The 1153433-nt window shown below is 39.2% G+C and overlaps 6 protein-coding genes, 3 long non-coding RNA genes, 4 other non-coding genes and 1 pseudogene across 30 annotated transcripts in view; 8 read left to right on the top strand and 6 right to left on the bottom strand.

Annotated features, from left to right (window-relative positions):
• Positions 1–242674, bottom strand: part of LOC138440512 (uncharacterized) — a 409718-nt gene extending 167044 nt beyond the window's left edge. Inside the window, exons 1-5 of one of the 5 annotated variants that reach the window (XR_011257063.1) lie at positions 242191–242654; positions 118807–119030; positions 117096–117366; positions 51480–51718; positions 21391–21965 (exon numbers count right to left, since the gene is read on the bottom strand). This is a non-coding gene — a long non-coding RNA (uncharacterized lncRNA). Of the gene's footprint in view, positions 1–21390; positions 21966–27961; positions 29517–51479; positions 51719–117095; positions 117367–118806; positions 119031–242190 lie in introns of those variants that run through there. The other 4 variants (XR_011257061.1, XR_011257064.1, XR_011257060.1 and 1 more) reach the window with 4 other exon arrangements.
• Positions 46471–46542, bottom strand: TRNAC-ACA (transfer RNA cysteine (anticodon ACA)). The gene has a single exon. It is a non-coding gene; the product is annotated as a tRNA-Cys (tRNA).
• Positions 64896–65002, top strand: LOC138441960 (U6 spliceosomal RNA). Its single transcript, XR_011257518.1, has one exon. It is a non-coding gene; the product is annotated as a U6 spliceosomal RNA (small nuclear RNA).
• Positions 170235–189988, bottom strand: LOC138440513 (uncharacterized). The gene is made up of 3 exons (XR_011257065.1): positions 189770–189988; positions 186123–186173; positions 170235–170876 (listed from the first exon to the last, which is right to left on the bottom strand). It is a non-coding gene; the product is annotated as an uncharacterized lncRNA (long non-coding RNA).
• ARRDC3 (arrestin domain containing 3) lies at positions 239552–253756 on the top strand. 2 transcript variants are annotated; one of them, XR_011257059.1, is made up of 8 exons: positions 239552–240215; positions 244176–244257; positions 246136–246283; positions 247276–247378; positions 247755–248011; positions 248332–248494; positions 248730–248922; positions 251021–253756. XR_011257059.1 is itself a non-coding variant. In XM_069590117.1 (8 exons), exons 1-8 carry the CDS (start codon positions 239936–239938, stop codon positions 251075–251077), a joined length of 1245 nt encoding a protein of 414 aa, XP_069446218.1. In that variant the 5' UTR covers positions 239552–239935; the 3' UTR covers positions 251078–253756. The 2 variants fall into 2 exon arrangements, 1 of the variants encoding a protein (XP_069446218.1); XM_069590117.1 differs by having other exon boundaries at positions 248768–248922.
• Positions 253757–425744: 171988 nt separating this feature from the next.
• On the bottom strand, positions 425745–992373 carry ADGRV1 (adhesion G protein-coupled receptor V1). Its single transcript, XM_069590116.1, has 90 exons — positions 992168–992373; positions 962299–962483; positions 960197–960346; positions 958938–959033; positions 955993–956097; positions 954038–954151; positions 951636–952201; positions 951000–951270; positions 950067–950396; positions 941914–942090; positions 939649–939872; positions 934857–934983; positions 933598–933783; positions 932679–932859; positions 931608–931771; positions 930141–930264; positions 928882–929148; positions 922532–922658; positions 921678–921895; positions 920291–921034; positions 917443–917816; positions 904529–904705; positions 900486–900666; positions 899319–899521; positions 893397–893526; positions 890567–890647; positions 889009–889148; positions 886083–886692; positions 881486–881701; positions 876142–876357; positions 875208–875452; positions 873817–873998; positions 872240–873051; positions 867738–867947; positions 860791–860921; positions 859628–859727; positions 858744–858923; positions 857862–858025; positions 853813–853906; positions 851663–851741; positions 851420–851558; positions 850645–850786; positions 848712–848974; positions 846693–846868; positions 845771–845895; positions 842437–842594; positions 842200–842346; positions 841767–841874; positions 837754–838018; positions 836897–837019; positions 829290–829512; positions 828761–828965; positions 825260–825406; positions 822464–822719; positions 820775–820977; positions 819157–819333; positions 818617–818796; positions 816513–816692; positions 813054–813218; positions 806979–807096; positions 804979–805102; positions 802936–803074; positions 802588–802773; positions 802077–802309; positions 800254–800402; positions 796704–796905; positions 795965–796184; positions 793386–793625; positions 791831–791980; positions 790225–790698; positions 784167–784310; positions 781148–781322; positions 777838–777973; positions 774749–775854; positions 770465–770582; positions 767124–767295; positions 746180–746422; positions 740995–741402; positions 736221–736405; positions 732934–733183; positions 732302–732441; positions 730615–730775; positions 722786–722886; positions 614675–614791; positions 604278–604456; positions 525380–525537; positions 497729–497850; positions 439233–439424; positions 436780–436957; positions 425745–427705 (listed from the first exon to the last, which is right to left on the bottom strand). The coding sequence occupies exons 1-90, from the start codon at positions 992187–992189 to the stop codon at positions 427587–427589; spliced, it is 18924 nt and encodes a 6307-aa protein (XP_069446217.1). The 5' UTR covers positions 992190–992373; the 3' UTR covers positions 425745–427586.
• LOC138440509 (uncharacterized) lies at positions 592779–655570 on the top strand. Of its 2 annotated transcripts, XR_011257058.1 has the most exons (4): positions 592833–593011; positions 646631–646674; positions 652313–652669; positions 654526–655570. It is a non-coding gene; the product is annotated as an uncharacterized lncRNA (long non-coding RNA). The 2 variants fall into 2 exon arrangements; XR_011257057.1 differs by lacking the exon at positions 646631–646674 and having other exon boundaries at positions 592779–593011.
• TRNAW-CCA (transfer RNA tryptophan (anticodon CCA)) lies at positions 602953–603025 on the bottom strand. The gene has a single exon. It is a non-coding gene; the product is annotated as a tRNA-Trp (tRNA).
• On the top strand, positions 808620–809993 carry LOC138440508 (magnesium transporter NIPA2 pseudogene; annotated as a pseudogene).
• TRNAS-AGA (transfer RNA serine (anticodon AGA)) lies at positions 855959–856031 on the top strand. Its single transcript has one exon. It is a non-coding gene; the product is annotated as a tRNA-Ser (tRNA).
• A 28852-nt stretch (positions 992374–1021225) lies between the features above and the next one.
• Positions 1021226–1032381, top strand: LYSMD3 (LysM domain containing 3). Its single transcript, XM_069590101.1, has 3 exons — positions 1021226–1021588; positions 1025665–1025927; positions 1030321–1032381. The coding sequence occupies exons 2-3, from the start codon at positions 1025673–1025675 to the stop codon at positions 1030984–1030986; spliced, it is 921 nt and encodes a 306-aa protein (XP_069446202.1). The 5' UTR covers positions 1021226–1021588; positions 1025665–1025672; the 3' UTR covers positions 1030987–1032381.
• A 3430-nt stretch (positions 1032382–1035811) lies between these two features.
• Positions 1035812–1087472, bottom strand: POLR3G (RNA polymerase III subunit G). Of its 12 annotated transcripts, none has more exons than XM_069590107.1 (8): positions 1087380–1087464; positions 1070139–1070260; positions 1067898–1068027; positions 1058188–1058244; positions 1054661–1054711; positions 1046845–1046924; positions 1041514–1041660; positions 1035812–1037401 (listed from the first exon to the last, which is right to left on the bottom strand). In XM_069590107.1, the coding sequence occupies exons 2-8, from the start codon at positions 1070253–1070255 to the stop codon at positions 1037315–1037317; spliced, it is 669 nt and encodes a 222-aa protein (XP_069446208.1). In that variant the 5' UTR covers positions 1070256–1070260; positions 1087380–1087464; the 3' UTR covers positions 1035812–1037314. The 12 variants fall into 12 exon arrangements, with proteins under 12 accessions (XP_069446208.1, XP_069446205.1, XP_069446207.1 ...); XM_069590104.1 differs by having other exon boundaries at positions 1046845–1046927; positions 1087380–1087436; XM_069590106.1 differs by having other exon boundaries at positions 1086720–1087382.
• MBLAC2 (metallo-beta-lactamase domain containing 2) lies at positions 1086197–1103086 on the top strand. The gene is made up of 2 exons (XM_069590102.1): positions 1086197–1087183; positions 1099731–1103086. The coding sequence occupies exons 1-2, from the start codon at positions 1086730–1086732 to the stop codon at positions 1100114–1100116; spliced, it is 840 nt and encodes a 279-aa protein (XP_069446203.1). The 5' UTR covers positions 1086197–1086729; the 3' UTR covers positions 1100117–1103086.
• Positions 1103087–1150977: 47891 nt separating this feature from the next.
• The window catches only part of CETN3 (centrin 3), a 19498-nt gene continuing 17042 nt past the window's right edge, over positions 1150978–1153433 (top strand). Inside the window, exons 1-2 of the mRNA XM_069590100.1 lie at positions 1150978–1151177; positions 1153157–1153292. Of these exons, the coding sequence (XP_069446201.1) occupies positions 1151161–1151177; positions 1153157–1153292 (153 nt within the window). The 5' untranslated portion in view covers positions 1150978–1151160. The remainder of the gene's footprint in view (positions 1151178–1153156; positions 1153293–1153433) is intronic.

The following is a 1153433-nucleotide window of genomic DNA, read 5'->3' as shown; positions in this document are numbered from 1 at the left end:
AGGATATAAAGTTAATATACTTTCTTATATACCAGTTTTCAATAATTGGAATGTGAAATTAAAAACATAATGCCATTACATTAGCACCACAAAAGTAAATAAAACACATAGATATAAAACTAACAAAATATAACAAGATGTATAGAAAGAAAACTAAAAATTATTGTAAAAAAAAAATAATAAGCTCTTTATAGAGAGATGGTTCTTTTTCATGGATAAGAAGATACTACTACTAAGTTGTCAATTCTTTCCAATTTGATCTATAGACTCAACACAAGCCCAAGCAAAAAACCTAGCAAGTTATTTTGTGAATATCTACAATCTGATTCTAACACTTATATGGAAAGGCCAAAGATCTGTATCAGCCAACATAATACTTAAGAAGAACAAAGATGAAAGACACACACTACTCAATTCAAAGACTTCTAAAACTATGATAATCAAGACATCAATATATTAGCCAAAAAACAGACACATAGATCAATAAAACAATAGAAGACCCAGAGAAAAGACAATACAAATATATTTTGTTGATCTTTGACAAAGACACAAATGCAAAGCAATTTAACAAAAAAAAGATAGTCTTTTCCTGGGTTCGATCCCTGGGTTGGGAAAATCCCCTGGAGAAGGGAAAGGCTACCCACTCCACTATTCTGTCCTGGAGAATTCCATGGACTACAGTCCATGGGGTCGCAAAGAGTCGGACACAACTGAGCAACTTTCATTTCATGTCACTTTCAACAGATAGTGCTTAAACACCTGGATTTCCAAACACAAATAAATAAATAAATGAACAAACTCAGACCCAGATCTTACAGCTTTCACCAAAAGTGATGCAAAGCAGTCACAGAACTAACTTTAACATGCAAATTATAAAACGTATAGAGCACAGTAGAAAAATCCATGCCACCTGATTAGATACAAGGATAAAAGCAGAATGTGTGAAAGAAAGAATTGGTAAGCTTGAAGTATAAAACTTCTGCTCTGCAAAAGACACTGTTAAGAGAATGAAAACACAACTATGGAGCCTGTGCTGAGCCGCAACTTGTGAGCCCACACACCTGCACTCAACAGCTGATGGATGATCTACAACAGGAGAAGCCACCAGAGTAAGAAATCTATGGTCCACAACCGGAGGGTGGTCCCACTCACCAGAGCTAAAGAAAAGTCCACTCAGCACAGCCAAAAATAAATAAAATTACAATAAATAAACAATACAATGTGGTATCCTGGATGAGATCCGGGAACAGAAAAATGTTCATCTGAATAAATGTGCAGATACTAATCATGATCAAGATTCTTAACTAAAGAAATGTGCCAAGTTAGTGTAAAAAGTTAAAAACAGGAAAACCTGGTTACCAGGTATATGGGAATTCTGTGTACTACCTTCATAATTTCTCAATAAATTTAAAAGTGTTCTAAAATTAAAACATTATTCAAAAATGGTAGGCTTGGAAATAGAAACAAATATGTCCTAAATGCTGTCAGGCAGCACACTCCCACAAGAGTGTTCTGCTGCACAATGGGAACAAGTGTAGTCCAGCAAAGTTTAAGGAACAGCCTTGCCACAGCATCCTGTTGTTCCAACCAGCTTCACAGTTGTGTCTCTTAAATACAGGAGAAAAGGATAGAGCGTGGAGGCCAGTCCCCAAAATTATTGGGTTTAAGGCTACATCTAGGCAGGATCTTTGGCTGTGTTTCTTCATAGGTGTTAATAAAAACAGACTGAATTCCAAATAAGCTCTGAAGGGAAATAAACAAGCTGGCCAAGAACTACTTGTGACTATGCACAAAGGAAACCCCAGACCTCCCCATCTGCACCACAGGAAGTGGGGGAAAACATGCGTAACCACCAAGAGGGCTCACCCTCTGCAATCTAGATCAGACATGGCCATCATGACATTGGGTTTCGAAGCTCCTCACAAAGAGAAAACAGGACGAGGAGCTGCTAAGACAGGAAGTGCCACCCCTACCTCAGATTAGACTCAAACACTGCAGAACCATGTGCCTGCCATGGGCTCCCTTCTTCTCATTCCAAATGGGATTTTTCACTTCATCATTGTGAACTAACCTAGACAAACATGGTCAGTCACAACTACTAGATACTTTGCTGTAAATATCTTTGGCCTCCAATAGCTATAGGTAAGTGAAAGCTAAATGTTTACCTCTTACAACATTGTGAGGTTGAGATCAAAATCTGCCACAGATGCATTTTATTTTGTTCATAATTATGCAACCAACCAAGACAGCATATTAAAAAGCAGAGACATTACTTTGCCAACAAAGGTCCTTCTAGTCAAAGCTATTCATGTATGGATGTGAGAATTCAACTATGAAGAAAGCTGAGTGCCGAAGAATTGATGCTTTCGAACTATGGTGTTGGAGAAGACTCTTGAGAGTCCCTTGGACTGCAAGAAGATCCAACCAGTCCATCCTAAAGGAAATTAGTCCTGAATATTCATTGGAAGGACTAATGCTGAAGCTGAAACTCCAATACTTTGGCCACCTGATTGGAAGAACTGACTCACTGGAAAAGACCCTGATGCTGGGAAAGATTGAAGGTGGGAGGAGAAGGGGACAACAGCAGATGAGGTGGTTGGACAGCATCACCAACTCAATGGACATGAGTCTGAGCAAGTTCCAGGAGTTGGTGATGGACAGGGAGGCCTGGCGTGCTACAGTCCAAGGGGTTGCAAAGAGTCAGATGACGCGACTGAGCGACTGAACTGAACTGATACAGCCTTTTCTATGGGTGCAACAAAATTTCAATTCCTATTCCTTTTAGGTGCTCTAACCACTCTATGGGCTTCCCTGGTGGCTCAGTGGCAAAGAATCCACCTGCAATGCAGGAGATGCAGTAGGAGCTTAGGGTTCAATCCCTGGGTCACGAAGATCCCCTGGAGGAAGAAATGACAACCCACTCCGGAATTCTTACTTGAAAAATCACAGGGGCAGAGGAGGCTGGTGGGCTACATGTGGTCGCAAAAGAGTCGGACACAACTCTGTGGCTAAACAACAATAAAAACAAACCACACCATGCATGAAAGGATCATCAGAGACAAATGAGTAAATATTCTAGCAGCAGGATTCAACTATATTTAAAGTTGGATTAAGTCAGTGAAGCCCTCCATGTGTCTAAACACAGAATTATTCAAAATCTCAGGCCTAGAGTGCCATTCCAAAAGAAATGGGAAACAGAAGAAAAAAAAAAACAAAAGGCTACTAAAGTCACTAGATTCTTAGACTCTAATCATGCAAGGACAGAGATAAGTGTGGAATATTTCTAGAAAGTCCACATACATTAAAGATGGCTTATTTCACGAATGAGTAATCATTTTTAAAGTCAACTATCCAACACTCAGAATGGGAGACAATATTTGCAAATGAAACAGCTGACAAAGAATTCATTGACAAAATATACAAAAAGCTCAGGCAGCTCAAAATCAAAAGAACAAACAACTCAATCAAAAAAATGGATGCAAGACCTAAAGAGACATTTCCCCAAAGAAGATATACAGGTGGCCAAGAGGCACATGAAAAGATGTTCAACATTACTAATTATTAGAAAAATGCAAATCAAAACTAAAATGAGGTATCACTTCACACAAGTCAAAATGACCATCATCAAAAAATCTACCAACAATAAATGCTGGAGAGGTTGTGGAGTAGAGTCAACTATTAGTAAATCCTTTGTTGGTGGTGAAATTTAAAAAAAAAAAAGATAGTGAAAAGTTTTGTTGTAGCTTCAGGCATGGAGGTGACTTTTAGTGAATGCATTGCCAAGTAAAGTGCTTCATGTGTTAACTAAGTATTCATAGGATATATACTTAAATCACACACACATACGAGTCTTCCTCAACTGACGATAAGGTTATGTCCCAATAAAGCCATTGTAAGCTGAAAATATCACAAATCAAAAATGCAGATATTGAAGGATTCATGTTGAAGTATGGCAAAACCAATACAATATTGTAAAGTAAAAAATAAATAAATAATTTTTTAAAAAAGAAAATGCATCTGATATACCTAAATCAATGAACAACATAACTTAGCCTAGCCTATCTTAAATGAGGGCTTCCCTGGTAGCTCAGCTGGTTAAGAATCTGCCTGCAATGCAGGAGACCTCAGTTTGATTCCTAGGTCAGGAAGATTCCCTGGAGAAGGGATAGGCTACACTCCAGTACTCATGGGCTTTGCTGGTGGCTCAGAAAGTAAACAATCCACCTGCACTGCAGGAGACCTGGGTTCAATTCCAGGGTTGGGAAGATCTCCTGGAGAAGGGCATGGCAACCCACTCAAGTATCTCCTGCCTGGAGAATCCCCATGGAGAGAGGAGCCTGGTGTGCTACAGTCCATGGGGTCGCAAAGACTCAGACACAACTGAGCAACTAAGCACAGGACAGCATAGCACAAAATGAATTAAAGTTACAAATGCTGGGATAAAGTACTAGTATAAGTTTATTTTTTTGAAGGTAGATCCATCTAGAGATATCTTGTAAGCTATGTGACCCTTCACATGCAATCTAGCACTCTTGGCATTAAATTTGTCATTCATATTTTTTTACTCTGATTTTTGAAATAGGTCTAATATGGCTGATATTATCATTTCATCCTGGAAGATTTAATCTCTTAGTAAACAATTTATTTTTCTAGGCAGAACTTCAGAGTGCTACTATGAAATAACATTTGGTCATCTAAGACTGGGTTCATTAAAGGAAAGTTTTGTTTTATATCTAAAGTTTTAAAATACAGAGCCCTGTCTACCCTATTCTCCCAGTAACAAGCCTTGATAAAGGGGATGTGTGTTTTCTTCCTAGCCTTTACTTAACATAGTAAAATTGGCTGATTAGAGATCTATTTTTCTCTAACTCCAAATCCTCTATATTTCTTCTTGCAGACAGAAAGTGTTCCTTGTGCCAGTTATCACTTGCAACAAGTAAGACAAAGGATTCTAAGATCAAAGGCTACTGATCAAAATTCCAAAGTCAATGTCACACTTCCTATCCTACGCACCAAAGAAAACAGGTTAATTTGCAAGCAAGCAGACCAGATCTCAGGATCAAGCTATGATAGCCATCAAAAGTGGTGTATAGCACCAATAAAAGTTCACAAAGGATTCTTTAGGACAAACACTGTTAATGCCTTAAAGAATACAACTTCACTTGTTTAAAACTCTATGTATAGCTTATGTATTAAATTTGATTAGGACCACACATATTGTTAACTTATGGTTTATTTTTTGTTAGTAGGAAGTTATTATTTCTTCAATAAATGTCTTAAAAAAGAGATCTTGCCTGGTGGAGACATTTAACAATTTTACCTATGGGCCTACTCTTCTTTTCTCTCATGGAATCACAGGCTAGCAAGAGATGGAACGCAATTATAATCAAGTGTGATATGGGCTAAGATACGGATTGTTCTCCCAAAGAAGGGCAATGAATGCCAAAGCATGTTCAAACTACAGCACAACTGCACTCATCTCACATGCTAGCAAAGTAATGCTCAAAATTCTCTTAAGTTGCGCTTCAGCAATACATGAACTGTGAACTTCCAGATGTTCAAGCTGGATTTAGAAAAGGTGGAGGAACCAGAGATCAAATTGCCAACATCCACTGGATCACAGGAAAAACAAGAGAGTTCCAGAAAAGCATATACTCCTGCTTTATTCATTACACCAAAGCTTTTGACTGTGTGGATCACAACAAGCTGTGGAAAATTCTTCAAGAGATGGGAATACCAGACCACCTGACCTGCCTCCTGAGAAATCTGCATGCAGGTCAAGAAGCAACAGTTAGAACTGGACATGGAACAACAGATTGGTTCCAAATTGGGAAAGGAGTATGTCAAGGCTGTATATTGTCACCCTGCTTATTTAACTTCTATGCAGAGTACATCATGTGAAATGCTGGGCTGGATGAAGCACAGCTGGAATCAAAATTCCTGGAAGAAATATCAATAACCTCAGATATGCAGATGCCACCACTTTATGGCAGGAAGTGAAGAAGAACTAAAGACACTCTTGAAGAAAGTGAAAGAGGAGAGTGAAAAAATTGGCTTAAAGCTCAACATTCAGAAAACGAAGATCATGGCATCCAGTCCTATCACTTCATGGCAAGTAGATGGGGAAACAGTGGAAACAGTGAGAGACTTTATATTCTTGGGCTCCAAAATCACTGCAGGTGGTGATTGCAGCCATGAAATTAAGACACTTGCTCCTTGGAAGAAAACTTATGACCAACCTAGACAGCATATTGAAAGCAGAGATATTACTTTGCCAACAAAGGTCCATCCCGTCAAAGCTATGGTTTTTCCAGCAGTCATGTATGGATGTGAGAGTTGGACTATAAAGAAAGCTGAGTGCTGAAGAATTGATGCTTTTGAACTTGATGTTGGAGAACACTCTTGAAATTCCCTTGGACAGCAAGGAGATTCAACCAGTCAATCCTAACAGAAATCAGCCCTGAATATTCATTGGAAGGACTGATGCTGAAGCTGAAAGCCCAATACTTTGGCCACCTGATGCAAAGAACTGACTCATTGGAAAAGACCCTGATGCTAGGGAAGATTGAAGGCGGGAGGAGAAGGGGACAACAGAGGATGAGATGGTTGGATGGCATCACCGACTCAATGGACATGAGTTTGAGCATGCTTCAGGAGTTGGTGATGGATAGGGAAGCCTGATGTGCTACATTCCATGGGGTCACAAAGAGTTGGACATGACTGAGTGACTGAACTGACCTGATGGATTGTACATCTGCAATAGGGTCCCTTTCAATGGATAAAATAATTTCTCAAATGAATGAAAATGCCATTTGACAGTGAGGTTTAAATTTCTTTCCAAATAGGGACTCCCCAAACTTATCTTGAAGGCTGTCTCTCACACAAAATCTCAAGACTTTTTTTAAAGTTCTTTATAACATGTTGATAAGCATCAGATATCCCTTTGCACTGAATATTTTGTGATAAGTTCTTTGCCAGCAATGGTTTCATAGTCTTTAACATTCATGCTCATGACAATAATACATTCCACAAGTATCTTCTAGAATAAATACTATAAATCAGGAAGGATGTTGCCTCACATTAGTTCTAAACAGATAAACTACTGCCTAATTTAACAACATTTGGTAACCTGATTTGAGAATAATGGCCATTCTAAAAATCATAAAAGGAAATTTTTTACTGAACCAGAAAACAAATGGAACTAAAGAGCATTCAATGCAGTTTGAACTCTGGAGGAATGGAAGACAACATTTCTTTGCTAAAGTCAGTCTCCAGATTCTTAGCAAATATCTTAAAATATGTTTCAAAGTTCTCTTAAAGTTTTCATTCTTCTCTGTATATCAGATTTCATTTCTTGCATCATGGTATAAAACTTTTCCCTTAACAAGAGCCACAGTTGCCTATTACATAACAGTCTAATTTGCTGCTAAAAATATTCCTTTGTGTCAATAGATCAAAGGCTATTGATCACAATTCCATAGTCACTGTATCTTACTTATTAAACTAACCTGGAGACAATGGTGAATGACTCATCAGCCTTTAATTATACCAAAGTAGACCGTTTTTAGGCCCAACTAGAAAGAATTTTTTAACAACCACCTTTATAATACGATGAGAACAAAATAAGGAAAAAGAAATAATCTAAAGGAACCAAAATTTCTTAAAAATATTTGCTTATTTAACCACCATATCTTATTATCACTAATTTTAGAACTAAGATAACATGTGAAAAGAAATCATGACTGCAAATATTAATTCTTAAGTAGAGCTGTTTTGACTAAAGCTGCCATTGTGTGAGTGTGTGAGTGTGTGTGTGTGCGTTTTCACATAAAAGATATGCAATGTGAAAAATGGAAAGTATTTCACAGTGTTACTGGCTGGCTGGCTGCACTGATATTCTGGGTCAGCACACACGCCCCCATTCAGCTGCTCTGGGTGCACTGTGATGTTTACGAATGTTATTTTGAAAGGTGAAGCAAGAGGTCTGCTCTTGCATACACGAAAGTACAGCCCTAAGCAGCTAGATGATAATTACCCATCCCCATTACCATTCCTTATAAAAGAATAAGCTATTAGTTGTGGAAAAATTATAATCATGTCCAGAGAGTACTGGGAGAAATGACTGAGGCCAACAAATATTACTAAGTGCTTAGACTCCCCTCGTGTCGTGAAATTATAGCGGCATACAGTGAAAGCTTAGCATTTGAAGTCAACTCTGCCCCCATAAAGACACTTAACATAGCTTTCATTATTAAGTATTTTAGACCTTATTACCTATGTATTGGTAAAGCTTAACTTCATACACCCAGTCCACAGATTCTAAGTGATGTGGGAGAGTCATTCCATCTGACATCTCAGGCCAATATTTTCCTAATGGTCTTATTTGCTAACCCCTTTTCATGTCCTCATGGCCCTATGTTTCTTTTTCCTTTTCTCCAACTATCCTGATTCCACATATCTCAGGTGGGTAGTGGACTCTATTTGCCATCCAGGAAACTGACTATTTAAGGAATTCTCAATAAATAGTGTGTGCAACATGCGTGCAACAATAAATTAAAATGCATCCTTGTAAAATGCTTGTTTAAAAAGATAATTTGGGAGTAAATAAATGTAGGCAGGAGGAGAGAAAAGTTTTTTTCAAGCTGTTGAGATGTTGTAAAAAGACTCTTGGAAGGTCGACATGGACAGTGCAGTGTGCGCCATCATTATTCTTTTTATCTTCCTCTATAGTGGTCGAGGGGACACATTTCTCCTTCCTTCTTTTAAAGACATTTAAAAGCAGTGTTCTAGTTTCACAGCCAGCATCTTCACACCATTCAATCATAACCCCATACAGGAAGAAGAGGGTTAGTTTTCACTTAAGTAAAGTTTAGTGAAAAGCCAACAGATCCGTGTGATTATGGCTAGATCAATGACGCATACTTCTGAGAGGTTTTACACAATCAGCTGCCTTAGGATGGAGCTCTAAGGAGCAGGTAGGTCAAGAAAAACATAAACGCAATGCCCAGCACATGCACCTCCCTTTGGGTCCATAAAGAATCTGACCAGATTGTCTAACGGGAAGCCGTTCTTGCCACAGGGGCAGGGTTGAAGCGTTTCCATTTCCGCTGACTGCATTTCATCCTTGAGTATGTCAGCTAAGGTTCTCTGCTGGTCAAAGTCACAAAAATTCTGGTCGATATCTTTTATGAGGAATGACAAATGTACAAAGATAAACTCTACTGTGTCAGATAAACTACACGGGGTTTTACTAGATCCCAAGCAAAGATTTAACAACATGTATCAATTCCAAAGTCTTCTGTTAATTCAAGGAAACAAAAAACTCACACTAAAAAGATACCTGACCAGGCTAGAGAGAGACTGTTACATTCAGGGCTATGAACATCTTGAGAGCCATCCTTTTTAGATGTGAACTGTTACAGGGAACTTTTAAAAAGAAGTTTCTCATGAGGCAACAGATAAAAATGGGAAACTTGTCAAACCTTAGAAAAGATCAATTTTGAATAATCTACCTGTGGCAGATACTTTTGGAGCCTTTATTATCTCAACTTTTCCAAAACCCCCACCAGAAGGTTTGTTTTTAATACAGAAACAACGAAGTTTCATAAACAGCCCATCCTGGAACTCACCTTTAACAGCAGAAAGATTTGCTCTTCAGCTGATCTAAGTACATTCTAAAGCACTTCTGAATTACTTTTAAAGACAGGGACAGGGAAGGGGGCAGTTAATGAGAACCTATTTATTCTTTTAATTAAAAAGAATGATTAAAAAAAAACACGTTTTTTTAATTATGAACTCCTCATCCCTGTTAGTATAAACACTATGTTTGCATGTGTCTCAAGGGAGATGCTTATCTGAGTCTTTTCTTTTGAAATCTGTAGGACAGAACCAAAAGTATTTTCCCCTTCTTTTTCTTCTCTTTCCTCTTTCTCTCTTTTGCTTCCTTATCCTTCCAATTTTGAATGAGAACATTCCAATATTTCTGTTACAATAAATTGTAATTATTTATCATCTTATTGTATCTCACCCACCTCATTTTACAGTAATCTCCCTTTAGAAATCACATACGGACACCACAGAGATTATCGAGGGGTCTGCAGTATGTGTTCCATGGATTCGAATCACAGCTATGTCACAGACTTGCCATGTGACCTTGACCCAGACACGTCTCTATTCAGTCTGTTTAGTCTCAGATATCACAAAAGTATCTCCTTCACAGCAGAACAAAGATCATTTATTTGGTACTTCAAAGCCAAGACTTCTCATTAAATGTTTTCATTAAATATAACTTTAAAATATTACTATTTGCAAATGATTGTCTATCATATTTGCCATGCACAGAACAAGCTGGTACTGTATTATATCAGTCAAGTAAATTGTACATAGCTACCTCCAAGTCAAGTTCAAGGTTCTTGTGTACATATAGCATGTCTGTGCTCAAGATAATAGCGAACTAAAATGACTTCTATACAAATGTCCTCAGTAATACAGAAAAGGAACTATATGATACATAACCAAAATGGTGTTTAGATAGAATGCTGTTCATATTTTTCACAGCTTCAGTAGCTTTCAAAGAAAGATTTCAGGACTACACATCCTATAGAAAGCGTCAAATCAAAAGGATTGACCATTAAGTTTAGCAGCATGATTCGTTTTATCAACTTTCCCCAGTCTTCTAATACTCCCTTTCAAAAACTGCAAACTGTGTGAGACTGTGAGTGTATTAAATTATATCATTATGTCCTTAGAGGAAATACTTTCTATTATTCAGCCAAGAAATGATCTTTGCTCAACCATGACAGAATTGCAACCAACTGATCTGGAATTCTTGGTGTTGAACACAAGCCAGTTAAAACCTTTAGCAATGAAAACAATTATTTATAGAATTTTACTGGTGTAAAATCCTGGGTCCAAAATAATATGAAACCTTGGAGAGGAAAGAAAGAACTTATAGCTATTATGATGCTCCCTACAATAAATTCTAGTTATATGAGCACATAAAAACTATTTAAATTTAAAAAGTGATTTTCTTATCTGTGGCTAAAATTTAACTTTAGTTCTGTGAAATGATTTATCTGTCAATAACACATGTTCTTCTGGATAAAATAGGTCTACAAAGAAGCTGTCAAACTGTTGTCAATTGTGCAGGACAAGCGATGGATTAGAAGATAATTAGCTTGAGATTTCTGATAAAACACCTTTTCTTATTCCCTTTATTCTCATAGGTATTGCTATACTCTCTTCCAAAGCTTATGTTTTCTTCTAACCTGAGAAATTTATTTAACTACAATACTTCTTTACCTACAATCATAAATCCTAAAACATACTTTTTTATGATTTCTTCTAATAATGTCAAGTTCTAGAAAATTCAACATCTGCAAAAAGAGTGATTAAACCAAAGAATTTTAGAAAAGTCATGTATTTTACTAACGTAGTCAAATCAACTGCCAAAACAATGACTCATGAGCAACAGATAAAATAAATTGCTTTTTCAAAGAGATATTGAAGTCAGGGAACAATCCCTGCTTAGAACTGAAGTATTAGTCATAGCACTGTGACCTCTCACCTTAGGTGATAAAATACACAGGTCGGAATTGGCAATACATACTCATGGCTGATCATGGTTGCTAGTTATTGATCAAAGGGAAAAAAAAACTACTTTGCAGGAAAAACATTGCTCTGAATCACAAACATCCATTCTCGTGAGACTCAGCAACTCTCTGGGTTTCTCCTTCTTGAACTGGAAGCAAGAAGTGAGTTCAGCCAGTATTTAATATCAAGTGAATGTGGTGTTTAATCAATAGTCTTCTGCTTTGTTCCTTGATGTGGAAAGCAGTGTCTATTCATTCAGCAAAGGTTAATGCCAAGGGTCAAGTGATTTCACACTCTCGGTCGGATCCACAACATTGCAGTAGTTCAGATGCCTTAGACAATGATGACTCAGTTGGACTGATTTATTGCCACTCGAAGGCCCTGCTTAATACTAAAGTGCTCTCTTATGATAATATCTCAGAAAATAGCACTGATAAAAGAGGAGGCAATAATTACCTACATTTTGAAGTAATGTCTTCATTTCTAACATCCTATAAAGATGTAAGGTCCATTTTAAATGATCTGCGTCTTGTATTAGCAAGCCATTTAAACAAGATCTTACCAATATCATCTCTTTTATGAAATATACCATGGAAGAAATTTAGTAATCCTTTAACACAAATGTAAATTATAAGTAATACATGATTTGACATATGTTTTATATAATACATTTTTAATACTTACTGCAAAATTTTTATATCAGACAAGATAAAGAAAAAATATTTATGACTAGGAGGAAAAATATGAATCAATATAGTCAACTTTAGTAAGCAATGAAGACAGTTTGCAATTTCATTTCTTCCTTTTTCACCAATTCAAGCCCAAGACAGGCAAGCTGCCTATAGATCCTTTCTAAATACGATTCACTTACACCAGCATTATTTGAGGTCACTGTTTTAAACCAGAACACATTTGACTATGTCAGGGGTTCAATCTTCAACATGTTAGCATCCATGATTATTATTCAGCAATGCCTCATTCCAGATATGCTTTATATAATGAAAGAAGTTCAAATGTCACCAGGAAAACAGTGTGAAAAGAATTAATTGGAAAGCTTATCATAGGAAAGTCATTTAGAATCCAGCTTTCACTAACTGTATCTGTGGATGAATTACATATTCCAATCAATTAGTAAAATAAAATAAATCCTGTAAATTTATCTAAAGACATCCTATCATAACAAGTGGAAGGATATTTGAAAGAGTTGGTTATATTCCATTCTAGATGATTAGTATGTAAAGCACTCCAATACAAATGTTCTGCCTTCTACTCCCACAGTGTTAAGAACTCTTAAACTACTTAAAATAATGATTAATTCAGAAATCCTATTTCAAACTATTTTAAACAAGTATTTTAAAGTTTAACCTATGAATGGTTCATGTTGATGTATGGTAGAAACCAATGCAATATTGTAAAGCAATTATCTATCAATTAAAATAAATTAAAATGCTAAAATTAAAATTTTTTAATTAAATATATGTAAAATGTTGTACATTAAAAACAAACTTTTGTATTTGTATAATTCAAGAAAATTTACTTTAAATCCTCAACAACAGCCTCTGCCTTAAAAACAAACAAATGGGCAATAATCAGTAATTTCGATGAAAACAACAATTTCATTGTGCATCAATCACCCATATGCTATCCAGAGGTCTGAATTTACCTTTTAATCAAACTTATCTTCAAAAGATGATGACTGTTTTGCTACTCTCCTATTGGGAATGATTTTATAGGCCATATGATAGAAAATGACCTATAGTAGAAAAAAAAAGAAAGATAATTAAGAACAAAGCTCTTAAAAATAAGACAAAAGAACAACAACCAAATACATTTGCTTATTCTTAGCAAAAATAGGATTAGTGACCTAAGCAATCTAAAGAGAGGATTGTGAGCAGACAAGATTGGATATTTCAAAAATCTTCCAAAAAGTATTTTTATACTCAATAACTTTCCCATATACTGTCCTTTAAGCTAAAGATATTTCCTGGGAAAAACAGGTCACTTAATTCAAAAGAACCAACTGATTGATGGAACAAAATAGAAAGCCCAGAGATAAATCCACACACATATGGACACCTTATCTTTGACAAAGGAGGCAAGAATATACAATGGAGTAAAGACAATCTCTTTAACAAGTGGTGCTGGGAAAACTGGTCAACCACTTGTAAAAGAATGAAGCGAGATCACTTCCTAACACGGCACACTAAAATAAACTCAAAATGGATTAAAGATCTAAATGTAAGATCAGAAACTATAAAACTCCTAGAGGAGAACATAGGCAAAACACTCTCAGACATAAATCACAGCAGGATCCTCTATGATCCACCTCCCAGAATTCTGGAAATAAAAGCAAAAATAAACAAATGGGATCTAATTAAAATTAAAAGCTTCTGCACAACAAAGGAAAACATAAGCAAGGTGAAAAGACAGCCTTCTGAATGGGAGAAAATAATAGCAAATGAAGCAACTGACAAACAACTAATCTCAAAAATATACAAGCAACTTCTGCAGCTCAATTCCAGAAAAATAAACGACCTAATCAAAAAATGGGCCAAAGAACTAAATAGACATTTCTCCAAAGAAGACATACGGATGGCTAACAAACACATGAAAAGATGCTCAACATCACTCATTATCAGAGAAATGCAAATCAAAACCACAATGAGGTACCACTTCACACCAGTCAGAATGGCTGTGATCCAAAAATCTGCAAGCAATAAATGCTGGAGACGGTGTGGAGAAAAGGGAGCCCTCCTACACTGTTGGTGGGAATGCAAACTAGTATAGCCACTATGGAGAACAGTGTGGAGATTCCTTTAAAAATTGCAAATAGAACTACCTTATGACCCAGCAATCCCCCTGCTGGGCATACACACCAAGGAAACCAGAATTGAAAGAGACACATGTACCCCAATGTTCATCGCAGCACTGTTTATAATAGCCAGGACATGGAAACAACCTAGATGTCCATCAGCAGATGAATGGATAAGAAAGCTGTGGTACATATACACAATGGAGTATTACTCAGCCATAAAAAAGAATTCATTTGAATCAGTTCTGATGAGATGGATGAAACTGGAGCCGATTATACAGAGTGAAGTAAGCCAGAAAGAAAAACACCAATACAGTATACTAACACATATATATGGAATTTAGGAAGATAGCAATGACGACCCTGTATGCAAGACAGGGAAAGAGACACAGATGTGTATAACGGACTTCTGGACTCAGAGGGAGAGGGAGAGGGTGGGATGATTTGGGAGAATGACATTCTAACATGTACACTATCATGTAAGAATTGAATCACCAGTCTATGTCTGACGCAGGATGCAGCATGCTTGGGGCTGGTGCATGGGGATGACCCAGAGAGATGTTATGGGGAGGGAGGTGGGAGGGGGGTTCATGTTTGGGAACGCATGTAAGAATTAAAGATTTTAAAATTTTAAAAATAAAAAACTAAAAAAAAAAAAAAGAAAAAAAATAGTAAAAAGTGACCATGACAAAAAAAAAAAAAAAAAACAAAGAACCAACTGATTGGAACAGACCCCGATGCTAGGCAACATTGAGGGCAGGAGGAGAAGGGGACGACAGAGGATGAGATGATTGGATGGCATCGCCAATTCAATGGACATAAGTTTGAACAAATACCGGGAGATAGTGAAGGACAGGGAAGCCTGGCGGGCTGCAGTCCATGCAGTCACAGAGTCGGGCACAACTTAGTTACTAAACAACAAATTACAAATAATGAGATAACTTTGAGTGCCTAACAAAATATTTGCATATTTTGAGTTCTATGATTGCATTTAACATGCATATAATGGTCAGAATAAAATGTTCAGTTCAATTCAGTTGCTCAGTCATGTCCAACTCTTTGCAACCCCATGGACTGCAGCATGCCAGGCCTTCCTGTCCATCACCAACTCCTGGAGTTTACTCAAACCCATGTCCCTCAAGTCAGTGATGCCATCCCACCATCTCATCCTCTGTCATCCCCTTCTCCTCCTGCATTCAATCTTTCCCAGCATTAGGGTCTTTTCCAATGAGTCAGTTCTTCGCATCAGGTGGCCACAGTATTGGGGTTTCAGCTTCAACATCAGTCCTTCCAATGAATATTCAAAATGTATATATTGTTATTTTTCCTATGGTCATAATAAGTATGAACTATAAACAATTTTTCATGTTTCAGTAAATCTAGGGGAAAACAACACTTCCAAGACTGCATTTTTCAATCTAAATAGTAATCATCCCTTCAAATCCTAGCAAAGTATTAAAAAAAAACAATGAGTGGTCACTGTCTTTTCTACTCTTATGTGTTCATATGTGCAAAAAAGGGAGAAAAAGTTATGTATGAATCTCTAGTAATGCAGTTCTTATCTCAGAAATGTAAACACTATTTAGAATGCTTAAAAAAAATTAATGTCTCCTTTCAGTCTTACATACTTATCAGCTATAATTCAGAACTCTTTCAGTTTAGTTCAGTCACTCAGTCGTGTCTGACTCTTTGCGACCCCATGAATCGCAGCACGCCAGGCCTCCCTGTCCATCACCAACTCCCGGAGTTCACTCAGATTCACATCCATTGAGTCCGTGATGCCATCCAGCCATCTCATCCTCTGTCGTCCCCTTCTCCTCCTACCCCCAATCCCTCCCAGCATCAAAGTCATTTCCAGTGACTCAACTCTTCACATGAGGTGGCCAAAGTACTGGAGATTCAGCTTTAGCATCATTCCTTCCAAAGAAATCCCAGAGTTGATCTCCTTCAGAATGCACTGGTTGGATCTCCTTGGAGTCCAAGGGACTCTCAAGAGTCTTCTCCAACACCACAGTTCAAAAGCATCAATTCTTCAGCACTCAGCTTTCTTCACAGTCCAACTCTCACATCCATATATGACCACTGGAAAAACCATAGCCTTGACTAGACGGACCTTAGTCGGCAAAGTAATGTCTCTGCTTTTGAATATACTATGTAAGTTGGTCATAACTTTTCTTCCAAGGAGTAAGCGTCTTTTAATTTCATGGCTGCAGTCACCATCTGCAGTGATTTTGGAGGCCCCAAAAATAAAGTCTGACACTGTTTCTACTGTTTCCCCATCTATTTCCCATGAAGTGATGGGACCAGATGCCATGATCTTCATTTTCTGAATGTTGAGCTTTAAGCCAACTTTTTCACTCTCCTCTTTCACTTTCATTAAGAGGCTTTTTAGCTCCTCTTCACTTTCTGCCATAAGGGTGGTGTCATCTGCATATCTGAGGTTATTGATATTTCTCCCAGCAATCTTGATTCCAGCTTGTGTTTCTTCCAGTCCAGCGTTTCTCATGATGTACTCTGCATATATGTTAAATAAGCAGCGTGAAAATATACAGACTTGACGTACTCCATTTCCTATTTGAAACCAGTCTGTTGTTCCATGTCCAGTTCCAACTGTTGCTTCCTGACATGCATATTGTTTTCTCAAGAGGCAGATCAGGTGGTCTGGTATTCCCATCTCTTTCAGAATGTTCCACAGTTTATTTTGATCCACACAGTCAAAGGCTTTTGGCATAGGCAATAAAGCAGAAATAGATGTTTTTCTGGAACTCTCTTGCTTTTTCGATGAACCGGCGGATATTGGCAATTTGATCTCTGGTTCCTCTGTCTTTTCTAAAACCAGCTTGAACATCAGAGACTTCATGGTTTACGTATTGCTGAAGCCTGGCTTGGAGAATTTTGAGTATTACTTTACTAGCGTGTGAGATGAGTGCAATTGTGCAGTAGTTTGAGTATTCTTTTGCATTGCCTTTCTTTGGAACTGGAATGAAAACTGACCTTTTCCAGTCCTGTGGCAACTGCTGAGTTTTCCAAATGTGCTGGCATATTGAGTGCGGCACTTTCACAGCATCATCTTCCGGGATTTGAAACAGCTCTACTGGAATTCCAACACCTCCACTAGCTTTGTTCGTAGTGATGCTTTCTAAGGCCCACTTGACTTCACATTCCAAGATGTTTGGCTCTAGATTAGTGATCACATCATCATGATTATCTGGGTCGTGAAGATCTTTTTTGTACAGTTCTTCTGTGTATTCTTGCCATCTCTTCTTAATATCTTCTGCTTCTGTTAGGTCCAGACCATTTCTGTCCTTTATCGAGCCCATCTTTGCATGAAATGTTCCCTTGGTGTCTCTCATTTTCTTGAAGAGATCTCTAGTCTTTCCCATTCTTTTGTTTTCCTCTATTTCTTTGCATTGATCACTGAAGAAGGTTTTCTTACCTCTTCTTGCTATTCTTTGGAACTCTGTACTCAGATGCTTATATCTTTCCTTTTCGACTTTGCTTTTCACTTCTCTTCTTTTCACAGCTATTTGTAAGGCCTCCGCAGACAGCCATTTTGCTTTTTTGCACTTCTTTTCCATGGGGATGGTCTTGATCCCTGTCTCCTGTACAATGTCACGAACCTCATTCCATAGTTCATCAGGCACTCTATCTATCAAATCTAGGCCCTTAAATCTATTTCTCACTTCCACTGGATAATCATAAGGGACTTGATTTAGGTCATACCCGAATGGTCTAGTGGTTTTCCCTACTTTCTTCAATTTCAGTCTGAATATGGCAATAAGTTCATGATCTGACCCACAGTCAGCTCCCGGTCTTATGTTTGTTGACTGTATAGAGCTTCTCCATCTTTGGCTGCAAAGAATATAATCAGTCTGATTTCAGTGTTGACCATCTGGGGATGTCCATGTGTAGAGTCTTCTCTTGTGTTGTTGGAAGAGGGTGTTTGCTATGACCAGTGCATTCTCTTGGCAAAACTCTATTAGTCTTTGCCCTGCTTTATTCCGCATTCCAAGGCCAAATTTGCCTGTTACTCCAGGTGTTTCTTGACTTCCTACTTTTGCATTCCAGTCCCCTATAATGAAAAGGACATCTTTTTTGGGTGTTAGTTCTAAAAGGTCTTGTAGGTCTTCATAAAACCGTTCAACTTCAGTTTCTTCAGCATTACTGGTTGAGGCATAGACTTGGATTACCGTGATATTGAATGGTTGCCTCGGAAACCAACAGAGATCATTCTGTCATTTTTAAGATTGCATCCAAGTACTGCATTTAGGACTCTTTTGTTGACCATGATGGCTACTCCATTTCTTCTGATGGATTCCTGCCCACAGTAGTAGATATAATGTTCATCCGAGTTAAATTCACCCATTCCAGTCCATTTTAGTTTGCTGATTCCTAGAATGTCAACGTTCACTCTTGCCATCTCTTGTTTGACCGCTTCCAATTTGCCTTGATTCATGGACCTGACATTCCAGGTTCCTATGCAATATTGCCCTTTACAGCATCAGATCTTGCTTCTATCACCAGTCACATCGACAGCTGGGTATTGTTTTTGCTTTGGCTCCAACCCTTCATCCTTTCTGGAGTTATTTCTCCACTGATCTCCTGTAGCATATTGGGCACCTAATGACCTGGGGAGTTCCTCTTTTGGTATCCTATCATTTTGCCTTTTCATACTGTTCATGGGGTTCTCAAGGCAAGAATACTGAAGTAGCTTGCCATTCCCTTCTCCAGTGGACCACATTCTGTCAGACCTCTCCACCATGACCCGCCCGTCTTGGGCTGCCCTGCAGGCATGGCTTGGTTTCATAGATTTAGACAAGGCTGTGGTCCCAGTGTGATTAGATTGACTAGTTTTCTGTGAGTATGGTTTCAGTGTGTCTGCCCTCTGATGCCCTCTTGCAAAACCTACCACCTTACTTGGGTTTCTCTTACCTTGGATGTGGGGTATCTCTTCATGGCTGCTCCAGCAAAGCACAGCCATTGCTCCTTACCTTGGATGAGGGGTACCTCCTTACCGCCACCATTCCTGACCTTCAACGTGGGATAGCTCCTCTAGGCCCTCCTGTGCCTGAGCAGCCACAACTCCTCAGGTTACTCCTCCTGGCCCCCGGCCCTGGCCTCAGGCATGGGTGGCTCCTCCCAGCTGCCTCAATAATGCTTATTCTAGTGCCTTATATGGAAATGATTTCAAGCACTAAGTTTCTCTCAATAAAAACATCACTTAGGTCAGGATAACAAGTTTAATGGGCTGATTTTTTTATAATTGTTGTAGAACACATCTGTAGCTGTCCTTTCACTATATCAATTTCAAAATACCTAAATAGTAAAAAGGAAAATAAAAGACCCTTTCCTTTATATTTTCAAAATTATTAAAGATATCACAAAACCTTTATTGAAAGGTTCAAACTATTATTGTAATGAAGTTGCCAGATATTCTAATAAAACAAATTTTCTATAACAATTTCACTGAGTCAAAAAATGATAATAAAGTATATTTTTTTACTTAGTATAAAGACAACACTTGTTCGTTTTACATAATTAAGAAAATTAAGTGCAGCATGGTGACTATTGGTGTTCCCTCGTGGCTAAGTTGGTAGAGTCCACCTGCAATGTGGGAGACTATAGTAAACAATATATCAGCTACTTGAAACTTACTAAGAGAATAGATCTTATGTGTTCTTATTACAAAACAAAAATTGTAATTATGTGAGGTGACACAGGTGTTAACTAATGCAACTATGCTAATCATTTAGCAATATGTGTGTATCAAATCATCACTTGATACATCTTAAATTTACAAGATGTTCCTTGGAAGAAAAGTTCTGACCAACCTAGATAGTATATTCAAAAGCAGAGACATTACTTTGCTGACTAAGGTCCATCTAGTCAAGGCTATGGTTTTTCCTGTGGTCATGTATGGATGTGAGAGTTGGATGTGGAGAAAGCTGAGCACTGAAGAATTGATGCTTTTGAACCGTGGTGTTGGAGAAGACTCTTGAGAGTCCCTTGGACTGCAAGGAGATCCAACCAGTCCATTCTGAAGGAGATCAACTCTGGGATTTCTTTGGAAGGAATGATGCTAAAGCTGAAACGCCAGTACTATGGGCACATCATGCGAAGAGCTGACTGATTGGAAAAGACTTTGATGCGGGAGGGATTGGGGGCAGGAGGAGAAGGGGACAACAGAGGATGAGATGGCTGGATGGCATCACTGACTTGATGGACGCCAGTCTGAGTGAACTCCAGGAGTTGGTGATGGACAGGGAGGCCTGGCGTGCTGTGATTCATGGGGTCGCAAAGAGTCAGACACGACTGAGTGACTGAACTAACTGATCCCTATTTTAGCTCAGTAAAATTGGAAAAATATTTTTACATTTTTAAAAATTAAATTCAAATAAACAAAAATTAAAAAGACCTTTCACCTTATGTATTTACCCATGCATCCAGTCTTTTGTATATATGTGTACAAAGACATAGTATATATGATGTACATATACATATGTAAAGAAAAATATAAAGTATAATGTATTTATAATGGGGTCAGAGTGATACCTGGAGAAGGAAATGGCAACCCACTCCAGTATTCTTGTCTGGAAAATCCCATGGACAGAGGAGCCTGGCAGGCTGAGGTCCATGGGGTCGCAAGGAGTCAGACAGAACTAAGCAACTAACACACAAACACAGATTGATACATATAATTTTTTAACTTTTCTCCTAGGAATATATACTATGAATACCTTTGCATATATCCATCTATTCTTCAGTATGATATTAATGATTATATCAAATTTTACTTTATTGACTAACCACAGTAATTTAGCCATTTTTTTCTCTTCTTAAGCATTAATATTATTTTCCTTTTATTACTATTATAGATAAAGCTGTGATAAATTTTCAGCTATATTTAGGAAAAAATATCCTAGAAAAAGAATCAAAGGCTTGAAGGACACAAAAAGTCAAAAAACTTCAGACAGGGTAGAGGAGTAATCTCTCAAACTGGGAAAATTTCATTGTTAACTTCATGAAGCAGATAAAGAATGGAAACATTTTTGACCATTGTACTCACATAATTTCCCTGATACCATACTATGCTCCACAGTAGGCTTTACAAGTACCATTTACTTTTCTCAGTTCAGTTCAGTTCAGTTGCTCAGTTGTGTTTGACTCTTTGTGACCCCATGAATTGCAGCATGCCAGGCCTCCCTGTCCATCATCAACTCCCAGAGTTCACCCAAACTCACGTCCATCAAGTCGGTGATGCCATCCAGCCATCTCATCCTCTGTTGTCCCCTTCTCCTCCGGCCTTCAATCTTTCCCACTATCAAGGTCTTTTCAAATGAGTCAGTTCTTCACATCAAGTGGCCAAAGTATTGGAGCTTCAGCTTCAACATCAGTCCTTCCGATGAATATTCAGGACTGGTTTCCTTTATGATGGACTTATTGGATCTCCTTGCTGTCCAAGGGACTCTCAAGAGTCTTCTCCAACACCACAGTTCAAAAGCATCAATTCTTCGGTGCTCAGCTTTCTTTATGGTCCAACTCTCACATCCATACATAACTACTGGAAAAAACAAAGCTTTGACTAGACAAACCTTTGTTGTCAAAGTAAAGTCTCTGCTTTTTAATATGCTGTCTAGGTCATAACTTTTCTTCCAAGGAACAAGCATCTTTTAATTACATGGCTGCAATCACCATCTACAATGATTTTGGAGCCCAAAAAAATAAAGTCTGACACTGTTTCCACTGTTTCCCCATCTATTTGCAATGAAGTGATGAGACCAGATGCCATGATCTCAGTTTTCTGAATGTTGAGTTTTAAGCCACCTTTCTCACTCTCCTCTTTTACTTTCATCGAGAGGCTCTTTAGTTCTTTTTCACTTTCTGCCATAAGGGTGGTGTTATCTGCATATCTGAGGTTATTGATATTTCTCCCGGCAATCTTGATTCCAACTTGTGCTTCATCCAGCCCAGTGTTTCTCATAGTAATAAAATAAGTATCAAACCAAAAATCTTATTTAGATGTGTTAAAGTCAACTTGGTTAGGAAATTCAACATAAAAACTCACCCCAAATTCTAACACAAACCAAAATCCCAATTAAAGGTATTTTTGGCACAATTTCCTTTCTAAAGGGTTATTCAGTATGGACTTAGATGAAAAAAATAATTTATATATTGCCCTTTGCTTGTTTATCTACATTCATTAATTTAAAATTCACTTTAAAAATGTTTGTTATTTTATATATACATATATATGTGAAAATTAGTCACCTTTTATTCCAAAGACTTTAGAAATAACTCAAATATTTTCACATTAATACATCAGTAGTCAACATTTTTAAATACTAAGTTTCAAAATAATTGTATTAAAGTAATATTTGATTGACTTTGATCAGTGCAAAAATCAATAGGATAGCATTTTTAAATCATATTACTAATAATGAAAATTTTAATTTAGAAATGTGAATATCAATAAATACTATATACCAAAAGTATATAAAGCTATACCAAACATATCAAAGGATAAAGTTGACAGAATTATTTGTGAAGTAGAATTTTTGATAAGCAAACCTAATATTGTTCATTTTATGTTTTATTTTCAGAATAATTATCTGAATTATCCAAATGTACTAGAAAAGCCTACTAGATAGATTAACTAAATGAAAATAAATCGTGTTTTTCTTTTGACTCAGTTTTACAAATTAGGAATGCCATTCACAGAATTAGGTAAATCACAATCTTGTTGGGATTTAGGAAGAGTCATGGGTAGCACTTCTTTTGGTTAACTAAAAATTTTTAAAGAATTGTCACAACATAGTTTAAATGTAGTACATAGGCCGCCATTTTTATGTATAACAAAACTTATGACAAACGCAGCCATTCCACCAAATTGTATTATATGGAGCTAAAATGTTTTTGAATATACATTTCAAAGATTTCCTTTATCTTTGCTTGTGTGCATGTGTGCTCAGTTACTAAGTAATTTCTGAATCATTGTGACCCCATGGATTATAACCCACCAGGTTCCTCTGTCCCTGGGATTCTCCAGTCAAGAACACTGAAGTGTGTTGCCATTTCCTTCTTCAGGGGATCTTCCCAACCCAGGGTGTGAATTTGTGTCTCTTGTGTCTCCTGCACTGTTAGGCAGTGCTTTTCAGGTATTTCATTCAAGAAAATTTATATCTATAATGGTTGTTCAGATTAGGATAAACAAGGTTATGTAGCACAAACAATACCCAAATATTAGTGATTTAACATAAAAAAAATTGTATTTCTAGCTAACACTATCTAGTTACCAGATGGATAAAAGCTTCTATTCATTGTAGAGGCCCCAGGATCCAGATTGATGAAAATTATCTCAACGCAGATTCCATGATCACAATGCCAGAGGGAAGAGAACATGACACATCACATACTTCTCACAACACATTTGCCAAAGCTACACTTTATATACCTAACTCTGTGGAGGCAAAGAAGAACTAGAAATATTTAGTTGCTGCTACTGCTAAGTCACTTCAGTCATGTCCGACTCTGCGACCCCGTAGACGGCAGCCCACCAGGCTCCCCCATGTTTGGGATTCTCCAGCAAGAACACTGGAGTGGGTTGCCATTTCCTTCTCCAATGCACGAAAGTGAAAAGCGGAAGTGCAGTCGCTCAGTCATGTCCACCTCTTAGCGACCCCATGGACTGCAGCCTACCAGGCTCCCCCATCCATGGGATTTTCCAGGCAAGAGTATTGGAGTGGGTTGCCATTGCCTTCTCCAAGAAATATTTAGTGATTGGCACTAATTCTAGCACAATAACTTAAGCATAGTAGGTGATTAAAAATGCATTTTACGGGATAATTAATGAAAAAGCAAGGCATAACAAAATAGTAAAAAAAAAAAAAATTCTCAATGTAGTTGTATATTACCGAGTTTTACCATAAAACAGCCCTCTCTTAAGTATTGGGGAATTAATGAATGAGTGAGTGAATGAGTCTGTTAGTGAGTAAATAATCACAAACCTTTCTCAGTGAGAAAACAACAATGACATCATAAAGGTAATTCTGTTATTGTATGAATAACTGGCCAGGTAGAAAATTTAATGGAAAATCTAAAATTTTATTTTGCTAGCAAAATAAATGACTTTTTGGTATTATGTGGATGAAGCATAGGGAACTAAAATATTTTCCTAAATTGCCTTCATTTTAAGATAACTGTCCACCCAACTGAACTATTTTCCCCTTGGTACTATTCAATCTGTGATATTTTTCTTGATTCTGCAAAAAAATTTAAAAATAAAAAAAACATAATGCCATATTTTAGACATGTCCCAGTATTAGAGGACTTTTCCATCAGAATAGTAAAACAAGCACAGAAATGTCTGACTGCAATATAGAGCAGAATGAGGTAAGTACACTACACAGAACTGAACTGGCCCCAAAACCTGAGTATTTAGTGTCATAGGCATTTTACTTCACTATTTTTTCAAAAATAAATGTTTACAGCTCAAGTAATTCCTGCAGTGCAAATATTTCTTCTAATTATAGAAGGAAAAATAACCCCAAATGATATCCTTTAATAGAAATGCATCCTTAACATCCCCTATGCAAGCCTGCAGAAGGGATTTTCAGTTTTTAGGAAAAAAAATCAGAGATGTTAACATAGCTTTATGATTACGTTTGTTGGTCTTAAAAGTTTTCAAGGTATCTCTTCATATATATGTGTACACACATACACACATATAAACACACAAGGAGCTTTGATATTTACAGTTTACACAGGGATGGATTTCACTAATTTAAATGTGACTGACACTATCATCTTACAGAGAAACATGAACAAACTTTTTGGCCAACCCACTACAACAATCTCTCCATGTAACAAATGACCCTTAACAACGCTCAAACAAATTGTCCTATTCTTCAAGTAATTTTTTCACATTCGGGTGTTTAGCTTTCCTCTCTGCATTAAGTAAATGTTTTAAAAAGCTTTCAATGTTTGAAATTGTGCATGTTATATAATGACACTCATTCTACAAAGAACACATTTATTAGTCATCTCATAACTAACAAACAGCCAGTTCACAAAACAGTATAAATCATCCTTAATCATTTTTAGAGAAAATCATTAGGTTGAAGGGCTGCTTCAAACATTTCAATATTTTGGATTATTCTTAGGCCACAGGTAAGACAGTGTGCCTTTCTAGATATCCTGACAGGGCTGCTGAAATCTCATTCTGTGTATTTCATAAGGCTCCTTCTAACGCTACAATTTCATGATACTATGCTGAATACTGCAAAGATAAAGCTATTCTCTGCCTAAGGCAACTGCGAGCAAGGATTATATAAACAAGAAAGTAAAGGCACATTGCTGCAAACACAATGCAATATTTAATATTGGAGGACAGGGACTAACTGAACTTTAAGACATATAAAGACTATGGCTGATTCATGTTGATGTTTGGTAGAAACCAACACAATACTGTAAAGCAATCACCATTCAATTAAAAATAAATTTTTTAAAGAGACATATGTTGCTGTTCAGCCACCCAGTCGTATCCAACTCTTTGCAAGCCCATGGACTGCAGCACACCAGGCCTCCCTGTCCCTCACCATCTCCCAAAGTCTGCCCAAGTTCATGCCCATTGCATCAGTGATGCCATCCAGCCATCTCATCCTCTGATACCCTCTCCTCCTTCTGCCTTCAATCTTTCCCAGCATCAGGGACTTTCCAATGAGTCAGCTGTTCACATCAGGTGATCAAAATACTGGAGCTTCAGCTTCAGCATCAGTCCCTCCAATGAGTATTCAGGGTTTATTTCCTTTAAGATTAACTGGTTGACATATATGAAACCGTATTTCTGAGACCATAATGAAACTTTCAGTTTAAATTCATATGCATGTTTGAACTGGGTTCAAATTCAGTAACGAAGCTATTATTGATTCTGTGGAACATGACTTCAAATCTGAGCAAATACTGAACTGACCATGAGGAGCTCTTAAACTCTGGATGTATGTACATAGACATCTCAATTTAACAACCAGACATACATTAAACAGCATTAATAGCCAGGCACTTAATGGATCAATTCCCACTGTTTGTGTAATGTAGAAATAAAAAAGGCTTATTAAATGACAAGCTTCCCCTGGTTTGTGCTAATTAATTATACACCGCATCTGACTGCTAATTTAGCGGGAAAATGCAGCCCCAAACCACGGTTTCAGCTTGAACTTTGCCTCGGCATCACCCAGTTCAGCAGAGTGCTGCCGCAGCCCGCCTCTGAACGACACCAGTATTAAATTAGAGCACAAGGCCATCAATTTAATAAGTGCTGTAGCAGGTAATTTGAATAAGGACATATTAGTATTCTACCAGTGCACAACTAAAAGCAGCTGACCTTTCAGACCAAAGAAGATCCTTGAACACATTCAGCTGAATCTGAGAACACCGTAATAATCCGACAGTGGTAAGAGCGCCAAGAGAGACGTTTATGCGCCTGGACCCATTACTATACATCAGGCTTCCTCTGGTGCTCTGCAAGTAGTTTATACACCTCTGCCTCTCATTTCGCTCTCGCTCTCCGCCGTGAAAGAAAAGAAACTGAAATTAAGCTCCTTAGAAAAGCATACATTCAGTGACATGTTTTGAAACCCTTCTTCTCATTTGGATTTATGGTACAAAGAACACAAAACTAATCAATGCACATATAAACTAGATGTGAGGATCCACATAAGAAACCATCAACTTCTTAAACTATAAGCAAATCTAACATAAAAATAAAACTGCATCTCCCAGATGTGAAACCATTAGAACACAACCCATATTATAGATGAGAGCTTGGGCCCAGGAGTGAGAAGAGAACTGCGTTTGAAGCCCTGTACTGGCAAGTGCTCGCCATCATACCTGCAGGAACCGAACTCAATGTATTCAGTTCAATGATATTTATCGAGTTCCATCGCGTACAGTGTTGTAAGCCCGGAGGTTAAAAAGATGAAAAAGATTTGATCCCTGTTTTCAAGGAGATCAAAATCTAGCAATGGTGACAGAAGCAATATGCTATTAATCACAATACAGAGGGAGAAGTGCTTTCAAGCACAGAGAATAGTGATCAATTTTGACTGGTGGTTTCCAGGAAAAGTTTTCAGACATGACAATAGCTGGGCTGGGTGTTGTGAGTATTTTACCAACAGAGAGAATGGAATGTGATCTGGTGGGAGGTGTTAATCTACTGTATTGGGAGAGGAAGATACACTGAGTTAGGTGACAAATACAGGGGATGTATTTGGTTGAAGAGTATGTAGAGTTGCAAGTACTTGATTGTGTATGCTTCAAAATGGTTTCTACATAAGCAGAAACAGAATGGATTAGTGAACTTAAGAACAAGGTATCTTAGTAAAATCAGGCCTAGATTTGGAGGGATGTTTACTTTTTTGGCCTCACAAAAATGCTGTAGGCCAAAAACACACCCAAAGTTCAACCCAAAAGAAGGGAACCACACAGTCCCAACAATCATGTTTCTTGGTGATTACCCAGAAAAGCTGAAAACTTACATCTACCCAAAAACAAGCACACATATCTTTGTAGTAGCTTTATTCATAATCACTAAAACTTGAAAGAAAGCAAGATGTCTTTCAGGAGGTGAACAGATAAATAAACTGTGGTACATGCAGATAGGTGAATCTTATTCTTCACTAGAAAGAAATGGGCCACCAAGTCATGAAACAACATGAAGGAACCTTGAATACATTTTATTAAGTGAAAGAAGCCTCTCTGAAAAGACTACATACTGCGTGATTCCAACCACATGACATTCTGAAAAAGGAAAAAACTATGGAGATGGCAAGAAGATCAAGGTGGTTACTAAAGAAGGAAGAAGGAACCAGCGGCAGACAAAGGAGGATTTCTTGAGCAGTGGAACAATTCTGTACAACACTATAATGGTGGATATATGTTGTACGTTTGTCAAAACCCATTGAATGTACAGCATCAGAAGTAACCCCTGGTATAAACTATGGACTTTGGGTGATAACAATATGTCAGTATAGGTTCGTCAGTATAATAAATGTGCCATGCTGGTGTAGGACGTTGATAGATATTGGGGAATATAGTACAGGAGGTGTATGGAAACTCTCTCTGTAACTTCTGCTCAATTTTTCTGTGAACCTAACACTGATCTAAAAAAAAATTTTCTACTTAAAAAACTGCAAATAATAGATTTAAATCTGATCATACAGATAATTCTATTAAGTACAAATGGTCTAAAAGCCTAAGTTAAAAGGCAGGGTTGTCAAATTATATTTAAAAGACGTGAAATCCAACTGCATACTACAAACAAGAAATCTTGAAATATAAAGACAGATATGATAAAAGGGATGGAAGATGAATCATAAGTAAGCTAGAGTGACTGCATTAATTTCAAAGGAATTTTCAGAAGGAGGAATAATTATCAAATAAAGAACATTTCATAGTGACAAAAAGGTCAGGAGGACAAAATAATCCCAAATGTGTACATAACTAACAATAAAGCTTCAATATTTTGAAACAAAAGTTGAACCAAAAGAAGCAGAAAAATCCAATGTAGTTGGAAATTTCAAGTCTTCTCTCAGTAAGTAATAAAACAAGTAAACAATGAAATCAATAAAGATATAATCTACTTGACCTAATTGACATTTTTTATACTCCAACTCAAAACAGCTGAAAACAAGAACACATAGAGCCTTCATCAAGATCTACCCTATTCCTGTCCATAGAACAAATCTCAAATTTTTAAAGGATTAAATCATACAATGTATATTTTCTGAGTTTGGCAGGCAGAACAATGGACTCGCCACCCCATATATGACCATGTCCTCGTCCTGCAACCTGTAAATATACTACGTTACACAGAAAATAGGAAATAATACAACCATAAAACACACATAGGGCTTCCCTGGTGGTCCAGTGGTTAAGAATCCACCCGGCAATGCAGAGGACACCGGTGCAATTCCTGGTTCTGGAAGATCCTACATGCCGTGGAACAACTAAGGCCATGCACCAAGACTCCTGAGGCAGCACTCCAGAGTCTGCGAGTGGCAATGACTGAGCCCACGCACGGCAACTTCTGAAGCCCGAGCATCCTACAGCCTGGGCGCTGCAACGAGAGAAGCCACCACAATGAGAAGCTCATGCCCTGAAATGAAGAGTAGCCTTGCTTGCCACAACTAGAGAAAGCCAGTGCACAGCAACGAAGACCCACCGCAGCCAAAATAAAGAAAAAACTACACATGGTTGAGAGTCCCTGGGACCACAAGGAGATCCAACCAGTCCATTCTAAAGGAGATCAGTCCTGGGTGTTCTTTGGAGGGAATGATGCTGAAGCTGTAACTCCCATACTCTGGCCACCTCATGCAAAGAGCTGACTCATTGGAAAAGACTCGGATGCTGGGAGGAATTGGGGGCAGGAGGAGAAGGGGATGACAGAGGATGAGATGGCTGGATGGCATCACCAACTCGATGGACATGAGTTTGAGTGAACTCTGGGAGCTGGTGATGGACAGGGAGGCCTTTCGTGCTGTGATTCATGGGGTCACGAAGGGTTGGACACGACTGAGAGACTGAACTGAACTGTACTGAACTGAACACATAGTTGCCAGCAACACTTAAAGCACACTATGTAGTTTTGTAAAAATCAGTTGAGCCTCTCAAGTCTGGAAGTAGTTCTACCTTTTGATCCCTTCCATATCTCTACACCTGTTAAGGGAGCCAAGCATAATCAGATTTAAAGATATGATGATATAAAACTAATCCAGGTTTACCCTTTTTTGGTCTATTTTAATTTTTTATTAATTTTTTTTATTTTTTAATCTTTTATTCTTTGACCACATAACTACAGCAATCATATCCACCTCCATGGGTCTGCTGGGACCCTACCTTCTCCAGGGGATGTCTGGAAATGTGCAGGTATTTATTGGTAAACACTTATGGGGGCAGGGAATGCTACTATCGTTTAAAAACTGGGCCAGAGATCCCAATTGTCCTGACATACTCAACAAAGAGTTAAACAGTGAAGAATTGTCCTACATCAGAGGTCAAGAAACACTGCATAAGTTAAGGATATGAGCTCCTTATTCAGAAAAATCCCAATCAAATTGAATCTTGAGAAAGAGACTTTCTCTCTCTTAGTTTTAATTTTTTTAACTCTGCTGGGAGGGATTGGGGGCAGGAGGAAAAGGGGACGACAGAGGATGAGATGGCTGGATGGCATCACCGACTCGATGGACATGAGTTTGAGTGAACTCTGGGAGTTGGTGATGAACAGAGAGGCCTGGTGTGCTGCAATTCATGGGGTCGCAAAGAGTCAGACATGACTGAGCGACTGAACTGAACTGAACTGAAGAGTAAAATAAATGTTTAACTCAAGGGTTGGAAGAGGAGGGAAGATTGAACAACTATATGTAAGTTGCTTAGCAAAATGTCCACCATATAGAAAACAGTAAATATTGGTCATCATTAATAGTGGTATTATCAAAAGTGATTGAGACAGAGTATTAAGTCTATAGGGAGAAAAGTATCAAAAGAATTTTGCATCTGAGATTTAATTTAGTAAGGCAGAAGGGATTTTGGATATCAAATATTATATGCATGTTGCTCCAATTTGAGAAACATATATAGCTGGTTTTTTAATTCAAAGTGAAGAAAGATGTAATCTGAATATTATCCTTTAGGACTCAAAGAAATGTTTTTCTTAATCCATACTACTAGTTAAATTAAGAGGATTATCATTTGGTCTTCTATCGACAAAATATTCAAAATCAATAAGACCATCTCTGGAAAAAAAGAAACTGTGTCTTCCATTGCACTCTCCACCTTGCCTACCCAGGTCAGAAAGCCATCACAATGATTCAAATACAGAGGGGAACATCAGATCCCTGTACCACACACAATGAGATCTAAAAAAATGCCATTATATGTATTGATTCAAAAAGAGAAGTTGAGAGTGAACCCTAATGTAAACTAGGATCTTAGGATGATTATGATGTGTCAACATAGGTTCATCAATGGTAATAAATATATCACCTGGTGGGAGATGTTGATAGAGGGGGAGGCTATGCGTGTGGAGGCAGGGGATAGATATATGGGCAATCTCTGTACTACCATCTCAACTTTGCCTTGAACCTAAAACTACTCTAAATAATAAAGTCAATTCTTTAAAAATAAATTAAACAGTCTATTAAAAAATAAAGCTCAATAAAGCCATTATATTAAAATAAATTGAATGCTGCTTTCATGCTGAAGGAAAGAACTTGAAAAAAATCTGTCATTACACTGATATAAACACCACCTAATGTTCGGGCATGCCCTTTTCTTGTTGTATATTCTTTAAAGAAAAAGGCACATTACTTGACTTGTCAGTAAAACTTACATGCACTACATGAAAAAGAACCATGGAAAGAGTCTGACTCATTCATGAATGGAACCCTTAGCCAGATATGGGGCAACAAGTATGCTGTCATAGGTATAACTTATGAAATGGATAAAATTTCCTTTTCTACAATTATTAAAATTTCTTTCTTTAATATTTTGAGATCTTTTAGATTTATTATTAAAATTATTAAACAATTATTAAAATTCCTTCTCTGCCTTCAAACATTAAATACATTTGCTAAAAGAAGACAAAAGTATAATCTTTTTCATTTTTAAAAGGCATTCAGCTTCAGAAAGTACCACAATTTATAAGCATCTAGTTTAAAATATAGTAATTCATAATGTTACATCCTGCTAGTATTGGTTGAAGAGAGATGGACACAGTAGAGACAGAATGAATGGCATCATTTAAGACAAAAAAAATCATATATATCAAACTATCTGAAACATCACTCTGCAGTTATAAACACAGATTCACATTTTTGACATGAAATATAATACCTAGTTAATATGGAATAAACTTGGTATTTGGAATATTTAAACACTATTATGAGATACAGCACATTTAAACTATTTACCATTTTCCTATATCCAGTAAGTTTTTCTTTTTTTAATTTAAATTTATTTATTTAAATTGAAGGTTAATTACTTTACAATATTGTATTGGTTTTGCCATACATCAACATGAATCCACCACGGGCATACACGTGTTCCCCATCCTGAACCCTCCTCCCTCCTCCCTCCCCTTACCATCCCTCTGGGTCATCCCAGTGCACCAGCCCCGAGCATCCTGTATCCTGCATCGAACCTGGACCAGCGATTCATTTCTTATATGATATTATACATGTTTCAATGCCATTCTCCCAAATCATCTCACCCTCTCCTCTCCCACAGAGTCCAAAAGATTGTTCTATTCATCTGTGTCTCTTTTGCTGTCTTGCATACAGGGTTATCGTTACCATCTTTCTAAATTCCATATATATGCGTTAGTATACTGCATTGGTGTTTTTCTTATAAGAGCTTCCTGACACATTTATGTTCATAAATAGTATTTTCTAGGACCTTCTCCCTTTACAATTTACTTTCTCTTTCACACTTAAGTCTTTCAACACCACTGATTTGTTCTTGATCAGTTTGTAAAAAAGTTACTATTGAGAATAAATCAACTCATCATCACACAGTGTAAAAATGTATACGAGCACAACGCATGCCTGACAACAATCTAACTTGATCTAAACAAAAACAAAAAAAAAATCAAAGCTCAGTATTTCCAAAACTTCAAAACCCAGAATTTAAAATAATTCTACAATATACTTTGCACTAACAGTTTGGACCACTAGGAGATCCAACAAGTCCATCCTAAAGGAGATCAGTCCCGGGTGTTCATTGGAAGGACTGATGCTGAGGCTGAAACTCCAATACTTTGGCCACCTGATGCAAAAAGCTGACTCATTTGAAAAGACCCTGATGCTGGGAGGGATTGGGGGCAGGAGGAGAAGGGGATGACAGAGGATGAGATGGCTGGATGGCATCACTGACACAATAGACGTGGGTTTGAGTAAACTCCAGGAGTTGGTGATGGACAGGGAGGCCTGGCATGCTGTGGTCCATGGGGTCACAAAGAGTTGGACACAACTGAGTGACTGAAGTGAACTGAAGAAGTATATGCGGCCTAGACAAACTGCTATGGTTACCACATAGGCTCCTCAAGAGATAAATTAATTATATCCATATGTGCAACGTGATGAAACTCGTGCTAAGGAATTAAGCCAATCAAGTGAGATATTCTAAGAATTGCACATACATTGATATTGCTACAAACTAAGCCTTACTCCTGTATGTGTATTTTAGTATCACTCACAAATACATGGGCTTCCCAGGTGGCACTCACACTAGAGAACTTGCCTGCCAATGCAGGAAATAGAAGAGACTCAGTTTTGATCCCTGTGTCGGGAGAATCCCTGGAAGAGGACATTGGCAACCCCCTTCAGTACTCTTGCCTGAAGCATCCCGTGGACAGAGGAGCATCACAGGCTACAGTCCACAAGGTCTCGGTCATACCTGAAGTGACACAGCATGACAAATACACAGAATCTGAAATGGAAAATCGTTTCAAGTTCTATTATTATCTACGTTACTTGTAGGGAAATACTCCAGTGCCTTATAGTCAAATCTACCATGTATGAAGGAAAGAAGAAAGAAAAATTAAGGGACATGAAGGAAAGAGAAGACAAAGAAGAAAGCGTGGAAGGAACTCAACATTCTATAGACATTATCTCCATCGGTTCATATCAGACCCCTATAAGGGAAAAATGATATTGTCTGTATTTTATATATGAAAAAACTACTTTGGAAGTACTCTTTCCCAAGGCAAATTCAGGTCTTTGCTGAATCCAAATTCCACATGCCTTTTTCTCATCCCCAGGATATCTTCTTGGGCTACCTAGTTTTTGATTAAGGAATAATATCAACACATAGCTAACACCAAGTCCTGTCCAGTGGGGAAGGTTCAAGTCCTTCCGATAAATTCCTCAGTAGGCCATCAGCTGACTACTGCATGGGTGTCTAACCTTTCAACAAATATCTTTTCCTTCTCTGACCACAGTAAATGACAGAGATTTCTCACCTCCTAGTTAGTATCCATTAGCAAGTAAGCAACACTCTGGAAGCCGAGTCCTCAAAAAACCACAATGCAACAAATGTGTTGAGGATAATGCACAGAAAGACTTCAGAATGCCTCACCTCCTGCTTACTTCTCCCTGTGGGCTTGTCACCTACTGTTATTTTTTATTTATGTAGTATCGTAAATGTGAAGCTCTGTTGATGGGGATAAAGCCTAGGCCAGAAAGGTCAGAAACTTGGTTCACTTCCTGTGCCTTAAACAGTTCTTTGATTCATTAGCTTTTTAAAAAATTAATCAGTAAGGTTTTTTTGAGTGCCTAATAGAGGAAAAAACCCATCAACCTTCAATGAATTGTTAGAACATTTTTCATACATTCAAAAAATATATAAACCTAATTAATGTTTGGCTAAGGTAATAAACTTTAACATTTTTAAAAGGACTTTTGTCCATATAAGAGGCAATGTCCCCATGGAAAGATGAGGCAGTGTCACTGAATATGAAGTGAAGTGAACTGAAGTCACTCAGTCGTGTCCGACTCTTTGCAACACCATGGACTGTAGCCCACCAGGCTCCTTGGTCCATGGGATTTTCCAGGCATGAATACTGGAGTGGGTTGCCATTTCCTTCTCCAAGGGATTTTCCTGACCCAGGGATCAAACCCAGGACTCCCACATTGTAGGAAGATGCTTTACCATCTGAGCTACCAGGGAAGTGTCACTGAATGTAAACAGAGCTCAACAGCAAAGGCAAGAGTAAATTACTTGTTCAACATTTCAGAGTTGGGTCAGGTAAAACAGGGGCTTCCCAGGTGGCTCAGTGGTAAAGAGTCCACCTGCCAATGCAGGGGACGTAAGAGACAAGGTTGGATCCCTAGTCTGGGAAGATCCACTGGAATAGGAAATGCCAACCCACTCCAGTATTGTTGCCTGGAAAATTCCATGGACAGAGCGTGGCAGGCTACAGTTCATAGAGTCACCAAGAGTAGAACACGACTGAGAGACAGTGCACACACACGCATACTGGGTGAAACAACACAGTTCACTTCACTTCAGTTCAGTCGCTCGGTCATGTCCGACTCTTTGTGACCCCATGGATCGCAGCACGCCAGGCCTCCCTGTCCATCACCAACTCCCGGAGTTCACTTAGACTCACGTCCATCTAGTCAGTGATGCCATCCAGCCATCTCATCCTCGGTCGTCCCCTTCTCCTCCTGCCCCCAATCCCTCCCAGCATCAAAGTCTTTTCCAATGAGTCAACTCTTCACATGAGGTGGCCAAAGTACTGGAGTTTCAGCTTTAGCATCATTCCTTCCAAAGAACACCCAGGGCTGATCTTCAGAATGGACTGGTTGGATCTCCTTGCAGTCCAAGGAACTCTCAAGAGTCTTCTCCAACACCACAGTTCAAAAGCATCAATTCTTCGGTGCTCAGCTTTCTTCACAGTCCAACTCACACATCCCTACACGACCACTGGAAAAACCATAGCCTTGACTAGACAGACCTTTGTTGGCAAAGTAATGTCTCTGCTTTTTAATACGCCATCTAGGTTGGTCATAACTTTCCTTCCAAGGAGTAAGTGTCTTTTAATTTCATGGCTGCAAACAAACATGTTGCTATAAAATAACACTATTCACCCATGGCAACCCACTCTAGTACTCTTGCCTGGAAAATCCCATGGACAGAGGAGCCTGGTAGGCTACAGTCCATGGGGTAGCAAAGAGTCAGACACAACTGAGAGACTTCACTTTCACTTTTACACTCATGAGCCTAACACTGGGCCCATAACCCAGGGAGACTTCTCCCCATAGAAGGCATCCTAAACTATAGAGGAAAGTGCTTGTTGCAATATCCAGAGCTGGGGGATAGGGGTGGATGTGGGGTGCTATATGCAATTAGTTCCAAGGCCTGATGGGGGGACACAACAATAATCATTCTGCAGTGTGCAGGACAGTCCTTTATAAGGAAGAATTGTCCAAAAAGGCAATAGTACCACAGCTCAGTTCAATTCAGTCGCTCAGTTGTGTCCGACTCTTTGTGACCCCATGAATCGCAGCACGCCAGGCCTCCCTGTCCATCACCAACTCCCGGAGTTCACTCAACTTACGTCCATCGAGTCAGTGATGCCATCCAGCCATCTCATCCTCGGTCGTCCCCTTCTCCTCCTGCCCCCAATTCCTCCCAGCATCAAAGTCTTCTCCAATGAGTCAACTCTTCACATGAGGTGGCCAAAGTACTGGAGCTTCAGCTTTAGCATCATTCCTTACAAAGAAATCCCAAGGCTGATCTCCTTCAGAATGGACTGGTTGGATCTCCTTGCAGTCCAAGGGACTCTCAAGAGTCTTCTCCAACACCACAGTTCAAAAGCATCAATTCTTTGGCGCTCAGCCTTCTTCACAATCCAACTCTCACATCCATACATGACTACTGGAAAAACCATAGGCTTCACTAGACGGACCTTAGTCGGCAAAGTAATGTCTCTGCTTTTGAAGATGCTATCTAGGTTGGTCATAACTTTTCTTCCAAGGAGTAAGCATCTTTTAATTTCATGGCTGCAATCACCATCTGCAGTGATTTTGGAGCCCCAAAAAATAAAGTCTGACACTGTTTCCACTGTTTCTCCATCTATTTCCCATGAAGTGATGGGACCGGATGCCATGATCTTCATTTTCTGAATGTTGAGCTTTAAGCCAACTTTTTCACTCTCCTCTTTTACTTTCATCAAGAGGCTTTTTAGTTCCTCTTCACTTTCTGCCATAAGGATGGTGTCATTTGCATATCTGAGGTTACTGATATTTCTCCCGGCAATCTTGATTCCAGCTTGTCTTTCTTCCAGCACAGCATTTCTTATGATGTACTCTGCAGATAAGTTAAATAAGCAGGGTGACAATATACAGCCTTGACGTACTCCTTTTCCTATTTGAAACCAGTCTGTTGTTCCATGTCCAGTTCTAACTGTTGCTTCCTGACCTGCATACAGATTTCTCAAGAGGCAGGTTAGGTGGTCTGGTATTCCCACCTCTTTCAGAATTTTCCACAGTTTATTGTGATCCACACAGTCAAAGGCTTTGGCATAGTCAATAAAGCAGAAATAGATGTTTTTCTGGAACTCTCTTGCTTTTTCTGTGATCCAGCGGATGTTGGCAATTTGATCTCTGGTTCCTCTATCTTTTCTAAAACCAGCTTGCACATCAGGAAGTTCACGGTTCACATACTGCTGAAGGCCTGGCTTGGAGAATTTTGAGCATGACTTTACTAGCGTGTGAGATGAGTGCAATTGTGCAGTAGTTTGAGCATTCTTTGGCATTGCCTTTCTTTGGGATTGGAATGAAAACTGACCTTTTCCAGTCCTGTGGCCACTGCTGAGTTTTCCAAATGAGCTGGCATATTGACTTTCACAGCATCATCTTTCAGGATTTGAAATAGCTCTACCGGAATTCCATCACCTCCATTAGCTTTGTTTGTAGTGATGCTTTCTAAGGCCCACTTGACTTCACATTCCAGGATATCTGGCACTAGATGAGTGATCACACCATTGTGATTTTCCGGGTCATGAAGATCTTTTTTGTACAGTTCTTCTGTGTATTCTTGCCATCTCTTCTAAATATCTTCTGCTTCTGTTAGGTCCATATCATTTCTGTCCTTTATCGAGCCCATCCTTGCATGAAATGTTCCCTTGGTATCTCTAATTTTCTTGAAGAGATCTATAGTCTTTCCCATTCTGTTGTTTTCCTCTATTTCTTTGCATTGATCGCTGAAGAAGGCTTTCTTATCTCTTCTTGCTATCCTTTGGAATTCTGCATTCAGTTGCTTATATCTTCCCTTTTCTCCTTTGCTTTTCACCTGTCTTCTTTTCACAGCTATTTGTAAGGCTTCCCCCAGAGAGCCATTTTGCTTTTTTGCATTCTTTTCCATGGGGATGGTCTTGATCCCTGTCTCCTGTACAATGTCACGAACCTCATTCCATAGTTTATGAGGCACTCTATCTATCAGATCTAGGCCCTTAAATCTATTTCTCACTTCCACTGTATAATCATAAGGGACTTGATTTAGGTCATACCCGAATGGTCTAGTGGTTTTCCCTGCTTTCTTCAATTTCAGTCTGAATTTGGTAATAAGGAGTTCATGATCTGACCCACAGTCAGCTCCTGGTCTTGTTTTTGTTGACTGTATGGAGCTTCTCCATCTTTGGCTGCAAAGAATATAATCAGTCTGATTTCGGTGTTGACCATCTGGGGATGTCCATGTGTAGAGTCTTCTCTTGTGCTATTGGAAGAGGGTGTTTGCTATGACCAGTGCATTTTCTTGGCAAAACTCTATTAGCCTTTTCCCTGCTTCATTCTGCATTTTAAGGCCAAATTTGCCTGTTACTCCAGGTGTTTCTTGACTTCCTACTTTTGCATTCCAGCCCCCTATAATGAAAAGGACATCTTTTTTGGGTGTTAGTTCTAAAAGGTCTTGTAGGTCTTCATAGAACCGTTCAACTTCAGCTTCTTCAGCATTACTGGCTGGGGCATAGACTTGGATTACTACATGGACCCATTAACATAAAAATGAATATTTTAAGCCCAATTTATAGTATTTTATTTGGTTTTCACAGTGTTCTAAAATACATTTGTAGGGAGCATGTGTACTCCAGTATGACAGACACCTGACCCTATTTTCTGAAGTCTTTCTTTCTGATTCAGTTACCTATGAGCTCCCTAAATATACTTACAGCTGAAAACCTCTACATCCTGATCATTGTACAACCATGTACATGGATGGCCCCAAGCAGGGTAAGTAAATGGTATACTCTCTCAAACTCTTTTAGTTCCGGGTGTGTGTATCAATCATAGTTTCGGAAATCTTGAGCAGGTCTTTTTCCTGGTTAGAATTCAGGAAAGAGAACAGAAAGGCAATGTAGGTTTCAATAATACGCAGATTTAATAAAGTTAACTTTTAAGTGGGTGTTTCTTTTCCATGGATAACTTTGTTTAGTCTCAAAGTCCATAGACAAGAGATCTACAACTTTACTTGAATTGTTGGTGTTGGTAGCTTTCCCTTTGTTATGTCTTAAGATGAACACTGTCAAAACTGATCAGAAGGAAATGCTGTCCCTAAGGCTCCCCCAAAAAGAGAGCTAAGGTATATTCATTTTTTTCTGTGTCAATTCCAGTGTAGTATTTACAAATGTAAAACTATTATTTTCTTATTTAAACTTCCATTATAATAATCATTTTGTTAATGTCCAGCTTTATTGCAAGTTCTCAATCAGATGCTGCAGTTCCTTGATCTGGATCTTTGATAATTCATAAATTCATTAGTTTAACCATATTTTATTTCTTCAAATGAAAATCAAAGTTTAACTCTAATACATGCTCTTTAAAACAAGTAAAATTATAAAACACAAAACTATTTTAAGGCAAAGCTAAACATCATCCCCTTCCAACAACGCCCATGCTCTCTACTAAGTTCCGTATGCCCCTTTATCATAACAAGCGACTAGCTATGACAGTTCACCATGGTAACTTTTACACAATTCTCCTTATTAGAAGACATATACAAATAGATATGTACATATCCAATCATACATATGATGCTAAGAGTTTTTATTTTTGTTTGATTGTTGATACTGAAATAGAATCATTAACTATATATTGCTCCAAACATGCATGTTTTCACTCATAATATATCCTGGACATCTCTATAAGTTAGTAAATATAGATTTCTTATAAAAATTAATGAGCTGAAAGAGGAGGAGATGGGAGAAAAGATTAATGAAGATGTCAGACTTCTTGAGCTTATAACCCAGGACCATAAATTTGTTCAGCTGAAAACTGTGCCCTGTTCTTCAAGACAAAAGAATGGACTCCAAAGGAGAGTCCAAAATCAGGGCTTCCTCCTTAGTTTCAAGTGGAGAACCCATCATCTCACTTTCAACAAGCCAATGACTTCTGCTCAAAGCAATGGGGGAACAGGACCACCCAAAGTCATGTGGTGGGAGCACACAGCAGAGGCCTAGGGACCCCTGCTTGGCACTGCAATGGGTCTGAAAAGCAGGACTTCCACCCAGTGGGTCTGGAAGGCAAAGCACTGAGCCAAACACTGGTAATCTTGAGCCTTACAACCTCATGAAACTTGTCATGCTAGGTTTTGAACCTACTTGGAATCTGTTACCCCTTCCTCTTTCTTTCCAAATTTACCCATTTTGGAATGTAATTGTCCATCCTCTGTCCCATCATTGTATTTTGGAAGAATATACTTGATCTCATAGGTTCAAAGTTAAAGATTAATTTGCCTAACGGTGATCATACCTCAAGTTTCATTTATACATGATTCAGTTCAGTTCAGTCGCTCGGTTGTGTCCGACTCTTTGCGACTGCATGAACAGGAGCACACCAGGCCTCCCAGTCCATCACCAACTCCCAGAGTCTACCCAAACCCATGTCCATTGAGTTGGTGATGCCATCCAACCATCTCATCCTCGGTTGTCCCCTTCTCCACCTGCCCTCAACCCTTCCCAGTATCAGGGTCTTTTCAAATGAGTCAGCTCTTCGCATTAGGTGGCCAAAGTATTGGCGTTTCAGCTTCAGCATCAGTCCTTCCAATGAATACCCAGGACTGACCTCCTTTAGGATGGACTGGTTGGATCTCCTTGCAGTCCAAGGGACCCTCAAAAGTCTTCTCCAACACCACAGTTCAAAAGCATCAATTCTTCAGCACTCAGCTTTCTTTATAGTCAAACTCTCACATCCATACATGACTACTGGAAAAGTCATAGCCTTGACTAGACGGACCTTTGTTGGCAAAATAATGTCTCTGCTTTTGAATATGCTATCTAGGTTGGCCATAACTTTCCCTCCAAGGAGTAAGCGTCTTTTAATCTCATGGCTGCAGTCACCATCTGCAGTGATTTTGGAGCCCAAAAAAATAAAGTCAGCCATTGTTTCCACTGTTTCCCCATCTATTTCCCATGGAGTGATGGGACTGGATGCCATGATCTTCATTTTCTGAATGTTGAGCCTTAAGCCAACTTTTTCACTCTCCTCTTTTACTTTCATCAAAAGGCTTTTTAGTTCTTCACTTTCTGCCATAAGGGTGGTGTCATCTGCATATCTGAGGTTATTGATATTTCTCCTGGCAATCTTGATTCCAGCTTGTGCTTCTTCCAGCCTAGCATTTCTCATGACGTACTCTGCATAGAAGTTAAGTAAGCAGGGTAATAATATACAGCCTTGACGTACTCCTTTTCCTATTTGAAACCAGTCTGTTGTTCCATGTCCAGTTCTAACTGTTGCTTCTCGACCTGCATACAGGTTTCTTAAGAGGCAGGTTAGGTGGTCTGGTATTCCCATCTCTTTCAGAATTTTCTACAGTTTATTGTGATCCACACAGTCAAAGGCTTTGGCATAGTCAATAAAGCAGAAATAGATGTTTTTCTAGAACTCTCTTGCTTTTTCCGTGATCCAGCAGATGCTGGCAATTTGATCTCTGGTTCCTCTGTCTTTTCGAAAACCAGCCTGAACATCAGGAAGTTCACGGTTCACATATTGCTGAAGTCTGGCTTGGAGAATTTTGAGCATGACTTTACTAGTGTGTGAGATGAGTGCAGTTGTGTGGTAGTTTGAGCATTCTTTGGCATTGCCTTTCTTGGGATTGAAATGAAAACTGGCCCTTTCCAGTCCTGTGGCCACAGCTGAGTTTTCCAAATTTGCTGACATATTGAGTGCCCCACTTTCACAGCATCATCTTTCAGGATTTGAAAGAGCTCAACTGGAGTTCCATCACCTCCACTAGCTTTGTTCGTAGTGATGCTTCCTAAGGCCCACTTGACTTCACATTCCAGGATGTCTGGCTCTAGGTGAGTGATCACACCATGGTGATTATCTGGGTCGTGAAGATCTTTTTTGTACAGTTCTTCTGTGTATTCTTGCCACCTCTTCTTAATATCTTCTGCTTCTGATTATCATACCTGATTTACATGATAATTAAATAAGCCTTTGGACTTTAGACTTTAGAGCTGATGCTGGAATGAGTTAAGCCCTTTGGAACTGTTGGGATGGAGCATATTTGGCCCTGAGAAGAATATACATTTGGGGGCCCAGGGCAGAAAGCAATGAGCCAAATGTTGGTGTCTCTTCCCAAAATTCACATGTTAAAATCCTAATCCTAATGCACTGGTAATTGGAGATGGGGCTTTGGTGATGTAATTAAGTCATGAGAATGGAGCTATCATTAACAGGATGAGAGGAGGCCTTTATAATGGGAGGCGGGAAATCTAGCAATTTTTCTTTCCACCACATGACAACACAGCAAGATGGCTTTTTGTAAACCAGCAAGAGCATTCTCATCAAGAACCTTAACCTTCTGGCACCCAGATCTCAGACTTCTAACCTCCAGAACTGTGAGAAATACAGTTTAAATGTTTGTTGTTAAGCCACCCAGTTTATAATATTTTGTTATAGCAGTTCTAGTACAGTAGGACAGAATCATTTAAATCAGGCTTTTGCAAGCTCCGTTAAAGAATCCGCCTGCAATGCAGGAGATCCCAGTTCGATTTCTGGGTCAGGAAGATCTGCTCGAGAAGAGATAGTCTGCCCACTCCAGTATTCTTGGGCTTCTGTTGTGGCTCAGTTGGTAAAGAATCTGCGTGCAATGCAGGAGACCTGGGTTCGATCCCTGGGTTGGGAAGGTTCCCTGGAGAAGAGAAAGGCTACCTGCTCCAGTATTCTGGCCTAAAGAATTCCAGGGACTAAGTCCATGGGGTCGCAAAGAGTTGGACGCGACTGAGCAAATTTCACTTAACTTTGCCCTCATATCACCCCTCAAATTGTCCTAATCCAGGTGATCAATGACCTCCAGAATCATTATATAAGTAATTAATTCTCAGCCCTCACCTTGATTAATCTATCAAAGGCATTTATTTATCAAACCCTTTTCCTTGATATATTTTCTTCACTTTTTTCCCCCAAGTTTTCTTTCTTCCTCACTTTGGTTTTCCCTTCTACCTGTTTGCTCCTGCTCCATCTCTTTCGCTGGTCCCTATACTTCTCTCCTAATTTTTAATACTTGAATATTCCAGGATGCAGTCCTAGGACCCAGGTCTCCAGATCTTTTCACTCTATTGGTGATACAACCTGTCTCATGGGTTTTCTACTATGATGCTTGGTGTACTTCTTATGGTTCTCCTCATTGTTCTCAGCTCTTCTTCACACAAAATATTTCAGAGATGTTCCTTTCTCAAAGCATTTGCTCTACTTAATCTCTCTCTCTGGAATACTCTTCTAATAATTCCTTTCACATTTTTTGTTAACATGTTACCTTCCCATTAAGCCATCATGACAGGCCAGCTAAAATGTTAACCTGTATAACCACCATCTCACGTGATTATACTGCACACTTATGTCACATTATATGATTCACGTCTTTTCTTTATCCGCTCCCCCATACTCTAATGTAAGCTCCATATTCAACTGTTTTGTCCACTAGTGTATTCAAAGTACCTAAAGCAGTTCCTGACACATGTTGTTTTGTTATTAGTTGCTCAGTAATGTCTGACTCTGCAATCGCCAGGCTCCTCTATCCATGGGATTCTCTAGGCAAGAATACTGGAGTGCGTTGCCATGCCCTCCCTCCAGGGGATCTTCCCCATCCAGGGATCAAACCCTGATCTCCCGCATTGCAGGAGGATTCTTTACTGACTGAGCCACCATGGAAACCTTCCTGGCACATAGAAAGTACTTAATAGATATTTGTTGGATTAATTAATTAATCATTTGTCTATGAAAAGCATTTAATTTGTTATAAATTATATATTCTACTTAAATAATGCTACAATAAGCAGCTAATAGATCCTTATTACTGAAGCTTTTGTTTCCGTAGGCTAGACCACAATAAGAGGGGATTATTATGTCAAAAGTGTGTGTACCACTATTTTTAATAAACATCATACTGCTTTCAAGACATCTGTAACAGTATAAATATCTATTTCTATGGTAGGTGACTATATATATATCTCCTCATATCCCAGTCAACAATAGATTTTCTTGTACTTTTCAACAATTCCCTTTGTTATAGATAAAGAGTATCATCTTATAGTTAAAGAGGTTAGGAACCAATGACTACTAACTGGCTTGAGCATCAGCAGACAAGTCTCGCAAGAAAACCAGAAATATCATTTACCTAAAATTCCTGCCTTCATTTTCCTCATTTATGAAATTAGTATTTGAAATTACATGATCTCCTCTGCTGCTGCTGCTGCTAAGTCACTTCAGTCGTGTCTGACTCTGTGTGACCCCAGAGATGGCAGCCCACCAGGCTCCCCCGTCCCTGGGATTCTCCAGGCAAGAACACTGGAGTGGGTTGCCATTTCCTTCTCCAATGCATGAAAGTGAAAAGTGAAAGTGAAGTCGCTCAGTCATGTCCAACTCCTAGTGACCCCATGGACTGCAGCCTACCAGGCTCCTCCATCCAAGGGATTTTCCAGGCAAGAGTACTGGAGTGGGGTGCCATTGCCTTCTCCGACATGATCTAAAAAGTGTATCAATTGAAGAAAGCAAGGTCTAGTTTAGAATTTAATACACAACAAGATATGGTACTTGGAACCCTGTTAGTATCTTCACATCAGCTAATTTATCAACTTGGTTAATTTTAGAATAAGGATTCTGATGAAGTGAAACCACAGGTAATCTTTAACTGGAGGAATAGGTTTAAAACATGGGGCACAACTCTGGTTTATGTATCAATTAGGTAGTTAGAATATTTGGCTATGATCACCTAGAACAGTGGAGGTTGGGGGAGATAATGAGCCAATTATGACCTGTTTCTCAATATTTCTAGCTATGGCCCTTGGTATTTATTCCAATAAATCAAATGCTATCATGTGGGAGAAGGAATAAAGACAATATCATCTCAATTAGCCTAACTGATTTTTGTAAGCTTTATTTACAATTCTTATTACTGGTCAAATCAAATCAAATGAATTACTTGGAAATGTATACACCCTAATTCTATCAAGTTCCACTGACCCCTCTTAATTGAAAATTTTTCCACAATTTACCAGCGACTGCCTTTACAATTAGAGCTATTTTTGCCTTCCTCTTAGAAAATAATGGAGCTTAACACAAATTCAAGACAAAAATTCCCACTAGCATAACTTCTCTGTTGGTCAGCTAAGAGTCCATGCCCTAGATGAAGGGGGCCCAGGTTCAATCCTTGGTCAAGGAACTGGATGCCACATGCCAAAACTAAGAGATCCTGCATGCGGCAACTAAGACCCAGCACAGCCAAATAAATAAATTCTTTTTTAATTCCCACTAGTATAATAAATGTTTCCACCAAATACAAAACTTGAACACAACAGAAAAGGAATATATGCTTTATGGTCAGAGTAGTGTAAAAACATCCAACCCAGTTGATTCTTGTAAAAAAATTATACCAACCAATTTGAACTTTAAATTAGTTTATATAATTTCTTTTAATACTACCATGTCATCTGTGTTAATAATTTTGGTAAATTGAAGTAACAGAATTTTTCAAGCCTACCATGAATAAATGCATGTGTATTTGAAGGAAGATATATGTTTATAATAATTAAATGTTTAAAAATAATTTATATTTACCATACAGTTTATTATCCTATAGTTGTGACATCTCAATCAAAGCTATGTATCTTGTCATTGTTTATTCTCTATCTTTTACAGTCTACAGCAGCATGAATTATTCATATTACATTAAATTACAGGGGTTAACCTGAGTCATCTTGTAAATGATTTAGTCAAGTTGGATTTTGGGGGGTTTGGGGGGCAGGCAGACTGCTAATGGGGTGATTGGAATTTTTTTTATTAAGATATAATGACGTCTCTACTGTTCCTCCTGGATTCACAAAATCTAAGAATTGAAGGGGTTATTATAAGCCATATAGTCCAGCCTCTAATTAAATGATAAAGTGAAAGTGAAGTCGCTCAGTCGTGTCCGACTCTTTGCAACCCCATGGACTGTAGCCTACCAGGCTCCTTGGTCCATGGGATTTTCCAGGCAAGAGTACTGGAGTGGGTTGCCATTTCCTTCTCCAGGGGATCTTCCCCACCCAGGGATCGAACCCAGGTCTCCTGCATTGTAGGCAGATGCTTTACCATCTGAGCCACCAGGGAAGTTAAGTAAATGATAATTCCCTTTAAAACATTGTGTACTGCAAGTAATCTAAACAATGTGTTACAATTTCCAAGAGTTGGGCACTTACCACAACATTGAAATTACTCTTTCAAGAAAAATCTCTCTTATATTGGATTAGAATTATTTCACCTAAAACTTCTACCCCATGCTTCCAGTTATTAATCTCTTTTAGCAGAAAAATAGATTAAAACATCTTCTACATAAAGTTGATAAAATATGTAAAAGTAGCTCTTTATGTACTCATTAGCTTTCCTTTCTTCAGGGTGAACATTTTCACTTTCTATCATTTTCCTTCTTAAGAGATGCCCCCTATCCTAATCAACCTCCTCTGGTTTCCACTTCCTTGACTAACCCTATGATGCCACTTCCACTGAGCTTCCTGGTAGTCCAAATGCTTTTTAAGCATAGCTGTTACCCTTTGCCCCTCAGCTTTGCATTTCTGGACTTCACTGATATGTGACCTAAATAAAGGCAAGAGCCTACCATATCTCTGTAATCCTTACCTACACGTTTCTGAAAGGAAACAAGTATGGAGGAAAAGTTCAACAGACCCTGCTGGAATGAGTTTCAAGATATTTCAACGAAGATGAAGAAAATAAAGCTGTGCCTGATTCCATACGTAAAGAAATAAAGGGGCGAAGGTCACAGGAAACAGAGAGGAGAATCCTCAGCAGAGTTTTGATAAAGAAGGCCATTCTTATGTTAAAGGTGCAGAGGAAAATAAGGGGGAAATTACAGGCTTAGAAAGAGGGACCCATTTGATGATTTTTAAAAAATTAATAATTCCTCCTTTATTTTACAATATAAAAATTAGCAAATAAGTCAAAGAAATTATAACCACATGCCCAACAAAGCAAAATATCCACAATATTATGAATGTTACAACAAAAAATAGGTAGAAAAATAATAATGATGTACTCAGAAGGGCCTCAATTTCAATACTTGTGTAATAATGTACTGAAATGGTCCTGGATGTTTTTGATCGATATTATGATACTGAGGTTTATCTAAACTGCCAGAAAATTTACTTTCAATAAATACTAAAGCCGTCCCATGGTTTGTATACCACCTGCATTATAATTACACAAGGATTTTCATTTTTAAAAGGCAGGGAGGAGGTGAAGCTCAAATATTTAATTTTTATGAACTCATCCAACAATTATGCTGCCTACCAAAGCTGGAGACTCTACCCCTAAAATATAATGCCTCTATTCACTCCATAATGCTCAATTCCTACCATAAGAATTTTTAAGAAGCATACTTTTCCTGGCATCGTACCCATTTTGGCAGTAACTCAGACTCTGAAACTGATTCGTTGCAATTTTAATAGTTTTAATAACCTGGATAATCATTAATATTTTTCCCCTAATTCAGCATTTTGGCATAGTTCATGAGAGTATCATTCTGTAGCCAATATCGGTTTGGGTGTGTTTTTAATTTTTTCTAAAATTCCCCTTGCCTTTCATTATGCAGTCACTAAGTACTTGAAATGTAATAGAGCTAAGTTATTTTGATGGTTGTCTTCAACCTACATATAATATAATATAATATAATATAATATAATATAATATAATATAATGACAGTTTTACTATGTAAGGAACATCACTTCTAATAAAATAAAACAGTGGGGAAATATGCAATGAACCAGTGATGAAACTTCTCTGGGGCTAATTGGTAAAGATTGTATTTCCTTCTTCCTAAAAAGAGAGTGGCAAGAGAAACTGTATTTCAAATGTCCCTTGATGATTCAAAAGACACAAGAACTTGCTGGTACGTCATGGTCACCCACTTGTGGCTAAGATTAGAAGTATTCAACCACAGTTAAGACTTAACACATTTAATCAGGCTAGAAGAGTCTCTAGAAGCCTCCAATAAAGACTCTCTCTTAGCAAGATCTTGTACAAATCTCTCTCTGATGATACATAATCACACTGAGGATGACGGAATTTCAGAAGCTTATAGATGATTCTTCCACTAAACTTGCAGTTGCTGAATGATACGAGCTTTTCAAAGATGCTCTTAATGTGTTTCTTTTCAAAAATGCTCCCTTTTTTCTGAGGGAGACCCTTTCTTCAACATATCTAAATCTTAATATGATTCTTTAAGAATATAATTATTAGAACTAGTATTGGGTAAATCCCCAATGGTGCTATGGCAAAGAATCTGCCTGCCAGTACAAGAGATCCAAGAGATATGGGTTAGATCCCTGGATTGGGAAGATCACTTGGAGAAGGAAATGGCTATCCACTCCAGTATCCTTGCCTGAAAAATTCCATGGATAGAAGAGCCTGGAGGACGATAGTCCAAAGTGTTACAAGAGTCAGACTCCACTGAGCACACAATTACTCTATTCTCTATTCTACTGGGGAAAATGGATCCTAGTTTACACTCAAAAGCTAATGGTTGTTGGCTGAATGAGTTCAAGAGTTTCAGAGTTTCAAGAGTTCAAGAGTTTCAATCCTATTTTAAATAATTAAAATAGGGTTGCTAAAGTTCAAAGAAAGTAAAACAATTTTAGAAATTCCAGATTATTTAGTTAGTATAATCTTTTTCACTGAAAGCCACTTAAAATAACAAAGATAATAAGCAATTACAATGTTTTTATTGCGCTTGTAAATCACACCACAATGTCATTCAACCTTAGCATCACTGGGCAGAAGCAATTCTCAAAAGACTCCTTAGCTCATTCCCTTGCCTTCACATAGTATGAGGGCTTTTCTATTTTCAAGGCCTTCAGAAAGAAAGTGCACAGAGGTACCAGATAGAACAATAACTTTTAAGGAGGAATTCTTTTCCCTTTAATATCTGGAAAAGACCCTGATGTTGGGAAAGATTGAGGGCAGGAGGAGAATGGGATGACAGAGGATGAGATGGTTGGATGGCATCACTGATTCAATGAACATGGGTTTGGGTGGACTCCGGGAGTTGGTGATGGGCAGGGAGGCCTGGCATGCTGCGGTTCACGGGGTCGCAAATAGTTGGACACAACTAAGCAACTGAACTGAACTGAAAGACACGTCATTCTTTATTCAATTTTCTTGGATATGGAAAGTTAAGTTCTGAATTCTAAAAGTAAGAGTCATTTTTATAGGGAAGATTTCTGTTCTCATGTCTTTACCTTGAATCACAGAGAGGAGAAGACCACCTGAGTCTTTCATTCCCTTGAGGGAGGAAATATATGTACTTCTCTCCACCCTGCTATAGACTGAATGTGTTTCCCCTTACCCCAACTTGTTCTGAAATTCTTACGTTGTATCCTGGCACACAATGTTATAATATTTGAAGGTAGCACCTTTAGGAGTGATTAAGTTACAAAGGTGGAGTCCTCGTGAATGGAATTAATGTCTTTACAGAAGAGACTCCAGAGTATTCTTGCCCCTTCCAACATGTAAGGACATAAGATGACGCAGTATCTCTGAGCCAGGAAGCAGACCTTCACCAGATATCCAATCTGCCAGCGCCTTGAACTTTCCAGCCTCAAGAAGTGTGAGAAATAAATTTCTGTTGTTTATAAGCCACTCAGTTTATGATATTATGTTAATGCAGCTGAACAGACCAAGGCACATCCCTTACTATTTTCACCAATGGAAAAACACCTTTGAAGGCTGGAGCTCTTCTTAGGTATGTCCCATGAACTAGAGGTAAGGTTACTTTATCTCAAGAGCAGGTAACACATTCCATTGTTTTGCCCTTGCTCTACTCAGCAATTTCACTCAGTCTCCATGGGAAGGAGACCATGAAGGAAATGACCTTACAGGACCAGCCCAATCTCCGTCTTTGCCCTTGCAATGTCTTTATCTGCCACTAGGTGTAGAAATCATTTTAATCCTTTACTGAAGGGTTCATCATCTTCAAAGGAGTCGGAAACCTTAAATATGTTTACTTTTAAGTCTTCAATTTCTCAGTTACAAATATGGAGGTAACAATTCCTCAAATGATAAGTCATGAAGAATAAATGAGATGATACAAAATGTTATGTAAACAGTAAGCACTGTAAGAATGCATGCCTCCTAGGAATAATTTCCTTCATCTATAAATAATGGCATAGGATGAAATTATTTCTAAGGATCCATTAAATTCAAACATTACCTCCAGTCCAGATTGATCCTCTAGCAGATCCATAATCCGCCTCTCTAGTTACAGACACACATTAGTTAAGTCACTTGGCTGAAAGGAGGGAGGGAGAGAGGGAAATCTCATACACACTGCTGAATATGAAGATAACATACACAATCCAAACACAACACCAACCATGAAGAAACCAACATATTTCTCATAGCATTCTGGATCTTTTTTTTCTTTTTCAGAGTCAATGTAAATAATAAAAATAAAAACCTATGACTTTTGCTTCAAGACAATTTTAAAGTCCCCTTATATGTCAAAGATTTCCTTATTTTTTGTTGTCACCGACTAATAATAGAGTCCATACAAATAATAACTGCTTGTGTTATAGCAATGAAATCTTTCACAAATAAAAAATAAAGGATATCTTTTTAAGACAATGTACAGTTTGGGGGGGGGGGGGGGCTTTCCTGGCGACACAGTGGTAAGTAATCCACCTTCAATGCAGGAGTTGCAGGAGAAGCAGGTTCAGTCCCTGGTTTGGAAAGATTCCCTGGAGGAGGGCATGGCAGCCCACTCTAGTATTCTTGCCTGGAGAATCCCATGGACAGAGGGGCCTGGTGGGCTACAGTCCATATGGTCGCAAAGAGTCAGACATGACTAAAGCAACTGAGCATGCACACACAATTTTGGTGGGTTTAACAGCATACTAAAAACTAAGAATGGATTACCCAGAAATTCTTTGCTTCCATGTGTATGCATTAAGGTAATACTAGCTATAGCAGCAAACTAAAAAGTATATGATAGCTCAAATGCAATAGAAGTTTATTTCTCGTATAAAGTCAAACATACCATTTTTCTAAGCAGTGAGGGACCTTCGCCTCAGTAGCCATTCATGACATCAGAGGCCATCCTTTCTGTGGCTTCTTATCTCCACCATGAGGTTTTCCAGGGCCCCGGGCCCAGCTGTGCTGAGTTGGTGAAGAAGAGGTTGGAGAATTATCTGTCAGAATCTATAAGCCAATCCGAAAAATGGAACTTGTCACTTCTGTTCACATGGCAATGGGTAGATCTCCAACACATGGCTATACCTGAGTAGAAAGAAGGTTAGGAAATATGATTTAACTGTGTGGTCAAGAAGAAGAGAACAGAAGCTAGTTTGGTGAATAGCTAGTCAGTCTCTGCCACACTACTATCTCTCAATAAGATTTCTCACTGATCTTCTCCCTACCCATTTTCTTTAACCTATTATTCCTCAAAGGTTACTCTTAAAAGTTGACAATTATGACCAATAACAGAATATTTAAAGTATAATGACATAATTATTATGTACTGCATGCAATCTCAACATTACAATACTTGCAATTTTCTCCTTAACAATAATTTTATGCAAATTAATGCACATCCTTCCTATTGTTAACCTTCTACTTATAATTCTTCCTTTCTAAAAAATAGGGAAGGCAAATAGTCTTCATAGGTATATTTATAAAGAAGTGTAAAAACAAAGTTAACAAGAGAATGACTTTAGCTTAGGAAGTATTCATTTCATAACAACTGTATAAAGAAACTTGAACAACACAACTTAATTTATGCACATGCTAAATCTGAATAATAAAATTAGCATTCAGTGAATGTCAGCTACACTTATCTGTATAGTAATATTCATTTGCATGAATTGAGAATCATTCTCCATTACTGATAGGAGAAAAAAGTGAAACAAAAAAAGAAGATAAAGAGACTAATAAATCTGTCAGAGTGACTGTAATGGAGGAAACATGGGTCTTTGAGAAAAGCTTGATGTATCCACCTTATTTTTAAGCCAACTCTTTGATTGTACCAGAACACTGAAAACTTGCTTTAAGGAAACTGCCAAACCAATGTTTTTGTCTCTCTTTAAATTTCCTTTTTTCCCATGGCCTACCCAAGTTTCAGAAACATTTCCAAGGACCTGAAATACCTAAAGATACTGTGGAATGTAATACCTTATTATAATATGTTTGGGCAATGATAAAGTATCTCACTGTCCAAGACTTAGATCATGATCTCAAAAAAAAATTATTAAAATATTAAGCATTTGACTCAGATGGTAACGAATCTGCCTGCAATGCAGGAAACCTGGGTTTGATCCCTGGGTCAGGAAGATCCCCTGGAGAAGGAAATGGCAACCCACAACAGTATTCTTGCCTGGAGAATCCCATGGACAGAAGAGCCTGGTGGGCTACAGTCAGTGCAGTCACAAAAGAGTCAGACGACTTAGCAACTAAACAACAACTTTATGACTTGCAAAAGGTTCATTTTCCAAGTTCTTCCTGCTGATTTTGATTAGTCCTTTACTCTGTTCCCTCTTATTTGCCTATTTTCAGTGGAACTTTAAAACATGTCTTTATTTACACAATGACTTGGAGGAATTTTGAATATAGTTCTAGTTTCTTTTTGGAAAGAAAAACATCTCACGGGTACATCAGGTCATTTTATCATTATACGGCTCTATTATTTTCCTGAGTCTTTCCAACTGACTGCTACTGCACCCTATGGCAACGGCCATACCTCTGAAGACTGGCCAAGAATACAGAATCAAGCATGCTGAGGAGGCAACTGAAACCTACAGAAAACATAATGGGCATTCTGTCTCTGCTCTCTTAACCATAGAGAAGTAGAAGATTTTTGGGTAATATATAAGGCAAAAATTGATATTAAGACTATTACTTGGGAGGTGAGCAGGGAGTTTAGGGTGGTGGGGGGAAAGATGTACACCTGTGGTCAATTCATATTGATGTATGGCAAAAACCATCACATATTGTAAAGCAATTACCTTCCAGTTAAAAATAATTTAATAAAAAATGACTATTACTTTATATACTAATAACAAGAAAAATGCTCATCAAACTATGACATATTATATTACAATTGTAACATGCCTGAAGGAGTTAACATGTGAACAAAACTGTACAATACTGGAGTGGGTAGCCACTTCCTTCTCCAAGGCATCTTTCTGACCCAGGGATCAAAACCAGGTCCCCTACACTGAATGCAGATTCTTTACCATCTGAGCCACCAGGAAAACTCCTTTAGAATTAATGAATGACAGCATTGTTGCTTCTTTTGTTGTTTCTTACTGACCTTCAGACTCACCAAGGTTGACATCAAACCCAAGACACCACTTACTGACTAGCTACGGGTCAAGGAACAGAATGAAAGTGAAAGTCGCTCAGTCCTTTCTGACTCTTTGCGACCCCATGGACTGTACAGTCCATGGAATTCTCCAGGCCAGAATACTGGAGTGGGTAGCCTTTCCCTTCTCCAGGGGATCTTCCCAACCCAGGGATGGAACCCAGGTCTCCCACATTGCAGGCAGATGCTTTACCAGCTGGGCCACAGACTTCCCTAGTGGCTCAGATGGTAAACCGTCTGCCCACAATGAGGATAGACCTGGGTTTGATCCCTGGGTTGGGAAGATCCCCTGGAGAAGGGAACAGCAACCCACTCCAGTACCCTTGCCTGGAAAATCCCATGGACAGAAGAGTCTGGTAGAGTACAGTCCATGGGGTCCTAAAGAGTCAAACATGACTGAGTGACTTCACTTCACTTATAGTTCAAGGAAGAGATTTCAAAGGGTAAGAATGAGTCTCTGAAATCTAGCTCAATGGTCTGCCTGGTGCTTCTGATTTAGCTGTTTCAAATTATACAGATTTCCACCAACCCACTGACTTTTTTCATCAGAATTCTTTAAATTCTCTATAATAAATTTCTCCTCTAGAGCTTCATTTAAATATATCGCATCTTCATTAGGAAACTTTTGGGGGTGATGAGTATGTTTGCTCTCCTGTTATAGTGATGGTCCAATGAGTGCATTCATACGTCAAAACTTATTAGACTGTACACTTTAAATATAATCATTTTATTTTGTGTCACTCATACTGTTAAAGCTGTTTTTAAAAATGAATCATGTTCATATTCAAAAAAAATTAAACAGCCTATCTATCTAGCCCAATGAACTTCCTTGGGGCTGATAATCAAGAGGAGAGGACAATCACAGAAACAAATCATTACACTGCAATGAGACATCTGAAAGAGCACTGAGGAGCCAGCTTCTAGCTGGGGGGTGATTATCAAGAATCAGAGCTCAAGAATAGCATCCTGGAAGAAATGATGCCTCTGATGTGCCTTGAAGGGAGATGACAGTAGAGGGAAAACAAGTGGAAAAAGATGAGCCCTCTAAAATTTAGTTTTGCTTGGTTAGTTTCATAGTATTGTTAAAAAAAAAAAAATACCATTTTAACCTCCACTATAGTTTCTGCTTAAGAGAAATGTTCGGTGACTCATATCCTTTTCATATATATATTTATTCCCTTTCCTTTTCTCAGGCTTCATTGTTAAATGCATTTTATGGATAAAGTACACATGATCATGAAATATGAAAGGTTGGGTGAAAACAAAAAATCATTAGTATCTAGTTAACATAGCATTGGCAAATTGAGTAGGCACATTTGAGCATACATCAAGGACATACCTGATGCTATCTGGTAAGGAGCCAGGCTTCCCTGATAGCTCAGTTGGTAAAGAATCTGCCTGCAAAAATGCAGGAGACCCTGGTTCAATTCCTGGGTAAAGATCCTAGTGAAAAAGAATTTAATTGGGTCCTGAATCTCTAAAAAATTATTATATCAATAATAGTACAATTTCTCAAATATTTGAAAGTATATAGTCTTTGTACATAACCTAGCAACTTCCTAACAATACTACAGTGTGAACTTAGTAATCAATGCTATATTTGACAAGTAAATGCTTTGTTGTCCTATATCTGTGTGTTCTAAAACCTCCAACTCCTCTTTATTTAGTCACTCCTATCATGCATGAGCACAAAATTGCATTAATTCCCTGCAGTTGCTGTAATAAAATACCACAAAATAGAAGTCTTAAATTTCTAAAATAACAAATTTCTTCGCTTCGAGTTATGGAGGTTAGAAGTCTAAAATTAAGGTATCAGCAATGCTATGCTTCCTGTGAAGACTCTAGAGAAGAATCCTTCTTTGCTTTTTCTACCTTCTGGTGACAGCCAGCAATTCTTGGTGCTCCTTAATGCATCCTTCCAATCTCTGCCTCCATCTCATCTCTGTGGATGAGTGTCTGTGCGACTTCATATGGCCTTCTAAAGTTACCAGTCATTGGCTTTAGAATCCATCCTAATTCAGTATGACCTCTTCTTAACTAACTCTATCTGCAAAGATCTTACCTCCAAGTAAAATCACATCCTGAGGTTCATAGTGGACAAGAACATTGGAAGGACACTGTCTAACACCTTATAGTCTACCTATGCCCTCTCCCCAGATTCATGTCTATACCATATGCAAAATACATTCACCCCATCTGAACATCCTCAGGAGTCTTTAACATTTATAGCATTAATTCTATATTCAAAATCTCATCTAAGGATCAATAAGAAAGTTTCCAAATCTGGTTATCTAAATCATCTGGTTATCTAGTCATCTAAATTAGGTATGGGTGAGGCTCTGGGTACCATCCACTATGAAGCAAAATTCCTCTCCATCTGTGAAACTGTGAAAACTAGAACACACGTTATCCTCTTCTAAAATTCAATGGTGGAACAGGCTTAAGATAGATATTCCCATCACATAAGGAAGAAACTGGAAAGCAGAAGGGGGTCACAGTTCCCAAATGAGCCTAAAATCCAGCAAAAAAAAAAATTCTACTCTGTTTCAAGACCTGAGAAAAATGCTGTTTCAATGCTCTGTCCTCTAAGCCCTGAAGGGAAGACCTGCTCCTTTAGTCATTAATTTGGAAGTTGTGTTTTAATCATATGTGTTAGCTGCTCAGTTATGTCTGACTCTTTCTAAGCCCATTAGTCCACCAGGCTCCTCTGTCCATGGAATTCTCCAGGCAAGAATACTGGAGAGGGTAGCCACTTCCTTCTCCTTGGACGTCTTCCTGACCCAGAGATCAAACTTGAGTCTCCTGCATCGCAGGCAGATGCTTTACTGTCTCAGTCACCAGGGAATGCTGTTAATCACAGATAAATATTATCTAATAGACAGATAATACTATATAATAATCTGAAAATTTTCTTTGTTGGCATAAAATAAATATCCACCTGACAGAATCCACAGCAGTGTTCAGTTAGGTTCAGGTTAGTCACTCAGTTGTGTCCGACTCTTTGCGACCCCGTGGACTGCAGCATGCCAGGCCTCCCTGTCCATCACCAATTCCCGGAGCTTACTCAAACTCATGTCCATGAAGTCGGTGAAGTCATCCAACCACCTCATGTTTTGTCATCTTCCTCTCCCGCCTAGTCTTTCCCAGCATCAGGGTCTTTTCAAATGAGTCAGTTCTTCACATGAGGTGGCCAAAGTATTGGAGTTTCAGCTTCAGCATCAGTACCCCCAATGAACATTCAGGACTGATTTCCTTAAGGATAGACTGGTTGGATCTCCTTGTAATCCAAGGGACTCTCAAGAGTCTTCTCCAACATCACAGTTCAAAAGCATCAATCCTTCAGCACTCACCTTTCTTTATGGTCCAACTCTCACATCCCTACCTGACTACTGGAAAAACCATAGCTTTAACTGAATGGACCTTTTTTGGCAAAGTAAAATGGCACGATACTGAAAGAGGTACTCCCCAGGTCAGTAGGTACCCAATATGCTACTGGAGGTCAGTGGAGAAATAACTCCAGAAAGAATGAAGGGATGGAGCCAAAGCAAAAACAATACCCAGCTGTGGATGTGACTGGTGATAGAAGCAAGATCTGATGCTGTAAAGAGCAATATTGCATAGGAACCTGGAATGTCAGGTCCATGAATCAAGGCAAATTGGAAGTGGTCAAACAAGAGATGGCAAGGGTGAATGTCGACATTCTAGGAATCAGCAAACTAAAATGGGTGAATTTAACTCAGATGACCATTATATCTACTACTGCAGGCAGGAATTCCTCAGAAGAAATGGAGTAGCCATCATGGTCAACAAAAGAGTCCGAACTGCAGTACTTGGAGGCAATCTCAAAAATGACAGAAGGATCTCAGTTCGTTTCCAAGGCAAATCATTCAATATCACAGTAATCCAAGTCTATGCCCCAACCAGTAATGCTGAAGAAGCTGAAGTTGAACAGTTCTATGAAGACCTACAAGACCTTTTAGAACTAACACCCAAAAAAGATGTCCTTTTCATTCTAGGGGACTGGAATGCAAAAGTAGGAAGTCAAGAAACACCTGGAGTAACAGGCAAATTTGGCCTTAAAATGAGGAATGAAGCAGGGCAAAGACTAATAGAGTTTTGCCAAGAAAATGCACTGGCTATAGCAAACACCCTCTTCCAACACCACAAGAGAACACTCTACACATGGACATCATCAGATGGCCAACACCGAAATTAGATTGATTATATTCTCTGCAGCAAAAGATGGAGAAGCTCTATACAGTCAGCAAAAACAAGACCAGGAGCCGACTGTAGCTCAGATCATGAACTCCTTATTACCAAATTCAGACTGAAACTGAAGAAAGCAGGGAAAACCGCAAGACCATTCGGGTATGACCTAAATCAAATCCCTTATGATTATACAGTGGAAGTGAGAAATAGATTTAAGGGCCTAGATCTGATAGATAGAGTGCCTGATAAACTATGGAATGAGGTTCGTGACACTGTATAGGGGACAGGGATCAAGACCATCCCCATGGAAAAGAAATGCAAAAAAGCAAAATGGCTGTCTGGGGAAGCCTTACAAATAGCTGTGAAAAGAAGACAGGCGAAAAGCAAAGGAGAAAAGGAAAGATATAAGCATCTGAATGCAGAGTTCCAAAGAATAGCAAGAAGAGATAAGAAAGCCTTCCTCAGTGATCAATGCAAAGAAATAGAGGAAAACAACAGAATGGGAAAGACTAGAGATCTCTTCAAGAAAATTAGAGATACCAAGGGAACATTTCATGCAAAGAGGGGCTCAATAAATGACAGAAATGGTAGTGACCTAACAGAAGCAGAAGATATTAAGAAGAGATGGCAAGAATACACAGAAGAACTGTACAAAAAAGATCTTCACAACCCGGATAATCATAATGGTGTGATCACTCACCTAGAGCCAGACATCCTGGAATGTGAAGTCAAGTGGGCCTTAGCAAGCATCACTATGAACAAAGCTATTGGAGGTGATGGAATTCCAGTTGAGCTATTTCAAATCCTGAAAGATGATGCTGTGAAAGTGCTACACTCAATATGCCAGCAAATTTGGAAAACTCAGCAGTGGCCACAGGACTGGAAAAGGTCAGTTTTCATTCCAATCCCTAAGAAAGGCAATGCCAAAGAATGCTCAAACTACCGCACAATTGCACTCATCTCACACGCTAGTAAAGTAATGCTCAAGATTCTCCAAGCCAGGTTTCAGCAATATGTGAACCGTGAACTTCATGATGTTCAAGCTGGTTTTCGAAAAGACAGAGGAACCAGAGATCAAATTGCCAACATCTCCTGGATCATGGAAAAAGCAAGAGGGTTCCAGAAAAACATCTATTTCTGCTTTATTGACTATGCCAAAGCCTTTGACTGTGTGGATCACAATAAATTGTGGAAAATTCTGAAAGAGATGGGAATAACAAACCACCTTACCTGCCTCTTGAGAAATCTGTATGCAGGTCAGGAAGCAACAGTTAGAACTGGACATGGAACAACAGACTGGTTCCAAATAAGAAAAGAAGTACGTCAAGGCTACATATTGTCACCCTGCTTATTTAACTTATATGCACAATACATCATGAGAAACGCTGGACTGGAAGAAACACAAGCTGGAATCAAGATTGCCGGGAGAAATATTAATAACCTCAGATATGCAGATGACACCACCCTTATGGCAGTAAGTGAAGAGGAACTAAGAAGCCTCTTGATGAAAGTGAAACAGGAGAGTGAAAAAGTTGGCTTAAAGCTCAACATTCAGAAAACGAAGATCATGGCATCTGGTCCCATCACTTCATGGGAAATAGATGGGGAAACAGTGGAAACAGTGTCAGACTTTATTTTTTGGGGCTCCAAAATCACTGCAGATGGTGATTGCAGCCATGAAATTAAAAGATGCTTACTCCTTGGAAGAAAAGTTATGAGCAACCTAGATAGTATATTCAAAAGCAGAGACATTACTTTGCCGACTAAGGTCCATCTAGTCAAGGCTATGGTTTTTCCAGTAGACACGTATGGATGTGAGAGTTGGACTGTGAAGAAGGCTGAGCGCCGAAGAATTGATGCGTTTGAACTGTGGTGTTGGGGAAGACTCTTGAGAGTCCCTTGGACTGCAAGGAGATCCAACCAGTCCATTCTGAAGGAGATTAGCCCTGAATTTCTTTGTAAGGAATGATGCTAAAGCTGAAACTCCAGTACTTTGGCCACCTCATGTGAAGAGTTGACTCATTGGAAAAGACTTGGATGCTGGGAGGGATTGGGGGCAGGAGGAGAAGGGGACGACAGAGGATGAGATGGCTGGATGGCATCACTGACTCGATGGACGCAAGTCTGAGTGAACTCCGGGAGATGGTGATGGACAGGGAGGCCTGGCGTGCTGCAATTAATGGGGTCGCAAAGAGTCGGACACAACTGAACAACTGAACTGAACTGAACATCTCTGCTTTTTAATATGCTGTCTAGGTTTGTCATAGCTTTTCTCCCAAGAGGCAAGCATTTTTTAATTTCATGGCTGCAGTCACCATCTGCAGTGGTTTTGAAGTCCAAGAAAATAAAGTCTCTCCCTGTTTCCATTGTTTCCCCATCTACTTGACATGAAGTGATGGGACCAGATGCCGTATCTTAGTTTTCTGAATGTTGAGTTTTAAGCCAGCTTTTTCTCTGTTATCTTTTACTTTCATCAAGAGGCTCTTTAGCGCCTCTTCCCTTTCTGTCATAAGGTGGTGTCATCTGCCTATCTGAGGTTATTGATATTTCTCCCAGCAATCTTGATTCCAGCTTTGGCTCTGTCTCTTCATTCTTTCTGGAGTTACTGCTCCACTCTTCTCCAGTAGCATATTGGGCACCTACTAACCTAGGGAGTTCATCTTTCAGTGCCATATCTTTTTGCCATTTCATACTGTTCAGGGGTTCTCAAGGCAAGAATGGTGAAATGGTTTGCCATTCTCTTCTCCAGTGGACCGCATTTTGTCATGACCCTTCTGTCTTGGGTGGCCCTACACGGCATGGTTCATAGCTTCATTGAGTTAGACAAGGCTAACTTGAGTTAGTGATGTCAAATTCCCTGGGGATTCTCCCTGGGGGTTCTCAGTCCCTTTGCCAGGTCCCCAGGTTGGGAAATCTGTTGTGGGTCCTAGAACTTTCTTAACCATGCGAGAATTTATTTGGTATAATTGTTCTGCAGTTTGTGAGTCACCTGCTCAGCAGCTCTGTGGTGAGGCTAATGGCGACCTCCTCCAAGAGGACTTCTGCCACATGCTACATGACCCAGGTCTGCTGCAGCCAGAGTCCCTGTCCCCGAGGCAGGCCACTACTGACTCATGCCTCCACAGGAAACACTCAAACACTCAAAGGCAGGTCTGGCTCAGTCTCTGTGGGGTTTCTGGGTCCTGGTACACACAAGGTTTTGTTTGAGCCCTCCGAGCATCTTTGGCAGATATGGGGTTTTGATTCTAAACCTGATTTTACCCCTCCTGCCATCTTGTTAGGGTGTCTCCTTTGCCCTTGGACATGAGGTATCTTTTTTTGGTGGGATCCAACATTCTCCTATCGATGGTGGTTTAGCAGCATATTGTAATTTTGCAGTTTTCACAGGAGAAGATGAACACACATCCTTCTACTCCACCATCTTGCTATGACATTGCAGCACAATGCTACTTATCACTCCATAAGATTTTTGTTATTAAAAAAACAATAAAATTTCAGTAACACTTAGAGAGTTGAAACTTCTATACTAATACTTTTTTTTCTCCTTTAGGATCATAATGCACTTGGAAAAGTCCAAATTTTCTTAATCTAAGCATCTGACATGTCTTCTTCCAAACATATCTAATAAACTGCAAAATGTAACATAAACTTGCTGTCACCTTTCAGTACCCTAGGGATAGAAATCTAATTCTGTTACACAGCACTAAAATAGAAGAAACTAGATTGTGAAGGATGAATTTAATGAATTGCACACTAATATAAAATAGCACCTAAAATTGTGATAGTAAATAAAATGGAAACTAACTCACAGCTCTACTTAGAGAAACTTGGGTCAAAATTAATAAACATTGATATACTATATAAATTTATATATAAAGTACATCTTAGTAATAATAGTACAGACACTTGAGATGAAAACATTAAGTATAGCATATATGTTATTCAGAGTAAAATTTTTTTCTATTGCTTTTATTGGAATTTCATAAAATATCTTTACAAAAACAAACGAACACATAGGTACTCTATTCATGTTCTCTTGCCTTCCTCTGATCACAGTCTCATCTAGGGAAGATAATATCATTGAGAGCTTTGATTAATTTTGTGCTGATATAGTGCCTCCTACAAATACTACCCTCTGCCACCCATGTCTGAATGGCACATTAACTCCATAGCAATTTGAGACTTGGACATGTTAGGTAGTTAAGAACCTTGTGAGTAATCCTCAAACAATCAAAGACAAAAACTGATGGAAAAATGCATTAACTTCTGGCCTTGGAAGATGGCTTCCATGGAGGTCCTGGTGCAGCTAAGCCTCCATTGTTTGTAACAGTGAGCTCAGTAACATGCTCTTATATTGACTTGTCCTCCTTCCCATTCTTCATTTTTTCTGCTACTTCACCCCTGCTCCCTAGAATCAAACTTTCAAATAAACTACCTGCACACAAGTCTTTACCTCAGGCTCTGCTTCCAATAAAACCCAAACTAAGACAACTGGCTTTAATTTGAAACAATGTAACAAAATATGAGAGGCCAAATTGATTCACAAAAGTATTCTAGTGACATCAGTGAAAATATCAAGTGTTGACTTAAAAAAGATGTACAACGTGAGAGTTGTGAATTAAGTTTTATTTGGATCCAAATGAGGACTGGTGCCTGGGAGACAGCACCTCAGATAGCTCTGAGGAACTGCTCCAAAGAGGCTGTGAGGAAATGGTGAATATATGTGATTTTGGTGAAGGGGGAGTTCAATGTAATCAAGCAGTTATCTTACAAAAGGTTTTCTGCTAGTCACAAGGAGCTGATGTCACCATGAAGGGATTTAGTGCTTTTCTAGATATGAGGAGATGCAAGGATTGGGCTCATGAAATCAGTTCCTGAAACTATCTAACTGTTTAAAGACCTGTTTCACCAGTTTTTCTAGAGCACAAAGTGCCTCGTTCCTATTTGGCACCCTGAACTCCCTTCAAGACATGTCAAAGGTCAACAGCTACAGCAGCACATGATTTAATTTCTGCAGAGGCAGATGGTTAATGCCCTTAGCAAGTGCCACTTTGTAGTTGACACAAGTAAAGACCTCTGAAAATTCTCTCCTCCATAAAAGCAACAAGAGTATTGGCCAAAACTGTCAGATTCAATTTTTTCAAATCAAAATTAACCAAAGACTTGTAGAAATCTAGGGAGTGTGTATTCAAGAAGAACAGCTAAATCTTGATAAGATCAGTGAGCTCTGTGACACTTGGACTTGCTTTATTTTCATTTTTCCCTCCACTAATCCATGATAATTTTAAAAGCCAAGAATCTGCATTCATGGTGAAAATCAGCTGCCTGGAAGCCACTGAAAGGGGAACAACATGACTGAAGGTCTTTCAAATTCCATTCCCAGGAAAATGTCATTATTTGACCTGATTCCTTGGAAGACCCCACTAGCAAGATTGGCTTTATGGTACCTGACTCAGCGTTTGCTCATTGCAGAGTAGGCTTCATCCTGCGGTGTTTGTTGAAAACAATCAGAAGCAATTGTTGAACAAATCAGCTGCCCATGGTAGTGGATAATGGTTGAGAAAAACAATAAGCTAATCATAAAACGTGAAAGGAAAACATGGAGAATGAGATGTCCATAGATCACTGAAAATCTCCGGCACATTCCTAGGAATCTAGGAGGTCACTCATTCATTGGGCTGTGAACATGACTGAAGCTGTACAAATAGTGAAGAAAGACCTGGGAAAACCTTAAATTCTCACATGTGTCAGACATGACACCCTGCACAAGCAGGAAGTGAAGGCTAAGGTAGAGTTGTCAACGTCATAGCTAAGTGTTGAAGACACGTTCCGTGATACAAAGAGCCCCTCATGAAACACAGAGAGACTGACTGGTTCTAAAAATCTAAGGAAGTTATCTGCTGCATTACTATCTGACCACAGAGCTTACTGAACAGAAACCTCAGTGGCTACTTATGACAAAGAATACAACTTTACAAAATTAGTTAGGAAAAGTTATTAAAGAAGCAGGCAACAACAAACAGCAATAACAAATGCTGGGAAGAATCTGACTTTTGAGTTTTTGTGTTATATTAAATGTCTGGCTTTCAGCAAAAAGTCAAGAAATATGCAAATAAACAACAGAGTGTGGCACATACACTGGGAGGGAAAAAAGCAACCAATTGAAACTGTTCCTGAGAAAGCTCAGATGTTGGACTAAGTGGACAAATATTTTATATTAACTATTTTAATTATATTAAAGAAACTAAGAGAAACCATGCCCAAAACACCAAAGTATGAGAATGTCTCACCAAATCCAGAATATCAATTAAAATAGAAAAAAAATATTTTTTAAGAACCAAATAAAAATTCTAGAGTTGAGAAATACAATAACTGAAATTAAAAATTTACTACAAGTGCTCAATACCAAATTCAGGCAGACAGAAGAAAGAATTAGTAACCTTGAAGACAGGTTAATCAATATGATCCAATCAGAAGAATAGATACTTAAGAATGAAGAAAAGTGAACAGACCTCAGACCTGAAGACATGACTGAGCATGCCACCATACGTTTAAAAGGAATCCTAGAAAGAGGAGAGAGAGAACAACACAGAAAAAAATATTTGAAGAAATAATTTCCCAAACTTCTCAAATTGATGAAAAACATTCATCTATACATCTCAACCAAGAACCTCAATGAAATCCAAGAAGGATAAACTTAAAGAGGTCCACAGCTTAGACATACATCAGAAGTTAAAGACAAAGGAAGAATCTTGAAAGTAGAAACAGAGAAGTAAATCTTCATACAGGGGGACTCTCAAACACCTTAACAGTTAATTTCTCATCAGAAATCATGAAGGTAGGAAAACAGTGGGATGACATTCAAAGTGCTGAAAGAAAGAAACTGTCGTGCTAACTTCGGCAGCACATATACTAAAATTGGAACGATACAGAGAAGATTAGAATGGTCCCTGAGCAAGGATGACACGCAAATTCGTGAAGCATTCCATATTTTTTATACCATGCTCATGGATCGGAAGAATCAATATAGTGAAAATGAGTATACTACCCAAAGCAATTTACAAATTCAATGCAATCCCTGTCAAGCTACCAGCCACATTTTTCACAGAAATAGAACAAATAATTTCAAGATTTGTATGGAAATACAAAAAACCTCGAATAGCCAAAGCAATCTTGAGAAAGAAGAATGGAACTGGAGGAATCAACTTGCCTGACTTCAGGCTCTACTACAAAGCCACAGTCATCAAGACAGTATGGTACTGGCACAAAGACAGACACATAGATCAATGGAACAAAATAGAAAGCCCAGAGATAAATCCACACACATATGGACACCTTATCTTTGACAAAGGAGGCAAGAATATACAATGGAGTAAAGACAATCTCTTTAACAAGTGGTGCTGGGAAAACTGGTCAACCACTTGTAAAAGAATGAAACTAGATCACTTTCTAACACCACACACAAAAATTAACTCAAAATGGATTAAAGATCTAAATGTAAGATCAGAACCTATAAAACTCCTAGAGGAGAACATAGGCAAAACACTCTCAGACATAAATCACAGCAGGATCCTCTATGATCCACCTCCCAGAATTCTGGAAATAAAAGCAAAAATAAACAAATGGGATCTAATTAAAATTAAAAGCTTCTGCACAACAAAGGAAAACATAAGCAAGGTGAAAAGACAGCCTTCTGAATGGGAGAAAATAATAGCAAATGAAGCAACTGACAAACAACTAATCTCAAAAATATACAAGCAACTTATGCAGCTCAATTCCAGAAAAATAAATGACCCAATCAAAAAATGGGCCAAAGAGCTAAATAGACATTTCTCCAAAGAAGACATACGGATGGCTAACAAACACATGAAAAGATGCTCAACATCACTCATTATTAGAGAAATGCAAATCAAAACCACAATGAGGTACCACTTCACACCAGTCAGAATGGCTGTGATCCAAAAATCTGCAAGCAATAAATGCTGGAGAGGGTGTGGAGAAAAGGGAACCCTCCTACACTGTTGGTGGGAATGCAAACTAGTACAGCCACTATGGAGAACAGTGTGGAGATTCCTTTAAAAATTGCAAATAGAACTACCTTATGACCCAGCAATCCCCCTGCTGGGCATACACACCGAGGAAACCAGAAGTGAAAGAGACACATGTACCCCAATGTTCATCGCAGCACTGTTTATAATAGCCAGGACATGGAAACAACCTAGATGTCCATCAGCAGATGAATGGATAAGAAAGCTGTGGTACATATACACAATGGAGTATTACTCAGCCGTTAAAAAGAATTCATTTGAATCAGTTCTGATGAGATGGATGAAACTGGAGCCGATTATTCAGAGTGAAGTAAGCCAGAAAGAAAAACACCAATACTGTATACTAATACATATATATGGAATTTAGGAAGATGGCAATGACGACCCTGTATGCAAGGCAGCAAAAAAGACACAGATGTGTATACGGACTTTTGGACTCAGAGGGAGAGGGAGAGGGTGGGATGATTTGGGAGAATGGCATTCTAACATGTATACTATCATGTAAGAATTAAATCGCCAGTCTATGTCTGACACAGGATACAGCATGCTTGGGGCTGGTGCATGGGAATGACCCAGAGAGATGTTATGGGGAGGGAGGTGGGAGGGGGGTTCATGTTTGGGAATGCATGTAAGAATTAAAGATTTTAAAATTTAAAAAATAAAAAATAAAAAAAAAGAAAGAAACTGTCAATAAACAATTATATATCTAGTAAGTGAAAATATTAGTTTCTCAGTCGTGTCTGACTCTTTGCAACCCCATGGACTGTAGTCTGCCAGGCTCCTCTGTCCATGGAATTCTCCAGGCAAGAATGCTGGAGTGGGTTGCCATTCCCTTTTCCAGGGGATCTTTCCAACCCAGGGATCAAACCCAGGTCTCCTGCATTGCAGGCAGATTCTTTACAGTCTGAGCCAACAGGGAAGCCTAGTATAAACTCTTCACTCAAAAACGAGGTAGAAATTAAGACATTCAGAGATAAACAAAATTTGAGAGAATTTGTTGCTAGCAACCTGATCTGCAAGAAATCAAAAAGAAATTAGCCCTTCAGGCTAAAATGATACTAGACAGTAACTCAAATTTACACAAAGAAATAAAATACACTAGTAAAGCTAACTACATAAGTAAATATAAAAGACAGTATAAATATATTTTTGTCTTAATTCTATTTTTCTCTTATATGATTTAAAAGATGACAGCATAAAACCATGATTATAAAGCTATATCTTTGGGCATACATGTCATTACTGACCTTACAGAAACAAAAATGTTATTAGGGAATACTCTGAAATATATGACAACAAATTAGATAACCAAGATGAAATGGACAAACACTGAAAAAGACACAAACTACCAAAATTTATTCAAGAAGCAGTGCTAAATATAAATACACCTATGAAAGTAAGAAAGGAATATGACAAGATTGTGATAGGATTTCTCAAGATTGAGATAGGAGTATGACAGGGCTGTCTGCTATCACCCTGTTTGTTTAGTCTATATGCTGAGCACATCATGAGAAATGCCAGCTGGATGAATTACAAGCTGGAATCAAGATAGGCGGGAGAAATATCAACGACCTCAGATAAGTGGATGATACCACTCTAATGACAGGAAATGAAGAGGAACTAGAGCCTCTAGATGAGGGTGAAGGAGGAGAGTAAAAGAGCTGGCTTAAAACTAAATATTAAAAACACTAAGATCATGGCATCTGGCCCCATTACTTCACAGCAAATAGAGGGGGGAACGGTGGAAGTACTGACAGATTTCCTCTTCTTGGGCTCTAAAGTCACTGCAGATCGTGACTGCAGCCATGAAATCAGAAGACGTTTGCTTCTTGACAGGAAACCTAACAGTGTGTTGAAAAGCAGAAATATTACTCTGCTGACAAAGATCCGTATAGTCAAGGCTACGGCTTCCCAGTGGTCATGTACGGTTGTGAGAGCTGGATCGTAAAGAAGGTGGAATGCTGAAGAATGGATACTTTCAAACTATGGTGCTGGAGAAGACTCCTGAGAGTCCCTTGGACAGCAAGGAAGATCAAACAAGTCAATCTTAAGGGAAATCAATCCTGTATATTCATTGGAAGGACTGATGCTGAAGCTGAAACTCCAGTATTTTGGTCATCTGATGCAAACTCATTGAAAAAGTCCCTGATGTGGGGAAAGATTGACGGCAGAAGGAGAAGAGGGCATCAGAGGATGAGATGGCTGGATGGCATCACTGATGAAATGGACATGAACTTTAGCAAACTTCAGGAGATGGTGAGGGACAGAGAGGCCTTGCCTACTGCAGTCCATGGGGTTGCAAAGAATCAGACATGACTGGGCAACTGAACAACAACAACATGACTGGAAGAGTAATTTTTAAAACTTTTCACAAAGGAAACCCCAGGACAAGAAATCTTCACTGGTCATTTACCAAATGTTTAAAGAAAAATAGCAAATAACCAACCCTTTTCAAATTCTTCCCTAAAAATTTAAAAATAGAAACGGGAACACTTTCCAATTCACCCTATCAAGCCAGAATTACCCTCATACTAAAAAAAAAAAAAAAAAAGATAAACACATTGCAAAAGTCCTCAACAAATTGCTAGCAAATAAAATCCAACAACTTAAAAAAATAATTATACATTATGACCAAGTGGGATTTATTCAAGGAATGCAAAGGTGCATCCAACATATGAAAATTAATCAGTGTAATTGATGCACCAGAGAAAAAGAACAAAGGACAAAAATTTAACAATTTCAGAAAATGTATTTGACAAATCCAACACCCTTTCAAGATTTTTTTAAAAAAAACACTAAAAAGTCCAAGATTAGAAGAGAAATTTCTCAACTGCTATCTACAAAAATCTATAGGTACATCATACAGTAAAAAACTGAAAACTTTTCTCCTAAGATCAATACAAGTATATCCACTCAAGTCACTTCTATTCAACATTGTACAGATGTCTAGTCAAAGCAACTAGGCAAGAAAAATATAAAATAAAAGCCATCAGGCTGGAAAGGAAAAACTAAACTATATATGCAAAATGGCATGATAGTGCATATAGGAAACTCTAAGAGATCCACCAGAAATTTTTTAGAAGTAATAAACTACTTCAGCAAAGTTTTAGGACACAGGAACAATACACCAAATCAACTGCATTTCTATAGAATAGCAATAAAAACTCTGAAAATTAAATTATGAAAACAATTCTATTTACCATAGCATTCAAAAGAATACTTGGGAATAAATTTGACAGAAGAAGTGCAAAGTGTATACCGAAAACTATAAAACACTGTAGAGAGAAATTAAAGAAAACCTAAAACAAATGGAGATATATCTTGTACTCGTGGATTGTCAAAATGGTAACACTCTGCAAATAGATCTACAGATTAAATATGCACCCCACTCATGTGTACATGCTCAGTCATGTGGGATTCTTTTGTGACCCCATGGACTGTAAGGCACCAGGCTCTTTTGTCCATGGGATCTCCCAGGAAAGAATACCAAAGTAGGTTGCCATTTCCTACTCCAGGGGATCTTCACAGGAATCAATCTTCTCCAAGGAATCAAACTCACATTTCCTGTATTGCAGGAAGATTCTTCACCGCTGAGCCACCTGAAGTGATAAGTGAAGTCGCTCAGTTGTGTCTGACTCTTTGCAATCCCATGGACTATATCCTACCAGGCTCCTCCGTCCATGGAATTTTCCAGGCAAGAGCACTGGAGTGGGTTGCCATTTCCTTCTCCAGGGGATCTTCCCCACCCAGGGATCAAACCCAGGTCTCCTGAATTGCAGGCAGACACTTTACCATCTGAGCCACCAAGGAAGCAGATAGGAGCTTCCCTGAATAAGTACTTTAAGGAAACACAAATAAAAACCACAGTGAGATAAATATAATCATACACACTAGAATGGCTATAATCAAAAAGACAGAAACTACGGAAGAGGATGTGGGGAAATTGGAACCCTCATACATGGCTGATGGGAATGTAGAATGGTATAGCCAAGTTGGAAAATCAATTGGCAGTTCCTCAAAAAGGTGAGTGGGCTTCCCTGATAGCTCAGTTGGTAAAGAATCCACCCGCAATGCAGGAGACCCTGGTTCAATTCCTGGGTCAGGAAGATCCACTGGAGAAGGGATTGACTACCTACTGCCGTATTCTTGGGCTTTCATTCTAGCTCAGCTGCCTGCAATGTGTGAGTCCTGGGTTCGATCTCTGGGTTGGAAAGATCCCCTGGAGAGGGGAAAGGCTACCCGCTCCCGTATTCTGGCCTGAAGAATTTCATGGACTCGCAAGTCCATGGGGTTGCAAAGAGTCAGACATGACTGAGCACTTTCACTTTCAAAAAGCTGAACAGAGTTCTCATATGACCCAGCAATTCCACTCCTAGGTATATACATGTAAGAACTGGAAATATATGTCCACACAGATACTTGTATGGACCTATGCAAAGCAACATTATTCATAATAGCCTAAATGTCCATTGACAGACAAATGGATAAATAAAATGTGATATATCCATACAACAGAATATTATTCAGCCATAAGAAAGAATGATGTACTTATTCATACTATAACATGGATGGCCTTGAAGTTGTTATGCTATATGATAGAAGGCAGACCCAAAAATCTACCTACTCTATGACCCCCTTTATATGAAATGTCCAGAAGAGGCAAATTCACAGAAACAAAAAGTATATTAAAGTTTGCAAGCAGCTGGGGAAAGGAGAACCAAGCAGTGACTGGTAATTGATACATGGTGTCATGAAAACCTAGGAGAATTAGATAGTTGTGAAATGTCCTCAACTTTGTGAATATACCATAAACCACTAAACTGTATACTTAAAAGGGTACATTTTATGGCACGTGAATTTTAACTTTATAAAAAGAACTGAAAGCAAAAGTTATGATCTATTGATGCATGAATCACTGAACACTCTGCTGCTTTGTCTGGGTTAGCTAGTGGGCCTTTGGACCCAATCCATAGTTGTCCAAATTAAATACATTTCTCCAGTATACATTTACTCTTCTTCCAAATCATATTTATGAATATGGTTTGAAAATTTAAGAATTATTCGCTAAATATCCCTGAAATTGATGTCAAGCTTCTGCCAGTTTTATATAAACTAGGCATCTGCTAGCTCTTGATAGCCTGTACCAGTGTTCAAGTGTTTACAGTTTGTCTTCCCACAGGTACATAAGCACAATTACCATCGCCAAAGGTCTCTTTGCTGTTTTCTGAGAATTGAGTGTGCTGAGGAATATCTAAGCCCTGGGATGACTCAGAACCACCATCATGCTTTCTCTGCCACAAGTCAGCTTCTCAGGGATCTCGCATGACTATTGCATCTATGTGGTGGTATGTTCTTCCCAAAAATACGTATAGGGTTTGCATCTTTACTTTGTTCAACCTTCTGCTTTACTGTTAAACTCCTCCTTTCTTGGCCAGTCCTTTGAAAACAGTACTCTCACTATACTCTGTCTCCTTTCACCATTTCATCCTTTCACCCTCAGTTCAGTTCAGTCGCTCACTCATGTCCGACTCTTTGCGACCCCATGAATCGCAGCACGCCAGGCCTCCCTGTCCATCACCAACTCCCGGAGTTCACTCAGACTCGCGTCCATTGAGTCCATGATGCCATCCAGCCATCTCATCCTCTGTCGTCCCCTTCTCCTCCTGCCCCTAATCCCCCCCAGCATCAGAGTCTTTTCCAATGAGTCAACTCTTCGCATGAGGTGGCCAAAATACTGGAGTTTCAGCTTTAGCATCATTCCTTCCAAAGAAATCCCAGGGTTGCTCTCCTTCAGAATGGACTGGTTGGATCTCCTTGCAGTCCAAGGGACTCTCAAGAGTCTTCTCCAACACCACACTTCAAAAGCATCAATTCTTTGGCGCTCAGCCTTCTTCACAGTCCAACTCTCACATCCATACATGACTACTGGAAAAACCATAGCCTTGACTAGACAGACCTTAGTCAGCAAAGTAATGTCTCTGCTTTTGAATATGCTATCTAGGTTGGTCATAACTTTTCTTCCAAGGAGTAAGCGTCTTTGCCCTTATCTAATCAACTTAGAATACACACATACATATACACTCACACATACACATTCTTATTCTTTTGTTTACTGCAAGTGACAGACAACAGAGTCATAGACTTGCTTCTTATTCTCAGCTTCTAGAACTGCGTGCCCAGCATAAGATAGGTGCCCAAAAGATATTTGTTGAATAAATGATTGAAATGCTGTCATAACATAATCTTAAAAATTATTCTTATATGTATTCAGTAATAGGTTAAGACATTTTTATATGCCCCTCCTTATGCCTAACACTAATTAGTTTTAGTCCTCATACCTTTCAACCTCCAGCCGTTCTTTCCTTTACATGAAGTGTTTTGAGGATTTTTCCTCTCTAACAATAGCTTTTCTAATCAAATAGTTAGGGGGGAAAAGCTGTCAATCAAGCAACCCTTGGAATTCCGGTAACTATAATGGACATAGTTACTGTCCATTAATGTCCAAATGTCCAAAGTGTCCCAAGTACATTTATAGAAAAAGCACCAAATATAAGCACAAAGATTAGTATCCCAGGAAAGTATATTTTTGGAGAAACTATTATTTTTTTGATAATACTTCCAAACATGTAAAAGGGTAGTAAGGCAAATTATTATTTGGCTAGCCATAAAACAATATTCAAAGTACATCTCTAAAAGATGGGAGATATGCTTTTCTAATAGGATGAGCACTTTATACTGGTACCTTAAATATGTATCTCTTGGTATAAGATGAATTCCCAGCTTATTGGGGAATCAGATGCAAATATATACATTAAGGGAAGCAGAGTAAAATACAGCCTTGTATATATAGATCTCCAAACAGAACAGAGGAGTCTTATCTCTCAGCAGGAAATGTGTGAGATGAATTTCTCACTTAGTCAATTAATTTACACTTTAGTCACCAGCGCTGGAAGGTAGTTTGGCCGACTTAGCAGTCTAGGCTAGAATGAGTAATAATAATTCACATTTATAAAGGGCTTCAGAATATTAATTATTTAATCCACACTATATTGCTGCATGATAATTCAGAATTATTGCTTGTGCTTTTTAGGCTAGAAAAACTGATCTAAATCAATTAAAATTCATGATAAAAGCAGAGTTCCTGGCCTTCAAGTCGGTGTTCAGTCCATTTTGCCTTGCCACTCTGGCCCTTTGGACTCTGTGATGGGTTAATTAACCTCTCTTGCTATGAATTTATCCATAAAATGGTGATAAAAAGACAAACCTTACAGTAGTATATGTGCAAATTAATTGATTTTTAGAAAGCACTTTGAGATCCATGGAAGAAAAGTATTAGTTGTAAATATCTCAATTGATTTTAAATGATAAATGATCATTTTTCATATCATTTTTCAACAGCGATAGTGACAGAGATATTGAATAATATATAAAACAATGAAAAATTCTTTCCATCACTCAAAGAAAAAGCGCTTAAAACTCCCACCTCCATTCAGCCAGCCATGACTCATTCATTGGAAAAGAGGCTATGATTCATTCCTTTCCACAACTACCCAGGCTAACGCGCATTTCCAGTACAATGAGAATATTGGCTATTCCTGACAATGCGGTCTCTCATTTATGGTTGCATTTTAAATATCTGTACAATAGCCCATCTTGCAGTGCACTATAGTGCAATTTGGAAGGTAAGTTGCCTGAGAAAATAACACATTTTTTTAAATTTATATTTTTCAGTGCTCTGATCAGAGCTGCAAAACATTTGTTTTAACACTAGCATCTTACGATTTACTTATAAACACTGAATGGTATCAGTGAAAATGCTACCAACATTGTAGATCTCAAAGAAGAATTATTTCATTTGTATCTACTTTCTTAAATGAGTTTTTCTACATAATATTTCTACAAACCATGGTGTACTTGATTCTGAAAAAAATAAATACAACTAAGTTATTTCATCTTAAAACTAAAAATAAATAATTTAAGGACTTTTATTTCAGACATGAACCCAAAGTTGAAACTCCAAAGCCATATAAACCTAGAATTATATGGTGATAAAATGCTGGTGCTTAGTACAAGAAATGAAATACTAAACCTTAAAATGTGTCTCACAGATGCTTTGTAGCCATCTTCAATCAAAACTCAGTACCCATTGATTTTTTCCCCAAAACACGAGGCCTGGTTCCCCTCTGAGTGCCCTCCCTCATATGGAACTCTTCCCCAACACCCAGTCTCCACATTTGCCCCAGCCAGAAGTCTGGACTTAACACAGCACAATCTTTAAAAAGGCAGTAATTTCACTCAAATCAAGAGGCAGATTTAGTTCCTGGCTTGAAAAGGAAATAGTTGTAATTAGAATGTGCCTAATAGATGACACCTGTTTGTTAAGTCATTCCCAAAAAAACCACTGCATTCTCAGTAACGACAAATTCTGAAATCCAAGGTTAACAAGGGTATCCCAGGTTTTGAGAGCCATCAGGATTCCAGTTAACTACCCATACCTTCTCTGCAATTGCCTCCTGATTAATAGAGATTTGTGTATATGTGTGTGGATCTCTATGTATGTATGTAGGTATGTATGGATAAACACACACACACATTTCAACATAGTTAAGCAAACACACAACCTCCTATCTGAGAAACAGAAATGTCCTAAATTTTAAGCTGTATTGTTTTATCTCTTTCATGTATTTATGCATTTTATTGCTGTTCCTATTTTATATACTAAGATAAAACTATTTTGCTATTTAAGCTTTCATAAAGGGTTGAAAATTATTTATATTTGCCTTTTTGGCATATTCTTTAAGTGAAGAAACTTTCCTGTTCAGAGTTGTGGAAATTCAGTTCAGTTCAGTTGTTCAGTTATGTCTGACTCTCTGTGACCCCATGGACTGAAGCACGCCAGGCCTCCTTGTCTGTCCATCATCAACTCCTGGAGCTTACTCAAACTTATGACCATCATATCAGTGATGCCATCCAACCATCTCATTGTCCATCATCCCCTTCTCCTCCCACCTTCAATCTTTCCCGGCATCAGGGTCTTTTCCAATGAGTCAGTTCTTCACATCAAGTGGCCAAAGTACTGGACTTTCAGCTTCAGCATCAGTCTTTCTAATGAATATTCAAGACTTATTTCCTTTAGGATGGATTGGTTGGATCTCCTTGAACTCCACAGGACTCTCAAGAGTCTTTTCCAACACCACAGTTTGAAAGCATCAATTATTCTGCACTCAGCTTTCTTTACAGGCCAACTCTCCATATACGACCTCTGAAAAAACCATAGCTTTGACTGGACAAAACTTTGTTGGCAAAGTAATGTCTCTGCTTTTTAATATGCTGTCTAGGTTGGTCATAACACTTCCTTCAAGGAGTAAGCGTCTTTTAATTTCATGGCTGCAATCACCATCTGCAGTGATTTTGGAGCCCCAAAAAATAAAGTCTGACACTATTTCCCCATCTATTTGCCATGAAGTGATGGGAACAGATGCCATGTTCTTAGTTTTCTGAATACTGACTTTCAAGCCAACTTTTTCACTCTCCTCTTTCACTTTCATCAAGAGGCGCTTTAGTTCTTCTTCACTTTCTGCCATAAGGGTGGTGTCATCTGCATATATGAGGTTATTGATATTTCTCCTCGTAATCTAGATTCCAGCTTGTGCTTCATCCAGCCCAGCAATTCTCATGAAGAACTCTGCATAGAAATTCAATAATCAGGGTGACAATATACACCCTTGATGTACTACTTTCCTGATTTGGAACCAGTCTGTTGTTCCATGTCCAGTTCTAACTGTTGCTTCCTGGCCTGCATACAGATTTCTCAAGAGGCAGGTCAGGTGGTCTGGTATTTCCATCTCTTTCAGAGTTTTCCAGTTTGTTGTGATCCACACAGTCAAAGGCTTTGGCATAGTCAATAAAGCAGAAGATGATGTTTTCGGGAACTCTCTTGCTTTTTCTATGATCCATCGGATGTTGGCAATTTGATCTCTGGTTCCTCTACCTTTTCTAAAACCAGCTTGAACATTTGGAAGTTCGTGGTTTACCTATTGTTTAAGCCTGGCTTGGAGACTTTTGAGCATTACTTTACTAGTGTGTGAAATGAGTGCAATTGTGTGGTAGTTTGAGCATTCTTTGGCATTGCCTTTCTGGGATTGGAATGAAAACTAACCTTTTCCAGTCCTGTGGCCACTGCTGAGTTTTCCAAATGTGCTGGCATATTGAGTGCAGCACTTTCACAGCATCATTTTTCAGGATTTGAAACAGCTCTACCGGAATCCCATCACCTCCACTAGCTTTCTTCGTAGTGATGCTTCCTAAGGCCCACTTAACTTTACATTTCAGGATGTCTGGCTCTAGGTGAGTGATCAGACCATCATGATTATCTGGGTCATGATCTTTTTTGTACAGTTCTTCTGTGTATTCTTGCTACCTCTTCTTAATATCATCTGCTGCTGTTAGGTCCATACCATCTCTGTCCTTTACTGAGCCCATCTTTACGTGAAATGTTCCCTTGGTGTCTCTAATTTTCTTGAAGAGATCATACAAAAACAATGGAATAATTAAAATTAAGATCATTCTAAATTCCCAACTTTGTGAATATTTGCACAGGATTAGTAAATTAAAATTTACATACAATTATTCAAAGTATTTAACATAAAAATTACAAGGTTAATACCCATCAGTATGTTATTTTTTTAAAAATGAGGGGGGTCAAGAAATACCCTTTCTCCGTGTTTTTGGCAAGGATGTGGAAAAACTGGAACCTTCATGCATTGCTGGTAGCAATATAAAATGGAGTCACCACTGTGAAAAAGTTCATCAGCTCCTCAAAAAGTCAAGCTTAGAACTACTAGATTACCTAACAATCCCACTCTTAGGTTTATATCCAAAAGAATTAGAGGCAAAGACTCAAAGATTTATACCCTTGTTCATGGCAGCATTATTCCCCATGTCCATGCCAATATCCATCAATAGATGAATGGGTTAAAAAACATGGTATATATACACACAATGAAATATTCTTCAGCCATAAAAGGGAATACAATTCTGATATATGAAAGATCCCTGAAGGCATTATGTCAAGTGAAAAATATTATGCTAAATGAAATAAGCCAGACACAAAATGACCAAAAAAATGTTATGATTCTATTTATATGAGGTCCCTAGAATAGGCAAACTCATAGAGACAGAAAGCAGAATGGAGGTTACCAGGAGCTGGGCTAAGGGGCATGGAGAGTAACTGTTAAATGGGCACAAGTTTTCTGCTTGGTAAGATGAAAGGGTTCTATAAATGGATAGTAGTGATAGATGTATGACATTGTAAGTGTACTTAATTCCACTGAGTTGCACACTTGAAAATGGTTAAAATGATAAATGTTATACATATTTACCACAAAAAAAGTCCAAGAGTAATAGAAATTGTTTTAGTATGTTTGTTTAGAAATATTCATTGCCACTTGACCAATTATGTTTTTCAGTGCAACTGGGTGTCTTAATCTGTCCCCAGTTTATATAAACATGTGTGTGCATATATACAAAATCTAATTTCAGGAGATGGAAAAGGGTGTAAGCAGCATTCTAATTTATGAGATCAGGGAGTAAACATAAAATCTACCTTTGTAATTCTGCTGAAGTGTATAGCAAAATATCCTTCTTGAGGTTTATTAAACTCTAATCATTTTCTTGAAAGATTAGCAGCAATTATCATTAAGGTTTAAGCATTTAACTGTGACTACTGCAATAAATCTTATTAAAATAACTGAAACATACTTTTTTTGCATGTGCAACCTGTCTCTGAATCACAACCATCTGTAAGTGGTGATTGCCTGGTGCACACAGATGGGAGTAAAACAACGTTCAGGCTATACCATTCTTCCATCATCGCTTGGTACCAAACGGAAATCTGAGTCAGACTATTTGCATTTGAAAGATTATATGATCGCTGTAATTACCAAATACTCATTGGCTTTCTGATATAAAATGCATGATAGGTACCTGATTGAAAATAACGGTTGAACTGTGCAACCTCTCTCTCTTATCTCTGACAGCCTATAAAAAAAATTAGATTTTAACAATAGAGGAACAGGTTTCAGGTTTTTATAGCACACAATTCCTTTTCAGATTTAAAATGACAGAAGAAGGGAACAGAATAATTTATTCCTTCTGGCTTGCAGCACAGAACCATGGAGTCTCTTGGCCCATAACTTCAGGGCTACACTTTCAACTCCCATCAGCCTAGATCAGTTACAGAGGTGAGCCTCGGCTCCATCTCACAGTTCTACCAGGCAAGGAAAAAACAGACCCACATTACTCACAAAGTCGATGTCATTAAATATGAAAAACAGGAAGCCAAAAATCAAGGAGATTAATATCTTTCTAGGTGTCACCACATTTTGTCTAGTAAGACCTACCTCTGTTGGATTAATAATCAGAGAAGGGAAAGAGATTTGAGCACTACACAGTGATAGAGAACTGATTTTGGAGTTGAGCAAACCCTGCTTTAAAGGGGTCATGATAACATCTAAGTGATCATGTTAGACCTTAACATATAACATATAAGTGAGCAATTTTGTCTATGAGGGTTTTTTTTTTTCAATCTTGATGAACTTTAGAGTATTTCTTACTCTTCCAGGAATGCATCTTATAGTTAAAAGTTTGGACCTAGATAGAATCAGACTTCTGAAGCTTAAATTCTGCTTCCCTCTACCTACAGCTGTGTGACTTTGACAGGTTACTTAACTTCTCTGTGTGCCTCTTTTTTTTTCACTTATAAAGGAGAAATAATGATCCACTCAAAGTTTTGTTGAGGTGGTTCAAATGGGTCAATAAATTTGAATAGTTTAGAACAGGACCTGGCATCTATTACTGCCAATATTTATCAATTAGTTATTATTCATATGTGAGCCAATTCATGAGTACACAGTGAAGGACAGACATAGTCCTTGGCCACGTGGAGCTTCCAGATCTCTAGGAAGATAGACGTTAAAAAAGAAATACAAAAACATGTAATTGCAAGACTGAAAGAAAATAAGAGAGGATGGCAGATCTTGTTTGAACTAATTACTTCATGTCAGACTCATCATCTGAAAGACCTCAAAAATATTATCTATATGTTACGGTAGGAAATACTTAAGTCAAAATCACTCAGGTGTCTCTGACTCTTTGCAGCCCCATGGAAAGCAGCCCGTCAGCCTCCTCTATCCACGGAATTCTCCAGGCCAGAATACTAGAGTGGGTAGCAGTTCCCTTCTCCAGGGGATCTTCCCCACCCAAGGGATCAAACCCACGTCTCCCGCATTGCAGGCGGATTCTTTACCAACTGAGCTACCAGGGAAGCCCAAAGTGAAAGTGAAAGTGTTACTTGCTCAGTCATCTGACTCTGCAACACACGGACAATAGCCAGCCAGGCTCCTCTGTCCATGGGATTCTCCAGTCAAGAATCCTGGAGTGGGTTGCCATTCCCTTCCCCAGGGGATCTTCCCAATCCAGGGATTGAACCCAAGTCTCCTGCAGCTCCTGCATTACAGGCAGATTCTTTATCACTGAGCCACCAGGGAAGCCCTTCATATAAATGGGATCACTTGTCTGCCTTCTACCACATAGCGTAAGAACTTCAAGGCCATCCATGTTATAGTATGAATAAGTATTTCATTCTTTCTTTTGGCTGAATAATATTCCATTGTATGGATATATCACATTTTGTTTATCCATTCATCTGTCAATGGACATTTGGGCTATTATGAATAATATTGAAATAAATATACCCATACCAGTATTTGCATAGACATATATTTCCAATTCTTACATTATGATACTTATGTAGGAAATACATGAGTATAATACTGTAAAAATCCCTAGCAAAAGGAAAACCTTAGTGCACGTTAGTGTCTTTCTTCCCTTTTCTGCATGGCATCTGATCATTTAGATAAGTGCTTGCTTTGTTCACTGTTTGTCTAAAGATTAGTATTATTATTATTTTTGCAGGGAAAAGTTTCTTAACCTCAAATGACCTCATTCTTTGAGACGCCAGATGCTGAAGAATATTAAAATTATATTTAAGACAGTGTTACATTCAAATTAAGATGTATTTTCTGCTAGATTACACTTTTAAAAGACAGTCATCACATATTATATACACTTAGATATCAAATGACTGCATTTACATTTGAACCAAAATAAAAGATGAAAGTGGTTAATGAAGTTCTAATTCATTGCCTTGAATGTTTTTAGCCTACTACATCCAAATTATTTTTTTTAAATAACTACCACTAGGAAGGCTAATGCAGTGCAGATGACTCCCCAAATATTTGCAATAGGTCACGTGAACACCGCTGCGGCATCTCAACAATTGACTGTAATAGATTTAAGGGGGGATGATAGGCTGCCTTGACATTTAAATAGATAATATTTTCTATTAAATCTCTTTTAAAAAACCTTGATTAACACCAGAAATATTTCTCACTTAACCAAAAGAAACCCTCATTAAGGAAATTTTCACTGAGTTACATACAATATGCTCATCTGTGCACCATGAACTTGTTTTTACTCTATATTCAAAGCTGTATGTTTATTTCTCTGTTCTAGTTCAGTTCTAAAAGCCAAAAATATGAAACAGATGTGGTGACTTTCTGTGTAGTGTGAAGCACAATTATGCTTCTTTGAATTGCTCAGGCTAAACACTTGCCCTCCCTAGAGCATCTCGAAACTGTTTTTGAGAGTCTTTGCAGCCAAAAATCTAGCCTGCTACCTGTCAGGAGCTGGAATTGGCAGACCAAAGCTAGGTGACTGCAAAGGATGCTATCTTACTGTCCTCCCAACCAAAGTCTGTGCAACATAATAAATAAGTGGGCACAACTTCAGCTAAATGGTATGCTGTCTCATCCTCAAGAAGAGATTAAGTTGCTGGGTAGTACTGTTCAAGGTCCACTTTACGTGGCCCATTTAACAGCACTCAAAACAACAGCTTAGTGTCCTAAACAAGGTTGCTCCCCAAGAAGATGGAGAACCGTCATAAGGCAAAGGGCAAGTGAGGCCGGCATCCGTGAGCCCCCTCAGCTCCTTCCTGAAGGGGCACTTTAAAGAAAAGGAAAAAAGTTCAGTTTGTTGTGCTTCTGAGTTCATAGACAGCATTGACAACAGTCAAGAGCAAATAAAGAAAAATCTTCCAATTTATCTGTTGTAGCCATGAGGCCTTTAAACCTGTGTCAAACAGCTTAGCCTACGTATCAAAAGTGTACATGTTGATTTTCCTCTTGCTGAAAATAGTTTAAAACATGTGGAAATTGCTATAAATGAAGAGAAAGCTTGAAACAAATGGTAATTTTGTGCTCAAAAAAGAAACTTTTCTTCAGGCTGTGGGAGGTGAGGAAAAGAACTTCCTTTCCTTCTAAAATGAGTGGATGCTGAAAATAATGGCATTCATAGAATCCTGCATTGATCTTGCTAGCTTACAACTACAAAAAGGTCTTGAAACAAAAGCTAACAATGGGCATGTTCACATAGGAATATTTACAGAATGCCATGCTCAGGGAGGTCCTAAGATTGATACAAACAAGCACACCAGCAGCCTCCTCAAATGTATGTTTTCCATCAAAGCAAACCATGCATCACCATGCATTCACTCAAAATTCATTTATTTCATGGAGACCTGGGCATTATGCTAGATGCTAAGGATACGGAAATGAAAAGAGTAAGTATATGCTGCAATATGTTCATATGGAAAGGAGAAAAGACATTTAAGACATGTAACAGACAGTATTTTTACTGCTACAGAGGACTCCTTTCCTGTGGTAGTCAGGTCTCTGGGTCTTAGAATAACAGATATGAAGACATGGAAGGTGGAAACAATTTGGCCTACATAACCTCAAGATACGTTTTAGCATCTATATCTAGGACTCAGGCCACATTGTAGACCAATTCTTAAATTGTAACAACTTCTCTAAGTCTCCTCCTATCAATCCCCCCACTCTCTCAGTACACCACTCATGAAAAGCCAAGAAAGTGAGAGGGAATGTAATCAGGAGGACTTGCACCTTTTGTTTTTCACCCTGAGAGATGTCTGATTCTATCCGGTCATTTTCAGTTTCATTGATACTGCGTGATCACGGAGGGAAAACGCTGGTATTTTCCCCCCTCAATATCTCTGCTGTGGTCCAGCACTGTGTGGGCGATGGCCCCTGTATCCAAGACCCACCTTCCCCTCTTCAGGCTTTATAGTGAAGGTTTTATAATGACCTTTCTAGGTCATTAGAGGACACCTGTCCATGCGGATTGAGATAAACAGCACTGAGCATCATTGGGGTACATGAGATACTAAAGCCCAAAGCGGTGGCCGGATCACACCGTCGATCATCAAGTATATCCATGAGAAGGGCAGCCATCTTAATTCCTGAGGATGAGTTTTCTACGGTTACAAACCAGGCAGAGGATAGACTCATCCGAGTGTCGGCTCTGCACTGCCTCTGGCAGGGCCAGGTACTCTGGGACAGAGTCCAGAAGATGGGTTCCTTGGCAATAATGGTTCAGGCGCTAAGTCATGTCCAGCTTTTTTGTGAGCCCATGAACTGTAACCCACCAGGCTCCTCTGTCCCTTGGATTTCCCAGATGAGAATACTGTAGTGAGTTGCCATTTTTTTTTTTCCTCCAGGGGATCTTCCTGACCCAAGGATTGAACCCAGGTTTCCTGCACTGCAGGCAGATCCTTTACCAACTGAGCCACTAGGGAAGCCCATGGATTCTAAAGCCTAACTCTAATCATGTTACCTTGAATTTTTGTCTCACATATAAACCAAGGCTTGGACTTAGATACAGATAATGCATTTATCCAATGATTCCATATCAAGGGACAGAGTAGAATATTCTTTGATGAAAGGTCCTTGGAAGCAGACAGGAATGAATCATAAAGCAGTAAACAAATCCAAAACTATAAAATCATACTTGTTTAAAGCATGTTATGTAAAAGAGGTCTAGATTTGGGAGTAGGTTTATTGCACAAAGTATGCTATTTCCACCAGTTTTGAGGAAAGAAACCATGACTCCTCAGTTGAAGCCACCCTGCCTTAAGATGCAGCAAAGTAAGGGCAGGCAAAGTCTGCCTCTGTTCTTAGTCTACCATATTAATATTACATCTCAACAAATAAGAATGCTACAGTTGCTGTGATAACAGTGTACAAAAGGTAAATGAGGGTCAAAGAGGAAAAGATTACTCAGAGCAGTCAGTAAAGGCCTCATCTACCCACTCTAGTATTCTGGCCAGGAGAATTCCAGGGACTACCGTCCATGGGGTGGCAAAGAATCGGACACAACTCAGAAACTTTCACTTTCACTTTCAAGATACTACACTTAAACTGAGCCTTGAGCTTGCCAGGGACGAAAGCAGGCAGAGAGAGCACCGCAGATTGAGGGAACAGCCTGTGTCAAAGCCCGCAGTCTGAAACCACATGAGAGCCTGGGACACGTTCATGGTCCTGGAACCAGGGAATGCAAGACGCAAGCATGTCAGCATGCACAGGTGCTGGAACTCAGCCTTCTGACCGTGGAGTGTCATTTCCTCATTTGGTCTACTGTGATCCAGTAGTCAGCAGAGGTCGGAAGCATCCGTTCCATACACAAGTGCCACCACAAATACTGCTCTATGTATATAAATATATAATCCTGCACGTGCATAATTTGCATCACAAGCTGTTAGGTGCAATTTTCTCAGAGAAGTTTGGAAACAGTCGCTCATCAATTGAACAGACAAGGTAGAGAGACCATGGAAATATGCTGAATAGTCTCTACAGAAATCTCCAATTACAATGAACTCTGATTATTCAAGAATAAAATGTTATTTGAAATCCAGGGATCGGAATGGTAGAACTTGCAATGTCACTACTACATAAGCTCTAGAGGGGTAGTGGTTTTAAAACAGAAAAGGGAAAAAAGTCTTTCAAATTGTAAAAATGATAATTATTTAACATGTTTCCCACCCCCACAATAGTTTTTCCTAAAATGTGTGGAATAATTTATATATAAATATGTAGATGTATACAAACTGAAATGCCAAACATTGAAAAGAAACTCAGATGAGTGGGTATTTACATATGGAATAGAGCTCATAAGAAACCGTGTTTTCATGATAATGAGATGTTTTCCAAGCTCCCTTTCATTCTGGAAATTTACTCAGAGACAAGCCTATATAGTCATAAAATAACAAAGAAATTCACAGGCAGCCTTAGAAATCTAAAAGGATAAGATCTGACCTAAGAAATGGCCACTGTGCCCTCTCAAGTTCAGTGATGGGTCAAAGAGTGAAATGAAAATTCCCAAGACATAGAAGGTAGAAAGTCCTTCAGCTAACCACATCTTTAACAGTTATGGGACATATACTATTTCAAGTCCAGAGAAAGCTTAAACGGATTTAAGTAGGATTCTACTGTTTAGGTACATTCTATAAGGATCATTAACTATCTGTATACAATCACAGAAGAAAGAAAAACGAAAAACAAAACAAGGTTTTCTCCCTAATGTTCAGGAAATGGGTGCTTATGATCCTCAGAGCTCAAGGGAGGAAAAGGTAACTAATTTGTTTCCAAATTCATCTGATTACTGCTGTGTTTTAAAAATTCATCAAGATGTAAACAACTGTGATGTTGGCAAGATAGTTATCTTCTCAGAGGGATGTGATATTTTGTAAGGAAAACAAGAAGAACGCTTTAAGGCCTTACTTTGTTTCCAACAAGAAAAGCAAGCCTACTGATTACAAAACCATTAAATTTCTCATCTAAAGGCTATATTCAAATGACTGACTGAAGTTTCTTTCAGTTACAGAGGACAAAAATCCAACTCAAAACAGCTTAAAACAAAAAAGGGAATCTACCACTTCACGTGACTAAATCGTGTGCTGAATCCAGCTGCTTCAATAAATTCTTCACAACACTGTTCCTGTCTCTTTATGTCTTAACTCTATTTCCCTCCACCTGCTTTATTGTCAAATATGCCTTCCCCACACAGTGAGTAAGGATGCCCCCTGATAACTCCAAGAGAATTTTCTATCAATGCAGTAACCCAAGTGGAAAGGGCACGTGTCTTTCCCAGTAGTTTTGGCTAAAAATCTCAAACTGACTCAGACTGAGCTTTAGTGAACTTGCAGCTCTGAATGGTTTGTTCTGTCCAAAGTGTGTGTCATACTGATTGGCAAGACATGGATCACACACCCAGCCCTGGATTCAAGGAGTGAGTTCAGTCCTCTGGGTTACAGTGACCAAGAATGAAGAATAAGTAACCCTTGCAGAGAGACAAGGAGCAGATAAACATGTATTTTTTTTTACTCTACAGATAAATTATCATCATGAATTTCCATTTCATACATTCAGTTTTTATAAAAGGACATTTCAGTTTCAATAAATTGCATTCTCTGTAGGGACAGGCACCATACTGTGTTAATGCTCTGGCTGATGCTCTAAAGTCACTGGAAAATATGGCAACTCTTGTATTGCTGGCAAAAATCATCGTGAGTATTTCTAGGCTCCAGACTTATTCCATGTACTTCCTTCCTATTTTATTTAGATCCAATCAGGTTAAAAATTCTTTTCAAGACAGTCCATTGCAGAGAGGTAGAGAGAGAAGTTACATACACATTGGTTACAACAACTATCCTGAAACTTTTCATAATAGCAAGGATGGTCATAAGAAGCCAGAGATAAAACTCAGGAAGCAAGAAACTAGATGGATAACATGAATATAAAAGTTCCGGGAAGTCAACAAAGTCAGGAAGGTAGGATTATAAAGACAGGGTCCAAAATCTGGGAATTCAAAGGTTAAATAAGCACGACTATAGAAAACAGGAAGCTGGTTCAAAGGAAAATGATGCTCTCTGCAGTCTTTTAAAATTACTGCTGAATGCTGAGCATATAAAGACAAGGTCTCATCAACTGGAAGTATATTTCCATTCAAAGGTATCAACTGGATTCCCAACGTGCTTTTTTATCCCATTTGAAAAAAAGGAAGAGGGCTCAGGCTTTGAAAGTTTTAAATAGATAAGACCAGGTGGCCTAAACAAGTCAATCCTAATCATGAACAATTATGAGATCATTGCCTCAAATTAAAGAAAAAAATCTTCTTTTGACACATTTCTATTTCTGATATGTGGAAAGATATGATTGGCGGCCACACTGATACTGCTCTAAATCATAGGGAATGTAGCATGGCCAGTTACTAGTACATCCCCCATCGCCTCAATTGTCAGTCTTCTTAATAACCATCCTCTCCAGGAGACCATGTGATTTCAGAATGAGTCACAGTTCAGTTCTTTAGCATTAAGTATTCTTGGTTCATACATCAGAAATTAAACTAATGTCATCCTCTGGTTATCTAAAAGCCTTGGGGTAGCTACACAAGAGCTATTAGTGATGAGTTCTTGGCAATACCAATTTATGGTATTTATTAATTCTGTAAACATTTACTGAGTATCCATAATGTTCCAGGTACTGAGCTAAATGTTAACATAATACCCATACACTCAAATTGCCAAAGAATGTTATCAGTGTTACTAACAAATGCATGAAAAATGTTATCAAGGCTATGGAGGAAGATGCATTGCAGAATCCCTGCCTACATGTGAACTAGGGGAAAGGGTGACTATTTGCCCACTTAGAAAGGTAAGAGAGGGCATTGCTACCAAAAGAAACAAGATTCACAATGATGCAATGGGAATAATATATTTGGTAAATAAACACAGTTCAGTGTTACTGGAGCATGACTTGATAAAGGTCAGATTGCAAGGAGCAACATATACATCAAACTAATTTGGTTTAAATTTTATACTTCAGTGAGTCATGAAGCCCTGCTTTAAAAAGAGTGAAGACAGCTGATGTCTTTAATTCTCACCTAATTTCTGAGTAATATAACTGCTCCACCAGTCTGGAAGGAGGACTAAGGTAAATGGGAAACAGGTAGGAGGCAACTGACCACACAAGAAATAGTGAGATAGCAGTGGAATGGAGTTTTCAAAATTTGCTGGCATACTGAGTGCAGCATTTTCACAGCATCATCTTTCAGGATTTCAAATAGCTCAACTGGAATTCCATCACCTCTACTAGTTTTGTTCGTAGTGATGCTTCCTAAGGCACATTCCAGGATGTCTGGCTCTAGGTGAGTGATCACACCATCGTGATTATCTGGGTCATTAAGATCTTTTTTATATAGTTCTTCTGTGTATTCTTGCCGACTCTTCTTAATATCTTCTGCTTCTGTTAGGTCCATACCATTTCTGTCCTTTATCGAGCCCATCTTTGCATGAAATGTTCCCTTGGTGTATCTAATTTTCTTGAAGAGATCTCTAGTCTTTCCCATTCTATTGTTTTCCTCTATTTCTTTGCATAGATCACTGAGGAAGGCTTTCTTATCTCTCCTTGCTATCCTCTGGAACTCTGTATTCAAATAGGTATATCTTTCCTTTTCTCCTTTACCTTTCACTTCTAAAGATCAGTTTTCATTTCAATCCCAAAGAAGAGTAATGCCAAAGAATGTTCAAACTACCACAGAACTGCACTCATTTCACATGCTAGCAAAGTAATGGCTCAAAATCTTTCCAGCTAGGCTTCAACAGTATGTAAACCGAGAACTTCCAGATGTTCAAGCTGGATTTAGAAAAGGCAGGAGAACCAGAGATCATATTGCTAACATCCGCTCGATCGTAGAAAACACAAGAGAGTTCCAGAAAAACACCTACTTCTGCTTCATTGATTACACTAAAGCCTTTGACTATGTGGATCACAACAAACTGTAGAAAACTCTTAAAGAGATGGGACTACCAGACCACCTTACCTGCCTCTTGAGAAATCTGTATGCAGGTAAGAAGCAACAGTTAGAACTGGACATGAACAACAGACTGGCTCCAAATTGGGAAAGAAGTACATCAAGGCTATATATTGTCACCCTGCTTATTCAACTTCTATGCAGAGTACATGAGAAATACCAGGCTGGATGAAGCACAAGCAGGAATCAAGCTTACAAGGAGAAATATCAATAACCTCAGATATGCAGATGACACCACCCTATAGCAGAAAGTGAAGAGGAACTAAAGGGCCTCTTCATGAAACAGAAAGAGTAGAGTGAAAAAGCTGGTTTAAAATTCAACATTCAAAAAAGGAAAATCATGGCATCCAGTCCCATCACTTCATGGCAAATAGATGGGGAAATAATAGAAACAGTGAGAGACTTTATTTTCTTGGGCTCCAAAATCACTGTGGACAGTGACTACAGCCATAAAATTAAAAGATGCTTGTTCCTTGGAAGAAAAGCTATGCCAAATCTAAGTGAAGTGAAGTGAAGTCGCTCAGTCGTGTCCGACTCTTTGCTACCCGTGGACTGTAGCTCACCAACCTCCTCCGTCCATGGGATTCTCCAGCAAGAATACTGGAGTGGATTGCCATTTAAAGCAGAGACATTACTTTGTCAACAAAGGTCATTCTAGTCAAAGCTATGTTTTTTCCAGTAATCATGCATGCCTGTGAGAGCTGGACAATATAAAAGGCTGAGAGCCAAAAAATTGATGCTTTCCAACTGTGGTGCTGGAGAAGACTCTTGAGAGTCTCTTGGACAGAAAGGAGATAAAAGCAGTCAATCCTAAAGGAAATAAATCCTGAATATTCATTGGAAGGACTGATGCTAAAGCTGAAGCTCCAGTACTTTGGCCACCTGGTGTGAGGAGCCGACTCATTAGAAAAGACCCTGATGCTGTGAAAGACAGAAGGCAGGAGGAGGAGGGGATGACAGAGGATGAGATGATTGGACGGCATCACTGACTCAATGGACATGAGTTTGAGCAAATACTGGGAAATGGTGAAGGACAGGTAAGCCTGGTATGCTGCAGTCCATGGGGGTCACTAAAAGTCAGACACAACTGAGTGACTGAATAACAACAGTGGAATGGAGAGAAACTGGATTAAAGAGATATAACTGGTGGAATCTGGTGACCACTTTCAAGCAATTATAGAAAGAGTGGAAACAATTCACAGAATATCCAAGACTTCTAACTTTGAAAAAAGTGAAACTATTAACTAAACTTAGAGTTAGGAAGGTGAAGCTTTGTGATCAAGACTGGTAACTATTCACCAAAGCCATGCTCCCCTTCTGCCAAGACATCCCAGTGGACTACTTTCCCCATCTCCTTTGCAGTTAGCAGGACCCTAAAACAAGGGCAGCTGAATATGGACTCAGAAATTTGGAGCTCAGGAGAAAAGCCATGTTGAATATAGGATTGAGGACCATCAGTTTATGATTCAAGTCATCAGAATGAATGGAAAACACCCTTAAGACCACCACTAACTATAATCCATTGCAAGACATCAAGTATTTATTAGATTAGATTATTCCTGTAACATTATATATAAGATTAAGAAACACTGAAAATACAACTGAATACGTGATATTGAAAAATAACAGCAAGGAACATCTAACACTATTCTTTATCTATTTCTGTGGTCAGATACAGAAAATGTCAACGACAAGACAGGAAGTTAATGCTGTTGCTTTATTCCACTCTATACCACATAGCACACATGTACAGTTGATTTTCTCTCCACTATGAGTGCCTACTAAATAAAAAGTTCAGATACGGTGAGTCACATTTATTGTTTTAGATCCTGTGTGTGCATGCTTAGTTGCTTCAGTCCTGTCCAACTCTTTGTAACCCCAGGGACTGTAGCCCGCCAGGCTCCTCTACCCATGGGGATTCTCCAAGGAAGAATACTGGACTAGGTTGCATGCCTGCCTCCAGGGCATGTTCCCAACCTAGGGACTGAACCTGCATCTCTCATGTCTCCTGGATTGGGAGTCAGGTTCTTTACCACTAGTGCCACTTGAGAAGCCCATTTTATATCCCATCACTTTGCAAAAGGAATTTGAGGCATCCCAAATGCTATATGCTGCAACACATAAAAATTTTATCTGTTGAAGAACTATAGCTGTACCTATATACAAGTATGTATGTAAATAGTACATATTTTGCTAAATTTCTGTTAAAAGAAATAGAATATGCATTAATCTACTTCTTTACTCATCTGAGACATGAATAGAAAAAAAGAAAAAAGGAAAAACAACTGAAATGCAATTTCTAAAAAATAAAAATCACTCTAACATTTAGAAATGTTTCCATTAATTCCTAGCAGATTATTTTAGTCAGACTATAAGGATTAAATAGTTTGTGTCCAAGCAGCTTTATTTTGTAGTCTCTGAACTAAGATCACCTACCTTCTTTCATCTAAAAACTAAAATGTACCATCTGAAAAACTCCTACTCACTGCAAAACAATATTAATACTATACCAGAAACTGCTCCGTGAAGATTGTAAAAATACTGGGAGGAGGGGAAGGATTCTTGTTGCTTTAGCCATCACTGGTTCCATTCTTTATTTGACTATTTCCCATGTAAGTACTGACCAAGTTTGCCTTCACTTAGTGTCAAAGAGTCTGCAGGCAAAAAATTATAAGGTGTCTGAATTATTTATTTCAAAACTTTAGAGGCATCTGAGGCATCTCCTATATTTTATAGACTTTGAATGGATCAGTGTCAACTACTAGAAATGTAGGTTCAATGATCCTATAAGCCCAAATGGCCATTCTGTACCCAAATGAAAAATGTCACGTGAGCCCTTTGGCCTTGGAGAATCTAACCCAGAACTTATTTATGGGAATTACATGCTTCAGTCACCAATAAATCTTACAACCCTAATCTATGAAGAAACAGATTTTCTTTATATTAAGTTATGGAAGTCAATGATGGCTGTGAGGTGAGCTGCTTAGAAAGTAGTCTGTAAATCCAACTCTATGAGGTAAGCCTTTTAAGAACATTTTTCTCTTAGCAACAGAAGGAACGGTACTTCAGTTTAGATTTTATTTCCTTATGGAACATATTCTAGTGGTAAAAATGACTGAGTATTTTGTGACTCTGAAATGCAATAATTAAAACATAATCTGTTCCTTAAGAACTTGAAATTTTTCTAAATTTGAGATGCTCAACTGGGATATCCCAAACTAAATTGGAATAACTTAAAGAGTAAATCCAAACCTTTGTGCCAAACTGATGCCTCCACCTACAATATCTGTACAACATGAGAACATAAGCTGAACATAATACCTAGCTGCAGACTCAAACTATTTATATCTTCAAATTTACGGTGCACCTAAACCACACCAAAAAAAGTCTTAGTTTCTTAGAATGTATAATCTTGACATCTTTTAAAATCCGATGGGTTTCCAGATCAAAATGGCAGACTATACACATTCACCTTCCTTGTTTCCTAAAATCACGTGAAAATAATAGAAATATGAACAGAAGGGACTAAATGTTGAATAGTACTGAGATGAGAATAGCAGCCATCAGTAGACCACAGAATTTTCTCAACTTAGAGGCTAAATAGAGGCAAATAAGAGAGTACAGGCTAAAAAGCTGCAGAAGACCACCGTAGAGGTACAAGTTTTGAGTGAAACTAGAGCAAGGAGCAACAGAATGTGTGGGGCTGTATCAGGGAAATAAAGGAAAAGACTTTGCATGGACGAGTCAGTGAGCTCTCCTCTCAAGCCTTTCTCTTCCTTCTCTCAGAGGATGAGGTAGCAGCAATGCCTCAGAATAAAACCACAGAAACGCTTTCTAAAGAAAGCAAAGGATCTCCTGAGGCAGGCTAAGACTCCTGAGACAGACACAGAGAGGACACGGAAGTAAATCCAAACGGTATAGACGACTACATATGGAGAGAAGCAGCACATATGGAGGGAAGCCTAACCATGGATACAATTACAGTTTTTAACACAGTTTGCTCTTCTCAGAAATAAAATGCTCTTTACGAGTCAAATAACCAACTATATCTTACCAATTTTCCTATAATCATGATCAACTGACTTGACTTTTGGTATCATTAAAAATACCTGCATTTTTCCTACTGTATAGTACAGGGAACTCTGTTCAATGTTATGCAGCAGACTTGATAAGGGGGAGGGGGGAATTTGGGCAATAATGGATACATGTATATGTATGGCTGAGTGCCTTCGCAGTCCACCTGAAACTAGTATGACATTGTCCATAAGGTATACTCCAACATGAAATAAAAAGTTAAAAAAAAAAAACAGTACCTACCACATTATGCTGTTGTAACTGAGTTAACACCTAGAAAGTAGAAAATAATACCCACCCTAGTACATAGTAAGTGCTCAATAAATGTTAGCTGTTATCATTACAAAAAAAAAAAAAAACTTGTGTCTGTTATAAGGACTTTATTAAAATTTGTAGGGGTGATAGAAATTCACCAACAAAGGTCCGACTAGTCAAAGCTATGGTTTTTCCAGTAATGTATGGATGTGAGAGTTGGACTATAAAGAAAGCTGAGCGCTGAAGAATTGATGCTTTTGAACTCTGGTGTTGGAAAAGACTCTTGAGAGTCCCTTGGACTGCAAGGAGATCCAACTAGTCTATCCTAAAGGAAATCAGTCCTGGGTGTTCACTGGAAGGACTGATGCTGAAACTCCAATACTTTGGCCACCTGATGCAAAGAACTGACTCATTGGAAAAGACCCTGATGATGGGAAAGATTGAAGGTGGGAGGAGAAGGGGGTGACAGAGAATGAAATGATTGGATGGCATCACCAACTCGATGGACATGAGTTTAAGTAAATTCCAGGAGTTGGTGATGGACAGGAAAGCCTGGTTTGCTGCAGTCCATGGGGTCACAAAGAGTCGGATACAACTGAGCAACTGAACTGAACTGATAGAAATTAGAAATTTTGTCTTTCAGAGGTAAAGGATGAATTCTGCTTTTTCATTATTTCTAAGACATTCCCTTTTCCTTCCACATTAATATCCTTTTTTTTTTCATTTCTTTATTCATTTATTTTTGATTGTGCTGGGTGTTCATTGTTGTGCACAGGATTTATTTTTAATTAATTTACTTTTTATTGAAGGATAACTGTTTTACAGAATTTGGCTGTTTTCTGTCAAACCTCAACATGAGTCAGCCATAGGAATACATAGATCCCCTCCCTTTTGAAACTCGCTCCCATTTCCCTCCCCATCCCAATAAAGGGCATCACCTAGTGTGGTTCTATCCAGAGTAGGTGTGACACAGTGTAGCCGCTGCTTTGTCATGTGCTTACTTGTTGTTATCCCAAGAGGTATGACGGGACAACAAGAAGCCCTCATTTCAAAAATCAAAATATTTAAGGAAGAGCTATGAGAACTGCTTGTCGACTGAAACTTGCCATTGATACCTGCTGTCAAGAACAGGAAAACATCAGCATCAAAACTTGCTGAAGGGATGTCAATTGTTTGGAAGAAACTCCCAGAGATAATGAGTGAAGCACATATCTAAAAAATGCTGCCTCATCAATACTTTCAAGAGTCAAAAGGGTGGAACTGCATTTAAAAAAAAAAAAAAAAACTCAGACCCTGATGACTTTGAGTCAAGAAGTGGCTTAGAAGAATTGGGATGTGAAAAAGTTTTAGTTAGACCTTAATTTATTTTGCTTAGCTTTTCCCTGTGTGTATTCACAAGGATCAAAATTATACCTAACCAAGTCTAAATACTTTAAATGATAAGAATGATTTTGAAAAGTGATTTTCTTTTTCTTGGTAGTATTAAAAAATGATACATCTTTCATTCAAAGGCACCCCAGATTTGTTGAGATACAGTTACTACCATTTCAAGAAAATTTGGCTGTTTTAGCAGAATTATAGACAATATTTCATAATAACTTTAATTGGAGTATAACCTTTAAAAATTGTAAATCACTGTATTATACACCTGAAGATTATATAATATTGTAAATCAACTATACCTCAATAAAAGAAAAGGAAATTTAGCTATTTTATAACTTTTGCAACACAAAAGTGATTAAAGTATATTTGACATATGTCATTAATAAACTCGCCTCCTTATCTACCTGGTTGGGAATCCACAGCGGCTCAGACGGTAAGGAATCAGCCTGCAATGCAGGAGACATGGGTTTGACCCCTGGACCAGGAAGATCCCCTGGAGAAGGAAATGGCAATCCACTTCAGTATTCGTGCCTGGAAAATTCCATGAACAGAGGAGCCTTATGGGCTAGTCCATGGAGTTGTAAAAAGTCCTGACATGACTTAGTGACTAAACCACCACCACCTGCTTATTCTAATCTCTCCTAAGTGCTTTGTTACAATCCTCTTAGTCACATTTTTCCCCCAGAAATGTATGGCTCACTCATCAGTTTTCTTTCTTACTTGATTAGAGACAGAAAAAAATACATATGATGCTTTACAAACAGACATATGCTTAACAGAACAAACCATTCATAATTTCCTGTTTATTTAAATCAATAAAAATGAAGCGTAACTTAGTATGTTCACCCTTCTTTTAGATTATATCTGATTTTACATTTACCTACTATTTTGCTCAGAAATATAAATAAAACCAATAGCAAAAAAAGAAAGATAAAGGTGAACAATGGGAGAAATGACCCATGGTAGAACAGAGATAACTCTGGAGAAGAGGAGACACATCAAAAAATGTAACTGGCTTTATCAGAGGATTTGAAATGGCTACTGTATTCAGAGCACAAGAGTAAGCTTCTGTGGGCAAAAGAAGCAATCACAGAAGAATCCTTGTAAATTAAAAAATGTAATTAATTTGTATTTTGAAAAAAAAAAAAGGAAAATACAACAGATGACATGAAACCTAAAAAAAAAAAATTCCCTAAAAAAGACCAGTATTAGCATTGAACTATGTCACCTTTTGGTTCTGAGTGCCAGAGTAAATGTGAGGGGGGAATGCCGTACAATTCTGATGTTTAAAACAGTCTTGAACCCAAAATCCTTCACAAAGATGAATCAAAGAATTATGAAAATAGACACGTTTTTCAGATATGCAAGGAGTCAGAAATGTTCATAGCGGCATCATTTACAATTACAAGATATGGAAGCAGGCCAAGCGCCCATCAACAAATGAATAGATCAAGTGGATCAGTATCTTACAGTGTCTGCCAATCTTTTAAGTACTTTCTTCAAAGAGGTTGCATGTGAAGCTCATTTTTAAACAATGAGATTTTTCCATTTGCAACAACATAGATGGGCTTGGAGGGTATTATGCTTAGTGAGCGGAGAAGGCAATGGCACCCCACTCCAGTACTCTTGCCTGGAAAATCCCATGGATGGAGGAGCCTGGTAGGCTGCAGTCCATGGGGTCGCTAGGAGTCAGACACGATGGAGCAACTTCCCTTTCACTGTTCACTTTCATGCTTTGGAGAAGGAAATGGCAACCCACTCCAGTGTTCTTGCCTGGAGAATCCTAGGGACAGAGGAGCCCGGTGGGCTGCCATCTATGGGGTCGCACAGAGTCAGACACGACTGAAGCAACTTAGCAGCATTAGCACGCTTAGTGAGACAAGTAAGATAGATAAATACTGTATGATATCACGTATGCGGAATCTGAAAAACAAAACAAACTAGACAAAACAACAACAACAACAAAAAAAACAGACTCATATAGAGAACAAACTAGTAGTTACCAGTAGGGAAAGGGAAGGTTGAAGGAGCAAATAGAGGTAGGGGATTAAGAGGTACAAATTATATTCCAGATGTTGTACAATATATCCTTGGAGCTTGTTTATATTATGAATATTTTATAAGTGTAATATAACCTTAAAAATTATATTTTATACTGAAACATATTTTATATCAACTATACTTATATAATTTTTATATTACTTAAAAGTATTTACAGCTCTACATCCTCTTCAAAACTTGCAGTCTTTGATTTTAATTTTTTCCAATCAATTTTAATTTTTTCCTATCAAGGTCATACCTTATTCTAGTTTTACTTTCTATTTCTTGATCTTAATTATATTGTAAAACATTTTATATTTTCTGATTTCTTTTTGCCCTTGTGAAATACCTATTCACATGTTTGGACCATTTTCCTCTTAGGTGCTTTTTCTTTTTTTTTTTCATATATCTGAAAATTAATTTTGCCAGCTAAATATGTCTCAAATACATTTTTATTTTATGTTTTGTAGTTTATTTTTTGACTCTATAATGTCTTTTGATGAGGAAGTAATCTTATTTAATACAGTTGAATATAGCAACTACAATAAGTCATAGAACCTTAAATTTTGTCTTCCAACTAATTTTGAAGGTATGCAGATATGCTCAGCCGTGTCCCACTCTGTGGAACACCATGGATGTAGCCTGCCAGGCTACTGTGCCTGTGGAATTCTCCAGGCAGAAATAATGAAGTGGGTTGTCATTTCCTCCTCCAGAGGAATTTTGAAAGTATACTTATTAAAGAAAAGAACAGAATGCACTTTAGCTTGATATGCTGTTGTTCGGTCGTTCAGTTGTGTCCAACTTTTGGTGACCCCGTGGACTTTTCCCAGCATCGGGGTCTTTTCTAATCAGTCAGCTCTTTGCGTCAGGTGGCCAAAGTATTGGGAGCTTCAGCAATAGTTCTTCCAGTGATTATTCAGGACTGATCTCCTTTAGGATTGACTGGTTTGATCTCTTCGCTGTCCAAGGGATTCTGAAGAGCCTTCTCAACACCACAATTCAAAAGCATCAATCCTTCGGCGCTCAGCGTTCTTTATGGTCCAATTCTCACATCCATACATGACTACTGGAAAAACCACAGCTTTTACTAGAGGGACCTATGTTGGCAAAGTAATGTCTCTGTTTTTTAATATGCTGTCTAAGTTTCTCATAGTTTTTCCTTCAAGGAGCAAGAGTCTTTTAATTACAAGGCTGCAGTCACCATCTGAAGTGATTTTGGAGCCCAAGAAAATAAAGTCTGCCTCTGTTTCCATTGTTACCCCATCTATTTGCCATGAAGTGATGGGACTGAATGCCATGATCTTAGTTTTCTGAATGCTGAGTTTTACGCCAGCTTTTTCACTCTCCTCTTTCAGTGAGTTCTTCTTTGCTTTCTGCCATAAGGGTGGTATCATATACATATATGAGGTTATTGATATTTCTCCCGGGAATCTTAATTCCAGCTTGTGCTTCATCCACCTGGCATTTCACAAGATGTACTCTGTATATAAGTTAAATAAGCAGGGTGACAATATGCAATGTTGACGTACTCCTTTACCAATTTGGAACCAGTACATTGTTCCATGTCTGATTGTAATTGTTGCTTCTTGGCTTGCATACAGGTTTCTTAAGAGGCAGGTAAGGTGGTCTGGTATTCCCATCTCTTTAAGAATTTTCCACAATTTGTTGTGATCCACACAGTCAAAGGCTTTAATGTAGTCAATGATGCAGAAGTAGATGTTTTTCTGGAATTTTCTTGCTTTTTCTATGATCCAACTGATGTTGGCAATTTGATTTCTGGTTCCTCTGCCTTTTCTAAATCCATCTTGAACATCTGGAAGTTCTTGGTTCACATACTTTTGAAGCTTCACTTGGAGAATTTTGAGCATTACTTAGCTAGCATGTGAAAGGAGTGCAATTGTGCGGTAGTTTGAGCATTCTTGATAGATAGAGTGCCTGATGAACTACGGAATGAGGTACGTGACATTGTACAGGAGACAGGGATCAAGACCATCCCCATGGAAAAGAAATGCAAAAAAGCAAAATGGCTGCCTGGGGAGGCCTTACAAATAGCTGTGAAAAGAAGAGAAGCGAAAAGCAAAGGAGAAAAGGAAAGATATAAGCATCCGAATGCAGAGTTCCAAAGAACAGCAAGAAGAGATAAGAAAGCCTTCTTCAGCTATCAATGCAAAGAAATAGAGGAAAAGAACAGAATGGGAAAGACTAGAGATCTCTTCAAGAAAATTAGAGATACCAAGGGAACATTTCATGCAAAGATGGGCTCGATAAAGGACAGAAATTGTATGGACCTAACAGAAGCAGAAGATATTAAGAACAGATGGCAAGAATACACAGAAGAACTGTACAAAAAGATCTTCACAACCCAGATAATCACCATGGTGTGGTCACTCATCTAGAGCCAGACATCCTGGAATATGAAGTCAGTGGGCCTTAGAAAGCATCACTACGAACAAAGCTAGTGGAGGTGATGGAATTCCAGTAGAGCTATTTCAAATCTTGAAAGATGATGCTGTGAAAGTGCTGCACTCAATATGCCAGCTCATTTGGAAAACTCAGCAGTTGCCACAGGACTGAAAAAGGTCCGTTTTCGTTCCAATCCCAAAGAAAGGCAATGCCAAAGAATGCTCAAACTACCACACAATTGCACTCATCTCACACACTAGTAAAGTCATGCTCAAAATTCTCCAAGCCAGGCTTCAGCAATACATGAACTGTGAACTTCTGATGTTCAAGCTGGTTTTAGAAAAGGCAGAGGAACCAGAGATCAAATTGCCAACATCTGCTGGATCATGGAAAAAGCAAGAGAGTTCCAGAAAAACATCTATTTCTGCTTTAGTGACTATGCCAAAGCCTTTGACTGTGTGGATCACAATAAACTGTAGAAAATTCTGAAAGAGATGGGAATACCAGACCACCTGACCTGCCTCTTGAGAAATCTGTATGCAGGTCAGGAAGCAACAGTTAGAACTGGATATGGAAGAACAGACTGGTTCCAAATAGGAAAAGGAGTACGTCAAGCCTGTATATTGTCACCCTGCTTATTTAACTTCTATGCAGAGTACATCATGAGAAACACTGGACTGGAAGAAACACAAGCTGAAATCAAGATTGCCGGGAGAAATATCAATAACCTCAGATATGCAGATGACACCACCCTTATGGCAGAAAGTGAAGAGGAGCTAAAAAGCCTCTTGATGAAAGTAAAAGAGGAGAGTGAAAAAGTTGGCTTAAAGCTCAATATTCAGAAAATGAAGATCATGGCATCTGGTCCCATCACTCCATGGGAAATAGATGGAGAAACAGTGGAAACAGTGTCAGACTTTATTTTGGGGGGCTCCAAAATCACTGCAGATGGTGACTGCAGCCATGAAATTAAAAGACGCTTACTCCTTGGAAGAAAAGTTATAACCAACCTAGATAGCATATTCAAAAGCAGAGACATTACTTTGTCAACTAAGGTCCATCTAGTCAAGGCTTTGGTTTTTCCAGTAGTCATGTATGGATGTGAGTTGGACTGTGAAGAAGGCTGAGCGCCGAAGAATTGATGCTTTTGAACTGTGGTGTTGGAGAAGACTCTTGAGGGTCCCTTGGCCTGCAAGGAGATCCAACCAGTCCATTCTGAAGGAGATCAACCCTGGGATTTCTTTGGAAGGAATGATGCTAAAGCTGAAACTCCAGTACTTTGGCCACCTCATGCGAAGAGTTGAGTCATTGGAAAAGACTCTGATGCTGGGAGGGATTGGGGGCAGGAGGAGAAGGGGATGACAGAGGATGAGATGGCTGGATGGCATCACTGACTCAATGGACACGAGTCTGAATGAATTCCGGGAGTTGGTGATGGACAGGGAGGCCTGGCATGCTGCGATTCATGGGGTCACAAAGAGTCAGACACGACTGAGCGACTGAACTGAACTTGAGCATTCTTTGGCATTGCCCTTTCTTTGGGACTGAAATGAGAACTGACCTTTTCCAGTCCTGTGGCCACTGCTGAGTTTTCCAAATTTACTGGCATATTAAGTGCAGCACTTTAACAGCCCCATCATTTAGGATTTGAATAGCTCAGCTGGAATTCCATCACCTCCACTAGCCTTGTCCATAGTGATGCTTCCTAAGGCCCACTTGACTTCACATTCCAGGATGTCTGGCTCTAGGTGAGGGACCACACTATCATGGTTATCCGGGACATGAAGATCTTTTTTGTGTAGTTCTTCTGCGTATTCTTGCCACCTGTTCTTAATATCTTCTCCTTCTGTTAGGTCCATACCATTTCTGTCCTGTACTGTGCCCATCTTTGCATGAAACATTCCCTTGGTATCCCTAATTTTCCTGAAGAGATCTCTAGTTTTTCCCATTCAATTGTTTTCCTCTATTTCTTTGCATTGTTCACTTAGGAAGGCTCTCTTATCTTTCCTTGCTATTCTTCATTATTAGCTTGATTAGTAACTTTTAAATATTTAGAAATGCCATGCAGTCCTTCATGGTAAATACGTACCTTAGGCCCTGCACATGTTAGGAGTAGGACCACTTCTGGGAAGCGCTCTTGCTGCTCTCCCAGCCTGCCTTTAGCTTCCACTCCTCCTGCTCCCTGGCCAGTTTTAATAGCTGGGAAAAGCATCCTGTGTTGAAAGAACTTACAAAGGAGTGCTTCACACAGAATAGCTCTGGCATGAATCTGATATTGTACCCACTTTCAAAGTCTGCATATACCCTCTATGGAATGCCTTCTATACCAAGATTTCCAACCATTGCACATAGATAGACACACAGCAGCCAGACCAGTTTTCTTTAAGTGTAAAAATAAATGTTGCCCATCTCTTGCTCAAAATTCTCCAACAATTTATCATCTTATCAAATAAATCAACAGTTCTTTCCTTGGCCTCTAAATCCCACTTGGTTTGTCCCCTGGTCAAGTTTCTGGTCTCCTAGATGAAACACTACCATTCTCCCCTTTACTCACTCCACTCCAGGATACTGACCTTTGTGCAGTTCCCACAAAGCACTATGCTGCTGCCATGGAAATGTGTACTTGACATTCCCTTCAACTGGAATGTTTTTCCTCCTGATGGATCACTTCCTAGTTTCATTCTAATTTCTGTTGACATTTATCTCTATCTAAATAGACACTATTGTGTATTATATTTTTATAGAAAGAATTTATTACTATCTAACATTATAAATTTATTTGTTCTTATTTATTGACAGAATGCTCTATTAAAATGTAAGCTCTATGAGGACAGGTGGTTTGTTTAGTTCATATCTGCATCTCCATAACCTAGAACATGCCTATGTGTGGCTTCATATAATAGATATTCAATAAATGTTTATTGAATGAACATTTCACCCACATACTTCTTAGTCACAGATGTGCCACAGAAACATAAGAACAGATAAATCCGGGTAACCCTCTGTTGTCTGCATCTGTTACCATGGGCCCATCGAGAGCTATTATAGTTAGAACTCCAGAAGCTTTTAACAATGGAAAAATTCTAACCTATGGCTAAGGGTTCAGGCTATCTTGATACCACAGAGCCCTATTATTACAGCATAAAGGATCTCTGTCTCATGGTTTCATCAGATTCAGTGTCAATAAGCTCTTTAATTGCTTCTTGAGTTGGGATTTAGGGAATAAAGGAACATTTTAAAAGGTACCTCTTAGAGTGGGATTGATACTAGGCATAGGATAAGGTCAGAGGATTTTACTTTATATTTGGTATCATTCAATACTGTCTGAATTATTTTATCCATGTGCAAAAATCCCTCTTGAAATTGAAAGGAAAAGAAAGTTTACAGTAAGATAAAATAGTTTAATATCCTCTGGAAATAAATATATATATATATGTTAAATGTTCTAAACACTGCTTCTTCTCTCTCCTCATTTTCCCCTTACATATACAATAGCATCTTTGTATCTTTAACAAAAGGGCTCTAACTCTCCTGAAACACCAGGGTTCATTTTCAGTTCACTATGTCTCACAAGGAAGTTAGAGATTTCTTATTACATATCTTCCTTCTCTTTGCAAGATCAAATATTACATGTTTATGTACTTGCTTCTATTTTAGACTATCCCTTCACAAATTATCTAATCAGAAAATGCAAGTATATCTTCATTGTAAATTACAAAGAAAACAATTTTAAACAGTTATATATTCCAAGCACTTTGCATTTACATGGAACAAAAGATTACAAGAATTACCATTAATGAAAGACCACTACAAGTTTACACTAGGTAATTAACACAAAAGAAGACAGAATGCATTAATAATGACAATAAAAATAGACATAGCTTCATATGAGAGACTTTTTTCCTAGGTGAAACCCTAACAAATACTAAATATATCACTCCCAAGATAAAGAATCAAATGCAAACTTATTTTTATTCATTTTTTGTATGTGTTCAAAACATTAAACTCATCTTTTTTTAATTTAAGTATAGTTAATTTATTTATATTAGCTTCAAGTGTACAACATAGTGATTGAATATTTTTATAGATTATACTCCATTTAAGGTTATTACAAAACAATGGATATATTTTCCTGTGCTGTACGATATATCCTTGTTGCTTATTTATTTTATACATAGTAGTTTGTATATCTTAGTCCCATACCCCTATCTCCCCTCCCCCCTTCACTGGTAACTACCAGTTTTTTTCTTTTTATCTGTGAGTCTGTTATATATATACATATATGTACATATACACACATATATATATTCCTTTGTTTTGTTTTTTAGATTCCACATATAAACCATGTCTTTCTCTGACATTTTACTTCATTTGAGACTGTTTAATATGTCTAATAAATTTAATTTTTTAAGTACTTTATCCCATTTTTACAAGTCAAGGAGATATATATGAATATATATGTGTGTGTACTCCTATTAGCAAATGAAGAGGAAGAGGATAGGAAAGAAGCTTATAAAATTATTGACAGTGTTCTCTCTCAGAAGAGGAATGGAGGTAGGGGAATAATGCAGGGACACTTCCACATTTTTCTGAGTATAGGTATGTACAGCTTGGTTTTTTTTAACAATGATATATAGTTATACTTTGTATAATATGTTTGTGTATATATGAAGTTAATGACTAGTATTTTTAGAATGTTTTAGAGTAATTAAAACTAAATTTCAAAAGATAAATCATTTTAAGGCATTGAGAGCTTAGTATTTAGACAAAAACCATGGAAAATATTAAACACTGAAAAAATAAAACATTTCTTAAAATGAATTAACAATCCTCTAATATTTCTGTCTTCATACCTAGATTTCTACACTGATATAGGCTATCTTCAATGTGTGATTCACTCTTACTCCATTAAAACATAAATACAGTAAAACAAACCTGATTTCTACAATCTCATGATGTTGTAATTCTTAGTCTCTAGTCACTCAAGGGACTGTGGTTGGGAGGAAAAGGATGTAAATAAGATACAAATTTATGTATTTCAATAGATTTTAATATATTGATTTTTCAGAGGAAAAAAGTATATCTAATTTCCTAATTATCTCGTCTGTCTTTCTAAATGTCAGAGAACTTTACGGGAGATGGTAAAAGTGCCTGACCGGTTGTGACCTTCCAAATCCATGACCCACTTCCTGAAACCTTGCTGATGGGCTCTCATGTGGAACGTTTCCCATCAGTAGTTGAAATTACCTTTCGGAACCTCCAACATGTTTGAGAATCTTAGGATGAATAATTAATGCATCTGCACTCACAGACCTTTGTAATGAGCACATATTTTATAAGTAAATAACTAATGTCCAATACCAAATAAATACCAATGGACTAGATTTCTGGGAAGCAAGCTTGGTGTTGTGTGAAGCCTGGAACTGACACTGATAGGCCACTATTCACAACTTCCACTTTTATTAGTTGGTTTTTAGATCCATTTACTGAGTGTGTCACTTTAATCTTCATTGGCAAATGAATGTCTGTGGATCATGAAAGAGAATGGAATTAGCTGTACCATTTAACCACAGGAAGCCACAAATAATGTTAACTGATCAGCTGGTCATAAATTTATTCTTTTTAACGGTTGAATTATGCATTCACTACTCTGCACCTGAAAGCAGTTTTCTTCTTCTTTCCTGTATTCTGTGTCAGTCTTTTCTACTTTGTGAATCATCTCTACATTCATAGAAGATATTACGTGAATCCAAAGTTTGTATACATATAAAATAGTTCACCCTCATATGCCTGACATGACTTTGAAATATTTTTCCATTTAACTGAATACTGTCTTAACAGCCAGATTTTATAAAATCTAATTTAAAGGCCTTGCATTGCATTAAGGTACATAATTAAAAGGGTATTCATGAAACTGACCATTTTCCCTGGTAAATACCAAAGAAGCAGTACTTCCTGTATCACCTTTTTTTTTTTTAACAAGTTCGCTAACCACCTACAGACTTTTTTCAAATGAAACTATTTCAAATAATCATGAAAATGCTGATTTTTCCTTGTCATTTAGGACACACAAATTATGCCTCCTTTTCTATTTGCTTTGAGAGCCTCAAGTGAAAAGAGAGAACTTGCGTGATAACATTCCCTTAACATTTTACAGAAAATATCCATGAAGCATATTGGCCTAAGGCAAAGGAAGGCTATTGGTTAATGTGAAGAATCTGCTAGAAGAGCTAATCATATCTAGAAGTAGGATGCTGGGATCAGCAGGGGTTGAGGTCAGTCCTGGACAGTTACTGGGAAGGCTTGCAGAAATAACTTGACTTCTCTGTATCTGTTTCCTTATGTGTAAATAGGAAAAATAATTTCTCTTAGAGCTGTTCTTAAAATTAAACAATGCATCTAAAGCGCATGACGTGCAGCAAAGACTCAATAAGCCTTCTCCTGTTCCCTTGTCCAGTTACAAGTGTCACATCTAAAACTCCCAGATATCATCTCTCAGGAAGCGTTGGTGTGAAATTTATAGTGTAAGATCTGCCTGTTAAGACAACAATACTCTGTCACCTTGCTTGTTTTACCTACACTTTTCCTTCAGGGCATTTCTCACAACTGTAATTAATTACGCTTAAAATGCAACTTCTGTCTTCTCCCCCAGGCTAGGACTCCAAGAAGCTCATATCCATTTTTATTTCCCTTCACTGCAGCCTCAGAACTGAGCACAGGTCCTAGCAGTTAGTCAGTGCTCACTGAATGAAGAGATGCCCAACTCTTTCTCTCTAAACTCTTAGGTCAACTGCCCTTCATGAGAATCATGGATGGCCACTATAGGCACATTTCCTGAAACACAATGAAAAATAACAGAATTTCCAAGACAAAAAGCCCAACAGGGATTTTTAACAACACGTAATCAAAATAAAATTCAGCATGTTCACACGTTCCAGAGAGAAGGCTTTCAAAGGGTTAGTTACATCACATAACATTGTTGGTCACTTTCAAAAAAACATACTGATTCCACTTCAATTATTCTACAGCTATTCGTGTGTGTAGGTTTTGCTGAAAAGATCAATTGGTAATGATCTTTCTATAAGAGGAACATAAACATCATTCTTTGATTTGTTGCTGGAGCTGTTTTTTGCAGAGCCTGAGGCTGCTAAAGACTACTTTAAACTTAAGTTTCACCTGAAACCTTTACTGAAAAAGGCAAAAAAATTTATTAGCCTTCAATTCTGCAAGTTGTCTGCCTCTGCCATTATTTATATTAAACCAATTTTAATACATTAAAAATAGTTTCAAAAATGATGCTTAAGATTCCCCCAAAAGCAGCACACAAGTAAAATACTGATTTTCACAAAGCCCACAGGAATGTGCTTTTCATTTTGAATGCATTCTAAGTAAAATTCTGAAAGTGAAGGAAATCTGACCACTAAATACAGTTGAAAAAGGACTTTACTACTTGGCAAACTTTTGAAACATATAAAGGAATGACACGGAAAGATGTTTGCTAGAACAGCAAAGGTGAAGACTGATCAGTAGAGGGAATTCATAGTAGTTAGACTTACCAGAACCAAAAGATTAGCTTAAGGATATGCATACACACCAACAGATTTAATCATAAATATTTCTACTCAGTTTCAGTTCATTAGGTCTTTATATGTCAGATACTTCGCTAAGCACTTTAACTTTTTCTTCACTTAATTGCTATTTTTACAAATGATCCTACAATGTAATAATCACCATGCATATACTATAGATAAATAAATGGAAGCCCTGTTAACAAGTAAAATAACTAGGACCTGTAATGTATTTCTTTCCAAAATTCCTGGTTCTTAATTGCTACACAATGCTCTCTACATAACCCTAAAGGTTAGATAATCCCAAACTGAGAAGCATTTCCTTGGGAAAATAATTTACAAGTCAAAAAATGTCTGGTTAGTCAAGCAAATCTATAATTTATTAATAAAACCTGAGCACAGAGAACCTGAGAGGTCTCAGCAATAACTCTGCCTTCCATGGTCCCTCGGGAGAAAGTCAACAACCACTCAAGTGTGGTGACAGAGACTAGGGGATGTGCCTACAGGCTAAGTTCTACTTGAACCTCCAAGGACTATCACCAGAGCTTTTCTCCCAGAGGCAGATGAGAGCCGGGGGGCGGGGGAGCGGGGTGCGGAATCACACACAAAAATAGCTTCTCTTTAAAACCCAAGGCAGAAAACTGAAATTTATTGGCTTTCTAAAAGGGTACAACTAGCAAAAGTCAACAGAACCCACTGACCCATCAAAACCAAAGTTTCTCTGGAGAACCTTATAAATGGAATCCTTGGGCCAACAGTACAACCCCACTAGGCTCAGTTGTCCTGGAAGAAAACTAGAACATGAGAAAACTGTTCCCAGTTTCTGTAATGAAAGGACTGTCCCTTTGCACCTTAGAAATCTCAGAACAGAGATTCTTCTTCCCAATAAATCATAGAGGACTGAGAATTGGCCAACTCATCCATTACTAGCCCAGGAGAATGGAAAGTACCCATACAGACGGATAGAAGACAAAGAGTGAACGTAAAAGTGGGCAAACTTGGGAAGCACATATCCAAACTGAAAACAAATAAATGAAATAATGTACAATCTCACTAATATTCAGGAAAATTAAAGTTAAAACCAAGATGCTGAGTGTCCTTAAAAGAAGAAATCTCACTATGTGAAATATTTTTGACAGTAATAAAAGCATTAGAATATAAGGATATACATATAAAGATTTTTATGTGTCAAAGGATAACTGAAATAAATTTGATTGTTATGCACAGGAAGATGACAAAAAATATAGCATGTTCATTGTGAAATATACACCACCAGGCAATAAAAAATGTTTTCGATTAATCTGGAGGCCTATTTAAAAAGCAAAGTCTCTTAGATAAAGAATTTATAAGGGAGGAAGAGGGGGAGGGCTAGATTGGGAGTTTTTGTGACTGAACACACTGCTCTATTGAAAAAAAATTAATTAAGTTAATTCAAGTAAAAAAAAAAAAGGTAGAATAACATGTACAGTTGTTTTTGTTCAGTCACTCAGTTGTGTCTCTTTGCAACACCACTGATTGCAGCATGCCAGGCCTCGCTGTCCTTCACCATCTCCCAGAGTTTGCTCAAAACCATGAGTCCATCGAGTCGGTGATGCCATCCAACCATCTCACCCTCTGTCATCCCCTTCTCCTGCCTCCAATCTTACTTAGCACCAGGGTCTTGTCTAATGTGTTGGCTCTTTACATCAGGTGGCCAAAGTATTGGAGTTTCAGCTTCAGCATCAGTCCTTCTAATGAATATTCAGGACTGATTTCCTTTAGGATGGACTGGTTTGATCTCCTTGCAGTCCAAGGGACTCTCAAGAGTCTTCTCCAACACCACAGTTCAAAAGCAGCAATTCTTCAGTGCTCAGCCTTCATCATGGTCCAACTCTCACATCCATATACGACTACTGGAAAAACCATGGCTCTACTAGACAGACCTTTGTTGGCAAAGTAATGTCTCTGGTTTTTAATACACTATCTAGGTTTGTCTAGCTTTTCTTCCAGAGAAGGCAATGGCACCCCACTCCAGTACTCTTGCCTGGAAAATCCCATGGACAGAGGAGCCTGGTAGGCTGCAGTCTATGGGGTCGATAAGAGTCAGACATGACTGAGCGACTTCACTTTCGCTTTTCACTTTCATGCATCAGAGAAGGAAATGGCAACCCACTCCAGTATTCTTGCCTGGAGAATCCCAGAGACAGAGGAGCCTAGAGAGAATCCCTAGACAGAGGACACGAAAAGCAGCAGCAGCAGCTTTTCTTCCAAGGAGCAAGCGTCTTTTAATTTCTAATATGTACAGTAGTATTTTCTTACTTAAAAACCTGTTTATGTTTACACATATTTGATACCTTTTTATGTACATGAAGACAGGTGGAGAATGTCACGTACTCTGCTATTCATGTGGTTGATTTCAGTGAATTGAAAACATAAATTCATAAGGAAATCATTCACTTTTCTTTTACATGCTTAGATTTTTCTATCTGGTAGCAATAAGATAATATTTCATAAATTTTTAAAGGAAAAATATTACATATAATTACATTTAATATAGCACAGACTGTAAATTAGATAATATTATGAATTTAGAATATGAATGAATAATATGAATTATTCATATTATGAATTTAGATAATTGCTTTCAATGTTAAAAACTCATCATTAACTCAGGCAAGAAGAGATGACAACCTAAACTATTGCAATACCAGTGGCCACAGAAATAAAAGATACTAGTTCAAGAATACCTAGAATCCTAGATTTATGTGGACAATGAATAAAACAAATAAACAGCAATGATCTCAAGGTTTCTAGTTTATGGAGTACATAGGGACTGTACAAATTAAAATAGGGAGCAAAAGACAGAAAGCATATCTGGAAGGGTATATATGAGAAGAGAAATTTAACTTGAACTTATTAAGGTGTTATGAAATGACCTTGACATCATAAGCAATCACCTGATGCAAATGTTTTTATAAGTTGTCTCTTCATGCATTTTTGCCTATTTTTCTATGGGATTTTTGTCTTTCTTCTCTCAATTTTGAAAGGTTCTTTATGTTTTAGGAATTTTAGACTTTTGACTTTGCTTGTGGTATTATTTTTGAAACAAAAAAATAAATGTTTATATAGTCAAACATCAAATTTTTTCTTTAGCTCATCTTTACTTGGAATCATACTTGGGAAATCTTTCCCTATATCCAGATTTTAGTAGGACCCTATGTAAGTCTTTTTACTTTGAAATACAATCTGTTTTAAGTTTATTTTTGTTTACTGGTAGAAGAAAAGGATATAATTTTATCTTTTTTCCAAACAACTGTTCAGTCATCCCAACACCATTTAGTAAACAGTCCATCCTTTCTCCAATGATTTGACACTTTTTTCATATAATAAAATTCCACATGTACGTGGGACTATTTCTAGATGTTTTGATCTGTTCCACTGATCCATCTACCTATCCTTGCAGCTGGCCCACACCTCTTTCACTACAAAGGCTTTTACGGGGTATTTAAAATATGGTCCTTCTCATAGCTTTCCCTTCTCAATGTTATCCTAGTTATTCTTGCCTGTTTTTTTCAGTATGAACTTTGCTATCAACTTGTCTAACTCCACAAAACAACATATATTGGTATGTTCATTAGGCTCATATTAAGTCTATAAATCAACTTAGGAGCACTGACTTTTGATAAGGTTGAGACATCCTACCCAAAGGGAAGGGGTATCTTTGAATCTGTTGAGTCAAGAGTGTAACACTGTTTGCTTCATGCAGGTCTGGCACATTTATCGTTAGGTTTGTCCCTAAGGATTCTTCCATTTTGTTGTTGTTGTTGCTGGAGTTTTCTCTAGATGAAAATTTTAAATTTTTAGCCGGTATGGAATTTCTGCTAAATGGAGTTTTTTCATTATATCTCCTAGCAAGTTGCTACTTGTGTCTCTAAGGGTCTCTCAAACTTGACACTGCACTATTCATATCTTGGGCCCAATTATTCTCTGCAGTAGGAGCTTTCCAGTGCATTGTAAGATATTTGCAGATATCTGACCACTACCCACTAGATGCCAGTAGCACTAACATCCCCAGTCATGACAAGCCAAACTGTCTTCAGACACTGCCACCTGTCACATCGGGGAGAGGCTGAGACTGCCCTCAGTTGTACACCCATGGTGGATTCATGTCAATGCATGGCAAAACCAATACAGTATTGTAAAGTAAAATAAAGTAAAAATAAAAATTAAAAAAAAAAAGAGAAACACTGGTGTACAGGAAGGCAATTGATTTTTGCATGTAAATTATGTATCTCGCACTCTTGGTTGTTACAGTTTCTACCTGTGTCCTGAAACATTTGCAAAACAAAGCCAGAGTAAGATGGGAGTCCAAAATATCATCTTTACTAGCAGTAGAAATATGATGGGAAAACGTGACTCATGGCTGCAGGCCTGTGTGACTTTTTAATGTTAACCCAGCATTATACACACCCCCATCAAGTCATGAGTAGTGGAGGAAAACCACAGGCTTTTCTGTGTGAGACAGGCCCTTCTAACTGCCCAGCAGGATCTATACTGCCTGCAACCAGGCTCCTTCCCAAGAGAAAGGGAAATAGGACATGAAAACCCAGTTTCTCCTTTAAAACTTCTCTAACAGCTTAAGGGAAAAAAGAGACACCAACAGCTTCCTCCCAAAGACAACCTCAAGAGTAGGGAGTCAGTGTGCCCTTGAACACAAAGACCCACTCAAAATCCTCCCCAATAATGTCTGAGAATCACCAGAGGTAATGCACAGGTGCCCAGGAACAAGCTGACTTGTTTCCAAGGTACAGTGTTAGCCACCCATGCCTTCTGTGAAATAAGCAGGGTTCTCACACACATGGCAGCCAAGACCCTCACGGCACCCAGGCGAACGTGGGATCCACAGCTCAACCAAGAGAAGGGGGTGACAGAGGATGAGATGGTTGGATGGCCTCACTGGCTGAGTGGACATGAGTTTGAGCAACTCGGGGAGATGGTGATGGACAGGGAAGCCTGGCCTGCTGCAGTCCATGAGGTCGCAAAGAGTCAGAAACGACCGAGCAACTGAACTACAACAGCTCAGCGAAGGAGAGGATAACTCTATCCTCAAAGGCGTGTGGCACACTTCTTTCCTGGGGGCCCATCAGCCTTGCTTCTGGCCAAGGTACCGTGGCTCTTCCTTCAGCTTCTCTCCCGGGGGCTGGAAACCAGCTCCTTAAACCAGTCGGAGAAACAGGTTTCAGCCTGCTATCTCTGCTGTCCCCATCAACTTGGCCTCTTCTCACCAAGCATCTATGAACAATAACACTCCTATTTCCCATTTCAGTCACTCATTTCACCTTCAAAAGCCCTCACACTATGTTAGCTTTAACAAAGAAATATCCCGAGGCATCATGACACCACCAGTTGTACAAACAACCAGACTCTGAATCTTGATTTTAGTACTAGAAAACACAACAAATACTTCCAAAGGTGTGCACTATTCAAATTTTGCTCTTGGTAATTCAACAATAGTTATGAAGCATTTACTGTGTGGCAGGCATTCTGTCAGAGAACTGATAACAAGATTTCCACTGACTAGTACTTCAGGGTTAAAGCCACACTCTAGTTTATGTGATGGCATGCCGGACTGGAAAGTTCTACTCAAGATGTCTGACTATGTGCATACCCACCATCCTGGAAGACGACACCAGGACCTCAGGCCACTGGGCAATTCAGACCCCTCATTAAGTTCTATCTGTCCAAAATTATTCATTTAGACACCTCCTATCTCAACATCAGGCAGAGCAAGTCACAGGAATGACAAGTGGAATTGTAGACATGGCCCTACCATCAACCCCCTGAAGAAGTAGTCACGTTGCCAATAAGAGTTTCTGCCCATGGATGTCTTTGGGGAAGAAAACAATATTATTATTGCAAAAGAGAGTTGTAAGACCTTTCCCTTCCTAAATCTATCAGCTTTAGAAATCATCCTGAAACCACTCACCAAGAAGCTGTATCTGGTAGCTTAGAGATGATTTTGGTATTACTTACTGAAAATATACAACCTGGTCATGTTTCTTAAATAATTTGAAACATGCATATATACAGTTCATAAGGAAAAACAAACATGAATTCACAGAAAAGGAGAAAAGAAGTTGTCCAGTGACAGAGTACAAATTTAGGCCCTGAGTTTCCCAGCAGTCATAGAAATAAAACGAAAGGTGATTTATTACTTATATCTTACAAACATTGAGGAATTTTTTCTATAAATATCTATGTTAAGAATGTTCAGTTACATCAATGTACTCAAAAAGTAGTTCTACAAAAGCTGCAGAAATGTGCTTTATAATGCCATGTGTTGTGGGCATGGATGATGACTCCTGAAGTTGTCCCATCCTTATCCCAGGAATGTGGGACTTTGTTACCTTACGTGACAAAGGGACTCTGCGGATGCAATTAAATTAAGGACCTTGAGATAGGGAGATTATTTTGTATTAGCTGGAGAATCCAATGTAATTACAGAGTCCTTTGGAGTCAGGGAAAGAGCTGTGACCATGACTTCAGAGGTCAGGCGGTGAGGTCACTGGCTTTTAAAGGTGGAGGCAGAAGCTACAAGTCAGGGAATGTAGACTCTGGAGTTTGAAAAAGGTACGGGAACAGATTCTCCCCTGAATCTCCAGAAGGAACATAATCCTACCAATAATTTAATCTGAACCCAGTGAAACCTATTTAGACTTCTGACTTCCAGAATTTAAAGATAATAAATCTATGGGCTTTTTAAGTTTGTGGCAATTTGCTTATAGAAACCATAGGAACCTAATCTAGAATTAAGTGAGAAAATACATGCAAAAGGTTAGCACAGCAAACATGCTAAAAATAATGATAAAAATATTGAACTATTCAATAAATGCTAACTTGATAATGCATGCTTAGTTGTGCCTGACTCTTTGCAACCCCATGGACTGTAGCCCGCCAGGCTCCTCTGTCCATGGGATTCTCCAGACAAGAAACTGGAGTGAGTTGCCATGCCCTCCTCCAGGGGGTCTTCCCATCCCAAGGATCGAACATGGGTCTCGTGTGTCTCCTGCATTGGCAGATGGATTTTGTACCACTGAGCCATCTGGGAAGCCCTAACATAATAATAGTGGATTGTAATGATGAATATTTTTGTTCTGATAATTATTTTCAGAAATTTTGATTGTTAGGTTAAAATGCATGAAACTGACAATATTTAATCATTTTGGCCAATAAAAATAATCATTCCAGATAGTCCAACCTAATATTTCTAAGTCTACTGATGATTCACAGGAATTAAAAAGCAAAACAAAATTAAACAGAGGGCACCAATCTCCTCAAAATTTATCTTATTATTTCCTCGTTAACTCCAACCACCTCATAAGATTGTTATAAAGGATTAAAAGAGATAATGTTAGTAAAGGAGTAACAAGAGAACTAATAGTGAGCCTGAATACATGTCAACCATTATTATGCTCTTTAATGTAAATTTAATGTAAAGCACTTCATTTGTTTTATTCACTGTTGTAACTTCTGCTGGAGCAACATGCATTTTCATATAACTTACTTACTAAAAATTTTAAGCCAAAAAAAATTTCTATGCAGTTTTTTGTAGTGCCTGACCAGTATGCCTTTGTGTTAGCATTGTTATATTTAAAAGAAAAAAATCGTTGCATTAAAAACTATTGCATGGGTTTTATTTTATCAAGTATCCTGTTTCTCTTTTGCATCATGATTTTTCTCCTTTTGTATATTACACATTATTTCTATTTGTGTAAGAAATACACAGGGGTTTAATAAAACTTGTTTTCACAGATGGAAAGGTACAAGTAACAATGTCTTATAGCAAAGGTGTCTTCTTTCTGCCTCCTTCCTAGTTAAATGAAATACAGCAACCCACATCTGCTTTGTTCATGGTAAGTGGCATGGAACTGAACTGGGATTTTAAAGGTAGCAAAAATATAGCAAGAATATTACTGCCCACGGAAGATACAAACTCTGTCCCAACTTTTCCGCCCCTTATTATTAGATGAAGCCAGGCAACCAGTCATGGCCCACGGTCTATGAGAGAAAATGGTACATGTCCCTTCTAGACCAAAGCATTTACAAGTCCACATGGGACCCTTCAACCCTCAAACCTCCAACAAGAGGCACATGTCTCAGCGTAGCTGCAAAGCACAGAGCTTTCTTGAGCCCACATTCCTCTGTGACAGTGACGAGCAGAGCCCCACATGTTCATGTTAGACTCGTGGCAAAACTGAGAAATAAATGTCATGTGTGGCAAGCCACTGAGATTTTTGAAATTAATTGTTATCATAACCCAGCCTCTCTTACCCTGACCAATAAAAAGACAAACATACATATATCTATTAATAATTTAATGATCCTGATTACAGATTGATTAATAATCAGTTGTCCTTACCCTTACAAAAATAATTATTTTCAAAATAACTAGAGAATTTGGTTTGGAGAGAAGACTGGGGATATAATAAAATCACAAGAAACAAACGAACAACAAAAAAAAAACCTAAAAACATTGAGTATGATAAACGAAATAACAGACATCAGAAATAAAGTCAGAAAAAAAATGAGATTTATGCCACTGGTTCATAACACACATAGAAAGCAAAACAATACTGTAGGTTTCATAGTGCCAGAGAACAGGCACCCTTGTTCCACATTAATGGAAACTGTATGTTATTATGCACTATTAGTGCCTGTATTAGAATTTTAGGCAGATGTTCACCAGCTCACAGCATAACTCTAAGAATTTCAAATAGAGACCATCTGAGATACCAGACTGTGAAAATGACCTTCTGCATCAGTGCTTCTCAAACTTTAATGTATATAAGAATCATATAGGGATTTCAAGGAAAATACAGACTCTTGAGCTGTGCCTCTAGCTACTCATAAGAAATTCCGCCAATTGGCAATTTTAGCAAACATTCCAGGTGGCTCTGATGCAAGTGGTCTATGTACCTATCATACTTTGGGGAAAAATTAAGGGTCTGTTATTAGAAGCCAGTTAGTAACTGGTTCCAACATAAATGTGAAACACCCTCCCTACACATAGTCCAATGCTTGCTTTTCCCTTTAAATGTGTTTTGTCAGAGTTAATTTTACAGCATTGGAAACTTTTTCTCTCTTTATATAATATATATGTTTTCTTACACTTTTACTGATATTTACATAATTCTTCCAGTAGCTTGAATGTTTGTTTGCAATAATCAAAACTATTTTTCTAACAAGTAGGTATCTCTATAAGGATGTGTTATTGTGTTATTCTAATTTTTAGTATCAGTGATGTCACATTTTAGTCTTATTACTTTTTCAATTAGAACAATATGAGGATTGCAATAAGGATTAAATGAGGTATCACGTTATTAGATGAGTGCTTACAAATCAGCACGCTTCAATATCATTAGCTACTCTTCACTAGACCACAAGTCCAATGAGACCAGAGACTTTGTGTGTTTTAGTCATGGCTGTAACTTTTGCTCTAACACACAGAGGGCACAATAAAAGTCTGTTGGATGGACAGATAAGCAGAACTATGAAAATTGCTGTTTTACTTTTACCTCCTTAGGTTTATACCATTCAAAGGCTTGAGAATTGAAATTTCACACATGCTAATATTTCTAGATGGTTTTACCATCTGTCTTGCCTTCTTTGCCCTACACACCCTCATCCTCACATCTTCACCACCACCAGCCAAAGGACCACATTCCTTCTGGTTTGTAATTTGGTTAGGAAAATATTTCAGAATTCCCTCCATCTAGACCATAAAGAAGACTGAGAGCCAAAGAACTGATGCTTTCAAACTGCGATGTTGGAGAATATCTTGAAAGTCCCTTGGACTGCAAGATCAACCAGTCAATCTTAAAGGAAATCAGTCCAGAGTATTCATTGGAAGGGCTGATGCTGAAGCTCCAATACTTTGGCCACTTGATGCAAAGAGCTGACTCATTGGAAAAGACCCTGATGCTGGGAAAGATTGAATGCAGGAGGAGAAGGAGATGACAGAGGATGAGTTGGTTGGATGGCATCACTGGCTCGATGGATATAAATTTGAGCAAACTCCAAGAGACAGTGAAGGACAGGGAAGCCTAGCATGCTTCCTGGGGTCCATGGGATTGCAGAGTCAGATATGAGAATTCTCTGAAGTGGCAAGGCTGTTTCTGGAACCCAAGAGATTGCTCAGCTGTGCGGGTTCTCGGAAGTGAGGCTGAGAACTATGGGGACCAGCTGGGCAGCTTCAGGTACACTGGGGATACATGAGGTCCTCTCATCATTCCAGTCATTGCATGGAACGTTAACAGTCTGTCAAAATAAGTGGGTGATTTGTAAACTTGGAGTTGAGACACTCAGGATGCTCAAACCATGAGTGTACAGAGGCTTGGCAAAGTGACAGGCTGCCACAACCCAACTTGACAGCAGCACGTCAAGGAGCATCTCTGTGCTGAGGAGAGGACAATAAAGTTGTGAGGAAGAGAAAGCCTTTGCTTGTCTTTTCTAATCTTCCAACAATGCCAGGCAGCTGGATTTTAAAACATTTAGGTGGGAAAAAAATTACATACACCCTTCACAACTCCTATCAAACGCATGCTATCAAACTCGAGAACACATTGTCCTGACAAAGAAATCTTGACTTGCAACACAAGTTACAACACATCTGTTAGTGATTATTATGATGATTTTATTCCCTAATTTTGAATAATGGTTGTGTTCCTACCTTTTAAACCACACAGACATACATTGTACATGACATTAATGTTACATTTGTTTCTCATTATATGCGTTTCTCATTAACAACTAATTAGTCTTGATTTTTCCCCTTAAATTATGTAGTATTAAAAGAAATAGACCTTAAAAAATGTCAACAGCAGTCAGAGTTAAGTCAATATTAAAGAAACAAACAGTGCTGGCCCATAGTTAACCTTGCAAGCAAGAGTAAAAATTGACCAAATTTCATGTTTAAATTAACCAAAATAAGTGTGAAAAAAGACTAACATGTTGCATACTACATACTCTTTTGTGGAGGGGAAAAAAAAGACTAGATATGCCGCATTTTGGGGGAAACTGGCTTATAATAGATTTGAGCCACCAAAGTGTTTTTAATCCCTCTTTCTTCTCACAGTTGGAGATGTGGAGAATGTTTCTTGAAGAAAAAGAAAGAAGAAAATGCTTTCAATAAATGATGGTACATTGGAAAAAAACTTAATAGTTATAAAATATTACTGCTAAAATCTAAAACATCAACTGCCAAACTGAAACACCTTAGTGAAGTTGAAGCCGATCCTAAACAACATGCTGGTATGAAAAAAAAAATTTTTTTAAGTATTTTCTTTTTTTCTGTGCTATAAATTCTAAAATGTTACATGTGCTAAAAATAAAGATTATAATATTCATTCCGTTGTTAACTCCAACGCCTGACTGCACTGAAGTTTAAAATAGCAGGGGATCCCAATGATGTCATGTCAAGCCCACTAAATAATTTTAAGTCTTGAAACTGTCCTAATTATTTGACCAGAAGCAGAATACTTCTAATTGCTTACCCAGCCCAGCAACGCCGCCATCAGGGGAAGAGATGCCAAGAGTGGTGGGGCTTCCTGCAGTGTGAGAAGGGAGACGTTCAGCAGGGCCCCAGGTTTACCCTACCCAGCAAGGGTTCACGGTGAAACAGTCCTGACGCTGACGTCGCCGAGAGCCAGCAGCTGAAACCACCTTAACACGGTATTAACACTGCAGCGTGCTTCATAAACTGTTACCAGCTGGAACCGGGAGAGGTGGTGGGGAGGAGGGGGGAGGGGGAAAACCAGGTGAGACCTGAGAGAAAAAGGAGAAAAGAAAGTCATTTCACAGCTGAAAGGGACAGGGGAGACCACTGAAAATTAACACAGGCCTTCCTCGGGGGCTCGGTGGTAAAGAATCCACCTGCCAACGCAGGAGACACGGACCCGATCCCCGATCCAGGATGATCCCACATGCCGTGGAGCAACCAAGCTCGGCAACTACGGAGCCTGTGTGCTAGAGCCGGAGAGCCGCAGATGAGAGAGGCCACTGCAGGGAGAGACGCCCCCAGATCCGGTACAGCCAACATTAAATAAGTAAATCAAATTATTGTTATAAAAAAGAAAGAAGATGAATACACATGTAGTGGGGGGAAGGGGACTTTGTGTAAAATCGATCTGGGGACAAAGTTCAATCATACTTGAACCACTGGAGCTGTTTTACAGGGAATCTCAAGGTGGAATTGGAAAAAGACAAAGCTGTCTTCATTCTAACCAGGACCTGAGTCAGTATTTGTCACACTATAATGTTCATGCAAATCACCTGGTGCTCTTGCTAAACTGCAACTTCTGACTGAGAAGAGAGTCCATAATTCTAAAAGGTCCTGGTTGGTGGCGGATGGTCTGTGGACCACACTCTGGGTAGCAATGACCTAGATTCCTCTGCATATCAACAGAAGTTCCTACCAGATAGATTCATTCAAACAAAAGTTACAACTGGTCTGTTTTGCTCCAAGATATTTAAAACAAACTTAACCCTGGGCTAAAATTTGTGACTTCTCAAATCATTTCTCCTTTGTGTACTATGGGTCATATTCTCTGTTTCCTAGCTGTGCTCCATTGGAGAAGGCAATGGCACTCCACTCCAGTACTCTTGCCTGGAAAATCCCATGGATGGAGGAGCCTGGTAGGCTGTAGTCCATGGCGTCACTAAGAGTTGGAAACGACTGAGCGACTTCCCTTTCACTTTTCACTTTCATGCACTGGAGAAGGAAATGGCAACCCACTCCAGTGTTCTCGCCCAGAGAATCCCAGGGACGGGGGAACTTGGTGGGCTGCTGTCTATGGGGTTGCACAGAGTCGGACACGACTGAAGCGACTTAGCAGCAGCAGCAGCTGAGCTCCATAGGAACTATTTGATAACTGGTACTTGATTATTGGTTTTTCTTGTGACCTATGTGTGTGAGAGTGCAAACTAAGTCGCCTTAGTCATATCCAATTCTTTGCGTCCCTGGACCAAAGGACCAAGCCCACCAGGCTCCTCTAACCATGGGATTCTCCAGGCAAGAATACTGGAGTGGGTTGCCATGCCCTCCTCCAGGGGATCTTTCTGACCCAGGGATTGAACCTACGTCACTTAGGGCTCCTGCATTGGTAGGCAGGTTCTTTACAACTAGAGCCATCTGGGAAGCCCCTTGTGCCCCATATATCCTATATATTGGTTATTCAGTTATTGATGAAACATTCAAAAACCTACCTCCTCCTAATATAGAAGGAAGAAAGTTTCAGGCTGGCTGATCAGATCATCAGGCAGCAGGCCCCCTAACAAGCAAGCACTGGCCACATCCAAGAAAAGCTGATGCAAGATGAGATGAGGTCTGCAGGACTAAGAACAGTGTATCTTCATGTGGCAGAAATCAGGCTCTACAGAAGTAGAAATTTTGAGACCTCTACCTAGATCTCAGATGTGTTGGTTTCAACCTATGTTTGCAAGATAGGAAAGGAAAAAAAAAAAAACGGTTTAATAGTGGGCATTGAGAAACATAAGCCCTGTTCCCATGCCCTGTGTAACCCCAAACATTCAGAACTATAAGAAATCTCCTAAAGGCAGCAGAAAATGATGGGATGAAATTGGCTAGAAACAGTGAAAACACTGAGCAACTGCGGGAAATAGAAAGAAACAAAGGCTAATTCCATATGAATCCAACTATCCAGTCTTTTCACTGGGAATGAATATCAATCCAAGGAAGTGCTAGATTGGATGTTATAAAAAGGAGACACTGATCTTCTAAATTGGTCTCTCAACCAGTTACTTTGCTGTCATATAGTCACAAAAATGATGAGAAAGGTAAAATGAGGGAAATAAACTATGTTATTTTCACTTTCTTTATTGTTATCTAAGGTTAATCAAAGTTGCTTAAAAAAAAAGGCAGCTGAAAAGGAGACTACATAAGGAAGTAAATTCAGAAAAGTAAATAAAATAGAAAAAGGAAACATTCATACACCATGAATGCAGCAGAGAAGATTTCTTGAGAGGACCTGCTTTGCCAGGAGCCAGAGAGGAAGAACAGAGAAAGAATCACAAGCAGAGGAAGGGAGGCAGAAAGCACTCATGTGTCAGAGCTGGGATGAAATACAAGACCATCAGAATAAAGGAAGCGATCATAAAACAATATTAACATTCTGAAATATTAAAAATGAAGCCAGAAGCCCCAAATCCTAAATATTTTATCTGAAATAAAATCTGCATACTAAAGCAAGGACTACAACAGGGAAGGGAAAAAATAAAATCTTACTCCTCTTTGAAAAATCTTCATCACATAATTTAGACAATAAAATTGTGTGAATTTTAGCCAAGCTAGGTATCTTTGAGTCAAACGACATTCATAAAAGGTGCTGAGCTATCTTCTGTTAAACTCACTGAGACTGTAGAGTCAAAAGAATATCTCCCCAACACCATATCATTCTGAAGATATACTGTTTTCATAAATGTGGATAGCAATAGTCACAGGACACTGTCTTACGTCTGCTTTCTTTTTATTAAAACCACAATTTAAAACACCATCACAAAAGGACAACCCAAAGTCTAGGTCTAAAGCTCTACCCACCTATGAGTGAATGAGTATATTTTCAAGCCAAAACTAATTTAAAATATTAACTCGAAATAAATACTTACTGGAAATTACTTTTTCTACAAGTAAATGTTCCCCAAAAGGAAATGCAGTAGAATAAAGAATAATACTTAGGATAAAGCTATTCTTTTTTTAAGCCCCCTCCCCTTAACATGTGTGCCTTCTTATTACTTCTTAATCCATTTTTTTCACTGGAAAACAAATGGGTGGGGTGCCGCAGGGGGAGTACAGAGTGAAAAAGTTATTTAACTTTAGTCTTACAGTGCCATCTAGTGGCAGTAAGTGGCAACACTCGCTAATCTATTCCAATTATGCATAAAAATAGACTGCCCATGCCCCTACTCAGGTGTCCAACTCTGTGCAACCCCATGGACTGCAGCGCGCCAGGCTCCCCTGTCCATGAACTTCTCCAGCCAAGAACACTGGAGTAGGTTGCCATTCCCTTCTCCAGTGGATCTTCCCAGTCCAGGAATTGAACCTGTGTCTCCTGCATCGCAGGCAGATTCTTTTATCACTGAGGCACCTGGGAAGACCAATAAAAGTAGAAATTGCTACCTTGGAAAACTAGAGGTTATTTCAACAAGTATCTCCCATGTTTGTGTAAGCACACAAAGACCCTACCACTCTGTGTGTTCTTTAGGAGACTTAATTTTATAGTGCTTTTAGCTTCTGATTACTGGCGTGTCTCTCTTACCTGCATGAAACAAACAAACAAAAAATACAAGATCAAGGCTGTGTTTGCTCTCTTCAGGTTCTTTACCCATACTTCATGTTACGGATGTACAACGTGGGTAATTCTAAACAAGTATTCAGTATGTGCACAAGCTTTTTAAAAACACACTGAAGCACAAAACCGCAGTAGCAATCACATTTTGCTTTGTCCCTTCTCATGAGCGACTGAGCAAACCTAAGGGCAGGTTCCCCAGCCTGTCTCTTTCCTGCCTTCCTAGCCTCAGCTTCACCATATTGCAGAAGTTTTTAATAAGACATGAAAACTGAAGTCAAACAGACCTGGATTTTACTCCTATGTCTTAAATATTATCTATGTGACCAGAAAACATTATATAACCAGTATAAGTTTCAGCTTCTTCATTGATGAAATGAGCTAAAGGATTAAATTTATTGATACATGAAAGGCACTAGAGTTTGGTCCGTAGAAACTGTTTAATGTGTTGTAATTTGCTTTGGTAACTTTCATCCACTACTGCTGATTCACAACTTGTCAAATATCCTACTAGTCTCCAAATAGCCCATGTATATTCCAGGTCCTGTAACTTGACTTGGTGCTGTTCCCTTTGCTTGGAGCGCCCTGTCTTCAAGGCCTAAGTCCATCCCCTTTCATGAAAATTTTCTTAACGCTGCTCTCCTCCCAATGTCTCCTTCCTCTGGCTTGAAGCGGTCACTGGTTCTTGACATGACTCACCTTGTTTCACTAATACCCACCTGCCTCACCAATGGATCGTCAGCTACTTTAGGACACGACTCTATAACCAGAGTGCAACACTGCAAAGTCTCCTATAGGAGCACTTAGCAGTCACCAGCAGTTTATAACCCTGACCCTAGCTGGGAAGTGGAGCAGTTCAGACATATGATGTTTTTTAAGCAGAAGTATAAATGGCAGTCTCCATTCCAAAGACAGTGTGAGTAGAGCAAAACAAGGTTTTCAAATACTTGGAAGTAAACAAAGGATAGGTCCTTTCAAGTCATTATTAGTGGCAGCTTTTCTTTCTGACTCCTTGTTTCCAGGCAAAGAGACCCTCTGGTAGCATGCCTTGCCTCCTGCCCCTTTCTTTCTGTGATTGCCTTGACCGCAAGGTGGTGCTTATTTGCTAAAATCTACAGGAAATGAAAAGCAGGATTCTTTCTTGCTGCCCTGAACCAGTCAAACCAGGAAGCCAGGCAAAAGGCACTCCTCTAAACAGCTGACCTCCACTGGCTTCAGGGTGTGCCATCCTCGGTGTTAGAGCTGATGGATGAAGAGGCAGGTGAGGAGGAGGCCGGATCATTGCAAAACCACTTTCTCCAAAAGCTTTTAACATAAGGAAAAAAAAAAAAAGTAATGTTTTAAAATGTTGGGAGTTCCCTAACTAGTGGTTAGGATTCCAGGCTTTCACTGCCATAGCCAGGGTTCAGTCCTGGGTCAGGAACTGGGATCCTACAAGCCGCATGAGTGGCAAAAGATTATCCTGTAGGACAGGAAGAAAATAAATCAAAATCTTAAAAAAAAAAATGCTATCTGCCTCATATGATAGGCATATATGGATAAAAGAGTATAAAACTGGCCTTTTAAACCCTAACAAGTTGCTTCTGTGACTTTTACATCTTACATTTTATGTTTTCCCAGGACGACTTTTGAACGAAATATCACAATTTTAACACAGATGGACGCTGACCCTGCCTTCACACGACCTCTCTGGCCCACCCCCATCTCAGCCCTGGTGCCAATAAAACTTTATGAGCCAAAACAGGCAGTCAATCCTTTTAGGCACAGGCGGCCAATTTGACTTTCTTTAAATATCATATTTAATCTTGATTTCTGAATTGTTAGATGTCATCTTATATTTTGCATCTGAAGTGAGTGTCTTGCCCTCCTCATCCTAGTCCTGGCCGCTCTGACTCATCACTTTCTTCTCAGGGTGCCTCCTACCAACAGGTAAGTGGAAGGTTCAAGGAAACGTGGGCCAGGAGGGTCAAACCATAGTTCCCCATCTATCTGGCAAGAGAGGGTGTTTGGGGGGAGCATTTGAGCACAGGACGTAAGGAAGACCAGAGTCCTTCCATGGAACTGGACTTGGCAGAAAGGAGTTCTCACTCCGCTGAGGTTGCTAAGTTTGGAAGCCAGGACTGGGGCTGCCAGCAGGCGTCTTTTCCGTCGTTTGAACAGGCTAGTATGCAGAACAAAGCCAATCAGAGCCCGGCAGAGATAAAAGTAGGATAGAAAGAGAACGTGAGTGCAGAGGTACTGAGATCCCTTCTAGGATCTGAGGTCCTGGTTCCTCCAGCAGTACCTTTGGGCCTGTGAGCTATTCCAGCTACAAAAACCATCCCATTTTCTTTCTTCTCTAGGTGATTTGAATTGCATTTTTTTCACACATGTCCAGAAGAATCTTGAGCAATTTCAGGATCTCATCATTAAAGATTTTTGAGGTCTACTATTATTTTTCCTAAATCCTTGTGGCTAGTCTGACCCTTAGTACCTTCAGTCCCAGGATAGCAAATCCTCCCATAGAGATCTAACTCTTGTCCTATGACAAACAGAAGACTGTGTAAATAACATGACCCGTCTCCTGTGGCCCAGGTCACCAACTGTTTATTAATATGTCTGACTTCAGGAGAGGCTGTAGAATAAGAAAATGACTACAAGGCATCTAGAATTCTTCGCCTAAATGTCCAGGAAGCTTAATAAAGCTAATAAGAGCAGAGAAATTCTTCCTTGAGTGAACCCTATTGAGAAAATCTGTCTTCATAAAATGTCAGACACTTCACCTGAATTTCTCCAGGGAAGCTGGAACTCAGCATTAATGTGGTTACAGGAATTCTTCCTCTGAGGGTTCCTGGCCATATGTGAGTTCTCTGAGTAGCTGATTCCTTGGGCCTAAAACAGATGACAGGGCACTCAGGCTTGATTCATTACACAAGATGAAGCCCAATATATATATTTTATATATATATATATTATATATATATATATTTTTTTTTATCATAAGATGGCCTGCAATGACTTTTAATCATCTTAAGTAAGATCCGAGAGATCTGTAAATTTCCATTTTAAAGGTTTAACTTTGGTCTAAAGAGAGGTCAGAGCCTTGCGCTGCCACCCACAGATGCCAGCTGAACAGGGTTCAGAGCGCTGACTGTGTTCAGCATTAAGCTAAGCCCTAGGGGGTCATCATGAGACACGGGTCTCCCTTTGGTGGCTCCAGGTGTGAAGCCAATAAGGGTTTAAGGAAGAGGCCGAAGGCATGAGACCCCGTCTGCAGAAATTTTAAGTGAAGAAGGAGAGCTGTTGTGCACAGGGTGTACCCTGCTGAGACGGGACTGTAAACTGCCTCCTCTTAATTTCTAACCAATCTGTGCATCCTGGTGCCTGTCTGACTGCCCCACCCGATGGGTGTGCTTTTGCGATTTTTCCAGGAAGAAGCAGGATTTCCTAGAGGCCATCCTTGTGGATGACAGACCCAGGGTCTGAAGTTCCTGCTCCCAACAGTACAACCGAAGCAAGGCGAGCAGAACCATGGCACTTTCCGTCCAAGTGAAAACCACTCAGGATTCCCGTTGTGAACGAGATAGCCAAGAGCAGCAAAGAAATTTGATCACAAAATGAACTGATTTCTGATAATCAAGTGAAACTGACAGACAAATCATATGTAGTAGACAGAATAAGTCCCCTGGGCCCCTTAGAACTAATTCTTTAAAAAAAAAAAAAAAGGTTTGGTTCCTAAAGAATTTTGAAGATGATCTTGTCTCCTCGGTAGGGTTAAGGTTTCCTCTCAAATTCTAGCAGTCCTGAGCCTTGGGAAGGACAATTTTAGGTTCTCCTTTAAAAGACACATCTCAACATTTGAAATGTCTTTTTAAAGTTTTTCTGTTTACAGGATCTTCATCACTTTCATTCTTCTTCCTTTCTTTTTTCATAAATAAGGGCTCCAAACCTTCTTGAGTTTCTCTTTGATTTATTCTGTTCCAGAATTCAGACAAAAATTGCTGTCACACAGAATCCACACACCCCATTTGTCACAAAGAGCAGAGTAATTTGTGAATGGTCACAATGCATCCTGTGTTTGCCTTTGTCCTGAACACGTCCACTCCTCCAAGAGAACTTAATATGGAAATTGCTGGGTTTCTCTCTCTCCTAAACCCAACCCTTGACTAATGTATCATAAATCATCACAATTCTCAGAAGTCCATTTGAAGCCACTTTCAACTAGGAAATTTAAACACTTTCATAGCAAAAGGAACCCAACTCTCCAATGCAGACCACTTCAAGATTACTCCAAAACTAAGGCTTCGTCTTTATAACTCCTAAGATAAAACCTAGATGAAGATTAGAAATAACATTCTTTCTTTGTTATATGCTATTTTGGAGAATTATTTATTCTGGCTTTGAAGGATTTATCTCAAAGGAATATAAAACTAAAGTTGAAGCAAATTTGTGTGACAGACGTAACTTTGACAGCCCTTCTTTCATAGAAATGACTAAAACTGAAGAAATGTCCCTGAATTCAACTAATTGTTCTCCTTCTATGAAACAGTCTGCTTAACGGACATGTCAGATTTCCCAGAGACTTCATTTAGGTTTAGATTTATTCAAAATAATCTTTAGCCTTTGGTATTCAAGGAAATGACACTGATACTGAATGTTCCACGTAAATTATTAGAGGAACGGAGAACAGAGCTTCATACTAACCTTCCTTATCCTTGAAACAGAAAATGTTCCAAATGTAAAACCCTTCTCACATTTAATCCATGAATTTAAGCAAGTGTGGAGACCTAACTATAAATTAGTTGGATACTGTCAGTGCCCTCTTGCCCATGCAATTTTGAACCCCAAATGCTAGCCTTGTGCAATGAATCTTCCAGGACCAAATCTGATGGATATAAAACCTCCTTAATCAACTGACAAGGCTAAGAATTCCTTTATTTGAGTGTGTACATGAGTGTGTGTATGATGTGCAAAAGAGAGAGTGTTAAAATAGACTGGGGAGGGTTAGTCTTACCACTTCATTTTTTTTACTATATACCCTCTTTTAACTATTTATAATTAACCAGCTCTGCCAGCAAATCTAAATTAACAAATGCCATGAGATTTTGCTATGACTCACTCTTCAAAAAGCAGAGCCTTTGTACCAGAGCCAGAAAAAACACTTAAGATATGTCTGTGGCTTTAAGAAGCTCACAATCACAGTATATGATCAGGTAGTAGAGCAAAAAAAAGGCAGGGAGGAGCTTTATTTTTATTATGAAGTTCTTCGTAATAAAAATAAGTTGAAAAGTATTTTGGCAAGATGTCTCTAAGCTCTCTTGTAGAGCTAAAATTCTGCTCTACAGAAATCGGATGAGTTCATTCTACTTTCTTACATGTGTTAGACTTTTTAAAGTTGGAAGAAGAGTCAGAAGCCCAGTTTACTATTGTTAAAGTTAGTTTCCTGTACCGATACCCCGGGAATTGAAGAATGACAAAAGGTAATCTCAGCAGCTTTCTTCTAGCAGCCTAGACCACTTTCAGTCCTGAATCAGAAGTTTCGGTTTCCTATTGGTTGCCCAACTTTCTACTGCAGCTCGTATAACTTCTACTTCTCTTGCTGCTCACTCGGTGACTGTGCTTTTCTTCCTTCACCCTCGGGCTCTTGGAAGCCTTATGGAGTCTACTCATTGCTTTCTTCCTGTGTGTCTCTGTGCTCCGACCTGCTTTACCATTCGTGTGTCTTCCTCTGAGTGCCTTAAGAAGACCTAAGCAGGACCAGACTCACAGCTCCCGGACAGCACCCTGTTTCCCAGGGCTCTCGTGCCAATGACGTGCCTCCCCACCGATCACAGGCCAGCACAACTCATCGGGTGCTAATCTTTGATCCAGACGACTGTGCTCCCAAGCAAGATTCCCCTATGTCCAGGGTAAGGACCACCCTGTACCTGTATCCTTCAAGACAGGATATGGAGTTAAGTGGCATTAAAATAAATACCTAATGTACTCAGTGATTGCAGCGATGAAATTAGACACTTACTCCTTGGAAGGAAAGTTGTGATCAACCTAGATAGCATATTAAAAAGCAGAGACATTATTTTGCCAACAAAGGTCCATCTAGTCAAGGCTATGGTTTTTCCAGTGGTCATGTATCTATGTGAGAGTTGGACTATAAAGAAAGCTGAGCACCAAAGAATTGATGCTTTTGAACTGTGGTGTTGGAGAAGACTCTTGAGAGTCCCTTGGACTGCCAAGAGATCCAACCAGTCCATTCTGAAGGAGATCAGTCCTGGGTGTTCATTGGAAGGACTGACGTTGAAGCTGAAACTCTGGTACTTTGGCCACCTGATACCAAGAGCTGACTCATTTGAAAAGACCCTGATGTTGGGAAAGATTGAGAGCAGGAGGAGAAGGGGACGACAGAGGATGAGATGGTTGAATGGCATCACCAACTTGATGGACATGAGTTTGAGTGAACTCCAGGAGTTGGTGATGGACAGGGAGGCCTGGCATGCTGCGGTTCATGGGTTCGCAAAGAGTCGGACACGACTGAGCAACTGAACTGAATGTCCTTGGACACCATACGTTATCTTAGATTGTACCTAGACCATCATCAATTTACACTGCCTTTGGTATATCCATAGAATGAAATTTAGAACATTTGACTGGGCTTCTGCCCATATAGCAAAACAAGGAAGTCCTAATTTTTATATGAAGACTACTACTGCAAAAATTTCACACTTAAAAACAGAAGTTAAAAGAAAATTTTAAAATTCACCCACTGCCTTTTCAAATTGTCAGCTCAAAGTTATTAAAGTAATAAAAATGTAGATGTAGTTTCTGATAAAAAATCTAGATGTTAAAAAAAATAATCTAGCCACAAAGATCAGAAACATTTATCAGAGGGGCTTATGTTTCTGATAAATATTTAAGTGTGTAAGGCAGAAACATTGAAGACAATAAATACTTTATAGCTGGCACTTTGTCAAACCCATAAGTGGCTCAGCCTTAGGATTTTACATCATCACTGAATTTACAGTCATTTGATAAGTGGAACAGGACAAGAATTACTTCTTTCTAAATCTAAACCAGGTAATAAATCTAACATCAGGATTCTTCTTATTGTCTGTTATCATCTGATGACAATGCCTTTTACCTTCATTGTCTTGGCAGAAATATGCTATGTAAAATTATAATGTCATATCACTCAGAGTGATTTAACACTATCCAGCCCATACCATTTTAATCAATCAAAATTGTCACTTTTTAGTGTAATGATTTTGTGGTGAATTCCCTGTGTTTAATATGATATATGGTCCTATCTACCCGTTGATTTACTATTCTCTTCCAAAGTTGAACAGCCCAGGAGGCTGTTCTTGCTTTTGGACATCTCTGGAATTAGCAAACAAGAATAATTTGTGCTAATAAAAATGCTAATTTCCATGGCACAATGAAAACTGAAAAAATATCTCGTGACAGTAGCTGTAGCTTACTTTTAAGTGGAATTAAAAGATGGTTTTTTGAAGTAAAACCACAAAAGACCCAGAGCTTTTTCCTCTGTATTCATATATAATCAAGGCATGTAATATTATAACCAGGTACTTCAGTACTCAATTTCCTTCAATACTATTAAGAAAAACTGGAAATGCATAAAGTATTCCCCTTTATTAAATTCAGACATACATCATACAAACTTTTGTTCTTTAAAAAAAATGCAAAATAGTTTAAAGGGATTCCTTAAACATTTATAAAGCTTTTCTGCTAGAGATAAGCTAATAAAAAAATCAATCTCTGTTCCCATTTCTCAACTATATTTTGCATTTAGAACTGGCTACAATGCAGTAACAACCAACCACAAACTCTCACAGTATTTTTTGGTTCAGTCCTTGTACCTCAAACAGTCCACAGACAGTCATTTAAGGACTCAATGGCTCAGGGACCCACTCTACATACTACATACTCCACACAGGTCACCAGAGAGTCATTGAAAGAGCCGGGTTTGTGGAAGCCCTACCACCTCCGAGGACTCTGCACCTCAGTATACAGGCTCCTGAGACACCATAGAAGGAGAAAAACTCCAGGTCCCGAGACACTGATTACATGACTAAATTACAACTCTCTTGTGCTCACAGCGCATTGGCCAGAACTAGTTACATGTCTTGTCACAACTGCAAGGTCAAGAGAAGACATAATCTTTCTCTGTGTCTGGAAGAAGAAAATGGGATATGGGTGAACTTAAGAAGTGACAAATTTACATGATAAATTTAAAGAATAAAGTTTTCCAAGGCATCTCTCTTGGCTCAGTGGTAAAGAATCTGCCTGCCGATGCAGGAGACACAGGTTCAATCCCTGGTCCAGGAAGATGCCACGTGCCACAGAGCAACTAACTCTGCCATGAGGCCCAACTACTGAGCCTGTGCTCTAGAGCCCTAGAACCACAACAACTGGGTCAATGTGACACAGCTACTAAAGCCTGCACGCCCTACAGCCTGTGCTCCACAACAGGAGAAGCCACAGCATGAAAAGGTCACACATTGCAATGAAGAATAGCCCACACTCACTGCAACCAGAGAAAAGCCTGCACAACCAAAAACAGATAAATAATTTTCAAAAAGAGATTCTCAAGCTTATCACAGGCAACTCTCCTTGTAGAATCTTGAGAAACATGTCTTTCCTCTGGAATCTATCATGTTACACACTGAGAGAAAAAAATTCCTTCTAGGATACTGGGTAAGAGTAACAGCTGATTCCATTATTAAAGCTGCCCCAGAAATATATATGACGAAAGTGAATATTCCACCTATAGTTTAAGCTAATAAAAATACTTATCTTTAAAATTTTTTGTTAACTTGTTCCAATTGGCAACGTAGTAAAAATAATTTAAAATGAAATTTTTCATTCTGACAACCAGTCATTCCAATCCTGGCTCATTAAAGCATAAACACAGATTTTAAGCACCAAAAAATATTAACAAGAACTCTGAAACTCCAAGATTTTTAATTTAACCTTAGCAGAATGAGTTGAGCTTCTATAAATTCACTGAAGTTGCTGCCTTCGCCACTGTTACCCCTCCCAGTAGTCAGCCCTGGTGCTGTCACTGAGTTCCCAGTGGGCAGAATCAAGAGGTCTTGGATTGAGCTGGTTCCCCAAGGGTTACCCAGGGCTGATGGGCAAGAAGAATATGAGTTTATTTATTCACTCAACAAATATTTATTGAATATCTGCTATGCACCAAGCAATCTGCCATATCCTGAGCATGTAGCAATAACTGAAATAAATAACAACCAAAACAGAATTCCTCTTTCTTGAACCTCACATACTAGTAAGAAAGGAAGGCAAACAAGATGAATTACCAGAGAATAAACAAACAAATGAGAAGGATAACCCCATGTAATGATGAATGCAGTGAAGAAAAGTCAAATAAAAGGACAGAGACAGGGCTGGAGTTTGAAACTACTTTGGAGTGAATGGCTGGAGAAAAGATCTCTGAGGATATGACATTTGATCTGGGAGCACGAGGAAATGAAGAACTCAAGGAACAGAAGAAACACAATGATTGAAGGGTTGGAATTAGGGTTGAAGGAACACCAAAGGCAAAGGTGTTAAGACAGGAAAAAACTCGGAAAAGACAGGGAAAAAATACCAGGGCCACAGGTAAGAAGTGAGGAAAATGGATCAAATCAAGACAGCATCAGGGAAAAATAAGAAGTAGATTAATAACAACTCAAGGTAAGTCAGCAGTCATCATAATTCCAAGCCGTAACAGAAAATTTCATGTGGTGGCTAACAGTTGATACTAAACCAGTTCAGTAGGGCTGCACTAACAACAGAGAGTGTTGTCCATCCAGTTATAAAAAGTAATCTAGAAGAGATATAGGTAGTGATCAGAATAAACTTGGAGACTGTGAAGGAGAGGGGTTGAGGAGAGAAAGAGGAGATTGAAACTATCTTAAGAAATCTACAGCTAAGTAGAGAAAGCAGAGTGTGTACCACTTGAGAATGAATCAAGGACTTTTGAAAACAAAGTGTGACTAAGTGCAAATTAACATGACACCAATCATATCTCAAATGCCCAGGAAAGAGTCAGAAACAAGTGAATTACTCAGTAAAGGAGAGAGTCAATTTTATTCAGAGTTTTGAAGTAGAATCCAGATGAAAAGTTTGCTTGTGGGATGCTAGTAAAAGTGTCAAACCAAGGTATCCCATGTGGAGGGAAAAAGTGTGAACGGTGTGCAAGGTTTTGAAAATGGTTATTGTTTTGATATTGCTGTGTAACTCAACATCATAAAGTCTGGTGGCTTCTGCACTGTTTTATAATCTCTCGTGGTTCTGTTGATTGACTGAGCTCTGCTGGGTGGCATTTACTTGGGGTCTCTCACGCAGTTGGGGTTAGACAGCAGCTAAGGCTCAGTGGGCTGCGCATCCAAGATGGAGCTGGATTGCAGGCTCATGGAGAGAGCACAGCTGGAGTGTGTGACTGGAGTGCCTGTAAGTGGATTCTCTGTGTCTCTTGGGCTTCTCACAGCAGCGACTAGTTTCTAAGAGGAGACGTCTCATAAGCAAGCACCACCACAGAGCAAAGTAGATGCTGGAAAACTTATCATTTAGCCTCAGAAGTCCCATAACATCACTTTTCATCACATTCTATTGATTAAGCAAGTTACTAAGGTCAGCATGGATTTAAGGAAAAAGAAATGAAACCCAATCTCTTAACATGAGTAGGATCAAGTCTATGTAAAGAGGAACAGAATTTACAAGGGTAATATTTTACTATCTATTACAATCTACCCTTTGGCCACCAAAAGTCCATGCTCTTCTGGCTCACTCTTCTAAGACTCCCAACATTCTCAACCCACTATGACCTCAGACTCAGACTTGAGGGCCAAGATCTTGTCATTTAAATCAGATGTGATGTTTCCTCAGGTTTAGTTCTTCCAGCATATTTCCTATTAGTCTGAAGACCTGTTAACTAGAGAGACAAATTATTTTCCACACATGCACACCCCCACACAATGGTGAAAAGGCATAAGATAACTGAGTAGATACTCTCTGTCACAAAGAGACAAAATGGGGAGAACACAGCAGGTCCACAGTAGTTCTGAAATCCATCTGGGCATGGGTCATCAGTTCTTTAATTATTCTGCTATTGTTTAGTCACTAAGTTGTGTTCAACTCTTTTGTAACCCCATGGACTGCCAGGCTCCTCTGTTCATGAGATTTCCCAGACAAGAATACTGGAGTGGTTGCCATTTCCTTCTTCATGGCATAGCCCTATTTTCTTGAGAATGATTCACTAGAGATTTTGGTTGCTCCTTTTGAAATCTTGGTTCTAACCCTCTGAGTCATCCTGCTTTCTCCATGAGAATAACCATCCTTGTAACTAATTTCTTCAGCCTGCAGGTTAACAGGAAAAAAAGCTTTTAATTTGTATTATTTTATCCCTTTCATGGGCTTCCCTGATAGCTCAGTTGGTAAAGAATCCGCCTGCAATGTAGGAGACCCCAGTTTGATCCCTGGGTTGGGAAGATCCCCTGGAGAAGGGAAAGGCTACCCACTCCAGTATTCTGGCCTAGAGAATCCCATGGACTGTGTAGTCCATGGGGTCACAAAGAGTTGGACACAACTCAGCAACTTGCACTTCACTTCACTTCATCCCTTTCATCCCAAGTTTATAGAATTCTCTCAAAGCTTTATGAGCTTCCTGTGTATCAAATTATAATCTGCTCCATTCAACAAAAGTCACATGCCAATTTCTTCCCAAAAAATACTTGATCTATGTACCAAGACCTTATGAGACAGTGGCCTTAGAATACTTAGAAGCTCTTTTGTCTAGTTGAAAATATCTAAGAATCACACTCATAAGATTCCTCACAGGTTCTGTTTTCTAGCAGAAAAGAAATATCAGAATATTCTTAGAAGTTCTATTAAGCACACTCTTAACCTACTATTAGTACAGGGAACTCTGCTCAATATTCTGTAACAACCTAAATGGGAAAAGGACTTAAAAAAGAATAGATACATGTATATGAAATCCATGGGGTCACAAAGAATCAGACCTGACTGAGCAACTGAACAACATGCATATATATGGTTAATCACTTTGCGGTACACCTGAAACTAACACAATATTGCTAATGTTACACTTCCATGTAAAATAAATGTTTTAAAAAATATATTATCTTGGTGTAGATTAGACTTATATCATTTAAAAAATAGCCACTCAAGAAATAGAACATATTTAATGTCAAACTAAAAAAAAATTAAAAATACACCTTTAAATTTTTCTCTAGTCATAATAAAGAGTCTTACAGGTATATTCTTGATACCTTTATTTGTACCATCCTGGATTTGATCTTCCTGTGACGCCATCAATGACTTAAGAATCTTTGAAAATGAGACATTGAAGATGAAAACAATTTTAACGCAGAAAAGTCCTGATTTATTTATATTTCCTCTAATTTTGCTTAAAACTGTCTCATAAATTTCTCTAAATTCTATTCAAAAAAGTTCGTTCTTGACTTCATATCTCTTCTCATTTTTTTTAATTAGCAGCACTAAAAAGTTATTTGGTAATGTCTAAATCTATTGAGCAATACTGTATTTCTAAGTTCATTAGGTACATGTATCACAGTGTACTGGCTGTTGCTTCACTTTTGCCCTCTAAATTTCACTCATATTTCTTTTGTGGCAACTCTAACCCAGAACCAAACAGGAAAATGAACAGTGGGAAACACAGACCAAACTTAGCTGACACAGTACAAAACAATCATAGCTATAGAGGCAGCAAAAATTGTTCTTCCCTTTGTTATAAGCTTACCATTCTTTCTCCACAAACACTGCAAAAATGCTTGAAGAAAACAAGTAAAAGCTTCATATTCTATAATAAATTGTGATTTGTTTTTTCTGTGCATGTCAGTTTTTAGGAAGGCAAAACTATTAACCAGTGGCTGAATTACATAGTGACTTAGCATCTTCTTGTGAGCATGTAAAGCCCTGCCCTTTCCTTCCTCTTGTCCCTCAGGTTTGATTGCCATACAACCAGAAAAACTTAATCAGTTGTTTTCCTGCTTATATAACTGTAAATGTTGTTTACAAATAAAATTTAATCAACACAGAAAAGCATAATGAAGAAGGCAAAAAATGATTAGAAATTCCATAACACTGCAATGACCACCATTAATACTTCAGTGATCATTGCTCATGGGTCTCTTTATGCATCTGTACACACACACTTTAGATCATCCAAGGTATTTTTTATTATGAACAACTTTTATTTATTTACTTCTTTGCTTATGTGTTTGCTTTCCTCATCTTCCCCCTTTTTGTTCAGTCACTAAGTCATGTTCAACTCTTTGTGACTTAATGGACTGCAACACACCAGGCTTCCCTGTCCTTCACCATCTCCCGGAGTTTGCTCAAACTCATGTCCATGAGTCAGTGATGCCATCCAACAGTATTCCCTCTGCCTTTCTATAAGTTATCACATCTTCATCAAGACAACCGGTGTTAGAAACCTAGAATATAGTTTGTGGCTTTCACTGCGTGTATGTGCTAGAGAGGGGTAGGAACTGGGGGGTTTATCTCTATTTTTGAAAATTTCTCCAATTCAACTGGTAAACGGTAGAGTTAGTAACTTATTTCAATGAATTCATAATATATAAATCCTTATTCCTGTTGGAATTTGAGTCTTATATATGTTAAAAGGAATGAAGAGCCTATTTTTACTGTCTTCAAAATGAACAACCAGTTGTATTAACACTATTTAACAAAACATATGTTCCAGAAAATTGACATATATTAAATCTCTTTTACTGCCTTGAGCTATTTTATGTATATATATGTACAAATATATAGTGTATATATATATATATATACATATATATATATAAATTCTGATACTATACCATCCATTCTGCTGCTGCTAAGTCGCTTCAGTAGTGTCCGACTCTGTGTGACCCCATAGACGGCAGCCCACCAGGCTCCCCCGTCCCTGGGATTCTCTAAGCAAGATCACTGGAGTGGGTTGCCATTTCCTTCTCCAATGCATGAAAGTGAAAAGTCAAAGTGAAGTCGCTCAGTCGTGTCCGACTCCTAGTGACCCCATGGACTGCAGCCTACCAGGCTTCTCTGTCCATGGGATTTTCCAGGCAAGAGTACTGGAGTGGGGTGCCATTGCCTTCTCCATACCATCCATATGTATTTGTTAATAATGGATTAATGTCTTAATACACATTAAGAAAAATTTATTCTCACTGTTCATCTTTTCTTAGCATTTTTGGCTACCTTTTGTGGTTCATTATTTTACATTCAAATACTGAGCATCATTTTATCCAGTGTATTTTTAAAATAACGAGATTCTAGCTGAAGTTACATTAAATGTATGTATTAATTTGGTATTTTTTATGTTATTGAATCTTCCCATTCAAAAACATAGTGTCTTTCAGATTAGTTATTGGACTTCAATAGATGTTACAGCTTTCTTTATATAGGTATATTTTCCTTCTTTAGAAGTTTAGTTCTAATATTTCATAGTTTTCCTACTTAATGTGGTAGTGAAGAGCAAATAAGCCCAACTAAATTGCAAACTTGCTTTCTGGCTCCCAGATAATTAGCATGGGCCATGACCAAGTTCTCAATCAGAATTATACTAGAGAGCTGAGCTAATGAGATTCCTGCATTAACAAAGTGAAGATAATAGGGCAGTCCCAGTTGTAGACCAGCTATAATGCCCAGCAGGCAAAAAGCAGAAGTGAACTACAGCAAATCCATGGTCACTGATAGACACACGCACACAAAAGCACTCTATTTATCCCCTGATAAATGTTTGACTGGAATATTTTATAACAAGTAACTTAAAATACACTCACACACATACACACACATACTGCTTTCATGGTAAATGGTTTAAAATAAAATGCTGACTAGAGGCAAGAACAGGAAAGCCCCATCTGCAAATTACAAACCACTCTCTGTTTATACTTCACACAAACTGTCTCTTCAGCAAACTGTCTCTGTCTTAATTAGAAGTCACAAGTAACATTAGTAATGAAGCAAAGTGTGGGTTCTCCATTCTGGATATCAACTTCGTAATCTTTTAAAATTTTATTCTGAAAAGTTATAAATGCAATCATTTTCATTTGGAAGATTCTATAATCAAAAACTAACAAAAATCTTTTGAGACAGCACAAATACAAGGGAGAACAGAACATGAATTTTATTGACTCTTCCCTCTAGTAATTGGTCTATAGCTCTAACTATTTTGTCCTAAAATCAAGACACAGAAGTCAGATCAATTGGTTAGCTGAATAGTTTCAGTCAAGATGTTTCTGTGTATCCCTGAATACCAAATTATCTTGTAAGTTTCTACTACAGTATTTTAGAGTTCATACAAGCTTAAGAGTCCTGTATCTCCACTTGATTTTATTATGTATTTTTTCAATAATTACATCATCCAATTAACATTGTGTTAAGATGTGGGTAGGCAAGACAGCTGCCAGGATGCCAGATCATAACAGACACCAAAAATCCCCTAAATAAACTGAGAACATGGCACCAGTCAATTAATGTTTAATATCTGACTTCTTATATAACTGTCAAATTATACATGAATCCTGACCTCATTTAGTTCCTGGTTTTGGATATATGTAGGTCTAAAAAATATATATATACATATAGTTCATAATCCCTACTGCCTTTTATGAAGAATGGATTTTTTTCAAGTGAATGATCTTTTAGTAGCTGTGTTAAAACAAATTTTATAGTTTGGTGGTTGCCAAAGGTGGGGCATGGAGGTTGGCAAAATGGATGAAGATCAAAAAGTAAAAACTTCCATTTATTAAATGATTAAGTCATGGGGGTGTAATGTACAGCATGGTGACTATGGTTAATAGTACTGTATTGCATATTTGAAGGTAGATCTTAAAATAGTAGATCTTAAAAGTTCTCCTTACAAGAAAAAAAAATTTGTAACTATGTATGGTGATGGATGTTAACTAGACTTATTGTAATGATCATTTTATACAAACACTGAATCATTATGTTATACACCTGAAACTAATATAATGTTAATTGTCAATTATACCTCAACAAAAAAGAAAAGGACTGTCTGATCATGAAAAAAAATTTCACTCATTTTAATGGGCTTTCTGACATACTAGAGGAAAATATTTACTAGCCACTATAACAAGGACATCAGTTAATCAATGCTTCCTTCTCAAAATAAATGGAAGGAAGGAAGATAGGAAGGAAGGAGTAAGAAAGAGAAAAAGAGAGAAAAGAGTGAGACATCTATGTCTTTCTCTCTCTCTACACTAAATATTCAGGTGACTTTTAGAAATGGCTTCATTAGCGTGGTTTCCAATCTTCTCCCAATGCTGGTCATCCTCCTGATTCCAAGCCACACTCTCTATGATGAAGACAACAGCCCACACCCATCCCACCAACAAGAGGTACAGCAACACCACCTATTGTTGTACAACACCTTCCTGTACACCACAGCTTTACCACAGTCAAAAATTGTGCTAGCTTTTTTTTTGGCAGCTTCATTATCTGGTTGCTTTATGAGTTATCTTTCTATAAATCAGCTTTCAATATTACCTTATTACATTCAAAGTTTGCGTCAAAATACTTAATTAGAAAAACATACGTCTATTTGATGACTTTAAGAAGGAACCTGCTAAAGTCACTTTACCCCAAAATACATGAATTGGACTCTCCTAACAAAGGAGATCAGTCCTGGGTGTTCATTGGGAGGACTGATGCTGAAGCTGAAACTCCAATACTTTGGCCACCTGATGTGAAGAGCTGATTTGAAAAGACCCTGATGCTGGGAAAGACTGAGGGCAGGAAGAGAAGTGGACGACAGAGGATGAGATGGTTGGATGACATCACTGACCCAATGGAAATGGGTTTGGGTGGACTCTGGAGTTGGTAATGGACAGAGAGGCCTGGAGTGCTACAGTTCATGGGGTCACAAAGAGTCGGACACGACTGAGCAACTGAACTAAACATGTCATATATTCATGCTTAAATTAAAAGTTCCTCCAAAGAACTGTTTTTATATTTACCAATTTAACTAACATTTCCATGACTGTGAGAAGCATCTTTTATCTCAATGTTTAATTCACACATCAGTAAGCCCTAATGTAACTGTATCACCATATCAATTTCTAGCAGTTAATATGTAAGTGACAGGCATCATAAAGTTAAACAGATAACTGATATTCAAAGATAATGAAATAAAAAATTATTGTGGTAATCACCAGTGTCAAAAGTAAAGAGTTTAATCAAGTCACTTTCTTGGGATCCTGTATTTTCATTTAAAAATGAGTTTGAGAAATCACAGAGAAAGTTGCTGCTTTCAACATCAAATGTAAGTCTAATTAGTGCTTTTTTATTGCAATTAATAACTGTGACACTCAGCATTCTTTAAATCAGCCTAAATAAATTCTCTTGCATTTTTCTCGCTCTTTGCCTGCTATGTTTCTTGCTAACATTTGGCAACAGAGAAGAGTGTTTATTTTACTTGGAAAATATAATTGCCATTCATACCGTCCTGGAGATTCCCTCATGATTAAACAAAGAAGGAAATTTGAAGAGATTTCCAGTTCCTTCTATTGCTTATGTTGTGACTTTTAACAGATTCTGAAAGATGTCATTGGTTTTGCATAAGTTCATACAAATTTGCTTTTCATCAGTGCTCTATTTATTTGATAATATAAATTTCCGTTCACCCTCCTGTTGAAATAGGCTTTTCAGAAACAAATAGCTTTCTTTGAATGGTACTTCATAATTTTCTGGCTGCCATTTATATCCTCTGGTATTTGCTAAAGGTGATCATTATTATACGAGTATTAAATCAACATGTAGTCATTCATTTAACTAACCAAGGTGATAAAGAGGAATCCCTACTCATGCCCTGACACCTCAAAATAGTAGAATAATAGTAAAATGGAAACAGCCCTGGACTACAAAGCAGAAGACTTGAGCTGGAATGCCAGTACCCCCACTTATTTTACTGGTATGGGATCATGTACACATTACTTAAACTCTCTAAGCCTTCATTTATTTAGTTACAAAATCATAATGAATGTGTCAGCTAAACTGGATGCAGCATGCAATAGAACACACAGGGTCATGCAATAGAACACACAGGGTCAAGGATAATTAAGACAGTAGAGGCCTAAGCAAAAGAATAGATGATTTTGCTATTTACTTGAGATAAGAAAGAGGGCAAAAAAATACTAAGGAAAGAATTGAGGGTTTGTTTTTTAGACATGTGAAATTTGAAAGATCTATAATATACCTAAGCAGAGATAAGAGAGCAATGGGATATACATGTCTAGAGTTTAAGGAAGAAGGCAATGGCACGCCACTCCAGTACTTTTGCCTGAAAAATCCCATGGACAGAGGAGCCTGGTGGGCTGCAGTCCATGGGATTGCTAAGAGTCGGACACGACTGAGCGAATTCACTTTCACTTTTCACTTTCATGCATTGGAGAAGGAAATGGCAACCCACTCCAGTGTTCTTGCCTGGAGAATCCCAAGGACAGCAGAACCTGGTGGGCTGCCATCTACGGGGTCACACAGAGTCGGACACGACTGAAGCGACTTAGCAGCAGCAGCAGAGTTTAAGGAAAATATCAGAACTGAAGATATAAGCATTACTCACATAATATGTGATAGTTACTTCTACAGCTATGCACCAAGCAATGTGCATACTATAGGTAACTTATTTATTCCTTGAGATAAAGTTTTGAGTTAGTAGTGAGTATTATTACATTATTATTATTTTCTAATGCCTTTTAATACAGTGTCTAATTGTGTAAGCCACCAAAATATTTTTGAATGAATTTTCAGCTTATGAATGAAGAAGACTCAGAACAGAAACTTAGCCACTTCGGAAGCCCAGAAAACCTTCTACTCCAGGTCTTTTTGAAGATTGCTTCTTGGACTTTATCAGACATCATAATCAACCAGACTTCAAAACATCTCATCAGGGAGGGAGATGGAAGAGAGGTTTGGGAGGAAGGGGACATGGATGCACCTATGGCTGATTCTTGTTGATGTATAACAGAAAATCACAAAACTCTGTAAAGCAATTATCCTTCAATTAAAAATTCTTTTAAACAAAGAAACAAAAAACATTTCATCAAATATTTTAAAAAATAATAAACAAAAAGAAACATTTAAAAAATCATTTCATCATGCAAAATGTGGCAAGATAGTCTCGTGCAATAATCATGTGTTTTCTTCTTGCTTCTTCCAAGACTCAAAGAATGAGAGATATTCCTCTTCCCCCTACCAGAGAGCAAATGAACCCTGGACTGCTCGGACTCTCTTGCCAAAGGGGAAAGTTAATAAGGCTCCATTTTTTTAAAATCTTCTACTTACAGGAAGCCACAGAGTTCAGTGAGGATGGGAAGTGGCCTTATCAAGGAAAAGAGGTTCACTTGCCCAAGGCTAGAAAAACAGAAGGTATTTGGAGGTGTGAGGGGTGGGGACCTCTACTTTTTGCACAAAATGCTCTGGATGAGGGGGAAGGTTTTAGAGTGGGCCTTGGGAAGTGAGTTGACTCTTCACTCTGCCTAGAATGCTCTTTCCCCAAATATTCACAAGGCAGGTTCCACACATCATCTAGGCCTCTATCATAGTGTTTCATCATATGAAAAATTACATGTAGTTATCCAGTGTCTTACTGTAGGATGTTCAAGTTGTTTCCAATTTTTTGTTGTTGTTATTACACAAATGATGCTACAAAATTCTTGTACATGACTCCTAGTATACATGTGCAAGAGATGCCCTGATATATTTGCAATAGAGAGGAATTTGGGAGTCATAGGATGTGTGTATATTGAATTTCACAGGATAACGTCATATTGCCTTCCAGTGTGGGTGTATCCAGAACTGGTGTGCAGCAGGTACTCACTAGTGTGGCTTCACTAGTTTTTTTTTTTTTAATGTTGAAACGATTCCATAGTTAAGAAATAGCTGCCATCCTGAGTCCCATAAGGGTCTCCCTGCAGTTAATATGGCCACAGGATGACTAAACTATTCTGGTTTGCCTGACACTGAGAAGGTTTGGGGAACACAGGATATTCACTTTTAAACCAAAAATAGTTCCCAGCAAACTATGACAATTTGGTCACACTACTTGACCAGCTTCCCACAGTTCAGGTCAATGAACTTCCCAACTAAAGGTCGATGTCTGACCCAGGTTGCACCTGTTTATCCTCCCACCAGCAACTTAGGTGTTTCACTTCTCCCTGTCTTCACCATCACTTGCTACAGTCTTCATTTTTAATTCTTGCTATCTATGAGTGTAAAATAATATCTCATTCTAATATTAATTTTCATTTTCCTAATGTGACCGATCATGTTTCATAGGATAACTGGCTCTTCATGTAGCTTTACGGAAAAGTCACTATGCCAGAGATAGGCTGATATGAGCAGGCTAGGTAAAATGGCTCCAGGCTATTCAAAAACTTCATTTTCTAATAGTCTTTTAAAGATTATCACTCTGGAATGATTCTCCCTCCTAGCTTTGCTTAGGGTCAGAGCCCTTCACTTCCAAATTGGCCATCACAGTTTGTACTGAGAGCATCTATCACCATGGCAAAAGCAAGCTAGTGAAAGTGAAATTGTTAGTCTTTCAGCCATGACCCACTCTTTGTGACCCCATGGACTGTATCCTGCCAGGCTCCTCTGTCCATGGAATTCTCCAGAAAAGAATACTGGAGTGAGTTCTTGGGTCTCCCGCTTTGCAGGCAGATTTTTTTTACCATCTGAGCCACCAGGGAAACCCATAAAACAAATTAAATGGTACCCAAAAGCACTTCCCTAGTGTTTTCAGTTTGGATAGGACATCTGAGGCTCCCATTCCAAACCAAAAGAGAAGAAAGCAACAAACTACCATTAATATTGATTATCTAGTCACACTAAAGTAGATAAAGAATACATGGGTTTTATTTGACCTAGAAACATATATCAATATGATAGTGCTTATATTAAAACCTTCATTTTCTGGGCCCTGTTTATACTCCCTACACTAGTTTACAAAAAATAAACTCAGTGAAATTGGCTCTAAAAGTACAATCCATACAAATTGTTACACATCTAAAAATCTGGATAATAATTAGCATAGCCTTGAAAGGTAAAGCAAATCTAGAAGCAGTTAGAGACTGAAAATGAGATGTCACAGCTGGCCATCTTATCTTCCAAGATGGCTTATGTCTTGGGAAAAGGGTTGGGCTCAGTGAAAGTGAGAAATGGAGTATTTCCTGCGATATCAGTAAACAAGGATGTCATAGTCATCAGTGATTCTAGCCCTCCCAATGTGAGTTCCTGAGCCCCAAGGGAAATCAGAAAGGAGAATACCTGCAACATGGCAGCCATGAGGCTGCAGCCACTCCCTAAGGAGAGCACCAAGGAACTCAGGATGTGAAAAACACAGGATACTTGCCCAGATAGCTGAGATGCATATGAAAGAATGATTTCAGGAAGCCCAGACTCTAGTATCTTCCCATACGTAGTGTTAGTCACTCAGTCATGTCTGACTCTTTGTGACCCCATGGACTATATATAGCCCACCAGGCTCCTCTGTCCATGGGACCGTCCAGGCAAGACTACTGGAGGGGGTTGCCATTTCCTTCTCCAGGGGATCTTCCCAACCCAGGCATCAAATCCAGGTCTCCTGCACTGCAGGCAGATTCTTTAACTTGAGATATCTGGTTTTCTTTAATTCACAAAAATACTTCTGATGTTCAGACTACGTGCCCCTTGTTTCAAACTTCTATATAACCTGACTCTCTCAGAATGGTTCTCTCGGGGTCACTTGAGATGCTGTCTCCTGGGCTTGAAGTCCTAAAAATTCCCACTAAATAAAACAACTCCCAACTTTTAAGGCTGTAACTATTTTTTAAGTTGACAGAAGTAACTGAGAAGGCTCCATGTAATTCCTGCATCAGACATGTGATCACTTAAATCAGTGACATTTTCCTAGTTCAAAAAGCTTTTGCCCAAATTCCATGGCTGAGAGAAATAAAGCATGATTTTAACTTTGAACAACAGTATTTCTGTGGCTTTTACATTCTACCGAATCATCATTCATGATCTTTCTACAAGTTTAGTGTATAATAAATTCTTTCTTTGCTTTCATGATGTCCTGTTTAAAATAAAAAGACATTCTCTAGCAATATTTCTGGTGCATTATTCATAACTACTTTGCTATGTAGGTGGTGAAGGTAGAAGCAGTAGTGGAGCTGGAGTAGGAGAAAAAGAGGCTCACAAAACCATTTAGAATAAGCTTCTTCTTGGGTAACAATTTAAGAGGTTCAGAAAAGAACCATCTAATCTTCAAATAGCTCCTAACTCCTTGCTTCAATGCCTAGAATCTGATCATTAGACCTTAAATATCAGGCCCTAAAATTTCTCAACAAGAGCACCCTACATATTTCTTTTTTAAAAGCAACTGTTTTAGCATACGTGACTCAAAAATAACATACTATTAATAGATGAAAAGGGAATGGGTGGTGGGGTGGGGGGCTGCACCATTTAACATAGGAGTTCAGTTCAGTTCAGTTCAGTTGCTCAGTCTTGTCCGACTCTTTGCGACCCCATGAATCGCAGCACGCCAGGCCTCCCTGTCCATCACCAACTCCTGGAGTGCACTCAAACTCATGTCCATCGAGTCCGTGATGCCATCCAGCCACCTCATCCTCTGTCGTCCCCTTCTCCTCCTGCCCCCAATCCCTCCCAGCATCAGAGTCTTTTCCAATGACTCAACTCTTCGCATGAGGTGGCCACAGTACTGGAGTTTCAGCTTCAGCATCATTCCCTCCAAAGAAATCCCAGGGCTGATCTCCTTCAGAATGGACTGGTTGGATCTCCTTAAATTCTTGTAATTCTTGCAATTCTTGCATGTGTCCTTTATGCCTCTACTCAGTTGACTGAAGAAATATGAATCTAAGGCAAGACTTTTCTTCTTCCAAGCCCACCCTGATCAATAATAATGAGTCATCTCCCCCACCCTATTTTGCCCCTTGTCATAGCCTAGTGGTGGTCTGTTCTCCACTACCACATCTTAAGATTCCCACTGGAACCCAACAATCTTCTGACCATTCATTCCCCAAGCCTCAGAGATGGAGCAGCTGGCCTGTGGGTTTCTAGTTTATAGGAAACCTTATGCTACCTCATTCACTAAAGACAACAAATGTTTTTGTCTAGTGTTGACATTTTTTAATGTAAATAATATATCAACAGAAAATGAAATCTAAAAACCTCACTAAGAATTAGAAAACTACTTTTGCATTAAAACCTGAATTACCATTCAGGCTGAACATTTGGGGAATATTTTTTAACTTTTTATTTTATATTGGGATATAGCCAGTTAACAATGTCGTTTCAGGTGCACAGCAAAGGGACTCAACTATACATATACATGTATCTATTCTCCCCCAAACTCCCCTCCCACCCAAGCTGCCATATAACATCAAGCAGATGAACATCTGGGGAATTTTAATAGTTTGTGTAGATCATGTATTACTCTATGGGTTTCATATGTAATATCATTTCATTTTAAGAGCTAAATCCAAAGTCTCATAGAGCAATAGGAAAAAGAGGGACGAATGGCAAGTCTCTACAAACATGTAAGCAAACAAACCCGTGTCTGGAAAGGAAACTTCTCTTCTTTTTCAGGTGGACTTAATACAAATCAGCCCTGATTTGTGGAGGTGGGGCCTTTGGGAGGTAATTAGGCTATGATGCCGATGGGGCCATGAGGGTGGTGCCCTCACGACAGAATGAATGCTCTGGAAAGAAGAGTAAGCACTCTCTCTCTCTGTGTCTCCATGTATGCACACCAAAGAAAGGCCGTATGAGGACATGGCCCTGGACATGGACAGAGGATGGCCATTTGTAAAGAAGGAAGAGGGCTCCCACCAGCACTGAATCTGCTGGCATCTTGACTTTGGACTTCCCAGCTTCCAGAACTGGGAGACATAAATGTTCATTGTTTAAGCTACCCAGTCTACTGTATTCTGTTATGGCAGCCCGAGCTGACTAAAGACAACGTGTTACACAAAGGCAGGAGAATTGTGAAGTTGTTCATCCTTATGGCTATACGCACAGAGACCCTGCACACAGCCACACAGGAAAATAAAAGTCCCTCTACAAAGGGAAGAGATAAACCAAGCAATGTGTATTTTTTTAACGCTGAAAGAATCAACAAAATAACATACATAGGATGAACACTGAGGGAAGAAAATAAAGGATTTGACATAAATCTAATTAGTCAAAACAATAAACAGAGGTTCAGGCTGATTTTGGTAAACACTGGGTGGTTTCTGAGTGGAAAGTAAATAAGGACATTGAGGTACTATACTAATCACATCTGTTCTAACATTGACCTTATAATAATTAAAAATTGATGCTTGCAACATAATACAGCTGTGCAATCATATTTAAACCTAATCATTTCATAGAGAGAGGAAAGTTGTACAAAAAGGTCAAAAACACTTTAATTTCATGACAGTAAATTTACTCTTTATTCCCAAAGTGAAAATGTCTAATTTCTAAAAGAGCAAACCAATAATTACTTATTATAAAGCTATTTTAGTCAATACTTAATTTCTCTATATTGATTAGTGTTTAGACATTTAAAATGTACCCTACAGCAAGAATATGTGTTTACAATACTATTCTCCCTACCAATGTTTGTAAGTATTACAGGTATTGATTGAAGACGTGTCTCAAAAATGCCAAACCTAATAGTAATCATATAAAAAAAGAGTTTGACTCTTTTAAAACTGGAATTTAACTTTTTAATATCTGAATACTAGTGTTCTTAAAGGTCTCTATAATGATTGCTATTTCTGCCATTATACACTTTAATGATGAGTACTTGATTAAACTGTGCATTGTAAATTCCTCCTCTTAAAAATAATAGAAACAGATAATGTAAAAATGATCAACTCTATCACTCAAAACTAAAACAAAATGTTTTCTTTTTATTTTATGTACTTCTGATTATAAAATAAAAACTGGGATATTATTTCCCCCTTAACTTGCAGTCTGTGTAACTTAGAGCTCCTTGCAATAAAATGAAATGATGCTTCATCAGGATGTTACTGGGAGTACCAAGGCAATTTACAAACTTTCTATCATTAAGTCTGAGAACATCACTGTGAGGCAGGTATTAATATAACACTTCTCTCCTGAGGAGTTTGATGCACTTTACATAACTTTACTTTATTAACTCTTCCTTGAGCTGGGCAAAAAGGCTAAGATGTCTAACCAGGCACTTCACTCACAAAGCATGCACAGAAATAGAAAAGATTCTATATAGTCACATAGTGTAAATTCACTTTTGCTTCTACTCTGAAATGATGACTAAAGATAAGGTCACTTAATATATTTGGCCTTTGTTAATATTGATTTTATTAATATAGTTGGCTTCCCTGGTGGCTCAGAGGATAAAGCATTTGTCTGCAATGCACGAGACCCAGGTTTGATCCCTGGGTTGGGAAGATACCCTGGAGAAGGAAATGGTAACCCACTCCAGTATTATTGCCTGGAGAATCCCACGGACAGAGGAGCCTGGCGGGCTACAGTCCATGGGGTCGCAAAGAGTTGGACACGACTGAGTGACTTCACACTCACAGACAATATTGATTTTAAACAGGTTTTGATTTCATTAATTTGAAATCAGAAATAAACATAAAGGATTATTAATCTCATTCATTCTTTAGCAATAATTATTTCTGAAGGTGGAAAATCTGTAAGGGTAACAATTAACCTTTCTCTTTACTAAAAACTACAAAAGCAGTTTACGATCATAGGGACAAGCATTACAACATTTTAAAGTAAAACTATGCCTTTCTTAGCAAGAGTACGACTATGCTCACAGAGAGGCAGTCAAAAGGAGCTATAAAGTGAAGGACATAGAAATACTAATAATACCTAGTTCAGTTCAGTTCAGTTCAGTTCAGTCGCTCAGTCGTGTCCGACTCTTTGCGACCCCATGAATCGCAGCACGCCAGGCCTCCCTGTCCATCACCATCTCCCGGAGTTCACTCAGATTCACATCCATCGAGTCTGTGATGCCATCCAGCCATCTCATCCTCTGTCCTCCCCTTCTCCTCCTGCCCCTAATCCCTCCCAGCATCAGAGTCTTTTCCAATGAGTCATCTCCTTGCATGAGGTGGCCAAAGTCCTGGAGCTTCAGCTTCAGCATCATTCCTTCCAAAGAAATCCCAGGGTTGAGCTCCTTCAGAATGGACTGGTTGGATCTCCTTGCAGAAGACTCCTCAAGAGTCTTCTCCAACACCACAGTTCAAACGCATCAATTCTTCAGCGCTCAGCCATCTTCACAGTCCAACTCTCAAATCCAGACATGACCACAGGAAAAACCGTAGCCTTGACTAGACGGACATTAGTCGGCAAAGTAATGTCTCTGCTTTTGAATATACTATCTAGGTTGGTCATAACTTTTCTTCCAAGGAGTAAGCGTCTTTTAATTTCATGGCTTCAATCACCATCTGCAGTGATTTTGGAGCCCAAAAAAATAAAGTCTGACAGTGTTTCCACTGTTTCCCCATGAAGCGATGGGACCAGATGCCATGATCTTCATTTTCTGAATGTTGAGCTTTAAGCCAACTTTTTCGCTCTCCTCTTTCACTTTCATCAAGAGGCTTTTTAGCTCCTCTTCACTTTCTGCCATAAGGGTGGTGTCATCTTCATATCTGAGGTTATTGATATTTCTCCTGGCAATCTTGATTCCAGCTTGTGTTTCTTCCAGTCCAGAGTTTCTCACGATGTACTCTGCATAGAAGTTAAATAAGCAGGGTGACAACATACAGCCTTGACATACTCCTTTTCCTATTTGGAACCAGTCTGTTCTTCCATGTCCAGTTCTCACTGTTGCTTCCTGACCTGCATACAGATTTCTCAAGAGGCAGGTTAGGTGGTCTGGTATTCCCACCTCTTTCAGAATTTTCCACAGTTTATTGTGATCCACACAGTCAAAGGCTTTGGCATAGTCAGTAAAGCAGAAATAGATGGTTTTCTGGAAATCTCTTGCTTTTTCCATGATCCAGCGGATGTTGGCAATTTGATCTCTGGTTCCTCTGCCTTTTTTAAAACCAGCTTGAACAATTGGAAATTCGAGGTTCATGTATTGCTGAAGCCTGGCTTGGGGAATTTTAAGCATTACTTTACTAGTGTGTGAGATGAGTGCAATTGTGCGGTAGTTTGAGCATTCTTTTGCATTGCCTTCCTTTGGAATTGGAATGAAAACTGACCTTTTCCAGTCCTGTAGCCACTGCTGAGTTTTCCAAATTTGCTGGCATATTGAGTGCAGCACTTTCACAGCATCATCTTTCAGGATTTGAAGAGCTCAACTGGAATTCCATCACCTCCACTAGTAGTAATCACCAAAGGTCAGGCACTATTTTAAGGAAACTACAGGTATTAACTCATTTAACTCTTACAACAACTCTGTAACGTAATATTATCCCCCATTTTATAGATAAGAAAACTGAGGCTCACAAAGCTGAGTTTGTCCTAGGTCACAAATCTACTAAGTGGTAGAGCTGGGATACCACCCAGGTTATATGATTCTAGAGCCAGGGTCTTAGCCGATGCTCTAGAAAGGAAGAAATGCTGTCCTCAGCTGATTCAATCCATGGCATACCCCCATCAGAGAGTTTCAACTCCATAATCTTTTTCCACTTTAATTGCAACATTTTCCTACCTGGGTCAACTTCACAATCATTACAAAAGAACAGCTGCTCAAGTTTGTTGGAGAAGGAAATGGCAACCCACTCCAGTATTCTTGCCTGGAGAATCCCATGGACAGAGGAGCCTGGTGGGCTTCACTCCATAGGGAGGGTCACAAAGAATCAGACAGGACTGAAGTAACTGAGCATGCTCAAGTCTGTATACTGTTCTTTCAAAATATGACACCAATATTTAGAAGATGGTCACAAGGAGGCAGTATAGTATAGCTAGGGGTATAGACCTTGGTGTTAGACTTTAAGAGGCTGCCACTATGCCAGCCACTTCTATCCAAGCTTCATAGAATAGAGATAATGGAACTTAATTCCTGGTACTGTAGGACTTACCACTCAATAAGTAGTTGCTATTATAATTAAATCAATGCAAAATTATCTGAGCCATTCTCAAAACTATGAAATTCAGAATTAACAGTGGATTTAGCACATCATAATACTGGTAGCAAATTGAACTGAATCAATTATTTTACCAAATATATGTTCTACACATTATGTACAATCTTGTTTCACCCTCAGAACCTAGAATTGAAATGTGGTTATGTTCACTTTTGGATAGTAAATAAGCTTAGAGATTTTACTTGTCCACTGTCTTGCCAGTTGTAATTAAGATGACTAATCAATTAACTAGATTTTTCCCACAAAGCAGAATGAAAACCAGTAAGTGAAGAAATTATTTGAAAAACTTTTCTCTCTCAAATTGTAGAATTGAAATTTTCTAGACTAAAGTTCACTGTGTTAGCTTTTGCTATAATTAGAGTGAAGCTACAACCCAAACAGAGTAGTTGGAAAAGAGATGCTAAAGAGGAAAAATACTGCTCCCAAATAATGTCCCATGTCCAGCATATACCAGGTGGTTCTACTACTTCCAGCAGAGCCACCAAGGAAAAAGGCAAAGTCTGGGGTTAGAGTAGGAGATTTTTGAGGGGAGAGTCTGAGAAAAGCAGGCAAGTACTCAGGGGCTAAGGCTCCAGCCAGAGGGAGGTAAGACTGGGGTACTTACAAAGCAGATTTGCCTCATATTAGCCTTACCTTCACCCAAACATCCTGTAGAGGTCAGTTCCTGTTCTATTCAGAGAAATCTAGAGAAAATACATTATATTGGTCATTTGCTGACCTCCTCCCTGAACGCTGACCTGCTGCTATTCCTAAACTGGGAATTCCCTAGTTATGTAAAACTAAAGTACCTCCTGCTAAAGTGAGATACTATTTCTTCTGTCTTAATTCAAGTGAAAGAGTTTTGTTATTTGCATAATATCCAATATGTATAGGAAGAAAATTATTTATCATTCTCATTTAAAGAACATGATTCAGAACTGATTATTTCCACAATGACTGAAAAAAAAAGTTTCAAGTGAAAGAATGGAATTTCCTATTGTATTGATCAACATACAGGCCACTATGAAGGACATGGCAGATATAAAGTTATTGTTGTTTTAATCACTGAGTCCTGTCCGACTCTTTTGTGACCCCATGGACTGTAGCCCCCCAGTCTCCTCTATCCCTGGAATTTCCTAGGCAAGAATACTGGAGTGGGTTGCCATTTAAAATAATCATATATAAAAAGAGACACAAGCTCAGTGATAAGGGTTCTGTTTACACAGGTGTGAAAAGTAGAAAACAATTGACCCACGTGTCAACAAGAAAATAATTGAAAACATATTCATATTATCTCAAGAACATATAGAACTTGTGTTTCATTATCAATTACCATGCAGCACCTATTCTAACCATTTCTTCCAAGTTTAGAATATACAACCTCTCTAGATAACCTGTGCAAACTTTAAACAATTGTCACATAAAGGTAAGCCTTTTTAACCTAACTTCAGTCCCTCATATGACATGACTGAAACACCCAGAATTATGCAAAGCACATACAAGATACCCTTTAAACTCTTGTTGATGGGATGGTGATTTCAGTCTATTTTCCTTTTCTCTGACCTTTGTGGAGACTGGAGAAGGGCTTAGAAACACTGGCAAAAGGGTGAGAGATGAGAGCAAACTGGTAAGGTACAAAGACAGGGTAGAACTGAGGAGGAAAATGATGTGAAGTGACTCACTGTGCCTGAGGACAGTGGAATCTATTTTAGAAGACAGCCAGCCACCAAAAGCTGTGAACTGTAAAACAGAACGTGCTAAAGCATGCAGTCAGAAAACCCACTGCTTCACTGCTTTCCTACTCAATTTTCATTCAAAAAAAAACTCCCAAATCAATCTCTCTTTATAATCCTGACCTCACCAAGAGTTCCAGTTCCACTCACCTAACTATATAACTGGATTGGGTAGTAAAACAGAAGAGTCTTTCTCTGTAATTCACTCTGTCCTTTCTTCATGACCTTCCTGCTAGTATGGAAGGCATCTTTAATAAGACCTAGTGAAAAGAACCATCACAGGCTACCCTAGCAACCCTTTGACATTTTAATATGGAAAGTAATCAATTTAACGAGAAAAAATGTTTACAAGTCTTGCAGATTCTCCAGTGTCTTGAGCTCAAGAATGTGTCAAAAAGCCCTGACATTGCCCATGCAAGAAAGATTTTTAAGAATCCTGGGAAAGAGGGTTGGGAACTCACTGAAAAAAGTAAGGTAGATGATCAGTTAACAGCAGGACTCTCTGGTAATGGAATATATTTGCCTGTTAGTCTGGGCAATAGAAGACTCAATAAAAGGGTTAAATTTGGATACCCAGAAGCACCCCAAGCTTAACATTTCTATAATGAAACTTCTCCAAGAACCAGTTTATGCTGACTTCCTTGTTCATTGAGAGTACACTTGTTCTCTCAGGCTCCAAACATGAGTCATCTTGCCTCATTCCTCACCCACCTCCATCATATCTAATTAAACACCAAGTTGGAACAGCTTTTTCTTCAGCACTTTTTTGCAGCTCTCTCTGCTGCTTTTTTTCCTCATTGCTTCATCTCTAATGTGGTTTTGACCTCACACTTGGCTCCCTGACGACAGCCCCTTAACTCTCCAATCTATCTGGCAGGAGCGTCCCTTTGGAGTTTGAGCTCTGCCTTGACTGGGTCACTATTTTCATTAGAAGTATTTTGTGATCCGCCCTTGTCTACTGTACAAAGATATTTCAAGCTTTATTTCCAAATGCACCCCGAGCTGCCCTGTGGTTTTACCTTCTTCCTATTTTTCTGGGCACCAGCCAAGCTGGCATTACCACAGTCCACTGCCCTAACTCCTGCCATTTCCTTTTCCTGTACTACAATCTCCCCAGGTCCAGCACATTCCAACCACACACACACACACACACACACACACACACACACACACACACATGTTTTGGCATTAGTTCAGATGTCCTCCACACCTTCAAGTCTCACTTCACTTCTCCACAGATTTCCCCATCAGAAGTATTTCCTGTTCTCTTAGAGCCTTCATTTGCCTTCATTTGGTAGGAAAACATATTGCTTTGTATTGTAGCTGTTGTTTTTATTCAAGGATCTTCTTTCCCAATTAAACTCTCTGCTTATGCTAGGAAAACCATGTCTAATTTGCCTAACTTGTCTTCTCAGTGCCTAGCATGGTCCCTCTTACGAACCAAGTGTTCAGGAACTATTTTATATGAGTCAATGCAGAACCGAAATGACTGTTTCTTTTTTTTTTTTTTCCAAAAACATGGTTTTTCAAGCTTCAAGATGCCACAGAATTTCCTGTGATGCTTGTTCAGATATTCTGATTCAAAAGATATGGTCTCTTATAGAGAACAAACTAGTGATTACCAGCAGGGAGAGGGTAGTAGGAAGGGGCAATATAGAAATAGCAGATTAAAAGGTTCAAATTATCAGATATAAAATAAGCTACAAAGATATATTGTACAACAAAGGAATATAGCCAATATTTTATAACTATAAATGGATTATAAACTTTAAAATTTGTGAATCACTACATTGTACACCTATAACTTACATAATATTACATAATATGTACAGCAATAATTCAAATTTTTAAAAAAGATGGTCTGAGACCCAAAAATACATGTTTTAAATGCTTTTGAAAGTAAAACTCCCACCTGAAAATAAAAATAAAAATAAACATGACCTAATTAAACACTTTTGTACAGCAAAGGAAACCATAAACAAAATGAAAAGACAACCCACAGAATGGGAGAACATATTTGCAAGTAAAGCAACCAACGAAGAATTAACCTCCAAAATATACAAATAGCTCCAGCTCGATATCAAAAAAAAAGCAAACATCCCAATCAAAAAATGGGTGGCAGATACAAATCGGCATTTCCCCAGAGAAGACATACAGATGACCATAAAGCACATGAAAAGATGTTCAACATCACTCATTATTAGAGAAAGGAAAATCAAAACTACCATGAGATATCACCTCACACCAGTCACAATGGCCATCATTAAAAAGTCTACAAACGATAAATGCTGGAGAGGGTGAACACTTAAGTTGCTCCCATGTCCTGGCTATTGCAAATAGTGCTGCAGTGAACTTTGTATCTTTTTGAATTATGGTTTTCTCCAGATATATGTCCAGGAGTGGGTTGCTGGATCATATGGTAGCTCTATTTTTAGTTTTTTAAGAAACCTCCATACTGTTCTCCATAGTGGTTATACCAATTTACATTCCCACCAAGAGTGGAGGGGGTTCCCTTTTCTCCCTCCCCCTTGAATGAAGTCACTTAAGTGTTCATCAACAGATGAATGAATAAAGAAGATATGGTACATATATACAGTGGAATATTACTCAGCCATTAAAAAAGAATGAAATGATGCCATTTGCAACAACATGAATGGACCTAGAGATTACTATACAAAAAGTGAAGCAATTCAAACAAAGACAAATATCACATGATATCACTTATATGGGAATCTAAAAAGATGTTACAAATGAATTTATTCACAAAACAGAAATGGACTCATAGACTTTGAACACAAACTTATGATTACCAAAGGAGAAAGGCGGTAGGGGCCGAGATAGATTAGGAGTTTGGGATTAAAATATACACACTACTACATATAAAAAAAGATAATCAACAAGGACCTATTGTATAGCACAGAGAACTCTACTCAATATTCTGTAATAACTTACGTGGGAAAGGAATCAGAAAAAGAATGAATATATGTATATGTATAACTAAAAAATTTTAAAAAGAAAAGGACAAATGTTATAAATAAATAAACAAATAACTCTGTTAGTTTCCATGGGAAAAGGTGTTGCCTAAGCAATTAATAGTCTGAAAGTTGACACAGATTCCACACTAAGCTATCACTCTTTAAAACAAAATACTTAAAAAAACTTCACGACTCAACTTAGCCAAAAAATTAATGTTCAATAATAGTAATAATAATAAGCTGATGTTTAATAATAACAAACAGAGATATAATTTGTAGTTAAATTTTATATTTTAAAGACCATTTACTAGGTCAAATAAATCAAGTGGGATAATATTTCAGTTAGTAGTTTCTACTCAAAATAGCTTGCATTCCAAGAAAAAAAATTATTGGATATTTACTGTAATTTACTATTGAAAATGCACAAAAATAATCTATTCCTTTATAGAAATGTTTTGGTTTGCAATAGAAATTTTGTTGGCCCCTCTCCCCACTTCAAAAAAACAAAAAAAAACTTGTCCTTTAAAATTGTACAATAGTAGAGAGTAAAAAGAAAAGGCAAAATGATTTTCCCTAATATATAACAGAATGGAAATTCAATTTTGCCTATTTGCACTCTGGCCTCATCTGGCTTTTCTGCAACCATTTTCCATCTATGTCAAGTTCACCTCCACTTTAGAGTCAGTCTTCTTTAGGGAAGATGTCCCTGATCACTAATTTTTAGGCAAGACACTGTTCATGCAAGAAGATTATGCAGACAGAGAAAAATAGAACTTGTCCTTCCTTAAAAGGTCCATGAATTCAGAGAAAATTATTTTTTCTATAGAATTTAGAGACAATGTTAACTACATAAAAGTATAAATTTTAACAATTTACATTTTATTATAAAATGTTATTATAACTAACTAATATGAAAAAAGAATATTTTACCTTTAAAGCATTAACTCTAGTTTTAGAAATATAGCCAAAGTAAATAATCATGGATTTTTTTTAAAAAAAAGATGCGTATAAAATTTAGTCACTGTATTTTTAATAGCAAAGTAACTATAGATTAAATGTCCAAAAGTTACAGATTGGTAAAATGAGATATAATTAGTTAATAAATCAGAATAGCATATGATCACTGGGCTTCCCTTGTGGCTCAGCTGGTAAAGAATTCTCCTGCAATGTGGGAGACATGGATTCAATCCCTGGGTTGGGAAAATCCCCTGGAGAAGGGAAAGGCTACACACTCCAGTATTCTCACCATGGGGTTGCAAAGAATTGGACATGACTGAGCAACTTTCACTTTCATATGATCACTAAAAGTGATGCTGCAGAAATATATTCAATGAAATAATATAAAAATTTTTTAGAAGCACACTAACAAATATCATCTTACAGAAGATGCCTAAATGAACTTTTTGACCAACCCAAAATACATTTATCAGACACACATTATCATGGAAGAACACTGGAAAGACATTCATCAAAACGTCAATCATGGTTATTTCTGGCTTTGGGGTTACTATTTTTTTTAATTTTGTTCTTAATACTTTATATATTTTATACACTACCTATAATAAATGTAATATTTTTAACCAGGACCAAAAAGTCTGGATTCTAGGTATAGCTGGGCCACCTTAAGCAAGTCACTTAACTCACTCAGCTGCAGTGGGTTACTTTCTAAAAATAGTGGGTCAAAGATTGTACCAAACTTACAAGGTAGAGTAAAACCATTTAGGTATGACCTAAATCAAATCCCTTACGATTATACACTAGAAGTGACAAATAGATTCAAGGAATTAGACCTGATAGACAGAGTGCCTGAAGATCTATGGATGACATTGTATAGGAGGCAGTGATCAAGACCATCCCCAAGAAAAAGAGAGGCAAAAAAGGAAAATGGCTGTCTGAGGAGGCCTACAAATAGCTGAGAGAAGAAGAGAAGTGAAAGGCAAAGGAGAAGAGGAAAGATATACCCATTTGAATACAGAGTTCCGAAGAACAGCAAGGAGAGATAAGAAAGCCTTCCTCAGTGATCAATGCAAAGAAATAGAGGAAACAATAGAATGGGAAAGACTAGACATCTCTTTAAGAAAATTAGAGATACCAAGGGAACATTTCATGCAAAGATGGGCTCAATAAAGGACAGAAATGGTATGGACCTAACAGAATGAGAAAATATTAAGAAGAGGTGGCAAGAATACACAGAAGAACTACTTTAAAAATATCTTCATGGCCCAGATAATCACGATGGTGTGATCACTCATCTAGAGCCAGACATCCTGGAATGCGAAGTCAAGTGGGCCTTAGGAAGCATCACTACGAACAAAGCTAGTGGAGGTGATGGAATTCCAGTTGAGCTGTTTCAAATCCTGAAAGATGATGCTGTAAAAGTGCTGCACTCAATATGCCAGCAAATTTGGAAAACTCAGCAGTGGCCACAGGACTGGAAAAGGTCAGTTTTCATTCCAATCCCAAAGAAAGGCAATGCCAAAGAATGTTCAAACTACCGCACAATTGCACTCACCTCACATACTAGAAAACTAATGCTCAAGATTCTCCAAGCCAGGTTTCAACAGTATGTGAATCATGAACTTCCAGATATTCAACCTGGATTTAGAAAAGGCAGAGGAACCAGAGATCAAATTGCCAACATCCTTGGATCATTGAAAAAGAGTGTTCCAGAAAACCATCTATTTCTGCTTTATTGACTATGCCAAAGCCTTTGACTGTGTGGATCACAATAAACTGTGGAAAATTCTTCAAGAGATGGGAATACCAGACCACCTGACCTGCCTCTTGAGAAATCTGTATGCAGGTCAGGAAGCAACAGTTAGAACTGGACATGGAACAACAGACTGGTCCCAAATAAGAAAGGAGTATGTCAAGGCTGTATATTGTCACCCTGCTTATTTAACTTATATGCAGAGTACATCATGAGAAATGCCAGGATGGATGAAGTACAAGCTGGAATCAACATTACTGGGAGAAATATCAATAACCTCAGATATGTAGATGAACCACCCCTGTTGCAGAAAGCAAAGAAGAACTAAAGATCCTCTTGATGAAAGTGAAAGAGGAGAGTGAAAATGTTAGCTTTAAAATCAAAATTCAAAAAACTAAGATCATGGTATCCAGTCCCATTACTTCATGGCAAATAGATGAGGAAATAATGGAAACAGTGACAGATTTTATTTTGGGGAGCTCCAAAATCACTGCAGATGGTGACTGCAGCCATGAAATTAAAAAATACTTGCTCCTTGGAAGAAAAGCTATGACCAACCTAGACAGCATATTAAAAAGCAGAGACATTACTTTGCCAACAAAGGTCCATCTAGTCCAAACTATGGACTTCTAATGATAGGAAATGATCCAGACTTCAGATTTAAGTTCAGTTCAGTTGCTCAGTCATGTCCAACTCTGCAAACCCATGGACTGCAGCATGCCAGGCTTCCCTGTCCACTGCCAACTCCTGGAGCTTTCTCAAACTCACGTCCATTGAGTCCGTGATGCCATCCAACCATCTCATCCTCTGTCGTCCCCTTCTCCTCCTGCCATCAATCTTTCCCAGCATCAGGGTCTTTTCAAATGAGTTAGCTCTTCGCATCAGGTGGCCAAAGTATTGGAGTTTCAGCTTCAACGTCAGTCCTTCCAATGAATACTCAGTCTCCTTTAGGATGGACTGTTTGGATCTCCTTACAGTCCAAGGGACTCTTAAGAGTCATCTCTAACACCACAGTTCAAAAGCATCAATTCTTTGGCTCTCAGCTTTCTTTATAGTCTAACTCCCACATCCATCCATGACTACTGGAAAACCCATAGCTTTGACTAGATGGACCTTTGTTGGCAAAGTAATGTCTCTGCTTTTGAATATGCTATCTAGGTTGGTCATAGCTTTTCTTCCAAGGAGCAAGCGTCTTAATTTCATGGCTGCAGTCACCATCTGCAGTGATTTTAGAGCCCAAAATAATAAAGTCTGTCACTGTTTCCATTATTTCCCCATCTATTTGCCATGAAGTGATGGGACCAGATGCCATGATCTTCGTTTTCTGAATGTTGAGCTTTAAGCCAACTTTTTCACTCTCCTCTTTCACTTTCATCAAGAGGCTCTTTAGTTCCTCATCTTTTTTTCCCATAAAGGTGGTGTCATCTATGTATCTGAGGTTATTGCTATTTCTCCCAGCAATCTTGATTCCAGCTTATGCTTCATCCAGGTTTACATGTCATCAAATAAATCTTTTAAGCAAAAGTATGCTAAAGAAGTCAGGTTTTACTTCTGGGTATGCTTTAGTCATTTTAACTGGAAAAATATGTATTATTCTGTATATTATATTTTTACTTTTCTGGGATTATGTATCCCTGTTAAGCTCAGAATAATCTGATTGAAAACATTCACAAGTTCAGAAGTACCCTCCTTCGTTCCTTTATTCTTTCACCCAAAACGTAGTTATTGATCACTTACTATATGCCATTCACTATGCAGGTGCTAAGGACACAAGCAAGGTCTCTTCTCATGAAGCATAAAGTATCAAAGGTGGGGAGAAGGCGGGGAGTTACTCAAATAAGCACACAAATAAATACATAATTGTAACTGATGCTACAAAAGAGATTTAATACAGCACCTGGGGCAGAATTAGAAACATCAGACTTTTAAGATGCTGAGGTGTCTCTACCTCAGTAAGGAAGGTTTCTCTCATTTCTTTCCCTTCTCTCTCTCTCTCTCTCTCTCTCTCTCAATTTCCATCATGGCATATCCATTCCTATGCTTTAACTTACCCAACTGAAAATGTTACAGATACATATTATTTTTCTGGGGTTGCCATAACAGAACAGTTCAGACTGGTGTCTTAAACAAGAGAAGTCCTTTTTCCCACAGTTCCAGAGGCTAGAAGTTCAATTTCAAGGTGCCAGCAGGGCAGGTTTTCTGTGAGGCCTCCCTCCTCGGCCTGTAGGTGGCCACCCTCCTGCTGCCTCTTGGCACGGTTTTCCCCTGTGCCTGCCGCCCCTGGTATCACCTCTTCTTAGGAGGACACCTGTCAGGCTGGATTAGAACCACGCCCTGAAGGCCTCATTTAAATGCAAACACCTCTTTTACAAAGCTGACTTTCAAATACAGTTATATTCTGAGGAACTGAGGTATGAGATTTCAAAATAAAAATGGGGGGTGGGGGTAGGGTAGGCAGGGAGACACAATTTAGCCCACAATAGCAGGTTAGGGGACAGGGCTGCCAAATATAGTTGTGCCCGTGACACATTACACAACTCCAACACGTGTCATCTGCATCACAGTGATCATAAATGTGTGTCACTTTTAATGCTAACATTTCCTGAGGAAAACTTTTTAACTGAAACCTTCCAGGAGGAGCGTTTACCTATTTCTGACTTTCACAAAGGACCTTGGGGCTGGCCTTGCTGCTCTGTGGTAGGAAACCTTCCCATATGGAGGGTGACCTCCTAGGGCAAATTCTGGCCTTTGTTTTCCCCTCCCTTCACCCGCCTCCCTTCAGGAGTACTTTATTTTGAACGATTAATTTAGAAGGAGCTCCATGAAGGTCACGTAACAGAGGCAGTGTGGCAGAGGGCTTAACTCCCAGCTTCTAGAAGAAGATGACCTGGGCTTATACCTCAGTTCTACCACTGCGTGGCTATGGGCCTTATTTAACATGCGTCTGCTTAGAACTCCTCATCCCTAAAATAAAAATGACAAGCATATCTACTTTTTAGGGTCACTGTACCACTTCAATAAGAGTATAGCTGTTGATAAAGTGCTCGTATAAGCAAGCCTACAACAAAAGGCTGCTGTCATTCCCTCAGCAGTTTGGGGATTTCCCTTTCAACTCCCTTCACACAAGCTGAGGAGGAACAGACGAGGCCCAAGCTGACAGAGATTTGAATGTAGTTACAAGGGGGCTGCAACTGCACGACACTACGCGTCAACGCCAAGCAGAGCTCGTGGCATGGAGAAAATATTCCAGACTTGTCAAATGAATAGCTTCATAAAGGAATCGAGATCAGACTGCAGAAATCCGGTCTACATTGGAGAATGGGGCTTTCAGCTCATTAGTCTGTATATTCTCTGTGAAAGTGAAGGTGAAAGTCGCTCAGTCATGTCTGACTCTGCAATCCCACAGTTCATGGAATTCTCCAGGCCAGAATATTGGAGGGGGTAGCCTTTCCCATCTCCAGGTATACCCTCTGATATCCTCTAAATAGCTGAGTATGATATCTTGTTTCTTGTTGGCACTAAAATGTTGATTGATCTGCTCTAAGGTTAAATAAACATGAACTACCTTACTGTACTTTTTACCTTTGTTCATTCTCTGGGTAATTTTCCCGGAGAGATGAAGGGCTCCTAGACAGTGGAGATGGAAGGGGATGGTTGCACAGCACGTGAATGCACTTCCTGCTCCTGAACTAACTAAACTGTACTCTTAAAAATGATTCAAATTGTAAACTTCTTATCATGTTAGATTTTTGCCACAGTTTTAAAAAACGTCCCCTACAGACCTGGACCTATGGTAAGAACAAAAGGAAGTTGTGCTAATGAAACACAAGGTTGTCTTGAGAATGGAGTGAGATACCAGCGTGTCTGGCACATGGCAGAGGCTTGATAAAGTCAGTTCACTTTTCCAGTAGTGCTAGATCACAGCTGCCCCTGACTGTGACAAGTCCCCCAGAATGCCTACAGTTCCTACCACCAGATTAAAAGGTTCCTCTAGGGAGAAAAAGGTCTCTAACTCTTGCAGCGGTTCACGTCCTGATACTGCAGATGGTGGAGATATAGCCCCTCTGGAAGAAACCTTACAACTTGGTCTCTATTGAGATCAATTCTAATCATAAATTACAAAGTACCAAAGGAAATGCTTGAGACTATTAAAAGAAGACATGCCATGTACTATCCATTTTGGATAGGCATCTGTAACATTTGTATCAAAGTAACATAGATTTTTTTTTCAATTACAGCTCTAGTGAATTTATGTGCCTCATTATAAAGTAATTCTGTGGGAGTTGAGGGATTAGAAAGTAGAGTCATTAACTCTTTCTTCACAGAAAAACACACAATAGCCCACAAAGAATGAAAGGTGTAAATAAGAATCTCATATTTAACAGAGGGCCAATATTTTATTTTTTTTTTCCAATATTTTATTTTAAAAGATATATTTCTATTCACCTACTAATCAGTCTCCTTGAATTTGACAATTGTTTTTTAAAATCCACATATTCTTGGCTGTCTGAGTTTAAATAAATCATGACATGATCCTGAGAACTTGGCAAGAGCATCAATGATTTTACATCTGGCATCGCACACCAGCTGCATGTTGAGGGAATGAAAGCTTTTCTATTTCTTTACCTTGCTTCATTAGTGAATATGTGGTGATGCATGCATTACCACGTGTGTGCAGGCTCAGCTCCCCATATGGAGAGGCACTCAGCAATGTCACAAAACCCATGCATCATTTGCTAAGATGCTGAACTTTCACAAATAACAAGATGATTTTCTGGAAATATTTTTACCTATAAATGGACACATATTTCTCACCAATATAGCTATATGCTTAAGATACATTGGTAGAACCTGTTGCAAAAGTCTAATGGAGAAATAACTTTAGCTGTCACAGCTGAACATATGTACAGTATGGTACCCATCTTCAAGTCATCATACAGAAAAAAAAAAAAAAACAACAATAAATTCCTTGCCAAATCTATGTCCAACACATTTTCTACTTAGTTCTTGACAACTATACTACTTATGGGAAAATATCTGCACTGTGAGCTGTATGGTTAGCTAATTAAAGAAATCTTTACAATGTCCTCAGTCTCTATTTATTTGCCTTATATTTGCATATTTTAAATTGAACAAACATGTCTTTTTATTAGTTATATGCTGTGTAACAAGTTACTCCCAAAGTGTAATGGTTCAAAACACAATAATATGAATAACTTCCTATCTCAAGGTTCCAGTGGGTCAGGAAATCAAAAGTGGCTTGGCTGGGTAGTTATGGCTCAGGGTCTCTCATGAGGTTACGTTTAGGTGCTGTAGACATCTTATGATTTGACTGCGTCTGGAGAATCTGCTTCCAAGGTGGTTAACATGTTACTAGCAAGTTGGTGCTGACCCTTTGGCAAGACATATCAGTCCCTTTGATGCGAAACTCTAGAAAGCTCTTTGAATTTCCTCATGACATGAGAGCTGGAAACCCCAATGTCTGATCCAAGAGCACAAGGCTGAAGAGGCACTGTCTTCTAAACTCACCCTTGGGAATCACAGAGCATCACTTCTACCATGTTCAACGGTCACACAAACCAAACCTGGTTTGGTGGGGAGGGGACTACACAATGGTTTCAATACCAGAGGAGAGGATCTTTGAGGGCCATCTTAAAGGATGGATGCTGCTGCTGCTGCTGCTGCTAAGTCGCTTCAGTCGTGTCCAACTCTATGCAACCCCATAGACGGCAGCCCACCAGGCTCCTCCGTCCCTGGGATTCTCCAGGCAGGGGCACTGGAGTGGGTTGCCATTTCCTTCTCCAAAAGGATGGATACCACACTCAAATTTTATTTTCAAATCTTTAGGCTTCCACGGTGCATGCACTTTCATTTGGCTGAGATCCGATTTTGCACATGTTCATTTTTCTGTCTTGGCTAAGCATTAAAACAGCATCATAGAAGTAAAAATAGAGGTTCTCAATCATAATAATTTAATCAATCTAAAAATTACAACCATTTCCACATTTAACTGATGGAAAAAAAAAATGTATCAGATCTAACAGCAAAGCTATTTGTCATCCACAGAAAGCACTTACCTAATAATGAAAACAAAAAATCACTTTGGAAAAAAAAAATCACTTTGAGTCTCTGGTTAAAATTATAGGGAAGGAAACTAATTATTTTGAGATATTTTGCTGTTTCATCCTATTCAATATTCTGAGGTAATATCAATCATTAACCTCAAAGTATTTTCAAATTAAAAAAAAAAAAGCTTCTGCTCTGTACAATCTTCTGAAAGCTTTCAATTAATGACACATTAAGGGAAGAGGATGATCTTTATGGGTTTTTTAATCAATAGATTGGAAATATTCATGCAGAACTCATTACTAAGCTGTTTACAAAATCTCTACCTTGGTACCCAGCCTCATTCGTTCAACAAATATGTCTGAGCACCTGTTGCTTTGAGATACTCTAGGACATTAAAAAAAGAAAAAAAAAAACACTAAGCCAAAGCCTTTGCCCTAAAGGTACTTATATCTGGTTAGGTTGATAAGGCAGTTTAACACATACTTCAATACTAAACATTCTACAGTAAGTTTCATAAGATAAAGGAAAAGTGCACTGTGAGTTAGAAGAGAGAAGTCAGTTCTGCTTGGCAAACCCAGCAAAGCCTTAGGGAATATCGGCATTTGAGCTGATTTTTTTAAGGATGAGTAGATTTTAACAGTGGGAGATTATAGGGTAATGATTATAATGAAAGGAGAACAAAATGAAAATGTAAATATAAGGAATTCATAACGCTGCTAATACACATTAAGCCTTGACAATGTGGGTGCATTTTTCATCACCTCCATATTTCAAGGTAAGGGACCAGGTAGACTCTGCTCCTTCAATGATTATATCCTTCTCCCCTTCCACCCCTCATCCAGTGAAAACTTGTCATTAACTTCTACCGGCTCTTGGCTTTGAATTTATTGGGGCTGGTTTCCCTACCAATCCGTCAGTACTATAATCCTTCAGTTACTCTCACCGAGTTCTTTTTTTGCTTTCTTCCCTGTTGCAACTAATCAGTGAGGGTTTCTGTATAGGATTTACATTTTAAACTCTTCTGACACAGCTACTGGGTCAGCTTGTATTTTTCAGCATGGCCACAAAACCAGCTTGAGCTGAAGTCCCAGGCCCGGCTACCATCTGACAGCCCCCGCAGGCCTGAACTCAAATGAGAAATGCCTAACTGAGCCCAGGCCACCCCATCACCACAGAAGGTAATCAGGAACAGACTGTTGTAGTTTTAAGCCATTATGCCTTAGAGTGATTTGTTTCCTAACAGTCAATAATTAAGAAGGATTCTGGCTCCTGTAACTGGGATGCTGTCGTAACAAAATCCAAGACATGCAGTATTGTGTGGGGGACCAGGTGGAGAGCAGAAAATGGAAGAACACTGAGGAGGCTGTTAGTGGAAAACTAAAGAACCTCCATGAAAGCATCCATGGAACCTGAGGGCCTCAAGAAGGCTGCCAGCGAGGGATGGCAAAGAAAGGTCAGTCCCACCGGAAGCAAGAGGAAAGGGTGCGATTTTCATGAAGAATCACAAAGTTCGGCAATGCTGTCGCCTGCGGTAAGGTGCAAAATGTGAAGTGTACCTAACGAACTCGAAGATCTAGCTAAGCAGCTTTTCAGGCAGGATACTGAAATTGCCACCTGGCTTCTTCTCCTGCCAGTGATAAAATGCAAAAGGAAAGAGCTAGAGAATGAACTGTTAATATAGAGGCGCCAAGACTCGCTGGGTTTGAAAATAAAACGATTTCTTATTCCCAGCCTCTCTAGACAGCAAATGATTCTAAAATTAAAAGTAGCTTCTGGGCAGAGATGAAATCCAGTGCACTATCAAGAAAGCATGGTCTAAAAATGAAAGTGAGGGCATGACTAAAATTCTTTGTTAAGATTTTAGAAAGATCTAAAAGAGTACCTCACAGACCCTTTCAATCAGCCCCAAAGCTTGAGAACATGCCTTGCAGACCCTCTTAGTTGAATAATTGGGCCTCTCAGAATCTTAAGGATATCATCACACACCAGTGTCACATGCACTCTGGTAAAGAAGAATTTAGTTTGAAAAAATAGGATTATAAAGTGATACATTTAAAGACACACAAACTCACAGTGCTTTTAAGAGAGTTATTCTGGTGGAACCACTGTCATCTTAGACCAAAAGGAACAGATAAATACTAAATTAAAAAAAGGACTTTGAATTTCTATTTTACAGGCAGGAAGCAAGCTGAGAAGGCTTCTCAATTGCAAACTCAAGCTTTCCTATTGGAAAAAAAATTTTTTTTAAGGATGACCAAGGGCAGAACCAAGAGCCCAGAAGGTAGATGGAGCCAAGAGCCAAGCAGGTACATTGACACAGGAAACAGGCTGAAAACCAGTGGCTCTTGTTTTATCCTTGGGGCACTATCCCACAGCTGTATGTTGGGGTGTGAGAGGAAGACAGTCTGTCCTTTTAGTTATAGGTCTTCAAACTGAGAGGAAGGTAACTCAGGGAGATGTACCCGAGGAAATATTCAAGAAGCTTCACTTCCGTGACAAGATCCCAGACTTTGAGCAAATGCCATCACAGAAGACGACTGGGAGGAAGGGGACACAATAAGTGTATTTTGCACAAGGGAGGGATTTAAAATGTTATGGCCAAAGGATTGACTGCAACTGACAGTGAGACCTTCCACCACCGATGTTCTTGCAATGTGACCTGGTGAGCTCACTCCTCCCACCAAGGGGGTACATGTCCCCTCCTCCTTAAATGTGGGCAAGTCAAGGATTATGGCAGAAGTGATTCAGTCTCAGAGCACAGGCTATACAAGGGGAAACTGTCTCCACCTGGGACCCTTGGGACACTCCCTCTTGGAATCAGTGATTACATCAGGAGGAAGAGGAAAGCTCTCACTAAGAACCACATAACAGTGTTCTAGCCAATAGCCCTGGGTGAGGTCACAGCCAAGAGGAAGCATCAACCTCCAGACACATGAGGGAGTGAGCTTAGAGACAATCTAGGCACAGCCTTTATCTGACTGCTCACTACTTGATGGATATCCCAAGTAAGAACCACCAAGCTGAGCCCAATTACCCCCAGAATCAAAAGCAGAACAAAAATTAAATTATTCCTGTTGTTTGAAACCACTACATTTTGGAACAATTTATTACAAAGCAATAGATAACTAAAACAGTTCAGTTCAGTTGCTCAGCTGTGTCTGACTCTTTGTGACCCCATGGACTGCAGCATGCCAGGCTTCCATGTCCATCACCAACTCCCGGAGTTTACTCAAACTCATGTCCATTGCAGCTACTTATTAAAGTCACTTTTTAATACCAGAAGAATTAAGTTAACATTAGAAACTAGTCTTTTTTCCTAAAAGCATGTTTTAAGGTAATTTACATAAAAGTTTGCTTTTAATGTGATACCTTTATCACATAAAATAAAAGTTTATGAAGTCTGTTGTACTAATTGTACTATCCATCAGCGCAGGTGAGATTCCCCTGATTTAGACAATGCCAAGTGGCTGACCACCACGTTAAGACAGTCTGTCATTAGAATGAACACTATGAGTTAGCTATAAGTTAAGTTGCTATAACAGGCTCCAAAACACAGAGAAACACAAAGGATTATTTTGCTCTCATGTAACAGTTCAGAAGTAAACACTGCAGGGCTAGCAAAGTGGCTCTGCTGTACAAGTTCGGCCAGGGAACCAGTCATTTCAAGCTTATCCTCTGTCACCTCCTAAGGTTATCTTCATCTGCATGGTCAACATGACTCACCAGCAGCATATTCACACCATCTCTTGTAGAAAGGGGGAAAGAGCAGACTGAATGGCAAGAAATGTCCTTATTAAGATAGATTCAAAACTTTTACCCATTAATTCTTCTATCTTCCCATTGGCCAAACCTTAGAGCAACCCCTAGCTACAAGGAAGGCTAGGAAATGTAAACTCTAGCTGAACAGGTATATACTCAGTTTTGACACACAGACTCTACGATGGTCCTATGATCACTTTTACCAGGTTATTCACATGCTTGTATTAAGCACTCTCCTTGAGGGTGGGCAGGACCCATGACTTGTTTCTAGCTAATACAATATGGTAATGGTAATGATTATATATATATATATATGATTACATTAGTTAAGATGATAATGTTCATCATGCTATGAGACTCTCCCTTGCTGGCTTTGAAGAAGCAAGCCTCCATGCTCTGTGCTACTGCAGAGACAGAGGGCCAGCAAGGAAGTGAGGGCAGTCTCTGTCCAACAGCCAGCAAGGAAATGAATGCTGCCAATGCCACGAAATCTGATGGGTCAGAACACTGAGAATGGGTCCACCCTTCAGCAAGAGAGCAACAACAACACTGACACCAGACGGCAAACCTGAAGCAGTCAGTGAAAGAACAGTCATACAGAACCAGTCACTCAACCTGCCTGCCCAGCTCCAGTCATGGAGACCAAATTACAATTTGCAATCAGCATACAATCAATGTCAAGAAGTGATAACACAGTTCAGATCCTGAACAGCGCCAGAGGAACTGAGTGTGCATCACCTTTGGAACAGACCTTCAGACGTGACTCCCCAGAAACAAGGACTGGATTAGTATTGTTAATGTTTTCCCAGCAATTCTTTTCTGTTTCCTGGGTAAGTGGACCATCCCTTCTGATGGATGCATTCTTTTCTGGATATTCTTGCCATCCAAATTTGCAGGGAAGGTCCCTATCCACAGGGTACAATGATCACATATAACCTGGCATCATCAACACTCATGTGGATTTCATAGATTTGTATATTTATTATAACATTGTAGTAAATCACATAAAATTCTGCAAGGACTACTGGTATTCCTTGGTTTGTATTTCTGCTTCCATGGTCACATGACATTCTCCTGTGCCTGTGTCTGTCCCCTACTTTCCCGCTTCTTATAAGGATACCAGTCATTTGATAAGAGCCTATCCTAAACCGGGCTTCCCTTGTGGCTCAACTGGTAAAGAATCCACCTGCAATGTGGGACACCTGGGTTCGATCCCTGGGTTGGGAAGATCCCCTGGAGACGGGAACAGCTATCCACTCCAGTATTCTGGCCTGGAGAATCCCATGGACTACATAGTCCACGGGGTCGCAAAGAGTCAGACACGACTGAGAGACTTTCACTTCACTACTCTAAACCAGAATTACCTCATCTTAATTCACATTTCATCTGCAGAGATCCTACTTCCAAATAAGGTCACATTAACAGATACCAGGGGTAAGGATTTGAACATCTTCGTATGGACACAGTTCAACCCATAACAATATCAAATCTTAATTTTTCTCCAAGAACAATATAACCTAGTTTACCGGAGGAGAGTATATTCCTGTGATCACTGTGACTTCCACTCAATGCTCAGCAAAATAATGCCCCTGACTGATAGTGCTAAAAAATCTACCCATTTTATAGGTCTTTTTGTCTAGCTATGGTTTTATGCAGGAGGAATTATTTTTTGTCTAGCTATGGTTTTTCCAGTAGTCATGTATGGATGTGAGAGGTGAACTATAAAGATACATAAACACCAAAGAATTAATGCTTTTGAACTATGGTGTTGGAGAAGACTCTTGAGAGTCCCTTGGACAGCAAGGAGATCCAACCTGTCAATCCTAAAGGAAATCAGTCCTGAATATTCACTGGAAGGACTGATGCTGAAGCTGAAGCTCCAATACTTTGGCCAGCTGATGCAAAGAGCTGACTCATTTCCCTGATGCTAGGAAAGATTGAAGGCAAGAGGAGAAGGGGACGGCAGAGGTTGAGATGGTTGCATGGCATCACCAACTCGATGGACATGAGTTTGAGCAAGCTCTAGGAGTTGGTGATGGACAGGGAGGCCTGGCGTGCTGCAGTCCATGGGGTCCCAAAGAGTTGGACACGACTGAGTGACTGACCTGAACTGAGTTCTCTGAAGCTTCTAAGTTTGCAACCCCTTGGCTAGAGGCCATTTTTTGTACACCTGGAACCACTCACATTTTTAAGATGGCTATGTATGTATCTGTATGTCCTCTTTTGTATTGTTCTTTAAATTTAACATTCAGTGACTTCCGTGGTGGAGCAGTGGATAAGAATCCAACTGACAATGCAGGGGACATGGGTTCAATCCCTGATCTGGGAAGATTCCACATGCCATGCAGTAACTAATCCTGTGCAACACAACTGAAGCCCCTGCACCCAGAGCCTGTGCTCTACAACAAGAGAAGCCTGCTCAATGCAGTGAAGCATAGCCCCTGCTCCCTGCAACTAGAGAAAGCCTGACAAAGCAACAACAACAAAAAAAAAAACCCACTGCAGGGACTCCCTGGAGGTGCAGTGGTGAAGAATCTGCCTGCCACTGCAGGGGACATGAGTTTGACATTTGCAACTAACTAAGCCTGTGCACATGAGAAGCCCAAGCACCAAACCACTTGTCACAACTAGAGAAAACCTATGCGAAGCAACAAAGAGCCAGTGCAGCCAAAAAATTTATTAATTTTTTAAAAATTTAATGAAGAATAAATTTTATTTCAAACTTCTTAAAGGAAGTTCCTGCATAATAACTTCCACATACAGTAAGTCTTCTACATACAAACTTTCAAGTTTCGAACTTTCAAAGATGCAAACGTGCATTCACCTGCCCAATCACATAAGGTAGTTCATGTGTCTGGTGTATATTGTCACAAGCGTGCATCCTCTACAAGCGGTTGTGCTTTTGTATATGTTACTGTAGAGTACTAGAGATAGTCATACAGTATCTTTAGTTCAAGCCCAGGATGTCTGGAAGCAAGTGTAAAAGTAGCCGTGATGTAGCTAGTACTACTGTATTTTCAAGGTACAGCACTGTAAAATTAAAAAATTTTTTATGTTTTATGTTTGTTTATTTTTACATATTATTGGTGTGAAGAGTGTTATAAACCTACTACAGTACAGTACCATATATCTGATTGTGTTAGCTGGGTACTTAGAGTAACTTTGTTGTACTTACAAACCAATTGGACCTACGACCACATTCTCAGAATGGAACTCATTTGTATGTAGGGGACTTACTGTTCTGATAAGAGCTCTGTGTTGACTTTACACTAATGTATAATGGTTCAGTGGGTGGAAGTTAACAAAGATGCAGATTTCACTACATTATGGAACAAATTTCTAACCATTAAAGTAATTTGGGCATGGTATGGAGACTGCTCTAAAGTAGCGAGTCATCTGCGCCTGTAGGTGTTTACTCAGAGGATCAGTAGCACTATATCAGAGCTATACGCTAGAGCATGCACAGTAGCTGGCACACAGTAAATGCTCAATAAATAACAGACGCAGTGATGACAGAGAGAAGACTCCTCTGAGGAGTCTATTCCAAATCAAGATTCTGTCATTTTACCAGAGGTCCATTCAGAAGAGCATCATTTGGTATTCTAACACTTGGGACACTGTGTGTTTTTATTAATAATATTATTATTACTAACAACGTTAGCTACCAACCACTGAAAACTCATATTTCAGAGGCTTTATGCTAAGTGTCCCATGTAGTCTCATGTAAATACTTGCGTGAGATAAGTATTATCACTCCACTTTACAGGGGAGGAAACTGGGGTTCTCTCTGTTTATATGGCAAGATCATGCAGTTAACAGGATACAAAATCAAGATTCAATCTGAATCTGCCTAGCTGTAAATTACTTACCACCCATTATACCACTCCAAAGAACAAAATGGCTGATTATCTTTCAGAGAGAAAGTATCAAATGAATAATAATTTTCAAGACAGACACATAGATGTCCTCAAAGATATATATTTTCACTTGAATCACAAAGATACCACTGTTTTTCCTCAATAAGACCCCAGGAAAGAAAGAGACCACGGGGCTGGATTAAAGGGAATTTTAACTTTGTTCGGCTCCATCTTTGAGAACACAAGCCAAGAGAAAACCCCACTGAGGCTTCCAGCTACCATTTCAAAGGAGGCTGCGCCTATGAACCAGAATTACTGCTAGGAAAATTTATGAACTTTGGAAGTTTCTTAAGTATATTTACCTCATTAAATTCATTTTGTCCAAAGTGATCTGTTGAGAACCCATAAAGGGAAGAGGATCTAGGTGCTTATATTCAGGCACAGTAGAGAAAAAAAGGAGCTTCTTTTTTTAACAACTAGGCTGAGTAGGGAGAATGAAGACCTTTAGTGACAGTTTGCAGCAGAAGTGCCCAAGACAAAAAATCCTAAGTGAACTGACCAAGCTCTGTGGTGAAAAAAAGAAAGAGAGAGAGACTGAACTTGGGTGCATGGGAGCTGGTTGGGGTCCATCTCAATAAGCAGCAGGACATTTCACCATCTTCCCCAGTGGCTCAGCAGTAAAGAATCTGCCTGCCAATGCAGGACACACAGGAGATGCAGGTTTGATCCCTGGGTCAGGAAGATCCCCTGGAGGAGGAAACGGCAACACACGTCAGTATTCTTGCATGGGAAATCCCATGGACAGAGGAGCTTGGTGGGCTACAGTCCATGGGGTCACAAAGGGTCAGACATGACTGAGTGACTGAGCACATGGCACACCTGAGACATAGGGATGACCAGCCAGAGGACAGGCGCTTGGAGCTGTACTATAGGAGTGCTTCTCAAAATGTGGTTTCCAGGCCAGTGTGTCATTTATACCTGGGAACCTACTTGATATGTTAACACTGCAGCCCCACTGGTGACCTACTGAATTAAAACCTCTGGGGCTGAGGCCCAGCAATCTGTATTTTAATAAGCCTCCAGGTGACTCTGACAAACACATAAGTTTGCAAACCCCTGGGCTAGGGAATAGGATTTGGCTTGTGACAGCATTTCACCTCAGGAGGTACTGGTCCCCTGATAAAAGGTGAAAACAAAAACAAGTTAACTAGAAAATCCCTGTGCTAGGAGAGCTAGAGGAAACGATTTATTTCTTCAATATCTATCAAAATGTCACAAAAGAAGCACGGCAACTAATCCATTAAGTGATCATGAGGCACCACTCTCAGTAGCGTCTATCTTCTATGTATATTGCTATACAATCCACATTTGTTTGCTGACAGTTTCACTTGTTAACCAAAACCAAGAATACTCACTATAAATGATATAAAAATAGGACTTAAAATTAGTGAAACTTACCGTATCAGTTAGCAATGAATTTGGCTGAAAACAACATATGCCTAAGATAAACACATATTATTCATTCCAGTCAAGACACTTTGAAGAAAAATATTAAAATTTTAAAAAATATATATCCTGACTCCAGTTATCAGTAGAATATTAGACACTTATGTTCTAAAATGAAAGGTGCATTATTCACATGTACTCAAGAATTTGTTTAAAATGAGACAAACCTGGGACTTCCCTAGTAGTCCAGTGCCTAAGACTCCATGTTTCCAATGCAGGGGGCCTGAGTTCAATCCCTGGTCAGGAAACTAGACCCCACATGCCACGACTAAGAGTTTGCATGCCACAACTAAAAGAACCTGCATGTTGCAATCAAGATCAAAGATTCCATATGCTGCCAACTAAGACTCAGCACAGCCAACTAAGTTAAAAAAAAATTTTTTTATAAGTGACACATCCCACTACCCTTGTTGTACTGGTAAATGATGCTAATGAGCTGGGGAAAATGAAAAAAAAAAAAAACAGCATACAAGATCATACCCAAATCCATCTGAAGTCAGGATGCTCTGTTTCCCAGATTTCAAAACATGAATCTTTACATCTCTCCCAACAACCAACCAATGTCCTTATCAAATCATATAGAATCTATTTTCAAACTTTTTCTTTCCTTCAGAGATTGAGTCTAGCAAGAGAGGAAGAAATATTTTAAAACAAATCCTTTTATTGAAGTAAAAGGAACTTGAGGCCTCTCACCATGAGTAGAAGATAATCCCCATGAGGTCGATGAAGAAAGCGAGGGAAGCCATAGATATAAACAGACTCCCGGCAGCAGAACTTTACACTGATGTCAAGGATGCTGGAGAGACGCCAGGACACCTCAGCCAGGGAACGTGATCACACAGGCTTACAAAGGGAAAGGGCGAGGGGAGCAGGCTGCGATCCTCTAAGCCATGGCTATGGGAGGTGACAGCAGACTTGCCTCATATGCAAGTGCTTAAGATAGTATTTCTTCATTAACAGGATGCTAACCCCAAGAAGATACTGCGACGGTGGGGGTGAGGGTAGGGGTTGGGGGAACACCAGAGGAGCAAATTGTTTCAATTTAGTTCATACAGTTCCTCTTTCCAACCTTGCTGTATTCAGAGACACCTAATTATATCACCATATGCTTTGAAAAGAACATTTTTTCACTGCTTCTAAAACAAGCATATGGTGAAATATTTTTTCAGGGTTATCTTTTAAATGAAGTGAAGACAAATTGATGTGGTATATAATACTTCTAATATATAAGGAGCTTGAAGACCTTTGAGATATAACATCGGAATAGATGGATTAATAATTTTCTTGACATATTCTTGCATGTTTGATTAATTAATTGGTGTCTTGAGACTATGTCATTTTATTTCAAGATTTGAATGTACATGGGTTAATTTAGTAATGGATATCACTTTAATTGGATTTGAAATTGGGGTTTATGTCTCTGAGGATCTTAACTGGTCAGGGTAGTCAAAAGTATTAATTAATACACCTCAGAATATTAACTTATTTTCTGAATGCCTCATGGTCCTCTTCAGTTCATAGATTTGTGAAAGTTTTCCTCTCAGCACAAACTCATGGCCGTACATTTGGGTAATCATAAAAGATCAGTCAAATGTAAAATTATGAAAAAAAGTTTTTTAAAAAATTATCATAAGCCTTCTGTTACTGATTTTTAAATCAGTTTACTGAAAATGCACTTGTAGTATCTAGGAAAAATTCAACTCTGTGTTTCTGGAATCTACTTTCTCTCAAATACAAATGTATCTTCTGGCATCATCAAATTCAGCCATTTAAACAAGGATTGTCATTGATCTGTTTTAGAAATAATGTGTCAAAATACACATCAAATAGGTAGGAGGTCAAAGCCCATGAGAATTCATTGTGATTCTTTCGTTCACTATTTTTGCAACCCTGTTCAAGTTAACCGGTCTTTTTGTGTTGGGTTAACTCATCCTTATTTGTAAAATGAGGCGACATTCTAAGATGGCCATGGTTCACTGAAGTCTAGGTCTGTAAAACCTGCAGAGTCAAGAGCCTATGTCTGTTTGCTGACTCCCTGCTCGTGGAGAGACCTACCAGTCACTCAAGGACACCAAATACACAGTCTGCAATGAGGTTTCTAGGAACTCTGTAACAATTTCAAGCCTAGCAGTGAACAGAAATCAGCCTCACAGTGCTTCTATGCACCATCAATGGGTCCCCATATACACCCAGAAACCTCCTGAGGTAAGGCAAGTGGTCCAAGAACACCTTCCAGGAACTATGCAAGAGATCCTGGGACCACTGCCTTCCCATCACTGCCTTTCCCTGTTCCATGAGAAAGCACAGTCCTTTGTGTACACTGCCCTCTGTTTGGTTTTCTTGCTTTGCATGGGTGATTAAAGACTCTCCAGTGTTATCATAGGTATTTGATGTGACCTATAAGTCTCTGCATGGCTTGGCTACTCCTCTACCTCTAACTCCTCACTGCCTTGGTGAGCAGTGGAGCTCCCCCAAATCTTCATGCTCCAGTTATAGCAGCCACCTTGCCTCCTGCCCCAGGGCCCTGGCACCTGTAGCTCCCTCAGGAAGATTCTAGTCACATGCTCCATGGGCCCACACACACAGTCTTGATGCAATCTCTGTTAAAGTATCACTTTCTCAGGGAAACTTTTCATAACTCCCCAGTCTAGGTCAAGTCTGTTTATGAGCAACTCTAAAGGATTATGATCCTTTCTGTCACTTAGCTACATTTGCAATTATGCATTCATGATGGAATATGGATATATCTCAGGCAATCTGCAAGAGGATACTCTAATAATGTCTGTGTCCACAGCTCAATGATAACATCCATAAGGGTATGTACTTTGAGCCTTTTGCTCACCAGTTCTATCATTCAAATTCAATGGATGGAAGCAACCAGTTATCACTGATTTATAACATAAGAGATGAAAAGGTTAAAAATCTACAGGTTAAAAATCTATGTCAGTCACAAGCTGCCCAGATGTGAAAACTGACTCTGCCACTTATTACCTCTGTGGTCTTGGACAGGTTTCTTAATCTCTGTGTGCCTCAGCTTCTTCGCATGTAAAATGGGGATTATAAGAGGATCTATGTATTACCACTGTGGTGAGGATTAAATGCACCTTTTCATCTAAAGCATTTAATAAGAACAAAACAAGGTAAATGTTAAGCATCCAGTAAATTTTGACTATTACTATTTAAAGCAGAAAATAAATTTACTAATATTAATTTTAAAGGTTATTCTTTCAGCTCATACAGTTCAAAATAAAAAACAGACAAGTCAATTAACAAATAAGCAGAAGATCTAAATATACATTTCTCCAAAGAAGACACACAGATAGCCAAAAATCACACATGAAAAGTTCAACACTACTAACCACTAGAGAAATGCAAATCAAAACTACAATGAGGTATCACCTCACACCAGTCACAATGGTCACCATCAAAAAAATCTACAAACAGTAAATGCCAGAGAGGGTGTGGAGAAGTGGGAACCCTTTTAAACTGTTGGTGGGAATGTAAATTGGTACAGCCACTATGGAGAATAGTATCGAGGTTCCTTAAAATATTAAAAATAGAACTACCATCTCATCCAGCAATCACACTTCTGGACACATATCCAGAGAAAATTATAATTCAAAAAGGTACATGCACCCCAAAGTTCATTGCAACACTATTTACAACAGCCAAGACATGGGAGCAACCTAAATGTCCATCAACAGGGGAATGGACAGAAGAACGAATCAGTGAGCAGGAAGATAAAATGGTGGAAATAACTTCTGAATAACAGAATAAAGTAAAAAGAATGAAAAGAACTGAGGATAGTCTCAGAGACCTCTGGGACAATATCAAACACACCAACATTTGAATTATAGGGGTCCCAGAAGAAGAAGAGAAAAAGAAAGGGTATGAGAAAATTTTTGAAGAAATTATAGTTGAAAATTTCCCCAACATGGAAAAAGAAATAGCCAATCAAGTCCAAGAGGCACAAAGAGTCCCATACAGGATAAACCTAAGGAGAAACACACTAAGACACATATTAATCAAACTAACAAAGACTAAACCCAAAGAAAGAATATTAAAAGCAGCAAGGAAGAAGCAACAAGTAACATACAGGGGAAGCACTATATGCTTAACAGCTGATCTTTCAGCAAAAACTCTTCAGGCCAGAAGGGAAAGGCAGGATATACTTAAAACACTGAAAGGGAAAAAGCTACAACCAAGATTACTGTACCAGCAAGGATCTCATTCAAAATTGATGGAGAAATAACAAGCTTCTCAGACAAGCAAAAGTTAAGAGACCTCAGTATCACCAAACTAGCTTTACAACAAATATTAAAGGGACCTAGGTAGTTAAGAAATATAAGAGAAGAAAAAAGATCTACAAAGGCAATCCCAAACAATTAAGAAAATGGCAATAGGAACATATATATTAATAATTACTTTAAATGTAAATGGATTAAATGCTCCAACCAAAAGATACAGACTAGCTGAACGGATACAAAAACAAGTCCTATACATATGCTGTCTACAAGAAACCCACTTCAGACCTAAAGACACATATAGACTGAAAGTGAGAGGATGGAAAAATATATTCTGTGCAAACTGGAAGCAAAAGAAAGCTGGAATAGCAATCCTCCTATCAGACAAAAAATACCTTAAAATAAAAAAGATTACAAGAGACAAGGAAGGACACTACATAATGATTAAGAGATCAATCCAAGAGGAAGACATAACAATTATAAATATCTATGCACCCAACATAGGAGCACCTCAATACATAAGACAAACACTAATAGACATAAAAGGACAAATTGACAGTAACACAATAATAGTAGGAGACTTTAACACCCCACTCACACCAATGGACAGATCATCAAAACAGAAAATTAATAAGGAAACACAAGTCTTAAATGATACATTAGATGAGATTGATCTCATTGATATCTTCAGGACATTCCATCCAAATGCAGAAGAATACACCTTCTTCTCAAGTGCACATGGAACATTCTCCAGGACAGATCACATCTTGGGTCACAGATCAAACCTCAGTAAATTTAAGAAAACTGAAATCATTTCAAGCATCTTCTCTGACCACAACGCTATGAGACTAGACATCAATAACAGGAAAAAGAACTGTAAGAAACACAAACATATGGATATCAAACACGTTTATAAATAGCCAACAGGTTACTGAAGAAATCAAAAGGGAAATCAAAAAATTTCTAGAAACAAATGACAATGAAAACACAACAACTCAAAACCTATGGGATGCAGCAAAAGCAGTTCTAAGAGGGAAGTTTATAGCAATACAATCCTACCTCAAGAAACAAGAAAAACATCAAATAGACAACCTAACTTTATAACTAAAGCAACTGGAAAAAGAAGAACAAAAAAACAAAAATCAGTAGAAGGAAAGAAATCATAAAGATCCAAGCAGAAATAAATGAAAAAGAAATGAAAGAAACAATAGTAAAGATTAATAAAACTAAAAGCTGGTTCTTTGAGAAGATAAACAAAATTGACAAACCTTTAGCCAGACTCATCAAGAAAAAAAGAGAGAAGAATCAAATCAACAAAATTAGAAATGAAAAAGGAGAGGTTACAACAGACAATGCAGAAATACAAAGGATTATGAGAGTACTATGAACAACTATATGGCAATAAAATGGATAACCTGGAAGAAATGGATAGATTCTTAGAAAAGTTCAATATTCCAAGACTGAACCAAGAAGAAATAGAAATTATGAACAACCCAATTACAAGCACTGAAATTTAAGGTGTGATCAAAAATCTCCCAAAAAACAAAAGCCCAGGAAGAGATGGCTTCACAGGAGAATTCTATCAAACATTTAGAGAAGAACTAATGCCTATCCTTCTAAAACTCTTTCCAAAAATTGCAAAAGAACACCTCCAAACTCATTCTATGCAGTCACCATCACCTTGATACCAAAACCAAAGACAACACAAAAAAAGAAAACTACAGACCAATATCACTGATGAACATAGGTATAAAAATCCTCAACAAAATTTTAGCAAACCGAATTCAGCAACACACCAAAAAGCTCATACACCATGATCAAGTTGGGTTTATTCCAGGAATGCAAGGATTCTTCAAAACACACAAATCAATAAATGTGATACACCATATCAACAAATTGAAAGATAAAAATCATATGATAATCTCAATAGATGCAGAAAAAGGCTTTGACAAAACTCAGCACCAATTTATGATTAAAACTCTTCAAAAAATGGGCATAGAAGGAACCTACCTTGACATAGTAAAGGCCATATATGAAAAGCCTACAGCAAACATTATTGTCAATGGTGAAAAACTGAAACCATTCCCCCTAAGATCAGGAACAAGACAAGGGTGTCCACTTTCACCACTATTATTCAACATCATTTTGGAAGTCCTAGCTACAGCAATCAGAGAAGAAAAAGAAATAAAAGGAATCCATATTGGAAAAGAAGAAGTAAAGTTTTCACTGTTTCAAGAAGACATGATACCGTACACAGAAAACCCTAGAGATAGTATCAGAAAATTACTAGAGCTAATCAATGAATTTAGCAAAATTGCAGGCTACAAAATCAATATACAGAAATCACTTGCATTTCTATATACTAACAATGAAAAATCAGAAAAAGAAATTAAGGAATTAATTCCATTCACATTGCAACAAAAAGAATAAAATATCTAAGAACAAACTTACCTAACAAGACAAAAGAACTGTACACAGAAAATGATAAGACACTAATGAAAGATATCAAAGATGACATAAACAGATGGAGAGATATTCGATGTCTCTGGGTAGGAAGAATCAATATTGTGAAAATGACGATACTACCAAATGCAATCTACAGATTCAATGCAATCCCTGTCAAATTACCAATGGTATTTTTCACAGAACTAGAACAAAAAATTTCACAATTCATATGGAAACACAAAAGACCCCAAATAGCCAAAGCAGTCTTGAGAAAGAAGAATGGAGCTAGAGGAATCAACCATCCAGACTTCAGATTATACTACAAAGCTACAGTCATCAAGAAAGTATGGTACTGGCACAGAAACAGAATATAGACCAATGGAACAAGATAGAAAGCCCAGAAATAAACACATGCACCTATAGGTACCTTATTATTGACAAATGAGGCAAGAATATACAATGGAGCAAAAACAGCCTCTTCAATAAATGATGCTGGGAAAACTGGATAGCTATATGTAAAAGAATGAAATCAGAACACTTCCTAACACCATACACAAAGTTAAACTCAAAATGGATTAAAGACCTAAATGTAAGACCAGAAACTATAAAACTCTTAGAGGAAAACATAGGCAGAACACTCAGTGACATAAATCAAAGCAAGATCCTCTATGACCCACCTCCTAGAGTAATGGAAATACAGACAAAAGTAAACAAATGGGACGTGATTAAACTTAAAGCTTTTGCACAGAAAAGGAAACTATAAGCAAGGTGAAAAGACAACCCTCAGAATGGGAGAAAATAATAGCAAATGAAACAACTGACGAAGGATTAATTTCCAAAAGATACAAGCAGCTCATACAACTCAATGCCAAAAAACCAAACAACCCAATCAAAAAGTGGGGAAAAGACCTAAACAGACATTTCTCCAAAGAAGAAAACAGATGGCTAACAAACACATGAAAAGATGCCCAACATCGCTCATTATTAGAGAAATGCAAATAAAAACTACAATGAGATTATCACCTCACACCAGTCAGAATGGCCATCATCAAAAAGTCTAAAAACAATAAATGCTGGAGACAGGGTGGAGAAAAGGGAATGCTCTTGCACTGTTGGTGGGAATGTAAATTGATACAGCCACTATGGAAGACAGTATGGAGATTCTTTAAAAACAAGGAATAAAACCACCATGTGACCGAGCAACCCCACTGCTAGGCATATACCCTGAGGAAAGCAAAACTGAAAAAGACACATGTACATTGTTCATGGCAGCACTATTTACAATAACTAGAACACGGAAGCAACCTAGATGTCCATCGACAGATGGATAAAGAAGATGTGGTACATATACACAGTGGAATGTTATTCAGACAAAAAGGAATGCATTTGAGTCAGTTTTGATGAGGTGGATGAACCTAGAACCTATTATACAGAGTGAAGTGAGTCAGAAAGAGAAAGATAAATATTGTATTCTACCACAAACATACAGAATCTAGGAAAATGGTACTGAAGAACTTATTTACAGGGTTGCGAGGGCGCACAAGCTCGGCTTAGAGGAGCTACCCCACACTCAAGGGCAGGGGCAGTGGCGGAAAGGAGCTACCTGCATCAGAGGTAAGGAGCACCAGCTGTGCTTTGCTGGATCGGCCATGAAGAGAGACACACATCCAAGGTAAGAGAAACCCAAGATGGTAGGCACTGAGAGAGGGGGTCAGAAGGCAGACAGGCTGAAACTACAATCACAGACAACTAGCCAATCTGATCACATGGACCACAGCCTTGTCTAACTCAATGAAACTAAGCCATGCCCTCTGGGGCCACCCAAGACATCCAGGTCATGCTGGAGAGGTCTGACAGAATGTGGTCCACTGGAGAAGGGAATGGCAAACCACTTCAGTATTCTTGCCTTGAGAACCCCATGAACAGTATGAAAAGGTAAAAAGATAGGACACTGAAAGATGAACTCCCCAGGTCAGTAGGAGCCCAATATGCTACTGGAGATCAGTGAAGAAATAACTCCAGAAAGAATGAAGGGATGGAGCCAAAGCAAACACAACACCCAGTTGTGAATGGGACTGGTGATGGAAGCAGGGTTCAATGCTGTAAAGAGCAATATTGCAAACGAACCTGGAATGTTAGGTCCATGAATCAAGGCAAATTGGAAGTGGTCAAACAGCAGATGACAGGAGTGAACATCAACATTGTAGGAATCAGTGAACTAAGATGGACTGGAATGGGTGAATTTGACTCAAATTACCAGTATATCTACTACTGCGGGCAGGAATCCCTTAGAAGAAATGGAGTAGTCATCATAGTCAACGAAAGAGTCTGAAATGCAGTACTTGGATGCAATCTCAAAAACGACAGAATGACCTCTGTTTGTTTCCAAGGCAAATCATTCAGTATCACGATAATCCAAGTCTGTGCCCTGACCAGTAATGCTGAAGAAGCTGAAGTTGAACAGTTCCATGAAGACCTACAAGACCTTCTAGAGCTAATACCCAAAAAAGATGTCCTTTTCATTATAGGGGACTGGAATGCAAAAGTAGGAAGTCTAGAAACACCTGGAGTAACAGGCAAATTTGACCTTGGAGTACAGAATAAAGCAGGGCAAAGGTTAATAGAGTTCTGCCAAGAGAATGCACTGGTCATAGCAAACACCCTCTTGCAACAACACAAGAGAAGACTCTACACATGGACATCACCAGATGGTAGACACCGAAATCAGACTGACTATATTCTTTGCAGCCAAAGATGGAGAAGCTCTATACAGTCAGCAAAAACAAGACCAGGAACTGACTGTGGCTAGGATCATGAACTCCTTATTGCCAAATTGAGACTGAAATTGAAGAAAGTAGGGAAAACCACTAGACCATTCAGGCATGACCTAAATCAAACCCCTTATGACTATACAGTGAAAGTGAGAAACAGATTTAAGGGACTGGATCTGATAGATAGAGTGCCTGATGAACTATGGAGGGAGGTTCATGACATTGTACAGAAGACAGGGATCAAGACCATCCCCAAGAAAAAGAAATGCAAAAAAACACAAAATGGCTGTCTGAGGAGGCCTTACAAATAGCTGTGAAAAGAAGAGAAGTGAAAAGCAAAGGAGAAAAGGAAAGATATAAGCATCTGAATGCAGAGTTCCAAAGAATAGTAAGGAGAGATAAGAAATACCAAGGGAACATTTCATGCAAAGATGGGCTCGATAAAGGACAGAAATGGTAGGGACTAACAGAAGCAGAAGATATTAAGAAGAGGTGGCAAGAATACACAGAAGAACTATACAAAAAAGATCTTCACGACCAAGATAATCACAATGGTGTGATCACTCATCTAGACCCAGACATCCTGAAATGTGAAGTTAAGTGGGCCTTAGGGAGCATCACTATGAACAAAGCTTGTGGACATGATGGAATTCCAGTTGAGCTATTTCAAATCCTGAAAGATGATGCTGTGAAAGTGCTGCACTCCATATGCCAACAAATTTGTAAAACTCAGCAGTGGCCACAGGACTGGAAAAGGTCAGTTTTCATTCCAATCCCAAAGAAAGGCAATGCCAAAGAATGCTCAAACTACCACACAATTGCACTCATCTCATACACTAGTAAAGTAATGCTCAAAATTCTCCAAGCCAGGCTTCAGCAATACATGAACCGTGAATTTCCAATTGTTCAAGCTGGTTTTAAAAAAGGCAGAGGAACCAGAGATCAAATTGCCAACATCCACTGGATCATGGAAAAAGGAAGACACTTCCAGAAAACCATCTATTTCTGCTTTATTGACTATGCCAAAGCCTTTGACTGTGTGGATCACAATAAACTGTGGAAAATTCTTCAAGAGATGGGAATACCAGACCACCTGACCTGCCTCTTGAGAAACCTATATGCAGGTCAGGAAGCAACAGTTAGAACTGGACATGGAACAACAGACTGGTTCCAAATAGGAAAAGGAGTATGTCAAAGCTGTATATTGTCATCCTACTTATTTAACTTCTATGCAGAGTACATCATGAGAAACCCTGGGCTGGAGGAAGCACAAGCTGGAATCAAGATTGCCGGGAGAAATATCAATAACCTCAGATATGCAGATGACACCACCCTCTGGCAGAAAGTGAAGAAGAATTAAAGAGCCTCTTGATGAAAGTGAAGGAGGAGAGTGAAAAAGTTGGCTTAAAGCTCAACATTCAGAAAACGAAGATCATGGCATCCAGTCCCATCACTTCATGGGAAATAGATGGGGAAACAGTAGAAACAGTGGCTGACTTTATTTTTCTGGGCTCCAAAATCACTGTAGATGGTGATTGCAGCCATGAAATTAAAAGATGTTTACTCCTTGGAAGGAAAGTTATGATCAACCTACATAGCATATTCAAAAGCGGAGACATTACTTTGACAACAAGGTCCATCTAGTCAAGGCTTTGGTTTTTCCAGTGGCCATGTATCGATGTGAGAGTTGGGCTATAAAGAAAGCTGAGTGCAGAAGAATTGATACTTTTGAACTGTGGTGTTGGAGAATACTCTTGAGAGTCCTTTGAACTGCAACGAGATCCAACCAGTGCTTCCTAAAGATCAGTCCTGGGTATTCTTTGGAAGGACTGATGTTGAAGCTAAAAAGTCAATACTTTGGCCACCTGATGCAAAGAGCTGACTCATTTGAAAAGACCCTGATGTTTGGAAAGATTGAGGGCAAGCGGAGAAGGGGACGACAGAGGATGAGATGATTGGATGGCATCACCAACTCGATTGACATGGGTTTGGGTGGAGTCCGGGAGTTGGTGATGGACAGGGAGGTCTGCCGTGCTGTAGTTCATGGGGTCACAAAGAGTTGGCCATGACTGAGTGACTGAACTGAACTGAACTGAACTGAATGGAGAAACAGATATAAAAACTAGACTTATGGGCATGAGGAGAGGGGAGGAGAGGGTGAGATGCACAGAAAGAGTAACATGGAAACTTACATTACCATATGTAAAATAGATAGCCAACAGGAATTTGCGTATGGCTCACGAAACTCAAACAGGGGCTCTGTATCAACCTAGAGGGGTGGGATGGGGAGGGAGATGAAGGGAGGTTCAAAAGGGAGGGGCTATATGTATACCTATGGCTGATTCATGTTGAGGTTTGGCAGAAAACAACAGAATTCTGTAAAGCAATTATCCTTCAAGAAAAAGAAAAAAAATACCCAGCTCAAAGCAAAAAAACAAAACAAACAAACAACAACAACAACAAAAACAGTGGAATGTAGTACATATATACAATGGAATATTACTCAGCCATAAGAATGAAATAATGCCATTTGCAGCAACACAGATGGACCTAACATTGTTACACTGAGTGAAGTAAGTCAGAGTGAAAGACAAATAGCATATGATATCACTTGTATGTGGAATTTAAAAAAATGGTACAGAAGAACTTATTTACAAAATAGAAATAGAGTCACAAATGTGACCATATGTGTGTAGAAAACAAACCTATGGTTACCAAGGGGAAAGGTGGGTGAGAGATAAATTGGGAGACTGGTATTGACATAAACACACAACTAAACATAGATACTAATAAAGACCTACTGTGTAGCAGAGGGAACTCTATTTAATATTCTGTGGCACCCACTCAAGTACTCTTGCCTGGAAAATCACACGGACAGAGGAGCCTGGTAGGCTGCAGTCCAATGGGGTCTCGAAGAGTCAGACACGACTGAGTGACTTCACTTTCACTTTTTACTTTCATGCATTGGATAAGGAAATGGCAACCCACTCCAGTGTTCTTGCCTGGAGAATCCCGGGGATGGGGGAGCCTGGTAGGCTGCCATCTATGGGGTCACACAGAGTCAGACATGACTGAAGCAACTTAGCAGTAGCAGCAGCAGCAATAACCTATATGGGAAAAGAATCTAAAAAAGAGTGGATAAATATATATGTATAACTCATTCACTCTGCTGTACACCTGAAACTAACAAAACAATGTAAATCAACCATAGAAATATTAATAAAAATTAAAAATGAAAATTATTGATTTAATAATGAAACATTATTAAAAGGTTATTAGATAATACTCAAAGTTTCTGGGAAAGGAAAAACTATAGAAACAGAAGAAAGATTAGGGTTTGGGGTGGCTGAGGACGACTACAGTGGTGGGTAAATAACTTTATATTAATACATTGTCAAAATCTATAGAACTATCTACCACAAAGAGTGAATTTACTGTATGTAAATTTGAAAAACAAAAAGTTACTTGATAGCTTATATAATCACCATATTTTTGGTGATCTAGATTGAGAACTGAATAGAAATTTTTAAAAGGCCAGTCAATATTGAGGGTCACAGCCCAAATCAGTTCAGTGGGGACACAGCATGACTACTTCTGGAGACTGGATGCCAGAGAGCATACCACTGCCATCATCCAGGGCATGAAGCATGCAAAGCTCCATCAGGATTCACCGCCCCTGTTAGCCCTACAGCCCTTGAAACTGAATATGAACACTTCATGACATCCCCAGGTCAGCAGAGAAGATTCTCTGTCCTGGCTTCTCGGGTCAGTAGCTGCCAATTCAAAGTCTATCTAATGTGGGTGTAAAAATTAGCCAAGCCTAGATTGTGAACACGTATCTTAGCTGCAAGGGAGGCTGGATACACAAATGTTTGCTTGTGCTTTATAATTATGAGCAAATGCTACTCCCAGCAACACTAATAAAGTAGAAGATTATGCAGAATATAGCCGTGGGTTCAGATGCTGGACGTCATAAAATAAAAACTGACACAAACATGTCAATGACAGTTTTCAATAAATGAATCACATCTACAACAAAGAGCTGAAATTAGGCCTTTCATAAAAAAGAGTTATTAACAAATAATTGTAATAGCAAGCAATTACTCCTGCCCAACTTGAATATAAACCAGCATTTAACAAGAAGCAATATGTTATAGTGGAAAGGGAACTGCCCCAGATGGCCAGAGATCTTAAATTCACAGAAAAATACCTTGACCCCCTACTCCACCTTTGCCCTCACTTAAGGCTTTACTTCCATATCTATGAAACAAGCCCTATATAGAACTGCTGTGAGAATAAAATCAGGGGGAAAGCACAAAAGTTTTTGAAACTGCAAAACACTACGTAAATGTAAATTATAAAATAGTATCACCCCTTTGTGAAAGTGTGTGAAAGTGTTAATTGCTCTGTCATGTCCAACTCTTTGCAACCCCAAGGACTATAGCCCTCCAGGCTCCTCTGTCCATGGGATTGTCCAGGCAAGAACGCTGGAGTGGGTTGCTGTCACCCCTTTCAGTTCAGTTCAGTCGCTCAGTCGTGTCTCTTTGCGACCCCATGAACTGCAGCACGCCAGGCCTCCCTGTCCGTCACCAACTCCCAGAGTTCACTCAAACTCACGTCCATCGAGTGGGTGATACCATCCAGCCATCTCATCCTCGGTCGTCCCCTTCTCCTCCTGCCCCCAATCTCTCCCAGCATCAGAGTCTTTTCCAATGAGTCAACTCTTTGCATGAGGTGGCCAAAGTATTGGAGTTTCAGCTTTAGCATCATTCCTTCCAAAGAACACCCAGGACTGATCTCCTTTAGAATGGACTGGTTGGATCTCTTTGCAGTCCAAGGGACTCTCAAAGTCTTCTCCAACACCACAGTTCAAAAGCATCAATTCTTCGGTGCTCAGCTTTCTTCACATGATTTAAATTTTCATGGGTTGAAATGGTAAGGTTTTCAAGATATTATTTCTGATAAGACATTTTTATCCTTCTCCCTCACGTCTTCCTGTCAGCCCATGGAAGAGAGCATACTCTCACCTGTGCTCCCAGGCCATCTCTCCACCCACTTCTCAGCTCTTCGTCTGCCTCCTATGAGAGGAAACATTGATGTCATCAGCTTCATGCTTGGATCCAAGGTGACTAGTAACAGAGCTACTATTCCAAAAGTTAAGAATAACTTCCACTAACTTTCTGTTGCTACCTGATCCTCTTCTGTTGGTTCACAGACCAGAGCCTAGCCTCAGAAACAGGCCAGCATCCTTATCCAGGGGCTGGCTAGGTACTTGGACTTAGGGAGCCAGGGGCAAGGAGCCCTGCCTAGAGGGCTAGGCCACTTCCTCATGAACCACTGCCATTTCACAGGGAAACATGCTGTCTAAAGCTCTGGACACTTGTCCAGCTATTCTATTTCAGAAGCCATGGCTTGTACTTTGGCCCCCTCCTCCCAGGCTCTCGGTGGTTGTTTACCAGTCAAGAGTCCTAGAGAGCAGGTGGGCCAGTGGTAGGATTCAGTGTTAAAATTCCACCAAAAATTCCAGCACAAATCTTTTAATGGAAGAAAGAAAAGCCTTAGAACAGTATCTACATGATGATTCTGCTTCTGTCAAATAAAAATGTCCCCAAATTCTGTGTATGTTCTTATACAATTATGAAAATAATGTTTGAAAAGGTCACAGAGGATACAAACCAAATTCTCACCATGCCGGCCATTCGAGAGGAGAACGGGTTGGAGGGAGTTAGAGGGGGGAAATGTAAAGAGAGGTATTGACTTTTTCCCTGTGTAGTTCCATATATTGTTTCGGATTTTTACAATGAGCATATATATTCACACTTTATGTGTGTTTCAAGCAAGAAGGTTTCCTGGTTTTTCATACATACAAAAATAATTTGCTGAATATCAGAAATCTAAGGAACAACAAATCTCTTGCACAAAAGATTTGCTCACTTCCTCTCAAAAAAATTCTAAGAACTATGTGAATTTGTGGGGAAAATCACTGTTTAAAACCTAAGCTAAAATACAAAATAATTCCTATCCTAAGTTTTATTCTTGGTTCTCTTGACTTGCTGTGACCTCTGGGCCTTTATGAGTACTAGAGAAACAAAAGGTATTTTGAGGGATGGGTGAAGGAATACGTACGAATTCTCAGGAACAGAAGAGAGGATGTCATTTGCCAAAGCAGGAACTGATGTCTGTCTTCTGAATCAGGTGGTATGATTACCAAGTACTATATATAATATTTTACATATACACTTAGATATATAGCATATACATATCTATGTATACTCACATAATTCATGCAAAATATATATTACTGAGCTTCCCTAAAGCGAGAGCCATAATTTAGCCATCTTTGTATCATAGTGCTCAGTATAATAACCTGATACTTCATCATCACTACAAATATTCTGAGCTGTGTAACAATATGTTAGCTACCACTGATTGAAGACTATGCTCGCCACTTAAATACACTGTCATTTAACCTACAACTTACTAGGTAGATATTATGGCTTGAATCATGTTCCCCCAAAATTCATATGTTGTAGTTCTAACTCCCAGAACTTCAGAATGTGATTCTATTTGAAGATAGGGCCTTTAAAGTGGTAAAGTAAAAAATGAGGTCATGTGAGTGGGTCCTGATCCAATACAACTAGTCTCCTCATAAGAAGAGATTAGGAAATGACACACAGAAGCAATACCTCGCGAAGACACTGGAGCCATCTACAAGCCAATGAGAGGCCTTACTTGGACTTCCAGCACCCAAGACTGTAAGAAAAATTAATTTCTGTGGTTTAAGCCAGTCTGTGATACTGTTATGGCAGCTTTAGCAAACTAATTTAGTAAGTAAATGATTTTACCCCACTACCTGATTTAAGATTTATTCAAGTCTGGATAGTGTAGACCAGTGGACTTGTAATGGCTATCTGTTTTGATAACAGTACCCTAAAGTGTACCCCCTAAAGGTTTCTATTCCATGAGGTCCTTCTGGGTCTACAAACAAAGGATAAGCACAGTATAAAGACTATGACATCCTAAGAGTCTTCCTACTGCAGCTGACCAACTTCTGGACCAAGCATTCAATCAGTCTCTCTCTCTTAGGATCTGAAATCTGAGTAGAGAGTCACACAGGACAGAAGGAATTTGGAACTGAGACATTTCAAGTCTAGTGCCCTTAAGAGATTCTCCATGAGTTCTTAGCATAGAGATCCCTGGAGCTACTCTGGTTGCTGACCTTCCCAAGGCCTTGAATTTTCAACTCTTCCTCTGCTTCCCCTTTTTTGGCCTAAATTTACTAAGGAGAGTCTTTGCTTCCTAAAGCCTGAAACGCCTCAGTGATACACATATCATTTCATACAATTAAGTCCCTCCCATGATAGTCTCTCAATAAATCAACTGTATATTCTTTCGCCCCTTAGGGAAAAAAGTTTGAAAACACCTTGCAAAATAAAACTCTCCACCATACCCATCCAATGTCAGTAGGTGACAATGCCATTTCACAGATGGAAAAGGTCAAAGAATAGAAGCTAACATAAAACCAGACTTTTGTAACATACCAAACAGAACTTAAGAAAATTAGGGGTAAGAGAAAAGAGTACATGGAAAAGTTGAATTGCAGAAGTATAGAATTTGCTCAATAACTAGGCTGAAGTTTGTATCTGCAGTGCGCTATGGCACGCAGCTAAGAGCTAGACAGCAAGTGAGTGCAGGAGTTTTGCACAATAACTCTGCCCTACTGGACTCTCAATCCCCAAGCCAGATGGTTTCCACAGAGACAACCTACCTCATTACCAAGGTGAGTTAATAACATGACTTGATAAGAGAATTTTAGAATCACTTCCAGTAGCACTATTTTCTGATATCCCTACACAAGTAACAGGCCAAGTTGTGTCTACTTACCAAAACAGTGATTTCCCACAATGAAAATTACTTATTCTTCATGTATTATTTATATCACCTGCAATTTTTTAGCATAAAGTTTATAAAAAAATATATATTCTCCCAATCCCCATCAGTCACAATTTTAAAATTGTCTACAGCCAGATCACACAATTAGATCTCAGAATTAAAACATCTTTTTTCTGCTTAAATTTTGAAACTTCAATACAGCTTTCATTTACTTTTCCATGCTCCTTTAATATTAGAAATTAAATTTCTTTAACTGTTTTCTAACACCTGGAAGATTTTTACTTGCAGTTTCTGCTTTTCTTTATCCACCAAAGAACTGCTATAACGGCTTTTAAAAGCTTTATAAGTCACAGTCTAAATCAATTTCATCATTCATGAAACTGGCATCATTCACTCTGCTCTTGCTACCTCAAATAGTAAATATTAGGAATTGGCTTTTTATGTTCCAGTGAAGTAAACCACCTGCTAAGATAGGTTAACTAACCTGATCAACAGGAAAGTCTTATTCTCGAGTCCTAGGCCCAAAGCAGTCTGCAGGTGTACTCATCAGCTGTCCCCAAAGCTAGTACAATTATTTTGCCCAACTACACATCTACAAACCAAAACCTCTCCTTTCCTCCCCCTCCCTCACTTTCTACCTTCCTCTTCTCTCCTCCACCCCACCCCCACCGTACCCTCATCTCTCAGTTTCTGTTTCAGTGTTCTGGATCAATCAATCCCTGCTCAACCAACTAGCTCTCAGATAGAGACAAACACAGGAAGAGAAAACATTATGACTTACAAGTTGCTAAAAAAGTCTCCATGGTGCTCCTTCCTCTATGTAACCATTCACGTTGCCCCCAAATTCCCACACTAATAACCCCAGACATTTAAGTCCTGATCAACTCTGTTAAAATACACCTCACTCCAGTACTCTTGCCTGGAAAATCCCATGGGCGGAGGAGCCTGGTAGGCTGCAGTCCATGGGGTTGCTAAGAGTCGGACACGACTGAGCGACTTCACTTTCACTTTTCACTTTCATGCATTGGAGAAGGAAATGGCAACCCACTCCAGTGTTCTTGCCTGGAGAATCCCAGGGACAGAGGACCCTAGTGGGCTGCCATCTATGGGGTAGCACAGAGTTGGACACAACTGAAGCGACTTAGCAGCAGCAGCAGCAGCCCTTGGTAAATTAGTGCATGAGTAGCCACTGCCACAGAAAAGGGTCTTGTGCTACAGGGATGAAAAATGCAAGCAAGCACTTAGAAAGCCTGGACCCAGACATTTGGCTCTGATGTGAGCTAGTCACCAGTAGAAACACAGATTAAAGGCAGAAGTGAAAAAAATGGGAAGGTATAAGAAGTAAATATATAGATGGCTGAGTCCCTTCACTGCTCCCCTGAAATTACCACAACATTGTTAACTGGCTATGCCCCAACACAACATAAAAAGTTTATTTTAAAAAAGTAAGTTAGGACCCAGAAGGAGAGAAGGAAAAGTCTGTAAGGTGAATTGCTTCAATCAGAATGACAGGGGAAGACTGACGTTCGTGTGATATGCAGACTGACTTTTTTTTGTTTGTTTATTTTTAAATTGGCATAAAAGTGAAAATGTATTTAGAATGAGAAAATAAATAACAATGAATTACTCATTTTTTAAAGATGACATATCTGACACATTTTTTTTGAGCCTTTCCCATATTTTTATTTGGATCTCAATAAATGTATACATTAATCTAAATGGAATTGACAGCTTTACAAGTTTAAGCTTTTTATCCCAAGATAAGTATGTGATTTATTTAAGTCATCTTTTATGGACATAGAGATAGATATAACATTTTCTTCAAGAAGGTTCTGCTCATTTCTAGTTATATTTATTCCAAAGTATTTTAAAAAATCTTTTTGTTGCTACTGTTAACCTATCTATATCTATAGATATACTTTTTGATACCTATCTATATGGCATGTCTGCCAGAGTTTTAAGACTGATTTCTACATTGTTTTAATCTGTATACTCATTGACCATCTCTTTAAATGACAACAGCTCATGTTTTCTAAAGAGGGAATAGAAAAGTAATTCAGTCTTTCTTCTAACACAGTTGGCAGATTTTTAGTTTTTATTACAAACAGATTCTAAAAGTTTCTTTCATACCACCACCTAATATGGAATTGAGAAAATTGGGGGGATTTTTTTTTTTAATTTGACAAGGCTTCTCATTAAGTTTCTTTCATATATGCCTGGTTTCTGGTTCTCTGCATTTCAAACCCTATTTCTCTCCGCTGCCTACGCACTTTCAGCGCCAAGAACATGTTCACATTGCAAATGCTCCTGGTCTTGCACCTTCCAATCCAGCTGCCACTGTATGCAGCAGTTCTACTCAGGGACAGTAGCTTCAGTTGTGAAACCACGTGTTAAATGTAAAACATACATCAGCAGCTATTTCCTTTTTATAACATTTCTCTGTCACCAAATTGCAAGATAAAGAAGCACTTAGAGTATCAAGCAAACCCATACAGCTTTTAATTGTATGTTAAATGGCATAAATCACATGAATTTGCTGTTAATTTCCTCCTCACCAGAGGAGTTGCTTCTAGCGATTTGGCTTTCTTCTAGGCCCTTTTAGATAGCAGTGCTGACCAAATTATCCTGTTATTCAGAAAGCTCAATGAAATATTAGATCATATTTATTTTCTTTTTTTTAATTTTTATTTTTACTTTACTTTACAATACTGTATTTTCATATTTATTTTCAATAATTCATACCAGCTGCCGAACAAGAAAAGTGGTCCTTCTAACACAAACCAAAATCAGTTTTAAAAAGACATTGCTCACAAAGAATGCATGCAACAAACCAGAATATTCTACATTTAAAGCCACACATAGCAACGTGGGCAACCGTGGACACATTAATTTGCAGGTAGTAGGGGATGTCTCGGAGAAGGAAATGGCAACGCACTCCAGTTTTCTTGCCTGGAGAATCCCACGGACAGGGGAGCCTGGGGGGCTGCCATCTATGGGGTCGCACAGAGTCGGACAACACTGAAGTGACTTAGCAGCAGCAGCAGCAGCAGCAGCAGGGGATGTCTTCCTGTTCACGTTATTTTGTTCTTATAAAATATAGTTTTCTATCTAGTTTACAAAAGAATTGATCATCATTTTCAAAGTGCCTACTATAGTAGTTTGATTGAGAAACTATGAAATAAAAACAGTATTTCCATTGAGTTATTTGAAAGCATCTATTCACACTAATTCTTAGGATGGCTGTAAAATTTCTGGTTTGTGTCAAAATTATTTTATAAAATTGAAAAGCTAAGGATATGGGCTTTTTACTCTGAACTGAACAATTTACTAAAACACAGAGACCTAAAAATGCTTCTTTATCACGTATTTGATTCTTTAGGAAATTCCTATAGGAAAAAAAAAAGTTTAGGAATTCAAGACAAATAAATATGCTTTAAAGCTCACTATTGTAACCCTGCTTATTTAACATATATGCAGAGTACATCATGAGAAACACTGGGCTGGAAGAAGCACAAGCTGGAATCAAGATTGCCAGGAAAAATATCAATAACCTCAGATATGCAGATGACACCACCTTTATGGCAGAAAGTGAAGAGGAACTCAAAAGCCTCTTGATGACAGTGAAAGAGGACAGTGAAAAAGTTGGCTTAAAGCTCAACATTCAGAAAACGAAGATCATGGCATCTGGTCCCATCAGTTCAGGGGAAATAGATGGGGAAACAGTGGAAACAGTGTCAGACTCTATTTTTTTGGGGGGGCTCCAAAATCACTGTAGATGGTGATTGCAGCCATGAAATTAAGAGATGCTTACTCCTTGGAAAGAGAGTTATGACCAACCGAGATAGCATATTCAAAAGCAGAGACATTACTTTGCCAACAAAGGTCCATCTAGTCAAGGCTATGGTTTTTCCAGTGGTCATGTATGGATGTGAGAGTTGGACTGTGAAGAAAGCTGAGCGCTGAAGAATTGATGCTTTTGTTGGAGAAGACTCTTGAGAGTCCCTTGGACTGTAAGGAGATCCAACCAGTCCATTCTAAAGGAGATCAGCCCTGGGATTTCTTTGGAAGGACTGATGCTAAAGCTGAAAATCCAGTACTTTGGCCACCTCATGCGAAGAGTTGAGTCATTGGAAAAGATTGATGCTGGGAGGGATTGGGGGCAGGAGAAGGGGACGACAGAGGATGAGATGGCTGGATGGCATCACCGACTCAATCAGTCTGAGTGAACTCCGAGAGTTGGTGATGGACAAGGAGGCTGGCGTGCTGCAATTCATGGGGTTGCAAAGAGTCAGACATGACTGAGCAACTGAACTGCACTGAACTGAAAGCTTACTTTGACTATAAGCAATAGCACAGTGTTGTTTAAAGGCAACTGTTCTCCATCTTGAATCCTTGTTAGAATCATGTGGGGAGCTTTTAAAATTCCTACTGTCCAGACTACACCCCAGAAGAGTTCATTAGCATTTCTGTATATAAGACCTAGGCATCAGCCCCAAGTGATTCTGATATGTGTTAAAAAGTGAGAAAAAGTACATTATTCTGTATTTGTAATGAGCAAGCAGGCAAGAGCAGACAAGAATATTTGCTATAAATTAATTCAGAAGGAAAAGCCACAGAAAGCCCCAAAGTCATTCCCAACATCTCCAGGCAAGAGGTCCTCAAAGTAGGAAGATTCAGCATAAAGATTATTTAAGGATGTGACTATGAAACTTTTTTTTTAAGTCTTCAGAAAAACTAATCCTCTCCACCGTTCCAACTGGCTTCTGTGACTAGTAAGGGCTTTGACTCAGAGCACCTTATCAGCCAACCCAGAGCTTGAAGAGACTTGTGGGTGTGGTTTTTATTTAATGGAGTAAACCCCAACAGGACTCATAGAAAACTCACAAAACTTTCAAGAAAATTATACCAAACAGGAGCACCACTGGCTCAAACTAAAGGGGACAAGGAAGAAGATCCATGGTGCCACCAATTCTGCAGAGGGTGGAAAGCCATCTGCAAAGTTAGTCTGCCCAACTACCATATGGACGAGGAAGGATAATACAGAGGGTAGACCCAAAGATCCTAGGGTATGGAGCCAAGAGCTTAGAGACGTATAACCAAGGCATCACCAGGGCCTGATCAAGGAACTGGTGGCAGCCTGTGCCAGAATGGATTTCAGAATTGCTATGGATCAGGAGACTCATTTTCCACTGGTGTCATAACAAAATACCACAAATTCAGTGGATTAAAACAACACAAATTTATGTTAGAGATCAGAAATCAGGTACAAGTTTCACCAGATGAAAGCCAAGGTACTGGCAGCATTTTCTGGAGGCTCTAAGACAGAATCTGTTATCTGCTCATTCTGGTCTTTGGCAAAATTCAATAGCTTGAGATTATAGGAATGAGTTTCCTATTTTCTTCCTGACTATAAACAGAGGCCATTTCCAGCCATTTCCGACATTCTTCAGCTCATAGTCTCCATTCTCCACCTTCACAGCCAGCAGCAGCCTTTCTCTGACTCACTCTTCTGCCTTCTTCTACTTCTAAGGACTCAGGTGATCTGGACAATGTAGAATAATCTTCCCATTTCAAGTCCTTTAACCTTAAACACACCTGCAAAGTCCCCTTGGCTATGGAAGGCAACATATTCAGATTCTGGGGATTAGGACACGGAGAGGGGTTTTATCAATCATAATCACTAAGTGGTACAAGCCTTCCGTTCTCCCCCTTTTTAGTAGGACATCTTCTGCAGTGATCCATCCTATCTCCATCTCATCAAGGTATGCATGGAAGTGGGGATGTTCAGTTCAGTTCAGTTGCTCAGTTGTGTCCAACCTTTTGCGACCCCATGGACTGCAGCACGCCAGGCCTCCCTCTCCATCACCAACTCCTGAAACTTGCTCAAACTCATGTCCATTGAGTTGGTGATGCCATCCAACCATCTTGTCCTCTGCCATCCCCTTCTCCCACTTTCAATCTTTGCCAGCATCAGAGTCTTCCAATGAGTCAGTTTTTCGCATCAGGTAGCCAAAGTATTAGAGTTTCAGCTTCAGTATCAGTCCTTGCAATGAACATTCAGGACTGATTTCCTTTAGGATTGACTGATTGGATCTCCTTGCAGTCCAAGGAACTCTCAAGAGTCTTCTCCAACACCACAGTTCAAAAGCATTAATTCTTCGGCACTCAGTTTTTATAATTCAACTCTCACATCCATACATGACTACTAGAAAAACCATAGCTTTGATTAGACGAATCTTTGCTGGCAAAGTAATGTCTCTGCTTTATAATATGCTCTCTAAGTTGGTCGTAATTTTTCATCCAAGGAGCAAGCCTCTTAATTTCATGGCTGCAGTCACCATCTGCAGTGAGTCTGGAGCCCCAAAAAATAACATCTGTCACTGTATCCATTGTTTTCCCATCTATTTGCCATGAAGTGATGGGACCAGAAGCCATGATCTTAGTTTTCTGAATGTTGAGTTTTAAGCCAACTTTTTCACTCTCTCCTCTTTCACTTTCATCAAGAGGCTCTTTAGTTCTTCGCTTTCTACCGTACGTGTGGTGTCATCTGCATATCTAAGGTTATTGATATTTCTCCCACGATGTTAAGAGTGGGGATGTTAAATTGGGGAAGAAGGACAGTTAACCAGTCTCTTCAACGAACAGGTCTTGAGAACTAATGGCTCTGAATGCAAGGAACTGTACCCAAGTTACCACATGTGAAGATCTTCAACCACACTTGGATCCAATTTAGTTAAAGAAGTCCTGGATTATGAACTGATGCTATAGAAGAAGGACACTTTGGAAAACTCTGGAAGGGGTACATGTTTTTGCAAGTGAGAAGGATGTAAATAATCTGCAACTAGAAAGCAGACTGAGGTAGACTGACGATGACAGTAAATTCTTAGACTCCTCCCACTGAAACGTAGTCTGGAGCCCCTCCCCTTGAATCTTATGACCAACAGAGTAGGCAGAAGTGATGCCTTCCCAGGCAGGTTACTATCCCTGTCAACAAAAGAATACTCAGAAAACATGTGTTGAGTGAGTGGGTAAACGAAAACCTACTCTCTGTAAAAGTCAGGGGAGACGATTATTTTAAACATTAATAATGCATATGGTCACATAACCATTTATTGGAGGCTTACTAGGTACCAGGCAGTATGCAAAGTGCCCTATATGTGTGTTATAATTGTAGTATCTGCACTTTATAGATTAGAGAGATTAAGTGATGTCAATGAAATCATATGGTCAGTAAGTGGCTGAACTGGTATTCAAACCTGGGTATCTCTAACACCAGAGTTCCCTTATTTGCCTTCTCCCTTCTTTCATTTCTTTTGAACTTTTTTAGTTATTCATATAAGTGGTCAAAAAACCCCACAAATAGTGTCAAAAGCATACAGTGAAAAGTCTCTCTCTCACTTCTGATTCTGGTCTCCCACTCCCATTCTCCAAAGCTACTAGTTTCCTCTGTATTGTTTTAAACATATCCTAGGTAATTATTAATACAAATATATGTGAGTATCTCTTTTTACACAAAAGGCTGTATTTTAAAAGCAAAATGTAACTTTTTCTCATATAATCATGTCTCCAAAATTGTTAAACAATACGCCCATTAATGTATACACAAAAAAGAGGCAAAAACTGGATAATATCCAAGTAATTTGACTCAGTATAATTGTTTAAATAATAAAACATTAATGTAGTAAAAACAAAATAAATATTCTATTCCTCAGTGTTTTTTAATTAAATCTATTAAATGTGTATTGCATTCCTTGAAACAGTTTAGGAATATCGAATTTTACATTCATTAAGCAAATAAAAAATCAGACCATGTAACTTAAGTAGTAATATTAAAGTTTTATTCAAGCAACAGACACCTATAGAATCTTAAATGGTAAATAGCAAAGGTTTAGGTATGACAATATTTAATTAATTTTAACTAACCAATAGGAGAAAAAATAAGAAGGGTATACTAAGAACAAAATATAGACATTTTCCAGTTATGAAATACATTTTTTTTAAATTGTGAAACCCAGGTCTCCTGCATTGCAGGCAGATTCTTTACCAGCTGAGCCACCAGGGAAGCCCATAGCTAATTATCATATGGAAAATATTATCTTGGCTACCTCTAATACTGAGCTTGCTTTTCCATATAGTATTGATGCAAAATAAAATTTAGGCTGAAGTTTTCTGAAGAGGAAGTAGGAAAGTTTTATTAGTATAAAAGGAGAAAATATAAATTTAACAAAAGATGAAAGAAAGATTTGGTCATATGAAAGATTAATTTGATACTTCAAGAATCACTGTCCTGGAACAGGCATTCATGTTCAAAAATATGAGAAAATTATCAAACTGCATCTTTCAGGATAAATTTGGCCGATAAATGTCATATAGAATAAAACTGTCAATTAATAAAGCCTGCCTTTCCTTTAGTAGTAAGAAAAAAATGACCCAAATGTTTGGTTATAAATTTTTCATCACACCTGAGTAGCTTATATATCAAAGTGACACCCTAAATAATATATATACACGAATAATTCACATTTGTCTTGGTTTGGGTTTTCCCCCAGAAGCACAGTCTGCAACAAGGACTCTAGCACAAGTAGTTGATGTAGAGGATCTCAAGCAAACAGTGTGGTGGAATGGAAGTCAGTGAAGGGTGTTTTACTGAGGCAGTTTGCACTGTGGCAACCAAAAAGGACTCTAACAGTGTTGAATATGCCCAACGAGGGACAAGGGAGCCTGGGTATGTAGCCATCAATACTCACTGAGACAAAACGACTCCCTCAAGGTAGTGATCTGTGGCTGCTTCCGACCTGCTGAGAACCCAGGGTAGGGCACTCAGGCCCAGAGAAAGCCCTCAGACAGAGGCAAGGATTTTGCATTCCAGGGATAGGTGGGACCTGAAGGGATCTGGAGAGTCTCTGCTTTATTTCAGACCAGAAGAAGGCAAAGGTTTTCTGTAAAGGTCCAAAGAGTAAGCATTCTAGGCTTTGTAGGCCATTACAACTCTGTTGCAGCCGCTCAACCAGGCAGTTATAGCACAAAAACAGCCATACATAGACAAAGTTGCATGACTGTGTCTCAGTGAAATTTTAGGGACACTCAAATGTGAATTTCATATGATTCTCATGTGTTAAAAAATATCATTTCTCTTTTGACTTTTTTCAACCACTTAAGAATGCAAAAGCTATTCTTTGTTTGCAGCCATACAAACATAGGAGGTAGGCTGTATTTGGTCCATTGGCTATAATTTGCCAACCTCTGTTTTAGACTATGAAGATATTTAACAAAAATTTATAAAATCCCATGGGAGATAGCAATCAATTTGTAAGATTTTATATGATAATATTTAATAATCAATCTAACACAAAAACTGCCCTATTGTTTTGAAAATAGTGTATTTCCATTTCAGTATACTGGTCTATGCTGTAGTTACCAATGAGTTATTAAATGAACATGTACATGAAAATGCAAGTAATACAAATGATCTCAGACCTGTTTAAAAGCTATTAAGAGTTCATCTCATTAACCTGTTCTTTTGTCAGAGTAATCTCATATCTAATGAATACCAAAAAATACATAAATTAGTAAATTACAGACAGCTTTTCATCAGTTGTAAGTGCATTGTGCTAATCTGCATATTTATATCAGCTCTGAAGTCTACCTAATGCAATCTAAATAAGCAAGTACAGAATGTCATTTTACAGAAGGGACTTAGGTGAACTGGTTGGAGAGTGGGGTTAGTCTTGGCTTATTTTTGCAAAATGATCATGGTATTTTTCTTTAGACTGTAAATTTACGTGGGATGAATAAATAGGGAAGAAAGGCCGTAGACTACAGAAAGATGTAGTCTTCTCATCAAAGTGCCTCTTTATGCCAACACTAGAGGAGCCAAAACCATTAAAGGACCTAAGTTCAACCTTCCAGAAAGAGGCATGTTACCTTCAGTCAGTTCAGTCACTCAGTCATGTCCGACTCTTTGTGACCCCATGGACTGCAGCACGTCAGGTTTCCCTGTCCATCACAAACTCCTGAAGCCTACTCAAACTCATGTTCATTGAGTTGGTGATGCCATCAACCATCTCATCCTCTGTTGCCCCCTTCTCCTCCTGACTTCAATCTTTCCCAGCATTAGGGTCTTTTCGAATGAGTCAGTTCTTCATATCAGGTGCCCAAAGTATTGGAGTTTCAGCTTCAGCATCAGTCCTTCCAATGAATATTCAGGACTGATTTCCTTTAGGATGGACTGGTTGTACTCCTTGCAGTCCAAGGGACTCTCAAGAGTCTTCTCCAACACCACAGTTCAAAAGCATCAATTCTTCAGTGCTCAGCTTTCTTCACAGACTGACACTGTTTCCACTGTTTCCCCATCTATTTCCCATGAAGTGATGGGACCAGATGCCATTACCTTCATTTTCTGAATGTTGAGCTTTAAGCCAACTTTTTCACTCTCCTCTTTCACTCTCATCAAGAGGATTTTTAGTTTCTCTTCACTTTCTGTCATAAGGGTGGTGTCATCTGCATATCTGAGGTTATTGATATTTCTCCTGGCAATCTTGATTCCAGCTTGTGCTTCCTCCAGCCCAGGGTTTCTCATGATGTACTCTGCATAGAAGTTAAATAAGCGGGGTGACAATATACAGCCTTGACGTACTCCTTTTCCTATTTGGAACCAGTCTGTTGTTCCATGTCCAGTTCTAACTATTGCTTCCTGACCTGTATATAGGTTTCTCAAGAGGCAGGTCAGGTGGTCTGGTATTCCTATCTCTTTCAGAATTTTCCACAGTTTATTGTGATCCACACAGTCAAAGGCTTTGGCATAGTCAATAAAGCAGAAAGAGATGTTTTTCTGGAACTCTCTTCCTTTTTCCATGATCCAGCGGATGTTGGCAATTTGATCTCTGGTTCCTCTGCCTTTTCTAAAACCAGCTTGAACATCTGGAAGTTCACAGTTCACGTATTGCTGAAGCTTGGCTTAGAGAATCTTGAGCATTACTTTACTAGCGTGTGAGATGAGTGCAATTGTGTGGTAGTTTGAGCATTCTTTGGCATTGCCTTTCTTTGGGATTGGAATGAAAACTGACCTTTTCCAGTCCTGTGGCCACTGCTGAGTTTTCAAAATTTGCTGGTATATTGAGTGCAGCACTTTCACAGCATCATCTTTCAGGATTTGAAAGAGCTCAACTGGAATTCCATCACCTCCACTAGCTTTGTTCGTAGTGATGCTACTACCTAAGGCCCACTCGACTTCACATTCCAGGGATGTCTGGCTCTAGGTGAGTGATCACACCATCATGATTATCTTGGCCGTGAACATCTTTTTTGTACAGTTCTTCTGTGTATTCTTGCCACCTCTTCTTAATATCTTCTGCTTCTGTTAGTCCCTACCATTTCTGTCCTTTATCGAGCCCATTTTTGCATGAAATGTTCCCTTGGTATCTCTAATTTTCTTGAAGAGATCTCTAGTCTTTCCCATTCTGTTGTTTTCCTCTATTTCTTTGCATTGATAGCTGAAGAAGGCTTTCTTATCTCTTCTTGCTATTCTTTGGAACTCTGCATTCAGATGCTTATGTCTTTCCTTTTCTCCTTTGCTTTTCACTTCTCTTCTTTTCACAGCTATTTGTAAGGCCTCCCCAGACAGTCATTTTGCTTTTTTGCATTTCTTTTCCATGGAGATGGTCTTGATCCTTGTCTCCTGTACAATGTCACAAACCTCAGTCCATAGTTCATCAGGCACTGTATCTATCAGATCTAGTTCCTTAAATCTATTTCTCACTTCCACTGTATAATCATAAGGGATTTGATTTAGGTCATACCTGGAAGGTCTAGTGGTTTTCCCTACTTTCTTCAATTTAAGTCTGAATTTGGCAATAAGGAGTTCATGATCTGAGCCACAGTCAGTTCCCAGCCTTGTTTCTGCTGACTGTATAGATCTTCTCCATCTTTGGCTGCAAAGAATATAATCAATCTGATTTCGGTGTTGCCCATCTGGTGATGTCCATGTGTAGAGTCTTCTCTTGTATTGTTAAGAAAAAGGTGACAGTTTTGTTTGTGTAATGTTCTCAAAAACAAACAGAAAAAAAATTCAAAATTGCAACTGTCATATAAATATAGTTAGCTTAAGACTTCCCTGGTGGCACAGACAGTAAAGCATCTTGCTTACAATGCGGGAGACCTGGGTTCGATCCCTGGGTTGGGAAGATCATCTGGAGAAGGAAATGGCAACCCACTCCAGTACTCTTGCCTGGAAAATCCCATGGACAGAGGAGCATGGTAGGCTACAGTCCACTGGGTCACAAAGAGTCGGACACGACTGAGCGACTTCACTTAAAACTGTACAGACATACATTCATTTTATGTGCATAAGTTCCTGAAATTTATATTTGAAAAATTTTTACTTATTTACTTAATGGTATTTACTAGAAAGTATAATCAAAGTAGTTACTGAAAAATCAAGAAACGTTTTGAATCTGAAAAGTTAACATTTGACCAGAAGATGGCGCCAAGCTCCCAAAAATCTTTGTGGCAGACAAAACCGCATTCAAAAGTTAATTTAGGTGAGTCAGTTGCTTACTGACTTTTGTGGTTACATACACAACCATCTTGAAGAATCAAGGGAAATTATTTCCCAAGGGTCAAGACTCCTTTATGAGATCTTACCAGATTCTTGCTTTGCTCTCAATATTTTAATCTACATATGAATCTTCTTCCTCATCTGCATTTTAGTTGCCAATTTGCCACTTTCAGTGTTCCACTGTATATTTTTAAATCCATTCTACATGTTTCTGAACGATACTATGAGATCCTGAGTCTTCGGTATTTATCTCATTAAAATGATTCAAGTGTCAATATTCTTTTTAAATATAAGAAATGGAATATATTGAAATGGTAGATATTTAACATTATAAATGATTAATTTTAAAATTATCAATAAAGTTAGAAATTTTATTTTTGTAAAATGTATATTTGTATCGATAGATTAAGTTGTGCTGTTATTAATATTATCTACAACCTCCAAAATCTCAGTGGATTAAGAAACAAAAGTTTATTTCTTGTTCACATTGCAAGTCCACTGAAGGCTGTACAGGGCTCTCTTTCACATCATACTCACTCTAGGACTCAAAAAGGTGAAGGTGTTAGTTGCTCAGTCATGTCCTACTTTTTGTGACCCCGTGGAGGCTGTCTGTGGGATTCTCCAGACAAGAATACTGGAGTGGGTTGCCATTTCCTTCTCCAGAGGATCTTCCCAACCCTGGGATCAAATCCAGGTCTCCTACATTGCAGGCAGATTCTTTACTGTCTGAGCCACCAGGGAAGCCCCTAGAAGCCAAGCTAAAGATCACCTGCCAACTGGAATATTGCTATAGTTGCTCAAAAGCTTCCATCTGGGAGTAACACTCCACTTTCATTCACATCTCAATGGCCAAAATCAGTCACACAGATACACCAACACCAGGAGGCTTGCAAAGCAGAATGCTAGAGATACCTGGTGAAGAGTCACTGTATGCTATTCATAACTATTACATTAAGACTACCATATACAACAGATTTAGGACTAATAGAAACCATTTTATATGAATTTTTGTGGCCTTACCAAATCTCCCTAGTATTAACAAAATGCCAAAGTTCTTTCTTTCACAGGAATCAAAAAAACAAAATTCTTATGTCAACCAATACCCATACCAATAAATAAAGTGATAAAACTATCACAAAGTGTTTAAGAAAATTAGCTGAAGGAGAGGCGATTTGATCTGAGCATTACAGGAAGTGGAGAATTTGTACTGAAGTAGCAGGAGGATATTTGGGACAATAGGAATGACTGTGAGAAAGGACAGAAGTAGGAATAAACAACTGTTGAGCATGGATTACGTAAAACGACCTAGATCATCATTTCTCTGCCCTGCAAAAACAAAAACAAAATTTGAAGGGAAAAGAAAGAATGTGTGTGTGAGTGAAAGGGAAAATGAGAGAGAAAGTGTGTGTCTGTGTGTGTGTCTGTGTCGTGTTTTTGTTGTAGGGAGAACTAAGAGGGATGTTGAGGTGGAAAGAAGGCAACCATCAAACTTGTCAACTTACGCTTTTCCCAAGCAATATCTTTTCCAAAATTCTGCCATCAACAACCAGCATTTGATGAAGAACAAACATCTGATCACAAAAAAAGCAAGAAAAACAACCTCAATTTTTTGAAATTTGAATACCCTATTCTAGGCACATTTTCTATATTTTTATCATTTTATTATGGGCCAGTGAAAACTCTGTCACAAGCCAGCTTCTGTGAGTAGCTGACCTGTAAACAGTCCAAATTGAGATAAATGAGAAAGTCAGCACATCTTCAAAACAAGGCAGAGTAATCTCTGGTGGGAAACCACTGACTACTGTATGTTTCTGAGTAGAAGGCCAACTAGAATTAGGATGGGAGGTTGCAAGGGGGGTGTAGAAGAAAGAACATATAAAATGACCTACAGTAACCCAGCAAGACACAGGAGCCTAGATTAGGATGCAGACAGAAGAGAGGCATGGAGGGAAAGCAAAAAGAGACCTTAAAAATAAACCTGTTCTCTCCTGGCAGGCCATAGTCCACAGCATAGCACAGAGTCCGACATGCCCCTGCTGCTAACTCCCACCTCCCTATCTGGGAAGGTTTTCTTTCAATGATTTGTATAACAGAGTTCTTGAATATCTGACACCTCAATATGTTCCATGAATCTTGAAAAAAATGCTATATAAACAAAGCTTTAACTGGGCAATTAGAAAGCATTTCAACACCCTCCCCAGTTCTGGGACCAACACAGAAACCTTCTCTCCTAGAGTTGGCCCCAGGGAAATGCAGCAAACTAATCTAATGCTAATCTTATTTGTGTTTTTACTTCCATTGTGACCCATTCTACCACATCATCCTATGAAAACAAAACTACTTAAGCACTAAATCCCAGGTCAGCAACCCACTCCAGTATTCCTGCCTGGAGAAGTCCATGGACAGAGGCGCCTGGCAGGCTACAGTCCAAGGAATCATGGTCAGACATGTCTGAGCAACTAACTTTCCCTTTTTCTCACTTTTAAGCACTAAATGGTTAGTTATTTATACATGTGTCACTCTGGAGAAAGAAAGCATTACTTAAACTATGAGTATTTATCAGGAGTTATTGAAACCAAGAGTACATTTTCCATCAAGATTTTAACCTAACTTTAAATCACAGTGTTGTCCTTTGAAGTAAAATAATACTTTATACTTATCTTAAAAAAAAAACTTATGACCCAGCAATCCCACTGCTGGGCATACACACCAAGGAAACCGGAACTGAAAGAGACACATGTACCCCAATGTTCATCGCAGCACTGTTTATAATAGCCCGGACATGGAAACAACCTAGATGTCCATCAGCAGATGAATGGATAAGAAAGCTGTGGTACATATACACAATGGAGTATTACTCAGCCGTTAAAAAGAATTCATTTGAATCAGTTCTGATGAGATGGATGAAACTGGAGCTGATTATACAGAGTGAAGTAAGCCAGAAAGAAAAACACCAATACAGTATACTAACACATATATATGGAATTTAGAAAGATGGCAGTGACGACCCTGTATGCAAGACAGCAAAAAAGACACAGATGTGTATAACGGACTTTTGGACTCAGAGGGAGAGGGAGAGGGTGGGATGATTTGGGAGAATGGCATTGTAACAGGTATACTATCTTGTAAGAATCGAATCGCCAGTCTATGTCTGACGCAGGATACAGCATGCTTGGGGCTGGTGCACGGTGATGACCCAGAGAGATGGTATGGGGAGGGAGGCGGGAGGGGGGTTCAAGTTTGGGAACGCATATACACCCGTGGTGGATTCATGTCAATGTATGGCAAAACCAGTACAGAATTGTAAAGTAAAATAAAGTAAAAATAAAAAATTTTAAAAAAAAAAGCTGTTCTATATTAACTTTTAAAAACATATTCCTTTATACAGGACATTCTTCTCCACTGTAAATAAACTGAGAGATGCCTTAATTTTTTTAAAATTTTTTAATTGGAGGATAATTGTTTTACAGAATTTTGTGGTTTTCTGTCACACATCAACAAGAATCAGCCAGAGATAAACCCATGTCCCCTCCCTCCCAGACCTCCCTCTGCTTTCCCTTCTCACCCCACCCTTCAGCCTCTCTCAGAGCCCCTGTTTGAGTTCCCTGTGCCATACAGCAGATTCCCACTGGCTACTGTTTTACACATGGTATTGTAAATTTCTGTTACTCTCTCCATACATCTTCCCTTCTCCCACCTCGCCTCCTACCTTGTCCATAGGTCTGTTCTCTATGTCTGTTTCTCCACTGCTGTCCTGAAAATGAATTCATCAGGGCCATCTCTTCAGATTCCATATGTATGTGCCAGTATACGATATTTATATTTCCCTTTCTGACTTACTTCACTCTATATAATGAGCTCTAGTTTCATCCACCTCATTAGAACAGATTCAAATGCATTCCTTTTATGGCTGAGTAGTATTCCATTGTATATATGTACCACAGCTTCTTTATCCATTCAACAGATGCCTTAATTTTTAAAAGATGAATCCAATCAAGTTCATTATAATGTTATTCATCATTTGGGAAAATGCCTACTGCCATATGCTTTTAAAAAATAACAAGTGAATTTCTCCCTCATTTTAAGTGTAAAATTTTTCAGGCCTATCAAAACATACAGACAGTAACAGTAGAAATAGCTAAGAACCCTTTCCTGAGCTTAAAATATGAAACAGAACATTAAATTTCCTGTGCATCTCCAGACACTGTAATCTCATCCCAGAGATAAAACTCTTAACTTGATGTCATCATGATCCTGCATGTTGCTATATCTTTACTACTTAATCTAAGCACCTATGAACAAGGTACAATATTATTTGGCATATTTTTAAACTTTATACATATAGTATTCTATTGTACAAATGCTTCCCCATTTTGCCTTTTCGTCTAACATAATAATGTTAGGATTTAGCTACATACTGACACATATGACTAAAGGTCATTCAGATTTTCTAACACATACACAGCACTTATCCACAGTTTTATTATTGGAATTAGATATTTTTCCATACTTCTATTATGAACAATGCTGGTATCAACCTTCTTGCCCCAGTCTCCTTGGGCCCATACAAGACTTTGCCTGAATTCCACATTTTGAGGTACATCAATCACTGACTTGACACGGTCTCTCATTAGTGGTATGAGTTCTTTGTTTCTCTTTCTCACCAAATTTTTTTAACAAAATTTTCAAATCATATGCCAGTCTGATAAGTGTGAAATAGTATTGCAATGAGTTTTTAATTTTATTTTTCTGAATTACAAGTGAGTTGAAGCATCTTTTCTTGGGTTAGTGGCCAGTTTTTCCCTCCTAGAAAATGCCTTTTCATATACCTATCTATATCTCTATCAGGTTGCTGATCTATTATTAATTTTGTAGGAGAACGCATGTAAGAATTAAAGATATTAAATTTTAAAATAAATAAATAAATAAAGCATTGATAGGGCAAAAATAATAATAATAATAATTTTGTAGGATTCTTTGTATATTTGGAATACCATTCCTTTGAAAGTCAGGAATAAGTATGGCAAATATCTTCTTCCCATCTGTGGCTCCTATTTTTACTTTTTAATGCTTTTTAAATGTACATAAAGTAATATTAGGAGTATCTACCAGGCAGCTTCATCTCTTCTGCTTTATGCTTTGTACTTTTTGTATCTTGTGTCTTGTTTAAAATAATAATCACTATTTTATGGGTGAAAGATATTTCCTTATATTTAAAAAATTTTAAAGCTTTTCATGCACATTTAAGGCTTTAATATGCCAAAAATATATGTTTGAGTATGATGTTAGGTAAAAGTCTTTACTTTACTTTGGTGTGATAAAAAATCAATGTGCCTCTGGAGCCAGACCTCCTCTGTTGAGTCCTGGCTCTGTCACTTTCTAGCTGTGAGACCCTGGCCCTATTACTAAATCCCTCTGAGCCCCAGTTTCCTCACTGGTGAAAAGTACATTAAAATGATATCTACCTCACAAAACTGTTGTGAAGAATAAATGAGTTAATTAATATTTCTAAGGTATTTAAGAAGTGCCAATAGATGCAACTCCATTGTCTTCTGGCTTCCATCATGGTAAAAGAGGACTCTTATCAGTCCAAGATCTTTCTCCTTATAGAATTTGTTCTTTCTGCCCGAAGTCATATGCCATTTTCTATTAATAACTGGAGTTCTGGGATTTTCTCATGATATACTAAGCGCTTTCCCTCATCTCTCCAGCCTGGAACTCAGTGAGATATTAAATAATCTGCAAAGTCATTTCTTTCATTTTATGGAAACTTGAGTTCATTTAATTATTGTCTGACTTCCTTTTTCCTCTTCTGAAACTATCATGTCTCATGGTAGACTTCTAGACACATTTTCTAGGTGTCTAATTGCTTTCCTAGATGCCCGTCTCTTTATCTGTTTATTCTGCAGTTGGAGAAATGTCTTGGCACTGATTTTCAGAAAACGTCAGATTTCAACAGTGGGAACACCCTATCCCCAAGTTCCTCTAATAAATTATGTATTTGGTTGCTTTGGTTGTTTTGTTTTTGGCTCCAGAAAGCCTCTTTGTGATGCATTTTCATTTTCTTGGGTGCTCTTCTCATTTTTGAATTCAGGATTTCCTTTTTCTCCATCCAAAAGCTCTATTTCACTGAATGGTCTGTCTTTTCTTCCATTCTGCTTTGAGTCCCAACTCCTTCTTGACTGTTTAGAACCCAAGGAGACAGGATTTACTCATGCTAAGCTTGGACTGACCCTACTCCCAGGATTCAAAGTCTCCCCTGAACCTGCTGCTTTCTGGCTCTCTTCTGCCCACTCAGCCACTGGCCTCACTCCCTACGTGCACCCGCTATGTGCCCTCAGCTTTCTCAGTTCCATCTAGAACTGTGGTGTTGGAAAAGACTCTAGAGAGTCCCTTGGACTGCAAGGAGATCCAACCAGTCCATCCTAAAGGAGATCAAGTCCTGAATATTCATTGGAAGGACTGATGCTGAAGCTGAAACTCCAATATTTTGGCCACCTAATGCAAAGACCCGACTCATTGGAAAAGACCCTGATGCTGGGAAAGATTGAAGGCGGGAGGAGAAGGGGACAACAGAGGATGATTGGATGGCATCACCGACTCGATGGACATCAGTTTGAGTAAACTCCAGGAGTTGGTGATAGACATGGAAGCCTGGCGTGCTGCGGTCCATGGGGTTGCAAAGAGTCGGACACAACTGAGCGACTGAACTGAACCAACTGAAGAGGAAAAGGCTGCAAGAAAATACACTCATAGATGTAGGTGTAAAAGATAGAAATTTTATAGGTGGGGAATGTTTACTATTTCTATAATTTCCAAGTACTCTAAAACAAATATACATGATTTTAATAAACAAGAATGTTATATATTATTATTCATTTTAAAACCACTGTTGGTTGCTCATATGCTATTTTAAAAGTCTATGTTTGTGGGACTTCCTGGTGGCCAGAGGCTAACTCCATGCTCCCAATGCAGGGGATTCAATCCCTGGGCAGGGGACTAGATCCCACATGTCACAACTAAAAGTTCACAAGCCATAACTAAGCAACTGAAGATCCCGCGTGCCACAACTAAGACCCAGCACAGTCAAATAAATAAAAATCAATAATACAAAAAAGTCTGTGCTTATGATTAGCTAAAATGTGTCACAGGCTTCATAAATGATAACTTAAGTCACTATTGTGATTTAGTTTCAGTTAATTAGAAACACTTCTAATCCAAAGAACTGAATTAAAAATGAGGATTAAATCAGATCCAACACATATTATACATCATTTCACCATTATAAACTATAAATTATTATAGATCCTGATTGACTACAGATAATTTTTTACAGATTTAAGTAATCAAACATACATATTGAAAATGCTAAGGATCATTCTGTTAGCAATAGCTCACTTCCAGAATTCACCAATGAAAATTCCTATTTCAAAGGTGAAACAATATTTTGGAAAAATGTCTGCCCTGAGTGTATATTTACCTGTTGTTGTTCAGTCACTAAATCATGTCCAACTCTTCGCAACCCCATGAACTGTAGCACGCCAGGATTCCCTGTCCTTCACTATCTCCCTGAGTTTGCTCAAACTCATATCCATTGAGTTGGTGATGCCATCCAACCATTCTCATGCTCTGCAGTCCCCTTTTCTTGCCTTCAATCTTTCCCAGCATCCGGGTCTTTCTCAATCAGTTGGCTCTTTGCATCAGGTGGCCAAAGTATTGGCGCTTCAGCATCAATCCTTCCAAAGAATAGTCAGTGATTATATCCCTGATTGACTGGCTGGATCTCCCTGCAGTCCAAGGGACTCTCAAGAGTCTTCTCCAACACCATAATTCACTTTGCTGCTCAGCTTCCTTTATGATCCAACTCTCACATTCATACATGGCTACTGGAAAAACCATATGGACTATATGGACCTTTGTCGGCAAAGTGATATCTCTGCTTTTTAATACACTATGTTTGTTGTAGCTATTCTTATAAGGAGCAAGCGTATTTTAATTTTATGGCTGCAGTCACTATCCACAGGGACTTTGGAGTCCAAGAAAATGAAATCTGACACTGTTTCCACATTTTCCCCATCTATTTGCCATGAAGTGATCTTTGTTTTTTGAATGCTAGGCTTTAAGCCAGCTTTTTCATTCTCCTTTTTCACCTTCATCAAGAGGCTTTTTAGCTCCTCTTCACATTCTGCCAGTAAAGTGGTATCATCTGCATATCTGAGGTTATTGATATTTCTCCCAGCAATCTTGATTCCAGCTTGTGCTTCTTCCAGCCTGGCATTTCGCATGATGTACTCTGCATGATGTTTTCCGATAGCTCAGTTGGTAAAGAATCCACCTGCAATGCAGGAGACCCTGGTTCAATTCCTAGGTCAGGAAGATCCACTGGAGAAGGGATAGGCTACCCACTCCAGTGTTCTTGGGCTTCCCTTGTGGCTCAGCTGGTAAAGAATTCGCCTGCAATATGGGAAACCTGGGTTCGATCCCTGGGTTGGGAAGATCCCCTGGAGAAGGGAAAGGCTACCCACTCCAGTGTTCTGGCCTAGAGAATTCCATGGACTGTATATAGTCCATGGGGTCACAAAGAGTCAAACACAACTGAAAACTTTCACTTTCACTTCACTCTCCATAGAAGTTAAATAAGCAGGGTGACAATACACAGCTTTGAAGTACTCCTTTCCCAATTCTGAACTAGTCCATTGTTTCATGTCTGGTTCTGACTGCTGCTCCTTGTCCTGCACACAGGCTTCTCAGGAAGCAGATAAGGTGGTCTGGTATTACCATCTCATTAAGAATATTCCAGTTTGCTGTGATTCATGTAGTCAAAGGTATTAGCATAATCAATGAAGCAGTAGATGTTTTTTTGGAATTCCCTTGCTTTTTCTACGATCCAGCGTATGTTGGCAATTTGATCTCTGATTCCTCTGCCTTTTCTAAATCCAGCTTATACATCTGGAATTGTCAGTTCAAGTACTGCTGAAGCCTAGCCTGAAGGATTTTGAGCATAATCTTGCTAGCATGTGAAATGAGTGCAACTGTACAGTAATTTGAATATTCTCTGACATTGCCCTTCTTTGGGATTGGAATGAAAACTGACCTTTTTCCAGTCCTGTGGCCAATGCTGTTTTCCAAATGTGCTACCATAATGAGTGTAGCACTTTAATAGCATCATCTTTTAGGATTTGAAATAGCTCAACTGGAATTTCATCACCTCCATTAGCTTTGTTCATAGAAATGCTTCCTAAGGTCTACTTGACTTCACACCCCAGGATGTCTGGCTCTAGGTGAGTGAACACATTGCTGTTAAGACCTCTATATATAGAAAATAAAGTCTTAACTTTAAACTTGTTCCTTACAATTAAAAAGTATACATGCATGATTTAAAATTTCAAACAGAAATGTACATAGTGAAAAATCAGGCTTATGGAACTTATTCCCTACTCGTACCCAAGTACTAATAGTTTCTTGAATATCATTCCCCAAAAATGTACATACCTTTTGCTTCTGTGTTGAAAAAGCTACTGCCAAGTGATTCTTTTCACCTAATGCTGCTATTTATGGCATGATTTATTAGTTTTCCTGTGCAGAATTCCTTTCCATTTCCACATGCCTCTCCTGCCTGGGCTGTAACCAGGGCCTTGATGCCAGCTGGTAGAGGCCACAGCTGTTGAAGACCCTAGCAACGCCTCCATCTCTCAGGCCGTCTCCTCACACAGTCTTGATTTCCTTTCCCCCACCACTGGAGACTTCTCCAACTCTTTCCTTTCAACAGGAAAGAGTATACTGACAAGCTCTTCTTAAAGGCTGGTAGGTGCTAAACTAAACCATTTATTTGACTATACATTAAGTTTGGGTGTCAAGCATTTCTAGGTCTAGTGCTTATTTTGTGTTCTGAAGTGGCCACTGCAGAGTTAGTTTGGCAGTGACTTCAAGATCTGTGCAGTCCCAGGCAAAATCAAAGCCACCACTTATTCACCTTTCCAAGCAAGAGAGAGGATGTGATGGTTGGATGATGGCATCACCAACTCAATGGACTTGAGTTTGAGCAAACTCAGGGGGATAGTGAAGGACAGGGAAGCCTGGAGTGCTTGCTGCAATCCATGGGGTCGCAGAGTCGGACACAACTGAGCGACCAAAAAACAACCTGATTAGTATTCACAGTCTCTCAATACATTATTCCAGGCAGGAACTCCCAAGTGACCACAAATGACCGGTAAGATAACACTCTCCCATGTTTAGGTTAAAGCCCAGAAGAGGCAAATTTCACTTTTCCACAGTGAAATGTCTTTCTCATTATAAACAAAGCAATTCAACTATTTTGCTCTTATTACCTTTTCTGGGGTTTTTTAAAACTTGATTTTTGATGGCTATAATATTGTTAACTTGTTCCCCAATTATGAAGTTTGTTTTGTTAATTATCTGATGCTTTCAAGTGTAATATTAACCATCTCTACAATTTAATTACTGAGTTCTCATACCTAATAAATATCCAAATAAATATCCAAATAAATCTATTTAAGTAATTGATCTGTGATCAGGGCTTTGCTGAGTTGATTGGGTGAATTTATCTGTGATCTTATTGGTAAAATATAGTACAGAGACGTACATTTATAAGAGTATCAGGTGGGGTAGTTGTACTTGCTGTGAAATAATATTATGCATTTTTATTTCTTATAAGAATGTATCAGTTCAGTTCAGTCGCGTCTGACTCTTTGCGACCCCATGAATCGCAGCACACCAGGCCTCCCTGTCCATCACCATCTCCCAGAGTTCACTCAGACTCACGTCCATCGAGTCCGTGATGCCATCCAGCCATCGCATCCTCGGTTGTCCCCTTCTCCTCCTGCCCCCAATTCCTCCCAGCATCAGAGTCTTTTCCAATGAGTCAACTCTTCTCATGAGGTGGCCAAAGTACTGGAGCTTCAGCTTTAGCGTCATTCCTTCCAAAGAAATCCCAGGGTTGATCTCCTTCAGAATCGACCGGTTGAATGTATACTTTTAGTTTATTGGAAATATATAACTAATCATCAAATATACCCTGGATTCTTAACATTAGAGGATAAAGTCTCAACCTAAAAAGGTGAACAAAAATTTGTTTATATTTTAGTGTAATTGAAATGGAAACAGATCTTCCTGACAGAAGGATGTTAATTAAGTTTTAGCATGAGGCCCATTGTCTAGAGAATCCTGGTTTATTTAGGGCCCTAGTTTACATCATAGGGGAACCGCCTCTGCAAAGCACTTCCCAAAAAATAACAGGACCGAGTCTGACCCTTGTCAACAGCTGGAAGAGCTGGGCTTTGGAGCTAATCACTGCTCAATGTCTTACTAGCTGCATAATACTGAGTACATTATTGATCTTTAAAAGTGTCAGTTTCCTCGTCTGTAAGAAGGAAGTAATATCTCCTAACCTGCAAGAATGATGTCATCAAGATTAGAAATAGGTTTAAAAGAATTTCAAGACAAAGATTTTTTTTGGTTACTTATGAAGTTGCTGCCTCTCATGTTTTTGTTAGAACTGAAGCTGAGAAGGCAGTATTGCACAGGCCTACATGGGGGAAGTGACTCCAAAGTTAATTAGCAACATGTCTACAGACTATGGAGTAGCTTCCATCCTATCTTGGTTTGTCTCTCTGACCCAGGCTCTAAAACCCAGAAATTGGCTTGTTCTTTCCAGGTGGACATGATTCACCAGATGCTGATCCCTGGGGATCTATACACAAAACATTTCTTTCGTTCTGTCACTCCGTATCCACTGAGGCTTCCCTGCTGCTCTGGCACCTACAACAGTAGATGCTGTCACTATGCTTTATTCTCTTTTTAGCTTTTTTCACTACTGGAAATTACACTCCAAGCTGATAGGTTAACTTGCTCATTATTTGAGTCCACTGTTAAAAACATAAATTCTATGAGGGGAGACGATTTGTCTCTCTTTTTTACCATGTGATCCTCGGTGCCTAGAAGAGTGGCTGGAACGTACAGTGATTTGATTTCAACAAATAATTTGTTAAGTGAATAAATGATTTAAATAACTGTACTCACTATGCAGCTGAACATAAAACTCAGCTGTGATTCAAATACTACTAAATAATTCACTCAAACAAAAATACTATTAGGCAATGCTGATTTTACTGAACATTTTGTATGGGAAATGAAGATAGGGTTTATATTGGCACTCTTCATTAAAAATTGCTCAACCTCACTCACAACAAAAAGAATATAAATTAAAACTGCACTCAGAAGCTTGAGGAGGAGCAAAGAGAACTTCTCTGGGAGATGGGGGATGTGGAGTGGGAAATGGAAGGGGAGGCACAAAGCCCAGGTGGAGAGTGGCAAGTCTTTATGTGGGAGTGAAGCACTGCATGAGATGTTTACACACAGGGAATGATCAATTAGGGAAATCTGTAAGGATAATGAGAGCTAGCTTCTCATTGTCAGAGAAGGGAACTAAAAAGATGCAAACGAAGAAAACTAAAATCGATCCCGTGGTGTCAGGTAAGAATTGAAAGCATGGTATAGACTCATAATTTTCACTATAGAAGTAAATAAATAAATATAGACGTGAATATGTGTCTGTTAAGGTGGCCTAGGAACAGAGACACCCCAATAGGAAGGAGCAAACCTAGCACCAGATCTTAACTTCCATACACCACTCTCTGCTAAAAGACATTAGTAATTCCAAGTCTGGGTCAGAAAAAGTACAAGGTGGCCCTGGAACATCTCTTTGAATCAGAAACCAAGGAAATGCTCACAGAATGATAGAAGTAAGTCAAAAGGACAGAGGAGCCAGCTTGAAGGAGAACCCACTCACCAAATCTAGGGTAATCTGACCAACGATATACATAATGACAGTAACAGATTATGATCTATTCAATATAATAGAAACCAATGAGTTAACAGTGATATAACTAAAAGAAACAAATTAGTAAAATCAAATTCTAATACTGAAAGAGATATTTATATAATCTCAAAAGGACCCTGCCACAAGATACTAGCAATTCCAAAAGGAAAAGATTAAATTTACAATGGAGAATCCTGGCAGCCACAACTTCAATCAGATGACCAGAATGAACATCATCATTAATGCAGTAACTCAAAATTATACACCATCTGATAGGTTACAATGAGAACACAGCATTGTTTCTGTGATATCCCTGCCAAAGATGTATAATCTGAGTTGAGTCAAAAGGAAACATCAGGCAAACCCAAAACAAAAGAAATTTTACAAAATATCTGGCCTATCAAGATCATGAAAGGTAAAGAAAGTGGAAGGAACCATTTCAGATTGAAAGAGGTTAAAGAGGCCGAGCAGCTAAGCACAACACGTGATTCTTACTGGCTATTTTTTTCTATAAAGGACAGATTACGGATAATAAACTAAACATAAATGGAGTCTGAGGGTTAGATGGTAGTTATGTAGCAAAGCTAATGCCCTGAGATTGATGGTTTTATTTTGGTTATAAAAAGAATGTACTTGTTTGTAAAATATATACATAAGGTTTCCCAGAGTGCAAGAGTTATCATGTCAGCAACTTACTATGAAATAGGGAAAAAAAAAACTTTTCTATAAGTCTGAGATAGCTTGAAGTTTTTGAAAAACTGAACTTGATAAAATAAAACAAAAAAACCCTAGATACCAAGATGCTATTTGCTACTTACCAGGTTTGTGGAAATCTAAAAATCTGATATACACTGCATTGCCAAAGCTTAGGAAAAACAAGGGCTTTCATTTACTTTTGTTGGGAGTATAAATTGGTCCAACTCCTTAGGAGGGAAATGTAGCAAAGTCAATCAAAAATTCCAACTGCATATATGTTGTCCAACAATACCAACACTGGGAATTCTTTCTGTGGGTATGTTTGTGCTAATGCAAAATAAGCTCTATATGAAATGGCATGCTAAGTTGCTTCAGCTCAGTTCAGTATGTCCGACTCTTTGCGACCCCATGAACCACAGCATGCCAGGCCTCCCTGTCCATCACCAACTCCCAGAGTTTACCCAAACTCAGGTCCATTGAGTCAGTGATGCCATCCAACCATCTCATCCTCTGCCATCCCCCTCTCCGCCTGCCCTCAATCTTTCCCAGCATCAGGGTCTTTTCAAATGAGGCAGCTCTTCGCATCAGGTGGCCAATGTATTGGAGCTTCAGCTTCAACATCAGTCCTTCCAATGAACACCCAGGACTGATCTCCTTTAGGATGGACTGCTTTGATCTCCTTGCAGTCCAAGGGACTCTCAAGAGTCTTCTCCAACACCACAATTCAAAAGCATCAATTTCTCTGCACTCAGCTTTCTTTATGGTCCAACTCTCACAACCATACATGACCACTGGAAAAACCATAGCCTTGACTAGACAGACCTTTGTTGGCAAAGTAATGTCTCTGCTTTTCAATGTGCTATCTAGGTTGGTAGTAACTTTCCTTCCAAGGAGTAACTGTCTTCTAATTTCATGGCTGCAATCACCATCTGCAGTGATTTGGGAGCCCAAAAAATAAAGCCAGCCACTGTTGCCCACTGTTTCCCCATCTACTTCCCATGAAGTGATGGGACCAGATGCCATTACCTTCATTTTCTGAATGTTGAGTTTTATGCCAACTTCTTCACTCTCCTCTTTCACTCTCATCAAGAGGCTCTTTAGTTCCTCTTCACTTTCTGCCATAAGGGTGGTGTCATCTGCATATCTGAGGTTATTGATATTTCTCCCGGCAATCTTGATTCCAGCTTGTACTTCTTCCAGCCCAGGGTTTCTCATGATGTACTCTGCATATAAGTTAAATAAGCAGAGTGACAATATACAGACTTGACGTACTCCTTTTCCTACTTGTTCCATGTCCAGTTCTCACTGTTGCTTCCTGACCTGCACATAGGTTTCTCAAGAGGCAGGTCAGGTGGTCTGGTATTCCCATCTCTTGAAGAATTTTCCACAGTTTACTGTGATCCACACAGTCAAAGGTTTTGGCATAGTCAATAAAGCAGAAATAGATGGCTTTCTGGGACTCTCTTGCTTTTTCGATGATCCAGCAGATGTTGGCAATTTGATCTCTGGTTCCTCTGTCTTTTCGAAAACCAGCTTGAACATCTGGAAGTTCACGGTTCACATATTGCTAAAGCCTGGCTTGGAGAATTTTGAGCATTCCTTTACTAGCATGTGAGATGAGTGCAATTGTGCGGTAGTTTGAGCATTCTTTGGCATTGCCTTTCTTTGGGATTGGAATGAAAACTGACCTTTTCCAGTCCTGTGGCCACTGCTGAGTTTTCCAAATTTGCTGGCATATAGAGTGCAGCACTTTCACAGCATCATCTTTCAGGATTTGAAATAGCTCAACTGGAATTCCACTAGCTTTGTTCATAGTGATGCTTCCTAAGGACCACTTGACTTCACATTCCAGGATGTCTGGCTCTAGTTGCTTCAGTTGTGTACAACTCTGTGCAACCCCATGGACTGTAGCCTACCTGGCTCCTCTGTCCATGGAATTCTCTAAGCATGAATACAGGAGTGGATTGCCATTTTCTTCTCCAGGGGATCATCCCAACCCAGGGATCAAAACTGCATCTGGTATGTCCCCTGCATTGGCAGGCAGGTTCTTTACCACTAGTGCCACCTGGGAAGCCCCAAGCTGTATATAAGTTTACTCAATATTATAAATTCAAACAATTAGAAATAACCCAATGCCCACAAATAGGTTAGATTAATTATGATATATCAATAAAATGAAATGCAGCAGGACAATAAAAAGAATCATAAAGTTCTCTATGTGGTGACAAGAAAGATGTGCAAAACATACTTGTTGTTGTGCATGCATGCTCAGTCATGTTTTGCTTTTTGTGACCCTGGGGACTGTAGCCTGCCAGGCTCCCCCGTCCATGGGATTTTCCAGGTAAGAATACTGGAGTGGGTTGCCATTTCCTCCTCTAGGAGATCTTCCTGTCCCAAGGAATGAACCCACAAACCTGCATTGGCAGGAGGATTCTTTACCATTGACCCACCTGGGAAGTACATCCAAAATATACAGTACAATGAAAAAAAAATAAGGTACAAAACAATGAAATAGCCTATATTTGGTGTTAAAAAAAAAAGCAGAGGAGGAAGCTAAAGATCAATATTCATATTTGCTTTTATGCATATAAAGAAATTTCCAAGCTTCCAAGCTTACATTAAAAAAAAAAAAACAATGGTTGTCCCCTGGTGGAGAGAGGGGTGAACACTAAAGGACAAGGCTATTAATGAAACTTTATGGTCCATGTTTTTATACTTCTGTTGAAACATGTTTCTACCTTCTATTTGAAAAATTAATTTTAAAAATCTCTTTATTAAACATGCTTGTTTTTCAATGTCTTTCTTAAACCAAGTGGCTGCTTTCCTTTACTCCCTCTCTAAAGGGCCCAACAAACTGGCTCCTCACTGCCCCCAGCATTCCTCAGAATCTCTTATTCCATTCTCCTCATAAATACTCCCAGACTCAGCCCTCTCCTTAATTCTACCTGCAAATCTGCTTATCAACTCCTTAGGGAAGTGATCAAAACAAAGGGCTCTATGTGGAAACCCAAGTACTAACAACTATTCCCCAGTAGTTTATCAAAGCATTTTTTAAAAATACACCCATTGTTTGCTCAGGAGCAGCTCTAAAGAATGGCATTTCTTCCACCTCAGGAAGAACTCACTCACCCACTAGTGGAGCCCCTCTGTCCACACAAGCAGCATTACATACCCCATGACTTTCTCCTGCTCTCCATTTTGAGGGGCTGATATGCATAGGCCACCATCCTTCTTATCCATCACTGAACTAAGTTGCATCTGTATCTAAATAAGCCAAAGGCTCTGCCCAAATTTGGAGAAAACACTTAAGAACTAGTCAAAACTAAGATTTGGGGCTTAAACTCAAGATGAAAAGGATAAACAAATCCTGTCCAAATGGGATCTAGTTTTGACATATTTTCCTGTTTCCTAATTAAAGCCAAATGTTTGAATAGATCCCAAATTACTTCTGATGAAATTCACAGCAATATTTTGCCTTTAAAAAAAAAAAGCAGAGGAACTTACATGTACAAATTGTTAATAGATTTTTTTCAGGGCATGGTAATTTTCAGTGTGGTTGTCACGGGGTGTCATGAATCTCTAGCATAGATGGCCCAACGAGCTCTAGTCTCTGATGGACTGACACATTTGGTCCCTGGCCCACACATATAGCAAAGACTTGTGGGAACCATAGGTGGAGAGAATCCTCTCTCACACAACTGTTCACCATTATTTTTCTCTCTGCCAAGGATACAGGGGAGCCAGGGGAAGACTCCATGATATCAGGGATCAGTTAACATCAACAGAGGAAAAAGTAAAGTCCTCTGACTTGATCACATTTCAAAACAATCCTCACAATCTCAAACATTTCAGCAGGGCTCTGAGAATCTACTGGAGGTGCTTTCCCCCTTGATTTCCACAAGTTGAAGTGGCTACAACTTATCCCTATTCTCTAAGTCAGGAAATGAAAACCCAGAAATGATCACTGAATCTCCCCAGATCACACAGCTAGGAAAATCAAGGCTGTGACACGCCTGAATTAGGATTACCTTCAATGATTTCAGAGTAAATCTCTGATTATCACGTTTAATAATTCTATCAGTGATGGGGATTTCTAAATTCAAATGAGATTAAAGTTTTATGAGGCTATTTAATGCCTTGAGAAGACAGTCTACAGAGGCTGGGAATTCCAGAAAATAGGAGCTAAAAAGGTTAATTTATTCTGACAGAAGGATGATTACTATAAGGTAAGATTACCTATCTCTAATTAACCTAGTCCATTATTGAATTCTTAACAAGAAAGATATGGATAGCAGAACTGTCACTCAGAAAAGAATTCAGCTGAGAAAGTCTGAACACAGTACCACTCTGGGAATGATTATCATTATATTTGTTAGCCACTGGGAACGCTTAAAATCATCTTCATATTTAAGCCAGAACCTAAAATACTTCCCTATTCAAACCTCTCTTAAGGGGACTATGAGGCGCAAGATTAACAAGTACATTTTAACATCTACTTAAATTTTTTAATTGTCTTTCAAAGGTCTTAAATTAAGATCTATTTCTTTTTTAGTTGATGCTGATTCTGCTTATTATATTGAAAGCCCTTCTAATAAAAATAGTTAAACATTGTCACTGAGCTATATTTTTGACTGACCAACGATTTAATAATAGGCCTAACTCCTCTCCCTCACTGTCACCTGCCATATTCTAATAGGAAGCCAGAAAAAACTATAATATTATTCATAATATTTTTGATGACTGGAAAATTGATGCTGTTTTAAACATACCTAACTAAAAATCTGAGGCACTGAAAAGATCTGGTTTGCCATAACTTATGGGCTAGAGTCTGCATGTTTTTCTTATCATGGTAAACTGCAGTATCAACTAAGAATAAAGGTTACTATTTACTTTAGTTTTATAATAACAGAATGTTGAATTGGATTTTTCCTGTTGTCTTGAAATTAGTTATTCTCACTGAAAAGTGATAACAAAAAGGCACAAGGATTTCATGCTTTTAAAGGCCTCTCCAACTACTAGGGTCCAAAGTCTCCCAAAGGACATCCTCAGAGGCATAGTAACCACCTCTGCTCCTGCTAACTGATATCTCAGTACTAGGTGGGCAGAAAAATATTTCCCCTCAAGCCTCTGAAGGCCTTGCCTGGTAACTCAGTCAGTAGAGAATCCACTTACAATGCAAGAGACGAGGGTTTGATCCCTGGGTCAGGACGATCCGCTGGAGAAGGAAATGGCAACCCACTCCAGTATTCTTGCCTGGAAATCCCATGGACAGAGGACAGAGGAGTCTGGCAGGCTACATTCCATGGGGTTACAAGAGTTGGACACAACTTAGAGACTAAACCACTACCAACCACCAAGCCCCTGAAGCCAAGTGGGTGAGGAATTTCAATGAAACACAGAATGTGAGTATTGGCAAGGAGCAAAGATTGAATCCCTGCTTCCTGGCTGAAGACTTGCAGAGTCGGGAACCAACCTGATGCCTGCCTTCAAAGTGCAGTCTCATGAAAGAGTTTGGGGAAGAATTTGACTTGTGTCTTCTGGAATTTGGGAACATATCTGAACACCAAAGATTGTGCTTGTTTCTTTTCTGGAGATTTTGAAGGACAAGGACTTGCTGGCTGAGCCCAGGAAAGGAATAAAAAGAGACTATGTTATAGATAACTTAAAAAGAAGGTAAGGAAGTCTCCAACCTATTCCAGGTTTCCTCATCTTTCAGAGGGTGCAGAGAAGAACTTGCATGTTTCACATCTAGCATGCATGCATGCTAAGTCGCTAAGTCATATCTGACTCTTTGCAACCCTGTGAACTGTAGCCCATCAGACTCCTCTGTCCATAAGATTCTCCAGGCAAGAATACTGGAGTGGGTTCCCATGCCCTTCTCCAGGGGATCTTCCCGACCCAGGGATCGAACCCGCGTCTCTTACGTCTCCTGCATTGGCAGGCAGGTTCTTTACCACTAGTGCCGCCTGGGAAGCCCTTGACACCTTAGGAAGGAATATAGAGAAGAGAGGAAATATGGTTGGGATGTGGACCAAAGGCAAGACTACAGGAAGACACAGGTGCTCCCTCTGGAGGTCATCCTCAGAGATGTGGTAGCCCAAGGTAAAGCTAAACAACTATAAAAATTGTACAAAGTTATGAGGAGACCACCACATCCTCAGAGGCCACAGCAGCAACAGAATCAGGCACAGTCTTGTGGGGAGGAGCACTCTTCATCTCCAATGGCACCCCCTGCCACCTCTCATATTCTTCCTTCCTTCCCCCACCCTCCACACAAAGGAGTTAGATGATAGCAGAGGGAACTGAAAGGAGTATATTTGAATCAGATTCGAGATTGGATTTTTACACAGGAGTGAAATTAGACTGGCTTGGCTTTGTTTTTTTAATAACTGAAAGTGATGAGAAAGTTGTGGAATGTACCCAAGAAATCCTCTTGGGAGATTCTATATAGCACTACTGGGAATTGTGATTGGAGAAAAATAAAAACCTCACTGTGTTAATATCCACAAAGTACAGTCTACTCAATAAACTGTTTACACTTAAATGTTGACTTTTGAAAGTAGGCTGGGAGGGGTTGTTTTGAGAGGAAGAAGGTTATACACTGTCTCAAGAATAATGGACAATCAAAAGAACAATGATAATGAAAACAAGTCAGTTCATAAATGTAGGGATCATGGAAAGAGATTTTAGAAAAAAAATCATACAGATTTTATTGTGTAAGTTGAATATAATAGTTACCTATATCTTTTCCAAAAGGGGACATTTTTATTTACCAACCTTGGTATTGACTTCAAAGTTTTCAATGCACTGTTTTGTACTTTAACTTATGAGCAAGAGAACAAACTCTCATTATGTGTTTCATACCCACAGTGTACATGACAGACCTGAACCACAGAAAATGACCAAACCATGATTTTCAATTCAATCTATCACCTTCTACCAACTTCTCCCCTTTGTTGTTATATCTTGCTCACTGATTCACAGTCACTAAAGATATGGGAAAGGGGGATAGTTTTAATTATTTTTATAATGTAGATTTATTTTTTGTGATTAAGAAACATAAAAGTTAAAAAATATATTTTATTTATCATCTTCCTTTCTGTACCAAATCATGCTTTATCCTATATAAATTCAACAACACACAAGCAATCTACTACTGCTAAACATGTTTCTGCCACCACAGCATCCATTCTCTTCCTTCTCTTAACAGCACATTTGTTTTCTTTTGAGGAACTACCCATATCCCAAATAGGGAAAGGAGGACATCAAGGCTATATATTGTCACCCTGCCTGTTTAACTTATATGCAGAGTACATCATGCAAAATGCCAGGCTGGATAAATCACGAACTAGAATTAAGATTGCCAGAAGAAATATCAACAGCCTCAGACATGCAGATGATACCACTCTAATGGCAAAAGTGAACAGGAACTAAAGAGCCTCTTGATGAGGATGGAAAAGGAGACTGAAAAGGCTGGCTTAAAACTCAACATTCAAAAAACAAAGATCATAGCATCCAGGTGCATTACTTCATAGAAAATAGATGAGCAAACAGTGGCAGATTTTATTTTCTTGGGCTTCAAAATCACTGCGGATGGTGACCACAGCCATGAAATTAAAAGATGCTTGCTCCTTGGAAGAAAAGCTATCATAAGCCTAGACAGCATATCAAAAAGCAGAGACATCACTTTAAGGTCCATCTAATCAAAGCTATGGTTGTTCCAGTAGTCATGTACAGATGGGAGAGTTGGACCATAGACAAGGCTGAGTGCAGAAGAACTGATGCGTTCAAATTGTGGCGCTAGAGACGACTCTTGAGAGTTCCTTGGACAGCAAGGAGATGGAACCAGTCAATCCTAAAGGAAATCAACCCTGAATATTCATTGGAAGGACTGATGCTGAAGCTGAAACTCCAATACTCTGGCCACCTAATGCAAAGAGCTGACTCATTAGAAAAGACCCTGATGCTGGGAAAGACAGAGCAGAAGGAGAAGGGGGTGACAAAGAATGAGATGGTTGGATGGCATCACTGACTCAATGGACGTGAGTTCGAGCAAACTCCGGGAGATAGTTAAGACGGGGAAGTCTTGAGTGCTGCAGTCCATGGGGTTGCAAAGAATCAGACACAACTTAGCAACTGAATAACAAATACATAAAATAAATAGCTGGGACTTCCCTGATGGTCCAGTGGTTAAGAATCTGCCCTGCAATGCAGGGGACATGGGTTCAATCCCTGGTCAGGGAACTAAGATCCCACACGCTTTGGAGCATCTGAGTCTAAGAGCTGCAACTAGAGCCCGAATTCCATGCCACAACTAAGACTTGTCAAAGCCAAAAATAAATAAATAAATTATTTTTAAAAAACAGATAGCCAACAAGGACATACTATATAGCACAGGAAACTATGCTTAATATCTTATAATAACCTATAATGGGAAAGAATTCAAATCTACATAATCATATATATATATATATAATTGAATCACTTTGCTGTACACCTAAAACTAATACAACATTGTAAATTGACTATTTCAATAAATTTTATAAAAGAACTGTTCAACATTCAATATTTATTTCCTTCAAGTCAGCCTCTCTCTAGTCAGTATCTCCAACTTTCACCATGTCTTTCTATTTAACTATTTAACTGATAAAAACTGCCTTCTCCACTCCTATTACTGGGACTGCTGAGAAAATACTACAACTGTTCAGGCTAGTGTCTTCATTCATTTTCAGTTTCTGTTTTCAGTTAGATTTGCCATACCACTCAGAAATCTTCCTGTTTTTGCTCATTTCAGTTCTCATTTTCTATGATGATTTTAGAACTCTCTCCACTTTACTCAAATCTCCAACTAAATCACTCCTCAACAGTCTCCACACAAAGAAAGTGAAAGCCATAGGATGGAAATTCACTCCTCTTCCAGGTGGCAAACTCTCAAAGAAATCTGTATTAAACCCATTCTTCCCTCCCATTGTCTGCTGGAGTCGAAAAAGAGTCTTGTACTTTAATCCTTAGGATTGTGCTCTAGATCCTATTCTTTTCTACCTTCTGAGAGAAGTAGCTTTGTCAATTATCTCTGTCTCCTCTATATCTTTAACCTCACCCTCCAAATGGGCATCTTACAAAACACAATTCTTTCCTGAATGAGTCATCTTTCAGCTACTGTCCTTTCTCTACTCATTCACAACTAAATTCAAATCGTCCTATATCTGCCCTGCTTGTGGAAGGAAGGGCACAGGAGGAGGAAACAATAGGAGCAGCATGTGAGTCAGACCCCACTTGGTACAGGACGAAGACAACATCACACAAATGTCAGTCCAGTGTGGAGAGCCCAAGCCTGTAGGGTGAGGATACAGCTATGCAGCTATGCAGAGGGGCAGTCTGATGCTGGATGTCTGAGCCCATGCAGAAGAGAACAGCTATATGAGAGAAGGGATGGCAGCGGATTCATTACATACAGGGAGAATGAATAAACAAGCAAATCTAAGAAAGCCAATGCGAGCCACGTTTCTCAGCATCAAAGAGGGGTACCGTATATGGAAAGGAAGAGAATTAGAATAAACTCTGAGGTGCGAAATTAGAACTAATGGTATCAGTCTACATTCATGGCCAGGCAAACAGATAAAACACAAAGGTGTGTATATACATTCCTATATACATGCATATTTATCCTAATCTCTTCACTGAGACAGGCTTCAAGTACCATACTCCGAAAGCAAATAGCATACCTAAAGCACAGATCCTGTCTTCTAAATATTATTCTCTGCTAAAAAGACTCAGGTCTAAAATAGCTAATTCCAGAGCTAAGGGAGGGAAAGTACAAGATGAACTTGTTAATATCTTGTGCCAGAAAGAAAGTAGTCAAAAAGTGATGGAAAAATGCAAGAGCCACACAAGCTACCTGGAAGGATTTTCCTCTAGCTAAATTGGGAACAATGTGAACATCAAGATAGATAATGATAGTAATGAATTAAGGCTCAGTAGAACTATGAATAGAACTGTGGTGTTGGAGAAGACTCTTGAGAGTCCCTTGGACTGCAAAGAGATCAAACCAGTGAATTCTAAAGGGAATCAACTCTGAATATTTATTGGAAGGACTGATGCTGAAGCTGAAACTCCAGTACTTTGGCCACCTGATGCGAAGAACTGACTCACTGGAAAAGACCCTAATGCTGGGAAAGAGTGAAGGCAGGAAGAGAAGGGGATGACAGAGGATGAGATGGCTGGATGGCATCACCGACTCAACGGACATGAGTTTGAGCAAGCTCCGGCAGATGGTAAAGGAAGGGAAGCTTGGTGTGTTGCAGTCCATGGGGTCGCAAATAGTCGGACACGACTGAGCAACAACAACAAAGAACTATAAATGTGTATATTGAAAGCTTAATGACCAATGATATACATGCAAGCTCTCAAAGAACCTCCCCAAAAATATTAACTGCCCAAAGAAAAAAAACTGAATTACTGAGAATCTTGACAAACACATCCTTAATCAAGTAACCGTTAGTAATGGGACAAATCAAAATTGTTTATCATCTAACAAGATTCAGCGAGAAGAAAACAGCAGCACTTTTGAGGTATTTCTGTCAAAATCTAATAATTTAGCTTTTTTAAACTGAACCACAGAAACATACTATTTCCTCAACTCTCTCAAGAACAGTTTGTAACTACTTTGGTGTATTGAGAGAAGTTAATTTTTTCATACAATAGATGCTTTAGGATGTTAGAGCTTAATTCTCTTCTAGAACCCAGAATGGAAAAGGCCCAGAGGTACAGTCCATAAAAGAACTGATCTATAATTTTCATAATGTCAAGGTCATTAAAGACCAGGAAAGGATTGTGTTGCCACTCTCAACTGAAGGACACTAAAAAGTCATGACAACTATACACAACAGGTGATTTTGAACTGTTATCTTTTTGTTCTAAAGTATAGTATTAAGACAACAAACTTGATTGGGATTTGATGGTAGTCAATATAGAATGTCAATGACCTGATTTCCAAAGTTGTGTTATGGTTATATAGGCAAGTCCTTACTTACAGGAAACACATACTAAAGGATTTAGGGGTAGTGGAGCAGCATACAGACAAATTACTTCCAAATGGTTCAGGAAAGAGTCTTTGTACTTTTTTGTGCCTGGAAATCCTCTATCAATTTTTCATTGCTTCAAAACTGTAAAAATCAAAGAAATTTTAAATGAACAAATATAAAACTAAAATACAAATTCATTGTCATCCTTAGTCCTTCTCATGTTCCTCATCTCAGTGAATGACTGCACCATTCATTAATCAAGTTGACTAAGCTAGTGTCATCCTTGACTCTGCTTCCCTCAATTACATGTCCAATTAATGTCTCCCACTGAACCCACATCCAATCACACATCAAGCTCCAGTGATTCTACACCCTGAGTATATCTTGAACTTTTACATTTCTCTCTACTTCTCTGATTTGTGCCCAGCATCCTCACTCTCCTGCATTACTTAACAGTCTCCTAAAATAAGCTCAAACTTCCTCCAATGCATTTCCCACACACCAGCCTGAGTTATTCTATCACTCAAACACAAATCTGATCATGTTATTTTTCCTTAAAAACCCTTAGGTACTCTTTATTCCTCCTAAAGTCCAAATTCCCTATGTTATTATACATCCTGGTTTGCCCAGAGCAGTTTTCATTTCTGTTGTATTGAAACAGACATTAGTGGCCTCCTTTTCATTCTCAAGTGTCCCAACCAGGACAATCAATTACTGTGTATGTGCTCAGTTGTGTCCAACTCTTTGCAGAAAGTGAAGAGGAATTAAAGAGCATTTTGATGAAGGTGAAAGAGTACAGTGAAAAAGCTGCCTTAAAACTCAACATTCAAAAAACGAAGATCTTGGCATCTGATCCCATCACTTCATGGCAAATAGATGGGGAAAATATGGGAACAGTGACAGACTTTATTTTCTTGGGCTCCAAAATCACTGTGGACAGTGACTGCAGGCATGAAATTAAAAGACACTTGCTCCTTGGAAGAAAAGCTATCACAAACCTAGACAGCATGTTAAAAAGCAGAGACATCACTTTGGCAACAAAGGTCTGTAGAGTCAAAGCTATGGTTTTTCTGAGTATGGATGGGAGAGTTGGACCATAAAGAAGAAAAGGCTGAGCACTGAAGAACTGATGCTTTCAAATTGTGGTGCTGGAGAATAATCCTGAGAGTCCCTTAGACTGCAAGGAGATTAAAGCAGTCAATCCTAGAGGAAATCAACCCTGAATATCCATTGGAAGGACTGATGCTGAAGCTCCAATACTTTGACTACCTGATGGAAAGAGTTGACTCACTGGAAAAGACCCTGATGCTGGGCAAGACTGAAGGCAGGAGAAGGGGATGACAGAAGATGAAATGGTTGGATAGCATCACTGACTCAATGGACATGAGTTTGAGCAAACTCTGGGAGACAGTGAGGGACAGGGAAGCCTGGCGTGCTGCAGTCCATGGGGTTGCACAGAGACAGACACAAGTTAGCAAATGAACAACTGTATTGACAGATGAGTTATTTACCACTAGCCCAGGTAGGAAGCCCCAACAACGACATACGTTAACACGTTCTCACTGTGAAGCTCTGAAAATCTGGCCTCTGTTTACTTCTGTAGCCTGATCATTAAGCACTCGCCCAATTTTCCTCTCCTCGCTAGTGAATCTCAACTCTTCTGGAAAGTTCTGCCTAAGCACTGGATCAGAATTCACTACCTTTGCTAGATGCTCCCTAACACTATACTAATCCTATTAGCAACTCTTTCTATTGCATACATATGTCTAGTATACCTGTTTATATTGCCTCTTAAACTGTATTTCTGTACAGATCACTCTGCTCCTGAGAGTGCGACCTTGAGCAAGTTATTCTTGAGCAAGATTATTTCTTAACACAAATATAACAAGTCTCTATGATAAAGTTCTCTTTAATTCTATTTCCTTTAAAAAAAAAAGAAAAAGAAAACACATGTCCTTACAGAAAGTTATCTTCAGGGAAATGCTGCTGCTGCTGCCAAGTTGCTTCAGTCGTGTCCAACTCTGTGTGACCCCATAGACAGCAGCCCAACAGGCTCCTCTGTCCCTGGGATTCTCCAGGCAAGAATACTGGAGTGGGTTGCCATTTCCTTCTCCAATGCATGAAAGTGAAAAGTGAAACTGAAGTCACTCAGTCGTGTCCGACTCTTAGTGACCCCATGGACTGCAGCCTACCAGGCTCCTCTGTCCATGGGATTCTCCAGGCAAGAGTACTGGAGTGGGTTGCCATTGCCTTCTCCATCTGGGAAATGAGATAACACCAAAAATGATTAGCTCTTCTCAGGGAGGGGATATTTCTTTCCTCTCTGTTCTAGTGAGTACAGACAAGTTCCCATAGCAAATTCTTCATATATGTAGTATAGCAAATATAGTACATACATACACTTTAAACATATTTGGGAGCCAAATGTATGAATTTGTGGAAAACAATGTTTTCAACCACTTAAAGAGTTGTTTATTAATAACTAAACATTATTTTGGGAAAGAAAGTCCTATTGAAATAAAAAAGAATTCAAAAAAAACAATCAATGAGTCCTACACTGACAGATTAAACATTGAATATGACATTTAAAAGCCTTTCGGATTTTATAACTGTGAAGAAAAATATGTAGATATTTTGAAGCTATCTTATAGTGTGTCTTTTATAATTTTTAAGCTAAAAATTATGGCTTCTAGAAGTGAAAATTCAGAATTACAAGACTGTATATTTCTGCTCACTGACTACACTAAGTTTAACTGTCATTGTTAATTGTATAATTTAATCATAGATACCCTTTGTTTAGTAAAGTATATAAGATAATACAGTAACCACATCCCTAAAGCTTTTCATTATTAAAGGACAGTAATTCATATTATCAGAGTTAAATTTATACAACAAATTTAACCCACAGCACTAACCATTGCTCAAGCTTTCTGATATCTTGCGGATATCTGGAATGTTACATCTTGAGTCATAAATGCATAAATATCTGCTTCTCATAGCAAATATTGCATAATATTCCAGCTAATTATTTCACATTTTAAAAAATAAAAACATTTAAAAATATAGTTGACCCTTGAGCAACGTGGGTTTGAACTACATGGATATATGGACTTTTTTCACTGAATATATACTATAGGACTAGGCAATCTGAGTTTGTCTGGAGTTGGTTGAATCAGAGGCTGCAGAACCCTGGATTTGGAGAAACCTAGGAAATGCAGGGCTGACTGTAAAGTTACACACAGATTATATGCACAGGGGAGGGGGGAGGTTGTTGCCTGTAGCCCTCAAGGTCAAGGGTCAACAGTATATGTAAAATCATTTTAGAATAATATGTATTTTTAACAACTAGGGTTTCACATAGCTGTTGAATTTACCAAAGCTATGAATAAATGCTGGTCTTCAGAAGTGCTTTTAGTGACTTTAATTTCTAAGAGAGATATCATCTCTACATAACCTAAATATATGTAGCAAATAAAGTACCGTATAATTGAAACCTTTGAAATAAACCTATCGCCTACCTGCAAATCTGTTCAGAATACTTTATTAAATGTCAGCTGTGAAACTGTGTCAAGAATACAGGTAAACAATATTACAAGTTTCATTTAACGTCCCTAAATTTTTACAGTCTGGTATTTTGCTCTCTGCTATGGCACACAACCGCATTTTTCCTAAGCAATCAAAAGCAAACTGGAAGACTCTTTGTTCATCAGTTGTAAATAATGTAAAATAATGTAATAAAACTAGAAAAATGCCCTAATGACTATTAATAATCATATTTTAATATGATTATTACTTTATAGTCATAAAACTTTAGCAAAGACTTGTAATCCTTACTTGCTTTAACTGGTATTGGATAATACATCATGATAGTGACCTTGTGGCAATCAGCATATATTTAGAAAATCATGGTTTGAAACTTAAATCTTTTTTTTAATTCTTCAGTCTCAAGTGGTTGTCTGGAAAAACTTCCCATAAGAGTCTACAATCTTACAATGGAAAACTGCTTAAAGATAATACTCCATTATCAATTTATCACATATCAGTAAATATTTATTGAGTGTGTATCATGTGCCAGGCACTATGCTAAGTGCTGGAGATATAAAAATTACTAACACTTGAGCACTAGATAAGACATGGAGTGTGCCCTTGAGAGGCCTGGAGCACTGCAGAAGAGATAATTAATGTATAAACTATATAAAAAATTGTTAAGGAATAGTGTTTTTATAAGGTGTTGGGTACAAAGAAAAAAAATACATAATCCAAGCAGGCAGAGGAGAGGATGGTGACAGGAGCCTTCTTGGAGGAGGAACGGATAAATAAGCCTGCTGACTTGCTTGCAGTACGGCCTAGTAACTTAGCACAGGTTCAAATCCTAGCATCATCTTCTACCAGCTGTATAAGTTTGGACAACTTACTTTATCATCCCAAGCTTGTTTCCTTGATCATCAAATGGATGTAATAGTATTTACCTCATCGGGCTGTTAAGAGGACCAAATAAGAGTAGAGAGCACATGAGATGTACTTGTATTCTGGATGTCATACTCTTTCTCACACCTCACTCAGCGTACAGCCTGGGGGTTTCTAGGCTTCTTGGCCAATGTACGCATATCCCACACACCTATCAAAGAAAAACCCACTCCATCGTCACCTGTCTTCTGTTATCAGCCAGGCTTTCCAGTCTCCTGAAAAGCTGGCCTGACTTGCAGTCATTACCAGGCATACCTTCACCACGTTCATTCTCTGAACATGAGTCTGACCACTGAAGCTTCTCTGGACTACCTGTCCACCACTACTTTCCTCTCCTTCACTGTTCCCCATATTCACCAGGGGACACATCTTGTGGCCTTGACCCTCACACTGCTCTCTGATGGGTCTTTCTTACCAATGTTTTGGAAATTTTTATGCATTTCACTTTATCAGTTTTGCCCTCTTAACTATTAGCCACCATGTCTCCAAGCCAGTAGCCAATATTTATTTCATTTGGAGTTATCAATATTGTAGAGACAGAAAAAAAAAAAATGTGATTAGAACACGAAATCAGCAAGGTTTGTGAGGCTGAGGAATGCTAGTGCTAGAAAAAGAGTAACAGTTGGGCCTTTTGTTCTTTCCTACATTATTCTCTTTAGGATCATGACTCCGTTTTACAATCCAGGCTAATAATCTCCCACTGGCCACGCATCTATTAAGTAACTTTTTCTAAAAGATTTTCTTCTCTGTTTGCAGAAAGACCTATGGGAGCAGCAGGGCTCAATTCAATTCTTCTTACACATTCACCTTTTTGAGACCTTTTCCAAATTTTACCAAAAAAAAATTCAAATGATAGCAGGAAATAATAATAATAAATAACAAACTAAAATTAAAAGATATTTTCCTATTCAAGTGACTCATGGAAGAAATAAAGTGTTCCTTATTTCTAAGAGTGCAAAACATATCATTAGGTATTATAACTTTTGAGCAAAACGGTATCTGGCGGCTTCCCAGGTGGTGCAGTGGTAAAGAATCTGCCTGCCAATCCAGGAGACATAAGAGATGTGGGTTCAACCCCTGGGTTGGGAAGAGTCCCTGGAAAAAAAATGACAACCCGCTCCAATATTCTTGCCTAGAAAATTTCACAAAAAGAGGAGTCTGGTGGGCTATAGTCCATGGTATCACAAAGAGCCAGACACAACTGAGCACACACAGTCACACAAAGGGTATCCACTCTAGCTTCCAAATTTTGCTTTTAGCCTATAACTTACAAAATTGTTTTGGCTTTATCAAAGCATTACTCCTACTTTCTAAAGACCAAGACAGGCTACATTATTTTAATTTGTAAATTCAGTTCAGTTCAGTTCAGTCGTTCAGTCGTGTCTGACTCTTTGCGATCCCATGAATCGCAGCACGCCAGGCCTCCCTGTCCATCACCATCTCCCGGAGTTCACTCAGACTCATGTCCATCAAGTCCGTGATGCAATTCATCCATCTCATCTTGGGTCATCCCCTTCTCCTCCTGTCCCCAATCTCTCCCAGCATCAGAGTCTTTTCCAATGAGTCAATTCTTCACATGAGGTGTCCAAAGTACTGGAGTTTCAGCTTTAGCATCATTCCTTCCAAAGAAATAATATAATTCTGTCCCTCACTTTGGATACTTCACTCTGGGTATCTTTACAACAACGTGTATACCACCATGCCAACAAAATCCTTCATGTGTGTTTCAAACTCCAAAATATTTTTTTAATCAGATATTCTGCAGCAAAATAATCAGAAATTCTTAAATGACCACAAAAATGTTACAAGTTGAGTCAGAAAATTATAGTTGCCTCATGTTCCCCTGAAATGTACTAATTTAAGAAGTTTGAAAGTGAAAGTGAAAGTGAAGTTGCTCAGCTGTGTCTGACTCTTTGCGACCCCATGGACTGTAGCTTACCAGGCTTCTCCGTCCATGGGATTCTCCAGGCAAGAATACTGGAGTGGGTTACCATTTCCTTCTCCAGGGGATCTTCCCAACCCAGGGATTGAACTCAGGTCTCCCGCATTGGAGGCAGACACTTTAACCTCTGAGCCACCAGGGAAGTTATACATGAACTAAAAAAGACATTTATGTTACAAAAACAACGAATATAACGCTAATTGCTGATGATCCACATATGAATTTACTAGGTCATAGATTGAATGTGTAATTTTAAGGTTTAGCTATCACCTAAACTGTTTCCTGACCCTGAAATAAAGTCACTTGAAATTCTTAAAATTCTGGAGACACTGAGTGCTCAGGAAACTTCTAAACTTAAATCGCCCCTTCTCACAGCTTTTCACACTGAATACGTCCTTCATCACAACTATCTCTTCAATGTGGTAGCAAGTAAAACTCCTCAACAACAGAAATGACAGTAACATGAAAACTGAGCTGATTATAGATGGGTGAGAAGCAAGAATTCTCTTATAGTTTTTTAATTATGATAATAATAATTAACAGTAAATAAAACAGAAGGCAAACCTTTGGAAAATGCTTCCGTTAAACAGTATTGAGAAGATAGTGGCAGTAAGTAACAAGTTTGGGTTTTTTTTTTAATCATTCATAATGATCCTCTACATTAAAAGAAAAATATATAGATAACTAGAAAGGCAAAATACTCCAAGTAAGATACTGAATATGAAATCCCAGTTGGCCCAATATGAATTTGATGTAAAAAAAATGGAGAACTGGTTCCTTTCAGTTAATACTTTGCCACTAAAACTCAACATCCATCAGAAAATATTAGTTATTATAATTAGAATTCTTTTATCCTCGTTACATATGATGCGCCTGGTCAAAAATCATAAAATAGTTCAGAAAAGAAATTAACCATTTCTGATCCTTCTGGGCCTGATGCCACATGAGCCTGGATGAATAAACTTTTTCAAGTCATCTAATTTAGCAAGCAAGCAGACTGTACTCTTGGAGCCACTAATCAAATCTGTTGTCAAAATATTCTACTGGACTCAACAACAACAAAAAAACAAGCAACCTGATTAAAAAAATGGGCAGAAGATCTAAATAGATATTTTTCCAAAGACATACAGATGGCCAACAGTCAGATGGAAAGATGTTCAACATCACTATCAAGAAATGCAAACAAAAACCACAATGAGATATCACCTCACACCTGTCAGTATGGCTATTATCAAAGAGACACAAAATAACAAATGTTATAGAGGACACAGAGAAAAGGAAAACCTCATACACTATTGCTGGAACTGTAAACTAGTGCAGCCACAGTGGAAAACAGGAGGGAGATTCCTCAAAAAACTAAGAATAGAACTAGTGTATGACTCAGCTATTCTACTTCTGGGTATTTACTTGAAGAACCACTAATTTGAAAACATACGTGCACCCTGATGTTCACTGCAGCATTGTTTATAATAGCCAAAATATGAATACAACCTAAGTGTCCATAGATGTATGAATGGATAAAGGTGTGTTATACATAGAAAGTGTATAGCTATATGAGAATGAATTCAGCCATCTGAAATGACCGAGAATATCATGTTCGCCGTCTGAGCGAACCTGGAGACTATTATGCTAAGTGAAATGTGTGCTGAGCATGCTCAGCCATGTCCGACTCTTTGTGACCCCATGGACTGGAGCCCACCGGGGCCCTCTGTCCTTGGGATTCTGTAGGCAAGAATACTAGAGTGGGCTGCCATTTCTTTCTCCAGGGGATCTTCCCAAGCCAAGGAGCAAACCTGCATCTCCTGCAAGTCTCCTGCATTAGCAGGAAGGTTCTTTACCACTGAGCCACCTGGGAAGTCAAGTGAAATAAGTCAAACGAAGAAAGACAAATATCTTAAGGTTTCACTCATATGTGGAGCATAAAAAGAAAAAACAAGTGAACAAAAAAATTAAACAAAAATAAACTCAGATACAGAGATAAGATCAGATCTGATCTTACCAGAAGGGAAGGGAATGGTGATGAATGGTAACTAGCCTTGTGGTGGAAATTATTTTGTAGTGTGCACAGATGTTGAATTATTATGCTGTATACCTAACACTTGGAGAAGGAAAGTGCAACCCACTCCAGTACTCTTGCCTGGAAAATCCCATGGACAGAGAAGCCTCAGTTCAGTACAGTTCAGTCGCTTAGTCGTGTTCGATTCTTTACGACCCCATGAATCGCAGCACGCCAGGCGCCCCTGTCCATCACCAACTCCCGGAGTTCACTCAAACTCATGTCCATCGAGTCTGTGATGCCATCCAGCCATCTCATCCTCCGTCGTCCCCTTCTCCTCCTACCCCCAATCCCTCCCAGTATCAGAGTCTTTTCCAATGAGTCAACTCTTCGCATGAGGTGGCCAAAGTACTGGAGCTTCAGCTTTAGCATCATCCTTCCAAAGAAATCCCAGGGTTGATCTCCTTCAGAATGGACTGGTTGGATCTCCTTACAGTCCAAGGGACTCTCAAGAGTCTTCTCCAACACCACAGTTCAAAAGCATCAATTCTTCGGCGCTCAGCCTTCTTCACAGTCCAACTCTCAACATCCATACCTGACCACTGGGAAAACCATAGCCTTGACTAGATGGACCTTAGTTGGCAAAGTAATGTCTCTGCTTTTGAATATACTATCTAGGTTGGTCATAACTTGTCTTCCAAGGAGTAAGTGTCTTTTAATTTCACGGCTGCAATCACCATCTGCAGTGATTTTGGAGCCCCCAAAAAAATAAAGGCTGAAACTGTTTCTACTGTTTCCCCATCTATTTCCCATGAAGTGATGGGACCGGATGCCATGATCTTCGTTTTCTGAATGTTGAGCTTTAAGCCAACTTTTTCACTCTCCTCTTTCACTTTCATCAAGAGGCTTTTCAGCTCCTCTTCACTTTCTGCCATAAGGGTGGTGTCATCTGCATATCTGAGGTTATTGATATTTCTCCCGGCAATCTTGATTCCAGCTTGTGCCTCTTCCAGTCCAGCGTTTCTCATGATGTACTCTGCATATAAGTTAAATAAGCAGGGTGACAATATACAGCCTTGACGTACTCCTTTTCCTATTTGGAACCAGTCTGCAGTCTGTGGTTTTAGAAAAGGCAGAGGAACCACAGATCAAATTGCCAGCATCCACTGGATCATGGAAAAAGCAAGAGAGTTCCAGAAAAACATCTATTTCTGCTTTATTGACTATGTCAAAGCCTTTGACTGTGTGGATCACAATAAACTGGGGAAAATTCTGAGAGAGATGGGAATACCAGACCACCTGACCTGCCTCTTGAGAAATCTGTATGCAGGTCAGGAAGCAACAGTTAGAACTGGACATGGAACAACAGACTGGTTGTAATACATATCACACTATTTCTTAATGATGGCAAACAGAAACCACATTTGGTACTGAATTTTATCACAAAATCCAAAAGACATTAAAACATTTATTAAGTAAAAAGGATGTAACAAACATACCATATAATTAACCAATATGAAAAGCAAATCTTACTCATTTTGCTAATACTACGTATAGCAAATCCTACCTCTAATCTCCAAATCAAAGTCAAGTTTGTTGCAGCCTGAAGATGTTAAAGGTAAGCCATAGTTGCAAAATCTTGAAATGCAGAGTTAAGACTCAAAAAACAAACAAACAGAATCTCCCTTAGTTCTACAGCACTCAATCCTGTCAGGTGTTAAAATCAGGAGTAAGCATGTACTTCATATTTCTCCTTAAGAAACAGGTTCTGACAGCTGATACAGTTTTCTTACAAACATACCACAAGACTTTCGGTTGAGATGCCTTGCTTTTAATGATACTCAGCATTTTGATATTATACATGGAAAACTCCAGACTCTGCAGTAATTTTGACATATGGCTTCAATATTATATCTTAAAAGCAACTGTCATTTGTCTATTATTGACAGAGTTGTTGAGCTTGAGTTTCAAACTTTACATAGTAAGGTGGAACAGCCAAGGAATTTAAAATCCAAGAGGGGACTTCCCTGGTGGTCCAGTGGTTAAGACTCCATGCTTCCAATGCAGGGCACACGGGTTCAATCCCTGGTCAGGGAACTAAGATCCCACATGCCATGAAGCCAGAGCAAAAAAAAAAAAAAAATCCCTGAAACAAATACTATAAGAAGAGATTCCTACACAATTTCTGAAGAAGCTATAAAAAGGGGAAGAGGAACTGGTTATTCTGCCTAGTGAGAATTTTATTCAGCTGTTCCGAGTGAATCTAGTAGAGGGGTTAGAGGAAGAGAAAGAAGACAACACAGCAGTGGGATGTCTTTCTGGGCACAGAAAAGCAGCCTGTAACTCTATTTTGGCAACAGTGAGACAAGTTAACAATGCCAACAGAAGATGTACTTGACAGGAGTATAGAGAGTTAGCAGAGTAGAGATGGCATATGAGACGCTGGCAGGGGTGCAATAAGAAAGAGTCTTGATGGTAAAGATGAATAGCTTAAATGTAACACAAAATACAATTAGGGCCCAGTGCAGCAAGTCCAGAAGCCTGAGACAATGGCTACAGTACAACATTTCAAGCTGTCCAAAGGGTAGATATTGAGATAAGGGGTCTTAAAAGGGGGAGGTTATAAAAGTCAGGAGACAAAACATTTAAAACTTAGTCCAAGTGTTTTCACAGAAATGAAAACACGAGCAGGGATTAAGAGGTGCCAGTGTTGTTCATTTGTTATTTGTTCCCGACGGTTTTATAGCTTGAATAAACAGGAGGAGGAAAACAAAACGCAAAAAGTAAACTCAAGATTAGGTGTTTAAGAAATAATCACATGACTGAATCCAAAGAGAAGAATGGTTATAATTAGGGTAAGTGAGTAGGATCTTTAGTCAAAGTGATAGGAGATAACAATTTCTTGGCAACTTGTCAGTTACTAAAGCGTTTAGGAAGACACTGTAAAAAGAAAACAGAGAAGTAGAAAAATAATGACGAGAATGATTTATAATATCCTAAAAGCTTCAGACAGAAGGAATAATGTAATATAATGACAGGATTGAATCATTTAACGGGCTAAAACAATTTTCCAAAATACAAGTAAATCTCTTCAGAATTCTTTTTGGTTAAATGGAATTCTAGTTGTCTTAATTTAAACAGCTGACTTATTTTTTCAGAAATAAACTATACTCCAACTTGCTAAAGAGATTTTAGTAAAGAGGTTTTAGTAAAGGAGAAATTTTACTAAAAATTCTGAAGAATTCAACCACTGCTCACTGGCCCTTAGTAATTTAAAATAACTCCGGTAGTAAAGGCCTCACTATAAACTTCACTTTTAAATCCACGCCCAAAGTCATCTGAACACTAGATATATAGTTTGACCTTAAGCTAACACAAATTCACCACTTTTACCACTAGGTGGCAAGAAAAACCCAAATAGCATCAGTTATCAAGGCCAGTACAAAATCCCAAGTATTTGAACAACTAAAAAAGCCACCAGGTGTCATGCAAGAGGGAAAAAAGACTATTTCCCCTCACCACCACTGAAATACACGAATTCAGTTTTCAGCAAAACCATCTAAGCTCTATCAGAGATAAATGTCCAGCCCTTTAACTGTCAAAATAGTTTGCATATTTATATTCCATGTAAGCAATTTATATAATGCTCTTGACTCCCAAATGCTGCCTTTCAACTAAAAGCAACAAATAAAACTCAGTTTCTGGATTAAAAAAAAAAAAAACCAGCAAGACCAATGAGCTCAATGGGTCATGATTCAGAGCTTCATCCTATCTTAATACACTGCACAAAATAATTTAAAGCAGTTTACACACAGTCAAAAATCTTCCGAAGAGTATTTAGTTATGTATACATAATTTGAGATTCATATTCTGTTCTCCCCATTTCTCTCTTACAGGTAATTTCATTGATTCCATACAATCTAGATGATTTTATGCTGTTAAGCCTTGCTTCCCAGTGTGATACAGGAAAGCACTCCAATTTGTTATCAAAACATTCTCAATAAAGAGACAAATGTACTTGTCCTTAAGATAGATATATTATGTGAATTATTATGTTGAACAGTCCAAAGCTGAAAATCAAAATTAAAGCTTCAGAGAATTAAGTCCTAGTTATATAACAAATCATTCTTTTTTAAAAACCATCCTCTGGGCTTCACTAACTTCTAACAAAGATTTTTCAATGCTGCTGTAAACATTATGTCAGCTAAAACACTATGTCATGCTGCCTTTTATAAGGTGGTACTTTTTAAGGCCAAATCCTATTCTTAACCCTCTGGACACAGGAGTTACAATCATGTCATACCCTGCAAATCTAGCTGTAGGTGGTGTCTCAAAAAAAGGATGGCTTCTTCCTTCGAGGAAGTGGTCAAACCTTTTTTCCCCTGGTGTCATCAAGCAAACATCTTGGTTGTTTTTATTGGTATCGAATTAAGAGATGGAAGAGAAAGCAGTGGAGGAGAAAGCAAAATATAATGATTAAATTATAGATGCTTCTCTTCTTTGCTCCTTGTTGCAATCTCTTTTAACGTCTCGACTAGGTCATTTCCACCCTGCCTACAAGGCACTGGTCTTTTTTAAATAAAAATTTTTAAAAAACCAAGCCAAGAATGCTCTTGTCTACTGAACATTATCTCTTCTCTGATTTTTATTACATTTTCTTTTGAAATTCGTTAAGATTATGCTCAGCGACCAGCCCTTGCCCAACCGGTTTCTCCCCTTCCCCCATCTCTCTACACACATCACTTTTTCCTCCTCCCATCCAGGCAGTGGGCAAAACCCTGCAGTGCCGGGAACGCATGCTTCGGGCCGGTCACTCAGCAGTTTTATCCTTACTGCCCTTTGCAAACAGCTCCCCACCCAAACCTTGTCCCCCGGTGGCCCCCTCGGCCATCATCTTTCTACTAGAGTGTGCTCGATAAGGGACTCTGGCTAGCACATCGAGGGTTTACGGTAGCCTGCCTACCAATAGGAGGCCACAATGCAGAGAAGTCTGGTTCAGCCTCCCAGCAGCCCCAGTGTCTTCCTCCCGTGGCTTACACCTACTGTACCCGCGAGCGAGCAAACGAGCCAGGGAGCGAGCCGGGCGCGGGAGGGGGCGCGCTGGGAGGGCCGACAGCAGCCGCGGCGTGCGCATGCGCACCTGGGTTGTTTTTCACAAAGCTCCTCTTAAAGTGAGCTGGCAGCTTCCAGCCGCCCGTCTTTGTAAGGAGACCACTGAGACTCGCAGGAGCGCGGAGCAGCCAGCAGCCTCTGTGCTGCCCTGACTTTTTAAGAAATCTCAATGAACTATTTGTAAAGAATCGCTGATCTGCCTGCAAGCTTTTTGCACGGCAAAGACATAGATCAGTGTTAAGTGAGGATCACATCATATATGTGATCTTGACTTTTTTTGTCTTACATTATATTTTTTATAGATTTTGTTATAAACATGGTGCTTGGAAAGGTAAAGAGTTTGACAATAAGCTTTGACTGTCTTAATGACAGCAATGTCCCTGTGTATTCTAGTGGGGATACAGTCTCAGGAAGGGTGAATTTAGAAGTTACGGGGGAAATCAGAGTAAAATCTCTTAAAATTCATGCAAGAGGACATGCGAAAGTACGCTGGACCGAATCGAGAAACGCCGGCTCCAATACTGCCTATACACAGAATTACACTGAAGAAGTAGAATATTTCAACCATAAAGACATCTTAATTGGACACGAAAGAGGTAAGTTTTTTTTTTTTTAAACATTGTTAGGAAATTATTAGACCTTTCTTTGGAAAGTGCCTTTTCAATTTTTCTGAATTAATGTAATCCTGCTCCTAGCATAACATATAGCAGTTTGATAAAGGTTAGCAAAGTTAGAAGCTTTGGATTCTCCTTGACATTCATCGTGTGTTAAGCCGTAACGCATGCAGGCATCTGCAAAGTGACTGCAAACTGCACTTATTCAACTACCTCTATACCCGGCTTGGTTTGTGCCATACACATTTGGAATCCATTTCAACCTTACATATAAATTATGCTTAAAACCGATTCAGTAATTTTACTTATATGTTTTCAAATGAATTGCTAAAAGCTGCAGTCGAATATTAGATTTTTCCCTTATACGCTGCAACCTGAGGTCTTAAAAACTAAGCTTCAATGAAGAAATAACACTTTAAAGTGGGTTAATAGGTGTATTTCATTTTTTTAATATTGACACGCAAAAGACTTTTAGAGAATTGACCGTAGTTCTCGATAAAGGGTTTCTGTGGGTTATTTTGACATATGGTATGAACACCCCACGTGTTTTTTCCCTATTCTTTCCAATTCCTTCAGAAATTTACTCAGGCGTTCTCTATTTTAAAGGACAGCACCTATCATGATGATGTGTTAAAAATCAGTTTTAAAAGCCATTTAGGGTCAGAAATTTTCTTTTCTGAGCATCATGCCTAACTTTGGAACGTGGATTCAATGAAACCCCTGCCAGTCAAATGGAATTGAAAAGTATTCGGCTCATTGGATTTGATTTTTGGTCAGAAAAGGAAGATAAACGGTTGTCAAAGGGAAAGGGGGTCCTGAGATTTCCAATCTATTGTTTAAATGGTTACATTGTGGAAATATAGGAGACTCTAAGCTTGTTTTTCTAAGTTTCCACCCTTTGTTAGAAGCGGTTCAATCCTGTTTCGGACCAGTTCTGGGGGGTGGTGAGGAGGGGCGCTTGTTCTGCTCTCAGCAGATTGGTTACACGCGTCAGGTGGTGACGATGACTTAATTCCTAGCCCAAGAAGAATATAATGTGAAAACTGGTTATGTAATTTTGTGCTTCTCCTTTTTAATGCAGTATTTAGTTCGAATGTTGAAATTTTTTTAAAAATAGAGCACGTTTTTAACCTTTTAATTAAAAAATACACACCCATGAGGAAGTGCTAATTGAACTAAGGCAAGGGTGGAAACGTAGGGTGCTTTGAATTAACTGCATGAACGCTTATTTTTAAAGTATTAAGATTGAAATTAGTCTTTTAATTGCGTTTTCAGTTACACACAGATCATTTGCATACTAAAATAATTTCTAGTTAATCTCTCCAAGCAGTGACAGTCTTAAGAAATGGAACTGCCTAATGACAGTCCCGGTATTGGTTGAACAGCACGCCCAGGAGTTTGTATTTGATTCTTCCTAGACTGGTAGCTTTTTTTAAGATGAGTTAGAAAAAACAGGTTTTTAAGGAGTTAAGGTGCACAGTGGGGTAAAAGTAGAATAATAATACGACTTACGGGGACAAACACAAATTTCATTGCTTGCGCCACGGTTTCATAGTAAAGAACACTGTGTTGCACCCCCCCACCCCCGCCATGGGACACCCCTCAACCCCTGCAAGCATGGACGAGCTCTTCGGCTTGGAAGAGTTTCAATGACTTTAGAACTGGGACCTCTCAAACTAGCCTGGTAACTGAGGCCCCGCCCCGGGCGGCCAGCGATAGGCGGAGCCGGGTTTGTTAGCCTGTTGCTAAGGCGATGCCAGGCTCTGATTGGATTGGGCGCAGGCGGGTGGGGAGAGAGGGCTCGCCGGCTGGGGCGAGGCTTGGAACCGGCGTGCGCCGGTAAAGGTCCCTCCTGAGCCGCCGCTGCCCCCGCCCCTTCTCGAGTCCCTGCCCGAGCTTCTGGAAACGCACGGGGCTCCTGTCACATAACGTTCTCTCTCCCCCCACCTCACCTCACCTCGCTTGCAGAGCTGGAAAGGGACGACTTCAGGTTTCAACCGAGAGGAGAGGCAAGCCTTCCAGGTGCCAGGTGGCCCTGGGAGCAACTTTTTAGCTGACAGTTCTGTCACGGGGAAGTTGGCTGGGCCGGGTTAGCCGGACCCCATTTTCCAGGTTTTTCAGGTAGAAGTTGTTGGAAGCTCCTTTGAACGCTCTATCCCCCTCCTAGCTGAAACAAAAGCGTGTTGCCCGGTCTCTGCAGGCACCGGACGGGCTACCTTGATTTGCCCTGAGGGGAGAGCGCGCCCCCAAGGCTGGCCGGGACGGGGAAAGTGACACGAACATCGAAGGCAGGGTTTGGTGGGGGCCTTGCCGAGTATTCCCTGTCACCACCAGCCCCGCCACTGTTCCCCCACCGCCACCACCCCTATTTCCTTTGCTGCAAATTTAAAGGTGTCAGGGTGGCCCGAGCCAGATCGAACCGGTCACCGGCTGGGGCGTGTAAAGCGGAAGCGCTGCGGCGCCCTGGCCCCGCCCCCTTCCCCCGCCCTCCCGCCGCCAGCAGGCTAGGCTGTGCGAGCGCGAGTGCGAGCGCCGCGCGACATATGCCGTATGTATAGCGGGGCGCGCGGGCGGCGGCGGCGCGCGGGCGGGCCGGCTGGGATCTGCTCGCGCCGGTTTAGGCCGGTCCTCTCCTGCTCCGGTCTAGTTCTTGATTGACAGCCCGGCACTTGTTTACCACGGCGCGGCCGCCGCCGCCGCTCGCCTCAATGAGACTGCTGAGCTGGCACAAAAAGGGAGCGAGAAGGGAAGAAAAGGAGAGACAGGGAGGCAAACTTTGGGCGCCTTCAGGAGGGAGCGGTTTTAAATGTCCCCCAACTGATCAGCCGCTTTCAGGGCCGAAATCCAGGAGAGAGAATTTGCACGGGGGTGGGGGGAGAAGAACAAAATACTGGTGACAAGACTTGAGTCGTGATGGTTATTGAATAAAAGGTATCCACATATAGGCATCTTTTTTTCCCCCCTCTGAGGGAAGCATCATTTTTTGTGTGTGTATTTATTACTTTTTTGAGGGAAAGTTAAATGATAATACCCGTTTCTGACAGCCTATTTAATGATAAAGGTTTCTACACCGAGGAAGCTGCGTTAGTAGACATTTTTGTAATTAAATTACCTAGTTAGAACGCTTCAGAAAAGCATGTCAAGAATCCAGAACCCCCTCCCGTATTTCCCTGAGGGTTTTTTTTTTTTTTAGATAGTTTGAAAAATAACCTATTTCATCAAAAGAAATTGGATGTAAAATCAAAGGTCATCCTGTTTTTTCCCTAGCACTGGGGAACATCCTTATCTTCATTTTTCAAGGATGTATGACCTGTTTTTCCCGTTAAGCAGGCACATTTTAAGTCTAAGGTACATCATATATATGTGAATTTTTAGCTATTAGACTGAGGTCATAATTTTAGGTTCAGTAACAATTTTTATTTTTGACTATGAAACCGACATTAAAATCACTGTTCTTTTTTTTTTTTTAACTCCCAACATCTACTTAGCAGTTTTCTAATCGTTTGAGTTTTCACATTCATATTTTCCGTATCAAAACTGATATTTTTTTAAAGGTTTACGTGAATAGTTTTCATTTTATATGTAGGCTTATTAGGATAAATTTAAGTAAATGGTTGAAGACAAAGGTAACATCTTAGTATGAGATTTGAGGTCTGAGTCTTAGCCTGTAGGATGTTAGCTGAAGATGCTTTGCAGTTTAGGTTGTTTTCCATTAAAAAAATCACTTATGGGGTATAAATATTAATTATCCCCATTCTACAGATGAACCAGCTGAAGACAGGAGTTTTATTTTACCCAGAAGTGATGAAGTTGGAATTAGAGTTCAGATCTCTCACACTCCAAAGTTTGTGGCCTTATTTAACTATGTGAGCATCTTTTAAGTTCTGACATCGTGAAGAGAGTGTGAAGGTTTATTAATAAATTTTTTGTTTTCTGTTTTAGATGACGATAATTCGGAAGAAGGCTTCAACACTGTTCATTCAGGAAGGCATGAATATGCATTCAGCTTCGAGCTTCCACAGACGTAAGTATTTTGTTAACAGGCGTTTTTCAAATAAACATCCTTTCTTTTAAAATGAAACATTGTATATTTAAATATTTTTAGTTTAAAAAAACCCTTTTCATTACTGAAACTTGCTAGAGGAAAACAATATACTAAAAAAAAGCTATTTTTTAATCTAGAGTGGCAAAATTATAGAAAGCAAACCTCAATTCTTAATACTCTGTCTCAGGATTTGTATGATGTTTAAAAGTATTTCATTTAAAGTGAATGAATTGGAAGGTGCTAGTCAAATGGTAAGCACCTAATAGTTCACCATCAGCATTAGCTGGAAAAAAGATCATATCAAGTCTGTCATTTAGTAGTTTATAAAAGTTAAGTGTTCTGTCCTTTCTACTGATGCTTAACCAACACTAAGAAGGTAAAAATAATTAGGAATATCCTAATTTTAGAAGTACTGTGTGTTTATGATATGAATTCATTAGCTTCTGTGCAAGGAGCTATTGAGAATGTCACACAAGAGATATTGCGACCTAGACTTAAAAGGAAATGTCAATCAGATATCTTAATGTAAGGCCTGGAATATAGTATGAAAGGAAGAAGGAAAGTAAAATATTCATAATGTAATAATTATGTATTAGAGGAAATTATACAAAAAGCAGTTTTTAAAATAATGCCTTAACAGATATTAAAGCATGCAAAGTGGTACTTGTAATGTTTGTTCTGAAAGATAAACTTGCATTACAGAAGATTTTGTCAAGTGCCAAATGTACATAATTCTGTGTTCTTTAATTCTAGTACTTATTATATATGGATAGAGTTCATAAGGAGTATTTTTCAGAGTATCATATTGCTTAAGAACATTTTTAATATAATACCCTAATTACTTTCTAAGAGAAATATTTTAAGTTTGTAAATACAATAGGGCTAATACAGTTGGGCCTGAATATTTTCAAAGGATGAAGGTAATTTAATATAAATATATATTTTAATTCTTTCAATAAGCCACAGTCATTTAAAATAAACTGTAGAAGTCTTGAATAGATCCTGCATTTTATTTCTCTGTGCTATACAAATTAAGCAGAAGTCTAAAATGTAAAACAAAAAGTAAACACCACTACTCCTCAAAAAAACTAGCACTCTACCTTGTAAATAAATGAACCTTGTGCATTTTTCTGATGAAATTATGAAAAGGAGACTAAATACACTAAAATAAAATCTTCCACAAATAATAAAATCAGAGTTGAGAAGAATTCTGATTCTTTTGATAACAGGTCAACAGAAGAAATTCTCCTTCTTTTTAAGTCTATAATGTAGTTAGAACACATGGCCAAAATTAGGAAATGGAAAGCATTTTTTAAGAGATTAGTGGACTTAATGAAATGTAAAAAGCTTTTGAAGCCATAATGACTATTCCAGACCTTTTCTGGATCTTAATTAGTTGCTATAATAGGAAATAGTAATTTTTAGCTAATGAAAAATGGAGCACCATAGGGAGTTTGGTCTGAATGTTTAACCAGAGTCTAGAATTTCTCAAGAGAAATAGTTAAACCATTCTTAATTTTATTTTTAAACTAAAGTCTTGACCTTTTCAAAAACTGTTCATTTCCAGACTTTGATAATTTTGCCACCAGCATTAAAAGTAGCCTCTTCTTAGTTTAAAGCAATTGTATTCGTCTGGCTTTTTTTAACCAAATTTCTGCACTATTTGACAATTATCTATTTTATTATTTGGAAGGTTCCCCCCCCCCCCATGATTTCTCCCTTTGGAAATATAAATTACACCTTCGATACCTCATTGGTGTATAAACATATAATATATTAACACTTCTATGCTGACCTACTGTATAATTAATTAAAAAGAGGTGTAAGATTAATATATGATCTTTATATTCTGCACAGACCACTTGCTACCTCATTCGAAGGCCGACATGGCAGTGTGCGCTATTGGGTGAAAGCCGAATTGCACAGGCCTTGGCTTCTACCAGTAAAATTAAAGAAGGAATTTACAGTCTTTGAGCATATAGATATCAACACTCCTTCATTACTGGTAAGAATTGACTGAATTCTTCATTCTCTGTTTTTGGCACATGAATACTAAAGAATAATCACCTACTCTATATATTCTTATAATTTATAAATAGTAACTTTATTTTTAAATTATGTAAATATTTTCCAAACTACAGTGAAGAGCAATACCAATTAATGCAGAATATGCTCATATTTTCTGATGTTGTAATAACTTTAAGTAAATATGTAAAATAAGACCAATATTGGTATGAAATATCTCTTAACTCAGAAGATAACAACAGTAACAAAAATAAATCTGTTCCAAGGAACAGTAATATCAATTATTACTATAACAATATCACTTAATTTGAAAATATTATAATGTAAAATTTGTACTGCATTGCATTACTCCAGTATAGGGATAGTTGTCAAATCATGGGGAGATTATTATGTTTATGAAAAAACTTTAATTCTGTCTTAAAGAAAATCTTTTTTAATTGCACTTTTTCACAAGTTTCAAATTTGAATTCAAAAACTTTACTTGGTTTAAACAAATAATAACATCTTTAGACAAATAAGAATCAATCTTAAAAATGAATTTTCTTTTTTTTTTACATTCTGAGTTTTACATTTCTCAAAGAAAGATGTTATCATTTGAGATTATAACCAAGTTGCTTTCCAAACTGCCTTTTTTTTTTTTTAAGGCAGTTTAAATAGAATGTGGAAAGGGTTTTTTTGTTTGTTTTTTTCCTGTGTTTTCTTTTTAAATTGGTTTTTAATTACTGTGTATGTAGTGTGTGCTAAAACTATGTTTATGAAATATGTTAAGCCCTTTTTTCTTTAATTGAATGGAAACTTATATAATACCAGTATAAATCAAAAGCTGTCGGTTGGTGGAAAAGTATATTTGCTACAGAAAAGTAACACTGCTTTTAATGTTAAATTATTCAGGAATTGAGGATTGTATTTTAAAAATTTTATTCCTGTCTCAATTCATATCTTGATCTTTTTCTCTAAATTTATATCTTACAGTCACCCCAAGCAGGCACAAAAGAAAAGACTCTCTGTTGCTGGTTCTGTACCTCAGGCCCCATATCCTTAAGTGCCAAGATCGAAAGGAAGGGCTATACGCCAGGTACGTTTGAGGTGGACTCCCACCAAGACTGATCTTTCTTCATTTAACTTTTGTGCGTAAATTTACATTTTTTCCTGCTAAATGCAAAGATGATACAGTATTCTTTGCTAAACTGTCATAAATAGTGCTTATCCAGTTTTCTTTTGTAAATTGGAGTGTAGTCTTGTTTTTTTTAATAACTACTGTCAATGTGTAGTTGATTTTTAGAAGTTACTTGCTGTTCTTAGGGTGGCTTCTTAATCCATATAGTTCATTGAAATTTCAAACTTTAGTCCAAGAATCTACATTTGTTTTGGGGTTGGTTGGTGGTTTTTTAACAGTAGATATATATATGTATATATATATATATATATATATATTTTTTTTTTACCTGTAGGTGAATCAATTCAGATATTTGCTGAGATTGAGAACTGCTCTTCCCGAATGGTGGTGCCAAAGGCAGCCATTTACCAAACACAGGCCTTCTATGCCAAAGGAAAAATGAAGGAAGTCAAACAGCTTGTGGCTAACTTGCGTGGGGAATCCTTATCATCTGGAAAGACAGAGACGTGGAATGGCAAGTTGCTGAAAATTCCACCAGTCTCTCCCTCCATCCTCGACTGTAGTATAATCCGTGTGGAATATTCACTAATGGTACGTACAGATTTAAGGGTTTGGAGTGGATGTTTTCTGAAGTTTTAATGTCATAAGGGTATCATTTTGTCTTATATCTAGAATATGGTTTTTTTATTCCATATATGATATATATATAGTTACATGTAATTCTTTATATAACTTGGACTATAATTACTCATTTTATCTGAGGTCAGTGTACCATACAATAGTGTACATAATGGAGAAACGTTTCAAGTATATCATTAAAAAATGAAGTATAACAATAGATTGGGTTATTTGTTCTTAAAAAAGAAATAGTGCTTGGGATTCTAAACCTACCATTTCTTTTTATTGTCTAGGTATATGTGGATATTCCTGGAGCTATGGATTTATTTCTTAATTTGCCACTTGTCATTGGTACCATTCCTCTACATCCATTTGGAAGCAGAACCTCAAGTGTAAGCAGTCAGTGTAGCATGAATATGAACTGGCTTGGTTTATCCCTACCTGAAAGACCTGAAGGTAATAATTTGATAATGCATATCTAAGCTTAATCTGGTATTTGCAAGAAAATAATTTTGCTTCTGATACTTTACGATTAGATAAAATTTGTCTGTATTGAAGAGTGGGGTGTGCCCCTAGTGTTAGATTTAAAATGTTATATCTCCCTAGTTTTAATTACAAGAGAGATTATTATTATTTTACTTTGACATTCCTTTTTAATATCTTCTATTCTGTGTATTTTGACATGCATAAGAACATGCTGTTCGAATTGCGTGTATCTTTTTCCTTCAGCACCACCCAGCTATGCAGAAGTGGTAACAGAGGAACAAAGACGGAACAATCTTGCACCAGGGAGTGCTTGTGATGACTTTGAGAGAGCACTTCAAGGACCACTGTTTGCATATATTCAAGAGTTTCGTTTCTTGCCTCCACCCCTTTATTCAGAGGTAAGCATCACACCCTCAAGTTCAAAATGGGCTGACTCTTAGTAAGCAGTATTGCAGTTTCTGAAAATAGTTAGGTTTTTATTATCATGGTAAGAGAGAAATAAATAATGTTGAACAACAGATTAAAAGTTAGATTAAGATTGTCAATATTTAATACAAAGACTGACCCAGCATTGGACTGGTCTTTTATATTATTGGCTAAATAAAGATAATGATCTAACCTCATGCTTGTAACATGCCAGTTAAAGGAATAAATATTTCAAAGCATCTGTAGAACTGGCGTTTGCAACCATTGATTAGATAGGTAGAATTTATCTTACTCGTCATCCTTTTTAATTTTCATATTTCAGCATTCTCAGTGATGGGGAAAATAACATTTGCAGTAACATACTTAAACAGCATTCCTACATGGTTAGATTATTTTTATTCGTCTCAAGTAACTAAGCACTTACATGAATAAAACATGGCCCTTATTTGGGAAAAGCGTACAGACTGGTGAGAAAAAAAACTTAGAAGCAAAATATTACATAACAAAGTGATAGGAATGCACAGTTCATTTGAGGAGCAGCTTATTGGGTCTTGAGAATCAGGAGGGGCTTCCCTAAGAAGGTGATTGTTAAGCTGATTCTTAAAGAGTAAGTTTTCTCAAAATGTAGAATATTTCAGGCAGGAAGAAAAATATATGCAAAGGAAAGGAGTTGGGGAGAAATCCAGCAATTTCAGGATACATCAGAATATATACGTATGCATATATGTAATATGCATTGTAAGAGACTTTTAGAATTGGCCTTGATAACAATATATTACCAGATAACTTTTTAAATCACTGGAACCAGCTTTTGCTTTTTGGTTGCTATAGTTTAGACAGCTATTCTGCAGTGAAATACTACTCCCAAGAAAGATACAAGAGGATTGTTTCACTCTTCAACAAGTTGCTTTTTTCCCCTTAATACCGTGACTGGAAGAGTCAGTTTTCCTTTGGATGTGATTAATATGAAATCCACTGTATTCATTGATTATAGGATGTTCCAAAATCTGTTCTGTTCTCTGCAAATTCTTATTTGGACATAGTTTTTCTGTCTCACTATTTCAGTTCATGAAATTTTTCATTAGATGCTAAAAGTATCCTCCCACTTGTGAAAAATACTTTCACTACATTTTTATTTTGACATTTCTGTCTTGGTTATTAAGTTCCTCGTTTGTGATTTGATCTGAGATGTCTTAGTTGTACAACAGGCATTTTTAAAGAATGGCAGTCTTAAGTATCCACGTTTAAGCAATTTGTCATAAAATTCTACCTTCTTTTAAATTGAACTAAAGCTAATTAAAAGAATGTAAACCTTTTAAAAGCCTAAATTGGTTCAGGATGTGATTTAATTGTTTTAACATCTACCCACATTGGGGATAAAGGGGGTTCTCGGTTATATTAAAGCTATTTTGATTTTTTTTTCTTTAAAGGATAGTCATTAAAAAGAAAGAAAAGTGTTAAGTGCATATGAAAGTCACTACAGAAAGAGGCAAAATGGGATGTCTGGAGCATTTGGGTTCATCATTCTTATTTCTTGATACACAATGTATTTATTCCTAGGCCCTCTCTGGGGCTTTAGGCTCTGAGCTATCACCTCAAATAAACACCAAGAACATTGTTTATACAACTACATTCTTCCCAAAGCCTAGGGAAAACATCAGTTGACTTTTTTGTAACAGGATGAAATGGAAACTTTACAGGAGAAAATCATTGCTATGAAAATGTTGGCCATTATATATTTAAGTCTTAAGTTCTATTAAGTGCTGAATAAAGCTCCTGTTATCTGATAAAATATTACCCTTAGCTTTTGTCAAATAAAACTATCCTGGCATACCTCTACAAATGTAATTGTTAATCTAGTAATTGAATAGCAAGTACTTCATAAATGGTACTAATCCTCTTTCTTCCCCATATAAGCCCTTTATGTTCATTCTGATTACATTTCTCAATGTAATTGGGTTTCTGATTACAGCATTCAAAATATTAGCCTGTTTGCTACATTCTTACTAAACCACTATCAGTTAACTTCGGTTTTGAGGTTTTTGTTTCTGTTTTTTTTTCCCTTTCTAGGTTGATCCAAATCCTGATCAGCCAGCTGATGATAGACCATCTTGCCCCTCTCGCTGAAGGAATACTTGGTTAAATCAAGTTGATGTGGATTCCGAACTATATCTCTTCCCTTCCCGGCTGAGGACAGAGAAGTATCTTGGAAACATGTTTTCAGAGGAAGTGGAATAGCTTTTGCCCAGAAAAATGGCAAACATGAAACAACCAGTGATCACGCTTTAGGAGCCTGCAGCAACATTCTGGACTGCTCCAACATGCTTGAAGATCGAAGCTTTTCTCCTTTAAAACTGGCACATACTAAGAGCAGTCTTCTTAGCCTATGGTCATACGTGTCAAGACACCACGTTGTAAAGAGGGATGATTTCCTTCTTTTGATTTGAAAATTTGCACATGCTCAATGCTTACATTGTGCGGTTCAGTGTCACTACAGCTTTTTTTTTTCCATTTATGCCAGACTCTTGATACTCTTTTAAAACTTGTTTGTGGTGAGCACAGCAAGGAACAAAAGAAAGCTTTGAAAGAAACTTTAACATGAAAAAAAAATGCACTGACATTTTTTTTTTTAATTTAATATAGCCTGGACTTTACCTGCGTATGCACATGCTCAGAATTGTCCTACTAGGCTGACCATGTATCACCTCTTCAGCTTGGATCCTATTGTGGATTTATTTACAAACATCAAATGCCTTCAAGCCAATCCTTCTTGCTGTATGTTTGCAGCCTACTGTGGTAGATAAGCAACAGATATGTGGGAAAAGAGATAAGAGGAGGAAGCTAATAGACTTTGTCAAGATTGTATACCTTCTTGGTTTCTTTTAAGAATTCGTTGCCTTTCTACTATTACAGCAAAGCAGCATTTTGTTATTGACTGCCTAAAATCACTTAATCTCAGGTGAACGCATCACTTGCCAAACTGTTGGAATGCTATTTGTGTTTTGTTGCACTGTTGAGTTATTTTTATGTTTGTTTGGTTGGCTTTTTGGAGAGGGAAATTTGGAAAAGGGACATACACAAAAGTGATAACCCACCCGCATTCCCTTTTTATCATTACATATAAGAAGAAGCTAGCAGAACTGAGAATGGAGTCAAGAAAGGCAGTATGGCAGGCACCAGCAAAGAGTTAAGGGCTGTTGCTCTTACAAATTATTGTTATTTTTTATTATTATTTTAAAAGTATGAAAGTTTTCCAGTCACTGGAAAGGAGGAGAAAGTGCATTTATTTTTATACAGAGTTACTTAATTACCTCCAAAACACGTATGTTGGAAATCATTTTTGCTGGTGCAGGGTATTTTCATGAGCAGGTATGGATGTTCAGATTATGAGAGAGCTCATTTTATACATTACCTGTCCTCAAGCTTCACAGCTTGAAAGCCCCAGTATATTATAGAAGTATAGAATGTCAAAACTACAAATACTAGAATATTTGTTGAAATAGTTATGTTTTTGTTTTTTTTAAACAAAAGTATGTTTTTCCATAACCTAAAGAAGATTTTGCTACATGAGAGAAATCATTCACTTTGAGTATATATAGTTATGAAGAATGATCACATCACTAAATTACAGCTTGTATGAAAGATAATTTACAGTTGGCTCATAAATATACCAGCATTCATGAAGACCCTTAAAACTGCATTTTCCAAGGTACCAAGTGTACTGAATGTCTTTATTTTAGAAGGATTTCAGCTCTGGTTTTTTTTTTGTTTTTTTTTTTTTTAATGAAAATCAGCATCTCTGATGTTACAACATATGTGTGAAATGGGTCTTATATCTATCCTGCCATTTAATCCCACAGTTAATAAAGTGGCTGAAAATAATAGTAACTCTGGCTTGGTGCTTGACCTGGTTAAATACTGTCTTAAAGCTTCATACAAAACAAATAGGCTTTTCCATAAGTGGCCTTTAAGAAAACATGGAAGACAATTCATGTTTGAAAAATGCTGACAGGGTGAAGAAAGCCCATGTAAAAATGAATCACGTTTTAAGTGATTCGGTTAAAGGGTTTGGGCTCCCGTAGCAAACTAATACTAGATAATAAGGAAATGGGGGTGAATATTTTTTTATTGTTGTTAAATCATTTTGTGAATGTCCCCCTCAAAAGAAGCTAATGGAATATTTGGCATAAAGGGCATTTGGTGGTTTTATTTTTGTTGGGGGTGGGGGGGATTGTCAGAAAATCCCTTTTCTTTTCTCTCTTCTTATGTCTAACTGACTAGGGAACAATTGTTGATATGCATAGCATTGGAATACTTATCACCATATACTCATAAATAACACATGAGGAAGGAATGACCAATATTCTAATAATTGGCACTGGGTCACAAAATGTGATACAATTTTAAATATATGAAACTTTATCAAATAAAGTTTTATTTCACCCATTATTCCTTTACTTTCTTACTTAGAGGCATTACTCTTTTCTAAATATTGGTCAATTCTTGATACAAGATATGAGCTTCACAGGTGTATTCCAGTATTCAAAGATAGATTCCTGATTTTTCAATTAGGAAAAGTAAAATCCAAAATGTTAGCAAAACGAAGTGCAATATTAAATGTTTGCTTTATAGATTATATTCTATGGCTGTTTGTAATTCTCTTTTTTTCTTCTTTTTTATTTGGTGCTGAATATGTCCTTGTAGGCTGTTTTAAGAAAACAACATGTGGGAAATGATTTAATTTTTCCTATTGCTCTTCCTTGTGGAAAATAAAAGTGTTTCTTTTTTTTTTTCTTTTTTATAAAATTGTTTGGAGATTTATTTGAATTTTAATCATTTCAGTAACTCATCATACATGCAAACACTATTAAGACTACAATTAGGGAGTTCCCTGGTAGAGTAGTGGTTAGAATTGGGCTCTTTCAGTGCCGTGGCCCAGGTTCAACCCTAGTTGAAGAACTAAGATCCTGCAAGCCATGTGGCATGGCCAAAAAGTAAAAAAAAAAACTACAATTCTTATTTCAAGCCTTGCAGGATAAGAATTGTTTCTAGATCTCTACTAAAGAGGTGTAGAGGAATTTTTTTTAATATAAATTATTATTGTTTTACTTAATAATTCATCAAGTGATAGATGATTTATTTTTAATAAAATTTAGGAGTTCGATGTATGTTTCCATGTTATATATGAGCCAAACTGAACCAGGTATGTTTTCACTTCTCAGGTACTAACTCTCTGATGTGTCCAGGTTTCTAGTATTTCAAGAGCACATAAATTTAGAAATTGTATTAATCTAATCTTAAAACAATTTTTCTAAATTTTAAAACATTTTTTTCCCTCAAAGAATGTCTGGATTTTACAGTGATTTGTAACATTAAGTAACATTTGGAATCACACTTAGACGTTATCTTCTTACAGTGTTTATATACTCAGGGATGAGCTATCAAGTCGTACATGTACATTACTATATGATTCTCCCCTATTCTCAAATGTATATACACATGGAAGAAGTGTGCTACAAAGAGTCATTAAGAGACAGACATTTATAATTGATTTTATAGCAATACACTATCATCCTTGTTAAGTAAAAGCAATCTGCACAATATCTTAATACAATAAGGAAGTTAAAATTACTAGGAGAGGAACCATGAGAAGGGAACATCTATGTTCTGAGTTCTTTGACTTTAGATAAAACTTTGAACAAGATGTGTGAATTTTGATTTCTTCATCTACAGAGTGGAACGGTATGCAGTTATAATACAACTTTAGGTAAAGAAATGATGCTCTATGTCAGTTGCTGAAATGTTGGCAATTAACCATGTTACTTCTAAATTTGCATTTGAATACTTTAGTTCAGTACATGTCTCAAGTTACATAAAAGTGAGTTGCTTGAGTCTGATTTTTCCTTATATCACCTCAGTTCAGTTTAGTCAGTCATGTCCGACTCTCTACAATCCCATGGACTACAGCACGCCAGGCCTACTTGTCCATCACCAACTCTGGAGTTTACCCAAACTCATGTCCATTGAGTTGGTGATACCATCCAACCATCTCATCCTCTGTCATCCCCTTCTCCCACCTTCAATCTTTCCCAACATCAGGGTGTTTTCCGATGAGTCAGTTCTTTCGATCAGGTGGCCAAAGTGTTTCAGCTTACTTAACAAATTCCCTGTGTCGTTAGTTTATTGATTGTAACAGGGAGAAACTCAACTTTTTTTTTACTTAAGTAAAATATATTAAATAGTAATTCCAGGGATGAACTGTATTAAGCACATTTGGATCCAGAAACCCAAATACTGTAAGGATACACTTACCTCCATTCACTCCCCTTTTTCGTATTAGCATTAGTCTTTCCTATCAGATTCATTCTCATGTTAGATGGGTCAGGAAAGATGACCTCAGCTTTTATAGCTCACAGAAGAAATGTTACCTTAAGCCCCAAAACATTTGTTAGGGAAAATCCTAGTTGGCCAGTACCTTGGTCATGTTTTACGCTACCCAGAATGGATTTCCCAATAGAATTTGGTTTCCAGAAGAGAGAAAAGTAAAAGTCGTTCAGTTGTGTCCGACTCTGCAACCCCATGGTGGTTTCCAGAAGAGAGAAAAGTGAAAGTCGTTCAGTCGTGTCCAATTCTTTGCAACCCCATAGACAATACAGTCCGTGGAATTCTCCAGGCCAGAGTACAGGAGTGAGTAGCCATTTCCTTCTCCAAGGAATCTTCCCAACCCAGGGATCCCGCATTGCAGATGGATTCTTAACCAGCTGAGCCATAGGAGAAGATCACTGTATTTTTACTGTTCAAGTGTTGTCCAAACCAGCAGTAATGGCATCATGTGAGGAGGGAGATACCAAAGTCTGTCTCAGAAGATAGACCCAAAACACCTGTTGACATGATTCCCAGGTGATTTGTAAGTACAACAAAGTTTGAGAAACTGCAGCACACCAAACAAAAGTATTAAATGGAAGCAAAAGGCAAATTTGTTCTCATGAATACCAAGGTGTAATTGAGTTGAGGGTTTGGGGCACTTGGTAAGTGAAAAATAAACTTGCCATTTCAAATCCCACAGTGTATTCATGGCTTGATATTTTTGAAAGATCTTTGTAACTACTGAGATGCTAGCAGTTACTATACCTTCAGAACCCTCAGGTCTATAATCAGCATTTTTCAAAACTTCCATGACTGATTTTACCTTTTCATGATATCAAATCAATACAGAGGGGAAATAACATTTTTCATGTCATGAGAAACAAAAAAAACTTGATAAATTTGACTTTGACTTTTGAGGTATGTAAGTCTGCAATCTTACAATTAAAAAAAAAAACAAAAACATTTTTAGGAAAATAACCAGAAGATGTTAAGCCCATGCACCACAACTGCTGAGCCTGGGTTCTAGAGCCCACAAGCCACAGCTACTGAAGCCTGCACACTCTAGAGCCCATACACCACAAGAGAAGCCACTGCAATGACAAGCCCGAGAACCACAAGGGAGAGTAGCCACTGCTCGCCGCGACTAGAGCAAAGCCCTCAGCAAGGAAGACCCACTACAGCCAAAATAAATAAATTTTTTAAAAATAAGAAAGTGTGTTCTCTAATCAAGAAAATTATTTTAAAAAGTAACTGATAAATCATAGTTAATCCAACGGGAAATGGATTTTTGCTAGTTCTAAAATAAAAGTAAAACAATGAGAACATCATTTTGTATAATTCAGAGGTCTGTTTCCCAGTTACATATGAGTCTTACCAGTGAACAGAAGAATGTGAAAGATTACACTCTCCTAATTTTTAACCCTATAAGATGGTGTTAATTTTGCCAACTTATAGATCCAATGGTAATGATACAAATAGTGAAAGTCAAAGTATTACTCTGTTACTGTTTTAGATGATATGAATTTTTGTCAAAAGCTATCTGATCCTTATTGAATATAGGAATTTGGATTTATTAAGTCATTTTTGTTAAATGAGTTAAATAGCTTACACAATGATATAAATGCAAAACAACAAACATTAGAATGAGCCAGTTTCTGCTCTTTTTTCTTCTTTTTTTTTTAGAAAATCAGCATCTCCATCTTCTAGTGCAAGGCCCACTTTGATAATCTAGACATTTTGACAGGTCTGAATCCCACAAAGTGTACCCAAGATGTTTAGACTAATTAGGAAAATAATAGGAAACTCAAATTCAGCACATAGATCATGCAAACAGTATGCTGGCAGCCTATAAAAGCATACTCAGAACCTACAACAATAAAATCACACAGGCTGTTCTCCAAATTGTCAATTCCAAAATTACAATAGCAGCGTTGGTGGTATCGTGGTACACATAGCTGCCTTCCAAAATTACAAAAAGCAGAGGAGAAAATGTTCCCTCCCCTTCACTATTTTTCCTTCCATTTGGGAAACCAATTCTACAAAACCCTAGAGAAGAAATAGCCATGGGAGTACATGCTGTGTAGGGAAGCCGTAGACAAATGCCTCAGACTGCTGAGCTTTTATGAGTCCTTGAGCAGACTGATCCGGAAAAGCCAAATAAATTGCCGTGTTACACTGCCAAGTGTATTCATTTCCTATAGCTGCCTTAACAAAGCACCACAAACCAGGAGACTTAAAACAACCAAAATTTATTCGCTCACAGTTCTGGAGGCTAGAAGTACAAAATGATGGCAGGGCCATGTTTCCTCTGAAGCCCAAAGAAGAAATTCTTTTCTCTCTTCTTGCTTCTGCTAGGAGGAGGCAGTCTTCAGGCTTCCTCGGCTTGCAGATACCTCACTGGAATGTCTCTGACTGTTGCCTAATGGCCATCATCTTCCTGGGTGTCTCTCTGCCTTAGTACGGCATTCTCTCTGACTCTCTCTTCTCATTAGGACACAGTCATATCAGATTAAGGACCCACTCTACCCCAGTTTCTATTAGTCACTCAGTCGCATCTGACTCAGAGCCTGTGGACTGTAGCCCGCCAGATTCCTCTGTCCGTGGAATATACCAGGCCAATATTACAAGAATATTGGAGCGGGGTGCCATTTCCTTCTCCAGGGGATCTTGCCAACCCAGGGATGGAACCTGGGTCTCCCTCATCACAGGCATATTCTTTACCATCTGAGCCACCAGGCAAGCCCTGCCAACAAAGGTCCGTAAAGTCAAAGCTATGATTTTTCTAGTAGTCATATACAGATGTGAGAGTTGGACCATAAAGAAGGCTGAGCACCCAGGAATTGATGCTTTCAAATTGTGGTGCTGGCGAAAAGACTTCAGAGCCCCTTGGACTGCAAGGAGATCAAACCAGTTAATCCTAAAGGAAATCAACCCTGAATATTCACTGGAAGAACTAATGCTGAAACTAAAACTCCAATACATTGGTCACCTAATGTGAAGAGCAGACTCATTGGAAAAGACCCTGATGCTGAGAAAGATTGAGGGCAAGAGAATGGGGCAACAGAGGATGAGATGCTTGGATGGCAGCACCAACTCAATGGACATGAGTTTGAGCAAACTCTGGGAGACCGTGAAGGACAGGGAAGCCTGGCGTGCTCTAGTCCATGGGGTCACAAAGAGTCGGACATGACTTAGGGACTGAAGAACAACAACTACTCCAGTTTGCCCTTATTATACTATTACATCTATAATAACCCTTTTCCAAATAAGCTCACTTTCTGAGATGTTGGGGATCAGGTCTTTAGCATATCTTTTTAGGAGACAAAATTCAACCCATAACACCTTCCTTCATGCCAAAAATGAAACCATCATAACAATACAGCATTTATAAAGGAAAGGCTACCACTTTGGAGAGGGTTGCTGTTGAGAGGCTGTGGTAGGCAAGAACTCATCTGGTCCACAGACATTCTGGTCCACAGACACTAAGAAGGTGAATGAAGTTGGACAAGTCATTTGAGTTTTCTGGCGCCCCCATTTTCTGTTTCCTCATTTAAAGGACAAAATTCTCTGGGGACACTTCCAACAATACCTTTCTACTTGGGTTACCTGATATGGTGGAGTGAAAACACCTTGTGTTCGGACTCTAGGGTTTCTAAGATTTTATATTATTACAAAAATTATAATTTTCCGATGCTTGCACCAATACTGTAGCTTTTAAAACTTATACAATTGAATTTCACTCTCAAAAATAGTTTGTAGTAGTATGTAGCTCATTGTGTGTGCATATTCCGTTATCCGGTCATGTCTGACTCTTTGCTACCCTATGGACCGTATTTCACCAGACTCTTCTGTTCGTGGGATTCTCCAGGCAAGAACACGAGTGGATTGCCATGCCCTCCAGGGGATCTTCCCTGGAGCAATGGACTGGCAGAAGCAGCTTTGCTACTTTGAAGCTTTGCTCATCTGCCACTCACCTCCTGCACCCTCCTTTCTGATAGGCCACAGACTGGTACCTCAGCTTCTTCATTCTTCAACAGTAAAAGTGAAACTTTTCCAGGACTTTCACAGTTTCTTGTAGACAAACCTCTTTCTTACCCTGTGGGTAGGAACTCAGGTGTGACCTTGCTCTCAGAGTACCACATACTGAAACTATGCGATGTGGCATGAGTTTGATTATTAAGGGATTAGCCTTTCTTAGTTAAAGTAACTAGAATCTTCCAATTCTAGCACAAAAATGTGTGTTTTTACCTACTATTGAGCAATTTTAATACGTATTCCTAATGCTCTGAGGTATCATTTTTTAAATTTTAGTATATGACTATTAAATGAGAAATATATTCAGTTTTGTAAGATTTATGAAAGCAAACATTAATTTATAGAAAGAGCCACTGAATCTGAGTTGGTATAAGAGTCAGAATAGAGTAGAACTTCTGGAGAAGATTTGGCTAGTACTCAGGAGCAGCTGCTTCTGAGCCATGGTAACGATGGTAAAGAATCTGCTTGTAATGCAGGAAACCAGGGTTCAATGCCTGGGTCAGGAAGATCCCACGGAGAAGGGAATGGAAACCCACTCTGGTACTCTTGACTGGAGAATTCCATGGACAGAGGCAGGCTACAGTCCATAGGGTTACAAAGAGCTGGACATGACTGAAGTGACTTAGCATGCACACACAGGAGCAGCTGCAAGGTCACCTGCCTGCTTATTTAGGGTGAAGACACTGGTGACCCTGGCTTCCATCAAAGGCGGGAGGGAGATAAATGATAAGTCAAAACATCCCTTAGAAGAGAAATTGAGTATTTCTCTGTTCATCCTAAGGTAGTTTACTTCAAAGATAATCTTCAATCTCATGCTAACACTAGATTCTTTCAAGAGGAAAAAGTGCACCTGGGATCTTTCCATCTGGGGCAATGCTGCTATGGCACAAAGTAGAAAAACCTGGAAAAATGCAGGATAAAGTTTGAGCTGCAATTCCCCCTTATTACACAGTGAAATTTCCTTCTAAAATACCCTTTGCTCAGTGCTAATGGAACACAACATAATAGAGTTTTGTTACCTTAGGGCATTATCTACGCCACTCTATGCCTCTTTGACAGTTAGCTTTCCTGATTCAATAAAGAAGAAGAAAATTGCTCCAATTTGAGGAAAATCTATTAACTCATTTCATTCTCTAAGGTACTATTCTTCCCTACGCTGAAGAACTAGCTTACAAAATAACATCACAGAAATTGAAATGCTCTGACCAGGTAAAACCCGGAATATACATTCCTAAACTAAGGGAACGATTGTGCGCCTGTCTGCCTTCATCTTTGTCCTAAGCCCATGTAGAATGATTTGTGAAGCGTAGAAATGGTACACGTGTGCTTTTCTTTGGCCTGTCTTTCGAATACCAACCTATGAAGCTCCTACAATGTGTCAGGCACCCTGAAAGGTCTCTTTATCTTATTCATCCTTATAGCCACCTTCAAAGGTAGTTATTACATGTCATAGTTTTTAGTTGGGAAAACTGTTTTCAAGAAAGTTTGATCAAGGGCCTCCCTGGTCGCTCAGTGGTAAAGAATCCATCTGCCCAATGGAGGAGACATGATCCGATTCCTGGTCCAAGAAGATTCCACGGAGCTACTAGCCCTGTGCCCTGGAACCCAGTATTTTAGATACTAAGTATTTCAACTACTGAGCCTGTGCCCCAGAGCCCAGGAGTCGCAACTAGTGAGCCCATGTGCCCTGGAGCCTGTGCTCTGCATCAGGAGAAGTCCCCACAATGAGAAGCCGCACCGCAAATAGAGAGTAGCCCCCCTCACCACAACTAGAGAACGCCAACTCATAGCAACAAAGACCCGACACAGCCAAAAACAGAGAAATAAAAATTATTTTTAAAAGAAAGAGAGCAAGAAAGAAAATTTTGAGCAACTTTCTCAAACCACACACCTCTCCCATTAAAGATCTGTGACTCACATCCAGGATTGTATATATTTAAAGCCCTGGCATTTTGCTGTAACGCTGTACATATTATTAATGAACCCTTTATCTGAACCTAGGCTTTGTCTCCGGAAAGCCCCCAGATAGCATAAAATTTGTTCATCCTCACTAGGACCCCTCAAGAACTAGACACTATGGTGGTAAACATTGCAAGTGGAAGGTGGAAGCGGTTGGGTGCAATTGTAGGCAGCCCTGAGCTCCAAGGGGACAAGGAGGAAGTTTCAGAGCAGACTACTACATGGTGCCTTCAATGAGGGAGTCAGCCCAACTGTCAGCAGCAGCTGCTGGTACAGGAGAAAGGTCGGTGAGAGCAGAACTGCCACGGGGAGAGGCCACGGTGGGCCCAGGAGACAGGCCCCGATTCCAAGGGGAAAGCTAGGTCATAGCACAGCACCTCTGTGCTATTCTCTCCCAGGCTCCCTGCCCACTGGGAATGTCTCAGTGAATGTACCTGGACTAGTCTGATAGTCAGATGACTCCTTTGAAAACTGAACTAATTCATCCCTTCATGTGATGGGAGAACCATTTTAGCTAATCACTTCTTCAGTGTGTGCATGTGAGCGCATGTGTGTGTGAGTCGCTCAGTCGTGTCCAACTCTTTGTGACCTCACAAACTGTAGCACGCCAGGCTTCTCTGTGCATCCAACTCTCCAGGCAAGAATATGGGAGTGGATTGTCATTCCCTTCTTCAGAGGATCTTCCCGACCCAGGGATCAAACCCCAGTCTCCTGCATCGCAGGCAGATTCTTTACCGTCTGAGCCACAGGGTTGAGTAATAAATAATGCTCACAACACTCAGTTCAGTGGAGATGGGAAAGCTCCTTGACTTCAAAATCTTCCCTGATGCCCTGAGGTATTTTGGATTTGAAACTTCTAAAATGTGCTCATTCAGTCATTAAGCCAAACAACAAATATTCATTATATGTGGCACTAAGTGCTGTGTGTGCCCTGAAAAAATCAGAACTAAACCCATGAACATTTCAAAAGCCTTACACCACTAGGCCATTTGCTGTTGCTGATCCTTCAGAGAGATAGTGATAGCTAATAGTCCTTTGCTTTCCATACATCTCTCTACATATTTTCTCAAAGAAATCTTTCATTTCCCTAGCTTCAATTATCAATTCTTTGATAGTGATTCAAATAATCATTATCTTCCATCCTGCTTTTCCCCATCTCTTTGTTCTTATTCCAAAGACATTACAGATATTTTACTCAGTAAAGCCTTCAGTTCCTAAAAATTAATATTTCTAAAATGAACTCATCTTTCCTCATGTACCTAACCCGCCCCCACCCTCAATACCTTCCCTTTATCTGGAAGTTCTGATCTCTGTTAAAAAGAACTGCTCTCCTCACCCATTGAATCCATGCCTCAATTACTGAGGTTTTCTCCATGTGAGTAAGTTATGAAGTTTCCTTGGTCATCTCAGTAAGATCTCGAGGGTCCCTGTCCCTGTTCTTTCATTTCCATGGCTACCCTCCTCGTCTAGGTATTCATCCTCTCACCTAATTCTTACTTCTTTCCACCCATTTTAAAATCCCATTTTCCCCCATTTTCATTTCTGGATCATTCCAAGCCCTCATGGGTCCCTGATACTCTGGAGTTCCCTCAGCATTTATTCTAGTTTATGATATCCTGGTCTTACCTCCCCAGTGAGTATTTTATCCCACCCCACCCTACTCTCAGTCTTCATAATGCCTGATCCAGCCTGTTCCAGGACAGATGCTCAAAAAATACGAGGCAATAGTTAACATTTAGACACTGCTATGTACTGAATGCGCCCTGCCTTCTCCAATTCTTATGTTGAAGCGGTAATACCCAAGTCATTTATCTGAAGACAGGGTCTTCAGAAGAGAATTAAAGGTAAACGAGGTCTTAAGGGTAGGGCCCTGTTCTGATAGGACTAAGGCCTTAGAAGGATGAGCGATCTCTTCCTGTGTCTCTCCCTCTCTCTCTCTCTCTCTCTCTCTCTTCTCCCCACCTCCTTCTCTCTCTGTGCCATGTGAAGAAACAGCAAAAAGGCAGTCTTCTGCAAACCCAGAAGAAAGCTCTCACCAGAAGTCAGCCATGCTAGTACCCTGGTCTTGGACTCCCCAGCATCTAGAACTGTGAGAAAATTAACTTCTGTTGCTTACGTCAGCCAGTCTATCTTATTTTGTTACTCCACACCTCTTAGCCATGAGGTATGAAGTGGCGCTAGTGGTAATGAACCCACCTGTCAATGCAGGAGACGCAAGAGATACAGCTTCAATCCCTGGGTTGGGGAGATCCCCTGGAGAAGGGCATGGCAACCCAATGCAGTATTCTTGCCTGGAAAATCCCATGGACAGAAGAGCTTGGCAGGTTATAGTCCATAGGATCTCAGTAAGTCAGACACGAATGAGGCAACTTAGCATAGCACATGAATGAGCTTAATAAAGACAAAGCCTTGGTTAGCTTAGTCTTGTTACCTTGACCACAGTGAATCCTTCAAGGATACATAAATGATCCGATGCTGACCAGATGGATATAAGAAGAATTTTGTGGGAATTTCTGGGAAAATTCCTTGCTCTCCATAAAGAGTTGTCAAGACAGATATTCTCTCAACAGTAAGTTGTTGTGTGTGGAATTGCTTCAACTGTTTATTTGCTGTGTAGGAAGGCAGGCTAAAAAGGAAGCAGACTCAGAGAGAGGGCAGAGCTGAGAGAGAGAGAGAGGAAAAAAAAGAGAGGGAACCTTGATCAGATGACACCTGAAGCCTGACCTCTTGAACTTTTTGGTTTTATGAGTTGGTAAATTTCCTTCATAGGCAGTGTGAGCCTGGCCTTCAAATACTTGCAACCAGAAACATCTTTCTTACAGAAAGGAGAGCTAAGCCCATTACAATGAAGAAACTGTTATTCACAGGAGAAAATCCAGACCTTCTCCTTTTGTATTTTATGAATTGTTATCTGACCCAATTCATCCCCCAAATGCTTTGTAGGAACATCTGTCCCAACCCTCCAACACCGTTTCTCTGTAAGTGCTGGCCCATCCCACAGCCTGAGGCATTTCACTCTGAGTACATTAAATAAAAATTACATAAATTTGTCCTCAAAGAACAAACTAAAGTCTCTGATAAAATAAACAGAACAGAATGAACAATTGAAGAAGCACAGCAAGGGCATGTATTAGAAGTGAGCTCAGGTGGCCTGCAGCAACTTGAAGCAGGATTTCTATTCCCAGCCAGAGAGACTGAGATCATTCTGGAGTAGTGAGGGTGCTGAATCCTGGCCACTTGACCACCAGGGACCAGTATCCAGTAACAAGGCCCTCGTGTGTCAGCTGTGCGGAAATGAATTTCTACATAGAGATGGAAAGCAGTGAAGCAAGTAAAGTGTTTATTAGGAAGAAAAAGAGTACAGTACGTGTGAGTAGACACACGGGCTGAGAGTGGCGCCCTTGCGGTAGTTTGAATTACTTTTATGGAGCATTTCTTCTGGGTTTCCTTCGGCCAATTATCTTGCTTTGTTGATTCTGAGTCCGTGTTTGGTTTGTCTCAGGATTCTCCCTGTGTACACACACATCTCATAGCCAAGATGGATTCTAGTGAAAAGGACTATGGGTAGGATGACATCACTTACTATGATGTCATTACTCATTTGACCTCCAAGAAACCTTTCTGCGCACCTGTAGTCAGGAAGGTCTTCTTGACCTCAAGAATGAGGAATATGTTAGTCTTTTATCTCTTATCTGGGCAGGGCTGCACTCTTCTTCTTGCTATTTTTGGAGTATTTGTCCACAGGGGAGAAACTTCAGCTTTTCAGCCTGGGGCCCATCTACCTCCCGCCTCAGGAGGACCAAAATTCCAATGAGAAGAATTAAGGAAATAATTGTAAAAACCACCAAAAAAAGCCGGGGTCTCATTTTCTTAGCAGTCGAATGAGAGTCAATAGCATAAAAACAATTGCAAACACAAGAGATCCAGAATTGTGTCTTTTTGTCATGATTGTGATAATACACTCTAACTAAACTCTCTTGCTGATTCAGGAGTCAGAAGCCTAATTTTTTAAAAGTCATTTTCAGTGGGCAAGTCCACAGAAGATCTAATGACTACAGATTAAGATCTATGAAGGAAAGCTTAAAGCCAGAATAATACAGTGCAGATAATACAAAATCAAACGCCACCAGTGTCCAGGCAGGTACCACACGTGAGTCAGTTGTGAACGGTGGGGCATGAAGAGGACTGAGGATTAGTCTGCTCTGTTCAAAGTGCACAGGGACTACTCAGTTTCACAGATTTTTTGCTCTTAGAAATATTACCCTTGTGCTATCAGATTGTCAAAAATTTTCAAAAGAACCTGAAAATGTATGTATATGGAGTGTGGGCACGTGTGTGTGTAAAATGAACTAGTCAGAAAAAATATATATATATATCAGTGTTCAGTCCAGAAGAAGGAAAGAAGGGTGAGGGAAGGAAAAAAGGAAGTCAGTGAGCGATTTTTCCCACTCATCCTGTAGAGAAGTCATCTTCAAGGAGCCTGAGGAGGAGACCATCTGAATCATCATTTTCAAACTACACTCACGTCTCCTCTCCCCAGTCCGTGAGGCTAGCCCTCACAGATGTTATTAGGCAGAAACTGGCCAGTGCCAGAGCAGGGCTCCTTTTTCAAAAAAACTAATTTATTTACCAGCTGCATGTGGCTCAGCTGGTAAAGAATCCACCTGCAATGCTGGAGACCTGGGTTCGATTCCTGGGTTGGGAAGACTCCCTGGAGAAGGGAAAGTCTACCCATTCCAGGACTGTGTTCTGGCCTGGAGAATTCCAAGGACTGTATAGTCCATGGGGTCGCAAAGAGTCAGACACGACTGAGTGACTTTCACTTCCATGTGGTCTCAGTGGCGGCTCATGGGGTCTTGTGATGGTGTGTGATCTTTGCTTCAGCTGTGGTGCCTGGGCTCCATGTGTGTGAGCTCCGTTGCTGCAGTGCAGGCTTAGTTGCTCTGCAGCACATGGGATCTTAGTTTCCTAACCAGGGATCAAACTTGCATCCCCAGCATTGGAAGGTGGATTCTTAACCACCAGACCACAAGGGAAGTCCCCAGAACAAAGTTTCTTAACAGTAAATGAGAGTCGCCTGGGGATCCTGTGAAATTACAGAGACTGACTCTAAGGTCTAGATGGGTCTAGGGTTCAGCCTGAGATTCACATTTCTCAGGAGATGTCAGATGTTGCAAAGCGACTGGTTCACACTTTGAGTAGCAAGATTTTATAGAGTAGGTTTTTCAAACTTTTTTTGACAGCAAGCTAAAATAAGAAATACATTTAACTTGACAACCTAGAACATATGCAGAGCAGACATATAATTGAAACACAGAAAAAAGTTATTTTATGGCATATACCCTAACATTTTTATCCGATTCCACTGTTTTATTCTATCCTACTGTGATTGTGTTTTAAAATATTGGTCATTACTTATCAAAGAATTTTTTTGGCCCCCTAATAGGTAGTGTTATAAAGCTTGAAAAACACTTCCATTAAATTTATGTTCAAATCCCTTCTATTACATTTTTTAAAATGTATCTCTCCATCTCTTCAAAGGACAGAACAAGAAGACAAGAAAATGCTATAAAGGTTGCTGGAGTAACCTAGATCCAAGGAGAAGACAGAAATAGTTAACAAGGATTGAACTCTTCTATTTTTTAAGACTATGGTTAAGCACATGCACTGTTGGACCAGACTGCAGGATTCTAAACCTGGTGAAGCCACTTACAACCTGTGAAACCTGGGCAAATTATTTAACCTCTTTGTGTCCAGTTTCCACATCTGTAAAACAGAGATAACAATAAGACAAATGCCTCATGGGCTTTTGTAAGAATTGCTATATATAAAAAGCTGTATATGTATGTGCATGTGTGTGTATATATATATGCATATATATGTGTATGCGTGTGCTTAGCTGCTCAGTTGTGTCCAACTCTTTGTGACCCCATGGATTGTAGCTCACCAGGCTCCTCTGTCCATGGGGATTCTCCAGGCAAGAATCCTGGAGTGGGTTGCCATGTCCTTCTCCATATATATATATATATATATATATACACACACACACACACACATATATACACACATACACACACACACACACACACACACACATATATATATATATATATATATATATATATATATATATATATATATATCATGCTGCTACTGCTGCTAAGTCACTTCAGTCATGTCCAACTCTGTGTGACCCCATAGACGGCAGCCTACCAGGCTCCACCGTCCCTGGAATTCTCCAGGCAAGAACACTGGAGTGGGTTGCCATTTCCTTCTCCAATGTATATTATACATTTATATATATATAGGACAATGTGCTACACACACCAAGCATCACAGAAGTGTTCATCATTGCCATCATTATTACTAAGTACTTTACAGGAGTCATATCATTTAGCTCTCTAAAAATCCCATGGGATAATACAGCATTACTGTTAAGTGGTCCAATTTACAGGCATTCCCACTTACTTCTGTGTTGACAGAATTCCTATCTACTCAGGGCATCCATCTCTTACAAGTGATTCTGGAATGAATTCTAGTTGGGAAGGTGATCACAAGAAACCCCTTCTCTTGCCAGTGATGGGTTAAGAAAGAGAACATGATTCAGCCCTCATCAATGAGCCATGAGGCATCTGGGAAATGTTTCCTCTCCCTTAAAGTAAAACAGAAGAAAGAAACATCCTATCTTCTTGTCTTCAGTGTTATTGTGTCTAGATGTGACACCAGAAACAGCAGCATTCATTTGACAACCACGAGGGAAGCCACAGAGAACGAAGTGAAAGGCATGCACATGGACGCATGTCCATATGTTTATCCTCACCACTGTGGATGGGCAGGGTGAGAGATACAGCAAGTACAGGAAATTTCCAAAAGTCATACTAAGGAAGCCACCTATTCCTTATCCACTATGCTACTATAGCATCATTGTTTTACATTGTTTTACAATTATTTTCTTTAAATACACAATTATTTTCTTTAAACATCCTGAAAATATGAATTGATAGGTACGGAAAAGATTTCCAGAATCAGTTGTCCATCTCAAAACCATTAAGGTTTATTACTTTCCTATTATTCCCTTCCTATTACATGTCTACGGATTAGTTCCTCTCTAACTAGGCTGTCGATTCCATAATTATTCTGATAAACAACCTTAACCCAAGGTGTTATTGACTACTCATAGATTAACATATCCCTGTTTTCAGGCTGTTTATGTTTTTAACACATGTGTTCCCTAAAAGAATGCAAATACTCTTGAATTTCTGATGCTCTACCAGGGGAAAGGTAACCACTTTGATCCCTAAAAATAACTCTCCTCAAAGAGCTATCTTGAACTCTGAGTCTGATATTTCTCTTCCAGAACCTAGCAGGCATAATATTCTTCACAGCTACCTCTCTTATTATTGCAAGTGAACATGGAAATACCTAAATAAAAAAGCATTACAGAGGCATGATGTTTAAAATTTACTAAGTCATTTTACAAACTCAGAACCACCTCATTTGTCTTTTTAAATCAATATTTTAAGAAACACACTTTTATTTCACATTTTAGCAGCTTTGAAATTGGATAGTATTTTGCAATTTTTGTTAGTCAAGCAAGGAACAGGATAAAATTGTACAGACTTTTACTTATTTCTGATGGCAAGACTAGAAAATTCCAAACCCATGTCATTTCAGACCCACTTGAGTTGTGCTTATTGTACGGAAACTTCCTGTTGATACCTTTTGGTAAGATGAAAAAGCTACAGCGTAAAAACTTGTAAATAGATGTCAGAAGCTTTGGGAAAGTTTATAATAACAGTAATGTATTCTTTTTAAAAATGCTGCTTCCACATCCATAAGCAGTGATAAATCTGATTCAAAAGTGAATCTAAAAAGCTGATACCAAAGAAATATTAGGAATATCTTACCTAATTATCTCCATTTCCCATTTTCTGTATACATGAGTAAAATTTGACGAAAATTTATATCTAAATCAAAAAAAAATCTTTCAACTACAAAAATAATTAATAATTCTAAATGATAAAAGGATTTGTCAGGTTTTGTCGGTTTATTTGGCATCATTTTTTTTTCTTTTTTAATGCTACCTGAAAATTATGATGTATCTTCCCATCAGTGACATCTTGAATTCTAAGAATATTATTTTATTCATAGAAGAGCAAACAGAATCAGAAAGGCTAAATGATTTACACATGCATACATACATACACACACGTGCACACAGTTCCCACAGGACTAGAGGACAGGTCTTCTCTCTGCACTGCAATATTTTGCCTCGCTTTGGTGAGCATCTTATCATGAACCGGAGTCCTTAAGGCTTCCTGTAATCCCAGGATTCCATTTCGAGACAGTATTTGCCACCTGTAGAATGTTATATGTATTTTTTCTCTAAGACCCAGTGCCTGTGAAATGTAAAATGGCATAGCAAAGACCTTGCTTCCTTTTAATGAACATCACCATGAAGGAAGAACTTGATTGCCCCGGTTGTAGGCAGGGACTGCAGTTGTGTGAGACACAGATGGTATATGTTAAGGGGAGAGTCATGTTGTACACACGTTCTGCGGCTATCGCATGTATGGTACTTCAGAGCATATCAGCCCCTGGAGAAAGTGACAAGCTTTTGCTAGGCTGATGCACAAAACACATAATGCAAAATATTCTGATGATCTCTAGGTTAAGTTTCAGAGTTTAGCTTCAAGGTTCAAGGGTGTCAAAGAGTGATCAAAATCTTTCCAAATTTTAGGGACTTCCCTGGTAGGCCAGTGGGTAAGACTCCAAGCTCCCAATGCAGGAGCCTGGGTTTAATCTCTGGTCCAGGAACTAGAACCCATATGCTGCAACTAAGAGTTCACATGAAAGTGAAAGTTAGTCTCACAGTCGTGTCCAACTCTTTGTGATCCCATGGACTGTAGCCTGCCCAGCTCCTCTATCCATGGAAGTCTCCAGGCAAGAGTACTGCAGTGGGTTGCCATTTCCTTCTCCAGGGGATCTTCCCGACCCAGGGATCGAACCTGGGTCTCCTGCACTGCAGGCAGACTCTTTACCAACTGGGCCACTAGGGAAAGCCAAGAGTTCACATGCTGCAACTCAAAATTCCACATGCTGAAATGAAGATCGAAGATCCCACATGCCACAACTAACACTTGGCACAACCAATTACATGAATACTTTAAAACAATATGTGTTGTTGTTTAGCTGCTAAGTTTTGTCCAACTGTTTTTTTTTTTTTTTTTGAGACCAATGGACTGTAGCCTGCTAGGCTTCTCTGTCCATGGGATTTCCCAGGCAAGAATACTGGAGTGGGTTGCCATTTCCTTCACCAGGGGATCTTCCTGGCCCAGGGATCAAACCCAAGTCTCCTGCGTCTCCTACACTGCAGGTGGATTCTTTACTGCTAAGCCACCAGGGAAGCCCCAACATATTTTTTTAAAAAATTCCAAATTTTAAAATCTGAAAGTGCCTACAGGGAATTCTAGCTTGATTCCACAGCTTTTGTAAGCTTAGATTCAAATAAGCCCCTGCTGTACTGAAAGTAAATATTTCTTTGAAAGAAAAATATACCCTGGAGAGAAGCTGAAAACCATAAAGGAGCTCCTGGACTGTTTGATGGTGCTGAAGTGCATGGGGTTTAAGAAAGAGCTCTATCTATGATTACACTTTGTAATCTATATTCAGAATGCAATGCTTTAAATTAAAAACAATAAATCTTTCTAAACTCCAGTTAGCTGCCAATAATGATTTGGAAACTGAAGCACAGATCAATCATTTGAACAGATCTATGGAAGGGAAAGGACAAAATCCAAGAGAGTTTTTCCTGCCAGGAGGCCTTTAAGAGTGATCTGCCACATGGACAATTTTTTGGCTGTGCTGACTTGGGGAGAGGATGAGGTAGGGGACAGGGAGAAAGGAGAACTTTTTTTTACTATAAAAATCCTAGCAGATCTACTCTCAGTCAGGCCAGTGATGTTAAAATCCTTACACTAATTGAATGTTACCATTGTTAAAGCAAGTTATGAGCTGTTTGAAAAACAAATTTCGGGCTAGATTTTTTTTTCCTCCGATGCAATCTCAACAGCTAATCAAATCTCTAATCTCTAAGATTTTCAGATAGCAAGTAATCTATTCAATACAACTTTTTGCCAGTCCTCAATTAGAAAGTGTCAGGTGGAATCTCCAGTGCCCTTAAGCCTGAATTATTTTTCATGTGAATCTAAAATATCCAGACCCTGTGTTCAAGAAGAGGAAATCATCATTAGCAAAAATTCTTCTAAACTACTCCTATATCTGTGTTTGCAAAATTCCTGCTTCCTCTTAAGGAAATGTTGCATAATCAGGAGCACGACTCAGTCATTCCTGGACATTATGTCAGAGGTGAAAGAAGACCTTGAGAACTACCTTCCTAAAAAATTCAGGCAAAATTTTGTTTTGTTGATTTTTCTCCTATAGTAATAGAACGCATATAGAAATTTTAGTTTGAAAAACAAAGCATAAAATATAATAACAAACAAAACTCCCTTTCCAAATCACTTTCTTTTTTTTCTTATTACTTGCACACAAACTGAAATTTTGTTGTAGAATACTTCCAAAAGCATTCAATCTTGCTGTGACTTCATCTCAATTATTTTCAGAGAAGCCAGTTTGGAAATTTGTAACATTTCTGGGATCATTTCAAATAAATACACATCTATGTTCATACATATGGACCAGTGATTTGCAACAGGGACAATTATGGCTCCTCCTACCCCCAACCCTTACCCAACCCCAGGGGAAATTTGGCGAAGCCAAGATTCATTGCTGTCCTAACTGGGCAAGAGGAGAGGATGCTACCGGCATCTAGTAGACAGAGGTCAAAGAAGTTCCTAAACAGCCTACAATACAGAGAATTGTACCCACCCCCAACAGAATCAGTCCATCCCAAATATTGAGAGTGCTGAGGCTGAGTAACTTTGATATAAATGCATTTTTGTCCCTCTTTATTTGAAATGTGCAATGTGACACAGGGCTCTTGAAACAGAATTTAGCGCACAGGGATAAAAAATAACCTAACACTTACCATTTCTGCCATAGGCAATGCCTGTACCTTAGACCATTGTAAAACAGGAGGGAAGAGGGCAGGGTGCAACCTTTTCTTAATTGGAGGATAATTGCTTTACAGTGTTGTGTTGGTTTCTACCATACAACAATGCAAATCAGTCATATATATATATATCCCTTCTCTCTTTTGCCTCCCTCCCCGCACCATCCCATCCCTCTAGGTCATGAACAAGGGCACAACCTTTAAAAGAATAATATAGCCCAACACCACATGAACTGATTAGAACCAAACAGGTCCAAGATGGCAGAGAGCTGACATCCACTAGACCTTGAGAGTACATCGCAAGAAACGCTGGGCTGGATGAAGCACAAGCTGGATTCAAGATTGCCAGGAGAAATATCAGTAACTTCAGATATGCAGATGATACCACCCTTATGGCAGAAAGTGAAGAGGAACTAAAAATTCTCTTGACGAAAGTGAAAGAGGAGAGTGAAAAAGTTGGCTTAAAGCTCAACATTCAGAAAACGAAGATCATGGCATCTGGTCCCATCACTTCATGGGAAATAGATGGGGAAACAATGGAAATGGTGAGAGACTTTATCTTTTCAGGCTCCAAAATCACTGCAGATGGTAACCACAGCCATGAAATTAAAAGACACTTATTCCTTGGAAGGAAGGTTATGACCAACCTAGACAGCATATTCAAAAGCAAAGACATTACTTTGCCAACAAAGGTCCATCTAGTCAAGGCTATGCTTTCTCCATAGTCATGTATGGATGTGAGAGTTGGACTGTAAAGAAAGGTGAGCACTGAAGAATTGATGCTTTTGAACTGTGGTGTTGGAAAAGACTCTTGAGAGTCCCTTGGACTGCAAGGAGATCCAACCAGTCCATCCTAGAGGAGATCAGTCTTGAGTGTTCATTGGAAGGAGTGATGCTGAAGCTGAAACTCCAATACTTTGGCCACCTGATCCAGAGAGCTGACTCATTTGAAAAGACCCTGATGCTGGGAAAGATTGAGGGCAGAAGGAGAAGGGGATGACAGAGGATGAGATGGTTGGATGGCATCACCGACTCAACGGACATGAGTTTGGGTGGACTCCAGGAGTTGGTGATGGACAGGGAGGCCTGGTGTGCTGCAGTCCATGGGGTTGCAAAGAGTCGGACACGACTGAGCGACTGAACTGAACTGAACTGAGACCTTGAGCCTCAGTATACACTCATTGTAACACATCAGCAAGCTAAATGACACGCCCATGGGCACCGTGACTGTTCCAAGGCCAATCATAAAGGTCAAAAGGTGGATGGTGGCCCAATTCTGGGAAATCCCCATTCCTTCCTCAAAATAGCTGGAATATTCCTCCCACTCATTAGACTATAAAATTACCCACCCCTATAAAAACTAACAACCATGAACCCTGGGGCCTCTTTTGCCTCTGAGCTGGCCCACACTCTGACTGTGGAGTGTGTTTCTCTCTAACTAAACCTACTTCTTACCCATCACTTAGTCTCTCATTGAAACCTTGCTGCAATGAGACACCAAGAGCTTGAGCTTCATTAAGTTCTGAGACCAGGTGTGATCTCAGCTGAAAGACCATGAGTTCAAGTCCAGATCTGATTTACACAGTTACAAGTGTACCATACATTCTTGCATGGACTACTCCCATAGCCTCCCCTCAGGTCTCCCTTTTTCTACTTCTGTTCCTCTATTCCAGACTTCTCTGGAGCAACCAGAATGGCCTAAATGATGGCAGATTCCCTTGTTGTGGACCCCACTAAGGTCAATATCCTTTGAGACCTGTGGGAGCTCCCCTCCTCGCTTCAAGCCACTTTGGCCTATCACCAGTTCATTCCTGTCACTTTGATCCCTTGCACCTCAGAGCCTTCCAATTTTGCACCCACCCCTCCTTCTTTATTCCTTATCTTTCAGATCTAATCTCAGTTTCAGGAAGTCTTCCCCAACTCATCTTCACTAGATAAATACACTCTCATGTGCATGCGTACTAAGTTGCTTTAGTCATATCAACTCTTTTCAAGTTGCCATAGCCCACCAGGCTCCTCTGCCCATGGGATTCTCCAGGCAAGAATACTGCAGTGAGTTGCCATGCCCTCCTTCAGGGAATCTTCCTGACCTAGGGATCAAACCTGCATCTCTCACAGCTCCTGCATTGGCAGGTGGATTCTCCACCACTAACGCCTTCTGATCCTATAGTTTTTTTTTTTTTTTTCTTAATACTCTGCCTAATTTGCATTATGTGCTGTGCTTAATCACTCAATCTTGTCTGACTCTCTGCCCATGGACTGTAGCCCACCAGGCTCCTCTGTCCATGGGGATTCTCCAGACAAGAATACTAGAATGGGTTGCAATGCCCTCCTCCAGGGGATCTTCCCAACCTAGGGATCTAACCCAGTCTCCCACATTGCAGGCAGATTCTTTACCATCTGAGCCACCAGGGAAGCCCAATTTACATTATACACTCATGTAAATTAGCTCTCCTAGTTGACCATAAGTTTGTGAATGCACTGTTAGTTGTTTAGTTGTGTCTGATCCTTTACAACCCCACGGACTATAGCCCTCTAAGTTCCTCTGTCCATGGGATTCTCTAGGCAAGAATACTGGAGTGGGCTACCATTTCCTTTTCCCAGGGATCTTCCCAACCCAGGGATCAAACCCGGGTCTCCTGCATCGCAGGTGGGCTCTTTACCATCTGAGCCACCAGGGAAGCCCCTTTGAATGTACAGCCACTAGCTAATTTGCCCACTGTTTCTTCTCCAAAGTCCAGCATGATGTCTGATACAGTAGCTCAGTTATGTTACTGAATGAGTGAACCCCAGGTTTTGCTTTCTAGGAGTTAACACAATCGATGGTGATTGGAGGAAAAGTCTGTTTAACAACATACTCTCATGCATCTACTCGCTGTGGAAGGGGAAACACTGACAAGCATAGCTTAAACGGGAAAAAAAATAGAAGAGAAGAGATTTAGGGCCCCCAAAATATGTTCAGGAGACACAGAAATTCTCTATGACAGGGAATAACTGCCAGCTTTTCAGAGAGTTCTAGGAATGATTTTGAAGTTGTTTCTCTTCGGTACCAATCTGCAACCATTCAGTTCAGTTGCTTAGTCATGTCCTACTCTTTGCGACCCCATGAATCGCAGCACGCCAGGCTTCCCTGTCCATCACCAACTCCCAGAGTTCACTCAAACACATCCATTGAGTCAGTGATGCCATCCAGCCATCTCATCCTCTGTCGTCCCCTTCTCCTCCTGCCCCCAATCCCTCCCAGCAGCAGAGTCTTTTCCAATGACTCAACTCTTTGCATGAGGTGGCCAAAGTACTGGAGTTTCAGCTTTAGCATCATTCCTTCCAAAGAACACCCAAGGCTGATCTCCTTTAGAATGAACTGGTTGGATCTTCTTGCAGTCCAAGGGACTCTCAATCGTTAATCAATATGAATTCCAGCAAAAACTTTGTACTCTCAACTTTTTAAGAGTAGTGCTCTGTGAAATGGGAGTAATCCAAGCTGTGTCCAACACTGGAAACACAATGAAAAAAAGACATCAGAGAGGAGAGAAGCCTGAGATCTCAGCAGATAACAGCCAGTTGGAGTAGAGTGATGAGAAAGGTGCGCCCCTTGAAGACTACTGAAGATATGGAGATAGACACTGGGGTTTCCCCATATTCATACAAAGGGCTGGAGTCCATCTTACTTTAAAATTAGAGGTCTAGTTGCTTCCAAGCAGGTGACACTGGAGACTGGCATCTGTGTTACAAAGCACTGCAGAATGAATAAAGGAAGAGTTAAGCTAGATGATATCTAAGATCTCTTTTCCAACCATTTCCTCTCTTTATTCTTCGTAATATAAAAGCTGAAGCACGAATCTGAGAAAGACTGCTTTTGATTTTAGCATTTGAATGTGTATACATTTTCTCTGGCATGTCCAAGTATTATTTCTTTTGTTCCCTGAATTCTCATCTCACAAACTGGCAAATGGAAATCATACTTACCCTTTATTCTGACATTCCCAGAAAGGTTTACAACTTCCTAACTAAAAGTCACCAAGTGACTCATTATGGAAAGAAATGGGAAAAACCAACTCTAATGAAGTGTGGGAAAAAGAAATGGAATGTCTTCATAGCTAGTATTTAATTCTGCTTTTAAGTGCTTTCATATATCAATTCACTGAATCGCATCAACTCTTTGAGGAACTATCATTATCCTTATTTCACAGAAAAATATTTGAGGCACTAGAAGATTAAGTAACTTGCTTCTGGTCACATAGCTAGTAAGTGATGAGCCAAGATTAGAACCTAGGCAGTCAGCCTCCAGAGGTTACACACTCAACCCAGTGTGCATTCATGCCTCAGTGTGAAGAAGTTCACAGTGATAGTGGGCTTTTGAATATGGTACATAGCTAGGTAAAACACAAGATAGCATCTCAGTTAATCCCACCTCTGCCCTTCAGACTTCCCTGGTGGCTCAGCCAGTAAAGCGCCCGCCTACAATGTGGGAGACCCAGGTTTGATCTCCAGGGAAGATCCCCTGGAGAAGGAAATGGCACCCACTCCAGTATTCTTGCCTGGAACATCCCATAGACGGAGGAGCCTGGTGGGCTACAGTCAATGGGGTCCCAAAGAGTTGGACACAACTGAGTGACTTCAGTTTCACTTTCTTTCTTTCTGTCCTTCATTTGCTCAATCCAGAGAAACATACTTGAATTCTGTCTTTCTCTTATATCCCACATTTGATTTTCCAGGAAACTTCAAAATATACCCAGACTGCAACTGTTTTTCATCATCTTCACTACTACCATCCTGGTCTAAATCACCATCATCTCCCCATTGGATTATTGCACTGCTGCTGCTGCTGCTGCTGCTAAGTCGTTTCAGTTGTGTCCAACTCTGTGTGACCCCAGAGAAGGCAGCTCACCAGGCTCCCCCATCCCTGGGATTCTCCAGGCAAGAACACTGGAGTGGGGTGCTATTTCCTTCTCCAATGCATCAAAGTGAAAAGTGAAAGTGAAGTCGCTCAGTCATGTCTGACTCTTTGCGACCCCATGGACTGCAGCCTACCAGGCTCCTCCATCCATGGGATTTTCCAGGCAAGAGTACTGGAGTGGGGTGCCATTGCCTTCTCCGGATTATTGCACTAATTTTCCAAATATTTCCTAGGCCTGCCCTCTAACAGGGACTTCCCAGGTGGCTAAGTGGTAAAGAATCCGCCTGCCTATGCAGGGGTCATTGTAGGAGATGCCGGTCAGTCCCTGAGTCGGGAAGATCCCCCAGAGAAGGAAATGCAACCCACTCCAATATTCTTGCCTGGAGAATCCCATGGACAGAGGAGCCTGGTGGGCTATATTCCATGGGGTCGCGAAGAGTCAGACACGACTGAGCATGCAAGGAATATTAAAACTCTGCTGCTGATTTTTAGCTCTACTAGCCCTTGTAGCCAGCAATAAGAGAGTCTTTCAGGAAAATCACAGAAGCTCTCTCACTGTGACCTGTACTGAGAACTTAAAGCTATTAGGTTGTTATTTTTGCTCACACAGAACCCATACACGCCCTCTAACAAGTTACTCTGGACACAGTAGTCAAGAGTGTGATCCTTTAATACCAAAAGTCAGATCAAGTCACTTCTCTGTTTGTGACCATTCAGTGGCTTCCTATTTCATTCAGAGTGAAAGCCAAGATTGTGACAATGACCAGTAAGGCTCCTCCTTCCTCTTTATGATGACCTCATCCCCTCCCACGCATGCATCCAGCCAGCCACACCGGACTACCTGTGTTTCTTGTCCTCAAATATCCCACACCAGCTCTCTGCCTTAGGGCTGCAGCACTGGCCAGTCCCTCTGCCTGAAATTCTGCATGGTCATCTTCCCCATTTCCTGCAAGTCTTTATTCAAATGATAGGCCTGTCCTGAAAGCTCTATTTAAAATTACACAGTGCTAGGGTATTCCCTGGATGTCCAGTGGTTAGGACTCACCGCTTTCACTGCTGGGGCCTGGGTTCAATCATTGGCTGGGGAATTAAGATCCCACAAACTGTATGGCCAAATATATATATACATACATACATAAGTGAACCCCACTGTTTTCTCCCCTATGCCCCTCTTACCCATGGCACTTACCATGTACTACTTATTCATTGTTTGTCTTTATCAGAGTTTAAACTTGTCAACCCTAATATATCATAAATACCATACAGGTTTGGTAAATGAGAGAATGAAAGAGTAAGTGGTCACAGTGACCCTAAGGAATGAGTACAGCTAGTTTTTAAAGTCAATAAAATGTCTATAGACACACGTGAAACATATCACTATTGGGTACATCAGGGTTTTGGTATGCAGACCTAAGGGTTCGAAATTCTCGGGGCCTAAATTTTTTGGCATGAATCAGCAACCTTAAAATATAAATTTAGAAGCAATGAATATTATGGCATTAAATACGTAATTCCACATTCCAGCAATATATCTGAATACTCTGTTTTCATTCATCATGCAGGCTCCTAAAAGGAATGTGAACAGTTGTAAAAAACAACTATACGTAAGAAAAAAAATTTTTTTTCAGAACCTTTCACCCTCCCTGTGTGTTCAGCACATCCTTGTCAGTTTTCCTCTCCCAGAGAATCACTCCGTTTATGCGCTATATCCCTGGGATGGTCCGCAGGACCGTACACAGGTGAGTGGTACACCTGTGACAGCAGGTGGCACAGCTCTTCCGACTGGACGCCCCTCCCATCAGCACCCCACGCGATCCAGGATGTCTGCATCCGGATTCCCGGGACTCCCGCTATTCCTACTAATTGACATTCCTGAGAGATGGGTCTGGGCATTTGCATTTTAGCTTGATTCTTGGGTGATTCCTAAATCCCACAGATGTTTAAGAACCATTGTTCTGGTCCAGACTTTTCCTGACCTTTCGCCCAGGTACAGATTTGCCCTCCCTTAGTCTCACTTCCTTGTGCCCGATTCTCTGTCAAGGCTAATCTTCCAAGAGATGATTAGGCAATGATTATGGACACCATTTTAGTGTGTTACTTCCCAAGCTCTCCTTTCCATAATTGCATTCAACAACACCTTGATGCAAACTAGTAACCAATGCCAAGGTCTATGCATACTCGAAAGCTCAGAGAGGAAGAGAGTTTATGACATCTCTCCAATTCAATGCAATTCTTCCTAACGTTCTGTCCTGGTGTGAGTTTGAGTTTCCAGAATGTCTTTCCACTTAAGTCATATATTTGGGAATAAAAACTATTTTCTTGTACACCGTGTTTATGTTTTATTTATCCAGCTACCAGGTAGATCTAGACAAAGCCAGAAGGATCCTATTTAGAATGACATAAATTAAATTTAGCCTTGATCCTTAAAATTTGCTGGTTATATGAAATGCTGATTTGGTAGGTACTATTGATACTTTAAGAGTAAAATTATTCTGAGAATCCAAAAGTCTTGTTTGTGTAGAAGTCCACTAAATAGCAGGTACTTTTAAAGCCATACACCAATAGATTCATGCCACCAGACTTCCCTGGTGGCTCAGACAGTAAAGAATCTGCCTGCAATGAGGAAGACCTGGGTCCTCTGTCAATGGGATTTTCCAGGCAAGACTACTGGAGTGGGTTGCTGTTTCCTTCTCCAGGGGATCTTCGAAACCCAGGAATCAAGACTATGTCTCCTGTATTGCAGGTCTGGCTTCTTTCCCACTGAGCCACCAGGGAAACCCAGATAGTGTAATAGAGATAGAAAACAAGAAAACAAAACAGGGTCATGTGGCCAGAATGACTGAGCTAGAAGTGACGGACTCGCTGAGTGGGTGATATTTGAACCAAAACCTGAATGATGATGGGAATGATGATGTAAAAATCTGAGGGCACTCTGCCTCTGCCAACCCTCTATCCAGAAGTGATTCATTTTCCTTTCACATGGCCTCCACAGACTTCAAGTAGGCTGGGAAGTAAAGTCTCCTATTACTCCAAAAAGGAAGGGAAGACAGATCATGGGGACCCAGCAGTATTTACTCAGCGGCTCAAAGAAAAGGAAGTGGCTAAACAATAACTTGCCTGCTTGTAAATACAATCCATGTTTAGTACTGCTGCTGCTGCTGCTGCTGCTAAGTTGCTTCAGTCGTGTCCGACTCTGTGCAACCCCATAGACAGCAGCCCACTAGGCTCCTCTGACCATGGGATTCTCCAGGCAAGAACACTGGAGTGGGTTGCCATTTCCTTCTCCAATGCATGAAAAGTACCGAGGGTGGCTTAAAATATCAGAAGGACAATTGTTCCAGGCAAAGGGAGAAGCAAGTGGTTGGCACATTAAAGGAACAGGGAAGAGGCCAGTGTGTAGCTGGGAGGCAGTCGATGAGAGGCAACGCGGTGGACGTGAGGATGCAGCCGGGCAGGGCCCCACAACCAGGGCCGCAGGGGCTCTGGCCGTGTGCTCTAAGTGCAGCGGGATGCCTTCGGTTTTCAGAAGAGTCAGGTAATCTGACTTAAATTTGTAAAGTATCTCTTTGGCTGTTGGGTGCAGAATAGATTAAGATCAGGAAGGATGTGGAGTATAAAGGTGGGCCGAGAGTCTGTAGTAGTCCGCGTGAAAGAGGATGGTTAACTAGTCCTGGAGGAAAGGAACAAGGAAGATGAAAGGTGGATCTTTCATGTAGAATAGACAGGACTTCGTGGGAGATTGGATGTGAGGAGGCGGAACATAGAGCGCCCCTCCTAGTAAACAGCACTGGGTATTTGTTTTCCTTTCCTTCCTCATCTTCATCCATAAACGTGAGGATGCTAGGATATATGCTATACTGTGCTCTTCACTGCAGAAGTTTTATGAACTGTATAAAATAACGTATATGAGACCAATTTTTAAAAGAACTTATTATTACTGAAAGATGAGATTGATTTTTTACTTGAAAATAGACTTACTAGTCCTGGTCAAGCCAATAGTCATCTTTTAAAAAACAGTCATCTATTAAAAAAAAAAAAAATTGAGGCTACTCTTGAGTTTGCATTTTAAAACAGATCTTACAATTCAGGGTGCACAACTACAGAATGTGAACTTGTATTAAAAGTTTTCTAGAAGTTAGTTTAGGACTGCCTGATGTGGTTCCAGTATAAGCACAGCATTTGAATTTTACACACCTCTGTGCACGCTCAGTCACTTAGTTGTGTCCGACTTGTTGCAAATGCATAGACTGTAGTCCTCTAGGCTCCTCTATCTATGGGATTCTTCAGGCAAGAATAAGGGAGAGGGTTGCCATTTCCTTCTCCAAGGGATCTTCCCAACTCAGGATCGAACGTGCGTCTTCTGCGTCTCTTGCGTCTCCTGCATTTGTAGGCAGATTCTTTATCACTGAGCCACCTGGGAAGCCCATAAGTCTCTTCATTTGTTGTCAATGCCAACCACATGCTACAAATGCAGATTCCTAATCACTATAATCTTTGGTGACTTTGTAGTTACACTTAAAGAGCAACGTTCCTAATCTTTTAATTGAAATTCTAACTCCAGTCTCCTAACATTTTCCATTCTCTATTCTTACACAACATTTTTTAAAGCACTCACGTCTTTTCAAGAATGGAGATGTAAATGAAATTTAAGCATTAGCTCTTCAGATATATTAAGGTTTACATTTGTGTTACATTCCAGACAAGGTTGAGGTGCCAGAGTGGGCTGTTTGCTAGTGTGAGCCACCAATATGTGAGACTAGAGGGAAGTAGAGATATGGAACTGTCTGTTGATTTTGTTCTGTAATGTGACCAGATGTGCTTAAAACGCAGCAGATGCTGAGTCACATCTTCCATGAGGCTGAACACCAGGGTGAAGCAGCTGTGTGGTGTGGTTAGAAGACAAGGCTCAAGATAAGTGGCTTCTTGCAAAATGTTTATCTCTTTTTCCATATTTTAAAAGAATCTGCCGGCAATACAGGAGACCCGGGTTCGATCCCTGAGTCAGGAAGATCTCCTGGAGAAGGAAACAACAATCCACTCCAGTATTCTTGCCTGAAGAATTCCATGGACAGAGGAGCCTGGCGGGCTACAATCTACAGGGTTGTAGCCCAAAGAAGTTGGACACAACTAACACTTTCACTAAAACGGAATTCTCAGTGCCAGCTCTATCTGGTACACGTGCATTTTTCTAAAGCACATTATATACAACTTTTGTAGATGTGGAAACCCTTCCAGAAAGCTTGAGCAGCCCCAGTCTGATCCAGAGACTTGCAAACCTGTTTTAACCTTTGCTTGTGAAAGCTGAGACAGCCTGTCTGGTTCTGCGAGTGAGCAGGAGTCATTCAGCTGGAGTGACAGGTGACTCCCACCTGCGGTTGCCCAGCCAGTGCAGAGGAAACTATATTACTTTCAATAAGGGCGCCCGGGGGAGAAACTTTTTTTAATTTAATATAGTGAGGATCTAAGGGGATTTACCAAGATGAAAGATCCAGTGGAGAGAAGAGAAATGGAATGCCAACATCAGTGAGGACAGGAACATTAGGGAAAGGGGACATTCCAAAGTTTTGAGGGTTTTGTTTTGGTTTGAGAAGTGATTTTGTAACTTTTGGCTGTGGGCTGGATGGGGATTTTGTATCTTCCTCTTTTTTGGATTTGGAACGTATCTTTCTATGAGGTAAGGAAGAGTTACTGTAAATGTATATGTCTATTTCTCCTCTTTCTGCTAAGAGAATTGCTGTTAAACATGCTGCTGCTGCTCCCTTATTTTGCACCAAGTAAATGTTTAAATATTTTAAAATAAACATGTTTCAGCTGACTGCTGGGTGAGATTCATTACAGCCAGGAGGAACTCAGTGGAACTGTTCAAGGAGATCTGGTTAATATCACCATGATTTATGCCTGTGGTGGAAATTACACTAATATTTACAGAAAGGGTATGGTTTGGAGGCAGTGGCAAGGCCAGATTGAAGTGGGAATTTGCACAGTCAATGTCCACTAATGAAAATAGCTACAGTTCAGTGCTCTTTGCAAAAGCATAATTAGGCCCTTCAAATGACATGTTATTTTCACATTTTTACTCTTAAGCTGCAAAACTTTTTCTTGCCATACTGTGTCTGCACTGAGATTATTCCTTTGCTAAAATAATTAAGCAAGATATTAGGCTACAGGATAACTTCTAAAAAATGTATTTTGGCTATTCTTTGATAAGCTTTACCAATAGAAAAAAAATCATGATTTCCTTGATTAATTATATACATTTTTAAATGACCTTTGAGTTTTCTTTATAGTGTCTGAGTAGCATTGTAGAACTGCGTTTCTTGGCACTCTGAACACTTGAATGAGTTCCACATAGGTGGAGAAGAAACTTCAGGCCAAAAATTACACTGAAAATACAGTTCTGCTAAAGTCCTTGCGGGTTTCCTCATTTAAGTGATGAGTGAGCCAGTGGGAAATCTCTGACACTGAGTTTGCCAGGTTTTAGACTTTTTCTTTATTCTTGCTTTCCAAGTTCAATGGTTTTCTAATTTGTTCCAAAAGTAGAACATCCTGTAAGTTAAGGTGCTCTTTATGTCATGTGATAAAATACAGATATAGTTATTTTGATTCAGGACAATAAGTCTGACCTGTGTGTGTCTATCTAGAGACAGATTTCTATATAAATACATTAAAAGTTATGCATTTATTTTACTCATCTTTCAAGACTATTCAATGTTGGTGTCTTAAACAGCATTCTCTTGATCTTATATTTATAAATAAAACATGGCTGGATCTTGGTTTCCAATTAGGGCCGCTTCCACATTTTCCTGTTAGTACTTGTTTGCTACTTGTTCACTCACTTTTGAACCTAGCAAATAAGATGCAATAGTTGATGTTTTAAAGAAAAATTTATGAGAGAAAAATAAAAAATTTTAAAGATTGTATTCACTTATTTGAGATTTTTTTCTGAGGTGGGAAAATACCATTATTTGATTTTAGCACTGAAGACATTAATCCAGCTCATAGTCCAGCAATAATAGATTTGAGCATAGCTTGAGAATTGTTCCTCTAATTTTACGTTGAGAATGGGTTACATCTAATTGTTGCTGCGAAGAGAGAGATCGTTATTAATATGAGTCAAGGTTAACTGAAAGGTAGCTATGGGTAGCTTCTTTTTTTTTTTTAAATCTTTAACCACCCAATATGTGCCAGGCACTGATTTAAACTCTTATGTATACAAATATTTTTAATCTTCAAAACTCTAAGAAACCTATAATATTCTGTTATTCATTAATACATTTTACTAAGTGCCTGGCACTATTCTATGTCTCAGGGGTAGGACATGAACAAAACAAAGCCCCTACTCTACTACAACTTATAATTCTCATCAAGGGTACAACTCTGTGTATAAATCTCTGCTTCATCTCTCATAATCTTTGTGCCTGAACTGCTTTATCTGTAAAATGCAGGCAATAATAGTTCCTACCTTAGAGGCTGATATGAAATGATATGGTATGATATTAATCAGCTAATAGTTGCCAAGCCTTTGACTCTGTGGGTCACAACAAACTGTGGGAAATTTCTTGAAGAGATGGGAATACCAGACAACCTGACCTGCCTCTTGAGAAATCTGTATGCAGGTCAGGAAGCAACAGTTAGAAATGGACATGGAACAACAGACTGGTTCCAAATAGGGAAAGGAGCAGGTCAAGGCTGTATAATGTCACCCTGCTTATTTAACTTATATGCAGCGTACATCATGAGAAACGCTGGGCTGGATGAAGCACAACCTGGAATCAAGCTTGCTAGGAGAAATATCAATAACCTCAGATATGCAGATGACACCACCCTTATGGCAGATAGTGAAGAGGAACTAAAAAACTTCTTGATGAAAGTGAAAGAGGAGAGTGGAAAAGTTGGCTTAAAGCTCAACATTCAGAAAACTAAGATCATGGCATCTGGTCCCATCATTTCATGGGAAATAGATGGGGAAACAAAGGAAACAGTGTCAGACTTTATCTTTTTGGCTCCAAAATCACTACAGATGGTGATTGCAGCCATGAAATTAAAAGACACTCACTCCTTGGAAGAAAATCTATGACCAACCTAGACAGCATATTAAAAAGCAGAGACATTACTTTGCCAACAAAGGTCCATCTAGTCAAACTATGGTTTCTCCAGTAGTCATGTATGGATATGAGAGTTGGACTATAAAGAAAGCTGAGCACCAAAGAATGGATGCTTTTGAACTGTGGTGTTGGAGACGACTCTTGAGAGTCCCTTAGACTGCAAGAAGATCCAACCAGTCCATCCTAAAGGAGATCAGTCCTGAATATTCATTGGAAGGACTGATGTTGAAGCTGAAACTCCAATACTTTGGCCACCTGATGTGAAGAACTGACTCATTTGAAAAGACTCTGATGCTAGGAAAAATTGAAGGTGGATGAAAATAGGACAAGTTGGTGATGGGCAAGGAGGCCTGGTGTGCTGCAGTCCACGGGGTTGCAAAGAGTCAGACATGACTCGGCATACAAGTACGTACACATGCACAAAGTAGCAGCCTGCCTATCATGCCAAATAGAGAAAAACTAGAAATAGATGTGGGTGGTTTATTTTATACAAGTGGTTGGGAAAAGATTCAATGTGACAGGGACATTTGAACAGATACCTGATAGAAGTGAGAGCCTGGATCACATAGCCATCAAGGGAAGGAAGGGTCTGGGTGGAAGGAACAGCAAAGAACAGAGGAGGGGCTGTGCATGGTTTTACAACCTGTTCAAAGAACAGCAAGGAAGCCAACACAACCAAGAAAGGGAGTATGGTGGTGAAACCATGTAACTCCAATGGGGACTTGAACCTACAGTCTTAGAATGGAGATCACACACCTGGTCTCAGGACTTAATGAGGCTCAGGTTCTTGATGTCCCATCGCAGCAAGAATTTAGTGAGAAAGAAAGTGGCAGGTAAGAAGTGGATTTATTTAGAGAGAAATTCACTCTACAGACAGAGTGCAGTCCAGCTTAGAAGATGAGGCTAGCCTCAAAATACAGCATGCTTAATTTTCATGGGCTGGGTAATTTCATCGGCTCATGAGTTGGCGGCTTATTCCAACTATTTTGGGGGAAGGGGCGGGGATTTCCAGCAATCAGGCCACCAGAGCTCCATTTTGGTCTTTGGCGGTTGGCCTCAGAACTGTCATGGTGCTTGCTGATGTGTTACAATGAGAGCACACTGAGGCTCAAGGTCTAGTGGAAGTTGACCTGTCCGCCATCTTGGATCTATTTGGTTCTAATCAGTTTCTGTCATATCCTTGGGCTGTGTCATTCTTTTAAAGTCTGTGCCCTATCCCCTCCCTTCTGTTTCAGTCGAAGATGAGGACAGAAGGAAGCAAGGATTCCAAGTCAGGAAGAGCTTTTAGACTATGATGAGAACTTTCTGTCTTAATTAGAACTTGATTCTGAATAAAGAGAAAGGCCCAATAAGCTTCACCCTTCTTCCTCACCCAGGTTTTAAATAATTGATGAAATAAAGCAAATGATTTTTTTAAAAAATCTGATTCTTCTTCTTCCCCTTTCTAATGTCTCCCAAGCAGCAGAACAGTATCTGGCATCTCTGGTGGCTCAGACGGTAAAGCATCTGCCTACAATGTAGGAGACCCAAGTTCAATCCCTAGGTCAGGAAGATCTCTTAGAGAAGGAAATGGCAACCCACTCCAGTATTCTTGCCTGGAAAAACCCATGGATGGAGGAGCCTAATAGGCTACAGTCCATGGGGTCACAAAGGGTCGGACATGACTGAGTGACTTCACTTTTTAAAATTTAAGGGTCTCAAAAAACATTTGATGAGTGAATAAAGGGAAAAAATCTATTTTTAGAAAAAGACAGAAACCAATACATCAGCTTTGTTACTGATAGAGGTACAGCTCTTAGATACTGCTTTGGGTTATTTGGCTGAGCTGACACGCCAATATTGAATCCCAGAGTTAGGCAGAAAGAACCAGTGATCAGTACATCAACTGACAGGGGGAAGAAGCAACCTAAGGAAGAGACACGAGACGATAGAGCAGAGCAGAGCAGAGCACCTGACTGGATCAAGTACCAGGCCTGGTCTACCATTCCACTCATCAGATAAGTCAATCTATCTTCCCAGGAGCTGAGTGTCTACAGATACAAGCTAGGAATGTACTTAGTAATATTTCTTCTTTACGGAAATCAGGGGAGGGAAAAAAGTAGATCCCACTAATGACTGAGATAAACACACATTCAAGGATCTGGAGTGGGGACGGACATTTTCTGATTTATATTTTTGAATATTCCTTTTGTTTGCCACTCCAGATCTGAAACAGGAGGGAAGGCGGAAGGGTTCAGTTCAGTTCAGTCTCTGAGTCGTGTCCAACTCTTTGTGACCCTGTGAATTGCAGCACGCCAGGCCTCCCTGTCCATCACCAACTCCTGGAGTTCACCCAAACTCACATCCATTGAGTCGGTGATGCCATCCAGCCATCTCATCCTCGGTCGTTCCCTTCTCCTCCTGCCCCCAATCCCTCCCAGCATCAGAGTCTTATCCAATGAGTCAACTCTTTGCATGAGGTGGCCAAAGTACTGGAGTTTCAGCTTTAGCATCATTCCTTCCAAAGAACACCCAGGACTGATCTCCTTTAGAATGGACTAGTTGGATCTCCTTGCAGTCCAAGGGACTCTCAAGAGTCTTCATCAACACCACAGTTCAAAAGCATCAATTCTTCAGCGCATCCATTCTTCAGTGCTCAGCTTTCTTCACAGTCCAACTCTCACATCCATACATGACCACTGGAAAACCATAGCCTTGACTAGATGGACCTTAGTCAGCAAAGTAAAGTCTCTGCCTTTGAATATGCTGTCTAGGTTGGTCATAACTTTCCTTCCAAAGAGTAAGCATCTTTTAATTTCATGGCTGCAATCACCATCTGCAGTGATTTTGGAGCCAGAAAAATAAAATCTGACACTGTTTCCACTGTTTCCCCATCTATTTCCCATGCAGTGATGGGACCAAATACCATGATCTTTGTTTTCTGAATATTGAGCTTTAAGCCAACTTTTTCACTCTCCTCTTTCACTTTCATCAAGAGGTTTTTTAGTTCCTCTTCACTTTCTGCCATAAGGGTGGTGTCATCTGCATATCTGAGGTTATTGATATTTCTCCTGGCAATCTTTATTCCAGCTTGTGTTTCTTCCAGTCCAGCATTTCGCACGATGTACTCTGCATAGAAGTTAAATAAGCAGGGTGACAATATACAGCCTTGACGTACTCCTTTTCCTATTTGGAACCAGTCTGTTGTTCTATGTCCAGTTCTCACTGTTGCTTCCTGACTTGCTTATAGGTTTCTCAAGAGGCACATCAGGTGCTCTGGTATTCCCATCTCTTTCAGAATTTTCCACAGTTTATTGTGATCCACACAGTCAAAGGCTTTGGCATAGTCAATAAAGCACAAATAGATGTTTTTCTGGAACTCTCTTGCTTTTTCCATGATTCAGCAGATGTTGGCAATTTGACCTCTGGTTCCTCTGCTTTTTCTAAAACCAGCTTGAACATCTGCAAATTCACTGTTCACGTATTGCTGAGGCCTGGCTTGGAGAATATTGAGCATTACTTTACTAGCATGTGAGATAAGTGCAATTGTGTGGTAGTTTGAGCATTCTTTGGCATTGCCTTTCTTTGGGATTGGAATGAAAACTGACGTTTTCTAGTTCTCTGGCCACTGCTGAGTTTTCCAAATTTGCCGGCATATTGAGTGTTGCACTTTCATAGCATCATCTTTCAGGATTTGAAATAGCTCAACTGGAATTCCATCACCTCCACTAGCTTTGTTCATAGTGATGCTTCCTAAGGCCCACTTGACTTCACATTCCAGGATGTCTGGCTCTAGGTGAGTGATCACACCATCGTGATTATCTGGGTCGTGAAGATCTCTTTTGTGCAGTTCTTCTGTGTATTTTTGCCACCTCTTCTTAATATTCTCTGCTTCTGTTAGATCCATATCATTTCTGTCCTTTATTTAGCCCATCTTTGCATGAAATGTTCCCTTGGTATCTCTAATATTCTTGAAGAGATCTCTAGTCTTTCCCATTCTGTTGTTTTCCTCTATTTCTTTGCATTGATCGCTGAGGAAGGCTTTGTTATCTCTCTTTGCTATTCTTTGGAACTCTGCATTCAGATGCTTATATCTTTCCTTTTGTCCTTTGCTTTTCACTTCTCTTCTTTTCACAGTTATTTGTAAGGCCTCCCCGGACAGCCATTTTGCTCTTTTGCATTTCTTTTCCATGGAGATGGTCTTGATCCCTGTCTCTAGTACAATGTCACGAACCTCCATCCATAGTTCATCAGGCACTCTATCAGATCTAGTCCCTTCAATCTATTTCTCACTTCCACTGTATAATCATAAGGATTTGATTTAGGTCATGCCTGAATGGTCTAGTGGTTTTCCCTACTTTCTTCAATTTAAGTCTGAATTTCACAATAAGGAGTTCATGATCTGAGCCACAGTCAGCTCCCAGTCTTGTTTCTGTTGACTGTATAGAGCTTCTCCATCTTTGGGTGCAAAGAACAGAATCAATCTGATTTTGGTGTTGACCATCTGGTGATGTCCATGTGTAGAGTCTTCTCTTGTGTTGTTGGAAGAGGGTGTTTGCTATGACCAGTGCGTTCTCTTGGCAAAATTCTATTAGCCTTTGCCCTGCTTCATTCCGTATTCCAAGGCCAAATTTGCCTGTTACTCCAGGTGTTTCTTGACTTCCTACTTTTGCATTCCAGTCCCCTATAATGAAAAGGACCTCTTTTTAGGGTGTTAGTTCTAAAAAGTCTTGTAAGTCTTTATAGAACCGTTTAACTTCAGCTTCTTCAGCATTACTGGCTGGGGCATAGACTTGGATTACTGTGATACTGAATTGTTTGCCTTGGAAACAAACAGAGATCAATCTATTGTTTTTGGGATTGCATCCAAGTACTGCATTTCAGACTCTTTTGTTGACCATGATGGCTACTCCATTTCTTCTAAGGGATTCCTGCCCACAGTAGTAGATATAATGGTCATCTGAGTTAAATTCACCCATTCCAGTCCATTTTAGTTCACTGATTCCTAGAATGTCGACGTTCACTCTTGCCATCTCCTGTTTGACCACTTCAAATTTGCCTTGATTCATGGACCTAACATTCCAGGTTCCTATGCAATATTGCTCTTTACAGCATCGGACCTTGCTTCTATCACCAGTTACATCCACAGCTGGGTATTGTTTTTGCTTTGGCTCCATCCCTTCATTCTTTCTGGAGTTATTTCTCCACTGATCTCCAGCAGCATATTAGGCACCTACCGACCTGGGGAGTTCCTCTTTCTGTATCCTATCATTTTTCCTTTTTGTACTGTTCATTGGGTTCTCAAGGCAAGAATATTGAAGTGGTTTGCCATTCCCTTCTCCAATGGGCCACATTCTGTCAGACCTCTCCACCATGAACCGCCCATCTTGGGTGGCCCCACAGGGCATGGCTTAGTTTCAGTGAGTTAGACAAGGCTGTGGTCCTAGGCAGAAGGGTCAGTTGAGTTGCTCAGTCGTGTCCGACTCTTTGCGACCCCATGAATCGCAGCACGCCAGGCCTCCCTGTCCATCACCATCTCCCGGAATTCACTCAGACTCACGTCCATTGAGTCTGTGATGCCATCCAGCCATCGCATCCTCGGTCATCCCCTTCTCCTCCTGCCCCTAATCCCTCCCAGCATCAGAGTCTTTTCCAATGAGTCAACTCTTCACATGAGGTGGCCAAAGTACTGGAGTTTCAGCTTTAGCATCATTCCTTCCAAAGAAATCCCAGGGCTGATCTTCTTTAGAATGGACTGGTTGGATCCCCTTGCAGTCCAAGGGACTCTCAAGAGTCTTCTCCAACACCACAGTTCAAAAGCATCAGTTCTTCGGTGCTCAGCCTTCTTCACAGTGCAACTCTCACATCCATACATGACCACAGGAAAAACCATAGCCTTGACTAGACGGACCTTAGTCAGCAAAGTAATGTCTCTGCTTTTGAATACACTATCTAGGTTGGTCATAACTTTTCTTCCAAGGAATAAGTGTCTTTTAATTTCATGGCTGCAGTCACCATCTGCAGTGATTTTGGAGCCCCCCCAAAAAATAAAGTCTGACACTGTTTCCACTGTTTCTCCATCTATTTCCCATGAAGTGATGGGATCAGATGCCATGATCTTTGTTTTCTGAATGTTGAGCTTTAAGCCAACTTTTTTACTCCCCTCTTTCACTTTCATCAAGAGGTTTTTGAGTTCCTCTTCACTTTCTGCCATAAGGGTGGTGTCATCTGCATATCTGAGGTTATTGATATTTCTCCTGGCAATCTTGATTCCAGCTTGTGCCTCTTCCAGTCCAGTGTTTCTCATGATGTACTCTGCATAGAAGTTAAATAAGCAGGGTGACAATATACAGCCTTGACGTACTCCTTTTCCTATTTGGAACCAGTCTGTTGTTCCATGTCCAGTTCTAACTGTTGCTTCCTGACATGCATACAGATTTCTCAAGAGGCAGGTTAGGTGGTCTGGTATTCCCATCTCTTTCAGAATTTTCTACAGTTTATTGTGATCCACACAGTCAAAGGCTTTGGCATAGTCAATAAAGAAGGGTATACCCTTTAAAAGAATGACATGGCCTGAGGACATGACATGAACTGATTAGAACCAAATAGGTCCAAGATAGCAAAGGGTTGACTCCCACTAGAACCTGAGCCTCAGTTCAGTTCAGTTGCTCAGTCCTGTCTGACTCTTTGTGATCCCGTGAACCACAGCATGCCACGCCTGCCTGTCCATCACCAACTCCTTAGTCCACCCTAACCCAAAACTGTAATTCCTAGGATAGTCCTGGGGCCTTCTACGGTTTCCTCAATTATCTCTAGACTGTTACAGATATTTCCACACAAGAGAATGAATTTTAAGCCACTTTAATTAATAGAGCAAACTTATACACACGTCACATAGCCTTTTTATGAAAAAGAAGGAAAAGGAATATTTTAAGTCAAATCACCAAGGGAGGTTGCAATTGCAAAACTCTTGGCAACCACTAACCCACAGAATAAAACCCTACATTTCTGAGCACTCTGAATGTTCTCACTTTGAACTACTGGCTGTACAAACCTCTGACTGCTACTGCCTATGTATGGTGAACAAAAGTGCATAGTATTTTCAGTAATCTCAGTAATATACAGATGCGTGTGTATGTATGATGAAGCAAAAACTGAAAAGATAAAACCCAAATTGCTAAGATTATAAGTAATTTTTAAATTTTTCATTTATATTTGTACACATTCAAAGTTTTCTGAATTAATCAAGAGTTAGTTTTAGAAACAATTTCTATTTTGATTCTCACCCTTAGACTGTGCTTACTCAGCCATCTACCTAAAATAGTGTTTCCCTCCACCCCCATCCCACCCTACTTTCACACAAATGCATACACAGAATGCTTTACTGTTCTTCATAGCATATATCACAGTTTGAAGTTATATTATTTGTTTATTGTTCAATTCCATCAATAAAATTTAAGCTCTCTGAGACAAGGTCCTTGTCTGCCTTGTTTATTCTTCCAGTACCTAGAAGCAAGACTGGCCATGAGGAGGAGGGTCAATAAATTCTATTAATTCACACACACTTATTTTAACAGTATTTGTCATCAGTTCAGTTCAGTTCACTCAGTCATGTCCGACTGTTTGCAACCCCATGGACTGCAGCATACCAGGCCTCTCTGTCCATCACCAACTCCTGGAGTTTACCCAAGCTCACATCCATTGAGTCGGTGATGCCATCCAATCATCTCATCCTCTGTCGTCCCCTTCTCCTCCTAACTTCAATTTGTCCCACCATCAGGGTCTTTTCCAATGCATCAGCTCTTCGCATCAGGTGGCCAAACTATTGGAGTTTCACCCTCAACATCAGTCCTTCCAATGAACACTCAAGACTGATCTCCTTTAGGATGGACTGGTTGGATCTCCTTGCAGTACAAGGGACTCTCAAGAGTCTTCTCCAACACCACAGTTCAAAAGCAGCCATTCTTCAGTGCTCAGCTTTCTTTATAGTCCAACTCTCACATCCATACATGACTACTGGAGAAAACATAGCCTTGACTAGACGGACCTTTGTTGACAAAGTAATGTCTCTGCTTTCTAATCTGCTATCTAGGTTGGTCATAACTTTCCTTCCAAGGAGTAAGTGTCTTTTAATTTCATGGCTGCAATCACCATCTGCAGTGATTTTGGAGCCCCCCCAATTAAAGTCAGCCAGTTTCCACTGTTTCCCCATCTATTTGCCATGAAGTGATGGGACTGGATGTCATGATCTTAGTTTTCTGAATGTTGAGTTTTAAGCCAACATTTTCACTCTCCTCGTTCACCTTCGTCAAGAGGCTCTTTAGTTCTTTGCTTTTTGCCATAAGGGTGGTGTCATCTGCATATCTGAGGTTATTGATATTTCTCCTAGCAATCTTTTTTTTTTTTCTCCCAGCAATCTTGAATCCAGCTTGTGCTTTATCCAGCCCAGCGCTTCTCATGTTGTACTCTGGATGTAAGTTAAATAAGCAGGGTGACAATATACAGCCTTGACGTATTCCTTTTCCTATTTGGAACCAGTCTACTGTTCCATGTCCATGGTGATTCCAAAAAAATCTACACCACTTGTCAAAGTATGTGAAAAATGGAAGTGAAAGTGAAAGTCACTCAGTCGTGTCCAACTCTTTGCCACCCCATGCACTATATAGTCCATGGAATTCTCCAGGCCAGAATACTGGAGTATAACATTTCCCTGTCAAAGTATAAATTGACTCAAATTTTCTAAGGGGAAATTTTACCATATATTAAAGAATAAACTTAAGAAAAATCATGACTCTTGATCCAGAAACTCCACTTGTAGGGGTTAATAGAAGATTCATATATTTACAAAAGTGTCTTTGCACCATCCCTGAAACATAAGGAGGTTTGGTTAAATGTATTATGAAATATTCATGAAATAATAAATCATTATAGCAAATAAATTGCTATAGAAAGAGATATACTATATATTATTAAATTTTAAAAGTAGGTAACAGACTAGCATATTCAACCTAATCCCTTATATATGGAAAAACTTTTGAGAACTCCAGAATATTAACTGTGGTTATTTCTAGGCTGTGAGATTATAGATGTCTGAGTTTCTTCTATATGCTTATCTATACATTTTTAAATGTCTACAATAAACTTGAAACAAAGTATTGCTTCATTTTCTTTCATTTTTCAATACTGTTGAAAAATTATTATAAGCAATTCAAAATGGATTTCCTAAGGGCTTGTATCTACAACATATCTCAAACTAGAAAAATGAAATTTTCAAGTGAATTAAAATCAGAAAAATGTCTGAATGTATTTTCTTTCTCAGTTTCTGTTATCCAGTATTTATTTCAAGTGGAAAAACATTTCTCTCTGGACTCCAAAAAGGATATCTGTAGAATCACCATCTGCCAACAGAAATTATAATTGCAAACAATAACTAGGCTGATGCTGAAAACCCTAGAGGGTAAATACTAAAGCCACAATTCACCATGATCCTTGAGTACAGTCTGCAGAGGTTAGTGGAGATGGCCTCTGTCAAATTCAAGCCAAATAAATGGTAGTAAGCACGTAGGGCTTCCCTGGTGGCTCAGACGGTAAAGAATCTGCCTGCAATGCAGAAGACCCAGGTTCGATCCCTGGGTTGGGAGGATCCCCTGGAGAAGGAAATAGCTACCCACTCCAGTATTGTTGCCTGGAAAATCCTCATGGACAGAGGAGCCTGGTGGGCTACCGTGCATGGGGTTGCAAAGAGTCAGACACAACTGAGCAACTATCACAACAGTAAGCACGCTGCCTACGCTGAAGCCACAGACCTAAGCCCTGAGAAACAGAACATGTGATGCAAAGTGCTTCCTGACCAGTGACTGTACTGATGCAGCCAAGACCATTCTCGCCAGGAAGGCTGTTTTTTGAGTATTGGAAGGATGGTGTTTAGGGTGAAGAACGGGTCTGTGGATAGTGTGTTACTTCTTTAATCTGAGCCAGAGGTTGCAAAAATGTGATTTGAAAGTTGACTCAGTCCTGCAGGTATTTGAAACACTTAACGTGCTTAAAAAAAAAAAGGGTTTGAAATCTTACTTACCTGTTTTCAGGCATAGCACTTCACAGCTAGCCCAACTCACGAGTTTAATTTACAGGCTCCTATAGGTATAGTTTTTGACCCTTATATCTGAGCTATTCTTGGATCCCTACTGGAAAGGCGACCAGCATTTGTCAAACAAAAAATCCAGAGAAACTGCTCTTTAATTGCCAGTATGCAAGTGTCATGCTCTTACATTTTAATAATGCTAATTTCCACAATTCTCAGGAAATAACTACTAGGCAGGACTTAGCTGGTGGCTCAGGAGGTAAAGAATCTGCCTGCAATGCAGGAGACCAGGGTTCAGTCTCTGGGTCAGGAAGATCCCCTGGAGAAGAAAATGGCAACCACCTCCAGTATTCTTGCCTAGAGAATCCCATGGACAGAGGAGCCTGGCGGGCTACAGTCCATGGGGTCACAAAGAGTCAGACACAACTAAGCAACTAACACTAGGATTTCCTCCCAGGCCTCTTTCTTAAAGCTTTGTCCCACTCCTGTTTACAGGCCAGGGACAAAAACAAAGCTAAAAAAGTAGCAAGCCAGTGTAAAAGGAGGTGGGTTTAGGGGGTTGGGAATCAGGGGGAGATCAGGTTCTGCAGGACCTCAATTGCCAGGAGATGGAATTTTGTCTTTATCCTGAAGATAATCAGCAGTTTCTGATAAGGAGATAGAATAAAAATTTGAAAGCAGCCTCTAAATTTCAGAAATGGAATCCGTTCATGAGAGTTCATTTCAAATAGGAATCTCCACACTTGGAGCACGAGGTCTGGCCTGTCAAGCAATTTCTGTCAGTCTTCAGATTAGTGATGGGTGACTTGGCACTGGGGCTGTTGGGCTGGCAAGAAAGGAGCTCTCGTGTGTCATATCAGGGACCGCCACAGGCACCCGGGGCCACGTGACTTGTCACTTACAGGAGGACACAGCCCGAGACTGTTCATTCCGCCGGCTGCTGAGTCATCCTACTCTGGGAGCTATTTAAACAGAAGTCTCCAGGAGACACACAGTCAACACTCCACTCAGACAATGCCCAGACCTGCGGAAACCATGTCCAGCTTGGACTGCCCACGACACGTGCAAAAATGGTTTCCATCCTCTTCCCGACTTTATCATTCTAGGGAGTTCTGACTTCTGCTTCCTTTCCTCCAAATGGGTCTCTTCAGCCGATACTCCAGGGGCCCCTTGGCCCCAGAGGCCACCAATTCCTGTTTCAAAGTTTCCTCATGGCCTTTCTGGTACAGTATTTCTGTCAAGTCAGCAAACATGGGTTGAGTACTGGTGATGGGTAAGGCACTGACCTCCAGGTAACATTGTTGGTTAAAGGATAAATGAGACACGTTCCTTGCCTTTAGAGGCTAAGAGTCTAGTGGAAGAGACTCTTCCAGGCAACTACAATTTACAAAGTGACAGCTCCAAGACAGGTAAGTACAAGGTGATGTTTTGAACCTTAATTTGGTGTAGGGAGGATGCGTGTCCCTGCTCAGTCACTAAGTCGTGTTCTGATTCTAGGACTCCATGGACCACAGCCTGCCAGGCTCCCCTGTCCATGGGAAGTGGTAACTAACTACTCTTCTCTAAAAGCTGTCACTCTCTGTGTGTGGCCATCTGGGAGGAACTGAAGGGATGTGGGAGGCATCAAGGGGATTTGGGAGGATGGGCGTTTCAGAAGGGCTTTGCAAATCTGACAGCGTGCTTGCATTTCCACCTGCCTGCCAGCCATCGCCTGGTTTGACCTGGCCCCGCCGGCTGCTCTGTCTGGCTGTGAGTTCTGTTGAAGGTTCTCTTCTCCCTGCCCATTCTCTAGGTGCTCCCTCCAGTGTGTCAGATGAGGACTCTCTTCACATTTGGCTGTCATCTATCAGCCACGGCTGTCCTGGCCAGAAGCGCTGCATTTGGCTTTCAAGCCCGCTTCCTGGCTTGTGTATCTCCGCCACTCCATTAAGGATACCATTTGATATCACATGTGCTACAAGCGCTGTTGATGAAAGTACTAAAGTTGCTGGATGTAAGTGACGTCTTTGGGAAGGACGAGACCGTGTGCCCATGTGGTTGTTGTGTCCAAATGCTATCCTTAGCTTCCAATGGAAAGGTACAGTAAATAAAGGGAAAGGGCAGGACCTTATTTGAAACACCAGATATGAGCTAGGAGCTATCCGAGACGCTATGCAAAAGCTTTTTTTAGTTCTCACAGTAATAGTGTCTGTATGTTAGAACCCTATTTTACAGTTTGAGGAAGTTATGGCCCAGAGAGGTTAAGGCATGTATTCAAGGTTACACAGCTCTACAATTTTTTTGTTGAGCATGAATCTGAACACAGGTCTATGTGACTTTGACTCTTCTATTCTTTAACCTCCCAGAATAATTCACAGAAAGATCTGTGGAATATTAATACGGTAATAAGATTTCTGATTCCAGTCTGATGATCGGTCCTCTCAGAGTGATATAGGTACAGGATGTATAGTACAAGTATCTGAATCTTTGCAACATGAAACCTGTCAGAATAACTTGGAGTAGAAGGAAGTAAGGAACACAGTAAAATCTAATTCATCAGTTGAAAATATGGATCAACAAATTCACGTTTGCAGAACTCTATTGAAGAATGAAAGACCTACTAGGAAAAAGATGAGGGGGAAAATCTGTCTGTTTTTACGACTTGATATCTATGGCGTTTTTCCTTAAGCCCCAGAACAATTTACAGCATTGCCAGCAGCATTCAGTACATTCAGAACGGGATCACTTCACCCGCAGCTGAACGAGGGCCATGCTTGGGACAGCTCTGAGACGAGCCTTCCAGCAGACATGCCAGGGAGTAAGCCAGGGTCAGTGAGCGAAGAGAAGAGTAGGGCCATTTAAAGCAACACAGTTTATGTAAGTGTGATCTAATTGCTTCCACTGGAAATGGGTCAGATTTGAGTCAAGAGGACCATAGGCCTTAATGACCCCAGTGAAATCAGATTACGGCTTTTCTTTCCATCTCCTCAGAGAATACGGCCCTCTGATGAAATCGAGATGCTTGGATTCATTATAATCTACCAGGTTTCCCACTCCCTTCTTGCTTTCTCCTAGTTGACTTGCTTTTTATCTTTTTCTTTTCAGTTAAACCCATTAAACTCAACAGGATATATCAGACAACAGACGAGAATAAATGGACTATGGGGAATAGAGGGAAAGTATGGGATAAAGAAATAGGTCTTTTTGCCTCTCAGAGCCGTGATTCAGTTCTGACTCAAAAGGAAGTGTGCCACCTACTGAATCACGGAAACCACTTCCTGTAGCTGTTTGGTTTATTCTGGAAGGGCAGCAGGCCAAGAACTGCCCTGCCCTGACCCTGACTGACTCTCCGGAGCCAAGGCGTTCACAGCTTGAGACGGTCTGGCCTCAGACTCTGAGAACATATTAAATGACAAGTGTTTCGTATCCTAGCAAGGAGTCTTCAGCAACATGAAAACGAGCATGGGCTATTTGCAAACCAAGTGTATCATTACTCTACCTCCATATCCTTACTGCTTCACAAGGTATGTGCTCCGGACGACCCCTCTCAGGATCTGAATGCAGACTGGTTCTGTGTTTCCTGAGGGCAACCTGGGGAGCCTGTAGCATGGCATTTCCCCAGATGAAGCGGCGAGAGGACCCTTCCATCAGTGCAGCAACACTAGATTTGTACTCATTCACTCAGTGTGTTTTGGAGCACGTGTTCAGGGCTACAGACCGTGCTGCGGAAGGAGTAGAGGATACAGGGGCAAACAAGACCTTCCAGCTCCTGACCTTATGATACTGATGTTCTATGCTTTATGGAAATTATACTCGCCCTCCAGAGGCAGGGGCTGTGCTTTGTAAACCATGAAAAGGAATATCAACTAAAGGAAAGCTGTATTTCCTCTCTACCCACAGAGCGTTCCTGACACCAAGATGTGTGGGTTTTTCCACACCAAGAAATTCTCCAGTTCTTGGCAAACACTGAGCATCCTACAGTTCAACTCAATTCTGTCTGGAGTTACAGTCCAGAACCCTCAGGTTAAGGGTTCAGTCCCATAAGAGGAGCCCCAACTTCAGACACCAAGTTCCAGTTGTCACCTGTATGTCTGACTAACTGGCTCTATGGAGCATTTCCGTGATCCCCTCCTCAGGTTTGATAATTTGGCAGAATGGCTTACAGAACTCAGAAAGAATACTTACACTTACTGGTTTATTATAAAGGGTACTACTCAGGAACAGCCAGATGGGAGACTGACATGGGGCAAGGTTTGGGGATGGAGGGGTGAGCAATGGAGCTTCCATTTCCTCTCTGGACACATCCCTTCCTTAGTACCCTGATTTATTCACAACCTAGTAGCTTTCCATAGTTTAGGATATTTATGGAGATTCCAATATGTAGTCATGATTGACTAAATCATTGATGGATGGTGACTGAGTCCATTTCCAGTCCCTCGACCCTCCCTAGACATCAGGGAGTGGGGTTAAAAGTTCCAACCCTCTAATCACATGGTTGGATCCACTGGTAATCAGCCCCCACCCTGCAAGAGCTACCTGTGTCATGAACTCAATTATGGTTGAAAGCAGCTTACTGTGAATTGCAAAAGATGTTCCTAGCCCCATTCCAGTACTCTTGCCTGGAGAATCCCATGGATGGAGGAGCCTGGTGGGCTGCAGTCCAGGGGGTCACTAGGAGTCAGACACGACTGAGCGACTTCACTTTCACTTTTCACTTTCATGCATTGGAGAAGGAAATGGCAACCCACTCCAGTGTTCTTGCCTGGAGAATCCCAGGGATGGGGGAGCCTGGTGGGCTGCCATCTACGGGGTTGCACAGAGTCGGACATGACTGAAGCGACTTAGCAACAGCAGCACCACCACCACTATCTCTTAGGAAACTCCAAGAGTTTTAAGCGCTCTGGGCCAGAAACTAGGGAGGAAAACCAAAATAGATATTTCTTCTTCTTTTTCGGGGTGGGGGTGGGGGTCAGGGGGTCTGTACCATGTGCCACTCAGAACCTTAGTTCCTCAACCAGGGATGGAACTCCTAACCCCTGCTGTAGAAACAAGAAATCTTAACCACTGGACTATAGGGAAGTTCCTATATTTCTTATTATATCACAACATCTAGCACTGGGCCTTGCATGAAGCAGCACCCTCAACACTTATTTGTTGAAAAAATATATGAAAGAAGGAAGAATGAATAAAAGGAAGAAGGAAGAATGAATAAAAGAAAGAAGGAAGGGAGGAGGGGGGAAATCTATATTTTTTGTTGTATTTGGAAGTAAAGATGAAAGCATTAATTTTTTTCTTCTATAATGAGAATTTCAAATAGACTACAGGTTCCTGATCCACTATAGGTGGATCTGGAAAGTCTCCTGTGACTGAAGACACTTGTGGGCTCTTAACCAGGAAAGTTCTGGAATCAAGGAGGCCCATTCTGAGATCAGGTCAACACTTGAAGTCCTGAGAACCCCCTCCGAGACTGCAAGTCCCCTTTGTTCTCCTCCTCGGAATGGGCCATAATCCCTAAAGACAGAGAATCTATTATTCCTGTGATGGTCCATGCCCAACAGATGTATCAAAGAATGGTTGCAAATCTGTGTAACATTAAGCAAATAATTTACCCACTTCATAAAAGAGTTGTGAGAATTCAATGTGATTATGTCTAGAACGGTGCCTGACCCACAGTAGGCTCCTTGTAAATAGAAGGCATCACAACTGCAGCTTTTCTTATTATCATTGCCATCAATTTTTCCATGACTATCACCTGTGCTGTGTGCTCTATTGCTCAGTTGTGTCTGACTCTTTTGCAACCCCATGGACTATAGCCTGCCAGGCTCCTCTGTCCATGGGATTTCCCAGGCCAGAATATTGGAGTGGGTTACCATTTCTCCTCCAGTGGATCTTCCCGACCTAGGGATCAAATCCGTGTCTCTTGCCTCTCCTGCATTGACAGGTGGATTCTTTACCACTAAGCCACCTGGGAAGCCCACTACTATTACTTAGGTTGCCTGTATAAAGCCAACAATTTTTCCGGGTATGACCAGTAGTCTTCTGTTTAATCATAGAAGTCTATGGTTCAGGGTGTCTTTTCTAGACCCGTATTCTTTTCTGAACAATCCTAAAAACCCAATATTGACCTCCCAGTTGAAAATCCCAGTCAAGAAGATATTGTTTAGGTTACTTAGAATGCTTAATTTATGAGAGCAATATTTTTTCTCAAACATAAAATTATATGACTGAATGTTTTTTAAAATGATATGTAACTCAAATATAAGTAGTGTTCAAAGATAAACAGGCATATTAACAATTTTAAGAATTTATTTGAGCAAGTGAAATTCACTCAGTCATGTCCGATTCTTTGTTGACCCCATGTACTATACAGTCCCTGAAATTCTCCAGGCCAGAATAATGGAGTGGGTAGCCTTTCCCTCCTCCAGGGGATCTTCCCAACCTAGGGATCGAGCCAGGGTCTCCTGCATTGCAGGCAGATTCTTTACCAACTGAGCTATCAGGGAAGCCCTAAAGATGAGACTAAATGGAGCAGCATCAAACCAGAAGTGGTTAGGAGTGCTCCGCCAATAAGGAGGCAGGGAAAGACTTCTATAGAAAAGAGGTGCAAGACAGCAAGGAAATTATTGGCTATAGATTAAGTGGTTGCATTATTTGAAAAAGCCTGGTTGGCTGTTTGGGACTGGATGTCCTTAGGTTTTGATTTCTTAACCTTGAGGCATTTACAGGGTTATATTTTAGTTTACTTACTAGGCTGCTAAGGCATTAGAACCATCTCAGATTAATGGCCTTGCTGAGCGCCGAAGAATTGATGCTTTTGAACTGTGGTGTTGGAGAAGACTCTTGAGAGTCCCTTGGACTGCAAGGAGATCCAACTAGTCCATTCTGAAGGAGATCAGCCCTGGGATTTCTTTGGAAGGAATGATGCTAAAGCTGAAACTCCAGTACTTTGGCCACCTCATGTGAAGAGGTGACTCATTGGAAAAGACTCTGATGCTGGGAGGGATTGGGGGCAGGAGGAGAAGGGGACGACCGAGGATGAGATGGCTGGATGGCATCACTGACTTGATGGCTGTGAGTCTGAGTGAATTCCGGGAGTTGGTGATGGACAAGGAGGCCTGGCGTACTGCGATTCATGGGGTCGCAAAGAGTCAGACACGACTGAGCGACTGAACTGAACTGAACTGATTTAATTAAGCAGGTTGCTTTGCCCCTGCCCTAAGGTCTACTTCCTACACGTTTAGCTCAGATAGATGGTAAAGAATCTGATTGCAATGCAGGTGACCTGGGTTCGATCTCTGGGTCAGGAAGATCCCTTGGAGAAGGGCATGACTACCCACTTCATTACTCTTGCCTGGAGAATCCCATGGACAGAGGAGCCTAGCAGACTACCGTCCATGTGGTTGCAAAGAGTTGGACACAATTGATCGACTAATTAAAAAAAAAAGAAGAGGAGGACCTTTTTTTTTTTTAAATGAAGCAAAAGAAAAAGAGGAGAAGTAAGAAAAGATACAAGGGGGGATAAAAGACCCCCACCAAAAATACTGAAGAGCAATGAAAGTTTTATTGGAGTTTTCTTAAGGACTGCTGAGGCATTTGTACTGTACCTCACACCACAAAGATAATAGATGTCTTGTTGAAATCTTGACCAGTTTCACTCAGAGTTTCTCTTTCTATAGAAATCCCAACATCTCCCTTCATATAGATTCTTCCTTACCTAGGTGACACTTTTCTTCCCCTGTTTCCTCCACAGTACCTCAGAGTTTGCCCCCCTGTTTTCACAAAGATCAGTTTAACTTCTCTGCCCCCCATCATGTCATCTGGCTCAACAAAGGACAGGAAATTAGATCCTAGCTTGTTGTCCATTCGCTCAGTCATGTCCGACTCTTTGCGACCCCATGAACTGCAGCAAGCTTTCCCCAAACTGAGACATTTTAGTCGCCAACAATATTAAAGCAATTACAGCAAGCAATTAAAATTATTTCACAAAAGATTCTCAGAAGCCCAGCAACAATTTAAGCCCTCTTTTGCATGTACAGTTTTGGTACTGGTTTTGTTTGCTCACTGAGGTATCCCAAGTGCCTATAAGAATAACTGGCATAAATACGTATTGAATAAATTCATTTGAGACCTAACCTTTCAAGTGAAACAAAATACCATTAGATTATCTTTTCTATTTTTTTCTCTTTAATAATGTGTGTGAGACAAGTTGTCACACATGCATCCATAGGAAAGAATAAAAGTTTCTGTCATTAATATTTTATGATGTCACTTTAAGTCAAATTACATATTTGACCTTATATTACAGAAGATTATATTGAACTTTTGATCAACCTATCTACTTTTTTCCATTGGAATATTGGCCCAACTAAGAAATAACATCAAGGAAAAATTATTTTTTGGCAGAAAAATGTCCTCTCTAAATTCTTATGTGTTTTGTTTTGATTTTTCCTTAGTGACTGGAGGTCAGTTTCAATCCACTAAAGCACAGATTCCAACTTTTCAATCTGGTTTTCTTGAGTACAGACCCTGTGCCAAGAATGAGGCAATGACACAACATCACTACCAAGACAGACACACAGACCCCGAGTCCAAGGCATGTTCCAGTGACTTGTAAGCATCTCCCTACTCAAGTTTACTCCCCAAATCCCACTTTTTAACTTCAAATGGATCTATTCTCCCTCTCTATGGCCAATCCTTATGAAATGTTTTGTCTAATGCACTGGTCAGGGTGTTCCAGACCCTAAAGATCTCATAATGGGAGACTTCCCTGGTGGTCCAGTGGTTAAGACTTTGCACTTCAGATGCAAGGAGTGCAGGTTCAGTCCCTGGTTGGGGAACTAAGACCCCACGTGCTGCCTGGAATGGCCAAAAACATAAAAATTTTTTTTTAAAAGATATAATGGAATCATCTATTATTATAGACCATGTGTCCTCTATGGATCCTTTCTTGCTTCCTTTGAAAACTTGGATTTTAATATGCTTGTGAATGAATCAGTGACTATAAGTGTAATTATCAAAGAAATAATACTTTCATTTTAGCCCAGGAAACAAAGGAGCAAAGTATTTTTGGCAACCCCCAAAGAACCCCATGTTATTACATATGGGATGTTGAAGAAAAGCAGTAACCCAAAGGAACGGTGGCATGCCCAACAACTAAAGGAACAGACGTCCACCACAAGTAACATGAGCACCCAGTTTGGATGAGACCCATCTCTGCTATAAGACCAGGGACAATTCACTTAATATGAACCTTCACTTTGTTATGACTCAAGTATTGATATACTGATGCGCTTATTTTGTAACTCTCCTTAGTAAGTTAACTGTGTCTGTTTTTCCGTGAGTCTTCAATACTCAGAATAATCTTTTCCTGTTATAGCCACATTCTCTATCATCGACAGAGATATTCAACTGGTTATTTTGGTTTCTCTAATCCTGCTGTTGAGAACACCTCCAAGGGAGCTTTCGGTCAGGAGCTGACCATGGCATTTAAGGTCACATGCTCTTGGTAGAGAAGGAGAATTTGAAAGGAAACCAAGATCAAACCACTTATATATTTTTTAAAATTTGGACCTAGTCACTTCCCTGATAATGATATTTAATTTGTATTTGATATGTCCTTAATACTGCAAGCTTTTTTTTTTTAATGCATCATCTCATTTAATTCTTATAGTAATCCATTGAAATCAGGTATCAGGGTGTTTGGGGCTTCCCTGGTGGCTCAGTGATAAAGAATCCAACTGCCAATAAGGGAGACCTAGGTTCAATCCCTGGGTTGGAAAGATCCCCTGGAGAATGAAACGGCAACCCACGCCAGTATTCTTGCCTGGGAAGTCCCATGGGGAGAGGAGCCTGGAGGGCTACAGTCCATGGCATCACAAAAGAGCTGGGCATGACTTAGCAACTAAATAACAACAATCAGGGTGTTTGACTATAAGTGATAGGAAAAATATGAAAAACGAACTTCAACTGACAAACAATAAGGGCATTTGTTGGCTCACATGACTGAGAGAGAGGGTAGCATCAGGTTTGGTTTATGGATCCAGCGGCTTTACATTGTCACCAGATCCGCAGGTTCTGTCTCTGTCCTGACATTCAGGGGTGGATCCCTCCGAACACCAATTCCCCTCTGTAGGATGGCCATCAACAGGAAATCTGCATCCATATTCATATCTAGCATGTGAGTGTCCCCACATGCAATGAAAACAGTGAAAAAACTGCCCTCCCCTCTTCACAATCTGCCTAACTTGTCAGCTGCTTAGCTCTGAAACAGAAAGTGTTAGGAATAACAGTCAGGGAGAGGAGGAATATTATGGCATAATTGACTCAGCTTCCTGAATCTACCCTGGTTGATCTGGATGAGTTAGAATATATTCCTGGAGCTGGGGCAGTTTTCTGAACCATGTTGCCTGTTACACAATGGAAGAGAAATGGAGCAAACCTGGGGGAATGGGGGCAACTACAATGTGCATTACAGGTAAAATACTGCTGTTTCCTAATTTACAGATGAGAAACCTGAGGCATAGAAGAGGAAAGAGAAGCAATGCCCAGGATCATAATTGAATCTTAAAAGTCTATCTCCAAAAGACTATCTCCATAGTCTATCTCCATAAAAGTCTATCTCTATACCGAGTGAAGTAAGCCAGAAAGAAAAACACCAATACAGTATCAGTTCAGTTCAGTTCAGTCACTCAGTCGTGTCCGACTCTTTGCAACCCCATGAAATGCAGCACACCAGGCCTCCCTGTCCATCACCAACTTCCGGAATTCACTCACAGTCACGGCCATCGAGTCAGTGATGCCATCCAGCCATCTCATCCTCTGTCATCCCCTTCTCCTCCTGCCCCCAATCCCTCCCAGCATCAGAGTCTTTTCCAATGAGTCAACTCTTTACACGAGGTGGCCAAAGTACTGGAGTTTCAGCTTTAGCATCATTCCTTCCAAAGAAATCCCAGGGCTGATCTCCTTCAGAATGGACTGGTTGGATCTCCTTGTAGTCCAAGGGACTCTCAAGAGTCTTCTCCAACACCACACTTCAAAAGCATCAATTCTTCAGCACTCAGCTTTCTTCACAGTCCAACTCTCACATCCATACATGACCACAGGAAAAACCATAGCCTTGACTAGACAGACCTTAGCCGGCAAAGTAATGTCTCTGCTTTTGAATATACTATCTAGGTTGGTCATAACTTTTCTTCCAAGGAGTAAGCATCTTTTAATTTCATGGCTGCAATCACCATCTGCAGTGATTTGGGAGCCAAAAAAAATAAAGTCTGACACTGTTTCTACTGTTTCCCCATCTACTTCCCATGAAGTGATGAGACCAAATGCCATGATCTTCGTTTTCTGAATGTTGAGCTTTAAGCCAACTTTTTCACTCTCCTCTTTCACTTTCATCAAGAGGCTTTTTAGTTCCTCTTCACTTTCTGCCATAAGGGTGGTGTCATCTGCATATCTGAGGTTATTGATATTTCTCCCGGCAATCTTGATTCCAGCTTGTGTTTCTTCCAGTCCAGCGTTTCTCATGATGTACTCTGCATAGAAGTTAAATAAGCAAGGTGACAATATACAGCCTTGACGTACTCCTTTTCCTATTTGGAACCAGTCTGTTCTTCCATGTCCAGTTCTAACTGTTGCTTCCTGACCTGCATACAGATTTCTCAAGGGGCAGGTCAGGTTGTCTGGTATTCCCATCTCTTTCAGAATTTTCCACAGTTTATTGTGATCCACACAGTCAAAGGCTTTGGCATAGTCAATAAAGCAGAAATAGATGTTTTTCTGGAACTCTCTTGCTTTTTCCATGATCCAGCGGATGGTGGCAATTTGATCTCTGGTTTGTCTGCCTTATCTAAAACCAGCTTGAACATCAGGAAGTTCATGGTTCACATATTGTTGAAGCCTGACTTGGAGAATTTTGAGCATTACTTTACTAGCATGTGAGATGAGTGCAATTGTTTGGTAGTTTGAACATTCTTTGGCATTTCCTTACTAACACATATATATGGAATTTAGAAAGATGGTGATGATAACCCTGTATGCGAGACAGCAAAAGAGACACAGATGTAAAGAACAGACTTTTGGACTCTGTGGGAGAGGGAGAGGGTGGGATGATTTGGGAGAATGGCATTGAAACATGTATAGTATCATGTAAGAAACGAATCGCTAGTCTAGGTTCGATACAGGATACAGGATACTTGGGGCTGGTGCACTAGGATGACCCAGAGAGATGATATGGGGAGGGAGGTGGGAGGGGGGTTCAGGGTTGGGAACTCATGTACACCTGTGGTGGATTCATGTCAATGTATGGCAAAACCAATACAGTATTGTAAAGTAAAAAAATAAAAAAATAAATTAAAAATACACTGTTGGAAAAAAAAATGTCTATCTCCACCATAACAAATTATCTTTCATGTATATTTCTTGGAAGATTATGATATATAGGAAGAATTAAGGGACAAACAGGGCTTCCCAGGTGGCACTAGTATTAAAGAACCTGCATGCCAATGCATGAGATGTAAGATACATGAGTTTGACCCTTGGGTTGGGAAGATTCCTCTGGAGGAGGGCATGGCAACCCACTCCAGTAGTCTTGCCTGGAGAATCCCATGGACAAAGGAGCCTGGTGGACTACAGTCCATAGTGCTGACAGAGTTGGACACAACTGAAGCCACTTAGCACACATGCAAGGGAAAGATGAGATTACAGTCTTTCCCCTGCCCAATTACTTGCTGTTAATTTCTTTGAAAATGAGAATTACAAAACCTCCTTACTGAAGTAGTAGCAAATATTCAAATAGAAACCTTTCAGAAGAGTGGCATTGCTTGGGAACTTGTTTGAAGCACAAATCCTCTGCCCTAACCCAGAACCACTTAATCAGAAGTTCTGAGGTTGGGGTCCAGCAATAAATACTTTATTAATAACAAGCCCTCCAGGTGATTTTGATGGTTGCTAAAGTTTGAGAACTGCTGGTCACACACCTTGCTTGGTGCCTAAGCTTTTATTTGTTGTTACTTTTCTAAAGACAATGAGTATATTGACTTCTATCTCTAAGAGTTTACAATTTAGGGAAAGACAGAATTCTTTATCAGTTTCTTTAATATAGGACTGGTCCTGTTTGATAAATGCTCCGATACAGGTATAATTCGCTTTGAAAGCTTATAAAGGGTTGAATCTATTTCTAACAAGATGAATCACAAAAGGCTTTATAGAACAGGCAAGAAACAGAAAGGGGAGCATAGCTATGAACTAAAAGCAACAGAGATATTTAAATTTTCAGTGGTTACAACAAAGTTATATCTAAAAAGTTAAAATTCAGTTGACCCTTGAACGATGTGAGGGTTGGCAATGCTGGCCCTCTGCACAAAAATTCGAGTATAACTTACACCTATGCCCCTAGAAACTTGGTCCCATACCCTCAGATTCAACCAGCCCAGGACTGTGTAGTACTATAGTATTTACTATTGGAAAAAAATCACATATAAGTGGTTCCTCACATTTCAAACCTGTGTTGTTCAAGGGTCAACTGTGTAACAATACAAACTAATATATTAGAGGCTAGGAATAAAAACCTATCAGAAGTCAGAAGATGAGGATTTTAGTCCTGAGATTATTACACTTACCAGCTGGCCCTTAACATTGTTACTTAGTTGCTAAGTCATGTCTGACTCTTTGTGGCCCCATGGACTATATACCCATCCAAGTTCCTCCATCCATGGGATTTCCCAGGCAAGAATACTAGGAGTGGGTTGCCATTCCCTTTTCCAGGGGATCTTCCTAACGCAGTCATTGAACCCACATCTCCTGCATTAGCAGGCAGATTCTTTATCACTGAGCCACCAGGGAAGCCTGGCTGTTAATGTGCTGTTTCATAAAATAGAAAAGAGGTTGGATCTCCACCCCCATCCTGTTCTTAACCAGGGGAAGTTAAGGTAGAGATAGGGCATGTGTAGATTTAAAGATTCCACAAGGAAGTGTAGACACACTCTGGTAAAGAAGCCCCAGACTCAATGGTCTCTAATTGGTGACCATGTAAAGAATTCTTAAAGAAAAACTAAATACATTAAGAACTGCTGCTGCTGCTAAGTCACTTCAGTCATGTCCGACTCTGTGAGACCCCATAGACGGCAGCCCACCAGGGAAAGAAGCATGTAAATATCATTAAAAATCATTTTAAAAGACAGATTCTTCTTTTTGTGGTTGTTGTTTGCTTAACATCTCTGTAAGTCCTTAGGACCTAAACACCCAATTGATCAAAGGGATACATCTGTATTATGTACCAACTAAAGAGTCTCCTTCCCTGCATGGATCACAAAGTCCTTGGCAATCACTTCCATACCAGACTAGTGAGAATTGTTGTTTTCATTTTCCAGTTGGATAAACAGAGGATAAAGGCCTTGTTATGTGTCACACATTTCAGTCACCGAATGAAATACAATGGATGTCAGTCTTCCCGTCCCTTCAACAATAAAGAGCTTTTAAGCGTTTGCAGTCAACGAGAACTTCTGGAAAGATTACACTGGCTGGAAAGTCATATATATGGATGATATCCACAAATAGGAGAAAAATGAAATTAAAGCTGAGTGTCTAAGCTCACTGACTCTCAGCAGGAGAGACAGAAGTGCAAAGTTTTAGCAAAGAAAGGTTTGAAAGAAAATAAGTATAGCTGATTATCAAGTGCTGTTTTTACACAGTAAAACAAGGGCAAAATTACTCTTCTTTAAGTAGTAATTCTTATCCCTTGATTGAGTCACTCATCCATTCAGTAAATACCTATTGATTGCCTTTTATGTGCCAAGTACTCATCTCTGTATTAGAAATGCAGCAATGACCAAAAGCAAATAATAATAACATAATGCAGTATGTACTACTACTGTATTAATGAATAGTAATAGCTTGCTGAATAAAATGTCACAACCCAGTATGAACTAGCATTCTCTCTGGAGGCTTCCCAGGTGGGCACTATGGTAGAGAATCTGTCTGCCAATGCAAGAGACGTGGGTTCAATTCCTGAATTGTGCAGATGCCCTGAAGGAGGAAATGGCAACCCACTCCAGTATGCTTGCCTGGAAAATTTCATGGACAAAGGAGCCTGGCGTCCTACAGTGCATGGGGTCACAAGGAACTGGAGATGACTGAGTGGCTGAACACACACACACCCCCAACTCTTCTAACTGTACTTCTTTATTTCCTACTCAAATACTGGAAGAGATGTGTAAAAGAAAAGAAAAGCTACCTTGATATTGTTTAAACACAAAGCAACAGTGTTCTTTCAACTGTGCTTGAGATGGAATAAAACACAAGCACATCTGACATTAACTTTCAATGGTAAATTCATTATATATATGTTTTTTAAGAGTAAATGCTTTGGGGGCTTTAAAAAACATCTCTTCATCTTTTTAAATGTTAATTTACTCACACTGATGATGCTCTCAGAGGTTAGGAAATCTTTTGAGACAGAAAGTAGGAATAGAGTGATGCAATATTTCTGAGTGTCGTGTGATTTCGCAATTTCTTTTTCTGTCTGTTTGGATTTCCAAAAAGGAAGACTCTCGTATGTCAACAAGCTCATGAACTGAAGCTTACAATGACAGAAATAAAACCATAGAGTTTCCAATATATGAATGTAGGTAATCATGTTCTTTGATGGGATGCTGGCTGGCATTAATATTTGATCTCCTGAGAAACATTAATTTTTCTCTGACAAATTTGCTAGCTTGCTTCATCTGAACACATGAACTATAAACAATGCCTAATAAGAAAACTTTGTTTTCTCCAAGGTCAAAGTTGAAGCAAGTAGAGGGAATTCAGTTTTTCTTCAGTTCAGTTCAGTTCAGTCGCTCAGTCGTGTCCAGCTCTTTGCGACCCCATGAATCGCAGCATGCCAGGCTTCCCTGTCCATCACCAACTCCCGGAGTTCACTCAAACTCATGTCCATCAAGTCGGTGATGCCATCCAGTCATCTCATCCTCTGTCGTTCCCTTCTCCTCCTGCCCTCAATCCCTCCCAGCATCAGAATCTTTTCCAATGAGTCAACTCTTTGCATGAGGTGGCAAAATATTGGAGTTTCAGCTTTAGCATCATTCCTTCCAAAGAATACCCAGGACTGATCTCCTTTAGAATGGACTGGTTGGATCTCCTTGCAGTCCAAGGGACTCTCAAGAGTCTTCTTCAACACCACAGTTCAAAAGCATCAATTCTTCGGCCTTACTTGACATTATTAATTTTTCTTGTAATCAGTATTCTCATAAAGATTGCAAACCTCTTACTGTTAGCACAAAAATGTCGCAAATTTCCAGAGCTAAAATGTAAACAGATGAAATTGGAAATATATAAAAAGATGGTTATTAACGTCTTCCATTTCCAGATATAAAGTTTGAACTTTGTGCTCTCATTGTTAAGACAAAGTCAATGTAAGTGTAAACAAGAAAACATACTCTTGTTGCCTCATATTCTACTACTCTAAACACCTATGAGAATTTTTTCTGATACTTAAGCCATTAACCTACTTATGCTTTCAAAGTTTCTGTGTGTTTTTTCAATATTTGTTGAGCATTTCTGGTATAGTATAGATGGCTCAGAGGAGCCTGGCAGGCTACAGTCCATGGGGTGGCAAAGAGTCAGACATGACTGAGCGACTCTCTCTCATAGATGGCCCAGTGATAATAGGGAAATGAGGAAGAAAGAAAAAAAATTAAAAAGCTTTGCGATGGCATTAAGAATAGCAGCAATAAAACATAATTGCCTGGAAATCACAGCCTTGGAGGCAGGTTGGTTAAATAAAATGCGTCATATTTGGTTTGGAGTCAAGAGATGATTGGAATTTGTCTCTATTGAACATTTATTTGGCAAAATTTAGCCAAAGTTTCATGACTCAATATTCAAAATAAAGCAAAAAGAATGTGAAGATGTGAATTAATTTTTAAAAGTAAAATTGTCAATTAAATATAATGTGGCACAAAAAGATTATATGGAAATGAAATGCAAATTAAGTATTTTATTGCCAGATCCGGAAGCAAGGCTTTGAGAAACTGTCATCATTATAATTGCAGAATTCTTCACTGCATATTCTTTCAATGTTTTTAGATTGTTCTCATCTTTACTATACCACATTGTATTAAAAGGTACCACAACCTTGTTTGTTTAGTTTATGCACATCACAGTCCACTTTCCCAAGGAGATTAAGAATTATCCTCCCATACAGTTGTCACCTGATCACAGCAGTAAGTCCCATGCATTTAACACTTATGCATAAAAAGAAACACCACCATACTAGAACTGCGATGATGATATAATGAATCACATCAGTAGCAAGTTATATGAAGTTTTAAACTTGTTAGAGCAGATATGGTAGTAAAAATAAAATTTCACCTCCCCTAAAACTCTTCCAGTCCCCAAGGCCATGACTTTAAAATAGATGCTGCATGAATTCATTCCACATCTTGCTAGTATAAGAGTATTAATACACCTCGCAAAATGTGTCACTCATTAGCAGGTAGTAACTCAAGCAAAGGAAGCACTCTGGCTGGATGAGTGATTGGTCAGCAAGGCCTGAATCATGGGAAGCTAGTCTCTGGTGTATCCTCTTGGTCGAGAAAGTGGGAGGCGGTGGTCCAGTGAGCCAGGAATTGCCTGGCAGCATCAACATCCTGGCTAATGCTCAGGGTACATTGTATTTTTTGGCTTTTGCTCTCGAACCAAAAGTTCAAGCATGAAAAGCAGGACTGAAGCCTCTTCTCAGCTAGAGCCAGAATACCCCCAGTTCAGCCAGATGTTAGTTTGAGGGTGGAGTGGCCCAGCATTCCAGGAGTGGCACATGTCAGCCAGAGGTGTGCCAGGGCTGTGTCCCAACTGCAGAGCTGGACTTGCCACACATCCTTCACTTGGTTAAAATACTGAGTTTCTGGGCAACTGGGCAGAGATGCTGTTGATTCAGAGTCAAGATGCATGCTGAGTCTATTATCTCACCCTTGGGAGGCATGTATTAGAGAAGAGTCAGGCTGTAGCCTGTAGATTTCAGCCCACCTCTCCATCATGTACCTGAAAGCTGCTCCTGGACCCTTTTGTTTCCTCATTCTTCAGAGTAAAGCACTCATGTTCCCCCCTTGCTCCTTTTGTAAAACCAAAGGCTTCTACAACAGTGGTTCCTGGAGCTGACTCTGCAACTGAAGGAAGGAAACACTTCTCCACTTCTCCTTCTGGCATGACTTGTTCCCTTTCAATGCTGACATTGATGTTCTTGTTCATAAAGTACAAATATATATATATATATATATATATATTTTAAAACTACAATGTAGACTGTACTTACAGGGAAGAAAAATCAGAATAGCATAGAGTTGTATAAATCGAAAGTAGAAGAAGTCCATATTATTACCCTTCTGTACCCGCCCCCCCTTTGGTGCTTTTCTGCAGAAAATATGTATGTGTGTGTGTGTGTTTGTGTGCACGCGTGTGCTAGGTTGCTTCAGTCATGTCCAACTCTTTGTGACCCTATGGACCATATCCTGCCAGGCTTCTCTGTCCATGGGATCCTCCAGGGAAGAATATTGGAGTGGGTTGCCATGCCCTCCTCCAGGGGTCTTCCTGACCCAGGGATCAAATCCACCTCTCTCATATCTCTTGCATTGGCAGGTGAGTTCCTTACCACTAGCACCACCTGGGAAGCCCAAATATATCCAACCCTCAGCGACCCCATGGACTGCAGCCTTCCAGGCTCCTCCGTCCACGGGATTTTCCAGGCAAGAGTACTGGAGTGGGGTGCCATTGCCTTCTCTGATACACACACACACATATACACAAATATATATACATATATATATATACACATATGCATACATGTAAATGTTTCTATGAGTTTGTACTTTTGGGGGGTTTATTTTTACAAAAAGGGGCTCTCAGTGTTCTCTTTATCTGCCCCAGGTACCGGGGCAGCAGGTGGAGGAGATGCAGGCGCAGTTTGCCTCCCTCCTCTCCTTCTCGCCTTGCCCCTGCGCTGATTCTGTGTGACCTAATGACAAAGGAGAGCCCTCTGGTGTGGCATCCAGGATGCGTCATGCAGCAGAGGCGTGGCCACTGGCACAAAGAGCATCTGGTTTTCAAAGACGACTCAAGAAGCCAAGAGTCGGGTATTTGGGTTTCAGGGCCCAGCATAGGCCAGCACCAGACTGACTTTAACCAGTCAGGAGGGGCCATGCTAATGACTTCATGGTATGTGATTCAGCTGGAAATGTCAAGGATTTGAATGCAATGAAACTGGAATGAACCTTCCCAGTGGCTAAAATTTTATGGCTCACTTTTGCACAGCTCTTAGCACAAAAGGCAATTAGAATATATGTGCAAAGTGGCAACCTGATTAGTTCACAGGCACAGACACACACACACAAACACAGTGCTTTTCACACATCTTAATTGCTTTTCTACTAAGGAAAGAGAAACTGCAAATCATGAAACCGTGGCATCCTTCATTCTATTAGCAGGTAATATATCCTGAAGAGCAGTGAAAAATGACAAAAATATACACATTTACAGGGCAAGTTGAGGTTAAGACACTGCTGACGTTAAGACACTTAACCTAGAAGACAATTATAAAGTATGACTGTTCACACACACAATATACATATTTCTGTACAGAAATTTTATGAGTTACTATTAGAGATAATGGTTAAGGTTCTTATTTTTTTGCATTTCTCTTGCTTTCCCACATCAACCTGTAGGTTAAGGGGAAAATATTGCCTTGGAAAGATCAAAGATAGTAAAAAAAAAAAAAGAGAAGAGTACCAAAGTAAATTACTCAGTAGTTTTGCTGAATGCTCAGATAGAATTATCTTGAAAGCCCATATTTACAAAAGAATAAAGGATATTTTAAGTTCCATAAGACTTGGAGCCCGAGGGAGCCAGAGCCCCAGGGAGCTTCAGTGTAAGGTAAAAAGTGGGTAAAATGGCTAGTGTCCTTATCATTAAGATAGGAGATATATGCTTCTCCAGACTGAAGTGGTGAGAAAATTCAAAGGAGACCTGGTTAGTACCTAAGTCCCTGAGAGGGCACAGTAGAAGCCCCATAAAGACTTAGGGAGACTAGAGATGGAGAATGTGGGAAATCTTGCCTCTGTTTGTAGAGTATGCCCAGAGGAAGCTCCAGACATTTCAGAGAAATGTGTTCAGCAGGACAAAAGAGCATAGTGGATGAGAGAGGATCTGAGCGGTCAGAACTGAGGGGAGTCTCATCCCACACAGGGCACGAGGGGACCCATCAGACCCCCCAATTCTCAAGAGCACAGGGGTGGCTGACAATAGCCAGGGAACCCAAAGGAGCCTGGGTTCGGATGAAGAGGATATAGAATTCTGGTCATGTCACCTGCAGTACGTGGACTGTGAGCATCAGCAGTGGAGACCAGAGGGACAGAGCAGATTGGGTTCTATACCCACCAAGGCCACAGGGACAGAGGATGATGGAAGACCAAGGACAGCATTCTCACCGGATGTTAAGGTGATATACATGCTTTATTCTCCTCTTTTCAATATCTCAGCTCCAGAAAAGGAGAGGGGAAAGACAGAGAAAGAGTAATCCTGAGTTAAGTGAGAATTACTCAAAAGAAAATGAGTTTTGAACTATGAAAATGCAGTTTTCCACTGGCAGTGGAAGTAGGGCTAGGCTAAGATTAGTAATAGAGAAACAAAACTGCATGCTGTCATCATGACTGTTAGCCTCCAGCTCTAATCCTCCCTCTTCTTCAAGGGAACCAGGTAGGCTGTAGAGAAGCATTATCTTTGTCTTACAGGAAACCACCAGAAACAAAAAACAAGAATCCACCAGAAGCAGTTGAACCAAGAAGGCTCAAGATGGCAGAAGCTTTGACCTCCAGTGGACCTTGGCTTTATAATAGACTCATTGTAATACATTAGCATGCCACAGAGCACACCCACCAGTGCAATGACAGTTAACAATTGTCTTGGCAACAGATGAAAGAACCCTGCAAGGACTGATGGAGTCGTGCATATTTCTCTCTCTCTTTACTCAATCCCCTCCCTTTTACCTTGGCCTTCTTGTATATATGGTGTCTTGGCCTGAGTGGGTTTGAAAGTTGACTTGCAAACTAAGTTCTTCTTTCTCCATTCTCTGGCCATTGAATAAAGCTTGTACTGTTTCATTCTCAGCAACAGTTTCCTTATTGGCTGTATGTATCCAAACAGAAAAAGAATCGTCCTTGCCAAGACATGAGGCTTTTGTTGGGCTGGAGCCCAAGTGGGGGTCTATATAACCAATTTTGTAACAATGCTCTACCTGAGTCTTTGTCTGGAATTTCATGCCCAATGAAACACATAAGCTCAGCCATAATATCATAGATTCTAGTGGCAAAATATAGCTGGATAACCTTGGGCAAATTTTTTTTATACAAGATTCTGCTTCAGTTAAACTAGGGATAACAGTATCTTGTAGCCTTATTGTGAGGATTAAATGAGATAAAGGTGTTACCCTAAGACCTGGCATATGGTAAGCCCTTACTAACTAACCCACACTAGTACTCTTGCCACCAAGGCCGCAGGGACAGAGGATGATGGAAGACCAAGGACCGCATTCTCACTGGATGTTAAGGTGATATACGTGCCCATGGATAGAGGCAGCAGGCTACAGTCTAGGGGGTCACAAAGAGTAGTACATGACTGAGTGTGTATGCACACACACACGCCTTTAGTAAACGTTACTTATCATGATTGTGACAATAATTATCATTGCACATTTGTTCATTCTGAGTCTGAACTTTTAATTCAGTTCAGTTCAGTCGCTCAGTTGCGTCTGACTCTTTGCCACCCCATGGACTGAAGAACTTTTAATTGGTAGGATTTAATTACCTGTTGTACACATAGCATTGCACATCCAGCTACCAAGAATGTAAACGCTAATGAAACAGAAGGGCAGGGGAAAGAACACAATCTTTAAAAGAATGACATAGCCCAAGGACATGACTTGAACTGATCAGAACCAGATAGGTCAAAGACAGCAGACAGTTGACTTCCACTTGACTCTGAGCCTCAGTATCCGCTTATTGCAACACATCAGCAAACTAAATGACCCACCCACAGGCACCAAGACAGTTCCAAGGTCAACCATAAAGGTCAAAAAGTGGGCAGTGGCCCAATTCCTAGAAATCCCCACCCCATCCCCCAGACGGCTGGAATTCTCCTCTCACTCATTAGCTCATGAAATTATCCATCCTTATAAAATAACTGACAAACCTCTAAGGTCGGGCCACTTTCACCTTTTGAGATGGCCCACACTGCCTGTGGAGTATGTTTCCCCCAAGGCCTCTCACCTTCTGAGATGGCCCATACTCTCTGGAGTGTGTATCTCTCTGAATAAATCCATTTCTTACCTATCATTTTGTCTCACACTGAATTCTCTCTGCAATGAGACATCAAGACCCTGAGCTTCATTAAGTCCTGAGGCTAGACATGATCTCAATTAAAAGACTGGGGGTTGAAGTCCCAATCTGGGTTACCTGGTTTCACTAAGAGGTGAAGGGGACATTCGTGCACAGGTCTTTAGAGACAGTATTTAAGGTGTACCCCCTTTTACATGTTTGTTTATATTTACTGTTTAATTCTGAGAGCTTGTTCTGAGGGAGAGATACGTACCTCTAGATTTGGCAGAATTTGAGGTAAGATTCCTTTGGATAAAGGAATAAAAGTAAGATAGAAATCTAAATTTTAAATGAGGAAAGTTTCTTTCCAGTTTCCCACCCTACCGCCCATCCCATATCTCTTAGGTGGAGGTGTGGTGGGTGGCCCAAAGCTTCACATTTGGTTTCCTCTTTGCCAAACTCGGGCTTCCTTGGTGGCTCAGAGGGTAAAGCGTCTGCCTGCAATGCAGGAGACCTGGGTTCGATCCCTGGGTCAGGAAGATCCCCTGGAAAAGGAAATGGCAACCCACTCCAGTATTCTTCCCTTGAAAATCCTATGGACAGAGGAGCTTGGTGGGCTACAGTCCATAGGGTCGCAAAGAGTCGGACATGACTGAGCAACTTCACTTTCACTTGCCAAACTCATCAGAGGCACAGTGTCCTTGAGCCTCACCCTGGCACACACTCAAGAACACTGCTTTATGCTTGGCATCCTGAAAACTCCTTTAGGATATTCAGTTATGGAATGGTTTTATTAATGTATTGCCCTTATATAGTAACCAGTATTTACAACATTTTTGATGTGGCAGCAGTATCCATGTCTCTAGGGCCTCCTTGTGATTTGAGAAATTTCATCAGACAAAGCATTCAAGATGTCTCTTATTCAAGAGTGGGTGGGCAATCCTAGTTTCAACCCCGTAAGGCTATCAAAATACAAAGGCTGTGGAAATTGCTGTGTCCCCAGATTCGATTCCTGGGTCAGGAATATACCCTGGAGAAGGGCAGGGCAACCCACTACAGTATTCTTGCCTGGAGAATTCCATGGACAGAGGAGCCTGGCTGCCTACAGTCCATGGGGTCACAAAGAGTCAGAAACTAACACACTGAGCCACTATCACACTCACACACACACACAGGTAATAAAACAATAGCCACAGGGGCTAATAGTCTGTATCTGGCAGAAGAGGCACCATAAAGTCTTTGCTTGATCTCTGGGTGGCCTCAAGGCTTTCAATCTTTTGACTCAGTTAATTTATTTACAAAAGGGGGATAATGATACTGTGCCAGTTTGCCTCAAAGGGGTATTATGTAAAACAAAAGATTGTGCTTTTGAAGGACAAAGCACTATGCAAATGCTGTGATTATCATTAACCAGCATTGGTTAATGGTGAGTCAGTTTGTCTGTTTACTACAGCCATTCCCTGTAGCAATGTAAAGTGCGGCATTTTCACCCTGGGCCTCTAGATTTCATTCAAGATAGAGAACTCAACTGAGTCTCTCAGTCTCTCTCCTAGCTTCTGAAACAAAGCAAAACCGACCTATTCCATTAGATGGAAGGTTCTGTCCTACAAAGTGTGAAGTTTAGAGGCAGACTTGGCCATATGAAATGCAAGTGGCCAAATGTCAGTTGAATTAGGCCTGCCCTCAACACACAGATCTTTTTTCATCTGATTATACTGTTGAAAAGAAAAAGTTATACAGATCAACATTTGGCCAGCCCTTTAAAAAGCGGAGCTGTGCTTTCTTACAATCATTAATAAGAATAAATGTTCCTTGGCATCTACATATGTTATTCAAGCTACCCTGAAGTCCCTGCCTTGTTTAGACCTCATCTAGAAATATTGGTGAATCATTCTTTAGTCACACAAATACATATCTTGTGTACAATTGTGGGAAAAACACACACGAAATTGCAAATGATCATTCTTAACCCTAAGGCCAATTCTCTGATGTTTGAAGACACGGAAGAGTCTGTTTTTTTCACGATTACTCAAGTTTCCTCAGGGTCTGTCAAATTGCTGAGGAGACTCAAAACAAGCCCTGATCTACTGGGATACACGCCAGCTTTATGCTTTGGTCTGGCTGTGGAAAATCCCAGGGTTTTCTCTAGGAATATCTGGGTTGGGACATGTGGTTAGATCACCACCATCATCATCTTTTTGTGTAGGTCCGTCTCTTCAAAATTGTTTCTTTCTCACACTGGGCTCTCCGAAAGGCCTTCGTCACCATTTCATTGCTGTTCTAACTGAATTCAGATCTGAGAGACAAGAAGGTCTAAGATGCTGAGTGGTTTCCTGGCCTGCCTGGCTTCATAGAACACTCAGTAAGGTCATTTCAGGGGGCTTATGCAAGGGACAGAAGTGGTCAAGGACAGATCTGCTAGGCCCTAGACTTCCTCTCTTGACTTTGTTTCCTAAAGTAGATTACAAACTCCTACAGCTGGGGGTCCATGCTATTCTTTTGAATATTTCATGAGCTACACCCTGAGAGACCCTCCTGAGGAAAAGTGGCTTCTGGGGTGAGTCACATCCAAATTTGATCTCAGGGCAAGAACCCACATTTATTATTCCTTGAAGATAGAGATGACATGCTCTATGTCATTCCTTGACAATGTGATTAAGAAGGAACACACTATTCTTTTCTCAATAAACTGCTCACAAACGCTGGTTCCTACACTTCAGTGACAGCTGCTCCCCTCACACTCCAGGGTGTTCCCACAGTTACTTACTAGAATCTACCAGGTACTTGCTTTTTCACTGATTTTTGACTTAGAACTGGTGAACATAGAGGTATTTTGTAAACTAGAGGAGAATCTCATTTATTCCACAAATACAATCAGCTACGTTCATTGTCGAATTATATTCAATGGCATTGATTATAATACCAGTAGATTCATTGAAATAGGTTAAAACAACCCCCATTCTGAATATTTGTTGATAAAATTGATACCTGAAGCATGTTACAAAGGAAAGAGAGCTGGTGCTGGAATTCAGGGCTGCTTCTACCAAGCCCCAGATGTGAAGTTCTGAGTGAAATAGCTAACTTTTCTCAGACCCTCTAAAAATGAAGAGTAGAAAAGAGGCAGAATAGCATTAGGATGAGGACCTCGGCCTTTGTAGCTGGACAGGCCTGGATTCCAATCCAATTCTATTCTACTGCTTATTAGCTAAGTACTCTTGGGCAAGTTACCTAAACTTTCTATTTCTTTGCTTTCTGATCTGTGAAAATGCAAATATAGTGCCACAGCACCTCACAAAATTGCTTTTACAATAATTAAATAAAAGCAAGTCTCTAGTGATTACTTGGGCTTTTCTGGTGACTCAGATGGTAAAGAATCTGCCTATAATGCAGGAGACTCAAGTTCGATCCCTGGGTTGGGAAGATCCCCTGGAGAATACAATGATTATCCATTCCAGTATTCTTGCCTGGAGAATTCCGTGGACAGGGGAGCCTGGTGGGCTACAGTCTGTGGGGTTGCAAAGAATTGGACCTGAACTAAAAAGCCTCCTGATGAAAATAAAAGTGGAGAGTGAAAAAGTTGGCTTAAAGCTCAACATTCAGAAAACAAAGATCATGGCATCCGGTCCCATCACTTCATGGGAAATAGATGGGGAAACAGTGGAAACAGTGTCAGATTTTATTTTGGGGGGCTCCAAAATCACTGCAGATGGTGACTGCAGCCATGAAATTAAAAGACACTCCTTGGAAGAAAAGTTATGACCAACCTAGATAGCATATTGAAAAGCAGAGACATTACTTTGCCAACAAAGGTCCATCTAGTCAAGGCTATGGTTTTTCCAGTGGTCATGTATGGATGTGAGAGCTGGACTGTGAAGAAAGCCGAGCGCCAAAGAATTGATGCTTTTGAACTGTGGTGTTGGAGAAGACTCTTGAGAGTCCCTTGGACTACAAGGAGATCCAACTAGTCCATTCTGAAAGAGATCAGCCCTGGGATTTCTTTGGAAGGAATGATGCTAAAGCTGAAACTCCAGTACTTTGGCCACTTCATGCGAAGAGTTGACTCATTGGATAAGACTCTGATGCTGGGAGGGATTGGGGGCAGGAGGAGAAGGGGACGACCGAGGATGAGATGGCTGGATGGCATCACTGACTCGATGGACGTGACTGTGAGTGAACTCTGGGAGTTGGTGATGGACAGGGAGGCCTGGCATGCTGCAATTCATGGGGTCACAAACAGTCGGACACGACTGAGTGACCTGAACTGAAGTAACTCTTACAGTGCCTACTTCAGTATCTGGCTCATAAAAATAGATAGTAAACTGTGGTTAAAAAAAAAAAATCCTGAAAGAACTTTTGAGATCTCAAGGTTTAAAATCCTATAGTTTTAAAATGAGAATTAGAGGTCCAGAAGTAAAAGATCCCACTTAAGGTGAGTGAGATCACATGTTTGTGAAATAAATTCCCAAACGTTCTATGAGCTCTATGATCTGGACAGAGTGCTATCACTTTGTGACCTAATCTATCTACTAAGTAAGTGGACTATTAAACTTGGTGATCACCAAGTTTTCATCCACATAAAAATGCCCGTGATTGCATTGCTATTGAGCCCCGTCTACATTTAGAACACATTGCTGATATTGTGGGTGCTATAACAGGCATATGAGAATCTGTCTCTGAGCTTAAGAGGGTTAAAGTTTAGATGGAGAGACATTTATATAGCATTTATGAGACGTAAACCACTGGTACAGCCACTTGACAAGGCCAAATTTCAAGGGTCAAGCAGATTGGACACAGATAGTGAGATCCCTTTGATTTGGATGTCATAGAGAAAATAGACCTTTACCTGTGCATGAATACTGAGCTGGATTTGAGTACACAAATTCAAAGAGGAGAGGGGAGGAGAGGGAAGGGTATTATGCACCTTGCACCTATGTACCTGGATAAAAGTACAGGGGAAGAGATAAATGTCATTAACCATGTGGCATTCATTTAAGCACTTTTTAGTCATCCCTTAAGTGGAACTGACTTCTCTCAGTGTGAACTCTTATTTTCATAAGTGGCAGTGGGGGTGTTCACAAGTGTGTATGTGTGTGTGTGTGTGTACATGTGAGCACACATGTCAGAACTCTTAACTTTAAATTTTGGCAGGAAAACAACACCAAGACCTGGTGAATCCCCAAAGGCTCTGCACCCAGAAAAGTAGAGCTCATCTATGATTCCTCTTGCTCTTGATTCACTCCAGTCCATCAGCTCCTTCTGGCTCCTCTTCCTCTAGCATATATTTCAGTTTGCTCCCCTTTTATTTCCACTGCCCCAATATTAGCCTTCATTATCCACTGTTGCACAGATGCTAAAGGTACCCCTGTTCCATTCCTGATCCTACAATGCATTTGCCACAGGGTAGTCTTCTGATCATGTAAATCACATCATGGAACCCTCTGCTGAAAACCTTTCAACAGTTGTCAGTCGTACTGAGTATATAATCCAGATGGTTTACCCTGGCCTTCAAGTCTATGCAGAATCTAGCATCTCAAACCTAATGTCGTGTTGCTCATCCCCTCCCTTGCTGTTCTTTGAACAAAGTGCTTCCAGACTCAAGGTCCTCATGCTCCCCGTGCTCTCTTCCTGAGCTGTTACTTCTCCTGTTTTACATAACCTTCTTACCCTTCAAGTGAAGTGAAAGTCGCTCAGTTGTGTCCGACTCTTTGTGACCCCGTGGAATTCTCCAGGCCAGAATGCTGGAGCGGGTAGCCTTCCCCTTCTCCAGGGGATCTTCCCAACCCAGGGATCAAATCCAGGTCTCCCACATTGCAGATGGATTCTTTACCAGCTAAGCCACCAGGGAAGCCCAAGAATACTGGAGTAGGCAGCCTATCCCTTCTCCAGCAGATCTTCCTGACCCAGGAATCGAACTGGGGTCTCCTGCATTGCAGGTGGATTCTTTACCAACTGAGCTATCAAGGAAGCCCTTACTTCAAGGGCTCCAGCTTAAACATCACCTCCTCTGAGAGATCTTTTTAATCTAACTATATAAATAATTTCTTTCTGGGATTCTAAATGGCAGCCTATGAATTGTCCTTATCTTTTTTTTTTTTTTTTACAATTTTTGATACTTTCTCAATTAGTTAGTTTCTTAGCTTTAAAATGTTTGTTCTTCCTACCAGAATATAACTTCTACAATTAGGTCTTGTCTGTCAGGTTCATTTTTCAGTCTCCACGATCTAATGCTGAAGTCTGCAGAGAACATTGAATAGATAAGCTAAAGGAAGTAAATGGAAAGCCATTATAACAAGTAACTATAATTAAATGTAATTGCTTTCATGCCCATGTTCACCTCCTGATTTGGTAAATAGAGGACTGCAATCATGTACAAAGCAGTTGCTTTATTTGAGGGTAATTCTAAAAGAAATATTTATTTTATTATTTCAAGAGAATGACTGTTACATCTTATGAGTAGGGGGCTCAGAGCTCTTTGGAGTGGTTGATGGGAGATTGGCTGTTAACCTTCATTAATAGCTAAGCTCATTACTTTACACTTGGAAAGAACCAAGTTTCTGTCTCTGTGAGATAATGAATTATTGAATATCATGGGGGTTGATCTATAGTTTAAAGGGAAAATATTATATTCTCTTTGCCTAGTGACTGCCATACTATTCTGCCAAGTCGTTCTCTCTGAGGACAGAAGAAAAGGGCTCTTGCTTGGCTATTTTGCATCACTTTTGCGGCCAACTGATGATTGTAGTCACTCTCTTTTAGTTTTCCTCTCATGATCAAAGAACATTAAACACTCACCCAGCTGCTTTACAATCTTACCCAAATATCTTGCCTAAGGTCACTGAGTCAATGCATTTGTGATGTATATTGCAAAGCCTTTATTAGTCCAATGAGTTGGACAAAATACTGCCTCTTTTTGATCTAATCTACAGTTTAATCAAGTTCAATAATAATGACAATAGGATACAAGCATTCATCTTCAGGAGTTTTTTTTTTTTAATGTGTCTTTTAAATGCGGCTAGAACTAACACCCGAAAAAGATGTCCTTTTCATTATAGGGCACTGGAATGCAAAAGTATGGAGTCAAGAAACACCTCGAGTAACATTTGGCCTTGGAATGCGGAATGAAGCAGGGCAAAGACTAATAGAGTTTTCCCAAGAAAATGCACTGGTCATAGCAAACATCCTCTTCCAACAACACAAGAGAAGACTCTACACATGGACATCACCAGATGGTCAACATCGAAATCAGATTGATTATATTCTCTGCAGCCAAAGATGGTGAAACTCTATACAGTCAACAAAAACAAGACCAGGAGCTGACTGTGGCTCAGATCATGAACTCCTTATTACCAAATTCAGACTCAAATTGAAGAAAGCAGGGAAAACTGCTAGACCATTCAGGTATGAGCTAAATCAAATCCTTATGATTATACAGTGGAAGTGAGAAATAGATTTAAGGGCCTAGATCTGATAGATAGAGTGCCTGATGAACTATGGAATGAGGTTCATGACATTGTACAGGAGACAAGGATCAAGACCATCCCCATGGAAAAGAAATGCAAAAAAGCAAAATGGTTCTCTGGGGAAGCCTTACAAATAGCTGTGAAAAGAAGAGAAGCGAAAAGCCAAGGAGAAAAGGAACGATATAAGCATCTGAATGCAGAGTTCCAAAGAATAGCAAGAAGAGATAAGAAAGCCTTCTTCAGCGATCAGTGCAAAGAAATAGAGGAAATGGGAAAGACTAGAAATCTCTTCAAGAATATTAGAGATACCAAGGGAACATTTCATGCAAAGATGGGCTCGATAAAGGACAGAAATGGACCTAACAGAAGCAGAAGATATTAGGAAGAGATGGCAAGAATACACAGAAGAACTGCACAAAAAGGATCTTCACGACCCAGATAATCATGATGGTGTGATCACTCACCTAGAACCAGACATCTTAGAATGTGAAGTCAAGTGGGCCTTAGAAAGCATCACTACGAACAAAGCTAGTGGAGGTGATGGAATTCCAGTTGAGCTATTTCAAATCCTGAAAGATGATGCTGTGAAAGTGCTACACTCAATATGCCAGCAAATTTGGAAAACTCAGCAGTGGCCACAGGACTGGAAAAGGTCAGTTTTCGTTCCAATCCCAAAGAAAGGCAATGCCAAAGAATGCTCAAACTACTACACAATTGCACTCATCTCACATGCTAGTAAAGTAATGCTCAATATTCTCCAAGCCAGGCTTCAGCAATACGTGAACCGTGAACTCCCTGATGTTCAAGCTGGTTTTAGAAAAGGCAGGGGAACCAGAGATCAAATTGCCAACATCCGCTGGATCATGGAAAAAGCAAGAGAGTTCCAGAAAAACATCTATTTCTGCTTTATTGACTATGCCAAAGCCTTTGACTGTGTGGATCACAATAAACTGTGGAAAATTCTGAAAGAGATGGGAATACCAGAGCACCTAACCTGCCTCTTGAGAAATCTGTATGCATGTCAGGAAGCAACAGAACTGGACATGGAACAACAGACTGGTTCCAAATAGGAAAAAGAGTACATCAAGGCTGTATGTTGTCACCCTGCTTATTTAACTTATATGCAGAGTACATCGTGAGAAACACTGGACTGGAAGAAACACAAGCTGGAATCAAGATTGCTGGGAGAAATATCAATAACCTCAGATATGCAGATGACACCACCCTTATGGCAGAAAGTGAAGAGGAACTAAAAAGCCTCTTGATGAAAGTAAAAGAGGAGAGTGAAAAAGTTGGCTTAAAGCTCAACATTCAGAAAACGAAGATCATGACATCTGGTCCCATCACTCCATGGGAAATAGATGGGGAAACAGTGGAAACAGTGTCAGACTTTATTTTTTGGGGCTCCAAAATCACTGCAGATGGTGACTGCAGCCATGAAATTAAAAGACACTTACTCCTTGGAAGAAAGGTTATGACCAACCTAAGATAGCATATTCAAAAGTAGAGACATTACTTTGTCGACTAAGGTCCATCTAGTCAAGGCTATGATTTTTCCAGTGGTCATGTATGGATGTGAGAGCTGGACTGTGAAGAAAGCCGAGCGCCAAAGAATTGATGCTTTTGAACTGTGGTGTTGAGAGTCCCTTGGACTACAAGGAGATCCAACTAGTCCATTCTGAAAGAGATCAGCCCTGGGATTTCTTTGGAAGGAATGATGCTAAAGCTGAAGCTCCAGTACTTTGGCCACTTCATGCAAAGAGTTGACTCATTGGAAAAGACTTTAATGCTGGGAGGATTTGGGGGCAGGAGAAGAAGGGAACGACCGAGGATGAGATGGCTGGATGGCATCACTGACTCGATGGACACAAGTCTGAGTGAACTCTGGGAGATGGTGATGGACAGGGAGGCCTGGTGTGTTGCAATTTATGGGGTCGCAAAGAGTAGGACTCGACTGAGCGACTGAACTGAACTGAGCAATGTGAAGTGACTTAGCAGCAGCAGCAGCAGCAGCAATGTGCAAAACCATTTTTAGGCATCATCTCTTTTAATCTTGTGTAACAAGCCTATGAAATAGTAATTTTAATTTCCATTTCACAGAGGCCGAACCTGAGATGTAGTGAAGCTAAGTAAGTAGCCCAAATTGATGCTGTTAAAAAGTGAACTTGGGTTTCAAACGATTCCATAAATGCCAAGGCAGTATCAATGTTGACAAGGTAATAAGAGAGAATCAAAAAAAGAAAGAAAGAATCAGAATCATACACATGTTTTTAAATATCAAATGATGTACAGATGATCCCTTAACCTACAATGGTTTGAATGATCATTTTTTTGACTTTACAATGATGGGAAAGTGATACACATTCAGTAGAAATGGTACTCTGAATTTTGATCTTTTCCCAAGCACATGAGCTTGGAGGTGTACACTCCAGAGGTGGTGGGCAGTAGCCCCCCACATTAGCCACATGAGCACAGGGGTGATCCATACACTTCTAACTTACACAATGTATTTACAACTAATCTGTTCTTTGCTGTCCGTATTCAACACATTACATGAGAGAGTCAATATTTTATTATACAGTAGACTTTGTGTTAGATGATTTTGCCCAACTATAGGCTAATGTAAGTGTTCTGAGCATGTTTAGGACAGGTTGCTCAGTCACTTCAGCCATGTCCAACTCTTGACTCTTCAGTCATGAATCTGTGGACTGTAGCCCCCCAGGGCTCCTCTGTCAGTGGGATTCTCCAGGCAAAAATACTAGAGTGGGTTGCCATGACCTCCAGGGGATCTCCCTGAGCCAGGGATTGAACCCACATCTCCTTATATTTCCAGTACTGGCAGGTGGGTTCTTTACCACTAGCACCACTTGAGAAGCCTGTAAGGTAGATTAGGCTAAGCTATGATGTTCAGTAGGTTGCTGCTAAGTCACTTCAGTCGTGTCTGACTCTGTGCGACCCCATAAACGGCAGCCCACCAGGCTCCCCCGTCCCCGGAATTCTCCAGGCAAGAACACTGGAGTGGGCTGCCATTTCCTTCTCCAATGCATGAAAGTGAAAAGTGAAAGTGAAGTTGCTCAGTCATGCCCGACTCTTAGCGACCCCATGGACTGCAGCCTACCAGGCTCCTCCATCCATGGGATTTTCCAGGCAAGAGTATTGGAGTGGGTTGCCATTGCCTTCTCCTCATTCAGTAGGTTAGAAAGAGGAAATGCATTTTTGATTTACATATTCTACTTACAATGGGTGTTTTGGGACACAAACTCATTTTAAGTTGAAGGAGACCTATATAAACAGGTAAGTTTTTAGATATTTTATATGAGAATAATTTAACTTTTTTCTTTTTTTAAGCCTAGCATATATCTCTGGCTCTGAATAGCTTATTATATTCCATTTCTGGTCCATAGTACCCATTTTGCTTTTCTGGGCTCTCATCATTTCTCATATTTTCATATTTCCTTATTTTTTTCAGTTTGGTAGCTTTTCCCTACTTTTAAAAAACTGAACAGTCATGCTTGTCTGTAAACTTGGTGAGTCAGTTCAACCTCTAATTACTTCAGTCTCCTTCCTTGCAGGAAAGGCTGTCAAAATACAAGAACACTTGAATGTTTTGCATCATCTCACACGCACACAGGGGATAAGGAGGGATATAATTTTCCTGAAGAAGCAAAACAACTGGCAACAGCTGGCACAACAACTTCTAAAGACTCAGTCTGACTCTGTTTGGAAATCATCAGCCTCAAACAGCCCCTAAATAATAATTACCCCATCTGCACCAGGACCATCTCATTGACTAGCTACACTTAATGACATAATACCTGCTATCTACTTTCAGCACTGATGCCATCATCGCCATATTTTGTAAGACCAACAAAATATCATCCATACCGACAGGGGAATATCCTACGTCACACACAGACATGCTTCCCCCATTCTCTGATAACACCATATCAAATCACTAACAAACACGTCTCTAGTCTTCAAAATAATTTAGTTATTAGAAAAGTGATTGGACAAAACGGTAAAGATTTTTTTTTCCCCACCAACAAAAAGCAAATCAGAACAGAGTTAGTCTTTTTCTCCAGTTTACCCAGCCTTCAGAGCTCCAACTGCAGTCCCATCATAATCATTTTAGACTCCAAAGCAGTGACAGCATTGGATGCATAATTTTCAACACATGTTTTATTAATCCATTCTTCCTGTGCTTCATTTAAAATACTGGAAACTATAAAAAGATAAGCGTGTTACTCCTCTGCCAGGAAAAAGGGAAAAAAAAAAAACTAACCAGAAAATATGAAAAAAAAAAAAAAGAAAGAAACCAAAAAACCAGAGCAACTGGAATCTCGGTCTTGAGGAAACACATGGGATTGAAGCATCCGCTGGAGCTCTGTCACCGACTGTCATCTGTGACTCTGGCGCTGAAGCCTCCAGGCCGGAGCGAGGAGGCTGTGCGTGCAAGCCGGTGAGTATGTGACAGCGGGGGTCCCGGGCGGGGATGGGGTGGGGGGTTGGGGTGCAGCCGCGCGGGGAGGGTCTTCCAGGAAGACCCGAGCGCGGCGGAGCCCACGCCTGCGCATTCTGCTGGGGCGCCCGGGCCCGCACGTAGCGCCCGGCGTGACTCAGCGCTGACTCACCGCGGCCGCTGCCGGGTGGCTTTCCCGGTCCGTGCGCTCCGCCCGCACGGCCCTGCCGCTGCCTGCTCCCCAGTCCCTTCCTGCGCGCAGACCAGGCTCAGTGCTTGCAACAGAGCAGGGCGGATTTTATAGCTTTTGAATCCTGAACAAACAGGGAATTAACTGGCTTTGTTTTCTTTGACTTTGAAGGGCTCCATAGTCTACTGGTGAAATTCTTCCAAAAGCTTGTTGGAACAAATCCTGAACAGCGTCCGTCCACGGTGACTTAGAGATGACCTCCACTCAGAGTTTTACGTCGGTCGTACCAAGCTCGCCTCTTCCTTGGGCCCACGTGTGGGCAGGTTATCATTTCAGTGTGTGTGAGACCTTGGCACACACCCATAACTGGGGTGACGCAGATCAGGTTGGGATTTGGCGGTATGTTTGGACCTTGAGTGGCTTTACTGTAAAAGCCAGAGAACGTCCGTATCTGCCATCTCGCTTCCTGATTAGATGCCGCGTGCATTTTCAGTCTGTCAGTACCCTTTGCGAGGTCCTGGGATACATTTACATTGCTAATAGCCGGATTCTTGAGCGGTCCTGCTAGTTTCCTCCTGAGGTTCAGCGCAGAGAGGAATACCGACAGTATTTCTTCAGGTGTAGCCCACAGGCCATCTGCATGGAGGGTGCCTGGCGATATTTGGTCAAAAGCCAGGTTCTTAGACCTCACTCCAAACTGCAAACTCAGAGTGTCCTGGGTTAGGGTCTGGAAATCAGCCCGTAAAGGATTCTGATGTACACTTAGATTTGTAAACTGCTAGGTAGAGGATGAGGCTAATGAGGTATCCTGTTAAGACCAGGAGAAATCTTTATACTCAAAAACACACTGCTCGAAAGTTGATATTGAAGTTCTGATGCCAGGCAATCGTATATCTAAAATTAGTTTTATATATAGTATTTTGTTTGTTTTAACAGATTGTTTTTTTCTTTTTAATTGGAAATTCCGGTTTAGAATAAAACAACGTACCTATTGAGTGCTGCTGCTGCTGCTAAGTCACTTCAGTTGCGTCTGACTCTGCGACCGCAGAGACAGCAGCCCACCAGGCTCCCCTGTCCCTGGAATTCTCCAGGCAAGAACACTGGAGTGGGTTTCCATTTCCTTCTCCAATGCATGAAAGTGAAAAGTGAAAGTGAAGTTGCTCAGTCGTGTCCGACTCCTAGAGACCCCATGGACTGCAGCCTACCAGGCTCCTCTGTCCATGGGATTTTCCAGGCAAAAGTACTAGAGTGGGGTGCCATCGCCTTCTCCGACCTATTGAGTACATTTTGTTATTTCAGACCAGTGTTTCCCAAACCTGGCTTTGTATCAGAATTACCCATAAAGCATTAGAGGATTCTAATCCCTGGGTCAGACCCTAAAGAACCACTATCGGAAGGACAGTGCAGTTTCAAGAACAGGCAGTTTGAAGAGCTCTGCAAGTTAGTCTCTGTATCTTTGCAAAAGGGCACTCTTCCTAAATACAGTAAGTAGTAAGTGTTAGTCGCTCAGTCATGTCCGACTCTTTGCAACCTGAAGACTGTAGCCTGCCAGGCTTGTCTGTCCATGGAATTCTCCAGGCAAGAATACTGGAGTGGGTTGCCATTCCCTTCTCCAGGGGGTCTTCCCAACCCAGGGATTGAACCCAGGTCTCCCACATTGCAGGCAGATTCTACCTTCCGAGCCACCAGAAGTGAAGTGAAGTGAAGTAGCTCAGTCATGTCTGACTCCTTGAGACCCCATGGACTGTAGCCCACCAGGCTCCACCATCCATGGGATTTTCCAGGCAAGAGTACTGGAGTGGGTTGCCATTTCCTTCTCCACTGAGCCACCAGGGCAGCCCCCAAATACAATAAAAATGTCATTAACTGCAGGGTGGTTGGCCTGTGTTCATCTATGTTGCTCACTCATCTCTCAGGCTGTACTGTTAGCATTTGAAATCACCATTTAAAAAATAAAGTTAAAAGTGACCACATAAAATATCATCTTATTATTGATAAATTCACTTATTCAGAAAGCAAGTTTGAAATCTTTGTATTCCAGATCTTTTGAGGGGAGTGGAGGGGGAGGATGGCAGATGATTGAAGAATAATCTGGAAGTTTATTTGAAATTTTTCTCACTCTCTTTCTTTCTATTTTATTTACTCATTTTATTTTTGTCTCACTGAATAAGTTTTTTCATTTCATCCCTGTTAGCCTTGTGTCCAAAAGCCTAGATCTGACCCACACCTGAAAGAGACATCTCCTTGCTGACTGTACACATGTAGCCTTCCTTCTTCAAGTGTGATCTCTGGACTGGCAGCATGCATATCACCTGGAAACTTGTAAGAAATGTAGATTCTCAGGTGCCATCCAGAACTACTGAATCAGAATCAATACTTTAGTAAGATCTCCAAGTGATTTGTTTGTATATTGAAATTTGGGCAGCGCTATCTAATATTAATGGGAAGAGTTATACTCTGGGGTTGCTGAAGGAAAAGAGAAGAAATCGAGTAGGGCAAATTTGTTTCTTTGGGTTGCTGTAACAAAGTACCACAGACTAAGTGGTTTATAACAAATGTATTCTTCCACAGTTCTGGAGGCAAGAAGTCAAAATCAAGGTGTCAGCAAGGCCATGTTTTCCCTGAGACTAAGTGGAACTCTTCTTAGCTTCTTGTGATAGACATGGATCTTTGGTGTTTGTTGGCTTATAGCTGCTTCATTCCTATCTTTGCCCCTATCATCACCTGGGCTTCTGCCTGTGTGTCTCTTGTTTTTATAGTTCTTCTTATGAGGGTTTCCCTGTTAGCTCAGCTGGTAAAGAATCCGCCTGCAATGCAAGAGACCCTGGTTCAATTCCTGAGCTGGGAAGATCCGCTGGAGAAGGGATAGGCTAGCCACTGCAGTATTCTTGGGCTTCCCTGGTGGCTCAGCTGGTAAAGAATCTGCCTGCAATGCAGGAGACCTGGGTTCAGTCCCTGGGTTGGGAAGATCCCCTGGAGAAGGGAAGGGCTACTCACTCCCCAATATTATGGCCTGGAGAATTCCATGGACTGTATAGTCCATGCGGTCTTATCTTTACATTTCTTCTTATAAGGATATCAGTGATTATTGGATGATGGCCCATCCTAATGAACTCAGGCTAAATTGATTACATCTACAGGATTTTCCAAACAAGGTCATATACACAGGTACCAGGGGTTACATCTTCACCATATCTCTCTGGGGGACACAGTTCAATCCATGATAGGTAGATATGGAAATTCCACTTTCAATATGTCTTTAATACCAGAGACATGGGTTTGATCCCTGGGTTGGGAAGATCCCCTGGAAAAGGGAGTAGTTTCAATATATAGAAATGTATTATGTGAAAAATGACATTAAACATAAGTATTATAAAATAATCTGATCACATTTTATAAAGTAATTATGAACTATTCTCTCATAATATTGGCTATTATTTCACCCTTTTGTCTTGTATTCTCTTAGCTGGATAATGAACTCTTTCCAAAACCAGATATTTTTGCAACCCTTTTTTACACAATGCTGAGTTCATAGTAAGAGCTTAGTAGTTATTAAGTATGATAATTAAGTTATAAAATACTATTAGACAAATGTAGAAAATCTCACATGTTTTAATCAACTGGTGGTACAGGGTCAGAGAAAATTCTACCACAAAGATGAGCTTGACCATAAAAATTAAGCCCTAAAATAAAGGAAAAAAGTACTTACAAGAAAGTGAAGGGAATCCTTATAACCTCAAGAAAGGATAAGAATAGGATCAGAGAGGCAGCTCCAAAACAGTAATGTCTTTTTTTTTTTTTTTGGTAATGTCTTTTTCAAAACCTCTGACAGTCTGTAGTGGCTGATTTCGTTTGCTCAGCATGCATTTTCCCCATTCCCCTGAGCAAGCTCTCATCATTCTCTCCAGCACTTTTGTGCAGGGCTGCCAACCACAGGGTTTCCCTCCCCCGCTCCTCCCAAGGCTAAAACACATGACTGTTTACTTTTTGTCCTCACATCTAAATCTGGGTGACTCTCAAAAATGCAGAAAGCGGTTGAAGGTAGGTCATGTCAGTGGTCATTTCAGACACCAACCAGGTGTGTTTGTTTGTTTGTTTCACCATTGAGAATTCCAGAGTAACCCTAGTTACAGTCTTCTCAAGTCCCAATTATTTAACTCTTTTTTTCCTAAGAGCTACCCAGTATCTTTCCAAATATTAATTTATTTAAAAATGTAAGATTTCAATGTTTGTTTTTAACTTATTCTTTTTAGATCATTATTTTCTACTATCTTATTATAATTTATTATGAATTCTTTTTTATGGGGCCATGAGTTAGGCCCAGTTGGTTTCTATTGCTTTCAGCCAAAGGAATGGAACTACTAGGAAAATATTGATGGGGAGGACACATGTTGCCTACAGCCACCCTACAAGGACAACTTGAAAGAGTAGTTTGCATTCATAGTGAACAAAATATGTACTCTCGAGGACTTCCCTGGTGGTACAGTGGACAGGAATCCACCTGCCAGTGCACGGGGATATGGGTTTAATCCCTGGTCTGGGAAGATTCCACATGCCACAGAGCAATTAAGCCCACATACCGCTACTACTGAGCCCACGCTCTAGAACCTATGCTCCGCAACAAAAGAAGCCCTGCACAGCAATGAGAAGTAGCCCCCTGCTCACCGCAACTAGAGAAAGCCCACACACAGTAACAAAACCCCAGCACAGCCAAAAATAAACAAATAAAAATAAAGAGTAAAACTCTTAAAAGAAGTATGGGTAATAGCAAATATGTGACTAAAGATAAGACGAGCTTAAAAAAATATGTACTCTTGAAATGTAATGAAGTTCTTTTCAGCTTTCTTCAATTGATTTTTTTCAGCTATCATTACTGCCCTGTGTTTCAAGCTGAGTCATTCTTCCCTTCTGAACCATCCACATTGCCAAGGGGTACAAAAGAGAGAATGACTCTTGTTATGCGACTCCTAGACACCAATAATCTTCTTTATGTTGCCTCCAATGGCTCATTGTGGTTTTCATGATACTTGCAGTATTAAAGAGATTAAAGAAGAGTACTCCAAAGTTTCTAATTAGAGCTGTTTACCAGCAGGTTAATGGACAAAATAGAAACAGTGTCTCTGTTATGCCAGATTAAATGTAATCTTTTCTTTGCAAGCAAAGATTAGCCTAAAGCCTTCATATTGGTCAACACTAAATGTATGTCTTTTTGAGTTCTACTGATAAAACTTAATTTAAATGAGGTACACAGCTTCTCAGAATCCTCATTCTGTACTCTCACCCATCTCTCTCCCATTGCATGCTTGTAGTACTTGTTGCATAGTGGATATGGAGGCTGGGGAACTAGTATTTATATGCACAAAAGGCACAATCTACTCACTTTAAACAACTTAACAAAGGTAAATTTAAGACATATATAGAGCATTCATTGTAGACTACACTTTATCATCTGAGCCACAAGGGAAGTCCAAAACTAAATGTGAGTGATCTCCTGGTGGAAAGTTCCCAGTTCCCTTTTAATCAAGTGTCCTGATTTCACAAAATACAAAAGAGCAAAATTCAAACATATAGTACCTCTTGTACTTACTACACCTGAACACAGATATAAAGGTGGTGGTGGGGGGGGGAGCAACCACAACCCACAACAGTATCCACAGCTCTTTATAAGTCTTATATTCTTACTAAAATATTGCTATTCACACAGTTCAATTTCTATTAATAGGACAGCCTGGTGATTCATTTTGTACACTGAAAATCTAATGAGGATTTTTAGATCTGTAATAGCCTGTGATGACCATCAATAGCTCCTTCATATTAAGACACATTTTGGGGGAAAATAGTTCTATGAAAATATTAATTTTTTTCTCGTTTTAAATATTAAGGTATAATTTATATGCAGTTATTTTTAGCCTTTTTAGTGCATATTTCTGTGAGATTTGATGAATGCATACAGACACAGCCACCATCACGATCAATACAGAACAATTCCGTTATTCCTCAAAGTCCCCTCAAGCTCATTTAAAGTCAAGTCCTACCTTCCCCCTAGCCTCTGGTAATCACTGATCTGTTTTCTCTACATACAGTTTTTCCTCTTCCAGAATGCCATATAAATATCATCAAACAGTATGTAGCCTTTTGAACTTGGCCTCTTTCATTTAGTATAATGCATTTAAGATTTACCATTTTCTTGCATGTATCATTAGTTTGTTCCTTTTTATTGCAATAATATTCCATTGTATGGATGTACCATAGTTGGTTTATCCAACTATTAATATTTAACTGATCATTAATTATTTTGTAAAAGAGGATGGCTTCATGACTATGAAATTGTACATTTATCAAGAAGAGGAAAAAATAAGGTATATTCCATTTGTGCCTTGAATTGTGTAATCACTTTAGATTTATTTGACTATATACTAGGTATATCTATTTAAAAAAATACATTTTTCACATAACTGAAAAAAGTATAGATATTTGTTCAACCCTGTGGATGTACATTTGCTGTGATTTGAAAGGTTTTCTCTACCTAGAATGGGAATAGATCACATTTGATTATTATTGCTAATAACATTAGCTAACACTTTGCTTAACCTTCTGAGGGTAAGTGCTCTGTGAAGACCCTATTCAACCCAGACCTCTGAAATGGCTCCCTTCCCATCGAAACCCTGTTAATCTTTTACCACGTGGAAGCAACAGGTGGGCTAGTAAATAGCCAATAGAAAGACAATTCTTGTCCTTCAGGATTGGTGCCAGTGGAAAGCAGTGACCTGAAATACAGATCTCAGGCCTGACATGATGAAAGTCTAAGGCCACAGCTGTCGTCTCTCACAACTGTCACTCATCATGTTTTAATTTCACAGTTTTGATTTAATCTTTTCTAAATATGGCAGGCATTAGATAAATACAGAACAAGATAACAAGAGTTCCCAGCAAAGGAGCTAGGTTGGTATTAGCACTATCCCCCTTTCACCACCTCCCCAACCTTCTGGATTTTATTCTTCGTGACATTGCATCTCTGGGGCACTGCTTTTCATGTTCTTAAGGATCAGAGCTTCAGTGCTTCAGTACTAGCTCAGAAGCTTAACAGGAATCATAGCTTTGATTTCGTGGTGACTTCTTCACCTTTCTTATCATGCTAACCAGATGCTTTTACTAGCCATTTTAAGTTGTAACGCACAGTGGAATTGTGTTTGAAAAAATGAATCAAGACTTTCAATTATGTACCCTCAGATTCTCCTCTCTTCTAAGATACATAATTAAAAACACTGTTTTCAGCCATAGATAAAATTCTTTTTCTTATAAAGCCGCCTTTAAAAAATAAACCCTGTATTGAATTAGAGTTTACGTACAATAAAATGCACTCATTCTAACTGTACAATCTTGACAAATATATATATATATATATATATATATATATATATACTTGAGTAAGCCATCACTGGGCTTCCCCCGATGATTCAGTGATCAAGAATCTGCCTGCAATGCTGGAGACACAGGAGTCATGCGTTCGATCCCTGGGTCAGAAAGATCCCCTGGAGGAGGAAATGGACTCCAGTATTCTTGCCTGGAGAATCCCATGGACAGAGGAGCCTAATGGGCTACAGTCCATGGGGTTGCAAAGAGCTGGACACGACTGAGCATATAGGCACTCAAACCATAGCTACAAGATAAGAGCATCTCCCCACTCAAATCTTCTCTTGCTAAAGCACTTTTCAGTCAGTCCTACCTCTACTCCCAATCTCAGGCAATTGTTCTGCATTCTAACATGATAGATTAGTATTACGTTTGGCATAATTTCCTACAAATCACTCTAATATGGGACATAAACTATCGGAGGCAAGACTTGATATAGGTATATCAGTTAGGTGTACTTAGTCGCTCAGTCCTGTCCGACTCTTGTGACCCCATAGACTGTAGCACTGCTAGGCTTCTCTGTTCATGGGATTCTCCAGGCAGGAATACTGGAGTGGGTTGCCATTTCTTTCTCCAGGGGATCTTCCCAACCCAGGAATCAATCCTGGGTCTCCTGCATTGCAGGCAGACTGTTTACCAATTGAACTAGGAGGGAAGCCTACATCAGTTAGGAGGTTATTACAATTTACGAGGGAAGCCTACATCAGTTAGGAGGTTATTACAATTGCCCAGATGGGAGACTGGACCAGAATGTTAACAGTGAAGCTGAAGAGAAGTGGTGGGATTCTGGACGTGTTCTGAAGGCAGAGCCAACAATGTAACCAATGGATTGAAAATGTTCTGTAAAGAGGAGTCAAACTCATCGATTTAATTCCAAGCTTACACTTCCTCTAAGTATAGGGGGAAGTCTGTTTCAAGGAGAAAAAGGGAAAAAACAATCACACAGTTTGTATCCTTAAAAACTGTCAGAAACTAAGTTGAAAGTCATGGTCACTGGCAAATCCAAACTATGTTAATCACCCCAAATATTTTCAATCTAAATAGCTCATGGTGTCTACCTAAAGTAAAATTCAGTGTTATAAAAAAATGTAATATACAGATTACATGTTGATTTGTCAATGCTTTAGAATCCTGAGTATATAAAAATACTTCACTCAAAGTTTAACTAATAAGAGAGTAAAATGAAAATCATAGCAATCCTATAAAATATAAGATGAGCAACAATTAGTCTTAATATTCTATAGGTTATAAATTAAAAGTCAAGATAAATATATGACCCTTTGGATCAAATCTAATGAATCAGAGACTAGGATCAGAGTCTACTTATTCAAATTGTAGCACAGATAATACTTTTGATCATTGCTGACTCCTCCTCAGGGCTATTTTTTCTGTCTACTTTAATGATGGATATTAAATATCAATACCTTTAACATCTATGACATATATCCAGCAACCTCAATAGATAATTATAAGAAGATTCTATATGATGTTACCATATTTAGTAAGATCCAACAATGGACTGGTTGTTCAAAATTGGGAAATGAATATGTCAAGGCTGTATATTGTCACCCTGCTTATTTAACTTATATGCAGAGTACATCATGCAAAATGCCGGGCTGGTTGAAGCACAAGCTGGAATCAAGATTGCTGGGAGAAATATCAGTAACCTCAGATATGCAGACGACACCACCCTAATGGCAGAAAGTGAAGAGGAACTAAAGAGCCTTGATGAAGGTGAAAAAGGAGAGTGAAAAAGTTGGCTTAAAACTTGACATTCAAAAAACAAAGATCATAGCATAGAGTCCCATCACTTCATGGCAAATAGACGGGGAAAAAAATGGAAACAGTGGCAGATTTCTCTTCTTGGTCTCCAAAATCACTGTGGACGATAGCCACAGCCATGAAATTAAAAGATGCTTCTTGGAATAAAAGCTATGACAAACAGACAGCCAGAGACATCAGCTTGCCGACAAAGGTCCCTATAGTCAAAACTATGGCTTTTCCAGTAGTCATGTGAGATTTGAACCATAAAAAAGGCTGAGCACTGAAGAATTGATGCTTTCGAACTCTGGTGCTGGAAAGACTCTTAAGAGTCCCTTGGACAGCCGGGAGATCAAACCAGTCAATTCTAAAGAAAATCAACCCTGGATATTCATAGGAAAGACTGATGCTGAAGCTGCAATATTTTGGCCACCTGATGTGAAGAACTGACTCATTTGAAAAGACCTTGATGCTTGGAAAGTTTGAGGGCAGGAGGAGAAGGGGGTGACAGAGGATGAGATGGTTGGAAGGCATCACCGACTCAGTGGACATGAGTTTGAACAAACTCCAGGAGACAGGGAAGGACAGCAAAGCCTGGTGTGATGCAGTCCATGAGGTCACAAAGAATCAGACACGACTGAGCAACTGAACAACAACAAACCAAATGATAGATCAGTGACGTATAAAGACTTTGTACAAACCAATTTCTAAGAAAACTATGATCTGTATCAGTTCCCCTAAGAATTTTGAAACATCTAGTGCTACTATAATTGTGTAGATTTATTTTGCAATGGCAAAATCTGTCCAAATGTGTGTGTGTTGCAGGGAAATGAAGGGAATGTTTAGAAATCCACACAGAAGGAATATTTGCAAACACATTTAAACAAAGCAGAGTTAGAAACTGTAATTTTTACTTCCCTGATGCTGAGCATACATTTCTCCTAAAATAAAAAATAAAAATTTAAAAAGAGAGGGATGTAGAATTTATCTCTACCAAGGCAATTTTATTCCATTATAAATAATTTGCATATGTCTAGAGCTGGCACCAGTAATTAGGCCATAATGGTAACTTGTCACTCTTAAACACAACAGCTGTGTGTATTTGGAAAGATTAAGTATAAGTAGATTGTTCAGTAATTCTGGAAGCCTTGTTTACCAAAGCAAAGATGGCTGACAAGATTCTTACTGTTGACTTAATATGATGTAAACATATTTTATTAAATAGTTAAGACTAAATAGCTTAAAATTTTATTTTATTTATTTTTAGCTTAAAATTTTATAAAGAAAAGTTTTTATCTAATTGTGGGACAAAATAAAGGAGCATATTTCTTTCTAAGGCTGAAATTTCAACCTTCTTTATAATATGTAATAATTTGCCACATATAATTTGATACCTGATTATTTTTTTTCTTTAATCAACCATGACTCCTTACATTTATACATACACATGTACTTTAGTATTAAAATGTATTTTCTTTATTATTCCTTGAAACTATTCATTAGGTGGTATTTCTATTTCACAGACAGAGGTATAATTATTTAAATGTGGTACAGTCGGCTAAAAGTTACATGAACAGTACAGTGAATACCAGAACATGATTAATTAATCTTAGATTTGAAGATCAGTGAGGCCCTGAATCAAATATCCCTGATTCTGAGCTGTTCTTTTGGCAAAGAAATTTGCTGTTTGCTGATGGAGAGAGTACAAATGCACATTTTATACTGGTATATATTGAGAGTTTAGTAAGTTGTTAATGGGAAGGATCTCCTTTTCCAAATAAAATGCAGGCCTCTAAATACAAGCAAAATTGGGGTTCATTTAATTCTGGAACATCAGAATAGGCAGAATAAGTAAAATAATAAATGAAATAATAAACAAAGACTCTTAGTGACTTTTATAACCTTTGAGCTGATTGAACTCCAAGTTCATTTTGCTAAACAACTTTGGAAGACTTAGCCAATCAGTAGAAATGTGAATTATAGCTCTTCCTCAATGAAGCAACAAATTGACATTGCCCAGGCAGTAAATTTCAATAGAGTTCATTTAAAATTGGAAAAGATTGGCCCATTCAGAAACTGCTGTTAATTAGTCAGCCAATAAGGGCATTGAACATCTATTTTATGTCCATCAGTGGTTTAGGGTGATGAAGAAATATGAGAGATAAAATGAATAGTCTTTACCTTGTAAGGATTTATAATCTAGTTCTTAGTGACAATTTTGCTTCAGATTAGTAGATAAAAACTTTACGTATTTCTTGATATCCTTCTTGCAGCCCATGGGGTCGAAGAGTGGGTCATGACTGATATCCTTCTTTAAAGAACCAAATTCTGTCAGAATCACAGGACTCTTTTGGACAATACCACAGAGTAAATAAACAGTTTTGAAAATGTTCCCTTTAAATGAGGTCCTTATTTTATTCAGTGAGTAAAGGTTCCGTATACCTATTTGAAGTATCTCAGTGTGAAGAAGTCCTGACCAGCCAGGTGACCTCTGTGGGCTTCTTCACTCTCAGAAAGGAAAAAGAATACTGGTTCTGCTTCCTGGTGCTGACGAAGAACACATGAGATAATGTGCAGTGTACACCGAGCACTCCAGTGTCATTTGTAAACAGATTCTGAGAGCATCAAAGAGGCAAGCATTTAAACTAAGCAATTAAATTTTAGAAAAACAGCTTAAAAATAAAATTTGACTAATTATACAATCTTGTTGGACATTCTGCTCAGTCATCTCACCTAATCACTACATAGTCCAAACTGTTTCCTCTTGGTATTCTTTAGAAAGAAAAAATTAATAGTAACCGTTTTTGGTACAAAATTTTTGGTAAAAATTACCTAGAGACTGGTAAAATTTTGATTTTTCATATGTAATCCTAACTCATGGTCACTATACTGAATATCAGTTGCACTTCAATAATCATTGATTGTGCAAGTTTGAGGTACAATTCACTGTGCTAGACATGGAAAGAAACACAAAAACATTAATCTGTATTTGATATACAGATGCTTAACATCCACCAGAGATAATCCCATAAATTCTGTGAAGTTGAATTTATACTAAGATGTACCTACTAGCTGTGCTTTACAATATGCTGTTGTCAAAATAAATAATTAATGTTATTTTTGTTTTTATCATTAAAAATAGAATGGGGAATGAAGGGAAAATACAGTTTTAAGAGCTTGCTTATTGTTTATATTCCATAAGAAATATAGATGTATATGTAAATATATATACATATAAGCATTTTGATGAAAATAGATTTGAAAATATTATCTTCTGTTAGTAAAACAATCTATTGAATTCAAAATATAGAGGAAATTATGTACAGAATAAATCAGTTTTAGGATCTAGAAAATTAGAGGGAAATTTTTCTGAGTCAATTTAAGAAACGCACGAATTGTTGTAAAAGCCAAAAATATTCAATAAAATTTGTGAGACCAAATAGGAGTGTCCATGATTTGGTTAAATCTAAACCATTTAAATGCTATTTACCTTTGAATATTTTATATAAACCTAATACCTATAGCTTTAGGGTGCTTGCTGTAATAGTTAAAATAATGAAAAATTGAGTTTAGACTTCTAGACAAAGGATCAAATATATGTACTTGTGTTTGCTTCCTTTTATAATATCATCAAAATGACAGTGATTTAAAAAGAAGAACTAATCCCTAACGACAAAGAAGATAGAAGAGGAGTTAATACAAGAAAATTCTAGAAACAGAAGCAGTCTGAAAAGTGGTAACTGCCTATTAAAACTTTAGAAAGGAACCTTAGGGAAAGTCAAGAAGCAATTAATGTACATTTCAGAAATCCCCAGGGCTCAAAATTGTTGACATTAGGTGCTTTTGAAATGTGTTAATTGCGAGGCTATAAACAAGAGAATGAGTTGAGTGTCTATGGCATGCATTTGGACACTTCTCTGTCACAGAGCGTCCTCCCTGCTCTCTAGAAGGGCAACCTGTGCCTCCCCAACCAGTACAGAAGATCTCGTTTATTCTAAAGAGGATTTTTGAAAAGGACAACACTAGGCAAAATCCAAGCTACTGGTACTATGCTTAAAACAGTAGAATTAAGTGAATGTTAAGATATGAAATTCTAAGAACAACCGTCTTATCTTCTCACCCTTGGTTCCTAGAACACTAGCTTCCAAACCTCTACTTCCCAGGCCTAGGAATGGAAAAATCATCTTTGGGGAATCTGACCAGCTTCAAGATCCTGACAGCAGGGTTCCTTCAATGACATGGGCTACCCAAACCACCCACCCAAAGCAAAGCTCCCCTCAGCACACTGCACCCAGAGGTGCTCAGAGCTTGCCCTCAGCCTTCTAGTCCCCACACTCTTAGAAAACCAAAATTCATGCAGTGTCTAAGGGGAGCCTCTGTGTGAAAGACAAGGATGGAAACAATCAGACAAAAGCAGCACTGAGGAGATGAACACAGGCAAGGGAAGGAAATAAAAACACTGTCCTTTGTACCCCAGATTCACAAGAGAGAGTGCAGTAGCTGTAAGTTAGAACAGGGTGACTGTCTGTCTATCATCTATAAGGAGAACAAACAAAAGCTCATAAAAATTCAAATTATGAGAGTACAAATTTAAAAAAAAAAGGATTGAAAGATAAAGAGATAAGTTGAGGACATCTCTCAGAAAGCAGAGCAAAAAGACAATGAGAGGGTAAGCAGGAAGGAAAGGTTTTGGAATCGGAGGACTATGGACCATCTAGGAGGTCCACCATCTGAATAACAGAAATTTAAGAAATAGAGATAAGAGAAAATGGATGGAAGAAAATAATCAAATAGGGAAATCATGAACATTTTGCAGAACTAAAAGACCTGAATACTCCCATTAAAATGGACTACTGAGACTGCCCTGGGGGTCCAGTGTTTAAGAATCCATCCTGCAATGCAGGGGACACAGGTTTGATCCTTGGTCAGTGAAGTAAGATCCCATATGCCATGGGCAGATAACCCTCCTTGCTGCAACTACTGAAGCTTGCTTGATTTAGAGCCTGTACTCGGCAACTATTGAGTCTGCACACCACAACTAGAGAATCGGTGTGCCTCAGTGAAAGATCCTGCATGACACAGTGAAGATTCTGGCAGCGGCAACTAAGACCCAACGCAGCCAAATAAATACTTATATACATATAAAAAAGACTACCAAGTACACACAATAAGGATTTCTAAATCTTCCACTCTCTCTATATTTTTTGCCATATTTCAGAATCATGTGCTTATATTGCTGCTTCTTAATTTAGCAGCTTTTAAGTATTATCAATTGATGTCCTCATGTGGTAGGTTTAGTATTGCTTCACCATTATCTCATTCGTTTCTGTCTTTCTTCTCATCCTCGCATCCAACTAATATAATTATATTGCAATATTCATTATTTACATTATTATGAGTACGTTAAAGTCATTCACAGCAGATCCCTATAGCATTTTATAATTTTTTTCTTCTCTCCTGCATAATCTTTTGTTTCCCTTACAGTTGGTCTTTGTCTTGTTTCTTCATTTGTGAAATTAGAAGTTTGTGGTTTGATCTATTTCAGATACAGAGATTCAAATGTTGGGAGATTTGGATTGACACGTATACACTATTGATACAGTATTGACAGGTATACACTATTGATGACTAATAGGAACTTACTGGATAAGACGGGAAAGTCTACGCAGTGCTTTGTGGTGACCTAAATGGAAAGGAAATCCAAAAAACAGGAGTTGTATCTATACATATGTGTACACTTTGCTGTACAGTAGAAACTAACATAAAGCAACTATACTCCAATAAAAATTAAAAAAAAATTACATCACTCCTTTGATCTGCTCTGTTTTGTTCAGAGTTACCTTCATTCTAAGGCAGGCAATCCCAGGAAGCAGCTCTGAGGTTTTCCCAGGTAGTGCAGTGGTAAAGAATTTGCCTGCCAAAGTAGGAGATGAAAGAGACGCAGGTTTGATCCCTGGGTCAGGAAGATTACCTAGAGTAGGAAAGGGCAACCCTTTCCAGTATTCTTGCCTGGAGAATTCCTTGGAGAGAGGAGCCTGGCAGGCCATACAGTCCATGGAGGTACAAAGAGTCAGACTCGGCTGAGCGTGCGCACACACACACACACACACACACACACACACACACACACACAGCTCTGAACTTACATCCTCATGGTTTAGAAACTTCAGCAGATAAAGAGAATCTTTTTCTCAATAGCTCCAGTGAGGGAAACAATCTCTTGCCCAAGAGGATGTGCTATTCTTTTTGTTCTCTTGAGTCATGATTTAGGCCTGGGTGGTGTCAGTTTTATCTGAGTCTTATAGATTGAGAATGAGTGAAGTCTGGGCAGACAAAAAAATGATAATAGGCTTGGAAAAATTTTTAATGCATTTTGTGTTTGCATCTTTAACTAGAGTATAGCTCGAACTCAGATAAGTCCTATGCACAGGTTAGAAAGGACAGAGTTCACTTAATCTTTTCCTCTGATGTAATCAGGATCATAACCAAATTATTCCAGATTTAGCACCAAAATTCACTAATGTTAAACTCTATAACTGATGCCTTCAGGTTGATATACTATATAAGTTTTCAAGTTTAAACAACATTATAATTTTAGAGTTAATTTGGGAATGCTTTACTAATAGTCAAAGGGCAGAAATTATAAGTTAAAATTAAGACAACATGAACTCATGACAAATTTTAATACTACCAATGTGTTTATATGAAGTTTACTTGATCTTTTAAATGCTGTATTTAGTATTATCTTTGATCAGTCTTGTGATCTTTTCAACATGTTTTGAGAAACCACTGGCTAGGATTTTTAGTATTTAAGCTACCCTACTTTTTTAAGACTTCAGCCAAACAATACAGGTTTGGAAGAAATAATTATGATTTTGGTTTCGACTGCAAGGAAATCAAACCAGTCAATCATAAAGTAAATCAATCCTGAATATTCTTTGGAAGGACTGATGCTGAAGCTACAATACTTTGGCCACCTGATGGAAGAACTGACTCATTGAAAAAGACCTGACTCATTGTCAGAAAAAGACCTGACTCATTGAAAACAAACTGACTCATTGGAAAAGACCCTGATACTGGGAAAGATTAAAGGCGGGAGGAGAAGGGGACGACAGTGGATGAGATGGTAGGATGGAATCACCAACTCAATGGACATGAGTTTGAGCAAACTCCGGGAGCTGGTGATGGACAGGAAAGCTTGGTGTGCTGCAGTCCATGGGATTGCAAAGAGTCAGATACAACTGAGCAACTGAACTGAACTGAACTGGTTTCCAAGGAGACAAGGCCATCTTCATTCATTTTGTCCTTTTTGGTAATATATTTTTTAGCAAACCAAAATTTCTTAGCTGTTCTTCAACTACCTTGCACTGCAAGAAGGGTTGAGAGTATTCATTGGGGGAAAAAACTCAAAACTCCATGCCAACAAAATTCTTTCAAAATGAATGAACAGCTCTGCATTTCTGAGACCCTTTTAGTACTGTTGTACACTGATCTTTAGTGTTGTCATATTTATATTCATTTTAGGATAACTTTATTGTCTCTCTGCAATGTAACTATGTTTACATCTAGCCTTGCAAGTAAAAATGTTCATTATGCACTTATTTAACAGTATTAGAGAGGACTATGATGACCACTTTTTAAAATGACAATACCACTCTGCCATTTGCAAATAGTGATAATATATAATAGCTGACATTAATCCTCAGAAAACCTCTATAAACCAGACACTATTATCAATATACTGATGAGGATACTGGAAAAGAAGGTAGAAACTTCCTAAGAAACTTACTACCAAGTGGTCAGAGCCCAGCTCATCCGTACAAGGTAGTCACTTCTAAGAACATAATGACAGCACTGGGTGGATCATGACAGCCTCCCTGTTTCTAGTGTAGAATATCAGAAGAAGAAAGGCATCGACATGCAATTTGAATGGCATACGTAAAAAGCCAAGAGGTCTTTAAGTTGATAGGATTATGTTGTGGTTTGTACGTGGAAGAGACTATTCACTGAGTCCATTTGCTTGGGATTCATAAGGTCCTCAGCAGATAAAACAAAAATGACAAAGATAAGGTAATAAAGATCAGAGCCCACCATGAGGAAGTCTTTTTATAATTTTGGACAGAGAGAATGTTCTTTTAGTTAGCTGTTACTCATTCTCTCTTTTTCCATATCATCTCTCCTCCAAACCTTTATTCTTTAAATAAATAATAAATTTTATTTTATCATAATATATACTAAATATACAAGAAAGTACAGAGAATAACATAACCAACATCCACGTACCCAGCATCTGACTCCATCGAATTCTAACATTTTATTCTAACATTAACATTGATTGCTAATTTTTAAAAATGATTCCTTTTGACAATGTGCTAGATCAGTTTAAATAGTATATAGAACTCACCTGTATGACTTAAAGAGTAATATGTACTCTCCAGCAAGCCTAAAAGATAAAACATTACTTCTGTCTTAGAAACCCCTGTGTTTCCCTTTCCAATGTTGCTAGTTTGACAGAGTATAGAATTCTAGGTTGGAAAAAATTTTACCTCAGGATTTTGAAGGCACTATTTCACTACCTTCCAGTGTTGCTTTTCAGACTCCTGATGCCACTCTGATTCTTTACCCTTCGTAACCTGCTTTTCACTCTCTGCAGAAGCTCTTTGTCTGCAGTGCTTTGAAATTTCCCAACCGTGTCTTGGTGTGGGTTTATTTTTATCCATGTGCTGAGCACTCAGTGAGCCCTTTCACTCTGAAAATTCATGAACTCCTGCTCTATAAAATGTTATTGGATTACTTTTTTGGTGATTATTTATTCTTAATTTGAACTTTGAATGTGATGGGCTGGTGTTCTAACTTTTTAACAATTTTCTCTCATTTTTAAATAAATCGCTTTGCCTTTTTGCTATACTTTCTGGGACATTCATTGTCTTAATTCTATCTTTAAGTCCTTCTAATTTCTATCATGTCTATAATTTCCAGTGGCTCCTATGAGCTAAAAGAAATATATATATATGTGTATATATATATATGTATATACATATATATATTAGCCTTTGCCCCTTGTTCCAGGCACAGAACTCCTAGAACCCTTGTAATTTTCTAAATGATTAAAGCTCAAAGAGCATGTTTTGTTCTATGTGGTGTCACTGGGAAAGACAAAGCCACAATTGGAAGCTTAGAGCTTTCAGCCCTGTCCTCTTACTTCTCTAGAGAGGGCAAACAGGCTGAAAATGGAGTTAATTGATCATGCCTATATAAAGAAGAGCTTCGCTTGTGGCTCAGACGGTGAAGAGTCTGCTTGCAATGCAGGAGACCTAGGTTCGATCCCTGGGTTGGGAAGATCCCCTGGAGAAGGAAACGGCAACCCACTCCAGTATTCTTGCCTGGAAAATCCCATGGATGGAAGAGCCTGGCAGGTACAGTCCATGGGGTCACAAAGAGTCGGACACAACTGAGTGATATCACTTACACTTTCATGTAAAGAAGTCTCCGTAGAAATCCCAGTAGAATGGGTTCAGAGAACTTCCAAGTCGGTAAACACATCCACACCGGGAGGGTAGTGTACCCCAACTGCATGGGGACAGACGATCCCACTCTCAGACACTCCCAGCCCTCCCCCTGTGTACCTCTTCACATGCCTGTCCATCTGGATCCTTTATCATATCCTTTTACATATGGTAAACAGAAGTAAGTGTTCCCCTGCGCTCTGTGAGCTGCTCTAGTGAAACAATCAAGCCTGCAAAGGGGATCACGGGAACTTCTATTTTGTAGCCAAACTGGACAGAAGTAACCTAGGGACCTACTACTAGCGATTGACAGCTGAAGAGGGGTGGGGGCAATCTTGTGGAACTGAGTTTTTAACCTGTGACATCTGACACTATCTCCAGGCAGTATGAAGTTAAACTAGAGGACACCCAGCTGAAGTCATGGAGAGTTGCATGATGTAGAGGAAAACCTCCACATGTTTGGTGATCAGAATATCAAAAATGAAGTATTCTCTGTGAGTAGTAAAGGAGAGACACAGGAGAGAAAAAAAAGGGTGGTTTTCCTTACACAGTTCCTTTTCCTCATCTGTTCTTTTACTAAAGACTCAGATTCTTTTATGGCGACACCATCTTATTTATCCATCTTTTTAACAACTATAAAATATTTTCCTCCTCTTTGTGTGGTTTCTGTGTTCTTGGAAATGCTCTTTTCCATTTCTTGGTTTGGGTGACTCTCATATTCTTCAGTATCTCATAGTGATCCTTGGCCTGTCACTCTCATTTACGGATGCGGCATTAACAATATGTTCAGACTTCCATTTTCATGTCTGGGGCTTATTGACTGCAAGCTTATTTTAAGATGTTTTGTCTAAACCATTTTATTAGGGAATCCTTGTCATCTTGCCTATTGGTATTTTTTCTTTCTTTCTTTCTTTTTTTTTTTTTTTTTATGAGAGCTGGAAGATTCCCCAGAAGAGATTCTTCCTTTCTCCTTCCTTGCCTTTGAAACCTGACTGCTAATGTTTCAGAGTCAGGAGGTTGGTGGGGGTTGATGGTATCTCAGCAGCCAGTTTGTAAACATTTCATTTAATCCTTCTGTGTTCAGGGTGGTAGCCTGTTCTGCCCTCAGCTGTGCCCTGAGCCCTCCAGTCAAGAAAAACACTGTTCTAGTCTCTCTAGGGAATAAACCTCCAGGGTTCTGCTAGAGCAAGAAGACAATAGTCCCCTGGCTGCAAGGCTGTGGGTGTCTAGGTCCTTCTTTTTTAGGCCCAACTTGACTCCCACTTCCAAAATGATGAGATTTAACAATGCTGAGAATACTAGTAACTTTGAGGGATATATACTCGGTTGCTCTTTTTGCTTTCTCTACTGTCATTTTGGGGGATTCCCTTGTAGCTCAGACAGTGAAGAAATCACCTGCCAATGCAAGAGACCCTGGTTCTATCCCTGGTTCGGAAAGATTCCCTGGAGAAGGAAATGGCAAGACACTCCAGTATTCTTGCCTGGAAAATTCCATGGGCAGAGGACCGTGGCAGGCTACAGTCCATGGGGTTGCAAGAGCTGGACACAAGTGAGCATGAACAGCTGACGATGACTGTCATTTTAGAGTAGGAAGCTTCTTGAGTTCTGCTAAATGCATCTGGTTTTCAGAGTCCTATTTAGACTTCCAATTCTTTTTTGTTCTTGGTGCAATTGTTCTTTTCTGCAATTTAACTATGAGTTTAGGTGTGGATTCATTTATCTTGCTTGGGGTTCCTTATGTTCCTGAATATAAAGATTTGTATCTTTTCTCAATTCTAGAGTATTCTCCTTTACATTTTAAAAACTTATTTTCTGCTAGCAATTGTACACACAGCTGTCCCCAACTCTGGACATCTTTTTTTTCTTTTGGACAATTTCTTTAATCATCTCCATGCTAATTCACCTTTCAGCTATGTGTATAAACTCTTTAAACTGAATGTAGAATTTCAAACTTTAATTATTATATATTTTATTTTTAGAATCTATTAGTTCTTTTAAAAATAATTATCTTAAATGCATTAAACAAGCTTATTATCTTATATTCTGTAGCTAGAATTTTAGCATCTTTGCAGTTTTGGTGTGCTGATATCATTTTGTTTTCTTCTTGTTTCTCCTGCTCAGAGTGGCCTTTTGTGTTGTATGTCTTGAGATTTTTCATGGTATGCTCCTGTTCCTTGGAAAAGTATCTGTGAGAACTCTTTGAAACCTGGATTTAAGAACCATACACTTTGTTCTATCAGTGCTTCCTGGGAACATTGCCAACCTAGGATCGCTTTGATGTAAATTTTTAAGCTGGGCACTTTGAGCAACACTGAGTAGCAATTCTGACCCAAACTCAGATTGGGGGCTAACTTGAGGTTAAATACTGTCAAGAAAGAATTCCCACCCTCATCCAGAGTTAAGATCAAGAGAGGCAAGTTTCTTTACTATTTCCCTTTTTCTTAATTGTCCTACTGATGGGAAAAATGAACTTTGTTGGAACTGGGCGAAGGTCTCATGTAAGAATTTCTATATGAATGTGTCCTATCACTTGTAGTAAGTCATTAAATCTGAAGTTCTAGATTCTTTAGAATCAGTAGATCACAGTGTGCATGCACTACCCTCCCCGCCCCAACCCCCACCGCTCCTGCCAAGAGCTGAGGAAATTAGCAAGCTTTTTGTTCTGTGTCATAGCCCTATTCCATGGTTCATATTATTTCAAATCAGATCACATGAGTTATAAGGGAAGAAGAGATGATCTCTAACCTTAACAAGCTTTATCTCAAAAAGAGATTTAAAAAAAAAACCACATCTAAATGCATTCACAAATAAACAAATAACTTACATTTAAATTTAAATATATGAGTGTTATTAAGCATAAAGGAGGGAAAGATAGAGCTGACTTGCAGGGAAGGAAACCTATGACGTGAACTGAACGTACAGAGGCAACTGTGGCTGTGTACGCAGCCTGGCTGTCCTCATTTACCCCTCTGTTGCATGCTGACAAAACGTTCAACTTCCTCTGTTTGGCAGCTGGAACAATTTTAGCAGTCTTGGAGTCCAGACATGCACACATTTAGATCCTCAATTCTGCTTCTGATTGACAGTCCCTAAAATGGCAGTCTCTGGAAGTCTGGTCATTTATGAGTCTAATGTCTCATCAGAAAGAATTGAAAATCAAAGCATATATTGGTCCTTTTTTCCAGACAGTGTTATTCAGCTGCATTCTTCCACCACAGAGCCTTGAGATTTTATGGTGCTAAGCATGGACTTTGCTGTTAACTCTAATGTTGATTTCTTTGTCAGTGACCTCAAATGGTGAGGAACATCATTCTCATCTTTGGAGGCCTTGTGGTGGAGTTAGCTACTTGTAGTGAAACAGTTTTGTCTATTAAGAGCTGAATTATTAGAGGAAAGAAGGCATCTATTTTTTTTGTTTGTTTTGTTTTTCCTTCTTTTGTCTGATAAACTTGGCAGAGTAGACCAAGTTCGTAGGGGTGGATCTCTCGACCACTGTACTCAACATGCCCCGTAAAACCACTCAATATCTCTCCTTATTCTTCTTTACAGCACACTTTTCCACCTCTCATTCCAATTCTAGTGTGTGTATATAACTTGATAAGTGGGGTCCATAATTTTCATGAAAATGCAAAAAAAACCAAGTGCAACTAAGACATTTATGGAGAACAAGGTAGGAAGAATTCACGCACACACAAGTGCAATGTAAGAAGGGAACCTTTGAATCATCAACAATTAATAAAGTAAAAGGAAAAATCATTCAAAGGAAATTTCATAGTATCTCCATAAAATTTGGGGGAAGGCTCCAGTAATAGGTTCAAAAATAAATGTTGTTTCCAACAAGTGTCATAAAATGCTTTGAATTTTTAGTTAAAAACAATCTGCACTTGAGTTCTAACTCATCACACATCACCAGTGTGTACATATGTAAAATGGGGATAAAAATTCTAGAATCACAGGAGCAGACATTTTTTAAATGAAAAGTATTATTATTAAGTTCAGTTTCCTTTGAGATAAGATCAATAAGAGTTTTAAACTGGTGATTTTGATGAAAAAATTTTAGGGAAACATTTAAATTTTGGAGGGGTGATAGGCCAATAAAATTAAATTTTAAAATATTTCCATTTTCAGAATATTTTTACATGTGTAGATGGAAATTATCAAATGAATTAATGTGTCTAAAAATATAATGTAAAGCAAAAATACTGTTTTGGTCCATTCCCAATTCATAGTTCTAGTAATTAACAGTTGAAATAAAAATATCGCATATATTTCTAATAAGTATGATATTGCCTAACAAATATTTTCTGAACAGTTTCTTCACTGCCAGCTCACTACTTGAAACATTCTAGATGCATATTTTGCTCGTGTTTTCATGCTACCTATCAGTGATGCTTGTTCAAAGGTCATTGTCAACTATCTACTCTCAGGCGTGTAGAAAGAAAGTGAAAGTGAAGTCGCTCAGTCGTGTCCAACTCTTAGCAACCTCACGGACTGCAGCCTACCAGGCTCCTCCATCCATGGAATTTTCCAGGCAAGAGTACTGGAGTCGGGTGCTAGAAAGAGACTGCAAATGGAAGATCATGCATATCTGTGCAGTGACAAAAAATTTGTTTGTTTTTATGATATCATGTGTAATTTATAAGCATGAAGTGGAACTTAATGTATTGTGTAATATTTTGTAAGTTTAAAATATTGTTATTTCTAAACTCAGCTTTCAAAATTTTCAAAATACTTGTAATGGGGACTTCATATAATATTTCAAAACAGCTCATTTTGAGTTATTGTCAAGAAAAACACACTCTTCTCCTTCAACAATGAAAGTAACCAACCATCATTATAATTAAATATTCCTATGTTTATAATACTTGTGATGTTAATCATGCACTGGCCAGCTGACGGTGAACTGGCTAGTATTTCTGTGTGAGGATGCCAAGGACAAAATTTCATAAGGTCTTTACCTCCCAGTGAAAAATAATAGTTCTTTTAATCAATTAAGAATGTATAGGGGGATAGAATATTATTTTTAATCAATTAAGAATGTATTGTAGGATAGGAATTCGTAATTTAAATAAATCTATAGCTCTTTCTTTTGAGGTATAAAATTTTCATTAATAATAATTTATTGATACAAAACAAGACTGTTCCTGGGGCAGCTGTCTATAAACTAGATTCCAGATCCAAATATCTTATGCCCAGTCTTCTCAACTACCATCCCCAAAGCTGCCTGAAACAGTTAAAGTTTTCACAGGTCAAATTCTGTGTACTTTTCAGTGGAATTTAAAGAGGTAAGTCATGTTACAGAGAAGGTGATGGCACCCCATTCCAGTACTCTTGCCTGGAAAATCCCATGGATGGAGGAGCCTGGTGGGCTGCAGCCCATGAGGTCGCAAAGAGTTGGACACAACTGAGCGACTTCCCTTTCACTTTTCACTTTCATGCATTGGAGAAGGAAATCCAGTGATCTTGCCTGGAGAATCCCAGGGACAGGGGAGCCTGGTGGGCTGCCGCCTATGGGGTCACACAGAGTCGGACACGACTGAAGCGACTTAGTAGTAGTAGTAGTAGTAAGTCATGTCAATGGTGTGCCAGAACTGGTGCAAACTGACTCTTGAGAACCAATGTGTGCTTTCCAACCCCACTTTCAGTGATGTCATACTGATAGTTCAAGATCAGCCCTGGTAGAAGGAAGTATGGGCTTCCCAGGTGACTCAGTGGTAAAGAACCCACCTGCCAATGCAGGAGACATGGGTTTGACCCCTGGGTTGAGAAGATTCCCTAGAGAAGCAAGTAGCTACCCACTCCAGTATTCTTGCCTGGAGAATCCCATGGACAGAAGAGCCTGGCAAGCTCCATGGGGTTGCAAGGGCCACAAAGAGTCAGACATAGCTGAGCAACTAAACACCACCACCAACAGGAAGAGTTATACCACAGAAATGGAAAACACTATAAATTTTTTCTTCTTACCTTGGAAAGCCAGCTGTTAAACACTGATCAGCATAGCACTATTTAGGGGGGAAAAAAGAAAAGGAAACATGGATGTGGTTTCAGTTGTAGGAAGGCAATGAAATTTGTAAGTTGGGTTTGGAATGACTAGTCAGATTTAGTGGAGAGGGCAATGGCACCCCACTCCAGCACTCTTGCCTGGAAAATCCTATGGACGGAGGAGCCTGGTGGGCCGCAGTCCATGGGGTCGCTAGGAGTCGGACACGACTGAGAGACTTTACTTTCGCTTTTCACTTTCATGCATTGGAGAAGGAAACGGCAACCCACTCCAGTGTTCTTGCCTGGAGAATCCCAGGGACTGGGGAGCCTCATGGGCTGCCATCTATGGGGTCGCACAGAGTCGGACACAACTGAGGCGACTTAGCAGCAGCAGCAGCAGTTCAGATTTAGAATTGGAAAATATTCAAAATGTCATGTCCCTGAAGAATATTTTCAGCGTTTGTGAGATCAATGAGTTTGGAAAATTAGGAAACAGCTACTGGGAATTTTAAATTATGGGAAGTTCTGAGCAATCTAGTATGTTTGTAAAAGGGATGTGTAATGTAATTAAATGAATATCTTATCAAGCACCTTGGCTCTGGTCTGCTCCAGGTTATCCTGATGTCAAGCAAGAATAGCCTTCCCTAGAACCTCAGCCAAACCTGATATAGAAGACCAAAAGTCCCTCCAAATGTAGGGTACAGGTTGGTGTACACTGGAAAGCAAATGAATACACATTGGCAGGGGCCAGGTAATTATATACTTCACTTGGTAGAGCCAACAAAAGTCAGCTTTCACTTCAGAGCAATGAAAACAAAGTTCTAAGATGTTATAATTTGACCACAGTTGAGTTTCACAGCGGAAATTTACAAAGAAAAACTCATTCTTACTGTTATCATAGCACAATTTCAATATGTAATTTGATTGATTATATATAAAAGATAGAACCAGTTGTTTTGAATACAATATGAACCCATAGGACATCCTAGCTATTATAGACATTTACAAGTAATAAACAAGTGTATATTCAAGTATGTGAAACCACTGTGATAACAAGATAGGTAGGCTTATTCTTGTAATAATCACCTTTCTATTATTCTTGTAATAATTACCACTCTATTATTAATCAACGTACCATTATCTCCTTTCTTGGATTATTTTTTCTCCATACACTTATCACACTACATATTTTTTTGACTGTTCTTATCCTATCTATTTCCAACCACTACAATGTGCAAGCCTATGTAGGTAAGGATCTTTTTCAGCTTGCTTATCACTTTATTGCTACCACTATGTTCTTTCACCACCTGGCACATGATAAATAATGAATATTTGCTGAATAAGTAGATGAATTAACACAAAGATTGGTGAGGAAGGTTCAATGACTAAAAGCTTTCAGAATTCTATTCTATTTGAGATTTCACAGTAACCATAAAAATCAGAAACAGAGAAGATACACAGACAAACCCAGCATAAAAATGTTGCTCACTTGTACCTAGGTTACTAAACACTGAAAGTATGTTTCAGCTATCACGTCTCAGTTTAGTACAAATAGCTAAGAAAATATCTTGCAAGCATTTTAGCTGATAAGACCATTTTCCAGAGAGAACAAACTCAGGTCATCCCTAAAACCCCAGAGATCAGATACTTTTCAACAATGAAATAAAATAGGGTGATTTTCCTTCCTTATGATGGAGAGCTATATTCTCATTGAGAGCTTTTTAAAAAATAATATTTCAAGGTGTTCTTAGGGAAATTTATTCCCACATAGATATGCTGTCATCTTCAGCAACGTTTCCTATTATGGTACTGTAGTGCTGGAGAAAACTCTTGAGAGTCCCTTGGACTGCAAGGAGATCAAACCAGTCAATCTTAAAGGAAATAAACCCTGAATATTCATTGGAAGGACTGATGCTGAAGCTGGAACTCCAATACTTTGGCCACCTGATGTGAAAACTGAATCATTAGAAAAGACCTTGATGAGGGGAAAGTTTGACAGCAGGAGGAGAAGGAGGCGACAGAAATTGAGATGATTAAATAGCATCACCGACTCAATGGACCTAAATTTGAGCAAAATCCAGGAGATGGTGAAGAACAAGGAAGCCTGGAGTGCTACAGTCCATGGGATCACAAACAGTCGGATACGACTGAGTGACTGAACAACAACAACAACTATTGCTGTATTTTAAAAGAAATGTGAGAAATCTTTTTAGATCCATTGTAGAAACAGATTAAGAAAAAAATGATAACTAATTAGCAGACATAGGGATAGTGGGAAGATAGCCAATCCAGATGAATTTAGACTCTTCAAATTTGTAAGATATGTAAATCCATTAGAAAATAGCCTATTTTTTCATGTCCCTTTGATTCTATAAAGCTGGTAGTCAAAAAAGCCATACTTCTATTTCTTATGTGATATTTAAAAAATTATCTGTGTTTGTAGGATGGAAATTGATGTATTGTTGACAAAAGTGTCCATCTGTTGGCTGATAATGGGCTCCTTCCTGGGCAATTACTTTGTCATCCCTAACATCTAGTGTGGGTCTGAGACCATAATTAGTTCTCAATAAATATTTATGGGATAAACATTGTATTACTGATTTAATAATGAAGTATCTTTGCAACTAGGTCTATAGCTTTGAATTCAGAGCTAGCCCAGATACTTTTGTCCTTGAAACCCATTTTCTGTACTCATCTCCCTTTATTCTTTGCTTGCCCTATGAGAGCAGTGTAGCATCTGGAGCCAACAAAGGGAACAGAAATGTACAAAATAGCATTTTTCATACAAGAGTCCATGTGACCTTTAAGAAGAGTCCAAGCTCCATTGGCTGAAAAGTTTTCTGTGGGCAAAGCATTTTCCCAAGGTTACGACAGTTCAAAGAACACAGCAAACTTTGAGGAACATGCCAATGAATTTTGTAAAAGTTGTTTGTGTGTGTGTGCGAAGACACAGGGCTTGGCTGGTCATTCTGATCTCCAGATGGTCACAGGATGCAGCCAGTAATGACCGTAAAACGTCATTATTAGTTTAATCAAGCAACATAGTCTCGTTTGTTTGCTTGTAAAAGAGAATCTGTCAGACACGTTGACTCTGCTCATCATTCCCACCACTACCCCTGCCTAAGTGACCACTGTTTTTCAGCTGGATTACCGTTATGACTTACTGATTGCCTCTTTAATAACCTTGCGTCCTTGAAATCTATTCACATCCTAGCTGTAGAGATCATCGTAAAACCTAATTTTTGGATCCTGTCACTTCTAGCCTTGGAAAATGTTTTGCTTCCCATTGTAGTCAGGATAGAAAGCAAAAATCTTTACCATAACCTATGAGACCCTGCTTGATCAGGACCCTACCTTCTTCAGTTGTTTCTCCTGCCACGATCCCTTTCCCTCCAGCCACACAGCACTCTTGTGGTTCTTCCTTGTCTGAAGGCTTTCCCCTGCACTGGAATCTGCTTCTCATTCGCAGTTCAGTGCTGCGGGTACTGTTCTCGACAGCTCTTTAAGGATTAGGAGGCAGTAGTTACTTTTACTGCACCAGGTTGGTAATGCTTCATGACAGGGTTGATGCTCAAATTTGAAGATGGGTTAGCTCTCCTAGTCAGACATGTGGGACAAGAGTGTAATTTCAGCAGAGGTAATAGAATAAATAAAAATAGAGATGGCAAGGAGCCATTTGACATAGAACTAGCACTGACATTTGTTAAAATAAGGAAAACACACAGAGAATGAAATCTTGAGAGCTAGGTGATCTCTACTTTGTCTGGGACTACAGAATAGATAAGAGACTAAGCACCTGGATGGGCGTCCCAGGTAGCGCTAGTGGTAAAGAACCTGCCTGCCAATGCAGAATGAGAGATGTGGGTTTGATCCCTGGGTCAGGAAGACCCCTTGGAGGAGGGCATGGCAACCCACTCCAGTATTCTTGCTTGGAGAATCCCATGGACAGAGGAGCCTGGAGGGCTACAGTCTATAGCGTCTCAAAGAGTCAGACACCACTGACATCACTGACTTAGCATGCTCAAAGGCAAGTGGATATGTGGGGAAGAATATAGAATGGATACATAAAAGGCAGGGAAGAGTATATAGATCTATGAGGTACCAGCACATACAATTTCCTAGGAGAATTTGGGGAGAAATATAGAAAAGAAATGCTAACATTTAAATAGCAGATACCAGTAAGGAAGATAAAGAAGTGGTCAGAGAAATTGACTCTGGACACAAGGGATGTGAGGGTTTCAAGAAGGAAGTGGTCCAACTCCTACCGCAGAAACATAGAAGATAATTTCATTAAGATGAGGACTGAAAGGACCCAGGGATTTCAAAATAGGTAAGTCTTTGATAAGTTTCACCAAGGAGGTATTAGAAACTGAGCCACAAGGAAAATAGCCAGAGATTAAGGAGGAATTGGAATATACTGAGGTGGAGACAAAACTGAGACAGGCTCAGACATAGAAAACAATTTAATGGTTACCAGAAACGAAGAGTGCAGGGGTAAAGTAGGAGTTTGGGGTTAACAAGTACATTGCTAAATATGAAAGAAATAAACAAGGGCCTACTGAATACCACAGAGAACTACTATATTCAGTATCTTGTAAAACCTTATAACGGAGAAGAATCTGAAAAAGAATATGTGTTTCAGTTCAGTTCAGTCTCTCAGTCGTGTCTGACTCTGCGACCCCATGAATTGCAGCACCCCAGGCCTCCCCGTCCATCACCATCTCCCGGAGTTCACTCAGACTCACGTCCATCAAGTCAGTGATGCCATCCAGCCATCTCATCCTCTGTTGTCTCCTTCTTCTCCTGCCCCCAATCCCTCCCAGCATCAGAGTCTTTTCCAATGAGTCAACTCTTCACACAAGGTGGCCAAAGTACTGGAGTTTCAGCTTTAGCATCATTCCTTCCAAAGAAATCCCAGGACTGATCTCCTTTAGAATGGACTTGTTGGATCTCCTTGCAGTCCAAGGGACTCTCAAGAGTCTTCTCCAACACCACACTTTAAAAGCATCAATTCTTCGGCGCTCAGCTTTCTTCACAGTCCAACTCTCACATCCATACATGACCACAGGAAAAACCATAGCCTTGACTAGACGGACCTTTGTTGGCAAAGTAATGTCTCTGCTTTTGAATATGCTATCTAGGTTGATCATAGCTTTCCTTCCAAGGAGTAAGTGTCTTTTAATTTCATGGCTGCAGTCACCATCTGCAGTGATTTTGGAGCCCCCAAAAATAAAGTCTGACACTGTTTCTACTGTTTCCCCATCTATTTCCCATGAAGTGATGGGACCAGATACCATGATCTTAGTTTTCTGAATGTTGAGCTTTAAGCCAACTTTTTCACTCTCCTCTTTCACTTTCATCAAGAGGTTTTTTGGTTCCTCTTCACTTTCTGCCATAAGGGTGGTGTCATCTGCATATCTGAGGTTATTGATATTTCTCCCAGCAATCTTGATTCCAATATGTATATATATATAACTTAATTATATAATGTAATTACATATGTAATATAATATATAATTCCATTAAAATTATATAATGTATATAATACAGTTATATATATAATATATATAATTCAGTTGTGTGTGTGTGTATATATATATATATATATAACTGAATCACTTTACGGAACACATGAAACTAACACAACATTGTAAATCAACTATGAAAAGTGAAAGTGTTAATTCTCAGTCATGTCTGACTCTTTGCAACCCAATGGACTTTAGCCCACCAGGCTCCTCTGTCCATGGAATTCTTCAGGCAAGAACACTGGAGCAGGTTGGCAATCCCTTCTCCAGGGGATTTTCCTGACCCAGGGATCGAATTTGGGTCTCCTGTCTGGCAGACAGATTTTTTACCATCTCAACTACTAGGGAAGCCAACGTACTTCAACTTAGAAAAAGAGAGAAATATAGGCAGAGACTGAAGACCATTCTTTTGCAGAACTAGGCTGTGAAGGGTAGAGGAACAGGGTGGCCAACTGTGAGTGGATGTAAAGTTGAGGAAAAATGTTTCAATTGTATGTTTTTAACAGTAGGATTAAGTTTGTTTCACAGGGGAAAGGAGGATAATATTAAAATACAGTTTTTGAGGATATAAGGGCTTCCCTGGTAGCTCAGCTGGTAAAGAATCTGCCTGCAATGCAAGAGACCCAAGTTTGCTTCCTGAGTAGGGAAGATCCCCTGGAGAAGGGATAGGCTACCCACTCCAGTGTCCTTGGGCTTCCCTGGTGGCTCAGCTGGTAAAGAATCCGCCTGCAATGTGGGAGACCTGGGTTAGGGAGATCCTCTGGAGAAGGGAAAGGCTACCCACTCCAATATTCTGGCCTGGAGAATTCCATGGACTGTCACAAACAGTCAGACACAATTGAGCAACTTTCACTTTTGAGGAAATAATTTATGAAACAAAATATTGCAAGAGAGAGTAGGGGATCTACTTTTGAATCAAGAAGAATTACCTTTTAGTGCAGGAGCGAACTCCTGAGATGGGAAAAAAAAGTGAAGTGAGTCATGGGCCCCTTACACATCTGTTTCTTGCCGTTCTCAGTGGGGTAAGAGATGTGGCTTCTGCTAAGGGGATGTGAAAGTAGCGACTTGATCTCAGTAACTTTGCGGATATATCTGATGGTGCTAAACCATAATGGTTTTCTATGTTCACAGCTCTAAGAACTTGACCCGCACATAAAATAACATATTCAAGGCTGAGACATTGCTGCAGATTTGTGCATATGGCCTTGTCTAGTCTCTCTTGAACCAGAAATGGGGATATAAGACCAAAGGAGGAGGTTCCAAGACCAAGGATGTGAAAATAACTGAGACAGTAGGAGAGATTCTCTCTGACATCAGACTGTTTACAGCAATGGATTCTTCTTTGGTGCAGGCTTGACACCACCTTCTTCTTGCCATTAGAATGCATTTAGGAATTACTACAATTCCAGGCATTGTCTCACAGTGCTTGACTGTACTCAAATTTGAGCTTTTAACTGTTTTCAACAATTGTTTAATATTTTGAGAAAAATGAGAATTTGAAGGGTGAGCGGGGTGATGTATGGAATTTTCTTTCATCAAAATAAATAACTATGCATTCTCATTAGGAAATAAAAAGCAAAACACTTTAATATATATATTTATCCAGTGGCATCACCAACTCAATGGACATGAGTTTGAGCCAACTCTGGGAGATAGTGAAGGACAGGGAAGCCTGGCATGACCCCCTGCAGTCCATGGGGTCACAAAGAGTTGAAGATGATTTAGTGACTGAACAACAACAAATCCAGTGTTTTTAGCCTATGTCGGACAGTTACGTTTGGTTTAAATCAATAGATTACAGCTGTGAATGGTTCTTTCCTTCATGCATTTGTAAACACAGTGATCTAGTTTCTACTGGTACTAAAGTTTTCTTCAGTGTAATATGATTTTCTCTGCTCAGGGTTTGTTCTTTTGCCTTTTTGTTTTCTTGCCTCTAAATTTTTACCTTTGCCAGCATTATGCGGCTGAGGTAATAGCATCTGGACACCAAGGAAGCACCGAATAAAGACCTACTGATTCACTGACCCACATGCTGTGAAGATGCTTCATTCACAGGGTCAAATCAGGAAACCGATGTTGCCAACTTAAACCTGTCTTCCTGGTTGCTTCAAGCCACCCTTTCTTGTCTAAGCAGGGAATGTGAGCAAACTGCTTTGCCACATGCCCATAGTGTCAGTGCTGTTGCCGCAAGGAGCAGAGGCAGAAGAATTTGCAAAAGTACAGAAACGTCTAACTGGGATTTTCTTTGTCTCCAGTGGCTAATCTTTGTTACACTGTCAACCTAAAGGTATCACAGATACATGCCATTTAGGTTTTTCCCTTTTTCTTTCTTTTTTTTTTTTCTTTTTTACTATAGCTTCATCCTCAAAAAAAAAAAAAAAAGAATTCTTAGGATGAGATGAGTGGGTTAAACCATTTCATGCAAAGATGGACACAATAAAGGACAGAAACGATATGGACCTAAGAGAAGTAGAAGATGTTAAGAGGAGTTGGCAAAAATACACAGAAGAACTGTATGAAAAAGATCTTCATGACCCAGGTCACCATGATGGTGTGATTACTTACCTAGAGTCAGGCATCCTGGAATATGAAGTCAAGTGGGCCTTGGGAAGCATCACTATGAACAAAGCTAGTGGATATGATGGAATTCCAGCTGAGCTATTTCAAATCCTAAAAGATGATGCTGTGAAAGTGCTGCACTCAATATGCCAGCAAATTTGGAAAACTTAGCAGTGGCCACAGGACTAGAAAAGGTCAGTTTTCATTCCAATCCCAAAGAAAGGCAATGCCAAAGAATGTTCAAACTACCACACAACTGCACTCATTTCAGACGCTAGAAAGGTAATGCTCAAAATTCTCCAAGCCAGGCTTCAACAGTGTGTGAACCGTGAACTTTCAGATGTTCAAGCTGGTTTTAGAAAAGGCAGAAGAACCAGAGATCAAATTGCCAATATCTGTTGGATCATAGGAAAAGCAAGAGAGTTCCAGAAAAACATCTACTGCTTCATTGACTAAACTCAAGTCTCTGACTGTGTTCAGTTCAGTTCAGTCACTCAGTCACGTCCGACTCTTTGTGACCCCATGGACTGCAGCGAACCAGGCCTCCCTGTCCATCACCAAGAGTCCCTTGGACTGCAAGGAGATCCAACCAGTCCATCCTAAAGGAAATCAATCCTGAATATTCACTGGAAGGACTGATGCTGAAGCTGAAACTCCAGTACTCTGATCACCTAATGTGAAGAACTGACTCATTAGAAAAGACCTTGATTGAATGATTGAAGGCAGGAGGAGAAGGGGACGACAGAGCACAAGATGGTTGGACAGCATCACTGATTCAATAGACACGAGTTTGAGCAAGCTTGGGGAGATGGTGAAGTACAGGGAAGCCTGGCGTGCTACAGTCCATGGGGTCACAAAGAGTTGGACATGACTGAACAACAAGAACAACCAAAGGATATTCATTGTAGTGATGTTTGATTTCTAAAGTGTGGGAGCAACAAAATTAATATCAGCTGGAGAACTTGTATTCTAAAATATGGGATGTAATATGTATTAAGAGTTACAGACCACATTTCTGAAATACATGTACTTTCTTTTTTTATATTCTTTTCTATTATGGCTTATCATAGGATATTGAATATAGTTCCCTGTGCTATACAGTAGGACCTTGTTGCTTATCCTTTCTATATATGAGAGTTTGCATCTGCTAATCCAAAACTCCCAATCCATCCCTTCCTGACCTCCCCTTCACTGGCAACCATGAGGCTGTTCTCCAAGTCTGTGAGTCTGTTTCCGTTTCATAGCTGAGTTCATTCACTGAACACCGATTTTAATGGTCCCTTAAGAAGCATTTCTAAGGTGTTTCTATCATAAATTGAACGCTGAGGGCTTTTCCTTCCTGTGTGTTTCTGGTGAAGTCATGCCGTGCATTACTCTGCAGTGTTATATTTTTAGCACAGTTCTTGACTTAAAATGTTATTGATTTTTCCTAGAAAGCTTTTATTATTCAGTTTAATATGTAGTTTTTAAACCTTTGTCTGCTGTTTCAGACAAAGAAACTTTGTCTGTTCTTTGTCTGTTTTAAAACTTTGGGCAAAAGTTGTTTTTGAATCACGCATGGGTTTTAAACCAATATCTGGAAGGCTAGAATTTTCAACAGGACTATGCACATTCCTATAATACTATAGTATACAAGACAGGCTAGATTCTTGCCCTGATGGAGTTTATCTTCCAGTGGGAAAGATACTTTAGAAAAGCAAGTAAAATGATGAACATACAAATTTAGGTGGAGATTAGCATTATAAAGAAGAATAGAAGAGTGAGAGGATAAAGTGATAGAGCAATATTAATTCTTCTAATCCACTAACATGGGGTATCTTTCCATTTGTGTCTTCTTCAGTTTCTTTGGAGAAGGCAATGGCAACCCACTCCAGTACTCTTGCCTGGAAAATCCCATGGACGGAGGAGCCTGGTAGGCTGCAGTCCATGGGGTCGCTAAAAGTCGGATATGACTGAGAAACTTGGTTAAACTTATTCCTAATTATTTATTTGTTTAGTTTTTGGTAAATGCTATCATAAATGGGATTGTTTGATTCCATTTTTCGATACTTGATTGTTAGTGATATGTCTTTTTATAAAGACACTAATCAATTACATTAGAATAGGGCCTCCATCCTTCTGACTTCATTTAAATTTAATTACTTTTTAGAGGCTCCTAGTGTCTGCCTGCAATGCGGGAGACCAGGGTTTGATCCCTGGGTCAGGAAGATCCCCTGGAGAAGGAAATAGCAACCCACTCCAGTACTCTTGCCTGGAAAATTCTGTGGATGGAGGAGCCTGGTAGGCTACAGTCCATGGGGTTGCAAGAGTCGGACATGACTGAGCAACTTCACGTTATTGACCGTGTAAGGTTTTAGATATGAACTTGGAGGCGGGGATACAAACATTCAGTCCATTACAGGAATGATATGATCCGATTTAACTTTTTAAAATTTCATATTGGCTGCTGCGTGCTGAATGACCACTTGGGGGAAAGCGTGAAAACAGAGGGCCTAGTTGCAAATCTAACGCAGGGGTCAAGGTGAGAAATGATAAAGGCTGTGTAAAGAATGACACTGGTAGAAACTGAGACAATATGTAGATTCAGATTATACTTTGAAAGCAAAACTATGGAAACTTGCTGGATGTGGGTGGATAAAAGAATGACAAGAAGCAAGGGAAGAAAAGACTATGGTTTGGGGCCTGAGCATGAGGGAGCATGGTGGCATCGTACTCTAAGATAGAGAGGACTAGGAGAGGGAAGGGAGAAAAAACAAGAGTTATACTTTAAACACATTAAGATTAAGGTGAGGAGAAAAAGAAAGATAAAAGCATCTGAATGCAGAGTTCCAAAGAATAGCAAGAAGAGATAAGACAGCCTTCTTCAGCGATCAATGCAAAGAAATAGAGGGAAAAAACAGAATGGGAAAGACTAGAGATCTCTTCAAGAAAATCAGAGCTACCAAGGGAACATTTCATGCAAAGATGGGCTCGATAAAGGACAGAAATGGTCTGGACCTAACAGAAGCAGAAGATATTAAGAAGAGGTGGCAAGAATACACGGAAGAACTGTACAAAAAAGATCTTCATGACCCAGATAATCATGATGATGTGACCACTTATCTAGAGCCAGACATCCTGGAATGTGAAGTCAACTGGGCCTTAGAAAGCATCACTACGAACAAAGCTAGTGTAGGTGATGGAATTCCAGTTGAGCTGTTTCAAATCCTGAAAGATGATGCTGTGAAAGTGCTGCATTCAATATGCCAGCAAATTTGGAAAACTCAGCAGTGGCCACAGGACTGGAAAAGGTCAGTTTTCATTCCAATCCCAAAGAAAGGCAATGCAAAAGAATGCTCAAACTACCACACAATTGAACTCATCTCACACGCTAGTAAAGTAATGCTCAAGATTCTCCAAGCCAGGCTTCAGCAATACATGAACCGTGAACTCCCTGATGTTCAAGAGGAACCAGAGATTAAATTGCCAGCATCTGCTGGATCATGGAAAAAGCAAGAGAGTTCCAGAAAAACATCTATATCTGCTTTATTGACTATGCCAAAGCCTTTGACTGTGTGGATCACAATAAACTGTGGAAAATTCTGAAAGAGATGGAAATACCAGACCACCTGACCTGCCTCTTGAGAAATCTGTATGCAGGTCAGGAAGCAACAGTTAGAACTGGACATGGAACAACAGACTGGTTCCAAATAGGAAAAGGAGTATGTCAAGGCTGTATATTGTCACCCTGCTTACTTAACTTATATGCACAATACATCATGAGAAACGCTCAACTGGAAGAAACACAGCCTGGAATCAAGATTGCTAGGAGAAATACCAATAACCTCAGATATGCAGATGACACCACCCTTATGGCAGAAAGTGAAGAGGAGCTAAAAAGCCTCTTGATGAAAGTGAAAGAGGAGAGTGAAAAAGTTGACTTAAAGCTCAACTTTCAGAAAACGAAGATCATGGCATCAGTCCCATCACTCCATGGGAAATAGATGGGGAAACAGTGGAAACAGTGTCAGACTTTATTTTTTGGGGCTCCAAAATCACTGCAGATGGTGACTGCAGCCATGAAATTAAAAGACGCTTACTTCTTGGAAGAAAAGCTATGACCAACCTAGACAGTATATTCAAAAGCAGAGACATTACTTTGCCAACTAAGGTCCGCCTAGTCAAGGCTATGGTTTTTCCTGTGTTCATGTATGGATGTGAGAATTGGACTGTGAAGAAGGCTGAGCATTGAAGAATTGATGCTTTTGAAGTGTGGTGTTGGAGAAGACTCTTGAGAGTCCCTTGGACTGCAAGGAGATCCAACCAGTCCATTCTGAAGGAGACCAACCCTGGGATTTCTTTGGAAGGAATGATGCTAAAGCTGAAGCTCCAGTACTTTGGCCACTTCATGCAAAGAGTTGACTCATTGGAAAAGACTCTGATGCTGGGAGGGATTGGGGGCAGGAGGAGAAGGGGACGACAGAGGATGAGATGGCTGGATGGCATCACAGACTCGACGGAAGTGAGTCTGAGTGAACTCCGGGAGATGGTGATGGACAGGGAGGCCTGGCGTGTTGTGATTCATGGGGTCGCAGAGTTGGACCCAACTGAGCGACTGAACTGAACTGAAGAGTAAGGTGCCTATTGGACAGTCATTTGGTGACTTGGAATAAACAGATGAAGACTCAATTTGTGGCATGTTGACTCATAACCAACTTTCATAAATGCATCTATTTCAGGAAGGTTACTTATTACTTAGTTTTAAGCTCTTGACATTAACTGTTGTTGAATTAAGCAGTTATAATAACATATTGAGTACCTCATAGGATTATTGGGAGAGCTGAAGAACCAGAATTTGGCATAATTAATCAAGGAAATCTCCCCCCAAAACTCCAAACTGGAACTGGCCCTGGGAAGAAAACTGCTAAATATATTTCAGGATGATAATACCCCCAGCTGGGCTTGAGCTACCAACATTTTAGTTTCCATACTCTCTGGAGACTAACCAGCCTCCTGGTGGCCTGTTTTTATTGAACTCCTTCCAAAATGAAGTACACATTTGGGAATAAATGATTAGATGATTATTTTATGCTTATATTTGTTTTTCCTGTCCTTTCTGCCAGAATCCCCATTCACAGATTTATTATGTGCATTCTCCACCATGAAACACCATACAACATAACTTCCAATCAAGAAATTTATGGTGAAAGGAGAAAGTGGACTAGCGTTTATGGAATTATTTTATCATGTGTTCCCATTATAAAGCAGCAGCTGATCTTACAGAATTTTGAAACAGTACCTGAAATACTCAGTTCTTATACTAGCTTGGAAGTTGAAGTGCTAGTATGTTGCATTTGGTTTGTGCGCTGAACCAGTAAACATTTATGGTACTGATGCTTCCACAGCCAGAATACAGGGACCCTGGTAAGCAAGGGGCAAAAGTGGAAGTGACCCCTCCCACATAGTCACCTAATGGCTCACTCACCAAAGTTTTATATCCTATTCCAATTCCTTTAGGCTCCATGAGTTTAGGAGTCTTAGTATGCTGGGGGTGGGTGAGACTGCTGCCTTGGAATCAAGTAAAGATTGACTGGTTTAATGGAATTGGAGGCTGAGAGCGCCACTTTTCTGATTCTGATTCTGAAACCACAGGATGAGTAGTTACAAAGAGGATTATGGAGTGACTGAAATGATTGATCGTAGCTGTATTGGGGAAAGAGTGCTGCTGTCCCACAATGGGGTCAACAAGGGCTTGATGGAAACCCAGTGATCTTCTGAGGTGCTTTTCAATACTGCCACTTGCAGCATAAAAGTTAAAGGAAATCCACGACAACCCAATATAGGAAAGATAGTCAAGGGGTCTCTTTTCTCAGGGATAAACGCATAGGTAAATTTTTGGCTATGGGCAAAAGAAACATGAAATTGTTAATAGAGGCGGGAAGTCAATAATACAAATACAGGCTTCCCAGGTGGCTCACTGCCACTGCAGGGGACACAGGTTCAAATCCCTGGTCTGGGAAGATCCCATGTACTGTGCAGCAACTAAGCCCATGCCTCACAACTCTAAAGCCTGTGCTTTAGAGCCTGGGAGCCACACTACTGAAGCCCACATGCCCTAGAGCCAGCGCTCCCCAGCAAGAGCAGCCTCCCCAGTGAGAAGCCCGCAGCTGGAGAGTGGCCTCCGCTTACTGCAGCTAAACAAAAGCCCATGCAGTGACAAAGACCCAGCACAGCCAAGAGTAATACAATTACTTTTTGAAAAAAGATTGTTATTTAAAACAACAGCAACAACTCAAATACAGCACCAACGATTAGTTGCAGAAATAAGGATTGTATCCACCCATATAGTCTTTCGGCTGTGTTTATATATTTTATCATGTTTTCCTACATTTTCCTCCATTTCTCCAGTGATTTATGTAGTGTATTTTTCTGGTGGTTAACTTAAATATTAGTAGATAATTTATAGAATATTGAGACAAGACCATGGCACAACTCCAGAAGAATTGGACATCTTCCAGAAAGCCTGGATTTAAATCTGGATAAGACTTCAGCTCATTCCCTTTATATGGGGAAAAATAGTTACTTTAGGAAAAATGCAAGAGAAGTGTGTAAATTGATGTTGGGCTGCCAAAGGTTTGACTTATACAGGAAATTTGTGATTCATTTTGGCTACATAGCAACCAAGCCCCTTTCTATATTTGGGGAATTCTCTGCTCTGGTGGCTCAGACGGTAAAGCGTCTTGCTTACAATGAGGGAGACCTGGGTTCGATCCCTGGGTCGGGAAGATCCTCTGGAGAAGGAAATGGCAACCCACTCTGGTACTCTTGTCTGGAAAATCCCATGGACAGAGGAGCATGGTGGGCTACAGTTCACTGGGTCACAAAGAGTCGGACACGACTGAGCAACTTCACTTCACTTCACTTTTGCTTTGGTGTAGTACAGTGGGCAAAGAGAGTCTATTGTTTTAGAAGCCAATAATGCTAGATACTTAGTGTGCCTGTGTGCTCAGCTGCTAAGTAGTGTCAGACTTTTTGTGACCCTATGGACTGTAGCCCGCCAGGTTCCTCTATCCATGGGATTCTCCAGGCAAAAATACTGGAGTGGGTGGCCATTTCTTTCTCTAGGGGATCTTTCCAACCCAGGGATCAAACCCATGTCTCCTGTGTCTCTGGCATTGGCAGGCAGATTTTTTTTTTTTTTAATTGAAGGATAATTGCTTTACAAAATTTTGTCATTTTCTGCCAAACATCAACATAGATCAGCCACAGGTATACATATGTTCCCTCCCTCTTGAACCTCCCTCCCATCTCCCTCCCTACTTCATCAGTCTAGATTGTTACAGAGGCCCTGTTTGAGTTCCTTGAGCCATACAGCAAATTCCCATTGGCTAGCTACTGTACATATGGTAATGTAAGTTTCCATGTTACTCTCTCCATACATCTCACCCTCTCCTTCCCCTTCCCTCACCACATCCATTAAGTCTGTCCTTTACTATTGATCCACCTGGGAACCTCAGACACTTAACACTTTCCCTTAAAGACCAAACAGTCTCTTGAGACTTAGAGTCATAGCTGGACTTTGACAAAGTACTTACTGATGCAAGAAAACTTTTTTCTGTGTGTTTGTGATCATGACAATGACAGCAATTATTTCCTTATAAAAACAAGACAGAGACTTAGTTTGGAGCTTTTCCTTTGGCATCTTAACCTGAAATTGAGCTCCCTCACCTGACCTGTCTCTTGAGAAACCTATATGCAGGTCAAGAAGCAACAGTTAGAACTGGACATGGAACAACAGACTGGTTCCAAATAGGAAAAGGAGTACGTCAAGGCTGTATATTGTCACCCTGTTAATTTAACTTCCATTCAGAGTACATCATGAGAAATGCTGGACTGGAAGAAGCACAAGCTGAAATCAAGATTGCTGGGAGAAATATCAATAACCTCAGATATGCAGATGACACCACCCTTATGGCAGAAAGTGAAGAGGAACTAAAAAGCCTCTTGATGAAAGTGAAAGAGGAGAGCAGAAAAGTTGGCTTTAAAGCTCAACATTCAGAAAACTAAGATCATGGCATCTGGTCCCATCACTTCATGGGAAATAGATGGGGAAATGGTGGAAACAGTGTCAGACTTTATTTTTGGGGGGGGGCTCCAAAATCACTGCAGATGGTGATTGCAGCCATGGAATTAAAAGACGCTTACTCCTTGGAAGAAAAGTTATGACCAACCTAGACAGCATATTCAAAAGCAAAGACATTACTTTGCCAACTAAGGTCCGTCTAGTCAAGGCTATGGTTTTTCCAATGGTCATGAATGGATGTGAGAGTTGGACTGTGAAGAAAGCTGAATGCCAAAGAATTGATGCTTTTGAAGTGTGGTGTTGGAGAAGACTCTTGAGTGTCCCTTGGACTGCAAGGAGATCCAACCAGTCCATTTTGAAGAAGATCAGCCCTGGGATTTCTTTGGAAGGAATGATGCTAAAGCTGAAACTCCAGTACTTTGGCCACCTCATGTGAAGAGTTGACTCATTGGAAAAGACTCTGATGCTGGGAGGGATTGGGGGCAAGAGGAGAAGGGGACAACAGAGGATGAGATGGCTGGATGGCATTACTGACTTGATGGACGTGAGTCTGAGTGAACTCCGGGAGTTGGTGATGGACAGGGAGGCCTGGCGTGCTGCGATTCATGGGGTCGCAAAGAGTCAGACACGACTGAGCGACTGAACTGAACTGACCCTCCCAGTGTGCCTGTAAACTAGTCCTTTCAATAAATTCCTTTTATACTTAACTCTAGCTGGAATTGTTAGAAATCAAGAATCCCAACTAATACAGCATCTGTTAAGGTGGTTTCCAACAATTTTGTCAACCTTATGAATCACGTTTTAAAAATGCCTTCAAAATGATCCCTTTTTAAAAATCTATTTTTAAAAGAAACAGACCTCTTATTTTGAAGTATTTTAATATGAAGCAAAATGCATTTGTTAAGTCTGTGCAACTTTAGCTCAGATAAAATTATACCATTCATCAATTTAAGAATTCTAAAAATAAGATATATGCTTCATCACTACTTTTAGATTGAGGATCACTAGGTTGAGATAATGTGCACACTGTGCAATAAAACCTCATTAATTCAAATTACACAGGAGGAAGGGGTTTCTAGGTCAATGTAAAAATACCAATTTTTAAAAGCAATGAAGTTTTATAATTTCTAAGTACTTACAGTAAGTAATGACATCTAAATACCAACAAAGCATTACTAGAGATGTTAGAAAGCTACAAGAAATTATGAAAAATCTGCCAAGCTAGATTTATAGAATACATAATCATACAATCAAGTTTTGTTGAGTGGTACCTGTATTTTTCAGGATTCTTTCTGATTTGAATAATAAAAATGCAATTCAACTGGCTAAAATTTAAAAAAAAGGAATGTGTTTGGCAAACAGAACTGAAAGATCCAGTTAGTCTGGCCTCAGGAATTGCTCGCTGCAGGGGCTAAACATCATCAGGACCCAGTCTACCTCTCTCCATTGTTGGGCAACACTTTCCTCTGTGTTAGTTTCATTCCTGGGCAAGCCCTCTTCTACTGCTCGAAAGATGGCTGTCAGAAGTTCTGGGCCTACATCTTTTTCTCTCAGCAAAAAATAACTCTTTTTACCCAACAGTTTCTTAAAAAGTCCTAGGACTATCACAGACTTACCCCGCGTATGATCCGTGTGCTATTCTTGGCCAAGAATCTGAAGGAAGCTAAATGCCTGTATCAGGATGACATTCCCATCCCTAGAACCCGAAAATGACCGTGGCTCTGTCAAATCTAAAACCTTGTAGAAGGGAAGAAGTGGTTCAACAAAGAATGCTACTACCAGAAGAAGAATGGGATGCTGGCCAGGCAGAGGACCATTTCACAACCGTTTCACTAGAGGACCTTGGATTCTAAGCATCACTAGGAGCATCAGGCTCCTCTCTAACGTCACTGATTGTGACTCACCTTCCATTTGTACATGCCTTCTGTTGACCCATTTTTTCTCTCATTAGGCGATCTATTTTGCTGCCAGTAAGTGAGAAAGTTCTTCCTTATATTGAATTAAGGTTTGCTTCCTTGGATTTTAAAAACACCAATCTCTCTACATGCTGCTCTTTAGAGTATAGCATTTGCCCCTTCCTACTTTAAAATGATGTTCTTTCAATTGAAAGATGTCAGATATGATGCAAAGCATGCTTGCCACCCAGTGTTGTTTCCTCAGCCATTTCTCATATGACACATTTTCTACAGCCTTCATTGTCTTGGACACTTTTCCTCGAGATGTTTCCTCATTTGTCTATGTTTTTTTACTAGGGTATCATAAAAATGTGCTTCTGTGAAAGAATACTTGGGGGTGGATAAATAAAACAACAAGAAAACAAGCGTACACCGTGAAATGCAGACTATCATTTTGCTCACTGTGGTCCATCTATCTGCAAACAGTCCAATAGGGTAAAGATACCAATCCTTGCATTTAGATGTAAAGTGGAGGCAATAAGCCACTTTATGCTTCATCTTGAATCGAGTGACCACAGTCTGCACTGCCTATACGTTCTGCACTAGAGTAATTCCGAACCGCCATCTATTACTGAAAGTGAAAGTGAGGTCACTCAGTCGTGTCCAACTCTTTGCGACCCCATGAACTGTAGCCCTCCAGGCTTCTCCGTCCATGGGATTTCCCAGGCAAGAGTACCGGAGTGGGTTGCCATTTCCTTCTCCAGGGGATCTTCCTGACTCAGGAATAGAACCCAAGTATCCCGCATTGCAGGCAGATGCTTTACCCTCTGAACCACCAGGGAAGCCCCTTTATTACTGATGTGACTGGTTATTCCACAGGTGCACTAGGCTCTGAACTACTTGAGGGACTATGATTTATTTGCCTTTGTATTCCCAGAGCTTATCTCCATTCCAGGATATAGTGGATATTTAAATACATGCTTATTGAATAAACGGATGGGTAATTCTAATCATATTGTTTTTAGCTTAAACACAAAACTTTGCATTTGTCCTTAAAGATACACATATAACTGGCAGATGTGTGCTTTAAAACAAGTGATCTGTTTAAGTCTTAAAAATAATCCTTTATGTGTTTTTCAAACTAGCCCAAATATCTCATAGACAAGGGCTTCCCTGGTGCCTCAGACAGTAAAGAAACTGCTTGCGGTGCCGGAGACCTGGGTTCAATCCCTGGGTGGGGAAGATCCCCTGGAGAAGGAAATGGCCACCCTCTCCAGTATTCTTGCCTGGGGAATTCTATGGACAGAGAAGCCTGGTGGGCTACAGACAGTGAACAATGGCCGAATAAATGAAATTGACTTAGTAAAAGCTTAACTAGTAGAGGATCCATGTGCCTAGGACAGAGTTTCACAGATAGTAAATATTACAGAAATGTTGCTGGAATCAAGACTAACTTAAAGGATATTTAACTATCACACATATAGATTATGATGGTAAAGTAAAAATTGGAGAAAGTGGATTCAGTAGATTTGGTCTTAGATATCTATGAGCTTAGTTTCAAACAGACAGTGCGGAAGGATAGAACTGGCATAACACTGGTTAAGAAAAATGCCTAGAGAAAGTAGCAACATAGACTTTCAGAACTGTCTCTCAAAAAGATGATAGAGACCACTTAATCTACTCTTTTGCAAAGGAGAAAAACCTGATCACAAAAAGCCAAATGTCTTGTTCAAGGCCACATGGTTAGTTTCTAGCAGAAACAGATAAAGAATGCAGGGTTTAAGCTGGAAAAGTACAGGGTTTTTACTTTTGTTTAATGGGGCCTCTGTGTTGATGGAGTTAAAGAGAAATACTTTAGAAATTTCTATTATTTTGTTTTTAAGGAAGGGATGTTGATCAGCTGGTTGATATTTCAATACGCTTACTTTCATGTGTAGCTGCGGGAGCATTCTAAATATAAAGCGACCACACTTCAATCATGAGGTTTCCCTATAGTACTTGTAGAGGGAATGCAGATTGAGGGAGCTATATGTAAGGTGCCCAGATAATTTATCACCCAGATGGAAACATTTCTAAGAATAAGAGAGGGTGCTATTAATAATTATGCTTGAACAATAGGCATAAACCCAGACTGTCAGGGTAAACCAAGATGTATTGTCACCACAGACAAATGTGTACTTGTTTCATAGTTCATTGCTTTCTATTAGGGAGCTGAGGACAAGGATTCTGATAATGGAAGTTGGGAGTAGGGGCTTATGTTTGCTTTTCATTAAGAATATACATTAAATAAAAAATGAGTTTCCAGATTTGGATTTAGTCCAAGCACATTACACATCTAGAGTTACACATCCAGAAATTATACATTTGTGATATCATCTGGAAGTATCAAGGTTACTAAACTATAGCATGAATCAGGTCTCAATTAGGCTGGGAAAAGTACAAGCTGTTTTGAGACACCTTAACCCCTCGCTAATATCATTACTAGTCATGAAAGCGATGCAACTGGTTTTATTTTGTCTTTGACTTGGGTCACATTCCATTGCAGGATGATGTAAGTTTCAACCAAGCATGGAATAGTAATGAGCAATTTGGGAGATCCAGTTCTAAAACCTTGCCTTTGGTCACACACAGCTAGCGCTTAGAATCTAAAAACACGGTACCTTTTGATTTGCAAGGTTAATCGTACACCTGTTTACTTTTGGCATATTTTCTAAGAGGTTAAATTGTAAAAGCAAATGGTCGACTTGTCCAAAAAAAAAAAAAAATAAGCCTATAAGTCTTCTAGTATTTTTCCTAGCTCGTTGAAATGTACAAGCTTGGCCTGCATATCTCTCCTCTACAAACAGCTGAGGGCTCTTGACTTTTGCTTGTAGCCAGTAGTTTCCAGCTTGGCTAAACATTAGAATCATTTGGAAGGCTTTTTAGAAATCCTGAGACAAAGGCCACACCTCAGAGCAATTAAATGATCAGCTCTGGTAACAGAACCCAGACATCAGTATTTTTAAAACCCTAGATAATTCCAGTGTGCTGGCAAAGTTGAGAAACACTACTGCACACCCAGCTCCATCTTCAGCTGTGGAATCATTTGAGGGATTATTAGAAGAGTGCTAGTTCAGGGCTCTGAGGAGTCTGGAGACGTCAACTCAAGTTACAAAGCTAGGACTTATTGTAGTAACTGATCTCCTAGAGTTGTAGGTGGAAGTAAGAAGAAGAGGGATAATTAGCTTTAGACTTTGGTGGGCTCTATTTTTAAACCTGGGATTAGGTACTTAAGTTAGCTGTAAGGCTTTGGACATGTTAGTCTCACCGAGCCTCAGTTTCCTCGTCTGTAAAATGGACCAGTAACACCTATTGCTGACCAGCTGTGATCACTTGCCTTGCTAATGAAACCAAACTTCCTCTCTTGTTTACCCTAGGTTTGGAAGCTTCTATTTCTAAAATATCTAGAGTCCTGTCTTGATCATCTGATATTCTAGGACTTAGCCTCTGCCTTCTTTGTCTGGATGCTTTCTCAACGTCTCTCTCTCCTGGACATCAGCTTGATGTTGGGAGTTTGCAACTTGCTGACCGATTATCCTGACCTCATTTTTTCTTGCACATGTACACTTGTGTGCTGCCTTTCCTAGATTCATTGTTCCTGGGCTCCTGTCACTCAACCACTGGCATATTCCAGAACCTCTTTCTGGATATCACTGACATTTGTTACCTCTAAGTACACACGTATTGAGTATCAAGATCTACCAGTCCGACTAGACTTCTTCTTAGTACCTCTAATTAGGCTGTCACCCCTATATTTGCAGAGCATTTATCAAATCAAATCACTCTGGGTCTGTGCTCATAATTTACAGAATAGTGGCAGAAGATGGACAACAGAAGGCAGAGTACAGTCCCATGTAGTACAGGGACACGTGTTGGCCTTCATCATCCCTATATGCTCTTTTCTCAAGAAAGCTTAACACTTTTACATTTGCTTATATCACAAAATAAGATCATTGTTTAAAAATTATTTTAATTTTTGGGGAAGGAGAATGGCAAGGAAAATGGTTATTGGCTGTGTTATGTTGGTTTCTCATGCTTTGCTCTATACAATTGGGATGATTTAAATTAACTTTGATAAGTTTTGATAATTTTTCCAAGTTCATTTCCCACTCCTTGGCATGTTCAAGCACACGCTCAGTTCTATTTCAGGATCATCTTTGTGAATCTAAAGTGAACTCCGTACTTTTCCTTAGAAACCATTTAGTGTGCTGGGTGGATGAGGTATCCTTTGTCTCTGTAAAAACCAATCTGGCTTCATCTGTCAATTTCTATAAAGACTGTACAGGTATGCGTGCAAACAGGTCTCAAAGAAAGAAGGAATTTGATGGCCTTTTCAGCAATCTACATTGTGGAGCAATCAGTGAGAATGTTACCCAGGCTACCATTGACTCTTCCCTTGACTATGCTTATCAGTCCTAACTCCCCTCTGTGTCTTCCTAACTGTATTTCTTTGCGTTTCCTGTGGCTGTCTGCAACTTTATATCATCTACCAGAGGAATGAAACTGACTGATTCTACCAGAAGCAACAGAGAAGTGATATATGGCTCACAGGAGTGATGGTGAAAACCATGATGATGACTGCTGTTTTTATTTTAAAGCATTTTACCAGGCCTTCCCTGGTGGCTCAGACAGTAAAGAAACTGCTTGCAATGTAGGAGACCTGGGTTCAATCCCTGGGTTGGGAAGATCCCCTGGAGAAGGAAACGGCAAACCCGTCCAGTATTTTTGTCTGGAGAATTCTATGGACAGAGGAGCCTGGTAGGCTACAGTCCTTGGGGTCCCAAAGAGTTGGACATGACTGAAGAACTAACACTTTCACTTTAGCGTTTTAGAGAATTCAGAAATTATTGGCTGCTCCCTGATCACTCTACTCACTACCACTCAACCAGTTTATTTTGTAATGATCAGGGCTGGTTTAGCAAAAATTAAAACGGAGGAAATGGTTAGGCTCAGTGAATCTGTCTCCACTACTGTGTCTAGGCTCCTCCTGCTGGTTTCCTGGGGTGCCCTCTGCTGGGCTCCAACCAGAGTGTATGAGTTTCATGGGCTAATGCGTGGCAATAGCCCATGAAACTCATGCCTCAACCTTCACTAGAAACTTACCATTTTATATCATATGTTATCAGAATCCTAATATTTGTTTTCCAAGCCGACAATTAATGCAGGTAAATTAACCCATGTCAGTGAGTAATATATTTTATTGTATAAATGGGAAAAAACCCCAACACCCCTCCCAGCTTATTTAATTATACATTTTCACAGTGACCTCATGGAGATAACACTTCTACTTAGAGTCTAATTCATTAATGGTGGGAATGGAGGCCAGGAATATGAAGAAGGCTATATTCTGAGAAATCAAAGGGGAAACTATTTTCCAACAGGTCAGACCTTATGGCTCCTCTCAAAGACTGTGAGGGCAGCTGTGTACTCTAGCTATCTGTATGCTGGTACAGATTACCCTATGGGGGAAATTTTCACTCTGCTAGCAGGAAAAGAATGAACAACATTATTTACCTCTATATATTTATGAAGAGTACCTTGAACTCTTTTAGAGGGTATTATCTGAATCCTAATGATAGGTAAGTGCATGGCATTGTGGGGTGGATCAGTTTGTCCATCAAGATATGTGTAGGGCGTGCGTTCATTGGCATGACCTCTGCTGGCCTGTGTTCTTTCTTGTCTACTGAGATCAGTTGGGCAATCCTTGTCTGTAAGCACATTTCCCAAGAACTGGTTAGAGCCAGTCTTCATAAGAGGAACCTATTATGAAACCAGCTCCAGAGGATATTTACTCTGTTGAAGATCGGCTGAAAGATACACTTGCTTGAAAATGAAATTGCTTTCTCCTGGATCCCTCCTAGCCCCTTGAAAACCAGAAACCCTTGGGGCTCAGATAGAATTAGAGAAGGGAGATGACAGCTAGACCTGATCTGCTTTTTAAAACTTTCTCACTACTTAAGCTGTTATTTTCATAGCTATTGAATGCATGTTTCATGAAGATCAGTTAACTCCATAACATATTATCAAGTTAATAATGTGCCTGAGGTTGGGAACTTGGAAAACATAGCTTGCATTTTTTGAAGGCTCACCTTTTTTCTTAAAGTTTAGTGTGAAATGTGTATCCTTGTCTTTAACCTGGGTTCGATCCCTGGGTTGGGAAGATCCCCTAGAGAAGGGAAAGTCGTACCCACTCCAGTATTCTGGCCTAGAGAATTCCATGGACTCTGTAGTCCATGGGGTTGCAAAGAATAATCTATCCATGTTTAAGACAAAAAATAACATGAAGGTTGCATTCCGGATAAGTTATTAACTCTTTAGTTAAATATTCCAATAAGAAGCATCACCATTAACTTGTGGCTTCTGATCTGAAACTGTGTATCCCCAGGGTTATATGTATTCAAATCTGAGAAGCATAAACTCAGAAGAATCTTGAGGGAGAGGATCTTGTCAGGGAAGAATGGGTATTAATGATCAATCTGCTGGTAAGGAGAGTTAGCCTGAGTTCTGCTGTGGATGACATTCACAGGGAACAGTGGCTTTTGATGATAAGATATGGTGCATCATTGTAATGAGACAGGGATGTTAAAAGTATCTAGATTATCTAGTATCTAGAAGAGACCATTTACTCAAAATAGAGAGTCGTAAAGATGGAGGGGGAAGAGGCAGGAAAGTGATTAAACCAGTGTGCATATCCTAGGTTCCTTACAGATTATACTGATTGCAGATGCATGAAGTGAACAAAATGGTAAAGACAAAAATTCTCCATATTAATTTTTGCATGATAGCATCTGAAATATTAAAGGATTAAACTTTAATATTTAAAGTATTAAAGGATTTTACTTTTAAAATGCCATATGCTTTGGTATATGGCACCAATATATTTAAAACACATATTTTAATATGTAAATATTAAACACATATTTTTAATATTTAAAACACATATCACTAGTGTTTTCAATTTATTATGTGGCATATATTTATTCTAGAAGCTAATTTCCCTGAATATTCACTGGAAGAACTGTGATGCTGAAGCTGAAGCTCCAATACTTTGTCTACCTGATGTGAAGAGTTGACTCACTGGAAAGACCCTGATGCTGGGAAAGACCGAAGGCAGGAGGAAAATGGAACAACAGAGGATTAGATGGTTGGAAGGCATCACCAACTCAATATCCATGATTTTGAGCAAATGTTGGGAGTAGTGAAGGACAGGGGAGCTTGGAGGGCTGCAGTCCTTGGGGTCGCAGAGAGTTGGACATGACTTAGAGACTTAAAAATTCAACAAAAATTTTGTCTATAGGTTATTTGAAACTCAGAGTATGATTTCCAATACAAATAATCTTATCAACAGTGAGTTTTTCATGCCAGTTCCCAAAGTGTATTTGGCACATAGGGTATCTGGAATAGGTAAGGACCCGACTATCTGCATTTTTTTTTTATAAACACACTTTGCTGCAAGTGATCTGAATAATCTGACACAAGTATGAGAAACACTATTATAAGAGGTTGAAGCCTCCTGTGATAAAGGCAGGAGACTGAGGACACTGGCTGAGAGAGCCCAGGACAGGATTGAAAAGGAGTGTAGAAATACATTAGGGTGGCTGCTTTCTCTGCTGTCACATCCAACAGGAGTAGTTACTTTGGCAATGAAGGGAAAACTGATGGAACCATGGGTAGGCACTTGATCTAAGGTAGGTAAACCAGATACCTGAGAGTTTGCAAACGGGGCCAGTTGTACAAGTTAATGCCTGTTGGTCACTTGAAATGAAGAGATTTCCAGGGGCTGCAGGGAGTCAGTCATATCAAGGGGCTGGACCAGCAGTGAGCAAGCATACAGAGAAGAATGAGAAACACACACAGAGAAAGAAAAGAAGAGATGAGGAACCATACATTATGGTGGGGAAGGAGAGGAGAAAAAGTAGAGGAGATAGAAAGAGCAAAAATAAAAATAAAAACAGAGGGGAGTTTTCCCTGTTGCTGTCAATTAGATCCCAGTCCCTCCCATTGGTCTGTGTTTTCTGTGAAATGTCTTTTCTGTCCTTCCAATCAATTCTTCTTTTTCACTTAGGCTAATTTAAATGTACTCCTGATGACAGGACAAGGAAGCATTTGAGAGAAGAGAAGCTATGATGAGATGTATCTTTTTCTCTCTGCTGCCTCCTCTGTCCCATTTTCTGTTCTCCTTTCCTCTTTCTCCAACTCCTTGATGCTTCTGAGGCTCTTACTTTTCTACTATTAACATCCCTCTCTTCTCCCTTTCAAAGAGGAAGAGGACCTTCTTTCCTTTGACCACTTCCGTTCTCCAAGTCTTGACCGTTTCTGCCCTGAGGAGAAACAAACAGCTGGGATGCAAAGGAAAAGAACAGAGGGCCATTCCTAGGACCACTTGGGCACAAAAAAGAATGTAACTAGTTACACTAAAATAGAATATGTGGAGTATATTTATTTAAAATAACCCCTTTGTTAAGTACACTGAACTTAAGCAGCAGCTTCAGGCTGGCTTTACAGTATTTACATGCAGCAAATAAAAACGCTTATTACTGTCTTTGAAATTTAAACTTTGTGATGTTTTACTTGGTGAAATGCTTCTATGGCTCAGTCAGCTTCAGCCACACTAACTGGCCTTTAAAAATTAGACAATCTTCATTGAACTAAGAGAAAGAGAATTGCAGATGAGGAATAAAGGTCTAGATTTGTTATTAACTTGAAATATAATAGGTCATACATAAGATTTATGATTTTACATCCTAAAAAATCCTCACTATGCTGCGAGGGAGGGCTGAGCTAAAAAAGCTCCAATTTTGGCTTGGGTTATTTTTATGAACCTTTAGGCTGAGTTGTAAACTCACCTGATCAAGGCAGACAACACATTTGCCTTAAAAGGGCCTTTGGCGGGTCTCCTTCCCTGCTTTTGTGTGAGAAGGGGAGAAATGTAGCTTAATGTGAGCTGACAAAGAAGACAACTTCAACTCTACCTCAGTTCTGCGGCTCACTGGTTAGAGGAGTCAGAATAAGTCCCAGCTTCTCTGGGTCTTAGTTCTCTCATTTTATAAACTGTGAAATCCTTTCTGCAAACAAAGCCACCATAGGTACTTTATGAAGATGATGACAGTAGACTACCCCAGGTCCGGTTGGGATGGGGTCGGGTTGACAAGGCTAGAATCACTTCCTCCTGACTCCCTACATAATGCCCCCCCACTCTACCCATACGCCACCCCCAAACCCACCCCCCAGCTGCCTCCACCCCTTGGAACACCCATGAACGTTGAGGGTTTTGCTGAGAACCCCTGGAAATTCCCCTGATAATCTCACAATTGCTTCAAGTTCATTAATTCTACAATTCTATAAAGTCTTCAAGAAAAACTCTACTGAAGAAGAGAAAAAGATATCTTTTGCTCCACTTCGTGTTTGCCCAGAGAATGTAGGAAATCAGATTTTTATTGAAGCTGTCATTTTAATTGGTAGACATCACTTTGTATATGTGTTTGTTGAAAAGATCCCTCATGTGCTTGCATTTAGACAGAAATTTAGGGGAATAGAACGTATTCATAAAAAAAAAGTTGACACTGAATTTCCAGTCAAAGCAAAGTACCCTACCTTGGTTTACAATATGTCTCTTCTAAGAGCTCAGTATCAGTTGTTGGGAAGATAAAAAAAAAAAAAAACTTTTTTTGGCCATAGAATTATTTTATTTATACTTTTAAGATCCATGAATATTAAAATAATAAAAATTTTCTGTGATAATTCAAAATTATAAACTTTGAATAAGGGCTAAACTCATATTTTCCTACACTGACTAGACCTTTTCTTCTGAAATACTTGAATTAATACAAGCTGCTCATCCATCATCAGAAATGATTCATGGTACTACATTGAAAAAAGAGTATTTTATATCAGTTCTTCAGTCTGTTTTACACTTCTTTGACCAGTTTGAACTTTATATCAGGCTTGCAATGGACATTTAGAGGTTTGGTTAGTTCTGTTCCAAAGGAAGAATGTGATTTGGTAAGGTTAATTCTTAATGTTGTTGCTGTAATTCTTAATATTGTTGCTAATTCTTAATATTGCTGTGGAGCACGTGGTGTCAGATTTGCTTCCTATCTCATCATCCCTCTTCAGCTAGTAAAGTCTTTGGGAGTCTGAATTTGCTCTTTAACAGAAAAGAATCTAATCCAGATTAGGAGATTCTTTTTAAGTGTTATGTCAAGGTAAAGATAAATTGGGAGGCTAATCCATCTGAACTTCACAAATACTACTGGTATTGGTTGGACTATGTCCTTCAAAAATTCATAGGCTGAAGTCCTAACCCCTAGTATCTCAGAGTGTGACTTTATTGGGAAATAGGTCTTTGTTTGCAGATGTAATTAGTTAAGATGAGGTGATATGGCAATAGGGTGGGTCCTAATCCAATATAACTGGTGTCCCTATTAAAAGGGGGAATCTGGGCAAAAGCACACAGGGAGAATGTGTGCTAAGATGCAGGCAGAGATCAGGGAGCTGAAGCGGAGGCCCAATGCCCAAGAATGCCAGCAGATCTCCAGAACTGGGGAAGAGGCACGGAAGAGATTCTCTCCCAGCCGTCAGAAAGGACTGTAACCAGACTATTTCCCCAGAATCAGACTCCTGGCCCTCCTGAATAAAGACCAATTACTGTTATCTTAGTTTCAAGAGGAAGCTGCAAAGAGAGAAGAACAAGAATTGGTTAGAACCAACTAGGCCCGATAGAGGAAGATTTGACTTCCAGAAGAACTTGAGCCTCATTATATGCTCATTGTATTACATTAGCATGCTGAATGACACACCCACCAATGCCATGCCAGTTGATGGTTGCCATGACAACAACTAGAAAACCTCAGACAAGGACTGAAAAGGAGAGCTGCATCAGTTCCAGGTCCACACCACATCACTGTTGTCATGAATATCCCTCCCTCTCTTTCCAATTCTTTTACTTCGACCCTCCTATGTATTTGGTATCTCTACCTGAACTGTATTGAGAAGTTGATTTGCAGTGAGCTGGGATCCCGATTCTTGGTTATTGAATAAAGCTTGTGCTTTTCTAGTCTTAGCATCAGTTTCACTACTGGCTGTGTGGATCTGGTTGAAAAGGAGAAACTCCCTGGCCAAGAAAGGGTTTTTTGACCCAGTCTAGGACCCCAGCATGGGTCCACTTGACTACTTTGGTAACAGAGCCAACACTGTCAACATCTTAATCTCACACTTTTATACTCCAGAACTGAGATAGTTTTTTGTTTGCTTGTTTAAGTCACTTGGTGTGTAGTATTTTGCCATGGCAGAGCCAGCAGATGAATACAACTACCATCACTGTTGATTTTTTATGGGGGTATTTCTTAAATGTCATTTGAGTAACATTTTCATGACTCTTGCTATAGTAGCACTCATAAACTTTATTATTTATTTTAAATTTTTCTTAAAAAAACATATGTTAGTTAATTGGATAGAAGACTTTTTAGTGGACTTGTGGTCTAAGTGGTCTTTAGTTACTATTGAGGTACTGAGTTAAAATATAATAAATATCCTTTAAAATGCACAGTTGACTTCACAGGAAAATAAGAGAACTTTTCAGGGTTCAAAAAGAACTTGTGAATCCATTCACTGTTCTCTACTCCCCCTGCATGCCTCTTTCAAGCCACCAACCATCTTTCATTCTGGACCACTCTAAAAGGTCCAACTCCCTCAACAACTCTTGTTTCCTCCAAGCCACTCTCCTAGTTACAGCCAGAATGAGCTAAAATTTTATAATTTAATTTTCAAAAACACAACCACAACCAATTCACTTCTCTGTTTAAATCTTTTCCATGATCTGCCAGAGCTATTAAAATAAAGCCCAAACTCTTCTCACAGATGCTGCCTACCCCCTCTAGCATAGCAGATTCCAGTTATACTGGTTTTCTCAGGGTCTCCGACCAAAGAGATTTTTCTGCTTGAAATATACCCTACTCTGCACTCTCCTACTTCACCTTTATTGGTTAATTCCAGCTCATGCCTCAGAGTTTTGCTCAGTGAACTTTCACTTCATTTAAAGCCTTTCTCAGATCCTCCCAAACCAAGACAATCTCTGTGATTTTATTCTATCAGTTTTCTGTACTCTTTCCCAGCATGTCATGATTCCAATTAAACAAATGATTAAGGATTTCATTGTTTCATATCTCTCCTGCTTTAACTTAAACTCCATGACAGGAGGGACTGCTTCTGTCTTCTTCTCTATAATATGACCTAAACCAAGCACGGTGTCTTCCATAGGTGATTAAAACTATGTTATGTGAATGATCTAGGTGTACGTGAGAGTAGTGAAAGTGAGGGTGAAGTCCCTCAGTGGTGTCCAACTCTTTGTGACCCCATGGACTGTAGCCTACCAGTCTCCTCTGTCCATGGGATTTTCCAGGCAAGAATAATTTCCTTCTCCAGGAGATCTTCCTGACCCAGGGATTGAACCCAGGTCTCCCGCATTGTAGGCAGACGCTTTACCATCTGACCCACCAGGGAAGTCCTTCCATGAGAGTAGAGTTCATACTAATTTCTCTCCACTTCATTCCTTACATTTCACTCCCTAAACATTTTAAGAGTAATATTAGCCTGTTACAAGTTTCCTTTTAGCCTTTTTTATAAGTGAAGTGAAGTGAAATGAGGTCGCTCAGTTGTGTCCTACTCTTTGCGACCCCATGGACCGTAGCTTACCAGGCTTCTCCATCCATGGGATTTTCCAGGCAAGGGTACTGGAGTGGGGTGCCATTTCCTTCTCCAGGGGGTCTTCCTGACCCAGAAATCGAACCCAGGTCTCCTGCATTGCAGGCAGACGCTTTGCTGTCTGAGCCACCAGGGAAGACCTGCCTTTCTTATAATGACTATACAAAACCCTGGCATGCTTCAATCCATGTGGTTGCAAAAAGCAGCACACGACTTAGCGCCTGAACAACAAAACCAACCTAATGCCTATATAAAGAATGTTTAGTCCACACTTGCTGAAAAAAATGTTATCAGTCTTCTGTAATTTGAAAGAAATATTTAGAGCAATATACTCCACATACTTCTAATCGTTGCCAGGGACCTATTTTATTATTGGGGTATAATTGCTTTACGATGCTGTCTTAGTTTCTTCCGTACAGCCAAGTGAATTAGCCGTATGTACACGTATATCCCCTCCTTCCTGGGCCTCTCTCTCAGCCTTCCCCATCCCTCTAGAGCATCACAGAGCACCAAGCTGAGCCCCTGTGCTATACAGCAGCTTGCCACTAGCTAGCTATTTCACATACCAGGGACCTACTATTTTAAACTCTTGTTTAAAATTATGAGTGAATATCAGTTGAAATATATGAGTAAAGTTAATTATTTAGGTTTCTTTCTGGCTAGTGGTTGTTACAACTGATTTTACTTTTACCTGAAGCAAGCGTAGCAACAGAAATTTAATTTCTGGCTGTAACAAATATTAATTTTTGCACTATAAGCAAATTAGGTGTGTGTGTGACTAGCTTCGCAATCTAGCACAGCTGATTTACTAAGGGGCTCCCTTGATTATATAGTCCTCTTATTTTATCAATTTAGACATAAGGTTTGAAGTCTTTAAAACTATAGACAACGGAAGAAAGACTCCTATAGGAGCAAAAGCTGAATGACTGAAAAATTAGCTTTGGATTTAAATAAAACATTCTCATAAACAGTCATAATGCAAAAGACATTCTTCAGCATATAAATAACCTATTTTCTCATTGTAATTGCTTTTTCCTTATGAAAGCAAAATCAAGTAACCTCTGTCATGTGAGACCATTTGCTATTCAGCATTCTTGGGGATTGTTTCATGCTAAATCATTTGCCCACAAATCAGCATCAGCAGTCAGATTAGTACAGAATTTTTTAATACATATGATCTTAAGTGAATAAGATGGTCAACAAAGATCCAGGCCTTGAATTTAAAACTTCATATCCATCGTCTAACTTTAGTTTCAAACCAACTGTTTGCAACGCAGTGGGTTTTTTCATTGTTGTTGAGTCTTTTAGTCCTGTCCAACTCTGTGTAACCCCAGGGACTCTCGCCCACCAGGCTCCTCTGTCCATGGGATTTCCCAGGCAAGAATACTGGAGTGGGTTGCCACATTCTTCTCCAGGGGATCTTCCTGACCCAGGGATCGAACCCACATCTCCTGCATTGGTGGGTGGATTCTTTTACCACTGAGCCATCAGGGAAGCCAGGGTCATTTTTTTATACACTCATTATTCCCATTTCCTGAAGCTTGGAGAGATTAAGCAACTTTCCCAATGTGACACATTTAGTGTATGTTAGAGTCAGGAAGCAAACTCAGTTTATTATATTTGATTCCGAAGCCCCAACTTTTAACCATTATGTTCTAGTGCTCATATTTTAAAAAGCCCTATTTCACCTAGTGTTCAAATCTGTAGGACTTATATCCATTATACTTTTAGATGAATTCAATTTTACATTTATTTAGGTTCCTCTCAGGTGCCCTTGGCCTGCAGCAGCTTGAAGCAAGGTTTCGGTTCCCTGCCAGAGACTGAGATCTGGCTGCGGCACTGAGGGCGCTGAATCCTGGCCACGAGACCGCCAGGGACCAGTGGCCAGTGACAAGGCCCTGGGCGGTCAGCTGTGGGGAAAGGAATTTCCACATAGAGATGGAAAGCAATGAAGCAAGGGTAGTGCTTATTAGGAGGAAATCAGTACATGTGGCTAGAGAGTCGTGTCCTCGTGGTAGTTTGAATCACTTTTATGCGGCATTTCTTCTGGGTTTCCGGTAGCCAATCACCTTGCTTTGCCCAGGTCTGAGTCCGTATCTGATATTTCTCAGGGTACCCCCCAGGTGTGCATGCCCATCTCTTAGCCAAGGTGGATTCTAGCAAAGAGGCCTGTCTCTGAGTAGGCTGACATCACTCACCATGAGGTGACAGCCCCTCTCTTTAGACCTCCAAGGAGCCTTTCTGTGCATGTGGAAGCTCTCCTTGATCTCGAGAATGAGGAATATGTGGTCTTTTATCTCTTATCTGGGCAGGGCCCAGCCTCCTCCATCATCCTACCTTTATGGAGTTTCTGTCCACAGGGGAGAAATCGTTTAGCCTGGGGCCCAGTGATCTGTCTCAGGATTATGTTGTTTGTTCCAGATCTGGGAGATAGAACTCAGATGTCCTGATTTCCATCCCAATTATCCCCCAGTTATATTATGATACTTCCAGTTACAGAGCTTATTCACATACATTTTAGTTGTGACATAAACTAAAGCAATATTACCGGGCTCTATGCTTGAAGAGGTTGTTGTTTAGTCGCTAAGCTGTGCCCAACTCTTGCAGCCCCATGAACTGTAGCCTGCCAGGCTCCTCTGTCCATGCGATTTCCCAGGCAAGAAGACTGGAGTAAGTTGCCATTTCCTTCTCCAGGGGATCTTCCCAACCCAGGGATATAAGCCAGGTCTCGTGCATTGGCAGGTGGATTCTTTACCATTGAGCCACCAGGGCAAGCTCCAAAGAGGTTACATACACCAGAAATTAAAAAAAGAAAAAAATCCTTAGTTAGTTGGACATCTTTATCTAATATGTTTAACTGTCATTCACATGGTTAACACCCTGACCATGATCTTAAAAAAGACATCTTTTTGGACTAAGATCTAATCCTCCAAACTTTAAATCAACCAAAATATCAGCACTCTCTTCATTCCCTGTGCTCCCATTTCTCATGTCAGAGACAGAACTGCTAGTGAGAAGAAAATCACACAGAAATTCTCTCCTAGTTCATTACGCCTAACTTTTTTGCTATTTACTGCATACAGTAGATATAAGGAGAAAAAATAATCATTATATAGCAACAAAAGAGTGAATTCCTATTGCAGGTTTCATTTTTTCATCTGAAGAGTTATTTTTTTCCTACAATTAAAAAAAAAATAAGATGAGTATGTCCCTGCCTGGCATTTCCAAAGATCCATAGGTCATAAAGGTCACGTTGTCTACCTGAGATTTATACATCATGATCTTCCTTTTAGTAAATCTTACATAACATGAACATTTAAAAAAAAATTACCAGTGATATTACTTCTTATTAGAAATCCTAGTTATACCTCCCCAAACACTTCAACAACCAACAAACAAAGCTTAATGGTAGAATGATTAATTATAATATTTGAACTACTGTTATTAGACTTTGATAACTTTTAGGAACATGATGAATTTTTTTCCTGGACTATTTTATTCCATGAAGAACAGTCCAGAACTCTTCCTTGTTTCACAGATATCTATTTTCTGATTACTTTAGTAATCTCTCCTGGTTCTTCTCTGAATCTTTCCAGACTCTCCGTGAGCTTCTACTTATGGATTACTGTACTAGTGATCTCAGGGCTGAGAACTGGAAGCTCTATTACCTTCCATTCACTCACCCAACTCCTATTGTCAGGTTTATGCCAGGCACATGCCAGGCACTGACAATAGACATGAAAAGCAGGGTCTAACTCAAGCAGAGCCTAGATGACTGTTACCCAAGTCCTTTCTTCCTGGGTGCGCAGCTAGACTACTTTTCCCAGTCCTTCTGATTAGGTGTGGCAGTGTGCTGGAGCCCAGTGGCTCATGGGCGCTAGTCATGTGTGATACTAGCGAGCCTGACCCATAACACTTCCTTCCCCTTTCTCACAGTAAACAGGTATTGAAACTGGCTGAGCCACAAGATAGAACTTGACACCCCTACTTCTGCTTGGAGAAGAGCCACCCTTGACAATTAGCAACATCTGTTTTAGACTTCTTATGGGCAAGAAATACAAATGTCTATTGCATTAAACTACTTAGATGTAGGTGTTTATCTCCTACAACAGCTTTCTGTTGTTCAGTCACTAAGTTGTGTCCAGCTCTTTGTGATCCCATGGATTGCAGCACGCCAGGCTTCTCTGTCCTTCACTGTCTCCTGGAGTTTGCTCACACTCATGTCCATTGAGTCGGTGATGCCAACTAACCATCTCATTCTCTGTCACCTCCTTCTCCTCCTGCCCTCAATCATTCCCAGCATCAAGGGCTTTTCCACTGAGTCAGGTCTTTGCATCAGGTGGCCAAAGTACTGGAGCTTCAGCTTCAGCATCAGTCCTTCCAATGAACATTTAGGATTGTTTTCCTTAGGATTGACTGGTTTGATCTCCTTGCTACAATATTTCTACAATAGCTAGCTGTTCCCTAATTAATATATGGCATCCCAAACCAAACAGGATGGTAGATTTAAAAACCACCATATTTATGATAACAGTACATAAGGATACATGAGGATAGATCGAGTAATTTGCTTGATATGTGTGAGGGTTGACACTGGCATCAGATGGCAAAGATAAGGTCTAGAACAGACCTCCTGCAGTGTCATCTCCAGTTGTTTAGATGCAGACTATTTTTTCTCAATTAAGAATGAAATAAAGCAAGGGAGATTGTCCAGCATGAGCTGAAAGAAAGGAGGGCCAAGCGTGGAGGTTTAGGAGCCACTTACATTTCAGTACCTGACTAAATAAAAGGAGAAACTAAAGGAGGAAGAAGAAGGCAACTCTGATGCAAGCCTTCAAGTGCCAAGTAGTACAGTCATGGCAAACACTTGAAATGCTACAAGAAGGACCAGAGGCTTCCATACTTACTAAGACAAAAGCCCCTGGAGACCTTTTGGGGGAAAGTGTAGTAGAATGGAAGAAAGCCAGATTACAGTGACTGAGAGGGAAATAAAGATGTGGGAGCATGAAATGTTAGTGTTCTATCTGGAAATTTTGCAAAATGCCCGCAGATTGAAAGAAATGTACAACAGAGGAAAGATTCTCTTAGGAAGAAGAAACATTTGAAAGCATCTGTATGAATGAGGGATGGTTGCCACAAAGGCAACAACACTGAAGATGAAAAAGTCTGGGGATAAGGGGCAAGCTCTTAAATGAGCCATGAGATAATGCGAGGCCTCTCTTTCCATTGCTCAGAATCATTTTGGTAGCTTCCAGTACTTTGGCTCTGAGATGAAACCATTTCTCAAGAAGGATTCCATAGAGAAAGTCCCTTCTGCACTAACCATTCTGTAATCCTCAGAGCCAGCGGGACCACTGGCATAAAACTGAGAGGAGATGTCACCAAAGAGAGAGCCGTAAACTCAATATATACATTAAACATTGATTTACTGGACATACCTGTCTCATCTGAAAAGAAACACTATATCAGAAGTTTGAAGCTAAGTGAGTTTAGTGAGGAGAAATTAATGTTGAAAGGATTGTTTTAGAGGCCAAGTAGCACAGAGATTTTTTTGCTGTTGCTGTTTTATTGTTTTCTTTAATTCTCTCAAATCCCAAAGGATGGGTATATGAGGTACAAACCAAGCGCACTTGATTTGCTTTTTTATCTTGTGAATTAATGGTGGAGAAAAGAAGCCATTTCTCATGGGAAAAACAATTAGATTTTAGACAATCTATGGATACATGTTGCTTCATTCCTACTTTTCAACTGTTTTTCAAAGAATTTTTTACTCTAGTCCATCATTTAAAGAAAATAAAATATTTTGTATTTCAATGCCACTAATTTTGTGTCATTTCAGTCAAATCAATAAAAAAGTTTTCCTTTTTGTTTCTGCTTCTCTATGCTTCTAATAAGTTACTGCTATTTATCTGCTTTACTAACATAGACAATAAGATAGTCTCATTCTAGTTTTGAGTGCTTCATAGAACAAGAACTGACAAGGGATCAAGAGTCAGAAAAGTCAAGTTGGAGACCTAGCTCTATCTTACACTAAATGTGCAGAGCTTCCCTATCTGCACTATAGAAAGAATAAATATCCTCACTGGACGATTGTGAAATATCTGTGAAAAGGGTCCCTACAAATACCAGCTGACTTGGACTTCTAAGAGACCAGTGGGATAATACCCTTAACCAACATGAAATAACCCTATTTCTACAGATAATGTCTATTTCATTAGGTAAACAGCAAAAATCACCCAGCAAAGTGAAGTGAGCTTTAAGAAAACTTCCTTTGATGTTCACTACAGGGATTGTTGCTATCTGGGCAAATAAAAGGAAAGTGGGATTTGAACAAACAGTCTCTATCTTTCAGAGTGAAATGCTGACACCAGTGAGCTAGTCACACGACCCAGATGCCGTCAGGGAGCCTGGGGAATGCAGAAAGCACGTGGATATTTATGAGCCCTATAGTCTCCAGCCCAAACCTGTTTTTTTTTTTAAGCTGAACTGAGAAAAATCGTAGCAACTTTCTCAGTGTAGTTCTTTTAAGACTGAGTAGCATTAGGAAAGATCAGTTTTGTCTCCATAGGTTTCTTGAGCAAAAGCCATGGAGATTGCTTCCTTGCTTTAACTACTGTAAATAGTCAAATGAACTATTTGACTGCAATGAACACTGAGGTGAGTATATCTTTTCAAATTATACTTTCCTCCAGATATATACCCAGGCATGGGATTACTGGATCATACATTAGCTCTATTTTTAGTTTATAAGGACTCTCCATACCATTCTGTATAGTGGCTATTCCAATTTATATTCCCACCAGCAGTGTAGGCAACCTAGATGTCCACTGATAGATGATTGGATAAAGAAGATGTGGTATACCATATGTACACAACAGAATATTAGTGAGACATAAAAAAGAATGAAATAATGCCATTTGTAGCAACAGGGATGGGCCTAGAGATTATCATACTAAGTGAAATAAGCCAAAGACAAATATCATATGCTATCACTTATATGTGGAATTTAAACAAAACAGAAATAGACCCACACACATAGAAAGCAAATTTATGCTTACCAAAGGGGAAATGGTGGAGGAGGGATAAATCAGAAGTTTGGGATTAATATTTATATACTACTATATGCAAAATAACCAAGAGGACCTACTATATAGCACAGTGGACTATACTTAGTATTTTGCAATAACCTAGAAGGGAAAGCATCTGAAAAAGAATACCTGTATTTAGCGGAATCACTGTGCTGTGCACCTGAAACTAACATATCTTTCTAAATTAACCATATTTCAATTAAAAAAAAAGCCACTCAGATTAACAATAAAAGCTACAGGAAATAATAGACACAGTGGGGTAGGGGTACAGTCATGGGTGATGACTGTGTGAATCACATCTGGAGCTCTGCATTTTAGGGCTCCTTCAGGTTTTGTGGAGATGGCACTACGAGAGCAAAGGCCAGGGTAGAATCCTAGATTTGGTGCCCGGATTGGCTTCTCAGCTCTCCTGAACCCATGATCAATTAGCCCATGAATCTAGGCTGCAAGTTTGACAGCCCCTCATTCTTGAGGTCAAAGGATTGTTTGATGAAGCCCTGGGAAAGTGACTAGAAATCAGTTGTCATTCATTTCATAATTGTAGGGGTAGGATACTTTTCTTCATTAATCTGAATTGAGAAAGAATTTTTTCTCAGAGAATTCTTTCTCTGAACTGAGAAAGAACTGGACAAATTCAAATATTTGACCAAAAATGAGATCCTTTTTTCAGGCCTCTCTGCTCCTCAGAAGGAAAAACAGATACGGACTGAACTACTGTGAAACAGTTACCCTAGGAAGAGTCTAGAATAGTAATATATCTAGGCCGCACTTCAAAATCACTGCAGATGGTGACTGCAGCCATGAAATTAAAAGACGCTTGTTCCTTGGAAGAAAAGCTATGACAAACCTAGACAGCATATTAAAAAGCAGAGACATTACTTTGCCAACAAAGGTTTGTCTAGTTAAAGCTATGGTTTTTCCCATAGTGATGCATGGATGTGAGAGTTGGACTGTAAAGAAAGCTGAGCACTGAATAATTGTTGCTTTTGAACTGTGGTGTTGGAGAAGACTCTTGAGAGTCCCTTGGACTGCAAGGAGATCCAACCAGTCCATCCTAAAGGAAATCAGTCCTGAATATTCATTGGAAGGACTGATACTGAAGCTGAAACTCCAATACTTTGGCCACCTGATGTGAAGAACTGACTCATTGGAAAAGACCCTGAAGCTGGGAAAGATTGAAGGTGGGAGGAGAAGGTTTGACAGAGGATGAGATGGTTGGAAGGCATCACCGACTCAATGGACATGAATTTGGGTAAACTCCGGGAGTTGGTGATGGACAGAGAGGCCTGGCGTGCTGTGGTTCATGGGGTCACAAAGAGTTGGACATGACGGAGTGACTGAACTGATGCTTCATGGAAGCCTCATTACAACCTGTTGCCCAAAGTAGGGGCACACAATTAGACAGGAGAAGTCAGCCTACCTGCAATTTTGCTTCATTGGGAAATTTAAATACTTTAATTGATTTGATTTTCAGTTGGATTTAAATCACTCTGTTACATGGTCCGGCACTGGGACAGGCAGCTGGCACATATCTGTCCAATCACTCTCCAGGCAGAAATAATCTTCACGATATTACCTCTCACTCACAGCAGGTGTCTCTGAGGAGCTCTAGCACTGAATTCCATTTAGCGGGTAGAAACACAACGCATTCATGCGCTCAGTGCATTGAGAAACAATTCAAATGTAACCATGATGATAGTAATCGTTTTATGACCTGGCTATTACATTATCTCCATTGTTGCAATGGCATTTCATTGGCTACCACTCATCAATAGACTTGTGTGGTTCACAGGAATCTAATAAATTGTGGCAGATGGAGTTCTGAGTCTCCTCTGGAGAGCTGACTAATTCTACAACCTGTAGAACTGCTCTCTTTACATTTAATGGCTTGGCCTTTTTCAGAGACAGAAAATGAATGTGACAGGGAAATGGATAGAAGGCAAACTAGTTGCCAGAGCTGAGACGCTCCTCTTTTGTCCGTACTCTTCGGGAGATGGATCTTATCCCAAACCATAGTAATTTCTTTCTCATGCCAGGCACACCCACTGCTTTTGTTTACACTGGAAATGAGAACTCTGTACAGTACCTTGATGAGCTAAAGTCAGTAAGTGGACATTCCTGGACCCTCCCTCTCGTCCAAACCTAATTACCCTCATCACATCATTTCTCCCTTCCGGGTTAGCCCTATCAGACTACTCAGGCTGCCATAACAAATACCATAGCCTGGTTGGCTTAAACAACAGGAGTTTCTTTCCTCACAACTCTGGAGGCTGAAGTCTGAGGTCAGAGTACCAGCACGACCAGGGTTGCCCACGAGGACTCTCGCCCTGCCTTGCGAATGGTTGCCTTCTGGCTGTGTCTTCACAGGACAGAGGGAGACACACAAAGCAAGATCTCTGGTGTCTATTCTTCTGAGGCATCTATTTCCTAATTCTCTTAAGGGTCCCATCCTCATGATCTCATCCAAACCTAATTACCACCCAAAGGCCCATCACCAAATACCATCACACTTGGGGTTAGGGCATCAACAATACTGATTTCAGGCAAGACACAATTCAGCTCAAATTACTAATATAATACATGAGTAGGAGGACTCTACCCGTTTCCTAATGAATCTCCCGGTTCCTCACCAGACCCTATAATCTATTCTCAGAGATGGATTTTTGAAAAATACAAATCGGATAACATCACTCCACAGTTCAAAAATCCTCCAGTGACATCCAACCATGTTTAGAAACCAATGTTCCATAGACCACAAATTTCCATAGATTCAGACCCTCTTCCTTCTTCCAGTTCCTTGTTGTTCACCTCACTGGCCATGCCAAGTCTTTTCTCACTCCCTCATATACATGCGAAGAGCTGATTCATTGGAAAAGACCCTGATGCTGGGAAAGATTGAAGGCAGGAGAGGGGGACGACAGAGGATGAGATGGTTGGATGGCATCTCCAACTCACCGGACATGAGTTTGAGTAAACTCTGGAAGTTGGTGATGGACAGGGAGGCCTGGCGTGCTACGGTTCATGGGGTCGCAAAGAATCGGACACGACTGAGCGACTGAACTGAACTGAACTGATACACATCTACTCACTTCTCCTTCAGGGATCCACAATTGCTGACTACCTGGTCTGGAGCCCACGTTTCTAGCTCTTTGAATGGCTTGTTTCCTATCTTCATCTTTCTCTTAATTGTCACCTTGAGGCACTCCTCTTGCTCTAATTTTCTCTAACTGTATATTCTGGTTAATGTAAGCACCGTGCCTTGAAAGGACTTCATATACAAAACTTTGTTTTTGTTTTGTTTCTCTTTATAGTCTCAGTGACTAGAATAGTGCCTGGCATGTGGTAGGTACTAAGCATTTATGACAAAACCTAAATTAAATACAATGTACATGCCAATAGCTTGCACATGCATTGTCCCACTTGACTATTTTATAGACATCTCAGATTACAAGTTTCCAAATTGATTAATCTATCCCATGAAACTGAAGTCTTCTCCCATGTTCCCTGAATAGAATGGTTCAAGCAACATCTGGAAGTCACCTTTCATTTCTCCGTCTCCCTTCACTCCTTACATCCAGTCAATAAGCAATCATCTTATTCTAGTTCTAAAACGTATCATGAATGTATCTTCTTTTCCATTTCTACCACTGCTCTTCTTGTCCAAGGGTTCCCTGGTGGCTCAGATGGTAAAGAATCCACCTGCAATGTGGGAGACCTGGGTTCAATCCCTGGGTTGGGAAGATGCCCTGAAGAAGGGCACAGCTACCCACTCCAGTACTCTTGCCTGGAGAATTCCATGGACAGAGGAGCCTGGCGGGCTATAGTCAGTGGGGTTGCAGAGTCAGACATGACTAAGTGACTAAGCACAGCACACATCCTTGTCCAAAAATGCCATCATCTCTGGCCTGGAACACAGCATCCGACAACAGATCTTCCACTTTCATTCTTGGCACATCTTCCCAGCTATATTCTAAGCAGTAGCCTGAGTGATGCTGGGTATTTCAGCAGTGAATGGGTATTTGGTTCAATTATGTGCTACTCTGTCGGCCTTGAAGATGAATAAACTCCACATGAGTTTTGTCTCCCTTGGAGATTAAAAATGAAAATCTGTTCATGTAACCACCCTATAAAAGTGTTTAAAGATTTGTTCCCATTTGCCCTTTGAATAAAGGGCAATATCCTTACCCAGCCACCAGGCCCTCTGTGGTCTGGCTCTGCTACTTTTACAGTTTCAGCTTGTGTAACTCTCCTCCAGCCTCCCTGGGTTCTGGTTGCAACAGTCTCACAGCCCTTTGAAATTGCCACTTGCCTCTCCCTTCAAAGTTTTCACATAGGATCTTCTCTGCCTAGGAAAAATTCACTCTCATCTTCAAGTAACCACTGCTTCTCTTAGGCTTTGACTAAATGTCACTCTTCACAGATGCCTCTCATGAAACAGCTCATCACAACTGATTCTCCCTAATGCACTCTCTTCACAGCACTTACATTTAGCTTTATCATAGTTGATAATACAGATTTATTTGTAGCTGCCCAAGAGCTGCTTCTGCCACGAGATAGATGGTAAGCTCTATGAATTCAGAAGTCATGGAAACATGTTAAAAATAACAGACCATATCTGCTGTATCCTCAAGGGTTGAGCTGAATACCAGGTATACAGTGGGTATTCACTATTTATTATCATAGCCAAAATAAGTGAAACACTCTCCCCCACCCCAAAAAGTATCCAATGGACTTTTATCTCTGGTCTATTGGATGGCTTAAAATAAAGTTCAGTAACAGATTACTACAAAATATACAATATACCAAATAACAGAGAAGGGAGGGGTGTTTCAATCATTACTTATATTAAAATTGCTTCCTTTTCTGTTCAAGAACAAAAGTTTCCTATAAACAGTATGAAAGAATCATGTTTTCTGTTAAGGAACTTACTTGCATTGAGTAATTATTTGTCATCAATTGTTAATTTGCAAAGCACACCTTTCAGATTTATTCCTTATAGTGATAAACTGCCAATTTATTAAGGGAGGCATTGGGATTTCACTATCAGAGTGAAATTATGCTACACAAAGTATGAATACACGTGTCTTCTACCCAGTGATCCAATTCTTCGCCAGTACTACTTTGCCATATGCAACAGGCCTTTGACATAGACTTTTAAAGTCCAAAATACTATTTTGTTTTAACAACAACAATTATTATTATTACTACAACCACAATAGCCTGCATGTCTAAATGCAGGTGTTTTTAATCAAAACAATATGAAGTAGCCAACCATAATAGGAGATATTCTGGGACCAAGTTTCAGGCAATTGGTTAGGACAGATTGCATCAAGTTGAGAGTCAGAATCAAGAGGATATCTCAATCTGGGTAGACAATCTACACAGGGATCATGGGCTAATAATGATTTTATATACTTAAATGATTAAAAAACACACTAGAAAATAATTTGTGATATGTAAAATTAGTATGTAATACAAATTTCACACAACGATGCCCATTCATTTGCATGTTATCAATGTCTTTCACACTATAACAGCAAGGTTAAATAGTTGCAACATAAATTTTTAGAACTGAGCAGAACATAGTAGATCATGTTATAATTAGTATTTCTAACACTATTTCTGATTGTGACCCACTTAGGATTGCTACCCATAGGTCGAGAAACATTCATTTGAATTTGTTTTTGCAATCCTGGTTGCATAATAAAGCACCTAGGTAATTCTTGCCCCCCACCTCCAGACTAATCAAATCAAAATCTCTGGGCATCCGGCTATTGGTCTCAAAAAAAAAAAGCAAACACCCAGCCCTCTCAGGGTGATAGAATTGAGAAGCCCAAGTTGAGAAAGAATCCCCTTGCCACTCCAAGCTTGCTCTTCAGAACAGCAGGCTCAGCACTTGGGAATTTGTTGGAAAGGCAGAAGCTCAGGCCCCAAGCCGGACCTACTGAATCGGATTCTACTTTTTTTACAAGATGCTCAGATAATTTACATGCACACTAAAGTGTCAGAGGCACTGATCCAAACCCAAGGAAAGTTTGATTAAGCGCTGCAGCACTAGGTTGTATTCTCCTCATTGTTATGGAAAGGAAAATGAACATATCTGTCTCTGGTTAGTATTGGATTTGGACCAGCAAGGGCAAAATGTACAATGGCAAAGAGTAAGATGGTATCCAGAAAGAAAAGCTACTTCATGGCTGGGAGTTTCTACCTGTAGGCAGCCATCCGACTTCAAACCAGGGGAATCTGGGAGCTGGATTCCAAGAACATAACAAGAGTGACTTTGATGTACCAAACCGACCAGACATCTCAACTGGGTCCAAGTGTGTTCTAACCCTGCCCTTCTCTCTCCTGCAGCTGCAAGGGGGCCCATGACACAGCTTTCTCTGATCTCAGTCTCTGCACCTGGGCCAGAACCAGACCGATTTCTAGGAACCAGAGTATTAGCTATTTGATCAGAAACATCTATGTTTTAGAAGCCAAGTTCCCTGGTGCATTTCAAAGGCCGAGTTTGAATTCTCTCTGGTTGCTGAATCTGAGGCTTCCCAGGGACACAGTGAGTGAGTCACAGAGGAGCCACGGAGGGGTGGGATCTCCAGCAACCTACACAAACTCCTTGGCAACTGGAACCTTGGACGGAAAGTTTTCCCTCTGTAATTTCCTCGGGCCTCTTCTACAGTTTAAACTATTTGTGTTCTCACAGCATTTCCAAATGCTGGTTTTACCCTCCACTGACCTGAGCAAGTCTGTTTGGTGCTGTTGTTAACTTTTTAAGTGCTGGTTGGAGACAACATCCAGTTTGGATTTTTGCTTCGCTTTTGTTCTGTTCTGGGTGCAGGGAGAAGGTGTGAGGGGAGCTATTGGATTTAGAAGCAGGCATCAATAGACATTCAGTCAAATAGTACTAGATCTAGATGTGAGTATTAGAAGCCACCTTTTTCCCCCTTAATAACTCCCTTCCAAAACAATATACAAAAGATAAGAAAACAAATAAAAACCAACCAGACTTAATTTAAAATGACCGCATCTGAACCTCTCTGGAGAAGTTTACACAACTTCCCTTGGATGTTTTTGCTCTCAGTCCCACTGGTCAGGGTGTACAATTCCCAGGGCGGTGGTTCTCAGAGTGCCAGGAGAACCCACTTCGCCTCAGAACTTGACAGAAATATCCGGTCTTGGTCTTCATCCCAGACCTGCTGCATCCAAAGTTCTGGGGCCCTGGGCCAGCCCTCCAGGTGATTTGAGACATCCTAAAGTCCAGGACCTCTGTTCTAAGGAACAACTTAATTCACATCAGCTATCATTTAAACTGGTCTCAAATATAGGTTGAACTTTCTGGAAACATGATTTACTAATCCCCACTGCCTTTGGAGAAAAAGTTGAACTTATGGAAGGCAATTCTGATTCTAAGCGTACACAGATTAAGATCAACATTTACAGTCCCCAAAGCATTTTTCCAATAAGAGCTTGCTGCTGCTGCTAAGTTACTTCAGTCGTGCCCGACTCTGTGTGACCCCATAGATGGCAGCCCATCAGGCTCCCCCGACCCTGGGATTCTCCAGGCAAGAACACTGGAGTGGGTTGCCATTTCCTTCTCCAATACATGAAAGTGAAGAGTGAAAGTGAAGTTGCTCAGTCGTGTCTGACTCTTAGCGACCCCACAGACTGCAGCCCACCAGGCTCCTCCGTCCAAGGGGTTTTCCAGGCAAGAGTACTGGAGTGGGGTGCCATTGCCTTCTCCGAATAAGAGCTTAAAAAGTTATATAAACATGGCCAAACCTTGTTAATCCTCAGAGTCACCTCCTGCGTTGGTCATCTTTTGTTGAAGATGATGTACTCCAACGGACATGAATCTGTCACAAGGAAGAGAACAATCTGCTCTCATTTTGCAGTTGAATTTTAACTCCAGTCAATCAACTAGGTAAATTAATTTGGCAAGGATTAAAATACTTCCAAACAAGGAGGAGTTCATCTGTCAAGATTCAGTTGGCAGAAAGAAACCTGTTCCCCCGACTAGTGCTTTAAAAGTCAAAAGGCAAGAAGCGAGCCTGCAAACACATGCAGAGATACAGTCAGTGCCCAAGTTATGTTTGCCCAGTGAACCACAAAATATGGCCTAGCACGAACTTCTGAACAAAGTAAAGACTGGAAGTTGCTGCCCAGTCCTTTGGGACAGTAGTATTTCCTAAAGGACAGTCAGCCCAACGTTGATATGGGTTCTAAGCAGAAATATCTTGAGATTACACTTAGGTGTATGAAGGGCTGCAAAGGGAAGAGACGCAAATGATTTCCCATTTAGAAAGCTTAAGAAACGAAGGCTAAATTTTGAGTAATATTTTAAAGAAAACAAACTACAGGGGTTAGTGGAAAAGCAGGAAAAGTAAATTCCAAGTGGAGAGCATTTATTTCTTCTTAAATTTGCATATCAAGCATTCATTCATCAATCTGTCATTTGTTCCTTCCTTCCTGCACTTTGAGCTCTCCTGGGACTGAAAAATCCTCACCAGTGGTAAGTATTCTAACTTATTATTGATCATCAAAGAAACAGAAAAGGTTTGGTTGTTTTTACAAGTTATTTAAGTTCTTAAGAGCCTGATATTTCAGCAACAAAATTATAATATGTCCTTTATATGGTCCTTTTTTTTAATCGGAGGATAATTGTTGCCCTCTATCATACAACAACACGAATCAGTCATCACTAGGTATATATCGCCTCTCTCTTGAGCTTCCCTTATATGACTCTTGTTAGACATCCTGTATGTCCTACCAAGATATTTTTTTTTCTTAGTGAGATGGAACACTGTAGAGAAATCCAACAAACATTCATTTGGGTATTTTGTTTTCCTTTGCAAACTATATCAATATATCACATTTGTTGATTCTAGATATCCTTTAATTCAAAAATGTCCAAAGAGGAACTATTCCCTCACCTAACAAAACCTCTATTCTTTTGCCAGTGTTGACCAGTTTATCATTGTTGATGAATCACTATTAATCAAGAGAGGCATATCTAGTGCCTTCTTTACAACCTGGCAAACCCACAAAAGCGTCACAATCCTATTGTTTCTCCCTTTGCAACATCTTCCTGACCTCCCAACCCCTTCCCTTTGCTTCATCCTCTTGTGTCTGGACTACCGCAGGAGTTAGTTACATCCTTTTCCTGCTTTCAGTGTTTTATTCTAGTCAATCTAGTCTGTATTGGAGAAGGCAATGGCACCCCACTCCAGTACTCTTGCCTGGAAAATCCTATGGAAGGAGGAGCCTGGTAGGCTGCAGTCCATAGGGTCACTAAGAGTTGGACACGGCTGAGCAACTCCACTTTCACTTTTCACTTTCATGCACTGGAGAAAGAAATGGCAACCCACTCCAGTGTTCTTGCCTGGAGAATCCCAGGGACAGGGGAGTCTGGTGGGCTGCCATCTACGGGGTCATACAGAGTGGGGCATGACTGAAGTGACTTAGCAGCAGCAGCTGCAGACATTTGGCTCATCTCCACCTTTTTATAGTTAGATGAACTTGCACAAGTTATTTCAATACAAATAGATCTTGTTTTTTTTTAACCTGGGAAATGGGTGTTATAAAAGTATCTATTTTACATATATTGCTTGGAAAATTCAGTGATATAATCAACATGAGCTACTTGGTGCTCAGTTCAGAGCAAGCACTGTGTAAATGTTATTTTATTCATTGTCCAATCTTTCTAAAGCATATTTTATCACTCAATATAATCCAGAATAGCTTCCCAATGCCAACACATTAAATTTTAGAATGTTCATAAATAGCTTATCATTATATCGGAAAACAGGTATTTTGGAAATCCCTTAGAATAGTGCCCTTATCTTGAACGACTATATCAGCTACTGCAAAAGTGGCAACTAATATTTGGATGCTATTACAGGGGAGAAAATGGGTAAATTAAAAATGCCTTGGGACTTCCCTGGTGGTCCAGTGGCTATGACTCTCTGCTGTCAATGAAGGGGGGCCTGGTTTGATCCCTGGTCAGAGAACTAGATCCCACATGCTACAACAAAGGACTCTCAATGCTGCAACTAAGATCTGGAGCAGCCAAGTTAAATAAATAGATTAAAAACCTCAGAATCCAAACTGGAGGATCCACTCACAGGAATCCTCTTCATTCCTTGCAGATTCCATGTGATTTTTGTCCCTAACTAGCCATTGCTTAACTCCCCACCCCACCCCAGCTTCCACATCCTTCACCACAACCCTGTGATTGTTTTTTGGTACTTTTCTTGACTCCAGAGAATTTGAGAAAGCTTACAGAAATGTGTACAGCAGGAGACAAAATACATAGCGCCCTGTTAAATAAAATTAAAATTTGAAAATGTAGCCAAAGGAGCCCTTTTAAAATCTAGAATATTCAAACTGATATTCCCTGTGTGTTTGTCTCACCTAGGCCCAAAAGAATACATGTATCTATCTGTCTACCAATTAACCTACATTTTTGTCTCTGTATTTCTATATTTATGTCAATATATAAATTAGGCAGGCAAGTGACTGACGGGGTAGGGGCTGGACAAGTAGTCTATATCATTTGATACTGGCCAGTAAATTGCTGATATAGTCAGGTACTCAAAGTTCTTCCCAAAGGTGAGTCCATTGCTCTACTAAAACCTGGCGAATTTTAGGGAAAAACTGACACTTTCCTTCCAAAATAAACTTTGAAGTTGTTCAAAATAAAACTGAAAGTCTTTGAAGAAATGTTGAAATCATGGGAAGGACTGTAGATATTTTAGAATAATCTTCTGAAGGATTCACAGAAACTTAGATATGTGGGAAACCTACAGCTCAGTTTCAGAGAAGTAGATTATACAATGAAGTTCAGAACAGATTAGCTGAGACTTAGAATATAAGATTATTTCTCAGAAAAGTAGAACAAATCCACTTCTCAGTATAAAAAAGAAAGTGAAGATCCTTGCCACGCTCTAATGTAATAAAAACATTATGAGAAACAGAGAAAAGCTGTTTTAAATATTCACTGATGGTTGGGTTGACCACATGTCCTATTTTGCCCAGGACATTCCAGGTTTTTATGTGTTGTCCTGCTGTGACTGTTAGCAGCAGTCCCTCTTGATCTTAAGTGTCATCCTTTATTTGTTTTTAATATTTATTTTTATTTATTTACTTTAAAAATTTATTTGGCTCTGCCAGGTCTTCCTTGTGGCATGTCAACTCTCTGTTCTGACCAGGGATTGAACCCAGGCCCTCTGCCTTGGGAGCCTGGAGTCTTAGCCCCTGGACCACCAGGAAGTCCCTGAAGTGTCTTGCTTTAAATGATAAATTTTACATTCACTCTATAAAAGTAAATGTTTTATATTACTTATATTATTATACATTTTATATGTTTACTTATTTGCCTGATTAGCAGAGTTCAGATTGAAGTATCTCCTTGGGCTGGAAACAAACCAGTTTACCTTTCAAAATGGGTGTTGCTTCTAGGAGTTGTGGGAGCTTCCCAACCTTGTTTTATATATAAGGATATTTCTGTGTGGATCTGGAGATTCCAGAGAGCCAGTAGGAATTAACATTTTGTTCTTTCATTGATAAAACACTTCTAAATGACCTCTGGGAAGGGCTGGGATTGCTGGCAGAAGCGTAGGGCTGCTGGGAACAGAAAGCTAAGCAGCAGGCCCCTTGAAGTAAGGATTAAGGGGAGTGCAATAACCTCGTACCAATGCCCTTCATTGAGACATCAATATATTGAAAGGCCACAGGCTGACTGTGAAGATAAATTAAACCCTTGGTTGATTTTCTAAATCCAGTTTCCCAGTTTTCCATAAAAAGTCTTCCCAAGTCCTTGTCACCTGAGGACCTCTCCTATTCATGAGCTATCTAGAAAATCAGTAGAGACTTCTGCAAGTCTATAGGGAGAGGCCTCACACCCAGCCAGTGGAGTCCAATATTTCAGTGGAATACTGCTGACTGGCTTATATGCAGGAACTACCCATAGTTCTTTACACAGATGTCTTCAGAGAGAGTTCTAGTTTGTGCCACCAGGTCCTGTCTGTGTTTCATGAACCTGCATCAGAAAACTATTAATGTGGAGCGTAAAGATAGGATTTGTTTAAAATCAAAGTCTCAAGCTATTTTGAGGGAATAGCATCCTTACTTTAATCTCAAACTTCATACACTTCAATGAATAAAATATGTAAGTGATTATATGAGATGACATGTGAGAATATTCCTTGTAAAGAGGTTATACAAGTGGAAGACTTTATGGCTCAAATTTCACATGTCTGAGTCTCCCAGATACCTTGGGATGCTTGGCCCCCAGCGTTGAGAGCTAAACTGTAGCTACACCAGTAGAGGTGATGTTTAGCCTCCTGCTCTCTGAGTAAGTGGGCGGGAGGTGGGGCAGATTTTGTTGCAGGCTCTTGTCTTCACTCCGCCCCCCTCAGAAAGCTTGTTTCATCAGTTCAGTGAGTGAGCAGACCTCTTCTGAGGACAGGAATGCGGGAGGGCGTGGGTCAGGAGTAAATCCTTACTCTGTTGACCTGGTGTTTTTCTCCCCTTTGCCCAGCAATTTCACCTCAACTTAGCTTGTACTTGTTTTCTCTTATGTGAGTTCAACATTTATGCTTCTAAAATTGAACTCTTGCTCCTGAAGCCCAGAGAAGCAAGTAACAGAGAAAAGAAAGAAGAAAAAAAAAAAACCCACCCATGCCCACTACTCCCCACCCCCCGCAAAAAAAAAGAAAAGAAAAGAAAAGAAAAAGCAGAAAAATTAAGGTGGAACAGAAAGAAAGCTAGAAGAGGCTAGGGAGGAGAAAGCTGAGGTGGAAATCATTCTTGATTAAAGATTTCAATTATTCTGGGTTTCAGTTTCCTCTTTTGTAACACAGGAATAATCAAGCAATTAGCTTTTAGAAATGTTGGGAGGATTCAGTAAGATTAAGTATAGGAAGACCATGAAGTAGTGCCCAGAACATTCCTAGCAATCAATAATTATTATATTAAATGGTTATAAGAAGGGAATTGGAACATAAGGAATAATTTTCAAAAATCGCCTATGTACCAATCTATCTTTAGCTAAAAATAGCTCCTTAAAAAAAAGCAAACCATAATCCCTACTCTTGCTGAAATGTGTGGTAGAGAAAGTGTACCTTCTGGCCACAATTCCTGGTGCCCAGAACCCAAATATACAGTGAGTATGTACAGATTTTCTTCCTCTGGATCCCAATTATGAACCTATGATTCTTGTGTGTGTGGCCATAGGTCTTTTATCACGCTTGGTTTACTTTTCAATAAAAATGACATGATTCATCAAATAACTCAGGGCCTTTTGCAATGGAAATAATTAGAAAGTAGCCAGAGATGCCTCATGGGTTACATCTGATCTCACTAAAGAGTCACGCCCTGAGTCCCAAGGGCTCTGGGGTGCCAAGCCTGAACAGCTGCCACCTGGGTTCTGGATTCAGCTGGTTTGATTTTGGATGGTGTAAGAGGCCACAGAAAAAAGATAGATCATAAAAGGCCTTAACAAATCCTTTTCAGTTATAGGTGTGGTGTTTTCAAAATAACGCTGCTTTCAGTGAGCTCAGCTCCACCCAGAGGAGAGAGGTCTGTAGCCAGTCGAAGAGAAATGACTTTGGAAAAGCTCTGCATATAGAAACACGGAAGAAGGAAGCTGATGCCTGTTGCCCTCAGGTGGAGTCTTCATATGAAGCAGGCAATTATATGTTGAGCCAGCAAACCCCAAGAAATGTATCCCAGGCATACTAGGTCCTCCCTTAGGATGGATCTCTGAGGGGGTCCTCTCTGGTCTCTTGAACTCTATTCCTACTCCAGTGGAGGGAAATGCTGTGTATTTAGTTATAATCTTAGTTACAATCTAGCAACAGAAGCAGATGCAAGTGGTCTCCTAGTTATCCTCTCAATCAAAGAAAGAGTTACCAAATGGGAATATGGTTTTCTTATATCTAAATAGCTTAAGACACACCATGTGCCAGGAAATGGTGAGATGCCTATTGTCTTGCCCTGTACTGCCTCTTGATCCGCCTTTGGTACTACATGCATACTCTTGTATAGGTCTTATGTGAGGGACTTGCCATCAAGTCAGAAGGTCATTATGGAAGGGAATAAATCATGGAAAATTGGAGCTGAAAAAGACTTCCAAAATTACTATCGGGCTGAGTGGTTCTTGTGGCTACCTGTACATTAGAATCACCAGAGGAATTATACAAAACTGCCAATACCAAGCCCTTCTCTAAGAGACTCAGATTTAATTGTTCTGGGTTAGAGTCTGAGCTTAATAATGAATTTTAAAGGAAAGGATAAATGTATTACCAAGTGTATAAGTAATCAATACATTTGATTAGATAGCATACATAGAAACTAAACAACTTTTTGGAAAGTTGAAATGGAAGCAAGTATTTTGAGCTATGATCCTTTTGGTCTAAGAACTTGATTTATAATGGGTGTGGGGGGAGGGTTGCCCCTTGCCACCACCAATTCTCTGGGGATATGAGCAGCGTGTCCTACAAATCAACTCAATTTTGACATTTTATCTACCCAGAGATAGTTCCAAATTCCACACAGTCAGTCCCACAAGACTGTGTCCCACCCCACCCAACCCTAAGCTCCATTCAGACACTACAACAATGCCAGGCTGTCACCTGCGGTTCAGACCAGTTGGCTACCCACTGGAGGTTCCAGTGATCCCCTCTTTCCTTGGGTGAAAAAACTTGCTAGAGTGGCTCACAGAATGCAGAGAAACATTTTACTTACTGGATCACAGGTTTACCATGAAAGGATATAACGCAGGAGTAGCCGAATGGAGAGACTCCCAGTGCTGGCCTGGGAGAGGGAGCAAAGCTTCTGCACTCTCCCCCTGACCCTCCCTGTGCCCAACAACCCAGGAGCTCTTCGAATCTTCTTTCGGGTTTTTTAAGGAGGTTTAATTACAAGGCAAGATTGACTAAGTCATTGGCCATTAGTGAATGACTCAACCTGGAGGCTCCCTCCCTTCCCTGCCTTAGGTGGTGGGGGTGGGCGGGGGGCTCGTCACCCAATTAACTTAACAGAAAACACCTTTGTCACTCTCACCACTAAAGGAACTCTATGCCAGAAATGGGATGAAGACCCAAAACATATTTCTTATTGTAAACCATAATACCACCTCCACCTCACTTTGGTGAATTGTACAATGCAGTCAATCAAAAAATAAAAATTGAGTACTGGCTTAAAGGTTAACTCAGAAGATGTCCCTGAAAAATCAATGGCAGCTTTAACAAGCTCTATGATAGTCTTTCTGAAACAGGAGGGAAGGGGGTAGGGCAAGACTTTGGAAAGAATGACATAGTCTCTGGACACAACATAAACTGATCAGAACCAAATGGGTCCAAGATGGCAGACGAGTTGACTTCCACTTGACCTCATTGTAACACATCTATGTTAACTGCTCAGTTGTGCCTGACTCTTGGTGACCCCATGAGTTGTAACTGGCCATGGAATTCTCCAGGCAAGAAAACTGGGGTGGGTCGCGTTCCATCCTCCAGGAAATTTTCCCGGCAGGTATCGAACCTCGGTCTCCTGCATTGCAGACAGATTCTTTACCGTCTGAGCCACATGGGCACCACTGTAACACATCAGTAAGCTAAATGACACATCCACAAGCACCATGGCAGTTCCAAGGCCAACATAAAGGTAAGAAGGGAGGCAGTGGCCCAACTCCTGGAAGGAAATCACTGCCCCTTCCCCCAAAGAGCTGGAATACTCCCACTCACTAGCTTATGATGCTGCTGCTGCTGCTGCTAAGTCGCTTCAGTTGTGTCCGACTATGTGCGACCCCATAGACGGCAGCCCACCAGGCTTCCCCGTCCCTGGGATTCTCCAGGCAAGAACACTGGAGTGGGTTTCCATTTCCTTCTCCAGTTGCATGAAAGTGAAAAGTGAAAGTGAAGTCACTCAGTCGTACCTGACTCTCAGCGACCTCATGGACTGTAGCCCATCAGGCTCCTCCATCCATGGGATTTTCCAGGCAAGAGTACTGGAGTGGGGTGCCATTGCCTTCTCCAAGCTTATGATACTACCAATCCCTATAAAAACTGACAACACTGTACCCTGGGGCTTCTTTCCTTCTGGGCTGGCCCACCCTCAGTCTGTGGAGTGTGTTTCTCTCTAAATAAATCCACTTCTTACCTACCACTTTGTCCTTGAATTCTTTCTATGATGAGACATCATGAACCTGAACTTCATTAGGTCCTGAGACCAAGTGTAATCTCAGTTAAAAGGCTGCGGGGGGTTCAAAGCCCAATCTGAGTTCACAGGGTTTCATTTCCTTTGTGAGGTGGAGCCTAATTTCCCTCTCCTTGAGGATGGATTTAATAAATTGCTTCTAACCAACAGTATAAAGCAGAAGTTGTGGTGTGTGACTTTGGAGATGAAAGTCATAAAAAGGCCCTGTGGTGCTCTCTCCCTCTCATGAGTGCACATCTTTCTCTCTAGGGAGAATAGTTGAAATGGGTCAGGACACTCAGGCACCCCTGAGAAGCCCACATTTTGATGAAGTGAGGCCTCTGCCAGCAGTCATCTGAGGAAGCCATTTTGGAAGTGGAGCCTCTAATTGCGGCCAGCCCATCAGCTGACTCCTCATGAAGTTGCAGCTCTGGCTGGCAGCTTGCTTGCGACCCCTTGAGCTCTGCTTGAGCCAGAAGCTCCTAGCTAAGCTGTTCCCAGATTGCTGACAGAAACTGTGTGAGATAGTAAATATGTTTTGTTTCAAGATGCTAAGTTTTTTTGTGTGATTTGTCATGCTTCAGTTGATAATATAACTGAAGGGGCTTCCCTGGTGATTTAGCCTGAATCTGCCTGAAATGCAGGAGATGTGAGTTTGATCCCTGGGTTGGGAAGATCCCCTGGAGAAGGAAATGGCCACCCACTCCAGTGTTCTTTCCTGGGAAATCCCATGGACAGAAGAGCCTGGTGGGCTACAGTCCATGGGGTCACAAAGAGTCGGACATGGCTGAGCGAGTTTCGCTTTCAAGCTTACTTTTCCAGGCTTTAACACTTAAAGTGTTCTTGCCATTTATTACCGTATGTCGTGTTTTCCTTGAACTGTACCAGCAGTGGACGTTTAATCCCCATTTGTATGAAATGACCCAGCTCCTACCAAAGTTGATTGAATCAGAGGTTCAACCTTGATTCAAACTAGAATAAACTGAGATTCATTTGCAAGAATTAAGAATTGGGACTGGATTGAAGTATTCTCTTAAATGCAGGATAGGTTGGTACATGTTGTCAGCCACATTTTCTTCCATATCTACCTGCAAAGCACAGAAATCTCACCTAAAGAGAGGGAGAGAAGTAGAGAAGACAGCTCCATACTATGACCTGTAATTCTGTAATAAATTGTCAATTTATTACAATTGTCATGGAAGCTGGTTACACATGGATCTTTCTGCAACCAAAAGGACCTGTCACACTATTCATGTTCATGATTTTATAATTTAGATAAACTAACATTAAAAATGATTCAAACTTTGTCTATTGCTATTATAATAAGGTTTTAATAGCAAAGCATCTATTCTCTTGCGCTTTAAATGATTTTCTTTTTCCTAAATTGAATAACTTTCCAGAGAAATGGCACAAGTGAAAGAATTTATAAACAACATCTGTCTAGCTCATGTTATTGGTTATTTGTGTAAAACTTTATCTTATTACTCACACAAGATTATTTTTTTACCCTTTAGAAAAGAATAATCTATGATTTCCTGTAAGTAAAAGAGCCAGGGAATTTTTTTTATTTTGATCTAAGTTGTTTCTTCACTTTTAATTATAGCTACTATTATCCCATTTAGTCAAGAGAGACTTTGTGTAAAGCCTTAGAATAATTTAGATTAAAAAAAAGTTTCAACAGCAACAATTTGTTGTTGTTTAGTTGCTAAATTGTGTCCATCTCTGTGAATCCAGGAACTGCAGCTTACCAGGCTTCCTTGCCCTTCACTATCTCCTGGAGTTTGCTCAAACTCATGTTCATTGAGTAGGTGATGTTATCCAACCATCTTATCCTCTATCACCCTCTTCTCCTACTGCTCTCAATCTTTTCCAGCATCAGGGTCTTTTCCAATGAGTCAGCTATTCACATCAGGTGGCCAAAGTATTGGAGCTTCAGCTTTAGCATCAGTCCTACCAATGACTATTCGGGGTTGATTTCCTTTAGGATTGACTGGGTTGATGCCCTTGCTGTCCAAGGGACTCTCAAGAGTCTTCTCCAGCACCAACAGAAAGTCAATTTAAATTAGAAGAATTGTTATACTGCCATAAGTCATTGAAGAGATACAGATGAAGAAATTAATAAGATAAAGCTAAACAAAGTTTGAAAAACTGTAACATGCTTTAGAAAGAAAATGTAACATTATTATAATTAAGTCAAATAGGAACTTTTTAATTTTACTGTATATGATTAATTTGACGGCTACAGGCAAAGGCTAAGAAATCTCACGGTATTGCCCTCTATTTATTTTCCCGGCAGTGTTTGGATGGTTTTGAATTCCAGAATTGCTGTGAGGTCTTTTCATTATTATTTTTTTTTCTTTTGTTTCCGGTGAAGAAAAATATCTGGTTTTGTAGTGACGTCTGCTGTAAGAGATTGTTTTTCAGAATATTTCGACTCATCTTTGGGTCACTGACCTCAGGTCTGAAAATTGCAAGATGTTTCCTCATGCAGCTTGTTCTTTGGAGCACTTGTCTTTCATAACTCTAGTTTCTACCCCCAGGCATTCTATTCTGGCACTAAGGGTTTACCTTTTCATCTCAGGGGATTTTGAAAGAGTGTAAACTTGTATCAGAGTATCAAGCATTATTGTGTGCGTCTTTTATGAAAACCTCTAAGTTCTTATTTCAGCTCCTTTCTTTTCTAGAATTTTCACCATAGCCATTTTGATTGCTTCTTACTCTTATTAATAGTTTCCTATGGTGGCTGGTGATTCTATTGGCTTATTTCTCCCTTATTTTTCCATTGCTTGCAAACATTGAAGGGATCAACACAATTGAGGCAAGGATATCAGCTTTGAAAATGTTTGATTCTTTCCTGGAACTTGAAATACAGTGGGAAGGGTTGGCAGGGAGTAACTTACTGGAACTGTGCAAAGAAAAGCTCTGGGTGAGTCAAAATGATACTGCCAGAGAGTGAAGACAGCGAGGGCAACATGGTGGTGGATGGTAAGAGGAGGGTATACATAAAACACATGCCTGGAATAAGGGTTGGTCACCTGAGATGTTCCGTTCAGTTCAGTCGCTCAGTCGACCCTATGAACCGCAGCATGCCAGGCCTCCCTGTCCATCACCAACTCCCGGAGTTCACCCAAACCCATGTCCATTGAGTCGGTGATGCCATCCAACCATCTCATCCTCCTGCCTCATTCTCATCCCTTCTCCTCCTGCCCTCAATCTTTCCCAGCATCAGGGTCTCTTCAAATGAGTCAGCTCTTCGCATCAGGTGGCCAAAGTATTGGAGTTTCAGCTTCCACATCAGTCCTTCCAATGAACATCCAGGACCGATCTGTACATGGAAAAAATGGAGAGCCTCTGTGTGGTACAGGCTCTTGGTACTTACCTACATGTGCTCCTTCACAGTGCTGCAGTTCAAGTATTTCCTGGCCCCTCTTATATCAGTCATGTGACTGAGCTCTGGCCAATGAGCTTCTAGTGCTGACCACGATATATTTCAAGTAGATTTCCACTCTCTCTCTTTTTTTCCCAGGCCACTCTGCTAAAAATGAAAGATTCCAAGGGTCTGAAATATGCAGCCACAGGAGAGAAGGAACTGGGACTCCTGAGTCATTCTTTGGAGGGGAGGTATATTAGATTTTGCGAAACAAGAAATAAAGTATGTCACTGAAAGTTGCTATTTGTTTTTTACAGTAGCTAGCATCAGTTATCCCGACTAACATAGTATCTCTTTGGTTATGATATTGTCTTTGATATTGGTACAGTAAGAGAATAAATGGAGGAATAAAGAAGCAGGAAAAATATTACCCAGAGAGAGAAGACTCAGAGTATTCTCTGCAAAGAGTACAGAGAGAATCCTCTGAGAGAATACCCAACTCAAGGAGGTGGGTGGGATGAAGGGCAGAAAACAGATGGCATTTGGGCATGGAGGGCCTCTAGAGATGGAAAACATTCTGTGGATGTACAGATCTAACTTCAGAACTGAGCAGGACACCTCTCAATGGACCTCAATTTGTGTCAAAGTAGACTGATATATTTTTAATAACTATAATTAAAGGAATATCTATTTCATACAACTGTAAATGAAGCACAATACACTAAGTGTGTTTAAAAATACAAGATAGAAAAAAAATCAAAGTGCTATAAAGTGCTCAAATATAAAAATTTTTCAAAAATGCTGAGGTTTGCTACATGCATTTCAAAATAGGAGAGGCCAGAAGCTCTGAGCTTGCTGAGTGGAAGGTGCTGAGAGGATGAGAACTGTATGTAGAGAATGTTTGGATTGTGTGCAATTAAATATGAAGCATGCTGAGCCTGGGAGCCCAGAGAATGTGGCTGGAGAGGACCAACTCTTCCCTTTGCTTTTTAGTAAATACAGTGATTTAAAAGTCAGTTTCTATGCAACAAAAGAAATATTTAGTGATCAGATTTGGAACAGTTATTTGAAGTTTCCCAAACATCTGAAGTGTAAAAAATTAGAACTAACATTTCCTTTGAAATATAGCAGGTTTTTTTTTTTTCTGAAACAGAAAAGAAATCCAAACATCTGAAATAACACCCCAAATGTTCACTGTTCAGTGATTAACCACCAAATATATGTCATTATCGTTAAAGTATGCTAACATTCTGGCGCCCATTGATTGGGATAAAAGCACTCCTTTGTTCTGTCTATAAATTACCAGTCACAGACCTTTCCTGCAGCTTGGGGCTTCCTTTTCTTTTCCCCCTTCTTTTCCACTCCAGAATTCGAGATTTCCTTAGCCTGAGTGGGCAGTCTAAGAGTTTCTTTTTGTTGTTGTCCTTTGAAAAAACTTAAAAAAATTTTTTTGGAGTGTAATCAATTAACAAATAATGTTGTGATAGTTTCAGGTGAACAGAGAAGGAACTCAGCCATACATACGCATGTATTCATTCTCCCCCAAACTCCCCCCCCCCCCACCCCACCCAGGCTGCCACATAACATTGAGCAGAGTTCCTGTGCTATAATACAGTGGGATCTTGGTTATTCGCTTTAAATAAAGCAGTCTGTACATGTCCATCCCAAACTCCCTAACTATCCCTTCCTTTCATCCTTTCCCCCTGCCCCCTGGCAACCATAAATCCATTTGCTAAGTCTGTGAGTCTCTTTCTGTTTTGTTAGTAAGTTCATTTGTATCATTTCAAGATTCCACATGTAAGGGATGTCATATGATGTTTCTCTTTCTCTGACTTAGGAAGTCTGAGAGTTTCTGATTAGAGATACCCACCGCTCCAGTGCCCAAGGCTCCAGTGGTCTGTGGCTCATGGTGGTCTCTGTGAGTCAATTACTGTGTGTGATCACCTAATAGCCTCTATGGGGGGGGGGGGCGTTTAGTCGCTAAGTCGTGTCCGATTCTTTGCAACCCCATAGACTGTAGCCCGCCAGCCGCCTCTATCCATGGGATTTTCCAGGCAAGAATACAGGATGGAATACCATTTCCTTCTCCAGGGGATCTTCCTGACCCAGGAATTGAACCCAGGTCTTCTGCATTGCAGGCAGATTCTTTACCAACTGAGCTATGAGGGAAGCATCTGTGAGGGAGATTATAAAAGCATGTCATTTCCCCCAAGGAACAGGGGGTTTGGGGTCCTTAAACTCTAAAAATCTACCACCCAGAGGTAGCGGTGGGTGTGGAAGAGAGAAGGAGGTAGAGCACAGAAGAGTTTTGGGGCAGTGAAAATACTGTGTATGATTTAATAGTGATGGATTACATCATTACGTATTTATCCAAACCCAGAGAGTTACAACGTCAAGAGTGAACCCTAAGGTAAATTCTGGATATTGGATGATTATGATGTGTCAGTGTAGGCTCATCAGTCTTAACAAATGTTCCATGCTGAGACTGTCGATAATGGTGGAGGCGATGCAAGTGTCAGGGCAGATGGTATATGGGAAATCTCTGTTCTTTCCTCTCAATTTTACTGTAAACCTAAAACTGCTCTTAAAAATTGTCTTTCAAAAGATCTCACTAGCTATAATTGTTTCACTAGAAATTGAGCCAAAAAAAAAAAAAAAAAGAGGCGTCTTAAACACCACCTGTGCTAAATTCAGGGCTGAAATAATTTCCAAAAAGCTATATATTTTTTTCTGATTTCAAAGATGTTCTTTGTAGAAAACTTGAAAAATTCACAAAAACCAAAGAAAATCTCTGAATACTATTAACTTGTTATATACATATTATGTGTGCATTCATATGCCTGTGAAGAAGTCTGTAAAAATATACTTCTATTGTAAATGTAATAGATAAATATATATGTTATATATTTACATACATATAATATGTAAATACAATTTCATATTTATATATTTTCCTATTGAGGGATTTTATTGTATATAACTTTGTCAGCTATAAACTTTAGAAGTTTTCTTATTTATTCATTAATGTTTTTAAGACACTCTAAAAATAATCTCTTAAGCGACTTCACAAGAGTTTTCTTGCAATACTTATTTCATTCTCCCCAAAATTTGTACCATAGAAGGGCATGTATACTGTGTAAATTTCTAATCTTACCACTGTTACACTTTTCTTTAAAACAAATGATAGTCTCTGCTTTGAAAGGAAGTTTTAGAGTTATTAGGGAAAACTGTGAACTACAAGTCATCAACCTCATCAAAAGGGAGCTTATAAAACCTTTCTTTACGTGTACTTCTTCACATGCTGTGAGCATGCGTACTGCCATTGCGGTCACTGCAGAGGCCGTATTTTTGAACGTCTACCTATTGGGAAATGAATAGTTTGTGCCATTGTCTATGATTCTTTTACAGTCCTTGAAGGGTCAGTTATTGCCTGAGGGGAATCAGAGGTCTCTTTGTTTTTCCCATAATGAAAGTGATAAACGATAAACCATTTTAATGGCTTCCTATTTCACTGGAAACCTTGGCAGTGTCAAAATCTATTTATAAAGAATGTTCACATAAGTCACTTGTAAGTATGTGATGACACGCTGAGCTTAATTTTTACTTTGCCTTGAAGCAGGCAGAGTGTGAGCAATTCCCCACTATGCTTCACATGACAGCTTAGTCCTAAAAGAGAAAGCAACTGCTGTGGATTCCAAGAGCCATATAGGGCCTTGGTTTCTACAGACTGTACCACATGATAACTGGAATTGAGCTGATGAAATGTATGAAATTTATTATATGTCTGATGGGCATTTTTCCAGTCTTAAGGTCTTGGTCTTCAGAAATTTTGCTCCAGAGAAGGTGTGGATGCAGAGAGCAGTACAAATCACTGTAAGTTAAAAGGCTTGTCATCTTTAGAGAGTTTCTAGTTTGTGGTCTCAGTTATTTATTGTGATCTAAACCCTGCAAAGACTGATTGTCCTCCAAGGAGAGCAAAAATTAAATAGTTTAATGCCTGAAAGTGAAGGAATCTTTTCATTCCAAATGGACAACCTTGTATTCTATAGTATTTGAGCAAAATACAAAATCCTCTGAACTTTGCCTGTACACCTCTATTGGTTGGATGAGATAGGAGTATATAAGCTCAAGTATGGAATCATGAAAGCAAGAAAAGTATGCAGTTGTATGTGTTTTAATAGAAAATATAAACTACTTTCTTTGTTGAAATAAAGCAGCATCTGAGTTTACTTACATGGATTACAGCATGCTAAATCCAATACTTTCAGAAAATGTTCAGTTCAGTTCAGTTCAGTCACTCAGTTGTGTCCAACTCTTTGCAACCCCATGAATTGCAGCATGCCAGGCCTCCCTGTCCATCACCAACTCCCGGAGTTCACCCAAACTCATGTGCATCGAGTTGGTGATTCCACCCAGCCATCTCATCCTTTGTCGTCCCCTTCTCCTCCTGCCCCCAATCCCTCCCAGCATCAGGGTCTTTTCCAGTGAGTCAACTCTTCGCATGAGGTGGCCAAAGTACTGGAGTTTCAGCCTCAGCATCAGTCCTTCCAATGAACACTCAGGACTGATCTCCTTTAGGATGGACTGGTTGGATCTCCTTGCAGTCCAAGGGATTCTCAAGAGTCTCCTCCAACACCACAGCTCAAAAGCATCAATTCTTCAGCACTCAGCTTTCTTCACAGTCCAACTCTCATATCCATACATGACCACTGGAAAAACCATAGCCTTGACTAGATGGACCTTTGTTGGCAAAGTAATATCTCTGCTTTTGAATATGCTATCTAGGTTGGTCATAACTTTCCTTCCAAGGAGTAAGCATCTTTTAATTTCATGGCTGCAATCACCATCTGCAGTGATTTTGTTGGGTGTTTGCAAATAAAACTTTTCAGAATAATCATTTAGTGAATAATTCTGTTTCTTAGTAAGACCACCTTTAAGGAAAATAGGCAGACATTACTTTAGAGTTGTACCATTTTCCAACTTTTTAGTAAATCTTTTGTGCTCCAAATTTGTCCAATATTTTACAACGCTTGACTTTGTATTGCAAAAGAAATAAAATCTATCTCACCTTTAAAACATGTTCAGTTCTTGATTAATTTCTAATAACTGCATCTACTTGTGATGCGTGAAAAGACACAGCTCTCCATCTGACTGAGATTCTTTTTGTTGTTTGGTCTTAAAGTTTTCATCCATTCCTTTTATGGTTTGCTTCATTATGAAAATCCAGTGTATTGTTATATACATTTTTCTTTAGTTGTATAGAATTGGTTGTATTTATTTGTATAAGTTCCTTTCGTATCCAGGAAAGTAATTTTTTTAAAGGATTTCCTAGACGTTGACAAGCAGAGAGTCTTCTAGTGTGAATGTCATAAGGGAACTAATCATTGTGTACATAAAGTATTCTTAAACCATGAGCAGTTTTTTATATTTGGTAAGTTAACCCTTAACAACTACATCTTACCGTCTAAGGTTTTTAGGTTTTGTGTGTGTGTATGTGAGAGAGAATGGAGAAGACCAAGATGAAAAAGAGGAAGGAGGAGAAAGGCAGGGGAGGGCAGTATCACAAACGCTCCTCCTTTGCTGAGGAGAGAGCCAGAAGGTTCATCCCATCTCCCCTCTTTCCATACCTTTGTTGTTATTGCTGTTTAGTTGCTCAGTTTTGTCCGGCTCTTATGATCCCATGGACTGCAGCTCGCCAGGCTCCTCTGTCCATGGGATTTTCTGGGCAAGGTTACGGGGGTGGGTTGCCATTTCCTTCTCCAGGGCATCTTTCAACCCAGGGATCGAACCCAAATTTCCGCATTACAAGGAGATTCTTTACCACTGAGCCACCAGGGAAGCCCCTGTCTACATCTTATTCCAAAATAATTCACCCACAAACAGAAAAAAACAAAAAAACTTTCCTGTCTTTGCCAAAACCACAAATTCCAAGGAGAACACTTACAGTTGAGTATCTTTCTACCTTATCTATGTTGAAAACGCGTTTACTTTGTTGATGATAATACCAGAAGGGAGAAAATATCAACTGCTTCCCGTTTCCCTGAAGAGTAGAGAAGGTATTTGTTAAATAGAAGTTTTTAAAAATCCAGTGTTGATTATATAACCTGTGTTTCAACACTCACTGGGGAGGAGATAGGTAGGAATTGTGTGAGGAAAAAAACATTATCTGGTATTTCCAGCTACAAAGCAGAAGTGACGTGAGGTGAGAAGAATATGCTGACCATGTGGGTCTGTTACTTGTTCTGACCGGGATCAGCACTCAGAAATGGACCTTTCTGGCTCTGAACATCCCCAACTACAGGAAGCACAAATGTAGGTGCTGGCCTGGGGGCGGTGGGGAGGTGAGAGATTCTCACTCTGAACATCCCCAACCACAGGAGGCACAAATGTAGGTGCTGGCCTGGGAGCAGTGGGGAGGTGAGAGATTCTCACTCTGGACTGCGGCGGAGCTCCAACCTCAATCTGTTCTCTGTGGACAGAGGACTTGCCATGAAGGTTGCTAGGACTGAATATTCTAACAGGGCTTCTAATCCAGCGGCTATTCCAATCTCAGGGTCAACATCTCTGTGTTAAGGAGCAGCTGCAACAGTTCAGAGCTGCTGTCAGCCTTAAACAAACCCTGGTGATGAGATAAAACACCAAGAGAAACCTACTATTTACTGCTCCATCCTCCCTGCCTGGCTCTGTCTAGTCTCTGATCCGTGTCTTGTCACCTGAGCCTTTAGAGCACATCCAGCCCCTGAATTATTATCATCTGGGGACTGAGGCCCTGAGGAGAACTGACTGAACATCACACATCTCCATTTTTTGCCTGTTTCTCTTATGATGATTAGGCAGGTGCGCTTCACCTTATACAAGCCAAACTTTGATCAGAATCCTTATTTTTATTTTGCTTTTTAAAAATGGAAGTATAGTTGATTTACAATGTTGTGCCAATCTCTGCTATACAGCAAAATGACTCAGTTATACACATTTACACACTTTTTAATATTATTTTCCACTGAATATAGTTCCCTGTGCTATACATTGGAACTTTACCTTCAGAATCCTTATTTATTATCAAACTTTCTCACATAGTGTGAAAAATGTGATATACTTTAGGTACTTTAATATAAAATTTCAGAGATTATTTCTCATATAAAATAAGCATGCCTGTATGAGGAAAAGGGGAAATGGTCAATAGGAAGACAAAAGGTAAAGATCCCAAACCTTCCCTACTATGTGAGCAGTCTTACATGGTAAAACAGAAAGGGAGATTTTGTAGAATTAAACAAATGTGTTTTCTCTCTTTCAAAATGGTTTAGGGAGATGGGAGAGAGTTTCAAAAGGGAAGGAATATATGTATACCTATGGCTGATTCATGCTGAGGTTTGACTGAAAGCAGAAAAATTCTGTAAAGCAATTATCCTTCAATAAAAAATAAATTAATTTAAGAAATAGTTTTATACTGTTCTAGTTGATAGAGTTTTAAAATACTTGGACTGAAGATATATCCAAAGAAAATCTGTTCCTCTTTCTGTTCATCCTTCCAATCTGGCAATTCTGCTGTATATTCTACGGCATCTACACAGGCAAACTGTGAGTTTTGAGCAATATATCAATTATTTTTGACTGACTCTAAAATGTTTATTGAAAAAATTGGTTGCTTTTTCAAACATATTTTTAATCCTTTGCCAGAAAGAAAGTCTCTTCTCCACAGTTCAGTCTTTATCTTGGAGAATAACAGGAAACAGTGACTTTTGATCCATAATCTTTGGGTTGTCTTGAGAAATCACAAAATGGCTGGATATGGGAGGTCTTGACTCTTATCCATAATGAGTTCCTAGCAGCACAGAGTAGAGACATTGCTCAGTTATGAAGATGATAGTGTGTTCTGAGCTTGAACACTCACAATTAATCTAACAGACAATGACTTCTTAGCTTCAGAGTACAATTAGTCTTATTCCCTTGGCTCACTAAGATTAGAAATTATACGTTATCTAGGTTTGAGTGTTTCAATGCGGACTGTTATTTCAAATATATTTAGTACCGGCATAATGAATCAGCCATGAAATGACACATACATACTTCTTTGACTTCCTACTGTGGAACCAGATAAGCATGAGAAAGACTGCAGATTATAACCCTTTGGTTACAAAATATTCATGCATATGCAGTTTCCCACAGAAAGCCCTTATGACGAGCAGGTCATGGAATAATAATGAGATGTGAGGAGTAAATATCACCTCTTGTTGTCTATTTACTTTTGGTTTGGCCTCCTTCTTGCCCAGTAATCCTTAAAAAAAAAAAAAAACACAACTATCCTAGTTGGAAACTTATATAGACTAGTGCCAAAATGAAAATAACAAGTTTTTCACAGGTCTTCGGTGGTTTTCAAGACTCCATGGATGACTAGGAAGCAGAATGAATTACATATATATAATTCAACGAATTATAGCTTTGGAAATGAAAGCTGCTGGTAATGTGGAGATGATATGGCATCTGGTTTGTGCAATAACTGCCATTCATTTGGAGTCTTAAAGGCAAAACATCTGTAACTAAAACTATAAAAGATCAACAAAGATTATGCTCTAATTAGCGATCCTAGTAGGATAGAGATCTTTTTTTGCGGGGGTGGACAAATATTTATTGGTCACCAATTTTGTTCCAGACATTGTGCTAAGTGCTCAGGAAACCAAAACAAATAGGACATAGTTCTTACTCTTCAGGAGCTTATGGTCACATGTGGGTTTCTTTCTGGGGGTTCTGCAGATGTCATTAAGGACTCTGTGAGACGTGAACTAAGAGTTCCAGAAAAGACTGGAAAACATTAAAAAAATTATTTGAACTTCCTTTTCCATGCAATGCTAACATTTTCAGTGGAGAACTGTGATCAAACAATCTTGTTAACCATTTAAAATATTGTTTTATTTTATTGGGATATGGACACTGAACATGTGTTCTACCCTTCTGACAAAATTTTAAATATATATGACAGTGTTGTTGCCTGTAAATACAATACTGCAGAGTAGATCTTTAGAACTTACTCATCTTGTTAACTGAAGCTTTATGTCCACGGACTAGAAACTCCCCACTTCTCCCTGCCTTCAGCCCCAGACAACCACCATTCCATATTTTGATTCTATGAATTTGACTATTTTAGATACCTTATAAGTGGAATCATGCAGAATTTGTTTTTCTGTCACTGTATTATTTTCACCTATCGAGAAAGTGAAAAGGCAACCAGTGGCATGGGAGAAAATATCTATAAACCACAAATCTGGTAAGAAATTAATCTTTACATGAAACTTCTGTAACTCAACAGGAAAATAACTAATTACCTAATTTAAAAATGGGCTAAGGACTTAAAAATACATTTCTCCAAAGAAGATATACAAACGGCCAACAGGTATATGCAAAACGCTCAATGTCACTAGTCGTCAGGAAAATGCAAATCAAAGGCCACAATGAAATATTACCTGTAAGGATGGCTAATATGAAAAAACCAAAAAACAACAATGCTGGTGACTGTTAGTGGGAATGCAGAATAGCACAGCTGCTATGGAAAAAAGTATGGAGGGTCCTCAAAAAAATTAAAAATGATCCAGCAATCCCACTGCTGGGTATTTATGAAAAAGGGCTGAAATCAGTGTCTTGAAGATACCACCCTCTCATGTTTACTGCAGCATTATCCATAATAGCCAAGACATGGAAACAACCCAAATGTCCATCGGGAGATGAACAGATAAAGAACATGTGAAAACAAACAATGAAATACCATTCAGCCTTAAAAGAAGAAGGAAATTCTGCAATACATGACCACACGGATGAACCCTTACGATAAAGATGATCATTTAAAAGAAGAAACCACTCATTTACTACATACCAGTGTGCTATTAGATAGGATAGAACGTTAAGGAAACGTAAAGCCCCCGGTGGTTCTTGAGTACCTTTCTAATTTGTTCTAACCTCATGCATGTTTTTTATTACATGATTACTACTTCCCTCCTGAAACGTGGCAAAAGTTTTCAAAATGACTCTGATGAATGAATAGACTATTGGGTATATACTCTGGGCCAGGATAATCAACATTTTCACTTGCTTCATGAATCGGCTTTTAAAAATATCTCTTTATCATGTATTGTAAAGTGTAATGGAAACTGTTATTATCAAGATTTTCCTTGCTTTTTTCTCAGTTCAGTTTAGTTCAGTCACTCAGTTGTGTTCGACTCTTTGCAACCCCATGGACTGCAGCACGCCAGGCCTCCCTGTCCATCACCAACTCCCAGAGTTTACCCAAACTCATGTCCATCGAGTTGGTGATGCCGTTCAACCATCTCATCCTCTGTTGTCCCCTTCTCCTCCCACCTACAATTTTTCCCAGCATCAGGGTCTTTTCCAATGAGTCAGTTCTTCACATCAGGTGGCCAAAGTATTGGAGTTTCAGCTTCAGCATCAGTCCTTCCAATGAATATTCAGGACTGATTTCCTTTAGGATGGACTGGTTGGATCGCCTTGCAGTCCAAGAGACTTTCAAGAGTCTTTTCCAACACTCCAGTTCAAAAGCATCAATTCTTTGGCGCTTAGAAGCTTTGACTTCTCAGAATTCTTTTATTCTTTTTTTCAATCTCTTTCCCTTCCTTCCTTTCTCTGTTTTTCTTTCTTGTGAGTATATATACACCCTTACCTTTGAAATTGTTGTTTTTGTCACTAAGTCGTGTCTCTTTTGTGACCTCATGGACTGTAGCCCGCCAGGCTCCTCTGTTCATGGGATTTCCCAGGCAAGAATACTGGAGTGGATTGCCATTTCCTTCTCCAGGGGATCGTCTTGACCCAGGGATTAAAACCGCTTCTCCTGCATTTCAGGCAGATTCTTTACCACTGAGTCAGCAGGGAAGACTTACCTTTGAAATAAATATAATCAAATAAGGTAATGTTGAAATTATTTGCATTGTCTTTCCCCTTCATTCTTCTTATAAAACATTCCTGAATTTAAAAAACATATTAAATTTATGATTTTGCTCATAAGACTCCTAAAGGCTAATCACAGTAAAAAGCATAGTTTACTTTGTTGGATCCCTGGGTTGGGAAGATCCCCTGGAGAAGGGAAAAGCTACCCACTCCAGTATTCTGGCTTGGAGAATTTCAGGGACTGTATAGTCCATGGGGTCTCAAAGAGTCGGACACGACTGAGTGACTTTCACTTCACTCACCTTGGAATCGTTTTATCTGTTAGAAAACAATGAGTACTTATCTTTCTCACTGGACTAATATACCATTTCATGCTCTGAAACTGCTAGCAATTTCCTTGAGCTGAGTCTTTTCTAGGGGTTCAGCTCTAACCTCGGGGCTCATGGCACAGCCTAAGTTGTTGGGTCCCAGTGCTGAGTCTCTGGAGGGGTTGGCTAGGAACTGAAATGAAACATCCCATAGTACTCTTGCTGACTTATTTAAAAAAGCAAAAAGCACAACATGAGCCTTCTGAGTATCTTACCTGGGGCAAAGGGAGGACTGTAGCCCAGGAGACAACATTTCAGATAGCTCTGAGAAACTGCTCCAAAGATGCAGGGAGGAAGGTTAAACATAATGTGATTTTGGTGAAGGGAGAATACATGCAATCATGTACATATTTTTTGCAGAAAGTTTCTGCTAGTCACGTGGAGCAGCTGTCACCAGGAAGGACTTCAGTACTTTTCTAGATACAAGGAGATACAAGAATTGGGCTCATAAAATCAGCTCCTGAAAATATCTTATCAGAGGACCTGCTTTGCCAGTTTTTCCTGGAGCACAGAGTGCCTCATTTCTGCTCTCCACCCTGAACTTCTTTCAAGGGGTATGAAAATCAGCAGCTACAGCAGCATATGACTTAATCCTTACAGAGGTAGATAGCAAGTGCCCATGGAAAGTGCCAATTTGTAGCTGACACTCCCAAGGACCATGACAACAGTGTTTGACAACTGCATCCCACTGTTATAGGTGATGGGAAACAAGGTTAATCTCCATTTACTTCTTTTCCTGAAACCATGTAAGTTTCTTAAGTAACAGATTTAAGGTTAGGCGGTTGCTAAACTTGTCAGGTTGATGTGAATACAGACCACAATAGAAATAATGTTTCCCCCTGCTCAGGACTATTGTTTCTTAAAAATACTGCACATGTATTCATTATATGAGCTAGGTAGTATGGATTACAGTTTAATTAAGCATCCGGGGTTTTCTAAATTTTTGCAAAGGTGAGTTTGTTTTTCTATTATAGTGTTGAAATTATTTTAATAAGAGAAAAGTTTGGGTAGATGAGATATATTGAATAATAACATCAAAGTACCAACTAAGCCTTATGAAAATCACTCACCTTTATTTCACTTGTTGGTCAATGAAACTAGAAGAGATTCAAGGTAATGCAAGAGTTCTGAGACTTTGTCGCTTGGTCCATTCTTTAAATGTTACAGGCAACTTGGTCCTCTGACTTGAGCCGTCCTGGAGAGCTGGGTCGTGCCATTGACAAAAATCACAAGAAACACAGGATTTCCCTTGTTGTTTTCTCTGTTCCCAATTAAGGTCAGGCTGCCTAGAGGTGATCCATTCTGCCACCCAGTTGCTTTGAAAATTCAACATTGTCTTCTCTGTTTGAGATCTACCCTCAAACAGATCTACCTGGGGCACTTAAGGCTAAACTCAAAGTGGATCCTAAGTGCTGGTAAACACAAGATCAAGTTGTTTGGGAGCTAGGTTCCTGAACGGCATTTTTTTTTTTCCAGTCACAGCCCCATTACATGTTTAAACTTCTATGGTCAGATTTAGGAGCCGTGGAAAGTACTAATTAAACCCTAAAACAGCTCAAGATATCGAAAACCAACTCAAAGATCCAGTTCCAGGGTGAGATGCTTTCTGCGCTTTGCTTACTAAGATTTTCATGTGCCTGTTCTCCCCTCTTAGTTGAATTCTCCTGGCTCTATTGCTACCCCACATCTCAAGTGCATACCTGTTGGCTGCTGCTGCTGCTCTTTCGTCATTAAGTTGTGTCCAACTCTGTGTAACCCCATGAACTGTAGCCTGCCAGGCTTCTCCATCCATGGAATTTCCCAGGCAAGAATACTGGAGTGGGTTGTCATTTCTTTCTCTTACGGGATCTTCCTGACCCAGGGACTGAACCTGTATCTTCTGCTTGGCGGGTGGATTCCTTACCCATTGAGCCCCCTGGGAAGCCCCATACCTGTCTGCACTTGCATCCAAATTAGGAAAATCCTCTTTAAAAAAAAAATTCTAAAAAAAGTTGAGAAAGAACTAAAGCAACAAGAAACACAAATTTTAAATAATCACAAAAATGCAGAAGCAGAGACATTTCCCAAAGAAATTAAATTAGATACTCCAACAAAAATGAAAAACTCCAACAATATCATATAGTCAAATACTACTGAATTGCACATTTTAAATGGGTGAGTTGTATTGAATGTGAATATCTTAATAATTATAATAATCATCTATCTTAATAATTCTATTTTTAAAATGTCATGGAGGAGTATCAAGCCTGGAAAAGAAAGATCACAAAGTGTCACACTTCTAGATTTTGAATTTTCAAGACCACGAATTGATTTGCTTCCTCCTATGCCCTTCCCTGGCTGATGTCCCATTTTATTCTACATTGAGAGGAAACTGAATGGCCAAACACTGCCGCTGTTGGAATATGAAGCTTATTTGTTTTAGGACTGTAGCTTCTCAAAATCTTGCCTTTCCTTTCAATATTTAAAGAATCATGCTGATCAGTGGTAGGAGGTTCTTCTGATTCTTTTTTTTTTAATATTCATTTATTAAACATTTAAGTTTAAAATCAGTCCTTTGAGAGGCTATAATTGAATGTCTTTAAGGAGAGACGGCATTCTGGATAGCAATAGAAACTCAGTGAGCTAAAGTAAGAAAGCTGTCCCTGATTGAGAGTGGTTTTGGCCAGATTTTTCCAAATTCTGACAAGTAGAAATGAAAATAGATATTGACAATTGCCTTTGTTATTCATCATGGTGGAGTTATAATCCTTTTAGGAGCTTTAAAAATGCTGACAATAAGCTAACTTCACCTTAAGAGACAAATAAGAATCAAATTATCTGCCAAAAAATGTTACAGTCATTATGACTCATGGATTCCACACCATGAAATCTCACATTTCTACAATCATCATCTAAGCCTCAAATTCATTAAAGCCTATTAACATTTTAAAAATGGTTATTACCCATTTCAAAATTTTCATGCTAAATTTTTACTTTATAACCAATTTCATCAACTGCTTTTACTCTATTTTGGAAGATACTATAGTGCAATGCTGTAGCTTGAGAGAGGCAACAAATTTATTTGTCATTTAATGTATATTTCAATTGTATTACCACCATTTCTAAACTTCCTAAAAAGGATTGTGACTCTGCCATTAATGTTTTTGTCTTTTATGCTGTTTGATTTTGTTGTGCAGTTTTTGTTTCCTGGGCAGCTAAAAAGACAATAGATTGATCAAAACAATATAATATGAGATGGAAGTAGGGGAGTACCAACAAGGAGAAGAAAGGAGAGTCATTTTATAATTCATCAAGATTAATACCGCCACCTCAGGCTTTATAAAAAATAAAGCCACTTTTCACGGTGATGATAGAACACTTGAGTGATTTAATTATGGTTTTAAGGGAAATTATTAACAACAAAATTTCCCTTAGGTGGGTTTTTTTATTCAATTTTAATTTTTTCTTAAAATGACTACTGATTTTTTCCCCCAAATACTTGAGAATTCAAAAATAAAAGGCCAAAAAGTCTTTCTTAGAACAACCTTGTTCTGTCCTTAAAGGATTCTTCTGGAACTATAGTCAATGAAATCATCTTGAACACAATAGTGTTTGTTCTAGGACAGACTTTCTGATTTCTCATTCCAAGTCAAAGACTGAAAAATCCAAACCAAGAAATAACTTCTCCCAAACAAACTCTGCACTGTTTGGATGATCCTCTTCTTAGCTGTGTTAAAATGCTTGGTGAAGTTATTTTTAACTGGGAACAGAACATTCATTCTGGAAGATGTTCAGTTCCCTAATTTTGTAATGAGCAGAAATAAATACTTTTGATGAAAGACTATGTAAACTACAGTACTCCATCAATACTCGGGTGCAAAATCAGCAGACAATACATTTTCTGGTTTTTAGGAATGAAGGTGAAGTCTTAAATCTGGATCACCTGTATCAGTGTGGGAAGAAACCGGGTGATGGACACTGTCTAAACAGAATTTGCTTCTTTGCTTGGGCACAATATTTTCAACAACAAGCTTGCGTGATGCCAAATGGATTCTATGGTTTTTATTGATTGTTATTACTGTTATTAAACAATGTTAGCCTTATTAAAAAACAACGAATACTCTTGGAATATGTACATTCTATTAACTGATATAAATCAATCCTATTAACTGATAGAAATCGATCCAGGCTTTCACTGTAAGCAGTTAATTTTCAGGTTGCACAAAGGTAAGTAATTTATATTCTGAACACAACAATCACTTCTGGCTTCATCATCCAGCACAATTCACAGAATCCTATTATAGAACATTTTAGCACAGAGCCAATACAAATATGAAAGTACCCTCGTTCTAATGATTACTGAGGTGCTAGAGGTGGGTGTCAGCAATGGGGATTCTTCTGAGTTCCACAATCTGGGAGTCAGTCAAGGTGCCTCCCTCCTGGCTGCCTTGACCGGATTCATTATCACTGACACTGAGACCAGCGCCTGCAGCAGAAAGAAGAATAAACACAAAACTCCCAGCTATTAGTCCAGCAAATTAACGGTCAAATTCCATTAAGCTAACACACGTCTATTTCCACAGTCTTAGTAAAAAGTGAGCTATACACTTAGAATACATATTATTGACACCTAACAACTATTAAACTGTATTTTAAATTCCTTTTAGTAGTTTCCGTAAGTACAGATTAATTTCTAAAGACATGGATTCGTGTTCTCAATCTTTTTTTTCCTCTTTCTACATGGTTGACAGGCATAACTTACTCCAGGAACACCATTTCTTAATTGGGGGTTTATTAAAGTACAAAAGAAATCAGGCAAGTTAATTAGAATTTTTCAGTGCAGAGGGTGGGGGGTAGGATTTGCTGTTAGAAAACATATATCCTTCGACCCTACGTCTACTGAACTTAGCAGGTCCCTCGGCCGACACTCGGTGTGGGCAGGGACCTGAGAAAACCGTGCATTAACACATGGTATCGTATCAGCACCCCGAAGACACTGGCTCTGAATGACTCAGATCTGATCCCAAGATAAAAATAATGATGTAACCCAGTGCCAAAAACAGATCTGCATAGGAATCCCACAAAGCTAGCTGTTGATTGCAGATAGCGCCCAGAATCTTTGTATTGAGGAAGTGCCACTATTTACTACTTTTTTCCCAACTCGGAATGATTCAGAAAACTTGACACAAGGCTAGACTAACACCTTGCTGTTTTCTTCTGTAATGTGTAAACACACAAACTCTCTCTCACATACACACACACAGACAGAATAGGGATGTAGTCACAGGGTGTGCTGTTGGCTGAATCATCAGAGATTACAGCTCCCAGCCCCACCCCCTCTGCTGGGCACAAGATTGCAAACAAGAAGGAAAGTGAAAAACCAGTTACCCGGGCAGCTCATACTTCCCTTTCTATCTGAGGTGTAGGAAAGGTAGTTTTGCAGAGCTGGTAGCTATGCGAAGACAGTGGATTAGCTTCTTCTCAACCTATTTGGAGATGGAAGCAGGAGCCTGCTAAGGATCTCCTTCTAGCCAAACCCTCCCTCTTTTGGGTCTCTGTCCTTCCCAGCCTCTCTCTTTTAAAGGCTGCTGTTGAAACCCCACTGCCTGGCTTTGGTTCCGTGACACGGCACTGGCCCTTCTTATCCTGTGGACCCTTTACAAAGCTCTTCTGCTTTTTTTTGTGTCTCCTCCTGCTGTCTGATCTCTGGAGGGCTTGTCTTCAGCCCAGCTTGAAGGCTGATCCATCTGACTGTCCTGCTCTCTCGCCTAAATGTCTTACTAGAGCCACTGGTCACTCCCTTTCCCCACCATGTCATTAATCGGCACTTCGGCCTAGAAGGCTCTTTCCCTGCCCCTCAACCCTTCTGCTTGGTTGCTTTCACTCTTCCTATAAATATCAACTCAGGTAGCACCTCCTGTGCTACCCATGACAACATGTTGATTCTCTTTAAAAATTTCTGGTTCTTCCATTGGATTATGTCCCCCAGGTCACAGGACAGTGCCCAGCCACTGTGTGTATTCAGCAAAGGTTTGTTGAGTATAGTAATAAATTATGTTCTGCATCTAAGTTCTTGAAAATGCCTCTTTAATTTTTATCACCAGTTCATCAGAATGTCCCTCTGATCCATTCTGCATTCCACTGCCTTCTCAAGAACAAACAGTAGTTCCTATTATAAACTGCATCAAGCCTGGAACTTGCTGCATTGTCTTTCAAGATACTAACCCGACTGGACTTTACCAAATAGACATATTCTAGTCTTTTGCTGCTGTTGTTATCAGTCTTCTTGAATCCCTTATGGTGTTTGGCCCTACGTTTTAAGTAATATTTGAGTTTGCCACACTGTCTTTGAAGGACAAAGGGCCCATGTTTCTCTGCCAGGGAAGCAGAGGAACGGCCCAACTTATAACAGAAGAACCTCCCAGTGGATTGGTGACACACTGGCATTTTATAAAGTGGTGACTGAGGCCCTGAGGCCTATAGCAGCTTGATCTGAGTAACTCAAGTGTTCAGTTGCCCAATATGGGATTAACTCCAGAGAAACAGAAAGGACCTCAGCATTAGTATCAGGAGAAAGTGGGGCTTAGTGTAACAATCGAGCACCAACTCCCTCTGATTTAGTCATTGTCTATGCTCAGTCATGTCCAGCTCTTTGACACTCTGTGGACTGCAGTTCACCAGGCTCCTCTGTCCATTGGATTTTTCCAGCAAGAACACTGGAGTGGGTTGCCATTTTCTCCCCCAGGGGATCTTCCTGACCTAAGGATCGAACCCGTGTCTCCCCACTGCAGGTGGATTCTTTACTGCCGAGTCACCTGGGAAGCCCCTCTAAATGACACCAGGAACGTATAAGCATCTGCCCAGCATGGCGACAAAGCATGCTTGAAAGAAGTTCATGAACTGAGAGCCTGCTGAGCAGACTGTGAGCGTCGGGGCACACGGGGCTGAGAGGTTGAACGTGGGTGCAGCTGTACAAGTGACTGGGTGTCGCCTCCTTGTCCAGTAGCGTGGAGCCCTGGACGATGTCAGCAAGTTCTTGCTGCAGCCTCCCCTGAGTCACCACATCTGTGTGAGCCACCTGGTCCTCCTTTTCAGTTTCCTCCCAGTTGACATAAATGCACAATACCCAAATCCTAATCCCTCGCCGAGACTCAAGACGGAACACATCCTCCAAAGAAGTATAACACGGCAGAACTGGGAACACAGCCCAGGTTTCTTGTCTCTTTGTAATTCATTCAGTGGTCTAGGAAGGTATTTGGTAACACTGCTGCTGCTAAGTCACTTCAATCGTGTCCGACTCTGTGCGACCCCATGGTCGGCAGCCCACCAGGCTCCGCCGTCCCTGGGATTCTCCAGGCAAGAACACTGGAGTGGGTTGCCATTTCCTTCTCCAATGCGTGAAAGTGAAAAGTGAAAGGGAAGTCGCTCAGTCGTGTCCGACTCTTCGCAACCACGTGGACTGCAGCCCACCAGGCTCCTCCGCCCATGGGATTTTCCAGGCAAGAGTACTGGAGTGGGGTGCCATCACTTTCTCCGATTTGGTAATAGGCATCCTGATATTCTGAAAAGCATTTTCGTGCTTTAATTTTAAGCTAAAAATTTATGAAAAAATCCAGTTAGGGTGATGATAATAACTCTCCCTCTTGGTAGAATGAACAGGCGATGTCAAAGGAACCACAAGTAACAATTCACATTTATCTAGAGTCTCTCCTCAATATTTCAACATACTTTAGTTAGAAAGCATGACTAGTAGTCCTGTTTTATAGACACAGAGATTGAATGGGGATCAGAGGTGTTCACTGAGTGGCCCATGTCACATAGCAGGGAAATTCTAGAATGAAGATATACAACTGGACTTCTTTTTTTAAATTTTACTTTATTTTTGGCCATGCCATGCTGCTTGTGGGATCTTAGTTCTCTGACCAGGGACTGAATCCAGGTCCATGGCAGTGAAAGCCCCTGACCACTGGACTGCTAGGGAATTCTCTATTTTTTTTTAAATTAATTAATTAATTTATTTGGCTATGCTGGACCTAAGTTGTGTCATGTGAGATTTTCAATCTTTGTTGCAGCATGTGGGATCTAGTCCCCTGACCAGGGATTGAAGGTGGGCTCCCTGCATTAGACTCCCTACAGAGTCTTAGTCACTGGACCAGCAGGGAAGTCCCTCCAACTGGACTTCTGACACCAAATGTAGGGTGTTGTCTTTTAATACATCCGATGGTCTCTTATATTAAAAAGCAGAGACATTACTTTGCCAACAAAGGTCCATCCAATCAAAGCTATGGGTTTTCCAGTAGTCATGTATGGATGTGAGAGTTGGACTATAAAGAAAGCTGAGAACCAAAGAATTGATGCTTTTGAACTGTGGTGTTGAAGACTCTTGAGAGTCCCTTGGACTGCAAGGAGATCCAACCAGTCCATCCTAAAGGAGATCAATCCTGGGTGTTCATTGGAAGGACTGATGTTGAAGCTAAAACTCCAATACTCTGGCCACCTGATGTGAAGAGCTGACTCATTTGAAAAGACCCTGATGCTGGGAAAGATTGAGGGCAGGAGGAGAAGGGGATGACAGAGGATGAGATGGTTGGATGGCATCACCAACTCAATGCACATGAGTTTGGGTAGACTCCAGGAGTTTGTGATGGACAGGGAGGCCTGGCGTGCTGCAGTCCTTGGGGTCACAAAGAGTCAGACATGACTGAGCGACTGAACTGAACTAATGGTCTCTTATGGGGTCAGCTCTAACTGTGTGACTTCTTTGTCCCCCAGGTTTCAAGTGTTCACACATCTGTTTATAGAATACATTTCAAACTACTTGGCAGATATTCAGGCACCAACCTACCTCACTATTTTCAAGAGTTATATTGCAGTGAACACTGAGGTGTTAAGAGAACACATTATAAACATGTAAAACTGTTTTAAAGCATAACAACAGATACTTTATACCACATACTGAATTTAAATTCTGCCAGACACTACAGTAGAATCTTCACATAGACATATCTCTAAACTTCATGGAAACTAACGATGAGAATCCTTATGTGATAAATGAGGAAACCGAAAGGTTGAGCTCCCTACTGGAAGTCATGCAGACGGAAGACAGAAGAGCTAGGATCGCAACACAGACGTCTCTGAACTCAAAGCCCGTTCTTATTTCCTATGGCCTTTTGAAATGTGGCAGTGATACAAAGGTCACACTCCTTCAGTTTGCTTCTGAGGCAAAGAAATCCAAATCTTTTCAAGTTCTACTTTTCCACTTTGATCTCCATCTAACTTTGTTTAGTACACTGGAGTGCCTAAGTTCTTGGAGTTAAATAAGTCATTGTAGTTTTCTGTGATGCCTCTGAAAGAGAAATTTATTAATGGGTTCTTTGAGGAGTTCATGAATTTGGACCTTGATTCTGAATGTTTTCATTTCTGTTCAAGGACTTGGTATTTATTTTCTTCTGACTGAAAAAGAAATCATTTAAAGGTTTCCAGGAAGGGAACTTCTGTCATGACATTAGTGTCACTGGTTTGAGGTAAAAGAAGGAAGTTAATGGACTAAGGAAGATGGGGAGTCAGATTAGTCCCTCTGGGGAAAACCCAGTGAAAAAACACCCTGTTTCAAAGCCCAGTATGCTCCCAGCTTGACGTTTTCTAGAATCTCGCCAGCTTTGGCCGACATAAAGATGACAGTAATCTAAACACTTCTCATCAGGGGTGTGCACAGACTACTCCCCCTCCATTCTGGACTCATGCTCTGTGCAGGCTGAGTCTGTTCTAGTTAGCTCAACACCTTCTCCTCTTCCTTCAAATGGAGGCTGCTCCAGGGTGATTCTTCTCTTTCTCCCAAAGTCCTGGCTGGAGACAATGAGGATACATTGGAGAATTCTGTTAATAATAATAAGACACCACTAGTCTAGAACTGACTGTCTCATTTCCCTGTGAAGAGCCTGATGGACTTCTTTTTTCTTCTTTATGGTTGTGCAGTGTGGCATGCTGGGATCTTAGTCCCCCAAGCAGGGATCAAACCTGTACCCACTACAGTGGAAACTTGGCATCTTATCCACTAGCCTGCCAGGAAAGTCCCGAGGCTGATGTATTTCGAGAACAACTAATTGAAAGATACTAGGTCCTCTTTTTAGAGTGAAATGTGAATTTCTCCTACAGGGACAAATAATTTATTTTAAAAATGAAAATGGTCAATTGTATTTTCTTTTTCTTTGTGTTCTTTAAAAAAAAAATAAATTCAATATGGTTAAAATTCAAATGGAAAAACAAATCCATGACTGGTTTGGGGGCCAGGGCTTGTATTTTACATCAATCAAATGAATTTCAAACATAAAATATATTAAATTAGGATAAAATTCTGTGCTGTGAGTAGAATGGCAATACAAGTTAAAAGAGAAAAGAGAATGGTGTAAAATCTCCAACTGCAGAATAAAAGTTTGCTTTATATTTTTGAAATACAATGAATAACAGTGGGCATCAAATTGCTCTGGTACTTAAACCCTTAAACCCTAAAATTTATAATACAATAGAAATGACATTGTTTGATACTATTTAAACTCAGGATAACACCTTTACATGCTTATTTAGATATATGCAAACAGTAACACAGGTTTTTGAAGTTGTTTAGGGGTTCCAATGAGAAAGACTTGGAAGATCCACTGTTCCCAGTACTTGACTTTGAGCGGCCCACAGTTAAGGCGGACCTGAGATAGGTCAAGTTTTATAAACTCAAACATCACAGCTGCAAGGGAGGCTTGCATGAATCAGTGACACAGGGCTGGTGGGCATGGGACAAGCTGAAGAGCTCACATATTACTAGAAGAGCAGCCATTACTCAGCTCCAATCAAGCGATGCTGTGATAGATTTTAAGCACTTTATTGGTAGAGTTTTTTTTTTTAATGAAGAAATTCTGGATTTTTATGGGATATCTCTACATTTTAAAATTTTGGCTCCAAAAAATGTTAAAAGTGCAATGAGGTTCAAATAGAACTCCCGGTTAAGCCAAATCTGGCCTGTGTGTCAACTGTGAATTCCACTGTGGATAGAATGGCAGGTGGGCTGCCCCTTTGATTTGACCATATTCTATGATGGAAAGCATCTATGGGGTAGGACTTGATTATTATAGTACCTTTCCTAAAAACAGGGAACCAGTGTGAGGGACTGCTATTTTGGTCTTTTTAAGCATTTACTCCCTAAAGAGTTTCGGGAACTCTAAGGAATGCTAAACTCAGTCTATAAGTAAGCGAGTCATTCCATGCATTCCTGAAGGGAATGCATTTAATACTTGTTATATATATAGGATCCAGATCTAATTTAATTATGTTGTAGGAATTCATTTCATGCTTCCAGTGTCATAACAGCAACTGTCTGCATTGCAATGCTGGGGACATAATCTACCCTGAGAATTATTTGTAACCTGAAAGCCCCCTTTCAGCCCTAACGCGGATGAGCATTTTACACACTTGCCCCTTTCTCCTTCATGGAACTCTCTTCTCTCTAGTTCTCGTGACCTTGCTACAGTGTCCTTTGTAGGACCCTCTTCTATTCACTCTTAAGCATAAGTATTATCTTGGATGTTCTTCTTGTTTCCTTTCTTTTCTCATCATGTCTTCCATTCTTCCCTCTCTGTTTCCTTCCTCACCTCTTTCCATCTCATCTCTTAGCTTCCATTCTTCCAGAGTAAACTCATTTCTCCCCATAGTTTCACATGTGACTCTGCACGATGCCATTCAAGATCATTACCTCCAACCTTGATCTCTCACCAAAGATCCCAACTTGAATATTTAAGAGCCACCAGGCTGAATGATCAAATGATCCACGTGGGTCTGAACTCACCAGTGTCCCCTTGAGAGCAGGCAAGCGAGCGAATGCTCTATGTACGACTCCCCGGTCTCCTAGGTGAGCAGCATGAGTCTTTGCTGACTGTCGTCTCTGTGTTTCCTCAGCATTTCCCTTGTCCTTTTTCTTGCTGCTCCCCAGGTTCGCGGTTTAAACCACGTTTCTTGGGGCTATGGGAATTACCTCTCAGCTTTTCTGATTTTGCTTCTAAATTTATTCTTCAGACTTCCCTAAGAGTTACTTTGCCTCAAAACCAGTGGGAACATGTTGTTCTCCTCAAAAACCTCCATGGCTTACTGAGTTCTATAAAAAGCCCACCCCTTAGCGTGGCACCTGAAGAGAATTTTCTATCATGCAGAGTGTCAGTAAGTTTTCTGCTTTTCCAAATGAATCTGTTGCTAAATGTGTTCTGGAAGCCACAGGTGAATGAAGTGGGTTTCTTTAGGACTTTTTAGATCTGCTAAAATGCTCAACTGAATACCGAATCTCTGCAGTTTCCCAAGTATATCTGGTCAGGGGGACCTTTTCACTGAGCATGCCTGTGAATATCCTAAACAGGGTGCCAGCTGAAACCCAGCTGAGGAACTACAGTGATTTATCAACAAAGCAGGTAAACTACTTTCCAGTCTTTGCTCCTGCTGCCTGACTTCACTCACCCCACTCCCCATCCCTTGCAGCCCTGGGCTTTGGCTAATTCTGTTTCCTCAGCCTGTAACGCCTTTCCTCTATGCTTTACTTATGTAAACTCAACATATTCTTCAAGACACAATGGATCAGATTTTTTTGTAAATTTCCTTGAATCCTTAATAATTAATAACAACTCTTTCCACTACTTATCTTACTCTTCTTAATATTGTGTTTGTGTGAGTGTCTATTCCGCCAAGCAAACTCTTAAATTTCACCTTTCTTTCTTTTCTTCCTTCCACCCTCCCTCCTTCTCTTTCTTTTTTTCTCTTTCTCATTCATTCATTTTCCAACAACATCTACAACAAGTTTACCAACTGCCAAGCACTGATCTGAACACAGGGATATATATAATAGAATGTACTTTCGAATAACTGTTTCAATAAATTCATCTAAGCACAGACATATCTTCTTGCATGTTTGTACATCTGGAAATGTAAAAGTTCACTGAACTTTTGGTAGCAGTGACAGATCAACATTTTTCTGAGAGAAAAAAAAAAGGAAAAGAAAGAAGTTGCATATTTGATTGGAAAACAACTCTCCATGGGGGTCACAGACTGGTGAAGCTGAATATACAGGAAGATCCAATGAAATACGACATATGATGGCACTTTAAAAACTGTAGAACTGTACGAGAGACACATTATGTTGCCTTTGAAAGTATCTGCTTCAAAGCTACTCCATAAGAAATTCTCTTTGGCAGGTCAAAGGCAAAACTCTCTCAGGGAGGTTGCTACCAGATTCTTACAGTGCTGAATTTATCTCAATCAGTGTTCTATCCATCAAGATTTCAGTGCACAGATATTTACATCGAGTTAAAATATGCCTTTTTCTTAGAAGCAAATTGTCAATTATTTTTAGGTTGTCTCATATTGGTGCCAAGAACAAAATATCCTAGAATTCGGCTGGGATTAGGAATGGGTCATGGGAATTGGAATGCGCTAAGGGTGACATTGTACTTCTGAAACTTCATGGGAAGAAGATATAAATCATAGCATAGCAAGAGTGCTTCCTTCTAATGGGTTTGAGTGGTCACATACCAGTTTTTAATGCAAATATCAAGTCATCAAACTCCTGGGACTCCTCATCGGCTACTAGTGACCCCTGGCCATATCCTCCAGAGGAAGGGAACGTGGCGCCATTTTGTGGGCTTGGCTTTAAGTCAGGGCTGGCCTGACTGGCTTGCTGGAAGGATGTTCTCTCCCAGTCAGGTGGCACCTTTGGGGTTGGAAGAAAAGGAAACCATAATATGAGTACATATATATTTATCCTGAAATCTATCTGAGCTATTTATCTCTATACCTCATTACAAAGACCAAGTGAAAGGGCAGTTGAACTGTTTATAGATGTAAGACATTTAATTTTACCTGTTCTTCAGAAAAGTATGTCTTTTCATGAGACAATCTAACCTGGTAACACTAAACAATTTCTCTATGAGAATTACTTGTAGATTTCTATGCTGTTGTGTGTGGAAAAAGAGAAGTATCTTTTAACCCAATCCATACATTAATTGTTTTTCACAGAATATGTGCAAAAAAAAAGCTGTTAACAGTATAAGAACTAGAAAAGAACTCTCCTAATCTTTAAGATAAAACATAGAGTTTTAAATATAGTAGCTATCTACAAGGATATACTGAATTGAAAAGAAAAGCTCTTTGATAGAATTCTAAAGTCCTCCTTTTTAAAATTTAAATGATGAAAAAGATAGTTCTATCTTGAAGTGAGTAAATATATTTGCTTCCTTTTTGGTTACTGCTTAAAAAAAAAAAAAAAATCCCTTAATCCTTCCTTTCCTAATGCTTTCCCTTCTCTGCGTGGCTTTTCGGAATGTCTCCGCCAGTCCCTCGCTGACAGCTGGAGCAAGGCCAATTCCAAGCTTCTGAGGAATGCAGGGCGCACTTCAGGGTACGGCTTTGTGCTACACCCAAGACGGCCCAGGCCAGGAACTGAATCGTCACAACTGCTGCCTCCCAGTACAAGGTGCTCTGAGGGACTACAGGATGCCTCGCAACCGAGGAAAGGGATCTGAGGGAGGGATAAGTCAATCAGAGAAGAGGAAACCTTAAACATTTCCTGATGCAGCAGAACATCTGGACTAGCACTCTTCAGGACAGCGATGGTTCAGGACGGTTTGGCGGAGCCCTGTGAGGCTACAAACATTTTATATCTTTGCTCTCCATTACGATGGCTGCTGAGCACTTGGACGTGGCCAGGGTGATGGATGAATTGAATTTTTACTGTTACTTAAATTTGGCTGGTTTAAAGTTAAGCAGTCACACATGGTTAATAGCTAGTGTATTGCACAGTTCAGATCTAGACAGATCTAAACTGGGTAACCAATCAAAGAGACAAAAAAAAAACTTTTTTTTAAGATTTACTCCTGCACTGCTGATCCTGGCAATATTTGTTTCTATTGTTATCAGCTGTGATGTGAAAATAATTCAGTTTTAAGAACTTCTGGGATATAAAAATGGTACTAGGTTGCTAAACATTTAAGGGGACTAAACATATATCCCAGTCTTTAAATATGATACTTTATTTGTGATCACTTACCTTAATTTTCACCTAACATGAATAAATTACTTTCAAAATTTAACATGAAAGATAATAAAACATATCACTGAACAGGCAGATTATCTATTTATCTACCCACCTATCTATTACCTGTTTTCTTTTCAGATACATGCACTTTGATTTCTTGATTTTTTTCAGGACACACACACAAATACTGTTTCCCTTGGCTCTTTATTATAGAGACACTGATATAAGCTCTGTAAGGAATAGTAGGCAGGCACATCTTAGGCACTGCAGAAATTGTCAGGGTAACCCTCCTGACCATGTCCTCCTGGACAAATAACCTCAGATACGTCTTAAAATACGAGCAGTGGTACCAGTGCTATGGCTGACACTAATGATGGGTTGGTGGCAACGTGATTTAGACATAGGAACCCAAAACGATGTGGTCAGGAACAGTGGGAGGTTTGTTTGTTTGCTTGGATTGAATGGTGAATTGGGAGGGGCAAAGGAAGAGAGCTGTGAAAATATTTTCATGAAGGAACAGTATTTGAAACACCATTTCTGAAGCAGATTTAGTCACTGCAAGGACAGAGGAACCCGGCAGGCTGCAGTCCATGGGGTCACAAAGAGTCGGACACAACTGAGTGACTACGCACAAAGGTCAAATTAGGAAGCTTCTGAAGAAAGAAATGACAAATTACATGCTGACTTCCCAGTACAAACCACTGGTGAGTAGAGCTCACAAAGCACAGAGGAAAAAGAATTAGATAACAGACATGGTACCACAGTAAGCACAGCAAATATCAGAGATGGTACCACAGTAAGCACAGCAAATATCAGAGATCAGAGAACGTCAGTAGGAAAAGGACCTGAAAGTTACCTGGCACCTTTTAACTTGTACTCTATAAAATGGAAAGGTTGTGTATGAGACAGACAGACAGACAGACGGAGAAGGAGAAAGGGCAAGGAGAGGCACCTCCTCCATAGCACTGATAAGATTCTGGGTGGACTTGCTGATCTCGCCCCCAGCAGCAGGCATTCCACTCCCGGGGGTGAAGAAGGTGGTGCTAGGTCCTGGGTGCCCATTCATTTCCACTGTGTAGCTGGCCTTCATAGGGCAGCACGTCTGGTTGTGTAGAATGAAATAAACCACAAAAACGTAAAGTCCCTGCAAAAGAAGAGAATACTAGCATGTTAAAGGGAAGCCTGCTACCATAGCTAAAGAATAAACATGATTGCAAACATAGCTGCCTTTCTGCAAGTGTTCTCCAAATTCTCCCCAAAGCTGGGAATGACAGAACGTGTTTGGAGCAGGAGGCCGTTGCAAATTTTGAATGGCACAAAGGTTCTTCAGTGTTATTTGAGAAAACTGCCCTCTCGCTAACAAGTCATTTTTTTCTTAGTTAAAACATCAGAACTCTGAAATCTAGCTCTTCTAATACCTGAATAGAGATCTGCAGAGAAATGTCTGTCTGATTCACTGTGCACATTTTGTTTTACAGGGCAATCTCTTGCCTTTGAAAAAATTACTGTTTTTTTTTCTTCCCGCACCTATTGCACTCTCTTTTTTCACTTTTTTCTCAGCAAAACGGTGAGTAATGCTCCAGCCACCTTAGAGACTGAGGCAAGGGCAGGGCTAATTAAGCATTCTGCTTTTGTTTTCTATCTCACCTACTTATCTCAGTTGGAATAAAATCACTGCACAGGGATTCAGTATGGATTGCTTAATACTTAGCATGCTTCTCAGTGAGCATTACATGAGGACGACAAAGTTATCTCATGCCTTCTTAAACATCTGCTGGCCCTTTAAATTCCTTTGCAATCTAGTCAAACTCGACAATTGCTCTGCTTCCGTCACAGGGAGCAACTCACATTTTGCAATTGTGTTCCAGACATTGCCTACACTGGCTTCCCTTCATGATTTCTACAAGGGGTCTACTGTATGCTTCTAATCATGCTTCTATAAAGCTTGGTAATTTTGACCTTTACACTCAGCCAATAAAATATGTTAAATTGTGCCTTTTGTGTCTATTAATACTGATGTTTAAGTTTTGGATGCAAATAAGAATCTCCTTAGTTATTAAAATTCTTATATTAATCCATAAAAATGAAAGTAAGACACACAGCCTGTTAAAGAAAAAAAAGGAGTTAATGTCAAAACTTCATAAAACACAAGTAAGTATGGTCAGTTTTGAGGTCTGCATTCTCCCATGGCCTCTAATATTTCTGGCAGTGTAGAAGCAGGAACGCAAACAATATCGTGGACTTAAGACTTGTACCTGCTGGAATAAATAGTAAAAAGTCTATTAGAAAATCCTCAAGGCACAAGAATCACAACTAACTTTTAATGGAAAATGAAATTAGAGGACAGTCTGAAAGGTAGGAACACTAGCATTTGATCCCTATTGCCATTTCTGGAATATTGTTATAAATTAGGATTGTCTCCTCTTTGTACTGAAATAACCCCATCCTGAGTTGGCATCCAGTCTATATAATTAACAACTCTGTTTTGAAATCAGTGGTTTATCTGCTAAAATATTTTAAAATGCAATTACTCTAACTATAATACAAAATTAGTAACTGAAACATTAATTTCCTTTTGAATTGGGCTTGTTTTGGTTTTTTGGAAACAACATTAATATTCTAAATTACGTAGGGTAAGCGAATTAGTTTCACGTGCAAATGATGTCATGCACATTAGCAGAAACAAATCTTCCTGAAAACACACACATCCAACATTTTTCTTGTACAAGTAATTTTTCACATGGGTATGACTTAACTATATTGGCCACAGCAATAGACAAAACAGGAAAAAAAATTAAACTGTCAGCCTTGAGAATTGTGAGAATGTCACTGATTTATTTCAGGATTTCTCTAAGTGTAACTAAGTAATGGGGTAAAAGCTAGATTGGAAAAAAAAATGTCCTAAAAATTCATCTCCAAGGACCCATTTGTTAAAACAGCACATTCTCTCTTGTTTGTTTTTATATCAAGCCTTTTGTGCTTCAGAGGAGGAACTATCTGCTGAAAATAACTTGCATGTGAAAACTGCATATGCTGAGTTTTTTGTTGTTTTTCTTAAAAGCATATTTGCATATACAGTAAATACTCTGAACCTTTTAGATGTGTATCAGGAAATATAAACACTGTTAAAATGGAAAGAAAAGAATGTTTAAATGCAGATTGTATGACATTTGCTGTGTCCAGTTCAGGCTGGGCAAATATAGAAAAAGGACTTTCATTATCCAAAGTACTCAGCTGTGGAGGTTCCTGACCTCAGAGTAAAACCAAGTCCCTATTTCAAAAGCTGTATGTTAAATCTCAGGTTCTCCTTTGAATGTGCGCACGTGTGTGTGTGTGTGTGTGTGTGTGTGCGTGTGCGTGTCTGACTCTTTGCGACCCCATGGACTGTGTGTGTGTGTGTGCGCACGTGTGTGTGTGTGTGTGTGTGTGTGTGTGTGTGTGACTCTTTGCGACCCCATGGACTGCAGCCTCCCAGGCTCCTCTGTGCATGGGATTCTCCAGGCAAGAATCCTCGAGTGGGGTGCCATTCCCTCCTCCAGAGGATCTTCCCGACCCAGGGATCGAACCCACATCTCCCGCATTTCCTGCATTGGCAGCAGATTCCTCACCCCTGTGCTGTATGGTGTTCTGTAAAAGGATTTTATGAGAGCATCTAGAATCTCAGTTACTCAGTCCAATGTGCTGACTACCCCTAGGTGCACTGCCAGGCAATGAGAGGCAAGGACAGGCCATATGGCTCCTACTCCAAGTTGCTAACAAAGACAATATCCTACCAAATAACAGGTTAACTGTTTCTGAAGCAGGATATATATAATTCATCTGTCCTTCCTAGTCTTTATTTAGTGAAAGCTTACAGAGAAGGAGATTCTTTCTGTGTATTGCTGTTTTTATTATTTTACTGGATTTCCTACTACAATGATGAAAAAATGCCTTCAAAAAATCTTTAGTTGGATTACATCTGGATTGGCCAGCTCTGAATTTATTTTGATGCAGGAATTTAAACTTATTAACAAGTGCTCAGTGAGACACAAAAGAGACCATAATGATCTGAAGCAGCAGTCCCCAATCTTTCTGGCACCAGGGACCAGTTTTGTGGAAGACAATTTTTCCACAGACTGGGGCCAGGGGGATGGTTTGGGGATGATTCAAGTGAATTACATTTATTGTGCATTCATCCCTATTATTATTACATCAGTTCCACCTTCAATCATTAGGCAGTAGATCCTGAAGGTTAGGGACCCCTGCTCTAAAGGAGTTAATAAATATTCTTAACATCATCAGGGAGCAGATAAGTACAGGAGATTTTGGCTGCTTATCTCAGTTATTCATGTCGGTTCCACACAAGATGGGAAAGAATCAACATTGCCATTTAACAAATTCACCCAGGAAACGGTGGCAGAGGAGAAGTGGGGAAACATGAAGTTGACTAAGCTGCTTGTCTCTGAAGGAAGTGAAGTCTCAGGGTTTCATACTGATTCGGAGACCTCATCTAAGTGTCCCCTCTGAGGCCCAAGATGCAGCCCTCAGCTAAGAACAGTTAAGCTTTTAAAAACTTGGAAAAAGATCTCAGAGGAGGGGCTCCCTAGTGGCTCAGTGGTAAAGAAAAGGCAGGAGACACGGGTTTGATCCCTGATCCAGGCAGATCCCACATGTTGCTCCCCTGAGGTGCAGACCATCTAAGTCTGTGTGCCACAACGACTGAGACTGTGCTCCAGAGCCCAGGAGACACAACTGCTGAAGCTCTAGAGCCTGTGCTCTCTAAGAAGAGAAGCCTCCGCAACGGTTGTGTACCACAACCCGAGAAAAGCCCGCCCAGCTACAAAGGCCCAGCATAGCCAAAAATAAACAAGTAAGTGGGGGAAAACAAAGATCTCAGGAGAGTAACACCAGGTATCAAGCCATAACTAAAGGCACTCTGTCTTGGTCAGCAGTCCTTTTTGTCTCTGCTTTCTCATCCCATAATTTCTTCAGGTCACAAAAAAAGTGGTTAGATGGCCAAGAGGCATGTGAAAAGACGCTCAACACTGCTCATTATTGGAGAAATGCAAGTCAAACCTACAATGAGGTACCACCTAACACCGGCCACAATGGCATCATCAAAAAATCTACCAACAATAACGGCTGGAGAGGGTGTGGAGAAAAGGGAACCCTCTTACACTGTTGGCGAGAATGTAAATTGTGGAGGCCAGTATGGAGGTTGCTTAAAAAGCTAAACATAGAACTGCCATAGGACCCAGCAATCCACTACTGGGCGTGTACCTTGAGAACACCACAACTCAAAACAGACGCATGCATCCCAGTCTTCAAGGTAGCACTATTTATAATAGCCAGGGCATGAAAGCAGCCTAGATGTCCGTTCACAGATGAACGGTAAAGCAGATGTGGTACCTATACACAATGGAATATTACTCAGCCGTAAAAAGGAACGAAATCGAGTCAGTTGAAGTGATGCGGATGAAACTAGAGCCAGTCATACAGAGTGAAGTAAGTAAGAAAGAGAAAAGCAAATGCTGTATACTCACACATATGTACAGAAAAATGGTACTGATGAGCCTATTTGCAGGGCAGGAATGGAGGTGCAGACATAGGGAACAGACTTTCGGACACAGCGTGTTGGGGAAGGAGAGGGAGGGATGAATTAAGAGAGTAGCATTGAGATATACATACTGCCATGAGTAAAATATTAATAGACAGTGGGAAGCTGCCATGTATAGCACAGGCAGCTCAGCTCTGTTCCCTGTGATGACCTAGAGGGGTGGAATAGGAGGGTGGGAGGGAGGATCGAAAGGGAGAGTATACATGTATACATATGACTGATTCATGATGTTATACAGCAGAAACTAACACAACATTGTAAAGCAATTGTATTCCAATAAAAAAAAGAAAAGAAAAATCAAATACAGTAAATGAACCAACCCACTTAACAGCTGCCCAAGCTCATACCTTTAGTTTCATTTGTCTCTAAATAATGTGACACATAAGTTCATTATTTTGTCTGCATTCTGAATGCTGGCCTGCACGCACAGCCAGTTGGAGCGACTGTGACAAACCCCATGCTACGTCCTCCACCTGTGAGCATGGACACACCCACACAGCAAGAGCTCTCAGCAATCCTGAGCTAAATGTGTCCCACATCCTGACATATTGATCCCATGTGGCCTCTATTTCTAATATTTATTTTTGTTTCTGGCAAAATTCTATTATATATGATAAAAATATACCAGTGACAGTACCTAGCAAGCCATTAAAACACAAAGAACTGACTCAGTCTACATATTAAAAACCAGGGCTTTTCCGGTGGCGCAGATGGTAAAGACTCCTCCTGCAATATTAAATTATAGTTTATATCAATTTTATAATATAAAATACATATTTTATATTAAAATATAAATTTTATAAATATGTGTTTTATATTAAAATATAAATTTAAGATGATAAAATTTAAATTTTATATATTTGATAAAATTTAAATTTTATATACAGCACTTAAATATTTGAGGAATAAAAAGCTGGACACCTATAACCAATGAAAGATTGGACTTATAGACACCACAGATCTCATGGATGCCATGAGAGCTGATGAACAACTGAGCTATCAGTAGCTGGAACTGATTATGATGAGGCATATCATGACTCAGAGAATTTGAAAATACAGGAAGAGGTTTGGCTAATATAAAATTCCAGTGGATTAAAATGAAAAAAAGACCGATTAAAGGACTAAAAGAAGATAACCGGTAAGAAAAATACTCAAGAATTGGTAGTTACTATCCGTGAAAAAGGGAATTCAATGAAGGTAACGGAAGAGGAATGAAAATATATAACATTAACACAAGAAGAGGTTCCTGGAAAAAAACAAAAATTTTAATCCACAGATTGAAAGTATTAACTATAATACCATGTTCAGTTCAGTTCAGTTCAGCCGCTCAGTCGTGTCTGACTCTTCGCGACCCCACGAATCGCGGCACGCCAGGCCTCCCTGTCCATCACCATCTCCTGGAGTTCACTCAGACTCACCTCCATTGAGTCAGTGATGCCATCTAGCCGTCTCATCCTCTGTCGACCCCTTCTCCTCCTGCCCCCAATCTCTCCCAGCATCAGAGTCGTTTCCAATGAGTCAACTCTTCGCGTGAGGTGGCCAAAGTCCTGGAATTTCCGCTTTAGCATCATTCCTTCCAAAGAAATCCCAGGGCTGATCTTCAGAATGGACTGGTTGGATCTCCTTGCAGTCCAAGGGACTCTCAAGAGTCTTCTCCAGCACCACAGTTCAAAAGTATCAATTCTTCGGGGCTCAGCTTTCTTCACAGTCCAACTCTCACATCCATACATGATCACAGGAAAAACCATATCCTTGACGAGACGGACCTTTGTTGGCAAAGTAACGTCTCTGCTTTTCAACATGCTGTTTAGGTTGGTCATAACTTTTCTTCCAAGGAGTAAGCGTCTTTTAATTTCATGGCTGCAGTCACCATCTGCAGTGATTTTGGAGCCCAAAAAAATAAAGTCTGACACTTTTTCCCCATCTATTTCCCATGAAGTGATGGGACTGGATGCCATGATCTTCGTTTTCTGAATGTTGAGCTTTAAGCCAACTTTTCCGCTCTCCTCTTTCACTTTCATCAAGAGGCTTTTTAGTTCCTCTTCACTTTCTGCCATAAGGGTGGTGTCATCTGCATATCTGAGGTTATTGATATTTCTCCCGGCAATCTTGATTCCAGCTTGTGCTTCTTCCAACCCAGCGTTTCTCATGATGTACTCTGCATAGAAGTTAAATAAGCAGGGTGACAATATACAGCTTTGACGGACTCCTTTTCCTATTTGGAACCAGTCTGTTGTTCCATGTCCAGTTCTCACTGTTGCTTCCTGACCTGCATATAGGTTTCTCAAGAGGCAGGTCAGGTGGTCTGGTATTCCCATCTTTTTCAGGATTTTCCACAGTTTATTGTGATCCACACAATCAAAGGCTTTGGCATAGTCAATAAAGCAGAAATAGATGTTTTTCTGGAACTCTCTTGCTTTTTCCATGATCCAGTAGATGTTGGCAATTTGATCTCTGGTTCCTCTGCCTTTTCAAAAACCAGCTTGAATATCTGGAAGTCCACGGTTCACGTATTGCTGAAGCCTGGCTTAGAGAATTTTGAGCATTACTTTACTAGCATGTGAGATGAGTGACATTATGCGGTAGTTTAAGCATTCTTTGGCATTGCTTTTCTTTGGGATTGGAATGAAAATTGACCTTTTCCAGTCCTGTGGCCACTGCTGAGTTTTCCAAATTTGCTGGCATATTGAGTGCAGCACTTTCATAGCATCGTCTTTCAGGATTTGAAATAGCTCAACTGGAACTCCATCACCTCCACTAGCTTTGTTCATAGTGATGCTTTCTAAGGCCCACTTGACTTCACACTCCAGGATGTTTGGCTCTAGGTGAGTGATCACACCATCGTGATTATCTTGGTCTTGAAGATCTTTTTTGTACAGTTCTTCTGTGTATTCTTGCCACCTCTTCTTAATATCTTCTGCTTCTGTGAGGTCCATACCATTTCTGTCCTTTATCGAGCCCATCTTTACATGAAATATTCCCTTGGTATCTCGAATTTTCTTGAAGAGATCTCTAGTCTTTCTCATTCTGTTTTCCTCTATTTCTTTGCATAGATCGCTGAGGAAGGCTTTCTTATCTCTTCTTGCTATTCTTTGGAACTCTGCATTCAGATGCTTATATCTTTCCTTTTCTCCTTTGCTTTTCACAGCTATTTGTAAGGCCTCCTCAGACAGCCATTTTGCTTTTTTGCATTTCTTTTCCATGGGGATGGTCTTGATCCCTGTCTCCTGTACAATGTCACGAACCTCAGTCCATAGTTCATCAGGCACTCTATCTATCAGATCTAGGCCCTTAAATCTATTTCTCACTTCCACTGTATGATCATAAGGGATTTGATTTAGGTCACACTTGAATGGTCTAGTGGTTTTCCCTACTTTCTTTAAGTCTGAATTTGGCAATAAGGAGTTCATGATCTGAGCCACAGTCAGCTCCTGGTCTTGTTTTTGCTGACTGTATAGAGCTTCTCCACCTTTGGCTGCAAAGAATATAATCAATTTGATTTCGGTGTTGACCATCTGGTGATGTCCATGTATAGAGTCTTCTCTTGTGTTGTTGGAAGAGAGTGTTTGCTATGACCAGTGCATTTTTTTGGCAAAACTCTATTAGTCTTTGCCCTGTTTCATTCTGCATTCCAAGGCCTAATTTGCCTGTTACTCCAGGTGTTTCTTGACTTCCTACTTTTGCATTCCAGTCCCCTATAATGAAAAGGACATCTTTTTTGGGTGTTAGTTCTAAAAGATTTTGTAGGTCTTCATAGAACCGTTCAACTTCAGCTTCTTCAGCGTTACTGACTGGCTCATAGACTTTGATTACTGTGATACTAAATGGTTGTCCTTGGAAATGAACAGAGATCATTCTGTCGTTTTTGAGATTGCATCAAAGTACTGCATTTCGGACTCTTTTGTTGACCATGATGGCTACTACATTTCTTCTAAGGGATTCCATGTACCAGGAAAATTTTGATATAGATTCCTTGATATCACATCATAGCCTTACTAGGTGTTAAACTTTAAGAGATTCCAAAAGAAAACAAGCCAGTCTGTTAATAAATGGTAAATTTTAGCCTGCCTTCAGACTTCTTTACATCAGCTTTTAGTGTTAAAAGATAATGGAGCAATATTTATTTAGTTCTGTGGGAGAAAGAATATTATATTCAGCCAATATAGCATTTGAAATTATCAAACTTAAAGACAATGCTGGGAATGCAGCATTCATAAATTTTCTTGGGTAAAAAACTTAAAAACCAAACTACATGATACTGAAATATAACTAATAAAGAGAGGACCTGTCCATACCAATGAAAAAACAGAATTCAGTAATGATGATGGCAAAAGAATCATGGAAAAGGTACTACCATCTATGCATTTAGATACTGGAATAATCTTACAATTATGAGAATTATATTTATAGATTTAAATGTAAATGTTAAGCCTAGACAATGGAAAACATATTATATTAACCCTATATATATATACACCCCTATATATATGTGTGTATGTATGTGTATATATACACACACACCTAATGTTTGGAAGAGTGAAATGGGAGGAGACCTGAGCATTGATGATTTTATTATCTTTTACAGTATGTAGTCAAGTTGATACTATAAAATTGAAATACCTAGGTCATAAAAAACAGTGATTCCAATCCTTTACTGTCTTTATAATTTCTTAAGAGAGGCCTTTTATCTTTCTTGTGATGATTAGAATGTATTTTGTGGTATGGAAGCATTTTTTGATGTTTAAGAACTATTTCTCTTCCATTTTAGCTTTTCTCATGACAAATTCAAATAAACTGAAATTAAATTTTGTATATTATAGAAACTATAATATGGTCACATATTTTAAACATTTATAAGTAGCCATCTAATCATATTTAGTATGTCTAGAAATGATGTTCAGATATGAACATCATTTTTTTATTTTAAATGTGATTTTTACTTTAAAATAGTCAACAGTCTGCGACAAAATGACATATAATATATAAAGTCGGAATGATTTGTTAAATAAACCTTTATATGTAATGACTTACTTGCTCTTTCCAGTGTTCTCCATTAATTTTCATAGAATTAGATTTCTCTCCCATCATTTCCCTTTCCCTTCAGTCTGTATAACTTTTCAGCATTTCCTGATGCTCAGATTTTTTGGAAATAAATTCTTTCAGTTTTTGCCTGAAAGTGTTTTTATTGTACCTTTCTGTTAGAGGGATATTGTCACTGGATATAGATTTGCAGGTTAACAGGTTTTGTTTGTTTGTTTGTTACAGGACTTTAAGGGGTCATTCCATTGTCTTCTGGTTTCCAGTTTCTGATGAGAATAGTATTAACTTCTATTATGATTTTCTTGAATACAATGTTCTCTTCACTTCCCCAAGCTGCCCTCACGATCTGCTATTCAGATTCACAAGAATTTGACTATGATATGCCTAGGGATACTTTTCTTTGCTTGGGATTCTCTAAGCAATTTGGATTTGTGTTTTGTGCTAATAAACTTGGAAAATTCCTGGACATCATAATAGTCACTTAATATTTATGAAGATTACTTATGGATGAAGTTTGAAGTGACTTTTAACAGTTTTTAATCTTTATATTTTTATTATTTGTTTCAATTCCTATAATAAATCTTTATCATTTTTCTAAAAACAACAATTAAAAAATAGTCTAAGCAAATTTGTCGATATATTAGTAGTGATCAAGTCTACATAAACAGTATATAGACATAGGGACCATTTATTAATACTGCTTTTTTCTGTTTTTAAAACTTTGAAGCACAACAATATTAAAATAATAGGAAGAATGGTTTTGGAGACCTAAGGAAAATGTGCCATTTCAAAATCTCCAGGTATATGTTAATTCTGTTATGAAAAATAGTTAAGAAATAGTCAGTACAGTCCTACAAGTGGCCTAATCAAAACCACCTATCTTTTGTATAGCCTAAGAAAGAGCACAGAACAATGCAGCCTAAAGAACTTAGAAGAATGAAATCTTCAATAAAATTAGGCTATATTTTTTCAACTCAAAAATTACAAATTTGAGATTACAAAAAAAGAATATCTTTGATTCAGTGATAACCGCCTAGAAAGCAAGACATTATCTCCAGTTAGTTCACTGATGTAATTTTTAGTTCATAGTAAGGTCCTTGGCACCCAGAAGGAGCTTAAGAAATATTTGTTAAATAAGAGATTCTGGCTTTGAATTTTCATTAGTGACAGACAGTAGGATGGGGTGGGGACGGGCAGGTGTTGGTTCTAGTCCTCTAATTTTCTCACCATAGTTAGGTAATTTGGGAGTTGCTCAATACAAATTTGCTTTGGCTCAGGCTTTGTGTTTCTCACATTCCATGTGCCAAGACTCTCTTACAGGAGAATGAACACCCACTGATGGCTGGTCTCTGCTCTTCTGGGTCTGTGCCCCTCTGGTGGTGGGCTTGCTTGGCACTGAACCTCCAGGTGACTTCCTGGCTGTGTCTGGCTTCTCTGCTGGGCCTGAGTTTGCATATTGCTGCTGCCTTTTCTTGTGACTCCTTCTCCTTAAAGGGCTTCACAGCTTCTGCTTTTGCTCTCCGCTTGGCAGACACTCCTGTGAAGTCTCCGTGATTTCTTGCTTCTGGCGTCACACAGAGCTGCTGACCTACTGCTGTTTTGCATCACCAAGTGACTTAGCAGCAGAGACAAGGGATTTCATACCAATGACAGGATTGAAAAGACCAATACTGTATTTATGCGTCTGTACATTTTCTTCAGGTGTGAGAAAACTAGGAATTTCATCTTTCATTGATTCACATTTTTTCAACAGCTCTTTTTCACAATTTAACTTGCTTTTGTTAATGTTCCTATTTACAATAAGATTCTTCAATCTGACGTGTGCATTAAATATATAGAGAAAAGGAAAATAAGTGAGTCATCTTGATGGCCACCGGCTCTCAGTGCAATTGAAACATTTAGAATGCTTTGGGAACAACTATCACTCAAATGCTCCTAAAAATATTTGGATGGGATCAGTAATTACCTAGTGTTCACCATGGGTTATATCAAGTTCTTCTAAAATTCCTTACTAATTTAAGGGCCACTATTCAGAACAAAGAGAGTCAATGGAAGTTCACTTAGCTTAGTCTGCTGGCTTCAGAGATGTTTGTAACTAAATTATCTGGGTCGCATGGCTTCACTTTCAGAGTGAGACCAATGTCTATCCTAAATTTTGTAAATCCTAGGTGCAACAATTCTGTTTGTTTTTTTAAACCAGAAATATCCATATTATAGATAAGATATCTTTTGCTTTATACAACTAAAGTTTCTATCTGCAATTTAAGAAACTTTTTCTCTATGTGCCACTTTGGTCAGTCTTTTTTGGGATGGATACTCATGAATCAAAAGACAATTATTCGGTTATGCCTCAGCAATTTCATCTCCAGATGGCATGGTCCCCGTCCTTCAGTTTTTCCTCTTGAACCTTGTTCTACAGGACTTTATCGCAGAGACTCTCAAGGTTCTTTATGCTTCTGTTAAGTTTCAAAGCATGGCATGCTAATCAGTTGTGATACTACTTATCAGGAGCCAGACTCTTTCTGACAAGATACAAGGAACTGAAAATTAAAGTTGTTTTTTTTCTGTAAAGTTACAACAACACAAACCCCTGACCCCACCAACACCCTGCTTTGAGAGTTTCCAGATAAGAACATGTTCAGAAGGACATACTGAGTTGGGTGGCAGGACTGAGAACAGACAAGGCTGAAAGTGATCATAAGAGTACTGAGGCGGAACTAAAGAGTGGAGGAGAGGTTTGGAATCGGAGGGTAATTTTTAAAGGTTTTAATAGAAAGTGGAGAAGAGATTCGAGTTGGATTAAGCTTTGAACATGAAAAATAGTTTTAACTGAAATTACAAAAATTGCCAAACTGTACCATGACTATTTAAACACTGTTATATTTACAAGAACCTTAAAACATAGTTTGAAATAATTTTTGGTTTACTTTGAGAAATCTCTGTCATAGGGGACTGGAAATACCCAGAATCTGTAAAAATACTATTATTATTAATAATGATAAGAATGACAATAATAAAATAGTTAAAGTGAGTTGTTTTCTTGTTTCTGGGATGGTTTTTCTATGCAGAACAGATTATGTGAAAGTTTATTATTATTAATAGTCTTGTCTAATAGTAAGTCTGTAGCAAGTCAAGCAGAATCAGCCCTTTTGTACACTTAGAGCAAATCACACACATGGCAAATCAGCAAGATGAACACTTTAAATATATTATCATTTTATTTGTCAATTATACCTAAACAAAGCTGAAAAAAGCCTATAATAGCAAATAGGACAAATCACTGATACGTCTAAAAACATGAATGAATCTCAAAATCAGCATGCTGGATAAAAGAGTCAGTCACAAAGAAGTGCCCACAGTATGATTCTATTTATACAAAATTCTAGAAACCACAAATTACTATACAGTGACAGAAAGCAGATCAGTGGCTCCCTGGCTATCGGAGCAAAGGGAAGGATGGTCTGCAGAGCGGCCTGGGGAATCTTTGTGGGGAGATGGAAATGTTCTCTGTCTTGACTGTGGTTTCATGAGTGTGTAGTCACCTGGTTTCTTAAAGGCTGAAGAACAAAATAGGGTTTTGAATTTGCTGTTTTAATAAAGTGAATGCTTATCTTTTAAACCAAGGGGTCAGCAAACTTTTCCTGAAGGCAGTCACATAGTGAATATTTTAGACTTAGGAGGGCATATGGTCTCTGTCGAAACTACATTGAAATTTGTCTCATACAATTTTCCCAGGTCATAAAATATTATTCTCCTTTTTACTTCTCCTAACATTTATAAATGAAAAAGCCATCCATAACACTATAAGAGGACTTCCCTGGTGGCACAGCGGATAAGAATTTGCCTGCCAATACAGGGGATACAAATTCAATCCCTGATCTGGGTAGATTCCACCTGCCATGAAGCAACTAAGCCTGTGTGCCCAAACTACTGAGCCAGCTCTGGAGCCTGGAAGCTGAACATTCTAGAGCCTGTGCTTTGCAACAAGAGGAACCACTTCAATGAGAAACCCAAGCACTGCAATGAAGAGCGATCCCTATTTGCCACAGCCATGACCACCCTAGAGAGCATATTAAAAAGCAGAGACATTACTTTGTCAACAAGGTCTGTCTAGCCTAGTCAAAGCTATGGTTATTCCAGTAGTCATGTATGGATGTGAGAGCTGGACTATAAAGAAAGCTGAGTGCCAAAGAACTGATGCCTTTGAACTGTGGTGTTGGAGAAGACTCTTGAGAGTCCCTTGGGCTGCAAGGAGATCCAACCAGTCCATCCTAAAGGAAATCAGTCCTAAATATTCATTGAAAGGACTGATGCTGAAGCTGAAACTCCAATACTTTGGCCACTTGATGGAAAGAACTGACTCATTGGAAAAGACCCTGATGCTGGGAAAGGTTGAAGGCGGGAGGAGAAGGGGACAACAGAGGATGAGATGGTTGTATGGCATCACCGACTCAAGGGACATGAGTTTGGGTAGACTCCAGGAGTTGGTGATGGACAGGCAGGCCTGGTGTGCTGCAGTCCATGGGGTGAAAAGAGTCAGACACGACTGAGCAACTGAACTGAACTGACAGAAAGCCCATGCAGCAATGGACACCTAGTGCAGCCAAAAATTAAAAACAAACAAAAAACATGGTGAGAACTTTCCAACACAGCTTTTGGTCAGAATCCTTTAAACTGCCTTTTCAACAGTCCTCCAAAATTTAGCATTCAGGTATTTGTTAACAACTCTATGGATTCATTTTAATTGTCTGGACAGTGACAGGTGACCAAAGAAAAGGGCTGATGATGACGAAAAGGGAAAATTGACTTGGAGCCCATAAAAGTAAGAGAAGAAAGAGAACGGATCATTCTGCTGTGGAAACTAAGTGAAATATCACCCACATTGATATGAAAATAAGTATGATCACTGTAAGTACCAGATGGGAGGTCAGGAGAAAGTTAGAGAGAAAGTTAGAGACTTAAGTGCAGGAATCGCTGTGCACTGTTAAAAGCTGAAGCCATTGTGGGTGTATGATTTTTTTTAAGGAAGACACTGAATGTAGAGGAAAATGCTGAGTGCTCAGGACTCAGCACAGCTGCAGGACATGAACAGGAAGAATCACTTAAGTAAACAAGGAACTACCAACTGGTCAGGCAGGTCAGATGAGAGGCCAGCCACAACTGACTACACTGGGGACCCCAAGACAAGACTCAGCTCCAGGAGGGTGAGGGGGTCCACATCACTATACACAGATGTTAAGAAGACGTGAAAAGAGCCATTTTTTGTCACTGCAGATGCAACCATTATCTGGGAAAAACTCAAGCAGATCATTCCCTATCCTAAGAGGACTTGTCCCGTGATAGCACTATATATTATGTATTTCAGTCTATTGTCATCCCATCCAGAGAGCAGTAAGAAGAGATTTAAATACCTAATACACAGAGTTGTCAAGAAAAAGGGTAACCTGAGGTCAGAGAATGATCTGACTCATGACATGAGATCAGCCAGTTTGACAAATCTACATGCTGACACTGGATGGGAGTTTTCTTCCCTCCACTTTACCCACTTCAATTCATTATTATTCTCATTCAGAGCAAAAGACTGCAGAGCACAGAGTTTAATACCTTTACACTGTGAACTTCAGGCGTTCCATCTGAAGATATTGAATGAATGTTGACAATTTCACATTTGCTACAATGGGTGTCTCTTCCTGCCAATTTCAGGTCACCTCTGATACCGAGGTCCCTTTGGGAGATGCCCAATTTTTTGTACTTTTGACTTATTCCTGTCCCACAGGTTGCTGAAGGTAGCCAGCCAGCCAATGACTCATAACTACTGGGCTTCTACATCTTTTATGCTGCTTTCAAAAGGAAAAAAAATCTAGTAAGCTTTGAAGAAATTATGCATTTCATCATAACATGGTTAGTCAAATATCAAAGATGATCTAAACGGCCTTGTTTTAGAAATATTTTTGGATGAGTCAATTCCAAAATAAGGACACAGTCCGTGTAGACTTTTATAGAAATGTGGAACTCAACATCTTATGATCCACTGTACTGGAAACAGGTATAAATTTTGCACTGAGGAGATAGAAAGAGATTTATCACAATTGGTAAGACTGGCAAATTCTGAGATATCTCACCAGCAGATAAAAACTCCGAGTTACTACACTTCTGGGAATCTTTACATTTACAGATATGAGTTAATACAACATGTAAACAGAAATCAATAATTCCAGATGTGTTGGAGAAGACTCTTGAGAGTCCCTTGGACTGTAAGGAGATCCAACCAGTCCATCCTAAAGGAAATCAGTCCTGGGTGTTCATTGGAAGGACTGATGCTGAAGCTGAAACTCCAAAACTTTGGCCACCTCATGAGAAGAGTTGACTCATTGGAGAAGACCCTGATGCTGGGAGGGATTGAGGGCAGGAGGAGAAGGGGATGACAGAGGATGAAATGGCTGGATGGCATCGCCGACTCGGTGGACATGAGTTTGGGTGAACTCTGGGAGTTGGTGATGGACAGAGAGGCCTGGTGTGCTGCAAATTCATAGGGTCGCAGAGTTGTACACGACTGAGCGACTGAACTGAACTGAACTGAAGAACTATCTAACATATTGTTGTTGTTATTGTTATTCAGTTGATAAGTTGTGTCTGACTCTTTGTGACCCCGTGTACTATAACCTGCCTGGCTCCTCTGTCCCTGGGATTCTCCAGGCAAGAATACTGGAGTGGGTTGCCATTTCCTTCTCCAGGGGATCTTCATGGACCAAGGATTGAACTCAAGGCCTCTGCATTGGCAGACAGATTCTCTACCACTGAGCCACCAGGGAAGCCCATATTACATATTCTCAAAATATTGTTACTATTTTCAAATACTCTTTTCTGATGATTACTGAGCTACTTAGTAGGGAGAAATCATTTTCTACTTTTTTGTTGCAATTTTCTAGAAACAAGGATACTAAGATATCTCCAGTAATGCTCTATAGAAAAGCTAATTTACTAACAAATTTCTAAAATGTATGGATATTTAAATTTTAAAGAGCAATAATTTAAAGCAGCCCATTCATTGTTAATATTTATTGCAGAAGGGGGAAAAGGAAATAAAATACAGAGAAGCCACTCCTCATCCCCAAATCTTAAGACTCAGAAATCACCACTCTATTTTGGATATAAACTTTCTTAAAACTACAGTTTCTAGAGAGGGTTTATTTTTCCCCAACCCGTTAATTATGTAAGGACATGTTTCCATATGTAAGCATTTTGTTGGGAAAAAGAGCTGAAGGTTGGATTTACAGTTGGGCAATAGCTGAAGAAACCTTAGATCTTGGTTTGCCTGAGACAGCCCTGGTTTGTTAGAAATTCCTGGTTTCGCCTGTTGTCTCAGCATTTTTATCAACATCACCTCCTTTACGTTAGGGCTCAAGAAGGATCCTGGCTTCCCTGGTGGCTCAGTGACAACGAATCTGCCTCCAATGTGAGAGATCCCAGTTTGATCCCTGGGTCAGGAAGATCCCCTGGAGAAGGGAATGGCAACCCACTCATTTGGAGAATCCCACGGACAGAGGAGCCTGGTGGGCTACATACAGTCCATGGGGTCACAAAGAATCGGACACAACTGAGTGACTAACACACACAAGAGGATCCAGCGCTGAGGAATAAATCCTGATTGAATCAGCAGAGCTATTGAGTGTATCTTAAATCTTAATAAAAATCCAGATTCTAACCAGCCCTCTTTATGTAAGGATGGTCTGCAATTTAAATTCTCTCCTAACCATCTTTGATTCATTCATTAAGTTCATATGTCATAGCTGAATGCCCACCAAGAAGTGCACTTAGGCTCCATGCAGGCAGTGGACAGACAGGCTTGAGTGCTTCCTCCAGCGTTTCATGCCCAGTCTTGTGGTTCAATGCTTGGAGCTCCACCAGGAGTTCCTCTGCCTCCTAAATCTCAGAACGCTGCCTGAAGGGGAAATAAGTGAAGTGAAAGATGGGTCCAGTGATTGGCTTTACCTAAATTGGGATATTCTTCCAAATATTTTTACCTTTCTTCAACAAAATAAGGTTGTATACTATTCTTTGAAACGTTTTTGAGTGTCTAGTACATGGAACATTCTGTGAGTCATAAAATAAGATAAAGATGGGATATCTATTTCAAAGATCTTACCCTAGAGTGGAAAATATGAAGCATCTAAATAACATTAAGTCCTGTGGCTTAAAGTACCTCCTAAGATGCAGGTCCACACTCCCAAAATCTTTCACAACAGAAATTTTCAATTCTGCAATAGTTGGAATGTTTCACATATGGGCATATATTATCTCTTGTGATGAAAGTCAAAGGAAAGAAAAAGATTAAATTTCACATGTTGATTCCATAGTCAAAATTTCAGAACACAATTATATATATTACACTGGTAGTAACATATAAATTTTCTAGTTGGTGCCTCTTTGAATAACCATATCGTCAAGTCAATTAATTATTTTCCTTTTCTTTTTTTTAAAGAACACTTTAAATAGAGCATTTCTTTTCTTAGACCAAAACAAATATAAAAAGAAGCAAAATGGGTATTATACTGTTTTATATTTGGAGCCTAAGAACACTTAAAAAGCAGAGATATTACTTTGCTGACAAAGGTCTGTCTAGTCAAAGCTATGGCTTTTCCAGTAGTCATGTATGGATGTGAGAGTTGGACCATAAAGAAAGCTGAGTGCAGAAGAATTGATGCTTTTGAACTGCGGTGTTGGAGAAGACTCTGGAGAGTCCCTTGGACTGCAAGGAGATCCAACCAGTCCATCCTAAAGGAAATCAGCCCTGAGTATTTATTGAAAGGACTGATGCTGAAACTCCAATACTTTGGCCACCTGATGAGAAGAACTGACTCATTAGAAAAGACCCTGATGCTGGGAAAGATTGAAGGCAGGAGGAGATGGGGATGACAGAGGATGAGATGGTTGGATGGCATCACTGACTCGATGGACATGAGTTTGAGTGAACTCTGGGAGTTGTTGATGGACAGGGAGGCCTGGTGTGCTGCAGTCCATGGGGTACAGAGTCGGACACAGCTGAGCAACTGAGCTGAAGAACACTATTTATTATCTTCTGTTCTTTTAGGAACAGCTCAATTCTTAAGATTGATAATTTAACAAAAAACATAAATAAGGATTTCATTCTATCCCTAAACTTAATTTTCTTGACTGGCTATAACCATTCTCTTGTAGAGAGTGAAATTTACATTCATATATCTTGGAATTGAATATGCAACTGGTAGTATTAGCATAATAGTACATACTAATTAGTATAGTTAGTATGATAAAGTGCTTTGTTATTTGCTAAATACTGTTATATTCAGCTATATTTATATGCACCCCAGTAGCTTCATCTATAAAATGGGAAGCAATACCTGTCACCTCAATGGATTACAAGGCTCTGATAAGACAAATGCTAGGTGCTTTTGCAAACTGTAAACGTGCTTCATAAATATAAGGAGATACTGTTTTTATGCTAAAAGGGTTTGCAGAAAGCTAGTCTCATCCTTAACCTGGTTGGCTTCTTTCTTTGCACAGCACATTCCTACCAGTTGAGGTAGCCTGCCACAAAGTCGTGTTCCGAGAAATAATGTAACACTATGAAGCCAAGCAGGATCTTGGTGGTTGAATATTTACCATGGCTAAGAACCACTTCTTTCCCAGAACTGGTGAAGAACACAAACCAAGGTGCTGTTCTGCCTTAGTGTGATTACAAACACAAGTCTTAACCATTTTTCTTAAGACCTGAGCATCAGTTTTTTTTGTTTTTAACTGATAGGGTTTATTCTGCACTGAGTCATTTCACAAAAGGGAGGTGTCACTGCTTCAGTGGTTCCCAGTACCTTCAGAAGAGAGAATACAACTTGTAACTCGGCTAATAATAAAGCCTTTCGTGGTTTGGTCCTCAGTGTCACCACTCCCTGCCTCAGGCTCCACGCTCCAGGCAAAATGAACCACCAGGCACTTTCAGCTCCTCCAAATGAGCTGTGCTTTTTCTCAGGTTTGCCCTGTGGACTTGCTGTTCTTCTTCCCCTAGGCTGGCTGGCCCTTCTCTTTAAGTATAAGCTTCCTCCAGGGCACTGAGATGTTTCTGCAGCTACCCTTCCGCTTCATCCTGGGTTAGGTAACCCAACACCCTGTCCCTGCGCCCTAGACTCCCCCCTTTCATAGCATTTATTATGCTCTATGCTCACGGCCAGTTTTCTAGCTGGTGTCCTACATCACACTGCAGATGGTCAACTTCTCAAAATCAAGACAACTGGATTTTTTCACTGCCATAAGCCCAGCACCGCACCCTAAGACCAAGTGCTTCATAAATATTTGTTGAGTGGATGAAGGAATATATAAAGTTTTCCCCCAATCTGTATCATCTGGGGCCTTGAAAAATAAGGGCAAGAAGAATCAGGATCCCACTATGAACAGCACTGATGTCTTAGCTTACTCTTAACCAAGAAATGGGTATAGCTGTACCATCTCTGCCATTTTTAAAAATACACCTTACCAGAAATTCTAGAAGACAAATTGGAGTGCTCTCTTTGGCAAGCTGCCCCTGTGACTCAGATCCCAAGTAGGTAAGGGTGGGAGGGAATATAATCACAAATTTTTATAGGTTATTAAGTTGCAACAAAAACTGAACCCTCTGTGTACATGTTTAAAGCCCTTGGGTGTATATGTGAAAGCATGATACATTTTTACTATTCTATTGGTTTAAAACGTTTTAAGTATATGAAGCAATAGCTATGTCTAAGAAGAAAATTTGCTAAAATCAAGAAATAAACTCCAAACACCAAATTTTGTACGTTTGCAAATCTTTCAATGCAGAAAGTAGTTTCTACTTTGACTTTAATTTCTTCATCAAATCAGAATGAGAGTCTTTCTGGGTAGAGTATTCTTGGTTGTAGATTACTCCTTTTCATCACTTTAAATATATCATGCCATTCCCTTCAGGCTTGCAGAGTTTCTGTTGAAAAATCAGCTGGTAGCCTGATGAGAGGTCCGTTGTACGGTATTTGTCATTTTTCCCTTGTTGCTTTCAATGTTTTATCTTTGTCATTAATCTTTGTCAGTTTGATTACTATGTGTCTTGGTGTGTTCCTCCTTGGGTTTATCCTGCCTGGGACTATGCACTTCCTGGATTTGGTTGACGATTTCCTTTTCCAGGTAAGGGAAGTTTTTAGCTATTATTTCTTCAAATATTTTCTCGGTTCCTTTCTGTCTTCTCCTCAGGGACCCCTATAATGTGAATGTTGGTGCATTTAATGAATGTTGTCTCAGGGGTCTCTTAGGCTGCCTTCCTCCCTGCCTCCCCCATTTTTTTTTCCTATATTCCGTTTTGCAGCAGTGAGTTCCACCATTCTGTCTTCCAGGTCACTTATCTGTTCTCCTGCCTCAGTTATTCTGCCCTTCATTCCTTCTAGGGTACTGTTTGCCTGTTTCTTTGTTCTTTAGTTCTTCTAGGTCTTTGGTGAACATTTCTTGCCTCTTCTCCATTCTTTTCCTGAGATCCCGGGTCATCTTCACTATCATTATTTTGAATTCTTTTTTTTCTGCCTACCTCCACTTCATTTAGTTGTTTTTCTGAGGTTTTATCTTGTCCCTTCATCTGGGACATAGCCCTCTGCCATTTCATCTTGATTAACTTTCTCTGATGCGGTTTTCATTCCGCCTGCAGGATTTTAGTTCTTGCTTCTTCTGTCTGCCCTCTGGTGGATGAGGCAAAGAGGCTTGTGTAAGCTTGCTGATGGGAGGGACTGGTGGTGGGAAAAAACTGGGTCTTGTGCTGGCGGGCAGGGCCAGGCTCAGTAAAACTTTAACTCAATTGTTGGCTGAGGGGTGAGGCTGTGCTCCTTCCCTGTTAGTTGTTTGGCCAGAGGCATCCCAGCCCTGGAGTCTATAGGCTCTATAGTAGGGCTCATGGTGACCCCCAAGAGGGCTCCCACCAAGGGGGGCACCTCCAGGACTTCTGCTGCCGGTGTCCCCATCTCTGCAGTGAGCCACTGCCGACCTAGGCTGTCACAGGAGACCCTCCAGCATCAGCAAGTAGGTCTTGTTCAAGTCTCCTGCGGGGTCACTGCTCCTTGCCCCTGGGTCCTGGTGCGTGCAAGATTTTGTTTGTGCCTTCCGAGTCTCTGTTTCTCCCAATCCTGTGAAAGTCCTGTAATCAAATCTCACTGGTCTTCAAAGTCAGGTTCCGTGGGGATTCCTAGCCCTTTTGCCGGATTCCCAGGCTGGGAAGCCTGATATGGGACTCAGAACCTTCACAACAGTGGGACAACTTCCCCGTCTGTGGGCTGCCTATGCGGCAGTTACGGGATTTGATTTTACCATGGTCACGTCCCTCCTACTGTCTCGTTGCGGCTTCTCCTTTGTCTTTGGACGTGGGGTGTCTTTCTTCGGTGGGTTCCAGCATCCTCCTGTTGGTGGCTGTTCAACAACTACTTGCAGTTTTGGTGTTCTCACCAAAGGAGATGAATGCACGTCCTTTTACTCTGCCAGTCTGTACCTTGACTTTAAATTTTATCACCCTTTTTTACAACATTATTCTAAGCTAGCCTGTAATTTTCAGAACAGATGAATATGTGGGGAATTCCCTGGTGGTCCAGTGGTTAGGACTCAGAGATTTCACTGCAGCGGGCCCATGTTCAATCCCTGGTTGGGGAACTAAGATCTCACAAGCCATGTGGCATGGCCAAAAAAAAAAAATCTTATAAACAAATGAAAATGTGTGATTTATAAGACAAAGAAATGAAACCTCATATTCTCTGAAAAAAATAATTGAAAAAATATTAGAGAAAACTCTCAGTTTGTATAAGGAAATGTTTGCACAGTTAATAAAAATAATCTAGAAATATTTACTTACATGTTATTGGTGAAAAATAGTGAATTTATGTATTCTATCACATGGCAAAAGGATGACTGAGACCCTTTGTTTCATTTGTCAATAATAACAAAATCTGGACCCCAAGAAACATCATACCATTCGTTGCACGTTACATGGGGTAAAACAGACTGCTTTACGCTTGCCTATTCCCACCCCCCTCAGGAATTTTGGACACATATCTCTGTAGGGTACATATTATTTCCTCATTCCTACATAATTTTTGCACAGATGTGAAATACTAGTGAAACCAATCATAGCAAGTGATGATAGAATTCACAGGAAGGGAACAGCTATCGGTGGTCTTTTTCACTTCAAATCTTCAATATAGAAGGCTGAAGCAGTGGCTTCCTGAGCATTTATCTTTTGTTTTTAAAAAAGTGGTAGCTACATTTTAAGGAATGGAGCAAGGACCTTCCTGGTGCTGCAAGCAGAGTTATTGCCTATGATACTGTGATTTATATTAAGAAATACATATTCGGTCTTCACTCCCATTCTGGCACAGAGTTCTTAAAACTCTTGGAGATTTGTTTAGTGAGGAAAGGAATAATAGCAAAGGTGTTTGCGGTTAGGTAAATGAGGTGACCTTTGGAAAGCACCAGGATGGGGTGAGATAACAGTGGTGACACTTTCGGTTCCACCTCCTGACCTCCAGGGAGGGGAGAGAAGCTGGTGGTTGAATCAATTGCTAATGACCAGTGATTTCAACAACTATGCCTATGTAGTGGAGTTTCCATAAAAACCCAAAAGGACCTGGTTGGGAGACTTTCTAGGTTGGCGAACACACTGAGATTCAAGGAGAGTGATGGACCTGGAGGAGGGGTGGACCTTCTCCCCCTTTCCCATGACTTGCTCTTGCATCTCTTCCATTTGGCTACCCCTGATATCCTTTTATAATAAACCAATAATCTTGTAAGTAAATGCGTCTTTGAGTTTTGCTCTAGTCAATTAACTGAACTGAGGAGAGGGTCTTGGGAATCCCGGATTTGTAGTCAGTTAGAAGCGCAGGTAACAACCTGAGCTTGCAACTGACATCTGAAGTTGGAGGCAGGTGCTGAGATGGGCAGTCATAAGATTGAGCATTTAACCTGAGGAATCTAATGTAATCTCCAGATAACAGTGTCAGAATTTCGGTAGGATATACACCTGGTGTCCTGAGAATTGCTAGTTGGTTCTAAGTGGAAAACACTCCCTTCCCCCCACCCCCACACATTGGATTCTGGCCTCAGAAGACCCATTACGGCCTAACTGACAACAAGTATGTATCTTTAATAAGCTGTATGGTGGAGCTGACCTCTGCACAAGAACCTGATCAAATAAGTGCTGGATTAAAAATATACTTATTTACTATAGTAGCAAATCAGACAAGGTGAGTGGGATTCCCTGAAGTGTAAATACAAGAATCAGCACACCAAAGAGGAAAGGCAATTTCTACCTCACTGCATTTCTGTACGTGCCATGGACTGTATGAGGAGCTTTGCAAACACTGTCATTAAAATCTTTGAACAACTCTATGAAGCCTTCCTTCAGAGGGATTTGGGAACCTCTTCAAGCCCACAGTTTTCCTTAGTAGGCTCGGAAACCTAGGTGTGAAGTGGCTGGAAGCAGAACAGTCTGTGCTTCCCTTGCCTTGGAATGGTGGAATAATTGGAGGTGACGGTGAAGTCCAGATGGCACCAGCTGGGCTGCAGAGCACCAAGAGCTGCCTAGGATGGATCATCCACACACACTGCGGTCCCCAGGAGGGGGACCACCTTGGACGTCCCTTCTCTCTCCTCCTCCCCATCCCCAATCCAATCCATTACCAAATCCCATCAATTTTACTTCCAAAATATTTCTTGAACCTTGGACTTCTTTCCAAATCCATTGCTCATATGCTAGCCAAAGTTACCACAATTTCACACCTTCATCATGGCGAGAAACTCCGTATCACCCTGCCCCTGCTCTCTTCCCCTCCTGTCCTACAATAATTAATTCTCTATAATACGAAGCATCACTTCACTCCTTACGACCCTTTAAGGCTTACCACTATTTTCAAGACAAAGGCCCCAGTCCTGCTATGTTTTATAAGTACGACGTGGACTATCCACTTTTCTAAACTCACTTGTCACCACTCAGCTTGCACTCTTCAAATTCCGCTATATTAGTCTGATTTCAAGGCCTTTGCATGGCCATCTTTTCAAGGGCTTCTCTTGTAGCTCAGTTGGTGAAGAATCTGTCTACAGTGCAGGAGACCTGGGTTTGATTCCTGGGTTGGGAAGATCCCCTGGAGAAGGAAACAGCAACCCACTCCAGTATTCTTGCCTTGAGAATCCCAAGGACAGAGGAGCCTGGCAGGCTACAGTCCATGGGGTCATAAGAGTCAGACATGACTTAGTGACTAAACCAACCATGAATGTATATCATAAGGTACGATGGCCAGGCACAATTCTAAGAGCCACTTCATTACACTGCTGCTCCCTCCAGAAAACTCCTCCAAAATGCATAATCCCTTCTGGGCTTACTGGTCCCACTTACGCCAACATCTGACCTCTCTTCCTCAGGAATCCCCCAAATTTAGATAACTTTCTTCTGTTTATGTTTTTTTTTTTTTAAATAGCACCCTGCAGTATTCTCCTGTAGAACTTATCCAATTTTTAACAAGGTCTGTGTTATTGTCTTATTAAAATATGCCTCCCACAGTAGCAGCAGCCTCTGTGATTTTTCACGTTTGGTTTGGGACCATTTCTGCCATGCTCAGAACCTGATGCAATGACCTACATAATAGATGTCTCTGAGTGAATAAATGATGAGGGAGGGTGCCTGTTGAAATCTTTTCACTTATAACCTAAAATATGACTTGGAAATCTGTTACTTATGATGGTAACAAGGAGATTCAAATTTATCAAAAACTCTAGAGAATCTTCTAATTAAAGACACACCGATCTACAATGTAGTTAAAATAAATTTAGCAGTTTGTTCTATGAAGACAAAATATTTGGAAAACCAATGACAAAGGATCATTTAGGTAGCCAGAGACAGACAAGAATCTGTCAGAGATTCTCCATCATTAACCAGTGACCCAGGCACTTTATTTCTTGATGTCCCCTTCCATCTTTAAATTTAGAAATTTATTGGTCCCTCCAACCCAAAGTGGAGACAAGGTGCTTTATCAGATGATTTCAGCTTAATGGAAATATTATTTTAGTATTTTTTTCCAGCTTAATATATGGTCACTAAGGAATCTGAACCATCTCTTGGTCCAACTGCTGACTATTCATTTCACTCTAAGATCAGGGAGACAGCAGGGGCTGTGAAAAGTACACAGATCTCTACCCAGAAGATCTGGATTCTAGTCTCAGCTCCGTCACTACATAGGGTCCCAGTTTCTCATGTACAAAATCAAGGTGTGCTGTAGACTGGATTTTATATGAATTTTTCTAGAATTAAAGTTTGATTTTTTTCTATAGTTGCAGAACATAACATAGTTGCAGATACTTTGTGTTCTTTTAAAGCCTATCACAAAGAAGGTTAACTCTACAAATTTACTTTCTGTAGACAAGTGGTCTATTTCCCAGCCACACACAAATCTCACTGTAAATTAACACATCATAAATACTTAATAGTGAATTAGCTTTCTGGAGCTTTGTTAAGTGTGAATTGTTGAGCCTGCAAAGTTAAGTATCAAACTTTGATCTATGGTACCCCCAAAGATAAAAGCAGTTTCTACAATACATTCAGTGGAGAAGGGCATGACAACCCACTCTAGTATTCTTACCTGGAGAATCCCGTGGACAGAGGAGCCTGGCAGGCTATAGTCCATGGGGTCGCAAGGAGTCAGACAGGACTGAAGTGACTTGAGCACAATATATTCAATAGTTGAGAAAAAGCAAATAGTTCCACCTCCTACACATCATAAAGATACTACTGAATCCAACCACAGCAAGTGATGACAGAATTCACAGGAAGGGAAGAATTATACCTTCTTTCTAAAGTGCTTTCTCATTTAGCCTGGCTCATGGCCTGGATAAGTGAGAGTGGTAACAGGGGAAAATTAAGAAATAGGTCTTTAATGGTAATTTTTGTTCTTCTTGTTACAGAGAGCTGAATTTTATGTGTCAGAGAAGACAGAACATCTCTAGTAAATGTTAACTGTATTTGTTTATAAATAAAGGAGATGAATTTTAGGGTTAGTTCTAACTCATAAATTAAATAGCAAAACATTCTATACATACATACATCTGTCCAAATAATTTGGATCTTAAAACACCCATAACAGTCTGCATCAATTTCTTAGTCCAGAGAAAATTAAATATTTTAAACTCAGGCTTTTTCTATTTTAGGCTGATTACTGTTTTTCTTCATCTATACTATAACTTTTGGTTTTCATTACAGAAGTCTCATTTTATTTTTTTAACATTAAAGAATCCTTGCCTCCTTGTTTTCATAATAATCCTCTAGGAACTGAAACAGAAATTTTATTTCCCAATAAATCCTCTCAGATTTGCCCAAAGTTGATTATTCAGCTTCTAAGTCCTGGGAACACAGGATAGACCATTCTGACATTGGTGGGGTCCTTATCTATTCACTTTAAGAACAGCAGAGTGGATTTTCCTGTCTTTACTAGCTTTTTCCCCAGTGTGTGTATGTGTGGGGGTTGGGGGGTTGGTCATGTAGAGAGTCATTTAAATTTAGGATACACCAGTATAAGTCAACATGTTGGAAAGGTACAGTAAACCTTTCATTATTCTCAGCATTCATTCAAGTATTCATTCATTCATGGATCCAATCATTTATTCAATATTTATTGAGCATAAGCATTGTTAAGAGTTTGGAAAAAGAGATAAGACAGGTAACACTTATTTTCAAGCGGCCACCAGGTGAGTGAGAGAAAAACAAAAGTAAATGATATTATAGCAGATGAATCAGGAAAATAATCATATTGCAGGAACTCAAAGGAAAGACATCAAAAAGTGGTTGGGGGTAAGAAGATAAGATCCCTTGTAAGAGTTGACTTCTAAGTGAGTTTTTAAAAACAACTAGGAAGCCACGTGGCAGGCAGGAGGAAGCAAGAAAGGGCAGCACAAGAAGGTACCCAAGAGGACCAGACAACATGTCCATGCTTTAACAGCCCACTGGTTGCTGGAGAAGGGCAGAGACGCTTCAGACATCAGACTGAATTGAATCTGCATGTAACTCGTTATTTTTACCCTACAACTAAAGGGAATCACAGATGGTTACTAAATGGACCTTACTGTTCCCAATGAGAACTTCAAAAACCCCCAAATGACTCCTGTTGATTGTTCAAAATTGTAGTACCAAGAAGTGTGATTAGATTTTACATTCTTGGGTTGGTCAGAAAGTTTGCTCATGGTTTTCCCATAAGATGTTACAGGAAAATCCAAACAAACTTCTTGGCCAACCCAAAACATTGTAGAGTGCTGCTTTAGGGGGTGGGGCTGAGGAACTCTGAACACTTTAAAGCTAATACACTTCCAGTGAGTGTAAGAATCAGAGTGACTTTAGTGAAGTGAAGTGAAAGTCGCTCAGTCGTGTCCAATTTTTTGCAACCCCATGGACTATACAGTCCATGGAATTCGCCAGGCCAGAATACTAGAGTGGATAGCCTTTCCCTTCTCCAGGGGGTCTTCCCAACCGAGGGATCGAACCCAGGTCTCCTGCATTGGAGGCAGATTCTTTACCAGCTGAGCCACAAGGGAAGTGACTTTAAGAAAGGCTTGATAAAGTTGTTCAGGTGGTGAATCAACAGCAAGACAGCCTGCTGATTTTGAAAACAATCCAAATTTGTATTACAAAAACAGAAAAACACTTGAAATGGTTCAGGCAAGGGCTGGAGTCAACCTATGAAGTCAGCTTCCCAATTTCTTACCCAGGATTCAAACTGTCAGTAAGTCTTGCTTTGGCTTTGTCTACTGGGCAACTACATGGACTATTTATCCAGCTGAGGGCTTTTCTAAGCTATAAACTGTTAAGCAGTCCCTTTTGTAATAAATCAAACATCTAATAAGGTTATTATTAGTTAACAAACAAAGTCTCAAATGCTTTATACGATGCCTACAGAGTAAGTTCAAAGGGTAGTAACAGCCCCGACTGGGCTTCCCGACTGATGATGGCTGGCTTGTCTCTGGCCTGAGGGAGTTTAGAAAAACAGTCAAACCATAATAGCTACAGGAAAGTGCAAAACAGTACTCTGTCCAGGTTATTGGGAAGTCTAAGGAGGTGACCCCGTGTATTACTTGGTTACTGTAATTCTGGAAATAAGTGAAAATAATCTACAAGATGAACACATGACTCTTCTGTAACGTTGGATGGCTCCCTTCACATGGTGGAAAACCAAAATCTTGGTAACATGAAAAAAAGATAGAGTAATATTAGTATATTTCTTGTTGAGAGACACCACTGTTCAAACACCAGGCATTTCTCCTGTTGCTTCCGCGCACCTTCCCTACAAAAGTGGGCCATAAATGACAGAGCCAAGTCCCATAACAAATCCTGTTTCCAGTTCAATGCTGCAAACATAGATTAAGTCACATCTTGGAATACTTCCACTGAGAAAACTTACAAGAAGCGAAGCAACCTTTCAAAGCCTAGCAAAATAAACATTTGCTCCATGACTTACTGAATTTGGCACGTGGAAAATATGCACTTCCAGTAAACTGAGTGAGTTAGCTGAGGCACCGACTTCACCTTCCTGGTTGCTTAAGGCCACCCGACTGCCCTGGAAAGCTATCTTTCCTTCTTCCCCTGACCCCGCCACGAAGTCGATGATTTGTGGCAAAGCATGTAACCTTCAGCTATTAAAATAGCTCTTAAGTGGAACAATGCGGCTGGCTATCACACACGTCTTAGGGCCAATGCATGATAACTAAATATGTTCTTTTAATATAAATGTGTTGGTAGTACATGCTGGAAAACTATGAAGCATGTAAATAATTTGAAAAGGTCAGCTTGGGATTAGGCGCTAAAAGTTGTGAGTCATTTCAAGAGACTCCCCTAAATTGAGGAGGTCTGTGGGAGAGAAGTGGAGATATTGGAAATTTCAAATAAGAGATTTAGTTCGACAAGAATTTACCGAGGACCTTCTGCCAGCCCTGTAATTAAGCATTCCGGCAGTACAAAAGAAGTGGAAGAGTAGGTCTTCAGGGAACTGGTTGGGAAAGAGCCCCAGGTGGTGGAGGATATGCCAAGAGAGTGAAAATACAGAACAGAATGTGGGGCCTGGCATCAGGAGATTACAGTAAACTAGTGAGGCACAGAAGGTTTCAGGGAAGTGGGACATTTAGTGCTGGATCCTTTAAGAAAAGTAAGATTTGGGAAAAAAATTTTAAAGGGGAACATGCTTACACATGAACATAGTAGTGTGGTGGGAGGCAAGGAGATGGGAATGAAATAAAACCCCTCTGTACTGTAAAAACCGTAATTGCTGTATTTGTTCATTCTAGCCAATATGCCCTAGCAATAGTGCTTTCCGTGTTTCGGTGACCTGGTTACCAGGAAAAGCTTTAGCACAAAATGCATTTACTTAAAATAAATCTGGAGACTTATTTAAGGCCATGTAACCCTTCTCTTCCTCTCTCTCTCTTTTTTTTTAAATAGTAAAACTACCCTTTATTGAGTGTCCACTTATGTGCCAAATGCTGAGCTAAGCACTTTATGTGCACTATTTCATTTACTGGGACTTTGGGATGGCATTGAACCTGGAATTCAAACTTGGGCCTGATTCCAAATCCCCAATTCTTCCCTGTAGTTTATCAAGACTAGTGTTGCTTGACGTGGAACTCTGCTCAGTGTTATGCGGCAGCCTGGATGGGAGGGGAGTTTGGGGAAGAATGGATACATTTATATGTATGGCTGAGTCCCTTCCTGTTCACCTGAAACTAACACAACATTGTAAATCGGCTATACACCAACACAAAATAAGAAGTCTTTAAAAAACTTTTTTGAAAAAGAGTAGTGTTGCCTGACTCTCTCTGGACCTTGGGGATTTTCAGTGCGTTCAGGATTCCCCATCTCCTAATGCTGTGTTGTGATGCTCCAAAATTAGAGCTTCTAGTTATCTTCTAACTAGACTCCTGATCCATGCAGAGAGCATGGTAGAGCCCACTTTCAGGGCCAACAGTGTTACTTAACAGGACCTACTCAGAGCAAACGATAGGCACTTTTAAAGGCCAGTGTTTACATATCATGTTAGCAGCCCATAGTTGAAAATGCCTGGGAAGTAACACACTCAGGAAGCATCAAGGGTCGCTCCTCTCTCCTCCCATAGATAGATTCAGGGGAGGCGTGTCTTGAGAGTCAACACTTGAATAGGAAGTACAGAGAAAAGCAGTGTTGTGACGCTCCTTCCTCTGTTGGTTTTATCTATGAAGTTTTGTTCACTCTGAGGTCTGCACTGCCCACAACAAAGCGGCTGAAACTCCACATCGCTGAGGGACTGTCCCAGTTGCAGACGCTTGCAAACTTCCCATTCGAAGGGAAAGTTAATTTTAATATAAAACAATGAAAACATCCCTTTTGATGTTCATTTATCTAAACTCACACAAACTCAAATATAAGAGTTATATGGAAAACTTTGGAGTCAAATTTTTTTTATGTACGTCCCCTGAACTAAATCCAGTCCATCTAAAATTTTTCTTCCTTGCTGAATGTAAGGAATGCTGAAGTTTGTAATGAACAGATTTTTTTTTTTTTTGGGGAGGAAAACTCCATTTTGCTTTTGTTCCTCTGTCATCTTTTCTATCCTTAAGTTAACCTCAGGCAGCTGCTGCTGCTGCTATTGCTAAGTTGCTCAGTCGTGTCCGACTCTGTGCAACCCCATGGACTGCAGCCCACCAGGCTCCTCTGTCCATGGGATTTTCCAGGCAAGAGTACTGGAGTGGGTTGTCATTGCCTTCTCCTTCAGGCATGTGCACTACAGGAGAAAACGCTTTCTAAACAGCCACGGTAAAGTCACCCCTGGAACTTCTTCAATCTCCAGATCTAGTTATTTTTGTTTTAGTTTGGCTCACCGTGCTCCTACTTTGGTAAGTGATGTGAAGCAAACAAGTTTAAACTTTCTTTTGATGCAGAAGTACTAGACTGGCCTAAAGTGAAATTGAAACTATACACTGTGAACCTAATAATGAACCCCACTTACCTGGGAGAGAAAAGCAAGACACATATCTTTAAAAATTAATTTTGTGGTGCTTTTGGATGGATGAACTCAAAACAAATGCACCAGAAAATAAATGCGATGGGAAATTTCAGGATAAAGGCCAAAAAAAATACATCAAAAGAGCTAGTCTAAGAGACATTCAGTTTGCAATGCTGATAATATAATGGAACTCACTGATGGCTACTCAAAAAATACAGCTAAAATCTTCTACTTTTTAAATTTAGAAAATAAATAGACAAGGAAGTAAAAGCAAATGAAGCTGGACCTTCCTTTGTTAACTTTTAGATGTAGTCATCACTTATCTTCTCACTGAGCTTCCATGACCACTTATTTAAAACTGCAACCCACTGACCTGCCCCTCATTCTCCTGAACTTGCATTTATCACCTTCTAATATGCTACATAATTTCCTTATTATGTTTATTCGTAATATATATCCCTCCCACCCCCCAACGCCCAATGTAGGAGCCGCAGGAGACACGAGTTAGATCCCTGGGCTGGGGAACTCCCCTGAAGGAGGAGGATTTTCTTTTTGCATTTCTTTTCTTTTCTTGCATTTCCACCCAAACACAAGTTTCTCAAGGGCAGGCATTTTGGTCTGTTGTGTTCACTGGTTTACCTTAAGTACATATAATAATTCCTGACACAGAGTAAATTAATCAATCAATTAACATTAAACATCTTCTAGTGCTAACTATGGAAAGTTCACAGCTCAGGAACAGAGAAGCAATTACAGACCAATTCACAGATGAAATAAAATTTGTAAAATGGGAGTGGATAACAGTAATAACAAAAGATGAGCATTTACTGAATGCTTACTATGTACTACCACTCTGAAATGCTTTACATATATATTGCCTCATGCAATCCTCACAACAGCACTGTGAGATCTGTACCACTACCATGCTCACTTTACAGATGAGGAAACTGAGGCACAGGGGTATGTTAAGTGCTCAGTTGCTTCAGTTGTATCCAACTCTGTGACCCCACGGACTGGTGTCTGCCAGGCTCCTCTGTCCATGGGATTCCCCAGGCAAGAATGCTGGAGCAGGTTGCCATTTCCTCCTTCAGGGGATTTTCTTAACCCAGGGATCTAACCCATGTCTCCTGTGGCTCCTGCATTGGCAGGCGGATTCTTTACCACTGAGCTACTTGGGGAGCTTGGTACATTAAGTAACTCGTCTTAAATCATAGAACTAGCAAATGGCAAGCCAGGATTAGAACCAAAGAAGTGTGGTGAAGAGCTTGTGCTTGCTATTTGCATACCCTGGAAGCTGGATAACGGAAGCGAAGGGGTTTTACTATATTCACTTTCTCTCCAGGAGTAGGAGAAATGGAAGGAGGTCTGGACGGTCCCTTTTTAAGATTTAAATATCCTGGCAAGAGGCACAGCTGAGACTAGCACCTTGAGACTGTCATGGGGGATTAAGCGACACTGCTGCTGCCAAGTCACTTCAGTTGTGTCTGACTCTGTGCGACCCCATAGACGACTCTGAGTCCCCCTCAAAACAAAGCGCAATTAAGGGGTGGGGTAAGAGAGTCAAGAGAAGGAAAAAGACATAGGAAGCTGAGTGGGGAGTTACTAAAGATACACTTTTACATACAAGCTGGGACCAAGATTGCTGGGAGAAATATCAATAACCTCAGATACGCACATGATACCATTCTAATGGCATAAAGTGAAGAGAAACTAAAGAGCCTCTTGATGAGGGTGAAAGAGGAGATTGAAAAAGGTGGCTTAAAACTCAACCTTCAAAAAACTAAGACCATGGTATCTGGTCCCATCACTTTATGGCAAATAGAGAAAGTGGAAGCAGTGACAGATTTTATTTTCTTGGGCTCCAAAATCACTGCAGTTGGTGACTACAGCTGCAAAATTAAAAGATGCTTGCTCCCTGGAAGGAAAGCTGTGACAGACCAAGACAACATATTAAAAAGCAGAGACATCACTTTGCCAACAAAGGTCTGTATACTCAAAGTTATCAGTTTTCCTGTAGCCATGTGTTGTCTTCATGGATGTAAGAGTTGGACCATAAAGCAAGCTGAGTGCTGAAGAATTGATGCCTTCAAATTGTGGTGCTGGAGAAGGCTCTTGAGAGACCCTTGGACTTCAAGGAGATTAAACCAGTCAATCCTAAAGGAAATCAACTCTGAACATTCATTGGAAGGACTGATGCTGAAGCTGAAGCTCCAATACTTTGCCACCTGATGCACAGAACTGACTCACTGGAAAATACCCTGATGCTGGGAAAGACTGAGGGCAAGAGTAGGGGCTGACAGAGGACGAGATGGTGGGATGGCATCACTGACTCAATGGACATGAGTTTGAGCAAACTCCTGGAGATAGTGAAGGACAGGCAAGCCTGGCATGCTGCAGTCCCTGGGGTCACAAAGAGTTGGACATGACTTAGCAGCTGAACAGCAACAACAGTGTTGAAAATGTTACTAGCAGGTGTTCTGTCACTGACAGCAATGATCATTTCCTCACCTGGATTTTGCCAGACTACTTTCAGAATAAGATTAGAAGAGGTAAACTCAATGGAAATTCATGGTTTCTCACTGTTAAATAATGCTGTTTTATTATTTTCACTTTTTTGTTTTCCAAAAAGAGGTATGAGGTGGTAATGCACCATGACCAGATCAAACAGTGCTAATAAATAACAATAGTTCTTTGGAACCAACCTAGAACAAACAGTGCTTTCTCTCTTTCTGGCCCTGTGTGCATATGCCCAGTTGTATATATCATCAGTTATAAACAGGAGACGGCTTCTCTGCTTGAGGAGCAAGGCCCTGGTTAGCAATTGGAAAATGCCTATGAAATATTTCAGTAAAGATAATTTTATTTCCACAACTATATTCTGTTCAGGAACATCAAAGCAGAGAAAAACATAAGGGAACAATGAAGACACCTGACCTATGCAACACAATATATATTCCACATATATGTGTAATGCAGAGTAATCATCAACAACTTTCCCTGTCAAACCAGTTTTCTCCCTGCTTTTTCACTGAAAGGCCCAGAAAGAAGAGGAAAGTCACACAAAGTCATTAACTTTATTGCAATCTAGTCTCTCTTGTTTCAGAGCCAGGAAAACATTTCTTGATTTAATTTTACTGGTAAATAAAACACTTCTGAAGTTCAATAACAAGTAAATGGTCCAAGTTTCATTCTTTCCCCCCTCTTTCAGCCATACTGACCTTTATAGAAGCAAAAGAACAACATTTGACATTTCGTGGAAAATAAAGAAACATAATTTAGCAATTTCTAACCAATGGCCGCACGCTACAGCTTTGGAGTTGCTCAACTCTTTCCAGACACAAATGTCTCACAAGCATGCTTCATATTCTTTCTCAAATAACAAGTAAATAAACACAATTTTAATTAGATGAGCCTGTCTCACATATTTGGCTGATGTCATCCTTGCCTCTTTGGTGGTGGGGGGGAATCAATTAAAAAAAAAAAAAAGAAAGAAAAAACACAAGATACAGATGACATTGTCTCAAACGCTGAGCTGCATTTTTTGCAGTGCAGCTCCATAAAGCTGAAACTGCAGGTCCTGACTCGGTTAATCAGATTGCTTGCCCAACTCACACGCCATAAAGAAATACAACCATGAACCCGGGGGCGGGGGATGGGGGGTGCTGACATGTCTTTTGCCTTGCTCCATGTCATCTGCTCACAGGCCCTATTCCTCCACGTGGAACAAAAATCGTCTCTTGTCTCCATCCCAGCCACAGGACCAACTGGCACTGCTTCTATTTTTGGTGGAAATTTCCAAGAGCCTGGAGAATGGATGGGCATGCTCAAGGAACTCGGAGAGAAGGTGCCCAGAGCGTTTCCCACGGGGACTGAACTTTTCTTTTGATTTTTCACAGCTTGTTTTTAGTTCCAGTTGGGGAACAGGGATAACCACCATTCCCCACGCTCCCTATCCGCTGACTGCTTTCTCTCCTCTGTCTCCGGGAGCATCTCGTTCGCTTCTGCACGGACATACTGCACGCAGGTTGCCACGCGCAGCCGAGGAGGTTCTGACCTGACTTGCCAGACATGTGCTTTCCCCCATCGAGCACGGCTAACTGGATCTCCGCCTGCTCTCAGGCTGTCGATCCGAGCAAGGCTGAAGCCCGTTTTGGAGTCATCCAGAACATCCCGAAGGGCCAGCCTCTCCCCTCCTCCCCTCTTGGACGCGCTGCAGACTGGAGGTCACTTGAGGGGATGGCTCATCCTGGCGGCCACCCTAGAAGTTGGGGTTCGTTCCAGACTATGTTCAGAAAAGGGGTCCAAGAACTCTTAAAACGGCTGATTTTTTTTTTTTTAATGTTTGGTATTAAAAAAAAACATGTGTCAGTGACAGCAAAGCCGAAAAAGGGTTTCTTGCACCCAATCCACACGTACGATGACAGAGGAACCCCTTCAGGGAGGGCCTACCTGCTAGGCAAGCTGGGGGCAGTGGGGTGCCCACACTGGCAGCTTGAACACTGCCTGCCAACAGGTTGTGATTGGCCTGCGCGCTATTTAAAAGTTGTCTTTTAATGGTTGCCAACATTAACACATCAGGAGCTTTCACATAAAAATCTGGTTTCAGGCTTCTCTAGAAAAATCAGAAGACCTGGCTGACACTGGCTCTGCTTCCCGTCTAGCAAACGCTGAACTGGAGCCACGCAGCTGCTGCCCCTTTAGCCAAGGGCCTCCTGACCAACAGCCTGTGCTCGTAGCCCCTGGCACTCAGGGGGAGTCTGCAGCTGCTGGTGAGGGCACCCCAAGTATTGAGAAGAGAGCCTGGTAGAAGCTCTAGGTGGCTGTCAGTAGATACCTGGCAATTTGCCTGATACCTCCTCTAACCATTTCCATCTCTGTGTTTTCCTGTCTCCAGAGCTGCCCTGAAATAGCACGAACACTTACTAGTAAGAATCATCTTTCTTTGCCAAAGGGGCAGAAGTTCAAGAAAGGCCCAGATACCACCACTCACTGATGGTCTTCTGTCTCTGAATCCAATTGCTTGAGTAGGGAGAGAACTCGGTGAGGAAGAGAGATAACTCATAATTGAGCCAACTATTTGTCGCTAAAAAGTTGTAACGTCACACCAAGGGAGAGAGTCCTGGGTGTGTGTGTGTGTGTGTGTGTGTGTGTGTGTGTGTGTGTGTGGTTTTATGCCTTCACGCGGGCCCCAAATTAGAATGTAAAGTTGATCAACATAAGGCTTGATGTCTGAAGTCAAGCTCAGAGCAACTCAAATATTTTCTTTGCTTCAACCTGAAACTATGGAGATTACACTGAGACTGTATTCAGGACACTTGCCAACTCTCTGCCTTAGAAAACAGCAGAGGTTGGCTTCTTGAACCCAGTCCACATGTACGATGACACACAGCATGCAACCCGCTGCAGGGCTAGGTGAAGAGTTGGTAGCACAGAGGCAGAAGACCATTCGGGGTGCTTTTCAAAGTGCTTCGGGGCCCGCAGCTGCGAGATGCCGCTGACTGCACAGCAGTGGGGTAGCTACATTTCTCTCTTTCACGCAGCTCTAAAAACATAAGCAATCAACTCTTGGCTGGCTTCAGGAATCCAGTTCCTGCCTCAGATTCCTCACAGCACCTGCCTTTATGAACTGCTCCTAGGAATGCACCCTGGCTTTCTGAAAATCGCACAGATCTGGAGGTTTTCGTCTTTCATTTTACCCTTTCTGAACTGGGAAATTCACCGTGTCTCCTAAAACAAACCAAAAAAACACCCTGCGGGCCACAACCAGGTGGATTTCTCCAGGCAGAGGGGGGTCCTTGCGAGCAGCAGGCTTGCTGTCTCAGACTATAGCACACATAGTTATCTTGAGGACTACTGACGGAACCCTGAAGGTGTGAGAATTATCAAGACAGGCAAAAAAAACAACAGGGTGCAATTGACAACAGATGTTGAGAGGGAAAGAAAAACGATAACAGATTCCAGCTGATGGAACAGAGACAGAGATAGGAAGAGGGGAAAAAAGAACGGCCAGGGGTCTCAGACGGATACAAACAGTGTCAGGATCCAGGGAACCCCTCCATCAGGTTCCAGGTAACCATTCTCTGCCTTTAGGATGTGACATAGCTCTTTCACTGCAGGGCCCCTTTGTGCAGTGTCCAAATCTGCGAGTGCTTTCTGGATTCCATTCAGCAAGTTCTCAGCACTGTAGCAGGGGCTGTGATCATCAGATGCACGGAGGATTCATAAATCATGGCCCCTGCTCTCAAGCTTACACTCTGGGTCTCAATTTTATTTGATGCATTTACGATGCATTCTTTATTTATAGTAAATTCCTTTCACACTGCTCAGAGCGCACTCCGAGTCAGTGACAGTGGGAAGAACAAGAACACGCGTGATGACGGTTCTGCATTCCGGCAAAACAAACACCCTGGTGACTGTCCTTGAATCTGTTTTTACAGACGGAATGCAAAAGAGCCGAATGAAATATTTACAGTGGTTAAGGTATTTAACAATACCTCAAATACTGGACTTTTTTGGAATTTTTTTTTTTTTTTTTTAAGTTCTTGAAACTGTTCTAGGATCTCATAACAATGTGGTGAAAAGACTTGGCTCATGTCACCTCCCCATTCCCACCCCAGGGCCTTTTCCACGCTATTTCTCTTTCCTCTCCTACATAAGTGCCAGCCAGATGAAGATGCCCATGCTCTTTCCTGTCTGTGCCTTTGTCCTTCCCTTTCTTCATTCCAAAGAACTAGAAGAGACTTTCTCCTCTTCCAAACTCATTCGAAACTGGAATCTTTTGCAGCCCAGCTATAGGCAACATTTTTCATGAAGTCATCTATGCCTTCTCTAGACCTTTCACTGAATTTCTCTAATTATTACTATTGTTGCTAAGAGTAACCACAAAGAGGGTTATATCACAACCATCACCATCACAGTAACTAATATTTCTGAGCTTCTTTCAGCTCCACAAACTTGGTCATGCTTCATATTTATTATTCATATGACTCAGTCCCAAGGTGGGTACTGTTATCATCCCCACTTTTCAGAGAGAGGGGGAGAAATTGGGACTTAGAGAAGTGAAGTACATTTCTCAATGATACGTAGTAAGTGATAAGAGTATTCTGGTCAGTATCATCAGTTTAACATTTAACTATGAATATCTTTGTCTCTTGAGTTGCTATTTACTACACAGTCATCAAACTATTTTAAATGTACTGTTTGGGGAAGGGGCTTTAGTGAGTAGCAAAAGTAGGGTTTCAAATACAAAAGATAACTCTTCTGTTAGTCCTGTGGCTGCTCTTCAGGGTTCTGGGAGATGTATGAGATATCTGCGATTCAGTGAGGAGGAGTGTAGAGGGCACCTGTGAGTGAAGAAAGAACAGTGGCGGCCCACAGGAGCATTGGGATGCCATCTGGGACCAGTGGCCGTTTGCTGGAAATCCAGGTTCACGTCCCAGACCACCCCCTCACTAGTCGATTACTCTATAGCTCATGTTACTCTCTGAGGCCCCCATTTTCCAACTTGAAACAAAAGAATAGCAGAAAACACCTGTACTCACATAAGTTATATAAAGGATAAATGGCAAAAGCAATTGTCTCCAACTTTTCTGGTTCCTCACACAGAGCAATAGTCATGTTTATAAAGTTTTGGAAAAGAATCATAAAGTTTCAGAGCTAGGCAAGCTTTTGTCTGATTTTGTTTTCTAGATGAAGAAATCCCAGCCTCATGACTTGGTCAGTTCAGTTCAGTTCAGTTCAGTCGCTCAGTCGTGTCCGACTCTTTCGACCCCATGAATCGCAGCACACCAGGCCTCCCTGTCCATCACCAACTCCCAGAGTTTACTCAGACTCACGTCCATCAAGTTAGTGATGCCATCCAGCCATCTCATCCTCTTTCGTCCCCTTCTCCTCCTGCCCCTAATCCCTCCCAGCATCAGAGTCTTTTCCAATGCCTCAACTCTTCGCATGAGGTGGCCAAAATACTGGAGTTTCAGCTTTAGCATCATTCCTTCCAAAGAAATCCCAGGGCTGATCTCCTTCAGAATGGACTGGTTGGATCTCCTTGCAGTCCAAGGGACTCTCAAGAGTCTTCTCCAACACCACAGTTCAAAAGCATCAATTCTTTGGCACTCAGCTTTCTTCACAGTCCAACTCTCACATCCATACATGACCACAGGAAAAACCATAGCCCTGACTAGACAGACCTTAGCTGGCAAAGTAATGTCTCTGCTTTTGAATATGCTATCTAGGTTGGTCATAACTTTTCTTCCAAGGAGTAAGTGTCTTTTAATTTCATGGCTGCAATCACTATCTGCAGTGATTTTGGAGCCCAGAAAAATAAAATCTGACACTGTTTCCACTGTTTCCTCATCTATTTCCCATGAAGTGATGGGACCGGATGCCATGATCTTTGTTTTTTGAATGTTGAGCTTTAAGCCAACTTTTTCACAGTGTCATACAATTAGTTACTCACATATCTGTGCTCCCTCATTGTTAGTTCAAAGCTCTTCTCATGGGTCATCACGACGCATAAGTACAAGCAATTCCATACATATCTATTTGTATTTGGGCTATATAGTCATGCATTTGCAATTGATTTCTTTCTATGATGGTGTTCTTCAAAGACTATTTTGGCCCCAAGTGAAAATAAAGAGGAAAAGTGGAACTTTTAGAAAGAAAGTTTAGCGACTTCCCAGTCGACCTCTGCAGCCTTGGCTTCTTCATCCATGAGGTGAAGTAGTTGACTCAGGGTTTACTAAAGTCAATGAGATCCTGGTAGGATGAGAAATCTACTTTTGGTGCCCAAGCTGTCACAGGAAAAGGAGCAAAAAAAGGCAACATAATTGATAGGAGATAATAATTCAGAGAAGCAGAAAACAAAAGGGCAAGTGATCGCCATAAACAGAAGAGAATTATAAATAGTGTGAGTACAGTAGAGAGAGGGGCAGAATCTGTCAAAATTCTGGATGTATAGAATGAGAGGGAGAAGTCTGCAGAAGAAGAGCAATGAGTAACAGGAAGCCCAAGCTAGAATGACCCCTACAGACGTGAGGGGCTTAGAGTGGCAGCCATGGAGAATACTTGGAACATTCACAGGGGCAGGCAGCGTGGGGATATTGCTAGATCTCCAGCACGGCAGAACTAGCCCTTCTCCTCAGGCCAGTAAAGCGAGGCAGGAGGAAAGAACAGGGCCACCGAGCATCAAGGTCGGGGTTGCATAGGACTTTGTTAATTCACAGCGATTAAAGCAGCCATTTGGCGATTCAAACAAAGCCAGATTTCAGACTGATTTCATATTTGGTTTCTATTCACTTCTGCATTAAAAATGTGTGTTTCAGGCTTGACAGAGAAGAGCACATGATGAAATTACGTATCAAGGACTAGCAAAATGTGGTTTTGTTTTGGTAGAGATGACCTTTCTGTTTCTCTGACTCTACATTTCCCAATAAAACTTTTGATTTATATGGTTTAGAGGCATAAAAAAAAAAAAACCACTGTGGACTCCATCCAAAGACGAAAGTATTCAATTATAGTGTACTAAAAGAAACCTACTAGTTGCAAAACACTGTGGCTTTGATCATTTATACATAAATAACATACTGAAGCATAGAAGAAGAAGATGAAATAAGAATTTTACAAGTACATCTTATTAAAGCTACAAGAATTGGGGTGATAAACACGGCAAGTACAGAAAATGAAGCAATGATTCAGAGGGACCCATTCTTTAAGACAACTCTCGCATTGGGAGTTCACATCTATGTTATTCTGGTCTAGCATTTCTCTGATAATTTAACTTTGAAGTGGATTTCATGGGTATACAAAAGAATGGAAAAGGGGTTCTAGCATAGACTCTCTGGTCAGCTACTGTAGTCGGTAGGAACCTGGCATTCTTTGTTTGCTTGTAGAGTATTATTCCATACTGAAGAATGTACACATATAAGCTCATATCGGCACTGATGAGAGATGTCAGACACTTTATCTGAAACCAGTATGTATTTAGAAACAGAAAATATACATTTGGATATTTCCTTAAAATACTGAGACTAGTTGTGTTATTGTTGTTCAGTTGCTAAGTCGACACTTTGCGACCCCATGGACTGCAACACGCCAGGCTTCCCTGTCCTTCACTATCTCCCAGAGTTTGCTCAAACTCATGTCCGTTGAGTTGGTGATGCTATCGAACCATCTCATCCTCTGGTGCCCTCTTTTCCTCCTACTTTCAGTCTTTCCCAGCATCAGGTTCTTTTCCAATGAGTTGGCTCTTTGCATCAGGTGGCCAAAGGATTGGAGCTTCAGCATCAGTCCTTCCAATGAATATTCAGGGTTGATTTCCTTCAGGACTGACTGGTTTGATCTCCTTGGAGTCCAAGTGACTATCAGTTTGGAAGCAACCAAATTTGCAAATGGACAAAATTCAAGTAGATCTGAAAAACTTTTGCAGAGTTTTTCCCTACAATGCCTACTAACTTGGCTTCTTTGGAAGAAGGAAACCTTAAAATATGATGAATGAGGTTGTCTGAATAAAAGTAAAGCAAAAGGCTATGACAAAGTTAAGCTTCTCAAAAGTATCTCATAGGAATGTGATACTGAAAAGCACCTACAGGAATGACTCCTTTTATAAAATTTGTTTCAAGCATGAATATTTCTAAAAAGGTCCTGGGAAATAGAAAATGATTATTGATAGGAAAATTATTATGAACAAAAGTTTTACTAGTACATATTATTATAAGAAAATTAAAAAGAAGCAGATTCCTCACAGACTCAGAGACACCTAACTTTCACACTTGGGATGAGCAGTGTAAAGGGACACATCTCTGTAAACCTCCTTTTTATTTTTATAGTGATTCTTCATGAAAAGTGGATACCTTAAAGGCATATCACCTATAATTCAGTAATATTTACAACTGTGATAAAATTCATTTAATAAGACTATACCCCCTCCAACTCATTGTAATAACTCTGGTTACCCTGTGAACTGTTAATTCTGCTAGATTTTAAAAGGGAAAATATCTGCGGGTTTTCTAATTTAAAAAATGGGTAAATTTATTCAATTTTATTTTGCCTATCACTCATTAAAAAAGAAGAAAAAATTTCTTTGAAAAACTCCCTTTTAGTAAATGATCAGGTCACTAATACACCTCTAGTAATTAGGTTTTACAGATTCAGTAATCTTTTTTCCTGCATTCTTCTATTTAAGATTCTCCAACTCTTGCTAGTGCTGGGGACGAGGGTGGGCATTCAGTGATGAAACAAGAAATCTGCAGTACAAGAGCTGTGAACACGTCAGCAGACAAAAAGGCTGCCCTTGCCCTCAAAGAGCAGAGAAAGCAAAGAAGCAAAAGAGAGACAGTGATTTCTCAAGCACCGAATCCCTGACTTCGTTTTAAGAGGCCCCAAAGCACACCTGGGACAACTGCTCCTCGGACTGAATACAGCCAGTGAATCCACAGTGTCCTTTCCTTTTCGTCACTTCAGATGTGCTGTCTATCCCTAGCTAGTGCTAAATTTTCTATGTCTTTGTCTTCGCAGCAAATATCATGTAAGGGGAGAAAAACAAAGCCAGAGACGTACCACGTTTTCCTAGAAAAATGGTAACTGTACTGCGCTTTTGCTGCCATGCTTAAACTTCAGTGATATTCACTGAAAAGTAATGTGTGTTAGGGATTTCAGAAAATGGTGGAGTTCATGGATGAGACTGTTACCAGAGATTTGGGATGCCCACTTCATCTGTCCTGTTTAGTTCAACACAGCTCTTGGGTCTCCTTTAACAGGCACTCTCCGAGATGCTTGGACCCTGGGCAGTGCAATCCCATGCTTGATTTCTTCTAGCCCTGCCTTAGGCTCTAACTGTGTCTCATGTGTAAGTTCTTCCTACCCAGTAAGGCCTATATGGGCTTCCCAGGCGGCTCAAGTGGTAAAGAAGCTGCCTTCCAACACAGAAGATGCAGCTTTGACCCCTGGGTCGGGAAGACCCCCTGGAGGAGGAAGTGGCAACTCACTCCAGTATTCTTGCCCGGAAAATCGGATGGCTGGAGGAGCCTGGTGGGCCACAGTTCATGGGGTTGCAAAGAGTCAGACACAGCTGAGTGGCTGAGCACAGCACACATGCACCCAAGGTCTATATGACATTTAAAATGACGGACCAGGCTACTCGTCCAGGTGGAAGGCAGTTAAGTTGCAGCAGTAGTTCAGAGCAGGGGCTTTAGAGAGTGGTGGGCACAATGAGATAGGAAGTGAAAGCTAGGGATCTGTAAGGGAGCCACAGACATGCCACCAACTTCACATGTGATTTTAGAGCTTTTTCTGCATTTGAGGGCTGGAATCATGTGTTTTATTTCTGTTTCAATTTTCTCAGTGCTTACAAATGTCTTAAGCAAGCCAGAGGAACTTGACTTGCTAACTTGACTTGCTAACTTGACTTGATGCTCAAGGTCCCTTTTATCTAGACTGGTTAAATTACACAACTAGGGGAATGAAGGATGGCAGATGACTTGTGGGCAGCATACTCACTGCGGAACCTTCCGTCTGATCTGGAGTCTGCTGTATGGTACTGCAGCCCTACAGACCCCAGTGAAGATCTTCAATTAAGCCAAACAGAGACTGTTCTTTGGGAGATTGTGACTTTATAGTGAACGCCAATGTTAAAATAGATGAATGTTTGTGGAAATGTGGACGTTTTATAAGTGAAAGATAACAAAACAATAATTCATGTGTTAATTATGCTCACCGATTCATTTTAATCCAAGCTGCTTCTTTATGCATTTTAATTTAGCAAAATTTTGAATTCAACAAGCATTTGTTGAATAGCTGCTATAAGCACAGCCTTCTGCTAAGGTGCTGTGGAATAAGTAAATAATAAGAGGTTCCACAGTATGCCAGCATCACATGGACTAGTGGGGGAACTGATGAGCTACTAGGTGTGTAAGAATTAAATGAAATAAATAAATAAATACAATTATTATACAAATAAATAAATAAACACAATTCCATATAATAAGCTTATATTATAAATACATTATATTATAAATATACTAAATGAAATATATTATAAATATATAAATATAAATCTATTTAATATATAAATATATTAAATGAAATAAATACAATTCCATATAATAAGCTTATATTATATTATAAATATAAGCTTATATTATAAATATAAATATATGCTTATTAATAAATAATAAATGACTTAATAAATATTAGTCCTATTGTTGTGATTTTCATTATAAAATATATATTGAGCCCAGAGGCATGGAGACATGTGGCCTAACACATACATATACAAACACATTCTAGATAGATTGTTTTTTGAAGGGATGATTTAAAAATTTCAGTGTTACGATACTGGCTTAAACAATAACGTAAAATACATGTAATCCACCATATCACCACTTTATGATGAGAGTTTCCAAGACTGACAGAGTCTGAAGTGTTGTCCTAAAATGTCAGTTATGTTCAAGAGGGAGGGGATATATGTATACTTATAGCTGATTCACGTTGTTGTACAGCAGAAACCAACACAACATTGTAAAGCAATTACCCTCCAATTAGAAATTTTAAAAAAATGTTAGTTATGGAACAAAGGATACATTATAACTAATAGACTGTATGTTTATATCAGACTTATATAGTATCAATACACTAGGGTCTTGTAGCCAATAAGATCATTGAGATGATAACTTAGGGAATGTGGCCTGTGACATCATCAGGGTTCTGGACAGACTGAATAATCAGCAATGACAGAAACACCGCTAACTGATTTCGGTGATACACTATGAAGGTCTGAAGCTCATGGTTTGCCTCTGTATGAAAATAATCTTAAATTCATATGCAATCATGGTGTCACATGAGGGAAAGGAGAAAGCCAGTTAATGTCACCAAACAACTATTATGTACTAAAAATGACTAAAAATTGTAAAATACATTGCTTTTGGTTGACGTCCACAGATGCCTTATAAAGTAAATCATAGTATTCCCATTTTGGAAAAATTAAATAACTTGTCTAAGCCACAAATGTGTAGGAGAGTATCTGTATTTAAAAATATTTTCAGCTCACTATTTCATGCTATTTCTCAAGCTAAGGAGAAGGTTATTTAAAATATTTGCAGAGGAAAACAGCAACACAGAATTGATCTATTCTGAAGGATGAAGAAAGAAGGACTTCCTGGATCCATCTAAAGTATTTTTTAAAATTTCAGCTTATATTTGAATTCATGCCTTTAAATCGTTTTGTCAGGAGGATTTTTGCAGGCATTTTTTAAAAAGCCGCATTCTGAGAAGGCAGACTTGTTTCCGAGAGCAGTAACCTTTTGGAACTTGCACCTTTAGATGCTCCTCAGTGTTTCTGTGTTGATTGTCTGTTTGTCCTGCTGGTCTAATTTTGTGAAATAGGTGTAAGGTGATTCTATAGCCAGAATATCATCTTTCAATCTGTTTTCAACAGATGGATTATAAATTCTAAGACCTTACTCAGTTTTTATTTTTTAAAAAAATACTATACCTATGTGTGTTTGTGTGTGTGTACATATACTGGTGATATACAAGACATAAAACGCACCTCATCAGTTGACCTTAATGCTTATTCAGGCTTCCTCATTGATGTTCTCAGGAGCACCAGCCCAGTGCATACGTTTTAAGAGATATCCATTAGATATGCAATGAACTGCAGTGGCTTTAAATATCTTCATTTATTAATGTGAATTCTGTTTATGTTAAACATTTATTAGAAATTTGGTGAGATTAATTTGAGACTTGTTCCCGGCTCTAGTAGAGTTTATATCTGATGAGCTCTCATTGAGCACAGTTCTACAAGCTGGAGAATGCACTTTCATATACACAACCACAATAACAAAACAACAACAAACACAGTATCAAAACAGCAGGAGGAGGGCATCCAAACAGCTAGTATTCAAGGGACCAAGATCCTAGAGAAAAGCACAACCAACTGAGAGGGGAGCCCTGTATTCACTGCTGTTTCTTTCTTTTTTTTTCTTCAGGGAATTTTCCAATGCAAAATGAGATGCCCAGAGGCCAAACAGAAAGTTGTAGCCCGGGACTTGCCGCCATCTGACTAGGTTGGCGAGACAAAAAATAGAGTTCAAACCTACTGAAGCACCCAGGACTTGACGGGCCAAGACTCCCGAGAAAAAGGGAATAGTAAAGGCATTTGCCATAGCCGAAGCTGCCTGCGTGTTGGCTGAAAGGCTAAGAAACTCAGCAGAAAGCGGCTGCTCAGATGCTCACAAACCAAGCAGAGGATCTAGCAGTTTCATAGTACCAAGGAATGAAAAAATGGTGTCCCGAGACTGCTGAGGAGGAGTTCCAGGAAACATGATCAGCTTTCAGCTGAGTCACTTTGGTACCCTGAACAAACTTTGAGCTTGCCCCAAGAGAGGGTGAAGACCATAAGTGGATTAACCATCGCAATGCTTGAAACCCACAGCGCCTGGACCAAAGACCTGATTAGCCTATATTCCTCTTGGCTTCCAAAAGAAAAATTAAACCCTCTTTAGAGAAGGAAATTGAATTTTGTATACAGGAGTTGCACATGACTGCCACCTATGAGAGTTTACCTGCCAAAACTTTCGTTTGGCCCACGCAATATTTGCTTTTCTCATCTGCATGCTTTGGGGAGGAGGCTGTAGTGTTTGATTCTTCTACAGTCCCACCAATCCTTGGAGTCTCAAAATAAACCTGTCTGCCCACATAGGTTACTTACTTGAAACCTGAGGCATGTCCTACACATTTATTTATTTATTTTTTGTCCTACACATTTAAAAGCAGACAAGTGATGACGACAGATCTATGTTGTAAGCCAAGCACTGTGAGTATAATCACAAAGGACTGCAGCAGGGGAATACCTATGAGGGGACGAGACCTTTCGCGGGGTGAGCCACTGGCTGAAGAGGGGATTCAAAGACTGAGCCGTGACAGACACAGAGAACAGGCTTGGGGGAGTGGGAGGCGAGGGAGGACTTGAGAAGGAGTTGGGGATTAGCAGACACAAACTAGTGTATATACAAAGGATAAACAACAACAGTCTAGCGCAGAGAGATACATTCAACATCCTGGGATAAACCACGATGGAAAAGAAGATTTTAAAAGAGTACAACTGAATTCCTTTGCTGTACAGCAGAAATTAACATGACGCTGTAAAGCAACTAAGTTTCAATTAACAAAAAAGACTGCGCTTACAAAACTTCCTCTCTGGCCTCTCATTGATCTCCTACAGCTTTCTGAGACAAACATTTCTTGTTGTCCATTTATTCACTTACAGGACTTTGTAAAACATCATGTAGTTTACAAATTTTACATATATATAAATTTATATAATACTTAGGACAAAACAGGGTGAGAATCAGCATCTCCCTTTGGAAAGTATTAGCTAACTAAAGCTCAGAGATGCCAAGTCATTTGGCAGGCACTTAATTGTATTCTCTTTCTACTACAGCTAACAGCTTAATATGAAAGACTGTTATAAAATATGCACATATTTATAAAAAATATATATTCTCCCCACCTCAATATCTGAGTAATATGTGAGATAAAAACAGAGTTTCAGACTCTGGAAAAATGATAAATTAACACCAAGGCAAAGAGTCTGAATGATTGGAGAAAAACTGGCCCAAATGTTCATTGTTTGCTCTGTTCCCCTCAAACTCTTTTAACAAGGGGTGGTATGTATCTTGCTTACTTTAATTCTTGTTGGTTTGATATTTTGGAATCAGAGCATGCTAGGTCTTTTTGCAGGTACAGTAAAGGCCCACAAAGCCCAAGAAGCACAGTTAAAAATGCAAAAAATGTGGTCATAGAGGGCACAGGAAAAACTTGGAAATGAAAAAGCCACCAAGTAAAAAACTCAGATAGGACTGGGGTAGGAGAAATGGGGGTACATGCTTTGCAAGGATGGAACCAGGTATCAAAAGGTAAGTTTATTCAAGCCCATCATGTCTAAACCTGTATTTGTAGAAAACAGTCACCAGCAGATCAGATCCAGACACTTTTTATTTGGACAACCTAGCACAAACAAAAGTGAAAATCCTGTAGTCTGTCTGAAGGGCCCTGCTTGGCCAATCAACAAGTTAATGAAAAGGTAATGCTGTCATTCACTGTCAAATGGAGTAAGAAGTTTATTGCATGAAAGCCCAAGGATATTAATATTTCGCCAGCCCAGATGCTACTAAACATTGAACAGAGTGGCATGACCCAATCAGGACAATTTAAATGTATCTCCTTGTCTTAGCTTCTGTATATTTATTTGTAAAGTTATAGAAATGTTCTGGGATGTTCTGAAGAGCACACGAGGCATTCATTAGTTTCTGAATTTCACTCTCCAAAACAAGTGTAGTTAATTTTTTTCCACTGAACTTGACATGGTTCTGGGACAAATCAGTGATACAGTCCCAACCTCCCCTGGCTCCTACGTGTTTATTCCGGGGCTTTCTGGGAGGACTGCTTTTCCATTCTTCATGAATAGTTCATGCGCTAGTCTCCAATGGAAACAAAGTGACATTTCTTATTACTGCTGGCTGTTGGAAAGCAATCGCAAAGGGAGTGCCTTGAAACAATTAGTCCTCTGTAACTGATTATTTAACAATGTGTATTTCCCAAGAGCTGTTCATCCGCAAAAGGAAGCAGCCAAGACTAAATATGTACTGGATCTAAGCAGACACCTGCACTGAAGCTCTCTGGATGCTAAACGGGAATTGTGAGAAGAAAATTAAGAGGATTATTAATGTTCTTTTCTATTCCATTTGCAAAGAACTCTGTACCTTTTTGTGTGAAAGGAAACATATTCCATTTCTTGTGATTCCTCAAGGACTACTTTTATTGGGAAAATCTCTTCATGAAAGATGGCTTTAGTTTTAAAGCGGAACCTCAATATAAAACAACAAGCGATAGATAGAAAGCAAGGAAGGAAGGGGCTTCCCTGGTGGCTCAGACAGTAAAGAATCTGCCTGCAATGCAGGGGACCTGGGTTCAATCCTCGGTTGGGAAGATCCCCTGGAGAAGGGAATGGCAACCCACTCCAGCATTCTTGCCTCGAGAATCCCATGGACAGAGGAGCCAGGCATGCTACAGTCAATGGGGTTTCAAAGAGTCAGACACAACTGAACAATTAACACACAGACACACAAGAATAGAGGAAAGAAGACAGAAAGAGAGGGAAGGAATGAAGGACGGAGGGAAAGAAAAGGGAGAAAAAGAAAAGAAACACTATTTTTTAGTAGAAGGAAAATGTTTTATGTGTTCAAGGCACTCGAGTGGCCACCAAAGAACAATTATCTTTTCTAAAATGTATGATAAACGGTTCCCACCTCTGAGAACTAGGCACTTATTTCCCTAGCCATTTAGCTGTTTAAGATGTGGGACTAGGAATGGAAATGATTTTAACCAGCTGACCTTAAATTTGAATACAGGCTATATATTTTTAGCTACAAATTCCATGTTGTAACTGCCTTCTCTGAAATAGGGAATGACTCAAAAACTGCCAGGGAGCATCTCGAGACCAGATGCTCGCATAAACGAACAAGTTTAAGTCAGTTACACAGAGACAGTCAAGTAAGACTCTGAAGAATGTGGTCTCATAACTCACATACTGAGAAGTGTCATATCCCCATACTATGTAAAGTTCTGCTCCCTTGCCAACTTATGCATTCCAAGAAGAATGCATTTCAGCTTTTGGAAAGGTTCTTCTCCGTATATGAATCAGCTCCCAAAACTTATTTTTCAGCATCTCTAAGAAGCTCATGCCTCTTTACTGCTGGCTACCCTCATTATCTTACTCAGGATTCCCTGATAAGAAGATTATCAAGTCGGTGAAATTTTGACTGAGCAAATGGGAGAGCCCTAGAGAAGCCTGGAATATACACTGAGTTTAAGTCTGAAGCTGAGTGGTTCAGGTTAAAAATAGAAATGCATTTAGAACACAGTTAGTCTGGGTGCGATGCACTCAATGTTTCGAGTGTGGCATAGGTACCAACCCCTCAGATTGTAGGACTAGCCCTGGAGCAGTTGCTGGAGGCTCTCTGTCTAGCCAAGCATTAGCCTTTCAGCTGGCAGGTCCCCTGGAATACTTGCAGGGGGTTTAGACAGTAGCTGTTTCAACAGTATAATGATTGATAGGGTTCTACTAGTGATAAAGCAGAGTATCAGACTTAGTAATTACTTCCTTTAATGGTTTACACAAATGTGGATATACCTTGGACTGAACATTTTAAGAAAGTTGTCACCTATAACTTTCAGCACAATTCTTAGAAATGATAAGCTCTACCAGAAAAGCTTCCCTGATAGCTCAGCTGGTTAAGAATCTGCCTACAGTGCAGGAGATCCTGGTTCAATTCCTGGGTTAGGAAGATCTGCTGGAGAAGGGATAAGCTACCCACTCTAGTATTCTTGGGCTTCCCTTGTGGCTCAGCTGGTAAAGAGTCCCCTTGCAATGCGGGAGACCTGGGTTCGATCCCTGGGTTGGGAAGATCTCTTGGAGAAGGGAAAAGCTACCCACTCCAGTATACTGGTCTGGAGAATTCCATGGGCTGTATAGTCCAGGGGTTGCAAAGAGTTGGACATGACTGAGCAACTGAATGCAAATCAAAACTACAATGAAGTATCACCTCACACTGGTCTGAATGGCCATCATCAAGCAATCCACAAACAACAAGTGCTGGAAAGGGTTTGGAGAAAGGGAACCCTCTTGCACTGCTAGTGGGAATATAAATTGATACAGACACTATGGAAGATGGTATGAAGATTCCTTAAAAAAACTAGGAATAAAAGTACCGTCAGTTCAGTTCAGTTTAGTTGCTCAGTCATGTCTGACTCTTTGTGACCCCATGGATTGCAGCACGCCAGGCCTCCCTGTCCATCACCAACTCCCAGAGTTCACCCAAACTCATGTCCATCAAGTTGGTGATACCATCCAACCATCTCATCCTCTGTCGTCCCCTTCTCCTCCTGCCCCCAACCCCTCCTAGCATCAGAGTCTTCTCCAATGAGTCAACTCTTCACATGAGGTGGCCAAAGTATTGGAGTTTCAGCTTTAGCATCAGTCCTTCCAATGAACACCCAGGACTGATCTCCTTTAGGATGGACTAGTTGGATCTCCTTGCAGTCCAAGGGACTCTCTCAAGAGTCTTCTCCAACACCACAGTTCAAAAGCATCAATTCTTCTGGGCTCAGCTTTCTTCACAGTCCAACTCTCACATCCCTACATGACCACTGGAAAAACCATAGCCTTGACTAGATGGACCTTTGTTGGCAAAGTAATGTCTCCGCTTTTGAATATGCTATCTAGGTTGGTCATAACTTTCCTTCCACGGAGTAAGCGTCTTTTAATTTCATGGCTGCAATCACCATCTGCAGTGATTTTGGAGCCCCCCAAAATAAACTCTGACCCTGTTTCCACTGTTTCCCCATCTATTTCCCATAAGACCCAGCAATACCACTTCTAGGCATATACCCTGAGGAAACCAAAACGGAAAAAGATATATGTACTCCAATGTTCATTTCATTAGTATTTACAATAGCTAGGACACGGAAGCAACCTAGATGTCCATTGACAGATGGATGTATAAAGAAGCTATGATACATATATACAATGAAATACTACCCATCCATAAAAAGGAACACATCTGAGTTGGCTCTAATGAGGTGGATGAACCTAGAGAATATTATACAGAGTGAAGTAAGTCAGAAAGAGAAAGAGAAACATCATATCATAACGCATATATATGGAATCTAGAAAGATGGTACTGATGAAGCTATTTGCAGGGCAGCACTGGAGACGCAGACATGGAGAACAGACTGATGGACAGGGCTGGGGAGAGGCAGGAGAGGGTGGGCTATCTGGAGAGAGCAGCACAGAAGCGTATACACACCAACAAACACATGTAAAACAGCCAATGGGAATTTGCCGGACAACTCAGGGAACTCAAACTGGGCTTCTGGAACGACCTAGAGGTGTGGGAAAGGGTGGGAGGTGGCAGGGAGGTTCAAGAGGGTGGGGACGTATGTCTACCTATGGCTAATTCAAGTTGACGTATGACAGAAAGCGTACCAACATTGTAAAGCAATCATCAATCAACTAAAAATAATTATAATTATATAAAAAGAAATCATAAGCTCAACTTTTAGCTTTTAAAAATAGAAATTATCAAATTCGTGGATAAGAGAATTAAGACAAATATTAAACACAGTCCTTTATGACTTTCTGTGGACAATGTAGCACATTTGGTTTACAATGGATCCTAAGGATATTCGTAATATACCAGTGTCACGCTGATTAAGTTTTCCAATAGTCTGACAGCAGTTGTACTTGGCCTTGTCCGAACTTACATCAGTGAACAAGAAAATATAGAAATATGCTTAGTGGCCATGTATTATTTTGGTCTGCCTAGCCCTGTTACCATTCTATTGGTAAGAGACTCTTTTCTTCTGGTGGGAATTCCATTTCACGTGGTTTTTGTGAGCAATACATCTTTCCACCGTTAGCATCTGCTCATGACCCAGGCATGGCCAGAGGACCTGCCACCCTATGATTGTTTTTTGGATAATCAGTGACCTAGGGTGAGGGTAATTTAAGTCTTTCGTAGTGTATTCCCTGCTTTATTCCCTGAAAATCAGGATGTGTTCACTAACATTCACACATCAAGCACAATAGGGAAGTGGAGAAAAATCAGATACCATAAACATTCTGACATGCTAGCAAGCAACTCCTAGAATCAGAAAAAAAATCCTAGGGAATAAACTTAGACGACATTTCCCCCTTCATTCTCTATGTTCTGCTCACTCTTGATACTCAACAGTTTAAATTTTTTTTTATCAAGAAGATGTAAATAACACACACATATAAAATTTAAAAATGAATTAAAGTTAAGCCCTTGGGGGAAAAATGTCTTGGAGTTCAAGGAAAAACAATACATATAACAGTTGACATATTTAGAATAACTTTTTTAATAGCACTTTTGCATTGGCATCCATCACTCTTTAGAAACTATTTCATATACATTGTCTTAAAATGCTCAAACAGAAGTTTGGAAGCTCAACCCCAAATCTTGAGAAATTTCTGATAATATTTCAAGTAATCAGGTATTCTTTTTAAAATTGTATCCAATAATATATATCAAAAATCAGAATAGTTTAGAAATATACCTCCATCTGTCAGTTTCAGAGCACCTGAATATAATAAACTGGATAAACTGACATAAAAACTGGATTAAACTGACATAATAAACTGGATTAAAAAGTGAGGCAGTAATAACCTCTGAGCAAAATATAAAAGCCAAGTGTATGATACATAATATCCTTCTGTGGTCACAGGTGTTGACAAAAGCCAATAAGAAAATACAAAGTTCAGTAAAAACAAAACAAAACAACTGTTAAGTTTTCATGGAATGCATTTACTACTATATAGCCATATACCATGGAAATGCCCAAGATGAGACATGAGATGGTTCATACATTAAATGAACCTTAATAAATCCTAGAGAAACCATATTTTCCAAGTGTTTCTTCACAGGTGCTCATTTTAGCTCTGACTCAGCGCTGGTACTAGGAACGTGCCAAACCTCCAGATACCCGGCATCAGCGATAGAGACAGGCGTGGCTTCAGTGGTGCCACAGAGATGGAAGGAAGCTCATTAAACAGGCATTTGGAATACTTTTAGTTATTGCTTATACTTAGCTTGTTTTCAGTTTCTCGAAGAAAGAAATCATAAAAATTCCTTTTATATTTTCTCATGAAATGCAGTTCAATGCTCAACCATCCTCCTTTACTACCAAACCTCCACCCTCCAAAACAGCTTAATAAACCTTTTCCTTATGTGTGTGGTTGGAGAGGTTACAATGGCTACCATTTTCATCTCAGGGCTTAATTTATGTAATTTACTGCTGAATTACAATCAGGTGTCCAACCTGAATCCCACCAACTTCTAGACAGTCATGCCTTTACCATCTTCCAACTCCCCATAGTTTGCTATTTACATCCTGCCTAGAACCTGCTCCTTACCTTTTACTATTTTTACTTCAAGCTTTTAACCCACTCCTCTCAACAAACATCCTTGCTTTTTGCCTTTCAGAGAGAAGAGAAAGACTGGATACAAACTCCGGCTTTCCACAATTGCAGCTCCAAAATAGTTTCTCGGGTATTCCTGTCCTTCCTTCTTTCCTGAGCCTCGGAGAAAGAAACCCGTCTGTGCCTCCCTCAGACAGACCGTGTATCTCTTCTGTTCTCCCTGCCCTGTCCGTGATCTTGCCAAGGCAATGAGTCATTCCTCTGGTTTTCAGTACCTTCTTCTACGTTAGTTCTTTTCACAAGAAAACCAACCCCCCAAATGTCCTTTGCACCAGCCAACCTTCCTTCCTAAGCTATTGCTTTCTCCATTAAACGTCTTGAATATCACAGACAAACAAACAAAAAAAACCACCCTGTTCTTTATGTATGAGGTACTGTGTGCTTTACACACATTATGCTATTTAATTAAATCACACTGTGATCTTGAACGGTCTTTATTCTCTTTTCATAGATGAAGAGAGCAGAACCGAGTAAATACCTGTGACTCAGCTGAAGTCAACCAGGTGGCAGGCTGTGGAGTTGCAGTCACACTTACTTTAACCAGTGATTCTCAAACTGATTTCCAGAGCAGCTGCGTCAGCATCACCCAGAACTGTCAGAAATGCAGATTCCCAGGCCCCGCCCTGATCTACTGCATCAGAAACGCTGGGTGTGGGGCCTACCACCTGTGTTTTAACAAGCCCTTCACGTGCCTCTGCTGACACTCCAGTTCGGGGACCAGGGCACTAGACCACACTGCCCTCTTCTTACCCTAATTAACTTCTCTGCTAACTGGACAGAGTTAGGGGTCTTCTTTTGAAGCTTTCTTTTCTTCCAAAAGTTCCAAACCACTGTATCTTGATTCTCTTTCATTAGCCTGCTTACTAAAACATTCGTTAGTTTTACCAAAGGTCTCCCCAAATCTCACCACCTCCACTGAATATTCCCCAGGACTTTCTCCTGCTGTAATTTCCACGCTGACCAAAGGAGTCAGTGCCCAGCCATGCACCCGAGTGAGGATCTCCAGGAGACGTGGCTCTCTAACACCCGGTGCAGGCTAAGTCACTTCAGTCGTGTCTGACTCTTTGTGACCCTATGGACTGTGGCCCGCCAGGCTCCTCTGTCCATGGGGTTCTCCAGGCAAGAAGACTGGAGTGGGTTGCCATGCCCTCCTCCAGGGGATCTCCCCAATCCAAGGATCGAACTTGGGTCTCTTATGTCCCCTGCGTTGGCAGGTGGGTTCTTTATCATTGGCACCACCTGGGGAGCCCCCAACTCCTGCACTGAAGTGGCGAAACCAAACTGCATCAATGTTTATCTCTATAATATTCTCAAAGCTGGCGCCTCTCTCTATTCTCAGGTGCACTCCCGCGCAGAATAGGCTGGAATATGACAACAGCCTTCCTGCCTGGGGCGCTCTTCTTTCCCCCCAGCATCCTCCGAAACATTTCCAGCTATCCTTCTAAAGAGTAGGTATAAGCATGTCATTCCTATCCCAAATTTTTAAAACTGCCCAAAATTTAAAAACCAAAAAACTCTGACGGTTTCCCTTTACCTAAAGGCTGAAGTTTATCATCCCATTCTGAGCATGGAAACACGGCAATTAAGACAACCCAGCCTTCTCTTTCCTCTCCCACCACAACTTTTCTAGCTGCATAAACTTTCTTCCTTCCCCACATGTAGGCAAGACTAACCACGTTTGCATTCTGCAGCCTAGTCTAACACTGTATTCTCTGCCTGAAATACCCAACTCTGGCTACTTGTCACTTATGGGACTTCCCTGTAGCTCAGATGGTAAAGAATCTGCCTGTAATGCAGGAGACCCAAGTGCGATCCCCGGGTTGGGGAGATCCTCTGGAGAAGGAAATGGCAACCCACTCCAGTATTCTGGCCTGGAGAACCCCATGGACAGAGGGGCCTCATGGGCTACAGCCCAAGGGGTTGCAAAGAGTCAGACACGACCAAGCAACTGACACAGAAAGGTGACACAAGCTAGGAGCAGGTAAAGTGAATGAGATATATCGAGTATAATTAGGTCACGTTAGGTCACAGGCCTCATCTAAAGAGGGCAACGTCTACTCAGGACTTGAAAACTGCTGCCATGCAAATAATCCATCAAAGAAAAGCCAGACATTCAGGTTTTGATGTGAAATTTTAAAATTGAGCAAATATTAAAACCCTGTTCAGTGTACCATTGTGTGTTCACCAAACAAAATACATCAGTAGGCTGTCAGTGTAGACTTTGGTATTAGTTCTGCTAGGCCGAGGGATTCAAAGGTGACCAAGACAGGGCCTCTGACCTGAATGGCTAACCTCTGGGGCTCAGTTCAAACACTAGCCCGGGCAGGAGTGAACAAGTCCTCCACTCTGCTCTCGTAACACCGTGTTTACATGGCACCTGCCACAGTATACCCTTACAGCTAATTGTCTGCTTACTCCCTGAATCATCGGATCCTAGAGGAGCAGGGCTGTCATCTTCGTCCTCGTAATGGCAGCACTGGTACCACTGTGCGAGTGCTGGGTACTCAATTATAAATCTATTGAGAGATGTCTATATGTCAACTTGTATCAACCTGATTCCAAATGTTGAAGCTACTTTGTATCTTTCCCCTCCTTAAATGGATATTCTGATCTGAGTAGGCACTACCTTGTTAAATGTGATCTCACTAATGAAGCTGTCTCAGAAAAAGCAAACCTAAATATGGTTTGAGTCATATTTCAGTTGTGTGCTATAATCCTAATACTTTCTCTACAGAGGTTATTTTATAAGATGGTGATCCAAACAAGGGCTGTTTAGAGAAATCCTTGATAAATTCAAGAGACTGTTTTAGTCTACAGACAGATCTTTTTACTTTGGAAAATAAGAAAAAAATGAGTTCATTTGTTCCATTTGCTAATTTCAGGTTGCAGCTTTTTTTCCATTTAACAAAAGCACAAAAAAGTCAGTTTTAATTTTTGTTAGTTATATAATTTCTAGTTATGCCATCCAAACATGCTCACAAAGCTAACTTAAGCTAGGCATTGCCAGACTTGGAGGATGTCAATCATTTTCAGTGAACCAAAACACCAAGTACCAGACTTAATAGGGAACTGCTTGACCATCATTGTTATTTCACTCTCAGCTGATCTAATTTTTATACACAAACCCAGTCCAAATATATGCATGTGCCCTAAATAGCTGCCATCTGTAAAGTTTATAAACATCAATACTGCTGAAAAAGAAACATGTTTTTGTAGTTACTTAGGTGTTGTCAAAATGAAGGAGGGTAAAGATTTTATATCTTTCTATTTGTATAACCAGCAAGTTAGACGGAGAAGGCAATGGCAACCCACTCCAATACTCTTGCCTGGAAAATCCCATGGATGGAGGAGCCTGGTGGGCTGCAGTCCATGGGGTCGCTAAGAGTCGGACATGACTGAGAGACTTCACTTTCACTTTTCACTTTCATGCCTTGGAGAAGGAAATGGCAACCCACTCCAGTGTTCTTGCCTGGAGAATCCCAGGGACGGGGGAGCCTGGTGGGCTGCCGTCTATGGGGTCACCAGAGTAGAACACGACTGAAGAGACTTAGCAGCAGCAGCAGCAATATTTAAGGTGTTAAAAAAATTTAACACAATCTTTACTACTTTGATCTAACACTCTGCGTGATGTTTTGTGCATATGAATTCACCTCTGTGGATGCTTGATTCCTTTATGTTGAGACTCCACGCCTTGTGTTCACTACGACACATGCGTGCTGTAACCCAACCGTGAGGCTTACCTGCAAGCTGTTGAAAATGACGAACAGAACCAACATCCAGAAGTGTCTGTAAGCCATGTGCAGGCCTCCCCAAAGCCATGTCATCGAAATCAGGGCAAAGAGATACAAAACCAGCGGAATTTCTAGACACCATAAAAGAAAAAGAATTTTTGAACTTGAGAATACTTCATAATCATACATGCATACAAAATTACTTTTAGCTCCTTCCTGGAGATACCCTCTGTGCCCAAGTACCTGTTTTGCAAGAACAACCTTGGAAATCCCATTCTTAGGGATTCCAGAGAAGAGGAGGGAACATTGCTGAGTCTACATTCCTTCTGTTCTCTCTCTGCCCTCCAAGGCTGGAGAAGGATGAGACCTGTTCCTCTCCTAGACTACCATCTGCTGGCCTGTTCAGGAAGCGCTGGAGATGCACTCACATTTCGATCCCAGGAAAGGCCCGGTATATAAACCTGCTTTTTACTTTGGAAAATTTACAAGCGCTCTCTATCAGAAAATGGCAGGCAGCAATGTGCTTCCAAAATTACAGCAGCCTAGTCTAACATTTTGAAACATTAATGAACTTGTTTGTATGTAATGGAAACATATGTATTCATACCTTTTTTTTCTGACTGAGTGGACACCAAGCTCTACAGCTGTGGTTAAGAGCAAAGATGACGAGACTGATTCACTACTGTCAAGAGTAAGTTTATTCTACCATTATTTTATCATGAAATTTGTTTTGACAGTTCCCAGAACAGATTTCTTGCGGGCCAAAGGACTTCATTACCCTTTCTACTTTATCTCTGATATTTTGGATTTAGAATAATAATCTTAAAAGAGGAGATAGTAATATGTAAATGGCAAGCCATATAAGATTTGGAAAGTGAATCAGATCTTGTTGTTGTTGTTTAGTCGCGAAGTCATGTCCAACTGCTCTGCAACCCTATGGACTACAGCCCACCAGGCTCCTCTGTCCATGGGATTTTCCAGGCAAGAACGCTGGAGTGTGTTGCTACTTCCTTCTCCAGGGGATCTTCCCAACCCAGGAATCGAAACTACATCTCCTGCTTGGCAGGCAGATTCTTTACCACTGACCTTACCTGGGAAGTCTGTCTTGTAGAGCATCCTTAAATTTGAGTTTGATATTTTCTCATGATTTAGATTATAAACTTAGCCAGAAATCACAGAAGTGATGCTGGGTTCTTTTTACAGCATTCTATTGGTTTCCACAAGAATTCAATTTGTCCTATTATTTAGGCTGTTTGTTTTGGCCACTTGATTAAGGTAGTGGCTGCATGAGTCCTCCACTACAGAGTTAGTCCTTTTTCTTTGGTAATTAGTATGATCTTGTATGGCATTACTTAGGAACTAGGTAAATATTCTTTCACTAATCGAATATTTGATTTATTCATTCATTTATTTTTGTCATATAGATTCTCAATGTAATGGGTTATGGTATACTTTGTTGTTTAGTTGCTAAGTCGTGTCTGACTCGAGACTCCTTGGATTGTAGCCCTTATACTGCTACCTGTTTATTTTGATGTTCAGGTTGTCCTAAGTCTGATTAATGGGAGCCCCTTCAAGATGGTTTCTGTGACTTCTGTTAGGTCATCGTTCTGGGAGCATTTCCTTGCTTCTGACCCAACAAGACATTTCAAGTTCATGTCATACTTCCCCTGCCACAGTCCTGGTTTCTTTTAGGGTAGAAGGGTGTTTAGAAACCAAGGTCCAGGGCTGCGTATAGTCTTTGGCATTGGATTACTGCTGTTCCTAAGTCCTCTCAGAGCTAGAGCATGCATGTCTGTGCGTGTGCTTGCACGCCCGTGCGTACACACACACACACATCCCTATATCTATATCTATCTCTGTATAATGGAAAACATCCTTTTATACCAATACTTCCAATTCCAATCCAATGCCACAATGTTAATTGTAATTTTCTCTTTCTCTGTATTTTAATTTCCTTCTCTGTTGGTATTTCTCGTTATTCCTAAAATATTTACCTATTTGATCAGCTCGAGTTGATTGCAACCAATCTCCCACTGCTGTCGTCTGTCCCTGGCACAGACGGACCCCCCCAAAGCCACTCAAGTTCTCATGAGCCTTGTGAGTACACCCCGCCCTTCACACGGATGCCCCCTCACAATGATGGGGCTGGGACACTCCATCCTGGACACCTTCCAGTGGATGCATACCTTGCTCTATACAGACTAATGGCATTAGAATAGTTCCGGAAGCAAGAAGAAAAAGCAGGGAAGAAGGAACATGAGCATTTTTTTTTTTTTGAGAAGGAGACCATGATGACATCTTGTGAGATATTCTTTTCACAGGAAAAATGTCAATTGTCTGAGTTATTACCACTACACAGAACAAATAAGAATAATATAACACAACATAATTTACAGATGAATAGTCCTTTTGTCATTAATACCTTACCATAGGACAGGAGTGAATATATTAAGGTTTATTTAGCCTTTTTTTTAAATTTATTTTTGCTTAATGAAGTCATACAATTTGATAAAGGCCAGAAGACTCATTTGTGCTTCTTACAAGATACCCTAATATTAGGAAACTGCCTAAGCTGTGCTTATAAAAGTTTTCAACGGTTAGGTATTAGTCTGGCAATTGCTTCTTTGCTCTCACTGTGCAGCTACAAGATTCTATTTATGGCTCTGTGCACAGTACAAGAGGACATGCATATTTTGCATGAACAGCAACAAACCAAATTTTCAAAATCTGGCCTGCATGTTCGTGTGAGCGCCGAGCCAGACGAGCGCTGAGTGCTGATAAAGCTCAGTGCACAAGCCAAAAGAGCATACCGGGGCTGGCGAGAAACAACCAGAGCTCATGTTTTTCTGGAACTCTGCAGAAAAGTGTGGTAGCTTGGCACCCCAGATCAGAAACTGCACGGAAAGAAAGCCAGTCGTAAATAACTCAGCATACCGAACAGAAGACCCTTGCCGGCTTTTCCAGCAGTGTAACAATGATTCAGACCTGATTTCAGCTGGAAGAAACATATCCAGAGGGAAATCTGGATTCTGTGGGCCTGAAGTTTATACAACTCTGAAAAGTTTCTTTCAGAAACAAAAATTTCCAAAGCATAGTTAGATAGAAGATCTTGGAAGAGCCCCTAAAATGTATGCTTCATCAGCTTTATGGTTAACCTAAAGGAGGTACCTTTCACCTTTCTGGGGTCAAGAGAAGTGTGTTATGTTAGTCGCTCAGCTGTGTCTGACTCTTTGCGATCCCAGGGACCATAGCCTACCAGGCTCCTCTGTCCATGGGATTCTCCACTCAAGAATACTGGAGTGGATTGCCATTTCCTTCTCCAGGGGATCTTCCCGACCCAGGAATCGAACCTGTGTCTCCTGCATTAGTAGGATGGTTCTTTACCACACGCACCACCTGGGAAGTCCATGGGGTCAAGAGTAACAGTGATCAAAAGAAGGGGTGTAAGAGTGGGAGATGGTAATGAAAGTGGAGGAGGCACGCTTCTTCTGTTTAAAAGCTTCTATGAAATCCACTTGGCAAACTCCAAATGAATGCTCTTTTAATGAACAGCATTTAGTTACATATATCCTAAGCTGATACTTCACATTTGGTGAAAGGCTAGTAACTTTTCTGTTGGCTATATAAGCCCTGCTTACTGGATGTAGCCATTTACTAGAGGCAATGTTAACAAGTTACCTTTAGGAGTGAATTCCTTAACAGAAAACAGAATCATTCCAATGTTCTCAATGAAAGGAAACACTTAAAACACAGTACGGGGCCCATGGAATAATGGTATCTGGATTAAGACTGTTGAGACTTCCGGGGTGGTCCAGAGGCTAAGACTCCATGCTTCCAATGCAGGGGGTGAGGTTCAATCCCTGGTCAGGGATCTAACTCCCACATACTGCAACTAAGAGCATGCAAGTCACAGCTGAAGATCCTGCATGCTGCAACTAAAGATTCTACAAGCTGCAGCGAAGACAGAAGATCCCCCATGGCACAACCAAGACCTGGCACAGCCAATAATAAACAAAGAAACAAACATTTTTCTGTAAAAAGACTGTGCTACCCAGAATATATAAACACCCCTACAACTCAACAGAACCCAAAGAACCCAATTCAAAAATGGGCAATGGACTTAAAGAGATATTTCTCCCTGAAAGATAAACAAATGGCCACTGAGCACAGGCAAAGATGACCAGCATCACTAGTCACTAAGGAAAAGCAAATTAAACCCACAATAAGATACTATGTATACCCACTAAGATGGCTCTTGTCGATAATTAGAATACTACAAGCGTTGGCAAAGATGTGGAGAAATTGGAACCTTGGTGGTAAGAATGAAATATGGTGCAGCTGCTGTGGAAAATGGTTTGGTGGTACTTCAAAACGTTAAAAATACAATTACTATACAGTCTAGAAATTTCACTCCTAGGTATATGCTCAAAATAACTGAAAACAAGGACTCAGAGGTTTACATTAGTATTCATGGCATCACCATTCATACTATCCTAAAGGTGGAGACAACCCAAAAGTCCCTCAACAGATGAACAGATAAGCAAAACGTGATATGTACAAGCAGTGAAAGATTGCTCAGCCTTAAAAAGGGGTGAAATTCTGACGTATGCTACAACATGAATGAACCATGAAAACATGTTAAGTAAAATGAGTCAGACACAAAAGTACAAATACCGTAAGATTCCACTTACACAAAGTGCCTAGAATAGGCAAATTCAGAAACAAAGCAAAGAACAGAGGTTGCCCGGAGCTGGGGCGGGGTGGGGGTGGGGGGATGAGGGCGTTATTGCTTAATGGGTACAGTTTATGTTTGGGATGATGAAAAGTTCTGAGAATAGACGGTGGTGATGGCTGCACAGCGCTGTGAATGCACTCATCGCTACTGAACGGTATACATAGAAACAGAATGGTAACTTTTAAGCCATGCATATTTTACTACTATTTTTTGAAAGCTATACTATTAATAAAAACAAGACAAGCTTGTGTCAAGATAAAGTTCCACAATGAGGGAGAAAAAAAAAATCCTTGAAATTCTTGAAATACTTACATTAGCAAGAATCACTAATGTGAAAAACAAAGCTATCTGAAAAGATTTTAGTGAAAGAAGTTACTGGTGGAAAGTAAAAAAACAAACAAAAATATTCAGCCTGTGCATTTGCCATTTAGTACTACTATCATTAGAAAAGTCTACTTATGGGAGTTAGTAGCTTCCACTGAGAATACACAAAATCTCTTTATTTTTTAGTGTAAAATGTGATTCCAATGAATTTCATTGCCATTTTTAAAGAAAGTATGGTGCTGAATTATCTCTTTTCTTTGTAATTGCAGCCTTGGCTTTATTGCTATGCACCAGTGACAATTATGGCTTTATTATGGAAATCACACCTCATTTACATGAAGCTGAAATTTATTCTGTGTTTACAATCTTCTAAAGTACTTGCTTTAATTTTACCTCACTGACCTTCTGATTCTAACAATTTGGATGTGCTACTAAAACAAACTCATCAATGTAAAACAAGGAAGACAACTGTGAAATAATGTAGATTTAAGACATTTATGGGTCTATTTCCAACAATAAGCACACATCATTTTTAAATTAGAAAAAGAGGTAATCGAAAAGAAGGCATCAAAAGGTCTTATTTCTAAAATATGGGCCTTTATTCTGAAATGAACAGATACTTGAAGGCCAAGAAATTTCATTGATCTGATCCATTCCCTGGTGAGAAAATATTAAATGCGCTCTTGAGCTTTCTTAACAAGGGTAAAGACACAATGTACAGTCACCCACCAGTGTTTTTAGCAAATAAACCTAATGTCATAGAAGGTAACAGGGCACATTCTTCACAAAGCTGCCAAGTCAGCATTAGGATACTGTGGCTGGAACAGACAACAGACTTACAGATCGGATTTGTAAACTGTCCAAAGAAATGCTCCCTACTTCATTTGGGTAGTTTGTATTCCTAATCTTCGGTCACTTACCTATACTTGGTTCTGTTTTAGAATTTCCTTCGTACTTCAACACATTTCCAGAAGAGCTCTTGAGAACCCACCTGGACAACAGGGAATCCACTCTAAGCCTCCTGGCCATAGTCTCCAGACACAGTGGCACATGTTTGTTGCAGCAGGCTAGACCCTGTGCATGTCAACTCAATGACATGCCAGGTTCTTCACTTTAGCCATCCTGACCAAATTCATCATCTCCAGTGAAATATGAAGATCACACAGATTGGAGGGTTGCTTTTAATGTGCACACTCACATTTAAACTGTCATTCAAAAGTTCCTGATGAACCTTTATTGAAAATGAACCTCTCCATGTCTGCTATTCCCCTGTCACCTTTGATATTTCCTATTCTCTCCTACCTTATTCTACTCCATTCCAATCCATCCCATCCCATCCCATCCCATCCCATCCCATCCCATCTCATTCCACTTCACTCCAAAATGCTGCAAGGAGACCCACCAGTGTATTGTGACCCACAACGTGTAAATCTTTGCTCTAAAAGATAGTTCAAGAAGCTAGTAGGCTATCTTTGACATAAAGTAGGCACAGTAAACATAACTATCATGGGACACTGACTGCTATCATGTTCTGATATGGATTTACCCTGACCTTTCCTGGGATGTGAAGGAGGCAAGCCTAATTTGGAGGGACCTGCACAGGTAATATATTGACTCTGCAGGCAGAAAGTCAATACTGGCATATTTTCCAGGTATAAGAGAAATGTGAGAAAATTCTCAAAGGAGTCTCAAGTCTGCTGGGAACCTAAACAGCAGTACTTTGTCAGTGGGTGACTTTGGGCTCTCCTGGATGTTAGAAGACAGTTGAGTGTCAGGCCTACTTTGAAGGTGATTTATTGGGATTGAATAAAAATGGTACAAACCTAGAATTATGGTCTCGCCTTGCAAAAGCTATATATAATTTTCAATTTGCAGGCTATAATTTTGAATCTAAGGAGAATAATCAAGTTAGATGAGACATACCCACATGGACCTTGCATGCACTGTTATTAGAGTAATTCCATTGGAACCATGTACTTCAAAGTTGCCAGATAATATTCTACTGGGTTGGGGGGGGGGGTCAAATAGGTCTGTGATTCTTAAGGAAAAGGTGAAGTGACCTGTTTTGTTTTTTTTTTTCCTTGTGAGAAAAATGTCTTACAACTATGGGAAAGAGAAATATCATTTCGTTTCACAGCCAACATAGCAACTTTCTACACACTTCATAAATGTTTCATAAAATGACATTATGACCAATGTTTTTAGAAGATCAGAGTTCTAAAACAAACATGAAGTCAGCCAACCAACAATCGAAGACTGGCTTAACCTAGTTTTCTAACTAGATTACCAATTACTTAGCCGTGAAGGAGTTCAAAACAGTCATCTCCAGGCATGCTCAGGTACCTAAGAGCAATTCCCAACACACTTGGCTTTCATAATACAATGAAAATGTACAATGTATCTTTCAACCTGCTACATCTATATTTTAAATCTTATTAGATAGTCTCATAATTTGAGGAATTAGGTTACTGTGTATTTGGCCATGACTAGTGAGAAGGCAATGGCACCCCACTCCAGTACTCTTGCCTGGAAAATCCCATGGATGGAGGAGCCTGGTGGGCTACAGTCCATGGGGTCGCTAAGAGTCGGACACAACTGAGCGACTTCACTTTCACTTTTCACTTTCATGCATTGGAGAAGGAAATGGCAACCCACTCCAGGGTTCTTGCCTGGAGAATCCCAGGGACGCGGGAGCCTGGTGGGCTGCCGACTATGGGGTCGCACAGAGTCGGAGACGACTGAAGTGACTTAGCAGCAGTAGCAGTGAAAAAGTTGGTTTTAAAGCTCAACATTCAGAAAACTAAGATCATGGTATCTGGTCCCATCACTTCATGGGAAATAGATGGGGAAACAGTGGGAACAGTGTCAAATTTTATTTTGGGGGGGCTCCAAAATCACTGCAGATGGGGACTGCAGCCATGAAATTAAAAGACGCTTACTCCTTGGACGTGAGAGTTGGACTGTGAAGAAAGCTGAGCGCCGAAGAATTGATGCTTTTCAACTGTGGGGTTGGAGAAGACTCCTGAGAGTCCCTTGGACTGCAAGGAGATTCAACCAGTCCATCCTAAACGAGATCAGTCCTGGGTGTTCTTTGGAAGGACTGATGCTAAAGCTGAAACTCCAATACTTTGGCCACCTCATGCGAAGAATTGACTCATTGGAAAAGACTCTGATGCTGGGAGGGATTGGGGGCAGGAGGAGAAGGGGACAACAGAGGATGAGATGCCTGGATGGCATCACCGACTCAATGGATGTGAGTTTGAGTGAACTCCGGGAGTTGGTGATGGACAGGGAGGCCTGACGTGCTGCAATTCATGGGGTCGCAAAGAGTCGGACATGACAGAGTGACTGAACTGAACTGAACTACTCCTTGGAAGGAAAGTTATGACCAACCTAGATAGCATATTCAAAAGTAGAGACATTACTTTGTCAACAAAGGTCTGTCTAGTCAAAGCTATGTTTTTCCAGTGGTCACGTATGGATGTGAGAGTTGGACTGTGAAGAAGGCTGAGCGCCGAAGAATCGATGCTTTTCAACTGTAGGGTTGGAGAAGACTCTTGAGAGTCCCTTGGACTGCAAGGAGATCCAACCAGTCCATTCTGAAGGAAATCAGTCCTGGGTGTTCATTGGAAGGACTGATGCTAAAGCTGAAACTCCAGTACTTTGGCCATGTCATGCGAAGAGTTGACTCATTGGGAAAGACTCTGATGCTGGGAGGGATTGAGGGCAAGAGGAGAAGGGGACGACAGAGGACGAGAAGGCTGGATGGCATCACTGACTCGATGGACATGAGTTTGAGTGAACTCCGGGAGTTGGTGATGGACAGGGAGGCTTGGCATGCTGCGATTCATGGGGTTGCAAAGAGTCGGACACACCTGAGTGACTGAACTGAACTGAGCCAGTTACGTTTAAAGATAATTTCATAGTACATCACAGGGCTGTCATTACAATTTAATAGGCTCTAATTCAACACTGAAATCTTGAGTCAATTCTGACACAATGTCTCAGGAAAATTAACACTAAAAATAACTCTATGTGCTCAAGAAAATATTTTTACAGTGTGTTAAATATGTCAGTTCCCAGAACTGTTTCCTAGTAGAGACCCCTGATCTGATTAAATGCCAGCTGACCTCAATGCTTTTATTTCCTTTCTTTAATTTGGGTCTCTAGCCCTCACACTACAAAACTGCAACACTGAGTAAAATGTTCATTTTATTTCCTTTGCCACGTCACTATTCTAAAAAGTCCACTTGAATGAAATCTTTTGGTTCCTGTCAACATGATTCACTGCATCTCTTCTTCCAACAGATATTCTGGTATCAGATTATCAGGGCATAGTCTGATCTTAAAAACATAGCTAGGTATTTCTCAAAAGCTTTGGGGATATTATTTACTGTCTATTGTTAAATAACTATACCTGTAAATATAGAAAACTAATACAAAACCCACAGAGAGAGCTGTTTTCAAGAATATATAATAGCCCATAAAGTGGTGTAATACCTGTGTTATATAAAGGCTTATCATTGTCTATTTAAACAATGGCACAGTACCCAGAGGTGTGCCAGGAATGTCTATGCTGATGAAAATGATCTAATATTTTATTGCTCATTCTTACTAACAACCTTGGATCAAGCCCTTACAGGGAAAAGAAAGAGAAACCATTGTGCTAAGAAAGAAAGGCAATCTGCTGGGTGAATGGCCATGTGCGTGATCTAGGGAGAAGGAGGCTGTCCCAAAAAAGCCATCTACATTGACAACATTTATATGTTGGTGGCCAAAGTAATCTTACCAATGTGACCTGGATCTAATGACAAGCTTTAGAATTTTCTTTCTGTATTTGCTTGTCAATGTCATATGTAGATCTGAAAATGTGTAAGATTTTAATTCTAACTCTTTCTCCTCTTTCATGTGGAAATTAACATTGTTAATGGTTAGATGGTTTCAGCTATTAGTATTTCAGGTGTCAGCTATTAGTAGTAAATACAGGGTAGATATTAGAGCTAATTTTCACCTCAGGCTCAAAACTATGTTTCCACTTTTTTCTTCCCTTTTTCTTTCCTTCTTTCCTCCCTCTCTCCTTCCCTTCCTTCCTTTCCAAGCCTCCGACATGGAGCTACTCACTTATTAGTATTAGTATTAGTAGTATTACTGTTACTATTCAATTTCATCTTTAATAGGTTAGACAGATCCTTCTACATTTTTCACTTGTTTCTTTTTTTAAAAAAAATCAAGTGAAGTTTACTCTGTTACAAAGTTTGTGAGTCACATTTGAAAAATAAAAATTTCTTTCATGGTGGCATATAACCATAGATTGTGTTTACTTGCAAAGACTCTGGCATTAGTGGGGAGAATGCTGGAGAGAGGAAAATCACCCTACTTCTTCGAAATCATCTAATTAAATGTGTAAGTATCAACAATTGCTCATTTCAATTACTTGTTGATTTACAACCACATCGATTTACAATGTCTTATGAAACTGTACAACAGAGCTTCAAATTGCTCTTCAACATTTTTAGTGTTTCCCATGACCCAATTTCTACTTCTTTCTTGAAGCTGATGCATCCTAATTATAAATCATATCATTTTGCTTTCCTGAAGGTAATTTACACTAAATTTTATAATTTTCTTTGGTCAAATTCCATTAAAAGAAAAGATATGTTTTGAACAAGGGCCCTGAGCCAAATAATTTTTTTTTAAAAGCATGCACTGAAGTTGACTGAATGTGATTTATTCTAAAAGAGGCAGAATAGTAGAGAGGTTATGAGCATGGACTCTGGGGCCAGATTACTTGAGGTCCATTTACTAGCTGTATGACCTTGCTGAGTTACTTGACTGCTCTGATGCACAATTTCCTCATCTGTACAATAAAGATAACATTAGTACCTCCTAAATATGCTTTATTGAATTCAGTAAGGATTTAATGATTGAAATGCAAAATACTTAGAACAGTTTTATATAAACTTTGGCGATTGCTTACTAAAAAATATAGATATAAATATATATATATTTAAGATTCAAGTGTATTAGATAAAATGTGACAGATAAAAGGATGAATTACATATGGATCTTCTTTCAAATATATATATACACATATATATACACATATACATACATATATACATATATATATGTATGTATATGTATATAACACAGATGGTAAGGAATCTACCTGCGATTGCAGGAGACCTGGGTTTGATCCCTGAGTTGGGAAGATATACTGGAGAAGCAAGTAGCTACCTACTCCAGTATTCTTGTCTGGAGAATTCCATGGCGGGGGGAATACACACACACACACACACACACACACACACACACACACTATAATGAAAGATAGAAGATACATATTAGAAGAGAGGGATCAAGTTACATAAAAATTCAGGGAAAGCAGCGGTTACTTCCCATAGATGGTATCAGAAGGGCTTTTGTGAGGAAGAAGGAATTTCAACTGGAATTTAAAGATGAGCTATGTCTGAACATGTGGATTTTGAGCTTAAGGTAGGAAAGAAAGGCAAAAAGGCAAGGGCATAAATTAGTGTAAAATATCCCTTGTGTAAAATATCCCTTCTGACTTGCATGATAAGTCCAGGAAGGGTAATAGTGAGAAGAATGAGGTCATGAAGGGATTGTGCGGACCAGGTTAAGCAACACAGAATGATTTTACAGGAAATGGAGAGGCATTTCAAATTTCTGAGAAGATGAGTGTCCAATCAGAAGAGAAATCTCCTTAATCTCACGGGAAAGTAAGCAGATTGGTGGACAGAAAGCTGGAGGCAGGGATACCAGCCAGGAAATCACGGCAGTCGTCCAAGTGAGACATGATGAAGACCTGGGGCAAGACCATGGTGAAGGACTGACTCCCACAACAGAAACAAGGGGATGGACACAAAGCTATGGTAAAGAATCTAAAGGTGAAGTACCCCCGAATCAGAAAACAAGGAGGAACTTTAAAAATCATACAGATATTGGGACTTCATCCCTGGAGACTCCAACACATTGAGGCGGTAAAGAGACTCATCAAACCATGATTAGTGAAAGAGCGATTTTGATGATCAGTTTTGACAACTTCTGACCTGAAAGTCTACGGCTATCAAGTAAAAAAAAAAAAAAATTACACTGGCTTCAAAATTAGGAAAATGAGAAAAAGATTAAGAGGAAGAATAGAAGGAACAGGGAGAAACAATAACAGAGATCAGAGAAACTGGGGCAGGCAAGTCGTGGACAAGTTTTGTTCTTCTGAGAACAATCTATTATTCCCGGGAAGAGGACAGAAAAGAAGGTGAGAAAACAAGTTGAGCTCAAGTGGATAGATTTGAAAATTACCACTGTGATGTGAAAAAGGCAAAGGCAATCCCTGAAAAACACATCTCTTCCAGAGTTATGAGTCACACAAAGAATGAGTCATGGCCTGGGATTTACAGGAAAATAAAAAAGAAGACAGTATTATGAAAACCAGGGGAGGCAGACTATTCAAGGAAGGGAAGTTACCAGTACAGCTTATGCAGAAGAGCTTTTAAGGACAAGGACATGAGAGGTCAGCAGATTTGGTGTTCAAGGTTATGGGTGATGACTCGAAGAGAGCAGCAAGGCTTGGCAGAGAACAGAACTACATGACTACAGACAGCTTGCATGGACTCCTCTTCAAGAAGTCTGCTGGTGAAGAAGAGAGGCAGGGAGGTAACTTGATGAAGCAGCAGGATAATAAGCATGTTCTTTTAAGCATGAGAAGTGATGCAGGTTTTTAGATGGAGAGGAAAGACCTAGGATAGGGAGATATTTAAGATGCAAGGCAACTGTGGAAAATTTAATGAAAACAAGTTCCAAAAGAAGAAAATTGCCCGGCAATTGTTTTACATGGCAATAATTCATTCTTTGGTAAGAATGAATTATTTACATCCTTACCTAAGTGGGAGGAAAAGTGGCAAAGAAGGGAGAAAACAAAAAGCAGTGTTCAGATAAAGTAAGTAAGAGAACATCAGGTTGTTTTCCTATCTTATATAGAGAGTGAGAATAGAAGGTGTTAAGTGCAAGACTTATGGGCAATCTGTTTCCTAAAGATTACCTAAGAATCAAGTAAAGATAATCCAAAGGCTCACTGAGAAGCAGAGATGGCTCAGTTAAGGTTACTCAGAATAAATCAGTATCTATTGCAGAGTAGCACTAATTGGCTGGCAAAAAGAGAAGTATGTGACATAGACTAGAATGGTGAACATTGAAATTGCTTAAGGAGAGAGTCATGTTGGTGAGGAAATCAAGGGAGCTGCTGAAAACATCCTAAAGGGAGGTCACAGTGAAGATAAAGACCAGTAGAGTGAGAAACTGGGAGAGGTGGGCCGAGGGAGGCGTGAAGAGGGAGAGGGGGACCCAGGAAGGGAGGCCAGCATGAGAAATGGTAAGCACAGTAATATGAATAGGACAAGGACGATGCAAGCAAAAGAACACAAAATCAAAAATAGGAAAAATCACTAAGCAGGGACATAATGACTTTGAAGTTCAAGATGGACCACAAATACTTTTGATATCCTACTAGTTGGAAGGAGTAGCCTCTTGCAACTGATTGTAGGAAAGTAATTTGTTTATGAGAGTGCCATCTTGGTTATGATAAGACAAGTCAAAGAGTAATTTTATAGAAGGTTCAGGTCAAGTTTGTTATTGCCTGTCAGCCCAATGAAATTAAAACTTCACCTTTGATATGGTGAAGAAAACAACTTTTATAAAAATGTCCTTTTCCTCCATTCAACGTTTTGAGTTTTATAATGCATGAACTATTAAATATAGTGTTGTGATCATAGATATTGTACCAGCTATACACTTCTAAAGAAATTTATGATACAACTTTAAATTCCCCAGATTACTTGTGCCCACTCCCTATTTCCCTAGTCCCAACAACTCTATTTTCCTTTATTTCTGGATGTCCTCTTTAATATTGTACCAGTTGACTAAAGTGTGATCAAACAACTATCTAGTGACTTTTTAAAAGAATTGCATAGACACTGAGTCATAAATTGAAAGTAGCCCAAGAATACTGGAGCATGTAGCCTATCCCATCTCCAGAGGATCTTCCCAATCTAGGAATCCAACTGGGGTCTCCTGCCTTGCAGGTGGATTCTTTTTTTTTTTTCACAGGTGGATTCTTTACCAACTGAGCTATCAGGGAAGCCCTCTCTAAATAACAAGCCTGGCAAAAATGAATAAATGAAAAAACTTGCAGATAATGAATGGAATTTACACATTAAATATAGATTAATAAATGTAATTTATACCTTACTTGGAGTTTCACTGATTAGAGAGAACCATGGAGTATCACAAGATTTCCATGTTGATACCAACTGAAGTGCCTCACCGACTAGGTTGGAGGGGAATAGTGTTTTCAATGGCACAGATTTTCTAAGATAGGTGAAGTTGCTCAGTCGTGTCCAGCTCTTTGCAACCCTGTGGACTGTAGCCTACCAGCCTCCTCCGTCCACGGGAATCTCCAGGCAAGAATACTGGAGTGGGTTGCCATTTCCTTCTCCAGGGGATCTTCCTGACCCAGGGATCGAACCCAGGTCTCCTGCTTTGGAGGCAGATGCTTTAAAAAGTCATTTTCTTTTACTCTTCAGTAGAGTTTTAACATATTCTTTGGCAATCGTCTGGAATACAAATTTGAGAGAGATATTTTAAAAAATCAGAACTTGTATTTTCATCAACCAAAAGCTGAATGAAAGATTTCAGTCACCTATTAAAGAAATGAATGTGCTCTTAGATCAAAGCAATAAACATGAATAACTGTTTCATGTAGCTTTCAAAAGAGTAGAAAGTAATGCTTCATTGGTAATTTTCCCAACATAACTAAAGAAGGATTTGAGGCGGGGTGGGGGGGAAGTCCTTTGAAAGAGTGGAGTATGCCAGGAAAATTAAAATGTAAACTTGTAATTAACTTGGAAAAAACTGCCAAGGAAATGTATGGAAAAACTCGGCCTATATATAAAAATTACAAACAATTGGGAAAGTTTCACTGACCCTCTGGGTCAAGCTGAGGCATGGCAATGGTATGCCTATGTCAATAACAGATGAAGGGCAAAGAATGTGTAATGCATATGAGCAGCAATGCCACTGTGATGCTCTTAGATAACGGCTTAAAATGTGTACCATCATCATATCTTCCACTAACATTCTGCTGAAGCCTATTCATGATGGGTATCAAGAAATTATTTTCAGTTGCATTCCTTCTCCTGCCCAATCACCATGAATGATGAACTCAGCAAGTGAGACTGAATTCAGTTCCACTATTAAGTCCAGACTGAGCAGACATCATGTCCTTTTTAGACAATAGCACTAATTCAGAATGGCTGTGCCTATGGAAACTTCATGCATGAAAGCAGTAGAATTTCCCTTTTATCCTATAGTCTCAGGACTGCTATTGAATGAATGAATGATGCTGTCAATTTAACCTTTTAAAAGTTCCATGTGGAAGGAGGACAGACAAGAACCAAGAAATATCAGTCTTAAGAGAGCTGTGAGATGACGATAGAAGCTATGTGCTATGAACTGAATTGAGACTCTGTAAAATTCATGTGTTGAAACCCCAACCCTCAATATGATGGTATTTGGAAATAGGGACATAGGGAGTTAATTAAGTCATGAGAGTAGAGTCCTCACAATGGGATTCGTGCCCTTACAAGGAGAGACATGGGCCAACTCTCTCCCTTTCTCTTTCCTTCTCTCCCCCAAGTAAGAACATAGCAAGAGAATGGTCATCTGCAGGCCAGGAAGAGGGCTCTTGTTAGGAACCAAATTGGCCAGCACCCAGACTGTGGGACTTCTCAACCTCTATAACTGTGAGGTATAAATATCTACTGTTTAAACCAACCAGTCTATGGCATTTTGTTACGACAACTCGAGTCGATTAATATACACCAGGCATAATGATGAAAAAAGGAAGAGAGGCGCATATTTGAAAGATATATAGGGATGATTCAGGACAAAATATTCTGCACCAGTTACACACCGAAAGAGCTGTTATGCTGATAAAAATACCAATGCATACTTCGTGCTCACTATGTTTCAGAGTATACTAAAGACTTAATATGAATGAACATTTAATCCTTGAAACAGCTCTATAAAGTTAAATATTATTATTACGCCTGCACTATATATGCGAATAGTGAGGAAAACTAGGCACATTTCAGTACCATAAAAAGACAAGGCAGTCTTTCTTGGAAATTAGAAGATGAAGAAACAATTTGCTAGCCTGAATCACTTCAAATTCTTCCTGGGGCACGGAGCCTAACAATTCCTTTTATGGAATTGGAGCTCTCTAGGTTTAACTTAACGTTTACGTGTCATTTTTCTCAATGAAAGATTTGACGGCAAAATGGCGAACGGTGAGGCACTGGTGATGGTGGTAAAGAGAGCTCTGGAGAATTTAGGAGCCACTTGTGGTTCTAACCCAAACCGCACAATTCAACAGCTTTGCAAATCTGACACCTCTCTAAGCCTCTTGTTTCTTTCATTTTCTTGTCTCACTATATGTGCTTCACAAGATTTTTGTGAAAATTGAGAAAATAGACACAAAATGCTTAGCACAGTGTGCTGGTATACCAGCAATTAGTAGCTGTTACAATGATAATGATGATACTACCAAGGCTAAAGTCCACCCATAGCTGCCACTTAACATGCAGTCCAGCCTTTTATTCTCTCCCAGTCCTACTACATCCATGCTCTATGTCCTTTATCCACCTTGAAAATAAACTGAAATTGAAGCTTTAGTACTGAAATAGCCTAAACAGAACCACCCTTGTGCTCATCAGTTTTAAACAGAGACTAGGTAAAAGGCAGTCCCTGAGGTATAAACATTTGGGAAACGAGTTTTGGAAAGACCCAGCTCTGCCACAAATTACTAGTCCCTTTTCTTCTTTGGTTACATGTGGAAATCAGGAGTTCAAACAGAAATGTAAGCTTTCTCGCAACTCTTTGATTTTAATTTTTACTTTTTATCTCAATGTTCTAAGCCTTAGGAAACTAATTCCTGATGTTGAAGTTCTAGGAGATTTTAATGAGCAATATCAAGTCCCCAGTCAATAACAATAATGAAAAAAAAACACAAAGCAATACACATTGAACAACTACATATCATCTTTCAGGTTCAAAGATTCTGATTTGAATCTTTGAAGACTGAGGTCACAGATATAAATCTAAGCAGGGGATGAGCATCCAAAATGTTTCTTTAAATATTTTGGATTTTCCCCAGCATTACTGATAAAATGTGGGAGACTAAACTGTGCTCACAAAGATTTTTTTAAAGCTCAAGTGGAAGAGATTGTTTATTGTGCAGCGAGGAGTTCTGGGGTTTTCCTTTGGTCCTTAGGTATTGTTTTTTATTTTCTTTTCAGCAATGGAACTGGGAATAGACTGCAAACAAGCAGTTTTCTGCCAAGGACATATGAAACCTGTAATATTGGTCATTCTGGATCTGATTTAAGTATGTACTATTACTAGGTAAGATTACTTTTACTTTGCTTCAGTGGAAACTTCAATTTTGGTTAAGGAAAAAAAACATATTGTGTTTTTCATTTGTATTTATAAACCATGTAAAATTTAAAAAGACAATGATAGACTTAGAATTTTACAATATGTGTTTGAAATGACAGGCAATAAAAATTAAAATAAAACAATGCAATAAAGTAAAAATGACAATAAAATTTAAAATGACAATGACATACTTAGAATTCTGATGTGCAAAAAATCAGGACACCAGAACCACAGCGTTTCAGCTATTGATTGCTACATAACAAACTTGGTGGCTTAAAATATTTTACAATCTGGGCCGGGCAGTTTTCTGTTCTGTGTGGTGTCTACTTGGGCTGGATCAGACAAGAAGGCTTCTTCACTCCTATGTCTGGAATCAGAGCTGGGATGCTTGAAACAACGGCGGGCTGATGTGTTAGTTGCTCAGTAACGTCTGACTCTTTGTGATGCCATGGACTGTATCCCACCAGGTGCCTCTGTCCATGGGGCTTCTCCAGGCAAGAATACTGGAGTGGGTTGCCATGCTCTTCTCCAGGGGATCTTCCCCACTCAGGGATCGAACCCAGGTCTCCCACGTTGCAGGTGGATTCTTTACTGTTTGAGCCACCTGGGAAGCCTGGAGGAGGGTTAAATATGCCTATTCATGTGGTCACTCCACACAACTAGCTTGGAGATGCTGATATCATGGTTGTCTCAGAGTAATCAGACTTCTTAAATTGTGGCTGGCTTCCAAGAAAAAGGAAGCTGAAACTGCCTGTCCTCCTAAACACTTGACCCATTATGAGGCAGTATCACTTCCATCAGATTATCTTGGTCTAAGCATGTCCGAGACCCAGGTTTGATCCCTGGGGTGGGAAGATCCCCAAAGAAGGAAATGGCAACCCACTCCAGTATTCTTGCCTGGAGAATTCCATGGACAGAGGAACCTGGTGGGCTATAGCCCATGGGGTTGCAAAGAGTCAGGCACAACTTATCAACAGACACTTTCACCTAAGCAAGCCCAAAAAGTTAAAGGGAGGGGAAACAGACTCTACTGCTTTATGTGGGGGAGTAGGACACTCATCAGGGGAGGGAAATAACTGATGGTGGCCATCGTTGGAGGACACAGCACAGTTCGTATTGCATTAACTAGGAGCTATTTGGTTCCAAATAGGAAAAGGAGTCCGTCAAGGCTGTATATTGTCACCCTGCTTATTTAACTTATATGCAGGGTACATCATGAGAAACGCTGGGCTGGATGAAGCACAAGCTGGAATCAAGATTGCCGGGAGAAATATCAATAACCTGAGATATGCAGATGACACCACCCTTATGGCAGAAAGTGAAGAACTAAAGAGCCTTTTGATGAAAGTGAAAGAGGAGAGTGAAAAAGTTGGCTTAAAGCTCAACATTCAGCAAACTAAGATCATGGCATCCGGTCCCATCACTTCATGGCAAATAGATGGGGAAACAGTGGCTGATTTTGTTTTTTGGGGCTCAAAAATCACTGCAGATGATGATTGAAGCCATGAAATTAAAAGACGCTTACTCCTTGGAAGGAAAGTTATGACCAACCTAGATAGCATATTCAAAAGCAGAGACATTACTTTGCCAATAAAGGTCCATCTAGTCAAGGCTATGGTTTTTCCAGTAGTCATGTATGGATGTGAGAGTTGGAGTATAAAGAAAACTGAGTGCCGAAAAATTGATGCTTTGAACTGTGGTGTTGGAGAAGACTCTTGAGAGTCCCTTGTACTGCAAGGAGATCCAATCAGTCCATCCTAAAGGAGATCAGTCCCAAGTGTTCACTGGAGGGACTGATGTTGAAGCTGAAACTCCAATACTTTAGCAACCTGATGCAAAGACCCGACTCATTTGAAAAGACCCTGATGACAGAGGATGAGATGGTTGGATGGGATCACTGACTCAATGGACATGAGTTTGGGTAAGCTTTGGGAGTTGGTGATGGACAGGAAAGCCTGGTGTGCTGCAGTCCATGGGGCTGCAAAGAGTCAGACATGACTGATCGACTGAACTGAACTGATTTCCTCTTTTTTTCCTTTGGCTTTTAATGAGTTTCCTTGGACTCTTTAAGAAATATTTTAAGATGCCAGAAGACAAGTCACTCATTCTCAGGATATAAAGGATGATACTTCATAATATTATAATTGGCTTTCAGTAATTTTTGTAACAGCAATGGAATCTTGATTTACATTACTATTAGTAAATATAAAGAAATGGAATCTGAGAAGAAACAGAAGCATTCATTCTCAAATATATTACCACGCAGAGAAGTAGCCTTTATTGTACCAGGAGATTCCAACTACCTCAGATTCATGTTATATATAGCCAGCTGGATCAAGCCACCTTTACATCTTTACATATCATCCTGAAACATATGTGTGGGATTTTTATAAGAAAGGGATTTGTAATTATCTACTTCCTCTTTTCATTCAAATTAATTTTCCTTCCTGATCCATGAATCATAAGAACTGGCTGATGAATCAGAAAAAGTCAGTAAATTCTATTGAGCCTAAAAGGAGAGACAAGCTTATCATTGCCAGAGATCAAAACCAAACCCTAAAATTACAGGCTTTGTTTAAAAGGCTGTTTGAGACATTGAAATTGAGTTCAGGGAACATACCTTTATCCTGACTCATTCTCACTGCGCATTCACTTCGCTGAAGGAGGGGGCCAGTGAATTTCATTAGGAGCCATTGACTTTTGAAAATCTGTTACTTAGCAGTTGAGTAATAACGGAGCACAGAAGGAAGACAGACTGACATCACTGTTCCAGCCACGCTCAGAAAGGGAGGGACTGACAGAGGCCCTCTCTGGAGACTATAGCAGAGAGTGTATTTTATTTACTAGCAGCTCTTCCCCTGCTCTCCATTTCCTCTGGATTTCAGTGGAAATTTGAGCTCTGAAATTAAGGGATGTCAGGAGCAAAAAAGTCACTAAAAATAAAAAAAGAGAGTATAATGGGGTTGATACTGGGCAGACATAAACAACAGACAAGTGTTGCTGAAAAATTGCTCCTATTGTCAGGCACATCCAATCTGCACAAGAGTACTTAGCTGGGAAAACAGTTCTATGGAAATATGGAAGAGGCCAGGTCCAGCAAAATAACTGATGCAAGCTCTTAAGTTATGCAAACAGGCCTGATGCTGGTGTTAACTCATCACATTTGTTTACCAAACCTAAATCTCTAAGATAAATATGTAATCATAATTATTCCAGTTATGAAAAAATGAAAAACAGCCTAGCTATAAGGAAAGTATAAATTGAACTTTCCTTTTCATAATGCATTTCACTCATTGCTAAAACTAATTGGTAAATAAGCAAAAAAAAAACACTCTTTACAAAGTTTGATCAAAAATACTTAAAAACTAGCAGTTTGAAACATCAGGAATCCGTGCTTCTTTAAGAAAAGGGGATTTACTTTCAACTCTTTCTTTACTGTTGTTTTGGCACACCATGCAGCATACGTGATCTTGATTTCCCAACCAGGAAGGAGAACACGTTCTCCTGTAGCGGAAGCATGAAGTCTTAAACCCTGGACTGCCAGGGAAGTCCCAACTTTCAACTCGATTTGAGAATGTATTTCTCATAATACTATCTCATACAGTTGACACTTAACAATGCACAGGTTGGATGCCACACCCCTCGGAGTAAAATATCCTCATATAATTTTATAGTTCTGTACATAATAATATGTATGTTTTCTGCTTTTGAGGATTCAACCAACAGCAGGTGGTACAGTATGGTGAAAAGTAAAATAGTTCTGTACATAATAATATGTATGTTTTCTGCTTTTGAGGATTCAACCAACAGCAGGTGGTATAGTATGGTGAAAAGTAAAACTGAAAGTCACTCAGTTGTGTCCAACTCTTTAGGCTTCCCTGGTGGCTCAGATGGTAAAGAATCTGTCTGCCACGTGGGAGGCCCAGGTTCAATCCCTGAGTCCGGAGGATCCCCTGGAGAAGGAAATGGCAACCCACTCCAGTGTTCTTGCCTGGAGAACCCTATGGACAGAGGTTGCCATGCCCTTCTCCAGGGGGCCTTCTGGGCTCAGGACTGAACCTGGGTCTCCTGCATTGCAGGCAGATTCTTTACCACCCGAGCCACCAGGGAAGTCTACAGTACTGTAGTACATAGCTACTGAAAAACATCTTTGTGTAAGTGGATCTGAACAGTTCAAATTCGTGCTCTTCAAGGGTTAACTGCAATATCTGAAAATGCTCATCCAGTTTAAAAATGCAGGGCAAAATAAAGCTAAACCATAAACCATCTCAGCTGCATTAGGAAAAAGGGTCACTTTTGCATGCTTGGAATTGTAGAGAAATAGGCTGGACCTGCTTGAGACTACAGTCTTCCCTCTCTCCATGGGGGATTAGTTCTAGAACTCTGTAGGAAATTAAAATTCAAGGATGCTCAAGTCCTTTATACAAAATGGTGTAGTATTTGCATATAACCTACCCACATCCTCTGGAATATTTAAAATAATCTCGAGATTACTTATAATACAATGTAAACAAAATGTAAATGCTATGTAAATAGTTGCCAGCGTGTGACAAACTAAAGTTTTGCCTCTTGGAACTTTCTGAAATGTTATTTTCCCAAATATTTTCTGATGCATAGTTGGTTGAATCTTCAAATACAGAACCCAGTGATACAGAGGGATGACTACAATCAGAACTGCCCCCCTTCTCAGGTATAAAGTGTACACCGGGTGTGCATGAATCTCATAGGAAACAAGAGAAGAGGCTTGGGACCAGTCTGTGCTGCTTTGAAAGTTAGGTTTTTAGAGAACTTGGCAGCATCTGCATCCACTGTAGACTCCAAACTTCTGAATGGGGTTTGTGCCAATTATTCTAACAGTAAGGAATATGAGAAGCAAAGAAAAGGTATTTACTATCCAGGTTTTCAAAAATATACATGAGAACTTTACTAACATACTAGACTTTTTAGCATTCTTCCACCTCCCTCTTTTTTTTTTTAACAATAGATATTTATGTGTAGTTATGTTATTTTTTTCTTCAATTCTAGAAAATTCTCAGCAATTACCTCTTCAAATCTTTTTCTCCATTCCCTGTATTCTTTTCTTCTGGCAATGTATACTCATACTTCTTAGCTCTGTTTTCCTATTTTCTCTTTTTTTGCAGGTTTCACTGATGAATTTCTCAATCTTAGTTTCAGATTCTAATTAATTCCCTCTTTTCTGTGTCTCATCTGTATCTTATCTCAAATATTAAGATATTTAAAATTTTCAACTATTAGTATTTTCACTGCCAAGATTTTTGAAATTTTTTCATTTTCATATTGGTCTGTGTTTTTATTTTGTTTATATCTATCTTTGCTTCTTATGTTTAAGGGCTTTGAGTGGATATATCTGCCTTTATGTCAGGGATTGAGGTTCAAACATTTTCTATACAGGGCCAGATATTAAATATGCTAGATTTTTCAGGCCACATGGAGTTTATTTAACTACATATACTCAACTCTGTATTGTGAAAGCAGTCAAGAATATATGTAAAACAATGGGTGTGGATGGCTGTCAAAAAAACCCTTTACTTACAAAACAGATCACTGGAGCTATTTTGGAAAACAGTTTTGTAGTTCCTCAAAATGTTAAACATACAGTTATCATGTGATGCAAAGATTCCAATTCTAGGTATATATACCCAAGAGAAATGAAAACATATATTAATAAAAAATCTTGTACATGAATGTCCATAGGAACCTTCTTCATAATAGCCAAAAGGTGAAAACAACCCAAATGTCCATCAACTGATAAACAGATAAGCAAAAATGTAGTATGTTCATCCAGTGCAATATTATTTGGCAACAAAAAGAACTAAGTACTGATACATGCTGTAATACAGATAAACTAGGAAACCACTATGCTAAGTAAAAGAAGCCAGATCTGAAAGACCACCTATTCTATGATCCCCTTATAAGACATGTGCAGAACAGACAAATCTCCAGAGACAGAAAGCTGATTAATGGTTACCTAGGGCCCAGGGAAGTGGAGAATGGGAAGTGACTGCTAACGCATACGGGGTTTTTTGAGTGATGATGAAAATATTCTAAAATTAGATTATGGTGATAGTTATACAACTATATAAATATAATAAATACCAATGAACTCTACAGTTTAAATAGATGAACTTTATGACACGTAAACTATATCTCAATAAAGCTGTGAACAAAGAAATAGATAAAATGAGAAAACAGGTGAGTGGCTGGTAGGGGCACAGTTTGCTGATTCCTGCTTTATCTTTTTGAAGAGTCAAACATAATTACCAAAGTTATGTATAGTTTATCCTTACATGTTTTTCTGGATTATATTTACCTTTTTGATCGGTGATTTGAAGGGCTGTCTCTACCAGTTTTCTTCCAGCGTCTGGATCTTTGACACTGCAGCCAGTCGAGTGGAAAGCATGTGCTTCTTTGCTCACTCTCTCTTTCCCCTAGTCTCTGTCTTCCTCTCTGGCTACCTCTTTCTGTCTAATGGTTTTATGGTGGCCTCCATTTAACCTTCCTGTCCAAAGAAGGCTAATTTGATATCCTGGGTCTTCTACCCCCATAATGACATACAAATATGGCAGATAAAACTGCGAACTCTAGAGAGTCTGGCCCAGGAAACCTGACAAGATTCTTCCTCTGCTTTCTCCTTGGGCTCCCAGACCCCTAAGCCAAAGCCCACACCTCAGTGGCGGTCCTTTCGCAGACACCTTTCCTGCAGGCGCTGCTGCTCCAGTCTACCTGCCTTGCGTGAGACCTCTAAATCCCAGCTTATCAGCACAGCAGTTGAGACACTTCTGCATTCACAGGCTTGTGGACCCAGAAAACACCAGGCCCTTGGCTGCAGCCCAGCTTACATTCCACTTTGTGTTTCTGATCCCCATTTCATCTTCTTCTTAATATTTTCTTATTATATCTTGTCATTAACTGAGATGCATTTGGAACAGCAAAATGGGCAAAACGTGAATTTACAGTCCCAACTTGACAGTATTTTTTAGGTCAAGGCAATGGAATTTTAGCAGACAGATTCAAAGAGATTATCAAATGGCCCTGAATAGACCAACATTTCTTTTCTTGACATTTTGAATTTGAGCTAAGTGGAACATACTCAAGTGTAGGAGAGTTAAAGGAGGCTTCAAATAAAATGTAAAGTATCAAGTCAGAGGTCAAGGCTGAACACATAGTTTTGGGAATCATAGAAGGAAAAAATAATAGTCCTAATAATAAATTTCAAAGGGGTATCTACAAACAGATCAATGAGATAAATTCCATAATTTCTACTTTGGATGATATGACAGATTCCTCTTCTTCTTAATGCTATATTTAGCTTGTGGGTGCATTCCTATAATTATAAGATTTTATGGTGCATAGATGATTATTAGTTTATTCAGTCAACAAATACTAATTATGCTCCTGCTATCCACTAAGCATTCCATGAGGCTCTGGTGATGCAGAGATGAATAATAAATGGTCCTTGCCCTTTAGGAATCCATAATTTATTAAGGAAATCAGCCACACACACCAAAACAAGTCACCATTCCATTCTGAAGTAAGTGTTAAGGGCTCTAATGGCCATAAGGGCAAAGTGCTTTAAAATCATAGAAGGATGAGTAATTCTTATTTGGTGCGGTAAAGACGTTAATTTCACTCTTCACGGAAGAAGTAGCATACTGGGAGCTTCCACAATTTCCATAAAAAAGTGAGCAGTATCCTCTTGGAAGGAGTCAACTTGGGATTGTTCAGCACACATTTTTTTACTTAGATTATGCATTTATTGAGGATGGCTTTGGGGAGCTAGGATAGATTAAGGGAGCATAGTAAGTCCCTTACACCTCTTTCATCTACATTTTCTCTCATTATTTATTAAACACATGAGTTTTTTTTTTTTAATCAACGAATGATGAGGAGTTCATAGAGGACATTTTACGTGAGCAAAGACGACAGATCAGGTAATTTAAAGGATGAGTAAAACTGAATCAATGACATGGTCAGAACATAGGCTGAGCGGTAACTAACTTGGGGATGATTAAGACGGCCCGGGGTGAATGCATAGAGACTCTAGTGTTACAAAGAGCCTGGACTTTCTTTTGGGCAATAAAGATGAATGATTGTAAAGCTAGAGAGTGAGGGGAGCCACTTGACATTGTTGAAATATAGACACCTGAGAAAATGAAGCCGACAAGAACTGGAACTAGTGACTAACTAGGAAAACACTGTTTAAAAGTCCAAGTGAGATAATGACTGTTAGGTTGAGTGGGAGCAGGGAAATCAGAAATGCCATAACTGTTTTTTTTTTTTTCATTTGAAAAGCTATAATAAGAGCAATGCTTCTATTAATATATTTCATTGTAAGAGAGGTTTCTCCAGTTGAGATACAAGTGTTCTAGAGATTTTATGTTCAATGCTTGAGAGTTGTTTTTCAGAGAATTGGAGCAGTGTTTATCTACTATATCCATGGATCATATCCAAAAGGCACAGGGGTAATTCAGGAATGAAAAAGACTAACTCATTAGGTTAGGCCTTTATGATGTTATCAGTACTGAAACACGCAAACACTGGCACTTCTATATAGTGTACAGAAAAAAACAAATCTTGCTACTAGGCAGAAACAAACTTTGCCTTCAAAAGAGAATATTTATTTTAACAGAATGAATCTCAAGTTGAATAAAGCACAGCTTCTGGATAAATTCTATGTCCATGAAAAAGTACAGTTTCTACATCAAACACTGCTTTTCTAATGGAAGAATCTAAGTTTAATAATAACTTTAAGTGCTATTTTTGCCCACATAATAATTGCACGCTAAATCAGAGAGAAGAGGGAAGAGTTGGCTAGATACAGCTCTCTTACAAACTACCCCATAAGTTAATATAAAAGAGTCCTTTCTCTTTACACTACAAGGAAAATCTTTTTGCATCTTCCCTGACACAGTTTACGAACTAGAGGCTTTTATTATGTTAGAATGAATCTTTTTATTAGCATATAAGAGACAGTATCTATTGAGCCTCTAATAATGTATTAGACACTATTCTAAGTGACTTCATGGATGGTATCTTGCTTAAACTCTGGACAGTACTTAACATGTGAAGAACTTCTCTCATTCCTTTGGCTTTAGATTTGCAAAAATTTAGAAAAGACTTGGGCTTCCCTGGTGGCTCAGATGGTAAAGAGTCTTCCTGCAATGCCTGGGTTCAATCCCTGGGTCAGGAAAATCCCCTGGAGAAGGAAATGGCAATGCACTCCAGTATTCTTGCCTGGAAAATTCCATGGACGGAGGAGCCTGGCGGGCTACAGTTCATGGGGTCGCAAAGAGTTGGACACGACTGAGCAACTGACTTATCTTTAACTGATCTTATAGAAAAGACTAGTCTTCCTCTTGGCCCAAGAGGGATTCCTCCATTCCCCAACTCATTAGATTCTCAATATTCCAGTCACTCAAACCATTTTAGATTGAGTTTTCTGTATGTAGGTATTTGGTTATCGTTCTTTAAAAACATTCCTAAGAGACTCTAATCTAACAACAGAAAAAGAATCAGATCATAAAAACCGGTGTTAAGTATGATTCAAAGGGAAAAAATGAGCTGGTAGTGAAAGCCAATTTGAGCTGGAAAGACTTGCACTCTTAAGTAACCAGACATGTGTAGCCACTTATGAAGCTGTCTGGTCACATATGCTTTTAAACATCTGTCCGCACACTCAGAACTCCACATGCCTTAGGATGGTTTGTTTGTGATAAAGTCTGAGAGTCTGCAAGAAATGAACAGATTTCACAGGTTGAACCCAGGTTGTTACTGCTTGAGTTGAAAAATGCTTAGAGAAGCAGCTCCCAAAGGCTGTGAGTCATTTACTTGAATATTAATATCTTAGGGAAAAAACTGGCACCAGCAACGAAACCTGCAGAGCCCTGAAGAGAGAGAGGTTGCAAGGAAGGCCCAAGGAGCAGGAGAAATCAGAGAAATGTAACTTCTGGCTTCAGAGCTGAAAGCTGAGTCTAACCTCCTTCCTGTTCTTGATAAAGAGATCATTCAGTGACTTTTTCCCCCCGTTAAAAGTGCCCAGCTCCAAAGTGCGAATAGGGTTGCCTACAAACCTGCAGCATTTGTCCTTCCTCTGAAGACGTCATCGTATGCTCTCCACTGTGGCTTCACCTGGTAGGCGTGGGTGAACACCACGAACACCACCAGGAGGCACGTTACTGGGACGAGGGCTGCAGTGAACAGAGCTGCGTAGACGTTTGGGATGAAACACCTGGAAGAGACCAGAGAAGAGAGAACTCGGCTTCAACACCCACATTTCTAAATGCACCGTGCGCCACAGCACTTTATACTCGCTCTTTGCATCTCAGGGCTGGCAACAGCAGCTTCTTGGTTTGCCAAACTGGAGTTCTGTTTGAGTAGCGGCTACATAACTAAATCTAGCCCACTGCTTCACAAAATGGGTTCCATGGAACATGTGTATCCTGAGGTGCTCAGAAAACCTCAAAAAAGGGTTATGGTCAAGTAAGTTTGAGAAATTGGGGGAGTGGAAGGGAGATTCAAGAGGGTGGGGATATATGGATACAAGCAGAAACTAAAACAACATTGTAAAGCAATATACTCCAATAATAAAATAAAAAACTATCAAAAAAATTATACTCCATTTATAGTTATAAAATATTGGCTATATTCCCTGTGTTGTATAATATATCCTGGTAGCTTATTTTATACCTAATAGTTCCCACTTTAGTTCCCTATCCTTATATTGCCTTTCCCCCTTTCTTCTCCCCACTGGTAACCACTAGTTTGAAGAAGGTATTGTTTAAAGGCAAATTTGAGGATTCCCAGGGCTCAACTCTGTCATTTCCACAATTTTGTTTTGAGTGAATGACAGTTTTGTCATTCCTAAGCTGTACATTTCCCCAGAGCCATTCATTCTCTTGAAAATGATGACAATTTTCCATCTAGAAGCTATACTACATAACTGTATCTATTATTCATGGAGTTTATTCAGGTCAATGAGGTTTAAGGTAAACTTAACATTACATATTTTGGTAACACTGGAATTCCATAGAAAATGTTTTCAGAGATGTAATTGGAAGTTTTTACCCATGCACCATAAAAATTCTATTTATATGAAATCTGTCACACACACACACACACACACACACACACAACTCAAAATGGAGAATGGTTAGAAAGGTTCTCAATATCTAAAATTGTGCTTCTGAAGTATTCTTACAGAGGACACACCTCCTACAACTTATATGACAATAATACTTTACAAGGAATTTCAAGAGTAGGCGATGTCTCTTTTCAAAAATTTCCCCCAACTTCTCCATTTCTTAATATATAATATCTGTAAACCTAGATCATTATATAGTAAAAAAAAAGGGGGGGGATGCTGAAAACTCAGGCAATGCTGTAAAAACTCAAGATGCTATAAACTTTTACTTACAAGAAAACCTCAAAATCCAAAATACAGATAATGAGAGGGAACATCCATTCTCACAACTTGGGAAATTAGCCCCTTGATTTTTATGTTTAAAATGAGATACATTATGAAAGACTTTACTCAGATATTACTTCTAATTAACATGATCTGCTAAATGTGCTCCTTAAGTAAACAAGACACATTTCAAGAGATATTTCAACACACATTCTGCATCTGTAAAGAGATGTCAACATGATGAATTTTCTGGCTTTTCAGAATTTAATTTGGACAGCATGAAGCCTGAAACTTTCCCTGTACACTCATTTGTATGTTATAAGACCTGCATCTTCCAGGTAAAAGGCACATGATTAAATAAAATAGGCAAACATTAATGGCTTTGATCTTGAATATATTTCTGCACTAAAAATAGTGGTCATGTGGGCTACTCACTTTCATGTACACTGGCTTTAAATGATTTCTTATTGTTTTCATCTGAATTATGGCTTCACTGCTACAGACTGGCTCAAAGCAGCTTAGACAAATGCAGACACTGACAAAGGAAGTCACATGGGCTTCAGTGCTTTCCTTTTATCTTGAGAAATGTCATCACAATTCACTCTCAGGCTGTAAAATGGGGATAATTGCTGAGTCTACTGTGAGCTGCTTTGGGATGATGAACATCTTGTACAGAGTGCTACGGTATACAGGTTTGGCTCTCCAACACCTACCCTTTCTGGTGGCAGGCTATGTTGGCATCTCCTCTGTCGGTGTGAAGGGCATTCCTGAAAACTTTCGTTTACCTTAGAGGAAAACCTTGGAAAGAAGAACTCCAGTGAAGCACATTAACACCCTGGCCCAAAAGTAAACTGGGCCAAGTGATTCTCTGAGAGGTTAGTAGGAAGCAGACTTGCCTGTGGTGTCTTTGGGGAGAGAGGGGGAACTTTCTAAGCGTCCTAGCTCATCACAGTCTCCCGGGCAATTCTCCCTGCTTGCACAGTGACGTGGCTGTGCTGAACCATTCTCTCAGAGAAAGTGGCAGGAAAATGACCCAGTCCTGAAGCGACCCTTTTCCCCTCTGTTTCTTCAGAGACCCACAAGTTGTGATTGCTCGTTAGTATCAGGCTCCTGAGAGGGCCCTAAGTCTACCCTCCACACACGCAGCACGGGGCCAGGTCATGAACAAGGAGGGCTTTGGCCCCCGGGGTCTCTCAGTTGGCAACCCCTCCTGCCTGCCTCTTCACCTCAGGCCCTACAGTCCTGCAGGGGTCTCCCTCACCCACTCCTGTGACTCCAATCCCCATCTCCCTCCAACAGAAAGTCTCTGCCTTGTGCACTCTCTCTCTGAGGGATGAGGGGCTCAGGCAACCCTGCTGAAACAGGAACACTGGAGACAGGGCTGAAAGGGTAACCCACAGGCGGAGACAGCAGTCAGGGCACCCACTAGGGTGACTGGAGCCAAGGAATGCAGGGGGAGCTTGTGACATACACTTAAAGTGAGTGAGTGAAAGTCGCTCAGTCGTGTCCGACTCTTTGCGACCCCATGGACTCTACAGTCCATGGAATTCTCCAGGCCAGAATACTGGAATGAGTAGCCTTTCCCTTCTCCAGGGGATCTTCCCAACCCAGGGATGGAACCCAGGTCTCCCACATTGCAGGCGGATTCTTTACTAGCTGGGCCACAAGGAAAGCCCGTACACTTAAAAGTTCCCAAGATAAATGAACTATTGAAAGAAAAGTAGAAGTTAGTTGTTCAGTCGTGTCGGATTCTTAGGGACCCCACAGACTGTAACCTGCCGGGCTTCTCTGTCTATACGATTCTCCAGGCAAGAATACTGGAGTGGGTAGCCATTTCCTCCTCCAGGGGATCTTCCCAACCCGGAGATATAACCCTGGCCTCCTGCATTGCAGGCAGATTCTTTAGCCACCAGGGAAGCCCAAGTGAACTATATCCTATTCTTACAAGAGAAAAAAAAGCCTCATTGACCAGAACTTTCTTTAGTCCAACTGAAGAAGATATGCAGTCCATCCAGGTAGTCTGAAGATTTGATCACAGGACAGTGATGTGGGGAGTTGGGAAACTGTGACTATTACGTTCAAAATGCTTTCTGAAGTAAGGCCGGGAACAAATTCTTGGAAAAACAATGAAAGAAGCAAGCAGGCTGAATGCTATGCATACACAGGGCTGTGGAAGCAGCTGATCAACGTGCTGGCAACTTACTGCTTCAAGGACAGCTCTGGCAGTTACCAGAAAATGAGACAAAGGCCATGTGGATTTGCTTTCTTAAAAAGGATGAGCAAAGTTGTTCCTTCTAATTACCAGCTCAACCGGCTTCAAAGCATTCTGGTGGCCCTGCTCTCTTCTGGTGTTAAATATTTCTTTTGGGTTCTGGTAATCCCATGACTAACTTTTTGTTGTTGTTCCCTTTTAAAGTTTCATGGGTAAATTTTTTTCTTATTATAACCCACAGACAATCTGACTTTATTTCAAAATCCTGCCAGGACTTCATCCTTTTTTCTATTTTCAGCCAGATGAAATGAGTGGATATTGTTTCATTACCTTCAGATTTTCTCTTCAAGTCTACCCTGGAGCATTCACAACGCCTTATGTCACTTTCTCATTTAGTTAAGATTATTACCTCCCGTAGGTAGCTCTTTATACTTATTGAAGTGTTTCCACTTGCATTACTCAACTTGATTTAAATAAATTATGTGGGTGGCATAGGGTATTTCAGGGTTTTTTTCTGTTGTTTTAATTCTTGTGTGAAATCAGCATAAGGAGGAGCTCAGAAGCCAAGAGTCCAGGAGAGACAAAGGCTTCACTTACAACTGCTATAAATATTGGAAGGAATGCTGGGAACTCCCTGTACATGAGTCTGTGATTTGAGTCCATTTTAATTATATTTTAGAGAACAAGCTGACCTTGGTACACTGGAGGACTTGAAGCGATCCAGGCAGCTGACACGTGGGTTACATCTGGGTTACATAGGTAATGAAAAAGGAACTAGGTAATGAAAGAATAATAAATGTATGTTCCTAGGTCTTTGTAAGCACTTCTCCTCAACAAGACAACGATAATAGTTATGATTCACAGGCTCATATGCCAACCTTCCCCAGGAGGGGAGATTTCTTCAATGATGGCACCTATGTCACGGTTACATTGCTGCTCCAATCAGCCTTTCCTTTCCCACATGGACAATCATGGTGATGCCCTTCTTTATATGGGAAAAAAAAGAGATGGTCTGCCAATTTTATTCTAGAAATTTTGAAATGTATGATGAATCAAGAACTGTTCCTTCATCACCAAATGTTTTCTGCTTTGTGCAGAAAGTACATCAGTTTACTGGCCCTATTAGTTGAAGAATACAGATGTTATTCATTACGTAGATGTTTATCATTTATAACTAATATCTAAGCCAATACTTATGCATTCAACAGTCCTTTCCTTGCCTGCTCAATTTACCTCCTTTCCAAAGATGATATTATCAAACATACACTTGTAAATTTACCTGTGAATTTGTGTATGTATATATGTGTGTATGCATATATTTTTGTGTATGTGTCTGTATTTTCAGTCCCATTCAAAATGGTTGGAGAGGTTTAGGGAGACCCTGTTAAGCACATTAATTTTTTCTCACGAATCAATTTATGAAGACATTGGAGTGAAAAGAACCATTTAACTAGCTGCAAGGTACAAAAATAGAGTCTTCTTTCTGTCCTTCTGCTGTAGTGCACACAGTTAAGAGTTCTAAAATTCACTTTCCTTTAACTTTAAACTCCAAACAAGGATGATATTAAGACTAAATTGTAGGTAAGCCCTACAAAGTGAAATCTCTTATTGGGATAATGTATGGACTTAGAGAAGAAGAGGGAGAACAAAGTATTTTCCTAAGCTGAGTTAGCAGGATAAGATAATCTTAAATACTACTACCATTGTTTCTACTTCTACTACCATTACTAACTGGATTAGCAGTGATCATTTACCCTGTTCCAGGCACGAAACTCAACCCTTACATGGCTCATTACACATTAACACCACAACAGTCACATTAGCCTCACTGTACACATGAAAATGACATAAAAAATATTTGAGGTCAAATGCTAGTAGCATAAATAGGCTCATTCTGCTACCCCCGTAATTCTAAAATTATCTCACATTTCCAGCAAAGACATAGTAGAGTTAGCAGAAAAGATGCCAGTGTTTTCCTTGAAGACTGAGATTGTAATTTTAAAAATATTTTTCCTAGTCCTTTGCATAATCAGACCCTTAAGAAATTTTCACTGATTTCTAGCAATGTTTGAAAACCACCCACTTAAAAAAAGTAGGCATAGAAAGGCCTATATTTCCTGTGTGTTCAGTTTAATCATAATCCAAGCAACTTCTGAATATCTCTCACATTCCAGGTACAGTGCTGGCCATGGAAAGACAGATAAAGATTCCTAAAACATGGTCCATTCCATCAAGAAGATCATAGTTGAATAAATGATTCTAGTCTTTGACTCAAAGCACTGTTATTTCATCAGCATCATCCATACTCCCTGGGAGTCTGTTAAAGATGTAGGTTCTCACACCCCATAACATAGCTCCTGAAGCTACATTTTAACAAGATCCCCAGGCGTTTCATGTGTTCGCTGAAAGCTGGAGAAGCGCTCTTCTAGCACACTCCTGGGGCATAAAGTAGCTTAATGGAATTAATGAATTCACTGATCTTTACTTCTTTTTGGCTGTGAAGCCAAGGGACTATGTAACCTCAAGGAGAATCAGGCCCAGAGACTTTGCTGCACTGGGTGGTCATAGCAGCCTGAAGAACCAGAGAGAGAAAAACAGTAGGAAGTAAAAGGGACAGAGAACTGACTCAAATGCATTCTTTTCATGGCTGAGTAGTATTCCATTGTCTATATTTACCATAGCTTCTTTATCCATTCATCTGTCAATGGACATCTAGGTTGCCTCCATGTTCCAGCTATTATAAATAGTGCTGCAACAAAATGATGCATATATATGGAATCTAGAAAGATGGTTCTGATGAATTTATTCAGGGCAGCAATAGAGAAACAGACATAGAGAGCAGACCTATGGACATGGGGGCAGTGGAGGAGGGAGCTGGTGAGATGTATGGAGAAAGTAACACGGAAATTTACAATAGCATATGTAAAATAGATAGCCAATGGGAATTTGCTGTGTGACTCAGGGAACTCAAACAGGAGCTCTCTGACAATCCAGAAGGGTGGGATGGGGAGGGAGAGGGGAGGGAAGCTGGGGCGGAGGGGACATGGGTGTACCTATGGCTGATTCTTGTTGATGTTTGACAGAAAAGCACAAAATTCTGTAAAGCAAGTATCCTGCAATTAAAAAAAATAAAGTGGCAAAAAAAAGGGGATAGAGAAGCAGAAATCTGTCATATTTAGAAGCCTGGGAATTAGTTTCTGCCATATTTCGGAAGCTGGGATTAGCAACCCGAGCATTCTCATTACAGGAAAAGAGAGATAGACAGCAAATAAAGTGAGAGAAACACAACAGATCTGCTGATGGTGGAAAGAAACAAGAAGGGGAGTGCTGGGTTGCGACAGGTGTGGGAGGAGGTAAACACTTAACCCTGCTGCCTCCAAACACCCTTGAAGGAATAAGGATTCTGGCAGCTCTAAGAGCAACAGACATGCTCTGTAACTGCCCATACTGCTCATGGGTTCTGAAAGAGGTGCTCCCGGGTGCCCTATGACTCCATCCTCACACCACAGCCACAGACCACTCAAGTGCAGGTGACCAGCTCTGAGATGGATACCTGGCCCAAAGACAGCCATTCTTCTGGCGTGCCCACGATTTATAACTTGGTGACTGCTCCAAACACTCAGCTAAGCCAATCAGCTTTCTGCTCTTGAGCACGTGACATGGACAATTGCCAGGTAGTAGTGGGTGCTAGGGAAGAGGAAATGGCAACCCACTCCAGTGTTCTTGCCTGGAGAATCCCAGGGACAGAGGAGCCTGGTGGGTTGCTGTCTGTGGGGTTGCACAGAGTCAGACATGACTGAAGTGACTTAGCAGCAGCAGCAGCAGCAGCAGTGGGTGCTAGAGCCATTATAAATTCATGGCAAACAGCCATGCTGGAGGAAGCACACAACGCAGATACAGAATAAGGGATGGAGAAATTGAGGGGTGGTGGTTGCAGGAGCGTTGAGATGCTCACCACAAGCACTGAGGGACTCTGTGGTCCCTGAGAGATGAAGAGTGAGGTCTGGTTTTCAGCATTCTGATTCCAGGTCCTCTGAGGTCCACACAGACCTCATTTCCTGCTTTTGAATGTCTGTGGGAATGCCTGTGGGGTACACACACTTCTATAACCCCACTTCTTTAATTAAAGTAGTTTTAGTGGGTTTCTACATGCAACTTATGGCAGAAAGTGAGGAGGAACTAAAAAGCCTCTTGATGAAAGTGAGAGAGGAGAGTGAAAAAGTTGGCTTAAAGTTCAACATTCAGAAAACTAAGATCATGGCATCCGGTCCCATCACTTCATGGGAAATAGATGGGTAAACAGTGGAAACAGTGTTAGACTTTACTTTTTTGGGCTTCAAAATCACTGCAGATGGTGACTGCAGCCATGAAATTAAAAGATGCTTACTCCTTGGAAGAAAAGTTATGACCAACCTAGATAGTATATTCAAAAGCAGAGGCATTACTTGCTGACTAAGGTCTGTCTAGTCAAGGCTATGGTTTTTCCTGTGGTCATGTATGGATGTGAGAGTTGGACTGTGAAGAAAGCTGAACGCCGAAGAATTGATGCTTTTGAAGTGTGGTGTTGGAGAAGACTCTTGAGAGTCCCTTGGACTGCAAGGGGATCCAACCAGTCCATTCTGAAGGAGATTAGCCCTGGGATTTCTTTGGAAGGAATGATGCTAAAGCTGAAGCTCCAGTACTTTGGCCACCTCATGCGAAGAGTTGACTCATTGGAAAAGACTTTGATGCTAGGAAGGATTGGGGGCAGGAGGAGAAGGAGACGACAGAGGATGAGATGGCTGGATGGCATCACGGACTCCTTGGATGTGAGTCTGAGTGAACTCCGGGAGTTGGTGATGGACAGGGAGGCCTGGCGTGCTGCGATTCATGGGGTCGCAGAGTCAGACAGGACTGAGTGACTGAACTGAACTGAACTGATAATGGCCATAGTTAAAAAAAAAAGAGCTAGTAAATGATAATGAGAGAAAGAAGTGAACGCACATCTATTCCTTAAACACACTGTTTTTTGAGTGTGTTGCTCTTGAAGACACACTAGGGTATCACTGCCATGTTGACCAGTTTCAGAGCTCAAATCTACTGGGCTGTTAGCATTGTCATCGAATTCTGTGCATTGACAAGGGACCAAAGAATAAGAATCAGTCTCACCTTTTAGTACCTAAAACTTGTCCATATGCTTATATTACTTGAAATGACTGAGCAAAGAAAAATGAAGACATATTGGAGTACTCCTATCTCACTTACTTCAAAAGGAACAGATATCTTGATTCTCTGAATATTAAGACCAGACCATGTTGCTCAGTCATGTCCGACTCTTTGCGACCCCATGGACTGTAGCCTACCAGGCTCCTCTGTCCATGGGATTTTCCAGGCAATAGTACTGGAGTGGATTGCCATTTCCTTCTCCAGCGGATCTTCCCGACCCAGGGGTCGAACCTGGGTCTCCCACATTGTAGACAGACGCTTTACCATCTGAGCCCCAGGAAAGTCCTCACTGAGTATTAAACTGCCTTGAATTTTGAAGTAGTCAGACATATTATAAATGCAGTCTTATACTGTACATAATTAGCTTCTGATGAATGAGACACCTGCCCCCACCCCAGCTCATTTAAAACTCAAAATATTAATAATTAATTAAATTTTAATAATTAAAATCTAATATTAACATTAGATTTGATGAAAAACAGTCTGAAAATCATGATACCTTCAAATGACCTTTTCCCTCACCCAACAAGAAACTCAAATCTGAGCAGTCTGTTCCCTGAACAACTTGGTGAAACTGTTGAAATATGTCTAGTGGTCAGTGCTTGCCAACTGTACTCCAGGTAGGTTCCAGTGAATCAAGCCCTTTCAGAATTTAATCAGAATAAGGTCAGGCTGACTTGTTCTTTTTTGCATGTACTAATAATGCTCTATGTTCTCATAAAACAAAATTGTTTGGTACTAGAAACATCATTGCCCTAGAGCCTTCAAAGGCATCCCATCTTTATTCCTTGCTAACCAAGCCTCTTAATGAATGGCTAAAAAAGTTTTTTCCCCCTTAATTAATCCTATTACTTTCCTGTATCTTAAAATAGAAAAATCATAAAGTTTTTTAAGTTCATAAAAAAAAATTTACACAGGTGACCATGGGAATACAAGATTAAAGTCTAAAAAATATTAATCTTTTTGCACCACCTCCCATCTTCATTCAGGGCTTCCCAGGTGGCACCAGTGATAAAGAACCTGCTTGCCAATAAAAGAGACATAAGAGATGCAGTTTTGATTCCTGGGTTGGGAAGATCCCCTGGAGGAGGGCATGACAACCCACTATAGTATTCTTGCCTGGAGAATCCCATGAACAGAGGAGCCTGGCAGGCTACCAACCATGGGATCGCAAAGAGTTGGACATGACTAAAGCGACTGAACACACAGACTTACTACTGAACAATGACCAAATTACACTGTCCTGAAGATTAGGTCCACAGATTTTTCTGCCTTTATGTGAAAGTTGCAAATACTCCAAGAAAAAAATGCCCAGCATATTCCCTATAGGAGTGAATGCTCAGTTAAAGCCCACCTTTTATTATCTATACTCTTGCTAATATTCACAGCACATTTTAATCAGTAATGTTCCTAAATGTTGACTTAAAATCACTATGAAATTGTTAATCAAAGTTAGTCAGACCCTGTTTAAAACACACTATACATTTCCTTGTGCTTTCTATAAAATTTTAATTCTGAAAACAACAGTGGTAACATTGAACTATTGAGTAAACAAAGATAATGTAAATAGATGAGGTGATATGTCAATTATTTCAAGGTCACATCAACTTGTAGATAACAGAGTTCTCTCTCAACTCCAATACTCTACTGCTGAGTCCAATTCAACTTGATGTGCTGAATTTTTATTGAAGAAATTTTTAAGGATGTTGGTCTTCAGAGTATTGTGTTAGCATATCAAAGAAGTCTTTTAAGATATCTTGGTTCAGTCGCTAAGTCGTGTCCAATTCTTTGCGATCCCATGAACTGCGGCACACCAGGCTTCCCTGTCCTTCACTATCTCCCTGAATTTGCTCAAACTCATGTCCATTGAGTCGGTGATGCGACCCAACTATCTCATCCTCTGTCACCCATTTCTCCTCTTACCCTCAATCTTTCCCTGCACTGAGTTCTTTTCCAATGAGTTGGTTATTGGCATCAAGTGACCAAAGTACTGGGGCTTCAGCTTCAGCGTCAATCCTTCTGATGAATATTCAGGACTGATGTCCTTTAGGATGGACTGGTTGGATCTCCTTGGACTCTCTCAAGAGTCTTCTCCAGCATCAAAATTTGAAAGCATCAGTTCTTCAGCACTCAGCCTTCTTCATGGCCCAACTCTCACATTCATACATGGCTACTGGAAAAACCATAGTTTTAACTATATGGACTTTTGTCAGCAAAGTGATATCTCTGCTTTTTAATATACTGTCTAGGTTTGTCATATTTTCCTTCCAATGAGCAAGCATCTTTTAATTTCATGGCTGCAGTCACTGTCTGCAGCAATTTTGGAGACCAAGAAAATAAAAACTGTCATTGTGTCCATTTTTTTCTCCTTCTCTTTGCCATGAACTGATGGACCAGATGCTGTGATCTTCATTTGTTCAATGCTGAGTTTTCAGTCAGCTTTTTTGCTGTTCTCTCTCACCTTCAGGAGGCTCTTTACTTCTTCTTCACTTTCTGCCATAAGGGTGGTGTCATCTGCATATCTGCAGTTGTTGAGATTTCTCCTGGCAATCTTGACTCCAGCTTGTGATGCATCCAGTCTGGCAATTCACATGATATATTCTGCATATAGGTTAAATAAGCAAGGCGACAATATACAGCCTTGACGTACTCCTTTCCCAATTTCCCGTTTTTTCCATGTCTGGTTCTAACTGTTGCTTCTTGACCTGCTTACAGGAGGCAGGTAAGGTGGTCTGGTATTCCCATCTCTTTCAGGATTTTCCACAGTTTGTTGTGATCCACACAGTCAGAGGCTTTCATGCAGTCAATGAAGCAGATGTTTCTGGAATTCCCTTGCTTTTTTAATGATCTAACAGATGTTGGCAATTTGATCTATGGTTCCTCTGCCTTTTCTAAATCCAGCTTGTACTTCTGGAAGTTCTCAGTTCACGTACTGTTGAAGCCTAGCTTGAAGGATTTTGAGCATTAACTTGCTGGCATGTGAAATAAGTGCAATTGTGTAGTAGTTTGAACATTCTTTGGCATTGCCCTTCTTTGGGATTGGAATGAAAGTGACCTTTTCCAGTCCTGTGGCCATTGCTGAGTTTTCCAAATTTGCTGGCATATTGAGTGCAGCACTTTAACAGCATCATCTTTTAGGATATGAAGTGGCTCAGCTGGAATTCCATCACCTCCATTAGCTTTTGTTTGTAGTTATGCTTCCTAAGGTCCACTTGACTTTGCACTCCAAGATGTCTGGCTCCAGGTGACTGACCACATCATTAAGGTTACCTGGATGATTAACACCTTTTTTGTACAGTTCTTCTATATATTCTTGCCACCTCTTCTTAATCTCTTCCACTTCTGTTAGGTCCTTGCCGCTTCTGCCCTCTGTTGAGCCCATCTTTGCACAAAATTGGAGAAGGAAATTGCAACCCACTCCAGTACTCTTGCCTGGAAAATCCCATGGACAGAGGAGCCTGGTAGGCCACAGTCCATGAGGTCACAAAGAGTCGGACATGACTGAGTGACTTCATTTCACTTTACACAAAATATTGGTAAATATTTTGGTATTTACCTTGGTATATCTAATGTTCTTGAAGAGATCTCTAGTCCTTCCCATTCTATTGTTTTCCTCTATTTCTTTGCATTTATCACTGAAGAAGGCTTTCTTATCTCTCCTTGCTATTCTTTGGAACTCTGCATTCAGTTGGGTATAAGATATCTAAACACCCTTAATATGTTCATACGAGGCAGTTGTTAAAGCTCATCTATGACACTACAATTAATGAGTATTTATTGAGTATTTTTATATGTGCTGCAATACTACAGTTTCACCTGGAAACTTAGCAAATGTAAAAGGTATAACTTCTTCCCGGAAGAGTCTTGGAGCAAGAAAATACAATATAACAATGAGCGAATGTGATAAAATCCCATAAAATACTGCCAACCTGTGAGAGATGTCTAATAAATGCTTAAATGGATAAGAAATACGGGACAAAATACCTGGAGAAAATAAGCAGAGTTCATAGATCAATTTCAGAAAAGGAAAGTAAAACTGGAAGCAAATGGAGACCAAAGTTCCAACCACGCTATGGGGAATCCCCAGCTTTGATGGGAAATGACACATTTCACTTGCTTTGAAGTTTTGAAATCTTCAGGATTAGTTCACATGGATGTAGAAGCAACATTTGAAAGTCCCAAGTAGGAAAGTCCTAACCTAGATACCAGATATAGAGATATAAAATGGTTTCCTTTATGATTTATGTAAATAATTTTCTCAAAAGAAACTGATCTTGCTACTGACAATTTACATGTAGGGAGATGGACAGAGTGGGTAAAAGTCTCTTTATTGGAACAGGATAATACTGCTTACAAAAAAGAAAAAAGACTGTACTGTTAAGAATGAAGGCATGAAGGCTCTGGAATCAGACTGTCTGAGTCAATCCTTGGTATCCCTTTTATTAACTCTGTGACCTGGGCCAGTAATGAGCTTCTCCATACTTCAGTTTCCTAAAAAAATAAAATGGAGTGAACAATAGCAACTGCTTCGTAAGAGTGGAACGAGAACTGAATGTAAATCTCTTGGATCAGAGCCTGACACAGTGTAGGTACTCAGTAAAGATATCTATGATGATTATCATCATCTATTACTAAGCCCAAATCCTCTTATGTCTACACAAGACTTAACCTGTGTCTGAATAAAAAAGTACAGGTTAGAAGGAAGGATGAACATCTAGGACCATTTTTATCTGTTTGGGAAAAGTCAAATAGTATGAATTTAAAGATGGAAAAGTCTTTAAGTTGGGGTAGTGAGGGAATGCTTCATGGAAGAGGTGGGGTTTGATAGCAGCTTTTTTCCCTCCAGAATTCCTTGCCAATCAGCAGATACTGAGTGTGATTTAGTCATGCAAAGAAGATGATCTGCCTGTGTCCACAGAGAATCTGAGAGAGGGGGAAGGAGGAGAAGTTTCCCTTCGCAGCTTTCCCCCATGACTCATCTGTGTTTCTGCAAAACCAGTTGAGGAAACTTGATTCCAACTTGAAAAGTCAAGGTAATTAAGGGTCATTCTAAAAGAGGCAGGTAATCCTCAAGGAAGTCCAACCGAACGTTATGGCACCACACGGGCTGATGAGCAGGCCTGGCCCGGAAGTGCCAGCAGTAGGGGAAGAGCTGGGTTCATGGCTTCTCTAGGCATTTGAGCAGATGGTCTCTTACCTGCTGTCCTCCTATTCCCCCTGCCCCTCCAGCTGCCAAGAAGGAGGCACAAGATGCGGGAGGGGCTGATGGGTGTTCCAGAAGACGGAGAGATTCAAGCCTCTGGAAAGTCCGCACTCTGGATGGGCTGACTGCTGGAGGGCCCCCAATATTGACTATCAGAAAGCAAGGCATTGTGAATGTCCCATCAACCCGAGCTGCCCACCAGAAAGAGAACTGTACTTCCTCCTTTCATGAAGACATTTTTTTCTCTGTAGAATCTTCAAACTAGAAAGAATAGTAAAGGACATTCTGCCCTCCCTCCAGCTTTGTGGGTGAAGAACCCAGGACCAAAAGGCTTCTGAGGTCTGCCCAGAACCTGACTGTCTGAGCTCCTAAGTCAAGTGTTCCAAATGAGGGTCTGAAGCATAAGTCAGACTCAAGAAAATAACCCAGGGACTTCCCTGGTGGTCCAGTAGTTAAAAGTTCAACTTCCAATGTGCAGGTTCGATCCCTGGTTGGGGAGCTAAGACCCCACAGGCCTTGTGGCCAAAAAAACCAAAACATAAAACAGAAGCAAGATTGTTACAAATTCAATAAATACTTCAAAAAAAAAATGATCCACATTAAAAAACAAAACAAAACTTGAAAGTTTTCAGGGGCATATTTGGCTAATAATCTAAAAATTCCTTTTATGGAAAGGTTCCCAGTGTTTTATTTTACTTTGGATATGAATTCCTAGGGGCTAGGGGACTGCTAAATAAATAACAGAATGAAACAATAAACATGCATATTTCTGAATATAATACTCAATAGTAATGACCCAAGAACATTAGACCTGACTTAGCTCTTTCATGAAAGTTTTTAATGATACCACATATTAAATTTTTGCAAAATACAAAAATTCACACGGAAGAATAAATTTCATTTAGTCAGATAGACAGCAAAGATATAAAGAAAGGGCAGTGGATCCAAGATGGCACACCGTCATTCATAAACTCCCCTCCCGCTGAGGTCCTTCTCACCCTCTAAAAAAAATTGGCTCCAGTTGAATTAATACTTTATCTGAAGGAATTTATTTTTGACAACAGGATGTTCCTGTTATTTTCTAGCCCTGTAATTTCAACAACAGGATTTCAGGGCAGTGAGATGAAATGGGAACAGCAGAGCAATATTCATCTCTGAGCACAATCATGAATGTGTGAGAAAAGCACAAATAGTCCAAAATCCTGTCTCAAAACAATTAAGGCTATCTTCTTCATGAATTTTCTGAGTTTCTTTTAATTAAAAAAATGTCATGCTCTAACATGCAGTAATTTTTTTTTGGCTAAAGTTCTTAACATTTTAATTGTAGCCAAACTTTTTAAATGTAGAGCTGAGCCAGCCAAAGTCTTCAAAAACTTTCCTTTCTGATGGTACACTAGTGTGCTCTTTATTTTGCTCTCTTTCTTCAAATGAAAGTTCCATGTGCTACAAAGTGAAAATAATTTAAAAAACTTGCTGAAAATGCAAGTGTGTGATATGCATGCTGACTGGGAGGGTATCATTGTACTTCTGTGATAAAATCTTACCAAGCATGTGTCAAGACTGTTTTCATAATTCATTTGAAAGTCTATTACTCAGGTGTGTTGAGAGGAGTCAGGAGATATCATCTCCTCTAAATCAAACACTTGCTTGAAGATTCTGCTGCCTGTTATCAACAAGAACAGAGACTAATCCAACTGGGCTTGATTTTGGGTGAAAATGCATCAACACACACTCCTGTCTGGGACATTCTAAATGGAAGAGAGGAAGAAGATGATGATTTCACAACAGGGAGTAAGAAAGTGAAGTGCTTACAGACGGGGACTGTGAATCAGATGGGCCTGGCTTTGAACCTTGACACTGCTATCTCATGGCAATGTGACTATGGGCAAGGGAAGTTACCTCTCTGAGCATCAGTATCCTTGTTTATAAAATGTGAATAAAAACATTATTATTTTTCATAAATGGGTAGTGAGAATTAGATTAACATGATTAAAATGTTTAGCACAATGCCTAGCATGTGGTAAAGACTCAATAAAGGACAGTTGTTATTTACTTTAGCATGTGAATTGGTCTAATTACTTTGCTGAAACACAGTAATGTAAACTGGTGAATAGAAATTATATGTGGCATTTAACTGTATTCAGAGTCTATTTCATATACTTTGCTAATATCATTGATTTTTTTGTAACATCAAGCTTAGCCACAAAGTCATCACCACCTCTAATCTAGTGTCCAACACCATTTCTCAGAAGAGCAAGCATTTCCTTTAGCACCCACAGCAGTGACTTGAATCAAAAAATTAATAAATAGTGCTACCATGTAACCCAGCAACAATTCCACTTCTGGCTATTTATCCCAAGAAAATGAAAACAGCAATTCAAAAAGATATATGCACCCTAATGTTCACCACAGCATTATCTACAGTAGGTAAGTCATGGAAGCAACCTAAGCGTCTATTGACAGATGAATGGATAAAGAAGACATGGGTGTGTGTGTGTGTGTGTGTGTGTGTGTGTGTGTGTACAAGGGTTTCCCTGATGGCTCAGACAGTAAAGAATCTATCTGCAATGCATGAGACCTGGGTTTGATCCCTGAGGGGGGGAAGATCCCTTGGAGAAGGGAGCAGCTACTCACTCCAGTATTCTTGCCTGGAGAATTCCATGGACAGAGGAGCCTGGAGGGTTACGGTCTGTGGGGTTTAAAGAGTCAGACATGAAGGAGCGACTAACACTCTCACTTTACACACACACACACACACACACACACACACACATATTCACAAAGAAATATTATTCAACTATAAAAAAGAAAGAAATCTTGCCGTTTATGACAACATGAATGGACCTAGAGGGTATTATGTTAAGAGAAATAAGACAGAGAAAGACAAACACCACATGATTTCACTCATACAGAGAATCTTAAAAACAAAGCAAATGAACAATCATAATAAGACAGAAACAGACTCATAGATATGAAGAAAAAACTCATAGCTGGCAGGAAGAGGGAACGTGTAGGTGAAGCAAGGGAAGAGAATTAAGAGGTTAAAAACTCCAGTTGTAAAATAAGTCAAGGAGAGGAAATGTACAGCAGAGGAAATATACTCAATAGTACTGCAATAATTTTGTATGGCGGCAGATGGTTATCAGAGTTATTGTGGTGATCATTTTGTAATGTATAAAAACATCAAGTCACCATGCAGTATTCCTGAAACTAATACAATAGTGTACGTCGATTATACTTCAACAAAAAATGTTAAGGCTCTGCGTCAACATTAGTCACTGAAAGCTAAAAAGACAAATAATCTTTAAAAATACATGTTTAAATCTTCATTAGGTTTTGCCAAGGTAACCTAAAAGTGTATACACTAAATCCTAGATTTAAAGCCACAAAAAGGTGCACTGTGATGAAGTCTTCATGTTGAGATGCCCTTTGCCTAACTGCTCTGGGATGTTTCCCTACGATTGCTGTGTTTGAAGGGTAAAGGGATATATGGCATCATAGTGGTTTCCTTCACTATGACTAAGCCGTTATTTTCACAGCTATGTTACTTGTCCTTGGAAGACGTGTTCTTTGGCAGTTGAGGCAGCATTGTTACAGGTTCCATCATGTTATTTCAATACCGGGGTAATAGTAAATAGCATCCTTGGGGTGCTTTCCCCCTACTTTCCTCTTCAGCAAACAGATACTGGACCCTATTTATGCTTCTTTATTATTTCTATAAAATACTAAAGCTTAACTAATGTTCCTAAAAGGGTTTTAAGTAGTTTATATAATCTACGTAAGATAAAATAAAAATGAGAGAAATGAGGTAAATAAAAAAATAAATTAAGACTGTATCAGGAGTGGGGTAGCAGAGTGCTCATTGCTAAAAATAGGCTATGCATTCATTCCAGTGTGCTTTTTCTAGTAGGTGTTTCAGAGGCAGGCACACACACCCATACACACACATATATAGTAGTTCAAGAGAAGTATAACTCTTTCTAATACGAGAGCAACATGGTTACTGTGTCATACAATGGACAATGTTCTGGATCTTACTTTAATGGGAAATTCAGTTTGATTTTTACACGGCCGCTATTCATTCATTCAACATACATCTACCAAGTAAGAACTACGTGCGTGCTATTTGCCATTCATTAGCGATAAATAACACATGCCTCTTGACCTGGAGAAGATCAGAGTCCACAGAGGAGGTGAGGCTCGTGCCAAATCTTAGTTCAATGTGTTAAGTGTGATAGCACGGCCACCTGGAGTGTAGGGAGACCTCAAAGGAAGCCATGGGTTATTGTGTGCTGGGGAGCTGGAGAGTGAAACCATATTTGCCAAGAAAGAAACGAGGTGAGAATCAAGAAGGACATTTGCTACTTAAGTGACCTGATAGGAAAATGATTTGGACAGTCTTGGGTGGGCCATACTCCCTTTCCTGGAAAACGGCAAAGAAAAGGCAATGCTCAAAAAATTTGTCAGCTCTGTTTCCTGTTGCTTCAGGAATCATCTGTGCTCTTAAAAAGGAAGTATGGTCTGAGATTTTCAGGAAGATAACAGAATTATGATTAATCTTTGTTCCTTTGGGGCTATAAAGCTTTCAAGGGCAAGGATTTGTGTATATACCCTGATTCTTGGTATATGACTTCAGGCAAGGACCATAATCAATAACCACGTAGAATTAAAATCCAGGTTTGATTGGTCCAAAGACACACAGATTATGTATTTTACTAATTTTAGAAAGAAGGCCCAGAGTAAAAGAGAGACCTGTTATTTTAAAACCCCTCTAATATAGTCTGCATGATGGATAATTTTGGAGGAAGTTTCAAGAGAGCTGCCATATAAGAATTTTAAAAGAACAATCTGGAAATAGAACTGCCTTATGACCCAGCAATCCCACTGCTGGGCATACACACTGAGGAAACCAGAATTGAAAGAGACAAGTGTACCTCAATGTTCATCACAGCACTGTTTATAATAGCCAGGACATGGAAGCAACCTAGATGTCCATCAGCAGATGAATGGATAAGAAAACTGTGGTACATATACACAATGGAGTATTACTCAGCCATTAAAAAGAATACATGTGAATCAGTTCTAATGAGGTGGATGAAACTGGAGCCTATTATACAGAGTGAAGTAAGCCAGAAAGAAAAACACCAAGGCAGTATACTAACGCATATATATGGAATTTAGAAAGATGGTAATGATAACCTTGTATGCGAGACAGCAAAAGAGACACAGATGTACAGAACAGTCTTTTGGACTCTGTGGGAGAGGGTGAGGGTAGGATGATTTGGGAGAATGGCATTGAAACATGTATAATATCATATATGAAATGAATCGACAGTCCAGGTTCGATGCAGGATACAGGATGCTCGGGGCTGGTGCACTGGGATGACCCAGAGGGATGGTACGAGGAGGGAGGAAGGAGGGGGGTTCAGGATGGGGAACACGTGTATACCTGTGGCAGATTCATGTTGATTGATGGCAAAACCAATACAATACTGTAAAGTAATTAACCTCCAATTAAAATAAATAAATTTATATAAAAAAAAGAACAATCAGACAACCCAGTTACCATGGATGCCCTCAGAAAGGAAAGTTACTAAACCAATGCTCTCGTCTCAAGACCATTCAACCCAATGAACATGACCAGATGTGACCTATAAGATAAAAACCGAGTGAAGGGGGCTTGGGGAGTGGATTAAAAGTATAATTAACCACTCCTTGAAAAATTCTACTTTCTTTAGTTAGCTAAAGTAGCAAACTGAAAAACACTGAAGAAGCAAGATTTCTGGAAGAAGAGCCTTTGACGCTGCTTTCCGCTCATATCTTTTCAATGTAAATCTGTCCTTTCTTGATAAATAAAAATTCTTCCTAAACTATAACTGGAATCTGACATAAACATTTTTAACAAGACACAAGATACTTACAACACTAGGTCTAAAAGCTAGACTCTCCTGTAATCTAAGAGCAGGGTCGCCGTCAGCATGTAAAGAAACACTGCAGAGCTTCTATTTCAATGCTTTCCACCAAAACAGAGCACAAAACATTGCAATCCATCTAAGAAGTGCTATTACAGTGCCGTTTTGGAAAGTTAGATTCTAAGATGCATATTCCTGAGGAGAATGGATCAAGAAAATAAAGAGGCTATCAGGCTATCAAACACACTAATATCAGATATCTTGTTCTTTGTAACTCCCTTTCTTTTAATCTTTGCAAAATCTCACTGCAGACTTCCTGAGGTTAATATTTGTATTTGCTTAGAGTTCCAAGTGGAGCACTTTGATACTAATTTAAAAAGAAGGAAAAGCAAAGTCAGAAAGTTCCTTTTACAGTTTAGGTATAATCTTTATCAAATGATCAGTGCCAAGATACCAAAGAGTTCTCAGTCTATGCTTTGTTAAAATGTTTAGGCTATCATTACATCTTTTATATAAGAAGCTTTATAAGCCAAACAAATAGCCAACTGCTAATGGAAATCACAATGAGCTTCTCAGCATTCATTCATTATAAAAATAAGGATGCTGAATATAATTTTCAGAAGTCAAATTTATTTAAAACATGCATTTAGTCAGTACCTCCCAGTTAAAGGGTTGATACTCTTATATCTAAGTCAGGCTTGGCATTTATGGGTTCCATATGGGTCCTTTCAGGGCTTTTAGTTTCCATTTCTTGTTCTAGGTGTCATATGAGGTAATTTTGCACACAATTTTTAGTTTAATCCTCAAGACAAATCCATAAGACATTGTTTTCTCCATTCTTTCACTTAAAGAATATTTACCAAACACCTGTTAAACGCAAGAGACTGTTCAAGGCTCCAGGGCTAGAGCAGTGAAAAACTACCATCACCAAAAGGTCCTGCCCTCCTGGGGCTTACTTTCTAGTGAATACTGCTTTTTCTTAATTCTTTGTAATCTAAACTCGTCCTAAACTAAATTGTTAGGAAGAAATTAAAAAGTAAAAACTTCCTCTTAGACCACAATTGGAATCTGATATGGAGGCCTGAGAGAAAAGAAAATATTTTAAAAACCCACATTCAAATAAATAGATATTACATCTGATGGTGATAACTGCCGTGATGGAAAATAAAATAGGATAAAGTCACTATGAAGTTCTGACAATTGCTAATGTTATATCAAAGAGTCAGAGAGATATATCTTAACTGAGATATGAGATCTTTTGATAAACAAGTAAGTGAACCACACTAGTGATCAGTGAACTGGAACTAGTCTCTTTCAAACAACAGGAAAAGCTGGTAACTGACGGTATTCTTACCAACACCCTGTTGTCCCTAACAGATTAATGCTAAGTCTTGAAATGGCAGAATATCACCCAATGAATACCTTACTCTACTGGAAATAAAAATCCTATCATTTCATTTCTAAAACATAAAGATCCTCATTGTCACCAAATGCACACAAATAGGCATGGTTAATTAGTTTTCTAATTCTTTATCAGCAGGATCTGGAGGAGGACACCTAGAATTCTCCCTGGAAGGGCAGAACGTGACCCACATTAGTAAAATAATTGCAATGAGTAGCTCATAAGTTCTGGATTTATATGAAGTATTTCTAGACCTCATACACTATATTGTTTTTCTCACAGTTTCTTTTTTTGCCTAAAGCATTCTCTCTTCAAAAATGATCAAAGGACACTGGTGATTCAAACCTTAAATTTGTCTGAGGGTTACATTTTTTTCTGTCCTGTAAGAATTCAATTCGTTTGATTATAGTCATCCCTTAAATCAGAGTATTTGCCTAAATACAAGCTATCCAGTAAATACACTGAATAATATTATTTATTACCAGTGTGCATTATTAGTTAGGGTAACAAGTATCCATGTGTGGCCATTTGATGTAGTATGCATGTATTTAATTATTTAATTTACTTCATTTTAGAGTACTTGTGATTATTTTGTGCTTTTGGGAGTTTTGATAGAAAGATCCAGGTATCTACAGAAATGAACTCTAATATAAATTTCCTTTCATTACAATGTCTTCATTTACTCAGTTACCAAATAGTTGCTGAGTACCTACTATATATTATATATCAGATCCATTCTAGACTCAAGCAGTATAGAATTACACAAAATCCTTCCTGAGATAATGTCATTTTTTAAAGAAACAAAGAGTTAGAAAGATGAAATAAATATAAAATATAACACTGGGTGGTGATCAGGGCTCTAATAAAATAAAGCAGCAAATAGAGAGTAAAAAAGATGGTCAGGAAAGGCTTCTCTGAAGTGTGATATTTGAAGTCAAAGAGCATGCCATGTGAACATCTGAGAGAAGAACATTACGGACAGAAGGAACATCAGGCGAAAGTTTTGAGACAGGAACAGCTGTAAAAATATGTAACACACAAAGGGTTATTTACTGAATGCCAGGTACGCATCTCGGTAAGAGAAGGGTAGAATGAGTGGAATAACATTTAATTCTCACAACAGTCTTAGGAGGAAGTGCTAGTATTATCATCTCCATTCTACAGATGGAGGAATCAAGGCATAGAAAAGTTAAATAACTTGTTCCAGGTTAAACACCAGGAGGAGGCAGATTCAGTGTTTAAACCTAAACAGTTGCTTTGGCGCCAGTGGCTCTTCTCTAACCACTGCACAACACTCCCTCTCCAAACAATGGGGCTGCGGGGGATGGGTATTGAGTGAAGCCTCCTTAAACAGTTGTAGCAAGAATTTCCAGAGCTTCAAAGAGTACTGCCATCAAGATGTAAGATACTGGTTTTAATTTATGAAATTAAGATTCGTCAGCTTGAACCAACATAATACTTAATGTAACTATATCTGGAACAGAAATGCCTCTAGAAGAAGAATAACAGATGGAATTTTGTCCAGGCTATGGACAACTCTACTGTATTAAGAATCAACAGCACTCCACAGGTTTGCTTCTTTGATTACATCTGAAATAATGAAGCAGAGATGGGACTTCAGTGCTTCTTCTCAAGAGTTACATCTGGTTTTCCCAGATGGTGAACAGGAAATTGCAGATAAACACTGGACTCTGGATAAAGTAACCATAGAAGGCCCCAGACTGTTGCTGAATACAGATTAATAAAAATGCTTGGGGGTTACTATTGGTTCAAACTATAGCTTGTTTGTTCTCTTGGGAAGGGGAAAAAAAACCCAGAAATCAAGTTTTAAGGATCTCAACAAAGAGTTGGAGCAAAACAGTGAATGCTTTCAGCACTAGGAACTCCACGTAAAAGGAAAAAAACATACGCGGCCTTCTAGGGTGCTTCCTATTTATGGGTCTAGAAGCAGAAATTTAACGCCTGACATACATAACTTTAGAAATGCATAAAGGAAATAGGACAGAGATTGTTTGCTAATGTATAGGGTCTTATTTTTTAAAGTCTCCTGTATTTTCCAATACTGACATTTTATTCATATTAAATTACCCTGATTTAAAAGATAGTTCTCGACAGTGTGACTGGCAAAAACCCAAAACGTATTATGCTGAAGCAGTGTAACATTTGTTCTAACGTCCAAGGTGGTAGACATGTCTTATGATGTCCAAAGGCACAGCTCTGGCCCAACTGTGGATGATATAAAACAGTTTACTTTGTGGCTGTAAGAAAGGTGTTATTTTTTTTACATACCAACTTGACTGTGATGCTTATTAGAATCCATTATCATTTATGATAACTCCCGAAGGCAATGGCACCCCACTCTAGTACTCTTGCCTGGCAAATCCCATGGACAGAGGAGCCTGCTGGGCTGCAGTCCATGGAGTCGCTAAGAGTTGGACACAACTGAGTGACTTCCCTTTCACTTTCCACTTTCATGCACTGGAGAAGGAAATGGCAACCCACTCCAGTGTTCTTGCCTGGAGAATCCCAGGGATGAGGGAGCCTGGTGGGCTGCCATCTATGGGGTCACAGAGTCCGACACGACTGAAGTGACTTAGCAGCCAACACCATGATTACTGAATTGCATATTATTCAAAATAAAAGTGATTGTCTGTAGCAAAAGCACGATCTTTTCATGATGCATCAACTACTTAATTGATTTTAGAAAAGTTTAGATAAGAGTTTAAGGAGATCTTTGAACTGAATGAGCAAGTCTTCCTGGGCCAATGGTGTTTGGACTGGAGTAATCAGATTGAAGGAAACCAGTAAAACTGATGAAGAACCTCAAGATTAAATGCAGTTAAATAACTTCCTCATTTCTCTATCCTTAAAACTACCTCCTAACGGATAGTTAATTTTTTAAATACACAATTCTCAAATCTAAGACGTACCTTATACATAAAGAGAAAGGAAAACATACTGAACCTGTATTTATCTGCCTGTATGGAATTTGTTTTCAGAACATTGGGAAAAAAGGAAATTATAAATCAATGAAATCTCATAATGGTATTAAGGCAGAGATTAACCAATTGAAACAATATTTCAGTTAAGATACAGCCTGTGAAAACTTTTTTCTGGCTGTGAAAACTATCTTCTCAGCAGGTTCTAGTCCAAGTTCAACTACATTGGGAAGGTCATTTAACACAGGCTTCAATCTCATTATCATGTAAACAATGAGATGACCAGAGAACTTACTTCAGTTTCTTTGCACAACCTACATTCTATCATCCAATTTCACTTTAACCTGGGTTCAATATACAGTCTACTTATAAAGGTGCTATGAACATTTGCTTTTAATTAGTATAATTTATGATGTTAACAAACTCCATCTTTCATAATTACTGTTACAAGGAACTCTTAGTTGATGACACTAATAGAAGGAGACAATGGACCAGATGATCCAAGATTGCAGATAACTGGAAATTATATCAGTTTCACATTGTCATTAATCTTTTACTTGGATTAATAGCATACCCAGCCTCTATTCATTGAGAACACAATAGCTAGAAAATTGGCAGGCTAGAAGTCTGCTGTGTATGATGACAACACCAGCATAAATAAAATATTTTTTGGTGGATCCACAAAACAGATTCCATACACAGATAATTAAGAATTGAGTTTATTATACAACTGGCATTAATGCACATTTATACAGCAAATATTTTAGGGTCTATTATGTTCCAGCCCCTAAGATGCAAACTTGCATAACGTGATTCTTGCCCTCATGAAGCCTATACTCATTTACCTCTTTACTCTGATTCCAAGCAACACAGGGGCCCCCGCAGTCAAACATATAAGAAGGAACTCTATTTTAAAAGATTTCAGACAGGCTTTTCATGCATTCCAATGCTTATTAACTACCAGCTGAAAATTTCTCTATCTCAAATCCAAATGTTTCGTGCTTCTTCTTAAACTTCTTTTATTCAGTTTTATCTTGAGTATAGATGCAGAAAGAGTAATTTTTTTCTCAATTAGAACCACAGATATATAAAAGTATTCCACTTCTCTTTTATTATTGCAATAATTTTGTACCTTTTATCTATCTCAAAAGGTTTTATTTTGCAGAGACAAAGCCATGCTTATTGATATTTAAATTTCATTTTCTACCCATCATGCATCTTTGTAGAACTCTTCTGAATCTTTTCCAATTTGTTTTCAGTCTATATTTTTAGTTGAAGAGTACCAGCTTGGATATAAGTATCTTGTTTAAGGGTAGTAAAATGGTAAGACTAAATCACTATTTCTATACTCTATACACAGTTTTTATTCATCTTCCTATTTTCTTGATTTTAAAACTTTGGCACCTACTAATTCACAAGCAACACAGTACAGTCTTTTCAACCTTTTATTTATATTATGAAGATATTAAGAAGAGGTGGCAAGGATATACAGAAGAACTATACAAAAAAGATCTTCATGACCCAGATAATCACCTAGAGCCAGACATCCTGGAATCTGAAGTCAAGTGGGCCTTAGGAAGCATCACTACAAACAAAGCTAGTGAGGTGATGGCATTCCAGCTGAGCTATTTCAAATCTTAAAAGATGAAGCTGTGAAAGTGTTGCTCTCAATATGCCAGCAAACTTGGAAAACTTAGCAGCAGCCACAGGAATGGAAAACTGACCCAGTTTTCATTCCAATCCCAAAGAAAGGCAATGCCAGCGAATGCTCAAACTACCGCACAACTGCACTCATCTCACACGCTAGTAAAATAATGCTCAAAATTCTCCAAGTCAGGCGTCAACAGTATGTGAACTGTGAACTTCCAGATGTTCAAGCTGGTTTTTGAAAAGGCAGAGGAACCAAAGATCAAATTGCCAACATCCGTTGGACCATCAAAAAAGCAAGAGAGTTCCAGAAAAATATCTATTTCTGCTTTATTGACTATGCCAAAGCCTTTCACTGTGTGGATCACAACAAACTGTGGAAAATTCTTAAAGAAATGGGAATACCAGACCACCTGACCTGCCTCTTGAGAAACCTGTATGCAGGTCAGGAAGCAATAGTTAGAACTGGACATGAAACAACAGACTGGTTTCAAATTGTGAAAGGAGTACGTCAAGGCTGTATATTGTCACCCTGCTTATTTAACTTCTATGCAGAGTACATCATGAAAAATGCTGGGCTGGAGGAAGCACAAGCTGGAATCAAGACTGCTGGAAGAAATATCAAGAACCTCAGATACGCAGATGACACCACCCTTATGGCAGAAAGTGAAGAGGAACTGAAGAGCCTCTTAATGAAAGTGAAACAGAAGAGTGAAAAGGTTGCCTTAAAGCTCAACATTCAGAAAACTAAGATCATGGCATCTGGTCCCATCATTCCATGGCAAATAGATTGGAAAACAGTGGAAACAGCAACAGACTTTATTTTGGGGGGGCTCCAAAATCACTGCAGATGGTGATTGCAGCCATGAAATTGAAAGACGCTTGTTTCTTGGAAGAAAAGTTATGGCCAACCTAGACAGCATATTAAAAAGCAGAGACATTACTTTGCCAACAAACGTCCATCTAGTCAAAGCTTTGGTTTTTCCAGTAGTCATGTATGGGATGTGAGAGTTGGACTATAAAGAAAGCTGAGCACAGAATAATTGATGCTTTTGAACTGTGGTGTTGGAGAAGACTCTTGAGAGTCCCTTGGATTGCAAAGAGATCCAACCAGTCCATCCTAAAGGAAATCACTTCTGAATATTCATTGGAAGGACTGATGCTGAAGCTGAAAGTCCAATACTTTGGCCACCTGATGCAAAGAACTGACTCACTGGAAAAGACCCTGATGCTGGGAAAGATTGAAGGCGGGAGGACAAGAGGACGACAGAGGATGAGATAGTTCGATGGCATCACCGACTCAGTGGACCTGAGTTTGAGTGAACTTCAGGAGTTGGTGATAGACCGGGAGGCCTGGCGTGTCCATGGGGTTGCAGAGTCGGATACGACTGAGCAACTGCACTGAACTGAACTGATCTATATTTTGTATAATTATCTCTTCATCTTACATCTATTGCTTTGCTTTAATCTTTCAGGCCTGTTTCTGCTTCTGTCCTTATTGAAGTCATTCAATTCAAGCGATGTTTCTACACTGTCCTAATGTTCCTTCCTGAAATGACATACTGTTTGTTAGTTTGCATGCCCATCCATCGCCCCTGTACTGGTGTTCTGAGATCACATTTCCCTTTGCTTGTGGAGAGCAGATTACCTAAAATTGTGGTTAGACTGACTAAGGCAAACAGGTGACTTGAGTTGGACACTCAGTACTTCATTCTCTGGCCACAAAGAATGGTTCAGAGACAGATATGTGACTCAGCGTCTTCCCTGTCTTCATGGTGGGAAAACAATACACTTTTCTATTGGGAAACCAGAAGGACCACATAGGCTAGGAAGTGCCAGTGGCCTCTTTTCCTGTCTCATGGAGAAAGAGTGAAAGTAACAAAGGAATCCCGAGGTGAGTCAGGGAGTAAGACAGAATCCTGAGGACATCTGTATTCAGAGCTGCCTGAAGCCTACTCTGCTCCGAAGGATGTTACATACATGAGGCATATATTTTCTTATGCAAGCTTGAGTTGGGGTCCTAAATCCTAAAAAATTATTTACCTACTGTGAACATCAGGCTCAATACATATTTGATATAATTGCATATCAATTATATATTCAGTCTGTGAGCTGTAAGACAGTATGAGAAAAGGACATAAGCCTCAGAATTAACAAACTAGGAAATTGGGAGCGTTAATGATGGCATTATACCCTAATTTAAATTGTAGAAGTTTGGAAGGGATCAATCACACTGGTAGGAAAATGTGAGGCATAATTTTACATCAACTGATAGCATAAGGATATGCATTCTTCAATGAATCTAAGCAAAAACAAACAAACAAACAACTAATACTATATATTGAGGTTAGGAGGTATATGTAACATCTCAGTTCCCTACAGCTCATCTTTCATCTGCACTGAAGTCAGTTCTTAGAGCCCTGGAGAGAATCAGGTTCCTTATGTATATATATCTAAAATGCTTGCTGTCATTGAAATAGAAGTGAATTTATGAGATAAATCCTCAAGAGGCTAGTTAATTCTTTCTAGGCACTCTGCCTGTGCAGTTGCCCATGCCAGAAATCTGAGAATCATCCATGATTTTATTTTTCTCTTTCTAAATCAAATCAATCACTTGGGTCTCACAACTGTACTTTGTAAGTATTTCTTGAATCCATTCATTTCTTTTCATCTACATTGCCACTGTCTACAGACCAGATCACTATTGCCTCCTGTCTGGCTTACAGAAATAAGCCTTCAGCTCCACTGTCTGCAGTCACCTAGTCCCCTACAACATGTTCCTTACACAACATGGTAGTGAATGGGAGGCTTTTTAAAAATGCAAATAATGGCACTCTCTCTTAACCCTTCAGTGACTGACTTAGTATCACTTGGATCAAGCCCAAACTCCAATCTAGCCCCTGCTTAGTTTACTCTGATTTAATAACTCTGGACTTCTTGTGGTTCATCAAATAACCTAGGCTTCCTTCATCCAGCATAATCTTCCTTCCATCCAGAAGACTGTATTCCCTCCTCTTAACCTATGATTCTTAACTACTCTGCTAGGTCCTATTTTCACCTGTTACTTCCTCAGGGACACATTCTTTGACATCACGAACTAGACCATGTCCCCCCCAGTATGTAATTTTATAATTTAATTTTCTTTGGTGGAATCTATCCAAATTGCAATGAGTCAATTTAAGGCCTATCTGTTTAAAACCTGGAAGCTTCCTGAAGGCAAACACTCTAAGTATCTTGTTCCCTTCAAATTCCTCCTATTACAGTGAAGAGATCATGGATTAACTATCCATATAACTAACTTTACTCTCCTTCCCCCAGTGAACATATGATAATACCTTTCTCCATGACTTGATGGGACAAATACTGGGAGATAGTTCTCCATGGGTCTCTCTCTCTCTGGATGGCATCCAGAGGCACTATAAGTTTTTGTCCTAGACTATCTTTTTAAGAATGTATGGACAGATTTGGAAAGAAAAGATAGTGCTTCCCTCAGGAGCAGAAGGCAGATTTAGTTACTGTCTTGTATAATAAATATTTGTCCTTCCTGTGCAAAGATCAGACAGGTTTGCCTGCAGCCTATTATAAAACAATCGGGGTTTCCTAACCTTATGGATCTTTAGCTGGGATGCAAATCCATTCCAGGCACAGCATCCAGCTAGGCTGCCCTGCATTGTCCCGGGCATCTAGGGGTATCAGGCAGGGCAAGGGGACCTGATGGTATAAAGAGCTGAGCTGTTGTATGTGTTAGGAGTGTTAAAGTTGTCATGTCTTGACCCAGAATTCTCATATCTGCCAATACCCATGAACTGTGGCAGGCTATAATTTACCAGCAAACAAGGAGGGCAAACTTTTAGATCTTGAATTTCTGACCACAGGAGATTATCTATTTTTTGTAATCCTTAACATTAAAAAAAATTTAAAAACTTTTCAGGGCATCTGATTATACTAAAAACTCTTTAAGCCATAATTTTTTTTTTTTTACTGAAGTATAGCTGATTTAGAATATCATGTTGATTTCAGGTAGACAGCATAGTGATTCAGTATTTTTGCAGATTATACTCCATTACAGGTTATTACAAGATAATGGGTATAATTTCCTGTGCTATGCAATATATCCTACTCTTGTTGCTTATCTGTTTATGTATAGTAGTTTATTAAGCCCATACTCCTAATTTGTCCTTCCCTCCCCCACATCTGTTTCTATATCTGTGAATCTGTTTCTGTTTTACATATAAATTTATATGTACTATTCTTTAGAGTCCCCCTATCAGTAATATCATATAGTGTTCGTTTTCCTCTGCCTGACTTATTTCACTAAGCATAATATTCTCTAGGTTCATCCACATTCTGCAAATGGCAGTACTTCATTCTCCTTTATGCCTGAGTAATACCTATGGTAAATGTGTATATCACATTTTCTTAATCCAATCATCTGGCGACAGGTGCTTGGGTTGCTTTCATGTCTTGGCTATTGTATATAATGCTGCTATGAACACTGGGGTGTATGTATCTTTTTGTTAGTGTTTCTGTTTTTTTCCAGATATATACCTAGGAGTCGGGGATACCCAGGAGCCGGTGGACATGAGTTTGAGTGAACTCCAGGAATTGGTGATGGACAGGAGGCCTGGCATGCTGCGATTCATGGTGTCGCAAAGAGTCGGACACGACTGATCCAGTAGAACTGCTGGGTCATCCAGTCGTTCTATCTTTAGATTTTTAAGGCACTGCTACACTGCTTTCCATAGCGACTGGACCAAATTATATTTTTACCAACAGTGTAGGAGGGTTACCTTTTCTCTACATCCTCTCCAACATCTGCTATTTATAGACTTCTTGATAATAGCCATTCTGTGAGGTGATATGTCACTGTGGTTTTGATTTGCATTCTCTAGTAATTAGCAATGTTGAACATCTTTTCATGTGCTTGTTAGCCATCTGTATGCTGTTTTTGGAGAGATGTCTATTTAGAACTGCCTGTTTTTCCATTGGGTTGTTTGTTTTTTTGTGGCTGAGCTGTATGGCTATCTGTATATTTTGGAAAGTAAACCCTTGTCAGTTGCACCAACTGCAGATATCTTCTCCCATTCCATAGGCTGTCTTCTCATTTTGTTGATGGTTTCCTTTGATGTGCAAAAGCTTTCAAGTTTAATTAGATCCCACTTATTTTTGCTTTTTATTTTATTTTTTTGCCTTAGGAGACTGATCTAAGAAAATATTTAAGCCATGAATTCTTAAGCTGAGGTACCAGGATGGGCTTCATGAGAACAGTGAATCCAATATATCAGCTAAGCTAAGCTAAGTCACTTCAGTCGTGTCCGACTCTGTGCAACCCCATAGACGGTAGCCCACCAGGCACCCCCGTCCCTGGGATTCTCCAGGCAAAAACACTAGAGTGGGTTGCCATTTCCTTCTCCAATGCATGAAAGTAAAAAGTGAAAGTGATGTCGCTCAGTTGGATCCGACCCTCAGCAACCCCATAGACTGTAGCCCACTAGGCTTCTCAGTCCATGGGATTTTCCAGGCAAGAGTACTGCAGTGGGGTGCCATTACCTTCTCTGAATATATCAGCATTACTGTTTTAACATAGCTCTTGAAAAGAATAAATTGCTTTTGTCGTATTTTCCAAAAGGCCAGAAAAATATAAAGAATCATTTAAGGGTGTATGTCTTACCTCTTTACGAATATTTTCGATTTAAGATATATTAAGGACTTCCCACGTGGCACTAGTGGTAAAGAACCCGACTGCCCATGTGGGAAACTAAAAGAGATGCAAGTTTGATTCCTAGATGGGGAAGATCCTCTGAAGAAGGAAACGGCAACCCACTCCAGTATTGTTTCCTGGAGAATCCAATGAACAGAGGAGCCTGGTGGGCTACAGACCATAGGGTCACAGAGAGTCAGACAACTGAAGCCACGTAGCATGCAAGCATGATATATTAGAATCAGGTGAAAAAACAGCAATCTATTCAGGGAGTATCTGTATATATTTATTTTTATTTACTTTTGGTTGTGCTGGGTCTTCATTGCTTTGTGTGGACTTTCTCTGGTTGGGGCAAGTAGGGGCTACTCTTTGCTGTGGTACGTGGGCTGCCCATTGTGGTGGCTTCTCTGGCAGTGGAGCCCAGCTAGCACCTGCAGCATGGGAGCTCACCAGTTGTGACATGCGGGCTCCTGGGTGTGCAGGCTTCAGTAGTTGTGGAATGTGGGCTAGGTAGTTGCTGCTTGCGGGCTATGGAGTGTAGGCTCAGTATTTGTGGCGCACGAGCCCAGTTGCCCTAGCGCATTGCAGAATCTTCCCGGACCAGGGATTGAACCTGTGTCTCCTGACTGGCAGGCAGGTTCTTATTCTCTAAGCCACCAGGGAAGCCCCATTAAGTATATTTTAAATGTCAGATACCTGTGATACTTAATCTAAATTTCAATTGGCCAACCTCTTTCTTTAATCATATTTTTGTTCTTAACGACTTGAAATACAGGACGTGGTGTGAATGTGTGAATCTTAGCTAATGTGGTGCCTGGCATTGTTCTAAGAGCTTTACGTGTATTAACTTGTCTGTTACAGCATCCATATGAAGCAGGTACTATTATTATTAGATGTTACAGTTGAGAAAATTGAAGAGCAAGGAAGTTAAATCCCTTATACAAAGTCACATAGCTAGAAAGTGATTGAAGATTTGAAACCAGACTGGAAAATATATGAATTAGAGACACAGATGTAAAGAACAGACTTTTGGACTCTGGGGGAGAAGGCGAGGGTGGGATGATTTGAGAGAACAGCATTGAAACATGTATATTACCATATGTGAACTAGATCGGCAGTCTAGGTTTGATGCCTGAGACAGGGTGTGCAGGGCCGCTGCCCTGGGATGACCCTGAGGGATGGGATGGGGAGGGAGGTGAAGAGGGGGGATCAGGATGGGGGACACATGTATGTATACCCATGGCTGATTCATGCCAACGTATGGCAAAAACCACCACAATATTGTAAAGTAATTAGCCTCCAATTAAAATAAATAAATTAATTTACAAAAAAGAAAAACGAAACACTCCCCCTCCAATAAATAAATAAATAAATATGACCTTACATATAAGCTATGTTGGCTTTTCAATTTGATTAAAAATTCAGGATCTTTTTGGATTCTTTTTGCTGTTATGGATTGGCCTACGTGTGCCACTCGATTTAGCTAAGTTGGGCTAAGTAATAATATAACTAAAAAGATAATCACTAACCAGTCACATTCTTGAAACATACACTCATAAATTTTATTACTTGACAAAATCAAAGTTAACTGAAGCATTTCAGAAAACTGAGGCTAAACAAATATGATTCTAAAACACATGTTGGGGCAGAAAAAAATCTGCTATTAAAATCTGATAAACAGAATTTTTCTTACGGGTCTAATTTGGTGAGCAAAACTTAATAGGCCACTGGGAGGTAAATGCATGGGATTCAAGAGAAAGAAAAGGTGAGACCAAGGGAAGGTTGATTTGTTCTTCAAAGAAAGTGAGAAAAAATTGGTTCCTTTCCAGAGGGAGGCAAAGAGAGAGGTAGTAAAAGCTTAGGACACAAAAGAGGGTGCATGAAAGAGAAGACGTGACAAGCTAGATGATGGAAGAACCAAGCCGGAAGATAGAGCCACTGAGAAAGTCTCTATGTTAGAGAAGACAGGAGAAGAACTAAAAAGAGGGATGTCAAGCAGGGGGTTTTTTACACTGGTTTCTCACTTTACCCTCACTTATGCTTGCAGAATTTGACAGGGTACAAAAAAGCAAGAAGTCTATGTTTCCTCTGTCTTTATTGATAAGAGAATGGGAGAAGAAAGTTCATGAAAGGCGCTAGATGCAGAGTAGAGTCGGGGAATACAAGAAATGCAGGAATCCAAACCAAGCATTCACGGAGATACAGGTGAGAACACTGGACTCCCCACATTTCCCATGACGGGGAATCAGACTGAGCTCTCAAAATCATAAAATGGAAGGTGACCCCAAGAGGATGGAGTACTTGATAAATAAAAATCCCCAAAGGATCCTTTTTCTAAAACAAAACAGATTATTAATAATGGCACCGCTCCTGAATCTCTCTTCAGGTGTTCAGAAAAGCCTGCTGCAGTGCTGTCAGCTATGAGCTTTTGTGCTATTCTTCCCTGAGTTTCATGTTAGATTTTAACCTGCTTAAAGTTTGCATCCAGGTCTTACTGGATTGAAATGCAATGTGTTTTGTATTTATTTATTTTAAAGGTTATTACTTTATTATTTATCCTTTTGGCCATGAGGCATGTGGGATCTTAATTCCTTGACCTGGGATCAAACCCTCACCTCCTGCGGTGGAAGTGCGGAATCTTAACCACTAGACCGCCAGGGAAGCCCCTGTGTTTTGTATTTAGACTGGCCTTGACTCACTTTCACAAGTCTCAGAAAACTGTGTGGGTAACCTCCTAACCTACCCTGGTCTCAGTCTTTCAGCTACAGTTTGGAAGATTTAGAAAAAGCAATCGCTGTTTCCACATTCTTATAAGTACTCAACCACACATTAACTTAAAAGTTTAAAAATTTTAAATCCACATATAAGTTGTCAAAAAATAGCAGGTGGTTGAGAATTTCTATGGAGTGAATTTCATTTATCTTATATAAATATTAAAATATTTGGTGACCTGAAAGAATAAAAAAAATAAACTTTAAATGAACAATGTATTTGAAAAAGGTGACAGAAATATGAAACAATGTCACTAATATTCTGAATATCAGTTTAAAGCAAAAATGTGGAGGTGGACCTCAAATCAGTACAGTTGAATATACTGAATTCCCCTTTGCTCAAAATTAACTACTTAAAAAATGAACAAGAATAATAAAAATGTAAATGTACAGTCTAACTCAACATATAAAACAACAAATCCTTAAATGCCAAAAAGAAAGCCACACATTGGCCAATGGAGGCTACAGTCTTAAGACTCAGAGCAATTAGAACCAGGGAGATCTGAGTTTAATGCCTGTCTAGAGGTGGCAGGGCTGTGCCTGCAAGTTATAGAACTGAGTTCCATGAAGAAATCTAGGAGCCGTGAATGGCTGCCAAGATCATGAAAGGGAATCAGAGAAATCATTGCTCACTGCCCTGAAGAAGTGAAAAATAGGTGCTAGCCGGGAATCTGAACTCTAACCTCTAACTTATGTAGATGTGACATCCAAATTCGAACATTTGGATAATCAGGAACCTCAAGCTGAAAAATTAAAATAAAACTTGTTTGGAACATGCTAACAGTATAGGACTCAATAAAGAGCACAAAAAATTCCTATCGAAAACAATCTGTGTCTAGTTAAACTTAAAAAAAAAAAATCATAGACCATACAAGGAAATGAAGGTCCTTGATTCATTCAAGAAAATGTTAAAGACATTATTAACTTTTAAAAATGTGCTGAGTAAATATATAAAAACTACACAAACTTGGAGGCAAAAAATTGAATTGCTTAATTAAACCAATGAAAGAATAGCAAAAAGAAAAGCTAAACAGAAAGCTCAGATCCATAGAATATGCAAAATTAGTAGAAATAATTCAAAGTTTACCAACAAATTGGGAAAGGAGAATGTCAAGGGTATATATTGTCATCCAGCTTATTTAACTTATATGCCTAAAGCACAAGCTGGAATCAAGATTGCCAGAAATATCAACAACCTCAGACATGTAGATGATACCACCTTAATGGCAGAAAGCAAAGAGGAACTAAAGAGCCTCTTGATGAAGGTGAAAGAAGAGAGTGAAAAAGCTGGCTTAAAACTCAACATTCAAAAAACTAAGATCACAGCATCTGGTCCCATCACTTCATGACAAATAGATGGGGGGAGGGGAAAGTAGAAACAGTGGCAGATTTTATTTTTTGGGGCTCCAAAATCACTGTGGACGGTGACTGCAGCCATGAAATTAAAAGACACTTGCTCCTTGGAAAAAAAGTTATGACAAACCTAGACAGCATATTAAAAAGCAGAGACATTACTTTGCCAACAAAGGTCCAGTAGTCATGTGAGCTGGACCATAAAGAAGGCTGAGCATCAGAGAATGATGTTTTCAAACTGTGGTACTGGAGAAGACTCTTGAGAGTTCCTTGGACAGCAAGGAGATCAAACCTGAAATCCTAAAGGAAATGAACCCTGAATATTCATTGGAAGGACAGATGCTGAAGCTGAAGCTCCAATACTTTGGCCACCTGATGCAAAGAGCAGACTCACTGGAAAAGACTCTGATGCTGAGAAAGATTGAGGGCAGGAGGAGAAGGGGGCAACAGAGGATGAGATGGCATCACCAACTCATTGGACATGAGTTTGAACAAACTTAGGGAGACTGCGAAGGACAGGGAAGCCTAGTGTGCTACAGTTCATGGGGTCGCAAAGAGTCAGGCATGTCTTAGTGACTGAGCAACAACCACAACTGTATTAAACCCACTAGCTAATAAAGCCTAGATTTGACTTAACCAAATCCATATAATACCCATAAAGTTAAAATAGAGGTCAGGAAATGCCACAGGAAAACAGAAAGCTAGCACAGTAATACTAACACAAAACCCAACAGAAGAGAAACCTTATAAGCACTGATAGAGACAAAAAGATATCCTATTTAATGATAAAAGAACAGTTCTCCCTGGAAGAGATAATAATTTGAAATTTATATGCACTTAGCAAGACAGTCTTGAAATAACATATCGCAAACACTGATATAAAGTCAACAAAACTACAATCTAATTGGGAAATTTCTTTTTTTTTTTGCCAAAACTGATAGATCAAATTGACAAGAACAGAAAATTAGAAAAACAGTGAAAGAATATATAATATATAATATATAATATATAATGAAGGGATTTGATCAAAGACAATGCTTAATTATAATTAGTAGGACAAAACAGTTAAGAAAAGGTGGCTAGTTACTCAAGACAGTAGAAGACTGTAATAAAGATACCAGCCAACACTGGTGAAAAAGAAATGAATAACCAAAACAGCAGAGATGATTCACCTCTGCATTCCCACTGCTCGGCTACCACCTTGGGCTAAGCGGCCATTACCTCTTGCCTCTATTATGGCAAAAGCCTGTTAACTTCACCCTGCTTCCTTCACATTTGTAATCAGATCCTGCCATTCCCTCCATCGCTGTCTCAGTATAAACCCAGAGTGATTATACTTCCCTCTTTCCCTAATTTCTTTTCTCTTTCTCTCAGTCACTCTACTTGGGCCACGTGGGTCTCTTTGCAGTCTCTTAATACTGGGGATTCTCTTGCCTTAGAGCTTTTGCCCTGGCTGTTCCTTCTGCCAGGAATTTCTCCCCAGATACTTGCATAGCTAACTACCCCACCCCTTTTTAAAGGGGGTGTTCAATTCTCTTCTTCTCAGTGACATCTCCCCTATTCACCTTCTTTAAAAGTGCAACCCACATGCCCCCTCAAACCCAGTCATGTCTGATTCTTTGCGACCCCATGAACCGCAGCACGCCAGGCCTCCCTGTCCATCACCAACTCCCGGAGTCCACCCAAACCCATATCCATCGAGTCTGTGATGCCATCCAACCATCTCATCCTCTGTCATCCCCTTCCCCTCCTGCCTGAATCTTTCCCAGCATCAGGGTCTTTTCCAACGAGCCAAGTCTTCGCATGAGGTGGCCAAATTATTGGAGTTTCAGCTTCAACATCAGACCTTTCAATGAACACCCAGGACTGATCTCCTTTAGGATGGACTTGTTGGATCACCTTGCAGTCCAAGGGACTCTCAAGAGTCTTCTCCAACACCACAGTTCAAAAGCATCAATTCTTTGGTGCTCAGCTTTCTTCAAGGTCCAACTCTCATATCCATACATGACCACTGGAAAAACCATAGCCTTGACTAGACAGACCTTTGTCGGCAAAGTAACATCTCTGCTTTTTAATATGCTGTCTAGGTTGGTCATAATTTCCTTCCAAGGAGTAAGCGTCTTTTAATTTCATGGCCGCACATAAATACCATAAAAATAAATAAAATCACCATACATTACCATATAAATAATATTACAAAACAGAAACTTCTCTACCTCATTTCTTGATACTACTATAACTTAGATATCAAAAGGTCAGAAATATATGAAAAGAATCATAATAAACCAGTCCTGCTCATGGAGATAAATGCAAAAATATCTAAAATATTAGTAATTTGAATCCAAGAGTAGACCAAAACAAAGTAGGGTTTATCCAAGGATTTCAAAGACAGCTTCATAAAAGGATATCCATAAATATAATCTTATCACTCACAGATTATAGGAGAAATACTATCCAGCAATATGAAAAGCATGGTCTTAGTATAAGGATAAGCAAAAGGAACAGAGAAAGAGTCTACTCACAAGTGCTGGGGAATTTTAGTATAAAAGAAATAAATGGGGGAAGAATAAATTGCCTAATAAATTGTATTGAGACAATTGGTGGCTATTTTTTTTAAAAAACCCTACTTGACACCACTCACAAAAATACATTCCTGATAAATGCTTAACTGTAAAAATTAAAACTTCAAATATCTTAGAAGACAATGTAAGAGATTATTCATGGTATCAGAATACATTTTTTCTTAAGTGAAGTAAAAAAATATAAGTGTTAAAGGAAAACAGTGTTTAATAGACTACACCAACTTGAATATTCATTAGCTACACAGAATTAAAAAGACAAGGGACAGAGAGAAGCAGATATTTGCAACATATTTATTGGACAAGTTGCTATTATCATGAAAAAAGTCATTTAAATGCCTACAAATCAATAACTAAAGGACAAACCATCTACTGGAAGAGTGGGCAATTATTTGAAAGGACCAGTTACCAATGGTAGAGCTGTGGGGATATGCTCCTAGATGTCTGGTGGGGTATAAATGGCTGCAGTCAACTTCAAGAGCAACTTGTCAATTTTCGTTAATATTTGAGATGTGCCTCCATCTATTTCTAGTTCTAAATCCCAGAGAAAGTTTTATTTTCTGCACATGCATATTTTGCATATGCATTAGAGTCACTGAACCACTATTTATAACAACAAAAAATCAGGGAAAATCCACATGTCTATCTATTGATAGCTATCAAGTTGGAAAGATAAATCACATTCTATTCACATCATGGCATATAGGAGAACAGTTTAAATAGGGGAACTAAAGGTATATGGACCATGTTGGAAAAGCCTCTAAAACATTACATTGATTAAACAAGCAAATGGCAGAAGGATAGGTTCCTTTAAATAAATTAATATTCTATATAGTTCACGAAGAATATAAAACATGGGTAGACAGGATATACAGTAACCTTCATAATACAGAGGATAGAAAGAAGTTGAACGGTACCTGTGGAGTATGTCTTTTACGTTTTCACTTGTTGGATTTTGGCTCAGTCGTGTTCAAGGAGTCTGGTAAGTCTGGGACAGGCTGTATTCAAAGGGGCTGTTCCTTGATAGTATAGATGCCTTAACACTGGGGCAGTGCAAGGCATCACCGCAAGATTAGGGTGTTTCTAGTGTGTTAGGTAAGTCCAGTCATGTTTAAAAGGGTATTATTGCTGGGAGAATCTGGTTAGGGGCAGGACGCAAGCTGGATCAGACAAACAAAGTACAAAATAAAAAGGATATCAAAATCAACCTTAAGAATATCAAAGTCAGCTTAAATTCTCTTGAAAATATAGCCAAAAGTAAATAAGCAAGCAAGCAAAAATGAATGGTGAAGCAGGCCTCAGTAAATATAATTTTCTGGCATAAAACCCGGCCTGTCACTGAGGCCAGCCTTGTCTCTATTTAGAACTGTAGGTTCTCTGAGGTCAGGTCTATCTAGGTTTATGTATATAACTGGGTTTGAGGGTGATGAGGAGGTATTTTGGTAGGCATCCTTCCCCACATCATGATCCAGGCAGCCTCAAAACAGATTCAGAAGCAGGGATATATAATTCTATTCTTTGCTCATAAATCTGTCTTTCTAGTCTTTTTATAAGAAATAAAAGCAGAGAAAAGTTGAAATCCAGCCATCCATTGGTTTAAAGAATTCAAAACAAAACAAACCATGGACCTGAATAACAAGTGGTCTCCAGTGTCTTCTAGTACCCAAAGCCTGTTATTTAACAAATCCTGATTTAGAAAACAAATTCCACTAACAACAAAAGAAAGTCTGCTCGCCTGGTAAGGCTTAGAAACCAGCAGGCTCTTTAAAAAGTTCATTGTAAGATGCAGTATTTACACCACCACCAACATTGTCAATAAATTAGACTCACTATTGTACAACACAGGAAAAGAGCAATGTTCCTTGTTTATCTTTGGCTGCTGTTTACTTTTAGCTCTGCTGTGGGAAAGAGAACTCAAACAATGCTAAGCTTTTCCTTAATGAGATCCTGATTAGACAGTCTGGACCAAGGTATAAAGCACAGTATATACCAAAGCAGTAGAAGGAAATGAAAATCTCTGTCTCCCCCTCCCCTGCCAGCACCACCAAGTCACTCCAGTTTATCCTCAGCACAGAGCTGAGCCTTCTAACTTCAGTGACCTCCCTCTTTTCACTCACTGCCTGTCCTAACTGACCCAATAATGTGCTTGATGGCCTTTCTCATGCTGTTCCTGTATCTTTCCATACTCTGGGCTGGCCTTGCCCTGTTGCCAAACAAGGAATCACACCCACTGTATCTCAACTTCTCAGCACCACACCAATGCAGGCATTGTAAAGAATGTGAGAGAGTTCATCTATATGTTTTTAACCTGGGAGGTATTTTGGTAGGCATCCTTCCCCACATCATGATCCAGGCAGCCTCAAAACAGATTCAGAAGCAGGGATATATAACTCTATTCTTTGCTCATAAATCTGTCTTTCTAGTCTTTTTAGTCCTGATTAAATTCCTTCTATTCACTGAAATCCAAGGAGGCACCACTCCAAAGTTATCCCTAGTTAATAGCATAAGATGAGATTTAGGAGCCCAAGAACACCACTGAATTTATACTTGCACGTTTCTCAAGAGAGAAGAGTTCTGGGTTTTCATTAGATTACCAAGAGGTTAGCAACCATGATTTAGTCCATTAATTATTTTATGGATTGGATAATGAATAACAGAGATTGTTTTTTCCTCCAGTTAGGCAGCTCATTAATGGCAGAGAGAGGATTGGTTTAGAGTCCTGTGGACTTTTGGTCCTATGTTCATTACACTAGAAGAACTGAGGTTAAATTGTCTTTATGAAAGAAAACATTCATTCTTACTGATAGATGAGGCATTTGACTGAGGCTTTCGGTATTCCCATCTCTCACCTGCCAGGTCTTTTTGGCATGCCTCTAAAACTCACTCAGAGCACAGATGGCTGTGTCACCTATGAGTTCAGGAATGTTCACATTCAAAGTGCTATTAAATCTCCCTAAGAGCTTCAACACTGAACAAATTCCTTCTATTCACTGAAATCCAAGGAGGCGCCACTCCAAAGTCATCCCCAGTTAATAGCATAAACGTATTTTCCTAATAGAGATTTAATCTTGACATTTTCCATTTTTCAAAACTTGTGTTGCAACCTAGAGAAAGGGAATTGTACCAAGATAGAAAAAATATATATTATGTAATAATTAAATTGCAGGATTCTTAGTTTGGTTAATGTTTCCCAAGTGACACATATTGGTAGTCAAATGATCTTTGACTGCTTTCTTTTTAAATGGCATTGTTCTATGCCCTGCTCCAATGAAACAGCTTATATTTCATTTGCTGATATTGTCCCAATTCCACTTTAAAGCATTTGCAAACATTTAATCCTGTCTGGGAGAAGTTTATACATGAAATGGGAAAAGGTGACAAAAATGAGGTCTTAACCATGGAGGATGTCACAGAAGCCCCAGTGAAACTGTGAATTCCAGGAGTCTCCATACCTGGGACTTTCTAGAAGTTGCTGCATTTTTCAAAAAAAATTTAAAATTTTTCTTACATGTTTTCTTTACTGCTTTGAATGTAGCTTTTCAAAATTGCTGTATTTTTATAGCATTCTAGTTTTTTTCTTTTACTGGGCTTCCCTGATGGCTCAGTGGTAAAGAACCCACCTGCCAATGCAGGAGACCCAGGTTCAGCCCCTGCATCAGGAAGACCCCCCTGGAGAAGGAAATGGCAACCCATTCCCGTCTTCCTGCCTGGGAAACCCCATGGATGGAGAAGCCTGGTGGGTTACAGTCCATGGTGTTGCAAAGAATCGGATACAACTTATCAACTAAAAGACAACAATCTTTTCTGTAAGTCACAGAAGTTTCCTAAAAGCTAACACAACGGTAGGCTCAGGGTTTAAAGCACTGACCTCGGAGCAAGTCTGCATCCCAGCTAACCCACTTGAGAGCTAGGTGACTTGTACAAATTTTACATCATTACTTTGTGCCTCAGTTTTCTCATTTCTAAAACAGAAATGATAATATTAATACATACTTCATAGTAGCACTTTATCTTAAGTACTCAGAAAGTATATTATTATTAGGTGGCCCTTTCTAGGTAATCATCTCATCACTATAATATCCCCAGTTCTTCAAATCTGTCACCTCTGTCTTGCTGAGAATTGAGGTGCTTTCATGTGTCAAAGCTCACCCACTGAGCTTTTCTACATACTAGGCCTTACTTTTATTTATTTTTTTACCAGTATATCCAGGGTTCCTGGGCCAACCACAGTGGAATTACAGCGCCAAAACAGTGTTGTTTCCATTCCCTGTTTGGGCTGCCAGTGGAGGTACTGGCATAAATGCAATGGCCACTCATGGAAACGGAATTTAAGATTTGTGTGGTCTCTTTTCACTGCTGCCGACTGGCGATGGCCGTGGTTTACAAGCCGAACGTTGTGGCAGAAGGGAGGGGAACGGTACACCACTGGCTTTGTCTTTTGCCTGTGGCAGTCTATTGAGAGATCAGTGGAAATAAACCATCTTATCTGAGAACCTGTCTTTTCTCAAGGCCTTTTGAAAAGATCCTACATATTCAAAAGTAATTATATCCATTGCTTCAGCTCTGTCCGCAAAGGTAGATCATTTTTATCCTAAATCAATCCCAGGTTCTTTTAAAGACATGTATGCATCCATTTTGATAACTGGTATTAAAATGCTTAATACTCAGGCTTAGGTAAGATGCGGCCTCAAAAGTCTTCCTTCTACCCTTGGGCAACTTTATTGTTTTTGCAATATACTAGCTCCTGATCTAGTTGCTGACTAATTGTGGGATTTCTACCTAAGTTAGCTAAGTTCTACACAGGGGAGGAGGTGGGGAACTGTGAATGGGAGGAGCAAAAGCAAACAGAACAGAAAAGCAAGGGGATGTTACAGAGAAGAGAGGGAGAATTATGCAGAACGGGGATTCATTACTCAGTGTGTAATAGGCTTCCTACTTCGATGGACTGGAATGGTCTCAAGGTTGACAGGGCTGGTCAGAGAAGGTTGTGATAGGCATTCAACTTCCCGAGTCTAATGAGGGCTCAAGAAGCCGCAGTTTATAACTCAGAAGTAGCAATGGGAACTTTAAAGCCTTTTATTTTGGCACATTTCCCAGGGAGGTCTACGTGGAGACCCACTGGCTACAAACACCATTCTGTGCAATTTGACACTTTTCATTTGGTAGAATTCTGTTGCCAAGGCTATTGCATCAAGTTACTGAAATCTTAGTGGATGTAAATTGTCTCATCTGTCACTTAGCCTGGAAAGAAATTTAAAGAGCATGGTTTCTCCTTAAATGAAAGATTTAACCTCTTTAGCGCATTATGCAATAAGCACGGTTCTAAACCCCTAAAGAAATGGTCATGCTTTTGTTTGTGTCTATGAGAACATACCGATTTTCTTTTTTAACCAAAAAGGAAAAGTTTTAGTAGAACCAAGTTCCCCTCATTATGAAACATGCAGAGGCATATTTGAGGGATTAGGAACTTAATTTTATATCTTTTAATCATTTTGTATAGTTGTTCAATTTTTAAAAATTTGTGTGTAACTGAGCACTGCTTTTAGTTTAATCCCAGGAGACAAACAAATCAGTGCTGACTTACAGAATATGTAAACAAACGTTTAATGTTTCCAAATCCTAAATCTTAGCAGAGCAAAAAGGGTAGATGATAAAGCATTAACTTTAAAGTTTACTGATCAAAGAGTCCACCTGCAATATAGGAGCCATGGGTTTAACCCTGGACCTGGGAAGATCGCCTGGAGAAGGAAATGGCAACCCACTCTAGTACTCTTGCCTGGAGAACTGCAGGCTCCAGTCAGGCTCCAGTCTATGGGGTCACAAAGAGTCAGATACAACTTAGCAACTGAACAACAACAACAATAAAATAATTCAGAGCATACAGAGATTGCTTCCCATTCCCAAATAGGATATTATCAACATGAATTTCCTTTCTTCATCTAGAGTGAAAATGCTCAAACCTTTCCATTACACTGCCCTTCTTTTCTGTCTCAAAATTGTCACAGAGTAGATGAGGCTAGTGATACAATGAGGGAAATGACTAAGATCATCAAGAGAATAACAGCTGAGACAAAGTGAGGCTATGTGGTTGGCCATCCAGAGATGAGGAATTCAACGCTGGTTGTACATTCAAATCACCAGGGGAGGAGTCTTTAGAACTTACTCACACCTGTGCCCTACGCCTTAGGTACAGAAACTGGTTTAACTCTAGTTTCAAAAAGCTTTCATGTGATTCCAACGTACAGTCAAATGTACATGGATCTATAAGATGAAAAACATGAAGGGATAAACTTTAATGTTGAAGTTTAAGTATGGGTAGTTGCTAGTTGTGTGTGTGCTCAATCATGTCCAGCTCTTTGTGACCCCCTGGACAGTAGCCCACCATGCTCCTTGGTCCATGGGATTCTCCAGGCAAAATCTTGGAGTGGGTTTCCTTCTCCAGTGGATCTTCCCAACCCAGGGATATAACCCACATCTCCTGCATTGGCAAATGGATTCTTTACCACTGAGCCACCTGGGGAGCCCAGTTACTAGTTTCTATATATTATTAAATTTAGGTTCTAAAAGTAAAAACAGCATGTCAAAAGCATTTAAGTAACATTCCAGTAGTCATGTATGGATGTGAGAGTTGGACTATAAAGAAAGCTGAGAACCAAAGAATTGATGCTTTTGAACTGTAGTGTTGGAGAAGACTTGAGAGTCCCTTGGATGGCAAGGAGATCCAACCAGTCCATCCTAAAGGAGATCAGTCCTGGGTGCTCATTGGAAGGACTGATGTTGAAGCTAAAACTCCAATACTCTGGCCATCTGATGCGAAGAGCTGACTCATTTGAAAGGACCCTGATGCTGGGAAAGATTGAGGGCAGGAGGAGAAGGGGATGACAAAGGATGAGATGGTTGGATGGCATCACCAACTCAATGGACATGAGTTTGAGTAAACTCCAGGAGTTGGTGATGGACAGGAAGGCCTAGCATGCTGCAGTCCATGGGGTCGCAAAGAGTTGGACATGACTAAGCAACTGAACTGAAGTAGCATTCTGTGTTTTCCGACCCATCTCTGTCATATAAACACTTGCATTTTCTAAAAAGGAAATGTAGTTTCAACAGCCTTGCTCAGGGCTTCAGTGGGAAGCTTTGCTAGGACTCTGGGTCCCCTGTCCCCTGTGTTACCCCTGGGGTTTGGGGATGGTCCAGGATCCTTTTGAAATTATGAGATAGAAACCATGGGTGGGGATATGATTTGTATTTTTGAACCAGATACTGGAATGCATTTCCAAATATCTTTCATTCACTATTCTTAGGCAACTAAAACCTGAAACAGTTCAGGAAAATTAACAACCCTAACTCAAAAACAAAAGATAGGGAGAGGAAACAAACACCTTTTAATCTGAATGCATGCTTGTGTGCTAAGTCGCTTTAGTCCTGTCTGACTTTTTCAGAAACCATGGACTGTAGCCTGCCAGGCTCTTCTGTCCATGGGATTCTCCAGGTAAGAATACTGGAGTGGGTTGTTATACCCTCCTTCAGGGGATCTTCCTGACCCAGGGATCAAAGCGGTGTTTCTTAAGTCTCCTGCACTGGTATGAAGGTTCTTTACCACTAGCGCCACCCGGGAAGCTCTTCATTTGAATATACAGCAGCAATTGTATTTCTGGTGTCAGGTCCTTATTCTCCATTCCATTCCCACTGTGTCTCTAAGTAAGATCTCCATCACCTCACCTTTACCACTTCTTTAGACAATCACATACTCCCCCTGAGCTCTGATTACCCACCCTTAATTCAGCCTATGAACGTCTGCATATTAACCTTAATGCTCTGAGTACCTAGTGCTTATAGTAAAGTCAAAGTCTAACTACATGTTACAGTGTTACCGTCATAAGACTGTTATTAATTAAACAGTGGCCTTATTAACTGTAAAACTGTAACATGTAAGTCTGCTTGTATGGTTTCTGTTTAAGCATCAACCCCCCTTTAAAATCATTAGATCTTAAGTCTATCTGCAGGATCTTCAATGGGGAAAAAGAAATCACTTCTAATTTAACTCGCACAAAGGCCTGAGACAACACGGAGCTTAAAAATGTCAGAAATAGTCCTAGGATCCCAAGTTTCTTTTCAAACATCCCAAGCTTTCACACCTAAATTCAGTTATGTTGGCTCTTTCGTCTTTAAATGTAACATCTTAAAACAGCAATACTGAAAACTGTAGGCTAAAACTATGACTTGAAAACCTGTTGGAACAAATCTAGTCCTCATATTAAGGGAAACTAAATCACTGTATTCATCTACCTCAAACTGTATCTTCACCAGTAATCAAGCTTATCTGTGACCCAGTTCCAGTGGCTCATAAACGGGGGGTGGGGTTCCACAAACCCCACAATGGAAACACTTGAAGGATTTATGAGCCTTTAAATGGATGTTAGCCATTTCAAGAAAACACAGGCCAAGCCAAAACTCTTAGCTGTCTGTATTTAGCTTTGATTACAAGGGTTATACAAATAAGAACCCAAACGTATCCAGAACTTAGAAAATTGCTTAGAGGCTTTCCTTTCCATAAATCTTAAAGTACAGGGGGTCCTCTATGTTGAGCATCTGAATCAAATCTTTCACTCAGATTTTTTTTTCCTCCTGCTGCCTATTTTCATGGCAGGGGGAAATAAAAGTTTTTAGAAGCCATACAAAATGTTCGTATTTTGTATTTTCAACTATTCAGCTCTCCTTGATGGTAATTTCGGTGGTTCTTCTCACCTGAGCTCCATGGACATTCTAAAGCAGTTGGATGTGTCTAAGCTGAAGCCTAGCTTCAGCAGAAATATGTTTACTTGCTTATAAACTCTGCTCTTAAAGATCTGTTATCCAAGCTGAGGGTGCGATGATGCACTGTAGATAGCTGAAGCAGACACACAAGGTTAGAGGAAAGATAATGATTATGCTATTTTAACTAGTTCAAAATGGAATTGTTTTGAAGGTGGTGCGTGATTACTCTACGGGCTGTTCTGTTTTTTATTTTTATTTCAAAATGTTTTACATTGCATGCTATACAACTGCTGGCATAATTTTTGAATCAGTCACCATATTCACCTCCTTAATTGCCATTGTGCTGACTGAAGCAGACACTAATAACAGTGCTGCCCAATGCTCATAGCTGTTGATGTTGTTGTTCAGTCACTATATCGTGTCTGACTCTTCATGACCCCATGGACTACAGCACGCTAAGCTTCCCTGTCCATCACCAACTTCCAGAACCTGCTTAAACTCATGTCCATCGAGTCGGTGATGCCATCCAACCATCTCGTCCTGTCGTCCCCTTCTCCTCCTGCCTTCAATCTTTCCCAGCATCAGGGCCTTTTCCAATGAGTCAGTTCTTTGCATCAGGTGGCCAAAGTTTTGGAGCTTCAGCTTCACCATCAGTCCTCCCAATGAATACTCAGGGTTGACTTCCTTTAGGATGGACTGGTGCCGTAAAAGCACACTAAACCTACCTGCTGCCAGCCTTTGTCAAGCGCCAATGTGATTTATGCTCACCTCGGTTCTGTGCTTCCTTGGTAAACATTCATGTAAAAGCTGATGAGACAGTACAGGATTATGCTATACAGGAAGGGTGGAAGCTAAGCAGTCTCTAACGTGGCTCTCTGTGTGGGCTTAATTAGGTCTCTGATTATTTTGTGGGCACAGAAATTATCAGACTCAGCTTTGATTTCCCCACCTAATAGAAATAAAGCTGAGTTCATTAAACCATTTGATCTGCTTCCAGCCACTCAAATTGGATTTTATGTACTTAACCTTGTAAATACAACATTGTGAGGAAATCGAGAGAAAAATAATACCACCCAAGGAAAGACAGTAGCCCTCAGTTAGAATTCAAGTCAGATCTTACTTACTGATGAATTAAACTGACAACTTCATGCCATTCTGGATTATAGTGCTTCAAAAAAATCATTTGTGACAGTGGTTATTGACATTCTTCAAACAAGATAGAAATGAGATTAGAGAAAATATTTTCTTTTTGCAATTCACTCTCCCAACAATAAATTAACTGATATAAAATAACTGCCCTTAGGGATCTAAAGCATTGCTTTTTGTCTCTTTCTGACATGGGAATATTTGCTTTAAATTTACATTAAAAGTTGAAAATATTTTTAAAAAGGACTTAAAGAAAAAGTTTGCTTTTTTTTTTTCTGTTGTATATCAGTAAATGGAATAAATTTGAAAGAATTCCAAGTTAAATATTACTTATTACAAAACAAGTGATGTTCAATAAAAGTATCTCTTTTATTTGAACTGTGATATAAGCAGTGTAAGAACTGACTTATACCCAAGGTCAGTATCTCTTAATGTTTCAGAAATTTAGATGGCAAGGAAATGACATTCAGTAGGTTTCATGTCGTTTACAGTGTCTCCTATTGGTTCATTCTCTTCCCAACTGACAGTCTCAATTTCTGTCAAGCCCCTATGGTTTCCAGCTGAAATTCCTCAGCCTTGCAGCCTTTCTGATGGACATGCACAATGGCAGAGAGTCTTCTACACATGCTTAGCTGTCTCACAGTCTGTAGATGCCAGAAGGGATTCCTGCCAATGGCATGATACAAAGAATACATATTCAATCCAGAGTCAAAGCCCTGACTGTCATTTCTTACGGATAAAAACCTGGCATGAGTTACTAAACGTCCTCAAGCTCTAGTCTACCTGAAAACTCAGGATAACGATGCCTCATATATTGTGAGACTCACGTGGGACAATGCACGTGAAAACAGTTTCTAAAATGGAAAGTCACAAACCAAATAGAAGCAGTCTGGAAAGTTCTTTTTTCTGTAATTCACTGCTTAGGTAAATGCAGTGCCAATGTCAATACTAAGAAAGTTTAGGGGGCTGAGAGCAGAACCGGACACATGTAGGATCCCCAGTCCCACTCCTTAGGATGAAAGCTGGCCTCCAGAAGCACACACCCACGGCAGCCTGATAAGAATGATTACTGGGACCTGCCCAGAAAGAATATAAACCAGCAAACATTACACAGATATGTAATGTCTCATATGCAATCTATGGGGAGGAAACCACGGTCATTCTGCTGTAACTATAAGCCACAATGAAATGAGAGTTGAAAACACTATCAGATTTTCTTAAAATTTTTCTCAAACATGACCTATTTTGATCACCAAGGCTTAGACAAGCCCAATTATTTGATGAGAATTTTCAAGTTCCAGATGCTCAAATGATAATTATACGGGGAAAAAGTATGGGAAATCTGGGAGTGAGAGATGCAGAGAGTAGGAAACAGCTAGACAAATGCTTCAGGAAATTTTCTGAGAAAGAATTGTATTTCTCTCCATATAAATAGTCTTGCAAATCTAAAGAGTTAAAATGTGAAGAACATTACCAAAAAATGTGCTTGGATGACAGTATTTTCACTAACAACCATTTTATTTGGATGGCATCTACCACAAAGAGTCTAGGTATTTTATATTTAAAAAAAAATAATGAAGTTTCCTAATCATCAGACTCCTGTGAAAAAAGGCAAAAATCTAATAGTATCATTTCCAAGGTTTCCCCAGAAAATGAGAAAAAAACTAAGTACATTAATGAGACATAGCAATGGTCAAGCTATTACAATCTATTACCATTAGACAAGAGTACAAAGAGCAATCTTAAGGAGCTTTCATTTTACACTAAAGAGCAACATGCCTACTCAACAGTTTAAGGGAAGAAGAGGTGATTAAAAGTATTCTAGCTAAGAAAGGTCATCTACACCAGATCAAAGTAGATAGCAACCCAATCAGAAGAGTGGATATCAAAAAGCACACCAGTACTTCTCTCACATTTCCTAGTCCTATGACTAATTTCCTAAAGATTTTTACATACTATTACTTATGATGTATTGATACCTATGTAATAGACACAGTTGCTAGTTACCTGCTCAGCATTTATTTCTTCCTCTACTGGTAACAGCACTTCAGCATTTCCTTTGAGATCCATGTGATTTGTTCACAGCTGATGTCATCTTCCTTCTGTAAGAATGGGCCTATGACCTGGCCAATTAGTTCATCTGCTACCCTATCCACAGGGGTAAGTTCAGAGCCGGACACTGACTTCATGAAGCCAATAAGACTCACATTTAGGACTTTTGCTAGAACTCTTGAAAAGAAAAACCTCTTTCATCTAGTCTGAAGCCACCAGCTATCACTTTGAGAGAAAGACCTTGCAGAGATAAAATGACTAAAAGACTTGATTGCTGTTGACATGGGTTCAGCCCCTGGATGGCGGAAGCCACAGTGCTACGACACCTTAAACCCCTGGATTCAGCAATGCTTAAAGCCATTCAAAAATAGCACATCGATTAACATAAATAATCATTAAGGTTTATGTCCTGCCAGTCAGCACTGAGTTTCTGCCTTTTTTATTAACATGAATTCTGAGTACTATGATCATGCTTCATATGTTGGGACTTTTATTGAATCAGTACCAGTGTACTTTAGAACACAGCTTTTGGAAAGGAGTATCAGTGGGAATATTGCATAAAAGGACATCAGAATCTATTTGCATGAATGTACATTTTTTTCTATTAGCTGATTTAAAGCAAACATGAGATGCAAGACTTAGCACGTTTGTTACCTCTTACAACGGCAAAAGTTGACTTTCATACCTCAAAACCCAAAACACTGTTTGAGGTCAAGATGTTGAGTAACATGAATCTCAACTTTTCTATCAACACCCCTCTCGAAGAGGCTCTGTCAAAAACTCTGTCCCACAAACTATGTAAATCTCCCATATCAAGTTTACCGATGGCATCTCGCATGAATCTCTGTCCAGGCCCTCGGACAGCAGAGAGAACTGTTTGCGAAACCCAGCTGGCTACCAGAGCTGTCTGGAGCTTCAGTTAACTCCAAGCATCCTAGTTAAGGGCAGGGAGAGCTGGCAGAGTATGGCACTGCAATCCAGGAAGCTCACCGGGACTTCCTGCAGGGCACCAGCTCTTCAAACAGACAAGGTCAGCAGGGGCTGGTGATGTTCAGAGGCTTACAGAAAACGTTATCCTTCCTCTTTCAGGAAGAGACTCTTTATTGGGTCTCTGGCTGTTGCTTTCTTTCTGTAAATAAATATGGAAAACCTAGCATGTGCTTGATAAAAGCTGGGAAGGGCTGATTATGAATACTTTCACTCTTGCCTGGAAAACCCCATGGGCAGAGGAACCTGGTAGGCTGCAGTCCATGGGGTCGCGAACAGTCGGATATGACTGAGTGACTTCGCCTTCACTTGTCACTTTCATGCATTGGAGAAGGAAATGGCAACCCACTCCAGTGTTCTTGCCTGGAGAATCCCAGGGACGGGGGAGCCTGGTGGGCTGCCCTCTATGGGGTCGCACAGAGTTAGACATGACTGAAGCGACTTAGCAGCAGCAGCAGTGAAACAGATTTGTTTTACACTTTCTTCCAGTGCTTGATGTATTAGTCTCTTCTTTTGAACAGGTAATAATTATATTTTTGTTTCTATTAACAATTTTGTATATTGATTGACAGGAAAAGATTCTTTTCCTTCTAGGTCCCTAGCTTTCAGATTTCAAATTACAACAGAATCCTTTGAGGACTTGTTAAAAGGGTAATCCCCTAGGGCCTACCCACCAGCCCTGAGAAACCTGAATGACTGGAGGTAGAGCCTAGAAATCTGAATTTTCAGGTGAGGCAAGTCGCCTGAGAACCACACACTGAGAAACATTATCCTGGGGGCAAATTCACATTCAAGGGCACAGAGTCATTTGTACTTTGTATTCATCTGTCTCTGTAACTCTAATAGCAATTCACGTCACTGGTGCCATGTCTTCAACTTGATGGTTTTAGCATAAAATCTTACTTATCAAGAGCCACAGAGTTAAAATTTTGAGTGCAATATTGCTCCAACTGGTTATTTTGTCTGAAATCACCTCCTATATTCATGCCATGGGAGGATAAAGTGTTTCTGACTCATAGTGGAAGTGGCATCGCCATATAAACAGACAGCTTCAGTTCTCTTTCAGGAGACAAAGCAAAAGGCATTTCATAGATGCCTGTGGATCCACTGATACATTTTAATTTGAAAAGCTAACATTATGAGGGGGGCTTATTTTTCACTCCAATTTTTAACACAGAATTCTAGGAAAGTACCTGGCGTTTTCTACTTTACATCAGAACAGATTCTGCCAGTTGTGGTCTAAATGTGGTTTACATGGCTTGGTAGCTGGTCAATCACTACGGCAAGTGAGAAGATCCCTTAGTGAGAAAAACTATGTCTGTAAAACTGAAAGCAAACAGCATATAGAACAAGGATCTTCATGAGTCGTATATATTCATTTTGAACATCACACTTAAAGTAAGGCATGTTTGAAATGTATTGATCATGCATTAATTAATGAATTCTTGGAGGCTTCTGGGTACCACTGAGTGCAACAGAGCAGCAGTTTCATAAATGGTTTTCCCATCCTAACTCTTCAAATGACAGCCTAAACATCCCTAGGTTTTACACCATGTGATAGTCTTGAGTAATATCAACCGTCTTCTTCCCTGCTTTCTTTACCTTCCCCCTCTCAACCTCCAATCTACTAGACTGCTTGGTACATAAAAAGACTTAACAAATATCTCTTGAACGAATGAACAAATGAATGAATAAATTAATTAAATGGTTTTTCCCCTCTGGTCACATTGTCTTTTATTCCATCTTAACTTTACTCAGTCATCTACTCAAGGTGGAATGAGTGAGAGTAATTTCTTATCCTTTTTAATATCATTTGCCACAGGATACCTAAAATCCATCAACCTTGCCTTTGGCAAGCTTATGGGACTGATGTCTACTTCTCAACTAAAAAAGCCAAAGGACACGGAATAGTTTTTAGAGAATACTGGCCAGCATTTCCCTTTCCTTCAAAGTCCCAAAGTTTTCTCTCCTTTAATCAACAGTCAGTTTAAGGAAATTCAGATAGAAACAGAGCTCAAAAAAGAGACCTGGGTCACAAGTCTGCATCTGTCTGCATTTCTGTGTGAAACTTACAAGGGCTGAGAACTGAGACAGTGACTAGATGACGTAAGAGCAACAGTTCTCCAGGTTTTAGTAATTTCTGAAGAAATTCCCACCACATAATGCCTGGGTCCAAACAGATACGAGTAAATCTTTGCTGAATGAATAGAATAGATTTTGTTGTTATAAAGGCAAAGGATGGCCCAAATCAGTCAATAAAAGGCTGATTAAAATTTACAAATAGATGTATATTTGGGCCATTTCAATTTTGAACATGTTTTCATCATCTGTGAATATACTTTATCACTAACATTTGTTAGGCAACGAGTAATGGTTTCTTGTCTTTCATGGAAAACATCCATATCAGCACACTGGTTGACACGCAGTAGGTGAGTAAATTAATAAGGAGAGAAAAAATTACATAAATGATACAAGAAGATATGTGATAAGTACCATGAAGAGTATTTAAATAAATAGGAAGCTATTCAAAAGAGAGAGTCTGCCTATGATGAAAATGAAGCGAGGCTTCCAGCAAGCCATGGAATTTAACCCCAAAGCATGTATTTTAACTGAAGGCAATTCATTAAAACAAATGGTATAAGCAAAGGAGTGGAGAAAGGAAAGAGTCAGTTATTCGAAGGGGAATAACAAGGATTGCAACTAGACCAGAACAAATGGAACGTCTAACAGTTACAGACCAAGCTGAAACGGCGTCCAGGGACACTGAAAGCTGGGCAAAGGGAAATCAAATTTTATTTAAGCATAAATAGGAAACCAATCAGGAGAAGGATGGCAGCAGGGGAAGACAGACCAACCTGACCCCCATGTAAAGAGAGATTGAGGGCTACCAGTGAGCTATTGAGGTTGATTTTATTTCAGAATTTTAGATCATGGATTTAAGTGGTAGTAATACTCTTGCCTGGAAAATCCCATGGACGGAGGAGCCTGGTGGGCTGCAGTTCATGGGGTCGCTGAGTCAGACATGACTGAGCGACTTCACTTTGATGCAATAGAGAAGGAAATGGCAACCCACTCCAGTGTTCTTGCCTGGAGAATCCCAGGGATGGGGGAGTCTGGTGGGCTGCTGTCTATAGGATCGCACAAGGTCGGACACGACTGAAGTGACTTAGCAGCAGCAGCAGCAGCAGCAGCAGTGGGATGGAGGGCTCTCCTGGTGGTTCAGACCTTAAAGAATTTCCCTGCAATGTGGGAGACCTGGGTTTGATCCCTGGGTGGGGAAGATCCCCTGGAGGAGGGTGCGGCAACCCATTCCAGTATTCTAGCTGAAGAATCCCCATGGACAGAGGAGCCTGGCAGGCTATAGTCCATGGGGTTGCAAAGAGTCATGACTGAACAACTAAGCACAGTGGGGATGGAAAGAAAGGTCAGATGTGAGATGTTCTGCAAAGGAAGAATAGAAAAGAAGGGGAGATTTTATTTGCTGTGAAGAATGGAGGCGGGGAATGGAGTCAAGGTAAGTTCAGATACCTGGGAGAAGTCTCAGAATTGAAGGAAATCATGGCTCATTTCCCAAGCAGGAAAGTGCATTAGCTTAAATGGATAGATCAACTAATTGCTACTATTATCAATGGAAGGCCATTTGAAGCTAATAAAGTAGCTTTTATTAGGTGTGAAACAATGTCTTTCTAGTACCACATTTTTCTCTTGCCTTACTAAAACTAATCCATGAAAGCCTTTGTAAAAGGAAAATATAAACATGTTATTAAAAGATAAATTGACAATGATAAGGGGATAGTAAGAGGAAGAATAGAGAAATTTAAAATTCATTATATTCTAGTTTTATAGATGGGTAATGCTTTGCAAGTATGTGTGCTCAGACACTTCAGTTGTGTCCAGCTCTTTGCGACCCCGTGGACTGTAGCCCACAAGGCTCCTCTGTCCATGGGATTCTCCAGGCAAGAATACTGGAGTGGGTTGCCGTGCCCTTCTCCAGGGGATCTTCCCGAGCCAGGGATCAAACCTGAGTCTCTTACGTCTCCTGCATTGGCAGGTAGGTTCTTTACCACTAGCATCGTGTGGGAAGCCCTGAGTAATGCTGTATATTATACAATATGCTAATATACTAATACATATAAAGAGTCCATAAAAGTAAATACTTTGAAGTTAATAGTGCTCTAAAAGAATGAGGAAAACCGCAGAGTGAAATCTCCTAGGATTTAGGCTGGTGTTTTTTTGCCACTTGCAAATGGGATGATGACTAAATGAGGACACTGGAAGAAAAGGAAGAGGACACAGAGCTATGAAAATATGCTGAATCCCAGAAATCAGAAAGGAACTAGAACAGACATGCTCATAATCACAAAGAAGTTCAAGTAAAAATTTTCTTCCTTTGGAAACAAAATAAATAGTAACAGAAGTTTGTGAAGACGCCAGTATAAATGTAGGAGAGTTGTTAGATAGTTGCGAAGTTTTCCTTTCTGCAAACCTTTTAGGAGCCATTTATTCCTGGTCTTAAACATTATTAATAAGAAAACAGTACAGCGAGTCTGTGATAAACACAATCAGAATAATCCAAAGCAGAAAGTCAAGGCCTCCTGACCATTTCCCCATTTCCTTCCCTAGAGAAAACAAATATTAGTGGTTTGCTGTACACTGTACAGACTTGCTCTATGCATGTTAACATCTGCAATATAAACTCTATTCAATGTGTTTCCCTCTCCAAGAAATTATTCATTTATCAAATAGTTTAATTCTGTGCTATGCTGAGAATCTAAAGTCAAGTAATGTATGGATTTTATTTGCAGGGAATTTACTATCTATTGGGAAACAGAGAAGTCAATTATTATGATACAGAACTTAGTCATCTGAGAATCATTACTTTGTCTAATGCATACTGAATATTTCAAAACTTTCAGAAATTTTTCTAGAAATTAAAATTGATATATTTCAGTTGAATGAAAAGTGATTTCTAGGAGACAAATCTAGATTTTCAGGTTTCTAATTCAAGTATTACCTAAGTTATTTAGCCAGGCATTTTCAGATAAGTTAGGCAAAGTTTCTTTATATTATGGAGTGACTATCACTTAGATGTTCATTCTCCAGTGGTTTTAATAACTAAAAATATCTTTGACCTAAATTTTTTCAGTTTATTTTTGCCCTATCAAAAATCAATCTGAACAACTGTGAACACTGATTTTTCTATATCCAAATATGTTAGAACTCAGAGGCAAAAAAAAAAAAAAAAAGACTTACTATTCGTGACGATGTCTGTACAAGGGCAAACAAGAGTCAATGGAAAGTGCCTCAGAGATCATCTGGTCTCTGAGAACAAAATTGGCGTTTTAACTCAGTCTTTGTGTTCACTCAAGCATTTCCTCCTCTTTTAGAAGATGGACAGATGTGCTTGTATTTAGGTGTTTCTTTGATCCACCCTAGGAACTTTGTATGAAACTACCGCTTCTCAGAAACACTGAATGAGATCATTATTCATTACTTAGGAAGCCCGTGTGTCATGCTGAATTTAGCTTTTAAACATTCCCATTCATTTGGTACCCCTACTAAGATCTATGTCTCACCCCAGCCAGCTTTCACTAACTTGCATTTAAAGACTATTTTGTTTGTGACCTATCATAGACAAATTTTTGTGAACGAGCTGCTAAGATGATGGCAGGATTACCAGAGTGGCTCTGATCCAGTCCATGCCCCTTTGTTTCTGTAACACCTTAGTGGAGGTCAGAAATAAAAGCAACTGTCAGTGTCTTAAAGACACATGGAGTGTATACTTATAATTCATATAACTATCCTTAAATTACTGAAACATAACTTAAATATATGGCCTTAATTTTCTGATTCTTTTAGTCTCTCGTCCTCCTTCACTCCAAATACCTGAAGAGCTATGACAGAGTGTTTTGAAATCCACTGAATTTAGTGCCACAGGCATGACAGCACAATTTAATACATATTAAATAACTTTAGTTTATGCCGACCGATTTGCCTCTCACCATTGCAAAATGGAAAAAGAAAACTTAAGTGGGATTCTTTTTATTAAAATCATACTCAAAAGTTACAGCTTTAGCAAAAGAAAATTTGCAATTATTTTTCATTACTTGGTTCTAATTGTCTGTCACAGACAGATATTTATTATATGACAAAACAAACATCTGGCAATCCACTCCAGTACTCTTGCCTGGAAAATTCCATGGACAGAGGAGCCTGGCAGGCTACAGTCCATGGGGTCTCAGAGAGTCGGACACCATTGAGACTGAGCAAAGCAAACATCAGAGGTGTGAACATCTGGATGTAAAAAAAAAAAAAAATCATTCTGAAATCTTCCAGGAATATCTTATTTCAAGTCAAGGGAAATCAGCAGTAAGTCATTCTTGGAAGCTGCCAGGCCTGTATGATTCTCCTTGTCTTGTTTCAGTTCTGTCCAACAGAACCTAGAGGTACCTAGAATCTGAGGACACGTGGCAGGATTACAATGCTGGGCTAGTAAAACCTTATCAGGGGAAATACTGACAGTTCTGGATACCACATCTACTCTCCCCATCATTTCCTTGATGAAAGATCATTTTCCAGAGATTCGGAGAGTGGAAGGTCATAGATGCCTCCTTTAAGTTACACTTGGAGGAAACTTAGGAAATGTTAAGTCTTTACATTATTTACCCTGCAATCAGCCTCTCTGGACTACACATTTGGAAGACTTTTATGAATTGAAGAAAAAATAGCAAGTCACATACAAACACAACAGATTATGAGGCTAAAAGGTCCATACAGGCAAAACTATGGCTTTTCCAGTAGTGAAAATATAGATGTGAAAATTCGACCATTGAGCACTGAAAAATTGATGCTTTCAAACTGTGATGCTGGAGAAGACTCTTGAGAGTCCCATGGACAGCAAGGAGATCAAACCAGTCAATCCTAAAGGAAATCAACCCTGAATATTTTTTGTTAGAGATCAAACCAGTCAATTCTAAAGGAAATCAACCCTGAATATTTTTTGTCAGGACTGGTGCTGAAGCTGAAACTCCAATACTTTGGCCACCTGATGCAGAGAGTTGACTCATGGAAAAGACTCTGATCCTAAGCTCAAAGGCAGGAGAGGGGGGCAACAGAGGATGAGATGGTTGGATGGCATCACGGACTCAATGGACATGAGTTTGAGCAGGCTCCCGGAGATAGTGAAGGACAGGGAAGCCTGGCGTGCTGCAGTTCATGGGGTCACAAAGAGTCAGACACAACTCAGTGACAGAACAACAACATCATTATCGACTTGGGGGAAACATTAGTGTCCCTGTTCCACTTTCAACATGATATTTTACCAGAATCCTCTGAAAATGATCATTATGATCTGTCAACATTTGCTTCTAAGGAGCTACACACAGTGCTGTGCTCATGCTGGCTTGTACGAGCTCATGAGAACGGACTATTAAATTTTTAAGACAGTTGTCAAATAGAGCTATTATTAAAAATGAAATTATACAGGCTTACAGTTAACTATATTAAAAGAAAAACCAATAAATACTTAAAACTTCAGTCACTCAGTCGTGTCCGACTCTTTGCGACCCCATGGACTGCAGCCCGCCAGGCCTCCCTGTCCATCACTAACTCAAAACTTATCATCTTCTAATTAGTGGGTTGGACAAAAAGTACATTTGGATTTTTCTATAACATCGTACAGAAAAACCTGAACAAAGTTCTGGATCAATGCAATATTTGACTACATTTTATTATTACCCATATAGCTATTATATATGTGCAGGTAGAAATATCATATAATGGTATGCTATTATGCATCTCTTCCCACCTCTCCTTTCAGGGCAGTCACACCGGTAGTTTGAACCTAGCCATGGTGGGAGCATCTACAACCTGGAAACTAAGGCTGCAGATCAGTTGTGTCCTGCTCCCACGAGGCACTTTAAACATTAACCAGCCCTATCCTGGCAGGGTGGGTTCCAGGATTACAAAGAATAATAAGACCTTCCTTGTCTTCATAAAAATTATGACCTAATTGGGAGATAGGTAAATACTTAACTGTGAGACTTGTCTTTTAAGTGAGAAAACAGGAGTTAAAGACGTGACAGGAAAAGAAAGCGACACAATGAACTGTGCTTGAGGTGTTCTTAGAAGGTCTCATAGAGTAAACAACCTTTGACTAGACCTTAGTCATTGAGCGAAAGTTCACTAGCAGAGAAGAAGGGAAATGTGCTTCCAAAAAAGAACAAAGGGTAAAGCATGAAATGCCTTGGCATGTTTTGGAAAGGGCAAATAATTGAATATGTCAAGGGCAGTGCTTCTTAGACTTCACCACATATAATCATGGCAAAGAATGAATGGGTTATTCTGGTGATTTGAAGTTGCAGCTTGAAAAGACTCACTGCCTAGAGAAATGTCTTCATCTATTTGGCTGCAAAAATTTGTCAGAACTTTCCATTATCTGTATGTATGTTCACTGTCACTTGTCTTCATCTTCTTTGTCCCATCTCAACCTCTCCAAGAGGGAGGGAAAGGTCTTTCAGTATATCAAGTGTTTAAAGGCATGAAGGAAAATCAGTACTACCGAGAGAAGCAATTGTATTTCTTGTATATGCTATGCTCTGAGGGTGCAAGGACACTAATCTCCCAGGAAGGAGAGAGAAATGGGAAAAGACACAGCAGCAAGATGGAGCAGGGCCAAGGAGACAAAAAGAAGTAGAGAGATCAAGGAGAGAAAGCTTCTTAGAATGTCCTAAGCTACACTGGCGGGACACGCTTTCTCATCATCCCCTAGACTCCCAATATATATATGACCAGGTATCAGTAGACTGCAGTCTTTCTTAAAATGAACTAGAGGTGGGTATACCTGGTGAATGAAGTTTAAGCTTCATGGCCACTCACTTGAATACACCCTTTTCAGGGGTTTGGGAGTGGCCCCAGAAATACGTTCACCTGGGCATGAGTTTTTGAAAAATTTATAAAACTAAGATATTTTCATTGAAATCAGTTAAGACTGCTGTCTTTTCAATCCCAACTTCTCTTCTGTCCCACTGCCTCTTGTGTTAGGTGATGGCAGAATGAATGGCAGTGTGGCTAAGGGGAAATTCAGAGGGGATCAATTCTGCTGGCATCTGATGGTTATATTTGCGTGGCTTAGAGTCACTTCCATTTATCATGACATATTGTTAGACATCACTAAAATCACTGGAGATAGTGACTCCAGCCATGAAATTAAAAGACACTCCTTGGAAGGAAAGTTAAGATCAACCTAGACAGCATATTAAAAAGTGGAGACATTACTTTGCCGACAAAGGTCCGTCTAGTCAAGGCCATGGTTTTTCCTGTAGTCATGTATGGATGTGAGAGTTGGACTATAAAGAAAGCTGAGCGCAGGAGAATTGATGCTTTTGAATTGTGGTGTTGGAGAAGACTCTTGAGAGTCCCTTGGACTGTAAGGAGATCCAACCAGTCCATCCTAAAGGAGATCAGTCCTGGGTGTTCATTGGAAGGACTGATGTTGAAGCTGAAACTCTGGTACTTTGGCCACCTGATACCAAGAGCTGACTCATCTGAAAAGACCCTGATGCTGGGAAAGATTGAGGGCAGGAGGAGAAGGGGATGACAGAGGATGAGATGGTTGGATGGCATCACTGACTCGATGGACACAAATTGAAGTAAGCTCCAGGAGTTGGTGATGGACAGGGAGGCCTGGCGTGCTGTAGTTCATGGGGTCACAAAGAGTTGGACACGACTGAGTGACTGAACTAAAGTGAACTGATTGTTCGACATCACCCATTGTACTACCTCGCTGGGCATCAATGACGAGGACGTGCAGGGTCAGGGATTATACTGAAATATGAAAACATGCAATTGAGTCCAGCCTGAGACGAGCATGGAGGAGGAACAAGGTTTAGAACGTACAGTCTCGAAAGTTGGCCTGTGGAAAATGCTTCAGATTATTATCAGGCCCCTATTTCTCTTCTGTCAGAAATATATCCAATGAATAAGATGATGCTCTATATACTTATATATATATACACACACACACACATATAGTTGGGGTTTTTTTTTTTTTTTACTAAGACTTCATAGTTTTTAGAGCAGTTTTAGGTTCACAGCAAAACTGAGGGGAAGGTCCTGAGATCTCCCACATCTCCTGCCCTTATTCACACCTAGCCTCCTGCATAGGAGTGGCCCATGGGTTATAACTGATAAACTTACATTGACACATCATAATCACCCAAAGTCCACAGTTTACATTACAACTCATTCTTGGTGTTGTGCATTTTACGGGTTTGGACAAATGTACAATGAAATCTCTGTCACTGTAGTATAATACAGAGTATTTCACTAGGCTGAACAGATCCTCTGTGCCCCCTCGACGCTCCTCCCTTCCGCAGTCCCTTGGAACACCAGAGATCTTTTTAGTCTCTCCATAGTTGGCCTGAAATCTGGATCTGCCCCTATAAGGCCAAGTGCCTATATTCCCACTCAAATGTCACAGGGCATAATATTACATTTAGCATAAAACTAGCATTTTATTTATCAACTAAGCTATTGTATCTTTTTTTAAAAAAGTTAAACTGCAGGAAGATAAACCAGGTCTACTCTGAGGCTCTGTCTATAGCTCTGGGGCATTTTATTAGTTTTCTAGTTTGAAAAGTATAGATCCAGGGCTTAGCATACACAAGTGGATATGAACAGCTGAAAAAAATTATAGGTTGGGGCCAGTGCATTAATGGCGCTGCCTGCTGTTTATAGGAGTTTGAATTTTATTTCCAGAGAGTTGTTGAAGGGTTTTAAGCAGATCTTGTTTTAGAATGAACTCTGTGAGAGTACAAGGAAAGGATTAAACTGGGGAGTAAATAATATGATAACTGACTGTGAAGCTATTGTAGGCTTTGTTCAGGACTACAGGGACTAGAATTAGATCTATGAAATAGAAAAGGACAGGAGGGAACAGGTCTCAAGTGTTATCAAAAGGATCGATAGCCCTGTGACTAAGAGGATGTGGAAAGTAGGTGAGAGGAAGCTGCCAAATACTCTTGCCTGAGCACCTAGAGAAATCATATAGCTGATAATTAGTTGGCGAATGCAGCATAAGCAGATTTTCACAACATAAATATCAGTGGCAAACGAATTGAAACTGTTGCCTTAAAAAAGTTTTATATACTTTCACGTGTATGCATGGCTGAGTCCCTTCACTGTTCACCTAAAACTGTCACAACATTGTTAATCGGCTGTTCCCCAATAAAAAATACGAAGCTTCAATAAAACAAAGTCTGAATGCTTTGAAAATGGACTTTTCAAAAATTACTGCTAAACTTCTCCTTTATGAGTATCTTGGCATGTCTTTTTCCCCATAGGAAATGTCAATTTGGGGGTTATGAATTATATCCTGAGTGACCTTTTAGCAACAAGCAGAATCTAAAAGTAAATCAGCCAGCCAAATTTATCTACTGAGTATTAACTCTCACTCTCAGTATTAATACTGAGAATTAACTCTAAAACTGGCACATAGATAAGATTTAAGTTTAAAATGAATTCTGAAAACGTATACAAAGTCTGCTTTTTAGTGTAGAGTTGACTGCAGTGTGTTATATTTAAAAGCAATTAAAGAAACCAAATCAGTATTTCAGATTTATGAAGAAGAATCAGATTATAAACCATTGAGGGTAGAAGAACTCTAGAGGTCATTTAATTAGCTTTCCATCAAAGCTTGACTCTCTTGGTCTCCCTTTTTGTTATGTCAGTTCTTCACATATTTGAAGAAAGCTCTGTTGTGTCCCATAACAGTTTTCTTTCATAACAAGGCCCTGCTTCTGTTCATAAACCCCTACTTAATGTCACCTGACACCCTCCTAACCATCATCGCCATTCTTCTCCTGACATCCTCCTAGGCATCATCGCCATTCTTCTCCTGACAGGCCGGTTTTTGAATTTCACTTTAACTTCAGAATTCAACACAAATTATTAAATCAATACCCTTCAGACACATTTATTTAAGCAGGCGTAAAACAACTTAACCATATCCAGTCCATATTTTACTGCTGCTGCTGCTGCTAAGTCGCTTCAGTCGTGTCTGACTCTGTGCGACCCCATAGACGGCAGCCCACCAGTCTCCCCCGTCCCTGGGATTCTCCAGGCAAGAACACTGGAGTGGGGTGCCATTGCCTCCTCCGCCATATTTTACTACAATGTCCTCAACAAAGTAATAGGAATACATGTCCTAGTTGACAATGTTTGTAGCAGTCTCCTGATGTATAGACACATCCTTTATAAAGGAAACCGGTCTAAGAGTATACATAGCTTATCATCACTTTGTTTTCTAAGTGCTCCTAAGGAATCAATTTAAGAAGATGTTTTGAAGAAATACTTATCTGTAGGTAAGAAATTCCCCTAGCTTTATTTCTGTCAAAAAGAAAAAAAATAGGATGGTGGAAAGGAGAAATCCCCTGAATTTTAGCCATAAACCCAGATTTTAGTGCATAATGAGTAGAGTTGAACATTCCAATGAATAGAGTTAACATTCTGATAAAGGAATGTGTATATTTATGTTTGAGTGTTTTCACTCATGCATCACTGAGCAGCAATTATGCTTAATGATGAAAATCTAGTGATATTCTCATTACAGTGAAGAACATACAATTACTGATTATTGGCAATATGGTGCTGAAACCGTTTTCTTGAAAAGTATGATGACTGTAATCAGATAAAAATCAACTAGCTATATAGATTTTAAAAACAGGGAGCAAAATATATCTGTCTACCTAGATTTAAGAAATTTTATCTGTGTAAAGTAATTTTAAAAAAGTACTTTAAAATGAAAAAGAAAGAAAAGATATTTTAGTAACTTTTTTCAGGACCAGGAAGATGCAGAGTCCAATTTATGAAACTGGGGGAAATATCTGCATATTCTCCATTTGTTTTCTGTTACCTAACTGTCCTGTATCACTCAGTGTCCACTGAGCAAATTCTCTCGTATTTAAATGTCACCATCAATGCAGGAAGAGAAATGTGAAGTTTTTTAGAACACTTTGGTGCTCTTCCAATCAGTTTACTTCTTTGGGACTTCAAGTCTTTTACCAGTAGTCTTTTTTTCTCCCTCTAGAGATTCTTTCTACTTGACAGAGAAAGTTAAAACCAAACTACCTTAACCATGTTTTCTTTTTCTAATATTAAATGCTTTCCTATAGTAGATGTTTTCCCCACTGTTGAGTGTATCTTTAACCAGAACAATAACTTTAAATGGCCCCTCTCTCCCTCCAGTTGTCATTTTATCATTTTTTTCTCATGTCACTTGAAGTTTACCCTTCCCTTTTTCTTACACTGGCCATTCTTTTTCTATTAATGATGCTTTCCTACTTTTTTCACTATGCCTGTCCATGTTACACCTGAGTCCGCCAGAAAGAATACACACACCCTATTGATTGTGATGACTTTCTTTCCCTTCTTCCCCTTTAAAATTATTGTAACCACTCCATTTAATTTTTTAAAAAACTTTAATTCCTCTAATACTGTATTTCCGTTCAGAGTCTGGTCATGAAATATTATCTAATTTTTGTCTGAGTGTTTCAAAATTGAGCTTCCTAAATTTTAGTGTGCACACATATCTGATTATGTTCAGGCTTTCCTTTTCTGTTTATCAAGGGCTCCATCTGGCAAAGGCTGCTATCTGCTGGATCTTATTGTGGAGAAGGCAATGGCACCCCACCCCAGTACTCTTGCCTGGAAAATCCCATGGACAGAGGACCCTGGTAGGCTGCAGTCCATGGGGTCGCGAAGAGTTGGACACGACTAAGCAACTTCACTTTCACTTTTCACTTTCGTACATTGGAGAAAGAAATGGCAACCCACTGCAGTGCTCTTGCCTGGAGAATCCCAGGGACGGGGGAGCCTGGTGGGCTGCCGTCTATGGGGTCGCGCAGAGTCAGACACGACTGAAGCGACTTAGCAGCAGCAGCGGCAGGATCTTACTGTTCCTGTTTCTAGAACAGAATTATGTCACGTTTGCCTTACTGCTTCCTCTATCTTCTGAGAAATTATCAGGTATTCCATATACAATATCCTCAGTTACTCTCTTTTAAGCAGAACAGGGTTTCCAGTATGAGAGAGCAGCTATGGAGTTATGGATAAGTAGAGCCACTGGGTGTAATCCCAGCTGCACTATCCATAATTTTTTCAGGCTTTGCACCTTAATTTCTCTGCAACTTGAAGAAACAAGTTACCCATGCCATGAGCTACATGGCATTAATTTAGCTAATAAGAGCCAGGGTCTCTATCACTAGCAAGCTAAGCATCTCACAGAATTTCCTTGTAAGATAGCCAGAGTCCTTTTCCTCTTGCCATCAGTCCACCAATCCAGTTGCTACTAATGACCTTGAGCCATCATTTCCAAGCCTGCAGTTCAACAAATCTACGGCAGCAATAGAAATAAAGGGGACTGTATTGGGTGTGGTAGTCTGAGAAGTATGATTCCTAGGAAAGATATATTTCACAGGTATAGAGTCAGGAAAAACCTTGACAACAACGCCTATTGGGGGCTGACATTTTTCATGTATTCTATTCACTTAAAGTGGCAGACAACTAGGCTATGTAGGTAGATGAAAATGGCATGCTATCCCATAGGCCTGCAATGGATATATGCTACACATTATTGTTAATTGGGATGCTAGTATGTACCTGGACCTTAAATCAGACTCTATACTTGAAAAGAAAATTCTAACTAAGAACAAAGCAAGCAGAGCAAACCTTCACAGCTTCATGTATTGGACAACCCAAGGCTCCAGAGAAATCTCATTCCAGGATGAGTAAATAATTTTTGAAGCATCAATACAGGATACATAAGGAGAAACAGTGAAACCTCTTTAAAAAGATACTGATTTTGAAAATTACTGAGAGGCCAGAAAAAAATATTTTTTAAATTTCTTAAAACTTAAAGGGAATGAAGAAGGAAGGCAAAGCCTAAGGAAAAAAAGTAAAATAAGGCCCAGAAGAATGTTGTCTAAAGGAACTGTCAAAGAAGCAAAAGAAATGGGGAAAATATGTAACTGATGAGCAGAATGACAATGCTGAAACTCAACTGACTGACAGGGCCTTCAAACATGAGAAGCTGTGGCAGAACGCATGGGAAAAAGTCAACGAACTAAAACAGTGAAAAAAGTGGGATTCTTGTGATCACAGAAGACAAGGTACAGAGATCCGTACTCATAATACTGTGGTATCTCTGATTTGAAAACAATGGGAAAATAGCAAGGAAAATACATATGATTGGGAAACTCAGAGAAGCAGAGCACACTGTCTGTGGAGTTAAGAATCCAAGTAACACATTTAAAGGAGAAAAATAGTTATAACTATATATCTATTCAGCCCCAATTTTTACATTACAGAAATAAAGATCTACAAGCATCCAAGGTGAAGAATAAATGTACCTGAGTGGAAAAACAGTATCAGGCTAATCTCTGTAATACAAAATGTTAGATGATAATAATAAATTATTTCCAGAGTTCTGGTGTGAAAAATAATATCTGGCAAAAATAATAAATTATTTAAGAACATAAAAAATACAGCAAGCAACTAAATTATCAAAAAGTAGAAAATATTTGAGACCAAAAAATACAAAGGGAAAAGAAATTAGGGAGAATATATATGGGAGATACGAGGATCCAATAAGTTAGGTGGTATTTAGGAAATAACCTCTCTAAATGGAAAGAAACAGAGAGGCATTAAGGATGCAACTGAAGAAAAATTTTCTGAAATTAAGGAAGAAATAAATATTCATGTTCAAAGAACACAAAACTTTTCTAAGCATACAAGATGCATATTTCAGGAAAATATAGATAGGTTTTACTACAAATTAAAAATGCAAATCATATGACATTGTGACAAATAATTTCATCAAATACTATAGAGGATAATATCTTTAATAGGAACAAAGCTCTCACAAATCTATGAAAAAAAAACAAACAGAAAAACAAAGAACATGAATAATTTATAAGAGAAGTAAGAATGGTCAAGTATATAAAAATGTATTCAAACTCTGGTTTCATTAAGGAACCAGCAACAGAAACAATAATAAGTCACTGCATGTGATGGCTAATTTTACTCGTCAACTTGACTGGGCCATGGGATGCCCAGATATTTGGTCAAATATTATTCTGCCTGTGTTTATGAGTGTGTTTCTGGATGGGATTAGTATTTAAACTGGTAGATAAACAGAGCAAAGTAGACTGTTTTTCCTTATGAGAATTCTTCCTACCTGATGGTCTTTGAACTGGGACACTGGCTTTTTTCCTGCCTTCAGACACCAACTGAAACATCACCTCTTCTGAGGTCTCAAGCCTGCCGGCCTCTGAAGTGGAATTACACCATCAGCCCTTCTAGGTCTCCAACTTGCTGACTTTGCCTGCAGATCTTGGTAACTGCTATCCTCTGTAATGTCATGAGTCAATTCCTAACGGTAAATTTCTTTCTTTTTTTATCTATCACCTGTCTATACCCTACTGATTCTGTTTCTCTGGGAAAATTTAATGAACTGCATTTACCTATTAAAACCATAAAGCTCATAATCAAGACTAGCACTGTTGTTGGGAGACTGGTATTCTCCAGAAGTATCAGTAAGATTAAATTTTCAACCTTTCTGGATGACTGTTTGGCAATATTTCTTAAAATTTCATATTTTTTAATCCAGTAATTTCAAGAAATCGGTGATGTAGAAATGTGACACAGCACACTTCCTGCAGATCTTTTAAATATTAAAAAGGCGGGAAGGAAAGAAATGTCCAATACTGAAGTGAAGTCGCTCAGTCGTGTCCGACTCTTTGCGACCCCATGGACTGTAGCCTACCAGGCTCCTCCCTCCATGGGATTCTCCAGGCAAGAGTACTGGAGTGGGTTGCCATTTTCCTTCTGGTAAATGCACTATGATAAAGTCTATCTTGAGACAGATATTGTATGATGCCACTAAAATGTGGAGGTATAACCAATGGCTGGAGAAGGAAATGGCAACCCACTCCAGTATTCTTGCCTGGAGCATCCCATGGATAGGGGAGCCTGATGGGCTACAGTCCATGGGATCACAAAGAGTTGGATATGACTGAGCAACTAACACACTATACCAATGGCATAGGAAAATCTAACGATGTAATATTAAGTGAAGAGATAAGAGGAGATAAAACTGTGTGACCTCAATTTTACAGTTTAAAAACAAAAATCTATAAATTAGAGAAACACACATACAACTAGAAGTGCTAATATTTGAATGATAGGAATGATCTGACTTTTTAAAATTACAATTTCTAAGTTTTCTATAGTTTCTAAAACAATGATTAATTTTACAATAAAAAATGTTATTTTAAGGAAAAAAATAGCAAGCAGATTCCTTGCTCTTAAAAAGCTAAAAGCTAGAAAATACAATCCCAAAATCAACTGTCAAAATATTCTTTTGAGCCAGGAATAGCTTCCTTTAGTCACCAAATATCCTGTTGGACAAATAGTTTGTATTTGTGGGCATTTCCTTTTTCATTAGAGACGTCAACAAAACTTCCTCTATAAATAATTGATTTGTTTCCTGAACTAATACAGGCTTGACCATTTGTGGTTGTATGAGCTTTCTTAGTCTTCCAAATGAGACTTGTTGATACATCATAAGATACCCTGTAACACAGAGCATCTGAAAATGAAAGTTGATCAACTCTTCCATTTTATATGTAAAATTTTTAAAGGAAATAAGCAAGTATGAAATGCAATTCACAAGGATCTCTCATTACAACTCCATCTCCTGCAGTTTTACAACTACTTCTTTCCTAACACTTTATTCAGTTTGATATTTCAGACGCCTAAATTCCTAGCACTCTGCATTAAAAAGTAATCATTAGTCTTCCTGATTCTGCCTTTAGTTAATAAATTAGGAGGAACACAGACTGAGAGTCTTGTGGCAACACGTTTTCACCATTGTGACCCTGAGTAAATCACTTTAAATGTTCCCAACCTGTTAACTGTACTGTTATTGTACTTGGAAAATTTAATTAGCACACAAAACACTTAAAATAATTCTCTGAAACAGTCTGATATCACACAAAAGCTTATCTCATACATTAAAATGTAAATTTTCCTTCAAACAGATAGATGCGTTAATAGAGAAATAAAAATTCAAGGGAGACAAGAGCTAATAGCCCTAATATAGTGCATCTCACCTCCAAAAAAACTGAAAAAGAAAACAAGACCAAAAAAAACTCTTCAAATTATTGGAAAACATGAACAATCAGAAAAATTAATGGAGAGAGACGAACAACAAAATAAATAAAATGTTAAATAAATATACAAATGATATATAAACGTACACATGTACTCAGTATAACATCTGATACATAACAAATGAAGCTATTAAAGTATACGTGTGTGTGTGTATGCTGCTAAATCGCTTCAGTTGTGTCTGACTCTGTGCAACCCCATAGACGGCAGCCCACCAGGCTCCCTGTCCCTGGGATTCTCCAGGCAAGAACACTGGAGTGGGTTGCCATTTCCTTCTCCAATGCATCAAAGTGAAAAGTGAAAGTGAAGTCGCTCAGTCGTGTCTGACTCTTCGCGACCCCATGGACTGCAGCCTACCAGGGTCCTCTGTCCATGGGATTTTCCAGGCAAGAGTACTGGAGTGGGGTGCCATTGCCTTTTCCGATATATATATATAACATAGGGGCTTCCCTAGTGGCTCACTTGGTAACGAATCCGAGTGTAACGTAGGAGACCTAGGTTCGATCCCTGGGTTGGGAAGGTCCCCTGGAGAAGGAAATGATAACCCATTCCAGTATTCCTGTTGGAAAAATCCCATGGAGAGAGGAGCCTGCAACTCAATGAGTTGCAACAAGTCACAACACACAACAATTGCAACAACACAATTGAGTGACTAAGCCAAAGCACCAGAGCCTGTTGAGTGGTGAACAGATAGATAAAAACATCTATGCGCATAAACACATAAAACATATCTATCCATACATGTATATATAAACATATGTATCTCATGTTGGCAAGTACTGAAAAATATTTTATAATTCCCAGAGTTGTCAAGAATGTGCTGTAACAGGCTCTGTCATATTTTGTGTGTGTCATTTTTGGAAAACACTTTAGTACTATCTTTTAAAGTACAAAATTTTTTGTCTTCTTTGAATGAGTCATGTCACTGTTCAAAATTCATCCTATGGCAAACAATAACACAAGTATACAAAGATACCTATGTAGGGGAGTTAATTACGACTATGTTACAAAGGAAAAATGGAAATAGCTCAATGGAATACTGGAGTGGGTTGCCATTTCCCTCTCCAAGTCACCAGTAGTCAATGGTATTCTGTTATATCAGTCTAAACTAAATGAGAGTATCATAGAAAATTGCAAGCTTTAGAGGTATTTTTTTTCTCATTTATGACAAAAAAAGAAAGCAAAACAAACCTAATCCTACTTTAGGTTGATAAAAGTTGAATTTCATAAATATTAGAGAGTGTATTATTTGCAATCCTAGTGTCAAAGATACAAAACAAAAGGATAGAAATAATTGAAATAGTAGTTTCAGAATAACTGGAGGTAGTAAAATGATAAGCTGCCCTTCAGGAATTCATGAGGTCAATAACATTTAGTCAGGCTTGTCTGATAGATTGCATGCAATTATTACTTCATATGTGACACATTCACAGACACTGTTACCTAAACCAAATAAAGGTGGTCCAAAGGGGGAAAAAACAATAGATCAGCATCACTCTTGAACAGTGATAAAATAACACTAAATGAAAAATAAAGAGAATCCAACTCCACATTAAGAAATAATATAATGAGCAAGATGGATGTCTTCCAGGAACAGTAGGTTAATGGATCAGGAGTATGCTCCATCTAATAAATATCATACATCATGTTAGTATACTGACATACATTAACAAAACCACACTCTTGTTTCCAAAGATGACGAAAACTGGTGAAATTTGAAGAATGTTTGCAATGTAGTTAAGTGTGTTTTCTCATAGTTAATTTCCTGGTTTTGAACATTGTACTACGGTTATATAAGTATGTATATATATGTCCTTGAGTGAAGGGTATATGTGAACTTGATGGTTTTTTTCAACTTGTCTGTGTTTAAAATTCTTTCAGAAATAAAATGTATAAAAATAGATAGATAGAACAAGTATAAAGGAGAGCTACTAAGATAATGAAAAGACACACAAAAGCATGCTTTATGTGGAAATATTTGAACAAATCGGAAATGTTTAGCTTGGAAGCAAAAGAATAGGGACAAACTGGAGGATTATTAAATTGAAATGTTTAGGGATTTTTTTTTGGTGTGAGTCTGGCAATTAGATTTTGAGCCAGAATCTAAAAGATTTCTACTCTGTATGAAAAGTCCTGAGAGGAAATACATGCCTTCTCACAGAGCAGTTCAAATATAAAGTGAATGAACATTTGTCAGTGATGCTGTGAAGATTATTCAAGGATTGGATGGACACTGGATTCAATGCTTTATCAAGTTTCCATTTCACGAACATTCCCCTTTCTCTGTGAAGAAGAGAATCCAGGGACTTAAGAGAAGCCATGAAGGATATAAGACAAAGCACCAGTTGGAATTTTTCTCATGGAGATGCAGCAATAGTCAGAAAAGCTGGAGCTGGTGTTAGGGGAGCTAAAGCTAACATGAGCTAAAAGAATGAGGTAAGGGAGGTAGAATGAGTTGTATAATCAGCAGCTATAAAAGGTCAGATAAACTGAGTATGTTTAGAATAAAAAGTTCAAGAAGCGAATGAGTCTTTGAACAGAAGCTTGAATCATGATATGCTTTTGAGGACATGACTGGAAGTTTATTAAGGCAAGCTGGAGATTTTCCAACCCTTTGGTTCTATGATTCTAGGACCTTGTGGGGAAGCATACACTCAATATTTCTTTATTTTGGAGTTCTGAATAAATGAAAAAATGCTAGCAGAACGCTGCTATTTCTATCCATGCATTTCTCTGTGTGTGCGTGGGCATGGCAACCCACTCCAGTACTTCTGCCTGGAGTATTCCACGGACAGAGGAGCCCAGTGGCCTACAGTCTATAAAATTTTATAATACATACATTATTGCATAGAGAAAGCATGAAAGTTTCCTCTAAACCCACATTTGTATACACTTACCTTGGTTGTTAAGGCTTTTCTTTTTTCTGGTTCAGTTACTTCCATCAAGGGAAAAATGAAACCTTACATTCTTCATAAATATATTGTTTTTACCGTATATTTTGGCATTAATCACTGACCTCTAGGCTGAATTTCAATTTGCATAGACAACTTCATCAAATACTCATAATATAGTATGATTGGTACAATCACAGGATTTATGAAAAGTTCTGACTCTACCAAGAGTATATATGCGGTAGTGCTTTAATCTGAAAATAGATACTTCAAACAGCTGATATTTAAGCTGATGTTTAGAGGGAAAAACAGGTATTTGGGGGGCAGACATAAGGAAAGCATTTGCGATGAAGATATAGGTAAAGGTACAGGCATAAGAGACCATGGGAAATATCAAGTGACTTAGTTACAAAGGGGCTTCCCTGGTGGCTCAGACGGTAAAGCGTCTGCCTGCAATACAGGAGACCTCGGTTCGATCCCTGGGTTGGGAAGATCCCCTGGAGAAGGAAATGGCAACTCACTCCAGTATTCTTGCCTGGAAAATTCCATGGACTAGTAAGCTACAGTCTATGGGGTCGCAAAGAGTTGGACACTACTGAGTGACTTGACTTGACTTGACTTGACTTTAGTTACAAAGGGCAACCAGAAAGGATGGGTGGGAAGGGTGCTGAAAGAAGCTGGTTCAATAGTTTAGCGTCAGCTGTGGATAACCTAATATCCATGACCTTGAGGCGATGAAAAATAACTTGGATTTTAAGCATCAGAGTTATATAATCATTTCCATATTTCAAAATTTAGTAGATGGGTTATAAAAGGAAGAAATTAAGAGATAAGAACATAAGTTAAAAGGTAATCCAACAGACTAGACAAAGATGACAGAGATGAACTGAAGAGATGGTGAGAAATAAGAAATGAAAATGATGAAGTAGATTAGGAAAACATTGAAGAGTTGGGCGAGGAAACAATTTGTGATTAACAGGATGTGAAATGGAAGAGGGGGGAAAAGCAGAAAAACTCTTAAGTTCACAGCTTGAGAACCCTGGAAGATGGTGGACTTTTCATAGAGACTGTAGGTCAAAGCACATATTTAAGAAATTAATTTTAACCTTGCTGAATATAAGATAGCCATGTGTCATCCAGTAAAGATGTTTATTGGACTTCTAAGTAAATAATAGATGGGGACAATATTATTTGGGGGCAAATAATAGATGTTCCCAAACTACATTTATAGAGACCTTCTCCAAAAAAACACATAATAAAGCTATCAAAAATCAAAGACAAAGAAAGAATCTTAAAAAGCAGCAAGAGAGAAAAAAGCAAGAATTAAAGATATTAAAATTTAAAAAATAAAAAAAAGAAAAAAGCTTGTAACCTACAAGGGAATCTCTATAATGCCATCTGTGGATTTCTCAGCAGAGACCTTAGAGATATCCCAGTAGAGAGTGGAGTAATATATTCAAAGTGCTGAAAGAGAAACCTTCCAACCAACAATACCCTCCTACTTGGCAAAGCTGTCAGTTAGAAAAGACAAAGAGCAAAGGAAGTCCTCATTACTAGGCTCACCTTACAAGAAAAGCTGAAAGGAGTTTCTCAGGCTGAAAAGAAAGGACACTGGTTACTCACATGAAAATATACAACATACTGGTAAAGGTAGCTATATTTATATCATACAACTAGACTAACTCAGTGGAGAAGGCAATGGCATCCCTCTCCAGTACTCTTGCCTGGAAAATCCCATGGGCAGAGGAGCCTGATAGGCTGCAGTCCATGGGTCGCTGAGTCAGACATGACTGAGTGACTTCACTTTCACTTTTCACTTTCATGCACTGGTGAAGGAAATGGCAACCCACTCCAGTGTTCTTGCCTGGAGAATCCCAGGGATGGCGGAGCCCAATGTGCTGCCGTCTGTGGGATTGCAGAGAGTCGGACACGACTGAAGCAACTTAGCAGCCAACAGCAGCAGCAGCAGACTAACTCAAAAGGTGTAGCGAGAGATAAAGACAGTCATAATACAACGATAAAGGGTGAATTAATCAAGAGGATACAATAATCAGAAATATATGTACCCAACATCAGAGAACCCAAATATATTAAGCAAATACTAACCAATCTAAAAGGAGAAGTGGACAAAAATACAGCAATAGTAGGGGACTTCAACATCCCACTGTCAACAATGGATATATCACCCAGTCAAATAATCAGTAAGGGAATGCTGGACTTGAGCTATTTTTTAGACCAAATGGACCTAAAAGGCATACAGAACATGCCATCCAACAGCAGTAGAATATCTGCTCTTCTCAAGTGCACCTAGAACATCCTCCACAAAATCAGTCAACAGATTTAAAAATACTCAAACCATATCAAGCATGTTTGCTAACCACTATAGCATGAAACTAGAAATCAACTACAGGAATAAAATTGGAAAATTCGCAAATATGTGGAAATTAAACAATACATTCCTAAGCAACCAATGAGTCAAAGAAGAAATCAAAAGGGAAATTTTAAAAAAAATCTTAAAAATGGAAAACCATATACCAAACTCATGGGATGCTGTAAAAGCAATTCTAAGATAAAGTTTATAGTGATAAAAGCTTACATGAGGAAAAAAGAAAGATCTCAAATAAACAGTCTAAACCTCAAGGAGCTAGAAGCCCAAAGTTAGCAGAAGGAAGGAAATAATAAAGGTCACAAACTGTTGGTGGGAATGCAAATTGTTACAATCACTATAGAAAATGGTATGGAGGTTCCTCATAAAGTTAAAAATAGAACTATTATAAGATCCAATCCCACCTCTGGGTATACACACAGATTTCCTGAAGAAATCAGGACTGTGAAGAGATATCTGCACCCCCATGTTCATAGCAGTGTTATTCACAGTAGCAAAGATACAGAAACAACCTAAGAATCTGTCTATGAATGGATAAATATGTGAGATATATATTGCAATATATACAATACACTACAATATTATTCAGTCACAAGAAAGGAAATCCTCCATGTGCAACAACACGGATAGATCTTGGGGGCATTATGATAAGTGAAATAATTTAGACAGAGGATATATAACCGTATTTATATGAGGAATGTTAAAAAAGTTGAACTGATAGAAACAGAGATTAGGATGGTGGCTGCTATGACCTAAGGATGGGAAAAGCGGAGAGATGTTGGTCAAAAGGCACAAACTGCTAGTTATAAATAAGTTCTGGGGATCCAATACATAGCATGGTGGCTATATTTAACAATAATATGTTATATACTTGCAAGTTGTTAAAAGAAAAAATCTTAAATGTTCTTACCACACACACACACACACAAGTAATTATGTGAGGTGATGGACATGTTAACCAATCTTATTGTGATAATTAATTCACAACAGATGTGAGTATCAAATCATCACATTGGATACCTTAAACTTATAAAATTATATATGTGAACTATATCTCCATAAAGCTGTGGAAATTTATTTTAAATAAATAAAATAAATACATAGTACCTAGCACATAGTAAACAAAGCAAATAAGATAAACAGAGTAAATAAAAAAAGAAAAATTAGATGAAACCTAAAAATAAAAATAAAATGAGCAATGAGATCGCAAATAAAAGCACAATTGAGAATATCAAGAAGTCAAAAGTTGAACTCGGGAAAAAACAACAATATTCACAGGAGACTGATCAACAGATAAAAAGTGAGAGAAGATACTAATTATTAATATCAAGAATGAAAAAAGATTCATTCCTACAAACACTAAAAAATTTGAATAGGTAGATGAAACAGAAACATTCCTAGAATAAAAGACAATTTATCAAACTGACCCAGAAAGAACTGCATACAGAAAATATGAATAGTTCTATATGTTTAAAAGAAAATGAATCTGTAATTAAAAGTCTTTCTGCAAAGAAAACACAAGGCCTATCTGGCTTCATGTGTGACTTCTTCAAAAATAATAAAGAAGAAATAACACTAAACTTGTAAACTTTTTCAGCTAATAGGAAAAGAGAGATCACTTCCTGGTTTTATGTAATTATCATAATCTTGGTTCCAAGATTTGACAAAAGCCTTGTAACAACTTGAATACATCAATGCATTAGAGATCTACTTAGGGAAAATTCTTAACTAAAAATGTTTTATTACTACGAACAACTGCACAACAGATGTCCTACTATTTTACAACCACAAATCCTATCATCCCCAGAGGAAAGGCATGTTTTTAAATGATTATATAAGCATAAAATATTTTACATAAATATTTTTTGAAAATAATATAGTAATAATTCTTTCTACATTGAGATTAAAGTAATATTAAAAATACAAATTTTTTAAAATCTGGAATAAATTCACATGAATATTATGTGAATGAAGAAGCTAAATAACCTATACTAACCAAACAAAGTTTCAATAATCCTATAATATTAAGATTGCATAAAAGTTTAATATATTTTACATTTCATTTATTATAGCTGAGTTGGTAATAAAGAATTTTCTGCAAAAGCCTCAGAGGCAAATATTTTAAGACTCAGTTGATTTGGACATTCTTGTATAAACAGTTTATCTTGCTCTTTAAAAATCCTTTTAGAAGCATCAAGAGGGAGTTTCTTCTAATTAACATCTCTTGCATTGGGTCCCCTTTATCCAGGCGGGTGTATCCACATGTGATGCTAGAACTGCCACCAAATAACCCCGTCTCACCAGGGAGCTCATGAAAGAGAGGCTGCCGGCCCCCAGGACTTGTCTCATGGTTACGCTGCATTTGACAAAGAAAGATGCAGGACTTTCTGAAATTAATCCTGGCAGTCCAAGATTTAAATTAATGTCAGGAGTAGTAAAGGTCATAATGAACTTATTTACAAACCAGAGGGAGAGTCACAGATGTAGAAAACAAACTTGGTCACAAGGGGGTGGGGGAGGGGAGGGTTAAACTGGGCGACTGGGACTGACATACACACACTGCTGTATATAAAGCAGATAACTAATAAGAACCTGCTGTACAGAACAGGAAACTCTACTCAATACTCTGTAATGCTCTATCCAGAAAAAGAATTTTTTAAAAAAAGAGGGCATATATATACATGTATAACTGATTCACTTGGCTGTACACCTGAAACTAATACAACATGGCAAATCAACTATATTCCAATCTATTTATTTTATATTTTAAAAACATTTAGTTATATATTTGGCTGTGTTGGGTCTTAGTTGTGGCGTATGGAATCTGTAGCTGCAGCATGTGAACTCTTAGTTGGGAGAGGTGGGATCTACTTCCCTGACTGGGGATTGAACCCAGGCCCTCTGCATTGGGAGCATGAAGTCTTAGCCACTGGACCACCAGGGAAGTCCCTCCAATAAAAAATTTTTATATGTCATGATATAATTGGGAAAAGACACAACTACTCCTTTCTAGAAGATTAGGCTTTAAGAATTGTATATGTACAGAATATACTACTATATTTTAATAAATTGTTGTAATACTACAAATTAATGAGCATAAAGGAATCTTACTGAATTTAAATAAAAAGACAAAATTACTATATATTGTATCTCAATAAATATGTGTGTATTACATAGTTAATATCCTTTGGTCAAATGGGGTGCAGGATATCAGTGTGTGACTACTCATGTGTGAAGTGTATCTGCACACGTGGATAACAAGCATTGATTACGTATATAATGGATGATTACAACTGATCATAGGCAAAAATAACATTAAATAACTTCTGCTTATATAGTACTTTCACTTTAAAAGAATTTTCACATCTATCACCTAATTATTTTCTTCACGATAACCTGTGAGATAAAGAGGTTACTACTGTCTTCATAAGATTGCAACTAGGCTAATTCTTTCTCATTTACAAATGTTACTTTATCCTCTGAATCTTCATGACACCAAGGGAGCTGACTAACCTTTATTATCACAAAGGTTTTTTGGAAGGGGTTGAGTGGTCCTCAAAGTTGTGAGATACCAGATTCAGGATTAAGACATGCATACACATGCATGTATAAAGATCTGTTAGATTTCAAAACTACACTGAACTTTAATAAGAATCTATCAGAAGGACCTAGTTGACCAGGGCTCTTTCCCATGTACTCTTGCAGCCACTCTCCATTCACTCTGACATAGTCTTTTTGTATTTAGGCATCTTATGGATGATGGTACCTGCCAAACTCTGCTCCCCCTCCCAAAAGCATCAGACTCCTTAGACAATGCGCCACTTTCCAAATTTTCCACTGATTAAATTCCTGATCAAAATTTTCATAGTTCCCTGATTGCACTGGGTATCTTTAGTTTGTCACAATCTAACAAACTAACCTATAGTAAGGTATCAATATAAATGGCCATGAACTGTTTGATATATCAACCCATGTGAGAAAACGGCATCTATCGAAGGGACTCAAGAGGCAACAGTTCTTTATTTAAAGAGAGAATTAGAGGAAGGAGAGATATAGATGATGTGGCAGGAAGACAAAGGTCTTAGTGGTCCTTCTTCAGTCGGAACCCCCAGTCACTGGCTCCCACCATCTATCAGTAGAGTTGCCGGGGTACACAAAGGCTGAGGAGGCAGTGTGTGCTCCCTGGATGTACTTACAGGTCACCGTGGATGAGTCCATAGATCTGTGGCATGCTCTGATGATAGACTGCTCTCAAAACAACTATGAGGAGGATCACCACTAAAGCTGGGAGTCCCCAGCTCAGAAGGAGGAAAAGCAGATAGCGCCTTTCTGTGTGTTCATCATTCATCACCAGCACGTACCAGAAATTCACAGACTAAGGAAGAAAAGAAAACATAAAATGAGCAGGTCTGATGGCGCAGGACACACGCTCACATGGCTTAGACGTGAAGAGTTACTGACCAACAAAGTGCCGGGATCTACTCAATGATTAAAGTTCTGACTTGATTTTTTAATTAATTAATTAATTATTTAATTTTAATTAATTTTTTAATTTTTTAATCACACATTCATTTTTTTCCATACAAGAAATTCAAGGTATCCCCAAAGTCTGCAAATGTTAGGAAATACTTAGTGTTTTTATGTTACTTTATATTTTGCTTCATTTGTTTTTATTTACTCTCAGTTATAATCAACTGTCATTGTTCTCTAAATGTGTGCTTGAAGAAACCCACGCTGATGTTCAAACCTACTTTCCATGTGAACGGCCTCATGAGGATGATGAAGTAAACGGTCCTTTGTTCCAGACTTTTAAACAATTTTTTACTTATTGAGAGCTGATCAGGTGGTAGAATCAGACACCATTCCAGGGAATGGGGAAATGTGATCACAGCCCCAGGTCTCAGTCCCCAGTGGAAGACAGACAAGTAAACAAGGAAAGTTTGCACAGAGAAAAATGTACTGTGATGGGCTAGGTTTTATGGCCATTTTTCTTTCTCAATTTATACTCTCTTTTTCATTCATTCACTTGATAAACATTACTGAGAGCATACTAAATTTCAAAGGCACTGGGACTATAACAGCAGCAGAGATGACAAAGGTGTTTACCTTCTTGAATCTTCCTTTCCAGACAGAAGGAATCTGAGGCCTAGAAATGTTACTCTTAGTTCCAAATCACACCTAGCCATGTATGAAAGTCAAATCTTGAACTTATATATTCTGCCTTCTAGTGTTCTTTTTCCATGAGAATACTTATGTTAAATTATCATTTATTACAGAAACAATATTGAAAGTCATATCATACGTATTTCACCCAATGACACTTATCCACTAGCTAAACCCCCTTGCTCAACTTCATATGGCAGAGAGTGTGGGTACAGACTAATCATATATATACGTTTTTATATGTTAAAGGAGTAACTTGGGCAAGTGACGACAATCCCAGTGCTTCAGTTTCTTTATGTACGCAACAAAGTTATAAAGATTACATAAGACACTATATACAAAGTGCTAAGCACATAGTCATCACCGGAAAATGTGATCGCCTCACTTAAATCCCCCATTAAGATGTCAGAACGGTGTGAAAGACAAAAGATAAATAGTTAAAGAACAAAAGTACGCAGTGATACAATGGAAACTGTTCTATGTGAAAAACAACATGCCTAATGTTCCTGGGAAGGTTTTCAGATGTTTTACTGAGGCTTCCAAGTAAGATTCTATCTGGAACAAATTAGCCGTGGGGGATTAGTATTGACTGGCCTAAAGCAGGAAAGGATAAAAATGTTTGGTTACTTGCAGATTTTTGTGTCTGAATTTTATTTCCTGTCAGCACTCCGTATCTTTGTGTACATCTGCTTATATCTGTAAGTATGAAGCCTGTTTTGAGTTGTTGCTTATGTAAATTTGTTCTGAGTTTTTTGTTTTTTTTTTAATGGTCCAAGAGGCTTTTTTCCTCCTTTCTATTATTAGTTAGGTGGTGGTGGTTTACTCCCTAAGTCGTGTAGCCTGCCAGGCTCATCTGTCCATGGGATTCTCCAGGCAAGAACTGGCATGGGTTGCCATTTCCTTCTTCAGAGGATCTTCCTGACCCAGGAATCAAACACGGGTCTCCTATATGACAGGCAGATTTCTTTACCAACTGAGCTACGAAGGAAGTCCTTAGTGAAGGGACATGACCCAAACAGGTGGGACTGGACCAAGTGTCTGAGGCTAGAGTGGTCGACACTGTCTGTTTAAAGAATGAAAATTCATGCCAAGTAAGGATGACTACAGTTGGTGAAGTTGCTCAGTCGTGTCTGACTCTTTGCGACCCCATGGACTAGCCCACCAGGCTCCTCCGTCCATGGGATTCTCCAGGCAAGAATACTGGATCGGGTTGCCATTTCCTTCTCCAGGGGATCTTCCCAACCCAGGGATGGAACCCAGGTCTCCCGCATTAGAGGCAGATGCTTTAACCTCTTAGCCACCAGGGAAGGATGACTAACCCATTCCCAAAATAAAAGTATGGGTCATTTACTTTAAACAGACATTGTATATATCCTTATAACAGGGTAACTCGGTGGTGCAGTTGGCAGAAGATTCAGGAAAGGGAGTACAGACCGGTAAATGACTTTTGAGTTAATTCATCATGATAAAGATCAGGGCATTTCCAAAATGTCCACTTTTACACAGATGAACATTAGTTCATCAGTTAGAATCACTGAACCTTTCAGCAGCTGTCTGACCTTTACCTGAGACAAATGCAATTGCGTTGTCAGATTTATACACACAACGCTTCTGCTCCAAAGAGCTCAAGGAACAGTGTTCTTGAATACTCCGGACAGAATTCAAGAATACAAGAATTCAGAACAGAATACAAGAATTCAGAACAGAATACAAGAACAGAATTCTTGAATACTCAGTTAAGCAAATCCAGCTCCGAATGTCATGAGCTTTTGTCAATTATTTAAAAAAATCCCTTTCTTTCTTGAAAGAATCCAATCATTAAGGTCTACTCGAAGGACAGTATTTACCATTGTGTGACTTTTTATTTATTGCGGTTAAAGAGTGGAAACATTATGTCATGAAACAACATTTAATTATTCTGGGACATAGTACATGGCCTAAATCTAAGAGTTGTTTTGACTAACTCACTTTCAGTTTTCCTTGAATTTTAAATATTTTAATATGGTATGTATGGGAGGTACGCTCTGGAAAGTCTGCCCAGGTCATCAGCCCTCTCTCTCTGAACCCTGTCTCTCTCCTCACATCCTCCCACCCGCCGCCAACACACGCAGGGTATGCTCATGACCCTGCCCTTCTGCCAAAGCTGTGGATCCGGAGAAGCCTGACCCAGGCTGGACCACTTCTCTGGCATTGAATGCCCTGAAATTTTGTGAGAGTCTAAGCTGGCTGACTTAAAAAAAAGAAAACATATGAACTTTAGAGGTGAGAGTAGCAAAAAGCACAGTGGAGAGAGTGTAGAGAAGAACGGACAATGCCGTCCATGCCTGCTCACAGCTCCCTGAGGTCCAACGGTACTCACACAGCATGGGTTCAGTGAGCTAGCCTATATGCTTACTCTCCCTTCTGTGATTTGAATGTTTGCTTAAATTTAGGTTCCTTCATTGTTCTAACAATTTGAGATACGTGTTGGTTTTCTGGAGCATTTGTGCTAAAATTTCCAGTTACTTCCATTCTCCACAATAAGGTGGGAGGGGAACATTTGAGATATATTCCTTTCCTTGTAATCATGGCTCCTCCATTGTATTCGAAAGAGTATCAAGAGACCATTACCTTTGCATGATATCTTTATGTTGACAGATATACAGCACATGTGCCTCAGTTTAACCAATGTTAGAACAAAAATGTTATGAAAATTCAATATAAGTTAGAGGTGTTATTCTCACCAACATGCTTCATACTGACGGAGAACAGCTTACCGCACATACCTATTTCCTGCTAAAGACTAACTGTGAATTGCAACGTCAGTATCTAGGTCTCCAATTACATTTCTAGCTCTAGTTTTAAATATTTTGTTAGAACCATCTAACGGACCATTTCAGGACATCTTATTTAGAGATAAGGAAGCTGAGGTGGTTAGAGAAAAGCATAACTTTTTCATATATGGGTTATAGAACAAAGCATCTTGTGAAGACTAAGGTTAAAATTTATTTCCATAGAAAGTCATACAAATACTGATGACTTATTATTTACACAAGGCTTATATTTTGTCTTCATTCCTCCCCGCCCAGCTGTATGTGTTAGTGGAGATGCATACTCCTTGTTCAAGCTTGGAGATAACCCACTCTCTCATTTGCCAAAACTAAATGAGAATTTACAAAGGACATTCAGAATAGAATGGCTGAAACATACCTGTGAGCCATGGAAAATTAATTGGTGTATACCTTGTAGTACCTAGTAAAATGCTTTGCATACAATCTTTATTGAGAAGCATAAAATAAATGAAGATATATACAATTTCAATATTTAACAATTATCACTGAATTCAGTAAAAACTTCATAATTTGGTTGAGTATTGAGTTTACTCATTTATACGCTACCTTCCCAGAAAGAACTGTAGGATTGACTTGAACTCCTAATGAGAAGGGTCAGCCTGTTGTTTAATATTTGATTAATTTTGTCACCAGAAACCTTGCATTGATATATAACATCAAGTTTTGTCACAGATCATGGGTGCTATTGATTTTGTTATTACCATTGGTTCTTAGTCATTCTTTTCGGACGAGAATCTGAGAAATGTTATCATGTGTCCTTGTTCCAGTTATCCTTCCTTTTAACAGTTTTTACAAGGCTTTGTGAAGACTGGAGAATTCAGAATTTCCTGGGTATGTCATTTTATCTTGATAATTACCAGCCTGTTGCCCTTAATACCTTTGATGTTCCCTCAAATTAAATCAATGATGAAGGAAAAACACAGCTAATATTAGCTTTTCCCTTCCTGTTGTTATGTTCTGGCACTAAGTAGTCTTTCTACCAAGGAATAAATCTATGTACATTTGGTTCGTCATAACCTGATTTTACAGAGAAATTAAAGTACAAGAGGTGAATGCTCAAGAACAACTGTGAAATGATTTCTAACTTTATTCTGCTATTTAAACATGTTCTTCAAGTAAGCTTTAGTTTCAAAATAAAACATTATATTTTTGATTAAGCTGTGTCCCTCAGCATGAAATAAAGAGATTGCAAGAACAATCCAGGCGCGGATATTAACTGAAGCATTTTTTAATACAATTTAACTTGGTGATAGGAAATGATCCTAACACTGGGCCAAATGAATACACAGGCAAAATTAAGTTCCTACTTACCTATATTATATATTTATATCTCAAATAATTTACTTGTGATTTATTTCCTGCAAAGATTAACTCATGGTCTGGCCACCCATCTGGTAACATGTTTCATGTAGATGTTAAGAGCAAAGACATTAGTTCTAGGAATTTATTCCATGGATATTCTATAAGTAAATAAATATTCAGAGTCCAAGGATGTTCAAGGAAACCTTGTTTATAAAGTAACTGGAAATAACCAGAACTTCATCACTAGGAGACTGGAAAAATAAATTATGGAATAACCATATTATAGTATAGAAAAGAAAGTGTATCAGGATGGGATAAATTTATATATATACTATATATATATATATACACACATACTGTATACAAACATATATAGACTATACACACACACAAACACACATATGTGCTTCTTTATATATTTATAAATATTTATATATTTGTGGAATATATCTGGAGGCATACACAGGATATGATTACCAGTGTTTACCTTCAGGAGTAGGGTGAGGGTAGAGCAGAGGGTGGAAAGCGTACGAAAGAAGGAGAAATAGACATAACTCGGCTGGTCAAAGGAAGTGGGAAAGTGTTTCAATAATTTCAGAGTGATCTTACATAAAGAGCAAACAGAGGGATAACTCAATTTCCACAGGCAAAGAGGGAGTTTGTGAGTTGTATCCCTCTAAAAAAAATTAGCAAAATAATTTGCTACTCTATTCCCATCATGCACAATATGATTTCCCTGCCAGAGAAGAGGGGAGCTGAAAGAAAAAGTCAGGAAAGGGGAAAACTCCACCAGCTCTGGAGCCGGCTATGCACCTTGCGTGCACTTCAGTAAAGAGGTTAGAGGTTATCTGTTTGATCAGCTTTGCAGCTCGTGTCTGCCTCATTCTGTCAGCCTTCTCTTTCCCCTGTATCAAGCTAATTCTCTTTTGCAAAACAAAGATGTGAATAATGTTGGAAAAAGAGTTTTCAACATGTGCCTATGTATTTTCCTAGCCATTAATATGGTAAATTAACACATACGGAGTGGGCCGTCCATCCCAGGAACTACTACTCCAAGCTCTCTCCATGTATTCATCTGTTTTTCCACAGTCCTCAAAGACAGGTACCATTACTATAAATCTACAGATCTAGTCATTCGGTAAGAAAAATCTAGGCTCGGAGAAGTTATGTAACATGTTCAACTACAAAACTGTTCTTTACTCTAAAACAGAATCCAATTGAACTACAATGTACTAAAAGTATGATATAAAAGTAAAGCAACTCTCTAAGATAAATTCATTTAAATCCATTTATTCTAAGAGTGCAGATAGAATGCAGATCAAAATAAATAGTCCTTACATGCTGAGCCCAATGATTAAGTTAGTAATTAACCTTTTATCAGTATAAGCTATACACACACATACATATATCAAATTCTCTAGTTGCTATATGAAGTAGAATTATTAAAATGTTAATATTCTTTCAGCTATTTCAACTTTGTTCAACTAATAAGACTGGATAGTCTAATCTTTTATGTAATGTTTTTTAAAAAAATTTTAGCTTTAAAAAGATTTTAGCAGACAGTATTTTATAAACAGGAAAATACAGGTTAGTAAAGCAACAACCTTTGACCACAAAGTAACTCATTAGAGGTAACCTACCTAGAATGAGAAGTTACTGAATTTTTCCCTTGTGGTCATACCACAAACCATGAAAAATGTGTGGTGTACCACCTAAAGCACATTAAACTTCACTGGTACTTTAAACAGTTTTCCTAAGCCATCAGCCATGCAGAAAGGTAATTAGCTTGTTAAATATGCATCAGCCACAATCATATTTACTCAAAACATGAAGACATACAGAATACACTAATCTCTATTAAATTGGGTGAAGATTTATATGAGATCCTATTAACACTCCCCTAAAGCAGATGACACCACTCTATGGCAGAAAGTGAAGAGGAACTAAAAAGCCTCTTGATGAAAGTGAAAGAGGAGAGTGAAAAAGTTGGCTTAAAGCTCAACATTCAGAAAACTAAGATCATGGCATCTGGTCCCATCACTTCATGGGAAATAGATGGGGAAACAGTGGCTGACTTTATTTTTGGGGGCTCCAAAATCACTGCAGATGGTGACTGCAGCCATGAAATTAAAAGACGCTTACTCCTTGGAAGAAAAGTTATGATCAACCTAGATAGCATATTAAAAAGCAGAGACATTACTTTGCCAACAAAGGTCTGTCTAGTCAAGGCCATGGTTTTTCCAGTGGTCATGTATGGATGTGAGAGTTGGACTGTGAAGAAGGCTGAGTGACGAAGAATTGATGCTTTTGAACTATGGTGTTGGAGAAGACTCCTGAGAGTCCCTTGGACTGCAAGGAGATCCAACCAGTCCGTTCTGAAGGAGATCAGCCCTGGGATTTCTTTGGAAGGAATGATGCTGAAGCTGAAACTCCAGTACTTTGGCCACCTCATGAGAAGCATTGACTCATTGGAAAAGACTCTGATGCTGGGAGGGATTGGGGGCAGGAGGAGAAGGGGATGACAGAGGATGAGATGGCTGGATGGCATCACTGACTCAATGGACATGAGTTTGAGTAAACTCCGGGAGTTGGTGATGGACAGAGAGGCCTGGCATGCTGCGATTCATGGGGTTGCAGAGTCGGACATGACTGAGTGACTGAACTGAACTGAACTGAAAGCAGGAGATCCACCTAAAAGATTATTCGAAAGTCGGTCATTTCCCCCTCTTTGAATATATCTCATCGAGTAGATGTTCTCTACTTTCAGACCCAGCTTTATCAACATTGAAATTTTTATTGGCTATAAAAGTTCTTGATGTGAATAAAAATTTGCTTCCCTAATTTTTGACCCATTTCTTCCGGCTCTTCCAAATGAAGTTATATAGTCCATTCTTTTCTTTGTCATAACAGCCCTCTGAGTAATTTCTGGACAGCCAGCCTATCTCCGAAGTTTTTTCCAGGTTAGTTATCTCCAGCTGCCTCCAAGTTTCTTATAGGACTGTCTTTCAGCTTCTCATTGGCTGGTTAATGTCCTTGCTGAAAGTAGCTACAGGGTGCCAAGCTGTTGTAGATTACAATGTAAACATGGCCCCCTCAGCTGTCTGCATACTGTTATTTATGTAACCCAGGCCTGTGTTTCTGTAGTTAACTGTAGTTGCTACGGTTTAAGCAATCTGGTCACACATTTGATTGCTACTGAGTTTGGGTTAAATTAAAATTTCAAGATGTTTACATTAGCCCCCATCAGATTATGTCTTTCACTCTCATTTTCAAGCTGTCACAGTACAGTTTCGCTGTATTTGTTCTGCCTGTACTCATAACACTGGCAGCTTATATTTTAGCTAACTTTTCAGCTCTGTATCATCTGTATACCTAATAAAACAGCTTTCTGTGTCTTCATCCAGGTCATTCATCAAAAACTGAATAGGTCAGGGACATGGACAGAGGCCTTCAGCAAACCACTATGGACCTCGGTTCTGGCAGATAAATGACAACACACACAGGATGTATATAAAAAATTTAACTTAAATAAACTGCTAAAGAGGATCAGAGAATCTTGCAAATGCGATTTTAATTTCAGCAAGTATTTGTTTTATCTTATAGTTTAGCTTTGCTTTTTAATTGTTTGGTGGGAGGTTGGAGAACACCATAAACCTTCCATAATTAGGACTTCTCAAAGAGTTATAAAACAATAATTCTATGAGGTAGGAATTATTGTCCCCATAATGCAGATTTAGAAACAAAACTTGGAGAGAGTCAATAACTTGATTAAGGTTACAAAGGTAATGACTGAGCCAGAATTCAAACCCAGATGCAGGTCTCTAATTGTTCCAATTAGTTCTATTAACCAAACAGTTTGGTTTTCTTCTCCTTCAAAAGTGAAGTGAAGTGAAGTCGCTCAGTCGTGTCCGACTCTTTGCGACCCCACGGCAGGCTCCTCCATCCATGGGATTTTCCAGGCGAGAAAACTGGAGTGGGTTGCCATTTCCTTCTCCATTCTCCTTCAGAGATAACTATAATATCATACCTGGGAAAAGATCCCTGCCATGAGTCTGTATAGTGTTCTCTCTTAATAGTATCTCCTCACTTTCCTCCAAAATTGCCAGATGGTAGAAATCCTACATTCTTCTTATTAAACAAGAAAAAAAGAACATGAGAGGGCCTGAACGCATCTGTTTACATAAAAAAGTTCACAAGCATACTCAGAAACACATAGGAAACTATTTCTCATGAAAGACTGAACATTACCACCATGTAGAAATCATTTTCAAAGGCAGCATATTTTAGTTGACCTATTGAATTGGTGACATTAATGGTGCTTAAGTGCATCCAATTCTCACATTAGCCTCTTCATCAAGCAAATCAGCACTGGGCAATAGAATCTGGAGTTTGAGTCGGAAAAGGAGTGTTCAAATCTCTCCTCAACGCCTCCCAGCTCCTCAGGAGAGTATGCTGGGTCTCTTTTGTCTTGCTCTGCACTCTCCCAAAGTGATCTCTTCTAAAGCAATGGCACCATTTTCCAACTCTAAGCCAAGAGTCATCTAGCAGGCACCTCTGTTCTGGAATTTACCATTCCACTTCTCTCAGAGTCTCCACTGGAGAGCTCACAAGAACTACACACTCAACTTGTCTTTAAAAAAAAAAAAACACCATCTTTCGCCAATCTCCAGCGATCATTACTTCAGTTCAAGGCACCGCTATCCATCCATTCACTCACACTGGAAACTTGGGTAAGCAACCTTCTGCACTACTAATAATAAATCTCTAATCCTGAAGTCCTACTTTAAAAACCAATTTTCAGAAGCTGTTCACTTCGCTTTGCCCCTTCTGTTCCTCTTCGGTTCACACCACTATGTTCTTTCCCCTGAATCCAGCTAAAGCTGCTTAAATGGCTCCCATATCAACTCTTTCCTGAGCTCAATTCACTACAACAGGGAGGTTTTCTAAAATCCAAATCTCATCATATCACTCTTTTGCTTAAAAGTAATTCCATTGACTTCCCCAAGGAAAACAAATTGAAGTTTCTTACTATGTCTTACAGGACCCACATCACAAGCCTCATCTCCTGCCACTCGCTTATGTAACTCTACTAGACCTCTTCCCACTTCCTCAGATTCACTATGCTTTCTAATGCTGTACAGTTTGGAAGGTTTTCCTTACATTGATCTCCTGGGGATGCAGTGATGGACATATGGAATTACTTCCATTTCAGTATAAAGAATATCAGCTATAAAGGCCACTCCCTCCAGATGCCCTGGAAAGTTGCATGGGGTAGAAGGAGGAAATGAGGTACCAACCTGGATGAGCATCCAGCTGAACTGGCAAAGATACAGGTAATGTGTGACTGCGGCAATGGCTGAACAGCTCGCCTCTGTGAGTTGGGGACTTGCGTATGCAGATGCTAGAAATACAATCTGTAAGAAACAAATACCTTTATTTTTAAATCACGTTAAAGTCAATCAAGAATATTTTAAAAAATCAATTTTCTTATTTGAATCAATGATTCAATGACTCAAAGGGAAAATAAGTTGATTTGTTGCCCAACTGAGAAGACCAAGTCATCCTAAAACAAAAATACATGGGTTTTTATGCTTCTAAGAAAAAAAATTAATGATATGAAATTATGCTACATGCTGTTTTGGACTGTCATTGGAAATTCTCAGAGTAAATCTTGCTCTTATCAAGGATGGACAAAAATCATATGAAATATATTTACTTAAGTAAAAGTGAGAAAATAGAGTGGAAGTACCATTCTTTATGTAAGTCAAACCTCATAGGAGAGGAAAAAAAAAGAGAGGTAAAATTTCTAAGTTTATTATCATCTGCATCATCGTGTTAGGAAGTAATTCATGTAACAAAACAGACTTAAAATAAATTTTAAATTTCAAACCCTACAGTTACCGTAATTCTTGGATTTTTATTTCAACTGTCTTCAAGTCTGTTCAAAAGTATCCTTCACAGTAAGATCTCTCTTGACTACACTATTGAAAATTATATCCCCTTTTCTTCTTTATTTCCACTCACGTGATCATCTGATTCTTTCTTTTTTTAATAGCACTTGCCACTTTCTAACACGTTCTATAATTTATTTCTTATGTTTCTTGGTCATTTTTAGTCTCACTTATTAGAATGTAATCCCTGTAAAGGCAGAATCACTGAATGTTTTACCCACTGTTGTACACAACTCACATAGCCCAGTATCTGGAACATAGTGAGTGAGTGAGTGAAGTCGCTCAGTCGTGTCCGACTCTTTGCGATCCATGGACTATAGCCCACCAAGCTCCTCCATCCATGGGATTCTCCAGGCAAGAAAACTGGAGTTGGTTGCCATTTCCTTCTCCAGGGGATCTTCCTGACCCAGGGAACGAACCCAGGTCTCCTGCATTGTAGGCAGACGCTTTAACCTCTGCGCCACCAGGGACATAGTAGGTACTCTTAAATCTTTTATAGGGTTTCCCTGGTGGCTCAGATGGTAAAGCGTCTGCCCGCAATGAGGGAGACCCAGGTTCGATTCCTGGGTCGGGAAGATCCCCTGGAGAAGGAAATGGCAATCCACTCCAGCACTCTTGCCTGGAAAATCCCGTGGACAGAGGAGTCCATGGGGTTGGGCTGCAAAGAGTCGGACACGACTGAGCGACTTCAATCTTTTATTGGAGGTACTCAATAAGTACTTGTTGAATAAATGGATAAATAAATGAAGTGAAACACTCCTGTGATTTCTATTATTTTGAATTTTCTCTATTTTATGACTACTGTGTTAAATTTTATAATGGAAACTACACAAGGCAAGGGAAACTTTACAGCAATAATAACATACTGTAACATTGCAAGGAATAAATTCCCTTCCTCTTTAGTTCAGAGACCAAGTCTTCCTGACTTAATATTTTTATAAGCTGCTACCATGTCTGAAACATCCCTGAAATGTTCAACAAATGATTGTTGAAAGAAAGAAAGAAAGAAAGAAAGAAAGAAAGAAAGATTCCAAAATGATAGAGCGGTGTTGAAAGGAGATAACTGACTTATGTCTCAAAATAGCCCAGCTTCTAAAAAGGAAACACAAATATTAGTGCTTCTTGGATTTAAAAAAAATGAACAATGTGTTCAAAATAGGAAATACAAATATCACTAGTGCTTCTTGGATTTTTTAAAAATGAATAATTTGCTCAAAATCAAATCAGAGTATTGTTTCTATTTTCCAATGAAATAGCCCCTCCCCAATCCACTTGTCCCAAACATGTGTACATTAAATTTTCTCAAAAATTTCTGCCCGAAAGTTTTCCCAGGATGGCATCACTGTGGTGAATGACAGGATCTGGGATGAGACCTCACATGCTTCCAGCATCACTACTTCACAGGGAAAAACTAACCATAACCAGTCTCCTCAGCCAATTACAGAAGAACCAAAATGCTAATTCATAAATTTACAGTAATATGTATCTCATGCCATGCTGACTCTTCCCTCTTTGGAATTATTTATTGAGTACTTCCTGTACCAAGTATAGGAGAAAAAGAATCCTGCCTTTTTTTCTTTTTCAAGCTATGGACACTGAACAAGTCAGTTTACCCTTTTGGGACTAATTCCCTCATCAGTATAAGGAGGAAGTTAGAAAAAATTAACTGTAAAGTCCCTTTCTACTTCAAAATTCCAGTATTCTTTTTCAAGTGAGAAGTATTTCTATTTCAATTTTTTGTTTATTTAGTTCTAGGTTGGGAGTATACGTTGCTCACAATAAAATAAAAGCAGACACTAGGAAGGAATGTCTCATTATTTCCTAACAATCTGGTATAAATGAGTTCCCTGAATAAACAATGTCAACAAATTCCCTTTCCAGAACTTATCACAAATAGCTTTTGAATTAATGAGGGCTTACCTTAAAAACATGCTCAAATTTTCCTAGATTTTTAGCTTCTAAGTTCTGAGTTGTAATGTCATAAATTTAACCTTCCTAAATTGTACAAATGATTTCTTTACCAGCTGAGCCACAAGGGAAGGCCAAGAATACTGGAGTAGGTAGCCTGTTCCTTCTCCAGCAGATCTTCTCAACCCAGGATCAAACCAGGGTCTCCTGCATTGTAGGCGGATTCTTTACCAGCTGAGCTATCAGGGAAGTTCATTCTCTTAACACTTTCATCAAAACACTAACAATGAACAATAAACACTAGAAACTGTACTTTAAAAGATTCAAGAGATATAGAACTATGAGATTCAGTCCCCAAAAATGAAAAAAAAAATCAAAATTGTATGTTTTCCTTTTTACAAAGTGGCATCTTTTCATAAAGTCTTCATGAGATTACTTATAAACCTCTCTAATTCAGATCCTATAGTATAGATTGTGTTGAATTTATTCTGTAGTTTTGTCCTGATCACCCTGAATAGTTTGCTAGGTAAAACAACAGCATAAATCAAACTGTAGGCTTCCCTGGTGGCTCAGCAGGTAAAGAATCTGCCTGTAATGCAGAAGACCTGGATTCAACTTCTGGGTCGGGAAGATTCCCTGGAGAAGAGAATGGCCACCTACTCCAGTATTCTTGCCTGGAGAATTCCACGGACCATGGAGCCTGGCAGGCTATAGTCCACGGGGTTGCAAAGAGTCAGACATGACTGAGAGACTAACATTTTCACCTTTTACTTTTCAAACTGTAATTGAATATGCTTAGTTTTATGCATTCTATGACACTATTTATAAATGGTACACTAATTTAAATGATTCTTATTCTTTTCAATGTCTATTTCTTTGAAACAAATCAGTACGTTATTGTTTAAAACTGTATTTACTTTCAAAATACAATTTTAACACCCAAAATTTCAATCTTAAGATACTTCTTCATGTTTTATTATGTTGTAATTTTTTTCTAAATCATAAGACTATTTACAAACCTACTTGTGTAATTATGAACATTCTTCCAGAACGTTCTCTAAGAGAAATGCTTTTTCTCATAATGAGAAAAGATTGATAGGTTGATAAGCAGGAGAAGGCTGAGCTCTTAATAAACATTACAAAAACAAGGATGAGCTAAGAATACTTGGAGAACCAGCAATTACACAACATTGGGCCTATCTATAACTAAATTAAAGTGAATTGAAATACAAATTAAACAATGAAAGTAAAATAAAATCTCCTAGCATATTTGGCTCACATATCCTTAAGACACATTACCTAAGAGACAGGAAGTTTACCACTGCTTTTTCACTCAAACACATAGAGATGTCCAGGAAAAAGGGATATTCTCAATTAGTTCTCTGGATACACTAAGTTGAACACCATAGGAGGAAACAATAAATTTTTCAATGGTCCATCATTCAGGTGTTGATTCATTCGGTAAGCAAGTGTTGGAGTGCCTACTGTCTACAAAGCACTATATTAGCTATGCAAGATGAAGAATTTGATGGCACAAAACAGTGTAAAGAGAGGTGCTACATATTTTCTCTTGGTTTGCATGTGCGTGTGAGCACACGTGCATGCGTGTCACGTACTAATGATGTGAAGTCATTACTGTTTCCATCTCAATTTAGTAAATGATGACAGAGGATCTGATAGGGGAACTAACTTGTTTAAGGCTCTCTGAACAAGCATTAAAGTGGGGTTCAAATCCTGGTGTTCCGATTTGTAAAACCAGTGTTCTTTCTAGAACATCATGCTGCTGCTCCCCAAGCTATTCAACATCAAGCAGGAGTCCTATCTCAAAGTCCTGAAATTCTAGTTTAGTGTTTGTTTCTCAACGTTTTGTAACTCATGGGCCACCGCAGGTTCACAATGGCAACAGAGCATAACAACTATGGCAAATATAACATCACTCTTAATTCTATATTGATACAACATATGTACATCTTAACTAAAAGAAAACTGTATTCCCAAAAGAGAATATCTGATCTATTTTGTTGACAACTTATAAAATTCTTCCTTCTTCTGGTTGATTAGAGCCCTATTATAACAGCTAAGGGAGGACATGGGCTTCCCTGGTGGTTCAGCTGGTAAATAATCCACGTGCAATACAGGAGACCTGGGTTCGACCTCTGGGTTAGGAAGATCCCCTGGAGAAGGGAAAGGCTACCCACTCCAGTATTCTGGCCTGGAGAATCCCATGGACTGTATAGTTCATGGGGTCGCAAAGAGTCAGACATGACTGAGCGACTTTCACACACACACACACACACACACACACACACACACAAGGGAGGACACGGAGGACATATATTCTTTCACTTTAAATATATAACACGTGTCTCTTCTAACTTGGGCTAAATAATAACAATTAATAAAAGCTGATTTTCCTGTAAACTCCATTTCTCAGTACTCCTTTATACACACTCCTGCCACCATCCCCTCCCTTTACCACACACATTCCCCCTCCTCTCTCTATGACAGTCTTCTCTCCACTCTCCATCTTACCCAGACCTACTCAGTTTTTACAGAAGCAGCTCAAATTTCACCTATTCTGATCATGACAGACTCCTAGACTTTTCTATTTCTTTGAGTGCTAATAGCACTTGCTAAGCATTTACACTGGGCCAAATGTTGTCCTTTCACACAGGGAAGTTCCTAGGAGGAAGCAAGACATGCACATACGATGCAATAAAATGTGACAGGTGCTGTAGTGGACGATGGTGTAAAACATCAGGGGAATGCAAAGTCAAGACTGAAGAGTGCTGCTTGTGTATGGAAGTCAAAGGAATATTCAAAGAGGAAACAGAATTGCAAGTGGCTTGGCCTATACCTTCTCTTCCACAGGACCCTCCATGTTCCAAACCTGCTGCTCTAACTGCACTGATTGCCCTTCTCTAAAACATGTTCCCATCATCTCTCAACTCTTTGCTTCTGTTCGTTGTCTTCTGTGTAGCTTGAATTTTTGTTTGATCTTTCTCTATCAGAAATTATATCCATTTTTCAAGGTGTGGTGGAAATGTCAACTCTATCATATGGCTATTTCTTTCAACCATAAATAACCATTTCAAGCTCTGAATTTTTAAAGGCAGGATTCTGTTATAACAATCAATCCATTTTGCTATCCAATTCTTTAGATTAAAAATTAACTTAAATCTCCTGGAAAACTGTCAACTCCTTAAAGGCAACAATCCAGTAATATTCTGTATTATTATTTTGAATATATTTTTAAGAAGGAAGTATCGCTAAGTATTCAGTATCCCATACAGACTCTATCATGATTTTGAGCATAGTATTTTCTTAAACAGTATTATTGACGTATGATTGACCGACAATAAATGGGACATATATAATGTGTATGATTCAATAAGTTTTGACCTGTGAAACCATCTTCACAATCAAGATAATTAACGTATGCTGCCCCAAGCTTCCTCACGACCTTTGTAGTACCTCCTTGCTCCACCACCACACTGCACATCCTCAGGCAACCTGTTTCCTGTCGCTATACATTAGTTTCATTTACTAGAATTCTATGTTAATGGAAACATATGTACTCTTTTCTCTCTGGTTTATTTTACTCAGCATCATTACTTTGAAATTCATCCAAAATAATGTATCAATGGTTTATTCTGTTTTTATTGTTGAATAATATTCTAATAACGTGTCCTATCACGTGTTGATGGATATTTGGGTTGTTTCCAGTTTGGGGCTTTTACGGAGAAAAGCTGCTACGAATGTACAAATCTTAGTATGGACATATGCTTTCATTTATCTTGAGTAAATACTTGGGAGAGGAATGGCTGGGCCATATGCTGGGTATTTAATCTTTTAAAAACCTGATTAAGGGACTGGCCTGGTGGTCCAGTGGCTAAGAATTCACCCACCAATGCAGGGAACATGTGTTCAATCCCTTGTCCAGAAAGATTTCATATGCTATATGGTGCAGCTAAGCCTGTGTACCACAAAGACTGAATTCACGATCTAGAGCCATCAAGCTACAGCTACTGAGCCCACATGTTGCAACTAATGAACTATATACTAACAACTAACTATTAGAGAAATTAAGAAAATAGTCCCCTTTACATCTGCATCAATAAGAATAAAATATCTAAGAACAAATCTAAGGCAATAAAAGACCTGAAATTGAAGAAGACACAAACCGATGGAAAGATATACCATGCTCATGAATTAGAAGAATTAATATTGTTAAAATGACCATACTACTCAAAGCAATCTACAGAGTCAAAGCAATGCTTATCAAAATACCTGTAACATTTTTCACAAAACTAGAACAAATAATTCTAAAATTTGTATGAAAACATATAAGGCTGTGAATAGCTGAAACAATCTTGAGGAAGAAGAACAAAGTTGGAGGCATCACATTCCTTGATTTCAAACTATACTACAAAGCTACAGTCATCAAAGCAGTATAACACTGGCACAAAAACAGACACATAGATTAATGGCCTAGAATACAGAGTCCAGTAATGAATCCACACTTAAATGAACAATTAATCTACGACAAATGAGACAAAAATATACACAGGGAAAAGACAGCCTCTTTAGTAAATGGTTTTGGGGAAACCAGTCAGCTGCGCTCAAAAGAATCAAACTAGGTTACTCTCTCACACTATGCATAAAACTAAATTCAAAAACAGATTAAAGACTTAAATATAAAACCTGAAACCATAAAGTTTCTAGAAGAAAATGCAGGCAAGTTCTTTGACAGTGGTCTCAGTAATACATTTCAGTCTCAGTATTTTGGGATGTGTCTCCTCATTTGCAGAGAACAAAAGCAAAAACAAACAAATGAGACTACATCAAACTAAAAATCTTTTGCTTAGCGAAGGAAACTATTGGCAAAATGAAAAGGCTGTCTACTAAACAGGGGAAAGTATTTGCAAATGATACACTTGATAAGGAATTAACATTCAAAATATATAAAGAGCTCATACAACTCTTCTTCAAATAAAACCAAACAACCTGATTAAAAAATAGGTAGAAGATCTGAATAGACATTTTTCCAAAGAAGACATACAGATGGCACATGAAAAGACACTCAACATCATTAATCAAGCTGGGCTGTGCTCAGTCGCTCAGTCGCTCAGTCATGCCCAGCTCTTTGCGACCCCACAGACTGTAATCCGCCAGGCTCCTCTGTCCCTCTGTCTTGCCTGGGGATTCTCCAGGCAAGAATACTGGAGTGGGTTGCCATGCCCTCCTCCAGGGGATCTTCACAACCCAGGGATCGAACCCAGGTTTCCAGCACTGCAGGCAGATTCTTTACCGTTTGAGCCACCAAGGAAGCCCAAGAATACTTTACCAGCTGAGTACCCAGGATGCCCCATTAATCACGAGGGACATGCAAATCAAAACCACAATGGGATGTCACGTCACACTTGTCAGAATGGCTATCAAAAAGACCACAGATAACAAATGTTGGCAAAAAGATAGAGCAAAAGGAACCCCTGTACACTGCTGATGGGAATGCAAGTTGGTGCAGTCCCTATGGAAAACAGTATGATGGTGCCTCAAAAAATTAAAAATGGAATCACCATATAACCTACCAGTTCCATTAAGGAATGGGCATTAATCCATGGAAAACAAAAATACTAATTAGAAAAGATATAAGAAGACTCTTGAGAGTCCCTTGGAATGCAAGGAGATCCAACCAGTCCATTCTAAAGGAGATCAGCCCTGGGTGTTCTTTGGAAGGCATGATGCTAAAGCTGAAACCCCAGTACTTTGGCCACCTCATGCAAAGAGTTGACTTATTGGAAAAGACTCTGACACTGGGAGGGATTGGGGGCAGGAGGAGAAGGGGACGACAGAGGATGAGATGGCTGGATGGCATCACCAACTTGATGGACGTGAGTTTGGGTGAACTCCGGGAGATGGTGATGGACAGGGAGGCCTGGCGTGCTGCAATTCATGGGGTCGCAGAGAGTCAGACACGACTGAGCAACTGAACTGAACTGAACTGATGCATCCCTCCGTTCATCACAGCATTATTTACAATAGCTAAGATATGGAAGGAACCTAAGTGCCAATCAATAGATGCATGTGTGTGTGTGAAAGAGAGATTGGAATATTACTCAGCCATAGAAGAGAATGAAATCTTGCCATTTACAACATGAATGGACTTAGTTGGTATTATGCCAAGTAAAACAAGTTAGAGGAAGACAAGTACTATATTATTTCACCTGTGCATGGAATATAAAAAATAAAAATGGCCAAGCATAACAAAACAGAAATAGACCTATATATTCAGAGAACAAACAGGTGGTTGCTAGAGTGGAGGGGAGCGAGTGGAGCAAAGAAGTGGGTGAGGGAGATTAAAAGGCTGTTTACAAAGAATGGTTCTACATTTAAAACTTAAGAAAATTTCAGGAAGATGTTTAAAATCACACAGTCTATTTTCAAGGATTCACAGTAACTGATGAAATTTTGTTCATTCTTTCCTCACTAAAGCAAGAGGAACAGGTATCTTCAAAATTCTCTATCACTTTAAAAAGAATTCAAAATTCTGCCTTGTTCCTGACTTGGTCTTGAAAAATTAGCAATCTCATCATCTCTCTACAACCCAGTTCAACTAGTTTAGCAATCTCATTACCTCTCTACAACCCAGTTCAACTAGTTACCCAGTAGGCACAGAGTATCTAGGACTGAGGTGGGCTCTATGGAAGACACTAAGGAGCAGGAGAAATGTTTCCTAATTGGGAACAATGGATTATCTAGAAGCAGAGATGAGATGATCTACACCAAGGCTGAGTCACACACAAGATTCCCTCTCTCTTACTGTTTTCATGCCTTAACCCCAAACTTTTATAAAGTGATCATTCTTTGTTCTGCTAAGGAGGAATAAAGATATAAAAGAAGATTGAGGCTTATTTCTATTGATGGCAGTAAAATGAAATAGTCAGCATTAATGTTTAGCTCAATTAGCCACTTCATCTGCAGGAAGAGAACATTATTTATAATAGATTATTAATTTTTTAAAGATTGTCTTGATGTGGGCCATTTTTAAAGTTTTTATTCAATTCGCCACAATATTGTTTCTGTGTTATGTTTTGGTTTTTTGGCCATGAGGCATGTGAGATCATAGCTCCCTGACCAGAGATGGAACCCACGACTAACACTTTCACTTTCATAGCTATATATATACTCTATATCTCTCTTTCTCCTTCTCACCATATATATATATATATGTATATATATATATATATATATATTCAATTTTATCCATGAGATGAATACAGTTCAAAATGAAGCACCAAACTTTTACATCTACTCATTACTGTATTTTTCATTGAAATAACTACCATAATTATGAATATATGGTCAGCTCTCCTAATATTTGGAACCATTCAATAGTTAAGATACTGATAGGAATTATGGAGCAGCTGTTGGACAAAGTTCAAGTTTAACAATGCATTATTCTGGAAATGGTTAATCAAGCATGAGTGAATCCCTTCTTTGTCAAAGAAGCTCCGTATCAGAACACCACGTACTTTACTGAGTCACTTCCAAACAGTGAATGGAACACACTCTATTTTAAAAACCAAGAGGACTGGGCTGGATGCAGGCTAATGTGCCTTACCACACTGCTCTACAATATCATGATCTTTTTTTTGTTTGTTTGTTTCATTCTGACTTGTCATTCAAAAGCATCTCAGAATATGTGGGTCAGACTTTAAATCAAATTCAGCCATCATGAGCGTAGGTACTTTATGATGCAGAGAACTCCTTGAGTTTCCCTGTCTCGGGGAAAGGCAAGCACTCTCTCTTCTCTACACTTGTCCGTGCATGCTCAATAGCTCAGTCGTGTCCAACTCTTTCTTTGCGACCCCATGGACCATAGTCCACCAGGTTCCTCTGCCCACGGAATTTTGCGGGCAAGAATCCTAAAGGGGGTTGCATTTCCTACTCCAGTTCCTTCTTCTGGTAACCTATTCTGGGATCCCGCTCACCCATTTATTGCCTCTACCATCTAAGCCCAATGCATTTTTAATTCAGTTTTTATAGTCATTAAAACAATTTCATGTACATGGTTTTTAAGTTTCAATTGTTTTAGAAGGTTGAGAACAGACCAGCTGTGCTCTAAGGCCTGCCGTGCAGTCATCATCCTGGGATTCTCCTTGCATTCTAGATTCTGAATTTCTGTTTTCCTCCTCCTTCCTGTTCTGAAGCACATCTCTAGTAGCTATGTCAGTACACAGAGATCACTTTTTTGAAGACTTGTATGACTGAGGTCTTGTATGACTGTGTTATAAAAACAATTTACAGTCAGAATTCTAAACTTACTAATTTTTGTCCTCTGGTGTTGCTGTTGAGAAGTCTAAGACCATTCTAATCCCCAGCATGTGACACTGGGCTGAGGGTTGGGTGGATCCTCTGGAAATCCTTAGCTCTTGTTTTATTACAGTGTTCTGAAATGTCACAGTGATTCCACACTTTGTTTGGTTTTGTTTGCTAAGCATTTTAAGGGCTCTTATGAATCATATTCTTCAATTCTGGCCATTTTTATTATGTATTTCTTTGATAATTTCTTCCTCTCCATTGTCTCTTTTCACACTTTCTAGATCCATTATTAACTAGGTATTGGACCTTCTGGCCTGATTCCTTCTTTCCTTCTTCTTCTAAAAATATATTCTTTTTATTTACTACCCTCTTTGTTCCCCATCTAGCTCATGAAGATACTCGTAAGAAAAAAGTTTGTTTAACATTTTTAAACTTAAAGTCTACCATATATACAGTAGATCTTAGGAATCTTTAATTGCAATTAGACAAAATTTTACATCTCTATATACCCCCTATAAAATCACCATCAAGATCAAGATATATAACATTTCCAACATCTCATAAGGTTCACTTATTTCCCTTCCCAGTTAATACTCAGTAGCTTTTATCCGAGTCACGGCACCAAAAAAAAAAAAAAAATACTCAGTAGCTTTAAGAAAATCACCATATACACCTGTATTACCATCAGTTAGTTCTGGCTATTCTTAAACTTCATATGAATTGACTATAGTATGTACTATTTCATATCTGGTTTATTTCTCTTAACAAATGTTTGTGAGATTCATCTATGTTGTTGCAATAATGGTTCACTCTGTTTTTCATTGCTGTATAGTATTCCACTGAATGAATACACCAAAATGTATCCATTCTACTTCCTATGGACATTTGGGTTATTTACAATTTGGGAATGCTATACTTAAAACTCAACATTCAGAAAACTAACATCATGGCATCCAGTCCCATCACTTCATGGCAAACAGATGGGGAAACAATGGAAACAGTGAGAGACTTTATTTGGGAGTGGGGGGGGCTTCAAAATCACTGCAGATGGTGACTGTAGCCATGAAATTAAAAGAAACTTGCTCCTTGGAAGAAAAGCTATGACTAACCTAGACAGCATATTAAAAAGCAGAGACATTAATTTGCCAACAAAGATCCACCTGGTCAAAGGTATAGTTTTTCTAGCAGTCATGTCTGGATGTGAGAGTCGGACTATAAAGAAAGTTAAGCACTGAAGAATTGATGCTTCTGAACTGTCGTATTGGAGAAGATTCTTGCAAGTCCCTTGGACTGCAAGGAGATCCAACCAGTCCATCCTAAAGGAGATCAGTCCTGGGTGTTCATTGCAAGGACTGATGTTGAAGCTGAAACTACAATACTTTGGCCACCTGATGCAAAGAGCTGGCTCATCTGAAAAGACCTTGATGCTGGGCAAGATTGAAGGCGGGAGGAGAAGGGGATGACAGAGGATGAGATGGTTGGATAGCATCACCGACTCAATGGACATGAGTTTGGGTAAACTCCGGGAGTTGGTGATGGACAGGGAGGCCTGGCATGCTGCAGTCCATGGTGCTACAAAGATTTGGACACAACTGAGCGACTGAACTGAACTGATGAATAAAGCTGTAATAAATATCTCACAGACTAGTCTTTTATGGCTTATTTATCCTGGGTACTTATTTAAGAAGAAAATTGATAGATTGTAGGATAGGTGTATGTTTGTTTAGCAGAAATTCCCAATGGCAACACCTGGTATTGTATGTTTTTTCTGAATTTTAGTCATTCTGGTTGATGAACAATTGTGTATCATTCTGGTTCACATTCATTTTTTAACTCTCTTTAACTAGGTTCCATGGTTACCAAGGAGCCACTAAGACTACTTTTTAGTATTCATGCAACTTGATCTCTTTGATATTTTGTTATTGGCATACCTTCCTTCTTTATATTTGCTTGCTTCTAAATCTCTTCCTTATACAACATAAAGATTTCATTCTTCTGAACCAAAGAGTCCTGGATTCAAATTTTAATATTACCAGTAGACCACAGTGATGTCAGGGAAGTTATTCAACTTTCTGAACTTCAGTATCTATATCTTTAAAATCAAGCTAACTACATTCATCTCATGGGGTAGTTGTGAAGAATAAGTAATGTCAAATGTAGCGTATCTCAAACTTCTACTGGAAAAGAATATGCATGTCTGATTCCTCCTGGGAAGTCTGGGGCTGTGTCCTTGACAAATACTTCTTTTGTGCGTGTGTCATACTTCATCTTAAATATTGCATATGTGCATACAGTATTCATGCATACACGAATCTTGCATACGTGATGCTAAGTCACTTCAGTCGTGTCCAACTCTTTGCGACTCTATGGACTGTAGCCTGCCAAGCTCCTCTGTCCGTGGGATTCGGCAGGCAAGAATATGGGCGTGGGTTGCCATGCCCTCCTCCAGGGGATCTTCCCAACCCAGGGATCGAAACTGTGTCTCTTATGTCTCCTGCACTGGCAGGTGGGTTCTTTACCACTAGTGCCACCTGGGAAGCCCAGGTGAATTTTACATGTTGCTTAATAGCATCCTGCTTATCTAACCATATGTATATTAATTTTATTCTGCTGTAAAACAAGACTGATAACTGATGATGTAGGAAGACAGGACAGACACATGGGTTCTCATTCACGCGTAATACTGTCCTCCTTTATCCAGGGGATAAATACACCCGTGAAAAGAATAGACAATCTTGACCTTCTCCATGCTGTTTCAGAACCTGCATTCTCTTCCTTCTACCACTCTTAAATAATAGTATTTCAGACCTGCTTAGAATACTAAAGAAAAAAAAAAAGGGAGAAGAAAAATCTGTCTTTTGAATAAAAAGAAATTCAGTTCCTTGGCCAGGGAAGGTCTTGCACTGTGTTGCTTAGGCATTTTGGAATTGCATTTTAAAAAATAAATAATTTTAAAAATAAATAAATAAAATAATAAATAAACTCCTACTAGTTTGAATAATGGGATCTCAAAATTCATAACTACCTGGAACACTTCATTTGGAAGCAGGGTCTTATAGATTCACTAGTTTAGACGAGGTCACGCAGGCTTAGAGTAGGCCCTAAATCCAATAACAGTCCTGCTAAGAAGCAGACAGATGCACACACAGGAAAGAAGTCCATGCGATGAGAGGCAGAAACTAGAGGTGAAAAGCTGAAAGTCAAGAATGCGAAGGGTCACTAGAAATCACCAAAAACTTTGAAGAGGCAAGGAAAGGTTCTTCCCTAGAGTCTTTAGTGGGGCACAGACCTGCTGACACTGTGATCTCAGATCTCTAGCCTCCAGGACTATGAGAGAATAAATTTCTGTTGTTTTACACTGCCCCAACTGTGGTGCTTTGTTACAGCAACCCTAGGAAACAAGCACAGGCTCGCCTTTGGATGGGCAGCTCATGGGAGGCCTCTTTGAAGAACTGACATTTTAGCTGTCATCTTAAGACAAGAATGGAGGAGGGCATGGCAACCCACTCCAGTACTCTTGCCTGGAGAATCCCATGGACAGAGGAGCCTGGCCAACTACAGTCCATGGGGTCACAAAGAGTCGGACACAGCTGAGTGAGTAAGCACTAAAGAAAGTGGTGGCCAGGTTAAGTGTAAGAGAGGTTTTGCAAGCCAAGGAAGCACAGCACGTGCCATGATTCCCAGGATGGAGAAGGGTCTGTCAAGTTCAATAAGGTGAATGATTTGTCCAAGATGAGAAGACCAGGAAGAGAAGAACTGAGACTTGGTTCTAAGACTTCAGATTTAAAGACCAGGGGTTACAGCTTTCATACTACCTCCCGGCTCTCAGCACAGCCTCAAAACAACCAACCAACTGGCCAATCTACTCACCCATCTACCCCTCAGTGTTCAATTTTTTTGGCAATTAAAAGTGAAGGATGGCTAGAGGCTGAGCAGAGATTGCTGACAAAGGACATTTTTATGAGATAGGAGAAGGCTAGTACTAAAGAGCTATTCTACAATTGTTCCTCCTGGCCAAAGCACCCTAGAGAAACACATGTGAAAACCAGCTTAATCAGTCTTCAAGTCTTAGTGATTATTTGTAGCTCCTAGTTGAAGAAGAGGCAGAAAAAGTTTCCTGGAGGCTGTAGCTTTTTGTGATTCAAAAGCACCTAGAGGCAACCACTGTGAAACCTTCCTGAAATATTCATCAGGTCTCTGGCTTGATGAAAAAAGCTGCAAGGCTCATCTTCTCCTACACAAACTGTAGCTGTAGTATCATAGGCTAAAATCAGCTTTCGGGTAGGTTTTTGCTTGGTCTGCTTAGTGCTTTTAAAAAATCCAACTATTTCACACAACAGTTTAGGTACTCAATTTTTCTTAAAAAGTCAAAAGTCAAAAGTCAAAAGTCCTTGCCATAGGGAATGATTAGTCAGAGTTGGGTAATGGCTTCCACTTAGAAAGGGCATACATTTACCAGTTACCATAGTCCCCAGGGCTACACTTAAATAGCTTTTCTGGTCTCCTGTAGGCATTTGGGTTTGTGAGCCTTGTTCTATAAAAATTAACTTTACAATCTCCAACCTGACTCCGCATTATCTGTACATTTAAACCTCTCACTAGTCTCAAACGCAGAACCTACTATCAACTCTGAGAAACTCCTCATTCTTCTGTAAATATCTCATATTCATTTCTCTTTCTCAGCTCTCTTTTAGTCAAATCTACCCCTCCTCCAGGGAACACCGTACGTTATGACACTTGAGCCAAATATATGTGGCCCATTACTTTTCTAGAACCAACTCCTTATTATGTCTGCTAAAGTTTTCTTAACTGAATGCTGACTGGCATTGTTAATTAATTATCAAGTACATGTATTTAAGCCAAAGGTTATACAGTGTTTTCATGAATGTCTTTGCTATCATCTTAGCACTTAACACTTAAAATGTTCCTGGTTAGTTGTATAAAGTGATGAGTGAATGGTCTCAATGAGTCATCATCAAAGAAATGTGGGCTAGTTAATAATTCTAATTATTCACACTTTTGGATTATATTCGCTAGGCTCTAGGCTTTACCCTCTTATTTTCAGACAATTCGTTACTATGAAGTAGGTAACAAAGAGTGGAGAGAATAAAGCAGGGTATAGTTTTCTTGCAAATGTTCTAACACAAGGCTTTATGAGGAGAAAGACTGAAATCAGTGGCTAAAATAGGGTTATTAGACTACCTTGGATTAACCAATTACATTATCAAAAATAAAAACCAATTGCATCATCATATTTTAACTTCCGTAATCATTATAACCCCATGAGTTAATCCTGGGTTGCTCCTGAGATGTCAAGTTAGCTATGGCTTTTATTTCATACGCACCTGAATTTAGACTATCCTTGTTTTGCATGAGAGTCGGCTCTGAAGTAGAATCTTTAAGTTACTAAGATTTCTGTGTGGCTGAGAATGTGAGTTAGACCGTTCTCCCAGTTCTGTCTCCAATCCCTGTATTTTCAGTTGGGGGACGAGATTGGCAGTGACTCCTAGAGCAGAAACCATCTAGCAGGTTTTAAATGGTTTTGGACTGTTGCCTGGTAGTAGTAAAACCAAAATTAATGAGACAGAACTGATTTGAGAATGATGAGTTTGAAATATGCCAGAAGCTCCATAGCCACACTCTTGCCCACTCAATTTAACTCATTCCTGAAGGTCGTTCTCATTAAAACAAACAAAAAAAAAGCTTTATGTATTACACATTTCCACAAGACTGATCATTTACTATCAACCAATTTCATTTCCTTTTACTTAAGAAAATTTTTTGTGACTTTAAGACTCACAGAGGATTATAAGTGATTTCCTGTCCCTGTTGATTTGGAGCAAATGGATGACCCTGATGCACATTTTACAATATTGTAATCAGCGTTCTGAAGGAAAGCTTCATTTGCTTTGGATGGTGAAGTTTGCTTACAATATTTAAAAGAAGTGATTTTACTTGGCACAATATTCTTAGGAATTCTTTAGAAGCAGGCTTTATTTATATTTGGCTTTTTTTTTTCCTTAGGAAATGTTCCAAATTAAGGATTTTATTAGTATTCATTTTCTGCTCCAAACAAGAGGGGAAAACAAGAGCAAATCCCAGGGGGAAAGCATATAAAGCTTGGCTATCACACAGTTATTTCTGTGTTTCTTCCACAGAAGAGTAAGAAGTTTGTAAGAAATTATGTCCGTAACCACACATTGAAATGAGAGCTTCTAAATGGCTTTCACAGTGAACCTTGAAACAGGCTCTGGCTGAATGTAATTTCCCTTCTGTGCGCTCCTCCTCTCCGCCAGTCCCACCTCGATTCTCCCTGTCATTACTAACTAGTGCCGGTTCAAACTGGCTGGCTCCAGTCTCTGCAGCATCCTTCCTCTGTTTCTCTGGGCTTTTGTTTGAGTTAGAATAGAGCATGGCTTTTTGCTTCCATGCAGCTTTGCAATTAACCCCTAAACTGAAAAAAAATCACCGAATAACGTGTTCAGGTCTTAATTATCTGAACAGATAGCATTAATCTAAAGCAATTATAACTCCACGTTTAAGTATTATCATATATATTTATATTTCCTCTATTCTCCTGGTTCTGGTAGTAAATAGCTTTCAACCCTTAGCTGAGCATAAGTCATTCTGTATAACTCTCCTGTTTGTTTATGAAGTTCTACAGAAATGTGTATATAAAGACTTTGCAAAGAATCCAAGCAAAGTTCATTCAAATATTGTAACTTTTCCTGTTTTTCCACTAAACAGACAGGAAGCATAAACAGAACAGTCCTGAGTCATCCAACAAAGAGAAACCTGGAAAATGTCACTGATACAGTGGCATTATTTTAAGCAATGCACTGGTTTTAGAATCAATCATCTGAAGCACTGAATATGTCCCTTCTGTAGCAATACCTGTGGGAAGGAAACTCTTGCAAAGCAATTCTTAGTTTTAGAATTAAGTACATGCCATTATCATAATCCACAGGAAATAAAAAAGCAATTTAAAGCATATAAATATTATGTTCTGATAAAATAAAACCTCACATTATTTACTTACATCAAACTGCCACCCTATGTTAACTGCAGTTTCGCTTCTACTGTTGCAGATTAATACAGAAGCCTGAATCTCTAAGCCTGCCGTGACTCTGTGTGTGTGTGTGTGTGTGTGTGTGTGTGTGTGTGTGTGTGTGTGTGTGTGTGCGTGCGTGCGTAGGAACAGAGGAAAGATGAAGGCAAAGTGACAGGGTCAGTGACTCTTTCAGTCAAGGCTTTGAAGCTCCTCAAATGCTGACACGCACTTGAGAAATCTAATGGGCTCCCCCAGACTAACCTGGCTGAGAGAGCTGAACTTGGCCTGACAGCAGGCGGGATGCACGGGAAAGTGACCTTTAGCCTGGCCGCGTGCTTTGTTTGGCCAGTGCAGGGTCTTTAATGACTGGAATGTAAGCTCCCCTCAGCAGGGCCTGTGCTCTTGGGGTCCCCACTGCCTTATATTTGTCTTCATTTGTGTGACCGGCCCCCAGAGGACTTAGAGTTGGGGACCTCACTTCAGAAACTGAGTGCAATGGCCTAATATCTCTCCACTGACCACATTATAAGGCCTGTCTCCAAGCTCCTGACACACATTTTCCACTCTGATTTGGGAATTTCATCTCAGAAGCAAATTCACTGTGACAACAGTCATGACCGTGTATACAAAATCCCAGACTGCCTGTCCCCAGCGAACATGTTTACAATTAGACAGAGCTTTATACCGAGACTCAGTTAATTCTCCTCTGCGTCCTCCTTTGGCCAGCAATGGATCAAACTGGAATACGAAGTAACATCATCAAAATCATGGATGACTCATAAATTCAGGGTAAATGCCAACTAACTGTGGCCTTTTGACTTACTGTGAATTCTTAGAGAAAAGTAGAAAATGATACAAATAATCTGTTTTCCCTTTTGTGAAATCGTTTGAATGCTGACTGGGCTTCTGTACATCACAAAATCACAGTAGCTCATATTTTGGATAAGACAGGATCAGATTTACATTCCATCCCTTAAAGGACAGTCAGTGGAGGGTGGTAGATTCTTGGTCTGTTTACATTCTTTTTCTGAAATAACTGCAGTTCCTTTGCTATTTTGCTAGTGTACAGTAAATGCTAAGAGCTATTTACAAGAACAGTCCTTAAGAGAAAAAAGACAACAGTGGTGTTTGGAAGGTCTTAGGAAAATCAGAATATCAAGGTGTATGCTTGGAAAATATGTTATTTCTGAACTGCATGAAGAGGTGATGTGACAGTCAGGACCTCTGGCCTCTATGGGGAAATTCTAAATTGACGTCGGTGTTAAAGGATAAGATAAACGTGTCCAATTACTCTTAAGCCCCACAAGAAGAGTACTGTCTTTTTTTCATGAGGCTATACATATATGGTCTATCTTACAGGGCTTTTGTAAGTGTGATATGAAGTTAGAATGAAAAAGTGCTTACAAATTTAGAAATCACTATTCAAATGTTAAGTATTATGATTATTCTTTAAAATTTGGAGAAGTAAGCTATTCTTCTAACAGAGAGCATAGTATCTAAATTTCCACTGAAAAGTTGTTTATCAACTCTAAATATTATTCCAAGGTGAACAAGAAAGTGTTTTTTTTCCTCTAAATTATGATAATTTTGTTCCACACATATTTTCATAGTACTTTATATTCTAGTCCTTTAAAGTATTTCATTCACAATAATGTTAATCCACAATATCTCTACAAGGCAGAAAGAAATTCAAATTGCATGGAAAGTAAGCAGTGAGCCTAGAATGGAATTCACATTTCCTGACCTTCAGTTTAGTGTTCCATCTGTTAAGCCCTGGTTTTGAATAATGAACTCAAATTAACCTAATTGTCATTGCTCGAAAATTCATTAATCACAGCAGCAAATCTGAACAAAATGAGTAAATCAATGAAAACCAATACCCTAGAGTTGCTTTTAAGTGTCATTCCTCACACAGCTAACTAATTAATGGGAGAAACTCTAATCCATATCTTGTACCTCATTAAAAAGGGGACCCTTCTTTGACTACTATGTTTTAAAACATAGTAAGGTAAGGTAAGGTAAGGTAAGATGAAGTCGCTCAGTTGTGTCTGACTCTTTGTGATCCCGTGGACTATAGCCTACCAGGCTCCTCTGTCCATGGGATTCTCCAGGCAAGAATACTGGAGTGGGCTGCCAACATAGTATCATGGCTTAAACTAACAACAAGTTTTTTTTCATCACCTTAGTTTAACTTTGCTTCTCAAGCTGGAAGGTTTCAACGTGGTTTTCTACAAGTGGCACATTTAATTTTTAGACAAACTTTTAGTATTTAGACAAAATATATTATCTATCTTTTCCTGGATTTTCTTCATTTAGGTCCATAACAATAGCAATAGAATAACTGAGAGTCTTCTGAACCATAGATTTATAACAGAAAATATATAGAGAGAGACACAAGCACATGCAGATAGGGGTAGTATTTCTTGTGTCCTTGTTTCAGGCATGTGACAAGAATAATCAATTGAGTTCCTCTGGACATAACTCCTGGGTAGAAAGATAATAAAAGTGAACCTTGAAGTACCAACTGCTTTTCTCTAACCGATATTGTACATAATAAGCAATTTCCTTAGAGTTTACTGACTAATGAAAATGCTGCCAAATCAAAGCTATTATTAACAATAAGCTGAAATGTAAGCTTCAAGAAGATGGAGATTTTATATGGTTTGTCTGCTGTCACATGCCTATATGCTATGCATAGAACAGTGGCTTGCATATAATATGTTCTCAATTAAGTATCAAAGAGTGGAGAATTAAACAGAGGCTCTGTTTGAGGAAGCAGAGTAATATTATCCAGAGTAACTCACAAAAATCTTTATTAGAACTGTTCAGTAGGGAAGCCTTTAATAAAATAATCTCTTTTGACAATGAAACATTGCCAGCCTTGCTCTTATACATTCCATCCCAAAAGCATACTCTTCAATACTTATGGGTAGTGTATTAATTTTGACAACAAATTATAAGTCAAAATGAAGCAGTACCAAAATTGAGGCAATCTAAATAAGAAAAGCTTCAAGGCAATCAAAGTGAGGTTTTCAGAGCAATGAGTTCACAACTAGAATAAAAGTCAGTAAATAAAAAAGTTACTTCTGCTTAAAGGACATTAAACATTACTTAATGATAACAAATAAAATTATTTATTTCTTCCTCTTGCTCAAACAGTTCAGAACTTCCAACTGAAGATTCACAATAGCTTCACAGAGGAAAAGTCCACTCTAAATACAGACCGATGATAAGAATTTTTTTCTAAGGGTAGGAAGAGTAAAAATTATAGCCAGCATCAAATATAATCAAATAGTTTTGTGAACTGGAAAGGAATAAAAATCAAGAGACTGGACAGGTGCTAAAGTAGTGATCTTGTTGGATTATGGGTCTGTAAGTATGCTGAGGCATCAGAAATTTCAGCTCCTGTGGGATAAAGAGAAACGAGAATGTTTCACAGGAGACAGGGGACTGCAGGTGGCATGCACTGATGTCCCCCTACCTCAACTTCCTAATAAAAGACTGAGACAGTGTCTGTCAACTGTCACCTGTGCTAGCATTTTATGCAGTTGTAAGACTTGCTAAGTGAAAACATCAACACAACCACCCTACCTGAAACTGAGCCAAGTCATTATTTGGCTCCTAGACTAGATTGACTGGTATGTTGTTATTATCAGTCTGAGTCCCAGAATGGAGACTCTAAGTGTTGGGTGGAAGCCATTGCAATACTGTTAGACATGAAAAGATGATGAAGAAAAGGAAAAAGAGGAGAAAAAAGAGAAGAAAAAAGAATCTGCTACTCCAAATACGCCTGCCAACCAATACTTAAAAACACATGAATAAACCTAATGAAAATAAAAGGCAATCAATAAAATCAACTATTTGAATATAAATGTGCTCCTGATGAAATTAATTTCATGAAACAATCTGACAAAGACCTTAAAAGAGTAGGTTAACGATGACCAGAATTTAGTGTAGACAAAATTATCAATAAAAGTAACAAGAGTCCACAAAATATACACAGAAGTGAAATAAGAATAGACAAATGAGAAAAATACGTAACTTGATATTTAAAAGCACAGTTATTGAAATTAAAGATACAATCAGTCGGATAACTTTAGGCTGGCATCAAAGAATGAATTAATGAAAGGGTAGTAAATACTGGAAAACTCACCCAAAAAGCAGCACAGAAAGACAAGGTTAAACATTATAAAAGAATATGTAAAAATTTGGAAAGTGTATGTGTGTTAATAGCTCAGTTGTGCCCAACTCTTTGCAATCCCATGGACTGTAGCCTGCCAGGCTCCTTTGTCCATGGAATTCTCCAGGCTAGAATCCTGGAGTGGGTAGTCATTCCCTTCTCCAGGGGATCTTCCGGATCCAAGGATTAAACCTGGGGTCTCCTGCATTGCAGGCAGATTCTTTACCATCTGACCTACCAGAGAAGCCCATTGGAAAGTATCCTAATATACCTTTCAGAAAAAGAGAATTGATAAAGAAATATGTGATAAGGCAATTGCTGAGAATTTTTAAAAATTAAGGAAAAACATGTCATTAGCTAACATGCAATGGACATGAGTTTGGGTAAACTCTGGGAGTTGGTGATGGACAGGGAGGCCTGGTTTATTGCAGTCATGGGGTCGCAAAGAGTCTGACACGACTGAGCAACTGAACTGAACTGCAAGAATGTATTATCTACATTGTCTACATTAGAATGATGGACAGGCAACAACAGAGGGCAAGAAACAATGAAGAGATATTAGAAAGGTGCCAAGGAAATAAAACTCTTAACCTAGAACTTCATACCTACTCAAACTATTATTCAAGAATTGAGGGTAAATAAATATATTTCAGACATAAAATGACTGAAATACTTGACACTAACACACTTCACAAAAGACTCATTAAAATAAATTCTTCTGGAACAAGAAAAACTAAACTCAGCAGGAAGGTATAATATACAAGAAACAAAGGCAAACATAGCAAGTTACTATGTGGGCCAAAATTTTTATGTATTTGCGAAAAAAAAAAAAGGACAATTCTTGTTGAAAAAAATCTATAAATAAAAATTGATGATTCATTTTAATTACAAAGAGGAAAAAGACAATAACTACAGATACTGCTAAACTGTTCACAAATAATACGTTAAAATTTATGAATAAACATTAATACAATGGATTAAATAACAAAATGGATTAAAGATCTAAACGAAAGACCAGAAACTATAAAACTCCTAGAGGAGAACATAGGCAAAACACTCTCCGACATACATCCCAGCAGGATCCTCTATGACCCACCTCCCAGAATATTGGAAATAAAAGCAAAAATAAACAAATGGGACCTAATTAAACTTAAAAGCTTCTGCACAACAAAGGAAACTATAAGCAAGGTGAAAAGACAGTCTTCTGAATGGGAGAGAAGAATAGCAAATGAAGCAACTGACAAACAACTAATCTCAAAAATATACAAGCAACTTATGCAGCTCAATTCCAGAAAAATAAACGACCCAATCAAAAAATGGGCCAAAGAACTAAATAGACATTTCTCCAAAGAAGACATACAGACGGCTAACAAACACATGAAAAGATGCTCAACATCACTCATTATCAGAGAAATGCAAATCAAGACCACAATGAGGTACCATTTCACACCAGTCAGAATGGCTGCAATCCAAAAGTCTATAAGCAATACATGCAGGAGAGGGTGTGGAGAAAAGGGAACCCTCTTACACTGTTGATGGGAAGGCAAACTAGTACAGCCACTATGGAGAACAGTGTGGAGATTCCTTAAAAAACTGGGAACAGAACTACCTTATGACCCAGCAATCCCACTGCTGGTCATACACACCGAGGAAACCAGAATTAAAAGAGACACGTGTACCCCAATGTTCATCGCAGCACTGTTTATAATAGCCAGGACATGGAAACAACCTAGATGTCCATCAGCAGATGAATGGATAAGAAAGCTAAGGTACATATACACAATGGAGTATTACTCAGCCATTAAAAAGAATACATTTGAATCTGTTCTAATGAGGTAGATGAAACTGGAGTCTATTATACAGAGTGAAGTAAGCCAGAAAGAAAAACACCAATACAGTATACTAATGCATATACATGGAATTTAGAAAGATGGTAACAATAACCTTGTATGCGAGACAGCAAAAGAGACACAGATGTATAGAGCAGTCTTTTGGATTCTGTGGGAGAGGGAGAGGGTGGGATGATTTGGGAGAATGGCATTGAAACATGCATAATATCATATATGAAATGAATCGCCAATCCAGGTTCAGTGCATGATACTGGATGCTTGGGGCTGGTGCACTGGGATGACCCAGAGGGATGGTATGGGGAGGGAGGAGGGAGGGGGGTTCAGGATGGGGAACACGTGTATACCTGTGGTGGATTCATGTTGACGGATGGCAAAACCAATACAATATTGTAAAGTAATTAACTTCCAATTAAAATAAATAAATTTATATAAAAATAATAATATAAAAAAATTGATGACTCATTTTAATTACAAAGAGGACAAAGACAATAACTACAGATACTGCTAAACTTCTCACAAATAATATGTTAAAATTTATGAATAAACATTAATACAACCCACAATTTCCAAATTATCAGAAAAAAATAAGAGTTTAAAGAAAACATTATCAATTTACCAGAACACAGGGAAGGAGAAAAAATGAAGAAGAAAATTAAAAAAAAAGATAACAAACAGAAAACATAAAGCCATAAGTTATCCAATATATCAGTAATCACAATAAACATACATAGACTAAACTCAAGAGAAAAGAGAATACTTGAATTCATTAAAAAAAATCAAGCTATTTATTGCTTAACAAGAACCCCATCTAAAACAAAAACACATAAAAGGCTGAAAATAAAGTGTGAAAAAGATAATATAAATATGCTTAAAACGGAAATCAGACAAATATATAATTTAAAGGAAAAAAGCATTAAAAGGATATTTATAATAGAAAAACTATCAAAATATATGAAAAATATTGATGTAATCTTAAAACATATTTGGTAAATCCTGATGGAATTCAAAGGAGACAGTGAGAAATACCCAGTCAAAATAAAAGCTTTAAAATATTTTTGTCAGATATACGATAGATCAAGCAGATAAAAAAATAACAAGAATAGAAGAGAGTCTGAACAAACAAAAAGTTTGGCAAGTTAACAGAAAATATTTATAAAAACTGACTATGTACAAGATTCCTGCTAAAATCTCAAAAATTTTTTTTTCAAAATGATGTCATGCACACTCCACTTTTGACCCAATACTACAATATGAAGACTCAATAGGAAAAGAAAATATTTAAACCTTTAAAAACTGCTCTCAAACTAAAGTTAAAATGAAAATCCCAGAATGTTTAGAACTAAATGAAGTTACCAAATTTTATTGTAAAGCTGCTACAGGGACATGAAAAATAAATTCATAGACTTAATTGTACTTATTTATAAAACTAAAAAGAGATAATTAATTCAAAACTAACTATAGATTAAAAAGTAAATATTAAGTAGAAAAATAAATAATAAAGAAAAAACATTTACTGGAAAAACGCAGAGACAATAAGCAAAACCATAACTTGATTCTTTGAAGATATAAATAAAATAGATGAACCTACAGAAAGGCTTATCAAGAAAAGAGGCACAAATAAACAATACTGAGTATGAAAATGGAGAGAGATTTATAGATAAATTGACAGCACCTTAAAAATCATAAAAAGATAAAAAATTCTTAAGTATAGATATAAATCTAGATTTAGATACTGACAAAATGTTTGTACACATGTGAGAGAGAAAGAAAAGTACAATTATGTTGGAGATAAACAGATAATAAACTAACTAATAATCCAGTACTAATTAGCTCTGTTTGATCCATATTCCAAAATATCCTGGCTCAGAAGAAAATCAAAAAGGTTATTTGGAAGAACACTGTCTTATAGCCATTGTCTTTCTCTCAACTTACAATGATGGTTCAAAAAGTTTAGGGTACAGAAGAATCACCTTAGAAATCCATTACAAATGCAAACTATCAGTCTTCATCATGAAAGATTCCAAGTCAAAAATTCTAGAATAAACACATTTTGAACAAGTAACCCTGACAGACTTGGCTTTCCACCCATCTTCTGAGCAACACTGCTTTAAGACACAGGACATCCGGACATCCATCTATAAAAGCTCAGTACATCTTCCTGTCGTGAACACACATCACAGGTGTATAGGGGTAAAGGTGTAAATTCTGTGGTGTCCACAGAATAACTAAAAACAATAACAAAAGAACTATTAGCAAATCATATGCCCATGGTTTCCTGCAGAACATACAACACTATGAACTTCCAAAAAGTCTCAAGAGCATAATCAATCTTTCCTTTCTCTACGAGAGAGCAAAACTCGCCTGAATAAGTTACAGCTAATTCCCCACAGTCCACTGTTAGCATTCAGGGCCCAGGGGACTGCGGGGAGATGCAGAGTCTCAGAACTACTCACCCCTGAAGGAAGAGAAGGGAGGGCCTTAGTCTCTCACTCTGGAGCAGCTGAGTGGCAGACATCTGAGATGCAAGGCAGCTTGTTATTGCCAAGGGATCTCCACAGAGGACCAGACTCATGTCCCTGCCTTCCTCCCCCCAGTGGCTTAACAATTACAAGAGTCCCCAAGGACCTAAGCATAGCCACAGGAAAAGGCCAAGGGAGCCCAGAATTGCCAGATTAAGTTTCTGCACCCTAGCAGAATGGGGCTCGATCCGGCTATAATCAAATAAGAATTATATTCCTTCCATATCTGTGTGTGGGGGGAACTGAGATTCATACCCTGGACATTCTAGGTAGAAGGACCCTAAATCAAACACGGGGCATTTACAGGAACTAGCAAGCAGTCTCGTGTAGCTTCAACAGTGGGTGAAGGAAACTGAATATCGAAGACTTCAAATAACTGAATTCAAAGTTCTGAGTTTATGTTAAAGATATTGGTGTTGTTCAGTCGCTCAGTGGTGTCTGACTCTGTGCGACCCCGTGGACTGCAGCACGCCAGGCTTCCCTGTCCTTCACTATCTCCCGGAGTTTGATCAGATTCATGTCCACTGAGTTGACGATGACAAAGCTACAGGGGATCATCACAGGTTTGGGACCTGGGAGTGTGCTGTTAAAGAAACACATACTCGGAACTTTATGAGAAATACAGTTAACGTGGAAAAATGTATCTGATGAAGAAAAGAGACTGAGAGAACGGTAAGTAGACTGACTCCTACAATAGTCAAAGACATGATTTTGACTGGGTAAAATATACAGGATATTACACATGGGTGTGTGCACACATGTCCATGCATATAATAAAACTCAAAGAGATGACCTTCTGAATGAATCAGTTCTACACGACCGTAGCCACATGAAGCCAGCATGTTCTGTCATTTAATTCTCAAAACAAGTTGATACATCGGTCTCATTATCTCCTGCTACCAGGAGGGAACAGCCTCAGCAAAGTTAAGGAACTTCCTCAGGTTCATCAAGAACCCATCATCTCTTGCCTAAACAATTGCAAAACCACTTAAGCTAATTTTCTCTCTTTCATTCCAGCCCCCTGTGGCCGAGATTCACCTTGGAAGTTAGAGTGACCCTGTGAAAAGTTGGGTCAGATGAGTCCATTCTTCTGCACAAATCCCACCCATGAGGTCCCCATCTCATTGGCAGGAAAATTCTACTAGGCTTTCTCTCATCTCTCTGTCTTCCTTTGCCAACTCCCTCCTCCACATTTCAGGCCCAGGCTCTCTGACTGTTCCTAGAATAAACCACAGAACTGTGCCTGCTTTTCCTTTTGTCTGAAACTTTCTCCCTTAGTCCTGTGTGTGACGTTCTTTTTCACTTCTTTCAGATCTCTGCTCAAAAGATACCTTTTCAGAGAGACCTCTCCTGCCTCTCCATATGAAACAGCTCAGCTTCTGCTACTTTCAATCCTCTTCTAAGAGCTTTACCCTTTTTTCTTGCAACCTGGTATGTACCCTTGTGCCCTGCCACCACCGCTACCAAATATAAAGACAAGTAAAGGGATTTCTGTTCGTATGTTGATTGCTCTTAACAAAGTTCTGGATAGGACAGTCTGCACTGAATGAATGAATACATGGGGCCTTGGGGTCTCTAACTCTGATACAACAAATCTGAAAATCCATGCTTTTTAAGGTAAACCAGCCAATTTCAATTTTAAATGTTCAGTTATTCTCTTCAATAACAGAAGTTTGAAATTGTCTGGAAATTAAATAGCTGTATTAATTACATCTCTAAGATGCACAGCGTGATTTTTTTTCTGACACCACTAATGACTTTAATTTAATTTTATGTGCATCCTTATGACAAGGGGACTGCTTATAGCAACATGGGACCAGCCACAATGAGACTGACTTTCACATGCCACTAAAAAAATGTTCTCTATGGTCTGGTGATTCTCAATGGGATTTATGTTTATGTATATATGCTACACACCATCCTTACAGTCTCTGATAATTTTAGGAAATTGAAAACTCTTCTTAACACAAATCACTGATTACTTTTTGTAACACTGCATTCTGTTATGGCTTAATATCCTCAACATTTCACAACTGAGATAAAATTAGGGATCTATATGTTTTTACTTAAGAGAAAAAAATATTGGGGAAAGAATCACTATTTTAAAGGCATTATTAGAACTTTTAATAAAAGTTCTGCATTTTAATAAAGATGCATTTTTCTAACAAATTAAACACCTCTGGCCACAAAACAATACCTAGAAAAACAGGTACCAACAAAACGTCTGGAAGTTTTTGTTATTGTTTTAACAACAATAAAAAAGGCCTGCTTTCACTAGCAAAAAAGGGCTGTGTGTTTGCATCTTTAGCTTAGAAACAGAAAAAGTGAATATCCCAACAAGGTTTATTGGGAAAGTCTTCTGGGTGCTTTGATAAATGAGCTTGGAAAGAGCGCCTCCTAGTGGGCGGACTTGCTCAATGTAGAAGTGACAAGGTGGAAAAGTACCTTTCACGTGAAAATGAAATGGGAAATCATACTCCTAATGAAAACAAATTCACAGCCTTGCAAACTCATTTCCGAGCAAATGACCACTTCCTTGAATTCTCTCGCCTGTTAAAATGATTACATACAGATTTATCCTTGAGGAAGATAAGCTAAAATGAAGGACTAACTTTTCAGTAATTGTCTAACAGTGCTTGAGAAACCCTTTCTGGCAAGTGGAAAATTTCTAACAATTTATGTGGTGAAGGAAAATAAAACCATGTGAATAAAGTAAAAACATAAAGTGAGAGTTCTTTATGGTCCTTCCTATTCTAACTTTGTACCTCAGCTCCTCTGAACCACTTATTTTATGACCAATTTCAATTAAGGTGTTAAGATTCCAAGCGGTCAAATTTAGATTAGCGGTAAATTGTCAGTGATTTTTCTCTTAGCTGGTATATAGCAAAGATTTTCAAGTATGTGCCTATTCAGAGGTAGTGATTTCATATCTGTCCACCATCAAGGAAACACACCTAATTATAAATTAATCAAAGAAGAAGAAATGGCAAGTTATTGAAATATTTCTCTTCAGAAATTGTGTTGTCAATTGCATGCTGCTGAATCTTCTCTACTTTCCATACTTCAATTTAATCATTATATTAAATTTAGCTCTAAAGTACTGATGAAAGCAAAAGGTTGTTTATTCTTAATCTCTGATTTTAAAAGATTCACCAATTTCTAAGTAAAATTATATCACTTTTAAGAAACATTTCGCCCAGTGATATTTATCAATTTGCTGAATTAAAAATAAAAGACATTAACTTTACAGAAGCTGCATTAAGTGAGTTAGCTGTGTTCTTGGATAAATGACTAAGTTTTTCAATAACTGATGCCTTTCCTATCACCTCTCTCCTCTTAAACCTGCATTGTTTCCCCATCAATGGTAAAATTACAAGCTTCTTCGACACCTGGATCTTGATGACAAGCTCCTGCTTACCAGTCCAGTTTCACCTTGCACTTTGGCCCAACTTTACTTTATACTCACTCCAGTCATCTTCAACTGAACTTTGATCTCTTTCTCCATCAACGCATGACACATTCTATCAGAACTGCCTGTGTTTATCGAGGCTACTTGCTCTACCTGGACACACTGCAGCCAGTATCTCCTCTTCCCTTCCTCCTTCAACTGACCTATCAAAAGTCTACTGAGCTAATCTTTGCATGATCAGTTGCGATATCACCTACTCGAAGTCACCTTCGGATGAATGCAGTGGTTGCTTCTCTGAGCTCGCATGGCGCCTGTTCAGAAGTCATACTTTAGCAGTGACACTCTGTAGTAAATCAACCTGTTTTGCTTTCCCCTTTTCAAAGGCAGGTACTGTTTATCCCTAGCCCTGTGCACCATACACTGTCTATAGTGGATGTTATGCAAGTGCTAATTGAGTTGGGTAATCTATATTATATAGGATCTCAAATCATGAGAAATGTTTCTTTCAAATCTAGGTAAAATTATTATAATTAAACTTGAAACCACAGTATTTCCTCTTTTCCGTTAAATGGAATGGTTCATAAAAGTGCAAGACCAAGCTGATTAGGATAATAAAATTATCACATGAGCAAAGGATAATTATATCGCCCACTCAGAAATTTGGACTTGTGGAAATCTGAAAAAAATTTTCTAATATTTAACAAATTAAAACTTTAGCCAATATTGGCATTCAGACACTCTTTATTTGGGTAAAAAACGTAAATACACATGCAAAAAACAATCTTGCACTTACGTAAATTCACACATTCAGTTCAGTTCAGTCGCTCAGTCGTGTCCGACTCTTTGTGACCCCATGAATCACAGAATGCCAGGCCTCCCACCCCATGAATTGCAGCATGCCAGGCCTCCCTGTCCATCACCAACTCCCAGAGTTCACTCAGACTCACGTCCATTGAGTCAGTGATGCCATCCAGCCATCTCATCCTCTGTCGTTCCCTTCTCCTCCTGCCCCCAATCCCTCCCAGCATCAGAGTCTTTTCCAATGAATCAACTCTTCACATGAGGTGGCCAAAGTACTGGAGTTTCAGCTTTAACATCATTCCTTCCAAAGAAATCCCAGGGCTGATCTCTTTTAGAATGGACCGGCTGGATCTCCTTGCAGTCCAAGGGACTCTCAAGAGTCTTCTCCAACACCACAGTTCAAACCCATCAATGCTTCGGCGCTCAGCTTTCTTCACAGTCCAACTCTCACATCCATACATGACCACTGGAAAAACCATAGCCTTGACTAGACGGACTTTTGTTGGCAAAGTAATGTGTCTGCTTTTGAATATACTATCTAGGTTGGTCATAACTTTCCTTCCAAGGAGTAAGTGTCTTTTAATTTCATGGCTGCAATCACCATCTGCAGTGATTTTGGAGCCCCCCAAAAATAAAGTCTGACACTGTTTCCACTGTTTCCCCTTGAATTTGCCATGAAATGACAGGACCAGATGCCATGATCTTAGTTTGCTGAATGTTGAGCTTTAAGCCAACTTTTTCACTCTCCTCTTTCACTTTCATCAAAAGGCTCTTTAGTTCTTCTTCACTTTCTGCCATAAGGGTGGTGTCATCTGCATATCTGAGGTTATTGAGATTTCTCCCGGCAATCTTGATTCCAGCTTGTGCTTCTTCCAGCCCAGCATATCTCATGATGTACTTTGCAGATAAGTTAAATAAGCAGGGTGACAATATACAGCCTTGATGTACTCCTTTTCCTATTTGGAACCAGTTTGTTGTTCCATGTCCAGTTCTAACTGTTGCTTCCTGACCTGCATACAGGTTTCTCAAGAGGCAGGTCAGGTGATCTGGTATTCCCATCTCTTTCAGAATTCACACATTAAATGCCAAGTTATAAAAATCTATGTACAAAACTACCAAACAATGAAAGGGCTTCACCACTTGGTCATTATGAACTGTGCAGAAGACTGCGTAGGATGTTCTTGGACAAATAAGCCCATAATGCAAAGCATTATTTTAAGTTGACATTCTTATTCACTATATTTGTTTTTTATTCACAGTTTGCCAAAGGGACCTATCAAATTTTATTAGACCAACACGGAAAGTAAGTATTGGCATCACTGCTTCTCACTTTCTATGAGAAAGCTGCACTTCAGTTTCTACAGCTCAGGAAGCTCTTGCATCAAGAATCACACCAGGGTCTGTCCTTATACGAGGACAGTTACAAAACATATTTGTTTTCCAAACAGTTTTGGGTATATCATATTAAAGAAAACAGAAACAAAAAACAAAAGAAATCTCACCAGGTCAGCCCATTCAATGGAAATCCAAACCCCTTGGCTGAATTTAATGCAAATTTAAATACAGATTCAGTTTAGTCGCTCAGTTGTGTCTGACTCTTTGTTACCCTATGAACCGCAGCACACCAGGCCTCCCTGTCCATCACCAACTCCTGGAGTTTATTCAAGCCCATGTCCATTGAGTTGGTGATTGGCCACCTTAAATTCATCTATTTTAAGGCAGAATCAGTTCAGTTCAGTCACTCATTGTACCCGACTCTGTGACCCCATGGACTGCAGCATGCCAGGCCTCCCTGTCCATCACCAACTCCCAGAATTTACTCAAACTCATGTCCATTGAGTCGGTGATGCCATCCAATCATATCATCCTCTGTGGTCCCCTTTTCCTCCTGCCTTCAATCATTCCCAGCATCAGGGTGTTTTCAAATGAGTTAGTTCTTTGCATCAGGTGACCAAAGTATTAGAGTTTCAGCTTCAGCATCAGTCCTTCCAATGAATATTCAGGACTGATTTCCTTCAGGATTGACTGGTTGGATCTCCTTGTTGTCCAAAGGACACTCAAGAGTCTTCTCCAACACCACAGTTCAAAATCATCAATTCTTCGGTGCTCAGCTTTCTTTATAGTCCAACTCTCACATCTGTACATGACGACTGGAAAAACCATAGCTTTGACTAGATGTACCTTTGTTGGCAAAGTAATGTCTCTGCTTTTTAACATGCTGTCTAGGGTGGTCTTAGCTTTTCTTCCAAGGAGCAAGAGTCTTTTTAATTTCATGGCTGCACTCACCATCTGCAGTGATTTTGGAGCCCCCAAAATAAGTCTCTCACTGTTACCATTGTTTTCCCATCTATTTACTATGAAAGTGAAGGGACTTAAAGAGATGGGAATACCAGACCACCTGATCTGCCTCCTGAGAAATCTGTATGGAGGTCATGAAGCAACAGTTAGAACTGGACATGGAACAACAGACTGGTTCCAAATAGGAAAAGGAGTATGTCAAGGCTGTATATTGTCACCCTGCTTATTTAACTTACATGCAGAGTTCATCATGAGATACACTGGGCTGGAGGAAGCACAAGCTGGAATCAAGATTGCCGGGAGAGATATCAATAACCTCAGATATGCAGATGACACCACCCTTATGGTAGAAAGTGAAGAAAAACTAAAGAGCCTCTTGAAAGTGAAAGAGGAGAGTGAAAAAGTTGGCTTAAAGCTCAACATTCAGAAAACGAAGATCATGGCATCCAGTGCCATCACTACATGGCAAATAGAAGGGGAAACAGTGGAAACAGTGTCAGACTTTATTTTTCTGGGCTCCAAAATCACTGCAGATGGTGATTGCAGCCATGAAATTAAAAGACACTTACTCCTTGGAAGGAAAGTGATGACCAACCTAGACAGCATATTAAACAGCAGAGACATTACTTTGTCAACAAAGGTCCATCTAGTCAAGGCTATGGTTTTTCCAGTAGTCATGTATGGATGTGAAAGTTAGACTATAAAGAAAGCTGAGCACGGAAGAATTGATGGTTTTAAACTGTGGTGTTGGAGAAGACTTGAGAGTCCCTTGGACTGCAAGGAGATCAAACCATTTCATCCTAAAGTAGATCAGTCCTGGGTGTTCACTGGAAGGACTGATGTTGAAGTTGAAACTCCAATACTTTGGCCACCTGATGTGAAGAGCTGACTCATTTGGAAAGACCCTGATGCTGGGAAAGAATGAGGGCAGGAGGAGAAGGGGACGACAGAAGATGAGATGGTTGGATGGCATCACCGACTTGATGGACAAGGGTTTGGGTGGACTCTGGGAGTTTGTGATGGACAGGGAGGCCTGGCATGCTGTGGTTCGTGGGGTTGCAAAGAGTCGGACACAACCAAGCAACTGAACTGAACTGAACTGAAGGGACTGGATGCTATGATCTTCACTGTTTTGAATGTTGAGTTTTAAACCAGCTTATTGATATTTAAGCCACGTTATTGATATTTCTCCTGGCAATCTTGATTCCATCTTGTACTTCATCGAGCCCAGCATTTCACATGTTATGGAGAAGGGCATGGCAACCCACTCCCATATTCTTGCCTGGAGAATCCCATGGACAGAGGAGCCTGGCAGGCTACGGTCCATGGGGTCGCAAAGAGTCGGACATGACTGAGCAATTTATCATGCATGCAAGCATGCACTCTGCATAGAGTTAAATAAACAGCGTGACAATATGCAGCCTTGACGTACTTCTTTCCCAATTTGGAACCAGTCTGTTGTTCCATGTCCGGTTCTAACTGTTGCTTTTTCACCTGATACAGATTTCTCAGGAGGCAGGTAAGGTGGTCTGGTATTCACATCTCGAAGAATTTTTCAGTTTCTTTGTGATCTACAGAGTCAAAGGCTTTGTCATAGTCAGTAAAGCAGAAGTAGATGTTTTTCTCGAATCCTCTTGCTTTTTCTATGATCCAGTGGATGTTTGCAATTTGATCTCTGGTTCCTCTGCCTTTCCTAAATCCAGCTTGAACATCTAGAAGTTCACGGTTCATGCACTGTTGAAGACTGGCTTGGAGAATTTTGAGCAATACTTTGCTAGTATGTGAGATGAGTGCAACTGTGCGGTAGTTTGAACATTCTTTGGCACAGACTTTCTCTGGTATTGAAATAAAAACTTACCTTTTCCAGTCCTGTGGCCTCTCTTGAGTTTTCCAAATTTGCTGGCATATTGAGTGCAGCACTTTCACAGCATCATCTTTCAGGATTTGAAATAGCTCAACTGGAATTCCATCACCTCCACTAGCTTTGTTCGTAGTGATGCTTCCTAAGGCCCCCTTAACTTTGCATTCCAGGATGTCTGGCTCTAGGTCAGTGATCACACCACCATGGATATCTGGGTCATGAAGGTCTCTTTTGTATAGTTCTTCTATGTATTCTTGCCACCTCTTCTTAATATCTTCTGCTTCTGTTAGGTCCATACCATTTCTGCCCTTTACTGAGTCCATCTTTGCATGAAATGTTATTGGTATCTCGAATTTTCTTGAAGAGATCTCTAATCTTGCCCATTTTATTGTTGTCCTCTTTTTCTTTGCATTGATCCCTGAGGAAGGCTTTCTTATCTCTTCTTGCTATTCTTCAAAACTCTGCATTCAAATGGGTATTATCTTTCCTTTTCTCCTTTGCGTTTCGCTTCTCTTCTTTTCTCAGCTATTTGTAGGGCCTCCTCAGTAATGCCTACTTGCATTTCTTTTTCTTGGGGATGGTCTTGATCACTGCCTCCTGTACAATGCATGGACCTCCGTCCATATTTCTTCAGGCACTCTGTCTGCCAGATCTACCCCTAGAATCTAATTATCACTTCCACTGTATAGTCATAAGGGATTTGATTTAGGTCATACCTGAATGGTCTAGTGGTTTTCCCTACTTCAATTTAAGTCTGAATTTGGCGATAAGGAGAATATGGATGAACAAATGAGGTAAAATACAAACCTTCCTTAAGAAAATGATTTTTAATGTTTTTGTAGCCCATAGTTATCACTCTACTTTCCTTCACAATGCACAGGAAAAAAAAAACTCATATATCTATATATTAGTCAATAACCTAAATTTACTCAGAGCAGTATAATCTATACTGGACCAACTCATGACCAAAAGCTATTTAGAGATGTGCCTGGTCATAAATAGCAAAATAAAAAGACAAATACTAGCAGTACCTTTCAACTTCCAGATTGTGTGTGCATATATGCAATGTGTGTGTGTGTCTATGTGTGTATTCCAGAATATAATTAAATTTTAGATAATGGTTCCCTTATTCTTTAATTTTAGGTAATTATTTCTTAAGACACTATACCTCTGGAGACGACAAAATGAAACGTAAACCTGGTCTTCGGTATAAATGTACTGAGAGCCACTATGTAACAGATGCTCTGTAGAGGTTTTTGAGGACTCCACATTGAACAAGATACAGTTCCTGTCAATGCATCAAGAACCCGATACATACACACACACAGGTCACTATTTAGGAGCTTTCCTGGTGACTCAGTGGTAAACAATCCTCCAGCAAATTAGAAGATGCAAGTTTAATCCCTGGAAGAGGAAATGGCAACCCAGTCCAGTAGTCTTGTCTGGGAAATCCCATGGATAGAGGAATCTGGTAGGCTATAGTCCATGGAGTTGCAAAAGAGTCGGACACGACTTAGCGACTAAACAACAACAAATATATATATATATATGTATATATATATATATATATATATATATATATATATATGTATTTCTAAAGCCTGCGCACCAGATCTCATGGTTGCTAGTCACAAATGCAGATGCTGATTCAGTAGGTCTGGCTGGGCCCAGCATTCCACATTTCTCGGAAGTCTCCAGCTGATGCCAGGACCACTGGTCTACAGACCACATTCTGAGCAGTGAAGGTTTAAATTCTTGGCAACACAGGTAAAGCACTAATTAACTGTACTTCAAAGGAAGGTTATCTAGGAAAGCCACTGATAGGAGGTGACAACTATACAGGCTAAAGGGAGAAAGAGCTCTAGTTGCAGGAAACTTCAAAATTAAAAACATACAGTGATGAAAATACATAATATAGTTAAACGATAACGAGCTAGCAAAGGTGTTCCAAGTATAGCATATGTGAAAAGGGTGCCAGGAGACAAGGTCACAGAAGTAACCTGAGGCTGGGTGGGCCTGTTCTATACATCTGTCAGGCATCATGGAATTTATTCACTAAGCAGTAGAGATTCCAGGGGGATATGGGATTTTTTGTTGTTGTTGTTAATTTTTTTACTGAAAATATCTGACATATAACATTACGTAAATTTAAGGTGTACAACATGTTACTTTGGTACACTTATATGCTGTAATACTATTGCATTTGTAGCAATAATTAACACCTATATTATTACATAATTTCTTTTTAGTGGCTGGGATAATTAAATTTTAGTCTCTTAGCAAGTTTGACGATTATAGCATATTACTGTTGTCTATATTCATGATACCACGCATTACACATCAATACTTTAGAAAGTTAATTTTGACATTAGTAGGGGGAATGGACTGGAAGAGATAAACATAACCAGGGAAACAGTTATCTGAAATATTTTAAGCTAGAGATGCTGAAACTATTGGGGCTTCCCTGATAGCTCAGTTGGTAAAGAATCCACCTGCAGTGCAGGAGACCCCAGTTCAATTCCTGGGTCAGGAAGATCTGCTGCAGAAGGGATAGGCTACCCACTCCAGTATTCTTGGGCTTCCCTTGTGGCTCAGATGGTAAAGAATCCACCTGTAAGGCAGAAGACCTGGGTCCAATCCCTGGGTTGGGAAGATCCCCTGAAGAAAAGAAAGGCTACCTACTCCAGTATTCTGGCCTGGAGAATTCCATAGACTGTATAGTCTATGAGGTTGCAAAGAGTTGGACAGGACTGAGCAAATTTCATTTTCACTTCACTTTCAGAGATACTGAAGCCTTGGACTACAGCAGTGGCATTTAAATAAGGTGGGGATGAGGACACCCCCAAAACATTCATGAAGCTATATGTGGCCCAGACATGGAACCATCCACCAAAGTCCATTCACTGTGTTTCATGGACATCTGCAGTCACCAGCATATGAGTGGAAGCGATGTGAACAACTTAGGCCTTCCTTAAGAATCCATCTTTGACCCTGGACTTCCACCAGCCCCTGTCACACTGGCTGGAACGGTGACACTGGAAGTCCCATGTTGAAGATGGGAGAGCTGTTGTAGACTGAGTCTCTAATGAACTGTGCGGATCAGAGCTGTCCACTGACCCAAGCACTCACTTCAAACTGGGTGAGTGAGAAAAACACAAAGACACAAAATAAAACAAAACTCTACTGGCTTAAACCGTGCTTATCATGTACTTGAATTAACATGTGTCTTGTTCAAGTAGCTTAGTTTTTACTTTCAGCCTCTAGAGGATTGGGTGATATAAGTAGCTGTGAAGAGTAAGGAACACTAGGGATTACAGAAGGACCCAATTAAACTGTAAGAACCACAAGGCTGATTGATGGTGTCCCCTTATTCAAATCAAGAGATATTAGAGGGAATTTCAGGGCTAGGGAGAAGAGAGTAAACTCACTTTTTGAGGGATGAAGTTGATGGTACTTGCAGGATATCCTGTTGCAGATATCCACTAAGTTTTTAGACAAACAAGGCCTGGATCTCAAGAGAATACAAGAGCTCTGCAGAAGTCACCGGAGGTAGGGGGTACAGAGACAGGCTTTGCAGCAAAAAAGAGAAGGCTGACAGTTACAGGACCCTGAGAATAAAACCAATTGAAGACAGTCCAACCAAGGAAGATGAGTAGGGCAGTCACTGGGAAAACCAGAAACAGTCTCACAGAAGTTTAAGTAAATAAAAGAGAGGACAAAGCTCATAAAGCAATGCCAAGTGAAAAATACAAAAATAGATGCTAAATAACACACACACACACGTACACACACACTCTGATCTCATTTACATAAATATGAAAACACAAAAATGTGACATATGACATACTGAGTAGGAGTGTGCATATTCAATAAAAGTATAAACAAGTGCATAAGAATGGTAAACACCAAATCTTTGATAACTTCTGTCTGGGCAGGGAGGAAATTACCATCAGGGAGGAATACACAGGAACCCTGAACTCTGTTGATATTATTTCATTTATCAAACTGGAAGGCAGCACATAGTGCTCACATTTTTAATAGTTTACATGTTTCACAATAGAATTTTGGAAAGGAATTAAAATGCTAGAAAAAGTTTCACAGAGTAGGATGCTATAAACAGTATCAAAGGTGAGAAATGGAAAAACAACTGAATTTGGCAGAAAGCAGTTTGTTAATGACATTTATAAGAGGAATTTTAAGAAGTACAGAAGAGCTGAGTTAGATTTTTTAAATTAACAGACAAGAATTTCATGTTTACATTTTAATCACTGACTACACTATTTCTGTTGAATTTTTCCATTTACAGGAAACATAATTATTTTATGAGAAAAATAATTTTGCTTCTTCAATAGAGGAAAAGATACTAATGAGATCATAACTTCAATTCATCTAACAAAACAGATTTCTTGATTAGCTTAGCTTATAGGAGTAAACTATAAAGTGTTACTCATTCTCTATTAGCACATTAAAAGTTAGTCCCATTTCTGATAAAATTACATAAATTCCAGGGGACAGCACAATCGAGAATAATGAAAAGTAGGAACTGACTCTGAAGGGAAGAAATACCATTTTTATTCAAGAAGCGAGCAAACAATTTTCAAGAGTATTGCAAAATAATCCTTTTTCAAAATATATTTCCTATTTATTCTAGTAGCGATGTGATCTCAGCTATTGTATATGTCTCCCCTGATGGAGCTAAACTCAAAACTCAAACTAAACCTCACCTGAATCACAGATAAGTCCATTAAATGATTGTATATTTTAGCAAGATAAGAGATGACTTTCAAGGAAGAACTTCAATTTTCAAACTCTAGCTGTTTTTTTTCTTACTAAAAATTATAATCTCTATAAGATTCTGATAAAAAATTAATTTCGAATTTGAATTTGTAGTAACAGAATATATATATATATATATATAAATTATGTTTCTCAATATAATTTTCTCTTATACTTCTTTTTGAAATTTCTAATTCCATCTAATCCCTGGTGGCTCAGTGGTAAAGAAACCGCCTGCAATGCAGGAGATGTGGGTTCAACCCCTGGGTCAGGAAGATCCCCTGAAAAATGAAATGGCGACCCACTTCAGTATTTTTGCCTGGGAAATCTGATGGACAAAGGAGCCTGGTGGGCTACAATCCACAGGGTTGCAAAGAGGCGGACACAATTTAGAGACTAAACAACAACGAACAACAACCATCCCTGTAATCATCAAAATAAACTGCTATTATGATTGGGTAAGATTTTCTATTTCACTGGTGTTTGGGAATACAGAGTCATTGTCAAGAAGTATACAGGAGATGATATAGGAAGAAGGGTGCAAGCTTGGACAAAAAGGAAATGATTGGACCAGATGAGTTTCGTGGTCGTTTCTGATTCTGTCATTCTAAATATGGGTGAGAGGAAGAATGCTATTAGTAGCGGAAATAGAAAAGAAGAAAAAGAGGTTCTGATCTGATATTTGGGATAGTGGGTAGTTTACAATGCTTTATGTGTAGCCAAAAAACCGAGGCATGATCTTTAGAAGGCAAATTAAACACAAAAAAAGCTTTCAGAGAAACTAGCCCAAACTCTATGATTGAACAATAAACTTTCTGCCAGCTTTAAAAGATGAATACAAAATTGTATGGTCCTTGAAGGCTGCTTCCTCAAAGCCCTATGCTGCTACAGACAAAGCGCCCAAGCAAAAGTTTATGCATCACAATCCACCCAGAAAGAAAAAGTTCTCATGCATGTAAAAGTTGATGTGTAGTAATGTCTGGAGTCAAATAAAATGCTGACAAGGATGGGAGAGGTGCTGCAGTGACTATCTGACAAATTCAATCGTTAGGACTCAAGACGAGAAGGCTGAGAGAGACAGAATGAAAGTCTGTACAATGATAAATATGGGAAAAAAAGCACAAATAGAAACTGGGATGTAGAAGGCATCAGTATGTCTAAAAGAGTTACTTTAAAATCAATATATATTTTTTAAAGATCAAAGACAGCAAACTTTTAGAAAAGCTTGCATTATGGCACAAAGGAAAAAAAAGATGTATAGAAATTAATGGAAAAATGGAAAAATAAGGAGCAGTAACTATATTGGGAAATGTGCCTTTATTAAGGCTGAAAAAATGGGTTTCAATTAGTACTTTTAGATAATATATATCCTGAAATCTCTATCAGAGAAAGCCACACTAGGTAGATGGTCTAACCTGGGGACAGACTGATCAGGTCCCTAAACTGAGGAAAGTGAAAGTCGCTCAGTTGTGTCCGACTCTTTGTGACCCCATGGACTGTAGTCCATGGAATTCTCCAGGCCAGAATACTGGAGTGGGTAGCCTTTCCTTTCCCCAGGGGATCTTCCCAACCCAGGGAATGAACCCAGGTCTCACACATTGCATGTGGATTCTTTACCATCTGAGCCACAAGGGAAGCCCAAGAATACTGGAGTGGGTAGCCTATCCCTTCTGCAGAGGATCTTTCTGACCCAGGAATCGAACTGGGGTCTCCTGTATTACAGGCAAATTTTTTTACCAGCTGAGCTATCAGGGAAACACATGATTAAAAGATTATTTGAAAAGATCTTGGTAGCTGGTATAGGTATATGTTCCACTAACTAAGAACTGAAGAGAGGGAAGCCTTGGCTGTAGTAATATTAGAAGTGGAAATGTAAAATAATATCTTAAATAATCATTGTGGAGTGAAAAGCACTGGGGATAAGAGCCTACATGTATCAGAAACTATATCAAAATTTATATACAGATGTGTCAGTCTCCATAAAACCCTGCAAACCTGTTACCATTATACACATTTTAAAGAACAAAAAAACAAGGCACAGAGACATTAAATGACTTAGTTGTCTGAAGTCACAAAAATAGTCATTAGTGGGGCTGGATTTCAAAATTGGAAATAGCTACGTTGAAAATCTGCAGTCTTTCCACACTAATCTTTGTACCTACCTCTCCTACTGAACTTGGTGACTCATAGACGTGGAAGATGCAAGAGATAAAAATCAGACAAAATAGCCTCAAGTTTCAAACCTACTGATGTGAATGTTAATAAAAGAGAACTAGCCTCTGATAAACAGAACTTTAGATAATTTCTTTCTGAACCTGAACCTTTGTTTAGTCTAGTAAACATGGCTTGTCAGAAACCTACTGCAGGCTTCCTGAAAGTCAAGGAGTCAGAGGTGGGTAATTTCTCTGGGAAAATTTCCTACAGGAATTAGCACCTTCTATTGGGCTTCCTTCATAGGTCAGTTGGTAAAGAATCCACCTGCGATGCAGGAGACCCCGGTTTGATTCCTGGGTCAGGAAGGGATAGGCTACCCACTCCAGTATTCTTGGTCTTCCCTTGTGGCTCAGCTGGTAAAGAATCTGCCTGCAATGCGGGAGCCCTGGGTTCGATCCCTGGGTTGGGAAGATCCCCTGGAGAAGGGAAAGGCTACCCACCCCAGTATCCTGGCCTGGAGAATTCCATGGACTGTATACAGTCCATGGGGTTGCAAAGAGTCGGACACGACTGAGTGACTTTCACTTTCATAGCCACTAGACTGGAATGGTTTCACACCCAAATCACAGCATCTGTGCGAGCCAGTCTCAGAAAGTCTACTTAGACGTCTTATTACAGGGATCAGAAGGATAGATTCTGGGACAGGTCTCAGTCAAATTCCAGCTTCTGTTCTTACTAGCCCTATAACCTGGAATTGAGTGTTTATTCTCTCCATGCTCAGTTTCTTCATCTGCAAAATGAAACAGTGAAATAAATAAATCTCCCTAAGAGCTATGATATAAATGAAACAAAACTAGGTGGAGAAAGTACTCAGTACAGTCCTTGACAAATGCACCTTTATTAGGAGTTCTAATGGCGATGATGATGAGAAAAATGCTAGAGGATGAGGAAGGGGAAGAAGAGGAGTCTAATTCAAAACTTCAGGATATTCCCTGAACATCTGCACCTCTATGTATTTGTTAGCCAATAACTTTCTTTGTGCTTAGAAGTATGCTTTCCATAAATAAGGGGTAAAAAGATGAGACTCTAGGTGGTTTTTCTTGTAAGGAAAGAAATCTATTCTCTCCAAGAGATTATCAGGTTTGAAACTAATTTCTTTAGCAGTGTGTCAGATTCAGAGCCTGATAAAAACCTTAAGAATGTACAGCTGATTTCACTTGTTCAGTTTGTTCTGATTTACTACGATCTTGTTTGATTATTTTGAGTAGCCCAACTAACACGTGACTGTGGTTGGCATTTGCCATGGTAGCTAATTTTCATCTATTCTGGGCTGCTATAGGTAATTTTCATTTAAAACTTTTTTTTTATTGCTAATGATTTAGAAAGTCATTTTCAAATTAGAATAATGTACCTCTATCAATCTGATTTCAGACACAGTATGATGTACATTCCCTTACTGCCAGGGAATTGCTCGTGGTTCTATTTGTAAATGTAGCTATTCACAGCACTTTTCCTCATCTTCTGATTTTTGGAGTCCCCAAAATGATGAAGATTTAACATGTGCTTAGCAAATGATAATTCCCAATTCCAGGAAATCCATGGTGAAAGCACTCACTGCTGACAGTACTGAGATTGCTACATCCCTTATGAAAGCGATGTGGCAATGATGAGCAGCAAGGTTCACTACTCATTCTCTCCAGTTTGGCCTGGAAATGATCCAGCAGAAATCAAATGATACTGCACCACTGTTTTCTACTGACTTACACATGAAACACTGAACACTGTAAGAATGATTTCCAGAAATTATGAAACACAGATATATGGACATTTTAATGAAAAATTTGAAGACTATGAAGAAGCACTGAAAATATCTGCTATAACATTAAGTAAAATGGTATACACAAATAAAATGTAAAATAACACGTACACTGTAGTTAAAACTACATAAAACCAGTTCTTTACCCCAGGGTGCACATACCACCTGCAGAGCTTCTTAAATATTTAAATGCCAAGGATCCACCACAAAAGGATTCCAATCAATTGATCAATTGGTGATAAAATTGTTGAGAATTTACATTTTCTCTATATTCTGTATAATGATGTTATCAATTTCAAAATACTTTCATATTTTCAAATGTTTTAAAATCACATAGATGATTTAAATATTATTAAATCACCTTAATCAGTACCACTTCAAATTTAATAAAAATTGTTGCATTACGTCTACATTGATGTTTTTCTTAATTGCCATTGCCTTATTAAATTATAATCCTGACTTTTGATTAACTCACTGGAATGGGATTCTAGAAGCAATCCCGTAAAAATGTAACAAAGTGGTTAAACCGAAGACTCTATGTGGAGGCCAAGACCATCCCACATCCAAATACCAGCTCCACGTCTCTCCAGCTCTCTAAGCTCTGCTGTTAGTCCAAACCCAGAGAAAACCTCCTGGCAATGCAAGGAGGTTAATATTCCTGGCCCAGGCCCATCTAAACCACAACTTGTCAACCCCAAATACAGGCGCATCAGAAACATTCGAGGGCAGCGCAATTTGGACAAATGATGCCGCTAAGTATGGTCATACTTACAAAAGCCTAATCAGGAGAGTCTGAATGTATTATAAAATGCTGAACTGTTAGTTACGTGTGCATTTATGACTGAAATCAACCAATCTTCTCTTTGGAAGTGATCTTGGTAATTTTTCTGCCTAAGGATGAAGCACGCCCACAGAATATACTTATAAGGGCAAAGCCTGTATCAGGAGGCTGGACTCCTCCTCCCCAGGCACCCCAGTGGGAGGGGGAGGGTGCTCCCAAAAGTGGGCCAGCCAACAGTCCCCGGTGGGCAGCACATTGATAACAGTGGCTAATTTTAGAATTTGAAGTGTATTTTTTTTCACTTTGTTCCCACCCCCTTTTCTATCACTCTCACTCACAGTCAGCATTCATGTTTTGCAGAATGCTTTTGCCCTCTTAAGAGAGTTTAGCCTTCATACACAAAGAAAAAACAAGAAAACAAGGTCATCGACTTTATCATGCTCCGTTCATGTGGCTCTTTCCCAGATATCTGACCAAAGGTAACAGAGATTAATAAGTAATATTAAGTTAGAGAATGAAAAAGAACACTGAATTTTCAAGCCAAACTCCACACTCACTGAAGTTTCAAAATAATATTTTAACATCAATATCTGTTTACACCAGAATACTGATTATTTAAAAATTATATTTGCTATTTAAAAATAATACCCTGTAACAAATAATTTTTAAAAGTTATGCTAAGCTAACGTTGAATACATTATATTTTCTAAGATTACTGTACAGTCCTCATAATTAGTCTTTTCTAGGGAATAATTCTCACTAATTAATTACAGTGAATATTAAAAAGAGTTTATACCTAAATTTATCAAAGTTAAAAGAAAAACAAAGAAAGCAAAAAAAAATTGCAAACATTTCAATTTATCTGGAAGCAACTTAAGTGTCCATCAATAGATGAACGAATATATATGTGGTACACACACACACACACACACACACACACACACAGGAATATTCAGTTCAGTCGCTCAGTCGTGTCCAACTCTTTGCGACCCCATGAATTGCAGCACGCCAGGCCTCCCTGTCCATCACCATCTCCCGGAGTTCACCCTAACTCATGTCTATCGAGTCAGTGATGCTATCCAGCTATCTCATCCTCTGTCATCCCCTTCTCCCCCTGCCCCCAATCCCTCCCAGCATCAGAGTCTTTTCCAATGAGTTAACTCTTCACATGAGGTGGCCAAAGTATTGGAGTTTCAGCTTCAGCATCATTCCTTCCAAAGAACACCCAGGACTGATCTCCTATAGAATGGACTGGTTGGATCTCCTTGCAGTCCAAGGGACTCTCAAGAGTCTTCTCCAACACCACAGTTCAAAAGCATCAATTCTTCAGTGCTCTGCCTTCTGCACAGTCCAACTCTCACATCCATACATGACCACAGGAAAAACCATAGCCTTGACTAGACGAACCTTTGTTGGCCAAGTCATGTCTCTGCTTTTGAATATGCTATCTAGGTTGGTCATCAAGGAGTAAGCGTCTTTTAATTTCAAGGCTGCAATCACCATCTGCAGTGATTTTGGAGCCCCCCAAAATAAAGTCTGACACATTTGTAGCAACGTGAAAGTGTTAGTATCTCAGTTGTGTGTGACTCTACAACCCCATGCCAGGCTCCTCTGTCCATGGGATTCTCCAGGCAAGAATACTGGAGTGGGTAGCCTTTCCCTTCTCCAGGGGATCTTCCTGACCCAGGGGACAAACCCGAATCTCCTCCATTGTAGACAGATTTTTTACCATGTGAGTCACCAGGGAAGCCCATGCAGCAACATGGACAGACCTAAAGATGATCACGCTAAGTGAAGTGACTAAGACAAAGAAAGGCAAACACACGGTATCACTTACATGTGGAATCTAAAAAATAATACAGACGAACTTGTTCACAAAACAGAGGTAGACCAGAAAACAAACAACACTCACTAAAGGGGGGATAACAAATATACAACACTATATATAAAATAAACAAAAATGACTTATTATACAGCACAGGGAACGGTATTCAGTATCCTATGATAACTTATAATGGAAAAGGATCCAACAAATATGTCTTTTTAAAAAATTCCCATGGAAACAACCTAGATGTCCATCAGCAGATGAATGGATAAGAAAGCTGTGGTACATATACACAATGGAGTATTTCTCAGCCGTTAAAAAGAATTCATTTGAATCAGTTCTGATGAGATGGATGAAACTGGAGCCAATTATGCAGAGTGAAGTAAGCCAGAAAGAAAAACACCAATACAGTATACTAACACATATATATGGAATTTAGGAAGATGGCAATGACGACCCTGTATGCAAGACAGGAAAAAAGACACAGATGTGTATAACGGACTTTTGGACTCAGAGGGAGAGGGAGAGGGTGGGATGATTTGGGAGAATGGGAATTCTAACATGTATACTATCATGTAAGAATTGAATCGCCAGTCCATGTCTGACGTAGGGTGCAGCATGCTTGGGGCTGGTGCATGGGGATGACCCAGAGAGATGTGGTGGGGAGGGAGGTGGGAGGGGGGGTCATGTTTGGGAACGCATGTAAGAATTAAAGATTTTAAAATTAAAAAAAAAAATTCCCAAGGTGTTATTTAGTTGTTATTTTGCACTGCCAATGCAAAATGAGTCTTTGGAGAAATTTTAAGCACAACATACACTGAATATTTTTACAGGAATAAACTACATGACAGTAGTGGCCTATGGAGTCCAAGTCATTGTTGCACAGTTCAGAGAAATATCAGAGCATTTTGCATTCTTCAAGATATCAACACCAGACTTTTTCTCTATTTAATAATTATGGCTGGTGTCAGTTTTGTTAAGTGGGGCAGAGAAGTGAGGAGAGAGACAAGGATTCCAGGAGTCAGCACTGGATGGTGAGTTAGGCATGCAGTAATATATACATATACATTAATATATGTATACATATATGTGTGTATATATATACAACTGAAAATATGTATATATGTTTATATATACATAACTGAAAAAAAACTACAACTTATCCAGTTTTGAGGAGAGCACACAGGCAAACACTAAATTATTTTTGTTTATAAGTATTCTAACAGTTAACTGGAGAATTTGTCTCTTAAGAGACCTTGGAGGGTAATTAAAATATCATGATCATATGACTACTATTAATTAGAAAAGGTTTCTTGGAAAACAGGCTGTTTTGTTTTTACTGTTGTTAATAAATAAACTTATCTGGTAGATTTAACGGTCTGTTTAAAGATTGTTAACCACTTGACCTAAAAACTTAATGAAAAGAATCTAGCAGCTGCTGGTAAATGAAAACCAATGAGAAATGGAGGGAAAATCTCTGTTACTAATTACTAGATAAAATAGTCACGTTTACAGATTTTTCTCCTATATATTATTTCAAACACTACAGTTATGCTTCACTATGCATAACATACAAATTCCTTGGTCTGGAATTAAGGACCAATTAGTATATCACCAATTAGCAGCTATGTGACTTTAGATGAGCTGAATAAACTCTCTGAGCCTCAGATTTATCATTCTTAAACAGTAAGGTTATTATTCAGCTAAGTCTGGATCCATTATCATAGTTCCACACACTACACTGCATACCTAACAAAGAATTAGATTTTCACTGTCAGTGTAACTGCTAAGAGGGTCTCATGAAAACTTTAAGATCCATGTCATGTGACAAAGCGTTATAGCATGCTATTCGCCTGCACAGATCATCATGCTGAGGCAGGACAAAAGTATCACACATCTATGAACAACTAATTCTAAAGATTTTCACATCAAATGAACACATGAATAAAAATCACTTGAAAGTGACTCTGGGTTGCCTCGGTTTTCCCTGTGGACACTCACATGGAACTCAGTTTAAAATGAGGTTTTACAGAAAGGAAGCTTACCCTTTGTGATATATTTAGCAAACTACTCAGCAACGGAAAGAGATGCATGAATCGTGACAAATAGGGCTTACAAGGCACAGAGCTAAAAAAACTCTGAATGAAGGATACCTAGGTTTCCCATATCAAGTTTATATTCCTTGCAATTGAGAAAAAAATTCTGAAAACACGTCTTAAAATTTTACTATAATGGATACTATTATAAAGTTATTTTTAATTCTATATCAGTCATTAAATCCAAAACTAATTTTTAAATGCTACTGCTCTCAGAAGTAAAACTTTTATTAGAAGTAAAACTTCTAATCAGATGCTGTTGTTTAGTCACTGAGTTGTGTCTGACTATTTTGTGACCCCAGGAACTGTAGCTCACTAGGCTCCTCTGTCCATGGGATTTCCCAGGCAAGAGTACTGGAGTGGGTTGCCATTTCCTTCTCCAGGGGATCTTCCTGACCCAAGGATTGAACCTATATCTCCTGATTTGGCAGGTAGATTCTTTAACACTGAGCCACGAGGGAAGCCCAATTAGTTAGATGACTTTTACCAAATCATAAAAGTAAACATTCTCATTAAGAAAATGGCAAGTATTGAGATACCAGGATAACTGCAGTGAAAAGTCTACAAATTTAGGCTTATGTTTAGGTTAAGAGTGAAATCCATTAAAGTGCTAATTTCCTGACGGCTAGGTTAAGTGCTGCTACCATGAGAGATGACACTTCATTCTAAAGGTGGACCTAGATCAATGCAGAGCCCTGCATCTACCCTGCCCTCAGTGGTAACCCACTGAGAAGGTACACTTCTGCAATGCACATAATGCACATAATTTGCCTGGAGCTTAAATTATCCAGCAAAATCACCCACTCCTGGTTAAATGTGGTACATTATTTTTATGTGAGGCTTTTAATGATCAGAAATCTATGTATATTTTATTAATACAGAATAAGGTTAAGCAAGGTGATGGGACACAGAGGTCTGGACATGAGCTCTGGAGCAGAAACATATACTAAGCCGGTTAATGGATACTAGATCTCAGGAAAGTTAAATTTCTTGTGCCTCAATATTTTCAACTGTATAATGACAATAAGTACCTAGGATAATTGTGAGGATATATATCTGTGTGTGTGTGCACGTGTGTATGTATTTGTTGTTTAGTCGCTAAACTCTTGTGATCCCGTGGACTGTAGCCTGCCAGCCTCCTCTGTCCATGGGATTTCCCAGGCAAGAATACTGGGGTGAGTTGTCACTTCCTTCTCCATGGAATCTTCCTGACCCAGTAATCAAACCTGTATCTCCGGCATTACAGGTGGATTCTTTACTACTGAGCTACCTGGGAAGACACATCACTGGTCTTTTTGGGAAATAAAAGTATATAGTTCCTTAAACAAGGGTCTGTCCTCTCCACAATCATAATGACAATAATAACAGCTTTTTCTTAAGAAGTACTAACCATGTGTTAGGCATCTTGTGAGGGCATGTATATACTATTATTATTATTATTATTGCATTTTGTGTTTCTGCCAACTTCCTGAGATGGGCTCATTAAGTCAGCTGCCCACAGCAAAAAGCTCAGAATTGGCTGAGTCAAGACATAAACCCGGGGAGCTGCACTGCAGACTCAGAGCTCTGGTTACTATGGGGCTGCTTCCACAGGAGACTCTGCAATCATTCTCTATGTATAGTGTGCCCTCAACCTGAGCTATGGGAAGATGCTTTTTTGTGGCACCTGAGATCTGAGTTCCCATTTTAATTAACTTCCTAAGAGGATAAGCAGAAAAAAGTCCATGATACTGTTTTAGTTTCAAAAACTGTATCTTTTAGAGATTTAGAAAGCTAAGAAGGCAGAAGCCCTGTCCCGTCCCCCAAAAAAACCCATAAATAAGTGGAGGAAATATTATATATTTAATATTTATTGAAATTCAGCTGCAATAATATTAAAACCACTAATATAACAAATGAGAAGTTTCAAGGTCAACTTTTGTGTGATTTATATGTTTTAAATTAATAAAAATTCTCACAAGCTAAAATAAACTTTATTCTCTTTCTAGGGAAGCCAGTATGTAAAACAATATTATAGATTAATTTTTTAGTTTTTATGGAAACATTACAAGAACAGATCCAAACCATCCCTTTTAAGAGATTTTGAAAAAACAAAGGTAACTGATGAGAGATTCAGCACATAAAGCCTGGATGAAAATTGCTGGATCAAGAGGCAAACTGACCCTTCCTAATGTTTACAGAGTACGAAAGAGGTCAAAAAGTAAATGCTGAGTCGTCTGTCTGAAAGGGTCATGTTGTCAATACATGAAAGAACTGACCTACGTTAAAAATAGAATTCTCATCATGCTACTTAACCCCTTTTCCTGAAGAACCTCACTTAAACATAGAGCCGCAAGGATTTTGCAGCTATAATTACTTTCCTTGGTAAAACCATCACCAAATTTGTTTAAGATGCTATAGTTCTCTATTAACAATCCTTCCCTAGGAACCCTACTCAATGCTCTATGGTGTCCTCAACTGGACGGAAAGCCAAAAAAGAAGAGAATCCTATGGACAGGGGAGCCTGATGGGCTAGAGTCCACAGGGTCACAAGGACTGTAGCACGCACCACACTCACAATGCTTACTTTCTCAAAGTAGGAAACACTTAGGATGAAGTTCTTCTTCCAGGATATTGGTGTGTATGTACTCTTCAATAGTCCACTTGGAAATTATCTATTTTCATTGATGGGGTTTCTGTGATACCTGACTAAAATACCACTGACTTTTGCTCTAAATGCAGTTAAGGAAGGGTCGGTATTAGAAGTATCAGCTTCAACATATGATTGCGTCATGAGTAGTAGCTTCAGTCTGCAGGTTCTTGGCAAGAGTCTTTTTAAGGCTCTTGATCCATTTGTGAGTGCTATTTTGGTTAAAGCTAGAAACACAATCTGTAAATCTATGCACACATAAACTGCAATATCCCCCAAAAAGCTGAAAGTGAATAAACACATAAGGTTCATAATGTCAACCCTTCTGGGTTGTTGAGTTTAGATTCCTCCCTCCAGAAACCTGATTTCACATGTGATGCCTGATTATCTAGCATACAGAGAATCTTGGACTACTCTATAATTGAAATATTTGTATTTTTGATTTGTTGTTGTTGTTTAGTTGCTAACTTATGTCTGACTCTTTTGCAGCCTCATGGATAAGTAGCTTGCCAAGGTTCTCTACCCATGGGATTTTCTCAGCAAGAATACTGGAGTGGGTTGTCATTTCCTTCTTCCTGACCCAGGGATCAAACCTATGTCTTCTACACTGGCAAGTGGATTCTTTATTGCTGGCCCACCAGAGAAGCCTCTCCCCACTTTTTAAATTATTTATTTTAAATATTTTCATTTTATACTTATTTCGTATTTTAAGTAATTTATTTTATTTTAATTTTAATTTTTACTTTATTTTACTTTACAATACTGTATTGGTTTTGGCATACATTGACATGAATCCGCCACAGGTGTACATGAGCTCCCAAACATGAACCCCCCTCCCACCTCCCACCCCACATCATCCCTCCGGATCATCCCCGTGCACCAGCCCCAAGTATCCTGCATCCTGCATCGAACATAGACTGGCGATTCATTTCTTACATGATAGTATACATGTTTCAGTGCCATTCTCCCAAATTATCCCACCCTCTCCCTCAAGAGTCCAAAAGTCTGCTCTACACATCTGTGTCTCTTTTGCTGTCTTGCATACAGGGTCATAAACAATTTTAAAGATAAGCATGCACTGAACTAAATACGATAATAATATCTTTCCACAGCCCAGGGGATCATCCTGTATATTTTTGAGGTAAGAACACTCCATTCTGAAGACCCCTGACACAGAAGTATACAATTTAACCTGTCTTGAAAATTCCTTCACAGTGCAACTTTAACCTTTTTCTTTTAGAATTTCCACAGATATTTTTTCAGTATTACCACAAATGAACCTTTCGTGGCAAGCAAGCTGGTTGTTACAATAGAAAAAGAAACTGGGCGGAAAACTGAGACGACAGCAGTCTCTGGTTGGAAACGCAGTCTATGCGGCAGGTCAGCAACGATCAGCAGACAGACAGTAAGCGAGCGATTAGACAGAGGGTAAGCTGCACTGAACCGAACTGAACTGAAGCTAACGATATTAACAAGCCCAGGGTCCGGAGGAGAAGAGCAAGTCGGAAACCTCAGCCAGGCAGAAATGAGAACACACGGGTCACTGGAGCTCAGAGTCTGAAGGCAGAAAAGTAATCAAGCAGACAGACGAGAACCCCAAGGCACAATGGCAACGCTTCAAGAATGGTCAAAAGGTCGAGGAGTCAGGAACCAGGAGACCCACTTTAACTAGCACAGGGGTTGCTGAAAGGACAAGGAAACAGATGTGAGACCCAAGCAACAAAGCAATTTGATACTGAAGCAATTTTGGAATGGCCAGGAAGTTTCTTACACGTTTCCTACTGGACCCTTTCCCAGAACTTGGCTAGTGTGACCCTGTGCAAATCTGAGTATCTGGAGGAAATGGTAGAATAAGGAGGAGGGATCAAGGGAATATTCTCCAGCCTGCACCTCTCCTATGATGCTCTCATCCTATGCATCCTTAAAATCACACACAAATCTTACTGCTCCCTTAGTCCTTCCTTAGCTATCCCAAAACCACTCTATGAATTCCTATAGCAATTATTTCATCCTCTGAGCATTCTGAAACAACTATGTAAAGCCTTGCATTTTTTAAATTTCATTGTCAGTGTACCCAATGAGATTCCAAAGACCTGGTGAGCTATGCATTCATGGTACAGTTTGACTTTTAGTAGTCAATGCTTCTTAAATGTTTCTGAGAGTTCTTAGAATATTGTGATGTCATTCTTCACCCAGACAACTGCAGAGACAGGCATGCACACACTGTTTAGCATATATATCAGATTGGGTAATTCACCTAATTTATTGGAGATAATTATGACAAAATTTTAACCAGTAAATTCAAAGCAAAGGTTAGCAAATAAAAAGAGGCTTCTTTACCAAAATATAACAGATTTCTTCACTTATGTGAAATATGAAAACAGAACAGGAAATATTGGCCACCAGTCATTAAAGCACTGATTATTATCCATCCAGGAAGAGGTCACCATACATTCACTTACTAATTTATCGACAAATTCCACAAATTCTTACAATACCCCTGCTATTCAATAGCATAAAGACACTAGGATATATGCTAGGTGAAAAGAGGAATATCAAAATGAATGAAGCATCATCTCAGCCTTAGAAAAGACTAGAGAATGCAAAATAAGCCCACCTAATCAAACCCAGAAAGGCTGTCCAGCCATTTGACATCAGGGATGAAAAATGAGTAGGAGCTCACTAGGCAAAGACAGGAGAGAAGTTGCAGGTGGTAGCCTGGTCTACAGGAGAAAAGCTATGAGACCACCAGAGCATGAGTGTGGGGCAGGAGGGGTATGTTAGGAAGAGAAGGGATGGAAGGTGAGACTGAAGCTCACATGATGGTAAGGAGTTTAGGCTTCATCTTGGAAGCACTGATGGAGGAGCCATTGCCAAGTTTAAAGTGGTAAATAAGTAAATTTCATCTGGGTTGGTGAAAAAAATTAACTACTTATTGAATTAAGTGGTCATTTAACTACTAAGATAGTATGAGAATCGAAAGTGATACATAACATTCAGACTAATTCTTCTGTTTCTGAGTTAGCTAATTTTTTTAAAGCCAATTTTTTTTTAAAGCCAGAGGACTTCCAAACTATCTTTGAGAATAATTCAAAACACACACACCATTAGACTGAAAGAGAAATGTCCGCAGTAACACCGCTTTGTGTATTAATAATGACATGCCTAATAATTTGCTAATTAACAATTAACTTAGGCTATTTCCTAGTCGCATTTTCTAGATGCATCTTAACTTCAAAAAATTAAGTTCTACCTGGACTATCATCTGGGAATCATGAATGACAGCACAAGTCACCTGCTGAGAGGTCTGGGAGGTCTGTATGAGCATCTATACACATGGAGATATAAGAGTGTAATTTATATACATATAAAAATATATATAATTTATTTACACATTCATATATACAGAGTAATACAAATTACTACTTGAGTTATTCATGTCTACCATTCTGCCCATTTTATATTAAAAAATAGAGACCAAAAAGACAAAAAAAAATCCTGACCTATTTGCCTCTCAGTTTAGGGTATATTCTACTTTCTTTATAAAACATATATGATGAATGATCCAGTCCACAGCATGTTCCAAACAAAATATCACTCTTCCAAAATGACAGTGAAAGCTACTCAAGTGAAAGAAAATACTGCTATTATCTAACTTGTAGAAAGCTAATACAATTGTCCCATTTGAAAGAGATAAACATTACTCAGTATTTTTTTAAAAGACTTTGCAATATATTATAAAACAAACATACAGAGTTTATCTCCACCTGAAACAGTGCACAATATTATAATTTTGTGGAAATATTTGGGGGTAATGACTTTCAAATGGATACAGGAAGAATGTTATTAAAAAGAAAAATGATTAGGAAATATACTGTCAAGCATCACCCTGCAGTGGGGGAAGGGAACAACCTTTTATGACCTAATAGGATTTTTCCATTCTTAACTTGGTTAATCTTAGACAAAAGCAAATAAATCAATCTTGGTTTCTGAAAGTTCATGATGATTCTCAAAGGAAATTAATTGCCTTTGCTAAACATTGTTCATAAAAACATATTAAAGTCAACTCAATTTAAAAAAATCTAGATTTATGACTAAAACAAGGTGTCACTTTTTTTTCTTAATAAAACAAGATATTTTTCCATCCCTTTCCAAACCGTTTCTAACACAAAAGTAGCTTTACAGGATTGGGAAATTGGTGGTGAACTTGTAGATTGGGACAGGTAAGATACTGGCATAATAGAGAGCATGGTAAGCTCAGTGTGGTGAAGAGAGGAGTCCTTCAAACCTGACAGCACAGTGCCGCCTTCTGAAAAGCCCAGGTGTATCACCACTTTAACATGGTTGGGGGGAAAGAGCCTGACTACTGGAAAAGTGTGATTAACATTCTTAATGAAACACTGCCACTACGACGGAGTCAAATAGTATATTTTTAAAACATATATTTAAAACTGAATTGCACAAGTATAAGGTAGGAAGTGCCATCAAGGTATTAAAAACCAAAGATAGGCACTTCAGACGAATGTACATATATTGAAGCATGGACTTAAACCTGTAGAGCAAGTATCTGAACAGAAAACGAGGCACAAGCATTTCACAGTTACAGGTAGTATGCACTGCAGCAAGGAGGCAACATACACAGCTAGGTTGAGGACAGGTAAGTGATGGGAGTTCTTCCTCCCAACTGAATAAACTATGTGGAAATAGTCTGGCCTTTGGTCAGTCGGAAGAGTTTGATGAAAGAGAAAGGATTTCAAAATCTGTTACAAAGTTCACAGAATAGGTACAATTGGTAAGCTTCCAGGGGAAGGTGGTGGCAGAAGTGATGGGAAGCATCTGAGTCATGGAGTATGGCTCAAAGTTGATCTCTCCTAAGAAGAAGTAGATTGGATAGCTGGTGTGCTGAAGAAAAGTAATCATGATAATTAGATGACTCAAACCAGGGGTTTCCCTTGGACTCTCTGTTTCCTCTTACCCATAACATCTCATCCAGTAGGAAATTCTATTGGTTTTACCTTCAAGTTCAGTTCAGTTCAGTTCAGTTGCTCAGTCGTGTCCAACTCTTTGCGACCCCATGAATTGCAGCACGCCAGGCCTCCCTGTCCATCACCAACTCCCAGAGTTCACTTAGACTCACATCCAACGAGTCGGTGATGCCATCCAGCCATCTCATCCTCTGTCATCCCCTTCTCCTCCTGCCCCCAATCCCTCCCAGCATCAGAGTCTTTTCCAATGAGTCAACTCTTCGCATGTGGTGGCCAAAGCACTGAAGTTTCAGCTTTAGCATCATTCCTTCTAAAGAACACCTGGGACTGATCTCCTTTAGGAGGGACTGGTTGGATCTCCTTGTAGTCCAAGGGACTCTCAAGAGTCTTCTCCAACACCACAGTTCAAAAGCATCAATTCTTCGGCACTCAGCTTTCTTCACAGTCCAACTCTCACATCCATACATGACTACTGGAAAAACCATAGCCTTGACTAGATGGACCTTTGTTGGCAAAGTCATGTCTCTGCTTTTTAATATACTATCTAGGTTGGTCATCACTTTCCTTCCAAGGAGTAAGCGTCTTTTAATTTCAAGTATAGTGTAACTCTGAAACCTCTTCTCCCTGTCATGGATCCCTTAGTTCAAGCCATCACTATCTTTCACCTGGACACGTGCAAAGGCTTAACTCTTCTCTTTGTCTTCACTGTTCCCCACCAGCCACTGTTCACCATAGTCTATCCTCCATGGAAAATTAAGATCATGGCACCTGGTCCAATCATTTCATGGCAAATAGAGAAACAATGGAAATGGTGACAGAGTTTATTTTCTTAGACTCTGAAATCATTGCAGATGGTGATTGCAACCATGATGTTAAAAGACACTTGCTCCTTGGAAGAAAATCTATGACAAACCTAGACAGCATATTAAAAAGTAGAGACATTACTTTGCCAACAAAGGTCCATATAGTCAAAGCTACGGTTTTTCAAGTAGTCATGTTTGGATGTGAGAGCTGGACCATAAATAAGGCTGAGCACAGAATAACTGATGCTTTGGAATTGGGCTGTTGAGAGTCCCTTGGACTACAAGGAGATCAAACCTGTCAATCCTAAAGGAAATCAATCCTGAATATTCATTGGAAGGACTGATGCTGAAGCTAAAGCTCCAATACTTTGGCCACCTGATGCAAACAGCCAACTCATTTAGAAAGACCCTGATCCTGGAAAAGGCAGGGGGAAGGCAGGAGGAGAAGGGGACTATAGAGGATGAGATGGTTGGATGGCATCACTGACTCAATGGAAATGAGTTTGAGCAAGTTCTGGGAGATTGTGAAGGAAGGACAGGGAAGCCTGGTGTGCTGCAGTCCATGGGGTTGCAAAGAGTCGGACACGACTGAGCGACTGAACAACAATCCTCCACTCAGCAGTCAAAACTTTATAATGACTTGGGATCACATATAAGCAACTGGACCTTACACTGTCTAGACCCTACTTCTCCCTTAAAAATTCACCCTCTTCCATTCTCTGCCCTGCTTTCTCCAGCCAAGCCATCCTAGACTTCCTCCCAGTATTCAATTCAAAACCTCGGTTAACTGCTGTTTCATGAACACTAAGGCCTGACCATGCACAGACAATATTTAATCATGTGTCCTGTCTTAGCTAGAAGAATTTGCTGTTGAACTCAACTATAGAAATTTACATTTGGAAATAACAATAGTGGTGATTTCCCTGAGTACCGAATAAATAAAGCAGTACAATAAGGCATTTTCAAATTTGTCTTTAAGATAAGAACAGTAAGTAGAAAGACACACAGAAATAACCTCTGGCTTTGGGCGAATACGTTCCTTTGAAGCATGAGAGATGTTCACCAACACTGCATGTGTGGGAGCAAACAGGAGAGAAATGGTAAGAAAAGAGAGACAGGAAGAGAGGGGCAATACAGGCACCAAAATGTGCCACACATAACCGTGTGGAGCTGGGAAAAGTGGAGGTGATACGGTTCTAGTCTTAATCCCAAAGACCCCAAAAGACTTTAATCCTTAATCCAAAATCACACACACTTTACCACCTTGCCCAGGGGTTGCGGCTGAATGTATGGAATCTAGAAAGATTGTGCTGATGAATTTATCGGCAGGGAAGAAATGGAAAAACAGACATAGAGAACAGACTTATAGACATGGAGAGAGGGGAGGAGAGGGTGAGATGTATGGAGAGAGTAACATGGAAACTTACATTACCATATGCAAAATAGCAGCCAATGGAAATTTGCTGTATGTCTCAGGGAACTCAAACAGGGGTTCAATATCAACCTAGAGGGGTGGGACGAGCAGGGAGATGGGAGGGAGGTTCAAGACGGAGGGATCATAAGTACACCAATGGTTGATTCATGTTGATATTTGACAGAAAACAACATAATTCTGTAAAGCAATTATCCAATTAAAAAAAGCTTCCCAGCATCTTTGTAGCCTTTCGAACATGCTTATTACAGAATGCACTTCTCCATAGAAACCATGATAGGAGATGGTGAGGCTTCCCCAACAGACCACGGAATCCCATTTAACCCATTATATTGCTGGAAGAGTACATATTTCTAATAAGGATGACACTGACCTCAACTCAACACCAATTAAACACTAAAGTGTTCAGTTCTATACTTTGTCATTGAAAAACTGGTTTTACAATCTTAATATATATGTATTTAAATATCACAGTCATATTATAGATTAAATTATCTTTGGGAGTAAGCAAAGGAGTTTAAACAACAACTTTTAAAAAATTATTTGCATCCTAAACATCTAAGTATAAATAAGGTGAACTGCTAACATGCACAGCAACTACAATTAGAGATTGGTAAGGGTATAAGTAGTCTGAACAAAAATCAAATAGGTTCACATTCATCCCCACGGGGAGGACTCTAGGATTGCAAAGGTTTGATGGCAATGATGTGGGGCTGGGCATGTCATATCACATGAAAGGCAGCTGACTTTCTCAGTTTTGGTCCAGATGAATACTGGATTGTATTCACTTCTTCCATTGGCCTGAAGCCGGTCAGAATCTTTGAAAAATGCACTTTCCTAAACAGGTGAGGTTAGGACTAAGATGAACCCAACTGCCTTGAAATATCCCACGTTTAAGAATACTTACCACCTAACCCGTTAAAAGGACTCAGGACTGTGCTGTGGTCCTATTTAAACCACTATGGAACCAACTGTGTGCTCAGTTGCCAAGCCATAAGGGACTCTTTTGCGACCCACATGGACTGTAGTCCACCAGGCTCCTCTGTCCACAGGATTTTCCAGGGAAGAACACTGGAGTGGGTTGCCATTTCCTCCACCAGGGGATCTTCCTGACTCAGGGTTCAAACCCACGATTCCTGTGTCTCTTGCCTTGGCAGGCAGATTCTTTACCACTGAGGCACCGGGGAAGCCCTCATGAAACCAACTGGCAGACACCTTTTCTACTTGTACCCACTGGCCAGAGAGAACTCTGAACGGGGCTATTAGAGTTCCTGATTGGCAGAACGTCTAATGCCCTAATGACAAAATGAATGGATTCTGCAAACTTGATATTGCTGCATCTCCTGAGGAAAAAGGTACTTTATGGTGGGGGAACTTGTTGAAGGAGAAATTAACCCCTCTATACTATAAGGCCCAGCAGCTAATGTGAGTGAGTGAAGCCCGGAGGATGGGAATTGTGTCAAACCAGTGAGTATATCCCCATGTCAAGGGGCAGCTCTTCCTTGGTGCCAAAAAACAGCTGCCACAGAGAAATGCAAAGTAGTGGTATTGCCAGATTTAAAAATTTTTTGACACTGAAAATCTGGATTTTTTAAAAATGTCCTGCTCTTTAAATGTTGGCAAATGATTTAAGTTAAAAAATAAAAATACATAATTCCCTAAGGGGCCAAAGCTTAAGGGATTTTTTGAGGGTGATTTTGCCCATTAAATACAAGATACATATTTGTTTACTTGTTCTGTATGCAAATCCATATTCACCCTAAAGTCGAAGAAGCACAATTCCAGATCAAAGAAGAGAATAACAGCAGTCTGAATGTAGACCAAGAGAACTACGAAATCCCTCTGTAAACGGAAACAACCCCATCTAATAGGAGACATTTCTAAAGCATGACTTTCTGCTAGTAAAATTTATTCCATTCTGTTTACCATTATGTTAACAAGATCGAACAAACTAAGTAGAGTGATCTAAAATGAGCGCTAGGTGGTAAAATTTACTAAAATAGTAAATGAAAGAAGTATGTGTGTGTGTGTTTATTGTGCATCCAACATGAAAGTTATGGTGAGAAAGAGTGCAAGGACTAGGTGAGTCAAAGAAAGGCAACCAGGGGGATCCATTAGGACAAATCCACAGTAAGAACTCCTTCTCCTAGAGAACCAGTGGCAACGGGTGTCACCCTTGGTGGACAGAAGACAGACGGGTGAGGTGCCCTAGATGGTGGGGGAAGGTTAGCTGGCCGAAACTCTACCAGATTGAGATGGACGAAGCTCACGCTTGATTTCAGACTGTTCAGAGGTGGAAATGATGGGGCAATGGTGGGGGAGAAGTTGGAAGAATGAAGAGAGACCAGCAGATGGGGTGGATAGGCACATCAGGCCGGGAGGAACCTGAAAGTTCATTCAAAGAAAGAAGAAAATTCAAAAGTAATCTGGAGTATAAAGATTAGTGGCAGGGTACAAAAGGAAGAGAGTGAAATGAGGCAGAGAGTGTATTAGTCACCCAGTCGTGTCCGACTCTTTGTGACGCCATGGACTGTAGCCCACCAGGCTCCTCTGTCCATGGGATTCTCCAGGCAAGAATACTGGAGTGGGCTGCCATTTCCTTCTCCAAGGCAGAGAGAGCAAAGTCCAAATTCATATGCTAAATGGGAGCTGAGGTCAAGGCCAGCGAGGAAGCATCGTGGCCTGAAGTCGGACCCCGGGAAACAGGAAGAGGCAGATTAATAACCAGTTTCTGATTCAGCCAAGTTTTTTTTCCAACTTTGTTGCTTTTGGCCAGGTAAGGGATGTTTTACTTATTAAGGGTCAGGTAGCATACAGAACATAAACACAGAGGGGTATGTGGAGTGATCTGTCCCCCAAGTAGACTAGAGGTGAGATACACTGTCCCGCAGGTCTGGGCAGCGTGATGACCCAACAGAGCTGTGCGTCTTCCTCCACCGCAGGTAATGAAGCCAGTGAGTGCACCATCTGAGACATTTTGGTTAAAACCCAACAGCCAGGAAGTTCAACTGTTTCATGGACTTTACAAACAGGGTATGATCATGAAACTATTTAAAGAAAGGGTTAAAAAAAATGTTTTGCAGAAGCTCAGTAATTTTTTTCAATATCATGTGATTCTTGGACTTGATGTTTGCATAACAGAGACAGGCAGCGGCAGAGTCCATTCTAATCTGTAACCATAAATGATTTCCAAGAATCAGTGACACCACCATCCCCAGTTGCTCTGATTCAATTACTTTCCACCAGTTACCAGCATTTAAATTTATCCAAGCATGTCTGAAAATCAGGCACATTGAAAACGTTAACCTACATTTTATTGAGGAGTAGAAAGCACTTCAGTATAATAAATCCTATTGATGACATTTGCTATGAAAGTGAGAATACTCTAATGACTCAAGACTGACTACGCCAACTAAGCCTTGGAACTTGTCTGTTTATCAAGCTTTAAAAATGAATTTCCATGACCCATCTGAAAATGCAGAGGCTAAATATATGAAGCACTTAAGGCAATGAAATGACCACGGAGGACCCCAAAAAGGTGACTGTTTCTGGATCCTTACTTCTTGGCCCAGGAATACTGATTAAAGTCATCAGAGACCCTTCTGTCCTGCTGTGAATAGGAAGTGTTACTCATTATTTTGTCTTTGTCTGCAAAGGAGCTTCAGTACGTAGGTACTTTACCATCTATCGCTATGCTGGCGTCCTTGCCAACAAGATGGCACCATGATGAGCTGCATGTGGACCAAGGTGATCCCCTCTTGGGCATTTAACTCAGGACAAGGCTATTTTTTAATAGTATTTTTTCCTTGAGAAATCATAGTGCTTACTTTTTCATTCACCTGGGAAATGTATTTTATAATGCTAGTTTCACTTTTAATACACGTACATTGAGACCGTAAGAAAAAGACACAGCAATCAAGGACTAAACACACTGAATGGTTATCAACTGCTGGATACTTTCGCTACAACAATACAAACTGTTTTCTTCTCAGTTCTGAAGAATAAACCCCGATGCATATGCAGTGAGTAACAAATAACTCACTGCAATAATGAATTTGTTTTTAAATTTGATCACTTCAGGCTAAATTCATAAGTTCAAGTAAATAGAGAAATTTCTTTCTGTAGACTCTGATATATCTCAGAAAGAAGCTTCAGATAGACTGCATTTAAACTAATTGATGACAGTTTTTAAAAAGTGTATGGTCTAACAATTTATCTCTTCAGCTACAGTAAAGTTCACTTAGCTTGATCATTTGATAGTCAGCTGTGTCAGAGGTTGGGTTTCAAGGAGTTATCTGCAACTCTACAGGCATGCCTGAGCCTTGACAGGTCAGAACATACCTCATTCTAATGAATGGCACAAATCTATAGATGAAACAACTCTGTGCACAAAATGAAGAGATAAGTGAATGTTCGATTAAAGCAAAATGTGAATACAATCCTTCTTTTTGATATGTTCTTCCTGACTGCTTGCTTACAACTGTCTGTACAGATCTTGGCCACATGCTCACTCCATGTCACAGGACATCTCCTAAATTTGAGACACTGGCAAAACAACAATTATTTCAGCTATAAATAGCCAAAATAATGACATTATTATAAGCTAGTCCTCTGACCTAAAATTTACTGGAAAAGAGGCCGTCTACATGTTTATTGAACTGAAGAAAAAAGAAATGCTAAGTTTTAAGATATGCTCCATATGTGGAATCTAACAGGGAATGACACAAATGTACTTACTTACAAAACAGAAAGAGACTCACAAACCTAGAGAATGAACCAACGGTTGCTGAGGGAGGGATAGGGGAAGGAACAGTTGGGGAATTTGGGATGCACATGTGCCTACTGCTCTATTTCCAGTGGATAACAGACAAGGACCTTTTGCACAGCACAGGGAACTCTGCTCAATGTTACATGGCAGCCTGGATGGCAGTGGAGTTAGGGGGAGAACGGATACATGTATATGTATGGCTGAGTCCCTTCGCTGTTCACCTGACACTACTACAACATTGTTAATCAGCTATACCCCAATACAAACTAAAAGTTAAAAAAAAAGAAAAAAAAAGATACGTTCTACCAAGGCCCTGCCCACCCCTTGATGACATTTTCTAAGATTTTCCACCTTGTTCACTAAACAAGGGCTACACTGTCATTTCTATTGCTCAACTTTGCCAACCTTGTTCTAGTTTCTGGGCCTTTCTTTGCACTTGCTGTTTATACTTCCAAAAAGGTTCTTGGCCCAATCTTTGCATTTTTTCTCAGTTCACGTGTCACCTCTCCAGGGATACTTTCTCTGACTCCACATACCTCCAACAGATTTTCACCCTAACACTTGCCAGTATATAAGTGTGTTTATCCACCTCTTCGTATCTGTCTCAAATGTTAAGATATATACACTCAAAAAGTAGAGACCCTACTCTTTTTTGTTTACCATAGTGAACATGGTTGCTTGGCCCTTATTAGAAACTTAACAAATATTCATGAATGTAATGAATGATTCAGTAAAGGAGTGTGTCAAGACTCCTGCTTATTTAACTTATATGCAGAGTACATCATGTGAAATGCTGGGCTGGATGAAGCACAAGCTGGAATCAAGCTTGCTGGGGGAAATATCAATAACCTCAGACATGCAGATGACACCACCCTTATGGCAGAAAAAGTGAAGAAAAACTAAAGCACCTCTTGATCAAAATGAAAGAGAGCAAAAAGCTGGCTTAAAACTCAACATTCAGAAAACTAAGATGGTGGCATCCAGTCCCATCACTTCACGGCAAATAGATGGAGAAACAATGGAAACAGTGAGAGACTATTTTGGGGGCTCCAAAATCAGTGCAGATGGTGACTGCAGCCATGAAATTAAAAGATGCTTGCTCCTTGGAAGAAAAGTTATGACCAACCTAGACAGCATATTAAAAAGCAGAGATATTATTTTACCAACAAAGGTCCATATAATCAAAGATGTGAGAGTTGGACTATAAAGATAGCTGAGCACCAAAGAATTGATGCTTTTGAACTGTGGTGTTGGAGAAGACTCTCGAGAGTCCCTTGAACTGCAAGGGGATCCAACCAGTCCATCCTAAAGGAAATCAGTCCTGAATATTCATTGGAAGGACTGTTGCTGAAGCTGAAACTCAAATACTTTGGGCACCTGATGTAAAGAACTGACTCACTGGAAAAGACCTGGAAGCTGGGAAAGATTGAAGGCGGGAGAAGCAGGGGATGACAGAGGATGAGATGCTTGGATGGCATCACCGACTCGATGGGCATGGGTTTGAGTAAGCTCGGGAGCTGGTGATGGACAAGGAAGCCTGGCATGCTGTGGTCCATGGGGTTGCAAAGAGCTGACTGAGTGACTGAACTGAACTGAATGAATGATTAAAACTGATTTAATAAAAGCATCTTCAGGATCAAATTTTAAAAATAAGACAGTATTCCTTAATACTGCCATTTAATCAAAATTTATCTTGAAGAAAGTCAAGTTAAAGAATGAATTAGGCACCACGCTCATTCTTGGAGTAGATACGTGGTGCCCTATCTCTGCCACATGCTAGGCTTGGTGCATTAACGCCAACACTCAGGGAACCTGTTGCAGTCTGAGAAACCGACCTGCCTTGTAGACTGCGACTGTTGCACTCCAGCAAAAGGGACACAGATGTATAGAACGGACTTTTGGACTCTGTGGGAGAGGGAGAGGGTGGGAGGATTTGGGAGAATGGCACTGAAACATGTATACTATCATGTAAGAAACGATTTGCCAATCTATGTTCGGTACAGGATACAGGATGCTTGGGGCTGGTGCACGGGGATGATCCAGAGAGATGATATGGGGTGGGAGGTGGGAAGGGGGTTCAGGATTGGGAACACATGTACACTCATGGCGGATTCATGTCAATGTATGGCAAAACCAATACAGTATTGTAAAGTAAAATAAATTAAAAATAAAAATTAAAAAAAAAAAGGCATAAACAGTGGTGAAATAAAGAACTGTCCTGGGAATAGAACAGTCAAAATGTATTCATCTACTCAGTTTTGTCAGTTAGCCAACAAATATAGTCTCCCTTCTACTCTTACCCCTTGTCCCCAGTAAGTGGGTCTTCAAGTTACTAAGCAAAGGAAAGCTATTTACTTACTCATTTTAGATGCTGCTTTGTTTTGAGGTGCAAGTGAATTACATCAAGCTGTGCAGGTATTCCTGATGTTTTATAAAGTGATCAGTAGCGGCAAATGATGAGGAACCGAAACAAGAGTATGAAAAGGATAGTGAAATGGAATACAGAACTGGGGGCTTAAGGAGGACTGAGAGAGACGAAAACCTGTGCAAAACTGAAGCCTTGGAACGCACCGCTTCTTCCTTGGGAACTGCATGAGCTATAGGGTGGGGCAAAATGACATCACTGCCAGATTTTTTGATGCTGTACTCAATTTTGTTTCATTGTTTGCATTTGGGGGCTTATTTTGAATCACATACTCTATTACTGTTAATATGTGAGAACATGTATTAATATTTTGAGTCTTTATTAGAGTTTAACTATAGCATAATATAACTTTTGGTGATCTTTCAAGAGTATGCTAAATTTCTAAGTGGAGTTTATTTTTACACTCAAATCCTCTTCTTTATTTCTCCCCATACCAATTTTCAAAGCAACACTACTAAGAAATTTTAAAAGTATCTACATCTAAAATACAGGAAATATACTGAAAAGTGTCAGTTCAGTTCAGTTCAGTCACTCAGTCATGTCCGACTCTTTGCGACCCCATGAATTGCAGCACGCCAGGCCTCCCTGTCCATCACTAACTCCCGGAGTTCACTCAGACTCACGTCCATTGAGTCCGTGATGCCATCCAGCCATCTCATCCTCTGTCGTCCCCTTCTCCTCCTTCCCCCAATCCCTCCCAGCATCAGAGTCTTTTCCAATGAGTCAACTCTTCGCATGAGGTGGCCAAAGTACTGGAGATTCAGCTTTAGCATCATTCCCTCCAAAGAAATCCCAGGGCTGATCTCCTTTAGAATGGATTGGGAATCCATCCAAAAAGCATCAATTCTTCAGCGCTCAGCTTTCTTCACAGTCCAACTCTCACATCCATACATGACCACTGGAGAAACCATAGCCTTGACTAGACGGACCTTTGTTGGCAAAGTAATGTCTCTGCTTTTCAATATGCTGTCTAGGAAGTGTGAACAACTCCATAACAATTTTCAAAACAAACAACTTTTTGCTACAGTGTGTGTTAGCCGCTCAGTCGTGTCTGATTTTTTGTGACCCTATGGAGGCTTCCCTTGTAGCTCAGTTGGTTAAGAATCTGCCTGCAGTGCAGGAGACCCGGGTTCAATCCCTGGGTCACAGAAGATCCCCTGGAGAAAGAAATGGCAACCCACTCCAGTATTCTTGCTTGGAAAATCTCATGGACACAGGAGCCTGGTGGGCGGCAGTCCATGGGGTCACAAAGAGTCGGGCAAGACTGAGCAACTAACACTTACTTACTTACTACGGACTGTTACCCACCAGGCTCCTCCCGCCACAGGATTTTCCAGGCAAGAATACTGGAGTAGGTTGCCATTCCCTTCTCCAGGGGATCTTCCCGACCCAGGGATTGAACCCAGGTCTCCCACACTGCAGATGGACTCTTTACTGTGTGAGCCATAATAGGGCTTGGGGAAAATTTAAAATAAAAATTAGTTAACCTTTCTAATTCAATATTTATTATTATTGAATAAATAATAATTGTTAGTAATCCTTCTGAATAAAACTACAACTAATAGAATCAGATTCTTTTGCAACATGTTGTAGGTTTAACCAACACAAAGAGATGAAATACACCAGATTTACAAAAAGTTCTTGAAATATATTGAGTATTCAAAGGAAATACACACTGTGATTTTAAATGGCTGATAATAAACTGTTAAACAAATATGTGCTCTTAAAAATTATTCAAGAAGTTGTAAGACTGTTAGATAATCAGCTCATAAATATTAGGCATACAGATCCTGCTAAAGTAGATTTTGTGAGCTGAGTGTGAGTTTCAAGAGCCTTGAAACATGCTAAACAGACAAGCAATGAGACTAGGTGGGTTTATGTGACTTGCTTCCTTATATCAGCAATAACATTTAATCTATTATAATGATATTGTTTTTAATTCATTCTAAAACTAAGAGCAATAGAATTTTTGTATGATATCCAAGTATAATAACTGATACAGTTAATTTTGGTAACTCATATTCAATAAACCATTTAAAACAGAATATTCTATATAATATTTTATTATTTAATCACATCACAATTATCCTCTATTGTCAAGAAGTTAAAGATTTCCCCTTTTCTGATCCCATTACTTTCCAAGTATATTTTCCATATTTTTTAATAAAGTGAATGGTTATCATTTTAATTTTATACTTTTATAACTAAGGTTTTACCATAATTGGTTAGCTTCCAGTAACATGTACATACCAATTTTCTTAATCAATGATACTTAGACTATTGCTAACACTTAATTGGGGCTTCCCAGGTAACTCAGTGGTAAAGAATCTGCCAGCAATGCAGGATACCTGGGTTCAATCCTTGGGTCAGGAAGATTCCCTGGAAAAAGAAATGTCAACTCATTCCAGTATTTGGAAAACTCCCATGGACAAAGGAGCCTGGGGGACTACACTCCATGGGGTCACAAAAGAGTCAGACATGATGTAGTAATTAAATAACAACAAATCACTTAATTGTCCTTTTTATCTATATGAAGTTGATTTTATATAAAGGCTATTTTAAGATATTATCTTTCAATTTGTGTTACACAATAGGGCATGACTAATCCTGTACACACATCTATGGCTAACTATTCTTGAGATGCTAAGAAAACCAATGACTCCCACAGAAAAGCGAGAAAAGTACAAACATATGTCCAGTCAAAAAGAGGTCTGAATCACAAGCACATCATGACCGGACTTGATAATAAAAAGTATATTGATTTCTCTTTTAAAATATATAATAGCCAGGACATGGAAGCAACCTAGATGTCCATCAGCAGATGAATGGATAAGAAAGCTGTGGTACATATACACAATGGGGTATTACTCAGCCATTAAAAAGAATACATTTGAATCTGTTCTAATGAGGTGGATGAAACTGGAGCCTATTATACAGAGTGAAGTAAGCCAGAAAGAAAAACACCAGTACAGTATACTAATGCATATATATGGAATTTAGAAAGATGGTAATGAAAACTCTGCATGCGAGACAGCAAAAGAGACACAGATGTCTAGAACAGTCTTTGGACTCTGTGGGAGAGGGTGAGGTTGGGATGATTTGGGAGAATGGCATTGAAACATGCATAATATCATATGTGAAACAAATCGCCAGCCCAGGTTTGATGCATGAGACAGGATGCTCAGGACTGGTACACTGGGATGACCCAGAGGGATGGTATGGGGAAGGAGGTGGGAGGGGGTTTCAGGATGGGGAACACATGTACACCCATGGGGCATTCATGTTGATGTATGGCAAAACCAATACAATATTGTAAAGTAATTGGCTTCCAATTAAAATAAATAAGTTTATATTAAAAAATAAAATGTATAAAATATAGAAAATGACAAATAAGGTAAGCCATAACTAGCTACTCATCACCCAGCTATAACATAAAAAATTTCCAAGTTTTCTTTGAATTTTTGTTGTTTAAAAAAATAAAATGTTCAGATACATTTGTCTTATTCATTCACTCCATTCCTGCTCCTTCTTCATAGAGGTAAAAAGTGAGTTTCCTTATATTTTCATTTCATATGCTTGTATCCAGCATTATATATCTTGTTTTCAACAAAGAATGAACAAAGAATATTAATAGGCAATTCCAAGAAAGGTCAATTAGAAAAGATTTTCAGCTTCACTCTTTATCAGAAAATGCACGTTAAAATAACAGAGAAATACTCTGTCACTTATCAGACTGAAAGTTGGTGAACATGAGAAAAAACATCACAGGTAGAAGTGCAAGTAGGTACAATGTCTTTAGAGAACAATTTTCAAAAAAAATAAAATAAAATATTTCTGTGCTATGGCCCAGAGATTACCCTTCTAGCTATTTACTTGTGAGAAAGTATCACACTCTGACCTCAGAAGGCATGTAAAAAGACCATGTTAATGAATATTATGGCTAAAATTGTACAGAGACTCTTACATGCCAGGTACCGTTCTAAGTCCTTTCTATGTTCTCACTGTATTATGCTCATAACACATCTTCCTCAGAGGAAACATACCACACTTCACAGATGAGTACACTGAGACACAGGTTTATGAACTGCCACAGCTGCAAAACTAGTGGCGGTAGAACCACAGACCCAAGTGATCTAGTTCTGGAGTCTGTTAACCACTGTGTATGGGTTTCTGAAGCCTGATATGCAAGAGTGAAAGGGTAGAGGTCATCCACGAGCAGATTAAAGAGGAAGGAACAAACAACTGGTCGTCCATTCACACGCAGCACAAAAGCACAGCCAGTAAGAGGCAAAAGCCAGACCACACACAGCAGCTTGCATACATTCCAACAGCCTGGCATGGACAGAAAAGGCAAGGTGTGAAATGATTTGTATTGGATGATACCTATACTGACAGACAGATCAGCATTTGCCTTGGTGTGCTCAGTTGCTCAGTCATGCCTAACTCTTTATGACCCCATGGACTATAGCCCACCAGGCTCCTCTGTCCATGGGATTTTTCAGGCAAGAGTACTGGAGTGGGTTGCCATTTGCTTCTCCAGGGGATCTTCCTGACTCAGGGATCAAACTCATGCCTCCTGCATTGCAGGCGGATTCTTCGCCACTGAGCAACCTGGGAAGCCTGCATGATACCTAAGCCCATCTTTATTTCCAACAGTTAAAGTAGCTAAAGGCTATACATACTAATAAAAATATAAAATCAAAAGCAAAAATGGGCTTTTTTAATTTCCATTGAGGTTAAGAACTGATAATGTGTCAGTTCTGAGAACTGTAAGACTGATAAACTAGACTGGATTTTGGAGTAAGCACCCAGAATAGTGAAGGATTTTTTAGCTGTTTGGAGCATGCATGCAAAGTCCTTCAAATGATTAAAAAAATATGCTTATGTGCAAAAAAGGAAAACGTTCTCCATCATCACCCCATAGGCTTCCTATTAAACATGTGGGCCCATAACTATCGTTAAGGCTTATATTTTTGATTTATGACAATCATCTTCATATAAAAATCAAAACAACTTCACTAAACTATACATACATTAGATATGGTTTTCACAAATATATGGCAAGGTTTTACAAACCAAATTGCACACAAAAATATTCATACAAAACCATATAATGGTATAAGAAATCTGGCTTACATTTACATGACCAAAAAAGGATGAACAGATGATGCAAAAATAAAATTTAATAGTTCTTATACTGTATAACTTAGAAGATAAGCCTGTCAAGGAATCCCCCTCCTACTGAAATAAGACTCTTAACAAAAAAGTACTCCCTTTAAGAATATAAACTTAAGGGAGATTCTAGCTCTGAAAACAATGATCTGTACAAGATCTTAGCACATAGCTCTTCCTCCTCACTCCCCAGATGAGACCTCTCTGTGTAATGAACAAGGAAGACCTATCAAGAGAGCACAATGTTGGCATCAGTTCACCTTGACCATCAGCCTTTATCGAGCAAGATTACTCTTTTAGTGGAAGTCGCTCAGACATGTCTGACTCTTTGCGGCCCCATGGACTGTAGCCCACCAGGCTCTTCTGTCCATGGGATTTTCCAAGCAAGAATACTGGAGTGGGTTGCCACTTCCTTCTCTAGAGGATCTTCCCAACCCAGGGATTGAACCCGGGTTTCCTGCAATGCAGGCAGATTCTTTACTGACTGAGCCACGAGGGAAGCCTACTCTTTATGGAACAGCAGTAAATATTAAAATAAAAAGATCTGTATGGAGAAAAGACCAATCTAAGAAAGACATAACTTTGAAAGATCAAGAAAAGCATTGACACACATGGCTAAAATGTTAGTTTTCATGGAAGCTTAATCACAAATAAGTGGGGGTATATTAAATATTAATTACTGTTAATCTTAGTTCTTGAAAAAATGCTTTAGGTTTGGGTGTGGCAACCCCTTTTGAAAAACTTGTTGGCACTCCAGTGGAGACCTTGCTATGATTTCTTTCCAACACTGGACACACCTTGTTCGAAAGACAAATGACTCATAAGAGGCCACAATCCAAGATGTGATACTCAGCTTTTAACTTGCTCATGATACCCCAGATATAACCACAGTTTCTACTGTGAGAAAAAGAGTAGACTGGGGATTAAAAACTATGGCTTCTCTGTTTCACCTGAATCAGTTGTGCAAGAACAGTAACAATACAGCCTAGAGTGTCAGATAAGGTAATGAGGAGAAAGGCCATGGTGGGGGGTAGTCATGAAAGTGTGCCAACGTCAACAAATGTTACTCAATATTTGTACCACTTAAAAATAAGCCAAGCATAGAAGGTGAAAATGGTTAGATAAGAAATAAGAAAACAAAAGCTATTAATGTAAGAGTTGACTAAGCAAATGGGTTCTACGATTAAAAACAAGTGACTGACACATGATATCCAATATCAAATATGTTATTATTTATGAGAAAAGGCCAAGTAGAGTCATTTCTTTCTCCAAAGCCCATAAGCACATTTATGCATGTCTTAATATATAATTCCAGGCACAAGAGTTGCAATCATGTACAGGCATATCTTAGAGGTATGGTGGGTTCGGCTCTAGATGACCTCAATAAAGTGAATCACATGACTTTTTTGGTTTCGTAACACATATCAAAGTTATGTTTATACTACACTGTAGTCTATTAAGTGTGCAATAGCATTATGTCTAAAACAACTGAGACTTCAGCAAATTATAATCTTTTTGCAATAGTAACCTCAAAGGTCTCTGATCACAGTAACAAATAATAATGAAAATGCTTTAAATATGACAAGAATTATCAAAATGTGACACAGAGACATGAAGTGAACAAACGCTGCTTGAAAAAAGAATGCCAACAGCCTTGCTCAGTGCAGGACTGCCACAACATTCAATTTGTAAAAAATGCAGAATCTGTGAAGAACAATAAAGTGAACCACAGGAAAATGAGGCAAAGCAAGGAAGATACTGCATTTTTTTGTTGTTGTTACAAATTGAAGGATTAGAGCGGATGGTTAGCATTTTTTTAGCAATAAAGTATTTCTGATTAATCTATATATGCTGGCATTTTAGACATAATGCTCTTACACACTTCATAGACTACATAGTGTAAGCATAACTTTTAATATGCACTGAGAAACAAACAAAAAAATTTATGTGACTCACTTTATTGTGATACTCATTATTATTGTGATGGTCTGGAACCAAACCAGCAATATCTTTAAGGTATACCTGTATATGGAGATCATTTTTCTCCTAAAGTTCATTCTACAGGAAAAAAAAATTATTTTAATGCTATCCAGTTCCACTAGTCAAAATAAAAGTGATGCAATAGGTCTCATGTATGTTAAACTTCAACAGTATAATGACCCCTCATATATATATATATATATAATTTTGAGAAAACAATATTCAAAAGGATTAAAATTCAGCCATGAAAACAAGAGTTAAAGAATACTTTTCAGTTACTTTTGCTTTTATAACCTCCCTCAAGTCAGCATATGAAGGCAGATGGCCATTTTCTACCTGTATTTAAGATCATGCCTGTATTTGTTCAGTTTCCGCAAAGATGAAAAAAAAAATTAGTTACTGTGTCTGGATTGCTGTATAGGCAAATAAAACACAAGAATCTTACTGTAAATCATAGAAATAAAGGAAGTAAGCATTGGCTAGTTAATGTTATTAAATATTTACACGTAGACTACATAACAGCAAGGTAGATGCCTAATGGGATAATACTGAGTTGAATTATGACAATGCCACATTAGATTTTAGTCTGTAGGCTTCCACTTTCAACATAAAATCAGTAATTTTATAAAAATCTCACTCAAATTCTATTCCCCAACTAACATTTTCCTGGCCCTACATTAAACACAAACAAAACCTAAACCTTCATTAATTTAATAAATATGCACTGAGTGTTTTATTATTAACCAGGCACTATTCTAGGTATCTAGTGTACAGCAGTGATGAAAAGGGCCACAGCTCCTGTCCTCATGGAGAATACAGTCTCATGACGGGAGGAGATATGAATAAACAAATAACCACAACATGCTTAGTACTATAGAGGAAAGGAAAATGAACTAAGACAATGCCGTGTGCTGAGGATGAGGGAGAATTAAAGTGAAATAAGAGTGATAAGGGCTCCCTAATAAGGTGACATTCGACCTGAAGTGAATGAAGGAATCTGCAATGTAAGGAGCCAAGTATAAGGAAAAACAGCATTTCAGGAAGAGGCCAGTACCCCTGCAAAGTTCCAAGACAAGGGAACTTCAGGGAACCAAGGAAGGCCAGTAGCAAGAAGCGAAGTGCTGGGGTGGGCTACACTGATGAGGCAGACTGAGCTGGTCATGTACTAACTACCAGCCACATTAAGATCTTTGAATTGAATACGAAGAGCAGTGGGGAGTCCTAAAGAGTCCGAATAAAGAATATACATGACATTTTAAAAAGATGATACTGGTTATTAAAGAGACAACAAATTGGAAGAGAGCTAGAGGTGAAGTAGGCAGACCGGTTAGAGGCCAATTTCAGTAGTCACAGAAATCTGGGTGGTGGGTTGCACAGAAGGTACTTGACAGATCTATAAAAGAGTAGATGAAATCATGGCATGATTTGGAGGCAGAATCAATCGAACTTGCTGATAGATCGGAAACTGTGTAAGACAGAGAAATCAATGAATAATGCTCTGGAGAAACTGGGAAAGATGGCCCCAATTGCTGAGCTATGGGAGACTGAGAGGAACAGGTTTGAGAGAGTATTAAACATTTTTTCTGGACATGTTAAGATTGAGATACCTATGAGACATCCAAGAGGAGATATCAAAAGGCAAGAGAGCATACAAAACCAGAGCTTCAAAGATTGGTTTATAGTAGAGATATATTGATAAAATTGTGAGTTGTGAAACATAAAATGGTACTTAAGCTATGGCTAATGATGATATCACTGATGGAGAGTGCAGAGTAATATTTCTATCATGTTAATGTGCAAAAAAATTACCTGGGAGATTATGACTCAGCAAGTTTGAAGTGAGGACTCTGAATCTGCATTTTTATTATACTCTCCAGTCGCATTCTTGTACCATTTAGTTATATACTGCTATAGAGACAGAAAATAAATGAGCCCAGCAGTGAGCTGGAAAACTCTAGCAGTTGGTAGCTGGACAGAAGAGGAGGACTCTGAGAAGTTGAAGCCGTAGACAAACCAGGAGAGACTGGTTCATGCAATGCACACCATCTTCAATGGGAAAATAAAATGTACGTGCTAGGTACTACTAGCAAGAATCTGCTCAGAGTTCCCTTCAGCAATTTCCTATAAAACAGTGCCAAGAGCAGGCCTCCAAAACAGTAGGTCCACACAACTGCTCAATGCTGCTCATTGAGTCTGTGCTTTGCTACTGTAAGCAGAAAATATGGACAATATCAACTGCTGATGCCTTGTAAGTATGATCACTACTATTGTGAAATCAAGAGAAGGCATCATGGGATTAGTACTGGCCATGTTAGAGTTAATGAGTTAATGAACTTCACTGACCTACTAAGTTAACACCATGAGTTTTTATCCCTTTCTTTCCTGGAGTATGCAACTAAATTTAAACTCCAGTTTAAATTAACTTCTTAAAACAATAGGCTAAGACCAGTAGAGCCAGAGAAATTAGCAGACAGATTCATTTCTACTTCTTTCTCAACTTTATGTACTAATATTAGCTCCTTTCTTGGTATGCCCTATCTCCTACCTGCTAAAACTAATTTTTAGAACTGGTTTATCTGCCTAGAATTGTTAGCATTCAGCCTTTTCCTATGTCAGACAAACCAAGCTTTAGTGCCTTCCCTTCAATGACCTTTCAGAGCTTGTCACATTTCACCTGGGCTTGAGTAATAACCAGTTGATCCAGACAATTATTACGTGCTGATGGAATTGTTACTACTCACAAGTTTGCACTTTAACAGGAGCTTTTGTAGATACAAACTTCAATTTGAAGTCATTAAGCTAACATTGGATCACTCCTGTATTATTATGGAGATGATACATACTAAGTATATAGAAGATAACTTTAACAATCTTTAGTCAACACCACATAGATTCCTATCTATTTTACTTGTAAAGTCTTGACAGACAGTTTAAGAGTCTCTGAGTTATTCACCTGGGAGCAAAAAAACACTTAAAAAGACTGCCAAAAGATTATAAACTGCTTCAGAAAGCTGACTTCATGTCATGTGATAGCTGAAAAAATCCTGAACAACAAATATGTGTCTAGCAGTCTGCCTTGTAAAAAAAATCTAATAAAGCCAAAGATTTCCTTTACAAAATAATAAAACTGGAAGCAATTTTTAAATGAAGGGTTACAAACCAAAGACAATTGGATACAAGGCAAACAACATAAATGTGTGGGGAAACCAGATACATGGTGTCGGGAGCTCTGAGGCCAAGACCTGAATTCAACTTTTGGTAAGCACTGTGAGTCTACACATACCACAAATGTGGGCCAAGAATCTCAGGGCCACTTCATTAAATTCCCCGTTCCACTGCAGAAGAGACATTAGAGGGGAACTAAATTTCTCTGATTGCCAAGGAAATAAAAGGTAACACCAAGTAGGGCTTTCAGCTGTTCTGGATTCCCCAGGACTGAAGAGTCTCTCAGGATGCAGAATTTTCAGCGCCACACCATGACAATCCTGGGCCAACAGGGATAGTTGTTCATTCCAAATCAAACCAATTATTGTACTATGCTTTGGAGATAGGTGAACAAACATAATGAAAATGTGCAGTCTGGTTTTCACAAAAATGTTGAAACTGGTAGCTTAGTTTAGAAAAAAAAAATTATAGGCTGCATATAAAGGAGAAGGCAGAGACCTCACCAAGACATTCTCCAAACAGCAGCCAGAGGAATAAGACAACTGATTGTCATAAGCACCAGGTTCACTGACACAATCGTTTCAATATTTCACACAAAAACAACCCTGTGAAAACATATTAACAGCTGTTGAAGACTTTATGATAGGAGACGGAAGGAATCAGAAGCAATTTAACAACTCAGAAGTGTCGAAACTAACATTCTAAAGTCAAGTAGATTAATTGTTCTGTAACTGAATAACAACGGGATATAGAGGAGTGATCAAGATGGTGGAGGAGGGAGACCCGAGTTCACTTTCTCCCACGGGTACACCAAAATTACAACTATTTCCACAGCAGCCATCGATCTGAATGTCCTGAGGACTAACAAAAAAAAGATCTACAACTAAAGATATGAAGAATAAACCACAATGAGCCAGACAGGAGGAGTATACATGTGATATAGATAAGACCCATGCCTCTGGGTAGCCAACCCGAAAATGGGAGGGTAATCACAACCGCAGTGGTTCTCTCCAAGAAGAAGGGAGTCCAGGCCCCAAATCAGGCTTGCCAGCCTGGGGATCTTGCACCAGGAAAAGAAGCCTCCAAAGTGTTGGTAATCAAGGCCACTGGGGCTTGCTTTCATGAGAGCCAGAGGGCAGTAGGAACAGAGACTCTGCTCTTAAATGGCACATACAAAAAATCTGAGGCCCAGAGCAGAAGTGGCAACTTAAAAAGGGTCTGGGTTTCCAATTTGGAGAACCTCCTGGAGAGGCAGGAGCAACTAGCACTCATCCTGGGACACAACGCAGAGGAGAACAATTTGGGGAGCCTATCCTACCAGGAGGACCCTGGAACTAGGAAGCAGCAGTTTGAGTCCTCCCTTTAGCTTATTAGCACCCAGGAACTAACCCCACCCACCAGCCAGTGGTCACTAATCCCAGGACCCCAAGGGCCAGCAGCTAGCTGTGTGGTGATAAAGCCCCAACTACCAGCAGGCCAGATGACAGAGACCCACCTAGCCCCTCACATGCTCTGAGATCCAGCCCTGCCCACTAGAGGACCCAGGACTCAGCTCTACTGACCAGCAGGTAAGCATTAGTTCCAGGAACTCCTGGGCCCTGTGGCCTGCTGAGTTGGGATTTGGCCTGCCCATCAGTAGGCTAACACCAGCTCAGGATCCCCACAGACAACTACCCCATGATCCAGCCATGCTCACCAACAGGCTATAACCAGGATTGGGACTCACCAGGCTGAACAGCTAACTGTGCCAAGACCCAGCCCAACTCCCCAGGAGCTGACAACCTCCCCAGGAGGCAGGACTTGACTACCAACTGGACTGAGGGACAGTCACACCCACCAGCATGCCCAAAGTAGCCAGCCCCATCACAGCTGAAGGGGCCATTAAGCTCAAATACAGGGCATCCCTGGAGCATATAGATCTGGTGACAAGAGCTGAGTATTCTGGGCCCCATAGGACATCTCCTACATAAAGTCACTTCTACAAGATCAGGAAATGTAGCAGACCTATCTGATACATAGAAAGGAGAACAAAGAATTAGCAAAATGAGGTGACAAAGGAATGTGTTCCAGACAAAGAAACAAGATAAAATCATAGAAAAAGAACTAATTGAAATGGTGATAAGCAATCTACCTGATAAAGGGCAATGGACGGAAGGATGCTCAAAGAACCTGGATGAAGAATGGGTGAACACAATTAGAAGTTTAATAAAGAGTTAGAAAATAATGAAAAAGAACCAAAAAGAGATGAAGAATATAATACCTGAAATGAGAAATACACTAGAAGGAACAGTAGATTAGATGATAGGATCAAATTATCCAACTGTGAGACAGAATAGTGGAAATCAGTCAAGCAGAACAGAAAAAGATAAAAATAAATAAAATAAAAATGAGGACCATTTAAGCAGCCTCTGGGCCAACATTAAACATACTCATATTCTCATTAGAGGGGTCTCAGAAGAAAAAGAGAGAAAGAAAGAGGGTAGAGAACATGTTTGGAGACATAATAGCTGAAAACTTCTCTAACCTGGAAAAGAACCCAGATATCCAGGTCCAGAAAGCACAAAGTCTCAAACAAGGTCAATCCAAAGAGATCCACCCCAATACACATTGTAATTAAAATGGCAAACTATAAAGATAAAGAGAGAATATTAATAGCAACAAAGGAAAAGCAATAAGTTACGTTTACCCAAACAAGGTTTACCCAAAAAAGTATCAATAAACATTTCAACAGAAACTCTGAGGGTCAGAAAGAGGTAGCATAATATATTTAAAGTGATGAAAAGTGAAAATCTACAATCAAGAATACTCTATCTGGAAAGGCTTTCATTCAGTTTATGGAGAGATCAAAAGTTTTAGAAATAGGCAAAAGCTAAAAGAGTTTAGCACTACAAAACAGGCTTTACGAGAAGTGTTAGAAGGATTTCTCTAAGCAGAAGACAAAGCCACAACCAGAAACACAAAAATTACAAAAGAAAAAAAATCTCATTGGTAAAGACAAATATACATTTAAATAGATCAACCATTTACAATGCTATAAAGAAAAATAAAAGACAAAATTAATAAAGGTATCTATGTCTACAATAAGCACTTAAAGAATACATACAAAAATATAAAATATTATATCAAAAAATTAAACATCATGGAGGGATGGTAAAAATATAGATTTGTTAAAAAGCACTTGAACTTAAGGAATGACCAACTTCAAATAATCATGTATACATAAACACTGCAATATATAAAGCTCATGCAGTTCACCGTAACTACAAACCAAAAACCTACAACAGATATACAAACAAAAAAAGAGAAAGGAAGCCAAACAGCACTAAAGTAGTCATCATATCACAAGGAAAGAGAACAAAAGAAGATGGAAGGAGCAAAAAAGAACTCTAATAACATCCCCTAAACAATTTTAAAAGGGCAGGAAGTACATGCCTATCAATAATTTAAATGGAAATGGACTCTGATCCAATTGAAAGACACGGAGTGGCTAAATGGATATGAAAATAAGACCTATATGTATATATATACATACAAGACCTATAGATATATTGCCTCCCAAAGGACTCTAGATCTAAAGACACACACAGACTGAAAGTAATGGGATGGAAAAAGATATCCCATACAAATTGAAATCAAAAGAAAGCTAAGGTAGCAGTACTTATATCAGAGAAAACAGATTTTAAACAAAGGCCGTAACAAGAGGCAAAGGACATTACATAATGATAAAGAGACTGATCCAGCAAGAACATATAACAATTGTAAATAGACATGCACGCAACATAGGAGCATTTAAATGCATAAAGCAAATATTAACAAAAGAAAGAGAGAACTTAACAGTAATACAGGAATAGCAAGGGACTTTAACACGCACTTACATCAATGGACAGATCTTCCAGACAAAAAAACAGTAAGAAAACGTTGGCCTTAAGTGATACATTAGATTGTGTTGGTCACTCAGTCGTGCCTGACTCTTTGTGACGCCATGGACTAGAGCCCACCAGGCTCCTCCACCCATGGAATTCTCCAGGCAAGAATACTGGAGTGGGCTGCCATTTCCTCCTCCAGATATATTAGATTAGATGGATTTAATAGACATAAAAAAACCACTCCATTCAAAAGTAGCAGAGTAAACATTCTTTTCAAGTGCACAAGCAACACCCTCTAGGATAAATCATGTGCTAGGCTACAAAACAAGCCCCAGCAAATTTAAGAAAACTAAAGTCATATCAAGCATCTTTTTCAACTACAATGCTGTAAGACTAGAGATCAATTAACGACAAAAAGCTAAACAATATGCTACTAAACAACCAATGAGCAACTGAACTGAACTGAAACAACCAATAATTCATGGAAGAAATCAACTAGAGACAAACGAAAACAAAAACACAACAATCTAAAACCCATGGGATGCAGCAAAAGTAGTTCTCAGAAGGTAGTTTATAGCAATATAAATCTGTCTCATGAAACAAGAAAAAAACAACAACGTATCCATATACCTAAAGGAACTAGAAAAAGAATAAATTAATACAAAGTTAGTAGAAAAAACAAAACCATAAAAATCAGAGCAAAAATAAATGAAATATAGTTCAAAAATAGAAGAGATTAATAAAACTAAGGGCTGCTTTTTCATAAAACTAAGCAAATTGATAAACCTTTTGCCAGAGTCATCAGGTAAAAAAAGAGAGAGGGGTCATATAAATAAAATGAAATGAGAAAGTTACAACTCAAACCACAGAAATACAAAGGGTCATATGAAATTACTATGAACTTTTAAACGCACGAATAGAATGGCCAACCTAGAACAAATGGACAAATACCTCGGTTCAATTCGGTTCAGTCGCTCAGTCGTGTCCGACTCTTTGCGACCCCATGAATCACAGCACGCCAGGCCTCCCTGTCCATTACCAACTCCCAGGGTCTACTCAAACTCATGTCCATCTAGAAATGTACAATTTCCTAAAACTGAATTAGGAATAAATAGAAAACATGAGCAGACTAACCAGGAATGGAACTGAATCAATAACTTAAAACCTGGTGAATGAAAGTCCAAGACTAGACACTTCACAGATGAATTCTACCAAACATTTAAGGAGGAGTAAACACCTATCCTTCTCAAAATACTCCCAAAACTGCAAAGTCCACTTCTTAACTCATTCCATGCAGCCAGTATCACTCTGATACCAAAATGAGATGAAGATATCACAAAAAAATCACAGGTCAATAGAACCGATAAACACGGATATAAAAATCTTCAACAAAATATTAGCAAAACAAATCTAACAATACATTAAAAGAATCATACACCATAATCCAGAAGGATTCATTCCAGGGACACAAGTATAGTTCAATATCCACATATCAATCAATGTGATACACATATTAGCAAAGTGAAGAATAAAAATCATATGATCATCTCAATAAATCATCTCAAAAGCAGAAAAAGCTTTCGACAAAATTCAACATTTACTCACAAAAAAAATCCATAAAGTGGGTATTGAGGGAACATTTCTGAACATAATGAAGGTCATATGTGATAAGCTTACAGCTAATATCATATGCAAGGGTGAAAAGCTGAAAGCACATCCTGAGATCATAAATAAGAATGACCACTTTAAAGCAACATAATATTAGAAGTCCTAGACACAGCAGTCAGACAAGAAAAAATAAAAGGAACTCAAGTTGTAAAGGAAGAAGTAAAATTGTCACTATTTGAGATGACATGAGCGTATACAGAAAAACCCTAAAGACACCACCAAAAATTGATTAGAACTTATCAATGAATTCAGTAAAGTAGTAGGATACAAAATTAATATATAGAAATCTGCTGCATTTGTGCACACTAACCACAAATTTTTAAAAATGAGAAATTAAAACCATTCCCTTTACAACTGTATCAAAAAGAGTAAAATAAACAGGAATAAATCTAAAGAGGTAAAAGATCTATCCTCAAAAACCTGTGAGACAACGATGAAAGAAATTAAAGATGACACAAACATGTGGAAAGGCATACCAATCTCATGAACTGGAAAAATTAATATTGCTAAAATGAACATACTCATCAAAGCAATCTGAAGAGTCAATGAAATCCCTATCAAAATAGCAACGGCATTTTTCACAAAACTAGGATACATAATTCTGAAATTTGTATGGAAACACAAAAGACCCCAAATAGCAAAACAAAACACAAAAAAACAAGAAAATATGAGGAAAAAAAGCCACTCTTTGGCTTCAGGCTTATACTACAAAGCTACAGTCATCAAAAAAGCATAGTACTGGCACAAAAGCAGACACACAGATTAATGGAACAGAATAATAGGCCCTGAATTGATCTCACACTTACATGGACAATTAACCAATGACAAAGGGGGGAAGAATATCCAATGGGGAAAAGACAGCCACTTCCACAAATGGTAGTGATAAAACAGAGCAGCTACCTGCAAAAGATCAGACTACTTTTTCACATGATACACAAATATAAATTCAAAGCAGATTAAAGACTTAAATGTAAGACCCAAATCCATAAAATATCTGTAAGAAAACAGGCATTAGTTTACTCTTTGCCATTAGTCTTAGCAACATTTTTTTTTGGGATCTGTCTCCTCAGACATAGAAAACAAAAGCAAAACTAAACAAATAGACCATATCCAACTAAAAACCTTCTGCACAGCAAAGGAAAACTATCAACAAAATGAAAAAGGCTGTGTACTGAATGGTAGAAGATATTTGCAAATGATACATTCAAAAAGTGGTTAATATCCAAATATACAAAGATTTCAGATAACTCAGCAACAAAAAAAACCAAACAATTCATTTAAAAATGGGCAAAGGACCTGCCTGAATAGACATTTTTCTAAAGCCATACAGATGTCCAATAGGCACATGAAAAGATGCTCAACATTGCTAATCATTGGGGAAATGCAAATCAAAATCATAACGAGATATCATACCACACCTGTCAGAATGGCTATTATCAAAAAGACCACAAATAACATATGCTGGCAAGGATGTGGAGAAAAGGGAACCTATGGAGGTTCCAAAGAGATTACAAATAGAACTAATGTAGAAAGCAATTCTACTCGGGTACTTATCTGATGAAAACAAAAACACTAATTAGAAAAGATCCATCCATCCCTATGTTCCCTGCAGCATTATTTACAATAGCCAACATATGGATGCAACCTAAGTGTCCATCAGCAGATGACTGGATAAAGAAGAGGAGGTGTAAAGAAACAAAGGAACATTACTTAGCCATAAAAGCAATGAACTCTTGCCATTTGCAACAGCCTGATGCATCTAGAGGGTATTATGACAAGCGAAATATGTCGGACAGAGAAAGGCAAAGACTGTATGATTTCCCTTGTATGTGGAATATAAAAAACAAAACAAATGAGCAATCAAAACAAAACATAAACAGAGTCATAGATACAGAGAACAAACAGGAGTTTGTTAGAGGGGAAAGAAGAGAGAGGAAGAAAGAAATAGGTAAGAGATATTAAGAGGAACAACCTTCCATTTACAAAATGAATGAGTGACAGGTATGTAGTGTATGTGTGGAGAATACAGTCAATAATGATGTAATACCTTCATATGGTGACAGATGTTAACTAGACTTACTGTGGTGATCTTTTTGAAATATACAGAAATATCAAATCACTACACTGCACACCAGAAACTGCCACAGTGTTCTAGGTCAATTATTCTTCAAAAGCCAACCAACAAAAAAAACTTACAGAAAAAGAGATTTTTGGTTCCCAGAGATAAGAGCAGGAGGAATTGGACAAAGGCAGCTGAAAGGGGCAAACTTCCAGTTATGAGATAAATAAGTATTAGGGATGCAATGTACAGTATGATTAATATAATTAAAACTGCTGTATGTTACACATGAACGTCATTAAGTGAGTAAATCCTAAGAGTTCTCATCACATGGAAATTTTTCCTTTTATTTGTGTCTACATGAAATGATGATATTCACTGAACAATGTAGTAATCATTTCATGACATATGTAAGTTAAATAATTTTGCTACATATTTTCCAATTATACAGTGCTGTATATCAATTATATTTCAATAAAACTGAAGAAAACATAAAAACAGGATACATTTCTAAAGCATGTAGGTAAAAACAATAAAAGGAATAGATTGACTGTCTAACTGGCTCTCCACTGCAGGTGATTTTGGTCCTCAGGAAACATCTGATAATGCCTTGAAGACATCTTTAGTATCCCAGTTGGGTGGCAGGATGCTGCTGGCATTTAATAGGCAGGGGCCCGGGATGGTGTTAAACATTCTACGATGCACAGGATAGTCCCTCACAACAAATTTTCTGGCCCCAAATAATGCAGAGGTTGAGAAATCTTAGTTTAGGTCAATAAAACCTTTATGAAAACCACTTAAATAATGCCAGTGAGGTTAAAGTGCCTGAAAAGTATTTTTATTCTAAAAATGTAATTACAAGACTGACATGGCACAAGTATTTCTCCAGTTAAATCTGGAAACTGTGAAAGGGGGAAAAAAAAGAAAAAAAAGTGAAGTCGCTCAGACTCGTCTGAATCTTTGCAACACCATGGACTGGAGCCCACCAGGCTCCTCCGTCCATGGGATTCTCCAGGCAAGAGTACTGGAGTGGGGTGCCATTGCCTTCTCCAGGAGATCTTCCCGACCCAGGGATCAAACCTGTGGGGTCATCCGCATTGTAGGCAGATGCTGTACCATCTGAGCCACCAGGGAAGTCCATGAAAGGGAACTGTGCATGATAAAAAAGGCCCAGTTGGTAAGAAAACCATTAATCAAAATGAAATGTTCAAAGTACTAACTAGGGACCTGCAGACCAATGTTTTCTATACAACTCAGTACTGGACTTTATAATTATTTAAATAATATGAAAAATAGGGGAAAATACCAGACAACTATTTAAGAATCAGCACATATTTGCTGTCCCTCTTCTTCAAGGCCTGAGCTGCTATGCAGCTATTCTAGAAGACAGAGCAAGGTATGACCTTCCTTCTGATTCCCAGAGATGAATATGTAATATCTCCAATACTTCAAATCTATTAGGATTCATCTGAAAATATTTTAGAAAGAAAAATGATTCTTTAAAATCATATTGTTAAACTAAATCAATTCAGAGATAACTAAGGCAAACAGTAGTTTTAAGGACATATCCAATGACTTTTCAAAGTTTGAACTTTCAAAGTAAGGATGGAATTCTTTTTGCTGCATTGCTATTTTCATATAAATATTACTAGAAAAAACTCCCTAATTCACAGACTCTTAATTACTAATAGAATAATATATAATATGGTCAAGACACTTTTTAAAGTAAGACTTTTAAATTCAACACAATATTAAGGACACGGATAGACTATTTTAGAATTTTAAAATACCAATTCTATTCTTGTTAAAAATTACTTATTTGATATATATTTTTATGTACTTATTACTTAAACGATCTGTGTATTTTTGGATGTTGTCTCTCATCTTGTATGAACTTAATCCATATATACAAGTTTCTTTAGAAAAAGAAAAGGTATTTATTTTCTAGCTTGAAGTGCAAACACAGTGAGCAATTTATCATGTCTGAACAGGTAAGTGGTGAGTGCATCCAAAGGCCTGTCTGGGCACAGGTGGTGTTTTCCCATCCAGAACAATAGCTTTCTTGGAAGTATTAAACAAGAAATAGCACAGAAGTTTTTAAAAGTCAGTCATAAAAAATATATAGACAGGTATATGTGTAATAGGAAAAAATAACCAACAGGTTTTGAAATGAGCCTGATACAAGTTATAGTCACAGCTTCCTCAGCTACTCAGGAAGGTGACTATGGGAAAGTCTGTCTCTGCATCTGTAAAACGGGGATTTAAAAGAGATTACAATATCTAGATTTGAGGGGAGTGTTCATTATTTTTCCTATCTTCACCTCCAAAATGAATGAGAAAGACACACAGAGAAGCAGTGAAGTTTTGAAAAACTGCTTTCAGAAATGAGTAAAGTATTTCTTTTAAAATAATTACCCTAAATCAAAATATTCAATTTTAAAACCAAGAAGTAGCTTTTTGTTTGGAGGTGAATATACTAATGGAAGAGATAATGGCTTTACCCCTATGAGAAAATCTGGAATTTTCTCTCAAAGGTGAATTTTAGACATTTTTCCATTGACTTCACCCTCAGTAAAAGTTAAGGTGAAGGTGACCAGACAGAAGGTGTCCAACTCTTTGCGACCCCGTGGACTGTAGCCTATCAGGCTCCTCTGTCTATGGGATTCTCCAGGCAAGAATACTGGAGTGGGTTGCCATTTCTTTCTCCAGTAAAAGTTAACTTGTAGTCAAATGTTAATGATGAAATCTCCCACAAATCTTATTCTTGGTATCTCTTCTTCCCAATCACTAAGCATTTTCCAGATTTATTTTCAAACCTTTGCATTAATACTATAGGAACATCTGTGAAACACTGCAAGTTTTGAGCATCCTTCAAAAACAATACCCAATCCTTGTCCTTTACTGTGATTCATAGGCCAAAGTCCATCTCTCATGAGTTATCCAATGATGTGAGTTTTATGGAAAAATACAAGATTTAATAACAATTTTCTAAGGCTTTTAATGAAGGTTTGTGATCAGACAAGTCTATTAAGTGGTAGCACATTTAATGAGTTCTTAAATAATATTATTAGCAGTCCAATAATTAGACCCCTTTGCTACATACACACAAAATGTCAAAGTAACAGGGTCATAATTTCCGGCAATACTGCTTTTGGGTGCTCTGGTCTTAACTAATTTTTATTCTTTCTCCTCAACGTAAGCCAGAAATAATGAGCAAATGTGAACTCTTCCTGGAACACATCATTTAATTTCTTTTAACAAATTGCACAGGTGGAATCCAGCAGTTTCTTGGCAATGCACTGAGGTAGGATCCAAGAAATACAATATATTCTATCAATTAGCAACTAGGGATGAAATGCACACTAAAATTTCTCACACTGGTATTCACCCTCAGAGTCCAAGCTGGCTAACAAGCAGCCCCAGACATCATCCAGATATGAAGAGAACATCACAGAGCAGAGTTTTCAGTTTCCCCAAAGAGTGACTATAAAGAAAGCTGAGCACCAAAGAATTGATGCTTTTGAACTGTGGTGTTGGAGAAGACTCTTGAGAGTCCCTTGGACTGCAAGGATATCCAACCAGTCCATCGTAAAGGAGATCAGTCCTGGGTGTTCATTGGAAGGACTGATGTTGAAGCTGAAACTCCAATACTTTGGCCACCTGATGCGAAGAGCTGACTCATTTGAAAAGACCCTGATGCTGGGAAAGATTGAGGGCAGGAGGAGAAGGGGATGACAGAGGATGAGATGGTTGGATGGCATCATCAACTCAATGGACATGAGTTTGGGTAAACTCTGGGAGTTGGTGATGGTCAGGGAGGCCCGGCATGCTGCGGTTCATGGAGTTGCAAAGAGGCAGACATGACTGAGCGACTGAACTGAACTGAAAAAGTGATCGCAGGGATGTCAGAACTTTGCAGGGCCACACAGAAACATGCGGTTTATAAGGGCAGTCACTGATCAGAAAAGGTCACAGCTAAACTCTGTCCACTTTTCAGTGCAAACTCATTTATAAGGGTAAGACACTACAAAGGAATGGGAAACTTGAGATTATTACCATATCTTAACAGCAACAACAGTCTCCAGAAAACTGACATATTGGGATGCTGCTGCTGCTGTCAACAGCTGCTGCTGCCGTTCCTGCTAAGTTGCTTCAGTCGTGTCCGACTCTGTGCTACCCCATAAACGGCAGCCCATCAGGCTCCACCGTCCCTAGGATTCTCCAGGCAAGAACACTGGAGCGGGTTGCCATTTCCTTCTCCAACGCATGAAACTCAACAGCTGAGGAACTGCTTAAGTTAGTAATTCCATGTGCCCAAACAAGCTGAGTCGAGAGATGGCTTCAGGACGGACCTTCTGACCGTGTCATTTCTCTGACCGAAACTTTCCAATGCCTGCAAAGTAAAGCCTCAGCTTCTCAAACTGAGATGTCAAGGTCTCCCATAAGCTTATCTGGATCTGACTTTCCAAGCTTTTCCCTTGACATCCTCATTCAAAAATGAGGCACGTCAGTCACAATGTCCTACTCTGGGTAGGGATTTTAAAAACACATCCTGTACTTTCTTAAACCCAAGGTGTTATCCATGCTGCTTTCTTTACTCAAAAGGCTTTCTTCTCACTAAGAGCCACCTTCCACCTCTGACTGTTTCAATTTCATCTATCTGGCTAAAGCATTCAGCAATTTCACAGAAAAGGGAAAAGCACCACTATATCTCACACACATTCATGTACCTGTGACATACACGTGCATACACACTTGTGGGTAGTTCAGTGGCTTAAAGAGAATCAGACACGCACGGATTCAAATCTTAGTCCTGCTTTGTAGTTGTGGCATGTTGGGCAAATTTAATTACATTTTGTGAGACTCTAAGTCTTAGCTATAAAATAAAGACAACAATGCCTACCAAGTTCACTATTTTGAGAATAGACTGAAGTAGCCATAGTTAAAATTTCTGAATTATAACAGGAGCTTAAAAAGGATATTATTAACGTCATCACCTCTCTAGAAGGTATATAAACACAATTGGAAAAAAATCCAGAAAATAGGCTCTTAAAAGGATTTATTTATTGGAAAATACCCTGATGCTGGGGAAGATTGAAGGCACAAGGAGAAGGGGGTGGCAGAGGATGAGATGGCTGGATGGCCATCACTGACTCAATGAACATGAATCTGAGCAAACTCCATGAAGACAGCGAAGGACGGGGAAGCCTGGTGCGCTGCAGTCCATAGGGTGGCAAAGAGTCAGACCAACCTAGCGACTGAACAACAAAGCTAACAAAATACCGTAACTGTTTTACTCCCACGATATCATGCCTTATTTATTTATCTGAATGAAAACCTTCAGTTCTTTTCTTTGCAAATCTCCTTTCAAATTTATATCTCATCTTGTTCAGCGATACTTGTTTTCAAAATGTGCACTTGGACCTCACTTCGGATGTACATGTGAAGTGTGTTTACTTGTAGGCATAAGACTCATCTTTCCTGTAGCTCTCGCAATGACTTCTGGAGAGAGAGTAGGGGTGGACAATCTTAGGTTTCACTCTTGAGTCATGTGTGAACCCTGCAAGTGACTGTGTAGTCTTTACTCTGCTTTTCCTGCTGGGTGCTCCCTTGCCTTCCGCCTGCTTGCAGACGGGGGGAACAGAGGCAAAAGCCAATCCTTTCAAACTTGTCTGGGTCTGTGACCTTGCTTCAACACCTTCCCCAAGCCATCCTCCCCTGGAAAGCTGAGGTAGGCTTATTCCAGGGAAAGAATTACTCACATGCAGCTGGTCAGTGGTTTCTTTTCCCATTTGTTCCAGTCTTTCCGCAGAAAGAGATGCAAACAAACAAAAGCGGTTTGAGTCCTCCCCATCAAGAAAATTATCATGTGTAAGCAGGGAAAAGTGTAAAGAATGTGTGAGAGCCATACACCACATGGAGCTGATTTCAGGCTCTCCTTACTTTTTCTGCTTCCATATCTGTACAAACGGCCCCAGCATTCCTTAGATTATAACCTTCTTGAGGACACGATTGTGACTACTTGGGGTTTGTTAGCCGGTCTGATTATCTGCTTAATTTCATGCAGAATTTATAATCACTGTAAAGATAAGAGGTATTTATGAAAAGTTATGTCTCTGATTTTTGTAATTATCCCCCAATGAAATGGTAAAAAGGTACTCTGAAGAGTGAGATCTCAGGGACTTCCCTGGTGGTCCGCTGATTAAGACTTCACCTTCCAATGCAAGGGGTATGGGTTTGATCCCTGGTCAGGGAGCTAAACATTCCCACATGCCTGGTGGGCAAAAAGCCATAATATAAAACAGAAGCAGAACTGCAATGAATTCAATATCGACTTTAAAAATGTGAAAGGATGCAAGTTGCTCAGTCGTGTCTGACTCTTTGCAACCCCATGGACTCTACAGTCATGGAATTCTCCAGGCCAGAATACCAGAGTGGGTAGTCAGTTCCTTCTCCAGGGGATCATCCCAACCCAGAGATCGAACCCAAGTCTCCCATATTGCAGGTGGATTCTTTACCAGCTGAGCCACAATGGAAGCCAGAGTTTAAAAATGGTCCACATTGAAAAATCCTTAAAAAAAAAAAAAAAGAATGAGATTCTAATTAACATTTAGGACTAGATACTAGAGTCTGAGCGAACTCCGGGAGTTGGTGATGGACAGGGAGGCCTGGAGTGCTGCGATTCATGGGGTCACAAAGAGTCGGACACGACTGAGCGACTGAACTGAACTAAGTAGATATTTTAAATTTATACAAAACAGTATTCCAGGGTGTCTTAAACCACTCACTTTAATCTTCTAATTTCATGTCAAACCCAAGTGGTAAACAACCTCTTCCCCAAGTTGCTTCCTCTCTCATGACCACCGCTGACGCAGACATCAACTGGAAGAGAGGCCTCCCAGGATTAGTCAGTGTGCGTTATACGTAACTTGGCAGCTACTTGTAAACTCCAAAGAGAGTAAATCAAATATCAGGGACCGATTGCAAAGCTGAATTGCTTCCTCTTTTCCAGTTTCTCACAAAACTGTTTGAATTCAGCTTCCCCTCTCCCTAGCAGCGGCCACTTCTGACGGAAGTCTATTCTCTCAGACTAGCTTCTATTTAGGAAAAATGGCTTATATTGTTGTTTCCAAGCCTATTAATAACTTAGAAAAAAGTTACACACACTGAATTTTAAGCGACACCACTAATCCTTTCCTGGGCTATTTTTGCTGCCTTTCTCTATGCTCTGAATTCTATCTTTACTTCAAGAATATGAATTCAATAGTAAATTCACAAAGAGCAGTATCATGGGAAAAACACACAGGATATATTTCCTATCGTTATACAGTTAAAATTATCATAATTTCTCTGGAGGTTTTTTTTGGGGGGGTGAAATTCTGTCCTTAGGACTCACTTAAAGGGCAAATGGAATGTAGTGCTGTGTTGAAATGTTTATGTATGTGAGTGCTAAATCAATTCAGTCGTGTCTGACTTTTGGCAACCCCACGGACTGTAGCCGACCAGGCTCCTCTGTCTGAGGGATTCTCCAGGCAAGAATACTGGTGTGAGTTGCTATGCCCTCCTCTAGGGAATCTTCCCGACCCAGGGATCAAATCAGTATCTCTTAAGTCTCCTGCACTGGCAGGTGGGTTCTTTACCACTAACTCCACCTGGAAAGCCTGTATAGATATGTTTATCTGAGTTTAAATATTGTGAGATATATATATAGATATATATATTGACTTATGCCTTTATGGGTCTTTAATATACGCTTGTAGACTATACATGAAATTACACTGAAAAATACTTTATAACTGATCAGCTTTTTCCTATTTTTTAACTACAACTAACAACAAAGAGTTCATCAGGGTTGGTTTGAGGAATTAGTCTTTAAAATATGAAGTAGCTTTCTATGTCCATGCATAATAAATGCTTCAATTTCTAGGAGGTATTACCTCATGCATTAATAAAAGACCAAAAAAAAAAAAGTATCTGAACTTTTATTGATACTTTATAGAGTAGAGACTTTTGATTTCTTTTTTTTTTAATGAGCAATGGTATAGAATTGGATATGTTAGCCTTTCTCTGGTTAGACTAGTCAACATATTTCTAAGAAAAACTCTCATGAGACACAAACATGTATCTCTGGCATACAAACTGTATCCTAGAAAAACCTGTATAAAATTCTTGTTTCCTGCTCCTTCCCCAAGTATCAGTTCTGCTCAGCTCTGGAGACTATTCTCTATGTCTTCCAGGTCTGCAGCAGAAGTCATTCTTCTCTTCCCACCATCAACCCTTAACTAGATGATCCACCCCTAAAGCCTTGCAAAATAAACAGCATAGCATGCAATACAGAGCAGTCCTTTCTGCAATCCTGCCAGACACAGCCCATTCCTCTGCCTTTACTAATGTCTGTATTTTAATTATATGTAGATTCCACCTGGTAAAGACTTCTATCTTTCCAAACAGCTTTAGTACTCTCATCTTATAAAGTTCTCCTGACCCCACCCCTCACCCTGGAAAGATTTAATAACTCCCCTTTTTTTGTTTCCCACTGTATGCTGCACAGACTACAATCATATACCTACCACACTCTACTGCATTCGTTTATTTACATGTTTATTCCCCACTGTAGAAGGCTATAAATGCTCCAGTGTCTAAAGTACATCCCATTTATGTCTGCCTTTCCTAGCAAAGAGCTGAATGTTACATATGACATTAAAAGCTTGCAAAATGTGAACACTGAAAGGTGGTTTATATATACACAAGGAGATAAAATCTAAATTGGGTTTCCACAAAAACTTTAGGAAAGGCCCTTTTCTTTTGGCTACCTAGAGAGTAAATATATTTTTTCTGCTGCTCTTAGACTCAAACAAGAGGCAGTAGACAGACCCACCTGCCCTCATTTGACTCCTCCACATTCACACAAGAGCCTTCAATAATTAACCCTGACAAACATTTTCAAAGAGCAATTCCTAATCCTAAGAGTTGAAAGTTGCTCAAGTATGGACTGTTTGTACAATATAAGACCAGGTTTATGGAGCCCCACAAGTGCCCAGGGAGTTCACAGCAGCCCTGACCATGACCTGAGCTAACAGTGGCACTCTTGCTGCTGTTTCCCTGGGGTTAATCTCTTAAACACCTCTGGCCTTTGTACTGCTGTGGAATAAAGAAACTGTGTAAGCAATACCTACACGCCTCTATTTATATAATTTAACATGCTTATATTGCCCTGGTAAAACAAATATTTATTGAACACTTCTCTAGGCAGATTCAAAGAGGCAAAGGAACTTAACCAATACTTTAACATTTTTATCTAAAGATGTCCGAGGTACAAAACCATACTCTGTAAAGGCAAAGGCTCTAATTTTTAAAAAAATTTTTGGAGGGATAGAATGGGGTTTTGTGATTGCTATATCAAATTAACCCACTTATAATACCAGGCATGGAAATGAATGCTTTCCGTTATGTATAGATTCAAAGGCTTTAGGGATGTGGTATCACGTATGTGCAATAAGCTCGGAAACTAACAGTGGTTTCATAATGATTAAAAACATGACCTAAACAAGGTAGGATTGTTCGTTATATCTAGACATATCACAGTGTGTTGGGGTATTTTATCAAAGCCCTAATTTCAACACACTATCCAATATGATAACCTTGATACTTACATCCTTATTTTTAATGGCCCATTTTAATTATTTTGGCACTTACAGACACTTATTAGTGAACTATTTACTAGAAGCAGCTATTATAATTGGTTACTATCTCTCCTGAGTGTCTACACTCAACCTTAACACAAAATGTTATTCCTATGTGATACAGCAATTTTATTACAGAGTACAGAGAAACTTATTCTGTGTATTCCAGTGGTGTTTCTCTCATCTCTAAACTTGCTTCTCAACAAGAAGTTAATAAAGCTACTCTGCTTTATGAGCCAAATCTCTATCTTAACACGATGTCCACAAGTTCTAGAAAACCTTCAGATTTGCTATCCAACTCATGTGTAAAAGCGTTTATCCAAATTCAGGAAGCAGGGTTCAAGAAATCTGCCTCTCCCCTGGAGCTCTTCTCCCCCTGAGCTCCTCTCTCCTCTCCCTACCCCATTCTGAACCCTCGGGTCAGCTTCTATGGACTTAAAAAATTATTTTTATTTATTTGGCTGTGCTGTGTCTTATTTGCAGCACACAGGATCTTTGCTCTTCATTATTGATATGGGATCCAGTTCCCCAATCAGGAATAAAACCCGGACTCCCTGTATTGGGAGCACAGAGTCTTAGCCACCGGACCGCCAGGGAAGCTCCTCTATGGACTTCTGAAGGATGGCAAACAGAGGCTGTGGAAGCAGCAAGGATTTTCTTGAAGTTCCCAGACAGAAATCAGAATGTGTTTATACCACGAAGAAAAGTTACTATTAGAATCCATAATAGTCAGATGAAGAGTTAAAGGGTTTCAGTAGCTGGTTTGAGATCTTAATGTCTCATTATAACTACTTTTGTGGAAAAACTAATCTTGAACTGAACATACTTAAATGATAAACAAAGACTTAAAATGTAATTTTTTTCTAAGTTGTAGCTCACTAGAACATTACAGTTCTTCAAGAACATGAATAATCTATTTTTTTTTAATTCTGGTTTTTCTTTAAGGGATTGAGAATATGGGAAGTTCATTTTCCTGAGAAAATGGCAGTGGGTTACTTTAAAGTTGAAGGTGTTTACTAGGAGCAAGACTACAATTTCCTTTCATCTCATTGCTTACCACATTAACTAGTTTTCGTTAGAAGTCTAATATGATCCCCAAAGTTTTTTTTATGGCTGCTAGAAACACAGCCATGGGCAACACAGGGAGTCCTGGTCTAACAGAGCTTACATTCTAGGAGGTAGGAAGCAGGGAGTGAGGAGAGGGATGAATACAGTAAACGAACAAGAGAATTCAGATCCCGATATCCGGCAGGAAGTGCACAGAATGAAGGCGTGATATTGTGGGGTGGGAGGGCTACTCAGGGAGGCTGTTCTGAAGTGACAATGCGTGAGCGGATAATACGTGAATGAAGGATGGGTGAATACATGTATGAATGAGCAAAGCACTAGTGCAGAACTTTTCAGGCTTAGAGATCAACTAGAACCCAGGACCCAGGATAAGAAGGAAGCGGCGCATTTAATGACCTGAAAAGAGTCCACTGTCACTGGTGCTGGGTGAACGGGTGGAGATGGGAGGAGGTAAGGGCGACGTAGGCAGCGATGATCCTCGAGGTCTGTTGGAGGCAGATCAGAAGTTTCTTATTTACAGTAGGAAGTCACTGGAGGATTTTAGGTGGGAGAGAACTTGAGCTGATTTAGTCTTTAACAGCACTATTCTGGCTGCTGAGAAAAAATAGATTATAAAGAAAGGGGCCAGAGTAAAATCGTGGGTAATAAACTTTTCATCATGAAAAAAATGTGAACAAACTTTTTGGTCAACCCAATAACTTGGATGTTACTATAAACAAAGAGATGAGCATGAAAAAGGTAAAGATTGACAGAAGAGGATACAACGGAGATATCTTCTGGAAGCAGAGAGATACAATGCATTTAAATCTCCAAATATGGTTAATACTACACATGTTTTTGAAGGGGAATATTCATACCAATAGAGCTTTAAAAAATGCAAAAACTGAGAATATCATTTCAGAAATTGACTTTCACTCAGCTTTGATTTCTGTATTCCAGAAGGAGTGAGGGCATATTCTGGGATGAGGTGGGGCTGAGAGGGGTGCTCTGGGATGGCAGTAGAATTTCTGTTTCCAGGCCAAACCCCATGAAAGCACTTGCACATGCTATCTTCTGAAATGCACTTGGTTGTTGATACGAGACATGTAAATGTTTCTTGGTTGTTGATACGTGACATGTAAATGTTTCTGTTTGGCAGTAACGTTCACCCTTAGAACTAACATTCACCTTGACGACTAAAACATAGTGCCTGAAACCAAATTCCTCTTCATTCCTGGCAGAACACAGAGCCCATGTTCTTGGAAGATGCTCCCAAACGGGACTCTGTCAGAAGGATGGTTCCAGACTCACATCACTCACAACCCGAAAGAAAGGCTACTTTACTTGGATAACTGCTGGCCCTCTTATATACCTTTTGGCAATAGTATATGATGTAAAAAAAGAATAATCTCTTTGCTCAGAAACTTAAAGCTCAGTTAGGCAGATAGACAATTACATGTAAGACACTGCTGGCAGAGCAAGCAGCTGAAACTCAGGTACAACTTCCTGGGACTTACAGATGTGTATGGAAATGCAGAAACCAATTTTGTGAGGCCCACTCATTGAAAAGATCCACAAAAGCAAGCAAGATGTCGAGAAGCTATAAAGATTAAAGAGACACCTATGAACATGATCAGTACAGGAGCAAATGTTAACTATACCTCAATAAAAACTACAAAAATAAAACTGTGGAAGCAGGTGCACAATTCTGTGAATATACTGAAAGCCACTGAATTATACACTTTCAATGGGTGAAATGTATGGCATGTGAATTCTATTTCAACAAGGCCAACAAGGCTATTCTTCTTCTTTTTTTTTTTTTTTCATGTCTGCAGGGGAACACACTATGTGCCATGAAAGAGGAGGGAAAAGCACCACTGATGGGTCCTGAGGTGTCCTTTGCAGATAGAGATGGGGTCATGGAGCTAGGACAAGTAATGTGACTGTTTGGGGTCTCAGATTTCTCACGTGCAATGCGGAGGCAATCATAATAATACTGCTGGTTCCACAGAGTGTTTTAAGGACTGCATGGAGCCACATAGATCAAGTGCTTATGGTAGTCCTTAGCAGTACTATTTCATTAGATAGTGTTTCTGTGTTTAAAAAAATATGCCTATCCCCAATAGAAATAAGCAAAATGAGCAAAATAAGAAATAACAAAAATAAGCAAATGGGAACTGATCAAACTTACAAGCTTCTGTATAGCAAAGGAAACCATAAAAGTAAAAAAAAAAAACAACCTACAGACATGAAAATATGTGCAAATGATGTAACTGAGAAGGGCTTAATTTCCAAAATATACAAACAGATTACAGAACTCAAATATCAAAAAAAAAACCCAACCCAACTGAAAAATGGGCAGAAAATCTGAAGACATTTCTCCAAAGAAGACGTACAGATGGCGAGAGGTACAGGAAAAGATGCTCATCATTGTTAATCACTAGAAAACACAAATCAAAACTACAAATAGTGCCACCTCACACCAGTCAAGAGGGCCATCATTTGAAAGTCTACAAATAAGATATCTTGGAGAAGGTGTGAAGAAAAGGGAATCCTCTTAATTGTTGATGGGAATGTAAACTGGTATAGCCATTATACAGTATAGAGGTTCCACAAAAGCCTAAAACTAAAAAATTGGGTTGCCATATGACCAAGCAATCTTATTGCTAGATATACCCAGATAAAACTTCAACTGGAAAAGATACATGCACCCTATGGTCCTTGACTGAGAGATGAATGGGTAAAGAAGATATGGTGTGTGTATGTATATATATATATATATATGTGTGTATATATATATATAAATAACATATATATATAACATATATATAAATAACATATATATATAACATATATATAACATATATATATATAACACAATGGAATATTACTCAGCCATAAAAAAGCATGAAATAATGACATTTGCAGATATGCAGCATCATGGATGGATCTAGAGACTATTATACTAAGCAAAGTAAGTCAAAAAGAGGACAAATACCATGTTATATCACTTACATGCAGAATCTACAACACAAGTGAACATAGTTATGATACAGAAACAGCCTCAGAGACACAGAACAGACATGTTGTTGCCAAGCGGAAGTGGGGCTGGGGCAGGGAAGGATTAGGTGTTTGTGATTAGTGGATGCAAATTAGTATATACAGGAAGAATAAATAACAAGGTCCTACTGTATAGCACAACAAATGATAGTCCACATCCTGTGATAAACCATAAGGGAAAAGAATATGAAAAAGAATATATATGTATAACCAAGCTATTATGCTGTACAGCAGAAACTGCAAATCAACTATACTTCAAGAAAATTTTTTATAAATCCTTATTCCAAATTTCAAATGCACATCCACAAGGTCAAACCATAAATACAGACACACAGTTTTTTTTTTTTTTCTCAAATAGGTATCTATCTATTCATCTATCCATCCATCTGTCCATCTGTCTCTCTACAGTTCCTAAGGTTCTAACAATTCAATACAAGCAATAAAGACACAAGCACCTAGAAAATACTTAAGATTAGGAGACAAAAAAAATCACATTGGAAAAATAAAACAAAACACAATTAATACAGTGTCTAGAGATAGTGCAGACTAGCATAAAAGCCTTTTTGGGATAATACCGTGAGAGGTATGGTAACAGGCATGATAGAGCTGATTACATAAAAAGGGTGGGGCTGAAAAAATGGTCCCTGCCCCTGCTATTAATTTAAGAAAACCTCCAGCAGAGAAAAGCAGGCTCAGTTCTCCTACAGGCATTAGGAAGCACTGGACTCAGAGAAGAACCCAGTGGGACTCTGTAGTGTGTGATAGCAAGAACTACCTTACGCTCAGACTTTGCCCCTTGCTTGTCCCCCAGGCCTGTGCTTCAGGCTTTTTGAACATGACTGATTATCTTCTTAACAACTCTGCAAGGCATATATTCTTATTATTTTTCCAAAGATTTTTCAATTGCAGCACTGGGATATTACCCCATTTGTCCCTTCAATTCCAAAAATGGGACTCTTCCTCCTACACTCCATTTTTGTTAAAGTTCTTTAGAGCTATCATTAAACATTCATAAAAACATTTGATCAGACTCTGATTTTTCCCTACTTTGGGAAATCAAATGAAGTCTTGTAAAAGTCAAGGATAGTTTATGTTTTTGAGGCTGTAATATAAGATTCCCAAACCGGTATTTTCTGGTAAAGTCTGGATTTACTTCACAATTTTTCCTAGTAACAGAAGCCATGTTGCAAACATGATAATGTCACTGTAGCCTCATTCAGAATATTACTCACTCTTTCTGCAGCTTTGCAGCTTCAGCACTTGGGAAAGTTTGAATTTCCCAGTAGTGTGACCAGGATACTATTTTTGTATGTTTAGCATCCACTGATTTTCAATTGAGTGAGTCTACAATTGAGCTGAATTTTGAAAGCTTGCTAAAAAAAAGGGAGCTAGATTTTATTATTAAAAGATTTTTAAGAAAAAAAATTTGATATATAAGGAAAATGTGTTGTTAGAAAGCAAACAAAAAATATACTATTTCTTCTGCAATTCAATACTTTAATCAATATTCAAGTTTTCTTCCATTTTAAATACCGGTATCAACTTAATCCCTCAAAGCACATACTTGTGAAAAGTATAATATTAATATTTTCATTTGTATTGATAGATGGGATTATCAAATTATTTGATAATCACTAGTTACGAATTTTCTTCATGACAGATTACAAGTTCACACAAAATTCAATAATAATAATGCTAAAAATATAAGGTCATCAAAAAAATTTGGATTCAAGAAATGGGGGCGGGGAGCTCAAATTAGACTTTCATTTTCTCCTAGATATAACGTGATTAGGAGGTTAGGCAGCAGAGGAGGGAGTCAACTTGCCTTAGGGGTAAAAAATTTCAAAGTAATCAAAAAGCATAAATAAAAACATGGACCAGAGAGAAATTTACTAATTCCTATCACCGTTCCATCAATCTGCTATAGAAAGTTCTATCTCATGAAAAGAAATATACCAATGGGCCCCGTGGCGGTCAGATGGGAGAGAAGGAAACCCTCCCCTTAAAAAGCTGCAAGCTTTTTATATCAGAGGGAACAGAGCTGTTCACTTTCTTTGCCCCAGCAGCCCCCTTCTTTCATGGCCACACTTCCCTCAGGTGTCCCTGAAACAGCACTTCTATTTCCTTCCATCCTACTGAACTCCCCAGCCTTGTATGTCTTATTATTCATCATCTCTCACCAAGGTTTCCAGTGATCCCACTCTTGCCAAACTGGAGGACTAATCTCCCACCAATCCTAAATCCTCCCATTTGAAACCTTTTTTCTTCTCTGGCCTCAGAAATTTTAACTGTGCTCTTAGTTAGCTGCTTCTGATGACCCTTCTCATTCCACAGGGCACAAGGTCTTAAACACAGATGTTTTGGCGGCAGACGGACTTGAGTTTGAACTGTTCCAGCTGCCACGTTCTAGCTCTGAAGGTTGCGACAGGTGACTGATTTTCTCTTAGGCCCATTCTTTCCATTTGTAAAATAGCGATGATCCAAGTGCCCACCTCATCTGGCTGTTACAAGGAATGAATAAAGCAAAACACGTAAATCTCTTTTTGCACAGTTCAGTGCCTTAAAGGCAAGTCCCTGGGACATCAGTTATGTGTATTCTGGAATCAGGTTCTCTCTTCAACCTGTACCAAAGAACTACTTTATAGTGTTAACATTTGTCTACATAGCTAACATTTAAGTCACTAGCCTAAATGTGCTACAGGAACGCCAAACTCCTAATGTCCCAAACTACATGTATCCCTCTCCATCTATTAAAACTTTCAGTCTTTTCTAGTTAAGTCAAATGACTTAATAGAAAAGGCTCTCTTACCTTTTTGATGATACAGTTCAGTTCACTTCAGTTCAATCGCTCAGTCGTGTCCGACTCTTTGCGACCCCATGAACCTCAGCATACCAGGCCTCCCTGTCCATCACCAACTCCCAGAGTTCACTCAGACTCACGTCCATCGAGTCCGTGATGCCATCCAGCCATCTCATCCTCTGTCATCCCCTTCTCCTCCTGCCCCCAATCCCTCCCAGCATCAGAGTCTTTTCCAATGAGTCAACTCTTCACATGAGGTGGCCAAAGCACTGGAGTTTCAGCTTTAGCATCATTCCTTCCAAAGAACACCCAGGACTGATCTCCTTTAGGATGGACTGGTTGGATCTCCTTGCAGCCCAAGGGACTCTCAAGAGTCTTCTCCAACACCACAGTTCAAAAGCATCAATTCTTCAGCGCTCAGCTTTCTTCACAGTCCAACTCTCACATCCATACATGACCACTGGAAACCATAGCCTTGACTAGACAGAACTTTGTTGCCAAAGTCATGTCTCTGCTTTTGAATATGCTGTCTAGGTTGGTCATAACTTTTCTTCTAAGGAGTAAGCGTCTTTTAATTTCATGGCTGGAATCACCATCTGCAGTGAATCCCATTAATTCATGACTTATGAGGCAGTGTACATAACGGTTAAAGGCCGCATGCCTGCTGTCTTGTCCAACTCTTTGCGATCCCATGGACTATAGCCCATCAGGCTCCTCTGTCCATGGAAGTTTCCAGGCAAGAATACTAGAGTGGGTAGCCAGTTCCTTCTCCAGGAGATCTTTCTGACCTAGGGATTGAACCCACATCTCTTGCGTCTCCTGCATTGCCAGGTGAATTATTTTACCACTGAGCCACTTGGGAAGCCCAGGATTAAAGGCTGCTTGCGTTCCATTTCCAGTTCTTTCACGTATCACTACAAGACCTAGAACAAGTAACTTAAAATTCTTCGTGCCTCAGTTTCCTCGGTTGTAAAATAGGAAGAGTACTAGTATCAACCTCATTTAATGCTCAGTAGGTGCTATAGAATCTTTATTGATACATTAAAAAAGATAAAATTTACAATGTGACTTTTGTACTGATTTAAATACAAAACTGAAACAGTAACACTTTCATAGAGCAAACAAGTTTTTCTTAGTGTTTTTTGGCAGTTGTTTTGCCAGCAACAGCAGCATAGAGAATCTTAGTTCCCTGACCAGGAATCAAACTCACGCCCTCCGCTTTGGGAATGCGGAGTCTTCACCCCTGGACCACCAGAGAAGTCCAAAACAGAGTGTGTGTGCGTTCAGTTCTTTCCTTTGAGTTTTCATTGCCATTGCCACTGTCCAACCTCATGACGCATGATAACCAGATGATGGCAAAACCGCGCAGCCCGCCTCTCAAAACTGATCTCCTGAATTCTATTTTCTCCTGCCTTAATCCATTTTCAAGCTAGTCTCTAATTGCCAGATTAATCCTTTAATGTTGTGCCCTTTTGGACTACTCCATCGGTGTCTCCCATTAGTTCTTAAATAATACACAACCTTACCTGTTGCTGGCCTTTCCAGCAGGCCTTTCCTAATGGGACTCCCAGGGTCGCTATAGCCTTTGGGTCTTTATTCCTGGTCTTTCCCTGCCTAGAGTGTGCCACATCTTATTTCTTCAAATCTCATCCATCTTTTAAACAACTGAGTCTGATTCTACTCGCTCCATGGAGACTTTTCAAGCTGAGGCCCCCACGCACAGCTAACATACAGCTTGGTTCTTACCATAAGGTTCATTTTCAGACTGTTATTTACACGCTTCACGTGTATATATCTCGCCTGGTATTTCCCGCTGCACCATTTCAACACTGTCATAGGGTAGATGAGGTGGAAGCGAGTGAGTTCACAGATGATTGATGATTCTGATGGGGGATGTTCAAATTTTTGGTTTAATTTCACCACTGGATGGCTGAATGGGTATTCATAATCATGAATGTGGTGATATTTTGGCCACATTAATGAGCATACCTAAACTAGAAGTGAATAGTTCAATAAGTTGAACTCAAATGTATATTCATGGCTGTGTGTAGAATGCTCTTTATTCATGTTCACCAAGTCAATATCTACATAAAGGAAAGATACAGTTAAATACCTGAAAATTTTTTGTACAAAAATAAAAGCCCTACATACTCAATACTATTGAAGGAGGGGTGCTTAGAAGCTCTACAGAGGAAAGAAATGGGGGATGGGGCTGGTTATACTTTCCTTCTGGTGGTTTATGTCCAAAAACAACCCTGAGAAGTTCTGGAAAGGTGAAATGCTATGAGAAAGACCAAATAAAAGTCTGGTCTACATTCTCAGGCCTACATGAGTTCTTTTGTCTGAGGATCTTAGTAACCCTCCAGGGGATCTTCCCAACCCAGAGATAGAACCCAGGTCTCCCACATTGCAGCCGGATTCTTTACCAGCTGAACCACAAGGGAAGCCCAAGAAATACTGGAGGGGGCAGCCTATCCTTTATCCAGTGGATCTTCCCAACCCAGGAATAGAACTGGGGTCTCCTGCACTGCAGGCAGCTTCTTTACCAACTGAGCTACCAGGGAATCCCCTTAGTAACCCAGCGGGGGAGAAAAGAAAACCAGAAGGAAACAGAAGCGGAAGTTTCTTCCTCAGGGAGGAAACATTAATATTTGTAAATGTTTTCAAGGCAATGACACTTTAAATGATAGTAAACATTTAATTAGTGGAATTTCTTCAACAAATAATTTTATAGTAAATAAAACAGGTTAATACTACGGGTTAAGTAATAATAATAACAATAACAGCAATACAGCAGTAGCAGCAGCAACAACCGGAAATGAAATAATGAAAGTGTTAGTCGGACACACTAAGTCACGCTCGACTCTTTCCCACCCTATGGACTGTAGCCCGCCAGGCTCCTCTGTCCCTGCGACTCTCCAGGGAAGAATACTGGAGTGTGGGTTGCCACTCCTTTCTCCAGGGGGTCTTCCTGACTCAGGGATATAACTTGGGTCTCCAGCATTGCAGGCAGATTCTTCACTGATAGAGCTAGCCTAATCCCTCAATAAACAGAAATCAGAAACCTACTCACACTTAATGATTTAGTATTTGAATTTTAACAAGATGCCTACATCAAACTTCAGGAAACACTTACCTAATCCATTTACATCTGCACTAATATAAGATCATAAATGTTATACTGAATAGTAACATTTGTGCTTTTCAAGTTCCCAGACTCAAAGCAAGGTTCAATTTTGATTCTTGTACTTAAACTTTTAAATTTCTTTTTCTTAAATAACAAAAGCAAAAATAACAAAGGATACTCTGCTTAACAAGCTATTGACCAAAACTTCCAACTAATGAAAAATCTGTTCTTAGTAATGAACATTTTACAACTGCCATCTGACCCTGCTTCAATCCACAAAAACATGCCTATCAGATACATGTTTCCAGATCCTACACACACAATGACCTTCTTGAGCTGACAGTCTCAACACAGCAATGCAAGCTGCCAGGAGAGAAACCAGACCCTGGAGTAGCCACAAGGAACCAGTATTGAAGAGGTCACAGCAGGCTTCTGGCTTCTGTCACGTACAGCCAATGATCCTGAGACTCAAAGATGCAGATACTCACAGCTAAAATAAAATAAACTGCAGTTTAAAGCAGAATTTACTGGCAGGAAGATCTGAGCACAATCCCACCCAGGAAACAAAATGACATGGCAACATGACCTCTCAAAACATTCAGAAGGAATGAGAAAACTGTACACATCGCTTTTGCTAAATTCCAGAGGACAGTCCTCCGAATTTTAAGGTGATTTCCTAGTCCCTTCTTAAGGAGAAGGCTTATGCAAGCTAAAACGCCTAGACATCAAGCGGCTACCAATAATTCAGATCAAATTCTCAGATATTTGGCATCATCTGAATTCAGAGAGTATTTTTATACACATTTGCTTCTAGACTAATTTGCTTTGCAGCTTCAGAAAAATGTGCTTAAGCCATGTGTGTGTGTGTGTGTGCACGCACGCGCGCTTGCATGCTCAGTCGTGTCCAATTCTTTGCGACTCTCTGGACTGTAGCCTGACAGGTTCCTCTGTCCATGGAATTTTCCAGGCAAGAATATTGAACTGGGTTGCCATTTCCTACTCCAGAGGATCTTCCTGATCCAGGGATCGAATCCACGTCTCATGCATTGGCAGGCGGATTCTTTACCACCACGCCACTTGGGAAAACCCCCTGCTTAGGCCATGCAAGCAAACAAAAACAAAAAATTAGGGGAAAAAAAAAAAGCTCAAACATTTTGCCCTAGTTAAGTTTATTAATCACAGCAAATGCAGTTCTATCTTATCGTCATGTTTTCTATGAGGAAACTTCTGTTCTTTTTTTAGATTTGGAGAGTTGCTTTTCCTGATAGAACCCCCAGAACGGAGAACCCTGAACTGCAAACTTGTCCTTTGTCCTAGCTGTTTACCAGCCTTATCAGGGCACACATGGGTTGGCAATGTGATTCTAAGATAAAAATTTCAAAGATATAATTAGATGTTTTTCCGAGAAATAGCACCCAATGCCATGAAAATGTGTTTGCTCTCTTCTCCTTCAAGCTTGAAGATAACGGTCTCACAATTTCTTGTCATTCTTTCAGATGAACGAGAAATATTAACTTGGCACGGAAGGAAAAACACATCCTTTAAAAGTAAACAATAATGAAAACACAGATTGGATCTCAAAACTTCCATGACACTTCAATAAACAGAGTTTTCTGTAACAACACACTTCCTAAAGCTTATAACAACATAAATATAACAAAAATAATGTTATGCCCCTGAATGATATATACTTTCTATAAATGATAAGTGATAGAAAGATATAGTCCAAGCTGAAAAGTAAGTAAAGAAGAAAGTACTGGTTGCTCAGTCGTGTCCGACTCTTTGTGACCCCATGGACTGTAGCCTGTCAGGCTCCTCTGTCCATGGGATTCTCCAGGCAAGGATACTGGAGTGGGTTGCCAAGACCTTCTCCAGGGGATCCTCCTGACCCAGGGATTGAACCCAAGTCTCCTGCACTGCAGGCAGATTCTTTACCATCTGAGCCACCAGGGAAGCCCAAGTTAGTAATGCATAAGCTTTCTCACAGTACCTTTCAGACTTATTAGTTAGTTCAATTCTGAACAAAGGAGATAAAAGAGGAGAGGTAGAAAATCACAAATGCCTACTTTCTAAGCTGCAGTAGAATACTCTTTAGCCCAGCGAAAGAAGTGCTGAGAAAAAAAGTCTCAAGTTTTCTACTGAACTTCGTCTTTCAGTTCAGTTAGGTAGCTCGGTCATGTCCGACTCCTTGTGACCCCACGGGCTGTAGGTAACCCACCAGGCTCCTCTGTCCATGGAATTTTCTAGTCAAGAATACGGGACTGGCTTGCCATTTCCTACTCCAAGGAGATCTTCCAGACCCAGGGATCAAACCCACATCTCCTGAATCTCCTACGCTGGCAGGCAGATTCAAACTCCATCTTTGCTAGAGACCAAAAAACAGTTTTTTGGGGAAAAGAAAAATCGTCTACTGCCACCTGCTGGTAGTTTATAGTTAGTGGTTCTCAAAGATGCTTGAATGGCATAAATTCCAGATTAAAGCAGAATCTTTTGCCTTGTAAAGCAAGAATATTACATATAATATATATTTCTAGAAGCAGAGACAGACTACCACACTCTCCTCCTGCTGACTGCCTCCCTCACTGACACATGGTCCTAAGAGGAAGTCAGAGGCCATTACATTTCCATTCTGCCCTTTCCCACAAAAGTCATTCAACTTAGGCCAGAAATAAAGACTTTAAAACCAAACGGTCTTGGCAGACCTGCCTGCAAAAGATTCACAACTCAAATTCTTGAGGTCATCTAGAGAAATTTTATTCTTTTAGCCAAAGAACCACAGGTCAAACTGTATTTTTTTAAGACTTCTCTACAAGAATATGAACCAAAAGAGAGACCTAAGAAAGACCTGGACCCCCCGCCACCCTCCCACAACTGGCAAGATTCTGTAACTACAGATATAAACATGATTTTAAAATCCACAAAAGAAAAGGCAGGCCCAAGTTCCTACAGTCAGTTCCATTTCTATTTTTGGAGAATCTAAGAAATTTTCAAAGGCTTAGCTAAAAGGTTTCAAGGGAGAAAATTATTCTCTTTATTTTAGAGAGTGTATTTAAAAATCAAAGTAGATGGGTAAAACATTTTGAGGAAAGAGAACTTTCTATCAAAAACCTATCAACAATCCTCCTGCCAAAAACAGACTACGGACATTATTTTTTAGTTATTCCATGTCACAAGTCAAACAGTGCAGGGTGTTCATGCCACACTGTTTTATCTCTTCTAAAAATATAGTGAAAAACAGGGATTTGACTAACCACTTTCTCCAAAATTAATGTTAAGTGCAATGTGAATCAGAAGGCAACATCCCAAGATATAAATCCTGAGTCTTCTTTTTCACATCCCTAGACATGAGCAAATTTGTCTCCTAGGACACTGAAGAGTTGTCTGTAATTCTATGGTTCTATAATTAAGACTTGTACAAACTTTGCTGCCAAAAAATCACCAGAGTGGGTGGTGAATACAGCCAAGTAAACGCTAATTATGGAAGGCGGGTTTTCTAAGATCTTAAATACAAGAAGCAAAGGCAAGATCAGACAGCTAAGATAGTTACCAAGGCAATATAAATAGCCTTGTCAAACTCAATGTAAGCCCCTCTTTGGTAACAGCTGTTACCTTTCATAGTTCATAGGTACTTTAAAAGCACAATCTGGGATCTTCTACTTAGAATTCAGCAGTTAATTGTCCCCTGAAAAAGAGAGTTATGAAATTTACTCATGTCATTTTCACTCCTGGGAGCAAAATAGGCAAGAGAAGGCCAGTGTTCCAAATAATTTTCCATTTTATGTTTCAGTCCCTCCTCTAATAATATTTTCAAAAGTTCTGCCTGAAATTCAATACAATGTCATTAGCATCCTAAAATGCATGGAAAATCTAAGCATACAGCACAATAAATTTACATAAATTGAATCATGCATACACCAGCAAAGAATCAGGAAACAGCATTTTCTGCACTCTAGAAGTGCACTCACCATCCAAAAAAAAAAGGAAATTTTATAAAATAGTACTACCAAGTTCTCTCAATAATAACACTATATAGTGTATCCTTACAATCTAGAACTGTAATTACAGCCTTCAAGTAGAACTGATCATGCTTTTTCCTGTTTACTTATACTTACGTCTATGCCCATCTCACTGCTAATCAAGAAGCTGTGGGAACTTTTCATTTGAGCTCAGCCCAAATATCACCTCCTCTAGGAAGACTTTCTTAACCTTCACAGAAAAATTTAAGTCCTCACGTATCTTCACACACAGTCTGTGTTTACACTTACCACACTGCATCAGAGTTATCTGTACACACATCTACTGTTTTAGACTGTGAGTACCTTATGGACAGAAAAGGCATTTAATTTCATCTTGATCTGCCTTCTGGGCTTTAAAAACTATACAGTTTAAAATGCATGCTAATGAATGACTCAGTGTTTTCCATGTTATTTCTTCTGCCATAGACAGCTTTTCAAAAAAGAAACTTTTACCAAATTGTATTCTATAACACTAAATGAAGCAAAATATATTATCCAGATGTCTTAAAATGTCTATCATTTTAATGCCCTCCATATAAAGGATCTGTAACACAGCATATTTTATTCAGATTAAACTAAAATGTGCTGCTGCTGCTGTTAAGTCGCTTCGGTCGTGTCCGACTCTGTGCGACCCCATAGACAGTAACCCACCAGGCTCCCCAGTCCCTGGGATTCTCCAGGCAAGAACACTGGAGTGGGTTGCCATTTCCTTCTCCAATGCATGAAAGTGAAAAGCGAAAGTGAAGTCGCTCAGTAGTGTCCAACCCTCAGCGACCCCATGGACTAATTTTAATATAAACATTATATATACATTTACAATATATTTACATGTATAAATTGCCAACATGATGCTTCTTAATAAGCAGCAGCTATTTTCTTTGTGAGTGGTGATATTAAGGCAATTATCTATAGAAGGGATAAAGGAGCTCAAAAACGTTACACTGCTTAGACCTGATACTCTCATTTGCTCTTACGGTCTCCTTTCTCATCCTTCTCCACTACAAAACTAAGCAAGCTTATTTCAACTAGGGTGAGATTAAATTTTACTTATACACTCAGCTCAAGGATCACAGAAGAAGAAACGAACATTGCATGAAAGTGGGAAATCCCACGCTCTCCTACCTGTGTACCTAAGCTGGCTGCCAGCATGTGAGTCAGAAGTTTAGCCGCAAACATGGAATACCTGGCACAGAAGATATGGGAAAGAACAGCCAGGCAGAGACCTGCAGGAACAAAAGAGCCCGTGTGTGGTTTTACAATCCATGAACAAACAGGAGCATGGTTAAATCTTCAGAGGGTAAGCACAATATCTTTGTGCTTACAGTACAAAGTCGCGTAGCACAATATTTCTGGGGACGTCCATGTTTCAATATCAACCCACTCCACTTGACCAGACATATAAAATCCTCATACTTCTCAATTAAGCCCAAAGGGGAACTTTACATTTCAAATATCTACTTGTTTACTTCCCTACTAAAAAGAAAGCACAAATTAAGCTGATTAATAATTTCATAAAACTTCTGGTAATACATCAGGCAGGTATTACTGCTTAAGAAAAGAATAAAATTCCAATCTAAATTTTCTAAGAATGGGTGCCTTGGCTAAATAGATGTATTTGTGGAGGTGAATAGGTGAATTTTTCAGGCATAAAATTGGGATTGATGCTACCAAAACTCAGGTTTGGTAATTACCCCTTTTATCTACTAAGAATAGTTTGGCAATTACAAAAGTGGTGATTAGGAATTTTAAAAGCAACCTTACACTCCTGGGTGCCAAAACCAGGAACAAAATGTGTTATTTCCCACCAAGATGGTTTTTAATCTAAATATCTACGTTTCTAAGTGGTGTTGAAAACATTATTATTTTCTTTGAATCTACTTGAACTCACCTACCTACACTACTTCAAGGGAATGATCAGAATCTCAGGACTAAACCATAATTTTTTTATCTTGCAATTTGTATAAGTTTATTTTAATATTAGTTTAAGATTTTGTATGCGGGCCATTTTTAAAGTCTTTATTGAATTTGTTACAATATTGCTTATGTTTTGAGGTTTTGGCCATGGATACACGATCTTAGCTCCCCAACTAGGGACTGAACCAACACCCGCCGGCATTGGAAGGAGAAGTCTATTCCACTGGACTGCCAGGGAAGTCCCTAGTATTAGGTTTTAAATGCAGAATGTATATATTAATTAAAAGATTTCCTGACTTTTAAAAATTTAAGTGTGCTGCATAAAGCAACGCATTTGCTTTATCACTTAGGCCTTTTACTCCACTCTCACCCTCTGCAGGGTTATTTTGTCTAGAAGTATTGACACATAACAACCAGCTTGTGTATGTTGCTTTGCCCTGTGTTTTCCATGCATTATCTCATTCATCAGCGCCCCCCTGGCAAACAGGAGAAGCTGCATTTATTTTGTTTCCTCATTATCTTTTCTGAAGCGATGGAACATACCCACATGTTGGCATAAGATGACTGGGCAGCTGCAAAATGCCCACGTGGGGTCTGTGACTACTCATCAGCATAGAAATGCCTCTCAGAAGTCCTTTCGGGAAAAGCTCTCAGTATGTTTAGGTTTGCAAAAGGTAGACAAAGTTTCACACAGGAAGTGAGGCTCTGCATTAGTCAAGGCTTTCGGCCTAGAAATTTGGCCAAGAGATCTGCAGTAATCCATTTTTTTGGAAGGTTGCCATGAGGCATTCTGGGACAGGTGTGCAGGTCCTGAGGGTGCCTCCCAAATCCACCCACAAAGGTATACAGTGTACCCAGAAACTGCATCTTTGCTTAGGCAGCTTATAAACTATTGAAGCTGTTGCTCCAAACTCACCAAAGTACACTTTGCATTTCTATGATGATCAGAGCCACCTTAAACTCAAAGTTCAAGTTGAGTGTGAGAGAGAGAGAGACTGAGTGTGTATGTATGTCTCTGTGTGTAATACACCGACTAAAAAGCAGGGCCTTGCAAGTCTCATTTCATTGTAGGCCACATGATGACAAATATGTGCTTTTCTGTGAGCTTACCATGGTGGATGGTAACAATATGAGGCAAGGGGATTTGTGTTGGGCAAAGGAAAAATACTCCTGAATCAACTGCTTTTTCTAGATCCCCAAAAGAGCTTATTCACAGCCTTTCCCCCTAAGTTGGTAATTCTCCATTATACTCCCATTTCGTGATATAAATTTAGCACACTTAAACTTGACCAGATCAAGAATATTTAATTAAGTCTACGAAGCTGTAATTAAAAATGCTAGCATGATGCCTGGTAGCAGTCCAGGACTCAAAGCCAGGGGCAGGAAAATGGGCTGGACTCTGATAGCTTGTAACTATGATGTATGATGTTATTTAAGTGCTTATTTTATTTAGGAAAAAAGGACGCAGCGAAAAAAGCCTCAGGCAGCCTGGCCTCAGCTGACCTTGGAAGAGTTACTGAATACCTTAGATGTAAAGAAATAAATACTTTGGTTACCGAGTTCCTAAAGACTAAGTATTTATCTTTTATTCTCTCATCTGATATTGAAGAACTATATTTAGCATACAAAATTTAAATTTACAAGCCAGACTTTTTTAAACTAACGATTATTTTTTTGGTTTAAATTTCCTTAATATATAAATCACAAGGTACAAAAGTTATAATTCTAAAAGGAATTCTAAAAAGTAAAGCAGAACAATTCCAGGTATTATCTCAAGGTAAACTCTAAATAGTTTCTTAGAGATTGATTCCATGGCAACTAGGCAGAAAAACAAACATGTAACTAATCGAATAATCTTCATTTACTTTTTTTCCCTAGCACTATGTAGGTTACAGACTTCATTGGAAAAAAAATTTATCAGTTTACTAACACAAATGACTTTTCTATATGATTAGACAGTAAGAGGGAAGATAAATTACCCTTAACAAAATAATAACATTGATAATCTTTGATTTAGATAAGAAAAACTCTAAAGAACAGCTAGATTCTTTTGTTAGTACCAAAGAAGACCAAAGAGCTTGTTATCTATCTATACAATATTTGAATGTCTGTACGTGCATAAACGTGTAATGTTTATGTATGACCATTCATATCTAGCAAACAACTCGTTTGGTATCCCTTAAAAATGAGATATACTTTCAAAATAACTAGTTTATCCTCCAGAAGTCAAATATTACATTTTTCCCATGAAAATTCCTTTAAAATATTTATAAATTTTATATTGTTTTATTATGTATCTCTGTCTCCTCTATGAGTAGGTGCTCAATCACTTCAGTTGTGTCTGATTCTTTATAACCCTATAGACTGTAGCCCACCAGGCTCCTCTGTCCAGGGGATTCTCCAGGCAAGAATGCCAGAGTGGGCTGCCATGCCCACCTCCAGGGCATCTTTCTGACTCAGAGATCAAACCCATGTCTCCTGCACTGGCAAGCAGGTTCTTTATCACTAACGCCACCTCTATAGATAAACATAAGAAAAACCAAATGACCACTAGATTATTAAATCAGATACTCACCTGTTACCTTAGGTTTTTTCCATTCCTCCACCGAATGCTGGCTGTAACTATCACCTTTTTAACATTTCTGTTGCTCATCTCTACTAATTCCCAAATTCCTTCAACCCTCCCTTCCACACAATGCCCCTGGATTACAACTACTAATAAGCTAAGGACAGGAAAACAAAACTGTCAGTCTGGAAAAGTCTACTAGGTTGAACAAAAGTCCATAGGCAACATTTGACAGTACACAAGTTCTGTGCATTAGAAGGAAGAATTTACTCCAGAGGGAGGAGGTTACCAGGAGACCAGCCTTCGGGTAACATGTGAAGTTCAGTACAATAGCCTCACAGGGCCACGTAGATTTTAATTAGAATTAAATAGAATGAAACATTCAGGTCCCAACTGTTCTAGCCACATTTCAAGGGCTCGATAACCAGATGTGGTCAGTAGCCACCACCCTCAAGAGGGCACAATGCTTCCATCATCAAAGAAACACTGACCGGAGACGGTGTGTCAGACTGTAAAGGGACTGTTTAGAAAAGGCCACACAACACAGTTCTGGTCAGAGACGTGAGGGGAAACACTCTGGGTGGTTTTCAGCACAGTTTTCATGGCTCTTAAAACAGGATCCAAATAAGTGCTTTTCTCTTGGCAAGCCCAGACATAGCTGTGGGAAGTTCAGAGCTGCTGCAGCCCGCTCAAGACCATGTAGAGGCGAGGTGGAGAAAGTAAAAGAAAAACCTTTGAGGAGAGCAAGACAGGAACATGAGAAGAGCCTGGGCCCCTGACGATGCCAGTGAGGTGCTGAACTCATCAATCCTGGAACTAAATCTGCTTATTTAGTATGTTTGACTTGTCTTCCGTTACGTGCAGCCAGGGCAATGCTAAACAACACAGCTACGCGTACCTAGCAAGATACATTCTACATTTTTATGCCATGTCAGAGTTAGACGAAGCTCTCTGCCTTCTCTATCACCTGCAGTTACCCTTTCAAACTACTTATATATATTTTTAAAACTCTTACACATCTTTCTCTATTCTTCTTGTGAATAACTCCCTATTTGACAGAATGAAACTTTTTATACACTCTCCCCATAATGATAATGGCTAACTTAGGACAATGATTACTGTGAATATGAACTTAATATTTTGGGGCGAATGTGACACAGAAGTTTAGAAAATATCTCATCTTCAAAAATAATTTGAAAAGAATGGGTGGCATCTAATAAAGTTTTTTTTTCTAGAAAAGCTATCAAAATATCAGCTTCTAAAATATAAAAGGCACAACTAGAATATTCTTACAGTTTAATGAAAGTGTTAGTAGCTCAGCTGTGCCTGACTCTTTACAATCCCGTGGACTGTAGTCTGCCTGGCTCCTCTGTCCATGGGATTCTACCGGCAAGAATACTGGAGTGGGTAGCCATTCCCTTCTCCAGGGCATCTTCCCAACCTGGGGTCAAACCCAGTTCTCCCACACTGCAGCAGATACTCTACTGTCTGAGCCACCTGGGAAGCCCTTACAGTATAATAAACCTGAACAAAAGAATAAGCATGCTTCAAAGAACTCTGGATTGTGCTGATTTACTTATCCTCTAAACCTAAGTATTTAGCGATTTACAGACAGTTATTTCCTGTTACCTACTTTAAACAATGACAATGTGTTGGCATTTATATACTTAGTAATCTGTAGAGTAAACAAAACTATTAGTTATTTAAAAGGGATAGCTTTAGTTTGACTAATGTGTTAAAGGATTTCTCCACCACAGAGAACAAAAAGAAAAAAAAAAAATGAAACAAATGTGAGATCTGCTGTCTAACCTCAGTTTAAAAGCACTTCAAAATAGGAGACTCTCCCACAAGTACATCAAACATGGATAAGTTCACATACTGATGTTAATAACGAAGTGGATTTTGGGATACAGGGGTCTCATTAAGCTCATGAGGCCATACGAATTGTACCCAGAATCAAATCAGGATGATTTTAATCTGATGTCTACTTTTGACAGGCCAACATCAACAGTTACGGGAAGCAGAGCAGGTTTCCTTGACATTATTCTCCAAATAGTAAGAAGCATGCTTAGGTTCCTTAGTAACTATAAGATTACGGCATTATCACCTGAAGTTATTATAAGCTGTATTTCTTCCCCCTTCGAGATGAGTCCCATAACGTTACACTTATATGCACAGTCATTTACTTCTCCTCTCTATAATTATTAGTTTCAATGGATAACTTCAGTTTAATTTCTTGCAATTTGATAAACTGGTTTACAGTTTTTAAAGTCACAGGTATATATCCTAATCTTTCACCTTTCCAAATTGAGGATTACTCAACTTCATGGCTTACATCCCCATTACACATACTTGGATCATTTCAACTGCTCTGCTCTAATAGAGTAACCAGAATTAGAATAGATACACTGTGACCTATCTTAATATTTTTTAATTAAACAGTGGTTTAATTCCTATTTGACTGCATGTTGCCACATTTCAAGAAAAGAAACGTGCTCCCAAATTCAAAGGGATATTTGGTGTGTCCTGACTTAAATGAGAGCCTGTGTATGTAAAACATGGGAAAATCTCTCACCTTGTTTCTGGGGGCCCTCCAAGGAGTGCAATATCAGCCTCCCCAGAAACTGAAATGGAGCACAAAGCCAGAAGCACCTCATGAACGTGCAATCCACGTTGCAAAACGTCATGAAGAGGGGGAGAACACTGATGATTTCAAATATGACTCCAAGTCAAAAATAATAAGGTAGAGACTAACATCTGGGTGTTGGTTTTCAAATACATGAGCAAGTCCATGTAGCCTTTTTAAGAGTGAGTTGCAAACATATATATTTATTATCAGTTCTCTCAGAAAATATCTTAAAGTCCTGCTAGTCTCCTAAAATAATCAAGATAACATTCTCTCTTTAGTTTGCAAAATTCTTTGCTTTGATGTTGAGTATTTAGAACAAGCAAGGGATTTTTGTGGGTCATATTAGCACTCAGAATTATGTCTCTACATTTGAGATGATATCTAGATGTTACTTCAGCATTGTACCTGTTGGTTCTATTTCATCAGTCTATGAAATTTCTCTAAATAGATTGCATCAAAATAAAATAGGGTGTTGCCATCTGATTTTGGAACCTAGAAGAATCTATTAAGCAAGAACCATCATTCTATGGAAGATGTTATTAAGAATAAGAAATTATTAACATCTGCTATTGAATCTAAGGTTTAGAATTAAGACACATTAAGGAAAATGTATAATGTTATAAAGTGAAACTACAGTGGAAATATTTGAACTAGGGCAAAGAATATTAAATTACAGTGGAAAGATTTTAACAACCAGGACAAAGAATAATAATTAATCACATGCTTCTACCTCCACAGAATTTTCCGAATCAATAAAGATTATTAGGGGACAGTTTGCACACTAGGCATTCAATGATAATCACATTTACATACCAAACATCATTAAAGCAGACTGTCTGAGACAGTATATCTACTACCCTGTTAGCACAATTTAAAATCATGTATTTGGGGTGGGGAGACAGGTATTTGCCCCAGGTCTCACAACTAGCCAATGGCAGGACCAGGATTTGAATACATGCACAGTCACCCTATACCCAGTTCTCTGTGTAGCATATTGTTCATAAAAGCAGCTGTAGGGCTGTAAAAGCTGACTCGGGACACAGAATCCATAAGGGTGGGGACAGAAATATAGTGTAAGGAATTCTCAGACTCCCAACCATAAAGTAAAAACAGCAAATGAGAATAATTCTATAGCTGTTCAAAGTTTACTTATAGGTAAATCGTTTGACAGACATTAACCTTACTCAAGATCCTATTCTTGCCAGAAATGGGACCTAGATGTAGAAGGTGAAAGAAAATTTATCTTTTAACATAGTGGTTGAATATACTTAAAGCTTCTAGACCAAAAAACACAAATCAATCCACGAGGTAGGTTTATTTTTTAATGAAAATACAAAATGCTTTATTTATATTATCTCATGCAATCCTGATATCTATTGCAGAATCTGCCTTCTAAATCAACACTATCAACTTTAACTCTTTTTTACTAACTAACTTCTGTCTCACATTGTAGTGTATATACAGTGGTGATGAGTTGGAACTATATCTTGCTCTTGCTTATCCCCAGTACAAAGTTGGTCCTCCATAAATAATGGCTGTATGAATTAATGAATAGGATCATGAGAGGGGACTTTCCTGGCCTAGTGGCTAAGACTATGTGCTTCCAATGCAGGGGGCACAGGTTCAATCCCTGGTCAGGGAACTAAGATCCAACACAATACACAATGCAGCCAAAAAAAGAAAATTAAAAACAAAAACAAACAAAAAAAAGACCATGAGAAAGTTTATTTTCTTGTAGTGTTGATGAATTACAGTCCATCTGCATATATATAAAAGGACCCTAGGAAAACTTTTATTCTCATCAATATTTTAAATTATTTACTCAAAAATATTATAACTCACCTGAAATACATATAAATCCAGAAGAGAAAAAAGCTTCATTGTATGAAGACAAGTTGTCAGTCTGGGCGTAGACCGCGTACACAGACATGTATGAACAGGCACATTCCACGTAGCCTGAAGTGTCCTCAACCACTTTGCAAAACTGACTGTCGGACAACCAGCTAGGGCAAAAAACACAATCGTCACTACTCCTCTTTCATCAATACTTAAGGTGTGGAGATAGCTTTCAAAGAAAAAATAATTTATTGATCCTAAGTGTTCTTTACTCAAGATGGAAGCAGACCAATGTTTAAGAAGAAACACCGGAAGGAACATCTTGTCCAAGACATGAAACCGCAGATCCCACAGACACCTTCAACAGCCGCCTAAATATTAACCAAACCTGCAAAAGCATCGCCAATATCGAAGAAGCTGGCCCTCTCAAACCAGCAGCACTTGCCCCCACCTCATCTAAAGCAAACAAACCCAAGGTATTCAACAGGAAGGACTCTTCCCTAGCATTCAAGAGTACCAAAAGGTCAACACAGCCAAAGACGAGCAGTGCTCACCCCTCCCCATTTACACAACTCCTGTATTTGAACCACATAAATTACTTGCTTGTCTAAGTACTTCCTTCCCCACCTATTTGGATTTTGAGCCAGTTATATTACATACATGTTTTCTAGGGTTCTTTCGGGTGTTTCCTTCTATAACGTTTGACCTTAAGCACCAAAAGTTGGTCACGATTATAGCAAATATAGTGTCACATGCCACAAATTCTGAGCATCCCTCAGCGACTATTCAGGGACTACTCTGCTCAAGAGTAGTCACTTCTAGTTCCTCTTGATCCCCTTATTTTTCTAAGGACATTAAACTTCTTAACCCCAACAGTGGATTCAAGCTTGAAACATTCATTAGTAATTATACATTGAGGATTGTAGAGTATCTGTGTATCAGGTTTAAAGTCTTTCCTCAGATATTAGGAATTTCAAAGAAAAATTATTTTCCCACAGAGACTAGCCAGAACTTTGGTGTTTGAAGAGGACAGTTGGTTACCCAACTAAGCTGTGGAACCTTTTCAGAATTTTAGTTTGTGTGGCTGAAAGTAACAGAATCTTGTGACTGATTTGAACTCAAAACACTCTAGGCCAGCCATGCCTGATCTTACAACCTCGGCTGAACTCCCAGGGAGAGAATTGCTCAGAAACATGAGGCCAAGGAGAGTCAAAGGAAGAGTCACTGTCTTCTTTCTCTTCTTGCGCCTGCTTTAATCCCCAAATGTGCTGCAAGTCATACATGGATTAGAGTTATGAATCCATACTGATCCCTCCAGACATAGAGCATCAGATCCAGAACAAGTCCAGAGGGAAGGGGTCAAAAGAATCTCCTTCACCGCTCAAGAAATTAACTTGTAATCACAGGAAGGTTATCTGAATTGAGCAGAACTCACGCTAAGTCCCATGGAAGTCATAATAATAAAGGAGTTAAATAACGTGTTATACACACATTAACATTGTTTGGCTCCGTTTGCCGCCTGCACAAGGCTAGACCACTTTCTATGCTGCTTTGCCTCATTTAGTGTGGAGGTGATTTTCCAGTCTAAAAAATCTCACTCCAGACCATCTACGTTCAGTACAAAACACTGGGCTTAATGGCACCAGAATGAAGAAGGAACAAATTCTGATTTTAAAGAATTATTAACAAGTACCTCGCAGCAGACGGATTCCAAAGGAGACACAGAGGAGTCTTAGGAACAATTCTAGGCTCGGCAGCATAAATCCTGTAGAGAATCTCATTGCTGTTGGTCAGGGGTTGTGAACTCTGACCTTTCACACTCAAAGATAATACCTGTAATGCCAGAAAGAGCCAAAAATGTAACGACATCTTCAAATTAAATGTCCAGACTGGATCTCCCATTCTGAAATTTGCTTCATTTTCCTCATCACTTTTGGCACTATTAATCATTAGCTTCATTATGAATACAGAGCATCTGGTTGGTTTTCCACCACAGACCTACCTCACTCCAGCTACTGACCAGTCTCCAAATGATAATATTCATTTTCATTGTCAGTCTTCATCAGGAGTGGGATATAGCTTTAGTGAAAGCTATTTTTTTTCACTTACTCCTCATTTCATTCAATAAAACATGAAGGAAATAGCTACAACTATTTTTGAGCCTAAACATTCTACAAAGAGCTCATAAAGATGGGACATGTTTCATCATTAGCTTACCGTATATAGCACTTACCATAAGTCGAATCAAGTACATGTATCCTAAGGAGCATGTTTGCAAAGGAAAAAGCAGATTCCAACTACGTAATTCTTTAAATGATAGATTACCTTATTTTTCAGGGCATGGAAATTGTTTCCAGTCATAAACCACTGCTGGCTGCTATATTCTGTAAACTGGACTAATTCACACGTGCTTCTCCCGGCCATTATTTCTGCATCCAGAACATCCAATAACCTCTCTGGAACTCGAATATAATCACCTTCTTTTCCTTCAAACTTGTGCCCATTGATCTGCTGAGGGTACCAGTGAAGAGCCAGTATGGACAAATACGGGCAGCTGTCAAGGATGGTTTTGCCTCTATGACAGAAAAGCGAAGGTTCTGCTAAAATGGCATGTATTTGCATATGTATATCCACTCACATTTGTTAAAAAAATCTATTACACCAGATCTCTGTTCTTTATGTACAACCATGATACTGCCTACACAGAAGCAGTAAAGAGAATGTGCTTTCAGTTCTTTTATGGTGAATTGTTAGGATTTTTACAGAGAACTTTCTGTATCCTCTTGCCTGAACCCCCCCTCTAACCTAGAACATGGGTTTTTGAAAGTTGTTTCACAGGTATCAGAATCTGTGCTATAAAATGTCTATTTCTGTGTTAGTCACATCAGCATGGGTGCAATAGGGTGAGAAAGGATGCACCATTCAACTGAAACTCTCTGCTTTATAATCAAGAGTATCATAAACCTTATATATCTATAGCCAAGTTCTCATCAAGTTCACCTCACCCTTTTCTAAGCCATCAGAGCATTTCTAATTTAACCAGGTGTCTGATAAAAGAAATGGCCCTGAACAGGGTCTTCATCCATTTAATAATTCTGTTTACAACAGCCCCAAGCCACTACACTCTGTGCTCAGTGAAACTGCTTTTTAAACCTCAATGTGTGTTGAAATCACCTTGAAGCTTGTTTTAAAAAATATAGATTTCTAGGGACTTCCCTAGTGGTCCAGTGGTTAAGACTCTGAGCTCCCAATGCAGGGCAAATGGGTTCAATCCCTAGTCAGGAAACTAAGATCCTGTAAGCTGAGTGGCTTAACCAAAAAAAAAAAAAAATTTCTACATTACATCCCATTCTTACTAAATCAAAATCCTTGCCTAGGGGAGGCTAGAAGTTCTGTGAGTCTGTGTTTTGTAACCAGTCCTCCAAAAAATCTGACAGATGTTTTTCTGTGGATGCATCATGTCTGCAAATAATGAAAAGACACAAAGATAAATCATAAGTGAAACCTGTCTGAAAAAATGTGGAAAACAGTAGGATAAAAGTAAGTTAGATGGGCCATAAGTGATGCTGAGTATATATAATTGCATCATGGATACAAATACCTCATCAAGGCCCCTAACCTGGGAAATGGAGTTGAGAATTTCAAATAGAAGATTTGAGAAACAAAAGGAAAAGGGAGGGGCTAACTTTTTCCTCTAGCTATACACTAGATTTTTTTAATTTAAAAAAAAGATTAAAAAAATATTTACCATATTTGAATTGGTGCTTTTGAATATTTATCTTTAGTCCAGCCATTCATTCAGACTCTAGACCTCTGCATCCAAGATGCATATTAAAACATCTCAATCCACATAGGCCACCCACAACAGCTTATAAAAAAAAAATCATCTCTTCATCTCTCCATCCACATCTTCACTGGTGACTTGGAGCTAAAAGCTGCCACTATTGACCTCTCCACCCACGACCAGGTACAAACTGACTGAGACCAGTGAACCACTGTTGGTGGAAATGTAAGTTGGGGCAACCACTATGGAAAATACTAAGGAGGTTCCTCAAAAAGCTAAAAACACAGTGGCCATATGATCCAACAATCCCACTCCTGCGCATATGTCTAGAAAAGGCTGTAATTTTAAAAGATACATGAACCCTTATGTTCATAACAGCATTATTCACAATAGCCACGCCATGGAAACAACTTAAATGACTATCAGCAAACGAATGGATAAAGAAGACGTAGTACATGCATACCATGGAGTACCTCACAGCCATAAAACAGAATGAAATTATGTCATTCACAGCAGCACCGATGGACTCAGACATTATCAAACTATGTGAAGTAAATCAGAAATAGAAAGACAAATACTATATCACATCACTTATATGTGGAATCGAAATGGCACAAATGAACATATCTACAGAACAGACTCAAAGACATAGAGAACAGGCTGGTGGTTGCCAAAGGTCAGGGGAGGGATGGGACAGGGGTTTGCAGTTAGCAGGTGCAACTATTCTCGTACAGAAAAGTATAAACAACAAGCTCCTACTGTATAGCACAGGGACTGTATTCAACGTCCTGTAATAAACCACAAGAGAAAGGAACATGAAAAGAATATATACATACATATGAATGAATCACTTTGCTGTACAGTGGAAACACAACATTGTAAATCAACTATACAGCAATGAAAACAATTCTTTTTTAAAAAAGTGAATTTCTGACACATGCTAGAGCATGGATAAAACTTGAAGAAACATTATGCTAAGCAAAGTACACCAAACACAGAGGACAAATATTACATGATTCCACTTATGAAATGGCTAGGATAAGCAAATTGAATAGAGACTGAAAAGGTTACCAGGACCGGGGGAAGGAGGAATGGAAAGTTAGTAATGGGTAGAGATTTTTAATTTGAGAAGATGATAGTTCTGGATATGCATACTGGGGATGGTTACCCAACAACTGTGAATATACTAAGTGTCACTGAATTGTACACCTAAAAATAGTGTGAAAGTGTTAGCCGCTCAGTCATGTCCAGTTCTCTGTAACCCTATGGACTGTAGCCTGCCGGGCTCCTCTGTCCATGGGATTCTCTACACAGGAAAACTAGAGTGGGCTGCCGTTCCTTCTCCAGGGGATCTCTCCCACCCAGGAACTGAACCCAGGTCTGCCTGCATTGTAGACAGATTCTTTACCATCTGAGCTACCAGGAAGTACAGAAAAATAGTTTAAGTGGTAAAATCTGTCTTATGTATGTGTTACCACAATTTTAAAAATGGCCTAAAAATACTCTATAAGTTGGAATCATCCTTTTTTTTTTCCTATTCAGAATGTATCTTCTACTCATTATATAAGAAAGAGTAAATAACAAGACGCTTTATTTTTAAAAGACCCTACAAAACAAGAAGAATATATTACTGACAGTATGAATTCATTTTTTCTGGATGTAGTTTCTATGTTTTCTTCCAATAACTAACTTAAATTGCCCATAAGGTATAATTCATTGATTGTATAAGCCTTAGTTACATCATCTAAATGTCAATTTGCATTCTTATTACCTTGTAACCTGTAAAGGAATACATGTAAGGTAAGGTATTATATTAAAAGAAACTTACTTTTCACCAGGAGAGCCACATGTAACATCAGTCAGTAGAGAAAAGGCAAAGTTCTCCGTCACTTCAGTAAAGTGACTGAATCCTCTAGTGTCCTTGCGCTTTGGGTTAACGAGAGCACAAAGGATCTCATAGAAAAGATTTCGGCTTTCAATGCTTAATGCTTGTTGTTTTCCTTCAATAGTTATCTGAAAAAAATCCCAAGTATATGTTGTGGGGAGGGAGGTGGGAGGGGGGGTCATGTTTGGGAACGCATGTAAGAATTAAAGATTTTAAAATTTAAAAAAAAAATAAAAAAATAAAAAAAAATCAACTGCTTAAATGATACGTAAGGTATAATGTGTTCTTTATTACCAGTTACTAACATTAACAAAAATAAACATGAACCTATAAAGAATTTAAGAGAAGTTAGTGTCAAAATTATATTTGACATTTAAATGTTAAATACATTTGAACTTTAAAAAGTATAATCATTTCATAAACAGAAGGCATAGTCACAAGAATATTTTCTATATAATATCTAGATAAAGCTCCAAAGGATTGCATGGGTCACTTAATTCTAACTGCAATAATAAATATCATGAGTTAAAATTAAACTCACTGTTACATCTATCCCAATTCGTATGGCCTTATGAAAGACACATATAGCATAAAGCAGCTTCTGGTTCAAAGAAGTGCGAATTTGAGAGATAATAAAACTTACAAACATGAAACAATTTCACTTAAATATGAGACCCAATAGAACAAAGTTCTATCAGTACTTGGAAATCCTATCCTATACTTCTGAATCTGAGTACCTATGAAATACATATGGGACATATGAATGTATGCCAGATAAAGCATAGGTGATTTTATTTGAATTTCAAAGAATCAGCCAATAATTGCCTGATATAAGCATGTTCCAAATAGTGCTTGCAAATAAAAATATTTACTTTTATCTGTAATACACTTATACTAAAAAATACATTGTTCATCTGAAATTCAAAGTTAATTGGCACCACATATTTTATTGTTAAAATTTCAATCCTATATTTTCAATGCTTGTTTCATTATTGTCATATTCTAATTATTTTATGTCTAAATTGTGAAAACATGTTACATTTTATGGATATGGCAGGCCCCTTTTAATGGCTAGTTTTTCCAATTCTTGTTATTATAAGTAATGCTTAAATAATACTCATTATACAGGTATTTGTACAAATATTCCCCACACCTATTAGGCACCTATTTTTTTTAGTTTTTCCCTCCAGTTTTATTGGGATATAATTGACTATATATATTGCTGTTGTTATTGAGATGCTCAGACATGTCCAACTATGTGTGACCCCATGGACTATAGCACGCTAGGTTTCCCTGTCCTTCACTATCTCCTGGAAACTGCTCAAACTCATGTCCATTGAGTGATGCCATCCAACTATCTTGTCCCCTGTCTTTCCCTTCTCCTCCCGCCTTCAATCTTTCCCAGCATCAGGGTCTCTTCCAATGAGTTAGCTCTTTGCATCAGATGGCCAAATCACTGAGTGTTGGAGCTTCAGCTTCAGCATCAGTCCTTCTAATGAATATTCAGGGTTGATTTCCTTTAGGATTGACTAGATTGATCTCCATGCAGTCCACTCTCAAGAGTCTTCCCCAACACCCCAATTAAAAAGTATCAATTTCTCGGTGCTCAGCCTTCTTTATGGTCCAACTCTCACATTCAGACATGACTACTGGAAAAACTATAGCTTTGACTATATAATTGAGGTACCTTTTTATTTTTCTTGTGGTATATACAAAAAGAAATTTTGTTTAAACTTTATGTGGTCAAGTTTATCAATCATTTCCTTTATGACTTCTGCATTTTTATATTTAGAAGGAACTTCCCCACTTCCCCAATATAAACTTTTATATTAAAAGTGATTCATCCATGTTTTCTGCTACTACTTTCCTGGTTTCAGCTCTACAGTTAGACTCTGACCTGTCTGGGATTTATTTTGTTGTGGATTTAACATGGAGATACAGCTATTATTTTACTTTCAAATGGTTAAATTAGATGTATCAACACCATTTACAGAATAATAACTATGGCCTCTTGAGAAACCTGTATGCAAGTCAAGAAGCAATAGTTAGAACTGGACATGAAACAATAGACTGGTCCAAATAGGGAAGGGAGTATGTCAAAGCTGTATATTATCACCCTGCTTATTTAACTTTTATGCAGAGTACATCATGTGAAATGCCAGGCTGGATGAAGTACAAAGTGGAATCAAGATTGCCAGGAGAAATATCAATAACCTCAGATACGCACATGACACCACCCTTATGGCAGAAATTGAAGAACTAAAGAGCCTCTTGATGAAAGTGAAAGAGGAGAGTGAAAAAGCTGGCTTAAAACTCAACATTCAGAAAACTACGATCATGGCATCTGGTCCCACCACTTTGTGGCAAACAGATGGGGAAGCAATGGAAACAGTGACAGACTTTATATTTTGGGCTCCAAAATCACTGCAGATGGTGATCGCAGCCATGAAATTAAAAGATGCTTGCTTCTTGGAAGAAAAGCTATGACCAACCTAGACAGCATATTAAAAAGCAGAGACATCACTTTGCCAACAAAGGTCCATCTAGTCAAACCTATGGTTTTTCCAGTAGTCATGTATGGACGTGAGAGTTGGACTACAAAGAAAGCTGAGTGCCAAAGAATTGATGCTTTTGAACTATGGTGTTGGAGAAGACTCTTGAGAGTCCCTTGGACTGCAAGGAGATCCAACCAGTCCACCCTGAAGGAAATCAGTCCTGAATATTCATTGGAAGGACTGATGTTGAAGCGGAAACTCCAATACTTTGGCCCCCTAATGTGAAGAACTGACTCATTTGAAAAGACCCTGATGCTGGGAAAGATTGAAGGTGGGAGGGGAAGGGGATGACCTAGGATGAGATGGTTGGATAGCATCACTGACGTGATGGACATGTGTTTGAGTAGGCTCCGGGAGTTGGTGATGGGCAGGGAAGCCTGGCATGCTGCAGTCCATGGGGGTGCAGAGTTGGACGCGACTGAGCAACTGAACTGAACTGACACACTGACCTGAAATGTCACTTTTATCGTATATGAAATTTTCATATGCAATTGAATTTATTTCTTCACTTTCTGTTTTATTTTACTAATCTGAATATCTGTGACAGCACCAGTTCATCCTGTTTTAATCACTGTAACTTCATATTTTCATATTGAGAAGAATGAGGTTTATCATTTTTCATCTTTTTCATAAAATTTCTGATGTATGTTCTCCCAGGTGAACTCATCATTTTGATTAATTTTTAAAAATCCAAAATAGTTTACTGATATTTTGATAGTACTTATATTCCATTTATAGGTTTATTTATAGAAAACTATTGTCTCTATGTTATTGAGTCCTCCCACTGCTGAACAAGTTATAGACTTCTATTTTTTCAAGGCTTTTCTGTTAGTAGAAATTTTTAGTTTTCTTAATATAACATATATTTTAATGTATAATATTATTGAATGATGTCAGTTACTTGAATCATCAGATTTCAGTGAAAGTGAAAGTGAAGTCGCTCAGTCGTGTCCAACTCTTTGCGACCCCATGGACTGTAGCCCTCCAGGCTCCTCCATCCATGGGATTCTCCAGGCAAGAATACTGGAGTGGGCAGCCATTTCCTTCAGTACTGACATGTAAATAGCTTCAAGAAAACAATATGCCATAACACTGAACGGGGAGGGATGTGGGAGGGGGTTCAGGATGGGGAACATGTGTACACCCGTGATGGATTCATGTTGATGTATGGCAAAACCAATACAATATTGTAAAGTAAAAAAAAATAATAATAATAAATAAATGATAAATGGTTAAAAAATTCAGTAACAATAACATGATTTGAAAATAATCAGAGCAAAGGCAACTTCAGTGGAAATAAAATCACTTTCTTTTTAAGAATACAAATAATGTTCTCTACTTAATTTTATAATAGTTTAGAACACTTCAAATATATTTTATGCCTCTAATAATTGCCAAGTTACCTATTTCACATAAATTGTTTTAATATATGAGAACTTATACTGTTTACTAATGATTACTCAAAAGAAGTTAATTATGTTTTTTCCATAGGATCTTCTTTCATAATTCAGTTTCATTATTCATGACAGATTCAAATAAAAAAACAAAACCAAGATGTACTACCTGACAGCTCCAGTTGATTCTCGACCATTAATATGTAGCTTTCTTAATGTATCTTTTCTAAAATACAGTTACTGTGTATTCTTTCCCTCTTCATAGCCTAAATCAAACTGTAATTGTACTATACTATTTCATCATTAGAAAATTTAAGTAACATCACTTCCTACAGTAAGTCCTTTCCAGTGCCCAGGAGGAGCAGGGAACAAGCGAAGGGCAACAGCTTCATGGCACTTCAACTCGAGGAGCCATATAATCTGGCCCTAATCCTCATTTATGTACTTCGAAAAACTGCTCACAAGATGTCCTTGCAATTTCTAGAAGTATCAGAAAGAGCCTGGAGCTCCTGACCTACAGAGCCTCTTTTCAGACACCGGTCTATCCTTACTGCTGCAGTAGAGAACTCATCCTTCTCTGAGCTTCCAAACCAGCACCAGTCGCATCCAAGCAAAAGCACAGGGTCAGATATGGTGAATTCCACTCTGAGATTCACAAATTTGACTCTACCACATAAATTCATTACAACTGATAACGATAACCGTATGTGGCTTTGGTCTTTTAAAAAAAAAAGTATGAAACTGCTAACACTCGCAAGGGCTTCTTACCTTGTCTATTAAATACAGCACGGCGCTGAGCTGTTCATCTGTGTTCTCTGTGGCCACTTTCACGCTGACGCTGTGGAGCACCCTGTTGAGAATGTCACCGTCCAGGGGCTGTTGTAGCTGATCCGCAAGCCCCCAAAAGGCCTGGGAGTTCGTGTCAGAGACGAGAGTGATGTTCGCGGTCCCGTACACTTTATCAACTCCAGCACCCCCTCTTGGGTCAAAAAGCACGATCTGGAAGCGTTTAGGAAATGGATTCAAAGACCCTGTCTCTGGCGTGAGGATGACATCCAGGACAGTGGTTCTCTGGCCAGGCTCAAAGATCAGTGTGCCTTCAGTTCTCACAAAGTCTTTCCCAGAAATAGCTGGAGATATGAGAGTACGACCGATGGTCTCGGCGCTCCTCAACTCCTAGAAATTAGACAACATCACTTCAGTCAAACTATAAACCTCTGATCTCGTCCGGAACCAATTTTCTCTTAAAACAATCTGACGGGCCACAACACTAGTATTAAGACAGGTGTTGCTTTAAATGTATAGATTTTGAGTCCACACTAGATGTTTCCTGACTATGGGGACCTCACCAATCTTGTCCTCCTGTGTCAACGTGGCTCTGCTTCCTCAAACTACACAAATGCCAGATTTTTAATCTTTGGTAATTATGATATTACAAAGAAGTGGGGTTTTTTTCCTTTTACTGTTCAGCTCAGTCACCTTCACATACGTTTTAATCCTTACTAGTCACTTGTGTTATTTCCTTTTCTTCTTTTTCCATTTTCCTTGATCAGTCAATGTCTTTTCTACTGGTTTCTAAGAACTCATTTATGACAAAGAATGTTAATCATTTGTCATGCGATGCAAATGAAGCACGGCATTTTATTTTTTTATCTGGCTGTGCCAGGTCTTAGTTGCAGTACACAGGATCTTCCATCGTCATGGTGGCACGCAAGACCCTGAGTTGCAAAATGCACTCTCAGTCATGGCATGCAGGATCTAGTTCCCCGACCAGGGATCGAACCCAGGCCCTCGGCATTCGGAGCTCAGCCTTAGCCACTGGTCCACCAAGGAAGTCTCGAAACATTGTATTTTATTCCTGTCAATTTACTATGGTGTTTTGTCTTTCAATTGTATTAAAATATAACCATGTTGTGTTTTTTTAATTTAAAAAATAAACATGGAGTTTTATAAATTTTCTAATCTCCCAAGATAAACTAGAGAGATAAATACACATCATACAGTGATGAGGTTAAGAAAGATAGATGCCTTAGAATAGATCAAGAAAGAGAATTAGAGAAGAAATGCCATTACTGCCTCACAGAACTTCTCCAGTGGTGAGCCGACTAACAATTTGAAGATGTGTGCATCAGATCATGTACGTCCCTGATACAAAAGGTGCTAGGAAGTCACTGGAGGATTCCAGCAGGAGAGCGACACACTTTATTTCGTATTTTCGGGAGCATTCTGGCTCTTGTGGACAGTTAGGCTGCAGCAGGGGGAGAAGATGGAAGCAGGGAGAAGAGATGGGAGATTTTTACATTAGTTTCTGCAGAAAAAGGAAATAACGGTAGCTTTGGTTGTATGAGTACAGAGGGTGAGAAGAGCTCAGACTGGGAATGTATTTAGAAGGTAGAGTCAGCAGGAGTTTCTGATTAATTCAGTGTTGTATGTAAAAGAAGAGAAGAACGAGGATAATTCCAAGCTATTTGCCTGGATGAATGGCAGTAAACTAGGGGAAATGTTGCCAAGGGCGAAATAAGAGTTATCCATTATATACATGTTATATATATTAAGCTTGAGATGCTTTTTAGACAATTCAAATGAAGATGCAAAGTAAGAGCAATCAGATAAATGAGTCTGGATCGGGGTGGTGAAGACGCTAGTGATAAAAATTCAGGAGTTCTCATTTTACAGATGATATTTAAAGAAAACAGGTGGGGATGGTCTAGCCTACAGAGTGAGTATAGGTGGACCCCAATATTTATCGGTCAGAAAGACTAACACAAGCAACAGGAAGGGGTTGCCAGGGAGAAAAGAGTTAACAGTGGGAAAGTGTGGTGCACCAGATGCCCACAGGAGAAGAGCCAGCTTCCAGAGGCGGAAGTGCCCAAGGGTGGCAAAAAGTGAAAAATCAATGAACATAAAGGGTTTTCAAGGGTCTCTGCACTAGTATTCTTGCCTGGAAAATCCCATGGACAAAGGAGCCTAGTGGGCTACAGTCCACCAGGTCATAAAGAGTTGGACACGACTTAGTGACTAACACAACCACAGCCTAACCCAGTGTCTCAAAAATATTATGTAAAAATGTATGACAGTATAAAGTTATTAGAGACATTTTATATTTAAAAGAGAGAGAGTCTGCCTACCAATGCAGGGGACAAAAAAAAAGTCTCTGCAGCATAATGGTGGGAGCTGGAGGGAAAGACTCGCTGAAGGAAGCAACACAGAAGTCTACTGGCTTCAGAATGGAGAAATTAAAACTATCCATTGAGGTAACCATACAGGAGTCAAAAATGAAAGAACTAAAAAAAAAAAAAAAGAAAGAACTACATACATCAGCACAGGTGTTTCTCAAAAATATGTTGCTGAACAACAGAAAAAAGCACATTGTGAGACAATACTGGAAGAATCTCATCTCCATAATTACCAAAACAGGTAAACCTAAACAGCATATGGTTTGTGGTAAAACTATAAATAAAAGCAAGGTAGTAATTCCTCGTGAAATTCAGGATAGAGATTATCTGCAAGATGGGGAGAGGTTATCCTACCCTCTTAGGAATGCATGAGAGAAGGTGCAGGGTGGCTAGTGCTCAGCGTCTGATAGAGCTGCATTTCCTAAGTTACGTGGTGGTGATTTTATTACTGTAAACTGCACATACACATTCTGTTCACTGTTTTCTGGTAGAACTCATAGAATTTCACAATATAGACATTTAAAGGAACTAGAACAATCAAAATGTTCTCATGTTTGTAAAATAACATGTAACAAACACAAAGAAGAAGCACTATGCAATTTAAAAGCAGCAGTGAAAATCAACAAACAGCTCTTGATGGAATAACCAACGTGAGAATAAGAAGGAAAGACATATTCTTTCTTGTACACACATACACAAATGAAATATCTGAAATTAGTTTTCAAACTTGGCTTAGCTACTTATGAGTGATATCTTCATTATCTCAAGTCCTTATAGCTTTACCTTTAGATCAGAAATATGTAGATGTGTGGGAACTTATGTACGTACTGGGAATGCTGACCTACTGAAGGTTGGTATACTGTATGTATACTACAGCTATTGTTTAAACTACATTATTAAAATCTGTTTAACATAAAATCAAGATTAGTATTATTGTAACAGAATAGCAACTTGGTTCATAATTATTTTCTCATACTTACTAGCTACTTGGAAAACTGAATTATATGACTTTCTCTTCTAACAATATTCCCAGCATTCAAAGAGAGAAAATGCAAGAGCAATGAAGCAACAGGAAAATAAATAACATCAGACCAGAGAGGTAAATTTTTTCTAATTTTTAAAATTAAACCTTATGTTTTGACATAATTACAGATTCACATGCCCTTACAAGAAATAGAAAAGAGTGGTCTCCTCTACCCTTCCTTACTATCCTTCATAGATATTAATAACATCTTACATAATTATATCACAGCCAGGATATGAATGTTGATATAGTCAAGATACATTTTCATCACCACAGGGCTCCTCTATGTTGATTTTTATAGTGTTATTAAAATGCTATGAGTTACATGCTAGTGACAGCATGCGTTTTATAAGGAATCATTTGTGAATAATCTAGAAAGAACATAAATGAGTATGATAGAGATATTGGCATTCAGATTCTTCTTTTGGCATTTTCAACTCCCCTTCCAACTGAGTGTATGAACTAGTTTAAAATGGGTCTGAAATCTTTTTTTTTAATCACTTCTTCCATTCTTCTGCCCTACAAAGTAGAGAGCATATGATGATATATATTTCATGGGAGAAGAAAGAACACATATTTTTTTCTCATTTCTCTTACCATCTTAAATGCTTAAAAGGAAAAATGCTAAAATCTCCCAATGAATCAAAATACTTCTTTTCATGCTCATACCACTGCAGGGCTATTTAGAATGAAGTTTATTTCTAGAGTCTCATGTGATAGAGTTGCATCTTCTGGCTTGCCAAGCTGCAGACTCTGTTATAAAGACAACTTTTCTTCCTGGCAAGCTTCCAGGACAGCTCACTACCCACAGCTATCGTCCTCACCTCCAATCCCTGACTCACAGGATTGCTACAGCAAACTGGTGGCACATATGTTGTATCTTATGCACAGAATGTTCTGTGTATTAGAGCCCACTCAACAGTGACATAACCAAGCACACACTAAATAGCACTTGGCGTAAAACCACAACTTAGAAACCCTGAGGCCTAAAGTATCACCAGGCTTGACATCTTGAAACACAAGAAATGGTAGCACTGTCCAGAATGGGAGTTATACAAGTCCAGGGACAAACAGAGGGCTGCGGTGGGCAAGCTCCAAACTCCACGATCATGCTTCAAAGGGAGCAGACAGACAGCTTTGTTTCAATATATTAGAGCTTTGCTCCCAAAATACAGTTTAAAACATACTGCTTCCTCCCTTTCACTTGATGTCACCTAATAGAAAGGATGTTAAAAGTAGCTGTGAGACAGTCTCCTGAACCCATGGGTTTGAAGAAACACAAAGATCACAGGAAACACACAGCTAGTATTTGAAGTCCTAAAGAAGATTTTCAACTAGTTCAGGTAAAAATCAGACCAAAGACCCATACTTTTTGTTTCTGGTCTTACCCAGTTACATCCTGAAGAAATTTTAAATCTCTACAGGTTTTTTTCACTTAGGTCATGTTTTAAAATGATAGTCTTTGTCTTTTTGTTTCTTTTGGAAAAGTTGATGATACATGTACATAAGACATTTTGCATTGTATAATCAACTTTTCCAAAAGAAACAAAAAGACAATAGACTACCACTTTAAAACATGACCTAAGTGAAAAGAATGGAACTGGGCCAAAGATAAAGCTTAATGTAATAGACATAATGTGAGTTATGATGGTATCATCAGAAAATAATATATCGCATCTTCTCTGTTTCATGACACAAGCCATATTTGTTGAAGAAGAGCTTCCTGTGTGTTGGATGCCTGCTGCCTGCTTACCTGGGTGCTGAAGTTGACAGACATCACTAGTCCTGCCCCATACTCTCTGGCCACTTGCAGACTAATGAGAGTGGCCTTCTTATGAGCCACCGGCAGTCGAGAACCCACAGAGAAGTACACGAGACTTGGAGGCTTATCACGCTGTAATAATTTAATCTGTGCAAATCTGGCACTATTGTTTAGAGCTGCTCCAGCTGTTACTTCGTACAGTTCCACAAAAAAATCTATTTCACTTTGAGGTATCTGCCAATGAGAAAAAAAAAGGGGAGGGGGGGAATGATAATTACAAATAGATTTCTATTTTAAAATAATTCTGACATTAAGAAATAGCATCATTCGTACACACTATAACAGAAATAAATATATATTTAGAGATACAGTCTGTATAATTACAGAATTAAATTCTTACGTTAGATTACCATGAGTTTTTTTTTTTTTCAGTCTTTCTTCAACACCTTTACTCTCTCTGGGAGAGCATCTTACTAGAAAATCAATGTCAGGAGATAATCTATGCATATACTTCAATAAACAAAAGGATACACAAAGTATAATGCACAGAATGAAAATGTTATCCAGTAGTTAAAAAGAATGAACTATTTCAATATTTTTCAACGTGGATGGATCCAAAAACATGACAATGAGTAAAAAAAAATCACGTTTGATAATGATATGTATGCCATGCTACGACAAATGGAAAATTTTTAATTACATAAAGCTTACTACATCTTGTTACTGGATACACATTTCACTGAAGGGTAAAAAAGAAACCAAGACACCAGGACAGTAGTGATCTCAGCTGGAGGGGTGGCCCTGAGTTCAGGGCAGGGTGTGGAGCTGAAAAAAACAGGACAGGGGAGAAAGCAGCTTCAACTCTGTAAGGTTTCATTGTTAAAGTTTTACATAAATTGGCCAAGTATTGATGGGTTAATTTAGTGGTCTCAGGCATTATTCAAAATTTCCCTAAATTCAGTATCAAGAAATCTAAATTTAGTCTGTTGATTATGGTTTGGTCATGTTTTCCCTAGGTTCTGTGTCAACAGTCTCAGATAATTTATTTTCTGAAGCCTGCATTCAATTCTGTAACATACTGTTAATCACCCATTTTTACTTATTTTCTCTTACGTAATAATTAAGAAATCGTAGCATTATTTTTAGCTTCCTAGCATAACTCCAAGAAGCTAAACTGATGCATTTTCAACTGTATGTCTCACTGTCTAACTTGATATAATGCATCCTTTTTTTCTATCAGCCAGGATCTTAGTAATAGTTTGTTTTGTGATCATTTTAATGAGAATCATTATGTCATGAAACAATACAACAAATTCTTCAGTATTATTCAAAATGATTTATATAGTAGCACAGTAAATGAACCAAATCTCTTTTTATTGTCTGAAGAAACATATTTAGTTTTCATGTGATATAGATTTTCTTTATTTTGCTGATTAACTCTCAGTAAATGTTAAAATGAAGGTAAATGTTTTTCCCACTTTTGGCAAACTAAATTGGTAAATACAATAAACTGCAGCACTTGAAAAGTATGGGTAACTATATTCAACAACTATTATTCCCTAACAGCCAATGAGCTTGAGTTCACAATAATTTCATTTAACTAAGAACTTCAGAATATTACATTTCAACAAACTCTTGCCTTTTCTTCAGTATAGTATTTCTTCTCATTGTGATGATGATTAAAACATTACTTATAACTACTCTGAGTCAAAAAAATATGTTGTAATCTAAGTAGGGAACCATAGAAATTGAACAAATGTGCAGATGGGTGCCAAGACATAATTAGAAGAGACAAAAGGAATCTTTCAGTCTAACAACAGAATACTCGTTCAAAGACTATGCCTGAAGTATACCGGGAAAGCAAAACTCACAGATGGTTATCTGAACCTCTCTGGACCTAAATATGACTGGAGACCTCACAAGAACTCAAGTTCCTTTCCTAGTTAGGTCAGCAGCATTCCAAGATGATCTTTTGCCCAACTAGTATAAAATAATTTTTTTGTGGGCCCAGACCTGCTCAGAAGCAACCAAAGTAATAAATAAGCAAGATCTTACTTAAATAGTTCTTAAAGAAATATGTGCAACAAATGTTTCAACAATCTGTTTAAACAGACTTTGTGGGTTAAGAAATGCATCCTAAGTTTATAAACTATGACCTTCATACATTTTCCTAATATAGACCATATGATAGAACCATAGAACCATAAGATACTCAGCAGAGAAAGGGTGCATGAACTGGAATTCAAAAGATGAATTCCAATCTTTACTGAGTACTCAACCTGGGGAAAGTTACTTAAGTTCTTTATAACTTGAAAATAAAAAAACTGAATGACTATAGGAACGATAATTAAAGATACAGACACGACTGAGCGACTGAACTGAACTGAACTGAAGAGTAGAAAAACGTTAAGATGAGCGTCAGTAGACAGACTGGACTTAAGAAAAACCGCCATCAGTCAGTGGTGCAACTCTGCAGATGAAAGCATGCATTGTGCTCACTCTCTTACGTTGCCACTCATCTACTGCCAGTGTTTATGTGGCTACTACTCAGCTCCACTCCCATTCATTCTGAATAACAGTAATATCAAGCCACCCTATGAAGAGCCAACTCCTTGCCGAGAACCATGTGAAATACCTCTCATTCATTATGTCATTTAATATAACGGCCCTGTTATTAACTCCACCAAGTCTGAGAAGCTCAGGAAACCTTAGCAACTTGTTTGATGTCACAAACTATTTAGTGGAAGAGTCAAAATTTGAACCCCCCCCAAAAAAGGTTTGAACCCAGGTCTTCTATCATCTTATGTATGAACCTAACAGAAACAGAAGATATTAAGAAGAGGTAGCAAGAATATACAGAAGAACTATACAAAAAAAAAAGTTAATGACCAAGATAACCATGATGGTGTGATCACCCACCTAGAGCCAGACATCCTGGAATGCGAAGTCAAGTGGGCCTTAGGAAGCATTACTATGAATAAAGCTATTTGGAGGTGAAGGAATTCCAGCTGAGCTATTGCAAATCCTAAAAGATGATGCTGTGAAAGTGCTTCCCTCAGCACGCCAGCAAATTTGAAAACTCAGCAGTACACATGACTGGAAAAGGTCAGTTTTCATTCCAATTCCAAAGAAAGGCAATGCCAAGGAATGTTCAAACTATCGCACAATCACACTCAATTCACATGCTAGCACGGTAATGCTCAAAAGCCTCTCAAGCTAGGGTTCAACAGTATGTGAACTGAGAACTTCCAAATATACAAGCTGGATTTAGAAAAGACAGAGGAACCATACTAAAACTAACAATATTTGCTAGATCATGAAGACAGCAAGAAATTCCAGAAAAACATCTGCTTCACTGACTATGCTAAAGCCTTTGACTGTGCATCACAGCAAACTATGGAAAATTCTTCAAGTGATGGGAATACCAGACCACCTTATCTGCCTCCTGAAAAATCTGTATTCAGGTAAAGAAGCAACAGTTAAAACCGGACATGGAACAATGAACTGGTTCCAAATTGGGAAAAGAATACAACAAGGCTGTATATTATCACCCTGCTTCAGTTCAGTTCAGTTCAGTCACTCAGTCGTGTCCGACTCTTTGCGACCCCGTGAATTGCAGCACGCCAGGCCTCCCTGTCCATCACCATCTCCTGGAGTTCACTCAGACTCATGTCCATCGAGTCTGTGATGCCATCCAGCCATCCCATCCTCTGTCGTCCCCTTCTCCTCCTGCCCCCAATCCCTCCCAACATCAGAGTCTTTCCAATGAGTAAACTTTTCATATGAGGTGGCCAGAGTACTGGAGTTTCAGCTGTAGCATCATTCCTTCCAAAGAAATCCCAGGGTTGATCTCCTTCAGAATGGACTGGTTGGATCTCCTTGCAGTCCAAGGGACTCTTAAGAGTCTTCTCCAATACCACAGCTCAAAAGCATCAATTCTTCGGCGCTCAGCTTTCTTCACAGTCCAACTCTCACATCCATACCTGAACACTGGAAAAACCATAGCCTTGACTAGACGGACCTTTGTTGGCAAATGTCTCTGCTTTTGAATATGCTATCTAGGTTGGTCATAACTTTTCTTCCAAGGAGTAAGCGTTATTTAACTTTAATGCAGAGTACATCATGTAAAATGCCAGGGCAGATCAAGCACAAGCGGAAATCAAGATTGCCGAGAGAAATATCAATAACCTCTGGTATTCAGATGACACCACTCTCATGGCAGAAAGCAAAGAGGAACTAAAGAGCATCTTGATGGTGGTAAAAGAGTGAAAAAGCTGGCCTAAAACTCAATATTCAAAAAACTAAGATCATGGCATCTGGTTCCATCACTTCATGGCAAATAGATGGGGAAAAAAATGGAAACAGCGACAGACTTTATTTTCTTGGGCTCCAAAATCACTACAGACAGTGACTACAGTAATGGAATTAAAAGACACTTGCTCCTTGGAAGAAAAACTATGAAAAACCTAGACAGCATATTAAAAAACAGAGACATACTTTGACAACAAAGGTCCGTATAGACAAAGCTATGGTTTTTCCGGTAGTCATATATGGTAGTGAGAGTTGGACCATACAGAAGGCCGAGTGCCAAAGAATTGATGCTTTCGAACTGTGGTGTTGAAGAAGATGCTTGAGTGTCACCTGGACTGCAAGGAGATCCAACCAGTCAATCCTAAAGGAAATAATCCTGAATGTTCATTGGAAGGACTGATGCTGAAGCTGAAACTCCAATACTTTGGCCACCTGATACAAAGAACTGACTCATTGGAAAAGACCCTGATGCTTGGAAAGACTGAAGGCAGGAAGAGAAGGGGAAGACAAAGGAAGAGATGGTTGTATGGCATCACCAACTAAATGGACATGAGTTTGAGCAAATTCCAGGATATGGAGAAGCTTGGCATGCTGCAGTCCATGGGGTCACAAAGAGTCAGGCACAACTGAGCAAGTGAACAACAACAAAACTGAAGATGTGGGTGACATACTGGAGGAAGTGATATTTTTATTAGTCCTTAAGAACGTCAAGGCTGTATATTGTCACCCTGTTTATTTAACTTATATGCAAAGTACATCATGAGAAACGCTGGGCTGGAAGAAGCACAAGCTGGAATCAAGATTGCCAGGAGAAATATCAATAACCTCAGATATGCAGATGACACCACCCTTATGGCAGAAAGTGAAGAGGAACTAAAAAGCCTCTTGATGAAAGTGAAAGAGGAAAATGAAAAAGTTGGCTTAAAGCTCAACATTCAGAAAACGAAGATCATGGCATCTGGTCCCATCACTTCATGGCAAACAGATGGGGAAACAGTGGAAACAGTGTCAGACTTTATTTTGGGGGGCTCCAAAATCACTGCAGATGATGACTGCAGCCATGAAATAAAAAGACACTTACTCTTTGGAATGAAAGTTATGACCAACCTAGATAGCATATTCAAAAGCAGAGACATTACTTTGCCAACAAAGGTCCGTCTAGTCAAGGCTATGGTTTTTCCAGTGGTCATGTATGGATGTGAGAGTCGGACTGTGAAGAAAGCTGAGCGCCGAAGAATTGATGCTTTTGAACTGTGGTGTTGGAGAAGACTCTTGAGAGTCCCTTGGACTGCAAGGAGATCCAACCAGTCCATTCTGAAGGAGATCAACCCTGGGATTTCTTTGGAAGGAATCATGCTAAAGCTGAAACTCCAGTACTTTGGCCACCTCATGCAAAGAATTGACTCATTTGAAAAGACCCTGATGCTGGGAGGGATTGGGGGCAGGAGGAGAAAGGGATGACAGAGGATGAGATGGCTGGGTGGCATCACTGACTCGATAGACGTGAGTCTAAGTGAACTCCGGGAGTTGGTGATGGACAGGGAGGCCTGGTGTGCTGCAATTCATGGGGTCACAACGAGTTGGACATGACTGAGCGACTGAATTGAACTGAACTGAACTGAAGGGAGAGTTAGGAAATGTTGAGTTGTGGGGGTTGAGGAAGGCATAAGACTATTTGGACAAATGCAAAGAGGAGGACTTAAACTTATCAAGTAGAATAACATGACCAAAAGTTTTGAATATTGAAATTTCAGTTCCTTTTCTTTAGTGTAATAGAAACCATAGCAACTGATCAAACCTCCACTCAACAAAAGCAAAATATAATATTTGTATAAATTAGGAGTTTGGGATTAGCACATACGCACTACTATACAGAAAACAGGTATACAGGACCTACTGTATGGCACAGAGAATTATACTTGTTACCTTGTAATACGTACAATGGAAAAGAATATGAAGACAACTGTATACACACACACACACACACACACACACACACACGTATGTTATTGTTTAGTTGTTTATTCATGTCCAACACTTTGTGACCCCATCTGGTGGCTCTGTCTGTGGAATTCTCCAGGCAGGAATACTGGAGTGGGTTGCCATTCTCTTCTCTTGGGCAGCTTCCTGACCCAGGGATAGAACCCAGGTCTCTAGCAATGAATGTGGATTCTTTACCACCTGAGCCATCAAGGAAGCCCTCATGTACATATAAGCTAACACATCACTGTACATTAACTATACTTCAATTTCAAAATTTTTAAAAATGAAATTCTTGGAAAAAAATCAGTGGGAACTCAATATTTTAAACTTGTTTTCTAGCTCCATCACTACCAAGACGGTTCATAGCCATAGCTGTGTCAACCATCAACTCTTATGCCTATCTCCAGAACAAAGACTCAGATCTCTGAAATGCTGATGAAAGAAATCAAATCCTTGGATGTCTTAGGGCAGGAAAATTCAAGAAGGCTCTAAAACATAGGTTATTGCTATAAAGCAAATAAGTATCCAGAGATGTTAAAGCAATACGAAGAGACACAAGAGTAGCTTAGTAGATCTTTCAGTGTCTATGATATGACTACTGAAGAAGAAGTGGGCATCAGAGGATGAGATGGCTGGAAGGCATCACCAATGCAATGAACATGGACTTGGGCAAACTCCAGAAGATGGTGAGGGACAGGGAGGCCTGGTGTGCTGCAGTCCATGGGGTCGCAAAGAGTCAGACATGACTGGGCGACTGAACAATAAGAAAAACAAAAATGAAAGTATTTAGTAAGCAATTAAAATTAGATGAATTTGAATCTATAACATAATGGTACTTAAAGGAGAAATTTATGGTGATGTATTTTTTTAAATGGTTAAAATGAAAAATATGAGTGTTCAGTTCAGTTCAGTCACTCAGTCGTGTCCGACTCTTTGTAACCCCATGAATCGCAGCACACCAGGCCTCCCTGTCCATCACCAACTCCCGGAGTGCACTCAGACTCACATCCATCGAGTCAGTGATGCCATCCAGCCATCTCATCCTCTGTCGTCCCCTTCTCCTCCTGCCCCCAATCCCTCCCAGCATCAAAGTCTTTTCCAATGAGTCAACTCTTCGCATGAGGTGGCCAAAGTACTGGAGTTTCAGCTTCAGCATCATTCCTTCCAAAGAAATCCCAGGGTTGATCTCCTTCAGAATGGACTGGTTGGATCTCCTTGCAGTCCAAGGGACTCTTAAGAGTCTTCTCCAATACCACAGCTCAAAAGCATCAATTCTTCGGCGCTCAGCTTTCTTCACAGTCCAACTCTCACATCCATACCTGAACACTGGAAAAACCATAGCCTTGACTAGACGGACCTTTGTTGGCAAATGTCTCTGCTTTTGAATATGCTATCTAGGTTGGTCATAACTTTTCTTCCAAGGAGTAAGCATTATTTAACTTTAATGCAGAGTACATCATGTAAAATGCCAGGGCAGATCAAGCACAAGCGGAAATCAAGATTGCCGAGAGAAATATCAATAACCTCTGGTATTCAGATGACACCACTCTCATGGCAGAAAGCAAAGAGGAACTAAAGAGCATCTTGATGGTGGTAAAAGAGTGAAAAAGCTGGCCTAAAACTCAATATTCAAAAAACTAAGATCATGGCATCTGGTTCCATCACTTCATGGCAAATAGATGGGGAAAAAAATGGAAACAGCGACAGACTTTATTTTCTTGGGCTCCAAAATCACTACAGACAGTGACTACAGTAATGGAATTAAAAGACACTTGCTCCTTGGAAGAAAAACTATGAAAAACCTAGACAGCATATTAAAAAACAGAGACATACTTTGACAACAAAGGTCCGTATAGACAAAGCTATGGTTTTTCCGGTAGTCATATATGGTAGTGAGAGTTGGACCATACAGAAGGCCGAGTGCCAAAGAATTGATGCTTTCGAACTGTGGTGTTGAAGAAGATGCTTGAGTGTCACCTGGACTGCAAGGAGATCCAACCAGTCAATCCTAAAGGAAATAATCCTGAATGTTCATTGGAAGGACTGATGCTGAAGCTGAAACTCCAATACTTTGGCCACCTGATACAAAGAACTGACTCATTGGAAAAGACCCTGATGCTTGGAAAGACTGAAGGCAGGAAGAGAAGGGGAAGACAAAGGAAGAGATGGTTGTATGGCATCACCAACTAAATGGACATGAGTTTGAGCAAATTCCAGGATATGGAGAAGCTTGGCATGCTGCAGTCCATGGGGTCACAAAGAGTCAGGCACAACTGAGCAAGTGAACAACAACAAAACTGAAGATGTGGGTGACATACTGGAGGAAGTGATATTTTTATTAGTCCTTAAGAACGTCAAGGCTGTATATTGTCACCCTGTTTATTTAACTTATATGCAAAGTACATCATGAGAAACGCTGGGCTGGAAGAAGCACAAGCTGGAATCAAGATTGCCAGGAGAAATATCAATAACCTCAGATATGCAGATGACACCACCCTTATGGCAGAAAGTGAAGAGGAACTAAAAAGCCTCTTGATGAAAGTGAAAGAGGAAAATGAAAAAGTTGGCTTAAAGCTCAACATTCAGAAAACGAAGATCATGGCATCTGGTCCCATCACTTCATGGCAAACAGATGGGGAAACAGTGGAAACAGTGTCAGACTTTATTTTGGGGGGCTCCAAAATCACTGCAGATGATGACTGCAGCCATGAAATAAAAAGACACTTACTCTTTGGAATGAAAGTTATGACCAACCTAGATAGCATATTCAAAAGCAGAGACATTACTTTGCCAACAAAGGTCCGTCTAGTCAAGGCTATGGTTTTTCCAGTGGTCATGTATGGATGTGAGAGTCGGACTGTGAAGAAAGCTGAGCGCCGAAGAATTGATGCTTTTGAACTGTGGTGTTGGAGAAGACTCTTGAGAGTCCCTTGGACTGCAAGGAGATCCAACCAGTCCATTCTGAAGGAGATCAACCCTGGGATTTCTTTGGAAGGAATCATGCTAAAGCTGAAACTCCAGTACTTTGGCCACCTCATGCAAAGAATTGACTCATTTGAAAAGACCCTGATGCTGGGAGGGATTGGGGGCAGGAGGAGAAAGGGATGACAGAGGATGAGATGGCTGGGTGGCATCACTGACTCGATAGACGTGAGTCTAAGTGAACTCCGGGAGTTGGTGATGGACAGGGAGGCCTGGTGTGCTGCAATTCATGGGGTCACAACGAGTTGGACATGACTGAGCGACTGAATTGAACTGAACTGAACTGAAGGGAGAGTTAGGAAATGTTGAGTTGTGGGGGTTGAGGAAGGCATAAGACTATTTGGACAAATGCAAAGAGGAGGACTTAAACTTATCAAGTAGAATAACATGACCAAAAGTTTTGAATATTGAAATTTCAGTTCCTTTTCTTTAGTGTAATAGAAACCATAGCAACTGATCAAACCTCCACTCAACAAAAGCAAAATATAATATTTGTATAAATTAGGAGTTTGGGATTAGCACATACGCACTACTATACAGAAAACAGGTATACAGGACCTACTGTATGGCACAGAGAATTATACTTGTTACCTTGTAATACGTACAATGGAAAAGAATATGAAGACAACTGTATACACACACACACACACACACACACACACACACACGTATGTTATTGTTTAGTTGTTTATTCATGTCCAACACTTTGTGACCCCATCTGGTGGCTCTGTCTGTGGAATTCTCCAGGCAGGAATACTGGAGTGGGTTGCCATTCTCTTCTCTTGGGCAGCTTCCTGACCCAGGGATAGAACCCAGGTCTCTAGCAATGAATGTGGATTCTTTACCACCTGAGCCATCAAGGAAGCCCTCATGTACATATAAGCTAACACATCACTGTACATTAACTATACTTCAATTTCAAAATTTTTAAAAATGAAATTCTTGGAAAAAAATCAGTGGGAACTCAATATTTTAAACTTGTTTTCTAGCTCCATCACTACCAAGACGGTTCATAGCCATAGCTGTGTCAACCATCAACTCTTATGCCTATCTCCAGAACAAAGACTCAGATCTCTGAAATGCTGATGAAAGAAATCAAATCCTTGGATGTCTTAGGGCAGGAAAATTCAAGAAGGCTCTAAAACATAGGTTATTGCTATAAAGCAAATAAGTATCCAGAGATGTTAAAGCAATACGAAGAGACACAAGAGTAGCTTAGTAGATCTTTCAGTGTCTATGATATGACTACTGAAGAAGAAGTGGGCATCAGAGGATGAGATGGCTGGAAGGCATCACCAATGCAATGAACATGGACTTGGGCAAACTCCAGAAGATGGTGAGGGACAGGGAGGCCTGGTGTGCTGCAGTCCATGGGGTCGCAAAGAGTCAGACATGACTGGGCGACTGAACAATAAGAAAAACAAAAATGAAAGTATTTAGTAAGCAATTAAAATTAGATGAATTTGAATCTATAACATAATGGTACTTAAAGGAGAAATTTATGGTGATGTATTTTTTTAAATGGTTAAAATGAAAAATATGAGTGTTCAGTTCAGTTCAGTCACTCAGTCGTGTCCGACTCTTTGTAACCCCATGAATCGCAGCACACCAGGCCTCCCTGTCCATCACCAACTCCCGGAGTGCACTCAGACTCACATCCATCGAGTCAGTGATGCCATCCAGCCATCTCATCCTCTGTCGTCCCCTTCTCCTCCTGCCCCCAATCCCTCCCAGCATCAAAGTCTTTTCCAATGAGTCAACTCTTCGCATGAGGTGGCCAAAGTACTGGAGTTTCAGCTTCAGCATCATTCCTTCCAAAGAAATCCCAGGGTTGATCTCCTTCAGAATGGACTGGTTGGATCTCCTTGCAGTCCAAGGGACTCTTAAGAGTCTTCTCCAATACCACAGCTCAAAAGCATCAATTCTTCGGCGCTCAGCTTTCTTCACAGTCCAACTCTCACATCCATACCTGAACACTGGAAAAACCATAGCCTTGACTAGACGGACCTTTGTTGGCAAATGTCTCTGCTTTTGAATATGCTATCTAGGTTGGTCATAACTTTTCTTCCAAGGAGTAAGCGTTATTTAACTTTAATGCAGAGTACATCATGTAAAATGCCAGGGCAGATCAAGCACAAGCGGAAATCAAGATTGCCGAGAGAAATATCAATAACCTCTGGTATTCAGATGACACCACTCTCATGGCAGAAAGCAAAGAGGAACTAAAGAGCATCTTGATGGTGGTAAAAGAGTGAAAAAGCTGGCCTAAAACTCAATATTCAAAAAACTAAGATCATGGCATCTGGTTCCATCACTTCATGGCAAATAGATGGGGAAAAAAATGGAAACAGCGACAGACTTTATTTTCTTGGGCTCCAAAATCACTACAGACAGTGACTACAGTAATGGAATTAAAAGACACTTGCTCCTTGGAAGAAAAACTATGAAAAACCTAGACAGCATATTAAAAAACAGAGACATACTTTGACAACAAAGGTCCGTATAGACAAAGCTATGGTTTTTCCGGTAGTCATATATGGTAGTGAGAGTTGGACCATACAGAAGGCCGAGTGCCAAAGAATTGATGCTTTCGAACTGTGGTGTTGAAGAAGATGCTTGAGTGTCACCTGGACTGCAAGGAGATCCAACCAGTCAATCCTAAAGGAAATAATCCTGAATGTTCATTGGAAGGACTGATGCTGAAGCTGAAACTCCAATACTTTGGCCACCTGATACAAAGAACTGACTCATTGGAAAAGACCCTGATGCTTGGAAAGACTGAAGGCAGGAAGAGAAGGGGAAGACAAAGGAAGAGATGGTTGTATGGCATCACCAACTAAATGGACATGAGTTTGAGCAAATTCCAGGATATGGAGAAGCTTGGCATGCTGCAGTCCATGGGGTCACAAAGAGTCAGGCACAACTGAGCAAGTGAACAACAACAAAACTGAAGATGTGGGTGACATACTGGAGGAAGTGATATTTTTATTAGTCCTTAAGAACGTCAAGGCTGTATATTGTCACCCTGTTTATTTAACTTATATGCAAAGTACATCATGAGAAACGCTGGGCTGGAAGAAGCACAAGCTGGAATCAAGATTGCCAGGAGAAATATCAATAACCTCAGATATGCAGATGACACCACCCTTATGGCAGAAAGTGAAGAGGAACTAAAAAGCCTCTTGATGAAAGTGAAAGAGGAAAATGAAAAAGTTGGCTTAAAGCTCAACATTCAGAAAACGAAGATCATGGCATCTGGTCCCATCACTTCATGGCAAACAGATGGGGAAACAGTGGAAACAGTGTCAGACTTTATTTTGGGGGGCTCCAAAATCACTGCAGATGATGACTGCAGCCATGAAATAAAAAGACACTTACTCTTTGGAATGAAAGTTATGACCAACCTAGATAGCATATTCAAAAGCAGAGACATTACTTTGCCAACAAAGGTCCGTCTAGTCAAGGCTATGGTTTTTCCAGTGGTCATGTATGGATGTGAGAGTCGGACTGTGAAGAAAGCTGAGCGCCGAAGAATTGATGCTTTTGAACTGTGGTGTTGGAGAAGACTCTTGAGAGTCCCTTGGACTGCAAGGAGATCCAACCAGTCCATTCTGAAGGAGATCAACCCTGGGATTTCTTTGGAAGGAATCATGCTAAAGCTGAAACTCCAGTACTTTGGCCACCTCATGCAAAGAATTGACTCATTTGAAAAGACCCTGATGCTGGGAGGGATTGGGGGCAGGAGGAGAAAGGGATGACAGAGGATGAGATGGCTGGGTGGCATCACTGACTCGATAGACGTGAGTCTAAGTGAACTCCGGGAGTTGGTGATGGACAGGGAGGCCTGGTGTGCTGCAATTCATGGGGTCACAACGAGTTGGACATGACTGAGCGACTGAATTGAACTGAACTGAACTGAAGGGAGAGTTAGGAAATGTTGAGTTGTGGGGGTTGAGGAAGGCATAAGACTATTTGGACAAATGCAAAGAGGAGGACTTAAACTTATCAAGTAGAATAACATGACCAAAAGTTTTGAATATTGAAATTTCAGTTCCTTTTCTTTAGTGTAATAGAAACCATAGCAACTGATCAAACCTCCACTCAACAAAAGCAAAATATAATATTTGTATAAATTAGGAGTTTGGGATTAGCACATACGCACTACTATACAGAAAACAGGTATACAGGACCTACTGTATGGCACAGAGAATTATACTTGTTACCTTGTAATACGTACAATGGAAAAGAATATGAAGACAACTGTATACACACACACACACACACACACACACGTATGTTATTGTTTAGTTGTTTATTCATGTCCAACACTTTGTGACCCCATCTGGTGGCTCTGTCTGTGGAATTCTCCAGGCAGGAATACTGGAGTGGGTTGCCATTCTCTTCTCTTGGGCAGCTTCCTGACCCAGGGATAGAACCCAGGTCTCTAGCAATGAATGTGGATTCTTTACCACCTGAGCCATCAAGGAAGCCCTCATGTACATATAAGCTAACACATCACTGTACATTAACTATACTTCAATTTCAAAATTTTTAAAAATGAAATTCTTGGAAAAAAATCAGTGGGAACTCAATATTTTAAACTTGTTTTCTAGCTCCATCACTACCAAGACGGTTCATAGCCATAGCTGTGTCAACCATCAACTCTTATGCCTATCTCCAGAACAAAGACTCAGATCTCTGAAATGCTGATGAAAGAAATCAAATCCTTGGATGTCTTAGGGCAGGAAAATTCAAGAAGGCTCTAAAACATAGGTTATTGCTATAAAGCAAATAAGTATCCAGAGATGTTAAAGCAATACGAAGAGACACAAGAGTAGCTTAGTAGATCTTTCAGTGTCTATGATATGACTACTGAAGAAGAAGTGGGCATCAGAGGATGAGATGGCTGGAAGGCATCACCAATGCAATGAACATGGACTTGGGCAAACTCCAGAAGATGGTGAGGGACAGGGAGGCCTGGTGTGCTGCAGTCCATGGGGTCGCAAAGAGTCAGACATGACTGGGCGACTGAACAATAAGAAAAACAAAAATGAAAGTATTTAGTAAGCAATTAAAATTAGATGAATTTGAATCTATAACATAATGGTACTTAAAGGAGAAATTTATGGTGATGTATTTTTTTAAATGGTTAAAATGAAAAATATGAGTGTTCAGTTCAGTTCAGTCACTCAGTCGTGTCCGACTCTTTGTAACCCCATGAATCGCAGCACACCAGGCCTCCCTGTCCATCACCAACTCCCGGAGTGCACTCAGACTCACATCCATCGAGTCAGTGATGCCATCCAGCCATCTCATCCTCTGTCGTCCCCTTCTCCTCCTGCCCCCAATCCCTCCCAGCATCAAAGTCTTTTCCAATGAGTCAACTCTTCGCATGAGGTGGCCAAAGTACTGGAGTTTCAGCTTCAGCATCATTCCTTCCAAAGAAATCCCAGGGTTGATCTCCTTCAGAATGGACTGGTTGGATCTCCTTGCAGTCCAAGGGACTCTTAAGAGTCTTCTCCAATACCACAGCTCAAAAGCATCAATTCTTCGGCGCTCAGCTTTCTTCACAGTCCAACTCTCACATCCATACCTGAACACTGGAAAAACCATAGCCTTGACTAGACGGACCTTTGTTGGCAAATGTCTCTGCTTTTGAATATGCTATCTAGGTTGGTCATAACTTTTCTTCCAAGGAGTAAGCGTTATTTAACTTTAATGCAGAGTACATCATGTAAAATGCCAGGGCAGATCAAGCACAAGCGGAAATCAAGATTGCCGAGAGAAATATCAATAACCTCTGGTATTCAGATGACACCACTCTCATGGCAGAAAGCAAAGAGGAACTAAAGAGCATCTTGATGGTGGTAAAAGAGTGAAAAAGCTGGCCTAAAACTCAATATTCAAAAAACTAAGATCATGGCATCTGGTTCCATCACTTCATGGCAAATAGATGGGGAAAAAAATGGAAACAGCGACAGACTTTATTTTCTTGGGCTCCAAAATCACTACAGACAGTGACTACAGTAATGGAATTAAAAGACACTTGCTCCTTGGAAGAAAAACTATGAAAAACCTAGACAGCATATTAAAAAACAGAGACATACTTTGACAACAAAGGTCCGTATAGACAAAGCTATGGTTTTTCCGGTAGTCATATATGGTAGTGAGAGTTGGACCATACAGAAGGCCGAGTGCCAAAGAATTGATGCTTTCGAACTGTGGTGTTGAAGAAGATGCTTGAGTGTCACCTGGACTGCAAGGAGATCCAACCAGTCAATCCTAAAGGAAATAATCCTGAATGTTCATTGGAAGGACTGATGCTGAAGCTGAAACTCCAATACTTTGGCCACCTGATACAAAGAACTGACTCATTGGAAAAGACCCTGATGCTTGGAAAGACTGAAGGCAGGAAGAGAAGGGGAAGACAAAGGAAGAGATGGTTGTATGGCATCACCAACTAAATGGACATGAGTTTGAGCAAATTCCAGGATATGGAGAAGCTTGGCATGCTGCAGTCCATGGGGTCACAAAGAGTCAGGCACAACTGAGCAAGTGAACAACAACAAAACTGAAGATGTGGGTGACATACTGGAGGAAGTGATATTTTTATTAGTCCTTAAGAACGTCAAGGCTGTATATTGTCACCCTGTTTATTTAACTTATATGCAAAGTACATCATGAGAAACGCTGGGCTGGAAGAAGCACAAGCTGGAATCAAGATTGCCAGGAGAAATATCAATAACCTCAGATATGCAGATGACACCACCCTTATGGCAGAAAGTGAAGAGGAACTAAAAAGCCTCTTGATGAAAGTGAAAGAGGAAAATGAAAAAGTTGGCTTAAAGCTCAACATTCAGAAAACGAAGATCATGGCATCTGGTCCCATCACTTCATGGCAAACAGATGGGGAAACAGTGGAAACAGTGTCAGACTTTATTTTGGGGGGCTCCAAAATCACTGCAGATGATGACTGCAGCCATGAAATAAAAAGACACTTACTCTTTGGAATGAAAGTTATGACCAACCTAGATAGCATATTCAAAAGCAGAGACATTACTTTGCCAACAAAGGTCCGTCTAGTCAAGGCTATGGTTTTTCCAGTGGTCATGTATGGATGTGAGAGTCGGACTGTGAAGAAAGCTGAGCGCCGAAGAATTGATGCTTTTGAACTGTGGTGTTGGAGAAGACTCTTGAGAGTCCCTTGGACTGCAAGGAGATCCAACCAGTCCATTCTGAAGGAGATCAACCCTGGGATTTCTTTGGAAGGAATCATGCTAAAGCTGAAACTCCAGTACTTTGGCCACCTCATGCAAAGAATTGACTCATTTGAAAAGACCCTGATGCTGGGAGGGATTGGGGGCAGGAGGAGAAAGGGATGACAGAGGATGAGATGGCTGGGTGGCATCACTGACTCGATAGACGTGAGTCTAAGTGAACTCCGGGAGTTGGTGATGGACAGGGAGGCCTGGTGTGCTGCAATTCATGGGGTCACAACGAGTTGGACATGACTGAGCGACTGAATTGAACTGAACTGAACTGAAGGGAGAGTTAGGAAATGTTGAGTTGTGGGGGTTGAGGAAGGCATAAGACTATTTGGACAAATGCAAAGAGGAGGACTTAAACTTATCAAGTAGAATAACATGACCAAAAGTTTTGAATATTGAAATTTCAGTTCCTTTTCTTTAGTGTAATAGAAACCATAGCAACTGATCAAACCTCCACTCAACAAAAGCAAAATATAATATTTGTATAAATTAGGAGTTTGGGATTAGCACATACGCACTACTATACAGAAAACAGGTATACAGGACCTACTGTATGGCACAGAGAATTATACTTGTTACCTTGTAATACGTACAATGGAAAAGAATATGAAGACAACTGTATACACACACACACACACACACACACACGTATGTTATTGTTTAGTTGTTTATTCATGTCCAACACTTTGTGACCCCATCTGGTGGCTCTGTCTGTGGAATTCTCCAGGCAGGAATACTGGAGTGGGTTGCCATTCTCTTCTCTTGGGCAGCTTCCTGACCCAGGGATAGAACCCAGGTCTCTAGCAATGAATGTGGATTCTTTACCACCTGAGCCATCAAGGAAGCCCTCATGTACATATAAGCTAACACATCACTGTACATTAACTATACTTCAATTTCAAAATTTTTAAAAATGAAATTCTTGGAAAAAAATCAGTGGGAACTCAATATTTTAAACTTGTTTTCTAGCTCCATCACTACCAAGACGGTTCATAGCCATAGCTGTGTCAACCATCAACTCTTATGCCTATCTCCAGAACAAAGACTCAGATCTCTGAAATGCTGATGAAAGAAATCAAATCCTTGGATGTCTTAGGGCAGGAAAATTCAAGAAGGCTCTAAAACATAGGTTATTGCTATAAAGCAAATAAGTATCCAGAGATGTTAAAGCAATACGAAGAGACACAAGAGTAGCTTAGTAGATCTTTCAGTGTCTATGATATGACTACTGAAGAAGAAGTGGGCATCAGAGGATGAGATGGCTGGAAGGCATCACCAATGCAATGAACATGGACTTGGGCAAACTCCAGAAGATGGTGAGGGACAGGGAGGCCTGGTGTGCTGCAGTCCATGGGGTCGCAAAGAGTCAGACATGACTGGGCGACTGAACAATAAGAAAAACAAAAATGAAAGTATTTAGTAAGCAATTAAAATTAGATGAATTTGAATCTATAACATAATGGTACTTAAAGGAGAAATTTATGGTGATGTATTTTTTTAAATGGTTAAAATGAAAAATATGAGTGTTCAGTTCAGTTCAGTCACTCAGTCGTGTCCGACTCTTTGTAACCCCATGAATCGCAGCACACCAGGCCTCCCTGTCCATCACCAACTCCCGGAGTTCACTCAGACTCACATCCATCGAGTCAGTGATGCCATCCAGCCATCTCATCCTCTGTCGTCCCCTTCTCCTCCTGCCCCCAATCCCTCCCAGCATCAAAGTCTTTTCCAATGAGTCAACTCTTCGCATGAGGTGGCCAAAGTACTGGAGTTTCAGCTTCAGCATCATTCCTTCCAAAGAAATCCCAGGGTTGATCTCCTTCAGAATGGACTGGTTGGATCTCCTTGCAGTCCAAGGGACTCTCAAGATTCTTCTCCAACACCACAGTTCAAAAGCATCAATTCTTCGGCGCTCAGCTTTCTTCACAGTCCAATTCTCACATCCATACACGACTACTGGAAAAACCATAGCCTTGACTAGACGGACCTTAGTCAGCAAAGTAATGTCTCTGCTTTTGAATATGCTATCTAGGTTGGTCATAACTTTTCTTCCAAGGAGTAAGCGCCTTTTAATTTCATGGCTTCAATCATCATCTGCAGTGATTTTGGAGCCCAAAAAAATAAAGTCTGACACTGTTTCCACTGTTTCTCCATCTATTTCCCATGGAGTGATGGGACCAGATGCCATGATCTTCGTTTTCTGAATGTTCAGCTTTAAGCCAACTTTTTCACTCTCCTCTTTTACTTTCATCAAGAGGCTTTTTAGTTCCTCTTCACTTTCTGCCATAAGGGTGGTATCATCTGCATATCTGAGGTTATTGAGATTTCTCCTGGCAATCTTGATTCCAGCTTGTGTTTCTTCCAGTCCAGCATTTCTCATGATGTACTCTGCATATAAGTTAAATAAGCAGGGTGACAATATACAGCCTTGATGTGTATAATTAATATTTTATTAGTTTTAATATATAGGGTAATGTTAGCATATCAATAAAGTTATACCTTTAATTAAGTATATATTGATTTATTAGTGAGTGGTAAACATTCTTCTCTGTGCATGTATGTAGGAAGGAGTTAATAAAAAATGCTAGTAATACAATCATTTCTAGGAAAAATACAAATTGTACCAAAAATAGGAATAAATTTTTAGGACCTGTGAAACCCATGCAAATGAAAACATGTCAGAAGCTAAAGAGTACTTCATACAGAAGGTGAGAGATGATGCAGTTTATATTCATTCAAATATGGCAGAACAGACGAATTGCAAAGATGCACCAAGATCACAGATTTGTTATCTCATTTCTTTTCAATTTGTGCCACATTCCCTAGCATGTGGGACCTTACCGGGGATCGAGCCCATGGCCCCTACACTGGAAGGAAGAGTCTTAACCACCAGGCTGCTAAGGAAGTCCCTGTTATCTCATTTTTTATGAAGTAGGGCCCCCAGCTTGCCCTTACAAATATAACAAGATATTAAATGAGGCAGGTCTATCTTTTTTTTTTTTTAAATTTCAGGTCTATCTTTTCAATGCCCCTATAGACCAGCTCAGTGTTTGACGGTGACAGGGCATTGGTTAAGCATCACTGCAAGATTTAAAGAACAAATCACTCTCGGGAAAATGCATGGTGCTGAAAACATTAACTTGTAAAGCATGAACTTAAAAAACCATGTTGATCTCACAAGTCACGTCATAAAGTGGATCTCAATCCACTGTCCAGGAATTCTCATTTGAAACAGCTTCAGACAAGCATTAGGATCTGTGGTCCTAACAAAGAACAAAGTGGTGATAACCAAGTAACCTGAAGTGATCTGAGACGAGTGGTCTTTCTCTTCTGGAACCATCAAAACTCCTATAATTCTGGGAAGATACGAAACTGTATTACTATAACCTTAGAGAACATCAATACAATGCTTCAGGAACTCTCAGAAAGTGGAAAACCAAGTAGACAAAAAAATGAATGAAGAGTTAAATCTACAAGATTATTATTTAGAATGGGTTTAACTACAGCTACCCATTTGGAAATAATTTTATTTGTGCAATGCTTTTTGTGCTGTTCAAAGTTTTTGGCATGTACAAAAAAATCGTGATACTTTTGAACATTCAAAATATTATGGCTAGTTTTTGTATTAAATATTTGAGTTTAATAAATTAAGTGGTAGACAAGGAATAAATGCTATTGAGTGATCCTTGGACATTAAAGTATCATAGAATAGTCATTTTTTTAAAAAGTGACACATGATTACTAAATGATTAAAACTCTGTTAGAACCTCAGCGGCCAATACCATTTGAACAATGCAGATTCCATTAGAATGAGGAGAGGAACGCCTGGCTCCTGGGTGCCATGTGCAACAAGAACCAATAGAAATTGATCCAAAGACTCAGTGAGCATGGCCTCTGTGCCCTTTGGTAGATCAGAGCTGACCTCCCTAACTAAATGGATAGCGAATGAGAGAACTTTCATGTTAAGGATGAAATCTATGGATACAATACAATGTAATCAAATCTATAGACATGATTAAAGGAAAAGAAATAAACATTCAAAGTAACCAGAAATAACACTGATCGGGCTGAAAATGACTCAAGGAACCATCCACCCTATGAGCAGGTGGGCCAGGAAGAATCTTGGAAATGACAAGAAATAGAACGTAAAAAACTGATGAGCTTTTTCATTGCTGAGATACAAATGACTTACAACGTATGTAAGTCTCAGGTGTACAACGGATGAGCTTATTTACAGAAACTCAGAGAAACTCAGACATTGCAGCTAGGTGGACACAGAGAATCTCCACGTGATGTACACATGTATATGTGTCAACAAAGTAGCTTGAAAATGACTAATTCTAAAGAAGTACAATCAGAATTCTACAACACCGGGCCTCATTGTTTCTTACCTTTCCAGGCTTGAGCTCAATGGTGATCAAGCCCTTTGTTTGGCCTGCCATGCAGACAGTGGTCCCTGCTACAGACAAAAGCTCATCCACCAGGCTCACACCATCTTTCTGGAGCACAGCAGCTGTTTTGTTAAATGTGACTCGCCAAAAGACCTTGACATCTTCGAAGGCTCTAGGAACAAAGCAAAACCTATGCCAGTGCAGTCAAAAACTGCATTATTCCTGAGGCTAATGTAGAATATATTACCACTACGTCTGAAGTGCACCTCTTCATTCAATACCAGCATTATCTCTCCCACTGAGAATGTTGAAAATAACCAGTTCTGCCCGCTACAGTTAAGCAATTAAGGCCAGAGTTTACGTGGCATTCTTTGACCACACTTCATTCAGTGATGATTAAGTATTTCTTGAAATATAATTCTGGATGCTATGTATCAGAAATATGAAAATAAAAATTATAGAGAACCGTTGCCTTGAAGTAAACGTTCCTCATTTGTCTTTTAACAAGAAGCTTTCTAAAGGAAAAACAGTACTGCTAAAAATGGTCGTTACTATAAAGGAGAAGAGATGATCTACCCTTTCTGATAATATTTAGACACAAAATGGAAAAGGTAACACTGACACACGCATCTGTCTGCATCCCAAGTGCACATACATCATGAACACTCAGATGTGTGCTATACTGTACTAAGCTGTAAGCAAAATACTGGTAATCCAAATCTTCCTAAATAGTACGTGGTTGTACATGCAGAGTGACAGAGAATAGTAAACGTGATGAAGTGATGACCGACATAATCTGACATCTGCATGGTACTTAGTTAGTTCAGTTCGTTAGTTAGTTCAGTCGCTCAGTCGTGTCCGACTCTTTGCGACCCCATGAATCGCAGCACGCCAGGCCTCCCTGTCCATCACCATCTCCCGGAGTTCACTCAGACTCACGTCCATCGAGTCCGTGATGCGATCCAGCCATCTCATCCTCTGTCATCCCCTTCTCCTCCTGCCCCCAATCCCTCCAGCATCAGAGTCTTTTCCAATGAGTCAACGCTTCGCATGAGGTGGCCAAAGTACTGGAGTTTGAGCTTTAGCATCATTCCTTCCAAAGAAATCCTAGGGCTGATATCCTTCAGAATGGACTGGTTGGATCTCCTTGCAGTCCAAGGGACTCTCAAGAGTCTTCTCCAACACCACAGGTTAAACTCATCCATTCTTCGGTGCTCAGCCTTCTTCACAGTCCAACTCTCACATCCATACATGACCACAGGAAAAACCATAGCCTTGACTAGACAGACCTTAGTCGGCAAAGTAATGTCTCTGCTTTTGAATATACTATCTAGGCTGGTCATAACTTTTCTTCCAAGGAGTAAGCGTCTTTTAATTTCATGGCTTCAATCACCATCTGCAGTGATTTTGGAGCCCAAAAAATAAAGTCTGACACTGTTTCTAATGTTTCCGCATCTATTTCCCATGGAGTGATGGGACCAGATGCCATGATCTTCGTTTTCTGAATGTTGAACTTTAAGCCAAATTTTTCACTCTCCTCTTTCACTTTCATCAACAGGCTTTTTAGCTCCTCTTCACTTTCTGCCATAAGGGTGGTGTCATCCACATATCTGAGGTTATTGATATTTTTCCTGGCAATCCTGACTCCAGCTTGTGTTTCTTCCAGTCCAGCGTTTCTCATGATGTACTCTGCATGTAAGTTAAATAAGCATGGTGACAGTATACAGCCTTGACATACTCCTTTTCCTATTTGGAACCAGTCTGTTGTTCCATATCCAGTTCTAACTGTTGCTTCCTGACCTGCATACAGATTTCTCAAGAGGCAGGTTAGGTGGTCTGGTATTCCCATCTCTCTCAGAATTTTCCACAGTTTATTGTGATCCACACAGTCAAAGGCTTTGGCATAGTCAATAAAGCAGAAATAGATGTTTTTCTGGAACTCTCTTGCTTTTTCCATGATCCAGCGGATATTGGCAATTTGATCTCTGGTTCCTCTGCCTTTTCTAAAACCAGCTTGAACATCATGGAGTTCACAGTTTACGTATTGCTGAAGTCTAGCTTGGAGAATTTTGAGCATTACTTTACTAGCATGTGAGATGAGTGCAATTGTGTGGTAGTTTGAGCATTCTTTGGCATTGCCTTTCTTTGGAATTGGAATGAAAACTGACCTTTTCCAGTCCTGTGGCCACTGCTGAGTTTTCCAAACTTGCTGGCATATTGAGTGCAGCACTTTCACAGTATCATCTTTCAGGATTTGAAACAGCTCAACTGGAATGCCATCACCTCCACTAGCTTTGTTCGTAGTGACGCTTTCTAAGGCCCACTTGACTTCACATTGCAAGATGTCTGGCTCTAGATTAGTGGTCACATCATCATGATTATCTGGGTCGTGAAGATTTTTTTTGTACAGTTCTTCTGTGTATTCTTGCCACCTCTTCTTAGTATCTTCTGCTTCTGCTGGGTCCAGACCATTTCTGTCCTTTATCGAGCCCATCTTAGCATGAAATGTTCCCTTGGTATCTCTAATTTTCTTGAAGAGATCTCTAGTCTTTCCCATTCTGTTGTTTTCCTCTATTTTTTTGCATTGATCGCTGAAGAAGGCTTTCTTATCTCTTCTTGCTATTCTTTGGAACTCTGCATTCAGATGCTTATATCTTTCCTTTTCTCCTTTGCTTTTCACCTCTCTTCTTTTCACAGCTATTTGTAAGGCCTCCCCAGACAGCCATTTTGCTTCTTTGCATTTCTTTTCCATGGGGATGGTCTTGATCCCTGTCTCCTGTACAATGTTACGAATCTCATTCCATAGTTCATCAGGCACTCTATCTATCAGATCTAGGCCCTTAAATCTATTTCTCACTTCCACTGGATAATCATAAGGGATTTGTTTTAGGTCATACCTGAATGGTCTAGCGGTTTTCCCTACTTTCTTCAATTTAATTCAATTCTTCTTGAATTTAGCAATAAGGAGTTCATGATCTGAGCCACAGTCAGCTCCCGGTCTTGTTTTTGTTGACTGTATAGAGCTTCTCCTGGCATGGTACTTAATAAAGTATTAAATGTTCAAGGCAGCCCTAATCAGGGCTCAATCACATCCGACTCTTTGCAACCCCATGAACTATACCCTACCACGCTCTTCTGTCCATGGGATTTTCCAGTCAAGAATACTGGAGTGGGTTGCCATTTCCTACTCCAGAGAAACTAGAGTATTTGAACACTGACATAAAATTCCACATCACTTTCTTCTACCAACATTTCATCCTGCTTCTACCATTTTATAAATGCAAATTAAACACTATGTAGACACACAGCATGTTATGTCTTCTATATAGATATAAACAAACCTGTTTGGCTGCCTTGTAACAATAAGTTTCAGACTGCTCATCTCAGTTTCTTCACCCAGCTCCAGTCTACTCTGGGACTCCTCACTGAATCCTATAATGCCATTGTGAAGATCACTCCCTGGAAAGAAAAATAGAAGATGATGATATACCAAAGACTTTAAAAGGTCTCCGTTTCCCTCATCTATTCAGCTCAGATGGTATTAAAGCGAGAAATTCACAAGTGAATGGGGCAGGCAGGAGCTACAACTTTTAAAAGATCTTTACCCAAAACAGACTAGAATTAAAATGGTCACATCAAGGTAGTTGACACTGTGAGAACAAAGGACCTAAAGAAAGAAAACATTAAAGCCTGCTACCCACACTGATACACACACTCATCTCTCCCTGAAGAGGCTCTACTTTTTATTTCAGTCCCTGATACTGCTGTTTAAAGTCAGCACATCCTGATAGAATATAAGTTCTACTGAATAGCCATTGTTTTATTTAGCGCTGTATCCCTGGTACCAAGAACGGTGTCTAAAAAATATTTAGTGAATCCATGACCTTCGTCTGATTGGTTTACTTCCCTATAAGAAAGTTGACCAAAAGGCCGTTGATGTTAAACATTTGGTTATTTTCCCCAGAGAAAAAACGGAACTATTAAGGAACTCTTTGGAATCTCAAAGTAAAAGAAAACTCCTCTGCGCAACTCTTGAGGTTAGAGGCACCATCATACTACACAATTGTGTCAAAAACTGGAACAAACCCGCAGCCCACACTATGCTGAAGTAGTCACTCCAAACCCTGGCCAACACATAAGCTAGCGTCTCAGACAAGAGACATTATCAGTAAACAGCTCCTGCTGCTTTCTATTTCTCAATAACTCAGTTTTGCAAAGTGATTCTGAAAGCAATGACCCAGCGGAATCAGTCTCAAAAACCACCTGTAGCCATCACCCTGAAACCTGAAACTCCAAGTAGACAGAACTTCTGCAAGGAAACAGAAAACTACTGATCTGTCTCGAAAGTGTGAGTAAATGTGGAGCCTGCAGCTTAGGGACATGCAGATGATGGGCCACTCTTGTCCTGGGGGCTCATGGGTGTTTTATCTCAGCCATTGCCCATCCTCATCCTCACTAATTAATCACTACGACTGCATCTTAGTCCTGCTTTGGAACCTGACCTTAAGTCTTTTTCTTCAGCAGCAATTCTTCTCTTGTCACTTTGAGTAGGAATTTCTTTTCTCAATTAACAACAAACAGATTATAACCATCTCAAAGCAGAACTTGCATTTTCTTTTTCAATGTAATAGTGACTAGCATGGTCCTAAGGAGTATAATACTTTCCTTGCAGCATCTACAATGATAAACTTTATGTCCAGTTTCTAGTAAGATGAATCAAGACTTCCAGAGTGCCAATGATCAGAAACAAAACTAAATAAACTATTTTCCCCTGATTTGTCTTGAGCGTTTGTTCTAATTTCTAAATGTGAAACGATTATGAAGGTTAAAGATAAGAGGAATCAGCAAAATTAATGATATAGTTAAAAGATAAATACTAATTTAAAATAAAAGGCCAGATAAGGAGAAGACAGGAACATTCACAGAGTAAGGGAAGTCAGGGTATTTGATGTACAAAAGTGCTGATGAATTACACCACATGGCTCTAAGAGGAGTCAATCATTTGCCACATGTCTAAGATGCTTGGTGTTGGACAGAGAAGAAAAACATTAGAGAACTTCACTGAGGCTCAACTGACTGACTGGTAAGTTAGGTTCAGAGCTGGCTGATGGGAACTGCCTGATGAGTTAGACTCAGAGCTGACCTATGGGTAAGCACTGGTATGCCATACTGACATAGTATTAGTGAACCATGTTGGTATGCGTTGGTATGCCAAACTGACTGAGGAGCACGTCCATTCCAGTTGGAGCACAGCTGCTATTCTGAGTCCCTAAGGGACCCTAACCACCACCACCCTAACCAATATAACATCTCCCATGATCCAGTAACTAATGGAGTAATGCTTCGGAGAGCAAAAAGCCTCCATCAACTATTGTGATTGGTCTGTACCTCTGTCAAACTACTTGCTAAATATTTTGACCGTCAACTCTGATCTTATTCAAATAAATATAACAAAATATTTATGTCATGGAATGGGGGAAGAGACTGTTGATTTAATTTTAAAAGAAATATATAGGTGGCATTAAGTTAATGTGAATCAAACTCAGTAAATAACTTGGAGAATAGAATCTGCATTTACAATATTCAATAAACTGGATGATTAGGAATAAATGATAATTGTATAAATTTGCAGGGTTACATAAATGGGACGATGTTGGGTATAAAAGGAAGTTACACAAGTGCAAAATTATGACTGAATTATAACTGAACAGCTAAAATAAAATTCTAGGAAACACCAAATCTTGCAAGTGGAACATAAACATGTTTATTCTAAAAGTTTTCTTTTATTAAAAAAAAAGAAACATAAGGCATAGACTGCTGCTGCTAAGTTGCTGTTAAGTCATGTCAGTGATGTCCGATTCTGTGCGACCCCATAGATGGCAGCCCACCAGGCTCCCCTTCCCTGGGATTCTCCAGGCAAGGAGTGGGTTGCCATTTCCTTCTCCAGTGCATGAAAGTGAAAAGCGAAAGTGAAGTCGCTCAGTCTTGTCCGACTCTTAGCAACCCCACAGACGACAGCCTACCAGACTCCTCCGTCCATGGGATTTTCCAGGCAAGAGTACTGGAGTGGGTCACCAGTGCTTTCTCCGAGAGCATAGACACTAAATGATTTAATCAGGGCCTCTGAATTAATGGTTGAGCTAAGTCAAAATTATATACTTCATGATTTTTAATTTTCTTTCCACTATACTGTTCTATTATAGTGTCATCTGAAACTCTAAAACACTGTGTAAGACTTACTAATGTTTATACAAAAGGGTAGACCAGGTAAGAATCATGAGATAGCCTTGTCAATACTCTAATTAGCGTTAAGTATATTGACAGGTTGAGCTAATCCACTTAAAAAAATACAGTATGATTTCAGAGAAAAATTGCAAATCATCACTAAAAAATTTTCAAACATGCACATATACACAACACAAACATTCCCAATAGTACAAAAGTTATATAAACTACATTGGTTCAAAAGCAGAACAAAAGGGAATAGTTATAATCTATTTCCCAACAGACATAAACAATTTTCTGACAATGACATCTTAGACTTTGCAATGGATTAATAACAGTGGTTGAGAAATTCAGAATGAGATTTCAAAATAGGACAGGCAATCATGTTGGGGTGATTAAATTAAGTATTTTCCAGAAGATATGCATGAATTTACAATGGAGTATTACTCAGCCGTTAAAAAGAATTCATTTGAATCAGTTCTGATGAGATGGATGAAACTGGAGCCAATTATACAGAGTGAAGTAAGCCAGAAAGAAAAACACCAATACAGTATACTAACACATATATATGGAATTTAGGAAGATGGCAATGACGACCCTGTATGCAAGACAGGAAAAAAGACACAGATGTGTATAACGGACTTTTGGACTCAGAGGGAGAGGGAGAGGGTGGGATGATTTGGGAGAATGGGAATTCTAACATGTATACTATCATGTAAGAATTGAATCGCCAGTCCATGTCTGACGTAGGGTGCAGCATGCTTGGGGCTGGTGCATGGGGATGACCCAGAGAGATGTTGTGGGGAGGGAGGTGGGAGGGGGGGTCATGTTTGGGAACGCATGTAAGAATTAAAGATTTTAAAATTTAAAAAATTTTAAAAAAAAAGAGAAAGGAAAAGAAAAAAAAAAGTTTATATATATTGTGGAAGTACAAATGTATAGAATGTTTAGTTAGCTCTGAGCTAAGTGACATTTACAGTCCGTTAAACTCTAGCCTGGCATCTCAGAACAACGTGATAAGTTTCTGTTAGGGTTTCACGCCACCGGAAAACAAAGTTTTAATGATCCACTATGAGTGATTTCCCTGGTGGCTCAGACAGTAAAGCGTCTGCCTACAATGCAGGAGACCCATGTTCACCCTCTGGGTCGGGAAGGTCCTCTGGAGAAAGAAATGGTAACCCACTCCAGTACTCTTGCCTGGAAAATCCCATGGATGTTGGAGCGTAGTAGGCTACAGCCCACAAGGTCGCAAAGAGTTGGACACGATTGAGCAACCTCTATGTAATCTATGAGTGATTCAAGTAATTCACCTTCTTAAATTAAATTCAAGCTAGAATAATCTTATTACAAATTCTGTACCACAAAGGCACATGTTTAACCCCATCACTCCAAATATATACCTGTAATAATGATCATGGCAAAAGCTGCAAAGCCAGCGTCATCCTCTCCCTTCACGATCTGTGCTCCCCCTTGTGGGTCTGTGAGAAACACATAGAAGAATTCCTGTCCCTCGGGGTCACCGTCATCCACAATTGGAATCGACACTTTACGTTCTCTTTCTCCATCTACAAACGCAAGGATGAGAGTTTGCGCTCCAAAATCTTCTTCTTCGGTTGCCCATGTTAGGTTGGAAATCCCATGGCTGTCAGGAAAAGGCAATGCATTTGGTTCCTTCTGAGCAGATGTTTCACCGAAAGTTCTAACTGTTACGCTGACATTGCCAGCAGACCCACCAGTTCTCCGGACAAGAACCTCTGCAGCATTCAACGTGCCATTCTCCATTTCCTCTTCGACGTAAACAACAGGGGGCCCAAGACTAAATGTTCCATGAACGGAGGTATCTGTAGTTATAGTGGCTGCATTAGGCTTCTCAGACATGGCAGAGGTCCCAGCAAGAGTGACAAGGTCCTCAGGGATGGGAGATACGCCAGCCACCTCCGTAACCATGGCGACCACTTCGGTGGGCTGTGGAATGGCAGTAATCTCAGTTGTGTCAGGGTGTGTGGTAGCAGAGCTGGTTTCCAGAGGAAGGGCTGTGTCCACTGCTGCGGTCACAGCTGTCTTGGTGAAAGAAGTATCCGTTCCTGCCAGGTCATCATTATCCAATATTGTGATCACTGCCACGCTGAAATCTCGATTCAGGCGTGGTCTCCAATTAGCATCAAATTTTGGCAATCCTTTAATTTCCACTGAAGTTAGATTAATGTAAAAAATTTCTTCTATCTCAGGAAGCTCATCATCAATAATAATTATTTCAAAATCAACCTCAACTTGGAATTTTCGGAAAAGCAGTTCCCCATTCTGAACAGCCTCAAAGTCTTCCTGGGGCTTTGCCCTCCCTGCAGTTGTCTGATAGGAAACTTTAATAAGCTCCCCGCGGAACCCAAACAGTCTTTGTACATGTAATCTGATCATCTGTGTATCCTCCGACACAACGATATTTCTTGAACTGGGGGAAAATTGAAAGACTCCCATCGGTTCAATTTCAGCAACAGTGAAACCTGACCTGGAAAAAAAAAATTAAACCATGAGAGAACTGATAAAAACCGGGGCTACCACTTGCAGAGAGTCATCTTTCATGCATGGAAGATGCTGCTCATGAGGGCGTCTTAAAAATGACATGCCCCTTCAAATTCCGTAAAACCCTACTAACTTATTGATGAATATACCAGAGCACAAGAAATGAGCCAACAGGAGTTGCAGTGGCAGGTGACAGGACCTAACAAGTGTTAGCAAGGTGAGGCGCTCAGAGGTCACTGGTCTGTTTCTCCAATCACCCCACAGCAGCTCTTTGAAGGATCTGAAATGGCAGGTTCTCTCTCATAATCAGCACACAGGGGACCAAAATCAAAGTCTCACTGGATGTCGGTCAGATTTCCGATCTACCAGGCAGGAAGAGTTGCCCCTCCTAGATGTAAAAATCCTTGCTGGTTTCAGCTGGCCGGTAACGGGACTGTTTTCTCACACAAATGTTGCTAAAATCTTATATATGAACTGGAAGAATCATCCGTGATTGACACTAATCGGTTCTTAGTGCTTTCATGTGGAATTCTGTGGGCTTCCCTCGTGCCTCAGCTGGTAAAGAATCCACCTGCAATGCGGGAGACCTGGGTTTGATCCCTGGGTTGGGAAGATCGCCTGGAGAAGGGAATACCATTCTCGCCTGGAGAATTCCATGGACTATATAGTCCATGGGGTCGCAAAGAGTCAGACATGACTGAGTGACTTTCACTTCACTTCATGGAATTCTGTTGTGATTTAATCAGTTATCTCAGAAGTAACACCAGTAGCCCATCAGCCTAATCCAGACCACAGACATCATCTCTCTGGCTAATAGATTTTTTTTTCATCTAAATTTAAATGCATTCAGGGAGGACAACTTAGAGCCATCACTTTCTATTGTCAGTCATAGTTATGAGTTCAGACAGCCTAGGTTCATATCATGGCCCAAAACTTATCATCTGTGTGACACTGAGCCCATTATACAATCTATCTGTGACTTGTTTTATCTATAAAATGGGACTAACAATAGTATCTATGTCATATGGTTAGCATGAACAGTAAAAGTAGGAGTAAACGAATCTGAATACATACACATATATAGAGGCAATGCCTGGTCTAGGGTAAGCACTATAAAACTGTTAGCCTGAATTACTTTGCTATACAGCAGAAATTAACACAACACTGTAAGTCAATTATACATCAATAAAATAAATTAAAAATTAAACTGATAGCTATTACTGTTCTCATTAAAGGCAACTGAATTTGTTAACCTAAAATACGTTGTGTCCACTTTTTGATTGTGTTAAATCAAAAGCCATACTGAATTATACCAACCAATATCTCCCATACATAAGCGTGTACACAAATATACTTGAACACACATTGGTTTTGCCCACACACTTTTCCCAGTTTCCAAATAAGTAAACTAAAGAACAGGAAGATTATGTAACTTTCCCAAAGTCACACAGCAAGTAAGTGACAGAGGCAGGATTAAACCCAGGAGTCTGGCTCTAAGATCTGTTCTCTGCTGTTCTGATCAACCCCATCCCACATATGAGAAAAGTCAACTGCTTTTGGTTGGGACATATTTACCTGCAAATATACTGGTATAATCTAACTCAAAAGTCACAGTATTATCCTACTACGATTTCTTATTCCTACTCTTTGTCAATAAGGAAAATCCGGTATTTGGGGCTACCTTTTCAGAAGACAGTTCCCTTTTAAAATAGATGGCTTTGCCATCATGGTTCTTACTGGAGACGGCACCTCAAGCCAGCATTCTCGAGCCAGAGGTCATGATAAACTCTCCTCATGCAAGCAGCGTGTGGTGTGGCATCTTTGGCATGCCAGCCATGTGTTGCTCTGAACTAAAACTGGTTTTGCCTTTCCTTCAAGGAGAAAAATCCTTCTGTCTTTTTTGTTTGATTCAGTAAATTCCAGCTTATCCCTCGGGGACTTTCTTGGCTAAAAATCAAGGGGGTCTTACCGAAGCTGAGCCCCACCAGGGACACTGCTCTGCACTCCAGAGAGATGAACGACAAAGGCCTCCAGCCGCCCGGGGCTTGGGTGTGTCCAAAGCAAGACTCTTTTACTTTCTTCTCCATGGGAAAAGGAAAGCCTCCCTGACAGGGAACAGGAAAAAGGAAGCAGGGTTTCATTTCTCTGAGTTCTTAAATTGGGATTCAACTCTTAAAAATATAGTGAAATCTTTCCTTTTCCAAAATTCTACGACGGTCTACAAAAGGTAAAACATTTAAAAAGTCAGTGGTGGGGGCAGGGTGTAAATAAGTTTAGAGGAAGCTCCGTAGACCACATAAACCTTGCCTTCAATCCTGTCTATTCTACAAGGTAGAGGTCAAACCATCCAACACTGGCATATCACTGACCCTCACAGAACTAATGGTATAACTACAAAATAAAGTGGAGAAAGTAACAGCTGCTTTACTGTCAGAAATATTCAGTTGAACACATACATGGATATAAGAGTGTCTTTTTTTTTTTATTATTGTATTGGGACTGGGATCCCTATAGCTCAGATTAAATTGAAGAAAGTAGAGAAAACCACTAGACCATTCAGGTATGACCTAAATCAAATCCCTTATGATTATACAATGGAAGTGAGAAACAGATTTAAGGGACTAGATCTGATAGACAGAGTGCCTGATGAACTATGGATGGAGGTTCATGACATTGTACAGGAGACAGGAAGCAAGACCACCCTCAAGAAAAAGAAATGCCAAAAAGCAAAATGGCTGTCTGAGGAGGCCTTACAAATAGCTGTGAAAAGAAGAGAAGCCAAAAGCAAAAGAGAAAAGGAAAGATATAAACATCTGAATGCAGAGTTCCAAAGAATAGCAAGGAGAGATAAGAAAGCCTTCCTCAGCAATCAATGCAAAGAAATAGAGGAAAACAATAGAATGGGAAAGACTAGAGATCTCGTCAAGAAAATTTGAGATACCGAGGGAACATTTCATGCAAAGATGGGGTCAATAAAGGACAGAAATGGTATGGACCGAACAGAAGCAGAAGATATTAAGAAGAAATGGCAAGAATGCACAGAAGAACTGTACAAAAAAGAGCTTCACGGCCCAGATAATCACAATGGTGTGATCGCTCACCTAGAGCCAGACATCCTGGAATGTGAAGTCAAGTGGGCCTTAGAAAGCATCACTATGAACAAAGTTAGTGGAGGTGATGGAATTCCAGTTGAGCTATTTCAAATCCTGAAAGATGATGCTGTGAAAGTGCTGCACTCCATATGCCAGCAAATTTGGAAAACTCAGCAGTGGCCACAGGACTGGAAAAGGTCAGTTTTCATTCCAATCCCAAAGAAAGGCAATGCCAAAGAATGCTCAAACTAGTGCACAATTGCACTCATCTCACACGGTAGTAAAGTAATGCTCAAAATTCTGCAAGCCAGCCTTCAGCAGTACATGAATCGTGATTTTCCAGATATACAAGCTGGTTTTAGAAAAGGCAGAGGAACCAGAAGTCAAATTGCCAACATCCGCTGGATAATGGAAAACGCAAGAGAGTTCCAGAAAAACATCTATTTCTGCTTTATTGACTATGCCAAAGTCTTTGACTGTGTGGATCACAATAAACTGTGGAAAATCCTGAAAGAGATGGGAATACCAGACCACCTGACTTGCCTCTTGAGAAATCTGTATGCAGGTCAGAAAGCAACCGTTAGAACTGGACATGGAACAACAGACTGGTTCCAAGTATGTCAAGGCTGTATATTGTCACCCTGCTTATTTAACTTCTATGCAGAGTTCATCATGAGAAACACTGGTCTGGATAAAGCACAAGCTGGAATCAAGATTGCCGGGAGAAATATCAATCACCTCAGATATGCAGATGACACCACCCTCTGGCAGAAAGTGAAGAAGAACTAAAGAGCTTCTTGATGAAAGTGAAAGAGGAGAGTGAAAATGTTGGTTTAAAACTCAACATTCAGAAAACTAAGATCATGGCATCCAGTTCCATCACTTCATGGCAAATAGATGGGGAAACAGTAGAAACAGTAGCTGACTTTATTTTTTGGGCTCCAAAATCACTGCAGATGGTGATTGCAGCCATGAAATTAAAAGACGCTACTCCTTGGAAGGAAAGTTTTGACCAACCTAGACAGCACGTTAAAAAGCAGAGACATCACTTGCCAACAAAGTCAAGGCTCTGGTTTTTCCAGTAGTCATGAATGGATGTGAGAGTTGGACTATAAAGAAAGCTCAGCACCGAAGAATTGATGCTTTTGAACTGTGGTGTTGGAGAAGACTCTTGAGAGTCTTTTGGACTCAAGATCCAACCAGTCCATTCTAAAGGAGACCAGTCCTGGGTGTTCATTGGAAGGACTGATGTTGAAGCTGAAACTCCAATACTTTGGCCACCTGATGTGAAGAGCTGACTCATTTAAAAAGACCCTGATGCTGGGAAGATTGAGGGCAGGAAGAGAAGGGGACGACAGAGGATGAGACAGTTGGATGGCATCACCGACACAATGGACATGATTTTGAGTAAACTCCGGGAGTCGGTGATGGACAGGGAGGCCTGGCATGCTCTGGTCCATGGGGTCGCAAAGAGTCGGACGTGACTGAGCGACTGAACTGAACTGAACTGATAGCTCAGATGGTGAAGTATTTGCCTCCAATGCAGGAGACCCAGGTTCAATCCCTGGGTCAGGAAGATCCCCTGGAGAAGGAAATGGCAACCCACTCCAGTATTCTTGCCTGGAGAACCCCATGGACAGAGGGACCTCACAGGCTACAATCCAAAGGGTTGCAAAGAGTCAGACATGACTAAGTGACTGGCACGCATGGGCCACATTAGGTTTTTAGAGTTACTTTTAACAAACTCCTCATGTATAAACCTGGGGTTTCCCAGGTGACTCAGTGGTAAAGAATCTCCCTACTATGCAGGAGATGTGGGTTTAAACCCTGGATCAAGAAGATCTTCTGGAGTAGGAAATAGCAACCCATTCCAGTATTCTTGCCTGGGAAACCCCACGGACACAGGAGCCTGGCAAGCTACAGTCCATGGGGTAGCAAAGATTCGGACATGACAGCAACTAAGCAACATGCTTAAACAGAGCAGGCTGCTGAAGACCATCATTTTCAGGTCAGGTATGACGTTTTTAATTTCAGTGCAATTCTGATCACTTAAATATGAGAAGACTGGATTAGAAGGCAAACAGCTAGCTCATTCATTGTCCAGAGTGAAGAGGATCCTAGAAAATTAGTGGCCAATGATACATTTCCACGTTCCACAGATAAAACCCTAGAAAAGACACAACTCACCTACTTTGGGGGTCATGTTGCCAACAGCAGTGAATTCAGGGATTTCTGACCCAGGAACGTATCCAGCTGCCCAGGAAACCTTGAGAGAGCCATATGTGCCTCTCCTAGAAATCACAGCTTGGCTTGTCCCGGCAGCGATGTCCGTGAGTGGAAAAGCAGTAGATTCAAACCCAACCTGAGAGGAAAAAATGCTTAGAATATTTTCTTTTTCTCTAAAGGTTCCTGTTTTCTGAGGAGTGGGTTAAAACTCAACTTTCTCTTTGTTTACACAATATATTTCTCTGCTCTAAAATACTTTTGATTAAAGAATAGTATTTAAGAAATGGAACCTGAATTTTGAAACTGTATCCTATTTCTAACTTTGATTATAGTTATAGCTTTATTATCAAAATGTGAATTCCAAATTAACAGTATCTAAAAATACAATTGTAACTATGGTTAAATGAAAAGATTAAAACTGGCATTTTAATGACTTGCTATGGGTCTTTATATGGGACTATAAAGAAAGCTTGGAGAAGGCAATGGCACCCCACTCCAGTACTCTTGCCTGGAAAATCCCATGGTTGGAGGAGCGTGGCAGGCTGCAGTCCACGGGGTCGCTAAAAGTCAGACACGACTAAGCAACTTCCCTTTCACTTTTCACTTTCCTGCATTGGAGAAGGAAATGGCAACCCATTCCAGTGTTTTTGCCTGGAGAATCCCAGGGATGGTGGAGCCATCTATGAGGTCACAGAGTCGGACATGACTGAAGTGACTTAGCAACAAAGCAACAAATAAAGAAAGCTGAGCGCCGAATAATTGATTCTTTTGAACTGTGGTGTTGGAGAAGACTCCTGAGAGTCCCTTGGACTGCAAGGAGATCCAACCAGTCCATCCTAAAGGAAATCAGTCCTGAATATTCATTGGAAGGACTGATGCTGAAGCTGAAACTCCAATACTTTGGCCACCTGATGCGAAGAGCTGATTCATTGGAAAAGACCCTGATGCTGGGAAAGATTGAAGGCAGGAGAAGGGGATGACAGAGAATCAGATGGTTGTATGGCATCACTGACGCAATGGACATGAGTTTGAGTAAACTCTGGGAGTTTGTGATGGACAGGGAGGCCTGGCGTGCTACAGTCCATGGGATCACAAAGAGTCAGACACGACTGAGTGACTGAACTGAACTGATGGGTCTTTATAGAAACTGTTCTGTCTAAAACTAAACTTTGACTTCTTTCTGAGATACAACAATGAATTTATAAAATGAGCACCATGAACTCGATTTTCTATTAAGGATTTTTTCAGCCTTTGATTCAATTTAACATCTTTTTTTGAGGATCAGAAACCTTCCAAGATTTGTTTAAATGATATTTTTTATCCACATAAAGTAAGATCTGGTTTTTAGGGCCAACCTTCCCAGAATACCGTATAAATCTAGATTTATAGATAAAATAAGTTCTGGTCAGAGAATAGAAATAAAACCAGATTCCTGGCTTCACATTATTATTTGGACAACTTAGTTTACCTCTTTTGGTCCCAATATCTATAAATTTGGGATACCATAGGATCAACAGTTCTATATTAAGGCTCATTCTCCCCATTTTAAATTGGACTGGAAAGGAGCAGAAAAGTGTGAGATGGCCACAGGACAGCTTCTGAAGCCACAGAAAAGAAAAACAACTTCAACTTGACACCCGTCTAGATTCCCTATTACAGCAAGCTTTCTGCTTAGTAACTGCCAAAATCTGTAGTATATCTCAGCTCATGCTTGCTACATAGTTAAAGGCTGTTTGAAAGTATCCTAGCAACATCACATGTGCGCAACACACACACACACACACACACACACATACACACACACTCAAATACTGGTAAGGAGTATAGAAGGATACACCAAGGACAGGAACACACTCTGACTGGCCGTGACCTAGCCCTTTGAGGTAACACAGTGTTGTAAGCAGAGACAAGGAATAGAAAATAGTTCACTACACCAACTGAATGGTTCAGGTTGAAAGCAATCTTTGTTATAACGACCTATGAACAAAAGAAGATAAAACGTCAAAGCATTATATGCTCTACTCTCACTCCCTCTTGAACAGAGGAGCTGCAGACAAAAACCATTCCTCTCAGTTATTTTTAACACCGTGGGTTCCACTTTAGGGGCAAAGCAAATTCATGCCCTGGGAGGCAGCAGCCCAGGAGGCGGTAACTTGAAGACCACCCCTTATGGCCACAGACCCTGTTACTAAGCCGTTGGCCAGGCCTTAACACTCCTGCCTCGAGTGTGTGTCTGGACAGACGCCATGCCCACTTCCTGGTCAAGCTGAAGGAGCCCCCACCCGAGGGAGTGGGACGCAGGCTGGCATCTTCTCACGGTTTATAAAACACACACGGTACCACAGCCAGAGATAGCAGCCCTGTCTTGTTCCCACACTGACAGAACTGGCCTACGCAGGAAGCAAAGCCCTCAAGGCATTCTTTGTTCTCTGGTGAATTATGAAGTGATTGGGGAACAATCTTCCCTAAAATGAACTTAGGCAGAAGATTCAAATACCTAAGTGTGCCACTAGCTTTCATCTGCATTAGCACAAGCTTGCCACAGTTAAAAAGAAGCCCCACAGATTAAATATTCACAATGTCAGTAAATGAGAAAGTCTGAAATATTAACTGATGCTTCATTCTAATTTTAATTTTTAGCATAAAATATCTCAATATTAAATACTCATTATCAGGAAAACAGAAGTTTTGACGCTAGGTGACCGTTATTTTTAAAATTCTATACCTTACATTCAAATAAAAATTCTATACCTTACATGCTACAAGATACAGACTTTTTTAAACTCAAAAAAGGAGATATGGTTTTCCATCTACTGACAAAAATTGCCAAATTACTTTCATATAGGGTATCCATAATGCTTAAATTAGATATTCACAGGATTACATAGATTTAAGAAATCAAACTCTAAGAATCTTAGTCCTTTCTGTAAGAGTTGCCCTCTAGTGGTACCAGGGGAGTACCACACCCAGTGCCAAGTACCTGAGAATTGGCAGCTTTCTCTGGAACTGGAAGGATGGCGGATTTTGCTTCCTGGAGAATTTTGGGTACGCCATAGAAACTTCCACCAACAAGCATCACGGTCACCAGCTGTAAGGTGAAATTCGAGCCCAGGGGTAGGAACACCTATAAACAAACAGTGTAAGTGACTTTTTATTAGCAACAAATAATTTTCAAAGAAAAATACTGACATGTGAAGTGAGTCATTAGCACTTGCCTCATTTTGTATCAGTTTCATCAATATATGCCTTTTCCCCCACATTATAAAACAAAGGCCCATGCTGAAGACGTTTAGGCTAAGAGTGAGAGTCATATATTATTTTAAAAATACCAAAAATTTTCAAATTCACCATGTATGCCTGTATGTGCTGTGCTTCGTTGCTCAGCCATGTCCAACTCTTTGCAACCCCATGGACTGTAGCCTGCCAGGCTCCTCTGTCCATGCGGATTCTCGGGGCAAAAATACTGGAGTGTGTTGCCATGCCCTCCTCCAGGGGATCTTCCCAACCCAGGGATCGAGCCCAGGTCTCCTGCATTACAGGCAGATTCTCTATCATCTTAGCCACCAAGGAAGCCCAAGAATACTGGAGTGGGTAGCCTGTACCTTCTCCTGAGGATCTTCCCAACCCAGGAATCAAACCCAGGTCTCTTGTATTGTGGGCAGATTCTTTAGCAGCTGAGCCACCACGGAAGCCCAAGAATACTGCAGTGGTAGCCTATTCCTTTTCCAGGGGATCTTCTAGACCCAGGAATTGAACCAGGGTCTCCTGCACTGCAGGATTCTTTACCAGCTGAGCTACCAGGGAAGCCTGGATGACCTAAAGAATGATGAGAATCCCAGGAGTCTCAGCGATAGAATCACGTGTTCCAAGAATGGAGGGAGTACAGTGGTGAAAAGTGTCAGCTCCTAAGACCAGCAAAACTCACTTTCTCCTTCTTCACTGGGTAGGAACTAATAACTCTAATGACATTTACTGAAAACAGATAATGATATAGGTACACTGATTATCCAATTATTTTGGACAAGTAAAAACTTCTAACACCATATATTAGACTACCAATTTTCAAAGTTTCAGAATCCAACAAAATAGGGAAATCCTGAATTTAAAAACTTGTATTACTTTACAGTGGAGAAGGAGATGGCAACCCACTCCAGTATTCTTACCTGCAGAACCCCATGGACAGAGGAGCCTGGCAGGATACGGTCCACGGGATCCCACGAGTCGGACACGACTTAGCAACAAAACCACCACCACCACGACCATTACTTTACAGAGATTTTTTTTTAGCACTAACATTTGTCCATAGAAACCTTGCTAATGATAATGGATACGCTGCCATAATGTGGAATATTACTAACGACTCTATACATCTTTACTGGATGTAAAAATAACCATTTCTGTGAGGTCTATTTTTCTTTTAAGTGTAATGTACTTAAACACACATCAAACCACCCAAATGTGTAATGTACCATGGTGGTTTCCAATGTGCAACATGAGGGGAACAGATGTTTTACTCATTCGATCAATCTTCATTTTTTCAAAATGACATTCACTGATCATGAAGCACAGATCAAGGGCTGAGGAAACAAGACATAAATCAGCCTTCTGACTCCAATCGTGTGCCTCCCTCCTCTCCCTGAAGGAGTGCCCCCCACCCCCCCGATGCAGTGCACTGGCTGGGCAGCTAAGCATGTTTCTGTTTCCATGTCCTAAAAATCGAAGGGCCAGATGTCAGCTCAAAGCACCCAGGCATTTGTGCCTTGCCACCCAGCTCCGTTCACGGGCCCATTCAGCACAAGGACTCGTGTGGCATGCCAGGACCCCAGCGTGCGGTAATAAAACATTAAAGTTTGAACAGGAGTCAACGGGGCACTTGGGGAAATGCTGGTTTGCCTACAGAAGGAAAGCAGGGTGACTAATTTGAAAAGGAACTTGAAGGTTTTTAGGAGTCGAGCATGTTCTGTTATGCTCCCTCATGTTCTGGACCCAGGAGGGCATCACAGAACCATTCTACAGATTGCCCATCATTCTTGATGGCTTTTGGCACGAATAGAATTTACTCGCCCATAATATCCTCTGTGCATCTTGAATACTGCCTACTTATTCAGTTACTTTTATAACTGGCTGTTAAAGGGCCTTCTCCTGCATCGACAGGGAGCAGTGTGACAACAGGGATTACACCCCATGATCACTGTGTCTGTGGTGCTTCTCACAACTGCTGACCCATGGTAAGTGCCCCGTAAATACTTGAATAGATGACAACAATGGATATAATCTTATCTTGCATTCTAAACTCTCTTAAACACAGGTTTCTTTAGTGTACCAGTCATTCTTGCCATCACTTCATCTAAGAAGCCTGTCATTAACCTTGTTAACCAGATGGTGAACTGTTCACTCTGACCCTCATGTTAAATCAACATCAAGAGTCTTCTAGTTTTCAGAACCTAATGGAAACTCATTCTGTTCCAACACCCACTTGAAGGTCCTTCCCTGTGGCTGACCAGCTGAAATCCTAACATTTATCAGGAGGGTGCAGCAGGGACAATTGTATGTACCTTGTAACTAACATCCCAAACTTCAAGAGCACTCGGGGTGTGAGGCAAGAAAGGGACCACTGGGAAAATCCTCCTCTCGCTTTAGCACGTGTCACTTGGCCCCTAAGGGTCACCTTGGAGACTAATGCACAGAGCAACAGCTAACCATCTAGGAGCAGCCTACACCACACATCCTGGAACGCAGAGACAGAAGGAACCCATGAAAATTGAATCGTATTAATGAAAGATGTTAAAGCATGCCAATGAGAGAAGCTTTCATGTATGTGCAAGCTAGTGAACTGTTGCTACTCTTTACTGAAAATAGAAATCGTAAAAATAATTAATATAGGTTCAGAACAGATGTGAAGATATCCATAGATACCTCAAAGGAAAGTTATTAGGAAAGTTAAGATCTTTATAAAGTCATTAAGCATTCAAGATGAAAGGAAAAGAGGATGATCATCCTTCAAAATGTCTCAGGTACCACAAGAGATAATTTAAAAGCTAGGTAGATCAAGGATCTTACCCCTTGTGAAATAAATATATATGATATATATATATATATATATACATATATATATACATATATATATAGTATATCTGTCCATCGAGTCCGTGATGCCATCCAGCCATCTCATCCTCTGTCGTCCCCTTCTCCTCCTGCCACCAATCCCTCCGAGCATCAGAGACTTTTTCAATGAGTCAACTCTTCGCATGAGGTGACCAAAGTACTGGAGTTTCAGCTTTAGCATCATTCCTTCCAAAGAAATCCCAGGGCTGATCTCCTTCAGAATGGACTGGTTGGATCTCCTTGCAGTCCAAGGGACTCTCAAGAGTCTTCTCCAACACCACAGTTCAAAAACATCAATTCTTCGGCGCTCAGCCTTCTTCGCAGTCCAACTCTCACATCCATACATGACCACAGGAAAAACCATAGCCTTGACTAGACGGACCTTAGTCGGCAAAGTAATGTCTCTGCTTTTGAATTTGCTATCTAGGTTGGTCGTAACTTTCATTCCAAGGAGAAAGCGTCTTTTAATTTCATGGCTGCAGTCACCATCTGCAGTGATTTTGGAGCCCCCAAAAATAAAGTCTGACACTGTTTCCACTGTTTCCCCACCTATTTCCCATGAAGTGATGGGACCAGATGCCATGATCTTTGTTTTCTGAATGTTGAACTTTAAGCCAAATTTTCACTCTCCTCTTTCACTTTCATCAAGAGACTCGTTAGTTCTTCTTCACTTTCTGCCATAAGGGTGGTGTCATCTGCCTATCTGAGGTTATTGATATTTCTCCCGGCAATCTTGATTCCAGCTTGTATTTCTTCCAGTCCACCGTTTCTCATGATGAACTTTGCATATAAGTTAAATAAGCAGGGTGATAATACACAGCCTTGACATACTCCGTTTCCTATTTGGAACCAGTCTGTTGTTCCATGTCCAGTTCTAACTGTTGCTTTCTGACCTGCATACAGATTTCTCAAGAGGCAGGTTAGGTGGTCTGGTATTCCCATCTCTCTCAGAATTTTCCACAGTTTATTGTGATCCACAGAGTCAAAGGTTTTGGCATAGTCAATAAAGCAGAAATAGATGTTTTTCTGGAACTCTCTTGCTTTTTCCATGATCCAGTGGATATTGGCAATTTGATCTCTGGTTCCTCTGCCTTTTCTAAAACCAGCTTGAACATCAGGAAGTTCACGGTTCACATATTGCTGAAGCCTGGCTTGGATAATTTTGAGCATTACTTTACTAGCATGTGAGATGAGTGCAATTATGCGGTAGTTTGAGGTACCAATTAGTATACTATGTCAAAAGGTAGCCAATTTTCTATGGATCATAGGCTTAAGTGAAACCAAGGTCATCCATTACTGAGTGGGCTGAACTTAGTGGACTATAAACAGGAAGCTGTCTCATTTCTGTCCTCTTACTGCTTTGTAGGGTTTCTTGGCACTTAACTTTGACAATGTTGTGTGTAGATCTCAAAGCTTCCTGTCATTTTTTATGAAGGTAAAGGCCAGATCTATACCAGTAAAAACTTTCATCTCACACTCCATTAAAACTCCTCTATTTATCCCAGTTCTTGCTCAATCCACAGCTAAAGATCTAAGGTGGGAAAGGGATCATGGCATGACTCTTTAGTACTTCTCCAGCCCTTCTTGGACCTTTCCATCAATCTTCCAGCACCTCTGGAGCAGGTGGGGAGTTGCTTTGAGGAAGAATGACAAGGGTCTTGCCTCACTTCTGTAGTCCTTTCTTGAATAACACTGGCAGGCAGCCAAACATTTCACCTTTCATGGAATCCATTTGTATGTTCATCAGAGACTTCAGAATTCAGCTCATCGCCATTCCACCACAGAAACGTACACTCTTCCAATGACCCTTTTTACTGTCTCCTAACTTCACAATCCACCTTATACCATTCTCAAGATGACTCCAGTCTGGCTACCCTCTGGCACGGCCTTCCATGGCGATGAGATAACAATCCCCACTGCTGCAATGCATCCCATGTGTGAGATAAATGAGCTCCTCTCCCATGCATATGGAAGGAGATTAGGTATCATCTTGGAAGGATTAAGACAGTCCCTCAAATCACTTTCTGTGGCTCAGAGTGAGAAAGAATGCTGGGCACCCACTTGGTTCCTGCCACTTTCATCTGATATATTGGCAGAATAGTCTGCTGTCTTCTCTCCTCATTAACAAAAAAAACCATAGCTGACTTCCTGGGTGGCAGATTTTCAAGGAGAGAAAGGCAGATACCATGTAGCCCCGTCAAACCCCAGGAAACATGTATCCGTCTCTCACTGCACTGATCTTCAGTAAGAGCACAAGTGTTAGTCACTCAGTCGTGTCCGACTCTTTGTGACCCCATGGGCTATAGCCCACCAGGCTCCTCTGTCCTTGGAATTCTCCAGGCAAGAATACTAGAGTGGGCTGCCATTTCCTTCTCCAGATAGGAGTGCAAGGAAACCTACAAATATCTCCCCCTCAATAAGCATCCAGTGCGTACATGTGTGTGTAATGTGAGTGTGTGTTTATCTCCAGGAAGGAACAGATACTTATTCACTTATAATTTGCAAATACCAAGGCAATGGCACCCCACGCCAGTACTCTTGCCTGGAAAATCCCATGGATGGAGGAGCCTGGTGGGCTGCAGTCCACGGGGTCGTGAAGAGTCAGACACGACTGAGCGACTCCACTTTCACTTTTCACTTTCATGCATTGGAGGAGGAAATGGCAACCCACTCCTGTGTTCTTGTCTGGAGAATCCCAGGGATGGGGGAGCCTGGTGGGCTGCCGTCTATGGGGTCTCACAGAGTCGCACACGACTGAAGCAACTTAGCAGCAATATATGTATTACCCAAAAATTACTATGCATTTTCTAAGGCATTTTCCACGGTTCCATTTAAATATCGAAATCAGATTTTAAACTGATCATGAGATTAACAAGCGTTTTCTTGAAGGCATCTTTTGGAATGACTGGGAAAACGAAAGAGATGCTACAAACCTGCCCCTGGACTGGCACTGAGTCCACTTTATATCTGGTACCATCTCTGACCACCAACTGCCTCTCTGCATTTTCTGTAACAACAGACTGCGCCTTGGAGTCAGATGATATTCGATATCTAACAGCCACATCTCCAAATGTGCCCGCAAGCCGGGTTACATTAATTTGGATCAATCTACGAAGGTTCTGCCCGATAAGTACGGACTGATGATCTGAATACAGGGCAAATATTCCATGCGGGTCGTCATTTGCAGGAACAGAGAGCCGAATGAGACACTTTTCTGTATCCAGTTTTGCTCCTCCCTTGACTGAAACAAGCTGGAGCACATACACTTCCTCTATCTCAGGAATATCATCTGGCAGCAAATGAACATCAAAGCTGGCTTCACTGTCTCCATCAGCAATGGTGAAAATTCCTTTTGTAGAGAGAAAGTCTCCAGTAATATCAAACTCACTACTTAATTCCCAATAAACCTAAAACAAAAGGAAGAACACCAACAAAGTCAAATAACGCAGTGTATTTCATCAAAATCCTTTAAATTCATTTACCTCAATTATATATAAAAAGCTTGCCTATATAAGTGTGCATCAATATATTCAAATTTAAATTTTCCAAGTATCTCTACTTAAGTAATTCAGAAACTGTCTTAACTCTTTCAGGCTATCAAATGCCATTTGCAGGACAGGATGACAAAATCTCATTTCACCTGCTTCTAAATTAGTAACATAATTTGAAAAGATAAAGAGAAACAAGTTAACTTTAAAATACCATACCAGTTCCACAAGTACATTCAACAGTGAACAAGACCATATTTGAGGGTAAAACATTAAGCAGATAATCTGATATTCACATTGGAATTGGTTTCTGTTTGTTTTTAATAAAAAAAGGATATCTAAGATTTTAAAAATTAAGAATTTCTCCCCAAAAAATCTCTAAAAAATTTATTTTCCAAAATTTTTTTACTTCCATTAAGCTTCACCTGAAGAAAAGTAACAATTAATCTCCAATACAGGGGAAAAGCTAAGTTTATAGAGAGATTTCACAAAATAAATTTAGCTAGCAAAAGATAAACTTGATCTGTTCAATGAATATCTTGATAATTTATAAGGGCATCTCAATGATATTGAGAATAAAGAATATACTAAGCAATTTGTAAAAATCATGGATAGTCTTGTTAAGTAGAAAAAGCTTCACTTATGGCAACCCACTCCAGTACTCTTGCCTGGAAAATCCCATGGACCAAGGAGCCTGGTAGGCTACAGTCCACGGGGTCACAAAGAGTCAGACATGACTGAGCAACTTCACTTTCACTTTCACTTATAGCAAACAAGAAATTACAAAATAGTTCAATCATATTCTTTGTGATTAAATATGAGAAAGATTTTTTAACCTAACTGCAACTGAATATTTAAAGAGATAACCAGAGGTTGGTGCCAGCGAGCCAGCCCAAAGGGGCCTTGGTGAACCTCAGCATGTGTGAAAATCCATGTCACTTCAGTTTATCAAAAACTCTAATTCTCCAGAACATGCAGTTTCTCTGTTCTTCTCAACCACAACCATCAGGCAAACGATCACTCTGCTTAAAAATCCAAAGAAAAACGGTACCATAATCTCTCCTGAAACACCCTTGATTCTTCTGACAAAGAAGGTAATGATCAGGGGCCCTTCCAGAGTGGATGGCTCCAAATAGGTCTCCTCAGACAAAGACTCGGGAGCAAACTGAATCACTCCATTAGGATCACCAAACTTCTCTATCTAGAAAGAGAGCAGAGGGGAGACATATGTAACAGCTATGGATGAAATTACAGTATCCAACATACCAGCACCCTGATATGTTGTGTATGTACGAGATAAACTGAGGGAATGAAAGAAGCACAATAAGGACACTTGGGCATGATTGTATCTGGCTATGTAACTCTTAAAAACCTTCCTTTCCCTGACTGTTACCTAAAGCAAGAAGGTTCTTACTCCTCAAGGATAATGGGGATAAGTGTTCAGAAAATGACAATCTGTAGAACCTTAAAAGGATAGAACTGCAAAGCCTGGATTAGCTTTACTCACCTCATGTTTGCTTCATTTAACCAGTTAAGTTTAGCCAACCTCTTTCTACTGGTTATGATGTATTTAGACTGATAATATGGAGAGAGGTAATGGCCCTGTGATGGTTAATTTTATGTGTCAGCCTGACTAGGCTAAAGTGTCTCCAGATGTTGCTGTAATATTTTGTAGATGTGGTTAAAACTGACAACCAGCTGACAAAGTCAATAAAACTATTCTCAGTAATGTGGACGGACCTCATCCAGTGAGATGAAAGCTTTAAAGAGCAAACACTGAGGCGTCCCGGAGAAAAAGGAATTCTGCCTCAAGACCATAATTTACGAATCCTGCTTCATTTCCAGCCTGCTGCCCTTCGCCACAAAATTCAGACTCAAGAAGGCAACTTCAGCTCGTTCCTGAGCTTCCTGCCTGCTCTACGGATTTCTTCCAGCTGTTTCATGGATTCTGACTTGCCAGACCCACAGTTATGGGATATAATTCCTTATAAAATTTCTCTCTTTCTTCATATCTGTTTCCCAACATTAACAGCTCCAGTTCTCTGGGGATATCTGACTGATACAGATCCCACATAAAACAGGCTTTTCAAACTTAGAAAAGGGTGCATCTCTCTACCTTTTTTTCCAGTAACTTTGGTTTCCAGGACTTTCTGCCCCAGTGGACTGGGTGATTCATACCAAATAAACTATATCTGGATCTGACTCACACCATCACTGCACTGACTGAAAAAGTACCATTCTTCCTTTCAACAGTCTGACTTGTGATTACCTGTGAACTCTGACACTCTTTAATGGCAAAGATATCCAATGTTTATGATACAACAAATGCCTTCTTTTGAAAAGTGCCAAATCTCCCCAAAACATCAAATTTTCTCAAAAAGTGTAAAATAACTATTTCTCAGTATCTTAAAGAATTATCAGTATCAGGCTATGTAATAAACTAATATAACAACCAGAACATCTGACCCACAGGAATTGCAACAACTTCATTGGGTTTTATAACTTTTAATTTATCATAAGGCCACAGAGTTTCAACAAATGTAAGCACATGTTCTGAAAGATCCTTTAAAGCCGAAATTCTGCAGGAAGAATAAAGTCAGACTTACTGTTAATGTAATATCTTTAGCTGTGGAGTCTAATTGGGCTTCTCCTTTCACAAGTTTAAGTTTAATGATGAAAGTCTTTTCAATTTCAATGTCATCATGTGGATAGATTCCCAGAATGATGCTTCTCACTCCACCTTCCCCATCTCCAAAAGAGAAGGACCCGCTCACCGGGTCTGCGATGTCCTGGTTCTGTGATGGTAAGGCTTCCTGAGAATTGGGTCCTACTATCTCCCAGTTCACCTGCAGGGTGTTTAGTTTTTAAAGAAAACAATCAGCTTTCAACAAATAACTACTCTGCAGGACAGGCAGTATTAAAAATATATACATACATGTGAAAGTTATTCTAGAATATCTCCCACAAAGTCCTATGTTATCAACTCATGCTGTTTAAAATAATCTTTACAAACATAAACTATGTAATCTATAGAATATCCATTTTCATGAACAACAGTGTCTAATAAGTAACGAAAAATCTGAATACCTGGTCATTTGTCAACATCACAGGACACCAAAAATATAAAAGTACATACTCTAAACACATATATATATGTGAGTAATAAAAACCTTGTAGGGCTTTCCAGGTGGCTCAGTAGTAAAGAATCTGCCTGCCAAAGCAGGAGACCCAGGTTCAAACCCCAGGTTGGGAAGATCCCCTGGAGGAGGACATGGCAGCCCACTCCAGTGCTCTTGCCTGGAGAATCCCATGGACAGAGGAGCCTGGCGGGCTGCAGGCCCTGGGGTCACAGAATCAGACATGACTGGGCCACTCGCAAACTCTGATAAATACAAGTACAGACTGTCTTGCTAGTGCACAGGTTCTATTCATCAAAACCTATCCGAATCATGTGAAAACTCTGTTGGATATGCAGCAACAAGTACACTTAAATAAAGTCTTAGCATAAGAGAAACAGAAATGTTCAGAGTTATAAGAAACAATTTTTATGTTGCAACAAAGGCATCATTTAAAGTTTGTGTAATTTAAAATTATATACTTTTCACATCCATAAGGAATTATATACTTTTCACATCCACTTGTCTTTGCTTCTTTCATCTTTGATCGGTGTGAGATACAGCTAACCACTTCTTTCTCTGGAAACACTGTGTCCCATCTTCCTTGGCTTATGTGATACTTACACGGCACAAGTCGTCCTAATTTTCCTTCTCTACATCTCAGTCTTCTTGGCTGGTTCTCCCTCCTCAAATCTATAAATGCGGGGGGGCCCAGGACTTGGGTCTGTATCCTTTCCATCCCTGTCTATACTCCTCAGGCCTCAGAGTTTCAAATGCCTCCAAGTGCGTCACCATCTTTCAGATCGGTGTTTGCAGCCCTGACCTCCCCCTAACCCATACCTGCACATCCCCCTGCCTTCCTGACCTTGCCCTGGGGTGTTCTGCCGCTATCCCAAACCAACAAAGCCAAAGCAGAGCTCTTACTTTTCCCCAAGCAGCCACATCTTGATAAACAGCACTACAATGTAACCAGCTGCTCCTCCAAAATTTCTAGGTTATCCTTTATTTCTCTCTGTCCCTCAGGCTCCATCAGCCCTCGTGTATTTTTCCTCTAAAATATACTGAACCTCTATTCACGCCTGGCCATCTCGACCTCTCTCCCGGTCTGAGCCATTGTTAGCTCTGCTGTGGGCCCTAGAGGGCGACACGCTTCTCATTCCCCTCCCTGCTCCTCCTCTGGCTTTTGGACAAAGCCTACTTCCTTCTCGGTTGTTCTAAATGAGCCGACGACCCGGTGACACTGATATCATCCCTTTGCTTAAAACTCTCCAATGGTGTCCTACTGGCACTTCGACTCATCTTCAACCTGACTGAGAAAGTTCTCTGTGGTCCAACACCTACAGGCCCCTCTGATCTAACTTGGGCTGTTATCCCTTCATTTCCAAGCCCACCCACCTTGTGGAACTCTTTGCACCTCAAGCATACCAGGTCTGTAGATCTGTACCTTCTCATTCCTCTGCCCAAACGCTCAGCCCCCTATGGTTACATGAGCACCTCTTTCGGCTTAAATATCACACCCTTACCATCTAATCAAGGGTAGCTAGAGGGGAAAAATATGTTACTAGACAACCAATGGATCACTGAAGAAATCAAAGAGGAAATCAAAAAAGACCGAGAAACAAATGACAGCAAAAACACAGAAATCCAAAGTCTGTGGGATGCAGCAAAAGCAGTTCTAAAACGGAAATTTATAGCAATTTGTTTGCTTATTGTTTGAAAATTCTAAGAGAACAGGGACGAACTGTGTCCTCCTAACCTGCGCGTTCTCAGGGACTATGACAGGGTCTGGCACATGGAAAGCACTCAACAAATGCACTTGTCGACGTAATGAATTTTACCAAAATCCTTCATTTAACTGTTAACTTTCTCTCAAGAGTGCCCTGAAGGCAGCTGGATGCCTCATACATTTCATGTATTTCACAGGATTTGGAAACTGCTTTACATCTACTTGGTAATCAATAAATAGTATTGACTGTGAATAAATGAATAGATTTGAGAAATAAGAAAATCCAACACCATATCTATCAACCAAATTACTTTTAAAATCATGGACAAAAGAATAACTCTACCTGAATCTCTCCCAAGAGTCCTCCGGTCCGCTCCAGCATCAAGGGTAAAATCATTGTGGAACTGGGATTAGGAACAGAAACTCTACTTTGATTGAGAAATCTTATTACACCGAAAGGAGAGTCACTCTTGGCAATCGTGATTCTGCACACTAGGTGGCGCCCAAGGACTGCTCCACCAGTAGCTCCAACGAGCATAATTTCAATGGGCTCCTCAAATTCACTGCATAGCAAGAAGGAGCAATTCTGTGAGTCTAAACATAATAAAATGCCTCTAAAACCCAAATAACTAGTCATTTTCCAAATTGGTCATACATATTCAAGGCACAGTAGTCATACACCAAGCGCTAAGGAGAGGGTGCTTAGCTAGTAGCGTGAAATGATCAACTTCAGTATTACGTAACGGGCAAGTTATTAGACTTTCTGCCCTTCTTTTCTATTGTTTAATGAATTAAGGAAATGATTTGCAGGATGTTTCCACATTCTGACTATAGACTTTTCAATCCAGAAGAACAAAAATCAGTATTTCTTCTTTTATTTGAGAAAAAGTGACCCATAATCACTATGGTCTCTCACTGCCTTTTGCCCTACGCCAGTACCCCACCCCCTGGAATTCCTCACTCATTTCTCCACGGGCACAACAATGATCTAAAATTCTATTTTCAGTGCAAAACATAGGTGAAGACTGGAACACAATACTCATGATTTACATACGTGCATGTTACGTACAAAACAGTATTACCTTTCATCGTCATCAATGATGGAAACATTTATAAAACTTAAGTTCTGCCCGTGCTGAAAAGTGACTGAACTACCATGCAGTACATAATCGACACCACCAGGAACCGCAGAGGAGCTCTGAGAGACGAGATCAGCCGTGACATGGCCGTAAGTGCCGTGAAGCCTCTGCACGGGAATCATGATCGTCCCTGTGTCTTCCTCCACTGGAACAGGAATGTGCAATGGATTGGTATGCCAGCCAAAGAAACTGACTTTAATATGGTTCATCTAAATCAAACATGACAATTAAACATAACAGGACGATGCAAGCACTCAATTTTTCTGCAGTTCGTTTCTTGCTTTAAAGAACCATTAGCGAATACGTCACGACTCACTTTTTAGGAGAAATACAGTGTCAAAAGTTGAAAGTTATAGTGAGCAGTGTAAGCTAGAATTTAAATAACTGATTTAATCATCAGCAAAGGCATTCTGCCTCTGTGAGCCACATACAAGTAAATAACCCTTCAGTTCAGTTCAGTTCAGTTGCTCAGTCGTGTCCTACTCTTTGCAACCCAATGAATCATAGACGCCAGGCCTCCCTGTCCATCACCAACACCTGGAGTTCACTCAGACTCACGTCCATCGAGTTGGTGATGCCATGCAGCCATCTTATCCTCTGTTGTCCTCTTCTCCTCCTGCCCCCAATCCCTCCCAGCATCAGGGTCTTTTCCAATGAGTCAACTCTTCATATGAGGTGGCGAAAGTACTGGAGTTTCAGCTTCAGCATCATTCCTCCCAAAGAACACCCAGGACTGATCTCCTTCAGAATGGACTGGTTGGATCTCCTTGCAGTCCAAGGGCCTCTCAAGAGTCTTCTCCAACACCACAGTTCAAAAGCATCAATTCTTCGGCGCTCAGCTTTCTTCACAGCCCAACTCTCACATTCATACATGACCACTGGAAAAATCATTGCCTGGACTAGAAGGATCTTTGTTGGCAAAGTAATATTTCTGCTTTTCAACATGCTATCTAGGTTGATCATAACTTTCTTTCCAAGGAGTAAGCGTCTTTTAATTTCATGGCTGCAGTCACCATCTGCAGTGATTTTGGAGCCCCCAAAAATAAACTCTGACACTGTTTCCACTGTTTCCCCATCTATTTCCCATGAAGTGACGGGACCGGATGCCATGATCTTTGTTTTCTGAATGTTGAGCTTTAAGCCAACTTTTTCACTCTCCTCTTTCACTTTCAGAAACAGGCTTTTTAGTTCCTCTTCACTTTCTGCCATAAGGGTGGTGTCATCTGCATATCTGAGGTTATTAATATTTCTCCCGGCAATCTTGATTCCAGCTTATGCTTCTTCCAGCCTAGCGTTTCTCATGATGTACTCTGCATAGAAGTTAAATAAGCAGGGTGACAGTATACAGCCTTGACATACTCCTTTTCCTATTTGGAACCAGTCTGTTGTTCCATGTCCAGTTCTCACTGTTGCTTCCTGACCTGCATACAGGGTTCTCAAGAGGCAGGTCAGGTGGTCTGGTATTCCCATCTCTTTCAGAATTTTCCACAATTTATTGTGATCCACATAGTCAAAGGCTTTGGCATAGTCAATAAAGCAGAAATAGATGTTTTTCTGGAACTCTCTTGCTTTTTCCATGATCCAGCAGATACTGGCAATTTGATCTCTGGTTCCTCTGCCTTTTCTAAAACTAGCTTGAACATCTCGAAGTTCATGGTTCACGTACTGCTGAAGCTTGGCTTGGAGAATTTTGAGCATTACTTTACTAGAGTGTGAGATGAGTGCAATTGTGTGGTAGTTTGAGCATTCTTTGGCATTGCCTTTCTTTGGGATTGGAATGAAAATTGACCTTTTCCAGTCCTGTGGCCACTGTTGAGTTTTCCAAATTTGCTGGCATATTGAGTGTAGCATTTTGACAGCATCATCTTCCAGGATTTGAAACAGCTCAACTGGAATTCCATCACCTCCACTGACCCTTACTGGTAGACAAACTGGTAGATAATGGTTGCTGCTGCTGCTGCTAAGTCACTTCAGTCGTGTCCGACTCTGTGCAACCTCATAGACGGCAGCCCATGAGGCTCCCCCATCCCTGGGATTCTCCAGGCAAGAACACTGGAGCGGGTTGCCATTTCCTTCTCCAAGGCATGAAAGTGAAAAGTGAAATGAAGTCGCTCAGTCATATCTGACTCTTAGCGACTCCATGGACTGCCCCACCAGGCTCCTCCATCCATGGGATTTTCCAGGCAAGAGTGCTGGAGTGGGGTGCCATTGCCTTCTCCAAGATAATGGTAGACGAACATGTATACTGTACGCAAAGGAAACCATTCTGGATTATTTCTGCATATTTTATTGAAACATTGGTAACATTAAAAAATAAGGTATACGTTATTTATATAAGTGTTTTAAAAGTCCAGATATAAATATGATTCTATTACATTTTTCAGCTTCTATCTACTTGTAAATCTGAACATATATCCTCAGTGTTTGATTTCAACTTAAGAATTCTATTCAAAAGCTTATTTCTTCTTCAGCTATACTAACATCAGTATATTAAAATATCATTTAATAGAGTTTACAACAGCCATGGCTAAGTAGTACTGAACTTACATTGTAATTATCACTGTGCATTGCCCCAAATTTTCCCAAAGACAGTGGGAAACATTTCAAACAGAAATCAGAGAACAGAAAAAAGACCCCATTTCTTTCTCTTGGTGTAAAAAGGCAGCCTGACTTCTGCTTGCTGTAGGTTGAAGTTTGCAAAACGATGATGTCGTCTGTGATGCTACCCACGAAGCCAGTAATAAACCACTCCTAAAGTGATTTCTGATGAACTTTAAAAGGGCAGATAACAAAAGAATTTGACAGAGGCAATGAAGGTGATAAACTGATTGCAGTAATAAGATAAAATGTTTATTTGAAAGGTATATTCATATTCTGCCTTTGAATAAAAACAGAAAGGCAGCGAACTTCTTCTACCCAGGGGGATGTATAACCATATATTCCACTTTCCACTTCTACATGAGGGGAGAATTGGCAACAGAAGGCAAGCTGCTATTAGGAACTGTTTGAAGAAAGATTGGGATGATTGGGAGTCCAGATACTGCCTGTGCCTGTAGTCCAGTAAAATGTCTCAAAGGTGATTATTCATTAGAAAGTGAATAATCCACTGTTTTTTAATCGCAAAGGAAATTAAACACTGCATAAATTTGAACTATACTCATAAAACTCTTCAAAATATAAATATTTCAATAATCCTAAAATTAAACATAATTTTTCTAAATGCCTTATTCCTAACCATTTCATTTTGCCATACACAATGAGATTCAAGACTGCCCAAAAGTAACTCAAAATACATTTTAAAACTGAATACAAATATATACACATAAAGGCATAAATAAATACAAAGTATATATGTAAACACACACATGCACACACACACACACACACCCCAAACCAAGAAAATGCATGTAGGAATTCAAACTGACAGTGTCATGCTCAGGTACTCTGATTCAGAAACTGGTGCTAACTTTATAAGTAAGGTTACTGAACCTACCTTCAAAGGTGGTATACCTTGGGTCAAATTCAATGATTCCCTCTGCATTATCATTTTTCATTATGATGATTCGGACAATGGAGATGTTTCCTATTTCAGGAGGTTGGTCTATTTGAAGTCCGTTTTCTTGGATGGTAAAATCATACCCTCTTGCAAAGTCATAAAAAATGAAATAAAATAAACTGAGTACATAATTGCTTAGCATGAATTGAAGAAGGGTCCTACTAGCTCCTGTAGTTGAGTCTTATGAAGCTCAACACGAAAATACTTTTCTTTTCTGAAATGATGTTTGAAATAGATTTCTGCACTGCTCTCAGTTATTACTGCCTGGATAAAATAAAAACTAATATACTGTCACTAAACATAGGCCATGGGAAGATAAAACTATAAAGAAATTGGGAAGAAGTTGGAAAATTAACTTCTAGGGCTACGAAGGTACCGCTGAACACACACTAAACCACTTTAGTCCTTCCTCCAATTTCCAAATTCTACCTAGTATTTTTAACCTACCTAGCTTTGAAAGCTCATTAATATGATTATATATAAGGCAAAATTAGAAAACTGGGCATTAAAATATTAAAATAAACTGTTATCAATAGTCTGAGAAGGATTATGGCTTAGCTGCTTAACATAACTTAATATCAAGGCAATAAGTTTTCTAGAAACTAGGAAAATTGGGTTTATACTATCCTTTTCAGATCAAAGTAAGCCTGGAAATGTATCTGGAAGAAAAACATTACTTCCTTAGAATTAGGCTTAAGTAGGAATTGGGTTTTTTAAAAGGATAGTAATGGGACAAATGCTTCAAGCCCTACTTAGTCAAAAACACAGATATAATATCACACATAATGTGCTATGCTTATCAAAGTTCACTCAATTAATTAAAACTGACCAGCGCATGTTTTAATACATTTACTATAAGGACAAATTCATTCCCATCATCAAACACAGACTCATTTCTGGAAATTGAAGATTTGAAGGATTTGTCAGCTCACAGCTAATTCTTCCCAGGGGAATAATATACATTCTGCCTCCTTCAGGGAAATATTTTAGTTAGAAGAAAGCTTTAAAGATTGGCATTAATATCACCAATGCAAAAACATTTTCACTGCACGCACAAGTAAACTTCCTCTAAGAACTATCTAAATGCAAACATGATTCCAGTTGAAGGTTACACGTGAGCCAGAGGTGTCCAGGTGCTCCGTACGCCACTCAAGCTCTGAGTATTCCATCCATTTCAGCAGGGAACACGTGTTCCCCACCCTGTTAAGCAAGTCGTGCCCGCTAAATCAGAGAACAAGAGAGTCTCGACAGGGTTAATTCTTGATCTTCACTGAATCCCTGGTGCGCTACCCACCAACTATCTCTGACTCAAAAATTCTCCTGCTTTAAAAACGCCTTTGGGCAAATATCTACCTCATTCATCCACAAAGAAGACAATACAGTCTTCAAAGATACCAAGGAAAGAAATCTCTCAGTCCAGCCCGCTCCCTGGTGTACAGACAAGAGATGGGGGAACCAAAATCAGCCCCACCAGCTGACATTTGACCTAGAGAACAGCTCCTCTCTTTTCTCACCAATTACTACCAGCTTACACCGTGTTCAATTCTCTTGCTTACGCAGTGACTTCACACAATGAAAACGCATACTTTCAGGAGAAAAAAATTATATTTTACAACGTGGTATAATTAACACTCTTTGCCACCATGTCCTGTTCCAATGTCACATGAATGTGAGAAAAAGCCAGGGTAGACCATCTTAGAGCTTAGAATTAATCGCTGCACAGCCCAGCTCGACTCATCCTTTCTTTTTTCTATTTTTACCTTCCCAGGAGTTCCACGTCCGTCATCACGAGGGAAAATTCCTCAGGACCTTCAGGAAGGCTGTCATCAAGGATTTCAATGTGCACGCTTTTCACCGTCTCTCTGGCTTCAAAGAGGAGCTGCACCGGTGGGGGCAGGAAGTCCACGCCGACCTCGGCTGTCCCGCTCACAGCCTCCAAGCAGAGCCTCACGCGGCCGAAAGACCCACCCGATCGGATGACCGTGAGGTTGACCTGTGCGAGAAGCAGTGTTTTTTCATTTGGTTTGGGTGAGTACTCTACCAGGCCAGACTTAATTTTGAGCGTCTCTAATTTTACTTACCAGGATTATCTGGAAGTTCTATGCAAATTGATAAAAAAAAGTATATAAAGCCGACATTAAATGACAGCAAGAGCACATGGAATCAGCTGTGAAGGCTTGAGAATGTGAACGTAGAAACACATTTTAAAGATCGCTCATGATACAACAGATAAAAAGTGACATCTACGGCTTTAAGCATTTCACGCGCTACCTTTTGTACTTCCTCTGTCACTCGCAGCTGCTCTTGCGAAAAGGCGAACCGGCCATAGGGAAAGTCACTAGCCACCATGGTGATGTTGGCGGTGGTGCTAGACTCACTCAACACTCCGCCCTCGCTGACCCCAGTGAGCTGAAACTCATAGAAACGCTTTTCCTCGGGGAGGTCATCGTTCAAAGCCTAGAGACAGACAGAAAGAGCCATTCGCAGCAGAATCTGAACATTTCAAGAAAAATATATATCACATAAGCAACGACAACAAGCTGTGATATTAAGCCTACCCCCCAACCACACACGCACACTGACAGCAAAGGGCGTGACAGCAATCAGTAACCGAGGTACCTGTATCACTACAATGGCCGCAGACTGTCCATCTCGCATCGTCAGCTTTCCTGATATTTCAGCAAATTCCTCCAAGGAAGGAGGGACTATCCTCCAGGACACTGTGACCTCCCCAGAAATCGCTGGGCCACGAATAAGACTACAACAATGTAACGTGTATATTTCAATACATTTTTATTGAAAGAGCTTTTCCTAGATATTTGCTGTATCCTTCAACAATAAAAAATTTTCACTTATTTCCAGAACATTATGCATTTTTTTAAAACCTGGTATTAGAGTACAGTTCATTTATACTGTTATATTAGTTTCAGCTATAAAGTGAATCAGTTATGTAAGTACATATATCCACTCTTTTTTAGATTCTTTTCCCACATAGGTCATTACAGAGAATGGAGAAGGGTTCCCTGTGTTATACAGTAGGTTCTTGTTAGTTATCTATCAAAGTAAAGTTAAAGCGTTAGTTGCTCAGTCCTGTCCTACTCTTTGCAACCCCATGGAATGTAGACCGCCATGCTCCTCTAGCCAAGGGATTCTCCAGGCAAGAACACTGGAATGGGTTACCATTCCCTTCTCCTGAGGATCTTCCAGACCCAGGGATCAAACCCAGGTCTCCTATATTGCAGGCAGATTCTTTACCATCTGATCCACTGGCGAACCCCCCTTTTACATATAGTAGTGGGTATATATTGATCCCAATCTCCTCCTCCCCCACCCTACCCTCTGGTAATCATAAAGTTTTGTTTTCTGCATCCGTGGGTCTATTTCCATTCTGTAGATATGTTCATTTGTACCCTTTTTTAGATTCCACAAATAAGTGACAGCATATGATATTTGTGTTTCTCTGCCTGACTTACTTCATTCAGTACCACAATCTCTAGATCCATCCATGTTGTTGCAACTGGCGTTATTTTATGAACATTCAGTTCAGTTTAGTCGCTTAGTCGTGTCTGACTCTTTGCGACTCCATGAATCCCAGCACGCCAGGCCTCCCTATCCATCACCAACTCCCGGAATTCACTCAGACTCACATTCTTTGCATTTAAATAACCTTATCTATCAGCTATAAAGCAAATGAAAGTTGGATAATCCCAAGACAACACCCAAAATACTGAGCTTGTGTAAATCTGCTTGACAAGAATACTGGCAAAAGCTGAACACTAAAAGTATAAGGTTGAAAGGAATTTTAAAAAAATGTATGTAGAGATTCTTCACGTACTACACAAAGGACAAAGCTCAAATAGACTAAAGAACAGGAAACACTTCATACATGCAATACTACTGGAAAAACAACCAAAAAGATAAAAGTTTTAACATAAATCCAGCTACTTTATTGATCGTTGCTATTCCACCCCTCATGAGAGAATTTATAACAAACAAAATTGCCTATGATCATAATGTGGTTGTTTTGCTTAGTTGCCGATTTGTGTCCATATTTTTTGAGATCCCTTGGATATAGCCCACCAGGTTCCTCTGTTCCTGGGATTTTGCAGGCAAGAATACTGGAGTGGGTTGACATTTCCTTCTCCAGAGGATCTTCCCAACCCAGGGATCTAACCTGCATCTCCTGTGCCTCTTGCATTAGCATGCAGGATTCTTTACCACTGCACCAGCTGGGAATATCTTAGTTATAGAACAGATTCTAATTTTAGAACATCTTAAAATCTTTGATTCAGATTATTTTTTAAGGAATGATTTTGTAGCTCAGATACAAAAGTAGCTCCTATTTTATGGCAAAAGTGACAAAACAGGGCTGAGAGCTAGACGTTGCTGAGATCTCTTGATGTTGTTCAATGTGCTTTCCTCATCATGGGCTCTGCAAACCATCTAAAAACCACAAAGTCATCTGAAAACCTCAGATTTAACATCAAGACAGGTCAAAACATACCTTCAGTGTTTATCAAAAATGTGATCTCGCCACAGGATTGTACCAGTTTATAAGAAGAATATGTCTGCACTGAGAACAATGTATTTAGGGCACAGAAATGCTAATTAAATGCAACTTCAAAATTTTCACCTGGGCAATAAAAATCATGAAGCCCTTACCTGATGATGGCAGTACCATTATATTTTGCTGAGGGTTCTCCAATGAGGACGTGCCTAGATGATGGAGCTATCCCAACTTCTCCAGATGCTCCCTTATCTCCTCGAATGATTATTGATGCGCTACCTGAGTTCAAGATGATACATAATACCGCTCATGTAGAAAACACATGTATTCACTTAATACACGCCTGGCAAAGTTCTAAGGGATTTACATACACAAATCCTGTGAGTGAATCTTCATGATAAGCATATAAGTTAGGTACTAATGTTATCCTCATTTTACCAATGAAGACATGTAAGTGCGGAGAGGCACTGAAGACACTACAGCAAATGACTTGCCCACGATCACATTTTAATGAAAAGGATGAAGTGGGCGGTACTTCCAATACCACTCCCATGACAAGCGAGTATGGGACTGCATTCTACCCTATGCATTAATCCACTTCTACAGGAACCATTCTGCAGTTCACTATAATTGGCTATGTGGCTCTATCTGTTAGCTATGTAGCGAAAGCAAGAATTGCTGGGGACCCATTTTTTTTTTAAATTTTCTGACAATCATTTGCTTCTAAGTGTTTATAAAATGTGTCAAGTATTTCTACAAAAATGGAAATAAAAATCGTATCAAGTAATTTGAGTGTTCATATCATAATCTGGTAGTAACTTATATGAGCTTGTTTCCAGAAGCACACATTAGAGTTTCAAGAAACAAAGGACTGGATTATTCCACTATCACTTTCTGTGGCAATGGATTAATAGCGCCACCAGTGGTTTGTCAAGTGTAAGTATGTCACAGTTAGGAATACATGATGCATTTTTTTATATTAACAAATGATTTACCTCGATTCACTGGTATACTTTTGTTCTTGCATCTAATTAGTCCACAGAAACATCAACTCTGCTGCGTAACACAATGTAAATAACTGAGCTAACTGACTTACGATTTATGCAAGAATATAATGCAAAGATATGATTGACTCAAATGCCTGAAGCAAAGTACTCTAGATAAAAATGCAAAAAGATTAACTACCCCAGGTGGCATCTGGGGTGACAGTATATGATACTCTCTACAATTCTAAGTATTTCCTTGGCCACAGAATTCTGCTTCTTTGGCCACAAACCCTTGCACAGGATGAAGTTCTTAATTTCGAAATAGGACATGCAACAGGAACTAAGCTTTCATATCAACGTTGCTGTGCCATTTTTTATGGGCATTACATAATGAAACCATTTTAGCACCATTAATCTTCTTTTTCCAGATGTAAGAAACAAATTTTCACATGGACCTTGGGAAATGAGAACTATGATACCTGTTTCTGAAATGTTGAAATACCTAAGCAGTTATTTTATGATGAAAACAGGTATAGATAGGCTGAAAGAGACATAAATAACAGGCTAAGTTTTAAAACAACATTTTATTACAAAAGTAACGGTGGTCATTTTAAGTATGTGTAGAAAATACAGATACTCAAAAACCACTATCAACATTTCAAGTAAATAATTCCTAATGTTTATGACACGCACATGAAAAAGTGGGGTTATACTGAACATGTTATAAAGCCAGTTTTATGAATGTAAAAATTATCCATGTAATTGAATGTTCTTAATTTTGATGCAAGTAAGACTTTTTCTGCCACATTTTTTGAATACCTGCAGAGTATTCTGTTAAATTTAACCAGTCCCCTGCTGTTGGGTCATTTAGGAAGCTTTCATATTTTACTTTATGAACACTACTAAAGTAAACATCTTTTTTTTAAAAAAATCACACAGCTAAGTAGTATGAAAACCCTGGCATGTGACCCTACCAATACTGCATATTATAATTTTAGCTTTAAAAAGTCCTTGGCTGTCATACAAGTAGGAAATAATATCCTCATGTTTTAACAGACATTTTATGAATTATAAAAACAAACACTAACCATCATTATAGCTACTGATTATTTGGTCACATTTTTCCAAAAAACTACTTTTTAATTTCCAAAAATGTCGCTCTCTCTCACCTTTTACTGGAGATATTTCTACCTCATCAACTGAGAGCAGCTGAATGGTGAAATGCCTGTCCTCCTCCAACGTGGCGTCCTGAAGTGTGCGCAGCACAATGGTCTTCTGGGAATCAGTCTACACCAAATGAGAGGAGAACACGTGTTTGCAGAGTGGCCAGACTTAAATTTTGAATGTTCTCATCAGCAGAATGACATTTAAGTTCATAAGCATTTTTTAAAGATACCCTTCCTTTAAACCCTTTAGAATTATGGGTTTCTTCCAGAGATAATTATTACATAAAAAGTAGCTCTGAGCAAAAATCCCATTAAAATTCTTAACAGGAAGAAAGGAAAAATTTTTAACCCAACTTTCAAATTTACTGAAAATGTTCACCCACTGAGAGTTGAATCACTTGAGTTAAATGGCCACAGCATGATGTAAATAAATCACAGTGAGAGGTTTAATTCTTATAAGGGTTATCTACCTACGACCCCTTTTTGCTACTTGCTGTCTACCCACTCCTGCTTCCTTCCTATTCCTTTCCCAGGTGTTGATCTCAAGAGAGCTCATATTATTCCTTCCCTCTCTGGTCTTAACACTTAGCTCAGTAATTTCTTGGAACATATGGTAAGTTTTCAGTACAGACTGGAAGAGAAAGAACAAGGAAAAGCAAATACACAGAAGACAACAAGCTTAATACTTTGCAATGTAACCATGACAGAAATCATTTTTATCTTTACGGTCTCCTCCGATGCTGACTGAAAAAAGTCCAGTTTTTCCCATGCATCACTGAATGATTTTCCACAGTTTGAATTCTGCTGTTTATTTCTTCTTATCTCAGTATTGTAGGCTTCCCTGGTGGCTCAGTGGTAAAGAAGTCGCCTGCCAGTGCAGGAGCTGCAGGTTCGATCCCTGGGTTGTAAAGATCCCCTGGAGAAGGGAATGGCAATCCACTCCAGTATTCTTGAGTGGAAAATCCCATGGACAGAGGAGCCTGGGGGCGGCTACCGTCCAAGGGGTGGCAAAAGATTCGGACATGACTTAGAGACTAAACAATAAGAATCTTAGTTCGGATCTCTTTAGGTCCTGGTGGTGGCGGCGGTGGCGGCGGCTGTGGTGGGGGTTGGAGGTCGTCTGGGACAAGTTCCCCCAGGTGCTCCCCCATGGAGGAAGCGGGGCGCACGGCTGCAGCCCTGGATGCTCACACCTCCCACTGGACGGAGACGAAGACGGTGGCCGCGCGAGCTCAGGAGCGGGTAGCCGGAGCGGCCTGTGTGGGGGTGTGAGCAGAGGTGACCCGGGCCGGATAGCGGAGGGGAAGCCGCGCGGCGGGCCAGCCAACTTCGGCTGGAGCTACTCTGCCAGGGCTTAAAACTTTAAATGAGAATAAAGGGTTTTATTTACGAGGAAATGAGAATGAATAAGTCATCTCTAACCTCTTCCAGCCTTTTATTCATAAGAGACCATATTAAACTTACATGCTCTCCTGGCTGTGATTGACCTTCAGTTATACAGAGTGGGAACAGAACGTTTCCAGATCTATATCAGTGGCTGCTGCTTTGGGAGTTGAACATCCTTCTGGGTGTTCATTGCTGTCCCCACGTAGCACGGAGGAACTTCTCTGTGCTTGGAAACAGATTCTGACTCATTGCTGTATTTGAAGACTGCATCATCCTGCCTCCAGCACCAACAGTTTCTCTGTTCTTGATCAATGTGATTCACAGTAGCTTTTTAAGTAACAAGCGAAATGAGCCAGGGGCATGGAAAGTATGACTTTTATATTGGTCTGGGATTGGCTATGAGTTCCAGTATTTTCATTGGAGGGAGTTTCATTTTGAAAAAAAAAAGGCCTTCTGCGACTTGCCAGAAAAGGCTCCATGAGAGCAGGTCAAGGTGGCCATGCATATCTCAAAGAATGGTTGTGGTGGGCCGGACTGCTATCAATGGGAGCTGGCGAGGTGGCCAACTTTGCTGCAGATGCCTTTGCACCAGCCACCCTAGTGACTCCGTTAGGAGCACTCAGTGTCCTAGTAAGTGCCATTCTTTCTTCCTACTTTCTAAATGAAAGACTTAATCTTCATGGAAAAATTGGATGTTTGCTAAGTATTCTGGGATCTACAGTTATGCTTATTCATGCTCCAAAAGAAGAGGAGATTGAGACCTTAAATGAAATGTCTCATTTCAAAGCTAGGAGATCCAGGTTTTGTGGTCTTTGCAACACTTGTGGTCATTGTGTCCTTGATATTAATCTTTGTGGTGGGACCTCGGCATGGACAGACAAACATTCTTGTATATATCACAATCTGCTCTGTAATTGGAGCAGTTTCAGTCTCCTGTGCTAAAGGCCTGGGCATTGCTATCAAAGAGCTGTTTGCTGGAAAACCTGTGCTACAACATCCCCTGACCTGGATCCTGCTGCTGAGCCTTATAGTCTGTGTGAGCACACAGATCAACTACCTAAACAGGGCCCTGGACATATTCAACACTTCTATCGTGACTCCAATATATTATGTGTTCTTCACAACATCAGTTTTAACTTGTTCAGCTATTCTTTTTAAGGAGTGGCAAGATATGCCTGTTGATGATGTCATTGGTACTCTGAGTGGCTTCTTTACAATCATTGTGGGAATATTCTTGTTGCATGCCTTTAAAGACGTCAGCTTTAGTCTCTCAAGTCTGCCTGTGTCTTTTTGGAAAGACGAAAAAGCAGTGAATGGCAGTCTTTCTAGTATGTATGAAGTTCTTAATAATAATGAAGAGAGCTTAACCTGTGGAATTGAACAACACACTGCTGAAAATATCTCCCGAAGAAATGGAAATCTGACAGCTTTTTAGGAAGAAAGATGTAATTAATCTATAACTGTTGTAAAAAAGTGAATCTGAGTATCAGAATGTGTCTGAAAAAGCATTGCTCTCAAACGATGATGTTCTCTAGAGACAATCCTTTTTTTTTTTTTTAAGGTTTCACTAATTTGGACCAAGAAATTACTTATGTTTAAATGATGACTCAATACATGGCCAATTTCTATTAACACTGTATTATTGTAGTTATTTTAAATTTTCCTTCACCAAAATCTAAATGCAGTAATGACAGTTTTAGGTCTATAAAAAGGCTTTTTTTCCCCACTGGTGATGAAAGTCTGAAATGTACATTTTTCATGCCCATTCTTATCAATCCCTGATCATTTTAAGGCTTTTTGATTAAAACAAAAACAAAACTAAAAAAAAAAAAAAAGAATCTTAGTTCGGCAATCATCTTTTCTTTGAGATTTTTATGTATTAAAAGTATTATTTTAATCGCTTCACTCTAGCTGCTCTTCAGAGTTCTTTTTTTTCTATTTTATAGTGTCTATACTATAAGAGCTGCTAGGAAAATGCATAGTTCCTGCCCCAGACAGGATTGCACTTATGGAAAAACTAAACTAAAATCTAAATCTAAACTTCCTGGAATACAGTAAACCACTCTCACCCCTCTACTTTGCACACACTGTCAACTAGCTGAACTGTGTGCCTAGCTACACAGCCATTTGTTAAAGTGGAGATATAGGTATGTCAGAGCTGAATATCCAAGAACAACAAAGCTGTTATGCAGAAGTAAATGAAACGCACCAGGTTGTGAAGCAAAGAACAAGATGGAGGGAGTCAAATCCAGGGTCACCCACAAGCTTATCCCTCCTGGTGTTCAGTACTCTGAACAAGGATGGCCTTATTCCCTGGGGGAAAGATCAGACAATTTGCCACTTTGGCATGAATATCCTGCTAACATCAGACAACCTTTCTAATCATCTGGGAAGCAGATCTAGTGATTAGAATCCGGTAACTGAAAACTGCCTGCTCATTATTACTATGTGAAATCTCCAAAGAAATTTCAAAGTAATCTCTAAATTCTTCTCATGCCAAGTGAGGATTTTACAGAGGGCTAGGGCATGTAACTGAGAGGTCTCCTGGGCCATCACACATCAGAATCTAAGACGTGAGTGGTTGAAACATCTGTGACATCTGACATCCAATTCCATTAGAGAAACCAATACTTCAAAAAAGGCAGCAGAACGTCCCAAGTGGCAGATGGATTGCCAGAGGGCATCACTGACTCCATGGACAATACAGTCCATGGAATTCTCCAGGCCAGAATACTGGAGTGGGTAGCCACTCCCTTCTCCCTTCCCAACCCAGGGATCAAACCCAGGTCTCCCACACTGCAGATGGATTCTTTACTAGCTGAGCCACCAGGGAAGCCCAATCACCAATTAGAAAATTGAAAGAAAAAAAAAGTATTTATTTCTGTGTTGCTTGGTGTTGAAAGCTCTCATAAAAGGCCACTAGGCTAAAAAAAAATAATAGACTATGTTTCATTGGAATTATCTTATCTTTAAATGTATGGTCAGTTTTCTTTTAGAAAACCACCTCGGGGACCTTCTACTCTCTTATTTTTTATTTCGTTTACAGAAATTCACCTGCTTAGACTTTCTACATCTACTATATATTTATTAGAATCAATTTCATATATGCGTTTACATTTATTTGTCTAGATCTATACAAAGTAACAGAGAAGGCAATGGCACCCCACTCCAGTACTCTTACCTAGAAAATCCCATGGACAGAGGAGCCTGGTAGGCTGCAGTCTATGGGGTCAGTAAAAGTCAGACATGACTGAGTGACTTCACTTTCACGCATTGGAGAAGGAAATGGCAACCCACTCCAGTGTTCTTGCCTGGAGAATCTCAGGGACGGCAGAGCCTGGTGGGCTGCCGTCTATGGGGTCGCACAGAGTCAGACACGACTGAAGTGACTTAGCAGCAGCAGCAGCATACAAAATAATCTCTTAAAATTTTATGCTTTCTCTTTTAACAGTTCTTACTTGGTCTTATCCTGTGAGCTACTTTTTGTTGCTTTTTTAAAAATGTATCCACCAATTCTACAGTTTTTCTGGTTTTTAACTAATTCCCTTTTGTTTTCATTGTTATGAATTTAGGAACGATTTATGTGAACGGGAAAGTAAAAACCATGAAAGACTGATAAATCCAGACGCCCCAGTTTCTTTAGTCTTCTTGTCTACCCAAAAGCCAATCATACTATCGCATTTACCTTTGATACATACTATCTTAAATTTAGTTGGGGAAGGCCAGCCTCCATCCTTCTTTGTGAGCTTCTTGCTATTCTTGGTCTTTTACATCTCCATAAAGGTTTAAGAATCAGCCTGTCAATTCTTTTTCACTTTGCCATCCCTCCTTCCAGGACAAAAGATCTCAGAGTCTGGCTGATAACTACTAGTTGGCTCTAGTTAGAATGGATTCACTGAAACCCTGTGCTCAGATTAACTGGGAGGAAGGTACAGCCAGGATTCCTTCCGAGAGGCTCTGTGTTCCATGCGTTAGAGCTGAAAGTTCTACGGGTAAGAAGACATCATGGATCATTTTAAGCAGGAGATGGCAAAACAAGATCTTCCCTTCAGAAAGGCAGGAGGAGAAAGCACGAGATAGTTGGATGGCATCACTGACTCAAGAGACATGAGTTTGAGCAAGAAAGACAGGGAAACCTGGCGTGCTGCTGTCCATGGGGTCACACAGAGTTGGACACGACTGACCAACTGAATGAAAAAAGTAAATCAGAGGCACAGCTAATGGACAGAAAAAAGATCTGGAGTGGGACCATCAGTTAAAAGATTACGCAAGGAGAGATGATGGAGGCATCGACCGTCACAACCATGACAGCGTAGGAGGATAGAAAGGGTATTTAAAAGGGAAAACTGACCAATCTCGGTTGTCAAATATATGCAAGAGTTACAGGACAGATGGAGATGGGGATGACAGCTGGATGTCCGGCTTGCTTGACTGGTTTTGCCCTCAATCAGGGGAGGCAATGTGGACAGCAGAGTAGTTTTAATGGTTGGATATAGGCAGTGTCAAAACTAAATTTCATTTCAGACATTTAGGGGTGTGTATGTGTGTAATTTTCCCACGGTGCATATGATTTCAAAAAATTCCAGACATAGTGAATACTGTTAATATCAAATGAATTTATAAGCAATACTATGGAAAAGAACATCAAAGACAAATTAAAGAAAAACTGCAGCATCCTGACAACGACTATACCTCATCAAAATGAAGCGTCCCACTTAAAGGACTGAGGTCATCCTTAGCCATCTCATCTATGGTCCACTGAAGTCGGACAGCTCCTTTACCTCCTGGGGACCGGACAACTGTCAACGTCACGTGTGAATCAGGGTCATCAGACAAAAGGGATTCATCTACCATTACCTGGAAAAGAGAAAATCAACCGCAATTTCCGAATCTAGAGTTTTATTCTTGGCATGTTATAATACAATCACGTGGCAGAAAAAAAAAAATGCTTCACCAAGCCCATTCTCTTTTTATCCTAGACACTCAGCTACTTGGCATTTCCTAACCTCTTTTGCAATTAGGTGGAGACTGTTACTGAATATCTGGCCCAAAAAATATAGGCAGAGCCTGCTAATCATAGTCTGGCCATCAGTTTCCCACACAATCTCCATATCCCCTCTGTCTCCATTTGCTGGGTGACTAGAGGAGGCAGAGTCACAGATGGAGAGTCTAGTGCCTGAGATGCCACTGGGAGAAGAGGTATTCATAAGATCCCAACTCGGAAGAGCAACATAGGACTTTGGCATAAAGAAGAAATAAACTATTAAGGAACTGAGATTTGGGGATTCTTTTTATAGCAGTAACACTCCCCACATTAATACAGACCTAATATGAATTATATATATTGACTCTGTGAAGCAAAGTCCAAGCTGAGCCTATTCCATGCATTTGCTATGTAAATACAAAAATATGGCACAACACCTTCAATTCTCAAGAAAGACACCTATTTGGTTTTGGGTTTTTTATGACATTTTGCATTGGTGCCAAGAGTATAGATTTGGAGCCAAATGATGTTTATTGGGACGTCCCCAATGGGGTACACTAAGGTTCAGACAGTAAAGCGTCCACCTACAATGTGAGACCCAGGTTTGATCCTTGCATCAGGAAGATCCCCTGGAGAAGGGCATGGCAACCCACTCCAGTACTATTGCCTGGAGAATCCCATGGATGGAGGAACCTTCTTACACATACTATGGGCCTCCCCAGTGGCTCAGACAGTAAAGAATCTGCCTGCAGGAGACCCAGGTTCAATCCCTGGATTCGGAGGAGCCCCTGGAGAAGGGAATGGCTACCCACTCCAGTATTCTTCCTTGGAGGATTCCATGGACAGAGGAGCCTGGGGGGCTACAGTCCATGGGGTTGCAAAGAGTCAGACACGACTGAGCAACTAACATTTTCACCTTACCTTATTTAAACCTCACAAAAACTAAGAAATCTGAGAGCCAAAGATATACATATATTTGGAGAAAAGGAATCTGGGATTTGGTTCTGATAATTTGATTCCACACTGACTGTTGTTCATACCAGTCCTCAGAGACCAAAAATATCAAATAAGAGTTGAGCAAGAAAAAAAATCCAATATTAGCAAACTGCATGTATAAGTCCTCTTTGTTTCTATAAATAGTAACATTCTAGTTTCAGCTTCACAAGTGTATTTCCATCAGTCTCTGCTTTATCCAGGGCTTTGGTATGTTTAGCACATTGTCCCGGGAGCAGCTTATTAATTTTGACAGATTAATACCAATAATCGTGTCTCAGGGTTTTTCAGTTCTGAATCTAATCAGTATCACCAAATAATGCTACCAGAATATTCACTATGTGCACAAAATACTGTATCTTATAGATACACATTAAAATATAAATTCCATGTTATCAAGAGCGTCTGGCTGAAAAAAAAGATAAGATATAAGGAAAGGAGCCACAAAGGGTGAGCAACAAGCTACTGCTATTATTATCAACAAGTAAAATAGCAATTGACACCTATTGAGGGTAAAGCCCAATTATATATGCTTTACATATAACTCACTCCTCACAACAAGAGTTTGGTCATCTTAGATCCTACTTTTAGATGATAAGACAAGTTGGAAATCTGAGGCTATTATAGTAAGACACTAGTTCCCAGATCAAAGGTACACTAAGGTTTTGCGGTAAACTTTACAACTGCTGCTAAAATAAAATGAATAAATAAGACATTTTTTATAATAGTGGAACTTTTCATTTTCTCAAAAAGTGAGAGAAACTCGTAAATACACTCCCCAACAGCTAAGTCTAAAAGTGTGACAAAGTGAAAAGTAAAAACATTATTATAAGGCTTCATCAACTGGAGGCTGGACTACTTAAACCCTGAACATTTATAATCTAACCTCGGAAGCTAATAGAGAATATATTTTTAGCACACTGCATACATTTTATAAAAATAAATTGCATATTCATATATACCACTACTCTGCATATATGCAAAGAAGGCCTGGATGGAAATATAATCAATACTAATGATATCTACCTTAGAGCAGTAATATTATGGCTATTTTTTTCTTTATACCTTTTGTATTTCCCAGACTTCTTGGGCTGCCTGCAAAACATTCACGGATACTCTCGTGTGAATCTTCCACCCTTTACAAAACACTTACTTCCACTCATTCCTTTCTCAAGGAAGAGTATCATGAGACTACAGCAACAGAAGTACTTTGTTCTTTTATAGTTTCCATTTTCTTATGAAGTTGAAATTTCAATGATCAAATAATTAGGCAGTTATTAGTGTCTATCTAAATTGTGGTGCAAGCTGTAGTTCTAGCCTTGCAGCCAAAGAACAGTAAAGATAATAAGCATTAGAACTATTTGCTATTATTGAAAATGATCTAAGGTGAATTACTGATTATCTATAAGTGACAAAATAAAGGGAATGGTGACATAGGAGCCAGAAAAGTTGTTGTACATAAAAATTATCTAAAGATTCACATGGCTGTTTCATCTCGAAACTTCCTTTGAAAGATAAAGTCATAGTAATTATGATGTAATCATTATGTCAATAATTATGATACACTTTATTTTATATTTAAGGTGTAGAGATAATTTAGTACTAGTCAAAGCTTTTCTCTCTCAGGGGCTGAACCAATAATAATTGGGCTCACTCTTGTAGGCCTTGAAAGCAGGCAGTTAAGGGGAAGTAAGAGGGGAGAGAGAAGAAATACAAGGAAACACATCAGTCAGGGGTGATTGTAGTGTTTTGTTCAATATAAATCAAGATAGAAGACCCAAGAGGTGAGGAATATAAATCTCTCTGCATCCAAACCATCCTGGGGTCAGAATGTAACAGAATCTTTCCTTGTAACAAGGATGGCAGTCTGGTAGCAGAGCAGGTAGAGAACAGAATATCTAGACAAAAGTACCTCGTGGTCTGTCACACCCAATAATGGAAATGTGCTTTCCTTTTTAACTGCTTAATACTAAGAGCTTTCATTACTATGAAACTGCCTAGGTTAGAGGACTGGCCCCTAATTCAACAGTCAACTCAAAACAGCCTTGAGAAAAGAAGCTTTAAGTAAAGAGTAGTGAAATCTAGAAAAAAAGAAAATTACCTTTCTACTATAAATGAAATGAAAAATGAGCCTAGAGGAAAGCACCCCGCACCCCCTGATATATTTCACTTACAGTCTTTTCTTCAAATCCAAATACTCCAAATGGAGAGTCATTTTGTGGAATAACAACAGTTACCACAACATCATCGCCAAGTCTGCCACCTCCAGCCACCTTGATTAAGGAAATATTGAATATCTCCATGAGCTCAAATTCATCATCATCAATTATGGTGATTTCTATCACTGCCATAACCTATAAAAGAAAAGAAGGAAGAAAGGAAAGAGGGAGGGAGAGAAAGAAGAAGGAGGGGGAGAGGCAGGAAGGGTAGAATGTGATACTAATTTTTGATGGCAAACACTTTTAGTTGCAATTTAGAAACACAGTACCAAAGAAAAAAGCAGGCATTTTTACCTGTTGTGTTCATAATATTACTTTAAAGTCATATATTTATAGTATTTCGAAGTCAAAAGGTTTCAGTTCACTGTTTCCAAAATAAAGGAAATTATATACATAATAAAATAGAGCTACAGATTCAAAAAAACAATGAAGTTTTATTCTTGAACAAAACCTATTTTAAATGTTATGCAGGTTGAAATAGCCATTGCACAAACATAAATTTTAGTATATTTAGTATTAATATGACCTGATATAAAACTGTACCTCATAAATTATTATTATCTTCTGCAACTAAAGTAAATCCCTTTGGTTTCAAATTATTGTTCTTGTAATATAGGGAAAAAGACAAGAAGGAGAAAATCCAAATTCTATTATTAGAAGTTTGTGATTAGGGGTTTATTCATCTGTCTGGCTCTATGTTAAAAGATTTTATAACTTATAATTTGATCCAGCTTGTAATATAACTATTGGTCACAAAAATACTCCAGCTTTATGTCCATATTTAAAATCCTTTTTTGTATCCCAGAGGGAAATGACATAGACATTTATCAAGAAATGGTTCTCCTACCTAAAACCACCTTTAATATAATGACAGAGAAAATGAAAAACCTGGATGTCATACTCAAGAAAACTGAGACTTGAACAAAATCAAATGCTAAAATACAAGCTGATCAAAATGCCTGCGCCTCGTCAATGCTGTGGAACACAGAATACTTGCCCTACAGGACGTTAAATTTAAGAACAATGATGATCCGAAGGATGCTAAGTGATGGGACTTTAACTTTTCGAAAAGAATAAGCTACTGGTAAAAAAAGCTAGAAAGCCACCTCAACAAAAGTCCATTTGTTTCTACTTTTAATGTAAAATCTACATTTCCCTTGGTCTTAGTGGAAAATGTTTTATAGTCCAAAATTGCTAAAATCTCATGATTTCAAATATGAACAGCAGACCTTTATGTGAAGGAAACTCTAGATCTGCATGCTTATCTTTTAGCAATACTTACTATCCCCCAAGGGCAACTAGTAAGTTGATGTACACGACGCATATGTGTGTAGGCAAAATCGGACTGCACGTAAATCGATACTGCTCTTTGAAGTTACTAACGTTTTCATGATTGTTCACATGCTTTTTCCACTTACTGATTTAAAAATTTACGAAAACATCTTATGCTTATATATTGCAAAATGCCTAGTTCACAAGCTTACAAATCTTAAGGAATATTTTATAATTTTTAGCATTGGTTGACCCAAATCTAGAATACTGGTTTTTTCCAGTTTTAACTACTGTGCTCCTGTCCTATCACTTTAGTATTTTTTAATTGTTAAAAAAAAAAAGTTGTTGGATAACAATAAATGTACATAATAAATATCTTTAGTAATAAATGTATACACTTTTGGTGCAAATCCTAAATAAATATTTATATTTATAAACATTAATAAACAGAATAAAAAACCTAAAATTCATGGGAATAGTCTGGTTCATCAGGCAATATTTTATACATTCTTAGGTACCTCTCAGCCAATGATTATCCTTTTATAACTTTATTTCAAATAGAATACAAGGTGGGAAACCTCAGAAAGGGTGAGATTCTTGCTTATTTATATCCTCTCTCCATGTCCATTAATTAATTATACATTAACTAACAATATCTCTGTTAGCCTGACATGGGAATTTAGAATATTATACATTTAGCCATCACCACTGCACGTGCATTTGGTAGATGCCTATAAAATGTCTGAAGTACAATCAAAAAACGCTAATATATCTGTGACTAGCATACTTGTCGATCTGCAAATTCAAGAATCCCATGAGATGGCTTAAAGTCTTCCAGGCCAGCACTATCCACTGTTGCTTTCCAATAAACCTTTACTTCCCCAAAGCTTCCAGCCAGCCGAACTACAGGAACTTGACGAACATTCATGGGTGGAGGCACCTCATAGGCAGTAATAACTGCAACATCCTTTAAATAAAGAATATGTAAGTTAAAATGCAAGACAAAAGTAACTCTTACAATTCATCACTATTCAAATTTATTATCTCTACTACTAGTTCTTATACTTTACTCTTCAAATTAATAGCTGGATATAAGTATGCATATTCAGTCTTCAGAACTCTTACATTTAAATGTACTGTAAATAAACTTGCTTAATCCCTTGGTCTAGCTCAAAGAGAACTTAAGAATTAGTCTATAAGAAAAACTTTGAGATATTTATTAATATCTACAATAAAAGTCAATTATTTTTCCGAAAATATAGGACACTGGCCCAATCAGCAGGTACAAGCTTTTGTATTACTATAAATATGTTAAAGTTCATCTCACTCTGGTAATGTGGAACTTAAAAATTCCTCTGGGATCATCATTTTCTTCAATCATTATCTCAGCTATTTCCAGCCCCGGCCTTCGCACACTGGGCTGTCCTGCAGAGAAGTCAGAGTTCACCAGGCGCACCTCCGTGATGCTGACAATAAACCCTTCCTCCAGCTCAGGAACATCATCCTAGGTGCCAAGAACCAAGGGAGAAGAGAGAGAGATGGGGTTTTATTTTTTTAAATGCATTCAATTTGCATTAGAAATGCAATATTTTTCAGTAAAAAATGACATCCACAGGAGTAGGCTGCTCTACCACACACACACAAAAAGATTCCTTTTTTATGTTTTAATACATTCCTATTGACAATCTCAGAATCTCAAGGGATATTCAAGCATATGGGTGATGTTACCCAATGGAAGCCACATACTCATCAGCAAGTAAAATAAATTAAAAAAATATATATATCCTACAATTTTGACCACATCCTATTGAATATGTTCTATATATATGACATTCCCTCAGTTTAGGAGAAGGTGGTAAATGCTTCATACATCTTAAAATCGAAAGTTCTACACTTTAAAAAATCTAATTATAATCTTATATTTTAATTAACTATTTAAAAATTGTTATCTTATTTTTCAATAGGCAATAAAAAATTTCAAAAGATAGAATACCTAGTGAAAATGAAAGGAAATCTCTGTTCTATCCCTCATGTCTTTCCAGAATGTCCTCTCCAGAAGTCACTATTCTCTAATACCATGAATACCACTATTAATAACACTATATCATACAATATTATATTCACTCAACAATATGATTACAATTAATATTATATAGTACACAATATATAAAGATAATATTTAATTATATGTTGGTGATAACACTATTAACCAATTTCAGTTTCCTTTGCTTCATTACAGATGTATATATGAAGTGTATACACATTCTCCTTAGACAAAGGAGAGAAAGAGAATGATCTAATCCATCTGAAGACTAATCTTAATTCAAGTGATCATATGAAACCAATAATCAAAATAGCCAGATGAACTTGGGCATTTTATTCATTCAGTCATTAGTTGAAAACAACTAACAAACCAACAGAAGAGAGGATCTAACCAGACATATAATCAATCCAAATTCAATGCTTCAAAGTTCATTCCAACAATATTCCAGTTCAAAAATAAATATAAAAAATGAATACACTTGTTATTTTTATCTTTAAATTATAAAATATTCATTTATTATTAAATATTAGGGGCTTCCCTGGTGGCTCAGTGGTAAAGAATCCACCTGCCTGCAAAACAGGAGATGCTGGAGACATAGCTTCAATCCCTAAGTTGGGAAGATCCCCTGGAGAAGGAAATAACAACCAGCTCCAGTATTTCTGCCTGGAAAATCCCACAGACAGAGGAGCCTGGTGGACTATAGTGTTGCAAAGACCCAGACATGACTGAGTGACTTAGCACACATATTAAATATTAGGGTGAGTGGGAGCATTAGAGTACTTACATCTAATATTTTACAAGTATACTTTTTAAAGATTTTACCTTTAAGAGCATCACATGTTTATCTTTTATCTTCATTTTCCTTTATTATCATATCATACCCATTGAAGCCTAGACTCACCGGCAAAATGGCAACGTTGACGTAAGTTTCTTTCATGTTTTCTTTCATTATTATCATTGTTTCTTGTAGCACATAATCTTCATTCTCAGTGGCTCGATTATTGATGTGCAGTAAGAAATTGGGTTTAGCTACCAACTGAATGGCTATGTCTCCAAGTAATCCTTTATCTCGAACGATTTGTAACTGAAGAGCGGTGGCGTTCTCTATGAGACAGACGTGCCTCAAGTAAGTAAACTTTCTAATAGCTGTTGATGCTATTCTAAGCACTTAGGGTGGAGTGTTCTGACTCTATCTTCTGGACAGGTAAAGGAAGACAAACAAAGGCAATGTATACTCCCAAGGAATATTTCGTGCTTTTCCCAACCAGTCACCAGAGTTGTGCTAAAATCACCATAGACTGCTGGTATTAATTCCCAGTTTTAAACCCTCACTTCTGGCTCTCTCTCACTCTCCTATGCTGCACATGGCATGCCCATTAACAGAAATTGCTGAAAATACTAAGAAAGTGCATACCTGGAGGATGAGCAGAGGGGCTAATGACAAATGCTAAGAAGAGTCTTCAAAAATGAAAAATTAAACACACACAGTCATTTAATGACTCATTATTAAATGAGCAAGTTTGTTCTTAAAGGTGGCTATCACAGAGCTCAAAGTATCTCACAGCACCTATTTCACTTCTTAGATTTTTAAAATCTAATTTGCTAAAAATGAAGAAAAAAAAAAAAAAAGCATGTCAATCTTCCCTACCAGTCTCTGAGTTTCTAATGACTGAATACCATGTCTTTTCTTCCAAAACATGTAGCATGATTTCTGGTACTAGGTTGCTGAATGGATAAGTGAACAGATCATTTTATTTTAAGGCTACTATTTCTGTTCCCATATACACAGACATATAAAGACCTATGTGAATAATTACATGTCATTTGTCTCCATCAGCTATTTAAATGAAAGGTCCTTTAAAGATGTCTGTTTCTACTTGAAAATTTTAGAACCTTCAGATAGCATATTAATACTGAGATGGCCAAAAGATTCATTCAGATTCTTCTGTACTGTCTTATGAAAAAACCCAAACAAACATTCTGACCAACCCAATACATGCATATTATATTTAACCTTTTATTTAAATAAGTCAAATGACCTTTATCTATAAAAATCTATTTATTCTACAATTTATACAAATAGTCAGGCAAAGATGTCAACATGAAACTCAAAGGAAACAGGGAAATAGAAACTGATGACTCATACTTCATAGAAAAATATTATTCTAATTATTGCTTTGGGTTTAATAATTAACATCTCAAGTACCACATGAACTTCCCTGTACTGTTGATTGTTTTCTGTTAACTACTGAAAATCTATACAGGAGAAACTGAGCAAGACAAGAGAACAGACAGATAAAAAATGAAAAAGAGAAAGTAAAATAAAAACCAAACATTTCTACTACAGCAATTTATTAAAACATTAATATTTCAATTATGACAGTAATATCTCAAAAGTAAAAGCATTTCATACAGCCATATCACTGACTGATGACATGACCAGACAATTTAATAAAGACAAATAAAAAGTAAAAAGGATTATGACCTGTCGAACTGAAAAATATCACACAAAGGGAAATTTATATCCCCAGTAAATATTAAACTAGTCAATAAAACTTATGAGAACCTGAAAATATCTAACAAGATTTACCTTTAGGCTCTGCTACTTTAATGAAGAGGGACTCAGCATGCCAGCCAACCAAGCCATAAGGTGAGTCATTGGGCAGAGTGGTTATCACAGACTGGTTTCTTTTCTGATCAATAGTAGCACCTTTTGATGGGTCCTCAACCCCTTCTGTGATAATACGGATGAGTGTTACAATGACAATCTCTGACAATTCTGGTAGATCGTCAGCAAGAACAGTCAGAGTAATTGTAGACAGTGCCTGGCCTTCAGAAAATGAAATCTAAAATTTTAAAGAAAGAGGATTTTATTTATATTTTAGTTATCACTGTGCAGGAAGAATATCAAAGGTTAGATTATCTTTTAATACTGACCATATCTTAAATAAGCAACAACATGTGATCCTACAAATCAATCAAATGCCTTTCACATGAGAAAGAGAAGATTTTTAGGAAAAAGAAAAAGTAAACTACTACTAAAACTTAAGCTAATAAATCATGTAGCCAAACTGTCCTGTCCTGGAACCTACATTCTTAATGAAACACTGATTTCATACTCTCTCTCTCTGAAAATTTAGGTATAAAATCCTAGGTACCATATATAAAATCTATAAACATTAAATATCTTCCTCTACAAAATTTTTGCTAGGAATGCTACTTCCCTTGCTTAAACTCTGAATGTATTATTTAACAATGATTCAGTCAAAATAGACGTAGAAAGACAAAGATACAAATCAGAGAAGCTCTCTCCTGTGTCTCCATTATTTGAAGATTCAAAACTGAATTTGCTAAAAGGCACCTGAAGTCCTTTCTGATAGGGCTTCTGTCTGTTTCTTGAATGTCATTTCTCTTTGTTCCCCACCTCAGACTTTATTCTCTTGTAATAGGGACACAGGACTTCCCTGGTGGCTCAGATAGTAAAGAATCCACCTGCAAGGCAGGAGACTCAGGTTCAGTCCCTGAGTCGATAAGTTTCCCTGGAGAAGGAAACAGCATCCCAGTCCAGTATTCTTGCCAGGGAAATTCTATGGACAGAGGAGCCTGGCGGGCTAAAGTCCACAGGGTCCCAAAGAGTCAGACAAGACTGAGCAACTAACACTTACTTATTAATAGGGATACAAACTATTTACAACTATTTAAACGAGCATTACAAGCCTATTTTGCTGGCACTCATCTCTCCACCTAGAGAAGGCTCTTCAGCACTTCAGGATATAAACTCAATAGCTTTATTAATAAAATCAGGAGTAAGAAAACTACTGCCCTTTGGTCAAATCCATTTTTTAGAAATTAAGTTTTACTGGCAAACAGAAAAGCTCATTTGATCACATATTGTCTATTGCTGCTGTTCTGCTACAAAGGCAAAGCTAACAGCTGGAGAAAAGACCATACAGACCCTAATGTCTAAAGTATTTACTATCTGACCCTTTACAGAATTCACTCTCCTTTGGATAAAATACTTCTCATCCAAACTACAGTCTACACTTAAAGACACTCTTTTAGGCATTTAAATTAGAAATCATCTTAATTATGCTTATATGAGAAATACTAATTGGGGAAATATAATTCAGAACCTGAGAAATACAACTTTGAGTTTTTGGTAGTTTGAATACATATTCACTGCAATAAAACTTGCCATAATATTCTTAAGACACTTTGCTCCAATCATCTTTCCAATGATACAGAAATCTAGAAATGATGAACCAGAATAAACACCTACCCTGTTTAGAGAAAATTCCATGAGAGGTCTTTTGAAAGCACTCTTCAGAGAAACACTTGGGCAAAATACACATGAGTAATCTATGAAACCCAAGACAAGTCAAGGAAACAAGCCATCCTCCAATGAGGAACCAAAAGCCCCTTGAACCCTCTCTTTGTGAGTTGCCTACTTCTTTGGCCCATTCTGAGTCCATCCTCAAACTTGTGTCATGAATGTCTACTACCCTCCAACAGTACATAATGTGATACTCACCCAGACCCCTTCCTATGACTTATGTACCTATCCCGCAGCTATTGGGAATAATATCCCGCAGCTTCTGTATTTCTCATGGGAACTGTCCTCAGCTGCAGCACACTATTGTACCCAAGGTTATCCCCCAAAGGGCTTCCCAGGTGGCTCGGCGGTCAAGAATTCACCTGCTAATGTAGGAGATGCAGGAGACACAGGTTTGATCACTGGGTTGGGAAGATCCCCTAGAGAAGGGAATGGAAACCCACTCCAGTATTATTGCTTGGGAAGTCCCATGGACAGAGAAGCCGCGCGAGCTACGGTCCAGGTGGTTGCAGGTAGTTAGATGCAACTGAACACACACGTATGCCCCCAAATAGAAGGTGATCTGAGACCAAGGATCGTTAAATCAGGGCTGCAGTATCACATCCCCTCCCTCAAGCTGGAAAATAGGAAACTCAACAACTACTGACCACACAACTCCGGTCTATTTTTCCATACACCTGGCTATTTCACACACACTTGTTCTCTATTTATAGCTTCTATTCTACCCACATCTCAAAACCACATTTCCAGCCCCAGATGCATTGGTTTTATCTTTCTGACAGTGTAAAACACCCATAATCTGGCTGACGAGTGGACTGAATTTCAAAAGGGATAGTGTTTTTAAGGATAGTTTTGATATTATGGGGGCAAAAATGAGGAATCACTACAATAAAACTAACCTTAATGTGTAGCCCTCTCTATGATGATTAGGAGGAATCCAGTGGTGACATGGTCAAATTCAAATACTTCACCCACAGGGCAGGGTTTGGTCCCATGTATCAAGAGTAACCACAATTTAAAAGTGACTTTCCTGTAATGTTTTAAATTACATACCACTCCTGAGGTAGGAAATATATCACTAATACTTCCATCAGCTTCCCACGCTACGGTTATACGACCATATGTTCCTTTTAAGCGTTCCACATTCAAGGTTAGTAGGCTATCTTGCTCCATTTCTTCCACTTGCTTATATAATGAATTCTGGAAAATACACAGGAAGTCACAGAGAGCTATTTGAAATTATCTAAGCAGACTTTTATTTCATGATAGCATGCATTTGCAAAATTCACAGTACTAAGCAATATATTAAGTAAAAAAAACAATAATTTTAAAAATGGTAATGTAGAATGACCATGACTGTACTTTAAAACATGTGAGTTTGAATAAGTAAAAGACTAAGTTAATGAAAATGTTAATTTTATAGCTTTTTTCCCCAGCTCTATATTTTTCAAATTTTCTTCAAAACACATATATCATTTTTATACTCAGAAAGCATGCTCATTTTTATAAACAGTATACACAGCATGTAAGCGGCTTGTAGAACAGCAATGTCATAGGGAAGTCAGCAGAACAGAGAAGCCTTCTTCCTCCCCTACATTAAACTCTGGCAATCCTTCCAGGTCTTTGCTTCCTGATTGTAATAAGTGTTTGGTCTACGTGGTCCGCAAGGTCCTGTCCAAACGTAATGACATCATGAGAACCCAGGAGCTCCTTTCTGATCATTGACAAATGTCTCCTATCCTTACATTCATATCCTCTGAAACATTTCTACAGGCTGTGACATTCCCGCGGACGATGTTTCATTCTTAGCCCATGCTCTTTACAACTGTTTTTCCTGCCAGAACGATCCCTCTCCCTCCTGTTAGAACCCCTTACTCCTCAGCTCACCTATACTTCTGAGCCTCTTTCCTTTGTTCCAAACTGATTTCTGCATCTCTCTGACTGGAACTTTCTCTGCCCAAGGCCTGCAACTTCTATTGCGGCCATTTAACAAACTTTTCCTCAAAATTAATACTCCAAAAAATCTCTTCTTATAATAACCCTGCTTCCTCCATAGGCAATACAGACAGAATACAAAGACTTTTAAAAATCTTCCTAGTAAGGTTTTTCTTGTTTCTTTACTAAATCTGAAAAAAACACTACCCCATTAATTTCTCAAATGAAATTAAGAAATTTCATTTAAGCTTATGAAAGCTTCTAGTTAGAATGCTAATTTGAGAAGATATCCAACCCTATGGCAATATTTTACACAGCATCTCAACACACTGTTACAGATGTTACACAGTAATAAAATCCTGCTCAAGGCAATCAAACATTCCTACAGAAAGTGCTTTGATTTTGAAATATGCGTATAATTTCTTCACAAAAGACAATGCTTTTTTTAAAAAATAAAGAAAGAAAATGCCGTTTCAAAAGAGAAGCCTCTCTCTGGTTTTACGCCGTCTATTAACAAGGATTGGTAAAATGAGGATTTAATATAGCCAGAAAATATTCAAGAAATTGTCAACATCTTCTTAAGTCCCATCTTGGAATGAGGTTGTCCAGACACAAGAGGCCTGTACTGAGGAACTTGACTGAGTGGACTGAAGAAACCTAGGATTCTGTCTGTTGGCAAGGATCACACCACAGTGATTTGATAGCTCTGAAAAAATTATGAAATAAGTTTCACAAACAGAGGTCTATGCTTAGGCAGTTGAGGAACACAATAGACTCCCCAGCTGCAGCATGACTTGGGGGGAGAGGATGAAGCTGAGCGGCAGAGCATGTGGGTTCCTGTCCCAGGAGCTACAGCTCCATCCTCCAAACTTGTATAAGACCCTGAGAAGCCCACAGGAGTCTTCTGTTTCCTCTCCCGCATAATGGCAGGTTCACGGGAAGCACCGACTGTGTGCAGGCACTTCTCTGGTTCAGGGAAAGCTGCAGAGAAAGTGGTATGTGCGCTCTCATGCTCTTGCAGGTATGCCTGCTAAACGGCTTCAGTCATGTCCAACTCTGCGACCCCATGGACCGTAGCCTAGCAGGCTCCTCCATCCGTGGGATTCTCCAGGCAAGAATACTGGAGTGGGTTGCCATGCCCTCCTCCAGGGGATCTTCCCAGCCCAGGGATCGAACCCGTGTCTCTTATGCCTCCTGCATTGGCATGCAGGTTCTTGACCTCTAGCGCCACTTGGGGAGTCCCTCATGCTCTTAAATATTAGCAAAAAAAAAAAAAAACCAGACAAACTAGGCTGTTCTAAGTGCCGGAAAGTAGATTTAGGTGAAATAAAAAGCAATAGACTGCTGGTGGGAGTCGTATTTTTCGATCATAAAAGGCCTTTCTGGTAAGATGGCATTTCAGCAGAGAGGAAATAAAGAGAGGGAACAAGCCGAACAGTGCGAACACCTGGTGGGGAAGGAGGGCATCTTCTTTCTTTCTAACCCTCCCACAGCCCATGTCTTAGGGTTACTCTGTCCTACACAGCAGCCACTCGCCACATGAAATGGCACCTTTCTTTAAGAATAAAAATGCCCACTGGATTTGAAGACAAAATATGAAAAAAGGATGTCAAATATTTCCTAAGTAATTTTATATTGACAACATGTTGAAACAACAGTATTTCAAATATATTGGGTTAAATAAAACATGAAAACTGATTTCACCTGTTTCTTTTTACTTTTCTAATGGGGCTTCTAGAAAACTCAGAGTTACCCAGGGGCTAATATTACAATTCTGTTGGGCAGAGCTGCCTCAGAGGAAGCTGACCTGCCTTTGGCTTCAGAAATGGACAGGCAGGGTAACAGAGTGATCCCTATATGCCATGCTATGGAGAAGGCAATGGCAACCCACTCCAGTACTCTTGCCTGCAAAATCCCATGGATGGAGAAGCCTGGTAGGTTGCAGCCCATGGGGTTGCTAAGAGTCCGGCACGACTGAGCGACTTCACTTTCACTTTTCACTTTCATGTTTTGGAGAAGGACATGGCAACCCACTCCAGTGTTCTTGCCTGGAGAATCCCAGGGACACGGGAGCCTGGTGGGCTGCCATCTAAGGGGTCACACAGAGTCAGACATGACTGAAGCGACTTAGCAGCTTTCCTCGGAAAGAGCATGTCCATATGTACAACACACATTGAATTATAAACATTTCTCTCTCCTTCTCTCATAAGGAAGCAACAAAGGCATAAATGGACAGTAATATATTTGCAGGCGATGAGTGTGACAAGACACAGTGTATAGGGCACTTGGGATCTGCTTCACCTTTACCCTCTGGGAACAAGGCTAACAGCAGAGCCGAACTCCTGCACTAAGGCCAGCTAGTACCGTTTCAAATTCAACCTTATAAAGAAGATCAGTAGCAAAACAAGGTCGAGTCAAGGTGACTCAGGGTCCATCGTGCAAGTCTATACATTTCAATCATCAGTAGAGTTCACCTTATAATGCAGAGTAGGTGGTGAAGAGGGAAAGGGAGAAAAAGAGGGGCTTAAGACACTCAAAATATGAATCACTGAGTGCTGATAGCAGCTAAGAAGTAATACCGTGAAAAAACCATTTGCCTTCTAAGTGTGGGATCTTTACCTGAGCAAATCCAACAACTCCATAGGCATCATCATTAGACAGAATAGTTATTTGTACGTAACCATTAATACCAATCTCTGCTCCTCCTTTGGGATTTTTAAGCTGAACTCTGAAGGATTCGTCTTCCTCCGGAACTGTATCATCGAGGACATTTACCGCTATTATAACTTCTTTGTCTCCAGGCTCAAATATCAATTCACCTGAACTAGCATAAGAAGTACATATAAAATAAGTCTACTGCAACAAATTAAAAGCATATAAATGGTAATCATAAAATTCTCAGAACATTGATTACTACTAAAAGTGTGCAGAAATCACATTTCATTAGTAAAATTGTAATCCAAAACATAGTTAATACTAATTAACTAGAAGAATAGATATTAGAAATATGGATAATAAGTAAACTTCTGGTTTATAAATAGCTTGTATTATTTTGTGTATTTTTCCATCACTACATAAAAACTTAAAAATGAGTGCCATATAAAATCATGGTGAGATAAAGACAGTCAACATAAAATGTTGGACCTACCTAGGAATAAAGTCAGACTGGCTTGAGACATAGGCTAGCTCATATATATGTGAGTGGGTGGCTCCTGCAAGAGCAATTAAATTTTTGCTTGAATTAAGGGACTTCACTGTAACAAAGGCTGCATCAGAAGCAGATGGTGCTTCAAGAATAAGAGAGAAGTGATTCAGCTCTGAATTCCAGCAGTAAAGCGCAGACACAGCTTGGCCAAGAAGAAGTAAGTGGACTGTAGGAAGGAAAGAAAAGGGAACCAGAATGAAAAATGAATGTCAACTCACAGGCTCCCAACACTGGTATAGCAACAAAATTCTCCCACCTACCAAAGCTACATTTAGATTGCTGAAGTAACTAAATATGGTACAATTTCTGAAACAACTGGATATAAACAATAATTTAAAAATACTGTGAAACAACCAAGTCAGTCTGACAATGTACCCACAACCCACTTAATCTGTTTAAAAAATCAAAAGCTAATAAAATCCAAATGGATTTTAAACTCTTGCATTCACCCTAATATGTATTTATTGAATAGCACTGAAAGATCCTTTCTAAAGTGAACAAGATTGGTAATTATACCACTGAATGTTTCATTTTTGTATTTTCCTTTCCACTGAATCCATATGAATTTACAATTGACAAATTATAAATAGTCTAAATGTGAGAAAACTTAAACAGCTTAATGCTATATTTATAATATAGCAATCCAGATTTACAATTTTATATACAGATACTAGACTACTAATATTAAAATATATTTAATTATTCCCCTCCTTTGGATGTTTACTTTTGTTTTCTGTTTGTCAATAATAACTAGAGACAGGGGTAATCATTGTATTTTCATCTGATAAATTCTTAAAGGTGTCCTAAGGATATTAGCAACTTTATGATCTTTGATTATATTCTGTATTCAATAAAGGCCAATATATTCAGTATATTCTGCCAATGCTTTTTGAAATGCTGGTAGGAAAGCATGCTCTTAATAGTTCAAAGCAATGGCATATAATTATATCTACAAAAGTTAGGAGCAGAAGGGGGCTCACTACACTGTATATACCATTTAGCAATCTTCAGACTTAAAACTGGGAAGAAAAGTCAGAAACACGCACAAATGCCAATACTTGGAAAAACACACTGGAATAAGAAGATATCATTTGAGATCGACTATGCATTAAAATAGCGCACAGAACCAAAAGCATGGGTCTTTCTACAGTTGTAGCCAATAGGTTAAAACAGAAAACCCCATATCCTCATTATTAAATATCAAGAACTATTGATCATGTTTATCTATGGTAATTAAACTAAGCTTCCCTGGTGGCTCAGAGGTTAAAGGTCTGCCTGCAAGGCGGGAGACCCAGGTTCAATCCCTGGGTCAGGAAGATCCCCTGGAGAAGGAAATGGGAACTCACTCCAGTATTCTTGCCTGGAGAATCCCATGGATGGAGGAGCCTGGTAGGTTACAGCCCACGGGGTCGCAGAGTCGACACGACTGAGCGACTTCCCTTTCTTTCACTATTTCAGTTTAGCAAATGTTACATAGTAAAGATCAAGAAAGGTTATTAATAAACTTGCATTTTAAACTCATCAAATATTTTTCATAAAGCTTTGTAAAATGGTACACAGTCAGTAAAGAGCTTTGTAAAATGGTACACAGTCAGTAAAGAGCAAACTCCTCAGATGAATCACAACATCTCTCAAGTTTAACTGATTTTATAGTCTAACCAGAATCATAAACTGAAGTGTTCTGAATATCACTGATTATGTAGCTTAACCCTTAGAGATATACCCTATTCAAATCCTTGCAATCTCATTAGAATGACAAGGCAGCAAATAGATAATCAGACATTCAGAGCAGGAAACATACAGGCTCAAATCTACATATATGTATGCAGGGAGTACTTTCTCAGAAAATAGACATGCATATTTGTTCAAGATTATGATATTGGACAGAGAATTTATAAAGGAAAAAAAATTCCTAAATCTCTACCTACTCCAGGGAACAGAATTTTAACTAGTACTGATTACAGAATTCTCTTCCATAAGAAAGAAAAAATATCCTAAAGGAAGGCAATTAGACGAAATTATTTAAAAAGTGCATGTGGAAAAAGAGAAGTTCCATGACTAAAGGCAACAGGAACTAAAGGGTCTCTTAATGAAAGTGAAAGAGAAGAGTGGAAAAGCTTAAAACTCAACATTCAGAAAACTAAGATCATGGCATCCAGTCCCATCACTTCATGGCAAACACATGGGCAAACAATGGAAACAGGGACAGACTTTATTTTCTTGGGCTCTAAAATCACTGCAGATGGTGACTGCAGCCACAAAATTAAAAGACACTTGCTCCTTGGAAGAAAAGCTATGACCAAACTAGACAGCATATTGAAAAGCAGAGACATTACTTTACTGGCAAAGGTTCGTAGAATCAAAGCTGTGATTTTTCCAGTAGTCATGTATGGATGTGAGAGTTGGACTATAAAGAAAGCTGAGCGCCAAAGAATTGATGCTTTTAAACCATGGTGTTGAGAAGACTCTAGAGAGTCCCTTGGACTGCAAGGAGATCAAACCAGTGAATCCTAAAGGAAATCACTCCTGAATATTCACTGGAAGGACTGATGCTGAAACTGAAACTCCAATACTTTGGCCACCTGATGCAAAGAACTGACACATTAGAAAAGACCCTGATGCTGGGAAAGATTGAAGGCAGGATGAGATGGTTGGATGGCATCACCAACTCGATGGACATGAGTTTGAGCAAGCTCTGGGAGTTGGTAATGGAAGGGAAAGCCTGGCGTGCTACAGCCAATGGGGTCGCAAAGGGTCGGACATAACTGAGCAAATGAACTAAGGGCTCATTCTTGGTGTTCACGACCTTACCTACCCCCATATCTACTCAACCGTCAGCTCCCACAACTTGTGAGACAGCTTCTGAATTAATCTACTTCTCTGACTTTGACCTGGATCACCTACCGCTTTCCAAGCTCCAACATTCAACATCTTTAGCCTGAAATGTGATGAGAGCCCCCAGCTTGTCTACTGACATCTCTTACCAGCCTCTAAGCTTTCTCCCACTGGCAATCCACACTCTATTTTGAAAACACACACATAAACACTCATTCACTCTCACACACAATCTCTGCCTCATTGTCTGTCTTCCTCTTTCTCTCTGCACCCTTCTCTTTTTCATCTCACCGCATTCTCAGAAAGGCACCCTAATACTTACCGGATAGAAACAATAACCCTTTAAGTCCCTATGGCCTATCTGATTTCATCCTCAGTTACACCCTGGACCACTCTCCCCTCACTGCCACACTGCCGTCTTCCTGGTCCTTTCCCAGACACTGACCATTTTACCCACACTGCTCCTTTGGTCTAGAGCTTGCCTTATGCTCAAATCTTTGTCTCATCAACCCCTACTCATCCTATAAGTAAGTAAGTGTAGTCAGTTGCTCAATCATGTCCAACTCTTTGCGACCCCATGGACTGTAGCCCATCAGGCTCCTCTGTCCATGGGATTCTCCAGGCAAGAATACTGGAGTGGGTTGCCATTTCCTTCTTCAGGGGATCTTCCTGACCCAGGGATCGAACCTGGGTCTTCCGCATCACAGGCAGATGCTTTACCCTCTGAGCCACTAGGGAAGCCCTTTAGTTCACAAGTAAATGTTTCTTCCTTAAGAAAGCATCCTGGGCATCCCTTAGAAGAGGTCATTCATCTTCGTATTATGCAAGTTATTTTTTTAATGGCGGTTATCTGTTTGTAGCCAAAAACTTAACTTGTGTGATTATATATAATGGCCCTTCTTCCCTATTAGATGTTAAAACTTCTTCAGGGCAAGAATTATACCTGATTTTGCTTATCCCTGTATTCTCGGGGTTTACCACTGTGCTGGGCACATAATTGGCACTAAGAAATATCTATTAAATAATGAAGGAAAACAGGGAGAAGGGGAAGTCAGGTTTATATGTCTTGGCAGTCTTTGTTATACTCATTCTTCCTCTTTCATTTAAAGAATTCAGTCACTAATCTCTGTCAAGTCATTAACCAGAATAAATATGTAATCCTCCGAGTCATGGCTCCAATCTAATACTTTTAATAAAACATTTGACACATTCAAAATAAGAAAGTCCTTGTATATTATTTAATGCATAATTTCAGCTTTCAGGAGATCTATAATAAGCCATTCTAAATAATTACCTATAATCTTTTCATATTCTGCATCTTCAAGTCACAGAAACAAAAGAAATAAAGAGACCTCACAATGGTCCCTTAACAAGCCTCTGGCAGAATTTTTCACAAGTTCTTTTAGAAAGTGTGCCTATTCTATTTTTTTAAGTCTTTAAAGGGAATTCTATAACTTCAATTAAAGGCCCATTCAGGCAGCACTCTTCATCCTTAAACACATTCATTAGGCAACTATTTTGAATCATAATAAGTAGCTCAAGTAGATGGAGTTAGTCCACTTGAAATCTTGAGGTCTAAGTAAAAAAAAAAAAAAGATAAAGGCACAAACTTAAAGGACAAGCAGACAAAAACTAAACAAATACATGATGGAAGATACGGAATTTATTCAGTTAGTCGATTGTTGAGTGAGTAAGAAGAAAGTCAGAGGTGGCTGTCACAGAATAGCTTCCTAGACCGACAGGCTGTCAGAGGCTGACAGTGTAAAGGGAAGGTATTTAAGAAAAGTGTGAGCAGAGCGGAGACAGACGGGGGGCTGGCAGCAGACACAGGACTGGTGCGGAGGCAGGAGACTGACAGAAGAGTCCAGAGCGAGGGGAGCACACAGCGTGGGCACCTGCGAGGACGCGGGCCGAGGAGCGGGGAGCAGCACCCACGGAAGCTCAGTGCCACCAGGCAGGCGTCCACCACGGAAGTGAGGCACACAGGCCCCGAGTCCTGGGCAGTGGCTGCGGTGGCTGAAGGTGGCCGTGCCTAAAGGTTCTATCAGCTTCCCGAGAAAGCAGCGGCTGGGCCCCAAGAGGAAAGCCCACAAACAGACTCCTGCATTTGTGCAAGATTCTCTCCTCTTCTCAACAGCATTTTCTCTGTCAATTTTTAACTCCTGAATTCAACGACCCCCATAGGTCAACAGGTCCTCCTACTGATGTCCTCCTGATTCAGTCCCTCACCTCTAACCACCCACTAAGGATTCTCCGTTCCCCTGGCCTGGGCGGCTGCGCACAGCACAACATGTCCTACAGAGCGAAGACAGCTGGGAGTCGTAAAACACACCTCGGGTCGTCATCTGCCTTTGAAACGCGTGTGAGGATTTCTCCACCTCAGTAACATTCAGAGTGAGTCCAGGGACCCCTAACAGTCCTTGAGACCCTCTAAGAGGTTCTATGACGGCAAAACAACTTCCCTAGTAATACCAAGATGCTGTCTGTCTACTTCACTCACGTTCTCTCGTGAGGGCCCAGTGGGATCTCCCATAGGCCAGATGACTGATATTATTGCAAAAGGCTAAATTACAGATGCAGACATGAGAATCCAGCTATTAAACCAGACAGGAAAGAGATCTACCAAAAAAAAAGCCAGTGCCACTCTTATAAAGGTTTTGTTTTTAAAATTAAAAGGTATACTATTTATGTTGACAGGTAATGAGTTTATTGCTGTCATTTTTCAATGAATATGGAGAAGGGAACAGCTACCCACTCTGGTATTCTGGCCTGGAGAATTCCACAGACAGTACGACGGTCAGTCCATGGGGTCGCAGAGTCAGACACACCTGAAAGACTTTCACTTTTCACTTTTAAATGAATTAGTATCTTCTACATTTCTCAATTTTAATTTCTAATATAATATATCAATAAATATAATCCACACAAACCAAAGCTCTTCAGGGTCCTCAAAATTTTTAAGAGGGTGAGAAGTTTCTAAGAACAAAATGTTTAGGAACCGCTGGACTACCCCTGGGCACAGTTCAACCCCCGGGGCCTGACATTCCAGACCTTCTTGCACAGGCTCTAGCCTGCCTGTCCTCAACCCTACCACCACAGATTCTGAGTCCAAGCCTCCGTCCTCTGCACTCCAGCCTCTTCACTGTGCCCTCAACGTCACAGACACTTCTGCCTCTCTCTTTCACTCTCAACTCTGCCCCTGCCCACAGTATTTCCTACCAGTGCACCCAGGCACAGCTCAAGCTCCCCTCTTGGACCTTTTAACCACCCCAATGCTATATCATTCACACAGCAACCAGTATCAGTACTCTATGTCGAATATTTCTCTTCATACTTTTCTTGCTTCTCCAATCAGACATTAAGCCTTTGAAGGTGAGGGATTCTTCACAACTTTAAACACTGACTTACATATGGCTATTTAAGAAATGATGCTATTTAATTCATACTGAATCGCTGTGTCTCAGTTTGCAAGTGGGACCCAGATTTATTCAGACTCGCCTGCTGAGTCGCTCGCGGTTGGCCTCTAAGTTCCACGGGGCACCTCACAGGAGACACACTGTCTCCTGCACTTGCCTTCTGAGCTGTTCACACCTGTTTTGGGAGGCAGCCTCCAACCTCACGAGGTCAACTGTCCTGGGCTTCTTCACCTCATGGCCACTAGGCGCCCCTCAGCTCAAGTGCTTTCTTAGCAACTCTGAAAATAATCCTACAGCCTCCAGATAGCATTAACCCCCTGGGTTCTCACTAACAGACTTGGAGAAACCACTGAGATTATAAGACTGCTTATATTTCTGATGTGGATTTAAGGCACAGAGGACCCAGAAAGGATTTTGACTGAAGGAGAAAGTTTGGAGAGTGAAGGAGGAAAGCAGAATTCTCATAATCATTTTCTGACTTTAAACAAACTCTTAAATGTGGATATTTGCTATCTCACTTATAAATATTTTCATATTTAAAAAAGTTTGTGGAATGTTACTCTGCATTTTCTCTAGACAAAAGAAATACATTATCTTTATTTATCCTTCACTAATAATTTTCCCTTTAAAATTGATGCTTTTGAACTGTGGTGTTGGAGAAGACTCTTGAGAGTCCCTTGAACTGCAAGGAGATCCACCCAGTCCATCCTAAAGGAAATCAGTCCTAAATATTCATTGGAAGGACTGATGCTGAAGCTGAAATTCCAATACTTTGGCCACCTGATGCGAAGAACTGACTCATTAGAAAGACCCTGATGCTGGGAAAGATTAAAGGCGGGAAGAGAAGCGGATGACAGAGAATGAGATGGTTGGATGGCATCACCGACTCTATGGACATGAGTTTGAGCAAGCTCCAAGAGTTGATGATGGACAGGGAAGCCTGGCGTGCTGCAGTCCATGGGGTCACAAAGAGTCAGACACGACTGACGAGCTGAACTACTTTAGTCATTCTGATTCTTCTCAAGCACAGGGTCCATTCCTTTTGAAATTCTAAGAATTCTGGAAATATTATTGAAGAGATCTTAATTTTACATCCGTATCAACCCACTCCAGTGTTCTTGCCTGCAGAATCCCAGGGACGGGGGAGCCTGGCGGGCTGCCGTCTATGGGGTCGCACAGAGTCGGACATGACTGAAGCAACTTAGCAGCAGAGTGATACTACTTTTAATTCAGTAAGACTGAAACCATTCCAGCTTTTCACACTTCCTTTAGGATCTGTTAACATTTGAAATGCTTTACCTATTCCTGAAGCTGGTGTGAAAGAGTGGATCTTATTAACAGCTGCAAAATCCAGGGATTGAAAATATCTGAAAGAAGACTGTCCTGCCTCCCAGACGAAAATGTCAACTGAATTCTGATCTCCTACAATAACAGAATAAAAGACCAATCTGAAGGCAAAAGTTACAGAAAAAAAAAGACAAAATTACACAATAAAACTATAATAAAAATGTTAGATTTAATTAAAGAAACAAAGAGTATAACATTTCTTCAGAATTCATTCAATTAAACAAAAATACAACTTGGAAACACTTCAAAAGTCTTTTTGCATTCACCACAAGAAGTATAAGCATGGTTTAGCCACTAATTATGATCTGATATCAAAAAAATAATATTGAAGTTTTACTTTTTAGGAATGTTGAAATTTTACCTATGAAACTACCGCTAAGCAGAAAAAAAGCATATCTGTATTCAGAGAGTATTTTTAAATGGTCTTATCAAAAGTCACTTGGCACTATTTATTACCACTTCAGGTTATCCATAGCATCCTAAGCACAGTCATATAAAAAGTTACCTGCTTGCACATATAGTGTAAAATCTTCATAATTCTTTCTACTTTACCCACCCAACTCCAGTTTTATTTTAGTATCTTTAATACAGTGGTTCAGAAAACCTACAGGTTATGAACATAACACTTCAAATGTTTTTCTTTGTTCCCCAAATCCATCTTTACCTGACAGTCAATAGATCCAACAAGAAATATTCTATGGATTAGCCAAAAAAAATTATTACAAGAGTATTTTCATACGAACATAATATGAATGCAAGGTACTTCTGATGACAACTGTATATGCCTTGCAAACACTCTATGGTCTTACCTAGAAAGATAGTTTTGACAAAAATTAAGTAAATATCATCGCCTGAAGTCAAGGCTTCCACTTGTGTTGTTCCACTGATGGGAACTTCCTGGAAGTTAGTAAACTCATTGCTGGACCACCTGAGTAAAAGGGAGTTTGACCTGGCATTAGCCTGGGCAATGGCTAAAAACACAGCGCCGCCTCTGGTGAACAAGGCCATGCTCAGCACACCTCGGACAGAGAGGGTCTGATGCCACACAAAGCTTCCTCCATTCCACCTGAAGACCTGCAGGGAATGAGCAAATGCAAAATGCTCGTGACTAGGGATTTAGCACTTGTAAGAATGGAGCCAATATCGTATGTTACTCTCTAGGACTCTTTAGTTAGGAAGATACTTTCATAAATGAGGAAATATCAAAACATGATTTCTCATTGCTCTCTCCCTCTTCTTATCTCTGTGTGTGTCTCTGCATACACAGAGATTTGAAGAGAAGTTATTTGAAAACAAATTTCAAATATACATCTGGGCAGGGGTGGGTGACAGAAAGAGAAGAGAAATTCAAAAACAGAAAAAAAATTGTTTAAATACTAAAACTTCAGAACTGGAAAAGAAACTTCCCAACACTGCATTATCATAGCTCACTGCTCAAGCAATAAAATATAAAGATAAACCATCTAAACTTTTTACTCCTGAAGGTGGCAATGCATACAAGGTTTCAAGTGGCTGTTCATGAACTTAAAACTAAAAGAAAACTCTGAATCCACCTGATTTCTTATGCCATCTGGTTAATTTCAACAAAGAATTACATATAAGCCAAACATTATGCAAGAAGTTACAGACAAGAGTTGCTTCTCCCTTTATGGATCTTATTAACTAGTAGAAAAAGGCAAACAATAAACACATACATAATTATATAAATGTATGATTATTAATCTGAGACAAGTGCTGAACATAACAGTTAGGAAGGTGTGATAGAGAATTATGACTGTCCTAGGAAATAAAATGAGAAAGAATGGCATGACAGATTTTCTCAGGTAGAAAATGTTCATCACAAGCTGAACAAAGACTGGCCCCGCTGGAATGGAGTTGACAGCACTGGGGCAGTGAAGATCAGACAGGACAGGTAAGATCATGAGGTTCCTTTTGTTGGGTGACCATACAATTTATCACAGGGTGAAAGAGACAATCATTGTAGGAAGGGTGAAAGAGACGATCTTAATCATTGCAGGACAACAGGCATGACCCAGCACTGTGCTGTGGAAAGAAGATGATACAATTATACTATTAACTATCTGTATTAAATAATCTAGAATTTATTTCAAACATAATTGGAAATCACTGAATAATTTTAAAATGAGGAGCAACCTGAATTAATATTTTTTAAAGATTACTCCAGCTACTTGGCACATGCATCTGAGGAGGTCAGAGAAGTCTGGAGAACCAGCTAGGAGGCTACTTTACTAGCGTGCTGAGAAGTGACGAGGACCTGGATTAGGGGATAAAGAGGCAGAGATGAAAAGAACTGCCCATACTCAAAAAAAGTCTGGGGAGATATAATAAAAAACACTTTATAATAAATTAGATGGGAATGAATAACTAGGAAAAAATCAAGAAAGTTATAACCCAGCATTCTATCTTGAGCAATCGTATTTATGAGGGTACTATCTCCCAAGATGAAAGCAAACACTTGAAACAAGTTTCATAGAGAAAATCCACAGTTTAGTTTGCGCCATGTTAAATCTTAGCTACATAAAATATATATAAGTGGACATGCCAACATGCAGTTAGACAGGAGGTCTAGAATACAGAGAAAAGGCTACTGGTAAATTTGGAAGATAGCCTATAGTTGATATTCAGAGTAATAGGACTGGTAAAAATAGTCAGAGTGAGTGGAGAGGGGAAAAAAAAAAAAGAATTGTGAACCAAAACTGAATTTGATATCTGCAGGGCAGCAATGGAAACACGGACATAGAGAGGAGACTTGTGGACACAGCACAGGAAGGAGAGGGTGCGATGAACTGAGAGAGTAGCACTGAAACTCATACGTTACCAGCTGGAAAATAGACAGCCAGTGGGAATTTGCTGTATGATGCAAGGAGCTCAACCTCATGCTCTCTAACAACCTAGAAGGGTGGGATGGGGTGGGAGGTGGGAAGGGAGGTTCAAGAGGGAGGGGACATACGTATACTTATGGCAGATTCATGTTGACATATGGCAGAAACCAACACAATATTGTAAAGCAACTGTCCTCCAATTAAAAATAAATTTAAAACAATTTTCACAAATAATAACTGAGAAAAAAAACTGAACCTGAAAAACTCCAAGATATCTATGTTCAGAATATGTTCAGAAACAGGAGAAGGAAGCAGCACCGGAGACCAAGAAAGATGACGCAGAAAAACAGAACAAAAATCTGTGTGGTATCCCAAAATCAAGAGAAGAGATGCTTTAAGTTTGAGGATGAGGTGGCTGTCAAATGCTAATGGGAAGTAATGCAAAATAATGACAGACAAAAGCATCCACTGTATTTGCAAGCCAAGTGTCATCAGGAATCATGAAGAAGTTTACAAAGCAAGTAGATGATTCTTTCAAGGTGTCTTACTACAGAGGGGAGAAAAGAAATGAAACAAGAAGTAAAGGGGGATGAGATCAGGAGAGAAATCACTTTCTAAATGTGAAGATCATTACACAGATTGGAAAAAATTGGCTTAAGGCTCAACATTCAAAAAACTAAGATCATGGCATCCGGTCCCATCATTTCACGGCAAATAGATGGGGAAACAGTGGAAACAGTGGCTGACTATTTTTCTGGGCTCCAAAATCACTGTGGATGGTGATTGCAGCCATGAAATTAAAAGACGCTTGCTCCTTGGAAGGAAAGTTATGACTAACCTAGACAGCATATTAAAAAGCAGAGACGTTACTTTGCCAACAAAGGTCCGTCTAGTCAAGGCTATGGTTTTTCCAGTGGTCACGTATGGATGTAAGAGTTGGACTATAAAGAAAGCTGAGCACCGAAGAATTGATGCTTTTGAACTGTGGTGTTGGAGAAGACTCTTGAGAGTCCCTCGGACTGCAAGGAGATCCAACCAGTCCATCCTAAAGGAGATCAGTCCTGGGTGTTCATTGGAGGAACTGATGCTGAGGCTGAAACTCCAATACTTTGGCCACCTGATGTGGAGAGCTGATTCATGTGAAAAGACTCTGAAGCTGGGAAAGATTGAGGGCAGGAGGAGAAGGGGACGACAGAGGATGAGATGGCTGGATGGTATCACCGACACAATGGACATGGGTTTGGGTGGACTCCAGGAGTTGGTGATGGACAGAGAGGACTGGTGTGCTGCGGTTCATGGGGTCACAAAGAGTCGGACACAACCGAGTGACTGAACTGAACTGAACTGATAATAATCTGAGAATGATGCTAGTGGCACAGTAAAGGGAACACTAACCGTAAGGAAGGCAAGAGGGACCCCTATGTGAGGAGCCTGGTTTTTATAGAAGAAACACTTCTGCCATTGCAGCAGGAGGGGGAATAAGACTGGGTACCGGGAGCTTTCTAAATCTGGGGTTGGGAAGATGAGCAATCTCCACCTTGTAGCTCTCCTTTCAACAAAGTCATAAACTGAATGTGAAGAGATGAGAAGCAGGTATGGAAGTTGGAAGAGTGAGAAAAATTATCAAGTAAATATTTATTAAGACACTGTGATACAACTTATTAGACACATATGGGATTTCTGGGGTGATATGTGCCCCATTAGCAATGTTAAGATGAAGCTCTGTGAAACCAGTTGTGTGATTTTTCTCCATATTTTCCAATGCAATTAAATTCTAATTAAATAGTCATGCCTATTTTTACACTTGGCTCCTGAAGACTGTATCATTTAAAAATTAACTGTGACTAATCAATATCTATATTCATCTTTACTACTTTATCATAATCAAATTATGGTTTTCTTTTATACCAAACCTACAGACTAAACCTTTGATGTGTTTCAATGATTATATTTAAAAATTCAGTTTAAAAGAATCAAACCTGAGTTAATTGAGAATCATCACTTTGACTTGCAACAATCAAATAATCTTGACTGTCTGAAGTAAAATATCTTACTTGAGAACTTTCTGAAATATTGATTGTTTGTACCTGCAAAGAACACAGAATAGTGACGATAAAAATTTAAAGGAAATTTTACGCAGAAAACCCCTGAATACGGCAAAGCTGAGTAAATATTTGAACCTCAAAACTTGAAAAATCATTCTGATCCCTAGGTAAGCTTATCTATGTGTCATTTCAAGAAAGATAAAAATATCCCTGGATTAAGACAACTTGCTAAATGCGTGTTAACTTACAAAAGCCCCTTATCATTTTAACATAGAATATATAGTATTTTCTATTTAGCTCAGTCTCACAAATCTGATTTTTCTTTTAAATAAAGCAATCTACAAAAAAAGTGAAGTTTTTTTTTTACCAGGAATAATTTGAATCCAGATGTGAACATATACACACTAGTAACAGAAGACTTTTCTTTATTTCTCTCTTCATGAGTAATCACAAAGTAGGAGGAAAGACCAATATTAAAAGCTTCACATGTTTTAGGATTTTCTATACTTAAATCCTGGGAAACAAGGAATAATAGGAAATCAGGAGGCATCCAAAATCTACATGTACATTTTAGTCTGTGTACCATAACGTAAGTGATGCTTACCTCAAATGGGACAAAAATCCCTTGCCATCGGTAAATAGTAGAAGACAATTTCCTTAACATTAAACCATGTACCGAGTCTTCCAAAGTAAAGAAACACCAGCCAGAAGCTGATGCATCCAGAAAGCTTTGAAACGTAGAAAACGTAACATCCCTTCCCCCTGAAAAACATGAACCATGGTTTCCTTGTGTAAAATCCTCTCCAGACTTCACCTAGTCAAAGTTTATTTAAACAATGAAACCAGTGAGTTTGTTACTAGAAATGGAAATATTTCCATGGTAAGGAAGTGCACACATGCCTGTGTGTATATAAGAAAGAAAAGAGACAAACTAGACTATTTCAAACCAGTAACAGTGTCAACTTACAAAAACAAGAAAATTTTTAATATCTAAACCCACAAAGACATTTCTGGAGTATATTTATAAATAAATATTAAATGTATATTTTAAAGGGAAATATGTTCAGTATGATTTTTATCAGCTTCCATAAAGATAATGAAAATACAACTGAGAAATTTAAAAGTAGTAAACACCTTTTATGGGAACATGCTAAATGCTGGGTTTTAAAAGCTTAACACTATTAATTTGAAACTACCCCTATCCAATAATTTCTAACTTCACGTGTTACATATTTTAAGAATGCCAAAGCAGACTCCCTACCAGTGGCTATCAAATTTGATCAGCCTGCGTCTCCTAAAATTCTGTGCAGTAATTACATTTCATACATGTCCTAAAAGTCTGAGCTACAATTAAACAAAGACAAAAACAAAAAAACTCCACCTAATGGAGTTTTTACCTTTTAAAAACCCTCTCATGTTCTATTATCATGACAGTTTCCCATAGAAGATCGGTTCTTTTTAAACTTTAGTTAATGGTTCAAACATAACATACCAAGAACAAATGTCAAGGTTGAAACCTAGGCTCTCTGTAAATTACTGATCACTTTTTAGATAACCAGTTCAAGAAGTCATAATGCCAATGCCTTTTATGTACTATCCATTGGTGATTTCCTCTCCTAGAAATCCAATATTTTAGAGTCTTGCCTTGCCACTTTTGAAACACCACAGCTTTGACCTTCAGAGCGTGAATATTTTGCACTGAAATCTTAACGATATGGTTAAATCCTTCCCTACCATAATTCAGGAAGAGGGTGGATGAAGAATAAAAAAATGCCTGTTGAGATTTAAGAATCTCCAACATATACTCTCACAAGTACATCCACAAAACACATGCAGAGCCCAAACCACGTAGAGGTTTAACTCTGAATTAGAAACCATAATCTTTCTTTTCTTGGCTCTCATCTTTTCATGGCTTCCGGGCAACTATGAAAGTGAAAGTCACTCAGTCGTGTCCGACTCTTTGCGACCCCATGGACTGGAGCCTGCCAGGCTCCTCTGTCCATTGAATTCTCCAGGCCAGAATACTGGGATGGGTAGCCTTTCTCTCCCTCAGGGGATCTTCCTAACCCAGGGATTGAACTCAGGCCTCCCACATTGCAGGTGGGTTCTTTATTGTCTGAGCCACCAGGGAAGCCCAAGGCAATTGTACTACTATTAATTATTCCCTTTCTCGTCTAAATAATCAATCCTTTTCTACTCACTATGTCTTTTTCATCAGCATTTATATGTACTTGCTGCTACTGCTAAGTCGCTTCAGTCCTGTCCGACTCTGTGCGACCCCATAGACGGCAGCCCACAAGGCTCCCCCGTCCCTGGGATTCTCCAAGCAAGAACACTGGAGTGAGTTGTCATTTCCTTCTCCAATGCATGAAAGTGAAAAGTGAAAGGGAAGTCGCTCAGTCATGTCCAACTCTTCGCGACCCCATGGACTACAGCCTACCAGGCTCCTCCATCCATGGAATTTTCCAGGCAAGAGTACTGGAGTGGGGTGCCATTGCCTTCTCCGTTATACGTACTCAGGTCTCTTCAAACCAAAGAAATAAACAAAAACCCTGAATCCTACTCCCCTCCCCACCACCGCCACTAGTCTTGCTAGGTTCTACCTTCTCAGCCAAACTTCTTGTGCTAGCTACATATATTTGAGGTCTGCATTCTCTCACTTCGATTCAAAATGTTACTTGGGTTGCATCCCTCTAAACAAACAGCTCTTGCTAATGACAACGAGTATTTTTTCAGTTCTCGTCTTACTTCTCATGAGCAGCTGGCACAATTTACCATTCCTCCCTTTTTAAAAAGCTCTTTTGCCGCAGTCTGCAATCTTGCATTCCCCTGGGTTTCTCACCAGGTCTTCTAAGTCTCCTTCCCCTCTCCCTACTCCTTCCATTTGACTCAGTCTGGATCCTCTTCCCTTCTCTGTCTCCATTCTCACTGGCCAGTGTTTTACATCAATTTCCATGACTTTTAGCAACATGCACGCTGAACATTCCCAAATTTCTCTCTCCGACAGAGACCTTTTATTGAGTCTAAAGAAATGTCTTCTAAAATTTAACTCAAATTCAAATATTTTACTCCCCTCACCAAAGTAACATTTTGTTTCCATTCAGTACTCCCCTTCTAACTGAAGACATGACTCTCCAACCAACTGCACAAGCTAGAAACCTAGGAGTCACAGCCAGCACCTTCTCCACATCCAGTCTATCACCTAGTCCAAGCTACCACCATCTGTTGCCCTTATGTTTGTCCCTTTATCTCCTCATTTCTCCTGTGCCAATCCATTCTTTCCATGGCACCAAGAATGATGCCTTCAAAATATAAATGTGATCATACCACCCCACCTGTTATACATGGGAGCCCTCCCTCATGCCTAGATCACGAGACTTTCCATAACCCTAAAATAAAGACTAATGCATGTGATAATATCCTTCAAGTTCTGGAATGATTTGGTCTTACCTAGCTCTCCAAACTCAACACTCTCGCTTATTTCTAAACCCAGTGCCCACTCCAGTTTTTCACTTATATGTTCTATACCTCTGCCTTGGCTTCCTGCTTTCTCTTGTATGTTCCTCTAACTCAGGTCTTTGCATAAACCCCACTCATCCTCAAGTCTTAGTTCAAACCCTGACACCCCCTGGGAAGCACTGTCTTATGTTCTCACACTTAGAACTTCACCTTAAAAAACATTTATTGTACTTCAAACTACAAGCTGATTTTTACTTATTTATTTCTTCCTCTCCCTAAACTCTGAGCCCCACAAGTTCAGTATCATGCCGGGCACAGGACACACTCAATAATCATTTGTGAGTGCAATCAAAGAATTAAATATTTATAATCCATTTTCAGTAGAGCCATAAGATCCAACTCATAATGGAAAATGTAAATCTTAAACATGCAATCTTTCTTGGTTATAGAATTTTGTTCTTACAAGAAACTAAACGTACTCATGCCAAAGGCTGTTTCAGAAACTGTCTCCCACTCCACACTCACGGCTAAATCAATGCCATTAGTACGTGACACACTTAAATACACAGTCCTGTTGGCTTCTTCAATGTTTACAGAGGTGCCTCTAAAAGAAACAAATGGTTGCAGAAAGGAGAAAAAGTATATCATTTCTACATATTAAATATCTATATCACATTGCTAATATATATTTAATATACTTTTAAACTTATACAAATCAAGATGAGATCCATCCACAAATTTTACACAGCAGGGAGGCTAGAATCTACAGCTCAAAACATTCATTTATGAGGATTTTCAAAAGCACAATGATCTCATACTATGAAAGTAAGAAACTGCTAAGAGTCAGTAACTTCACACTACATACTCCAAAATAAAGCCCTGTCATTCCTAAGTTTCTTTTTTCACGTAAATCAAAACCACTTAACAGAGAAAAAAACAAATCAGAAAACTCTTAACATGGTAATAAAACTAGATCTGGAATATTTGTAAGAAATTAAAAATATATATATTTGTTAGCTTCTGGATGGAATTTCTAAAGCCCAATCATGTTAATATATGACTGAAAAGTCATATAAAAAAAAGTCATTCATTTAATTTGAGCACCTAAACATAATTTATATTGTTCCTCATTTTTTATTATTATTGAAAACACAAAATAGTGCTCTTGACTGAGAGTGTCGATTCCGAGCAAACAAGAACTCTAACACCACCATTAAATAGGGCATCATTACGTTTTTGATGCTTCCTGTTATGACAACATGTGGCTTCTCTGGATCTATCAGTTAGAGCTCATTTTAAACGTTCCCACTATAACAGAGATCAGTTTTCCTCTGGATTTTCTTTATATCACATTTCCAACTTAGCTTCAGAAATGACAGTTTTCTTATGAATACGCTATACCTATTTGCAACTGCAGAGATACTGAATAGCCCCAAAGGGGCCTGGTTCTGCAAAATGGTTATCAGGGTTTGAACATGTGCCCCTAGTCTAGCACCTCCAGTTGGATTAAACAAGGTGCAAACAAAATGCTCATCCATCTCTGGTTCTGTGTCCAGTATGGCAGATATGTGTAGGGCCTGAAAACATAAGCAAAAAATTATTACTAGAATTCAGTATTTTTGCCACATACATATAGAGTAATTTGACATTTTTTGACAACAAAATAATACTTTTGGAAAATATCACCTCTTTTTTATTTTAATACTGAGTCTCAAAATGTAATATTAACAACTCTCTCAAGTTACAGCTTTCAAGATTATCAACACTGTGACTTAGTCCACTGAAAAGTCTAAAAATAAATATTTATAGTATTTGAAAATATCACTGAGATTTAAAAACTAAATTTAGGTCTTCATTTTTTGCTACTTCTTTATCCTGCCCTAGCTATATAACTACATTAGTCTCATTTCAGCCTAGGACTCACACTTAAAAAGCACAAATTAGAAACAACCCAATATGTTTATCAACAGGAGAATGGATAAACAAACAGCCATCTATTCAATGAAATGCTACCAGGCAATTTAAAAAAGCATCAACTACTCATGTGTGCAATCAAAAATTGTGTTGACCAAAACAAGCTAGACACAAAAAGAATTCATACTGTACAACTCTATTTATAAGAAGTTCAAGAATCAGCAAAATGAATCTTTCATGACAGAAACCAGAAAGCCTTTTCGTCTGGGGAGGATAAGGGACAAGAAGGAAACTTCTGTCTGATGGTAATGTTTAACACATTAATCCAAGCGGTTGTTACATTGATGTATACATATTTTTAAAGTCATCGACCATGCGCCTAAGATTTTTGTATTTTACTGTTTATATCTCAGAAAATAAAAATATGTGGGGAAAAAAGTAGTTATAGAGGTAAGAGAAAAACCTGTTTAGTCCAATTTGTTCAAACATTTAATTTGCCTAATGAATAGAAAGTTCTTTAAATACACTATGAAAAAGTCTTTTAAGAAAAAAAACACATAATAAGTTTAAAATATACAAAAAGTTATATAGATAAAATTTAAAACTTTTTTTAAAAAAGGAAAGCATGTGAATGTAAAGCAACAGAAAATTCATAAAATACTTCAAATTTAAATTATTTTCATCTATATCAAGATGTAAGTATCCCTGAACAAATCAATTAAATGTTCTAAATTTCCAAAACACACAAAAAAAACTGGACATGTAAATAAATATGAATTCAAAAGTGTGATGGTTACACAAATTGATCATAAATAGAACTATTTAATTATTAGATGGATTGTTGTCCAGTGAAATATTTTAAAATGTATTATTTTAGATATTATACTTTATATACTTGGCTTAAACATATCTTAAGCTAACATAATCAGCTGTTTTAAACCTCAACTGTGTTTAAAAATAAAGTTTAGTAGCAGGAGCAGAAAATTATTACTATATAGAAAAGAAGTTTCGGAAAATGAACTTCTACAAACATAGTTCAATTTATGATTAATCCTAAATCCAGCATTCCTCCTCCAACAAGCTATTCTTGTTTTCATAAGATACTTGCTTCTCAAACAAGCTGTCTGAAGGAAACAGCTGTACTTTGTTCAATGACAATGTGGCAAAAAGAATGACTACCTACTGCTTATGACTGCAATGAAGGGCCTGGAGTTTCTTGTAGTTTATGATTTAAAGGCAATATAACGTGAAGCATGCCATTTAAATATACTTAACATTCAAAGCACCAATATGCATATTTTCTTTGTTATTTGCACATTCCACAACTCTGTTAATGGAGCAAATTTCTCCAGCTGCATTCTATACAGACAACACAGTAGTAATCTAGTCATTATCTTCACCTATCCCCTAACCTGGATTTTTTTTCTAAGATCAAGGGGGCTCCTCGAAGAGAAAATTATTTTGTAAATATTAATCATTCATTCTCATTAAACGTTCATCCTGTACCTTGAAACGAACACCTTCTTCTAAAACAACATAGCCTTTGGAAGGAGCCAGGTCTTTCGACTCCACTGAAGAATTCACTTCTGTCACAATGAACTGAACGGTCACAGTTCCAAACAGTCCTTGGGCAGGTTCCCGAACAATATACAACACTGCCATACTCTCCTGGATGTAGACAGCTGTCGGTTCTCGTAGGAAAAAGTGCTCACTGTTGTTAAACGACAGAACTCCAGGGCCATCGTCATTAGCAAGGATGGTAATGAAGGCTGTCAGCATAAAAATATTAAAACAATAAATTAAAATAGAATCGGTTATAAGTGGTGGGAAGTATGTGGATACTTCATTGTAAACTAGGCCAATGCTTTTCTAGATCATCTTAAAAATAAATGTTAAAAGGCATTTAATGAAATTCTACTCTCACTCATGATATAAATAAAAAGACTCAGTAATCTTGAGACAAAAGGCAGCTTCTTCAACATGATAAAGTAGTATCTCTCAGAAGCCAACAGAAAGTACTAAAGTTTAATGTTGAAACATAAGAAGACAGTGATGCCTCTCATCACTGCTACTGTTCAGCACTGCCCTGGAGCTACCAGCCAGGTAACAGTATAAAAGCAATGGAAAGGAAGCATCAGCATGCCACTATTTCTAGACATCGTGATTATCTTCTTCAAAAAGGCAAGAGAAAAAACATTAGCACTATTACAAGAGTTCAAAATATAAGCTAACTAAAGGAGACCAGTCCTGAGTGTTCATTGGAAGGACTGATGCTGAGGCTGAAACTCCAATACTTTGGCCACCTCATGCGAAGAGTTGACTCATTGGAAAAGACCCTGATGCTGGGAGGGATTGAGGGCAGGAGGAGAAGGGGACTACAGAGGATGAGATGGCTGGACGGCATCACCGACTCAGTGCACATGAGTTTGGGTGAACTCCGGGAGTTGGTGATGGACAGGGAGGCCTGGCGTGCTGTGATTCATGGGGTCGCAGAGAGTCGGACACGACTGAGCGACTGAACTGAACTGACTGAACCTTCAGAAATCAAGAGCTTTCTATCTTCTACTACCACTACTAATAATGTTAGTAACAGCCAAAACAACAACTACTACTACTGAGAACTTACAAATTGCTTAACCGACATTCTTAACTAATTTAATGCTCACAGTATCCCTGTGCAATTGATTCTATTATTATTCTCATTTCACAGAACAAATGACTGAAGCACAGACAGGCAATGTGTGGGACATTCACAAGCCTAGATGTGGCAGGAATAGCTGTCAAAGCTAGGAAATCTGCTTCAGCGCATGCATTCTAAAAGATTATTATAATACCTCTGCATAATCTAAAAGATTATTATAATACCTCTAAATAATCTAAAAGATTATTATAATATCTCTAAATAACCTAGAAGATTTTTATAATATATGCTGTGCTGTGCTTAGTTGCTCAGTCATGTCTAACTCTTTGTGACCCCATGGACTGCAGCCTGCCAGGCTCCTCTGTCCATGGGGATTGTCCAGGCAAGAATACTAGAGTGGGTTGTCATGCCCTCCTCCAGGGGGATCTTCCCAACCCAGGGATCGAACTCAGGCTTCCCACATTACAGGCGGATTCTTTACCCTCTGAGCCACCGGGAAGGCCCAAGAATACTGAAGTGGGTAGTCTATCTCTTTTCCAGGGGATTTTCCTCACCCAGGAATCAAACCAGGGTCTCCTGCATTGTAGATGGATATATAATCACTTAAAAATATAATTACAAGGGACCTAGTTCATAATAGTACCAATACCTAGGAATCAAAGTCAAAAGACTTACATGAAAAAACCGCACAATGTTAATGTGTGACTGTGGCAGATGCTGTCAATGCCCCGCCATACCCCAGGGCTCACTCAGGAGTGAAGAGAGGTGAGAGGGAGCTGTGTATAAATCATCAATTACCTACTATATTTTCTCCCAGCTCCAGTCCAGAAGAAGGATTTGTTAAAATCAGCTGAAATGCTTCATCTCCTTCTGGAATGTCATCATCAAGAATCATGATGTCAACGTTTTTATACCTTTCTCCATTAGCAAAATGAAGAATCTGGTCCAAGAGGTAGAAGTAGGCAGTATTATATTTTAATACGCTGAGTCATTTTTAAATGTTTGGAGAAAAATACAAAATACTGCTGAATGTGAAATAAGCTATTTTCAGGACTTTTTCCTTACTTTTTCATGACCTTTTTTTTTTTCAATTAAGTTTAAAAAGCAGTAGGAAGAAAGGAAACATTTGACTAAGCAGTAAAAGGCAACGAGAGACAAGACAAAAAATATTTTCCAACACTAAAGGTGTTTCAGTAAAGTAAAACAAAGAAATGAAAGCAGTAACGTTTTCAAGAAGCATAAGAAGCACTCTGGTATGGTCATCAATTATATAAACTCTTTTAACACAAAAATGTATGTCCTCCAGTTTCAAATATTGCAATTAGATAGCAAATGAATAAAAGAAAAGTGAGTATCAAATATTATAATAAAATAATGAATGAAGTAAAATACAGAATAATCTTTGAAACAGTACTGAAAATTCAATCTGTATAATTCACCGAAACAGTGAAGAGAGCTATTCCACCAGGTGGAACTCTGTGGCTTTAACTGACTGTGGAATACAGAGTAGTTTATTATTTTAAGGTTAACTGATGTACAGGCCCTAAATCACTGTAACTGTCGATGAATTCACCATTGGTGTAAAGGTGTAATCCACTCCCAGCTGTGCTTCCAAATTCTGGGCATACACAAACAGGGAAACAGGGCCAAGAGCCCCTGTCCTCCTCTGGGCTACCAATGTTAGACTTCCTTGGGTTTCATTTACTTCAAACCTATGATAAAGAGAAAACATTCATTTTTCCCTTACAAGCTTCTATCCACTAGACAGTAAGAATCTGAAACTCCATTAAGAGCTCTCACACAGCCTTGGCTTTACCTGCTCAGCTGCCACTCGATTACGCCTCGAGCACCATCATTTGCATCAATGATGATTTGGGCAGTCAAGCCCTCTGAATCTGAAAGAGCATAGAAACATACCTTTAAATAAGCAATCAAAAAGAGAACTATTTGATACAGAATTTAAAGACCATATCTTTGGTATACAGAGGTATTGTCAACACTAACCAAAAGATGCTAATCTACAAATACTTGTATGAGTAAGCAAGCTTTTGCTAACAAACACCACTAACTCATAGAAATCTAATCAACTGAGAACAAGATAAAATAAGCAATTGGAGCTATGGTTTTATTTCTATTATTTTAAGCCATTTCAAGAGGAAAGGAAAATAAGGGATAGTTGCAAGAAGGAGAAAGAAGAAGGAAAAACTGGAGAGAGAAGCAGAGGAAGTGCTGCAGAGAAAAATACAGGCATCAAAGAGGCAGAGAGAGACAGGGGTACAAACAGAAGTTGGGATGGATGGGAAAGAAGGGGAAAGGTTAAGTGGAATAAAAACTAAGCTTAACGTAAATTTTCTAATCCCTTTTTATTCTGTATTCTGTTCACCAAGCTCAGTATGTTACCAATATCTATTATTCAGTCTGGAAATAGTAACTAAACCAGTTACTGTTTTGCTCTGTTTTTTAATATGTTTGACTTTTATTTTTTAAGTTTCAGAAGCTCTGCCTTACTCTCGGATCCTTATGACAGCTGTCTAGGTGAAGAAGGGTAAGGAGAGTGGCATTCTCTATGAGTCAGGAGATCAATAACGTCGAGGAAGCATACATCAGGATTTGTGACTAGAGGCTACAGGGCCGAGGCCCAGTCCCACCATTTCCTAGCTGCGTGACTGCAGCATGATTCCCAGTTTCTCTTAGCCTCAGTTCCCTCATCTGTAAAACGGGCAAATATGACAGACAATAAAGAATCTGCCTGCAGTGCAGGAGACCCGGGTTCGATCCCTGGGTCGGGAAGATCCCCTGGAGAAGGAAATGGCAACCCACTCCAGTGTTCTTGCCTGAAGAATCCCATGGACAGAGAAGCCTGGCGGGCTACAGTCCATGGAGTTGCAAAGTCGGACATGATTGGGTGACCAACACTACTACGACTACTACTACTAAGGAATGATGGTCCTAATATACAAAACACTTGGAAATAAGAGCATCCGAAAGCACTAACCCAAAGCTAAATTGTTCAAATTATCCCTGAGTACAGGGAAGATGATGTACTCTGCAAGTTTTCTTAGTGTGAACAGTAATAACCTTGTAGTAACTGCTCAATATAAACAACCTAGTCACTGCGATCATGTATTCCTTTTGCATAAAAATGGAAACTTTCCAAATAATAAATTAAAAACTGATTATTCCCTTCTGCTACTTTCAAAGCTGTCACACTGAGCCTCAGAAGTGAGTGAGGAAGTCCCACTCCTCAGGCCCCAGTACGGCCATGCTTCTCCCTCTTTAACCCAGACTCATCTCCCCTCTGCCCAGAACACCTTCTAACCAAGGGACAGGGAGCAGGCTACCTCAGTGCTACTCATCACCACCCCCCCACCAGGCCATCACATCTGAAAGTTTCGAAAAAACTTTCCAATATCGAATGTCCAAATCATGAACAGGAGTTTGTGTTTTAATAGGAAGAATTTCTCTTTTTAAAGTAATCTACATAAATTTGTACTGAGGTTCAAGTTTTACCTTTCAGTCTGTAACGAATTAACTGAGTCTTTTCTAAAGCATGAAAGGAAAGAGATAAAAAGTCAAAACAGAAGCAGAGAACACAACAAACAAATGCTGTTCTTAATCTACGAGAAAATAAAAACATCTGATAATCTAGAGATCTAATGAAAACAGCAAATTAAATTTTGAAAGGAAAATGACTTCATAAGAACTAATTCTATTTTGAAGATTACAAATTTGTTTATAAAATAATTGCAATGTTTAAAGAAGCATCACACAGGAATTCTTAAATGTCTTTATGCTGTCCAATGCACACAATTACAATATATGAGGGTCTTACAACTAAAACTAAAAGCTCACCATATTTTCACATATAGCTGACATTAGCAAACTTCACAATGATCATTTCTGATTAAAAACTGAAGAAATTTTATTTCATTTGCAGTGACAAACAAACAAAAAAGGCCACCATACCTAATCTAGGAGGAAATGAAGTGAAAGGAGCCATGATAAGTTCCACATGAGTTAAATTCACAAGGAAACATTCTTCTAGTTCTGGTATATCGTCCTGCAAAAATTCACCCATTAAATTCTCTACAATTACGCTCTCAAAGTAATTACGTCTCACAAGCTGCTGTTTGAAATTATCTTTTAAATATATATATTTAAAAGGTATACAGAAAATATAAAAGTTCAAACACAGAGTAGAAAAGATTTAAGTCAGAAAAAAAAAAAAGTCTTAGCGATGATTTTTTTGGATTTAACACCAAAAACAAAAGCAATAAAAGCAAAAATAAAAAGTGGAACTACATCAAACTGAAAAGCTTCCTCATAGCAGAAGAAAACATCAGCAAAAGAAAAGGCAGCCTATCGAATGGGAGAAAATATTTGCAAATCACAAAGATCCAAAATATATTTTAACAGTAGTATAAGTCAATAGCAAAACAACAAATAATCTGATTTAAAATGCAGAGGAATGGAATAGAAATTTTTCTAAGGAGGATATACAAATGGCCAACCTGTACATGAAAATGCACTCAATGTCACTAACCATCATAGAAATGCAAGTCAAAACCACAATGAGACATCACTTCGCACCTGTTAGAATGGCTATTATCAAAAAGATATCAGTGTTGGTGAGAATGTGGAGAAAGGGGACCCCTTTACACTGTTGGTGAGAGTGTAAACTGGTGCAGTCGCTCTGCAAAACAATATGAAGGTTCCTGAGAAACTTAAAAATAGAACCACCAGCAATCGTATACCTGGGTATTTATCCAAAGGAAATGAAAACAGAATAATGAGGAGGTATATGCACTCCCATATTCATTACAGCATTATTCACAATGGCCAAGTTACAGAAACAGCCTAAGTGTCCATCGACAGATGAAGGGGTAAGATGTGGTGTATAAGATGGAACATTACTCAGCCACAAGAAAGAAGGAAATCATTTGTTTTGACAACCAAGATGGATCTTGAAGGCATTACGCTAAGTGAAGTAAGCCAGACAAAGACATACTGTATGGTAGAACTTATATGTGTAATCTAAAAAGAAAAAAGAGTCATACTCATAAAACAGAGAATAGAAAACCAGTTGTCAGGGGCTAGGTGGGGAAGTTGGGGGTGGGGCAGGGAAGGAATTGTTAAAAGAGTACAAACTCAGCTACAGATGACAGATCTGAGGATCTAAAGTAAAACACGGTGATTCTAGCTGACAACACCTTACTGTGTAACTGATATTTGCTGGTAGAGTAGAACGTGCATGTTCATACACACACAAAAAGATAAACACATGAGGGGATGGAGGTGTTAACTAGATAGCAAAATCCTTTCACAATGTAAATATAAATCAAATCAACACAATATATGCTTTAACTATCTTCCAATTTTATATACTTTTTAAGATTTTACATAAGTTTACCATGCAGCATGGGCTAACTGTACTTCAATAAAGCTGAATTAAAAAAATAATAATAAAACTATTAAACTTTTATACCTGATTATATGTTATTATGTGGAACCACTTGAAATCATTTTATATTGATTTCAGTTTTTACCTGGACTAATATGTAAACCAATTATATAAATATACAAGCTTAATATTATTTTAAATATAATAAAAGATGTTAAATTGCTTTCATATCCAATTAAGAGTGAAGAATAGAATAACACGGTGGGAAAAACACAGGCTTTGTAGTCAAAGAGACCTAGTACATTTCTGTAATTTTAGTTGAGTTGTTAAAACTTGCAGCCCTCAATTCTGCCATCTTTTTTTTTTTTTGGCCACACTGGGTCTTCGTTGCTGCGGGTGGGCTTTCTCTAGCTGCGGTGAGCAGCAGCCACCCTCTAGTTGCTGTGCACAGGCTTCTCATTGCAGAGGCTTCTCTTGCTGGAGAGCACAGGTTCTAGGGCGGGTGGACTTCAGCCATAGCGGCTCCTGGGCTCTAGAGCACAGACTCAGCTACTGTGGCGCACAGGTTCAGTTGTCCTGCAGCACGTGGGGTCTTCCTGGAGCAGGGATTGAACCCATGTCCCTGAACCCAGCAGGCAGATGCTTAACCACTGGACCACCAGGGAAATCCAATTCCAACTTATAATGAGGGAAACAGCTATTTTGGGGACTTCCCTGGTGGCTCAGATGGTAAAGCGTCTGCCTAGAATGCGGGAGACCCAGGTTCAATCCCTGGGTCAGGAAGATCCCCTGGAGAAGGAAATGGCACCCCACTCCAGTACTCTTGCCTGGAAAATCCCACGGACGGAGGAGCCTGGTAGGCTACAGTTCATGGGGTCGCAAAGAGTCGGACACAACTGAGCAACTTCACTTTCACTTTCTTTTTGGGGGGATATTGATTAAAAATATGTAAAATTGATTAAACATAATGCATAGCAGATGCTTAACCACTGGACCACCAGGGGAAGTCCAATTCCAGTTTATAATGAGGGAAATAACAGCTGCTTTGGGGATATTGACTAAAAATATGTAAAACTGGTTATACATAATGCATATGGAGTACCTGGCCCTAGAGTGAGTCCCTACAGAGTGACAGATACTAGTGATGGTTAATTTTCATACAATACTATGATTAATGACTAACAAGGCAGGTGCTCAAAACAGGAGGACTAGCAAAACCACATCATCAGTAACTAGACAAACAGCAATATCTACACAGAAATCCAGTGTATATATATATATATACATATATATATGAATATATAATATCAGTGTATATACCTCTCTCTTCATTTTATTTAATGGAGATATGTGGCCACATGAAAAATTAAGAAAATACAAGTCACTGGCTCTGTCTTCTATAATACACAGACCAATGAATTACGGAAGCAGCGATGTACAGGGACTGTCTCCCACCTACCCCCACCATACCCCATCCCCACAGAACAACTCTCCTCAGCCTGTATATTCTGTACATATCCCCCCGGCCTGGCTTATTTCTGCACATACAGACCTGTGGTCTTTTAATCTTGTGCTAATAATCTAAGAACCAAAAAGGTTACAAAGACCTAGGGAGAAACAAAGGAAACTTTGAAATTCTGTGTTCATAGAATAAGACTCTGTAAACTAGACCCCTGAAAGGTGACTTTCTGCTTTAAAAACTAACATATCTGAGGAATAACTTATTTTTATTGTAACACTAACAGATACTATGTTTGAAAGAAGATCACCTTCAAGTTTCATCAAATCTTGTGTCGTATGTCACAGACTGAAATAATATTACCTTTCATCTTACAGCTTCAGAATTCTCAAATTATTGTATTAGGTCACAGTGTCATGGTAATCAACAAAACAAGAATTACTGACTTCAGATGGTAGATGGTTTAGCACTTATAATTTTGTAAATGTAAAAAGCTTCTGAGAAAATAAGAATTTTCAAGAAACAGAACCCCCAAAATACACAGTAATTGAAAATTCATTTTCTAAGGCAATATTACTCTCTCCCTTCCTCCACCCTCTGCCTCACAGTCATCTCCTACCCTCTCCATAGGTATTATTTTCATAAACCTCTTGGAAGTGAATTTAGGTAGTTGAAACACCAGGTCCCAAAACAGCACAAGATTCTGCAATGTGAAAAATCATTTAAAACACAATTTCAGTCACCAATGATTACTTTAAGCTTGACCATAATCACATCTTATATCATCAGCCTCTAGTGAGTTTCCTGCTATCTCTAATTTAACCAGTCTTAACAACTAAGACGCTGACCTACATGGCTTCACTGCTCCAATGATTCCTTCAGAGTAATCAAATTGCTCCTCTGGAATCTCTCAGGCCATTGCCATCTTAAAGGGGATTGCTCTAAAGAAATTTTCTTTATCAAAAGTTGTTTCTATAATAAAATACACTACAACAGATGACCCTATCTAGACAAGAACAGAATCCCTGTGTGGTTAAAAAAAAGAAATCACAAAAAGAAATAAGCTGATTTAAAGGCACCAGAGCATTTAATCGATTTCTACTTGTTACCTGGCTATTCACGTTTAGTGCAGCAACAGCGAAATAAGTGTTTTACCTCAAGGATAGTAATGTCGATGGCTCCTGCTGTTTCCCCTTCTTCTAAAATCAGAAAGCCAACGACCGGGACGAAGTCCACATCTGGCTCAGCGAGGTTTCCTTCTGTTTGGTTCTTTCGGCTCAACATTCCAGGAACTGTGGCATACGTGACATTAATTGCTCCTAAGTGAATTGGATGGGAAAAGATTTTATAATTAAATTAAAAGAAAAAAAAAAAGGAGGTTCAAGAGGGAGGGAACAAAGGTATACCTATGGCCGGTTCATGTTGATGTATGACAGAAACCAACACAATATTGTAAGGCAGATATCCTTCAATTAAAAATAAATAAATTTTTAAAAATAACATTACAAACTTTTTGACTTTCGTAAAAGCATCTCAGTAGCTGCACTGTTGGCCCCCAATTCTTCACTCCTTCCTGTGTTTCTGGCCTTTATCATGTAACGGCTCAGTGATACTGCGCTGTGGGCAAGGTAGACTGTCCCGCCTCTAGACTTTGGGTTGACTGTGTGACTTATTTTGGCTGCTAGCACAGAGACAAAGTGATTGTGTGCTAGTTCTGAGCCTAAAGCTGATGGAGTCTGCATGTTTTTGCTCATCCTCAGGGCCTCTACTGGTGGCAGGAGAAGAATGACAGGCATATTGGAACAGAGTCACCCTGGGCCAAGTCCAGCTCAGTTAGTGGACCCACAGCCCACCCGCTATCATATGCTGCTGAGACTGTATGACTATTTATTGTACCGCATTTTGTGACACTAGATAGTACAATATTCATTTTTTTTCCCATTCCTGGTTTATTTTAGCAATAGCTTTCATCCACCCTAGTAGAATACTTAAAAAGCACCTGCCTGGAAATTCCATTCATTCTAGAGTAACACAAACCTAGAGATCCGAATTCTCTGTTGATGAAAAGCTTAATTGTTGTGTTAGCCTCCTGCAGCAAAACAAATCTTGATGAAAGAGCAAAATTTAACACTCCGTGTGGTTCATCACTGGCTTCTACGGTCAGAACAGCTGCATATCCTTGAGCGTCGAGCAGAGCAGCACCTGCTGGTGAAACTCCTAAGAAAGTCAGGGACCACAAGAAATCGAACGGTGATTTGGCATTAACTGCTAAACACTTAAAATATAATCTCACTCTCTGAAACATAGTAAAGTAAGCAGAAAGTGGTTACTGTTACTTCTCTAACAGAAATCTTTAGATTGACAAACAGAAGCTACCTTTTACTGTTCTTCTTAGGTAGTAAATCATGATTCTTTTTTACTTGACCAATTATTGTTATTAGTTGCTGTACTGGTCATCTAAATTACAGAAAGTGATCAGAAACTGAGGAAAATACCCAGATAACTTCCACAAATTACTAAATCTAATTTATCCCATATAACTGATCCAGAATCCAAACTGGGAGCTGGTGATGGACAGGGAGGCCGATGTGCTATGGTACATGAGGTTGCAAAGAGTCGGACTCAACTGAGTGACTGAAGTGAACTGAGTATAAAGTTAATTTCATCAAATTCTACCTTTGGAGATGTATTTTATTCCATAAGAAATACTTGGCAAAAATTCTACAGTTTTTAACTGAATCTATAAAGATAAGTATTTTCATGCTGAGCTGATTTGTTTGGATCTAAACTGTTACAGGGCAGATGATATTTAAAGTAACATTTTTAAAATCGGTATCCACCTAATCGTTAAATATAGATAGCAACTATTATTTTTTCTGAAAATAACATACCAGAAAAATAACAATAAAATTCTGCATTACCTTGTGTCCTGACATCATACAGAATGACCTGGTATACTTCTTTCTCCTCAGGAATATTGTCATCCAACAAATGCACAGATATTATTTTATTCAATGACCCCTGTATCAAACACAAAGAAATTCATCCCTCTAGTGTCACTGAGCACAAACTATCTTCTACTTTCATTGTCTTTATAAACTGTGCACCCAAACATAATTTCACTTAAACTGTTCTGTGGCTTAAAAAATAAATTATATATTTAAAAAAAAAAACACTGACTCCTAGGAAAATAGGCTTAAAGTAGATAGGGAACAAACTGGAAGATTTTGAGTGCTGAGTTAATGTATGTCAATCTTATCTAATAAGCAAAGTAGCACTACTAAAAATTCCAGACAATGCAATAAGTTGGAGAGATTTCTACGGCAGCGGTGAATGAGAATAACTGGAGTATGGAAAACAAGACTCGCGTTGTAGGGAAACCAGTTAACAGAAGTCAAATGTAATCAAGTAATCAAGGCAGAAGGTTATAAAGGTTTGGCTTAATATTTAGGCAGTGGAAATGACGAGAAAAAGAATTAAACATGTCAGCAAACGAGAATTCCTATCAAGTGAGTGTGGAAAAGAGAAGATGAAGAGTAATAACAAAGTAGTACTAACTTAGTACCCAAGAACTGTTTTTACATAGTTATCTTTCACCAATCATCTTCTTTCCAAATATCAGAAAGAACACCTAAATGCAAGCTCAAAGACAATGTGTGAACAAGACATAAAAAGACATTTGTTTCTAGGGCTATATTAGCTGTTTCATAGTGGTGAAACATTTAAGTTCCAAGGGCAATTAAAGTTCCAAGAGAGTGAGGAGTAAGCAAAAAAGGACAAAAGTATCCATCATCTGCAGAATGACACAGCTGACACCAACACTGGGAGGGAAGGAGACCCAGAGGGCTTGCCCCAGATACGAAGTCAGCGTTTTCTGTTTGCTTAAAGGAGGTCTATTCATACAAGCACAAATACAAAAGCAAACCTCCTCCTGAAGTCTTAGAAATCCTTTGAGTTCCTAAGGAAGTAGCTCCCTCATCAATCTCTGTTAATCCTTGTATCACATCTTCAGAATTTTCCCATTTCCCTCACAAAACACAGTTTCCTCCAAGTAGTTCAGTACAGTTTTTCTTGGTGCTATTACCTCAGGAAAGAAGAGTTGACCAGTAGAGTTAGCAAAATTGAGTTCTAGGTTTTGCCCAATAATTTTCCAGTTAACAGTAACATTTCCTCGACCAGGGGGTGTTCTTATCACATGGAACTGTAAAGTTTCTCCTGCAAGTCAAATGTACAGATTGATGAATGTTTAATGTAAAATGAACTTATTCACATTTGAAGTCAACAAAACCCAAATCCCAAACATGCAACTGCTACAATGCCTTTTCTAAGAACATTACAAACCTGTTCTGTTTGCAATTTTCTAGAAGCTTTATACATGCTTAGCGTTTGTTAACACATTACTGCTGATTCCACTTCTAAATACTTCCATTTAGTAGAACTTCAGGAAGTTTAGTGGGTGAAAGTTAAAAAGCACATGCTAAAATGGAAAACACAAACTTTTTATACACTCCAAAACATGCACCAGAACAGAAATGTTCTGTAAATTTAATAATTAAGTCCTCATGGTCAAAACTAGCAATAATACAAGTAAATTCTTTCTTCACTTCTCAAAAGGACACAAATTCCTTACACTGGTATGCAATGTGATTTTACACAATGCATGCATAAAAATGCTTGCAAATACCTGAAAATCACATTTCTTTAAATTGTAACTTACATATACCATCAATGATTTTGTTTTATAAAAAGAAATACAAAGGAAAAGTGTCAAATCTGTATATCATCCTCTGTAACTTCACCAAAGTTACAGTTATCCTTCCTGGATAATTGAGGCATTTTAGATACTTTTCATTCCTGGCTTTTATCCTCATGTAATACTTTATAAAACTGAAGAAAATCAAAACAGACATCTCTTCTAAATTACTTAAAGTGAAAAGTAAGTTCCTACGGAAACTGGTGATGGCTTGCTGAAAATATGCTGCATTCAAGATTTTGATAATGATGAACATGTTATATTAATGAAGCATATTACTAAAATGTAATAATAATTTTACAGATAAGTGAATTAATGTTTAAAAAGCTTTAAAAGAACACATTCTTATTCAAATTTTATAGCATAGATATATAGTTGAAATCCATGCATATTCATTTAAAAAATCACTTTTATTTAGTTATCTAAACAAGTTAAATACTTCCGACCTTTTTTAAAGGAGAATAGCAATAAAAATATGAACAGCTTTTCCAAATATATGTTAACTACCACAGCTTTTTTACTCTTGAAAATAAAAAAATTAAATAATTACTTCTAACAGGTTTCTTAAAATATCATAAATTAATTAATTTAGAGATTATCTTAATTTCAATTTGTTGTTGTTCAGTCGCTAAGTCATGTCTGACTCTTTGCAACCCCATGAACTGCAGCAAGCCAGGCTTCTCCATCCATCACTATCTCCCTGAATTTCCTCAAACTCATGTCCATTAGTCAGTGATGCCATCCAACCATCTCATCCTCTGTCACCCCTTTCTCCTCTTACCCTCAATTTTTTAATACTAATAAACAAAAAATTTTCATACTAAATTTGAGCACACATAACTTTAATGCAATAAATTATTTGGGGACAGCAGAAAATATAAGAAAGCATAAACATCAGAAAGACCTCTAAATAAAATTTCCCAAAACAATTCAATGTTTAATGTACACATTTTAAAATATTTCTATATGAAAAAAAATTTTAACTCTATCATGTTAGTAGGCTATGACTTGGATTTTTTTGAAACATAAAGGAAACACTATTAGAATGTCCAAAGGTTAGGATATAACTGAAAGAATGGGTACAATCAGCAATAATTGCCATACCATCCAAAACATTTATACTTGTATAACTCAGAGGAATAAAACAAAGACACTATCATGAAACCCTAGAGCAGCTCTCTTGTATACCATGCAGAATTCCACAGGGGTGTATTATTGAAAGACATGGAGCGACCTTTGGAGTTATTAAGCCATTTCACCTACAGTGTTGTCTGGTGACACAAATAAAAAGTTATATAGAGTATGGATTTCAAGGAAACATAGTAATATTTAAAAATAAAAATTATGTAAGTTTGAAAAACTACTAAAGATGTAATAAAAATACTAATGGCAAAAAAAATGTAGATCAATGAAAACCCATGTTGAAGGGGAACCTGTAAATGTCATAATAAAAAATTACAGTTCTAAGATGGTACATAGAGATTTGGGAATAAATGCACCATTAAAGGTGAAACTAAAAATGAAATGCTAAGAAGAAAGATGTAAAATCCTCCTATGAACTTATTACATGTAAAAATACTCAGTCTAATACCAATTTTAAGACCACTTTTGAAAATTTAACGATACCACGCAAGTAACTTGCAAGAAAATATGACAAGAAACACAATTTAAAGCACAACACACACTCATAAAAGGTAAATCAAGCATTCCTTAAGCACATAATTGTCTAAAGCTACTGAAAATCATATCAATAGTATAAATGATGTGAAGATTTTCTATTAATCAAAAAACTCTGCCTCTTTAAGGCAGACTGCTAAGAATCAGGTCCATTTGAAATGCTTCCTAGGAAAAATTACTGGAAAGCTATCTTCTACCTAGAGAAGGAGTCAAAGAATATAGGAAAAGAAAAAAATTAGAAATAGGTGCTCAGTCTTCTAAATATAAGGGAAGGACAGAAGACAAGGCCTAGAGAGGGAAAGTCAAATTTTCAGATAACAAATGTCTCAACATACTGCTTATAGTTTTTTCCCAGGATGAAGCCTTAGGGAGGGCCCTCCCCTACTGAAGAATCTAACTCCTGAAAGATCATCTTGATATGAAATCGAGAGTCTAGCAAAAGTCAGTGATACATTTCAACTCTAAGCAGATGATCTATCATATGCACTCTTGGCCTAGCCTAACACAAATAAGAACTAGGCATAAAATTCGTTTAATAACCCAGAATGTTTCATCTGCTTGTTGCAAAACAAATCAAGATTCTTCTCACAAAGATAAACATCAACTACAATGTGTATAACAATAATGGAAAACTAAAATATGGGAAACGTGTTTTAATAGATTCATGTATACATGGTATACAGGTACCATCCAAATTGACCGTGCTCTATGATGGAAAATGATTTAAAACAATTACAGAAATACAAATAGTACGAAACACATACTGTCAATAAGAACAGTTAAGATAGAAAGTTGAAAGCTTCTAATATAGCAGTTTGATAAATATCTTTTTAAAGAATCACATCTCTTGTTCAAATATTTGCCTACAAAAGATATATGCTGTCTCTAAGAAAAGGACATATTTTAAATCTATTGAACATGACATAATGATTCTGGTGCTGCAGAGCTGTGTGAAGTGAACCATCTCACACAGATTTATAAAGAGTGCATTTATACACAGCATGTGATAAAAACCTACTCTCCCATATTTCTCAGTTCTGCCCATTACATTTGAAAGAAAGTAATATTTACCACTGGGCATCTATCCAATTGCCTTAGGACAAAAACGTAGAAGTAGGACTTTACAGAATTCAATATATTGTTAAACACTAGGGCAATTCCTCCCCATGAACTGAAAATGTATCCTAAAGCCAGAAGTTCAGCAGAGTCCACATTTTAAAACCAGTCACATAAATGAAACTCCAACACTAGGTCAAAAGCAATGTTAACACTGCCAAAAGCACATATGGCATTTTTATAATTTCATTTCCTTGGCAGTTATCTTTGAAGAATCACTAAGAAGTTTTCATTTTTGTAAACTTCTGCGTGATATAGATTTCTCTATGCAATTTTGCAGTAACATAAAGAATACACATACAAAATGCTGAATTCTTGAGGCCGAACATAATGCTTTCAAAAAAAAGAAAATTAACTTAGACTCTAAGAAAAGGTTCAAGAGGAAAGGGAAAGAAAAGTAAACGAAAAAAAACAGAAATTTCTTCCATCTTTTATTTGGAAACTGTAAAAAGTCTAGGGAGTACTAATAAATGAAAGCAATTCATCTTTCTGCTTCCTGTACCAAACTCACGCTCACAAGCTGATATGATAAAGCAGCTATTTAACCAATAACACACGTGGACCATGTGTTTTAAGAATCAATCATTTTTCCTGTTTGCATCCTCCTGCAGATATTTAGCTGCTGGAAACTGCAGAGACCACAATCTGGCTTTCAGGCTAAGTTCGGTCAGGTGAAAGAGAACACCGATGTCAGAATGTGCAGTTTCTCCAAGACGAGTAGGAGCTCAGCAGAGAGCCTAAGCTTCTTCAGGGCCCCCAGCTCACCACTACCGCCACCATCCAGATTTCCTTAAGATGAACGTTGCAACACTAGCCTCCTTTACAGTTCTAATCCCCTTAAAGTGATCCAGGACACCCACATACTTTTGTACTCCTAGAAAAAATATCCCAGCATATTGCTGAAAATCATATACCTAGAGCAGCTCTTAAGTCCTCCAATAACTCTAATCCTTTCTGGTTACTGAATTTATACCCTCCATGAAACTAACACTTTTATTCTCTTTGTCTACATTACCTTCTTCTCTGTATTTCTTCAACAAAATAAAAACAAGTCCAAAATACTCTATGCTTTACTGTCTACAATGTAAAAAGTCTAGGGAGTACTAACTGATGAACGGAATCCATTGTCCTGTTTCCTGTACCAAACTCATGCTCACAGGTTGATATGATAAAGCAGATTTATTATATCTACTTTATTATATTAGATATGATACAATAATCATATCAGCTTTCTTCAGTTTTTCTCCTTTCCTTGCTCTCAGAGCCCATAAGCTGAATACCCCCTAAGGCAGTGCTTCTCACCCCTAAAGCAGTGAAAGACAAGGGGTTTTTGCTTTGTTTTCCTTGATCTATCGCAGACTGACACTTTTGTAAAACAGAAAAAAAAAAAAATGAGTGGGTAAGTTAAATGTCAAAAGGACATACATACAAAGTATAAGCCCAAAGATATCACTTTTGGATTTCACAGCAAAATGAGATTATAAAAGTCTCTAGAAAAGATTATTTTCATTTTTGAATTTATCTTGTCACAAACCAGAAGCAAAAAACACTGTGTGAAGACATCAACTTGAGGACCAGACTTTGAGTGGCTAACTGCCCCCAGGGCGTCTACATCCTGTCTTTTATCCTCAGTAATTTGCTGTCCATCCCAAGTTCTCCTCTAAAATTCCTCTGCAGTTACTACTGTTTCCTATGGTCCATTTGGGAATCTAATCTCACTGGTTGTCCAGTGAGGTCAGTACAGCACAGACACAAGGCTTACTTTTTTTCTGATAACTAATAAGAACACACTCTTATTTTGGTCTCTTCCCACTCCTCTGGCAGAGTGTTCTCTCCCCTCTCTCCTTTGCCTTTTGCCTTTCCTGGACCCTTGCCTGGTATTTCACACAGCTCCATCCTTGACAACTTGCCTTTCTTCCTCTGACCACCAAAATCTTAGTAATTTTCCTGATTCCAACTATTATCTCTAAAAATCTAATTCGTCTAACTCAAGATAGAGTCAGCTTCTCTCACCCATTTCCTCCTCTCACATGGACAGTGTTACTCAAATTCATCATTCTTTCAACTCAAATATTTACCCGACATTCCTGCATAGCCAAGATCTGCAGTAGACGTAAGTCCAAGCAAAACAAAGCTTCTTCTCACAAGGTGCCCTACAGCATAAACTCTGGATTCAGACAGCACTAGGTTTAAGCTCCACCATGAATAACTATGTGTTGGGTAGTCCCTCAAACATTGTTTCCTTGTCTGAAAACCTGGTGTATATCATCATACCCACTTCATAGCCCTACAAAATAATTGATGTAAAATGTCTGGCAGGCAGAAAACACTCAATAAATGTTATTGTTGTTGTCATTATTATTAAGATTAACTTATCCTGTGGTGACTTTTAACTCGTATTATACTACAAATAATTTTTTGAGAGTTGATGATCGGTCTTTAGATTTACAGCAATTCGTTAGTCACTTTTACTCACTGTTGCTACGACAATATGAGATTCTAAACCGTTAATAAGAGGGAAGAGTGTTGGAAAATGTCTCAGATATTTGCATTAAGTTGAATAAACCTGCAAGTTTGGGAATATGGTAAGGTAAAAGACGACACACACTAAAAGGCCCTCAGTTTCCAGACAGCCACACCACCAGCTACAGGATTCTGTCCAGTCACTTAACCTGTGTGCCAGTTTTCTCATCGTAAAAATCCAAGTCCAAATGAAAGGTCTATATCCTTTTCATTTCTTAAATCTTTGAGATACAATTATTTTTAAACACAAATTACAGTGAAACACAATCTATAAATACCAGTTTTATCTCAAACAGACTTATTCAAAGACAAAAACATTGTTATGATGCTTTAAACAAACAAAAAGCAGCCTATAAATGTAAACCCTATAAATGATGTAAAATATTAAGTTTCAAAGAAATTACTGTTTTTTATGGGAAAAGGGGATACTTTGTAAATTTTCTAATTTGGCACTTAGTTCATAAATATACTGCCATACAAATGTAAAATCCAGGCTAAAATAATCACTGACTAGAAACTACTATTTGTTTGGAACAGTCAATATTTCACCATTTAATATCAACAGTTAACCCTTAGCATACATATGCTATGTGCCTAAAGCTAGGCTAAGCACTTAGCATTTAGAGCTAATTTAATCCTCACACAGAAACCAATGAAGGAAATGGTATTTCCCATAGTTTAACAGATGAGAAAGCTGAGCATCCCAGGTTTGACCAATTTCCTTAAAATCACTCTAGTGGAGAGTGGCAAGCTAGAACACAATACCAATCTGTGAGGCTTCCGAATCAAGTTAAACAGATCATTACACAGCCCTCTCCCAAATAAGCTCCACATACATTAACAGACCCAGCTGTACAAAATAATGAAAGAATTTGTAAAAAATGGGAAACTTTAAAAGACAAGACAAAAAATTACCTCCATGGATAAGAGAGTGAATGTGCTCAACAATAAAAAGAACCCACCTTCATGACCTATGACAGATCTGGAAGCAGTCTGAAAGCTAACAACGCCCGCCACATTGTCATTGGCCAAAATGTTCACTCTGACGGTGTCGGAACTGGGCAAAATTCTACTTCCACCTTCCGTGTACACCAAACTAACTATGATGATTTCATCATCCTCTGGCTCGGAGTCATCCAAAATGGTCAAAATGGCAACCTTTTTGGTTTCACCTGTAAAGAATTAATGGGATAAAACCTAAGTAAGAAAATCATCAACAGAGAATTCATAAAGGTCCAAAATAACTTCCTTCAAAAACTGTTAAGGTAAAATGTGTGGGTGCTTAGTTGCTCAGTCATGTCGGACTTTCTGCAACCTCATGGACTGTAGCCTGCCAAACTCCTTCCTCTGTTCGTAGCATTTCCCAGGCAAGGATACTGGAGTGGGTTGCCAATTTCTCCTCCAAGGACTCTTCCCCACCCAGGGATAGAACCTGTGTCTCCTGCATTGGCAGGTGGATTCTTTACCATTGTGCCACCTGGGAAGTCCTTTAAGTAAAAATATATGAGTGAATTATAACAGTTCAATATCTTGAGCAACATTAGTGTCACTGTAAGCAAATGTACTGCAGCCATGAAATTATAAGACGCTTGCTCCTTGGAAGAAAAGTCATGATCAACCTAGTATGGATGTGAGAGTTGGACTGTGAAGAAGGCTGAGTGCCGAAGAATTTTGATGCTTTTGAACTGTGGTGTTGGAGAAGACTCTTGAGCATCGCTTGGACTGCACAGAGATCCAACCAGTCCATTCTGAAGGAGATCAGCCCTGGGATTTCTTTGGAAGGAATGATGCTAAAGCTGAAGCTCCACTACTTTCGCCACCTCATGCGAAGAGTTGACTCATTGAAAAAGACTTTGATGCTGAGAGGGATTGGGGGCAGGAGGAGAAGGGGACGAAAGAGGATGAGATGGCTGGATGGCATCACTGACTCGAATGCGAGTCTGAGTGGACCCTGGGAGTTGGTGATAGACAGGGAGGCCTGGCGTGCTGCAATTCATGGGGTCGCAAAGAGTCGGACACGACTGAGTGACTGAACTGAACTGAACTGAACTGAGACAGCATATTAAAAAGCAGAGACATTACTTTACCAACAAAGGTCCCTCTAGTCAAAGCTATGGTTTTTCCAGCAGTCATGTATGGATGTGAGAATTGGACTATAAAAAAAGCTGAGCACTAAAGAATTGATGCTTTTGAACTGTGGTGTTGGAGAAGACTTGAGAGTCTCTTGGACTGCAAGGAGATCCAACCAGTCAAACCTAAAGGAAATCAGTCCTGAATATTCACTGGAAGGACTGATGCTGAAGCTGAAACTCAGATACTTTGGCCAGTTGATGCAAAGAACTGACTCATTAGAAAAAGACCCTGATGCTGGGAAAGATTGAAAGCTGGGGGAGAAGGTGACAACAGAGGATGAGATGCTTGGATGGCATCACCGACTCAATGGACATGAGTTTGAGTAAGCTCTGGAAGTTAGTGTTGGACAGGGAAGCCTGGTGTGCTGCAGTCCATGGGGTCGCAAAGAGTCAGACACAACTGAGCAACTGAACTGATATGTTAACCTGTATACCCTTTTCACTTATAAAGCACTGTAAAATTCCATTAATATGGACAGACTGTGGAAAGGACATTTTGAATTCGGAAAGTTAAAGGGTAGAATTATTTCAAGGAATCATGGTTTTATTCCTGGTATCTAGCCTAGAACCGTGACCTAGCTAGGGGAAGAGACGCTGAAGCAACTACTGTTTAGAAATAGTTCCTCCTAGAAAGGTGGATCTCATTCTCATCCTGGTGTTACTGTGAATGATTTTCAGATAACCAACACAAAACTTCCCTGAAAGACCAAGGACACTTAGGGAATAGTGAGAAACAGAAATGGATGGTAAATTCTGAGGCAAAGAGCCCACCTAAATGGGATAAGTCTTAGGGGAGCCAGATGAGATGACAACATCAAATACTAGTTCCCAGGATGTGGACAATAGGGGAAGGAGGCAGAAGAGGACTTCAAAGCGATCTGTGACAGCAGCAGGGCCAAGAATTTACTCTGCGATTTAGTTTAGGACCCCACTTGTAGACAGACCACTGAATACCCCCAAACCCAACACTGCTTCTGCTGTTCAGCCGACAGTGGTCCCCATCTAATTCACTGTTTTGAAAGAGACTGAAATGGTGAGAAAAAACAGGAAAAAGGAAAAAGTAGGTGTGAATGCATGTTCTCTGTTTCATGACGCTGGCATGCAAGTGTGTGTGCTCAGCCATGTCTGACTCTTTGCAGTCCCATGGACTGTAGCCTGCCAGGCTCCTCTGTCCATGGAATTTTCCAGGCAAGAATACTGGAGTGAGTTGCCATTTCCTACTCTAGGGGATCTTCCCAACCCACGGACTGAACCTGCATCTGTCTGTCTCCTGCACTGGCAGGCGGATTCCTTACCACTTCCCACTTACCTGGGAATCCCGATGACCCTGGTATGTTTTATCAATTCGGTGTTAAGACTGCTTCAAGAGAATATATATTATCTGAGAATACAGGTCAAATACAAAATATAGTCCATTTTGCATGATGCTAAAGTTACAACTCAAGGTTAATATTAACTGTTGTAATGGTACTATATTACATGATAAATTCTTTATAGTTACCAAAGCCACTAAAACATCTAATCTTAAATTTTCATCTCCACTCCCTCCTCAAATTTTCATTACTTTCCTTGAACTACAGGAAAATGTTACCAATTGCTAACCTATGCACATACATACCTCCCACATCAAGTGTATCAGTATTCTATTGTTCCCAAAATCAATTACTGGGAAATAACCATTATAGAGGGCTTCCCTGATGGCTCAGCAGGTAATGAATCCATCTACAATGTAGGAGACACAGGTTCAATTCCTAGGTCAGGAAGATATCCCCTGGAGAAGAAAATGGCAACCCACTACAGTATCCCTGCCTGGAAAATTCCATAGACAGAGGAGCCTGGCAGGCTACAGCCCACAGGGTTGCAAAGAGTCAGACATGACTGACTGACTAAGCACAAGCCCAGCCATTATAGACAAGTTTTAAACTATCTTAAAAAGTTACTCTAAAATGTAATGCTAATTAGATGTTTTAAAAGTATACCCTATATGCATCATAACCCCTAATTACTGTTTCCAAAAAAAGTATATGCATTAAAGGATAAAATATGCAATGAATTGCTCTAAGATACGAAATTGCAAATAACATTTACTTCCTTCATTTTATTGTATAACCTGAGGCTTTTATGAGTATAATTACTTTCAATCAGAAAAAAAACTATGTTAAGAAGCCATATGGAATTTATAAGTGCCCAAATCATGAGTTAAATAATGATTTCAGGAAAGATATCTTTCTTTCACCCAAAGAAAACTATTTTAAATATATGAACGTTCAAAATTTTCAAATACTTGGTGATTCAATCAACCCTGGAAAAGAACTGGTAAATCTGCACTAATCCTAATCATTGTCTAAGTTCTCTATAATTTCACTGTTCATGAAAATTTAAAATAGTGATCCCATTCAAGTCTAGGACCAGTATTACAAGCTCATCTATCACTAGGTCACTACACTTAATATAACATGAATAAAGTCACCCAATGAAGTGAAAGTTGCTCAGTGGTGTGACTCTCTGTGATCCCACGGACTGTAGCCTGCCAGGCTCCTCTGTCCATGGAATGCTCCAGGCCAGAATACTGGAGTGGAGTGGGGTCAAACCCAGGTCTCCTCCTTGCAGGCAAATTCTTTACCGTCCGAGCCACCAGGGAAGCCCAAGTTTATACTATTTATGCTATTGCTGTTGTTTAGTTGCTAAGTCATATCCAACTCTTTGTGACCCCATGAACTATAGCACACCAGTTCCCCCTGTCCATGGGATTTCCCAGGCAAGAATACAGGACTGAATTGCCATTTCCTTCTCCAAGAGATCTTCCCAAGCCAGGGACCAAACCTGTGTCTCCTGCATTGGCAGGCAGATTCTTTACCACTGAGCCACTAGGGAAGCCCTTATACTATTCATACTTGTTATTTTCTTTGGAGGTTTATCCTGATTTGTCAGTGCATATGAAAAAGCTTCCCATTTCTTGGCTATCAACACTTTTTACTCGCATGTTTAATTGCGGATATATGGCTCGTTCTTATAACTTCCTTTACAAAATTAAAACTGGCTTTAGATATGCTTTTCCATTTCCTTAAAGGCTTTGCTATCACACATAAAAGGGATAAAATCCTCACATTCCCTCTTCTCTTTTTATTCAACTAAAAAAAATACACGCGTAGGGCCCCATCAGCCTTCTATATGTCAGGTCAACCATTAACAAGCCAACTACTACTTTTTTCATTCACTTTTACATATTAGCAAGAAAGTACATAGTAAGAATGCATATGAACACTATCATAAAAATGGACTATAATGACTTTCCCAGGGGGAACTGAAATCCATTGAGAACCATCACTCACCTTCAGCAAAAGTCAGAATGTCTCCAGCACCTATAAAATCTAAACCTTCAGTGGCTGTTCCACCAACGACACGCCATTCAACTGTCACCTGACCTAAGCTGCCCCCTGTCCTGTGGATCACCATCTCCACTGTGCTTTGAGGCTGCTCCTGAACTTCGACATATAAGCCATCTTCGGAGGTGTTGGGACTAATACTGTAGATCATAAACACTCCAAAGGCATCACCATTTAATGCTATGACGACTGTAGAAGTGTTTGGCTGTCCTATGGTTGGCTGGTTTTTAAAACTGGCTGTGATGTTCATGAGATGAACTTCGAGGAGAGAAATCAGGAAACTCTCATCCATCTCCGGGAAATCGTCGGGAAGAATAGAAACGGTGAGATTTGCAAATTCATCGCCTTCCCGCATGATGGCCCACTGCCTCGTCACAGGCTCATAGTCACTACCAGCCACAGCCTGACCGCTAAAAAGAGATGCTACTCTGGTCACGTTCTTCTTATAGGTCCAGAAGTCTGAGTTGTTAGCAGTTGGGCTGGTCCAGGAAGTCATCCAAAAACACTGGGGGCCTTCAGAAGCACTGAGAAAGGAAAACGCTGAGCACGCGTGTTCTTTGAGGCACAAAGTAGCACAAGTATCCTGGGGCTCCCCCATCGCAGAGACATTCACCCAAGTTCTCCAAAGTGGGTCCGGTACCCCTTGAATTGGCGATTCATAGAAGGACAGTAAGTCTTGACCCTCCTCAACTGCAAGAGCCACTACATCAATATCAGAAGTGCCGTAGAACAACAACAGCCGACCAAAGTGCCCTCCGCTAAAACGTGGAGCGACAAAAGACGGGTTAGGCATTACACGCAGAGGCGAGAACGCTGACTGTGGCTTCCACTTTTTTTAAGCGGATAAGGTACTAGCACAGACACAACCATGCTTCTTAATTAGCTTTCTATGTCTCATTGAGTTTTCTCATGTAAGGAAACTTGGTTCATTTTCATTCAGATAATACTTATTTTTAACCCAGTTATGAAAATATCTTGCAAGATATGCAACCATTCCAGAATTTTCAAGCAGAGTTAGAAAATGAATCTTCACTACTAACTTTCACTGAAACTAACAATGAATGATACCGACATGGGTACATTTTAAGGAAATGTAAATGTAATTACTTGCCACAAGGTTGCAAGACCACCTATTTTTCTATTTCTGAAGGAGCTCAGTGAACAGTATACTGCCTCACAAAAGAAAGGCAGGCGAAGATAAGAACCTGAAAACCAACTACTTCATATGGCATCTGAATGATCTTCAATTTAGAAACCAGTTGTTTTTAAGTTCTAATTCAAACAAATCACCAATTAAAGCAATAACTGGGGTTAGAAAGCCAAATGATATATAACCCATTTCAATAATAAAAGGTATGGGAAAAATCATCAGTACTTTATAGTGATAAGCATTATTTAATTAACAAATTATAATAACCTATAAAATATTTTACATTATGTAAAAACTATCATAATTAAATTATTGGATTGTGCAAGAGATCCTCTTCCACCACCCACAAGTCCCAAGCAGCCATCTCATATACCTTCTCCTGACAGTTATGTTAGCACAGGAACTTCTCTCCAGGGGCTCTTGAACACGAGAAACCGACTGAACAAAGGCTACTGTACCATAAGGATTATCATTGGCAGGAATAATAATATTTGCCACTCGATCTAACCCAACAGTACCTCCACCAGAGGCATCAGTTAGTTGCACTTGGATAACCTAAAAATACAGTGAAAACTTCCTTAACAGAATCCCGGTTCTGAAATTAGAATAAACATGATGCAAGAAAAAAAAATCAAAGATATCCAAACAAGAACACAGTAAAGTGTAACACGAATGAACATAAAGAAACTCCTCCACCACATTTACAAACTCAGCATGTAACAGAACAACCCCTCACCAACTTTAACACTAGAGCATGACTGCTCGTAAGAAATACAGGCTGTTTAAGTTCCTTAATATTCTGTTATACAATCGTGTGAATCAATGTTAAGATGTCTCTTTATGTTTACCCCTTCAATAATATACTTGTAATCCCTATACACTTTGTTACGAAGGGAGAATATTGCATATGTGTCTTATGAATAGTTCATTTATTATGCTTTATTTCCCACATTCTCATAAGTGGAAATTCTCTGATAAAATTTGAAACAAAAATATATCATGATGTCACCAAATTTAGAGGAAAGGAAAGAGAAATGTTTTATATGTATTAACTAATAACTAATATTTAAGGAGTGAGTAATGACACAATTAGCACTCAACTGAAATTTTATAGACTTCCCTTCTACAAAAGTTGACACTATTAGAGAATAAATGCTGTTAAATCTAATTTTATGAGCTCTATGTTTTAATAATACTTGAATTTCATAAAATAAAATTATCTTCAGCCAATATATGTCAGTGATGAATCAACTTCCCCACTGAGACGCTATCTTTATTTGCCACTTCACTTCTTTTTATCATGAAAAATAAATATCAGGCAAATAAATCTCACATGGAATTTGTCACAGAGTAAATCCTAAAGAATAAATGAATGAGCAGAAAAATCAAAATCCACATATAATTAAGATTGATTGGCTCACACCCAAGCCAAGAGAGATTATGAATACAAATTGTTCATGTGAAACAATATAGCAAACTTTCTGCCAGATTATATATTTTTAATCACTTAACCAAAACATAGAAAAATATAATTGTACAAAAAAAAACTTATACTAGTAAACTAGTATGTGAACAAGTATGAGACCTATTTCTAATGTTTTTGTCTTCTGTAAGGATCACTTTCACACTACCAAATTTTGAACATTCTCACAGAAATAATTTATCGGACACCTCTATAAATGTCACAACAACAGGCATCTGTTCTAATCACTATAAGACAAGATACGGTTTACAGTGTCATTCTAGACTAGCCATTCCTCTCACCTCTTCAATCTCCGGAACGTCGTCAGCCAGGACCTCTAACAACAAGGTTTGAATGGTTTCCCCAGGGGCAAAGGTCACATTACCTGAGACAACTCGCAGGTCGCCAGTAGCAAGCTGTCCATTAATAGTGGCAACCCACTGAACAGTAACATTGCCGAGTGTCCCAGAATTTCGAATTATTGGCAGGTTTACCTTCACTGAGTTAAACTCAGGTTCCTCTACAGTAAGTTTAGTAATCTGAAAACCTAAAGGGCAAAGCAGAGATAATTTCAAATACAAAGTGAAACTAAGTCAGCATAGAGCGAACCAACTGCCACCCTATAGTTATTTATTTTTCCCCCCTTGAGCAATCTAAGAGGCTAAACTCCACAAAATCAGAGAAATATGCTATGATACAAATTGCTCAGGCCTTCCTGCCAAATTTTCCAAATTGTTTTTCATTACGATAGAACCAGAAATCATAAACTCAGATGCCCACAGAGGTCAGACATGTATCAGCATGAGTGAAGTGGGTCCCGTGACTTCTGGGGTGAATGGCGTGGTACAAGCCTGGCAGTTGGTATTTTGCTTCAAAGACTGACGCTATGCAAAAAGGGGAGCTTGATGTCACCATACCTTTTTTTACTATAAAGAAACCTCAGAAATTCAGATTTTTGTACAAATTTCTGTAAAAAAGTTCTTTTAACAATTGGTCTAAGAGTCACAAAATACATCCAGGAGCCAGATCTGACATAAAAGCATAAAAGTGCATGATCTCTAGGTTTATGCTAAGAGGTTGATTTCTAACCACAGGTGGTGAACATACATAGATGTCCTTATATATCAGTAATAGCAGGTTAAAAGGAAACAAGATTAAATCAATTTTGAGGCTCTAAAAATAAAGAAAGGCATGAATCTATACAAATAAGTAAGAGACACAGACTAGTCTCATTACCAAATAATCCATAGGGATCATCAGAGGCCTCAATAATAATGATTGCCTCTGTTAACGCCCCGAGTTTCGCCCCTCCTATTGTTTCATTCAGCAGTTGCACAAGAAAAGATTCTTCCAGCTCAGGGTAGATGTCATTAATGATATATATTGGCACAGCTTTACTGGTTTCCCCTTCTAGTAAGACCACATCCGATGAAGCTATACTATAATCTTCACCTACAAAGACAAAAAAAAAAATGCTAAAACTTCTTCTAGGACATGATAATAAACTCCCCATATACTAGGGAAATACTATGACATATCACAATTCATGGACACACTTTGCAAGACGTTTCTGAGGACAGGGATTGCATTTATTTTAAACAGAAGATTTCACCTCTCTTGCAAGAAAAAAATGGGCTTGATACAACACAATAATGAAAAACCATCCTGGCTATTCAAGTTCATGTCTTCATTTTTAGAAATACATATACATAGTGTTCTAGTGGCCAAATACATATATAGATGACACAAACATACACAGACATGTAGATACGGATATGCACATGAATCATTCACTACCACAAGATGACCTCTTATTTACAAAAATAAAAAAATGTGTAGGGTACTTTCAAAATGAACAAAACAAGAATTCTGATCTCGCTGGGAAGACCAATTACACTGCTGCACAGAGATGGGTACATCAATATCATCAATCTTACAGCTGGAAAACAAGAATTTTTCTATAGAGTTGGATTAAAAGCTGCTAATGTATACCCTATATGGATCACAGCCTTGTCATGGGGAAGGGGTGTGTGTAATGCAACGAAGCTATGAGCCATGCTGTGTAGGGCCACCCAAGACGGATGTGTCATAGCAAAGAGTTCTCACAAAATGTTGTCCACTGGAGAAGAAAATGGCAAATTACTCTAGTACTCTTGCCTTGAAAACCTCATTGACAGTATGAAAAGGAAAAAAGATATGACACCAGAAGATGAACCCTAGAGGTCAGAAGCTGTCCTATATGCTCCTGGGGAAGAGACGAGGACAATTACTAATAGCTCCAATAAGAATGAAGTGGATGGGCCAAAGCGGGAACTTCTTTCTCGACACTTAGCTGTGGATGTATCTGGTGGTGAAAGCAAAGTCTGATGCTCTAAAGAACAATATTGCATAGGAACCTGGAATGTTAGGTCCGTGAACCAAGATAAATCGGACATGGTCAAGCAAGAGATGGCAAGATTGAATATTAACAACTTAGGAGTCAGTGAACTAAAATGGATGGGAATGGGCAAATTTAATTCAGAACAATTATACCTACTACTGTGGGCAAGAAAACACTTAGAAGAAATGGAGTAGCCCTCATAGTCGGCAGAATAGTCCAAAATGCAGTACTTGGGTGCAATCTCAAAAACGATGGAACAATCTCGGTTTGTTTCCAAGAAAAACCATTCAATATCACAGTAATCAAGTCTCTGCCCCAACCACTGATGTCAAAGAAGCCAAAGCTGAATGGTTCTATGAAGACCTACAACACCTACTAGAATTCACACCAAAAAAGATTTCCTTTTCATCATAGGGGATTGAAATGTGAAAGTAGGAAATCAAGAGACACCCAGAGTAAGCGGCAGGTTTGGCCTTGGAGTAGAAAATGAAGCCAGGCAAACACTAACAGAGTTTTGTCAAGAGAACATGCTGGTCATAATAAACATCTTTTTCCAACAACAAAAGAGATGAATTTACACATAAACATCACCAGATGGTCAATATGAAATCAGACTGACTATGTTCTTTGTCAGAGATGGAGAAGCTCTATCCAGTCAGCAAAAACAAGACCTGGAGCTGACTGTGGCTCAGACCATGAGCTCCTCATTGCAAAATTCAGGCTTAGGAAGAAAGTAGGGAAAACTACTAGACTATTCATGTATGACCTAAATCAAATTCCTTAGGATTATACCATGGAAGTGACAAATAGATTCAAGGGATTAGATCTGATAGACAGAGTGCCTGAAGAACTATGGACAGAGGTTCAACACATTACACAGGAGATGATGGCCAAACCCCAAAGAAGAAGAAATGCAAGAAGCCAAAGTGGGTGTCTGAGGAGGCTTTTCAAATAGCTGAGAAAAGAAAAGAAGTGAAAGGCAAGGGAGAAAGGAAAAGATACACCCAACTGAACGTAGAGTCCCAGAGAAGAGCAAGGAGAGACAGGAAGATCTTAAAAAAAAAAAAAAAAAAAGCAGTGCTAAGAAGTAGAGGAAAACAATAGAATGGGAAAGACTAGAGATCTCTTCAAGAAAACTGGAGATATCAAGGGAACATTTCATGCAAGAATGGATACAATAAAGGACTGAAACAGTAAGGACCTAACAGAACCAAATGAGATTAGGAAGAGGTGGCAATAACACAAAAAAGAACTACAGAAGAAAGGTCTTAATGACCTGGATAAGCAGGATGGTGTGGTCACTCACCTACAGCTGGATATCCTGGTGTGTGAAGTCAAGAGGGCCTTAGCAAGAATCACTATGAACAAAGCTAGTGGGTGTGACAGAATCCCAACTGAGCTATTTCAAATCCTAAAAGATGATGCTGTGAAAGTGCTGTACTGAATACGGCAGCAAACTGAGAAAGCAGCAGTGGTCACAGGACTGGAAAAGACCTAGTTTTCATTCAGAATCAAAAAAAGAGCAAAGCAAAAGAATGTTCAGACTACCATACAATTGCCCTCATTTCACATGCTAGCAAGGTAATGCTCAAAATCCTTCAAACCAGGCTTCAGCAGTTCATGAACCAAGAACTTCCAGATGTAAAAGCGAAGTTCAAAGAGGCAGAGGAAATAGAGATCAAATTGCCAACATCCGTTGGATCATAGAAAAAGCAAGGGAAGTCCAGAAAACATCTACTTCAGCTTCACTGACTATGCTAAAGCCATTGACTATGCATCACAACAAACTGTGGAAAATTCCTTCAGAGATGGGAATACCAGACCACCTAACCTGCTTCCTGAGAAATCTGTATGTGGGTCAAGAAGCAACAGCTGGAACGGAACAGGAACAATGGACTGGTTCCAAATTGGGAAAGGAGTATGACAAGGCTGCATGTTGTCATCTCTCTTATTTAAATTCTAAGCAGAGTGCCATTAATTCATGCAAAATGCCAGGCTGGATGAATCACAAGCTGGAATCAAGACTGCCAGGAGAAATATCAATAACCTCAGAAATGCAGATGATACCACTTTAATGGCAGAAAGTGAAGAGGAACTAAAGAGTCTCTTGATGAGGGTGAAAGAAGACAACGAAAAAGCTGGCTTAAAATTCAACACTCAAAAAACTAACATCATGGCATCCGGTCCTATCACTTCATGCAAATAGATGGGCAAACAGTGGAAACAGTGACAGACTATTTTCTTGGGCTCCAAAATCACTGCAGACAGTGACTGCAGCCACGAAATTAAAAGACCCTTGCTCCTTAGAAGAAAAGGTAAGACAAACCTAGACAGCATATTAAAAACTAGAGACATCACTTTAACCAAAGTCCATCTAGTGAAAGCTATGGTTTTTCCAGTTTAGTCATGTATGGATGTGAGATTTGGACTATAAAGGATGAGCACCAAAGAACTGATGCTTTTGAACTGTGGTATTGGAGAAGACTCTTGACGGTCCCTTGGACAGTAAGGTGATCAAACCAGTCAATCCTAATGGAAATCAGTCCTGAACATTCACTGAATGGATGATGCTGAAGCTGAAGCTCCAATACTTTGGCCATCTGATGTGAAGGGTTGACTCACTAAAAAGGACCCTGATGCTGGAGAAGATTAAGGGCAAGAGGAGAAGAGGGTGACACAGGATGTGATGGTTGGATGGCATCAGTGACTCAATGGACATGAATTTGAGCAAACTCCTGGAGATAATAAAGGACAGGGAAACTTGGCGTGCTTCAGTCCATGGGGTCACAAAGGGTCAGGCATGACTTAGCGACTGACCATCAACACCACCAGGAGACAGTGGAGGACAGAGGAGCATGGCGTGCTACCGTTCATGGGGGTCACAAAGAGTCGGACATGACTGAACAACGGCAAAAGCATATCACTCAGGGTGGCTTTGCCTCTGGTCAAACAGCAAATGAGGAAAAGAGAGAGGTAGAGATGCAGGTTCAGTCCCTGGGGTCAGGAAGATTCCCTAGAGAAGCATGGCAGCCCCCTCCGGTATTCTTGCCTGGAGAATCCCAGGGAAAGACGGGAGTCTGGTAGGCTACAGGCCATCAGGGTCCCAAAGAGTTGGACATGACTGAAGTGACTTAGCATGCACGCACTTATGGACTTTATAGGCTAATTTCCTAGAACACGGATCAATCCTTACAAACTGTCAAAGTGTAACACCCTCTGTATACAGGCATTCCTCTGGGCTATACTCCCCCATACACATACACACTCACTCACACACACACACTCACACATACACACACTCACACATACACACACTCACGTCATTCATACACACAGCAGGGACTAGGTAAGCCTGCTTTATTTTCTTTTCAAGCAGCATCACATCCAAATGATTTATTTCAAAATATCAATCGGGTTATCCTATCCATTCACACTCGTGACCTTTGCTGCTGCTGCTGCTGCTGCTGCTGCTGCTGCTGCTGCTGCTAAGTCGCTCAGTTGTGTCCAACTCTTCGCGACCCCATGGACTGCAGCCTACCAGGCTCCTCTGTCCATGGGATTTTCCAGGCAAGAGTACTGGAGTGGGGTGCCACTGCCTCCTCCGCATGACTTTTGAGTGCACACTAAAAAGGTTCTAACTGAATAGCTCGTAGGCAAAACTCCCTAAGAGGCCATAACTGAACTACGAAAGAAGACTGTCTCCTAATGTTTGCATTTGGCAATAAAATCCTTCTGCTTATACATAAAATAGTTAATGTTAATAACTGTCTCTACCATGTTTTTCATAAATAAACAAACAATAGAATAAATGAGTTGAGAGACATAACTGTTGGCAATACTGCAATTATACAGCTGCACGTTTTATCCTGCATTCCTCATTATTATTTACACATGAATCCCTTCCAAAAACCTAAAAGCACTCAGGGAGAAAGCCTAACAATGCCTTCCTTGGTTTACTTTTTATTGGTTTGTGCATATTAACCTTTTAAATTCATATACAATTTGCCAGCTGTTTTCACAAATTCTGCAAAATCAATGTCATAAATACATAATAAAAAGTCTAGATTTGTGCCTTAAAAAGATGCAAAGGTATTATTGCTTTCTGGTTGATTTTTCTCACTACATCTTTGACTGGCTTTGTTAATCAAGGATACAATTTCCCTCAAAACACTTCACTGCTCCTTAGATGTCTTTTCTCACCGGCTACTGCAGTTATTGGCACAGCTTTAAACTTCACAGAAACATCTGCAAATGCTCCTCCTGTTCTTGTCACATTGATAATGGGTCCAACATGATTTTCTGCTACTCGAACAACTGGTGCTGAGAGCTGAAGAATTCCGAAGGCATCATCATTGGCAATGATAATTAACTGAGCAATAGCTTCTACCTTAGACCCCAGGCGTGGAGAATTTGGAACTGAAATAAAGAAGAAAAACTAATACATCAAAAATCTAACAACTCGTCAAACGTCATCAAGAAGCCTCAGCCAATTTATAGAATGGATAAACAACAGATCCTACTATATAACAGAGAGAACTATGATTAACATCCTGTGATAAACCTTAATGGAAAAGAATATGAAAAAGAATGTATGTGTGGGGTGTGTGTGTATCACTTTGCTATACAGCAGTAATGAACAGAACACTGTAAATCCACTATACTTCAATAAAAATTTTTTTTTAAAGAAGCCGCAGCAAGATCCGTGAAACAAATGGGGTTATCATTTTGTGTTTTCTACTATTTATATCAAAAATATTTATCGATTACTATGTACCAGCATGAATTTAGATGTTGGGGATACAAAAATAAACAGAAAGTTCCTACTTCCCTGTAACTTCTAGGGTGATTTTTATTATAGCAAAGGAATAATTACCCTACAAGGATTATTTTAATAGGTATTAGAAATTTCTCAAAAGAAAACATGATTAGAAGATAATTAATCATCACTTCACATAAAATTATAACATAACGATGAAACTTACAGAATTATGCTCTTCCAATTAGTTACCAGCATGCTATAAATTTTTTTAAGCCACTACAGTTACAAAGTTGAGCAGGAAAGTCATTTAGTTCCTTGTCCTCAAAGAAGAGCTGAATATCATCACACTCCAATTCAATTACTGCCTCTCTCTGTCCTTCCCCACAAACCTATTTCCCCTGCTCCATCTCAATTAACAGTCATGCCAAAGCTGGTATAGAAAGAGTGTGCTTACCTATGCTTTTACTGCTATACTTCTAAGCCTATCTTTAAGACTCTCGTCTTACTTGCCACTGATTTGGGGGAGCACAAAACTTATTTTGAAGGCATTTAAGACCCTCCACAAACTCTCCCTGACTTGCCTTCTAGATTCAATTCTGACTTAGCACCCTTGCCAAAACAATTCTTATGAACTTTGACACAAATGAAGCATCAGCAGGCTCATATTACAAGTAAACAATTTTGAGTTCATATTTAGAACATTTCCAACTGTGGTGGTATTTGAAAGCATGTGACAATAAAATTCAGTATTTTCAGACAACGTAATCTAAAACAAGTAATGACTTGTTTATCATTTAATTTCAATGATAAACAGTTCCAGGTCACACTAAATTATATAGTTAAAATCACAAACTGTAAATCGATATAATTAAATTCAACTACATTGGAGGAAAACAACAGTAACCCAGGGCTGCAGCAGTAGATGACATTTTATGCGCAAGCCCTTTCCTTGCATCCAGTAATTTAATTTCCATACCATCTCTGTGTGGTGGGTAACACTGTCCATGTCTTACAGATAAGGAATCAGACGTGCAAAGAGGATGAGGTAGTCAGCTAAGGCATTAGACAAGAACCTGCTGGACACATTTTAGAGACATCATGTAAGGGTTTGGCAAGCTGCAGCTCCCTTTCTGCAATTCCTCAGCAAACCAGGTAGATAACCTTCCTCCACCCACGACTGTTCGTCCTGCCCTCTGCCAGGTCATCACCGCTCCTCTCACACTGTTTCCTCAAAGTGCGTGATTCTACCTATTAAAACTGAGACCGTATCACATAGATTTGCACTGAATTATTCTTTCTCTTCATTTTTAATGACATTTACTGTTTCCTTTCTAATGCACTTAATTGTTCTTTAACTGTTTCACTTCACAGCTTATGCTGAGTCTGAGTTTCCCCAAGTACGCTGCGTGGTTCCAGGAACATATCCAGCATAAACAAACACACGTTGACTGTTTCTTCCAATCCATAGCACAGTGATATCCTGCATATACCACTTTATTAATAATTGTTCACATTTATTTAATGCTTACCATATGCCAGACCCTATGTTCATTTTCACCTGTATTATCATATTTAATCTCCAAAATAAGTCTGAACTATAGATAAGGAAACTTAGGCTTTAAAAGTTTTAGGGCAACAATTTATTATGATATGCTTGGACCTAAGTTATCCGACACCAGCATCCACAGCTCCTAGCTAGCCACTGCTACATGTGATCCTTCTATCCGGTTTTACTTCCAGCTCACTTAGTAAACTGCAGTTCCTTGAAAAGTGGGCTCTACCATATAATTCTTATAGTCAGTCGCTCAGTCGTGTCCAGCTCTTTGTGACCCCAGAGACTGTAGTCCACCAGGCTCCTCTGTCCATGGAATTTTTCAGGCAAGAATACTGGAGTGGGTTGCCATTTCCTCCTCTAGGGGATCTTCCTGACCCAGGGATTCAACTGGCATCTCCTGGGTGTCCTGCATTGGCAGGCGGATTCTTTACCACTGCACCACCTGGAAAGCCCCTTTATAATTCTTACTAAGACTACTTACTGGGTTTTAGGGCAATGTATTGCTATGGTAATTGATGCTAAATCATGCTAACAAAACAAGGGATAGGTTACTGTGTGAGAATTTTAACCCTGACTGTAATCTAAAAATTCAATGATAGCAGTTAACCTAAAAAAGCAACTTTCCTTTTACAGTTCTGGACTACAATTACAATGTGGGCAAGAATGGTGCTCACTACACAATGTATCAGTAAGGTGACAAAATATACTTGTAAGAAATCTTAATCTAAATGGTAGAACATAGCCAACATGTAGATCTCAACTCTTTCGACTATTTAATTCCAATTTTCTTAAGATAGTTTTATTATATTTTAAAAGATATCTACTTAATATCATATTTACAAATGTTATCCTAAAACTGACATTAAATTGATATTAAATTAATATCACCGATCTTCTTTCCTTTTCTTACTGCCTTATTCTAGGAAATCTAGATTCTTCTCTTTATATAAAATCCCCTATCTAAAGTTATAGGTCTTCAGAGAGAGATGTGACTAACAAACAAGCTACTGTGAGCCCCTAGCTCAGGCCGGCTCTGTGACAGCAGCCCCCACTCCCTCCAAAGTTACTGAGCCATGACCCCAGGGGGAGAGGCTGCTCTATCCAAATAGAAGCTGCAGAGCCAGATCCTCTGCCCAACACAGGTCATCACTCACCCCTCATTCCTCATTCTTATCCCCAACCAGGGCCTTCATCTCAACTCTCAGGATGACCCCCAAAGTCTTCTCACTACTACACAGCCCTCTCCCCCTTCCCTCACGCAGTTGCCAGATCCACCATCTCTCTGTACTGCTTCCCACGGATACAAAGAGACTCTGCTGGTTAAGGAACCATCTAGGGTGGATCAAGGTGAAAGAGACTCAGGATCTTGCTACCAGGACTGTCCTTGGAACCCCAGATTGATTTCAGAAGGTTCCAGAAGCTACAATATCTAGTACAAATAGTATGAGATATCAGTCATACCAGATTCCATAAGCATTTCTAAAAATTTAGTCTGGGCAAGCAATAAATGCTGGAGAGGGTGTGGAGAAAAGGGAACCCTCCTACACTGTTGGTGGGAATGCAAACTAGTACAGCCACTATGGAGAACAGTGTGGAGATTCCTTAAAAAATTGCAAATAGAACTACCTTATGACCCAGCAATCCCACTTCTGGGCATACACACCGAGGAAACCAGAATGGAAAGAGACACATGTACCCCAATGTTCATCGCAGCACTGTTTATAATAGCCAGGACATGGAAACAACCTAGATGTCCATCAGCAGATGAATGGATAAGAAAGCTGTGGTACATATACACAATGGAGTATTACTCAGCCGTTAAAAAGAATTCATTTGAATCAGTTCTGATGAGATGGATGAAACTGGAGCCGATTATACAGAGTGAAGTAAGCCAGAAAGAAAAACACCAATACAGTATACTAACACATATATATGGAATTTAGGAAGATGGCAATGACGACCCTGTATGCAAGACAGAGAAAGAGACACAGATGTGTATAACGGACTTTTGGACTCAGAGGGAGAGGGAGAGGGTGGGATGATTTGGGAGAATGACATTCTAACATGTATACTATCATGTGAATTGAATCGCCAGTCTATGTCTGACGCAGGATGCAGCATGCTTGGGGCTGTTGCATGGGGATGACCCAGAGAGATGTTATGGGGAGGGAGGTGGGAGGGGGGTTCATGTTTGGGAATGCATGTAAGAATTAAAGATTTTAAAATTAAAAAAAAATAAAAATAAAAATAACACCTTAAAAAAATAAAAAAATAAAAATTTAGTCTGGGACTATAACAGTTTTAAAACACGACAGCACATTTTCACACGTCTTGCTTCTATTTGCCTTATAAACTTTTGTAAGAGGATGCTAGTAAAGTTAGACCTTACTATTTTTACAGAATATTTTTACTATACCGAATTCTTAATTTGTTTCAGAATTCTTACCTCTAATAATAAAAACAACACACTAATGGTTACTTACTTGGGCGATTCTGCACTTTCTCTGTTAAAGTAGAGTTGAGTAGTTCAACAAACAAAGACTCCGACCTTTCTGGCTCATCATCATCCAAGACTGAAACAGTTATTGTTGCCTCACTCTGATTGGCTCTAAAAACAGCAAATCCAGAAGCTGGTATATAGTCTTTCCCTTCAGTTGCTCTGGCTAAATTAGGTGGAAAATGAGGTGGCTTTTCCATATCATCCAGTGTTGCATATGTGACTTTAACTTTTCCCAAGAGGCCTTTTAACCTTATTATTGACAACGTGATGTTCTGGGTTGCTTCCTCCACTTTAATAGGTCTATTTTTCTCAGAAAAGATGAAGACCCCGTAAGGATCATCACTAGCCAAAACAATTAGTGTGGCGTTAGTATGAACGCCTAGAGAGCCACTGGAGACGCTGAGGATGGTCACAGAGAATGTTTTATCCAGTTCTGGATCTTCATCAGGCAATATTTCCACTGTGATGTTGGCGCTCTTCTGTCCAATCTCAAATGTGACATTGCCAGAGGTGAAGGCCAGATCGCCGTCAGGGTCAGAGTCTATGCTCCAAAGCAAAATCACTCGAGACAGAGCCCCATGACTTCTCATAATCTTTAAAATATTTAATATTAAAATATGTTAAAACAGGCATTAAATCCACCAACTTAGAGGCTTGGATATACAAAACAACAGGTTATTAATTTGTAATTTTATTTTATATAAGCTGTTCTGAAGAATATAAGGTTCCTGAAGGCAATGCACTACACATCTTTGAAGACCCTCAGGGAGTCCCACTTAAAATGACTACTGTAAGAAATGACAGATTGAAGGAACATGCTTATCTTCTAACTAAACTGCAGCTGTATCATTTCTGCAACTACAACATATATCAGTAATAAAGCAAATGCAATTAACAGTGTATTATATTGTACATTCATGAAAATGCTTACATTTCCTGCAAAGATGGTATACACTTTATTGTAAGGAATAGATGACTGATAATTTTTCTGAAAAGTTAGCCATAAGACTCATCTTTTAAAACAGACTATATTTAATTTCAATATACTATGGAAAACAAAAATTCACCAAAAAATGCACTTGACCCAAGGTTATATATTTAAGAAGCAAGAAATGCTTTTGTTAACAGTATGTTAAAAAGAATGAAAAATCTTTTTTTTAAAAAATCACTTTAAGTTACTGTAGTGTTAGTCGCTCAGTCTTATCCAACTCTGCAACCTCATGGACTGTAGCCCGCCAGGCTCCTCTGTCCATGGAATTCCCCAGGCAAGAATACTGGAGTGGGCTGCCATTTCCTTCTCCAGGAGATCTTCCCAACCCAGGGATCAAACCCGGGTCTCCTGCATTGCAGGCAGATTCTGTACTGTCTGAGCCACCAGGAAAGCCAGACTTCAAGTTAAGTCCCAACTAAAAGTAATTTTTATACTTAAAATAAAAATGCTGATTCAATTAGAGACAGGAATTTTTATTTAAAAATTTCTTTTAAACTTGATGCTTTCCCTGAATCCTTTTTCCTTTCTTTCTTGAGGATTTAATTATCCTTTCTAAAGCTGTTTAATTTATTCCACAACAGTTTACTGCAGATCTGCCATAAGAATACAGAAAAGATATATTTTGAGTGATCTTTCTTCATCATTTGAATAAAATCTGAAGACATTGACCAAGCTTCTGGCTCCTCTAAATTATCTAACAATAGAAGCCTTAACTCCTACTGGATGAATGTAGAGTAGAAACACATATACATACCCCCCCCCACACACACACACACAAACCACATAGATATGGTATTATTATTGCTATTCACAAATGTTTTGCATTTTCTTTCCTTTTGGGAAAGATACAAGCCAGGATTACACTTCTCTACCCAATTACTTTTGTGTTGTCATGCAACATGTTTTGACCAAAGAAGATAAATGGAAATGCTGTGAATGACCTCCAGAAAGAAGCTGAAAAGCCAAACGCGCAGTTTCCCCCAACCACATCTCCCCAGTCAGTGGAGACAGAAGTATCTATTGAGTTACAGCCTTTGCAACTCTTAGTCCTAAGTGATTGATGACAGCCAACTTCAGATGGGACATAAAACATGAGTGAAAAACAGATCTTTGTTGTAGTAAGTCAATTAGAATTTGGAGATGTTGCCACAGTCCCTCTGAATTAAGATAGAAAACTATACTTTTATATTAATAGATACTTCTTAAAGAGTCAGGAATCCTCAGAATCACAATGCATGCAAAATGAAATACAAAGACAAAAGACAAATCACTGTTTAATTATTAATTTGAATTGTCTGTGCTACTAGATTTGTTAGGGGAAGCACACTGATTGAAACCGCCCACTCTGGCCAGGTACCATAGTAACCATTTGCATAAGTTGTTTTATGACAGGAGATCCCAGTAAGGAATACAGAACTAATAAGCCACCACCAACCGGAAGAGTTCAGGAAAGGTCTAAAGGAGACACCACGTGTCCGTCCACTTCCCAGAATCCCTCTCGCTAGCATCCATCTTGGCTGAGCAATGCGTGCACCACCAGGAAAGACTCTGAATTAGAATGACTGGCCAAAGACCACCCGGAAACTAATCCCATCACCATAAAACCCGAGACTGCGAGCCACGCAGCAGAGCAATTCTCCTGGGTTCCCTTACCCTACTGCTCTCCACCAGGCCTTTCCCAATAAAATCTCTTGCTTTGTCAGCACGTGTGTCTCCTCGGAAGAATTCACTTCCGGGTGTTAGACAAGAGCCCAGTTTCGGGCCCTGGAAGGGGTCCCTCTTCCTGCAACAGATTCAGTCCCCTCCACTTCCATAGAAAAAAATTAACATAAAGTATACCTTAATAATACAATAAAACAGTGTTTTTTAAAAAAAAAAAACAGAAAAGGTCTACGACTGGAGGAAAGAATGTACTCACATTGAATATAACAGTACTGTATCCATCTTCTGGTTCAGTTCCACTGACAGCAAGTGACTCAGGGCTAAATTCAAATACACCATGAGCATGGTCAGAGGCTGCAATTGTCACTAGAACTTGGGAAGCCACTCCTAGACTGGCTGCATGAATAAATTCCAACAAACAGAAGAAAATGTTAATCAGTAATTTACAAACCAAAGGGAAAAGCAAGGAACAACTTTTTGAAAAGAGTTGCACCATTCACTGAGTGTGTTCTAATTTGCTTTAGAAAGAAAGGCAGACACAAATGGCTGCCACAATATTCGTGCTTTTATGACCTTCCTCTGTTTGGGCTCCAACGTGACATACAAGTGCTGTATAAGCACTTGAAGATGAATAAGGAAAACTTGTTTTTCTTTTTCTTCTCTATGAAAGAGAACATTCTTCCACACAGAGCATAGGAGGAAAGTCTCTCACGACCTTTGCTGACCTTGGAAGAACATGAGCCAAAATGACTTCTACTTTTATAAAACAGTAGTTTTTCTATGATTTTCACCAAACTGACTGCACAGATTCTTGGCTTCCAAATGTGCAGTAATTCTATTCCTATTTTCATCATATTACGATATAACAGGTCTATCTTTCCTGGTCTCACAGAGTCCAGTCCTATAACTAAAAAGATGCCAAAGTCTAAACAAAGAAGTACTTTTGTCCTAGGAAGTATGTTCCGCTTTTATGTTGAACATTAAATATGTGGACAAGACATTAAGGAATCCCAAAATTAGGACAGTAATTAAATATAGAAGTTACAGGAGACATTGGCAGAAGTTAGGAATGAGAGGGGTGGTAACAACTTCTGAAACTAAAATATAAAACCTGACACTGTGAAAAAGGAATGTTTTGTGCATTCTTCAACAGGAATCTTTTTGAGGGTTAGAAAGAGTTCCCCCTAAAGAAAAACAAATAGTCTATGTATTGTCTCTTTATATGAAAAAATATTTGAGGTAAAAAAGCTGAACTATATTTATATATATAACATCTAATTCAAAAGGCATCCTCTTTTCAATATTTCCTTCAGTAAATCGGCAATTTATTCTCCCCATTTATTTTCTTCTTAATTTCTCTTTCCCATGTGTTTTATTAAATGCAGCATATAATAACTTACTTGCTGTTATAAAGAAACTCAGTATGACACATTTTACATGAAAATATAAATATTCTATTTATCTGTTTTTTAGGTATTCAAAGCTATGTAAAAGCTTTTTCAATAATCACTTTTGTAAACGGTACCAAGCAAAATTTCTGTTATAATTAGAATCAGGAAACTGCATTAGGTTCACAAAGAGAGGAGGAGAGTCTGAGTTTCAGAGGCAGACAGGATTTGATTCTGACTTGATCACTCTCCAGCTGACTTGTAACAGCGTGGAGCAAATAATACTTGATAAAGCTGCGCTACTTAATGAGACAAACTATACAAAGGACCTGCATATAGCGGATATCGATAAACGGCTAGTATTGTTGTCTCTAAAAAGAAAAGTTAAAATGCAGAATAGTAAAGGGCCTTGGAATAGCTGCTTACCACGTTTGTGATTAGCTGGAAGGAAGAATTCCATGTCCCCATCACCACTACCACTGCCATCAACCCTAAAGAGTTCAGTCACTTCACAAGGAGAAACACAGAGTCACGACCCACACAACATACATTGACACAAGGAGAAAATTGAGAGTTCTTAAAACATATCCAGCAAAGAGGAAAATTCAGAAATACTAGACATGCATTCTTTCAAATAAAACAGATTAGGTGGTAATGGTATAACACTAGTCAAGCTACCAAGTTATAAAACGTTCATTCATAGCTTCAGGAAAATATTCTACATAGGTTGCAACTGGCACTTCCCATTTCTGCCAATTTAACTAGTTTTATTTTTAAATTTTCCCTTTATAGCAGTGTAAATTGTTTTCATCATTTATATAAACATTTTTAAATATTTGTATGTATCTATCAGCCTATACTTAGTCCTATAAACCTGTGACAGTCACCTTCCCACTTACAACACTATGTGTGTTAGCCACTCAGTCACGTCTGACTTTTTGCAATCCCATGGAGTATAGCCCACCAGGCTCCTCTGTCCGTGGGATTCTCCAGACAACAGTACTGGAGTGGGGAGCCATTCCCTTCTCCAGGGATCAAACCTGGGTCTCCTACGTTGCAGACGGATTCTTTACCATCTGAGCCACCAGAAAAGCCCACTTACAACAACTAATTCAAAAACTGAGGAAATGCATCTAACATTTCCCTCTAGCCATACACTTAAGTTCTCACATTTCGGCATCTAGACAAGTGGTGTAGAAACCTCGGCTTCAGCCCTGGCTGTGACAGACACCAGCTGTAAAACCTTCAGCCAGTCATGAAAGCCCTTGGCATCTCACTTTTCTCACCTATAAAAGGTGCCTGCTGCTTTTTATACAGAACTGCTGTAAAAACCAAATAAAGGATATCGTAGAAAATGAGGGACCTTGGCAATATATGAAGACTGGTTCTAACTTTACTTCCACTACATCTCAGAAGCCAACCATTATTTTACCAAGTAATCATTTGCAAACAAAGAAGGCAGGAAGGGCAGTAGTGGAAAAGGAATAAAAGGAGCAAGATGCCATCCACACTATGTGCTTCTAACCATATCCTTGATTGACATGTGAGCCTAAGGTCTGCCCTGCTCTTCCAGGCTTCTTCCAGGTTTCCCCTGCCCAGGTCTAGGATACACCAGACATGAGAACTGATGACACCCAAAACCTGAAACAGTCAACGGATTCCAGGGAATATCCAGTGCATGGCTCTCCTTTCATATTAACCACAGGTTACAAGGAAGAGGGGCGAAATTTAATCCCAATGTACCCTGACTAGCATTGAACACCTACTCGGGTGGCTGTCCTATGTAGAATGGGTCTTACAGGCGAAACTGTGGAATAAGGATTTCTCCTTTGTTCCCCACAAAAGCTTAGTTCTACAAGCTATTTCACCTCTTAGGCAGTCCAGCTATGACTCGAGGAATGGAGGCCAGCATCTAGGTTCCTCTACCTCCAATCCCCACTCAAGGTGGGCTGGGAGGATCAGATTCTCTGGCAGTACTGCAAGCTTAGGACAGAGCAAAACTGGTTTTCAAATGAGTACTCATGCCCAATAACACACAACAATATATATTCTAGAGATATAGAAGGAAGTTCCTCTATAAAATCACAAGTAAACACTATGATCACAAATAGAATTTCTAAAGAAAATCTGATGTTCCTTATCAATCAATATTAGGTAAGGCTCACTAACATTTTCTCTATTACCCAAGTAGTTTTCTCTAGAAGTAATACAAAAAACAACTTTTCAAATACTTTACAGTGACTTCTGATTAACGAAGTCCTTTCATGAAAATAACGATCTGGAAATGGGAGGACTTGTCTCTTTGAGAGAAGCAAAGCTGCTACTGTTACATGACACCAGCCCAGCAGGGTGTCCAGCTTACTTTCGCTGTTTTATGTAGTCAACCAAGCTGTGGTGCTATTTAATCATTTCCCTGACTTGTCCTCTCCTTTGGTTTCACCTGCGCTTTGGGAGAATAGGGAAGGAAAACACGGAGAAATTCTGTCATATTTACCCCAAAGGCTCATTAATACTAAAAGACAATCTTAGTACTTCTGTCCTACCCAATATCTCCCCCTTGGATGGCTTATTCAGTGCTATGACTTTCCTCATCAAAACAAAAAATAATAACAAGATAATAATACCAGCTTTTGTAAGGGAAGAGACTGATCTGATGAATACCAACTCTCAAATTCTTACACTTATAAAGATAATAAGGTACACATCTCATGTATTCTATAAACCCCCAGCAGCACCTGATAATCAAACACAGTGATACTTCTGCAAAGAAACATATACAGTTAATCTATCTGGGATAAATAAAGACGATAAGCCCCCTCTCTTCAATACAGAGGAGTTTTGCCACAAAATGGATTTTTGACTCCAAAAGTCTGTGATAAATCAGAGTTTTCAGTATATTAGAAATGAGAATATTGTTACTGCTTTATTGATAATTACTTCATAACAGGTTTCCTAAAGGGATTAATTTTGATCTATTCTACAACTGGATATAGCTAAAGGAGCTACTGTGAAAACTGAAATGAGAAAGGAGAGATGATTTTAGAGGTACCTACTATGAATGATAACTATAATTTGGTGATTCGGTATAATTAAATTATTTCACTGTAAAAGCACATCAACTTTAGGAAAAGACCAAAGGATACTGAAAGAGGGAAAACCAGCACAACAGGTTAATTCAAAAGAAACTTTTTACTTAATCCACTATCATGGTGAGTGGACAAGCAAACATTTGATATTTTTGAGTCACCATTCTTACCTCCTCCTTCCAAGTTTAACAACTCAACTTTAAAGGATTTCTCCAATTCAGGAATAGAATTATCAGTGATATTTACAGAAATGTACTTAAATCTTTCTCCTGGTTGAAATTCTAAGGTACCAGCAACACTCTGAAATATAAATAAAAGGTTTGTTCATTAGATTATAATTATTTTGTGTATGAATGTATAAGATGAGAATGTTTACTATGCCCCAGATTGTTATAAATACTGAAACAGATGAAGATAAATCTAAAATTGAAAACATTTAAGTGGCTATGAACAGTGATTAATATAAATTCTAAATAAATACTCTCAAACTAAATAAAGTAGTTGGGTTTTTATTTCTCTTACTTGCCTATTCATCAAAAAACTATTAAGGCAAATAAATCTGTACAGGTAAAATCCACAAATTCCTAAAAAATTAATTCAATGAGATATATGAAATTCCTTTGATTAAGTATCCTGAGAACTATGCAGTTTACATCACTGAGTAATTTAAATACTAGGGTATAATAATAATAATGGCATTTTCATTCCAAAAATTTCCCCTAGCAATAATAAATATTGATCCACTGGGCATTAATCATTCTTTGATCATACTCAAATGAAATTCATAATATAGATTTCCCATCAGAAAAATTCATAACTAAGAGAAAAATAAAGAATTACTTGAAATCTTAAGGTCTTTTTTTCTCCCATTACCTAATATAAGCATTTTCCCCTCAAGTCATGAGAATAAATTTTAAAGACGTTTAAATTTTTCTGTGGTTAGGTTTTGCGGACAACTATATTTCATCCTGTGGAACAATTAATGATCCTAAAACTAAACTGAGGAACCCAAGTACCAATCCACTTAATCACTCGTTTATTAATTTTTTTACAATATCTTCAAACACATAGCATTCGCATGACATCATTTAAGATGCTTAGGACTCAAAAATAGTCAAGACGTATCTCTATCTCCATGAATATATTCCAGAAAGAGTGTTAAGCACAGGATAGAAAACAATGGCTATAGAAGACATATGCAGGCTCAAGAGAAAAAAAGTACCTTTGCCTAGTGTCCAGTTATCAGAGGAGCAATTCTACAAGTCTTAACAACAGAAATAACATTTGACTGTCTTAGGAAACCACAGTATTTAACCCTAGCAATATCTTACACAATTGGCCACTCCCTCACTCTCTGGTATTCCATGATATCACACTTTCTGTTTTTCCTACTTTTTTGGCTCATCCTTGTGTTCTTTGCAATTTTAACATTCTCCTAGGACCTGAAAAAGCCATTCTTCATCAGATTCTCTCTAGACTCTATCTCTAGACAAGGCTATACCATATTCTAAGCTTTTAATGTCATGTATACGTTTCCAACTCCCAAAGTTCTACTGGCAGACCTTATTTTATTCCACTTCACTTTATTATACATTGCAGACAGTTTTTTGTTTTGTTTTTGTTTTTTTTTTTTTTACAAATTAACAGTGTGTGGCAACCCTGCACAGAACAAGTTTATTTGGTACCATTTTTTCCAATAGTGTTTGCTCACTTCATGTCTCTGTGTCACATTCTGGTAATTTCTGCCATAGTTCAAATTTTGTCATAATTGTTATATTTTCTATTGTGATCTGTGATCTTTGATGTTACTATTATAATTGTTTGGAGGCCTAGGGAAAGACACCCATAGAAAATAGCTAATTTAATATATGTCACGTGTGTTCTGACTGCTCCACTGACTATCCATTTCCCCATCTTGCTCCCTCTCCTGGGGCCTCCTATTTCCTTAGATACAACAATATTGAAACTAGGCTTATAAGTAACCCTACAATGACTTCTAAGTGTTCAAGTGACAGGAAGAGTCATATGTTTCTCACTTTAAATCAAAAATTAGAAATGATTATTAAGCTTAATGAGAAAGGCATGTCAAAAGCTGAGATAGGCCAAAACCCATACCCCTTCAGCTAGACAGTTAGCTAAGTTTTAAATGCAAAGGAAAAGTTCTTGAAGGAAATTAAAAGTGCTACTCCAGTAAACACATAAATGATAAGAAAACAAAACAGCCTATTGATGATATGGAGAAAGTTTTAGTGGTCTAGATAGAAGATCAAGCAAGTCACAACATTCTCTTAAACCAAACCCTAATCCACAAAAGGCCCTAACTCTCTTCAATTCCATAAAGGCTGAGGGAGGTGAGAAAGCTGCAGAAAAAAGGTCTGAAGCTATCAGAGGTTAGTTCATAAGGTTGACAGAAAGATGCCAACTCCACAACACAGAAGTACAAGGTGAAACTGCAAGTGCTGATGCAAAAGCTGCAGCAAGTTATCCAGGAGATCTAGCTAAGATAATTAATGAAGGTGGCTAAACTAAAGAGGCTTTCAATGTAAATAAAACAACCTAACATTGGAAGAAAACACCATCGAAGACCTTCAAAACTAGAAAGAAGTCAATGGCAAGATTCAAAGCTTCAAAAGACAGACTAACTTTCTTATTAAAGGCTAATGCAGCTGGTAACTTTAAGTTGAAGTAAATGCCCATTTACCATTCCAAAAATCTGAGGGCTCTCAAGAATGATGCTAAACCTACTATACCTGGGCTCTATAAATGGAACCCTAAAGCCAGGATGACAGCACATCTGTTAACAACATAGTTTACCAAATATTTAAGCCTAATGTGGAGAGCTACTTCTCAGAAAGAAAAAAAAAAAATCCCTTCCAAAATATCACTGCTAACTGACAAGGGACCTGATCATCCAGGAGTTCTAATGGAGATGTACAAGATTCATATTGTTTTCTTGCCTGCTAACACAACATTCATTCAGCAGCTCATAGCCTGAAAACTCTCAGAAAGGTCTCCAAAGGTATTAACTTTCTGACAGTTATGGAGGATAAGAATATCTTTTCTCATTTTGTTTTAGTTATTAAAGAAAATGATAATCCAACTGGAGATTGAAGATGGCCATATATGTCAAATCCACAACTAACAGCATACTCAATGGAGGAAGCAGAAAGCATTTCCTCTAAGATAAGAAACAAGACAAGATGCCTACTCTCACCCCTTTTATTCAACAAATAATTTTAGAATTTGTCTGAAACACAGAAGACTTCAAATAGCCAAAACAATCTTGAGAAGGACAGAGCCGAAGAAATCACATTCCCTGACTTCAGACTATACTAGAAAGCTACAGTAATCAAAACAGTATGGTACTGGCACAAAAACAGACACAAAAACCAATGAAAGCAAAAGCAAACAAGTCAAAACTAATAAAACTTCCAAGCTTTTACACAGCAAAGGAAACCACCCACAGAATGAAAATACAACCTATCAAATAACAGAAACTTTTTCCAAATAATATGACAAATAACAGATTAATATCCAACATATATATACAGTTCAGACAACTCAACATTAAAAAAACAACTCAATTTAAAAATGGGCTAAAGAACTGAACAGATGTTTTTCTAAAGAGGAATGTAGATGGACAAGCACATGAAAAGATGCTCAACATCGCCAATCATCAGGGAAATGCAAATCAAAACCACAATGAGATATCACCTCAACACCCGTCAGGATGGCTGACATCAAAAACAGCACAAATAACAAATGCTGTCAAGGATGTGGAGAAAAGGGAACCCTCATACGCTACTGGTGGGAATGCAAATTGGTACAACCACAGTGGAAAACAGTAAGGAGGTTTCTCAAAAAACTAAAGATAGAACTGTCATATGATCCAGCAATTACACTCCTGGATATATGTCCAGGATATATATTTGCTGGATATAAACTCACTAAAGGATATAAATTTACTATTTTGAGGAGACAGCTATATTTCCATGTTCACTGAAGCATTGTTCACAGCAGCCAAGATATACAACCTAAATGTCTGTCAGCAGATGAAAAAAGAAAATTATATAGATTCATAAATACACTGACAGACAGACAGAAAGAACAGAATATTATTCAGCCTTAAGAAAAGAAGGGGTCTTCCCTGGTGGGCCAGTGATTAAGAATCCACCTTCCAGGAAGGGGGCGTGGGTTCTGTCTCTGGTTGGGGAACTAAGATCCCACATGCCAAGTGGCACAGACAAGAAAAAGAAGTAGATTCTGTCATATACAACAACCGGGATGAACCTAGAGAACATCATGCTAGGTAAAATAAGCCAGACACAGAGAGACAAATACTTCATGATCTCACTAATACGTGGAATCTAAAAGAGTCAAACTCACAGAAGCAGAGACCAGCCTAGAACAGTGCTTGCCAGGAACTGGGGGAAGGGGAAAATAAGGAGATGTTTACCAAAGGATACTTCCAAAGTTTCAGAAATGCAAGGTGAATAAGTTCTGGAGCAGTACTATACTGTACACGTGAAATCTGCTAAGACGGTAGATCTTAAGCTTTCTGAAAGAAAGTGAGAAAGGAGGGAAGGAAGGAAGGGAAAGAAAACATTATTTATGTGAGGTGATGGATATATTAATTAGCTTGACAGTGGCAATTATTTCACACAGTATATGTATATCAAAATATCAAGTTGTAAATCTTAAATATATATAATTTTGTCAACTATACCTCAATAAAGCTAAAAAAATTTTTTTAAAGAACATCAGTATAAAACTAAAGTATTTCTTTAAGAGAATGCAGAGAAGACAGCACTAAGCTGAGCTGAGATGCCCCATGGAAGGTATTTCATACCAAACTAGCTAAAGATGAAATAAATGTCAGGGCAAGAGAAATATAACTTGTTAAAAAAAAATCAGAAAACTTTGCCAACTGCAATATGGCTGAAATTAATTTAATTCACTTAGCCAAGTTTTCTGGAATTTGGGAGAAAAAGTATGCACAAATTACTGAAGACTACACCTTTGTACAGGTCTTATTAGGAATAAAAGGGAAACCAAGATAATTAATATTAAATTTAAAGAAAAAGATTCTTTGGGAAAACAAATGTTGAAGGAAATAAAATACTTCCTGAGAAGTATAGCCAAGAAGAAATTATGAGCATTCACTTAATATGAGAGGTGGTGATAATAAGACTACATAAGAGTCATTCAGGGTTGCCATATATGAGCCACATACAGTACATGACACTTAAAACTGCCATCAATCCTCAGGGTGACCTGCCCAACAGATAACTTCTCTCTCTTACCAATAAGGAAACTGAGGTCAGGAAAGACTGAGTCTCCGTTAGGCCACACATTTAGAAGCTCAGTTTAAACCCAGTTTCCAAACTGGTTTTCTTTTTTTTGCCAGTACCACACAGGTTCTCACTTGGAGAAAAAAATTAAAATTGAAATGACATAGACATATAATTTTTTTACAATTTTGGTTGTGTTTGACAGACACAGACAAGGGGATTTAAAATGTGTACAAAACATAATTTTTAAATACGTATGATTAAAATCTAGAAGATTAAAATAATATGATGAAGACTATGACAGATAAACTGGACGAGAGAAATCAATGCTAAGTCACTTCACTCGTGTCCGACTCTGTGCGACCCCACAGACGGCAGCCCACCAGGCTCCCCTGTCCCTGGGATTCTCCAGGCAAGAACACTGGAGTGGGTTGCCATGTCCTTCTCCAATACATGAAAGCGAAAAGCAAAAGTGAAGTCGCTCAGTCGTGTCCGACTCTTAGTGCCCCCATGGACTGCAGCCTACTGGACTCCTCCATCCACAGGATTTTCCAGGCAAGAGTACTGGAGTGGGGTGCCATTGAAATCAATAGGATAGCTATTTAAGTGTCAGACTTTGGGGGATGGAAATACTTTAAATTCACATAAATTTAAAGGCTTCACATAAATCTCAAACCATCAATGCTTCTTTTCCTTGTTTACTAAGTTGCATGCACAGTGCCAAGCCCCTTGCAATCCTCGAAGGGGACTGTGTCTGTTCTACAAGCGTATGTACTGCTTCAAAAGGATGAAGGGATTTACCTGGTAGTCTTCAGGACTGAATGCTGTCAGCGACACTGTTCTATATTCTGCCATAACCCTCCCCAGGAGCCCTTGTGCACGGACGACCAACAACCTAACTTCTCCATCTTCCTCCCGCACAGTGACGTGGGGAACACTGCTTGCAGGCAGGGTCATTGTGTCCTCAGGCTGCGGAGGCGGCCCAGTGGAGAACTGTAGCAAGCCTGGCAGATACAAAGAGAAGCAGGGCATATTTGCCCCAGTTATCTGTGGAAGAATTTCATACACACTTGAAACAATCTTACACAATTATTTTGATTACCAGGATAAAATTCAGAGGGCTCTCCTTTAGAAAAGACCTCAGTGATGATTTGATTAACGTGCTTTTGACAAAGAATATGATAGCAAGCTTTCAGGATATTAAAAACTAAAATGACAATTTTCCTTGTCTCTATCCAAAGAAAACTTTTTTTAAAGGAAACGTCAATAAAAAGAACAGTGATGGAGTTTTACAATATATATTATCACACATTTACTCATATATTGGTCTCTAGAATTCATCCTTAAACATATAGCAAAACAAAATTAATGGCACCCCAAAGGACTTGCAATTCATTTTTTTTTTAAATTTAAGTATGAAAATGAGTTGAAGAACTTCCCAGGTTTCCTACACAGATTTTTTATTGGATGGTTTCCTACAAAAGAACTACTACTTTTCAGTGCAGAAAATAGTCTCAACTTATAACAGACATCTGTTACCGTCACCCAACTAAGAAAATTATCACTTTTCAGCATAAAACCAAAAGAAATGAATACAAACAGACAGTGATAACTCTACTTCTTGAAGTCTAACAAAACATAAATTACAAAGTACTTCAATCAGGTGTTAACATATCACAGTAGGATAGTTTTTAAAACTAAAACTTTTGATAGCCATGAATAAAAATACTTTGATTTTCACCTAAAATAATCCTGCATATACTTTATAAAATATATTTTTAAACTTTAGAAATTGGTTCTTATATTTCATACACATCGTCCCTCAAAATCGCAGCTCAGAAGTTCAAGAGCTTAGAAGGTTAGAGACCCAAATGATTTTTCAATCATTTGCAAAAGTCCCTTAAACTCTTAACAAGAGCAAGTATACCCAGAGGAGGGAAGACTATTCCTGCACAAGGCCTTGCTTACCATATGGATGATCACTCGCTTTGATGGTGATATCTGTTGTTTCCTTTTCAGGGTCTATGCTTGCACCACTGGTGGGAGTCGAACCTATTTTCCCATCTCCAGGAATCGCAGAAACCAAGGTCACACGGAAATACTCATTAAGCTCAGGAATATCATCATCAAGGACATAAATATTCAGGACCTTTAAATACAAAAATCCAGAGGCACTAAGCAATGATGCAAATAGAAATTATTTACCACTCAACCAGAAGAAAATAAAGCAGCCAACTGAAGTTACTTTCTCACATGAGAGATTGCTACAAAAACCTATACATCAAAACACAGAGTGAGAGAAAGAGAAAGATCTGAGAAATTAACTCTTTAATCAATAATGGGTACTGAACAGTAATATTTTCTGTATAAAAATATCCTAGTTACGTATTAATATCATAGCATATGTGATATAGTGATATACCCATATCATATATTCTTTGTACCAAAGACAGCAGTATTACCAACCTCAGGATATAGAACTCCTACTTAAGGAACTGCGCATTATCTGTTAGGATATGGTAGGACTGTAGAAAAGGGCAACTTGTCTAGTTACTGCCTAAGGAAAGTCTGACATGCTAGAAAACAGATTTACAATAGACCCTCGAAGTCTGGCATACACAAACTACCCAAAAAACATTTGGAAAAGAAATAGCAATAATTCAGCCATGCTCTGCAAAATGTAAGTCAAAATTAAAAGTGAAAAAATGATTCCTCTCTCTTCTATTAACTGAACAAGCATGTTGACATCTACAATGGGCAATTTCTAGTCCAGAGACTTAGAGTCTTCTGTAGGAGAGAAACCTGTGGAAAAACATTTAAAATGCAATGTAAAAATGTCATGGAGTTTTGTACAAAATAAACTGAGAACAAAACAATCTGCTCTACCCATGTCTCCTGTATTGCATTTCCTGTATTGCAGGTGGATTCTTTTCCCCTGAGCCACCAGGGAAGCCTCTATCTAGTAAAGGTTTTACAATAGACAGGTTTGAAGCAAGTCTTAATGAATTAGTTGTAGTTGTAAGTAATTATGGGGAAGGGCAAGTAAAAGAAACAAGAGCATGAAAGAATAAGATATCTGGGGAACTACAATTAGACACTAAGGCTGGAGTAGGAGGGAAGGCTGGATGGATAAACAGAGGTCAAGATTATAGGGACCTGTCAGGGATCATGAGAAAAATGAACTTCATTCCATAGAGAGTAAAGCAAAACTGAAGAATCATAAGCAGGAGACAGACAAAATGAGAACTGTGTTTTAGAATCAGTACCAAGGCAGAACGTAAACAGAGCGGACGGAGCCAGAAAGGGTGCAAAGGGGCTGAGCTAGGAGGTGATGGACCAGAAATACTGAGGTTCTAAACTAGTGCAGGGACAAAGGAGATGAGAAAAAGAGATGGATTTGAGATTTGTTCTGGGGACAAAAGACCCAGATCTTAAAGACTCAGCAAAGGGAGTGAGGGACAGGAAGGAATGACATATGATTTCCTGGTTTCTTCGAGAAAGGAAGGTGACAACCGTCTGAAAACAGACTGTAACTCCAAATGCAAGTTTCAAACACTAGTCATTGGGCCTAAAATCATTTGGAGAGCCTTTTTTCTAATGTAGTTTTTCTAGCACTAGGCCTAAGAGAATCTGAATTTGGTTTCGATGTTCATTTTGATCAGAATTTTAATTAATAAAGTAATATATGGAATGGCCAATGTGCTCAGAGGAGAAGCATAAAACTGACACTTCTACTCAATGCTTGTCATTGTTCTTGAGCTAGAGAAAACAAAAAGTAAACTTAAGATTTAACACATCTCGCCCCATAAAGCAAGCTGACAAATGTTACTACGAAAAGCAACACCAAACATCAACCTGTCCATTAAAAATGAAGCAATTAATAGTTTTTCAAGTGTTGAATGATACCAAAGTAACTGCTCATTTTAGTGAAATGAAGAGTTTCAAACTGAAGACCATATCAAGCTATAAATGTATTTCACACAGGGACTCAGTATATAAATCAGTGTTTCCCTTTATTTTGCTATACCTTCTACTTTCTATTCTATTTTTAAATTTTTGATCATAACTCACTAAATTGATTTCATAACTAATAGGCCATTTAAACACACATTTCAAGTTCTTGCATTGTGGCAAACACAAACACACACTTTTAGACTCTCTGGCAGCTACGTTTCTGGATGCAATTTAAGTATACTTTTAAATACACTCCCTCAGATATCTAGAAAGCAACAGCAAAACTACTGCTGTCTGTGCTGGAAAGCACAGTCACAGAGCATCAGCAGACACCCCAGGATGCAGTCTCTGGCTTGGTAAGACTGAGAGGCTGCTGCAGATTCAGCAGGCATGGCGCTGTAAACCAACACCTTTATTCAGTGCTTTTACTGTTTGCTTTAAAGTTATGGGGAGGGAGGTGGGAGGGGGGTTCATGTTTGGGAATGCATGTACACCCGTGGTGGATTCATGGCAATGTATGGCAAAACCAATACAGTATTGTAAAGTAAAATAAAGTAAAAATAAAATTTTTTTAAAAAGGTCAATTTATTTTTCAAAGTACTTGTAAAATGATTGAAGAAATTACTTTAAATAAATCTTGACAGCAGCATATATGACTATTTGCCTAACCAAAATCTTTATTAACTCTTATCTCTTCCAAAATATATGTGAACCCACTTTATAAAACAGTGGTTCCCAGTTACACCTTTATTTCATAGTTGGTAAATTTTCCAGTAGAAAAATTTGAGGACCAACTCTGTTTTCCAAGGAGGAACATTAAAAAATCACCACATATTGCTATTATTACTTGATCTGAGTATTTCAAATCCAAAAGAGAAATGAAAAAACATCCAAAAATAGTCCTTTAAATTGAATGATTTCAGCCTCATGAAAACTTACTCATAGTCCTCATTTTATCAAATATCAGTAAAAATATTTATCATCACTCTCTCCTCAGACTGCTTTTGGGGAACTTTTGTTTTAACATTTTTCCTTCTTTCCCCAAAGTATAGATATTCAGCCACTCTTCTTGAGCTTTAACTCTTTAAATCTTAAGAATATTTTAAGTTTGCCCTAATTTTATCTTTTTCATCCAGTCAACGCCTAAGTCCCTTAAAAATTTCTTCAAAGATTACATTTCCAAGTCTTAAATATTTATGCTATTTATCACTGATGACCTATAAGCTATCTATATTTCTAATGAAAAAATATGCTGATACGAAAATTCCAACATACAAGACTAAAAGAATGTAAGAAAATTTCTGATACAGGAGAAGGTCTCATTTTGATTTCACTTATAAGAATTGTCACTTATTTCTGAAGTATATATTCAGAAATCAGACTCTGGTTCACAGCAAGTTTTTGGTAAAACTGGCGATCTTTTACTTTCAAAACAAAGAAAAATTACCTATTTTTCCAAATTTAAAAATAAAATGAGATTACATTTAAAAGAATTCCTCTTGGCTGACTGACAGAATTCTTAATAGTACTGAATTTTTAAGCATTAAGAATTTTGCAGTTTCTCACTGCATTGGTAATAACAAAAAACATGTAATGATAAACCTTCATGCTATACCATTTTTATTATATGTAGATTAAACAATAGGTAAAACTATAACTGGTGGCTCAGTGGTAAAGAATGCCAATGCAGGAGAGGCAGGTTTGATCCTGGGTCAAGAAGATCCCCTGGAGAAGGAAATGGAGGAAACCTACTCAGTATTCTTGCCTGCAAAATCCCTTGGACAGAGCAGTGTGTGGGCTACAGTCCACGGAATCACAAGAGTCAGACTCAACTTGGCGACTAAAACAGTGACAAAATTATAACACACATTATTCAACATTCTTAATGTTTCTTTTGCAAAAATAAATACAAAATATTTTAGACCATGAGATATATCTAATCACCTAAATATTCTAAATTGTTTAAAAAGCAGGACGCTAAAAATAAATTACACAACAAATGGATAAGGAGAAGCTTCCCAAGAGGTTTTCAAAGAAAGAAAGAAGGTAGGGTTTACCTCTGATCTCTGCCAAGGAAGGAATGTGATACTTCCACTGACATTAGCAAAATCATCAACAAGGTAATTAACACCATCAGATTCGATCTGTGAAATAGTGTAAAAAACATGCACATAATCCAGAGCTCCTCTGGTCCGCTCCACTACACACGAAACGGTGGATCCCTCCTCTGCAATCTGAAATTGAACAGAAACTCTCTGTAAGTATATACTGATTCAAACCAGTGATAAAATTACAAATGCGTTCATGAAATTCTTTCACCATAAACTTTGTTCTCAAACTTTCTACATCTGTAAGAAGGCCTCTACATTCTTCCAGATATATCTCTGATTGCTAAAAAGTATTTACAATAATTGATTTTTCGGTTCATTCCTTTAAAAGGATAAATAAACGCAAAACGGCAATAATTAACTATACCACATAATTCATTCATTGAAACCTCTCAAGTCTGGCACTGTGCTAGTTTTTTTTTTTTTTTTTTTAAGCACAATCCTTTTTGTAGGTAAGTCTAAAGAGGAAAACAAACTCATGATTTTATGATGAGTTCAGCACTGAAGTTAAGGGTAGACAGTGGAACACGGCATCAGGGAGAACTTTTTAGGCATAAACATAAAAAGTAATAAAGAGTATTTGGTGAAATAATTTGGAGGTGATACAAAGTATCCAGTGGAGAGAACCTTGACAAATTCCTGGTGGGGAGACAACAGGTACAGGAAGGCACTGATACTATGATTAATATATTTTTGCTATTTCTGACATAAATACATATATGTGTGTTTACATACACATGTGTGCAATTTTTCATGTGGAAAGCATTTTTATCTATACCTTAAGATAATGTTTAGCAATTACATGGAGTAGGAAATTGGAATATCTTAGGTCTTTATATTCTTGTTCTCCCAATTCTATTTTTATAGTACCAAATATATAACTCATAAAAAAAACTAAAACTGAATAAACAGAGCTCAAACTATAAATCTTAATATATAATGTCATTTTTTAATTTTTCATATCAATCTTAAGAACCTCTGATCAACATTAAATACAGCTATTTTGGTGCTAACATCAGAGCTGAAGAAAACAGACTTGAAATTTGTCTGCTAATAGGGAAGAGTCAGTTATTAAGGAGCATGGAAACACCAGTTGTTGTTCCAGTAAACCCACTGAGTTTCACTGAGCATCAACACCCCTACTGCCTCATGGTAGAGAAGATCAAGCATCCCAGGGGGCAGTATTGTTTAACTCCTTTATTTGCCTGTTCATCCACTAGCAGGAGTCCAAAGTGACCATATGGTTGTTCAGAAACAGCCTTTAGTCTGCTTCCTGATGGACATATTCTGTCTCCAGGTCCAACCAGAACTTCTAATCCACTGGAGCCTAAAACATAGGAGCAGGAGGTGGTGGAGATTCAGTCCTACCTCTTGCTTCCTATGCTCATGTGGTCTAATCTCTGGAGACCCAAAATAGTTATCAGCCACTGGGTACACATACAGATCCTGAAGGACAGCACCCAACCCTTCAAGATGTTGTCCCTGAGCTGGTACTTTGGCTGAGTTTTCAACAGGACATTCCATCGTTATACTAGGCCCACTGCTTCAGGTGATGTTGTACATACACAGACAATGGAATATTAGCCGTAAAAAAGAATGAAATACTGCAATTTGCAGCAACATGGATAGACCTAGAGATTATCATACTAAATGAAGCAAGTCAGAGAAAGAGAAATATTATCTGTCATCACTTATATGTGGAATCTAAAAAGTAAAACAAATAAACTATTCACAAAACAGAAACAGGGAACTCCCTGGTGGTCCAGTGGTTAAGAATCAGGCTTGTACTGCCATGGACCCAAATTCAATCCCTGGCCAAGGAACTAAGATTCCACAAGCTGTGTGGAGCTGGCAAGAAAAACAAGCCAGAAACAGACTCACAGACACAGAATGCTTATGTTTACCCAAAGGGAAAGGGCGTAAGAATAAATTAGGAGTATGGCAAAACAGATACACACCATCATATATAAAATAAACAACAAGGATTTACTGTATAGTGCAGGGAACTACTTCATGCAAAGATGGGCTCAATAAAGGACAGAAAGGGTATGGACCTAACAGAAGCAGAAGACATTAAGAAGAGGTGGCAAGAATACACAGAAGAACTGTACAAAAAAGATCTTCACAACCCAGATGATCATGATGGTGTGATCACTCACGTAGAGCCAGACATCCTAGAATATGAAGTCAAGTGGGGCTTAGGAAGCATCTCTATGAACAAAGCTAGTGAAGGTGATGGAATTCCAGTTGAGCTGTTTCAAATCCTGAAAGATGATGCTGTGAAAGTGCTGCACTCAATATGCCAGCAAATTTGGAAAACTCAGCAGTGGCCACAGGACTGGAAAAGCTCAGTTTTCATTCCAATCCCAAAGAAACGCAATGCCAAAGAATGCTCAAACTACCGCACAATTGCACTCATCTCAAATGCTAGTAAAGTAATGCTCAAAATTCTTCAAGCCAGACATCAGCAATACGTGAACCGTGAACTTCCTGATGTTCAAGCTGGTTTCAGAAAAGGCAGAGGAACCAGAGATCAAATTGTGAACATCTGCTGGATCATCAAAAAAGCAATAGAGTTCAAGAAAAACATGTATTTCTGCTTTATTGACTATGCCAAAACCTTTGACTGTGTGGATCACAATAAACTGTGGAAAATTCTGAAAGAGATGGGAATACCAGACCACCTGATCTGCTTCTTGAGAAACCTGTATGCAGGTCAGGAAGCAACAGTTAGAACTGGACATAGAACAACAGACTGGTTCCAAATAGGAAAAGGAGTACGCCAAGGCTGTATATTGTCACCCTGATTATTTAACTTCTATGCAGAGTACATCATGAGAAACGCTGGGCTGGAGGAAGCACAAGCTGGAATCAAGATTGCCAGGAGAAATATCAATAACCTCAGATATGCAGATGACACCGCCCTTATGGCAGAAAGTGAAGAACTAAAGAGCCTCTTGATGAAAGTGAAAGAGGAGAGTGAAAAAGTTGGCTTAAAGCTCAACATTCAGAAAACTAAGATCAAGGCATCTGATCCCATCACTTCATGGCAAATAGATGGGGAAACAGTGGAAACAGTGTCAGACTTTGTTTTTTGGGGCTCCAATATCACTGCAGATGGTGATTGCAGCCATGAAATTAAAAGACGCTTACTATTTTGAAGGAAAGTTATGACCAACCTAGACAGCATATTAAAAAGCAGAGAGACATTACTTTGTCAACAAAGGTCCATCTAGTCAAGGCTATGGTTTTTCCAGTAGTCACATATGGATATGAGAGTTGGACTATAAAGAAAGCTGAGCACAGAAGAATTGCTGGTTTTGAACTGTGGTGTTGAAGAAGACTCTTAAGAGTCCCTTGGACTGCAAGGAGATCCAACCAGTCCATCCTAAAGGAGATCAGTCCTGGGTGTTCATTGGAAGGACTGATGTTGAAGCTGAAACGCCAATACTTTGGCCACCTCATGCGAAGAGCTGACTCACTGGCAAAGACCCTGATGCTGGGAAAGATTGAAGGCAGGAGAAGGGGAAGACTGTGTTCTACCTCCCAAGGAAGGAGAGAGCTTACAGGACACTGTGGCCGGGTGCCCTCGAGAGCCCCCTCCCCCTCTACGCAAACCTTTAAAAATTTATCCAACACTTTTTGATTTAAGGCGACCACCCCACCTCCACTTGCGCCTTCCAGGAATTCCCCACTTTGCCTCCAGAGCCTCCCAGAACATTGCCTAAGGTTGAAAAAGATAAAGAGATTTTTTTAAAAAACAAAGGAGCTTTTAAAGCAGAAGCATATGCAATAAACAGAGCCTGCTCCTTGCAGAAACCCCCCCAGGGGGCCTCACCCAAGCAAAAAAAAAAAGAAAAACAATCGTAATAAAAAAGATTCTACAAATAAAAAATGTTTCTCTTGTGGCCAAATGGGACATTTTTGCTGGCAATGTCCTGCTAAACAGAGACAACAAGCCATGCCAATCAACCCTAGATAGCTCAGGACTAGACTTCAGTTCCACCACCGCAACAATATTAACTCCTCTGATGGCTCTCTAACTTGCCTGCCAGGCTTACCTGGACTTTTACAGATATGCATATGATTGTTCACAGCCTCCCAACTGTGAGAGGCACGGGAAGCCTAAAACATAGAGCCTTTCAAAGAGTTAAGTTATTAGAGTGGTGCTGGTGTAAGATTTCATTATTGGGCCAATGCTTGTTGCTAAGTTCCCATATCTCTTATCCACTGTGCACCTGGGAATGCATTAGTTAACATAGCTGGAATGTAAGAAAACAAAATAGTAGCCTTGAAACTAACCGCACCAGACTTTTGAGCTAATTGCTTCTTTCTTCATTGTAACTTACTGCACCTTCGCTCCCTAACTTACTGCACCTTCGCTCCCTGAGAGAAATGTAACTTTGTTTGATACTTTCTCAGGCTGACATAAATTAGAAATATAAAGGAAAAAAAAAAAAACACTTGACGGGAAAATAAGTTTTCTGGTTGAGCAGCCTTTATCAAAAGAGGATCTTAAAATGTTTCACAGGCCTCCAAGGCCAGAAGATAATGTACACATCATTTGTGGGAAAGGTATAAAATTCCTTTTTGAAAATAAAGCTATTGGGCCTCACTCGAAGAAGCTCGGTCACCCCATGTCAATCATTTTCTCTCTCTCTCTCTCCCCCCTCTCCCTCCCCTCTCTTTTTCAGGCTGATCCCTTGCAGCATAGAGGCTCCCTGCATTCACTTATCTGCCCGGGGTTTCTAAGACCTAAACGGGAAGACATTCTGCGTCTTCACTCCCTCAGGAGACCCGGAGGGTACCTGTGGCCTCTGTGAACAGGGCAAACTCTTTGTCTGGGGGGTTTATTGGTTTTCTATGTAAACCAAGGAATACAGCCTCTTTCTCTCCTCTATTCTCTTAACTGCAAATCCTTTCCTTATCTCTGTCTAAATCTATATCTCTCTCTCTCGCCACGCCATCCCTGCTTCCAATTACCCTGGATCCACCCAGGCTGGACCCCAGCAGATGACAGAGGATGAGATGGTTGGATCATATCACTGACTCAATGGACGTGAGTTTGGGTAAACTCTGGGAGTTCCTGATGGACAGGGAGGCCTGGCATGCTGTGGTTCTTGAGGTCACAAACAGTTGGACACGACTGAGCAACTGAACTGAACAGGAAACTATATTCAGTATCTTGTAATAACCCATAGTGGAAAAGAATCTGATTCATTGTAACTGAATCTCTTTCCCGTACGTCTGAAACTAGCACAGTATTATAAATCAACTACAGTTCAGTTTAAAAACTGGTATTTCAAGGCCATATGCAAATAGTATATTTTAATGTCATGACATAAATGGTATGCAAAGACTGGAAGAGACAATATAGAAGTAAACCTAGATAGAAAAGGACGAAGTACAACCAGCTCTGAAGTAATCCTGGTTTTGAAATGAGTATCCCAATACAACTGACATATCGGGAAGCATTCTAAACATAACATGGATTTCACATTTCTTTATGTAAAACTTCATCCGTTAGAAAGATGGCAAACACGGAAAACTGCACCAGCTGAAACAAGCTACAGGGGCGTGCACACCTACCTGCTACCTCGGTTCAGCATGTGTATTATCAGCCACTTATCTGCATCTAATGTGACAACTTTCCCTCTGATTTCAAATAACACTCCTTCCATCACTTAACTGCACTTTCCCAACTTTTACAAACAAACTTTACATTTTTTTAAGGTATACATTCCATACTTGATAAGCATATTTAAGACTTAAAAACATTATGTAAACCTATTCTTTACTAGGTCCCTACATTTCAATTTCTCTACTACTGACCAATCTGGGGGGTCCTGTTCTCCTAACCCATCTTTCCCCTAAGTTCTGTGTTTTTCATTATGTGATTTGCCATAGTGTGGTGATTTTTAGGAACCCATCAATCATGTTATGTGAGGACTAACTATTCTGAACGTGGAGCTCTCCAAGCCTCAGAGGCTGGAGGGAAGAAACAACAGACAGACACAGGTGTTTAACATAGTACCTAATTTAGACACTAACATCAGCATGTTCATCACAGCCAAATGGTACACAAACACGTGTGTGCTGGAAAGAGCGCAACTTTGCGGTCACTCAGTCCTGGTGGACTGTTTCACTCTGTCATTTACCAAGTGTTCTCAGTCTCAGAGATCGCTTCTTAGAATGAAGATCACAAAGTCTCATGGGTTTTGGTGGAAGTTAAACAAGTGCTTTACATGGTCCCCAGTAATATAGTTAAATGCTAAGAAAAAAAAACCCTTACATTTCTTCCCCTTACATTGCAACCCCATGGATTGTACCCCAGCAGGTTCCTCTGTCCATGGGGATTCTCCAGACAAGAATACTGGAGTGGGTTGCCATGCCCTCCTCCAGGGGATCTTCCCAACCCAGGGATCAAACCCAGGTCTCTCACATTGCAGACAGATCCTTTACCACTTGACCCACCAGTGAAGTCCAAGATATAGATTAAATAGATCCAAAGATACACTGGGGAGTATGATGTTTCCTTATAGCTTTTTACCAAATCAATGACAAATAGCCAGGCAGGATATAGGACTAAGCTTTTTGTCTGCAAGAATCACATGAGGGAAAGTTGTCTATTTCATTAAAATCTATCACATACTATTTTCAGTTTTAAAAAGAAAGGCAAAAAAGACTATCCATATTCAATACAATGTGTAAAGATAAATGCTATATATCAAAATTTCATAGAAAATTTAATAACTTAATAATTTATACAATAAAGCAAATTTTAAAGTTTTAATTAGGGAAGAAGTTTGAAGTGTCAAGCACCCATAAAAAAAATCACATAGGATGTTTGGAAAAATCCATCTTAGTAACTTATAAATTTACAGAGAAATGACATAATGCCTGACATTTGCTTTTAAAATTAATTCAGCCAGCAAAGAAAAAAACAAGACTGACAAAAGGCTGATAAACATTAAAACTAGGTGAGAGGTAACTGGGGTGCCATATCCTATTTTTTGTATGTGTATCTCCCACTTTAAAAGATTTTTTAAATTCAGCTTTTTAACCTCCCCTCCCATCCCATGCCAGAGATTCTGACTCAGAAGTGGGGTCTTGATTCAGGAAGGGTGTCGAGAACAATGCATTAGATATTTCCATCCAAGACCATCCACGCACAGCACTTTGGGAAGTAGCAGATGAGATGATGAAATCAGTAATACCAGAAGAGGATTAAGACAGAGAGAATAAGTAATTAGAAGATTTTTTCTACTATTAAAATATTCATCTAATTGACTTTAGAATCATAAAACAAGCAAATGTTCAGGATAGTATATAAAAGGGCATAAAGGTAAAGTCAAGTCAAGTCAAGTCGTGTCCAACTCTTTGCGACCCCATGGACTGTAGCCTACCAGGCTCCTTCCTCCATGGGATTCTCCAGGCAAGAGTACTGGAGTGGGTTGCCATTTCCTTCTCCTGGGGATCTTCCCAACCCAGGGATCAAACCCGGGTCTCCCGCATTCCAGGCAGACGCTTTAACCTCTGAGCCACCAGGGAAGCCCAATAAAAGGGCATAACATCCAGTAATAAACATCAGAACCACCATCAGTCATTTTTTCATAAGAAGCAACAGCAGCCACTACTGTTTCCTCTACTGAGTCAGGAATTTGTCATATCTTCAGATCATCAGAAAAGTAATTATAAAGGTTAACAGTGAGAAGAGTTTTAGAAATACATTTTCTAAAAAAAATAATACACTATAAGCCATGGCTTGGCTTTCTCTACTGAAACAGAAGATTAAAGCTAAACAATTACACATTCAATTAATTTTTTAGTTTGTTTCATGCTTGGGTGATGATGTGTGATATCAGATTATATCAGCATCACTTTTATCTAAAGGAATCTATTCACATAACAGATGGCAGGCATGCAAAAGCAAACACAGTCCAAGTCAAATAATATTCTCTTTCTACAAAGATCCTCTCAAAATATCTCTAAATTTATTCTTAAGCCACGAGTTTAAATATATAAAACATAATCCAGGGCCTTCCCTGGTGGTCTAGCAGTTAAGAATCTGCCTGCCAATGCAGGGGACACAGGTTTGATCCCTGAAGGGGGAGGATCCTACATGCCACGGGGCAGCTAAGCCCATGTGCCACAACTACTAAGCCCTCACATGTGCCTAGATTGTGTGCTCTGCAACAAAGAGTAGCCCCTGCTCTCTACAACTGGAGAAAGCCAGAGCAAAGCCCCGACAACCCAGTGCAGCCAAAAATAAACCAATAAATAAGTCTTTAAAAAATAAATGCTTAAAAACAAACCAAAAATATAAAACATAATCCAAATATTGGCTGTAAAAGTAAACCAGTAAGACCTGCAATTTCTACGAATCATTAGGAAAGGAAACTTTATCATTATGGGGCATATAAGCTTTCAGGACTTTCAAAAATAGTGAGAAAATAAGGTGGAGAGAAAATAACATTGAAAGTACAAAGAACAGCAGAATACAGGAAGGCAACATGAGAACATGGTTACTAGGCAACAGGTCCAACAAAAATCAGTCACCTGTTCAGTAGAGGGCCCTCTTGGAATAAAAAGAACTACTTGGCATACCCCACCAGGGCGCTAAACTACGTATAAGTTTGTTCATTCTTTCAATTAAACTTATTACATATCTGCTATTTGCCAGAACACACTGTACCTGGGTAGGAGGAAACATATCACAGAGTAATGTCATCTCTTTCAAGATGCCAACTAGCAGATTATGTCATATTCTGCTGCTGCTGCTGCTGCTAAGTTGCTTCAGTCGTGTCTGACTCTGTGCGACCCCATAGACGGCAGCCCACCAGGCTCCCCGTCCCTGGGATTCTCCAGGCAAGAACACTGGAGTGGGTTGCCATTTCCTTCTCCAATGCATGAAAGTGAAAAGTGAAAGTGAAGTCGCTCAGTCGTGTCCAACTCTTAGCGACCCCATGAACTGCAGCCTACCAGGCTCCTCCACCCATGGGATTTTCCAGGCAAGAGTACTGGAGTGGGGTGCCATTGCCTTCTCTGTGTCATATTCTACATACTTTCATTACCTGTTTCAGATCTGATTATGCTTTCATTTTAACCTTAATATTACTCTATGTCATATGAATCTATGAAAAATTTAAAAGCATAACGTAACTCAGAGAGAAGTCTTTAAGGATCTCTATTGACTTCAGCATTTTTGAAGGGATAAGAAAAAGTTAACTTTTCAATGTCACTGCAACAACACAGTGGAGAAGAATCTACAGAAATGACAGTGGTTCTTACTTTTGAAAGTGAAGCAAGTAACCATAAAATTTAAACTCTGTTATCATATTTGTAGCAATACGCATTATCTGGAAAATATTGGTTCACCTAGTTACACAGATCTTCCAAATGCTGATGCATTTCACTACACAAAATAAGCAAATCACTATCAATAAAAAGCTAATCACTATCAAAATAAGCTAATATCACTTTGAATCTTAACTGAAAAGTCTTTAAGTATTGGAAAACAGTCAAGCTCACTTTAGTTTGTATGATGTTTCAACAACTCTTAATTTTTGTTTGAAAGCTCAAGTTTTTATCACTGGTAATAAATACTATCAGTTGTTTTCCTGGTACTCACTGGCTCACTTCATTTGTCTCCATAAATGTCTGCCAGGTGCCCAAATCTGAATAACCAAACTTTGTTGGTCATTTTTTCAAGTAAAAATGGTGTTCCACAAAAAGGGCAGCTAGTTCAGCTCACAACTCTATCTGCACACCTTCCACAATTACCATGTTTTGTTAATGCAGAGAAGTGTTTTATCTGTGCTTCTCATTTTATGATTCATGCATGTGCTAAGTCACTTCAGTCATGCCCGACTCTTTGAGACCCTATGGACAGCAGCCCATGAGGCTCCTCTGTCCAGGCAAGAACATGGAGATGTTAAGGGATTCTCCAGGCATGAATTATGGAGTGGGTTGCTGTGCCCTCCTCCAGGGGATCTTCCCAACCCAGGGATCAAACCTGCATCTCTTATGTCTCCAGCCCTCACTGGCGGGTTCTTTACCACTACTATGATACGCAGTGTTAAAAATGTGGGTATTTAAGGGTTGAAATTTTATCAAATGAATGTTTTGTACTCCTTCATCAAATATACTCAAGTGAGATTTTCACCTCTTAAACTACAGGTGTGTGGTAATAAACAATAATGACAACTAATACAGTCAGGTTCTGCTGCCTTGACTCATACAAAGGCACTAGCAACTAGCAGTTTTGGCAACCACTGCTTTTGCAGTGCAAATGTCAATTGTCAATAAAATGAAAAAGACATCGTAGTGATTTATAAAATTAGATTTGATCTTTGGGGAACTCCTAAAAGAAGTCAGGAACCCATAACGATCCTTGGACTTAGACTACACTCTGAGAACAATTTCAGTAAGCAATCAATAAATACTGACGACGGTCATCACAACAAAAATATTTCACATCACCCTTTTTTTAAATCCCTCCCTGATGAAAGTAAGAGTTTTATACTTCTTAACACTTTCAGGCATGAAAATTCTATAATCTTCTTGACAATCAAATTGCAGTATCTACTATCTAAGACACAACACTTTTGCTGTATTAACCATCTAAACTTTTTCCCAATACAGATGTATATGCTATTTTTCTCTCATGTGGACTTACAGGATAATCAGTCATGTTTTCCTTTTCTTTCCAGAGATTTTACAACTACAGATGCTGTGGCTCATGTAAGGAAGTTCTATTCTGCAATCAGAGATTGACTGACCCCATTCAAATTCTGAAATATCTTGTAACAAAGGTATATATCTAGATGGAACTAAACCAACACCAACACAATCAATCAAGGGAAATTGTGAGACAAGCCAACTCTGAAAACTTAGTATTGAGTTTAATGGCCCAGAAAGCTAGAAGAAGTGAAGTCGCTCAGTCATGTCCAACTCTTTGCAACCCCATGGACTGTAGCCTACCAGGCTCCTCTGTCCATGGGATTTTCCAGGCAAGAATACTGTAGGGGGTTGCCATTTCCTTCTCCAGGGGATCTTCCTGACCCAGGGATCAAACCTGGGTCTCAGAGATACAGTAATGAACCCTGTTACACTCAGAGCTCTTTCCCCTTTGTGGGAGAAAGGGAAACCAGTATCTAAGTAGGCTTATAAATAACACAAGGAATTGAAAAGTGTGATCAGTGCTATGAAACAAGTAAGACTAGGTGAAGGAATGGAGACTGACCAGCGGGGAGAAGTGGGAGGATTACTTTAAATCAAAAAGTCTTCACTGAGAAGATGTCTTTAGAGCTGAGACTCGAATGATTAATTCTGCAGATCTGGAATTAGAATGTTCCAGATAGAGAGGCTAGAAAGTGCTGAGGCCCTGAGACTGGAACTGAAAGAAGGCAAGTCTGACCGAAACATGTTGATCAAAGGGGAGAATTAACACGAGAAGTCAGAGGCAGGTGCCAGGTCCTGAAGAGATATGAAGGTAAACTGATCTTACATGGTGCCAGAATGGTTCTCACAACCTGACGGAAGCCCCTTTGTCTTTTTAAAAATAAAGATGATATTGAAGATACAAGGGGGAAAAACAGCAGGTTAGAATTCACAAGATGTTAAATTCAAATTCCAGTTCTTCCCATCGCCTCTTAGGAGCAAAAAAAGGAGGAGAAAAATTCATATTTATTAAAATGCTAGTAACTGCCAGGCTTTGAATCCATTATTTGATCCTATCTCATTTCATTCAACTATGGTTAGTTATTTTCTAAGGTCTCTAAGCAGCCATTTCTAACCCTACTAAATGGAGAGAGTAATATTTGTTGCAGTACATTAGGAATCGTCAGAAAGTTGAACAAAAAATTTAACATGTAAAGTTCTTTGATGACTAAGCATCTAAAGGTACTATCATTAAAGATAAAACATATTTCTCTTTTAAATCAAAGGAGGACATTTGTCCTCCCTGTCTAGGATATTCTATTGCTGGTGTAAAAAAGAGCACTTACTGAAGATCTTTTACGACTGTCACCAAACCAGAGTAGGAGGGGCAATAAAACACTCCAGAGAGCCAGGAACGCCGATCTGAGCGACAAACGAGGCCTGTGACCTAGATATTTTTTCAAGTTCTACCCTTCACATTTTTCTTAATTGCTTCAATTTACGTATATACCCCTGTAAACCTGCAAGAATCAACTTGCAAAGGGAACGCCTCTCTAGTTCCCTGGCATCCTTTCACAGACACTGAGCTGATGCTGTCACACACAACACCTGTGAAGCAGTTTCACGTGATCTCATGTTACTGAGCAGGAAACCAAGATGATTACAAATCTCTGAATGCTTCGAAAAGGCTGATAAGGATGGTAAAACTGCCTAATGAATTAAGCTGGCCAAGAGGGTGATAAGAAAGGCATTTCCACCCAGCATGGAAGAACGTTGTAACTACTGAAGAATATTTCACATGTGGGGGGAAAAACACACACAAAAATATATTTTAATAAAATTTCAATTATTCACAGATGCTTTCAATATATATTATTTCACTTACTTACCTGGTAACCAGAAAGTAAATTCCATGTGGAGTACAATTATGCATTCTGTGAAAGGCATTAACCCTAAGGGTAATTGCTAAAGCTGCCTTTGCTACATTATTACTTCTCTCTCCTCATTAGGCTTCTGATTCAAACTGAGAACTTACAAGAGCAAAGACCTTATAATTTACATTTTCACCACTGTCTATAGCATACTTTCAGGTCTAGTGTCAACACTCAAGCCATCTTACCAAATGAAAGAGAGTCCACTCCCAAACAAATCCACATGTGACAAGCTTTTTCACTCTGAAATTCACCAAGCTCACTACTTACCTCTGGTATACAGGATCCTGTGAAACCAAACAAGCCATTGGCATTGTCACTTTTTTGTATTACCAATCTTGCTGTAGTATTCTCTTCGGAAAGGCGAGCTCCTCCATATACAGAAACTAGCTTAAGAATGAATAATTCTTCTCCTTCCTCTTCATTGTCATCTCTTGCAGAAATAATGAATGATTTGTTAGTTTCTCCCTGTCTGAATTCCAGATATCCAGAAACAGGATGCAAATCACTCTTGGCTGGCATGGCGTGAAGTTCATAAATTTCTTCAAGGGTCAATTTCCGCTCATAGGACCTCACATCCTGCATCAGACCTGTAAATCTGTCGTTGCCATTCACTCCTGCCCCAATTCTCAACGTTCCTGGACCTGAAATTAGAAATGGGTTTAAATGCTACAATAACCACAACTGCACTATCCTAAATGACAAGTGTGCTTCAGAAAGTGAAATGACTTTATTAAAAGGTCTTATTAGGTAAGCAAAACTTTTGCATAACTAGAACACAAATAAAGGCTATTTTCTGTCAATATTATAATGAAAAATGAACCAAGAATCACTGGGATTTAAGACATTTTGTACCAAAGGATATGTTGTACATGTGTTTGTATGTGTATATACAAATGTATGTGTATATATTAAGACAGACATTTCTTCCAGGAAATTTAAAAATTTCCTTGCACATCTAAGAATGGAATGATTCAACTCACAATTTTAAAACTTTAGTATTACTGTTCTTTGAGAACTTCAATTCTTGGTCTGTTAGAAAGTTACCTTGAGTTAAAGTTGTGAGAATTCAGCAAAAGAAATTCTTATGGACCAAACATAACTTTTTACCCAAACAATCAATGCAATAAATGTAGAAAAAGAAATATCCCTTTCTAGGAACAACAATTATATGAGCCCAGGGACTTTTTCATGATAATAACAACATGCAGCTTAATTACATTGCTATGTAGCAATAATAAACCCTTTCAGGAATTCAACAATTCTTCTTTCTTTACTTATTCCCTCCAATAACTAAAATATTTATAGAAGATGAGAGTTTGGCGGTGATTTGGGATTCCCTCCATGCCTTCTCCAGTGGTTCTGGACTGACTGAAACAGTGAAATGTCTACGATAGACAAAAATATAGATGAACTTCACACACACCATTGAACAAACCTCAGACACTCAAGTGTACACACTGCTCAATCCTATTTACCTAAATTTTAAAAACATTAAGAACTAATGTTAGGCTCCTAGAAATGGCAATAGTAGCTGGGCATGGTGGTGAGTCAATGACTAGCAAAGAGAAAAAGAGAGGGTTTCCGGAAAAAAATATCTTGATGTGGGGACTTGTTAATATGGAGTGCTGAAACTGATTCATTTAAAAATTCATGTATCTGTACACTTATGTGTACTTTTATATATTTTATAATAAACATATAATACCCTGCATTTCATTTATAACCTAAATATATATATACACTTTCTCCACTTTAAGTTACAAATTACATAAACAATGTAAGTTCCTTGCAGCAAGCTACACAGAGAAAAGAAAGATCAGGTCTTACTTTCCCCAGTCTTTCCCATTCTCATTCTACCACCATGCAATCACCCAAAAAAATCAATGTTAACAAACATATGTATATATTCACAATCAAATGATAATAATTTAATGCCACAGAGTGCTGTAAGCATAGTTCTTGAGGTTGAAATCAGCAGCGTGTATATGTTTTCTTTTGCCCATCTTCGTTTCTACTAGGAAAGAAAAAATACAACCAGATAGCTAATGCAGGAGGTTTCAGAAGGAAAGATAATCTGTTAAGATATCATACAAGCTCTGTTCTATTTTCCCACTTTAAAAAAAAAAAAAAAAGCAGAACCAAATCACAGGACAGAGAGGCTGGGAGAGAACTGTGATTATAACAGAGATAAGTGATATTTGGGAAGAAACATGTACACCTGTGCACTTCTCAAGGAAACAGAACACTGAGGTCCAGCTTAAAGACAACAAAGATCCTCTCTATGAAGCACACCATAGAATTTACAACTTTAACTCCTGTTACTTGAAACCTCTGTAATTGCTAGATTGATTGCTTAATATAATTTTCTTTTGACTCCTCTTTAATCTTATCTCCACTATACTCTACCTCCAGAAATACTGAGCTGGTAGCAGTTTCCCCAGATTCATTATTCAATATTCCACACCTTTGTTCTTTTCTCTATCTGGAATATCATGCCCAATTCTCCTATGACCACAAGAGGAATAAATGTTTCTACTTGGTAATTTTTTCTCTTTCTTCCTACCATGTGTTGAAATGATCTGTTTGCATACCTTTCTCCCAGAGCCCATTTCAGCTACCTTCAAAGGCAGAGTCTCTGCCCAATTCATTTCTACAGTACCCAGCACAAAACTTATGGTCTTGGTAGACACATAGTTTTATTTAAAGAAATTATAAACCAAAACACCAAGCAGATTTTTAAATACTAGCTAGGACTTTTTTTTTTTTTTTGATTGAAGGAAAATTGCTTTACAGAATTTTGTTGTTTTCTGTCAAACACCAACATGAATCAGTCACAGGTATACATATATCCCCTCCCTTTTGAACCTCCCTCCCCTCTCCCTCCCCACCCCACCCCTCTAGGTTGATACAGAGCCCCTATTTGAGTTCCCTGAGACATACAGCAAATTCCCATTGGCTAACTATTTTACATATGGTAACATAAGTTTCCATGTTACTCTCTCCATACATCTCACCCTCTCCTCCCCTCTCCCCAGAAATATCTGCAAGGCTTTTAAGAAGTCAAAATTTTTCAAAACTCAAAATTCAGGGTCCTAATTGTGGAGATGACACTCACCATCAGTAATGGCTTCTCCTTTCAGACTCTTGATTCCTCTGGGCATTGCATTTCCATCAAGGTAGAATTCAATTATACCATCATCCAGGACAATTAGAAGATGCAGCCAAACATCTTCTTCCAAATATTTCATGACAGTGGTCTTGGCAACATACGTAGCATTGGAACCCAGAGTTTTGTAATGGAGGGAAAGTGTCACGTGGGATTCATTTGTGTGAATTTTTACGCCATAGTAGATGCCTCCATTACCATCATCCTTTGCTATAACAAATCCATTCGTATTGGCATTGGGCATTACCCAAGCTGAAAATGTAAAGTTGGCAATTGAGTTGTTCCTCGAGGGATGGTATTTTGGATTAACAGTTCCAAATGCACCCTCTAGTCCACTGAAGTACAATGCATCTGTTCCACTATGGTGACGCCTCATGTGTGGCTGTGAATGCACGGTGCTGGGAAAAGTTCCAACCAGCAAAAAATCTATCACTGGAGGCAAACCAGCAGTGAACTCACTAGACAATACTTCCCAGCCTACTCGTACATCACCAAAGGCACCCTGCTGTCTCAGAACGGTAAAGTTGGTGATATAAGACATAGCGTCTTCCGAGAGGACATCTTCTGCCACTTCTCTCTCTAGGCACTCTGGATCCAAGATGAAAACTCCAAAGGGATCATCATTGAATGGAATCATTACTGTCACCTGGAGGTTGGTTGCTGCCAGTTGGCCCCCAGGATCTGGGGACCCACCTGTAATGAAATCAGAATGAAAACTCAGAATGGAAAATACTTTCCAGTATAAAGTGAAGGCAACAGGAATTTGTTTACCAAACTTCTCATTAATTACTTTACTTGTTGATCAATGAACATAGTGTCACCATATAGCTTTCACCTCATTTTCAAGGGTATTCATTGTAATTTCATTAACAACCAGCTGAGTCTGAAGAGGATATTAACTAGTGTTAGTCACTCAGTCATGTCCGACTCTTTGCGACCCCATGAACTGCAGCCTACTAGGCTCCTCTGTCCATGAGATTTTCCAGGCAAGGATACTAGAGTGGGTTGCCATTTCCTTATCCAGGATATTAACTAGAAAGTCTTAATTCTCATGCTTAAAACTAAAATTGATGGGGACACTGACTATTATTTAAATTACAGTACAAAGGCCAAGCTTTTTAAGCTATCATGAATCTGTACTTCCTATTGTCTATTACTGTTTCACTTGAGATATTCTATTTGGTGTGGGGGAAAAAATTTATTTACAAGTTTGAGTATGGAAATAAGTTTCCATCCATAAAACTTCATTAGATGCATTTTCTATCTAGCTCTAGTTATTTCAGCATAAAATATTAAACTCTAGTGGTAAAATAAAATAGATGGGAAAACACTGCACCTGAAATGTTTACAAGCTTTAAAATATAAAACTCGTTGAATTCAGGAATTTTGTCTGGAAAAGCATGGAGAATTATTGGTTTGGCTCCTTCTCCATCCATAAAGTTAATAGTCCCTGAAGTTTCATAGAACTCTTGTCCAGGTTGCAAAGCAGAATCATTGTGAAAGAGCTGCCAAGCCACAGAAACATTGCCAAAGTGTCCCCGGTGCCTCAAAATCCTATAAAACAAAGTAAAGAAAATTATTTCTTATGAAAAATGTGGAAGTGGCAAATCCAACTCTAGTGAGAATTTTCTGTGTTATTTCAGAAATACACTTTGTCTATCATCTTTAATATAAACCAGCCAGCTAGGTCTTACTGAGCAACCATGAAGAATCTCATGGAAAAGGACAAATGAAGTAGAACCTTAAATAATAAAGAGAAGAATGCTTAAAAATCATAGTCTTGGAAATCCAAACTAATAGATAAATTCTAAGATAAATTCAATCAAAAATATACAGATGAGAATTGACCAAAGTTCTTCAAAAGCAAAGCCCAGGGCGAAGGTAGGTACCTATCACTTGAGAGAAGAGTTTCAGAAGACCTTGGATAATTCAAGTCTCTGTGTTCTGATGAGGAACAAAAGTTGGGGTTAAGGAGGGTAAAAAGAATAATTTCTACTTACCATCTAAAATGTCAAGAGTTTTAACAAATGAAAACAGCATAAAGAAGTTTACAATTTAATCAACCAACTCAATTATTCCATTCATAGGCATACTTTTTTTATTTTGAAAGATTGTTTCAATTTTTTGCATGTGTAAAGATTTTATTTTACTTCATTCAACTTTCAATTTGCCTTATGTAAACATGCTTACCAAAATGAATTAGTCTTTCCTTCTTCGACTGCTTTGTCTATGGGCTCCAAAGAAAAAATACCATTTGGGTCATCATTAGCTTCAATTATCACTGTAGCTATTGCATATGGATATACAACTGTATCACCTAAATTAAAAATGGAGGAGTCAAAATAACAAAAAAGTACTTAACTTACTGTTAAATCTGTATTTTTAAACTAAGAAACAGCTTGTAATAAGGCTCAAATTCCAGGAGGAATTTCCTCATTGAAGGTCATAAATGAGAGAAAGAGATGCCTAAATGAGTTTACTATGACTTGTCTCAGAGGAAATATTTAATTACAGAAGAATTATTTTATTGAGAAACATACATGACATTTTTATAATAGGAATATCACTTCACTAGTTTAATTAGAAATTTAAAACATAGCTTTATCAAGTTTCAAAATGTTGAGGTAGATTCATTTCATAAAAAAAACAATGAATGAAAGGATTATCCTATAAGATACATTAATTAGAATCACTGGCTTAAGTAATTCCCTTTCGATCTCTGCCTTCACATAGCGGAGTCTGATCTGGTTGTACACAGAACAAAGCAATCTTTATGATGTTGAACATGATTTCTTTCTACTCCAATTCTTTCCACAGCCTGTTAACACTGTAACAGCCAATAAATTATGTCTCTTCTCACCAGTCCCTTGAGGTCCATAGCTTTTACTCTCCACTGCAGCTGTCACCTCTGTAACCAAAGTCTTCTTCGTCTTTATTTACCTTTCATCACTCCTCAAGACCCAGCTCAAGCAACAACTCTTTTGGGGAATTTTTCCTTGAATTCCCAAGTTAAGTGCATCTCTGCTGTGTTCCTACACCACTTCACACTTTGTCAATCTAACATAGCAATTATCACATTATACTCACACATACACACACTCACACACATACACACACATTTCACTATAAGTCCTTGAACAAATGCTTCTTAATCAGCTTCATCTCCTAGCAGGGTAGAGGCTCGGTCACTGATATTCATGAAAGTTTACTGAACGGATACAATTAAAACCTTGAAAATTAGGTGAGGACAACACCTAAAACTAAACTTAGAGAAACAGACATGTGTGGCAAACCAGCCCATTATAAGTAATTTATATAAATATACAGCTGTACTTAACCATACTAGATAATTAGCCAATGAAAAAAGGAGGAAACAAAAAAGACAGACAGTAAGTTATATAAAATATCCTGATGTTACAGAGTAATAGAATAACTTAAAATATATCATAAACTCTAAAACAAAAACAAGAAAGCCTAATTTTGGTAGGGCTCTGCTTTCATGCACATTTGTGATGCAATATGTCACAGGTGGTTCAGCAAATAATAGAAATGAAGGGAAACAGGAAGACACCAAAGAGAGTCAAAGGAATAGGGAGAATGACAAACAGCACAAACAAAAATTAAGCAATCTCTATTTTTTCACCATCTTCTTTCTGAGTTTTTGCATGTAAGAGGCATGAGGTACACATGCACACAGAGGAAGGGACAGGGCACCACAGGAACCCAGCCCAAGGTGAGAGCTTGCTCAGGGAAAGAAGGACACCTCCAACAGAGAAAACCTTGGTGCTCGATGCTGGAGTCTGAGTGGAGTGGGAGGACATCGACGTGATGGAAGAGGGTTGGCCTGGAGCAGCAAGTGAGAACCCAAGTGTAGTAAGGGTTGTTTAGCAAGGAGGTAAACAAAGCAATAGAAAGTGGTTACACATAGGGTGAACTGATTAAATAAGTAAACATACTAAAGATAACTACAGGCCAATATCACTGATGAACACAGATGCAAAAATCCTCAACAAAATTCTAGCAAACAGAATCCAACAACATATTAAAAAGGTCATGCAATATGACCAAGTGGGCTTTATCCCAGGGAGGCAAGGATTCTTCAATATTCACAAGCAATCAGTGTGATACACATTAATAAACTGAAACATAAAAACAATATGATTATCTCAATAGATGCAGAGAAAGCCTGACAAAATTCAACACCCATTTATGATTAAAAAAAAAAAAAAAAACTCTCCAGAAAGCAGGCACAGAAGGAACATGCCTCAACATAATAAAAGCCATATATGATAAACCCACAGCAAACATTATCCTCAATGGTGAAAAATTGAAAGCATTTTCCCTAAAGTCAGGAACAAAACAAGGGTGCCCACTCTCACCACTATTATTCAACACAGTTTTGGAAGTTTTAACCACAGCAATCAGAAAAGAAAAAGAAATAAAAGGAGTCCAGATTGAAAAAGAACAAGTAAAACTCTCACTGTTTGCAGGTGACATGATCCTTTACATAGAAAACCCTAAAGACTCCATCAGAAAATTTACTAGAGCTAATCAATGAATATAGTAAAGTTGCAGGATATAAAATTAATACACAGAAACCCCTTGCATTCCTATACACTAACAATGAGAAAACAGAGAAATTAAGAAAACAATCCCATTCACCATTGCGATGAAAAGAATAAAATACTTAGGAATAAATTTACCTAAAGAAACAAAAGACCTATGTTCATGGATCGCAAGTATCAATACAGTGAAAATGAGTATACTACCCAAAGCAATCTATAGATTCAATGTAATCCCTATCAAACTACCAATGATATTTTTCACAGAACTAGAACAAATAATTTCACAATTTGTATGGAAACACAAAAAAACTCAAATAGCCAAAGCAATCTTGAGAAAGAAGAATGGAACTGGAGGAATCAACCTGCCTGACTTCAGGCTATACTACAAAGCTACAGTCATCAAGACAGTATGGTACTCACACAAAGACAGAAATATAGATCAATAGAACAAAACAGAAAGTCCAGAGATAAATCCACACACCTATGGACACCTATCTTTGACAAAGGAGGCAAAAATACACAATGAAGAAAAGATAATCTCTCCAACAAGTGGTACTGGGAAAACTGGTCAACCACCTGTAAAAAAATGAAACTAGAACACTTTCTAACACCATATACAAAAATAAACTCAAAATGGATTAAAGGTCTAATGTAAGACCAGAAATGATAAAATTCCTAGAAGAAAACATAGGCAGAACACTCTGACATAAATCACAGCAGGATCCTCTATGACCCACCTCCCAGAGTAATGGAAACAAAAGCAAAAATAAACAAATGGGACCTAATTAAACTTAAAAGCTTTTGCACAATGAAGGAAACTATAAGCAAGGTGAAAAGACAGCTTTCAGAATGGGAGAAAATAATACCAAGTGAAGCAACTGACAAAGAATGAATCTCAAAACTATACAAGCAGCTCATGTAGCTCAATACCAGAAAAACAAATGACCCAATCAAAAAAATGGGCCAAAGAACTAAACAGACATTTCTCCAAAGAAGACATACAGATGGCTAACAAACACATGAAAAGATGCTCAACCTCACTCATGATCAGAGAAATGCAAATCAAAACCACAATGAGGTACCATCTCACGCTGGTCAGAATGGCTGCTATCAAAAAGTCTACAAACAATAATGCTGGAGAGGGTGTGGAGAAAAGGAAACCCTCTTATACTGTTGGAGAGAATGCAAACTAGTACAGCCACTATGGAGAACAGTGTGGAGATTCCTTAAAAAACTGTAAATAGAACTGACATACAACCCAGCAATCCCACTGCTGGGCATACACACTGAGGAAACCAGAATTGAAAGAGACACATGTACCCCAAAGTTCATCACAGCACTGTTCATAATAGCCAGGACATGGAAGCAACCTAGATGTCCATCAGCAGATGAATGGATAAGAAAGTTGTACTTACACACAATGGAATATTACTGAACTATTAAAAAATGCATTTGAGTCAGTTCTAATGAAGTGGATGAAACTGGAGTCTATCATACGTGAAGTAAGTCAGAAAGAAAAACACCAATACAGTATATTAACACATATATATGGAATTGAGAAAGATGGTAACAACTCTATATGCAAGACAGCAAAAGAGACACAGATATAAAGAACAGTCTTTTGGACTCTGTGGGAGAAGGTGAGGGTGGGATGATTTGAGAGAATAGCACTGAAACATGTATATTACCATATGGGAAACAGATCACCAGTCCAAGTTTGATGCATGAAACAGGGCACTCAAAGCCAGTGTACTGGGCCAACTCAGAGGGATGGGATGGAGAGGGAGGTGGCAAAGGGGTTCAGGACAGGGGAACACATGTACACCAGTGACTGATTCATGTCAACGTATGGCAAAACCACCAAATATTGTAAAGTAATTAGCTTCCAATTATAATAAAATTAATTTAAAAAAATAATAACAATAAAGGGAGCTGGATTTCTCACCAACAGAGAACAGAGGGATAAATAGGAAAACATAGAACACTAGAACAAGCCCTGTGATACTAGATACAACAGCCTTCAATATATACAGCTGGGTCCAGAACTACAGATGTTAATGTGTGTGTGTATATATTAAGGGGCTTTCCTGGGGGCTCCGAGGTAAAGAATCCACTGCCAAGGCAGGAGACGTGGGTTCGATCCCTGGGTCAGGAAGATCCCCTGGAGAAGGAAATGGCAACCCACTCCAGTATTCTTGCCTGGGAAATCTCTTGGACAGAGGAGTCTGGCAGGCTACAGTCCATGGGGTCGCAAAGAGTCAAACACAACTTCGCGACTACACAATAATGACAAACATATATAGGGACGGTCAAAAAGTTCACTCATGTTTTTCCGTAACTTTACAGAAAAACCTAAACAAACTTGTTGGCTCACCCAGTACATAAATGCATACAGATATACATGCATTCCCTATCTCTGAAAGTGGGCCTAGGAGGAGACTAGCCCAAGAAACAATTACCACACCTAATACTGAGGTTCTGGTTTCTAAACAGCATTCTACACTGAAATGGCTTCTTGAACCAAATGGCTTCAGGGCTTCTTGAAACAAATGACTGATTTCAGGGTTTTGACAGGAAAAGTACCAGATGAGTATGAAACAGCTTGCTGTGCCAGGAAGTAAGAAAATGCTCAAAGAATAATAGGAACATGTCAAAAAGACAAGAAAGTCATTTTAACAGACCACCCCTAGCCAAACTTGGGATAATTTGACCTTCAAAGTTAATAATCATAGTGAAATACAACCCACTGCATTAAATAGAAATCATAAGCCCATACTGATAAATAAATGTCAATGAAAAAATTGAAAGTTTGATGAGTAACAGGATAGTTATATAGTTTTAAAGTACTTTTCCCATAAAATTTGTATTAAAAACAAAGGAACAAAAAGTACAGTAGAGATGCCTGGCAATCACCACCTAAACTGTGGTCAAAATAGACCTGGCAGTAAAGGAACAAAATAGAAATCTGTGCCAACAGAAGGGATGTAATGGGAACACAGAATTCTTCTATGCAATTTCTGCCAAGGATGCAAAACCTGAATCTAATCATGAGGAACATCAAACCAACCAAAATGAAGGACATTCGACAAAATAACTGCCCTGTAATTTTCCATACCATAAAGGTCATGTAAGTCAAGGAAAGACTTGAGTATTTCAGACTGAAGAGATTAAAGATACACAGCAATTAAACGCAATGCATGATCTGGGAAAGGATCATTTTGCTCGAAAGGACACTGATAGGAAAACTGGAGAAATCTGAATGGGGTCTGAGGCAATGATTGTATTAATCTCCTGATTTTAATGGCTATATTGTGGTTATGTAGGAAAATGTCTTGTATATATGAAAAAAAAACACATAATCAGGGATGATAAGAGTATCATGTCTTCAACTTACTAGAAAAGATTAAAGAAAAAATAGCTCTGTGTACTCTTAAAAGAATAAAACAATTACCAAAAGAAGCTATAGCCCCTCTAATTCACTAAAGATAGGGTCAAAACATTCTGCTTCAGTTACAGTATAGAGACAAAGGAAAAGTCTATCTTTCCCTCTTGCAAACTGTCACACACTGTGACTATAGCTACAGAGAATTATCAGTCAACTGGGCTCAGACACCTGCAGAATACAGCTTCCCAACCACTATGCCCAGTGCCCTGGTAGGAGGGAAAAGTCTATACTAACGCCCTAAGTCCTTGAGTGACTAAAAAAGACTTCAGGTAGTTTCAGCTAGAAGATTTCAATTCCTCATATAATAACATAATTTTCTGTGTGTGCTATTTGTGAAAAAAAGATTAAAAATAATGACATAGGGTATACCAGGTACACATAGTTTCAACACATGTATTCTTTTACCCCTTCCCTCAAGAAATCAGTGAAACAATTTTGCTCTTGAACATTCACAGGTGACAGTGAAGTACTTAATGCCATCTTGTAAAAGAATTGAAACAACAGATCTGCCATAAATATAATTTATTTACCTGTTGAGTTAAAGAGGATTATATAAAAGGGCTCATCTGTTTCTGGGATATCATCTTCCGTAATGAATACAGATATGTTCTGCTGTCTACTTCCAGCTGCAAAAATGAGCATTTCTCCTTTTTCAATGGGAACAAAGTCTCCCTCTCTGGCAGTAGCCTTCCCATCCATGGTAGCATATTGGACGGTGCAGGGAACATCAACAGATCCATTTCTGAGAACTTTAAAGTCAGCAGTCTCACCTTCCCGAACCCTCACTACACGAGGCTCTAAAATATTCACAAAGAAAAGAAGGAACATGTGAGCTTTTCTGATTCCATCTACATATTATCAGATCGCACGTTTCTCCCTGCCCAGCACAAGAAATGCCCTCCACTGAGTCTTTGCTGAAAGAGAGCTATGATTCCAATGCCTGCATGAGGTCTCCTCTGAGACCAGTGCCGTGAGTCAGTGCCCTTCCTCTTGCCTTGACTCCTACAAAACCCACTGTCAGCAATTTCCAATTTGTCAGTAAACTGTATACTATCTGGAATCCTCTGCTTACCATTTCATAGAATTCATTTCCAAACTTGGGCCATAAATTTTTTTTTTAATAGGCCCAGATACCTTCCACATCTTCTACAGGTTAACAGAAGACTGAACACAGGACTAATTCATTAAGTACATGTTAATTGAAGGTTAAAACATAAATCGATAAAATTCAAGAGGTTTAAGAGTTCTACAGTTGCATATTGAACAGCCTGCAAAAATGATCTGAGGAGGAATAAGATACCAAATAAAACTAAAAGATGTCTCCAGCGGCAAAGACAGTTGTAAAGAAAGCATTCAAGCGGGAAAAATGGGGAAACCCTAATTTACATGTTAATTTATAGGTCCACGAAATTAACAGTAATTATAGTAAGTAACCATTCATTAAGTACAATACACAAACCCTGAACTGTCTTCACTACTTCCCTGTGTACTGGAAGAGGTAACATGGAAGAGTGTTCATTTTTGCACAAAGGAAAGAAAATACCTTGAAATTTAAAAGTAAGAGGAAAACAAAGCTAACAAAATAGTACTTAATTCTTCCTTCAGAATCCTTAAAAATATCTGTTAAAATGTCAAAGAGATTGAATAATGGTCAAATTATGAAATCCTATTTAAACATGTATCAATCATGCTTTATTAAAAATGTTCGCTTAAAACAATTATTGAAAAAAAGCACCCTTACACTGTTCAAGAAAGATGTGAACTCACTCAAATAAGAAAGCAATACCACCTGCAAAATAAATGGGGTCATCATTTCTTCTAATCCTCAGAGTAGCAGTAGTTTTATTTCCTATTTTAGCTCCTCCAGTGGCATTAAGTAGGATAATGGTAAATTCCTCCATTTCCTCTGGAATCTTTTGGGAAAATGTTACACATGCTTTTTAGTCAGGTGATCTGTACAAATAATTCCACTACATATACCTAAATTGTTTCATCTTTTTTAAAAAAGCTTTATTAATAACAGTATTAACATTCATTTCCACTTCTGAGCAGAACCACCCTAAATTATTCAAGTAAGAATCAGAACCCTTCAAAATTTTAACATGCATTCATCCAAACAGCCACCTTATTTTGACTCACTATAAAATGTAATGGAAATAGAGATATTTTTGCCTTACACAAATCAAAAAGAGAAATACTACATAGCTTAAGTTTTTCTGTAAGAAAATGGGCTATATGTTGTTTTTAAGGAAAAACAGTGAAACAGAAAAATAACTTCTGGACACATTTAGAACAGAAATCATAATAGTAACAAACATTCAGTTAGCTTTCAAAGGCCCCTTATAAATTTTAAGTTTCACGGAAGTGCATCACAAAGACCGCATTCCACTGTCCTAACAAGGTGAGACTCCTCACATCTCTGAGCCTATATGCCTCCCCGCGTGGACTCTGCTTCGCTTTCTCCTCATCTGTGTGCCTTAATCTTCTCCGCATCCTAAAACAGAAGTGTTGGAATTTTGTCTCTGGAGGCAGGAGTATGAGGGAAAGGAGACAGGCGTCTGTACCTATTTGAAGTGCAGTTCCCCTCAGAAAGGCCCATTCCATTATTACTAAGTTCTTTCTCTGCATTACGCTGAGTCCACAATCCACCTGGACCAATGTCCTAAATCTGCAAGTGCACCCTAGTATATCAGTAGATAGCCCTCTCATTCTCAAAGGCCTTCAGTACAAACCGAGCGCTTGACAACCTCTCTCACAAGCGTGCATCTCTAATATTTGACACCTAGGCAGTGTCACCAGCGACTATTAATCAGTTCTAAAAGTTAAAAATGCCTGTAGGGGAACCAAAAATAACATTTCTACTTTGACGTGTGTGTGTGTGTGTGTGTGTGTGTGTGCGCGTGAGTGCGTGTGCGCGCGCTCAGTCACTCAGTCATGTCCAACTCTTTGTGATCTCACAAACTATCACCCACCAGCCTCCTCTGCCCATGGGATTTTGCCAGCAAGAACACAGGAGAGGGTTGTCATTTACTACTCCAGGGGATCTTCCCGATCCAGGGATCAAACTGGCATCTCTGGCATCTCCTGCGTTGGTTGTTTACCACTGAGCCACCTGGGAATCACTTTGGTTTATAGTCAAGACACTGTACCTGAGTTCTTTATCACATACTCTCATAGAAAAGTATTACCAGATGTTTAATACTCAATAAAAAAATAACTATTAAACAACAATAAGAGTTAAACATGTAACATTTACCTCATCTGGAAGGGAGTAAACGGTGATATTTTTTAAAAATTCCTGGTCTCCAAAGAAAACAGTCGCTTGGACAGGAAACACATCTTGTGTAAAATCTGGACTAACAACCCATGATACATTAACATCACCAAAGTTGCCTCGATTTCTTATTACACCATAAACAGCTGTGAAATACAAATAGGTATAACACATCTGATCACATATTAAACAATTTTAAAAAGATGAACAAAGAAATTGATCAAAGAGAAGTAAAAATAAGCCCCCTTTTTAATAAAAATCAATTATTTGCTTAGCCCAGCCTCAAGGTATATATAAATTAACCCAGTCTTTCCTCTATAGCCATACAATTGATAAAATAAATGGACTCAGTCTTTGCTACCACAGTGTGAGATCTTAAAAGTCGCTCAGCACAGGGAACAGAATAGTGTCTAGGTAGTATCTATCACAAAGTCCTATAAGGGTATTTGCTAAAGACAGAGAAAGTTGCACACTCAGAAGCGATCTTCTTATCCAGACACACATGGCTCTAAAGATAAACTATGTCTCATTTCATGCCACTGCAAGAGTTCCCCAGATGTAACTGTCAGTTTCAGAGCTTTTCCTATTTGACTCAACTCATTCTTTTAAATGCTTGAGTTCTACTGCATATGGTTAATGGAAATCAAAATATAACTGTAATGTATGTGTTAGCCACTCAATCGTATCTGACTCTTTGTGACCCCATGGACTGTAGCCCACCAGGCTCCTCTGTCCATGGAATTCTCCAGGCAAGGATACTGGAATGGGTAGCCATTCCCTTCTCCAGCGGATCTTCCCAACCCAGGGACTGAACCCAGGTCTCCTGCACTGCAGGCAGATTCTTCACCATCTGAGCCACCATCGTCATAATATTATATAAGAAATAAAAATTACAATCTTAAATATGATTTTTAAAACACTAATTTCTATACCCTGTGTAATTTAAAGCAATTGGACAACTAAAAATAACTATATACTAAAGAAATAAATTTAAAAACGCCAAATTTTTTCTTCAGTAAAGAGTAATGGAATATAAGAAGTAGAATACATTACCACTATAGGTATTGTCTCCTTTACTTTCATTTATCGTAACAATTAGATCATCAGAAACAAATTCTATAATCCCATGAGGATCATCATTTTTTAGAATCGTTATGTTGACAATTGTAGCACTTCCCAACTTGCTTTCCCGTTCACCATGGCTGGTAAGGACCACCCAATAATGTTCATCCAACTAAAGAGAGCGTGTCAAATTAGGAAATATAAAAAGTTGAAATTTTCAGAGCAAATAAAAATATATATTCAAGAATATTAATGCCATCAATTTTTCACAAAGATGAACTCTGAAAAAAACAAAGCTGATTTTTTTTAATTTTTAACATTTTCCATCAATTAAGAGAGATATCAGGTATAAATACACATTATCCAAAAATGGAAAAGGCAAATCATGTTACTACATTAAAACAGTAAGGAGACTGGATCTTATCACTGATGTTCCAGTCATTTAAACTAATAAAATTAAATTAATTTAAAAGTTACATATGCAATGATGTATATACATAATGGAACAATATCTGGTTCTCTTAATATATTTAAAACTTAAATTTATTTTCTTTAAAAGAGTAATTTTACAGAAAAATTTCTTCAGTTTGAAACCACATCCTGAAAGTTCAGTCAACAGATATTATATAAAACAATGTTTAACATATATAAAGCTAAAAGGAGACGAAAACTCATAAGTTTCAGATTGGGCTATCATTTTATGTAAGAATGGACAATTCAAATTGGTATGACTTTTACTTTGCTTTTGAAGCTTGTTTTTTAGTTTCCAAACATAAGTACTTCTCTTTATCTTTTCTTGCCTGCCTCCTTTCCTGTATTTCCTTGCCAACATTCAAACTATTTATATTCATAACATACTAGATATTATCAACTTTCCACAAAGGCACAAGAAAAAAATAAAATCCCATACCTCTGGTATCCCATCCAATCTTGTCAGCAAGGTGATTACAATCTCCCTTTCCCCAGGTTTAAATTCCAGTACTCCTGTGTTGCCATAGAATTCATTGCTATCTCTTGGCTCTATTCGGTAGTGTAGAAACTGCTTAACCAGTGCTCCCCTATGTCGGATGATGTGGAGCTCTATAGATTCTCCTTCCTTAAAAAAAAAAATTTTTCACAAAATTCAAAAAGATATATGCACCCCAATGTTCATGGAAGCATTATTTATAATTGCTAAGATAAAAGAGTAACATAAGCGTCCATCAACAGATGAATAGTAAAGATGAGGGTGTAAGGGTGTGGGTGTGTGTGTGTGGGGGTGTATGTGTGTGTGAATGGAATACTACTCAGTCGTCAAAAAGAAAGAAATTTTGCCATTTGCCAAATGGCTTCCCTGGTGGCTCAGATGGTAAAGAATCTGCCTGCAATGCAGGAGACCCAGGTTCGATCCCTGGGTCGAGAAGATCCCCTGGAGAAGGGAATGGCAACCCACTCCAGTATTCTTGCCTGGAAAATCCCAAGAACAGAGGAGCCTGGCAGGCTACAGTCCATGGGGTCACAAAGAGTGGGACACAGCTGAGCAACTAACACACAACATGAATGGGCTTAGAGGGCATTATGCTAAGTGAAGTCAGACAGAGAAAGACAAATAGTGTATGATATCACTTCAATGTGGAATCTAAAAATACAACAAACTAGTGAATATAACAAAAAAGAAGCAGGCTCATATACAGAGAACTAGCAGTTACCAGTGGCGTGGGGGCAACAGAGGGGTCGGACAGGAGGTACAAACTACTGGCTATAAGAGAGGCTTAAGGACAAACTGTACAGCATGGGGAATATAGCCAAGATTTTGCAATAACTGTAAATGGAAAGTACTGTTTCAAAACTGTATTAAAAAAAATAACCCCACACTCTGAATTCAGACTGAACTGGTTTGCATCACAAGTTTAAGCAATTTGTGTAAGGCTCAGCTAGAAGCGCCAATGTGTCTCTTTCACACTGAAATATAGTACAGACTGCTTAGAACAGTGACTAGAATGTAACAGAATCCTAATTACAGAATCCTGTTATCTATATGATTATACCAATAATAATGATGATGACTGTTTCTGCCAGTAAAGTACCATATAAAGGATAGGGAAAAAAGTCAACAGAAGTTCAAATCCTTTGAAATTGCTCTTCTGAGGTTGTGAGTACAGAGCAGATTGAAGTCTCTTTCATACTTACTTTTATAATATAGGGTCCTCTGGAAGCAGGAGAAAATTCAAAAACTCCCCCAGGATCATCATTTTCCAAAATAATTAGGTCACGGCTCGTATATCCAGATTTCAGCACTTGGTTTTCCACACTGACCCTGGAGAAAACAGTGGGAGAAAAGGTATCTACTACCTATAGACCTACTTCTGAATTTGAAGTCTTACTTACAATATTTATAACACTTTCAGATAATGGATATGAAGGTTATTAGAAGTTAAAACTTAAACTGAATTTAAGTATATTAAAATCACGTAAGATCAAAACAGTGTCACTGATAACACTTCTGGGAGAACTTTCCTTTCTGAGTTCATTATATCTTTTACATTTGATTGAAAATAAACACTGCATATGTATACTAAAAATACAGTAATTGAAACTTTAAATATATTTTATAAAGTAGTTATCAAATTTATAGACTTGTTTCCAGTTTTAGAGAAATTTAACTTGTAATACATAGTTTTAAAGTAATTTAAATAAAATTGCTTAAATTTTACATACACTTGAATTTGTTTTTTAAAAACTCATTACATAAGATTATATTAATTGAATACAAGTTGGATAACTGCTTGGACTAAAGCAAGACACACTGACCAAAAATAAAGTTGTGGTTAGATTTTAGAAATATTTCATGACCTTCAGTATGATTCTGTTCACCCTGACTTTAACCTTATGCTTTTTCTATTATAAAAGAAATATTATAACTAATAAATATAAATAGATAATATTTCTTTTATAATAAAAGAAAAAGTAGGACACCATGAAAAAATGGAATGGAATGGATGTGAGATATATGATATGCTATAGCAATTCCTATACAAATCTCAAACGAACATATTAAAACAAGATGCTTTTTTTATTTCTGGTTTTTATGTTCAGCCTATAATTAAAATGATCAAAGGGACTAGAACTGTAAAGCCCTGAGGGTTTAAAAGCCAGCATACTCTGATAATTCTCAATCCCGCAAGCTCTTCTAAACCTTTCCAAATGTCACGTTCTATTGAATCAAAAAGTACCCTGATCAAACCTCAAAATTACAATGCAGCCACAATTAATATGTAGAAAGAACAGCACACTTCCTGTGTAACAGAGAATCTGAATTAACATGCGTCCCCAGTTTTTGGAAATCTGCCAACCAATACCTAGCATACTAGTGCCCACAGAAGATATAATCAAAATAATAAGACAGTTAGGCTTTTTCTATTATTAATATGATTTTCATAGTAAATTTGCCCATATTTCATTTATGTCAATATTTTTATTAATTAAAACTTCCTATGTCCAAGCTGAGACAAAAACAGGACCGAAATGTGAATATAAAAATCCATTCTGAATATTAAACAAATGAATTTGTTTTTAAGCTTTCTTTAAAAATGCTACCCTTTTGGAAAAAAGGCAAAGTTTTAAAAAGTTCTTTACACAACAACTAAGAGAATGCAGGCAAGAAACTGCTGATATGCACTCAAAAATCAATGGAAGAAATGAGCGCTCTGCTTCTGAATTCTTTGTGAAACAACCACAAGATTCATAAAAGATGTTAAGTAAGAACTGCACAAGCAAAGGACACTTAATTGTTTTCTTGGTTATACATACACTATCAGAAAAGCTAAAATTTTTAAGTTCTTCAAAATATGTAATTATATAAATTCTCAAAATTTTTATCAGCTATCTTAATATTATTCACAATTTTAAAACTCTTAATACAAAAAAAAAAAAACCACAACCTTCAGATAAGCTTAGCATTAGAAGATAAATGGACGCACAAAGCATGCGCAAGCAGGTGGCCAAGCAGACTTTCCCAGGGCTGGCAGTCATGCAGAACCGAAGCCTTGTCCCAAACACTGGCATGCAAAGGCAAAGTGTTGAGTCACCCCAAACCAGACATTCTTCGGTACACTTACCCAAAATACACGACAAACCTTTCGGTTTCTACCCTGCCAACACAGAAGAAAGTGTGTGTGGGGTAGGGGAGGGGGGAAGGGAGACAGAGACAGTATTTGCCAAACTTCACTAATGCTGCTAGAAATGGGAATGGCAGGGTAAAAATGAAGCTCAAGAAAGCCTTTCTTTTCTGCCCCCGCCCCCGCCCCCTCGCACGAGCTGGTCATATTCACTTGAAGGGAATTCTGTACACTGGGTTCTTTGCTATTCACAAATGCTAGCAAGAGGTTCGGCAGTTCCCACCTAGGGAAGATGACCCCACGGCCAGCCATCATGTCAAGACCCATTGAAGACATTCCTTTCCAGGCCCGCTCCAAGGCGCTAGAGCCTGCCAAGCACTGTGCGTGCTCACAAAACCCCAGCAGCTGAGCAAATTTCATTCAGCCCGACTTATAATTACTTAGTAGTTTTAATTAGGTTTCAAAAAAAAAAACAATAAAAAACCCACATCCTCAGATCTGAAGCCAGTTATTCTTGGAAAGAATAAAAACTCTTATCAGCAGAGAAATATATACCTTTCATCGTTTGCACAGGAATATACTTAAGAAAGCAAAAGATATCACTGTATCTTCTAATTATGACAAATAGTACTTAAATATAACTTTCTATCAGGAAATATAAACACTTTTTCAGATTTCCAATGTGCTGCATTTTAAAACAGCCTTGAGAAACATGTCAGAATGTTTAGTCCCTGGTGTTTCACTTTTCAAGTCAAATAATACCATAAATAAGGAGTTATATATTAGTTGTTTCTGATCTGGAGAGAACTTAAAAATATTTTTAATTAGTATGGTATTAAAAGCATCATAAATCATTCAGTACTAGGGCAACTTTTATCTCTATTTAACAGAAATATACAAAATTTTCATTTGAATTTTACATTAAAAGAAAATCACAAATGATATCAGAATAAAGTGTTTTCTTGCAATATTTTACTGTAACTTACTATAATCACACTAGCATTCATTCATTCTTTTAGTTTTGTTAAAAATTTGCAAAATTGAGATGGAGGTTTTGACAAAATATCTTACTTTAAATTGTGGATTTGATTGTCACGTTTATTTCAATATGTCTTAGCAGAATACTGAATTGTAATTTGTTCACGCACATGTAGATAATACAAGTACGTGCTAGTTACTAATTGAGCTAAAAAAATTTAGTATGAATTTGAACTAATTTATTCCACTTGAAAAGAGAGGAATCAATAACTTCTGAATTCTCTACCCTGTGGCTTATACTTTCTTACATACTACTTTAACCCACAGGAAAGAGACAGAGAAAAAAATACTTTAAAATTATATTTAGTTAATTTCAAAGATTTATATAAGGTTAAAAATTACTATTTTGAAAGAATATGAAGAGTAATCACTTATGAACTTGCTACATGTTTAGTCAGAGTTGAAACTCTCAAATCAATTAACAAAGTCTCTATAGAGATTACTGCCTCTTTGGCTTATAACTGCTGTTCATTTTTCTTTAGTTTCTTTTTAAGACAGTCCGTAAGCACTCAAATCTAACTTAAACAAAAAAAGGATATAAGTGAAAAAATAATAATTTTCAGTTTACATTTCATTTCACTAATTTTTTATCATATGAAATATCTTTCCAAAACATTTAATGTAAAATATTTATTAAAACCGTAAGTATTTAGACTCTTTGTGTGTGTGTGTGTCTGTGTGTGTATGCACACGCACGCACAGTATTTGGTTTTTGCTTTTTTGGGTTTCTTCGTTTGCCTATTTTGCTGTTGTTTTAATTTTTATTTAAAAAAAAAAGAAACACAATGTGGTATGAAAGCAAACAAAATGAACAGCCGACATTCAACAGATTAGTTCCCTATATTCTGAATTCTTTTCTTTCATATAAAAATAAAAACTACTCATAAGGTTTATTAAATGTGTTTGTATTTATACAATACTATAAGAGTCTGAAAGCAAAATTTGGAGAGGATCAAGAGTTACATAAAATGATTATTATTACTTCAGTCCTGATTAAAATAGTACAAAATAACACCTATTGAATCACTGAATTCATCTATGAATTTTATTGTTTCTAAAATGAAAATTTTGCAGTCCTCAAATCACACATTAGCCTTCTTAATATTTATCAACTTTAATTTAGAGACCTATGGTAGATAAACTGGTTTTAATTTTAACTCAATTAAAACCAATTAAGCAAAATATTTTTTTACTTTTGGAATTTCATGAATTACTGAAAAATTCTCCTTGAGAGATCCTGGTATTTTCTTGATCTAAATCACTTACTTGAGAAATGTTAAGTAAATCCTTACTATTACTTAAAAATACCCCTTAAATGTGTATTATTTTTTTTTATCCTTTGGAAAAAAAAGTATTATTTAATATTTAAATTCCATATAAAAAAGACAATTTCATTATATGAATATTAACACTTTCTTTTTACTCACTCAAAAAAGTTTTAATTCTCTTACTTTATGAAAATGAAGCCACCAGAGCTATTTGCCTAACCTAACATTCTGCATTTATTGCTGCCTATTTTTTGAATATAGCAACATATTAGCTATGCTTAAGATGTATCTAATACCTTAAATTCTCGATGTAATGTTTCTTCACAAAAATATCAGCATTAACAGTTCACTACATCTTAATATTTATGAACTAACCAAAAGCCATCATAAAACAGCAGTGAAGTCAGGTCAACAGAGCATTATCTACTTAGTTTTTCCTTTTTACTTTACATGGAAAAAGAATTATTCCCCATACTTTACCTGAAGAAAAGAAATAAAATTATTTCGGAGAACATGAACATATACACGTCACTAAACGCTACCTCAATGCGTTATTACCTGTCTAGAGAAAGTGTTACTGTCTCATTCATTTCCGGTATGTCATCAGCTTTGACAGTAATGTTGATTGTTGTGTCACTCTGCCCAGATAAAAACACAACAGAGCCATTAAAGGGTCCTATATCGTCCAGGGTCACTGCTTTTGAATTAAAGCCAGAGGGCTTCAAACTCCAGTGGACAGTAGCCTGGCCATCAGTTCCGTCCCGATGTAAGGGAATGCATATCTGATAAAGAGAAGAAAACAGAACAAGTTCTTCTGAAATACATGCTCACAAACCACCTAAGCTTTCAGTCAGTACAGACACATGCTAAATGAATGTTCAGGCACTCTGCATAGAGAAGCGAACAATTAAAATGCTATTAAAAGCACAATTGAACAAGCTTTTTTCTAAGCATGACAATTGTAAGATTTAATTACTTCATATTAGTTTTTGCTAGTCAAATTTATCTACTACATTTCCCCCACCCAACAATATGCTTATCCTGAGATTTGTCTTAACAAAAAGACTTCATTTTAAGAGCCAAAGAACCACGAAAAAGATAGAACAATTTAGTTAAAAAGCAAATCTCCACCAGAGGGTCTCTGAAAAGAGAATTAATATCACAATACAAACTGAAAAATAAGCTTTTGCGAATAAATCTGGGAAGTACACAGTTACATCAAATGCATCCTAAAGTGATAGAAGGAAAATAAGAAAATAATAATACAAGTAAGAATAAGAAATGCTTCTAACCAAACAAATGCTGATACTCAGGGCTCTGAGTTTCCATGGGCAAGTTACTTAACCTTTCTGACCTCAATTTCCACATGTGAAATGAAGCTAGAGGCTCCCTATTTTGCAAGGTCCTGGTGAAGAGTAAAGTGTCTCTCCATAGCATGAACTAAATAAATGGAAACTAGTATAATAATTCTGAAACAAATTGTATTTGGTGGTGTCATTTGAGTACAGCACACTTTCAAAATGTCTAAGAAAAGGATCACTGAAGATCATAATGAAGTTTTTTTTCAAGCAAAGAATATGAACAAATATTTAACAGTAGGTATGCAGTTATTTTTAAGTGCATAAAAAAGGTATTCTCTGAGCTTTGCCCTTTAACATAGGCCATCTTGAAAAACACTGAAGATATTTTCCTCACTAACCATTCTTCTAATTTGAGGGCTGGGCCCTTGAATCACCCCAAGGGAGTGGGAGTGCCCAGGCTGTAAAGAGGACAAACAGAACAAAGGGAAATTCTCACTTCTGCTGTTTCCCAGAAGGGGAACAATGCAAGTTCAGGGAGACCAAAACTTTCCCTAGAAGCTCATTTCCCTCCAGGGAAAAATATGGGATGGTACATGTGGAGCTTTGGAATATAGATGAGTAAGAACAAACCATTCTTTCAGAACAAACTGAATGCTTTTGAGGTTTTAGAAGAAAACAGTGTATTATGAAAAATACAAAATATCAAAACCGTCTTGAAAAACTGAGCTTCTCTGCCAATTCACAGAATCAAATATACAAACAAAAGAAGTTGTGGTCACCATATTTTGACACGAGGCTTTGGTAACAAAAACAACTCTATACACATTCCTAACCTGAACCACAAACCAGTTTAAATCAAATCTAAGTGTGAGAGAACTTGAGAGGGTTTTAGGGACAGACTGTGGCTCAGGGAATGGCATGGTCAAAGGTCAGAGTGGTCTCTAGATAGCTGGCAGGAAATTCCACCAGGTGGCAGGCAGGGAGAGGTGCCATGTAAGTGAACATGCTTTAGTGTGTGTGTGTATCCAGAAATATTCATATATAAAAATTATATATATATAATTCCTAAGATTTGGTATCCCCTACTTTATCACCACCACCTTTACCACCAAACATAGGATGCCATCCCAATCTTGCCCAAGGCAAGCCTGAGGAGTGCTTGGAAATGGAAAAAGTCAAGGATTCTTGTGGTACATATGACTTGCCTAATTTAAAAAAAAAAATTGTGTTGGGCTATTACTTTATCAAATGTCACAAGCACTAGCTGAAAACAGCTTCATCATACTACCCTTCTTTTCCCGTAAGCAATTAATTCTACTTTTATTCTATCGAATATGGAAAAAGATGGGAAAAAAACACACATTCATCAATTACTTTATGTCAAATTACAAACTGAAGGCTTGCTATAAACGGTGAAGTTTTTCAAGTTCTGTTAACTCTATATTAACCTGACTCCCCCTCAAAACAAAGTGTCTCTATCTCAAACTCAATATGCCCCATCAATAAGAAAAAGTCTACTTACCACTTCAGCAGCAAAATCTTCCGGCTCATGCAAAATGATTGGAAGATTGCTAATAAAGCCAATTTCTCCATTTGCAATGTCTGGAGTAACCACCAAAGAAATATTTTGGATCTCCCCAAATCTAGGACTTATAGGTGGGATTGGGGGAACTATATTCACCAACTCCACAGCTTCCAACTGTAATAAACAGATAGAAAAACACCACACAAAATGAAAAGAAAAGAAATTTTTAACAAAATGTTTCAAGTCTCAATTGAATGAAAAGACAAGCATGGGTAAAGGCCACCAATAATCTGGCAACTTCCATCTCCTTCATTCATTATCCTAACTCAACCTCCTGCACTGTTCTCTTAACCTCTTTCTGCTTCTCAATTATGATTATTCCCAGGGTTCTTCCTGAGACCTTTACCTTACAATTTCACACCCACGCCCTAAAAATCTCTGGATCTCTCCTTCAAAATTCCAAATCCTTATAACTGCCACTGAATAGGACATAAATGTTGCAGAGACACCTTACAGATAGAATGCACACCAAAGAAACCACCATCTCTGCTCCATGTTGCACGATTTTCCCCAGTACCGCCATCCACTTTTCCTCCTTGTTGCCTGTACCCACCTACCTTGAGTTAAAGCCAAATATCAGCGAGTTGCCCACACCTCCCTCCTCCCTTCCACTGAACCACATCTCCAATCAAATCATTCACTCCTCCTCTCTGCCAGAAAAGATTCACTATCAGAAGACCATTCACAACTCCAAATGTGACTTAATATGTCTTTATGTTTAAAGAAATGCATCATGTGTCCCTGTGATTCATAAAAGTGACCTTCACTGTAACTTTCAAAGTTTTTCCTCATGTAGAAGTGCCTCGAACCATCATCACAAGAATCAAAATGCACTCGCTTTTAAAAACCAGTTAAAAAAATAAAACAAAATAAAAACCAGTTAAATATCCCTCTCCCCTAGGAAAATTTCCTTGGATTCTCCAGCCCTCTTTCTTCTATCTCTTCCTCAACTTCTACTACTACCCTCACTAAACTTAGAAATTCACTTTAAATTTCACATATTGCTTGTTTATCATCATTTCCCATGTTCCAGACTTTTACTTCCCAACAGGACTACAGAACTCTCGTGGATCTGTGTCCTTCTCAATATTTTCCTGAAACATGACATAGACCCGTAAGTACAGCAGCTACACAATAAATGTGTTGATTTACCCCTACAACACAAAATGAACTCTCTACAAATCCTGATACATCAAAATCTTCAACTTTCAAAAACCCAACTTATCAATCCTCACAGTGTTCATGTGACTGCAGGAATAGACAGTCATTATAGGATTGCAAAAAGCATAGAGATTTTGGGTTAAAAAGCAACTGTAAACTTAATGGAGCGTTATGGATCTCCCCCTTATCAGGGCCCTCTGTTAGGCTTTGTAATGTGGCTACAAAGCCACCACGTAACCAGCAGCAGACACTGGTGATTGAAGTTGGTTTTCCACTGGTGGACAAGGACTAAACTGATATTGCACATACGCTCACATTTTCTGATGAACAGTGTACGTTTTAAGGGCAAAAGTAAATGCTATTTAAATGTAACACACTTTGCTTTGAAAGTCATATACAGGAGAAGAATACCAAAAGTTCCATAATTGGTAAATATTCACTTCACTTGAGTAAAAGAAAAAAAGACAAATCAAACTAATTTTGCCAAATATTGGTATGTAGACTGAATCAAGTAAAATAAAACATTCAGTTCTGCAGGATACTGCATTTACTTAATAAAATAAATGAAATGTGAAAATAAATAGTTAAAACCACATAACTGTTATTCTTCTACAGAAAAATAATATACATACATATATATGTATTTATCTTTAAAGAGAGCACAAAAATTTAAAAATAAAAATATATATTTGAATGGCATATAAAGTGCATACTGGTTAGAGGCAAAGACTTGAAAACATAATGGTCCTGTGTGAGTCAGAACGTGTTCGTGAATGAACACTCTCATCCCTATATATTCACAGAGAGTCAAACTGATAACACTGTTGAAAACATCAAGGGGGGTAAAAACAACATATTTTACTTCGAATCTTCTCAAAAAGAAGACTCATATTCTACTTAAATTTATCAAAACAGTTACAGCACTAATTCTAAACATAGTGTTTTTGAAAACTAAGAAGAAAGAAGATATAGAAGGCCATGAAATGAACTGATCAAAAAGAAAATGCTAATTTTCCATGGCTTACTTCCTAGTCTCCAAGCCTTTTTTGTCTGGGTTCCTTAAGCATCTGCTAAATCAGACTACTCCATTCATAGTCGTTCTTTGCTTTCAGACAGTTTGCAAGGGGGACAGCACATTAGTAACCCCATGCCTGCCAAAAGCTGTATCCCAGACTAACGTATTTAGCTGAGAGGGTCACTAAAGAATAAGAAGCTCATGTCTCTGATTCTCCTTTCTTCAGTTTCATTCAGATTTCCATGCAGAGTCTGATGCCTCCTATTCTAAAGTTGCTCATCCATTATGTACTATACAAACTACACAACCTTTTAATTCCAACCAGCCTTCCAGAGCCAACAGCTGTTCTGAACCTTAAGGAACTGTGTCAGTGACTAATAATGCCCTTTCTTCCTAAAGTGTTAAAATGACCGTCTGCACTATAAGACCTTTCTTATTCAACTGAATATAGAGATAGATAAAAATTGAGCCTGGAATTAGTACAAACAGATTTCTAACCCACGATCACCAAAATTCAGATATTCTTCAAGTTTCTCCTTACTTTTCGAGTGTTATAAAAAATAAACTCTGTCATGTTTATATTTATGCTTCAGTTGCTCAGTCATGTCTGACTCTTTGCGACCCCATGGACTGCAGCATGCCAGGCCTCCCTGTCCTTCACTATCTCCCAGAGCTTGCTCAAACTCATGTCTACTGAGTCAGTGATGCCATCCAACCATCTCATCCTCTGTCATCCCCTTCTCCTCCTGCCTTCAATCGTTCCCAGCATCCAGGTCTTTTCTAATGAGTCAGTTCTTCACATCAGGTGGCCACAGTACTGGAGTTTCAGCTTCAGCATCAGTCCTTCCAATGAACATTCAGGACTGATTTCCTTGAGGATTTACTGGTTTGATCTCCTTGCAATCCAAGAGACTCTCAAGAGTCTTCTCCAACACCACAGTTCAGAAGCATCAATTCTTAGGCACTCAGCCTTCTTTATGGTCCAACTCTCACATCCATACATGACTATTGGAAAAATAATAGCTTTGACCTTTGTCAACAATGTCTCTGCTTTGTAATACGCTGTCTAGGTTTGTCATAGCTTTTCTTCCACGGAGCAAACATCTTTTAACTTCATGGCTGCAGTCACCATCTGCAGTGATTTTGGAGCCCAAGAAAATAAAGTCTGTCACTCTTTCCATTGTTTCCCCATCTATCTGCCATGAAGTGATAGGTCTGGATGCTATGATCTTCATTTTTTGAATGTTGAGTTTTAAGCCAGCTTTTTCACTGGTCATGCTCATATAAGAGGCTGAAATAAAATCACTAGAGTAATTCTGACCAGTTGAAGATTTTTAACAGAGTTTTGTTTACATAGGGATTCTGCAGCCATGTGGACAGAGATATTGGATGTCTTCAGAGGCTAAAAGTTCAATATAAAGGTTACTAACACTGGCATAAACATAGGGTGTCTCTTGTTCTTCAGTCGCTTAGTTGCATCCAACTCTTTGCGACCCCATGGACTGCAGCACCCGAGGCTTCCTGTGCTTCACTATCTCCCGGAGTTTGCTCAAACTCAGGTCCATTGAGTCAGTAATGCCATCCAACCATCTCATCCTCTGTCACCCTCTTCTTCTCCTGCCCTCAACTCTTCCTAGCCACAGTAAAAACTGGTTTTGAGGCAGCGTAAGAAAACAAATCAGAAATGGAAAACAGAAAAGTTCTCTACAATTCAAAATCAGTACTCTGCATCATCAATTCTCAATCACGGGTCACGTCAATCAGTTCATCAATTCTCGGGTCACGTCACTGCAACTACTACAGGAATTCCAGGGCTCCATGAAAGCAAAATCAACTGTGTAAAATCCTGCCTTCATTTCACTTGTTTTAGTAATTTCTTTCTCATATGAGTTTTGACCTAGCCAAGATCAGAGGCAAAGGGAGAACTGAATACTGAGATTCTAGGGACCAAAACACCTTAAACATACATGCTATGAATTGAATGCTTATATCCCCACCCCTAGAATTCATACATTGAAACCCTTATGCCCAATATGATAGTATTTGAAGATGGGACCTTTGGGAGGCAACCAGGTTGTAAGAGTAGAACCCTCATGATGAGGTTTGTGCCCTTATAAGGAGAAACACCAAAGAATTTGGATCCTGTCTCTCTGTACCACGTGAGCACTCAGCAAAAAGACATCATTTCTGCACACCAGGAAGGGGATTCTCCCCAAGAGTCTGATCTCACACCTGATGTCTGATGTTTAAGCCATGACCCAGTCTGTGGCAATCTTTACAACAGCCTGAACTGACCAAGACAACGTCTACTAATGAGAAGGCTGTGAAAGGACACCAATAGCAGAGAAGGCAAAAAAGTGCCCCTGGTGGTCCAGTGGATAAGAACCCGCCTGCCAGTGCAGAGGATACGGATTCGGTCCCTGGCCTGGGAAGATCTCACATGGCATGGGGCAACTAAGCCTGTGTGCCGCCAACTATTGAGCCTGTGCTGTAGAGCCAGGGAACTGCAACTACGGAAGCCCGTGTGCCTGTGCTCAGTAACAAGAGAAGCCACCACGAGAAGTCTGTGCACGGCAAATACAGAGTAGCCCCCCGTCACCACAACTAGAGAAAGCCCACAGAAAGTGACAGTGAAGTCGCTCAGTCGTGTCCGACTCTTTGCGACCCTCATGGACTGTAGCCTACCAAACTTCTCCGTCCATGGGATTTTCCAGGCAAGAGTATTGGAGTGGGGTGCCATTTCCTTCTCTAGGGGATATTCCCAACCCAGGCATTGAGCCTGGGTCTCCCGCATTGTAGGCAGACACTTTTATCATCTAAACACCCAGGGAAAGCCCATGCACAGCTACAAAAACCCAGCGCAGCCATAAATAAATAAAGTTACAACATGTTTTTCAGAAGGCCAAACTTAAAGGTTTTTAAAACTTTCTAAGTATATCTCTAAATGTGCTCTGGCAGCAGTATTCTCAGAGAAGGCACTGGCACCCCACTCCAGTACTCTTGCCTGGAAAACCCCATGGACAGAGGAGCCTGGTAGGTTGTAGTCCATGGGGTCACAAAGAGTCGGACACGAATGAGCGACTTCATTTTCACTTTTCACTTTCATGAGTGGGAGAAGGAAATGGCAACCCACTCCAGTGTTCTTGCCTGGAGAATCCCAGGGACGGAGGAGCCTGGTGGGCTGCCGTCTATGGGGTCGCACAGAGTCAGACACGACTGAAGTGACTTGACGGCAGCAGCAGTATTCTAAATTGCCTTAACTTCTTGTTCAACAGGGCCAGGACCACGGGCTTGACCACTTGCTTAATTTCACTTCACAGATTCAGATCCACCACTGTCTGGCCATTCATCTCACAAGAGCATTCTACCAGTGGTGGGGGGAACAGAATTCTGTTCACCCATCATCCCAAGAAGAGAAATTCAAGGGTCCTCTAAAAAGTGGGTTATCCTCATAGACAGAAGGGTGCATCATATAATAATTTACTCATTATGAGGAGACACAACAGAATAATAGTAATAACAATAAAGATGAAATACAGATCTCCCACCACTAGGGACAAAACCTTGGGATACTGACAAAAGGTCTCCCTGTACATAGACATATTGCAAAAAGTCATCCCTACATACTGACAAATCATATACCCCTTAACAGAGCACTCACTAGACACCTCCATTGCTGCTGCTGCTAAGTCTCTTCAGTCATGTCCAACTCTGTGCGATCCCACAGATGGCAGCCCACCAGGCTCCCCTGTCCCTGGGATTCTCCAGGCAAGAACACTGGAGTGGGTTGCCATTTCCTTCTCCAATGCATGAAAGTAAAAAGTGAAAGTGAAGTCGCTCAGTCGTGTCTGACTCTTCGCGACCCCATGGACTGCAGCCTACCAGGCTCCTCTACCCATGGGATTTTCCAGGCAAGAGTACTGGAGTGGCTTCCCATTGCCTTCTCCGAGACACCACCACTAGAAGTCCTCAATTAATGCACAAACCATACAAACCCAAGAAGTAAACCAGCTCAAAAAAAAAAAAAAGATAAAAAAATCTTCAGAATAAAATGGCCCAACCCATCAACTGCTAAGCAAGGTATGACACAGCCATGAGAAAGTTAGTCTAAAGGCAAATGAATTCTTCTCCTCAAACTTCTCATTAGCTACTCTGGAAGCTAAAAGAGAATACCTTTCAAGCTCTTAAGAAGAAATTATTTTAATCTAGAAATTCCTATAAGCCAGGAACCAATGTATGAAGTTTCACTAAGCTCAAAGGTTCAAGAAGTTTACCTGGCACATACTTTTTCTGCTCATGTATTTGAGGATACATATGTTACAACAAAACTAAAACACAATCCAAGAAATAAGATGCAAGAAATCAAGAAAATTAAGGAGTTAGTAAAACAGTCACAAGCAGCATGTGAGAAGCAAGTTGGAGAAAGCAGCTGGCACAGCTAAATTCAGCATTCAACACATGTAAGACAGCTTGGAAGGACTGATACTAAAAATCCAATACTGGCCACCTGATGTGAAGAGCCAACTCATTCGAAAAGACCCTGATGTTGGGAAAGACTGAGGGCAGGAGGAGAAGAGGGAACAGAGGATCAGATGGTTGGATGGCACCATCAACTCAATGGACATGAATCTGAGCAAACTCCAGGAGATAGTGAAGGGCAGGGAAACCTGGCATGCTGCAATCCATGGGGTCACAAAGAACTGGATACAATTTATCGACTGCACAATAACGACAGCTGGATGGAAGACCTAATTTGGTAAGAATGGCATATAAAAGGGGGCAGTCAACTCCAGAGAAAGCAGTAATAAACTAGTAAAACAAAGCTAGGGAAAAATATGAAACAAACTTAAATATCCCATGGTTCAAAGAAATTGACAAAATATGAGATTTCATTTCATATTACTTCAATTAGCAAAATATATGGTAACAGATTATACATTCCTTCCTTATTGCTCTATTCATACTATCTGAAATTTATAAATTTAGTTACATAATCAAAATTTGCTAAGCACCCTTTATTACTTTCTGATTTTCAAAATCAATCAATAGCAACCATATGGATAATACAACTATAGTATTGTGAGTACAGATGTATCAAACTTTGGCAATAAAAACAATACTTTGGTTTGGACTTCCCCAGCAGTCCACCGGTTACGACTCCACACTTCCACTGCAAGGGGCACGGGTCTGATCCACGGTCAGGGAACTAAGATTCCGCATGCCAAGCCATATGGCCAAAAAACTTAAATTAAAAAAATGTTTAAGTAATGCTTTGGTTAATAAAAGTTAAGAAATAAAAGAAGTAAGATAGAAAAATGTTATGAGCTTTATTTCTTATTAAGTAATAAAAGTCCAAAGACTACCTATGTTAACAGGTTTTTTTGGTATACTATTTAAAAGTATCTACACAATTTTCTGTCATATTGCTTTTTTCATTTCTGAATGCCTTCCCTGTAATATCCATCATGAAAAACTTATTTATTCTACAATCCAAATTTCTATGTCATATTTTCCCAAATCAATTCAAAAGAATGACAGGCTTCTCACTGGCTCTCTCCCGGCCCTCCCCTACTCACAGTTCATGAATAACTCCATTATATCATGAATTATACTGACCTACATTTCATATCTGACCTGCTTTTATTATTGGCTAATTAAAACACTGACCTTAGTATGTCTGATCTGCTTTTATTATCTCATAATTAAAACACTGATCTTAGTACAACGCTTGTTTTATTCATCCTTATACACCTGAGGGGCAGACAGTTTCTCTTTAGATTCCCTACATAACTTTCAGTAAGCAACAGAATCCAAAATATAAATAAGGATAAAATAATGACTAATTAACTCTTTCACTCAGGTAAGGACACTTGCGGCTGAACCAAAGTTGAGATTATTTTAATCATTAAAGTACCTGTACTAAAAAGTGGGCTCCATTTTGAAGGAATGCATCATTTCTTATTGGCAATTTTATAGTGACTTGGGTTTTCTGTTCTGGAAAAATGAGACTGCTTCTCCTGGATATATTTAAGATGCCATCTTTTGCTCGCAAAGGGTCCACAGCTCCAGCAGGAATATAAAATGCAGAATAAAATATCTTCACATCTCCTTTAGTTCCTCCCAGTCTTGTAAGACTCAAGGATAAACATCGTTCACCTGGGCTACTTTCAATCTTCTGGTTTTCCACAGGAAAAAATGTTATTAGGCCATAAACATCATCACTATCCTGAATGTAGAACAAAAGCTGCAGGTAAAGGAATAAAACATTAAAGTGCAGAATTCTCACATCGGAGATCACCAAGCTGTTTACTTCCTAGGCTATTTTGAATTTTAATCTATAATTCTGTATCATATACAAAAATGATTACTCATATAAGTAATAGCATAAAAGAGGAACTGGGCTTCCCAGGTGGCTCAGTCGTAAAGAATCCGCCTGCCAATGCAGGAGATGCACGTTCGACCCCTGAGTTGGAAAGATCCCAGCTGAGTTGAGAACAGAAAATTGCAACCCACTCCAGTATTCTTGCCTGGGAAATCCCCAGACAGAGGAGACTGGCAGGCTACGGTCTATGGGGTCGCAAAAGAGCTGGACACGACTTAGCGACAACAACAACAAAAAGAAGATGAGTTAAAAACACATTTGAAAACTCTGTGGAATTTTTTTCAAGAACAAACTTTTTATTTACAGATGGGACAACCTTCAGCAAGAGAATTAACCACCACTTCCAAAACCCATGCTCTTCCTGTCACATCACACTAAACATATATAAGATGTGTATGATCAAACTCTTTGTCTGTTCGAGAGCACAGAAGTATTTCTACAAGCAAAGCATAGCAAGAGACCTACCTCCGCTGGTTCGCTCACTTCTGCACCTCCTCGTATCGTATGAGGTAGAATCTGAAGTAGGTAAGCTTCTGCCTCTTCTGGGAGATCATCATTAATGACAGTGAGAGGAACTGATGCCAACATCTGCCCTTGTGCAAAATGGAGAACTCCAGACCTTGGCCTGATATCTGTCGTTACTGGTGAGGGATCACTGCTATTGCGTGTCAGCACCCAGTTCACGGAAACGTTTCCATGAGTGCCACCATTTCTAACCACTGTAATTTCTTCAAATCTGGAAGAAAGATGATATGGTCACATAATACACTCTATTTCCCCTGAAATGGGCATTTTCAACACCAAGTTGGCCACTAGCCACTGGTAAGCAGAATCCAAACCATAAAGAATGACTGTTTTTAATATGAAGGAGTAGGTATGAAGATGTGCCCTAGGAAACTACCATAACATGAATTAACTTGCATATTTAAATACATGTTTTAAGTATCACTCCCCAGATAAGAAAGAAACCAGTGAGACCATGGTTGAGGAAATGACACATATCCTTAACAGTTCAGCACTGTGTCCAACACCACAAATATCAAATCTTGGAATACTATATTAAAATAACTGCAGAAATACAAGGTTTAAAATAAATCCTACCTTGTTGTTGTATCTTCATCAATTATAACTGTCCTTTCAAACAAGACGCTGTTGAATGAGATGACACCGTAAGGTTTGTCATTTGGCTTAATGGTGACTTGTACAACAGAAAGGCCTAACAGCACAGCATCTCCCCATAAAGTATCTTTTAGTAACATAACTTGAAACGATTCAGCAATCTCTGGTATGGCATCATCCACTATTTGAAATTTCAGGTGTGATTCATAAATAAAAGGTGGAAAAACAATAGTTGTGTTTGGCTGAAGATCAATGAAGTCTAAATTTTGCTGGGCATGTGCTGTTGAATTCCCAGTTATAATAGCATAACTGATAGAAACTTCACAGTCATCAGATCCAATCAGATTTCCACTGTCATCTTTTCCACGAACCACTGGAATTGTGAGTACGTGGTCTTCCTCGGGTACCAAATAAACATTCTGAATGAATCTCACAGGACTGTCATTTTTCTTAATGATGATCTCAACTGAGCTCCTGGAGGTATTGATCTCAGCTCCCCCTTCTACACTTTTCAGTTGAATCAAAAATATTTCATCGTTTTCTGGTACCTGTCAGAGAAATACAAGCAATGGCAAAACATCCATAGCTCAAACACCTGCAAAACACACAGTGTAAAAAGCACTTACACTTCAACGCAATTTCACAGAAATTAAAAAAAAAAATCTTTAACTGAAAGGAGCAGATAAGGAGGGTTGTTCACTGTCTATTTACTAAACTATTTTCCAAAGGTAAATAACATATTTTAGATAAAGCAATGATATGAATAAGAAATGAAGTATCAGCATAATGACTTTCAACCCTGATCAATCCCTAGAGAACTAAAGATCTGACAGAAAATCAAGTTCTTATTAGTTTCATCAGGTGTGCAGGATCAGAAGCAACATTCAAGGTCTAGTATTTAAGAATTTGGTAGACTACAATAAACACCACACACGAATTGTTAGTTTTTCTATCATATCAATTACTCTTGCTTCTAAGCAGCTTCTGTCTCAAGATTTAACCATGATATCAATTATATGATTTTCAAAATACGTACCATGTATCTCTGAGAAACAAGCTATAAGAGTCACTTTAGGCAAAATGATGACACTGTTAAAATGAAACTTTTTTCTAACTACATAGAAATCCCAGGGATAATCTCTACTGTGCTATTTGAATTTTCACTTCACTATAAATGAATGAAAGTGAAATAATATATACTTTTACCTCCATCAATAGAAATTTAAGAAGTAAAGCTATTTATCTCAAAAAAGAAAATGCAATGGTTTGACTGAAGATCTTTTTCCTTCAAACTTTATTGAGGAATAATTAAAAAATATAACTAATATATTTATGGGTACAATATGATGATTTGATATACATATATATTGTGATTACAAAGTTCAAGATATTAACAAATCCATCACCTCACACAGTTAATTCTATGTATGTATGTGTGGAGAGAATGCCTAAGCCCTACTCTCAGTAACTCTGAAGTACAGAATACTATATTATTAACTATAGTCTTTTAAACTTACAATTAAAATATATAATTAATCACTGCTTCCAAATTATAACCTGCTCAATGTTCCAGGTTCTAAAAATGGTTTTTGCTAGCTTTCACAACCAGTGAGCTAGAGCTATCAGCACTATTTAATATTTGACTTTTTCAAGAGAAATACTCTTTTCTAATAATGTCTTATAATTCATCTTTTTGGGGATTTGTTGTGATTTAGATGATTTTTTGTGGGAGGGTAGACAGATAAATTCCCAGCTATCCCTTTTCTTCTGGTATTACTGCTAAGGTTATTGTATTAAAAGGCATATTTTCTTTTGATTAGCTCATAAGGAACATCCCTGTATATACTGTTCAAATTCACTCTTTCCTTGCCAGTTAAACTAGCCATGTCATATATCTCAATCCTTGGTAGCTTCATTGTGAAATTGAAAATAATAAAAGCCTTCCTATGAATGTGAACATTTAAAACATCCAAACAAATAAATATCAATTGCAACAGAATTTTCTTTGCTTTTATAGTAATACATTTATGCTGGGTAAGTAATACTATACCTGCTCAAAACTGCAATGACTAGCAAAATCAATCACCAAAGTTTGCAAAATGCAGAAATGCTTGTATTGAGTGTGGCTGTCAGTTGCATTCAAGTTCATCGCCCTTTAGATATACAACTTAATGTGAATTAAATAAGGTAAATATTAACAAGATCTATTTCAAAATAGGCATTAACAGCTATGGCATATCTGGCTGCAGTACATTACTTTATATATGACTGTGCTTTTGAATAATTTCAAATACTGAACACAACTTAATACTTGACATAATATTCTCTAACACGACTGTAATACAGAGAGCCCTTGTTCCTTTTAAGCATTTAACACATCCTACCTCATCATCAAGTACTGTCAAGTTATAAGCTACTGTTGCTTTGCCTGGAGGAAAAGTGATATTTCCTTTAACTGGACTTAAATCTTCTTCAGGTGGATATGGGCCACCCACTACCTGCAAAGAAACATGGTGCCATCAATAAACAAAACGTTTCATTAGAGTAAGAAAGCATTACTGTGATATAAACTGGAAAACTTACTTTAAAATGTTTTGCAAGAAGAATGACACTAACCTGTATTAAGTCTGTCCTTTTAATTAATGGAGTCAAGGCCCATAATATCATTATAGATCTTGACTATAATTAAACTACAAGAGCTTCCCTAGGGGCTCAGAGAGGAAAGAATCTGCCTGCAATGTGGGAGACCCAGGTTCAATCCCACTGTTCTTGCCTGGAGAATTCTATGGACACAGAAGCCTGGTGGGCTACAGTCCATAGGGTCACACAGAGTCGGACATGATTGAAGCAACTTAGCACACACGCAGATTAAAAACAACATGGTTTCTAAGAGTTTTCTCTTTTTTCTCAACCATAATATTAAGCCTGAGGAAAAAAATTATAATAACTTTTTCTTGAGCAGAATGCATTCAAAATTATTATATTCTCTTAAGTAATGGAATCAAATACCAGTTCTACCCCTGGTGGTGTAACCTTGGATGAGGTATTTTTAACAACCCTGTGTGGCTGTTTCCCCATCTTTAAAATGAGGAAATAAGGTCCACTTACCAGGCTAGATATAAATATTCAATAAAATCATATTCCTTTCAAAAAGTATTTATTAAGTACTCTGTGTCTGACCTCTTTTAGGTACTAAGGATACAGCAGAGAACAAGGCAAGCTTTCTACCCACCAGGACCTGACATTTTTTTTTTTCCATCCTGCCTCCTTTTATTCAGCTGCACTGCTGTTCTATTTGAATTTGCTCTTCTATATTGGGTCAGGCACCCTATGGGGTGTCTTACATGTTTTTTTTTTTGATATATATATATATTTTTTTTTAAATTTTAAAATCTTTAATTCTTACATGCATTCCCAAACATGACCCCCCCCTCCCACCTCCCTCCCCACAACATCTCTCTGGGTCATCCCCATGCACCAGCCCCAAGCATGCTGCACCCTACGTCAGACATGGACTGGCGATTCAATTCTTACATGATAGTATACATGTTAGAATTCCCATTCTCCCAAATCATCCCACCCTCTCCCTCTCCCTGACATTTAATGAAAGAGAGCAAATGGAAGATAAACACGTGGCGGTTGATGGTGAGGATTATGGAAAAAAAAATTTTTTTAATGGCATGAGGCACACTGAGTCCTGGCAAGAGCTCCAGCTCACATGCAGCAATAATCAGTGTAGAGCACTTAGACCAGGGCCGAGTGATGTTAAGTGCTCCACGAATGTTAGCTGTAATCATTTCAACAGAACAAAAGGCTCAAGATTCAATAAATAACTTCAGACATTCACAGAGAGTTGAAAACACTATAACCTGATGATGCCTTATCATTTCTACAGCCGATTTTTTTCCCAATTTTTGGAATGTGACTGCTGTTAACACCATCCATGAAGTGTATTTTTTTTAATGGAGAATGTATATGGGGAAGACTACATATTAGATTATTTTATGTAAGCCTAAGGAACCCACGAGCATTTTAAAATTTTATATCCTTAAAGAGATCTGTCATAAATGTTCTATGAATTTTATAGAATTATTGTTATTAATTTGTGGCTTATTATTATCCCATATCTAAAATAATCTGTTGTGTTTGTGGAAGCATAGTATATTCCAAGCAGCAAGGAAAACAGTTTTATATTAAACATGAAATTTATCAGATGATGAAAGCATTCTATTTCATTTTCATTAAGCATCATGTTTATTATACCAAGGACCTTGATTTTTTTAATTGCAGGGATCTGGTATGAGTTCTAAGCATTAAAATGACTTCACAGTAAACTTACCTCAAAAGTCACAGTCACCATCCCATAGGTTCCTTTTTCTCTGATGAGAGTAAGAGGCACAGATTCATTTCTGCCTCTGGGCTCACTCACTGTGATTGAGAAAGGCTATTGGGAGAGCAAAGACCATCAGGTGCTGATCAACCAGAGGCAGGAGTTCATACAAACTGTTATTACCTTAGAAATCCTAATTGTCCACAGACAAGTCCATCTACATCGTGCTCTTAAGAATGTGGGGTCTCCTCGCCTTCATCAACTGTAGCTAATAAGGCTTAGAAGGTTCAAATAATAGTATAAAGCGAACATAAAACTAGTCAGGCAAAAGATGGAGGTTCTTGCCCTGCTTCTGCCAACAACGAGCTGTTCTGCTGAGGAATATTAAAGGTTACCTAATTGAAAGGTGATTAATTCAAAGGCTCCCAGGGGCCCAGGAAGTCACAGGAACGAGTTGTGCCTCCAGACCCAGGCAATTCACAGGGACCGTGGCTCAGCCTTGCTCTCAACCACTGTTCCTTCCTCATCGGTCAGCTTGCCACTGAAAACAGGTTAGCTGCTAATGAGATCCAACCAGTCTATCCTAAAGAAGATCAGTCCTGGGTGTGCATTGGAAGGACTGATGTTGAAGCTGAAACTCCAATACTTTGGCCACCTGCTGGGAAGAACTGACTCATTTGAAAGGACCCTGATGTTAGGAAAGATTGGGGGCAGGAGGAGAAGGGGACGACAGAGGATGAGATGGTTGGATGGCATCACCGACTCAATGGACATGGGTTTGGGTGGACTCCAGGAGTTGGTGGTGGACAGGGAAGCCTGGGGTGCTGCAATTCATGGGGTCACAAAGAGTCGGACACAACTGAGTGACTGAACTGAACTGAATGACTTTTTTCAGGACATGATTACTGAGGGGAAGAAAGAGCCAGGACTCCAAGTGTTGGAAAATGTTGGCATGGCCGGTTGAAACTCAGGGTAGAAGAGGTGAGTGGCCAGGTACAGGCCAGCCAAGGCAGCAGGTGACCCCTAGGTCCCAGTATCCCCATCACCAGGGGAAGGAATGCCTGTCTCAAAGGGTTCTGATGCGGTTGCAATGAGATAATTCACGCCTAAGTGCTTATCCTAGTACAGGACACGCAGTGAGGGCCAGCAAAGGTTGACTATAATTATTATCACCATCACTGTCATCTTCATCATCGATACAATCATCATCCAATCTGGAAACCAAAGTCAGACTAGGTACTTCAGGAAACCAAAGTACTGACTGCAAGCTCATCAGTTACTTAGTTCAATTTTAATCACAGAAGGCAGGTACCCAGCCAGAGACTGCCGGGCAGTCATGAGACCACAGCAGTTGGGAACTTGGGACCAACGCTAGAGACCGGGATTCATTCTGAGGCTAAGATATATAATGTCAAAAGAAAGAAAGAAAGAAACCTTTAAACGAACCAGTATGAGGTTGGGGATAATGAGTTGGGAGTGACTGTAAAGGCAGTGGGGAGAAAAATCAAGCAATTAAGTGAGCCTGGTTCATAATTAACTAATAGTTTCCTATCATTCAAAAAGAACTGATTTGATTAATTAACTTTTGTAAATGCTGTAATAATGGAGGTTACAAAATGTCTACTACATTAGCATGATCCACATATCTTTTTTAATAAGGATACTGCAACTCTAAAATCATGTTATCTATAGCTCACCTTGTTTCAAAGACAATTTAAGGTGCTAGGAAAATGACATACAATACATCAATTGAAGGAGTTACCTAAACTGGAATATAGATAACAAGGTGGGGAGTGTCACATCATCTTTTAGTAATGATAATCAGTAGCATATTCAAAAGACTAAAAACCAGGAACCTTACTGTAGACTAAAATGTAGTTGCAATATATCATTCCACTTAATACAAATTCTGTTTTTATTTCAGAGCTGAGTACGATTTTTATCAGGGAGGGGACCTACCTCGTATGTTTGTTTCTAAAGACAAAACCCTCTGAACATAGGACTGACCAGGGGCACATGAATTTAGTGATAATGGAGGGAAAAAAATGAATTTTTGAGCAAAACTAAGGTGGATGACATGGAGCTTTAACCTTCAAGAAATATTAATTAATAGGAAAATCTCCAGGTATAAAAATTATTATAGACTTTTTAAGAGCTATAATGTCTGCTATTCAATTTTAGCTTACTATAGGTTTTTGTTTTTGTTTTAGTGATCTTTCAATGTATTTCTCTTGTCTCAAGTCACTCCAAACTTTCAGAGGAGGCTGACAGACAATGCCTTTTTTTAAGCGGCAGTTGGGGATATCAAGCAAAAGGAGCTGAGTTACAACATCTGTTATAGACTGAATGTCCATGCCTCCTCAAAATTCATGTTCAAATCCTAACCTCCAATGCGATGTTACTGGAAGCTGGGGCCTTTGGGAGGGGAGTAGGTCATGAGGGCAGAACTGTGATGAATGAGACTAGTATTTTTATAAAAGAGACATCCAAGAGTTCTCTTGCCCCTTCCACCACATGGAAACACAGCAAAAAGAGAACTGTCTATGAACCAGAAGGGCTCACACCAAACCCCAAATCTGCTGATGCCCTGATTTTGGGCTTGTCAGCCTCTGTAACTGTAAGAAATAAATTTCTGTTGTTATTAAACCACCCAGTCTATGTACTGTTACTCTGTTTATAGCAGATTGAACTAAGACAACATCCAAGTTAGAGAACAAAGGAAGCAGGTGGAATGATCAGCAGAAAGAGATTAGGGCAAGAGGTGACCATGATTGTACAGGCCTCCTTACTTCTAAGTAATCTTAGATAAAACAAAAGGACAGTCTACAGAATGTGGAATATGGATGAAGCTGAGCAAATCTTATTTACACATACAGGATGTTTACACAGGATGATACTAGGTAACATAAAAAGCTACCCAAAAACTTAATAAAAAAATTAAATCATAACCATACCATATTAAAGGAAATAATCCCAAATGCATTGTCATTTGATAATATTATCACAGTAACAGTCTTGGGCCATCCAAGCTTCACATTTGCTGAAGGTTTCTAAAACAAAAGCCAAAAAATAAATTAACATATTAAACAAGAGGAAAAAAAATATTTTAATAGCATTTCAGTCTTTAAGCAATCATTCAGAAAATGAATAAAAATACAAGTATGTTTTTAAGGCACAGACTAAGAAAATATATTCAAACTAAGTCAACATGGTGAAGTCCCAAACAAGAACTCTTCAAAAGAATTTTTAAAACCATTAATCACTGTTAAAATATAAACTGTTGTAATTCTAAATCATTATTGGCAGGTAACATATTATAATTACTTAAATTTCATGACCAATATTGAGTTGGCCAAAAAGTTCTTTCAGGTTTTTCTGTAACAATATAACAGAGAATTAAGTGACAGTATGAAATTCAGTTCAAACATGACTCTTTTACACTATAGAAGGTGCTAAAACTTAAAGAATTAGTTATTTTATCAGTTGTAGAGTCAAAATAAAGTTAAAACAGTACAACAATTTTTCTAAGAAGTGTGGGAAGAGTGTGCTACAACAGTTTTATTGATATTTAACAGCAGCATAAAGGATTATGAGAAAAGTTTTTTACAAAAGCAAAACATGATTGCTTCCAGCACCAATTTCATAAAAATTTTTAATCATACCAACACAATTCTTCTAAAAAAAAAAACTTTCAATCCACTGGAGAAAAATTAACTAGAGCAGTGTTAGCCATCATTGCCTCAACCTAACAGATCAGGTCATCAAGGGTGATTAAACCTTAGGCTAGTCAAGCATTTTTCCCAGGGTCACTCCAAATGTATTCTAAGCACAGGGACCTCCCACTTCCAGGCCTGCTTTTTGCAGCCCGCTCCTTGGAACTCAGAAGTCATGGTCGTTCTTTGTGCAGCTGGTAGCATGGGAGGGGTCATAGAGAAAAGGGCCAAAGGGAAGACAAGGTTTTCCTGAGCATCTGTCACGGCAATTCCTAAATAAAGCTGAATTAATCCAAAAACTAGCTGCAGAATCTTCTAAATAAGATTGTCTGAGGAATAACCAGACCATGGAATTGCCAACGAGATTGTCAGTTCTGGCTTCTATGAAAACCACCATCAAGCACTTAAACTGGCTTATCTCTAGAGAAACTGATTTTTAAGCGTTGTAAGATTTTTATAAGTTTAAGCTTTAACGGGGGGGGGGGGGGGGAAGGACTCACCTGTAAAGTTAAGTGAAAAATGAAAGTTTCATCTGGCTCTGGAAAATCATCATCACATACTGCTATGTACACTGTCCTATTGGTTTCTCCAAAGGGTATAAAAGTTGCAGCGTATGTGTCAAAAAAGTCCCCAGTGTCATCTCCATACAGCTATCAAATGCAAAACACAGACAGTTCTTACATAACATAGAGTTAGGACAAGCAGAATTGATGCTAAATACAGCAATCAACAGGAAAAAAAAATGAATCATCCAATGACACTGAAGTTTATAAACAGGATGTACAAAAACTAAGCAAATATCTAACAACTGATAAAAATCACCTTTCAAAAGCATTATGAAAACAAATGATTCTACATAAAAACATTTGCTTATGCTCTTGAAGGTAAAGGGATAATTTCATAGAAAAGTAATAATTACATAGGAAAACATTGATGTGAATTTTATTTTTCTCCACTCTTGACTGATTTGACGTGGATTACAGCAAACCTAACAAGAAGATCAACTGCAGCTAAAACTCTCCCAAATGTGTAAGTAGCCTGCCAAAATATATCAGGAAAAAAATTGGGTTTAATGAAACTATTCCTTCCAAAACTTTCAACTTGAAGCTTTATTTATATTCTCCCACAGCACCAATAAGGACTCGATTTTCAGTATACCAAATTTATTAGTCGTTATAAACTTTTCCTCAGAACTTTTTAAGACCTCATTCTGTAATGTCAGCATTGCTAAGATTCTCAAAGGAGCAATAATTATGAAATTATAAGGCAGCAACTTCTTGTGAAAATCCAAATGAGATTTTTTTCTGCCAAAGAATGCAAAATGAGTAACTTAGCTACTAGGAAAAAATCATGATTGAGTATAAATAAAAAATGAAGGATGTATGGGGATATTATAGTCAATGTCTAGTTCTTATTTACAAAAATAAAGTTAGTTTTAAACACTTGAGAAATCCAAGTAAGTTGTTAAGGGTATTGAAAAACTTGTATTCATACCTTAATAAAAAAGTTGGCATAGTCTTTCAAAAAGTATTAAATATCAAAAGAAATGGATACAAAGAGAAAATCATGGTCCTATAACCCCCAAATCATTTAACAATCCAAAATATGCAGAAATTGGTATGTATGTGTAAACAGTTTCATCAGAGCAATATTTACAACAAAAATTGGAAGCAACCTCAATGAAAAACTGTTGAGAAATGACTGGGAAATGATGCCACCATCAAGAAAAGTTGTGATTATGATAGAGTGATCTAAAAAAGTTATCAGTATATGACCAAAATTATATGTAAAAGGCTATAAAATATAATAAACTAAAAATATATAAATATATAATCAAACTAAATAATCAAATATAATCAAACTAAAAATAAATTCAAATAAATACAAACATGTCATAAATTAAAAACTAAAAGCAATGCACAAAATTATAACATTGGGGTTCTTAGTTTTTCTTCTTTGTCTCTCTTTACAATGTTTCCCAATGTGACGATTTAACCTACCACTTAAATAAACTTATTAAAAAAAATTTCCAAGTAGTTTGGGCCTCAAATATATCAATGTCCTTAGTGTTCATATGACATGATTTTCTGGTTAAATACAAACACAGATACGTGTACATACAACCCATCTATTAACTAAACTGTGTGCAAGATAGAGCAATATTCTATCAAATTTCTATTTCTCACTTCTACTTATTGTACTTAATTTCTCCCAAAAGAGGAGCTCTCTAACATAAAGGTTTTTTTAATTGCCATTCCTCTACATTTAAAATGTCATATATTTTTCTCGAAGTCACCTGATTCTAAGCAATAAATCCAAGCAGAGATAACTAGAATACTTGATATTTTTTAGTCTATATTTGTTTTAAAATAAGCATTTTAAAATAATCAGTCTATATTTTAAAAATACTATTACTGTCAAATACACATGCTACCTTAGATCACTCTATAAACCTCCAAGACATATAAAAAGAATGAATAGTTTATCTGTAAATCATTTATCATAATAGAACTACTCAGAATCTCAAACAGTTAAAGACATTCTGATCACTAAGACATTTCCTATCCATTTCTGTAAAAACAGAACTACTGTCATCTCTTACCGATACAATCGCAGTAACATTTGCTGGGTCTCCTATCCTTTCAACGACAAGACGAATAACTGTTGTACTTGTTTCATTAACTACGAATTCTGTTTGTCCGGCAAACCTGATCTCTGTTTCTCCAAACACAAAAGGGATGAATAAAGCTGAAAGAAGATTTACTAATAAAGATGCAGAGGGCATCCCTATAGAGAAAAACAAGAAAAAGATTTTGTTCACAAAATGTATCCAATATATTTTCATTAGGGCGCATTGTCTACAGATATAAACACAGAATGAAGAGTTAGTAAGCAACTAAGACATAAAAAATGTATCAAATATTAAGCTATCCAATTTAAATATGTGGTCACAGAAAGAAGTCAAAAACGACAATCCTCTTCTGTGGTACTGTTTACTATGCATAAGTACTTTTCTTTCTTTACCTTGGATATTAACATAATAGTAATAACTTGCCTTACACGTATTTGTCAAATTTAGTTTATTACATGTCCCTCCAATTTATTCTAAGAAAAACCTAGGCAGCAACATGTGAACTGAATTAAAGCCCATCTTCCCCCCAAATCAAACTGTAAAAGACAAGCAAAAACTAAAATTATCTAAAGGACTGATCATCTTAATGTGATATTCTCTATTTGACAATTATACAAGTATCCATATGAGCAAAACTCTTTGAACGGTCACAAAAGGCAGTGAGTGAAAGCCAAAGTTTATTTCTTGGTCCTATCTCCTTTTCCCATAGTTTTGTCTTGAGAATGCTTTTTAAAAGCATTTTTCAGTTATTGCAAGGAAATGCTAATCCTTTGAAAGAACACCTAAATTTCCACGACTTAAATTTCTCCCACTGTACTAGCTAAAATACTAATATCACTTCTTAAAAAATGCCCATGCTCCTTTAAAACTAAGCAAGTTTGGCAAAGCTTTTACTTTCTTTTCCATAACCTTTATTGTTTTCTTCTTCGTACAATGTGTGTGTTTATGAGACGCCAATATTGTTCCTACTTTCAGCTCTGTGTGATTCAAGTGTTTTCAAAAGCACAACAGCGCAGGGGCCTCTTGAAAGAGCTGCTGTTTTGTGATGTAGATGTATCTCTAAAAATGTGAGCAATTTATCTCACGGATCATTAAGATTCCAAAGGATTATGTGAGCAGCCACCCGAACATAACAAGTTCATGGCTTTTAAAAAAGTTGCATTACGTACTCTATGAACCAAAATGCTTCCTATTAATCTTTACCTTGGTCAAGAAGTAATAAAATTTTCATGTAGCTGCCTTTGCCACATGGCTACACAAGGCTTCATATTTAGGAACCACCAGATACACATGTTCTTAATGGACTTTAGGGTTAAAAGGCAAACTGCTCAGTGGAATATATTCAAACAAGGCAGTCTGGGATTGACTAATGATGTCTCACATGCGTGAGGCTGCAAAATCCGTAGACAGGGATGCAGAGTTCAGATAAGAGTCCAGGAAAGAGATGTAGACCTGGGGAAGCACACTGACTGAACCCGCCCACCCTGGCCAGGCCCTTTAGTAACCATGCACACGGGCTGTTTTATGACAGGAGATCCCAGTAAGGAATACAGAACTAATAAGCCACCACCAACCGGAAGAGTTCCAGTTGGAGACACTGCGTGTCCGTCCACTTCCCAGAATCCCTCTCGCTAGCATTCATCTTGGCTGAGCGATGCATGCACCACCAGGAAAGACTCTGAATTAGAATGATTGGCCAAAGACCACCCGGAAACCAATCCCATCACCATAAAACCTGAGATGGCAAGCCACGCGGCAAAGCAGTTCTCTGGGTTCCCTTACCCTGCTGCTCTCCACCAGGGTGCCCTTTCCCAATCCAATCTCTCGCTTTGTCAGCACATATGTCTCCTCGGACAATTCATTTCTGAGTGTTAGACAAGAGCCCAGTTTCGGGCCCTGGAAGGGGTCCCCCTTCCTCCAACAGACCAACAGGCACAGACATTCCAGACATGTTTAACACCTGTGCCTTCTCTCTTAGAAAGCCCGCCATGGGGCTAAGAGACTTGGAGAAGAAATAAGATAGTAGATAGTTCTTCCTCATCAGCTGCAGCCTCTTCCCCGACTTCTAAGCCAGGAGTGTGCACTGAGAGAGAAGGAAGAAGAGGAAAGAGGAGGACAGGAAAGCCTCGGTGAGGCAGGAAACTGGGCATGCTGGGCTCAACCAGAGGCAAGTGAAGATCTCTTGTGGAATTCTAAAGCCAGAATAATTCTACATCTCACTTATGACAAACAGTGGGAAAGAAATAAACTAGGGACAAGAAAGAGAATGCTGAGTGGAGGGGGTGTGGACGTAGCAACCCAGGCCCTGGACGTGGAAGAAAAAGACAACTTTGGTCTGTCGTGATTTTGAAAGAAAAAGCAATTGCTTGAACACGAGATGTGATAGAACCTTGAGCTTAGAGAAATAAGACGACACCTGCAGTTCTAAGTGAGAAAGAGTGAGACGGAGTCACAGCGTGAGAAGGATGACTAACCTGTGGGAACACACATTCTCAAAGTCTGTCATGCGCAACAATCGAAGCCTACCTTTGTGAAAAATGCTGATTTGCAAACCCAGAAATTCTAATCCACTTAGTTCAAGGGGGGGCTCTGGAGTCTGCACTTACCAGTCAACCCCATTGATTCCAATATAGTTGACCCTTAGGACACACTTTGAAATGCACTATCCAAAAGTATGAGGAAGTGTGAGGGATGTGTCTTAGAGGAGACACAAAATAAACCACATTTGTAGCTTTAATTACTGAATTTTTCAATGCAAGCCACTCAAACTTACTGCAGACTTTCCATATTTTTTTTTTACATATTATTAAACAGAGTTTTCAAGATTTTTTTTATGTGGGCCATTTTTTAAGTCTTTATTAATTTGTTACAACATGGCTTCTGTTTTATGCATTTTTTTTTTTTTTTTGGCTGCGAGGCACCTGGGATCTGAGCTCCACAACCAGGGATTGAACCTGCACTCCCTTCACTGGAAAACAAAGTCTTAACCACTAGACCGCAAGGGAAGCATGTGATATAGCATTTTAAGATTCCATATATCCTGAAGAAAAAGTTTAAGACTTATAGAAAGTAATCACAACAGCAAATGCTTATATAGTGTTGTTCTAGGTACTTTATACACAATAACACATTTAAATCTTTACAACATCTCTGTGAAGGTGTCAGTATTCAGTTCAGTTCAGTTGCTCAGTCGTGTCCGATTCTTTGCGACCCTATGAATCGCAGCACACCAGGCCTCCCTGTCAATCACCATCTCCCGGAGTTCACTCAGACTCATGTCCATCGAGTCTGTGATGCCATCCAGCCATCTCATCCTCGGTCGTCCCCTTCTCCTCCTGCCCCCAATCCCTCCCAGTATCACAGTCTTTCCAATGAGTCAACTCTTCGCATGAGGTGGCCAAAGTACTGGAGTTTCAGCTTTAGCATCATTCCTTCCAAAGAAATCCCAGGGCTGATCTCCTTCAGAATGGACTGGTTGGATCTCCTTGCAGTCCAAGGGACTCTCAAGAGTCTTCTCCAACACCACAGTTCAAACGCATCCATTCTTCAGCACTCAGCTTCCTTCATAGTCCAACTCTCACATCCACACATGACCACAGGAAAAACCATAGCCTTGACTAGACGGACCTTAGTCGACAAAGTAATGTCTCTGCTTTTGAATATGCTGTCTAGGTTGGTCATAACTTTTCTTCCAAGAAGTAAGCGTCTTATAATTTCATGGCTGCAGTCACCATCGGCAGTGATTTTGGAGCCCCCCAAAATAAAGTCTGCGACTGTTTCCACTGTTTCCCCATCTATTTCCCATGAAGTGATGGGACCGGATGCCATGATCTTCGTTTTCCGAATGTTGAGCTTTAAGCCAACTTTTTCCCTCTCCTCTTTCACTTTCATCAAGAGGCTTTTGAGTTCCTCTTCACTTTCTGCCATAAGGGTGGTGTCATCTGCATATCTGAAGTTATTGATATTTCTCACGGCAATCTTGATTCCAATCTTGATTCCACTGGAGAAGGGAATGGCAAACCACTTCAGTATTCTTGCCTTGAGAATCCCATGAACAGTATGAAAAGGTGTCAGTATCATTAACCCCATTTCATAGCTCAGGGAACTAAGGCACAGATATTAGTTAACACACACAGCATCCCTTAGCTACGTAAGTGACTGGCAAGATTTGAACCCAGGAGTTCACCTCCAGACTCCCTACCCATAATCACATGAGACTGTCTGCTGCTGCTACCTGCTAAGTCACTTCTGTCGTGTCCGACTCTGTGCGACCCCATAGACAGCAGCCCACCAGGGTCCCCCATCCCTGGGATTCTCCAGGCAAGAATACTGGAGCGGGCTGCTATTTCCTTCTCCAATGCATGAAAGTTAAAAGTGAAAGTGAAGTCGCTCAGTCGTGTCTGACTCTTAGCAACCCCATGGACTGCAGCCTACCAGGCTCCTCCATCCATGGGATTTTCCAGGCAAGAGTACTGGAGTGGGGTGCCATTGCCTTCTCCATGAGACTGTCTACTACCTGTTATTCCTACAAACCACACATCTCTGTCTTCAATAATATGGTAAGTCATTTATGCTACACATTTCTAAGCATTCTATTATTTTAAACTTATACACAATAACCAAAACCACCATCAGTTAAATTCAGTCACTCAGTCATGTCCAACTGCGACCCCATGGACTGCAGCACACCAAGCTTCCCTGTCCATCAACAACTCCTGGAGTTTGCTCAAACTCATGTCCATTGAGTCAGTGTTGCCACCCAACCATGTTATCCTCTGTCATCCCCTTCTCCTCCTGCCTTCAATCTTTCCCAGCATCAGGGTCTTTTCTGATGAGTCGGCTCTTCGAATCAGGTGGCCAAAGTATTGGAGCTTCAGCTTCAGCATCAGTCCTTCCAATGAATATTCAGGACTGATTTTCATAAAACTGTATAATTATGAGTCTCCTAAAAGTTTGCACCTTATTTTTCTGATAAACAGAACATTTATTTAACTGAAACTATGATTCTCTTGACTATTTGAAATATTTAACAACATCTTTTAATGCCAGGGCCAATGAGCTCAAATGATGCCTTCTTCCAGTCTCCCAGGCAATTAGATGCTGTGGTTAAGTCAATAAATTCATTTTGGATTGGCACACATCAGTGAGTTTTGAGATTATGCAAAATGGACAAACAAGGTTGATTGGAAATGCCTCAAATTCTGTGACATCACTGATAATTGAATTGCTTCTGCTTTCATCTTTTCAACTTGTAAGAAAAGTTTTTGAGGCAAAGCTGGCATTCAATGGAAGTTAAGACGATGTAGAAAAAGCTTCGAAAGTGAAGTTCCCATCAGAAGACAGACATAATTACACAAGTGCTGAACAGTTTCTTTTTTAGGGTAAACTAGGTACTTTTTCCTCTATCATATTAAAAATCTTGTCTTTGAAATTCCCTTTATTAAACTCAGAAGACTAGGCATTAACAACTGACACAACACACAAGTCTTACCTCTATTTCAGGTCACTTTTTCTCTTATTAGATTTAATGAATAGTTTACACAACCTACCAGACCACCTATTTTAAACGTCTCTATAAAATGAATTTTAAACATACGTTTAAAGATCATTATGTGCCTATTTCATATTCTGTCACAACTGCGAAAGAGTAATTTTAGTTTTACTGACTCATTCCTTTGAATTGTAATGTCATGATATTCCAAAATTCAAATCCTCTCATTTCCAACTATCATCTACGTTATCCTCATGACTCCCACTCCTCAGTAGCATGATGCAGGAAAAAAAAAAAAAGCAAATTTTTCCTGTCAGTAGGGGATCTCTTCTCTCTTAATCTGTTACTGTGTTTAAACAATACTCATATTTAGGTTACTTTCTTACATCTATCCCAAATTATACTATGAAGTTTGGACAGAGTCCAGATAACATGCAGATATAAAATCTCAGGTTCTTGGATTTTAGTAATTATATTCAGCCTATCCATGTGGCTTCCCTGATAGCTCAGTTGGTAAAGAGTCCACCTGCAATGCGGGAGACCTGGGTTCAATCCCTGGGTTGGGAAGATCCCCTGGAGAAGGGAAAGGCTACCCACTCCAGTATTCTGGCCTGGAGAATTCCATAGACTGTATAGTCCATGAGGTTGCTAAGAGCTGGACCCAACTGAGCAACTTTGACTTTCACTTTTCATTCAGGCTATCCAACAAGTCACCTAATCCTACCAAAAATCCTTCAAAATTAAAATCAGGACTATATTAGAACAGCTCTAACAATGCAAACTGGTTGCTTTCAGAAGAGCAGGTTATAGTTTCACCTAACATCTGCACACTGAGCACCTACTATATGCTGTGTAACACCTGTGCTAATCACTGAGGACACAAAGACCCTCAAGAGAGGGCCCCTGGCTCCTGATACTACTCACAGGGAGGGGCACAGATTTAGATCAGGCCAGTGAAAGTCAACAAGACAATTCTGATGAAATAATGCCGTTTGCCCCAACATGGACAGACCTGGAGATTATCATACTACATGGAGTAAGTCAGACAAAGACAAATATGATATCACTTATATGTGGAAGTTTTAAAAAATGATACAATGAACTTATTAACAAATCAAAAACAGACTCACAGACTTAGAAAACAAACTTACGGTTATCAAAGAGAAACGGTGGGGGATTAACATATACACACTATTACATAAAATAGATAACGAATACGGACCTACTTTATAGCATAGTGAACTCTGCTTTATATTCTGTAAAAACTTAAGTGAGAAAAGAACTTGAAAAAGAATAGATATATGTATATGTATAACTGAATTACTATACTGTATTTCTGAAACGAACACAGCATTGTAAATCAACTATAGTTCCAATATAAAATCTAAAAAAAATATTTTTTAAGACACAATTCTGAGGCTTTTGCTTAAGCATAAAGATGCAGATTCCCTCTACTGTTGGATTCAGGATCATGTTGATTGGGAGCAGCTTTCTCTGAAGTCTGAAACTAAAGCAACACAGCTAAACACAGATCCAAGACGTGGAGAAGTGCCAAGTCTTGAAACTCAAGTTCAAGTTCCTGAAGCCAGTTCTACCATGGCCTTTTCAGTGGCTAAGGCAATAAAATACATTTTCTACTACAGCCAGTTTGGTTTAGATACTCAGTCACTTTCAGCATAAATATTCATCCATTAAATTCAAACCTAAGACACTGTAAACTCATGTTTGGATATACCAAGTGGAAGATCCCTCCTCTTCCACTCTCCTACTCAACAGCCATAGAATTTCATAAACATCTGTGAAAGGACACCACACCAGCAATCTTCCCCGTTTTCATGTGATTATTGCTGTTGTTTAGTTGGTAAGTCATGTCCAACTCTTGGTTACCCCATGGACTGAAGCCCACCAGGCTCCTCTGTCCAGGGGATTCCCTAAGCAAGAATACTGGAGTGGGTTGCCATTTCCTTCTCCAGGGGGTTTTCCTGACCCAGGGATTGAACTCGTGTCTTCTGTACTGACAGGCAAATTCTCCCAGGCTGAAGCACCAGGGAGGCCCCCATACAATTATTACCACCATCTATAATATTTCCCCCTCCACTCTGAAATGGACAATTACTAGTGAGGAAATTTATAACAAACAGACAAACCAAAAATGTCTTTACAATAGAGCAAATTAAGATAGGCATATACCACACTGATTCAGTGTACTGAAAAAGTTAACGCGCTTCTAATTGTCCTAAGGAATTCCAATATCATTATTCCTCAAATTCAGTTCAGTTCAGTTCAGTCACTCAGTTGTATCTGACTCTTTGCGACCCCATGAACTGCAGCATGCCAGGCCTCCCTGTCCATCACCAACTCCCGGAGTCCATCCAAATCCATGTCCATCGAGTCAGTGATGCCATCCAACCATCTCATCCTCTGTTGTCCCCTTCTCCTCCTGCCCTCAATCTTCCCCAGCATCAGGGTCTTTTCCAAGGAGTCAGCTCTTGCATCAGGTGGCCAAAGTATTGGAGTTTCAGCTTCAGCATCAGTTCTTCCAAAGAACACCCAGGACTGATCTCCTTTAGGATGGACTGGTTGGATCTCCTTGTAGTCCAAGGGACTCTCAAGAGTCTTCTCCAATACCACACTTCAAAAGCATCACTTCAGTGCTCAGCTTTCTTTATAATCCAACTCTCACATCCATACATGACCACTGGAAAAACCATAGCCTTGACTGACAGACCTTTGTTGACAAAGTAATGTCTCTGCTTTTTAACATGCTGTCTAGGTTGCTCATAACCTTCCTTCATTAGTCAGGCATTAATTCCTTTCTCTTCCTTTCTTCCTGGATGTCTAGCTCTTTGTTCCCTTCTGAAAATCTGGTATTTGCTAATTTCCTTCTTCATTTGCATGGTGCTGTGCTCAGTCATTTAAGTCGTGCCCAACTCTCTGCAACCCCATGGACTGTAGCCCACCAGGACCCTCGGTCCACAGGGTATTCCAGGCAAGATTACCAAGTAGGTTGCCATTTCCTTCTCCAGGGGATCCTTTTGAACCAGGGATCGAACTGGTACCCTCTGCTTTTCCTACACTGGCAGGCAGATTCTTTACCACTGAGCCACCGGGGAAGCCTTTTCACTCGCATTATTTAGCACATAAACGAACCAAGTTTCATTTATAAAACAATACCTGCCAACATGATATGCTCTAATAATCACAGAATTCTGAATTCTGTTATCTAGGATATTACCTCCCTCTAATCTTGTCTCTTATTAATGGGTACCATAGAAAAGGTACCAAGTATACTATATTCTAAATAAATTGGAATGGTCTTCTAGTTTAAGTTTCAATAAGTCTGTGGAAATAAAACCAAAAAAAAAAAAATACATAAAATAAAAATCAGGACCCAACAGATAACAATGTAAAGAAAAACAGGAGAATTCAAATGATTTGCCAATTTTGAAGCAATCAACTTTCATACATAACCTTTCATCAATCTGAATGTTAACTTGGTCTCTTTAAGTTTCACAATAAAAACTGTACAACCTCTGTGAGTGACAGGATGAGGGGAAAAGATACACATTACTAGTGCAGAACTGAAGGGTTACATTGATTTTTCAGCTTCAGCTGTTGTCTTGTCCATGCCATAGCAAGCATCTTCCCACAGTGGGACCACCAGGTAATTCATACTGAAAATATGATCCTGATGGAGCAAGGTTTTCAAGTTTAGAATTACTTGAATTCTATTACATTTACTAAAGGGCATTCTCAAACTATAGAATTACTTCTGTGGAACAACAGAGGTTTCATCATTCACATCATCAATTATTCAGACTCTAAGAATTCTTAATCTGTGTTATTGGTATTTGGCAAGTACTACAAAAAATTGGCTGTTTCCTTCTTCCATATTAAAACAGAATTTAAATGTGCATCTTTCAAAATCAAATAATCTAATGTTATAAATTGAGGAAATGCTGAATACTTTTAAATGATAAAAGGAATAGTCTCATAGTTTTTCAGACTATAAATGTTTCTTATCTTTATATATATATAATTTACAACTTTAAGGAAAATAATTTTATTCACCTGTAAATGACATATACGTGATACCATATTAAAAAGGAACAAAAAAGTAAACAATAAAATGTTTATCTCATACCAACCCCCACCAGCCATATGTTTCTTCTATATATAGTCCATTACGGTTAATGACCTTATCTGTCTCTCATGAGAGAATCTATACATATATTAATATGTTATGTCTACAGGAGAAAATTCATGCAACAAATTCTGTTTTCTTCTACACAGAGACTACAGGAATCAACACATTTTTTCAAGACATAAACAGGTAAATACTAGGCTTTGAGGTAGACATCCACCGTGGGAAAATATTTACTGTCTCAACAACACACTGTCAACTTTATAGCTCTCATCCATAAAATGATGGTTCCCACTGCCTTTCACTGTATCTACCAATTCACCCTCTAGGGAAGGGTAGACACAACTACGGAAACTTGAAATTTACTAGATCTCAAATTATCAAACCTACATTCCTGAAGATCTACATTGAGCATGACCTCTATACCTGGAACACAAGAGTCATCATGAGATCCCCTTTACTTCATCCTGGGATTGCTTTTTATTGTTCCCCATTTGATCTCCTGTTTACTGATTCCCACATTTTCCTTTTATGGTTTCCTTGGTTTATCCCTTTTTCTGATGGAGAACATCCTCCAGTAACTTCCCAAAAAAGTGTATGTGAATTTAAATGTTTTAGGTCTTGCATATCAGAAATTACTGTAATATTAATTTTCCAATTAAATAATATTTTCATTGGGTATAGAATTTTTGGTAAAAATAGTTTTCTTTCATTATTTGAAAGCTTTGCTCCACTGTTTTCAGACTTCCAATGTTGCTGTTAAGAAATTTAAAATCATTTTGATTCCAAAGTATTATATGTGTTTGCTTATTTGTGTTAACCCCAGACCCCACCCTCCCGCCGCCCCAGAATGTTCTCTCTGTCCAAAGCATAGGATTGCACAAGATTTTTCTTGGAATGTGATTATTTTTGTCCATTTGGCTAAACACTCAGTCAGTCCTTTTCACTCATATATTCATCTTTAGAGTATCAGAAATTTTTCTTATATTATTTCACAATGACTTCTTCACCTTCCATTTTCACTGTTCTTTCATCCTGAAACTCTTTAACACTGGTTTTCTCAGACTAGCCCTCTAATTTTCTACTCTTTATCTCTAATTTCTAACCTTTGATTTTTGCCCTATTTCAGAAAATTTAATTCACAATAAAATTTCAATTCTTCTAATTTTTTTTGTTTATGCCATTGTGTTTTCAATTTCTAGGAAATAGTTGTAGCCTGTTCTTTTTCCCTTAATCCATTAAACCATCTTTTACTTCTCAAAAAATACTTATTTTTAAAATTTTCTGTTCTCATTATGGGGACTTCCCGTGGCTCAGCGGTAAAAGAATCCGCTGGCAATGCAAGAGACATGAGTTTGATCCTGTGTCAGGAAGATTCCCTGGAAGAGGAAATGACAACCTACTCCAGTATTCTTGCCTGGAGAATTCCATGGAGAGAGGAGCCTGGCAAGCTACAGTCCATGAAGTCACAGAAGAGCTGGACATGATTAAGTGACTAAATACCAACAACAACATTCTCTTTATAGACTTTGTTACCTCCAAGTTGCTTTCTTATTTATTCTGGAATCTATCTTCTATGTAATGTTTCTTCATTTTCCATGAGCTCATGTACTCTCATTTTTGTAAGTCACCAAATAAGTGTATCCTAAAAACTGATCAAGCGGCTCATATCTGGATTACAAATGCCCACTGAGGAAAAAGGATGAACAGTGTAGAAATGCTTCAATTCTAGAGCTATGTAGAGTGCTACAAGATTATGGGTTTCATCTGCGCTCTTTCAACTCCACTTTGGCAAAACACAAAATGAAAGATTCACTACACTAAATCCTTTGAGGCAAATGCAAAAGGAGTAAATTAAGTCAAGGTATGTTCCTGCAGCCACTAAATTTGAAAGGTCTTCTGTCAAGAGATAAGACACACTTGTCTTTTCGCTCCTTTGAAATACAAGGGTCCTGTATCTAAAGGTCTCTTGAACCACCATTAGATGGCACCCCTCCATCTTCCAAAACAATCAATAACAATTTCTCAAATTATAAAAGAGGTTGAAAGAATTTTTGCCACCCATAACACTGTACAATTTTTAATTCTTCATAGAACTCAAAAGCAAAAGTCAAAAATAATTTTCTTGAAATTGAAGTCTCGCTGAAAACAGCTCTAATTAGTTCTAGTCTTTCCACTGAGATTCAGTATTAACCTAAAAAAAAGGTGGGGAGAGATTCTTTGTGTGATTTCTTTCTATTCTGTACCTACTTATGGAATACCATCTGTTTTCACTAAGTATCTAGGTGCTTGTATTTTCTAAATGAATTACTTGCCCTCATGGAAAATAAGGGAGAGAGCTTCATAAACAAACTCAGAGCTTTCAATCCAGAGAGATGTTTTTTAGACTAAACTGTATTTACAAAATAACACTAGAGAATGTTTGCCAAGATCATCTGTGAAAATTCTGCATTTTTTAAAAGTGGATTTCTGGACTATTTTGAAAAATCACAGAATTGGTAAATCTGAGTCCATGTTTTTACACAATAGTGATTGGCTGGATCTGAGTGGCAGCTGTTATTTGGACAGAGAATTAGCTCTCCAGAAACCTGCCCATGTCTCCTCAGTCTAGGGTCAAAGAGGAAAGTAGAATATTTCATATATTTATGCCATTCAAAGGTGGAAAAAGAGGCACAAGTGTGCATCTGCACAGATGCACACACACCCACTCACTCCTTACACATCTTGCGGACTGCCTCCCTACAGAGTTGCAGGCATTTGATTTTATAAGACATTGGGAAGCATTCCTGGCATGTGAAGATTCTGTGATAGGTGCTATGAAGCCTCTAGCGGGATGCTGCCAGGACAAATCCTCAGTGGGATGCTGCTGGGGGTCAAGCAGGAGGTAAATACTAGAGCTGGAGTCAGACGTGGGCTCCACGCTAATCTCAACCATCTTCCCACCTGTGTGACTTTGGACAAATCAATTCACTTCTCTGGGACTCAAGTTCCCTCAAGTGTTAAAGGAAGGAAAAATGAACAGCTGCAGCATCAGGGGAGTCCCACCCTCGTCTGCCACAAGGGTCCAGATTCCAGGCTCTAGGCCTTCAGTGTCCACGCGGTCAAGAGAAACGGATCTGGCAATCTAGACGGCCTTGTGTACAGACCATCCTCTCACCCACCCACCCTTAACGCAGCAACATCAAAATAAAAGGAGGCTGTCTGAGGTAGATGGAAGCATTGAGAATTTAGGAAAGTTGGAAAAGCACAACAAAACTCTATCATGGGTGCTGACTTCAAGGTCAGAAGGGGAATGAACGGCAACATTGTGTTCAAAGAACAAAATCACGGGGTTCCTGATATTCCTGGATGACCTACAAAACTTGAGCCAGAGTATTAACTAATTCCACACCTTGTTAGGAACATGGGAAGCAAGCATCAGGGTCTTTTCCAGTGAGTCAGTTGTTCGTATCAGACGGCCAAAGTACTGGAGTTTCAGCTTCAGCATCACTCCTTCCAATGAACACTCAGGACTGATCTCCTTTAGGATGGACTTGTTGGATCTCCTTGCAGTCCAAGGGGCTCTCAAGAGTCTTTCCCAACACCACAGTTCAAAAGCATCAATTATTCGGTGCTCAGCTTTATAGTCCAACTCTCGCATCCATACATGACTACTGGAAAAACCATAGCCTTGACTATATGGACCTTTGTTGGCAAAGTGGTACCCCTGCTTTTTAATATACTGTTTAGGTTGTCATAGCTTTCTTCCGAGGAGCAACTGTATTTTGATTTCATGGCTGCAATCACCATCCACAGTGATTTTGGAGCCCAAGAAAATAAAATCTGTCACTGTTTCTACTTTTTCTATTTGCCATGAAGTGATGGCACCAGATGCCATGATCTTAGTTTTGTGAACGCTGAGTATTAAGCTAGCTTTTTCACTCTCCTCTTTCACTCTTATCAAGAGGCTCTTTAGTTCCTCTTTGCTTTCATTTTGTCAGTATTAATTGGGTAAATTAATAACAGTAATGCACAATTAATGAGCAGTTACTCTAGGTTAGGCAATGTGCTAAGAATAGCTAGATGGAACTGTCTAGGTAGTTGGCAATGCTGTGACTGACGGAACATGTCAAAGTGGTTTGTAAAGTTTTGTGTTGCAGATTTCTCGCTGGATGGTGCTCCATGGTCTGGCAGACCAGTTGAAGTTGACAGTGATCAAATTGAGACATTAATGGAAAACAGTCAAAATTATACCATGCAGGAGATAGCCCAATATGCTCAGAACACCTAAGTCAAGCATTGGAAATCATTTGCACCAGCTTGGTTATGTTTATTGCTTTGATGTTTGATTTCCACATAAGTTAAGCAAAAAGAATCTTGACTGTATTTCCACATGCATTTCTCTACTGAAACGTAACAAAAATGTTCCATTTTTAAAAACAAGTTGTGATGGGTGATGAAAAATGGATACTGTACAGTAATGCGGAACAGAAAAGATCGTTGTTAGTTGCTCAGTCTGGTCTAACTTTTTGTGAACCCATGGACTGAAGCTCTCCACGATTTCCTGTCCACTATCTCCCAGAGTTTGCTCAAATTCATGTCCATTGAGTTGATGATGCTATCTAACCATCTCATCCTCTGCTGCCCCCTTCTCCTCCTACCCTCAATCTTTCCTAGCATCAGGGTCCTTGCCTGATGCTCTTTACATCAGAGGGCCAAAATATAGGAGCTTCAGCTTCAGCATCAGTCCTGCCAATGAATATTCAGGGTTGATTTCTTTTAGGATTGACTGCTTTGATCCCCTTGCAGTCCAAGGGACTTTCAGGAGTCTTCTCCAACACCACAGTTTGAAAGCATCAATTCTTCAGCACTCATTCTTCTTTCTGGTCCAACTCTCACATCAGTACACGATTTGCACATGATTGCTGGAAAAATCTGCTAATGCAGGAGATGCAAGGGATGCAAGTTCGATTCCTGGGTTGATAAGATCCCCTGGAGGAGGGCATGGCAACCCACTCCAGTATTCTCACCCAGATAGTTCCATGGACAAAGGAGTCTGGTGGGCTACAGTCCATGGGGTCGCAAATAGTCAGACATGACTGAGCATGCATATCCAATCTTATTACATAATTATTTAAAAGAATGAAGAATATCATATTATAAAATATTATAGTCTATTTTAAATGAATTTTATGATGTAGTATGCTAATTTAAAATAGAATACTTTATATAAAATATAAATACTAAATATACATACATGTCTATGTATACAAGTGAATATCCTCCTGGAAAAGTACTGAAAAAACCGTGGCCAACTTTAGGCAAAAGAAATTTGAAGTGATTTTGCTGTTTCTTTGTGGTTTTCTATTTTTTTCATAGCTACTGCATTTGAAAATGTTCTACTTTGGTCATTTCTAATCCTATTTTGAAAAGCAAAATACCAAAATATAGAACTCTGAAACTGAAGATCATTTTCTAAATGAGATCTAAAACTAAAGATCATTTAACATCCCCATCCTAACACTTGAATTGTGGCTGTAAATCTCCAGGGCTTAATATAATCCAAGAATTACAACTTTAGAATTATATGAATGTGTTCTCAATCCATTATAAAATAGGTAACTTCTAGATACGTTTAGTGCCCAAGTGTTCTTCTAAAACAAAAAAAGGCAGAAATATCAATCAAAATAAGAATGTAGACAAACAAATCTCTCATCATCTTTGTACCTTTCCTGTTTCCTTCCTTATCCTCCATTATCCATTTTCTTCCTTCAGCTATAATATACAACTTCAGAAAAGAACACAGTTCCCCCCACACAGGTCTATTTCACATGCTTCTATGAAATCCTTTCTACCCAAAACTTACCTTTGAAGAAAATTCACCAGTGAAAAAGACTTTAATAGAATTCATTGTGTGTATCAACTACACTATCTTTCATCTCTTGACTTTGCCTTAGGAGACCTGATATCATGAACTGAAATACAGGGAATCTTTTTCTGATAATGCAATGACTCCCTCAGATTTTTGCTCCTTTTTTATTTTGCCTTTGATCGATGTGTCCAGGGTACAAACTACCTTGAAGTTATACCACCCACTCTGCCCTCACCTTCTAGCATGCTAATTGTCCCTTCTTTCGATCATAAAGTTTAACTGCCTTTTAAAAAAAGATGTATCATTTTTCTATCTGTATTTTTTTTACAATTCATGAAAGATAATACTTTTTGTAACTTCTTGCAACATTAAATTTTAATTTCACCCCATTTTAAATCCAGAGTTTCATTTAAACGTACAAAATCAAATGAGAGAGTTGAGGCTCTGCGAATGTAGACTAGAAGTGAAAGTTTCACAAGAAGTGACTTACCTGAATTTCTCTTGTAACTTGGACTTAACTTTCCCATTATCAGACCACATCCTTTCCCACCCTGAATATCTCCCATTTCTCTAAGTTCAGCCACCTCCTATAACTCTTTTAAATATGCTCTTGTGGTTTAGGATGTGCTGGAAAAATCATAATACAAAATGTGACTGAGGGACTTTCCTAGACCAGTGCCACCTCCTATAACTCTTTTAAATATGCTCTTGTGGTTTAGGATGTGCTGGAAAAATCATAATACAAAATGTGACTGAGGGACTTTCCTAGACCAGTGGTTAAGAATCCACACTTCCAGGGATTTTTCTGATGGTCCAGTGGTTAAGACTCAATGCTTTCATTGCAGGAGTCATGGGTTCAATCCCTGGTCAGGGAACTAAGATCCCAAATGCCCAAAAAAAAAAAAAAAAGAATTCACACTTCCAATGCAGGGGACGTGGGTTCCATCCCTGGTTGGGAACTATATGCCCACAGCCAAAAAGTAAATTTTTTTTTTTTTAATGTGACTGAAAGAGCAGGTGGTTGGTCACTTCCTGCTTCTGGAGTCACTTTCTCATGTGGCTTCCTGATGCCACATTCATCTGCTTTCCCTTCTCACTCACTAGGTACCCTTCAGTCTCCTTTGCTGGATCCCTGTCTTCTGATGTCTGTGTGATAAAACAGTCCAGGTCCCAATCCCAGACCTTTTCTGCAACTACACTCACTCTCACTGGGATCTCATTGACCTCACTGCTTTAAACACAGTCTTCCAAATGTACATCTCCTGCCAAACTTCACCTCTAAATTTGGAATTTATTCAGCAGAATATTTGACATCTCAGTTCAGTTCAATTCAGTCGCTCAGTCGTGTCCGACTCTTCGCAATCCCATGAATCGCAGCACACCAGGCCTCCCTGTCCATCACCAACTGCCGGAATCTACCCAAACTCGTGTGCATCAAGTCGGTGATGCCATCCAGCCATCTCATCCTCTGTCATCCCCTTCTCCTCCGGCCCCCAATCCCTCCCAGCTTCAGGGTCTTTTCCAATGAGTCAACTCTTCGCATGAGGTGGCCAAAGTATTGGAGTTTCAGCTTCAGCATCAGTCCTTCCAATGAATACCCAGGACTGGTCTCCTTTAGGATGGACTGGTTGGATCTCCTTGCAGTCCAAGGGACTCTCAAGAGTCTTCTCCAACACCACAGTTCAAAAGCATCCATTCTTCGGCGCTCAGCTTTCTTCACAGTACAACTCTCACATCCATACATGACCACTGGAAAAACCATAGCCTTGACTAGACGGACCTTTGTTGGCAAAGTAATGTCTCTGCTTTTCAATATGCTGTCTAGGTTGGTCATAACTTTCCTTCCAAGGAGTAAGTATCTTTTAATTTCATAGCTGCAATCACCATCTGAAGTAATTTTAGAGCCCCCCAAAATAAAGTCTGCCACTGTTTCTACCATTTCCCCATCTATTTCCCATGAAGTGATGGGACCAGATGCCATGATCTTAGTTTTCTGAATGTTGAGCTTTAAGTCAACTTTTTCACTCCTCTTTCACTTGACATCTCTAGGTATAGGTAATTTTTAAATCTGACTTTTATTTTCAAAATATATAATGCATTTCCATGAAAAAAGCTCAAACCTATAGTATAACAAGGTATATTCAGAGAATTCTCACTTCTATCCACCTATTCCTTTCTCCCTCCACACACAGGTAACCACTTTTACTAGCCCTGGAATTATGTTGCCAATGTTTCTTTTGCAGACAGAACTACATATGGACAAACAAACTGAAACAAGTAAGATTAACTGTATATCAAGTGGTAATATATAATCACTGACAAAATAATTCTTTCTAGTGGCTTTAGAACATAGTATTTTGACCATCTGACCTAAGTAGAATAAATTCCAAGGACAAACACTCTGCTTCAACGAAAGTTTATACTTCATTTAGTATTCTTACTGTCAGTGGTAATATCAGTATTATTATGTTTAAATTAAATTTGTATATTGTAGAATACACATTTCAAGACCATATTTTACACACTGTAGAATATATATATTGAAACTGTATATGTTGTAGGACAGAACAAATAATAGGTAACTACATAAGAAAGAAATGATAATCAAAGCAAAGACGCTATGCCAAGTCTTTATAAGGTTAACCCTAAGTTGGAAATAGTGGTAGCACCTCATGACTTTTTTTTTTTTTTGTACAAACAGGTGTTTCCTGACTGTTGAACATTAAAAAGGCTTAAAAGTAATGACAAATCCATAACAGTAAGCATTACGAGAGCCCACATTTTTGTTTCTAAACATCACTCCCCACTAAAAGGAACCAAGGGTCATTAGAGGAATAACTGATTACCTGGGGAAGAAAATATATAAAATGAACCTGAACATCTCATACCAGCAAGGAAGCTACTGAAGATTAATGAGGTCACATCAATGGGGCACAAGAGGAACATGAAAGGGTTTCCACTGGCCAAAGATTAAAATTTTGTCTATCTAAGAGGGTAAAGACTGCAACTGTTTGAAACACACGGAATATATAAACCCTTAAGTTTAAAAGGATACAAAAATCAATCATTCTGTCTGTGTCATTCAGTTCAGTTCAGTCGCTCAGTCGTGTCCGACTCTTTGAGACCCCATGAATCGCAGCACGCCAAGCCTCCCTGTCCATCACCAACTCCCGGAGTTTACCCAAACTCATGTCCATCAAGTCAGTGATGCCATCCAGCCATCTCATCCTCTATCGCCCCCTTCTCCTCCTGCTCCCAATCCTTCCCAGCATCAGAGTCTTTTCCAATAAGTCAACTCTTTGCGTGAGGTGGCCAAAGTACTGGAGTTTCAGCTTCAGCATCAGTCCTTCCAATGAACACCCAGGACTGATCTCCTTGGTCACTACTAAATGCAACCAGGGCATCAACTCCTTATTCTGAAATTAACATTTAAAGGGAAAGAATTAAATATTTATCCTATCTATTCTAGGTAAACTCCTTTTCAGAGTAACCAAATAGCCTAGTTAAGGAAAAAGTTTTCCTTAAAAAATTTCCAGTTAATGTGGCAAGAGGGACAGAGTTAGAAAACCACCTGTTTGCAACCTCCAAAAAAATAACTAAAGAAATGACCATTCATGGGTGAAACAATTAGATTTAAAAAAAAAAAAAGATTAAAGATTCTAATGCAAGACCTGAAACCATAAAACTCCTAGAAGAAAACCGAAGGGGTAAGCTCCCTGACACTGGTTCTGGCAATGATTTTTTATATTTCACATCAAAAGGAAATTCAACAAAAGCAAAACTAAGCAAGTAGGACCACACTAAACTAAAAAGCTTCCACTCAGCAAAAGAAGCCATCAACAAAATGAAAAGGAAACCTGCAGAATGGAGAAAAATATGTGCAAATCGTGTATCTAATAAAAATTTACTATCCACAAGATATAAAGAATTCATAAACTGAATACCAAAAATATCTGATTAAAATATAGGCAGAGGAACCGAACAGACATTTCCCAAAGAAGACATAAAAATGAGCAACAGGTACACGAAAAGATGTTCAATATCATTAACCATCAGGGAAATGAAATAAAAACCACAATAAAATATCACCTCACACTGTTAGAATGGCTGTAATAAAAAAAGACCAGAGATGTGTTGATAAGGATGTGGAGAAAAGAAGTTGGGCACTGTTGGAGGGAATGTAAATTGGTGCAGCCACTGTAGAAAACATTATAAAGGTTCCTCAAAGATACGAAAAATAGAACCATCATAGGATCCAGCAATTCCCCTACAAGGTATATATCTGAAGGAAACAACATCACTATCTCAAAGAGGTATCTCTATCACCGTGTTCACTGCAGCATTATTTACAACAGCCAAAACATAGCAACAACCTAAGTGCCCATCAACGAATGAATGGATTGAATGGATAAGGTGATAAACGTGTACACACACACACACACACACACACACACACACAGGAATATTATTCAGCCATAAAAAAGAAGGAAATCTTGCCATTTTTACAGCATGGATAGACCTTGAGGATTTTATGCTAAGTGAAACAAGTCATACAAAGAAAGATAAATATTGTATGATCTTACTTATACGTGGCATTTTAAAAAACAAACTCAGAAACAGATTACATTGCGGCTGCCAGAGGGAGATGGAGGTGAAAATGGGTAAAGGTGTCCAAAAACTATAAACTCCCAGTTATAAGTTCTTCCCAGAATGTAACACACAGTATGATGATTACCGCTAACAAGATGGTATTATATATTCAAAAGCTGCTAAGAGAGAAAACCTTAAAAGTTCTCATTACAAGAAAAAATATTTATAGCTATGTGAGGAGAGGGATGTTATCTAAACTACTGTGGTAATAATTTTGCAATATACACATATATCAAATCATTTTGTTGTACACCTTAAAATAATAGTGTTACATGTCAATCATATCTCAGTAAAACTGGGGGTGGGATGTTAACGGGAAACTTTTGAATGTAGAGACTGGGCTTTTTGACTGTTGATTTAAATTCAAGTCCACTGCTGACGCCTAGTGTCACTAAAGACAGAGAACCAGACATGTCCATATAAATACCATATAAAGTTTACAGCACTACCTGTATTGTCCAAAAGACAGCACCTGAATCCAATGGAGGCTTGACAGCTAACTCCCAGTTTACTAGGCAAAAAAATAAAACAGAGGGTAAAGAAACTCATTAAGTATTCCAAAAAGAAAGAAACAAATGCAGAACACAGATACACCAGGTGATAAATTACCAAATTTCTTCAGTACATCAAAGGTATGGGGGAAAAGGGAGATTCAAAACGACTTTGACATTCTGTCAGAAGGACCAGCTAAGAATTATTTACATCCTAATTAGAAGAATCAAACTCTAAAAAGACATATTTAAGACAATAAAGGAAATTTGAAAATGAACTCACTAGTGAACGAGACTATGGGATTATTGTTAATTTTGTTAGGTTCAGTTCAGTTCAGTCGCTCAGTCGTGTCCGACTCTTTGCGACCTCATGAACCACAGCACGCCAGGCCTCCCTGTCCCTCACCAACTCCCGGAGTTCACTCAGACTCACGTCCATTGAGTCCGTGATGCCATCCAGCCATCTCATCTGCTGTCGTCCCCTTCTCCTCCTGCCCCCAATCCCTCCCAGCATCAGAGTCTTTTCCAATGAGTCAACTCTTCACATGAGGTGGCCAAAGTACTGGAGCTTCAGCTTTAGCATCATTCCTTCCAAAGAAATCCCAGGGTTGATTTCCTTCAGGATGGACTGGTTGGATCTCCTTGCAATCCAAGGGACTCTCAAGAGTCTTCTCCAACATCACAGTTCAAAAGCATCAATTCTTTGGCGCTCAGTCTTCTTCACAGTCCAACTCTCACATCCATACATTTTGTTAGGTAAGATAACAGAATTGTGATTATGTAAGAAAATAACCGTATTTTTACAGCTTCCTTCTCTGATATGTTGATACATGAAACAAACACAGAAAATCTTGAAAACTGTCAATTCTGAGCAGTAGGTATAAAGGGGTTCATTTTACTATTCTATTTATGTACATGTTTGAAAGCTTTCATAGTAAAACCTATTTAATGGCAAACTCACATTAACAATCAAAGCTCTAATTAATTTAACACTAACTCTTCTTTTACCGCAAGCAGGGCCTTCCACAAGCTGTCCTCTTAGGCAAGATTCTTTGAAAATGACTTCAGCTAACATCCCTACTGTGAGTGCTATAGCTGGCTCTTGGGGCTCACTTCCCTTCGCTGCTTGGGAGCTGATGCACAGCAGCACCAGACACATCCCTCCATCGTGCTGAGTTCTCTTGGTAACATTTTTGCTTCTGTCCTCAACCACAAATCAGACTCTCCAAGCAGAGCTGAAGCCCTTCCCACCACATTCAAGAAGAGGCACAAACTCAGATGGTAAAGAATCTGCCTGCAATGTAGGAGACCCAGGTTTGATCCCTAAATTGGGAAAATCCCCTGGAGAAAGGAATGGCAACCCACTCCAGTATTCCTGCCCGGAGAATCCCACGGACAGAGAAGTCTGGCAGGCTACAACCCATGGGTTGCAAAGAGTCAGACACAACTGAGCAACTAACACACATACACACAGATACACACAAGACGGGATAGTCACAGCACTTCCACGGATTTCCAATATAAATTCTCCCCAGAAAAGCCTCTCTCGGACTTAACTTTTACTTTATATGAAGAAATTTTAAAATTATCCAATTAGTTCCTGTTATCTTCTTTGAAACTCAGTCCTGATAATTTCTCGCAACTCACTTTGACATTTGATATACAACTTTTTTGGTGCCTCAGCTGAAAATTCCAACTTGTGAAAAATGCAGGGTACAACAGAAACTACCACAACACTGTAAATCAACTCTACATTAATAAATTTAATTTTAAAATAAATAATTAAAATTTAAAAATGCATGAATATATTGCCATCAGAAGGTCAAAGTGGTTCTAACAATGAAGTGGTTATTTAGATTACATGAATTAATTTATGTGAACATATGCTCCAAATCATAAAGTGAAAGTCGCTCAGTCGTGTCTGACTCTTTGTGACTCCATAGACTATACAGTCCATGGGATTCTCCAGGCCAGAATACTGGAGTGGGTAGCCTTTCCCTTCTCCAGAGGATCTTCCCAACCCAGGGATCAAACCCAGGTCTCCCATATTGCAAGTGGATGCTTTACCAGCTGAGCCACAAGAGGAGCCCAAATCATAAGGCCCTGAGCAAATATATCAGGTTTTTTCAAAAGAGCTTAAAATATTTTGCCTCATCCAAAATTAGACAAATTCGTTCCAATGTCAGTTTATTTCATAAAGTACATCAGACCCTTTCAGGAAATTACTTAAGGTTTCAGATAAATACACAAATGGACACATACAAACATACACCACAGAATTAGTGATATCTGACAAACTATACATTAGTGAACTGAACATGTCTTTTACTTAAAGCCCGACTTTCAATCAAATAATCTATGAACTGCCCTCCTTAACAAAATAACATTTTAAAGCTCTGTAATTTACCTTAGAAGAAAAAATAAATTTATCTCATTTTGTCAATTCAACCATATCATTTAGATGAGTGCCTACCAAAAGGACAGAAGTCATCAGAAAACTGAATTCAGGGTGCATCATGTAATATACAATCACATCTTTTATTTTTGCATATCCTAGAAAGGTCAAGCATTATGCCAGCCATTACCATACTTCCCATCTTAAGAAAACCTACAGCCGCTAGTGAGGGAGAAGTCATTGGTTGCAAACTGTTCTTTTGTTTTATCACAGGTTGGTTGTATTAAATGAATTATAATTGGCAAAGATCTGGGCTTCCTAGGTGGCACTAGTGGTAAGGACCCCACCTGCCAATGCAGGAGACATAAGAGACGTGTCAGTCCCTAAGTTGGGAAGATCCCCTGAAGGAGGGGAGGGCAACCCACTCTAGTATCCTTGCCTGGAGAATCCCCATAGACACAGGAGCCTAGTGGGCTACAGTTCATAGGAGGAGGGGAGGGCAACCCACTCTAGTATTCTTACCTGAAGAATCCCCATGGACAGAGGAGCCTAGTGGGCTACAGTTCATAGCATTGCAAAAAGTCAGAAACAACTGGAACGACTTAGCACACACACAATTGGCAGAGATCTATGCAAGTAGAGTTGTAAGTGATAAAACTTCAGGTCACACCTGAATCATCGGCCTTATATGGCGATACTGAGCTGAACAGAATGTATAGAAGGGATAAAGTTCTTCTAAATGTATCCTGGCTATTTTATTCACCTCTCTATTGACCCAGCAATTCCACTCCTAACCAGGAGAACTGAAAGCATTTATTCACACAAAAACTTGTACACAAACTTGTCCGTAATAGTTAAAAATTAGAAACAATCTAAATGTCCATCAATTGATGAATGGATAAACAAAAGTAGTATAAATTCACAGAATGGAATTATTATTCAGCCATAAAAAGGAACAAAGTACTTTACGTGTACAAACACATTACCACGTGACAAACCTTGCAAATATCAGGTAAGTGACAGAAGGCAGACACAAAAGGCCATGTACTGGATGACTCCATGTATGTAGCATGTCTAAAAGAGGCACGTCTATAGGGACAGAAAGTAGATTGGTTGCCAAAGACTTGAGAGTGGGGAGAGAACAGGAAGTGATGGTGAATGGGAACAGGATTTCTTTTTGAGGTGATGAAAATGTTCTGGAATGACAGTGGTAACAGCGGCACAAATTTGTAAATACACTAAGTGACACTGAATTGTCTACTTTGAAAGGTCAATTTTTTTTTTTTTTGGTAAGTGAATTATATCTCAATTTAAAAAAAAAATTCATACCACCACAGTCATCTTTTTCTCTTCTGTCAACAAGTTGAGCTAATGTGTATCTGGGACAAGACAGCCGGATCATTCTTACCTGTCCACCTTTGATCCAAGACATTCCCCAGGCCTTTCTCTCTACCTCTCACCACTCCCCCTCCTTTACCACTCTTTAAAGCGCAGATCAAGTCCCCCTGTTTCCAGGACACTTTCCATCCTGAGTTGACTAGTCTGCCAGAGGACAGGTAAGCCTTTGATTCATTCCTACTCATCAACACTGGTGAATGCAGTTGAACAATATACAAACCACTCTATTTATAGCTGCAGATAGGGCTTTTTCTTTATATCACAGACTGGAAATATAAAGATCATGCAGTCCTTTCATATATGTTCTCAATTATAATGATCACTTACAAGGCTTGTATCTAATACATGCCTTCTTTCAGTTAAACATTCTTTGAAAAATGAGAAGTGTATTATTTTACTTTCAAATAATTACATAAGTATAACTTTGCAAAAACAGGATTGTATTAAAAGATGAGCTAAATTGAATTACTGCCCCATGACATGGATTAAAGGATAATATTATTCCAATTATCCTAACAAAAGGATTATCATAATATACAGTGGCTCTTTCAGAGGGATATCAGTATATGCATGAAATATACTAAAAGCACCCTAATAATCAGAATTCATGACTAAAGAAGCTTACAAAATCTTATTTCCAACTAGCATTCAAATTACAAACCCTTGAATTATTTCCACAATATGCCTCAGAGCACTTGTTTATTTGCTGTAACACTTAAGAAATAAAATATTTTCTCTTTAAACATACTCCCTACAGAATTCTTTCTTGCAGAAAAGAGCAAAGTCAATATAAATAATTAAGAATTGCTTCTTCTTTGTTAATTTTGAGTCATCACCTTCCTCAATTAATTCCAACATATTAATATATACCCTTTGTTTATTGCACATACTACATGCAGAAATAAACTATTAAGAGTACCACACAATGCCTTTTTGAAGTTGCATTTGATTTGAAGCTATTCAGCATCTTTCAACCTATGCCCCATTTCAATAATGACTATTTAATAATTGCAATCATCCCCTTATTAGCTTGGCATTTCATTTTCCATGCCCTATGGCACCCTACAGTTGAAGGCAAGGAAAACTCTCTGTTGATTAGTTATTTAAGACCAGCAACAATAACTATGCTGGAGAGAAGGCTACTTGGGAGAGGATTACATAAGAGCTGGACTCAACAGCTTCAGACAGAAAGCAGCAAATTATAAACCCAAGTACTTCGTTGCATGTAAGCAAATTGGCTAGCTGAAATGCTAATTGCCTTTCAGCAAAACTAAAGACAGACAGGGGACCTTGTGCTTCAGAGAATGAAATGCATTTTTACTCCACTTCTGCACTATTGTCTTGCCGAGAATCGTTTGAAATCTATTCATAAAGGTAGCTCTTTCCCTAACCTTTAAATTGTGGGAATTTTATTTAGCCCCTACCACCACCACTAATGTGCTGATGTGCCAAGACTAGAACAGATGGTTGGACTTAAGCCATGTTAAGCCCCTAATAAAGTAAAGCATGAAAGAATGCTACTCCCAAATACATAGTACGAATCAAGAAAACATGTCCAGGGAGAAGGAATTTTAAATGACACATAAATTTATGAAATGCAAATAATCAATTAATCTTTAAAACTAACATTTACAATGTAAAGACATTCAAATGCATAGAGAGAGAGCTGGCATTGTCGCTCTCAAATAGAAGCCCCAGCCTTCCTTTATAACTAATAACTTTGTATTAGTTCAAATCTCATGGACGGACCACTAAACAGTCCGTCTGACTCCTTTAGATGAAAGGCACTCCATTCTGAGTTTTCAGAATCCTGAATAAATGAATGAGAAATTGCCCTTTCAGCATCCTGCCCCTACTCAGAAGGACAGGCAGACTTACGCCTGACTGCACCCGAAAGGGCCCCGTGACCACCTGCCCAACAGCTGTGGGAGGGACTTGGTGTGGAACATTTTAAAGTGTATAGTGTGTCACAGTGGAATCAGAAAACACAGCCTTTGTATCACCACAGCCTCCTGTGTCCCAGTTCCACCCTCCTCTCCTCTGCCACACCTCTTATCAGGACCACAGAGCTCTGTTGCTCTGGCTTCCTGTGTGGCCGGACATCCCAACACATCAGAGAATCCTCCATACATTCAAAGATGCCTTCTGTCCTGCCCGCTGAAGGGAAAAAAACAGACATGCATTATGTGGCAAAATCAATTTTCTGTACTACTTCGTTCTGCATGAGAGGGCAAGAGTCCAGTTTATTAGCAGCATGCTTATCTTCATTTCTCAGCAAACATCTTTGTTTATAGAACAGCTGAGTGAGAGAGTACTAAGACTAAATAGAGCTTTAAACCATCAATGGTTTAAATAAATAATTCAGCTCTCACCCTGATTAGGTGGGAGTTAATAGAAGGAAGACATCTCTCTGACTGGATGGTCACCAAAACCTTTGGACAGTGGAGTTCCTGGTGATTTTTCTTTTATTTTTTTCTGTACCGTTTGAATTTTCTACAGGAATTTGTATTAACTTTACAACTGGAAAAAAAAGTTATCTGCAAGTTAGAGAGATGTGTACACTCAACTGTGTAATACTTAGCTATACGATTTTTTTTTCCCCACGAAATCAGGGAAATGCCCATCCATCTCCATGGTAACATATTATTCACATTTGATAGTAAAATTAAATAATCATCATCCAAGCAGCTTAATATACTTTCTGAGCATGTATCAATTGTCTAGTTGCTCTGTACACAAAGCCAAAGTGGTGATGGTATAGTGATTTCACTGTGCAAACCCTGGGTCTAGTGCATCAAAACGAGATCCAAACTGTGGACCCTTGTCACAGGTAAACAGGTAGCAAAGCCATTTACTCAATATAACACTTTGCTAAATCCTACAGATACTAGAAAAATACAAAATAGAGTCACTGTCCTCAAAGATATTGTGTCCTAATTGGGGCAACCTTGAAATTTTCAATAACAGTAGGTCAGCAATATTAAAAAGGGCATGAGGCAGCATTTGGTTGAGAGGCAATAAACTAAACACTTGATGGCCAAGTTCATCTGTTAACATGCGTCTCACTTATTTGTTTCTGGGAATGTACAGATCTAAAGTCATAAATGGGAAAACAGAATATGTGACTTTAAGTGAGTCTCTTAACTTAGAAAGTTCCAGTTTCCCCAAATATAAAATAAAAGGGATTAGTCTAGTTTGGCTGCAAGCCTCCTCCCAGTGCTTGAGGATTTCAATGCTATGTTCACAGCCTATGAATTTCTGAGCAATAAAGGATCACACACCTAATCTGAGTTAAAATGTGTTTTCTTTGTGGACCTTTCCAGAGCATAGATCTTTCTGCTTCATCTACATCTACATCTGCAAATCAAATAATATTTGCCAAGTAAATACAAAGCTGGTATATAGTGGACTTTTAAAAATGTGGCATACTATTATCACTTATCATGGGAATATGTACAAAAGGGTTTAGTCACAGCTGATTCCTCTGCGAACACTTTTTCTTTGCATGTACCAAGGCCAACGATACCTCCAACTAGAAAGATATCTGAAATACTTTTGTGCAACCCTAGCCTTCCTAATATCATTTCTATCCATGATTATTACAAAAGTATTTGTGTTCCAAATATACCTTATGTTATCATTTTCTGACAATGAATATAATTAGCACTCAATATTTGTTAAGCATATATACAACACAAACTATAACAGTTATTAAAATATAATAAAGGTGTAGCTAATTCATCATTTCTATATCTGCTGATACTAAAACTCCATGTGTTTCATAATTTACCTTCACCTCCATTACGGACTTACATTCTAGTCTACAGTTATTTACATTATCTAGTCTACAATTACTGGCATTATCGGTAAACTGGGTAATACTATTTAATTTACATCTTGTTGTGAGTGTTAAATAATCTATATAAAGGGCTTCTCAGAATTCATTAGATAGCAAGCATTCAATACTGGGCAACTGCTATTGTCACTCATGGAAACAGGAACATGGACCAGTTTGGGTCATACTTATTTCCAGTGTATACATTTTGGCTGAGTGAACCCTGGGAGTTGGTGATGGACAGGAAGGCCTGGCGTGCTGCGATTCATGGGGTCACAAAGAGTCAGACATGACTGAGCGACTGAACTGAACTGAACTCCTTTTTTTAAAAGTTATAACCTTGAGATATTTCATTTCTAGCTGAATTAAGTCTTTTCAAGCACCTAGTCCAATCCCTTTACTTTATAAATGAAGAAACTAAGGCACAGAAGGGTGAATGAATGTCCAAAGTCACTATATTAATGGCAGAGCCAGCATGGTGTATCTAAACACACACATTTCAAATGTTTTACTGCAACACAGTTCAAGGTGTATTTGGCACTTCCCTACAGACTAGGAAATAACCCCCAAAAAAACAGATTGCTGGAGTTCATTTGTATCATTACTAGACACAGAACATCTTTTTTTCCTTTTATATTTTTTTATGGTTCTATCTGGCTCTTTTGATAAATGACACATACAGGAGGAAAAAGAACTTTAGTAATATAAGGTAATAACTTCAGCAAGTATTTGCATTTAATGTTGAATGTATTAAAGTACATTTTTGAGCTTTATTCTAATTGTCAGTAATTATGCATCCTTAAGATCTGATATCAGTAATCTCTAAAACAGTGTACAGCTAACATATAAACACACTACACACATTTTTAAAGGCTGTGGATTCTGTGAAACATGAAAAGATGGTTTAAAAGAAAAGTTACTCAGAATAAGTAAACACGGCACCTTAAAATCAGCTTTTCCGCTTGATAAAAACTGCCATAATTTCTTAAGTTTTGGTTTCAAGGAAAAAAAATCAATTTTGAAATAATTTAAAACATTAAAAATGGATACGTTTTTAATACACATTATTCTACAGTTCCAGGCTAATTCCTACTTTCCTGAAATCAGTTCCCTGAAAGTTCTTCGACTGTAGCGGTTTTGGAACCAAAAGACGCTTTCATTTATCTCAACCTTCCCGTTATTCATTATTATCTAATGCGCGCCTTAAAGACAGATCTAGAGATCAGTTGTTTTTCAAGCAGACTGTCTAAAACTCAAGCCAGAATTCAAGTTTCAAACAGGCAGAAAGAGAAGAAAACTTTTATTTCCCTCCGCTCGCTTGCTTCTCATCTTCCGTGAGATTAGGCGGCTTCGGCAGGGGCGGATGGGGGAAAGCCACGGCAGCTACCCCGCCGGGTGCCCTGCCGCTGTTCCAGGCGGTGTGGCCGCGGGCTGCATGCCTGGATGAGCCGCAGCGCATGGCTCGCTCGCCCCCCACACCACCAGCAACAGGTGCGGGCGACCCACCCCGCACGGCCGGGATGCTGCGGCGCTCCCGCGGCCACCCAGAGGCTCGCAGGACCACCCCGCAGAGGCACCGCCTACCTGGGCCCGGGGACACCGACATCCGCGCGCGCCCTGAGGTCCCCGCCGAGCCTCCCTTCGCCCGATCCTCGCTCCGCCTCCCGCTCGCGTCCGCACACTTAGCCCGGGGCTGCCAAGTCTTTCTCCCGCGGTCGCATCAGGAAGGTGGCTCCATCCTCCCCCGCTCACCCTCCCCTCGGCCTCCTCCAGCTGCTCCAATCGGACACGCGGCTCCCCGGGCTGCGCTCACCTGACCAGCGGAGCGGGGGTGGCCGCCCAAGGAGGTTCGCCCTCGTCTGCGCAGCGGGCCGCCAGGTCCGGCCCTCCGGCGACCGAAACACCCTGCCTTGGCCGTCCCTAATGGACTCTTCCAGCAGCTAGACGCCCGAGCTGACCTGCCGGCGAGCAGCAACGCGCTCATCCTGCAGCTGCAGCGCATCTCGGACCTCGGGAGCGAACCGTGCTTTATGGTCCTCAACTTGCTAGTTTGTCCCCTTGGGCACAAGAATCACGCACACCTAGGCAGCAGGGCACTGTGCCCTGCGTACAACACTGTGCGCAATTGCTGGTTTTCTTTCCGCAGAGAAAACTCATGTACTGAGTCTTATTTCGTTCCTAAAAGGACATGGCTTTTAACGTTGAAGCGCTCCTTGAGATGTTAACCTCTGGAGAATTTGCGTGTGAATTGGAGAAATGTTAGAAATGAGGAATCTACTCCCACATAACACTTCTAAGCACAAACTGAGGTCAACATCTGAGTAACTTATCTGCCTCCTTGTTTATAAAATAGGATTATTAATTCTTACCTAAGAAGGCTGTGGGAAGGATTAGATGAATGAGATTGTGTGAGGTACAACTCTTTACACCTGGCACTTGGTAAACCCTCAACAAAAGCTGGCAATTATTTGTTCAGCCTGCAAGATCAAACCATCTCATCAGCAATGTGCAACTCACCATCTGCATCAGAGATTTATACAGCACATGAAGGATTATTAGAATTATAGAAATTTGAAACCAGGAGGGAGATTGAAATTAGCAATCACCTGTCTAACACCACCTCACCGCAGATTTTATGGTCTAAAAAAGTTAAAATACTAGCTGATTAAGTGGCTTAGTTAAAGGCATACTTAGGACTAGATCCTAGGGTTCCTATTTCCAAGTATGCAGCATGTAGGTACCCTTCCTAGCAAATGAGATGACTGCAATTGTGTGGTAGTTTGAACAGTCTTTGGCATTACCTTTTTTGGGGATTGGAGTGAAAACTGACCTTTTCCAGTCCTGTGGCCACTGCTGAGTTTTCCAAACTTGCTGGCATATTGAGTGCAGCACCTTAACAGCATCACCTTTTAGAATTTGAAATAGCTCAACTGGAATTCCATCACCTCCCCTAGCTTTGTTCGTAGTGATGCTTCCTAAGGCCCATTTGACTTTGCATTCCAGAATGTCTGGCTCTAGGTGAGAGATCAAACCATTCTTATTATCTGGGTCATGAAGATCTTTTTTTGTATAGTTCTTCTGTGTATTCTTTCCTCCTCATTAATATCTTCTGCTTCTGTAAGTTCCATATCATTTCTGTCCTTTATTGTGCCCATCTTTGCATGAAATGTTCCCTTGGTATCTCTAATTTTCTTGAAGAGATCCCTAGTCTTTCCCATTCTATTGTTTTCCTCTGTTTCTTTGCATTGATCACTGAGGAAGGCTTTCTTCTGTCTCTGTCCTCCTCTTCAGAATTCTGCATTAAAATGGGTATGTCTTTCCTTTTCTCCTCTGCCTTTAGCTTCTCTTCTTTTTACAGCTATTTGTAAGGCCTCCTCAGAAAACCATTTTGCCTTTTTACATTTCTTTTTCTGGAGATGGTCTTGATCACTGCCTCCTGTACAATGTCACGAACCTCTGTCCATAGTTCTTCAGGCACTGGGTCTATCAGATCTAATCCCTTGAACCTATTTGTCACTTCCACTGTTTAATCATAAGGGATTTGATTTAGATCATACCTGAATGGTATAGTGGTTTTCCCTACTTTCTTCAATTTAAGTCTGAATTTGGCAATAAGGAGTTCATTATCTGAGCTGCAGTCAGCTCCCAGTCTTGTTTTTGCTGACTATATAGAGTTTCTCCATCTTTGGCTGCAAGTAATATAATCAATCTGATTTCAGTATTGACCATCTGGTGATGTCCATGTGTATAGTCTTCTCGTGTTGTTGGAAGAGGATGTTCGCTGTAACCAGTGGGTTCTCTTGGTAAAACTCTGTTACCTTTGCCCTGCTTCATTTCATACTCCAAGGCCAAATTTACCTGTTATTCCAGGTATTAGGAGCTAGCAAAGTAATGCTCAAAATTCTCCAAGCCAGGCTTCAACAGTACGTGAACTGTGAACTTCCAGATGTTCAAGCTGGATTCAGAAAAGGCAGATAAACCAGAGATTAAAATGCCAACATTCGTTGGATCATCAAAAAAGCAAGAGAATTCCAGAAAAACATCTACTAATGCCTCATTGACTACACTAAAGCCTTTGACTGTGTGGATCACACAGACTGTGGAAAATTCTTCAAGAGATGGGAATACCAGACCACCTGCCTGCCTTCTGAGAAATCCATATGCAGGTCAAGAACCAAGTTAGAACCAGACATGGAACAATAGACTGGTTCCAAATTGGGAAAGGAGTACATCAAGGCTGTATATTGTCACCCTGCTTATTTAACTTACATGCAGAGTACATCATGTGAAATGCTGGGCTGGATGAAGCACAAGCTGGAATCAAGATTGCCGGGAGAAATATCAATAACTTCAGAAATGCAGAGGACACCATCTTTATGGCAGAAAGCCAAGAACTGAAGAGCCTCTTGATGAAAGTAAAAGAGGAGAGTGAAAAAGTTGGATTAAATCTCAACATTCAAAAACTAATATCATGGCATCCAGTCCCATAACTTCATGGCAAATAGATGGGGAAACAATGGAAACAGTGAGACTTTTTGGAGGGGGCTCCAAAATCTCTGCAGATGGTGATTGCAGCCATGAAATTAAAAGACGCTTGCTCCTTGAAAGAAAAGCTATGACCAATCCAAACAGCATATCAAAAAGCAGAGACATTACTTTGCCCACAAAGGTCTGTCAAGTCAAAGCTATGATTTTTCCAGTAGTCATGTATGGATGTGAGAGTTGAACTATAAAAAAAGCTGAGCGCCGAAGAACGGATGCTTTTGAACTGTGGTGTTGGAGAAGACTCTTGAGAGTCCCTTGGACTGAAAGGAGATCCAACCAGTTCATCCTAAAGGAGATGAGTCCTGGGTGTTCACTGGAAGGACTGATACTGAAGCTGAAACTCCAGTACTTTGGCCACTTGAAGCAAGAACTGACTCCTTGGAAAAGACTGTGATGCTAGGAAAGATTGAAGGCAGGAGGAGAAGGGGATGACAGGGGATGAGATAGTTGGTTGGCATTACCGACTGGATGGATAGGAGTTTGAGCAAGCTCTGGGAGTTGGTGATGGACAGGGAAGCCAAAGAGTTGGACACAACTGAGTGACTGAACTGAATTGAACTGAGGTACCCTTCCTAAGGAAGGGCACAGAAATAGGAATAACTAGAATATTTCTTTGAGCTCCAAACTGCTATCCTGGAGAACTAATTTAGCATTATTATGAACTGTTGTGAAGTTTATCATCTCAAAGCAGCAATGGTCAACAAATGGCATCAAAGCCAAAAGTTATTCAGGCAAAAGTGTTCTGCTAGAGAGACCATGTGGGAATGCAAATGAGGCACTTCAGAACTTAAGAACAGGTGGTAAAAAGAGCGACCTAAATGATCAAGAGGATTGAACAGTTTCCCTGTGAGGCTCAACTACAAAGGTGGAGCTGGGTCTAGAAGCTATAAATAAATGAGGCGTTATTAACAGAGTAAACATAGACTTGCTCACTATATCCTGCAATAGAGAAACAAACTTGAAGAGAAATTAGAATCAAAATAATGAATCAGTTGTGCTGATAATGTGAAACAGAAAACAATATTAGAAAAATATTTTCTTACATTAACTATTATAAACATGCGTCTACTCTATTAATACACCCCATGGATTTACAGCTCCTAAATTATTTCAGACCTCTTGTAGCTTCTTGATTTTTTAAAATATCTTACTGAAATATATATTCAACCCACAGTTTCATTGTATTGTTAGGATGGTTAAAGGCTTTGCCTGCATGCTAAGTCGCTTCAGTCTGACTCTGCGATCTTATGGACTGTAGCCAGCCAGGCTCCTCTGTGCATGGGGATTCTCCAGGCAAGAATACTGGAGTGGGTTGCTGTGCCGTCCTCCAGGGGATCTTCCCCACTCAGAGATCGAACCCATGTCTCTTTTATTTCCTGCATTGGCACGTAGGTTCTTTACCACTAGCACCACCTAGGAAGCCTGCTTAAAGGCTTTATTTGCAACTATATATTACTTTACTGAGACCGCAACAAAGTCAGTGTTTATCAGTGAACTATTCTTTGCTAATCGTTGTTTCACCAGGTTCCATTCTGCACAACTGGACTTAGCATACATTTTCACTCTGTGGGCGACATTGCCCTAGGCCTTGTGATGGGTCAAAATGAAAACATACACCCACTCTCCTCAAAGCTTCCCCAGGGAGCTAAGTAATTAATTAACAATTATTACTAAGTGTTTAGGAAGCAGAAAATGCAGAAGGCACTATGGGAAAAACAGTGATCTCTAAATCACAACCCTGAGTTTGTGATTGTGAGTCACAATCACTGAGGTTGCATTCTCGCTAGGGTGAGAGTTTAATGAACCACAAAGCAGAATATGCCAAGCAGAAAAATGAGCATCTCAAAGAGTACTGGAAATGCTTCAACAGCAAGAGAATATATGGAAAACTGAAAGCTTCTCCCAAGAGCTGAAAAATAAACCACAGCAAACCGTACAGCTGATATTTTTACTAGAGTCCCACGCATGTGCAGCTGTGCTAAGTTGCTCCAGTCGTGTCCAACTCTGTGTGACCCTGTGGACTGTAACCCACCAGGGTCCTCTGTCCATGGATTCTCCAGGCAAGAATACTGGAGTGGGTTGCCATGCCCTCCTCCAGAGGATCTTAATGACCCAGGGATCGAACCTCCACCTCCTGCTTCTCATGCATTGGCAGGCAGGTTCTTTACCACTAGTACCATCTGGAAAGCCTCCGCAAAGTCACATGCTGCTGCTGCTGCTGCTGCTGCTAAGTCGCTTCAGTCGTGTCTGACTCTGCAACCCCACAGACGGCAGCCCACCAGGCTCCCCCACCCCTGGGATTCTGCAGGCAAGAACACTGGAGTGGGTTGCCATTTCCTTCTCCAATGCGTGAAAGTGAAGTCACTCAGTCGTGTCCGACTCCTAGCGACCCCATGGACTGCAGCCTACCAGGCTCCTCTGTCCATGGGATTTTCCAGGCAAGAGTACTGGAGTGGGTTGCCATTGCCTTCTCCGGCAAAGTCACATAGATGTTATCAAATGCTGAAAGTTCTCAGTGAACATCTGTTCCATTGCACTTAAATCCAAACTCCTCTCCTGGACTGAAAGAGCCACACCTGGTTCTGACCAGCCTTACTTGGTCCCATACTCCCTCTGTCTCTGTATTCCTATCACACTGACCTTCATATGGCTGGCTCCTTCTATCATATCCTCCATTTCAGGGGTAGCTCAGGGGTCACCTGTCCTCTCCTTGGAGGTGTGTGCCCTGATTACTTCTGTGTGCACTATTACCTACTAGTTTGTTTTATTTTCTTCCTATTATTTATCCCTAATAAAGATCTTACTTGCTTATTTAGGTATTTTTGTCTACCCGTAAGAATGAAAGCTCCAAGAGGGTAGGTTCCATGTCGCTCTCAGTCACTGCTCTATACCAAGCCGCTGGAATAGGCTTTGGAATATAGTAGAAAGTATGTATAGAAGGGAGGGAGGGAAGGAGGAAAGGCCTATATAATAAGATTGTGTGAAGAACCTGGTGGCAATCCCATCAAAAAGATTCCCAGAGCCTATTTCCTTGTACTTCACGATCCAGCTTTAGAAAACATGCCTTGATCCCATATTAAAATACAAATATGCTGGAATCAGAGATATTTTCCTACTTCCATCCTTTATAGCTTAGAGAGTAGGTCTTCAAGTCAGGCTTTGACAAGGAAAACAGAAAGGAAGAGGATTACTGAACATCTGGAGGTGGGAGGTGGAGGGGCCACTGAAAGAGAAGGGTGTTGAAAGGGAAGTTGAAAGATCTGAAGGCAAGTTGGCCTCATTCCCAATTCCGCCTAAATGCAGCACTGTTGGAATGTTAAGTCTGCTGCACTATTGGAATCTTCATGAAATCAAGTAAATCATTAAATGTCACACATTAAAGCATAAGTCATTTTCTTGACCCTGTAAGAAAAGTATTGACGTCTTACAATTTGTCTTTCTTCTCCAGTTTAGTCCTGCATACTAATAAACCTTGTAAATCTTCTCCAAAGATCTTTTTAGTTCCTTGACAAAGGTGTTTCTCATACTTGACATTCTGAGTTTGAATATTTAAGCTTAGGTATGCATAAGGGAATTTCATGAAAGGAACAAAACCAAGCTTAGGCAGGATCTACTTATCTTTCCTTCCAAAAAAAAAAAAAAAAAGCAGAAGTAAGAGTACCCAAATCTGCCTGCCAGAGATTTCTTTCCTTTGGGCACAAACAGGAAAAAATTGGGACTTGTCAGAAGCTCGCTACACACCCGGACCCTTCTGCCCCTAGTTTCACACCCACCTCGGCAATTAGCCAATCACCTTTCCTTCCTCGCACCCCAATACGTCATAAAGTTGTCAATAAATTGGAGTGTTTGTTTTTCATCTTAGCATTTCATAATGGAAAAACAGACAGTTTAAACCCATGCTTGCAAAGGGCCTGGCACAATGTAATAGCTCCTTAAGCACTTGTTGGTGAGTGATGTGACTGGACAAATGCGTGAGAAGGAGGCCCCACTGTCGAATCCAAAATTTCATTTTGTGAGCCAAAGGAAACCATTCTCTGCCAAAACTGGCTCAGAGAATTCATTTAATTACTGAGAATGCTTTAAGCTTGAGATTCTGCTCCCAGGTCAGAAAAAGACAAATACTCTCGGGCTTTGGGGCCATAAAAAGCCTCAGAACATCTGAGCAAGTCCCTGAACTATATCAGTCAGAGCTACGCCTTGGTGTTATCAGTTCCTCGAACACTCTGCTCCAAACTGATTTTCATTGAACTAATCTCTTGTTTGCGTGCATTCTCAGTCGTTCAGTCGCATCTGACTTACGACCCCAGGGACTGTAACCCACCGGGTTCCTCTGTCCATGGGATTTCCCAGGCAAGGATACTGGAGTGAGTTGTCATTTTCTACTCCAGAGGATCTTCCCGACCCAAGGATCGAACCTGCATCTCCTGCATTGGTAGGGGGATTCTTGACCACTGTGCCACTTGGGAAGCCCCAGTCTCTTTTTTCAGTTCAGTTCAGTTCAGTTCAGTCTCTTGTTTATTGGTAATTAAAAACCATCTGTCACTGAGCTGCCAGAATTGGCTTTTCTTCTTCTGCAGATAGCACTATAATCCTGTTAGTTAAAATTCATCTTCTAAATCAGTACCTGATTAACCAGAAGCACTGCTGGACCTCAGGATAAAAACATGGACAAAATGCCATCTCTGCCTTCCTCTAGTCCACACTGAACTGGAGAAGGAAGACACAAATCATGATAATCAAAAGTACAGTGTGACCATCAGAGAGATACAAAGATAGTTCAGAGAAGGGAGAGACGAGGTTACTGGCCTGCATCAAGATGACTTTCTTCTTGGCTCTGACAGACCTGTCACATCCACCTCCCCGTGATTCCCTGGGCTTGGCGTTGTTGGATGAAACAGCTGGCTGCTCCCCCTGACCTCTGGACCTGATTTACCCATGCTGCAACTGAGTCATGTTCAACTGGAAGCATATATAAAATCAGTTTTAAACTTCTTGGCCAGGGGTCAGAAAACTTTTTCTATAAAAGGCCAGACAGCAAATATTTTAGACTTGCAGTCTCTGTCGAAACTATTCAACTCTGTCACTGTAGTGTGAAAGCAATCAAAGACAATATGTAAACAGAAGTACATGGCTGTGTTCCAATAAAACTTATTTACAGAAGCAGGCAGTGGCAGAAATGGCCGAAGGGCCACAGTTTGTGGCTCCCTGCTCTATGCAGAAACAAAAGTTACTTTTGTTATCAGGTTTTCTTTTACGCTGGTATCCTAAATTGATTAATTCACTCAACGAATGTTATTGCTGTTGTCATTCAGTTGCTAAGTCATGCCTGACTCTGCAACCCCATGGACTGCAGCACGCTAGGCTTCCCTGTCCTTCACTGTCTCTTGGAGTTAGCTCAGACTCATGTCCGTTGTGTCAAAGATGTCATCCAACGATCTCATCCTCTACTGCCCCCTTCTCCTCCTGCCCTCAATCTTTCCCAGCATCAGGGTCTTTACCAGTGAGTCAACTCTTCCCATCAAGTGGCCCAAGTACTGGAGCTTTAGCTTCAGCAACAGTACTTCTAATGAATATTCAGGGTTGATTTCCTTTAGGATTGACTGGTTTGATCTCCTTGCTGTCCAAGGGACTTTCAAGAGTCTTCTCCAAAACCACAGACATTTATTGAGTGCCAGTTATATATGATGTTTCAGAAATGTAAAAATGAATAAGGATATGGTCTCAGTCTTTACGAAGATTTCAGTACTAGAATTTGCTGTCCTAGTCTACAAAGTCCCTCTATATATTCCATTTTATGTATATTTTAGTCCTGATTCTTTGCAAGAAATCTGTGCTGTTCCCTGTCCTAGGTCCTCATTTTTATAATATACTGTTTCTTTTTTCTCTGCCTAGTTTCTAATTAATGTTTTCATCTGACCCTCACGACAACTATACGTACAGATTCTGACTAGCCTCTTGGTTAGTCTGATCTAAAGTTCTGCCCCTTAACAAACCTGCCCTGAGTTCAACATTCTCACTCTTTAAAAGAGAAGAAACTTTAAAAAAAGCAGCTATTATTAACGTATGCATGAACTGCATCTTCTTGTCCACCTACTGTGTACCTTGTACAATATTAAAATTCAGTTTACTGAATGGGCCCTTTTCTGTTCCTGCAGAACTGGTGATTTGGTTCAAACCAGGACCGAAGACACAAGAAACTGACTTGTAAAGATAGTTGCCAATCACTGAGGCCAGATCATGCCTCCAGGGCTTTTTCAAAGACAGAAAGACAAATATGGGACAATCACCTGCCTTCAGCTTCACCTCAAGGGGAAGAAAAATCAGCTCCAAGTAGTTAACCTGTGGTGGCGTTCTGGCTTTTATCTCTCCTTCAGAATTTTGGTAAATATCAGAGATTGGAGATCACAATAGAGAGGGAGGATGGGCGGTTCATTCCACTATTGTCCAGTCAGGTCAGTAGATGTGTTGATCTGCCCTGGCACTACCGCTGAGAGGAAACAGAACTGGGAAAGAAAGATGGTGGGTCAGAAAGAAAGAGGGCAAGGGAGCAGCCTCGCTGTCACCTTTGTACAAAAATGTGTAGATCTCTCATTGATTGTGATACCATGGAGGGTGCACCTTGGTAAAATCTTGTCAATACCTGACCCAAGAGAACAGCCCATGAGGAAGGAAGATTCCAGGAACAAGACGCTGTGTACTTCTGGGAAGTAGCTGAAGGAAGCCATGAGGGAAGAACCCACTTCACGGAAACAGGTAATGGGAAGGCCTCGCAGAATCCACCAGAATGTACCCTTGTGCCTCTGAGAACATCAGCAGGCCAGTCACACATGGGACAATGAGTCTGTACCATCCAGCGAAGCAGCCACAGCCCTTCCAGAGGGCACTATGCAGGTAAGCAGGTAGACGAAAGGACGTTTGTCCTTCCCTTCTCCCTCTCAGCTTTCAACATCAGAAGAGTTAGACCTTGAAAAGAAAGAGTTAGAAAAGACAGGTATTCTAGAACCAGGATCACCAGACACACATGCACGCACGCACACACACACACACACAGGCCCCACTACAAACTTCAACAACTAATCATGTGTCCTTTCCATTTCATGCCCCTGAGCCAGAATCACCAGACACACACACACACACACACACACACACACACACACCCCACTACATACTTCAACAACTAATCATGTCTCCCTTCCATTTCAAGCCCCTGGAGCCTTTGGTCCAGCCTGCAGTAAGGAGAAAAAACTTTGAATTCAACTTGAGATTGACATGTATTGAGGGCTTCCCCGATAGCTCAGTTGGTTTGCGCTTCCCTTGTGGCTCAGCTGGTAAAAATCCACCTGCAATGCGGGAGACCTGGGTTTGATCCCTGGGTTGGGAAGATCCCCTGGAGAAGGGAAAGGCTATCCACTCCAGTATTCTGTAACCATGGGGTTGCAAAGAGTCGGATGTGACTGAGCAATTGAGCACACATAGGGAAGAGACTATGGATAACAACACTGATTCATATTTATGTTTGAAGTTCACATTTGAATGCCAGTGAATAAAAGTCCTCAGTAAACCAGCTATATCAGCATTTTCAAAAGCATATACTGTAGATTTCAGTTCCCCTAGCTGGCAAAAGTCTCCATAATCAAACCATAAGTGTGGGAAACATTCTTAGAAAACAGTTAAGCACAATAAAATGTTAAAACATCTGAACACTATAGTAAACCAGTTTAAATTTGATTAGCTCACTATTTGATGTATTTATTTAATCATGCAAACATTTTTTTCTGTGTGATTCTTCTTCATAGCCTTCAAAATACATTAAAAATTCTACTCAAAAAAAGTATCGAAGTCTAACTATAGGTCTAAAATCAAAGTCATATGAATGCCAGTTGGGCAGTTAATGGAAAGAGACCTATTTTGGGGGGTGGAGGTTGTATTCCTTGCTGTCTGTGTAATCTCTCCAGGACTGCAGGAGTTGTACGGGTCTCAGCAATATCGTTTGCGTGGAAATCTGTGTGAGGGCTGCACACCACCAGTAGTTGTTCACACCAACAAAGATCACATGAGAAAACCTGCACTTTATAAGTAGGTTGAAAAACTGAAAGAGGTCTTGGAAAATTGAGAGAAGTCCTTCTGGGGAGTATAAGACTTATATCAGAAAATAAAGTTGGATGCCTGGAAGAAGTGGAAGGTGATCAATGCCGTAGCCCCTGAGAGGCATTTTTCATGTCTTTTCTACCCTGACTTTCATAATCAAGCTTCTATAGGCTGTAAAAAATTAATAAACAGAACCCTCAATTAAAATGGGCTCAGGAAACCAGAAGAGAGAGCTCTCACACCCTGTGGCACTTGTTCAGTCACAGTCCTGTCCGACTCTTTATGACCCCATGGACTGCAGTACACCAGACTCCTCTGTCCTTCCCTGTCTCCCAGAGTTTGCTCAGACTCATGTCCACTGAATCAGTGATACCATCCAACCATCTCATCCTCTGCCACCCGCTTCTCCTCCCACCTTCAATCTTTACCAGCATCAGGGGCGTTTCCAGTGAGTCAGCTCTTAGCATCAGGTGGCCAAAGTATTGGAGGTTCAGCTTCAAAATCAGTCCTTCCAGTGAATATTCAGGGTTGATTGCCTTTAGGATTGACTGGTTTGATCTCCTTGCTGGCTGGGGGATTCTCAAGAGTCTTCTCCAGCTCCACAATTCGAAAGCATCAATTTTGGGGGGCTCAGCCTTCCTTATGGCCCAACTCTCACATTTGTACATGACTACTGGGAAAACCATAGCTTTGACTACAGGGACTGCTGCTGCTGCTGCTGCTGCTAAGTTGCTTCAGTCGTGTCTGACTTTGTGTGACCCCATAGATGGCAGCCCACTAGGCACCCCCATCCCTGGGATTCTCCAGGCAAGAACACTAGAGTGGGTTGCCATTTCCTTCTCTAATGCATGAAAGTGAAAAGTGAAAGTGAGGATGCTCAGTCATGTCTGACTCTTAGCGACCCCATGGACTACAGCCTACCATGCTCCTCCGTCCATGGGATTTTCCAGGCAAGGGTACTGGAGTGGGTTGCCATTGCCTTCTCCTGACTACAGGGACATTTGTCGGCAAAGCAGTATCTCTGCTTTTTAACACACTGTCTAGGTTTGTCATTGCTTTCCTTCCAAGGAGCAAGTGTCCTTTAATTTCATGGCTGTACTCACCATCTGCAGTGATTTTGGAACCCAAGAAAATAAAATCTGCCACTGTTTCCACTTTTCCCTTCTATTTGCCATGAAGTGATGGGACCAGATGCCATGATCTTAATTTTTTAACAGGAAGAAGAAAGACTCCTCTTCTTTCCTGAGAAGGACTCAGCCAAAGAATAGCCTTTGTTTACTGTAGTCCTTCCAAATTCCTTTTCCTCTATATGAAAGTGCTCTCTTTCCTTGCTGTGGGGGACTTGCATGTGGCTCACCATGGTTGCCAGCCCTGAATTGCAATTTTCTGCTGATCCCAAATAAATGATCTTTGCTGGAAAAAGTATCTGCCAGTTTATTTGTTTTAGGTCTACAAAATAAAACAAAAATGGTACCAAAGCACCATGAAAGTTGACATATGTACAGCTGTATGAGGGAAGTGCCCAGACAAAGAAGTATGGCAGAAAGTATTCACACACAGCTTCAGCTGGAGGTGACTTCACATCTTCCCAGGAAAAGATTTGGGCATGAGGAAAGATTTAGTCTTGAGCCCTGGTTGATTCTAGTTGGACAAGTTGGGGCTGCTGAAAGTTACTGCTCAGCAGTCAACTCAGAAGAGCCAACTGGAAGAGGCTAAAGAATTAGTAGGAGCCATAGTCCCCATATTTTCCTGTCTTACCAAAGCCTTTGGTTACCCTGGCTCACACATGTTTACCAATTGTCTTAGCAGTTGTCTAGAGGTGATTAATTTGTCATGATTTATCACAATTGTTTTGAAAACTCTAATGTGCCATGTCAGAAACTTCTCTGTAAATGATTTGGTTCCTACAGAGATGAAGTATACAAAGAGTACATCCACATATGCACGGCTGTGTCTGGCTCTTTGCAACCCCATGAGAGTTGAGTCTGTAGCCGCTAGACTCCTCTGTCCACGGAATTTCCCAGGCAGGAAAAGTGGAGTGGGTTGTCGTCTCCCACTCCAGGTCTTCTCAAGCCAGGGACCGAACCCACTTCTCCTGCATCCCCTGCATTGGCAGACAGGTTCTTTACCACTGAGCCACCTGGGAAACCCATACAAAGGGTAGTTACTTTTTAATTTAAGAATGAGATATTTGACAAGGTAGCAGTCAACCCAGATCATCACAGATAACAGAAGCTAGATGGCATGTTAAGATTTTAAATCAGAAATGTGATGCAGAAATAAATAAATAACAACATTAAAATTTATCCCTTGCTTTTTTCATGTGAAATTAACATTTTACTTTTTCTATGCTTGGCTATATCTCCCTTTTCTAAGTTTCTCATAATCTCAGTACTTAATTTTTCTACAATTAATGAGCAAAATGTAAAGAATGAATTAACTGTGATTTTTATGTTCTGCTACGAATTCTTTAAATCTTTACCTTCCTAAGTTAAAAATATTCTTCTTCAAAAAGTCCATTTGCAGAACCTGATAGCTGAGATTTTATAAGATCAGTACACAGTATCTATTTCTAAAGGCATAGAAGGACAAAAATAAAACTGTTTCTCCTAATGAGGTCCAGATGATGCCAAGAAATAATACAGCATAACTAGATTGAACAAACATAAATTTTATTAATCTTTGACACTTTTACTTTCTTTATATGCAAAATGGAAGTTTTTACAATACCTACTGCACAGACTTGTATGTGGATTGAAAGAGATAGTGAAGTCTGGTATACAGTAAGATTTCAATAACTGACAGAAAAACAGTGACATGAAATAAAAACAATGATTTCCTACTTTGGCTGTATTTTAGATACAGTTGAGAGAATTTCTCTTGTGAGTTAAACAATCTAACATTGAAAGCACTACAATGGCAATTATACATACACAATTTTATAAATATATAGTTATATATTTAAAAGCATTTTCCCATTAAAATTTTTAAATAATTTCTTTTCATTGCTATGATGCGATAGTATCTCTTTTTAATATATCTGGGCATATTTTACACCAGTAAAAAATATATATACATAATTGCTAAATAGCTCCATCAAATGAATATTAAGATCAAGTGTACATATCACCTTCTAACAAACAGTCTCATCTCCTTATAAATCTAAATATAGACCGTAGTAGTATTTGACTACATATATTTTATTTTATTTTTATTATGACCATATACAATATCTATTACATTATTTAGCAAAGGATGAATTAGGTACAACTTGATGTCCTCTAGAAAATACTTTTAAACTTTATCTTGCCAAGTTAAAAATATTTCTTCCTCAAGCAGTGTTTACAAAATATTTACAGGAAATGCTCTGAGACTATCTTTAGATTAATAACAGTTTCCATTTTTTAATAAGAAACCTGTCTTAGGGCTTTCCCAATGGCTTAGCAGGTAAAGAATCCGCCTGCAATGCAGAAGCGTGTCTCAGAACAGTTTTTCTCATATTTTGAAAGGAATGTCCCCATAAATCAGATATGAATGTGTATAGAATTTTTAATCCTTTAAGAACAGCTTATGAAATCTCTTTTCTTGGCTGCGTCTGGTTTAGGCACGCTGTGTGTGGTACTTCCCGTGGTTTTGTCGTTTCGCTTTAATGGCGGGGGAAGAAACCAGCAAAGTTCAGGAACCACCCTGCATATCAAAATGTCACCATGGCAGCATTTGTCCACTTGTCAGAATTGTTCTGAAGTGACTCAGCCCTTCGTTTTGTTGAATCAATATTGAAGCTTTTGAGATTTATTACTTGAGGTTTGGGAGCAGGCAAAGCAAACACACCCTTCATTCTGATTATCCAATTCTAGGTGGGCCAAGATTATGATTCCTGTTGACACTTTATTTATGAGGATAGATTATCAGGTTTCCACTCTTTGCATAATTATCTTGTAATAAGCTTGCATTTGCATGACTGATAAAACAGTGAAAAAGAATTTAAAGTTTATGAAAACATTGTGTGAGCTGTGGTAAGCTTATCAAATGTTGAATTCAAATAGCTAATTTCCTGGCAGTTATGGGGGTGGAGGGCAGGAAGGAGAGATTTTCTTGTAATAGAAAAAAATCTTTAAATCTCTGATCTAAGATTCCTTAAATTCCATTTTTATATGTATCCCATCTAGAAGCATAATGAATAAGAATGAGGGTAAGCGTTTTATGTAGTAAGTCTTTCTGTTTAATAATGTCTACTTTCCCTTCAACAAATATAAAATTATAAAACTTATCTTTTCTATTTTCAAATACTGAGATTTCTTCAAAGACTTTTCTATAATCACATAAGCTTCTAGTGGTTAGGGTCACAAAATGCGTCTGAGTTCTCCCTCTAAACACTCCCTGTGTGTATTTTCAGTTATCCCTGTGCCGAATTCAGTGCAGAGCTCATCGGTACTGTCCAATGATGAAAGTATAAGAAATTTTTAAAAATGTAACTCTGCCTGGGGAAACCCTGAAGTGTCTCTGAAGCTTCAGTGACACATAGGGCAGGTCTTCAGTATTCCTCCTTTACATCTCTTTCCAGGGCTGAGCAGTCTCCCACGTAGCATCTTCTGATGTAGGCCAGTCCTACAAGGATACACACAGGATGCTGTGATGCAATTATCCTAATGGAATGACCCAACGCCAGATAATGTGATGAAGTCTTCTGTGCTGGGTCATAGAATCTGCTCTCCCAGGACCCCCAAGTTCTACTGAAGACTTCTCCAAACTGCAGTAATGTTTATTTTACCAATGACTGCAAGGAAACAAAGCCATGGCAAACAAAGCTCCCGCTGTCTATTTCCCACATGGGTGGGAAAATCAAGCCCAGTGGGCAGAGAGGTTTGACCCATGGTATGTTTGGGGAACATGCAGGGCTCTGCAAAGTATACATATGTGTCAGTGATTGCCTACTTAAAACAGACATCATTGCCAGCAGGTTTAGACTTAAGTTTGGAGTGCTTTATCTTCCAGATATCCAGTTAGCTTTCTTAAACAATTTCAGAGGAATTGAATTCCATACAGCCATAAGAATTTCAACTCATAGTGAAATATGTATGAGTACTCTGCAATTTCTGGCTAAGGTGGTTAAAAAGTTTTTAAAGTGAACCATAGATATATCTAACTTCATGAATGTTATTAATAGCATTGAACTGCATACTTAAAAATTATTAAACTGGCATATTTTATATTTATTTTACCACTATTCTTCAACCATTATAATGTTATATATCAAAACCATTGAACTGTACATTTGAAATGAATGAATGAATTGTATGGTACATGAATTATATGTCAAGAAACTGGTTTAAAGAAAGGAAAGAAAACAAGAGTATTCTGCAGAGAGCTTCATTGCTTTGTCTGTAGCTTGTATTATAAGTCAGGTCATATCAGAAATCTTACATTGGAATTGTCTCACTTTTCAGAAAATCTAACTTGTTTCAAGTTTTTCTCTTTGTAGGGTTCTGAACAAGATAAAAGGTTTTTAAGATTGTGCTTGAAAGAGTACTATGCAGACAAATATAGCCTTAGCATTGCATTAGAATAATCCCACATGGAATACTCCCAAACAAAATGGAATTCTCTAATACTCCTTAGTTCTTCTTTTCTTTTTCATTTTCTTTTTTCTTCTAAAAGCAAAGAAGTGAATTGTGAATACTTCCTACAAGAAATGCTGAGCTGGTTAATTTTTGATAATTATAAAATCACGGGTGGTCACTAGTTCAAAGAAAGTCTTTCTCCCTCCAAAAAAACCCAATTAAGAGCAGAGATTTTAACTGTGTCCCTTTATCTACTGCCAAAATGCAGTATCAATAGAACAGAATGTGAAAGCTGCAGCTTTGATATGAAAGGTACTGAAAGTATTTATCTTTTGGTAGTTGTTCTGCCACCATATGGAATAGAATAAAAGAAGAAAGAATTATGCAGCATAAACTTGAATTATGCAGTTGGAGAAAAGGAAACACAAATCATAACCAGATGTGTCTAAGCATACTTTTTTATTATACAAATCTCCTTTGATATCACCAGGCACCCAACACACTCTACTGGCACTGTAAAGTAACGGAAAACAATATAAAAGAAAAAATTTAGATTAACATACATTATCATTCATTGACAGCAGAGAAATACTATTAGAAATGCCTTTAAAACACCAGTATTAGGCTCAACCACATGAAACTGATATTTTCTTACATTAAAATGGTCAAATAATGGCAACATTGTTGACTAACAACCATTTTATATAACTTGAATACACAATTTTCCTCCTCATTAAAATGGCAGCCCATTGTGTTCTTTATCAATCATCATTCAATAGAATACAAAACAGTTATTTAATTTTATGCAGTTTCTTTAATTTTAGACTACTTAACATTTTTAGTCCCTTTCCCTAAACACATGAATAGGTTAATATTTCTCCCCCCCCCTTGATTAATAAACATTTTATAAGTTGGATATATTTACAGTTACTTAAAATTTTCTACCTTTCTACTGGGGCTACCCTCAGGCAGTCATGAGGCACTTTAATGGAGGCTTTTCTCTATTTGATATGATGGTTAAGAGGAGAAAACACTTTTCCAGATCGATTGCTCTTATAATCCTCTACAAAATGATGATGCAAACAGTGTGCCAGGCTTCCTCCATTTGCTACTTTGAGAGGCCCGGAAGCAGACAGTGTGGGCACACTGAGGGGCTGGAGGAGCTGAGAGGGAAGTGTAGGGCTGCCGGAGGGAGACAGAGTGAAACTTAATCCTAATGCAAAGTGAAAGTGAAAGTCGGACAGAATACTGGAGTGAGTAGCCGTTCCCTTCTCCAGGGGATCTTCCCAACCCAGGGATCGAACCCAGGTCTCCCGCATTGCAGGCGGATTCTTTACCAGCTGAGCCACAAGGGAAGCCCAATCCTAATAGAACCAGAGAGCAAAAGCCAGTCTCACTGTGGATGACCATCCTACCTCCACTCAGAAATACCATGTCTCCTCAAGGTCTCAAGAGAAACCTAGTGCTGGAAAGTGGAAGGTGAAGCCAAAGAGAAGCCGGCTCATGTTAGGAACAGTGTGGAAGGGAGAGAAGAAATGGAGGCGAGAAAGGGGGCAGAATGCGACTGAGTCGAAAAAGACAAAGAACATTGCCACTGAGTGCTGCCTGAAAGACCCAGCTGAAAGATTTAGTGCCAGGGGAAGGAGGGGGGAGTGGACAGGCACTGTCCATTTTCCAGGTCTCAGTTCCTGTCCATATTCCAGGAACAGCAGAATGGGGTTCCCAGCAAATGCCTGGCCCGCGCTCAGACAGCTGCGTTTGGCTCCCATGTAGGGGCAATATTTGGGTGGTGGTACTATTGAAAAATACCACGTTGTCTGTGATAATATCTTCCATTTGACAACTGGAAGAGTTCTGTTTGCAGTTTACACTGCTTGCAATTCACAAAATTGTGCTCAGCCCACAATTCTGGACGTTGCCCAGGAGAAGAATAACCATTAAATAACCCTTCCTAAATTAAAGTTGAAGATCAGAGGCAGTCCGTCAGTGATGGAGGAGGAAACTGTTTCCCAGAGTTTAATGTAAGACTAACTGCAGGACTTTGGCCACCTTATGCAAAGAGTTGACTCATTGGAAAAGACTCTGATGCTGGGAGGGATTGGGGGCAAGAAGAAAAGGGGACGACAGAGGATGAAATGGCTGGATGGCATCACCGACTCAATGGATTTGAGTTTGAGTGAACTCTGGGAGATGGTGATGGACAGGGAGGCCTGGCGTGCTGTGATTCATGGGGTTGCAAAGAGTTGGACATGACTGAGCGACTGAACTGAACTGAACTGAACCTGAGGGGAAACACTGGAAAGGAATACTTCCGCATGGAAGGAGCCAGTTTACTAAATGAAGTCACTTATGTTCTTGCTCACCGCTGACTCATTAAAGCTGCACTGTATTCTTTTCTGCTCCAGGATGAAATCCTGGGTGGATCCCATGTTTCACACTCATTTCAACTGCTAACAAATGGTTTTATTCTCAGATAGTATAAGCAAAGTTTACTTCCCTTCCCTTTACGCTTTGAGAGTCAGTCTGTGCTTGCTTGAGTCTGAGCCAGACTATAAAGCCTACAGTGGAGTAGGAAGGCATGGGCATTCTTTTTCTAGATTCTTCCCAACTCTTAAACTTATCCACTCTACTGTGCTCTTTTATGGCTTGTTCTGGGTTGAAAAACCTAGGAAAGAGATGTGTGTGTGTGTGTGTGTGTGTGTGTGTGTGTTGCACGGTCCTGTCAGACTCTGCAACCCCATGGACTGTAGCCTGCCAGGCTCTTCTGTCCATGGAATTCTCCAGGCAAGAACATGGAATGGATAGCCATTCCCTTCTCCAGGGTATCTCCCCGCCCCAAGGAAGTGGTTAATTTTGCAGAATCTAGGACAACTGAGTTCAGAACTCTGCTCTACTACTTACTAGTTAGCTGACCTTACACAAGACACAATCTCTCAGCGTCCTTACATACAAAGTATTGGAACCCATATGAAAGAAAAGTAATACCTACAACATAAATTATTTTAAAAATTAAATGTATTAAGTACTGAAAAAAGTGCCTGGTCACCAATAATGAGACAAAGCTACATTGTATGTCTTTTGATATGATGCCCTGAGAAGTATCCAACATCACTCATGGAGAATTCTTGCCCCTCAACATTTAACCTGAATTTAATCATGAGAAAATAATCAAACAAATTCAAATCAAGGTACAGGCTACAGAACAAATGCAGACTGGATTTCTCAATTCCTCTATTTCTTTGCATTGTTCAATTAAGAAAATGGAATTATTTTCTAAGTTTTCTTTACAGATTGTTTATTGCAGTGTATAGAAATACTAGTGAATTTTATGCATTGATCTTGCATCCCACAACTTTACTAAAGATATCTATTGGCACTGACAGGTAGATTCTTATATTTGCTCTGCATTCAGTCTGTTGCTATATATTGTTTTGGCTGAAGTATATGAAGAAAATCCAGCCTCTCGAAGATAGTTAAGATAGGAAAAAAGAGTTCTAACAAGTTTTTTCAGATAATTGTAGATATTTGTCTTTGATACTATATCAAGTCTTAACAAGTGATAGTTTCTTAAAGGTTAGTTGCAATGTGGCATGTGAAATCATATCAATAAGCATTTTTTATGTAGTCACATTAAAATCCCTTGGCCTTTCACTTTAAAGGGATCTTTTATCAACACATGATTTTGTAACATTTTATATTTGGAAAATATTGGGTTTACTGAGTTGTGAACATTTTCTAAGTGTTGATACTATTCATTATGTGATATTTGAAAAATCATCTTATTAATATCATCACCAATTTATCATCACAAAATTCTATCAGTTTGGGGAAGTTGCCAAAGCTATAGAGGCAATAAAAGTTTTCTAAAATCAAATTTTTGATTGATATAAAACTTGAATTTTATCAATGGTAGCAATAGTGTCTTCTTTGAAGTTACTGTCTTACTCAGCTCATTTTTAAGAAAATGTGCATGAAATATCCAAGTCTTGTTGACCATAGTTTTTCTATCAGTCATTCTTCCTGTTAAATTTATGTTTGATAGTAAAAATGACTCCAACTCAAACAAGGGCATAAGAGTTTTCCCTCCAAGCAACCACTGTACTTTGATATATATAGCAGAATATATATCTAATATATATATATATATATATATCTGGTGTATACATTTGTACAACTTTACCATTTCATCAGAAAGAATAATAATAAAACTAAGAAGTCAAGGGTTGAAATATAATAATTAAGGAACATTTTCAAAGTAAAGGTTTATTTAGGAAAAAAAAAATGAGTATGTGGAATTCCCTAGCGGTCCAGTGGTTAGTATTTCACCCTTTTATTGCTGCATGCCTGGCCGGGTTCGATCCCTAGATGGGGAACTAAGATCCTCCAAACTGCACAGTGAAGCCAAATAAATGAACAAAGAAATAAAATTTAAAAATGAATATGTATCAGTGAGCATTATAATGTCTTGTGCTGTGCTTAGTCACTCAGTCATGTCCAACTCTTTGCAATCCCATGGACTGCAGCCCGCCAGGCTCCTCTGTCCATGGGGATTCTCCAGGCAAGAATACCTGAGTAGGTTGCCATGTCCTCCTCCAGAGGATCTTCCCAACCCAGGTCTCCCACATTGCAGGCAGATTCTTTACCAACTGAGCCACCAGGGAAGCCCCATGTATTATCATAACTACTAATATATTATTATTAATAGTTTGATGTCACCTTCTTGATTCATTCACATGAGTATAAATGATAACACAATGAGCCAGATAAATAACTTCTTAGTATTACTGCAAAAATAGTTTTGATCGTGAAGATTCCATGAAGGAGTCTCGGGGATTGGCAAGACTACACTTAGACAAGTTTGGCAGACTACACTTTGACAAAAGCTGGTATAACTGTTGAAATGTCAGTTTTGCACAGACTGCCTTAACTTCACAAATATTAAAAGAAGTAGATGTTACCATTCTTATCATAATTTCCTTGTTGAAGTTTTTCAGTCTACTACCAATGTCTTTGGGTGCTCTCATTACACACACCGAACCAGCAGTAGTTGTCTCCACTTCCAGTTATTATGAAATTTGAATTTTAATGAGTAAAGAATAGATATTTAGAGAAAGGTGAACATGGCTCGTGGAAGGCAGGACAAGACAGGAAGAAAAAAGATTCATTATATCACTTTCATGTATTCACATCACATTCACCTTCAAACTATCCCTTCCAGTTGCTAAAACCAAATAAGACAGAAGAGCTAACACATCTAATTTACCAGACTAGATTATGAAATGCTTTTAATGGCTTTACCCTATGAGCAACCATAATATTTTTATACAAAGAAAGAATCATTCTTTCTCAAGCTAATGTCTGATTTTGTATCGGCATTAATTATAAAGTCTATATAAATTGTCTTTCACAAAGCCAAGAGTAACACTCAAGGAATTTTCTTCTGAAAATTTTCTTACTACTGGTATTCAGTTCAGTTTAGTTCAGTAGCTCAGTCATGTCTGACTCTTGGTGACCCCATGAATTGCAGCACACCAGGCCTCCCTCTCAATCACCAACTCCTGGAGTTCACTTAGACTCACATCCATCGAGTCAGTGATGCCATCCTTCCATCTCATCCTCTGTCGTCCCCTTCTCCTCCTGCCCCCAGTCCCTCCCAGCATCAGAGTCTTTTCCAATGAGTCAACTCTTTGCATGAGGTGGCCAAAGTACTAGAGTTTCAGCTTTAGCATCATTCCTTCCAAAGAAATCCCAGGACTGATCTCCTTTAGGATGGACTGGTTGGATCTCCTTGCAGTCCAAGGGACTCTCAAGAGTCTTCTCCAACACCACAGTTCAAAAGCATCAATTCTTTGGCACTCAGCTTTCTTCACAGTCCAACTCTCACTTCCATACATGACTGCTGGAAGAACCATAGCCTTGACTAGACGGACCTTTGTTGGTAAAGTAATGTCTCTGCTTTTCAATATGCTATCTAGTGTATTTACTATACTACTGGTGTAGTAAGGCAATAAAATTTAGAAATCTTTACACACCTTCCCTGGTGTCTCAGATGGCAAAGCGTCTGCCTACAACGCGGGAGACCTGGGTTCAATCCCTGGGTCAGGAAGATCCTCTGGAGAAGGAAATGGCAACCCACTCCAGTACCCTTGCTTGGAAAATCCCATGGACAGAGGGTGCGGTAGACTACAGTCCATGGGGTCTCAAAGAGTCGGACATGACTGAGCCAACTTCACTTTCACTTTCATATACCAATTATTCATTTATACTATGTTATGCTACAGATAACTAAGTCTGTAGTGTAGTCTTAAGGTCAACGTAATGAAAGGGAAGTTAGTCAATTTTCTGTTAATACAAATTGATTCTCCTATAAAATAACAGATTAGATTTAGAATATTCAGAAGGAATATAAGTCCTTTGTAAAATAATCGATTAAAAAAAGATGAGTTTCAGGGTGTTTTTTCTTAACAGACTGCTTACCAGTCAACATATACCATTGCCAAACATGCAATTCTGTGGAAAGGAAGGTTCTACCCCTCTCATTATATGCCCCAGTGAGTAAATCCAAGTGTGAAACACTCTTTGAAGTCAGCAGGCATTCTTTGCTTCAAACAATTCTGAAGGGATTTAGAAGCCAGATAGGATTAAAGCTTGGGAAAAAAAAAAGAAAAAAAAATCAGCTCAACCTTAACTGTAAATAAAAGAAAACATGGTGAGAAGGGAAACTTTACTTAGATCCATCAGTTGCCACAGTGGTAAGTCTGGTTTATTTAGGATTAACAGGGGAAATGAAGGTATACAAGAAGGAACTGGTGAAAAGTATCTTAAAAACCAATATGATGTAACATCAGGAATTTGCGTGATTTGAAAAAATGATTTTAAGCCAAATATTTCTAATCCAAATCAATCTGATATTTTATGTCTTCTCTGACTAAAGCCAACCTCTTTCCTGCCCCCGTTACGGCCATAGCCTCCTCAGTGATCTTCCTGCTTGTATCCTGGCTCTACTAAACAATCCATTTTAAATGTATCTAATGTCCTCCTCTGCACCAAATCCTCCCATAGTTTCCCACCTTGCTGGGAGTAAAAGCCCAAGTCCTAGTAATGGCCTGTACAGTCCTACCCTATTTGGATCCCTCTAACCTCATGTCCTCAGAGAAGGCAATGGCACCCCACTCCAGTACTCTTGCCTCGGAGATCCCATGGACAGAGGAGCCTGATGGGCTACAGTCCATGGGGCCGCTAAGAGTCAGCGACTTCACTTTCCCCTTTCACTTTCATGCATTGGAGAAGGAAATGGCAACCCACTCCAGTGTTCTTGCCTGGAGAATCCCAGGGACGGGGGAGCCTGGTGGGCTTCTGTCTATGGGGTCGCACAGAGTCGGACACGACTGATGTGACTTAGCAGCAGCAGCAGCAGCAGCAGCAACCTCATGTCCTGCTGCTCTCAGACCTGGCGCAATCCACTCCAGCCATCTGACTGGGCTCTTGGCTCTTCCTTCTGCCTGGCAAGTTCTCCTCCCAGCTGCGAATGTGGCTCTCAAACAGACTCTCCTCAGGCTGGTGCCTATCTATCTTTTCAATCAGTCCCTTTCCTGGGACTTCCCTGGTGGTTCATGGCTAAAACTCCATGCTCCCAATGCAGAAGGCCTGAGGTTCAATCCCTGGTCAGGGAACGAGATCCCATGTGCTGCAGCTAAGACCTGTCACAGCCAAATAAATAAATAAATACACGTGAAACAAAAATCAGGCCTTTCCTCACCCACTCAATCCCCAAAGCAAACTCCCCCACCAACCCCAAACATTGTCTATATCTGTAAAACGGAATCACTTTGCTGTACAGCAGAGATTGGCACAACATTGTAAATCAACTATACTTCAATAAAAACAGCAAAACAACAACAAACCACTGCAAGCTTCTTACCTACTCAATTTTCCTCCATGAAATTATTGCTATCTTACATAGTAATGTTCCATTTATTTCTCTCTCTTCTGCCACAAGAATATAAGCTCCAAGAGAACAAGGATTTGGGCTTGATTGGTTACTATAGATCCCTGGCTCTTAAAACAGAGCCTGAAACACAGTAGGTGCTTAATTAATATTTATCAAATGAATAGATGTAATTTCTGTCTATATTTTGTCAGACGAGTACTACCTTCCCTTTAGGTATATGTACCTCGCTGTTCTATGATTCTTTATCTGGGAATGGAATTTCTATTTTGTTTTTTCAAATATTTATGTAGCCAGAGTAATTGTAGAGATCACAGGAAACAAGGAATTTCAAGTTATAGTCTACTTAATTGTAAACATGTAACTATTCCTTTCTTTGTGTAATAACTTCCTAGCTAGAGAATTTAAGAATAGTATTTTGAGTCTAGTTTTCATCTAATAACGTCTGTAGATGGAGACATTTGAAGCCATTCAAATCATATTCAATAGTTAATATCCCTGAATTATATTCACTTGCATTTATAACCACTTATATTTGCATGTACAAATACATTAAAATTGCATTTGCAAGCAACTCTGAATTCCTGAAGTACACTTGACTCTTCTTTTATACACATTATGGCAGAGCATTACGATAAGTGAAAGGGTTAGTCACTCAGTCATGTCTGACTCTTTGTGACCCTATGGACTATAGCTGGACAGGCTCCTCTGTCCTTGGAATTCTCCAGGCAATTCTCCAGGAGTGGGTAGCCATTCCCTTCTCCAGGGGATCTTCTTAACCCAGGGATCAAACCTGGGTCTCCCGCATTCTTTACTGTCTGAGCCACCAGGGAGCCCTTGATTATGACAATCACTCTGCTTTAGAATCAGAGGAGGAACAGCAGCTAGGGAGTTCATCTGGCTTACCTCTAGTGGAACATATATCTAAACCACGCAGTCTGTTTTTTTAAAGACTTCTGGAGAAGAGACACAATAATTTTTTTCTACATATAGACTGTTTGAAGATCAGAGATGAGGGGAGTTTTTAGGTCTCATCGCAATCCAGTTTTAAAGCCCTTTAAGTATTTCCTTGGTGTACTACAGTCTTTGCTTCTAGAAAGTAGAATGAGAAGGAATGGCTGATAAAAGGATACAAGGAGTAGAGAGTCAAAAAGCAAGGTTGAAAGAAATCTGGCAAAGGGAAATAAAGAAGAAATATAAAAACAAATGTTCCATTCCTCTTTTGTCTTTTCATTCCAAGAGACTTGATTTGGTTCTATTTTTATAGATACTCACTACTTGAATACAAAGCACAAAGAGACTCAGGAATGATTAAGCGATGCATGGTTGACTACTGGCTAACTGTGGATAAAACAAGTCCAGTTATTCAACAAGACAACGCAGGCTTCCCTGGTGGGTCAGTGGTAAAGAATCCACCTGCCAATGCAAGAAGATCCCACATGCCACAGAGCAATTAAGCCCTTGTGCCACAACTATCAGGCCTATGCTCTAGAGCCCAGGAAACACAGCTACTGAAGCCTGCATACCCTAAGTGCTCAGCAAGAAGAGAAGGCACCACAATGAGAGGCCCACACACTGCATCTAGAGAGTAGCCTCCACTCGCTGCAACTAGAGAAAATCCCACATAGCAACAAAGACCCGGCAAGCACAGCCTATTAAAAAAAAAGTCTTCAACCTTAATATTTTTCAATAATAATAAAAGCACGTGGTAATAAAAATTCAGTCTATGTAGAGAGGTCTAAGAAGAAAAGGCAAAGGTTTCCACCACATCTAGTCCTTTCAACCACTGTTAAAAATTTCTTTAGTAATTTTCTAGAAAGAAAAATTAAACACACTTTCCTGTACAGATATATGAACGTGTGTGTGTGAGAGTGGGGAGGGTGAGGGGTGTGCATTTAAAATTTTATTCCATATGTGGTCATAATGACGATGGTGTAATGACAATATTAAGATTCAGATGTAAGTGGACATCTCGTGAGAATACCCAGGAGGTTTTTGGAGATGCCTCCATCCTACCTCCCTCCAATTTCTTAGAGCACAGCCATCAAATTAGAAACAGGAATCACAGTCCAGCTCCAATATAAGAGAAGTCAAGAACAATCCAAGCTCATGATGGAGGGGATATATGTATACTTATGGCTGATTCATGTTGTTGTAGAGCAGAAACCAATACAATATTGTAAAACAATTATCCTCCAATTAAAATTTTTTTTAAAAGCCATAACTTATGGAATAAAAAAAGAACAACTTGGTCCTATTAAAAGTCATAAAATAGTAAAAAATAAATAAATAAATAAATAAAATAAAATTTTATTCCAAAGCAGTGACATCACACATTCTATGTGGCATCTTACTTATTTTTCTCTTTAAAATACATTTTGGAGAACTCTCTTTCCATGTGCCTAGTTATGGAAGCCCCATGAATAAGGAAAATTTGGCTTTTTAAGCATTGTATCCCCAGTGCCTACAACAAAGCTTTCACACTTAGTTCTTCTCCAGAAAAAGCATGTTAGGTAATTAAATTAATAAATCAGAAAATACTAAAAACAACTTCATTGCTTTGAGCAAAGGCATAATATTGCATTATTTAAAAGTACCAGAAGTTTTCAGTCTGTTATTGATGAACATTTAACATATTTTCAGATTTTTGGCTATTACTGTAATAAACATTCCTGAAAATACCTGTTACATCTTATACGTTTATCTGTAAGTGAATCCAAGGTAATTACTTTGCAATGTAATAATTCAGTCATTTTCATTTTTAACTTTGATATTTCCAAGTAACACTCTTAACTGGTTGCATCAATTTACACTCTTATTAAAATACAGTTTTTATTCTGGGACATACCACAAAACCTAAATGTTTAACAGAAATACACATTCCTAGAAACTACATATTTTTTTGTCTACAGCCTTTGCTTGAAAACTGTCAGAGATCTAAAAAACTGAAAATCCTTTTAGCCTTGCTCAATACTAGGGACATCCTTTTCCTCAGACAAAGTATTTGTTCCTACTGGCCAGTTTTTTGGAACTTGGCCAAACTTCATGGCTAACTGCCTCCTTTGTATATTTTTATAATAAAATATAATTCTATTATTGTCTTTTTGTAAAAAGTTCAGTAACTGCACCTTTGTGAAATATAAATAATGGTTCAAGAGCATGCACATATCACTGAGAAAGTATTTATACAAAGGGCATAGGTAGCAGTCCTGTAGAAGCCCTTGAAATTCTATCTCTTGGACTCTCACATGGATTCCACTGCCTATTGACATTAAAATAAGAAAAGAAACCTATATGCAGAAAGAAGGTTGTATTCACATTAACATTCATGAAGGCTGAGCTGTTTGAGTCCTACACATCAAGTAGGGGAAATATCCTTTGTCTACTGATGAGAAAATGTCTCAGTGAGAAATGGTTACAGACAGGGGTGTCAGAAGGGCAACAGCACACAGAACAGCTCCGACAAACTTAAAAAACAATTTTTTTTTTAAGTCTTCTACTCCAGTTCTTTTTGTTGCATTGTGGAGCACAGTGCCTATCTTCAGAAATAAAAGAAAAACGATTGCAATGCAGAATTCCTAACCTTTACTGAGGCACTTCCCAGAAAACAGAAAACATAATCTTTGAAAATAATTTAAAACAAAGCTTCGAAGACTTCAGGATGCATAAATATTCAGACATTCCTCAAAGAAGTAGACTGCACCCTGCCTGTTTGGGTCTAAAATTTATATTGTCATAAGAACAGCCTGGTCGTCAAAATGTAAAGTCTAACGTCAACACTGCGAGACATGACGCACATTATTAAAAACGCTTTACACTTATTTACATAAATTCAAACACATTATCACACTCATTCAGTAAATTTCTGAGAAGCACCATGTATGATGTCATGAGTTTGTCATTTAACAAACTAAAATCTTATTGACTTTCAGTTAATTTTCAAAACAAATCAAGTTGCAATTTGTAAATAGCCTTGTCTCATTGAGAAAAGGAAGCCTGAAAACCCCGGGCTCGAGCGAGGCAAACATTTTCTGGGGCCTAACTCTAGGTGGCTCACTTTCCTCATCTAAGAATATAAAGGCTGAGACAATTGTCCTCTGCCGCCCAGGGGTTTTTCCCCTCCAGTATTTTGTCTTCTCTGCAGGAGTCGAGAGGATTCAGTACGAAGAGCAAGAAGCATGGAATAATTTAAAACATGGATGTCAATACTATGCTTCGGGGCGTCCTTCCTCACATCACACAAGCCTTCAGAGGCAAAGAGGAAACGCACAGCAGCCCCGGACAAACCCTCACAAACCCTCAGTATCGTCCTCCTCAGTGTTTTCCAGCTGGTCTTTGCCAACGCTGTGCGAAAGAAACAGAAGGCTACACGAGGTCCGCCCAAATAGCTCGATTAGCCTGCGGACTTGGCCCCGAACCTTTTATGTACTGGGGAAAATGAAGGGGCGGGGCAGAAGGGGAGGAGTCAGGGGTGGGGCTGGCGTTAGGGGCGGGGCTGGAATCCGCAGCCGACTCCCGGGCTATGGCGGAATCCCTGCGCCTGCGCGCCCCCGTCGGCCTGTGGTGAGAGAGTCCCGGGTTCTTGGGCTTGGGCTCGCCCTCGCGCCCCCGCCCTCCGCCTCCTCCCGGTCCCTTCCCACCTCCGCCCACTTGACGCGATGACGCACGGCAGGTTTGCGGACGTGGCGGCGGCGCACGGCACGAAAGGCGGAGACGTTGGTGGCGGCGGCAGCGGCGACGAGGGTGGAGGAGGACAGGGGCAGTCAGAGACTGAGGCTCGGCCATGAACTGGCCCGGGACGGCGGCGGCGCCGGCGGACCTGGTGGCCGTCTCCTCGTTGAGTCCCCCCTGCTAACGGGGCAGGTAAAGATGGCGGCCAGAGGTGGGTGCGGGGGTGGGGGTGGCCGAGTCCGGCCCGCGGCGTTGGGGCCCAGACTGCCCTTTCGCTGGAGGCGGCGCGGACCCAGCGGCCGCAGATGTGGCGGGCCGGGTGTCGGGGGCTCGGACCCCGGCCCCGCTTGGAAGAGACTCCGAGGTAGCGGAAACCGTCGAGACCAGCTCCACCAAAGCCCCCTGATACACTCTCGGGGAAACTGAGGCTCAGAGGAAAGGCTCCTCCCTGCCCGAATCCGGGAGCAGAGCGTTTCCCGACTAGACACGCTACCTTTCTCCCACAACCTCGTGTTTGTGTTGGATATTCATTGACAGCATCTGGTACGCTTCGACCCAAGTGCGATGACAACATAGGGATCTGAGGTTTAATCATCGCTAGGTGTAACAGAGAAAAAAAACTAGACGTGTGGAAAGGAGGAGGGGGGAAGTTAAGTTTTTAGAAACTCGATTGGCCCTGAGAAAACAGTCTCTCTGATACTGTCCCAGTGCTGAAGTAGCTTGAGACCTGTGGCCGTTTTATTGCTACTTGCTTAAGGAACGTCAAAGCGAAAACACCCAACAGCATTTATAGAGCACGCAGGCATTTGGGGAAATAATTTTCAGTTACCGAGTGAGCTGATGAGTGCTTTAGCATGGGGTCCATTGGGGTGCTTTTTTGCCAGTTCTTGCAATCTCCGTAGCATGCAGGCTTGTTTCAGTTTCTGAAGGAGGCACTTGTGTTTTCTGTCCTGCCTTAAGAGAATTGTAACAGGTGGAGCGAATTGAGCCAGATGACTTCACTACTGTGTACTTTGTAATCTTCTATATAGTTGGCTCAGATAATTATATGCCAGGGCCAGAGTCTAGCTTTTCATATCAATTAGGGACACAACCAACTCTTGATTATTCAGAAACAAACTATCCAGTTTGTGGTATTCTACTGCCTGCGTTACTTCAGTACAAGTGGAGTGAAGAGATCGTGAGACAGAGATACTGTTTCTCAGTGTATCATGGAGTCGCTGCTGCTAAGTCGCTTCAGTCGTGTCCAACGCTCTGCGACCCTGTGGACTGTAGCCTGCCAGGCTCCTCTGTGCCTGGGATTCTCCAGACAAGAATACCAGAGTGGGTTGCTCTTCCCGGAAATCTTCCTGACCAATGGATCGAACCTGCATCTCTTAGGTCTTCGGCTCTGGCAGACAAGTTCTTTACCACTGGCGCCGCCTGTGTAGCACATATATGGAGAGACATTTATAATAGTATCTAAAATGGCTTTTGTGCCTTGCTCAGTGAATTTCAGCGGTACTAAGCCACTTTGGGATTCTAAGAACAAATTATCAGACTTTTTCATCTAAAGTTGGCAGCATAACTGAGTTAGTATAGCCAAGTGTAAATTGCTGTATATTAAGTGGTTCGTAACTTGTAAAACTTCTTGAGAATATGAAAACAATGAATATTATCCCCAGAAAAGTGTGCATATGTATAAAATTTTGCCTAGGAATCCACAGTATTCACAGATATTTCCTAAAGACAGTATTGAAAGACTGTTTAAAAAAAAAATGGAAATAAAACTATTAGGTGTTTTAGGTGAAGGTGAGATACTCTTTCAACTTCTTTGAGAACAAAATAAAAATAAAGCATCCTTAATTTATTGTATTAAAACAAGTTTCATCTTTAACCTTGTTAGAGTTGTCACTTGTTAGAATTCCTTGAAGGAACAGATGTGATTTTAAAACTGCTTTTGAGATGTAAAATGTGGGTAGCTTTCTTCAGTTTGGTGGCTGCTGAGTTAGGAGTTCCAGTTTATGGTAGTATAATGTAGCTCTTGGGGGAACAGGTGAAATTATCGACTTAATATGTAGCTATTAGTCACTTATTGAGTAGAAACTTTTGAATTTTTAAAGCATTACCGTGTTGCCATAGAGCCGGGTCAGAAACTGGTTTTCTGGGGTTGGATTCAATGATATGAAATAGTTTCCCAAATTTTCTAAGTATGTCCCAACATAGTAGATGATCTATTGTGTATATTAAAAATTCAGATTTTTGGAGTTGGTCTTTTCTGATTTTTTTTTCTTTTCCACCTGGTGCTTGTCCATAGTATTCGCAACTGCCTTTGGGAAATCATTTAGTCTTGGCTTTTATTGCACAGCATTTTCATGATTTCCTCCTCCTCTGATTACGTCTTTTCCATTTTTGCAGGCTGATCTTCCTTCATCTAGATACTAAATGTAGCAGTTCTCCAAGGGTCCGCATTGGGCCCACTTTTCTTATTCTGCGCTCTCTCTAGGTAATCTCATCTGTACAGCTGCAGTTGCCACCTGTGTGCAGACGAGTCATGACATTATGTCACTCACACCTTTCTGAATTTGACTACATAGTTCACTTGACTATTTGACATTCTTTTTGGTTAAAGCAATTTATAATCAAAGTCCCCCACCCTCACCCCATGCTCTTCCAGTGTTCCAAATCTTAGCAAACGGCACCAGTGTTTACTCAGGGACATAAATCAGAAATCTTGGTGTGACCTTTACCTAATTTCTTCCTATCTGAGCCACATCGTTAAGCCCTAAGTATTTTACCTTGCCAATTCCTTTTACTACTTCTCTACTCTCTTTCACAATTATTGAAAATAATCTATCCTTCCCTATGTGAATAATTAATATGAAGCTAAAACCGTGAGTGTGGAATTGGTTTATGTTCTTAAGACTTTGGTGGGGGAGGGTCTGGTTGCCACCTGGGATCCCACTCTCCTAACAGAGGTAAGAAGGGATTTAGAAACCTTTGTGCAGGGTCTATATTCTGGGGCCCCAGGGCAGGAAGGGGTAATTGCTGGGTGGCCTGGAGGTGGGGAGGCAGAGCCCTTGCCACCTGCATGCCCACATCCACCCTGAACATGATGGTGGGGTGAGATGCTCTGGGAGGGATGAGGAGGTCCCCAGGCTAGGGCCAAGCTGGCAACAGGGGTTGTGGCAGGTAGCCACAGCTTCAGCAGTACTAGGTACCATAGTTACAGGGCATCTTGTTGCTGGCATCATCAGTGGTGAACTTGTAGTCATACATGAGCTCCTCACCGCGCAGGACGCAATGCAGGGTAGATAAAGATGATGATGTGCCCCTAGCCCTCCGCATGGATGACTCGAGAAAGCAGTTGGGTTCACAGGGGTGGTTGATGACACAGACAGCATTGCCGTACATAGTGGCACCCCTGTGTCAAAGCCATCCATTCAGAACACATAGCACCAAATGCCCCTCCCGTTGGAGAATTTCTCCCACTTAATCTTTTTTAATGAGAATAGGTCAGCTTGATGAAGGTGATTTGTGAGTGAGTATACTTAAGTCAGCTCTCATCTCAGTCTTAAAATGTCTTTTCTGAAGTGTAAGTGAATATAGTGCCTTAAAATCTGTTCACAGTCTCTATGGACCTTAAATTGACCTTAAAGTTTGATGAAAAGCTGCCAGGGAAGAAATCCCTGGTTGAGAGCAAAATCATGACCTGTGTACATGGCACATATTGTACTAAATATAAATACTGAAATTAGCCTGATCCAGGGAAGTGGGAAGGGAGACCAAAAGATAGTTCAGTCTCATGGAACTTAAAACTCAGGACAACTCAGAAAGTTTGGGGTTTATAAAAGCATTGTGTGTATATATGTAAAAACTATATATATACTTTGATTCCATCAGACCTATAAATTATATATATGATCACACATTTTTAAGATGTGTGATCTTAAAGTTATTTCTTATATTTCCTTCACATACTCAGAATGGGGAAACTTAATTTTTTGACCTAAAAAAATACAGCAGTTTGCCCTTATTAAAATGTAAGCATCACTGTTTTGTGACATACAGTCTAAAATAATGGATTACCTCTTCCTCCCATCCCATTGTCTCCATTGCCAGATATGCTCATTGTTCTTCAACAGCTACAAAACTTGCACCTAAGTTTTTAAATAACTCAAACCATTCTTTAAAAAACAAAATATAGTGTCTTGAATATAAGATTCATGTAAATTAGTCAAATGGGTCAGCTACATCCCAAAGTTTTCTCTGCCTTCTTTCCCCACCAGATTTGGACATGGCTGGGAGGCATCAGAATCGTAGTTTTCCTCTTCCAGGAATTCATTCAAGTGCTCAAGTACATGGATTTGGAAATTGTACAGACAGTGATATGTTGGAGGAAGATGCTGAAGTGTATGAGCTTCGATCCCGAGGAAAAGAAAAAATCCGAAGAAGTACGTCAAAAGATAGACTTGATGACATTATAGTGTTAACAAAAGATATACAGGAAGGAGACACTTTAAATGCAATAGCCCTTCAATACTGTTGTACGGTAAGTTTTAATCTGATTTTGCATAATGCAGCCCCAAATACATTACTTGTTCATAGTACAAGTTGAAGTAAAGTCTATGCCCTTTCATCTTTGTTCCTACACACACACACACACCCCTCCCGCCACCCCCCCGCCGCCCCTGCTTTTTTCCTCTTTCTACAGAAATCTCTTATCCTGTTGGTGGATGTTAACTTCTTAACTTTTAAGTGAACACTTGAATTCTGTTTATTTCTAAATGATTGTTTTCAGATTGAAAACACTGAAATGTATTTATTTTTCTCCTTATTCAAGTTGTAAGAGAATGTAGAAATATATGAGGAAAATATTTTTCCTGTCCCAACTTCCTAAGGTAACACACACTGGTGTATCTCTTTCCATACCTTCTCTGGGGGGAGATGTATATGTATGTGGTGATGTTTTTAAAATTGGTTTATATTATCCATGCTACTGTGAAAGTTGCCTCTTTTTCATTTCTTAGTATATCATGGACATCCCTGATAGCCATACAGGTCTAACTCACTATGGTATATAGCTTAAGATGTTCCATAGTATGGACATACCACAATTATTAAATTGTTCTCTTATTCATGGGTAGTCAGGATTTTCTCCATGTTTTGCATTGGGCAGTGAATGTCGTCACTACTAATACCTTTGTTTCTGTGAAATAGATTCTCTTAAGAGGGATTTATAGAGGAGAGGTATATTTTTTATTTTACTAGGTATTAAACTCTGTTTAAATTCATTTTATGTCTGTGTCATGTCCATCTTGCATCCATAACATGGAATCTGTTTTCATGTAAACACGTTTAAATCCTTTGTTATCAAAGTTTTTATTCTTATGCTCCCAAAAGAATTTTGAAATGTATGTACTATGTAACACTTCGCACATTTTGAAGTGAACATCTTAAATACATCATGACTTAAAATTGTTTCAAAGAATTTAATTTCCAGAATGTTGTCAATATTGATATTTTAAAAAAAGACTATTACAATATTCTTTAAATGTATGCATGGAATTCTAAATACCACCAGGATTTGCTACCTAAAATCATTCATTTAAAATATATATGAGCTCTCTTTTTGGTAGCATGAAATTTTATATCTTCCTTTTTCTTCTTGATTAGTATTTTCATTCTCCCCCTCAAAATCTTTCATAGTATAAAATATATTTATGCTTGAAAACCTTTTATGGATTACCTGTCACAGTTCCCTGCAGTAGAAACACACATATTGATAAATTTATATGTATATTTAAATTTAATTTTATAAAGTTTCCTATGACCATGAGGTTCTATGTGTTTTTTATTTTTATTTTTTTAATTTTATGTGTTTTATTTTTTTAATGAATAAGTACTGCAGTTATTCATGATTGATCAAAACATTATACATTTTAATTTAAACATTTAATAAAATATTTTATTGAAATGCATTTCTTGATGGGGTAAGAAAAGCTGGGTTTGGGGTTTTTTTGTGATTTGTTCATGCATGGGAACATTATTTATTGTTAAATCAGAAAATGATCTGATTTCATTCTTTAATGCAGATAAAATTGTTAATATGTATTCTGTAGAGAAATAAGACCACGGAGAAATAAACCTTAGAAGGTTGTTAATGGAAAGTAATCAAGACTTTTAAGATTGGGGCAAGGCTAAAAATATCAACATGGAGATCCAAGAGAAGAGTATGGTCTAGTAGTTTTATTAGAGAAACAGTAGTTTTCTAGAGCCTAGAAAGTTTTCTTAGAAAAAGAGAAATCTGAAATGCCATCTGAATGATTTAAAAATAGGTCATATTTTTAATCAGTGAGGTTTTGAAAAGGACAAAGTATTTCAGACATATGACAGTGAAGTAGAGAAGATAGCAAGGAGGAAATAAAGTAGACAACAGAGGAAGTTTATTAGGTGTGTCAGAAATGAGTGACACACACTAGGATGAAGTGCTGTAAGATAACTAAGGAAAAGTTTGATATATAGTAAGAGAAGATCATTTTAAGGTTTTAAAGAGTGCTGCAAATGGGGGTAGGGGTGGGGCAGGGAGAACCTGCTAGTGAGTTAGAGGGAATCCAAGAAAGTGGTTATTAGAATATCCAATGAATGTAACTGCGTGGGCTAAAATATTTATAGCAAGGATAGAGAAGAAGCTGATAGAAAATGTATTAGGGGCAATCACAGGATATGTCTGCTGTTTCCTTAATTAAATGTAGAGTGATGAAAGGCAGTTAGCTTAACAGAGAAATGGCATTGGCCATAGTAATGGGAAAACTGATAAAGCGGAGTTAGGGGGTTAAACAGTGCTCTGTTTGACAGAGCGTAACTAATAGGAAAAAAAAAAGGATTAATCTTACAAAAAGGATTTATCATTTAAAAATTATGGAAGTTAGTGCCATATTCTGCTTATAAATAGTCAACCTTAGGAATTATTAAAATATGCCTGTTATAAAACAGTGATGAGGAACAAAAAGTTCAGGGTTGGAATCCTAAATGTAACCAAGGAAGTTTGCATAACAGAGAAAACATTATAGCGATATTTAGAGAGATAGAGGCTAAATCTTGGAAGCATGGTTCAGAAAGATTGCTGAGTAGTTATTAGTTGGAATGTACAATACCAAACAAAAGAGCATTTAAAGAGAATAGGGTCAGGCTTTCAGGTTGTCAGTGACTCCTCATTTGTCTTAAAAAGATTCCTAAGATAGTAAAATGACGAAACACCCTTTAACATTACACTGTCATCTCCTCTCTCTTTTCCTTCCACACATATACGTCAAAGGAATTCACTTTTTCTCATTCTGCATCACACTGGATCAGTAATATGCAATTAATCCAGGTCACTGCTGCCTCTTCAAAACCCTCTTTGACAACCTGGATTCTGCAGGTTTCTGATTTTCCTACTATTAAAGTTTAATATAAGCTAACACTTGCATAATATATGTGTTTCACTACAGATGTTCTTTGGACATTTTAATGCATCAATCTTCACAGTAACCGTATGTGGTAGGTAGTAGTATTAGGGCCATTTTACATGCATGAAACTGATTTGCAGAGAGGTTAAACACCCTGCCCCAAATCATACAGCTACAAAGTGTCCAGGCCAGGCTTCAAATCCTGGTGGCCTGTGCTTTTCCCCACTATGACATGGCGCTCTCCTGGCTCCTGTTTCTCAGGCTCCTTTGTGGCTTTCTCTCACTCAGCACGCACCTCAAATGTTGGCATTCCTCAGGGATCTTTCCTGTGTTACCTTTTTCTGGCGAATCTATCTACTCTTGTGACTTAAGTTATCGTTTCTGCTGGTAATCCACAAGTCTCTCTCTTTAGCTGGATCATTCTGAATTTTAGACATTCATCTCTTCACTGCCTTTTGGACATCCTCCACTTTCATATTTCAGGCACCTCAAAGTCAACACATGTGAAATCTGTGTTCATTCTCTCTTATCCCTCTCCAGTGTTCCTTATCTTATGAGGGACATGACTATCCATTGTTGGCCATGTCAGAAATCTAAGTTTTATCCTAGATTCACTTTAACCTTTCTGACATCAATCAGGTGATAAATGATAAGGGCTTAGTTTACAGCTTTGATGGACTAATAATTTAAAGGTAGTTGGAGAATCTGGCATAGTAACTGGTAGCCTGAGAAATACTCCCTTACTCTTGCCATTGTTGGCAGTTGGATAGGATATATAGACAGGTTGAGGACTATATAAAGTATACAAGGAAAGCCTATAGAAATGACTGATCTTGGGAGGAGCTGAATAATGCATTTACAGCAAGAAGTTTGGGGGGAAATGGCTTCAGAAAGCAAGTGAAGGAGATATATTATCACTTTATTAATTCCAACGTGTATTTTTAAAAATAAAATGTTTTAACATATTTAAAATTAGAATGGTGGCATCTTCAATATTTGGTGGAGTTTTTTTACCTTAATGATACATAAAATAATGCGACATCCTAAGAGTGGATGGCATCTTAGGTTTGATAAAACATGGTACTTTTATTGGGTTAAGTTGACATTTGCCTATACTCTTAACTGCCACATAAGAAAGAACTTAAGTCTGTAATCCTTCCTTCACAAACTGTTTATAAGCAGCAGAGTGTGATATTTGTACATGAGGTACAAAGAGAAATATCAAAAGATCCTAGAATCTATTTAAATAACTAGAATTAGTGTTAACAATATATGGGGTGATGGTGGAATATAATTGGTGATTTCTTAAGACTGGTAGATCAGGTGTGGTGTAGAACTGTTACCCACAGATAAAATCTTTCTGGATGTGATAACTCAGTACTTCTATATTAAGCTCATTTTTTCCCCTCTAAAAGTAACTGGGATGAATGACTTGTTCCTACTTTTATTTTGATTCAGAATTTAGTTGAATGTTGCTTTTTTTTTTTCTTACAGGTAGCAGATATCAAGAGGGTTAACAATCTCATCAGTGACCAAGACTTTTTTGCCCTTAGGTCTATCAAAATTCCAGTAAAAAAGTTTAGTTCATTGACTGAAACACTTTATCCTCCAAAAGGAAGACAGGCTTCACGTCCTTCTACTGTTCAATACCTTCCAGAACAACAGGAACTTTTGTCAGCTAATGACTCTCTTTCTTCCACTGAGTCAGCTGGTAGCTTTCTAAAAGAAGTAGACCGGGACATCGAACAAATAGTAAAATGTACAGACACCAAAAGAGAGAACCTGAATGAGGTGGTGTCTGCTTTGACAGCACAACAGGTCCGTTTTGAACCTGACAACAAAAACATTCAACGGAAGGACCCTTATTATGGAGCAGACTGGGGAATAGGGTGGTGGACAGCTGTAGTGATAATGTTGATAGTAGGCATAATAACACCAGTGTTTTATTTGCTGTATTATGAAATTTTAGCTAAGGTGGATGTCAGTCACCATTCAACAGTGGATTCTTCACATTTGCATTCAGGAGTCACACCCCCATCACAACAGAGAGAAATGGAAAATGGAATTGCTCCAACTAAAGGAATACCCTTTGGTCCACAAGATGATCATAAACTATATAGTCAAGATTCTCAATTACCTGCTGCTCAACACAAAACATAGGCAGTTCACAGTTACAGTGTTACAAATCACATGTGCATTTGGAATGTGGTGAGTCAGTTACAGTCAGTCACCACTTCAAAGGCAGAATTTAGGGAGACTGAAGATGCTTTTTCACCTTTTGTTATTTGGAGCCACTTACAAATGGGTTGAGTATAAAATCCCTACAGTTGCTAGTTGTTGATATTGAAAGCAGTGAATCTGTGTCTGTTTTATCAATGCTTAAAGCAGAAATGAATTTGAATATGTGTCCAGGAAGTTCTTGAAAAATGCATCATTTTTCTTAGTCAAGACTGGTTATCTTAAAATTTTACTTTTAAAGTATTTTTGTTTTGAGGTTATTAGTAATAAATTTATTAAGCAAATAAGGATAGCATCAGATGTCTGCAACTGATGGAGATTTTAATACTGTGAACCATCAAGATGTTCAGTTGCAAGAAAGTCTAATTCTAAAATTATTTGATAGCACTTAAAATTCTGTTTTGAAGTTTTAAAAAAAATTTAGTTCATATACTATGAGACCATAAGTAGAACAGAAATGGGAAAGTTATCTATAATGTCTGTAATAGAGGGTGAGATATATTATTATTAAACCCCCAAAATAATGTGTTACTGTTGGGAAGTTGCCGTTTGGTCATTAGAACACTGGATTATGTCAGGTCGTAAAAGTTATCTTTCTCTCTTAAAGAGTACTGCCACTGCTTCTGTTTTTTAAGTAATTTTATTTGCCTCTGATATTTGAAAGCACTTTTGTTGTTCTTTGATGAAAGTGTTACACGTGTACAGATTACCATTATTTAGGAAATATTTCCTTACATACTGTAATAAGTTGTTGCTGTATTACATGTAGTAACATGCCTTAATTATATTTAATGCCTTATATAATTTTTAGAATTAAGCGTTGTTTTAGATAGTCCAATAGGATTCATAACATAGGCCGTATAAAATTAGCCTCCACCTGCACTATCAAGCACAACTTAATGGGATGAAAACATTTTCAGTCTGTCTCTGAGGTCTGTTGCAGAAAAGCAGGGATAAAGAGACTGTTAGCATGAGCAGTAACAGACATATTGCTTTATTGATCCCTTTGCCTCTAGAGTTTTTCAAAGAGAAAAATGTTCAACTTAGATCCTTTTTCCCTGAATTAGAGCATCACACTGGGGAACAGAGGCCAGAGGTGTATGGTTTGGTCAGAAAGAAGGGGTTTATAGGGCCACATTTTAAGATCTACTGTGGATCAGACAGACTCTGACTAAATTGCATTTGCATATTGATTCCATGATTTAATTTTTAAAAGTATCTGTTTTTAAAATGTTATCAAAATAATTCATTAGAAGCAAGATTTGGTAGAGTCTGGCTTGCCGGTTGTGTGTATAATAAAGTATGTACCTTAAGATACATTATAACACCTCATTTTCTGGGCATTATTTCCTAACTTTTAATGTTTAAAATTTTTGACCAGTTGTTTTATATTTCAGATTTCAATCTGGATACAAAGTGAGGTGAACAAAATATATATATATATGTATATATATGCTTAATGAGGCTTAATGTACTTTCAGGAGCAATGTGTCTGAGAAAGACAGGACAAAAGTCAAACATTAAAGCCCTTCCATATATATATCAGAGGGCCTTAGATAATTACCAGAAAGCGTTAATATGGAAGTCTGTAGCAAATTGATTTTTTGAGTGACTCTATTAGTTTGAGATTTTAAAAATTGTTTTAATGTGCCTTGGTCATCTTTCTAATTTATGCTCAGTGTTAACTTGGTCAGTTTACATTGTATTTATTAAGCCTGCTGAAAATCAAGTTTTAGGGAAGAAAATAAAGATTATTTTAGGATAGAATGGGCTAGATGGCCTTTGAAGAACTTTGTTTACATCAAATTGATGAAATTTCAGATAGTCAAGGATTCCTTTCTGCTTGTGATACTTGGAAATTGACAGAAGTCTGATTTCCAAAATCACTAACATTTTAAAAAGTAGGTGTTCTGTGTTGGTTAAAAACATTTTCTGTCTTGCAGAGTGTCCTATTCCTTGAAGGAAGTATAACATATCCTTATGACACAGGCAGTTTCCTTTGTCCTTATGTTTGAATTATATATAATTAAAATTAAATATATATTTTTACTTGATTGAATATAGTTTGAATTACATATAATTCTATATATATGTTATATATAGAGAGAATTCTATATGTTATATATATAGAATTCTAGATTTTAATCCTTATCATTTAAAAAAAATTTCCTAAGCATTTAATAGATAAAATAATTTTAACTTTTAAAAAGTACTAAGTAGTACTACAAAATTTGTAGTAAATGCAGATTGCTTTGTAAAACTTAATAAAACAAGAAAAGTTATCATTTGATATTGTGGCTTTTGTGTTGAAACCCTTATTTGAATTTACTTTGAGACTTTACATTAGAAGATACATACACACGTATGTACATACGGATGTAAAAGTAACAACTGTGAATCACTGCATTTGGTTCACTTAAAATGTTGGAGCTGCAAGTGTTTAAGAAAAACCTGCTTATTTTTAAAAGGGGCAGTTCTTTCTTAAAGTTTGGGTACAAATGGTTAAGCTTGTTTCAAACAATGGATGGTATTTAAATTATTTTTGCAATCCTATTCCTAGAAAATTATAGGCTTTGTGTCCTTAGTAGATATATTAAGATCAGTTATAGAGTCATTAGGAATTAGAAGACAGTAATGTTAACTTCTTCGAAAACTTGTGTTTTAAAGCTTGTCTTTTTCTGAACCCTAGTTGTTCAATGGCCTGAAGAGTTCTTTAAATGAACCACTATTTAGTCATTAGTTTTACTCAAATTACCTACTTGGAATATGAAGCATACAATTAATTAGGTTTTAGAAATACCATGAAATAGGATCCAGTCAAAGTGTTACAGAGTAAAGGTGGAGTTTTGGGAAGTCTGTATTTAAACGGTACATTATGATGGGAATCATTCTTATTTTGAATTACGTTGCTCAGGAAATCAGTATTTTTCTTCCAAGTATGTGCATATTGCACTGTTGGGTCACAGAAATCTGAATGCTTTAATTATTTTATGTATGCAAATTATATAAAACTTTTGTATATTTTATACAAATGCAGCATGGAATTGTAGAATATTATGTTAGCATGTACATCTGTAAAACTGGGTTTTAAAACTTTCTGCCCCTTATTTTTCACATTTTAAAAGATATACAAAATGTAATAAAGTTTCTATTTTATTATTCAATCAAAAATGGAAGCCGGTTAATTTAATTGAATAAAGCAAATCTTTTCTCCTCTTCTAACTATTTAATAAAAGAGATACTATGTAAGATAGATTGAATTGCCAAAGATTTACCAATTCAGATTCTCCCTTGTATTGAAACAAAATACACTGGATGACTTATAGTACATAAGTGAAAGGAAATGAAAACAAATTTCAGATGAACGTTATTTGCAGTGAAAAAGGCCTTACGAGGCATGGAGATTACAGATTGATCATGTAACAATATGCTCTATTTACATCTAAATTTTACTATGAAACAAACTTTTCATCTCAAAATACTAATTTTAAAAAATACTAGTAACAAAAATCAGTTATTTGGAGTTAGTTATTTAATGGAGAATCTGTGGTGTAAACCTTGGTTTCTTCATTTTTAAAAGCATCTTAATCTTAAAGTTGTATTTATATTTTTTCTTATAAAAAGTTACTTACTTCAGAGCCTTTAAGCATACTAAAGAAAAGCCATGATACTGTACATCTGAAAGTGGGGAAGGAAAGGTTAACAAGGTCCAATGAGTGTCAGCATTCTCTCAATATCCAAATCTCCTAGTTTGTTCTTACAGCTTTTAATCACCTAGAGTTTTATTGTTGATGGTGGTTTGCTCAAGAACATCTGATACTGGCATCCTGCTCAACAAATACACAGTTATTGTACTAGGTAAAATAAGTATTAACAAATTAGTTTTCTCAAACATATTTCAGTAGAGTCAAAATAATATCAAACAAAAGGACACAATTTTTTTTTGCAGGAATTTAATGTGTAAACAAATACAGAAAAATAAGCATTAGAGCAACAAAACAGTTTTGCATCTTATATATAGAAATTTTAAAGACACTTCACTATCAAGTATGAGGCGAATCTCTGCACTAAAGTTTACCTTCTTACAGAATAATCTCACAGTCTTAAAATCTAAGAGATTTTAAGCCAGAAAAATAAGATGGCCACTGTTAAAGCAACCCACAAATACTTCCTGCCTGTTCTCACAATTAGTCTACTTTAAACTTATAAAAAGATCTTCCCAAGAAGGAAGGCAATGCACTTAATAGACATGGCTGGGCCTCCTCAGCAAATCCTTGCCCGTAGTAGATGCTTTACCATCTGTAGGACTAAAATGGTGGCAACTGACTGAAAGCCAGGAAAAAAAGATTCCTGTATCTTTGGTGTATTTGCCTGATTCACATGTTATCTTCAGATTCATAAAAAAGGAAGTAAACAGAACAATAAGGTAAGATGTGTATAAATTAAATAGTATTTAGCTGTAGTACTAAGGAGTTGAGAGAATAAGCAGCATGTAATTTACCAATCCTAAATGACTATTGCCCATTACAACTGAAAAGTGAGACTTCTCTTAGATAGATTGCTACTTTAGAGTGTTTCATTCATGTTTTCCATTTATAATCTTTAAAATTTTTCATAAACTCCTTTAAGAAATCCCATAGGATCAACACAATACTGAATAATGGCCCTCACACCCATAGTGAATGATCTGAGGAAATATTACAGTTGAAAGTGGTCTTTTTTTTCCTGAGAAAGCCATATTACAAAATGGCACAAGACAATACACATTTTTTTCCAATAGAAAATAAGATGGGAAAATCAGATTTCAATACATTTTGTGAGGAAAATAAGTCTGTCTCTCAAAACTGTTTTCAATCGCTTTGCCAGTTACAATTTTTTTAGAGGGTGAGAATCAAATCTAAGCATGATCATTGCCATAAGGTGAGAGAATGGACACACATGGTGAACTCTGGGTGGAATTTAAGCAGTTTTTATAGAAAACTGTTTACAAGTGAAGAAACTAAGGCACAGAAAACCTAATCAAGTTCAATTTCAAGGCTGAGTTTAATAGTAAAGGTAGAAACAGAATCTACGGCTCTGATTCTCAGGTCAGAGGGCAATGTGTGGTATCTTCCCAAGAGGGAAAAATTATTTCTTCTGGTGAGTAATGTTAATAAATCATTTAAAAAATACATAAGAAGAATGTCTTTGAAAATCTTTGGCATATGTGAGTCATTGGAAGCTGAAGATTTTAGATATCTTCTCTCCTACCCCAATACAAAAAGGGGAGCTAGTTTCTAAATGAGTCAAAAAAGATTAATCTCAATTTCAAAGTGACCTGAGTTTTATTCTGCATTGTTAAATCAATTGGACAGTTTGAATCCTATGAAATGTAACAGAGGCCACTACACCTCACAAATTACACATATATGCATTCTGCAATGAGATTTATACAACTTGAATTTACTCCACATTTTCATCAAGTATGAAATTAAATACCTCAGTCTAATTTTTCATTAACCAATGACTCAAAGATAACAAACGTTACAGTGGGATGATTAGTTGATCTATAGGATAATATGAAATTAGCCTCAAATTCAGGTATTTATTTATCTGAGGTCTTTGTATTGGTTTCAGATTAAATTGTGAAATTAGCTCAGATTGGCATTTTTCCCTGTGTGTGTTTCCAATCACAAAACTTTTAATCTCATAAAATATGCATTTGTAAGAGCTCAGGTAGGTTTATGTAGTCATAATATAGTGGCACAGAACATACCATGTAAAAGTAAAAAATAAAATTATTTTCAAGTTTCTTTGTTTCTAAAGTGCTCCACGTGCAGTATTAAACCAACTTTCAGATTATAGAAATCCATTATGACTAGTAGCAGTTTTAGAAAAGATCAGCAATTAAATAATAATTTTTTAAAGTATGAATACATAGATTAAAAGATGCAAAAACTCTTAAAAAAAAGATGCAGAAACTCTTCAGGAACATTCTAATCCAAAACATAAAAAAACAAAATCCACTTGAATACATTAGAGAGATGACAGAGGTGTTGAGAAGGAATGTCAGTGTCAGAGATTGACTGACAAGGTAACTAGTGTGTAAACTCAGAGTGGTTTTGAATATTTTAGTAACAAGTATTTTTCTAACAAAACAGTAACAAAAATAAAGTACTTACTCATTTCTTATCAGAAATAAAATAGAAAATAAGTCTGTCCAAATGTTGAGAAGCTGTATCATAAAAATATTTTATGAGAAATTCCATAGCTAGTAGGTTGCTTCATCCATGTTGTCGTCACTGTCTGCACCAAAATCATCTCCATCTTCAAAGTAGGAATTAATGTAGTCATTTTCCTAAGTGAAATGGTATGCTCCTCAGTAAACTTTAAAAGTATGAGTAGTAACATTAAAGAATATAACGTGGGCTATCCCTTTAAACATAAGTTTATAAATACCAAAGTTAGGTAACTAGAAACTATGCCAGGCTTAAAAGTCTCTGTTATTTCAATGCTTAAAACATTAACTTTCACACATCTACCTGTGCTCTTTCTTCCTCAAGACCACCATCCCCTACTAGTCTCAGGCACCAACTAGCTGAGAGAACATATACGGGTGCCCATTACACGTTACCAGCATACATCTCATTCATTATACCTTAGAGGAGGGATGATACGTGGTTTAGCTAGTTTAACCACTATACACTTACTCCAAACAAATGTACAAACAATAAATGAAGCCAATTTACACTAACATTCATTTGACTACACCAGAACTAAGGTTTTCAGTTATAATAGCTGAGCATAAGCAGAGATTTTTGCTTCCTATCAAAATAAATAAAAGACCTCAAGATAGTGAATCAAATATAGAAGATGACATACTACATTCTATCTAGGGTGGCTCAGTTTCTTTTAAGACAGATTAATCCCCTGGGAACATTCCAATTCTTCTGGGTGAGTAAGACTCAGTTCAGTTCAGTTCAGTCGCTCAGTTGTGTCTGACCTTTTGCAACCCCATGAATCACAGCACGCCAGGCCTCCCTGGCCATCACCAACTCCTGGAGTTCACTCAGACTCACATCCATCAAGTCAGTGATGCCATCCAGCCATATCCTCTGTCATCCCCTTCTCCTCCTGCCCCCAATCCCTCCCAGCATCAGAGTCTTTTCCAATGAGTCAACTTGTCGCATGAGGTGGCCAAAGTACTGGAGTTTCAGCTTTAGCATCTATTATCCATGTAAATGACTCAAGATAGTTCTGCTTTCTACCAAATATTCAAAAATCCATTTTGGATATAGATTAAAAGAAACTTAAGCCCATGCAGTGCATGGACTGTCACTGGATTCCACCTGGAACAAGCAAATATTTTTTTCCAATCAAAACAATCTGAACACTGGTTTAATACTTGATGATATTAAAGAAATACATTTTATTCTGTTAGCTATCATAATGTTACTGTGATAAAGAGCCCTTATTTTTGAGTACATACTGAAATAATGAAGCTGAAATTCCCAATACTTCGGCCGACTGATGCAAAGAACTGACTCAATGGAAATGACCCTGATGTTGGGAAAGATTGAAAGCGGGAGGAAAAGGGGATGACAGAAGATAAGATAGCTGGATGGCATCACTGACTTGATGCACATAAGCAAGCTCCAGGAGTTGGTGACGGACAGGGAGGCCTGGCGTGCTGCAGTCCATGGGGTCGCCAAGAGTTGGATATGACTGAGCGACTGAGATGACTGAAATATTTATGGATGAAATGATACAATGCCTGGGATTTGCTTTACAATGATCCAAGGCAGCTGGGGCTTTGACGGGGGTTAGGGAGCAGGAGTGGACTGGGTGGATGAAAGAGCGGCAGAAAGGCTGGCTATGAATTGATGATTGTTAAAGCTGAGTGCTGAGTCTGTAGGTGTTTTTATTACTAGTCACTAGTTTTTGAACATGATTGAAATTTGCCATAAAAAATTAACCTCCAAGATATTGTTTTGAGGGTGTTAGCCTGCTGTGACCCCCTTTGCCTGGCAAAGCACAAAGCTATTCTTTTCTATTTCACCCCCTGCTAAATTAATCTCTGTATCTCTATTATCTATAGCAGGAATTATCACAGAGTAATTAAGAAATAGAGACTATTCTCAAATCACAGAGTAATTAAGAAATAGAGACTATTCTCAAAAGAAAGTCTCCTGGATATCATCTTTTTTAGGATCTGCATGGTGGGATACTATATATAAATTTATATAAATAATGTAAGAAAGGTAACTTGTATTATTCAGATATGTCTTTCATTACTTTGTCCTCCCTAAACACTTTAATTTCCTGTTTCCAGCTCAGACCCTTACTATATCTAGGAAATTGTCCTTGTTTCTCTGGTGCTAAGAAATCCAACAGTCTGGAAACCTCGCTGAATCCCGGGGGTAGTGTGTGGGGGAGGGGTGGCATGGTTCAGGTGAGGCCACCTTGTACACGAGACCCTGCTGAGGACACCGGTGTGGAACTGTAAGCTAGTCAGTTTGTACACACAGGTGGAAACGAGAAAGGAAGAGACACTGCATTTCAAATTGAGCATATGCTACTTGGGTTTAGACATGAGCGTGTCCAAGTAGGTTCAGTGACTCACATTTGGTAATTCTGTGAGATTAGTAATCTTGATACACAGACTGGTACAGAGTTAGAACCTGTTGAAACTGATGGTGTAAAGGGTTCTTGGCTTCATTTGGGCCCCTGCTCTTTAACTACAACATTCAAAAGGCTGAAGAAAAAGTCCATATTTTCTCAATTTTACATGTAGGTGTTATATAGATAATTCGCTCCATTTTACTCTTCCAAACAAAATGCTTATCACATCCTCAATATATATACATATCAATGAGTTGCCGCTAAGTCACTTCAGTTGTGTCTGACTGTGCGACCCCATAGACAGCAGCCCACCAGGGTCCCCCATCCCTGGGATTCTCCAGGCAAGAACACCAGAGTGGGTTGCCATTTCCTTCTCCAATGAGTTAATTAGCAGTAATTTTTCATTAGTTAACTGCTAGAAAGAGCAAAGAGAGTAACTTTAAATATGGAAAGGCTTTGAGCTTGCTTATACCCAGACTCACCTAGCCTCACCCTTAAAATATGTATCATTTGTTCATTAAAGTAGAAAGTTGGGTTTTTTAAAAATGAAATACAGTTATATGAACCCACTGGTGGTGTTTAGTACTCTATATAGAATTCTGAAATTACCAGAATTCTAATGTTTGTTGTTCTTGTTAGGACAGATGTTAATTTCAAACACAGCTCAACTCAAGTCTAGACTTTATAAACAGAGCATTTCAAAAGCCAAAGAATATTCAGGAAAATTTCAAAAAAGAGTAACATGCTCTTAAAATATTAACAAATAATGAGAAGTTTCTATTAATTGGAATGTCTTAGTGATGATTCAGACATAGATCAATGGAACAGAGGCCAGAAATACATCTAAGCAGATGAAGGAATCTAAGAGCTGATAAAGGAGAATTTCAAATCAATGCAGAAAGAAAATTATTTAAGGGAGGGGGGTTCAGGGCTGGGAACTCATGTACACCTGTGGCGGATTCATGTCAATGTACGGCAAAACCAATACAGTACTGTAAAGTAAAAAAATAAAAACTAAAAAAAATAAAATTATTTAGTACCTGAGGCAGGCAATTGGCTAGCCATTTGGAAGCAGATAAAAATGAATCAATACCATTCCTGCACACCAATATAAATTTCATTAAAACCAAAATTTAAGGCAAAGTAATTGTAGCATATAATTAAGATTTCTTAGGTGGAGCAGTTCAGGTGAAATAAAGATTGATTCATCAGTGTGGTGTGCGAAGCTGAAATGGAGTGAAGACAATGGTCACTGGAATGTATCAACAGAAGAAACTCTTCTGTGAGGCATCTACAAAGTCCCAAAGAGGCCGTGGCCCACAAAATCACCCTGCTTGATTGACTCCAGCTTATTTTGAAATGCACCTTGTTTCTGAAAGTTGGAAATCCCAAATCTAAAACACAGAGTTCTGACTCAGTCATACTTGAGGTTGAATTATGAATGTTCTCTGATAGCATCCACATGCACTTTGGGATTTAAAACCTGATGGTATTTCTGGGATTCCCCCTCAAAATATGACTAAATCCATAATTTGTACCTTATTGCTCACTTAAAGTGCTAAGTAGATAAACCTCAAACTAAACTGAACCATTTCCTTAGCTTACAAACTTCCACGGTCAAAGCTGTCTATCAAGTAACTCTTACCTCCTACATTCCATTTGGTATCACTATAATTTCAATGTTATAATTCTAGTACCAAAGACTTGATGCCATGGATAATAACATACCCCTGGTTTCCATCAACTTGGTTTTTGTTTAACATTTTGATTACATACCACATATCTGATTCCTTATCAGATCATCCTTAAGGTTAGGAGCTTTGCTACTCTCCCAGAATAGACCATTACCTCTTCTTGCTCTTCTTCATCATATTCCTCTTGTTCTGCAGCGTCGTCTTCCTCATCATCATCGCCTTCTTTACTTTTCTCTTTGCCTCCTTCTTTCTCTTCATTTTCCTCATCTGATTTTTCACCTTCACCTTTCTTTTCCAATTCCTGGTATAAATGAGCTTCATTAATTTAAATGGAAACCACCAGACTCTGACGTTCCTGCCCAGCCTCAAAAGAACAGTTACCTACCACCCAATTCTAACCCCCCCTTACCAACACCTCCAGGCCCTCACCTAGGACACTCTGAGCTACCTCAAGAAAGGAGGTACTCACTGGCTCGTCATTAGATGGGTGCCTTCTTTGATTCTGTTATTTCATAACTCGGTCTTCAGGGAATTCCCTGGTGGTCCAGTGGCTAAGACTCTGTGCTCCCGATACAGGGGGCTGGGTTCAATCCCTGGTCAGGGAACTAGATCCCATGTGCCACAACTAAGAAAGACTCCATGCAGCCAAATAAATAAAAATATTTTAAAAAAAGAACACACAAAAACCTCAGTCTCGGGTAATGCTTCGATTTCGGCTCTACAGCATAATGCTTTATTTTTATGATTACTATCCTACTTCCTTCTAAATTATTTTGATTCAGCTTACGAAGAACTTTCAGAATGTTATTTTGTTTTTCTTCTCCTTCATGAAAGAAGAAAAAAGAATGTAATGGTAACATTTCAAAGCGTCTATGTTTTAGCTGCTAACTAAAACTGTTTAAAATAATAAAAAAGTCATCTTGGGGTGAATTATCCTATTTGCAGATTATCCATGTTTTTTAACATTTCATTATTTTTTAAATTTATTTTTAATTGGAGGATAATTGCTTTACAATGTTGTGTTGGTTTCTGCTGTAAAACGTGATATCTATGTTTTTATCTCTGTTCTCTCTCGTTATTTACTTCCCATATCCAAGGATTTTTGTTTCGTAATGTATCTGGCAGGTTGAAAAAAAGAGATTAAAACTCAAATCTGAGTCAATATTAGTACTTATTAACACTCCTAAGAATGGAGGCAAAGAAGAGATACAGAGTTAGAAAATCTTTGATTAAGGTAAGGCTCCACTTACCTTGTTAATATCACTATGCCACCTTCTCATAAGACACAGATTTAACTTTAAGATTATATCTTTATATTTCTATTATGACTACCAACATTTATTTTCCATTTGATAAAAGTGACCTGTTTTCATTACTGTTATTATCCACTCACTAATCTATCTATGTTTAATTTGCACAAGTGACAGAATTTCACAAGTTTTCTAAGAGGTGGGGAACAGCAATAGTTTTATATATAAATACTCAAAATTGAGGCATAAGATCAGTTTAGCTAAAACATTATTATTCTTAATCAGTAATCAGAACTCTAATTCAAAAATCTGTACATACTGCACCTTATTGTAAGATATTGGCTCTGTAGATTACATACAGAGAGAAAACATACTTTGTATTTGGCATAACTACAACTTTATTTCATTTGGCTCTTAAATATTTTTAAAAATCCACTCAAATATGAATTTAAGGAAAGCAAAGGCAATGGGGGCAGGAGAAGGAGGGGACGACCGAGGATGAGATGGCTGGATGGCATCACCGACTCAATGGATGTGAGTCTGAGTGAACTCCGGGAGTTGGTGATGGACAGGGAGGCCTGGCGTGCTGCAATTCATGGGGTCGCAAAGAGTCGGACACGGCTGAGCGACTGAACTGAACTGAACTGAAAGGCAATGAAAGACTACATCAGATAGTCTCAATTTTTAATAAAAATTCAAACTCCACCTTTCTTGTCACCCTACCCCGCTTAGCTACAAATAAAATGAAGGTAATAGATATAAGATGATTTATCTTCATACTGGGGCTACTGACCCATGTTACCTTTTATGAGTTATTACTACAATATAATGTGTGCAATTTTTACCACCTGGCAGTCCCTTTGGAAAATTGCAAGCAAACAAAATAGTATTTACAGATATTTTGAAATGTCTATAGATACGCACCTATATATAAAATGATGCTATGTTAATGTTAATTAAGATATAACATTTTTATCTTCTATTTTAATCAAACCCTAGTAAAAAGGCCTACATCCCACAAGACTGTAGTTTAAAGTGAACTGTAGGGCTATTTTTAACTCTGTGCAAAGTATATGCTATATCTGAAAAATCATGCTGTTAGCTCTCATTTCATAATTAGCAATAGAATTATTTAAACCAGTTATGTAAAAATATTTTTTAAATATAGAATTCATTCAGTCTATGTAGGGAGTGGGAGGTCTTGATTTCCAATACTGCCATCTCAATTATCTCCAAATAAATAACCTCAACTGTATTTCTATCACGTAGACGTAAATCAAACCAATAAAATACCTAAATCAATTAAGGAATATCAGATTTATAAAATTTAGAAAAATGGCCTCCCACACACTGTCTCATCAAGTCATTCCCTTTGTGTTAGGCTATTAGTCCTCATCTGTCTATTTAGTAATCTCCATTTTCTCTTCTGTGAGATGTAACTATTTGCCCTTACTACTGTATGGATTTAAGAACAATGGGAATAACAATGTAAAACACACAATGTGCAAACACTTTAAAAACAGTTAACTTATGGGCAGGAAACAGTCCTTTTTGTTTAACTACTGTTGACCACCCAACAGAGACATTCACCTAGAAGCATGTCATACAGAAATACGCCCAAGTATTAGTTTACTGCTGTCTGACTATTCCCACCATAAGATGTGACTGTGGATGCCATTCCCTCTCCACAGAAGTTTTATTAAAGAAAACCTGCAATGACTTTTGCTGAAGAAATGAATAATTGAGTCATCTGGAAGCTAACTGCTCTATTAAAGTTGCTAACTTATTGGGATTTCTAGATTTAAAACCCCAGTTTTGACAATGTGCGTGATGAAAAAAGGTGTTTAAATTTAGGGCATAAGGAGATACAATTTGTTCTGATGAGACACCACATCCAGAGGTCCAGACTAAATTTCCTTATAGCACATCTCATCTGAGCAACTTCTTTCCAGGAAGTTTTAAGAACAGTCAGAATCTGTGTTCAGTCAATACAAGGTGGCTAGTTCTGCAACCCCATCCATCATTTTATCCCAGTTAAACCTGACACTTATCGCTACTCCTTCAACAATCTTCCTGGCTTGATTTTCAGACAAGTGATCTTCAGCGCCTGTACTGGTCAAAAGTAAAATTTAACCAAGATTTCCAAGCTTAGAGCAAAGACGTGGAGGAGCCTGAGGAACAGGTCAGTGCAGCAGAGTAGTCCGGCAGACAGGCTTTGGCACCATGGCTGAGAGAGGCGGTCCCGGGCAGCAGGGAACCCTTCAGACACTGACCAGGGACCACCACCTTCTGTGTTGCAGCCAACTAAGTCCTAATCCTTAACACTAAAGTAGTTCAGTTCACATCTTACCTTCTTCCTTAGACACTGAGGTTTTTAAGTCACAGATTGTTCCTAAGTGCCTTCTATCAGCTGTGCTCATCCTACACCTTGCAGGGAGTAGAAACTTAAAGCAATGTTCACTGATTATCTTTAAAGGGTGAATGAAAGATTTTTCCATAAAGGAAAAATGAGAAAAAAAAAAAAGTTTCAGTTACCATGTAGCTATGCTAACTTGGTCAGGCAAGTTTTAAAGCCTTGACCTCCTCACTGGTAAATAAGGAATAATAATACCTATTCTCTTTGTTGTTATGAAGTCTTAAGGACATAACGGATGTAAAAAAGAGCCTGCTATATAAAAAGTTCTCAAAAAGCAATAGCTGCTATCATAATTATATCATCATCATCATCATTATCACAATCAATGCAAGGTAATTCATGCATTGACAGTGGGAATAAGGGAATAAACTGGAATAACTTCTATGGAGAATGATCTGCCATTATTTATGCATATTATCCATATTTTCTATATTATACAGTACATATAACAATTAACCTAGCAAGTCTATCTCTAGAAATCTACCTTTCACAAGTGAAATCACATACTTAACATGGATTCACTGTTCCACTGTTTATATATATGTGTGTATATATATATATATTTTTTTTAATTAAAAATTTTTTTTGGCCATGCCATATGGCATGTGGGATTTTAGTTCCCAACCAGAGATCAAATGCGTGCGCCTTCTGCAGTGAAAGCTCAGAGCCTTAACCACTGGACCGCCAGGGAAGTCCCAGCATTACTTCTAATAGTGAAACACTAAATGAAACACGTGAGTGTGCTAAGCGCTTCAGTCCTGTGTGACTCTTTGCGACTCTATGGACCGGAGCCTGCCAGGCTCGTCTGTCCTTGGGATTCTCCAGGCAAGAATATTGGAGTGGGTTGCCATGCCCTCCTCCAGGGGATCTTCCTGACCCAGGGGTTGAACCTGCATCTCTTTATGTCTCCTGCGTTGGCAGGCAGGTTCTTTACCACTAGTGCCCCCTGGGGAGCCCCCTGGTATTTCACAGAGCTTCCTATCCTCTGTGAAATACTTTTTAACGAACAATCACAGCCAGGACAGCCACGTATGTAACATCCATCAACAGTTTACTGATTAAATTTATTATGGTTCATTCTTATAGTGTAGCCAAAAAAAAAAGAAAGAAAAGAATGATGGAACTCTTTTGTAGACTGATACAGAAGCCAACATATTTTAAGTAATAAGATAAAAAGGCAAAGAGTGCAATATGTTACTTTTTGTTATTAAAAAGAAAAAAATAGTATTTTCTATGTATAAAATGTTTCTGGAAGGATATATAAGAAACTGGTAACATTGGCTGTCTCTAATAGGGGACTTGGATGGATGGCTAGGGGCAAGGATCGGAGGGCATATTTTCAGTTTATTAATTTTTAGAATTTTACATCTTTTTATTTTGCAAGTATTTTTTAAAAGGCAATAAAAATAAGTGCCATAAGAAAGGATTTTCCCTCAATAGAATCTTTTAGACATAAGACAGAATAAAAGCATTAAAAATACACATATACCAATATGAGAAAAAAATGAGAGGTTTTTAGAGATATACATTTATGTTTCCTTCTCATGCATAATTCAAGAGGAAAAGAGGAATAGAGTGGAAAAGAGGCAGATGATAGAAGGTGAGGCAAGCTAACAGGTGGGTAGTAGAGAGAATAGGATGGAGCCCCCATAGTTCCCAGCCAACATTGTTCAAACATTGCTAGCTACCCGGTATGCTGGGCTTGACTCTGCCAAATTCACAAGTCATTTAATAGAGACAGAAGGTGGAAAGGCTGCAGAAGACAAAAAGAGGTATGATATTTTCTCAGTCTGTTCTTATAGTGAGAAGAAAACCTTACCTCAATTTTTTTCAATACATCCACAGGATTTGTAAGTGAAGGGCCTTTGCCTGCATCCTCTGCCTTTTTGGATTTGGCGCCTGCTGAAGTAAAACCACTGGTAACACATTTTTGTATAACAGCAATTGTGTATTGAATGTCTTCGCCTTTTAATATGCCATCTAGCAGGGTGGTATGGCACACTGGACACCTAATTTGCAGGCTGAATTAACTTAAAGAATGAAAAAAATAAATCAGCACACATTAGTAATTTTCTATGATAAGGAGCAAATGATAACCACTTAATAGGATATTTTCTAAGACTGCAACTGTTACCGAAATCACAAGCCCGTGTGCCTGATGCACAGTGAAGCCCGTCAATACTGAACATTAGAGTTTGGAACAGAGAAAGGTTTACCACAGATTTGCACAAGGAGCCGTACAAACGTGGCTCATGCGCTAGGAAGCCCAAAGTTACTGCAAGCTTTCGCAAGCCCCTCTAAAAGCAAAAGGTGGGGGACGGGCGTGGGTAGCAGCTGCAGGCTGCTCAGTCAGGTCATGATCAGGCAGTGATGTTCCTGAAAACCTCTACCAGATGAACGCTATCCTCTGTCCTGACAACAAAGGGCAAAGTCCCAAGGCACGACGTTCACCCGCCAAGGTCCCAGTCCTGGCTAAGAGGAGGCAAATCTCAGCTGGCGGCTTTTTCAGGGCCAGGTTCCCACATCCTACCCAGCTGTCATCCCTGAGAGAGTTAGGCGCCCAGCTCAACTGGCCCTCAGTCTCCTCAGGTGCCCAAAAGGGAGGCACCAGGTCTCACAGACTGTGACCCAGACAGACAGCCTCTGCTATTAGGTTGCAGAGACAGGTATGGGGGAAAGGCTCACCGAAGGCCTGAACCACAGATAGTGGAGGGCTTTAGTGAAGGCTCTGGAGCCCAGCAGGACATAGTCTCCAGTCTGTTCCCTGGGCCCCTATGCTCAGCTGCTGGCCCAAGACTGGGTAAGCTGAAGGGCCTCCAGCAGAAGGCCTAAATCTGCCTCTGACCTCACTCTCCACATGATGACCACCCACCACCAGTCCTTGACTGAATCACTTCCCCAGTGGTCCCTCATTGACAGCTGGCTGCTTGGGGACAGGGCCACTGAGGCAACGAGCAATAGCTGAGCAAGACCTGTTGTTTGGTAAAGGCGCAGAGTAATGACACACAGCAACAGCTACCTGCTAAAGGCTATGTTCATCTTGGTCTGTTATACAACCAGACATTTTACTAAAAATTTGAACTGGCAATTTATGACATCAGGGCCAAAACTGCAACAATGGTAGAAGCAGAATATATTTAGAAGAGGTGGCAAGAATACACAGAAGAACTACACAAAAAAGATCTTCATGACCCGGATAGCCATGATGGTGTGATCACTCAGCTAGAGCCAGACATCCTAGAGTGTGAAGTCAAGTGGGCCTAAGCATCACTATCAACAAATCTAGTGGAGATGATGGAATTCCAGGTGAGCCATTTCAAATCCTAAAAGATGATGCTGCAAAAGTGCTGCACTCAATATGCTAACAAATTTGGAAAGCTCAGCAGTGGCCACAGGACTGGAAAAAGTCAGTTTTCATTCCAATCCCAAAGAAAGGCAATGCCAAAGAATTTTCAAACTACAGCACAACTGCACTCATTTCACATGCTAGCAAGGTAATGCTCAAAGTTCTCCAAGGTAGGTTTCAATAGTACATGAACCTAGAACTTCCAGATGTACAAGTTGGATTTAGAAAAGGCAGAAGAACCAAAGATCAAATTTCCAACATCCATTCGATCACAGAAAAACCAAGAGAATTCTGCCTCATTGTCTACACTAAAGCCTTTGACTATGTGGATCACAACAAACTGTGGAAAATTCTGAAAGAGATGGGAATACCAGAGCACCTGACCTGTCTCCTGAGAAATCTGTATGCAGGCAAAGAAGCAACAGTTATAACCAGACGTGGAACAACAGACTGCTTCAGAATTGGGAAAGGAGTACGTCAAGGCTATATATTGTCACCTGACTTATTTAACTTATATGCAAAGTGAATGTGAAAATCACTCAGTCGTGTCCGACTCTTTGTGACCCCATGGACTATAGTCCAGGGAATTCTCCAGGCCAGAATACTGGAGTGGGTAGCCTTTCCCTTCTCCAGGGGATCTTCCCAACCAGGGATCGAACCCAGGTCTCCCACATTGCAGGAGGATTCTTTACCAGCTGAGACACAAGGGAAGCCCTTACATCATGAGAAATGCCGGGCTGGATGAAGCACAAGTTGGAATCAGGACTGTGGGGAGAAATATCAATAAGCTCAGATATGCAGATAACACCACCCTTACAGCAGAAAGTGAAGAAAAACTAAAGAGCCTCTTGATGAAAGTGAAAGAGGAGAGTGAAAAAGCTGGCTTAAAACTCAACATTTAAAAAAAGAAGATCATGGCATCCGGTCCCATCACTTCATGGCAAATAATTGGGGAAACAACAGAAACAGTGACAGACTTTATTTTCCTGGGCTCCAAAATCACTGCGGAAAGTGACTGCAGCCATGAAATTAAAAGACACACTTGCTCCTTTGAAGAGAAGTTATGACAAACCTAGACAGTGCTTTGAAAAAAGAGACATTACTTTGCTGACAAAGGTCCATATAGTCAAAAGGTATGGTTTTTTCCAGCAGTCACATATGGATGTGAGAGGTGGACCATAAAAAAGGTTGAGCATTGAAGAATTGATGCTTTTGAACTGTGGTGTTGGCAAAGACTCTTGAGAGTCCCTTGGACTGCAAGGAGATCAAACCAGTCAATCCCAAAGGAAACAAACCCTGAATGTTCATTGGAAGGACTGATGCTGAAGCTGAAACTCCAGTACTTTGGCCACCTGATGCAAAGAGCTGACTCACTGAAAAAGACCCTGATACTGGGAAAGACTGAAGGCAAGAGGAGAAGGGTGATTCAGAGGATGAGACAGTTGGATGGCATCACCAACTCAATGGACATGAGTGAAGGAGAGACGGTGAAGGACAGGCAAGCCTGGTGTGCTGCAGTCCATGGAGTCGCAAAGAGTTGGACACGACTGAGTGACTGAAAACCAACAAAATCAAGTACATTTCAATTAAAAAACAAACAAGTGCAGAATAAACACACATTTGCCAGTGGTTGAAAAGATGAGAAAGAGGTTATATTCAGGGCAACATAGTATTATCTTTGAAATGAAGAATAAAATAGTTAAATGGAACATATCAATCACATGAATCTGAAAACTCAAAGCAATAATAACACTCAGTCATGTCCAACTCTTTGTGACCCCATGGACTGTTGCCTGCCAGGCTCCTCTGTCCATGGAATTCTCCAGGTAAGACCACTGGAGTAGGTTGCCATTTCCTTCTTCATGGGATCGTCCCAACCTAGGGACAGAACCCAGGTCGCCTGCATTGCAGGCAGGTGCTTTACTGTCTGAGCTACTAAGGGAGCCCTTTAATGGCTTTGGGATACATAATTTTTAAGCTATATCAAATAATATTGCATTTTGAGGGTACTGTGAAACTGCAGGGTATAGAGAACTGTTTCACATATAGATCTTGGTAGTCAGTTACCAAAACTGACATGTTACAAAAGTTATGATGTTATGTTACAAAATTGATAATGTTAAAAACTGTCCCATTGTGATCACAAAGTATTACCATCCTTTCCCAAAATCGAGCTAAATACTTAGAAATTACTTGGTAACAGGAAAATATGGCTCAGAAAGATGTAATTCTGTTAAAGATTAACATTTAACCTACAGAAGAAGAAATTTTTAGATTGTGGACATGACTCATAACTAATGGAATTTACAATTTATTGTTTTATACCAAATTGCCCTTTGGGGAGTCTCTAAAGTTTGAGACTCCTGAACAAATATATTAGTGAGGTTTTGCTTGAACAAAAGTTATTTTTAAAAAAAAAGCTAGATTTAATGATGGGTAACTTTCTCTGCTTCCCTTGAGGGCAAAGACTGTTTAATCTGAATTGTAGCATGTAAAATATCATATCATATATGAACAAGCTCTCAACATACATTACTGATTTCAGAAATCACTAGCTAGAAATGTAAATTACATCAAGAAGTCTTTTTGTCTAAGGAACTTTTGTCAAATTATTTAAATTTCATAACACATAAATCTGCTAGATGGATATTATAGAACATGGTCAGGTAAATAAACTTATAATAATTATTAATCTCTTAGCCAAGAAAGTCACAGCTGCATATTCAAGTCCATTCAGCAATTTTTGCTACATTCCATTCTGGTTTTTGTAATGCCCAATTCTTTTATTTATAATTGGAAAAGAAGTGTAAAATTACTAAAATCTGTTAAAAGACTGTTTCAACCCCAAAACATTTACATTTTTTTTTTAATCTTTGGCCAAATACATGCATATATTTGAATTTTTTTATTTCTTTCAACACAACACCTGCCAATAGCTGGATCTTCAAGAAACAAACCTTTTCTGTTTTGGCTCTTTAGGTATTATCTACTTTCTTGTAAATCAGGGGAGACCATTTTTAAAAAAAGAGAGTATATAAGCTTACCAGGAACAAAACACAAAATTTGTATAATATGCAACAAAAATATGAGAGCAGAATGGAAAAGGAAAGTTTTGCTGTTGTTTTGCTTTTCAACAAATGAAAAGCCTGACGCACTGGAAGCTTTTACTAATCTTTAATGTGTCCATGGGCTTCTAAGGATGAGCAGTTGTGGGATGTATTTGAACATGAATTCCTCCAAATCAGATATATTCTTTTCAGCCCCTTAAAGTCTGCTAAAAATTCGTGATCCACTAGGGCATAACTAGTATCATTCATGCTGCTGTGTGGGCTTAGTCGTGTCCAACTCTTTGCTCCCATGGATGTAGCCCACCAGGCTCCTCTCTCCGTGGGATTTTCTAGGCAAGAATACTGGAGAGGGTTGCCATTTCATTCTCCAGGGGCTTTTCAGCATTGTACTAGAAGTCTTAGCTAATACACTAAGATAGGAAAAGGATATAAAAGGTATGTAGATTGGGAAGGAAGAAATAAAACTTTCTTTGTTCATAGACAATATGTAGAAAATCTGAAAGAATGGGCTAAAAAACTGGGAACTAATAAGAAATTACAGCAGGATTACAGCATATACGGTTAATACACAAAATTCAACAGATTTCCTATATATGAACAATGAACTAGTGGAATTTGAAGTGAAAAGCATAGTGTTATTTACATTAGTACTTCCCAAAATGAAATACTTAGATATAAGTCTAACAAAATATATACATACACAACCTATATGAGGAAGACTATAAAACTTTGAATAATGATATCAGAGAACTAAACAAATGGAGACATATTCCATATTCATTGGCAGGAAGAGCTAGTATCTTCAAGATGTCTTGTCTTCCCAATTCCATCTATAAGTTCAATGCAACCTCAATCAAAATTCTAGTAAGTTATTCTACAGATACCAGCAAACTGACTCTACTATATAGATGGAACGCAAAAGACTGAGAACAGCCAACACAATACTGAAGAAAAATAACAAAGTTAGAGGATGGTACTACCTGATTTTAAAAACATACTATAAACTTATTGTAATCAAAACTATGGTATAGGTGAATAAATACATTGATCAATGAAACAGAATAGAGAGCCCAGAAAGAGACCCACATAAATATAGAAAAATGCAACTGGACTTCCACGTGCAAAAAAAATAAATTTACACAGACTTTACACCCTTCACAAAAAGTAACTCACAATGGATCACAGTCCTAAATGTAAAACATGAAATTATTAAACTCTTAAAAGATAACGTAAGAGAAAATTTAGGTGACCTTGAGCTTGGTGATGACTTTTGAGATGCAAAACCAAAGGCATGATCCATGAATAGAAGAACAGATGACCTGGACTACATTAAAACTCAAAACTTCTGTGTAAAAGACAGTGTCAAGAGACTAAGAAGACAAACAATGGAATGGGAGAAAATGTTTGCAAAAGACATATTTGAAAAAGGACTGTGTGAAATAGAAACAAATATATACTAGTCTCAGCATCTGGTTCCAGGCAGAGAACTGCTAAAACCCTTAAAACTTCCTAAGTGATAACATAATTTTTTGTTGTTGTTCTAAGAAGAATCTACATCCCTTGGAATTTACTGGACAATAGGAGTGTCTTTTGGAGTTTCCCTGATGGCTCAGCAGGTAAAAGAATCCGCCTGCCAATGCAGGAGACATGGGTTCGATCCTTGGGTTGGGAGGATCCCCTGGAGAAGGGCATGGCAACCCATTCCAGTAATCTTGCTGGGAAAATCCCCTGGACAGAGGAGCCACTCATGGAGTTGCAAAGAGCTGGACACAACTGAAGCAACTGAGCACAGGAGTCTCTTTTATTCTACGGAGGTGACTCTCAGTGGGGTGCTGGGTGGCTTCAGGATGGGGCTGGTTACCAGATATATCCAGCCATGATCAGAATCCTTGGAAAAGGGGAAAGGGGCTGGAGACTGAGTTAATGACTGATCAGGCCTATGTGATGAAGCCTCCATAAAAATCCCCAAAGTATGCTGTTCCAAGAGTTTCTGGATTGGTGAACATATTCGTGAACAGGAAGGCGACACATCCCAACTCTACAGACATGCACGGGTGACCTTCCAGACTTGACCTTATGCCTCTTTTCACTTGACTGTTCATCTGGGTCTTTATCATAACCTTTATTATAGTCAACTGGTAAATATCAGTAAATACATCACCATGTTCCGTGAGCTGTTCAGGTAAATCTAATTCCACCAGGGAGGGTCATGGGAACCTCCAACTGGTAGCCAATGCAGACAGCAGTTGTGGGAAACCTGAAGACACACTATACTTGAGACTGACATCTGTAGCGGGGAGCAGTCTCCTGGGACTGAGCCCTTAGTGGGATCAGCGCTAACTCCAGTTAGTGTCAGAACTGAATTAAATGATAAGACGTAGTTGGTGTTGCAGAGAACTGTTTGATATGCAGGAAAAAATAACTCCCTAAATCTAGTGTCAGAAGTACTGTGAATGCTGCAGTGGTATAAGAGGAAAGGAGAGACACACAGCAGGAATATTTTCCCAACAGATTAGTATCCAAAACACACAGAGAACTCTTAAGACTCAACAAGAAAAACACATTAACAAACCCAATTTCTCCAGCGTCACTCCCATGACCTCACCACAGCAAGCTCGTACTCATCATTCAATCTGGAGTTCAACTGCGTCTCCTCAACAAACCCTTCCCTGACCTCCCAGTGAAGACGGTGTGCTATGCTGAATGTCTTTACTCCATCTGACTGTACGCTCTCTGAGGGTGAGGATTGCTCCTCCTTTGCTCACTGGCTTATCCCTCTTAGCGCAGGGGCTGGCAATAGTAGATGCTCAACAGCTTTTTATTTGGTGGGATTATGAATGAACAACACAACAAAAACTTTCACTTCGGCATTTTACGTACACCATAAAGTTCTATTCTACCAGTTCCCAAATGTTACCAGTTCCAAATGTTGTAGTTAAAAACTTAAAGCCAGTATAATCATTAAAAAAATTTCAAATATACAAATGAGAATATCTACATAATTGAAAAGTCTTTCCTAGCACTTCAAAATTCCTAATTAAGGGGAAAACAAACAAAAAGTCAAAAGCAAAAAACACTGATAAAATAATCAAAATATCAAAAATACTTTCAGAAAAAGCATTTAGAACATTGAGTGTAACTTTATATTGACAATTTCATATAGATAGAAGTTAAGCAATAACCTTTTCCTATCTGGATTATTCTTACATTAGTTAATGTACCTTTTTTGCATTTTTTCCTTGGCATCAACTCTCTAGGGAGTCTTCTCCAATCTGTGTGTACAAAAGGAGAAATAAAAAGGGCTGTTTCCTCTGGGAATTACTGGCACTGGGTATAACTATTTAAAGAACATGAGAGTGCCTCATGCAATGGAAATAAAATTGAGTATCTGTATAGATTTACTGGGGATTAAACTATAATAGTGATATATTTTCTCCTACAAAGAAAAAATTCATTAAAATACCTTTGAAATACTTATAAAATTTCTATAATATTCTTTTAAGTTAAATAATATTTATATAATTAATTTCAAGTACAAGAATTTTCATAATGAAAAAATATAGAAAAATACTTATGGGCATGACAAGTTATTCATAATACACTGTTAAATTTTAGAAGTTTTTAAAACAATATATATATAATTCCATTAAAAGAATAAACCTAACATGTAAATGCTTCAACAGATGTATATTTGTGCAGAGAAAGCTCTAGGTTGGAAACAAAATATTACAGTAATTCCTTGTGTTGGGATTATAGCTATTTTCCTTAAATGTAATTTATTATTCAATTATTCTGTGTTTTGTACATGTTCTGTAGTTGATATGTATTTCTTACATAATGAAAAAATTTTTTCAAAGTTAAAATATGTGACCATAATCCTAATATATGTAAAACTAAACAATTTAATAATTATAGGAAGACTTTAAAATTAAAAATAGAAATAGCTGTGGAAAAGTAAATTCCTTCCATTTAATGATTTTGCCTGCATTAGCTAAATAATTCCTCTAATTTGTCACTTGTTCTTCTTTTTTAAGCTTAGAGACAATCAGAAAAGTGAAGCAACATGAAAATAGATTAAAAAAATGCTGCCTACTAATAAAAAACTCAGTACTGTTTGTAGAAAATACTTTTATATCTCAAGCTATTTTTCCTGAACTAATAAATTTTGCTTTAAATATTAGGTTGGTATAAAAGTAATTGCAGGTTCAGACTGTGAATTTTAAATCATTATCAGTTCAGTTCAGTTCAGTTGTTCAGTCATGTCCAGCTCTTTGCCATCCCATGAATCGCAGCACGCCAGGCCTCCCTGTCCATCACCAACTCCCGGAGTTCACTCAGATTCACGTCCATTGAGTCAGTGATGCCATCCAGCCATCTCATCCTGGGTCGTCCCCTTCTCCTCCTGCCCCTAATCCCTCCCAGCATCAAAGTCTTTTCCAGTGAGTCAACTCTTCGCATGAGGTGGCCAAAGTCCTGGAGTTTCAGCTTTAGCATCATTCTTTCCAAAGAAATCCTGGGGTTGATCTCCTTCAGAATGGATGGGTTGGATCTCCTTGCAGTCCAAGGGACTCTCAAGAGTCTTCTCCAACACCACATTTCAAAAGCATCAATTCTTCAGCACTCAGCCTTCTTCACCCTTCTTCTTCATTATAAATCATTATATCTAGGCTTAAACACATCTTTATTAACCAAAATAGGAACCATTACAACCAACACATTTTTGCCAATGAGAAATAAGTTTGTTTATTCCTATAGCATAAAAATCTGTGCTTCAGAATTTGAGCAATTCTCAGAAATCATTTTCTGCCTCCAGCTGGTTATGCAAGCATTTTCCCTGCAAAAACTTGTCAAGATGCTTGGAGACATGGTAGTCAATTCGTGAGAAGTCAGGTGAATATGGCAGATGATGCAAAATTTTGTAGCCCAATTCATTCAACTTTTGAAGCACTGGTTGTGTGATGTGCGGTTGGGCACTGTTGTACAGAAGAACTGGACCCTTTCTGTTGACCAATGCTGGCTGCAGGCATTGCAGTTTTCAGGGCATCTCGTTGATTTGCTGAGCATACCTCTCAGATCTAATGGTTTTGTCAGCATTCGGAAAGCTGGAGTGGATCTGACAGTGGGCATCAGACCACCAAACAGCGACCACAACCTTTTTTGGTGCAAGTTTGGATTTGGGAAGTACTTTGGAGCTTCTTCTCAGTCTAACCACTGCACTGGTCATTGCTAGCTGACAAATAAAATCCACACTTCGTTGCATGTCACTATCCGATCAAGAAATGGTTCACTGTTGTATAGAATAAGACGACACATCAAAATGACAGTTTTTTGATTTTCTGTCAGCTCATGAGGCACCCACTTATCAAGCCTTTCACCTTTCCAATTTGCTTCAAATGTTGAATGACCATAGAAAGGTTGATGTCAAGTTCTTTGGCAACTTCTTGTGTAGATGTAAGAGGATCAGCTTTGATGATGGCTCTCAGCTGGTCACTACACTCCTCATCTTCAGGGCTCTCATCTCCTTTGCAAAACTTTTTGAACCATCACTGCCCTGTATGTTCATTAGCAGTTCCTGGGCCAAAGGTGTTGTTGATGTTAAGAGCTGTCTCCATTGCTTTACGACCCATTTTGAACTCAAACAAAAAATCACTTGAATTTGCTTTTTGTCTAACATCATTTCCCTAGTCTAAATGGCAAGTAATTTGTCCTTAGCCAAAAACAAATAGACACATAAAGCAAGAAATGAGCATTAAAATGAAGTATAACATAACCACATTTAAGAATGTATTCCAATATCAAACAACAAAGTTCAACAATAAGAAAACCAGTTACTTTTGCACCAACCTAATTTTTTTTTCATAAATGATCCATAGGTGATCATGACAAAGGACTTAAACAGAATCATTCAGAGACAAATATTTATGTAGTAGAAGAAATGAGAGACCTAAGAGGAGTGTTTCCAGAGGGACACAACATTATCAACAATTAGCATTGAAAAGAGATGCTGCAACTCGGGAAAGCAATCAATGCTGTAAATGTGACTTAGGCTTCTGCATACAGGCAGTTTCTGTAACACACCAAGGACAGAGATGTCAAAGGGAAGTGTGCTGAAATGAGGAAACCTGGGTTTTACTAAAATATTCCAAGTTGCCTTGACAGGTCACTGCGTTTCTATAGCAACTGTTAATTTTCTACAAAATGAAGTAGATGAGATCTCTGCAGCCCCTTACACCTTGCCTCTACCAAGGCAATTTTGTGAATGCTGGAAAAAAAAAACTCTCTTAGGTATGGTTCTGTTGAAAAGGCACATTAACAGCCAAAAAGAGTCTATGCCTGCTGAAAAGAAAGGAAGATACACAAGCTCGGCTGAAAATATTCTTAAAGTGAGACCTGGTTCCTCCTCAAAAGCTATAAAATCACTCAGGAACACAGAAGTGAGTACTATTAGTATTAAAGATGAAAACTGTGATTGTATCAAATGAAAATGGAAAATCCAATGAGTTTGGCCAGCCCTATTAAAAGAAAAAAAAAATATCCTAAGAACTTCTACAATATCACTTCAAATATTCCTTGTTACAATATAAAAATCTTTTCATCTTAGTTTTCAAAAGATTTATGTTGCTAATTAATTACAGGAAGAGAGCCAGGCTCTATTTTCCTATAGTGAAATAGAAAATTGGTCCTAAAAAGACATGGTAGGGAGATAGCCTTTGAAAATTAATTTTAACATTTTAAGTTTTATGGTTACCTGGTATCCACTCTTCTTTGTACACCTTCATATATCTTTTACTATATCTTTCAATATCTAGGATAAAAAGATAGAAAGAAAGAATTTTAAAATAATTGAAAACACCAGGTAACATCTTTTATTTCCAATACAGGGAGTTTAATGTGTTTCTGGACACATACTAAACAGAGTAATACACATCCAAGGAAGTGGCAAGAAGCACCCGAGAATAAATGGCTGGGGGTGAGCAGAGACCGAAACCCTAATTAAAGTTCTCAGTAGCAGATAATCTGATTCATCTCTGAGAATTTTCACAAAAGCCCAAAGGCAAGTCAGGAAGCCACTTACACAAAAAGCTGGGGGATGGGAGGGCTGTGTATCTTCTCTTTTCTTCTCGTGACACTGGCCTCTAGCTCCCAATCTTTAAATCTCGTGTAACTGGGAGGTATTAAGTACCTAAGTGAGGATGGAGGGCTGTTTGCTTACCTCTAATAAAGTAAGTAAATACTTAATATACACAGTCAGTTAGTCTTCTCAGGGAGACACTTTTCACAACCATTGGGAAAGACAGTGGAGAAAAGGATAGGAGGAGGCGAGGTTGGAGATCACACTAGCCCATCCTAAAGGAAAGCAGCCCTGAATATTCACTGGAAGGACTGATGCTGAAGCTGAAGCTCCAAAACTTTGGCCACCTGATGCAAAGAGCCAACTCACTGGTAAAGACCCTGATGCTGGGAACGATTGAGGGCAGGAGGAGACAGAGGATGAGATGGTTGGATGGCATTACAACGAGCTACCACTTTACACCCAGTTGGGTGGCTAGAACTAATAATAAGTGTTAACAAGGCTGTGGAGAAACAGGAACCCTCATACACTGTAGGTAATATAAAATGGTGCAACCACTCTGGAAAATAGTTGGCAGTTCCTCAAAATGTAAAATAAAAATTTACCATCTGACCCTAGATATACAACAAAAGTGACATGGTACACAAAAACACATACATGAATGTTTACAGTAGCATTATTCATGAAAACCCCACTGCAGAAGTGACCCAAATGTCCATCAACCTACGAATGAACAAAGTGTGCTATACACATATAATGGAATATTACTCAATCAGAAAAAGGAATGAAGCACTGATACATGCTTTACTGTGTGTGAACCCTGAGACCATTATGCTACGTGAAGGAAACCAGTCACAAAAGAATACACATTAAGATTCCATTTATATGAAATATCTAAAACAGACAAAGCAGATTACAGGGTGCCAAGGGCTGAGGGAGGGAGGGGACAATAGGGATTGATACTAAAGGGTATGGGAGTCTCTTTTCAGGATGATGAACCAATTCTATAAATTAGATGGTACTGTTGGCGGCAAAATTTTGTGAGTACACTCAAAGGGACTGAACTGTATATTGTAAAAAATAAATTTTATATATCTGGATTTTTATCTCAATAAGGCTTCCCTGGTGGCTCAGATGGTAAAGAATCTGCCTGCAATGTGGGAAACCTGGGTTCAGTGCCTGGGTCAGGAAGATCTCCTGGAGAAGGGAATGACAACCTACTCCAGGATTTTCTTGCTTGGAGAATCCCATGGACAGAGGAGCCTGGCGGTTATGGGCTACAGTCCATGGTGTCACAAAGAGTCAGTCACGACTGAGTGATTAACACTTTCTTTCACTATCTCAACAGAGTTGTTATTTAAAAAGAAAGAAAAGTAATTATTGGGAATTTTAATAAGCATTAAGTAAACTCAAACTTATACTCCACTATTTTCTTGGTTTTGAAGGTATATTTACCCAAAATGGGCAACATCCTTTGAATACAGCTAAGTGTGCATCAACTGTGCATTGGGAGTTTGTCATGTGTAAACATTAAATATAAGTATTTTATATATCCTGATTCTGGACTTCAAATACATCTTTAATAAATTCTAACATATTACTTCTGGCTTTTCCCACACCTGTACCCCCCAAGTGATTCTAGATTATGAATATATTTCTATTAACATGATCTAGCTTATCATTATGTCCAGTTCTTCTTGTATTTGCACCATCAAAAAGTAAGGCTTTAAAAAACTTTTATGGCTCACACTTCTGTTGAAGAGAGGATGGCCCAGCCATTTTCATTTTCATTATTAAATATATCATTACCAATTAATATGATCAATCCAATAAATTGTTTCACTTCTACATAATCTATTTCCTTTCGGTCATCTTTGTCTTTGCCTTTGCTTTCAACAGCTGCCTAGTTACAAATATTTGGTACATAAAACCCAACAAAAAAGAAAAAAATATGGTCATATGTCATTTTAGCAAATGGAATTTTCCATGTTCCTACCACAAAATATTATGTGATAAGGTCCATTTCAAAGATTAACTATATATGAGAACACCATATTTTCCTTTTCATTCTTCGAGAGACACCATTTACTTATTGATTCATAAGTTTGAGAAAATTCATCTAGGATACTGTCATCTGAAGACTCAGTGTGAGGCTCCACTTATACCATCAATACCACCAGCAATATTAGCATCAAGGGGCTCCTTTCTGTCTCTTTGCATTCCTCTTCTGATTTGTCTAGTAACTGAAACATCTTCCTCTGCCACTTTTCTTCTCTGCAGTTATGGGTAGAAACTGACAATTTCTGAATTCTAAATTATATTCTATGAAAGCTAAACAAAACCAAAACAACTATACAGACAGAAGTCTCTCCAGAATTATTCTATATCTTCTTAGAAATTAATATTATACTTTGGCCAACACAATAAGAAAATTAAAGGATGATGTAACAGTGATGATTCATTTCAGTACTGCACAATCCTTCTATGCAATTTCATTGTTCTTCCATTTTGTGTATTTCAGTCTTTTCTAGTGTGCTGCTGTTGCTAAGTCTCTTCAGTCATGTCCAACTCTTGTGCGACCCCATAGACAGCAGCCCACTAGGCTCCTCTGTCCGTGAGATTCTCCAGGCAAGAATACTGGAGCCGGTTGCCATTTCCTTCACCAGTGCATACACCCATGCTAACTCACTTCAGTCGTGTCTGACTCTGTGCGACCCCATAGACGGCAGCCCACCAGGCTCCTCTGTCCATGGGATTCTCCAGGCAAAAATACTGGAGTGGGTTGCCATTTCCTTCTCCATTTTCTAGCATAGTAGAGGCTAATTGATAAAAAATGATGAAATAATATCTATGATGATGAAACAGAAAAATGTTTCAAGATGCAAGAAAAGTAAGATCACTGAAATTCTAAAATGTACTTTAGATTTAGGAAAGGGTCCAATGGGCCAATACAGGTAGTGCTAGGACAAAATAACTTTGCTTCTCTTTTAAAGCAAGTTCTCTCTGTCCCTTGGAGGATCTCTATGAAAAAATAAGTTATGAATATCAATCATTACATATAGTAAGAAATGCTCCAAGAAAGAAACTAAAAAATTAAAATGAGGTCTCGTGGACCATGACCATACAACGAGAGTTAATAAACCAAACAAACTCCATTCATTCAATAAGAGACCTTGTGGTCACAATGTAGGTAGAGGCAGGATTTCCATTAAGTTTCTGAAGCTCTGAAAATGGCTTACAGAACCATCACCACTGTCACTCCTTTTTCTAGCTTGGAGGACCTCAGTGGTTCAGGAACCTGAGCTGGGAACCACTGGACCAGATGTTCTCTGTGTACCTTTGGAGCTAAAACTCATTAAAATAATAATATTCACTGATTTTTTTCTCTTTATTATAAAAAGAATGCATTTCACTGCAGAGAAAATGCCAGTCACTTCTATTACTTCTACCTCAGAACACTATAAACAAACCTGGAATACCAAACAACATGAAAAATGTTTATTCTGGGCCCTTGGTTCTTTGTGAAAAATCTCAATGCCCTGAGCCACCAGGCACTTGATTATCAGCAAGAGATTTCCTACCCTATCTGTCCAAGTCTCTAGAGATTTAGTTTTTTACATTGTTAGTCCATAAGTCTCTCTGTCCTAAAGCACATAGGAAGTCAGTGCTGGGGAAAGGGTAGTGAGGATACGGTGATGGAACATTCCCTAGAATATGGCTTCCTGTGACAGCTGTGTACTTCTATTCAGTCTGGTCAATTCTTTCCCACTCATGGTGTGTATACATACACACTATTTGTGCGTGTATATAGATATATATAATGTGTATCTACAGTATATATTATACTAATCTGTATTCACATATATATGTATATGTTGTTGTTTAGTCACTAAGTCATGTCCAGCTCTTTTGTACCCCATGGACTCTAGTCCACCAGGCTCCTCTGTCCATGAGATTTGCCAAGCAAATATACTGGAAAGGCTGCCATTTCCTTCTCCAGCAGCTCTTCCCAAGCCTGGGATGCAACCCAGGTCTTCTGCACTAGCAGGTGGATTCTTTACCACTGAGCCACCAGGGAAGACCATATATGTATATACTATATCAACCACAGTGGGTTTTTTTGTTGTTGTTTTAATAAAACATTACATCAGGAAAGAGAGGTAAACATGTATATATTCAAAGAGAATATACTTGGATCAATTTGGAAAATTCTATGCAAGATTTTTCTTCTGAAACAGTAGCAAATGATTCCTTATACTTTTAAATACTTCATTAAGCAGTTATAAAAGGTAAAGAGCCTTTTGACCCAGGTATAAGACAGCTACTCCCAGAAATCAGGAAGAAAATTATGTTCCTGGTCTTAATGACTCAAATGTCTTCACGGTATGATGTACTTTTAAATTAGATAGGTACTTTACTAACAGTTACAGCTGGTTAAGTATGTATGTTCCATAGTCTATAGACTAATTTTAAAAAGGGTAAAGTATACCCTACACTATCATTTTTTTTCAATAAAAATGGGTATTTATTAGTTCACTTTATCTTATTTAGTTAAATCTTTAAAATGAGCTTTAATTTCATTTTTAAACTCAAACAGATAAAAGCATGTGACATAATCATGAAAGTAAAAAAAATTCAGTACTTCTGAGGTAAAATGTCAAATAATTTATTATATAACTTCAAGCAGCTTTCTTTTGAAAAGTTAAATAAACCCATCCAAAATGCTTCTTACAATTATAGGCACATGTGGTATTACTATATAAGACTTCCTTTTTGATTCTTATCCAATTTTAAGTCTTTCAGAAAGAGGGAAAGGGTATGCATTTTCAATATTAATGGAATGAGATGACACTATAGGAATTTCTCATGTTTTAATGATGTTGTTTTGAGAACTCAAGGATGATATCGATCTCTCTAATTTCAACATTCAAGGGCAGAAACTGAAAATCAATATAGTTCTACTGTGCTAAATAACTACTCAGGAATGTATTCCCTTCCTCTGAAACCACTTCTCACTTTCAGTCTGAGATTGTCAAGCCTTCTCCAGCTACAATTTCTCCTCTCTGTCCTTGGCATAATGAATGAATACACCTTTTACATTTTATATTTGATATCAATGGTGAGCCAAAATATAGTAAAGGCTTTCAAAAATTTAAAATAATTTTAAATATTAAATAAATATTTTAAATATTAAATATTAATTTTAAATATTAAATAATCAGAGATCTGCTTAAAGATTTATGTATAAGGATAAAAATCACAGCATTATATATATGAGCAAAAAACCTAAAAACAATCTTAAATCTAACAGCAGGGAACTAAAAGTGGCAAACCAAAAGTGGCAAAAAAAAAAAAAAACCACATTACAATGAATAATGTTATAGCCACATGATGGAATACCACACAGTCATCAAAAATCATATTTTCTAAGAAATGTGCATAAAATAGGTAACTATTAAGAATCTACTGTATAGCATAGGGAACTTTACTCAGTACTCTGCAATGACTTATACAGGCACAGAATCTAAGAAAGAGTGGATATATGTATCTGTATAACAGATTCACTTTGCTGTACAGCAGAACCTAACACAAGATTGTATACCAACTATATGCCAATAAAGATTAATTAAAAAAAAAAAAGAATATACACATAGAAGAAAAATTAAGGAAAAGGCAAAATGATAGGATACCAAAAGAGGAACTCCCCAGGTCATTAGGGGCCCAATATGCTACTGGAGATCAGTGGAGAAATAACTCCAGAAAGAATGAAGGGATGGAGCCAAAGAAAAACAATACCCAGTTGTGGATGTGACTGGTGATAGAAGCAAGATCCGATGCTGTAAAGAGCAATATTGCATAGGAACCTGGAATGTCAGGTCCATGAATCAAGGCAAATTGGAAGTGGTCAAACAAGAGATGGCAAGGGTGAACATCGACATTCTAGGAATCAGTGAACTAAAATGGACTGGAATGGGTGAATTTAACTCAGACGACCATTACAACTACTACTGCGGGCAGGAATCCCTCAGAAGAAATGGAGTAGCTATCATGGTCAACAAAAGAGTCCGAACTGCAGTACTTGGATAAAATCTGAAAAACGACAGAATGATCTCTGTTCATCTCCAAGGCAAACCACTCAATATCACAGTTATCCAAGTCTATGTCCCAACCAGGAACGCTGAAGAAACTGAAGTTGAACGGTTTTATGAAGACCTACAAGATCTTTTAGAACTAACACCCAAAAAAGATGTCCTTTTCATTATAGGGGACTGGAATGCAAAAGTAGGAAGTCAAGAAACACCTGGAGTAACAGGCAAATTTGGCCTTGGAATGCAGAATGAAGCAGGGCAAAGACTAATAGACTTTTGCCAAGAAAATGCACTGGTCATAGCAAACACCCTCTTCCAACAACACAAGAGAAGACTCTACACATGGACATCACCAGACGGTCAACACCGAAATCAGACTGATTACATTCTTTGCAGCTAAAGATGGAGAAGCTCTATATAGTCAACAAAAACAAGACCGGGAGCTGACTGCGGCTCAGATCATGAACTCCTTATTGCCAAATTCAGACTTAAATTGAAGAAAGTAGGGAAAACCGCTAGACCATTCGGGTATGACCTAAATCAAATCCCTTATGATAATACAGTGGAAGTGAGAAATAGATTTAAGGGCCTAGATCTGATAGGTAGAGTGCCTGATGAACTATGGAATGAGGTTTGTGACATTGTACAGGAGACAGGGATCAAGACCATCCCCATGGAAAAGAAATGCAAAAAAGCAAAATGGCTGTCTGCGGAGGCCTTACAAATGGCTGTGACAAGAAGAGAGGTGAAAAGCAAAGGAGAAAAGGAAAGATATAAGCATCTGAATGCAGAGTTCCAAAGAATAGCAAGAAGAGATAAGAAAGCCTTCTTCAGCGATCAATGCAAAGAAATAGAGGAAAACAACAGAATGGGAAAGACTAGAGATCTCGTCAAGAAAATTAGAGATACCAAGGGAACATTTCATGCAAAGATGGGCTCAATAAAGGACAGAAATGGTCTGGACCTAACAGAAGCAGAAGATATTAAGAAGAGGTGGCAAGAATACACGGAAGAACTATACAAAAAGATCTTCACGACCCAGATAATCACGATGGTGTGATCACTAATCTACAGCCAGACATCCTGGAATGTGAAGTCAAGTGGGCCTTAGAAAGCATCACTACGAACAAAGCTAGTGGAGGTGATGGAATTCCAGTGGAGCTATTTCAAATCCTGAAAGATGATGCTGTCAAAGTGCTGCACTCTATATGCCAGCAAATTTGGAAAACTCAGCAGTGGCCACAGGACTGGAAAAGGTCAGTTTTTATTCCAGTCCCAAAGTAAGGCAATGCCAAAGAATGCTCAAACTACCGCACAATTGCACTCACCTCACATGCTAGTAAAGTAATGCCCAAAATTCTCCAAGCCAGGCTTCAGCAATACGTGAACCGTGAACTCCCTGATGTTCAAGCTGGTTTTAGAAAAGGCAGAGGAACCACAGATCAAATTGCCAACATCCGCTGGATCATGGAAAAAGCAAGAGAGTTCCAGAAAAACATCTATTTCTGCTTTATTGACTATGCCAAAGCCTTTGACTGTGTGGATCACAATATACTGTGGAAAATTCTGGAAGAGATGGGAATATGAGACCACCTGACTTGAGAAATCTGTATGCAGGTCAGGAAGCAACAAAACTGGACATGGAACAACAGACTGGTTCCAAATAGGAAAAGGAGGAAAAGGGTGTATCTTGTCACCCTGCTTATTTAACTTATGTGCAGAGTACATCATGAGAAACGCTGGTCTGGAAGAAACACAAGCTGGAATCAAGACTGCCGGGAGAAATATCAGTAACCTTAGATATGCAGATGACACCACCCTTATGGCAGAAAGTGAAGAGGAACTAAAAAGCCTCTTGATGAAAGTGAAAGAGAGTGAAAATGTTTGCTTAAAGCTCAACATTCAGAAAACAAAGATCATGGCATCTGGTCCAATCACTTCATGGGAAATAGATGGGGAAACAGTGGAAACAGTGTCAGACTTTATTTTTTTGGGCTCCAAAATCACTGCCGATGGTGACTGCAGCCATGAAATTAAAAGACGCTTACTCCTTGGAATGAAAGCTATGACCAACCTAGATAGCATATTCAAAAGCAAAGACATTACTTTGCCGACTAAGGTCCATCTAGTCAAGGCTATGGTTTTCCCAGTGGTCATGTATGGATGTGAGAGTTGGATGTGAAGAAGGCTGAGCGCTGAAGAATTGATGCGTTTGAACTGTGATGTTGGAGAAGACTCTTGAGGGTCCCCTGGACTGCAAGGAGATCCAAGCAGTCCATTCTGAAGGAGATCAACCCTGGGATTTCTTTGGAAGGAATGATGCTAAAGCTGAAGCTCCAGTACTTTGGCCACCTCATGCGAAGAGTTGACTCATTGGAAAAGACTCTGATGCTGGGAGAGATTGGGGGCAGGAGGAGAAGGGGACGACCGAGGATGAGATGGCTGGATGGCATCACAGACTCGATGGACACGAGTCTGAGTGAACTCCGGGAGTTGGTGGTGGACAGGGAGGCCTGGCGTGCTGCGATTCATGGGGTTGCGAAGAGTCATACACGACTGAGCGACTGAATTGAACTGAACTGAATATCAGTAGCTGTTCTCTAGACATAAGGAATAAAGGTGATTTTTTGGGGGGGGATGGGGGGGGAGCATACTGCACAGCATGTGGGATCTTACTACCTTGACCAGGGGTCAAACCCACACCTCCTGCATTGGAAGCGCTGAGCTTTAACCACCGGACCACCAGGGAAGTCCCAGGATGATTTTCAGTTTCTTAATATTTCTGTTTTCATAAATTTCACTGAACATAAAACACTTTTATTTTGAAAGGTAATCTTTAAAATATCAAAAAGTTAAAAATATATTTTCTGTTGCTGCTAAGTCACTTCAGTCATGTCCGACTCTATGCTACCCCACAGACTGCAGCCCACCAGGCTCTCCCATCCCTGGGATTCTCCAGGCAAGAACACTGGAGTGGGTTGCCATTTCCTTCTCCAAGGCATGAAAGTGAAAAGTGAAAGTGAAGTCGCTCAGTCGTATCCAACTCTTAGAGACCCCATGGACTGCAGTCCACCAGGCTCCTCCATCCATGGGATTTCCCAGGCAAAAATACTGGAGTGGGGTGCCATTGCCTTCTCCAATATTTTCTGTTAAATCAACATAAATATGCTTTTTCAGGATAGTTGATAATTTCTGACTAAATCAAATCAATCAACATTAAAGATCATATATCTTATGGTGAAACACTATTTTTTTATCTATAAACAGTGAACCACATAATCAGAGTCCAATACGCACCTTGTTTTTCTTCAGGTGTTTCTACAAAATAAGGCATTCTTTTCACAGTTTCTCTCAACTCTTGTTTCAAGGCAAGCACATAATCTTCACTCTCTCCTGTTTTTAGTGGCACTGGTTTATAGTCTGTATCCTGTTTACATTAAGAGGCAATTTAAAAAAAAATAAATGAAATATTTTAATATCCCTTTTGTCTATTTTCTGAAAACATGTCAGTTTTATTGAAAAATCACATTTTATAGGCATTAAGTTTTACCATCAACTTAAAATATTTTGACCTTTTATTATCTATTAAGCCTTTTCACCCATCTCTTATTTTGCTTACTTTGTAAGTAGAAAAGGTACTTAATTTTCCTACCTACCTAATTTTTCTACTGATCACACCAACAGTCATTTGCTATATAGTCTGATGACTGTGATTCTGTATTTTAAAAATCAAAGCACCATGATAAAAGCAGTTGCTTTAGTCTCCTATAATGGTGGGTTCCTATTAGCCATGGTGGTATTAGTACGAGCAGTAGCAATAAAAATTTTTAAAAACTGTAGTAGCAGCTACTATTTAACAAGCGGTTACTACAACCTGGATGTACTCAACATTCAGAATCCATGAATTCATCTAAAGTATCAATAATTCCCCTTTTATAGTGAGGAAGCTGAGAAGTGAATAGTCTGTAAGTCCATATAACACAAAAGTGGCCAAGCAGGAATTTGAACCTATACCTTCAATTGTTAAGAATTACAAGTACACACACATATGTATTATGTATGCATATATATTTATAATACAACAGGAGACACCAGGATGACCTAGTCAAACCTTCTGCCTGTGTGGAATTTACATTCTAGGGGAGAAAAATAAGTGAACAAATGGGGTAATGCACAATTTCAGACAGTGGTAACAGAGAAGGACTGAAGCCAGGAAAAGGAAAGAGGGACGGACCGAGCCCATGGAGACTGCAAATGACTGGTCCATCAGTAAGCACGCACTTCTCGGGAGAGTCACCTGTGAGCAGAGATCTGGATAAGAATATGAAGCCATCCATACAGAGAAATGGGGAGACTGATGGCGCCAGCCAGGGAAACTAACAGGGGAAAATGCCTAAGAGAAACAGGAGACCACCACGGCTAAGGAATGAGGACACTGGTGGGAAAAGGGTCAGAAGGACATCAGAAAGCCAGATCAGACAGAGCCTTTTAGCCAGTAATAAATTTTATTCCCTGCAGAAAACAATAGTATGTATTAATATTCCCAAGCTTTAGAAGTAATCTCATACATGAAGAAGAGCTTCTTTTAAAAGGAAATCAATATAAAGTGACATTCTGTCTATACCTGAGATATTTACCTTTGTTTTTAAGCTGCACTGAATATCAGAAAGGAAAAAGATCAAGAGTAAAAAGTAGACTCTCCCCCGGTGGGACATCTAGATCCCAAGAACATCTGTTCAGGGTCCTCTACTTACAGAAATCTTTCAACAAAGGATACTTCCTTCTGAAAGACGGAAAAGATTCCTGGAAGGACTATCTGGTTATTTATGACAGATATTTATATTTTTCACATTTTGTACCACAGCACATGCACATCTGGAAAGGTAAGCTTAAGTTTTAAACTAAATGTAAAGTCAAGCATTAGATTAAAAATTCACACCAATTAAGTCTGCAGCATAATTAAATTTAAAAGCAATACTAAATGTAATAGAAATGCTTATATTTTGAAAAACAGTAACAAAATTAAAATTTACTTTAATAAAAGAAGGAACTAAGCAAAAAAGAAAAAAAGCTCAGTGGGAAAAAAGGGCAAGTGGTATACTAGGGAGCAAAATTAAATTCTATAGATAAAAGATGAGAATAAAGTCATTAAGTGAAGGTCTGGCAAAATAGGAAGTGAGGACCACTATAAAATCTAACTTTACTTTTAAAAATACTATTTTAATATTGGAATATATAAATAACAGCATTGTAAGATACAAAAATTGAAAAAAATATTATAGATCACAAAATATTGAATATATTCAGGGAAAAATATATATATAGCTTTTTGCATTTCAAGAAAGTAGTCTGAAAATTAGAAATGTTTCAGAAAAGAACAGTGGAAATACTTAAATTAAAGGTAAGTGACCATGTCTTTTACTTTCATACAGTTTAGGATATCGTAATGATAGCATATATTCAAGTCTTATACAGTATTTCAATTCTCTCTGAAACATGAAAAACATCCTGTGAGAATTTTGCTGTTAATATACTTACAGGAAACAGTGGAGGTGGTTTTAATACGACATCAGGTAACTTGTCACCTCTGCTAAATCCAACTGCTTCAATGTTAAAGGTATAAGCAGCACGTCCTCTTCCTTTATTCCCAGCCATTGGAACTAGTTATATCAGAAAAAGCAGACACATTAACACACTATTACTGTTCAGGTTTCATGGTATTGCAGTTCAGTTCAATCACTCAGTCGTGTCCGACCCTTTGTGACCCCATGAATCGCAGCACGCCAGGCCTCCCTGTCCATCACCAACTCCCGGAGTTCACTCAGACACACATCCATCGAGTCGGTGATGCCATCCAGCCATCTCATCATCTGTCATCCCCTTCTCCTCCTACCCCTAATCCCTCCTAGCATCAGAGTCATTGCCAATGAGTCAACTCTTCGCATGAGGTGGCCAAAGTACTGGAGTTTCAGCTTTAGCTCATTCCTTCCAAAGAAATCCCAGGGCTGATCTCCTTCAGAATGGACTGGTTGGATCTCCTTGCAGTCCAAGGAACTCTCAAGAGTCTTCCCCAACACCACAGTTCAAAAGCATCAATTCTTCGGCACTCAGCTTTCTTCACAGTCCAACTCTCACATCCATACAGGACCACTGGGAAAACCATAGCCTTGATTAGACGGACCTTAATCGGCAAAGTAATGTCTCTGCTTTTGAATATGCTATCTAGGTTGGTCATAACTTTTCTTCCAAGGAGTAAGCGTCTTTTAATTTCATGGCTGCAGTCACCATCTGCAGTGATTTTGGAGCCCCAAAAAATAAAGTCTGATTCTGTTTCCACTGTTTCCCCATCTATTTGCTATGAAGTGATGGGACCGGATGCCATGATGTTCGTTTTCTGAATGTTGAGCTTTAAGCCAACTTTTTCACTCTCCTCTTTCACTTTCATCAAGAGGCTTTTTAGTTCCTCTTCACTTTCTGCCATAAGGGTGGTGTCATCTGCATATCTAAGGTTACTGATATTTCTCCCGGCAGTCTTGATTCCAGCTTGTGTTTCTTCCAGACCAGCGTTTCTCATGATGTACTCTGCACATAAGTTAAATAAGCAGGGTGACAAGATACAGCCTTGATGTACTCCTTTTCCTATTTGGAACCAGACTGTTGTTCCATGTCCAGTTCTGTTGCTTCCTGACCTGCATACAGATTTCTCAAGAGGCAGGTCAGGTGATCTGGTATTCCCATCTCTTTCAGAATTTTCCACAGTATATTGTGATCCACACAATCAAAGGCTTTGGCATAGTCAATAAAGCAGAAATAGATGTTTTTCTGGAACTCTCTTGCTTTTTCCATGATCCAGCGGATGTTGGCAATTTGATCTCTGATTCCTCTGCCTTTTCTAAAACCAGCTTGAACATCAGGAAGTTCATGGTTCACATATTGCTGAAGCCTGGCTTGGAGAATTTTGAGCATTACTTTACTAGCATGTGAGGTGAGTGCAATTGTGCAGTAGTTTGAGCATTCTTTGGCATTGCCTTTCTTTGGGATTGGAATAAAAACTGACCTTTTCCAGTCCTGTGGCCATGCTGAGTTTTCAAAATTTGCTGGCACATTGAGTGCAGCACTTTGACAGCATCATCTTTCAGGATTTGAAATAGCTCCACTGGAATTCCATCACCTCCACTAGCTTTGTTCGTAGTGATGCTTTCTAAGGCCCACTTGACTTCACATTCCAGGATGTCTGGCTGTAGATTAGTGATCACACCATTGTGATTATCTGGGTCGTGAAGATCTTTTTGTATAGTTCTTCTGTGTATTCTTGCCACCTCTTCTTAATATCTTCTGCTTCTGTTAGGTCCAGACCATTTCTGTCATTTATTGAGCCCATTTTTGCATAAAATGTTCCCTTGGTATCTCTAATTTTCTTGAAGAGATCTCTAGTCTTTCCCATTCTGTTGTTTTCCGCTATTTCTTTGCACTGATCACTGAGGAACGCTTTCTTATCTCTTCTTGCTATTCTTTAGAAGTTTGCATTCAAATGCTTATATCTTTCCTTTTCTCCTTTGTTTTTCACTTCTCTTCTTGTCACAGCTATTTGTAAAGCCTCCCCAGCCAGCCATTTTGCTTTTTTGCATTTCTTTTCCATGGGGATGGTCTTGATCCCTGTCTCCTGTACAATGTCATGAACCTCATTCCATAGTTCATCAGGCACTCTATCTATCAGATCTAGGCTCTTAAATCTATTTCTCACTTCCACTGTATTATCATAAGGGATTTGATTTAGGTCATACCCGAATAGTCTAGCAGTTTTCCCTACTTTCTTCAATTTAAGTCTGAATTTGGCAATAAGGAGTTCATGATCTGAGCCACAGTCAGCTCCCGGTCTTGTTTTTGTTGACTATATAGAGCTTCTCCATCTTTGGCTGCAAAGAATGTAATCAGTCTGATTTCGGTGTTGACCGTCTGGTGATGTCCATGTGTAGAGTCTTCTCTTGTGTTGTTGGAAGAGGGTGTTTGCTATGACCAGTGCATTTTCTTGGCAAAAGTCTATTAGTCTTTGCCCTGCTTCATTCTGCATTCCAAGGCCAAATTTGCCTGTTACTCCAGGTGTTTCTTGACTTCCTACTTTTGCATTCTAGTCCCCTATAATGAAAAGGACATCTTTTTTGGGTGTTAGTTCTAAAAGGTCTTGTAAGTCTTCACAGAACAGTTCAACTTCAGCTTCTTCAGCATTACTGGTTACTTTTCATGGTATTGCAAGAAAAGTGAAACCAACATTTAAAAGCAAAATATACTCCACCCCTTAGGTTGCATGGCTCATTTAAAACACTTCTGGAAAGCAAACTTGTACAGAAACAAATACGGGATAAACTGATTCCTAAACATGTCCTCCTTAGTCGAGCTTGGAAGGTATGGTGATGACGGTCTCAATGACCTCACACAGACTGGCTGGAGGGCTGACCCTAGGGCTTCTTTGTGATGCTGCCCCAACCACTGTGCGGTCAGCTGGTACGATTCCCTCCACCGCTCTGTGGTTCTGCAATGGGATCTCAGATATGCATTAACAATATGGACCAGCAGGGGCTGTGCTGATGAACACGGGACACCTTGTTTTCCAAATCAACTTGAAGACTATCAGCAGTCATACATACTTTAAATGCTTTAATGATTTATTTATCCCAAAATCTGAGTGTCAGAAAGAATCCTTGAGATCTATTCCAAAGTCCTCCTTTTAGGAATGGGAATGGACTCATAAGACTTTGAACAGGTCTGTCCAAGCAGAAAAAGTTGTTAAAGATAAACCTGTGCTCTGTAACTTTAGGGATAAAGTTATCATTGTTAGAGAACAATATCATTCTTAAGTCCTATACTGAACTTCTGAGTCATCTGAAACATGACTACTCTATATAGTTGATGCTTGAACAAAATGGGGTTAGGGGCACTGACCACCCCACGCAGTCAAAAATCCGTGTATAATTTTACAGTCAACCTTCCAAATCCATGGTTCTCCATTCTCAAATTCAACCAACCTCAGTTTGTGTACTGTTAGTTTTCACTGAAAAAAAATCCACATATTAAGAGGACCCATTCAGTTCAAGTTTGTGTTGTTCAGTCAACTGCAGTGTGAAAAGAGGATTCCTACACTAGGGCCCTTTCACTATAACTCACTGGACTATAGTGAAGATTATAATGCACATTCTTTAAATCTTTCCCCCAATGATGATACCGAGTATCATTCAACTCCGTTAAGTCCAAGAAAGCAAGAATAGGTCCTCCATACCACTGTAACAGTTACCTCCCTTTTCTCCCTGACCATTTCTGTGTTGAGAAAACCAGGTCACTATCCTCTACAATGCTTTTCCAACTTCAGCCCTAAGGAATGTGCAGATTATTATTCAGAAATCTTGTCAAAAAGGCAGAATCTGAACCAGCTGGCCAAGGATGAGGCCTGAAGATGGGCATTTCTAACAAGCTCTCTGAAGACAGCAGTGTTACTGGTTTACAGACCACACTTTGAGAGTAGGAGGGGTGGACAATCTCCCATACCGTGGATTTCAGTGACTGCATACATGAGATGTGGTTTAACATTCCTCTGCTGCTGCTGCTAAGTCGCTTCAGTCGTGTCCGACTCTGTGCGACCCCATAGACGGCAGCCCACCAGGCTCACCCATCCCTGGGATTCTTCAGGCGAGAACACTGGAGTGGGGTGCCATTGCTTTCTCCTAACACATTCCTCAGAGAAGGCAATGGCACTCCACTCCAGTACTCTTGCCTGGAGAATCCCATGGATGGAGGAGCCTGGTGGGCTGCAGTCCATGGGGTCGCTGAGTCGGACACGATTGAGCGACTTCACTTTCACTTTTCACTTTCATGCATTGGAGAAGGAAATGGCAACCCACTCCAGTATTCTTGCCTGGAGAATCCCAGGGACGGGGGAGCCTGGTGGGCTTCTGTCTATGGGGTCGCACAGTCGGACACGACTGAAGCGACTTAGTAGCAGCAGCATCAACGCATTCCTCTACTCCCTGTATTTTCTATAAACAGATGGACTAGAGGCTTACTCAAATTTAGGTTTGATTTTTTACAAAAATACTCAAAAGAGATGCTGTTTTTCCTACTGATCACATGATGCATATGAAGTCTCTTTCAGTGATGTTCTTCAGTCATTGGGGTCACGTGCTGTTAGTCTGTTTTGTCCAGTATAAAGCTAAAAAAAGAGTCCAAACATAAGTGGACCCACGTAATTCAAATTTGTGTTGTTTGGAGTCAACTATAACATGAAATCAGTTCACTTAATGATTTTTAAAACTGCAGGTATTGATGATCATATTCTAGATTTACAAGTTCACTATGGATTACAATGTGGTGATAAAACAAATTTTATTATTTCTTTCTTAACTTGAATCCCACCAGTAATCAATTCCCCTCATCTACTATTTAGTTACTATGAAATACAATTCATATAGAAAAGATACTTATTTTAATAACCAAGCTCATGCCAGTTGTCCACACTAAGAGAGGGAAAATATACAAATGGCCTTGTTTCAATTGCTGAGTCACTAAAACATATGCTGAATCTATAGAAAGCAGGTCTCCCAAGTATGAGAATTGCTGAGCACTGGGAAGACTGATGCTGAATCTGAAGCTCCAACACTTTGGCCACTGGATGCAAAGTGCCAACTCATTGGAAAAGACCCTGATGCTGGGAAAGATTGAAGGCGGGAGGAGAAGGGGACAACAGAGGATGCAATGGTTGCATGGCATCACCCACTCAGTGGACAAGAGTTTGAGCAAACTCCAGGAGATGGTGAAGGACAGGGAAGCCTGGCAAGCTGCAGTTCATGGTGCTGCAAAGAGTTGGACACAACTGAGCAACTGAACAAGAACTCACATCTTCACTCTGAGGAAAACCCACCTAAAAAGAGAGTATATCAGCTGTCGTTACTTGATGGAGTATCTCCCGAGAGCTATCGAATTCTGCTGACTCTAAAGCTTCATATTTATTAAGAAACCTGTGGGTATATAAACTTGATTATCATTAGTGAATGCACTGCCCTTGGCAGAAAAATCAATCCTAACTCTTGAGATACCCTTAATAATTACCTGGCATTCTGGCCTAGAAATCCATTTCTTTCTAGCTTGGTTATCATGAGCCAGTTTTCCTGTATCTGGAGAAGTTGCTAAACTTCATTCGCTTCTCCTGCAGAACTGAGAGTCAATGGCTGGACTCTGGTAACAGTCTCTTGGCAAAACAAACAACAGACTCAAAAGCTGTGGCCTAAGCTTCACTGTCTGAATCCCTTGAAATCCTTTAAGTTGATTAAGCCATTTCCATGGTCCTTTTTTATCCTGCTAAGCTTCTTGAATGAAGAGTTTTTTGTTTTTTGTTTTTTTTTTTAACCAGCTTTCCCCATTTTCTCATTATCCAAATCGCCCTCTACTTCATGTGGGCCAATTTCATCCAGTTAATATTGAGTATTCCAGGCATTCAGACAGCACTGAACAAAACCAAGTCTCTGCCTTCAGGGCTTATATTTTGGTGGATGAACAACCATAAGTATGTAACATAATATTATGTGCTCCTGTAGTGGGCTGAATTACCCCCTTACCTGTGAATATGACCTTCCTTGTTTGTAAATAAAGTCTTTGGAGATGTAATCAAATTAACATGAGGTCATAGGAGACTGGGCTTCCCTGACAGCTTAGTTGGTAAAGAATCCTGTTGCAATGCAGGAGACCCCAGTTCGATTCCTGGGTTGGGAAGACCCACTGGAGAAGGGATGGGCTACCCACTCCAGTATTCTTGGGCTTCCCTTGTGGCTCAGCTGGTAAAGGATCCACCGCCACGGAGGAGACCTGAGTTCCATCCCTGTGTTGAGAAGATCTCCTGGAGAAGGGAAAGGCTACCCACTCCAGTTTTCTGGCCTGGAGAATTCCATGAACTGTATAGTCCATGGGGTTGCAAAGAGTCGGACACAACTGAGCGACTTTCACTTTCACTTCACTTTCATACAAGAGAAGGGTGAGCCCTCTCCTAGTGACTGATGTCCTTATAACGGGGGTGCTTGGGCAGACAGAGGCACACAGGGGAAACACTACGTGAAGATGGGAGCACAGACTGGAGTGCCATAGCAGCAACCCAGAAACACGAGGAGTGCCAGGAACCACCAGAAGCTGGAAAAGAGGCGCTGAACATTCTCCCTCAGAGCCTCCAGAGGGAACAAACTCCACTAATACCTTGACCTCAGATTTCCGTCTCTAAAAGTGAGAGAATAAATTTCTGTTGTTTTTAAGTCACCCAGTTTGTGGCAGCTGTAGGAATCAATATAGCTCTGAAGAAAAATAAATCATGGTAAAGAATAATGAAGAGGTGTAGTACTGACTTTTTCACACAAGTGCAGTCTTTCTGTGGACAATAAGCTGGAGCGGTGGTGTGCTGTAGAGGGACTAAGAGTTCTAAGACAGAGGAATGAGGTGAAGATGGCTATGCTGCTGCTGCTGCTAAGTCGCTTCAGTGTCCGACTCTGTGCGACCCCATAGACGGCAGCCCACCAGGCTCCCCCATCCCTGGGATTCTCCAGGCAAGAACACTGGAGTGGTTGCCATTTCCTCCAATACATGAAAGTGAAAAGTGAAAGTGAAGTTGCTCAGTCGTGTTCAACTCTTAGCGACCCCATGGACTGCAGCCCACCAGGCTCCTCCGTCCATGGGATTTTCCAGGCAAGAGTACTGGAGTGGGCTGCCATTGCCTTCTGCAGAAGATGGCTATGCACGGAAGGCAAAACAAGGGCAGGAGAGGAAGCCCCAAGATGCAGTATCTGAGGAAGAAGCTCATGCAGGTGAGAAGCAAGGAAAGGCTGATTAAGACCAGAACTTGTGGAGCCCTATGTGAGCTTTGGTAAAAGGTTTGGCTTTTATCTTATTGTGATGGGAATGATACTGAGGCAGATGCTGAAATGCAAAGGTCCCTAACAGTCCTCAGTGGCAAAATCCACTGGACTATTCCCCTTGTTCATGCTCTTAGACGTCAAAGGTATGCTGCTGTTGTTCAGTCGCTCAGTTGTGTCTGACTCTGTGTGACCTCCTGCACTGCAGCACGCCAGGCTTCCCTGTCCTTCACCAACTCCTGGAGCTTGCTCAAACTCATGTCCATTGAGTCAGTGATGCCATCCAACCATCTCATCCTCTGTCGTCCCCTTCTCCTTCCTTCAATCTTTCCCAGCATTAGGGTATTTTCCAATGAGTCAGCTCTTCACATCAGGTGGCCAAAGTATTGAAGCTTCAGCATCAGCCCTTCCAATGAATATTCAGGGTTGATTTCCTTTAGGACTGACTGGTTTGATCTCCTTGGTGTCCAAGGGACTCTCAAGAGTCTTTTCTCCAGCACCACAGTTTGAAAGCATCAATCCTTTGGTGCTCAGCCTTCTTTATGGTCCTGCTCTCACATCTGCACATGACTAATGGGAAAACTATAGCTTTAACTATATGAATTTTTGTTGGCAAAGTGATATCTCAGCTTTTTAATATGCTGCCTAGATTGTCATAGTTTTCCTTCCAGGAAGCAAGCGTCTTGTAATTTCATGGCTGCAGTCATCGTTCACAGTGATTTCGGAGCCTAAGAAAATAAAATCTGCCCCTGTTTCTATTGTTTCCCCATCTGTCTGCCATGAAGTGATGGGACTGGTATATGCAAGGCATACCACTCATTATTGCCTTCATCCTTATGAAACTGTCTATTCTCCAGGCTTTAGTCTGATTGCAGGTTCCTCTAACTCATGACCAGTTTTTATCTACTTCTCTTCTTAAAACTTCCTAAATATGGATTTCCTTAAGGTTCAATCTACAGTTCGGCTCCTTATCTTTGGAAAAAGCACCCCCTCTCAGGGTTTAATAACGTCCTCCATACAATTACCTCTACCACTAACCTTTGTTCTGACTTTCATCCCATTTTCTTACTACCAAAAGAATATTTGGACAGTACCTTAAACTCAGGGCTTCCCTGGCAGCTCAATGGTAAAGAATCTACCTGCCAATGCAGGAGATGGGGGTTTGATCTCTGGGTTGGGAAAATTCCCCTAGAGAAAGACATGGCAATCCACTCTGGTATTCTTGCCTGGGAAATCCCAAAGACAGAAGATCCTGGCAGGCTATCGTCCAAAGGGTTGCAAAACAAATGGACACAACTTAGAGACTAAACAACAACAATCTTAGCTTCAAATACTGAGATCATCTCTCTATAGTAACTAGCTCACTTTTCATATAGAATGTCCCTATTCCTGTCCACAGTATGCTATTTCCCCAGTCACCAATATTTGAAGATTTAGAGTGAGTCAGGATTGATTTATCATTCTGTTTCACCCCTCCATTGGAATCAATCATCTAAGTGTTTTCAAAATGTCCCTTCCTTTCCGTTTTCTCTACCATAATTCAGTTTGGCTCTTTCCACCTCACTTTTGATGGCTGCAGATTTTGTAGTATCCCCTGTTCTTCCTGTTTACTTTATTCTGTCACACTATTCATTCTAAAGCATTGTTCTGATTAAATGCTTCTCTTCTCTTCCCTCTTGGCTAGATAATTAAGTCCAAACTCGCTATTCCAAGTATTGAGAGCCCTTTTATGATGCTTGCACGGATCCTCCTGACTCACTGACCTGTAATCATTTCCTGACTAGCACGTTTTTCACTGGAAACCACTTCCTCCTTGTCTGGCTGCATCCCTTTTCACCTTAAGATCCAGTTTAACTCGCTCAACATCACAACTGTCAGTTCCTCCCAACTTGCTTTTGGAAAGATTCTTCTGTTTAAATACATGGATTTTTAAAAACTCAGGTGATATATTTTGCCATTATCTTCAATTCTGGAAGAAATACAGACAATGTCTCTTTTGAGAAAAGCATCTTTTCCAAAGGAGTTTCACTTCCATTTTTTTTGTTTCTTCAAATATATTAACACTAGAAATCTTATATTCCCCACTGTTTAGCAGAATACTCTTTATACAGCAAGTCTCATAATCAATGTTGTTTCCTTATTTATTGACTTATGGTTGACTTGGAATGGAATGCAAAAGTAGGAAGTCAAGAGATACCTGGAGTAACAGGCAAACTTGGCCTTGGAGTACAAAATGAAATGGGGCAAAGGCTAACAGAGTTTTTTCAAGAGAAGAACCAGTCATAGCAAACACTGTCTTCCAACAACTCAAGAGAATACTCTACACATGGACATCACCAGATGGTCAACACTGAAATCAGATAGATTATATTCTTTGGAGCCAAAGATGGAGAAACTATACAGTCAGCAAAAAAAGACCAGGAACTGACTGTGGCTCAGATCATGAGTTCCTTATTGCAAAATTCAGGCTTCAACTGAAGAAAGCAGGGAAAACCACTAGACCATTCAGGTATGACCTAAATCAAATCCTTTATGATTATACAATGGAGTGACAAATAGATTCAAATAGATCTGCTAGAGTGCCTGAAGAACTATGGACAGAGGTTTGAAGAACTATGGACGAAGGTTTGGGACACTGTACAGGAAGCAATGATCAAGACCATCCCCAAGAAAAAGAAATGCAAAAAGGCAATATGGTTGTCTGAGGAGGCCTTACAAATAGCTGAGAAAAGACAAGGAGAAAAGGAAAGATACACACATTTGAATGCAGAGTTCCAAAGAATAGCAAGGAGAGATAAGAAAGACATCCTCAGTGATAAATGCAAAGAACAGAGGAAAATAGAATGGGAAAGACTAGAGATCTCATCAAGAAAATTAGAGATACCAAGGGAACATTTCATACATAGATGGGCTCAATAAAGGACAGAAATGGTAGGGACCCAATAGAAGCAGAAGATATTAAGAAAAGGTGGCAAGAATACACAGAAAAACTATACAATCTTCAGGACCCAGATAACCACGATGGTGTGATCACTCACCTAGAGCCAGACATCCTGGAATGCAAAGTCAAGTGGGCCTTAGGAAGCATCATTATGAACAAAGCTAGTGGAGGTGATGGAATTCCAGTTGAACTATTTCAAATCCTGAAAGATAATGCCGCGAAAGTGCTGCATTCAATGCGAAACAAATTTGGAAAACTAGCAGTGGCCACAGGACTGGAAAAGGTCAGTTTTCATTCCAATCCCAAAGAAAGGCAATGACTAAGAATGCTCAAACTACTGCACAATTGCACTCATCTCACATGCTAGTAAAGTAATGCTCAAAAGTCTCCAAGCCAGGCTTCAACAGTACATGAACCGTGAACTTCCAGATGTTCAAGCTGGTTTTAGAAAAGACAGAGGAACCAGAGATCAAATTGCCAACATCTACTGTATCATCGAAAAAGCAAGAGATTTCCAGAAAAACACCTATTTCTGCTCTATTGACTATGCCAAAGCCTTTGACTGTGTGGATCACAATAAACTGTGGAAAATTCTGAGAGAGATGGGAATACTAGACCACCTGACCTGCCTCTTGAGAAATCTTATGCAAGTCAGGAAGCAGCAGTTAGAACTGGACATGGAACAACAGACTTGTTCCAAATAGGAAAAGGAGTACGTCAATGCTGTATATTGTCACCCTGCTTATTTAACTTATGTGCAGAGTACATCATGAGAAACGCTGGGCTGGATGAAGCACAAGCTGGAATCAAGATTGCCAGGAGAAATATCAGTAACCTCAGATATGCAGATGACACCACCCTTATGGCAGAAAGTGAAGAGGAACTAAAAAGCCTCTTGATGAAAGTGAAAGAGGAGAGTGAAAAAGTTGGCTTAAAGCTCAACATTCAGAAAACTAAGATCATGGCATCTGGTCCCATTACTTCATAGCAAACAGATGGAGAAACAGTGTAAACAGTGTCAGACTTTATTTTTGGGGGCTCCAAAATCACTGCCGATGGTGACTGCAGCCATGAAATTAAAAGATGCTTGCTCCTTGGAAGAAAAGATATTACAAACCTAGACAGCATATTAAAAAGCAGAGATGTTACTTTGCCAACAAAGGTCCATCTAGTCAAAGCTATGGTTTTTCCAGGAGTCATGTATGGATGTGAGAGTTGGAGTATGATGAAAGCTGAGCACCAAAGAATTGATGCTTTTGAACTGTGGTGTTGGAGAAGACTCTTGAGAGTCCCTTAGATTGCAAGGATCAAGCCAGCCAATCCTAAAGGAAATCAGTCCTGAATATTCATTGGAAGGACTGATGCTGAAGCTGAAACTCCAAAACTTTGGCCACCTGATGTGAAGAAACGACTCATTGGAAAAGACACTGATGCTGGGAAAGATTGAAGGCGTGAGAAGAAGGGGACGACAGAGGATGAGATGTTTGAATGGCATCACTGACTCCATGGAAATGAGTTTGAGCAAACTCTGGGAGTTGGTAAAGGACAGGGAAGCCTGGTGTGCTGCAGTCCATGGGGTTACAAAGAGTCAGACACAACTAAGCCACTGATCTGAACTAATGGTGATTTGATGAGCAAATTTCCCCTCAGAAATACAACTTATTCAGCTAACTATTAAGAATTTTTGTTTTCATTTGTTATCTTCTGGAACTAAGTTTGGGACCTGTTTGTACACTGGAATCATCAGGAGAGTTAAAAAAACAACAGCATGAAGAGAAAAAAACTAAAGAAACCCTCCAACATCACCCCAAAACAAGGAAATCAGAATCTGCAGAGGTAGGATTTAGGCAGTACTGCTACTGCTAAGTCACATCAGTCATATTCAACTCTGTGCGACCCCATAGATGGCAGCCCACCAGTCTCCCCCATCCCTGGGATTCTCCAGGCAAGAACACTGGAGTAGGTTGCCATGTCCTTCTCCAAGGCATGAAAGTAAAAAGTGAAAGTGAAGTCACTCGTCATGTCCGACCCTCAGCGACCCCATGGACTGCAGCCTACCAGGCTCCTCCATCCATGGGATTTTCCAGGCAAGAGTACTGGAGTGGGGTGCCATAGGACTTTTTAAATCACCCCCAGGAGACTCCAGTGTGTAACCTAAATTACAAACCATGGCTCCAGACTGAACTTCCCATTATATAGGAAAGTGAGGCACTGAAAGGTCAATGGAGCACCTAAAGACAGAGCTAATTCCTAACAAAGTCAGGACTGGGTTAAAAGTTCAGGTTACCTTTCCATTGTCCTTATATTTATATTATGCTGCCTGTAGCACACTTTGAGGTTAGCTGAAGACGTTTCAAATCCTGGCAATATCTTTAATCTTTACAATGAACTGAAATAGTAATGGCAAAATAAATTGGATTGAAAGATGTAAAATCAGATGTACTACCCTTCCTTTTTGGGATGCCTCCTGAAAATTCGTATTCAACATTGTTCTGAGAGAGCTTCATGGGGGCAGTTCAAGCACCCAGGAGCTGACCTGTGAAAGCCTATTCTAATTAATAGCAGAAACAACCCTGAGGCAGAGATTGAGCTCAGTTCGGAAACTCCTTCTCACTCTAACGTTTTATGAGTTGTAATTGCGGCTGAACTGTGCTGTTCTCCACGTCTCACACAGTTAAGTTTCTTGCACATATTCCCGAGGTGAATAATACATGGATACGAGCAGACACGGAAGCTAGGAGAGGCACTGAAAGCCAGGTCACAGTATCTTTCCTGATGAATGACACCTAAACTGCCCTAATTAGAAACTAATAGTCATGCTGACCTTGTCTCCATCTCCCTTGATCCCCTCATCTAACCACAGAAGACAAACAGCTCTGTGTCCCTTCTTACTAGTTTGCCTTTCTTTACTTCTGCCTTAGTTCAGGGCTTCAGCAGCTCTTGGCTGGATCTCTAACACAGAACAAGTAAACTCATGGCTGCCTGTCCATGCTCAATCGCTTAGTCGTGTCTGACTCTTCACGACCCCATGGACTGTAGCCCTCCAGGCTCCTCTCTCCATGACATTTCCCAGGCAAGAATACTGGAGTGGGTTACCATTTCCTCCTCCAGCGGATCTTCCTGGCCCAGGGATTAAAGCCATGTCTCTCTGCATTGGCAGGCAGATTTTTTACCACTTCTCCACCTGGGAAGCCCCTCTAATGGCTAGACTCATCCTTTCAATCCATTCTCCAGTCATCTCTCTTGAACACAAACCTTAATGTATCACTCTTCTTAACTAACAGAGCTTTGGGGTCTACCTTTCCACCTCTTGCTTCCTGCACTACCCGCTCATCCCAACTCTAACCACTCCCAAATCTGCTATCCCTGCTGTCACATGTTGCGTCCTTCCGCCTGGAGTGCCAAGTCCACCTGACCAAGGCTCACCATCACTGAAAATTATATGCAAATACTACTTCTCTTCTATCATTTCTTTCACCCTAAGTGGAGGCAGACCTATCTCTTTCCTGTTTCCCAAGTGCTACACTGCTTTGGGGGCTTCCCAGGCGGCGCTAGTGGCAAAGAACCTGCCTGCCAATGAGGGAGACATGAGAGATGCGGGTTCGATCCCTGGGCCGGGAAAATCCCCTAGAGGAGGGCATGGCAACCCAGTCCAGTATGCTTGTCTGGAGAATCCCATGGACAGAGGAGCCTGTGTCCATAGGATCTATGGTCCATAGGGTCACAGAGTTTGTCATGGCTGAAGGGACATAGCACACACACTGCTTTTATTGCCCCTTTAAAAAATCATGTTGTAACTGTCAGTTCTTGTCTATCTCCTCAGTAATTTCATCAATTATCCACTCTTCAAGTATTTATTAAGTACCCTCTGTGTCAGACCATCTTCTACACAATTGGAATATAATAGTGAACAAAACAAAATCCCTGCTTTCATAGTGCTCACAGTCTATTATGGGAAATGGAAAAAAAAATGTACTTTATAGAAAGTGTCAGGTAGTGATCAGTGCTATGAAAAAAAAAAAAGTAAGAAACATGGGTGCTATTATAGAAAGACTAGATAAAGAAGTTCTCCTGTATCTTGTAATACTTGAACACAAACCTGACACAGTGAAGGAAAAAGTCATGCTGAGAACTAGGAAAGGATATACAGAAGAAAGTGTACAAGAGGATCTGTAAGTGTGAAGGCCTCTTTGAAGACTCATTCACCTTTTCCTGTCCTATTACTAACCAGAGCCTGGCAAAAGTCCAATAAAAATTGGGAGAATTATTGCTGAGCTCACAGCCTGGTAAGGGTATCACTGCAATTCACCTCCCTTTGACTAGAGGAAAAATAAAATGACAGAGAGGTCTGTATGTCCCTGCTGAGATCATGCTAACAGTGGTCTTTTAAGGCCAGCTCAAATTGCTACTCCGAAACAGTTCCTTCCATGCATATTCTCATAGAATCTAGTTTTCACTTTCTCTGGGGACTTAGCTCATTTGCTTTATATTGCCAATATTTGTGTGCAAATATTATCTTCCTTCAAATTCCTTGAGAACCCAGATTGTGATCTTAAAAAAAAAAAATTCTGTACTTGTACACATCACTTAGCTTGCAGAACTGAATGTCTGGATAAATTCTAACTAGGTTAGGCAAATATTCAGAAAGGCTACATCCTCATCCAAGACTTAACTGTAGGGGAGGAGAATACACCTCTCCCTCTATGAAGGCTTATTAGTAGCTGCCACAGTAAGTGTTTTCATAATTATCTTTCATAATGCTGTCTCATGAGTCTTTATAATTTTTCCTGGCTGAGCAGGGAGGTTAGTCAAGTTCTCAAGAGAATTTTTGAAGCCTAATTGGGGGTTTCAACAGCGAGAAGATGCAGGATGGGGACAGGAGGAGGCTGGTGTTATTAGTGGGGGTGATCTCTGCAGCCGGTGGGGCCACACCCATGTCATTATCTGCTTTCCCTGTCTTCTCAAGGTGCGGCTGCTTCCACCTCTACTTTACTCTTTCTCTACCAACTTTCTTTGCTCTCTTCCAAGAGCGGACAAACTCACCAAAAACAAGGGAAGGCAGGGGAACGAATATATAATTCTTTTAGAAGAGAAGAAAACCTTATCAACAACATCCCTCCCTGGGATACAAGATAAAGTGCTAACAGTTAAGAAAACATACTGAATATCCTGCCCTTAGCTGCAAGTCTGCGGCAATGACTCGCGTTTAAGTCCATCACACCATCGGCATTAAACTGACCATCAGTAAGAGCATCAATTCCCTTCTAACTCACCGCAAACAGTCCTAAGAAGTGTAGACTAGGTAAACTGTGGAAACTACGATTTTTTAAGAGTGTGAAGGGATTAGGAGAAGGGGAACCAAAAGCTTAATCTTCCAACGCCCCTCAACCCAGAGGCGCTTCCTTCCACCTTCTCCACGTGCCCCTTTAACTACCCCCCCCCCACACACACCCCCAACTCCTCCCAAGCCCTCGCTTGCCTCCTCAGTTACCTGCTCGCTAAGTCTCGAGGCTTGGGGAAAGCGTGCAGCTGAAGTGCCGGCCGGCAACCAAGGGGTGCAGACCGAAGGTTCCGGCGCTCCAGGGCCAGCCGGTTCCACCTCTGGAGAAGGCGCGCTCCTCCCTCCACGCGGCCTTCCAGCGGCGTTCAGATCCCAACCAGTTATCCCCGCCCACTCCCTAGCGAGGCCCCGCCCTCCGGGCCCAGAGCTTTTTTAGCCCTCGGCAGGCGCCGTAGTCGGCCAGCCCCGCCTCCCTGCCCCCACCCCCACCCCCAGCCTTCGCCCGACTCCTTCCGCGCTGGCTGGAAATGCGCGTAGCGGCGGGCGGCGGGTGGGCGGCCTGGCTTCCTCGCGCTCCCACCCCCTCGCCCCGCTCTAAGGGCTCTGCGGTCCGACCCCCCTGAGGTTAGGAAGCGTGTCACTTTCTGGATCTCCCGACTACTGCATTGGCCCGTGCGTTAACGTTCCTGGTGCTGCGGCCAGTCACGGCTGCGGTTGTTCCGGCGCCCCGGCGCGGGGACAGCGGCGTCTGCTCTCCGCGGACCCGGCGTGAGGGTGCGGGCGGACGCGCCAAGCAGCGCCTCTCCCCGAGTCCTTCCTCCTCGCCTAGTTCTCCACACACACACACTCACCGCAGCCGCATCCCCCGCCGCCCCCTCCCGGCTCTGCGCCTCGTCCCCGGCTGCGGGCAGACGGCTCTACACCGCCGCAGCGCCCGAGTCCGGACCGCCCGCGAGAAGGCACACATACATACACGCGCGCGCCCACAAACCCCCTCTTGGCTTGGGCCTCCATACCCCGCGCGGCATGTCGGCGCTCGAGTGGTACGCCCACAAGTCCCTGGGCGACGGCATCTTCTGGATTCAGGAACGCTTCTACGAGTCGGGCAACCGCGCCAACATCTGGCTGGTGCGGGGCTCCGAGCAGGACGTGGTGATCGACACCGGCCTGGGGCTGCGCAGCCTCCCCGAGTACCTGTACTCTTCCGGCCTCCTGCGGGACCGCGCGGCCAGAGAAGACGCGGCGTGCCGGCCGCTGCTGGCCGTGGCTACCCACGTGCACTTCGACCACTCGGGCGGCCTCTACCAGTTCGACCGGGTGGCGGTGCACCACGCCGAGGCCGAGGCGCTGGCCCGCGGGGACAACTTCGAGACCGTGACCTGGCTGTCCGACAGCGAGGTGGTGCGGGCGCCGAGCCCGGGCTGGAGGGCCAGGCAGTTCCGAGTGCAGGCGGTGCAGCCCACCCTCGTCCTGCAGGACGGTAATGCGCACCCCCCACCCCTATCCCCCTTCTCGGGCGCTTGCTGTCTCATTTAAGGGAAGGGATTGGGGGAGAGATGGTTCCGAGGGATGCTGAGGGGGTGAGGTGGGGGGGTTGGTTTGGTTTGTCACATCGCAGAAACACTTGCTTCAGTTTCTCCCTCCCCCTCCCCCCGGGGGCCAAAAAGCCCACTCACTCCACCATCGAGTCGCTGGAAGGCCATCGCAACCTTTCCTACAGGAGACCAGCCAGCTCTGACGCCGGGTACCGACGCCGCGCACTCGACTGAAAGCCAGCCCCACCCCCCTAGTCAGTTTCCTCTGGAAGGTCTACGGTGTGCAGTAACACCACCAGAGACTGGTCACTAGGATTTCCATTCTTTCCCCCGCAGACATGTCCGTCATTTGCAGGCACTTTTCTAGCGAAAAGACTCCTAAGGAATGATGCTTCGTGGAGAGAATGAGTGTCGTTGGCTCTGTGCTTTTTGAGAACTGCTCACTCCATCGGCTCAGTACGGACAGTGCCCACCTGTAGGCTTAGAAGGCCATTGCAGAGCAGTGATTCTAATCTGCTCACGCCTCTTTAGCTTCCAGATAGGTTTCTGCTCCTGATGCTGCCTCACAAGAGAAAAAGCTTGATAGTGAACATACGAAGTAGAATGTGCCTGAGTCTTAACGTTATGACAGCTCTCTGTTCTGGCTGAAAGCCAGGCCTGAGATAGATTAATAAGGAGGCTGTTCCCATAATGGTAAAGTATGTGGACTAATGCATAGATAACCTTGGGCCTCTTTGGCTCTGCAAAAAACAGAATGGGATTCAGAAAGAAATTAATGGAATAAAATAGTGTAGGGTTCCAACCCTTCCAACACCACACAGGCACTGAAATGATTGAACCAAATGATTGAGCCAGTTGGTCACAGCAGTGATATTTGGGTGTTAATTTCTTTGTTCTTTTTAGAATGCTGCTGTTGATACCATTTTATCCTCCAACATGTTTGAAGTGAGGCTACTTAAATGGCTTCAATTAAATGGCTTGCCTAGGGGCCACAAAGCAAGATAGAGACAAAAGCTAGGATTCCAACCCAGGCACAGTAGATCAAAGCGTGTAGATCACACGTTAATCCCACCCCCAAAATAAATTTTTATGGTAATTCTGAATAGGATATGAAACCCCCTTTCCTATCTTGAAACTATTTTATTTGCCAGTTTAATTTATTGAACTGTTCTGAGGCAAAAAAAAAAAGTCCAGTTGCTGCAGTACAGTAAGGCTCACTTTATGACCAACCAGTATGATAAATAATGAAGTACTTTACGAAAATGAGTTTATCTTACAGATGAGATCTTGATCAGTTGATATATAAAAAATAGCCAGATTCTGTACCTTACACACCACTTTAAAAAGTCTACTCATTAAAATTTTAAATCTGAAGATTAAAAGTGGTTTAGATGGGAGCCTTACATTACCTGACACTTTGAGGTGAAAGAAAACTAAATTTACATTAAATGTGCTTTTAATTACTATATTTCTTTGAAATTAATACTTTCAGAAGTAGTATTTCCATGCAATTTATGGGTATACAGACTAAATTAACTCAGACCCCTCCCCCCAGAAAGAAAAATTTTGCATCAGTATTTATGTTTAAGTTGTTTAAAGGAATAGATGACTTTTATTTACTTTGGCTCCTGTGTCAGGAAATCAATGATGAAAGAATGATAAGAAATATTGTTTTATAGATGAAGAGTCCACACAGGGTTGAATATTATGCCTGAAATCACATAGCCTGTTAGGGAAAGAGCCTGGACTAGAAATCAAATTTTTTAAATCCCAGTCAATGCTAGAATTATAGGCTTTGGGAGTTGCAGGGGACATGCAACCCACCTGTGTGGTGCTTTAAGCCTTTGAAAGTGTGAAAAGAAAGCTTAATATTTACTAAACACTTGGAAGGTGATACTACTGTGTTAAATTAAAAGTTGTTTTTCATTAGGAGCTGGATGTCTCACCCTCTCAAGTAGAAACCAATATCCTCTTCTCTCAGGAGTATTAATTTCCTGTCTCTTCTGAATGGTGTGGCCTGCTAACTTAATATTATCATAATCCAGATGCCTGGAAGGAGATACAAAATATTTATATAAAAAAATCATACACCAAAAATTCATATACAGTTACACACACATGTGAACAGCACATACCTAACAGCATAGTCGTCATTGTTCCAGTTAGAAAATAAGGAGGCTGGATTCACTAGCTCACTACGTTTCATTTAGTGTATTGGTGACCACCTGTCATGGAGAAGCATGAGTCTGTGCACTGTGTCACTAACCCAAAAGCTGACTTGCATATGAGGGATTAGGAAAACAAGGTGAGGTCATCACCCACTGCATCATTTTTGATGAAAAAAGCTTCTCACCCTTCTGATAGTGAAACCATATCTTCCTATAAGAAGACAGCAATAAACCCTAGATAGATACAGCACGTTCTTCTTGAATGGGTACACATCATTCTGTTTTTCACAAGAGGCAGGCATTTTGACTCCTGTTATACATGTTTAAATGATTTTCCCAGAGTCATCAAGAGAGTACAACAGTTGTTTTAGGTAGACTTAGATCGTTTGGGGAGATTAAAAATGAAGATTCCAGAGAGGCAGCAGGTTGAACGAACACATTTAATTTGACTCTCTCTCAAAATCTCACTACGATGGCAGCCAGTGGACCGTGGTTTGTCTGTTTTATGTATAAATCCACATTGACTGAGGTTCTGTTTTGCATTGTTGTTGTTGTTTAGTTGCAAAGTCATATCTAACTCTGCGACCCCATGGACTGTAGCCCGCCAGGCTCCTCTGTCTGTGGGATTTCCCAGGCAGGAATACTGGAGTGGGTTGCCATTTCCTTCTCCAGCGGATCTTGCTGATCCTGTGGTGACTGAGTTAGCAGTTTTATCCTATGCCAGCAATAGAAAATTGAGAGCCAGTCCACTTTGTTCTGCAGGAGACTAATAGGCTCAAGAATTAGCAGTAGCCAGTACCTTAGCAGGGGCAAAAGGAAGACAACTAAAATAAGTAGAACTGATGGAAAGCCACTTAAGAAGCTGTTAGAACTCTGGAATTCTTCTCCCTAAGTGAATGCACCTCTCCCCAGAGTTAGTTGGTTCTCTGGGGAGAATGAAGCAAAAAGGTTTCTTGATTGAGGGATGCCGAGTACTAATGAGCTCAAGGCTTCAGATGGAAAAGAGGAGGGATGTGTATGTGAATGTATATAAAAATACAGAAAAATAATAGATAGATAATATATATCCTTGGAGAAGGTAATGGCACCCCACTCCAGTACTCTTGCCTGGAAAATCCCATGGATGGAGCAGCCTGGTGGGCTGGAGTCCATGGGGTGGCTAGGAGTTGGACACGACTTCACTTTCACTTTTCACTTTCATGCACTGGAGAAGGCAATGGCAACCCACTCCAGTGTTGTTGCCTGGAGAATCCCAGGGACGGGGGAGCCTGGTGGGCTGCAGTCTGTGGGGTCGCACAGTCGGACACCACTGAAGCGACTTAGCAGCAGCAGCATATATGTTCTTTACTAGTTTCCCAGAAGAACGAGAGCCAGGCCTTTAGCCCCAATATCTCCAGGTAGGAACTTGGAAGAATCATATCTGGAAATCTGCCCAGCCCTGGGGTAAAGATTAAGATGCTGACTCCTAGGTAATTCTTGGCTTGAACTTTCTACAATGAAGTCTGCATCACCAGGTGTCATGCATGTGCTTCAAACAGATTTTTCACTATCCTCCAACTCTTAAACAGGTAAACAAGCGTTATGAAAAAGAATCTGAGAAAATCCTCTCACATGAAGTAAAATAGTAAAAGAACATAAAGCAACTTGAGAAGAGGACAGTCATTAATATCATCAGGAGATAACAGAAACTATTGCATTCAAGATATCTGAGAGACAATAGGATGCCCTAAAAATAAGCAACAGGCAGAACCATATTCACACTCCTAAAAGAACCCTTGGAATTTAAAATGTCAGAAATTATTTAGTGCACGGTCTGGAAGATGAAGTTGAAAACTTAGAAAAGGAGCAGATAGGCAAAATGAAAAACTAGGAGAAAACTAGTAAAGAACCAGTGTGGAAAATCTGACATTAGAATAATAAGAGCACAGACAGAGCAAATAGAGAAAGTAGAGAAAAAGAATAATAGAGAAAATATCCCATGATTAAGGGATATACATTTTCAGATTGAAAGAGCCCATAGATGAAAACATATTCAACCCATGGCACATTATTATAAAATTTCAGAATGCTGGGATCAAAGAAGAGTCTACAGACTTCCAAATTTAAACAAAAAAGGTCATCTATACCAATCATAATGGCTTTAGAGCTAGAAAAGAAGAGCTGTGACTTATTTGAATAAAACCAATTTCCAGCTTAGAATTCTGACATCCATTCCAGTATCAGTCAAATTATTTCCCACATGCTGTTAGGAAGCTACTAAGATACGTCTTATAGTTCCTGGTGGCTCAGAGAGAAAGAGTCTGCCTGCAGTGCGGGAGACCCAAGTTCAGTCCCTGAGTTGGGAAGATTCCCTGGAGAAGGAAATGGCAACCCACTCCAGTATTATTGCCTGGAAAAATCCCATGGATGCAGGAGCCTGGGGGGCTACAGTCCATAGGGTTGCAAAGAGTCAGACACGACTGAGAAACTTCACTTTTTAAGATATATCTTTATCCTATTTGCTCCCTTCAAAATAAGGGAATAAACCAAGAGGAAGACATGGAATATAGGAAATAGAAGATCTAATTCAAGACAAAGTTGAAGCCTTAGGATGATGGCAAAGGATGACACTGACGATGATAGAACCTCAAGCAGAGAGGATTTCAGATCTAAGCAGTTGAATCATCATTCTTTTGAGGGGTGGGAGGATGAGAAATGTATACATGTGTCGTCATGGTGGTAGAGGAGTAAAAAGAGCTACTAAAAATCCTTATGTGTCATAGTGGAAGTCAGTGGATAACATCTAAAAAAACAAGAAATGATAATACATGAATGAAATCAGTAGAGTATGAGATATAAACATTATTTACAGATGCTTATACCTGGTAGTCATCTGTAAATAATACTTGGGCTCCAATACTTTGACCACCTGATGCGAAGAGGTGATTCATGGGAAAAGACCCTGATGCTGGGAAAGATTGAAGGCAGGAGGAGAAGCGGATGACAGAGGACAAGATGGTTGGATGCATCACTGACTCAATGGACGTGGATTTGAGCAAACTCTGGGAGAAAGAGAAGGACGGAGAAGCCTGGCGTGCTGCAGTCCATGGAGTCGCAGAGCTGGATATGACTGAGAGATTGAACAACCAACAACAACATATCTAGTAGAGGCAACTGGCAGAAGAAGTTGCTAAAATTGTTAACAGTGGTTGCCTATTGGGTGCAGGATTAGAGATAGAGCCAGAGTGGGGCAAAGAATGTTTTCTTGCATTTTAAGCCCTCCTGAAATGTTTTATTTGAAATATGTAATTTAGTTCTTTAATTAAAAGTGAAATGAAAATTAAAAATGGGGAATGCCAAGATGGGAAAGGATATTTGAGAAGCCAAGAAAAGTGTAGTGTGGTTGGAATGTGGTGACAACTGGGCTAGGGTGAAGGCTTGGAAGGATAGTATGTGATATATATATATATATATATATATATATATATATATATATACATATATATTTACATAAATTTATATATGATATTTATACCTTTCATAGACAATTTTGGTTCTTGTAAGAGAGGTCTTGATGAAATTATATGTGTTAGCATTATATGCACAGGAGAGGTATTTATAAAGCCATATGGTAATGGCAGACCTAATATAATATTTCATCACTGTGGCCTTATCAGTTGTTTACAGTTGGCATCCATTTTGATAGGTGGGTGCTTATGTCTTATCTGCTGCTAAGTATTTTGAATATCACCTGGCTTTGAATATCAAAAATCCATAAAACTCTATCCCTCCATTGGTAATTCTCTACAGCTTCATTTTTAACATCAAACTTCCCTCATTCTTCTTCTTTCTGTACATTTATTAAACAGTCTGTCTGCAACAGTTCTATTATTAAATCAACTTAGCTATAATATCCTTTGCCTTATTCACCAATCATACAGGAAATGGCAGTGGTCTTTGATCCCCAGAAGCACCTTAAATCTGAAACAATTATCCTGTGAAGGACTCTGGCCCCTTATGACTGGAATGTGGGGAAATTTGAGAGTACCTAATTCCATCTTACTGTATTAATAATTACTGGGATTCGAGACAAGACCAGAGCAACCTCTGTTCCCACCCAGGCCCCACTGACCTGTTTGTGCCATTATAGTTTTCTTTTTCTGAAAACTTAATACAAAACATAATCACATGCAATCTTTTGTGTCTTCTTTCATTTGGCATGCTGTTTTTGGAGATTCATCCATGTTGTTTTATCTACGAATAATTCCTTTCTGTTGCTGAGAAACTACTCATTTATCAATATAACACATTTTAGATATTCACCTGTTGAAGGAAATTTGAACTTTCCAGTTTGGAATTGTTACGAATAATGCAGCATGAAAGTTTACATGTAAGTTTTTATGTTGATGCATGCTTTTATTTCCTAGGTAGGTAGCTAGAAATGAATTTCTGGGTTGGGTGGTGAATGTGGCATACCACACACACACATGTGGTAAATGTATGTTAAATGTTTAAGGTGCCAAACTGTTTTCCAAAGTGCTGTGCTATTTTCCATTCCCAAGTGCAGTGTATAAGTTGCAGTTTCTCCACATCATTGTCAGCACCTGATTTTGTCAGTCCTTTTGATTTTAGGCATTCTAGTGAGTATGTAGTGTATTTCATTGAGGTTTTAATTTGCATTTGGGCTTCCCTTGTGGCTCAGAGGTTAAAGTGTCTGCCTCCAATGCGGGAGACCCGCGTTCGATTCCTGGGTCAGGGAGATCCCCTGGAGAAGGAAATGGTAACCCACTCCAGGATTCTTGCTTGGAAAATCCCATGGACGGAGAAGCCTGGTAGGCTACAGTCCACGGGGTCGCAAAGAGTCAGACACGACTGAGCAACTTCACTTTCACTTTCACGTCAATGACTGATTATGTTGAGCATCTTTTCAGGCACTTACTTGCTATTCAGATATCTTCTTTGTCGTAAGATCTTATCAAAATCTTTTCTCTTTTTTAAAAATTGAAATTTTGTTTTATCCTAATTGAGCTGTAAGAGTTCTGTATATATTCTTAATTCAAGCCCTTGATCAGATATACATTTTGCAAGTGTTTACTCCCAGTGTATGTCCTGTATCCTCTTTTGTTTTAAGTAAGCAAATTTTTTTGTCTTTATTTTTTTGGTTGCACTAGGCCTTCATTGCTGTGCACGAGCTTTCTTTACTTGCAGTGAGCAAGGGCTACTCTCTGTTGTGGTGCACAGGCTTCTCATTGTGCTGACTTGTTGTGGAGCACAAGCCTGTGTCGATGCGCAGGCTTCAGTAGTTGCAGTCTGTGGCTCCAGACTTCCACAGTTTTGGCACACAGGCTCAGTAGTTGCGGCTAGTGGGCCATGAAGTAGTTTTGGTCACGGGCTTAGTTGCTGTGCAAACTGTGACATCTTCCCAGACCAGGAATTGTATTACTCAAATGGTCGACAATCCGCCTGCAATACAGGAGACCCAGGTTCAATCCCTGGGTTGAGAAGATCCCCTGTAGAAGGGAAAGTCTAGCTACTCCAGTATTCTTGCCTGGAGAATCCCATGGACAGAGGAGGCTGGCAGGCTGCAGTCCATGGAATCACAAAGAGCTGGACAAGACTGAGCTACTAACACTTCTCTTCCCTGCCTTGGCAGGCAGATTCTTATCCATTGCACAACCAGGGAAGTCCTTAATGGTATCTTTTTGGGCAAGAAAGTTTTTAACTTGGATGAAGTCCAACTAATCATTTTTCCTTATGCTTTATGCTTTTTGGGTTATTCTAAGATCTCTATGGCAAGCCCAAATTCACAAAGATTTTCTTCTTTTTTTTTTTTTGGAAGCTCTCACATTTAGGATTATGATCCATTTTGAGTTAATTTTTGTTACTGTTGTGAAAGGTTCAGTTCAGTTGCTCAGGCATGTCCGACTCTGCGACACCATGGACTGCAGCATGCCAGGCTTCCCTGTCCATCACCCACTCCTAGAGCTTACTGAAACTCATGTCCATTGAGTCGGTGATGCCATTCAACCATCTCATTCTCTGTCATCCCCTTCTCCTCCCGCCTTCAATCTTTCCTACCATCAGGGTCTTTTGAAGTGAGTCAGTTCTTTGCATCAGGTGGCCAAAGTATTAGAGTTTCAATTTCAACATCAGTCCTTCCAATGAATATTCAGAACTGATTTTCTTTAGGTTGACTGGTTGGATCTCCTTGCAGTCCAAGGGACTCTCAAGAGACTTCTCCAATACCGCAAGAGACCATCACCAAGAAAAATAAATGCATAAAGGCAAAATGGTCGTCTAAGAAGGCCTTACAAATAGCTGAGAAAAGAAGCAAAGCGAAAGGCAAGGAGAAAAAGAAAGATAGACCCATTTGAATGCAGAGTTCCAAAGACTAGCAAGGAGAGATAAGAAAGCCTTCCTCAGTGTTCAATGAACAGAACAGAGGAAAATAATACAATGGGAAAGACTGAGATCTCATCAAGAAAATTAGAGATACCAAGGGAACATTTCATGCAAAGGTTATGAAAGGTTATGAGGTGCTTTACTGTTTATTTGCATATAGATTTCCAAAGTAGTCCAGGCCAGTTAGTTGAAGAGACTGTCCTTTTACCCAGTGGATTATGTTTGTTGATACTTTTGTCAAAAGTCCGCTGACCATATATGTGAAAGTTTTCTTCTGGACTCTAGTCTTTTTCATCAATTATGTCTGTCGTATAGCCAGCACAACACTCTCCTGATTATTTAAACTTCATTCTAATTCTTGAAATTAGATTGTTTAAGTCTTCCAGCTCTGACTATTCCAGGTCATTTGCATTTCATATAAATTTTAAAGCCAGATTTTTTTTTCTATAAAAAAACATGTCAAGGTTTTGATTGAGATTCTTGAATCTATAGATCTGCACTAACCATTACAGTAGTCACTAGCCACATGTAGCTCAGTTCAATTCAGTCGCTCAGTCAGGTCTGACTCTTTGCATCCCCATGGACTGCAGCATCCCAGGCTTCCCTGTCCATCACCAACTCCCGGAGCTTACTTAAACTCATGTTCATTGAGTCAGTGATGCCATCCAACTATCTTATCCTCTGTCATCCCCTTCACCCCACTTCAGTCTTTTTCAGCATCAGGGTCTTTTCCAATGAGTCCGTTCTTGGCACCAGGTGACCAAAGTATTGGAGTTTCGGCTTCACATCAGTACTTCCAATGAACACCCAGGACTGATCTCCTTTAGGATGGACTGGTTGGATCTTCTTGCAGTCCAAGGAACTCTCAAGAATCTTCTCCAACACCACGTTCAAACGCATCAATTCTTTGGCACTCAGCTTTCTTTAGTCCAACTCTCATGTCCATACATGACTACTGGAAAAACCATAGCTTTAACTAGCCAGACCTTTGTTGGCAAAGTAATGTGCTGTCTAGGTTGGTCATAGCTTTTCTTCCAAGGAGCAAGCATCTTTTAGTTTCATGGCTGCAGTGACCATCTGCAGTGATTTTGGAGCCCCACTCCACATAAAGTAAGCTACTATTTCCGTTGTTCCCCATCTGTTTGCCATGAAGTGATGGGACCAGATCTTAGTTTTCTGAATGTTGAGCTTTAAGCCAACTTTCTCACTCTCCTCTTTCACTTTCATCAAGAGGCTTTTTAGTTCCTCTTCACTTTCTGCCGAAAGGGTGGTGTCATCTGAGCATCTAGGTTATTGATATTTCTCTCTGAAATCTTGATTCCAGCTTGTGCTTCATTCAACCCAGCATTCTGCATGATGTGCTCTGCATATAAGTTAAATAAGCAGGGTGACAATATACAGCCTTGACGTACTCCTTTCCCAACTTGGAACCAGTCTATTGTTCCATGTCCGGTTCTGTTGCTTCTTGACCTGCATACAGCTTTCCCAGGAGGCAGATAAGGTGGTCCGTTATACCCATCTCTTTCAGAACTTTCCACAGTTTGTTGTGATCCACACAGTCAAAGGCTTTGGCATAGTCAGTAAAGCAAGAGTAGATGTTTTTCTGGAACTCTGTTGCTTTTTCAATGATCCAACGAGTGTTGGCAATTTTATTTCTGGTTCCTCTGCCTTTTTTAAATCCAGCTTGAACATCTGGAAGTTCTTGATTCACATATTGTTGAAGCCTGACTTGGAGAATTTTGAGCATTATTTTGCTAGCGTGTGAGATGAGTGCAGTCGTGCAGTAGTTTGAGCATTCTTTGGCATTGCCTTTCTTTGGGATTGGAATGAAAACTGATCTTTTCCAGTCCTGTGCCCACTGCTGAGTTTCCCAAATTTGCTGGCATTTTGAGTGCAGCACTTTCATAGCATTATCTTTCAGAATTTAAAGTTGCTCAGCTAGAATTCCATCACCTCCGTTAGCTTTGTTCGTAGTGATGCTACCTCTGGCCCACTTTACTTTGCATTCCAGGATGTCTGGCTCTAGGTGAGTGATCACACTATCATGGTTATCTGGGTCATGAAGATCTTCTTTGTATAGTTCTTCTCTGAATGTGGCTATCTAATCCATGTAGCTATCTAATGCAAATTTAAATTAGTTAAGATTGATTAAAATGAAAATTTTAGCTTCTTAGTTACATTAGCTTTATTTCTCGTGCTAGTGGCTACCATATTGCTTAGTGTTGATACAGAACATTTGTATTATCTCAGAAAGTACATATTAGAGAGTGCAGTATAGGAAAAACTGAATTTAATTACTATCTTAACAGTTTCAAGTCTTCAATCAATGGATATGGCATATTTCTCCTTTTGCTCACATTCTGTTTAATTTCTCTTTAAAGTGTTACTGTAGTTTTCAGTGTGCAGATATAACAAAACATCTCTTTCGTGTGCATTGGAAGGAATGTGTACTTTGCTCTTTGGGCATGAATTATTTTATATATGTCAGCTAGATCAAGTTGGCTGGTGGTGGTGTTCAAGTCTTCTGTATCCGTACTGATTTTCTATCTGCTTATATTATGAATTATTCAAACTATTCAAATATCTAAGCATAATTGTTCAACTGTTTATTCTTATTTTAATTCTCAGTTTTTATTTTATGAATTTTTAAGGTACAGATACATTTAGACTTTTTTTTATTAGGTATTGACCTAATTTTGTCCTCATAAAATGTACCTCTTTTCTCTAGTAATATTCTTTATATAAAAATCCATTTTGTCTGACAATATAACCACTCTAGTTCTTGTCATTCATATTTATAAGGTATGACTTATCATCCTATTTTTCACTTTGATTTTATAGTTCCTCTCGTAGACTGAGTACATATCTTGCTTTTTAAATCTAGTCTGACAATCTTTGCCTTTGATTAGAATGTTTATCCCTTTCATATTTAATATAATTACTGACACAGTTGTATTTAGGTCTGCCATTCTGTCATTTGTTTGGTATGTCTCATTTCCTGTTTATGCCTTTATTTTTTTTCTGTTGTCTTTTCTATTTAGTGATTCCTGATTATTATGCCATTTTAAGTTCACTATTAATTTTAGCTATATTTCTTTTTTTCTGTATATGTATATGTTTTCACTAGAGATAGCAATATGAATCTTTTAATTTATTATGATTTACGTAAGTTTGTACTGATTTAAATCCAGTGAAAGAACAATTTTGTATTCATATAGCTCAGTTTGGTCCCCACTGTCAAATAACTGGGAGGAGTTTGAGATTTTACCCTATTTGTAGGTTAGTAAGTTAGGCTGCGACGATTTAGTGGATTCTGACGGAAGGCTTGAAGTTCCTGGGTCCGAGACTAAGAACAGCTTATTACAGCAATAGCAGTAGCCAGAACATCATCATTTGTGCTGGTTCCTCAGACCTTAATTTCCACAGAGTGATAAAACAAAGAGCAAAAATACCATACCCTCACTAGAGTACCATTATTTAATTGTGTCACCAGGATATTCGTGTAATGGATATTCTGAAAATGAATTTTTTGGTCAAATAAATTTGTGAAACTATACAGCCATATCTCACTTGTGTATATCCACAGTGTACATTAGCATATTAAATGTACATTAGCATAACTTGCAGAAAAGAAAGCTGTTTAATTTTCATTGAAGGAAGGGTTTTCCAAATTATTTGACCACTGAATCTTTTATGTATTATAACAACCAGCAGAAATTGTGTTCCACTGTTTACTTTGGCAAACACTGGTCTAATAAACAACAGAAATGAAATGTAGGCAACTTATTTTAAATCATCTTTTATTACTAGGCTACTTTTACAATAAAAGTAAAATAAATATCATCTTCCCAACATCTTTGAAACTGTTGTGTTCTGCTGTTCTTTAAGTGATTGAAGTCAAATATCTAACACGTTTATCTGTAAATTCTGTTTTCATTTTTAGGAGATGTGATCAACCTTGGTGACAGACAGCTCACTGTTATGCACATGCCTGGTCATTCTAGGGGCAGTATTTGCTTGCATGACAAAGACCGAAAGATTCTCTTCAGTGGAGACGTCGTGTATGATGGATCACTAATTGATTGGCTCCCATACAGCAGGATAAGTGACTATGTTGGAACCTGTGAACGTCTGATAGAATTAGTGGACAGAGGTCTGGTAGAGAAAGTACTTCCTGGGCACTTCAATACCTTTGGTGCTGAAAGGCTTTTTCGATTGGCTTCTAACTATATTTCAAAAGCTGGGATATGCCATAAAGTCTCTACTTTTGCCATGCGATCTCTTGCAAGTTTAGCCCTACGTGTAACAAATTCTAGGACCTCACCCTAGTATCAACTTTGATTAATTCTATAAATTATTCCAGTTCATTTTGTGTTGTTTAAACAGTGAGCATTTTAAGAAGTGCTTTTATAGTACTGTTATATATTAGAGGAAAAAAAGATTGAGAATGAATAAGCCAAAAAAGGAACTTCTTAGTTTTTCTTTTTTCCAAATAAGAAAGAAACCACTTAAATGAGCTTATAATTTGCCAAAGTTGTAATTTGCCATTGTCCTGTATCATTTGCCCTAGAAATGATATAGAGGTATATGGGGAAGCAAGGAGGCATTTTGCAGTAATAGAATTATCTCTGTGTCTCATTTCTCTTATTTCCTAGATGATCTAGAAAAAAAGAGCATAAGAGAGTTTTAAACTCCAGACTTGATATTTTTAGTATGTTATTTCAAAATAAAGGTTCTTGGGTTTAAGATAAAAACTCAAAACATAACAAATAAGCTAACATTTAGAATGACAGCTAAAACAATCCATTGTTATGGTACAGAATTTTTATGCTTCATTTTATTTGTTCTTAATGTAATTATAGTGTACATTATGTGTTGTGTAATTTTACTTATAAAAAGTACAATGAATTTTATTTAATATAAAAGTTTTAAATATTAATTGCAGAGTGCTTCAGTAAAAAAGCTACAATATATTGTTGTTTGTTATTATGTAAGTATAATATTTTCAATTGTAGAAACAAAGTTCAAATGTCTGTAATCTAACTACAAATTGTCAGATTTTTCAAAAGGACACTGTCAGGCAAATTTGAAAATATACACATTAAGAATAATTTTTAAATTATATGCTATTTTAATAGTAACAGCTATTATAAACAAAATTTTCCTTGTTAAATAGCAGCTTCAGTATATGTATCTTATTTTATAGCACCAGACAACATCCTAAAATAAACCATTCTTTTTCTTAACAAAGCATACATATGTACCACAGAAGGCTTTTCAGATTAATTGCAAAATGTGTGTTAGATACTGACTTAGAATGAATTGCCTTTTTTATCCTGATTCACAACACCTATTCCTGTTCAGTATTCTTTGTCTTGAATGAAAAGAAATTTCCATTTATAAAACTATAGGAAAGATTATCCCACTATTTAGTAAGATATTTTGGTTTGGTGCTTTTAGTAATTTATTAAAAAACCTTTGGAATATTTCATAAAGGTTTTTTTAAACATTTTTTTCACTGCCTTTTCATTATTGACTTATCCAAAACCAAACTCATATATAGCTTTGGAAATCAGAAATTTTAGTATTAGGAAGGTCCAGCAATTTTGATTTCTGAAAAATTATGAAACTTTTCCTACCCTACACCCCACTCAGGTTCTTAGTCTTTTATTCATTCAGCACACACATACACATACACACCCCACATACATACACACAGTCACATACATACATGCGTTCATTGTGCTAAACACTGTGGAAGCTTACAAAGTCAGAGACTGTATCCTAGCTGGAAGTAGAAGATAAAACATGAATAGAAGTGTATGCAGGTTGAAGTTTATACAAATTACACATGAGTGTCAGGGACATAAATGGAGGAGTGTGAAGTTTGGTTAGGGAAAGTTTCCTGGAGGAGGAGATTTTGAGTCAGGTTTGGAAAGATGATTTATTAGGTGGTGAGGATAGAAAATAAGGATAGGGTTGTTTCTGCATCTTAGGTGCTAAGAATAGGGATGGAAGTGTTGCTGTCCAGAGTAGGCTATTCCCTTGTGACGATTTAGTTTTCAGGAGCCTTAGATCTTCTAAGCACCAAACATTTAGCATGAAAAAGTGATTATGTGTATAAGAGTCATCTTTAAGACAGACAAGCTATATGGCCACATGCCACCAAATGATCCCTTGCTTAAAATCAGTAAGGAGGCCATGGTTGTTGAAATGAAGAATATCATGGGAATTGCTCTGTGATAGTCATTCAAGGCAGTAGGTCTGTTTTAATAGTGCAACTTCAAGACTACAGATTTGGTTCAGGGCAACTACAAACTATCACTTGATGAGCCTTAAATATAGCCATTATTTTTATATCAATAGCACAAAAGAAAACCAAAAGTCCTTAATCATTGACCATTTTATCATATTTTAGGACTTGTTTTTAAAATCAGGGTATAGTAGGCACTAAGTTTTATTGGGAAACATTTAAACCTGATGAAGGCTTTCCTTATTTCTTAAAAGTGCAATTTTTCAAAATACACTGATTTTATTTTTAAATTTCCCATTTTTTTCTAGATTTTTCAAATTGTACCAGAACATACGACTGTGATATTTTGCTTTTGCTTCAATGTGAGTAAATTAGGGAAAGGAGGTATCATTCATTTAGTGCCCATGCTATGCATTTTAAAATAGGCATTATTTAATTTAATCCTGGCCCTAGTGCCAAGAAGTAATTGACCAGCCTAACAACACTACTTGGGAACAAAGCTGGTAACTGAACACAGGTCTCTCTGCCTCCCAAACTGTGCTCTTTCTCTTATACCTGCACAATAACGTAAAATTGGCAAAGTGTATTTTTACTTTTCAAAATGCCACATGTGCCAAGAATAAATCAAGTCATGTTAAAGCTTAATAGCGTATTTTAAGAAAGCTTTAAAAAATGTATTTTCACCCTGACAGTGACCCTTGTTGTAATTTTTGGTTTGGAGAAATAATAGTATGTAAGTATAATTCGAAGTTGTCAAAATATAAGACATTTAGAAATAATTTTTATTATTTATTTTGTTAATAACTTAATTTTTTGAAATTCTTAGAAATTCAGTTTCCTTATTTGGTGTTACTTTTTAACTGAAAAGTCTAGAGCAAACAAAACCTTGTGTGTTATCCTAATGTAGTTGAAAAAATGATTATGTGTAGTTGTTCTTATATGGATAGTAACATGAATGTGACATGCAAAATTGTTCTCTTATAATTTTCAGATAACTGTAACTGAACATTTGTGTGATATCTATTAAAGTGAACATTTTATTTCAATCTATGGTTGGTATTTTTTAAATAAATGTTAGCGAATTTCAGTTTAATGTCTTGAAAGGTTATTTTCTGTATGAAGCTTGAAAATAAAGAAGAAAAAAACTTGAAAATAAAGAAAACTTTATTTAAAACTTGAAATAAAGAAGATGTCAAATCCCTGGGCAAGAATATCAGAACCTAGAAACTGAATAATACCTATTTAACCTTGTTGTTGTTCAGTCACCCAGTCGTGTCTGACTCTTTGACCCATGGACTGCAGCACCCCAGGGCTCCCTGTCCTTCACTATCTCCAAAAGTTTGCCCAAGTTCATGTTCGTTGCATCCATGATGCCGTCCAGCCATCTTATCCTCTGATGCCTTCGTCTCCTTTTACCCTCAATCTTTCTCAGCTGCCTTGTCATGATGAAGGGGCTTGTGTAACTCAATGAAGCTATGAGCCATGCCGTGAAGGGCCACCAGAGACGGATGGGTCATAGCAGAGAGTTCTGACAACAGGGAATGGCAAACCACTCCAGTATACTTACCATGAGGACCTCATGAACTGTATAAAAGGTGAAGAAGATATGACACCGAAAGATGAGTCCTCCACGTCTGAAGGTGTCCAGCATGCTACTGAGGAATACCGAAGGAGAATTACCAATAGCCCCAGAATAAATGAAGCAGCTGGGTCAAAGCAGATAGAAGCCTTACTAGTTCATAAATATGGCCTTTCAAATAAATGGATAAAAGATGGCCTATTAAATATATATTTCAATTGATGTGGGAAAAAATCCACGTCATCATAAAAATGTTGATCATAAAGATAAATTCATCATCATAAATTCCAGGTGGATTTAACATCTAAAGCAGAATCATATGTGTATTGAAAGAAAATTAATCGTGTTTAAGCCATTAGAATAAGGAAAGATCTCTATATAGAAACACAAGATAAAACTATATTAGAATTTAAAATATAACTCAGATGTCATAATGAAAGTTAAAAAGAGAAATTTTAAAATATTCATTAACTTGTGTACCAGAAAAAAATTTAAGGCAAATATAAAGAATGCCTGCAAGTCAACAAGAAAAAGATAAACTAACATACGGCAGGAAAGACCTTTTCTCTACCCTCTTAGATTCTGAGGCTGGGCCTGAGAATTAAACAAACAAGAGAGAGTAATAGGGCAAAGCATATAAATTCTATTTGATGTTGATATTTTTATATGTACATGGAGGTCTTTATATATAAGTAAAAACCCAGAGGAGAGGCTAGGCTTGAGGGCAGATATACCATTTTAAGAAAAAATGACAGTCTCTAGGTCCATCCACATCTCTACAAATGACCCAGTTTTGTTCCTTTTTATGGCTGAGTAGAATTCCATGTGTGTATGCACACATCATCTTTTTTTTTTCATATCAATTATTTATTTGCAATATACTTTAAACATCTGTACAATATGAACATTTTATTTAGCATATCATTTTCTAACTAGGTTGTGTGGATTATAGTGCTACAGTGACTATATTTTCTACATATACTTTCATGTCTATTTTCTTTTCTTATACTAATTTCTAGGACATGGAAATTCTTGGTCAAATCTATTCCTTCCTTCCTTCCCTCTCTTCCATCCTTCCATGCTTCCTTTCATTCTTTCTTTCTTCCTACTAGCTATTTATCTATCTTTCTGTTTACCTATCTAGTTTATTTATTTATTTATTTTTAAATTTTAAAATCTTTAATTTGTACATGCGTTCCCAAACATGACCCCCCCTCCCACCTCCCTCCCCACAACAACTCTCTGGGTCATCCCCCTGCACCAGCCCCAAGCATGCTGCACCCTATGTCAGACATGGACTGGCGATTCAATTCTTACATGATAGTTTACATGTTAGAATTCCCATTCTCCCAAATCATCCCACCCTCTCCCTCTCCCTCTGAGTCCAAAAGTCCGTTATACACATCTGTGTCTTTTTTCCTGTCTTGCATACAGGGTCGTCATTGCCATCTTCCTAAATTCCATATATATATGTTAGTATAGTGTATTGGTGTTTTTCTTTCTGGCTTACTTCACTCTGTATAATCGGCTCCAGTTTCATCCATCTCATCAGAACTGATTCAAATGAATTCTTTTTAACAGCTGAGTAATACTCCATTGTGTATATGTACCACAGCTTTCTCATCCATTCATCTGCTGATGGACATCTAGGTTGTCTCCATGCCCTGGCTATTGTAAATAGTGCTGCGATGAACATTGGGGTACATGTGTCTTTTTAAATTAGTTTTCTCTGAATGTATGCCCAGTAGTGGGATTGCTGGGTCATGTGGTAGTTCTATTCTAGTTTTTTACGGAACCTCCATACTGTTCTCCATGGTGGCTGCACCAATTTACATTCCCCCTAAAAATGCTCAGAAGTTGATGGTAGCAGGTACCTCTAAGACTATGAGTGAAAACCTTTTTGCTTCAATTTTGGTTTGCAAGTTTGACCATCAAATTCCCCCTAATTCTATACTGCTAAGCACTTCCTTCTCTCCCACTACAAGGAAGATTGGAGGCTAATTTATTTATTTATTATTATTATTTTATTTTTACTTTATTTTGCTTTACAATACTGTATTGGTTTTGCCATACATTGACATGAATCAGCCACGGGTGTACATGAGTTCCCAATCCTGAACCCCCCTCCCACCTCCCACCCCATATCATCTCTCTGGATCATCCCCCTGCACCAGCCCCAAGCATCCTGTATCCTGTATCGAACATAGACTGGCGATTTGATTCTTACCTGATAGTATACATGTTTCAATGCCATTCTCCCAAATCATCCCACCCTTTCCCTCTCCCAGAGTCCAAAAGACTGTTCTATACATCTGTGTCTCTTTTGCTGTCTCGAATACAGGGTTTTCGTTACCATCTTTCTAAATTCCATATATATGTGTTAGTATACTGTATTGGTGTTTTTCTTTCTGGCTTACTTCACTCTATATAATAGGCTCCAGTTTCACCCACCTCATTAGAACTGATTCAAATGTATTCTTTTTAATGGCTGAGTAATACTCCATTGTGTATATGTACCACAGCTTTCTTATCCATTCATCTGCTGATGGACATCTAGGTTGTTTCCATGTCCTGGCTCACATCACTCATTATCAGAGAAATGCAAATCAAAACCACAATGAGGTACCATTTCACACCAGTCAAAATGGCAGCAATCCAAAAGTCTACAAGCAATAAATGCTGGAGAGGGTGTGGAAAAAAGGTCACCCTCTTACACTGTTGGTGGGAATGGAGGCTAATTTAGATTTATCATGAAATTAAGTAATCTTTAGCTTTATGGTGTAGCACTGGTATGGGTCCCTTTGAAGGCCCTGGGTGGGGCTCAAGAAACGTGTTCAAACGGCCATTTTTCCATTTGTTTTAATTTGTAAAACTAAGCTATTTTTTATTCTCTGTTTCAAAGCCTCCAAATTTCATAATTTTCAGGTCCTGGAAAGTGGATCTGCTCCTGGCTAGAGGATTATTATGTGAGGAGGATAAAATAGGATCTCTATTCAAAATAAACTAGACATTGTTAAGTCAGGATCCTATACTAAAAAAAAAAAAAAAAAAAGACGGATTTAGCAAACCTCTGCATTCAGTGAAGTTTGTTTACTAGAAGCTCACATTCCCAGACTTCTCTAACCTAGCTTAAAGAATGCTGGTAATCAAGATTATACTTTCTAGGAGTAGATTTTTAAGGCCTTAAAAATTTGACCCCCCAAAGAAAAGACATAATGATACTGAATCTGGAGTCCCCAAAGAAAGGTTCCTGGGAGATTACCCTGCAATGCAGTGCACAGCTGCTGAGTCTCCCTTCCTTAGCCCTTTCCTACATGGAATTGTAGTCTTTTATTTGAATTTAAATATAATACATACATCAAGAGCCAGCATGTTATGGAAAACTAAAAGAATAAATGGAGATAAATTTAAAAAAAACCCCACTTATAGAAGTAAGACAATTTTAACAAAGTAGCAGCATATAAAATTAACGTAAAAATATATGGTCTTCACCAAAGAAGATATACAGATGGTAAATAAGCATATGAAAAGATGCTCCATATCATATGTCATCAGGGAAATGTAGACAAAAATAAAATATCACTACAGACCTATTAGAGTGGCCAAAGTCCAGGATACTGACAACACCAGATGGTAATGAGAATGTGGAACAACAGGGACTCATTCATTGCTGGTGAAAACACAAAATGATACAGCCACTTTGGAAGAATGTTGGCATGTTCTTACAAGATATAGTCTTACTAAACGATTTAATTGTGCTCTGCCATATTTACCCAACTGAGTTAAAGACTTATGGCCACACAAAATCTGCACATGTTTGTTTATACCAGCTTTATTCATAATTGCCAAACCTTGGGAGCAAACACGATGTCCTTCTGTAGGTGATAAATTGTGGTACATGTAGACAATGTCATCTTATTCAGTGCTAAAAAACAGAAATGAGCTTTCAGGGAATGGCCATGTCAGATTAGGTAGACCCTGAGCCCCCTTCCCATGGGCACACCAAAACTGCAACTAGGTTATCTAAGAGCAACTGTTGATGAGAAGGACCAGTCGACTAGCATAAATGATCTTCTACAACTAAAAATGTAAAGAAGGAGCCACAATGAGACAGGTAAGGGGGCAGATCTGTGGTATAATTAATACCTATACCCACCAGTGGGCAATTCTATAGCAGGAGAATAATTACAATTGTAGAATAAAGAATAAGGAGTCTGAGCCCTACACTGGACTCCTCAGCCCAGGGCTCTTGCACCAGGAAGACAAGCTCTCAGAATGTTTGGCTTTGAAGGCCAGGATGGCTCACTTTTGGGAGACCCAGCGGGCTATGGGAAATAGACTCCACTCCTAGAGAGTGCATACAAGATCTCACATGCTTCAGGACCCAAAGCAGAAGCAGTCATTTGAAAAGGATCCTGACTCAGACTTATATGCCGATCTTGGAGAGCCTCCTGGAGAGGCAGGAGGCAATCTGAGATCACGTTGGGACAGACACTGACTGCAGCCGTTTTGGAGAACTCATTCTACCATGATCACATACGCATTGGCAAGAAGAACTTACTAGATGTTATAGAACATTCCACCCAAAAGCAGCAGCCCAGATTCTTTTCAAGTGTACATGGAACATGCTCCAGGACATATCGTCTGCCAGGCCCACAAAACAAGTCAGAGTAAATTTAAGAAAACTGAAATATCAAGCGCCCTTTTCCAACCACAGTTCTGTGAGACTAGAAATCAGCTGTAAGAAAAAGAAAATTGAAAAAAAAATACAAATGTGGAGACTAAATAATATGCTACTAAACAACCAATGGATTACTGAGGAAATCAAACAATACCTGGAGACAAATGAAAAAGCAGTTCCAAGAGGGAAGTTTATGGCCATGCAAACCTACCTTAGAAAACAGGAAAAATCTCAAATGACTTAACATTATCCCTAAAGGAACTAAAAGAAGGAGAATAAACAGAATTCACAGTTATTCAGTTCAGTTCAGTTCATTTCAGTTGCTCAGTTGTGTCTGACTCTTTGTGACTCCATGAATTGCAGCACGCCAGGCCTCCCTGTCCATCACCAACTCCCGGAGTTCACCCAAACCCACGTCCATCGAGTTGGTGATGCCATCCAGCCATCTCATCCTCTATCGTCCCCTTTTCCTCCTGCCTTCAATCCCTCCCAGCATCAGAGTCTTTTCCAATGAGTCAACTCTTCGCATTAGTGGCCAAAGTACTGGAGTTTCAGCTTTAGCATCAGTCCTTCCAAAGAACAACCAGGACTTATCTCCTTTAGAATGGACTGGTTGGATCTCCTTGCAGTCCATGGGACTCTCAAGAGTCTTCTCCAACACCACAGTTCAAAAGCATCAAAGGACACAGCAGAAATAAATGAAGTAAAGACTAAAAAAATAGAAAAGATCAAACAAAGATCTAGTTTTTTGAAAAGGTAAACAAAATTGATAAATCTTTAGTGCTACTCATCCAGAAGAAAAGAGAGAGGGCCCAAATCAATAAAATCACAAATGAAGAAAGAGAAGTTATATAAGTGATAGTATAGAAACATAAAGGATCATGAGAGATAGCTATGAACAGCTATACAGCAACAAAATGTACAACCTAGAAGAAATGTACAATCTCCCCATACTGAACCAAGTAGAAAGAGAAAATAGAAACAGACCCACTATCAGCAATGAAATTGAGTCAGTAACAAAAAGCTCCCCCAAAACAAAAGTCCAGAACCAGATGGCATAACAGTGAATTCTACCACATGTTTAGAGAAAAGTGAACATTTTTCACAAATGAAAGTGCAAGAAAGTCTCAAGAAAGTGCAGAGAAAGAAACACTTCTGAACTCAATCTACAAGGCCAGCATCACCCTAACTATCAAAACCAGATAGACAAATTTTTCAACGGTGTTTATGTAGCAAACAGCTTTGAAAAATGACATATCTCCTCTACAGCAAAGGGAAGTTCTTCTTACTGGCCACTATGGAAACTTTGAATCCCTAAGCTAACAGTTTCTTTCCTGTGAAACAATTCACTGTGTGTACAGATGTTACCTGGTTCTTTCCACAACTGGTGCTTAGGGAATCAGTGTAAAATTATAATATTGTAGCTACTGCCATTGCAGTGAGCAATGAAATCTTTGGTCTCTGATTCATAAGTTTCATATCTTCTGCGAGCATACATAAATTGGTAACAGGCTAACTTGTCAGCTTGTGAATGCAGCAAAATTTCATACCCTTCCTAGTTTTTGACAAGCAAGACTCCATATCATAAAGACTTCTATACTAGCTATTTACAAATTTAATGTCATCCTAATATACGTTAATGCCAAAATAACTCAAAATTAAAGAAATGGAAAGTTGGTGCCTATGGAGGCCTTTTAGGAAAGCTGGCCTGCCCCTGACTTACAGGGTCACTGATATACGCCGAATGTCTGTATCCCCACCCTGAAATTCATGTCGCAATCAAATGTGCTGGTATTTGGAGGTAGTGCCTTTGGGAGATGATTAGGTCATCAGCAGTATGCATGAATGGAGTTAGTGCCCTATAAAAGAGGTTTCAGAGAGTTCCCTTTCCCCTCTGCCATGTAAGGAAACAATGAAAAGGTAACCATCTATGAATAAGGAAGCAGACCTTCACCAGAAATGGAATCTGCCTTGATCTTATACTTCCCACTCTTCAGAACTGTAACCAATAAATTTCTGTTGTCTGTAAGCCACCTAATCTATGGTATTTTTGCTACAGAAGGTTAAAGGGGCCAAGACAGTTCCAGACTGACAAGTGGTAAGGAAACTTTCCTTCCTGGCAATCCAAGAATATTCCAATATTTTGGAAACTTCAAGAACGAGGAATTTCCCCAAATTTATAGGTACTGTCTATAAAACTTGGCTCAGAGGGTTGCTTGGGTGTGATATCCTAACCTTGGAAGTCAAGGGCGATGCATAAAATTCTTATCTAGAGATGCACGTAAATTTTTTTTCTGGTGGAAAGACAATAGGGACCCTCTCAGTCCCAAAAGCAAGCTTCTGGTCCCTCTGCAAATTTGTTTCATATTTCTGATTTATAAATATCTCCATTCTTCAACTTTGCCTTTGAATCAGTTGTGACATTTTCCCGGTTCTCTCATTAAGAACAAGTTAAATAGAATCTTCAGTTGTTGTTCAGTCACTATGTCATGTCTGACTCTGCAACTGGAGATCAAATCAGTTAATCCTAAAGGAAATCAGTCCTGAATATTCATTGGAAGGGCCGATGCTGAAGCTGAAGTTTCAATACTTTGGCTACCTCATGAAGAGCTGACTTATTGGAAAAGATCTTGTTGCTGGGAAGGATTGAAAGCAGGTGGAAAAGCGGGCAACAGAAGATGAGATGGTTGGATGGCATCAGCAACTCAATGGACATGAGTTTGAGGAAACTCTGGGAGATAGTGAAGGACAGGGAAGCCTGGCATGCTGCAGTCCACGGGGTCACAAAGTGTTGGACATAACTTAGCAACTGAAAACCAATAATGATCTTCAACTGCAGAAAATGTAAGCAATCTGATTTCCGTATTGATCATCCGGTGACGTCCATGTGTAGTCTTCTCTTGTGTTGTTGGAAGAGGATGTTTGCTATGCCCAGTGTGTTCTCTTGACAAAACTCTTTTAGCCCGTCCCCTGCTTCATTGTGTACTCCAAGGCCAAACTCGCCTGTTACTCCAAGTATCTCTTGACTTCCTACTTTTGCATTCCATCCCCTATAATGAAAAGGACATCGTTTTTTGGTGTTAGTTCTAGAGGGTCTGTGGTCTTCATGCTGCTGCTGCTAAGTTGCTTCAGTCGTGTCCAGCTCTGTGCGACCCCATAGACGGTAGCCACCAGGCTCCCCCATCCCTGGGATTCTCCAGGCAAGAACACTGGAGTGGGTTGCCATTTCCTTCTCCAATGCATGAAAGTGAAAAGCAAAAGTGAAGTGGCTCAGTCATGTCAGACTCTTCGCGACCCCATGGACTGCAGCCCATCAGGCTCCTCCATCCATAGGATTTTCCAGGCGAGAGTACTGGAGTGGGGTGCCACTGCCTCCTCCTGTGGTCTTCATAGAACTGTTCAACTTCAGCTGCTTCAGAGTTTGTGGTTGAGGCATAGACTTGGATTACTGTGATACTGAATGATTTGCCTTGGAAATGAACTGAAATTATTCTGTTGTTTTGAGATTGAACCCAGGCACTGCATTTTGGACTCTTTTGTTGACTATGAGGTCTACTCCATTTCTTCTAAGGGATTCTTGCTTGCAGTAATAGATATAATGGTCATCTGAATAAAATTCATCCCTTCCTGTCCATTTTAGTTCATTGATTCCTAAAATATCAATGTTCTCTCTTGCCATCTCCTTCTTGATCACCTCCAATTTACCTTGATTCATGGACCTAACATTCCAGGTTCCTATGCAATATTGTTCTTTACAGCATTGGACTTCACTTTCACCAGACACACCCACAATTGAGTATTGTTTCTGCTTTGGCCCAGCCTCTTCATTCTTTCTGGAGCTATTTTCCCACTTTCCCCCAGTAGTATATTGGACATCTACTGACCTGGAGGGGGCTCATCTTTCTGTGTCATATATTTTTGCCTTTTCATACTGTTCATGGGGATCTCAAGGCAGGAATACTGGAGTGGTTTTGCCATTCCCTTCTCCAGTGGACCACCTTTGTCAGAAGCCTCCACCACAGGCAAAGAGTTCACAGAGAAGTGAAATAGGATTAATATCCAAACCAGTTCGGTTCCAGAGTCCACACTCTTAACCACAACTTTATATTCCCTAGACATAGAGAAGACCGGCGCCTCAGAGACAGAGATTTCTCAAGATAAATCTATAAATTAGCTTCTCATTTTGATTTAGCTTCCATTGGAGCTTGAAGATGAGCAAAAATGTGCTAGGTTAACACCAATATTTCCAGTGTGAGAAAGTTAGAGTCGCAGACTTGGCATCCTTGTACTATCCCTCCCAGCAGTAAGTATTTCATGAATTTAATCTTATGTGATCATGGCTCTGGGCTGTGGTAAAAGCAAGACAAGAGGACGAAAATGGAGCTGCTTATTCTAAGCCCCATATCACCAAACCAAGACAATTTAATTACAGTTTCAGCACTACCAGAAATGGAATGTTTGGTCAATCAGGAATTACTTGCTCACTACTAGTTAGGTAAACCCCCTGGTAGATCCCACCACCATCCCCTAAAGAGTTAACCTTGCCATAACCATCTGCTTTTTTGCCTAGTATAACTTCCTGCTCTCTTAAAGCTATGAAAGTCTTCCATTTTGTATAGATCCCTGGAGCTCTTTTCTATCTGCTAGATTGGAAGCTGCCTAATTCAAATTGATTTTTGCTCAAATGAATTCTTAAAATTTTTAATATGCCTCAGTTTATCTTTTCTAGTGATCTAGTGAAAGTCTCTCAGTCGTGCCCAACTCTTTGTGACCCCATGGACTATATAGTCCTTGGAATTCTCCAGGCCAGAATACTGGAATGGGTAGCCATTCCTTTCTCCAGGGGATCTTCCCAACCCAGGGATCGAACCCAGGTCTCCCACATTGCAGGCAGATTCTTTACCAGATGAGCCACCAGGGAACAGCTTATAATAAGAATAATTCTCTGGACCTTCAAGTTAGGAAGCCAGGTTCTATTCACCTTGGATAGCCCTGCCTCACCTCACCATCTCCACTTTCCTTTATAATTTCTCTCTCTTTTTTTTTTTTTCAGAAGTTAACCATGGTACTTGGAAAACTCCCATCATCCTATTTATTTACTTATTTATTTGGCTGCATCAGGTTTTAGTTGTGGTACAGCAGGTCTTTTTGCCTCATGTGAGTTCTTCAACGCAGGGCATGGACACTTTAGTCATGGCACACAGGCTTAGTTGCCCTGTGGCATCCTTATAATTTCTTGACTGATTACAGCATCGTAGTTGATAATGATTAAGAATCTGTATTAAAAAGGATTAAATTATACTCAGTAAACTTCTTGGGAAAAATAGAGAGTCTGTAACACACTTGAGAATTATTTGCTTCCCAAATAGTTTTAGGTTCAAAGCTTAAAGGAAGAATCATACTGCTATCCAGAAAATTAACACCCAAACAGCTTTATTTCCCAAGGTGTCCAGCTCTGAACTTTTACCTCATCAGTTCGTGGCCTTCCAAGCACTGTATGGAAGCTCTTGCCCACTGTGAAGTAAAATCCTGCTGTTTTTCACTCCGGAGTATGCTATGCTGCATAAGCCTTCTTTAAAGCTGTGTTAATTAGCTCGAAATATTCCTGCAGCTGTTCTGCAAGTGGGTGCCTGTCTTTCTCAGGGAATCCCAGGACTCAACCAAAAGTGAATTGCAAGTCTATCATTAATTCTAAAGTTTAAGTCAGGTCATTACAGACCTGCCCTATAATTTAAAAAAGAAAAAGAAAAAAAAATCCAGAGATATTTGGGAGATAGGAAAATACTTTAATATCTCTGTCTGAAGGTGAGAGCAATCACAATTCTCAGCCTATAATATAATATAATGTATATTATATACTATATAATAAAATGTGATATTTAAATATAATATAATGTATATTTAAATCATGTAGGAGTGTGGAAAAATATGAATGCCTGTAACAAGCCAATTAAGAGAATATAACCGAAGGGCTGCAATTTAAAAAATCTGGTTATCTTAGTGTTGAAAACTTCCCAAGGTGATTCTGATGCTCAGAGGATGGGTTAAGAACCACTGGTATGAACACTACTATACTGATATTTTGAATGTCAGTTTAGGTAACTTTAAGCAATAGATCTGTTAACTCCTGTTTTCTTTCCACCATTTCTAAGGTATCCAGGGTCTTTTGAATTAGAATAATCAATATATTTTTAAATTTAAAAAAAAATTTGGTTGTGACAAATGATGATTTGGTCAGTCTCCTCTTCTTTTCTTTCTTTCTTAAAAAAATTAATTTATTTATTTTAATTGGAGGCTAATTACTTTACAATATTGTAGTGGTTTTTGCCATACATTGACATGAATCAGCCATGGGTGTACATGTGTTCCCCATCCTGAACCCCCCTCCCACATCCCTCCCCATCCCATCCCTCAAGATCATCCCAGTGCACCAGCCCTGAGTGCCCTGTCTCATGCATTGAACCTGGACAGGAGAGCTGTTTCACATATGATAATATACATGTTTCAATGCTATTCTCTCAAATCATCTCACCCTCGCCTTCTCCAACAGAGTCCAATTATACAGAGTGAAGTAAGTTAGAAAGAAAAACACCAATACAGTATATTAGTGCATATATATGGAATTTAGAAAGATGGTAACAATGATCCTCTTCTTTTCTTAAATTAGGCAAAATGCCCACAACAGTTATCCGAGCTGGTTTCCTTTATATTGGGGGCTGATAGTGACAGTCACCTTGGCTGGTTAGCAGATGGCCTATGCTTGAGTGAGAAAAGTGTAGCTGGGGAATGCAGACTAGAGCCAGCTGCATTTCTGGTGATACAGTAGCTCAAGAAATTTTTTTTTTTCACCTTATCTGCCACCAGCCTCTTTTTCTCACTGCCAAGTTTTTTTTTTTAACTTTATTTTTTGGTATCATCCATTAAAGATTGAATAGTCTTAAAACTTGGAATTCCACTTAAGAGGCTTTTCTGACAAGCAAGGAAGTTGAATTTATTTGTCCTGTGTTATGGCTTATAAATATAGTAAAGTAGTATTAATCTATATTCAACCAAGTCACTATACGTGTTTATTCAGGTATGCGTTCGGCTGTGTTGACTAATTCTATATGTGTGTCTTAGCACAGGTGTTATTTGCTGGAAACTAAAATTTTATGTGGGAGTTGAAACTTGTGATTCACCGTTTATGGACGAATGCAAATAGGCCCATTCGCCCAAGATTTCTCATGGTTTTATTTTCTCCAGCAGACAAAGTACAATCCAAGCTGAGGTTTTGAATCACCAGAACAAAAAGTCCATTCACAAGATCAACTTAATTTGTGGGGCCCCAGTGCAAAATGAAAATGAATTTCATTGAGAAATTATGAAGAATTTCAAGATGGTCATGCTGCTGCTGCTGCTAAGTCGCTTCATCGTGTCCGACTCTGTGTGACCCCAGAGACGGCAGCCCACCAGGCTCCCCCGTCCCTGGGATTCACCAGGCAAGAACACTGGAGTGGGTTGACATTTCCTTCTCCAATACATGAAAGTGAAAAGAGAAAGCGAAGTCACTGAGTCGTGTCCGACTCTTAGCAACCCTATGGACTGCAGCCTTCCAGGCTCTTCTGTCCATGGGATTTTCCAGGCAAGAGTACTGGAGTGGGCTGCCATAGCAGAACATTAAACTGAGTGTAGAGGCCTTCTAAATGCAGGCCCTCCTACATATGTGTGTGTGTGTTGTATGTGAATGTATATGTACACACACATAAACTTTTATATAAAATTAGATTTTTAAAGAAAAATCTCAAATATATATGCTTTTATACATACATATGCGTATGTATACATGCACACGCATACATTACTTTTTTTTTTTTTCCTTAAAAATCTTATCTCCTCTTAAAACTTGAGCTGTTATTTCTGGGATGATGACTACAATATTTGTGCCTCTATTGTGTATTCACTCAATAATTATTTATTTGCCAGAATTCTGTTCTAGGCATTTAGAATGGATATAAGGATTCAAGTCCAAAAGCCATCTTGGACCATAGAGGAAACTTAGGAATGGAAAAGCACACGGTGGAGCAACAAGATGAAACAATCCTGGCTTATTGACATTGTGGGGCCATCACGCCAACTCTGAACTGCCTGTCTCAGACGTTTACGTGATTTTGTTATGTAAACCATGGATAGTCAGAATTTTTCTACTACTTTAACTGAATCTAATCTTAATAGTAAAACAGACATTTCAAATTTAATGTGTCCAAAAATGGACTCTGGATTTCTTTTCTCTCAAACCTCAGTAACTACATCTTATATACTTTCAGTTGCATAGGCTGAAGCCCTCTTGGAAAGAGGTCCTTAACTTTGGGTTCATGAATATTCAAGGGGTGACAGACTCTATTAACTTGGATGGGGAAAGATTTACACCTATCACACCATGAAGCTATACCTGAAATGTAACATTTCCTTCTTTTATGATCACAGGCAATCAATCACATTCGTGTTAGTAGTATCTGTGACAATGTCATGAATAATGGTTAACAGATATTTTTATATCATAGTACAGTTGTTGCAGAGATTTCAAAATATCTTTAACACTTCTCGTTACTTTGAATTTTATAGGAGCATGCATATCACATATTTTCTAATATTTTGATAGTAATATTTTAATAGAATTAGCTTCCCATGTAATCTTATGTATTTCACTTCATACACTTAAAATGCTGTTCTCAGAGGGTGGTTCATAAGCTTCCCTAAAGGCTAAAGGATCCATGCCATATGAGGGGTAAAAGCACTTTCTTTCTGGTCCTCCTTGACCTCTCAGTTTATCTCACCCGTGTGTCAAAGGTGCTAGTTATGACCAGTATCTATTCTTCCTATTTCCTTAGTATCAGAACCCCAGGGGTTCTTTGGCAGGGAGCAACAATAATGTCATCTGGGAGATCTCATTTCCCAGACATGCCTTGTAACTAAGCATAGCTTTGTGACTAAGCTCTACCTTAGGAGTTACAAGTAAAAATGTTTTATAAGACTTCTGGAAAGGTTGTATAAAATGTCCAGGTTATACCATCATTGGATGGTCTACTTCTAGAATTACTTTACATTAAAAAAAAAAAACAAACACTGTAGGTAGATTTCTGTTCCTGATGGCTGAATATAGTTCCTAAATTCCTAACTGATACATTCTACTTTTGACAAATCCTACTAATTCTACCTTCAAAATCTAATTCAAATTCAGAGTTTGAGTACTTCTCATCCTCTCTACCACTGTCACCTGTCTCAGCTCCCATCAAAATCTCATCTGAATTATTGCAATAACAAATTTTTGTTTTTGCAAGAACAAATTCCAACAGTCTCTCTTCTCCTGCATGTCTCCCCATGGTGTTTTCTCACCAAGTGTCCAAAGTGACATTTTAAAATTCTTAAGGTGAATCATATCACTCCTCTGCCCCAAGCCTTTCATGAATTTTTTTCTCATTTCAAATGAAAATTAAATCCTAGTGATGGCTTGTGTACTTTTATAAGATGCTGCCAATCTACTCGCTTACCCCTTTGAATTCTTCCCACCCTCCCTTTGCTCACGTAATTCCTGTCCCATCTGCCCCTTTGTCGATTTTTAAATAGCACAAATGTGCTCAAGGTAGGTGCTCAATAATATGTTTGTCTAATGAATAACTGAGGGGGAAAAAAAAAACACAAGATGCCTACTTCATGCCAATTTTTACTCTAGGTTGGAATTAGTCAATGTGGGCAAACCTGATTGTTCTAAATGACTGGGTTCATAGGTATAATATTGATAAAGTAACATTTATGGTGCCAATAAGAGAGAATAACAAAGTTTTCACTGATCATGAGAAGAATTGTTGTATCATCACTCTAACTTAGGAAATCTTGCCACAAAACCACCTCTCTTGATTTCCCCATTTCTCTCATAGGTACTCAGAATCAAACACTCAGTTATCCTGATTCTTTCCTATCAAAAGTACCGTCAGCTTCATGATGTTTTTCAAGCTGGTCTCTTACTTTTCATCCCTTCAGCTTTCCATCTATTTCAAGGCTCTATCATCTAACACACAGATTACTGCAGGAACCTCCTATGTATTTTCCATCATCGCCCTCTCTTACCTTGAGTGTTACCAACAGAATAATTTCCTGAAAAGACTGGTTTTAATTGATCCTCTCTATTACAGTGTCATTTAATATTTACTTACCGATGGTAAGAACTAATGCACAATGAAGCTTATTACTAGAGATAAAGAAGCTATGGAGTCTATTTATTCTTATTGCTATACTAAGTTCATAGCAAAATAATAATAATGAAATTTAATTATCCACAACATTATTGTCCACATAGTTGGTATAGTTAGATATGATTACAAAGCTACCGGCCAGTAAAAAACTTGAAAAAAATTAAAAAAAATAATAATCTATGTTTTGGGGGCTTCCTTGGGGGCTTCCTTCTTGGCCCAGTAATTAAGAATCTGCCTTGAGATGCAGGGGTCATCGGTCCAGTCCCTGTTTGGAGAACTGAGATCCCACATTCCCTGGAGCAACTAAGCCCATGTTGCAACTAGAGAGCCCGCACGCTGCCGCTGCTGAGCCTGCATGTTCCATAGCCTGTGCTCCAGCACGGCCCAAACAAACCAAATCCTACGTTTTATAAGTCGTTTCAATAATAGATTTATAATATAAAAATAAAGGCAAATATAATCATAAATATTGCTTTATAATTCATTTCTATAATTTAATTCATTTCTACAATTCAATTCTTACATTTAACATTATAAGATACATAGTCCTGAACTAAATGCTATGGGAACTGACAAATGAACACACAAATAGAGAATATGGGTAGCACGTTCTCTATTGTCAAGCTACCTAGAGATTCTGGTAGGGTACTGGGGAAAATGAGACATAATGGGAAAAGGGGACAAAAAGTAATTGAATCACTGATCTATGAATTAAGGAGAAATACATTTTTTAGTTTGTTTCCATTGAACTATTTAGGTTATTTCAAGCTTTTAAAAATATCTGGCCATTAAGTAGACAATCAAAGGAACTAACTTCTAAATATCTAAGTGCTATTTCTTATGGCAAAAACTGCAAAAATTATAGTCTTTAAATGTAAGCCCAACAGTCATCACGACATTTTTAATAGAAACGTATGATGTTGAAAGAATTATAGAGGAAATGCCAAGGAAGATTCAGTTTGACCCTGAGGTTCTATTTCATGTCTTTTAGCAGCACTTTAACCCTCAGAGTCAAAACGATAAAAAGTACTTGAAAATCAACTGTAAGAATTACCATGGAGACCATACCATGTCAGGTCACATTAATGAGGTCTCTCCATTCTGCCAAGGACGAGTTCCCTGCATCTGACACGGCAGCAGCTAGTAGACAGAGAATTGTGTGGTTGCAAGTGGCAAACACACACTCAAAACAGCATCAATAAAGAGGATTTATCGAAGCGATGAAACTGGCCATTTCAAAAACATTTGAAGAGTAAAATACAATTGGGTAATGAAGAATAAAATACACCTGGAAAATGGGAAAGAGACTGTTATAAACCCAACAACTTCCTTTCATATCCCTCTGAGTGTTATGGACTCTGTTTTTCTCTGTGCTTTGGGGTTTATTTGTGGCATCTCTGCTCCCCATAAATTATCTTGTAGTTGACTTTGATTTGTTGTCCTTTGTTGCGTCTTGCCTTGACCTTTCAGTTGGAGCATTTAGCATCTTCTGACTCATTGACTCAGTACCTGTATTCAGAAGTCCTGAGAAAAAGAATCAGACTTTTTCCAGTTTAGGTCAGCTGTCTCCAGGTGGAGCAATAGGCTGTGGTGGGTGTGGTGGCTTTTGTATATGTCCTTACAGGGACTGTGACCAGTTAAAATACATATCATCCACAGTTTCATGAAATCCTTAAGGGGTAAACAGGGCTGCGGTGACAATATATTCCCAGCTCCATTTTGGAATCTTACCATTTATTCTTTCACACCTTTTCTTCCCCACTGATTTTAAGAAATTAAGAATGCTCACGGACACATACACACAGTGTCTAAGTTACAAAAGAGCTGACAAAAAATTAAGATTGCTATTTTGATCTTTCTGCTTGGCTTGTTATTTGAATGAGTATAAACTCAATGAGATAATATTTATTGACTCCCTTCAGTGAGCTCAGCACTGGACAACTTGGGGTGGTGGGGGGCTAAGAAGGACAATAAATGATAAAAGTGGTCTTTGGTATTCTAGATTTTTCTGAGTTATGTAAAGTCTAACTCCCCCAAAGATCCTCCATTTCCAGTAATTTCCAATGGGCTCCTAAGTGTGTAGCCTACACAAACTTATTGTTGACCTGCTCATCTCTGCTGCTCAGTTCTTGCCACTACCTCTCAATCGCACTCTCACTTCTCAGAACTCGCTCCTTCAATAGGCTTCACATGAGATAAGGATTCTAGAAAATTCCCTTAGGCAAGTTTTAGGAAAGGAAGGGAAGACATATGATGTTTATTTTATTTTATTTATTTTTTGGTTAAGTCAGTTCAGTTCATTTCAGTTGCTCAGTCGTGTCCAACTCTTTGCGACCCCATGAATCGCAGCATGCCAGGCCTCCCTGTCCATCACCAACTCCCAGAGTTCACTCAGACTGATGTCCATCGAGTCAGTGATGCCATCCAGCCATCTCATCCTCGGTCGTCCCCTTCTCCTCCTGCCCCGAATCCCTCCCAGCATCAAAGTATTTTCCAATGAGTCAGCTGTTCACATGAGGTGGCCAAAGTAAGTAGCCAGCATTAAAACAAACAAACAAACAAACAAACAAACACCAAAAAACCAGGAGAATTCAAATAACAATATGTTTTTCTTGTTTCTCTTGAAAAATCTGAAAACCCGGCGTTTGGTTATCTGTATTTTCATACCTGCATAGGTGCTAAGTCACTTCAGTTGTGTCTGACTCTGTGTGACCCCATGGACTGTAGCCCACCAGGCTCCTTTGTCCATGGGGTTCCAGGACAAGAATACTGGAGTGAATTGCCATGACCTTCTCTGGAGTATCTTCCTGAGCAGGGGATCGAACCCACGTCTCCTGTGTTTCCTGCATTGGCAGTGTTGTTTTTTTTGTTTTTGTTTTTGGTTTTTTTTTTTTAAACCACAGCAACCCACTCCAGCACTCTTGCCTGGCAAATCCCATGGATGGAGAAGCCTGGTAGGCTGCAGTCCATGGGATTCCTAGGAGTCGGACACGACTGAAGTGACTTAGCAGCAGCAGCAGCAGTGCCACCTGGAAAGCCCATAGTTTCAGACGGTTGGACCCAAATAGCAATCTCCCTCTTTAGATGGGCCATGAGCTTCCCAATTTGTCACAGTTCCCCTACTCTGTGCTGTACTCATTCAGCCTGCTTTTCTCATTGTACTTAAATGCCTTGCCCTTCTAGGCATTTGTGCTTGCAAATCTTGATCTTTTCAGTTTATAAAATGTACTGTATTCTTTTTCTTTTTTTTCCAGATCTAACCTTTGGAGAAAATGTGGCCCATCTCCAGATTTTGAGACTATTATGTGGCACCACATTACACTCAGTGAGCCAAGTCAGAGACAAGTAATTTCTATTCTGTTTTACTTTAGGGACAATTCTTTGCTTACCTCCTCTGACATCTGCTTTCAGAGCTAAGGAAATTAAGTGTCAGTTTGATTTGTTACAAAACTTCACAATAGCAAGGCTTTCCTTGTGGCTCAGCTGGTAAGGAATCTGCCTGCAATGCTGGAGACCTGGGTTCCATCCCTGGGTTGGGAAGATCCCCTGGAGAAGGGAAAGGCTACCCACTCCAGTTTTCTGGCCTGGAGAATTCCATGGACTCCAGTTTTCTGGCCTGGAGAATTCCATTGACTGTAAGTCCCTAGGGTCGCAAAGAGTCGGACACGACCGAGTGACTTTCATTATCACTTTTTTCATGACAGTGTCCTTGATTTAATCATTGGTCCTGGTCACCATCTGTGCAGTAAGCAAGTGCAGTTGCTCAGTCGTGTCCGACTCTGTGCGAGATTGTAGCCTACCAGGCTCTAAGGAGCCTCTCAGTTCATGGGATTTTCCAGGCAAGACTACTGGAGTGGGTGGCCATTCCCTTATCCAGGGGATCTTCCCAACCCAGGGATCGAACCCCGCTCTCCCTCACTGCAGGCAGGCGCTTTACCGTCTGAGCCACCAGGGCAGTGCAGTAAATCAAGTGCAGAAAGTGCCCCCTTGTGGTTGGCCCTAATATTACAGCGCATGGAATAAGGCTCTTATTGCAATTATACTGCTCATCCCAACAACATCGTTATTTTAAAAAATTGTCACGTGAGGAAAAATTGTCCACGACTTGGAAATGGGCAAAAGAGATCACTGAGTTTATCAGACTTCCTGGGGATGATCTGATTACATAACATTATGTATCTTTGATTGACTTTCTACTGAAGAGGCTGTTTTACATCTCAATACTGTAGAAATTAACTTGTACAAAACTACTAGTAAAACAATAATTCTTGTACATAGCAGTGCAAATTAATTGATTTAGTGTTACAGCTGTAAAACTGACTTCTGCCTTATAGGAAAGATTACCACAAACATTAAATTATATTGCCTTATTGGTTATTAACCAGTTTTGCATCTATTAGCAGATTCTTTTCAGCATTCCTTACTATGTGCATATGTATGTATGTTTTTGAAATTTTCTTTTAAACTGATTCTCTCATTACTAATGAGCTGAATGAAATCTTTCACGTGTGTTCATTTTATATTATATATACATAAAAGTGAAAAAATATATATATTTTTGGACATAATACTTTAGCAATTAAATACCTGATGTTTTGATTATTGCATTTCAGGAGCTCCAGTTGAAAAAGAAACTCAGGTTACTAAATATGTAAACCTAAATTGCACAAAAATTAGTTGTAGTGATCTTCAGGTAAAAAGAACATTTTGGGTATAGCGACTGTAGTTTTTCCTTGCAGGATGTAAACTTTTCTGTGGTAAAGGGATCTCCTCCACAAAGGTGGTTTGCTCTCAAATCCTTCCTTTCATCCTTGTCTGTATTTTTTAATGCATAAAGGGGAAAGAGAAGTGTTAGAAACAGTGGAATTAGATGAGAAAGCAAAAAAAAAAAAAAAAGAAAGAAAGAAAAAGCAGTTGCAAGAAAGGAAAACAGATTCAAGAACACTGTTTCAGCTGTGTCTTTCTGTATAGAGTATCCTTACAGGCACAAAATCCCAGAAATTTGTGTGCTTCAAAGTGAATTTTCACCTTGGTGACCCAGTGACACCTCTGGTTATTGAGGAAGGATGTTAGTTTACTACCTGAAATTACAACACAGCATCTTTAACTGGACTTCAGTTTTTTCCTCAGTAGTTTTCTTTCTTTAAAATTGAGGAATTGCAACTTGGTAGCTGAGGCTTGAGCTTTAAAAAATATAACTGAGCTTTCTTCAAGAGCCATTGTCTAGTTGATTCATAAAGACACAAAGATATTGCCATCTAGTGGTTTAATTGAAGAAATTCAGTGAAACAGTTTTTCTCCTGAGAGTTCACATAATACTGTTTATATGAAGTTAAGTGTAATTTAAAAAGAAACCAAAAAAACCCTTGACTTTAAAAATTTCATTTATTTATTTTTAATTGAAGCATAATTGCTTTACAATATTGTGTTGGTTTCTGCCATATGTCAACATGAATCAGCCATGAGTATACATGTATCTCCTTCCTCTTGAATTTCCCTTGCAAACCTTGACTTTAGAAAGAAATTATTAATATATATTTAAATTGATTTTTTAGATTAGTCACTCTTTTCAGGTTATATTCCCTAACTATTAAGCTCTGTAAAGTATTAATCAGAACAAGCAAAAACGTTTTCATAATTTGAAGAAAATAGTAATAAAAGACAATGTTCCACTGGTTAAGCAAGCCACAAACCAAATGTTAAACCAAATCATAAAATCAAATTAATGATCAAATGAATAGTTCATACCAAATTTTAGAAATGAACTGTATATAATAAATAGGTACACATTACATACAATTATAATAGCTGCTGCTGCTGCTGCTAAGTTGCTTCAGTCGTGTCCGACTCTGTGCGACCACATAGACGGCAGCCCACCAGGCTCCCCCATCCCTGGGATTCTCCAGGCAAGAACACTGGAGTGGGTTGCCATTTCCTTCTCCAATGCATGAAAGTGAAAAGGGAAAGTGAAGTTTCTCAGTCGTGCCCAAGTCTTCGCGACCCCATGGACTGCAGCCCACCAGGCTCCTCCATCCATGGGATTTCCCAGGCAAGAGTACTGGAGTGGGGTGTCATTGCCTTCTCCGAATTATAATAGCAATATCCTCTAAAGTATGGTTTAAGCTAGGCTCTTACACCAGGATCCTTTGCTTGTATTAAATAGCTCCATTATAGCAAATTCTCTACAAAAGAATATTCCATTAAGTAAAATATCATTCCATCATTTGTTTTGATCATAAAAGAAGAAATGTATTTCTATAAAACTCTCCAACCCCCAAACTTTGACATTTAAACATAAAAATTATATGTAAAAGACCAGCAAAATTTTATTTAGAGGTAAACAGAAAATTCACAGATATTATCATTCATTTCTGCATTGGTATAAATTTTTATTATATTATATAAGGGAGAATTACTCTGTTGTACTGTAGAAACATTTCATTTCTAATAGCAGCATGAGAGACAATAGCTCCCGAAGACACTCTGACTCCATCTAGCTGTGATAGGGATTTTCCAGGTTCCTCTTGTATTTTCAGACCATCATGTATCCAGGTTTCTTCAAACGGGAATTTTAAAATAAAAATTTCTGAGTATTCTGATTCCACTTTTAAAGCAGACTTTACACTCTGAGAACCATATGCTTTCTTTGAACTTGGTAGAGCCTTCTCATGCTTGGTCATGAAAGCGTCATGATGCAATCCATCCAGCTGGGGACAAACAAGAGAAAGGATGTCTTTTCATGGCATCTTCTGGGGTAGATATAAAAATCTAAAGGGAGACGCAGAAACTAGACCAAGGGACATTTATGATCAAAGGCTCCATTTATGATCCTGATGTGAAATGATGAAACCTTCTACTCCAAAAATGGTTCGGGGCACAGATTGTCATATGACCCCTAGGCAGTGTCTAAAGTAAGGAGAAGTTTAATACATAGAAATGGATAAACAACAAGTTCCTACCATATAGCATAGGGAACTTTATTCAATATCCTGTGATGGAAAGAATATGAAAAAGAATGTATGTATGTATATGTGTGTACTAAGTCGTGACCCTATGGATTGTAAGCTCCTCTGTCCATGGGATTCTCCAGGCAAGAATACTGGAGTGGGTTGCCATGCTCTCCTCTAGGGGATCTTCCCGACTCAGGGATCAAACTTGTATCTCTGTCGTCTCCTGCATTAGCAGGGGAGTTCTTTACCACTAGTGCCATCTAACTGAATCACTTTGTTGAGCAGCAGAAATTAACACAACATTGTAAATCAACTATATATCAATAATATATGTGTATACATACATATAATGATGATTGATGGTAATGGAAAAAACAGAAAGAAAGAGAAGGAGGGAGTATTACTATGCATACTCATTTTCATCCTGCCTCCCTCACCCTCCCCTGCCCCACGCACACACGCAATTATCATCAGAGTTCAGGTAACTACAGATCCTGTTGTGGTTTTTGTGGAAAATAAGCCAGACTCAAGGTCTAGAGTAAGATTTGATTCATGCATCTAGTAAGAAGGCTGCATGTAGGAAGGAAGCATGGGAGAACTCACAAGCCAAAACTAGATGACCACGTTCCTAGTCCTTGGCTACAGTTCCAATTTTGCTGACAAGTAGCTCACCCAAGACGGGCGGGCCATGGTGGAGAGGTCTGACAGAATGTGGTCCACTGGAGAAGGGAATGGCAAGCCACTTCAGTATTCTTGCCTTGAGAACCCCATGAACTGTATGAAAAGGCAAAATGATAGGATACTGAAAGAGGAACTCCCCAGGTCAGTAGGTGCCCAACATGTTACTGGAGATCAGTGGAGAAATAACTCCAGAAAGAATGAAGGGATGGAGCCAAAGAGATCCGCCCTGGGTGTTCTTTGGAAGGAATGATGCTAAAGCTGAAGCTCCAGTACTTTGGCCACCTCATGCGAAGAGTTGACTCACTGGAAAAGACTCTGATGCTGGGAGGGATTGGGGGCAGGAGGAAAAGGGGACGACAGAGGATGAGATGGCTGGATGGCATCACTGACTCGATGGATGTGTGTCTGAGTGAACTCCGGGAGTTGGTGATGGACAGGGAGGCCTGGCGTGCTGCGATTCATGGGGTCGCAAAGAGTCGGACATGACTGAGTGACTGAACTGAACTAAACTCAGCTGTTTAATAAAAGCAAAGGATCCTGGTAGATTAAGTATGTAATCTACATTTATATACATCAAAAGTGAAAGAAAAAATTTAGACTTGTGTTTTCTTTAAGTGCATTAAGTTACCAGGCAAGTCAATCAAGGCAAAATATTGTAGCACTGCTAATTCAAGACCTGTTTGCAAAGTGTGTTAATGACCTCTGTTGAAGCAGGTCACACTATTTAACTAGAAGAAATAAAACTGAAGCATAAATCAATTTGTAGAAGTGTCAGTCTTTTCTCTGTCTATGTAATATGTAAATCTATTTATTATAGAAAGATCCCCTGGAGAAGGGATAGGCTACCTACTCCAGTATTCTTGGGCTTCCTTTGTGGCTCAGCTGGTAAAGAATCGCCTGCAATGAGGGAGACCTGGATTTGATCTCTAGGTTGGGAAGATCCCATGGAGAAGGGAAAGGCTACCCACTCCAGTATTCTGGCCTAGAGAATTCCATAGACTGTATAGTCCCTGGGGTTGCAAAGAATCGGACATGACAGCAACTTTCACTTTCATTTATTATAGGGGATAATTTCTTCTTCAAGACCTTATTAAAAATAGAGAAGTTTGCCCCTCCTCTCTCAAATATTACTGAGCTAGAATCTATGAGATTGAGGCCACACCTATTTTTAACAAGCTCTCCAGGTCTTTATAATATATATTAGTTTGAGAACTATTCTTCTAGATGTCATTAAAAACCAGTAAGACTAAATAATTTCCATAGAAAAAGCTAAAGTCTACCAAGGGTGAAAGAGTGGAACAAGTGGTCCAATTTAATAGCCACTTAGCTGGAGGACTGGCAGATCACCAATAAGAATCCCAATTTATAACATCATTGGTACAAGAAAAACTGAATTTAATGTTTAATTAATGAGTCATATTACCATAGGTGGCAACCTGATAAAATCTCTTTGAGAGTAGAAATACTCAAGATGTAAACAATAGTATTTATTAATCCAATAGTTACTTACTGAATACCAGCTACATTCCAGATGCTATAACATGCACTAAAATGATAGAGAAACAAGTTTTCCGCTTAGAATGCTCTTGGTATAATAAAATGATTCTTAGACTTCAGTAGGAATAAAAATAACCCTGGGTACTTATTAAGAATGCAGATGCTCAGTATCTGATTATAAGGAAATTGGTCTCATTAGTAAGTTAGAAAGTAAACAGACATTTGTAATACAAGTGGTAAGTTTTAAGAGATATACAGATACTATTTGATCACTGATCCATACCAAGAAGGAAGGGTAAATATCAGGGATAGTTTTTCATAAAAAGTGGTATCAACTTGAATTCCTGAATAAAAACTTGTTGTTTTCTAGATGAAGAAAGGTGGTGAAGAGCATGAAAAATGGCCCTGAACTATGAGATATGTGGGACATATGAGGAACCAAGGAAGATTTCTTGTACCTGGAATTTAAGAGTTAAGAGTGAGGCACGAGGGAAATGGGATTGGAGAAGTAAGCAGGACTAGACTATGAACAGTCTAGTATCCTAAGCTTTGGGGTGTATTTTTGCCCCCAGATAAGTGGTGAACCACTGAATTATTTTAAGTAAGGAACAGAGGATAATTCCATCTGAGTTGAATTTTAGAAAAAGCATTCTGATAGTCCTGAATAAATGGGTTGAGTGAGGGTTAGGGTGGGTCAAGGAAGTGAAATTAGCAAGAAGCCCAATTAGAAGGTCATCTGATAATTCGAGCAAGACATGTGAAAAGCCTACTTTAAGGAGTGTTGATAGAGAAGAGAGAGAGGAAACTGTTCAAGTGATTCGACTGGTGGGATGAGAAGAAGATAGTGTGAAGGATGACTTCTAGGCTTTGAATCCATTCATCTCATCTCCTTGGTAACAGTGTCTCTTCTTTTTAATTGGGAAGACTTTCCCTCTGCCATCTTTGTATTTTGTATTTTAAGTAGCTAATTTCATTTGTTAATGCTGGCTATGTTTCAAATGCTACCACGACAAACACAGTATCTCACTATAGAGGATGCTGTCAATGCTCTGCTCATATCCTCTCAGCCCCCTCCAGGTCACCTGTAACCTTGGTTGACAATTCCTGGAAAAACTCAAAGCTTCTTACTTCAAGCCTTGGATCTTTCTCTGTGGGGGGTTTGTCTGCCCCTGGAGTAGACCTGTGCTCAGGCTCAGCCAGAAGTGCCGGACAGTTAATATCCCAGGGGAACTCTCACCCAATAGGGAATACAGATTGTGGATAATTACCCTTCTGAGCTTCCTAGCCCTTTGCTGGAGGATCCCCAGGAAGATTTCCTTCCCTGTCTCACTTTATCACCCTCACATGTTTCCTGGGATCATCTTTCAAATAAACTATTTGAAATCCTTGTCTCAGAGTTTGCTCTGGGGAAAACTCAAACAAAGGTACTCAATTCTCATACCAACTCAGAGAGAGAGGTAGAAACTATTCCTATCATTATTTTATATATGTGCAATTTAATGCTTGGAGAGGTTAAATAAATTGTCCTTGTCACTTAGATGATAAATGCTAGAGCCAGGATTCAAACCCAACACTATGTTATATCGCCAGTCTCAAATTCCAAGACGCAAACCAGGTATCACCAACTGACAGTAAAAATCAGAGGCAGCCTATCAACCCCTTTTGAGCAATATTGAGGCTGATTACTATTTTCAGATTCTGACCCTTATTAGTATAAACATTGAGCCTGAGATTGCAGGCCAGCAAAGGTGACTGTCCACTCTGTTGTTGTTCAGTTGCTAAGTCGTGTCTGACTGTTTGCAACCGCATGGACTGCAGCATGCTAGGCCTGCCTGTCCCTCACCATCTCCTGCAGTTCGACCAAGTTCATGTCCATTGAAATAGTGGTGCCATCCAACCATCTCATCCTCTGCCACCCTCTTCCACCCCCTTGAAAGAAAGTGTTAGTTGCTCAGTCATGTCTGACTCTTTGTGACCCCATGGACTGAAGGTCTGTCAGACTCCTCTGTACATGGAATTCTCCAGGCAAGAATATTGGAGTGGGTTGCCATTCCCTTATCCAGGGGATCTTCCCGATCCAGGGGTCGAACCTGGGTCTTCAGCATCGTGGGTAGATTCTTTACCATTTGAGCCACCAGGGAAGCTCCCTAATGTCAGCTTCCCTGATCTGAGAAGAACCCACATGCCTCAGAGCTACTAAACTGGTGAGCCTCAACTATGGACTTTATGTGTAGCAGCTCCTGAAGCCCAGATGCTCTAGAGTCCGTGCTCTGCAAAAAGAGAAACCAGCACAATGAGAAACCCATGCACCTCCAGCTAGAGAGTGGTCCCACTCGCTGCAACTAGAGAAAGCCCAAATGCAAGGCCAGTGCAACCAGTAACAATAACAACAAATAAAAAAGAATTTGAAGTGGAAATGAATGATGAAAGGAAAAGGGCAACTGCTCCTTGAGGTTATTAAAAACAATATATCCAGAACTTAGCTCATATTTTCTTCTCCTTGCATATAATGTAAACAAGCCACATTGAAGGGAAGTTATGTAGGAAGAATATGAGAAATTGGAAAATCTAATTTTAATTCCTTCACCAATTAGCTACGTGACATTAAGCAAATCACATTTTGTTTGTTATCTGTGGGAAGAAGGGTTTTGAGTATAGATGAGCTGTTAAGTCCCTTTCTAGTTTTAACATTTCTGTGATTCCATCTGATCCTGATGGAATAATATAGTTACCGGGATCAAGGAGTCTCTGCTCTAAATATACTAGTCTACTTTCCTAGTCATTCCACATATTTTGTACTTTCCTAAATTCATGCATTTTTCCTTTGATTTTTCTTCCATCTGAAATGTTTTTGCTTCTTATAAGATTTCAGCACAACTTTAGAATTCTTTGTCTTGATGATTGCAGAAATAATTGTGCCCTCCTCTGAATTTTCAACCGTTTATTATTATACCATTCATTCACCTGGCAATTAACATTTATAGCACAAGAAAACTCTGCAAGAGACGTTACAATAGGTACAGAGTGTAGGATTGATTGCTAAAGGAGTGGTTTGGACTGTAGTTCTCAACATGTGGTGGAAAAATCATATTGCGTGTCTATGCCTCTATTCCTTTCTCACTGATCAGAGCCAGAGTCATAACACTCCAGGTTGAATGTAATTAGTATGTGCTGCTGCTGCTGCTGCTAAGTCGCTTCAGTCATGTCTGACTCTATGTGATCCCATAGATGGCAGCCCACTAGGCTCCCCCATCTCTGGGATTCTCCAGCAAGAACCCTGGAGTGCATTGCCATTTCCTTCTCCAATGCATGTAAGTGAAAAGTGAAAGTGAAGTCGCTCAGTCGTGTCTGACTCTTAGTGACCCCATGGACTGCAGCCTACCAGGCTCCTCCATCCATGGGATTTTCCAGGCAAGAGTACTGGAGTGAGGTGCCATTGCCTTCTCCTATAATTAGTATATAAATGAATTCAAATACTTATATAGGCCATATTGCACAAAGTGAAGCAGTTCATTCACAATAAAACAAGTGAAGGGGACTCTGGCAAAAAGGAGAAAGCTCAAGTCCCACACAAAGAGGGCAGCTGTGAATCTTCCATTGAATCTTCCATGCTGAATCTTCCATTCTTTAACACAAATCGGAAATTGAACGTTTTTGTTCTTCGTTTTCTGGTTCCTGGTTTAAACGTTAGGAGCAAAGTCAAACTTTTAAACATGTCTTCTGTAGGTCTTATTTGGCTTGCAGGTAGTCTCTGGCCGGAGAAGGCAATGGCACCCCACTCCAGTACTCTTGCCTGGAGAATCCCATGGACAGAGGAGCTTGGTAGGCTACAGTCCATGGGGTCGCGAAGAGTCGGACGCGACTGAGTGACTTCACTTTCACTTTTCACTTTCATGCATTGGAGAAGGAAATGGCAACCCACTCCAGCGTTCTTGCCTGGAGAATCCCAGGGATGGGGGAGCCTGGTGGGCTGCCGTCTATGGGGTTGCACAGAGTCAGACACGACTGAAGCAGCTTAGCAGCAGCAGCAGCAGTCTCTGGCCATCTCTCCCTTAGCCCATTACTTTTTCACTCTGGCTTTTCCAGTGAGATTACTAAGCCAAAAGTTACCAGATTTGTGACTCAGGAAACATGACATGTCCTAGCATTTTTTTGTGCGTATGTATGACCTCACAGGATGTATGATCAGTAAATGAGAAAACACCTATAAGACATAGCACCACAGAAATAAAATTCCATGAATATTCCTACTCTACCTAAATCACACTACAATCTGGCTTCCTTCAAACATCCACGGGCCATTCTCCCTGTCGGTGCACAATCTCCTCCCTTCACCCTCCCAAATTTTAACTCTTTTGAATAAGATCTTTCTTAAGTTGCATGTAAGGTCTTTTTTTTTTTTTTTTTAATGTTCTGCAGCATGTAGGATCTTACTTCCCTGACCAGGAATCAAAGGCATGCCTCATTTGCTTTGGAAGTGTGGAATCTTAATTACTGGACCATCAGGGAAGTCCTAAGTCGTGTGCAAGTTTTTTAATGGTAAAGACTATCCTGTTCTTCCCCAACACTTAAGAAATCTTTTTATTTTGGAAAATCTCAGTCATATACAGATGTAGAAAAATAGTAGTATAATCAAACCCTGAGCTGATTATCCTCAAGAATTTTCAACATCTGGCCAATTTTGTTTCCTCCTCACCCTCTTCAAATCCCTGCTCTCCTACCCTACACACATACTGGATTATTTTGAAGCCAGCTGTAGACATCACATCATCTCATTTGTAAATACTTCAATATTTATACAGTTTTCTAAGGGATGAGTGAGAAACAGTGGTCTCGTGGGAAGATTCTTAGTGAGGATGGGGAGGGGAAGCATGAGCAAGAAGGGATGGTTTCCTAATAGAGTTAAAGGAAGAAATTCTTTCTGCAATTATCAGGTAAACCTAACATTTAAGTAGTTTTCTAACTTATAGTTGGAGAAGGGAAATGGCAACCCACTCCAGTGTTCTTGCCTGGAGAATCCCATGGACTGCGGAGCCTGGTGGGCTGCCGTCTATGGTGTCGCACAGAGTCGGACACAGATGAAGCGACTTAGCAGAACTACCTTATAGTTCTCTAACTTAGAAGAAAATTTCAAAATACATTTTGCATAAATCTTGATCGACAATAGAAATGCTATGCTGTTTTAAATTAATCCAATCTGGCTTCCAGCAACAACCTTTCACTAATGTGCTCCTGCTGAAGTTACCAATATTGCCAAGTTCAGCTGAGCTGACCACTTCCTCCTATTTGGTTCCCAGTTTCTCCTGGTTTTCTTTCTTACATTGACCATTCCATTCACACGCTTAGGATTTCATCTTGAACTTTATTATTTTTTTTAAACACACTGGTTTTTCTAGTTGATTTATCTGGTTATATAACTTTAACTACAATTTAAATACTGATGACTCAAATTTATTCCTAGCCTTCCCTTTTTTTCTGAGGCATCATACACTCACATATGTGTTTATATGAAGATTCATACATTTTAGAATAAATTTTAATGATATAAGGAATATGTTGCACAATAAAGGCAATATTCTTTATTAAAAATTCCATATAGCATATTAGTTCTTGCAACATTCTGTCATTGATTTTTGCCAAACTCTTGTATCTGTATTCAAACTATGGTTGCAATTGATAAACAAATGTAGCTCCAATATGAATGGTCATTAATTGTTTTCATTATGTCGATAGGTAAGACCATGCTAGCCAGCTCTAGCGCTCCACTTACATTAGAATTCTCTCTATTCCTGGATTATGCCAAGCTTATTCCTACTCTACTTTTGCACTTATCCTTCCTCTTCTCTTTTTCAGCTCTTCACTAGACTGGCTTTTGATCCCAGCTCAAGTGCTGTGGAGAGGCTTTCTTTGACCACTCTACCAACGCAGCTTTATGCACTTCATCTACTTTTTGTCCTACTGTTCTCCATTATTTTGTTCAAAGATATTTAGCAATTGTTACTGTTTAGTCACTCAGTAGTGTCTGACTCTTTGCAACCCTAGGAACTGCAGGCCTCCCTATCCTTCCTTATCTCCCAGAGTTTGCTCAAACTCATGTCCATGGAGTTGGTGATGCCATCCAACCATCTCATCCTCTATAGCTCTCTTCTCCTCTTTCCTTCAATCTTTCCCAGCCTGAAGGTCTTTCCAGTGAGTCGCATCAGCTGGCCAAAGAATTGGAGCTTCAGCTTCAGCATCAGTTCTTCCAATGAATATTCAGGGTTGATTTCCGTTAGGACTGACTGGTTGGATCTCCTTTCAGTCCAAGGGACCCTCAAGAGTCTTCTCCAACACCGCCATACAAAGACATCAATTATTTGGTGCTCAGCCTTCTTTGTGGTCCAACTCTCATATCCGTACATGACTACTGGAAAAACTGTAGCTTTGACTATATGGACATTTGTTGGCCAAGGGATGTCTCTGTTTTAAAATATGCTGTCTAGGTTTGTCATAGCTTTTCTTCCAAGGAGCAAGCATATTTTAATTTCATGGCTGTAGTCACCATTATCAGTTCTAAAAAAGCAAGGCATATACCTATGTAGGTATTTATTCATTTGAATGGATGATTCATGCTTTGAGTGAAACAATTCAAACAGTGCAAAAATATACCCAGGAGACTTCCACTTCCAGGAGGATGGAGCAGCTGTACTTTTCCAGTTACAAAAACAAAAACAAAAACCAGCTCTGGGCATAACATGTAACACAAACATATGAAGATTCTGGTAGATAAAAATAGATCAGAACAGCTAAGGACTTCAGGATCCAGAGAGCAAACCACATGGTGAGTTCCTTGGATGTCTTTTTTCAAGGTATATCATCCTAGAATGAATACTGGAGGAGCAGACACCTTGCAAATGACAATGGACACTGACAAAGGTCCAACCAACGCCTTATCCCTTGAACCAAATGACCAGAAGAGGGTGGCCTAGCAAGACAGAAAGCTTTTTCAAAGCAACTAATTTATCACAGAAAAAACTATGGCTTCATCCCCTCCCATGCCAGCAAAGGCCAAGTGGGAAACTGAGACTGTTCAATTGTTTCTTTATCCTCCCATCAGCTGTCCTCGCTATAGATGAAATTTATTCAGACACCCACTCCTATAGTTGACCCTGCTTCCTTGGACCCCCTCAAATTACCCAGAGACAAGTCTTTTCTTACACTCTTTTTTCTGAGATACCTCACAATTCTCTCACTGCACTTGCAGCAAATATAAATAAAAAAACTCACTCGTTCAACTACAGTTATTTCTGGTAGTCTTTGGCTGAAGAGCATTGACATTGTGAAGTGGCCTTAATCTCTCTTTATTCTTACTGTTAATATTATTTTAACTCAAGTGATAGTTTATTATATATACTAGTTTGTACTTATATTTTGCTTAAGGATATATTTCAAGCATATTACATATTAGTATGTACAGATCTGCCTTATCTTTTTTAACAGGAGCATAATAACTCCATGCTACAGATGTAAATAAACATATTTCACTGCCTTATGAACATTGAGCGTCTTCCCAATCTTTCTTCTAAATGGCAGGGAATAGTTATACACGTATTTTATGCACTGTTGCTGCTGTTTAGTCACCCAGTGTGTCCGACTCTTTTGCCACGCCCTGGACTATGGCCCTCCAGGCTCCTCTGTCCATGGGATTTCCCAAGCTAGAATACTGAAATAGCCATTTCTTTCTCCAGGGGATCTTCCTGACCCAGGGGTGGAACCCAGGTCTCCTGCATTGATAGGTGGGTTCTTTACCACTGAGCCACCTGGAAGCCCCACTTTTTGCAACTATATTTACAACATAATTTCTGAGAAGTATAAATCTTAGTTTAAATCGTACATACATTTATAATTTTGATACATATGATCTCCAAGGCTCTCCAAAGAGTTTGTTTCAAATTGCCTAACGCTTAAGGAAGGTTTTTCCTGCTAATTCTCCATAGTTGAGTTTGTAATACCAAATTTGGGCTTCCCACGTGGCTCAGGGGTAAAGAATCTGCCTGCTGCTGCAGAGGACATGGGTTCAATCCCTGGGTCAAAAAGGTCCCCTGGAGAAGGAAATGGCAACTTGCTCCAGTATTCTTGCCTGGGAAATCCTACAGATAGAGGAACCTAGTGGGCTACATTTCATGGGGTCACAAAAGAGTCAGACACGACTTAGCACCTAAACAACAACAAAAACAATACCAAGCTTAGACATTTCTAGTAGATGAAAATTTTTATCTCAGTGTAATTTATTTGTGCATTTAACTTATTTTTAGAGAAGCTGAGCAAGTTGTATGTTTAAAAGATATTTATAGTTCTTTTTATGCAAGCTGTCTTCCATATATTTTAGGTTCTAATATAAAAACATATCAAATGTTGGGCTTCCCTGGTAGCTCAGCTGGTAAAGAATCTGCCAGCAATGCAGGAGACCTTGGTTTGATTCTTGGGTCGGAAAGATCTGCTGGAGAAGGGATAGGCTACCCACTCCAGTATTCTTGGGCTTCCCTTGTGGCTCAGCTGGTAAAGAATCCACCTGCAGTGAAGGAGACCTGGGTTTGATCTCTGGGTTGGGAAGATTCTCTGGAGAAGGGAATAGCTACCCACCCCAGTATTCTGGGCTGGAGAATATAATATAAAAAGATATTAAATGTTATATTTAATAATTCATAACATACTATATAGCATATAAATTTTGATCTTATTTCATATGGTATTTTACATTCTGTCGAATGTGACTTGCAGGGTTTGTTCGGAGATATAAATATATTGTTATTTCTTCACCTAAGCTACTATTGTGGTTCTTTTATCTACAGTCAGAAAATTTGTCTTTACTTTGATATTCAGCTATTGACTGTTCAAACCTAAACATAGTTAGTTATTTCAGTGTTTCATTTCTCTTCTAGTTACCAGTTATCACAGTTTACTTTTCAGTCAAAATACTTTCTTTTCTTTTAATCATTTTTCTGTTTAATAGACTAATCCCCCCACCCCCCTACATCCTCCTCTTTTCCCTCTCGTTCTCTTTTTTCTTTCTCTAAATATCTTAACTGTTGCCACAGTAATCAATTTATATAATTAGATGCCCCAATTTTGGAGGAAAGAGAAGAATTTTGCAGGAACATTATGATTCGTGAAACTAAAAGAACCATTATTTCCCTCCTGCTCTTGATGCTGTCTGCCTATAGTATGTAGGTGGTAGCTAAAAATAACTCTATTAATCTTCTCTATATTGTATTCAGTAGCATGTTTAGTACCTCATTACTAACGAGAATTCATCCAAAAAAATGCAAAATCCTTTGTTTCTGACTGCTGTGATAAGAACACCATTTGGGTTCAAAGACACCCTATGAATCTACAAGCATGGGTATCTAAATACAACTTATCTGGTTTTAAGAAATATAAAGCCAGATAAAGAAGCCATGAAATTTCCTTCTCTTTAGCTAAAGCTCCCCAAAGCTGGTTACAAGACCACTGCTGCCAACTAAATATTCAGATTTGAAGAGTAGCTCTGAGATTAATAAATCATTTTCAGTTTTATACAAGGCTTCACAGGGAAACTTTCAATCCATCAAAATAACTCAAAAAGCTAGATGACTTGCTTTTCAAGTAGAAAGTATATGTTCTAGTCGATTCTTATTAAAAATTTCAGCATATTTTAATCTTGAGGTTTTTTGTTCTTTCTAGTTAATGTGATTAGAGATATTATGTGTATTGAGCTCTGGAAGCATGAAGTGTGGATAATCCTAGACTTCATATGACTAGCTATACTGCCCTTAGCTCTGGGCACAAGAGGTCCCTGCTCAGGGTCCCACACTTTGGAACCCACTCTGGCCCTTCTTCAGCTGTACTTTATATGTGGTAAGGCGTTTCAGGGGCCTAAGATATACCCATCTGAGGAGCAGCAGAATGCATTACCTTAAAAAGTGCCTCTGACAAAAATTTTTTGAGCCAAAGCAATTAAGAAGCAGCAGATGGAGGAAAAGCTCCCTTGACCCACCTCTTAAAAGGACACAAACCCTCCCTTTGTTAGAGACAGACCCTTATTAACCCAGAGATGGCACCAGAGGAATCTGCAAACCTTATTCTATTAGTTTCCTCTCATAGACTCACCTTCCTAGTTTTCTGTCCTTGAAAGCCTAAAATTGTTTTCCTTTATCCTGTAACTTCTCTCTACAAATGTACTGTTCTTTGTTGAATATTTTGTATAAGCTGGAGTTCTAAGCCACTTTTTGGAATTACTCATTTTTCCCTGGATATCTCCCAGGTATATAGGGGGTAAATATGTTAATAAACTTCTGTTTGTTTTTCTCTTGTTAATCAGCCTTTTATTACAGGGCTGTCAGGCAAGAACTCAAAGGGAAAGAGGGGAAATTATTTTCCTCCCCTACACACCCAAAGCCCACATACCCACTTTGTGTACAAGTTCCAGATACCTGGGAACCCAGAATTCCTTGTCCAAATGGTTTTGAATCTGCCTCTAGGATTTCTGCATGGCAAGAACCATGCCATTGGAGTGTACAACCCTAAGCTCATGGGTTAACAGCCAAACGCCTGTTATTTGCCAAGGGTGAGAATGAAGCTTGGGCTTGCAGGCTGTAGTATCTACACATGTACACTAGAGGCCCTCCACAGTGTGGGGTGGAGTTGGAAGAAAGAAGAAAAGGCTGAGTCTGTCTGGATCTTCCCCCATTACCAGGATTCAGTATGAAAAACTAAAGAATTAGAATTCCAGCTTTGAACCTGGACTTCAGGTCACCATGAAGCCATGTTTGTTAAAGTAGGATGATAGAACATGTTTTATTTAACAGCTTGCCAGTCTGATTTATGAGCTTCCCTGGCAGCTCAGAAGGTAAAGAATCTGTCTATCTGCAATGCAGGAGACCTGGGTTCAATCCCTGGGTTGGGAAGATCCTCGGGAGGAGGAAATGGCAGTATTTTTGCCTGGGGAATTCCATGGACAGAGGAACTTGGCAGGCTACAAAGTCCATGGGGTCACAAAGAGTTGGACACAACTGAGTGACTAACACACGTACACAACTTGCTTTGTAACTTGGAAATATTTGTGCTTTTGCACCAGCCTTCACAATGTTAAGGACCTGCTGGGGACAAGGTTCCTTGTTCCCTGCTGCATCTTTTGTCCTGACTCCAGATTATTCAATTTGTTTGTCTAACTACTCATGAATAATAATTTTGTGCAGCTCTGGTCCTTCTTTTAAAGGAGAAACTAGCATTTACTGATTGTCTTAATGGATACTTTAGATTCATTAAGTTATTTACTCTTCAAAGCAACTTTGTGAAGTAAGTGTGATCCCCATCACAGGGATGAGGAAACTTGAAAAGTAAAAAACTAGCCCCTCACAGCTAATGAAAGAGCTAACTGGCTTCATCAAACCCTTCACTCTACTTCTTGTCAACTTTTCATCCCATATCCTGACTTTTAGTGGATATCCCAACTTCCTATTGTACTTACAAGTTTGAGAACAAGTACAGTGAAAGTTCTCAAATTATCTTCTACCTCACAGTCTCTGAGTATCTTCACCCTATCTCTTTTTTTCACTCCAACTTCCTTCTCTTTATGTAGATAATCCTCCACTTTCAACTCTAAGAGATCTAAATCTTATCAACTTTCTCTTCTGCTTCACTCCCGTCTTTAACCTGTACCTCTCAATTGGCTTCTCCTCTGATAAAGTGTTCCCTGTTCTAAAGGAATTTTTAAAACTTGCTTATATCTTTATTAATTCCTCAATCTTCTCCTCTTCATAGCTGAATTTCTTCAAAGTGAAGTTAATCACTATCTCAACATTCTTTAACTCTCTACAATCTGTATTCCCTAATTCTACAAAAATTGCATCCAAAGGCCCTGTGAAAAACTAATATTTTAAAATAGATAACATACCTAGTAAAATGCATAAAGCATGGTAATCTTAAGTATCCAGTTAGAAGATTTTTGTACATGCATACACTCTTGTAGCCACCATGTAGATTAAGATATAGAATACTTTCATTACTCCATAAAGTTCCTTTGTGCTTCTTTTCAGTACATACCACCAGCTACTCTCCCATCTCCACCTACCCAAAAGTAATGCTGTTATGATTTTGGTAAACAGCGATTAGTTCTGCCTGCTGTTGAACTTTATACAAATGGAATCATGCTACAAATTTACTCACACATACTTTTTGTGTCTTATTTCACTTAAAATAGTATCCATGAGTATCCATCTTTTTGTTGACTCTATGAATAGTTCTTTATTTTTTTCAGTTGTTTATAATTTTTTTATTTTATCCCTGGTAATATTCCATTGTATGAATATACCTCAATTTGTTTGTTCTTTAACCTGTTAATGGAAATCTGGTTTGTTTCCAGTTTGGAGTTATTATGAATAAAGTTGCAATAAACTTTCTTTCAAAAATTGTTCTAGGGAGACATACTACTTTTCCTGGGTATATACCTAGAAATAAAATTGCTGTGTCATAAGTTGGGTGAGCTTGACGTTAGTTGAGACAGACAATTTTACAAGTGGTTGTTTTATTTTACAGTCACAGGAGCAATGTTTAAAAGTTGGCTCACATCCTTCCCAGCATTGGATATGGTTAGTCTTTCAAAAAACTTTAATATTTTAAAATTTTAGTCATTTTGGTGCATGAGTGATGATATTCATTGTGGTTTTAACTTGTATTTTCCTAAGAACTAATACTGTTGAACACCTCTTTATATGCTTATTGGTCATTTAGATATGTACTTTTGCAAAGTGCCTATTCAAATATTTTATGCAATGTTTCTGTTTGATTTTCAGCATTTTTATAATTGATTTCTAATGCTTTCTCAGATATATGTACTGTAAATGTCTTCTCCCAGTTTGTGTATTGCCTCTTCACTCTCCTGATGGTGTCTTTGATTAGAGAAATGTAAACTTCTGATGCTATCTAATTTGTCAATTTTTAATTTTATGATTAACACTTTTAAAGTCCTGTTTAAGAAATTGCATCTGCCCTAAAGTCATGGAGATAGTCTATATTTTCTTTTAGAAGCTTTAAAACATTTTCTTTCACTTGTAAGTCTAAGACTCATTTCAAATCAATTCTTGTCTATGCCAAGAGATAGGAATCAGGTTAATTTCTCTTTTGTGTGACATTTGGTCTCTGCAGTACTATTCATTGCAAGATCTTCTTTTTCCCATTAAGTGATATTGGTGCCTTTGTAGTGAATTAATTGACTGTATGAGTAGGCTTCCAAGGTGGCACTAGTGGCAAAGAACTTGCCTGCCAATGCAGGAGATGTAAGAGATGCGAGTTCAACCCCTGGGTCAGAAAGATCCCCTGGAGAAGGGCATGGCAACCCACTCCAGTATTCTTGCCTGGAGAATCCCTTGGACAGAGGAGCCTGGCCGGCTACAGTCAATTCATAGTGTCTCAAAGAGTCGGACATGACTGAAGCGATTTAGCACATGTACACATAGGGCTAAAATGGAGCAAAATGTTAGCTCATAGATTTTTGCAAATGATTTTTGTCTGGTAGAGAATATAAATCAAAAGGGTACAGTTTATTTTGACCTGTAAAGACATTAACCAGCAGGACATCATAACTGAGCAAATTTATTTCAGCACACCTCTTGTGACTATCTATGTATACTCAGTTTCTATAATTTTTCTATGAACCAGCTTTATCATCTTGCTGGTTTCCTGATTAAAGAATTAAATAGAGCTTGGAAACATATTCACTTTACATTTGTACAATAGTCATGCCTTTAAGTTTTGAATATTATACTTTGACAATAGTGAGGAGTTAAATTTATTCCACTGAGTTACATGAACTAGGTGACTGGTGAGGCCGGTATGCAAGGTAGAGCGTACATAAGAAGTCTTTTAGGAGAAAATGACTATTGTTTTGGTCTATTATTTTCCATTAAAGTGGACGTGCTAACACAGAAATGGAAATCTAGGTTTGAAAACAGAGAGTAGAGGGCTAGAGGAACATTCCTGAGAAATTCTAGGTGATTGTTGGAATTTAGGAGATGGGAGGGCCCAGGACAGCATGGAAAAAAGGAAAAATTAGGGATATAATTCTTCCCCCAAAAACACATTTAGACAGTGGGTGAAGTAAAGTCATCAAAGAAGGAGTAGTAAAAAAGCAGCCATGAGAGCAATTTTAAGGAGTGAGAGGTCAGTGTGCAGATGCAACCCAGGGGACAACTAGGATGGGAATTGAAAAGAAGCAATTGAACCTAGCAATTAAGAAGTCTTTGGTGACCTAGTAAAAGCTCTTCAAGTAGCGAGGTGAGGATGTAAGCTAGATTTGCTGTGGGCTGGGAGAAAATGAGATATGAGGAAATGGATGCTGTAAATATAGATTGTTTCAGGAAGTTTGGCTCTAAGACCTAAATCAGATCATAATAATTCACTGCTTAAAACATGCTGATGGGTTTCCTTTAGACTTGAAATGAAATTCATCTCCTTATCATAGTCTATTAGGTTCCTATGTGATTAGGACTCTATCAACTGCCTTCCTGTACAACTCTGCCACTCTCATCATGCTTTAAACTTATTGAATTCTTTTTTTCCCCCTTGAATATGCCAACCTTGTTCCTACCTTAGAAACTTTGCCAGTTCTTCTTTTTGATATCCTCTCCCTCCAGACCTTTGCAATTCTTGTATGACAGTAATGAAGGCATCCTTTAAAAGAACTTTTAAAAGAAAGTTAAAAAAAAAATCCTGCTGTGAGGAGCACAGTGACACCTTCCAGCTGTCATACCTTCAGATCCACTCACACTGAGACCACACTTAACCTGAGCTGCACCTAGCTAGTGAGTACAGCATGGATATCAGAGCTAGCTAGTGTTAGGCTATTTCTGCCTACCATAGGACTCCTCAAAAGAGCAGTTCTTGCTTTGGGGTTCTTCACTGGCCCAGATTTTCTCACAACTGTATTTCACTCTAAAGCTCTTCCAACCTAATTTTCCTTCCTTCCTGCTTTCCCTTCCCAGGTGTCACAACTAGCCTGTGATTTGAAGACTCTCTCGATTCCTCTTGCCACACCTTTACCCTCACAGATGTTTCCTAGTCTCTGTCACACCTAATCCTACCTTCTCTTCTGCACTTGGAGGATCTGTAACACAGCTGGCAATCATTTTACGTGTCAGATCGAAAATCACTTTCTCAGAGCCTTCCCAGATCTGTGGTATTCAACCTCTGAGCAGTAAACTCACCTCTTATCTCATCCTCCTGTCTTAGTTTCTTCATAGAATGTATCATTGTATTAAAAAAATTTTTTAAACAGATTTTGGTGTGCTATTTTAATGTAAAATCTATAAACATTTTAAACATTTCACCTCTAAATACTTTAGTTTGTATCTCTAAATAAGAGAACGTTTTCATAGATGGACAGAATTTTATTAGATGGACAAAATAATAATTTGTTTATATCATTTAATTCCCTGTCCATATTCAAATTTCCTCGGTTGTCTACATAATGCCTTTTATAACTGCTTGGTCCAAATCAGTATTTAATTGAGGACAAGGCATTCTATCTGATTGTAATATCTTTTAAGACCCTTTGAACTAGGTCAGCCCTTTTATTCATGCACTAACTTATTGAAGAGAATGGCCAATTACCCTATAGAGTGCTTTTTCTCGACTAGCCCCCCACCCCTTTTTCTTTTTTTTTATTTAAAAAAGAGGTTTCTTTATCTCTTATATTTCCTATAGAATGGAAAATTAGATATTACAATGTAATAAAATTCAACCTAAACATTCTAGGCTAAAAGATGTAAGAGGTTGGGTTGGCTATTTCATATTAATTACATTAGCAGATATTTGACACCTGGTAATATGAGAAACACTGGACTGGAAGAAACACAAGCTGGAATCAAGATTGCCGGGAGAAATATCAATAACCTCAGATATGCAGATGACACCACCCTTATGGCAGAAAGTGAAGAGGAACTAAAAAGCCTCTTGATGAAAGTGAAAGAAGAGAGTGAAAAAGTTGGCTTAAAGCTCAACATTCAGAAAACGAAGATCATGGAATCCGGTCCCATCACTTCATGGGAAATAGGTGGGGAAACAATGGAAACAGTGTCAGACTTTTTTTGGGCTCCAAAATCACTGCAGATGGTGACTGCAGCCATGAAATTAAAAGATGCTTACTCCTTGGAAGAAAATTTATGACCAACCTAGATAGCATATTCAAAAGCAGAGACATTACTTTGCCAATTAAGGTCCGTCTAGTCAAGGCTATGGTTTTTCCTGTGGTCCTGTATGGATGTGAGAGTTGGACTGTGAAGAAGGCTGAGCGCCGAAGAATTGATGCTTTTGAATTGTAGTGTTGGGGAAGACTCTTGAGAGTCCCTTGGACTGCAAGGAGATCCAACCAGTCCATTCTGAAGGAGATCAGCCCTGGGATTTCTTTGGATGGAATGATGCTAAAGCTGAAGCTCCAGTACTTTGGCCAACTCATGCAAAGAGCTGACTCATTGGAAAAGACTCTGATGCTGGGAGGGATTGGGGGCAGGAGGAGAAGGGGACGATGGAGGATGAGATGGCTGGGTGGCATCACAGACTCGGTGAACGTGAGTCTGAGTGAGCTCCAGGAGGTGGTGATGGACAGGGAGGCCTGGCGTGCTGCAATTCATGGGGTCGCAAGGAGTCGGACGCGACTGAGTGACTGAACTGAACTGAATATTGCAATTGGTGTTGTTAATTTAGAGCATTATATCAGACTGGTGATGCATGCGTGTGTGCTAAGTCGCTTCAGTGGTGTTGGACTCTTTGCAACCCTATGGACCGTAGCCCACCTGGTTCCTCTGTCCATGGGATTCTCCAGGCAAGAATACTGGAGTGGATTGCTGTGCTCTTCTCCAGGGGATCTTCTGACCCAGGGATCAAACCTGTACCTCTTATGTCTTCTGCACTGGCAAGCTGGTTCTTTACCATTATTGCCACCTGGAAAGAGCAGACTTGTGGTACCTTGTGGTAAAATGACATTTCCTTCCTTGGGACAAGAAAATCATCTATGTAGTGTTACTTTGGAAATGTATGAAGATGTATTCATAGTTCTCCATCATAAACCAATGAACCAAGGTGGTATGAACCCACCTTTATCTCTTCCGCAAGGCTACTCAATTGTTCCAACACAACTTTCTAACTACCAGGGAAAAGTAATGGACTAGATATAGTTTTGCCACAGATTTGACTTTTTAATAGCAGAAAGGAAATCATAATCATAGGGCCTTAGTCTTAAAACCAACAATGAAAAACAAGTTATAAGAGATGCCCTAAACAGAGAGCAACAGGAAGGAGAGATTGGCTAAAATATACTTGAAAGCAGTACTTGGAGAACAAGAAAATAAACTTCTGGTTTGGAACAGGTCAAGGTCAGATTATAAACAGTTTTCAGTTATATTATGAAAAATAATACCCCCTTGTCCTTCATGTATTCGCAAATATTTTTTCTACTTCATTATTTGCTTTAATTCCCTGATCAGGATCTTAGTTCCCTGATCAGGGATTGAGCCCAAGCCACCTGCAGTGCACGTGTGAAGTCTTAACCACTGGACTGCCCTGGAAGTCTGCTGTTTAATTTTTTAATCTTTATATTTTTAGATCTCTATTGGTTTTAATATCACACTTGTCTTTTACACACACACACACACACACACACACACATTCTATCTATTGCTTGCAATCCATTCAATTTTTCTTGTTGAAAACTTTCTAGGTGTCTATTTTAGGTTAACTGCTTTCTAAGCCTTTTGTATCTTGCCTTTTCTCTTTTCACTGAATTATGAAATGTATTAGTTTTCTTTTACTGCCATAAAAGATTACTACCAAGTCAATGACTTAAAACAACAGCCACTCATTTTGTCTCAGATTTATGGGTCAAAAGTCTAGCACAGTGTGGTTCAACTGAATTATCTGCTTAGGGTCTCACAAAGCCTAAATCAAGGTGTTAGAAGTGACATGCTTCCTTCTGGAGGCTCAGAGGATGAATGCGGTTTATTAGGTCACTGCCAGGATTTAGTTCATGCTTTTGTAGGACTGAATCCCTGTTTCCTTGCTGGCTGATAGCTGGAGGTTGTCTCAGCTTCTAGAAGCTGCTCACATTCCTTAATTCATGACATCATTTCTTCATTTTAAAGCCAGCAATGGTGGATCAAGTCCTTCTCATTTTGCACCTCTCTCTGATCTCTTCTCCTTTAACAGGGAGAAAGTTCCCTAATTTTTAGGGCTAATGTAATTAGATTGAGATTAACTGGATAACTGCCCTATCTTAAGGTTGGTGGCATTAATTATATCTGCAAAGTTCCTTTTGCCATGTAATATAACATATTCACACATTTCAGGAATTAGGGCATGGACATTTTTGGCTAGCCATTCTATTTCCCACACTAAGTTATAATTTTTGTCTTTTACATCTATCTTATTTTTTAATTTCACTCATTTTTATGGAGTATACCTCTCAGCATAGATGATGATTGAGTTTACTGATATCCTTATTATGTTCTCACATTTGATTTTTGTCTTGACAGGGAATAGAATTCTAAATTCAAAACAATTTCCCCTTAAAATTTTGATGGCATTGTGGTCTGTCTAATGCTTCTGATAAAAAAATCGAATGCTAATTCAATTATTATTATTTTATAGAAGATCAGATTCTTGTCTCTCAAAGCTTTTAGGCCTATATCTTTTATTTTTGATGTTATGAAATATCTTGTTGATGTGGTGAGATGTGGTTTCTTTTACCATTTATTTTGTTCAGCACTAGGAATACCTATCAATCTGAAGACCTGGGCTACTCTTCAGTTCCTTGAAATTTTTCTTCAATTATTTATTCAGTTCAGTTCAGTTGCTCAGTCATGTCCGACTCTGCCTCTTCTCCAGTTGTTACTGTCTCTTTCCGGAATTCCTATTAGTCATATGATGGACCTACCGAATTAATCTTCCACGTTTTCTTTCTTTCTTTCAATTTTTATATGCTTTTTTTTCTGAATGCTCTGTGTTCTGAAATATTTCAATTACATCATCTCACTAATGTATTAAAATTTTAATTTCTGTAATCATATTTAAGTCTTCTTACTGTCAGGATGTTTCTTTTTCAAAGTATCCCAATCTCCAATACAATATTTTCTTGACTCTTAGAAAGCTTGAGTGAGTGAGTGAAGTCGCTCAGTCGTGTCCAACTCTTTGCGACCCCATGAACTGTAGCCCACCAGGCTCCTCCATCCATGGGATTTTCCAGGCAATACTGGAGTGGGTTGCCATTTCCTTCTCCAGGAGATCTTCCCGACCCAGGTCTCCTGCATTGTAGGCAGACGCTTTACCGTCTGAGCCACCAGGGAAGTCCTTAGAAAGCTTAATATTATTAAATTTATCATGAATTTCTTTTGGTTCCTAAGCTCAGTCTTCGTAGATAGCTGTTTCCTTAGGTTCATCCTTCATACCATTGATTTTCTTCATATCTCTAATGGTTTTTGATTTCTTCATTCACTTTTTAAGAGTGGGGTTCTAAACAGAGGTTAAGAGAGAATAATGAGGAGGGGAGCTTGGAGAAACTGAAGTGCAGTGGTTACCTAGAGTTTTTAAACTTACCTTTTATGTAGCCCTCTTCTCATTTCCACCCGCTACTTTGTAACTCTAAACCTAGCGTCTTGGATTCTGCCAGGCAGATCAACTCTCTCTGAACCATTAGTCACCTCTTGAAAATTCTGAGATGCTACTTCGATGATCTCTGTCATTTGAGAGGTTTCCATACCTCTTTTTGATATTTCAGATATCTTTTTGAAATATCTTGTCTGTAGATGGTACTTCTCCAAGTCACTTCTGTATTAGAAATTAATTTCTCAACGATTGTTTCATTAAGGTTTCAGGAGGAAGGCTAAACAAATAACTAATGCTACTAATCTTCCTAAACCATTTTATTTACTTTTGGCTCTGCTCTGGCTCATCATGGGCCTCCCTGGTGGCTCAGAGGGTACAGCATCTGCCCGCAATGTGGCAGACCTGGGTTTGATTCCCTGGAGAAGGAAATGGCAACCCACTCCAGTACTCTTGCCTGGAAAATTCCCTGGACGGAGGAGCCTGGTAAGCTACAGTCCATGGAATCGCAGAGTCGCACACGACTGAGCAACTTTCTCTTCTGGCTTATCATGGAGCATACATTCACTGACTTTAAACACTTTTAAGATGCTAAGGGTTGTGCTCTCTTCAAAAATTAAGCTAAGAAGCTCTGCATCATGCTTTAAATTTAAAGCACAAGAATAAGCTCTTCAGGAATTTTTAAAACTAACCCATAAATCTGAGTAGGCTGGATGCCTTTTTGTTTTGCGATACAGAGCTTTGCATAATTTTAAAGTCTTGTCTATAGCTTCAGTTTTCTACCTTTTTTGAGTCCTTATTTTTTTTTCCCTGAAAAGTGACTATTTCATTTTAGTGTTAATATTTATTGGCAGAATGAAGTTGTATAAAGTATTTTAATAATTTTTGAAATTCTCTTTTAAACTGTCAACTTTATTAGTGGCAATATTCCCTTTCTTGTTACAATTCCCTAATTCTGTCCATTTTATTGCTATTGCCAAAAACCAATTTATTATTAGATTATGAGACTATTTATCAATTACTTTCACAATTTTCTTCTAAAAACCTATTTTCTTTTCTTGTTGTTTTATCTTTAGTAATTTCTTCTTCCTAATTTCAATTAGTTAACTTTGTTCATTTCTAAAATATTCAGATTAATGTTGGTTTACTTTTATTCTTATTTAATAGTAAAATAACCTTGTTCTATAGTTTGGTCTGTATCTTACCATTTTAATATAGTTTTCCATTGTCATTACTGTCTAGTGTGTAATTGCAGTTTTACTGTCCTTTTAGACTCAAAGGTGATTTATACTCTAAAATTTAGAGTTTTTAGTTCTGTTATTTTTTGGGGGGCTATCCTGTAGCTATAATTCTTAGCTTTACTTCATTATACCATCTCTGACTTTTTGCAACACTCATGGACTGTGACCTGCCAGGCTCCTCTGTCCATGGAAATCTCCAGGCAAGAATACTGGAGTGGGTTGCCATTTCCTACTCCAGGGGATATTCCCCACCAAGGGATCCAACTCAGGTCTCCTGCATTATAGGTGGATGCTTTACTGTCTGAGCTATTATACCATCTTTCAGTTTAGTTCAGTTCAGTCACTCAGTCGTGTCTGATTCTTTGCGACCTCATGGACTGCAGCACACCAGGCCTTCCTGTCCATCACCAGCTCCTGGAGTTTACTCAAACTCATGTCCATTGAGTCGGTGATGCCATCCAACCTTCTCATCCTCTGTCATCCCTTTCTCCTCCTGCCTTCAATCTTTCCCAGCATCAGGGTCTTTTCAAACGAGTCAGTTCTTCACATCAGGTGGCCAAAGTATTGGAGTTTCAGCTTCAGTATCAGTCCTTGCAATGAATATTCAGGACTGATCTCCTTTAGGATGGACTGGTTGGATCTGCTTGCTGTCCAAGGGACTCTCAAGAGTCTTCTCCAACACCACAGTTCAAAAGCACCAATTCTTCGGCTCTCAGCTTTCTTTATAGTCCAACTCTCACATCCATTCATGACTACTGGAAAAACCATAGCCTTGACTAGACAGACGTTTGTTGACAAAGTAATGTCTCTGCTTCTTAATAGGCTGTCTAGGTTGGTCATAACTTTCCTTCCAAGGAGCAAGTGTCTTTTAATTTCATAGCTGCAGTCACCATCTGCAGTGATTTTGGAGCCCAGTAAAATAAAGTCAGCCACTGTTTCCATTGTTTCCCCATCTATTTGCCACAAAGTGATGGGACTAGATGCCATGATCATAGTTTTCTGAATGCTGAGCTTTAAGCCAACTTTTTCACTCTCTTCTTTCACTTTCATCCGAGGCTTTTTAGTTCCTCTTCACTTCCTGCCATAAGGGTTGTGTCATCATTGTATCTGAGGTTATTGATATGTCTTCTGGCAATCTTGATTCCAGCTTGTATTTCATCCAGACCAGTGTTTCTCATGATGTACTCTGCATATAAGTTAAATAAGTCAGGTGACAATATACAGCCTTGACGTACTCCTTTCCTGATTTGGTACCAGTCTGTTGCTTCTTGACCTGCATACAGATTTCTCAGGAGGCAGGTTAGGTGGTCTGGTATTTCCATCTCTTTCAGAATTTTCTACAGTTTGTTGTGATCTGAAAGTCAAAGGCTTTGTCATAGTCAATAAAGTGGAAGTGGATGTTTTTACCATCTTTACTTACCCAAATTTAGCTCATCCTTCTAGGCTTAACATATATGCCATCTTCTTCAAGAAGTCTTTCTTATACCTTCTGTGTTCTCTCTCTTCTCTAAACGTGTACATGTATCTCTTTATATTTATGCCACAGTTTTATATATCAATATCTTCCCTCTTCTGTTACTGGACACCTACTCTCTGGCTATTTCATTCCTTTTTGAGATTTGCAGTTTAGCTCAGTACTTTGTGATTTTTCACAGCAAGATTCCATTTAATGCAACAAATATCTACGGAGCAGAGGCATCAGACATTTACAACGAATCATACATTGTTTTAGGCACTAGGAATAGTGTTAAATGAAGGATATAAGCCTTTTAAGATTAGTAGGAGAGATGAACAGTAAAGATATTAAATGTCCAAGTGAGCTTTAAGAGACTTCGTTTGGTGGTGAAGATAACATCATGAGTATAAGCAGCTTACAGCACTCGAAAATAAAGGACAAAAACGAACAAACCAGTTCAAAGGAGGAATAGGGGAGCAAATGGCCCTTTAGGTACAGCTTCAACCTTAAATAGCCTAATAATCCAACTCAGTGATTATCAAAATATAATCCGCAGTATCTGCTTCAGAATCATTTGAAGTTTGTATAAAAAAATGCAGATTCACACCTACTAGAAATTAGAATGAGTGATATTTAAATCTGCGTTTTAAACACACTCCCCATGTACTCAAACCATCCAAAAATGTACAATACAGTAGAGTCAAGTTTCGCAGACACAGTTCGAAAGCCGCTCCCTCCTTCTAGCCGGAGGAGAGCCTGCGGCGTATCTCATCCCTTCCCTTTCCACCGGGTCTCCGGACACTAGGCCACATGCCACAGCCTTTCTGGTCAGAAGCGTAGCTCGCCACCTCCCACCTGAGTCCTAGCTTCTCTAGGATTGGGGTGGGGCGTGGGGGTGGGGCGGAAAGCAACAGGCCAATCTACAGGGGGAGAGGCGTAGCAGGGGATGCCGGCAGGGAGATCTATTTGATTGACGTGAAATAAGACCAATGAGAGAAGAGGACAAGTGACGCTTTCGCCTCAATGGGCAGGACGTTAGCGATTTCAACCAATCCAGCTCAGGAGTGTCTTGCTTTGTGGGAGGTTTTTGAGACCGCTGAGGGTCGTTGGCGTCTGTCGAACGGCTTGTGGAAGTCTTGCTGCTCTGGGTAGGGGGTTAAAATCGTTCTCGAGAGGAACGTCTCAGTCCGAAGAGAAAATGAGTTTAGCTCTGAGGTCGGTAATGAGGAGACGGCAGATGCACTCCACACCTCGCAGCGGGCCCCAGGGCGGTTGTGTGTGGAAGGGAAACAGCTGGGGGCCGAAGCGAGGAAGGGAATGCAGTTTGGGACGAGGGACGGGATCCTTGGTCAACGTTCCCGGGCCCAGACCCCTCCCCTTGGGGGCCCTGGTGAGCTCTGCACTTTAGCTGAGGCGGTCATTTCTGTCAGGGCACTGGCTTTAGACCGCCAAAAAGCCGGGCTGTGGTAGTCTTGAGGAGGCAGGGAAATATCGCGAGGTTTCAATGCGCGGTGTTTATGCGAGAAACCGGGAAACCAGGCCTTGGAGCATCCCTTGGTTCAGTGCCTTGTCCACGGCTTCCACCTCGGCCGACTTTCTGCTAACATGCGTGCTCAGTCGTTTCAGTCGTGTCAGACTCTTTGTGACCCTATGGGCTGTAGCCCGCCAGGCTCCTCTGGGTGTGGGTTTCTCCAGGCAAGAGTACTGGAGAGGATTGCCCTGCCTTCCTCCAGGTGATCTTGCAAACCTGCGTCTCCTGCATTGCAGGTGTATTCTTTACCCACTGAGCCACCTGGGAAGCCCCCTACTAACATATTTACCCGTAAATTTTGGAAACAACGCAAAACCTCTCCTCTTTCTCCTGGGGCCCTGCAAAAGGGTATAATCAGAGGCCCCTTTTAGTGATTTTAGTTGGTAATCTCTTAGCTTTCCTAAATTTTCTGATTTTACTTTTCATTCATTTCCAACCTCTAACCCACTGTTTGTTGCTCCCTCTCCCAACCACAACTAAAAGTTTTACCTTAAAAGTGTTTATGTAGTTACGCTTCAGTAAAAAGGAAGCGAGTTCTGACGAGGAAATGAGGTCTACTGTCGGTGGGTTGTGAACTTTGGTCTGGTCGGAATCTTGGGAAGAGAATAACCCCCGGAGTTTCCAAGTTTTTGTGAATTCAGGTCTCTTGTGAAAGAAAGAGCTTTATCATAACCTCATTTGGTCATTTTCTAGTCATCTCTTGCCTTTTTAGAGTAGATTTCACAGAATTAAAGAAAAGTCAACTGGTTTTTACATTTTTAAAGTTTATAGAATTCTTGTTTCAAAGCTTGTACAAGTGTTGTAAGCCCCATATGAAAATTTGAAATGCTTATATTGGCACCTCTTAAGGAATACATTTCTAGTTTTTAGAGTAAATTACGTTTTGTACTTTAAGTTTTTTCAGAGTTTGTGACAAACTGTCTAGATGTACATGCTGAGATTCATGAGACAGTTGACTCTTCACCTTATATATAAATAAAATACCACAAATATTAAGTACTTTTTTGGTGTTTGATATTCGTGGTATGCTTACGTTCATTATTTTGGCTGATTTGTTAATATCAATGGGAGAAATTACAAAAAAGTGCCAGTTTAAAATGTGTAGTCTAAAAATACTAGTCTAAACTGTGCCAAAATAGTTTGTAAATTAATTGATGAATTAGATTTTTTGGCAATAATTTTGATAATTCTAAGCACTATGAAAGTAAACCTAATATATAGAGATCAACAATTGTGAATTGAATTCTTATTTTTTAAAACAGTCTGTATTGTAGAATGATGAGAATAAGTATGGGTGTTTGTTTTTTGTTGGGGTTTCTGACAGAACTGTTTCTTTTTCACAGTTCTTGTTTCTTCCACAGTAATATTAGTGGGAATGAATACAAAGCTAGGAAGAGGAAAAGCTAGGTCCTCATTTCTTTTAATAACCTTTTAAAACTGTAAAACTTTTCAGTTTTAGGGAGGTACAAATTTAAAGCAGCTTAGACAATGGATTGAGCAGGGCTTTGATTCATGTAAGGAAATTTTTTATAAAATACTTTTTAGAAGTTTAAAACATTCATTGGCTAATTTTTTTGTTGCATTTTTGGAATTTTATCATTTAGAAGCATATGACAATAGGATTAAAGTGGACTAAATAGACTTTTTTCTTATCATTCCATAGAAATGACCTTGTAGTAGACAAAACAAAGAGGAAAAAAAGAAGAGAACTCTCTGAAGAACAGAAACAAGAAATTAAGGATGCTTTTGAACTATTTGACACAGACAAAGATGAAGCAATAGATTATCATGAATTAAAGGTAATACACTTAAAATATATCTTTTCTATTAAAACATTTTTGTCCACTGATTAAAAATGCATTTCTAAATATTTTAATTGAACTGGTTTTGGAAATGTAAACCATTTTAAACATTTACTGTTAAGCTAAGCTGAGTCACTT

The sequence above is a fragment of the Ovis canadensis genome, chromosome 5 (genome assembly GCF_042477335.2).
Source record: "Ovis canadensis isolate MfBH-ARS-UI-01 breed Bighorn chromosome 5, ARS-UI_OviCan_v2, whole genome shotgun sequence".
NCBI lineage: Eukaryota > Metazoa > Chordata > Mammalia > Artiodactyla > Bovidae > Ovis > Ovis canadensis.
This window is presented reverse-complemented; position numbering and strand designations above follow the sequence as displayed.

What these genes read in the sequence shown, in the direction of transcription:
- ARRDC3 (XM_069590117.1), top strand. Translation starts at nt 239,936, where the DNA reads ATGGTGCTTGGAAAGGTAAAGAGTTTGACAATAAGCTTTGACTGTCTT. An exon ending in AGCTTCGAGCTTCCACAGAC is followed by an intron (nt 244,258 to 246,135) that starts GTAAGTATTTTG and finishes TATTCTGCACAG; the next exon opens with ACCACTTGCTACCTCATTCG. An exon ending in AAGGAAGGGCTATACGCCAG is followed by an intron (nt 247,379 to 247,754) that starts GTACGTTTGAGG and finishes TTTTACCTGTAG; the next exon opens with GTGAATCAATTCAGATATTT.
- LYSMD3 (XM_069590101.1), top strand. Translation starts at nt 1,025,673, where the DNA reads ATGGCTGGGAGGCATCAGAATCGTAGTTTTCCTCTTCCAGGAATTCAT. An exon ending in CCCTTCAATACTGTTGTACG is followed by an intron (nt 1,025,928 to 1,030,320) that starts GTAAGTTTTAAT and finishes TTTTTCTTACAG; the next exon opens with GTAGCAGATATCAAGAGGGT.
- MBLAC2 (XM_069590102.1), top strand. Translation starts at nt 1,086,730, where the DNA reads ATGTCGGCGCTCGAGTGGTACGCCCACAAGTCCCTGGGCGACGGCATC. An exon ending in CACCCTCGTCCTGCAGGACG is followed by an intron (nt 1,087,184 to 1,099,730) that starts GTAATGCGCACC and finishes TTTCATTTTTAG; the next exon opens with GAGATGTGATCAACCTTGGT.
- POLR3G (XM_069590104.1), bottom strand. Translation starts at nt 1,070,255, where the DNA reads ATGGCTGGGAATAAAGGAAGAGGACGTGCTGCTTATACCTTTAACATT. An exon ending in AACACCTGAAGAAAAACAAG is followed by an intron (nt 1,058,245 to 1,067,897) that starts GTGCGTATTGGA and finishes TTTTTATCCTAG; the next exon opens with ATATTGAAAGATATAGTAAA. An exon ending in CAAAGAAGAGTGGATACCAG is followed by an intron (nt 1,054,712 to 1,058,187) that starts GTAACCATAAAA and finishes TTGTACACACAG; the next exon opens with ATTGGAGAAGACTCCCTAGA.
- ADGRV1 (XM_069590116.1), bottom strand. Translation starts at nt 992,189, where the DNA reads ATGTCGGTGTCCCCGGGCCCAG. An exon ending in ATCTCTGCAGTTGCAAATAG is followed by an intron (nt 845,896 to 846,692) that starts GTATAGCGTATT and finishes TGTTTCTTTTAG; the next exon opens with AGGCACCTCTGTAAACATTG. An exon ending in AAGGTATACCACCTTTGAAG is followed by an intron (nt 796,906 to 800,253) that starts GTAGGTTCAGTA and finishes TTCCTGTTCCAG; the next exon opens with TGGAGGAAGACACAGGGACG.